We start from the raw sequence: 1,153,433 nt of genomic DNA on the forward strand, positions 1-1,153,433 counted from the left end.
TCTTTAAAAAAAAACAATGTATAAACAAAAACAACAAAAAAAGAGGGTTGCTCCAGACTAAGAGAAATTTAAGAGACACAATTACCAAATGCATTATGTGGGTCCTAATGCAAATAGACCAACTACCAAAAAATACATTTTTTTAAAGAGAGGAAGTTGGGGAAGAGGCAGATAGGGAGGAAGAGTGGGTCTTAAGCAGGCTCCCTGCTGAGCGTGGAACCCAATGTAGGGCTCAGTCTCACAACCCTGAGATCACGACCTGACCGAAATTAAGAGTCAGATGCTTAACTGACTGAGCCACCCAGGGGCCCCTCCCAAAAGACTTTTTGAGACAACTGGGGAAATTTGAATATGACTCTAGTATTAGGGAATTCCAAGGAACTATTGTTAATTTTGTTAAATGTGATAATGGCATTATATCTATATAAGAAAACATCTACATATTTTAGAATGCATTAAGTGTAGAATTTATTTAAAATACTTCAGCAGCAGCAAACATATACCACACACACAAGGAAAAGATGATGCAAGTTTGACAAAATTTTGGTAATTGTTGAATCTGGGTAATAGTCATATGGGAATTCATTAAACTGTTCTCCCCACTTTTTGGGTATTTTTTTTTTTTTTAAGATTTTATTTATTTGACGGAGAGAGACACAGTGAGAGAAGGAATACAAGCAGGGGGAGTGGGAGAGGGAGAAGCAGGCCTCCCGCGGAGCAGGGAGCCCGATGCGGGACTCGATCCCAGGACCCTGGGATTATGACCTGAGCCAAAGGCAGACGCTTAACGACTGAGCCACCCATGCGCCCTGTGGGTATGTTTGAAATTGTCCATAATAAATTATTTTTAAATCTTTAGAGAAGGATATTATACTATATCCTGTTAATATCTACAAAATCTCCCAAGTCTTACTGTTATAGAATGCTCTATAAATTCTGTCCAAACAATTTTTGCTTAGTCTTTTTTATTCATTTCTCATAGTAATAATCAATACTCATAAATGCTGTGTAAGATTCTCAAAGTGTCATCACTTTGGGATCACTGCAATAATGTATGTGGTAGATATCACCACCCTTACACAAAACAAAACAAAAAACAAAAAACATGCTGCCTTCTTCTATATGAAGGCTAGTAAAACATCTCACCTAAATTTTCTTTTTTTTTTAATATTCCAATATGAGGCTCGTTTCTGAAAACATTAATCCTTTTGCTGCCAACTTTCCAACTCAGCTAGGAGACTTTTTTTCTGATATATGTGATAACAGTGATATATGTTCACTGTACAAAATATTTATGACATATAAAAATATAGACGAGGGAGAAAAATCACATTTAGTCAAAATGCCCGTACGCAGCACTATCACTGAAATATATTTCCTTTCATTCTTTTAAATATATGGCCTTATTAAATACTGACTAAATACAGAAGAATATGTATTACATATGTGTAAAATGCAAGGAATAAAAGTAAAATGAACATCAGAGGATCCACCACCCAGTTAGTAAACCACAGCTTTTGAAATCCTTGCTGCTCTTTCCAGATCCCAGTCCCTTTCATTCCCAAGGGCATTAAGGTGTTTGGGCCTTTGTGTTTTCACTTCTTTACTTTTCTTTAGAATTTACCATATACGTATTAAGCGGTTTCATATGGTCAAACCTGGTACCCATTCCTAAGCAATATGTTGTTTTATTTAGTTGTGACTTTTCTATAAGTCACACTAAAGGTGTTTTTCTGCAGTTTGCTTTTTCACAGTCATGAGATTTGTTCATGCTGGTTTGTGGTAGCTCTATGGCTTGCTTCTCCCCACTCAAATGTGTTGCATGGGCTGCAGTCTTCTCAATTTTTCTTCTCTCTTCCACTGATACTGGATTACACTTTTATTTCTGTGCATAATTTATATGTAATTGAGAGAAGAGTATGTATATAACTGATATTTCTATTTGTTTTCTTTTTTCTTTTTTGAGATTTTTCTCATTTCCAGTGAGCCCAGCAAAAACATCATGTCTTGTGTGGCCTCTCATTATTTTGTAGTGGGAGGACCCTTCTTCAGTATCTAGGAGGCTATACTCCTGGAAGTGGGAGCCTGCAGCACAATTTGTGGAATTCAGATGTGGAACAACTTGAATGTTCATCGGTAGGGCAACAATTCAATGAACGATGGATTACCAGTACAATGGGACACTATGGAATAGTTTAAATCAGGAACAGATGGATCTATGTGTAATGACATGGAAAACTGCTACTACAGTTAAATGAATAAAGCAAGCTAGAACTCTATGTGGCATGGTCCAATTTATATGTTAGAAAAACCAAGTCAGGGGCGCCTGGGTGACTCAGTCAGTTGAGCGTCCGACTCTTGGTTTCGGCTCAGGTCATGATCTCATGGTTGTAGGATCAAGCCTGCATTGGGAATCTGTGCTCAGCAGGGAGTCTGCTTGAGATTCTCCCTCCTCCCCCCCCCCCCCCCCCCGCCGCCACTGGTGTGCTCGTGCGCTCTCTCTCTAAAATGAATAAATAAATAAAATCTTTTTTAAAAAAGGAAAAGAAATAGTCCAAGTCAATATATATGGAGGCAAATAAATAGAAACAGGCCTTGAAGAGTCCCCAGCAATCTGTTAATATTAGTTACGGCTGGGGGCAGGAGGAAGCTCAAGTAGGGGTGGGGACTAAGGCTGAGTTTTACTCTTTATATACATTGGTATGGTTTGATTTCTTCTTTTTTTCTGGTACAATGAGAATATACTTACATATAACTTCTGTAAATTCCCTGTTAAAAAGGAAGTTGTCTACAGTGTCAAATGCCTCAGAGAGGCGACGGCCGGACTGCAGAGTCCACTGAATTTGGCAACCAGAGGCTATTGGTGACTTTAGGAAGAGCTGCTGGTGAGGTGGATGACAAGCTACAGGGGTGAGGAGAGGGCCAGAAGGAGCATCGAGATGGGAAGTGCACCTGTGAAGAGGGGCAGGCGGGCAGGGAAGACAGCAAATAGGAGCAGGTGAGTAAAGGTTCTAAATAAGATGGCATTTTGGAGTGAAGACATCTGCCTGAACCAGGTGTGAAGGGTGAGTTGTGGTTCTGAACAGGAAAACAGGAAACTAGAGACAGAGTCTGAAGGATCAGGAACAGGTTGAGAACGGTAGATGGGTCAGGATGATTTGTTCAGGAAGCAGCCTGTGAATATTCTTCCAGGACATTAGTGGCTCAGTTATCTGAGTGTGTGTGCTTATGTGTGATGCCTGTGTGTGTTGGTAAAGGAGCCTTGCAGAGCAGGACGTTGTGGTTGAATGTTGGAGCCTTGTTTAGGGCAGGTGCAGAGGAGGCTGAGGGGCCACATTGAGAGTGCAGGCAGAGACAGGTAAAGTGATGCCACTTGGAGTCCAGTTGAGTCTAGTTGAATAAGGGAGGGAATGAGGAAAGAAAGCACCTGATACCATGCCTGGCACATAGTAGGTGCTCTGTCAGTACTTGTGGACTGTCACCAAGGGGTTAGAAGCCTCAGTAAGATTGTGAGACAAACGGTGTAAAAACTGGAGGGGTAGGAGGTCAAGTGGGATATCGAGAGGTTGTGATTTCAACAGTGGGTTGGTTTTGATCATGACCAAAACTCAGGTGGGGCTTGATGGTGTGGGTTGGGGGACAAGGTCTGTTTAGGAAATCACAGAGTAGTGAAGGTTTATGAGTGTTGGGAGATCTTAAGAATTGGAGTGTCCTCCCTTTCCTACCAGGTCTCAGCTATTCTAGGCTTTTGTCTCTGGCCTCCCTACTCACTGGTCTTTGATTGTACATTCTCCTTTCCCTGTGCCTTCCCTCACCCTTCGGTTAACTTCCTGGCTGAGTTGGAGAGTGCCTGAGCTCCTGGGCACTCCCAGCCCCAATCACTTACAACACACAGGTACGGCTCTTCCGTCTGCCATCCCCTGATTCCTAGCTCTTCAGCCTGTGAGCGGGCTGTTCCTGAAGTTCTTGAGTTTCTTGTGATGATGGGAGCACCTATTCACCTGCTCAGGGAGAGAGTTAGAATGATTAGTATTTTACAGTTGTTTAGAACCTGTGACTTGCCAAAACTTTTTCATAAACACCCTTTTTTCTGCTCACATTATCTCAGGAGGTTAAAATTATACAGGAAATATCAGCAGAGGGAGTCTGGTGGTGGAGACAGGAGATGGTACATGACCGTGGAGACCCTAGAGGTCAGAGTCTGAGCTTTAGATTTGCTGGACCAGACACTTGAATTTTGTGGGGTCCCCAAAGTGAACAGTCTCACCAGGACTGATTCACACTGACCAAACTGATAAGAGATTGATATACAAGCCAGATCTAAATTTTTATTTAAGTAAGGAGTATATTTTTCAAAAGGTGCCTCGTATATCTACAATCCTTCCCCAGGAGATCTCATCCAGGCTCATCGCTTGAAAAAGCACATATGCCCTGACGACTCTCAAATATGTATCTCTAGGCCCAGTCTATTCTCTTCCTTATCTATCCGAAGGTCTAGTTTATCTCTCCTTTGAGTTGACTAACAGGCATATCTTGGCTGCTCCAGTTCCTGCCAAGATGAGAACTCATTTAGGCTGCTGGCTTCCTCCCCAAACTAAACACAGGAGGAATTATAGAGGGCAACGCGAAATCCAGGAAATAGCAACAACAAAGGCGAAATGCCTGGGGAGCTAAAAGGCTGTTTAGAACTAGATTGAATGTGTTTGTGGTTTGTGTGTGTGTCTGCGTGTGTGTGTGTGTGTATGTGTGTGTGTGTGTGTGTGTGTGTGTGTGTGTGGTGTGTGTAGAGCAGCTGCAGCCTGAGGCAGAGGTGACAGTGATCATAAGGATAGAAGAACAATGATGGAGTTTCAGCTCTTGCTTCTCCCACACCTTTGCACTGGACACACATGGCTTGCCTTTCACTGCAGGACTGCAGAGGCTGTGGCTCAGGCCACGGGTCAGGGTGTCCATGGGGAGGAACTCAGAGCCGCATGAAAGCCCGGTCAGGGTCAAGAGTTGACAAATTAGGGGAACAACTGTTTTTGAGTATATCCTCACTGCTTCACCCTTTGCCTTCTAAATATCCAGGCTGGCCCTTCCAAACCCTGGAGGCAGCTTCCTTCCAGCACAGGGTGGAAAGTAAACCCAAGACCCAAGGAGTTTTTGGCCAGGTGAAGACAAGCAGAAGGGACGCCACGTGCTTGTGTGGTGCCTGCAGTACCCCACTCCAGATCTGAGTCCCTGTTCTCTCCTTGAACTTGACAGCCTAGCAGATACTGAGTGGCCTTCTGTCCTTCCCCAAAAGGCAGTGTGGAGCCGAGTAGACAATACCCTCAGGGAATATGGGCTCACAGGCCTAACTAGTGGGACACTCAAAGCATAAAATTAAACCAAAGGAAAGTAAAATGCACCATGTGTAACATCAGAAACAGGAGGATGAAGGCAGGAGTATTAGTACACATGGACCAACGATTTCGTATCAGCTCTATAAATATACAAAAGTAATATTAGCAGTGTAAAACAAAAGCAAGAAAAATTTAAAAGAACTAAGTGAAAATATTAGGTATGAAGAAGATAATAGCGAAATAAAGAACACAGTAAGTGAGATATATAACAGATGAAAACTAAATTATTTCGAGATTATCATATTGAGAAACACTCCAAGAAGGATGCATTAAAGACTGAGGAGATAAAAACTAAAAGTTAGGATAAGGAACGTAGAGGTAGAAAGCCTACATCCATAGCAGGAATTCAGAAGGAAAAAAATGAAAAGGGATAGAAGAGTATATTTGAAGAAACAACAGACACATTTTTCAGGTTTAAAAAGGACAAATGATCAAATAAATAAATACAATTAAAAAAATAAAAAGGATGAATGACCTCAGATTGAAAGGGCTGTAGAGTGGAAAATAAAGGAGAGAAGGGAAAACCCACACAAGATACCAGATGGTAAAATCTAAAAACACCGAAGAGAAAACTCTAAAAGTATTAGATTGACATTAGATCTCTCAGTGGCAACACGAGGTGTAAGAAGAGTGTGTAATAATATTTCTTAAGTACTAAAATAAAATAACTTTGAATTTACAATTTTACATCCAGCCAGGTTGTCATTCATATGTGAAAAAAATTCTCAGGCAGCTAGGCCTCAAAATGCTCTCCATAAAAAGACACACATCAAAAAACATCTCTGGGGGGCCAGAAAGCAAGGACATATGAAAAGATAAATGGAGTGATTTCAGATGGTTTAAACTAATATATAAAGCAAACTGTTCAAAAGACATTAACAATTGTTAAATGTAAGTGGAGGGATATATTGCTGTTCATTGTACTATCGTTTCTACTTTTCTGGAAATTTGGAAACTTTCATAGTAAAAAAAGGTTTAAAACATTTTGGAGGCAATACACAAATAAGAAGAGACACAAATCCAGGAGACTTTGCAAGAAATATATAGAGTAAGAGTGATTTGATACGTTGGTAAAATTTTCTGTCGTCTAAACAATAGCAAGAACAACAAACTTAAGATTAAAAAAAGGAAAAAGAGGAAGTATATTCATGATAGTCCAAAATTAATATTCTAGACAATACTAAATTGATAGTGGATTGGAAGTATAGATAGAAATTTGGAAAATCCTCAAGTACTTGGAAATTAAACAACACATTTTGATATAACCTATGGGTCAAAGAAGAAACTACAAGGAAAATTAGTAATCTTTTGAGCTGAATAAAAAAGAAAATTTGACATATCGAACGAAATTTATGAGATGCAGCAAAAGAAGCATTTATAGGGAAATGTATAGCTTTAAACACCTGTATTAGAAAAGAAAAATGGTCTCATATCAATAACTTAAGCTTCCACTTTAAGAACCTAGAAAAAAGGAGCCAATTAAATCTAAAGCAAGGAGAAAGAGGAAAATAACAAAGATTAGAGTATAAATAAGTGAAACAGAAAAACAAGAGACAAAAATTGATAAAACAAAAAGTTGGGGTTTTTTGAAAAAGATTAACAAAATTGACAGATCTTTAGTTAGGCTGACCAAGATAAAAAAAAAAAGAAGAAAATATTACAAAATCATTACTGACCCTACAGAAATAAAAAGAATATAAGGGAACATTACAAATTCAATAACTTGGTTGAAATGGACAAATTCCTAGCAAGATATAGATTATGAAAATTGAATTAAGAAGAAATAGAAAATCTGAATAGATCTATAGCAAGTAAAGAATAGTACTTAAAATCTTCCTGTTAAAAAAGAGATGATTCCCAGAATATTTCACTGGTGAATTCTATCAGATATTTAATGATGACATAGTACCCATCTTTCACAAATTCTTTTATAAAGTGGAGCAGAAGGAAATACTTCCCAACTCACTCTATGAAACTGTATGTTCCTTAAATGTAGATACAAAAGTCCTTAACACAATATTAGCAAATAAAATTCAGTTAATATATAAAAAGAATTCTACATCATGACCAAGTGTCCTTTATCCCAACAGTGTAAGGTCCGTTTAACATCTGAAAATTAGTTAAGGTAAATCACAATTTTTTTTAAAGATTTTATTTATTTACTTGACCGAGAGAGACACAGCAAGAGAGGGAACACAAGCAGGAAGAGCAGAAGAGGGAGAAGCAGGCCTCCCACAGAGCAGGGAGCCCAATGCAGGGCTCGATCCCAGGACCCCGGGACCATGACCTGGGCCAAAGGCAGACACTGAACAACTGAGCCACCCAGGCGCCCTGGTAAATTACCATATTAATAAAATAAGGGACAAAAACCATATGATCATCTCAATAGATGTAGAAAAAAACATTCGACAAAATCCAACATCCATTAATGATAAAAGCTCTTAAGCTAGGAATGAAAGAGGACTTTCTCAACTTGATAAAGTATATCTAACCAAAACCTACAGTCAACATTATACATAATGGTGAAAGACTGAATGTTTCTCCATAGGAACAAGGCAAGGATGTGTGCTTTTGCCACTTTTAATCAACATTATACTGAAGGTTTTAGACAGTGTGACAAGGCCAAAAAGTAAAAAAAAATTAAAAAGTTATCCACATTGGAAAAGAAATAAAATTATACTCACAGATGACATGGTCCTGTATATAGAAAATCCTAAGAAATTCACAAAAAACTACAATTGTTAAGATGGTAATACTGCCCACATTGGTCTACAAATTTAATGCAATCCCTAACGAAGTCCCAGCTGCCTTTTTTGTAGAAATTGACAAACTAATTCTATAACCAATGTGGAAATACAAAGGATCCAGAACAGCTAAAAAATTTTTGAAAAAGAACAAAGTTGGAGGACTCACACTTTCTGAGTGCAAAACTTACTACAAAACTACAGTAATCAAAACAATGTGGTATGGGTAGTAAAGATGGACGTATAGACCAATGGACTAGAATTGAGAGTCAGAAATAAGCCCTCACATGTAAGGTCAATTTATTTTTGGTAGAGGTGCCAAGGATATTCAATGGGAAAGATATTCTATACAAGTACTGGCAAGGATGTGGAGAAACTGGATTCCTCACACATTCCTGATAGGAATGTAAAATGGTACAGCCACTTTGGAGAACAATTGGGCAGTTTCTAAAAAAGTTAAAAATAAACCTACCCTTTGACCCAGCAATTCCATTCCTAGGTTTCTACTGAGAGAAACGAAAACATGTCCACACAAAGACTTGTACATGAATATTCATAGCAGCATTATTCATCATACCAAAACCAGGAGTCAATCCAAATGTCCATCAACAGGTTAATGGATAAACCAGATGTGGTGTATTCACACTGGAACACTACTCAGCAATAAAAAGGAATAATTACTGAGTACTGATACACACATGACCTAGATGAACCTTAAAAACATTATACTAAATGAAAGCTAGGCACAAAAGACTATATATTATATGATCTCATTTATATGAAATATACAGAAAAGGCAAATCTATACAGATAGAAGTAGATCAGCAGTTGCCTGATCTGGGTCTGGGAGTAGGGACTGACTGCAAATGAGCACAAGGGAGTTTTTTGGGATGATGGAAATGTTCTAAATCTGGATTGTTGGGTAATTGCACAACTCTATAAATTTACTAAAAATGATTGAATTGTATACTTGCAATAGGTGAATATGTTATTTTATGGTATATACATTAAACTCCAATAAAGCGAGCAGTGAATTATAAGCCAATTAATAACAAAATCAAAGAAACACCTTGATATAATAGAACAATAATAGGAGACTTTAACACTCCCCTCATTGCAATGGACAGATCATCTAAGGGGAAGATCAACAGGAAATAAGGGCTTTGAATGACATACTGGACCAGATGGACTTTACAGATATATTCAGAACATTCCATCCCAAAGCAACAGAATACACATTCTTTTCAAGTGTACATGGAACATTCTCCAGAATAGATCACATACTGGGTCACAAATCAGGTCTCAACTGGTACCAAAAGATTGGGATCTTTCCCTGCATATTTTCAGACCACAATGCTTTGAAACTAGAACTGAATCACAAGAGGAAAGTTGGAAAGAACTCAAATACATGGAGGTTAAAGAGCATCCTACTAAAGAATGAATGGGTAATCAGGAAATTTAAAGAAGAATTAAAAATATTCATGGAGGAGCACCTGGGTGGCTCAGTTGTTAAGCATCTGCCTTCGGCTCAGGTCATGATCCCAGGGTCCTGGGATCAAGCCCCGCATTGGGCTCCCTGCTCAGCGGGAAGCCTGCTTCTCCCTCTCCCACTCCTTCTGCTTGTGTTCCCTCTCTCGCTGTGTGTCTCTCTGTCAAATAAATAAATGAAATCTTGAAAAAAAATAAAAAATTCCTGGAAACAAATGAAAATGAAAATACAACTGTTCAAAATCTTTGGGATATAGCAAAGGGGGTCTTAAGAGAGAAGTATATAGCACTACAAGTCTTTCTCAAGAAACAAGAAAGATCTCAAATATACAACCCAACCCTACACCTAAAGGAGCTGGAGAAAGAACAGCAAATAAAGCCTAACCCAGCAGGAGAAGAGAATTAATAAAGATTAGAGCAGAAATCAGTGAAATAGAAACCAAAAAACAGCAGAACAGATCAACGAAACTAGCAGCTGGTTCTTTGAAAGAATTAATAAGATTGATAAACCCCTGGCCAGACTTATCAAAAAGAAAAGAGAAAGGACCCAAATAAATAAAATCATAAATGAAAGGGGAGAGATCACAACCAACAACGCAGAAGAAATACAATTAAAAGAACATATTATGAGCCACTATATGCCAACAAATTAGGCAATCTGGAAGAAGATGCATTTCTAGAGACATATAAACTACCAAAACTGAACCAGGAAGAAATAAAAAACCTGAACAGACCCATAACCAGCAAGGAAATTGAAGCTGTAATCAAAAATCTCCCAACGAACAAGAGTCCAGGGCCAGATGGCTTCCCAGAGGAATTCTACCAAACATTTAAAGAAGAATTAATACCTATTCTTCTGAAGCTGTTCCAAAAAATAGAAATGGAAGGAAAACTTCCAAACTCTTTCTCTGAAGCCAGCATTACCTTGATCCCAAAATCAGACAAAGACCCCATTAAAAAGGAGAATTACAGACCAATTTCCCTGATGAACATGGATGCAAAAATTCTCACCAAAATACTAGCCAAAAGGATCCAACAGTACATTAAAAGGATTATTCACCACAACCAAGTGGGATTTATTCCTGGGCTGCAAAGGTGGTTCAACACCTACAAATCAATCAACGTGATACACTACATTAATAAAAGAAAGGACAAGAACCATATAATCCTCTCAATAGATGCAGAAAAAGCATTTGACAAAGTGCAGCATCCTTTCTTGATTAAAACTCTTCACAGTGTAGGGGTAGAGGGAACATACCTCAATATCATAAAAGCCTTATACAAAAAGCCCACAGTGAATATCATTCTCAATGGGGAAAAACAGAACTTTTACCCTAAGGTCAGGAACATGGCAGGGATGTCCACGATCACCAGTGCTGTTCAACATAGTACTAGAAGTCCTAGCCTCAGCAATCAGACAACAAAAAGAAATAAAAGGCATCCAAACCGGCAAAGAAGAAGTCACACTCTCACTCTTCGCAGATGACATGATACTCTATGTGGAAAACCTAAAAGACTCCATCCCAAAATTGTTAGAACTCATATAGGAATTCAGCAAAGTGGCAGGATATAAAATCAATGCACAGAATCAGTTGCATTTCTATACACCAACAGTGAGACAGAGAAAGTGAAATTAAGGAGTCGAACCCATTTACAGTTGCACCCAAAACCATAAGATACCTAGAAATAAACCTAACCAAAGAGGCAAAGGATCTGTACTCAAAAAACTATAGAATACTCATGAAAGAAATTGAGGAAGACACAAAGAAATGAAAAAACGTTCCATGCTCATGGATTAGAAGAACAAATATTGTGAAAATGTCTATGCTACCTAGAGCAATCTACACATTCGATGCAATCCCTATCAAAATACCATCAACTTTCTTCACAGAGCTGGAACAAATAATCTTAAAATTTGTGTGGAAACAGAAAAGACCCCAAATAGCCAAAAGAATGTTGAAAAAGAAAACCAAAGCTGCTGGCATCACAATTCTGGACTTCAAGCTCTATTACAAAGCTGTCATCATCAAGACAGTATGGTACTGGCACAAAAACAGACACATAGATCAATGGAACAGAATAGAGAGCCCAGAAATGGACCCTCAACTCTATGGTCAAGCAATCTTTGATAAGCAGGAAAGAATATCCAATGGAAAAAAGACAGTCTCTTCAACAAATGGTGTTGGGAAAATGGGACAACCATATGCAGAAGAATGAAACTTACACCACACACAAAAATAGACTCAAAATGGATGAAAGACCTAAATGTGAGACAGGAATTCATCAATATCCTTGAGGAGAACACAGGCAGCAACCTCTTCAACCTTGGCTGCAGCAACTTCTTCCTACACACATCGCCAAAGGCAAGGGAAACAAAGACAAAAATGAACTCTTGGGACTTCATCAAGATAAAAAGCTTTTGCACAGCAAAGGAAAGAGTCAACAAAATCAAAAGACAGTCGACAGAATGGGAAAAGATATTTGCAAATGACATATCAGATAAAGGGCTAGTATCCAAAATCTAGAAAGAACTTATCAAACTCAACACCCAAAGAACAAATAATCTGAGCAAGAAATGGGCAGAAGACACAAACAGACATTTCTGCAAAGAAGACATCCAAATGGCCAACAGACACTTGGAAGAGTGCTCAACATCACTCAGCATCAGGGAAGTACAAATCAAAACCACAGTGAGATACCACCTCACACCAGTCAGAATGGCAAAGTCTGGAAACAACAGATGCTGGCGAGGATGCGGAGAAAGGGGAATCCTCCTACACTGTTGGTGGGAATGCAAGCTGGTGCAGCCACTCTGGAAAACTGTATGGAGGTTCTTCAAAAAGTTGAAAATAGAGCTATCCTATGGCCCAGCAGTTGTACCACTGGGTATTTACCCCAAAGATACAAATGTAGTGATCTGAAGGGGCACCTGCACCCCAGTGTTTATAGCAGCAATGTCCACAATAGCCAAACTATGGAAAGAGCCCAGATGTCCATCGACAAGTGAATGGATAAAGAAGATGTGGTATGTGTGTGTGTACACACACACACACACACACACACACACACACACACACACAATGGAATATTACGCAGCCATCAAAAACGAAATCTTGCCATTTGCAAAGACGTGGATGGAACTAGAGGGTATTATGCTAGGGAAATAAGTCAATCAGAGAAAGACAATTATCATATGATCCAACTGGTATGTGGAATTTAAGAAACAAGGCAGAGGATCATAGGAGAAGAGAGGAAAAAAATGAAACAAGATGAAACCAGAGAGGGAGACAAACCATAAGAGACTCTTAATCTTAGGAAACAAACTGAGGGTTGCTGGAGGGGAGGGGGTTCGAGGGATGGGGTAACTGGGTGATGGACATTGGGGAGGGCATGTGTTGTAAAATGAGCACTGGATATTATATAAGACTGATGAATCACAGACCTGTACCCCTAAAACAAATAATACATTATATGTTAATTAAAAAAATAAAAAACTCCAATAAAGCCATTAAAAAAAAGGATCATAGGTTCAGGGACCAGAGGATTGGGATAATTTAGGGATATTTTATTCTAGCTGGGGGAAACTCTGTGATAGGTTCAAATCTGAGGGCTATATCCACCTGCAAACCTGTGATGGGCTGAATAATGGCTCCAAAGATACTCAGATCCTAATCCCTGGAACCTGTGAGTATAATCTTAAATGGCAAAAGAGACTTCGCAGGTATGATTAAGTTAAGGGTCTAGAAATGGGAAGGTTATTCTGGATTATCCAGATCAGTAGGCCCTCCATGTAATCACAAGTGCCTTTGTAAGGTGTAGGTAGGGGGAGATAAGAGCTGAGAATTCGGAAGCAAGAGGCTGAGGAAGGAGTCATGAGCCCCGGAGCGCAGGCTTCCTCCAGAAGTTAGGAAATGCAAGGAAGTGGATTCTCCCCTAGGGCCTCCAGAAGGAGAGCAGCCTTGCTGACGCCCTGACTTTAGCCCAGTGAAACTGATGGCGAACTCCTGGCCTCTAGAACGGTAAGGGAATACGTTTGTGCTGCTTCAGGTCCCCAAGTTTGTGGTAATTTGTTACAGTGCCATAGGAAACTATTTAATAGCCAACCTCAAACAAATTTAGTATATATTTTATAAATTTTGAATTAGTTGGAAAAACAAAAACTTTTAAATTTCACATTATATCTGGATTTATGTGTGTGTGTTTTTTAAATGGGAAAATGAGGCAGCATAGATCTTCCCCATCAACGTAATAGTGATCACCCCGAACTGGGTCATGTTCCATCGGCTTCGCTGTCTTCCCGTGATCCGCTTGCCCCTCTATCTGCCTGGCTCCGATAGGCATAGGAGAGTGGTGCCTCCTCCTTCAGACTGGTTATCATAGCTTTCTGCATCTGAGGACATGGCCCTGAATGCAGCATCTTCCTCACTAGCATAGATTAGAATGATCTCCTTTTTGAGAAGGTCAAGAAGGAAAGAGGGGTCACTTATGAAGCCGCCTAATTAGTTCATCCTGTGTCACTTAGAGCATCTGCTGACTGAAAAGCCCTTGTTCGCATTATCACAGGGACTCATTTTGTCTGTCAAGCTTCTGGCCTTTCTAGAATAGAAAGGGTGGGGGAGTCTCTCACGTTCACACTTGGCTTGTTTTTTCCACTGATCCATTTACCCTCTCTTGAAAGGTGCCGTTAGCATCTTGGAAGCCTCTGAAGGGAGGCAGGAGGGGGCCATTGGGGAAGCTGTTCTTGAGTCTGAGATGTGAACACAGACCCTTTTGGTGATTCGCTTCCGCACAGGTGAGAGGTTGGCAGACTTCGCTGAAATCCTGGGTGAATTACAAGGCACGAGAAAGAAATCTTAAAAGTAGGTATTAGAATGCTCCAGTATTCAAAAGCCAAGTGCCTCCACTTGAGCTCCTTTCTGGGCACTCCCGCTCTCCTATCCCTCCAGAAGATGAGACGGACAGCAAAGCCCAACACCATGAAGGCCTGGGCTCCTACAGTCCTTTCTCAGGTCAGATGCTAATGGCGGTCTTTCCACACTCTGACCTGGCCCCTTCTGGAAAGACTCACAGCTTTCCAGAAACCTACCCACCTGCCACACCCCTGCCCTACCCAAGGACACCCTAGGCCTCGTCAGCGCACCTCCCAGCGTCTGGACTGTAGCTTCTGCACGGCCTCGGAAAGCCACCCCACAAAGGCTTCGGCACCTCCAGTGGAGGCCCTCAGGGGTCTCCATTCTGAAGAGGAAATTCGCCTCAGGACACTGGCTGCCTTCCTGGCTCTCCTCCCAGTGTCCTGTGGTAACTGCTTTGACCAGGGTATACCCACCCCCTTCCCTAAAACATGGCTGCAGACCCTGCCCGGTGTGAATATTATTTGTTAAAAAGGAACATTTTCCTAATCCATAAATAGTTTTGCATTGCCCTTAGTAGAAAATTCCATGTCATTAAAGTGGTCCACAGATCCTGGCAGGGTAGCTTCTGCCTTTCTCTCTCACCATCCCCCTCAGTGCTCAGGCCACACCAGCCTTAATACTCATAATGGCATAAACACTCCCAGCTATTCCCTGTCTTGGACCTTTGCACAAACCCTTTCTTCTTTATGCAAATTCTTGTGGGATTCTTTTCCACTTCTCGTCTTTCTCTGGTCTTGCCTAATGTAATTTCCTGAGGGAATCCTTCCCTGACCTCCCAGCCTGACTGAAGTTCCCCTGTATTCCCTGTATAGTTCCCCACGTAGAACCCTATACTACAGACTCCCATAATCCTACGCTCTCCCTTGTCATTTGCAGTTTTATATGTTTGGCGTTATGTAGTTACTGTCTCCCTCATGAGAGTTCCTCTCCTCATGGGAGGAGCTTCTTGAGAGGCTGTGTCATCTGTCCCACATTTGTTGAATCAATAATGAACAAAAGGGAACCATTTACAAAGATGCTTTCTCCCCCTCCATCCCTAACAATTTAAAATACGAAGGGCTTCTTACTGTTTTGAACCTTGTATTTAAAATAGGATGTTGGACGTATCTTTATAATTTGCCAAACCAAAAGGTCCAAGGCTTAAGGGTTTTTCTCAAAATAAAGGTGAAGTCAGTCAGCAGAGGTGATGTCCAGGAACACAAGGAAGCCCCGATGCTAGGAGACCACAGCTCCTTCCGGATGGGGACTGACAGGCTGAGTCCTCTGGGATTCTGAGGCCAAGGTCTCGGCAGAGGGAAGTTTTCCTCAGCACAGGGCCCAGGATGGGGAGGCCGGCTCTGAGATGAGGGACGCTGAACGCACAGCTCCCCTTTCTTCAGCAGCCCACAGAATTCCTGGCCTTCTTTCATGTGCTGTGACCGCTTCATCTCTGTTAATGGATATTCCGGCTCCACCCCAAGTGGTTTGCTGTTTTTAATCAGCCGGAAATGAACACCCTTATACAAAGATCTTTGAACACTTGTTTTTTTTTTTTTTAATTTATTTATTTTAGGGAGAGAGAGAGCAGGCGGAGGGGCAGAGGGTGAGAGAGAGAGAGACTCTCAAGCAGACTCTGCGCTGAGTGTGGAGCCTGACATGGGGCTTGATCTCACGACCCTGAGATCATGACCTCAGCCGAAACCGAGAGTCAGATGCTTAACCGACCGAGCCACCCGGGCACCCCAGATCTTTGAACACTCGTGTGAGGATTTCCACAGGGTAAATTCCTAGAAATGGAATTGCCAGATTAAAGGGATGACCCATTTTAAATTGCTGATGGGTACTGCTGAATTGATCTTCAAGAAGTCTGTACCAGTTCAGACTCACACCAAGGTGTCCTTTGGCCCCCCACGCTGGATACCACTGTTGTGCTAATTTGTAATTTTAAACTAGTAGTGAGGTTAAGCATTTTTTCATATGTTTAGTTGCCCTTTGTATTTCCCCTGTGAACTATTTATTCAAATTCTTTGAGCAGTTCAGGTAGAGCCCTGAATATTAAAAAAACAAAAAACAAAAAAACTCCTATATTTTATTCTGTTACTTGAGTGAGGTTTTAATGTCCAGATCTTTAACCTATCAAGCATCATTTTTTTTTATGAATTGGAACTCTAACTTTGTGTTTAATATTTATTACTATTATTTTTTAAAGTTTATTTACTTCTTTATTTTTAAGTAATCTCTATACCCAATGTGGGACTTGAACTCACAACCCCAAGATCAAGAGTTGCATGCTCTACCGACTGAGCCAGCCAGGTGCTCCTATTACTATAGTTTTTTACAGATGGAAATTAAAGTTGTCCTTTTCCTACATATTAGAAATGCCATCTTTATCACAGATTAAATTCTTTACACAAGTGTAAGACTGTTTCCAGACTCTATTCTGTTCCTGCTGACCATTTGCCTGCTTCTGGCTCCACCCCACATTGTCTTAATCATTGCAGCTTTATAACACATGACTGGTACCTGGTAGGCTCTCAACCTCGTTACTCTACATTTATTCTTGTTACTCTACATTTATTCTTTTGAATGTACTTTAGAGTCAATAATGTCAAGTTATTTTAAAACCCACTGAGATTTTCGTTTCTTCTACTCTCAAACTCCTTGAGCAACTTTGTTTTAGGTATATCTTTTATTGATAATATATTTTTGCATTTTTAAACCGTATGTGAAAGTATTTTTTTGAGTCGGCCAGTTTCTCCTATTCAGTTATTGTTATAAAGATAGATAGATTTTCTCTTGTCATCTTTTATAATTTCAGATTTTTTTAAATATGCCCTTGCTGCTTTCCATCATTTGCTTTCTGGTCTGTTTTCTTTATTGTTTCTCCCTACCCCCCAAAATTTGAAAAATGTATAACTTTTAAATATTAATCTTCATTTTTTAACTTTTTTTTTTTTTTAGATTTTATTTATTTATTTGAGAGAGAGAGAATGAGAGATAGAGAGCACGAGAGGGAAGAGGGTCAGAGGGAGAAGCAGACTCCCTGCTCAGCAGGGAGCCCGATGTGAGACTCGATCCCAGGACTCCAGGATCATGACCTGAGCAGAAGGCAGTCGCTTAACCAACTGAGCCACCCAGGCACCCTTCATTTTTTAACTTTTAAGTAAATATCCTTAAGCCTGTATGACTGCAAAGAGGAGAAGTCACTCCTCTCAGAAACCAAGAGAGCAAGCAGACAAAAAATAGAGATACTGAAGATCTAAAAATACAACTACTACATTTGATGTATTAGGTATAATGGAATTCCACACCCAAGAGAGAATTCATATTCTTTTTGAGCACAGGAAGAACATTTGCATTGGCCATAAAAGGAGCTGTAATAAATTTCACAGAATCAATTACATACCAGTAATGTCATCTGCCCATAATGCACAAAATTATAAATTAATAACAAAAGTAAGGCTTAAAAGCACATGCCTCTTGCAGTTTTGCTCACTCTGCTATCCCCCTCAGATCTGTCCTACCTGCCCTTCCCTCCTGGACTGGTAGATGACTCTCGGAAACTTGAAATTCTCACTCTACACAGCAATTCAGGTTCCCCAGGTCTCCTGAAAAACTTAGCTCCTAGGCCAACTTTCTTCATCTGGAACTCCTCCAGGTACCCAGCAGAAACAAAAGGGTCATCTTCTGACTTACTGGGATCTGCCCTTCTAAGAAGTTTTTAGTGGCAACTTCACACACAACCACCATCTATTGGCTTTCATCCCCATCTCCATGAAAAAGAAATAAGTAAGCTACAAATACTGTGGAAATTCCCCTTTTCTCTCTCCCTTACTCCCCTACCTCTTGGGCATGTTTTATGCTTTTTGTTCATTTTGAAATCAACAAATATTATTGAGTACCTACTACATGTCAGGCACTGTGGAGGAAGCTGAGGATGGAGATGAATTAGACAATGTGGTCCCTGCTCTCATGGACCTTATGGTCAAGCAGGGAGAGAGATGTGAAAGCAAATAGCCACCCAAACCAGTATAGCGTTGCCCTTGGGGACAATAATGAGAGCCTGTGGTAAGGAGATTCTACCCAGCTAGGGAGGCCAGGCAAAGCTGGATTGACAGAGGGATGCTGGAATGAGATCAACAGAAGAGTAGGAGCTACCTTGGCAAAGAGGAGAGGAGAGTGTGCCAGGCAGAAGACACAGCAGTTGCAAAGGCCCTGTGGCAGAAGGGAGCAAGGTAAAATACAAGAGACTGGAAGGAGGACGGCTTGATTAGACCACTGTGAAGGAAGGAGAGGCTGTAGAGGTGGGTTGGCATCAGATCATTTGGGTCTTGCTGGCCAGACTGAGGATGGCTGCCCTTATTCTAAAAGCAATGAGAAACCATTACAATTTTGTTTTGTTTTATTTTATTTTTAATTTGTTGTTAAATATAACACAAATTCTGAAAATCAAATAAAGCAAATACCTTTTAATGAATTACTATCAAGTAAACATCACAGGTGGGAGGAGATGAATGAAACATGATGACCAAATACAGTGTGGGATCCTGGACTGGAACCTGGGACAGAAAAAATTATGTTAATAGAAAAATTGGTGAAATCTGAATAAAGTTTGTAGCCTAGTTAATGATATTGTTGGTTTCTATTGGTTTCTTAGTTTGGACAAATGTATTTGTAAAATGTTAACATTAACGGAAGCTAGGTGAAGAGTGTACGGGAACTCTCTGTATTATCTTTGCAACTTTTCTGTAAAATCTAGTATTATCCCAAAATTTAAAACAAAATTTTAAGCCATTGGCAGCCCAGACTGAATTGAAGGCTTATTATCACACTCCAGCCTTCTCTGTTCCATTTGGTTTCTTCCTTCTTTCCCACACTCTTCTGTGACTCCAAACAGGCCACCTGGTGCCCACATCCAAATTCCTACTATCTAGTCTGTCCTCTTTAGCCACCAGGAGCTAGGAATGAAACCTAGGAATTTCTCCAGCAGGAGACCAAGGGGTCAGAGGCTTCATTCATGCTTGGCCACTCTCAAGCTATAGGACCTTGAGAAAAACTCTTCCTTGCCTTGGTTTTAGTCATCTGTAAAATAAGCAAACTGTTCTCATGCATGTACCACCTTCATGATTTTTAATTGCCCTAGTCCTGGAATCATTTCTCAAAGGAGTCTTGTTCTTTTTCCTAAAGAATGATACTTAGAAACCATGATCTGGGTGGTGGATGTGCTCATTGCTATTGGTGTGTTTACTAATTTTTTTAAAAGATTTTATTTATTTATTTTTGAGAGCGAGATCGAGCAGGGGGAGGAGCAGAGAGAGAGGGACAAGCAGACTCTGTGCTGAGCGCAGAGCCCAACGCGGGGCTCTATCTCACAACCCCGAGATCATGACCTGAGCCGAAACCAAGAGCCGGATGCTTAACTGACTGGGGCACCCAGGAACCCCATGTTTACTTATTTTTTAAAATGTATTTTTCTTGTTTCTAGGTTCCTCTTCTAGCTCTTTTTTCCTTGCAATGTTCTTTTTGAAAAAACTGGATTGTTTATCCTGTGGTTTCCAGCAGGCTGGTTTTTGCTGATTGTATCTCTGAGTCATTCACATTTTTCTCTATCCATATAGTTCCTGTAAAGAGGCTTGATCAGATTCTGGTTAGACTTTTTGGACAAGACTACTTCATAGTTGGTGGTGTGTTCTTCTATTAGGAGGCATATAATTCCTGTTATTTCTTTCGGTGTGATTCAGCAGCCATTGATAATCACTGCCTGGATCTACTTATTCATTAGGGGCTGGAGATGGTGATACTCCAATTCAATCATTTCTTCTTCATTCATTTGCTGGAACACTTTCATAAAGAGAGGCTTCTCATTTACTATTTTGTTACCTAGTGTTACAATTCCTATAGAAGGGGCAGGATTCTTTCCCTTTATTTAGCAGTTTTCAAAATAAAGCAACATCTGTCAACCCATTGATCACCAGGGTTGATTTGTCTAATCTGGCCAGCTAGATGGGTGTCCCCTTCCTCCCAGACCACTCCATGTGTGTGCCTTCTGAAGCCGTGCACTTGGTCTCTCAGTAGAATAGGATAACCTTTCCTGACAGAGAAGGACGATCCTTCTGTCAAGGGTGTATGAATAGCTGTGCTAGAACCTCCAAAAATTTTTTCTTAGCATCTTCTCATGGTGAGAAATTTAACTTTAAAAAATCATTATGAAATCGTGGAATTAGTGGAATTAATTATATTTAATATATTTCAATCCATTGATTGTTATCCTTGGTCGTGCTCTATTTATTGTACCTTTGGCCAGTGGAAGCTTCTCAAGTTGGCTTCTGAGTCCTTTCTGACAATCCTAGTAGTCTTTAATGGCTTTCCTCCATATGGCATCTGGGAAGCAGGCAAGAGGCAGATGCCCTCTGCAGCCTCTAGGTTTGGTGAGAGCACCTCTGCTTAGGCCCACCTTTGAAGAAGAAACAGTGTACCTTCTAGGTTTCTGGTTAGAGCCTTGACGGGTTCACCAAAGAGGGACTACAGAAGAAGGAGCTGCTGGAGGTGGGGAAGATGATGAGTACAACTTTTAACTTTGTCGTGAGCTGAATTGTGTTCCTCACACATTCCTATGTTGAAGTCCTTACTCCCAGTACCTCAGATTGTGACTGTATTTGGAGATAGGGCCTTTACAGAGGTAATTAAGGTAAAAATGAAGTCATATGGATGGGTCCTATCAAATCCAAAGTGACTGGTGTCCTTTATGAGAACAGAAGATTAGGACACAGACAACACATAGACCAAGGGACAGCCATGTGAGAATGCAGCAAGGAAACGGCCACCTGCATGCCAAGGAGAGAGGTCTTGGAAGAAACTAACTTGTCAGCACCTTGATCTTGGACTTGTAGCCTCCAGAATTGTGAAAAAATAAGTTTGTGTGGTTTAAACCACCCAGTCTGTAGCATTTTGTTATGGCAGCCTTACCAAATTCATATGAACTTATTGAGTTGGAAGCATCTATGGATGTTGCTTGGCAGTTGTAAGTGTGGATCTGGGGTTCAGGAAAGAGGACTGGGCTGGAAATAGACATGTGGGAGTTGGGAACACATACAGGGTGGATAAAACCATGTGTGTAGAGGTGAATCTCCAGGGAGAGTCTGAAGAGTGAAAAAAGGGAAGGCTGAGAAATAAACCAATGTTAAGAAATGGGGAAGAGAAGCCCTTGAAGGAGACCCAGAGGTAGTGGGTTGAGGGAGAGGCAGGAGCAAAAGCATGGAAGAATGGAGCCTGAGGCAGAGAGTGGGGTTGAGGGAGTTTGGAGAAGGCAGTGCTTAACTACTGAACACCAAAGAGAGGTCAAGTAAGATAAGGACTGAAGGAAGGCCTTGGGATTTTGCAATCAGGAATGGGTGGTAGCATGGAGAGCCAGGCTGCAGTGGTTTGGGGTGTGAATGGAGAAGTGAGGGGAGAGAGACTAGGAGGGTAAATCATCTTCAGGAAACCTGATGGAGAGGAGGACATGACAGAGGCTGATAGTGAGAGGGAGTTTTCTCTGTTTTTCTTGCGAGGGGCTTGAGCATATTTATATGATGAGAGGAAGGAGCCAATGGATGAGAAATACCAAAATGAAGGAGGAGATGGAAACTGGACTGCCCCAAGGCGAAGAGAGGGAAAGGAAAGTAAGCACATAGGAACACCTCTTCCTCCAAGATGGGAGAAATATAGGTGGTGATTGGTTTGTAGGTTTGGGGTAGGAATCTGGGAATGAACATTCACACAACTTTTTATGTGGATGCCTGTTTTCATTTCTGCTGGGTGTATATCTGTGTATTTCTATTCTGATGAAATTGCTGGGTCATATGATAACTCCCATATTTAACTATTTGAGGAACCGCCAAACTGTTTTGCAAAGCAGCTGCACCCTTTTGCATTCCCACCAGCAATGTATGAGGGCTCCAGTGTCTCCACATCCTGACAACACTTGTTATTATCTGTCCTTTTTGTTATATCCATTCTAGTGGGTATGAAGTGGTATCTCATTGTGGTTTTAATTTACATTTCCTAATGGCTAATGTTTTTGGTTTCTTTTCATGCGCATATTGGCCATTTGTCCATCTTCTTTAGGGAATATCTATTCAAATCATTTGCCCTTTTTTCAAGTTGGGTTATCTTTCTATTGTTGAACTGTGAGACTTCTTTATATATTCCAGATACTAGTCTCTTATCAGATGTATGATTTACAAATATTTTCTCCCATCCCGCAAATTGTCTTTTTACTTTCTTAATGGTGTTCTTTGAAGCACAAAAGCTTTTAGTTTTGACGAAGTCTAGTTTATTATTTTCTATCTATTTTTTTTCTTTGGTTGCTTGCTTTTGGTGTTCTCTCTAAGAAGGCTTTGCCTAACCCAAGGTCATGAAAATTTACTTCTTTTTCTTCTGAGGGTTTTATTGTTTTAGTGCTTCCATTTAGGTCTATGATCTATTTTGAGTTAATTTTTGTGTATGGTGTAAGGAAGGGGTTCAACTTAATTCTTTTGCATGTGAATTTCTAGCTGTCCCAGCACCAGTTGTTGAAAAGGCTCATCAAAGGTCTTGGCACCTTTGTTGAAAAATGAATCGGCCATAAATGTAAGGGTTTATTTCTGGACTCTCAATTCTTTTTTTTTTTAAGATTTTTAAATTTATTTTTCGACAGAGAGACAGCGAGAGAGGGAACACAAGCAGGGGGAGTGGGAGAGGGAGAAGCAGCCTCCCTGCTGAGCCAGGAGCCTTATGTGGGACTCGATCCCAGGACTCCAGGATCATGACCTGAGCCGAAGGCAGTTGCTTAACGACTGCACCACCCAGGCGCCCTGGAACCTCAATTTTACTCCACTGCTCTATATGTCTATACTTATGCCAGTACCATACTGTCCTGATTTATAATTAAGTTTTGAAATCAGTAAGTATGAATCCCCCAACTTTTTCTTCTTTTTCAAGATTTATTTGGCAATTCCGAGTACCTTGCATTTCCATATGTTTTTTAGGACCAGCTTGTCACTTTCTTACAAAAATAGCAACTGGGATTTTGTTGGGGAATGTGTTGAATCTGTAGATCATTTGGAGGAGTATTGCTATCTTAACAATGTTGCCTTCCATCCATGAACATGGAATGTCTTTCCATTTATTTAGGTCTTTGTTAATTTCTTTCAATGATGTTTTATAGTTTTCAGTGTACAAGTTTTACACTTCTTTTGTTAAATTCATTTTTTAGTATTTTATTTTTTGATGCTCTTATAAATGGATTTTTTTTTTTAAAGATTTAGAGAGAGAGAGTGTGGTGGTGGGGGTGGAGGGGAGGGGCAGAGGGGGAGGAGAGAGAGAATCCCAAGCAGACTCCATGCTAGGTGTGGAGCACTATGTGGGGTTCAATCCCAGGACCCTGACATCACTACCTGAGCTGAAACCAGGAGTCAGAGGCTTAACTGAATATGCTACCCAGACACCCCTGGAATTGTTTTCTTAGTTTTATTTTCAATTATTTATTGCTAGTGTGTAGAAATACAATTGATTTTAATATTTTTACCCAGTATCCTGTAACCTTGCTGAACCCATTTATTAGTTCTAATAGTTTCTTAGTGGATTTCTTAGGATTGTCTATTTATAAGATAATCTGCAAATAGAGATAGCTTTATCCTTCCTTTCCAATCTGGATAGCTTTTATTTATTTTTCTTGCCTAATTGCCCTCACTACAACCTCTAGCATAATGTTGAATAGAAGTGGAGAGAGGACATCCTTATCTTATTCCAAATTTTAGGGAGTATACCATGATTTTAAATGGTTACTGTTTGTAATGATGCCAATTTTTCTCATAACAATTTCTCTTACAATTCCAAAAAGCATTAGATCTTAGGTGGATGAATACACATCCACCTAAGATGTGTGAGAGTAGCAATAAAATCTTTGAAAAAAAGAAATGAGTGAAGATTTGCTCTTCTATTGTAATAATGCATTAAAAAGGCAATGACAATTAAAACAGAATGGCACTGGCAGCAAGATAGAAATCTCAGTGGAATAGAACACAAAATTCAGACTCTGTCTACAGTATATATAAGAATGTATATGAGAAAACCAATGGCAAAGGGATAGTGTTTTGCAATAAGTATTGGGAAGCATGGACTGTTGTTGAGGGAGGGAGGGTTAGATTTTCAAATCACTCACTAAAATAGTATGTAGAAGAATTGAAAGATAATGAAAGAACAAAGAAAAAGACAAACAACTTAAAAGCGAGAGAAAATATGAGTGGATATTATTGGACCCATGAGTGTGGAAGAACTTAACCTTGAAACAATAGAGGAAATTCAAGGATTTGACCACATAACTTACTTTGTCAAACTTATTTGCAAAAAATATAAAAGACAAAGTGTTATTCTTTTTTTAAAAAAAGATATTTATTTAGAGATAGAGCGTGAGCATGAGCAGGGGGAGGGGCGGAGCCAGAGGGAGAAGCAGACTCCCCGCTGAGCAGGGAGCCGGATAATGCGGGGCTTGATCCTAGGACCCTGAGACCAGGACCTGAGCCGAAGGCAGACACTTAACTGACTGAGCCACCCAGGCGCCCAAGACAAAGTGTTATTCTTAACATAGAAAGCGTTAATATAAATTAATAGGAAATTAAGACTTCAAAGAAAAATGAGCATGGAAGATAGACAATTCAGAGAATAGACAATTCAGTAAAAGGAAATATAAATGACTAATAACTGAAAAAATGTTCAATCTCATTGGCAATCAGAGGAATGCAAAAGAAACAAGGATGTACAAGCTTTTGCTTTCGGCCAAGATTTCTAAGGTGATAATACTCATTACTGCTTAGTGTGTGTTGAGATAGCTCTCATATTAACCCTATGAGTTGACTTCTGTTATTAGGCCCATTGTATAGATGCAGAAACTGAGACTCAGTGAGTTTAGTGATTTTCCTAAGTTTATAATGCTGGGGAGTGGTGGCATTAGAATCTGAACCTGGGTTGTGTGACTCTATTATGGTGAGGGGCCCAGAAAACAGACGCTGGAAAGGAGAGGTAAAGAACAGGAAGAAATGTAGCCTAAAGAGCCAGGCAAAGATATTTGAAGTACCTATGTGGAAGGGCGAATGGGTTTTTATGGTACTGCAGAGAGAAGCAACAAGTGGAAATTACACAAAGGAGCACTTTTTTTATAGCAAGAACTATCCCTAATGGACTAGAGAGGTCCAGGAAGGCATGAGCACACCCAGCCCTAGGGAGGCAGAGGAAGCCAGAGGGTCCTCTGACTAACCCTCATGGCAGGCTGCAGGGGATGGGGATGTTGGTGGTCTCATTTTTTGAGGAGGAAACACCCCTGGGTGGTCAAGACTTTAGTGTCTTCAGAGTTTTCTGCTCTTTTCTCAACCACAGATAGCTAAAAGACCCCGCCCCTTCCTCCTAGGGCCAAGTGACTTGCAGGGGAGCCCTGCCTGGCTTCACTGCCCTCCTATGGCTGCAATCCCAGGCCAGCAGGAAGCCTGAGCTTGCCAAACTGTGTGGGCCAGGGCAGGAGGAAGGAGAGCGGGAGTAGCCCATCTGAGTTCTCTTTTGCCCTTTTCCTGCAGCCTTGCTACTCCATGGGGGAGGTGGGGGGGAGGGGGGAGGAGGCAGCCGCCTAGTCGCCTAGTCATGTTAGAGAACTAGGAAGCAGATGAAATGGAACCATTAAAGAAGGGTGACTAATATATGTTAGTTGCAGTTTGGTAAGGATGTCTTCATTTGCACAGCCCTTGGGGAATCCATTCTTAAAGTTGGGGCTTCATCCTGAGTGCAACCCTGGTTAAGTCGGTTAACATTTTTTATACCTCAATTTCTTCATCTGTGAAGTGGGTATGACAACATTTCCTGCTTTATCAGCCCCAAATGATGCAGTGCCTATACGACCAACAGGCTAGTGTGAGAGCAGAGTGCCACAGGCAATAATCACTCAGACTTGAGTTCAAGTCCATTCTCTGCGATTTGCCAGTTAGAAACTTGGAGAAAGTCACCCAAGCTGAGGGTAGCAATAGCACTTGCCTTAAAATGGTTGTCTTTAGGGGTCAACGAGACAATACATGTAAACGGTAGAACCAGGACTCCAAAGCCCATCACAGTTGCCTCACAACCATAACGCATACAAATCAACAGCAGAGTGTAGGGAAAAGATTCGATAGAAACACAACAAACTGTTAAGTGTTTATTTCTGGATGGTGAGGTTATGATCTATTTGTTTTTCCTTCTTTATATTTTTCTGTATTTTCCAAGTTACTTTTATAATCAAAAGAAAAGCTGTGTATGATGTTCACTTGCCTTGAGATCATTTGTGATGGTCTCCAATGCATTAAAATCTTTGACCATATTTTCTCACACAATCTCTTCAGCAACTGCTTGAAGTAGGCATCATTATCCCTGTTTTCTAGATGAGGAAATGAGGCTGGTAGAGATTAGAGAACTGGTTTAATCTTCAGGTCTTTTTGCTGCTAAGTGGCAGACAGCCACGGTCCATAGGCAGATCTGGCTGTCTCAAAGATAGGTGCTGTGCACAGGCCTGTTGGACCGTGGGGCTCAGTGCCCAGGACCCTTCCACCCCAGTTTTCAGAAAGCAGGGGCAAGGTGGCAGGCTGTCAGGATTGGGCCTGTGGTGGGTGTGTTCCCCCGGATCCCCAGTGACTGGTTCCCTCCATCCATATTCTGCTGGAGAACATGGCCAGCAGAGTTGGGATTCTTCCTCTCTCACTGCACAGGAAGTCAAGGGGGGTACTGCAAAGAGTCTTCCCAGGAAGAAACACAGGTTTCCACCATAAAGGTATCCAATAGAGGAACTAAAAATAATAGGATAACCACACAAAATGGAGGGAGGGAAGTAGGTGTGAGACATACCATCTATCACAGCAGGAAGGCAATAGATAATGGCATTCCTGCTAAATCCATCTGTGTAAGCATTTTAGGTAGAGAGATGGAGGTACCCACCAGGCTTGAAAACCCCAATAACCGTAAGTAGATTTTCTTTGGGTCCAGGGGTGAGAGGGAGACTTTTGCTTTTCATCATAAGCGCTTCTGTCCTATTTGATTTTTTTTTAGTTGTATGTGTTATATTTTATTAAAAAATTATGATTTTAAAAGTACAGGCTATGGGGTCATCTGTGTGGATTCACGTACCACCTTTGCCAATTTTGGATCTTGGGCAGTTTAGCCTCTCTAAGCTGCAATTTAATCTTCCGGAAAACAGGAATAAAAATCACACTCACGGGGCGCCTGGGTGGCTCAGTCGTTAAGCGTCTGCCTTCGGCTCAGGTCATGATCCCAGGGTCTTGGGATCGAGCCCCGCATCGGGCTCCCTGCTCCGCAGGAAGCCTGCTTCTCCCTCTCCCACTCCCCCTGCTTGTGTTCCCTCTCTCGCTGTCTCTCTCTCTGTCAAATAAATAAAATCTTAAAAAAAAAAAAATCACACTCACCCAGAGGGTTGCTCTGAGGATAAAGTGAGGTAATGTATATAAAGTACATGGACCAGCACTGGCCGAAATTCAGCATCTATAATTACTAACCATTGCTATCATTATTAATAATAAACCAAGCGTTCAGTTAAGACACTGTGATTTGCAGAGAGGCACATAGTAGGCACTTAATGGGTGGAAGGGATTGTTTCAAACCCTCTCTCCTGAGCCCATAATTTCCGCCAACCGGTGACGCAGGAGCCCCAGCTTAAATGATGTGGTTACTTATTTATTCATCACCCGGCTCTCCACCGCAGTGTCCGCTGAGGGCGAGCCCAGCCCTCCGGCCTCCCGCGGCCGCGGTCTCGCCGCATCATTTGGAACTTGAAGCGCGCGGAGGTTGGAAGCGGCGGCAGCTCACCGGCTTCCAGCTCGCTGATGCGCGACTGTCACGTGCGGGAGGGGGAATCAGTTCTGGTTTCACGCAGCATCTTCCTGGGCAGGGGCGGACTGGAGGACCCGGAGCGCGGCTCGAGATGAGGGGGGCAGCGGGGTCCCGCCCCACACCCACTTGCCCGAGCCAAGGGGATGGCCATCCCAGGAGGGGCGGGCCGGGACAGTTTTAGGGCAGGGCTTTCGGAGCAGGGACATCTCGAAGAAAGATTTGGGATTGGCCAGGAGACGCGGAGCGGGCTTTTCATACCCGGCAGAGGGTGCCGAGCTCCCCGCAAGCGAGGTGGGGTTCCGTGGGCGCCCCCAGCCCGGGGCGGGGCCAACGCGGGAGCCCCGCCCACCCCTCTGCGGAGGCCGCACGCCCCACCCCTTGGTCCCCGTCGCCCTCTCCAACTGCAGGCGGGTGTGCGGAGGCCGGTGCCGGGGCGCGACAGCTAGCGCCCCCGCCGCACCGCCGCACTGCCGCACCGCCTCGCGGGTCTGGGTCGCGGGGCGGGGCGGGAGGCGGGGCGCTGACGTCGCGGCGCGGCCGGCGGCCGGGGAGGCGGGGAGGTGGCTGCCAGCTCGGCCCAGCCCAGCCCGCAGCTGCGGCGGCCGGGTGGCGGCGGCGGCGTGGCGCTCGGAGCCGGCTCCTGACCGCCCTCCGCCGCTGCCCGGCTCCTCTCACGGTCCCCGTGTCTGTGCCCGCGTCTGCCGGCCTCATCCGCCGCCGCTTCCTCCGCCATGGCCCTGGTGCGGGGCGCCGAGCCCGCGGCGGGGCCCTCCCGCTGGCTACCCACGCACGTCCAGGTGACTGTGCTGCGAGCCCGCGGGCTGCGGGGCAAGAGCTCGGGAGCGGGCAGCACCAGCGACGCGTACACGGTGATCCAGGTGGGCCGCGAGAAGTACAGCACGTCGGTGGTGGAGAAGACGCCGGGCTGCCCGGAGTGGCGCGAGGAGTGCTCTTTCGAGCTGCCGCCCGGTGCCCTGGACGGCCTGCTGCGGGCGCAGGAGGCCGATGCGGGCCCGGCTCCCTGGGCCGCGGGCTCCGCCGCCGCCTGCCAGCTGGTGCTCACCACCATGCACCGCTCGCTCATCGGCGTCGACAAGTTCCTGGGCCAGGCCACGGTGGCGCTGGACGAGGTGTTCGGCGCAGGCCGCGCCCAGCATACGCAGTGAGTGAGGGGCGCCGAGGGCGCGGAAACGGTTAAAGGAGAGCTCGCTGGGCGGGGCTGGCGGGGGAGCGGGACCCCGAACCTCTGGCCTGGGCGGTGCGCCCTTTGCCGCGAGCTCAAGGGCGTAAACCGACCAGTTGCTCTTTTGCATTTTGGGTCCCCTTCTGATCCCCTTCCTTGCGACAGTCTGTGTTTGGTTGCTGGCGTGTCCTTGCGAAGCCTAGGGGGAGGTATGATTGGTGGCCTAGCTTTAGGAGTAGATTGCCAAGTAAAGTTAGGAGTGGGATCCAGAGGCCCTTGGACTGTGGAAACCTCAAGAAGGAAAATTTTGGGGCCATTCTTAGGGCCTCCGGGCCTGTCTCCCTTTCCTGGAAGGGGAGGGGCACTGCAGCCGCCTGCCCCAAGCCGGGCCCGTGGGGAGTGGGGGAAGGAAGGTGCAGTGTTCTGCTTGAGGGCGAGATTGACCGGAGATGCCCCACCAAATCTGGAGACTGCAGAGGGCATCTGCTTTTTGCCTGGTATTTGGATGCCCTCTGCCACCTAGAGACAGACGCCTCTGGAACCCTGCCCCTCTGTGTCCCTGTTCTGAAAGCAGGAGAGCCTCCTAACTAAAGGAAGGAAACCCTTCAGTCAGCCTTCAAGTGTCCTGCCTGTCCTGCTTGAGGTGAAGGCAGCGTCATGGTTAATGCACAGCAGGAGATAATCTCCCAGCCACTTCCACCTAGAAGGGCCTGTGCGTTTTTTAATCATTTATCTTGGCAGTGTTTAACCTTCCCGGTGTTCAGATCAAGGCTTCAGACGTGGAGCCCCATTTCCTGTTTGGACTTGGGCAGGATCTGAAAGCCAGTCCCCAGGGCTGACCACCTGCTGTAGATCATTTAAAGGGTTAACTGGGGTGACACCTCCCCTGGACCCAGTGGGAGGGTAAGGGGATGGGGGCAGGGGCGTGTCCTAGGTGGGGACAGGTGCTGGAAAGGTTTGCCCATGTGGAATGGCATCTGAGTAAATCTAGGAAGGCTTGTTGGAGGAGAAGGATGAGCCTGGTGCAGACCCATAAGAGAGAAGGATTTGGTTAGAAAGGATCTGACCTTGAACATTTTTAAAACATGTGTAGAAAAGGGCGTTGGTGGCTCTGTGGCCTGGAGTGGGAAGCTGGTTGGCATAGGGCAGGTTCCAGGCAGGGCTGTGACCTGGCTCCATCTCCCCGCCCTGGCCTTTTCCTCTCCTTTTCTCCTGACTTGCTGTTTGGTTGCTGGGTGTGGAATCATGTGGTATAGTTTGGCCCTTGTTTTGTTTTTTTCCCCTCCCCTTTTCTGTCCTCTCCTTCCTTTCTGGCTGAGGGAAGCCAAGGGGCTGGGGGTGGGGCAGAAAGCTCTCCTCTGGGTCTCTTAGCCCTTTCTTTTCCCAAAGCGGCTCCTGTCCCCAAATTCATTCCACCCCTTTCCTTCCTAGTCCTTCAGTCTCCACCACTCAGCTAATCTGACCAGACTGGTAGATGACACCCCTGGTGGCTGAGGGACTGGGAAGACAGAAAGTCTCTAGGCTTGTGGGGAAAGGCCTTTGTGAAGTCAGTGTCTTAGGGTGGGGGGAGCTTTGATTCTTTTTCAGTCTCTGCCCTTGCTTTCTTCTTGGCCTTTGGATCTTCCTTAGTTGAACTGTCAGTGCTTGTGGGCCCAGGTGGGCCTATTTTCAGCCAAGGACAGTCCCTCTTGGAGAATTTGACTTGCCACCCCTTGATCTGAAGGGGAGCCTTAATTTACTTTATAGAAGTCATCTTTCCCACCAGGATCTTTCTGCACCTACCCGCTGCTTTCCTCTGTTGCGTTGACCTGGGTAATTTATAGAACCTGGAGGGGGCAGGAGAGGAGAGGGGCACTCCTGGTGGGCAGAGGAAAAGTCCGTGAAATCTGCCTGATCTTCCAGGACCTCACAGTGTACCTACTGACAGAGGGTGGGGGCTGCCCCCACCTCCCACCTCTGATTTTAATGGCCACTCCTGGTGACATTTCCTGGGAGCACCCTGGCGTGAGCTACTAAGATAGTGAGTCTGCACATTCCCCAGTGGAGAGAGGGCAAGATGGAGAGGACCAGGGTGTACCCTCGTCAGCTTTGGATAATGGTGGAAAAGAACAGTATTCACTCTAACGCCAGGAGCCAGCTGTGGTGGTCTCTGGGAAGACAGATGGCAGCCCTATGTCGCCAAGACAGAACCTGACTGGGGAAGGGCAGCCTCATGGTTACAAGGAGGGGGCTGTGGAGTTGCAAGAAATAGATTCCGGTCTCAAACTTGCCACCTTCTGGTGAGTCAAGTAAACTCTTGGTGCCTCAGTTTTCTCATCTGTCAAATGGGGCTAGTGTTACAAGATTGATGTAAGGCCTGAAATGAGAATGCAGTTAAAGCACCTAGGCGTGGCTGCTGGTCACTGAATAGCAGTGATGGTGGAGGGAGGTTTTTGGTAACAGTGTCTGGTAGCTCTGGTCAGGAAGATGTCCCCTATCCTTGAAGAGCCTCTCATGTGATGGGGTTGGGCAGGGAGACTATGCAGAACTTAGAGCCTGAGTCTGGGAACGCCCCAGTACCGTGGGTGGCAAAATACATACAGCAGTAGGAGAGCTCCTGACGAAATAGGCCGGCCCTTTGCAGGCCTCCATTCTCTTGGCTGCTAGAGGTTTGAGAGCTAGGGCTGGGCTTGGGAGGCCTCTCAGTGCTCAAGCCAGGCTTGGGTCAGCTTGCAGCCCTCCCCAGCAGCCTGGGCTGGAGCTGCCCATGCCCTCTCGGGAAGGCAGGACCGCCCAGTGTCTCTGAAAGTGGAGATGGCTTTCATTCCCAGTTCTGTGACTTACTAGCAGGCAAGTTACTTAACCTGTTTCCTCCTTTCTACAAAGGCCACAATAATAATTATGGAATTATAAGATTAAATAAGACCGTGTCTGTAAAGGCCTTAGTATAGTTCCAGACCTAGAGCAAGCCTTCAAAGTGTGGGTGTTGTGGTTACTCTGAGGACCCTGCTTTGCGCGATGATGGTGGTGGGGTGGATGGTGCGAGACACTTCAACAGCCCCTGATACTCCTTTGTCAAGGGGTGCTCTTTGAGGTGAGGGATTTCACCAGAGGCTTCCAAATAACTGAAGAGGAAATTCTCAAAGCAAAATTTAACATAATACATGAGGAAACTCGTTATAACCGTCTCCCCTCAGTTAAGCCATACGTGGATCATCATGGGTCTGAAAATCCCAAGATGCTTCTCCACTATTTCCTTTCTGGTTTTTATCTCCAGTAGTACCCTTGGTGGGTACTTTGTGTGGAGGGGGTGTTATGTGTGGGTAAGAGAGTCCCTGCTATAAAGAACCCCCATCTTGGGCCCATCAGATTGATGGTTAGAGCCCTTGGGAAGCCTGAGTCTGGGCTTAATTTGGGTCGGGACTAGTTTGTCTTTTTCCATCCCAAAGAGTAAAGCTATTGGGCAGGCTGCTAACTGTGGCACCCTGAGAGGCTTTGTCGGCCCTGGTCAGACCTGTGCCATTGATTTTATGGAGGGCTTCCAGGAGGCCTGTGGCCCAGGACCACCGAGGTTTGAGACTATAGTCTTCTGCCTGACTCATCATGGTGGCCTGAGATCCCCTGGAGGGTGATGGGTTTGGGGGCACTCGGAGAGGCACCTGAGGGAAAATGGGGCCTGCTGGCTTAAGTTTGGGATGGTTTTTGAGGGTTTCCATTCATCTCTCAGCCTCCAGATAGCGTGTACATTCCTGTGCACGTGACCCGTCTCTCCACTGGTTTCCAGATGTGACTGCTCCTCAGGAAGCAGCTGAGGCCATAAGGGTCCTGGGTCCAACCCTCAGTTTCGGCTCCAGCTCCAACCCCAGACCTGTGGGGCTGCTGGGGAAGTCTGCTTTGGCTGTGTGTGTGTGGCGGGGGTGGCGGGGGGAGGGTGTGGCCATATTTAAAAGTCAGTCATTAGGATGCAGGAGGCTCCAACTCCCTTAGTTATGAGGTAGTTTTTATTTGGGGTTGCTTGAGCAGCCGTGGCTGGGGGGGAGGGGAGGGGTAGGAAGTGACTCCTCCATCAGACCGGGCGGCCCCTGGTTGGCACAGCAGCTTCGTCTTCCCTCTGCATCTTTCCCTGGGTGGGAACCCCATCTCTGCCCTAGTCTCCTCTCCCTGTAGCCAGCCAGGAATAGGCCTCCCTCAGCAGATCCTCCCCCCAGGCGACCCCGAGGGCTGTCCTCTCCTCTGATGGGGGCTGCCTGCTCCACTTGTTATTGCTGCTTCCCTGGTGCTGTGACGCTCTTGCCCATGCTAAATGACCAGTCTGGCCTTGTCCAGATGTTTCCCCTGCCCTTCCCACCCTGCACTGGGACAGATAATTAACACAATGACAGGAGTTGTCTGTGCTCTCTGGGAATCAGGATCTATTTTTTCCTTGTACGGGGCCAATCCTCTGCAAAATGGTATTGTCATGAAGAAGCTTTGCCCTTTGCCACAGCCAAGTAAAAAAAAAAAAAAAAAAAAGTCCACACTGTGGGTCCTTTATACACCTGGCAGTCCTGCCAGGGAAAGAGTCTAATGGCTTTGCTCTTACTGAGCTGGCCAAGAACCCCTTAGGTTATTTCTTCCCTCAGGAAGGATGGCAGCCAGTGAGGGGAGCTGAGCGTGGCAGGTCGGGCTGAGGCCTGGCTGTGGGGCTCGGCCCGGGCCTCTCCCTAGTGAGCCGTAAGCAAGCAGGGACTCAAGCCGGGACTCCGCAAGAACCAGAGGAGCTGCCCAGGGGAGGGGCTTTGTCACAGGCCACCTCGACCTTCAGCTGACCCAGGGGTTGGGGTAGGGGTTGGTGGGGGGGGGGTAGCACAGCCCTTGCTCATGGAATTCTAATGTCAGAGCTAGCAGAGAACTTAGCCCTGTGGGGACTGAGGCTGGAGAGGGCTGGGGCTCTGTGTGGTCTCTGTCAGGCCCTGGCAGCCCACAGAGCTGTAGGATTTAGGGTAAGGGAGAGATGGCATTTGGGGCCCTGTGTGCATCCCCGGGTTTCTGTGGAAGTGCCTGTGGGGTTTTAGAGAGAGGGACATTTCTGCTGGGATAGGGGAGAGGGCCTCGGGTCTTGTCTGTGGACCTGGAGGGGCAGTCTCATCCCAAGGCTTTTCTGGAGAGCCTGCGCAGAGGCCTACAGGGGCCACTGGGTGGGGCGGGGTGGGTTCAGAGGAGGGGAGGACGTGGATATCCCAGCCTGCATGCCTAGAAGGTGTGGCTTTGCTAGGAGGATGACCCCACATTTGGAGGAAGGGCTGTAGGCAAGTGCTGTATTTTCAGGCCTTGCCAGGGAGCGCTGGAGAGGCTCAGAACAGACAGAGCTACCGGGCTTAGCTGTGGTCAGGGGTGCCTCCTTGAGGAAGAGACATACACCACCCTGGCAGCATGTGGCACTCTGTCTTGGGGGGCTGTTATTGCCTCGTTAGCGAGGCATACCATCGATGAAGCCCTTTCTCTGTGCTGCCACTGTTCTAAGGACTTACCTTAGCTCACGGGAACCCCTTGAGGTATAGGTACTGTTACTGGGTTTAACAGATGGAGAAACAAAGGCACAGAGAGGTGAAGTGACTTTTCTAAAGGCACACAGTAGAAGGCAGAGTCAGGATTTGGACCTAGCACCCAAGCTTCAGATTCAGTGCTCTTCACCACCACTCTGTGCTGCCCAACCTCAGTTTCCCCCCATATCTTCCATGAGCTAGCTCTGCATAGGACCAGGCCTTGGCTGCTGCCCTCCTAAGGGTTTTGCTGTCCTCCCCAGAGCCCATCTCTGTGGTTAGCCCCACGGCTCTGTAAGCATGGCCGGCTTCTCCTGTGAGAGCCCTTGGCTGACTGGGGTAAGTGTGTTTGAGCTGCAGCCCCGAATCCCGTTGTGTCTGTCTCCCGGGGCGGGGGGTGTTGCAGGGTACTTGGGGAAGGAGGGTATCAGTGCCACCAGAGTGTGTCTCAGGAGCTGGGGGGAGGCCTGGGAAGCTCTGCCTTGGCCCTGGGCACCCCCCCCTCCGGGGGAGATTTGCTCCCATTGGCTTGTGCAGTAGAGCAGTGCTTGGGAGCATCAGCAGATACAAGACTTCCTGACCTTTCTCAAGAATCACATGCTTGTTTTACTGTGACAGAATGCTCTGAGCCATCTAGGGCCTAACAGCGATGCCGTATTTGGTTGTGTTTTTTTTTCCTTTCAATATCTAGGAGGCAATTAGGAGGCAACCACTGTGCCTAGGTCAGCGCTTTGGAGAAAACAAGAGAAAGAAATGTATAGCCCTTTCCCTAGAAGGGCAAAAATATGTTTGAGACAAGACTTATCCAGGAAGGGTAATTAACCTACAGAACAGCTTATACAAGTGTGAGAGAAGGAAAGGATAAGGAGAGAACTCAGCAGGGTTGGAGTGATCAGGGTGGGCATCCTGGGGGAAGCAGGTCCTGGATCGACAGCTGAAGCTGTGATGGAGGCTGGGAGAGGTTCAGAGAGGGAGACTGCCTCCGGAAGGGGAAGTGAGTGTTTCGGGGCTGGGCCAGGAGAGGGAGTGGAGGGGAGCCAATCTTCCTTTCCCCTATGCCTCTCTCAGCAAAACAGCCTGACTTGAACTTTTTTTTTTTTTTTGAGTAGTTCACCTGGTTCAGCTTCCTAAGGTACAGAAGATATGCAAGGAAGAATCTCCCTTGCCCTGACCTTGAGTCACCCAGCTCCTCTCTTCAGAGGGAACCAGTGTTGCCAGTTCTTGGGTATCCATCCAAAGTTGTTCTATGCATTTAACGTTGGTTTGCAGAAGTGCAGTGTTGTCTGCGCATAGGTTATACCTCTGATCAGCTTGACTTTCCCACACAGGAAGTTTGTTTATTGTTTGTCTCCGCCTGTTGTGTGTCTAAACCGAGACCCTGGCTGGGGGGCCAGGCACCACTTAGCTTTGTCCTCCGTGACCCAAGACTCTTGTTTTGGGTGAATCTGGGTTTCGGAGCAAACTGGGGAGGGGGTGCGATTAAGTAGAATTTCTTCCTACTCCCTACCCCCCATCTGACCAAGACCACCTGGGAGAGGTGATCTTGCTGGTTCTTTCCTTCTCCCTGGGCAGGGTCATCACTGGTTGGTCCTGGGCTCCCGTGCTCCCGTGGGGCTGATGACAGCTTATAAAAGGCCCTTGATAGACAGTGAACCCAAATCTGTATGTGTGGTTCGGCCTATTTTTCAGAGTGCTTTCCTGGCATCACCTCATTTCATTCTTCCCTGAGGGCAGACAAGGTGACCCCCATTTTTTACAGATGTGGAGACTGGGGTCTCAGGAGGTGAAATGACTTGTCCAAGATCACATGACTTATGTGACCAGCTCCTGCAGCCAGATTTCTGACTCCCAAGCGCCGTGCTTTTTCCCCTACTTCGTGCTTTTGGCTGTTACATATTTTCTGCTGCTATCAGGGTGGTTAGACTTGTCTCTAGGCATTTTAATAGCTTTATCTCTGCCAAGTGAGTATGGTCACCGGCCAGTCTGGGGCCAGCTGACAGCGACAGGCCTTCGGAGCCCACAGCAGGAGGGGGCAGGAGGGGGGCAGGAGGATTGGCTGAGGTGTTTGTGCCTAGGAGGGAGGGAAGCTGGACCTGGCTGGGTTCTGAGGTGAGTTGAGCAAGCCATGCTCACAGAGGCTGGGGTGGCTCATGAAGTGCTGGTTCTGGGCTCCGAGGATGCTCGAGTAGGTGATAAGAGGCATCTCCTGGCCTGATAAGAGGCAATACCCTGCCCGAGGACTGGGTCTGGCTTGCAGTTTTGCTGTAGATACCAAATCAAAGGGTGGGTTTGATTGTGTGTGTGGGGAACCAGAAGAAGATCGGCCTGAGGCCCCGCAGGCCTCCTGTCTGATAGCGCACTAGGAGGAAGGCTTGGGTGGGGGATTTGGAGAGGAGTGAAGGTGTCCGATGGAGGAGACTCTGGGGAGGGCGTTTTCCAGCTGTCCCCCCTGATCCCTGAGTACTCACAGTCTTCGTTGTCACTTCTCCCTGCCCCTCACTGGCTTGTCTTATCGCCCCACTTTTCCAGGGGTGAAATGGCGGCTTTAAACCCTCTTAGTAAGTCAGATCCATGAACTAGAACCTGGGTCTCTTGTCTTCCCGCTATGCCCTTAAAATAATTTTTTTTCAACTTATTTTTGGGACTAGCTGAGCCCTTGCCAATGCCATCTCCTTTATCCAGCAGGTATTGGAAAGTGTTCCATATATCAGGCCCTGCCCCTGGGTTTGGGGGAGAAAAGATGAGTGGCAGTCCCTGCTGTCGCTAAGGAGGGAGAGTGCAGGGCCGAGGTCGCTGCCGGAGGAAAGGGGCCCCTCCCACCTTCCCCATTGCTCCTGTCCTAGTTTAGGATTCTTTTTTTTTTTTTTTTTTTTAATTCCTGTTCTGGATTGTTATCATAACTGCTGCTGCCTTTTTATAAACCAGAATGCCAGTTTATTAATTTATGATGAGAAAATATTATACCTGCAGAGGCGTAAGGAATTGTTCAGGTCAGCCCAGCCAGGGGACCTGCCCTGGCTTGTGTCGGCTCATGCCTGTCACCCCTGCCTTACCTTGATGCTGTCCCTCTCCCTGCTGTCCCACGCTCTTCCTGCAGCACAGTGTCCATCAGGCCCTGTCCTTGTTTGTACCCTGTAGCGCTCTTCGGGGCCCAGAATAGTGTTTGAGGCCCTCTCCTACCTGCCCCAGGGCACCTTTCTGCCTGACTTTCCTTGTCAGCCCTGGCATCTGCATATTTTATTCCTTCCACCTGGAATGTCTTCCTAACCCAACTCCTTGCCTCTTCGCTCCCCATTGCTCAAGGCCCAGTATCAATGCCATGTCCTTCACGACCCCTTCCGAAATCATCTTACTACTTTAATTCGCTTATGCAGTTTGTGCATTTTTGCGGTGTCAGTTGCTTTCCTTGATTTGTGTGGCTATCTTATTTCCCCACCAAGATGCGAGCTTCTCAAGGACTCTCCCTTCTTATTCCTGGCACATACTTGGGAAATGTTTTGAGTGGAGGCCTAGTCGAGGCCTCCCATGGTTGGGTGGATTTCATGGGCGAGAGCCCTGTGCCTCTAAGAGGGATGGTGTTGGCATTGAGCGCCAGGCCCTGTGCTGGGGTGTGGCAATGAGTGGGCAGGACTGAACTCACCAGTCAGCACAAGGCTCAGAGACCAGGGCTCAGTCCTAGGACAAGGAGAAAAAGCCTGTGTCCTGGCCCAAGGCTACCCCCCGACCTCTGGGGTCTAATGGAAACTGCACTGTTAGTCCCAAGTGGGACCAGAAGGAGAGTGTCAATGAGTCAGTGCTCCCTAACATAACCATAATGTCCTTATCACACACAAAATCAACAGTTCCTTAATAATCCTCTAGTGTCCAGTCCACATGCGATTTCCCCTGATACCAGAACTCTCTCTTCATAGGTGGTTTGTTGAGGCAGCATCCAGACAGGGTGCCCATTCTGTGCCTGGATAGGCCTCCCAGGATGACAGTCTTTGTCTCAGACCCCTACCCCCTGGATGGAGGAGCTGGGTCACTTGTCCTTGAGGCTGTCTGACACTGTGGCCCAGGCTGAAGAGCTCCTTCTGCTGCTCCTCATCCGGGTTCTCCAGCCCCTGACCACTAGTTGCTGGGTCTGCAAGGCCGGGTCCCCACACCCTGCCTGCAGGCAAGATTCCTTCCGTGTGGGGCAGGGCGGGGGAAGCCGCTCCAGGGCCTCGCTGTCAGTGTCTCTGTCAGTGAGGCCAGGTGGAGCAGCGGGTCCTGTTGCCCCAACGCCGCCATTATGAAATTCGCCATCACCGTGGTTTTAGCATTCACGGATGAGCGCCGCCCTGGTCCCCAATTCTGCCTTTTCCTCCGTATCTCTCAGGAACCTGGCAGGAGGAAGAGCTTTCCCTCTCAACTCTTTGGTCACTCTGTGTAGGAATGGGCAGGATGGTGCCGTTCACTGAGGAATACCAGGAATGGCAGTTTTTTGCCATTAGTTTTCCATTAGTGATGACTTTCAAATTAAAAATCCACCCTGCCCCATGATGGTGTGCCTGATACTAGTTCTTTACACTGGAGGAGTTTCCTGCCAGAGCAGAGATCTCAGGGCCTCATGAGCCTGGGGACGGTGGGAAAAGGTAACTCGTCTCTGGGGCAGCAGGTATCTTGAGGGCAAATGATATGCTCTGTACAACGTTGCTTGAAATGGCTGATGGCTGGCCTGGAGTAGGAATACAGGGGCAGATAATGTGAAGGATAGATATTTTGGTGTTTCCTCCTGCAGTTTTCCCCAACATCTACTTTTAGGGTCGCATATCCTCTCCACTCCAGAGCCCCGCAGCCCCCCGTTTGTACTAACTCTCCAGATGGGGAGAGTGAGGCCAGGAAGGGAGAACTGGATCAATATATCTTTCTCTCCTTTGTGCTGGCTCCTCACTTTCCCTTCTGGAAAATTCTCCAGCCAGTACATCAGTCAGGCCTCTTAGCTTCATTTGCCTCGGGGGTTGGGGTCTGATGCCAGCAACTGTCAGCTTTGCAAGACCCCCCTCATCGCCAGCCTGTCAGTAGCCTGAGGTGAGACCTGTCTCTGGAGAGGCCCGGGTGGCATCCGTAGCCATCAGGGAGAAACTGCACCCCTGCTGGGTTATAGCTGTAGCAGGTGAGGATCAGGTGAGGAGCCACCCCCGGGATGTGAGAGATTGGGGTTTTGGGGTATGAGCAAAACACACTGCCTGCTCCCTAGCTAGCAGGTGCACTTGGCTGTTTTTGTTTTTCTGGAGTCACCTTCACTGGCATGCAGGGTATCTGAGGGTTAGGCTGAGCACTGTAGCGTGACGCTGGCGAGACTCAGGGCCTTGAGCCAGCTTCTGGCCCCTGGCCTGGCCCTCCCATGCCCCTGGGTAGGAAGTGGGGAGCGGTGCCTCTCCTCTGCTTTGAAATCTCAGCCTGGGTGCCATGCGGTGGGGCAGGAGGAGGAGACCTGCCTTTGTGCTGCCTTTGTTCCCTCCCTACTCTAGAGCAGATATTCTTAGCCCTTTTTGTGCCATGGGCCGCTTTGGTCTCTGGTTGAAGCCTGTAGGCCCCTTCTCGGAAGAAGATCTTCAGATGTGTAGGATTACAAAGTACACCAATGGTATTGAAGTTCATTTATCAATATATGAAAACATTTGCTACAGTAACATGTCCTTTATCCCTGTACTAAGTGATGCAGTCTGGTGGTTGTCTAATAACGTTAAAGTTCAGAGTACTGCTGAGTAGAAACCATATTCTGTGACTTCTGCCACAGCTGTAATAGGATATGAAGCCGTCTGGATTCTCTTAGTGACACACTTACAGGGACTTCTGCCGTACTGTCACTGTTGCAGAAACTCATAATTGGCCGAAATGCTAAATTTCAGTTAGAGGTTAGGAGAAATAAAGATGTAACTTGTCTTCCATCTAACACATACTCCTGCCCTAGAGAAATAAAGGGGTGACTTTGGATTCCTTGGTTGGGCAGGGACATGGGGTTTCTTGCCTGTGTGTGTGTGTGTGTGTGTGTTGTACTTGCAGAGAGGGGCAGTCTAGTGCACTGATGAAGGTCAGGGGCTCTGGAGTCAGGGAGCTTGAGTTCACATCCTGGCTTTCCTGCTTATTGATAAGTGTGTGACTTAACCCAGCCAACTTCTCTGTGCCCCTGTGTCTGCATGAGCAAAAATATGTGAGCTGACACTCGTGTGGCATTTCTCGTGTGCCGGGCCCCGTTCTCTGAGTGCAACACAGCCCACTTCGTCCTCATAGTGGTCCTGTGAGGAGAGTGGACACGTGTGACACCCCCCCCATTATAGATAGGGGCGGAAACAGAGGTACAGAGAGGTTAAGTGACCTGCCCAAGGTCATACAGGTGGTGGGGCTGGGGCTTAAACCAGGCAGCCTGGCTCCAGAGTCCATGCTGTAGCCACCCTCAAGGTCTGCCTCCCACACCCCCCTCACAGGGTTGTTACGAGGACTAGTAAGATACCCGGTGTGGTGAGTGCTTCGTATAGTGCCCAGCATATAATAAGCGATAAAGGAGAGATGTAGCTGTTAATGGTGATGAGATTCGGGGGCGCCTGGGTGGCTCCATTGGTTAAGCATCTGCCTTCGGCTCAGGTCATGATCCCAGGGTTCTGGGATCGAGCCCCGCATCGGGCTCCCTGCTCAGCAGGAGCCTGCTTCTCCCTCACCACCCGCGCCCCCCCCCCCGTTGTGTGCGCGTGCACATGCACGCGCACTCTCGCTGTCAAATAAATAAATAAAATCTTAAAAAAAAAAAAAGATTCGTGTCCTAGTGATGGGCTAGAGTGGGGTCAACACCCAACCTCCTTTCATCTACCTCCATTCACCAGGCTGGGCACTTCCCATATCTGGCCGGGTGCCTACTCTCTCAGGGAAGTGAATGAGACTCTTCACTCAGAGATGGGAGATGAGGCTGTCAGGATTAAAGAAGGCCCCCTTTTGGAACTGTCCCCTTTAAGCCTGACACTTGGGGCTCCTGCCCTCAGAGGGCTCCTGTTGGGGGTGGTAAGCTGGGAGCACCCTCTTTGCTTTTTGGGAGCTCCTGGTCTCATGGGTGAGACCCATGGGTTTGTAATGAGAGAAACGTTACACAGTTGTTGAGTTGTGAACAGGCATGGACAAATTCCTGGGTCAATTTCTAGATTAGTTTGTTAGCTCATTGAACAAATGTTTGAGGGTCTGCTGTTTTAAGTGCTGGGGATGCAGAGACGAGCAGAATACAGGTGCTGCCTGTACGGCAGGGGAAGGCAGATGGCACAGAGCCATGAATAGTCGTACATCGTGGTCCTGTGTGGGACGTGTGCGCACACGCACGCACAATGTCAAGTAGTGTTAAGTACGCTGAAGAAACAAAATAAGGCAAGGAACACTGGCAGCGGAGGCACTCAGGAAAGACTGAGGAGGTTCAGATGAACTGACGCCTGAGGGGAGTGAGTGAGTGAGATCCGGGCCTGTGTCTCAGGCAGAAGGAGAAGCTAGTGCGGTGGCTTTGGGGTGGAAACAAGCCTGACAAGTTCAGGGACATCAAGAAGTGGGATGAGTGACTCAGAGTCAGAGGAGCCAGGACTCAAAAGATGGGACCTTTCCACCATTCTGAGGAGCAGGGTGTGATGTTCCTGTTTGCTGGTGGAGCAGGGAAGCAGGGGATTGTCACGTCCATCAGGGAGATGGTGGTGGACTGGACTGTAGGGGGACAGGGGTGAAAGGGGGAGAATTCTGGATATAATTTGCACGTAAAGCCAACAGAGTTCACAGTTTAGATGCAGGGTGTGAGGGGAAAAAAGAGACAAAGATGGTTCCTGGGTTTGGGGACTGAAACAAATGATGTGTGGGGGCTCAGAAGGGGCGCCATTATTTGGATCATAGGCTGAATTTGGGACTGGTAAAAATTGGGGATGAGTCAGGTGTGCCCCGGCCTGTGTGTCACGGCCCCTACTGCCCCTGGTCTCTGATGGGAGCCACTCTGGTTCTGGCATATGTGAGTTTGACGTCGGCCCTAGGTCAGTTACGGTGTGTGGCAACTGTTAGCCCAGCTGCGGTGTTCCCTGAGAGACAGGTGGAGGTGGTGGGCAGAGGAATAACTCAGGCCGGAATCTTGGTAACAGGTGGGTCACCTAGCCCCCCACCCCTTCCATCCCGCCTTTGTCCTCTGCCCCCAGGGTATAGGGGGTTGTCTAGCAGGGGAAGAGGCTAAGGGCTGAGTCCTAAGTCCAAGCTGGGCCTGCTGAACTTTTGTCAGCCGCCTTGGGAGCTTGGGGGAGGTTTGGCTGATGAGCAGGTGGCCATTAAGGCTTCTCCATGGTTCTGCGCCCCCAGGAATTCTGGACTCTGATGGCCACTGGGGGAGGCTGGGCTGCCCTTAGACAGGGTTTTAATGGCCTGGGAACAGGACAAAACCCCAAGGTTCCCTCAGTGAACTTTCAGGGCTGCATCCTCCTGGGATTTTGTCAGCATCTGTGGTGTACATCTAGGCCTTTTCCAGCCTCCGTCCCCCCAGGGTGTCCAGAGGCCTGAGTGTTTGCATTCAGCCATATGAGAAATGCTACATCTTTTTTTTTTTTTTTTTTTTAAAGATTTTATTTATTTGTCAGAGAGAGAGAGAGGGAACACAAGCAGGGGGAGTGGCCGGCAGAGGGAGAAGCAGACTCCCAGCTGAGCAGGGAGCCAGATGCGGGACTAGATCCGAGGACCCTGGGATCATGACCTGACACTTAACCGACTGAGCCACACAGGCATCACGAGAAATGCTACATCTTAAAGGTTAAGGGCATGGGCTGGGAGTTAGGCATCTTCATGTTCAGGTTCCAGCTCTGTTGCTTACTCCCTGGGTGACTTGGGTAAGTGACAAACCTCTGTAGGTTAGTTTCCTCAAGCACAGAACGGGGATAATGGGCCTGGCCTCCTGGACTGTGTGGATAGTAAAGGGGTATAGAGCCTGGGATGCGAGCGTGCCGGAAGGCTAGCTCTGCCTGTTCTCTAGCCCCATCACGTGTCTTCCCCCGCCTCCCCCCCCCAGCCACGTGTGGTCTGCAGCAGGGCAGGCATCCCCTGGAAGCTGGGTGGAAATGGAGCCTCTTAGATGCCCATGGCCGCAGATCTGCATTTTAACCAGATCCAGTGACCCTTTTGCGCTTTGCAGTTTGGGAGACACTTCGGAAGAGCAGCCTCCAAAGCAGTGCATACCTCTTCAGGAGCAAGGGATTTTCTCTTACTCCTCCTTTCCTATTGGTGCCCCTCATGGCTTGACTGCCGACGTGCCTGGGACAAGTCCCATATAATAATCTTCTTTGTCAAACCCTTGTCTCCTGAGTGCGTGTTGCCTGGGCCTTGGAGCATTCATGTGCCCCACCTACCACGACTCTCACACCATCTGAGAGTAAATGGGAAGTGTTGGCTGTGTGCTGACCGGCGGCCCCAAGAGGATGGTTTCCCACTGGATGGCTGAGGCAACAGAGGTTTAGGGAAGTAACCTGGTAAGTGATGGGGCCAGGGTGTGCACTCAGGATGCAGAGCCCAGCTCTTAGTCACTGTGCTTTGCTGCCATGAGCATCGGGATGGGAGCTCCAAGCAAGGAATGGGCAGAGCAAGAGGGAAGCGAGAGGGAGTGCAGGCAGGGAGTCACGGAGGTCTTGTAACATCCCAAGATTTCCTGCCATGCACTGTTCATTTACTTTGTAGCTCTGTACCCTGGGGGATACTCAGTAAGCATCTGCGGGGAACCCAGTCCAGCTAGGGAGACCCCGGGCACCCAGAGAATGACAGTCCCAGGTAGCCATGGAGCAGAGTGCAGCCAGGTCTGGTTGTAGAGTGAGTCTGGTTCAGAGTGCGTGTGCCTGGTCAGGAGGAGGGATTGGGCCGGGCCAGGATGGTGCAGCTGTGAGATCTTCCTAGCGGAAGTGGGACTTGGGCTGGGCCGTAGGACCCTGCAGTCACGTTCCCCGTGGGAGCCCCAGTTTGTGGGGATGGGATGCCCAGTGCCTGTTTGCTCTGGAATCTGCTGCATGTGGGGCTCTGTAAAGAGAAAGTCTCCATTGCTTCACGGAGGGATCATCAGCCCACGCCGGCCATGTCTGTGGCTTTCTAGCCTCCAGTGGACTCCAGTGTGCTACAGTGCCTGACAGGTCCCGGATCTCTTAGGGGGCCATCTAGACAGGCGGGAGGAAGCAGGAGCAAGGGGTCGAGGAGAGGGTTGTAGCCTTTGTCTGGGAGCTGGTGGTTGTGGGGCCTTGCCATCCCAGCCTGTGTGGGTCACACTCCTGGGAGAAGGCCTGCTCTGGTTGAGTCCTAGGGCACCCGAGGTGCCTAGCAGGGTCCAGTTCAGTCCTGCCCTCGACTGGTAGGGAGTTAGATAGGTGACAGCGGCTGGGGTCCAGATGCCATTCTAAGCCTAACTCTGCTCTGGATAGGGGAGTCTCAGAAAATGGTAAGGAAAGTCTTTTCTCTTCACTCCGGCCTTCCTGAAAAGCAGGTCAGAGAGAGAGAGAGAGAGAGAGACAGACAGACCCAAATTCCCTGGGGAAGAGCAGGAGAAGCAGAGAAGCAGAGATGGCCTTATAGGGAAGTGGGTGGGGAAGGGCAGGGAGCAAGGATCCTCTGGGCAGAGGACCCGAGTGTCACCATGGGCTAATGATGCACCCTCCCTTCAGCTGAGGGGGTGGGAGGGAGAGGCCAGCAGCCTATTCTGTGGCTCAAGCAACTGAGGAGATAAGATAGGAGCAGGCGTTTTCTTTTGTCTCTTTTCCCTATTGTGACAGAAATGTATGCTCCTTATAAAAAATTCAAACTGGACAGAAATATTCTATGTAGGCAGTCATTGTTCCCTGCAGCTTCACCCCCCTTCCTCCCCGTCCCCCAGATAGCGACTGTTAATGCTGTGACGTGCGGAGTGAGCAGCTGGGACTGAGGGCCCCTGACCTTCATGCCCCAGCAAAGGATGTGTGTGCTTGCCCATTCCAGTTACCCAGAGCCTAGCGGGCTGGGGTGGAGTCCATACACTTCTCTTTTTCTCCACCTCCCAGGATCTTCCTGTGCTACATAGGGCCCAGTCTAGGTTTGGGGAAAGTGATTAGGGCTCAGCCTTTAAAGAGTTGAGTGTCAGGCCCAGGGTGGGCATTGGCTTGAGAAAGTAGGGGTGTGAGGATGTTGATGCAAGCTGGTTCATTTTTCTAGTAAATCTCCCCTCCTTCCTCCCGTTCCCCACCCCCCCATGTGACACATCCTCTCACCCATGCCTTCAATCTGTCTCTCTTAGCTCTCTCTCTTCTCCCTGCACTCCTCCCACCCTCCCCCCGCCCCTGCTTACTATGAGAGCACAGAGATGTGCACCCACACTTGGAGCACGGCCCTCCACCCTGCCTGGTTGTGCCGCAGCTGCCCAGTAGATGGTCTCTCAGGTCTAGGAGGGAAAACCAGCAGCCCTGGCTCACTCTGCTCGGGCCATGATGTGGGTCACCCAGGAGAGGCCAGGCGCATAGCCCATAATGGGCACACAAGGGTGCAGTCTTGATGGACGCTCCCAAATGGGTGCAACTGCATGTGCCCCTGGGAAGACTTTTTTTCATACAAAAGATCCCCCACTCCCAACCTGTTTATGCCTGGGAAGCTCAGGGAGCTGGTGCTGTGGGGTGGGCAGATCTCAGGGTTGGGCGGTGACCACCGTAGCACTGACTGAGGCATGTGGGGGGGTGGTGTAGCATGTGTGTGTGGGGTGTGTGTGTGTGTGTGTATGGTATAGTGTGCAGTGCTGGGGATGGTTGTGTGTGGGAGGGTGGGTAGTATGGGGTATATGTGGGTGCGGTGTGTGTATGTACTGAGGGACTTTGAGCCCTTCGGTGACCAATCTGACCATCTCCGCCAGGCCTTGTTCCACCTTCATTCTTTATTGGCTGGGTCTAGAATTCTAGGCCGGAAAACTTGTCCCTCACAATTTTGAAGGCATGACTCCATAGGGTACCCAATGTTGTGAGTGAGGATCCAATGTTATTCTAATTCCTGAACTTACAAACCTGTGCCCCCTATTTGGAAGCTTTTGGGGTCTCCTTCTTCTGCCTGGTATTCTGGAACCTCACAGTGAGACCTGTTGGCTGGGTCTTTCTTTGTCCCTTGTGCTGCATGCATGTGGCCCTTCTGGGCTGGTGCTCATGTCCTTCAGGTCAGGAAAACTTTCTTGTATTATTTTTTGCCCAGTTTCTTCCTCCTGGTGCTCTCTATTCCCTTCCCTCTCCCCTACCCCCTCTCCTTTTTTAAAATTAATAGAGGTTTTATTTATTTATTCATTTATTTATTTTTTAAAGAGTAGCTTTAGATTAACAGAAAAACAAATGGAAGGTACAGAGAGTTCACATATACTCCCTAGCTCTGGCCCTCCTCCTTTCTCCCCCACCCCGTCTTTTCTTCTTTTTTTTTTTTTTTTTTTTTTTTTTTTTTTTTTTTTTTTTTTTAAAGATTTTTATTTATTTATTTGAGAGAGAGAGAATGAGAGAGAGCACATGAGAGGGAGGGAGGGTCAGAGGGAGAAGCAGACTCCCTGCCGAGCAGGGAGCCCGATGCAGGACTCGATCCAGGGACTCCAGGATCATGACCTGAGCCGAAGGCAGTTGCTTAACCAACTGAGCCACCCAGGCGCCCCTGTCTTTTCTTCTTTTATTAACATCTCACATTAGTGTGGCACATTGGTTACAACTGATGAACCAATCCCAATGCATCATTATTAATTAGAGCCTATCGTTTATATTAGAGTTCACTCCTTGTGTTTTATATTCTGTGGGTACTGCCAAGTATATAATGGCATGTATTTACTGTTACAGTATCCTACAGAATAGTTTCATTGCCCTAAAAATCCCCTGTGAGTTGTTGATTTTCAGCCTTGCTCAGCTTTTTTCTTGTTTTGTGGATGGTAGAGAGGACTCCCAAGTCCCTCACACATGGGAGCAGATTCCTTTCTCTTTCTTGACTTTCCAGTTATTTGGTGATAGACCTCCTTGGACTGACCTCCTATCATCACCTCATCTTTGCCCTTCTACTTCCTGGGAGATTTCCTCCAACTTATCTGGAACACATCCTTTGAGTATTGTATTAAGCTCTAATGTGCAAGGGAGGTTACACACTCTGGGTGTTGGTGTGAGAAAGGGGACCGATTTTCAGTCACTTCTGGTTCAGTTTCTCTGCGGAGTCTCTCTGCTCACATCTGTAGGAGATGGGGTGGGGTGTGGCCTGCTGAGTAGACTGGGAGGGGACCCAGGTGGGGGGTGTCCAGCTGCTCCACACAGATGCCGTATGCTGCTGCTGCCCAGGAGTCTGGCCAGGCAGCAGAGGAAAGAGCTCCGTGCACACCCCTCCCCTGGGGGGCGGGCTCCACCCACCCTGTGCAGTGCTCGTGTGTTAGGGGTCTCTCTGGGAGTGTGCAGTGGGAAGACCATGGCCTTTGGAGTGATGAAAACCGGCTCTCCGTCTCCTCTCTTCTTCCTGCCTGCCTGTTCTTGGATGCGTTACTTTACCTCTGAGCCTTGACCTCCTGCTATATAAAATCAGGGTGCTGGCTCCGACGCCCCAGTCTTGTTGCGAGGTGTACATGGGAGTGAGCTGAGAACCCGTGTAGTCCGTTGTGCCACACACGGGCTGCTCAGCGGCTGCTAGCGCTCTTGCCCCCCCCGTGGCTTTCTGGCTTGAGGCCCCTGTGTGCCGTTGTGTGCAGACCTGTTCCTGGTGGGGTCTGGATGAGTCAGGGACTGAGGTGTGTGTACGTGTGTGTCCTCGTGTTCCTGGCCCTGGGCCTCTGGATGAGCTGTTCTTTCCTGGGCTCGCTGGTGGCTCAGAGCAGAGCTTTGGCTGGGACGAGCCGAGGAGAAATGTGGGTAGGTCTGTGTGCCCCAGGGGCCTGGACGGTGAAGAGCCCCTCCCACACCCAGCCTCACCCCGTTGGGCCTCAGAGTTTCAGATGGAGTGGGGAGGGGCAGAGGGGAGGTCTGTGAGCTCCCAGAAAGGGGGATGGGAAGGTGGCATGAGTGGTAACTGCTGCGCTGCCCGGTAGCACCGAGGGGACTCCCCTACTCAGGGTGTGGTTTTCATCCCAATGGACAAGTTGTAGATAGTTTCTGGGCTATGCCTGTGGCTCAGAGGGCTGGGCCTGTGTGTCAGGTCAGGGCAGGAGCCTGTGGGAGAGGCTGTGGGAGGTGCCCGGCACCAGGGGACGGCGGGCTCCCCGGGCCTGTGGCCGGAGCTCCACCCCACCCCCCTTCTTGCAGGTGGTACAAGCTGCACTCCAAGGCCGGCAAGAAGGAGAAGGAACGTGGGGAGATCCAAGTCACAATCCAGTTCACTCGCAACAACTTGAGTGCCAGCATGTTTGACCTGTCCATGAAGGACAAGCCGCGGTCCCCTTTCAGCAAGATCAAGGACAAGATGAAGGGCAAGAAGAAGTTTGAGCTGGAATCTGCCTCCGCCATCCTGCCAAGCAGCGCCCTGGAGGACCCCGAGCTGGGCAGCCTGGGCAAGATGGGCAAAGCCAAAGGCTTCTTCCTCCGCAACAAGCTGCGCAAGTCCTCCCTGACGCAGTCCAACACCTCGCTGGGCTCGGACAGCACCCTGTCCTCGGCCAGTGGGAGCCTGGCCTACCAGGGCCCAGGCGCTGAGCTCCTGACCCGCTCGCCTAGCCGCAGCAGCTGGCTGTCCAGCGAAGGGGGTGAGTGAGCGAGGGCCCTGCCCCCCTGGGGGGCAGACAAGGGTTCGGGGGTGGCCCCGGGCCGGGAAACAGGCTGCTCTTCCTGCTGCTAACTCCATGGGTGCTTCCTTTTCAGGCAGGGACTCCACCCAGTCCCCCAAGTTGCTCACCCACAAAAGGACCTACAGCGATGAGGCCAGCCAGATGCGAGCGGCTCCACCCCGATCCCTTCTGGACCTCCAGGGCCACCTGGAAACTGCCTCCCGCTCCTCACTCTGCGTCAATGGGAGCCACATTTACAATGAGGAGCCCCAGGCCACCCTGCGGCACCGCAGCTCCATCTCGGGCCCATTTCCACCCTCCAGCTCCCTGCACGGCGGGTCTTCCCGGCCCACCGAGGAGGGGCCTCGGGCCACAGATGACTCCGGGGGCGGAGGCAGCCGCAGCACCAGCAGCTCAGAGGTGCCGCCCGGACCGGAGGAGCCAAGCTCTCAGGCCCAAGTGTTGGCCCCTGGTGCCAGCCGCTCTGGAGAGGAGGAGGGGGCCCGGCTCCCCGAGGCCAAGCCAGTACAGGTCGCCACACCCATGGTGGCCTCCTCTGAGGCTGTGGCCGAGAAGGAGGGAGCCCGGAAGGAGGAGCGGAAGCCCCGGATGGGCCTCTTCCACCATCACCACCAGGGACTGAGTCGGAGCGAGTTGGGGCGCCGTGGCTCTCTGGGGGAGAAGGGGGGTCCCGCCCTGGGGGCCTCCCCCCACCACCCATCCAGCGGGGAGGAAAAGGCCAAGAGTAGCTGGTTTGGCTTGAGAGAAGCGAAGGAACCAACTCAGAAACCCAGGTACGTCCCTGGCCAAACCAGCTTTGCTCCTCGGGGAGCATGCTGGGGCATTTCCAGCCTGGATTCTGGGGCAGGGAGGACGGAGCAGATGGGGCCCTCGGGCAGGCTGCTGGGGCTCTGGCTTTGCATGGTTGAATGGTGGGGGATACCACTCCCCCAAGGCAAGGCTCATTGTTGGCACATGGACACAGGTAAGTTGCAAGGGCGCAGCGCTCTGGGGGCCCTGTGGATTGAGGAGTCCAGTCTCCTCATGGGTTTCCCTTCCCGAGTTGGCACGCCTACCCCCTGAGGGAGGGAGAGGAAGGGGAGAAAAGCAGGGAAGGCCATTTGTGTGAATTCTTTGCTTCCCAGCTCCACCCCTTGCCCTCTGGCCTCAAGGTCAGGAAGCCTTGGCAGGTGGGGAGGTGGGATGGGGCCTCTACCTCAAACCCTCCATCCCCACCCCAGCTGCCCCAGCTGGCTCTGTGACCTCTTCCCCCTGAGAGATGGCCGTCAAGTCATTGATGCCCCCACCCCTCTCTTCATGTGCTGAGTCCCCCCACGGAAGGGATGCAGGAGTCCTGGAGCTCAGGCCCTGGGAAAGCTCTCAAGAGAGTTCTGATACTAATTAGGATTCTGCACCCAGTTCCACTGTGGGGACTGGTTTCCCACATGCCCAAGCCGTTCTCTGACACCAGCTGGATGCCATACAATTCAACTCAATGCTGACACTATTGACCCGGAGACGCATCAGACCCCACATAGGCTCAGTGCTACAGGATTGAGCCCCACCCCCACCGGCCACTTCAGATGCCTGCCGAAAGTCAGGTCGTCACATTGCTGCTGACCAACTGGCTATAGATCGGAGGTTCCAGTGACCCCCTCCTTCCTTGGGTTTGATTCATTTGCTAGCGTGGCTCATAGAACTTGGAAACATTTTGCTTACACTGGTTTATTATAAAAGTCTGTAACTCAGGAACAGCCTGATGGAAGAGATGCACAGGACAAGGTCTGGGGAAAGGGCACAGGGCTTCCGTACTCTCTCCAGGCACACCACTCCCCCTGCATCTCCACGTGTTCATCAACCCCGAAGCTCCTAAACCCCATCCTTTGGAGTTCTTACGGAGACTTCCTCACACAGGTACGAGTGATTAAATCATTGGCCATTGGTGGTCAGTTCAACTTCCAGCCCGTCTCCTCTGCAGAAATCAGGGTGGGACTGAAAGTTCCACCCTTCTATTCACGGTTGGATCCCCTGGCAACCACCCTCCATCCTTAGGGTCCTTTGGGGCTTTTTAAAAAGTCACCTCATCAACACAAACCCAGTTGTGGTGGAAAGGGGCTTGTTATGAATAACAAGATGCCCATTTCACTTTTCTGGCTCTGAAGCATTTCAGGAAGTGAGGACAAGAGACCAAATATTAAAAGATGCTCTTATTGCTCAGGAAATTCCAAGGGTTTTGGAACCTCTGAGCCAGAAACTGTGGACGAAGACCCCATACATACGAGAAATATACCTTTGGTCATTCAGATGACCGAATCGCAGTATCCCAGCCCCGGCCCCCACCCTGGCCCTTGGTCTCCTCCTAACTCTGACCATCAGAGGCTGCTGCATTGTCCAGCAGGGTGCAGGGAGGGCCGCCAGGCGTAGGTCCTAGGAGCAGATGTCCCTGCTTCCCAAGGGCCTGGGGCCTGCGCTGGACAGGCAGTGTCTGCAGCGGCCCCCGCTAGTTTGGCCAGGTGGCTGTTTCTGCTCTCAGTGAGCCTGCCCCTCCCCTGTTGACGGGTCTGTGGGCAGGAGGTGGGGTACAAAGGCTGGGCACGGTGCAGAAGGGTCAAGAGAGAGGCTCCTACAGCCCCTCCCCAGCAGAGGGAAGAGGATCCCGTGGTCCTGGTTCTTTTCTTTCCCTGTGGAATTCGAGTCCACTGAGAGGGTTCGGGGAGAGAAATGCCAGGCCTTTCTGGGTTCAGGCCTGGCCACCTGGCAGCCCCCTCCCGCCCCTACACCTCGCAGATGGGCAGGTGGGGCGGATCAGTCTCTGGGTGATGCCGCCCTCTGCCTCCCCGGCTAGGTACATCAGCTCTGTCCCTGCCACCCAGCCCCTACTCACCAGACCCCAGGGGAACTGCTGGACACCCGCAGCTGAGGGAAGATGGGGAAAAAGGGGACGGGCCTGTGGCCCCGTGACAACTTAGATTTGTGGGTGGTACTATGGAGGGAGGTGGCAGGAGACCTGGATAGGGCATTTGCTGGGAGGAGCTGGGGGGCCTGGGTCAGATGGAACGCAGACCACGGGCTCAGTGCTGTTGTCTAGGGATCATCTCAAGGCCTTCTCCAGGACAGACAGATGCTGGGGGACATCTCTCGTGAGGTCATTTCTGTGCATGTGCCCAGGCTTTGGGCTCAGACCCCTGTGGGCCATTACTTTGAGTGATGTTGGGACTGTCCTCACTCCTGCTTACAGCCCCTGTTTTCCTTCTCCTGTGTCTCCATGTCTCCCAACTGCCCTTCAGAGTCAAGTTGGGTCACTGATGGACATAAGGAAGCTGAGGTTTTTGCCCTTCTCCTTGAATTCTGAGCTTGTCCTCAGCAGGATGGAGGGCATCCAGGGATCTCTGCCCTCCCTGGGGTTCATCTGAGGGCGTAGGCCGCAGGGGCAAGAGTTCTTTGGGTAAAGTGGGCGGCCTGGACAGGCGTGAGACCTGGTCATTGAGCCCGTCGGCATCACCCAGGCTCTGGGCCTTGACAGAGCCAGGAAGACGGCCAAGAACAAACGACTGTTGGTCCTGGCCCGGAAGGCATGCTCTGGGCTTTTGAGGTGAGAATGAGAAGTGAGCTAATTCACGGCAGGAAGCTGTAGGTGAGACACCCAGAACCGGAGTGACTGAAGGTAGCTGCAGGTCCCTGCTGGGGCTCCAGCGTCTGTCCACAGGCCAGAGGTTCTGGGTGCCTGTGCCCCCGGGGCTACCAGTGTGGATTGCTGGGTGTTCCTCACTGGAAAGGGCAGCGGCGCCCTCTAGTGCTCCCACGTGGCACTGGGACCCCACAGAGAGGCCTGAAGCACTACGTGTTGGGTGCGCGGTATCCAGAAAAAAAGCTGCTGCTTTTGGAGAAGCCAGTGGCTGGGAGACAAGGAACAAGGGTATGCAGGGCTGAAAAGATGGTCCTTATTTTCGTCCTGACCTGGCCCTTGTCCGCTGGGTCCCATGGCCGTGTGTGTGCCTGGGTGGGGGAGGGGTGGCCGTAGTTGAGACTAAGGTCTGGGCCGCGGGACTCGGCCCTGCTCACCAGCCCACTGTGAGCCATGCATCCTGAGCTGCAGCACGAGCCACTTACTGTGTGAAGACTGTCAAGACCAAGCGTGTTAACCCCACCGGAGCCAAATAGGGTTGCCTTTGTGTCGATCCCTCTCTCAGCCTTTTGGAGAAGAAGCTCCCTGTGGGCAGGCCACCAGAGCTTGCCTGCCCCATCCTCTTCACACTAACCATAGAACCCTGTACAGTAGGGGACCAAGTGTGGGATGCCAATATTTTTTAATTGGGGTGACTGTGGTACAACATGGGGGCAGGTGTATTGTGGTGGCCTTTGGTGGTCTGTGCATCTATCCCAGCCCCTCACCAGAAGTAGGACATCGAGGTCCCAAGGAGCCTGGAGTGTGCAGCGGCTGCTGAAAGCTCAGAGTCTCAGTGGCATTCCCCGTGGGGTCAATGAGGGACATGACATGTGTCCGGTGCCCTCGAGTTAGTGTGGCCATCCATCCTGTTGGTGCCTGTTTTCCTGCTATAGTTAATATTGCCCTTTTAGCATATTAAAAATGTCCTGGTTTGGAAGGTAAATTATGTGGTATCCCTACTTAGAGCTTCCTGGGCACCTCTCTGTCACCTCATTGTGCCCAGATGGTGGGGGAGGATATGTCCAGTCTCCTGGACACCTTTCCTGGGCATCAGGCCCATCTCAGGAGGGCAGCAGGAGCTCCTGCCTTTGGAGGGATGGCTGAAGGGCATGTTGGCTGGGGGCATATGCCTCGAAGGCTGGCTTTGGCCTCTTGGGGGACTGCCTCGTGGAGAGCCTTTGCAGATCCACATGCCACCTTTGGGACCAGTGCGTGGGAATGACAAGGACACACAGCTCGTGTCAGCCTAAGGAAGAGCTGTCCACCAGTGGAACCTGGACTCCAGCTGCAGAGGTAGCCTGGTGATGCTGTCAGTCGCTCAGCCACGGCAATGTTTAAGCGGTGGGGGCTGTCAGAGAGAAGGGGTGATTCCTGCATTAAGGGGCAGGTTCTACCACTTGTCCTAAGGTTCCTGCAGGCCCTAAAGTTTTACTCCCTCACGTTGCGGGGGCAGAGACATTTGGACTTCTCATTACTTCCCCCAACTTTGTTCCTAAAATAGAAGCCAAGTCTGTACATGCTGAAGTCCCCTGTGCATGGTGGGGGGATGGCACTGTGCTAGCTGGCACGGTGGGCCCTGTCGTCAGAGCATAACCTGCAGATATAACCACGTATGGCAATGGTCTCTGGTCTGTGCCAGATGGACTGGTAGGGAGGGGATATTTTAAAGTGAGAACCTTCAAGTGTGTACCTGGTGTGGAGCCAGGGCAGGGGACGTGGGGGGGGGAAGCGGGGGTGGGGGGGATGTCACTGGGTAGGAGGGATGGACGGGATGCTCTCAGAGGTGCCGCCAGCTTCTGGGAGTCTGCTGGGCCTGGAACCTGGAGTCTCTTCCTCGAGGGAGAGCCCTTCGCTGGTTCCATACCAACGGGTTTGTGTGTACCTCTGGGGAGCCAGTGGAGGGGAGGGTGCTAGCCTTGCCTGGGGCTCCCAGCCTACTTCCCTGCCGCTCTCCTGCCCTGCAGTCCTGACGGCCAGCCAGATTGTTGTCTGACCACAAGGGTGAGTGGGGCCAGGCCAAGGCTAAGTGGGGAGGGGGGAGTGTGCAGAGCTAAGTCAGGTGCTGTTTAATGTTGATGGAGTTCTCTTCCTTCAGACCCCTCTGGTCACTTGTCACAAAGGGGACTGGAGAGAGAGGTGGCTCAGAGTAGCCCTGTTCCTGGGGGCTGAGTCCTGCTGGCAGGGTTGAGCTGTGTCTGGTATGGGTGCTTCAGTGGGGTGGGGGGGGCAGGCCAGGGGCAGGGCCTTGACCCACATGGTGGTGGTCCATTGCTCTCCTTGGTCCCCGAGGTTGGCACGAATGCCTGGGTCTGCCTGTGGCCAACTTGGAGTAAAGGGGGAAGGGATGTTTGTGGGGGTTGGGACTCTAGGCCCAGGATTTGACCTCTTTCGGTATCTTCACCATGTCAGGACCACAGAGGCAGAGAAATGCTGGGAAGCCTGGTGGGGTTGGAGTCAACAGGACTCTCTTACCTTCCCGCCCACCCCCACACCACAATCTCTAGGAGGTAGTATGAGGCTGAGAAGTCACCCTTGGATGGGGAGTTACATGGCAAAAGAGTCAGGAGAGTCTCTGGAAGCTGGATTCTTAAGAGAAACCCAGGGTTTGGGACCTGGCTGTGCCCTGCCTGTGAGGCTGGGACCACCGACTCAGAGACTATCTTGGGAAGCCCACCTTTGCAGCTGGTTGAACTGGACTCCTTCCCATTGCCTGCCCCGCCCCTCAGTGTTTCTAGACAAGCTAGTCCGGCCTCTGCCCAGCTGTGTGTGTGGCCTGCTCTGTCTGGGCCCCGGTCCCCAGAAGAATCCTGGTGAGCTCCAGCCTTCCTGGCCTCCTTCCTGGCACCCCGCCCCCCCCCCGCCCCTGCCAACCCCAGGCTGCATTCCTCACTGGCTGGCTGCAAAGCCTGGCTTCTGCCCCCCTCCCCGCCCCCCCGGGCTTGCCCCCGGTGTTTCCCTGTGAGACGCAGCAGCTTGAATGGAGAAGATGAAAGCATAGGAGTCCTCAGGATGTTCACCTGGGCAGGGATCAAGGGATGGGGGTCTCGGGGCATAGAGTGGGGGCTGGAAGATGTGAAGCAGGCAGCAGGCGAGGCCACCCAGGTCTGGGCCTGACAGGTGGGCTCAGCCTCAAGACAGCTGCCAACCACTGCCAGAGTGCTAAAACTGGGGCGTGGGGTCCCCCTTTTTACCTGCACTGTCTTCCCGGTTTTCTGTCTCCTGGGGTTGTCCTGGGGAAGCCAAGAGCTCTAGTTTCAGAGTCTGCTCGTGCCCACAAGTCAGCCGTGCCCCATAGTTGAGGTATAAGCACAGGGGATGCCCCCTCCCCCAGCGGTCAGCGAGTGTTCTCCGGTGTCTGTGGTAGCGTGGGTCCACTGCCACGGGGTGGCTTTCCCAGGGGAGCCAGCGGTCAGTCTGTGTGGGGGCCCTGAAGAGGGCCCTGGTGACCTCCGGAGTCGCCGCTGCTGCTACATTCCAGGCTTCGTCTCCCAAACAGGGCTGCTTTCGAGGCTGGCCCGTGGGTGCCCTGGGGGAGGGGCACCCTCTGGTGGGCGCCTGGCAGGAGGTAGCCTCGGCAGTGTCTTGCTGTCCATCTGGGCAGGTGATGGTACCCCCTCCAAGAAACTAGAGAGGCGGGTTCTTTTTGTGTGACACCTTGTCGTGTCTGATGCCTGCCCCGTCCTTACCTCGTGTTTCTGCAAGGGGTCGGTAGAACCCATCTGTTCCCATTGTCAGAATCCCAGGGGCCCTGCAGGGTTCTATTCGTGCTGGCTTTGCCCAGCCGGATCTCTGGGCCTGGCCTTTCTCTGGCCTCTTTATCCCCTCCTAGCAGCTAGTATTTCTTTCCTCTCTCGGTCCTTAAAGGGATATAAGAGACTTTCTGATTGGTTCTGTGGACGTAAGTCTGGCGTTGAGTAGAGTCTTCAGCCTCTGGGCCCGTGGAAGAACACTTGGCTTGGGCTGGGATCCTGCCTGTAAACGGGATTAAATGAGCTCTGTCCAGCATCTTCCTCCTTGGGCATCCCCTAATGATATTACGTGTTGGGGTCTTCCCTTGGCCCCCTGGCCCAGCGGCCTGAACCCAGCCCGTGTGAGTGTGGCCTTTGGTACCTGGCCCCAGGCAGGTGGGGGGCAGGCGAGTGATGTTCAGCAGGGCCGTTTCCGGTCTTGGCATTAACCAGGAGGCTCACGGTTTTGTCTCCCTCCACAGCCTGGACGTGTCTCCTCAGGTAGAATCTGACCCAGCTGCTCTTCCTCAGCACCTCCCCTGCTCCCCCTGTGCTCCGGCCCTCCCCACTCCTGCTCCCACCGCTGCTCCCATGCTAAGCACTAACCTTTTTGCAGCCGCCTCCCCCGCCGCTGTCACTGCCGCCTCAGCCGCCCCTGAAGCCACCCCATCTGGATTCTTGGGTCTCACCAACCCGTTCCTCACCTCCATGCAGAGCAACCCTTTCTTCGAGGAACTCATAGCCGACATAGCACTAAACTGTCCTTCACCTGCTCCCTCTCTCCCCAGTGCCTCGAGGGCCAGCCCCACCCCCCTGGCCTCCCCTGGGAAAGCCCCGCCTGAGTGGGACGACACCTTCAACGTCTTTGCTGCCAGCAGGCTGCGTCCAGAGGCCAGGAGCAAGAGCCTGGCCCCTGCAGGAGGAGTGGGGCTGGAGGTGACTGGGCTGCAAGAGCAAGGCCGCGGGGCCATGGCAGTGAAGGCAGCTGAGCCCCGTGGGGCCCCTGGGGGAGGAGGAAGAGGCGGGAGCGGCGTGTGGCTGGAGCCCAGGGTTCCTTTGGACTTGGGACTGGACCGCCAGAGCACCAGTGTGGCTGACCCGGGGCCCCTGGGGTCGGTAGGGGCCAGCCTGCCCTCTACGTCCGCCCAGCTGCACCCGAGAGCCTCAGACTCTGAAGCAGACAGGGGGTCGCCAGCCCCAGGAGTGGAAGCAGGGCAGAGTCCGGCAGACAGCGCGACGTCTCTGTTTAGCTCCCCTGAAGTGATCAGTGTGTGGGAAAGGCTGCCTGGCCCAGACGATACCCCTGAGGGCCAGGAGGTGGCCTCCCAAGGCGAAGGCCAGCTTTTGCACGAGCTCAATACAGTCGACGATTCATGGCCTTGGGATGTGGTCACCATTTCTCCTGCAGCTGAGACGTCCTCACCAGTCCTGCGGGGAGAGTCTGATGAGCTGCCTCCTCCCCAGATGCAGCCAGAGTCACCAGAACCTGTGAGCCCCGGGGGGAGTGAGGAGCCTCCCCCTCCGGAGCCGGAGCCGGAGCCCGAGCCAGAGCCCAAACCTGAGCAGGTGTCGGACCAGGGACCACAGCCCAGCAGGCCACCTCCCAAGCCACCACGCCTCTTCACGCCCTCAGATTCCCAGGAGAAGGAGGAGGAGGCAGCAGCTATGGCGGCGGCTGCAGGGGGGCTGAGAAGCAGGGGGGCAGAGACAGGAGGAGAAGACAACCTTCCAAGTTCACTGGTTGCTGGGCCACAGGAGGCCGAGGAGGAGGGCGAGACACCTGGGTCAGAGTCTGACAGCCATTCTTCCGGAACCCTGCTGGGTGGGCCAGGCCTGGAAGATGTAGTGGAGGGTGCCAGCCCTCCTGTGTCTGGGCCCTCCTTATCCCTGCCCACCAGCTGCCCTGAGGGTCCTACGCCCATACCCTGTTACTCAAAGAGCTTGGCTCCTCAGAGTCAGCAGATCTGGGGGGCTCCAGAGAAAGGAGAAAGCCCTGAGGGTCCTGAGGCCCAGAGCCAGGGACCAGTAGGAGAGGGGCTTGGGCCCCTGCCAGATAGCTCCCAACACACTGACCTCTGGGCCTCAGAGGAGAATGCCTTGAACCCCTTCTTGTCTCAGGGGAGCCAGGACCCCCCCAGTCTCCCGTCCACATCCCCTCCAGGGTCCAGGGAATCTTCCATCCTCTCTGGTCCAGAAGAGCTGCCCACTCCCCCAGAGCCTGCTTTTCCACCACCCCCTCTCCCGCCCTGGGCCAGCCACCGCCATGGGGGGCCCAGCCCTCCATGTTCTCCTCTGCCTGGAGCTCAGCCCCTGATTTCTTCCTCCCCAACCCCTGGGGAGCCAGCCGCCTCCCCTGGGGGCTCCCCTGCCCCACCTGGGGAGGACCACGCTGCAACCACCCCAGCCTCCCCGCTTGTGCTTCTGCCCTTGGAGACACGACCAGCTGAGGAGCCACAGTCCAGTGCCAGGTGAGCTGTCACCCTGAGAATACTCTGCAGGAGGAGGTGGGAGGAGGGGGGGCAAAGCAGCCCAGGGGCTGAGGTGTTCACATTCCAGCCGCAGCCCTTCCAGGGGCAGATGAAGGGCTCCTTCCCCGTGCGGCAGGAGAAGGGAGGCTTTGAAGAAAGGAGCCCTTCTGTAGTACCGGCCCTGAAACTGTGTCCTCTTTGGGTCCTTGGACAAGCAGAGTGCCCCACAAACCAGGGGTTTGAGGTGAAGGGAGTGGGGAATGGAGTGGACAGAGCCGGTGTAGGCTGGCAGGGGAGGGGGGAGGAGAGCTCAGGCACTCAGCTGCAAGGGGCGTTGGGTGCCGGGGGCAGTGTGGGGGCCACAGGGGAGTGGGCTGTGGAAGGCAGAGAGCCAGAGGAGGGACCAGTACTGAGGTCAGTGGGAGAGAAAGCCCAAGAGCTGTTTAGGGGACAAAAAGAAAAATGAAACGACCTCGCCCCTGCCCCCAGAAGAAAGGGTCTGTAGCCCCATCTGGTGCCTCATTGGTTTGCATCTGCGCCTTTTCAGGGGGTGGTCCCGAGGTGCTTAGGACTGTGCTGGGTCCTGGATGCCTCTGTGATTATGGTCAGTGTGGCATTGGTCTGTTTGGGAAGAATGTGATGAGGCTGTGACCTCACCGGGTTAACTAGTGAGGGGTGACCAGAGCTGAGGTCAGGAGACACAGGTCACTTGGGGTTGATGGGGGCAGCGAAGTCCAGAAGGACGCAGTACCCTAGGAGCCCTGAGTGAAGAAGTGGGGGGAGCAGAGGGGGCTGCTTTTTCTGCTGAGCAGGGCAGGGTGAGGGTCCTGGACTGGAGCCTCCGCCCACCAGCTCATCCATGTAGTCATCCAAATTCACTGCGCATCCACTGTGTGTCAGGCGCCGCATAGAGAGGAAAGACACTGTCCCCGTGGTAGGTATGCCTGGACAGTTCCCAATCTGGTGAGGAAGACAGAAGTGCCCCCATGAGGAGCTGGCCCAGGGCGCCCGTGCTGATACATGAGAAGTGGGAGGGAAGGAGTCAGGGCTACCCGACTGTGCCAGTTGGGGGGGGGGGTGGTTGAAGCCGTTCCCAGAAGGGAGGGAGAGGAGGTGGTTACAGCTTCCTTGCTGTGAGGACAGCGTCCTTAGCTGGCCCTGCTGCATTCCAGCCTCACTTCCAATTATACTCACTACCTTTGGGAAGCTTTATTCCCTTTAGAGTTGGCTTCATGTCTGAATTTCGCATGTCCCTTACATCCTGAAGTAGATGGGTCAGATAGAGCTATCCCCATTTCTCAGAGGAGGAAGTGGGGGTCGTGAGAGCTCTGGGGTCCAGGGTCCCTCCGATGTACAGGGGCAATCAGATTGAGAGCCCAGGCCCCGTCCAGGGTTCCTTTATGCCACCCGGCTGTTCCACCCCTCCCCAGGCACAGTCCGTGGGTAACATCAGAGCAGGTTTTAAGCTCCCATTCCTAATGCAAACTCCTAGGTGGGAGGAGATAAGTTGTTTTCTCTGTTGCCTGCCCCTGCCTGGCCTCTCTGCCAGTCTTTCCAGGTTGTGGGACTAAATCCACGGCCCTATCCTGAGTAACAGAGCTGGCTTCTCTGGGTCTGGGCTAGCCCTCCTCCGATGGAGTTCAGGGCCTTGGGCTAAACCATTTTGCTCCCTACTTCTGAATGGTCCAAATCCTCTGTGAAGTAAGCTTAGATTTTACGAGGTCCCTTGGGGAAAGGTTAATTGATTCGGGGGCCCGATGCTTGCAGTTTGCATAGCTGTCACAGGTCCAGGGTGCTGGGGGATCCCAGAGCGGGGTCACTGTAGTCAGTTAGGGGAATCAGGGAAGTTTATCCTAGAGGAAGTGGCCTTGCGTGGCTTTGAAACACGAGTAGGAGTTAGCAGGCCAGCAGGTGAAGGGCCAGTGTGTTCTGCAGAGGAGGGACAGCTTTTGTGAGAGCCTGAAGGTGAGAAAGAGCACTTTTCCTGGTTTGCTGCAGTGTGTGGAGTAGAGGCCCAGGAAGAAAGGGCAGGGCCCAATTCTGTTAGAGACTGTGTTTTCTTACCTGATAGGGAGCCAGTAAAGGGCTTAAACATTGGAGAGGCTGAGATCACCATCCCATGGCAGAACAGAGGGGTGGTTGGAGGTGGGCAAGCCTCCCTCCGAGGAGATGAGTTAGCAGGTATGGCCGAAGGCAGTTTAGCCATTACTGGCTTGGAGAGGAGGGGACGGTGTGAGAGAAGGTGAGGGGCAGCAGGGTTTGAGGTTTGTTAGCCCTGGAGCTGAGGCACAGGAATCAGGGATTCCCAGGGGTCTGGCTGGAGCCATACACTGCTGGGAGGGACGCAGGAGAGCATAGGTGTGGAGGTGAGTGTGATGCGCCCAAGCTGGACCCAGAGTGGAGCGAGCCAGCCTCCAACTCTGTGTGGGCCTAGAGCTCAGGGCTGAGGTCCAGGCTGGAGATGGACATTAGGGGTAGTGGGAGCCAAGGCAGGGAAGGGAGGGATCCAAGGGCAGGCTAGCAGTTAAGACTGAGAAGAGACTGCCAGAGGTCAGAAAACCAGAGGGAGGTCTTGGGGGGTGGGGGAATGAGGGAGAGCAGGCCAAAGGAAGGAGAGGTCCAAGAGTCAACTCCACAGAGAGGTCAGTGAGTTGAGAGTTGAGGGGTTGGAGGACTCAGCAGGAGCACTTGTGATGGGCTGACGGGGCCAACATCCCCGTTCTGATGGGTTGAGGAATCAATGAAAGGTAAGAACTTCTAGGGACAGAATGCAGTCTGCGTGCTCTGGTGGGGCTGAGTGAGGGGGAAGGGGAGCTGGAGCATGACTGAGGGTGGATAGCTGGGTGGGTTTCTCAGGCTGGTGTAAATGCTGATGGGAAGCAACCAGTTAGAGAGGTGGGCAGCAAAGCGTCCCAGTTTGCCCAGGTCTTTCCTGGTTTTAGCACTGAAAGCCCCACAGCCTGGGAGTCCCCAGTCCTGGGAAAATGGGGACACTGGGAGGGTCAGTCAGTCCCCCAGAGAAAGGTTACAGTATGGAAGAGTGGGGGAAGAAGGAAGGGGTGGCCCTGGTAACGACTGGCTGTAGGTGCAGAGAAGGTTGTGGGCCGGCCTCTGCTGTTCCTGTGAAGGGGCAGGCCTTCTGAGGGAGTAAAATGGAGAGGGGGCAGGCGGTGGGGTGAGGCGCGAGGAGCGCAGTGAGGGAGGAGGAGGGAGGGCTTGCTGAGGAGTGCTGGTTGCAGCTACCCCGAGGCCTGGGCTGTGCAGGGGCAGCCGCCACCAAGTGCTGATTCCGGGCCAGCAGAGCTGCTGGTCGGGCAGACAAGGTGGCCCCGTGTTTTCATGGTGCTGCCTTGCACTCCCCATAACGCATCTCCTTTCTGTCTCCGCAGTCCCCACCCTGTGAAGCCACTTAGTGCTGCCCCTGTGGAGGGCAGCCCAGACAGGAAGCAGTCCCGCTCCAGTCTGAGCACAGCTCTGAGCAGTGGGCTGGAGAAGCTCAAGACTGTCACGTCGGGCAGCGTGCAGCCTGTGGCTCCAGCCCCCCAGGTTGGCCAGACTCTGGACACCAAGAGGCTAAAGGTGAGGCCCAGCAGGATGCCAGGAGTGGGGTGCTGTGGAGAGAGGTCAGGCGCCCCGAGGTCAGGGGCAGGGTGCTGGGCAGGGTGGAGAAAAGAGCAGGCCCGGTCCCCCCACGCCAGGGCCCTGAAGCCGGTTAGGCGGTCTCTTGCATTGGAGACAGAGGCCGCTCCAAGGGCCTGTAGGGGTGAAACCTGGGTGTTGGTGGGCAGGTAGGCCTGAGACCGCCCTGCTCACTCTCATTCCTGGCCTCAGGACTCAGGTGTGCTGGACCAGTCGGCCAAGTACTACCACCTGACCCACGATGAGCTCATCGGCCTGCTCTTGCAGCGGGAGCGGGAGCTGAGCCAGCGGGACGAGCACGTGCGGGAGCTGGAGAGCTACATTGACCGGCTGCTGGTGCGGATCATGGAGACCTCACCCACACTGCTGCAGATCCCCCCGGACCCCTCCAAGTAGCCCTCTTTGGCCCTGCCCCCGGGAGGGTGGGCGTAAGCCCACTGCCCAAACCGGGCCTGCGTTGCCCTCCTTCCCACTGAACTCACTCTCACCTGGGCAGGCTGCCGTCTGTCCTCCGTTGTCACTCCCTGCTCCCCCTCCCTCCTGCCTTCATGAGGGTTGCTGGAAGGGGGGCCCTTGGGACTCCCATTGGAGGCATCAGGTTCCATGTACAACTTGTGTGTCTTTGGGAGCCCTCCCTGGGTCTTTCCCACCTGCCTGTTTTCGTATCCCTTAGTTTTGGGGGCTCCAGGGAATTGGAACAAAGAATTCAGCCCTCAAGTCAGAGCAAGGGTGAGCTGCAATTTGATGTGGTATCTGGGGCATACTTTATTACCCCACAACAACTGTCAGTCATTTCATCCAAGGCTAAACCCTTGTCCGCCTCATCTGTCTCCAGCCCCTAGAGGGCTCCTAGCGTTCCTGGGGCTGTGGCAGGAACCAAGCTGCCTGGTTTGCAGTCATGGGTAACTGAGCCTCATGTCTGTTCCCTTGAGAGCAAGGAGCCTGTATGGTTTGGTCTTCTCTCTGCTGTGTCCTGATTTTGTGTGTTTCCAGCAGTTTGCAGAGCGAGGGCCATGTGGATGGAGGGAGATGTGTGTTCTCTCCCCCGACCCCCTGTGCCCTCCTCCTCTGATCTTCCCACTGAGCGGCATATGTGAATGTGTGGAGACCTGGGGCAAGGGTGAGGAGAGCACCTCTGCGTGCACCTCCAAGCTGTGGGCCCCTCCACAGGCCTCAGGGCTTTGGGCTGCTTATGTTTGGGGATCAAGCCTCCGTCTTTGTTTTTGTTGCCTGTCCAGATGCCAAAACTCTGTGCTGCTGTGGGGTTTGAACTTTTGGAAACCAATTAAAATGTGCCTTTTGTGGGTGGGGTCAAGAGCCTCTGGATGTAGACCTCTCCCTCTGTTTGGTGTCCCACTCCCTCCCTGTTGAGCACATGGGGCCTGATCTGTCGGGCCCTGGAAATGGGAAAGGAGGATGGGTCAGCCTTGCTGTGCCCCTGTGCCCCTCCCCTAGAGTTAATTTCAGTTAAGGGTCTGGCAAAGCTGCCACTGCTCCTTTAACTTTCCTGCCACCTTCTCCTCCCTCAACCCCAACTGAGAGGCTTCCTGGGATAACAACTACATTCGGGAAGTAGGAGGTCCCGTTCTGCCTATACTTAGGAAAAAGCCTTTGTTGCCCTCCTGTCATCACTAGCTGCTCTCCCAGCCTGTCCCTTTGGCCCCATGGCCTTGCCTGGCTTGGCTGCAGTGCACTTTGAAATGAAGTGTCTGTCCTTTGGCCCAGCCCCTGGTTTGCTTGCAGAAAACATGGCGGGCTTCCCATGGCATCTGCAGGGAACCTTAGTGACTTGGGGTACCCTGCTTTAGCAAAGGTTTTGGGGTGAGGAGGTGCTGAAGGAGGATACTTTTGGCCCAGCAAGGAGGTGAGAGCTCCTCTGGGACCTCCTCTTCTTCCTGAGAGGGCCTATCGGATCTCTCCGAAAGCCTTGGAAGGAGATGTGCTCTATGGGTGATGTCTTCTGCCAGGATGAAGCAGAGGAGCCCCACACATGAGGGGAAAGCCCCTGTAATGTTATCTACCCTAAGGATCACTCATCAAAGCTGAGGAGTGTCCACAGGTATCCAGGTCTTGGGTCATGTTTTTTGGGGGTCATTGGGGGTTAGGTAGGTATCTCTTCTGGGGGAAGGGGAGCACTCTTCTACTATATATTCTTCCAGGCTCTGCTCGTTACCAGCCCTGACCCTGATCTTCCGCTCCTCCTTGACTGTGGGCCTCCAGAATGCCCAGGGCAAGGATGTCTTCAGAAGAGTTTTGAGTTGAAGCCCAAGGTTCTTGTTGGATGTTTCTGCTCCTGGCCACAACTTGGAGAGTTGCAGGTGGGGTGGGCAGAGAGCAGGCACGGTTCTGCTTTGCTGTTTGTCTTCCTAGTTGTAACTCCTGTTTATAAAGAGCTTGTTCTTCATGTTTTGAGCACTTTATGAAGAATAAAAAGTTCACATACTGCAGGTGGCTCTATGATGTTCTTTCTTGATAAATGTATGAAAGGAGGCTTCCAGCAGGGAGAAGGCAGGTGATGGGGTTTTGGAATGTCACTGCCTCTGTCCTAACACCAGGGGCAGCAGCACAGCATTGCCCAGTGGCCTGGACTCAGTCTTTTCTTTGCCAATAGACCCACATTCATTGAGTACTGTGGGAGAATACAGAGGGTAAAAGACCCGATTCTTATTCTGAAACCGCTTAGTCTAATTGGGAAGGATACAAATCCAGGATACAGATGATTCTTCATGGCTAGTTAGCACCTCTCTCTGGCTTTAGGAATAGTCTGTTTCTCGTGGTTCTTGTTGATGGATGAGGAACTGACGGCTATAGATCATGCACTGTCCAGAAGGACATGAGCAGGCATGAGCCAACACTGCATCTCACCATGAGACGAAGGAGACCTAAAGTGGGGCTCTCTAAGGTCAGAATTATTTCTCCTGTCCTCTTGGGTGAAACAGGCAGCTTCCCTCCCCTCCCCCGAGCCTGGCTCACTGACCAGATAACTCAGCTGGGAACCTTCTACTCTGTACTGCACAAGTGTGTTTATTATCCTTGCTGGTGTCTTGCTCTATGATATGCTCTTCTCTCTTACCTAAAGTCCTTGTAGTGCTTAATAAACACGACTGAACCCCACTCCCCACTCCCAGTTCTCTTCCTGCTGGGGAATTAGGCTGGGGAGGGATCTTCCTTAGTTGGACAAAGGAAGTGGAACCCGCCGAGGCTCTGAAGCTCCCACTGTTTAACTCACACAGTCAGCAAATATCTGAGTCCTTGTTGCGAGCCCTGCCAAGCCTGGCACTGGGGACTTAGCAGTAAAACACCTCTTGTCCCGTGGACCTTACAGTAGGAAACACATGCAAAACCATAATAACTGTAAGTAAGCGGGCTGCAACAAAAGTGCTGGATACTATAGGAGCATAAGTGGATTTTGTGGAAGTAGGGTGATGGATCGGGAAATGCAATGTGTAGGCTGAGGTCAGGAGATCCAGAGTCAGGTAAAGATAAAAAGTTACGGAGTTTTCTGGGTATGGAATGTTCAAGGGTCAGGGGCAAGGAGCGCCCAGCATGCTCCTGGAACTGAGTGTCAGGAGGGCTGGAGAGCACAAGGGGAGGGGCAGGGTAGCGACAGAAGAAACTGCATGAAGATTCCGCAGTGCAAGTCCTTGCAGAAAGCTTTCCGGGATTAACCCTATCCCTCCTGGAGTCCTTGCCCATCTAGTCCCGGGTCAGGCCCGCTTGAGTAGGGCTCTTCTGGGCTAGAGCCCCAGCAGCGATGCCCTCCGCAGCAACTCAAACTTACAGGGTAACCGGCGAGGGGTAGCCCGGTGGCCCACTGTTGGGACCTTAGAGTCGTACACGCACACTCTTCCCATACTGCCGAGCCTTGCAGAGCTGGCGGCAGGAACCGAGACCGGGTCTGAGTCGGTGCAACTCTCCGCAGTCTAGGCTTGTCAAGCGCCGTGACGAGAAAAACTACGCTCCCCACAACCCCTTGCGCCTCGGGCTCGCTGCGGTTGCTTATGGCCAATCGGGAGAAGCAGCTGTGGCGGGGGCCGAGGAGGGACATTTTAAAAGGGCCGGAGATTGCAGGCGTCAGTGGCCATGGCGGATACAGCGACTACAGCATCGGCGGCGGCGGCGGCTAGTGCCGCTAACACCTCGACCGATGCACCTCCTTTCCAGCTGGGCAAACCCCGCTTCCAGCAGGTGAGGACCGGGCTATGGTCTGAGGGTCGGCGGGTAGCACAGGGAGGGCGAGCAAACTCTTCTCCAAAATCCCCTTTAGTCCTAGGGTCTCCGACCCGCGGCCACCGGGGAGCCTTGCAGCTATTGCCTCGGGTACCTCGGCCCCAGCCAACCCTCTCCCATTGGTGAGCAGGATGGGCGTGGACTCCCACCTTGGCTCCCTATTGGCCGCCGATGCCGTCACTCCTCAGCTGCCCGCGCCCTCCAGCTTTTCCCGCCTGAGGCGCTTGGTGATTGGTCACGGCCGGTCGCGGCCGGGGATCTGGGGTGCTCGGGTCCGAGCGGCTTCTGCAGGGTCGCTTTGGGCTGTGCAGCCAGCCACTCCCGGCGGAAAGTTCGACTTCGGCTCTGGATGACAAGTTGGCGTGGCGGAGGTGCCTTCTAACTTTCCCTGGGTGGGGACTGACATTCCTTGCGAGCTGCTGGCGGGGCTTCCGGGCAGCGTCCGCACCCCGCGGTCATGCTCCCAGCCCTCGACCCCCAAGCCGGGTCCGCAGTGCGCGATGGTTTAGGGCCACGAGCCGAGGGGTTCTCGCAGCCCGGCGACCCCTGTCCCTTCCAGCGGGGGATTCGCTGACGCAGCGAGTCGGCCGGCTGGTGCCCTGCCGGGGATGGAAAGAGGACATGCGGGGAGAGCCGGGGTGCGGAGGAAACGCTGTGTCATCCCCTGGGGCCGCGGGCTGTAGGTAGAGTCCGCGTCCCCGGGAGCCCGCCTCAGCCCCCTCCCCCGGTGCGACCTCCGAGACGGGTCTCTGGCACCCGGGCCTGGGCGCGACCGAGCGCTCGGCTCTGTCCGACCCAGTCGGTCTCTTCGGAGCACGGTGACAGTGGCCTTTTTACTCGGGGACCCCCGACAGGGCGTCGCTAACTCGCCCTCGGCCGCGGAGACGGGGATCGAACCCACAGCCCGGACGTGCGGCGGGAGCTGAAGGCTTGGAGGGGCCGTTCCCACGCTTCCGGCCGCCTCGTACCCTCCGTCCTCCACTGCCTCCAGCGCCGAGGAAGTGGACTTTATTAGGAAAAGGGCCGAGAGGCTCAGCCGAAGCGAACCGGGCTTGCCTTGGGTGGGGGGCAGCGGAGGCGGACACAAAGAAGTTTGCAGGAAGAAAGGAAATTGTACAAAGGTCGGTGCGGTGGTTTTTTGTGTTTTGTGTTTTTGTTTTCTTGGTGGTGGTGCTTGTGTGGGAGAGGGACTGGTTCCAGGAAAGTGGTGCACCGAGCTTCGCTGATAATTAAGGAACTGCCACCCTGAGCCTTCTGAGAGAATGTCCTCACTGTTTTAAAACAGGACTTTTAATTCCTTTAAAAAAATAAACCATCTCAGCATGTAGATGTCCGAGGCAAGACTGGCGTCTTCCTGCCAGTGGAGGGTGCCACCTAGGGTGAGACTGTTAGGGGTGCCTCTCCCTGGACTCGAGTGACCCTTCATTGGCTGGCACCCTTTCCCAGCCCTCCACACACATTCAGCTCACTCTTCAAGGATCAGGCAGCGCCCCCGCTCCAACTCCCTTCTTCCCGTCTGATATTACCCGGGTTAGACCAGGTCACCGATTCTCTCCTAAGCCCCTCTTTGGCCACCCCAAGGGGGATCCTTTTAGGTCAGCCTTTAGTGACCATCTGTCCTATATTCCTCTAACGCTTATGTGTCGTTACTTGTTCTCCTCAACCCTTGTGTGCATCTTTTGAGAGAAGGGGCTGATCTTGCCCTTCCTTGTCTCCATCTTACCCCGAGGTGGGGCTAGACACATGGTAATGTGCTGAATAAAGGTTTGTGGGTTGTCTTTTTTTCTGGTACCTGTGCTGGGACATTCAGTCACACAACACATTTACTGAGGACTTCCCAGTGGCTTTAATGACTGAGGCCTTTGCTGTGATCACTGCCGGAGCCATAAATGCACATTTGAGATTACTCCACTCAGCCATTGCTGGTATTCTTTTTGGCACCGCTCTTGAGGGCAGTGAAAGTGTTTGTTTGCTTTGGAAGCTTCCTTCCTCCGGCATAGTGACTTGCATAAAGCACAGTGGAGGTGATTGTCCCTGTTAAGGAACTTCTCTCCGCTCCCTGCCCCCACCTCCTGCTCCTCCCACACCACTCCCTGCTGTGCAGGCAGCCCAACTGCCACCCAGTTGACTCCCAAGAAACCTGCGAGTCCCCTGCAGACTTCCCTTTCTCTCCCTCACCCTCCAAATACAACCAGAGGCCCAGTGTTCTCATCGTGCACAACAGCTTTCAAATCCACTGGTCTCCCCTGCTGGAATCCTAGACCAAGTCCCCATGATCTATGTCCCGAGCCACTGTGGAAGCCTAACAGGTCTCCCTGCTTCCACTCTGGCCCCCTTCCAATGCTTCCTTCTTCCACTTGGCAGTCTCAACAATGCAGGTCTGATCAGGTGACTCCCTCCTCTCCCCACCCCCACCACACACTTGAACACTCTCCAGTGGCTTACCCTGCTTCTGAGATAAGGACCTCACTTTTGGAGGGGCCCCAAAGGCCCGCATAGCCCACCCCTGCTGACCTCTACTTCCTGAAATCAGACCCCCTCCCCCAACCCTCCTTTCCACCATGCTAGCTGCTTTCAGCCACTTGAACCCGGAGTGTCTCATAATCCAGGGTCCAATTCCCAGAGCCCACGCCAGGGACACCACCCTCAGTCCCCAACTAATCTCATCGCTTTCTGCAAGACTGGGTGCAGAGGTCTTTCCTTACTCCCTAGTGTTGCCCTAGAGCCCTTCTTCATTCCATCCTTCATGGATCGCTGTGCAGGAAGGCTGGGGGGAGAAAGGACATTGAGCAGTGTCAGAGGGTGGAGAAAGATGACTTGCCTTGCTGGGCTTTGGTCTGTGACCATCTTTCTTCCCCTACGATGATGATAATAGCCAAGCATTGTTCCAGCCTTTGGCATATTGACTTACTGAATTTTCACAACAACTCTGTGAGGCAGATACAATTATCCCATATATGATAGATAAGGAACCTGTAGCACACAGACAGATTAACTCACTTCCTAGGCAGTCTGGCTCCAGGGTTCTTGTTTGTTTTATTAAGGTTTTCAGACATTCAGAAGTGGAGACAGTTGTCAAAGAAAGATCCAGCTGAGCATCAACATTTGCCACTGTGAGACCAGCTTCATTTCATCTATATTTCCCTAATCCCAACCAATGAATTATTTTATTTATTTTTTTAAGATTTTATTTATTTGAGAGAGAGAGAGAGAGCCTAAGCAGGGGGGGAGGGGCAGAGGGAGAGGGAGAAGCAGATTCCCCCCGAGCAGGGAGCCCTGAGCAGGTCGCCCCATGCAGGTCTCCATCCCAGGAACCTGAGATCATAACCCGAGCCCAAAGCAGATGCTTAACTGACTGAGCCACCCAGGTGCCCTCCAACCAAATAATTATTTTAAAGCAATGCCCAGACAGCCCATCATTTTGTTGTACCTGCTGGTAGGTATCTCTAGAAAATAAGGACTTTTTTAAAATAAATTTTTTTACTTCAGAATAATTTTAGACTTACAGAAGACAAAAAGATAACAGAATTCCTATATAACCCTCACCCTGTTTCCCTGAATAGTATCATTTCATATGACCCTAGTACAGTTGTCAAAACTAAGAAACCAACGTTGGAACATTATTATTAACTATACATCCGGACTTTATTGGATTTCACTATTTTTTATACTAATGTTCTTTTTCTGTTCCAGGATCCCATCCATGATCCCACATTATATTTAGTTGTCATATCTCCTTAGCCTCCTCTGGTCTGTGACAGCTTCTCAGACTTTCCTTGTTTTTGATGACCTTGACTGTTTTGAGGGGTACTGGTCAGGTATTTTGTAGGATATCTCTCAATTTGGGTTTGTCTAGTGTCTCTCATGGTTAGATTGGGGTTATGCATTTTGGGGGAAGAATATCACAGAGGTGAAGTGCCTTCTTTCTCACATGGTATCAGAGGGTTTTTTGATTTGTTTTAACATAACCACAATACCTTTAACACACCTAAATAATTATTTCTTAATATCATCAAACCAGTCACAATTTGTCTTAGTCTATTTGGGCTGCTGTAACAGAACACCATAGATGGGGTAGCATACGAATAACAGAAATTTACTTTTCATGGTTCTGGAAGTTCAAGATCAAGGTGCTGGCAAACTGTGATGAAAGCCAGCTTTCTGGTTCATAGACTGCACCTTCTAGCTCACATCACATGGCAGAAGAGTGGAAAGATCTTTCTGGGCTCTCTTTTATAAGGGCACTAATCCCATTCATGAAGGTACCTTCCAAAGGCCCCACCACCGAATACCATCACTTAACCTCACACTGGAGGTTAAGAGTCTACATATGACTTTGAGGGGGACACAAACATCCAGTCCATTGCACTATTCACATTTCCATGATTGTCATATCATTTTTTTTTAAGATTTTATTTATTCATTTGAGAGAGAGAGAGGGAGAATCAGACTCCCTGATGAGCTGGGAGCTGGACATAGGGCTCGATCCCAGGACCTGGAGATCATGACCTGAGCCAAAGGCAGACACTTAACCATCTGAGCCACCCAGGCGCCCCATCACATCATTTTTTAAATAATTGGTTTGTTTGAATCAGGAACCCAGAAGTCCCACACATTATATTTGCCTGATAAGTCTCTTCTAATCTATTGGTCCTCCTACTCTCTTTTTTTCCCTCTATTTGTTGAAGAAGCTGTGTTGTTTGTCTTGTAGAGTTTCCCTCATTCTGAATATGGCTGATGGCAATTTTGTGGTATTTAACATGTTCTTCTGTCCCCTGTGGTTCCTATAAACTTTAAGTCCATACTTTTTTTTTAAGATTTATTTATTTATTTGAGGGAGAGACAGAGAGAAGGAGGGAGGAACAGGGAAGGGCAGAGGGAGAGAAAGAGAGAATCTTAAGCAGACTCCGCACTCACAATCCTGAGATCATCACCTGAGCTGAAACCAAGAGTCGGATGATTAACCTACTGCGCCAGCCAGGTGCCCCTAAGCGCATGCTTTTAACCACTGCCCCGTATTGTCTAGTGAAGGGGAGGAAGACGATAGGACAGCTCCTGGGGAAGCTCTGTGACCTGACTGTACTCCTTTTCCTCCTTGTCTGCTCATTTGCTCCCCTGAAATAGCTTTGGGTCCAGACCATTTTTGGCAAGTTGGATCCTAGGACAGGGAGCAAACACATGTGCTTCTTCCCATTTGTGTTTCAGTCTACCCAGAAATAAGTTGTTTTTTTGTTTTGTTTTGTTTTTAAACTTCCTTGCTCCTTCAGGAGAGTCACTTACTTAGCTGCGAGGCTAACTGGGGTTATGGGTGTGCTTTGCGTGTGCATGGCAAGTTCGGAAACCAACTGAGGCAGGAGAGCAGGTGGGTTGCACGGGGCTCCCTTGGGGGAGGGGGAGCTGGCTGGAACAGGAAAGTGCACTCTTCACTCCCAGGACGAGAGCTGTGTGTGGGCTCAGAGTTGGGAGGCTGCAGTAGGGAGGTTTCTTATATAGTTTGCCTGAACTCAAGTTCCAGAATGGATATGCCCTGCATTATGTGTTATGTTTTAATCATTTACATCCTATAGGCTGGAGAGTGACTGTTTCCCAGGCTGGTCCTGGAGCTGGTTTGTGCTGTGGACAAGGTCAACACCTTCTAGTCCAGTGGCTCTCAACCCCTGCTGCACATTAGTATCATTCAGGCAGGGTTTTACATGGACGCTGTTGCCTGGAGCCCACCCCAGCCAATAGAATTTGAATCCCTGGGTGGAAGACCTCGTTTGGGGATGCCCGGGTGTTTCCTTGTGCAGCCTGGCTGAGGACTACTGAGCTGGCCCAGCCTTTCTGCCTTTGGGCTATAGGTTCAGGGCATATTTTATTCTTGATCTGGAAGAGCTGTGACTTAGAGGTCTGGTACAGGTATATATTCATCGGAGGGCTGACAGTTTCTTTCAGGCCTTGGCCCCGGCGGCTGCTCCCAAGACCTGCTCTCGCCAGGGGCTGTTGAGGTGGGGCTGTTTGTGCTGCAGGTCCTGCTGAGAGTGAGCTGACTCACCTTTCTTGTGAAGGGAAAGGGAAGGCATCACTTGGCTGACTCAATCTTCCAGTAAAGAAAAAGGGAAGGAAAAACACCCACTGATTGATGGGTAAAGATGGGGGCTGAATTTTGGAGCGGGGGAGAAAAAGGCCATACACTTAAAACCTTTGAGAAAATAAAAATTAACCCAGACTGAGAAAGTGAAACCCTTCTTTGCCATTCTTCAGTCTGGAATGACAGAGAAGCCCCCTCCCTACAAAGAATCAGTGGTCCTCCCAAGGACCCCCTGCAGCTGTGAAGTGTCCCAGTGATTCTTTGAGTGACCACTCCTCTGTACGCACTGAGAAGTCACATTCTCCAAGACCATAGGCTGCCAGAAACTTTGCTGTTTAAAATAATATCAGTAGGAATGAAACATCCTCCTCTAGAGAGGTGGGTCTAAAGTCACTTTGACTCAGAGATTAGCCCAAGTGCAGTGCTTCAAATAAGCAGTTTCTGGACACAACCTTCCACACTGATCTTAATCTTATAGTTTCTAAGGAAACAAGACCCTGTGGCTATTTCTCAGTCCAGACCTAGATGGACTCCTTTCCCTCATAGCTTTGCTTTGAGCCTATTAAAGCATCACGTCATTTAAATTTTCCTCCAACTTTGCCCAGAATATTTTTTTAAAATATTTTATTTATTTATTTGACAGACAGAGACACAGCAAGAGAGGGAACACAAGCAGGGGGAGTGGGAGAGGGAGAAGCAGGCTCCCCGCTGAGCAGGGAGCCTGATGCGGGGCTCCATCCCAGGACCCCGGGATCATGACCTGAGCCGAAGTTTGCCCAGAATTCTATACTAAGGTGAATTTTCCCTTTGTTTGGTGATGTGCCCCACAGTTCCTCTGTTGTGTGGCCTCCCTCACTGCAGTGAGTCAGTAGACATGACTTTGTCCCTGGGGGGTCTTAGGCTGGTTGGATTAGTACACTATCATCTATGCTTAGCATTTATAACTCAGAACCCCTTTCTTGAATCTCAGGTCTCTGTTTGCAGTGCTTATTGAAATGTTACATCTGGAAGGCCCTTTAAGTATTTCAAACTCACATGACCAATCCAGAACTTTTGTCTTCCCTGCCACTAACTTATGTACTTCTTGTTTTCCCTGTCCTGATTAATAGGCCTTAGTATCTAACTAGAAATCAAGGCATTATCCACATTCTCTTCTTCCTCATTCCCCCAGTCAGGCAGCCCCTTGCTCTACCCCAGGTCTCAGCGCAGTGCTAGGCACACAGTAGGTCCTCGGTGGCTATTTGGTGAATGAATGAATAAAACCACAGAATTCTGGTGCAGTTGCTCTTCTTTTAATTTTTGAAATTTTCTACTAGGTGATAAGATTGTGTAGGGCTGGGGATGGATCTTTATTTTGTTTGCCTTGCGCTCCTCAGCTATTTGCACGTAGTAGGTATTTAATGCATATAGATTGCATGAATACAGTAATACAACTAGCTCCCCAGGGCACTACAGTAAGTATTTTTAAAAAAATTATCAGAGCATTCCAGACAGACCCTATCTGTTCTTGGCCTTGCCCTCTTTTTCTAAAATGTCTTTTATCACACTTCAGTCCCTCCTTTTGGCTGACAGTGGTGCAGTTTCTGAGTCCAGCCTTCATGCATCAGAGTCCTTGTGGATACCCTTCTCTGCTTGGTAAACTCATCCATCCACCCATCCCAGCGCCTCTGGGAAGCTTCCTTGACTCACTAGGAAGAAATCATCTGTGTCCTCACTGCACTTTATGATGCTTCATTTAAGCTCTGATCACAGTATTTTGTAGTTACTTGTTTATTTGTCTTTCTTGATGGACTCGGCTTCTAGAACGCTTGTTCACTGTGGTGTTCCCTGAGCCCAGCTCAGAAGTGGGTGAGGGTATCTATGGAGCAAAGTGTTTTACCAAGGCCCTCTCTCTCAGTGGCCGTGGTGTAGAATGACAAAGGGGGCCAGCAGGGCTAGGACAGGACGCAGACAGCGCCAGACCACAGGGTAGTCAGAGGCTAGAAGTCTCCACTGGACCATCTTCAAGAGGTTGCTTCACTCTGGCTGTTCTCCTTCCAGGCCCCCATCTCTGCCCCTGCCGCTCCTCTTCCCTCCTTGGGCCACTAACTGCCACACTGTTGTCCCTTTCAAGTCCTAGTCTCCCTTGGAAGCCCTGCCTGGGCTCCATCCCCTCCAGGCCATAGGCTGCTCACCTGCCTGCTCATTCATTCTTGTGGCAGGGATGTTGCTGGGGCCCCTTCTAGGTGTGAGACAGGAAACTAGGAGCCAGGGAGGATGAGGCTATGGAAGGAACACCCAACAGCCTACCTCCTTCAGGAGCTTGTAATCAAGTAATATATTAGATAGTATTTTAAATTAAGCATATATTTTTATTTTTATTATTATTATTATTTTTAAAGATTTTATTTATTTATTTGACAGAGAGCGACAGCGAGAGAGGGAACACAAGCAGAGGGAGAGGGAGAAGCAGGTTTCCTGTGGAGCAGGGAACCCGATGTGGGGCTTGATCCCAGGACCCTGGGATCATGACCTGAGCCGAAGGCAGACGCTTAACGACTGAGCCACCCAGGCACCCCAAGTATATATTTTTAAAATAGAATATTACTTTTATATATTACACAGAATGCTGGTTCTTTTTTTTCATTTTAAAAAGAAATAAAAATCACTCATATTCCTATTATCCCAGAGTCAATCTCTGTTAACATTTTAATATATTTTCATCTAACTTAAAAAAAATAATTTTGTACTTTCTATTTTGAAACAGTTTCAATCTTACAGAAGTGTTGCAATAAGAATAAAGAGAACTTGAGGTGCCTGGGTGGCTCAGATGATTAGGTGCCTGCCTTTGGCTCAGGTTGTGATCTTGGGGTCCTGGGATCAAGCCCCATGTTGGGCTCCCTGCTCAGAAGGGAATCTGCTTTTCCTTCTCCCCCTGCCCCTGCTTGTGCTCTATCTGTCTCTCAAATGAATAAATAAAATCTTTTTTAAAAAAAGAATAAAGAGAACTTTCATATACCCTTTGCCTAGATCCACCGGTTAACATTTTTGTCGCACTTCTTTTATTATTCTTTTTGTCTACAGGTGATCAAAAGTCCAGAAACATAGCAAATATACATGATATCACCAAGGTCATCTTCAGTCTGTAAAGAAACCAGAAGTACCCACATTTCCAGATTGCATTGTCGCCCTCTGTATTTACACATGTTATTTTTCTCAGCCATTTGAGAGTAGGTTATATTCATTTATCCCTTGACTACTTTCGTGTATCATAAGAACGAGGGCATTCTGACATTTGTCTTTGTCCATTCGGGCCGCTATAACAAAAATCCCATAGACTTAGGTGGCTTATAAACAACAGAAATGAATTTCTCACAGTTCAGGAGGCTGGGCAGTCTAAGCTCAAGGCCCTGGCAGATTCGTTTTCTGGTGACAACTTGATTCCTGGTTCATAGACAGCTGTCTTCTGGGTTCTTACATGGTGGAAGGACCAGGGGGCCCTCCTGGGGCTCTTACAAGGGCACTGATGTCATTTGTAAGGGCTCTGCCTTCATCTAACTGCTTTCCAAAAGGCCCCGCCTCGAAATACCACCACATTGGGTGTCAGGTTAACATGTGAATTTGGGGAGGGACACCCACATTCAGTGTCTAGGAATAACCTCAAGTATAGTTATGACACTCAGAAATCTAACATGGATCGAATACTTTTATTAATCTATGATCCCTATTCCAGTTTTGTCAGTTCTCTCAGTGATGTCCTTGAGAGCATCTTTCCACGAGACAGTCCAGAATCACAGATATGTGTAGTTGTCTTGTTTCTTTAGCTTCCTTTCACGCAGCCCCATTCCTCAGTTTTTGTCCTGACGTTGACATCTTCGATGAACAAGGCTGGTCATTTTATGGAATGACCTCAGTTTGGGTGTGCCGATGTCTACTCATTGATTAGCGTCAGTCCCTCCAGAATACTATTTGAGTGATGCCATGAATTTCTCAGGGTGTCCCATCCAGAGGCACACCATGTCCATCTGCCCCTCATCGGTTTCGTCTTGTCCCTTCCCTTCCCTTCCCCAGCCCTGGAATCAGCCACTTCTCTAAGGACCCCCAGTTCATTCTAGTAGACCAGGGTCTGGATGTCATTGTGTGTCTTTGCTATCCGCTTACTGTCCATCTATCTCCTTGGTTTTTTTAAGTTGGAATTACCCTGTAAGTATGCATTTCACACAATCATAAGCATTTTTTCATGTCATAAATGTCTGAAAACATGATTTTAGATGGCTGCATAGTGTTCAGTCATATGAGTGGACCACTATTTACCGAACCATCCACCTTTGTAAATAGTGCAGCAGTGAGCATCGTCAGCATGTACATCTGACCACGCCTCTGAATGTCTCTGGTTGCTTTCTTAGACTAAATACTTAGAGGGGAAATTTTGCCAGGACAGCAGTGTGAGCATTATGTATAAGTGGGGAAATGGTTTAGGCCCTTTGAGTTATAAGCGGTTAGAGAAGCAACTGTTTTAGTTAAGGAATAGTGCCGAAGCTTGATCTGGTCTCTGAACGGCAATACCTCAAGGGGGTGGAGGGAGGGGGTGGAGAGGGTGGGTGCTCCATGCAGGGGGTGTCCCGGTGAGCGAGAGTGGAGGCAGCACGGGGCCTGGTATGCACAGGGGGCTTTCAGGGAACTATTGCAGGGTCGTCATTGGGAAGAGAAAGCAGCAGACGGTGGCTATAGGGTCTGGCATCCTAATGAGCAAGGGGGAGGGAGTGTGGAGGTTTCTGCTTCCTTCACCATGCAGAGGATGGTGTGGGGAGAGCTGTGGGGCTCTAGGGAGGACTTGGGGCAAAGCCCGGAGTGTAGTGAGGCATGAACCCCCAGTGTGTGCAGCTTCCCCTTTGTCCTCTAGCTTGGCACCTTCTCACCTCCTTGAGCTTGGCTTTTTCCCTAGGGCAGAGGGCCCAGTAGCAGTGTTGCTCGTTGCTCCATTTCCCTTCATTGTGGGCTAATGCCTGTGGCCTGCTTTGCACAAAGCCCTCCTTTTCTTGGGCCCCTGGCGAGGGCAAGCAGGCCCCTGTCCTGAGCCTCACAGCCACTCCAGGGCTATGGGTAAAGGAGGGCTTGAGGGCTGTGAGCTGGGTGCTGTCATGCTTGAGCTTGGCCTGTGGGAAGCTTTCCCTGGGGGCGGAGCCTGAGCTGGACCTTGGAGGCTGACCCTCCCTATACTTGAGAGGTCCAAAGCAAGGCAAGGGAGGATGTGGTGCAAAAGGAAGGCTGGGAGAGGGCTGGGCCCAGGCCTCTCCTTAGCCTGTGTGCTCACTGGTGCTGGGGCACTGTGGAAGGGGGTCTCAGGGAATTGGGGGAAGAAGGAGGAAAATGGGAGGCAGCCTGAAGAGGACCCGGGACAGTCACCGAGTATCTTAATGGTCTTTATGAGTTGACTTTAAAAAGACTTCAGACCTTGGAAAGCTGCCCTCAGGTGACTGAGAAGCGAGGCCTCACTGGCATTCATCACATGGGGAGTCCTGGGGGCGGTGGGACCCCAATGAGAAGGGTAAGCTGTGGGGTGTGGTCCACGGGGGCTGGAGGATGGTCTACAACAGCTGATCTGCTCTCCTCTCCCACCCCCTTCTCCAGACATCCTTCTACGGTCGCTTCAGGCACTTCTTGGATATCATCGATCCTCGCACACTCTTTGTCACTGAGGTAAGTTGTGGGTGTCCCTCTCAGTGGAGGCCCCTTGTCACTTTAGAAGATCCATGAGTCGTCTGTGCATATGCTGTATACACATTATCTGATTCCATTTGCATCTTACAGCATCCCTTCAAAGTGGATATATGGCATCATTATGACTTCATACTCTAATGAAGTTATTACCCAGGACCTGAATGACACGCTCATGACAAAAGTTCAAGTGGTACAGGTGTGTTTAAGTGGAATAAAAAAGTATCCTTTATATACTCTCCCTACCCAATTCCCTCCTCTCGTAGGTAACGTTAGATTTCCTAAGGTAGAGTTTGCCTTTGGTATGTGTGCCGTTCCGAGTTCTGACAAGCATATGCGGTCACGTAGCCACCAGCACCAGGAGGCTGTAGAACACTTCCATCCATCACCCTACAGTGTTTGCCCTACACTTCCATCCATCACCCTACAGTGTTTGCCCTACACTTCCATCCATCACCCTACAGTGTTTGCCCTACACTTCCATCCATCACCCTACAGTGTTCGCTCAGGCTCAGTTAGACAGTTCCTCCCCTGCTCCTGCCAGCCGCTGGCCACCACTCATCCATTCTCTGCCCCTCCTGTTCTGGTTTAAATGTCATAGAAATGGAATCCTACAGTACGTGGTCTTGTGCGTCTGGCTTCTTTTCCTTAGCATTATGCTTTTGAGATTCATCCGTGTTGCTGCATGTATCGGGAGTTGGTGACTTCTCTCTGCTGAGTCGTATTCCCTTGAAAGGATGTTCCAGAATTTGTTTTTCCCTCTACTTGTCGATGAACACCTGGGCTGTTTCCAGTTTGGGGCTATGATAAATAAAACACTATGAGCATTCTTTGTGTGGACGTATGTTTTCATTTCTCTTGAGTAAATAACTAGGAATGGATCGCTAGCTCATATGGTAACTGTGGTAAATGTATGTTTAACTTCATAGGAAGCTGCCAAACCATTGTTCGGAGTGGCTCTCCATTTAACATTCCCATCCACAGTGTTCTAGTTGCTCCACATCCTCACCATCATGTGGTATCGTCACATTTAACTTTATTGCCAAACTTATTTCAGCCATCATAAGAAGTATGTCTTGATAGCCTTTGTATGTATAGAGCAATGCATGCACGTATAAAATCGCAGATCTTTATTAAGCACCTACTGTGAGCAAGGCAGTGTCGTAAGCATTTTACATGCATTAGCTCATCAGATTAACTCAAAGCAACCCTACGAGGTAGAGATTATTCTAAGCTCCGTTTTACAGACGAGGAAACAGAAGGTAAGTCTCATGCACATGGAGCTGAACAGGGTTGGAGCCAGAGTGTGACGCAGGTAAGCTTGTCTCCAGAACCCTTGTTCTTAGCCAGTTTGCATCCTGTTCAGGTAACAATCCCAAGATTACTCAGCGGGCAGAGGGCCTGACCTCCCGTGCTGGGCCCCCACCTATCCCAAGGAAAGTCATTGAGCCATGATGGAAAGAAGCACAAGGCCTTCTGGGCACCTGGGCTGAGAACAATCCCCACTGGGCATGGGAGAGCAGCCCAGTGATGTGAAATGTTGGAATTACCCTGATATGTGGTTTCCTACCGCATCTCAGCGAGGACAAAGGGCACAGGTATTTTACTGGCCGACTTCACCTGTCCCTCTGGGTCTACCACCTCTTAAGGGCAAGGCTGCTGTACTCTGGGCTCTGTCTGGATTCTCCTGAGGAGTAATCAATGTGACTACATAAAAATTTGGAAAAGCACCATGCTAGAGAAACTACTTACCTAGCCTAGGTTATGTATCTTTTTAAAGAAAGCTCCAGAATGGTGCAAAACTAGATACAATTGTAACATCAATCCCAACAGAAATGCCACCTGCTTGATGGAGAAGACCACAGAGGCCAGTGCTTAACTCAGAGGATAGGTGCAGATGGTGGTTTTGAGGCATGTTGAGAAATGATGGAGGGGGACAGAAGGTCGGGAGGTACGTCAGTGCTCCCCAGATTACCACGATCAGGCAGGGGCTTTGAGGACGGATGGGCAGCTACAGGGCGGCACGCCAGCGGTCCCAGGGGGCCTCCACCCTCCCTCCTCCCGTGTCCCTCTTCTCATTCCCAGACCCTTGCATTTCCTATTCTCCTTGTACCACATCTCTCTTGCATTTTGAATGGCCCCAATATTCTTGTACATCACTAAACCATCTTGACCTGTGTTCCCTACCAGCAATTGACACGTCAAAGCAACTGAACGATTCACTAGCTAGAAAAATCACCAGTACAACAGCAATTTTGGAATATTTTTCAAATTTCTCATGTCCCCTCCCCTCATCAGCGATTTGGATAGGCTTCCCGGAAAGACCCATACCTCCCTCCCCCTTGCACCCTGGTTGCGGACTGTTTCCAGCACTACATGCTGGCCTTTTGGAAAGTTTTTGCCCATAGAAGATCATCATCTAAGCCCTAAAAACTCTGGAAGGGCCATGACTCACTGGTTCTAGTCCAGGCAGGTTGCAAGGCCATCGGCAGGGAAGCAATGAGAAATTAGAAGTGGAGAGGAAAGTCTGTTACCTGAGGCTGTCCCCCACAAACTGTGGCACTGTTAGGAGGGCCGGGTTCCCCTTCTGCTGGGCTCAGTCCATAGACTGAGACTGTAGACTCATGTCTATAGAGCACTGTTTCTCTCTCAGGGTCCTTAGCTGGTGTTCTGGGAGGGAGTGGGGGGTGCCGGACAACCCGCTGGAAGAGATCTGGACAGCCCATTTTGCCTTTGTGGGGGGATAGGTTTGTGGAGACACGAGGAGGTGGTTCTGGAAGCCGGAGGTTCTTGAGGTAGAAAGATGCTGGGCAGCTTGAGCCATCTGGTGACCTGGTTCTGAGAGGCATTCACTGAGTCGATGGATAGGCTCATCTTGAAAGAGTTTTGCAGCAATTTGTTTGTCATTTATAACTGACCAAGCTTTAAAAAGATTCCAACCCTTGTATGTGTAATGAGGTGGAGGAAATTTCATTCACCATAATTTCTCTTAGGAAGAAGGCTGTCTTTGTCATAAGAATGTCTTGAGCAAGGCTTCAGGGGAGGAGGTTGGTCTGCTTGAGAGAGGGGGAAGAATGGTGCTTTTTGATCCTGCCGAGAGGAGAGAAAAGGAAGAGGGAGTAACAGTGGGAAGGAGAGCAAGCATCTGGGATGAGCTGAGAGGCCAGTGGCTGGGGCTCTCTTGAGACTGGTCATGCCTACTGAGTTGTGAAAGTTGACGTGTTGTACTGTTGTCCCCTCCGCCATCATTCCTGGGAAGTTGCCAGTAAAGTCCCCCTGGTTCTTGAAATCTCTGCAAGAGTAGACTATTTGGGGGGCGGATCTTGAGGGGCTGTGAGTCTCCTCTCACGGTGCAGTGTCTGCAGGATCAGACCTGAGGAAAAAAACCACCAGGAGTTGGCAGAAGTCCCAGCTTTGGCTTTGCACCTAGGTCATGGAATTAGATCTAGATCTCTAAGGGCAAAGTTGTACCAGCTGACATCGAAGTTACTTTTAATTATGGACTGAAGATGAATTTGCTATTCTAAATTCAATAATTATTTAAGGAAATGAATGGTTGACAGGTTATCATCCTGAAGGGCAGAGAAAACTAACTGAAATATTAGTGTTAATAACACAGACTCCATACGAGTATTGGTGTTGTAATCTGAAACTGTTTGGGGTGTATTATAGGATAGAATAGATAAGGAATTATATTGAAGTTGGGAACCAGGGTTCTCACCATGGAGGTAGGTGGATACAGATCTGGAGTAGGGGAAAGGACAAAGAACTACGTGATATTGTATTGAATTGGAGGTATGGATATGAACTCGTCACACACACACACACACACACACACACACACTTATGTTTATATTTCCCAGTTTCCTGACTCTGTTCATTGAAAGGGCCTAGAAGCAATGAACCTGGTGACAGTGAACACACTTAGCACTCAGATCTTGGTTTCTAAATACCACAACCTACAAAAAGAAACTGGAACTTCTTGGAGAGGTGGCCAAATCCACATCTAGGACAAGGAGAGCTGCTACAGAAAGTAGGAGGGTGTTCAAAGAGTGATGGAGACACAGTAACTGGCTTGAAGGGAAACCCAGCAGTCATAATTGGGAGAGTTTGAGCATTAAGAAGAGTACAAACAATGGTTGTAACACACTAAATAATCATAATAGTAATAATAATACATCTGCGAGTCAATAATAGCAGTAACACGAAGGAGGAGGAGAAATCCATGAATCCATAGTAATACTAAAAGTGTGGGAGAGGGAAGCTCATCTTCACCGAAGAATGTCAGCTGATAAATGTAGAAGAAAATAACCATTGTGTAACCCTCAATGAACTAACTGCCTCTGGCCAGGATCATAGTGGTTGCTACTTGCATAGAGTAACAAGTTGTAGGGAAATAGGAGATGTGTCTGCTCTCAAATAAGTCTCACCCTAAAGATTAGTTAGCAAAGGGGAAAAGTTCCCTTTATAGTGAAGAGCTTGGAGGAACCCACTTTAACCAGGTGGCCAAACTTAGCATCACTAGCCATAAAAAAAAAACTGACTTTGTGTGCCTTCTGATGTGATATGATTCTGGTAGTAATCCCTAAATACTGGAATATATGAAAGCCTAAAGAAGAAAATAAAAGCAACCCATAGGGGCGCCTGGGTGGCTCAGTCATTAAGTGTCTGCCTTCAGCTCGGGTCATGATCCCAGGGTCCTGGGATCGAGCCCGCATTGGGCTCCCTGCTCAGCGGGAAGCCTGCTTCTCTCTCTCCTGCTCCCCCTGCTTGTATTCCCTCTCTTGCTGTCTTGCTCTCTCTGTCAAATAAATAAATAAAATCTTAAAAAAAAAAAAAAGCAACCCATAATCCCACCTGCCAGAAATAGTCACCATTGACATTTTGGTGTATGTATATATACAAAATTGGGATGATTTATATAATATGTGTATATATATACCTATCTCTTTATATAGAATATGTACAGAGAGAATCATATGATATATATGTTTACATTTACATAACATATGTATACATGATATATACTTTTTTCCATATAGCATATTATGAGCATTTTTCCTTGTTATTAAATGTTATTTCAAGATATATTTAATAACTACATAGTAATCCATCATATGATTATTCTATAATGTACTTAATAATTTTCTCTATCGTGACCCACTCGGGTGGTTTATGTCTTTTGCCATTATAGATAGTATGTTAAATCTCCCCATGTTTCTCTTTATTTTCTTTGGATAAACTCCTAGAAGTGGAATTTCTGAATGAAAGACATTTTAAGGCATTTGATATATATTGCCAAATTGCCCTGTAGATTATACCAACCTGTATCAAGATTATATCAGTTTATAGTCTCAATAATAGTGAGTGACAATGTCCTATTTATTTTTATTTTTTAATTTTTCATCGACTAAACTTTTTTTTAAGTAGGCTTCATGCTGGGCATGGAGCTCAACATGGGGCTTGAACTCACGACCCTGAGATCAAGACCTGAGCTGAGATCAAGAGTCAGATGCTTAACCAACTGCACCACCCAGGTGCCCCTCAACTAGATACTTTTTAATTATAATGTTTCTCTACACTTTTAAAAAATTTCAGTATAATCAATATACAGCATTGGTTCCAGGTGTACAATATAGCAATTCAGCAATTCTATACATTACTCAGTGCTCATCATGATAAATGTACTCTTAATCCCTTTGAGAATGTCCATTTAAATGCCTTCTAGACAGCATCTGATATTCTAATTTTAAAATCTTTAATGGAATTTTTAACAAAAAAATACTCAAATGTCAGTACCTTTATACACTTCAAGTTCTTGTCTATCTGCATGCATTATTGGCGTACTTTTACACTGAACACTTTTTATTTGCTTTTTTCATTCATTTCCAAGTCTTCATAATTTTTTTTAACTTGATAACATATAATGTATTATTTGTTTCAGGGGTACAGGTCTGTGATTCATCAGTCTTACACAATTCACAGCACTCACCATAGCACATACCCTCCCCAAAGTCCATCACCCAGCCACCCCATCCAAGTCTTTATAATTTTTAATTTATTTTTTATTTTTTAAAAAGATTTATTTATTTTAGAGAGAGAGAGAGAGCACGAGCAGGAGGGTCAGAGAGAGAGGGAGAGACCGTGTCCAAGCAGACTACCCACTGAGCGAGGAGCCTGATGTGGAGCTCTATCCCAGGACCCTGCGATCACGACCTGAGCTGAAACCAAGAGTCAGATGCTTAACCGAATGTGCCACCCAGGCACCCCCTTTATACTTTTTTAAAGTCAAGTTTTAAAGTCTAAAAGTTAGATGCTTTGATCTAACACATAGGTTGTTCCCTATCTTTTGCTTTTCCAAGAAACATAGTGTTGGACCTGTCACTTTTCACTTCTGCTACATTTATTTTCTAGAATAAATTCTCAAGAGTAGGCTATCCAGGCTGGAGGGCTGAATGTTTCTAAAGTTCTTGGGCTAGCTGGACAGATTTATTTTCTAAAGGGTTGGACCTCCTGTCATGCTGCCAGAGTTCTGTTTGCCTTGCGTGGGCCCCCTGAAGGTGACCAGAGGTCAGCCACAGGGAAGGCAGAGCCCCTCCCCATGTGTCCCTGGTTTCCTCTTCCCTTGGGCCTCCAGTGGCCTGGGGCTTCAGGGAGCCAAGGACCAATCTCAGCACAGATGTTTAATCCTGGGGGTCCCAGGACTGCTGAGAGGGAACAAGAAGGGGGCTTAAGAAGGCTGAGGGAAGACAAGAGAAGGGCTTGGGACTCTGCATATAAATCGTTATCTTCTAGCCCCAAGTCCCAGTGTTTGGGGCCACAATAAAAATGGCTCAAGCAGTCATTGTGGGCAAGGTGAGAGTGCATGGCCGTGCCTTGGGCAGGTACAAGACTGACCCAGGTGAGAACAATCAGATACTGAGCAATCAAGGCATGATGTGACCTAGGCAGCTGCCCTCCCCTCCCCCTGCCTCCCATCAGCCATCCCTGCTTCCTTCTCTCACGAACACTCCATTGCCAATTCATTCTCCCTGCCCCTGGTGCTGCTTTTCTTTTTCTCTCTCTCTTTTTTAAGTTCTGCAAGCTTTGGGACTCCCAAATTCTCCACTTTGCCTAAAGTTTGAATGCTCCAGTTTCTGTGTCAGGTAAGGCCTGGCTTTGAATGAGGGTAAAAAAGACCCTTCCTTTTCTTACCTGAGGTGCCCTGTCCCCGTAGGCATCAGCTTTGGGGGATGTAGGCATTGCTTTGAAATCACTGGGAGACCACCCTTTCAGTTACTGTTACGAGGACAGGATGGTCTTCCATGCTGATGTTTTGTGGAAATGGCCCAGAACTGGGATTGAGGGGATTTCTGCGTTACCTCCCACCCACTCTGGGACCCTGGGCATGGGAATGCCCTTCCTTTTCTGGCCGCAATTAGTTCAGAGAGGGGGTGGCCTAGATGGTTCTATGATAGATACATGCAAAGGGGTGTTCTTATCCACATCCTGTGTGAATAGGGCACGGTCTCTTGTAATTTTGGGATTGTCAAACGAGCATCACCATCGAGAGACTTTTTGATGACTCTTTCTCCAGATTTCCTTTTTGTGTCCTTCCCTTTCTGGGTCCCTCTGTCCCTGTTCCTGTCTGGCATGGTCTCCTGCCCTCTCTGGCCGCCACCCTAACATTCCATGTCTGTCCCTTTGCTTCCTTCTCCTACCCCTCAGGGCTTTGGGGCAGGACCCTTGAGGCCAGGCTTCTCCTCTGTTCAAATTCTCTGCCCTGGAGCAGACCTCCCAGGTGCCAGTGTTTCCAGAAGGACCTTCTGGAGACCATGCCCCCATCAAATAGAGGAGATAACCTCAAGGTGACATTTTCTGGCAGGTGAGCTAGAGGCAGGCAAACCAATGAGGGAGTCTGGGAAGCAACATGGGCCGACTCTCCCCCTGGCCCAAGGCTCTAGAGGAGCCTTTCATCCGCTCCTTGCTGCCTTTGCATTCAGGGCCTGGCTGCCTGTTTGTTCCTGGTTGAAAAGACTTCCTGCAAAGTTCACCCACCACGGACCTCCAGCTGTCCAGACCTCTCCAGTGCCCAGGGCTCTTCCATCAAGCCTCACGATGCACGGGAGTGAGAGAAGGGCTTAAAGCAGGGAGACCCTCCTCCCATCCCTCAGGTCTCCCCGGTAATGGCCCCGTTCTCTGCCATGAAGAGCCCAGCCCCCAGAGCAGTCAGGCCTCAGGGACCTCTTAAAGCGAGTGTCCTGGGGCTTTGGCTGTCCCACAGAGGGGCCTGGAGCCCCAGCCCCTCAGCCTCTGACAGAGGGGCCTGGCTGAGGCTTAGTAAGGCCCAGCAACAGAAAAGCATGTTCTAGCTTCCTCCAGTCCTAATTTCTCAGACTTGTCTTCAGGAACTTTGGATTTAGTTCTCCCTCAACCCATGCCAAGATCGGGCTCTTTGGAACTTATTCTTGTGGCAGGAGGCCTCCCTTTGATGACTGTGTCAAATGAGATGGAGCCTGGCCAGGTTGTTATAGGAACTCGGGAGAATCCCTGGAGCGGGAAAATAATGAGAACACGGGGCCGTTCACCATTCAGCGCTGGAAAGTAGAGCATTCATTGTCCCGTGGCAGAGGCTGTGGCGTGGGAGGAAGCAGGCTTGGGGTGGGGACCTTGCCCCATCACTGAGGCTTTGGGGGTGCAGGGGGGGCGGGTTGGGGGCACACAGCAAGGGTCTGACTAAACTCTGGGTACAAAAACTAAACTTCTCATGTTGTGGCCATGTGACCTTAAGAAGTTAAAACAACACGATCCCATTTTGTTGAAAAACAAATGCATTAAATCCAGGACGAAAATCATCCTCACTCTGTTTAAACCATTCTCACTTCTGCGGTGGTTATCTCAGGTAGTGTGTTGATGAGGGATTTAAAACGATCTTTTGTGCTTATCTATTGTTTTCTGACATTCTCTCTAAACAGCATGGGTTAGTTGCCCCACCCCCACCCCACCCCTGCCAAAAAAATCCCACCAAGCTATCTCCACTTTGGAAACAGATTCTGGGAAGAGACTCTGGAATTTTGGAATTGACGTGCAAACCTTTGAAGGGGGTGGGGCAGTACTCTCCTGCAGTCAGGCCACACCTAAGTAAGAAGTTTCCCTGCTCCCTGATGCCCTGGATTAGACCAGTGTCCACAGGTACTTCACCCGCTGGCCTGACGGGTCACGTGGTCTGACTGGCTTGTCTGGGCCCGCAGTGAGTCGGCTGTTCCTTCCCATCCTATGGGACTGCCCCATCCGCTGGCTCAGCAAACACCCTGTCTGCCCCCTGGAAGCCCTTCCTGGTGTTGCATCCTGCCTTCAGACCAGGGGGCTTCTGTTGAGGTCTCTGCATTTCCATCCTCAGCTAGCCTTGTCCTTCTATCAAAAGGGGAACAAAAAAAAAAAGAGGGGGGAACAGGGCATCTTCACTGGGTTTCTTTACCCACACCGGACAACCCTGATGTCCGGGTCCCTCGTCTAACCTTGACATAGGCTGCCTTCTATGGCTGTTGTCTGTTTCTTGTTAATTTTTTGAGGTATAGCATACATATGATAAAATGCACAAATCCCAAGTTTATGGCTTAATACATTTTGACTTATGTTTATACCCATGTAACCACCACTCAGATGAAGACATTGGACATTTCCATTACCTCAAAGGGTTCCCTCATGCCCTTTCCAAGTCAGCACCCTGCTCCACCCCCCCCGCCCCCCCTCCCGCCAAAAGTAACACTATCATGACCTCCACCATGTTAGTTAGATTAGCTTTGCCTGTTTTTGAACTTTATACATACTCTTTGGCATCTGACTTCATTATGTATATCAGCCTTTCATTGCTATGTAACAGATCACCCCGAAATATAGTGGCTTCAAACACTTCAGTTCTTTTGCTCACTGGTTTTCAGTTTGGGCAGGGCTCAGAGGGGATGGTTCATCGCTGTTTCTTGCGGCGTCCACTAGGGTGGTTTGATGGGGGGCAGGGAAAGTCCATTTCAAGATAGCTCACTTGCACGGCTGACGAGTTGGTATGGACTGTCAGCTGATAGCTCAGCTGTAGCCATGGGCCAGCGCCTCGGTTCCTGTCCAGGTGGGTCTCTCCATATGCTGCTCGGGCTTCCTTACAGTATGATGGCTGAGTTCCAAAAGAGCGCCCATCCCAAGAGAACAAGGTGGAAACGCAAGGCATTTTTGTGACTTAGCCTCAGAGGTCACATAGCCTCACTTCAGCCATACTCTATTTGTTGAGGCAGTCATGAAGGCCTGCCCAGGATCAGCGGGAGGACACACAGACTCTACCTCTTGAGGGGGACGTAGGAAGGTTCTAGAAGAGAATGGGGCATGGCAGATATTGGAGTGTCCATCTTTGGAAAATACATTTTGCCACATTATGTCTGTGAGATTCATCCATGTTATAACATGTATTTGTAGTTTGCTCGCTCTTTAAGTTGTTGTGTAATATTTCATTGTGTACATATACTACGATTTACCTATCCAGTCCACTACTGACATTTGGATTGTTTGCACTTTGCAGCTATTTGAATAGTGCTGCTATGAATATTCTTTTTTTTTTTTTTAAGATTTTATTTATTTATTTGACAGAGAGAGAGCACAAGCAGGGGGAGCAGCAGAGGGAGAGGGAGAAGCAGGCTCCCTGCAGAACAGGGAGCCTGATGTGGGGCTTGATCCCAGGACCCTGGGATCATGACCTGAGCCAAAGGCAGATGCTTAACTGACTGAGCCACCCAGGCCCCACTGAATGTGCTGCTATAAATATTCTTATACAAATATTTTGGTGGACAAAGGCTGCCTTCTATCACTGTTGCTGTCTCTTTAGCTTTTAAGATTTTACAGATGATACAATTCTATCTTCCTCTTTTCCCTCTCTCTCCCCATCAGTTACTGTAGCCATATGCACTTTAGTATGTAAATCTCTGCTAGTGTTTTTAAAATGTTGAAAAGAAATTATATGAGTATTACAGAAATATGTTATCTTTATAAAAACTTTCAATATTACAATTAAGATTAAATTTCCACCTGACACCCCTTGCCAAATCTGGACCCTTTCCTACCCCAAGGTAACTCCTGTCATTAATTTGGTGGGTCTCCTTCTAGAGCTTTTTTGATGCATTTACACACATAAATATTCTCATAGAAAATATTGTTTTCTATGTGTGTGTGGGCTTTGTTTGTTTGGTATAATGAATGGCATCATACAGCTCTGCAATTTACTTTCTCACTCAAAAAAATATGTTGGAGATGGAATCACATACAGATCTACCTCACTTTTTAAACTGCCCAATAATAGTCTATAGTATTATCAGACCACTGTCATTTAGCCATTTTCCTATAGAAGGACACTTAAATTGTATCCTTCTTTATTGTTTGCAAGGGAAAGAGTTGCAGGAGCCTTGGATCTGTGCCCCTCAATGTCTTTTTTCTTTCCTCTGCAGAGACGTCTGAGAGAGGCTGTGCAGCTGCTGGAGGACTACAAGCATGGGACCCTGCGGCCAGGCGTCACCAATGAACAGGTAATTCTGCTGGAAGTGGGGGGGCGGGGCAGGAAGGCGGCAAAGTCACATCCCCTTCCCTGCAGCCAGAACCACTCTCTTTCCTTCATTATCCACTTCTATGCTACTACATAGCCATGTGGACTTCTGGCTTTTTGGAGGAGACATTCAGTTCTCTCCCATACCCTGGGTCTCGTGGGAAGCATGGAGGCTGAAAAGGCAAGTGAGACCCAAAGGCAGTAGTTTCCTGGAGCTGATGTGTATATCTCTTCCCAGTTCTACATTCAGTGACGTCACAGTGGTAGCTTGAAATCAGCCATGTGGGAATATTTCTACCATGGAAATTGGCAAATGCTTCAAATCAAGACTTTCTTCCCAAAAGAACTGATTTTTAAACATTTACTAGTATACCACTACTCAAAATTTCAGGTTGAGGATGGGAAAGACAAGGGAGGATAGTGGGGATTAGGCTAGAACACTAATTTCATTTTTCTTTTTTTATATCAGGTAGGAACGTGAACTAGAGCTAAGTGAAATGTTAATGGTTGTGTTTGGTTTGAAGGAAAGGTAGAGGGATGCACTGTAGGGCTACTTTAATGATTATAGGGACTGATGGTTAACATGCCAAAGTTTTTCTTTTTGTTTACAAACTTTATTTTAAAATCTTTTAAAAAATTAATTTCGTTTTTTTTTTTTTTTTCCCCAAAATAATATGTGCGCAGGGGCACCTGGGTGGCTCAGTCGGTTAAGCGTTTGCCTTTGGCTCAGGTCATGATCCCAGGGTCCTGGGATTGAGCCCCGAGTTGGGCTCCCTGTTCAACAGGGAGCCTGCTTCTCCCTCTCCCTCTGCTGCTCCCCCTGCTTGTGCTCTCTTGCTTGCTCTCTCTCTCAAATAAATAAATAAAATCTTTAAAAAAAACCCACAAAAGTAGGGCGCCTGGGTGGCTCAGATGGTTAAACGTCTGCCTTCGGCTCAGGTCAGGATCCCAGGGTTCTGGGATTGAGTCCCGCATCGGGCTCCCTGATCCTTGGGAGCCTGCTTCTCTCTCTCTCTCTTTCCCTCTCTCTGTCTCTCATGAATAAATAAATAAAATCTTAAAAAAAAAAACCCCACAAAAGTAATATGTGTGCATAGTTCAAAAAATCAAATAGTACTAAAATACCTGAAGGAAAAATAGTATGCTGCCCCCATCCCTCCTCAATTCCCATTCCTTTTCTCCAGAAACAAATACTTTTAGCTATTTCTTCAGATAGAAATCTATGTCGAACTAATATGCTTATCTATAGTCCTATTTTTCACCTAGTTATTTTGTATTCAGCTGGATTCAACTGTCTTGTTATTTACCCCCGTTAAAAAACACACGTCTCTTGGGGCGCCTGGGTGGCTCAGATGGTTAAGCGTCTGCCTTCGGCTCAGGTCATGATCCCAGGGTCCTGGGATCGAGTCCCGCATCGGGCTTCCTGCTAGGCGGGGAGCCTGCTTCTCCCTCTGCCTCTGCCCCTCTCTCTCTCTCTGACTCTCATGAATAAATAAATAAAACATTAAAAAAAAAAAAAAGAACTTAAAAAAAAAACAACAACACACGTCTCTTCCCCATCCTCATCACTCTCCCAAAATAGTTATTATGGATTTGGGGGTTTATAGGTATTCACGATTCACATTATTACAATGATATAAATAGCATTTACTAATTTTTGTTTTCTCTCTTGTTCAACTTTATGTTTTACCTGGAGTTAATGATTGCCTCAGTTTTTCACATTGGCATGGTTTTCTTTATACGGTCTCTACCTCTTACTGCATCTTCTAGCAGCCTTTTGATATTTTCAGTGCCTCCTTTCAATCTGAAAACTCCTGTCCTTCAGTTCCCTTTTCCCCTCTGAAATTTTCCTTTCTGGTATCCAACTCCTCCAGCTCCAGGCCTTCCTGTTGGTGTACACTTTCATTTTGGTGGAAGATCTCTTTTAGTAGCTTCCTAAAAAAAGAGTAAATGGGAAGAAAATTGTGAGTCCTTTTATGTCTGAAAATTAATTCTGCACTCAGTGTTTTTTTTTTTTTTAAGGATTTTTTTTTTCTTGGCGGGGGGACAGAGAGAGAGAGAATGGGGAAGGGGTAGAGAGAGACTCTTAAGCAGGTTCCATGCCCAGTACAGAGCCTGATGTGGGGCTTTATCCCACAATCCTGAGATCATGACCTGAGCAGAAATAAAGAGGCAGATGCCAACTGACTGAGCCACCCAGGCACCACTGCACTCAGTCTTAATTGACAGTTGGCTGAGAAGAAAATTCTAGGTTGACAGATATTTTCTTTCAGAATTTTGAAGACATTGCTCTATTGTCTCTCACGTCAGTATAGCTTTTGGAAATCTGATACATTTCATTTCTGATTCTTTGCAAGTAACCCATTTCCCTCTTTGGAAATCTTTAGTATGTTCTCTATTAAATTTATTTCAGAAATTCCACAATGCCATCTCTTTTTAAAATTCATTATTTTGGGTTCCTGGTGACCCCTTTTAATCTGAGGACTCCTACTCTCAGTTCTGGCAAATTTTCTTATACTGTTTCTTTGATAATTTCTTCTTATTCTGCAATTCCTATTAGTCAAATATTCAGCATTTTAGATTGACACTTAGATTTTTTTCTCTTCTCTTCCATCACTTTGTCATTCTGTGTGGCTTTGAAAGAAATTTCCCTGAGTTTATTTTCAGCATATTGACTGAAATTTTAACTTCAGCTAGTATAATTTTAATTTCCAAGAGCTCTTTGATTGTTTATTTTTAAAATTCTTCTTAATAGAATTCTTTTCTTGTTTTGTGAATACAGTAGCCATCTTATCTCTCTGCATTCTGGAAGCCACGTAGGGAGAGGAGGCTGGAGTCTCAATATTCGCTTTGCAGACTTTCATTAATTTCCCTGCTTTGAATCTCACCTACTCCCATCCTCCACTGTGCTGGTGTTCCCAAGTCTGGGATCACTTGGGTTCAGTTTCTCCAGAAGGCTGATAAACCTCCAGCATCTGGGGAACACAGGTGAGAGTGGTCAAAGTCACCTTGCTATATGGCAAAGACCTTGGGATCTTACTGCTTTGAGGACAGACTTTTAACCAATTCCCTGTGTTTAGCCTTATGATTAGCCCTTTTTTCCTAAGGTTCCTGGTCCCTCCAAGTCCTGAGCTTTGCTGGTGTTTTGAGGGCAATGGACTGGCTCTTTAAGCATGTGCTCTGCAGGCACTTAAGGGATGATTTCTTCCTCTCTACTGGATCAGTTACTAAAACTCTACTTATTTTCCATCCAAAACCATGTAGCTGTCCCTCCTCTGCTGTTGTCTCCTCTTCCATTCTGTTGGTAACTCTATGAGGCACTTCCCTTGCCTTCTAACACCTTTAGGTGCAAAGCCCATGCTGAGGCTCTGGGCTGCCACCATGACACACTAGTGCTTGGCCGGATGTTCCTGGGATAGGTGGCTTAGCCATCAGCTCTCCCCACCCCAATTCATTTAATATGTATTTATGTATTTATGGAGCACCTGCAGGCCAGTTTTGGTGCTGGAGCCTGGGGGAGAGAACAAGGAAGAAAGTAGACGAAAATCTTGCTTCATGGACCCCCAGAATCTAGGGAATGATTGTGAAAAGCCATGATACTGTAGGAGAGCAGAGGAAGGTGTAACCTGCCCAAACTGTTTGGAAGAGATTCTTGCCTGAGATTTGAGGGATGAGAAGGGGCTGGCCAGGAGACGCCACGGGTGGGAGCTGTCCAGGTGAGGAGGCACATCATGAGCAGAGACAGCAGGCCCCTCCAGGGGAAGTCCAGATGAATGTGCTCCACTTGGCCACTTGAAAGGAGGGCAAATGTGTGAGCTGATGGAGCACCTTGGCCAGACGTCCTTGTGCAGTGCCCTGGGGGGTGATGAGAGACAGGACAGTGCTGGCTAGACAGGGTCTATCTTCAGGCATCTGTACTGCCATTAGGAAGGACAGGCCGTGACCAAATCATCCCTGAGCACAGTACTTCCCTCTGGCATGGGCACTGAGGAGCCTGGGTGGCATGACCTGACATGCCCTCTCTAGACCAAAGTGGTGTTCAGACCTCAGCAGTTCCTCTTGGACCTGTCAGGGGTGAGTTCAGCCCCCCAGCCCTTCCTCACCCTGCGTCGGCTCCCAACCCAAGCACCCTCTAGCTGAGGTTGGCCTCTTGAGACTCCCTCCAGCAGCCAGAGTTTGGCAAATGAGGCCACATTTCTCCTCTCTACTCCCTTCAGTAGCTTAAAGTTTCCTGTCCTGTTTCCTGGGCCTCTTTTGTTTTCAGTGCTGAAAGCCCCTATGTGCCTCCAGGGAGCTGGGAGGAGGGGCGGTGGGGGGGGGGGGGCGGATCTTGGCACTAGCTGTGCTTCCCAGTTCTGGCTCCTGTTGGTGATGCCTGCAGTGTCCATCTGGTGGGTGGGTAGCACAGTGCTCTAGGTGTGAGCCTGCTGCTCGGCCCCCTTACTAATCAGATCCTCCCTCTCCCTCCCTTTCTGGTCCTCCTGGCTCTCCAGAGCATCAGGGATTGGACGATACGGACTCAGATTACAATGCTTCCCCCACTTGGGCCTCCTCTACAAAGCTGCAGCCCCTCTGGCCTCCACAGACAGGAACCAGGTGGGTGGGTGATGACATATAAGCCCAGGGTTTGGGGGAGCCTTAGCAGTCTAGAGTTAACGATGGTCCCCCATTCCTGGTCCAGGCCGGCCCTGCTCATGAGTCATGTCCAGGCCCAGGGTGGCTCTTGATCTCAGCCTGGACAGCTGCCTCATCTGCCCTGGGCTCTGTGCCCACTCTGACGTCCTTTTGCAGGCATGTGGATTGGAAGCCCGTGGCTGCCTCCTGATGCCTGCGGGCCTGTCCCCATGTCACGGGCAGCACTGGGTAACCTGCCTAGTTTGTTATCTAACCCGGCCTCCGATTATGCCATCTCACAAGCGGGTATACACAAGTGGATTGCTAGTCTGTTCACACCTGATGGCCTTTGTTTGGTCTTCTGTTAGTGGGTGGCTGATACCTCCTCCAGAGACTGTTAACTTGTTAAAAGGTTGCTATACCAGTGAAAAATTGTCCTTAGGATAAAATAAAAATAAGTATAATTTACCCGTTGGGCTTGACAAGTAGAAATTTGATGTGCTAGGAGCCCCAATAAAGACTGTAGCTCTCAGTTACACAACAAAGCCGTAGATGAGAGCAAAAGGGTAAGCATAGGCAACTGGACTAGATTTCTGGATATTGACCCTGCTGTGGGCACTTTATATGCCGGGGTGTTGCTGCGGTGGTTGGGTGTGCATGGAGATGGGTGGGGTTAAAGGTGAGAGACTCCCTCATGGTAATGAGCCACCACTCACTTGGTGCTTACCGAGTTCCAGGCATTGCACTAAGTATTAACGCTTTACACGTATTTCAGTTAATATTCACAGGGACTCTCTTTGGTAGGTGCCTGTATTAACCCCATTTTACAGGAAAGAAAACTGAGTCTCAGAGAGGTTACATTTCTTACCTAAGGTCCCATAGCCAGGTAGATCCAATGCCCATCTTTCACCTAGTACTTGAAGGTGGGTTTGGAAGGGAAGGGAATACTCTGTGGAGTGGACCGATGTGTGCAAACACGGGAGGCAGAGGAGCTTGGCATTTGTGAAGGTCTGTAGTCCAGTTACACCTGTGCGGTTCACACACAGTTAGTGCAGGCTCCGGGCATCTGCTGAGCATCCTGTATGTAGTAGGTGCTCCGGGTGGTGGGCCCGAGGGGGAGATGAGCACACCCCGTTGCTGCCCTCCCGCAGCCAGCTCCCAGCACAGATGAGGTGACCACACAGAGGCGGGCGCTAGGGGGCCAGGCTGGAAGCTAGGCCGTGTGACATTCATGCCGAGGCAGGTAGGAGTCCAGCAGGGAGAGAGTCTTGAGAATGCAAGGAGTGAGGAAGGCCTCATGGAGGGGACACAAGTGGTTGGTGTAGTGTGTAGACAGAGACCTGCTGCAGTGAATGGGACCAGAGGGAGAAGTGGAGTGGAGTGGAGAGAGAGATGGGGTCGGGGGAGGGAGAGGAGCAGGGAGGGAAGATGGGACCAGAGAGAGGAAGCTGGAGAGGCAATTGGGAAGTTACCGATTGCACAAGTGTTTGAGACCCAGGTAGAGATGCTCGATGTGCTGTATGGGGCAAGGGGAAGCTACGGGAAGCTCTTGAGCAAGGGAGTAGCTTGAATGCGTCCTGGGGTTGCACTGGTCTGAGGGCCAGGTGGTTGTGGGAGGGTAAGTGCCGTTAGGGAAACCAGCTTGGAAGCTCCTGGAGTGGGCAGGAATGAGTTGAGGAGGTCTCTGGGAGCCCCTGTAGGCTTCTGAGTGCAGTTCTTGCCCATCATTCCACATTCCCCAGGAGCCGGGGACCCACTCGCCTTATTAAGTGCCTACTCTGCACCCAGCATAATCTATTGGTCGCCCAGGGGCCCCACGAAGGGTGGATTCTGCCAGCAACCTGCCAAGGAGAAAGGGCAGCTAGTGTCAGAGGTCCTGCAAGTCTCCTCCTCTGGCAGAGGGGAAATGGGGTCAGCTGTGTTTGAGCTTTGCTGAAAATAGCAGAGAAAATACCAGGGAGTTAAAAATACTTGCACCCCAAATCTTCTCTGGGTGTCAGCAGCTGGCTGAAAGGAAGGCTTGGCTGACACCTCCCCTTCCTTACCCTGACCCCTGGCCTCAGGCTTCTGGGATCCTGGTGAGGAACGCACCCCTGTGGGCTAGCCACAGTCTGGCCCTTATGGTCAGCATAGGCCAGGCCAGTGAGCAATCGTAGCTGAAGCATGTGTAGGATGTGCTAGGTGTTGCACCGGCTGCTGTGGATGCATCTCTGGGCACTGCGGTGGCCTCCTGGGGGTCTCCCTATTCTACCTGGGCCCCTCTGTGTACTTCCAGTACAGCACCCAGGGTCATCTGTGAACATATACATTATTTTATTTGCTCCTTGGTTGCAGGGTTTCTCAGCCTTGGTGCTGTTGGCATCTGGAGCCCGATAATTCTTTGTTGTAGGGGCTGTTCTGTGCACTAGGATGGTTAGCACCATCCGTGGCTTCTACAAACTAGATGTCAGTAGCACCCCACCCCCCAAGTCATGACAACCACACATTGCCAAATGTCCCCGGGTGCAAAATCACCCTTCTGTAAGAACCACTGCTCCAGAAACTGTGTAGTGTCCCTGCTTTCCACTCAGAGTAAAAGCCACAGTCCTTAGAAGGGCTGTTCCTCTGTGATCTTGTCTCCTACTACTCTCCCCTTATTCAGTCCACGCCAGTCAACATTGGCCTCCTGTGCTATTCCTCAAACATGCTGGGCATGCCCACTTCTGCCTCAGGGCCTTTGCACTGGCTGTTCTGGCTGCCAGAACAGTCTCCCACCAGATATCTGCATGACTCACTCCGTCCTTCAAGTATTTCCTCCAGTGTTACCTGAATGACAACTACCCTGACCCCCTTCCCTGGTGCTGTACCCTCCTCCCCACTGCCACCACACACACACCCTCTATCCTTGCCCTGTTCCACTTTCCCATGTTTCCTGAAGCACCCACCTTTCTAACATAGCAGAGAATTTACCTATTATTTTTATTATTTTTAGTTTATTGTCTGTTGCCACTAGAATATAAGCTCCATGAAAGCAGAGATTTTTGGTCTTTTTTATTCACTGATGTGTTCTTAGTGCCTAGAGTAGAGCCCAGCACATAATAGGTGCTCAGTAAATATTTGTTGAATAAGTGAATGAATTTTCTTTAATCTTCACAATAACCTTGAAAGTAAGTATTCATATCCCCATATTACAAATGAGGAAGCGGAGGTGCAAAAGGATTAAGTAAATTGCCCCAAATCACATGGCCAGCAAGTGGGGGATCTGGAATTCAAATGAGGGTTTGACTCCCAGGTCTGCCCTCTTAGAGAAACTGCATGTATACAGGAGAAATGACTGCTGCTGAACTAGGGGGGAAATGTTCTTTCTCCTTTTAGGAATCTGTAGGATTGGGGGGGTGCCTTCACCCCACATAGACTTGCATATGTACGTGTTACCTGAGAGTAACCATGGCAACAAAATTAATGGTAAGGAGTAATGGGATTGGCCCAAATGATAAATTAGGAAGGTTTTTTTGTTTTGTTTGTTTTATGGAGGCATCCTTTGCTTTACAGAAGGATCCCCTTCGGGCTCCGTTTAATTACCTTCTGGAGGTTGTTTTAAATAGGCTCTGTCTCTGCTGCCTTTAGAGGTTTGGAGAAGCAGCTTGGAAGGAGGCAGAGGGGAAGGGGAGTGAGCCAGACTGGGGGCGGTTGCTCCTCCATCTGGGGTCTGGGTGCTGGGGGTATGCCCTGCTCCGCCCCCAGAAGGCGGGGCTTTTCCTTCTGTAGCGTGTTTGGGGCCCACCCTCTGCCCCTCCCCTGGCCTCTACACTGGGGTTCTAATAGGTTCAGATGGCAGCTCTGCTGAAGCACTGGCCATTTCTGAAAGCAGCCAACTTCTGCATTGTTCCAGCAACCTCTCACCCAGACTGCTCCCCCCGCCCCCACTCTGTCCTCATTGCCCACGCTGAGAAACCAAGCAAGGTCCAACATCTCACGTCCACACTGGTTTGTTGCTGCAGTGAGTAAGGTCCAAAGGATTGGGGCCACACATTTTTATGTTCTGCAAGAGGCACAGAGGGACATGGGCTGAGCCCAGAGGAGACATGCCATGTCGAGGAATTTGCAGGTTAAAGGTTGAGGAATTTGCAGGTTAAAGTGTAGCTGCTTCCCAGGCTGAAGAGATGCCAGGACTCTGTCCTAGATTCTCAGTGTGGTTGGACTATCCAGTGCCCCTCTTTTGCTTCCCATCAAATGCTTTACAGCCCAGGATGATCCTCTCCTGTAACCTGTGTGCAGGACTGGCTTGTGAAATGTCAAGCTAGCAACCAGCTCTTGGCTTGGGGTTCTGCTGCCATTCCTGCCTCCAGCATCTGACTCATGGGTCCAATGGGTTCCAGGGAAAAGCCCAGACCCAAGGTGTCCTTGTCCTGTCTCTCTATGGGCTGGGTCTGGCATCATCACACAGGAAGGGGCCCTTCCTGCCCTTTCTCCTGCCTGATTAATTAAAAAAAAAAAAAAATCTAAGCCTAAGGTGTGCAATGGCTTGCACAGGAGACCATGCACATTAGTGCCTGAGCCAAAACCAAAATCCATGACTGACTGTTGTTGCTGCAGCCTAGAGATGGATGAGCCCAAACAAGATCAGGTCATGAGTAGGAATTTTAGTTTAAAATGGAGATATCCCTCCCATCTCACCTGCCTGCTGAGCTGGGAGCATTGCTGGATGTCACAAACACTACTTTTGGTTTCATTCCTTCTTCTGTATCATGGGAGGCGATTTCCTATAATCCCAAATGGCTTATCTTAGTTAGGGTTATACTAACTGCTGTAACAAAGAGATCTCAAATGTACCAGCTCAAGTAAGTTAAGAAGTTTCTTTCTCTCCCATCAAACAGTTCAAGTTCCAGGTGGGCAGATGGCTCAGCTCCACGGGATCACTCAGGGACCCAGCCTCCTTCCATCATGTTTCTCCCCCATCTCCTTGGGCTGTCTTCCCAGCCTGGGCTGCAGCCACGCATGTGCTCCGGCTCGCAGGAAGGGGGCAAAAAGCATGGTTGGGGGGTGGCAGTTGCTGGCCAGGGAGAGGCCCATCTCTCTTCCCCTCAGATGCCACTGGGGGACTCAGGCACATGGATGAGCCTAACTGCAGAGGAGGCTGGGAAATACAGCGTGGTAGGTCGGCCACCTGCCCACCACTGTTCTATTATTTTGGAAGAAGGGGACATAGATTTTGTTGGACACTTAACAGTCTGTGCCATAGAGGTCGATAAAGAGTTTAGAAGTTGTGCACCCTATTTCTATTTTTCTAGTGGTTACTCTTAATTTTTTACTGATTATTTTGAATGGGGAACATACGAACAATCTACAGACTTCTAAGCTATAAAACGAGTAGAGGATAAAAAATAAGTTTCCCCAATTGCTCCCCTTCCTCTCCCTAGAGTAACCTTTAGTTTCTTCTGTATCCTGCCAGAGATTTCTGCATACATTTATCCTTTTTCTTTACATGCTGATGGTATGATAATGATAAGTTTAGGGAAAGTCACTGGAGCATGGTCATAATAGTAAAAGATGGGACAGTCACTAAAGGACAAATCCCATATGATTCTACTTATAGGAAATAGCTAGAGCGGTCAGATTCACAGAGAGTAGGATGGTGGGTGCCAGGAGCTGGGGGAGGGAGGAATAAGGCGTTAGGACTTATTGGGTATGGAGTTTCGGATGGGGAGTATGAAAAGGAGGTGGATGGTGGATGGTGGTACAATGATGTGAATGTACTTAATGCCACGGAGCTGCCACTTAAAAATGGTTAAAATGGTAAATGTTCAGTTATGTATAGTTTTCCACAAGAAAAAAAAAAAGATGGAAAATAGCCTAAAAGTCCACTCATAGGGTACAGTTTACAATATATTCATTCAAGGTTTCTGTTAGGAAGCAGAGGACTGCTCTCTGCGCCCTGATATGGAAAGATCTCTACAACATGTAGGTGCCTAAAGGGACAGAACAGCATGAACCGGTGTGCTAACATTTAGAGACAGGTGCAGGTGGCAGTCGAGAGTGGGGATTCGGGAACCAGACTGCTAGGGTTCAGATCCCAGTGCTGCTGTGGGACTGTGGGCAAGTCATGTACGTTGTCTGTGCCTCAGTCTCCATATCTATGAAGTGGGGGGTAGACTACCTCCTGCCTCATGGGGTTGTTGAGGAGATTAGATAAGTCAATATGTACAAAGCCCTCAGAAGGACGTCCGACACATCACGCTTGTTCGCTAAATGTGAATGAATGAGTGAGGATGAATGAATCCGAGTGAGAGGTCATGAGCTGTCATTCTGGCTCTGCCCGACACCTTGGAGGTGACTCTGAGCTGTGGTTTCCTCACCTGGCCTATAGAACAGGTTTCCGAGGGTGAGAATCAAATAATGGGAGGGAAGGTACTCAGCCAAAGGGAGAAGCATGGAGTTAGCGTGTGAGGCTTTGTCGTCACTTGTCTCCGTGGCACCAGCCTGCCCGGGGCCGTGGGTATGGTGATGTCATTGCAGGGTGGGGAACACCTCTGTAGCTCTGGGTCCCTGGCCTGGCCTGCTGACACCCTTACTGAACTTCTGCCTTTGCCGATGAGCAGCATCCGCCTGCTTCTCCCATCCCTGCTCCTGGCGGGGTGGGGATGGAGGGGGCAGTCCTTGAACCTGAGGGGCTTGGATGTGCCCATGGGTTGCCAGCACTGTGCTACTCAGCTGGACTTGGGCAGGAGGGGAGCAGCAGGTGCTGGCGAGGGGCATTAGCCCCCGGCTGCAAGGAGGAGTTTCTGGGACCCCAGGAGGATGTCAGCTAACCCTCTTCCTCTTCTCGCGCCTCAGGCCTGGCAGTCACTCCGGCCAGACCAGACATCGATCTGCTCCAGAGGCCCCTGGAGAGTAGGGAGAACACAAGCCTGGAGGCCAGGAGGCCTGGGGGCCCATCTCCATCCTGCCACCAGCCCCTAGGACCCTGCTGAATTACTTAGTCTCTCTGAGATGAGTTCGCTTGTCTGAAAATAATCTGTCCACCTCACAGGCGTGTTGTAGGAGTAAGACAATAGAGATGAAGTTGCTTTGAAAAATAATTAAGTCCGTTAAAAAAATATATTGCTCATTTGAATGACTGCTCTGTTTTAGGCATTCATGGAACATGTTCTATAGGCTGAGTATTTTAGATATACACATCTCATTTAAGCCTCTGTGTTAGTCAGGGTGAGCCAAGCACTGTAACAAACAACCCCAGATTTCAGGAACTTGCACACTAAGGTCTGTTTCTCTCTCATGTCAGAGTCCAGTGCTGCTTGGGAACTGGGCACAGGCCATCGTCCAGGACCTGGGCTCCTTCACCTCATGGCTTTGCTGCCCCACCAGCCTCCACTGGATCGATCCTTCCTTCCTTCCTTCCTTCCTTCCTTCCTTCCTTCCTTCCTTCCTTCCTTCCTTCCTCCCTCCCTCCTTCCCTCCCTCCCTTCCTTCCTTCTGTTTTGTATGAAGAGATCTGCATGGTTTTTTTTAAATAAAATCTTAATTTTAGAATAGCCTTGGATTTTCTGTGTGCCCAGCACTGTGGGAGATGGTGGGTGACAGCCTTGGAAGACAAGCTCCTGCCTCCAAGGAGCTGGACTTAGAAATAGGAGATTCTGATCCTGGGTGGGAAATATGGGGCGTCAGGAGTCTGCATAGGGTCTGGGGTCACACCGAAGATGGTGCTGGGATTGGAGGCACTTTCTGAGCAAAGGGGATCGGCCTTTTATTACTTTGTTTTACCTCTTTGCTGTTACGCTCTGACTTACCTTCTTCGGCCAACAGCAATTCTGCATTTGGTTTTTCTCCCTTCAGTCCCCTTTTTCCATAATTATTATTTTTTAAAAATTGACCACTTCAATCTTCGTGGGTCTGGAATCACAAACAATCAAATATGTTTGAAATGTATCTAAAATAAGGGTAATTAGGCTATGAATTAAGGGTTGAAGGACTCTGATGTGAGTAAAATGCATAAATGTGAATTCATCAATCTTATGCTTCTGTTTCTGCTACCTGGTGGCCTTCTGCAGCTTAATTTATATTCCAGATGACAACAGTGCCACAAAACTGAAGCATAACTGAACCGTTCTGTTGTAAAACTAACATCAACTGCTGGCCACCTCCTCCCTCTCACCTCATACCTTCTTGCTCCTTTAAAAACACACTGCCTTTGCTTTGCCTACATGTACATTTTTATTCACTATGTTTTCTTGATTCTAAAAGTTTCTCTTACCACATTTTAATGTCTCTCAAATGGGATGAGTCTTTTAATGGATGGAGGTCTTGGGATTATGTTATAGTTTTCCTTCTCGGTGGCACATGATAGTGCATCTTAGGATCGCTGATATCTTAGACTCAATGAGATACAGTGTTTATATCATTTGAAGGAATTAGCAATGGTTCTGTCCATCCAGCCTGTCTCCCACACTGTGCTGGAGAGAAAACCTCACTGCTTATTTGAAAGCAACTTTCTTCTCCTTGTAACCTTCTTATAACAACTACAACAATAGGGATCATAATACCCACAGCAGTCAGCCACGGTAAAGCACCTACTCTGTGCCCAGCGCTGCTCCAGGCACCTTTCCTATACCTCTTCCACGATGGTGGAGGCACCGCTATTACCCGCATTTTACAAGTGAGGAAATGGAGGTTCAGAGGAAGGAGGGGCAAAGCCAGGAATCCAGGCAGTCTGTCCAGCTTTGAAAAATCCATGCTATGCTGCTTCTAGTGATTCCAGGAGACATACTCAAGTGTCTTCATTGAAACCTTAGAATTAACTAGAAAATTGCTGGAAGAATTTTTCAAGTAATTTTACAGCGCAGCCAGAATAGAGAACCCCTGGTTTGGATGGTCTGCGTGAGATCCCCTGGTTCTGCTGTCCTAGGATGTCTGATGCCACAGTCCCAGGGAAGCTACCAGGCCTGGGGGCACCAGGACAACCTGAGCCTCTTATGCCCTTTGGAGCTGGGTCTCTTGGTTAAAAAATGTGGCTTATGAGACCTTCAATTGATAAATGCTTTTCATTTTTGTCCTTTCTTTTCTTTTCCTTTTTTTTTTTCCTTTTCTTCTCTCTCCCATCCTTCCTTCCTTGCAGCTCTGGAGTGCACAGAAAATCAAGCAGGTAATTCAGTTTTGGATTTGTTTCCTTCCCTTGCCCTGCCCTGTCCTGGGGATTCACGGCTGTGCTGCTCAGCCTTTCCCCTCCCATTAGCCGCCAGCTGCCAGCCCAACTGCCTCGCCCTTCCTTCCTCCCTAACACCCGGGGCCTCAGTTTCTGACTGCCGGAGCTCAGGCCCCTTGCCTTTCCCTGGGCCCCTGAACTCCTTCCCTGTGGGGTCCTTCTACAAAATCCTTCTTACATGCCTACTAAATACGAGGCATGGGGGACAGAGGACCTGCAAGGTAGACGCAGTCCCACTCCCCTGCGTTCAGCTTTAAGTGTGAGTCAGGAAAAGCCCTGTTGGTGGCCCATGTTTTGGTTTTCTCTTGCCTTGAATGATGGGAAAGGATTGACTGGCCAGTCCTTCTGGGGGAGCTCTCCTTTCCCTCCTTCCTCCGTCTCCCGCCCCCCTGTCTGCTCCCCCACCGCTCCCCGCAGTCACCCTGTGCCTTGTTCCCTGCTCTTGCTAGGCTATTCTACACCCAGATACCAATGAGAAGATCTTCATGCCCTTTAGAATGTCAGGTAAGCCCGTGGGACCCTTCTGATTCTGCCTAGCCTCGGGTACTTACCATGGTCACAGCTCCGGGAGCATCCAGATGTAGCGAGCTGAGAAGGGCAGAACCTGTGACACACGTGGCCACATTTGCACCTGCATATTCACCTTGGCTCGACCTTACAGACCTCTGGCCAGGCCTCAGAATCACCTATGGGGCTTTAGAAAAAATGTGCCTGTCTGCTTTCTCTGCCTGAGCAGTGGGGGTGGGGCGGAGGCCTCCACAGGGGAATGTGGCGCTCCCGCCCCGGTTGCACAGTACTCACTGAGCGGCAGCCTCAGGGGTGACCCCGGATTCGGGCAAGCCCTGCCTTCTGTGAGTCACTCCTCCCTTACCTACCTGTGCACACTGTGCTCTTTCCTTCCAAACCATGTTCCCTTAAAGGCATTTAAGCCCCAGGCTCCCCTCCACTCCAGAATGCATGCACTGCATTTGCAGGAGTGCCCACACGGAAGGTGGATCCCCATTCTGTGGAGACCAGTGGGAGAGTGGCCATAAGATCCCTGGGGCCAGGAAGTCCCCGCCCTGTGGTCACCGGAGGGATAGCTCTGTATGCACGAGCTTAGTAGGCTAGAAAGCGCTTGCGCGCACCGTGCGTGTGTCCCACCTGTGGTTCTGAGAGGCTGCGGGCCTTGTGCGGAGTCACACGGCAGAGTGCTGGTGCCTCCCCCGTGCCGTTTCTCAGGGCACTGGGGCACTCTTGTAGGGTTGGGTGGAGGGCTCCTGGCTGGTGCCTTGGAAAGTCCTCAGGAGAGGGAGAAAGGGTCTCTATCGGGGGCTGTTCGCAGCTGGGTCAGTCAGGATGCCCACCCCCAGAGAGCCTGACCTCATGTGGGTGAGAGAAAAAACAACCATGGTTCATCATTGTGCCAACTGAGGCCTGCGTGCCCGGAGATCCTCCTTGCTTGGCCGTGAGGAACTCCCAGGCACAAAGGCCGGAGCGGCTTGTAGCCATGGCTGTAGGTGCTCCCAGTCCCTGCACACGGCCACAGCAGGCTCTCACCTGGAGCCTGGATTCTCTTGTCACTGTCCAGGCAAACCCTGGATCTGTCTCCAGAGGGACGTGGGCGGTAGAGTGACATGACGGCTCGTGTGCATGCACAGTTACACACACTCAGAACACGAGCCTTTGCTTTCGAGAGCTCAGATAAGCGTGGTTGTCCGCTGTCCCACCACCGGCTGACTGGCTGCCGTAAGTCAGAGTCAGGGACACAAGGCCGCCCACTGACAGCAGGGTGGGGGCCGTGGAGGGAGCCTCCCACAGTGTCGGGGCCGTGAGCAGTGAGGGAACGGTGCTCTCTCCTGCCCTACGGAGGATGTCCAGCCAGGGTACGAGAAAGTTACAGAGGACCTGTGGCATGTCGAGGTACACACCTCAAGTGCGTGGGGAGTTCCCGTTCCAGAATCGGTCATGATGCCGGGGAAGTAAAGGTGTGTGCTCAAAAGGCAAGGTGAGAGAAGGAGGACATTCCAGGGCCTGTGAAGACAGCATAGTGTGTGTAGTGAGTGTGGGCTGGGGACGTCGTACCTCATGGAGGAAATCATGGGACGAGCGCTGAGTATAGCATGGGGGCCCCCCAGCAGTGGGCAGCCCTGCCCTCAGCAATGGGCCTCTGAGTTTTGGAGGCAAGTGAGAAGTGTCTGGCTAAAGGGGGACAGAGAGAGGGTGGTGGAGGGACACAGGGGAGCCTTCTATCCTGGAGGGCTGAGCCAGGAAAAGGTCTGGGGGTAGAGGTGCCCCATCAGGGCCATTGACAAGACCAAACCCGGAAGTCTCTTCCACTGTCTCTGTTGAGAGGTGGATGGGGTGGAGTGGGGTGGGACTGGAAGACCTGACCCTCTTCTCTCCCCTTGTAGGTTACATTCCTTTTGGAACGCCAATTGTAAGTATTACCTTCAAAGGTTTTTCTTTTCTAAAACATTGTTTAGTGTATAACTTTACATCATTGTTCATAAATATTTAAGATGTTGATTTAGGATACATTCCTGGAGGGGAATTATCAGATAAAGTGGCGCATAAGTCTTTTTAATTCTCTTGGTGTGTATTGTCAAATTTCTTTCCATAAAGACGTGCAGGCCGATGTGCACCCAACACGGAGCCTCGAAGTGCCTTTCTCCCTGTACGCTCCCATCCCGAGTATTGTCACTAGGACGTGCTAGTCACAGGGAAGTTTTCCCAAAAAGCTTAGGAAGTCAGAAAATAAGCACACCTTCTGAAACCTAAAGTTTAAAATGAACTCAGAAAGGATTCATTATTCTTTTTGCTTAGTTTTGGCATCAGGGTTAAGTTGGCTCTTTTTTTAAAATTTATTTTTATATATATTTAAAAAAGAAATATATATATATATGAGCAAAACTAATGTACAGAAAGGCGCATTCATCATAAATGTACAGCCTGGTAAGTTTTCACAAAGCAAGCACATCCAAGTAATGCACACTTAGGTAGATTTAGAGTATTAGCAGCATATCAGGAACCTCTCCTGCACGCCTCAGTCCTATAGGGAATCACTTTTCTGACTTCCTTTGCTGTGTTCCAGTTTGGCCTATTACTGAATTTTATATAAATGGAATCATCAGGATGTACCTATTTTGGTCTGGCTTCTTTCACTCAAAATTGTATGTGTGAAACTCATCCATATTGTTGCATGTAGTATTAATTGGTTCTTTTCTCATTGCTGACTGCATCATATCCCCATTGTTATAACTATATCAAAATTTATTTATCCATCCTACTTTTGTTTTGTTTTTTTTTTTAAAGATTTTATTTATTTATTTGACAGAGAGATTGACAGCGAGAGAGGGAACACAAGCAGGGGGGAGTGGGAGAGGGAAAAGCAGGCTTCCCACTGAGCGGGGAGCCCGATGCGGGGCTCGATCCCAGGACCCTGGGATCATGACCTGAGCCGAAGGCAGACGCTTAACGACTGAGCCACCCAGGTGCCCCTATCCATCCTACTTTTGGTGAACATTTGGGCTGATTCTGGTTTGGAGTTCACAAAAAACAGTGTGGCTTTGAACATGATTGTACAAGTCCTTTAGAGGATGTTTCCCCTCATTTCTCCTGGATGATACCACAAGGTTAAAGAGAGAACAACGAAAGGCAGCGCGTGATCCTAGAACCGGGATCGGGATGGGGTGTGTGTGAAATGGTATGTGGTCTCTTGTAAAGTGAAACATGCACTTACATCCAGTGTGAACCAGCAACTGTGCTTTTAGGCGCTTACTTCAAGAGAAATGAATACATTCACAAATGTTTATAGTCGCTTTCTTCATATTAGCCTAAAACTGAAAAAAAGAAAAGAGTGACCAACAGATGCTAAAACCATGAGTGAAAACCTGACTGGGAACAGAGTCATCACCCAGTCTCAAAGTTTCCTATGTATTTCACAGATATCATTCCTTCTATATTTATTTGCGGGCCCCCTCCTGTGAATAAGAGTTTTTCCCCCTTCTGCCTCCCCCTTTAATGTTTTTAAAATGATCAGTATGGTCAGTGCATTTTTTGTATTCAGTAACAATTTACTTCTGTTATTATTCATTTTGATATATAAATTGTGCCAAATGTGATGAAGAGGAACCCTGTAAAGCAGTTTCTCTGTCCATCTGATGTGTCCTCCGTATCCTTTGAGAACTTCAAAACTTTTGGGCACAATATATGGATATTCCAGACTCATCTTGTAGTTTCTGTGCCCCAGTCCTGGAATCGTGCATTTCTCCAAAGAGCTCTCATTCCGTTCAGAGAATGGTATTTGGATACCAAGATCTGAATGCGAGGTATGCTCACTGTTACTAGAGAGTCATTGTTTCTAGGCCCTCTTAGCATTCAGAGCTAGGAGATACAACTTCAAAATGATGAATTCATGCCAATAATTCCAATCCAGCATCTTAGAGGTCTTGCACTCCTCCCATTTCATATTTATATCTCCCTTCTCCCTGAATGAGAATCCAACAACCATATACATACTCTCTTACCAAATCTTATACACGAATGAAAGAATTTCAGAATTACTACATCAACCCTACTCCCCATAAGTGTATTAAGTGAAACTCAAGATTTCTTTGAAGTTCTTAGAATATATCCTACTGAGAGTATACAGAGAATTGTGTTCAAAAGTTATTTGAATTAATGTGTAGTTGTTATTTGTTTGATACACAGTTAGGTTTATTTGTCATTGTTGGCATTCAGTTTTAGTTGCTTCCCCGTTCTTACTGACTTGTTTTTTGAAACTTGTAAAATATTAACATCGTTCAGAAGTCGAAGCTATATAAAAAAGGCATGATACAAATCCCATTCCCCTCCTTATCCCTTCTATCTCCTGCCCACCCATCCTCTGTAGGTAAACAATTTTATCTTTCTTATTTCTTTTTGTAAAAATAAGCAAATACAAACATATTTCCCTTTTTTTCTTATACAAAAGGTTGCATTCTACATATACTCTTTGCGCAATGTTTTTTTCCACTTAATGACATATTCTGGAAATTATGGCCCGTCAGTTTACAGAGGTTTTCCTCATTCTTTCTTTTTAATAGCTATATGGTAGTCTACTATGTAGAAGTATCATAATTTATTCAGCTAATTTCCTGCATGTGGACATTTAGACTATTTCCACTGTTTTGCTATTATGAAGAACGCCAGAATGGGTAATCCTGTGCATGTTGTTTTGATACTGTTAGAGATATATCTTGAGGGTAAATTTCTAACTTCTGTGAAAGGCTAATTAAATAGACATTTCTGGAAACACTGAGCAAGAAAAAAGAAGATGCAAATACACATATTAGGAATAAAAAGTATAATAACTATAGATACAATAGAAGTTTAAAAGATCAGAATACATTGAACGATCTGGGGTAATAAATTTGAAGACCTGGAAGAACAGGACACATTTCTGAGAAAGTATAGCTTCCCAGAGATCACCAAGAGGACATATAGAATTTGAATAGACTATGAATAGAGAGAAATTAAATCAGTTGTTTAAAATATATGCACCAAAGAACAAACAAACAAAACATCACCAGTAGACTCCCACAATCTTGCAGGTGACTACTCTCAAAAGAATAACCAAACTCAATTTTCACTTAACTCCTAAAAGAGAATAAAAAAGAGGAAATGTCCCCCAATTCATCCATGAGACACTTTGAGACAAATACCAAGAAGTAAATGGAAGAAAGAAAAATTATAGGCTAATATCACTTATGAAATTACATCTAGAAGTCTAAGTGAAATAATAACAAGTTGAATCCAGCAATGCATTAAAACATGTCATCACCAAGTAATTTTTACCAAGAATGGTAACATAGAGAATGTATTAATATAGTTCATTACATTAACAAATTGAAGGAGAAATGTGATAATCTTGGTAGATTTAGAAAAATCATTTGATAAAATGAAACATAACTCCATTTATGACTTTTTTTTAAAAAAAAAAGTGGATTAGATTCAGAAGGGAAATTTGTTAACTTATTGAGGTCTATCAAAAAAATAAAATCCCAGGGCGCCTAGGTGGCTCAGTTGTTGGACATCTGCCTTCAGCTCAGGTCATGATCCCGGGGTCCTGGGATCGAGCCCCTCATCGGGCTCCCTGCTCTGCAGGAAGCCTGCTTCTCCCTCTCCCACTCCCCCTGCTTGTGTTCCCTCTCTCGCTGTGTCTCTCTCTGTCAAATAAATAAATAAAATCTGTAAAATAAAATAAAATCAAATCCCAACCCCAAGCAAGCACCATTCTTAAAGATGAAACAGATAAAGGTAAATTCTTAATGTTTGGAACAGGGTAAGAATCCCTGATATCCAACATTTTCCTGGAAGACTAGCAAGTACAGTAAGATATGAAAAAATAAATAAGTAGTAATAGGATTGGAAAGGAGGAAAAAAATCATTCATGAGGATAGACAAACTATTGGAGCTACTATTTTTAAAAGATGTCTGGTTGTAAGACCAGTATAAAAAAATTGTTGGAGGGGCGCCTGGGTGGCTCAGTTGGTTAAGCGACTGCCTTCGGCTCAGGTCATGATCCTGGAGTCCCTGGATCGAGTCCCGCATCGGGCTCCCTGCTCGGCAGGGAGTCTGCTTCTCCCTCTGACCCTCCCCCCTCTCATGTGCTCTCTCTCATTCTCTCTCAAATAAATAAATAAAATCTTTAAAAAAAAAAATTGTTGGAGGCCCATGAACCTATAAAAAACATTTAGAATATGATATATTTTTAAAAAAAGATAGCATTTATAATAGCCCTTAAAACTATAAGGTACAGTAGCAACATTTTTCTAGGTATGTCTCCTGAGACAAGGGAAACAAGCAAAAATAAACTATTGGGACTACATCAAAATAAAAAGCTTCTGCACAGTGAAGGAAATCGACAAAACTAAAATTGACAAAACTACCAAAAGGGAGAAGATATTTGCAAATGATACATCCGATAAGGTGTTAATATCCAAAATATATAAAGCGCTTACATGACTCAACACCAAAAACCAAGTAATCCAATTAAAAAATGGGCAGAGGACCTGAATAGACATTTTTCTAAAGAAGACATGCAGATGGCCAGCAGACACGTGAAAAGATGCTCAACATCACTCATCATCAGGGAAACGCAAATCAAAACCACAATGAGATATCACCTCATACCTGTCAGAATGGCTAGAATCAAAAAGATGAAATAACAAGTGTTGGCGAGGATGTGGAGAAAAAGGAACCCTCATGCACTGTTGGTGGGAATATAGACTGGTACAGCCACTGCAGAAAACAGTGTGGAGGTTCCTCAAAAAATTAAAAATAGAATTACCATATGATCCAGGAATTCTATTTACCCAAAGAAAATGAAAACACTAATTCAAAAAGATACATGCAGTCCTATGTTTATTGCAGCATTATTTACAATAGCCAAGATATGGGAGCAATTCAAGTGTCCATCCATAGATGAATGGGTAAGGAAGATGTGGTATATATGTATACCATGGAACATTACTCAGCCATAAAAAGGATGAGATCTTGCCATTTGTGACAATATTGAAAGTATTAGAAAGTATTATGCTAAGTGAACTAAGACAGAGAAAGACATTATGCTTTCTAGAAAGTATTATGCTAAGTGAAATAAGTCAGACAGAAAAAAACAAATACCATATGATTTCACTTATATGTGGAATCTAAAAAAAAACCAAAACAGATGAATAATCAAACAGCAGAAGCAGACCTATAAATATAGAGAACAAACTGATTATTAGCCAGAGGGAAGGGGTGTGGGGGAATGGACAAAATGGGGTGAAGGGGAGTGGGAGATACAGGCTTCCAGTTATGGAATGAGTAAGTCATGGGAATAAAAGGTACAGCATAGGGAATATAGTCAGCGGTATTGTAATAGTGTTGATGGTGACAAATGGTAGCATCTCTCTCTCACGCATGCACAAAGTATCCCTGTTTCAGTGAATACTGTCTTGAATTCTACTTCATCTCATATCAATATTTCTATTCCCGTTTTGTTTATTTGCCTTGTAAATCATTGCCTACACCTTTGAATGAGTGACATTTAATTTCTGTGTCATTTTGTATTATATGACTCCTGACAAACTATAGCTGAATTTTACTTCTTCGCCCAGTTTGAGAAACACAGTCTTTAATTTTAATAATAAATTCATATTTGTTCTGCCACTGGTTATTGTGACCACTTATCCCAGCCATCAAGCAGTTGGTTGGTTGGTTGGTTTACTAAGCTTTGCTGTTGTTTCCACTTCTTTTCCTGATTTGTGCTAGAATGATCTTTTCAGTGGTCCTTTGGTTTCTTAAGTAGTTTGGAAAGGGAAACTGCCTACTTTTCTCTAATTACTATTCATCTGTAATATTTTACATACTGGTTCCATTATATTTACCCTATCAATATCAATAATTGAATAATAAATATGACCTTCTCAACCCTCCCCATATAGGAAGAGACTTTTTTAAAAGAGTCATTTGTTTATTATAGAGAGAGCGTGTGCACGTGAGTCGGAGGAGGGGTGGAAGGAGAGAATCTTCAAGCAGACTCCCCACTGAGTGCAGAGTGCGACTCAGGGTGCATTCCCATAACCCATGAGATCATGACCTGAGCCGGATGCTTAACTGACTGAGCCACCCGGGTACCCCAGGAAGAGACTTTTAACATACATTTTACTCCACCTGCTACCATTTTACCCATACACACCTGCCAAGATTCTGGAAATAATTTGAAATTTCATCAGATTTTTTGAATCCTTGCTTAATTAACACCTGTATGAAACTTCACAATTATTTAGGCTGTGTGTGTGTGTGTGTGTGTGTGTGTGTGTGTGTGTGTGTATTCTATGTTTGGCTGGAGCACTTCTTTGAATAATATTCAGAGTGTGTGGGCAATATACTTTTTGAGTCCTTGCATATCTGGAAATGTCTTTTTTCTCTCTCATACATGAACAATAGTTGGCCTGATTCTCTTTTCCTTTGTAGGTAAACCTCCCCCACTCCCCTTGGGATCCTTTGGTATTTTTTTCTCTTTATCTTTGGAGTTCAGAAATATCCTCAGGATTAAAAAAAAAAATATTCTCTGTTTTATAAAATTATACAAGTAATACATGAATATGTTCTTTGGAATTCAAAAATACCACCAAGACTTTTTTAAAGAATATTTTTAAAGTTATACAAGTAATACATGAATATGTTCTCTCAGCTCAGAATTCAAACAATACAAAAAACGTAGAAATTCCCCTGACAAAGCTCAACCCTAAATCTGCTCCCAGAAGTAATCTCTGTTAGAACTTTGATGTGAACTTTCAGGCTTTTTTCTAGGCATTTGCATACATAGGAATAATCATTTAAACATTCTTTTCTGTTTTGTATTTTTTCCATTAAAAATGTAACAGTATACTTAGTTATCTACAATACCTTATTACACTTAGCAGTTTGCTTACGTAAAGATCGGCTTCATTCATTCGTTTCTTCCTGCTGAGTAGTATTCTCTCCCCTAGTGATGGATTTCGGTTGTTTCTGATTATTTGCTATTAGAAGTAATAGTGCTTGTGTGACAAATCCTTGTGAACTTATTTTTTTACAAGTATGAAGACTGCTCAGAGGCCCATTCTAGAAAGTGAATTTGCTGTGTAAATGGCTATGGCCATTTACATTTTTGATAGCTATTGCCAAATTACCTTTCAGGAAGGCTATATTTCACTACACCTTAGTAACATTGGTATTCATATTTTTAGACTTTTTTGTACACCAACCTGATGGGAGAAAAGGTAGCACCTGACTATGGTTTTAATTTTTATTTCCCTGAATACCAAAAAGATTGTGCTTCTTTTCATCTATTTATTTACCATTTATATTTCCTCTTCTGTGAATTACCTGTTCACATCCTTTGTCCATTCTTCCATTAGTTGTATTTTCCTAATTGATTTGTAAGAGTTCTTTATATATTTGGATAATAATCCTTTGAATTATATACATTGCAAATCTCTTCTCCCAGCTATTTCCCCTTCACTCTTTGGTGTCTTTGTTGTGGAAAGTTTTAAATATTGATGTTTTTAAATATAATGATCTTTTCGGAGCACCTGGGTGGCTCAGTCAGTTGAGCGTCTGACTCGATTTCAGCTCCGGTCGTGATTTCAGGGTCCTGAGATTGAGCCCCGTGTCGGACTCCAAGCTCAGCTCAGAGTTTGCTTGGGGTTCTCTCTCTCCCTCTGCCGCTCCCCATGCTCTCTCTCTTTTTCTCTAAAATAAATATATAAGGGATGCCTGGGTGGCTCAGTCGGTTAATTGTCTGCCTTCAGCTCAGGTCAGGATCCCAGGGTCCTGTGATCCAGTTCCACATTGGGCTCCTTGAGCAGCAGGGTGTCTGCTTCTCCCTCTGCCTGCCGCTCCCCATGTTTGTGCACGCTCTCTCTGACAAATAAATAAAATCTTTGAAAAAATTAAATAAAATAAATAAAGAAAATCTTTAAAAAATATATAATGACCTTGCCTTGGGTTGGGTTTGAGTCCTGTTCCCCCTTTTCACCTTTATCTCCTTTATTAAAATAAACAGATTTATGAGAGTCATGTCCAGGAATCAGCTCTTGGATGCATTTATCAATTCTTCTGCTTCCATTTTCTAATTTATTCATTTCTGCTTTTGTTTTTATAATATCCGTTTTTTTCCTCTTTGGTGTGTTTGTGGGGTTTTTTGTTGTTGTTGTTTTGGTTTGGTTTTTTTGGTTTTTACCCTGAATATTTATTCTCATTCTTTCTTTCTAATAAAAGTGCTTAGAGCGGGGTGCATGGGTGGCTCAGTCGTTAAGCATCTGCCTTCGGCTCAGGTCATGATCCCAGGGTCCTGGGATTGAGCCCCGCATCGGGCTCCCTGCTCAGCGGGGAGCCTGCTTCTCCCTTTCTCACTCCCCCCTGCTTGTGTTCCCTCGCTCGCTGTGTCTCTCTCTGTCAAATAAATTTAAAAAATCTTTAAAAAAGAAGTGCTTAGGGCTGTGAATTTGCTTCTGAGTATATCTAATACCTGGCTGTATCTAATATGTGGTCGTATAGGGTGATCTATGTTTTTATTTTCCAAATGAGTTTGAAATTATAGTTTCGAATCATCTTTAATCAATTAGATAGTCAGAAGAACACATTTCATTTTATTTTTTAAAAGATTTTATTTATTAATTTAGAGAGCGAGCGAGAGCGGCGGGGAGGGGCAGACGGAGAGGAAGAGAGAAAATCTCAACCAGACTCCATGCTGAGCGCAGAACCTGACATGGGGCTCGATCTCACGACCCTGAGATCATGACCTGAGCCACAATCAGGAGTCAGACGCTTAACTGACGGAGCCACCCAGGTGCCCCCAGAAGAACACATTTTTAATCACAAGTGATTGGCCTCTTTAAAATGTATTCTTTTGTCATTATTTTCTACTTGGTTGTATTTTGTTATGACCTCTACAATTTGAGATGTATCTTGGTTTTCTTTGTAGCATACTATACGATTAGACCAGTTGGGATTAGGACCATCTGCATATTAAAAAGTTCAAAATAACACTGGCTTAAATAAAATAATTTATAACTCGCTTATGTCAAAGAAGTTTAGAGGTAGGTGGATCCCCATAATGCTACCAGGAACCTAGACTTCCATTTTTCTACACCATTCTCAGTGTTGGCTTCTGTCATCAAAATCACCTCATAACCCAGTATGGTTGTCAGAGTTCCAGCCATCACATCTATATTACAGGGAGGAGAAAGATGGGAGGAGTAAAAGGATGTACTTCCCAGTGGGTCAGTTCCCTTTAAGGAGACTTCTTCAAAGTCTCACACAACGGTTCTGTTTACATTTCATGTAGAATCCCCCAACTATAGGGATTCTGTTACTAAGAAAGAAGGGAAGAATGGTTGATATGTAGGCAAAAAGAATGTGCCATAATAATTTTAATAGGTTGATACGTAGGCAAAAAGAATCTGCCATAATAATTTTAATAAATATTCCATCAACACTTGAGAAAGAAAGATACATCACTTAGCAATATCATCTCTTTACCAAACCAGAGAAGTTGAATTTGGGGCTCATTTCCCCATAAGAGGCCCAGTGGACCCTTACTTATACAATTAATGGCTGCCATTAACTGGGATGAAGTAGCTAACCCAAGGGACACCAGCACTGTCTCTGGTTCACAAGGTGTTTTTTTTTTTTTTTTATGACACCCCATCATTTTCTACTCTCTTCTTCCTACCCAAGACGAGTCAGTTATTCCAAGGTCACTAGAGCCTTGCAGGCATCCTGGGAACTTGGGTGCTGTCCATTCTTGTGTGGTTCAGGGGTTTACTGCTGAAGCAGATGCTGTGAATGTCTTCTGAGGACCAATCCTCTCCCAGCCTGGAGCAAGCATCCCTCTGTGAATAAATGTGTAGGGTATGAGAATAGGGTGCCCTAGCCCTGAGATCCTGTATGAACACTTGACTGAGAACAATGGGCAGCATGAGCTGGGACATCTCCCAGCAGGTCTCAGTGGCGGCTGGAGCCAAAATGCCAATGCTCACCTAACCCCACTTCCTAGTCCCAAATATTCATATTCCAGGATTCAGAATAGCTGGCCCAGAGGCCAGGGCCTGCGAGGAGTCATTGGACGAAGAGAACTGGTGGCCTTCTATCTTGGCACTTTGACGAGATAAACAATCAGAGGGCTCATGGTCCCATTCCTTCCTGGGCCATGGCCTGGCCTCGCATGGAAGGAGCACTGTGGCTGTTTTAGTCGTTCTACCAGAGGCTGGCTCCCACTGGCCACATCAGCTCCCCTAAGGCCCCTACCGTCGCCTGGTAGCACTGAACATCTCAGCAAAGGCCTGGTCTGAAGGGGACTGAAGGTTCCAGTCCACACCTTAGGGAAGCCCCTGGTGTGATAGAGTGCGTAAGAAATATATACATGCAGAAGCCACTAAAGTGCTTACCAAAATAGAAATGGGGTGCTGGCGAATGTGCTAGGAACTGGGTCCCTGAGTGATGAAGGGAAGGGGTGATTAAGTCTGGCAGATGCCTCAACTGAGATGCTTCTGGAAACAACATCCCTGCTTCCTGCCTAGGTGAGCATCCCGGGCGCGACCCCCGTGTGGTTCCCGCCTTGCCTGAGAGTAACCCCGCCCCCACCCTGCTCACTCTCCAGAGCTCAGGAGAAACGAGCTGGTTTTCTCCCAGAGGCTGGTGCCAGTTTAGTCAGCAGATTTCACAGATCCACTGGCACCCATGTAGTGTCTTATTTTAAGCTTAACATTTGAAGATGGGAACTTTTCCCCCTTCGGTGTGTGGCAAAGAGATCCCAATTTATACATAAGCATGGTGGCTAAGCCAGTGCACCGAGGCTGTTCCCAAGGCGAGTGCGGTTCACGGCACCTCTTCTTCGGGTACCTTCCCAAAAGAACCCCGCCAACCGTGGTTGCTTGTAACTGGCAGTTCTGTTCCCAGGTTTCCACTAAGCGGTGTGTAGCGCTGTCCCTTCCATGCACACGTGGCTGGGGGGAGGCAGGGCCACTGTGGCAGTCCCTGTCCTATCCTCTCTGCATTTCCCCACCGGCCAGCCTGGACCCTGCACCCTTGGCTACCAGAATGTCTCATATGCCAGGAACTGGGTTTCTCTTGTGGGCCTGAGCTCCTCCCAGGTGCTCTTGTGCCTCTCTCCTCTGCTCTGAGCTCCCTGTGACACTGCTGTCCTCCTCTCCCTTCCCCCTGTCATTTTTGAACCGTCAAAACTCAAGGCCCCAAACCCCCATATCCAGCTGGGAGACCGAGGATGGCAGACTAGAGCATCCCATCAGTGAGTCCAGGGGCCCTGCGTTACATCCAAACCAGATCCCTGTCTTGAGACATTCACAGCTGGGATTCTATACGCTGAACCCTGTGGGTTTTAACACCGCAGGTGTGTGCGTGGACTTAGAAACCTCAGAAGGTGCTGATGTGGGTCACTTCGTCTCCGGGGGAGGGGGAGGGGTAGACCACAGAGGGTTCACTTCGAGTGAGGATTTGGCTGTGTCCCAGAGCCTTCCTGGTGTCTCCCAACCCTCCTCATCCCAGACTCTGCTTTTTCACACATTTAAATACCAGTCACAATTTTCTTCCTGGCCTACCTCCATTGTAACCTGCCACCAGTCAGTTGGGCCTGGTTTATACCCTACAAGAGGTGTTGCTCAGTTAAGCTAGAATCGAGCGGTCAGGGACAAACATTTATTTGACAAAAGATATTCTCTTTAGCTGGTTGGGATCCTTTAAATAGCACCCCTCATGCACTGAAGTGTTACTTTTCAGATCGTTAGCCACATAAATCAGAAGATGGAGACAAAGTAGAAGGAAAAAACAGGCAAATTGTTGAGTCCTGGGGCCCGTGGCAGGTCTTTGAAAAATGAAGAGGAGCATTTTAGAATTGAGTGAGTCAGTATGGAGAAAGCGGGTATGAGCCAGGGGAATGTCGCTTTACCAGTGAGGACTCCCAGGTATGTGGTAAGTGAACGCTGAGGTTCTCACCCCTCCGAAGCTTCTGGAAGCTCTCGAGAAGGACTTTCAGCAGATTTGTACTACTGAGATGAATACTGCAAAGAAGGCAGGCAGGGTGCTGGGGGAGCGTAGGACAGGGGACCTAACTCATCTTGAGGGCTAGGGAGAGCTTCCTGGAGGAAATGACAACTAAGCTGAAACCTGGAGGATGAGGAGGGATTAGCCACGTAGAGGTGGGGTGGAGGGGACAGGGACAGTTGCTGGACCCTGTGCTGTACTCTGTACTCATCCCCTGACTTGGATTTCAGCACCCCATTGTTTTGACACACACTGTTTCCTCTCTGGATTTTCTGTACTTTTAAAACATCTTTCTCCTATCCCTCGAATCAGTTTTGCATGGGCGGCTGCCAAGGAAGTGGGGGCTGCTCAGTTCTCTCTTTCTGAGCCCCAGTATCATAGGACATAGGATTGTGACCAGCAGCCTTGCTCCCCTATCTTCATCTTCTGCTATTCATGGCCCACCTCTGGCCAAGCGGCTCGGGGTATTTGGTGGTGCCCATCTCCCCGATCGAGACCTTATCTCTCTGCAGAGGTTAGAATACTCCAAAGGAGGAGTCCCGAAGGAAAGATGTGATTTTTCTTGTGGGCCAGTTGCCATATGGGTGCCATTGGCCCCATTCTGGATTCTGTCCTGAGATGAGGCTCGGCCACAAAGTGCCCTTCTTCCTGGACTGGCCGGGGCAGCCCCAGAGTTGGGCTGTTGGTCACCAGATGGAATGATAAGCTAGGCTGCTCCGGAACCAACATCACTAGTGAAGACATAGTTCAAGTGCACTAGTAATGGTGCAGAATTTTGGACCACAAAGCACAGCATAGTCACTCTTCATATATGGCAACCCCTGTATTAAACAGCTATTGCTAAGACAGTGCTGTGTAACAAACATCCACAGCATTGCTGTGGCAACCATAAGCATTTAGTCTTGGGGGTCTGTGATTACCTGGGGTTCAGGTGGTCTTCACTGTGCTTGACGGAGGCAGTCCTGCTTCTCCTTGCAGGTCTGGGGTCAACTGAGAGTCAGCCGCCACAGGCTGTGCTGTGCTTCCCGTGCCTCCCACCCTCCTTGGACGAGGACACTAGTCAGGGCGTGTCTCCTCATGGCCATGTTGGACGCACAAGACGGCCAGCAGAAACACGTGTGCCCTCTGAGGCCTGGGCTCTGAGCTGGCACACTGCCACCTCGTCCCACATGCACCTGGCCACAGCAAGATGTATAGCCAAGCAACTCCCAGAGCATGGAAATACATTCTTCCCATGACAAGGGTATGAATGCAGGGAGGAGTGAAGAATCGGGACCAAATACTCAATCTGCCCCTCTCTCCAAAGGCCCACACCCCCATGCAATTTGGACCTTAATAAAAGGAGTAAGGAAGAAATGGGTGGTGGTGGTCATGGTCACGGTCCATTATAGATCTTTTCCCTGACCAAGAATTCATGTTCTCTCTCTCTCTTTTTTTTAAGATTTTATTTGTTTATTTTAGAAGTGGGGGGAGGAGGGGCAGAGGGAGAGGGAGAAGCAGACTCCACACTGAGCATGGAGCCTGATGAAGGGCTCCATCCCAGGACCTTGAGATCATGACCTGAGCCGAAATCAAGAGTCGGATTCTTAACCAACTGAGCCGCCCAGGCGCCCCCAAAATTTAATGTTCTTAATAATGAATTAGCAATATTCTTCTAGTACATACAACACAGTGTGGGAGCAACTTTGTGCTGAGTACTTTGGGGGACATCAGAGAGATAAGCCCTGATTCTACCTTCAGGAGCTCGCTATCCTTTGAGTGATGAGGCTTATGTTCAAAGACAAGATGGGGGCAAGATGATGCTCAATTATGTAATGCAGATTGTAGAGTTCAGAGAAAGGAGAGACCAGCAAAAACTAGAAAAGAGTGAGATAGGAGGAGAGGAACGATACTGACACTTTACACCTAATGAGTACTTGCTGCACGCCAGACACTGGACCAAACTCTTTCCATGCCCTGCCTCCCCGCAAGGCCATCCAGAGAGGTACCAGGGTGGTCGCCATTTAACAGATGAAAAAAAAAAAATGGGGGCACAAAGAGCTCAAGTGACTTGTGCGTGGTCACATGGCTGGTAAATACTAGAACCAGGATTTGGGTGCAGCTCTTCCTGTGACCAGAGCCTGCATGTTAATCACCAGGGCCCATGGCCGGCCACTTGAAGGGAAGTGGGCAGCAAAAGTGGACAGATGTGTGAAGAGGACAGCTGCCAGGGGGTGGGAGCTGCGGAGGGGACCCCAGCCGTGTTATGAACTATAAATGGGAGCAAAGATAGGATGTGCGATTTGGCCAAGGTCCTGCAGCAAGAGAGGGTGGAGGCTGGGCTGGAAATTCTGGCTGTTGGCTCTCCTTCCACTCTCCCTGGTACCAGCCGCTTTCTGGGCTCTCTCCACCCGTCTGCGCGGCCACGCCTGAAGCGTTTCCCTCTTGGAAGAGGTGCAATCCACTGGCATTGAAGCCGGGTGGACTGGCTCCCTCTCTCTATCCATCTCTTTCCTCCTTTCCCCTGCCATGTTCTGGAAAGGGCAGCGTGGGGGAATGTGGGCAGGTTGCACCAGAGATATACATCTGAGAACTGAAGGAACATTTATTTTTAATTTCGACTTAAAAAGAAAAAAGGAAGTTATAAAATATCTGCTCTTGCTCCTGGGACTGTGCAGATGGTGCTGCGTGTTGCCTAATAGGGAATGGGGCTGGCATCCATGTGCTCCTGGCCCCAGCAGCCTGACTGTAGGACCTGCAAAGTGGGATCCCTGTTCCCCTTGCCTCAGCCTCAGATGGTTCCCTTGGGCCCCGTTTGGGGGCAGAATGCAGCATGGCTTTCCACTGCCTCTAACCTCACCCTCCCCAGGTCTGCTGATTCTTCAAACCTCCTTTAATGAGACCAGTCTCCCGACTGTTCCTGCTCCCGTGAGCGTGCACTCTTGCCCCCCTCCACGCACATGCGTTCACACACATGCACATCTCAGCTCCATCCCACCACCTCCTTCGGCAGCCAGAGCACACTGATCTCTCCTTCCTGAGTGCTTGTTTGGGTGTTCGCATTTATCAACTTGACATACCCAAGTACCTGATTAAACCGTCTGGTCATTTCCATGTCCAGGTATTATAATGGATCTTCTCATACAGTTTCCTGTTTGGTCTTTGTGTTTATTGTGGTTAGATGCCATATATTCCTCTCTTCCCGTATTCTCCATTGAGAGTACCATGGAACCTGGTGCATAGAAGATGCTTGGAAATGGGCATGGAGTGATGGAGTGTGACTCTTCCTTTGTGCTCAGGTGAATGAGCTGGAAAAGGAACCCCTCAAATCAGAGAGTTGGAGCCCTCAAACCAGGAATCAGGAGACCTTTCTGACTTTCTCTAGCTTGCTGGGAAGCCTCGGGCAAATCACGGAATTTCTCTAAGCCTCAGTTTCGCCATTTGTAAAATATAGAAAGTAATCTTTATTTTGTCTGAGCCCCAGAGTTCTGATAAGGATCATGGTAAGTGACATAGGGGAAATGCTTAGCAAAATCAATCAATCAATCTCTTTAAGAACACATAAGAAGTCAGAGGTGCTCAGCATGGTTAGAGCAGGAGGCTGGGGCAGGAAGCTGGCCAGGTTTGGTCAACAAGGAGAAAAGCTCACAGGTTACAAGGTGTGTGTGTGTGTGTGTGTGTGTGTGTGTGTGTTACACAGCCTGGGTACTATTTCAGTTTTGGGTTGTGGTTTGTTCTGGAAGAGACTTGACGTCACATTAAAAAAAATGCCTGCCACCAGAAAATAGAAGTGAAGACAAAAATGAGAGAGAAGTTTAGGAAAGGGAAGAAGCTAGGAGCGAAGTTTGGGCACAAAATGCATTCAGTGAGGGTCTGTGCACTGGACAGATGTGATCCGTGGAGATCTGGCCTGAGCTCCTTGACAGTCAGTGCAAAGAGAGACACGGTTAAATGCTCAATGTCTGCAAGACAGATGCAAACCAGATGCTCAGAAGTATAAATTTCTGAGCCCAGGACTAGAAAAATTTCCTCCAGGAGGATTCATAAATGGGACTCTGTGATGGAAGGAGCAATGAGTGTCCTGGACAATGGTTGTCTGGTAAATACAGCGAGTCCCAAGGGGCTGTATCTTATGACACTCCTGATGGCCCAAGCTCAGTGCAGTGGATGTAAGGGGGATTGAGGAGGAGAGGACAATGTGGTCCATAATATACCCATGCTCTATAAACCAACAGATTAGGGGAATGAATTGCTGAGTTCCCAACAGTGAAGAACAGCTTTTATCTCTCCAGGCTTTGGGAGGCGGTCAGACATGCACAAGTGTACACAGACGTCCACACGTGCACGCACGCGCACACACACACTCGCTGGACCGCATTGTCCACTCCCAATTTCAGGCCTCTGTAGGCTCAGCTTCCTCTCTGTGGTCTGGCTCCTGGTGGCTGGAGCCTGACTAGGATGAGGCCCTGGGTTCCCAGTGATATTTCTCTTCCGGGCTGGGTGAGGAGGGATTCCCTTTACAGGCAATGGGGCAATCTCAATTGACTTCATACCTGCTACTTGGAACCCAAGAATAGAATTTTAACCAAGGTAGGACCTCCAAGCTCAACCCCTTCACTCTATAGGTAAGAAAGCTAGAGCCTCAAGGGGACTGTATTCTGTTGGAGACACTGTTGGCTGGAGATCACACAGGGATGGGGCTGAGGCTGAGCTCCAAGCTCTCCTGATTCTCACTCCAGTGCCCTAAGCTGTTGCTGCAGAGAAAAATCAAACTGGGATCTCATTTTGAGGAGAAAAATCTCATAAGATAATTCCTCATTGGAGCTATGGAATGGCTTTGCATTACATAATTTTATTCAAACTGATATGGGCCAATAAATATAAATGTGTGTGTGTGTTTGCTGTCTTAAAACATTTTAATGTTTAAAACATGATTTACAAATGCTGCTGAGGATGTCTAGAATTTGATTTACTGCATAGTATTGAATGTTTATACTTACTCCTTACAGAAATTCTTGCCAAAGAGCCATTTTATCTACAGGAATAATAAATAAGTCAATATGTGGATGGTTGTGCACATTTTTCCCATATGCAGTGGTACTTGGTAGACATTATTTTGCACACAAGCATTCAAAAGAGACACATGGATCCCTGAAGTCCAAAGTTTGCCCAGTTGTCAAGATGAGACAATTAATCTTGACTTAAACCAAAAAAACAAAGTCAGCAAGTCTAGCTCTTAGGTGACATTCGGGCTTTGGGAATAATGACTCCACACCTAGCTACCAGTACTCAAAATGATTTTTATCTGGTATGCCTGGGTGTCTCAGCTGGTTAAGCATCGGCCTTCCACCCAGGTCATGATCCCAGAGCCCTGGGATCGAGTCCCACATCGGGCTCCTTGCTCAGTGGGGAGCCTGCTTCTCCCTCTGCCTCTGCCGCTCCCCCCTGCTTGTGCTCGCTCTCTCACTCTCTCTGTCTCTCTGACAAATAAATAAAATCTTTTTTAAAAATAATTTTTATCATCGTATTTTATTTTACTTTTTATAAAGGTTTTATTTATTTATCTGAGAGAGAGAGCATGAGCTGGGGGAGGGGCAGAAGGAGAAACAGACTCCCCACTGATCAGGGAGCCCGCAGCAGGAGCTCCATCCCAGGACCCCGGGGTCATGACCTGAGCCGAAGGCAGCCGCTTCACTGACTGAGCCACCCAGGCATCCCTATCATCATATATATATATTTTTAAAGATTTTATTTATTTGACAGAGAGAGAGATAGCAAGAGCAGGAACACAAGCAAGGGGAGTGGGAGAGGGAGAAGCAGGCTTCCCGCGGAGTAGGGAGCCTGATGCGGAGCTCGATCCCAGGACCCTGGGATCATGACCTGAGCTGAAGGCAGACGCTTAACGACTGAGCCACCCAGGCGCCCCCCCATCATCATATTTTATTTTTTTATTTTTTTAAATTTTTTAAAAGATTTTTATTTATTTATTTGACAGAGACACAGCGAGAGAGGGGAACACAAGCAGGGGGAGCGGGAGAGGGAGAAGCAGGCTTCCCGCGGAGCAGAGAGCCCGATGCGGGGCTCGATCCCAGGACCCTGGGATCATGACCTGAGCTGAAGGCAGACGCTTAATGACTGAGCCACCCAGACGCCCCCTATCATCATATTTTAATCCTCACAAAAATCCTATGGGGTGGCCAGGATATGAAAGAGCCGGGTTAGCTGAGTGGAAGTAAAGATGTTGCTTTGGTTTGCTTCTTTATTTGTATTGTCCCCCGCCCCCAGTTATGGAAATAATACATGTCCAATGTTTAAAAGAATATAGGCATATTCGAGAAGACTGTGAGAAAGTACTGTGTCACCCGACCTCCAGAGACATCTACACGCTGGGCTATAGGTTTTTGCATGGAGATATGTACATGCCTATGTTTGTGTATATGGTTATACACACGATGTGATTTCTTTACAAAAGTGGGATTGTGCTGGGATAGAATTCCGCAGCCTGGTTCACGTGCAGCCGGCACCATCCCACTGTGGCCAGCAGTTTATATGTATACATCATCCACCTCAGTTTGTACAGATCTAGTTTACTTTGGTTCGTGGCTGTGTCATTTTTCTTGGCAAACGTGTAGGATGTTTCTTTTGCTTTATCCAGGCTTTCCTCTCTTTCTCTCTCGCAGGTAGTTGGTCTTCTCTTGCCCAACCAGACATTGGCATCCACTGTCTTCTGGCAGGTAACAGCCCCTGGCAACAGAGGGCTCCCGAAGGAAGGACCCAACAAGTGCTCGTTAGAACTCCCTGTCCCAGTGTCTCCCCTCCAGGCCCCTCAGGGAAAGTCACCCCACTTCCCGCCCCTCCCTGGCCCTGTAGCCACTGGGGGAAGCCCGGGACTTCGGATTCTGCTGAGCAGGTCCCAGCAGCCCACACCTAGGCCATTTTATGTGACTCTCATTTTTGCACAAGGGGATGAGGGCTTGTTTGTGGCTTCCTCCTGCTCCTTGGCTGTTTGTCCCAAGGCCTGTGACCTCGAGGTCCTCAGTCTTGTTTCGATATAAGCCTCACTTAGATCTGCGGGGAAGGTAAATCCATCACCAACCCCCAAGGTAGTGAGTGTTTGGTGCAAGACACTGGGCTGGGGTATTTTTGAAAGAAGTTCAGGGCTGTTAGTAATTCTAGGAGCTAAATGTCCACTTTCTATCCAATAAGTAATATAACAAGGATGATGTCAAAGGCAGTGAGGCCCGTTTGGGGCCGTGAGCGCCATGATTCCGGGAAAGGGGACGGTCCCCAGGTTGGGAAGAACTGCCCGCAGGGGCAGGACCCCTATCCTGGTTTGCCAGCAACGGAGGGGTTTCCCGGGGTTTCCATGCTGCCGCTGGCACAATGCCGGGCAAACGGGAACAGCTGGTCCTGCTGACCTGTGGGATGGACAGAACCACCTGTGAGCTGGAGACAGCATCCCGTGTCTTTCTGGAGGCTGTGGCCACCCGTGGTCCAGGGCCGGCGTCCACCCCTTCCCTGACGTCTTTTCCCTCCCGCCCCCCCACCCCCGTTGCCTTTCAGTGGCTGAACCAGAGCCATAACGCTTGTGTCAACTATGCAAACCGCAACGCTACCAAGGTGAGCGCCGCAGACCACCGTACAGTGGCAGGGAGCGGGCTGGGGGGACCCTCATCCTCCCTACAGTGTGGCGTGCCACCATCGGGGGCTGCTTCCTCTGAGTTAAGCCTTGTGCTCCTCTAAGCACCTGATTTAAACTGCCAACCCTTCTAGAAGGGCCCCGCCGGGGAGGGGCTGTTCACATGAAGTGAAGGCCCATAAAATGGAAATAGAATGGAGGCGGTGAGAGGGAGGAGCTCTGTTGGCTTCAGCATCCTCCTTGGGCAGCTCTTATCCCCAGATCTTGGATTAGGATGGCATCAGCCACATGGGGACCAAATTCCCCTAAAGCTTCCTCCAAGCTTGCCTGGAAGCTGTCTTGGTGCCCCCAGACGGTCGGCTGTAGAGCTGAGGGCTGCTCTTGAGGGGTGAGGGGTCTGAGGGGACCGGCCCCTCCTCCCCCCAAGTCCCCTGCGCTCCTGGGGCAAGCTCTCGGTGGAGGCCCTGTCGCCCTTCCCTCTTCTAGGAAGGAGCTGGGCCCCTGCTTCACTGGCAAGGCTGTCTGTCCTGCACTTCTGTCTCAAGGCAGGGAGAGGGGAGAAGGAGTCCAGGTCCCCTTGTGGGGCTGTCGTTTGGGGAGGGGAAGGTGTGGGCATTCTCTAACCCTGGAGCAGAGAGGGGAGAGCTAGGGGCTGGCCTGGGTGGTGGAAACTTCCCGGCCTGAAACTCTGAGGACGCCCCCCTTCCATCCGCATCTCACGCATGTGACCCACATGTGTATACCCCTGCTTGGATGGCTCCCGTTTGCCTTAAACCAAACATCTCCAAAACTGCCGTCAGAGCACAGTTAAAGGCAAGTTCCTCAGCTCCTTCTCAATGTGATCCGTTGCAACCTGGGTTGCATGTCTCTGTAGAAACGTTGAGCAACTGTCATCTGTTGGCCTGGCAGCCCGGTTGCCGCCTGGGTTGACGAGGCGCGGGAGAGCCAGCCAGGTGTAGCCAGCCATTTCCACCGGGGCGGTCCTCCAGGTACCAGCAGCCCACGTCCAGCATTCGGTCCTCCTCCCCGGCTCTGCTTGCCCCAGCCATGAATGACCCATTTTGGCCCTTGCCGTTGTCTGCCTCCAGCCAGCAGGGTCTGCCAGTGAGCTCTTGAGAACAGAGCGAAAGTGCAGCGGGCCCGTTGGCTTCTCCCGGGACATTGCTGCCCTGTATTTCCATGTCTGGAGCTGTGCTGAGGGAGGCCCGGATCCCTTCGGCTTCCAGAGGGACCTTTGCCTTCTCACCTGGTGGTGGGCGGGAACATCTCTTGCAGGCTGGGGCTGTTGGCAAGGGTGGGGTATGGCAGCTTTGGGCACCCAGTGGACCTGGAACTCTCTTTCTCTGCCTTCCAGCCTTCTCCTGCGTCCAAGTTCATCCAGGGCTATCTGGGAGCTGTCATCAGTGCCGTCTCCATCGCCGTGAGTAACTCTGTCCCCACTTTTTTGTCCTGCTGCCCTGCGGCTGCCCCCTCTCCTCAGCAGCTCTGGCCAGACCTGTCCGAGGTCAGGGCCAGGCGAGGGTGTGGGAGACAGAGGGTCGTGTGGATGGGCTGCCAGGGCAGGCTTTCTAGGCAGAGAAGATTCTGGTGACACTTTAATAGGCATGAACTTGAATAGAGAGAGTGCTGCAGATTTTGGACAGCAGGTGGGGAGGTGAGGTGGTGCCCATGGGTGACGCAAAGGGCTGCATACTCCCGCTGAGGGCAGGGGGTCTGTTGCTAGAGGGGTCCGTGTTTACCCAGCACCCTCCCCAGAGGAGCTGCTCGTCACTCTCGGTAATATGGCTGATGCAGGAAGTGAGGGGCTCAGGAACAGTTGTAAAGCTGGGCCACATGCTGGCTCCCCTTTGCTCTCTGCCTGAGCTCCCAGGGCACTGTTGTCCCCTCTCAGAGGCCTTGGTCAAGTGGTCACATGTACACTTCCTCCCGGAGGCCTATAAGCTCCTCAAGATGGGGGCGATAGGTTCATTTGAATCCCATAGGACTTTGAGAATAGAGCAGCTACGAAGTAGGCTAGGTTTGTAAACTGACTATGTGAGCATAAGGCTGGATCCCAGATGAGGGCTGAGTGCAGGTGATGCAGCGAGGGCCCTGGGCCAGAACCAGAGTGGAAGCTACACTCGTCCCACTCTTGAACCCACCTTGCCCCTCCATCTGTACTGTCTAGGTCCTGGCCGGCTGGTCTCCTATAGCGGACTCCAGAGGGTAAAAGTCACTTCACAACTTTGTTATTTTATTCATCACACAATACATACACACAGTTGGTAAGAAAACACTTAGAAAATGCAAATTTAAAAATTCACATATAATGAAAGAATTCACATATAATAATCTTTTTGTAAATCCCACTTTCCTCATCTTTCTCATGTCATTAAGTATAATAATTGTTCACAACTATGTTCTAAACCTCTGTACCATATACCATCATTGATTTCACTGTTCTGGGAAAGCAGGGATTTGGGATTGTTTTGAGATGGCTTCATTTACTCTGCTCCCATGTAGACCACATCCTCTCCAAATGCCCTGTTGGGGAGTGATCCCCGTTTCGTGCCCAAGATCAAGCTCCCTCCCCGAATCCTTGTCTTACCCCAAGCAAGAAGCCAGACATTGCCAAATCTATTCAGATGACTTGCCAAGAGACCGCAAACCCCACCCTGGTGGTCCTCAACCCAGCAGAGACTTCATTTGGGGTCATACAAATTGGCAGTCCCTGATTCTGGGGGGCTACTGGCAGAGGTCAGGGCTCTTGTGAGAGAGGGAAAGGGGCTCTGTTGCCTCCTCCTTGCTCTTCATGACAAGAGGAGCTGATGGCCCTATCTAGTTCAGCAGTTTGAAAATCCCATTTTCCTTCTTGGAGATGAAGGGTGAGGTGGGGCAGAGCTGAGGGGAGGAAGCCCCGTCAGGAATAATACTGAGCAGCCCCGACTGGGAGGGGCTTGAGTGAAGGGGACCACTGTCCTGGTGGGACGTCCTCCTCCTGCAGGCATGGCGCTCCAGGCTCTCTGCATCCCCAGTCCTCACTGTCCCACACAAGGGGCCCTTGGTCATTCCATCCCTACCACTTCCTAGGATCAGAGCTAGCCCAGATTGTGGGGTGGGGGCTCTGATGCGCAAGCCACAGTTACTGGGGACCCTCCAGGCCCTCAGAGCCAGGGTCTTACCCTCAAGGACTGGAGGCCTCACGCTGGGCTGTCACAGCCCTCAGGGACTGTGCCTGTGCTGGGGACACTCTCCTTCCAACTCCCTGCCTAGCTGCAGGACGCTCAGAGGCTTTTCCTGACCACACCAGCCCAAACTGTCCCCCACCCCCAAGTCCTAGAAACTTCTGTCCTTCCCACACACTCAGTTACACCCTGTGTCCTGTCCTGTCATTGTTCCACTGGATTACAAGTTAACCAGGGACAGGCCCTGTATCTTCTCCCCCACAGAGGGGGCGCAAGCGCTGCTCCATAAATACTTGTTAATTAGGTTGCTGATTGATTGCCGGCCTCAGGAGGCCCCTCTCCGCCTTGATCCTCGGGCTCAGCGGTGGCGGCGTCCCTCTGCCTGACGTCTTCACACAGTGAGGGTCTAACTCCGGCAGATGGAGCAGAGTTTCTGACTTGGAAAATCTGCAGCTTGCTTGCTTTTCTTTTGTGTGTGTAAATCACAAAACCTCCAAAGAAAGAGGCTTTATTTTATTTTCCTTTCCCTTGTTCTCTGGAACTCCGGGCCCGCGGCCTCATTAACTGATCTCTGCTTCAATTAGTGACAAATCCCCTCCCAGGGAGAACCTGTTAGGAAGAGATGACCTGCAAACAAGTGTCACGGCGCCAGTGGTTGGCCCAGCTCTGGCATTAATTAAAACGAGTCCCTACAAGCAGGCAGCCTGGATGGGGCGGGGGGCTGACAGGCTGAGGGCAAATCTCAGTGACTGGGGACAAGCTGGAGTGGAGGCCAGGCCCTGAGAGGCCAGCCTCCTCCCTGGACCTTTCCTCTCCCTCAGAAGAGCCAGAGACCTGACCTTCGCCAGCCACCCCCAGAATCAAGGACCCCCAGTTTGCCTGGCCCCCTGAATGAAGTCTCACGGTGGCCCGGGACCCCCAGTGCAGGGGTAGCAGCCTTTTGGTGAACTCTCTAAATAGATTTGGCAATGTCTGGCTTCTTGCTCAAGAATAAAAAAGAAATTTTGTCTTAAGTTATTTTTGAAATCTAACAGTTTGCTGTCTTTTAACAAAGGAAGCCTCTGTCAGTCCTCAGTGTATTTGAGTTTGGGGGTTCATGTTGAGCACTTCTGTGGTCAGCCTCCCCAGGCCCTGGCTACCCAAGCGTGAGACCCACGCCCTCCCTTCAGAGGTGTGTTTGTGCCAGGCATTTGGCAGGTGCTGGGGGGGGTGGTCACACAGATTGGTGTGTCCTTCAAGATGCAGAGAGGAAAAGCTGAGGATTCTCTGTGGTAGAACCAGAATCATGATGAAGGTGACCCTTGGGTGTGGTGGGAACTAGGGAAGGGGCCCCTCAGTCACACAGGGCCAACTCTTCCAGGATAGAACAGAGAGAGCTGAAGGCAGGGTTGTGGGATCCAGGTAGAGGGCACAGCACGTGGAGAGGCACGCAAGAGAATGTGACAGACTCCAGAGTGGTGGGGAGATGAGTGCGGCCACCGTGGGACGAGTGATGGGGATGAAGTGATGGGGAACTGGGGAGGAGCAGGGCCGCTCGTGAAGCACTCACAGGGCCTACCCAGGAGTTAGCGGGCCACGCCAGCTGCCTTGTCTCGACTCAGGGAGCGGGGGCGTCGCAGGGGGTGCAGGCAGAGTGGGCTGGAGGAGAAGTCTTGGTGGGGTGGCAGGCCCAGCAGATGACCTCCCTCATGGACACCAGGTCCTGGATGAGAATGGACCTGTGGCTGTAGAGAAGGGCGCAGGGCTAAAGTCCTACATGCTGCTCAGGAGCTGGTTGGTGGATCCAGAGTATGAGAGACACTTTATGCCTGGTCCTCAAACCCCTCACGTGCAGCCAGGTCGTAGGTGGCTGAGGTCTTTCCCCGTTGGGGCATTGCTGATCTCCATTCCCAAAGGCTCTGGGCCCTGAGGGGTCCTTTCTGTACAGGATACAGTGATTGTCTGTTAACCTTTACTAGATACTGGAGTACAAGGAGGTGTCCCAGGGGGGTCCCTGGGCTGAACCCCTCCCCCTCCCAGTTCTCATTGCCCCCTGGCTGCTCCAAGTCCCAGTATTAAAGTAGCAAATAATCCCAATGATCACAATGGCTGACACTTCTGGAGTGTCTTCAGGTGCCGGGTGCTGCTTAGTGCTCCTCGTGATTTTACAGCTGAGGAAGCGGAAGCATAGAGGTGAAATCCCAGAACTGGGATTCAAACACAGGCTTGATCACATGCTATTCTGCTAATACAAAGACCCCTTTTGCTTCCTGCTCCCACTGCGGCCTGAGGAGGAGGGAAAAGCCAAACAGTGTTCTTGGCTTCCAGTTTAGAGAAACTGTTACCATGCCTCCTGGCAGTTAAGTCCGCCCCCAGGTACCCTGAGAACAGTGGGGAAAGGAAACTTTTGAGAGGCTCTTTAGGTGTAATGGGGTTAAAGCCTCTATCCAACTTCATACTTGGTTTCTGCACCTGTGTTTTCTGGCCAAGGTTGAGTCAGCAGCGTATATTTATCCCTGGTCTGGAGCATGCCCCGCCTCCTGCAAGACCATGTCTGGCTGGTTCTGTGGTCAAGGGTGGTTCTGTGGTACCTCAGGGTGTTCTCTGTGATCCAGGGTGTACCTCAGAGTGTTCCCTATGATCTAAGGTGTACCTCAGAGTGTTCTCTATGGTTGAGGGTGTACCTCAGGGTGTTCTCTCTAGTTGAGGGTGTACCTCAGGGTGTTCTCTGTGTTCAAGGGTATACCTCAGGGTGTTCTTTGTGATCAGGGGTGTTCCTCAGAGTGTTCTCTGTGGTCAAGGGTATACCTCAGGGTGTTCTCTGTGGTTGAGGGTGTACCTCAGAGTATACCCTGTGACCCAAGGTATACCTCAGAGTGTTCTCTGTGGTTGAAGGTGTACCTTGAGTGTTCTCTGTGATCTAAGGTGTACCTCACGGTGTTCTCTATTATCCAAGGTGTACCTCAGGGTGTTCTCTGTGGTTGAGGGTGTACTTTAGGGTGTTCTCTGTGATCCAGGGTGTACCTCAGGGTGTTTTCTGTGTTCAAGGGTATACCTCAAGGTGTTCTTTGTGGTCAAGGGTGTTCCTCAGACTGTTCTCTGTGGTCAAGGGTATACCTCAGGGTGTTCTCTGTGGTTGAAGGTGTACCTTGAGTGTTCTCTGTGATCTAGGATGTACCTCAGGGTGTTCTCTGTTATCCAAGGTGTACCTCAGGGTGTTCTCTGTGGTTGAGGGTGTACCTCAGGGTGTTCTCTGTGATCCAGGGTGTACCTCAGGGTGTTTTCTGTGGTCAAGGGTATACCTCAGGGTGTTCTCTGTGGTTGAGGGTGTACCTCAGAGTATACCCTGTGACCCAAGGTATACCTCAGAGTGTTCTCTGTGGTTGAAGGTGTACCTTGAGTGTTCTCTGTGATCTAGGGTGTACCTCACGGTGTTCTCTATTATCCAAGGTGTATCTCAAGAGTGTTCTGCATGGTTGAGGGTGTACCTTGAGTGTTTCCTGTGATCCAAGGTGTACTTCAGAGTGCTCTCTGTGATCCAGGGTGTACTTCGGCCCTGCTGTCCTTCTCTGGGCCTAATGGAGGTAGGAGCCATTAGCCTGAGAATCTCAGGCCAAACTGTTGTCTCACTGCTTTCACTATGATTGGCTTTCGGGTTGGAGGGCCCATTGCATGGACCCTGTAGCAGAATCTGAAGTTTTCCAGAAGCCTGCAGATGGTGATATTGGCAGTGGTGAGTCTGACATGAATATCGGTTCTACATCTATTCTGGGGAGGACAAGTTGTCCCCTCCTACATGTAAGGAGTCTGATGTAACTGGTTTTCTAGCAGGTGGCCAGCAGGTCCCTGCAGGACATCGGTTCAGGGGTCAGAATTGGTCACTGTTGCTAGCCAACAGGACACTGAACTGAAGCTGAAGCTGATTGGCATTTTAGCCTGTGTATGACTCTGTCCCAGCCACCTTGGCCCTTTGCCTGTGGAGGACAAGTGACCTCCACAGAGGGTCATGGGGTCCACTTGATTACAGTTTATTCTACAACTGGCGCCATCTGCTGGGCATTTTGGGCACCTCAAAGATTCTTCGAACTGCCCCAGCCCTTGCCCCACCAAGGCTCACACAAACTCCTAACCATCTGCTTACATTATTATCCACCACCCAAGAGTAGCTCTGATTTCTGAACCTCATGCCATCTGTCCTTTCAGGCATGTCCTCTTCCCCATTGTTCTCCAGGGCCCCTCGGATCCCCTCATTACAGGTGCTAGTGGAGTCCACAGCTGGCTACAGACTCCCTGGTATTTCATGCTTCGGAAGTTCTACTGAGCCTTCTTATCTGGCTATACCTCCCACTTACCCTTCAGGACTCAGTCAGGCTTGCCCTTTCTCGGAACCCTTCACAGCCTTGGGACCACCCCCTCAAGGCAGAGGGATGCGCCATGCGCTCAGGTGGAGTTACACCTGTGTGTGCAGCGTCTAGCCCCACAGAGCTGTGTTTGCCAAGGTGGACAGCAGGGAGTGCACAAGACAGATCTCCTTTGTGGCTCTTTTTCTCCTGCCTCAGAAATCATTCACTTGACTTATTCTAGAATATGTATTAAGCACCGACTCATTTCCCCAGGCACCAGGAATTCAGTGAGGAGTAAGAGAGACGCGGGCCCTGTGCCCAGCGCTTAGGCCCTACTGGGAGGGATGGATATTTAGTAAAGAGGCCACAGGTAAAAATATTTCTGCGCTATTCAGTTTTTTAAAATAATATACACGTATTACTTTGATTCCCAACATTTTGAGGAGGTAAATAAATATATACTTCGAGACTGTGATAGAGACAGGGAAGGAAGAGATCTGAGTTCTGTGAGAAACTGTGAAAAGGGAGCCCCGAGTGAAGAGGAGGCCTCTCTGACATTTAAACTGAAAAGTGAGGAGGCCAAGGGGGGCAGTGCTTGAAGGCCCTGGGAGGAGAGGTGATGGGGGGAGGGAGAGAGGAAGGGAGGGAAGGAGAGAGAGAATTGGCTCATGGGAGGAGTGGGGCCAGGCGAGGTGGCTGGAGCCTTGCAGGCAGGGCCCTGCAGATCTCTAAGTGCAGTGAGAAGCCCCTGAAAGGCTAAAGCAAACTGATACCCATCTTTAGAAGATCGTTCTGGCTGCTGTGTAGAGAGTGGACTGGAGGGAGCAAGAGCAGAATCGGGGAGCCAAGTTAGGAAGCGGGCAGTTCTCCAGGGAGAAGAGATGGGTGTGCTTAAAGGTAAGCGGCCGGAGCAGAGAGAAGTCGTCACATTCAGAATACCTGGGAGACAGGACAGGTAGCTCTGCACGCTGGGCTGCAGGTGGGGAGGGAGAGGCTCCCGACCAGGAAGACTCCTGGGTATCGGGCATGAGGAGCTCCTGGCAGTGGGAGAGGACAGGCGGTGGGTGAGGAAGAGCAACGTAACCTTGATTTGGGGCGTGTGAGGGTGGAGTGCCCGAAGCCCCTCCAGATAAAGGCATCCTGCAGGGGTTTGCAGGTATGGGCTGAAGTTGAGGACACAGCCTGCATGCTTTGCTTAAGCCCCATCCCGTGTCTCCTCGCTGGCCTCACAGAAAGGAGGCTGCTGTTGGCCTGGGAGGGACCTTGGTGCCTAAGGAGACAGCTATCAGCTAGCTCGTGACACTGGAGACCTTGTGTCACTAAGCCCTCTCCCCAGTCTGGTTCTTGGTGCTGGTCAGCACTTACCCCACCTCGGGGATTCTCAGGAAGCTGTCTTTCCTCCTCTGCTCCTGTCCACTGCCCATGGCAAATTCACTGGCCTGGGAGCTGGAGCTTGGAGAGAAGTGGCCAGAGAGGGTCCACTGCTTCCTCAGGCCACTGCTGATGTCCCATGGGTCCTGGGCCCTTGCTTCTCCCAGGACCCCTGTCTGCTGACCACAAGGGGACTATCGTGTGCAAAACCCACACCCTGTTTGTTTTCCTCCCCGCCAAAATGGAGCCCCTGTTTGGTTAATTTCTATTTTGTGGCTTATTTGGAGGCTGTTAAAACAGACCCTGGGGGACCCTCAGTGGTGATTGTTCCATATCTCATTATCTTTCCCGAACCCGATTATTAGCTCAGATTTTTGTGATCGCTAGCTGCTGTTGGTGATGAGCTGTGTGCCATTAATACCAGCTGGCTCCCTTAAACAGGACCCACCGTGCCAGGGAAAACGAGCTGGCATTCAGAGCCACCAGCCACTTGGCTTTTTAATTTTAATGGGCTCCACCAAATGTTCCAGGCCAAAGGGCCCCTGAGGAATCAGCACAGACGGGCTCCCAACCCCGCTCTGCCGCCTAGCCCGGTGCCTTCCCAGGCTGCGGCTGTCCTAGCTGCTGGGACAGGAAGGCCCAAGTTGGGGGCTGTGGCAGGAGTGGGGGAAGTGGCCATTTGCCTCCCCTGTATTTGCACCTTCCTGCTCTCCGGCTCATCATCAGTTGGGTGGGCAGGGTGACCTCACCAGCTCCTAGTTTCCCCACTTTGCTGGTCCCCGGCCCCTTCCCTGGCTCAGGCACGCTGGCCATGCTCAGGAATGAGCATGTTGGGAGGACCCCAGTGGGCTTCAGGGAAGGGCGGGCCAGAAGAGATCTGGGACCCTGGCATTGTTTTCTCTTCTTTCCTCCCCCCTACCATGGCCTCCCACCCAGAGTTGGGGAGACAGGCTGGGACACTCACTCTGGACTGTGCTAGTTCTAGCCAGAGGGAAGAACAGCCAGGCAGGGAGGCTTGAGGACAAGTCTGAGTATTTGCTACAACCAGTGGCCACTATTCCTCGTCCTTGCATTACACTCCAGCCCTGCTTGTCCCCAAGAGGCTGCCAGGGGAAAGTCCCAGCTGCCTGCTGGCCTCCTGGAGGGCTCCTGCTTTTTCTAAAAGAATGTAGGGGGTGGGGCTGGGGTTTGAACCCAGATCTTTTGTTTTATAGTTGGGGTGGGATGCAGGCAGGGCTGGATCAAGGCCCTATCTTCCCTGACTGGGACTGCCTTCCATTCATCTGGACGGCAGCCTCAAGCTGGTCTTTTCAGGGCAGCTTTGCTATGCAAACAGCCAGTTTTAAATGGCACATTAGACATTAAAGCATCCCTCATTGAGATGGAAGACACTTGGAAAGTAAATAGCAACAGTTAAGAGCAAACCTTTGGAATTAGCAGACCCCTGGGTTCAAATCCTAACTTTACATGCCTCATAATAGCTGTGTGTCCTTAGGTAAAGTTCCTTAACTTCTCTGAACCTGTTTGAACTTCTTTGAATCTGTAAAAAAGAGCAACATGCCCTATCTAGAAGTCTTGTAGTAGTGGGGATTTAACTCAGACATTTAATGTGACATGCTCAGCTCATGGCCTGGCACCTCCTCGTGCCCCTTTCCTCCTCTTCTCCCACCACCAACACCTGCCTGTGTGTCCTCTTGCCTCTCTCTGTACTTGCCCTCTCTGCACTCTGTAGGAACATGTGCCCTGGCATCTGGGGGAGGCGGTCACAGAAATAGGCAGTCACTGGCTGCCGAGAGCTGGGGAGCTCGGGACTCGATGAGCTCCATCTGCGAGGCAGGGCAGCCTGGAAGTAGGGCAGCAGGACCTAGTGTGGGCTGGCAGCTCCCCGGCCTGCCCTGCGGTCCCAGTGAAGTGTGTCCAAGCCGCCACACATGTCCCTGCCTCCCAGCATTCCCTGGAGCAAGCAGAAAGAACAAGAATTGGACTCTGAGGATCGGCTTGAGGCTTCCGATCTAGACCAGACCCCCAAGAGCCCAAGCTGGGTTTGCCTGGCCTCACTGTGGCTCCGTGGGGCCCTGAGCTGCCCAGCGCCTGACAGGGTGGCACTTCCTGTCTGCCCAGGTCGCAGCACCATTCTTGCTTTGACTGCTGCAGTCGCCCTGACACCCCAGAGGCCTTCCCCAGGCTCTGCATCTTCTCCAGCGACCCAGAAGGTCAAGGCCAGAGGCGGGGCTGCAGGTGCAGGGTGGCCTGCTAGCTACCAGGTGAGCCAGAGCCGAGAGCAGGCTGCCCCAGGCCCCCGTAGGCCAGCAGTCCTGCAGTGGCCCCTGCTGCCCCTCCTCCCAGGAAAGATCTACGGGGCAGGGGCTGGCTCTGGCCTCCGTTTCGGGGAGCAGTGGCCTCTCTACACCCATTTCCGGTCTGGCCACATGGCAATCTCGCCTTTTCTCTCTCTATGCCTGCGCTTGTGCTGTGTTCCCCGCCACAATTCTCTTTCTTCTGCTCTGCCTAACCCCACCATTCCCTCCTCCAAGAAACTCCCTTTCCAGCCATTGTGGATCTCCATCCATTCATCTGTTTGTTGGTCCATGCACGGATTCCTCAGTCCCCAGTTTATTGAGCAAGTACTACATGCCATCCACTGTCCTGAGTGCCAGTCATACAAAGAGGAGAAAGGCATGGTCCCGCCTCCCAGTCCCGCAGGGGCATCAGATCATGAGCAGTGAACTGAGTGCTGGGGAGGAGGGACTGGGGACGTGTGAGGAAGCAGCTTCCTGCCTGGGAGAGGCGACATTCTTACATAGCTTCATTTACTGAGGTCTCTTACGCCCCAAGCTCATGCTAAACACTTTACATACATTCTTTTTTTTTTTTTTTTAAGATTTTATTTATTTTTTTGACAGAGAGAGACACAGCGAGAGAGGGAACACAAGCAGGGGGAGTGGGAGAGGGAGAGAGAAGCAGGCTTCCCGCTGAGCAGGGACCCCGATTCGGGGCTCGATCCCAGGACACTGGGATCATGACCTGAGCCGAAGGCAGACGCTTAACGACTGAGCCACCCAGGCGCCCCCACTTTACATACATTCTTATAGCAGCCCTGGGATGCTGTAGATATTACCATCCCTTTTTACAGATAAGGAAACTGAGGCAGGGCAAGGTTCAGTGACTCCCACTGTTAGAAAGTCACTGGAGGGAGAGCTCAGAGGTGGGCCTTACAGAACAGATGTGGACTGGGTAGAGAAGGAAGGCATTTGGGGCATTGGGACCAGCATGGGCAAAGGCCCCAAGGCGGGAAAGCTCCCATAGCATCTGGTGAGCAGTCAGCTGGATTCCCGGAAGGAGAAGGTAGGGTGTTAGGGGAGTAGGGGAGCCGCGTGAAGGAGATTGCACCTTTTCACACAAGTCATGGGAGGAACTGGTCGTGGTAGACATGGTTGGACCTGTGTTCTAGAAGGACAAAAGACAGCATGGGGGACGGAATGGAGTAGGGAGTGCCCAAGGTGAAGGCAAGGGGGACCCCAGTGTCCCAGGCCAAGTGAGGGGGCTGGGGTCTAAGAAAAGAGGACATGAGCCCAGGATGTGCACAGCACCCCTGGCTAAGCTCTGCTTAGCTCGGTGGTCACCTGTGGGCAGGTGTGTGGATCTCCTTCTCCTGAGCCCTGGTGGTTAGGCCTGTGCCTGAGCCCACAGTGGGGCCCGAGAAAGGGGGTGCTTAGAGGCTGAGGTGGGAGTGAGGGTTCCCGCGCTTCATTTACTTGCCGATTCTGTGTTCTTCTAACGGCGGCCTTTCCTTTCTCCTCAGAGAGGTTGTGTGCGTGTGTGCGGGTCTGTGTGTGGCTGAGGCTTTCCCCTCCGCCTCCCTCCCGGGCTGGCTAACTGGGGTGACTGGGCCGTGTGATGCTGTGCATAGTGGCACTGGAACAGGCGACGCTGAGGATTTGGGGTCCGGGGCAGATGGTGCCGCTCACTCTCTGCTCCTGCCCCAGCCTGCCAGGCCCCTGCAACACCACGCATGCACGTTCTCTTCTCTCTTCCTAAGGTGGGCCTTAATGTCCTGGTTCAGAAAGCCAACAAGTTCACCCCGGCCACCCGCCTTCTTGTCCAGAGATTTGTGCCGTTCCCCGCTGTAGGTAAGACCTGCACCTGCGCCGAGGTGCCCGCACGCGTGGACAGGCATGTGGGTGTCACACCTGCGTGTGCGGGGTTGCAGGGCTCTTGGGGAGCTGGACTGCCTTTCCAGACCGCTTCTGACATCGGGGGTCTCCTGGTGTGGGCGACTAGAGCAAAACATGGGTGGACAGAAGTAAGGGTGACGGGGGCCCCCGCTGACAAGCCCTGTGACCGAGATCCTGCTTTTAGCACCGGGATTAGCCCCCGGCCACCCACAGGCTGGTAGATAGAATGCAGTGGATCCTATGAACTTGGCTACACTAGCCTCTACCTGAAATTTAACATATCCTTCCGTTGTGAAGGTAGGCAGCAAGCCACAGTAACAAGCAAGAGCTGTGGCTTTTTCACCCGTAGAAATCATAGATATTTTCACATCTCATTACAGTTGTTACAGGGATTCTAAAATATTGTTTGTGTGCAACACTAACTCAAAATTAGGATATTTATTCAATCCACTGGTAGGTCTTGTTTTTTAATTCACTAATTAAAGAGCACACCTGTTACTATACCACAATGAAAAAATATTTTGTTCATGTATTCCAATATAATCCCTTTATAATCCTGTATGTTTTGTTTCACCCATTTGGGGACATTATTTGGAGGGGGGCTCAGGCATCTCCTGGCCTGTGACCATCACAGGGATTCCTGGCGCAAAAGAAGGCCCAAAGCTCCTTCTAGTCTAGTGTTCTGAGCCCTTGGGTATTGTGGACCATTGAGGCTCTGGAGGCCTCCATTCATAGTCAGGTAATTGTGGTGCATGTGTGTGTGTGGAGGGGATTTCGCTGCCTTCAGCCAAGACTTTGCTGGTCTTGGAGCCTCTGAGCCATCCCATCAAGCCCAGCCCGGCTCTTGAGAAACCCCCTGCCTTGCTTGGGGAGAGGGCACTGCAGTAAAAGTTTTTAAAAACTGAAAAAGAAACAACATTGACAGAAGCATGAGGCAGTACATGATTGGTCATCAAAAGAGAAGTATACACTTGAACCTTGACACCAAGCTCCCCATTTGATGCCAGAGGACAAAGATGGGGGCCAGCCCAGGAGCGGTGTGAGGTCATGTGACCTCCTGGGTGCGAAGGCTCAGTCTGAAGAGCCAGAGTCAGATTCAGGTTCCTGGTCTCAATCTCATGCTTCACCTTCAGGGCTCAACTTCCCCACCTGTAAAATGGGAGCTCGGGTACCTACCTTCCTACAACCCAGAGCCGTGGGAGGATCAAACGAGACCACAGACCGGATTCCATTCATAGGATAGTGCTTTGGAGCACCTGCAAAGCCCCTGTGAGAAGGTGGGAGATCATTACCTGGCAGCCCCACCTCCTTAATGGCCAGAGGCTAATGAACTCGCAGGACCAGCTGCCCGGGTGAGCCTCAGCTGACCCAGATAATTGCTATAGCAACTCCACACTTTTAATGAACTCTCAGCTATTTCTGGCATGGGCCACTAATGGAATAACTCTTTAGATCTGACTTTGTTAAGGGGTGTAATTGAGCGAACAAGCCTGCCGATCTTGCGTTCCTCACTCTCCTGGGCTGGAGGGTCAGTTGCAGCCTCAGAAGGTGGCAGCTCTTAGCTGCACTGGACTGGATCTGGGACTCGGCCGAGATGTAATCTGTCCTTGAGACAAGCTGTGCAGACAAGGACTTTGCCAGGGGTCCATTCTAGCCTTGCTCTGCCGGCCGTCTTGCTGTATGACCTTGGGGCTGGTCTTAACCTCTGGAGCTCCTTCAGGAGGAAAGACCCCGCTTTCAGGTTTGACCCTGTCTGCCATCCCCACCTGAGACTTTCTGACTTGTCCGTCTTTGGGCTCCAGCCTGATTCTCCTCCTGTCTTATCCGAGAGGAACCTGCAGGTCCAGCCACTGTTGAGGGGTCTTGAGATCCCACATATCCCTAGCCAGTCGCACAGGTTGCACACAATGTGGTTTGCAGTCCTGATAGTCCTAGTTTGCCAGGATCCTAAGAGCAGCAGATCCTCTCTGGCTACTTCCTCAGGCCTGCTGCCCGAGTCCTGGCTGTGTGCCTGCCTCCCTTCCACCCCTAGCCCGGGTCTCTCCTCGCCCACATGGAGGCTTCTACCTCCCTGGCCCCCGATTTTCTTCCAGGCCCATCTGCAAATGGCACCTGCTGACTCCCCTGGTAGACGCCAACACAGTGGTGTGCAGGATGAACAAGCATGCCCCCCACCTGCTTTGGGGCCCCTTGTTCTCTCAGGCTGTCATATAGCCCCTGCACTTGGCTACCCTTCACCTTATTCTCAGGCTTAGACAGCTTCTCTAGGCCTCACTGCATGCTGGCAGGGCCTCGGTCCCTCCAGGCATTCACCCTGCTTTCCACGGCGGGCTAGACCAGGCCAGGCCACGCCATGCCACGCCAACATCAAGGCCACCAAGAAGCTTGCCCAGGACTTGCTCTGGCTGATGGAGGGTCTGTTGTCCCTTCAGACCCCTGGCATGATGGGGAGACAGGACTCACGGAGCCATGCATGCTCACAGGGAGTAGGTTGAAGTGATAGGATTAAGCCCTAATTGTTGGGATGTGTGTGGGGGCTTAGGGTGGGGGGTGAGTGTAGAGCAGAAGGGGATCTTAGTTAGGGAAGGGCCCTGAAAGGGCCTCCCCACTCCCTCCCTCCTGGCCAGACTGGGAACTCAGGTTCAGGGAAGGAGGAGGCTCCCAGGATCTGTTGCTTCTTCCCTCTGCCCTGCCCAGCGAGTTCTGCCCTGTTCCAGCCTACAGTCTGGGAGATAGGAGGACATCTCCCTTCACTGGGCCCCACATGCTGCCCAAGAAAGAGACCTGAGACTCTGGGCACAGGACACCTCGTTCCCCCACCTGACTCCACTGCCTTTACCCCCTCTCTGGCCTTGGACCAGACCCCACTTCAGCCCCTCCCCACTGGGATGTCTGTGACAGACTGCAGGCCTCCCCTGGGTCTGCAGGGGCCCCACCACTCTCCATGTTTTCCCCAGCAGGCCTTCGTTCCCCCTCATTCCCCACATTGTCTCTCTGGGACGACCCAAGGCAGGGCGGCGAGCCATCCCCATTTTATAGAAGAATAAACGTATTCAGACTCTCTGAAAGTTATCCTGCGTTGGCTACAGCCCGGGCCTCAAAGGCCCAGCCCAGGCTACTTCCAGCCCACGTGAATAACCCCTCACCCACGTAGCTGAGAAACTGAGGGATGTGGTCCAGAGGCACCCCACCAGGGGCACCCCACCTCTGGTTTTTCAGCCAGGGTTGTATGTATGTGCATGCACGCACGTGTGCTGAGTACTGAGAAGCCCTGAGGACGCTCACTGAGCCCTTCTGTCCCTCATGGTGGTTTCAGAGCCTTGCTGTGCCCTGGTCCAGAGCAGCAATCATGTGGGAAATCTCAGTTTCTATTTATACATGGATGTTAGGAAAGATGGTGAGCCCAGGAGCATGTGTGCTGGCATCGGAATCGATTGGGGACTGGTAATTAATTTGTTTAGACCTTAATTAATTCTCCAGTTCTTTCTTATTTGTGGACTGTCACGCTTAATTGTGTTCAGGAGCTTGAGCTCAGAGCAGGCCCTCCATTAATTGATGGTTGCTGTGAGGTGGGAGTTAATGGTTTGGGGAGCTGGGCAAACAGTGTAATGAAAGGTCAGTCGAGGAGGCATTGGAAAAACAACCCCCCCTCCCCAGGTCCAGCTGCCAGTCTCCACGAACAGAGTCCATTCCGGGAGAGGCAGGCCCCGCAAACAGCCTTCTCGTGAGGCCTTGGGCTGGGAGCTGGCAGGAGTGACCAGTGGGAGGAATGCAGGGTCGCAGGTGCCATGAGGGGGCACTGGTGAGAGGGAGAGGTGTGCATGGGGCAGGGCCTTTAGCCAGGGGCCCAGAGGTGGGGATCCCCAGGTGTCCCCAGGCCAGCACATCTCTGTACCAGGCTCTGCGTACGTGTGTGCAGGGGTGAGGGAAGGAAGGAAGCCCTGAAGGTCACCCCCACCCCCCGGCTGCCTGGCGCATCCATACCGAGCAGGGGACAGGCTGTATCGGGTGCTAAGAAAGACCCCTATGTGGGCTTTGAGCTCCCTCGGGAGGCCTGAGCCTCAGCCCCGGCCAGCCGGCTCCCTGCGCAGGGACTAACCTTCCTGAATGGGCCAAAATGCCAGCCTCATCTTCCCTTTGCCGGGAAATGACTTCTTCCTGCGCTGTCCTCAGCAGGCCCTTACGTTAAATGTCACCGCTTATTTCATCACCAGGAAAAAAATCTCTGCATTCACCAGGGGGTCTGCTCCTCGGGATGTCTGGGCAGTCTTTGGGAGAAGGTCTTCTGTCCACACATCTGACCCACCGCATCTGCTTGCTCCCTTCACCCCCAGGCCGCAGGGGTCGCTATTGATTTCCCCTTCCCGGCTCCCCGCTTGGTGTTCAAGCCGCCTGGCTTGCCTTGTCTGGGAGGTGGCCACGGCTGTGTGCCCAAGCCCCAAGGGTTAGTCCTGCCCCCCTCCATCCCTCATCCCCTGTGGTTAGAGGACAGCAGCGTACACCTGTATCGGCTGGGCCTCATGACGTGCGTTCCTTCCATCCAGGTCAGTGATAATGTGGCGTCCACAGCCCTGAGGCTCCTCGGGTCCTTTCCTTGACCTGGCCCCTGCTCGTACTCCTTTGGAGCTGTGGTGAATCTTCGACCTCCCGTCTGCCTTTCTCGGGGGCCCCAGGCCTTTGCACACGTGCCCTGTTTGTCTGGAATCCCTGCTCTTCCCATTACCTCAGCCCCATCTTCTGCCTTCTCTTGACTGCCCGGCCTTTGTTTCTCAGCTCAGACACCACCTCCTCCAAGAAGCCCTCCCTGGTAGCCCCAGTTAGGGTTAGACCACGGCACCCTGTGTGTGCCTATGTGTAACCCAGAACCGCCCATTTTGTTCCTGAGTTTGCCTCCTTCATCAGACTGTGAGCTCCCCAAGACAGGGACTGGCTCTCATTCATCCCCAACCCCCAGGCTTACCCTGTGCTTGAAACACAGTGTTCAGTGTGGGTTTGTTCAGTGATGAAATGAGTGCTTGGGCAGAAAGGCTTTGAAATTGGGTACTCATCGTGAAATCCCACCATGATGACATTGGTGGCCACATTCTATGGCTGCTTGGACATTCATTCTGGGTTTTGTTTTGTTTTTTTTTTTCATTAAAAAAATTTTTTTTTGACTGTTCTATTTTCTTATGTAAGTTTTCTCTAACACCATCATTCACACTTTCAGTTGGCAAGCCTAGGGAGGATGACCAATGAGCTACCTTACCAGGTCATCCGGGTCACATTCTCCAACCTTTCTGGGTTGGATCTGGAAGGATGGGTGGGCTGGGCTGGGTGTTGTAAGCATGAGCAGCCCTAGAGCTGACATGGACCCCCAGTATGTGTCAGGGCCCAAGAGCACATGGGTAGGAAGGCCAAGTTAGCCAGGGGGAAGTCTCTAGTGGTGTGTCCTAGGGCTCTGTCTTCAGTCTTGTCCCCTTCCGTTAGAACTACATTGGTCACATTCAAGGAACAGGCACAGCAACTTGGCAGTGATTGTGAATTCGTGGGCAAGAGGTGCAGGATCTAAGATTGCAAGTTTTGATGTAAGGCTTGCTGTTCAAAAAAATGTAGCTACACAAGTGTAGGCTTGCCCAAGACCTGACTTGGCCAGAGTGCTTAGGATAAAGATCCAGGGATTTTGTGGGCTGTATGCTCAGAATAGGTCTGCAGTGTGGTGTATGGCTCTGAGGAGGCTCACTCAGACTTCAGCTGCATTACTAGAAACAGAGACCCCAGAACAAAGGAGTCTGTTTAGTTCTGGACTCCACCCGTCAAGAGATGCTCTACACATAAGTAGGAGCCCAGCAATAGCAGCAGGATCTTCTGAAACTCTGACAGCCTGTTATTGCAGTGAGCTGCCTGACCCCCCAGTTAGGGAAGCGCCCAAGTAGCAGCCTGGCCCAAAAAGCTGCAAGGGGCACTCCCGTGTGATCAAGTCACCTGTTCCTGGGCAGCTGGCCCAGGACCTGGCATACAGTGGGCGCTCAGTGAATGCTTATTGAATGAATGGCCTTCCGGGTCAGAGATTTTATAATGACCGAAATCCAGAAGCAGAGAAGGTGGGAAGCCCAAGGCAGGGGAGGGGGTTATGAATGCGGGAAGAATAGGGGGGCCGGGGTGGGCCGGGCCTGTGGGGGAAGGGCCAGGGCAGAGGGCCACTGGGGCCTTGGGCGTTAGCTTGGAGTTGGAGCTTTATCCTATGGTTAATAGGGAACCGCTGAATTTTAAGCTCGGAGCAGCTGTGATAAAAGGGAGTTTTCCAGAAGATGAATGTGTTAGCAGGAATCTTTTATGAAGAGATCCTGAACTTCAGAGTCAGCCTACACCTAAATTTACAGGCTGATTTTTCAGTCCCGAAATTCCCAGTCCTGAGTTTGTGACACTTTAGTATGGGTTGTGAAACTCTCTCCCAATTCTCAAGCTATTTAAAAGAAAATCTGTGTCATGTACCCCTGCCTTTTGGGTGGAATATTGGGGAATATCATGACATCAGGCAAATGTTAGGGTGCACGTCCCTCTTTGATAATCATCCCTCCTCTGAAGGCAGGGCTGGGGCTGTATTCCGGTGTGACTCGCGTGAGTGTGTGTGTATGTGTGTTTCAGGTGGTGATGTCCACCCATGTCCACTTGTAAATACATCGACTGTGTCTGGCAGGGACACGAGAGCCTGGCTAGAGTGGTCGCTTCTGGAGAGGGTGTCGGGGAAGCTAAGGGTCAAAGGTTGGAAGGAGACTGATTTTATTATTTACCCTTCTACACAATTTGAATTATTTACTGTGTGCACATACAACCCACAAAATAGGAGAGAGAGAGAGAGAGAGGAAGTAGAGAACTACTTTGGGGAGAACTTTGTCCAGTGTCACTCTGGACCCAAGATGGGAGCTCGTCTCCTGGTTGCCACTGGAATGTTTTTGTTTTTGTTTTAATAAAAATGGTTCTGTTTTTTCCCCCTGATAATATGATCGTTTTCTGAAGTAACAATCCTACTTTGCTCTCCAGGGTAAGTCTGTGTATATCCCTCCAAATTTGAGTAAACATCTAAAAATGTAGCAATCTCTATTTATTGTATCTCTACATAACATAAATATGCCTATATAAATAGATATTTAATGTAAGTGAGATCATACCATGTGTACTGTTCTGTAAACTGCATTTTAACCTCAATAAGTTTTAGATGCCTTTATAGGGCCGTCCTAAAATCTCAGTGTATCTTTTCTTTTTTTTTTAAGATTTTATTTATTTATTTGACAGAGAGAGACACAGCGAGAGAGGGAACACAAGCAGGGGGAGTGGGAGAGGGAGAAGCAGGCTTCCCGTGGAGCAGGGACCCCAACGTGGGACTCGATCCCAGGACCCTGGGACCATGACCTGAGCCAAAGGCAGATGCTTAACAACTGAGCCACCCAGGTGCCCCAAATCTTAATGTATTCTAAGGGCCGCAATAGTACCATACTATACAACCTTGTATGTGTGTCCCTGTGCACACAAGTAGGAGCTTCTCCAGTGGGGAGGTTTTCAAACAGCCCCCTGGGGGGGGCTTTAAAAAATGCAGAGATCTGGACCGTCCCTCAGATTTCGTTTCAGGTGTGCAGCCAGTGTTGAGGGTCACCAGTTGAGCCTTGATACCTAGAAATGGAATGGCCACGTCAGAGGGCACGCGCACACCTAGCTTTGCTAAGTATTGCCAAACGAGCATACTGGCTTTTTACTCCGCCTGCAAGCGTTACATTTTGGTTTCCCCACATTTGGTGTTACCGATCTTGAAAAATTTTTGTCCATCTGAAACGGTTCTTTTCTCATTTTAATTTGCATTTTTCCAATTCCCAGAATGGTTGAGAAATTTTCTTAACTTTATTGGGCTTTTGGGTTTTCAAATAGAAAAGAGAGAAAAGGGGGCGCCTGGGTGGCTCAGTCTGTTAAGCATCTGCCTTTGGCTCAGGTCATGATCCCAGGGTCCTGGGATCAAGCCCTGAGTTGGGCTCCCTCTCCGTCTGCCTGCCACTCCCCTTGCTTGTACTCTCTCTCTCTCTCTGTGTCAAATAAATAAATAAAATCTTAAAAAAGAGAGAGAGAAAAGGAGATCCCTATTTCATACCATACACAAAAATAAATTCCAGAGAGATTAAAGGCCTAAATGTGAAAAGTACAATGTTAAAGCTTCTAGAAGAAAATAGAGATGAACACTGGGGAGGGGCAGAGTTTCTTGATGACACAAAAAGTGCATACCAGAGGGGAAAGGATTGCTTATTTGATGACATGTTACACCATATGCCAGAAGTCTCCATCAACAAAGTGAGAAAACGAGCCGCACACTATTCGTAAACCACTTAACCAATGAGGATTAGTCTCCAACACATCCAAAGAACACCTGCAGATAGATTTTCCTCTAGATTAAAAACTCTATCTTTGACTTTTAGTAAGATTGAGTTCATGTTCACTGAATTTTTACTATTTCTTTTAAGAATTCCTACTCGAATATTTTGGTGATTTTGATGACTGTACCTTTTTCTTAATAACTGTTACAGCTCTTTATACATTTTATGAATGTTTTTGGCCAGAAGTACCAGACTCAAACGGGCTTAAGTAATAAATGAATGTATTACTTCACAAAGGTCGAATGCCGAGTGAGGCACCCGGGGCCCCTCCTTCCACCTCTGGGGCCTGCCAGGGGCTTCAGCTGCAGACTGGCCCCTTTCGTGTCCCAAAATGGCAGCAGCACCTCCAAGCACCACATGCGGACCCACCACGGCCCAGACGTCAGGAGGCCCTGCCTGCCCCTGCTTCTTCAATGAGAGGAGACCTTTCCCAGAAGTCCCCTGCAGACATCCGTCATTGGCTTGGGCTGGTCACATGTCCCCTCCTCAGTCCATCACTGGCAAGGGAGGGATTTATCACAATTAGTTAAGACTCCTCCTCTGGGGGTAGCGTAGTTGTTGGGAGTCAGTCACCATGACCCTCTGTTGATGAGTAGTAGCGGCTCTTTGTCACATAAAATATATTTTCCCAGCTTCCCATGTCTTCAAATATGATTCACAGATATCAGATGCCCTATTTCTCAATCCTCAGATGCCTCAGTTAAAAGGGGCATTACTCCAGTAGCCTTCCAGAAGGGGAGAGGACTGTATTTCCTGCTCACGCGAAGGAGTGAACAAGCCTTCACTACACATCCGATCTGAGCCACTTTCTTCAAGATCATGGAGTTTGAGTCTGAGTCCTGCTTACCTTTTCCACTTCTCTTTTGGACTTCGGTTGTTAAACACAGCATCACGGCCCACCACTGCTTTCTGTCACCCTGTTTCTAGTCTTGACCCTTTTGGCCCCTTTAAAACCAACAGTATAATTTCAAAGCATATAAAAGAATTTGGGGACTTTTTTTTTTTTTGGTCTGCATTTCCTACTTGGTTATATTTGTGGTTTCATTTTTTTCTTCACCTGAAGGAAAAACTATTCCTGAAGTCAATCAGCTTCTTTAGGAAGTTTCCCACCTATAGCCACAGACATGTAGGAACCGTGAGAAGGTCACACCAATCCCTGCTGGCTTTCAAATGTTTATGATCTACTTTAGGAAGTTTGGCAATTTCTTCTCACTTCTTAGACAAGTAAAGCACGATTGGATTCTCATTGTAAAAATTCAAATGGTATTTAGAAAAACAGGGTAAAAAAAGGTAGAAGTCTTTCAACAACTCCTAATTCCTAAATTTAGTTCCCTTCCCAAGGGGATCACTGTATGAGGTGTGAACCTTCCAAAACGTTACCTGTGGATTTATGGGCCCACCGTATGTGCCTCCCAGTTATGGGGTTTTACATATAGTAAATCATCCTGTACATACTCAGTAGCTTTTTTCATATAAGTTTGTTTTGGAGATCTTCCCATGTGAGTTCCCTAATGGTGGACATTTAGGTTGTTTCTAATTATTTGCTCTTACAAACAGTGCTATAATTAACATCCTTGTAAATGTCTCTTTGTGCATATGGGCAAGCATTTCTTTAGGGTAGCTATCTATGGTTTGGCAATTTCTGCTGTCTTTAATTGCATTGCCTGGTATCTGGCAGACGATCTTCTGCATGTACAATAACTTTTCATGTCCGTGCTCCATTATAGTGTAAGTTCTAAAAAGATGTTTTAGGCAACAATTAGGAATCTAAGTTTAAGTTCAGATTCTGTGCAGACTGCTCTGGGTAGCTGAGGTGACACTTGAATGAACCTCTACACGTGGCAAAGTTTACACATGCACAGGTTTCCTCTGCCCCCACCCTGCCATCCGTTATAAGGCACATCATGACTTTTGAAACATTAAAATGTGGGGAAATGCATCTTAGAACCAAGGAGTGAAGATATTTTGTTTTCCCCAAAGGAATAGCCCCATAGCCCATCGCTTCGCTTTCGCGTTTGAATGGTCCTTTCCTGGGAGCTGATGTAACCGCTTTACCACAGACTCCTTTCCCCCTACGGGTGGGTGTGTTTCTGGACTCCTAACTCTGCCGGTCCACACGTCTGTTCCTGTGCTGGATCAGGGGGCAAGCTCCCCCGTCGTCTTCTTTTTGAGGACTCTTTTTGCACATTTGCCTTTCTGTGTACTGCTCTTTCTTCTTCCCCACACTGTCCCTTTTACACGGGGTGCTTCATTAGCTGTTCACAATCTGCATGATTTTGCATCACCATGGGTCTGATGTGAGAACATCTGCAGCAGTCAAGAGCATATTTTCCTCAGGACTTGACACTGAGCTTGCCATCAGTGTGAAGCGATCTCCCTCTCTCATCTTGTGACATCTCTCAGCATAGCTCTAACATCAGTTATCCTGAGTCTTGAATGGCGTCAATCCGAGTTGAAAACGTGCCAGCTTTCTTAACATGATCACTAACAGACTGCTTAATTAACCTGCTGATACTGTCAATAATAGATCTTGCTGGTGTACTAGAAAGGAGACCCATGGCCCACGGTTGGTCTCTCTTTCTCTCTCTCTTTTTCATTTGCTTAGGCTCTCAGTGCTTGTGACTTGGGAGCTGGACTTGCCAGGAGTGGGAGAGGAGGGACCAGGGAGGCTTGAAAGGAATATGGCAGAAATGAATGTTCTGGAGGAGATCATGGAAATGAAATCACGGAAACCATCTCATGTTCTCATTGCTCAAAGACAGGGGTGGCTAGGAACCTGTGCATCCAGCAGGTGCTCAATAAAATGGACCACCAGTGTATACGGCCAACAGAAGATATTACAGGGCGTGTGCGTTTGAGTAGGCAGGAAGAACTGTGGGCGTTCTGAGGGAGGGAGCTGGGGGGTGCCATCATTTTAGGGTGGCTTTTAGGGTTTTTCTGTCTTTTTTTCCATCCAGGCAGCTTAGATGAGGAGAGGGCTTTCTCATGCCTAAATTGTCCTGGAGGGGCTGAGGGGAAGGACACTGGGTTTTCACTTCTTTTCCTGCTGTATGTTTCATCCCAAGTGGTTTTGTGTTTGAACCAAAGTCCTACTCTGTCTGCTGTGGCTACATTTTACATTTGGAAATTGCAGAGAGCGAGCAAGATGCCATCATGAGTCTGGGATTGGTTGACCACCACCTCTAAATACTCTCTTCTTTGTCTCCTGCACCTGTGTGCGCACACACACACACACGTGCACGCCACACAGGGCTAGAGATGTTTCAGTTGTCCCTGGCTTCCCCTAACCTGGTGGGGGCTTGGGTGCAGACGCTGACATTCCATGTGAGCTCAGCCAGTGCCCAGAGATCCCGTAGAGATGCTAAATGCAGCCCCTCCTTTTATATCCAGAGAAGCCTGGTAAGGGTGGATGCTTTGGGTTGCAGAATGAGCTGGTGACTCCTGACTTCAGGCAGCTGCTCATCACCTGGACCACAATCCTGTAGCTTTGCCTTTCCTGCAGCGGGGGTGCTGGTGTGGTGCTGGTGTGGCAGTGATGTAAGGGGTTCTCAGAGGGCAGAGATCGATGCCTTTCAGGGCAGAAAACCCCAATACCCTCTCCAGTGGTTTTGTTGGGTCTCCTGGGAACCAAGGGCCTGGCCGCCCCCGAGGTGTGAGGGATGCAGAGTGGTCCTGCCGCCACTAGAGGGCGAGGCACTAACACGCAGGCCAGGTGGCCACTTCCCAAGGCCACTCGGGGGCCCTTCTGGACCCTAGACCCTGGGCCGCGGGCACCCAGGGCTGGCAGGAGCTCACCTCTGGGCATGAGGAGGGGGAGATTCAGAGCCAGGACTGTGACTCAAGCCCAGCTGGCCCCAAATCCGGGCTCCCAACCTCTCCTTCCTTACCTCAGCTTCACCTTCCGCCTTCTGTCAGTCTCTGTGGAATACAAGGGTTTCTCAACGTCAGCACTACTTACATTTTGGACCAGATAATTCTTTGTGGTGGGGGCTGTGCCTTGTAGGATGTTTAGCAGCACCTCTGGTCTCTCCACACTAGATGACAGTAGCCACCCCCCACCCCCACCCCCCCACGCCAGGTTATGATCATCAAAAATGTCTCCAAACCTTGCCAGATGTCTCACAAGCTCGCCCCTGGCTGTGTGAGGCGGGTGAGCGGCGCTGCTGTGAGGGCAGGAGGGATCCGGTGCCGAAGAGGTCTGCCCGTGGCTACCACGGCGGCTGAGTGTCGTGTGGAAACACAAGAGCTACTCAAAGATGGCGTATGTGCTGTAAATACATTTTAGCACTGTATTTGGTCTCCTGCTTTTCTTCTCCAAAGACTGCAGAGCATCTTGGTCTTCCCCTCTGTTTATTCCACCTCTCTCTCCACTGTATTGAAATGGGAGACTGAGGCTCAGAGACCCCCAGGGTCTCAAGCCACCCCTCACCTGCAGCACCCCGTCCCCCAGCTGCAAGCGCCCTCGCCGCCTGCCCCCCAGCCTTGGCTCAGGCACCAGGAGCATCTGCGGTCCTCCTCCCACTCCACCTGCCCACTAGGCCCTGCAGCCCTGCAGCTCCCCAAACCCTAGTGCCCCCCCACTGGAGGGAGTGGGGAAGCAGCAGGTGTTGATGCTAATCAGCGTTCACAGCCCAGAACTGCAGTCGCTCCCAGGCTCACACACTCCCCAAAATTAAACACTCATTATACAAAATTAATTGACATTAATTAGCAAAAATTAAAACTTTAAACACAGCAAGGCGCTTTTGGGGGAGGAGTGAAGCAGGCGGCCTCCACATTTGTCACCCCCCCCACTCCCCACCCGCCCACCACCCTCAAGTCCCCCCACTTTTATCCTGGAGCAGGGTTGGAGGAGGTCAGGCGAGGTCAGCGCTGCAGCGGCCCTGCCCCGGGCCCCGGGCCCAGCCCCGCCAGTTCCAGGTGAGAGAAACAGAGGGAGACTCCTGGGGCTAGCCACCAGCTGATGGGTGGCCCCCCAAACTCTGGCATCCAGTGTTTAACTAAGGAGCCAGGATCTGTCATGATCTCATAGCCAAGAGAGGGAACCCAACCATCTGAAGTGAGACTGTAGAAGGTCGGCCTTTAGCTCTGCCTGACCCCGCCCCCTGACCCCCATCCCTGAACCCTCGCATCTCCCAGGTACCCAAAGGGCTAGCTCTGTCCCACTTCACTGTGTGACCTCAGATAAGTCACCCCCCTCCCCTGAGCCTCACTTTTCCATCCATATGATGAGGGGGCGGCGCTGGGTGAGCACTGAGGTTCCTGCCTGCTCTGGCACCTGCTGTCAGAGCAGCAAATCTCTGGGAACTTGAGTGGCTCTGAGGAGCAAAGGGCTGAATGCGGGGGGCTGCCACCTCAGGAAAATGCCCAGAAAGGCAGCCCGAGGGACTGAGTTGCTGATGACGGAACATGGGGCACTGGCGGGGTGTCTTCAAGCCAGGGAGCCCTGGCAGATGGGCGTTCACTTCACCTGCCTGCCAGGCCCACCCCCCGGGGACAGGCAAGCAGCTCCCTTGATAACTAGTCGCTCTCTAGCTCCTGAACCCTGTCCCCTTCCTCCCTCACACTGGTTATTTTCTGCCTTTGCTCACCAGGTTCTCAAGGGCCCCCAAATCCCTCAGCAGGCTGGGGGGCAGACGGGCAGCAGAACCATAACTTCACCCACTGTGTCTGAACGCAGACTCGACCCTTGCTGCTGGGACTGTTGCTGCTAGAGGCAGGGAGGCTCGGGTGCATCCCAGTGGCTTTCTCCACCGGCTAGAACGGCATCCTCTCCTCTCACTCGTGCCCCCTGATCCCCCCCTCCCCTCTCTCCAGCCAGTGCCAACATCTGCAACGTGGTCCTGATGCGGTATGGGGAGCTGGAGGAAGGCATCGATGTCCTGGATGGTGATGGCAACCTCGTGGGCTCCTCCAAGATTGCAGCCAGACACGTGGGTCATCCGGGGGCTCAGGGGGCCAGTGGGGAGGCCAGAGACTAGGAGAGGGGTTCATTCCTCAGGGGCTTCTGTGCACAGCACCTTTGCTTTGTCCTCTGGTTCCGCCCTCCTTGCCGCACCCTGCCTCCCATCTGCATGAGCCCTGGGCCTCCAGGTCTGGCCCCAGCCACACCTGTCCCTGCACAGTCCCCCCTTCTCTCCATCCCACATCGCCACTGCAAGACATCCCATCTCTTGTCCAAGCCCCTCAGGACCTGACTTCTCTGATCTGTTAATTGGAAAGGGCAGAGGAGACGCCCAGAGCTTTCTTTCCCCCACCCCTGGACCTAGGGTGCTGTTCCCTGGGCCTTCATGGCCTCCTGGGCCAGAGGAGGGAGCGTGGGAGCGGGTGGCTCACCATCCGGTGTGAATAGGCACTTCTGCAGGTGCTACCTCACGAGGGACCCCGTGTGGCTGAGGGGGGTCTGGGGAAGAACAGCTTGCTGCAAGAAGGCCCTCTTTCACCTCTCATTTCACCGGCCTCACCTACTCCAGCAACTGTAATTTTTTTAGAAAATTCTAGTCCGTTGGTATATTTCCCCATACTTTCCCAGCCTTTGCCCGAGTGGTGATGAGTGGCTTGTCCTTCTCTGGCCTCTGAGTGCTGGCATGGGGGATCAGCCGTGATAGCTGAGTATTCACCGCTGCCCCAGCCACTGTCCCTCATCAGCTCCCACAATGGGCCTCAAGCCTCACCTCTGTCAGCGAGGACTTCTCTATAATCCCCTGATGGGGGAAGACCCTTCTCTTGTCCCAGTGCTCCCCTCCCCACTGGTCTCAGAGAAAGTGAGTGCCCATCCAAGGCTTGTGAGGGGCAACGGGCTCGGGGACACCAGGGCCCGCGCTGCGTCCTGTGCTTCCTGTGCTGGCTCTGGGCACCCCCATCATTCTCACGCCTGTTCAGCAGACTGGAGGGACCTTCTCCCAGGCCTTCCAGAGTCTGATCATGAAGGACCCAGGTTCCTGGGAGAAATTTTCAGCCCTGAACCTATCCATCCTTGAAGGCGATTTAGCCTCAATTTCCTACCCAACCCCCCACCTCCCATCCAACCCTCGTGTTGCCCCTGATGTGCTGAGAAGGAGGCTAACCACAGTAACTCTCCTCGTGGTGCGCACAGCAGGGAAGCCCAGGCTCTTCCGCAGCCCTGGGCTTCCCTCAGCTTGGCCGGGTCAGCCCCTTGCTGGCTAGGGGAAGGCTCCTGGGGGGCCTGGCAGCTATGAGCCATTCCTCAAGCCTTCTCTGAGGGCCAGGAGCCCATGGACTTGAAGGAACTCCCCACAGTGACCATCAGAGTGCAGAACAGCCTCTGAGCTGCGCCTTCACCATGCCCACTCCCCAGGAATCCCCAGGGAACTCCCAGAGCAAGGACCCAGGCAACCCCATGTGGAGACACAGCAAACACTGAGCAGAAGCATTTCCTGCTTACAAAGCCGACCTCTTGTCACTAAGAAAGGCTCTCATCCAGAGCCAAGAGATGCAAGATCTTCCAAATCGTTGTCTTTAAGGGGTGTCAAAAAGGAAAAAAAAAAGTAAATCCCAGAATCTCTGTCTTCCTTCAGCACCAAGAGCCTCACGTGGCTCAGCAGGCCCCAGCTGTTTGCTCCGGTCCTCCCAGCGCCTGCTTTGTTTTTAGAGCATCTCGAGTCCTCCATATGCTTCCTCCCCAGCCCCTGCGCCCGCCACCCAGGCACCTCCCTGGGCACAGGCCCCTTCCTGGGGCCGCTTCTGTGTTGCCACCCCTCCCCCACACGTGGCAGGTGACAGGGATCTGCTCTTTTCAAATCTGTGTGGTGGGAAGATGGGGGTGGCTTTTTTCTGGTGTTTGGAATAAGGCTTCATGAGCAATTCCATGAATTATTCCATTCCGCCAGATGTGCTTAGCAGCGGTACGCACACCTAGGGGCTCCAGAGAGGGGTTCACTGCCAGGTGGCTGCCCCCCACCCTGGGAGCTCTGCTCATCACAGCCTCTGCTTGCCCCTCAGGCCCTGCTCGAGACGGCGCTGACGCGGGTGGTCCTCCCCATGCCCATCCTGGTGCTCCCCCCTATCGTCATGTCCATGCTGGAGAAGTGAGTTGGGGCAGCTGGGAGAGAGGGGCCACCATTGGGGAGGAGGGTGGGAGGGAAGGGGGACCAGCCGGCCCAGGGCAGAGGACAGGGGAGCAGCTGGGAGCCTGCCCTACCCCGGTTTGTTCAGACACTCCAGGCAGTGTTACTGGAACGGTGCTGTAAGTAATCCCGGACTTGTACTATGCAGGATCCCGTGCAAGGTGCTAGGAAGGATACCCAGATGGACAGTGCTGGCCCTGCCCGGAGGGGCTGAGAGTGCCGGGGTGTGCGTGTGTGGGGGTGTGTGTGCACGCGTGTTCTCTACTAGCGCACAGCGCAAGGCCTGTTGTGAAGAGAAAGTATGAGGATTATAGTAGGAAGACTAGATTGGGGGCCAGGGCCACCCTATTCAGGCATCCAGCCACGAGGCAACCCACTACCTCACTGAGCCTCAGTTTCTCATTTATAACATACAAGCAGTACTAACCTCCCTGCCTTCCTCCAAAGCATGTTCTGAGAACGCGTATTTGTCATGACTGTAAAGATAGAAGGGAACACGATAGTAAGAACGACGATAGAGTGATCCTATTAATTAGTGAGTGTGAGGTTGAATCATGAAGAAGACATGCTGCTAGAAGGGCAGGTGAGGGGCCAAAGGGAGGAACCAGAGCTGACCTTCACGTAGGTTTGGGCAGGCAGTGAGCACTCCCTCTCTCCTGGCGGCCCAGCCTGGGAGGGGGCACCTCAAGGCATAAGGACAAGGTCAGGGGTGCTCTACCTGAGGCTCGGAAGTGGGACTTTCTTATTCCCACAGTACGAATTATAATAACAGCTAACATTTATTAAGCACTTACTACCTGCCAGTCCTCTCTCAGCCAGGTCTCTGCCCAAATGCCAGCTCTTCAGAGAGTCCCTCCCTGACCACCCCATGGAGATAACCCCATGACTCCCTCTTCCCTCCACTGCCTTATTTGTATTCGTAGCACTTAGCAACATCGGAGACTCTATCTAGTTGTCTGTTATCCGTCTGGTCCACTAGAATGCCATCTCCATGGAGGCAAGTACATTCTTTTTATCTATTGCCCTGCATAGCATCTAGCACAATTCCTGGCTCATAGTAGATGCTTAGTGTTTGTTGGATGAATGAATGATCTCATTTAACCATCACAACAGCATGGTGAGGTTAAGTATAATATTCCCTTTTCACAGATGAGGAAAACAAGGCAAAAAGAGGTTATATCTTCTACCTATAGTAAAGCCAGTAGGAAATAACAGAGCCAGGAGTGAGCCGGGAGCTGCGAAGCTGGGTGGGCTCTTCCTACCACGCGGGCTGCCTCAGGTCTTCAGATCACATCACGTAATCAGCATGTCTTTGGGTCTTGCCCTGCATGGAGACAAGACAGGAGCAGACTTGGGGTCCTGGTTTCAGGAAGCCTGTATTTTGATAAGAGAGATGGGCATGACCCATACATGAGTCAGCTGCAGGTGGGACTGGGCAGTATGTAAACAGGCCCAAGGTGACTTTGAGGGGAGGGAGCACTAGCCTGGAGAAGGGCTGCCGCTGACTCTGAGAGCAGAGGAGGATTTATGTGGAAGGCTGGCTGGGCAGGGTGTGGGTCCATCGTGTGGGGAATTGAGGAGTCTAGCCAGACAGAAGCAAAGTGTGCTCACTGGGGCCAGCGGATGAGGGGCCCTGAGTCCAGCCAAGGAGATGGTCCCTTCCTCACCACAGAGAGGGGGGGTCGTGGGAGGGACCTGAGCAGCGGTGTGGCGTGCTGAGTACCATGATTCAGGAAAACCAATCTCATGTGGGAGATCCTGGGAGAGAAATTGTTTTGGTGGTCCCGGCCCTTGTGTCCATAGCGGCCTCGTGAACTGAGGCTTTCCCCAAACACCAGTGACTGCAAGTACACAAGAGGAGACCACCAGGCAAATGAGGAAGGTAGGGCTTCTGTCTTCAAGGCCACTGAATCCTGGGCCTGGAGTTGGCTGTGATGCCTTTCCAGTTGGCATCGGAGTTGGGTTTGCTGAAAGTGGCGTGGAGTGATGGTTAGTTTGGGGACTTAAATAGCTTGGGGAAGTTGTGTGGGATTGTTCTAGTTCTGAACCTCCCGGCCTGGGATCTGCCCAGAGTCCCAGCTGCCATGTGTCTGGCTCAGCTCAGAGTCTGAAGAAGGCCCTCAGGTAGGCGGAGACAGGTGGGCCATTTGGTTCTGGCCACCCGGTATTCGGTCAGTCCTTGTCTGACGTGCGTGAGAGGGTCTCTGAGGAAGAGAAGGAGCCCAGCTCAGGATCCCTGAGCACTATCGAGACCCAGTCTGTGCCCTCGAAGACTTACCAACCTCACGTCTGTCCAGGAACGCGCGCCTGGGTGACAGGAGGGGCAGGGCCGTGTAGCAGCGCCAGCTGAGACTCCGGGTAGGAACATGAACCCGGGGTTCCCACTCCAGCACTTTTAGGCCAGGCTAGTCGAGGAGACTCCCTCGGCCTCAGTTTCCTCCCTGGGGAACAGGGACATGGCCCTCCTCACCGGCTCGTTTGGCAGGCCTTTGCGTTTCGCGCCCTCCGGGAGGAGTCTCTCCCTTGCTAGGGCTCCACCGAGCACCCTTCAGCCTTCCCCGCAGGGGCGCTGGTGGCAGGGCCTCTGCCGAGATGGCTGATGGGGGCAGCCGCTCCTCCACTCTGGGAGCCCAGTTGGGTGCGGGAGTCAGGACAGCCAGGGGGAAAAGACAAAAGAACACTTACAAAGCAGCCTACTTGCAAATTAATGGAGTGCAAACTAAGATTGCTCCAAGTGCGGAGGGAATGCGCGGCTGTGGGGAGACAAGCTGTTGTGCGGTGCAGCGGCCGCCTGGCTCTGCCTCTGGCCTCAGCTCCTCCTCATGGGGGGAGCACTGGGAGACACGGTCCCTGGGGTCCCTGCTAGCAGAAGAGAGGTGGGAGGGAGCCCAGCATGTCCAGGTGTCCCGTCTCCGAGACCGAAACGGAAAGAGTCTCAAGTCAGAAGCAGAGGAGCCTCCACCCCCAGCCCAGAGCCCTGGGGGAGCACCGAGGGTGTACCCCCCCTCCAGCGCACACACTGCACCTTCCCTGGGGCTGAGGGCTCCCAGTCCAGCTTTACCCTCCTGAGGAGGAAGCTGGTGTTGGTCCCGGGCCTGGGAGATTCATCCTCCCCATAATGCCTCCAACTCAGAGCCAGGTGTGGCGGCTCTCTCCCCGCCCCAGCCCTGCATCCCTCGCCCTGGAGGTCGCCTTCCAGCGCCTTCCAGCCCGTGGGGTCTCAGCAGGGCAGGGCTTCGGGCCACATCCTCCCCCGTGGTTCCTGAGGCCGCTCCCCAGCCTCCCTCATTCCCTGGGCTCCGGGTCTTTCCTTTCTCCAGGCATTCGCACACGCACATCTCTCCATCTGCATATTTCAACTCCCCCAGCTGCCTTTCCGATCCCTCCCTGCCATTTCCCTCTCCTCCTCCCCTCCCCCGTCCTGCTGTGTTCACTCTCCCTGCTCAGGGCTGGGACTTCAGGGGTTCCTGTTTGGCTGAAGTCTCGGGGCTGCCTGCTGCCTGAGTCAGGGGCACAGGCCTGGGGCTTCCTGGACCTCTTTTCCAGTGCAGATTTTGGCCAGCCACCCGAGAGAGGGGCCAGGGTCACAGCCCCATGGGGAAGGAGGCTGTCCGGGGTCCCTCCCAGGAGCGACTGAGGATGGAGCCCGTGGCCCGCCCCTCCCCTGCCAGGGAGGGAGCTTCACTCTTTCTCCCTGTCCCCCTCTTTGCCCTTGGTGACCCTCCAGTCTGTAGTGCCCGGGACTTCACACCCTCCTATCCCATCCCCCCTGCTCTGATTCCCCACCAGGGACTGAGGGCCCAGTCACTGCCACAACTGGCCAGGAGGGTAGCCCCGCCCTCCACAGCCTTTTCAGGGCAGGGGGGCTCCTATGAAGGTCTGGAGAGTGAGCCTGGGTACCCCACCTCCTTGTCCTGCCCGAGAAGTTGATCTCAGGTGAAAAGGTCTCAGAGCCCATTTCAACCATCTGTGACTCCCAGGGAAGCCAGGAGGCCCCAGGGCTGGGTCAGTGGGGTGTGTGTGTGTGTGTGTGTGTGTGTGTGTGAGAGGCTCACCTGGAGGAGGGAAAGAGGATGGGGGCACTGGACTAGGCTGAGGGGAAGGTCAGATGGGTTCGAACTTGATCTAGGCACCTTTGCCCTGCTGCTCTTAATCCTGTGACACTGCCCTCTCCAGGCTTAATTCAACAGCCGGCCAGGTCTTGGGGTCTGGGCCACTGGGAAGGGCTAGAGGACAGCGTCACTGGGATCCTCCCTCCTTCTTGCACTAACAAGAGCAAAAACAGCAACAATAACCCACAATTACTGAGCACTTACTGTGTCCAGGCCTTTTATTTGCATAGAATTTATAAGTAATTGGAGCTTTATTGGTACCCTAGCAGGAACCTCCTGGGCCAGGGTTTCTCAGAAGTGTGGTCTGGGGATCACCTGTTTTAGACTCATGGAGGCTTGTTTGAAATGCAGAGTCCCAGTCATAGTACCAACCGAATGGGGATCTCACTGGGGTAAGGGGCCCTTGGGGGTCTGCCTTGGGAAGCAGATGCCTAGACGCCAAAATTTGAGAACTGTGGCTCCCAATTTTGCTGTCTGCGCAGGGCCAGGTGCTGTTGGGATTCTTGCCCTGGGAGGTAAAGGTGGGGTGGGGTTTGCCTGCCGCCCACACTGAGGCCCTGCCCCCAAGAGGGGGCACCTGCCGGCCGCAGCAGCCAGCCCTGTTCCAGCAGGAGGGGCCAGAGCCTGATGATATCCGCTTCATCCCAGGAGCCAGTCCCAGTCATGAGGGGGCCGACACAGTTACTGAGGTCAGATTTGGTGCCCACCCAACATCCTCTGGCAAATCGTCCAGTCGCCCATCCTGCTGGCACAGCTACCCCAGGCCTCCGCAGGTAGAATGCTTGGTGGTCTCCGCCACGGGGCTCTCCTGGAGTATACAAAACGTAAAGCTCTGCTGGGCAACACAGTGAAGGTATCTTTGCCAGTGGGCACGGCCCCACTCTGTCTGGAGAGCTGCTTTATCATGGAGCTGAGGGGCCCAGGGCCTGGAGGGAGGCTCTTCGTGTACTTCTCCCACCCAGGAATCCTGTCAAGGGGGGTGGGTGTCAGCACTGGCACAGGGTTCTGAAGACAGGAGCTGGGAGCGGCGCTGGGCGGTAGCACTTGCAGGCAGCCGTCCGGCCTGCCTCCTGCAGACGTGGCTGTGGCCTGGGGCAAGTCCCTGCCCTTCTCTGTGGCTCTTGGATTAAAGCAGACCAGGTGGTCACTGGGGTGTGTTCTGTTCCCATACTCGGCTGCGTGTATGCGTGTGTGCGTGCGTGCATGTGGGTGCCGTTTGTCTCCTCCCCTGGACCTGGCTTCTACTCTGGTTTGTTCAGTATTTTCTTATGTGCTGCCTTTGAGGACCATCCTTCTCTGCTGTGTGTCTCCCCAGGGGCGGGGGCCGAAAGCCACCTTTCGTGTCTCCCCCACATGTGGCCTTCTTTGCACAAGGCTGGACACAGGGTGGGATGGGTGCCCCCCAAGTACTCACTTGTGATGTGTGATTGAGGATTCAAGCAGCTGTCCTTCAGGGCAGGGCCTGGGGGAAAGGGCGCCAACTGGGGAAGGCCCCAAAGACAGAATGCCACCACAACTATTTCGCTGTGGGCTGGCAGCGGCCCAGGACCACGCTGCCCGGGTCCTGGGACTCTGGGTGGGACCCCGCATGGTGGCTGGCAGCCAGCTCAGCCTGTCTTCTGGTCTCATGGAGCTCCCTCCTCTCTCCCTCCTACAGGACGGCTCTCTTGCAGGCACGCCCCCGGCTCCTCCTCCCCGTGCAAAGCCTTGTGTGCCTGGCAGCCTTCGGCCTGGCCCTGCCACTGGCCATCAGCCTCTTCCCGCAGATGTCAGAGGTCAGTGTGGGGAGGGTCCGTGTGGGGGCAGGGCAGGGAGGGGTGCGGTTTGGCCGTTTATTAACAAACACTTATTCAGGGCCAGCTCCTTAGCCCGGAGCTAGGCATTGGGGTTAGAACCATGAATGAGACAGGTCCAGGCTCTGACCTCTCCCGAGCTGAGGGCCGAGCAGTGAACATGACAATTAAACAGGGACTAGCAAATGAAGGGCGAGGACAAGGAGGGGAGGAGTCCAGCTGGATGTAGGAGGAGACAGTAGAGGGCCCCAGACCCAGCCTAGAGGGAAGTGGCATTTCATGGGGCCTGGAGGATGAGCTGGGCTTGGCCAGAGGGGACATGTTGGGCTGGGGTCACCTGGGGTAAAGGTTCTCAGGAGAGGAATCACACAGCATAGAGCCAAGGAAAATCCGCATCACAAGCAGAGAATGAGCAGAGTGAGGTAGGCCAGGGCAGGTGGAGCTGGGGACTGGGAGGGCAAGGAAGAGAGGGTAGGTGTCCTCCGAAGGGCTAGGCAATGGAGGACTGCAGATTCCTGACTGTGAGCCTGTCTGGAGCTCTGGAGGAGAAGGAGCCACCAGGAGGTGGTGGCGGGTGTCCAGCAAGAGATGGTGGCAGCTTGGACCAGGCTCCTGGCAGTGGGCATCGAGAAGTGGGTCCTTGAAGGGAGAGTTAGGATTATGAGGAACTGCAGGTGGGGGAGGGAGCCGGCAGGCTGTGCACCCAGCTTGCTGCTTTTGAGCAACCAGGCAGATGTAGGCACTACTGAGCAAGATAGAGACGCGAGGAGGGGTGGTTTGAGGGTGGATGGCATGTCGAGTTGGACGGACACGCAGGGTCCAAGGAGCCTGTGGAATGTGCACATGGGGCCGTCCTGTGAGAAGTCGGCTCTGGGGCTGGAATCCAGGAGAGAGGCCTGGGCTAGAGGGATGGAAGTAAGGCCAAAAACGGTCATGGAAGCCAGGGAGCATGTGGAGAAAAGAGGCCCTGGGGCGGGGTGGTGTCCGCGGACCAGAGGCCAGGGTGGCGAGGACAGAGCAAAGTGGGGCCAGGAGGAGGGGGGCCATGCACAGGGCAGACGCTCCTGATAGGCTGAACTCCACGAAGCTGAAGAGTGTCCATTGGGGTCCCCGGCAATGAAGGCAAACCCTCTCCCCAGGGGTGGACCCAGCTGAGGGGTGAGGAAATGGGGAGGCAGGACTGACCACTCTGGCCAGAGGCTGGGCGCCCCAAGAGAAAACAGAGAAATAGACCTTCTGGAATGAGAGGTGGAATCAAGAGAGGCTTTTATTTGCTTATTTTTGCTTTTTTTAAATGAGAGAGACTGGAGCTTGTGAAAATGCAAAAGGGAAGGCACCAGGGGAGAAGGAGAGGACATGGGGAGGAGGAAGACGGGGAGAGCAAAGTCCGGGAAATGGGGGCGAGGCAGAGCACAGACCCGGGATTCTAGGGATTTGCCTTGGCTGCAGAGAGCCTGCTTCCCCACTTCAGCAGCAGGGAGGCAGATGCAGTTGGGGATGGTGTTTGGGGGTGGGGAGGTTAAGGAAGCTGTTCTGATGGCTTCTGTGAGCTTATGACCAAGCAGAGAAGAAGGAGGAGGGTGCAGGAGGGGGAGGTGAGAGGTTTGAGGACCGTGGAGCCATTCAGACGGGAGAATGGGAGAGACAGCTGACCAAGGAAGTCAGAGGAGCCTGGTGGGCAGTGGAAGGGGGTCTGCGGAGGGGGTGGCTGAAGGAGGACACAGCTCTGTGGGTGTGGCCAGGGCCTGGCTCTCTAGAGGTTCTGGGGGCTGCAAGAGTCATAGGGTTCACCCAGCAGGTTTCGTCCGGCCGGATGGGACATTTGGGGAGTAAGCCATCGGGAGGAGCGGTGGGCCCCAGAATCTTAGCTGGGTGGAGATGAAGATGGGTGAGTAAGCTGAGTGGGGATAGCAAGGTTTGATGGGGGGCAGGTTCCTGGAGGGAAGTCGGAAATGTGAAAATGAGGGGCCTGGACTGTGGGGACTGAAGACGCAGGATCCTAAGTAGGAGGTGGTGAGCCAGCCTCCAGGCCCCGAGATCCTGGGAAGGTGGGGACTGGAGTCACTTCCCTCCATGGAGCCCGAGATTTAGCAGAAAACGGGGGTCGGGAGGGGCTGCTGTCTTGGGGGGCCAAGGCACACTGGGGTGGGGAACCTGGTGTGTGATATGTGCTGGGAGATCCCTCCTGCCCGCAGCGCCCAGCCTTCCCGGGAAGCCAGGGGTACCTCTCCCCCCACGAAAGCTGAAGAGCTGCTACCTGATGTCTGGGGACTCTGAATGGAGCCAAGGGCTCCAGATTGCCGGGAAGTTGTGAAGATGGGAGGGAGGGCACTTCCTGGTGGTCTTGGCATCCCCGTCTTGGAAGGGCTGCGCCCAGCACTCCCCAAAGCGGCAGCATCTCTCCGTACAGTCAGGCTAAGCGTGCAGCTCTAGGCGAGGGTCAGAGGCGCCTGGCGGCACCACCGTGTTCAGAAGCTCTACCTGTCTGCATGCGGAGGGACCCAGGGCGGAGAAGCCTCACGGTACAGAATCGGGGACTGACGTGTTGGAAGGATCGCTCAGGGTCATCCAGTTTACCATCCTCCAGGCTCTGCTGGGGAAACGGAGGCCCAGAGCAGCCCAGGCACCAGCCCGAAGTCACAGAAGCCAGATGCCGATATGAGAGGAAACCCCAGAGGCCCACTCCCAGGCCAGAGCTCCCGGGAAATGCTACATCTGTTTGTTCTACAGGATTTTCTCTCCTCCCTCAACCGCTTTGCCTGCCCTGGGCTAGTGGAGAGAGGAGGGGGGTGGGGGCTCCTGTGGGGGGTGGGGGGGCAGGGTCTTGGAGTGCTGTGGGCCTTCGGCAGGTGTCGCTCTGGGGCGAACAGTGGAGAGCTGACCACAGTCCCCCCACCCGAGCCTCTGGCTGTAGTGCAGGAGGCGGTCTCCGTGAGCAGGCCTGGCCTCACCGAGGCTCCCTGTCAAGGTCCAGGCTCCTCTCTTCCCTCATGCCTGCCTCAGATAGGCACGGAAATTAGTTCTTCCGAGTGTCTAACCAAAGTCCCTCTCATTGAAACCCAAGGCTTTTTTCTAGGCTGGGAAGAATGTCATCACTGCATGAGAAGGGTGTTCTCTGAGAAAGGAGGGTAAGGACGTGGCCTTCAGTGCCCCCTCCTCACCTGCGTCAGCTCCACCAGGATGCAGGCCGCCTGGGCCATATGGGCTGTTTTGAGGCCTATCTGTGACCTATGGCACCAGGGCCATCAGCCAGTTGGCTGAGAGGACCTCATTCCCCCGTTCATCCTCCCAATTAATTCTCTCTAACGAGGTACTGCTTCTGCCTTATGGGGATCGTGTCGTACATCCCAGAAGCCAGTGGGATTTGCCACAATACGTCTGGACTTGCTTGGGCTGACCCATCCTTGCCAAGAGCCACCAAGGTTGTCAACAGGAGTAATAGCTGGAACACTAATTAATTAATTAGGGGACTTGGAGATAGAGTTTAGGAACTTGTTTCTAGAATGGCTGGCCTGCAGTGATCAGTGTGGAGTTTCCAATCCACTAACCCCAGAGGTTGAGGAAAGAACTTCAATTCTCCCTTCAATCCCTGGGAGAGAGTTTTGTTTGCTCTTTTCAAATTCGTATTTCTGCCTATTAAAATGGTGCTAATTTTAAAATGAAAATTGCAAATAATAATACTAGCGACCACTTGCTAAGCGTCTCCTGGGCCAGCCAGCGTGCTGGTGACTGTGCGTGCCTTGTTGTATTAAGTCCTCCCCAAGCCCTTCACGTCCAAGGTATCAGTGACTCTTAAGGGATGTTACCTAAACCGTTAGATGTCTGCATCTCAGACTCGGGGGAGAGGTTTTGGCTGGAGATGTGGAACCTTTGCTGCCTGGGGGGAACTGAAGCCAAGGAAGGGATGAGGTCATTGTGGGAGGAAGGAAAGGCATCAGGAAAAGACAGGAGCAGACAGGGGCAGGGGGAGGGCGCTGATGGAGTGCCTTCATGGACCCTGAGGACAAGGGCCTTTCAAGGAGGAGGGGCTCTCTACAGAGTGAGCTACTGTAAGGGGGACCAGGAGTTGCGATTAGCAGCCGGGGGTGGGTGTAGTAGGCAAAGCAGTCTAGGAGACGTACGGTAGTCAAGTTTCTCTGTGTTCAGAGAAGTAAGCTCATGGATGGGAAACCACTAGAGAACAGCAAAGAAAGTTTCACTCCCTGGGTGTTCCATGAAATGGGGATGGGAGCCTGGAGAGGGGCGGTATGGAGAGGAATGCACAGGAAGGGATGCACATAGCTCAGGACAGAAAGGCCTGGCCCTGGTCCAGTAAGTAGAGCAGCCCACTTGGTTGGGGAAGGGAAATGGGGGTCCAGAACATGACCGTCCTATGAAATAGGCACCAATATTATTCCCTATTTACAAATGAGGAAACAAATGAGGCGTGTTTTGCCCAAGGTCCAAAGTTGGTAATGATGGAGTCGGCTCTATACTCATAGAAGGATTTTATACCTCTCCCCAGCCCACCTCCACCTCACTATAAAATGAGAAGGCCTGGGTCTGAGCCCCAGATGGCTCCCTGCTAATGTATCCGTAGGAACATTCCAGCACCTTCAGCCAGCCCTCCTACCCTTCAGGGAGATCATTGTTCACAGGGACCTTCTGGAATAAGTGTCTGTGCCTTTAATCTATAACCCAGAGCTGGGGGCGGGGGAGATATTGTCTAGTGGGCCAGCAGGTGGGGCAGGGAAGCTCCTTAGGATGTTGGGTGTGAGAACAGGGGCGTATGGGCTGGCCTTCTTCCAGACCCCAGGCCCGTCACCATGCAGGGAACATTGGGTATGCCCTAGCAGACCCTGTGACCTGCAGGTTAAGGCTTTGGGGCATTGGCCAAGGCTGGCTCAGTCACTCATCCACACCTAGATTCTGTTCCCCACTCCAGAGATGCTGGGTTGCTTTCCCCTTCTTGTACCTGGGAGGACCATGTCATAGCCCCTGGTCTCAGAGAGCCTCCATGCTGAGGGGGTAGACAGAAACCCAGTGAACAAGAAATGTCAGGTGCCGTGTAGTAACGTGAAAATAAAGTGGAGGGCTGTGCCGGGGTTTGCCCAGGGGTGAGTCATGGATTGTGGAGGCCTCCGTGGCATGTGGGGCCTGATTTGTAGTGGCCTTTCTGGCCATGCCCTCTCTGGAGATTGGGGCCCTGGGTTCCAGCAAATGTGGTCATCTCTGTCCTCCCCCAGATACACATGTATACACACACACACACACACACACACACACACACACACACACACTGCGCTCCAGGTCCCTAGAGGGAGATGTCCAGGGTCCAGTCTTCATGCTCCCAGGCTTGGCTGCCACGGGAGGCTGGACCAGGGGATGGCGAATGTCCCTCCAACTCTGACAGCAGCGTTCCCCACCTGGGAGCGCTTCCAATCCCGTTTAATGAACCTCATGTCTCCTTGGAGCAAGAAGCAGTACCTTGGCCAAGTCCTCTCCCCGTGTCCCTGCCTGCTTCTGTCTGTCTGTGTGCCTCTTTCTCCCTTCCTCGATTCCTCTCGGGCTCCCCCTCTCTTTCCCCCACTATCCCCCCGGGAGCTCAGGGGCTGGGGAACAGGGCTGCACATACAAGCGGGAGCCATTGTTTGACAATCTGTTTTTGTCTTCATCTTGTTGGCAGGCGGCAGGAGAGGAGCGAAAGGTTAATGAGGCACTGTGCAGCGGGATTACTGCATGAACGGGCGGCGGCGGGCGGGCGGGCGGGCGAGCCAGCCGTGGTAACAGGGAACTAATTAGGAGCAGTTTAACAGGAGGAAAAAGTGAAATCTCCTCTTCACCAACTGTCAATAATTAGCTGATTTGGTGAGGTTGAAATGTGTCCACAGGAGAAGGTGGGGCTTTTCTGTGGATGAGGGAGGCGTGGATGAGGGGAGAGAGAGAGGGGGCCACTGAGGGCTCTGCCCTGCCCGTAGGTGGGATTGGGGCTGGGGTCACCCCTCATCCCCCAGGCCCACCCTCCTCCCCTCTGGCTGGCGTCCCTCAGCCTCAGCTATCCATATGACCTGGGTCTTAACCTCAGCGACCTCAGTTTCCCCCGCCTTAGGGTGGTAGAACTATGTTTCTTCCTGGCTCTGCCCGTTAGGATTCTAGAAGTGAAACCACAAGACCAGGGCCGAGTTCTAGAGTTGGAAGTGCTGACAGCAGGCTGTGTGATCTTAAGTCAGATGCTGACCTTCAGGTGTCTTGTCTGCAGCATGGGTATGCCCTCTGAGAGCCACCTCCCGGGGTCTGGCATGACTTGAGAATGCTGCCAAACCGTTAATGGGCAGAGCCTCACCGTCCTGGGGACATGCCTGGTAGCCCCTGGACCCTCCCTCAGCTCTTCTGGCCTCTCAGCAGCAATAGGAACTGGAATGGGGGCACAGGAAAGAGGGGCTCTGTGCTCTGGCTGGCTGCAGGTGGAGGAGAGGGAGCTCCGGGCTGCTTCTGCAGGGCTAGGGGCTGTCTAAGTGTGTGTGGCCCTCCTCCCTGCACGGGCTTTGCAGGTGCCAAGTGGGAGGCAAGGAGTCAGGTTCACTGGGAGCTAGGGCTGTCTCCTGTCGGGCCTGTTGGCTCTGTTGGTCTGCCCTGCAGTTGTTGGTTTGTTGGCCTTCCCTGACAACTCAGCAGGGGACCCCCTCCCTCACCCTCCCTCTGCCCCTCCAGCTTCTGCCAAATACCTTGACTGGAAGAAAAGACATCATCAGAGGCCCCCAGGGCTTCCTGCTCAGAGCCTCCCATGTCAACCCTGCCAACCCCACCCCGCACCCCAGCCTAGCATCTCCTCACCTCAGCCTTACAGGGTCCAGGGCACTAGAAGGCATGATCGGAAGAATACCAAGGCCCTCATCACATCCTCACACCTACCCACAAGCCACATTTCACCCTGGCCCCAGAGGGTGGCTCTTAGAGGCCACATCCATGCTGTAGATGAGGTACCTGAGGGTCAAGTTCAGCCACCCCCTTCTCAGTCCCTACCCCCTACCCATCCTTGGTCCCCCTTCCAGCTTTAAGAGTTAAGAAACAAAGAGGCATGTCCTCCCTATATGGGAAAAGAATATGGGTAACCCCAGTGGGCACCAGAACCTCTTCCATCTCACTCCCCATCACCAGCTCTGAGGAAAATGGTAGCTTTGATGAACCAGCTTGGCTGGAAGCTGTGAGAGGCTCTCTTTCTGAGAAGGCATTTGAACTCCCAACCAAGAATGGGGAAGAGTTGGGAATGGGCTCAGTTCTACATTCAAGCTGTTCTAGAAATGACTCCTCCTCCAGGAAGTCCTCTCTGATGAGCCCCACTAGGATCTGTCTCACCTCGCACATGTAGACCCTGGGAATGTGTGTTTCCTATGTCCCATCTACCTCCTCAGGTCAATAGTCCTTTCTCCCTCCCTCAGTGCATAGGTGTCCCTAAGGCTGAGAATTAGCACTCTTATCAACACCTAGTCCAGAGCATATTGGTTGTATTTGTTGGTTCCTGCTTCTCCTGCTCTTCCAGTCCTGATGTGAGGCCAGAGGCAAAGTCTAGAGGGCATTGTGTCCCTCCTGAGTCCACAGATGTTCACCTTCTCCCAGAGCAGGGGCCTCTTCCCCTCTAATCTCAAATCCATCTCCCACTTTGCTTGGAGATGTTTGTTTGGGGTTTTTCTCATTTACTGGTTTAATCAGTCTCTACTGAACTCCAAAGCGGGCTATTTTTGCCGTCAGAAATCTGCCGCCTCCCCGCCCGCTGCTTTCTTGGAGTTTGCCCACAGGACCCCCAGGAGGGATGGATGGGAATGGCAGAGCCACTCAGAGCCCAGGAACGCCAACGCCACCTGTCATGTTGCCTGTTCCCCACACCCCCGGCCCAAACCTGCGCGTGCACACAGGCCCACACACGAACATGCACACACATACCCTTGTGACAGGCCTCAGCGGGGCCACCTCTCAGCCTATCCCTCCTGGTTCTTTCCAGGACCTTCTTGAAAGCCTCGCTGAATTCAGGACAGGGAGGGAGGAGGCTTGGTTTTACAAAGCTCCTGCTGAGAGGATTAAAAGCATCAATATGTGCAAAGCAGCATAGGACATGCCTGGCCCACAAGCAAGGGCTCAGCCTTGTGAACCATGAGGGGATGCCGGTGAGCAAGACCGGACCTGGGCCCTAAGATAGCCGCGGGAGTCCGGCCTTCCTTATGCAGCATCACACAGGTTTTCCAAGCTTCCACAGGGCTCTCTCACCAGTTTCTTGATATTATCCTCATCTCAGTCCCCAAAAGTAGAAAATCTTCCCACCGCACATACAGGGAAACTGAGGCCTCGAAGCCCAAAAGATGGGAGGACAGAGAATGATTCTGAGATTGGTCCACCAGGGGGCACCCAGGAGCAGTACAAAGCTCCAAAATGGGGAGGGGGTCTGAGCCTTCCCTGGGTGCACATTGCACAGGGGAGATGGAAGAGCGTAAGACAGGATTCCTGCACTTGGGGAGCTTCGGTTCAATTTGATTAGACTTTTATCAAGGACCTACTGGCTTGAACTGGGGTGAGGTGGGGGACTGCTGTATTCACAGACGGTTAGTGAACGAATTGCCTGGGACTTGGGATGTGAAGGAGATGGAAATCAGTGCCGGGGCACCAGAGGCGGCAGCAGTGGATTTGGTCTGAGAAGGTCAGGGGGGACTTCCTGGAGGAGGCAGCCTTAGAGATTAGGCTATTGCTGGACTCAGGCCTCAAAGGCTAAACATACAAAGTACTGGAAATGGAGAGCAGCCAGTAGGTGAGGAACCTGGAGAAGGTCCCAGAAGGCCTTAGGGGTCCAGCCAAGGAATCTGACATTCATTGGGAAGGCAGTGGGAGCCCAGAGCTGGCATCAGAAGCCTGACCCAGGGGGACCGGGCTCAGGCCTTAGCTGCTCCCCAGCCCTGTCCTAACACCCCTGCCCTCCAGGATACTTGGGATGGCTTCACCAAAGATGGGGCCTGGACTTATGTCCAGGACCTGAGGCCGGCTCAGCCCCAGAGAGAGAGGGTGGGGAGTGCTGCCCAGCAGGTTCCAGGCCTGAAAGGGGCCTCAGGCCCACAGGGTCTGTCAGGTGCCGGCCTGGGCCTTGGACCCCATGTCAATGTCACCACCACCTGCAGATGCTCAGAAGCGCAGAACCCTGGCCAGGAGCAGGAGGCCGCTTTGAGCCATGTCACAGGGTCACACTGAACAGCCCGCCCCCCTGCCCTATGCCTTTGAAAAGGAGGCAGAAAAGCCACCAGAAGAAAGGCGAGGAGGAGGAAGTTCTTTGTAGTAGGTAAAAGCCCCTGAGATTGGGGCACAGGCCAGGGATCCAGTTTCCTGTTTATGTCTCGGCACCTTAGCTCCAGGTTCAAATATGTAAACTATCCACTGGCCACTGGCTGCAGGTGTGTGTGCTCCCAGGCTGGGGGGCAGAGGTGGCCCCACAGGCATTCCTGACTCTGGCCCCCCACCCTAATGAGCCGGCAGACGGAGGCGGCTAGCCCGGGGTTAACCCTTCCCGCACCACCAAGGAAGGCCCTATCAGGCCGCTCTAGGGGACTCTGGGGCCAGCTGGGCCTTGGGGTGCTCAGGGGAGGCTATGGTTACTGGACATGGTGCTTCGTGTTTTCTGCCACTGACTTTAGAAGCAACCAAAAGTTGGGGGCCGTCTGGTGTGAGGGGCAGCAGTGTCTGGCTGAGTGTGGAGGACGGGGTTGGGGCTCGGATGTGGGGGGGGCAGGAAATGTTAGCTGGGCGACACTGCTTTTCTCATGGTGGTGGGGGGGACACATGTCCCCAGCAGGCCCACAGCTTCCTCACTGGGCCCAGTAGCCCCCACCCTCTGGGGCTCTGGCTCCCCATCCCCTGCTGACCAACTGTCAGGTGCCTGGGGAGATGTCTGCCAGGTGAACGGAGGGACCTATGGGTTCCCACCTGCCCACCGCTGCCCGCCTGGGGCCGGGTCACCCCTTGCGCCTGTGGCCACTCCTTGCCCAGCCCCCTCTCTCCTCATTACTCTCTCCCTGGAGGAGGCCCCTCAGAGCTTGTCTGCGGTCAGAACCAAGCCCCTGCCCTCGGCCCACTACCCGGGGGCCTCTAGCCTTTACTGGGCTGCTACTGGTACCCCCCCATCCCCGCTCGCTGCACCCACTCCCCTTACCGGGCCTCGGCACCTCCCTCACTCCACAAGCCACCCATGAGCCTCTGTGACCACCACGCCGTGTGTTCTGCGGCCTCCATGGCACATAAAGCCAGCTTCTGCTGCTTACCCGTCAGCCCCCCTAGCAGCAGGGGCGCCCCGGGCCAGCAGCACAGCCGTCTGGCTCCGTCCCTGGTTGGGAAGCAGCAGGGTGCTCTGGTGCCCTCACCCAGTAGCTGAATCACATCCATTTATCAGCAGAGCCCGGATGTGATTTCTGTGGGGGAGACCCAGCACCCCACACCTCAGAGGGGTGATCTTCAAGCGGCCCGGGGTCCTCCCCCAATGGTCCCGACACCCGTGAGAGCTGCCATTGCCCAAGCCCCAGCCAAGGCTAGAGGGGTCTAAATGCACAGCCAGCTGTTGGCCCAGGCTGGAGGCCAGGGTCTGTGCCTAGGGTCGGCGCTGAGTTGGGGGTAGGAAATCTGGACTCCGGAGGTCACCAAATCCCGTTGCGAAGGCCGAAGCCTTTCAGCCCTCGTTGGGACCACTCAGAAAACTGTTTGCCTGCTATCCATGTTGCCTGATGCTGTGGCCCCCTCTGTCACCACTCCTGCTTCCTGGGCTGGTCCCTCAAGGCCACCATCATGGGTTTGTTCCCTTCACCCGCCCCTCAAATGTGCCTGTTCTCCAGGCCTGGCGCCCTCCCCTTCCATCTGCTCTCCTGGGCAAGCTCCCCCATCCGGGGGCTCCGGCTGTGCTTACACATCCCGGGCTCCCTCTCCCACCCAGACCCCTGCCCAGAGCTCCAGAACCCACGCCCTGTCTGCCTCCCAGCCCTCTGCACCCGGGGGTCTCAACATGGCCCAGCCTGAGCTGTCCCCCTCCCGCATTCCCTGCCTCGGAACAGCGTCACCAGCCACCCCAGCTCCTGAGCTAGAATTAGGAGTCATCCAACGCACAGTCATCCTCGACACCTCCCTCTCACCCCCACATGGGATTGGTCATCAACTCCTATGGATTTCTCTCCAGAGAGGATCCCAGTGCCACCGTCCCCCAGCCCCCCTGGCAGCATCATGGAGCAGGACCTGGCACCTCTCATTCCCACAGCTGCCCCCGCACTTACCCTCCAGTCCATCCTCCACGCCCACTGCCACGGGAGAAACATTTCTAAAACAGAGTCTGGATCATGGCCCGCCCCTGCTCAGAATCCTCCCATGGCTCCCCATGCCTCCACTGACACATTCGTGTGGCCTACAGGGGCCTGCCTGTCCTAGCCCCACCTCCATTTCCTGCCACGTTCCCCACATGCGCCAAACAATGCTGGCCAGCCGATGCTTCTCCCTTCATCCACCCAGCTTTTCCTGCCCTCTCGAATCAAAATCCTCCATTTTCTTCCTGGCCTACCTCCTCGGAGAAGTCTCTCTTCCCTGTTCCTTCATCAATACATGGTAACCCCCACCCCCTCCCCAGTTTCCATGGCACCTCGTCTCTCTGGGATCCATGTGCTTTCATATGTGACTCCTCCCCTAGACTCTGAGCTTCTCAAGGGCGTGGAGGAGATCCCCTGTCCATCTCTGTGCCCAGCCCTCGTGGATGGCGTGGGCAGCCATAAACATCTGACTTGAGGGCTGATTACATTGAAACGAGAGAAAAAGCCTTGAATGCCACTCTGTCCCCAAGCCTCTGCTCCTGAGTACCGCAGCCACCTTCCCCTCCCCAGAGCCTTTCCTCTGCCCGAATCTCCCCCCTGCCTCCCTCCTACCTGCTGCCCTCAGCACTGTGGGGAGCCTGCGGGGCGGGGCTGGGTCTGTGACAGCGCCCCGCTGGGAGGATGACACCTCAGTCCGCACCCGGGCCAGCACTCTCCAGGGAGCGGGTCGAGTGGGTCAAGTGGGCCGTGGCCCCGGCCCGTGGTCCTCCGCCGTGGTGGTGAGCAGCTTCTCCGATTTTAATGCGGGCCTCAGTGCTTCGGTGAAAGCCGGGATGGGAAGTTGCTAATAATGGCACTAAAATAAAATATGCTACATCTGTTATGGGTAGCAGAACAAAATTAGCTGCTCACACCTCTGACATCCAAGATGTCTTAACTTAAAATACTCCTTGGCTTACTTTACATCATTTACTGATTATATTTAAAAGAAATACAATTTTGCAATTACTGTTCTTTCCAGTGTGATATCTGTGCATCATTTTCCTTTTATGTTTATATATTTCTCCTTCATTAGTGCAGTCTGAAGGGTGATTAGGATTCTTCAAACATTTTACAGAGGTTAAACGTTGATTAAGATTTAATTATTACTGTAAATAGCTTGGAATGACATATGGTGCAAAAGCCTGACATATGTGCATTTGAATAAATGAAGTGCTATTTCCCAGGATGCCTCAGTAGCTGTTTAACAGCTTTCCCGAAGGGTTATGTTACACCTCATGGTAAGATTGCTGGGATGTTATATTTTGTTGGTTTTTGCAGCTGAAAGCTAAGAACAGTTTTCCAGTTTTTTAAAAACATTGAATATTTTAAATACCTAAATTGTTTTGCACAAATTTTTGCTAATTTGTCTAACTAGGTTAAACATTTTCAAAAGCATTTAGATTTTTAAGCGTGGGCGCTGTGCATTGTGTCAGCGGCAGCGTGGGGACGAGGGGGACTGGTGGGGCGGAGGGGGCTCGGAGGCCGGCAGGGGTGGGGAGGGAAGAGGTGGCTGGAGGAGAGGGCGTGGGGAAGAGGCCTGGGCCCTGAGCCTAGCTCTTGTCTCTTTGGCCCTCTCCAGTGGCCAGAGCCTGGGTATCAGGGAACCGTGGACTACAGGGGAAGGGCCCCCCTTGCCCCGGAACTCCACCACGCCCACAGCTCCGGTCCGCACTGCGCTCCCTCTTGCCTGACCTCTGACGTGCCCGGCCCCGGGCCTGACTGAGTTCTTTGAAGGTCTATGGCACCTTCTGCCTGCTCTTCGGGGCTGCCATGCCCTGACATAGAGCACGTACCTGGGAGCAGGTTCAGCTGAACTAAGCTACAAAGGCCCCGCACTTCCTTGACTCCACCTAGGGTGGAGATCAGGCCTGGGCCCCCCTCACTGAGGTAGCACCTCCCTTTCCGGCTCCGTCCCGTGGGGGGCTCAGGCATCCCCACTGGCTTAGTCCCTGGAGCTGCAAACCAACACCTGGGCTGCCGTAGAGCCTCCAGGGGAACCCTCTCCTCCCAGTGCCTTCTGCCTCCCTTCTTCCCATTCATTCATTCAACACTTACTGAATACCTCCTGTGTATTGGCCCTAGGCCTTGAGGATGCAGGGATGAACACGATCGATCGCACATCACGTTTGCTGCCTCATGGAGCTTGCCGTCTAAAGTGGAGAGGGGGGAGACGAGTGGACAGTCAACCTCAGCAACAAGTGATACAACTGGGATTAAGAAGTGCCAGGAGCTGTGGGGGCCCGGGGAAGTGGCCACACCCAGGCTGGAGGAGGGAAGATGTCTAAAGCTGCCTCCTGGACCTCCTGGAAGATAAGCCCCCAGGAAGAACAGGGAGAGTGGGGAGGGGGAGGAGGAGAGGTGGTGACAGAGGGGCCGGCTCAGGCAGAGTCAGGCTGGGGAAAGCCCAGTGGATCTGAGGCCCTGAAATAAGTAGGTATGTGTGCTGTCTCTGGTCCAAGGGGCAGGGTAGAGCTAGGCAGGGGCCAGACAACCCGGGAGTCTAGACTGGGTCCCTGAAGGCAGCGGGGTCATTGAGCCATTTTATAAGGAACAGAGGGGTGGCCCAACTTGCGGTTGGGGAGGCTCACGCTGTCTGAGGTGGGGGCAGATTGGGGTGGCTGGGACTCGAGGGGAAGGAAGCAAAGAGGAGGCAAGGCAGGCCCAGGGCACCACTGGGTGGTGGTGTGGGGAGCTGGGGTGGGGCAGGGGGAGATGGTGACCTCAGTTGTGATTTAGATTTTAGGGTTGAGTTCAAGTGCCTGTGAGATATCCATGAGAAGGTCTAGTAGGCAGTCCCTGAGGGCCCAGGACTCAGGGCAGAAACATGGCGGGAGCCCCCTCAGATCTGGGAGTCACCGGGAGGGTTGACTCACCCCCGGGGGGTTGTGCAGGGAAGAGGGCCCAGCCAGGCCGAGCCCCAGCGACCCTGACAAGTGTCCAGTGGATGTCACAAAGCGTGGGGGCGGCAGTGAACTTGGAGAGAAGGATTTTTGTGGAGTATGGTGGGAAGAGAAGCCAGATTTGCTGTGGGTTGAAAAGTCAGTGGGAGGTGAGGAGGTGGAAAAGGCCAGTTGAGACAGTGCCTTAAAGAAATGTGGTTGCTGAGGAGGAGAGACCAGGCGGTAGCTGGAGCGTGACATGGGGTTAACGGGACGTCTTATCAGATGGGAGGTTCTTATCAGTGTTGAAATGCTGATGGTCAAGAGTCAGTGGGCTGCAAAGGTGGGAGACGGGGAGGACAGTCTGGGAGTGGGCTCCCAGAGTGGGTGTGGGGGGAGGTGGACCCCAGGAGGTGCTGCCTTCTGAGGGGAGGGGTGGCAGGAGGGCAGGCGTGGAGCAGTGTGGACAGGTAGTTATGGGTTTGATGGTGGGACGCTGAGAGGTTCCTTCTGTTGTCTTTGGCTTTTTCTCTGAAGTAGAAAGAAGGCTCTTGTGCTCAGGATGAGTGGGGAGCTGAGGGTGGGGTGGCTGAGGAGGGCGGAGATGGTTTAAGGTGGCTGTCTGTGGAGAATGGGAGAAGGAGCCGATTGGGTGAAGTGGTCGGCAGGGAGAAGTTTGCTGGTCACTGTGGGCGTCCAGCCCAAGTCAGGGACTGTGAATGTTGAGTGGTCTCCAATAGGTGGTCAAAGTTCAAGTGGAGAGAAGGTGGAGGCCTGTTGGAGTTCCTCCAAAGCTGGGCTTCTGCCATTTGGGGCTGGAAGGACTTCTGGGCTAGGGATTAGCTGGAGTGATGGCCCCTGGTGTCCGGGTTAGAGGGGGAGGGAGTGAAGACTGAGCTGTCAGGAGTCTGGGGCCTGAGGTCTTCGTGGTCTAAAAACGGATAGGGAGAGTGAGGGGGTACTGGAAGGCTAGGGGACTGTGGAGGCCAAGAGGGTGGAGTTGGGATTTCAGGAGTGTGGGTGAGGCAGCCTTGGGTGGTGACCAGGCCCAGGCAGTGGTGCGGTGCAGCGGACAAGGCCCTTGGAGATGAGGAAGACGTAACTCGGAGGTCAGAGTGTAGGATGCTCACCCACACAGACATGCCGCCAGAGGAAGAGACAAGACCTAGACAGGAAGGGATACTGTGAGCCCCTTGGCAGGAGGGCGGTAAAGAAGGATGTGTCCATAGGTGGCAGAGAGGGAGAACTGTGGGCACCAGGGTGCTCCTAATGCTACTCCCAGCTTCCACGCTCACCCCTTCCCTCCTGCCCCCCCAACCTGTCTTCTCTGTTCTTGCTCTCTCCGCAGATTGAGACGTCCCAGTTAGAGCCTGAGATTGCCCGGGCCACGAGTAGCCGGACAGTGGTGTACAACAAGGGGCTGTGAGTGGTGGCCGGCCGGCCTGGGGCTGGAGCACGATCCAGGCCGGGCACTTGGGGGAGGGGACGGAGTCTCTGGGGCTGCACCTGCAGGGAGGGGCAAGCTAACCCCACCAGTCCTGAGCCCCCCGCAGAGGTAGGGAGACTAATCTATTCACATGTTAACATACGGGAGAGGAATTCTGACACATTTCCTATAAAAAATAATCAAGTGCATTTCTGGGCCTTACGTGGGGTTGTCAGAACTCTACTCAGCACAATTATGTGTGAAGCTGAAAATTTGTAGAGTGCCCACGGGGTAGAATTAGGATCCTTTTATACTTTGGTTTTCTTTTTTCTTTTTCTTTTTTATCAGAATCAAGTCTGAGCCTTGGTTGCCACTGCCCAGATGCAGCAGCTGCCGGCGGCAGCCGTGGGAGTGGGCCTGGGGGCTGGTGGGTTTGGCAGCGGGCCTGATAGATTCAAGATATTCTGGTGGCCAGGCCCAGTGGCTCCCCGGGCTGGGCTGAGCTGGGCAGGGGTGGGGGCGGGGGGGGCGGGGAGGCAGTCTACACCTCACAGGATGAACCAGCAGCTATGACCGAGGTCCTCAGGAGGGGGCCCAGGGAGTCAGGAGCACTGGCGGCCTCTGAAAGATTTTGTGGGCAGTTGGCTCTGAGCGTGGCTGGCCCTCATCCACGCACAACCCGCAGAACCAATCCCTCTGCATGAAGCCCAGTGCCTGGGGCTGAGGTCACCCTTCATGGAACCCTGCTGATCCATTCGAGGCCCCTGAAATGACCCCAGCTCCAGGCAAGAAGCCCCAAGAAGGAATGATGTTTGGCTGGAATTGTGGGCTTGCACTTCGACCTCTACAGGAAGATCCTCCTTGTAGTCACCAGGCTGGAAGCTGGGCTGAGGGTGGGGCTGGAGCTGGAGCCCGGCTGACTGCCATCTGGGGGGCCTCTCCAGCCCCCCTGGGGCTGTCTGCCCCATCCCACTGGTTCCTGAGTGGGAAGGTCTTCTGCCTGAGGGCGAAGGCCAGGTTTCCAGGCACCTGACTCTGAGAGTCAGCCTGGAGCCAGGAACTGCAGGCCCTGGCTGTGGTACAAAGGGGCTGTGTGACCTTGGAGAAGTCCACTCCCCTCTCTGAGCCTTTACTCCCTGTCTGGAACCAGAGGACTGGAGCAAGGGGTTCCCACCGGCTCTTCCAGCAGGACCTCGTCTTCGCCTGTCCTGCTCAGATGCTGGCCATCCCAGGCACATCCCCCAGTGTGGACACTGGACTGAGAAAGGGGCAGGCCCCTCTGGGAACGGCCAGCAGTTGGCCTCAGAACCTGGACCTTGCCTTTCTGTGTGAGCCCACATCCTGGGAACACTTGACCTCTGCCAGACACTTTGCAGTTCTGAAGGAGGAGATCGCGTGGGTGGCTGTGGCTACGTGGGGCCCCACACCCTCGTGCCACCTCTCACCGTGCTCTGGCCTCCGGGGCCACGTGCTGATGGCTCCTGTCTCCTCCCACGTGTGGGCCGGGAAGAGGAGAGGTGGCAGGGGCTCTGCAGGGGTGGGGGGGAACGGGGCAAACAAACAGGAAGCGTGGGCCTCATTGGACCCCTCACCTGGCCCCAACTGGAATGGAGCCCTCAACATTGCAGCCTCAGGGCCTCCCCTGCCCTGGCGACTCCACCTGGGGAGAGACGTGGCTGGCGGCGACACAGGTGCAGGAGAAGGCTAGTGCAGGGCAGCAGGGGTGCGGCCACGGGCGGCTCTCACCGTCCTCAGTGCAGGGGTGCTTGCGGTAACGTGGGTCTTCCACAGGCATTGACACCAGGCGCCCCCTCAGAAGCCCCTGCTGCCCCCACTTGCCAGCCAGGCCCTGCTATTCCTGCAGCTTGCTGCCCTGAGGGCCCCCCGCCCAGTGTCCTCAGGAGCGGCACCCCCCGCCCCCGACCAGTCAGGAAAGGGTGAAAGCAGAGCAAGTAGGGAGAACAAAACAGTGGAGGGAAAGGTTGCCACAGTGTGAGAGGGTCAAGTATTTTTGAGCTAATCTTGCCATAATATGACTGTGCCAATGACAGGCTGGGCACATCTCGGTCCCCTTTTGAAAAGCTCTCTTCTAGCTCACCCTGCCCCACCTCTCCATGGGTCTTGTTCTTGTGCACTTTACCTTGAGACCAAAACTGCACAGCCCCAGCCCCACTCCCACCCCCTCGGGAGGCCTGGAAGAGATGGGGTCTCTCCGACTCCGTCTCTGTGCTGGCTGCCCTGGCCCAGCCCCACCCCAGCCCCGGCCCTGCGGCCTTGGCATCTCATGACCGACTTACTTTGTCTCCTGGATGATTTCTGGTCATGCTCCCAAATGCAATTCCAGGTGAGCTAAGGGGACTCCTCTTTGGGGAGGGGATTGGCAAAGGATCTGCATAGCTCAGGGTGACGGTGGGGGTCCAGTGGGCCGTGCTGCTAGATAAGCCCTGGCTGGGCTGTGGAAAACACCACGCGGGAAGACTTCCGGCCAACATCCATGCCCCACTCAGCCGAGGCCGGAGGAAGGGAGGCGTGGCGGACAGACTGGCTCGTGCCTGGGGAGGAGGCCGAGCCGGGCCCCACAGTTAGGGGGTAGCTGGCCCAGCTGTGTCAGAACACGGGGCACCCCTGCCACCCCAGTTCTCTAGGCCCGGTGTACTGGCCCGCCTTCTCCTGGTCACTTGAGACATTCCCTCAGCCTCGGGGGCAGCCTTCTCCCATCTCCAGAGAACAATCCGATGGTGCGGGGACCAGAAGCCCAAGATGTGTAGGCGGCGGCTGGGGAGGTGCTTGACGGCCCCTCTCTCCTTCCTGATTGTGAGCTGGCTTGTTTTCGATCCTGAGCCCCCGGCCTGGGAGCAGGGTGGGGGTTCCTGAGAGAAGAAAGACCAGAGGCAAGGTGGTCCTCCAGCCCCGGGCCGGGTGTGAGTGAGGCGCCGGCCCACGGGCCTTAGCCACACCGAGGAGACTTGGCAGTGTCTTTTTAACCTTCAGTCTCTGATTTATGTAATACTAATGAGCTGTGGGCAATAAATGATGGATTTAAAGCCTCGGGGCTTGGCTTTATGGATTGTGGGTGGGAGCGAGAGGGGTACGGAAGTACAGTGAGGACAAGCCAGGGCTGCCTGAGGGTTTTGTGGGAAGGCCCCCGAGGAAGGGCCAGACCCGGGGCTCCGGGAGGAGTCAGGGCCACCAGGAGGCCCAGAGGGAAAGGGAGAGGAAATGATGGAAGAGCATGTGAGGGCAGGAAGCGGGACAGAGGGGTGGGCTGAACTCTGCAGAAGGCCCCTCCCTTTACTAAGGGCCCCACTGCAAGGAACTTGAGCAGACAGGGATTTGGGTAGATTCTCGTACTGTTGATCTCCAGGGGACTGGGAGGGGGAGTGCAGGGGGGAGGGTAGTTCTGGACTGCCTGGGAGCCCAGAGAGGCTTCATAGGGAGGCGAGGCTTGAGCCAAGTGGAAAGGTTGCCATGTCTGCAGCGTGCATGGCACTAGCCCCAGGAACTCTGCCCCTTCCTAGCTGCTCCATAGTCCCTCAGGGCCAGGCCTCAGCCACCTTCTGCTGGCTCTTCTTCCTCTAGGCAGCCCCCAGAATTCCTGAGGGAATGAGGCCTGAACTCTTCTCCCGGACCTCCAAGCCTCTTCCACCCCTGCAGGGAGCAGCTGATGGCCTCCCATTGCCAGGGGGACCACGTAGTAGAGGTGAGGTCCATGGTTGGGGTCAGGCCGACCCCGGTTCCAGCCCCAGCTCGGCCCCAGCATGACTCTGTGACTTCTAGCCAGTCACTTCCTTTATGCACCCCTTAATTCCCTCAGATGTTTAAGGAGCACCTTCTCTAGTAGGGCCATGGTGTCTTTAGCTATAAAATGTCAGGAGCAGCATCACTTGCTGGGCTGGTGTGAGGACTGGAGAGACCAGGTGAGGAACGCACCCAGACTCTTCTCTCATGTCTCCCGCGTGTCAGGAGGGCTGCTGCCTCCCCTTACCTGGCACTGGGCCTCCCTAGGAGAGTGGGGGGAGGGAAAGGGCTGGGGTGGGGTCTGTTCTCAAAGCGATACTTCTAGGTCATGGGACTTCTGGTCTCGGGAATTTCTTTGTGGAAGAGCCCCACTGGCCACAGCCCCCATCCGGGCGGAAATCCTTGACTCTCAGGACAGACACAAATCCCTCCTGGGAGCTGTTTGTTGTTTTTAGCTGGTTTGGGGGCTCAGCTCCTGCCCAGCCGGGAGATCATTAACACTCCAGGAATGTGGCTTCCCCTGGCCCCATCCCCACCCACTGGCCCCTAAGACCTCCCTCCTCCCACTCAGGCCATGGTTAGAAGGAGGGTCAGAATGCTAGGGGATGAAGACAGTGATGAGTGACCCTTTCTCAAGGCCCGGGGTCATTTTCAGAATGGAGCTCCCTCAGCCTCCCAGAGCTGCTGCCGCTCCTGCCATCTCACCCACAGCCCTGCTGCTGATTAGCCCCTTAAACAGCAAAGTCTCAACCACTCCCAAAAGGCCTAACCCCCATGTGCCCTTGCTTCCCTGCACTACCAGGTGTCTCTCAGGGCAGTGGCTGAAAAATGTTCATTCACTTCTCACGCCCCACTCCAAGGTAGCTGTTGGGAACCTTGTCTAAGCTCAGAGCCTGGCTCCTTCCTGACAAGGACATCTTCTCAGAGTCTGGGGCCCCACCTCACCCCAGTTCCCTGGGCCTTGTGGGAGGGTAAAGAGAAGGAAGGAGAAAGAGAAGGTAGACAAATGGGTGACAGGCACCAGGTGTCCCCCTTCGAGGACCCCATACACATCCAATGAGGAAGTGAGGGAAGGAGGCTGCTATCAGTCCCTGGCCACCTGCGCTGGTTCTCCTCCTCTCCATAGGTAAGAGTGGCAGAGGGAGGGACAGTACACCAGGGCCCTCACTCAGTCCAGGGGTGAACTGCAAGAAGTTCAGTGTTAGGGAATAGGGGGCAAGACGAGTCACCGGAGATAGAAGTGGGCCAGCTGGCAGCCACCGGAAGCTTTAAGTAGGGAAGTGGATTCATCTGGCAGCAGAGTAGAGTGTATCGTGGACACAGGCAAGACTGCTGGGGAGACCAGGAGAGAGTCAAGGTGGGGGAAGACGGAGCCTAGACCAGGTGGTGAAATGGGGATGGAGAGAATGAAGAGATTAGGACTGGTGATTGATGGTGGAGAGGTGGCAAAGAGAAATTAGAGATGGCCCCAGATTCCTGGCTTGGGCAGCTTAGCTCTCAGAGCTAAGGGACAGAAAAGGAAGAACAAAGCTACAGAGAAGGTAATGCGTTTTGTTTTACAGGTTATTAGAGGTTCCTGGGAGAGACCCAAGTCATGATGTCAGGGGACGATTGGGTGTGCTTGTCGGGAGCTCAGGAGGCGGGTGGGAACTAGATACGTAGCTTGGCATGTTATCCATTTATTGAGAGCACCTGGAACTAAAGGAACGGCAGCAACCACCCAGGGGGAGTCTGTGGGGTGAGAAGAGGGAGACCTGGGATGGAACCTTGAGGAGCCCCCACCTCTGAGGCCTGGCCAGAGACAGGAGGCTGCTAAGAAGCTCCACCACAAGAAGGGTGTTATGGGCTGAACTGTGTCCCCCTAAATTCAAATGTTGAAGTCCCAACCCCCAGGACCTCAGAATGCAACTGTATCCGGAGGCAGGGTCTTTAAAGAGGTCATTAAGGTAAAACAAGCTCATGAGGGCGGGTCCTCATCCAGTATGACTGGTCACTGTATAAGAAGTGGAAATTTGGACACAGACATCCATAGAGAGGAAACACCGTCTGAACGTGAAGACAGCCACCTTCAAGCCACGAAGAGAAGCTTCAGGAGAGATCAGCCCTGCTGGCACTTTGAGCTCGGACGTCTAGCCTCCGGAACTGTGAGAAAATAAATCCCTGTCGCTTAAGCTGCCCCGTCTGTGGTGTTTGTCCTGACAGCCCCAGCACATTAATGCCGGGGGTAAGAGGAAGGTGAGGAGAACGGGGTAGACAAGAGACGAGGATGCTTCCAGTAGGGGAGGTTGTCCACATACTGAACAGGTGCTGGGAGGTGAGGAAGATGGACACACAGCATGTCCCCTGGAAGGACCTGGAGAGAATAGTCTCAGTGGAATGTGGTCAGGCGAAAGCCAGATGTCCACGGGCTGGGAAGTTAGTAGGACTCCGACTGGCCGCCCGTGTACCTTAACTTGTAAAACAAAGAATTTCCAAGAAATTGGGTTGTGAGCTGGGCGTTGAGACCTGATGATGGCTGCAGCACCATGTGGGGCTAACAGAAGGTGTCAGAAGGAAGACTCGGGCATGTGGACAGTAACGGGTGAGAGGGAGGAGCCTGGGGAGGCAGGAAAGAGAAGTGAGGTCCCCGGAGAGGAGAGGGGCGGGCCAGAAGGAGAGGAGGGTCTCGGGGTAACAGGACAGAGGTGATGTGTGTTTGAGGGTAGGAGGTTGGGGGGGTGAGAGGCTAGCTTGCCTGGCCCCCCCAGATCCACTCTGCACCATTCTCTACCCGCTCTCTGTCCCGGGAGGCTGACTCGTATGGACTTGCCATCTGGCTCCTGTGATTGGGAGTCCCCAGTGAAGGATTTGAAGAGAGTGACACTGGGGGATTCATTCCCCTGGCCTCCCCTGCCTCCTTGGGCCCCCTGCTACTGAAGACCACAGCTCCTGTCTGGGGCCATCTCCATCCATCTGTCCTCTCAGGTTCTGGTGACTGCTCCTGCCTCTTCAGGCCCCAGGGCTGTGGGCCACTGTCGTTAGCTTGGGGCACTACAACATCTCTTCTTGGGGTCCCCAAATTTGTGAATTGTTCCTTTATCCAACCCTCCTCAGACTGCCCCATTTGAAGAGACTATCTCTTTCTTCCTGGCCCCCGGTTGATAACGAAGGTGTTCTCTTCCAGAGCTTCTCATTTCCCTCTGGAGATGGAAATAAGGTTTTCTGTTGCGGGTAAGCAGGGAAAGAGGTTTGGGGAGAAGGGTGACCGTTTGAGACATCCCCTGTGGAGAACAGGAGTGGATTTATCAATCTAAACCGAGGCTGGGACCTTGGACTTCAAGGGGTGCCATCCAGCACGCTTGCCTGATGTCCTCACAGACTCAGCTGCAAGGGCAGATGGGGAAACAGGTTCGAGCAAGTTTGTGATTTTGCCAGGCAGGTGCAACCAAGGAGCAGTGGGACCAGGGGATGTGGGAGAGACAACGGAGGGGCCTGTGGCCAGGAGCAGCCTGTGAGGAGGTCAAAGCGCGGATGTAGAAGGAAATCGAGCGAGTGAGCGGGAAGAACGTGTGGTCTGATAGGAGAGGACATCTGAATGTGCGATTTGAAAGAAGGCGTGATTCCGGGCTCTCGTAAGCCCTGGGGGTGAGAGTGGTGAGGAGGGGAATGGGGAATGGGGGTCTGGGGCGCTGGGTGGGTTGTTCATGGAGACCCCCAGGTCTTGGGGAGACAGGAAGACCCTAAGCTGGTGGCCACAGTCTGACAAATGAGGGGGTATGATGGGGACAGGCAGCACACCCCGCCCACGTGCCCCGCCACACGCCCACACACACCCACACAGTCACAGTCGCGCGCACACGCCCACAGCCCTCCCAGACACTCCCAGACACCCTCACATGCACTCACCCTCACACACACCCCAGACAGCAGATGGGGCGCTCGGGTAATTGGTTAAACCTGTTCCCGATGTCTGGCTCCGCATTGGCAGCGCCTGTCTGACAGGAAAGCTGGCTGGGCCTGCACCACTCAGCCTGCTGGCCTCCCTGCCCCTCCCCCTGCATGGCTGCCCGGGAGCAGGGGCTCCAGCAGAGGCCTGCCGGCCCCCGCCTGGCTCCCTCCTGGGCGGAACCCAGTTCACTGGGCACGGGTTCCGTGGAGCCCCATGGGAAGCAGTCACAGCGCCCCTGAGGAGGAGTTGGTGAAAACCAAGAGCAGAGATGCTAAGATCACAAGCCATGCAGCTACAGAGCTGTGGGGACTAATCTCGGAAAGTTCCATGGACGAGAGGAGCGTAAAGATCATTCCCCGAAGCTGAGGCACATGGCTTGGGCCACGGGAGTTAAGAACAGCTGCCCCGTGTTCCCTCCACTGAAGCCACATGCAGCGTGGGGTTGTCTCTTGTCATCAGTACCGCAGCCGTCTGACTCTGCAGGGCCTGGGAGGCCAGCCCAGCTGGGGGGGACATGACCTCGCCGGGCTCATTTGGGGAACGCCTGGCCAAGCAGCCCCTGTCCACCTGTCCACCTGCAGGGCCCTGATCTCCAAGAGGAAGGAGCAGTCGAGGGAGGGACGGGAGCATCATTCCTCAGCTTCTTCTCCCCTTCCCGGCTGCATCTGTGTCTCTTTGAGAGAAACTTTGGTTTGTTCCCTGGAGAGGGCCCAAAAACTCCCAAATTAGCAAACCTGGCAAGCCGGCAGCTCAGAAAATAGTTCATCCTGATTCCATGTTTTTCAGGCTCACAGAAGCCTTTATTAATGAAGTCACAACACCAATATTTACCGTCTGCAGGGAGAGGCACAACACGGGGGGGTGGATGGGAGTGCGGTGGGGACTCCCGCCCCGCCCCACGCAGGCCTGGCCTAGGAAGACTGGCAGGTTTCCTTGGGTCCTTTCCAGCCCTTTATCTGGATGACAGGGGCTACTCTGCTGGGATCCTCCTGCGCCCCCTCCCCCCCCAAGTGAGACTCTTGAGAGGAACAGCTCACCCGTTCCTCTGCCCCACCGGTGCCAGAAGGACGCCTCCCCTCCTCCACCTCAGCCCACTTGTGTGTACGCGCTCCCCAGAGGTTATCCACCTGCTTGGCGGTGAGACAATGCGCTTGGAGGTTAGGACTTTCAAGATGTGGGGAATATGTTTCCTGGTTGATGGGGTGGGGAGGGCCATTGGGATGGGAGAAAGCCCTTTGGTTTCTAGCATTGACCGGACCCAAGTGAGATGCTGACGGTCCCAGCAAAAGGACCTTCTGTGCTTGGATCCCTGCATGTGCCCCAGGCAAGTCTTCAACATTGACGTCAACATGGATCAAGCCCCCAGCACATTCCAGGAGCCAAGAGAAACAGTAAAGGCACAGCACAGGCAAAACCCATGGCTCACAGGGGCTCAGGGATGACATGGGCGAGACTGAAGCAGAGGGCACCAGGAGTGAGGTAGGAGAGGCCAAGGCTGGGAAAGAAGTAGGGTAGAGTGGGGGGCTTAGGATGAGTGTGACACAGTCCTGTGTGGGCTCAAGGAAGAGAACCCTAGCCACAGTATGGAGGGGCCTCATCTCTGACATCCACACCTTATTAACCTACCACTCCTTCCCTTCCCTCCCCTCCCCACCCCCAAGGAGCCATGTACACTGCTTCCCAAGGTAGAAGAAATCTTGGCCGTTTGCTGAGGTGGGCAATCCTGGAGGAGAACAGGTGGGGAGATGAGTCAGCTGTGAACGTGTTGGGTTTGAGGTGCCGGGGGGCCTGGAGTGCAGCAGATGTGGGCGGTGGGCTCGGGGGGTCTGCAGCTCGGCAGAGGTCGCCTGCAGGGAGGCCAGGGCGCCAGGAGAAGTCCTGCACATGGATGTGAAGCCCCAGGTGGAGGGCACAGTGAAGAGGCAGGAGGCGCAAGGGCTGGCCCTGCAGTGGACAGGGGCGACGAGGCAAGGACAAGACGGGAGGACTCGGAGAGGCAGGTGATGGTGTCAGAGGCACCGGAGTAAAGGCAGAGGGGGTGCTGGAGTCAAGGAAGGAATGGCCGAAAGAGCGGGCTGTAGGTAAAGCCAAATAGGCCGCAGCTGAGTTTGGCCCCCACGGGTGGTGGTAATTGGTGATTGGTGAGAGGGTTGGGGAGCACATGGCAGGTGAAGAAGTGGAGACAGGTCTGGACGTTGTAAGGGAAAGGTTGTTAGGAAGACAGGTCTTGCTTTTTAAGGATGAAGGAAACCTTGATGTGTGACAGCAGGAGAGGCAAGTGGATGAGCAGAAGGGCAGATGAACTGAAGAGCTCAGTCGAGCCCTGCCTTGTTATTCTTTCCTGGCTAGAGGCCCTGCGTCCTTGGGGACCGGTTGGAGGCTCAGCCTTACACCCCAACTTGGAAGCTTTCATCTGCACGGGGGGGTTCTCCGGGGATGGATGAGCATCCCGGTGGGGCCAGGACCTGGGGCTGGGATAGTCAACTTCTGTGATTGGTGCTCTGCCCCCAGCTCCCAATACTCCCTTTTTCTTCTAGTTTCTCCTCAATTGGAGGAGCCACCAGAGTCTCTCAGCATGCAGAAGTGGGCATGTTCTGTCTCTCCCCTAACCCACATGGGCGTTTCCCACCGCTCAATAAGCTTGGAAAGACCAGAGCATAGATAGCCTCCCTTAAGACACAGGGTGGTCCTTCCCCATGTCTAGCCTCAGTTTCCCTTGCTCTAGAGCTGGAGCTAGAGACCAGGGTGGACCACCAACAGAGGAGAAAAGTTAATGAGTTGAGTCTCCCAGGCCCCACCCCAGGCTCCCAGGCGCTGTACAAGCTTGCTCTGCCAGTCCCCTCTGGTCCCCAGAGCCGGAATCCACCCCCCCCCACCCCGGGGCTCACAGGCTCCGGGGGTGGAGCTGGATGCCCATGTCATTAAGAGAGAGACTTTTATTATTCCCATAGGGAAGGGAGATACAGGGGGATCACTAAGAACTACAGCGGGTGCCTGGAAAATAAATTAAAACAGAAACGCAGGAGATAAGAGAAGTGGAGAGTGGCTGTGGCCGGCGGCCTGCCCACGCAGGCGGGCTCTCTGAGGAAAAGGTGGAGGAGTCCCAGGCCTCAGCCAGCCCATTTCTTGTCCCTCTGTCAGTGGTGGCCCCAGGCTCCGAGCCCTGTGGGGCCGTGACTCGAGGCCTCCCCGAAGCCTGGCGGGGGAGCGGCCAGAGTCCAGCAGGGCCCACCCGGGGTCCTGGCCAGCAGCGAGCAGATGCTCTGCCCTCGTGGATCCGTGGCTGCCCACCCTAGTCATTGGAGGTGACATCGATGTCCTCCCCGTTGGCCTGCTTCGTGGCGATGCGCCACCGGTTGATGTGGTGGGAGCCCTTCTTCTTCTGCTCGGACTCAGGCCCCTCTTCTTCCAGCTTCTGCCGCTTGTACTTTGTCCTCCGGTTCTGGAACCACACCTTCACCTGGGCCGGGGAGGGAGGGGCAGAAGTAAGAAACACCCAGGAGGCCCCCAGAGCAGCTACTGGGGTCTCAGCACCCAGGCTGAGCTGGGAGCCAGATGGGGAAACCAAGGCCAGGGGCCTCTCCTCTGGCCACGCGCCACCTGCTGGGTCTGAAAGACTACTCTTCCAGATGTGAATGAGGTGGGGCAGGGAGAGGGCAGAGTGAGGGCCAAGAGGGGCCATCTTCCAGTCCCTCTCACAGAGGAAAGGGAGCCATCATGGAGCTGCCGAGCATCCTGTAGCCAAAGCACAGTAGAGGGGAGGCATCCAGGCTCAGGAGCCCAGCAGACCTGGGTCCCTGCCGCCTTCTAGAGAAGAGATAATAATCTCTCCTTCACGAGGTGGAGGTAAACAGTATTTTTAGGCGAACGTATGAAAAGCCATCGCATGAGTCCTGATGAGCACCCTGTGGGTCTCATGTGCCCCCCACCCCCGGCCACCCTATGCTCTTTGCAGCGCAAAGAGGCAGAGGGGACATGGCTACATAACCCCCCACATGAAGAGCAGTGCCCAGGACAGCCAGAACACTCCTAGGGTCACAGACCCTCGCCACTCAAGGTTCCAACTCACACACCGTCCAGGTCAGTCAGTTTTTCTCCAGGGGACCCTGTGAGCAGGTGGAATTCCCCCCATCGCACATCAGAGGTTGAGCTGGGCAGGTGGGAAGGCTGGTCCCTCAGGGGGCAGCTACTCAGGGTAGTCTGAAACCCACCAGTGAGGCCTCCTCCTCCTCAGACAGAGGGGTGTCTGCAGCCCCACCTGGAGCAGTGCTCTAAACTTCCTGTCCCCAAAGTGCTGGCCTCTACAGCCCATCCAGATATGGGAACAGGTTCCATAGGAGAAATCGCAGGGTACAGAAGTGAGCTCCTCTTTAAACAGAGAGGGCTCCCTGCTTCTGTGTCAGGCAGTGAGAGTCCTGACAAGGGGAGGGTTCAAAAGCGGACAACTGTCTTCTGTGATGGGTGGTGGGGGCTTGGAGGGACAGGTCAACAATGCTAAGCTCACCTCCTCCAGGAAGCCTCCCCAGATTTAGCCGTATCTTTCATCACCCCTCGCTTCTCCCGCCTCCCCCAGCATTTGCTCCGTGTCCAGGATACAGCCTTCAACATCCTCTTGTGCATGATCGAGGAGGGCTATCCCAGCTCCCTAACTAGACTTAGTGCTCGAGGACTGTGGAGGAAGCCTCACTCATCTGTCAGCTCCTCCTGACCTTGCAGTTCTTTACTTGGTCTTGCAGAGCCAGGCCATCCCCCCCATCCTCAGAGTTGGTAAAAATGGGCCTGGGTGCTGATCCTTTGCTAAGTTCCTTCCCTGCTCTGGGCTTAAGTCCTTCATCTGTAGGAGAGATGTTTTCTGGGGGCCTTGCAGCTCCAGGGCACCTCCTGGGCTTTTGCTCCAGAGGGTCCCTGGGGCAGGTGATGCAGAGATGGCAGGGTTACGAGACATGGATGGTTTCCTGAAAACGACAGCTCATTTGCAAAGCCAGTAGGTGCTGTCGGCTGCTGCTGGGTGACCCCTGGTGTCCTTGCCAGTGGTGAGTGGGAAGTTGTGTGTGTGGAATGACGGTGAGCACTTTGGTTTTGGCAGCATCAGTGACTGCTGCGGGAAGATCCTTGAACCCTGGGTGGGGCCAGGGGCAGTCCTCAGAAGACAACCCTTAGTGCAGCTGCTAGGCCCTGAGCATGGCGGAAAGGCACAGGCCGTAGCCATAAAGCTAGGCAGTGGCGGCCAAAAGCAGGCCGGGCATCAGGGCCCTGGGAGCACTTCCGTGCCCAGGGCGCTCTACCTTCGCCTTCCCAGACACCACCCCCTGTCCGCTTCATGGAGCCCACCCAAGCCAAGGCTTCCCCTAATAGCACCTCCTCCCCAGGGTCTGCCCTGCCCTTAATTTTAGAGCACTGGATGGGGGTGGGGGCAGCCATCCAGGGACAGGAAGAAATGAGGCACGTGGCCTCAGTGGATGGTGTAAGAGGAGGATCTTCTTCCCTCATCTCTAAGGCAGGGTGCAAACCCATCGCCTGCATGTCTCACCTCAGACAGACAAAGGAAAACAGTAGATACTCTGGGTGCAAAACTTCTAGATCCCATAACCATCTTTCCTTGGGTACAGGGTGGGCTGGGCTCTGGGTGGTTCTCAGCACAACCACGTCTGGCCCCTGCCCGGCACCGGCCCCCTATCCTAGAGCCCACTGACACTATGCCAGCCAGTAGGTGGGTGAGCGCCTATGCAAGGCATGTGCGTGACTCAGGCCTGGATGCAGGGCTGGAGCAGCATTCTTGAGAGCCCAAGGGGCTGGCCGAGGCCTAAGCGTGCCCAGCCTAGTGATGGGGCAATCCGGGGAAGCTCTGGGCAACACCAGGACAGCTGGCCCTCCGCTGCACCTTCTCCCTCTCACACACACTCCAAGTCTCCTTTCAGGAAGGAGACTTCTCTATAGTGGGATGGACCCAGCCTGCTACCCTGCCCCACAGCACTGGCCCGAAGAAGGAAAGTTATCAGTGGTGGAGTTCCAGGCACAGCTTATGTTTTCAGGCAAGGGCCAGCTTTCCTGGCACACCCAAATGAAAGGTGATCCTGAATATTTTCTCCATAAAAACAACCAGGGTCAAGGAGGCAGCTTTCTAGAAACAGGGAGGTAAACTGTCTCCCTAAGCAGACTGGCTATCTTGTCAACAGCCTTAGGCTGAATGACCAGATGCTGTTTACAAAGACTGTAATAACAGGGGGATGCTTATGACTTAATGATATCAGTGAAAAGGGCAGGATGCAGTTTGGGCACAGTGTGATCACAACCATGGGAAAACAAAATCTATGCATGGGGAAAAAAGACTAGAAGGAAATGTATTTAACGTGTGGGGTGACCTTTCTTTCTTCTTTCCACTTTTCTGTCTTTTCTTTACTGCATTACTGATAACAATTAATAGTTATTTTTTACTTAGAAAAAAGAAAAAGAATTGGGCTCTGAGTGTAGTAGGAGGCAAGAGTGACACCCCCATCACCTCTGTAACCCAGCAAGGCAATCTGGGGTCACCCCAGAGCCCTTTCCCTGGAGGACAGAGGCCCTAGAAAGGAACCAGGTCATGCAGTGTGGCTCCCAGCTCTGTGGGAGCTAGCTTTGCGAGGCGGTCTTTATTCTGCACCTGCCTCCCCACCATACCCACACACTAGCCCGCGAAGGCACAGTTGGGATATTGGCTGAAGGAACCCGTCCCCCATCTGTGTCTCCTCTGGGTTTGGAGAGAGGTTCCTTGTGGCCTCCCAAGTCCCCGCTTCACTGAATGTCTCAGTTTTCCCGCTTCCGAGAAGCCAGATCCTTCCAAGATTCTCCACTTTTGCCTGAGTTACCCCACCTGGAGTACTCTTATTTAGCCTTCAGAATCCTGCTCAGATGTTCCTGGGCTGGACCTGCCCCACTGCCTGTCTGTGCTTCCTTAGTTTTCCCTGTCTCAGCAACAGTGACCCGAGCAGTGGGTTCATGTACCTGCTCGAACCTCTGTCTCCTCATCAGGCTGTGGGAACCTGGAGAACCAGAGCAGTGTAGTAGTCTACGCTGGAGTCCCACTGGGCACATTCCAGTCTGTTCAGCAAGCTGGGCACAGGTGAAGTTCCTGGCACTGTGCTATTGGTTAAGAGGTGCCTAGGCCAGAACTGGAGAGCCCAAGAAAATCAACGATGGAGGGATCGAGGTCTAATCAGAAAAGGGGTTTGGGAAGTGCAATTGCTGGAGAGATTTTAGGCATAGTTCAGGGGACACTTCTCCAACAGGGTCAATTCTTAATCCTCCATGTTGTGGATTGGATTAACCACTTCTAGGGAGAATCTGGGGCAGGGAGGGAGACCTATTGTTGGGAGGCGCAAGGGTCAGCATGAATCAAACAGGATGAGGAAGGTGCTGTGGATGAATGAATGAATGCATGTACGCATTAATGCATTAGAGGACTGACTGATGTATGTATACATTAATGAAGGTGTGCATGTATTAATGGGCAAATGAATGGACAAAGGTACTAACACACAACCAAACTACAGCTCCAGCCAATTATTTCAGACTTTACTTTTGAATAACCTGCTATTTGAATGACCCAGATTTGGATCCCTTCATTTCCACTGGTCCCCAACTTTAGCCCATCCCAAATGGAAGAGTCTGGAGCTCCTGCCTGCATACTTTCAGGAGAATACTTGTCCTCAAGGAGTTCAAATACCCTATCAAGGTAATACCCCCCTCTGCTAGGGATCCATTTCTTATTATTTGATCATATGAGCTCCTCCTACTCTCAGGGTCAAGCCCAATGCCATCCTAGACCCACCGAACTGAGGCCACCTCTGACTCCCCATCAACTATAGCCCAACTCATCCTAAGCCTTCTTGTCTCCTCTGCCAGACCATCCTGGATGCTTGCCCTCACTCTCAGAGAGACATCACAGAGTCATCTGCCTCTTCAGGACTAGGCCCTAGGGACCCACTCCAGTCTCCTTACCTCCCCTGCCCTGTCCTGCTTCCCACTGGACTCTGGAACTTGAGTGATGCAGAAATTCTTGGAGAAGAGCCAAGACTTGGAGAAGAGATGAGTCCATCTCAGAACCGACAGCGAGCTAGTAACAAAGGCCTCTTGACCTTTCCCTAAAATTCAAGTCATTTGGATATCTCCTTCTCATCCATCCCTTAAAAAGCAGAGTTTTTCAGAGCAGGAATGGACCCCAAGAAGTCTCCTTACCAATGCCCCTGGGGGGAAATACCCATAGGCAGGTTACCATACACTCCTTCCTTCTAAGACCTCCCCACCTGTTCTTGGGCCCCAAGACGGTGGCCAGACTCGACACCTCCTGCTCCGTCTTAATCCACCTACTTCAAACCCTCCCCTTCCGTCCCACCAACCTAGAATCCTATGCATCCCTCCAAGCCTTCTGGGCCTGAGGTCTTCTGGGAAACTTGCACCCGTGCAGGTCTCCCCTCACTTCCCTCAGCCCACAGCTGTGACTTCAAGGAGACTCCAGTCACTCGTTGTGCATATTCTGCAAGTGTGCACACTTTACATTTTGCCCCCATCACTAAAGGAGGAATCTCCAAGGCTAAGGACTCCATTTCCACACCCCTTTCCCTCACAGCTCAAATGAACTCAAAGCCAGAGAAGGTGAAGAAACACCTGCTAAACTGTTCAGAGCAGGAGGGGCAGCTGGAAACACTGACCAGTTGATCAGCCTGGAGCAACCAAAGGCTTTCTCTCATTCCCCCTAACACTAATGTGCCACCCCCACGCATGCGCAGAAGCACCCGGGCTGCGTTCTACGCCGTGTGCATATATGATATCACCTGACCTTTGGGCATCAATCACACTGCCTGTACGTGCCCCACACTGTAGTACACACATGTTACACACACCCATTACTCACACACACACACACACACACACACACACACACACACACATTCACTTCCACTCACAGCTCTGATCTGACCCAAATCCGGGTCTGCCCCACCAGGACTGAAGCTTAGATGGGCATCATCCAGTCATCCGGGTCAGACTCTGAGGCTGCACCATAGCGGTGAGGAGCAAGTAATCAGAGCCAGAAAGGAGAACTAGCCCTTTCCCGGGACTACTCCCTCCACTTCCTGGATTGACCGGTGGCCATCCCAGCATAAATACCCAACTCTCAACCAAACATACTAACCTGCCCCAACAAAGAAGTTTGGGTTGCCCACCTGCCAACACTCCATACTAAAGCTTTGAGCATACAGAGACCCCTGGGCCCTGGATTAAGACCCAAACACTAATTTCCTTAACCCTACCAGGAGTTTTATCCATGAACTGGTGGATAAAACTGGATCATCTAAAATAAAGTGCAAGCGAAAAATAGAAAACAGAGGGAAAGGGAGGGGTCAGTGACTACAGAAAGCAAGGGAAATGATTGATAAAGTTAACACATGGATATGTGTACAATCAAAAGAAATTTGCCTATTCATTCAATACATGTTTATGGAGCATCGACTCCTTGCTCGTCACTGAGCTGGACCCTAGGGTATAGAGAGAAACAGGAAGGCTTGACCTCTGGCTCCCAAAGCTGGCCTGTTGTTCATCAGAATCACCCAGAGAGCTGTTTTAAAAACACTTCCTGGATCCTATCCTGGAACTCCTAAGAGAATCTCCTGAATGGGGCCTGGGAATCTGTATTTTAAGATTTTCTTGCGAGATCCATCTAGCCAGTCTACAGAGTGACATTTGGACACGGTAGATAATTTCACAGCAGCAAAGTCCTATGTGTATTATGATATATGGGAGATGTATTATGAGCTCTGAGAACTTGGAGGAAGCATCATATAGAAACACAGAGAAGTAGAATATAGATGAGCCAGAAACTCGGAGCTGGGAAGAACCACGGAGTTCATTTCATCAAATCTTACAGATACAGCAATGTAGGCCCACAAAGAAGACAAAGGTAGAGCTGATGACTGATAAGCAAGCACTAGCAGGCTTAAGAATATGCTGTCAGTAGCTACCTAGATCTATAGAGATGGAGACTTGAGATGGATGGTAGATACACAGAAGATAAAACAGAATAGAGGATAAGGAAATAATCAGCAGTTGGGTAATTGAGAACTATTGTTAGGGAGAAGAAGACCGTAATTAATAGAAAATAGGAAATATAAGTTAACCAGCTTTGGAGAGGCAGTTTAATGAGATCAGACAGAAGTACGTGGCTAGATATAAAACAGCTATCTGTGCAGGATGGATTGGAGAGCTCCGAGAGACAAATGTAGATACTGACAGTAGAAATAGATGGTAGGGGACTGATGGTAGAGACGGACGCCTGACAAATAACCAATAGTTGGAAATGACAGGTAGGCTTGCCCAGTAAATACTGAAAGAGGGATAATTAATTAGATAGCCTAAGTCTAAATAGTAAGTTACAAGAGGGACAGAAAGACAGCTATGATGATGAAGGAGACCAGATATGGCAGAAGAAACACTAGACTAAGTCAGGATTCCCAGGTTAGGGGTTTACTGTAACACTAACTTGATATATATACTACTTTAAACAGAGGGAAGGGAAGGACTGGGGATGAGAATTAATATTATTTGAGTTCCTATTGGGTACCTTTAATCCTTAAACAACCTATTTTCCAGATGAGAAAATCAGAGCTCAGAGAGGTTGAGTAACTCACACAAGGTCACACAGTTAATTAGCAAGGAGGCAGATAATGAAATCCAATCTGCTTGCCTAGGGAGCTCTGCCCAGTCCATCTCTCTATCTCAGAGTCCTCACCTGAAAAGATGAGCCTCAGGATGGTTTCTCAGGCTCAAACCTCCCATAGTTCTATTGTTTTTGTTGTTGTTGTTGTTCCATATGCTAAAACCAGCTCATCTATAGATAGAACAAGATTAGACATGAGTTTTGATAGTTGAGCTGGATATACCATATTATTCTATCTGGTTTTGTTTTAAATATGTTTGAAACATAATAAAATGAAGGAAACAATCATTACATTTACTAACTGGCATTGTTGGGAGCACATAGGCAGCTAGATTCGGTTTGAAAGAAACTTAATTAAAAATGCTCTCACTGAGCTAAAAAATTGAAAGTTTAAAAAACAATATTATTTCAACAAGTGTTAAATCTGTGGGTGGGAGGATTATAAACCATCTTGTTTTCTTACACTTCTGCAATTAAAATTTAATACCTAATACTTTTTAAATGATGTTAACTATAAACACCATTCTTAAATTGACACCTTGTTTTAGACAACAATTTTAAAACACTGTTTGCCAGGAGGGAAGGGGTATTATTTTATTAACTTGTTTTTTTTAGCATGTATTTCTTTAAAACATTTAAAAAATTAACTCTGTTGTTTTGTAAGCTTTATCTCTGCAGTTAGAACAGCCCGAAAAGCATGGGTTCTACAGTGGAGAGGAGAGCAATATGTGATTAAATGGGGCATCGGACAGATAAGACGTCTTGACAATAGAAACCAAAATAGGACGCGAGGACTAGCGAGTGATGTCTGCCGGGGGAGCTGGGGAGGCACTTAGGGTCTGGACTCCCCCACTGGGCCCCCTTCCTATCTTCACTAATCCCCGGAGACCCCAGGCTGCCCCCTTCCCCCCAGACGCTTCCTCACGGGACTAGGATGGCAGGTAGTAGGGGCCAGAGCAGCAAGAAAAGGGAGAGGGTGATAAAAAGCCGGCGGGGCGGGAGCCGCTGGGCGGCGAGCAGACCCCCCTCATCTGCACATCTGGGAGCTGTGAGGGACTTAAGGGAAGAAGGTCTCCCCAGGCCCATCCAGACACGGAAATCGGCCTCCAGGGCAGCAACCAGCCCCTACAGCACGGCGGCTACTCCCAGGGACCAAGAGCTTAGGTGGTGTTTCCAGGCAGCAATTATTTATGGCAGTCTTTACAATAAACCCAAATCTGCCTCCCTATAACTCCAATCTAGTTCTTTAAAATTTTCTTTTCTTAATTATCAATTACAAAAATACTACGTGGTTACTGTAATTTCACCCAGGTCAAAACCTCTCCAACGCCAGTAGAGTTCGTTCCCTCCCCAACTCAACAGCCCTTCAAGCGTGTGAACACAGTCCCTGAGTCCCCGCATCTACTTTCCCACCATTCCCAGGTGCCTCACAGGTCTGCGCGCCCCAAACACCAGTTTCCAGAGCCCTACCAGCCTGCCTGCGCAGAGATCAGCGCCACCCTCGGACCCCAAGCAGGGCTGGCCCCTGCCTGGCTAATTCCTCTGCTTCTGATGTTCATAGCCTGACGACACGCGGGCTTTCTCCCCACACCACATCCGCTGGTGGGCAGCCAGGCCCCCGCCAACTCTGCCCATGAACAGCCGCAAAGCCGGGGCGGGGAAAGGCCCGGGCCTCCCGCAGAGCCGTGAGCACCCCCGAAGAGTGGCGGGAGAAGAGCGGCCGCCACCACAGGGCTGAGACGGCTCCGGTGGACACTGGGACAGCTCGGGAGTGACTGCGGCGTGGGGCTCACGCCCTGCCTCCTCCTGAGAACCTGGCACCTCCCATGGCCTTTGAGAGCAGGCTGGGTTGTGGTTTGCTTCCAACCTCCTGGTGGGTCCTTAGAGCTTGACGGAAGTCCTGCGGCCTCCGCGAGGCCAAACGCAGCGGGTGGGAAGGGGCTCTCGAGCGGGCTTTGCAGGAGGGCCGCGGGGGGGGCGGGGAGGGTGGCTTGTGGAACCGGGTGGGACAGGGCTCCGGGGAAGGCGGGGGCGTGAGACTGGGCCCCTCTGCACCTGCCCGCCCCCACCTCCACCTGGGCTCGCGGGCCGAGCGCGCGCCGGCCGGGTGATTTTTACCTGCGTCTCCGAGAGGCTGAGGCTGCCGGCCAGTTGCTTCCGCTCGGCGCCCACCACGTAGTGGTTCTTCTCGAAGGCGCGCTCCAGCCGCAGGAGCTGCGAGGGCGAGAAGGCCGTGCGGATCCGCTTGGGCTTGCGCGCGAAGGGGCCGTGCAGCAGCAGCCCGTCCTGGGGCACGTCGCTCGCTGCGGCCGCGCCGCCGACGGCAACACAGCAGGTACAGACAGAGAGAAGGGGCGCGCGGTGAGCCGCAGCCCGGCCGCCGGGCCGCCCGCGGGAGCCGGCCAAGCCTGGCCCTCTGGCCCCGCTCGCAAACGCCCTCGGCGCTCCGTTACCCTCTCCAATCCTGGACTCCCGCCCCCACTTCTCCCCTTTCCCTTGTGCCACCCGTTCCTTAAGTCCACTCCTCTTGCCTCCCCCAATACTTCCCTAGGGCTCCAGAGCTACCCCGTCGGTCGCCGGAGGCCTGGAGGAGCCGAGCAGCGGATCACTCTTTGGGCCAGGGGGAGGGCCCAGGCCTAGCGAGGCGCCAGCCGGCCCAAATCCACAGCGCCCGGAGCAGCGGACGAGGCCGGGAGGTGGGAAAAGTCCCTTAGCTCTCTTTGTCCCCTGACCCCGTCCTATCTCCCTCAACAAGAGTAGGGACAGAGCAGAGTGTCAGGAAGGTGGTAAGGGGAACAGTGAGGCTGCTAAGCACCCTCATGCCAAACATTTTCAGGAACTAGAAGGGACCCAAGGCACTCTCTTTTCACACCTGTTTAAACCACCCGTGCAGCTAAAAATGCTCAGGCTGCTAGCCCTTTGAAAATTCCTGCCAACAGGCCCAGGCTCTACCTTGCAAGTGGTAAAAATAGGCCAGCTGCTACGTCAGTGTCCAGGCAACACCTGAAGGTCCAAGGTTAGGCTTCTTCCTCCCCCCTCCCCACCTCTCTCCCCCAGGCCTTCAGGTAAAGCCCACTCCCCCCAGGAGACTTCTACTGTTCTCTGGTGGGAAAAGGCCTTGCTTCATCCCTGAATAGTCCCGTGCTGAAGAAACACGTGTATAAATATCTAGATGTCATCTTTCTCTCTAATATATATAGATATAGATATATTGGTTTCTGCATGGGCGTGTGTAAATATATGCTCCAGCCTCCCTACTGTCTTTTTCTCCCATCTACCATACAGGATTTTCAAAGAGTGTGATTGTCCCTTGGCAAATGTTGGCCATCATGGGAACTCAGCTCCTACATGCAGGAGGAGGGGTTGACACTGGGTTGGACAAGGCCCGGGTGGTGAGGTCAGGAACTACAAAAGCCAAAATAAACTTCCACCCACAGCCCCACGCTCAATACCCCCTCCCCCCCCACTAGGCCTTCACACAATCTCTGGCTTGGTTACACATGCTCTCAGATGTGAAACAGGCCCTGACATCACCCGTGGATTCTCATGCAGTGGCACGTATCAGTACCCCTGACCCACTGACAAGGAAGAGCCCTAGAAGGAATGTTTTCACACAGTTAGCTGTTGAGATTGACTGATCCAATTAATTTCTTCAGAAATGGCCCACTGGTTTTACCCAATTTGACCTGTTGTTTTGTTTAAGGCAATTGTTTGGATCTCAAGTGACATCTTCCATCTCTGGAAATAACCTCTGTGAGTGAAGTAAGGGCACATAATTGAGATGCTATTGCTAAAACTCTCCAGGTAACTGTTCATGTCCCTCTGCTGGTGGAAACTGACTGACATTACTTTTGCCAAGTCCTTGGGCTTTGGACGCTTACACAGGTGAACTTTATTGCTGGGGTCTTCTCTGGAAAAAGGTTACCAGAGGGGAGGTAAAGTTCCCTGACAATCACTTTCCCGTTTCAAAAGTGGCTGGATCTGTGCAGCTACAAAAGGGAATGGCATCACATCCTGGGGAGATAGAGGGGGACACTCTGCCCAGTGAGCCCTTCAAGGTGGAGGCAGGCCCAGGGCTGTTAGGCCTGACTGGAGGAAGTTTAACTGCTGGTAGTGGAGGGGATAGATGATCAGGGGAGGTGTCTGGCAGAGAGGGGTAAGAAGGAATGAAAGGAAGAGCCTGATCCAAGTAGGAATAAGAAAGTCTTAGGTGGGTACCAGTATGATAGGCCAGAGAAAGGTGGGAGAGGTGGGTGGGAAGCAGACACTTCTTGCTGATGTTAAATTGCTTCAAAAAACGGCATTGTTCTGAGCCTGGGTGAAGTCCCCACAGTGGTTTTTCCTCTGGACAGGTGAGCTGGACAGGGAGAAGGCCTTGCTCAACCCAGAGTTCACAGGGTTGGCCTCAGCAGCTCAACTGGCCCAGGCTGGTCAAAAGTGAGGTGGCAGCCTGGAGAGACCCTGTAGATGGGAGTGAACGGGGTGCAGGGGTGTCAAGGACAGTCTGTGGCTGAGAAAGCAGGACTGCAGTCTGCCTCGGTGTGTATGACTTAATGGCTCTTTTGTAATTCTGAGAGTATGTGTTGGTCCCTTGCGTGGTGTTCTCTGTGTTTGTCTTTATAAACCCAAACTGGAGGGTGGAAGCAACAAGCTTACTCTGTCCTTCTGACATACATCCCTTTGCCTCAAGTCTGGCTATTTTAGAAAAAGTTAAGTTGCTTGGTTTACTGTCATGTCCTGTTGGGGCAGATAGAATGTATCCTTCAGTCTATGTCTACATGTAGGGGCAGAAACATAGGGGTCCTTCTGACCCAACCACGAAGAAGCAAGGGGCAGGAAAATGACTCAAGATACTGAAAAGTGATCACAGATAGGATTTCAAAAGAAGCAAGGCTTTTTTCCTGTAAGAAAGAGGGGGTTTAGTGCAAAACTAACTATCCGGACAAACTGATCGATAGCTCTACGTTTCTGTAAAGACAGAGTGATGCTTTGGGGGCCTATGTTCCTGGGCCCCTCTCATTATGGCAATCCCTACCACAGCTTCAGTTTCCCTTAACTGGACCACAAGAGCGGAACAAGCTTGGGGCTGGGGCCAGTGTGGCCTGTTTCCATGCAGTAGTTCTCGCCTGGGGCAGTGGATTGTCCGTTTCCGCCAAGAAGAGGTGGGAAAGTGGAAGGAGGCTGACTTAGCCTTCCCGGGAGCCAGGAGGAACTGAACCCCACCCCGTTTTCCTCCAGCCTCGCGATGCAGGCCCTTTCAAGGCAAACACTGGCAGTAGAGACTCCCAGGACTGAGGTGGCGGGAGGTGGGAGCTAGCGATCCGGAGTGCGGGCGCTCGCCCCTGCACTCCCTCCTGGAGAGGCCACGGCCGGCCGGCTGGGCGGAGGAGCCTGGGGCGACGAGTGGGCGAGGCCGGCCGAGCTGCGGAGATAACCTCATTCCCCCTCCTCCTGCCGGAACAAAGGCGCCCTTTGAAGCACCGGCCCATTACCAACGCGGATCCCTGAGGGTTGGGGCTTCGCGGGCCCCCTCCAGACGCCGTTCCCGGTCTGGAAAGTTCCTGAGTCCGGGAAATGGCACCGAAGTGCGGCTAACTCCCGGTCTCCGCCGGCTCCTCCCTTTCAGGCCTCGAAGGCCACCGGCTTCTGGATGCCGCCGCCTGCTCCAGACCCTCCCGCGTGGGCTCTTCCTCTTCCACCGCCTCGCTCAGCGGAGAAGCCGCTTCCCCGCGCGCCGGCCCGCGCTGCCGGAGGGCGCTGCGCACGGAGCGCAGACATGTTCCTTTTCGTTCGTGTAGGGTTTCGTTTCTTGCATTAAAACGGGGCTGAAATGAGCATCGCAGAGACCCGGTTCTCTAGAAAACGCGGCGCCGGAGGGCCTGGGACGGCTCGGCCCGCAGCCCCGAGGTCCCGCTGGGACCGCCAGGCTCACAGCTGCCGGGGCGCGCACCGTCCCCCACCGGCGACGAAGACCGGACCCAAAGCCGAAACGTCTCAGGGTCGGAAAAGTCCTTCCGTGTCCAACGGATTTCCGAGTTCAAAAATGCGGCCACACATGGCTCCATCTCCGCGTCCAGACACGGTTCTTGAGAGAAAAATCCAACCGTTTTTGCAACTCGACAACGTGCCCGCCGGGACTGATGGCTCAGGGAACGGCGGCAATTTCTGAGAAGGTTTTTTCGGAGAATTCATCTGGCCTCGCTTGGCTGGGAATGCTCAGAGCCGGAGCTGGATCTGTCGCGAGGTGTCGCCGGCCCTCGGCGCCCGCGCCCGCGGGGACGAGGCCAGAGGCGGGAAAAGCAGCGAGGAGGGCGTGGGGCGCCGGGTCCGAAGCCGAGGGCGCCGCCGGGGCCGCCGGGGAGGCCATCCCCGGATGAGCAGACACCACAGGGCTTAGGACCGGCTCTGCCCTCTCCTCAGAGCCCCTGTCTCTGCACCAGCCTCTTAACCACGGGTCCCCCTACTGCCCGGGCCCGACGGTTCAGAAATAGCCGAGACTCTCAGATCGGCCCATGGGTGCCAGGTTTTGAGACCCAGGCTGGGCTGGGCCCAAGGAGCACCGAGGCGGTTTACTCAGTTTTGAATAAAACTTCATTCATTTATAGCAGTAAACAATGGTTATAATTGACAGGTCTCATGCCCAAAGCGGCTGACACCATAGGCTCCCTCCCTCACCCCATGATTTGGGCAAATCTTTGAAATCGCAGGGGAGACAAGTCTGCCCACAAAAATTCTTGTTCAAGTAATTACAGTCTTTTATATTGTGGGATCTGCTGGGTCAGTATCTGCTGGTCAGATTGGACTAAGCAAATTGACAAATTGGACCAGGAAAGTGGCTTTCCGTGAAACAGCTCAGTAGCTATAGCCAAAGCTTCAAAAGATCATTTTTCTTCTGTTATCTAAATAATGGTACCAAGCATCTGGTTTACTTTGACTGTGTAGACCGCGGTTTATCCTCAGATTAGGTTGGCAGCCGAAGCTCTAACCATATCTTTTTCATTTGTTTCACTAAAAGCCGGGTTACCTAGCTCTGAGTTATGGAACCTCAAAAGGCTGGGGTCCAGTCCCATCTACACTAACAAAATAAAACTGGAAACTAAAGCAATTACTGCATAAATTAAGGCCACTCTTAAAAAAAAAAAAAGACAAGAAAAGAGAAACAAACTTTAACAAATTCAAGGAAGAAAACGAACTCCAGCAAATGCAACTCTCTTTCCTTCGGGAAAGTCAGATAATTGAAACATGTGTGTGCATTTGTAAGGCCAGTGGGGGATCTTCATTAGCAAACCTATTGCCCAGTGAAGACGTGGGAGCTCGGTTAGCCTACGACCTTATAAGCCCTCTGCCCCCGCCCCCTGCCTGGGAGGACAGCCGTCGGTCCCGCAGCAGCCGGGTAGGCGCAAGGCGAAGGAAGCCGGTTGCTATTGCAACCCTTCCCGGCCCTGGGTCCGAGAGGCACTTGTGACTTGAAGAAGTCGGGTCGAGGTTGGTGAGAAACACCCCAAGACGGTGGAGCACTCCACACTGAACATTAACTCTCCAGTTTGCCCTTCCTGCTGCCCCTTCTCTCCGCAGACCCGGGGCACGCGGGTGGACTTTGCCCTGCTCGGACGCGCCAGCGAGGGCGGATATCTGGGAATTGGTGGTGGATGTGCGAGCGAAGTAGGGTCCCAGGTCCAGCCCGGGCAGAGGGAGGGGGCGGCGGGCGCTGCGCTCCCTGGGCTGGGACTGGCTCAGCCCGGAGAGATTCTGGCAGGCCGCGGGGAGGATCAGGAGAGGCTCCAAGGAAGCGCCCGGGCTTGGCGTCCGAACCCGCACCGTTTCTGGGCAAGCCTGGCGGTCCCAACCTGGCTCTCTGGGAGCGAACCCAACGCCCCAGAAGCGCATATGGATCCGGCGCGGCTCTTCCCCGTTTGGGAATCGGCCTCTGCGGACCCCACAGCCTTGTTTCAACAACTTCTGAACAGCCCCGCACGCCCCCGAGCCTCCCCCGCGCCACCGCAGCGCCGGCGCTGGCCGGCCGCCTAAGCGGGCACAGCATGGGCACTCACCCTGGAAGCGGTGGCCGAAGAAGCGGTTCCGCAGGACCCAGGGGTAGAAGTGCAGAGGGTCCCGGTGCTGGGCGCCGAAGAAGGAGTGCGGGGGCTGCAGCGGGGAGGCGCCCAGCTGGTGCGCCGGGTGCACGGTCAGCGCGGGGTGGTTCATGGCCTCGGGGAACACAAGCTCGGGCCCACCGTATAGCGAGCGACCGGCGCCCGCGGCGGCGGCGGCGGCGGCGGCGGCAGCGGGGAAGCCGCTCACGAAGGCCGCCTCGGCCGCGCCGGGGTGAGGGTAATTGAGCGCCGTGGGCCGGAGTGGCTCCTCCGAGGCGGCCGCCGCCAGGGGATGGGAGCCGGCGCCCCCGCCGCCAGAGCCCCCGCCGGTGCCGCCGTCCTTGGCTACCAAGGACTCGATGGTAAAGCCGCGCTTGGCTGTGGGCTGGAACATGGTCGCGGTCGCCAGAGCCGAGCGAGGCAGCCGGGCTCCGGGGAGCGCTCCGCGTCCTGGCGCCGCCGCCGTGCGGGGTGTGCACCCAGCCAGGCACATGCACACACACCAGCACCCCTCACCTCCCCCGCCCGCCCGCCCGCGCTCAGACCCTGCCGGCGAGCCAGGCGCGGAGAGGCGAGGGGCGTGAGAGCGAGCGAACGCGGAGTCGGGCCACGGCGCGCAGCTAGGCGCGCCGGCCTCTGGGGCCGAGCGGGCAGCTCCGGGCGCGGGCACTGGCGCGGGTTCCGTGCGATGCTGCGAGCTGCCTCTACGGCCTGGGGGCTGAGCCCGGCCCCCTCCCTCCCGAGTCCAGCCAGGACAGACCCCCGCCCCTGGTCCTCCCAGCACTGCCCAGCTCAGCCTCGGCCGCTGCGCTGCGAGGCGCGAGTTAGCCGGCACCTGCCCCGCGCTCGCCCATTGGCCGCCGCTCACCTGCCCCAAGGTGGGGGGCGGGGCGGGGCGGGGCGAGGGACGGCGGGTGGGGAAGGAGCCAGCAGTCGGAGGCAAAAAGCGGACTGGAGCCTTTGCCGGGCTATCTAGGCCTCCCCCCACCCCCCACCCGCCCCTCGCCACAGGCTTCTCTTCGCGTCTCTGCCCTTTCAGCTGAGTCTGGCGACCTCCCCAACCGTCTCAGCCCACGCGGGAGCCGAAGAAGGCGTCCGAGGGGCCTGGGGCTTGGGAGAAACTCCAACCCCACTTCCCGATGTGTAACTCAGTTGAACCCTCTCCAGTTCATCCTGGGATGTCGTTTCAGTTCTCAGACAACTTGGATCCGAGTGGAGGGAGGGTGTTTTTTGCCCAGTAAATACGTTCTCCGATAACCAGGGCACTGCTCCCCTGGCCTCCTGGGCCCTCCCGCTCACCCACCGTCTGTCTCCTGGGCCGCGGTCTGAAAGCCGCGGCCTTGTTCGTGAGGTTTCGCGTTTTCTGAGTGTTGCGGGGGACAGCTCCAGAAAGGGGACGCCCAGTTCTTTTCACAAGGGGCCAGGCCGGGGACAGCGCGAGAGGAGTCGCCGGAGTGGTCACTTTGCAGACCTCAAGCCGCAAATCCGGGTTCGGAAGCACCTCCTTGGCCCAGCCACGGCGGCCGCGCTCTGCTCGCACCAGGACGGCGGGCCTCAGCGCAGGGCGATCTGCTGCTTTCCTCGCCTTCTTTCGTCGTGGGGCTCAGGCGCAGGCGGGCCGGGCCGGGCCCGGGCCTCGGGCCTTAACTTGGAGCTGGCCGAGCAAGTCGACCCTTCCTCCAAGAATACACACACCAGCCATCCCGGGAACGCAGCAGCCGCCTGGCCTCCCCTGACCCTCACCTTCCACCTGCGACCGCGGAGCAGCGGACGACTCTGCTCCGTCAGGTTTCCATTTCTTGCAATAATTTCCTGGGGGTGAGAGGGTGAGGAGAACCAGTACTCCGCAAACTTTTTCACCCGGGCCTTCCAGGCCGCTGGAAACACCGCACCAAGGCCTAGGAGGGCGCTGGGCGGTGGTGGGGAGGCTGGGACCCGGACCCTGCCAGCGCACTGCAAGGAGGGGACTGCAGCGCGCTCCGCTTCCTCGCCGCCGCCGGGGTCAGTCGGGGCGGCCCGGCCGCGGCCGGGTGCGCAGATCCGGGCCGGGCCTGCCGGCGCCCCGAGACCAGGGGTTCCGCGTGCCGCGTGACTCTGCAGGGACTCCAGGCCGGGTCTTGGGAGTGGCCCGCCTGAGCGCCGGGAGCCCTGGTCCGGGAGAGCGCTTCGGGCGCCCTCGTCGCCACAAAGCGGGTTAAAGTCTATTTTCCACTCGACTGCTCCGAAAAGCCCCCGCGCGCCGACGCCGTTCCGGCCCCCTTGGGCGAGGTGGGGAGGGGGCGGCGAGAGGGGGGAGGTGAGGCGACCGCACCCTGCAGCCCTGCGCGTCCGGGGCAGCCCGGGGCCGAGCGCTGCGGAGCCGCGGCAGAAACGCCTGCGGAAGGAATCGTTACCGAATCCGCGGCCAGCGCCTGTGCCTCTTTTGCGACCTCTCCGGCTCTTTTTGGCTCTCTATACTGGCTGGTCTCTCTCTCTCTCTCTCTCTCTCTCTCTCTCTCTCTCTCTCTCTCCGGTTTCCGTCTCAGGCTGTCTATTCTCCCTCCCTGTCTCGCTGCTCCACCCCCCACCCCGACTTTTCATTTATTTCTTCCCCCTCCTCCTTTGCTCCAGCCTCAGTCCTGGAAAGGGAGAGCTCCTCCGAGTGGAGACCTAAGCAGGCCACAGCACTAAGGGGGCGAGGGTGCGGAGCTGGGCAAAGGCACAGCTTGAGATTTTCCCTTTATATAGAAGGAGATGACTGGGTATTTTGTTGGAGCAAGATCCCCACGGGGACGCGGGTTCAGTTGGATAAGCATTGCCTGGGCCTGTGCTCAGCGGCGACAGGGGGCTGCCACGGAGAAGACAGGAGCCCGAGCAAGTTTAACCCTGCCCAGGGCCTTGCGCCTCTAGCCGGAGATGAACCATCTATCCAGCCGCAGGCCCTCACCTCCTACCCCACCGCGAGGCTGAACATTGGCCGCGAACTGGCTAAACTGGGCAGGTAGAAGAGCTGGCAATCTACCGGGCCATTTCTAGACTTGCATCTACACCGGCCACATCTGTTTTCATCTGCATGGTTCTGGGGATACATATTCGTATTAACTTGATAGATCTTTATAATAACACCTTCCCTTGTGGTGGCTTGCGAAATACTTTGACATCTAGCTGTCTGTCAGTAGCCCCATTTTACACATGAAGAAACAGAGTCCACAGGACCAGTGACTTGAGTCTGGTCGCAGTCTGGATTGAGCAGTGATCCTGGTCTGGCTCAGGTTCCACCCTCATTCCATCGGCACCCCCCACAGCTGCAGCTAACTCCCCGGACAGGCAGTCACAGGGTTAAGGTGCTGGGGGCACTGGGTGCTCCAGGTGATGGCGGTTCTACCTTCATCCTCCCTCCCCTTTCCCTCTCCCCAGCCTCCTTTCTCTGGCTTTCCTCTCCTGTGACTCTCTAACCTCTCTCCATCCTTTCCCTCCCTCTACAGATATTTATCCCTTGCCCAGTTTCCTCTATTTCTGCTCCTCTTAGGGCCTCTTCCTCTATTGTTGATTTTTCTGCAGTAGGTTAAGAGAAGAACTTGTCACCTCTAAGCCTGCCACTGTGTTCTGGATCTAGCATCAGTGCTCCCCACCTGGCCCCCATCTCTTCCTGGGCCTTCTCACCCAGCCAGTCTCTGCCTCTGCCGCCCCCCAGCTGATCGGGTACACAAATGCCTCCTCTTCTCACCAGTGGACAGCAGCCCACCTTAAACCAAACCTGCTGCCCCTTCTCCCACCTCTGTTCCCCAACCCTGCCTTTCCACCTGCCGGTCCTCCCTTCCATGTTGCTGAGTTCTGCCCAAAGACTGATCCTGCCTTCCTCAGGCTGGAGGACCCTCCCATCCCACACAGCTGCTTCCCTTTCATTCAGCGCCTACCTGCACCCCACCCCCCACCCCCTGGACCCCTGGTCCTAGCTCTGGACCCTCCTCATTTTTCTCCTCCTTCCCTCCGTCTCTGGAATAACCTGGGCTCAAATCCTGACTCTTCCACTTACTAATGGTGAGACGTGGGGCCAATAATCTTGCCTCAGCTTGCACATCTGTGGAAGGGGGAGCATTATATGGGTCCTCTGTGAGGATGAGTGAGATTAGTATATGGTGCACAGGACCAATATGTGACTCCAGGGAGGCACTCAGTAAACCTTACGGTCTCTGACTTTGCTCATGCAGGAAACTTGGTAATTGTCCTCAGATCCTCGCTCTCTCATCTTCCTCATCCAGTCATCTGGTCTTGTCATCAAGTACTTCTCAAGCCTATATCCCCTCCCTTTTTGATTCTTTGCAGGCTAACTTCATTCTTCACCACTCAGTCCAACTCCCCCCCCACCCCCCCACCCACGTCTGTCCCAGCATTCACCTGCAGGATGGGGTCACCTGTGTCTGCGCCCTGCCTCCCAGGCTATGACCCCCACCTCCACCCCCAGCTGGGGAGCAGTGGCGTCCATCATGCCCCCCAAGCACTGGCCAGGCTATGTTTATCCAACAGAGCCCTTGTCCTCCTCGCGCGCTGGGTCTGAGGACATCTCTGGCCATTTCCCTTTTACCTCTCATCCCTCTCCCTCCTCTTTAGCCCACTTCACCTTCAGGTCTCCCCACCCCACAGAAAGCCTTTGGTCCTCATGTTTCTGCTAACTTCTCTTCACCATCAAACTTTTTGAGTAAGGTTTAATCTCTCTAACTCCCTCAGTTCCCCTTGACTCAATAAGCCTTTGCAACCCAGCTTCCACCGCCATCCCATGGGGGAAATGACTTGCAAAAAAGCTCCAAAACTTTTACCATGGTGTTATTACAATAGCAACATGTGCTTATGGAGACAATAATAATCATAACAACCTTAAGGAGTTACCGTGAGATTGAATGAGTTATAATCCCCACCCAACGGGTTTACAGAGTGCCTAGCACATAGTAAGCACTTGATAAATGTTAGCTATTAATTTTATACAGCTTTGCTGTCCAATACGGAAGCCATATGGCCATTGGTGCTTAAAATGTGGATGGCCCAAACTGAAATATTCTGTAAATGTAAAATATATACCAGATTTGGAAGGCCGAGTGTTTTGAAAAATCTAGGATATTATTAATATTTTCTTGTGTTGATTACATATTATAATGATAACATTGAAATATTGGGGTTAAAAATATATTATTAAGGTTATTTTTATCTGTTTCTTTTTATTTTTTAAATGTAGTTCCTAGAATGTTTAAAATTATATATGTGGCTCACATTGTATTTCTTTCTTTTTTTTTTTTTTAAAGATTTTATTTATTTATTTGACAGAGAGAGAGATAGCGAGAGCAGGAACACAAGCAGGGGGAGCGGGAGAGGGAGAAGCAGGCTTCCTGCCAAGCAGGGAGCCCGATGTGGGACTCGATACCAGGACCCTGGGATCATGACCTGAGCTGAAGGCAGACGCTTAACGACTGAGCCACCCAGGCGCCCTCACATTGTATTTCTATTGGACAGGGTCATTATAGAAGACACAGGTAATCCAAAGGAGGGAGGGAGGGTAAATGGGTGTGCAGAAAGGAAAAACAGAGATCTTATAATTATCATATCCTACCATCCAGAAACAACCATCATGAGATTCTTGCATTATATTCTTCTAGTTCTTTCTCTATATTGCCTTCCTTTAAAAGGGGTGGGGTGGGGTGCAGTGGGAGAAACGTACACAGTTTTTGTAACCTGCTTCTTTACCTTTATTACCAATCACAATCCTCTTTGTACACATTAAATATTCCCTATTGTTGGACATTTGTGCTGTTGATAAATTTGCACTATTTTATTTTTTTAAGATTTCATTTATTTATTTGAGGGAAAGAGCATGAGCAGGGGGAGGGGAAGGGGCAGAGGGAGAAGCAGACTCCCTGCTGAGCAGGGAGCCTGACACAGGCTCCCTGGACCCCAGGATCACAACCTGCCTTGAGCCCAAGGCAGATGCTTAACCAACGGAGCCACCCAGGCGCCCCTTCACTATTTTAAACAAAAATTTTGACCAACAGCCCCATAGCTCCATCTTACTGCATCTTCAAGAGTATTGCTTTTCTATATACATTTCTAGAGGTATAATTTCTAGAAGTATAATTTCCAGATATGCAGTATTTAACTCTTCTGATCCATATTGCCAATTTGGTCTGTGGAAATGTACCCATGTATTCCCCCATGAGCAGAGTTTAAGGGGTTCCCTTCATTCTTTGAAATGCTCATCAGGACTCTATTTTGAAATTCCTGGTTCTTTAAGTCATAATTGTCTGTGGGTTTTTCAGCATTTGACTTCAACTCCCTTTTCTTTTGGAAACTCTCTCTTCCCTTCATTTTCTTAACAAGGTACTTACCTGGCTCTGCCACCTCTGAGAATTGCTCCTCCGTGGGCTCCCCTTTCTTTTCCTAACTGTGGATGTCCACTAGGCACCTTTGTCTATTCTATCCTTCCTATCGATCTATCATCTATCTATTATCTATCTATCTATCTATCTATCTATCTATCTAATCTATCTAATCATCCATCATCTATCTTTACTCCCACAGTTTCAAGCAATACCTAGATGCAAACTCTTTACAACTCTATTTTTCCACAGATCAAGACTCAGTTTTCAGTGCTTGTGAGATAACCTTTGGGGGGGGGCGGGGCGTCTCACAGGCTCCTTAGGCATTCACTATACCCCCAAACTGAGCTCCACATCTTCCCCCCAAATCTGTGCCTCTCCCTGGCTCAGCCTCTTCTGAGGACAGACCTACCCACCCAGGACATCTGGTCTCAGCAGCTGAGAGGCATCTGTCATACCGTCCTCTCTGCCACCGCCCAGCACATCCGCTCAGTCTGCGGATCCATTCCTTTCTTGCCATTCCCTCTGCTAGTGTTCGACTTCAGGCTCTTGTTACCTTTCTCTGGTGCCTCTCTTACGGTAACCATTTGCGGTCTCTCCTCTCTGCAATTCATCTGACTTGCAGCTGCCAGATTTCCACAACACAGCTCCATGTAAAAATGTTTTCACACAACTGTGGGAACCAGGGGCAGTTTCTTCACCTCTCTGACTCAGTTTTTCATCTGTAATCTGGAGATAATAATAGTACCTGGAGAGTCGTTGAGAGACCTGAAATGAGGCGATTCATTAATAGCTCTTAGTGCATAGAGTGCGAACTCAGTAAGCTCTGTTAGAGTCGCTATTTCCAATAAAGTTCAAACTCTTACCTTGACATTCGAGGCCTTCCATGAGCAAGTGCCTACCTTTCTAGCCTCATGTCCTCTACTCACCCGTGGGTAGCCCGCACTGTAACAACACTGCCAGCACCCAGGCTGTTCATCCAGGGATTCCTAGCGCTCCGTGCCTCTCTGTGCATGCCCTACACACCTCGCCTGCAAACCTTGCTCAAAAACATTACAGCATGTGTCAGTCCAACTTTGGAGAGGAAGGAAATTGGCAAAATTACCTGGCAGAAGCCCACGAAGTCAACTACATAGAATGCTGACGTCATGAGAACTTCATTTTTTTTGCTGCTGTGTTCCCAACACCGGCAAAATTGCCTGGCATATAATAGCTGCTCATTAAAGATTTGTCAACTGACATATGAATTTGAGAGACATGATTTAAAATTATGTTTGTTCTGGGGTGCCTGTGTGGCTCAGTCGGTTGAGCAACCGACTCTTGATTTTCGCTCAGGTCATGATCTCAGGGTCTTGGGATGGAGCTCCAGGTCGGGCTCTGGGCTCAGGGCGGAGTCCGCTGGAGATTCTCTTTCTCCTCTCCCTCTGCCCCTCCCTCTGCTCACAAGCATGTCTGCCCCTTCTCTCTCTCTCTCAAAATAAATAAATATTTAAAAAAAATAAAAAAAAAAGATTGTTCTGAGACAGTGTAATAATGTAAAATTGCATCACAATAGGACACAAAAAAGAGACTGTCCATGCCCTGTGAGGTTTGCCATGAAAGGAGAATTGGAGCTAGGCCTCACCTTGAAAGATTTCTCTGGCAGAGCCTCTGATTGATGGGAAAGGAAACCCACACACTTTGAAGTTGAACCCCCATCCAGTAATTGGCTAAACTCTTGGGTGGGGAGAACTCTAAAACTTTCCACTGTCTCTCTGCACGGTAAGATGTGTGAACTGGAGCAAATTATCTCTTTCCTCTGGATCAATGGATGCCTTGTTTTTGCAAAGATAAACCAAAGACTTAATTCCTAAATGGAGCTATTAAAGAGCCCCTGGCTCAGTGTCTCAGTGTTTTGCATAACAATATAAATGTCTTCTCTATAATGAGATGTTATCTTTGCAGATTACTATTACTTGAAGGAAATGTTTCTTTTCAACATATGGGTTTAGGCTGCTCTGTCCCTGAAAATTGGGGCTCTTTCTCGACAGTGCAGATGTGTTCTTATTCAAATAGTTCTCCATAGAAGTGGAAAATGAAGGGAGCAGTGCCTCTATCTTTACTTCCCACTGGTCAAGGGGTGTTGACCAGAGTTGCCCAAGCCACCCTGAGGTATTTATTCTGCTGAATGCTCACTTAGGGTTTCAGTCCAGAAGGAGTTCCCAGGCTTTGGGAAATGTACTCATGTCAGATGATTATGTAGTAGTGGATTGTCCCAGTGGGGCTCCGGACAAGCCCAGCCCCTGGGAGTTTTGGATTGGACATGATGATTCATAAGCATCCTGTAAGGCAGAAGAATGGGCTAGAATGGGGGCACTTAGAGAGCAGGTGAGATTTGGGCTGGAGCTGGGTGACAATCCCTTCTCCCCCAAACCAGGGAGGCTAGACCCATGGGAAGGGTAAGCTAGGTCCTGCTATGACTTGGATGGGGCTATTAACTAGCAGATAACTTATGAAAACTAAGCCCTGTGGTATAGCTCAATGTGAAGACATGTTGGCAGGCCCATCCCTACTTGATTGGTGTTCTGCCAACCTGTTCACCTTCCTGCTTCCCCAGGTGTCCGCTCACACAAGTTTGTTTGTTCAAATCTGGATCTAAACAGCTTTGCAACACTGCACATACATTTCTTCCTTTCCTTCAGTTGTTCAACAATTTGGCCGGAGTCATTTGTGGATTCTTTCTTTTTAAGTACAATCATTGAATATGATGTCATATTTGTTTCTAATAATGTGGTAGACTAGATGTCCAGGGACCCCTCCCAGTACAGAACACCTAAGAATCCTTTTTATCATATTTCGACTTTTATTATAAAAATTTCCAAGCATAATTAAAAGTAGACAAAATAGTATGATGAAAACCCATATACCCTGTCACACCTGTCACCATAATCACCAAAACCTTTATAAGTATTAACATTTTTCCATTTTGCCTTATCCTTTTCCTTCTGAAGTATTTTATTTTATTTTTTTAAAAGATTTTATTTATTTATTTATTTGACAGAGAGAGACAGCAAGAGAGTGAACACAAGCAGGGGGAGTGGGAGAGGGAGAAGCAGGCTTCCCACTGAGCAGGGAGCCTGACACAGGGCTCAATCCCAGGACCCTGGGATCATAACCTGAGCTGAAGGCAGACACTTAACCGACTGAGCCACCCAGGCGTCCCCTTTCTGAAGTATTTTAAAGTGAACTACAACCATTGTGATATTTTATCCCTAAATATCTCATTTTGAATCTCTATGGAGAATTCTTTTTTTAAAAAACAGGACTTTTGGGGGCACCTGGGTGGCTCAGTAGGTTAAGCAACTGATCTCAGCTCAGGTCATGATCTCAGGATCCTGAGACCAGCCTGTGATGGTCTCTGCACTCAGCGGGGAGTGGGCTTGTCCCTCTCCCTCTCCCTCTGCCCCTCCCCCAGCTCGTGCTCTCTCTCTCTCTCTCTCTCTCTCACACACACACACATACAAATAAATAAATAAAATCTTAAAAAAAAAAACAACAAACCAGGACTTTTTATTATGTGAAATTCCAAACATGCTTTGCAGAGAGAATGGTATAATGAATCTCCACATGTTTATTGCTCAGCTTCAATGATCAATCTTTTGCCAGTCTTAAAAACATCTTTTTGAATGATGGCTGAGCTGGTGCAAAAGTAAGGAAAAATCCTCAAATGCCCAGAAATTATAGAAAGCTTGAACTGAGACAAGAAAGTGGATTGTGAAGCTGGAGTTTGTGTTGGAACAAACTCCAGTTCGGTGGTGGCACAGAGCTTGGGTTTTAAAGGGCCACAAGTGAGAGGGACAGGGGACAAAGTTTGAGACAGGAAGTCCCATCAGAGACCCCTGAAAAGTGACATCTTTTCTGAGTGAATGAGAAAAAAATTCCAGCCCTACAAAGGGAGGTGGTGGACATATGTGTCTGGCATAGCTTTGGCTCTGTGTGGAAGGGAGAAAAAGAAAACATATTTTCTTGAGAGTTCCTAACCACAGCCTCACTTTACTTGGATTTAGGGCCAGAAATTTCAGGAGGCCCTAAAAGATTCCAAGCTGAGAATTTAGTATCCACTGGCAGAAGCAAATAAGTATATTTATCCTCCTTTTTTAGAGGAATGTACTTGAAAGCCAAACTTCAAATAACTTCCCCAGACAAAGTTCCAAGGAAGATGAACTCACAATCAAAAATCACAAAATACACAGGGATATAAACCACCATGAGAATTAGTAGAAACTACAAACTGCAGAATCAGACCTGCAGAGACAGCATATATTAGAATTATCACATGTAGAATATAAAATACTTATATTTACTGTATTTTAAAACTAAAAAAATAGTATTTAAAAGAACCTAGCATGCATGTGGAAAGTGGTACAACTTTGGAAAATTATTTGACAGTTTTAAATAAAGTTAAAATATACCCATTCAGCCATTCTACTCCTGAGTATATACTCAAGAGAAATGAGTGCATATGTCCACACAAAGACTTTATTCATAATCACCAAAACCTTGAAACAATATGCATGCCCATCAACCGTAGGACAAGTAAATGATTAGATTCATACAATGGAGAGCAATAAAAATGAATAATGGATGCTATCAGATACATTATTGGGTTGACAGAAGTCAGAATAATCATTACCTCTGAGGGATTATTGACTGGAAAGTGGCATAATGGAAGTTCTGAAATCTTAGAGATGTTCTATATTTTGACACGGGTGGTGTTATCACAGATGTACACATATGTAAAAATTCATCGTGATGTACACTCAAGATCGATGTATTTCACAATATGTAAATTATACTTCAGTACATATATATGTACATATATATGTATATATATAAGATATATATACATATATATATATGTATATATATAGGACCCAGCCAATTTGGAAAGGTACCAAAGAGAAATCTAAACTATAATCACTAAAATTAGAAACTCAATTTGTAAGAAATTATCAGATTAGACATAGCAGAAGAGAGAACTCGTGAACTGAAAGATCTGCAGAGTTGAAGAAATGCAGCACAAAGAGAGACACAGACGTAAAAATGATGGAGAGGCTTAGCAAGTGATATGGAGGGTTGCGTATAAAAAAATTATATCTAAGGGCACCTAGGTGGCTCAGTCTGTTAAGCGACCGACTCTTGATCTCAGCTCAGGTCTTGATCTCAGGGTTGTGAGTTCAAGCTCCTAACTGGGCCCCATGTTGGGTGTGGAGCCTACTTAAAAAAAAAAAAAGATTATATCTGATCAGGATTCTAGAAACAGGGAATAGTGGTAATGGCACAGAGGCTTCATTTGAAGAGCTAATGGCTAAGAATTTTTCAAAATTGATGAGTGACACCAATCCTTGGATTAGGGATGCCCATCGAATTCCAACAGATCAATAAAAGAAATCTGCACATAGACAATGGAATTGCAGAACACCTAAGGAAAGGGGATCTTAAAAGTAGCCAGGGAGAGAAGACAGATTAGACACAAACTGGTGACTATAGGCTCTTAAACAATGGATGCCAGGAGAGAATGGGATATATCTTCAAAGCACTGAGAGAAAATCACTTACAACCCAGAACTGTATCTCTAGCAAAAATGGTCTTTCAAGAATAAGAGTGAAATAATGACAGAATAAGGCAAGCAAAAAATGAACATTTCTACCAACCAACCCTCACTGAAGGAATTTCAGGCAGAAGGAAAATGATTGCGGAAGGAAAGTCTGAGATGAAAGGATGAATGGTGGGTAAAGTTGATAAGTACTGACTGATTCAAAATGGGCAGAGACTCAAATGGACACTTCTTCAAAGATACAGAAATGGCCAATGAGCACATGAACAGATGCTTAATATCACTAATCACTGAGGAAAGGCACGTCAAAGTTACAGTGAGACACCCCTCACACCCATTACTATGGCTACTATCAGCAAAACAGAAAATAACAAGTGTTGGCAAGGATGTGAAGAAACTGGAACCCTTGTGCACTGTTGGCGAGAATGTAAGATGGCGCCGCCACTGTGGAAAACAGCATAGGAACGCCTCAAAAACTTCAAACTAGAAGTGCCACATGACCCAGCAATTCCACTTCTGGATATATACTCAAAAGAACTGAAAGCAGAGTTTTGAGGAGATTTTTGTACATCCATGTTATGGTCATTGCAGCATTTTCCACATTAGCTAAAATGTGGAAGCAATCCAAGTATCCATCAACAGATGAATGGATAAGCAGAATGTGGTATAAACATACAGTGGAATTTTATTCAGCCTTAAAAAGGGAGGGAATTTTACACTATGCTACAACATGGATGAACCTTGAGGACATTGTGCTAAACAAACCAACCACAAAAAGACAAATACTGTATGATTCCACTAACATGATGTACTTAGAATAGTGAAAATCATAAAGACAGAATATAGAGTGGTGGTCACCAGGGGCTGTGGGGGAAAGGGAAATGGGGACTTATTGTTTAGTGGATATAGAGTTTTAGTTTTGCAAGACGAAAAGAATTCTAGAACTGGATAGGTGATGGTTGCTTAACAATATGGATGTACTTAATACCACTGAAATATATGTTTAAAAATCACTAAGATAGGGGCGCCTGGGTGGCTCAGTCAGTCAAGTGGCTGCCTTCAGCTCAGGTCATGATCCCGGGGTCCTGGGATTGAGCCCCGCATCAGGCTCCTTGCTCTGTGGGGAGTCTGCTTCTCCTTCTTCCTCTGCCCCTCCCCTGGCTCGTGCTTTCTCTCTCTAATAAATAAATAAAATCTTTAAAAAATTTTAAACATCATTAAGACGGTAAATTTTATGTTACGTGTATTTTACCACAATAAAAAAATAAGTTAAAAAATAAACACATAAATAAATAAACAAAACACTGACAGTAGCAAGTAGTGTGTGTCTCTTAAAATACATCTTTTTGGCAAAATATAAACAGTGACACCCCCTCTCCCGAACATAAATATCGACTGTATAAAACCTTAAGCTTCCCATGTAATTTGTAGGACTAAAAACATAGAACTAAATACTGCACAACAGTAGCACATAAATGGGGCGGAGTGGTGACCAATTTAAAGCATATTTGGATGATGTATTTTTCTGAAGGAAGGTAAAGATAGTGATTAACTTTAGGTTTTGGAAATTAAATATGCCTGATAAAATGTCTAGGGTAATCACCAAAGGAATAGGAACAGAGTATTACTTCCAAATTAGTAAAAGAGGAAAAATAAAATAGAATTTTTAAAATTCAGGATGAAAAGTAATTAAATAACAATAAAACAGTTTTTTTAAAAAAGATTTTATTTATTTATTTGACATAGAGAGACACAGCAAGAGAGGGAACACAAGCAGGGGGAGTGGAGAGGGAGAAGCAGGCTTCCCGCGGAGCAGGGAGCCCGATGCGGGGCTCAATCCCAGGACCCCGGGATCATGACCTGAGCCAAAGGCAGACGCTTAACCACTGAGCCACCCAGGCGCCCCAATAAAACAGTTTCTTAATAAGAACTGTCGTCAGTGGAAAAGTCTGAAATCCGTGGTTTCTAGGCTCTAACAGTGGTACGCCATGAGGCTGAAAGAGCCCTGCTTTGGGACATTAATCCTGTTGGAAAATAACTGAGAGAACATGGAAAGTGTCATAACAAGAAGTGTTAGAGAATCTGTCACTGGCATTCTCTTCTTGGAGATGGAGCACAATCACTGAGCAATTCTAAATAAATACTGAAATCACAGGAATTCAAAAAGTGATGTCAAAACAAAAGTTTGAGTTTCTGTTTTTCACAAAAATTTCTACGAGTTTCCCATCAGATTATGATGCCAATAGTATTGTGAGGGGTAATCGAGTATTTCAGCCTCAAGAGTTAATCAGGGTTGATGGGTTGGTGCAAGCAGTAACACTTTTTAAGCCAAGATTCTGTACATGGTTTGAAATTTATGAAAGAAAGCAAGAGGCCTTATGGATCCAAAGCTACCCTCGAAGTATGAAAACTTCAAAGGAATTAAAATATTCTTTTAAAACCAATGCAGTCGGATTGTTGATGGATGGAACAGAGCATTATAAAAGATGTTTTATTCTGGTGCCCATCCCAGCTGTTCTGCTAACAAAAAATTTAGGAATGAAAAAACAATTAAAACTTGAAAAAAATTACTAGAAAATTTCAGGAAACCACAAAAATGGGAAATGCATGCTTTTGTATTGGTGTAGTTTTGTCATAAATATCTATGTTTTGGTGTCATTGTCTTTTATAAACTATTATCTGGGGGCACCTGGGTGGCTCAGTTGGTTAAGCGACTGCCTTCGGCTCAGGTCATGATCCCAGAGTCTCAGGATCAAGTCCCGCATCGGGCTCCCAGCTCAGCGGGGAGCCTGCTTCTCCCTCTGACCCTCTCCCCTCTCATGCTGTTTCTCTCTCTCTCTTTCTCTCAAATAAATAAAATCTTTAAAAAAAAAATTAAAAAAAAACCTATTATCTGATTACTTGAAAGTCCTAATGAGAAAAGTAGAATGTGCCTAAAGTTGAAAATATTTTATTTCTGGAAAAACCATGTCTACCAAGGGCATAGGGAATCTAATGTGTGATCAAGGGTATGTATTTTGAATTGGAACCCAAAGAGAAATAGAAAGAGAGCTTACAACTAATTTTAAATTGTTTTCTACAAATAATTCGAACGTTCTGTGAAACTTGGGCCAGTTACTTAAACTTTCAGTGCAATTTCCTTTTCTGAAAAATAGGAATAAATCATAGAACCTGCTGTATAGTTAGTTGAGAGGACCCAATAAGTATATTTACTCAGTGAGTAAAGCGCTTAAAATAGTGCCTGGCACATAGTAATCATTTAGAATTATTAATAAAATCATAAAGGTGGACAATGTTTCCATAAATGACTTATGAGATACAATAAAGATGATGGTGTTCTCAGCTTGTGCAAGGTTCCTACAGAAAACGTGCCAAACTGTCTTAATTAAGCAGACACTCATGGGTGCCATGGGTATGGGTAAGATCACCGGGAGGCTCTTGTACCGAATTATTACGAAAGCCGATTTGAAAAAAATGCAGAGCTATGTCTACACAGGAGCTTGACACGAGTGAAAGATTTAATGTTGTTGTTACAACGTTTACAGAGGATGAGCCAAGAGCTTTGTACACACATTGTCACGCATGTCTTGGGGGTTTAATGGTGTTGGGATTTGTCGGGATCTGAAAGAGCTCCACAGCGATCTCAGTCCCGTCAATTCTTTGTATGACACTATTCATGCATCTCTGAAAAGCTGGCAAATTTTCAAAACATTTGTAAGCTGAGTGAAGGCATAACATACAGGAAGCTCCAAGGTTGTTGAAAACATGTTGGACTGTTGGTTGCGATTGAGGAACTTCTACAAATTATTCAAACATGGGAAGTTGTGTCAAGCTGTTCTTGAAAGGCCAGGGTGCCTGGTGCAGCGAGGTCTTTGGCTGACTTGGGTTTCCAAGTTTGAATTCACCTTTTGTTTACAAATTTTCACAAATTTTAAACAATGGGCCAAGCATTGCGGGCATTTTTTTTTTTCCCTAAAGAGCTTCTAGCAGGCGTTTTTCTCTTTGCCATCAAAATTAGAAGCAAAATTTCACGGTTTATCATTTGAGAGAAGTGATAGATATTTCAAAGCCGTTTGGGACAGAACAGAGAAATTATGCCAAAAAGTAATTCCCGAAGTTTCCAAAGTAGAAAAAAAAATTGTTTGGGGCGCCTGGGTGGCTCAATCGGTTGAGCGTCTGCCTTTGGCTCAGGTCATGATCCCCGAGTATGGGGATCAAGCCCCGCATTGGGCTCCCTGCTTAGCAGGGAATCTTGCTTCTCCCTCTGCCCCTCACCCCCACTTGTGTTCTCTCTCTCTCACTCTCTCTGTCTCTCTCTCAAATAAATAAATAAAATCTTTAAAAAAAAAAAGAAAAGAAAATTGAAGGAAAAAAAGTTCACGGTAATTCGAGTAGTATCTTTCCCCTACTACATCAGAAAAAAATTATAATACATACTGGAAACAAACATGTTTCCAATAAATAGTAGCCATATTACTAAATTTGTGTTTTCAAAAGCCAGTCACAGCAACATGAGAGAAGTTTCAGAAACACTGTTTTGTGGAACAGTATATTCCATGAAAAAGCAGCAGAACACGTGCCAGAATCTTCCGTGTGCCTGCCTACCATGGCCCATGCCTCCACACACACCCGACTGTTCCTGGTGAACTGCATGGCCATCCTGCTGACCACAGCTGATTGGACTGAGGTGGTCACCGTGAGTTTGCTGGGGACCTTGATTTGGGGCGGGCTTAAACAATGAGCTTCTCCGTCAGGCCTTTGAACTAAGTGACCCAGAGGGCAATGACACTTGGTGGTGGCAGAGAGGCAGAGAGTATAGCAAACCAGGGAGGTGGGAACAGGGCCTGGAAGCCCTCTGAGGGCTGGGCCTCAGTGGGAGCCCAGGGCTCAGTCCCTGTGGAGAGGACACCCTGGTGTCAATCCAAAGGCCTGTTATGCTGAAAGTCCAGAGCACAGCCTTTATTGTGGAACTGGTTGACCCATGTCTGTCTCCCCTGAGCAGCTCTTAGGTGCTTGAGAGCTTTCCTTATGTCTGTTATGTCATTTTTCCCCACAGTACATGTTCACCAGGTTCCTCAAGTCATGGATTCATTAGGATAAAAGGACAGGTAGGAAATCCGGCCAGATGTAATGAGTGTGGAAGGCAGTGCAAGAGAGGACTGTCAGCCTCTTACTGGGCCCCCTGGAAGGTGGCCAGAGTATATAGGTGGTGTTAGTTGCTGGGGAGAGGCCTGGAGGAAGAGCGTGAGAGAGCCCTGGGAAGACTCAGGAGCTTGGTGTTGAGGATGGGGCCCGATAATATGGATACTCATCCCCAGGAGGGCAGCTCATGTAAGCGCCAAATTCTCAGCTGAGGTACTTCCAAGACATGTCACCTGGCTTCATCCACTTCCCTCTAATAGACCATGGGCCACCCAGCCAGTTTGTGTCCTTGTCCCACACACCATGCTCACGCTCACCCCCCCTCCCCCTCTGTGCTTTTGCTTATGAGACTTCTGCCACATAGCATGACTTCTTCCTCACCACCAGTGCCAATCCTGTGCAACCTTCAAGGCCTGTTCTGGTCTCACTTCTTCCAGGCAGCCCTCCCCGCGTTCCCTCCCCTAAAGATTGCCCTTTGGCATCTTCAGACCACCACTTACACTTGCATTTGTGTAGCTCAGGAAAGGCATGCCGCAGGAGCCTAGGACTCTCTGGGACTATGGCATGACAAGAACAAGGCAGCCTCTGCCCTTGGGTCCCACACCAGAAATTCTGGCCCCCCACCACCCCCGTTTTGCCTCACTCCATGGCCCCAAAGAGAAAGGAGAGCCAGAAGAGGTTCCTTTCTCCCACACCCTGTCCAGGTTTCCAGAACTCCTCGTCTCGTGTCCAGGGGGCCTCTGGTTTCAGCTGTTCTCTCTCCAGCCTCCACAAAGGCACAGAGATGCTTCTCCCAGGCTGCAGCCCTCCCACGCACCCCTACCCAGCCGAGGGAGACCCCTGTCTGTGCCCCATGCTGCAGCATCAGCCAGGGCCCCCAGCCTAGCACCTGGTAGCCAACTATACATTAATGAGCACATTAGTGCTCAGGTGTGGTGAGCCCGGGATTCTCGGTAAGCTGGGGCAAGTCTCTCGTTATCCTAATGAGCTGCCTTGCAGCTCTTCTGGAGATCGTCTTCTTTCTCCAGAGATCAGACTTTGTCCCCTCCGTTGCACCAATGGATTTGCTTCGCCCTTCCCACCCTGTTGTCACCTGCAGCTCAGGCCTCAGTCTTGCTGCTCCCATTCCCTGTTTTCTGGGAGCCCGACGCCAGGCCCTGACCTGTCTCATGTCCTCAGTGCTGACACTGTGATCAGCAGTTCAGACATGAATAACAAGAAAGGCTCGAGCATGCTTAGCCAAGCTTTCTCTTGCTGCAGTGGAAGCTCCATCTCACTTCCTTCAGTGCAATTTGCTTTTCCTCCAGGAAGCCTTCCCTGACTACACTAAATTTAAATCACCTGTCCCTGCCAAGTCTCTCCAGAGAAGTCTGAAGCTCACAGATGATTCTATAACATGTGTTCACCTTTTGCATTTCTATAAGACCTTTATAAATATATAGAATGGTGTGATTAGGGGAACCTGGGTGGCTCAGTCGTCAAGCGTCTGCCTTCGGCTCAGGTCATGATCCCAGGGTCCTGGGATCGAGCCCCACATCGGGCTCCCTGCTCCTCGGGGAGCCTGCTTCTCCCTCTCCCACTCCCCTTGCTTGTGTTCCCTCTCTCGCTGTGTCTCTCTCTGTCAAATAAATAAATAAAATCTTTAAGAAAAAAAAAGAATGGTGTGATTATATGATGTACTTTCCCAGTATTCAACAGGTATTTACCAAACACTATGTGCCAAGCATTGTACTCAGTGCTGAGGACAAAGCAGTGAGCAAGACAAACATGGTTGCCCCTCTCATGGAGCTTAGCATGGGGCATGGTGGAGTAGCACAAGCAACCAGACCATTGACGGTATCGTGTGAATGGTGTCATGTGGTGGCAGGAGCTGTTTTGGGAGCCTTTGGCAGGAGTACAATATCAAAGATGCCAACCATCTCTTGTTCCACCCAAACCCCCATCTTAGGAAACTCTGGCCCAAACAGATATATTCTGGCAGAACCTGCAGCCCAGGGCCCACCACTCCACAGTTTGTCGGATCAAGGATGGACATGCAATCCACAGGGCCCAATCCATGTCCTGGCCGGTGACCTATAAAGGGGCTCACCCTCAGAAATGTGAGTAAGAGATGCAGAGGGAAGTTGCTATGTGCACGCTGCTAAAGTCCCAAGGGAACAAAGAGGAAGTGTGCTGGAAGACAGGGAGGAGGGAGCTGAACGGCAGACACACATGGTGGGTCCCTGAAGGGAAGGCCAGGGGCTCCCATCCCTGCTCACCAGGCACCTGGACAGTGACCCACACAATCCCCAAACAAAGGAGACCCAATCAGACAGACCCCTGGGTCAGGCTTGAGCAAGGAGAGGGATAGGCCAAGAGAGGCTGTCGGGGATGGGAGGATGAGGAAGACTTAGCTACCCAGGAGAGGAGAAGGAGGGCCTTTCTTGGAGGGAAGGGTTTGTCACAGTGTGAGTGAGACCTCCAGGGGACATAGGCCATACAGCTGCACTCGCCACAGCATGAGTCAGACAGGAGAAATTTAATAGAAATTTAAATAGCAGAACTACATTTGCTTTGAGCAGAATAAATACATCTGCCCTTCCTTCCTTCCTCCCTTCTTTCCTTCCTTTCCTTTCTTTCTTCCTTCCTCCCTTCACTTTTCTCTTTTTCTTATTACTCTCTTCTTATTGCCAAGGTAATGTACATTCACTACAGAAAAATTTGAAAATAAAGAAAAGCAAAAAGGGCAAAAAAAAATTCTTCAAAATCCTAACCCCAGCTATCATGTTTAAAAATCATACTGTTATTAATATTAATAATAGCTAATATTTACTGAGCTCTTTCTAGTCACAACACACTGTTCTAAGATTTTCCATGCATGATTTTATTTAATCCTCTCGACCCTGTGAGATGGGTACTCTTTTTACTCCACCTGACAGATGAGGAAACTGAGACACAATTTAAGCAGGTGGCAGAATTGCAACTTGAATCCAGGCAGGTGATAACTAACTCAAGTTCAGCCAGTGTTAAAATTTTGCTGTATGATCTTTATGGTCTTTTAAAGAAGATCATAAAGTAACATACATGGACTCCTTTTTTGCTTCTTTCTACAAATATATTTTGGGAAAATTTCAAGTAACATGTATTCGTACTTTATATACTTAATATTGTTCAAGTGATATATTTGGGCTAGAGAAAGTGAAAAGTACAGATGATTTTAAAGAGAAAAAAAAAAAAGTCATTTGTAATCCTACCACCCAAAAAGCCAATGTTTACATTTAGGAGTCTCTCCTCCATTCCTGGAGTGAATTTAGGATTAGGAACATAGCCACGGCTCTTAAATCGGGCAACATCACCCAAGAGGTGTTTTAATGAGCTGGGAAATCACATGAGCATTCGGCGGTTGGGTGCACACTGGAGGATGTGAGTTACGTTCGCAACCTTGAAGAACACTTCTGTGTGATGCAGGGAGTATGTTCCAGATGGTAGCATTAAATGATGCACAGAGTCCTTATGAACACCCTGTTGCAGCAGAATGAGAACGGGGCTGGGGGTCAACAGAGCTGGACTCTCCTCCTGAGATGCGTGAGGTGGGGTCATTTCCTGTCCAGCCTCAGTTTCCTCATCTGTACAATGAGCTGCTACAATTCTAGGAACGGGTGATTGCCAGCGGAGCCTCGCTTCTGGGTCATCTGCTGCATTTTAGACGATTCCTGACATAGTTCCCACCCAGCTCTGGCACGAAAGACAAGAGGGCCGGTATTATGAAAGGGGCTGGGGTCAGGGAACACCAAAGGCTTAGGGACGCCCAACAAGGGTGTGAGCTCTATTTTCCTGGAGGGCTGGGCCAGCCAAGCCGATTAGGGGCCCGGAGCAGCTGTGGGCCGAGGGAGGCCGCTGGGAGTGAGGGGATTCAAACAGCTCTTTCCCACCCTCTCCCCCAGCAGCCTGCTCTGTGTAAAAATCCCAGACTCCAATCAAACCCCTTCTCTTTTCTCCTTTCATTCACCTGCCCATCTTCTCTCCTCTTCTCTCCTTTTCTATCCAAACTCATAATTAATCGCTCAAGGCAAAAGTAATGAATGTTAATTGGCCATCTGTAGGAAGACTAATTAAAATCTACCACGCTGGGGTTTCATACATACCTATAGCAACGGAGTGAATCGGGAATGAGGCGAGGAGGGACTGAGGTAACAGCTGAAAGACTGCAAAACACCACTGGGCTTAGGTGTGAGGGAAGGACGCCAGCGCCAGCGAGGGGCGAGGGAGGGAGAGGGAGAGAGACTTCCCGGTTCACTCCTGCCACGCCGGACCTGGCCTTCTGTGGCTGGTCTGTTTTGTATTTAACAAGCACATTTACACATTTCCTTCTCACTGGACGTGGCTCAAGGGGTGGCTGGAGTTTGTCAACACACAATCGTTGTCCCTCAGTCCCAGGCCCAAACACACCCACGTCTCCGGGACCGCCTGCACCATGTCAGAATCACGCCCAGGCACGCGCTCGCACACGCACACGTGCCCGTTAAAGCTCACCCTCGGCTTTGCACAGGTTCCTGCCGGCAAGGTCGCACCCTGTCGCATGTGTACGCGTGCGCGAGCAACCCAGGGACACAACATGGGCCCTCACACGATCGCAGGCAACCGCACGTGTGCATACGTGTGCGTGCACGCCACAGTACACACGCGTGCTGTAAACATACACACCCACCGTCATTCAGGTATAAATGCGGGTGTGCACTGTCAGTAGTTCACACGTACACTCACGGTCGCCCTCCGGGGGTGTGCGTGCGGTCCGCACCCGAACCCACACTGGCGTGCATACGCTGTTCTCCGGCCAGTTTTATGGCAAAGCGCTTACATACAGGTACACACACAATTATACAACCCCGCAGCACGCAGAAGCAAAGCCAAATGTTCAAGCACCTGAACGACTAATATTAACACTAAGGTGGCAAACAGTTGCACACACACGTGGCCGGGGCCCAGAGCAGGCCCACGTGTGGTTCATATGACTTCAGATACGTGCACACAGAGACCCTGGCCCCGGAGGAGAACACACCCCAGATAATGGCCTCTCGACTTCCTGAAAAAACAGGGCTGGGGCCACAGATACAAAGCCTTAGACTTCGTCTTCTCTCAGAACCCCCAGCTTGAGCAACATGAGCACCCACAGCCTACCTAGGATGTTCCATCCAACCTTTGGGCAGAAAGGATGGTGGATCTGAGGAAAGAGGGAGATAAGGCCCCGGGGGTCAGGGTGGGCTTTGATGGGGCACATCAACAGTAAGGCTGCCAGCCGGTGGGGTGAGTGGCTGGGCTGTGTATTCTCTCTCTCTCCAGAGTGTCAGTTCTATGGGACTGGGGGAGGTCTAGACTGAGTGGGCATCGCACTGTGGAAGAGCCCTGACACAGAGCCTGGGCCCTGCAGCCAACGGCCCTGTTTTCTTCTACTAAGAATGAAAAGGCTGGGGCGTCTGCCTTCAGCTCAGGTCATGATCCCGGGGTCCTGGGATCCAGAGCCGGCTTCTCCCTCTCCCTCTGCAGCTCCCCCCGTTTGTGCTCTCTCTCTCTCTGTCAAGGAAATAAATAAAATCTTTAAAAAAAAAAAAATGAAAAGGCTGCCCTGCCTTCTGGATGGTGTCTGGGGCCTTTTCCTCATTGCTGTAAAATCCCTTTATGATAAGCTTAGATTAAAGCAGGGCAGAGTGCAGACACAAAAAAGAACTTTCTGACACATGAGGAAGGGGCGGGGGAGGGCCAAAACCTGAAAGTGTCGCCCAGAGAGAAAGAGCACGTGATTCTGCCCAAGGATCATTATAAGAAAGGGTTAAGTATTCCCATGTCCCTGGGTTTTGTGCCAACCCTCTCTGCTCCTGGAGGCTCTGGGTCAGAGGTTCTCGGCCCTCTGCAGTCCAGAGCTGGGGCTCTAGGCGCATCCTCGGGTCTGAGCCTGGGAAACAGCTGGGAAAAGAGCAGGCTGGAGCAGGGCAATGTCCTTGGTGCCCCCCGAGAAAGCTGTGTGCTAGGTACATCCCTGGAAGTCGGGAATCAGCCACAGAAGGAATTCCCACTTATAACAAACAGGCTGAAAAGCATCCCTGAAGTCCCAGGAGTGACCGATGCACATGAGGCCAGGCGCTCATCACTGCCCCTCCACGATCCAGAGGGTTTGGCTACTTTACAGGCCCACCTGTCAGACGAGGAGACACAGCTGCTTTGATTGCCCGGGACCTCATGGCTGTAAGTGGCCAACCCAGGCCACAGGAGCCAAGTCCAGGGGGCTATGGCCTAAAGCTGGGCAGCCCGCAGGCCTCTCCCTGGGCAGGATGGGAAGGAAGGCGGCCTGCTTCCTGAGGTGTGGACCTCCAGGAGAGCCTCTGGGCCCTTGGGGATCTCCCTGTGCCGGGGTAAGTAAGCCCTCAGAACTCTCTGGGGGAAACAGGCACGCACACATGCACTCTCTCTCTCTCTCTCTCTCTCTCTCTCACACACACACCCCTATGACAGCTTCTACATTTGGAGCTGACAGATGTGCAAGGTAATAGCTCAGCACTGCCTGTGCGGCTGAGGCCCTGGCGTCGCGAGTGGGATTATTTCCAGTGAGGCTCAGGGTGGCTACGTGAGCGCACGGCCCAGTGTGTGTGAGTGTGTGAGTGTATGTGTATGAGAGAGAGCGTATGAGTGTGTGTGAGTGCGAGGCTTCTCTCAATCTCTCTCCCTCCATCTAAATCTGTCTTACTATGTTTTCAAGTCTTTCTGTCTCTGAGTTCCTCCCCGCGTTGCTCGGCTCCCTGTCACGGTCCTGCTCACCCTACCTCAGGCTCACCATGCCCTGCTGTGTCTATTCTTGTGGACTGGATGCTCCAGAGAGGACAGGAGGCTCTCCTCTTCTCAACTTCTTCCCTTTGCCCTGGCTCCTTTTCCCGTCCCACCCAGGCTGGCCACAAGGATCGACTCTTAAAGAAAGCCCATTTTGTTCCAGATAATGTCCCTGCCCTGTGCACAGGGCTCCTGCCCAGGGGGACAGGGTGGGCAGATCTGGGACTCTCCTGGGTTGGAGAGAGCAGCCCCTCAACCTTGGTCTTCGGGCCTGGCCTTCTTTTCTTAATGAGCCAGCTCACCCTGACATTCCCAACCCTCAACACAGACTAAACCTAGCCCTGGCCCTGTGCTGACCCCAAATCTGGACTCACAGTGACCCTGACCTGGCCATATACTGGTCCTTAATTCTGAGCTCAGACTAGCCCCAACCCCTAACCCTGACTCTGTCCCCTAAACTTCCTTTCTCAGGGCAGCGGTCTTCTTTGATTTCTGCTAATGCCACCTGGTTTTGCGAGGTTCACAGCGCGCTTTTTAAATTCATGAATTAATCATTTCTCACAGCTCACTGTTCAGTGTTCTAGGGCATGTGGGGACACACCCAGATCGAGTGAATTGGAATCTGGGGTGAAGGAGGAACAATGGGAAAGGCCTTTTTTTTTAAAACTGCCCAGGTGGATTCTGACATAGGACAGCCCCACCCACTTCCATAATGCAGACATTTGGGCTTTCCTTTAGGGATTCCAAGGAGGAATCCAAGGTGGGTTTGAACCCCCACATAGAGATGCCTGGGCTGGTGGGAGTTAGTCTGCAGAGACCTGACTCCCAGGCACCATCATCACACCTGAGCCATTTCAAATGCTTCGCTATGCACCTGGCAGTGAGCCACTCCAGTGTTCACTGGCTCACTTGCTTGCTCACTCTCTTCACTCATTCATTCATTCCTCACTCTACAGGGCCTCACTGGGTTAGGGCTGGGTGAGGTCTGCAGAATACACACAGCCTTTTGAGACTGATCCCTGGGGTCACGCTAGGGTTTGGAAGGGCAGGGTGGGAGCAGGAAAGGCCTCTGCAGCAGTGGGACTAAGACCTGAACCAGAGTATGGGCCAGATAGATTCCTGCAGCTCTAAGAGGAGACACCAGGTCTGGGAAGTGGGAGACAGGCCCATCTCTTCCCTTGCTCTTGGGCTGGGGACAGGGGACATGGGCCTGAGGGCTAAGAGACCACCAGGTAGCTTCCAGGTTAGTCAACTGAGGAATCATGCTGAGCCTCTGGGGTCAGCTGGTGGGTGGGCCTGAGACGTGAATCTCCCAAAGAAAAAAGGAACTTCCTTCTCCCTCCCTTTCTCCCTGCCTCCTTTCCGCCAACCTCTCCCTGAAAATGGAAATCCGGGGCTCTCTCAGTTCACAGTAAGGGCCATTAGGGCCGAGGGGGTGTGCATGATGGATGAAATGTCGGGGAAAAGGGTGAAGTAAGGAAGTCTTGCTGGGAAGAACAATCATTCCAGGGTGGGAATGGGGAGGTGGGCCCTACTTTAAAAGTCTGAGGGAACATCCAGCATTCAACCCTGCCTCCCAGCCCTGCAGGCAGAAGAGCTCAGGACTGGGCTAGGGGAGCAAGAATGGCTCCTCAGCCACCCTTTAACCCTCCCCTCAGCTGGTCTTAGGGGCTCAGAGTGTATCCTCAGCTACGTTCCCAGCCTAGTGGCTCTTCCCTGGATGAGGATGGCAGAGATGCTGTGGGAGCTGGAGAGGTGTCACCCTGTGGGATCTCCACTCCAGGGACTGGAAGTGCTCTCCACCCACCTCTCTGTCGCCACGCAGGACCCCGATGGTGAAGGAACATGCCGGCCAGCCTGGTAAGCAGGGGTGTGTACCCGTGTACGTGAGTGTGAATTACGGCAAACACACGTTAGCATAGGAGGCCACGTTCCGTGGGGAGAGACCGTGTGTGAAGGAGGCCAGGGGCTGTATCTCAGAGCCCAGCCCCTAAAGTGAGACATGGGGAGATGCTAGGATGGCGCACGTCCCCCTGTTTTCGTTCTGAATGCGGAGGTAGGAGCCACCAGGCACCTCCAGGCTTGGCTAACAGTGGACTCAGGCAACAGCCTGCATTGTATTGAGGGGATGAAGGACAAGAATTGGGGGGGGCGGTCGGGAGGATGCTCCTGAACAGTCTAGTCCCAGCTGGTCATGTTCATAGACAGAGGTGCTGGATGTCCCAGGGGTGGGCCTGGAATATTCCCCTCCCCTGCTCCTTACAGGCCAGCTGCTGGCCTCCAGCTCAGGGTATTAAACACAAAACCAAAAAACTGCCCAGCTCGTTCTCATCAAAGACAAAGAGAAACCTTGTTTGTCTTTTGGCTAATCTGAGGCCCTGCTCGACCCTGCGGCTGGACTCTGGGCATGTGCAGGCATGTATTGTGTATGTGCTCGCGTGTGCTCATGTGTGCGGCGGCCAACGTCGGGCCGTGCACTCTGGGGACACAGATGGTTAGCAAGAAAATCTCCCTGCCCCAGTGGTAGGGGACCTGCGGAGGCTGAGTCCCGGCCAAGGAGCAACGTCTGGGAAATCCTTGTGGCCGGAGCCCAGGGGTCACTAAGGAGGCCTCGGGCCTGTCAGGGAGAGTAATCCCAGCCCTTTGGTCCTCCCCAGCTCCCTGGGGAGCCCCCGAGAGTTCTCAATCCTAGAGTGCAGAGAGAAAGAAAGATGGGGCTTGTTTCCAAGGCTCTTAAATCCCTGGGCTCGGAAGAGGACAGGTGTCAGGCATGGGAGGGCCTCGCCACCTGGTGGGGACATGTGGTACTCGTCACTAAGCCCTGGCCAACCAGCCTGGTGGGGAGAACAGTTCTGACCAGCCAGCTGGGGCTTGTGTTGGCGCAGACTTCTCTCACACTCCCGCTGGGGCAGGAGGCCGGGTGAGGAAATCCACCCAACACTCACCAGACACAAGGGGCACCCCCCTGGCCCAGCCCCACCTGCGGGAAGGAATCTCAGCGCTCCTCTAAGTTCTAAGGAAACTGAGCCCAGAGGGAGGAGGACCCTGTGCAAGACCCCACAACATCTCTGTTACAGAGGGAGGTGGGACCAAGGTTCCCGACTTCGAGGCTCATGCATTGTCCTGTGGGTCTGGTGAATCCAGAACAAGCTGTCCAGACTGAACTCCAGCCCCCCTGAGGCCCCAAGTAGGAGTAGCAGAGTGAAGAGTTCTTGCTGTAGGTCAGCAAGGGGGAGGGCATCTGGGCCGCAAGTGGGGCTCCAGGTTGATCTGGATCTTGATATTAAAAGGCAATAATAATCAAATCTCTGGGCATCTACTGCAATGCTAGGACTGTGCTAAACATTTACAAACGTTAGGTCACTTAATGCTCCCAATGACCCTCTGAGGGAGGTTCCATTTTTCAGATAAGGAAACCAAAACACAGAGAAGCAATTTACGCTGGGTTACGAGCTGGCAAATGGCAGAGCAGGGATATGAGTGCAGTGATTCTAACTCCAGTGAGGGCAAATGCTCTGCTGGGTAACGAAAGAGCATGAATTACTCACTCCTTCCTGGGGGCGGCTCCAACCCAGAGCCTGCCTCCGGAGCTGAGTGGCCCGGGGTTCTCCCGGAGGAACGGCCTCAGTGCGCCCTCTGCTGTGCATGAGAAGGAACAAAGAGTTCCCTCCTGCACGCTCAGATGCAGGCCGAGTCCTGGGGAGTTGGCTAGCAGGGACCATGGTCTCTCCTCCTAAGTAAGGTCCGGGGCAAAGGGCTGGTTGACTAGCTGCAGACCACCACCACTGTGGAGCTCCCAGCTCTGCCGACTGGCGGAAGGATGGGTTTGTTTATATACCTGGTTTCTTGGGGCTTCCCTCTCTTGGAATATTGCCCACCTCCCCCAAAGGCATTGGTCCTAAGCCCACCCCACTGAGGACCAGGACCATGTGCCACATGGACTTTACCAGGAGGGCCCATGACAGACAGCCCCCTGAGGAGAAGCATCCGGAACACTGCCATGTGGGCAAAGGGTAGAATTGGGAATCCAAGAGGGCCGGGGAGGCTGGGAGTCAGGCCCTGAAGCCTAAATACTCTTTGAATGGGTCAAGGATGAGGAAAGGGTAATAAAGACTGGGGTCAGCATAGGCATCTGGAGGAACAGGCAGCTGGGCATGTCCATCTTGGCCAACTCTGAACCTGAGCTTGCCACTGGGTAGGGCTCCATGAGAAGAGGCAGACAACCCCAAGATAATTCCCCTGGAAATAAGGGTAACTCCCCAAGTTTGGGTTAATTGCATTAAGGAACACCTCTGGACCCAGCGAGCCAGGAGTCAGTCGTGGGCCCTGTATCAGAGGAGAAGCCAGGGGTGAATAAAGGACAATCCACATTTTATTTGTATCTGTTTTTTATTTGTACATAAACTCTCAGGGGCCCCCTCCCCCCCCCAATCTGGGGGACAGATGGCAGGTTCTGGAGGGAGGAGGCATCAGAATTAAGGACACGAAGTTCAACGCAAGGTCCTGCTACCATGAGCATGGGGCCTCCTTGTCTGCCGAACTTGCACCGTCCTCCCTCCCCTGTGGGCTGTGAATCTACATGGGCCCTCCTGTTTGACACTAGCTCAGCCAGGGACTGGCCATGAGACCCCCAACCTCTTCTCTTCAGGGTTGCAGCTTCTTGTTCTGCTTATCCCATCCCTAAAATTCTATTTCTGGGGAAACAATACCAACAGCCATAACTTCTCTCTCCCAAGTTCCCCTAACTCAGGGCAGTCAACAGACTCCTGAGAACTGGGATTCCAGCGACCCGAGGCCCTCACTGCCGGCTGGTTCTGAGGGCAGGACAGTAGGTATGAGTGCTTTTCTGGGTAAGGCAAGGTTGGCGGTGCCCCTGTGGCAGGATGGGGGGGTGGCACAGGGCTCCTGGGTGTGCCTGAGAGAGGGGGAAGAAAGCCCCAGAAAGCCAAGGACACTGGCTTAATTATCGTAGAAGTCAACATGGGCTCCAGACTTGAACGTGTCCTTTTGCACCAAGCTTAGCAGTTTCTGGGCTGACATCTTACAATCCACAAGCTCCCCTTTTGTCTTCAGGTCCTGCAGCCTTTTTCGTAAGTCTGGGTCCATCGAGGTCTCCCGGGCCAACCGCTGCATGTCTGTGTCCAGGGGACCTAGGGCATGAAGAGCAGAAGTTGGGGGGACATGGCCAAGGCAGGGCCCGTGCTGTGTGTGGACTATGGTGGAGGCAGCCTGGCCACCGGAAATACCTCACCCTGGCTGACAAGCGTGGTCAGGGTCATTCTGTCACTTTTGAGCTCCAGACTCAAATCCCGACGCCCCAGTGAACATGGTATCTCCAGACCACTGTATCTAGAACCAAGCTTTTCACCTCCTGTCCAACCGGTACCTCCTCCTCCTGACTTTTCCATTTCTATTAATGAAATACTCTTCTTCTAAACTCAAAACTTCCATCCCCGGCTCTTCCCTCTCCACTCTGTTCCCACAGCCAACGAGTCATCAAGTAGGACGGACCCTTCTCCTTCTACATACCCTGACAATCTGGCCCTTTCTACGGTCCTGGTTCTCTCTCTGCTTCAGCTCCTTCTGTAGCCCTCTGCTAAATGCATCTTGCTAAAATATCACTGGGGCCGGCAAAGGGGTGGCATAGGAGTTTCTAGCACTTTTCTGCAGAAATATCAATATGAACTATTAGCTGCCCATGAGATTACCTTCACAAAAGCCAAGGATTCCGGGTAAGGGATTACACTACCTGGGTGAAGCACAGAAATAAGAAAGGATGCATTGAGGAAGGTAGGAAATATAGATGTGTATTACCCTTATCACCTGCTCCCAAGCCTGGGCATCCCAGTGTAGAGACACCCTCCCTGTGGGAGGAGAGTGAAGTAAGCACCCGACTTCACAGGGGATCCCAGAGCCAGCCCACCCTAGCACCAGGCCAACTCCCATGGCCCTAGGTGGCTCCCTCTGGGCCCCCATGAACCCAGGCCCCCAGCTAACCCCACTGCCTGCCAGATCCAGTGCCTCAGCAGCCCCAAGTGGCTCCCACAGCCCCAGGCAGTTCCTATGGCACAGGTTCCCACAAACCTAGGCCCCAGGGTCACTCTGATGCCTGCTGGTTCCAGCCAGCTCCAAGCTCCCAGAAAGCCCCAAGAAACCCAGGCCCCCAATCCATTCCAGTATCAGCTGGCCCTTGTGGCCTGGGGTTGCTCCCATGGCATCAGGCTCCTGACAAGCTCCCATGAACATAGGTACCTGGCACATTCCAGCCAGTTCCTGTGGCCCTAGATGCCTTCAAGCTTGCAATGAGTGCCTGTAAACCCAGGCTCCCCGCCAGGCCCAGCACCAGACTGACTACCATGGACCCAGGCTTTCAACCCACCCCAGCAACAGGCTGCCCACAGACTCCGGCAGCAAGCCTGCTACAGACATCCCCAGATGGCTCACCCAGAATCACTGCACGGGCTGACTGGTAAAGGACTTTGCCTACTGAAGTCGGCCTGTAAAGGCTGGGAGAGGTGCCTCCTTCCTCACATGCACGGACACCAACATGGGGCCACAAGGATCATGAATAATCAAGGACATGTGACACCACCGAAAATAAACCTATAAAACTCCAATGACTGACCCTAAAGAAATAAGATCTATGAACAAATAATTCAAAATAATCTTCTTAAAGAAATTCAGTGAACTACAAGAAAATGCAGATAGATGGGGAGCCCGGGTGGCTCAGTTGGTTAAGCATCTGACTCCGGGTTTCAGCTCAGGTCAGGATCTCAGGGTCATAGGATTGAGCCCCACGTCGGGCTCTGTGCTCAGCATGGAGTCTGCTTGAGATTCCCTCCCTTTCCCTCTCTTCCCCCTCTGCCCTTTTCCCCTTCTCCCTACTCACATGTGCTCTCTCTCTCTAAAATAAATAAAATCTTAAAAAAAAAAAGAAAATGCAGATAGACAACTAAATGAAATTAGGAAAACAATGCACGAACAGAATGAGAAGTTCAACAAAGAAATAGAAACCACTTTAAAAAAAACCCAACAAACCGAAATCCTAGAGTTGGAGAATAAAATGACTAAAGATTCAAGAGAAGTCAACAACAGACTCAACCAAACAGAAGAAAGAAATGAGTGAATCAGAAGAGAAGTCATTAGAAATCATCCAGTCAGAAGAGCAAAAAGAAAAAAGAACAAAAAAGACCAAAGATGATTTGAGGGGGTACCATCAGAAGACACAACCTATACATTATTGGAACCCCAGAGAAATAATGGCTGAGAACTTCCCAAATCTGGGGAAAGATTTGTATATCTAAGTTCATGGAGCTAATAGGTCACGCCAAAATTTCAACCCAAAGTTATCTTCTTCAAGACACCAGGCCTATGTGATTTCACTGGTAAATTGTGTGTGTTTTCATTACTATTCCTTTGTGATACAGTTTGAAATCAGGGAGCATGATGCTTCCAGGTTTGTTTTTCTTTCTCAAGATTGCTTTGGTTATTTGGGATCTTTTGTGGTTCCATACAAATTTTAGGATTGTTTGTTCCATTTCTATGAAAAATGCCATTGGAGTTTTGATAGGAATTGCACTGAATCTATAGATAGATTTGGGTAGTATGGACATTTCAGCAGACCAAGTGTCACGAGACCCCTTACTGTTTAACTTTTGTGAAGACAGGGCCCTCTCTTATTTATCCCAGCATCCCCACAGTGTTCTGGCACAATTTAGCCTGGGGTGGCCAGCACTTCACAATGTCTCTCTGCTCTTCCTTCAACTAACATTTACTGAAGACTGACAAAGTGAGGTGCTTCGCTAGGTGCTGGGGACATACAGGTGCACAGTGCAAAGTTCCTGCCTTCAAGGTTTTCCTAGCAGGAGAAAGAAGTATAGATATGAAGAGGATACAGTGTGGTAAGTTCTATCTAACATTTAGAAGTGCTAGCAGTTAGATAGCACTTCACAGCTAGGGATCATTTTCATATACATTACCTCATTCAGTCCTCCAAACTGCCCTGTAGACAGGTAGCATCTTCCCTGTTTCACATAAGGAAATATGGTACAGGCCTGAAATTCAAACCCTCATTGTCTCTAAACTCTAGTATCTCAGACTTTCTGGCCCCACCCTCCAGGCCGGGCAACTCCCCAGTCTCTCCCCTTATCTTCTAACTACACTCCCTATCCGAGCCAGCTCTAACTTCTGGAGCCTGTATTTCCCTAAAGGAGTGATGGTTAATGATTCAGGGACAAAATACTCTGTGGGTTCTTTCTTGGAGCGGACAGACTAGGCCCTTTGCCCACCCCCAGAGGGGAACCAGCCAGTTCTGGGTGACAGGGATGGTAGTAATGTCCCACCTACCTGGGGCATAGCTCAGCACCCTGACACTAGGTTCCTCTGCGGCTAGAACCTGGAACAGCATGTCACGGGCAGCCTTCCCCGCACAGTACAATCCCCAGCCCTTGAAGGGCTGCAGAGCACAGAGGGATGAGATGTTAACCACGGTCCTGCTGAGGCCAGGACTGTCTGGAAAGGCCTTCAGGATGCTAGAAGTCAGGCAGAGCATGGAGGTCAAGTTGAGAGCCCAGTAGTTGTTCACTTCAGCTGGGTCGGCCAGGTCCACGAAGCCTTTGGACACGTCCCCAAGAGTGCCTGAAAAACCAGACCTGAAGAATCACTCTGTGCAGATGGGTTTTCTCTTCCCCCAGCCCTCTCCAAATTCTAGACACCCCCTTCCCATCCAAACCTAGAGGAGTCTCCCTAGCGCTTCTGAAGACGCCTCCCTCTTCCCATCTCTGCAGACAGACACACCTGGGGTTGTTCACTCATCTCAAGTTGCAAACTGAAAGTGTGCATGTCCTGCTCTGGGCCTGGGGGGAGAACGCAGGAGGCCATTTGGAAAAGTGGGTAATTTACTTTTGCTGGAAGACCTCAGGCCTCCGGCAGAGGGCGCGGAGCTAGGCGATCGGGAAAGTTCTACAGGTATTTTGGAAAATTTGCCCAGAAATGGGAAGGGGGGAGGGGGAGAATGAGCCGCAGCGATGGCAGCGAGTCTCCCTCCATACCTTGCTGAAACAACTCGGATTTTCAGGCATCTTTCTGACTCCTAAGAGTCACCTTTAAAGTTCCTAGCGGTGGGGAAAGCGAGAAGGAGGAAGAGCTAGGGGCGCTAAGCAGTATTCCCAGGGCTCCCACGGGGAGTCCGCCGCCGCCGGCGGGCGCCTTACCCGCATTGTTGATGAGCAGCACCCGCTGCAAGCCCTCGGGCCTGGGGAGCTCGCGCAGGGTGTCGAGCAGCTGCTGCAAACCGGCCTCGAGGCCCAGGTCGGCGGGTACCCGCACCAAGCGCAGGCCCGGCCGCCCGGCGTCCAGCTCCTCCTCCAGCTGCCGCAGCGCCTCGTTGTTGCGGGCGCTTAGGACCAGCACGGAGCCGGGCGACAGCAGCCGGGCCAGGAGCGGGGCCAAGGCCCGGCCGAAGCCACCGGAGGCCCCGGTCAGCACGCACACGGCGCGTCCCAGGCCGCCGTCCCTGTCGCTGCCACCCGGCATGCCGGCGACCTGCGACCGCTCGCGCGGGGACCGGGACTGGCGGGGGGTGGGGCGGCCGCGGTTGGAGTAGGCGGAGGCCCGGCCGGAGGGGGCGGAACCGAAAGCTTGGCCGCGACCGCGGGGCGCCACTTTCCCTGGCCGCCGCGGGCGCAGGTGCAGGCGCCTGCGCGGTCCCAGTCTGCGGGAAGGGGCTACACCTAAGGGGTCGGGAGGCACCGCCTCCACCCGGAATCGTAACCCAGTTCTGGACCTGGCCTCATTCTACTACCACCACCACCACTACCCGCACCCCTCCCTGCACTTCCGCACTTTCATTCCCCCGCAGGGCCGCATCCGCCTCCCAAGTTCACACCCCACCTCCTTGCACAAGGGACCTGCTCCAGGCCAGGCCATCTGGCTCCGTGCTGGGCATCCCTGTAGGTGGCCAGCAAAGGCTCTGAATGCGGCGCATGCCAGTTTAGGGCTCTGGGAACTCATCGCTCTCAGCTTAACGGGAGCTACCTCTGGGAGCACCACAGTGGCTCCTCCAAGTGATGTAAAAACCTCTTCTCCCTTTCTAGACTCAGGGCAACTCTGTGCTCCAGCCAGTTCCCCTTCCTCTGAGATTTCGGGGTCTCCTGCTTTTACAGGTCTGTGTTACCCGGATTTCTGCACCGACTCACGCTACACGTTTCCCAGCCGTCAATTGCACCTACTCCCAACTTCTGAAAGAGGACTGCAATTACTTCCATTTTGTCTTTCAACTTTCTGATTAAGTTCTTTCTAGCTTATCTCTGAACTCAGGCCATCGAACCTATCCCCTCAAGCAATAGGGACTGCCTCCACGCCAGCAAGACCCGGTGTGATGGACCTCCAGACAATGGTTGGTTTGACCTTCACTGCCTGTCTGCAGTACCCACCGACCTGTGTCCCACGTTTCCCTTATATAAACCTGGAAGTATTTGGGGCACTTTGAAGACAGTCTTTGAGACGTTAGTCTGCTGTCTTCCCAGTGAAATAAATTCCTTTCTGGTTTCACCGCCACTCTTCTCTCTGCCTTTGGATTTTGTCAGCTGTGAATGGCCGAACCTGGTCTGTCTGGGACTCTCTGAGCCAAGTGTCCTTGCACCCCTGTGCCCCGGCTACACTTCAAGTTTACGTAACCAGCTGAATCTGTAAATCCAGACCTGTACTTCAGAAAACCCACATTTCCGATTTTTTTTAAGGAGAGAGGGAAGATAAGGTCGGGAGACAGCTACAAATCTTAACATGGAGACTTCAGAGTTTAGCGAGGGTGATAAGTAACTTTTGATAACTCAGCCCAAGTCCTCACAGGGCTGTTCTCTCTCTCTCAGAAGACAGACAGCAAAGTTGCCTTTCCAGGCTCCAGAAAAAAATGCGTTTTGCTTGCTTGTGCTGTGTGGGCTATCTTATCAACACCAAAACAACTTGGGGGGAAGGTTTTTACTGGTCAGCGTGGGTGTCCTTACTGCAAACTTTTTGTAAAATGTGCAGTTCAGATTGCACCATGGAACATACTCTAACAACAAATGAAACTGCAAAGAAATCTTAAACGTCATTTAGTAGATTTATTGTCAATATGCACAGTATTATTTAGAAAGTATTTGATGAAAAATAGGACCAAAAAAAGTAATTATGCTAATGTTGTTAGGAGCCCAAATTTTCAGTGTTAAAGAGACCAGGTATAAATTGAAGGAAATTAAGGGAAAATCTGTAAAATTGAATTTGAATCGGAAGCCAGAAAATTGTATATTTATTGCAACTACTTTTACTATTATATGATAACACTAAAACCATGTTTTTCCTCTTCTGGGTGTGTTGGTTCTCCAGTACCTATGACTAACCTTTTTAAGAGTTCTTCCTGCAATAATGGCAGAGGTTAGAGTATGCCCTCTGAAAATTAATAAAAGGAAATCTCCTTTAAAGAAAAAAAAAAAAGGAAATCTCCTTTAGAATGGAGTTGGGAGGCCCTCAGGATGAGCTCTCATGCCCTATCACTTATCAATTACACACAGATCCAAGGGAAGAGAGGGATCTTGCGCATGGATACTGCTTTACCATTCCAGCAGGAGGAAGAAAGGCTTTTCTCCTGCCCTGGCAACAGCCCAGCCAATGAGAGACTGCAACAACTCAGTCAGTGAAAAGCCATTGGTCCTACAAAGTTCTTGCTGGAACTGTCATGGCCGCTATATACTTTGAACTCCCCGTCTACTCCAGTGGACTTTATATGTATAACTTCCCAACTTCCCCCTTTCCTCTCTAAAAGAGCATTCCTCTCTCTCTCTCTTTTTTTTTTTTTTTTTAAAGATTTTATTTATTTATTTGACATAGAGAGACACAGCTAGAGAGGGAACACAAGCAGGGGGAGTGGGAGAGGGAGAAGCAGGCCTCCCGCTGAGCAGGGAGCCCGATGCGGGGCTCGATCCCAGGAGCCCGGGATCATGACCCGAGCCGAAGGCAGACGCCCAACCACTGAGCCACCCAGGCGCCCCAAGAGCATTCCTCTCTTCTGTGGGGGAATGCATCCTCTGGGTTGTGATTCTCTGCTATTCCCAAATAAACCCATTTTTGCCGGTAAAATAACTGGCAGTTTTGTTTTTTAAGGTTAATGTTACTTGGTGATCAGAAGTGGGATGCAAAGAAGACCCCCAACAACTCAGAGGCTGGTGAAGAAACATGTCAGCACCCACAGAGCCAATTGGGTGCCTACTGCTTTCTGGCTGACCCTGGAGTTTGAGGTAAGTTTTCTCCTGGATTTTGAGCTCTGTGCTTTGTGTTTGCACTCTCCAGGCTTTATTACGATGTTTTAAAAGGCCTTGCTGTTTGTTTTTTTGTTTTTTTTTTTCTCTGAGAGTGCTCATTTGGCTTTTGGTCAGACTTGTTTTGGGGACTGTCCTGTTCCTGTTGGAACTGTGCCTGTTGGACCAGCACTAGCCTTCCATCAGACTCCTGTTTGGAACCAGACTGTTCCTATTGGAACTGTGCTGGCCTTTAGTCTGATTCCTTCTGGAACCAGGCTGTTCCCGATGCAACTGTGCTGGTCAGTAATTTTTCTCTTTGCCCTAGAGAAAAACCTCTATAAAATGGGATCACAGTCATCAAAATGCTCTGAGGGTACTTCCCCCCTCCCCGCCCTTCCTGGGACTCTGGCTGGCTCTATGTTTAAAAACTATGGTCCCTCTGCCTACACATTTATAACTAAATGGACTGACGTAACCAAAAGTAATTTAGACCTCCAATGGCCATTATGGGGAACTTTTGATCTCTTTAAGCCTATTTTACTCAAAATTAAATTAGAAAGCCATGGCTTCTTAAAAGAAAAAAAAAAAAAGAATGGGATGCCTATTTTAAGTGTTATCGATAGAATAAGCAATTAGTTAGAAGTGAGCTGGAGGCAAGGATGGTGATAAAGAGGTTACACATTAGGAGTCTTAGAGTGCTGGGGGCACAACATCCTGACTTTGTGGCTTCCAAGACCAACAGACCAAGAGCCACAGGTGCAGAGTATGCGCTCTCCTCTTCCACCTCTGCCTCGGGTAACCTATAGCTTCACTGTAATATATTTACGTTATGGTTACAACCCCGGCCCTGTAGGGGAAGAGGGCCATTACAGTTCCAGAGGAACCTTGTAGGGCCAAAACTACCCCTCCCAACCGGTAGGAGGCATCCCTTAGATGATGGGAAACAACCTCAGTCAGAGGTTGACCAATAACCTATGCAAACATAAAAAGAAAAGATGCCCCTAATCCCTGTGCAGTTGCTTCCTCTGGGCCTGCCCACGCTCCCTTCTTGACAGTGTACTCTCCTTAATAAACGGCTTTGTGCCTGCTACCTTCCTCCCGGCTGTGTCTGAGTGCGGATCCTCACGTGAATCTTCTGTGGGGAATCCACTCACATAGCGGAGACTCTGCCACGGGTAACAGTACCTTGAGGCTTCCCGATATTTTCAGACCTCACTTCTTCTAAACCTAGCTGTTCCAGAAGGACCTGTTTGAAAACAGCCCCCAAAGACAGTGTGGTTTACCTGGACTAGGAGAAAGCCTGGAAAAATCTTCCTTTTCTAACAAAGATGATTATCTGCCACCCTGACACACACACTGCCAGTCTTTTTTTTTTTTTTAAGATTTTATTTATTTATTTATTTGAGAGAGAGAGAGGGAGAGCATGAGCAGGGGGAAGGGCAGAGGGAGAGGAAGAGGGAGAGGGAGAAGCTGGCTCCCCGATGAACAAGGAGCCTGACGTGGGGCTCGATCCCAGGACCCTGGGATCATGACCTGAGCCGAAGGCAGATGCTTACCTGACTGAGCCACCCAGGCGCCCCTACCAGTCTTATTTCAAGCAGTATTTCAGCAATTTGTGAATAATATTTCAGGGGCAACACAACCCATAGAATCCCTTTATAATAGCACAATGGTTCCCAAATTTGTCTGTACATTGGAGTCACTGCGGAACTTCAAAAGCACTTGATGCCTGTGTCCCACAGGCCTGGACTTAGGAATTTTGTAATAAAATTTTTGTTCAAGTTACTTAAACTAAAAAAAAGAGAGAGAGAGAAGAAAAGAATTCACCCATTTCTCCCAACCTCCATCTCTTGTAACCACCAGTCTGTTCTGTTTATTTTTGTTTGTTGGTTTGTTTGTTTAGATTTCACATATAAGAGAGATCATACCGTATTTATCTTCTCTGTCTGACTTATTTCACTTAGCATAGTGTCCTTGAGGTCCATTCATGTTGTTGCAAATGGAAAGATTTCATTCTTTTTTTTATGGTTGAATAATATTTATCCATTCATTCATCTATGGACATTTAGGATGTTACCGTATCTTGGCTATTGTAAATAATGTTGCAGTGAACGTGGGGGTGCAGATATCTATTCAAGTTGGTATTTTTGTTTTCTTTGCATAAATACCCAGAAGTGGAGTTACTGGATCATATGGTAGTTCTATTTTTAATTTTTTGAGGAACCCCCATACTGTTTTCCATAGTGGTTGCACCAATTTACATTCCCACCAGCAGTGCACAGGGTTCTCTTCTCTCCACATCCTCACTCTTTTTATTAACACCTGCTGTTTCTTGTCTTTTGATGATAGCCATTCTGACAGGTGTGAGGTGTTAGCTCATTGTGGTTTTGATTTGCATTTCCCTGGTGATTAATGACACAGAGCATCTTTTCTTGTACCTCTTGGCCATCTGTATATCTTCTTTAGAAAAATGCCTATTCAGATCTCCTGCCCATTTTTAAATTAGATTGTTTTGATGTTTTGTTTTTGTTTTGTTTTGTTTTTTTGTTTTCCTATTGAGTTGTATGAGTTCTTCATATATTTTGGATATTAACCCCTTATCAGATATATGATTTGCAACTATTTTCTCCCACTCACTAGGTTGCCTTTTCTTTGCTGTGTAGAAGCTTCTTGTTTTGATATAGTCCTACCTGTTTTGTTTTTTGTCTTTGGCTTTTCAAGCTTTTATTTTAATTCCAGTTAGTTAACATACTGTGTTATATTAGTGTCAGGTGTACAATATAGTGATTCAACACTTCCATACAACATCCAGTGCTCATCATGACACGTGCACTCCTTGATCCCCATTGCCTATTTAACCCATCCCCCACCCACCTGCCCTCTGGGAACCATCAGTTTGTTCTCTATAATTTAGAGTCTGTTTTTTGGTTTGTCTCTCTCTCTTTTTTCCCTTTGCTCATTTGTTTTGTTTCTTAAATTCCAAATGTGAGTGAAATCATATGGTATATTTCTTTCTCTGACTTATTTCATTTAGCATTATACTCTCTAGCTCCATCCATTTTCTTGCAAATGGCAAGATTTCATTCCATTGTGTATACATACCACATCTTCTTTATCCATTCATCAATCGATGGACACTTGGGCTGCTTTCATATCTTGGCTATTGTAATAATGCTGCAATAACATAAAGGTGCATATATCCCTTTGAATTAGTGTTTTTGTATTCTTTGGGTGAATACCCAGTAGTGCAATGGCTGGATCATAGGGTAGTTCTATCTTTAACTTTTTGAGGAACTTCCCTACTTTTTTCCACAGTGGCTGTGCCCGTTTGCATTCCTAACCAGCAGTGCACAAGTGTACCTTTTTTTCCACATCCTCACCAATACCTGTTTTTTCCTGTGTTGTTGATTTTGTCCATTCTGATAGGTGTGAGGTAAAAACTCATTGTGGTTTTGATTTGCATTTCCCTGATGACCAGTGATGTTGAGCATCTTTTCATGTGTCTGTTAGCCATCAGTATGTCTTCTTTGGAAGAATGTCTGTTTATGTCTTCTGCCCATTTTTAAATTGGATTATTTGGTTTTAGGTATTGAGTTTTAGAAGTTCTTTATGTTTTTTGGATATTAACCCTTTATCAGATATGTCATTAGCAAATATCTTCTCCCATTCCATAGGATGTGTTTTACTTTTGTTGATTATTTCCTTTGCTGTGCAGAAGCTTTTCATTTTGATGTGATCCCAATGGTTTATTTTTGCTTTTGTTTCCCTTGCCTCAGGAAAGATCTAGAAAAAAGTTGCTATGGCCAATGTCAAAGAGGTTACTGCCTGTGTTCTCTTCTAGGATTTTTATGGTTTCAGGTCTCACATTTAGGTCTTTAATCCATTTTGAGTTTATATGTTTTGTATGCTGTAAGAAAGTGGTCCAGTTTCTTTTGCATGTTGCTGTCCAGTTTTCCCAACACCATTTGTTGAAGAGACAGACTGTCTTTTTCCCATTGAATATTCTTTCCTGCTTTGTCAAAGATTAATTGACCATGTAGTTGGGTGTAGTCCTACCTGTTTTTTGCTTTTGAAAGAGGGACCTGGTTAAATACACTGTGGTACATCTATTTCAATGTAAAAGTGAATGAAAATTTCTCTATATACTGATGTGAAAAATTGAATGAAAATGGCAAACTGAAGAACGGCAAAGTGAAGAAAAAATTATATACTGTTACCTTTTGCACAGTAAAAAGGGGGCATAAAATATATATATACTTAAATTTTCTTACACTCACATATTAAATACTAGAAAAATCCCCAATAAATTATAAAACTAGTTAACTCTATAGAGGAGGGAGGGGGGATTGGGGTGGAAGTGAATATACACACTTGTATTTGTATTATTTTGACTTTTCAAAGCCATGTCAATGTATTCTCTATTCAAAAATAAATAAAATAGATTCTTTTTAAAAAAGATTTTATTTATTTATTTGAGAGAGAATGATAGAGAGAGCGAGCATGAGAGGGGGGAGGGTTAGAGGGAGAAACAGACTCCCTGCTCAGCAGAAAGCCTGATGCGGGCCTGGATCCTGGGACTCCAGGATCATGACCTGAGCCGGAGGCAGTCACTTAACCAACTGAGCCACCCAGGTGCCCAATAAAATAGATTCTTAAGTGAATACATAAATGTACTAGGAAAAAATAAGGACAGATTATATCAGAATTTTAATCATTGTAGACTTGCTGGGCATTTTAGTGTTCATTACATTAAACAAACTGTTGTTTAAGAACTATATTTAATTTTTGCTATTTAATTTTATTTAGCTTTGAGTCTTTCAAGAAAAAGTCCCCTTTGGGAATTCTTCACATCTTGCAAGGATAACTTGCAAGAAGAACATCAACTCTGCCGCCCCAAAAGTTCATGAGGTGGAAAACTCTAAAATTATGTAAAGAACATCCATGCTGAGGGGCACCTGGGTGGCTCAGTTGGTTAAGTGACTGCCTTCGGCTCCGGTCATGATCCTGGAGTCCCAGGATCGAGTCCCGCATTGGGCTCCCTGCTCGGCGGGGAGTCTGCTTCTGCCTCTGACCCTCTTTCCTCTTGTGTTCTCTCTCTCATTCTCTCTCTCTCAGATAAATAAATAAAATCTTTAAAAAAAAAAAAGAACATCCATGCTGAAACAACTTTGACCCACATACTAAGAATACAGACTATGAATAAAAGGAGAAGGTTTCAGAGAAAAATGAGACACCCTAAACCCTTTCTGTTCTTATGAATCAAATTACAAAACAACAGCCTTTATAAAAATATTTCAGGAGTATAGTCCCTTCTACTTTTGAGACAAAAAAATTGAAACAGAAAGCTTGACAAAATTATTGCCATGGACTGCCAACTATTTTTAGTGGTAGAAGATGAAGGATTTTTGACATTTGATGAAGCTACAAATTTCCTTCTATAAAATATGTTACTAAAAACAGTTTTTACAGTTAAAGTCTGCTGTGTATATGAAGCTTAATGATATTATTAAATATGCTACTTCTGTATTCTGTACCTCAGACACTTGAATATGCAGAAGCAAGCAGAAGTCTTTTTTTTTAAAGATTTTATTTATTTATTCTTACATATTTATTTATTTATTTATTAAAGATTTATTTATTTATTTATTTATATATGTCATTTGAGACACAGAGATAGAGAGAGAGAGAGCATGAGCAGGGGGAGAGGCAGAGGGAGAGGGAGAAGCAGGCTCCCCACTGAGCCAAGAGCCTGATGTGGGACTCGATCCCAGGACCCCAGGATCATGACCTGAGCCTAAGGCAGACAATCAACCATCTGAGCCACCCAGGTGCCCCAAGCAGAAGTCTTTTTAAAAATAAGATAACATCATGGATTGTTGGCAGTAAACAGAGTAGACCTTTTCCATATTCTCCAACCAAAGCACACTATATGATATACATGATACTTTGGAACTGCTTTGTCATGTACTTACCCAAGATGTTCAAACAAGGTAATAATAGCAGTTTTAGCATTAAGAGGGCTGGTTGACCAGAAGAAAGCCTTGACATTTTACTTTGCAGAGAACAATAGCAGCATAGCAGGATTTTCTAACAATCACGGGAGCTTGGATAAAGTTTATTTGCTGGAAACTGCTGAAGAAGTAATCAACTCAGTCTTCACTTCCATATGTGAAACTTGCTGTGGGAGTGGGAATGGGAATTTACAGATAAACAAGACCAGGGAGGAGGCTAGAATAAATCATGTGATGATGGATTCACATTGCAGACATCAATATGAACTCATTTAGCTTAATATAGATCCAGAGAGATAAATAGACAAATAATTATAGATAGTGTCTACATATATTTCCAAGCTCTGCCCTTTGAGAGGGTCAAGAAGCAGACACCCCAATAGCAATGAGCATACCCAGTGCCCAGATCTTCATTTCTCCTACCATTCTCATGAAAGCAGCCAGACACAGATAACTACATTTTGTATGATTCTATTTGTATGACATTTTAAAAAAGACCAAAACAATAGAGACAGAATGCAAATCATGTCTATAAAAAGAACCAGGGCTCCTTGGAAAATGGCTGATTCTAAAACTGGTATAGGAAATAGCCTGGAGCAACTTGTAGTGCCTGAAAGTAAAAAAATGCTTAAAAAATAAAAACACCTAAAATAATAGGACTATGTCAGAGAGACACAAGATGCAACTGAAAGTGCTCCCAGCGGCCAAAGCAGGGCAAACTGAGCAATAAAACCAAGTAGTATTGGATTATAACCCAAAGTATAAAATAATTATCCATGAGTCCACATGCTATAAATAAATGATTAAATAAATAAAAGAATATATGGAGCAGAATAGACAAATCTCCCATACAAAAGAACTCCAAACAACTTATGTACATACCTCAAGGGAGTATTTGTGCTCCATCTTATGCTTCACCTCAAGATGGCGGAGCATAACTCACCACTTCTTATGTGTGGGCTGGGCGTAGTGAATTCCTTCCAAATTGTATGGTATGTAAAGGGGTAAAAAAGTAACATTATAGTGAAGAAACCTGACAAAAACGACCTCAGCCTGGAGATCAGGGTCAACATCAACACTGATGAATCACGTTGATACCATGTACCTTTGATATGATGTGATAGGAATGTCACTTTACTCTGTGGTCTTCCTCTCCAAAACCCATAATCCCAGTATAATCAGGAGAAAGACATCAGACAAACCCAAATTGAGGACATTCTACCAAATACTTGGTCAGTACTCCTCAAAAATGGCAAGGTTATCAAAAATAAGGAAAGCCTGAGTAGCTGTCATTGTCAAAAGGACACTAAGGAGATGTAGTGACTAAAGGTAATATGGGATCCTGGATGGGATCCTGGAACAGAAAATGAGTATTAGGTAAAAACTAAAGAAATCTGAATAAAGTGTTGACTTTAGGAAATAGTAATAATTTGCTCACTAGCTGTAAGCAAATGTACCACATTAATGCAAAATATTGTAATAGGGGAAGCTGGATGTGGGCTTCACAGCCCATAGTTTTTCTGTAAATCTAAAACTATTCTAAAAAAATAATGATCTACTTATTAACCCATAATTTCTTTTAAAGAATTACCTGAATTTAGGTAGATATGTTCTTATGTCTGAGTTTACTTTAAAATGTATCCAAAAAGGGACACCTGGGTAGCTCAGTCACTTGAGCATCTGGCTCTTGGTTTTGGTTCAGGTCACGATCTCTGGGTCGTGGAATTGAGCCCTGAGGTAGGCTACATGCTCAGCAGGGAGTCTGCTTGAGGTTCTCTCCCTCTCCCTCTGCCCTTCCCCCTGCTCGTGCTCTCTCTCTTTCTCTCAAATAAATAAATCTTTAAAAAAAATGCATCCAAAAAATTAGATGGATTAATGGAAGAATAGAGGGCTGACTAGGTGGATAGACATATGCTAAAGCAAATATAGTAGTTGTCAATAGTAAAATCTAGGTGGTTGACCCAGCACTTCCACTCCTAGGTATCTATCCAAGAGAAATGAAAACCTGTGTCTCCACAATGACTTGTTTGCAAACGTTCATAGTAGCATTATTGACAATACCCAAAGCTAGAAGCAATTTCAGTGTCCAGCAACTGGTGAATGGATAACATAAATGTGGTATATCTACACAATGGAATACTACTCAGCAATGAAAGGAACAAAGTCCTGATCCATGCTACAACATAGGTGAACCTCATGAAAGCAGCCAGACACAGATAACTACACTTTGCATGATTCTATTTGTATGACATTTTAAAAAAGACCAAAACAATAGAGACAGAATGCAAATCAATGGTTATTCAAGACCAAGAGTGGAAGCAAGAATTAGCTGCCAATAGGCATGAGGGAACTATTTGGGGGTGATAGAAGTGTTCTAAAATGATTGTGATGATCATTGCACAGCTGTGTTTTATAGTTTTTGCTTTTAAATTAAGTTTTTGATCCATTCTGGCTTAATTTGTATATGGCATGAGGTAAAGGTCCAACTTTTTTTGCTTGTGGGATATCCTGTTTTCTTAAAATACTTTGTTGAGTAGACTGACCTTTTCCTCATTGACCTGTCAAAAATCAATTGACCAGAGATGTGAGGATTTATTTCTGGGTTTTTGATTTTATTCTCTTGATCTATATGTCTATCCTAACGCCAATACTACACTGTTTTTGTGACTGTAGCTTTGTAGTAAGGTTTTTAAATTGGGAATTGTGAGTCCTTCAACTTTGTTCTTTTTTCTCAAGATTGTTTTGGCTATTCAGAGTCCTTTGAAATTTCATATACATTTTAGGATGAGCTTTAACATTTCGGGATAGAAAAAAGACCAAAAAAAAAAAATACCATTGGGATTTTGATAGGGATTGCATTGAATCTGTATATTTCCAATCTATGAACATGGGATATTTTCCCATGTACTTAGATCTTCTTGAATTTCTTTCAGCGATGTTTTGTAGTTTTTAGTACATAAGTCTTGTGTTTCCTTAGCTGACTTTACTCCTGAGAATTTTCTTTTGATGCTATTTTAAATGGAATTGTTTTCTTATTTTTCTTCTTGGTTTGTTCATTGCTAGGAGTATATAGAAATACAACTGATTTTTATGTGTTGATTTTGTATCCCGCAACTTTGCTGAATTCAGTTTTTAGCTATAACATTTGTGTGTATGCGTATGTTTATGTGTGTGTGTGTGAAAAGAGAGAAAGGGGGGTATTTTTTATCCACAAATAGACAATGCCTAGTTTTTAATGACCTAAAGAACACTTACAAAAATTCGTCTTTACATAGTGATCTCTATAAATCTCCAAAATTCTCTTAACAAAATGAAAAAAAAAAGCAATGATTTTCTAAAAAAACACTTGAAATTCTGAAACCACATTTCCAAATAACTCAGTTCAAAGAAGAACTATAAATCCGTTCATGAAGTAATAATAGGGAGAACACTACTTTATACACCAACGGAACTCTGCTCTGAGGAAAATTTATATTACAAAATATTTGTTATTAGAAAGCAAAAAAGACAGAAAAGAAATGAATCAAGTGTCCACCTTATACGTGTTAAGGATATTTGCAAAAACCAGAAATCAATTCAGACAAGATAAAACAGAATAAAATATATTTTTGATTCGATTTACAGCCCTGAAAGAGAAAGGTGAAAACAGGTCCAAAAAGGGCAGAAACCCCAGGTGGCTCTGGGGTTGCTTTCTGAACCAGGTAACAGAAAGCAATGAATCAGCTACAGGATGAATCAGCTACAGCTCTTTTAGGTCTTATCATTTTGCTTAAGATTTAGTTGCCATGGAGAGAGCATAAAATTAACCTAGGTCAGTTTTCATGTCTATTTTTTAATCTAGAAACGTTTTGTGCTTCTTCATTGATGGTTTCACCAAACCCATGGCCAATAGGGAAGGGTTAGTTCCACAGGAAAAACTGGGGTAGTTTATCAGAAGAAGGGTCAATGGATACAGAGTGTCAAAAACAACAAATCATCCATTACACACCTTTAGAAGCTAGATTTTTGTGAGGCTGTTCACTATAGCATTTACCTATAGTACCAAAAATTACGAGTGCTCAATATTAACTGAATAGTTAAATAAAATATAACACATTTAAGATGGTCTATGATGCAGCCATTACTAATTGTGTTTTGGATCGATATTTAAAAGTTGAGAAACTCTCTATGGAAAAATTGAATATAAACTGTATAGAGTCTATGAATTAAATTTAGTTTTAAAAGTTTTATTTATGCATATAACCAACACCAGAAGAGAATGCACAAAAATGTAGTATGTGTGTATCTACATCCTAACACCTGAACTTGTTAATATGACCTTATTTGGAAAAAAGATATTTGTAGATGTAAAAGTAATGATCTTGAGATGAGATCATCCTCGATTATCCCCATGGGTCCTAAATCCAATGACCAGTGTCCTTGTAAGAGACAGGAGAGAAGACACAAACTGCAGAGAATGCCACGACCATATGAAGACAGATAAAAGAAGCCACAAGCCAAGGAATATCTAAAGCCACCAGAAGCTGGAAGAGGCAAGAAATGAATCTCTTCTAGAGCCTTTGACGGGAATGTAGCCCTCCTGACAGCTTGATTTTAGACTTTTGCTCACCTAACTGTGAGAGAATAAATTTGTGGTTTTTTTTTTTTTTAAGATTTTATTTATTTGACAGAGAGAGACACAGCGAGAGAGGGAACACAAGCAGGGGGAGTGGGAGAGGGAGAAGCAGGCTTCCCGCAGAGCAGGGAGCTCGATGCGGGGCTCGATCCCAGGACTCTGGGAACACGACCTGAGCCGAAGGCAGACACTTAACGACCAAGCCACCCAGGCACCCAAATTTATGTTGTTTTAAGCCACGTAGTTTGTGATAATTTGTTACAGCAGCCCTAACAAATTATCACAAACTAGGTGGCTTAAAACAACTATACACACACACACACACACACACACACACACACACACACAAGAGCAATCTCTCTATAGGCAGATGGATAGAGCCAAAATATAAAATTTATTTTCCCAAAATTACCTTATTTTCCCACAACAAAGCTTACTGTTTAAAAATGTGGGTCTATGGGGCGCCTGGGTGGCTCAGTCGTTAAGCGTCTGCCTTCAGCTCAGGTCATGATCCCGGGGTCCTGGGATCGAGCCCCACATCGGGCTCCCTGCTCCGCGGGAAGCCTGCTTCTCCCTCTCCCACTCCCCCTGCTTGTGTTCCCTCTCTTGATGTCTCTCTCTGTCAAATAAATAAATAAGATCTTTAAAAAAATGTGGGTCTAGGGGCGCCTGGGTGGCTCAGTCGTTAAGCGTCTGCCTTCGGCTCAGGTCATGATCCCAGGGTCCTGGGATCGAGCCCCACATCTGGCTCCCTGCTCTGCGGGAAGCCTGCTTCTCCCTCTCCCACTCCCCCTGCTTGTGTTCCTTCTGTCACTGTGTCTCTCTGTCAAATAAATAAATAAAATCTTTAAAAAAAAAATGTGGGTCTAAAGAAAGCTAGTAAATTTAATGTCAGACAAAATAAAATTTAAGCAAAAAAAAAATTAAATGTGCCTATATTCTCACAGGCAATTTGGGGCCAGAATGCTAGCCACTGCGACTCAGGAAACCCGTCCAACTGTGTCTCCTGTTTGCTGGCTACTTTGAATGCCCGGGATCTTGAGGGTTCTTTCTACCTCCTTCAGGTACGGGTGTTCCCTTCCCCTCCAATCTGGTAGTTTGCTTTACCCCATTTCACTTTTACAAATGACCCACATCGGTACCTATTTTCGCTGATGGAAGGAAATCTGAAGAGGATTTTTGCTTTTAGGACCTAGTCATTGCTTCTTTACTTTATGCCATTTCGGTTTAGGAAAGGGGTTCTAGGAATGCACAAACTATACTTTCAGAAAGTAGGGAATCGATTCCCCTCTCCCACCTCCTTCCCTTTGCTTTGGTGTCCTGGCTGGGTGGACTGGTTTGGGACTGGGTCTCCCTCCTCTGCTGCCGCCTTGGTTCCCACCCCATCTGACCCCAGCACTCAGCATCCCCAATCCCCACTTGTCAGGGAACGGGGAATCAGACATTTACAGAGTGGGGTTATTACCGCCTTTCAAGTGCTCATAACACATGGGGAGGGATAATGAGTCAAAACTGACAGAAACAGGCCTGCACCACCCTGTGAATTCCGCTGCCGCTCGTGGTGACTGTTTTCTATTCTCTACCGGCTGAGGTGAGAATTAAAATTATTCGTTTTTGTTGGGGGTGGGGTGGGGAGGCGGGGCAGTGAAAACACAGGCCACCTTATTTTTATTTTTTTATTTTTTTTATTTTTTAAAGATTTTATTTATTTATTTGACAGAGAGAGACAGCGAGGGCAGGAACACAAGCAGGGGGAGTGGGAGAGGGAGAAGCAGGCTTCCCACCGAGCAGGGAGCCCGATGTGGGACTCGATCCCAGGACCCTGAGATCATGACCTGAGCCGAAGGCAGATGCTTAACGACTGAGCCACCCAGGCGCCCCCAGGCCACCTTATTTTTAGAAACCGGGCCGCAGAAGGTGTTGTCCTCGGTATTCTCGCTGCCCAGTATTCCCAGATCACCCAACAAAGCAGGCGCTGCCCAGTATCCCCAGATCACCCAACAAGGCAGGATTCTGGAAAGGGGGGGTTTCTCTTAGGAGGCGTGGCAGGGTGGAGGATCATCTGCAACAGCACCAGGACCCGAAGCAGGGTTTACGCCCGAGCTGTCCAGTCGCCACCAGGTGGCGCCAAAGCGCAGTCGAGACCCGGGGGATTGGCGTCCTGCAGCCTCAGCCTGGAGAAGCTGTGGAAGCCTGAGGATCAGCCCCTGCGTGCGACTCTTGAGTAGGGGCCCTGCCCTTTGCCCCCTCCCTAACCCCAGTTACAGACATGAGGCCCAAAAGTGGAGATTCTGTGGGGATGACAGGCAGGCAGCCTGGAGAGGTGTCAAGATTGTACCAGGACTGGAGGACCTGAGGATGGAAAGTTTTCACAAAGGTGGGCGGAAGAGGGTAGAAGAGTGGAAATGGCCTTGGGGTCCCAAGCCAGGAAGTGAGGGAGACAGGCCACAAAGCTAATGTCTGCGTACGTAGGCCCTGGCAGGGGACAGGCCTCAGGGGAGAAGATGATCTCCAGGGATGCCACGGTGGGCAGGAAAGGACCACAGAGCATTCAGATGACCTTCCCTTAATGCTACAGAGGTCCCCCCAACTTAGATGCAACCCACTGTGGGAAGGTGGGAAGGGGGAAACCCCAAATGACTGGAAAATTCCTGAAAAAACAGAAATAGCTGAGTTTACCTGGAAGTGACTAATATTTGTGGGTGGCTGATAGGTTTTATTGTTTTAATGGCCAGTAGGAGTTACATTTTGTTTTGCCAAACCTTAGATCTTGGCCTGTGAAATGCACATCAGCTACAAATATTTGTAAAAATTGATTGCATATAAGAAACCTTAATAAATTCCAAAAAGCAGAAATTGTACTGACTATATTCTGTAGCCACATTGTAACCAATAAATATGTCAAAGCAAGAAAACCCAGCCGCTTGGAAATCATAAAGGTGGGGGGGGAATTATTCTAAATAGCGCTAGAGTCATAGAGAAATCAAGATTAGAATACCAGAATCCTTAGAAAAAGAATAAATAAGAAAACACAACATATCAATGCTCAGGTATATGGACAAAGCTGTGTTTTCAGATATGAACTCATAGCTTTAAATGCTTTTGTTAGCTGAGACAAAGAGAATTTAATCAACCAAATACTTCACTTAGAATTTTAGAAAAACAAAATCTTTTTTTTTTTTTTTTAAGATATTTATTTATTTGAGAGGGAGACAGAGAAATTGAGCATAAGCCAGGGGAGCGGGGGAGGAGCAGAGGGAAAGGGAGAAGCAGACTCCTCCGGCAGGGAGCCCGGTGCGGAGCTCAGTCCCAGGACTCCAGGATCATGACCTGAGCCTAAGGCAGACGCTCAACTGACAGACCCACCCAGGTGCCCCGAGAAACAACAAATCCTTAAGATAGGAGTAAAGAAATAACTACAGAGATAAATTAATTAGAAAAGAGAGTAGAGCTAGTTATTTTTAAAAAATGAATAGACAAATTACACTAAGAGAAAATGCAAAATATACATCGCTTACTTATCTTGTCCTTCAGAAAGTACTTAGCCATCTGTCTGAGCAGTGGGCCCTACCTTCCCCCCAGTTTGCCCACTGTGCCCCTCTAAGGAGAATCACTATACACCCTCCCTCGTAGGTTAGAGCCCACTGCTATAAGATCTGACAAAACCTTCAAAATCCTGAAGTTCCGGGGCGCCTGAGTGGCTCAGTCGGTTAAGCGTCTGCCTTTGGCTCAGGTCATGATCCCAGGGTTCTGGGATCGAGCCCCGCATTGGGGCTTTCTGCTCAGCGGGGAGTCTGCTTCTCCCTCTCCCTCTGCCTGCTGCTCTGCCTACTTGTGCTCTCTATCTCTCTGTCAAATAAATAAATAAAATCTTAAAAAAAAAAAAATCCTGTAGTTCCCACACTTACATGGCCGGGACGAGATTGGGAATGTCCCTTTTGAGGATGATAGGTTGATATGAGTCACTGGCCAGTTGTAAAGTGCTTATACCTGTGTGTGTGTATGTGTGTACGTACACGTGTAAGGCTGCGCATAGGTATGTGTGTTCAAGTATGGGTGTGCAAGTGTGGGGTGTGTGTACAAGCGTGTGTGTATACGTGTGGTGTGGGTACATGCAAGTGTGGGGGTGTGTACAAGTGTGGGGGGTATGTTGTTTTCTTTCAGTCCTTGAATTATTCTGAACTGTTGAATCCAGATGTTCTCTAAGCATCCAATCCCAACACAGAAGTACATTTTTTTTTTTATGTGCTTTACAACCACTGATAGACGTGTATTATAAACCAAGGATTTCAATGAATTCAAATTGTGTACCCCAAAGGAACAACCAGAAGGGAACTACTTTGATTTTCTTGTCCACCTGTATCAATCATCTGTAATATCAGCACTGTAACCCAGGGACTCAGTGCCAAACAATCAGTATCTCAGTTAACCTGTCATTATGTAGGACATGCTATTAGCATTCCCATCAAGAGATAGCTAGGGCTCAGAAGGGTTAAAGTGATTTGCCCTGCATCACACACCTATCCCAATGCTGACTCTCAGTAAGGTTTGTATGGCTCCCAAGATACTGGTCTTATCATTTTGCTATAAAAAGTATAATACTTTTTTTGTAATAAAGGTATTTTAAAATTATTTTTAAAGTATTTTTCCCCGATGCTTTGAAAAGCATTTTTTCTCCATTCTTGTTGGATGCATATAAAACATAGTATGCGTGTCTGCCTTCGTCTTTTTCCGCCGTAGGTGTGACCCGAATCAGGGGTCCCAGTATAGCCAGAGCATGGGACACTCTATTGTGATATGGCCTCTGAAAGGTGGCTGCAGAATCTGAAGGTTTTTCATGTGCATAAAGTCCAGACCCCTTCTTGCCCTGCAAGAATCTGCCTCAGTGAGAAGACCTCCTTGTTCTCATAATCCTTCGGTCTCTAGTTTGGCCTCAGAATCTGCTTTTCGTCATTCTCCTGTGCTGCTTCTCACAAATGAGCAAACATGGTGCTGGCCGGCATTAAAACACCACAGTTGCTAATACGCAGTGATTTTTCTGTTCTTGAGTCCGATTCAAGATATAACATATAAAATGACTACCTTATACTGTTATCAAAATTTAGTTATTTTTTCACAGAGTGTTTGTTTTGATTTGTTAATACTATAAGGTTTTCCTGATCTGCCACATCATCAGTTTCCCCCCCATTTTGGCATCCAATCTTAAGCAAAATCCATGGACTCCCTAGACCTTGCTAAATCCGAGCATTGGGAGAGCATCCCAAGGGGGAGAAGACTAAAATTCCTAAAACTGCCTCGGTGTCACTAAGGTTTGCTTGACCTGGCTCTGTCTGCCTACGATTATTATCAGAAGCTTCTCTGAGCTCTGGTGTACACTTGCCGTGGTTTTTGCCTTTCCTTTTTGTTCTGTGTTGTGTGGGCACTTTGCTGGGAAGGTGAAAGGAGTTGCGTTGAGGACTATTAGCCAGAACATCTTCTCAAAACACAATTGGGCTGAATCTGTGAAAGTCCTGTGGAACAACCAGATCCTGAATTTGGAGGTTCCTGGAGCTGGCCCTGGGGGCAGTGGAAACCTTCCCTCTCCTTCCATCCCTTGCCACCACGCTCACGTCTCATCCTTCTTAGGAAAGCAAGGGAGGTCTGGCTAGATACCAGTGTCTGTGGCTCTGGAAAAGACTTGCAGGAGTGTAGCCCCGGAGGAAGAAAGCCAGAAAGGTGATCTAGACTGCTTCAGAAAATTCTGTCCATTTCTCTTATGTTCAGTCATGACTGAGGGGGAGGGGGAGTCTCCTTGTGGCTCCTTCTCTTCCATGGTGGTCTTACTGACCAGGGCTCCCTCGGGTCCGTGCTCCTGACCAAGCTGTGCGACTGCAGCCGGGTGAAGCCCCCACCTCACAAAGGTCCTTGTTGTCCCTGCAGCTGCTGTCTCATGAAGTCTCAGACATTTGGGAACTTCTGCTCTTGCAGTACGAGCTAGAGAGAGGATGTGACCTGCCTCGGCACCCAGAGACCCCACTCTGAAGGTTGGGGGCCACCACTGGGATGGCCTCTCCCCCCCCATCATCTCCCCATAGCCAGGTGTCCCAGCCCCTGACAAGCCTTTAGGGTTTTTCACCTCTGTATTTGGCAGTTGAGGGAAATGACCCCAAAGGATTACGAGTTACATTCACTTACCAGCCCCTATGTCTGAAGGATGAAGGGGAATGGGGTTGAAGGGATGGGGATTGCAGTGGAGGGAGGAGGACCCAGGGTAAAGAGCCAGCGTCAAAGACAGCCAAGGTGGCTGCACTTTGGTTGGTGAGGGGGGAGTGGTACAAGGGAAGGTGAGGGGTTGACGGTCTTTATCATGATAGCAATGAAAAGCCATTCAAGGCCTTTGAAACAGATTAGTGATATGACGTGATCTGTTTTGTTTTTTTTTTAAGATTTTATTTATTCATTTGAGACACAGAGATACAGAGAAAGAGGGAACACAAGCAGGGGGAGCAGCAGGGAGAGCGAGAAGCAGGCTCCCCACTAAACCAGGAGCCCGACACGGGGCTCTATCCCAGGACCCTGGGATCATGACATGAGTGGAAGGCAGATGCTTAACTGACTGAGCCACCCAGGCACCCCATGATCTGTGTTCTAAAACAAATCTGTCTGTGCTATGACTTGGAGCAGGATAAGCATGGTCTTTTTTTTTTTTTTTTTTTAAGATTTTATTTATTTATTTGACAGACACAGCGAGAGAAGGAACACAAGCAGGGGGAATGGGAGAGGGAGAAGCAGGCTTCCCGCAGAGCAAGGAGCCCAATGCGGGGCTCGATCCCAGGACCCTGGGATCATGACCCTAGCCGAAGGCAGACGTTTAAAGACTGAGCCACCCAGGCGCCCTGATAAGCATGGTCTTAATAGGGTATAGCTGGGGTCTAAGTGAGAGGGGATAGCAGCATGAGGGTATTGGCAATGGTCACGGAGAGAAGACCTATTTAGAATCTGGGAGCAAGGAATGAAAGATGCACCCACAGCTCAAAGGTGAGGTCACACTCACCCTTCCGTGCCCACTCACACCTCCGTTCATGCTTGCACCCCACCTTCCCCTGCCACTTGGTGCTTAGCGAAAACTACGGATACCAACAGAGGCCCACATCCTTGCAGTTCTTTCTCTGTCCGTATCCTCGGAGGGAAAGTTTTCTCTGTCAGTCATCTCAGAAGGAAAACTCGGACTCGGTACCTTTGGATTAGGGGATAAACTTTGGATAGGAGAGCTGAGAAGAGTGAGATCCCAAGGCGTGGGTCACTGGAGCTCAACAAAGCTGTGACTTCATCTCACCAGGCACTCCCTGAGAACTCTGGAGAAAGGCTACTCCCCTGCAGACCTGGCTCCCTGGGTCCGGGTCCCTGGAGAAGCTGCACCAGAGTGCCATGGTGACGGTGGCCACATGAGAGACGTGGCCCCCACCTCCATGCCCCGAGGACTCAGTGCACCACAGTTGGAAGGAGCTTTGGGAGCAGGACCCCTGGGCTTTCACGCAGGGCCTCTTAATTGTCTTGAGGACAGACACAGCTGAGGTGTGGTGTTGCTGACTTCAGCCCTCCACAAAGGGCTAGTGTAGCCCAGGCCGAGAGAAAGCGTAGGGGGGCTCCAGGCCTCGGGGGAGGAAATACCAGAAGCCACAGAGGAAGGAGCATGTGCTGAGAGAGCGGGGTAACTGCTGGCCTCCAGGCAACAATCAAAAGTGAGGAAATGCTCAAAGAAATGACAGGATCGAGGCCTATGGGAAGGAAGCAGGAACCAACCTGAAGGAGCTCCCAAAGCTCGAACAATTTGAGCAATAAAATAATGTAGTATTGCATTATTACCCAAAACATAAAATAAAGATTGATGTTTGAATAAATAAGTAAATAAATGGTGGTGGTGTTGGGGGTGGAATCTTCCTTTCCCCTAAATTTCATTTAACGTATGTAGATATTCCCTCTAAGAGGTGGAGCTTAGTTCCCTTTTTACACATGAGAATAGACTTGACTTAGTGGCTGGATTCCAAAGAATAGAGTTTGGAAAGGCAAAAATAGTAATATTACAGTGGAGAAACCGGGCAAACACCACCTTAACCATGTGATCAAGGTAAATGTCACCAGTGATGAGTATGGATTTACGCACGACCTACTGTGACTCCAAGAGAAGCCACTTCACCGTGGTGGTATTCTTTCCAGAAACTCAGGGCCCCAGTCTAGTCCTGAGAAAAGCATCAGTCAAACCAAAATTGAGTGGTATCCTATGCAATACCTGGTCAGTATGGCTCAAGGAATTCACTAAAGTTGTGAAAAACAAGGAAAGCCTAAAAAGTTGCCACAGACTGGAGATCCTGGGTTGGATCCTGGAGGAGAAAGAGGACATTAATGGAAAAATCCAGTGAAATCCAAATGAAGTCTAGAGTTTATTTAGCAGAAATGTCCCCATATTTGTTTTTTTAGTTTTGACACGTATCATGTGTAGACCTAAATAAAGAGGTAAACTGAGGCAAGCTGAAACTACCAGAAACTGGGTTTAATCCGAAAATAGCGGAGGAATTGCATTTTGGGAAATGCGTGCTATAGCAAGCCTCAGGCGGGTCTTCTGAGGGTTTGGGGCAGGCTGATTTATGGGTGAGGAGTGCAAAGAGGGGGAAGTCCAGCCAGAGTCCAAGCAGTAAGTTCACTGGCTTGGGACTGGGGAGAACTTCTTGGCAGATGTTCATTGGTCAGGAGATAAGTCTCAGTCTTCTGTAAATTGGGCATTTATAGGAAATTTTTTTAGAAGATTTTATTTATTTATTTGAGAGAGACAGAGATAGCAACAGAGATAGCAAGAGAGAGCCTGAGCTGGGAGGAGAGGGAGAAGCAGGTACCCTGCTGAGCCAGGAGCCCAATGCAGGGCTCCATCCTGGGACTCCAGGATCCTGACCTGAGCCAAAGGCAGATGCTTAACCGACTGAGCCACCCAGACGCCCCAGTCTTTCAGTTCTTAAGTTCATTCCTTTGAGGGTGCACGCATGAGATTCTCCAGTTCATGTCCTCCAGTTCCATTTTAGATTGGGTCCCTTTCACACATGTAATATAAGCGGATAAGGGGAGACTGAACTGGCTGAAGGGTGTACATGAAGTCTCTGTACTATACTATTTTCACAATTTTTTTCTAAATCTAAAATTATGCCAAATAACAGGCTTATTAAAAATAATGTATCTAGGGCGCCTGGGTGGCTCAATCGTTAAGTGTCTGCCTTCGGCTCAGGTCATGACCCCAGGATCCTGGGATCAAGCCCTACATCGGGCTCCCTGCTCGCCGGGAAGCCTGCTTCTCCCTCTCCCGCTCCCGCTGCTTGTGTTCCTGCTCTCACTGTCTCTCTCTCTGTCAAGTAAATAAAAAAAAACTTAAAAAAAAAAAAAAAACTTATCTAGGAGATTATTGATTCAGTACACAGGGAGCTTTCCTATTTGTTCTACCACAGTGTCGTACTTCATTGTATGGATTTACCATTCAGACATACCTCATTTTACTGCACTTCATTTTCTTGTGCTTCATAGATACTGTTTTTGTTTTACAAATTGAAAGTTTGTGGCAAGCATCTGTCAAATGAGTATATCAGCATCATTTTTCCAACAGCATTTGTTCACCTCGTGTCTCTAGGTCACATTTTGGTAATTCTCATAATATTTCAAACTTTCTCATTGTTGTATTTGTTATATGATCTGTGGTCAGTGATTACAACTCACTGAAAGCTCAGATGATGGTTAACATTTTTTAGCAATGAAGTATTTTTTAATTAAGATATAAACATTGTAGGTTTTTTGACATAATGCTGTTGCACACTTAATAGACTACAGTGTAGTTTAAACAACTTTGGTATGTACTGGGAAACAAAAAAACTCATTTGACTCACTTTATTGTAATATTTGCTTTATTGCGGTGGTCTGGAACTGAACCTACAATATCTCCGTGGTATGCCTGTAATTTATTGAACCATTTCTCTACTGGTGGATATTTAAGTTGTTTCCAATCTTTTCGCTATTACAAACAGTGGTGCATGGAAGGTGTGTCATTTATACATGTGCAAGAATATCTGTAGAATAAATTTCTGGAAGTGCAGTTGTTGGATTAAAAAATATTGACACTTATTTTGACCAGTACTGCCAAATTGCCTTCCTTAATGGTTGAACCAATTTATACTTCCACCAGCAACGTAGGAAATGACTCTTTCCCCACACCCTTCGAGCATCGGTTATAATCAAATCAGCTGTAGACCCAATGCACCCCTCCTTGGGTTTGGTTAATTTGCTAGGGAGCTCACAGAACTAAGGAAAGCAGTTTGCTTATTAGGTTAGCAGTTTATACAAAGGATATTAAAGGATGCAAATGGACAGCCAGACAAAATGGACAGCCAGACAAAGAGATCTATCAGGGTTTGTCTGGAAGGGATCTGAATGCAGGAGCTTCTCTCCCAGTGCATTTGGGGGGGCACCACCCTCCTGGCACAGGATGCATTCTGGTTTCCCAACCTGGAAGCTCTCCAAACCCCAGACTCAAGGATTTTTATGGAGCCTCATTATGTAGGTATGACTGGTTAAACCATTGACCACTAGGGTACCTGGGTGGCTCAGTCGGTTAAGCATCTGCCTTTGGCTCAGGTCATGATCCCAGGGTCCTGGAATCCAGTCCCGCATCGGGCTCCCTGCTCAGCAGGGAGTCTGCTTCTCCCTCTGCCTCTGCCTCTCTCTCTCTGTCTCTCATGAATAAATAAATAAAATTAAAAAAACACAAAAACAAAAACCATTGACCTAGTGAACTTCATTGACCCATTGAACTCAATCTGGTGTCGCCTGGGTGGCTCAGTCAGTTAAGTGTCTGCCTTCGGTCTGGGTCATGATCCCAGAGTCCCGGGATCGAGTTCCGCATTAGGCTCCCCTCCTTGGCGGGGAGTCTGCTTCTCCCTCTGCCTCTCCCCACTGACCCCCGCTTGTGCTCTCTCTCACTCTCAAATAAATAAATAAAACCTAAAAAAAAAAAAAAAAAAAAAAAAAAAAAGAACTCAATCTCTAGCCCCTCTTCCCTGCCTGAAAGTTAGAGGGTGGAGCTGAAAGTTCCAAACCTCTAATCACCTGGCTGGTTTCCCTGGCAACCAGCTTCTGTCCTTACGTTGCCTAGGGGCTTTCCAAAAGTAACCTTATTAACATCAACTTATGTGTGGTTGAGGGGGCTTGTTATGAATAACAAGACACCCATTTTATCTTTTCCACTCAGGAACTGAGGACAGAAGTTAAAGTGTTATAACAAAAGACGATCCCATCACTCTCATCCCTTGGGAAATTCCAAGGGTTTTGGAAGCTGTGAGCCAGGAACTATGGGTGAAGACAAAACATATATATTTCTTATAAACTATAATACCATAGGTTTATAATAGTATGTGGTAGGCAGAATAGTGGCCCCCAAAGAATCCTGTGTTCCAATCTCTAGAAATGATGAATATGTTACCTTACCTGACAAAAGGGACTTTGCAGATGTGATTAAGGATCTTGATTTGGGTGTTTGTCCAGGATGTTCTAGGTGGGCCCAACGTGAGCGGGCTTATAAGGGCCTTTCTGAGTAAAAGAGGGATCCAGGAACGTCTGGGTCAGAGAAGGAGTTGTAATGATAGAAGTAGAGGGCAGAGTGACAGGAGTGGTGGCTTTAAAAGGACCACAATTAGCAGGGAGAATCTGTGCAAGACAAGGAGATGGATTCTCCCCTGGATCCTCCAGAAGGAATGCAGCCCTGTGGACACCTTGATTTTAGCCCAGTGAGACCCCCTTCAGACTTCTGACCTACAGAACTGTAAGATGATACATTTGTATTGTTTCAGGCCACTAAGTTTGTGGGAATTTGTGACAGCACCAATAGGGAACTAATACATGGTAGTCATGGTATAATTAGAAAGATGGCTCCATCACCTCTCCACCACCTAACCCTCCAAACACTTGCATCTATACCCGACTTCCTGTTCCAATGGATGAACACCCCAGCCTCCATCAAAAGCCAGTGTTAACTCCCCAAAGACCAACAGTAAAATTTGTTCATCAAGGTAAGCTTAGTTTGTTAGACTTGCTGCAAAAATGGAGAACACCACTTGCTGGAGTCTTAGCAGTGTCTCCAAACAGGGACATGAGGATAGGATGTTTTAGGGCTAGGGCTGGGTGATTTTAAGGTGCCTCCTGCCAGGAGGAGAGCTGGGTAGGATTGAGCAATTGTATGAGTTTTGGAATGGTGAGCATGAGGTGAAGTCTTCAGTGAGGTGAAGGTCTAAAGGAGTCTTGATGAGTAAGTCATTTTAGTTGGGTCACAGTCTTCTCTCCCAGGAGCAGGTCTTTCCTGGAGCCATCAGCTAAATTACCGTTACTGGATTTCAGTATTGTTTAACACAAGGACAGGAATGTATGCCCAGTCCCACAACTGAGAAATACAGGATCGGGGACTTAGGCTGGCATCACCACTCACCAGAAACTCCGCTAGTGGTCTGGACCTGGTTCCTTCTCTTTACTCAAGGATGTTGTCGTACAACATTGCCTCTCTCTTTTAGCCTTGTCAATTCTTTCTCTCTGCTGGATCATTCATCTTAAAAACTAAACTAAACTAAAAATCTCCCCACAGGCCCCTTTAACATCTGCCCCATTTCTGTTTCCCTTTATAGAAAAACTTCTTGAGAGAGTTGTCAGTGGTTATTGGATTCACCCTTTAATTCCACTCCAGCCACTCTCCCCCCCGTTGCCCCATACGCTCCTACTACATGAGCCTTCTTTAGGTTTCCAGAACACTTCAAAGGTGTTTCTGCCTAGGGCTTTGCACTGTCTCTACCCTTTGTCTTGACTGCTTCCCCTTCACCCGCCATCTTCACATGGCTGGCTTTTTCTTGTCATTCAGAGAGACACCTTCTTTGATCATCAATCTAGAAATTACATGTGCAGGCACTATTATGTCACTCAGCTTTTTAAAAAAATGTTTATGTATTTTTATTGTGGCAAAATATACATAGTACAAAATTTACCATCTTCATAATTTCAAGTGTGTAATTCAGTGGCATTGAGTACATTCACAGTGTTGTGTAACCATCACCACCACCCATCTCCAGAACTTTTCCATCTTTCCAAACTTAGACTGTATATATCCATTGAACAACAGCTCTCATCTCCCTCTGCACCTCCAGCCCCTGCCAACCATTATTTAATTGCTGACTTTATGAATTTGTCTCTTTAAGGTACCTCACAGAAGTGGAGTCACACAATATTTGTCCTTTTGTATCTAGCTTATTTTAGCATTATGTCTTCAAGTCAGAAGTCCATTCTTTTTAAGGCTGAATAATATTCACATATATGTAATATATATATGATATATGTATATATGTACATATGTATATATGTATATATATATTACCATATTATATATTATATACACACACTCATACATACAGGTGAATGGACATTTGGGTAGTTTCCATCTTTTGGCTATTGTGAATAATGCTATTATGAGTACTGGGGTACAAGTATCTGTTCGAGTCCCTGGTTTCAGTTCTTTTGGGTATATACCCAGGAGTGGAATTGCTGGATCATATGATAATTCAGTGCTTAATTTTTTGAGGAACTGCCATACTGGTTTCCACAGTGGCTGCACCCAGTAGTCATTAATGTTCTAATTTCTCCATATCCACACCAACTCCGTGCTATTTATTGGGCTTTTTAAAAAAATAATAACCATCCTAATGGGTGAAATAACCTCCATTTTAATTCTGTAAATAATCCCTGTAACTAGCTGAGATTTTTACACACACACACACACACACACAAACACACACATTTTTATTGTCCTCCACCTATGCTGTAAGCTCTGTAAGAACACGATTTTTTTTTTTTTTAACAGAGGGAGGTGGGGAAATGACAAAGGGAGGAGAGGGAGAGAGAAAATCTTAAGAAACTCCATGCCCAGCAGGCAGTCCCATGCGGGGCTTGATCTCACAACCCTGAGATCATGACCCGAGTGGAAATCGAGTGGGACGCTTAACCGACTGAGCCCCCCAGGTCCCCCAGGACAGGGATTTTTGTCTCACTTGTTACCACTGTGTCTCTAGCACCTGAGAGTGCCTAGCAAGCCATGACAACCATAATGACAGTAGCCACAATATAATAGCCAACAGTAATCCAGCACTTATTATGTGCCAGGCACTGTTTTTTTTTTTTTTTAAGATTTTATTTATTTATATGACAGAGAGAGACACAGCGAGAGAGGGAACACAAGCAGGGGGAGTGGGAGAGGGAGAAGCAGGCTTCCCGCGGAGCGGGGAGCCCGATGCGGGTCTTGATCCCAGGACCCTGGGACCATGATGCTTAACGACTGAGCCACCCAGGCGCCCCCCAGGAGCCTCCCCAGGCACTGTTTTATAACAATATACCAATCCTAGAAGAGAGATATTCTCATTACCATTATCATCCTGATTTACAGGTAATTGAGGCCTGGGAAATTTGCACAGGGTTACACAGTGAGTGTCATTGTAGTTGCTCAAAAAAATGATTTTGGAATAGAAGAGCAAAGGAATGAATGATGGGGAAGGAGGATTTTAGGAAAATGAGTTGGTAGACTATTATAGAAGTCCCAGCACAGGATGTTAAACCTTAACTTCTGATGGTAGTGGTGGTGCTAGACCAAGGGTGGGGAGGTCCAAGACACCGTGGAAGGAGAATCATTGACAAGACTTCATGGTGTAAATGTGTATTCAGGAATGTCTCTCTAGGGTACAGGAGAATGAGATTGTCTAGGATGGGCACACGGGTTGTGAGAGGGAGCTTAAGACAGACTTGGGGAGATGAAGGAAAAACTAATCCCAAACACCCCTGATCACACCGTACACTTTGGGACTTGGCTGTTTTCAATGGAGCACTTGATTGTATTGTCTTTGTGAAGTTTCCTATTTGGTGTAGAGCAGAATAATGTCTTGAGCTTCTACATTGTCTTTCACTCTCCTGATTTCCTTCTCCCATTCCAGGGAGGCAGTCTGGCTTTGGATACCATTGTCACAGAGCCATTTGCAATAGCAAGACAGAAATGAAAGTAGTCAGAGGGAAGTCTGAGTTCCTCAGTGGGTTTACCCTAGGGTATCGGGAGAGAGAGCATGCCAGTCTCTGAAGGGATAAGGCTGAAGTGGAGAGGGTAAAGGGAGGGAAGAGTTCTCCAAGATTTGGGGGTGATTTAGGGGTTCTCAAGCATGTGGGAACCCTGGCCTGTCCCTTTGGGATGCCCTATGGAAGTAGTGAGACAGGAGAAAAGAATGGCCAACCAATGCCCCCCAGACACCAGGGTTACCGACCCCACAATGCTTCCTAAGGGGAAGGGTGGTTTGGAGGCTGTGGACCCCCCCAACCCCCACCCCCTGCCCAGGGCTGGTTCAATGAACATGACAGCTGAAGAGCACCCCTTGAATGTTCTGCTTCAGGAAAGGCCCCTGGGCCTTTGCCCAAGCCTGGATTGAGACTAAATCTCTGCTCACCAGAGGTAGATTCAATTTGATTGAAGAGAATTAAAGTAATGCACCATTTCTTGCATATCCAGTTTATAAAGCAAAATTTATAACTGCTTTGTGTGTGCTAGTTGGCTTCCCTAGATGAGACAAGACACTCTCTAAATGCAGGGATCACTTTTTATCATTCATTTGGTCAATAAAGATTTATTAAGGACCTACTGTATACCAGGCACTGATCTAGATACTGGGTATACTTTAAACAACTCAGACATGGTCCCTGCACCCTTAGATTTACAGTGAGGGAGAAAGAAACAAAGAAACGAACAACAAGTATATGATTATAAGTTGGGATGAGTGCTGTGAAGGAAAAGAATGGGGTCTTCATCTTCTCAGGCGAGTTTCTAACCGTAAGCCAGTGCTGTGACCGCAGAGGAACTTAGTGCACTAACTCAGCCCCTGCCTTCCCTCCTCTATGGGAGCAGCACCTTGACCAAATCCCAAGGTCCCTGGCTTTTTTTTTTTTTAAGATTTTATTTATTTGACAGAGAGAGCCACGGCGAGAGAGGGAACACAAGTAGAGGGAGGGGGAGCAGGAGAAGCAGGCTTCCCGCCGAGCAGGGAGCCCAATGCGGGGCTCGGTCCCAGGACGCCGGGATCACGACCTGAACCAAAGGCAGATGCTTAACAACTGAGCCACCCAGGTGCCCCCCAAGGTCCCTGGCTTGATCGTTACTTTTCTTATGGCCAGGCCTGCCAGATCTTTCCTTTCTTTCTTTCTTTTCTTTTTTTAAAGATTTTATTTATTTATTAGAGAGAGAGATTGCTAGAGACAGAGAGAGAAGGAGCAGGGGGAGGGCAGAGGAAAGGGAGAAGCAGACCCCTTGCTGAGCAGAGAGCCCGACGCGGGGCTCCATCCCAGGACCCCAGGATCATGACCTGAGCCAAAGGCAGGTGCCCAACCGAGTCACCTAGGCACCCCCTGCCAGATCTTTTCAATGTGGACTTTTAATACTTCAAACACCATGCTCAAGTCATTAGTCACATCAGTCACTGTTTGTCATCTGTTTGTCACTCTCAGGAGATAACTGACCTAACTGATCTAAGACCTACTAACTCCCACTCATCCTGCAGCCCTCAACAGAAATGTAAATTGTGAAGCCTAAAGTGGTCAAGATTTTGGTGTGTTTGCCAGTCTGTAAGATGGCTGATGTGGCCAGAGGGGGCGAACACAGGAAGAGCGGTGCGAGATGAAGCCTGGGTGGTCAGGGGGGGAAGGTGCACAGGACCATGGTTTAAGTTTGGATTTTGTTCTAAGTGCAATGGGAACGATGTGAGGATTTTAAGCTGAGGAATATCTGTCTAATTTGTATTTTCAGCCATATCCCATAGTGCCAGGTATTTGGGTAAGCGACTATGTGGTTGTTTGATGACTACTTTGCCAAAATGGAGGGAAGAAGCCTTCTGTGGAGATGGCTTCTTTATGGCTAACAAAGACTGACAAGTTAAAAACCCAAAAATTCAGGGTTGAAGCCCTTACAAGTTCCCAACCACTTTAAAGTGGAGCAGCCCTGCGACAGTCAGGTCCTGGAAAAGTTGACAAGTTGTCCGAATTTCCTCTTGCTTCACTTCTCCCTTTTCCAGTCTGACAAGATCATTGAGGGAGATTTTTTTTTTTTTAATTCCCTGTGTTTCCTGATTTATGTTGGTGTGTCAGAGATTCCAGGCAGTGTATGTGTAGAGCGAAGTAATGAGCGAAGCTTACCGTTTTCAGGGACAGGCAAATTAGGGTGAGAGATGGCAAGAAAAACTGCTCACACATGAAATGAGACCTCTGGGCAAAGGGAAGGACCCCCAAAATCATGATTACAGAAGTTGTCTCAGGCAGGGGCCTGTGGACGGGGTCTCAGTTCCTTACTAAGTGCCACGGAAACATGGGTGATGTCAGTGGGATTGTGGCCTCAAGGGTCTGACAGAGCAGGAGGCTGACATCACTGCCCAGGGGACCCAGTGAGCTCAGACTCCAGGGAGGCCTCCTCACAGCCCCTAAAGAGGCTGGAGCAGCAAACATGACAAAGAGAGCCCTGGGGGCTGAGCTGCTTTCATGTGCTGTTCAATGATTGTTCTTCTCCTTCACCCTCCCGCCAGCATGGAATCCTACCTCAGGACTATGGAGAGAGACAGAAGGAAGGAGCATGATGCTCTGCACCCAGGACAGGTCGGGTCTTACCGGCCGAGCCCTCTGTTGGGGCAGCCCCTGCTCCCAAGGAGCTCACGGTACAGCTGGAGAGACAGACTTGAACAGTCAAAACAGTCAAAGAAAGTGTATGAGCTTTGAGGTTGGGCCTGGCTACTGACCTCAGTCTGTCAAGCTATTTGCCATCTGACCTTGGGCAAGTTACTGGACCACACTGGGCCTTAGTTTTTCATCATTAAAATGGAGAAAACCATTTTTGTCTCACAGCAGGATGATGGTGAAGCCTGAGTGGGGGAAAGCCTATCCTGGAGCCCCACAGGCATTTAATGAATGGTAGGGTCATTACTGCTGCTGCTCAAGATCACACCGTGTGACGGAAACAAGGTAGAGTCATGTATTAACACGGTCGGCCCTTGAACAACATGGCTTTAAGCTGTGCAGGCCCACTTCTCTGCGGATGTTTTTCAATACATTTATTAGGAAAGATCTGCTGATGTGTGATGATTTGAGAAAACTCTCAGCCAAGCCATGTAATGGTTGATTTGCATTTCCCTGGAGGTAGTTCTGTGAAGAGGTCTTTAAGGTGATTTGGAAGGGGGCTGAGAAATTACACAATCCATGATAGTAACGTGGACGCAGATGCAGAGAGTCAGAATGATTCGTGTAAGCTCTCACAATCAATTCACGGCAGTGGAGGGTATGGGTGGGATGGTATGGCCGAATGGTCAGGAAATGGGCAGTAGAATCCGATGGACCTCAGTTCAAATACCAGTTTCATCATTTACTAGCTGTGAGACTTGAGGTATTACCTCAGCTTTATAATTTCCCAGCTTTCTCATCTATAAAATGGGATACACAGTATCTACTGCAAAGGATTAATGTAAGAATTCAGTGATCTACGTGAAGTGCTTACTTTGTGTATTGTGCCAGGCACACAGAAAGTGCTCGATACAGTTTAACTACAGTGCTGGAGCTGAATTAAAGGCCCCCTGACTCTTAGTTGAGTCCTTGTCTGGTCATTCCACACTGACCTAACATTCTCTCTGTTTAGAGGGCATTCACATTAGGCAGGCTGTCTTCACTGTAGCTTTGTACACTCGTCACTCCAGACACCCTTGTTGGTAATGTATGAGATTTCTGGATTCTACGAGGGCTCAGAAAAGCTGCTGACAGCAGTGGAAGCTACTTTAATCGCTACTATACATATCTGATCTACATATCAGTCTGCTTCCTGTAATGGACAAAAATTTTTTTGCTGAGTGAGATGTTAAAATGCATGTCTGAAGGGACCCTCTGTCATGTATTTCAAGAGATCTTTAGAAATATGAAAGGCTCCATACTTTCCCTGCCTCTCCTACATCTGTCTGGGATTGTTTAAGCATGAGTAATTAAATAAAATGAGGACAGCCAGAGATTATCGAGAAACAGACAGGTTTAGCAACTTACTCAGTTCTTGGCAAACACCAGGACTTGTAACTCATTCTCCTCACTGTTGGTTTGTTTATTTTTAAAATGTGTTTTCAGTTAATAACTACTATTTTTATTGAAAAAGGCAGTATATGCACAAGGGAAAGATTTCCAAAAGTGCATACATAATTAAAAATGACCTTTCTTTTACTTTAGGCCCCTTCCTTCCAATCCTGCTTCTGGCTGCCACTACTGTTAACAATTTCTTGGCTATATATATATGTATATATATGTATATATATGTATATATATACGTATATATACATATATATATATATTTTAAGATTTATTTATTTATCTGAGAGAGAGAGAGAGCATGAACGGGAGGGGCAGAGGGAGAGGGAGAGAGAATCTCAAGCAGACTCTATGCTGAGCATAAAGCCCAATGCGGGGCTCGATCCCAGGACCCTGAGATCATGACCTCAGCCAAAAGCAAGAGTCAGATGCTTAACCACCCAGGCGCCCCTTGGGTATCTTTTCAGAAATATTCTATGTCATATTTCAAGTATATATAAGCATATATATAAATATTCTTTTCAAAAAAACGAATGAAAACATATTCTGTATACTGTTTCATGCCTTGCTTTTTCCCACTCAACCCTACAATTTGGAGACAGTTTCGTATCTGAATATAGAGTGTTTTCTTTTTCTCTTTAATGATTGTGTAATAAATAATCCATGGTATGTGGCTGGAGCAGAAATGATTTACCCTCAACTTACAGTTTGGTTCTTACACGCCTTTTTGTTGATGGCAAATCATTCTCCCAGTCACTCTGCTCCAAACCTTGGAGTGATACCCAAAGTCCTCCATTCCCATATCTAGTAAGTCATGCCAATTCTGCTTTTTTCCATTTCTCCATTCTCTTTCATTCTCATTGCTACTTTCCTGGTTTAGGCCTTAAAATTCTTATAGCGTTCAACCGTCTCCAAATTTTCTATCTCTGCAGACGTCAGATACTTGCTCTTGACCAAGTTTTATGCCAAGGTTCTGATTGTGTCACTCTTAAAAACCTCCAGTAGATTTCCATTCACTGTATTATGTAAAAACTCAAGCAGTGATCAATAAATATGATTTTGAAATTCTAATCTGGGGAAAATGCAAATGCCTGGATCAGAATGTCCAGATGGTTTAGGACCTTTAGTCTGCATTAAAAAAAAACATTTCCAAGTGCTTCTGATGCAGTCAGTTGTTGGACCAGTGGAACCATTAGAATAAAGTACAAATTTCTCAGCCCAGTATTTCTCTTCAGGGTACCTTTGCAGCCCCATCTTTTACTACTACTTCTGTACACGCCAGAGCATATGAAGTTTTTGTTGGCTTTCTGGACGCTCCTAACACCTTCCAATCACACCTTTTAAACTACCAGGCCCAGTCTTTCTATGAATCCTTCACAGCCAGAACTGATCCCTGAACTCTATTCTCAGAACTGGCTCACAGCCACATTCTGTCTTATTTCTTAGTTTGGGGATTCTCCAGCTTTCTCCCCCTGAGAGCTTGTAAGATCGCTATCTGCAGAAACCCAGTTTGTTCTTTCTTATTTTTCGCGTGTACAGGGCCTTGTGCACTTTGTGGCAAGGGTCTTAAACAAGAATTTGTAGAATCAGTGCCATTGCCTGACTTGGTTACCGTTGCACATGCGGTGTCGTTAACTGTTCCTGGCTTATAGTGGCGTTTTCTACACGCATTTGTGGATTCAAAAAATAAATGAGCAGGACCCAGTCGGTCATTGCCCAGAGAACTACAGGTCCCAGCAGGCGTTGCGCGGGACGTCGGCGGACGCGGTGATGCAAGGGGGCGTGCCGAGCCCGAGGGAGGGGTCGTCCTGCGGGTAGCCGGAGGCTGGGGAGGCTCTGGAACCTAGGGTGAGAGAGGGAGCCAAAGGTGAGGGGAGCTGAAGGAGGGGACGCGCTGCCGGGCGCCCCCAGTCTATGGAGCGGGGTAAGATGGCGGAGGCGGAGAGCCTGGAGACAGCCGCGGAGCACGAGCGGATCCTGCGAGAGATCGAGAGCACCGACACGGCCTGCATCGGGCCCACCCTCAGGTACCCCGGGGACCGGGGCCACCGATGGGCGGGCACGGGCGGGACAGGGGCCAGGCTCCTTCAGGGCTCTGCGCCCGGCCGGCCGCCCGTAGGGCCAGCGCCGGCCCCTCCCTTCGAGGATCCCAGCGAGCGACCTCCACCCTCGGCGAGGCGGGTCTCCCTCCACAGCCCGGACGTGGGTCCCTCCTCGACCGCCGGCGCCCAAAGCCCAGTTACTCTGGAGGCTCCTCTTGCCTTCCTCCAGGCTGGGGCAGTCTTGGTTCTTCCTCCGAGGTTAGCACGGAGCTGGACGACTAGAGCGCGCCCGGCAGATGGTGGCTTTTAGCAGATTTTCCCCTTGGGGACATCACCCTTCCCCTCCGACTCAGACCCCATCCTGTCCTAGACATAAGTCCTGCTTAACAGACAAAACATAAATTCACCCACGGTCTGATGATCGGAAGTTAAATTCGTGCCTTCTTAAAATCACAGCCACTTCTCAGAAACGAGTTTCTGAAAATCTTAGGCCTGGAAGGAAGGAAGTTTCCCTCAACCCGCGCCCCTCTCCTGGGACGGGGTACTTGCTGAACCCTGTTAGTAGGAAGACCTTTTCCAAAGGTGCAGCCTTATGGTAGTCTCATCGTTGAGAAAAAGTTATTACCCCTTCTGCCTAGCCCCTTATACTCTTACTTTGCCCCCTCACCCCCATTTTATTTGTAGATGTTAAAACAAACCTCCACCTACCTCAACTTCGTGTATTTATCAAAACTCAGGCACCACTTACTATGTACAGTGCAAGACATTGTATTAAGCAATTTACAAATGAAACATTTCAATCGCAGAACAATCCTATTAGGTGGGTATTATTCTTCCCCTCATTTTACAGATGAGGCACAGAGATGTTAAGTGACTTGTCCAAGGTCACACAGAAAGTGGGGGAGTGATGATTCCTCCTCAGGCTGCCTCGATCCAGGGTGTGCATTCTTAATCTCTGTTGTTATGTCTCAATTGGTGGTTGTCATCTGTCTGTATTTCCTGTTAATTACTCACCAAATTCAATTTCAAGTCACCTTTCCCTTTCCCCTCTGTTTACTAGTGCCCTGGAACTAACTCATCTTCATCCTTTCTGTTGTACCTCCTGATCTCCATGCAGTCAGTAGATAGATAATTCTCCTACCCAGCTTGTACAGTTTTGGGACACTGTTCCTCCCTTCAAAAAAGGAGTTATTACTCACTGCTTTTTTTTTTTTTTTTTTTTTTCCCATAGGGAGAGTTGCCTTATGAAAGAGTGTTTGAATGAAGGAGGAGCAGGCTGGAGGCTTTACTCCTCATCTCCACCTGCACATATTTCTTCTCTCGGGCACGTTGTTAGCCTGTTTCCCTCTGTGCCTTCTCTGGTCATGACCATCCTGAGTAGTCCCTTTATTGTATTGGGATCATGACCGTCATACTCCTTTCTTTTCCCATTTTCTTGAGCTCTAAAGGGTGAATGATCCTTATTTCATAATCTTTTATAAAAGCTACAGACTACTTACTAGTATTCTAAGTGCATTATTAATGGTTATTAACATTGGGTTTTTATAGCACAAAATGTTACTGGAGTTACTGAGGTTGCTGTTTCAGTATTTTACTAAGAAATTTGGCTACTGAGCTGCAGTTCGCAGCCAAGCAAAGTTCCCACTGGAGCAGTTGGAATTACCAGAGTTTTTAGGAAGGATTCTTTATCAGAACACCATCAATATTGTCTTGAGTTGGTTGTGGTTTTCAATTGCTGTCGTTCTTGGTTTATATGATAAGTGACTTTAATTTAGTGTTATCAGTGTAGTTTGTTGTGATTTATTATGTTAACCCTCCACTGAATCATAATGCATAGCTGTTCAACTGAATTTCGGCCTATAATTTTCTAGTGTCTTGACTTAGGATATATGCATTATGGTTAAAATATGTTACCCATTCGCCCTAAAATTTGCTTCATTGTTATCACTGAGTTCTTTTTTCCCTAGAAGGTGGAGTTTTGTAGGGGTAGGTGGATTATGGGATCTTTTGCCCTAAGGGGACGTGGTTAAAAAAAAAAAAGGGTTTGAGAACGACTGCCCTATCCTACCAGTTTTAATTGCTTTTCCTGACTCCGTGGATCATTATTAGGGCCTCTTAATTTTTGGCCTCATCCTGTGTTTGGCAGGTAACCCTAAATCTTACTGTCATCCCCAAGATTCAAGCACTTGAACATCCTGTAATGCAAGTACTAGTACCTAGTTTTTGTCTTTAGTCTAGGTGGTTTCTGCCCATATTCATAGGGGATGATCTCACCGCTTTCCCTTATCCCATTCAGAGGCAGCAGCTTGCACAGACTTGATGTTTCAGAGCCCACGCCTTACCCTGGATGCCCCTCCATCATTATTATCCCCTCTGTTTTTCCATCACAGTCATTACATAGGTTTGATTAAGGCATTAGGCTCTCTTCCTTAACTTTCCCCTCAACTGTGAATCTCAAATTCCTCTACTGCTCTTCATAGTCCTTTTCATTTCTTCCATCTTTTGAAGTAGCATTTCTAAAGCACCAGATTCTTAGCTGTTCCTGAGCTGGGTTTTGTAACTGAAGAGGAACTAAAGAAGAGAAGAACAGTAGTTGTGGTAAATGTAAGATTAGTATACCCATCCCCACAATATCTGCTCTTCACAAAAATCCACTTAGCTACATTGCCTAACCAGTCTTTCCTTTGCCGGCTGTTGCTTGTGAATCATTACTTGCTTTCTTTCCCTTCTGGGATACCAAATTAGTCTTCCAGTCTTACCTGTTTTTGTTTGAGGAGCCACAGTGGCTTGACTTTTTCATTGTATAGCTCTCCTTATTTTAATCTTGAACAGTGCATGCAATGGTAGTCAATTCCCATATATCATAAGGGAGTGCCTCTCCTGTTTCACTGTATTCTGAAAGGCCCAAGCATATCCACACATATAGAGGCTGTTGCCTAACAAATTCTTTTGGGAAAGCAGCCGTCTCTTTCTTCCCTGTCTTCATCTTTTTTTTGTAAGATTTTATTTATTTATTTCACAGAGAGAGACACAGCGAGAGAGAGGGAACACAAGCAGGGGGAGTGGGAGAGGGAGAAGCAGGCTTCCCGCTGAGCAGGGAGCCCGATGTGGGGCTCAATCCCAGGACCCTGGGATCATGACCTGAGCCGAAGGCAGTCGCTTAACGACTGAACCACCCAGGCGCCCCTTCTCTGTCTTCATCTTAAAAATTATTTTGTTAGCTGCAAGTCCTAATTTTGCAGATGAGGAAAGAGGCCCATAAGATATTAGGGCCTGTCTTTTTTTTTTTTAATTTTTATTTTTAATTTCTTTTTTAAAAAAGATTATTTATTTGAGAGAGAATGCATGCATGAGTAGGAGCGGGCAGAGGGAGAGAAATTCAAGCAGACTCTGTGCTGAGTGCTAAGCCCATCGCGGAGCTCGATCTCACAACCCTGAGATCATGACCTGAGCCGAATTCAAGAGGTGGACACTCAATCGACTGCGCTACCCATGCACCCCAGGACCTGTCTTGTTTTTAAAATAATATTGATTCCTGCTCTGTAGTGCTAATACTAAAATGTTGATCAGAAATCACTCATGAACGATAGCTCCATATTTTCATTTTTCAAATCCCATCGCTTATTTCTAGTCTTCTTTCATATCACTATTCAGTAGAAGTCATTTCCTCATTTTGCTCTTTGGGTACTAGCAATTAACATTCAGTCTTTTATGCTATTTAAGATTTTGTTTTTAAGCTTTTAAATTTAACAGTGAAATATACAGCCTTTAAAAATATAGCTTTTTTGAGGGGTGCCTGGGTGGCTCAGTTGGTTAAGTGACTGCCTTTGGCTCAGGTCATGGTCCTGGAGTCCCGGGATCGAGCCCTGCATCGGGCTCCCTGCTCAGCAGGGAGTCTGCTTCTCCCTCTGACCCTCCTCCCTCTCATGCTCTCTCTCTCTCATTCTCTCTCAAATAAATAAATAAAATCTTAAAAAAATAATAAAAAATAAAATTCTTAAAAAAAACATAGCTTTATTGAGATATAATTAATACACCAAACAGTTCACCCCTTTAAAGTATATAATTCACTGGTTTTTAGTATATTCACAGAATTGTATAACCATTACCATAATTTAATTTTAGAACATTTTCGTCACTTCAACATCCATTAGTAGTCATTCTCCATTCTTTCCCCACTCCCCAGGCAATCACAACTTTCTGTCTTTATGCATTTGCCTCTTCTGGATATTTCATATAAATGGAACTGTACAGTGTGGGGTTGTGTGTGTGTTTGACTTAGCATAATATTTTCAGGGCTCATCCATGTGGTAGGTTGTGTCAGTACTTCAATTCTTTTTATTGTTGAGTAGTATTCCATTGTATGGATATACCACATTTTATTTATTCATGAGTTGATATTTGGGTTGTTTCCATTTGGGGCTGTTAGAACACTGCTTCTATGAACATGATTGTACTAATTTTTGTGTGGACATATGTATTCATTTCTCTTGGGTATATACATAGGAGTAGAATTTCTAGGTGAGCAGCCAGGCTCCATCCAGCATGGAGCCCACTGCGGGCTCAGTCGCACGACCCTGAGATCATGTCCTGAGCTGAAACCAAGAGTTGGACGCTTAACCAACTGAGCCACCCAGGCGCCCCTGCCAAACTGTTTTCTAAAATGTCAGCACCATTTTACATTCCCACCAACAATGCATGAAGGTTCCAGTTTCTCCACATTCTTGTCATCACTTCTTATGATTTTTTTTAATACTACTGATCTTAGTGGGTTTGAAGCTGCAGTTCACTCTAGTTTCGATTTGCATTTCCCTAATGGCTAATCTTTTCACATGCTTATTAGTCATTTGTTTATCTTCTTTGGAGAAAAGTCTATTCAGATCCTTTGCTCAGTTTTTAATTGGGTTGTCTTTCTATTGTTGAGTTGTAGGAGTTCTTTACATATTCTGGATATGTCTCTTACCTGATATATGATTTGCAAATACTTTCTTCCATTCTGTGAGTTGTTTTTTCATTTTCTTGATGGTATCATTTTCTGCACAGAAGTTTAATTTTTTGTAGTCCAGTCTATCTTAAAAATATTTTTTTTGCTTGTGCTTTCCTTTTAGACTTTTGCTTTATATATTTTGTTGTTACAAACCTGTACTATTGGTGTAGGGACAATTTTTTATCTTGATTATTTAACTAAGTTGTTTGTAAAGCTGTCTCTTACAGAAAACAAATTGGGATGTTTTCAGTTGCTGTTTTGTTCAATGTCATTTGATAATTAAATATGGGGACCTGTTTTCTGCATTTACTACTTTTGTGCCTTTGGCCACATGGCTTTGTTTTCCATCCTCTGCGTCCCCTCTTACCTAAGTTGTACAGAAACCAGTTAAGCAGAATCCTTGGTTCATGACGTTGTCATTATTGGCACATGCGTGGACCTCTTTAAGCTATTAATTATTTTTATAAGGAACTTAGCATTTGAGTGGGCAGATTTTTCTCTTCTGTTAAAATGGGGGTGATGCCGTGTACATTACAGGAACAGTATTTAAAAAAAAAAAAAGGAGATAAAGCATTCTTCATAGTACCTGCTATGTAGTAGTCACTCAGATAGTGTGAGTCATCTCCTGCCCTGTTACCTTTGAGTTTGCTCTGTGGACTTAAATATTTCTGTTTTGGGAGTTATGTTAGTTTAGTGGTTCTTCGCCTTTTTTTTTTTTCTTTACTCACCTATTTGAGGGATATAATATTCATCAGTGGTCAGACCCATGAAATAATTATTTTGGGATGGAGTGGAGAATGGAGGAGGAGATTAGGACACAGTTATAAAAGCCCCTCCAGGGACGCCTGGGTGGCTCAGTTGGTTGGGCGACTGCCTTCGGCTCAGGTCATGATCCTGGAGTCCCGGGATCGAGTCCCGCATCAGGCTCCCTGCTCGGCAGGGAGTCTGCTTCTCCCTCTGACCCTTCCCCCTCTCATTCTCTCTATCTCATTCTCTCTCTCAAATAAATAAATAAAAAAAATATTAAAAAAAAAAAAGCCCCTCCAGTGATTCTGATATAATCCTCCTTGACAATCAGTGAGGGGAAAGAGATGATCTCTCATTGCTGATTGCTTATTTTTAATAAGAGCTCCTTTTTTTTTATAAAGATTCTATTTATTTATTTGAAAGAGAGAGATAGAGAGAGAGCACAAGTAGGCGGAGCTGCAGGCATAGGGAGAAGGAGAAGCAGGCTCTCTGCTGAGCAGGGAGCCTGATGCGGGGCTCCATCCCAGGACCCCGGGATCATGACCTGAGCCGAAGGCAGCTGCTTAACCAACTGGCGACTGAGCCACCCAGGTGCCCCAATAATAGCTCCCTTTTAAAAGTAACATTTTTATATTTTAATTCTAAATGTTACATGACTTTCAAAAAGATAGAAGAAACAGACAACAAAAACTTAATCCTACCACCCTGTCAAAACTCTTATATTTGCATACTTTTTAACTTTTTCCGTATCCATTTTATTACATTAGGTATTAGAAGAGTACTATACTCTATGTACTATGTTATATACAGTTTCATACATTGTTATATATTATACAGCTATATCGTTTTAGTGGCTTTATCCATGAATTTACTCATTCAACAAATAGCAACTTTTATGCACCAGATATCCTTCTCGACTCTGCGGTACAGCAGGGAGCAAAACAGCCAAGTTCCTGCCCTGATGGACCTTAACATTCTTGTGGAACACTCACAGAATAAACAAGCAAACAGATGCATAAAGTAATGCTATTTAGTGATTAGTGTTATACACGGTCGGGTATTGTTTTCGATTAGGTGTTTAGAAAAAGTTGCTCTGGCAAAGGTTTGACTAGAGTGAAGGAGCAAGCCATGTGACTCTCCAGAAGTCTTTTCCAGACAGAGGGCACAGTTAGGTGTGAAAGCCCTCAGGAGAAGCATAATGGTGGGAGGCAATGGTAGGAGATCAGTCTGGGTCCAGATCGTGTAGACTAAGAAAGAGGCACAGGAGCGTTTTGAGCAGCAGAGTGACATGCTCTAACTAAGGTTAAACAAGGAACATTCTGGGTGCTGTGTGGAGATGGAGTAAGAGAGGAAAGAGGGAAGTCAGTCAAGGGGTATTTGCAGTAATGAGAGGCAAGAGGTGGCTGTGGCATGCAATAAAGTGTTGGGAGGAGGTGATAAGAAGTAGCTGGATTTAAAATACATTTTGAAGGTAGAGCCAAGAGGGGTGGGGGGGACCGGGTAACTGGGTAATAGACATTAAGGAGGGCACATGATGTAATGAGCACTGGGTGTTATAGAAGACTGATGAATCACTGACCTCTACCTCTGAAACCAATAATACATTATATTGTTAATTGAATTTAAATAAAAATAAATAAATAAAAAAAAGAAAGTAGAGCCAAAATGTTGGATTAATTATGAGGGTTGAAGGAAAAGAATCAAGGATGATTCCAAGGCTCTTGCTTAAGTAACTGGGTGAGTGTGGTTGCCATTTATTGGGATAGGGAGTAAAGGATGAGGAACTTTATTTTTTTTAATTTTTATTTTTTTAAAAGATTTTATTTTATTTATTTGAGAGAGAGAGAGAGAGAGAGCACAAGAGGGGGTAGGGTCAGAGGGAGAAGCAGACTGCCTGCCGAGCAGGGAGCCCAATGAGGGACTTGATCCCGGGACTCCGGGATCATGACCTGAGCCAAAGGCAGTCGCTTAACTAACTGAGCCACCCAGGCACCTGGAACTTTATTTTTCTTCATAGCACTTAAACTCCTGCTTGACACATAGGCTCCTCCATTCCAGGAGGGGAGAGATTTTGTTTCTTTTGTTTGCTGCTCTATCCTGGGAACCTGAAAGAGTGCCTGATGTACAGTTGGTGCTCAATAAATATTTATTGAATGAATAGAATACAAGAATTGTACCACAAACTGTTAATTATCTGGGGGTTGATTAACTGATTTGTAGATTAACTGTCTTAAAAAATATGACCAGGCTTTTGAGAAAAAATAAAACTGAACATCTGGAAAACTTCAACATATGTGTTTATTTTTTAGAGTTACATATAATTTTATAGTTCCTCTTTTTCTTCAGCAATCAAAAGTGTAATCTAAAATAATTGGCCCCTAAAACCTGTTTAGTATTTTGTGTCATGTTGTTAAAAGTTTGCAAATTTAAGTATGATAAATCTAGTGATTAAAATACTATAATCTAAGTGCACATTGTATAAATAAAGCTTAACATTCAGAAAATTAGAATTGTACATTAAATAAGTTTCATTACCATATGGAGTAGGAGAATGACTTTTTTGTGGTTTGATAAAGAGAAGTTAGGTTTTATTTTAATAATGTCATTGAATTTTTAAGCAAATTGGAAAAATGAAAAACTGAAAAAGCCGTCTTGTAGCTGATAAGACAGTACTGATTTGGTTCAATTAGCAACGGACTCTGTGTCTGATTTTTTTGAGCTAAATAAACAGAAATTTTCATTGAAGTTCTTCCAGTGGAAGGTTATTCTGATGTGTCATCTGATTAATTAGATTCAGACCACACAAACACTAATAGTCAGAGAGAAGTTAAATGGGAGGATAGTATTTGGCTGTCATTCCTTTGGTGAATATCAAGAGTTTATTAGTTATCAGATCCAATATATAATGCTGGTGAAACTGATCTCCTGGAAATATAATGTTGAAAATAAAAAAATGAATAGATGAATTATCTTTATTTGTCTGGATTTGAAATATTTTATTTAATTTTTCCTCCCATTCCCCCATTTCCCCATTTTATTAGTTTGTTGTTTATTCTTCTATTGTGTTCTTAATGCAAATATAAGCATTTATAATTTTATTTTCTCCCTTTTTCATACAATAAGTAATATGCTTTATGTATAGTTCTGCAGCTCATCAATATATTTTGGAGAGCTGACCATACCTTATGTAGAGGTTTTCCTTATTTTTAACAGCTACATAGTATTCCATTATGTGAGTCTACCATGGTCTATTCAGCCAGTCCCCTATTTTTGTATAGTGGGGTTATTTCTAGTCTTTTGCTGGACGAAATAATGCAGCAATGATTAACCATGAACATTTGTCATTTCTTCTTTATTTCTTTCTCTCTCTTTTTTTTAGAGAATGTGTGGGTGTGTGAAGGGAGGGGAGAGGCAGAGGGAGAGGGCACCCCCATTTGTTATTTCTTATTGTACTTTTCATACTTTATACTTTAGGGTAGATCCCCAGAAGAGTAATTGCTGGGGGAGGGGGAGTGGTGTGCCTGGGTGGCTTACTTGGTTAAGCATCTGACTTTGGCTCAGGTCATGATCTCAGGGTCCTCTTCTGCCCCTTTTGCCCCTCCCCCGGCTCATGCTTGCTTTCTCTCTCTCTCTCAAATAAATAAATAAAATCTTAAAAAAAAATTCTTTAAAAAGAAAGAGTGCTTGCTGGGTAAACTGGTGAATGTATATATAGTTTGGTATGTATTACACTCTTTAGAGGTTGGACTATTTTGCTCTCCCTCTAGCGTCTATGATATTGCTCATTTCTCCATAGTTCTTTCCACAAAGTGTGTATTAGACTTGATTTTTTGCCAATATGATAAATGTTAAATGGTATTTCAGTGTAGTTTTCATTGGTACTTTACTGAGTGAGGCTGAACATCTCTTCATATGTTTAAAGGTTTTTTTGTATTATCTCTGTGTGTGTGTGTACTGTCTATATTCTTTGCTTATTTTTCTGTAAAATTGGTATTTTTCTTTGATTTTGCAGCGTCAGTAAAGAACCTTTTGTTGTTATGCTTTGCTTAAATACACCAGGAGTATACAGAACGCAGTAAATTTTGATTACTAAAACAAAGAAACCATTGTTTTTTAAGGAATGAAAGCTTCAGACTTGCCTTTTCATTATTGTAGTTGCAAGGGGATATGAATAAGCAGACATTTTATTTTATTTTATTTTATTTTAAAATATTTATTTAATTGACACAGAGAGAGAGACAGCAAGAGAGGTAACACAAGCAGGGGGAGTGGGAGAGGGAAAAGCAGGCCTCCCGCAGAGCAGGGAGCCCGATGTGGGGCTCGATCCCAGGACCCTGGGACCATGACCCGAGCCGAAGGCATCGCCCAACCAACTGAGCCACCCAGGCGCCCCTAAGCAGACATTTTAAAAGAGAATTAAAAAAAATCTTATTTCAGGGGCTCCTGGGTGGTTCAGTTGGTTAAGCGTCTGCCTTTGGCTCAGCTCATGATCCCAGAGTCCTGGGATTGAGCCCCGCATCAGGCTCCCTGCTCAGCAGGGAGTCTGCTTCTCCCTCTTTCCCCACTTGTGCTCTCTCTCTCTCTCTCAAATAAATAAATAAAATCTTTAAAAAATATCTGGTATCAGGAGATTGATAATTTGAAATCAGAAGATTTGGCGGGGAGAATTGCAGTAACATTAGATAAGGCTGCTTTATATACAAATAAAATTCTTAACAAATCAGGTTGTCAGTATTTTAGTAAATTCCTTACCTTAAAATATTATGGCATCTCTTCACATATGAATTCGTTACAAAAAGTTATTGATAAGGACAATTATTTAGTATGGTTTTGAAAGCAGTTTAGAATTTTAGATGACGTTTATGACAATTTTAGTTTGGAATATGATATACATGAACTTTAACTAGGTTGTTGAGGAAAGCAAAGATTTTCTGATTCTTTACGTCATTGAAGTTGACAATTTATAGTATTTGCTAATGATATAATAATTTATTTAATCATATACCATAATCAAGCTTTCAGCTGAAGGCAACTTGAATAAATAAAATTAGTGAGTGGCTTATCTATGAAATTTGTGATTTGGGGTTGAGATGCTGAGCAATGATGACATTGTAAATTTTTTTTTTTTTTAAAGATTTTATTTATTTATTTGACAGGGAGAGACACAGCGAGAGGGGGAACATAAGCAGGGGGAGTGGGAGAGGGAGAAGCAGGCTTCCCGCTGAGCAGAGAGCCTGATGTGGGGCTTGATCCCAGGACCCTGGGATTATGACCTGAGCCGAAGGCAGATGCTTAACGACTGAGCCACCCAGGCGCCCCGACATTGTAAATTTGTTTGGGAGAAATAGCAGAGATAGTTGGGGGGGAAGACTTAGTAAAAATCAAAACTGAGTTACACACAGAGCTGAGCTTAAACACATGAGACTTGAGGTGATTATTAATAGGTAATTTCTTAGAGATTTGTTTCACGGTAGTGGGAAAGAAGAGTAAAGCCATTTTATTTATTTTTTATTTATTTTATTTTATTTTTTAAGATTTTATTTATTTATTTGACAGAGAGACAGTGAGAGAGGGAACACAAGCAGAGGGAGTGGGAGGGGGAGAAGCAGGCTTCCCGCCGAGCAGGGAGCCCGATGTGGGGCTCAATCGCAGGACCCTGGGATCATGACCCATCCTGGGATCATGACCTGAGCCGAAGGCAGACGCTTAACGACTGAGCCACGAGTAAAGCCATTTTAAAGTAGTATCTGCCGGAGTATTTAGAAAACAAAGACGACAGTTTGCTCAAAGACTCAGCAGTATTGCATGAACTTTGTTCCAGTATTTGAATGAAGGAGAATTTAGGGACAACAGTAATGAAATATTTTAATACTTTGGCTATTTTTGAAAAGCACTTTGTGATGTGTATCTATAAATTATATTTATTTTATAATTATATTTATATTATATTTTCCATTTCTGCAGAATTGTAAATGGTAGATGTTTTCCCCTAACTGCAGGTAACTTAATATTTCTGCCACATCTGACTAATCATCTCTTATTCTGGTTGACAGTTGACTGTTCTTTGTCTCTCTTTTTTTTCTGATTTTCCCCTTGCCTTGTTCTAGAAAGGAATTAGACAATTTCTAGAAATCTACATGATTTAAAAAGTGCACATAATAGATACATCAAAAATGGTGAGGAAATTGGGGTATGAGAAAACAAAGGTAGGAAGAAGACTATGAAGTCAAGAGCAATTAAAAGATTCATATTTGAAGGCCTGTACATTTTCTGAAGGTAGGCCATCAGTTTGGCTCTAGGCTTTCCAGCAGATAGTGCAAAAAAGAGACATGCTCTGTTATTTGAATCATGGTGTCGTAAAATTAAAAAGTAATTGCTTGGGCGCCTGGGTGGCTCGGTTGGTTGGGCGACTGCTTTCGGCTCAGGTCATGGTCCCGGAGTCCTGGGATCGAGTCCCACATCGGGCTCCCGGCTCGGAGGGGGGCCTGCTTCTCCCTCTGACCCTCTCCCCTCTCGTGCTGTTTCTCTCTCTCTCTCTCTCAAATAAATTAATAAATAAAATCTTACCAAAAAAAAAAAAAAAAAGTAGTTGCTTAAGGAGAAGCACAGCTATTCTTGGTTCAGAGTAACACCAGAGAACTTTCTCCCATATGTCCTCACAAAGAAGGCCCTGTATAATGTAACTTTAATATCCATATAGTAAATGCAGCAATATGTGACAGGCTGTTTCTTATATTGTCCTTTAGTGAAAGCATATGGCATAACCAAAATACAATTTAGTAAAGGCAGATCTGCAGGGAGCCAAAGGAATTCAGTTCTCTCCTGGTCTTGGCTTAATAAAGGCATAGATTTTATAATACCTATAGTGGAAGTTGAAAGTGCATTATCCCCCTGCCCTTTTATTTTTTGATCATTGATCACTTTGAGAATCTTATGAACTCTATCTCCCTTTCCTTAGTAAAATGTACATGTATCCAGTCTCCATGATTTCTGATGTGGAAGAGTATATGCATTGCATATATGCTGGTAAATTCTTCAGAAGTCCTACTTTTAATAGTCAAGGTTTTTGATAGTTAAAAAGAGTATCAGTAAGTTCAAGGTTATGTATTTTTTTGTCTGTTTTTCTGAATGTATCACTTGCCTCTATTTTTAATTAAGCACAGAGCTAAACCAGCTGTGGGTTGGATTAATACCTGTTTATGAAAATTGAAGAGGCTGATACAAGCCACCTTATTCCTCCAGAAGAAGTGGAGTGAGAGTATCCAATGATGAGGCAAAGATTCTTCTTTAGAAGTAATTTGGGATGTGTTCTAGCATTGAAATAAATGCTGTTAAGTCCACAATGATTTTATTTGGAATAATCTTAAATTTGATGTTAAAAAATAACCAACCCACCTTGGCCGTTTAAAAATTTGCCAATGAAGGGCGCCTGGGTGGCTCAGATGGTTAAGCGTCTGCCTTCGGCTCAGGTCATGATCCCAAGGTCCTGGGATCGAGTCCCGCATCAGGCTCCCTGCTAGGCGGGGAGCCTGCTTCTCCCTCTGCCTCTGCCTCTCTCTCTCTCTCTGACTCTCATGAATAAATAAATAAAACATTTAAGAAAAATTTGCCAGTGAATAAAGTAACCATAGATGTTTGCCTTAAGCTATACAATTTGGAATATACTGTCTGGAAAACGTATGCCTCACTAAGGAGGTTATTTACCTGGAACCTACCCTGTTCTAGGTTTATAAATTAAAAAAAAAGAAATACGCAACTCCAAGAGCATAATGATTGATAAAATAATTTTTTAAAAAAGATTTTATTTATTTATTTGAGAGAGTGAGCGAGAGAGAGCAGAAGCCAAGGGAGAGGCAGAGGAAGAGGGAGAAGCAGACTCCCCGCTGAGCAGGGAGCTAAATGTGGCGCTCAATCTCAGGACCCTGGGGATCATGACCTGAGCCCAAGGCAGACGCTTAACCGACTGAGCCCCCCAGGTGCCTGACTGATAAAAGAAATTTAAGCATGTGATATATATTTGTATAACTAAAATTTAGAACTTTGAAATACACATTATCTGGTGAAACATCCAAGTGAACAAGATCTCTCACAGTGCAACCAACTAGATTACCTTAATGTGATTTATGATGATACATATGGATTGAACTCTGTTACAAATACCTGCTTGCCTTTCAGTCTTGAAAATAATCACATTAACATGTACCTTGCACTGTAGTGAATTTACCCTTAGTCATGACTGTGGTTTGATAATCCAGATTGATCAGTGGATTAAAGCAAAAGTAAAAACAATGACAACAAACCTTTTTTTTAAAGAACAGTTCTATCATTTTTTGAGTTTTTAGATGCTTCCAGTGTTTAGAATGCTAGATAAATGTTCTCTTGTATGTTAGATAAATGATGAAGGCCATTTGCCAAAAATGATGATTTGGCTTACAAATACAAGCTCTTTCGCTATATTTGTTTTTGATTAAGAAGCTGTGGAGTAACACAGGCTTCTAATTTTGATTGTGCTTTTATATACTTGGAACATGACAAACTCTGTGACTAAAATACATCTTTTGGCACTATATTGTCTAATCGAGCACTGACATCTTGTAGTATGTTGCAAGCCAGGTGTCTTTACTCCTTTTGTTCTCAATATCTCTATTTTTGAAACTTGCTTCTTTGTTTTTCTCTTTTCAAATTGTACCTTTGTTTCTTTCCTTATATTTGTGCTTGCTTTTTGTTTTTGTACCCCTCTTCTATTTCCTGTAATTTAGAACTTTAAAACACATATTATTCAGCAAAACATCTGAGAAGACAAGAATTACCGCAGTGCAGCTAACTTCCACTTGCTGGGATAGCTCTACTGCCAATAAACAATAAAATTCTAAAGGTATTGATATAAAATATGATCTTATCAAGCAATAGGAATGAGTAAAAACAGCAGACATCGAGGTTGACTGAATCTATGTTATGAAACATTTTTGGTAAGGAGTTTGATTTTGGGAAAGACATGTTTGTGTAACATTTTTTTTTTAAAGATTTTATTTATTTATTTGACAGAGACACAGCGAGAGAGGGAACACAAGCAGGGGGAGCGGGAGAGGGAGAAGCAGGCTTCCCGCGGAGCAGGGAGCCCGATGCAGGGCTCGATCCCAGGACCCTGGGATCATGACCTGAGCTGAAGGCAGACGCTTAACGACTGAGCCACCCAGGTGCCCCTGTGTAACATATTTTTAAAAAAGGAAAGAAAAAAGGGGACTAGCCAAGCAATTTGTTTTTGATGAGGTAGAGGAATTTCTTGACATTTGTAAGGAAGAAGTGTACAATGACGATCTGTTGGCATTGGAGTAGTAAAAGTAAGAGGAAAGTGAAATGAGAAGAGCTCTTAAAACCCAAAGAAAAATAGGCTATTAGAAGCATTTTAAATGGTAAATGTGGCTGTGACTATATACATTATTTGCTTTTTTAAAAATTAAAATTTTCATTTTGAGATAATTGTAGATTCATGTGCAGTTGTAAGAAATAATACACAGATCCCTTGTACCTTTACCCAGTTTCCTACAATGGTAACATTTGGCAAAACTGTAGTACACTATATCATGACCAAGATATTGACATTGTGTCTTCAAGGTCAGGATTTAGAATACTTCCATCACTACAGGGATCCCTTACATTGCCTTTTTACAGACACAACCACTTTCTTTTTGTCTCCATCCCTTCTTTAGCCCCTGACAACCACTAATCTGTCTTCTATTTCTATAATTTTGTCATTTCAAGAATGTTATATAAATGGAATCATACAGTATGTAACTTTTTGGAATTGGCACTTCTCACTCAGCATTAATTCCCTGGAAATTCATCCCAGCTGGTGTATCTATAGTTTGTTCCTTTTTATTGCTGAGTAGTATTCCACGGGATGGCTGTGCCACAGTTTGTTCAGTTATTCACCCATTGAAGAAGATCTGGGTTGTTTCCAGTTTTTGACTATTAAAAGTAAAGCTGTTATAAACACTTGTGTAAAGGTTTTTGTGTGCACATATGTTTTCATTTCTTTTGGGTGTATACCTAGGCGTGGAATTGCTGGGGCATATGGTAACTCTATGTTTAACTTTTTGAGGAACTGCCAAACTTATTTTCCAAACTGTCTGTACCATTTTACATTCCCACCAGCAGTGTGTGAGGGTTCGAGTTTCTTCAGATCCTTGATAGGCTAGCATTTGGTATTGTCACTGTTGTATTTTAGTTATTCTTTTTTTTTTTTTTTTTTTTAATTTATTCATGAAAGTCAGAGAGAGAGAGAGAGGCAGAGGCAGAGGGAGAAGCAGGCTCCCCACCTAGCAGGAAGCCTGATGCAGGACTCGATCCCAGGACCCTGGGATCATGACCTGAGCCGAAGGCAGACGCTTAACCATCTGAGCCACCCAGGTGCCCTATTTTAGTTATTCTGATAACATGTATAGTAATATCTCATTGTGGTTTTAATTTGCATTTCCCTAATTGCTATTTATGTTGAACATATTGTCATATGCTTATTTGCCATATGTATATCCACTGTTTTGAATTACCTCTTCATGTCTTTTGCCCATTTTCTAATTAGATGTTTTTTTAATGTTGAGTTTTTGAGAATTCTTGATGTATTGTAGATACTAGTCTTTTGTTGATATGTGGTTTGCAGGTAGTTTATTCCATTGTATAGCTTGTCTTTTCACTCTCTTAACAGGATCTTTTGCAGATCAGAAGTTTTTAATTTTGATGAGGTCTAATTGATCAATTTTTCCTTGTATGAATCATGCTTTTGGTGTCAATTCTAATACCTCTTTGCCTAGCCCTAGATCTTGAAGATTTTCTCCTGTTTTTTTTTTTCCTAAAAGTTTTATAGTTTTACTAAAATGTAACATCTATGATCCATTTTGAGTTAATTTTTGTAATTTTGTAATTTTTGTGTAAGGATTGAGATTTACTTCAAAGATTTTGTTTTTGTCTATGGATGGCTAATTGCTCTAGTACCATTTATTGAAAAGGTTGTTTTTCCCCTACGGAGTAGCTTTTGCACCTTTGTCAAATTTCTTGGGGGGGCACCTGGGTGGCTCAGTGGGTTAAGCATCTGACTCTTTTTTTTTTTAAAGATATATCTATTTTTAGAGATAGGGAGAGAGACAGAGAGAGAGCATGAGTAGGAGGGGCAGAGGGAGAGGGAGAGAGAATCCCAAGCGGACTCTGTGCTGAGCCCAGAGCCCAACGTGGGGCTTGATATCACAACCCATGAGATCATAACCTGAGCTGAAATCAAGAGTCTGCCGCTTAACTGACTGCACTGCCCAGGTGCCCCTTAGCGTCCCACTCTTGATTTCGGCTCAGGTCATGATTTCAAGGTCGTGAGAATCAAGCCCTGCATGGGGCTCTGCTCTGGGCATAGAGCCTGCTTAAGATTCTCTCTCTCCCTCTCCCTCAACCCCCTCCCTCCCCACTCGTGCTTCTCTCTTTCTCTAAAACAACAACAACAACAAATTTCTTGGGCATTATTGGTGTGGGTCTATTTCTAGGTTCTTTCTTTTGTGTTGATCTGTGTGTCTGTTCCTCTGTTAATATCAGTCTTGATTACTGTTTTGATATTGGGTAGACTAATTCCTCCCACTTAAATCTCTTTCAAAAGTTTTAGCTAATTTTTTTTTTAAAGATTTTATTTACTTATCTGACAGAGAGGGACAGCGAGAGAGGGAACACAGCAGGGGAGTGGGAGAGGGAGAAGCAGGCTTCCCGCTGAGCAGAGAGCCCGATGCGGGTCTTGATCCCAGGACCCTGGGATCATGACCCGAGCTGAAGGCAGACGCTTAACAACTGAGCCACCCAGGCGCCCCAAGTTTTAGCTAATTTAGTTCTTTTGTTTTTCCATGTAAAATTTAGAATATTCTTGTCTATATCTACAAAAATATCTTGCTGAGATTTTGATAGGAATTAGATTAAGCCTCTACATCCTATTTTATAGAGAATTGACATCTTTACTTCATGAGTCTTTCAATCCATAAGCATGGAATGTCTCTCAATGTATTTAGCTTTCTTTAGGCTTCTTCTCATCAGCATTATGTAGTGGTTAACATACAAAGTGAGTATGTGTTTTGTTAGAAAAGTGATTATAAATGGTATTATGTTTAAAATTTTGGTGTCATTGTGTTTGTTGCTAGTATATAGACATATAATTATTTTTTTGTATGTTTATCTTGTATCTTTGTGACTGCTGAACTCACTGGTATAGGAATTTTTTTTTGTAGATTCCTTGGAGTTTTCTATGTAGATAATAGTGTCATCTACAAATAGGGACAGTTTTAGTTCTTTTTTTTTTTTTTGCTCTGTATGCCTATTCTTTCATTTTTTTTCACTGTCTAGAACTTCTAGAACTATGTTGAATAAGACTGGTGAAAATGGACATCTTCGCCTTTTTCCTGATCTTAGAAAGCATTCAGGTTTTCCCCCAGTAAATATAGCATTTTAAGGTTTTTGCAGTGCTTTTTATGAAGCTGAGAAAGTTCCCTTCTATTCCTATTTTCTGAGAATTTTATCATAAAAGAATGTTGAATTTTGTCCAGTGCTTTTACTGCATTGATTATATGTTCATGTGATTTTTCATCTTTACCTTGGTGGATTACATTGACTGATTTTTTTTTTTTTAAGATTTTTATTTATTTATTTATTTGACAGAGACACAGCAAGAGAGGGAACACAAGCAGGGGGAGTAGGAGAGGGAGAAGCAGGTTTCCTGCAGAGCAGGGAGCCCGATGCAGGGCTCGATCCCAGGACCCTGGGATCATGACCTGAGCCGAAGGCAGACGCTTAACTACTGAGCCACCCAGGCGCCCCTACATTGACTGATTTTTGAATATTGCATGAGCCTGCCTCCCTGAAATAAACCTAACTTCGTCATTGTGTATATTCCTTTCTTTTTTTTTTTTTTTTTTAAGATTTTAATAATTTATTTGAGAGAGAAAGAGAGAGCACGAGCAGGGGGAGGGGCAGAGGGAGAGGGAGAGGCAGACTCCTCGCTGAGCAGGGAGCCTGATGTGGGGCTTGATCCCAGGACCCTGGGATCATGACCTGAGCTGAAGGCAGACACTTAACACTTAATTTGCCAGTACAAATCTTCCTTGACTTATGATGGGGTTATGTCGTGATAAAACCCCATCATAAATTGAAAATTCCGTAAGTTGAAAATGCATTTAATACACCTAACCTACCTAACATCATAGCTTAGGCTAGCCTACCTTAAATATGCTTGGAAAACTTAACATTAGCTTACAGTTGGGCAATATCCTCTAATTCACAGTCTATTTTATAATGAAGTATTGAATTTCTCATATAATTTATTGAATACTGTACTGAATGTGAGAAACAGAATGGTTGTGTGGGTTCAGAGTGGTTGTAAATGTATTGGTTGTTTATACTCATGATTGCATGGCTGACTGGGAGCTGCACTTACTGCTTCTGCCCAGCACCCATGAGTGAGTATTGTACTACATATCACTAGCCTGAGAAAAGATCAAAATTCAAAACTTAGAGTATGGTTTCTACTGAACGTGTGTTGTTTTGCACTATTGAGTAAAGCTGAAAAATTGTAAGTCAAACCATGGTAAGTGGGGAACTATCTATTTCTCAGGGATTTTTGTGTTTATGAGGGCTATTGGTCTGTAGTTTGATTGATTGACTGATTGATTGATTGTCTTCTGGTTTTGATGATAGGGCGTACTAGCTTCCTAAAATTATTTGGGAAGTGTTAAACCCTCTTCTATTTTCTGGAAGAGATTTTAGAATTGATGTTAATTCCGCCTTAAACATTTTGTAGAATTCTCCAGTGAAACCATCTAGGTCTGAAGATTCCTTTTTTGGGGTATTTTTAATTACAAATTGATTTTTCTTCATAGTTCTAGGACTGTATAAATTGCTAGTTTGTATTGAGTGAATTATGATAGTTTGTGATTGTCTAGGAATTGTTTATTTTATCTAAGTTGTTAAATTTATGTTAAAAGAGTTCTCTTTTATTATCTTTTTGATGCTGCAAGCTGTGTGGTGATATCTCTGGTTTCATTCCTTATATTGGTAATTTTATCTTCCCTTTTTTTTCTTTGTTACATTTTGTCAATTTATCTTTTCAAAGAACCAGATTTTTTTCATTGATTTTTTTCTATTTTTCTGTTTTTAATTTAATTGATTTCTGCCTTTATCATTATTATTTCCTTCCTGCTGCTTGTCTTTTAAACTTATTTTTACTCTTTAGGTTCTTGATATATAGGAGCTTAGATTACTGATGTGAGTAATCTCTAAAGTATGCATTTAAAGCTGTAAATTTCCTTCTCAGCATTGCTTTACCTGTGTCCCGTAAATTTTGGTATGTTGTATTTTCATTTTCATTCAGTTTAGTATATTTTTCGATTTCTCTTTAGACTTCCTGTTTGACCCATGAATTATTTAGAAGTGTGTTGTTTACTTTCCAAGGGTTTGAACATTTCCTGTTATCCTGTTATTATTGATTTATAGGTTGATTCCATTTTGGTTGGAGAACATATTTTGTTTGATTTCAGTTCTTTTGAATTTGTTGGGTTTGTTTTATGGCCCACAGTATGGTCTTTCTTGGTATATATTCTGTGCACACTTTAAGAGAATGTGCATTCCGCTGCTGTTGGATAGAGTGTTTTACAAACATTCATTAGATCCCATTGGTTGGTGGTGTTATTATGTTCTATATCCTTGCTGATTTTTGTCTATTTCTGTCAGACCCGAGCCGAAGGCAGACTCTTAACGCTGAGCCACCCAGGCGCCCCTCATCCTTTTATTTTTAACTGGCCTCTATCATTATATTTGAAGTGATTTTCATATTGGTAGCATATAGTTGTATTGTGTTTTTTAATTCACTTTATCAGTTTCTGCCTGGTGTATTTAGAACATTTACTTTTTATGTATTATTGATATGGTAAGGCTTAACTACTGTTTTATTTGTTTTCTGTTTATTCTCTCCTTTTTTGTTTCTCTGTTTTTCATGCCTTCCTTTGAGTTACTAGTGTTTTTGAGTATACCTTTTTGCATAGCTTTTTTGGTGGCTTCTCTAGGTGTTAACATTATTTATATGTAACTTATCATAGTTTACTAGTGACATCGTGTTACCAGTTTAAGTGAGGTATAGAAATCTTACCTCCCTTTATGTCCCTTTATTCTTCTTTATTTATAATATAATTCTCTTAAATATTTCTTCTACAAACATGTAGAACCACATCATTGTTTTAAATTTGCTTCAAGCAGCAAACCTAATTTACAAAACTTAACAAAAGTAAAGCCTATTGTATTTACCCATATTTTTGCTTACTGTGTTATTTTTCCTTTCTGATCTTCCGAGATTTTTTTTTTTAAATCATTTCCTTTCTGTTTAGAGCACTTCCTATAGACATTCTTATGGAGTAGGCCTGCTGGCAACAAATTGTCTTTACATGAGAATGGCTTAGTTTTCCTTCACATGAAAATGTCTTGAGGATATTTCTGCTGGGTGTGTGCTTCTGGTTTGACAATTCTTTTATTTCAGCATGCGTTGTGTGACTTTTTTCTGGCCTCCATGGTTCTGATGAGAATTTGCTATCATTTAAGTTGTTTGTTCTCTATAGCAAAGGTGTCATTTTTCTGCGGCTACTTACAGTATTTTTGTCTTTAGTTTTCAGGAGTTTAATCCATGTGTTTTGGTGTGGATTTCTTTGGGTTTATTCTGTTTGGGATTCATTGAGCTTCTTGAGTCTGTTGGTATATGTCCCTTGCCAACTTGAGGTTTTTATCTATTATTTCTTCAAGTACTTTCTCACCCCACTTTCTTTCTGTTCTCCTTCTGGGACTCTGGTGACACATATATTAGATCTTTTGTACAGTCCAACAGCCCCTGAGGCTTTGTTTATTTCTTTCAGTTTTTTTTTTCCCACATGTTCAGATAATATAATTTCTATTGTTCTGTGTTTTGGTTCACTAATTCTTTCCTCTGTTCCTTCCATTCTACTCTTGAGCCCATCCACTGAGTTTTTATATTTTTCAGTTCTAAACTCTACATTTGGTTACATTTTCCTCTTTTTTTTTTTTCTTTGCTGAAGCTTTCAATCCTTTTGTTTCAAGCATGTTCATAATTATTTGTTGAAACATTTTTATCATGAGTGCCTTAAAATCTTCATCAGAGAATTCTAACATCATGTCAACTTGGTTTTGGCATCTAAAACCTTTTTCATTAGTCTGACAACTTCCTAGTTGTTGGTATGAAGAATGATTTTTAATTGAAACTTGTACATTTTCATGTTATGTTATGAGACTCTGGCTCTCATTTAAACCTACTCTTTTATCTGGTTTTCTTTGACACCACTCTGGCAGGAGAAGGCGTGGATTACTGCTTTACTACTGCTAGGTAGAGGTGGATGCCCATGTTTCCCAGTTGGCCTCTGTTGACACCTGAGAGGGGCTTCTAATTATTGCTAGAGATGGGAATTCTGGCTCCATACATGGTCTGTGCTGACACCATGGTGTGGGAGAGAGGGTTGTAGCATCTGGTGATGAAGAAAGTCCCAGCTTCCTTCTTGGCCTTCTCTGACACCCTGACTGGGGTGTTGGGTGCTTTGTTATCACCTCGAGAATATGCAAGTCTAGACTCCTTCTCTGTTTGTGCTGGTGTGCACGTGGCCACAGTTCTTTTCTGTGGTGTTTGTCTGGAATAGAATAGTGACGATGTGAACGTTTTCTGTCTTGGTAGGCTACCCCTTTTGGCTAGGGAGAGCAGGCTTTTGTCGGGGTTTTGTTTTATTTGCACCTCTTTGTATTTCTGGGTTGCCAGTCTATTTAGTTTGAAGTCTGAGTTATGAGGCCAAAAGGAAAACCCAGGAAACTTAACACTGTTTTTCCTTTGGCCCTGAGGTTCTGAGCCAGTCTGTCTTTTCCTTCCCATCTTTCAGACTCTTTAATGTTTGTTTTATGTATAATGTCTGGAGTTTTTAGTTATGCTTAGTGGGAGGAATAGGAAAAACTAAGTTTGTTCCATCTTCCAGGATGGGAAAGTTCCATTATGTTTTTACATTTTCAAATTATTTTTCTTTTTATAAATATGGTGTATATTTATTAGTAAGAATAAAATCAAGCAGTATAGAAGAGTATAAAGATGACACACATACAACAGGCAAAAATCTGTTTCTGAGAACTAACTGTCATTAACTTTAGGTAATCATCCTCCCAGATCAACATCACTTCACACAAGTATACAAACAGGAGGGTGAGTAGAAGAAAATAATTTTCATAATAAATTGGATATACTGTAATGCTATTTCTAATAAAAAGTATTAAATGTAATCATAACTTGAAGGGGAAACTGAAACGCAGCTTATGAAATGACTGAATTTCAGGTAATTTTTTTTTTTTTAATCACAAATGTTCATTTTTTAAGATCTCTTAAGAAGGTTAAAAGTCAGTTTCTATCTTTGTAATTAAAAAAACTCACATTCAGGGGCACCCGGGTGGCTCAATTGGTTAAGCATCAGCCTTTGGCTCAGGTCATGATCCCAGAGTCCTGGGATCAAGTCTCACGTTGGGCTCCCTGCTCAGTGGGGAGTCTGTTTCTGCCCTTTCTCCTGCTCCTTCTTTCTCTTTCTTTCTCTCTCTCAAATAAATAAATAAAATCTTTAAAAAAAATTAAAAAAACTCACATTCAATTTTAGGCAATATTAATTGATTTCCTGCCGTGGAAGAAAAGGAAAATTAGTGCTTTTTCTTTTTTCAAAACAGCTTTATTGAGATATAATTCACATACCATAAAATTCACCCACTTAAAGTGTACAGTTCCATGGTTTTTAGTATGTTCTCTCCAGGCTACATAATTTCTCCAGAGAAAAGTCCCCTTATACCTTGCCTAGGGTCAAGTATTTGGCTGCTGGAATACCCATTTATGGGGTGAATGTGTAAGGGTTTGACTGTTCTGTATTCAATCTTTGAATTAATCTGTTTTCAGTGCTTCTGCTATTCTCGGCATTCTGAATCCTGACCTTCTTCATGGTTTATGGCTGGTACTAGGACTCCCTTTTGGATTTTATTCCTTTGGCAAATAGTCTAGGTTCTTTTTTGTACTACCCTACTTGATCCTTACTGCTGTTTATCAGCTTTTGCATTCCAGAAATTTGTTGCTGTTTCTTGTTAGCTGCAGGCTCTTTTTTTGTTCTTAGAGTAATGGGTTTGTACCTTTTCCTTTAATGGGGTCTCAGGAGGGAGGAAGATAAATGCACATGGTTGTCTCATCACAATGACATGGAAGCCTTGAAGCCAGAGTTACTCATGCTGGCTTGTTGTTACATTCTAGGTTGAAGCCAGTATACAGTAAATAGTAGATAGTCACTAGATTTTTTTTTAAAGACTTTATTTATTTGAGAGAGAGAGAATGAGAGAGAAAGAGAGAGAGCATGAGAGAGGGGAGGGTCAGAGGGAGAAGCAGACTCCCTGCTGAGCAGGGAGCCCGACTCAGGGCTTGATCCAAGAGACTCCAGGATCGTGACCTGAGCCGACGGCAGTTGCTTAACCAATTGAGCCACCCAGGCGCCCTAGATTTTTTTTTTTAAATGAAGGAAAACTCTGAGGTTTTTCCGTGGCCCCCAACTGTCCTGTCCCATCTTTCATCCCCCATTTTTCAGTACTCTTCATACAGTGTGAGGACTTCTCCCATTTATGTGGCTCTCTCACTTTCTCCTCACTTTCCTCCCACATGTTTTTTCTCAGTCTCTCTCTCCCCTAGTTTGTACACAGCCTGTCATTTCTTACCCCGTCTGCTGCAGTTGTTTCTGTGCATGAGCCTCCCGTAGCAGCAATCTTGCGGACTCATTCATACACATGTCCCTCTTTGTATGTCTTCTTTTTCTTTCATATTTTGTAAAAAGTATATTGGTTTAGATGATTTGCCTTTAAACTTTTTTATTTTCTGTTTTATGTGAAATTAGTTTATGTCATACTTGTGAGTCTGTGACAATTCCTAGCCGATTCATTTAACATTTCCTTTTGTTAATTGAGTAATCTTTATGTACCAGGTACTTTATTTTTAAACTATAATGGCTTTTTATTTATTTATTTATTTTTAAAGATTTTATTTATTTGACATAGAGATACACAGCAAGAGAGGGAACACAAGCAGGGGGAGTGGGAGAGGGAGAAGCAGGCTTCCCGCAGAGCAGGGAGCCCGATGCGGGGCTTGATCCCAGGACCCTGGGATCATGACCTGAGCCGAAGGCAGATGCTTAACAACTGAGCCACCCAGGCGCCCCAAACTATAATGGCTTTTAAATACTTCAAAGTTTTATAAGTTTATTGTAAAAAAAAAAAAAAAAAAATTTAAGTGTATGAGTATCATTCCTTCTCTTCCCTGCTCTAAAATCACCTCTTCAAAGCATTATTAATAGTTCGATGTATAATTTTCTAGACTTTTTCCCTATGCTTATATAAGCATGTTTATATACATATGTTCTTTTTTTAAAAAATTAATTAATTAATTAATTTGACAGAGAGAGAGAGAGAGAGAGAGAGAGAGACAACACAAGCAGAGGGAGAGGGAGAAGCAGACTCCTGCAGAGCAGAGAGCCTGACACGGGCTCAATCCCAGGACCCTGGGATCATGACTTGAGCTGAAGGTAGACACTTAACCGACTGCGCCACTCAGGCGCCCCTCGCGTTCTTATGTACATATACAGTCATATAGTTTTCTTTTTCTTTTACTCTTTATTTATTTATTTATTTTTGAGAGAGAGAGAGATGCACACCCACACAGAGGAGAAGGAGGTGGGACAGAGGGAGAGGGAGAGAGGGAATCTTAAGCAGGCTCCATGCCCAGCACAGAGCCCTATGCGGGGCTCGATTTCATGACCCTGAGATCATGACCTGAGCTGAAATCAATCATTTAACCAACTGAGCTACCCAGGCACCCCAAGTTTTCTTTTTCTTTTTTTAAAAGATTTTATTTATTTATTTGTCAGAGAGAGAGAGACAGAGCACAAGCAGGGGGAGAGGCCAGCAGAGGGAGAAGCAGGCTCCCCACTGAGCAAGGAGCCTGATGTGGGACTCAATACCAGGACCCTGGAATCATGACCTGAGCCTAAGGCAGATGCTTAACCGACTGAGCCACCCAGGCATCCCCAAGTTTTCTTTTTAAATGGATATTATCATATATATTTTGATACACATCTGGTTTTTTCTACTTAACAATATATAAGTATGTCATATCTTTGTAAGTTGAAATGTCTAGCTCTACTTTATTCCTTTTAATGACTGTGGAGTATTCTCTTATATGGAATTACATGCTTCTCTGTTGATGAACATTTAGATTGTCTTCTTTTCCCTCCCCACATTGTACTTACAAACAGTTCTATATTCTGATAAATGTTTTTTACATATTGATACTGGTATTTCTGTAGGATAGATACTTACTTAACTATGGGATTGCCGAGAATAAGCTTTGTAAATTTAAAACTTTGGTAAGAACAGCTAATTCCCATCTCATTCTTTTTGCTTTCCAAGTTAGTTTCTGTGGAAAATTTAAAACACGGAAGTTGAGAAAATAGTATAATAAATCCCCATGTACCCTTCTTATAGTCTTAGCAGTTACAAACACATAACAAATCTTGTTTTATCTAATTCTCTCATTGCCTACCCATTTCCCGCCATGCCTACCTTGGTTAATTTTGAAGTATGTTCTAAACATATCATTTCATCCATAAAAACTTCAGTATTACCCATATTACTTATGGGAGATTTTGCTTTGACTTACAGATTTTTGCTTCATACATAGGCTCCCAGGAACTTACTCAGTGAGTGAATCAAGGACTATCAGTAGTTGTTTTGGAATTGTTCATTTTGGCAATAATTAGGCAGCAAGACCAGTTTTCAAAGGTCATACTTAAAACCATGTCATCAGCATATAGGATATATAGCTTTTCTTTCCATTCTGTTTGGGGATAGTGGGAGGGAGGGAAAAAAGAGGGGAAGAAGGGCATACATTCCGTTCAACCGAATAGTTATCAAATCTATAGGGTATAAGACTAAACAACAACAAAAATCCTGGTTTGTCTCACTGAAAACGGTCATCTGATCTTTCAGAAAACTGCCTACAGTTCCCAACTTCTGTGCCAAATTTAAGGAATAGGCTCTAAGTATCAAGAAAAAGCTTTTTTTTTTTTTTTTTAAAAGCTTATACAGTTTATTTTTTAAAATTTATTTTACTTTTTTAAAAAAGTTTTTATTTATTTATTTGACAGAGAGAGACAGCGAGAGAGGGAACACAAGCAGGGGGAGTGGGAGAGGGAGAAGCAGACTCCCCGCTGAGCAGGGAGCCCGATGTGGGGCTCGATCCCAGGACCCTGGGATCATGACCTGAGCTGAAGGCAGACGCTTAATGACTGAGCCACCCAGGCGCCCCTATACAGTTTTTTTTTTTTTAAAGATTTATTTATTTAAAGAGAGTGTGTGCACGCTGTGGGGAGGGGTGGGCAGAGAGAGGGAGAGAGAGTCTTAAGCAGATTCTGTGCTGAGTGCAGAGCCCCACGTGGGCTTAAGACCCTGAGATCAAGACCTGAGCTGAAACCGAGAGTTGGATGCTTAACCTGCTGGGCCTCTTAGGCACCCCTAAGCTTATACAATTTTACCGAGTCCTAAGCTGAATAAGGGCCAATAAAAGCCTCATGCAATTGATATTCTTTCTAATTATTTCTTATGATCAGTGTTAGAATAGCTATGCCTCAAGTTTGCCTGCTCCATGAATGGTGTTGACTGGAGAAGTCCAAGATTGCGTCTATTGAGGATGATAGCATGTAATGGTAATGGATTATTTAATAAGGTACTACTTTTTTTTTGAGGACGAGCAAAATGTTGTCCTCAGACTCAGGCTCTTCTCTCCACTCAGAAAAGACTATTCATGTGAAGTAGATAATTTGGCAAAGTGGTTCTTGAATAGTTCTGGAGGAAGAAAATCTTTCCAAGGGCTTTATTAGCTTGAACTTTTAAATCATTTATGTAGTATGGGAGCCTGTGACCAGAACTTAGAAAGTGGCCTCTTTTCAATATACAAAGTTCTGGCAGTATAAAAAGCTGGTTAAACAGTCTCCCAAAGGTATACCAGCTTTAAACTGTCCTCGTCTTACTTCCAATTTTGGACAGCACGACCCAGATTTTGCCCTTGTTAACCAGACTTATTTTAAAAAGTCAGAAGCTTATAATAAATTAATTCTAAACAAACAAACAAACAAACCCCAAAAACCAAAACCCTTCCACAAAGCCAAAAACTCAGGTGTCCTATTTGTGGTTTTATTTCCCATGTCACTACACAAAGTTGGTCAGGAGTTTTATTTTTGGCTCCTGGCAGTCTCTGACAGACTAGGAGGACAAGTCCATGTAACTTAGAATCAGATCTAAATTACAACTGTTTGTTGATGGGAGAAGCAGAGAGAAATTTCTCAAGTTACTTGAAGCAGAGTTGTAAAGGTTTCATTTCATTACAAGAAGTTACTAGAAAGACTTTGAAATTCCTCGATCCTCCTTGTTTTCCTAAGTTAGCTAGTCTACTAGAGGCGATCATGCGTGGAGATTGCCTCTAGAATAGTCTTTTTTTTTTTTTAATTTTTATTTTTAAGAACAGCTCTTTTTAAGAGTTAAATGAAGGAGAAATGATCATCTATCTGGTCCAGAGGTGAAGAAGGGCTGCAAATCCAGGTCACTGTATATCTGAGCAGATTTATTTCTGGTTCTACCATTTTGCATTATTGGGTTCTGTTCATCAAATACAAATTTTAAAGAATCTTTCATTCAGGGGCATCTGGGTGGCTCAGTTGGTTAAGCGACTGCCTTCGGCTCAGGTCATGATCCTGTAGTCCTGGGATCGAGTCCCGCATCGGGCTCCCTGCTCAGCGGGGGGTCTGCTTCTCCCTCTGACTCTCTTCCCTCTCATGCTCTCTGTCTCTCATTCTCTCTCTCTCTCAACTAAAAAAAAAAAAAAAAAAAAAGAATCTTTCATTCAAATCAGTATGTTGTCACTAAAATAATTATTTGCTAGTCATCACACTACTCATTTCTCCGTGGCTCTAGGATGGGCTGCATCAGACCGCTGTGTATTGTAGTGTTCTTGTTCTCAGAGTTATAACAGACAAAATAGGCAGCCAAACCTTTTGAAAACAAGTAAGTAAAAAGTTGACTCAAGCAAATGAAGAGAATGAGTCCAGCAAAATTCTCAAACTAGTTTGTTTTCCTATATATTAGAATTCAGAGTCAAAGCAGCCTCATCCTGTTTGATGGAAAGTCAGAGAACAACCTGCTGTTCTTTATCTACTTGAAGTTGGAGCCCCGGAGCTAGATATAGCTTTGTCATTAATTACTTGGAAAGAGTAGGTTATAAGTTATTTACATAGCTGGGAGGCTCCTGTCAGCCTAACCTCTATGAACTTTATATGGTCTGACGTCTTAAAGACTTCTAATTCACTATGGAGGGTCAGGTATGTTCTAAATTAGGTTAATTCTTAAGTATGGTTGCTTTGCTCAGTTGTGCAGGTTGTATAGTGCATAGCTGGGCCGTATTTAAGGTGGTGCCATTCATAGCATAGATAAGGTAGATTTATATATTCATTAGGGGCAATTTTCCAGCAGATGGCAGGCAGGTATCTTTAAGAGGGGAAAGATACTATATGAGTAAGTGTAGACCCTACAAAACTGTAAATGAGAACTCTTTTTTAAGTTGTATGTATAGATGCAATAATTTTAAGTGCATGATCCATATATTTATCCCCTGTTTCCTGTATTTGTTATTTGTCCCACATTTTCCTTAATACTGACCATACTGACGGTGTTCCCCCCTGCCCCCACCTTTAGGGAAATGAGCTCTTAAGGGGATTTGTATGAAAATGTTTTGGATTTTTTATTTTTGTTGTGTTTGTTCACAGTTTAGCAACTCTGAAGCCTCAGTACGGATGTTCCTACCATGTTGAGATGACCTAATGCTTGGATCCAGTTAATAGGTCCATTGTATGTTGAATAAACCTCACATCTTTGCCAGAGGTTTGGGTATTACTCAGTTGTGATTCTATCAGTATGTGTCAGCTGGGATTCCAAGTTCGTTTGTCATTTCTCAGAGTTTCCAGAAGGTTGCCCTGAGTAGCACCAGGCTTTTGATAGTATTCACCATCTGGTGCTTTTGTTTCTAAAGTTGGGTTTCGGAGTCTTGTTATTTGTTTCTTTTGCATCAAGATCAGTCACAGTTTTACTTCTGGTATTTCAAATATTTTTTGAGGTCTGTATCCCCAAAGTTAATCAGCAAGCAGGCTCTCCTGGTAGGGACACCACCTATATGTGTTTGGATTTATGTGGCATACAATAAAAAGAGGAGTCTGTTTTATTTTAAAAAATTTTTTAAAAGATTTTATTTATTTGTTTTAGAGAGCGAGAGAGAGCACAAGTGGGGGGCAGAGGCAGAGGGAGAGGGAGAAGCAGGCTCCCTGCTGAGCAGGGAGCCCGATGTGGAGCTCAATCCCAGGACCCTGGGATCATGACGCGAGCCGAAGGCAGATGCTTAACTGACTGAGCCACCCAGGTGCCCCCAAGAGGAGTTTAAATTGGCCTTTCAGGTCACTAGGTTTTGAGTTCATCTTAATGGTTCTCAAACTGGAGCGTTGATCAGAGTCACCTGGATGACTCTAATACAGACTGTGGGCTCCATTCCTAGAGTTTCTAATTCTGTAGGTCTGGAGTGGGGCCTGAGAATTTGCTTTTCCAACTTATTTCAGGTGACAATTGATGCTGCTGGTTCAGGTAACACACTTTGAGGACCACCACCCTAAGATAAGATTACCTTATTCTTTAAATTTATAGGTTCAGGTCTTTGAGAAAATGGTTAGAGTCTTAGAATTCTTTTTTTTCCAAGATGAGAAGGTATTATTTTTCCTGATTTTGAAAATAATGTATGTATAGGGTAAAAAATTCAAAGCAAAGAAAGCTTAAAGATGAAAGTAAACATTACTTAAAATTCCATTGTCAATACAGTAAACCAATTTTGGTAAACTTCATTCTAGATGTTTTTGTATGCATTTATATAAATTTATAATCTCATTAAAAGATGGTTCATTTATACCTGATGTTTTGTAACCTACTTCTAAAATTCAACAATACGTAATAGACACAGATATATATCAAATTAGTATTCCGTTATATAGATTGCACAATTTATTAAACCACTGATAGTGGTAAATACATAGATTGTCTCCAATTTTCTAACAGTCACAAGCTCTTTTTTTTAAAAAATATTTTATTTATTTATTTGACAGAGAGAGACACAGCAAGAGAGGGGACACAAGCAGGGGCAGAGGGAGAGGGAGAACCAGACTCCCCCCTGAGCAAGGAGTCTGATGCGGGGCTCGATCCCAGGACCCCGGGATCATGACCTGAGCCGAAGGCAGATGCTTAATGACTGAGCCACCCGGGCGCCCCACTCACAAGCTCTTATACTATATCTTTGTATATATGTCTAATCATTTTATTGCGAATTCCAAAAAATGGTAGTGTTAGGTCAAAGGAGATACACATTTAAAATTTTGATAAATAATACCAGCTTGCTTCTAGAAAAGGTAGTGTGAATTAACACTTTCGCTAACAATGTCTACATTTTATCCAGAAACTGAAATGATTTTTAACAGCAAATTTCTTTAATCTTCTTATGTTAGAAACATTAGAAAATGTTTTATCTAAGATGGACAAATCAAAATTCTAATAGTTCTGGGATGGAAAGTTATTAGCTCTATCCCTCAAGTTTCATCATAGTTCTGATAAGATTATTTAATCTTGGTGAGCCTCAACACACTTTCCCAGATACATCTTTAGATTCATGATGTAGAAAGGACCTCGGATGACAACTGTTACTTGTCCTTCATTTAAGCTTTGTGAAAAGTTTTCTGAAAAGGGCCTGTTGCAAGGTAGAAACGGTCAACATAGTGCTTTAGGAATCATCTGGTGACCAGTTAAACAACTAAAAATATCCTGAAAACTTTAGGGTGTAAAAGGAAACCTTTAAAATAAAAGTCAAACCATCTTTTCCATGATGTAAACTGTTTTTTCTTTTTTTTGCTGGTTGTCTATTTTTTGGCTATGTATTTCTATCAGTGAACAATGAGCACACTCACCCTCTTTAAGTGTATTTATTTATAAATTATATTCAAGTACTAAAATATATATTATAAAACATACACAGGAAAATCGAAATTTAAAAGGGTGAGATTAAGATATTGATAGTAAAGATGCTAATTTTCTTTCTGTGCCTCAGTAGAAACTGCCATTCTTTGCAGGGTTTATTCCTTACGCATCATTTTCTACAGAGAAAAGGAGCTTCCTAATTTGAGGCGTATACCTGAACTGAACTTTTATACTTATCACAGACCAAATACCTATTTTGATAGTTTGTTCATGAATGTTTTAAGGCATTTTATGTTTCTTTATCAACTTCTGAAAAACTTACTTGTAATCATCATATTGGAGAATGAGAAGGAAGAGGGTATTATTTGTACCTTTAGGTAGTTGGTAAAATTCTATTTAAAATCATTGATAGAGCATATATTACTTTGACTTTATACCCAGTTCTGTTTAGAACCATAGAGTTTATAAAAGGTGTAGTGGAAATCATTTTGTCTCATTTCTCTTTATTACCTAGATTTTGGTATAATGTAGTGGTTAAGAGCCCAATCCTAGACTCTGGAGTTAGACTACTTGGATTCAGTTTCTGGCTCTGTTACCTATTCCCTATGTGATCTTTGGTGAGTTACTTTCCCTTTCTGTGCCTTACTTTCCTCATCTGTAGAATGGGGCTAATGAGAACATCTATCTTACGAGATTCTTGTGAGAAATGATCTATCTTGTAGTCAGTGCTTTTACTAAATGTTTACTGTTATTACTACTATTCATTCATTATTGTGAAATTAACTTCCAAGTAATATAAAAAAGAAAATTAAAATTAAATTAGAACTTAACAAGTTTAAAATTCTCCTATAAATCTACCATCAGGTATTTTGATATTTTATAACAAGCAGAATGGCATGTTTTTCTGGAGTCCTACTGCTTGGGTTTGAATCCTGGCTTTATTAGTTACTAGCTAAGTCACCTTGGTTGAATCAGCTTAGGTTTGCCTCTGGTTACTCATCATTTAAATGAGTGATAATAATAGCGCCTATCCCATTAAGTTGTTATACAAATTAAATGGATTATTACATGTATAGTGCTTAGAAAAATGCCTGGGTGTTATGAATGATCAATAAAAACTATATATTTTATTCTCTACAGATACTAAAAAATAAAATGAAAAATTTTAATTTGTTAAATATAAAATATTTTCATATTCTTATTTTGGCTGTATTCATAATTTTTTTTAAAGATTTATTTGAGAGAGAGAGAGCGGGGGTGGGAGGGGCACAGGGAGAGGGAAAGAGAGTCTCAAGCAGACTCCATGCTGAGCATGCCTGACTTGGGGCTCGATCCCAAGACCCTGAGATCACACCTCAGCCGAAACCAAGAGTTGGATGCTCAATCGACTGTACCACCCAGGCCCTGGCTGTATTCATAATTTTTAATGTCTGTGTAATATTCTATTATTTTGAGTTACTGTGAACCCTAAAAAATAATTATCTTGCTTCTGTGTTAGAAATAAGGTGTTGTTTTTTTTTGCCTGTCTCATTTCTTCAAAAAGAAAAGTTTATTCTTTCCATAAACATTTAAAAAAATAGTTTTTTTGCATACATTTTGAAATTAAAATACAATTTTAAACTTTAATTTAGAACACATTTCAAACAATACTGAACTTTAGGCCAAATGACCACATAAAATAATACCTGGCAATAAATCCATCACTATTATTATCTCATATTACTGCCAGCTTTTTCTTGTTTACCGAGTTGCTTTTGTGTTACTGGGCTGTTAGTGAACTTTATAAGTACATGTACACGATATAGACCCCTCATCTACATATTTTCAGGAGTATCATGGTGCTGCCAGTGTTCTCTATCTTTTGTGGTTCAGTATTTAAAACGTAAAAGTATATGTGATGAGAACTATTTTTTTTAGTTAGCGTTTGCTGAAATACTGGGATTTGTTATGGTTTATGGGAACCCCTGAGGTCAAATATGTGAAAATGGCGAAGTGAGAAAATCTAAACTCAGTGATCACTGTATATATACTTCTTTTCTCCTTAAATGTTAAAACCTGCTTTGGTATATCATAAATGTGTGGTATTTAGGTATTTAGCAGTTTGGAGCTCCAAGTAGTATATTTTGATTGGTGATTATAATATCTAGCACATTGCTTTTTTAAGTCAACATGTTACAGATCTAAGTTTAACTTTTTAAAAAAATGTGTTCAATTTTCATATACTTTTTCAATTCAAATTTGAGTAAGGTTAATATAAGTTTGTGAAAGCTTAAGAATTGTAAAAATCAGATATAATTATTTTTCTTTTCTCTCTGGAGTTACACAAAATGGATTTTTACCTTTTTATGTCTGTCTCTTACAGCAAGTAAATGTTTGGGATAGAAAATGACTAAATTTACTTTTACTGTCTCTAGAGATATTCTTGTTCATTTAATTGTTTGGTTTATAAACATTTCTTAAATATTTATGCTCTCAATTATATATAAAGATAAAATTAGGAAAACATGGTTTATTGGGAATTTCTTTGGCAGTATGCTCAGATTCTTAAATTGAAAAATCATGTTTGAGTAATTTCTAGATAATGGCAGATGTTTTTCTTTTCAAGGAAAACAACTATTCACAAAATATTAGAAGTATGGGAAGTGAAATTAGTCATAACATTCTTTTTAGTGAGTGGTTAGTTTTTTTCTCTTGGGGGTGGGGATGGGGTAAAACAGAATTCTCCATATACTGATAATTATTGAAGCTGTATGATAGGTATATGGTGGGAGATTCAGTTAATCTAGCACTTAAATTAAATGAAATATTGTTTTGGCAGATACTTTGTTCCAGTTTAGTATTTCTAGAAAATATATAGGTCTAATTTGTGGTAAATTTTTTCGTTTTGATTTAGTATTTGATTCAGTTTGTGTTTTGGTAAAATTAATATTCAGTTGTAGGTTAATTGAATATTGAAATGGGAAAATAGATTACTAAAAACCAACATAGAAATAATATATTACTTATAATTAAGTATGTTTTTCTTTTTCTTTTTAAGACACAGAATATATTAAGATTTCTTCTAGTGTTTTCTATGTAATAAATTTTCCATTGTGGAATATTTTAAACATGCACAAAAGTAGAGAGACTAGTATAATAAATCCCCACTGTCTACTTACCATCTGTTTAGTTAATAAAGGAAGGGTGAAGGGGTTCTGACTTAATTTTGCTAGACTGTACAAATGCTCAGGGATGTAATTCAGGCCATCAACTTGAGGCCTTATTAGTTAATACATAATAAGTGATAAAAGGACTGTCCAGAGACATTTAAAACTTAATAAAAGCAGGGGGGGACTGTAGTATCCTTGAAGCTCATTTTAAACTCTGCATTTCATATTAGAGAGTAAATGAGGCCCAGAGAGGTGAGATAAATTGCTTGAGATCGTAAAATTTAGTTGGAGAGTTTGGATTTAAGCTAGATTCTCTAACCAAAATCTGGTGACTTTTCTCCTTAACTTTGTTGGCTGCACTTTGTATGGCTTTGAGTTTACGATAATTTTTCCTAGTGATGCTATATTGGACTGATTGCTGGAGAGAGTCCTTAAATTTGTGTTTTTTTTAGTTTTTTCCCTCTGATCCACCTTCAGCTTAGTCACTCCTCTTATAAAAGATCCAAGTTCTAGGTCATTTCATCCTTACCCTGCTTTTGTATCCTTCTATGTAGAGACCTCTTATCTTTTTGTTAACTTCCCCCCCACATTGGACTAAAAAATAGTGAGCAGTTCTTTATGTCTAGCTAGAGTATCTTCTTTTTCTGAGGAGTCAGTGAAAAAAGGGACATTTCTGTCAGGATCAGGCAGAAGTATAGCAAGAAGCATACTTTATAAATAGCTCTTCCTTATCCCTTCAGAACCCTACCCTTGCTGAGTAAGAGTACTGGACTAAGCTACTTGGTTAGTATGGGAAAGGATGGTCCAAAGAAAATGACTGGAATGGTCAGTGGTGCCATTGGCCTCAGGCATCATGATCCCAGTTTTGGGATTTCCCTTTGACTCTCACTTTACTTCTGCTTTTTCTATCTAAAGTGTCTTCCCTCGATTAGAAGTCCTCCCAGAAGTTTATCTACTTATTTATCTCCCCTCCTGAGGAGTATGGTAGCCTGAGGTGTATTTGCATAGAATGAATTATGCTCTTTTGAGAAGTTTACTTTGCAATATAACTTTATTCCCTCTTGGTAAATTAGCTTCTCTTTTATGGGTGCTCTCGTCTTGTGGTCTAAGTGGAATGGCCTCAGGTTGAAAATTGAGCTAGTTGTCTCCTGTGGCAATAGAGACCAGTGAGGATACCTGGGAGATCTCTTCTTCCAAATTGTGACTATGTAGAGTGGCATATGGGTGGTGCCAGGTAAGGGGCCTATGTGTCCTGCTAGTATCAAGATTTATTGGATGGAAGATTTTTTTGGGGGTGGGGATTAAGGACTCTGAGCAGGTGCCAGGAGGGAGAGACACAGAAATGAGGGTGAGGAGAGAGATTCATTTGGTAAACAGTAATTTAGTGCCTAATATGTGTTCAGGATAGAAAGATGAATAAAATATGCTCCATGTTCTTAAAGAGCACATTGTCTGGTGGGGAAGAGGATTACATCACATCTAATTATGATATTATATGATAAGTGTATATATTTATACGGATGGGCAGGCAAAATCTTTGAAGAAGAGGTACTTTTTGAGCTGGACCTGAGATAATGAATTTAAATCTTTTTTTTTTTAAAGATTTTATCCATTTATTTGACAGAGAAAGAGAGACAGTGAGAGAGGGAACACAAGCAGAGGGAGTGGGAGAGGGAGAAGCAGGCTTCCCGCTGAGCAGGGAGCCCCGATGCGGGGCTCGATCCCAGAACCCTGGGATCATGACCTGAGCCGAAGGCAGACACTTAACGACTGAGCCACCCAGGCACCCCTAAACCTGTATATTAATTGTCTGTGGCTGCTGTGACAAATTACCAGAAGTTTATTGGCTTAAAACAACACAACTTTATATAGTTTTATAATTCAGAAGTCTGACATGAGTCTTACTGAGCTAAAATCGAGGTGTCAGTAGGACTGTGTTCCTTTCTGTACACTCTAGGGGAGTAATCTGTTTCCTTGCCTTTCCCTGCTTTTGGAGGCCATCTCCATTCCTTGGCTTGTGGCTTCCTTCCTCCATATTGAAAGCCAGCAACCGAGCATCTCTCTCACCCTGTTTCCATCCTCATATCTTTTTTTCTTTTCACCCTCTTCCACTTTCAAAACACTTTATGATTACATTGGATCCATCTGGGTAATCCAGGTTAATCACCCTATCTCACAGCTGATTAGCAGCTTTAATTCCACTTTGCCATATAGCCTAATAAATATATTGACAAGTTCTAGGGATTAGCACATGGGCATCTTGCCGGGGTGGGGTGGGGAGACAGGCATTATTCTGCCTGCCACAGGAAAGAATAGTTTTTATGCCATTCTGCTGTTTAAAAACTTGGTTAGGGGAAAGAACTTGGTTAACTTATTTGGTTACAAAAAGAGATTCTTACTTTTTGGTGGTGGGGGCCCAGGACCAGAATTCAAATGTGATGAAATGTATGATTCCTCTTACCAAAATAATGGTCACACAGAAATTCTGTAATAGTTTTGGGAGGGCTTCTTCTTTTTTTTTTTTAAATAAAGTTTTATTTGTTTAAGTAATCTCAGCACCCAGTGTGGGGCTTGAACTAACAACCCTGAGATCAAGAGTCACTCACTCCCTGACTGAGCCAGCCAGATGCCCCTTGAGAGGGCTTCTTAAGGCCGAGCTTATAAGGCTTTTTCAGTCTAGCCCTAGCCTAGCCTCTAGCTCTCTTCTTTCCCTGGCCCCATATCCTGACCCCAGTAATCTGGTTTTCTAACCCAGTGCTTCTCAAACCTGGCTGTACCATAGAAACATCTGTGAAATGTTACACAAAATTTTGTGTCTAAGACTCTGCCCCTTTCCAGCCAGGGTTGAAAACCACTGATGTAGCCACACTGGGCTGTTATTCTTAGAGAATTTCATCTCTCTACTACCCCCCCCCCCCACCTCCACTGTGTAAATTCTTAGTATTTCTTCAAGGTCCAGGTGAAATGGCATCTCTTCTGTGATATTTTCCTGACTCAGTTCCTATTACAACTTCTCTCTTATTTCTTTTCTATTTATATTTCACACTTTTTATATTTTTTAGAGCATTTAGCTCATAATGTTTAGTTGTTCACATTCGTTTCCTGAACAGGTTATGAATTCCTTATTTCTGGCACCTACTACAGTAAATGAGTCATGGTAGGTACTCAGTGTTTATTTTGATCACTTATCAAATAGCAGTTACTTATGATTCATGTATTTACAATTAGGTCATAAACTGTCAGCACCTTCTCTAGGGAGTGAACAAAGGAAGTAGAAATTTAAAAAGTGGTAGGAACTGATTAACGTGTTTCTGATTATTAGTGGATTTTATGTGAATAAACTTTCTTTTCCAGTTTGTTGCTCCACATCTCACTAAAATGTCCGGGTGATATTCACCAAATTTCAAGATTATATTTAGGATTGTTTGACATTCACTTTGGGGAGCTCTGGAGGGAGGGTCACCTCAAAGCTAGTTAGTTATCATTCTGGAGCAGCTGATACTGAGTTTGGCTAAGTGGTTCATGTGACTGCAAGTTTGGAGAGTCATGTCATACATACATAATAAGATGCCGTAGATAGAGGAACAGTGGTTTCAAATATGGACTCCAGATCAAAAGTCAAATGGCAGGTTATCTGTGTTTGATCAAAATTGATCTGTTTCTAACAAGGACAGCTCCATATAGCATGTGACACGGTTTCTTGATTGACATGATGGTTAATGAGTTTACTGAACAACATGGCGGTGGTTAGTGAGAGGGCAATTAGTTGCTCATAATTTGTATTCATCTGTCATCCGTAATGAGAAGGATTCCTGTCTTTACCAGTGGACACCTCTCTTTTGGAATGGGATTTTAGGCAGCTCCTGCTGGCCATGGCTCCAGTGAAGGGATTGAGCCTGCATTTTAGTTTCCCTGAGCATCCCCTTCATGTCCCTTTTATTAATATGTCTCTGTACTGTCTACCAATATGCCCATGTAATATTTATTATTCTAGGTACAAATTATTCTGGCATTTTCCTTTCTTATATACCTATGCTTTCTCGTTCAAATCTTAAGCTTCCCAGTGCTAAAAGGGGCTCATCTTCCAGTTGAATTATCTTCTTATAATGGTTTTTTTTTGAAGCTCTACCTAACAACTTCCTGTGACATCTCATTGTCCTGTTTGCAAGGATTGTCTTTTCAGCCATTTTTCCACCTGAAAACCATATCCATCCTACAAGGCCCACTTCAGTAGTCTGTCATCTCTTTTTTCCTACCTCCTCCAGGTGGTGAAGTAGTTCATTTTCTTTGCTTCTAAAGAACGTTGTTCATACCTCTATTATAGAATTTGTCACATTCTTCTTACTAGTCAATTTTCCTTTCCCTCAAGACTAAACATTTTACCTTTCTGTGAATTTTTTTCTTTTTCTGTGAGTTTTATATTTAGAACCAGTGCATTGTAATAATAATATGGGATGGGTGAAGAGTAGGCCTTTATTTGTAAAGTTGCTGTATTATAAATGCAACCTGTTTTTAGGCAGGTCAGTTTTAGGAAAGAGTATATATGGAAGTTATGGGGCTGAAATTGGATTCTTGAGATACTATATGCCTACTTACCATTTGGAAAGTTTTTGTGTACCCTTTGTGTAGGTCTGTGTCTGTCTGAAGATTACTGCCCTAAAGAAATTCTGGTGCATTACATCAGGTCACATGTAAAGGAAATGGTCACAGCACCAATGTACATAATAGCTAAAACATGGAACCTATTCAGATGTCCAAAAACAATAGGATTAATAAATAAATCACTGTTTGTTCATATCGTAGAATATTATACAATAATGAAAATGGATGTTAACTATGCTGCATTAAAATAAAAAGTTAATAAAAAAAAAAAGGATGAACCATAGGTAAGATAGAACAATATGGATTCATCTCATTGTTTATATGATATTGAAAGAAGCAGGGCACAAAAGAACATGGTTCTGTATTTCCTTTTTTTTTTTAAATTTATTTTTATTTTTATTTTTTACAGATTTTATTATTTATTTGTCAGAGAGAGAGAGAGAGAGCGCACAAGCAGGGGGAATGGCAGGCATAGGGAGAAGCAAGTTCCCCACTGAGCAAGGAGCCCGATGTGGGACTCGATCGCAGGACCCCAGGACCATGACCTGAATCGAAGGCAGATGCTTAACTGAGCCACCCAGGTGTCCCTGTATTTCTTTTTTATAATATTCAAGAATAGTCAAAACCAACCAGTATTGTTTATAGATGCATACATATATGGTAAAATTTAAAGAAGAGTAAGGAAATGTTTCTCATAAACTCAGGTTAATGGTGACCTCTGGGGGGAGGAATGAGGAGGTAGTGATTGGGGATGGATACTGGCTTGGTAGGGCAAAAGCAGCAGTGATTCTGGTAGCCAAGTGATTCTGGGCCAATTATCTAACCTTAGCCTCACTGTCTTTGACTATAAACCGAAATGATATAACCACTTTATGAAAATTGTAACGATTAAGTGAAATAAACTATATAAAGCAGTTAGCTCAGTGTTGGGCTAATAGTAACACTAAAAACTGAATGATAATGTTTTCTTACTATATTGTGTCTCTCACTATGACTTGACGCAGATGCTGTTGGCTTTTGGTAGGGAGGATAAAGTTCAAAAGAATTGGATAAAGTTGAAATAAGAAGAAAATCTAGAAATAATGATAAAGACAAGGAAACTGTATTTGGATGCTACTGCTACTTTGTGTTATATGCCTTGCTAGTTGGGTATGCTATTTTATTTCATCTTCAAAATAACCCTGAGACCAGATTCAACCATAATAGGCAGAGTTAACCCATGTGTCATTATCACCATCTTACAACAGGTCAGTTAGGTAAGTTTCTCAGCATTTTATGGCTAATAAGTGGTAGAGCTGGGCTTTGAATCAACATTTGTTTTCACTGTGCTGTTGCTAATGATGTGAAAGTTACCAGAAAATAGCTGTTAGTCTACATTCATCATACATGTAAATGCAGTAAATACATGTAAATACAGTCTACATGTAAATGCTCTTAGAAGTATTTAACTGAGTTATACCCTGAGAAAGTTCTAGTGAAGACCATTAGATTATATCCATATCCAGGGAGGGACTCCCATTTCCCATGGCTATGCAATGGAAACTAATTCTTAAACGAATTTAGCTTATTCCAGGCCTCCAGGATTAATTCTTATTTAACAGGCACTAATCTGAAAGTCTGAAGCTGGGATTTTGGGAAATTATTTGGAATCTAAATTTCAGTGAATTGAACATGACAGGCAAAAATTTACAGGGTTTGTTGCTGTAGTACATTGCATGTTGATTTATGGTGTGCTCACTGCCTTTGATGTTTACTGTGGTGAAGCCAGATTTGATAGTTTGCAATTAGGTTTACAGTATACTCTAAGGCTTAAAAAGATTACTTCATGAAGGATTGCTTATCCACTAGGTATTGAAGATATATATATATCCTTTGGGTATTGACTCCTTCCCAGCTGATTTGTTCTCTCATGATTATTATTTGTTAATAAACATTTATATAGCCCTTGGTTTTAAGTTTACTTTCAATAGGCTTATTTTCAGTTCAGAAAGTATGGTTAGTATTGGCTTCAATTTAAGCATAAGATAAAATTAAATGGTTTTTAAGTACTACCCAGAGAGGTTGTAGTGATAACAAGATGTGTATTCTCAGCTCCAGATTGCTTGTTAGTGCTAATAGTAATCCTCTAGTCTAATTTGCTAGACTCTTATTTTTTCTACTGAGTCGTTTTGGATTAAAATGGACTACTTTTGTCTTGCCTCCTACATTCCTTAAGAAAGAAGATATGAACAGTTTGTTCACTATATTTAGCTTTAAAATTTTAGGAAGCCAGAGTAAGCTGAAAGCATAGCTTTTTGTGGGACTGCTTTAGGTCCCAGAAACTATTTGAGTGACCTTTTAGTAAGTTAGTTACTGAACTTTTAAAAAAGTTCCCATTTTTACATTATTATTTTTTATTTATCTTGTTATTTTATATAGTATATAATTACTTGTTTATAGTTTATAGTATTATATTTATATTATTTTTATTTATAAGTTATAAATATTTTATATTATTATTACATTATTACATATTAAAGAACATGTTGTAGATTAGGTCCCCCTGCAGCTGAAATATTGATGGGATACTAAATATACAATTCTTATTTGTATTTGGGTGAAAAAACCCTCTTTTTTGCTACTTAGGTTGTAGAAACTTGCTACTTACTGCTTTTAAAACCACACTCTTCTGTTTTTCTTAGATTTATTTGATTGTACTCAATATTTTACTTCTTGGGTTTAAAGTTTTAAAAATTTATCTCAGTAAAGATTTCTAATGCTCCCTTGGAGTAGAGGTGTTATGCATTGTGAAGGCTTGGGAATACACTCAACAGACCAATCCATTTCTTTCTTTCTTTCTTTCTTTTTTTTTTTTTTTAAGATTTATTTTATTTATTTTAGAGAGAGAGAGCACAGGGGGTGGGGGCAGAGGGAGAGGGAGAGAGAGTCTCAAGCAGATTCCGCACTGAGTGCACAGCCCAACATAGGGCTTGATCTCACGACCTAGAGACCATGACCTGACCCGAAACCAAGAATCGGACACTTAACCCACTGCACCACTCAGGTGCCCCCAGACCAATCCATTTCAATTGACTGTGTTAGAGAGCAAGGGGATTATGGCTATCATTTACGGCCAACGCCTTTTCCGGATAGCCCTGTGCCATTCCTCCGAGTGTGGCAGCCCTAGGGAGTCTGTGAACATCTAGGTAGATTGGTATTAGACCTGGTAAAATTTATAAAGAGAGGACACAATCAGACTTTGCTTTCTATTAATTAGGTGGTGTAAACAGTAATTATTTTTTCCTGGACTCTAGGAATGTTAGTATATGAGTATGTAAAGTTCTGTTGCCCAACACTCTGCTGCCCCAACTTTTTATTAAGCAAAATTCCTAATTTACAGCAAACGGGAAAGAACAGCAACCTAGATTCAGTAATCAGTTATTAACATTTGCCATATTTACTTTATACACATTTTCCCATTTGAGCATCAAATTGGCTTTTTATTATATAGTTGAAAGAAAATTAGGTTTGGTGTTATCAGTTAGTAGTTCTGATTTTCGCATTCTGCCAACAAAACATTTTGACTTCTGAGTCATAAAGTGAAGCTGTTTTTTTTCTGATATTAATGTTAATGATCATTCAAACATTAGACATACAATCAATCATTCGTACCTTTTAGGAACTTGGGAGACATAGCTAAAATGAAGAAATAGGATACTGATATTCATATTTAGCTCAGAAGATGTTGAGTTGTTGTCAAGAACCCCAGTGGCTTCAAGTTGTGCCCCAGCAAGCTAATCACAGATACCCATCCTAGTCTCTCTCCCAAACTTTTCCATCATATATTACCTGGCAGTGGGGATGATATAGGATGAGAAAGATTGGAAAGAAACTAGCATTTATTGATTGGAGCTAGATGTATTATGTACATTAGCTCATTTAATAATAATAATGTCATTGTAGATATTAGTATCCCCATTTTATAGCCAAGGAGATTGAGGTTCAGATAAGTAAAATTTTTGCTCAAAGTCACACAGTAGTAGTTAGTAGAAGGAGTATTTTTGAATTAAAAAAACAAATCTGTGTTATTTTCAGGTCATTGTGATGATAGTACATCAGGTACATTTTTTTAAAGATATTTATTTATTTGAGAGAGAGTGAGAGAGGGAGAGAGCACAAAGGGGGGGAGGGGCAAAGGGAGAGGGAGAAGCAGCCCCCCTCTGCTGAGCAGGGAGCCTGATGCGGACCTCGGGGTCATGACCTGAGCCAAAGGCAGACGCTTAACCGACTGAGCCACCCAGGTGCCCCCATCGGGTACATTTGACTTAGGGATCTCAGGTGAAAAATGGTTCTTTTATCAGTGGGTAAATTATTTAAGTCTCACATGATTGGCAGTCTGGTTGGGAACTTGTCGGTACTGCTTCTTAGAGGATAATTGACAAAGGGCTTTGTTCCTTTGGGATTTCAGGGGGCTTGATAGTGCAAAGTGATAGTTAGGTTTTGTGCTTTTGCTCATCCTGGTAAAGAAACAATGGAAAATTACAAGGTAAACCAGCCTAAATACAGCTGACTTTCACCACATCAGCATTCTCGGAAGGGATGTGCCAGCCGTGGCACAGCCAGAATCAGCCGGGCACAGCCCATAAAAGAGCCTAAATCGGGAATTCAGTGGAGAGGTTGTGACTCATCTCAGGAGCCTGGAGAAAAAGCTCGTCTGAAGATCTAAGGAGGAAACTCAAGCAAAAAAAGGTGGTCGTAATTTCCTCAGGGTTCTGCCAGTAGTAAGAGCAGGAATCTGGGGGAGTTTTTATGTTCTTGAAGGATATATGCTGTTAAGAATCTCCATTTCTAGAACATTGCCAGTTGAAATGTTGATGTATGGTAGTTTGCTAGGCTCATACACAGGCTAAATGACTAGAATTCACATTCAACTTAATACCTATATTTGTACCAGATACTATTTTTGATAAGAGTAGTTAACATTTATTGAATTAAATTCTTTTTTTTTTTTAAGATTTTATTTATTTGACAGAGAAAGACATAGCGAGAGAGGGAACACAAACAGGGGGACTGGTAGAGGGAGAAGCAGGCTTCCTACGGAGCAGGGAGCCCGATGTGGGGCTTGATCCCAGGACCCTGGGATCGTGACCTGAGCCGAAGGCAGATGCTTAACGACTGAGCCACCCAGGCGCCCCAGTTAACATTTATTGAGTACTTACTTTGCACTAGGCCCTAGTCTAGCAGTTTTACACATATTAACTCATATACTACAACAACCTTATGAGGTAAATGAGGAAACAAGCACAGAGAGGTTGAATAGTGCTGGGATCCTGGCTAGGCAAGGGAACTGAAATTTGAACCTAGGGAGTCTGAGTCTAGTGTCTCCGTTCTTGACTGCTGTGCTCTATCAAAACCATTATGCTGTATTAGGAAAATACTGTAAGGTAAGTTATCTCATCCCTTTCATGAATTACTTTTTTAACATCATGCTTGAATAGGAAACAAGTGAATATCAAGTATTAGAAAACTCTTTTAATCACATCTCTTTTATCCAGCTCAGATGGCTTGATGGGTCTTCCATTTAGTCTTTTGAATTTGTAGTACCTTGTCACAGAAATTAAACCAGTACTCTCTTTCTGTGTCTTCTTGAAGTTTGTGTTATAATTAAAAGTAAATTAATAGCTTTAACTTTCCTTAAAACTATCTTTTAGAGAGAATATGAAAAAAGAGAAACCTGAAGATTGAGGTATATAGGCTTTTAAAAAAAAGATTTATTTATTTGAGAGGAAGAGAGAGTGAGAGAGAGAGAGGAGGAGCAGAGGGAGAGGGACAAGCAGATTCTCTGCACTGAGCGTGAAGCCTGATACAGGGCTTGATCTCACAACCCTGAGATCTTGACCTGAGCCGAAATCAAGAATCAGACACCAAACTGACTGAGCTACCCAGGCACCCCGAGGCATATAGACTTTTTAAAGATCTTCTGAGATTAATTCATGGTCAGTACTAGTTGAAAGGCTTACTTTCCAATAATATGTAATACATTTACGGTTGTCAGATAGTTGTTCTGATGTAGAGTTCTTTGTGAGGTTTCTTTGTGGACCAAATTGCTTCTCTAGTCTCTATAGCTGTTTTCTCTAAGTTCCTATAGTTCATTAAGCCACAAAATGTAGAATTTTAATAAAGGCTTAACTCAGTGTTGATGCTGTCCCCACCTCCACCTCTCATTGACCTAACTCAGGCCCTCATGTTTTACTTGGACAGTAGTTTCCTTAATGGTGTCTCTGTTTCATTCTTTTCAATTTTTTCAACAAGTATACACTCAACAAGGTCTATTGTGTGTGAGGTGCTGTGCTCAGCACTAAGGGTGTCAGCAATAAACAAGACAGACACGGTCTTGCCCTAGCAGAGTGTGTAGTCTACTGGTCTGTTCATTTTCCATACCATTGCCATAAGCTTTTTCTAAAATCCACATCACATCTTTGCCTACTGTAGGCTCTTCATAGTCAAGTTGTGGCATTCAAAGGACTTTTCCAATGAAGCCATCTTTGATTTCTCCTTGGAAACAGAAATAATTATTGTTTTTATCCTGGTTTCCCTAACACTTTATAAAAATCTTCATCAGAGTATTAATTATACTGTATTATAGTTGTTTGTATGGTTGTTTGTATCTGATAGTTTGTGAGTTTCTTAAAATTAGGGATAATAGTTTATTGATTATTATTTTATCTGCAGTCTTATACAGGGTTTGGAATGTAAGTACTCCATGAATGATTGAATTATGGTATAATCTTAGTACTTGCTGTCATATCATGTGTGTTATGTTTTGTTTCTCCAACTACTAGGTTACAAACTGTCACATAATTTTGTGTTCCTTCTGACATCCAGGCTGGTGCAGAGTCCATAATATATCCTTAGATGAATATTTACTGATTATTGTTCTTTCAGTACCTTCTGCATACTAGCTCTTTATTTAGAAAAACATTTCTTGGTCTGTTGTTTTGCAGAATGTCTTTATTTATAGAAAAAAACCCAAATATTTTATTTAAAGGGTCTTATTTAATTTCATGCCTACCCTAAACAACTATTTATCTTATTGATATGGTGATTTATAAGATGGATATTGCTTCTGTTTGCCTACTAGAATACTTACAGCTAAATTTGTGGCTTATTTTAAAAAAAAATACGATTTCTTTATATATGCATCGTATGTACTCTCTTCACGTATGGTCTTAGGTTGCTGTCCTTTGTACTGATTGCTCTCCTATATTTATTTAATGTTAAAATCGTTTGATACAAACGATGAGCCCCACGTCCTGCTCCGTGCTCAGCATGGAGTCGGCTTGAGATTCTCTCTCTTTCCCCCTCTGTCCCTCCCACTTGTGCTCTCTCTCAAATAAATAAATAAATCTTAAAAGAATCCTTAAATTAACAAATGGTGGAGAAACAGCAGTACTTTCATTGAACCCCTTCTTAAGGCATAGTACTTAACACAAAATATCTGTTCTGAGGCAATTGAATTTGTTAATGTAGAAAACACTAAAGAAGGTTAGACAGGAGGGCTTTGGGAGCTGATGAGAGACATAGGCTTTGGAGTCTCAGGGAATGCTTCTGGAGAAGGTGATATTTGAACCGAATCTTGAGAGATGGCTAGGATTTGGATTTGTAGAGAAAGGAAGGATTGGGCATTCTAGTGGGCAGAAACAACAAATGATTAAGCAAATATACTTAGTGATATTCATTAGGATTATCTACCCAATATTTCTCTTTCTCCTCCTAGGCATTTGTTCTGATTACATGTCCTTGCCCCTTGGGAGTTAGGTGTGGCCATGTGAGTTGCTTTGACCAATGATATGTGAACTGAAGTGGCATGAGTCATTTGAAACTAGAGGTTTTAAAGAGTCCATGCATTCACTATCCTTTCTTTCTCTGCCACAGTGACCTGCAGTGGTCTGATTGGCATGTAGGCCAAAGATGGTCTGTTGTCTGTATTTGTAAATAAAGTTTTATTGGAACATAGCCATAGTCATTTCTTTCTTTCTTTCTTTCTCTTTCTTTCTTTCTTTCTTTTTTTAAAGATTTTGTTTTTTAATTTGTTTTAAATTAAAAAAAATTTTTTAAGTAAATCTCTACAACCAGTGTGGGGCTTGAACTCACAACCCTGAGATCAAGAGTCACATGCTCTACCAACTGAACTAGCCAGGTGCCCTGAAAGATTTTTTAAAGTAGTCTCTACACCCAACATGGCACTCAGATTCAAAACCTGGAGTTTTAAGAGTCGCATGTTCTACCAACCGAGCTAGCCAGAGGGCCCATGCCATAGTCATTTCTTTATCTATTTTCTGTTGCTGCTTTTGTACTGTAACAGCTAAGTTGAATAGTTGTGATAGAGACCATATGTCTCACAAAGCTGAAAATATTTTCTGTGGCCATTTGCAGAAAAATTTTGCCGACAGCTGCTCTAATGTTGGCAGCCTCTTAGAGTGAGGACATTGTAGAGTACAGCCTCCTGTTGACCCACAGTGGACATACACTATCAGCAAGCAGTAAAGTTTTGTTGTTTTAAGCCACTGATGTTTTGGGGTTATTTGTTATGGTAGCCTCATGCAGCCCATCCTGGCAATCAGGTTGTTTATAGGAAAAGAAGTTCAGTTTGCTTGGAGAGGAAGAAACCTGATGGAGAGGAGTCTTCTGAGGAAAATATGGATGGGAATGTTCAGGTAATGTTGTGAAAGTACTAGACTGTTAGGCTCAGGTGTTTCGATTTTATTTAGAATCCTCAGTAGAGAATCAGGATTTGGGACTTCTTTCAAGGGACAGAAGAATAGTAGGTAGGAACTTCCTGGTAAAAAGATTAATCTGCCAATAATTATAGAAGGACTAGGAGCAGTAATTGAGTCAGGACTTTGATTTCTGTAAAACAAAGCAAAAGTCCTTGAAAACCTGACTGATAGTAATTTGATTGGAGCCTTTTTTTTTTTTTTTTTTTTAAAGTGGTAATCACTCAAATTTCTTGCCCTGTTTAATGCTTGGTAGCAACCTCAGATTTTCGGTGATTTCAGCAGTTACACAGGTGAGGAAACATCATTGTCAAGAGAGTTGTGAGAGCTGAGGGCCAGTTCCTTCCTCCCTTCCTTCCTTCCTTCCTTCCTTTGAGTTTCTGTTTTTGAAATAAAGCAAATATATCAAGTACTTCCATCAACTCAATGAAATTTGGTGTCAGATAGCCTAAAGTAGTTTAAAGTGGAAAACAGTCAGACTTAGGTTTTACTCCATCTTCTGTTACTTATTCTGCTATGTATGTGCTAACGGAAACTTCTTGTCAGTTTGCGAACTAAGAGTATATAGCTGCTCCGTAGGGTTAAAATATGATATTTTACCATACTGAGTCCTTTAGGTTTCCTAAAGCAGCTTCATCCTGCATATGCTGTTCTGAAGATACATAGAAGGAAAAAAATAGAATAACAATAATAAATGCTGTAGAAAATCCCTATATAATCAGGTTATTTTGTAAAGTGGTAGAAGAACTTGCTCTTTTAATCTTGTTTTGCTCTAGTGAAAGAAATGATTTTTTCAACTTGTTTTGATTATATTGGAGTAGGGGCTTTTGGGAATCTTGAAAATTCAGTATATTGCAGGCATGTTTTTGTTGCTTATTAAGCTACTAATTATTTTTCTCCTGGGGTTTATATTTTAATAATACAACCTACTATGTATAGACTATTTAAAAAAAAGAAATAGTATAGAAATATTTTTTGCCTTTTTTCTGGTTATGAAAATAATACATGTTTATATTGGTTGGGACTCTGGTTGTAAGTGACAGAAACTCAACATGAAGTAACTTCGGCAAAACCATGAGCAAGCATCTGAACACAGGGTGAAGCTGGTGTTAGGTTTAAGACTGCAATATGGCAGTGTATTTTACACTTTTTTTTAAAGATTTATTTATTTGGGGGGAGGGGCAGAGGCAGATGGAAAGAGAGAATTTCAAGCAGACTCCCCACTGAGCGAGGAGCCTGACGAGGGGCTTGATCCCACGACCTTGCTGAAATCAAGAGCTGGACACTCAACTGACTGAGGCACCCAAGTGCCCCAATGTGTTTTATATTTTTAAAATATTTTTTTCTGTGTAGTTGAAAAATACATATTGGTAATATGCAATAAAATTTTGTGTGTATATATAATGTGTATTTATAATGTTATATAATATGTGTATTTTAGGTAGGGGCAGCAAGCTATAATATGTACATTTTATATATATATGTATATATATATATACACACACACACACATACACAGACATTTTTATGGGCAGATAGAGAAATAGATGAGTGTGGGATTCTGTGTCAGTGTACTTACACCTTAGTCACAGCTCTGTGACTTGGCTAACATTTGTGGCTCAGTTTCTTTGTATGTAAAATGAATACTGTTGCCCTGTATTGTGGGATGGTTTCAGGTTAAGTAAGGTAATACATAAATACAGAACAGTGCTTTATAAGTAGTAAACATGTAATAAATATTATTATTGTTATTATTTCTTAAAGACTTTACTTTTTTATTATTTATTTATTTTTTAAAAAGATTTTATTTTATTTATTTATTTGACAGAGAGAGACACAGCGAGAGAGGGAACACAAGCAGGGGGAGTGGGAGAGGGAGAAGCAGGCTTCCCGCTGAGCAGGGAGCCTGATGCGGGGCTCGATCGCAGGACCATAGGATCATGACCTGAGCCGAAGGCAGACGCTTAACGACTGAGCCACCCAGGCGCCCCTAAAGATTTTACTTTTTTAGTAATCTCTACACCCAATGTGGGGCTTGAATTTACAGTCCCGAGATCAAGAGCCGCATGCTCTACTGATTGAGCCAGCCAGGCACCCCTGAATATTATTACTATAAATACTGTAATGTTTATATTACACTATTTATGGACATATACACTGTATATATTTATTGTGTTAATATATGGACAGGTGTCATGGATTTTGTATCCTGCTTTTCTCACTAATCTGTTTTTTGTATTATGTTTTGAACTTCAGCACTTTTTTTAGAAACCGAGAAACTTTATTTAGAAAATAAACTTTGAGTTTGCAGGTGATCTTAACTTTCCTCTGAAACATGGCATTTTGGGAAAAACATTACTTGAGTATGAGAGCTGTTAACTCAAAGATGTGATGTGTTCAGAAGAAAGGTGAGATGATTAAAGGCAGATCTTAGTCTTGATTTATAGTTTTTGGCTTGAATGTGTTGGTTAGTGCAATTAGCATATCCCTTTCCTGAGTTGAAAAGGTGACTGGCATAAACAGGCTAAAGATCGAGAGACTCTTTTTTTTTTAAAGATTTTATTTATTTATTTTGACAGAGAGAGAGGGAACACAAGCAGAACACAAGCAGGGAGAGTGGGAGAGGAAGAAGCAGGCTTCCCGCTGAGCAAGGAGCCCGATGGGGGGCTCAATCCCAGGACCCTGGGATCATGACCTGAGCTGAAGGCAGACGCTCAACGACTGAGCCACCCAGGCGCCACGAGAGACTCTTTATCAATATAAAAAATGACAGTGTTTTATCAATATAAAAAATGACAGTGTTTTTAATTATTAGTATGTTAATTCCTATTAATGCACTGAAGAGTTGATTCTGTTTCTATTGTAGATAGTACATTATTGTAGAAAAAGCAGTCTGCAGACTAGTGTTTGAGTGCTAGTGTTTTGAACCTCTAAAGTAGAGATGACAATACTATTACTGTTATGCTGTTTATCTCATAATTATCATATCTTGATGGATTGGCTGTTTTATCATTATATAATGTCCTTTTCTTTCTTTTGCAACTATTTTTATTTTCAGGTTTATTTTGTCTAAATTTAACTCTTGGTTTGTCCTGTTAATCTTTTGGTTACTGTGTGCATGGAATGTTTCTGTTGTTTAGATTTCAACTTATTTGGATCTAAAATGAGTCTTTGGATCTAAAATGAATCTCTTTTAGACAATGTATAGACAATGTACATTTAGACAATGTACAATCATGTTTTTCTGTTTTGTTTTATTTTATTTTATGATTTTTTAAAGATTTATTTATTTTTTTGAGAGAGAGCGCAAATGTGAGCGGGGGTAGGAGCAGAGGGAAAGGGAGAGAGAGAGAAGCAGATTCCCCACTGAGCATGGAGCCCGACCTAGGGCTTGATCCCATGAAGCCAAGATCATGACCTGCGTCGAAACCAAGAGCCGGACGCTCAACTGACTGAGTGACCCAGGTCCTGTTTATTTTTAAATCCATTTCATCAATCTCTGCCTTTTAGTTTGAAAGATAAGTCCATTTTTATTTATTGTCATTATTGATAAGGAAGGATTTACTTTTGCCATTTTGCTGTTTGTTTTATATGTCTTATATTTTTTCTGTTCCTCAATCTCTCCATTATTCTTTTGTATTAGATAAGTATGTTCTAGTTTTAATACTTTGATTACATTCTCTTTTCTTTTACTATATATTTTATACTTATTTTCTTAGTGGTCACCCTTGGGGATTACAGTTAATATCTTAATTTATGGTATTCTACCAACTTGAATTCAATAGTATATAAAAACTTTTCTCCTACATAATTTCCTCCTGCCTCTCTGTTGTCATAAATTACATCTTAATACATCATGTGTCCACCAAAACAGATTAGAGTTATTGTTTTGTACAGTTGTTTTTTAAATCAGATAGGAAAAAAGAGGAGTTACAAACCAAAAGTACATTAATACTGACTTTTATATTTACCCATGTAGTTAACCTTTACTGATGTTCTTTAATTCCTCATGTGCATTTGGGTTACTATCTTTTCATTTCAGCCTGAAGTATTCTTTTTAGTGTTTCTTGTAGGGCAGGTTTACCAATGATGGACTCTTACAGTTTTTATTTAGCCAAGAATGTCTTTTTTTTTTTTTTTTTAAAGATTTTATTTATTTATTTATTTGAGAGGGAGAATGAGAGAGAGAGAGCATGGCGGGGGGTAGGGTCAGAAGGAGAAGCTGACTCCCTGCTGAGCAGGGAGCCTGATGTGGGACTTGATCCCGGGACTCCAGGATCATGACCTGAGCCGAAGGCAGTTGCCCAACCAACTGAGCCACCCAGGCGCCCAAGCCAAGAATGTCTTAATGTCTCCTCAATTTTGAAGGATAATTTTGCCAGATAATTAATTCTTGGTTAACATTTTTCTCTTTTAGCACTTTGAATATGTCATCCCAGTACCTTCTGGCCTCTATGGTTTCTGATGAGAAATTGACTGTTAATCTTACTGAGACTTCCTAGTACATGACAAATCATGTTTCTTGCTACTTTCAAGATTATACCTTTTGACAGTTTTATTTTAATGTGCTTTAATCTGGATCTCTTTTAAGTTTACCCTATTTGGAGTGTGTTGATCTTTTTGAATGCATATTTTCATGTCTTTCATCAAGTTTTGGGAATTTTTATACATTATTTCTTCAAATAGTCTTTCTGTTCCTTTTTGTCTCTCCTTTCTTTCTGGGACTTTCATAATGTGTATGTTGGGATAAGTGTCTTAGCTGTTTCGTTTTTCTTTTTTCTTTCTGCTCCTTGGAATGTTTTTTCTTTCTGTGCCTCAGACTGGATAATTTCAGTTGATCTGTCATCAAGTTAGTTGATTATTTGTCTGCTTAAATCTGCTATTAAACCCATCTAGTAAATTTTTTATTTCAATTGCACTTTTCAACTCCAGAATTACCATTTTATTTTTTTGTAATTTTTATCTCTTTATTGACATTCTCTATTTGGTGAGACATTGTTCTCATGGTTCCTTTAGGTCTTTGTGGTTTCTTTTAGCTCTTTGAGAATATTTAAAATAGTTGATTGGAGTCTTTGGCTAGTAAATCCACGGTCTTAGTTTCTTTAGGGACAGTTTTTATTATTTACTTTTTTTCCTGCATATGGTCCATACTTTATTGTTTCTTTGCATGCCTCATAATTTCTTGTTGAAAACCAGACAGTTTGAATATCATCCATGTGATAACCCTTTCCATTGTTTGAATTTTCAGAACTAATTTTGTTAAGTCTGTATTATTTGTTGAGTGTGGCCACTGAAGCATCTGTTCCTTTATTTAGTGGACAGCTAGTCATTTGATGGAAATATTCTTAAACACTGAGATTTAGCTGTTTTTTATTGATTAATCATTCCCTTGGTCACAGCAAGCCTTTGATTAGTATCAGGAGTTCTGAGAGGGTTGATTCTGACCATTCTTTGAGAGAGAGAGAGCGAGAGAGAGAGAGCACACGTGCACACAAGCAGGGGGAGTGGCAGGCAGAGGGAGAGGGAAAAGCAGGTTCCCCACTGAGCAGAGAGCCCAACACAGGGCTTGATCCCAGGACCCTGGGATCATGACCTGAGCTAAAGGCAGATGCTTAACTGACTGAGCCACCTAGGCGCCTGATTCTGACCATTCTTAGCAGCTTATTCATTACTTTTGTGGTGGGATGACTTTTGGAGTTTCTGCCATTTTTGCTCCTGACTTTTGAGGAGCCACATTCATTTAATTCACTCAATAAATACTTATTGAGTTCCTGCTGTGTTCCAGACACTGCTGAGCTTGCTCATATGCAGCATCCAAAATACTGAGCTTCCTTCCTGTCAAAGCCTGAAGGCAAGATGGATAGGAAGCTAACTAACACTTATTGGTGCTGGTGAGCACTATTATATAGTATCTGATTTTTGTTTTTATTCACAATTCTAATGATCAGAGAAGTTGGGCACCTTTCTTATGTATATTGACCAGTTTTATTTCTTCTGCTATCAGTTGGAACCTCATAAACTTTATCCAGGTTTTTCTACTGGGTTGTTTGCTTTTATTTACTGAATTGTAGGAATCTTTATATATCATGTATATTAACCTCTTATTGTATGTTTTATAAATACATTTCCTCATTTTGTTTTTTGACTTTTATACAGAACTTTAACATACTATTGTAGTAAAATCTACTAGTCTTTTTCCCTTGTGGCTTCTGAGTGTTAGGTCTTGCTTTAAAAGGGACTTTCTTACATCAAAATTATAAAAACAGTATTCTGAATTTTCTGTAGGTATATAGTATTGATTTTTTAAAATTGATATTTTTGTTAAGATCATTGTAGGTTCACAGTGTCCTAAGAAATAACAGAAAGATCCCATGTACTCTTTACCCAGTTTCCTGCCAGTAGTAACATTCTGTAAAACAGTTGTACAATATTACAACTAAGATGTTGACATGATACAATTCACCAGTATTAGTCAGGTTTCTATGTCTAACATGAGGCCATCTGTGTATGTGTGTTTAGTTTTGTACAATTTTATCTCATGTAAGTTGGTATATTTAGCACCACAATCAATATACTGAACAGTTTCATCTCCATAAGGATCCCTTGAATTACGCTTTTATTATTACATTCACCTCCCTGCTGCCCCACCCCACTCCTAGTAACCACTAATCTCTCTCCATTTTTGAAGTTTTGTTGTTTCAAAATTGTTATATAAATGGAATCATACAGTATGTGTTAGTTAACTTTTGGGATCAGACTCTTCTTTTCACTCAGTGTAATTCTCTGGAGATTCATCCAAGTAGTTCTGTGTATTAATAATTTATTCCTTTTTGTTGCTGAGTAGTATTCAATGATATATATAGTGTCACAGTTTAGCCACTCACTTGTTGGAAGGACATCTAGACTGTTTCCAGTTTCTTAACTGTGCTACAATATGAAATATATGTGGTTCAATACGAAATATATTAAGTTCTTTGTCTCTGGTTCCTGGCTCAGAGCTCCTAAAACTCGGAATTTCTTGAGTGATAGGAGCATCTTTTGTTATTCCTAACAAACCCCTTTCAACCATACCTCAGTTTATGCTAATTAAGTGACTCTTGGTGGGCCCTTAGGTAGCTTTAGGATGGGGGTTGGTCACCAGAAAGATGTAGCTTTGATTAGAGGGTTAGAACTTTTAGCCCCATCCCCCAGCCCCTGGGGAGGGGAAAGAGGCTGGAGATAGAGTCCAGTCACCAATGACCAGTGATTTGATCAATCATAAAATTCCCTAAAGAAAGGATTTGGTGAGCTTCTGAGTCAAAGAACACATCAAAATGCTTGGGAAGGTGACATGCCTGGAGAGGGCATGAAAGCTCCCTACACCCTTTTTTCCCACGTCTGCTTTGTAGATCTCTTTCATTTGGCTGTTCCTGAGGTGTATCCTTTATAATAAACCAGTAGTGGTAAGTGCTCTCCTGAGTTCTGTGAGTTGTTGTAGTGATTTATTAAACCTGACAGTAGGTTTAACAACTACAATTTGTAGTTGTTCAGGCAGAAATGTGAGTACCTTGGGTTACCATATGTGTGGCTGGTGTCTGAAGTGGGGGCATTCTTATGGAACTAAGCCCTCAACTTGTGGGGTCTGACATTTATCCCAGTAGTTAGTGTCAGAATTGAATTGTCAGACAACCCCTCGGTGTCAGAGAATCAGAGGATTGATGTTGGTAAAGATAGCGCATACTTGGTGTCAAGAGGAGAAAGAACCTTTCCTTGAGTATTATGGATAAAGCTTCTGTGAACATTTGCATACAAATTTTTCTGTTTGTTTTTTTTTTTTGTCAATGTAAGTGGTCATTTTTCTGGAATAAATACCCAGGAGTGCAGTTGTTGGATTTTATGATAAGTGTATGTTTAGTTTTTTAGGAAACTGCTAGACTGTTTTCCTGAGTAGCTGTAGTGTTTTATCCATTCCCACCAGTAATGCATGAGAGATCCAGTTTAACCAGTATTTGGAGATTTGGAGTTGCCACTATTTTTTTTTAGCCATTCTGATGTGCACTGATATTGTAATATTGTTTACCATGATTAGATTTTAAGTCCCTCTTTATTATTGTGTTCCGTAGCACGACCGATTTTTTATTTGCACTATTTGTGTGGGATTTACTTTATATTTTCATAGATGTGGCTTGTTGCCCTTCTAAAGATTGCCAGTACTTAGAAACTTTGCTTATGAGACTGGGTGGTGATATTAACAAATGTAAGTTTTTGATATTGTATAGTGAAATATGTCAACATTTGGAAGACTTACAAAACCCAGTGAACCAGTATTTTTCAGATGACCAATGCCTGATGTTATGAAATCATATATGGGTAAAAGATTCATTCAGAGTGTAAGACCAATGGATTCTGTTCTGAAACTCACAAAGTTTTGAGGTTGTATCATAAATCTGTGTATGTGTGTGTGTGTGTGTGTGTGTGTATACGCACTGGAAAACCTTTAAAAATACATTGTAGTTTTTCCAACTGCATATATGTAAGAGTTTTCTTCATATCCTGCAACCAAAACCCTACATTGCAATGAATTAAATGCAGAAGTGGTTATAGAATCCAGATGTCTTCTGTTAAGCTAGACATTGAAGAGATTTACATGAATATAAAATAAACTTTTATATTTTTTGTTTTGGAATATATAATTATTTCTCATAAAATATATTCTTTAACATGTATAATTGGTTGTTAATTTTAAATGCATTAATATTTTGTACTTTCTGTTTTAATTTCTAATTCAGCATGTATATACATATATATGTATATGTTTAATCCATATAAACAAAAGTTCTTTAGGGTCCTCAATTGTTAATAATGTAAAGGGGTTCTGTGTCTGAAAAGTTTGAGAACAGCTGGTTTAGATGAAAGGAAACTGAAGAGATGTAACAACTGAATCTAATATATGATCCTGGATTGGACACCCTCCAGAAAGAAATGAAAATGCTCTAAAGAACATTATTGGGACAGTTGACAAAATTGGAATATGGACTGTGGCATAGCTTATAATTGTATCAATGTAAATGTCTTGAATTTGATAACTGATACAGTTCTCGGTAAGAGAAGAAATACACATTGCAGTTTTAAGGGCACAAAGTATGCAATGTATTCTCAAATGACTTAGAAAAACAAAAATACGTGTGTAGAATGATAAAACAAATGTGGCAAACTTACAAATTGGTGAATTCTGCATAAAGGTTATACAGGAATTCTCTGTATTATCCATGCAATGTGAAATTATTTAAAAATAAAACTTAAAAAATTATTCAGTAATATAATGAATCTCTTAGAAGCAGATTTTACAGGTTAATTGGTAAGTGTTTTATTGTGCTAGAGAATGACTAAAATATTTTGAGCAATTGGTACTATAGCTATGTAAGTACTTTGAAGTTTTTAACCACTTTTCAGGGAACTCTTTGTACTCTGCTGCCCCCTAGTGACTCTTATGCTCATCAGCAATTTACTCTGCAAGTAAAATAACTTGGGAATTTAGAGTATTGTAGTCACTTAATGATAACTTAGTATTAAGTAAAAGAAGTGGGGTTTGTTTGTTTTGTTTTGTGTGCAGGGCGCAGGGAGGAAGATACTACTGTGAAGCAATATCTCATGGTCTTTTTTTCTTTGAATTAAAAAAGGAATTGTATTTTGGGGGGCACCTGGGAGGCTCAGTTGGTTGAGCGGCTGCCTTCGGCTCAGGTCATGATCCTGCAGTCCTGGGATCGAGAGCAAGGAGTCTGCTTCTCCCTCTGCCCCTCACCCCGCTCATGCTGTCTCTCTCTCTCTGTCAGATAAATAAAATCTTAAAAAGAAAAAAGAAATTGTATTTTTGTTCTTGTGGTTCCTTTGTATTGTATCCTCAATCCCTTCTTTTTTCACTGTCTCTGTTTTTAAGATAGTATTTATTGGTTCCTCATTTGACAGAAACAGTAAAACTCACTGTATTTTATTCCTCTTTCTCTTTTCTTTTACCACTAAATATTAGTCAATAATTTATTGTAGTGTTTTACTTTGTAGCCTGGTATGCTTAGAATTCTGCTAGGTTATAATCTCTCCTTTGCAGTTCAAAAATCCAAAGGCCCAGAAAACCATTTGTTGTCAAACTTGTCTAAATTCATTTGGCAACAAAACCTGACAGGTGTTGACCTGAGATAGTGATAGTCTTTGTATTTACCTTTGTGTAAATATTCCTACATTTTGCTGCAGAATTACTAATGTGATAGATTAGAGAATGCTTCTTAAGACCTCACTGGGATGTTATAAAATGCAGAATATTTACTTTTTAAAATCTGCAAAATTCTGAATTATGAGACATTGCTGTTGCAAGGAGTTTTAGGTTAGGGATTGTAGACCTGTACCTGATTTCCTTAGCTTTGACTCCCAGTTATTAGGTATGAAGCAGTCTACCAGCTTATGCTACTTCCTATCTTTTCTTTTTTGTTTTTATTAGTTGTACAATTTTTTTTTTTAAGATTGTAGTTATTTATTTGAGAGAGAGAGGCAGAGAGAGAGCGAGCAAGTGCAGGGAGGATGGGCAGAGGGAGAGGGAGGGAGAGTCTTAAGCAGACTCTGTGCTGAGGGCTGAGCCTGATGTGGGGCTCCATCTCAAGACCCTGAGATCATGACCTGAGCTGAAATGAAGAGTTGGTCGCTTAACTGACTGCACCGCCCAGGCGCCCCTATTAGTTGTGTAATTTTTACATACTGTTTTGTCACTTTAATCTGATCTTGTTTTTGTCTTAGAGTTGCAGTTTATATGTTCATCCAGTACTGCCAGCCTTTCTGGTTGAAGTTTCTCCTGTCATTTAGTTTGGTTGGAGTTCCTTTTCTAGTAGTTGTCTTAACGAGGATTTGTGTGAACAAATTTTTCAGTTAATTGTATATTCAAAATGGCTGCTCTGTATGTAGACTTTATACTCAAAAGAGAGCTTGGTTGAGCTGAAAAATCTTGGGTTTTCTTTTCTAGATAATAGAAATTTTTTTTCCTGTTCATTGGTTATTCTTTTTTTAATTGTTAGGAATTACTCTTAAGGATTACAATGTGCATCTTTGACTCATAGAGTGTAATATAAATTATTACTTTGATTACTTCCTCGACACTGCTAGGACCATAGAACACTTTGTTTTCACTTATTCTCTCCTACCTCTTAAGCTGTTGCAGTCATGAATTTTAATTTTACATGTCACTTAGTGCCCATAAGACATTATCCTTATTATTTTGTAGAGTCAGCATTCATTAAAGTTGACCCTTTTTGGTTGATTTTCATTTCTTCCACCATTTTGTGCTCCATTCTGAGATTACTTTGTTTTTGCATGAAGAACTCTCTTTAACATTTCTTATAGTGCAAGCTTACTACTGACATTTTTCATGTTTTTGCTTGTTTGTATGAAAAAATGTCTTTATTTTACCTTAATTCTTTTGAAATTATGGTAAAACAGATGGAACAAAATTTACCATTTTAACCATTTTCAAGTGTACAGTTTAGTGGCATTCAGTGTCTTCACATTGTTGTACAGCCATCATCATCATCCATCTCCAGAACTTTCCTAATGTTCCCAAACTGTACCCGTTAAACAAGGACTCCCCAGTCCTCCCTCCCCCTGCCCCTGGCAGCTACCATTCTACTTTCTGTCTCTATGAATCTGACAGCATTTGTTCTTTTGTGACTGGTTTAGTTCACGTAGCATCATGTCTTCAGGGTTCACCCATGTTGTAGCATGTGCCAGAATTTCCTTCCTTTTTAAGGCTGAATGTTATTTTATCATATGTGTACCTCATTTTGCTTATCCATTCATCTGTCAGTGAAGACTTGGATTGCTTCTTCCTTTTGGCTCTTGTGAATAATGCTACTAATGAACATAGCTGTAGAAATATTTCTTTGAGTCCCTGCTTTCAGTTGTATACCCACAAGTGGAATTGTTGGATCACACGGTAATTTCATTTTTAATTTTTTGAGGAACTGCCAAGGTATCATTCAGTTGTTGTTTGACAGATTTTTTTTTTCTGTTTAAAAGTTAGCTCTTAATATTATTGTTGTTCCTTTAATATTTTCTCCTTTGTTTTTGGTTTTCTGCAATCTTACTATGATGTGTTGAGGTATAGTTTTCTTTGTATTCATCGTGCTCGGGGTTTGTGGGGCTTGAAACTATGGAGTGATGTCTTTCATTAGTTTTGGGAAATAGTTGACTATGGTGTCTTCAGATATTGTTTCGTCCCTGTTACAGAAAGGCTAAACTCCTTTCATCGGAGTCACAAATTCAAAACTATTTTTGTAATATCACTAAGATGTTATTTGCTTCTTTTACTCACATTTCTGCCGGAGAATATGATGTAGTATCCCAGAGGCTACATGATATATGAAGATAACATTGTTTTAATGGCTGATGTGATACTGTTTATGTATTCTTGTGGTTAAATTCTTTTTTCGTTTTGGGGCGCCTGGGTGGCTCAGTCGGTTAAGCATCAGATTGTGATCTCAGGGTCCTGGGATAGAGCTCCCATTCAGACTCCATGCTCAGTGGGAGTCTCCTTGTCTCTCTCTCCCTTACCCCACTTGTGCTGTCTCTCTCTCTCTCTCTCTCAAATAAATAAAATCCGTAAAAAAAGTCTTTTTTAGTTTTAATTTTTAATGTGACAAATGTTGATAAATATAACCACATATACAAAAGTTCTCGGGGCCCTTAGTATTTTTTTTAAAGTATGAAAATATCCTTAGGTGAAAAAGTTTGAGAACTTCTGGGGTGAGCCTTTTACAAACTGTGCGCCATGTGCTTCATGTTTCTTACAGTCTTCCATATTTTACATCCTTTTATTTTCCTTTTCATGCTTCAACCTGGATCTTTTCTGTTGACTTATCTTCATTTATCCTCTCTTGCTGATAAACCACCTATGCAGTTCTTAATTTTAAAAATCATAGTTTTTAACTTCTGAGTTTTTTTCCTCAATTCTTAAATAATACAGATTTTAAGGCTCTGGTGAAATTTTCTATCTTTTCATCAATTTTGTTAATCTTTTCCCTTTTTTTCTTGTTATTAATCATAACCATTTTAAAGTCCTTTCATGATAATGTCAATATCTGGATCATCAGTGGATCTTGACTTTCAGTCATGTGATCCTCTCTTTTAGCATGCCTGGTGATTTTGGACTGAATGGGGATGAAAAATTTTGGAGGTTCTGGATAACCTTTTCTTCTCTAAGAAGAGATTTACTCCTCTCTCTTTGTTTGTAAGGCAGGTAGAGTGTCAGTGATCTTAGTCCAGTCAGAGCTTGCTAAATCCAGGGTTGGGCTTTGGTAAGGCTGTCTCTAGTTCAGTACTGCCTTATGATATCACATCACAAAGAACCATGGGGTGATGATTAGGGCCCCTTCTTTCAGGTGGATACTGATCTAATCTTTATTTCCTCCATACCTCAAAACTACCTAACACCCTGTCCTGTGTTTTCTTGTCTTCTTAGCCTTTTGCCCTGTGTAGCTTAAGAATTCAGCAAGTGTGCTCAGGGAAGCACAGAATAGTGTTGTATTCTTCCCATTTTTCCTCTCCAGGATCTTTACCTCTTACGTCTCTAATTTATGTCACTTCAGCTCCACAAAAACTGTCAAAAACTGATTACTGTACCTCTTAGTCATAGCCTTCTGCTCAGTTTCTTTATTGGAAACTTAGCTTCTTGTGCATAGATTTAGCAAATGCCTTTAGGGGAAAAAGTGACTAAAGAATGTTGGCTTAGCTCTTCTTACTTTTCCCCTGGTCTCCAGCATTTTGTTCCTTTAATTTCTGATTACCTTGATGGTATAAGTATATTGAGAAGAGAGGGAGAGAAATCGTATGGAATGAGGTGAGTCTGATCTGATTCTAGCAGAAAGTAGATGATATATAAAACTGAAAAAGAGAAAGCAGCGGTATTATCATAGTTTTACGGATAGCGGCTTACCTTCAGAAAATTAAAACCAGAAACATTTAGGACAGTTTATTTTTTTTATTTTTATTTTTTAAAAAGATTTTATTTATTTGACAGAGAGTTAGCCAGAGTAAGAACACAAGCAGGGGGAGTGGGAGAGGGAGAAGCTGACTCCCTGCTGAGCAGGGAGCCCGATGCGCAACTTGATCCCGGGGATCATGACCTGAGCCGCAGGCAGACGCTCAATGGCTGAGCCACCCAGGCACCCCATTTAGGACAGTTTAAAGTGTTTTTTTTTTTTTTTTTGAAAATTAGAATAGAAATCCAAGAAGCTTAAAGATCTTCAAGCAGGATAAACATAAGCAACAAACTACATCAAAGCACTTCACAAAGGAATGACAACAATAGCTGAAAAGATGGGAAGGGGGAAAATGGAGGTATATTAACTAATTGAGTTAAAAAGAAAGCAGGAAAAGAGGAAACCATTTATTTTAATATAATTACCTATTTGACTTAAAATCTATTATCTTGCTATTTATTTTTCATTTACCCCATTTTTTTGTCCCCCTTTTCTCTTTTCTTACTTTCTTTAACTGAATGAGATTAACCAAATACATTTTAGGATTCTGATGTACTGCATTATTGGCTTATTAGGTATACCTTTTGTTTTATTTATTTATTTTAGTGATTGCTATAGGGATTACAGTATGAATCTTTAATTTATCACAGTTGCTGTGGCCTGAAAATTTTGTGTCCCTTTAAAACTCAAATGTTAATATTCCTAACCCTCAATGTGATGGTATTAGGAGATGGAGCCTTTGGGAGGTAGTTAGATGAGGAAGATGGAGCCCTCATGAATGGGATTTATGCCCCTATAAAAAGAGACATAAGAGCTTGGTCTTTGTCTCTGCTCTCTGCAGTGTGAGGAGACAATGAGAAGAGGCCGTCTTCTGGTAAACCAGGAAGTGAGCCCTTACCCAACCCTAGATTTGCCAGTGTCTTGATCTTGGGCTTCTTAGTTTCCTGAACTGTGAGAAATAAATGTTGTTTGAGCCATCCAGTCCATGGGCACCTGGGTGGCTCAGTCGGTTAAGCGACTGCCTTCAGCTCAGGTCATGATCCTGGAGTCCCAAGATCGAGTTCTGCATCGGGCTCCCTTCTCAGCGGGGAGTCAGCTTCTCCCTCTGGCTCTCCCCACTCTCGTGCTCTCTCTCGCTCTCATTCTCTCTCTCTCAAATAAATAAATAAAATAAAATAAAAAAAAGCCATCTAGTCCATGATAACTTGTTATAGCAGCCTGATTTGATTAGCCAACAGTCTACCTTCAAATGATACCATGCTTCTTCATGTGTAACATAAGATCCTTTCAACAGTGTTTTTTTGTTTCCCCCAATGATCTTCAGTTACTGTTTTTTTTTTTTTTTGATCTTCAGTTACTGTTAACATATATTTTACTTCTATATATGTTACAAATTCTACAATTCATTGCTAATTATTTTGGTTTAAATATTGTATAGTTTAAAGAAAATTAAAAAACGATAAAAATTTTTACATTTTTATATTTACTGTTTCCTGTGCTCTTTGTTCCTTTGTGTAGATCCATATTTTGACCTGATTTCATTTTCTTTTTGCTTCAAGAGCTTCCTTTAATATTTCTTGTAGTGCAGGTCTGCTGGCAACAAATTCTCTAAGATTTTATTTGTCTGAAAAAAAAATCTTTTATTTGTCCTTAGATTTTGAATATGTTTGCTGCATAGAGAATTCAAGGTCTTAGGTTTCTCCTTTGGCACTTTAAGAATATCTTTCCACTGTCTGCTTGCTTACATAATTTGGATGACAAGTCTGTAGTAATTTTATTTTGTTTCTTTGTGTGTAATGTGCTCTGTTTTCCTCCTCTGTTTGCTTTTTTTTTTTTTTTTTAAAGATTTTATTTATTTATTTGACAGAGAGAGAGCAGGAGAGCTCAAGCAGTGGGAGCGGCAGAGGGCAAGGGAGAAGCAGGCCCCCTGCCTAGCGGGAAGCCCAATGCAGGGCTTGATCCCAGGACCCTGGGATCATGACCTGAGCTGAAGGCAGTCGCTTAATCAACTGAGCCACCCAGGCGCCCCTCCTCTGTTTGTTTTTAAGGCTTCTTTTTCGCCCTTTACTACTGATTTTCAGCAACTCCAAGAATCTTTTTCTGACTAGTCCAGTTCGACACTGAACATTATTTTACATTACTATAATGCAAAGTCTGCAGATTTAAGTGTACAGATTTAACCTTTATATTAATTTCTGTGCAGGTTTATAATTGCCTTTAATTGTGTTTCCTTCTGTCTTTCCTTACTAATTACAATATGAGCTCCCTCAAAGGTAAACATTCTTGTCTTTTTCTTCTTAGTGAATTCTCACTAAATATTTATTAAATGAACCTATGATGGAAAAATGTCTAACCTACATAATATAGCAATGGTTTCTATTTGACTTGTTGTGGTCATTTTATTTTATTATTTAATAGTCAAGTTTCTGCTGCCTTTTAAAAGTTCATTTCTTGGGGCGCCTGGGTGGCTCAGTTGTTAAGCATCTGCCTTCGGCTCAGGTCATGATCCCAGGGTCCTGGGATCGAGCCCTGCATTGGGGCTCCCTGCTCCGCGGGAAGCCTGCTTCCCCCTTTCCCACTCCCCCTGCTTGTGTTCCCTCTCTAGCTGTGTTTCTCTCTGTCAAATAAATAAATAAAATCTTTTAAAAAAAAGTTTATTTCTTATAGTTTAGTGTTTCTTGAACATTGAAAAAAATTGCCCCCATTTTTCCTTATGAAGTAAATAATCAAGTTACTCTGTAGATTGGAGACGTAGAATATGATAGTGATATTCATAGCTTTGGGGGAGTAAGCTAAACGTAACTCTATTGGTAAGCAGTCTTGTTTTTTTAGTGATGTTGGGGCCATATTAGATAATTATTTTATTGATTTCAGGGTTAACTTGTATAGGATAGCAGATTCTTTAAGAAATTGTAGGCTCCAGGGGCACCTGGGTGGCTCAGTCGTTAAGCATCTGCCTTCAGCTCAGGTCATGATCCCAGGGTCCTGGGATCGAGCCCCACATCGGGCTCCCTGCTCAGCGGGGAAGCCTGCTTCTCCCTCTCCCACTCCTCCTGCTTGTGTTCCCTCTCTCACTGTGTCTCTCTGTCAAATAAATAAATAAAATCTTTAAAAAAAAAAAAAAGAGGGCGCCTGGGTGGCTCAGTTGGTTAAGCGACTGCCTTCGGCTCAGGTCATGATCCTGGAGTCCCGGGATCGAGTCCCGCATCGGGCTCCCTGTTCAGCAGGGAGTCTGCTTCTCCCTCTGACCCTCCCCCCTCTCATGCTCTATCTCATTCTCTCTCTCAAATAAATAAATAAAATCTTTAAAAAAAAAAAAAAAAAAAAAAAGAAATTGTAGGCTCCAGACCAGATTGATTGTTAATAGATAATTGATAATAGATGAATGGTGAAAATATGCACTAGACCTCAGGCAAATGGCTAACAAATTTTAATTGTAGGATCAAACTTCAAAGGAAGCCAATTTACTTTCCCCACAGTTATTCATTATAATTCCTTAATTCCTTTTATTGAACCAATCTTGTAGTTTTAGTAACCTCCCTTTTCAGAAACATGTTTCTTAACACATTAAGCTAGTTTTTCCCCAACCTTTATTTTATGCTTTGAATTTTGGTATCACTCATTCTGTTAAATTTTATTTTGATTGTTTTAGGGCCATTTTTCCAAATAAATCTACATAGATCAAGGTTGTTTCAGATTTTATTTTTATCTTTCAGGGTATTAAAAATCATTGTATCATTTATGTAGTTGAACATATATTTGATTTCCTGGTCTAGTTATAAAGTAAAATTATTGACTAAAGTAGACACTAAGATGACTTAATATAGAGACAGTTAATGACAAGTGAGATCTTAATCAAAGACCATGACCATCACTAAACTAACCCTGTTTTGGAACACAGAAGGCCATATGGCAAGGCTAATTGTGATATGCCAGGGCAATGTTTTGGAAGTATGAACCAGATCATTGATTCTGGATGCTAACATTTGAAAATGATTTCTTGAGGGAGAATATGTGACCTTGGAATTATGAATTCTCTTAGAATTTCTTTTCAAGGGAAGATGCATATGAGAGGGGGGGTAAACAAAATATTTTGTTTATAATTTGCTGTTAAGATGATTTATTACAGTTTAATATTAAACAGCTCAGAAGGCCTAAAATTTATCTCACTTGGTGTTCTAATTGGTGTTTCTCTCTGACACATGGTGTGAATCAACTGTCCTTCCAACTTGAAAGAGCAGAGAGCTCTCTGACGCAACTCCTTTGTTCTGGGGAATTGTTTCCACTGTGCCTTCAAAAGGGAGGGACATAAAAAGCTTTGGCTCATGACAAGTTCTCTCCAAGTTGGACGCAGTTGGGGGGCTGAATGTTGGCTAAAGGAAGTGGTGTTGGGGACTTCTTCTATAACCTGCACTTTTTTTTTTTTTTTAAGACTGAACATTAACTTTTTCAAGCTTTCTACCTGACTCGATGTGATTAATGGTCTCTCTCTCCCCCTTAAAATGGAACCAGGAAATCTCACAGTTTTATATGTTGGTGTTTTCTAGGGCTCTCCTGTCTTAGATCTTAGAGTTGCTTAGGTTTCTGCCCTTCTCCATAGTAGAGTTTTCTTTTATGAAAATATTTATGTACCCACATAACAAAGGGAAACATGGAAATGGAAGGTTGAATGACAAAATCATTGTCTCGAAAGATCTCAGAAGACTGGAAAAGTAGACTATAATTGTAATAGATAGTAAGTTGTAGATTTAGGATATCAACTGAGTGAGTATAGCAATATATAAAAGCAAATTAAAAGATTTTATGTGACTTTAAGCTCAATATGCGGCATGATATAACAGCCAAAACTGCTAAAGCATTGTTGTTAGACTATTTTAATAGAAGGTAAGTAAAAAAAGTAAAAGGAGATGTGTCTTTTTTTTTTGCCAGCTTGACCATGCTTGATTTTAAAATCGCTAATATATATAGCATGCTTTCTGTGTGCCAGTCCTTGTTTTGAATGCTTTACTTCTATTATGCCATTTAATCTTCACATAACAACTGTATGAAGTGATTGCTATTGTTATTTGCATTTTACAGATGTGGAAATTTAAATATAGAGAATTTTAATAACTTGCCCAAGGTCACACAATTAATAAGTAGCAGAACCAAACTTGAATCCAGGAAGTCCTGGCTTTGAAGCCTGTGCTCTTGACCATTGTCCCATACTGCCTGTTTTATTACACTTTAAGAAGAATGTTGACTACTGGAACGTGTCCAGAGGGTAAAAACCTGAATTGAAAGGCTGTTTATATGTGGAATACTTGAATAATTTGAGATTGTTTAGTCTGGAGAAGGGAAGGGAGGGATCAAGGACTTGTTCTCAGTGGTCCTTTGAGGGCAAAAATAAGATAGATGGTGAAAATTATAGGAAGGCAGATTTTATTTTTGTATAAGAACTTTGCAACAGCCACTGAAATGGTATCAGTTGCCTCACAATGAACTTTCTTTTACCGCAGATGTTTCAACAAAAGCTGGAGAAGTATGTGATTGAGATATCTAGAAAAAATTGAACTCGTGTCTGTGAATTTGTTGGATCATCCCTGAAATTCCCTTTTGCTCTACATTTTTATATTAAAGAGAGATCTTTAAAATGGGCTAGCCTGTAATGTTCTTAAACAAATGCTTCTAGGAAAAAAGCACACAGCATTGATCCCTAATAGCAACATGGCCCTCATAGTGTGAGAGGAAGGGCGTGTCCTGATGTATTTTTGTCTAAAACATGAAGGTTATTTTGTAAATAGCCTTATGATATTAGTAGGGAGTTCTTTGAATGTCATGTTAGTGGAATAGGAAACAACAGAAAATGGCCTACTTTTCCCGTTTACAAATCAAATTACTTAGTAATAGATCAGAGGTTCCATAATAACCATTGAGGCTCCCCTATTCCCCTCCCATTTGAAGGCTCGTGAAGGATCATTAATTGGTTGGCCTCATAGTTGCAATAGAAGGGCCGTAGGAAACTGTTGTATCAATTTTCAATTTGAGAATTTCAGGGGATCTTATATATTTATGTTTTAAATACATTTTGAGATTATGATCGATAAGGAGAGAAGGTTAGAATATAGAAAAGCTACTGAATTTTAAAAATTCTGACCAGTGGTGATTGCTTCTTAGGTTTGTAGGGGATAGATTGTGAAATGAAATTCTCATTCTATTTTTTTTTTTTTACATTTATTTGATTTTTGGTTGATTATTAAACATTAGACCCCAAGTTACCCTGAAGTGGTTGTTTTTGTTTGGTTTTTATTTCAATTAACATTTTATTGAACATCTGTCTATTATGAACTAGGTGCTATTGTAGACTTTAAAAAATGCATTTCCTTTTTTCAACGATAAAAGCAATACATGTTTATTTAAAGAAAATCTAAAGTTACAGAAAAGTAGGAAAAAACCCCATCACAATTGCATTATCCAAACATTGCCATTTGTATTATTTTGAATTATTTGAAGTATTTATGCTTCACCTCCCACTTGCCCTCATCCTCTGTCTCATCGTCCTCATTCTCCCTCTCATCCATTTCCTTTCATCTTATCCTTGATGTAATTGTGGCCACCTGGGGAAGGTAAGTGTTTCTATGTACGGGCAGTGTCAGAAAGGTTGCTTCTTGTGTGAAATGATGGTAATGATTACTCCAGTAGCATTATCTTTGAGCAGTCAGTGAATTAGTGTATGCAAAATGTTCAACAGAGAGCTTGGTATATATTTTTAAAATGCTTACTTTTACTATTATAGTTTTGAGCTGGATTTATCCTTTAATGTGTGGGTGATATTGGTATAGTAAGGGTTTCTAGATTCAATTGCTGGGTGGTCGAATGATTGGCCCCTAATTTCCTATGCTTTTCTTCTGAGTTGGTACTATAAGTAACTTTCCCCTGATGTTCTTGAGCCATCATTACAAACTCAGACATACACCTCAGACGTTTTTCAGAACCACGATTGGGTATAAATTGACTTAGCTGTCCCACACGATATGTGGTAGGATTTCTCTACATACCCCTATGATAATCGTTTAATAGACCACTTAATCCAGGTTGAAATGATGAAAAATTGCTAAAGAACGGGGCATTTAGCATTGCCTTTGTTCAGGTCTCCATGACTGTACATTACAGTGTCTAGTCTTGGTATGAGACTGATGTTTATTATTATGATACAGAGTTCTTGACTACTTTTATGTTTTCCCAAATACAAATCTTTAACAGACCGTACCCCACTCTCCCCCTTATAAAAAAGGACTTTGCCAACAAATTGTTTCTCTCCTTTGAGAGTTCGCTTGGTAATTTGGAGTATAGAACCATGATGTTTGGGAGTTATCTAACTGTTTCCATTGTTGTAGCCTGATTGTCCATGGTTTAATCATCAGTGGTTAAGAAGGAAAGCAAAAAATGGCTCCAGGCTGCACAGTACCATAAAAAATTTCCACCTGGAAGCAATTTTTTCTAAAAGCCCTTTGGGATTGCTGTCACCCTCCCCCTTCTGCTGGCAACAAGGGCCAGAAACACCAGTTCCCTTCAGAGTCTTGTTGCTGTTTAATCATCTTTCTCCTAGCTTCCAGAGAAGGTTAGAGGAGAGCTGGGGAAATAGCAAATTATTCCCAGACACTTCTCTTCTCCTACAATAGATTTCCTTGAACTCTCTAGTTCCTTCTTTTCTTCCTCTGATTCCTTCTTTTCCTCTTTTGCATTTTAGCTGCAGGTACAAATTATTTGTGCTGCTAGAACTTGAACTTACTTTTTAAGTAAGAATGTTTATTGTTAACTCTAGTGCTTGTCTTTGGAGAAAGTTTAAATGTTGAAACATTTTTCAGGCACTGCTTTAGACCCTTTGTCATTTTATAATGCCTTCTCTGTGGGGATACAGGCCTTGTTCCAGGAGTAAACCCTCAAGGAACACAAGGTCCTGTAGGGAAGATAGACATGTAAATAAATCATTACAATGTAGAGTGCTCAGTGTAGTACCCTCTCAAAAATATGAACAAATAAACATTTCACAACAGAAGAGAATTGACTCAGCTTTCCATCAGTAAATGCCCTTAGTGGTGGTGTCCATTCATTTCTAGAATAATACTAGGCATTTGTTGAAGAGCTTTAAGGCAAAGCAGGATGATAGTATCTCTGGTGAAATTTACCTCAAACCGCACATGGTTTCATTGGTAAAGGTCAGTTTACATTTACTCGGTGTCACAATGAGGGCGAGGTGGTAAATGAGGATGCTGTGGCTGTTAAGGAGTACTGCTTATCCTCTGTCAATTGTTGATCAAGGATAGGGCTGGGTGCTTCAACAGATTTTGTTTCTTCATTTTAAAAAATAGATTTTTAAATGTATTCCTTAATAAACTGGACTATTACATGCTGCAACGGATTTTTAGAATAGATGAAATTGGCTTCTTGTGGGAAGAGATGCCTAATGCCAGCATATCAGTAAGTAGGAGAAAAGTAAAACCTTCAGTATGCATCCTCAAAGAATGAACTCACAATCCTCACTGTCAGGAGACATTTACACCAAAGCTTAAATTCTCTCAGGTTTTACGAAAAGTTTCTTAGGTTCTACTTAGTTGGTAAGGAGGGAAGCTTCTATACCAGGTTATGGTAGTTGTAGTAAGGAGGGAGGTTTTACAGAAGTGAATTTTTTAAAAGATTTTATTTTATTTATTTGACACAGAGAGAGAGAGACAGCTAGAGAGGGAACACAAGCAGGGGGAGTGGGAGAGGGAGAAGCAGGCTCCTGGCCGAGCAGGGAGCCCGATGCGGGGCTCGATCCCAGGACCCTGGGATCATGACCTGAGCCGAAGGCAGAAGCTTAACGACTGAGCCACCCAGGCACCCCTACAGAAGTGAATTTTGAGCTGAATCTTGAAGGATGTTAGCCAGATAAAGTGATAGTAAGAAGATTCTGGGCAGAGGGACTACCGAGTACACTTAAAGAACTTCAAGTGGAGTTACAGAGAGAATGTGGAGAGTGTTCAGAGAGATAAGTCCGCACAAGGAGAGGGCCTATATATTACGTTAGGGACTTCGACTTGATCCTGAGCAGGACTTAATTCTAAAAGGGAGTGTGTGTGTTTCATGATCATATTTAATTTCATTTGTTTTTTATTTTACTCTTTTAGATGTGGGGAGGGGCAGAGGGAAAGAGAATCTTAGTCAGGCTCCATGACCAGCACGGAGCCTCATGCGGGGCTCAATCTCACGAGCCTGAGATTATGACCTGAGCAGAAATCAAGAGTCCGATGCTTAACCCACTGAGCCACCCAGGCACCCCATGGTCATATTTCATTTAAAGAAGATACTGTGAAAGAAGTATTGAACATGGATTGTTAGGGAAATAAGGAGGGAGGCGAAACAGATGTTAAGAGAGATAATGAGGACATGAGCTAGGGCAGTAGCAGGGGAGGATAGGGAGGAAGAACAGCATGGAAGAGAGGTTATGGGATCAGAATTAATTGGTCTTGGTGACTGATTAGCTGGAGAGAGGTGTGAGGTGGGGTGAGGAGTCAAGGTTAACTTACATTTTTCTAATTTGGGTGACTGGATGGATGTTGGTCCTTTCAATTGAGATGGTGAATATAGGAGGGAATTGGAGGTTTGGGTGGCAGGTTAATAACTTTAACTTTTGATATGCACAGTTTGAGATGTTTTTGAGGATAAATGGTGGTTGGATAATTGGGTTTATAGGATGTGACAGAGATATGCTCTGGCATTACTGATTTGGGAACCAAAGATGTTTAATTAATGTGAAAACTGAAGTATTTATGATATTTCTCAGTGAATATACATGAGAGTGAGAGGAGATGAAGGCCACACAGGTGTTGAGAGCCAGAACGAAGAAGAATTGGTGGAGACCAAGAGGGGGAATGTCATAGAAGCCCTGGGAGTAGATACTTCAGAGGGAGGAATGGTTAGTGGTGGCACATACAACAGGGGAGTCAAGTAAATGATGAACTGAAGAGTGAATATTTGATTTGACAATTAGGCTTTTATTTTTTAAACTAATTTATTTTTTAAAGATTTTAGTTAGTTATTTGAGAGAGAGAAAGAGGAGAGAGCACAAGTAGGGGGAACGGCAGAGGCAGAGGGAGAAGCAGACTCCCCACTGAGCAGGGAGCCCGACGCAGGGCTCGATCCCAGGACCCCGAGATCATGACCCGAGCCGAAGGCAGACGCTTTACCCGTTGAGCCACCCAGGCGCCCCTAGGCTTTTATTGATCTTAGCAAGAATAGGTTCATTGGGTGATATGGGTAAGAAACAGGTTACACTGTGTTGAAGAGCAGGTCCAATTTGAGGAGATGGAGGCAGTGGGTATAGATTGCTCTTTTAAGAATCTTAGCTGTGAAAGGAGAAAAAGAGTAAGAGAAAGGATGCCAGAAGGAAAATGATCAGAACAGAGATTTTAATTTAACAGTATTTATTTATTTGAGAGAGTGAGAGAGCACACGTGAGCACGTGTGCAAGCAGGGGGAGGAGTAGAGGAACAGAGAAACTCAAGCAGACGGTCCGCTGAGCACGGAGCCCATCTCGGGGCTGGATCCCATGACCCTGAGATAGACCTGAGCTGAAACCAAGAGTGGGTGCTCAACTGACTGTGCCACCCAGGCGCCCCTAAAATAAATTCTTAATTTGAGATGTCTCAGACCACAATGATAGTATTAATCGTATGAATATGGGCTTGCCTTCTTTGAAAAGGCCATCTTGTGGCTTCATGTCATCATGGGAGATTTCCTCCTACCCCTACCCAAGGTCAAGTCCCAGACAGGTAACTTTCCTTGCAGCCTCCCTTTATGAAACTACTGATTCCTTTAATTCTTATGGGGAAAAGTTTTTCTACCTTTCATTAAGGGTGTAGCCCTTGGGTATCTTGGCTTTTTTCATTTGGAGGCCTCTGATTGGACTTTCCACCTTTGTGGGCTTCTTTTTCTGTATATGGGTATCAAATAGAAGCATTAGGTTATAGGAGATTGGTAGAATCTGGATTCCTGTTCCAGTTTTGTTTTAGCCTCTGGAAATTTTCCTTATTTTGTCTTTTCCTTAGCCATGTACTAAAAAAAATATTTAGAAACTTAATCCCAGCAGTTTTGGGAGTTTAGTAGTAGAAAGTTTTTTCATGGTATATCCAATCTTCCATATTGTTCATGGAAGTTGATCTTATTTTGCCTACTTTGTTCTCCATTATTTTTAGTATGGGAACTATTCTGATACTGTTTATCCACCCTTCTTCAGGGTCTTAAATTGCTTATAGATTTACAGAGCTTTAAATTGTGGTCACTTTGGCCCTGGGGTGTCAGTAAACAACCCATAGCATATGAAATTGGACCAGGAATTGAATGTGATGTTGGAAAGTCTGGTTCTTTCTCAGAAAATCAGAAAGGTGTGTGTGTATGTGTGTGTGTATGTGTATGTGTGTATGTGTGTGTTTTGTGCATATGTGTGTATATCACACACATATATTGCATACACACTATAATGCACATACACATGCACTTATATATTATACACAACATACACATCTACAAATGACATCTGTAACATTATTTAAAGTGTGATTTAGTGATTTTGGGAAAGTTGGTTGGTCTGATTTTGTTAGGCCTCCTTTAAATCTATATGCCTAAAGGGAATATTCACTTCAGTGTTTCTAATACCCTGCCTCTATTTGGTTTGTTTCTCTGTATTAATAGCTTTATGATCTCTGTCATTGGATCCATAATATTAAATGTGGAGAGTCTGAAGAATTTCTTCAATTAATATGTGTCTTCAGTTACTTAGGGTGATTAATTGTTCTAATAGTGTGACATTATCATGGTAGCAGTTATGGTGATCTCTGTATCTTTAATTTGGAGTTTCCTTGCTTTCATTAGTTTATTTTCTAATAGACTATTATTGATTTGACTGATGTTTTGTGACAAGTTCCCCTTCTTCACTTTCCTGTGCTGTTTAAACAGTACCAGGTTTTTAGTAGATTCTTTGGCTAAGTACCAATTGAAACTTCTCCATCCTGTTTTTATCCCTCTGAAAATAGCCATCATAGAAGCGTGGGGTTCCCTTTCTGCCGTGAGGGAGATCTCCATCCAACATTCTTTTGGTTGCATGGGCTATTTTGGTGAAGCCAGTTGTAAACCTTGGTATCTGCAGGGTGAAAGAAGGATTTGAATGTATTTGGTCTGTGGCAGTACAAGAACATTTGGGTATAGTCTTCAGCTTAGACTTCCTTAACTAGCATATGCTTCCCCTGTTCCTGATGATGATATACAGTGATCTACTTTCACCTTTATGGACTCTGAGCATCCAAATTGCCATAGTAAGGTCTGAATTAAATTGATAGATAAACTGAAGTAAGAAGAGGAAGGGATTTAAACTCCACTTGACCTTCTGCAGTTTCTCTTTCAACATCATGCTCAAATCTGTTTTTCCACTTTATTTTTAACTTTTGGAATAAACAAAAATACTAATGATGCTTTTTTGGAACTTAATGAGAAGAAAATGTTTCAGGACTAAAACCATGACAGAAGTAAAAAAAAAAAAATATATATATATATGAAAAAGAAAAGACCAGAATAAACTCTGGAATTTTTTCTTGGATTAATCAAAAACAAAAAGAAAAAAAATGTTCAGTCTTTGTGTCTTGAAGTTCTTCTTGGTTCTAAAAACATCTCGACGGCTAAACTTTGTTTGATGTGATAGGCTTTGCATCTGTCTTTGAGACAATCAGAAACCCACATCTTAGTCTCCTACCTTTCCTTCTCTTTCCCCATCTTCAGCATACATGCAGGATCTCTTCTGTGCCAGGCTCTGTGCTAAGAGCTGGAGATAAAATGGGCAAGACACAGTCTCTGCCCACAAAGAGATTAATGTTCTGGTAAGGGGAAATTGCCCAAGTGAATGGGCAATCAGAATATAGTTTCGTAAATTCGGTGATGGCATTAAAAGCAAAGGAGGAACATGTAACAGAGTCAATGTAGCTAGAGTAGTTTTCCTAGAAAAAGTAAGGTGCATCCTGAGATTTGAAGAGTGAGTGGGAGTTAACTCTGGAAGAAAATGGGAAGAGCAGTCTAGCAGTCCTGGGAACAGGATTCGTTAGCATTGTGTAGACTTTGATTTGCTATTGGCTTTTTCTCTGATTTGCCTGCTACCTCTGAAGACTGAACAACATTGTGCTTTTAGGATACTTTCCTTTCCAAGTAGCAGAATATTGAGGGAAAGTGGAAATAGGAAACTTCCTAAAATTTGGAAATTTACCTTAAAAGAGGAAATTTATTAAATCACATACTATGAAGTTGGGATATAGGACTGTTTCAGCATTGGTTCATCATCAAGGACCCAGGTATTTTCCATGTTTCCCCCTTGCTGTCCTCAGAGTATTGGCAGTATCTCCTCTCACCTCGGGATGGTTGTGGCATCCCCAAGCATTGTATAGGAAAGTGTCTCAAGTAGGAAAAGCAGTTTCTTTTCCTGTGTCCTTCAGGAAAGAAAAGCTCTTCTTGGCTCTTCACTTCAAAATTTCTCCTTACTTCCCATTGGTGAAAGTTGTGTCACCTATTAACTAGTCACTAATATGGGGAATGGAATAATCGTGATTGGATAGGCAACTGACTCATCCTGAAGTAGAAGTATAAGTGTGTGTGTGTCTTTTTTTTTTTTTAAACCACTTAAGCTTTGTGTCTGTTATTAGCTTTTCCTAATTGTGTTTTCTTTGGGAGTCAGATCCAGATGTATTAGTAACAAGCAATGTAATTTTGACTATGGCATTTTAACTTTCCTTGGCCTCAGTTTCCTCCATTTTACAACAAGAGCTTTGTATTCCATCTCCAAGACCTCTTGCAACTCTAACAGCTCAGGGGTTCATGGGACTTTTTTGCTTTCTTTGCTTGAAAAGGAGACAGACCGATGTACCACAGGGGACACTTTCTAGCTGTGTGAATTTGTCAAGTTGCTTCATCTTCTTGGGTTTCAGGTTCCTCATTTATAAAATGGGAATAATGTCTAATTTATAAGGTTCATAGGATTTAAATGAAATAATGTATGCTCATAACATTATTTATTTTTCTCTTTAGACAAACAGATTTGAGCTGATATAGGTTGTAGCAAATGATACAATCCTGTAATGGTTCATTACAGAGGAATGATAAATATTTGTTGAATAGAATTCCTGAAGTGCCATTTTAGAAGTTAAAATCTCTCTCTTAAAATGCCTATGAAATCTAGGTGGGATGTTTGAAAGTATGCATCAGAGATAGCCACTAGTATAAAACATGTTGCTTTTTGTAGAAATCTGTGTGTGTGTGTGTGTGCATGTGCACGCGCTTGTGTTTGTGTGGTTTTTTGTTTTTTGTGTTTTTTGTGTGTGTGAAATTAGACTCTATAAGGCAGCGTTTATGTGATTGACTCAAAATTTAGGCTATAAAGACTTGTTAATTCCCAAGCATTTCTGCTTGTTTACCTTTTACTAGGCACCAGAATATTCTTTGCATTATGACAAATAATGAAACCAGTGGTACAGTTTGTTTATTTCATAGACAGTCTTATTTAATTGTGGCATAGATATGTTAAAAGCATATAGTTTTTCTCTAAATCCTGCTCTATATTAGAGGGGCACCTGGGTGGCTTAGTCAGTTAAGTGTCTGACTCTTGATATCGGCTCAGGTATCTCAGGGTCATGGGATCCAGCCCTCTCTCGGGCTCCTTGCTCAACATGGAGTCTACTTGTCCCTCTCCCTCTGTCCCCATTCTCCTGCTTGCTCACGCACTCTCTGTCTCAAATAAATAAAATCTTTAAAAAAATCCTGCTTTATATTACAAATGGAAGTTTAAATATTAGAGTGCTTTATATAAAGTATCATTTAATAACTGGTTGTAAGTGTTTGGCCAGGAGGTATTACAGAATATAGATTTTAGATTTTTAAGCAGTCCCTCTTGGCCACATTAAGTTGGAGTTTCAAGGAATGTTAGAAATGGATCATCACTAGATGGCAGTCTTTCTCTAGTTTAAGTCGTTTATTCCAGGTTGGGGGGGCGGGGAAGCTATTCTTTGTTCAAATGCAGTGTTGACAACGAATATTAGGTTAACTTCTGTAGGTCTATAACCTTTCCAGAATTTAAGACTTGTTTATTTTTATTTTTAAAATTCTGTGTTTATTAGATATATTGGCTAGCACTAAGGCTGAGATACACTTGAAATGCTGGTAGAAATTGAGCTGTTAAGTAGTGATCTATAATTGCCTTTTCCTGTGCTGGGCAATTTGAAACAAAACTTTTAAATCAGTGATTTTTAACCTTTTTGATAACCAGATGGAAACTATAGATCAGTTTCCCTTAAAATTACATATATATGCTTCTCCCTATATACACATTAAATCTGGAAATTGTGGATTTCTTGATATTATGTAACCACGAAACACAAGTTTGTAAATATAGTCCCAACACCCTTGTTTTAAATATGTGGGTTTTACATTTATTCTAACTTCTTTTTTTTTTTTTAAAGATTTTTTATTTTTTATTAGAGAGAGAGAGTACAAGCAGGGTGAGCGGCAGGGAGAGGGAGAGGGAAAAAAAGCAGGCTCCCCGCTCAGCAGGGAGCCCGACGTGGGGTTTGATCCCAGGACCCTGGAATCATGGCCTGGGCCGAAGGCAGCCGCTCAACTGACTGAGCCACCCAGGCACCCCTATTCTAACTTCTTAAATACTCAAGATACTCAGGGGATCTGCTATAAACCTTTGATGTTATTCAACATTATTATAATTAAAGAGAATAGTAGAATCCTAAAGGCCCTAAGATAGGAGAAATAGTTAGGAGCTAATGATAAGGATGTAGAAAATTCATTAAGTTGTTTTGAACTACTACCTGTTAACACTCCTCTGAAAAATGTATGATCTTTACAGTTTATTGACTTAATCTGAACGTGAAAGTTAATTGTAGAAACTTAGAGGTAGGCTGATACTTAAGAGAATTAGTAACTGATTGCTTTCTATTTTCTTTTTTTTTTTTTTTAAAGATTTTATTTATTTATTTGACATAGAGACAGCGAGAGAGGGAACACAAGCAGGGGGAGTGGGAGAGGGAGAAGCAGACCTCCCGCCGAGCAGGGAGCCCATGTGGGGCTCGATCCCAGGACCCTGAGATCATGACCCGAGCCGAAGGCAGTTGCTTGACCAACTGAGCCACCCAGGCGCCCTGCTTCCTATTTTCTAAATGGGAAAGCTGAGGGTCAGAGAGATTAACTGAGTTGCCCAAAGATTCATAGCTGGTTAGTTGCATTGCTAAAACAAGGCTATATACTCAGGCAGCTAAAATCCACCTTTCCTTTCTTTGATTTATATTTTTTTATAGGAAGTTCAGGGAACTAGGTTGCTAGGCAGGCATTATTAATGTGTTACGAATTTCTTAATTTGGGGATTTTCTTCTCTTTGAGTTGTCTTTTGTGATATTGATATAGATCTTTGGAAGGGAAAAATGAAGAAAAGTTCTACATAGTAGAAGGAAGTAGATGAGCTACTTAGAAGTATGGTCAAGATATAACTGAATTTGGAACCAGAGAGTTGTCTAATATTGAATACTGTCTGCTCATGTCATTTAGATTGATACGTTTTCATTGGTTATTGCTTTTCTATAAATGGCAAGGAATATTAGTATCTTCACAGGGAAACCTTTTCCTTTTCTTTGGAAGGGGAAATTTATGCTTATTTGAGGTTAGTTGAAATGTCATTGGTAGATTCTGCCTTCTGTCTGTATTTCAAGCTCCTTCAGGCAACTGGTTATTCTATAGTGTGTCTTAATTGTCAAAGCGGGAATTGTTTATAATTTATTTGACAATCTCATTATTTCAAAGGAAGGAGAATGAATCTAGATTGCTGTGGGTTTTCTGAAGTAAGTGATCAGAATTTTTACTGGAAGCCAAACTTGTGTATGTATTGTCTGTATTTACTGCTGAGTTTTGGGCAGTGGAACTGATCTGCTGAGGAGAGTGCACAAGATCACGGTCATGATCTGGTACCTACAAATGATTCTAGAACCATAAAATGTTGGTAATGAACACATGTATGTTTGTTAAACAAACAAACAAACAAACAAAGATGTCAAAGAGGTTTAGAGATAATATTAGTCACTCATTTAGTCAACAAATGTTTACTCGTTGCCTACCACCTGTCTGGTACTGTTGTAGAGGTACAGTGGAGAATATGGCAAACAGAATTCTTGCCCTGGAGCTTATAATCTAATTGGGATGGGTTGAGGGGAGAGATAGACAACAAACAGGATGATGAGAATGAGAAAGTTGTTTGAATATATAGAGGATGAACATGACTAGCATAAGAACTGCAAAAATAAAATTCTTGAGGGAAGAAGAGGCTTGGAAAAAAAAAGCCATTTTAGCTAGAACATAGGGGATAGAGGGTGGCTAGGGGTGGGACCTAGAGAGAAATGAGGTTGGAGAGGTATCAGAGGCTAGATTGTATAGGATCTTATAGGCTATGGTAATGGTTTAAGATTTTTATTCCTTTGGTAAAGAGAAACCATTAGAAAGATTTAAGCAGAGGGATAACATCTGATTTATTGCTTTATCAAGATCATTTTAACTGCTGTGTGGAGGGTGTCTGCATGGAGGTGGGGAAATGGGGAGATGGAAACTTTTGGGAAGCTATTGCCCTGTGCCAATGATATAGATTTGGACTAGGGTTTTAGTAGAAATGGTGGGATGCAATCCACTATTAAGATATGTTTTGGAGGTTGAGTTGTCAGGATTTATTAATCGTTTGGATGGGGTGTGTGATGGAAAGAGGTGGATTAGGAGTAATTCCTGCATTTGGATTTTTTTTTTTTTAAATATTTATTTATTTGACAGAGAGAGACACAGCAAGAGAGGGAACACAAGCAGGGGGAGTGGGAGAGGGAGAAGCAGGCTTCCCGCGGAGCAGGGAGCCCGATGTGGGGCTCGATCCCAGGACCCTGGGATCATGATCTGAGCTGAAGGCAGATGCTTAACGACTGAGCCACCCAGGCAACCCACCCTCCCCCCCCACCCCCAGCATTTGGATTTTTGACTTGGGCAACTGGAGAGTGCCATTAGTTGTGATGAGGTGGGTGAGTGGTGGAGAGATTTGGGGAGGAACAGGTTTGGGAGTGTGATAGCTTGGCAATAGATGATTTTTAAATTTGAGATGGCTTTTAAAAATCCAGTTGTAATTGTTAAATAGTAGCTGCATATTTGAGAATCTAGTGCTCTGAATTCAAGATGTAGATTGGGAAGTCCTTATTATGTACAGGGTATTTTATGGCATGGCATTAGATGACATTGCTCGGTAAGAGAGCATAGTTAGAAAAGATAGGTTGTTTTTGGAATCTTTAGAAGGAGAATAGAGGAGGAGGAGCCCAGAAAGGAGGTTGAGAAGGCTTGTCCATGAAAGGATAAAAACCACACTATTGTGGTATCACTGAATTCTAGAGAAAAGATTGTTTCAAGAAGGAGGGTGTATCATATTACAGCAAATGCTGCTATTAGGTGGAGCAAGATGATTGCTAACTATTGGGAGGTGAGGAAGGGACAACGAGGTTTGCTGGGAGGGGAGCAGAGAAATAAGATGGTTAGCTGGAGGGAAATGTGCAAGTAAGGACAGTTCCTTTAAGTCATGTTTATATGCCCATGAGAATGATTTAGCAGAGTGGGGAAATGTATGCTGTAGGGGGTGAATAAAAGGGAATAATTGAAGGAGTAAAGTTCGTGAGACAACAAAAAGGGTTGACAGACAGGAGCTTGAAATGCTTTTTCCATTCTTACAGGAGGGTGGACAGAGTAGGAGTTACAGAGGTAAGAAGGTTGGTTGATTTTAGTGGGAGAGTTTCTTTGAAATGTGGAGTCACATCAGCAGAGAGAGAGTGAGGGGATGGACATTTGAGGACAGGACAAAGTAAGGTTCTCACACATAGTTATTTGAGAATACAAAGTGATTTTGTGGTGGTGGTGGTAGGGGGGATAGTTTTAGTAGTATTATCTAGCAGTATTTATTGAATGCCCAATTTAGATTTGTGGTTATATAGCTAAACTGAGTCAACCCAGCACAGCTGTGTTTTTCTCCAGCAGCATCAGCTTCTTGGGTATAGTTATGGAGTGGTTAGATAGTTGGCTTTATCCAAAATTGAGTTTTTCTAGGTAAGTTTCAGAAGGAAAGTTGCAAAGGAGTTGTAATTCAGTCCTTTCATTTTATGATGATAATTCTGTGGTGAATACTGTCAAATATTTAAATATTTTTGAATGGATAGGAAGCAAAATTTCTGTTTTCCTAAAAAAAATTACTCATCTAGAATTGGGGCAATATTAATATAATTGGATTACTCTGTGGTTGATGTACCTTCAATATGAAATTTCTAAATAAATTCACTTCTGGATTTGTAATTCTGTTTCTCTTTCTTAGACGTAAATCTGGTGTAATCTTCATGCTATGTTTTTTTAAAGGTCTGTCTATGACGGTGAGGAACATGGACGATTCATGGAGAAGCTTGAAACTCGCATCCGCAATCATGACCGGGAAATTGAGAAAATGTGTAACTTTCATTACCAGGGCTTTGTGGACTCTATAACTGAACTGCTGAAAGTGAGAGGGGAAGCTCAGAAACTCAAAGTAAGAAGGCTCTAAGAGGGACTTGTTTCTCTGTCCTGTGCTGGGGTTTTGATTTGGATTAAAGGAGTAGGGAATACATTGCTGGTTACATGTTTGGAGTAAAGAAACTAAGGAAGGAATTTGCACTGAAACATAGATAATTGGGATGATTTTAGCTAAAAAGAATACTATTCTAAGTTAAATTTTATTTTGGATAACTACATGTGGATGAGAAATATGACAGATTCAGATTCAGGAAGGAGAGCAGCCATATTGGTCTGGCCCCTTATCTTGGATAACTGACTTTGCTTATTGATTGTAAGTCTGATCACTTCACTAAACTCTTCTCTTATTTCTAATAATTTGTGTGTGGACTTCTTTTGAGTTTTCTGTGTAAACACTCATATGCTATGTAAGTAATAACAGCTTTATTTCTTTCTTTCCAGTCCTTATGCCTCGAATTCCTTCCTTCCTTCCTTCCTTCCTTCCTTCCTTCCTTCCTTCCTTCCGTCCTTCCTTCCTTTTCCTTGCTTACTCCTTTCCCTTTCCCTCCCTCCCTCCCTTTTTTTCTCTTCACTTTTCTTTCTTTTTTTTTTTCTTTTTCTTTTTCTTTCTTTCTTTCTTTCTTTCTTCTTTCTTCTTCTCCTTCCTCCATTCCATTCCCTTCATCTTTTTCTTCTTCTCCTCTTCCTCTTCCTTCTCCTATTGGAATTTGGATTAAAATCCCAAAAGGATTTTCCTGGGGCATGGGGTGAACTTGACAGTGAGTATAAAATTCATATAGGGGCGCCTGGGTGGCTCAGTCGTTGAACGTCTGCCTTCGGCTCAGGTCATGATCCCAGGATCCTGGGATCGAGCCCCGCATCAGGCTCCCTGCTCTGCGGGAGGCCTGCTTCTCCCTCTCCCACTCCCCCTGCTTGTGTTCCTGCTCTCACTCTCTCTCTCTCTGTCAAATAAATAAATAAAATCTTAAAAAAAAAAAAAAGAAAAAAAATTCATATAAAAGGATACATAGGTAAGAAAAACAAACAATTTTATTGAGAGGGAAAGTGGGCTATTTAAAGCTATAGTGATTTAAAAGCTAATTTGAGGTGGCTCAGTTGGTTGGACGTCTGACTCTTGATTTTGGCTCCAGTCATCATCTCGGGGTCTTGAGATTGAGCCCTGCATTGGGCTCCACGCTCCGAGCGGAGTCTGCTTGGGATTCTCTCTCTCCCTCTCTCTCTGTCCCTCCCCAGTCTCTAAATTAAATAAATAAAGTCTTTAAAAAAAAAAGCTAATTTGACCGCAAAACCTAACCTGCATGAAGCTATCAAGCCTCTTAATATGTTTTATTTAGTGTAAAATTTTGTATTTTGCTGCAGAAATACTAATGTGTTTGATTGTGGGATCCTGTCCTACTACCCAGTGGGTAGGGGTGTTATGTAATATGCAGTATGTACCATATTATCTTTACAGAATCTCCAAATTTTTGAAGTCCAAAACACAGTGGGTCCCAAGGTTTCAAATAAGAGTTTATGGAGCTGTGCAATAACTATCCAACCTTCTTAAGAAGTATATTATTGCCAACACAATTAAATCTGTCTTTTGTATCCTTCTTAGTTGCTCCCTTTACCCTCCCCGCCCGAAGTAATGGCTCTTCTGATTTGTTGTTACTGTGCTTAATGCTTAACTATTTTAGTTGAAATTAAGTTTGACCTGTTTTTCATTGTGTACCAACATTAATCTCAGATGAACGAAACAGTTAAATGTAAAATACAAAACCATCAAGGAACTAGTAGAAAGTACAGATGAATGTTTTTGTGATTTTGGGAGTGAGGAATACATTTCTAAACAAAAGTCCTAAAGCCAGAAAGAAAAAAGTTGATAGATATGACATTAAAATGAAAGAATCTTTTCTACATATAAGGTAAAAATTAAATATAAATAATAAATAAAAACTATTTAAAATACATTTGCTGGGGCGCCTGGGTGGCTCAGTCGTTAAGCGTCTGCCTTTGGCTCAGGTCATGATCCCAGGGCCCTGGGATCAAGCCCCGCATTGGGCTCCCTTCTCCGCGGGAAGCCTGCTTCTCCCTCTCCCACTCCCCCTGCTTGTGTTCCCTCTCTTGCTGTGTCTCTCTCTGTCAAATAAATAAAATCTTAAAAAAAAAAAAAATACATTTGCCAATTGACTAATATTTGTAACATAGAAAAAATCTTTATAAATTAAAAGGAAAAATATGAACACTCTAATAGGAAAGAGAAATATGCATTAATATACAGTGTATGAAGAAGAAATACAAGGGAACTCTACAATTTAGAAAGTTAAAGGAATGGAGGCTTAATAAAATTCCACCTAATAAAATGACAGAGATGAAAAAAATGATATTTAAGATTAGAGATATGATACCAGTCAACCAGGGTATGCTGGTTGGAGTGTAGATTATTACAACCTTTGAGGAGAGTAATTTTATTTATGAATACTTAAAAACTCCACACTGTTTTAAAGACTCATTCTTTTTTTTTTAAAGATTTTATTTATTTTGTTTTATGCGCACAAGGGTCAGGGAGGAGCAAGCAGAGAGGGAGAGCGAGAATCTGAAGCAGACTCTCCACTGAGCACAGAGCCCAGTGTGGGGCTTGATTTCATGACCTTGAGATCATGACCTGAGCCAAAACCAAGAGTCAGACATCTAGCTGGCCAAGCCACCCAGGGTGCCCCAAGACTTATTCTGAGGCTATAGGTGCATGTATAAGGATGTTCATCTGATTTTTTTTAATGTATAAAACTTTTATTTTATTCATTTTTTTCCCTCCTCTGCCTTCTAATGTATAAAACTTTAAAATGTCCCTAAAGTCATTTAGTAGAAGATTAGTAAAATAAGTCATGATACATTCATTTAAAAGAATAATAAACTACAGTTTATTTTAGAAGGATATCTTACATGAGAAAGTATTAGAAATGTTTGCTTAATGTATAAAGCTGTTAAAAAGTATGAACAGTTTGATTATATTTTAAATGAAAAGTTATGCTGAAGTTTTGGGGGCTGAAATGGACCATTGAGGCTTCAGATAGACAAAAGTATCCAAAATGTCTGAAAACAAAGGTAGGGGCTTCCTGCCAGGAGCCATGTAAGCTGTTAGTCCTCACTCAGCCATCCCAGCTTTCCATTCTCCCCTCAAACTGTTCTTTTCTGTGTTACTTGGATGTGTGTATTCCAGACTTCTCCCTCTGCTCCCTGGGTCCCCAGGTTGTGACGGGCGACACAAAGCCCTGTCTCTGGCTACTTAAGTAGTCATGTGGTAGAGTACCTTCTTGGCATACCTTTACTGAACATTGCCCATGATATTCACCAATTGCTGGTATCCCTTGCTGGTTGGTACTCATCTTTTCTTCCTTCCTCCAAACTGTTTCAAGTTGCAAATTCCTTCAAATTACTCAGGATGCCCCTGAGAGAAACCATGACTGGGAGGCTACCAGTTCAGGGTATTTGACTGCTTCAGGCTCCTGCTCATCTACTCTGAAGCCTGAGGGTATTAAAGTCTAGCAGCTCTTCTAGAGCAGGGGGAGCCATTCAACCTGGATTAGGAAGCTAAGAAAATTAGGGATTCTTGAACTCTAGAAAAGAGTTTAGAAAATGCAAAAGGCTAAGTATTAACTACTGTCAGTATTATTTTAACATAGCAATGATAAGAAACTACACTCTCTAGGATGCCCACTATTTCTTTTGATTCATAGTGTATATATTATCTCTCTCCATATTTATGTTTTCTGCATCAAGAGGAGTGGTATCCTAGGTAGGCAATATACTTTCTTTTCATTTTTATGTTAAAATAGTAATGAAATGGTAATTATGTTTCTTATTAGAAGCATTAGTTAGTCTCCTATGGATGTGTTTTAGAACCGTTGTTTGCACGAGATCAAATTAGTGGGCCATAATCAGTATTTTTAGTAAAAATTGAAATGAGATAGAACAGAGCAGAATGGAAAGCAGTAAAGTGTATTACATGTAGTGAGGGTAAACACTGTTTCTTGAGAATTTTGTTTCAGGGGTGTGTGTGTGTGTGCGCGCGCGCGCGCGCATGCGTGCGCCCTATACTTGTGTACTGGTTGCAATGTAAAATGTATTTCTCGCAATTAGTTTGAGGTAAAAAAAAAAAAAGTTTTAGAAATGGTGTCTTTATAAGGTAAATAAAATAGAGACTGATTTTGAATTTAGTAGTATTTATGGAAGGTTGAATTTTATGAGCTCTCTAGTTCAGTATTAAACAACTAATTATTCTTGAATAACTACTCTGAAGGGGGGATAGCAGTACACAATTCAAGGCATCCCAACCCATTTTTATTCACATTACTTGAAAGCTTTTTCTTATATTAAGCTGATATTAATCCTATGTTCTAGTAACATCCATTTATTAGTTTAAGTAATAAGCACTATTTTTAGGACAGCACCTTTCTTCTAATAGCTCTTCAGATATTTGATGGATAGCTGTTATTTAGGTGTGGTATATAGTGTACAGTGTCCAGGTATGGTATATAGTATCTCCAAATGAATATTCACCCCTTCTTTGGGCTAAAGAAATCCTTTATTTTTCATTTGTGTGACTTGGGGTCCTTCTCCAAACATATTCCCATCTAATTGTGTTTCAGTTTGTCAGTGGCCTTCCTAAAACATGGCATCTGAATGTAACTCTCATAATGTGGTCTCATAGCCTTACCATCTCATTCTAGACCAAGGATCAGCAACCTATATCTTGTAGACCAAATTCAGGTTGTCTCCTATTTTTGTAAATAAAGTTTTATTGGAATGCAGCAATGCCTATTCACCTGCATTTTGTTTATAGCTCCATTTTTGCTACAGTGGCAGAGTGGAATGGTTACAACAGAGATTATCTACTTAGCCCTTTGCAAAAAGTTTCCTGACCTCTACTTTAGACAATGCTTCTATTGATGTTGTCTTAGGTCAGCTTTTGAGACAGCTACATCACACTCTTAATTTATATTGAGCTAGCAGTCTAATAAAACTGTGTGTTTCACATGTGGTGCTATTAAATAAATAATAAAGAGGGAATTTGAGGGTTTCTTCTTTTTCTGTTACTGTATAAAGACTTTCTGGAGAAGGTTGGGTTTTGTTTTGTCTGTGAAAGGAGGTGCATGTCATAATCTGCTCTGAAAATGGTAGTCCAGGTATAGTATATAGTTGAGGGCAAAGTTTGCAAATGTGTGTTCCTGAAAAACTAGTTTCTTAAGATGATCCTTAATAAGAGGGTATTATGTTAAAAAAGTTTGGAAAACATTCTGTATGCTATCCCCTTATTGGGCATTCACAGAGCATGTAGAATATTAAAGGCTTCAAGAAGTCCTGAATAAACTAACCTGTTTAGTGGATTTTTCCCATACATATTTGGGGTGTGTGTGTGTGTGTGTGTGTGTGTGTGTGTGTGTATATTTGTGCAGGTGTGCACCTCTGTGTGCATGTGCAGAGTACCTATTAACTAACATTTCTTGGTGTTCTAAGGGATATAATGGGAAACACTGGGCTAAGGAATGCCTGAAAAGTGTAAGGAGTGGCAGTTATTGGTGGAAGGGTAGAGAGCCTCTATTAAAGTAAGCTTAGAAGTTAATATTGCTCATGTTTTGATAATGTCTGAGGTGCTGAGGAAATTACTGTTCTGTGTACTTAATTTTTTTAATATCAATCAAGTCTCCAAAAGTGGATATCAAAAAACTTGGTGCCAGTTCCTTTATATTACAAACTCTAGATAAATTTTAAGGCTTGTTTACTTAGTTTTGACTATCTGATGGAGAGATTAATTTAGAAAAATGGGAATGTGGAAATGTTAGGAACTGTTAAAAATTAATGATCCAAAAAAAATTAAAATAAAAAATTTTAAAAGAATTTATTATTACTTATTTGACACAGAGAGAGAGAGTGAACAAGCGGCGGGTGGGGGCGGGGGGAGACAGGAGAGGGAGAAGCAGACTCCTTGCTGAGGGAGCCCGAGTCGGGGCTTGACCCCAGGACCCTGTGATCATGACCTGAGCCAAAGGCAGACACTTGACCAGCTGAGCCACCCAGGTGCCCCAAGATAAAATACTTTCTAAAATTAGGATAATAAATAGGGAAGATTTGGCCCGAGTTAAAAAGTTCAGTTTATACCCAAGTTTTCCAGGAATACATTGGTGAGTTGAGGAATATTTATGATAAAATTTGTTTTTTGTACATATAATAGAGATGGTAAGGTTCTTTGGGTTATTTTTTCTGTTTTTTTTCTCTTCTTTCCAAAATTCAAGTGTGATCGTTAGTTGTTGTCATATCTTAGTTTGGAATATTCTGAGCTGAACACATCATTCAGTAAGTTTTTCTTTTCATTGTTCAAAAGATCATGCAATAGAAAACATTAGTAGAAAAGTTGATATAATTTAGACCCAAGAGAATGCCATTAAACCAAAATGTGTTGGAATACTGAAACTGTCTGAGTAACTGAGTTTTTAGTCTTCTCATTTAAAATGTGATCTTACCCAACAGTTGTCTAAATGTTTGTTTCTTATGAGTTTAAATTGTCTTCTCTCCACAGAATCAAGTGACGGATACTAATAGAAAACTGCAACATGAGGGAAAGGAAGTAAGGCCAGTTTACCTTTTGAAAAAATCTTCTCTGTTTCCTGTCATTCTCTTTTGATGACTGCATTCTTGGTATAGTGGCTTATAAGACCACCAGGAATGTGTTGGAAGAACTTGGACATTAATTGTTGCTTCCCCTAATGTTTCTCTGAATTATATGAATATAGCCACTAGAAAGCTTGGTGAGAGAGGCTGTAGCTTTTCTTCACTGTATTTTTAAATCACTTGAGTAGTCATAATACAGCCAGTACTCTTCCCTCTGTCTGGAATGCTTTTTCACAAATATTCTCCCACTTCAGACTTTGCCCAGATGTTCCCTCCTTAATGAGGCCTTTTATTTGAAATTGCAGACTTACTTTCACCCTTGTGTTCTTTTTACTTTCTTGTTTTATTTTTCTCCATATCACCTATCATGCTCTACTATTACATATTTTTAGTTGTATGTTTGTTTTTTGTCTCCTTCCATTAGAAATTAAGCTCCATGAAGTCAGGAATTTTTGTTTGTTTTATTCATTGCCATATTCCCTCTACCTGCCTAAACAGTGACTGGCCCAAAGTGGGTGCTCCATCAATATTTGTTAAACAAGTGAATCGGTGATTCTGTTAATTGATATAATCACCATTTAAACCACCACAGTTTACAAGATTATTTTATATCCTTTTTCTCACTTGATTCTCATGACAGGCCTATCACAAAGTCAGGACAGGTATTATCTCTATTGGTGAGGAGGCTAAAACAGATGATTTGCTAAAATTTACATAGTAATTGGCAAGGCTGGGACTAAAACTCAAGTTTTCTGACTTGCAGTCCATTGCTGTTCTCTGTATCATGTACCTTTCTTACCGACTAGTAATTATTTAATGTTTAATTTTAATAATTCTTAAGATTAGCTTTTGATTGTTTTATCAATGACTTAAGGCAGTTCTCCTTTGCTCTTTTTTCATGGTATCTAAGCAGATAACGTTTTTAGGTAGAGGTTTGGGATGAATACCACAAGAGGCTATGCAGATTATTGCTTTTTGAAAGTTTGTCTCACATACTTCAAATTATGCAGAGAGTGCAGTTTCTTCCAGTTGTACTGTGCTATGACTTCAGATGGAAGCCTTTAAAACAGCTATGGGAAGGAAAATGAATTACTTTTCACTAAACTGGAACTCTTGGAAAAGCCATAACTTCTAAGCGTGTGGTTTATTTGTTAAAATAGAGATTTAGTTGAAGATCATTTTTAAGACTCAACTGAAGCTATATAGGGAGGATTGTTTCCCTTGAGTCTAGCATTGATGAAAGAAACATAGGATCTTCTCAGAAGATTTGATGAAACCATACATGACGAAGAGTCTGAGTAAAGTTTGAAGAAAATCTGCAAATTTTTTCTTTTCTTCTTTTCTTCTGAATAGCTCCTGGATTTGAGGATTTCATTTCAGCTAGCATTTTCCAGTATAGTATGTATCTTGGGGAGAAAATGGGAAACCACGCAGGAATGTTTTACTAGTTGAGAAAGGCAGTTTCTTAGTTCACTTGGCAGGTCTGTCTATGAAACTGGGATTTTCTGATGAATTGAACACAGGGTGGAAAAATGTGACTGAAAGCTTTTTATTTACAGCTACTGGCATAATTCAGTTTTTTTTTCCTCTTGCCAAGCTGGTAATAGCAATGGAAGAGCTGAAGCAGTGTCGACTACAACAGAGAAATATTTCAGCCACTGTTGATAAATTAATGCTGTGTCTTCCAGGTGAGGAACTGGAAATGGATTAGGATTCTTGATGCAATTCCTTTAGCTTTAGTAAGTTTCTCACTTTCTCTGAATAATGCTGTGTGTTCTTTTTTTCCCTTTTCTTTCAAGTCCTGGAGATGTATAGCAAACTGAGGGACCAGATGAAAACTAAAAGGTAAGATTTTTTTTATTGAACATTTTTTCTTATCTTAAATTTCTGTTAATTAGGATAGTTTTAAGGTCCATATTTAGTATAACCTTTCAGGAAATAATTAAGTCCATATAACATCTTCTCTTGCCTTTTGTATATCTTATGATTCATCCTGAGACTTATTTACATGCTAGTATGGTATGCTGATATTTTGTCATGTATTATGTTTAATTAAAAAAAAACCACTACTCATGTTTGGTTTTTAGAAGACCCGGTCTTTCAGGGGCAAAACATAACTTTTAGTGATAGTTGATTTGAGAAACATGCTTTGGTTTAGTATTGTAGTAGAAAAAATAGTTACTAGTTCTGGTGCAGGGATGAATTAGTCAGGGTTCTTCATTGAAACAGAATCAGTAGAGTGTTTGTGTGTGTGTATATGTGTAGAGAGAGAGATTGATTGATTGATCTTAGGGAATTGGTTCACGTGATTACAGAGGCTGGCAAGTCCAAAATCTGCAGAATAAGGTGATAAGCTAGGGTGTCAGGGAAGAGTAAATATTGTAGCCTGAGTTTGAAGGTGGTCTGCTGACAGAATTCCTTCTTCTTGGAGGAGTCAGTCTTTTTTCTGTTAAGGTCTTCAACTGATTAAATGAAGCCCACCTAAGTTATGGAGAGTAATCTTTTTTACTGAGAGTCTTTTGATTTAAGTGTCAATAATTTCATCTAAAAAATACCTTCATAGAAATATCCAGAATAATATTTGACCAAATATTTGGGTACCATGACCTAGCTAAAGTTGACACATAAAGTTAATCATCACAGGGGGCAAAGTCAAGATTAAGTTTAGAGGATTACTCTCCTGTGTGTTGTTTTCCTCTGGTTTTATTCCAGAGGAAAGTCTGTAGTGACTCTTTCGCTCTTCTTCCCAAGCTAGAGTAAGCATCCCATCCTCTCTACCTTGGAGTATGCTGCAGTATGAGGGGGGTAGGGTATGAAGCTGTAGGATAAACAGGACATATCTTTCTGGAATGTTGATTTTACCTAGGTTGTGAGGGAAAAAGTATAGAATTGAAATGTGATATTGAAATAACAATAGAAATATTGTGAATAAAAACATTAAGTTCTCAAGAATTTTAAAGCCTAAAGCATGAAGCAGCAAAATTTTTTGAATTTCTTAGGCTCCCTTCTTTTCCCCAGGAGGATATGTTCACTTACAAGAACATAGGTAGGACAATATGAGAAGTTCTGTTCAGTGAAATATGATAACCTTTTAGTAAAGTTCTAAAATTATAGTTTACAGTGAAAAAAAAAACACTATGTACCAACTTCTCTGAATTAACAGATATTAATAGTTTTCCAGATTTGATTCATATATGTAAATATATATATAAAAAATATATATGGACAGAGGGAGGTAAAGATAGACATTTTTTAAAAAATTACAGATAAAACTTATGTCCTTTTCCTCAGCCGTGTTTCCCTACTCCCATGAGGAAACCAGTATCATAAATTTGGTGTCTTTCTAGTCCACGTTTTTAATGCCTACAAATCATATATTGTATTGTGTTTTTAAAGACATTTATATGAATGGTTCTCAGTCCTTGTTTTTTTGAGATTCATTCATTCCACAAAAATGAATGGAGTACTTACTATATGCTAGGCATTGTTGGGGATACAGCTCTGAAGAGAACAGACAAAAATATCTACTCGTATGGGGCTTACGTACTTAGTAGTGGAGAATTTATTTTCCTTAGGCATATAGATCTAGTTCACTTGACTTAATCCTTTATAATAGTCCACTATGTGAATAATTCACATTTCCCATCTCATTTCCAGTGGTTATCATAAGTGCTGTTCACCAGTATTTCTAGCTCAGCCTTCTTCTGTCACATAGTAGGATTATATTTCCGGTGTGGCTGATAAGATGTGAGCAGAAGTGATGAATATTACTTTTGGGCTTAGAAGTTAATTTCTAGCACAAGTCCCTCCAGAGTTCTGTTTTCCCTTGGTTATGACAAATGGTAACTTTCAAGATGTTGGTTGAATCCCTGAGTAACTGTAATGAATGGAACTTCCCTGCCAACCTGTTATGGGTATATAATATGAGTAAGTTGTAAATCTTTGTTTTAAGACACTGAGATTTCTGGGATTGTTGTTACTACAGGATAACTGATACTGTGAAAGACATTTGATGTGTTTCCAGTTAATTGCTGGGCAAACAGTGGTTCTATAAATATTCTTGTTCATGTCTCTGTTCACACATTCAAGGTTTCTTAAGAACAGTGCTTTTCAAATGATGCTATATATACAAATCACATGGGGATTTGTTAAATGTAGATTCTGATTCAGGAGGTCTGGGCTCATTCCTGAGATTCTGCATTTTCAACCAAGCTCCCGGGTAGTGCCAGTTCTGCTGCCCTAGGGTTTATACCCGGAAAGAGAACAGCTGGATCAAAGAAAGGATGTTCATGTATTTGTTCTTACTGGGTATTATTCTCCAAAGTGAAGCCTATGCATTTAGACTCTCACTGGCATTTTATGGGAGGTCTGTTACTCCACCTCTAGGTAACATCTGTTGTGAAATGATAGATAATTGTTCTGTGGTTTCATTTCTTTGATTACTGGTGATATTGGTTTTTGGACATTTGGATTTTCTTTCATATATTTTGTCCATTTTTCTCTTAGGTTGTTTGTTGTTGTTGTTCATTTATAAGAATTCATTAAATACTTTGGATACCTTTTCTTCTTATTAGGAATATCCTGCAGATATTTGCTTTCAGTGCATGGCTTATCTATTAACTTTGTAAATTTAGTACTTTTTGTTATATAGTAGCTGTAAATTTTGTTGTCATTTATCTTGTGGTCTTTAAAAAATTTTATTTTTAAACATTCTCAAGTACATATAAATTAGCTATGTTTTTTCCCGAACCAGTAGAAAGTAAGTTGCTGATGTGATGCCCTGTCCTCCCCAAATACTTTGTTTGGTGTAATTTCCTACAAATAAAGACATTCTTCTTTGCAGCCACAATGCAATAGAGAATAAAAATTAACATTGATATGTTAGTAGCCTCTAATCCTCATGCCCAGTTCAGATTTTGCTAATTGTCTCAGTCATGTTCTTTATAGCAAAAGATCCAGTTTAAAACATGTGGTCATATCTCTTTATTTTTCCTCAGCTTGGAGCTGTCCTCAGTCTTTCCTTGACTTTCATGACCTTGTCACTTTTGAAGATTACAGGCCAATTATTATGTAGAAGGCCCCTCTATTTGGGTCTGTCTGATATTACCTCATGATTACATTCATGTTATATGTCTTTGGCTGGAATATCACAAAAGTGGTGCTGTGTTCTCATTGTATCTTACCAGGTTGCACATAAATTTGATTTGTCCTATTAGTGATGATGTTCCTTTTGATTCTTTTCCATTGTGAAGTTGCTCTTTTTTACATTTGTAATTAAAAATTTTGTGGGGAGGTATTTTATAGTTATGTAAATTAATCATTTTTCACCAAATTTTCACTTTAATTTTTTTTTATATCAGTATGGACTAATAGTTTCTTATTTTATTTGATGAGTCATAATTTGTTAATATTACTTATTTTGTTGTTCAAATTATTCTGAATGGCACCAGAGTAGTCCCTCCAATCTGGCCTCTGTGTTTTTTTAATATGTCCTCATAATTTTTTGAGTACTTCAATACTAACAAAAGGAGAGATTTTTTCAGGTTTATCTTGTACTTTGCTGCAGCCCTGGAATCAGTCATTTCTCTAAGTAGAGAATGTTATTTAGAAGCCAAGATCTATGCGCTCGGTGCACTCATTATTACTGAGTACCCTGGCTTTCATTACTCTTTTTTTTTTTTTTTTAAAGATTTTATTTATTTGAGAGAGAGAAAGCATGAGCAGTGGGAGAGGCAGAGGAAGAGGGAGCAGGGAGCAGGGAGCCCAGGCTGGGGCTTGATCCCAGGACTCTGGGATCATGACCTGAGCCGAAGGCAGACGCTTAGCAGACTGAGCCACCCAGGCGCCCCTCATTACTCTTAATATATTTACTTATTGGATCAGTTCCTTTTATGAAACTGATTACCTATTATTGCTGTCATTGCAACTGTTTATCTTGCTAACACCACACACTAAGTTACCCTCCTGTATGGTATCCTCCTTATTCCACTTGGGCTGTAATACTCTGTGGTATGCTTCTATCCTGCCTGAATGCCCTCCTCATCCCTATTTGGCTCTGACATATTCCATACCAGGCTACCTTTTAATATGGACATCCTCCTTACTTCACTAGGTCCCTTGCATACCATGCTGGTCTATCTCTTCCCTCTGCCCCCAACAGAGGGATATGGATGTTGTCATTTATTTAGGTCTTCCTTTAATTTTTTTCAGCAATATTTGTAATTTTCAGTGAATAAGTCTTACATATCTTTCGTCATATTTATCTCTAAATATTTAATGTTTTTTGGTACTTGTTTTAAATGGTATTGATTTTTAAATTTCAATTTCCAGTCATTTATTACTAGTGTACTATTTTATTTTTTGTATGTTTATCTTGTCTTCTGCAATCTTCTAAAGTCATTTCATTAATTATAGCAGTTTTTTGGTTTAATCCATTGAATTTTCTGTGTAGATGATCATCTTGTCTACAAATAAAAAGTTATATTTCTTTCTTTACAATAAGAAAGCTTTCTTTTTTTTGTCTTACTGAACTGGCTAGAACCTCCTGTATAATGTTGAATAGAAGTTAGAAGTAGTGAGAATGAATATCCTTGCCCTGTTCCTGATCTTAGGGGGAAAGCATTTCACCATTAAGTACAATGTTAGGTGTAGTTTTTTTGTATATGCCATTTATAAGGTTGAGGAAATTTCCTTCTATTTCTGGTTGTTGAAAATTTGTACCAGGAATTAATATTGTTTTTGTCAAATGCTTTTTCTGTGTCAGTCGAGGTGATCATATGTTGAAAATTTTTTTCGCTTATTAATATGAATTATATGATTAATTCATTGAATGTTAAACTGAACTTGGGTTTGTGTAATAAATCCCCCTTGGTCATGGTATATTATCCTTTTTATATGATGCAGTATTTGCTTTGTTAAAATTTTGTTCAGGATTTTTGTATCCATGTTCATGAGGAATATTTATTGTAGTGTTATTTTTGTTTGTTTTGGTAATGTCACTGACTTCAGATTAATGCTGGCCTCATAGAATACATTGGAAAGTATTCCCTCTTTGATTTTCTGGAAGTATTGTATAGTGTTGGCATTATCCTCCTTAAGTATTTGGTTGAATCCATCAGTGAAGCCACTGGACCAGGAGATTTGTTTGTTTGGTTTTGGTGAGAAGGTTTTTCAAACTACAAATTTAATTTAAAAAATAAATACAGGGCTGTTTGCATTTTGTGTTTCTTGAGTAAATTTTGCTTATTTGTGTTTTTCAAGTAATTTGTCATGTCATCCAAGTTGTTGAATTCATTAGCAAAAATTGTTCAAGATAATGCCTTATTATTTTAACATTTTTAACATTATTTAACAATATTTAACATTTTAACATTTTTCATTAATTATGTTGATAAGTCTTTTCTTTTTTCTCTGTCTCTGATTATTCTAGCTAGAGGTTTATCAGTTTTATTAATTTTTTCCAAAAAAGCATCTTTAGGTTTTATTTTTTCCTAATATTTTTGTGTTGTCTATTTTTTTTTTTTTTAAAGATTTTATTTATTTATTTGACAGAGACAGAGACAGCGAGAGCAGGAACACAAGCAGGGGGAGTGGGAGAGGGAGAAGCAGGCTTCCCACTGAGCAGGGAGCCCAGTGCGGGGCTTGATCCCAGGACTCTGGGATCATGACCTGAGCCGAAGGCAGCCGCTTAACGACTGAGCCACCCAGGCACCCTTGTGTTGTCTATTTTACTGATTTCTGCTATTATCTTTAGTATTTTCTTTCTCTTACTTACTTGGGGTTTAATTGCCTCTTTCCTAGCTTTATAAAGTGAATTTTAGTTCTTTATTTTCTAATGTAGCTATTTAAAGCTGTACATTTTTCTTTTAGCAGTGCATTAACTGCATCTTACATGTTTTATGATGATGTGTTTTTTTCCATTTATCTCAAATATTTTCTAATTTCCTTTGTGATTTTAAAAATTTAATCTCATTATTTAGAAGTGAATTGGATAATTTCCAAATATTAGAGGATTGTCTAGATTTTTAAAAATTGCTTTGTAATTATAGTTCATTGTGTTCATAAATGTAAATTATGATTTCAACCTTTTTTTACATTTGTTGAGACTTGTTTTATTTTATTTTATTGTTGTTATTCTTTTTGCAGTATGACATGAAATTCCTATTTTTAATAGTATTGTCACAAAGTTGCATCACAAGTATATGGTGCAGTTGTGCTGAGGCTTGTTTTAATGGCCCAGCATATGGTCTGTTTTGGTGACAGTTTCATGTACATTTCAAAATTATGTATATTCTGTTTGAGTAGGACCTTCTTTAACTGTCATTTAGATATACTTGATTGATAGTGTTGTTCAGGTTTTCTACATCCTAATGATTATTTGTCAGTTGCTGACAGGAGTGTTGAGATTGTCGTTGTGATTGTGGATTTGCAAATGTCTTTTTTCTGTTCTTTCAGTTCTTGCTATTGTATTTTGAAGCTTTCTTATTGGGTGTGTACACATTTAGCATTGTTATATTTTCTTGATGAGATGACCTATTTACTATTATGGAAGGTTCCTTTTTATCTCTGGTAATATTCTTTTTTAAAAAGGCATATGTTGTTTGGTATTAATATACCCACTGCTTTCTTTTTGTTTAGTTTTTACATTGTCTATTTTTAAATATCCTTTTTTGTTGAAAATATTTTTAACAGCTTTTTTGAGATATAATTTATATACTATTCAGTTCATCCATTTAAAATGTGTAATTCAGTGGCTTTTAGGGTATTCACAGAGTTGTGCAGCCATCACTACAATTGATTTTAGAATGCTTTTGTTCTTTCCAAAAGAAACTCTGAGCTCTTTAGCTGTCACTACCCAATTCTCTCCTGTCTGTCCCCCCCTGCTCCCTACACCTTGCCAGCTACTGGGAACTACTACTTTACTTTCTGTCTCTATAGATTTGCCTATCCTGGACATTTCATATAAATGGAATCCTACAATGTGTAGTTCTTCTTTCATTTAACATAACATTGTCATGGTTCATTCATGTTGTACCATATTTCAGTACTTCACTTCTTTTTATTGCTGAATAATATTCCATTGTATGGATATACCACATTTTATTTATCCATTCATCAGTTGATGAACATTTGAGTTACTTCCACTTTTTGGCTTTTATGAATAATGCTGCTATGAATTTTTGTTTATAAGTTTTTTGTGTGGACATATGTTTTCAGTTCTCTTGACTTTATACCTAGGAATGGAATTACTGGCTCATATGGTAACTCTATGTTTAATCATTTGAGGAATTGTCAGACTGTTTTCCAAAGCAGCTATGCCATTTTACCTTCTACCATCAGCATATGAAGATTCCAATTTCTGCAAATTCTAGTCAGTACTTATTATTGTCTGTTTTTTTGATTGTGACCATCTTGGTGAGTGTGACATAATATCTTATTGTTCACCTTCGTTTTTGAAAAATATTTTTGAAGGATATAGAATTCTAGGTTTATAGATTCATTATTTAAGACATTATTTCTTTGTCTTCTCATTTATGTAGTTTCTGAGGGAGAGGTAGGTGAATAATCTTATCTTTGTCACTCTGTACTTAATGTGTCTTCTTCAGCTATTTTAAAACTTTTGTCTGTATCATTTGTTCTTAGCAATTTGATTTTGATGCACATTGCCATATGTATATGTTTGTACATGTGTGTATGTGTGAATTTATCCTGCTTGTGGTTTGTTTAGCTTCTTGGATTTGTAGCTTTATAATTTTTATAAAATCTGGAAAATGTTCATATACTGGTTTTCCAAACATTTTTTTCTGTCCTTTCCCCATCCTCATTCTAAGACTTCAATTACATGTTATGTTGGGCAACTTCATATAATCCCACAGGTGACTTGAGGATCTGTTCTTTTTTTCTTCCCAGTCTTTTTTCTCTCTGTGCTTTATTATTTGATAGATTTTATTCCTGTGTTCAAGTGCACTGATCTCTCTCTTTTGCATTGTCTAATCTTCTTTTGATCCTATCCAGTGAAATTTTCATTTCAGATAATATATTTTTAATTTTTTAGAGTTCCATTGGGGTTTTTTAAATGACTAATTTCTTGTTATTTTTGTGTCTTTTTAAAAATACATGTATATAGCTCTGATTTTTTGTTTTTTTCATGTACTTCTTGGCTAGTTCTGTCACTTCTGGCATTTTGGATTTCTGTTTGCAGACTGATTTTGTTTTTCCTAGTTATAGATCAATTTTTGGTTCTTATCATGTCTAGTAATTTTGATTGGATAACATGTTGCTGAGTGTGGATTTTGGGGGGCTGTTTTTTTCTTAAAGAGTATTGTTCTTTGTTTTGGCAAATAGTTGCAGATCTGTTTGATCTTATCAAACCCCTTTATTTATTTATTTACTTATTTATTTATTTAAAGAGGGGGGCAGAGGGGGAAGGAGAGAGACAATCTTAAGCAGGCTCCATGCCCAGTGTGGAGCCTGACACAAGGCTCAGTCTCACAACCCTGAGCTGAAATCAAGAGTCGGACACTAAACCGACTGAGCCACCCAAGCACCTCAAAACCCATTTTTAATCTTTGCTAGCTGCACCTTCATTCCAGGGGTAGTTCAGAGTAGTATTCATCTACTCTGAATAACAGGAATCCCCAGGGACTTCTTACCAAGGTATTTCTGTATTGTCTGAGCTCCTTGAAGTGTTTATCATGTATCTTCCTTGTGTCTGTCTGTCTCTCCCGCCCCTCTTTCCCTTCCCTGCCCGACCTCATTCCTTCCCTTCTTTTTGCCTGTCGTTGTGGAGTTTCACTTTTGCTATGCCTGGCCTAGTACTCAGCAAAAACTAAAGGGAACCCCTGTGTAGATTCTGCAGTTCTTTTTTCTGCATTGCTCCCTTCCCCCTCTTTTTGTTTGGAATTCTGCTGTACAACCTCAAGTTGTGTCAATTTTCCTGAACTTCTATCTCGGACTCTAACTCTGCTCAGCTGCTGGGCTATGTTTGGGTTTTCTCTGACTATGCCCATGATGTAGAAATCACATTCAGATAGATAACCTGTATAATTATTAAACTTAAACTCTTTTTTTTGTTTCCCTTTTTTCAGAGACCACTGAATGTCCACTATCCAAATCAGTTTTTGTATATTTTAGTCAGTATTCTGCTTTTTAAGATCGGGAGTTCATGTCTGTTCCTTGTTACTTCTTCATGGCTGGAAGCCTAGTTGTTTTTTCTTTTAAAGCTGCAAATACTGATACTACTGCTAGGTTCTGTGCTCCTGAAGGAAAGATACCTGACCATCTTTCTACCTGTAACACATAGAAAGGATTAAATATTTGTTAATGGTGCTCTTTGATTAGGAAAGGCACTAATATTTCCTGTGGTGAAAGCTTTTATTCATATTCTTATCATACTTTGAATTTATAAAAATTTCTCATGGGTAGTTGTGATCTGCTTTAAAAGATCATTCATTAGAATTTTAAAAATCATTATTGTGAGAGAGTTCTATACCATGGCAAGAAAGGACCAAAATTTAATTTGCCTAGAATTAACATTCCCTTCTCACAATAGCATTCAACTATGTCTAAGTGATTCTGACCTTAGTTATCCAATTTACAGAATTACTTAAATGTCTTTGTCTTCCTTCTTCTTTTATATTCCCTGCTTTTGTCTCATTTACTTTTTTTCTGCTCACATTTCTATTAGGGAGTGTAATGAGGGGGAGACAGGGAGAGCTAGCACACATGCAAATGAAACTTAAGAATTTGGCTTTTGATTCAGTTTTAATAATGTTTAGAGGTTGTCAAAAATAATGTCAAAATCTGGTTTTAGATTTCCTTGGTTGCTCGAAATAGAAACTTTTCTTTTGGTATCTGCTACACAGGTGTCTAGCTGGCTCTCATTCTTTAACCTGGTACTGATATTAAAATACACGAGAAATTTGAATAATCTTATTGGTCTGTCATAGTTGGAACATGAATATGCTAGGGAAAGGACAGTGGGTAAATAAGGTGACATTCTTTGTTGCCAGGAATCACTGGGTTCTGTACTAATTAGCCTTGAAAAATGTGGAGTTATTTGACAGACCAGATGTTTTCAGCATGCAGCCATGTGTCTCATCAGTGCATGTGCCTTGTGTCCGCAGGCAACGTTGTTAGATTTTTCTCATTCTATAAACAATGTTCCAAAATATAACTAAACCCCAAAGAGTGTTTATCTTTTTGGCTTAATTTCTGGCTTTCTATCCATTCTAAGGTTTCTCTCTAGAGGAACTGCATTTTATTGCACATAGCTCTTCATACCTAATTGTAGTATAAACACCATTCTGTTTACACTAAACCATGTGAATTATACTGTTTTTGAGTCTGTAAAATTGTAATAAAAGCAACCAATTCACATTAACTGTATTTGTACTTTTATTTCTAAATGTAGGGGAAATAAATCTTTCTCCCTTCCATTTATTTGGACTAAGATTTTGATTTTTGGAACATCTGAGGTAAAGACATTAAAAAAAAAAAAGTAAAACCAATCTCTAGTCTTTCGTGTTTGTGGTACTAAGTACATTGGATCAAGAAGAGCTTAAGTGTCTACTGTGAAATTCATTCTTAAAATCAAGAGAGAGCTATCACTTTTTTATTTATAAGATTAGAACTGAGGTTTTCCTATACTAAATATATCATGGGAAGTATGGAAATTAGGAAACTAAAAACATAAAGAAAATTATCACCCATAATGTTAATACCCAAAGGAAGAAAAAATCATGGTTAACATTTTTGTATATATTTTTCTAGTCATTTTCTGTGTACTTATGTATGTGTGTATGCATGTATTTAGTGCTATATAGCTCATACATGCACATATATTCATAATTTATACATATATGCATATTTATAGTTTTGAAAAATGTTACAATTATACTTGTAAGTTTTATTTTTTGCATTAGCTTTCACTCAACAATATTGTAAACATTTTGCTGTCTTTTACTACATGGATGTATCATGATGTACTTAACCAATTCCTTGTTATTAGTCATCTAGATTAGTTTTTTATGGACTAATAGAAATACCTACAATTCAAGAGGCTTACATACTTTTGTTAATCTAATATTTCTTTTTGGAGATGCAGCTGGTTAGAATGCTTATTTTGGTAAAATTCTTCGGTGAAAACTTATATCATTAATACAAATTTGTTTACCAGCAGGCAGTGAATTCTCATTTATTGAAACCCCTGATAATAATACCCATTATCTTTTAAGAAATCTCTGGGAGTTTGAGTGACAAAATCATGTTTTGATTTGCATTTTTTTACATATCTGTTCAACTCCCCCCCCCCCCCATATATTGGCCTTTTTTATTGTCTTTTGTGATTTTTCTTTGTTCATTGCTTTTTAAAAAAAAACTTAAGTTTTTATGTTGTAAGTAATCTTTACCAAGTTTTTGTTTCTTCTTTATTATTATATTTTTTTAATGTATAACTTATTTTGTTTTTACTTTGTCAACCTTACCAATTTTAGTTTTATTCATTCTCTTATGCTTATGGAAGCTTTCCTACCTATCAGATAAATATTGTCCCCTTTACTATTCCATTACCAGCAATATTTACTTTTGCATAACCAACAGTATTTCTTTTCTTAAAATCTATTATATCTGATATTAATATAGCCACTCCAGCATTTTTTTTAAAGATTTTTTATTTATTTATTTGAAAGAGAGAGAGAGCACAAGATGGGGGAGGGTCAGAGGGAGAAGCAGACTCCCGCTGAGCAGGGAGCCCAATGTGGGACTAGATCCCGGGACTCCAGGATCATGACCTGAGCCCAAGGCAGTCGCTTAACCAACTGAGTCACCCAGGCGCCCACTCCAGCATTTTTATGGTTACTTTTTGCATCGTATATCTTGTTCCATCTTTTACTTTTACCTATTTGTATCTTTGAATCTAAAGTGTGTTTCTTGTATAGGACATGTAATTGGATCATGCTTTTTAAATCCTGTCTGACATTGTGCCTTTTGATTGGGGTGTTTATTAGTCCATTTATATTTAATGTAATTATTAATACGGTTGAATTTTACTCTTTTCCCCCCCCTGTTTTTCATGTCTTTTTGTTCTTATCCTTTACTCTCTTTTTTGTATTAAATATTTTGTAGTGTACTATTTTAATTCCTCTGTTGATTTTTTTAATGATATATTTTGAGTTATTTTCTTAGAGGTTGCTGTATGGATTATAATCTGTATCTTAATATATCAGTCTACTTTAGGTCAATGCTGATGTAGTTTTGGTAGAATATATAGTAGTGGTTTTGCTTCAGCTTAGCTCCATTTCTTTCTTCCTTTTTTGTTCTATTTTTGTCATATATCTATATATTTTATAAACCCAACAATAGAGCATTATAATCATTTCTTTTAAAAATTTTCTTTTAGTGAAATTAAAAGAAGAAAAGAGAAATATTTATTTAGTCTTTTATATTTCACATATAATTACTATTTCTTATGCTCTTCATTTCTTTCTGTGAATTCAAGTTAGTTTCTGTGGTCATTTCCTTTCTGGCTTCCTTTAGGATTTTTTTCAAGGCAGATCTGGTAGCAAGGAATTCTTGGTCTTCGTTTATCAGGAAATGTATTTACTTCATTTTCATTTTTAAAGGAGAGTCATAGCTAAAGATTGGTCCAAGGTTTGTGCTCAGTCAAACTTGAGCCAGTAAGGTTTCCACCCTTTGTCAGTGGATTTGTGTGTGAGCTATGGAATACATTAAAAATTCAGGCAGTTTTCAAAACAGGCTGAGCTTTTAACTTTCTGCCAGGGCTTCTACTGTGTGTGTGCCTGCTGCCTCCTTGTCAGCCAGGGATGTGTGGAGTGCTTAGGCCCTTTTGGGTGTCCTACTGCACGAGTACACAGCCTCAGTCAGCTAGGGATGTGCAGAGAGCTATTGGGCCCTTCTGTAGGTCTCTTAGTTCAATATTTCCTCTTTAATTTCTGGTTAGTCCTCCAATCTACCCTTTGACCCAACCCAGACAGACTATATTAAGGCCAGGAGAGCTGGATTATTTCCCTCTTTGTTTATTTGTTTGTCCTTCCTTCATCTGGAGTTTTCTACTTTTCCTAATAACGCCACGCATGTTGGCTTCTAATGGTGGGGAAGCTGCTTGTTTTCATGACAAGCCAGTATAACCAGTGGGAGGGAGGGGGAATGGAGGGTGGGTGAAGTTGGAGGGTTGATGGAGGTAGCCCCAGGCAAGAACACCACAGAGTTCCATTGTTCAGCAGTTTTCATGAATAAACACTTTTCAATTTGTTCTCCTTTGGTCTATTTCCAGAGCCCTAAAATGGTTGTTTGGGACAGTTTAGTTTATATTTGTTTTTTGGGTAGAAGATTTGCTAAGCTCTTTCCTGTGCCATAGTTGGAAGTTTAGACTTAGGTATTTTATTTTATAAGATGATTGTTTTGGCATTGATATGATCATTTTGTATTTTCTTTTATTTTTTGCATAGTGAATTTCATTGGTAGATTTTCTAGGTTTTCTCTATTCTTGGAATAAAATCTTTTTTGATTGTAATTTATTAAGTCCTTTAATGCATATATTAATTTTGAATAATTTGACATTTTCCCATTGATGTTTTTATTGAAACTTAATACTGGGTTTGTCTTAATGTACTATGAAAACTAATTCAGTCTAGAAATTTTACCTGAGGAATTCATCTGTGGCCCTAAAGAAGATTGAGCTAAAGATGATACAATTCCTTTTACAGGCATTATCCTGCACTGAAAACTCTGGAACATCTAGAGCATACCTATCTGCCTCAAGTAAGCCACTATCGATTCTGCAAGGTGATGGTGGACAACATCCCCAAGCTTCGAGAAGAAATTAAGGATGTTTCTATGTCTGATCTCAAAGACTTTCTGGAGAGTATCCGCAAACATTCAGACAAAATTGGAGAGACTGCCATGAAGCAAGTAGGTCTTGGGTTTACGATAGGTTGGCCAATGACTTTGCTAGTATTCTGTTAAACATGGGTTTCTCTCTGCTAAGTGTCTTAATTGTTTCATGTCATTTTAGGGAAGTCCTTCCTCTTTATGGGAACACATGATTAAAAGATGTGTTTTAATTTTTTTAACAGAGCAATGAATTATTTACTAGTATATTGCTTTGCTCTGTGGATGTTCAGTAAATATGGATCGATTGTGATAGTTATATAGGGACTTTAAAGAGGTTTTTCTATTTTTTGAATATTTTCCTTGACTTTGGATATGATTTGAAGCCCAAGATTTTTAAAAGGTCTCTTTCTAGGTAATGAGCTAACTTGTGCTGTAGGTACCTTTGGTTGATTACTTGTTATGTAAGCAAGATGTCGTGTTATTTATAAATATTTCTGTAGTTATTATTTCTGGATCAATGGGTATCAATGAAGAAAGTCCTTTTGGGAAATAATGTGAATTACGATCACAGAAAGGAATTTATTTACAGCTTATAAGTTAACAAATGTGTTAGAAATTTTTAGGTTTTTTTTCCTTTTAATATCTTCATCTCTAAGTAATGAAAGCCACCAAGGAATGTCTTGATTTCTTTCTCATCATTTTGAATAAAAGAGTGCTAATGATTTGCAGTGCTGCTTGCTCTTAAAATTTAAATCACATTGATTTTATTAAAATATCTCAGTATATCTTATGATGTAGCCTACAACAACAAAGAAGACTTGGTTGTTTATGGAAAGTGTTTGGTTCTACAAACAACTATGTTCTTGAAGAAGTCATTTGTAGTTCTTATCATTCTGGGAAGAAGGAGGGAGCACATCATATTTTTGATCTCAGCAAGTCTTGGTAATCTTTCAGATGTCTGATTCTGCAGAAGAGATTTGCCTATTGGAAATTTCTTTCCTAAAGCAATGCAAACATCTTTTCCCCTCTCTTTTAAATTTTGTCAATGTTATACTTTATAATGGGGGATATTTAAAACTAGTTGATGATAATCCTGATGGAAATAATCATATCATGTCATTTTTTAGTGGTGAAGAAACAAAATTAATCATTGAAAATATATCTTTGTATTACTGGGTATATATTTTGAGTACAGGACTGAAGGTATTCTGCAAGACAAGTCTCTATTGTGTTTGACAAGTTTTTTCTAAACTTTTAAAAATAGGAGAGTGTAGTACAGAGTCTGTGGAAGCATTCTTTTTTAAAGTTACCTTTTTTTTTTAGGCCTCTGCTTGAGAAATTAATTTCAATTCTTTTTTGGTGAAAGAGAGGATTCCATGAAAATACTATTATTTCACTTAATGTGGATTATCTGGTTTCACCTCTTAATTATTTAAAGAAATTCAGGCCCAAGGCAGGGAAGTGACTCACTCAAGTTGAGACGGCTTGTAAAGGTCAGATTCCGTGGTAGAATTCAGGTTAGATTGAGGTGAATTTGCCTACTATGGCACTCAGTCTGTGTAAACTATTAGCTGTTTGGTATATTTGTGTCATATAAAGAACTGAAGAAAACCATTGTGGATTCAGGCCTTTTAATTAAACTGATAACCCTTCATTCTTCCTATGAAATTTCCTATCAGGTATAGCTCTTGTTGCATGTATTGTTATCCTATGCCATGTTAGTTGAGATCTTTGAATAAAAATATCTTAACACATTTTAAGATCTGTAGTACCTAAAAAGTAAACAAAGTGGGAGGGAGAGAAATTACCATATACTTTGTACATAATAGTTGTTCAATAAATATTTATTTGAATTCATGGATGTTGGAGAAGAGGGAAAGGATATGATTTATTTTTCATTTATGTCAAGCCCAGAATGATGTTTCTGACTTGTGATGGTTTTCTTCATGTTGGTAATGTAGGGAATCTTTCCATTGTGTGGCTCTGTCAATCTCTCCACATTCCATTTTAATGTGGCTTTGAAGGTTACTTCAGAAGGAAAAAGGCCAGGGAGCATTGCTTGTGTTAGAGTTTTTAAGGGCTAATCATGGACACAACATATTATCACTTCTACTCACATTTCTTTGGCCAGAACCTAATTACTTGGCTTTACTGACCTGCAAGGGAGGTTGAGAAAATAAAATCTTACTCATCACTAAGAGGAGAAGGACTCGGGTTTGGTGAATAGTAGCTAGTCTCTGGCACAGTCTACCCTTTGGTCATCAAATATCTCTTCACTTTTCATGCTCCTTCCAAGGAAGGCAACCCAATATCCCGTCTAGTTACTACATCCATTTCAAAGTCTAGTATCTTCCAGGGATGCTCAAAACTTGCCATCAGATCCAGATGAACCTCCAGATCCAGATGGGCTGCTGACCAGGAAAGAAGATGACAAGTTATCTACACCTGTGTTCCCTTCCACCTCCAATGAAGAAGCTAGAATAGAATAACTACAACAAAAACTTGAATTTAAAAATGGGAACAGTGGGAGATGAACAGTATTTCCTGCTTCATAAGCAAATCATGTAATCCTTTTGGGTCATCATTGGGGAATCCTTCTGCCTTGATAGTAGTGGGTCTTTCTTGCTTAGACATTAACTCTCTGAGAGGAACTCCTTTGCCTGTAGTTCTCCCGGGCTCCTGGTTGCACCCTGTTTTTTCTTTCTCTGTTTTTTTCCTTTTCAGAAAGAAGTGGATGCTGGGGAATATATCTTCCTTAGGTGATCTGTCTTTCTCATTTTCTTTCTCTCTTTATATTTCTAGATATCTACACTTACATCTATAACTATATCTGTACCCATACACCCGTCTACATATATATATATATGTAGGTATGTATCTTTGACTGCCTGCTTTCTGCTTCTGCAAATTTAGGGACCCAAGGGTTGTTTTAAATCTCTGAACAGCCAAAGGTTTATTTAGTCCAGATTTGTGATTTTTGGGCATTACAGTTAGCTCAAAACTTAGGAGGCCTCTGATCTGTTTCTTTCCCATAGGTTCTATGTGGACACCAGACCCAATGTTCTCTTCTAGCTATAATTTTGAGGAATAGTTTTTTTTTTCTTCTCCCCAGTTTGCAAAGGTAGGCCTTGTCTCATGCCTTTCTTACTTTAATGGCCCTACTTTGAAGCTGTATGAAATAATGGGTAAGAGGACCACACCTGAATTTGATCTTTGCTTCAGGATTGAGTCACTTTGTTCAACTAGAAGTATTATTTGGAATTTATTGCTCAAACTTTTTACCATTCTTTTACCATTGGGATTCTATATGCGTTCAGCTTTCTAACCCCTGAGGCCCAAGTGTGTCTGGACTTCCTCTATTTCCTATAATTTCATTTAGCAAACCAGCAACTTCTTTTTTGTGCCTCTTTTCTGTAATACCTTGCTAGAAACAGAAAGTAAATGCTGATATATACTATAACCCTGACTCTCCATTCAGTTACAGAGCTACAGGCCCCATAGGCATGTGGTGTGCCTTTTCATTTATTACAGGTTCCAGTTTTACCAGTTGTTTTGCCACAGTATTACAGGGCTCTCCAGGCTTTCAGCTTGTTAAATATATATTCTTGCTGCCTATTGCCTGACTTCTCAACCAATGCCATTTCTTTTAGTTTTTTATTTTTTGTTAAGGCAAAACCATTCTTCCAATACCAGTTTCTGTTTTCCCTGAATAATGCTGCTTATTGTAAGAGCTAAGCTCTAAAATCTCACCATAGAAGTTTCATTTTTCCTCATTGGAAGTCCAAAATGGATCTTCCTGGTAGGGTCGCTCTTCTTTAAGTGACCATCAAGGGATCCAGGACTCTTCTGACTTGTGGCTCTATCACTTCCAACATTATATCAGTAGGAAAAAGAGTAAATAAGACCCTGGGGATTTCTATGGACGCGGCTTGTAAGTGATACGTATCACTGCTGTCAACATTACATTGGCCATACCTTATACACTGCAGGTGAGGCTTGGATATATAGTCTGTCTGACTGGGAGGAACAAGAAATAGGTTTGGTGAATAGCTAGCTAGCCTCTGCTACAACCTACTATTATACAGCCTCGGAAAAAACATATCTTCCATTCTCTTGCCTTTTTTCTTCACAATACATATCTTCCGTGTTGCTTGCCTGTTTCCCCCCCCACAATTTCATCTCTTTGCCATTCCCCGTCCCCCATATGTTTGCCTTCTGATTTACTAATTCAATTTTTAGCATTGTCAATTCTGCTATTCAGAACTTTGTTATCATTATATTTTTAGTTTAGCAACCTGTGAAACCACAGGTTTGCCTTTAGAAATTTGTTCTTGTCCTTTTTTTAAAAAAAATATTCTAAGTTGTTTTCTTGAGAACCATATGAGAAAATAGGTTTGAAAGTCTTATTGATACTGATAATTGGTCTGGGCTCTTCTAGAAATTAGGTAGGTGATTGTGCTTTTTCATGGTGGACATTTCCCTTTGTCTTCTACCCATGTATCCTGAGTTGCTACATTGATCTCTGGGTGGATTTTGTCCTTGGTACTGTGCAGTGATGGAAGAATTGGTAGATTGGTTTCTTTTGAGGATATAGCAGCCAAAACAAACTACCAGAAGGGCTCCACCCTGATTAAACTTTAATGAGCAAATTAGGCTCTAAACTTTTATCTGTTATTATAATCTCAAACTGTTTGTTGTCCCATTTTATCAAAAGATATGTTGCAAAAAGTACTATTTGAGGATGATCTGAAGGATATGTAGTTTATCCATTCCTCTGTATTTAAAGTGGTATGTTGTCTCTGGATAAAGCTTTATCAGCAGGTAGCTCTTTGCTTTGATCGCATGTGGTAGGCAGAATTCTAGGATGATCCCCAGGATTCCTGCCCCCTGGTGCTGCATGCATCCTGTAAAATCCCCCTCCTTGAGTGCATGGGCCTGGTATAATCAGGTAGACTCTTTTAAGAGTGAATGGAGATCAGGTATAGAAGTTAGATTTAAAGCTGCAGCAGATGCTCTACTGTTGGTCTTGAAGAAATAAGCTGCCATGTTGGAGAGGGACACATAGCATGGAACTGTAGGCCGCTGGAGGTGCTGAGACTTCCTGACAGCTGGCAAGGAAATGGGAACCAAATCCCACAACCACATGGAACTGAATTCTGCCTATAATATAAATGAATTTAGAAGAGGACCCTGAGTTCCTGATGAGACTACAGCTCTGACTGACACCATGATTTCAGCCTGGTGAGACCCTGAGTAGAAGACCCAGCAAAAAATGCTGAACTCCTGAACCATGGAAACTAAGATAGTAACTGTGTGGTTTTAAACCACTAAGTTTATAGGAATTTGTTACAGCAATAGAAAATTAATATCTCTATTATTTTGGTCTTTTGTTGTTGTTGTTGTTTAAAGATTTATTTATTTATTTGAGAGAAAGAGAGGGCACCAGCAGGAGGGGCAGTGGGAGAGGGAGAGAGAATCCCAAGCAGACTCTGCGCTAGGTGTGGAGCCCAATGTGGGGCTCCCCCAACGCTGAGACCATGACCCAAGCCGAAACCAAGAGTGGGAGCTCAACCGACTCCACCACCCAGGCACCCCCTACCTTTTTAAAAGACTTATTTATTTATTTGAGAGCGAGAGAGAGAATGCAAGTGAGCATATTTTGGTGTTGAGTAGAATTACTTTTTACTAAACTGTACATTTTTATTTTGCCTTTGTTGAGCGAAGAAACAGTGGTATAGTCTAGTTTAAAATGTGTCTAGATAGAAGTCTCTGAGTTTTTCATCTATCTTCCAGTATACCTACGAAGCTGCAGAAAAGTAAAAAATATGTAAGTATGAAAACTAGGAGAGAAGTTCAACCATTTAGTAGAATCTGAGGAGGAGTTTTAAAATTGTCCATTCTGCTGTTTATTACCTTGTTGAATTTTAAGTTAAGCAGTCTTGTTTTTATTTTCAAAAAATCTTTCATATTCTCTCATATATATATACATACATATATATATGCATATATATATATATTTTTTTTTTTAACATGGGATTGGATTAACAGCATTTCATGGACCCAGCTGTGGATTCTGCCATGGGAAATAGAACCGTCTGCAAAGTAGGCAGAAAATCCCTACCTTTTATCCTGTCTTTTTTTTATGTTTCTCTTCTTCCTGCATCCTTCCAAAATACTGTGCATATCTTATTTTAGAATTACCTTTTTAGCTTAAAGTGATTTTATAAAAAATGTCTAAAGAAATTCTTTGTTAATTGTCTGCTGTTTTCTAGTTTTCCTGTTGACACTGATTTCTGTAATTCACTTGTTATGGAATTGATTTGTACAAGAGGGAAGTTCTGTATTTCTTATTTTGATTAGTTTGCCTTAGGCCTTGTGAGGCTAAATAACATTTGTAATATAAACATTCTTGGCTAGGTTGATTTCTATGTGAGGCTGTTTAACAAAGGGAAGGATTTATTTACTTTTAAAATTCTGACTTGGCTTTGCTAAATTATATGGGTTATATAACTGTTGCTTAGAAAAGGAACCGGTTGCCCATAAAGGAGATGGAAGGCTCCTAGGCAGTCTTCCTTTAATAATTGGTCTTTAAAGAAACTGACCTTTGGGTGAGATTAGTTGTCTCCATGCTTCTTTCAACCCTTGACTTTCTTTGGTTAAGTCTTGACTAGAGCAAAATGTGCTCTTTTATTTATTGTGTAGAACATCTTTTGACTTAGATCTGGCACAGTACTACCAACTGAGTTAACACAGGCCGTGTAATGACTGCCAAGTAAAAGCAGTTTTGCTGTTGAAACCTCTTTTGTTCTGGATGCTATGCAGTACTCCAATGGAATATGGTTTTGGGGTCAGAGAAGCTGGTGTTCAGTTGGTCTGGTATTTTTGGATTTATTTTATACTCTCTTTTCTTCCTAATTTCAGTATTTATATATTTGTACTACTCTTTACTCCTTGGTCTTTGATGATGTGGATGGCCCTGGGGGTGGGGTGGGGGAGAGGGGTGAGAGCTGTTTTATAGGGATTCTTGAAATAAGCAGCAATCAGAATAGCTTGCAATCAGAATAGCAATCAGAATATGGTAGATAGTCCGATAGTATGGATTTAGTTTACTATTAAGTCATGTGATAGTTAACAGAATAGATTTTGGAGTCTGGGTTAAACTCCTAGATTTGCCATTTGTTAGCTATATGACAATGAGCAGGTCACCAAGCATCCCATTCAGTCTTCACAACTCTATAAAGTAGGAATTTTTAATCATCTTTTCAAAGGAAATCAAGTATTTAGTTTGGTCCCAGGCATATAATAAATGCTTTTAAACAGTTTTTTCTCCTTGCCTTAAAAAATTGTTATATCTACTTCTAAAATATTTTGACCCTGATTTCAATTAAAAATCACATATATATTGGAAGACAATTGAGTATAAAAGATCAATATCCTTTTATTGGTATTGAGTTGGGATGAGAGAAGAAGGATAGTTTATTTCTTAAATCTGATTTGAAGACAGTATCACTGTTTGGTTTTGAGCTTTCTCTTTTCAGGGTAAAAAGGAAACTATGGTGTGTGTATATGTGTGCATATATAATAAACATAATATTTATTTGCTTTGACTAAGCAAAGCATACCAGCTTATTAGGAGAAATTTTCCCTTTAATTAAACTTAAGAGAAAATTATCATAATGATTCTCAATACAGTTTATGGTTTTGTGGTGTGCTCATCCTAAAATAGAACATTGCTTAGAAAATCTAGAGGAAGAGGAATTATTACGATACTTACTCCATCTCTTACAAATATATATACATATGTGTGTGTGTGTATATGTGTATATATATATATATATATTTCAGTTATTTTAAGATTAACTTCTTTTGGGAATATTCCTTTTACTGAGTCTTGGCTTGTGAGCAATAATACAGTATAGTATCATAAGAATAAACTAACAAGTAGAACAGAATACAAGTACAGAAATTGACCAAATATATTCATATATATATGAATTTAATAAGTGACAAAGGTGCTCTCATGCAAGAAGCATAAATACACACAAATCAGCATCACACCATATAGGTGTAAAGTAAGTTTTCTTTCAGTAAATCTTATAGGCAGAAAGGTCAGTGGAGTGCATGGGAACATCATTCTACTGCCCTTCTCTGGAGGGATGTGATGGGTTCAGCTTTGCTGTACAAACAGTAGGATGTGTCTCAGGAGAGGGACCCTGCTCTCAGATCATTTATAGAGAAGCTCAGAAGAAGCAGATTTGGATCCTTGCTGGTCCAAGAAATGTCTTGGTAAGGGTAATTGTCATATCAGTGCCACGTATATCAGCTAAAGGGACCTAGTATTCTTCAGATGAGCTAAGTCAGTTTTCTTGAACCAGCTTATTGCTGAGCTATGAGAATGGTGAAGGTGGAGAGCCACTAGGGCCCTCCAAGACAACATCTCATAGCAGTGGGGAACTCCATTAATGTGATTGCTGCTTTATTTATCTGTCTTCCCAACTAGTCTGGTCTGTGTAAGAACAGAGGTATGGTTTTATTTTTATAGCCCCAGTGCCTTACTAGCATAGTACTTGGGGACAGTAGATAGTTAATAAATAGTTAATAAATCAATTAATGACTATTGTGTTATTTAATTAAATTTAATGTACGTACACCTTAACATTTTTCAGGAAAAGACATCTTTTAAAAAAAATGTTCTAAGGGGGCGCCTGGGTGGCTCAGTCGTTAAGCGTCTGCCTTCAGCTCAGGTCATGATCCCAGGGTCCTGGGATCGAGCCCCACATCGGGCTCCCTGCTCCGTGGGAAGCCTGCTTCTCCCTCTCCCACTCCCCCTGCTTGTGTTCCCTCTCTCGCTGTGTCTCTCTCTGTCAGATAAATAAATAAAATCTTTTAATAAAAAAAAATGTTCTAAGGTATATGCTCTTAGTCTCCAGTTACGTTCTTAAGTATATGAAAATGTCTAAGATTGCTTTTTGAATAGATTTTGACCCTTTCTGAAAGTACTGTGGAGGTACTAAGAGATTATCAAATTGACTTGTTAAAAAATGTTGAATTCAACATATACATTTATATTTTCTACCTCTTCAAACTTGTAACAACAATAGCTAGGGACGCCTTGGTGGCTCAGTTGGTTAAGCGTCTGCCTTCAGCTCAGGTTGTGATCTCAGGGTCGTGGGATCAAGCCCCGCATCGGGCTCCCTGCTCAGCTGGGAGTCTGCTTCTCCCTCTGCTCCTCCTCCCCGCTCATGTTCTTTCTCTCTCTCTCGCTCACTCTCTCTCTCTCAAATAAATAATTAGAAATCTTAAAAAAAAAAGCAGTTAGACGACCTGATTCCTTCCCCAGCTTTTCCCCGCCAGTTAACTGCCCTATCCTAGCTCTAGCAGAAGACCAGAGGGCAGTAGACATAAGTCAATGGTAGGGTTACCAAACTCAAAGCAGTGAAAGTTTGTGTACTGAGTATTGAGATTCATCTTGCATTTCACAACCCTCTTCTCTGATTTGGTTCCCAGGACTCTAATAGCCAGGTTTATATCCTTCAGGTATGAGATTGGAAGGTACTGTGAATAATAGGATTAGTCCAAGAGAACTGTCTTAAAGGTATGTCCACTGGGCAGTCCCCAGTCAAATGGACAGCTCAGATCACTTTGAAGTCCATAGTTGACTAGACTGATGTACACGCACAGAACTTTCAGTCAGCTTTTTAGTTTCCCAATTTGAGATATGGGCAGATCACTAAGGATCAGGAGACATTTGAGAAAATCCTCTAACATTACAGTTAGAGATCAGAACAAATACATATAAAGAAGCAGCTTGGAAAGGAGAGAGACTGTGCAAGAAGAAGAAAACTAAAAGGCAAAACAAAACAATCAATAGTGTTGGAAAGATAAGAGAAAAAAAATTGTACATACAAGCAAGATCAGAAAGCTACACAAATGGAGAAATTCAGAGAGCAAAAAGAAAAGAATTAAAAATATGATAGCAGAGGGGCCCCTGGGTGGCTCAGTCGTTAAGCATCTGCCTTCGGCTCAGGTCATGATCCCAGGGTCCTGGGATCGAGCCCCGCATTGGGCTCCCTGCTCGGCGGGAGGCCTGCTTCTCCCTCTCCCTCTCCCACTCCCTCTGCTTGTGTTCCTGGTCTTGCTATCTCTCTTTCTGTCAAATAAATAAATAAAATCTTTAAAACAATTATTTCTAAAAAAAAATATAGCAGAAACCTTAAAGGAGGGTTTGGAAAATAAAGTGGAGAAGATCCCCCAGAGAGAGTAAAAAGAAAAAGAGATAGAACATGGGAAATAGAAAAGATAGAAAAATATTAGGGGGTCAGTCCAGGAGATCCAGCATTTGAATACTAGGTGTTCTAGAAAAAGAAAGCAGAGAAAATGAAGGAAAAGAATTCATAGAAATAACGTGGGAAAATTTCCCAAAATTCTAAGACATGAATTTCCAGATTAAAATATGCCTAATACAAGGGATGAAAATAGTCTTACATCCAGGTATGTTGTGAGATTTCAGAAGCCAGAGGACAAATAGAAAATCCTAAATGCCTCTAGAGATGAAAAAACAGGATTCAGTGTCAAAATGATTTTGGATTATAGCAATACTGGAAGGTAGACTGAAATGGAGCAGCGTCTTTAAAGTTCTAAGGGAAAATGATTACCCATCCACGTTTCCCTCTCTAGCCACACAATACAAAGCAAGTATAAGGGTGGGATAAATATGTTTTCAGTAATGGAAGTCTTCAAAAATTTGCTTCCCATAAACTCCCCTCCCCAAAGATATGAGATATTAAGGGCATAGATAGAAGAGGGGGCAAATAGGTTTCTAAGATGATAATTAAAAGGGAGGTAGTTGGTTGACAGCGGGGAGCAGGCGGAGAGTACAACCAACCCAGTCTGGAGCAATTTAGAAAGTTTAAAGAGGTATCCTGAGAAAGTGAAAGGAATAGAATACTGGATGGATTTGTACATATTGAAAGGAAATTCGGATAGTTGGGGAGAATTTGGGAACAGAGTAGTGCTAAGTACATAAAAACTTAGGTAAACTTAAACATAAGAAAATTTAATGCCAGGAAACAAGTTATGTAAAACAGGAAGAGTGATGATAGTATCTTACAGGGCTTGGCTGTGAATTGTGTTTATATCGTTATAATAAATGCTGAAAGTTAACTTACCTAATGAATGCATTGATTTATCTCTGTTTTGGAGGGGTAGGTGAATGGACACTGTGTGCAGATGTGTGGTGCTGGTGTGTTATGCATGTGAAAGAGACCTAACTAAATCCTCATCTTCCATGGTGGAACATCAATAGATAATGCTTAAATCTAACACACACACAGGAAAAGGCAGAAGCAACCCAAGGGTCCATTGACAGATGAATGGATCAACAAAATGTGATACATACATATAATGGAATATGGTTCAGCCTAAAAAAGGAAGGAAACTGACACATGCTACAGCATGGATGAACCTTGAAGACATGATGCTAAGTGAACTAACCCAGGCACAAAAGGACAAATGATGTATGATTCCACATATATGAGGTTCCTGAAGTAGTCAAATTTATAAAGACAGAAAGTAGAATGATGGTTTCCAGGGCCTGGGCTAGAGGATTGATGAATTAATGTTTAATGGGTACAGGGTATGAGCTGGGGAAGATGAAGTTCTGAAGAGGGATGGTGGGGATGGTTATACAGTGTGAATGTACCTAATGTCATAGGACTGTACACTTAAAACTGGTTAACATGGAAAATTCTATGTTACATATATTTACCACAATTAAAAAAACCTGAAAAAATAGGCAATAGCACACACATGCATGCTAGATAGAGATAAAGAGGGCAAACTTCAAAAGAGTGGTTGCCTCTGAGGAGCAGGATTTAGGGGGAAGAAGGAGAGGAGGAAACGGTTGCTTTTCATAATAAACCCTATAGAATGATTTGACTATGTACAACTTAATTATGCATAACTTTGCATGTATAACTTAGATAAAATATATTGAATGAAAAAGAAAAGAAATATAAGTCATCAGTTTTGAAATACATGTATAGTAGACATTGGTAGACTGGATATGAGGTAGGAAAAATTCCAACTCTCAGGGTACAAAGGAAGAGTGCCCCTTATTTAAAGGACCACTTATACTTATCTTTATTCTTGGTTTTCTTTTCTGCTCTATGTGGGGTAGTGGAGGAGTCTCTGTTTTTCAGATTCATAGCTGTAATAAGATGGGATTGTAATTATGTGTTAGATATAAGTTAAATTAAGGTCCATTTGGTTCTCTGTTGTATTGTGTGCCTTATTAAAGAAGAGAACAGATTAAATTTAATATAACGGACAACATTATATATATATATATATATATATATAATATATATATGTTTATAAATGCAAAAATCTTGAGGGTGATGATAAAGGTTGAAAATTTGTGATAATCAGAATAATCTCTTTCCCTTGCCTTGAATTCTTAAGATAAATATTTACCCCTGTTCAGAAGAGAATATGAGTTCTTCACCTTCTTTTGGTTGCAAAATCAATGTCACACTAGCCGCCCCTGACTACTGCAGACCCACACGCTCATATCGATCATCCTCGGGCATGTGTTCTGATGAGTGAGTGAGTGGTCCCTGCGTAGTTTCAGGAGAAGAGGAGGAAAGAGGGAATTAGAACAGTGAAGGAAAATAGTGCTGATAGGCCAGGCTTCCTGTAATTGGCTTGGCCTCAGAATCTTGTGGGAAAGAGCCAGTGGCCTCATTATTACTTCATTGGGAAACTAAACTTTCTGTTGAATTGAAAATAAAGGAACATGACCCGCACTATGAAGTTTTTCTTGGGTGGTTTGTACAATAACTGAACTTCATACCATTACAACACTCCTGGGATTTCCTACTCCCCAAGTATCATGAATAAATGTACCACACTAATGTGGAAATGAAGTTCAGTTCACTGAACTCACTTTTTGACTTGAACTTGAGACCAGTACTTTAGATCTGAGTTATGAGGTGGAAATAAATTGATCTTATTAACAAATAAGATGCTATCTGGTTGTTTTTTTTATTATGTAATTTAACCTCTGAAATCTGCAAGGGCATGAAAGAGGTTATTTAAAAAGGTTGCCTTAAATATAATATATAAATACACAGCCTAAGTGCTGTTAAACATTACTATACTGGCGCCTAAGAACGACTACCTTATTATCCGATAAAGTTTAGATGTGGTCAGGGACAGCCTTTGTCTACCTTTCTAAAAGATAAATGGAAGCAGGATGTATTTTTCATCTCATCATTGGAATGAACTATTAAAGCTTATGTTTAAAGGTAGTGATCTCTCATTACAGGTCTGAATAAGCTAGTATTCTTGTGTTATATCTGTTTATAAAGTTACTATCTTACTTTGCTTGTACATGGATGTTGTTTTTTCAAGTCAGGTATAACTGCATGATTGAAATACAGAATAAATATTTAAAAGCAAAGACTTACTTCCCTTTTACTTTCTACCTCTTTACATGGTTAGGTGCCCCCTGCTTTTTTCCCCCTCCCCCTTTCTTTTTCTTCTCTCTGAGTTCTAGAAATCCTGCTTCCAAGACCTGAGGATTCAGCTTCTTCCTAAGCTTACATGCTGACCACCCCAACTGAGAATCTTTTGTTTTTAAAAATCAACTATAAGATTAAAACCATAATAGAGGGACGCCTGGGTGGCTCAGTCGGTTAAGCGTCTGCCTTCGGCTCAGGTCATGATCCCAGGGTCCTGGTATTGAGCCCCACCTCTGGCTCCCTGCTCAGCAGGGAGTCTTCTCCCTCTGCCTGCCGCTCCCCCTACTTGTGAGCGCTTTCTCTCTGGCAAATAAATAAATAAAAATCTTTTAAAAAAACCATAATAGAGTATTAATCAAATTTGAGAGCCATGGTATTTGCTCTCTGTTTTATATATATATATATATATATATATATATATATATATATATATGTTTAGCTGTATGGATAATGTTCCTTGGTCTAAAGAACAATTCCAAGTATGATGTTTTTAGAGGGTTTAAATTCAAGGATAAGGACTAATCAGTTCTGTTATTCCCAGATCCCAGATTTTCCCGATATTCTGATATATCTTCACTACTGTTCTAATGAGATTAAATTCTAATGTCTAATCTGATATCAATACAGTGAAAAGTATACAAAGCAAACAAGGACGGCAAGGATTTGTTTTAAAATGGTTGTACATCTGGGACTCCTGGGTGGCTCAGTCGGTTAAGTGTCTGCCTTCAGCTCAGGTCATGATCCCAGGGTCCTCAGGTCATGATCCCAGCTCTGCATCAGGCTTCCGGCTCAGCGGGGAGCCTGCCGCTCCCCCTGCTTGTGCTCTCTCTCTCTCTCTCTGACAAATAAATAAAATCTTAAAAAAAATGGTTGTAAATCTTTCCCATTTTTTACTTGAATGTGATTAAATCTTTGGACCCTGCCAGGAGATAGTAATTTATTCTGTTTGCATTCCATCTTAAATTTGGTGAGTGCTTTCTCACATTTAGTTTTTCTCTACCCTATGTTTAGGTCTATTTAATATAATTCTATAAAATAGATCTCACAGAGCATGGTAGATATATCTGGTCATTTTAATTTCCTTTTATTTTATTAATACTTTCATTGGACTACTGGGGATTATTTTACCTAAAAAAAAGTAGGTTTCTTATGTAAGTGACTATAGAAGTTACTATAACATTATATAAGTAGAGTTATGAGTTATAAAATATTATAATCAAAGTGGAATTAACACCAAGCAAAGCTACTTTTATGTTAAAAAGATTGTGTTTCATTACAGTGGTTATAAGAACACACTGAGATAGTGGTCTGAGAATGTTAGACCCTTTAATAGATTTAGGATTGGACGACAGGAGACTGATTCCACTGCCGACACTCAAGGACAACAGGCATTTACTTTTATGAACTTGACTTGCACAAATTGAAGAGAGAGGTGATGCCTTCTCTTCGTCATGCAGTTTTACTGATAATATAGCATACAGAGCAGCAATCAACCCTCTTTGTGATAATTTTTAGAGAAAGTAAACTCATGTCTATTCCTGATCAAGTCTTTCTTATAGGGGTGCCTGGGTGGCTCAGTTGGTTAAGCATCTGCCTTCAGCTCAGGTCATGGTCTCAGGGTCCTGGGATCGAGCCCTGCATTGGGCTCCCTGCTCAGAGGGGAGTCTGCTTCTCCCTCTCCCTCTGCTCTGCTCTCTCTGTCTCAAATAAATAAATAAAATCTTAAAAAACAAAGTCTTCTTTGTAGAAAAATTTTTGTAGTATTTTCAATATTAAAGGCATAGGTTTGGAGTCAGAAAAGCTGGGTTAAAACCTGGATCTGTCGCTTATAACGTGACTGAGCAGAACACTTAACTTACGCCTTAATGTGCTCTTTTATTAGTAAGGCTCAAATATGATGATGTATATAAAGTACTTAGCACTGTGTCCCACACAGCAGGTACATGGCATGTTGGGATGTTTGTGTTTTGAGAGCTATGTAACTTTATCAGGTAATTGAAGTCTTCATTGGGGTACGCCGGGTACTGATAGCCTGATACCAGCCGGGTCTCCATCTCTCCATCTTCTTAGTAAATGTTTGCAACTGCATTTTTCCGTGAGTGTTTTTAAACAAACTGATCTGGGAAAGCATGAACCACTACTTTCGGAGGGGGAAAATTGTTCTTTTACCTTAAGAAGTTTTCCTTATTATTTTTAGGCTTCAGTGTTAATAAATGCAGGGTTTTATTTGTTTCTGTTTTTTTACTATATTTAATGTCATCAGTGCTTGAAACCAAACCCTACATCTGTTTAAATAAGCAATTCAGGTCATAGAAATTAGTGAGACTTACATGGATCTTTATTTTGTTGTTGGAAATTTGATTTGGGGCCATTAGCCTCTCTACAGTCTCCTCAAATAACTTCACTTTGCATCTGGTGATTATATTTCTCAGTTACTAGATAGACCTGTACGCTGAGCTCAAAGCAGTTTCTTATCTCCTTCTGTGCTGATACTTTTTGCTATGAACATGACAGTTTACTGGTGTGCTTTACTCTCTTTTCAACATCCCTAGACCCCAGCCATGTGTGCAGAGCGTAGTGGAGCCAAGTCTGAGGTTTGGATCTAGAGCATTCCCTAAATCCCCATGGTGTGTCCTTTGACCTGGGTGATAGCTCTTATTGACCCTGGAGAAATCCAGTTGAGAATTCCTGGGATTGTTGTACTCTCAGCAAGTGCTTTATTCTTGTCCTCTGCCAGATGTTTTCTTTACTGAGCATAAAAACTCCATCAAAATAATGCTCAGGGAACGGATATGTGAGGGAAAAAAAAAGAAAGGAAGAAAGAGACATATTCAAACATATTCAGGAGGGCTAGAGAAACCAACCTAAGGGTGTTCTAGAACACGAGGAATCTAGCTTAGTTGTATATTCTTACATCCTTCTAGAGTTTAAACTCTAAAAAGTGTTAGCAGGTGATGCCAAAGTAGTTAAAAATTTTTTAAAAATTTACATACAATAATTTTTTTTCTTTGGTGTACATGAGTTTTTAAAACATGCATAGTTAGATTCATGTGACCACCATTCCAAACAGGATACAGAACATTTCTATCACCTTTCCAAATTCCCTTGGGCTGCTCCTTTGTAGTTAAATCTTCTCTCTACCCATAACCCCTGGCCATTGATCATGACGTGTATCAAAAATATAGGATAGGAAGCACATCAAACAGGTAATGAGGACTACTGGAAACTTTAATTAATTATTGCTCGGCTCCTCACTGATTGGAAATGTGGCATTTCACTTATTCCCTTTCTATTAGGATCTTAATAGAGAAATAAACCTCAAACCAAAACATAGAAAAGTTAAATTTTCTCAATTAAATAGTGACAGATGATCACCTAAGTTGTTGCTTTTTCTAGGCCTATGCAGTTCTAAGCTTTAGAGGCTTTGTGACCTTTGAACCTGACTACTGGGATGGATTCTTTCTTCATTAGAAGATGAATAGATACAGAGCTGCACCAAGATAGCTAGGGAATGTAATAACACCTTGGACTAGGAAGTTTAAGAAGTAGTCAGATCATTAGAATTGAATTTTTTACTCAAAGACTCTTTGTTCTTTGTGAGAGACTGCACAACAAAACAATGAGCAAGAGTTTATACTGCGAGCTGAAAGTTTTCAGTTGGCTACATTTTATTTGTTTTGAAAGCTTGCAAAAAAAAGTTGTTTTGTTGACAAATTCAGGCTACTTTACCTTCCTGACATACTTTTTCAATTGCACATCTATAGCAAATTTAGAACAGCTTTTGATTATTACTTGTGTGTGTGTGTGGAGGAGAAAATTCTCTGCAGATTAGGGCATTTGTCTGTGGGGGAAGGAAAAGGCTTTGTCAGGTTGTGGTGCCTACTTGCACATGTGTATGTTTGCTTAAACTTAGAAGTCAGCCAACCATTGAGGCCTCTGAGTGTGGTTAGCTGTTAAAACAGAACAGTGATAATGGATGTTTATATAAATTTTTAACTATTTGGAAATTTCTAAAAATTGAAAAAATGCCATTTTCAAAATCAGAGTGGCCTTTCAGGGGAGATGATTTGCGATCTGTATCAATGAGATATTAATGAGATTGGGAAGGAAACAGAAAATTTGAGTCTTTATTTTTGAAAAACAGTCATGCAGTGCCACTGCTTTAGATGTGTCCTGTCCTGTAGCACTCTGAAGAAAGTGGAATGTAAATCACGGGAGACCCGCGTGCAGAATACTAGGTAATAAAAGGGATCCGGGGCAGGTGTTTGGAGGAGAGGGACCTGTAGCTGCTAGGATACAGTTCAGGAAGTAGAACTAAGATGATAGTTATTTACTGGCATTTTTCAAGGGCATGTGTCTGAATTGGTTTCATTTTTTTGTTTCCAAAGAATCTAGCTCACTGCTTTGTACACATTAGGCATTTGGCAAATTCTTGTTGTATTATACCTACATAAACTTTTCCCTTGGCAGAGCACTTTTGCAGTTAAGGACAGGGAATCTACATGGATATTATAAAAGTTTTAATATTTTCCTCCTCTTTTTAGGCTATTAATTTTGTGTCAACGTTGATATCTCAAGATGCAATTTATCTTTGAAATCCTAGGTGAAATTTTTTTGCTTAAGTATAATTTTATCTGGATTCTCTTTCAGTGAGTTTTTCTCCCTTTGATATAGCAGTGAATGTTTTTTTATTGTGGTAAAGTTTATGTAACCTAAAATTTGCCTTTTCCATCATTTTTAAACGTGCAGTTTTATGGCATTAATAAAAACATTCACAGTGTTGTGTGAGCATCACCACCATCCATCTCCAGAACTTTTTCATCTTCCAAAAATGAAACCCTGTACAGTGAATTTTAAGCTTGCAATTTGTGCTCCAGTACTGACTGAACAAATACAGTCTTTTGTATGTATGTTGAGGAACTCATGATTGCTTTATAGGGAAGAAAATGAGGCAAAGAACAAAATTGGAATTCACACAATAGCCTTTTAAGTAGGCTGTAATTCTCAAATTTTATAGATAGGTTTTTCTGTTCTTCAATTTCCTTAAAAATTTTGTTCAGAAGCAGCAACTGGGAGTAGCCCTTACTCTCTTAGAGTCTTTCCAGTCTGTATGTATTGTGTATTTCTGTGGTCTTTGTATCTAATAAGACATATAGAAACATATCTACCTTAGGTTTGTGTTTAGTGCCGCTGTTGGCTGGTTTGAACCATAGTGGTCTTAATCTACTTTTGAGAGCTATACTGTCCTTGAATATGGTAATTTTATCCTGGTGTCAGAGAATTTAAGGATAAGGAAAGGAATACCTTTTTTTTTTCAGTCGTATAATTTTATTTTTTTGATTTAGGCTGAAGTCGGTTATTAATTTGTACCTTTCTTTTATTTCTAAATAAACCATATGAGAAAACAAGCAAATGCCAAAAAATAGTACAGCCTACTTCCCAGCAGAATGACTTTAGCTCGTCTTAGTCAGCTAAATATATGGCTCTTCCTGCTGCCCTGATGAAGAGGCTGTGGCCTCACTGGGCATATATTCTGTTTACCTTTTCTGATAGGTCTTCAAGCGGAGTTCGTCTTTTAACATTGGAGAAGAGACTATCCATGGTGATAGTTCATAGACATTTTTGGGACATAAACCTTTTGAGAATCTAATGAAAGTCATGAATGCTTTCCTTAGAAAAATTATCGTGTGAATGCAAATCTTTTATGAAGTGTCAAGGGACTTAGGCACTCTCTGAAGTGTATCCAATTATATTTCCCTTGTGGGAGCCATCTGAATTATTAAGGTGCAGTATCAGTGTCAGATTCAGTAGTATATTCCAGGATCCTACCTTTCTAGTTTAGTTATGATTTGTGAAGATTACATAATAGAAAGGGTTGACTAGAAGAGTTGTAGCAGCCTCAGAGTTTAATTTTATATCATTAGTGAAAATGGATGCCATCTTCCCCAACACATTGACAAGTAGATTCAAGGTGTTGGTAAACTTTTGAGTGGCCCAGTTTAGATAGTAGACAGCTGTCAGGGAATAAGTTGACCTATATTTTATTTGACTGCATAAGTTGGGTAAGAGTATGTTTGCCAGACTGGTTTGGCTATGACTTCTCAGGTATTTTTGTCCTCCCCCCCGCCCATTCCTGTTGTGTGGGTAGTACAGAAGAAATAGAGAAGGGTATGAGGCACCTGGGTGGCTCAGTCGGTTAAGCATCTGCCTTTGGCTCAGGTCATGATTGCAGGGGCCTGGGATTGAATCCCACATTGGGCTCCCTGCTCTGCGGGGAGCCTTATTCTCTCTCTCCCTCTGCCTGCCACTCCCCCTGCTTGTGCTCTCTGGCTCTCTCTCTCTCTCCCTCTCTGTCAAATAAATAAATAAAATCTTTAAAAAAAAGGGCAGGGCGCCTGGGTGGCTCAGTTGGTTAAGCGACTGCCTTCGGCTCAGGTCATGATCCTGGAGTCCCGGGATCGAGTCCCGCATCGGGCTCCCTGCTCAGCAGGGAGTCTGCTTCTCCCTCTCATGCTCTCTGTCTCTCATTCTCTCTCTCTCAAATAAATAAATAAAATCTTTAAAAAAAAAAAAAAAAGGGCAAAATGACAATGAAAAAATGTTCTAATTTTGACTTGAAATAGCTAGAGATAGCGTAGTATGAGTAAGCTTAAAATTGGTATTCATTTAAATATTCCGTAGGACACAAAAAGGTGAAGACTTCATATTTTTCTTCACAGAGTCAATGCCCCTTTTTCTTTATGGGTGACCTTGACTTTTAAACAATGTCACAGAGAAACTGAAGACTATTAGGCAGAGACTCTCTTGGCTTTTAGCACTCTTGTTCCTCAACTATCTGTATCTCCACCATTCTTTATTGCTTCCGCTCCACTCTCAGAAAAGAGGCTGTTCCTCCTGTTCAGGGCTGTTCGTTCCACTCCTGCTCAGTCTCCTTTCTTTATTCTGTCAGTCATTCCCTCTTACTTCTCCTCCTTTTTTCAACCTTTCCCTTTCAGTGACTATTTCCACTTTGCACTTGACATGCTCAGGTCTCCCTCTCATTGGCCTTATCACCTCAGGCCCTCTTCCCATCACCACACCACCCAGTGTTTCTCTTCCACATTTCCTGCATCATGGAATGATATCACTGTTCATCCGAGATAAAAATCTGTCATGATAAGAAAATTGGTAGTTGTGTGGTGATCTAAATGTAGCGAGTAGTATAGCAAATAAAAGGTTGTGGAATGGGGAGGGGTATATGTAATATTGTAAAGTAAAAATGCATTGTATTAGTAAAAGCAAAATATTAGAACTGTGGAGATTCCTATTTCTGGGATGGTTTGGAACTTATAATAGAAATAGAAATAGAAAACTAGAAATAGGGGTGGACTAGATCGCTGATGAGGCTCTTTTATCAGCTTTACTATGTAAACTAGTGCATGGCATCTCACTAGAAATTGTCAAAGATTTTGACACTGTTACTTCAAAAGAAGTTGAACTTCTATACCTATATCTGTATATTTATATTTATAAATTATATATGTGTACTACTTTCATTAACTCGGTGGTTCTAAACTTTTTGGATTGTGGACTGCCTTTAGTAAACATTTTTGTGTATATATCCCCCTCATGTGTATGTATTATTTATTTAAAATCATATACATATGTACTACTCTCATTAGTTACTATCTTAGAGCAGGAGATATATTTAGAGAGAGATCCATTGTTAATAATGCATTTGTATCTTTTCAAATAGTCTTCTAGGTAATTCTAATTTTGGAGGGGCTACTTTCTGTCAGATATGCTTTGATCATCCTTATATTTACTATACGATGTATTTGACACGGGGCTCGTACCAGGAGTATCAGTTATCCATTGCAGTTTAACAAACCACCCCAAACTTAACGGCTTAAAATAATGCTGTTATGATTTCTTATGTTTCCGTGGATCAGCACTTGAGGCTAGGCACAGCTAGAGAGCTTGTTGGCTTCACCTGGAATCACGCATGTGGCTGGCTGGCAGTTGGTGTCAGCTGTTATCCTGGTTCTCTGCATGGAGTTTCATCCACTAGTAGGCTGAACTGGCTTCCTTATGGCTTAGACAGTGGTCTTATGCTTTAGACAGAAAGAGCTGATGCTGCTAGGCCCCTTAGGACCTAGACTCCAGAGTTTGGCCGTGTTTGTCACATTCTCTTAGCGGAGGGAAGTCACAGAGCCAGTCCGCATTCAAGAAGGTGGAGAAATGGTCTCCGCCTCTTTGATAGGAGGAGCAACAGTGTCACATTGCTAAGCGACATGCGCACGGGAGGCATGATTCACTGGGGACTGGTATTGGAATGGTCTTGCCACACTAGGATGAAGTCAGGTCTTAACCCTGCCATTTTCTTGTCCTTTGCATGTACTAGCATTATTACTATTATTTTCAAACTAGTTTCTTTCTAGGAATATGTTAAAACCATTTGTCCGTTTTCTACAAGTTTAACTAAAACTAGATAACATAATCTAATTTTAACTAAGCACATGCAATCCACAGTACATCACAAAAAATTGAAAGAGAATCAACAAGTGAGAGTATTAGTATCAATCACTCTGCACTGTCTTTCCTCACTATAGTATTTTCCTTTTTTTTTTTTTTAAGTGGGTTCCACGCCCAGCATGGAGCCCAACTCGGGGCTCAAACTCATGACCCTGAGATTAAGACCTGAGCTGAGATCGAGAGTCAGGTGCTCAACTGACTGAGCCACCCAGGCGCCCCAGTATTTTCTGAATTCCATATATGGTACATGACTTTCTGACATATAGGGAATGAGGGTATCAGTGTCATTTCTTAAACCAAATGTTAGTAAAACTTAGTTCTTCTTTTTTTTTTTTTTTAAAGATGAAAAGAAATACAAGTACTGATGGATTGTTGCGCAAAGCCTTGGGGGTAGACCTACCCCACTTTGGAGACCATTAGTCTAACCGATGTGGAAGAGTTACGTGCCACAAGTCTGTGGCACTGGTGTGCCCGTTAGTGCCAGTGCTGCAGAAGTCAGGGATTCAGCATGGCACTCTGACCCCTGTGCTAGACTAAGCCTTAGAGTCCTTCCTGATGCAGTGACCTCGGCCAGGCTTCACCAACAGATCGTAGATGGTACAGGGGATAAAATACGTTTGTCATTCTGGTTGTAAGAGATTAATTTCACTTGTGGAAGAGGTTGAGTGTTCATATATTTCATAGTTGGCATTTTTGGAAGACCTCATCAGCAATGTGTGTGTACATACGTATGTGTATTTGGGATTTGTACGAGGGAGTTGGGGAGACTATGGCCTTCCATCTCTACTTTAGTAATCAATGTTTTACATAATTAATGGCAACCTTCTTTTGGTTTCCATATTCAAAAGAAAACGTTTAAGAATATTTTCATATATTTTTAACTTGTGTTTAGACAGGAGATGAAAACAAGTGTTTTCTTTCCAATGTTTGAGGTTTGTTTTAATCCTCTTCCCTACCAAACTCAGTTCACAGATGCAGTTTCCTGATGTATGTGAGTTTACTTATATGAGTTCTTTAGCTTTTGATATATGCTTGTCGTATTGTGCTGTTGAAACATTGAGCTTTTACTAAGGCGTTTTCTTCTTGAATAGCCTTGGTAAAATTCTAGTGTACTCACAGCTACTTCTCTGATAGCTGTGCTTTTCTGTGTCCTGCTAACTGCAGAGAATGCTTCTTCCATGCAGCCAGCAGGATTAGCAAAGAGCCAAGCTGAACCCCAAAGCGATTCAGCCTTTTTTCCTGCTTTGACCCTATAACCTCTCCTTTGGTTGGCAATGTGCTGGTGTTGACAGTTCTCCTGGTTCAGCCAAAGGTGAAAGATAATTGCTTGTGGAGTCACGGCTGGGATTGTGTGTGTTTTTGTAGCAAGCACCCCCACCCCCATCCTCAGGCAAAGCTTTGGATCTGGTGCACATTTCAAAGCATGTGTTAAACTTTATGTGATACTGATTAAAATGGAGGGCTCCAGGGTGAATTGGCAGAGCCCCACAACTGCATCTGCCAAATGACATACAGAGAAATGTCTTGCTACAAATGGAAGGGCTGAATTCTGTCTGTCTTAGCAGTATGCGAGCCTGCAAATGGGAAGGTGACTCTGGGCATGTGTGCATACACAGCCTGTGGAGAATCCAGGATTCTTTAGCAACTCCTTTGTTCCTCTGGCATTTTAACAGGAAAGAAAGCCTTTTCATTTTCTTTCTCCTTTAAACAACAACAACAGCAAAACCCATATGGAAATAATAGTTTGCATTACACTGTCCTTCAGTGTGCCATTCCCACTGAACACTTATTAAAAACCTAACTTGGACCAAAGACACAGAGATAGATTTATCTACCTTCTAAAGCTAGATTTATGGGTCATTGAGATGAGATCTATGAAGTTCATTCTTGAAGGAGATACGCTTTTACAGAGCAGGTATGTTTGTATCCAGAGCTTTTTAGGTTCAAGGTTTCCTAGGATTTCTCTCTAAAAAGAAGTATGTCTTTTTATCATAAGCATAGATCAACTCTTCCTCAAAGGCAACATACACAACTAAGGAAGTCACAGTTCCTTAGACATCTTGCCCTGGGTTAGGATAGAGAGACCGTCCCTCAGTTCTTTAAAAGAAAGTTAGACATTTTTTAAGGAAATGTAAGGAATGTAGAGGATAGAGGAGTAAGAAGGATGAGTGGTACACATGTTATGGCAGGGGGAGACAGAAAGAATGATTGAAATTGCAGGTAAGAGGAGGGTGAATAGAGAAAGATGAGCTAGCCTTTTAATTCATGGGTGAACCAGAGGGCACAGATAGAAGATTAGTGATCACAAAATATGGAGGGGTTATGAAATAGGAATAAAAAGCGGCCACTATTATACTGATTTATGGATTTAAATAACCCCGCCCCAAACTGATGTATTTCATCACAATCATTCTCTTCTCCAGAGAATGAGGAATTGTGTGATCCTTTGCAGTATCCTTTTGTTTTTCTAAATGGCCCAAAGGTGGCTCTGGGGACTCACTGCAGGACTTGTTATTATCTAGATTATACTTGAGGTGGGGAAGGCAAAGAAAAGCACTATGTATAGCAGATCCTGGATTGGGATAACAAATACATTTTATTGTTTAGAACTTGCTTTTAGAAACTCGATGTTAAAAAAAGAAAAAAAAGCAAGCCTTATACATATGGATATATTCCAGTTTTCCAGGTGAGGCCATCAGATCTGTTCTGCTTTTAAGTGTTTTCTATGATGTATATCATATTTCTTTGTCAAATCAGATTTCTTCCTCACCTCCCTCTCCATCTTCACTCTTTTGAAATGAGGGTGGAGAATGTGCAGGGAACAGAGAGAAAATGCTGCCTGTTTGCCTTCCATTTTGGGGTTTTTGTTGAATTTCATAGAGTTTCTTCTTTTTCCTCTGGTATTAAAGCTCAAGTGTTCCAGTCATGAAGATACCTATTTCTAAAGAGGATTTTTGACTAAACTTTTGTTAAGAGTGGTTTGGGGTTGGGAAGTCGGTAATCTGTTTTTCTCTCTTCTAGAGTCCTGGTTGGGTCAAAATAGGATTTGCCCTGAGGATATTAGTATAGACTTCATGTAAAAAATGTTTGAAACCTAGGATTCCACTTAGTTTCCTCTCTTGGGCTTTTGTAGAATATTTTGCACAGAGTGGAAAACACAACTGGAATGTCGTCAGCCACTGAATCTTAGTGAATGCCACTTATTTCCAAGGACCATTGTAGAGTTTCAGATAGGTCAGTTAGTGAATGGAAGTTTCACCTTCTGTAAAGCAATCTTAGTTGGTAAAGGATACTATGAAAAAAGAGGAGGAGGATCCTCCCCACTTCTTTGTGTAGTGAAAGTTGTAAAAGAGAAAGAAGAATAATAGAAAAGGAATTGGAATTGGGCGGTAATCATGTAGTATTCTCCTTATATAACACTTCACCTTACTAATTTATTTTATGTGTGAAAGATTATCCTTGTTTAGTAATATCTCAGAATTTCAATACAGTTTTTTAAAAATGTCAAGATTAATATCTTGATGTTTTATACTTCAGTTATTATTCAATCAACAAATACCTATTGAGCGTATTAAAAACAAGTCAGTGTAGTATATGTCAGATGGTGCTATTTGCTATGGAGAGAAATCAAGCAGGGAAGGGGGAGGTTTGGCTGTTTATTTGAGGTTGGGTAAAGTATTCAGTCTTTGGGGGTTTTAAGCCTAGATACTTACAGATTAATTTTTATATTTTCAAGATTCATTGTCTTTTCACATCAACTGAAACTCAACATTTTGTTAGAGTTTAGAGTATCTTTGGGTGGCAGCACTTAATGCTTCTGCTTCTTCAATAGCCCAGATTCAGACTATAAACAACTATTAAGTAAATGGGCGTCCTTGCTTTTATAGTAGTTTTGGCTAGTGCAAAGCCAAATACAGCAGCAGATCCCCAAATAATAGTATCCAACTTTTTTCTTTTAAAGAAGTACTTGAAACTTCAAGATTAAAGAAGTTTTTATGCGTTATAAATTTATATATTAAATCCAAAGCAGATTTGGATGCTTTTCCTGTTTTTTTACAATTGACAGCTTTGATAAGCTCACTCATTTTTAGCCAACTTGTCAGTCGGGTTGGTAAGCACATTTGTGTTCTACTGTTTTATTTCCAGGCTGGTAGATTTCAAACTTTTCAGTCTTTTGGTTGACACTTGTAATTTTTACTTATTTTACCCTATCCTAGGGTTTTTGGGATGGATTTGCTGAAGCCCCTGAAGTGTTTTCAGATTTTGCCCCTGGATGTGTATGTGCATTGTGGTGGCTCATAACTCTCACGGACTGTCATGGCGGTTTCTGCATCAGTCCAGGTTCAGTCAGGGGAGCAGAACCCCCAGGAGAGTGCTTACCCAGTTCCCACCGTTGCATATGGCCACTCCCTGAGCAGGGCTGTTATCTCTGTGTCGGATGCTGGACTTTGAAGTCCATACAGAAGGTAATCAGAAAGGAAAGTAGATCTAAAATAAGGGAGAGCGGGGGCAAGCTTGAACCCACATGCACGAGCTGGAACCCAGGAGGATGGACTGAAGCTCATGGTAGTTCTTGCTGCCTCTGATCTTGACGATGTGGTTAAGCTGCAGGGGAAACTGGTGCTTTGCATCCTGGAGCTGAATACACACCTGGTCCAGGAGAAGCTGAAGGAGGATCCGGGGCGGAAATGGAGTAATTGCAGGCGTGGCTACTGCCCCAAGCCAACAAGCTTACCTAGCAGATGAGTGCAACATGTGTGAGCTACAAAATGGCTGCTGCGTCCTCGCTGCTCTCTATATCGTGCACGGGACCATCTCTTGTGTCTCCCCTGTAACTGGGGGGAATGGTTGGAAATGTAGCTTGGCCTAGCCAAGCTGACACGTTACAACTATGTGTCTACGATTCCAGGACAATTAAGAACCATTACTCCATAGCAGGGGTTGGAACTGTAGCCTGTGGGTAGACCACCTGTTTTTGTAAGTAATGTTTAATTGGAACACAGCCATACTAGCTTGTTTTCATATTGTCTACTTTTGTGCTGCCAAGGCGAAGTTCACTAGTTGTAATAGGCACTATATGGCCTACAAAGCTTGAGCTATTTACTATCTGGCTCTTGGAGAGCAAGTTTACTGAGACTTAATCTGCAGGAACTAAGACAGTCTTTGGATCCCCGAGGACTCCCATCTAGAAACACTTCTCAGAAGCTCTAGAACATTGTATTTATCCTTAGGAAGCCTTGTTACTTTATGTTTTCTTTTTTGCAAGCATTCCTGTTAAAATTTTATTTTTCTTTTCCTATATATTTTTAAGTTTTCTGAAATATTAACCCAAAATTGAATAAAAGTTATTTATAAAATATTATTGATTGACCTTTTTAGAGCTCCATAAATTCAATTGCATATTCACCTTGGTTTTTCCTATAAGCTTTATAGCCAACTATATTGTGTGTTGATTTTTTTTCTTTTAAATTTGATCCCTCAGTTTATTGTTAAACTTAAAGTGGATGTATTAGTTTCCTAGGGCTGCTGAACATAGCACCACAAATAAGGTGGCTTAAAAAAAAAGAAACAATAGAAATTCATTCTTTCCATGGTTCTGGAGGCTAGAAGTCTGAAATCCAAGGGCAGGCAGGGTTGCTAGCTTCTTGGGGGCTCAGAGAGAGAATCTGTTTCATGCCTCACTCCTAGCTTCTGGGAGTTGCCAGTGATCCTTGGTGTTCCCTGGATGGTGGCAGCGTAACTCCAATTTCTTCCTCCTTCATCATCACATGATATTTTCCCCGTGTATCTGTGTCTCCTCTCCTTTTCTCATAAGGACACCAGTCATATTGGATTGAGGCTCACACTGATGATCTCAAGTTGATTATATCTACAAAGACATAATTTCCAAATAAGGTCACATTTATAGGTTCTGGAAGTCAGGAATTTAAGGTATCTTTTTATGATTATGGGGGACATGATTTAATTCACAACAGTAGAATTTAAGTTGACTGAGTGCCTGACATGCTTTCTTTGTATTGTCATGCCACAAGGAAAATAAGAAATGAGCCCTAAATGCCCCAGAAATCTTTAGCATAAAAGATTCTGTACTTTATAAAAAACTAATTAAAACTAAGTAGGTAAAGGGCGCCTGGGTGGCTCAGTTGGTTAAGCGACGGCCTTCGGCTCAGGTCATGATCCTGGAGTCCCTGGATCGAGTCCCGCATCGGGCTCCCTGCTCGGCAGGGAGTCTGCTTCTCCCTCTGACCCTCCCCCCTCTCATGTGCTCTCTCTCATTCTCTCTCTCTCAAATAAATAAATAAAAAATCTTTAAAAAAAAAAAAACTAAGTAGGTAAAATAGTCTCTATATTCAGAGACTCAGACTAATACCGTATACACAGCGTTGTCAAACGGATTAGGAAGGCTGATCTGTGATTGGTTATTAGTGTTTGTCAACAAGTTGTGCCTAACTGCAGTCAGCAAGTCGGTAGTAGTCAGTGACATTTTTGTGTGACCATTAAGTACAAGGACTTAGATACTGCCAAGGGATTCAAAAGAAAATTTCCTTGAGGACCTTTTTAGGAAAGGTGAATTGACATATTGTCATCTGATATTAAAACTGTTGAAGCAACTTGGGGACAGATAAAGGAATAATAGGGTTAGCTTAATTTGGAAAATAAGATACTCCTCTTTATTTCTTGTTCCATGGACATGAAATGATTGGAATGTGCATACCCATGGGGACAGGAAGAAGGCCATCAGTCATTTATTAATTATAATATTGCTGTCCTTGGTTATCATGTGCTCAGATGGTACTTAAATGATGAAACGATCATTGATTATATGAAGCATCTGTATAGAGGTTTTGTAGTTATTGTTGACATTTTTGTGAACAAGTTAGTGTTTTTTCCTCTCTGCCTTAGGGGCTAGAAAAGTAAGTGCTGTGAGAAAAAGCAACTTCTTTGGGCAGGCTGGCTATGGAAACTTGATGATAAACTTGTTTGAACTGAAGGTTTAATTCCTGGACTTTAATAAACTATCTCTGCCCTCCTGTTGTGAAGACTTCAAACCCATATAATAGGATGTGTTGGTAGAGTCAAGGCTGGAATGAGAAATTAAGTAATACTCCACTGAATGTGTCTTATAAATGTTTTGGGCAGTCTCCTTAACCGTCCCAGAAATCTCAGGGACATTGAAGCAGCACTTAGCTCTATCCTTCATTTGTCTGCTATATCATGGGGGACAGGGGAAAGAAGGTAAACACTGTGCACAATTGTAAATACTTAATCTGAGATGAGGTGATCACATTGCAAGGACAGACAGTAGAGACCCTAGGAGAAATAAACGTTTGAGTAAGGATCCTGGTACAGTGGGCCAGACTTTGCTATAGGACCCGAGTTTTGGGAAGGAACATTGATCCATCCATTCTGACCTAGTCTTTTCCTCTAACCTCACTCTAGTGCCAAGCAATTGAATACCTTACCATATGAGACTTTCAGATGGTATCATAGGGAATTCCTATTCTTCTACTGTGGGGTACCCACCTTTAAACAAAGTAGATATTGGGGCACCTGAGTGGTTCAGTTGGTTAGACATCCGACTCTTGATTTTTGCTCAGGTCGTGATCTCAGGGTTGTGAAATCGAGCCCCACATCGGGCTCCATGCTGGGTTTGGAACCTGCTTAATATTCTCTCCCTCTTCCTCCCTCCCCCCCCAAAAAAACCCCACAAAGTAGATATTAAAAAGGAAGGCATTTCTGTAAAGAAGAGAAAAACTCATACAAAGTGGGCTGTGAGAATATGATAAATGGAAACTGAGGTCCATTCATTTTGATAAATTAAGTTATTGGCCAATGAGTTTAGAGACATTGTACTATTAGAGTAGCCTAATTGGGTATTCAGATTGATGGGCCTAGGGGAGGTTCAGGTTGCATTTACCTTTCAGAGATTTAATGTTGCAGCCAGATATAACTTCTAGTTTTGGTAACTTAATGGTGAAATAAAGCAATGTACATTCTGGTCAGCTGCTTTGGGCTAAAATTCTTAGAGCTGGGAATTGGCACAATTACTGTGAATGTGAAAGCTAGCAGGCAGTACATTTTGAAAGTTGAAAATGGGAGCCATGAGTTTAGCTTTTAATTTTACCTCAATTTACTTTGGGACCTAATGCATCATTTCATTGCTTTGGAGTCATTTTCTCATTGGTGAAATAGGGGGTGGTCAATGTTCAGCTCCAATACAGAGTGATGAAGTTAGTGTCATTAACCAAAATTATGTACAGCTTCGGCTAGATAATTTTGTAAGAGTGCTTGGTGATGTAGGGGCCCTTTCACTTACTACTAGATTATTAGCTTTCTAAAAGATGGGAAAGCAAAGGATTCAAGAGTGAACCTACAAGAAACAATTTCTTACATTGGATAAGATAGTGATAAATGAGCTCAAGTTATCATGGTGGACATTAGCAGATGCTGTTAGCGCCCTGTTTACATCCCTTCAGCCCTTATCCTTTCAGTGCATGCTGACCAAACCTCCAGTTGTCAGCACCTGCCTCTCCTTGCCTCAAGGCTTTCTTTGGATGCCAGAAATGGGGAATATTAATGCCAGTTTTCTGCCCATCCTCCTGTCCTAGTGGCTCTCAATCAATAACTGATGGAAGCTGGTTTATAAATACCTCAGCTCCTTTGCCCATCAGGTGGGAGGATGGTAGAGAATACCTCTGAGGTAAGTGTTTTATACTATTTCTGAGTTCCCCATGGAATTAAGTTTTAGTTGGCCTAACTTGCTTGATGCCTTTTATTCACTTCATTCTTTTTATGGTCTCACTTCCTTATGACCCTAAAAGTCCTTCCTGGGGTCCTCTCCCACATAAATCCCTTAGACTCAAATCCTTGTCTCAGCTTCTCCTAGAAGGAGTAGGAGTAGGAATAAGACAGTAGTCAATAGCAATAAGAAGTCTGGACCCTATTTCTATATATACTCAGCGATAAATGTGAGTTTCTAGTGGATCCAAGATGAAGCATGCTTACATAGCCATTAACTTCAACTTCCATTGAATTTATTCCCCCATCCCCTCCTCTCACCTGTAGGTTGATCTGGATGGATGATTTCCTTGGGAAGAAACTTCCTTTGTCAATGTCTTTTGGTGATTCCCCCCACCCCACCCCGCCCCCGCTGATCAAATTACCCCGAGTAGGAACTTCTAGAATCCTTCTTGCCTGTCCTCATTTTAAGGAGTCTAAGTGGGAAAAAGAGATTGGTGATCTCAACAGTCAGTAAGTAAACTCTCATGCTTAATTCCTCATTTTCAGGATGATACTTAATCTTCTCACTAGTGACACTTCTCTCCAAGTTGAGACCTTCTGTTTTATCTTTTCTGTAAAACAAATCCCTAGCTTTTTGCTTTTGTGAGAGAAGGATAGGTGCTTGGCCAAATGAAGTTAAAAAGGGGATTGGGGGGTCTAATTGCTCCATAAGCAGATTTTCAGCTTAGCCCATTCAGGCTGCATTTTCTGTCTTCCCTTCCAGATACCTTGAGCTGCCAGCGTGATGTGGGTCAGGCTGCCACTGGCTTTTCCTACTCCTTGCTTTGATTACCAACCGGGCCCTCTGCTTTCCAGTTTCCAACGTTTTGTTGCTCTTGGTTCTTTTGTATTCTTTGATTTTATAGGTTTATGCGTTTTTAAAAAAGGCTGTTTAGTTTTGTTTTAGTGAGTTTTGAGGAGGGAGTTCAGCTCCGTGCACATGCTCAATCTACCATCTTTAACTTGAAATCATGTGAGTTAGTTTTCACCGAAGAAAACATAATAAAAGAAGCTTGGACATTGTGTTCCGACTTCCCTCTTATTTCTCTTCCCTTGTCTCACTGGCATTTAATCTGATGTGCCTGTTTAAAGATTTTTATTTTATTTTATTTTTAAGTAATCTCTACACCCACTGTGGGGCTCAAACTCACAACCCCGTGATCAAGAGTTGCATGCTCTATCGACTGAGCCAGCCAGGCACCCTTAATTTTCCTGCATCTCCTTTTCCACCTGTCACTTGCCTGCTCACAATGTTCTGTGGCTCTGCATTTTCATCAGAACAAAATCTAGACCTCACAGTTGGTCATTTGAATCTTACCAGTATGGCCCCAACCTACTTTTCCAGTGTCCTCTCCAAAGCATTCTTCTCCAAGACCCTTGTCAGACTGGTCTGTTCAGTCATCCAGACCCACCCCGTGCAGTCTTCTTTTTTACATTAAAAAAAAAAAAGAAGGCAGCTGTACAGCCAGTGGTATTGTATAAAATGGTAGGTTTTGCATAGTGTCCCAATAGTTAATGATTTATATATTTTTGAGCATCGAGGAAAACCATTTCCAGGGTATTCATAAAGTACTACTGAGTAAGAAAAACATAGACGTGAAAGTTGGGGGAGAAACTAAGATCTTATGATTTTAGTGTGCATTGGATATGTATTCTCAATTTGTGTAGGATATTTGTGCTGAGTATCATCATTTGGGGTAGAAGCACTATTTATTTGTATTGTACAGGGCCTCTTCTTTTATAGTGGGAAGAGGTAAGACTATAGCTTCAATGCTTATTTACTATTGCCTTTAGGAGAAGTTCAAAGTCTTTGAACATAAATAATTAAGAAAGTTTGGCTAATTTTATTGATGGGTAAATAAAGAATTCACACTCTTACTTAGGGTTACACAGAAGTTTCAAAGCAGAACGCTAACCATTTCTGAAACCTGGACTTTTCCAGATACTATTCCTTGACAAAAAAAATCTGTTTTCTTCATAACTTGTTTTGCTTCAGTAGGAATATCAGATCATAACTGTATATTCTAAGATACCTTTTGAAAATAGTATTTTTCTCTAAGAGAGTATCTTTCTCCTACCACCCGTGGTATTGTCTGTTTTATTCTATCTTAAACTTTATTAACTCAGTGAATTTTGTGTATGGCATCTTTGTTAAATTACAGAATTCTGTGGGTGGTTTTTCTATCATGACTCTTTTGCCTTTTAAACTTGAAAGACTGCCCCTACCTAACTAAGGAAATGCACTTTCCAAAACTCCAGACTTCATGTGTGATGGAACTTAAAAGAAAAACTCTTGGCTGGGTTTGAATGCTGAGAACTAGCTAAGTGGTTTTCTCTGTCTGGAGAAAATTGGAAAAAGGGAATTATTAAGCCCAGCAAATGTAGTTGTTGATGGAAATGCTGACAGACTGGTTCTGCTTGGTGCCACTGTTGTGAGAAGTCAATCAATATTAGATCTATTGTAAGAGCTGCTGCTTATGTACCGAGTTGTGTCTTGTAGACCTTGTCACATATAAATAAACCCCTTCAAAAAACGTTAAGTGATTTCCATAAAAAACATTTATTTTGTTCTCCTTTTTAAGCCAAATTCTTGTTGTTTATGGCTTCCTGTACCCAACAGTTCCTGATTTTCTGAAAAAGCAAAACATGTCCTGTGTGGATTAAGCTGCTGAAATGCCTTTCAGGCATTGTTTATGAGTCTGCGCCCTTTATTTTCAGAGAGAAAGCGAATACTTTAATGTCTTCCATATTCCATAAATCTGTCCCATGCTACAATTCAAAGCTGTGTGTGTTTTTGTTAGAAGGTACTTCTGGTTGTACTTAGGGAAGAAAAGCCGCCTAAGAATGTTAGTGAATATTTGGGTGGTGGTGGCAGACTCCCCCGAAGGGGATTTGTACTGGTTGAAAGTGCTGTTGGTGTTTTAGCTCAAGAAAGTAGTCACCAAAGGTGGCTGTTTTAGTTAGTAGTAGTGTAGTTGCTCTTTGATTGCTTTGCACCAGTGAGTTTCCTGTTTGGCTCATCCTTTGGGGCCAGTTTTCCCTCCAGGCAAGCTTGCTGATTTACCACTTCTGACTCCTCTGCTAAGTAGCACGCTAAGTGTGCCTGCCTAGTGGTCTCAGTAGAGGGAAATTGGACGTTGCTGGCTACAAAATGCGGCTGGCTGTCTCTGGAGACTGAGCAAAAAGTAATTTGAGTTGAAGATCACAGTTCACTTTTCGTCTTAACATTTTAGTTTGACAAGTTTTACACCTACAGAAAAGTTATCACCTATGTTTACCCACCACCTAGATTCTACAATTAACGTCCTACAATACTTGCTTTATCATATTTCTCTCCATCTGTCATCCATCAACCATCGCATCTTTTTTATGTTTTTCAAAGTAAGTTTGAAACATCAGTACACTTCGTCTCTAAATACTTCAGCATGCATAACATTAGCTAGAGTTTAATATTGGATTATTGTTTCTTTTGAGGTAAATTTCAAATACCATGATATGTACAAATCCGAAGTGAGCTTTTAACAAGTGCATACACCTGTTTAACCTAAACCCATATCACCCCAGAAAGTTCTGTCATGCTCCTTTCTACTCAGCCCTTCCCTCCCCATAGGCAACCAGTTTTTTCTATCAGAGATTAGTTTTGCCTGTTGTAGAACTTCATATAAATGGAACCAGGCAGTAAGGCTTCTTTCACTCAGCACAGTGATTTTGAGGTGCATCTAAATTGTTAACATGTTTCAGTAGCTCATTCCTTTTCATTGCTGAGTTTTGTTCTGTTCTATGAATTTAACAGAATTTGTTTATTCATTCTTCTATTGATGGACCCTATAGACGTTTCAATTTTCAGCTATTATGAATAAAGCCACTGTGAACGTCCTTGTATAAGTCTTCTGTGGACATCTGTTTCATTTCTCTTGGGTAAACATACCTGGAGTAGAATTCTGGGTGAGAGTTTAATGGAAATACTCCAAGCTCTTTTGCAAAGTGGTCGTACCATTTTGTATTCCTGCTATTAATATATGAAAAGTTTCAATTGCCTGACCTCGCCAACATTTGTTGTGGTCAGTCTTTTTTTAAACATCTTTTTTTTTTTTGAAAGATTTTTATTTATTTATTGAGAGAGAGAGAGAATGATAGGGAGAGAGCATGAGAGGGAGGAGGGTCAGAGGGAGAAGCAGACTCCCTGCTGAGCAGGGAGCCCGATGTGGGACTCGATCCCGGCATTCCAGGATCATGACCTGAGCCGAAGGCAGTCGCTTAACCAACTGAGCCACCCAGGCACCCTGTTGTGGTCAGTCTTTTTAATTTTAGTCATTCTGGTGGGTGTGTAGTGCTATCTCACTATGGTCAACATTTATTTTTGGCTTGGTGTGGGAAATGAGGAATAAGAGATGGAAGGGATATAAAAACAAATTGTAATAGCCCAGAGAGTGACTTTTGGTCTTGTTGGACACAGATGAAGCGAGTTAAGAAAACACAAAGAAAAATAAGACAGAAAGGTAGAGTGATAAGACAAGTGAGAAGGAGCTATGCCCTGAGGGATACCAGGGCTGAAGTCACTTCAGGGACTTGGGAAGGAGAAGAATAGTAGTTGGCTTAGAGAGTTAAATTTAGTTGACTTTTTCCAGCATGAAAACATTTTTATTATTTGGTATCTATGGGAGGGATTCATTATATAAACATTTCATGTACTATATAAAGGTGTATATAAGCAGGAATGTGAGAAACATTTAAAAATCCCAAAGCTCACAGATAACCTTTTTAAAAACAGATTTTAGGGGCGCCTGGGTGGGTCAGTCGTTAAGCGTCTGCCATTGGCTCAGGTTGTGATCCCAGGGTTCTGGGATCGAGCCCCGCATCGGGCTCCCTGCTCAGCGGGAAGCCTGCTTCTCCCTTTCCCACTCCCCCTGCTTGTGCTCTTTCTCTCGCTGTGTCTCTCTGTCAAAAAAATAAATAAAATCTTCAAAAAAAATATATTTAATTAATTTACTTATTTAGAGGAGAGAGAGAAAGAGAGGGAGAGAGAGAGCGTGCTCTCGAGCATGTGAGTGGGGGGAGGGGCAGAGGGAGAGAAAATTTCAAGCAGACTCCCCACTGAGCCTGAAGCCCGACGTGGGGCTTGATGCCACGGCCCTGAGATCATGACCTGAGCTGAAATCAGGAATCTGTCACTTAACAGACTGAGCCACCCAGGCGCCCCTCACAGATAACCTTTTGATAAAAAGAGTCTAGATTTTATCTGTGGATAAGTGGAAGTCATTTATGTATATAGGCATGTCAGCATTACATATTTACAAAAGTGGGCTTGAACTGTACATACAAACTATATCCTTTTCATTCACATCTTAGACGTAGTTAATGTCCATGAGTATAATCTACCAAATAATTTTTAATAGCATTTATATAACATAATATAACTATTCTTCTATTTCTGGATATTTGATTGTTCCTAATATTTTTAAAAGAGCCTCTTCTTATGTGTAAAGCTCTGTGCTAGACATTGGGTGGGAAAAATTGAGGAAGGTAGAGATTCAAAAATGACAAAGACTTAGTTCTGCCTTCTAGGAACTCATAATCCAGTGAAACTCAATCAGACGCCGAAAGCTTTCAAAGGAAGTATTTTTCTTTGCAGAATGTAGACAGTGTGTTGTGGTTTGTGCAAAAACTGTCAGACTTATAGGACTCTGTTGCTGGTCAGTCCTTTTTCAGTATTCCTGGGCAGCAAGATTTGCCAAGTTCTTGCAAAATTTGCGAAATTTCCATAGAATTTGGTATTCTAAGGAGTATGGAAAATGAGTTGCAGTTGGGAATAAGAAACCTGTTCCTGCGGTTTTCAAATGTTGTTCCACAGAACCCTAGAGTTGTATGAGAACTTTATGGGGGCAATTGAAAGAATAATCTCTTCTGGTATTTACAATAGGATTTGAAGATCTACATTATAAAACAATACCATAGAATAGCTTCATAACCTTTCTACTTTAACTCTGTGGAATCAAAAGGGATTTCTTCCTTACAGTTTTCTCCTTAGTTGCATTTAGAAAGTCAGAGACAAATCATTTCACATATCAATAGATGGTTACTTTGTCACCAATGACTTAAATCTTTTTAAATTATCAAATGAGTGAGTAGTTGGTTTTCTCCTCTGCTTTCTCCTCATCTCTTATGGTTACCCAGTGGTTTGTTTGCAGTCTGGGCCATCATTTCTCCTTTCAGAATTATTGTACAACATGTTTTCTTCCCAGAAGCTTCTTACTGAGCTTTTTTACAGACAGGATAGTAAAGGAGGTGGAGAATATAATATAAAAAGAAAAACAGTAAAACGTGTCTAGGAGTTTGTACACTTTTTATCTTACTACTGTCTGAATTTTATCTGGTTTATATTATGATCTTCAACTCTGGGGATCTTGTTTCTTGAATGGAATAAATAATAAGTCAGTCTATCCATTTGTGGAAAAGGAATCTTAAGCTGAAAGAGCAGATGGTTGGAGCCATTGTGTTTCTTACCCAGCTGGGAAGGATACTATTTTCAAGTGTTATTTCCATTGTGTTTAATATGGCTCAAGGGCCTGTTTCCAGCACCTTTTTTATTTGGCCATGTGTTTTGCCCAACTCATGGTGTGAAAGGGAACTCTGGTCAAGACTTCAGCTACAGGAATTAACCAGGCACTGTGACTAGCAAGATTAAAAGCCCTCTCAGACAGATTGCATTAGTTCTTTTTTTCAGATACTCTGGTTAGAAATAACTTTATAAGCCGAATATTAGGCCATTCTATTTCATGGGTAGTGGAGAGAAGGACTAGAAGAATTCTTATTTTATATGGTGTGTATGGCTGCTCTGGCAGCAAAAACATTTTCAGTTATTAATATTGTTTTTAACAACTTAATGCCACAATATTGTTGTGACTGGTGTCTGTGAGGAAATCCATGAACGTGTGTTCAGGGGAATCCCCTTTCTATCCAAACCGCACTGCCATCTACTTTCTCTAAGCTCTTGAGGTATGAAGCTAGTTTTTTTATGGTAGAAACTTGCATGGCTGACATTTTACATACTTAGTTAAAAGTATAGATTTGACTTATGCATAAGCCCCCTGCCTTTGACAAATGCTTTTCTTGTCAAGATACTCTTGTCGAGATTCATCCACTCAACGCTAATTGAAAGTCTATCTTGTATCAGGTTTTGTGCTTGGAATTCAAAGACTTACAGAGTTCTTGCCTTTAGGAAGCTTAGAACGTCATGAGTACTACAGACCCATCCGTGATTATAGTATGATACTGTGTTGGAAGTGTGCGTGTAGGGTCTTGTGTGCTCAAAGGGACATCTACATCATACTAAGATAAGTTTGGAGGGTGAATATGAGTTGGCTAGATGAATGAGGATGAAATCCTATTCTAGGCAGAGAGAATATTCTGTTTTGGGGACTGCTGGTTGGTATTCAGAGAACTACAGTAGTTCTTGGAGGCCTGAGTGAAGGAGTATTTGTGGAAATGTGTTGACAAATGAGAACAGAGGGTTATGCTGTAACCAAGTCATGATGGACTTTATATAATAAATTAAAGGAATTGGAATTTTATTCTTAAAGCTAATACTAAGGTTTTAAGGAAGGCATTGACTTTTCAGAGTTGTATGTGTAGAAAACCCCCTGATTGGGGCACCTGGCTGGCTCAATCACTAGAGCATGTGACTCTTGATCTAGGGGTTGTGAGTTCAAGCCCCATGTTTGGGTGTGGAGCCTAATAAAAAAAAAAAAAGAAAGAAAATAAAAAACACCCCCACCCAGCAAACAGAGTAGGCTAAAGGACGGCCAGCCTGGAAGCAGGGTGCCTGCACAGAGGCTAAAGATGAAAAACCATGCTTTTTCCATTGTTAGTTTGTTTCTGTCCTTTTTTTCTATAATGACTTGGTCTAGACAGACTGTTGGGATGAAAGGGGCAGGGAATAAGGATGATATTTGGAAAGGAACAACAGTAATGACTAAGGTTTGAGTGCTTCTTATTTGTCAGATATGGTTCTAATAAACACTTTACGTGAATTATTATCATTTTTCTTTACAACAACTTGAGATTGTACTGTGTATTATCCCCATTTTACAAATGAGGAAACAGAGGCAAAGAGAGGTCACAGAATTTACTTGCCCAAGGCCACGTAGCTAATTAGTGGCAGAGTAAGGGTTTTGAACCTAGGCAGCTATACTTCAGAGCACATGATTAAAATTTTTTTTGAAGTAATTTCAGATTTAAAGAAAAGTTGTGGTGCAAACCAGTCCGTATACGCCTTATCCAGAGTGCCCAAATGTTAACATTATACTGTATTTGCTTCATCCTTCTCTCTCTACATATAATTACATACACATATTATTTTTTCAGTTGGTTTTAGAGTTAGCTGCAGATATGTCCCCTATAAAAAATGCATTCTCTTTATAATCACATTATCAAAATTAGGAAATTAATATTCATATTATCCAATTTATAAACCTTATTCAAATTTTATAAAAGAGAAAACAACTTGTTTGGTTTAGGATCCAATCCCGGATCATGTGTTCTGAGTTTGTGCTCCTAACTGACTGAGCCACCCAGGTGCCCCTCTGAGTTTGTGCTTTTCATCTCCCTTCTGTGCAGGTATCACCTGGGCTGGTACTCTGGCCACTAATACCAGAGTCGTTGTCTTCAGCTAAACATTGGTTATATTTTATTTTTCTTTTGAAATCTTCTGTTGCCGTGTCTGTCAGCTTCAATGATTTAATAATTTTTTTTTTTTAAAGATTTTATTTATTTATTTGACAGAGAGAGAGAGAGCGAGAGAGGGAACACAAGCAGGGGGAGTGGGAGAGGGAGAAGCAGGCTTCCTGCAGAGCGGGGAGCCCGATGCGGGGCTCGATCTCAGGACCCTGGGATCGTGACCTGAGCCGAAGGCAGACGCTTAACGACTGAGCCACCCAGGCGCCCCTGATTTAATAATTCCAAGGTTCCTTATTTCTCTCTTTTTCAGGAATTTTTCTCTGGTTATAAATGTACACTTTTTCTGTCACTTCCTTCCAATTCATTTTACAGTACCATCAGTGAAGTCCCATGAAATTACCAATTTTTTAGTGTTAGAAAAGTGTTATTCTTTCTCTCAAACTTCCTTTCTTCTCTCACTGAAAATACGCTTTCAAAAACATAATCTTGACAGATTGCGACTAAGAGACCCATATTTCCTTTTTTACCTTAAAGGATTTTTTTTTTTTTAAGAACTGGAGTTCTTAATTGTGGCCCATGATCTATAGGTCTAAGAGGTCCATTAACCCTCCGAAATTAAATGCAATATTATGCGTACTTGCATATATTTCTGGAGAGAGGGTCCACACCTTTCATTAGGGTTTCAAGGTTCATAGCCCAGAGTAATTTTAAGAATCACTCAGTTTGTTAACTTCTAGAGGAGAGGGATTGCATCTTGAAGTATTTTTGCGTGTGTCTTATATGAAATACTAGTAGGCAGTAAAACAGTAGGTCCAAGCAAATTTTAATCAAATGCACTTATTGAAAATTTCCATTGCACACCCATCTGATGTACGCACATGTTAAGTATATCTGTGTTCCTAATTTAAATAGACTGCTCTCGTGTATGTTTTAGCTATTAGTCTGCTTCAGTTCCTTAATAAGCAACCCTATCTCCTGCCCACTGCCATCTCCTTCAGGGAACCAGTGCCAGTCCAGCCAAGCTGTCTCACCACTGGGCAGTGAAATCAGATCAGACGCTAGTGGCAGCAGCATATATAGCCACTGAAACAGAAATTGGTAATCGTGTTACAAATGTTCAGCAAGCCACATTTCATGACCAGCTTTGCAAGAAAAAGTTGAAAGTGTGAACAGCTGTTGGTATATTGCATTTGCATTTCTGAAATTTCAAGTGAAGATAAAACATAAGCAGCTGTGATAGATTCCTGCATTTGACCTAGTGCCTCAGGGTATGCAATACATTGATGTCGTCAGCCTTCAGGGTCCTGGTGAGAACTGTGGGGAGAGGGAGAATCTGAGATGAAAATGGGTTTGTTATTCTTTTAGGTTTTTGCTCTTCTTCTTCTTCTTTTTTTTTTTGTTTAATCCAAATAGTTCTCCTGGAATCTAGTAATTCCCATAGTCAGTAAAAGAGCATTTGATATAGGAATTCCAATGGTTGATTGTGCTTATTAGACTATGGATGCCTTAAAAAACAATAGTTATCTCTGTCATGGATGGCCCATCTTTTTATTTTGTCTATTCTGAGTTGTATGCCTTTATAAGATTTTAATTCTGCCTTTGAATGTGTTTGGGTTTCCTCCTCTGTCTTCACTTAAGGCACTGTTGAACTCTTTTATGGGATCCAAATGCTTGAGGGCAGAATTAAAGTTTATTGATGAAATTGTTTTAAGCCCACTTCTCATAATATTTATTAATAAATTATATTTTCTCTCTCCTCTAGGAGTTAAGAAGTAAACTGTCAAGGAATATACCACTGTTTGACTTTTGGGCCCACTGGAACTCAGCTATAATACTTTGGAGAGGGTCCAGATAAAAGTATTAAATAGGATTAAAAGTGTGAAGAGTAGACTTGAAGGTGTTGAGTGCCTGAAGCTGTAGAAGAAAGCGTTAGGGAGGGACGGGAAAGGATCAGTCTGCGGCATTTTGAGCAACTATTTCTTTTAAGTATGAAGGTACTTAATTATTTTTTATTGTTGTGCACTCATTCCCTCCACCCTATCGAGCTGCAGGAAGGAAGGTCTAGGATTTATGCTCTGACAGCTGAGAATCATGTTAGAGATTAGGGTTTGTATAGATTCTGAAACACTGAAAAATATTCCAAGAGTTAGTAGGTTTTTGGTCTGTTGATCTTAATAAGAAAGGTAAATTAATATTTTGTCTGGAATGTTTTTATTTTGGAAGGCCCTTAAAGACCTTTGAGTCCCAGGTTCTGTATTAGTTCCACATTCTGGTACCAAGACTTGGTGGAACTTATTACAAGAATCATGTCATTTGAGTTTTTTTGTTTGTGGCTCATTTGGGTCCAGAGTATCACTGTGCTGTTTCATAAGGTAGGTTAACCCAGAACTTCTTGGTTTTGGGTTTTTAAAATTTTTTTATTTTTTTAATCAATTCCTTGCTTGTTTGAGAACCAAAACAGTTATGAATCAGTGGTGGTATCTTCTTCAACTGCCTAGGGGGCTAGGGAAGATACTGTGATCGGAGTCATTTCTCAAGAATACAATTGACATCTGATTAGATAGGCAAAATTTTTTCTCAACTTTGGAAATAGCGTTTGGTGGTTCCCCCTCTCAACCGCTAGACCCGTTAATCTTATTGAAGGCTTCGGATTTTATATGCAGTCTGTGCAGGTAGCCAGATGCCATATGCTGTTAATTTCTGATTCCATGAAGGCCAGATCATACAGCTGGAAATGATTGAAAGGAAAAGCATGTTCTTTTGTTTAACAAGACAAAGCCTATTGTGTACTCTGCTTCTGATGCTTAAAAGATGTATTTTTTTTTCTTACTGCATAGTATGTAGGGCTAAAAGTTTTGAACTCTTCACTTCAGAAATTACTTTTCCAGACAAAAGAGCAAAACAATGTTTGTTTAAATTGTTCTCTGGAACATGACGGATAGTGTTTACAACATTTCTATGACATTTTGATCCAATGGGGAGTACTTGGAGAGGTACTTAAAGTGCTTTTCACTAAATCAGATGCTCTGTAGTGTTTGAACCTTTTAAAAAAAATCATTTGAAAGGTTGAGTTAAGAGACAGAAAATGGTCAGGGCATTCTCTAAAGACTAAGAATGACTTATCATAAGCAAAGCTGATTTTCTTCCCTCCCCTCAAAAATTGAAAAACTACATTTCTAACTAAAATATGATGCATACATATTGGTTCAGAGCTTCGTCTGTTCCTGTCAGCTCTTTCATAAGGGCTGTTCTTCAGAATCTACCTTCTATTCAATGAGGGTTTTTTTGAAAAAAGCCTTTGAGGGGTGTGTGTATGTGTATTTTGTTTGTGGTTTTTTTGTTTTATTTTTTTGGTTTTTTAAATTCTATGGAGGAAGCTAAAGCTTGATTTGGGTATAGTGGACATATTAATAGAACATAGAGGAAAGCATCATATAAATGTCTTACTGAGCCAAAGATAGAGTATATGTAAAAGAATTTGTGTTTTGTGTATTGTTTTTCTAATGCTGATGTATGACATGCAAGTTTAAGGCATTTAGCTGCTTGAAACTGCCTAAGGGGATCTTATGAGCCATAAAGATTCCACAACATAAGTATTCAAGTAATTGGCTCAGTTTGCAGGGTCAGTTACTTACATAGAATCCCAGCTTTTAATGGTAGATATTTTTTTAGGAGATTCTGTTCAATGACATCAGACTAATAGAATGTTTAAGTGCTGTCTTTAAACTGGGAGAGATCTTGTTCAGCTTTTTATGTCTTTTTTGAAAATAAGCTACAGAAAATTTGCATTTTAGAATTCCAGATATGAAAGTCAGTACAAAATTCAAAGAACCAGTTAGTGATATGCCCCGAACACAGAGCATTTATCAATAACTCTCCTCTCTTCTAGATTGTACTGTTTTGGGTGCATACCTGTATCATGGTGAAGCAAGATATTTTAGTTGTGCTTGTTTTGAGTGGTATGTAAAACACGTCATCTTGATTTTGTAGAAGGGATATACAACTGAGGTCCATATTATCCTAAAGATAGGAAAGCAATATGTTTAAGAAGCATTCAAGCATCTTCATCATTATTAAACATATTTATGTTGTGCATAAAAGGTATATGAATCATTTTATTGGATAGATATAAGTAGTGGGAATAAATGCATCTTGTATAGTGTGTACAAAAGTGTGAAAAGTAAGTGAAGAGCATTGAAAATTGAGATAGCACTGGTTCCAAGACCATTAATCAACAAAATACTTCGTGTAAGAGATGAAACTCTGGATTTGAAAGAATATTGAAAGGTAGGGAGCTTGATCATCTATAAAAGACAGGACTTTCTTAAATCATAGAGCAAGACCTGAGAGAAATCTCAGAAGGGTTGTGCCATTGAAGGGGGATTGTGAATATACATGATTGGCAGAGGTGGAAAGGACTGAACTGGGGAGACAGGGAAGTGGTGTATCTAGGATTTCTTAGTACAAGTCAGTGAAATAAAGAAGTCATAGATTCATAAAATTAAGGTGCTAAAGGAAATCTTTAAAATCATACAATCTAACCTTTCTGCCAATGCAGAAGTCCTTCTTCAGTAGTACTTCTAGCTGAAAGGAAGTTTTAAATATTAAAAAAAACCCTTTTGGTTTCAGTCAGTAAATATTTATTGAGTACCTACTGTGCATCAGACGATGTACTATTAACGCTGTAGATACAGGTGTGAAGATCTAGTCTTTCTGCTCGTGGGTTTTACTATCTAGTTGGGGGCTGATGGTAGAGAAAGAATAATCTTAAGGGATTTAAAAACTAAATACATGCTTGTAATAGTGGTAAGAATTCTTTTCTTTTCAGTGACAGAAACCTAAGTCTAATTGCCTTCTCCAAAAAAAGGGGGAATTTACTGCTGCACATAATTGAAAGCTCCAAGAATGGATCCACAGATGGATCTAATGTGCTAATTATATCTGCTTTTCTTTGTGATGATTTCATTCTTAAGAAGACTTTTTCTACAGGGTGGCAAAAATGGCCATTAGCAACTCTAGGCTTACTAAACATTAGCCATATACTTCTCCAGATAACCTCAACAAAAGTTCAGGAAATGATTCTGTTTGGGTCATATGCTCAATCATATGCTCAACCCTGAACCAAGAGGTAGACTGAGTGGATTGTAGGATAAAGAGAGATCAAGAATGTCTCTACAGGCTTTTGGTTTGAATAGCTGAAAGAATGGAATTGCTGTTTATCAAGATGGAGAAGAATGTGGTTGGAGTAGGTCTTGGTGAGGGAGAAGGGGCTGGGAGAGGGAGTCAAAGTTAGATTTTGGATATGTTCAGTGTGAGATGCCTATAAGACATCCAAGTAGCGATGCTGAGTAGGGTCTGTGGTTCAGGGGAGAGGTTTAAGCCATAATACAATTTTGAGACTCATCATTTAACTGGATGGAATCACCCAGAGAGTGAGTGTATTTATTTATTTATTTATTTTTAAAGATTTTATTTATTTATTTGACAGAGAGAGACACAGCGAGAGAGGGAACACAAGCAGGGGGAGCGGGAGAGGGAGAAGCCGGCTTCCTGCTGAGCAGGGAGCCCGATGTGGGGCTCGATCCCAGGACCCTGGGATCATGACCTGAGCCGAAGGCAGACGCTTAACGACTGAGCCACTCAGGCGCCCCAAGTGAGTGTATTTAAAGAAGAAGTCCAAGGACTAAGCACAGGAACCTTCTCCCACATTGAGAAGATGAGGATCGGAGGTGTGGCCCAGCAAAACATATTTTTTTTTTTTTTTTTTTTATTTATTTGAGAGAGAGAAACAGCATGAGAGGGGATAGGGTCAGAGGGAGAAGCAGGCTCCCCGCTGAGCAGGGAGCCCGATGCGGGACTCGATCCCAGGACCCTGGGATCATGACCTGAGCCGAAGGCAGTCGCTTAACCAACTGAGCCACCCAGGCGCCCCCCAGCAAAACATATTAAGAATAGCATTCAATAATGAAGTAGAACAGATGAGAGAGGTGTTCTCAGTTCTTCCATAGTGAGGACAGTTTTTAGTATGATGGGGAGAGGAAGTTCCTAAAAGAAAGATTGTTGGGCAAGTAATAGTATCTTATCCCAGAGGGACTTGAGTGCTGTTTTTCTGTCAGCCCTAATAAATGCTTATGGACAGCAGAAGGGCATGACCAGGTTTTGTGTTTTAGGAAGGTTTACCGGTAAGCAGTGTGATGACCAGATTAAATGAAAAGGGATCTAATTGAGGGACTATTGCAGAATTTCAGGGGAGAGATGAAATAGTTTAATGTACTGGTACAACCCTGCTGACCTAACACTGTCTTCTTATAAGGAATGTTTTGTTATGCCCCCCTCCCCTTACAATCCTGAAATAAAATTCATAGATAATATAATCTACTTACATGTAAAATTCAGAAACTAATATAATACCCTAATTGTAGTAATAAGAAGTAAAAGAAATTTATAATAAAATATTATCATGACATAAAAATTGTGATAGAATATGTTGACTTGTATAGTATTGTTATTACAGCCTATCCAGGTGTGCATGAGTGAATGTGAAGCAGGCACCATTTAAGACCAGTGCTGTAACAATGTAATTCCAAGAGCTGTGGGCCCAGAAAATAGAACTGAGCCTATGTCTTTTAAAATAGTTTATTAAGCAGCTTTCCCCAGTGGGGCTTCTACCAGACATTTCCCCATTTGGTCTCTTCTCTCACTCCAACCTTAAGGAACCAATAAGTAATTGGGAACTGAGTATTTATACAGTGGGGAGTAGTAGGTGTTACTGTGGTGGATCCTGGCCATCTCTCTGTGAGGAAATCTTTGCTTCAGGGATGGGGGAAAACAGTATGAAGGTTCCTCAAAAAGTTAAAAATATAGAACTAACCTCCAGCAATTGCACTACTAGGTATTTACCCAAAGGATACAAAAGTACTGATTTGAAGGGATACATGCACACTGATGTTTATAGCAGCATTATCAACAATAGCCAAATAATTACGTATTCTGTTTAAAAATACTTGAAGACATAATGGAATGTATCGAAGGCATAATGAAAGAGTCAGGTACTTGTTTACTTCGTATATTAGAGATGTAATACAGGCGCATACCAGCATGTCGTGTTTGCAATTTAAATATCATAAGCAGCATCACGATTGGTGCTTAATTTTCTCAATTAGCAAACGACTGTTAAGTTCTGAACAACCACAGAATGCAGTTTTCCCTCAATTTACATAGTCATTGTATTTTTGAAAGTTCAGTGTGTATTAATGCTGTGTAGAAGGAAGCTTTAAGTTATGGATTCAGAGTTTTTTGGCTTACACGGATGTGGACTGGAGCATCAGATGGTTGAGAGTGATGTGGGACATTTCTTCCTTTTGTAGGACTGTTCCACACACGTCAGGATGTCTAATATTCCTGGCATTGCCCATTAACTGCCATTCGTGCCTGGCTACCTACCAGTTATTGTGATAACCAAACCTCCATGGTTTCTTAAATATCTCCTTTCCAACACACACAGACTACAGATCCCTAGTTTAAGGTATAATAGCACATTGATCTCTTTGTTTTTGGAGTTCCTCCTTTTCAAGAATTTTGAGGAGAAACCTATGGTGGATTATAGTGTCATTTTGGAACTTTTTATGGATCATCAGGAAATGATACTGTTTGGTATATCTGTAATTATATAGATGTATATTTAAGTAGTTTGTGATCCTAGCCGTAATGATACATTTATTTTAATGTTAATTATTTTTTTGAGCTCTGAAGCATATAAATACAATTTGATAAAAATAGTATCCACTTCCTTATAAATCAGACTCATTTCTTTGACTTTATTTTCCCCTTGTATTTTACAAAAACTTGAATGGCCTTTCTTAGCTTAGATTACAGTTACGTTTTGGGTAAGGGAAGCTTGTAGTGAACATCTCACTTGTTTCTTGGACATTGTGAGAATTTCTTGGCCACTTGCAGTGGCCAGAACTTTTGGCTGCTGTATTGTTCCTGGTGACTGTTGTTTTCCAAGATTTATAACTGTTTTTCCATATTTGAATAATGAATGGCTTTTTTGTCTTTTTAAGAAAATTAATAGATTTTTTTTTAAAGCAGTTTTAGGTTTACTCAGAATTAGAGGAAACTACAGAAAATTCCCATATACCCCTTCACTCTATCTTGCATTAGTGTGGTTACTTTTTTTACAATTGATGAGCCCAAACTGACACCTATTATTAACTAAAGCCATAGTTTGGAGCACCTGGGTGGCACAGTCAGTTAAGTATTTGACTCTTGGGTTTCAGCTCAGGTCACGATCTCAGGGTCTTGAGATCAAGCCCCCCATTGGACTCCGCATTCAGCGAGGAGTCTGCTTGAGGTTCTCTTTCCCTCTTCCACTGCCCCTCCCACTTGTGCTCTCTCTCTCTCAAATAAGTAAATAAATCTTAAAAAAAGTCCATAATTTATATAGGGTCACTCTTTGTGTTGTATATTCTATGGATTTTATAATATAAATAGTAAATATATATAATAATATATATATCATGACACATGTCCTCCATTCAGTACCATCCAGAATAGTTTCACTGCCCTAACAGTCTCTTGTGCTCCGTCTATTCATACCTCCTCCACTCCTTTGTCCACCCCCTGGCAATCACTGATCTTTTTACTATCTCCATAATTTTGCTTTTCCCATAATGTCATATACTTGGAGTCATGTAGCTGTACATTTCCTTGTATGCACTGCTTTTTCTTCATCACAAAAATTTGGTAAGTTGTACTTTCAGTTAGTATAAAATATTTTTAAGTTTCTCTTGAGACTTCCTCTTTGATCCATGTGTTATTTAGGTGTGTTTGTGTGTATTTTATTTTATCCTCCAAGGATTTTGGGATTTTCTAGCTATCTTTATGTTACTAATTTTTAAAATTCTCTTGTGCTTTTCCTTTATAGTCCTCTCCTCATCCCTAACCCTTGACAACCACTGATATGTTCTCCATCTCTGTAGTTCTGTGTCTTTGAGAATGTCACATAAATGGTATAAATGGTGTACATATGTACACTTTTGAGACTGGCATATTTCACTCTGCATAGTGTCTTTGATATTCATCCAAATTACTGTATGTATCAGTAATTCACTCCTATTTATTGTTGAGTATTATTCTGTTGTGCGGATATACCACAAGTTGTTTATCCAGTCAGCTGTCAAAGGGATTTGGGTTGTTTTCAGCTTTTAATAGAGATATTAGAAACAGTTGTGTACAGGATTTTGTGTGAACATAAGTTTTCTTTTATCTAGGATAAATACCATGGAACGAGATTGCTGGATTATAAGGTAGGTATATGTTTAACTTTTAAGAAAGTGACCAGGGGCACCTGGGTGGCTTAGTCGTTAAGTGTCTGCCTTTGGCTCAGGTCATGATCCCAGGGTCCTGGGATTGAGTCCCACATCGGGCTCCTTGCTCAGCGGGGAGTCTGCTTCTCCCTCTCCCACTCCCCCGCTTGTGTTCCCTCTCTTGCCGTGTCTCTCTCTGTTAAATAAATAAATAAAATATTAAAAAAAAAAAAGTGACCAAACTGTTTTCAGAATGCCCCACTAGCAGTGTTTGTGAGTTCCAGTTGCTCAACATCCTCTCCAGCACTTGGTATTTTTTCTCTGTGAGTTTTAGATGTGTAGTGATGTTATCATGGTTTTAATTGGTCTGTCTGCCCTGGCTAGTGATCTTGAGCATCTTTTCATGCCATCCAGGTGTTCTTATTGGTGAAGTGTCTGCTCAAATATTTTGCCTATTTTTTTTTTAAAGATTTTATTTATTTATTTGACAGAGAGAGCAAGAGAGCACGTGCACAAGTAGGGGGACTAGCAGACTGAGGGAGAGGGAGAACCAGGCTCCCCGCTGGGCAAGGAGACCGATGTGGGGCTCGAGCCCAGCACCCTGAGTTCATGACCTGAGCTGAGGGCAGACGCTTAACCAACTGAGCCACCCAGGCGCCCCCTATTTTGCCTATTTTTAAATTTTTGTTTGTTTGTTTTCTTATTTTGAATTTTGGGAGTTCTTTGTACATTCTGGATGCCAGTTGTTTGTGAGATAATGTGATTTACAGATATCTTTTCCTAGTCTGTAGCTTGTTAAAATTTTTTTTTAACATATCTGTTACAAATCATGGTTTTGGTGTCATATCTAAGAATTTTGGTGTCATGTCTATGAATTCTTTGTATTTTGGGCATATGGATGTCTGGTTGTTCCAATACCATATGAATTTTGCACCTTTGTCAAAAATCTAGTGGCCATATTTGTGTGAGTCTGTTTCTGTCATTTCTGTTCTATTGGGGTGTGTGTCTGTCCTTTCACCAATAATATACTGTCTTGGTTACTGTAGTTTTAAGTAAGTCTTACAAGCAGGTAGTATGTTTCTTCCTGCTTTATTCTTTTTCCAAATTAAAAAAAATATTCTAGTTCCTTTGCCTTTCCATATACATTTTAGAACTAGCTTGTCTATATCTACAAAAATTGTGCTGGGATTTTAATTATAATTTCACTGAATCTGTGATTCCATTTGGGGAGAATTGATGTCTTTATTAGGTTTGGTCTTCTAATCCATAGATATCTCCATTTATTTAGGTCTCCTTTGATTTCTTTCATTAGCATTTTGTAATTTTCATCATATAGGTCCTGTATATGTTTGTTAGATTTCTACCAATTATTTCATATTTCTTTTAAGCTGTTATAAATGATACTAAATTTTTTTTGGTTTTCATTGTTACTGATAGTTTATAGAAATACAGGTGATATTTGTATGTTGATTTAATATCCTGTAAGCTTGCCAAACTCAATATTTTATTGTTGGATTTTTTTTTTTTTTAAGATTCTTTGGGATTTTTTAGGTAGATAATCATGTCATCTGTGAATAGTGACAGTTTTATTTTTTTCCTTCGAATCCATATGCCTTTAATTTCTCATTCTTATTGCATTGACCAGGTACTTTTCAGTTCCCTGGCTTCTCTCCCCCACCCCCCACCCCCCCCAAACCCAATCTTCTGACTAGTAAGCTGGGGCTTTTATTACTTTGCTTTCCTGTAGACTTCCCCAACTGCCCCCTCATCCTGGGCCAAACAGTGAGAGGACAGAAGGAAAGAAACACTGGGGCTTGGCCCCACCCTCTTAGGACAACAGTTCCACCATATGAAGGGAACGTTTCCTTTCCCTTAGAGTTTTAGTTCCTGTGGGCTAAAACTGGCCATTAGTGACCAGTGCCACTGTTGCTTGAGGTTACTTATAGGCTGTGGCAGGATGGAGAAGAAAAAGGTGAGATATTCCCATACTCTCTGAGCATTAGGTAGTATCTTTTCTGTTCCGTGGGCTAAAACTAGAGGGCTGGTCCTGAAGCTTCATTGCCCACCTCCATGTTTCTGTTACATTGAGTCCAAGCTGGGAGATAACAGAAGTTAAAAAAAAAAAAAGTTTACTGTCAGCCTAGTGATACTTCAAGTTCTGGTCTTCTTCTCTAGTTGGCCTTCTACTGTTCACTTTTCAGAGTCTTAAAAGAGCTGTTTCCTGCCTTCTCTGTCCAGATTTTATAGCTATATTCAGCGGGAGTCATAGGTTTGAGTATGCGTACTCCATTTTATCTGGAACTGGACTCCACTAATGGAATTTTACAGAGGTTGAGCTAAACCATCTCTCTTGTATGTAGTCTAAGAATCAAGAGTGAATGAGCTCATGATGTTATCATAGTTATTATTGAAAATGTTTTGTGATACAGCAATTAATAGACAAGTGCATTAATGAAGACAAAGTTGTTGTTAGGGGACATTAGATCAGGATAGCATTTGTATCCTTGAGCATACTCCTTAAGGAAATTCCAGCGGTATCATGGGTAATTCTTCTTTATTTGTGCCATTAGAAAGAACTCCATGTGTATAATATTTGGTCATTACAGTTGACCCTCGAAAACGTGGGTTGAACTCCGTGAATCCATTTATATACATGGATTTTTTTTTTTTGATAGATACACTACAGTAAATGTATTTTCTTGTCCTTATGATTTTCTTTTTTTTTTTTTTTAAAGATTTATTTATTTATTTGAGAGAGAGACAGGTGGGGGGGAGGAGCAGAGGGAGGGGAAGAGAAATACTTAAGCAGACTCCCTGCTAAGCGAGGAGCCCAGTAGAGGGCTCCATCCCAGGACCCTGAGAGCATGACCTGAGCTGAAATCAGGAATGGGAGCTTAACTAACTGAGCCACCCAGAGGTGCACCTTCCTTATGATTTTCTTAATAACATTTCATTTTCTCTAGTTTACTTTCATGGAAGAATACAGTGTATATACATATAAAACATGTGTTAATATGTGTTTATGTTATTGGTAAGGCTTCTGGTCAGCAGTAGGCTATTAGTAGTTACATTTTGGGGGAGTCAAATTATATGTGAATTTTTGACTATGCAGGGGATTGGCTCCCCTCATCCTTGCATATGTCAACTGTTACTTATTATAGGCTTTATTTCTTTCATCTTTTTGGTTAGGTAAATCTTAGTTTTAAGAATTAGGGTAGTACTGCCAATCTGCAGACTGATTTTTAATCAGTGAAGCCAACTCTTCATTCTTACTCTAAAAAAAGCTTACTGAAAGGAGAGAGTAAGATAGAGTAGTAAAGGAGAATATTGTACCACTTTATGCGATGATTCCTTATTTTGGGTTTTGTCTAGACTGATCTATATGGGATAAACCTTTTGCTGTTTTCAGATTGCCTGACCCTTTTGTAAGCTAAGGCCTTTAAGAGTTTAACATTACAAATACCTTAGGTTCATTGGCATATGCAGAACAAATGTGAATCAAACACAAAATGATTCTTTCAAGAATTTTATTTATTGATGTGGTAGCGAAATACTACACTGTTTACAATAGAGAACTAAGTGGGATTTGGGGTATGCTGAGAAGTTGACAGCTTGTGGGTCCTGAACAAAATACTGTCTTTTGTGGGATAAAAGAAGAAAAGATGTGTTCTTGAAATGATTATTTATAAATGATTTGAAATCTTGTTCTGTTTCCAGCTCAGGAGGCATTTGCCAGCATTGTGGTCACTGCAATAGTGAAATTTTGGTTGGGAAAAAAAAAAACAACCCTCACAGAAGTCTGTTTGCATTTGACAAACAAGATGAAGAACCCTTAAGATAAGCTTAAGTAAAACATAGTTGTGCACACAATACTTTCACTTTCTTTCTTACGGCTAAATAATTAGGGATTGGAATAAGAATTGTAGGAATTAAGTGTAACATGAATCGGGTAGGTGGAAAGGATTTTGCTTGTTATACAGTTGGTAAAAGATTAGCAGTCACTTGAAGGATAGAGATCCCATGGAGAGATATTTGCTTTTTGTGTGAATTTATCTTTTTCAGGTGGGAAGGTAATAGCTCATTTTAGGTTGGTTTTTTTTTTTTTTTTTTTTTTGAATTTGGGCTGTGGTCAAAAGACTGCATTGTTTTCAAATTGTATATATTCCAATTTGTTTATTAATTTATTATATGTTTTTACCTACTTCCTAAAATAATTTGAGGTATCCCTGGGAGAAGATGGAGACCTACAAATACTGGGGTTAAATGAATAGTAATATAGTAATGAAAATGATAGTGGATAAGAGGCATAACTAAAAGGAAGAGGAAATAATTAGGGGTGCCCGGGTGGCTCAGTCGGTTAAGCATCGGATTCTTGGTTTTGGCCCAGGTCGTGATCTCAGGGTCGTGGAATCAAGTCCAGTGTAGAGCTCCATGCTCAGTGGGGAGTCTGCTTGAGATTGTCTCTCCCTCTGCCCCTCCTCCCCTCAAATAAATAAATAAATCTTAAAAAAAAGAGGAAATAATTATACTAGGAAACTGATCTATAGAAAGTTACTACATTTCTTTATGTAACCTTACTCATGGTTAATTTTCATCAATGTCTGATAAAAAGAAGTGTGACTTTTCCCCCCGGCAGTTTCTAAGAGAATGCAGAGTTTTGTTTTGGTTTTCAAATTAAAGATAACTCCTGATTATTTGGGATGGGGGGTACAACAGTAACTATGGCTAAAAACAAAGTATATTTGTGAAAAAAAATTACTCTCTGTAAAAATATATACACTATTATTAGAAAGTGTATTTCTCTGTCTCGTTTTCTCTTTGTCAGCCAGACTTGTAACAATCAAAAGGCCAGTCACTTAGGAAAGGCAAGCAAAAGCCCTTTGTTGGCTCCAGCACCACAGTGTCAGGACGAAGAAGGTGGTGGAATTCTGTGATGGGAACAAGGCAGTGGAGGGAGGGAACATTGCAGCTGAAACTGAGTCTCGGCTCCTCCCAGATTCATTATAATATTTGGAAAATAAAAGGGACTCAGCCATGAAACTAACAATAGTTAACAAATTATTTTAACAGACAGAAATGTGTGGTACACTTGGCCATTAAATGTTTTTTGTTCTCCTAAATTACTGAATTTTATTGGTCTTAAACTTTTAAGTTGATTTTGTACTTTTTAAAGAGGCTAGTGTTTCTTTTACTATTATATATAAATTACTTTTGATTTCTTCCATCTCCTGCTTTTTCTCTTTGACTGTCTCCGATACATTGATCCTTTAAAGGTCAAGAACATATCTGTACTGGTTCCTTGAGGATGTTTTTGTGTGATGTGACCTTCAGTATAGTTATAGAGAAAGTTAGAACTAAAGAGCAGGACTGGATAGTTAACCTGTTCTTTGGACTTTATTTTCCAATGTTTGTTGCCTTATTTCAATTATCCATATAATTTTTCAAGTTACAAAATAATTAAACAATTAATCTTTTCCTCACTGATTTGAAATGCTACCTTTACATACTTTGGCTGTTTTTGGACCGTTCTATTCGTTTTTCTTCTATTGCACCCTATTTCAATTATCATCACTTTATGCTATACTCTAATTTTTAGCTCCCTTTCATTATTCTTAGTTTAAAATGACTTGAGGCATTTTCATCTATTTATTCTGTCATTTCTAACATTTCCTTTGAAAATGTCATTGTTTCATAAGAAATTTGTTCAATTTGGAAAATAATTACATTATATTTCTAATTTGTGGTTGAATAGACATATTTATAATAGAGGCATCACATCCAGGAACATGGCGTATATCTTCATTTATTCTGGTCTTCTTTATGTCTATTAAATTTCATAAATCAAGATATGCTCAGAAAATATTAAATTTAAACTGGGAGCCTTTCCAAAATATCTCATCTCAGGGATGGTTAACTAGTTCAATATTGCTAAAGTAGAAAGGCACTTTCTACATAAAAATGGAATTTTAAATTTTGGTCATTATGTTTTCAGCAATTATTTGAATCTGTTTTTTTTGTTAAATATTTCAGTGTTCATTTCCAGGCATTGGACACTGGAATTTCTCCATGTTTGGGTTTTTACTTTGATTCATTTTGTGTTTGAAGTGCATCTTTGAACACTCTTTCAATAAGTTTATGTGCAATGGAATTTACATGGATGAAAATCACGTGGAACTATTCTATATTTGAAGAATTCCACCTCCCCTTATCCTTCTCTCACAAATAACAATTTTTTTGAATGTAGAATTCTTGTGTCACGTGCTTTCGCCCCTCAGAATTATTTTCCTCCATTGTTTTCTTTCATTTATGGTAGCAGTCTGATACCTGCTTGATTTTTCTTTTTAGCTTATCTTTAAAAACAATCTATAAATTTGGGGAATTAAAAAATAAAACCTTGATAGTTTTGAATAAGTTGGCACACAGTTATTTATAATATGTGCTTGTATTTTTTTTTTTAATTGACCTTCATATTCCCTAGCTTTTGAGGTAAGTGATCATAGTTACAATTATTTCTGCATAAACTTACTGCTCCTAACAGAGATATTTGTAGAGTGGTTACTAAAATCTTTTTACTTAATTGTTTGAATCATTCAGTAATTCTGGACACTGAGTATGTGTCCCATGTTTGTAAGAAAATCGTATTTGTTCTCCCAAGGAAAATTACTGGCAGAAGTATGGTTAATTTGTGAATAACTTGTTTCTACATGGTTCTTGGTTCGACATGGGCTAACAATGTGGTTCTACATGGGCTAACAATTTTCAAAAGATAAATATATTTGAAAATTAAAAGAATGTATTAATTCTATATTACTGTTTATATATGGTGTTACTTGTTTTCAATCAATATCTCTGTGTCTTTCTTGGAAAGTATTTAAGATAGTTCATGTAGAATAAAACTCAAGAAAACATGTTCAGCCTGTTTTCTGCTTAATTAACCTATAAAATCATACAGACTCCTAACTTGCTGAGATATTTTTGTGTCTGGAGCATTTGTGGCAGTCGATGTATGCGTGATAACAGCTGTTGGGGATTATATTTGGGGGCTTTGAATTGAAAATAATTATGGCATAAAGTTGTGTGGTCAAGAAAGGCAAAAAAAAAAAAGAAGAAAGAGAGAAAAAGAAATTACTTACCCTCAATGTCTAGTATGTAAACATTTCATATATTCAGAAAGTATGAAAAGGCACTTCGTTAATTTACATCTCTGGAGGAGCCAAAAATAACAAGAAAACCAGACTTAAACTCCAAATGTCAATTTTAAAATCTAGTCTCCCCTTCAACCCAAGTGATTGTTGTTAATTTCCTTTGAGGTTTTCTTGGTTAATCCAGGTAATCATAAATGTGAAAGAAATAGGAAACTTACCTCAGGATTTCACATATATACCTTTTGGGAATAAGATAAAACTTCCTAGAAAACAGTTGTTAAAGACCTCCATGTAGATGGAAAGCTAGAAGAAAATCTGATGTCTTTTTAAAAGTGTGTTTTTTTTTTTTTTTTTTTTAAAGTTTCTTTTTTTTTAATTTTTTTTTTTTAAAGATTTTATTTATTTATTTGACAGAGAGAGAGCGAGAGCAGGAACACAAGCAGGGGGAGTGGGAGAGGGAGAAGCAGGCTTCCCGTGGAGCAGGGAGCCCGATGTGGGACTCGATCCCAGGACTCTGGGATCATGACCTGAGCCGAAGGCAGACGCTTAACGACTGAGCCACCCAGGCGCCCTAAAAGTGTGTTTTAAAAAAAAATTAAATGGTGGATGTTATGCAATGATATGTTATCAAAGATTTATTATAAATCAGTGTACTTTCACCAGCCCTAGAGCCCTTGATGTTATTATACTTAGTATCCATTTAGATTCATTTCTGGCAATACTACAATCATTACTTGTGGAAGCTTGGTATAGCTCGTTGAAGCATAAAAATGGGAAGATTTATATTTGATAAAGCCTCTGCTAAATGTTAGGCTCAAATGTTAGGTATCAAATCAATAATTTTGCTCAGCCAATTGGTATTATTCCTTCTTTAGAGTGTATTTATGTATTTAGGACTAGAGGTAAAACTAGGTGATTTTTAATTTTTTTATCTTCTTGGTCAATTAATTTTTTTTATGTTTTTATTTTAATTCCAGTTAGTTAACATTCAGTGTTGTATTAGTTTCAGTTGTACAATATAGTGATTCGACACTTCCATACATTACCTGGTGCTCATCACGACACAAAACTAGATGATTTTTAAAAGTCTCAAAATTTTAACTTGATGTCAGTTGAAAGACATGCTCTACTATATTGCCTTCTGGAAAAAGGCAAAATGATTATAACAGTAATTTTCCTTTTCTCTGTGGAATTATATATATATATGAAATATTTTATAATATGTGTGTATATATAAAAATTTATATCTATTGTATGAATAAGCTGTGTGTGTGTGTGTGTGTATAGCTTATTTTCATGGAATTATTTTCGCTCAGACAGGTAAGCAATAGAGGCTGTAATTAGATTGTTTCTAGCAACAAATAAGAAAATTTCTATCATTTGGTCATTGCTGATAATTGCAAAGTTTCACTTGCTTAATCAGGAAAAATGATAGGAAGAGTATGTTTTCCTTAGAAACTGTTATTCTGTGTTATTGGCCTAAAAAGCAGCATTATTTTGGTGGGTGATATGAATCATTATTAAAGTCACTATGACAGATTTTTGATGTGATTTGCACTATGACAATAAAATCTGTTGAAAAGTAGGATTTCTGTGTCTTCTCAGCACAAAAGTTAATCAGCTTTTCCTATTCATAAAGTGGTTATCACATTTCATTTCCCTTAGTTGTCCAACTTTAATATTTTGCAGAACAAGCAGTACCAAGGAATTGGTAATGGTTCTGTGGTTGTTGGTTAGTTTTGTAAATGACCTGAATAAATGTAAATATGCTATCAGATTGAAGAGGCTGGGAAATCCATCACTGGATAATAGGATTTGGATTTAATGTAAAGTCAGAGCAAACTAAGACATGTAGATGCAAACTTAGTTAAGAGTAGAGTAAGAATTGTAAAAGCTACGTATAAGTTATAAGGGAGATACAGATTTAAAGGTTTATTGAAATATGATTTCATTATATCTAGGGTTTATTTTGGAAAAAAATTTTAATATTATGAAATAAGACTGTATTGTTTTTTAAAAAGATCTATTTACTGGGGGCGCCTGGGTGGCTCAGTCAGTTAAGCGTCTCCCTTTGGCTCAGGTCATGGTCTCAGGGTCCTGGGGTTGAGCCCTGCATCGGGCTCCCTGCTCAGTGGGGAGTCTGCTTGTCTCTCTGCCTCTGCCCCTCCCTGTTTGCTGTGTCTCTGTCTCTCTCTCTCTCAAATAAATAAATAAAAGATTTTATTTATTTATTTGAGAGAGAGAGCTGAGGGAGAGAGAGACTCCCCGCTGAGCACGGAGCCCAAGGCAGGGCTTAATCCCATGACCCTGAGATCATGACCTGAACCAAAACCAAGAGTTGGACACTTAACTGACTGAGTCACCCAGGCGCCCCAGTGTACTCTTTATCGTGATCACTATTCAACATTTAATAGAAATTCAATTAGTACAATAAAGAAGAATATGAAATGAATTGTGTAAAAAGTAAAGAGGGGCAGTGTTATTTAAACTTGCAATACAATGCAATTGTGGATAAGCCCAAGAAAATCATTTGGAAAATGATTTGAACTAATGAGAGACTAGTGACTTGCCACAAATATATGAAACTTGATTCTTTACCATATGCAAGAAATTAGAAGTAGAAAGAATGGGAAAAAAGATACTATATACAAGAGCATTGACAACAACTACACATACTCAAATATATGTATACTTTCTGGGAAAAAATAAGACAAAGAAATAAACTAACAAGGAAGATTCAGGATCTGTGTGAAGAAGTGAACAAAACATTATTAAGAGACACAAAATAAGACTTTAACATAGTGAAGAGACCATGTTGATGAATGGGAAGTCATAAATTTAACATAGTTATAATGAAGGTCACAATGAAATGGAATTCTTTTGGATAAAATGAAAAAGTGATTCCAGAGTTCACTTGGTGGAGTAGCTACAATCATATTGCCATGAATAATGGTGTGTGGCTTTTGTGGTACATATTATTGATTTGGCGCTAGCATATGAAAATATATAAAGTTACAACATACAGTAATGACAGACAGAACAATAGACTGGAATAGTAAGTACATAAACAAGCCCTAGCACATATCAGAAGTTGATACATGATAAAGGCAGCATTTTAAATTACTAGTAAGAAGACTAAAGGGTTCACTGTGGCACACAAATACTACAGGTGGATTAAAGAATTAAATGTGAGAAACCATCAAAGTACTAGACAATATGATTGACTTTATTATGCTTGAGGTCAAGGGGGTTTCTAAACATGATATCAGAAGAAGTATAACAGTGTCTGGGAAATATTTGGTAGATTTCATTATAAAATTAAAAACCTGTGTCTTACTATCAAAATCAAAAGTGAAAGGCCAATTGCAGACTGGGAAAGAATATTTCATATCTGATAAAGGACCTGTATCCAGAATATACAAAGAATTTTTATAACTCAACAATAAGATAAACAGCCCAATTAAAAAGTTGGCAAAAGTGTCAAACAGACCCTTTACCAAAGAATATATTAACACTTGAAAATTAGCATACGAAAACATGCTGTACATCATATGTCAATAGGCAATTGCAAAAGATACGAGATACCGCTACACGTACCTATTAAAATGGCTAAAATTTAAAACACTGACAACACCAAATGCTGCTGCGGATGTGCAGCAACAAGGACTTTCATTCATTGCTGGCGTGAATACAAAATGGTATAGCCACTTTGGAAGCCAGTTAGGCAGTTTTTTAAGAAGCTAAATATACTCTTACCATACAGTCCAGCAATCATGCTTCTAGATACCTACCCAAAACTTGTGTTTGCACACAAAAACCTGTGCATGAATGTTTATAGCAGCTTTATTCAGCATTGCCAAAATTTGGAAGCAATCAAGGTGTCCTTTAGTTGGTGACTGTGGTACATCCAGACAATGGGATACTATTCAGCGCTAAAAAGAAATGAACTGGTAAGCCATGAAAAGACATAGAAGCACCTTAAATACATATTGCTAAGGGAATGAAGCCAATCTGAAAAGGCTTACATACATATGGTATGATTCCAAGTATATGACATTCTGGAAAAGGCAGAACTATGGGAGACAGTAAAAAGATCAGGGGTTAGGGATGCAAGTTTGGGGGGGGGTGACGAATAGGTAGAGCATAGGGAATTTTTAGGATAATGAGCTATTCTGTATGATTCCATAATGGTAGATACATTACACATTTGTCAAAACTCACAGAACTGTACAACACAAAGAATGAACATTAACCTATGGACTTTTAGTTAATAATATTTATCATGATTGGTTATCAGTTGTAACAAATGTACCACACCAATGCAAAATGTTATTTTAAAAAAATCATGTCTAAAAAAAACCAGACAGGCAAAACAACTGGAAAACATTTATATTCTGGAACATAAAGAAATAGTTAATATGTTTAGTTTCAGAGAACTCTAAAAGACAAGAGCCTCATAAAAATGGGCAATGAAAATGAATAATTGTTTACAAAAGAAGGTGAGTTCAGTAAAAATAATAGAAATGTACTTTAAAACTTTAATATGATGTCATTTGTCACCTATGAAATTGGCAGAGATTCTCAAAAAGTGATAATACACTGTGACCAAGAATGTAGAGAAACTGCCATTCTCACATACTGCTGATTGGAGGAAGTATTAGTCACTGATAGAAAATTTGAGAATACACATTAAAAGCTTTTACCTAGAATTTCAAGATTGAGGGATTAGCCCACTTAAAATCATCAAGGATGTGTTCAGTGATCCAGTTATAAGGATATATACTGTACTACATCAGTAAAAATTGGAAACTACCTAAATGCCCACCATTAAATAAATTATTGTATGTTTATATAGTGGGGAAATGTGCTGAAATGGTGTTCTAGAACTGAGGTTTTCAAGCTGGCGCGTGCTTCAGGATTACTAGTACCCCATCTTCAGAAATTCTGATTTGCCAGCTCTGGGGGTTGTGAGGTTGCACTTGATCAGCATCTAGTGATGTTGATGTTGATGGTCTGGGGACCATATCTGAGAACCACTTTTTTAAGCTAAATATTTAGGGAAGGAATACAGATCATAAAACAGTGCTTATAATGTGATTCTACTCTTCTAAGTGAGATAAATAATGTACACTTGTAAAAAATAATTGAAATAGTATACACGAACATATTTACTGTGGTTATTTTGTATAATGGAAATGTGGGTGATTTTAATGCTTTTTGTTAATCTGTGTTTTTAAAATTTTCCATAATGGAGAGATTTTTAAATGAAGGAACAAATCAATAGAAGACAATTTAAAAACCAAAAAGGGTAGAAGAAGACTTAATTCTTTTCAGGTTCAGTGTGAGAACTAAAAATCTCAAGTATACATGGTTTCTTTCTCCCCTATTATCTTTCACATACAATCAGTTATAAAGATGTATCAATTTTACTTTCTAAATATTTCTTTAATCTTTCCTCAGCTTGCCATTCTTCTGCCATTACTTCAGTGTAGTCTGTTATAATGTCATCGTTGGGTTTCTGGAATAGACTGTCTTGTTTCCTTACCTCCAATCTTGTTGCTTTCCAGTCCATTCTTTACAAAGCACCCAGAGTAATCTTTGTAAAAATCAAATTTGAAACATTAGGCACTTAATGTGTCCTTAGCTGCCAGGATAAAATGCAGACTGTTCCCTCTCTTGTTTGTCTTTTATAATTCCCCAGTTCTACTTTCCATATATTCTAAGCTTCTTTTATCTTAGTTCATGTGGAATATATTTTAGTTCCCCCATTCAGGTCTGAACACTTTTTTTCACTGTGGGGCTTTTCCTACTATTTCACCCCTGACCTGACTAACTCCTGATAACTTCAACATAAATGTTGTTTCCTTTGGGGAGGTTTTTCCAAGGTACTTCTTCCCTGTACCACTTCCTAATTCTAGGTTAAGTACCCTTTCTGTGTACTTCCATGGCATTCTTTACTTTTTTTTTAAGATTTATTTATTTGAGAGAGAGAGAGAGCATGAGTGGGAGGAGCAGAGAGTGAGGGAGAGAGAATGTCAAGCCGACTCCCTGCTGAGTGCGGAGCCTGAGGTGGGGCTCAATCTCATGACCCTGAGATCACGACCTGAGCAGAAACCAAGAGTCAGATGCTTAATCAGCTGCACCACCCAGGAGCCTGCTTGACTTTTTTTTTTTAATTTAATTTTTTTATTTGTCAGAGAGAGAGAGAGAGCACAAGCAGGGGGAGCGACAGGCAGAGGGAGAAGCAGACTCCTTGCTGAGCAGGAAGCCCAATGTAGGGCTTGATCCCAGGACTTCACTTTTCTTTTTTTTTTTTTTTTCATTTTCTTTTTTCTCTTTTTTCTTTTTTTTTTTCATTTTTTTATTGTTATGTTAATCCCCATACATTACATCATTAGTTTTAGATATAGTGTTCCATGATTCATTGTTTGTGTATAACACCCAGTGCTCCATGCAGAACGTGCCCTCCTCAATACCCATCACCAGGCTAACCCATCCTCCCAACCCCCTCCCCTCTAGAACCCTCAGTTTGTTTTTCAGAGTCCATTGTCTCTCATGGTTCTTCTCCCCCTCCGATTTCCCCCCCTTCATTCTTCCCCTCCTGCTACATTCTTCTTCTTCTTTTTTTCTTTCTTAACATATATTGCATTATTTGTTTCAGAGGTACAGGTCTGAGATTCAACAGTCTTGCACAATTCACAGCGCTTACCAGAACACATACCCTCCCCAGTAGGACTTCACTTTTCTTAACATAGGACCTTCCAGTGTTGTTTTTTAGTTGCCTCTTTCCTTGTCTGAGTTAACCCATTAGACTCTGCCCTCAGACAGTAGGGATCAGTGCCTAGTATGGAGTGGGAGCTTCAGAAATAATTGTTGATGACTGAGTGAATGAATGGATGAAAAATGAAACATGAAGATGAGATGTAGAGATGCACTGATGTAATGGGCACTAAGTATAACTCATGTAATGTGTTCTGATTAGACTGGAATTCTCTTTACTTTGTGTTCTACCAGAAGATAAAACCCTTGGAAAGGATTTGGAAGAGAATTACTCTGATGATTAAAGAGCTAGAAAGTAGAACCAATGAGGCAAAATTAAAGGAATTGGGAGGAGTATAAGTAGCCTGAAAGTTGGTAGGATGATCTAATAGCTATCTTTAAGTATATGCATGCACAGTTAATTTTCTAAGAATATTGATCAACTATCCTCCACCATTTCAAGAGGAAAAATAATTTGATACTATAGCAGAATTTAAATTCAATATATGGAGGAAAATTTAATGACTGCCAATAAATTCTGGAAGTACTTACTATGTGAGACAATAGGAAGTGCCAATTTTTTTTTTTGTTTTAATTTGCAAAAAAACCTTGTAAATAAGAAGTATTGTAAAGAAAATAAATAAAGGTCGTTTCTGATGTTAATTTTGTCAGTCAATAAAATAGAGGTAGTTGTCGTGCCTCAGATACTAAATGGATTTAAAACTAAATTTTCTCTTCTGAAAGAGCTTTTCAGAATTGAATATTGTTGGTTGATAAGTGAATCATTTTCTGACTAATCTCTAGGTAGCCTCACCAGTTTCCTTTCAAAATCTAAGAAACTGTAGCCTTAATTTATGGAGAAAATACTGTCAAAATCTGAGATGTTAATAATCAATATACAGAGAGCTATTTTGGAGGTAACATGAGCCTAGGAATGTTGACTTGAATGAGTGATGTGTATCCTATATAATCAGCAGAATGTAAGGTTTAGCTTTCTCTGCAGCTGCAGGAGACATATTTAATTAATACTGAAGCAATTATCTTGACAAGTAAATCAAACTCAATTAGATCTCAATTAGAACACTAACATTTTCTCAAATATTGTATGGTTGCCAGATGGTTACACTTTTTTTTTTTAACCCACTGTCCTGCTGCCCGCCCCCCTGCTTTTTAAAAGATTGCTTTCCAGCTACTATGTTTATTAGGTATAATCACTCAGTTTTGTTTTCTTATTTTGGGGAAGAAATTTGAAATTTAATATGATATATATCAGAATTCTCTTACCTGGCAATGTATGGTTTTGTTTTATAGAAATTTGGAAAAGTAACATATGTTGACTCATTTGTAAAATGGATAAATTACAAAGTAGAGATTGTGGATCATTTAGAAGAGACTTTTAAAAGGTATTTAATTCTTACCCTTGCCAGAGGCAGCCCAAATTACACCCGAATCTATATATATCATTGTATCAAACTTATATTTTGTCTTCAAGTAGAATGAAAGTGTTGAATTTTTTAGTTGTAATAAGTGTAGATATTCCAATTAGATACCTTAATATTCACTAAATAAATTATTGTAACGTCTTCTACTAATCAATTAGTTATTCTTGGAGGTTCTTTAGAGGTTTTCCTTTCAAGTGCCTTTTCAAAGGTCAATTAAATTTGTATCAATTTAGGTCTAGCTACTTCATTTTGGTATTAAATGTAATTTTTTGCATCTTATTTGGTTGTTCATTCACCGATAAAGGTGGAGGATAGTGTAGTAGAGGCAGTATTGAATTGTGGATTAGAACTGTAGTCTTTGTGGGTGAGACTACTTGAATTTTGAGTCCTGGCTCTACACTTTCTAAGAGTGAGGCTTTGGGTGAGGAATTTAACTTCTAGAATTTACAGTTTAAGGTAAAAAACCTAACTCAAATTGTAGTTGAAGGTTTAAAGCAGATAAAGTATAGATAGTGTTTAGTATAATTCCTGGTACACAGTAACATTCAGTTAAAAATTGGCTGTTGTTTTGTTGTTATTCATTTACTTAGTCATTGATTTTATTCAATTCACTTTTCAGTGAATACTTGAATAATACTACTCTTCAGATAACCTTAATTTTTAAAAAGAAATTTTTAAAAAAATTTATTTATTTGACAGAGGAGACAGCGAGAGAGGGAACACAAGCAGGGGGAGTGGGAGAGGGAGAAGCAGGCTTCCCACAGAGCAGGGAGCCTGATGGAGGGCTCGATCCCAGGACCCTGGGATCATGACCTGAGCCGAAGGCAGACCCTTAATGACTGAGCCACTCAGGCATCCCAGATAACCTTAATTTTTAAGGATTCAGGATTTTACTGCTTGGCATATGTATAACATTTTCAGGAGAGATGAAATAGTCTCCTAAATTATTTTGTTTCCATTTGTCTCCGTTCTCCAAATACTCTACATCGGGTGCTGGCAAATATTTTGTATAAAGGGCAAGAGAGTAAATATAGATAGCAAATATTTTAGGCATTGGGGGCCACATACAGTGTCTGTCATATGTTCTTTTTAAAACTTTTTAAAAAAAGATTTATTTATTTATTTTAGAGAGAGAGAGAGAGAGAGAGCACTTGCGGGAGGGTCAGAGGGAGAGGGAGTAAGAATCTGAAGCAGACTCTGCGCTGAGCGCGGAGTCCCATGCGGGGCTTGATCTTATGACCCTGGGATCACAACCTTAGCCAAGACCAAGAGTTGGACGCTTAACCGACTGAGCCACCCAGGTGTCCCTTAAAAACTTTTTATTTTGAAATAATTCTAGATTTACAGAAAGTTGCAAAGAGGGCTGATATACCCTTCACACACGTCAGTAGTTACGTCTTAGATACTTAAAGTACAATATTAAGACCAGGAAATTGACGTACCTCTGTGTGTGTGTGTGTGTGTGTGTGTGTGTGTGTTTAGTTCTATGTTATTTCAACACATGTGTGTAGATTCCTGTAACTGCCACCTCAGTCTGCAATCAAGATACAGAACTATTGCATTAAGCATAAAAAATTTCTTCATGGGGGCGCCTGGGTGGCTCAGTTGTTAAGCGTCTGCCTTTGGCTCAGGTCATGATCCCAGGGTCCTGGGATCGAGCCCTGCAGCGGGCTCCCTGCTCAGTGGAAAGCCTGCTTCTCCCTCTCCTGCTCCCCCTGCTTGTGTTCCCTCTCTCGCTGTGTCTCTCTCTGTCATATAAATAAATAAAATCTTAAAAAAAAAAAAAAGAATTCCTTCATGCTACCCATTCATAAGTCATGCCCACCTCCTCATCTCACCCATCCCCAACCCCTGGAAACCATTAATCTGTTTCTATTTTTGTTATTTGAAAATGTTATGTGAATAGAATCATCCAGTATGTGACTTTTTGGGGTTGGCTTTTTTCACTTGTTCTTGAGATACATTACTTCATGTTATGGACGTACCACAGTCTGATTATTGTGTGTAGGTTTTCAAGGAATCAGTCCATTTCATCTAAGTTGTCAAGTTTATGTGTGTTGAATTGTATTGTTCCCTTATTAGTCTTTTCGTATTAGCACAGTTTGTGGTGGTATCCCCTGGTTCATTCCTGATTTATGCCTCTTTTTTTTTTTTTTATTATCTTGTTAGAAGTTTGTCAATTTTATTGATATTTTCAAAGAACTACCTTTTTGTTTCATTGATTTTTCTCTATTATTTTTCCTGTTTTCAAGTTAATTGATATGCTTTTATCCTTGTTATTTCCTTTCTTCTGCTTTTTTGGGTTTATTTTGCTCCTTTTGTTTTTTGAGGGTAGGAGCTTAGATTATTGATCTGAGTTTTTTTTCTTCTTTTCTAATGTGTTAATTTACTACTATGAATTTTCCCACTGCTTTAGTTGTGTCCCACAAATTTTGATGTGCTTTATTTACATTTTCATTCAGTTCAGTATATTTTTAACTTTCCTTTGAGACTTTCTCTTGAGTTATGTGTTGTTTAGAAGTGTTTTTGCTTAGTTTCCAAGTGTGTGGGAGATTCATTGTTTTCAAAGCTCACACTGTATGATTTCAGTTCTTTTAAATTGGGAAATGGGAATGGCCCAGAATATGGTCTATCTTAGTATATGTTCTGTAGATACTTGAAAGGAATGGATATTTTGCTGTTATTATGAGGAATATTCTATGAATGTGATCTTGTTGATTGATGGCATTGTTGAGTTCTTCTTTATCCTTGCTGATTTCCTGTTTACTTGTTCTCTCAGTTTTGAGATAGGGGTGTTGAATCTTCAACTATAACTGTGAATTTGTCTATGTCTCCTTTCCATTCTGTCACATGGTCTCCATTGACATTGTGTAGAGGTTCCTTGTTACTGCCTGGTGGGCATTAAAGATCTGGCTCCCTACTCTCCCTTTGCTGACAGCATTTCTAACGGAGGGGAAGAATTAGAGCACCATTATAGGCTGGAGGGAGTGTAAATATCGACTCCTCATTAGGCCTTTGATGAGGTGGTGGTGGATGGGGCTGCATTTTTTTTGTGGTGTTTGGCAGGAGTAGAGTAGTTACTGTGTAAAAGTTTTCTGTCTTGGTAGACTGCCCTTTTGCTGGTCCTTTGGCTAGAGACAGGGAACTTTTTGGACCTTTTTTTGTCTACTTTTGTTGGCTTTTCCATGGTGCTAGCTTCCCTAGTACTCAGTGTGGTATATGAGTCAAAATAAAACCCCGGGAACTCACTGCCATGTTGTTTGTTGGGTCCCGAGGTCCCCAGATGGTCTGCTGCCTTTCCTCCTGCTCTCCGAATGTTTATGTAATGTCTAGAGTTTTTAGCTATACTTAGGTAGAGTAGGAAAAAATACACCTATTTTTCTGGACGTTGAAGTTCGCTTTTTGTTTTGTTTTTTTATTAGTTTATTTTTCTAAGACTTTTTAAAAGAGCAGTTTTAGGTTCACAGCAAAATTGAGAGAAAAGTACAGAGATTTCCCATATACTCCCTACCCTCACACATGCATAGTCACCCCCATTATCAGAATCCCACATGAGAGTAGTACCTTTGGTATAATTGATGAACATATATTAACACATAATCACCCAAAGTCCTTAGTTTACAGTGTGGTTCACTCTTGGTGTTGTATAGTCTATGGGTTTGGACAAATGTATAATGACAAATATCTATCGTTATAGTATATCGTACAGAGTATTTTCACTGCCCTAGAAGTCCTCTGCTTATTTACCCCCTCTCACCCACCCAACCCCTGCAACTGCTGGTCTTTTGTTGTCTCCATGGTTCTGCCTTTTCTGGAATGTCCTGTAGCTGTAGTCATAAAGATGTAGTCTTTTCAGATTGGTTGTTTTAACTTAGTCATGTGCATCTAAGGTTCCTCCATGTTTTTTCATGGCTTGATAGCTCATTTCCTTTTAGTGTTCAATAATACTCCATTGTCTGAAAGTATCACAGTGTATTTACCTATTTGGTTGCTTTCAAGTCTTGGCAATGATGAATAAAGCTGCTGTAGGGTGCCTGGGTGGCTCAGTCGTTAAGCGTCTGCCTTCGGCTCAGGTCAAGATCCCAGGGTCCTGGGATCGAGCCCCACATCGGGCTTCCTGCTCAGCGGGAGGCCTGCTTCTCCCTCTCCCACTCCCCCTGCTTGTGTTCCCTCTCTCGCTGTGTCTCTCTCTGTAAAATAAATAAATAAAATATTAAAAAAAAATAAAGCTGCTGTAAACACTTATGTGCAGGTTTTTGTGTGGATATAAGTTTTCAACTCCATTGAGTAGGTACCAAGGAGCACATGGTAAGAGTATGTTTAGTTTCATAAGAAAGCGCCAAACTGTCTTCCAAAGTGGCTGTACCATCTTGCATTAACACTGGTAATGAATGAAAGTTTCTGTTGCTCCACATCTTCGTAAGTATTTGGTGTTACCAGTGTTTGGGGCATCCTAGTAGGTGTATAGTGGTATCTTATTTTGTAGTTTTTTTCTTATTTTTTGTACAATCCTTAAAAATGTTAAAAAACATTCTTAGCTCAAGGACTCTACAAAAACAGGCTATGGAGTGGATTTGGGTCATGGGCTGTAGTTTGCCAACATGATAGCCTGGATCTTTTTACTCTTATCTTCAGTCTCTGGGTTGTTCAGTGTGCTGCAGCCACTGGCTTTTTTTTTTTTTAAACTTTCCAACTCTTTTTTTGTCTTTGAATCTTCACACATGCACTTTCTTTCATCTGTATCATTCTTATCTCCATTGTCACCCTAGATATCTCCGGTTTATCCTTTAGATTTCAGCTTACATATCATCTTTTCAAAGGCAACTTTCTTGGCCCTTAGCAATCTTAAGTTAGATCCCTTATGCTACTTCATAACACTGTCAACTTTTCTTTTATAGTACTTATAACAGTGTTATTCTAAATTTATAAGTGTGACTATTTAAAGTTTATTTTTATTCTCACAAAATTTTAAGTTTTTTAATGGAACAAATTCTGTTTTGTTTACTAGCTTATAATGCCCTAGAACAATATTTCAATGCTTAACACAGTAGTTGACACTTCAGTAGTTTTATTAAGGGGAAGTTAAAACTTTAATATGAATGAGCTCCAAGATACTGTCCTAGGTGTTTTACCTCTGTTTGCTAATTAAATATTAATATAAATCTGTAAGGGGCACCTGGGTAGCTCAGTCAGTTAAGTGTCTGCCTTTGGGTCAGGTCATGATCCCAGGGTCCTGGGATCGAGCCCCACATCGGGCTCCCTGCTCCCCGGGAAGCCTGCTTCTCCCTCTCCCTCTGCTGCTCCCCCTGCTAGTGCGCTCTCTGTCAAGTAAATAAATAAAATCTTTAAAATATATATAAATCTGTAAGACAGATATTGTTACTCCTTTTTTTTTTTTTATTTAAAGATTTTACTTATTTATTTGACATAGAGAGACACAGCAAGAGAGGGAACACAAGCAGGGGGAGCGGGAGAGGGAGAAGCAGGCTTCCCGCGGAGCAGGGAGCCTGATGCGGGGCTCGATCCTAGGACTCTGGGATCATGACCCGAGCCGAAGGTAGACGCTTAACGACTGAGCCACCCAGGCGCCCCTTGTTATTCCTTTTTATAGGGGAGGGTGTTGGAGCTCTAAGAGCTAAATAATTTGTTTAAGTTTGGAGGGGTAAAAAGGACCAGACTCAGGTAGCAGTCTGAATCCAAACTTCATTTTGTTTTAACTATACCAGTGGTTCTCACCAAGGCCTCAGAATCTTGATGGCAATAGGAGATGGGGAAGTGATATTAAAACAACAACAACAATACAAACACTATATGATCCTACCTAGTTCTTTCCCCAGTTCAGGGGCATGAAAACAGGTGGCCAGGAATATGCTCCTATATTTAGAATCCCTGCACCTCCACCTGCTGGCAGATAGAGTACTTTTTGTTAAGGGCCTTAATATTTGGTGTGAGAGACAAATTTTGTGCTTGGTAATTTGCTGTTGAGCTAATAAGCTAATAAGTCAGAATTAAATAAATGCTGTAATATAAAAATTTAAAAAGATGCATCAATGGATATACTCAGGAGGGAACAGTTTATTCCAGCAGGACAGTTTAAAGAAGTCAGTTTGTATCTCATTCCCATCATTGGGAAACCAATGTGTAAATCAAGAAGTTGGTATCTGGGACTTAATTCCTGGGGGGCCAGTTATTGTAATTTCTTATCAGATGTAATATTGGGTACTCAGAAGTAGAGCGTAAACTAAGTAGAATGTAAGAGATTACCATTATTTAATATTTGCTTACTTTTCTCTAGAATTTTTGTTTTCATGGTGCTACTTTGAAAAACACATTCTTAAGTGTACTGTATATACAGTTGTTTATCTTATTTTATACATTTACTTATAAGTATTTTCATGTTATATATTCTGTGTAAATGTCTCTTTTAAGGAATATATTAATCTAGAGAGTCATTATGCTATATGTTAATCAATTATTTTTACTAAATAATGGATATTTAGATTATTTCCAGGCTTTAAAAAAATATTAAAACACCAACTATGTGCCCGTAGAGTTTTCCATATTAAAATCATTTAAGATAGATTCTCTGAGAAATGAAATTATTGAGTTAAAGAATATAAATATCTTTAAGGCTCTTGCTACATGTTAAAAATTTTTTTTTCCAAATTGATTTTTCACATCTTACTGATACTTTCATAGAGATTCTGTTTTGTTGTACTCTTGCTGGTTAGAATGTATTCTTATTTTCTTCAGTTTCCTAAAATTTAACAGGCATTGTTTTATTTTGCATTTCTCTAATCACTAGTAAGACCAAAAACATTTTAGCATGTGTTTATCCACTAGATATATTTTCTCTTTTGTGAATTGTGTGCTCATTTCCGTTGTTCATTCTTCTATTCTATTGGGAGGTAATGGCCTAGGTTTATTTCTTTCTTTTCCTTTTTTTTTTTTTTTTTTTTGGTTAAATCGTCCAATTGTATCCACTCCAATATATTATCTTCTATTCTTTCTCCTTTGTGATTTATTGTTGTTTTTTGTTTGGATATTTATATTTGATCTTGTTTTTTTTTGTTGTTGTTTTTGTGTTTAATGGCTTGTGTGTTTTTTCCCTTAATTTAAATCTTTAATACATCTGGAATTTATTTTAGTATATGGTATGTTATAAAAATCTAAATTGCTTCCCAAGTTGGCATCACCATGGATTGGCTAATCCTTGTATTCTGTTATGAATTTGCCTCCTGCACATGCCCATGTGCTTGTACATTATCTTTTACAGGTTTGATGTCAGAGTTAAACATTATGATTGGATGTAGTGATGGAATGGAGTAGTAGGAGTTCTATATAGTAGTGATGTGGGATTATGGGTAATTTAGCTTTGACTCATTTAAGTTACATTGTTTTACACACACACAAAGATATACATATATGTACATACATCTGTAAATACAAACACATACAATTCTTTCCTCTAGAACTGTGAAGGAATATTAACTATGCCTTATTGCCTGTCCACACTGTGATATATTTTCCTTTCTAAGTAAAAGTTAATTTTTGTGGGATGTTCTGATTAGTGGTGGTAATGCAAAGTCATGGTGAATGTGCTGTTACGTAGTTTCCTATGTTAGGACGTCACTTTGGGATTATTTAGTTTAGTTTGGTGATTTGATACGGTGCCAGTGTTTCTCCATTAGGGTTGACTACTGTAACATTATTACTCATATTGCTACCTCCTCCTGAGATTTGCACTTGAACATTAGAATTTTTTTTCCAGGACAAAAATACAGTTAATATGCTTTAGGATTGCCATTTTTCCTACTGTAATTGTTTAATTAGCTAGCTTGGGAGTTCTTTTACTTAACTTGAAAAGTAATCCTATATTTCCTAACTTCTGGTAGCATTATTGCTTTAAAAAATATAAAAAGTTTTATTTTGTTTTCTGTTTAGAAAAATATGTACGCATTTACTGTACAATACAGAAAGGTATATAGGAGTTTGATCTCCATATGAGATTCCAGAGGTCACAGTGGAAGGGTTGGGGAAAGAGGTCTTGAACGTGGATAGGACTAGGTCTTATTTGGACGGATGTTGCCTATTCAGTTAACCCGAGGAATTAAGCAGGTATATAAATGAGCATAGTAAGGCCTACTATTCAGTTCTAGCTGATTATTTTCGTATTTTTTATTATTTCCATTATTACCAGCCTTAATTTTTTTCCCCCAAGAGATGTTGGAAACCTGGATTTTGGTATGAATTCTAATTATTGGCAGGTCACACATTTGTGATTGCTCACTTAGGAGATCTACAGAGCATGTGGGGATGAGTCTGGAGGATGAGGGATGATTCAAGAGGGTTAGGCCTCAATCACTGATGTGAGGCATGATAGATTAGTCCCTGAAACTTATAAAAGGATGGTGGGTAACCAGATCTCTTGCTCTGTCCATAATATTCTTTCTGCATTTATTGGCTGTTTGAGGCTTGGCGTGATGTAATGATATCCATGACTAATGGTACTTCGAAAGGCTTGCAGTCTGGTGAGTATTAAAGACAAGTAAAGAAGAAATTATAATAAAGTACAGTGAATGTTATAATAGGGCAAGTACAGAGTAGTTTTGAATCCTAGGAGAGGGATAGCTAACCCAGGAAAACCTCCCATAAAAAGTGGTGTATCAGCTGAGACAAAAGAGTCTGATGAAGGTGGCTTGGAAGGTGGGTCATGTTGTGGGTAGAGACAAAGTTTGCAAAGGCCTGAAGGCTAGAGAGGATGGTGCATTTAGGAATTGGAAAATAATTCACTTCTTGTAACTATTTCTTAGTTTTAACATTGTTTATATCGTTGACATCTTAGTCACTGTTTATACACAGTGAAGGATGATGAATTGAGTAAAAAGATGAATAAATAGATAACTGATTGAATATAAAGTACAGTGATAAATGAATCAGTGAGGAGAGACAATTGCTGCCCTTGCTGCTCTTTATGTTGAGTGTTAGCTTTTTCATTGAATAAAAATGTTATTGTATGTTTATTATATGTATTATATTTCTGATTACTAGCTAATGGGTAGAATCAATGAATCAAGATTCTGATGGGTCTCTACAGGGTGATGCATTGGCTTTATCCAATAAAATTTTATCTTGAGTATAGTACACTGCTCTTAAATCTAAAATAACTGTTAAGTACAAGATGGGAAAAATTTATAAGCTGTGTGTGTGTGTGTGTGTGTGTGTGTTTGTATGTATGTGTGTGTGTGTATGTGTGTGTGTATGTAGGAAGGCACTGCAACGTGGTCATTCAAAAAGCCAAGGCTGCATGAATAGTTTAGTACTGGATGAAGGAGATGATCATTCCATTCTGTTTTGTTTGGAACATACCTGGAATGTTATTTTCAGCTTTTGGAGCCACACTTTAATAGGCTATAAGTGAAGCAGAACATCTTCAGGGGAAAGGAAATAGAGTAGCTGTCCAACAAAACACTGTTGCCTATGACGAGAGTTGAAGGAGTAAAATATGTTTTTTAATCTGGAAAACAGAGAATTTTGGGGGGCCATTGATACAGCTTTATATTTTAAAAGGGTTAAACACGGAAAATTGGTTAGAATTGTAATGTTTTAGCACCAAGAGTAAGCATTATATCAAATGGGTAGAAGCTTTGGGGTTGGGGAAAGATTAGGGTACAGGAAGAAGAAAGCAGAGGGATGGGAACAACATTCCATACTCTACATGTGACTCCATATGTATTATTTAATCTTATAACATTCAATACAGTAAATATTATTTTGAAAATAATTGAATTTTCTATAAAAATGTTTTAAAAATAGTAAATATTTATAAAAATTTGCTAATTCCACATTTGCTTAAAACTGCATTTAAAGGCTAATCTTCTACTTTAAATGGCTTCTACATCCTGCATGTAGAAAACTAGCAAAGAATAACAAATGCATCTACGAGAGTTCATGTATTATAAAAATATCACAAGAAAGGAGGAACAAAGGAATCTCAACCTTCTATATACTACATTTTTGTGTTTCTTGTGAGTGGATTTTCCAACCTTGTAATTTTCTGAATACAAGGACCTAAAGCATCAGGGATACACTATATCATCTTCTCTGCAGAAAAAAAAGAGAGAAAAAAAAAAGAGGGAGGGAGAGAGAGAGATTTGTGAAAATGATAGGCTTATGCCAGGTTTCTGCAGAACACTTGCTTCTAAGGTGGCCACATTATGTATGACAACTGATTACCGTAAGCACAAACAACCAGCACTTTTCATTAATTCATGTAAGAGCTTTTACGAGTAATTTTATTGTTTCCTTTGAATATAAAAATATATTTTCTACTTGAAGCTAACTCCATCAAAAAGCTTTTCAACCTCAGGAATGGTTTCTGTGGATGGAACACTGGTTGTGTAAGAGTGTACAGCATAGTTTGTTAAATTACAAAGGTTCTACTCTGTGAGCGGCAAGTCATGATACAGTTGGGCAGGGATCTGTGATGTGGCACCAGTAAGGGGAGCACTGCTGAAATGGAGAGTGTTCTTAATATGTACATTTGCAGGGGCTTAGACTCAATTAGGGAAGGAATTTGGTTTGCAGTTTGCCCTGACTTCTAGTAACCTGAGAAGCAGAGATGAAGAAAGGAACAATTTTGCATGCAGAACAGCTTTCAGAACAGCTAAAGAAAAACAAGACACTGATTTTCCATTTTGCTTACTAAAAGCCTGTGCATGGATTCTGCTTCCATTCCCTGTCTTCATAATGGCTCAGAGGGCAGTCTTTCCTCACTCAAGTTACTCAGGTATTCATCTGAATCTGCTCTCCTCCTTAAATCTTCAACTAGTCCACCCTCTGCAATAGAATACTCAGTCAAACTCATTAAACAGAGATTAAAGTTGCTTCTGAATACTAGCATCTATCCAATATGACATAGGTCAGAATAATCTTAATTAACATTATTGCCCAGTGGGGATCAAACTTCAGCCCACAGCATAAGATTAGTACACCTTAGATTGTGAATAAGCATATTTAAAAATAACATAAAAATAATATAAAAACTAAAAAGGGTTTCACTCTCATTTTTGTAGATTATAGGGTATTGGGGAAGAAAATGCTCCCCTTTCTCATACATAACGATGTCTAGTAGTATGTGTAAAATATTGTGCCAGTTAGATGCCAAAAAATTATGAAAAAGTCATGATGTTGTCTTTAATATTACAGTGTAAATAGGAAGACAAAACTATTACACATAGAAACTACAGTGGTGGTATATAAACAGCAAATATTATAGGCATTGCATAGTAAAGGTTATCAGAACAGGGAGAGATCACTCACTGTTGGTGGGATAGTCAAAGATAGCTAAATAAGAGAATTCACAGAATCTCACAGTTTGAATCCTCTTGTCAAGTAACCCATGTAGGGATTGACTAGTCTACAGTCAGACACCTAAAAATGGGAAATTTAACATTTTTTGGATGGGGCTAAATCTAAAATTTTTCTTAATTTAGATTTGAGAGCTTTTATGCTAGCTATTTATTGCTTTATGAGGAACTTTAAATACTATTAGGAGTCCTTGTTATTCTCCTTTTGATCACCATTTAGTGTCTGTTCTCTTTTTTTTTTAATTTTTAAATATTTTTTTAAATTTTATTTTATTATGTTATGTTAATCACCATACATTACATCATTAGTTTTTGATGTTCTCTTCTTGATGGATCCAGCCAGATGAATATTGAAAGAGCCATTCATTTCTATTGTTGAATGTGAGTTAGCCTACAAGAATGAATTTAGGATAGTGTTATATTTTGTCATTTCTTACTCTTTAAGTGAAAAAAATGTGTGTTTTGGAATTTTTATTTTTTTCTAGATTTGGTGAGGCATTCTGTGAGATTGGGGAAAATGTCGCTTTAAATTCCTTGATTTATGCGGTAGTCCTGAAAAAGGAAAGGAAAAGCTACTGTTAAATTCTGAATGAGGGTGAGTTCAGAAGGGAGGGATAGATGAGTAGAAACTTTGAAGGGTAGCCAGAACATATAAGTTTAGTCTCTTTGAAACCATGGAAAAGTTATAGTTTTGTAAAAACCACAGTAAATTTAATTGAAAACCATTGTGTAGTGTAAACAATGACCAAATGTGAATTGGAGGTGAAGTTCCTGAAGTTAGATTTGTAATGTATCTGTTGTGGTGGTCTTGTAGCAATGGAAAGAGAATAGGAATATCCTTGGATATTTATACAATTCAGTGAAAGACCAACAGTCCTGAGAGAATGCATGACATTTGGGATCTTGAAGAATAGTGCAGGAATTTGGTGGTAATTGGTATGGCCTGGAGCCTTTCTTGGCACATGCTAGCAAATTTTGGAAAAAAAGTTCTCTTCCAGATGTGTTCATGGAAGAGTTTCTCATGAGTTGCTGGAATGAGGACAATAGGGGAAACAAGAAACTGATGTTTCCTTGCCATCCTTATGGACAGGCAAGAGGGCCAGTCCTCCTCCAGAGACTGGCAATAAATTTTGTATGAGGGATAACTGAGAGCAGTGATCCTAGCAGAGCTGTCTTTAGGGCTCTGGACATGTGTTTGACTATGTAATTATAGACAAACGTGAAAAGACTGTTTTAGTTTCACTTGGAATTTTTTAAGTGAACAAATGTTACATAGTATCAAAAGTCTTTTTATGTCTCTTTTTATATGAAATAAAAACTATTATATTCTTGAGCATGGGAAAAGATAATGGAAAGACAGACCACCAGGCTGTTATCGTTGATTAGTAGGTAGAAGAGTGCAGTGATTAATACTGTGTGGACTGAGGCCAGTCTGTTTCAAATCCCAACTCTGTCACAGTATGTGTGACCTTGAGAAGCTGCCTAACTTCTTGCTGTCTATTTCTTCTTTCATAGTGTTGATAGGAAAATTAAATAAGGTAATATGTGTAAAGTACTTAGAATGGCAAATGGCAGGTACTACATAAATGCTTTTAAAAATAAAATACAGTAAAATAAGATCCTCTGATCTTGATCTAATGGGAAAAAATACAGAAAGTTACTCTTTGTATTTTATTCTTCATTTCTACTGAGGACTGAAAACAGTATATAGGTTAAACTTCTCTGTTAGCATTTAGTTTTGGTTATTGACTACAGAAGTGTAACTGGAAAACATTTCCTTATATATTCAGAAATAGAACTAAACATCAGCAGTATTCCAATAAAAAATTACAATCATTCACCAGTTCATTTAGTCCTCTCTCATTAATTCTTGTTCTGCTTCATCTTGGGTTATCAGTCTCATGAACTCATCTGCTTTCAACTGTTCTAGAAATCCTTACTTATTCTACTAGCATTGCCTCAAAGTTGTTAAGTGATACATCAGAGTCCTGTACTCAAAAGGACCTGCCAAAGTCCTTTTCCAAAGGGTTCTGAGATTTCTTTGTTGAAGATGAAGCATTCCAGCCTGTAGCTGATTGCAGGTATTTTCAGGGAAACATCAGAAAAATATCTGTAGGTGACAAAAGATTTAAATTGGCTGTGTTTGACTTACTTTAAAAGTGGAATATCTAATGAGGGTTTATTATGATAATAAGGTACCTAGAATTTGGTTGTTTCTGTGGCATGGAAAACATAAAAGTCAATTAAAAATTTTTAATAAATATTTAGTCTAAAATCATATTGATTACCTGTATTTCCAAAGAAAAGTGCATATTGCCTCTAATTCATAAAAATGGACACAGTCTTTACAGATAAAAATATCTTCAGATATCACACAATAATCCTGACATAATATATCACAAAATATATCAAGTAAAGAGATTCTATAGGTCTGGAGTTGGTCCTAAACATCTTTATATTAATAAAATTGAGTGGATAAGTGATGTGAATCCCTAGGTGAAAACCACTGTTCTGGAAGATTTAACTTAAAGAAGTAGAGTCGTGGCCAAGTTAACACTTTAAACAATAACTGAAATTATGATGGATGACACTGTACTACTATCTAATGTCAGGCAAAGCGGCACCAAGACTCTGATAAATGGATACCTATCATGGACAGCGAGGACATTACAGTTTTCTTGGATCTTCTTATATAGCATACAATTTCTGAAACACCACATTTTCCAGATTTAATCTAGGGAAGGCTACGCATCTCTTCTGATTTGCTAACTCATCAATAATAACCTATCAACTAAACCTAAGTATTTCTAGCAAGGTAAAAGAACAAGTCCTTTGTGATTTTCCAGGGTCCTTCACGGAAATCTCAAAGATAGTTCTGTGTGCAAAAGATATCATTTAGGGTTCAATTTTAGGAAGGCAAAATATCAAAGGTTGTTAAGAGATTTGAATACTTAAAGGTTCATGGTTACAGGGAAGTAATATTTGATTATCTATTTAATCAAAGCAACAATAAAGATTTTAAAAGCAAAAATAGGAGGGAACATGATTCTAAAGAAACCTCTCTTCTAATGAGAGATGTTTGTTTTCTTAAATAATCAAGGACATAATAAAGTCAACATAAACCATAGAAATCTTTTTTTTTTAAGATTTTATTTATTTATTTGAGAAAGAGCGAGCATGAGTGGGGGGAGGGGCAGAGGGACAAGCAGACACCCTGCTCAGCAGGGAGCCTGATCCCAAGACCCCGAGATCACGACCTGAGCCTAAGGCACTGAGCCACCCAGGCAGCCCCCTAGCCACACTTTACATACTTGGTTGTCAAGGGACATTTCTATGACTGCAGAAAGTTCTGTCTGACATGCTATGCATGATCTGACAGGAGGGGGAATTCAGTACTTCACAAATCAGAAACACAATAGCAGTAGAGCCGAAAGGTCTCACATTTATTACTGAACCAACCTACTGGTGCAGAGGCATAGTAACAGAGAAAAATCATTTCCCTGATAAAACATGTCTATGGCCAGTTGGGAAGGATGTTTACAAAGTGATAGGATAGAACCCATGATTTTCATGCAGCTTAATTAAATATGTGGTGCCAATTAGGTGTGTCATCTCATGATGTGTGACGCCTTACAGACCCAGCTTGGTTCTTCTCCAGTGCCTCCTTTTGGAGTTGTACCTGATTTTATTACCAGTTTTCACCTGAATCCACTGGGGAATGGGATGATTCTGCTTTTGTTTCTTGGCCAGGAATTGATTGATTCTGAAAGTCATGGGAGAAGACATGGCGAGAAACAGCCAGCCATACAGAGCAGGATGGGTGGCGAAAAAGAGGAAAGTTTTTTGATTAAGGTACAGAATCTTAGCTCTTTGGGCAGACTACAAGAGGGTAAACAGTAATCTTTTACAACCTCTTATTGAGAGCAGACCAAGAATCCCAGAAAAATTTGCCATTTTTAACAGAGAAGACCAAATTGTAGTTCTGTATCAACGTAATATCTGTTACTAAAATTCTTTTGAAAATCCTATAAATAAGCCCATCAAACCTTAGTCATGACAAATAAAATTTTTTCCCAAAACTTTGTATAGTTTTCCTTATCCATACACATTTCAAAGTGGCAAAACTGAATTCATTCATCAACAGATTCAAGTATATCTAGCCTCTCTGTAGCATATTAAAGTAAGAAGCAAAAGTGTACAAACTTAAGTTTATGTTTAATAATCAGTGTTTTAATACTCCATCTTACCTAGAAATAATCCAGGTATCTAATGACTGCCCATTAATTAACTAAATTTAGTATTAGTCCAAGGTTTTAAGTTACCTAAAGATGTTGGAAATTGTCTTTTTAAGCTGACATAGTTACTGTTGAAATAAAATTTGTCAGAATAATTTTTCAATTTGGATAGACACAGATTTACATTTTTCATGATTTCAAACATTAAGTAGATGCAGCACTAGCTTATTTGATCAGTAAAGTATAGGAGGAAGAACATAGTAGAATTTAAAAATCTATGCATCTATTATACTTAATAATGGTATTAGAGAACATATAGCTGTTTTTAATAAACCAAAATAGTCTTATTTGCCAAAGATTTACCTAAATTATGTGAATCTGAATTCATGAAATATTTTCTAGTTCCCATAAGAGTACCTCTTTTTTCTCATTGAAAGTATTAGAATTTTAATTTCCTTAATTTCTAGGAATTCAAGGACTATTCTCTTTGTCGAAGTGCTTTTTTATCTGTAAGTCAACCAGAATAGAGCAACTTTAAGAGATTTTATAATCTAATTTGGTTATACCATCTGGAGATCGGCAAATATACAGTCACACAATGAGAAGTAAATGCGTTTCTGAATTAAAGAAATGTACACAGACACTTAAAGAGAGGAGGTTGGGGTTTAATGATACACCAGAACAACTTATATTCAGAGGTTTTGAGAAGTTGGATAGCAAACCTAAAGTTTGTGATGACGGCATTTGAACTGGAGTTGGAGTCCTATGATGCTTTGTCACCATTCTTTCTACCCTACCCAGAAGGAGTTCTATTCAGTGAGTTCTAGGGCAGGACTTAAGTCAGTGGCTTCCAAATATTTTGAGTACTAATATGGATTGCTTACATTTTTTTTAATGTAAAGACAATACATGCTCATTGTAGAAAATTTAGAAAGTAACATGTAATTTCATCACATGGAATTTTATAACCCAAAGATAGCTCTCACATTTGTTTTTTTTAAATAATTTTATATAAATTTGGGATCATACAATGTGTATATTGTTTTGTATGTAGGTCTTTATCTTTAAAATAATGCTATGAGTATTTATTCACATAACTAAATATTTATTTGAAACCATTTTTAAGTGATTGTATAATCATATGGTTGTGCCACAGTTTATTGAGCCATTCTTTGACTATTGGATATTTAAATTATGTCCAATCCAAATATTAGGGCCAAATGGCATCTCTTTCAAAGATCTTGTATATATTGCCATGTTGTAAAAAGTAGAATCTTAATCTAACTCTAATATCCATAACACTATGCTTTTAATTTAAAAATATTTCTGATGGCTCTAATTGAGATGGACTAAATAAAACCACTTTTTAAACCTTAAGACTATCTAATTTTACTTTATTATATGCTATTGAAATTTATTCCCAGAAATGAATCATGGGTTTTGAGAGTCAATGAATTGCAAACTTAGAAAAAATTGTAGTTACCTCCTATTGAAATTTTATCTTTTTTTTGATTCAAACACTAATAAAGAGGATATATATGAAAATGTAGTGTTGTACCTCCTTTCTGGACTGTATCCAAATATTTAAGCAGATCATATTTAAATAGAAAATTACTATTATTATTTCCATTCATATAATATGAGATAATAAGGTTAGAGATTTTTCTAAAATTTTTATTTTCCATTTATGAGTATAGGGGCAAATGAAAGGTAATTTATTATTTAAAAAAAAAATTTTTTTTTAAGATTTTATTTATTTGCGAGAGAAAGAATGAGAGACAGAGAGCATGAGAGGGAGGAGGGTCAGAGGGAGAAGCAGACTCCCTGCTGAGCAGGGAGCCCGATGTGGGACTCGATCCCGGGACTCCAGGATCATGACCTGAGCCGAAGGCAGTTGCTTAACCAACTGAGCCACCCAGGCGCCCAAATGAAAAGTAATTTAGCACACAAAACTCAACCCAAAGAACTTTGGTTACTCTGAATAATGCTTGTTTTTTAATATTAATAATCATTTATTAAAGACTGATAGATGAGGCAGGCTTTAATGATCTCTAACTTAGACCTCTTCTGACTTTAGGCTTTGTAAAAAATTTAAAAATCACTCTAATTTAACAAAGAAATTTCACACTTGCTTTATTTCTTTTATCCCTTAAAAAATTTATGTGGTTTATGTTTATGTGGCCTTTAGATTTTTTAAAAAACTGGAATATAATATATGCCGATGAAAAATGATACAGGCCACTAATTATTTAGTTCCTTTAACTGCTTTCTACATAATCTCATTTAACTTTTACAGTAACTTTGTGAGGTTGACATCATCTCATTTTTATAAAGATAGAAACTGAGGCATTAAAAGTTAAATTACTTAATCTAAGTCACATACCTAGTAAGTGGTACAGCTAGAATTCAGACCCATGTTTAACTGATTTCCTGTACTTCTTTTACCATGTCGTGTGTTCTCCAAATAGCTAGTATTTATTATTATTATTATTTAAAAACTGATCTTGTTTGCTGATTTCTTCTCTGAGAATCTTGTGATTTGGACACATATGGAGAAGAGACATAGGGAAAAGAAACCACTGATGCTACCTGCTTTCCAGGGATATTACTGCTTCTATAGTTGAATGGGGCACTGCTTTATCACATTATGTGTCCCTTATATTTTCTCAGTCTGGAGGCTGTGCTTTTCTCAATCTTAGTGCTTACTGGTGCATGCCTAAAATATGTGGTGTTTTGTTTCTAGCCACATTAGTTATGTTCCTATGTTTAGTGTTATTTTGTTATTTTAGTGTTATTTATTAAATCTAAGTCTTACCATACTGTTAGTGAAACTTGTTTGTGTTTGGACTTTTTTCTTTTTTTTGGACTTATTTCCAAGATTTCTATTGATTGCAGAACAGTTACAAGTTACAGAGACCAGCCATCAAGGCTCTCCACAGCCTATCCCAGTCTATCACTCTAATCTCATTGTCCTCTGTTCCTTTACTCAGATAATCTCTTCCTACCAAAATTGTCCTGTGAACACATCAGGACCTCAGTTGACCTGTAGTTTTGGCTTGTACTTAAAACCCAGCACTACATCTAAATCCCCGATCAATTGGCACCTTCTTTGTATGGGCTTTTGGTATCTTCAGTTAGTTTTCTTTAAAAGCTTTATTTTGAAATAATTATAGAATTAACAGAAAATTGCAAAGATAGTTTAAAGAATCCTGTGCACAGTTCACCCAGTTTCCCCCAGATACCACGTTTTACATAATTATAGTACAATATCAAAATCAGGAAACTGACATTGGTACAATGTATTTGTGTGTTGCTATTTTAGATTAGATTCCTGTAACCATCGTCACAGTCAATATATAGAATTATTCCATCACTGTAAAGATCTACTGGTATCAACAGTTTATCAGTTGAAGTGTAGAAATCTTACCTTTGTTATGTATCTTTATCCTCTTCTGTTAATAATATAATTGTCTTAAAAATTTTCTCTGTGTATGTTGAAATCTATGTCACACAATATTATACTTTTGCTTTGATCATCAAATATAATTTAGAAACCTCAGGAGGAGTAAGAAAGCCTACTGTATTTACTCATTTTTTTCCTCTTTTTATTATTTGTCCTTCCTGATGTTCTAAGGTTCATTCATTTATCATTTCCTTTCTATTTAGAAAGCATCTTTTAGCCATTCTCTAGGGTAGGTCTGTGGGTGACAAATTTTCTTAGTTTTCCTGCATCTTACTAGAATGTCTCAAGACATTCTAATGAAGATATTTAAGACATGTCTTGATTTCTGCTTTAGTTCTGAAGGATAATTTTGCTGGATATAAAATTTGGGGTTGACAGTTCTTTTCTCTCAGCACTTGGAAGATATTGTATCATTTCCTTTGGTTTTCCATAGTTTCTGATGATATATCTGCTATTGTTTGAAGTGTTCTTTCTCTATAGGTGAGTATCATTTTTCTTTGGCTGCTTTGAAGACTTTTTTCATTGTCTTTAGTTTTCAGGGTTTTAATTCTGATGTGTCTTGGCATGGATTTCTTTCAGTTTATCTTGCTTGGGGTTGACTCATCTTCTTGAATCCGACTTCTCACTGGGCCTTCTCTGATACTACCATGGTCTCACTACTACTTTGTGGGGGTTGAAATCCAGGATCCCCATATGACCTCCACTGACATCCATGTTGAGGGGCCTTGTTAACTGCCTGATGAGGGTGGAAATCTAGGCTCCCCATTCAGCCTTTTCTGATTGGGGAGTGGTGGGGTTCATATTTTTTGCCTGTGATGTTTGGCTGGAGTGGGATCGTTACTATCTAAAAGGTTGCTGTCCTGGTAGTTGTGCCACTTTAGTCCTTTGGCTAGAGAGATGGGGCTTTTCTTTGACCTTGTCTGCTTTAGCTTTACCTGGTTGTTAGCCTTATACCTACTGTGGGATATAAGAAGCCAAAAAGAAACAAAACAACAAAACAAAACAAAACAAAAGCAACTCACCAGGGAACTCATCACCTGATGTTCCTTGGTTTCTGAGGTCCCTAACCAGTCTTTCTACTTCTCTCCACCTCTCTGAATCTTCTTATGTTTGCTTTATATATAATGTCCAGGACTTTTAGCTCTACTTAATTGGAGGAGTAGGGAGAAGTGTGGTCTACTTCATCTTTCATTAGTTAACTTTTTTACATTACTTACCATTGGCAAAATACTTTTATATGCATCATCTCACTTGATTCTCCTAAGAAACTTAATGTGGTGTAGCTGTTGGTATTATTATCTACATTTAATAGATTTAGAATTGGGATTGGAGGATTAAAAAGAAATTCAAGGGGCGCCTGGGTGGCTCAGTTGGTTAGGCGACTGCCTTTGGCTCTGGTCATGAACCTGGAGTCCCGGGATCGGGTTCCACATCAGACTCCCTGCTCAGTGGGGAGTCTGCTTCTCCCTCTGACCCTGCCCCCTCTCATGCACTCTCTCTCAAATAAATAAATAAAATCTTTAAAAAAAAAATAAAGAAATTCAAGAGCATAGCCAGGATCAGAAATTCAGCATTTCTGATTCTACATTTTTCCCCACTCTATTAGTTTTGCTTCCCAGTCACTCCAGCCTATAGAGCATTTCTCCTCCATTTGAAAAAGTATAGCATTTACTCTCTGATCATTAATTTGGTAATCTTCATATGATTTTTAATTGAGCCTTATTTCTTTATCTGTTTGCCTTGACTAATCTATAGTGAGATTTTAAATTCTTTTTTTTTTTAAAGATTTTATTAATTTATTAGAGAGAGACACAGCAAGAGAGGGAACACAAGCAGGGGGAGTGGGAGAGGGAGAAGCAGGCTCCCCGTGGAGCAGGAAGCCTGATGCGGGGCTTGATCCCAGGACCCTGGGATCATGACCTGGAGCCGAAGGCAGACGCTTAACGACTGAGCCACCCAGGCGCCCCAGTTTTAAATTCTTTAAATGAATGATTAGCCTCCTGTACCTCATTTCATCTTTGGCTTCTTACACATTGTCTTGATCATAATCAGTATCTAAAAACTTTGTATTTGATGAATTGCTTGTGTCTTCTTCTTATGTTGCCACTGCAGACTGGCTTTATCTATCTCAGTGAGTGTGGTACATTTCGACTGTTAAATGGGAAATACTGGCAGGAAAGATGGAAGGACTAAAATGATGTTTGTGGGAAAGGGTTGGGCAGTTGAGTGGAAACAAGAGTTCTGGGCAGGAGTAGCCTTCCTTCTTTCTTCTCTCTGTCTCCATCTCCTCATCTTTGTCTCTTCTTTCCTCTCTCTTTCTCCCTCTCTCTCTGGTTGCCATGTTTTTTATCCTCCTTTTTAGTGCCTTTCTCACTTTCTGTTATCTTCTTCATGATTTGCTAGTGATTCAAGCTGTTTTAAGAACTTTTTTTTTAATATAGCATGATCCTTCCTCCCCCAGAGGACTCTATATCCTGCTCTGATCTCCTTGTAATAATGTCCAACTTTTGTCCTTGACCATTTTTTTGTTTCTACTCTTAAGTTTTCTGCCTAAGGAAACATGAAAACTCTCAGGACTTCGATTGCCAACCATTTCTTGTTGACTCCCAAATACCTTCATCTGCTCTGAACTCTCCCTTCAATTCCACTTCACCTTGGTGAAACTCAGATTGACACCTGATGCTCAAAATATCCAAAATAAACTTATGTTCATTCATACTGAAAGCCTGAAAAAAAACTTCTCTTTTCTTTCTTTCTTGGTAGCTGTACTAACTAGTTACAAATTAGGGATCTAGGCATTCATCCCCATCTCTCCCTCTTTTTTTTTTTTAAATAAATTTATCTTTTTTTTTTTAAGATGTTATTTATTTATTTGACAGAGAGAGAGAGAACAAGCAGGAGGAGCAACAGAGGGAGAGGGAGAAGCAGGCTCCCCATCCAAGCAGAGCCCGATGCGGGGCTCGATCCCAGGACCCTGGGATCATGACCCAAGCCGAAGGCAGACGCTTAACTGACTGAGCCACCCAGGCACCCCTCCCTCTTTTGGCGTTCATTTCCTTGTTACAGCCATCATCACCATTACTGCTGCCCATCACCATTACTACTGCCATAGCTACCAGCCCATTTGCCAGTATTCATCCTTTGTCACGCATTGTTCTGAGCTCTTTACATGTGTTAACTCATTTAATTCTCAACAGCACACCATTGAGGTAGGTACTCTAATTATCCCTATTTTACAAATAAAGAATTTGAGACACTAAGAGGTTAAATTGCCCAAGATTATACAGCTAGAAAGTGGAAGAGCTTGGCAGGTTTTGGCAGTCTGGCTCTAGAGCCTCTGCTCTTACCAAGTTTTAGTAATTGTATCTTGATATTTTTTGAGTCTTCCACCTCCTATCCATCTCTACTACTAATGCCCCAGGTCAGCCTTTCTTCATCTTGGGTGTCAGTTAACCAACCTTTCAGCTTTCCATTGTTTTCTCCCTTAAGTCCATTCTCTACATAGTCATCACTGGGATGACAGCAGCCAAGGGCAACTCCCCTTCACACAGAGCAGTAGTTCCCCAACACCTGGAAGTAATGTCCGGGCTTCTTATCCCTGCATCCAAGGGATGTCCATTATCTGGTTCCTGTCTGTTCTTCTCCCGCCCATCTTTTGTCACTATTTTCATCCTAGCAACTCTCACTTGGATGGTTTTTGAAGTCATTTATACCAGAAACTGGTTTGTATGAGCATTAGTTTTCTAATTCCTTCATGGGCTCCTTCTCTGACTTCCACTTTTGGTGTCCCACCGTAGCCCAAGAATCTTCTCTTTCCATTTCCATGCCACTTTTCCTTTCCTCATATTTTCTCTTGTGCTTGTTTTGGTCTTGTTTTGGCTGGACAAACTGAAAAGGTTAAGTTCTGGGTCACCTCATCTTAGAAGCTTTCCCTGAATTTTTTCTTTCCCTCTCCTCCGTTAGTGGGCTCGCATGGTGCCCTGTCCATACCTCCATCATTGAGCTAATTGTTATATTAATCTTTATATTTCTAATATTTTATTTTATTTTAAAGATTTTATTTATTTATTTGACAGAGAGAGAGAGTGGCAGGCAGAGGGAGAGTGAGAAGCAGGCTCCCCACTGAGCAGGGAGCCTGACATGGGGCTCGATCCCAGGACCCTGGGATCATGACCTGAGCTGAAGGCAGACGCTTAACCGACTGAACCACTCAGGCGCCCCTTTATATTTCTAATATTAACCAATGTATATGTCATATACTTGTTGCTGTCTAAATGTGTTAAATGAATTCATTTGTTGGTATGAAGCTGTGCAGTGTTTTTCATTGCATAATGAAATGATACTAATAGAAGGATGTGCGGAAGTTCATTGCTAAAATGGCCCATCTTTGAAATGTTTTATTTATTCATCTAAATATCAGGAATCAGTAATTATAAGGTAAGTAAAATGCTTTTTATAAAGTATTTCACTGGAAGCACGGTATGTTGGATGTGGTGGTTCACATCTTGCTTCTGCTTTGTTGAGTGATACTGGACCAGTAAGACATATATAACCTTGAACTTTGGTTTTCTCACCTGGAATTGCTGGCAGTTAATGCTGATAGTCTCCGTAGGCCAATGTACATAAATGTGATTGGAAATTACTAGACCATCCTCAGTACTTTCATAAATGTTTGCCTTTTGTCCTGATCCATTCTTGGTATATTCTCCCAAACTCTGCTTTTTCTTATGGTGACCGGCTCATGTCACTGGGTTTGTCTAGGGTCTCTTGGGAATCATTTAGCCTAGACTTTCTGGGTGATTCTATTTTCTAAATAGTGATTCTGTTTTCTAAATGAGCTAATTCTTTCCCCGCCCTTCTATCGATTTTTGGTTTTCAGTTTTCGGTTTTCAGTTAGATGTATGTGTGTGTGTGTGCATGCGCACGTGCATGTGTGTTTTCTCCCTCTGGTATTGGCGATGTCAGGACTTCTTATTCCTATAGTCTTAACAGCACCCTTACCATGTCCTGCCAGATTGTGCTTTCTCATTCTTTAAATCTGGTAAAACAATGTGTCCTTTGTTGTTGCACCCCCTGTATTTTTGAATACTTGGCACATAAAACCCTGAAAAAAATTCTTTTACATTTGTTACACAGCTGTAATCTAGTAGCATTCTAAGTGCTTTGCACTGACTGTTTAATCCCTGTCACATCTTTAGGATTTATATTGGATAGGATGAAAAAATGAGAGGATTAGCTTTGTGCTCACCAAATTTCTCAGTAAGAAGAAAAAAAATGTGTTTAACTTTCCATTCTGTGCTTAACTCTGGATTCTTTGAGAGTGACATCTAAAAATGAATTTTTTGCCATATTAATTTTAACTGTTTTTGTTGACTGTAATTCCCATTTTTATTTATACTACAGTACGTGTGAATCAGTATATAATGGCGATTATGAGTAGATTTTAAGCAGCTTGTTCTACCACTAGCATGTGAAGAAGGATGTCATGGGTGTACTAGATTCTAGTTTTGCGCTAGACTTGTCTTATGACGTTAGTGAAGTCATTTAAACTTCTTGAATGTATTTTCCCAACCATCACCTGAGATGGTTACCTCCTGGAATAAAATGAAATTGTGAGAACTGCTAGCAGAATCAGCAATTCTGGGAATACTTGCTAAATACTTTGTAAGGAATTAACTGACCTTTTAGATCTTTTAACGGTAGATTCTAGTTATAAATCTTTAGGCTCAGTCTTCTCCCACATTTGACTTTGTATTCTATTTGCATTTTAAACCTTCTTACTCTTTACGCTTACCATCTTTTCCTTTACCTTTTTCTTAGCCCCACTCTTCTTCTCATGATGACAGACCCCAAAATGATTTTCTGTGATTTTAGCCCCTTCCAAAATTGTGGAAGTATAAAATGCTCCAGGGGATAGAGAGAGGGAAGATACAGTGTCAACTTCTGTTTCACCTTTTATCTTTTGAGAATACTTTAGCTGACTTAAGTTGCCTATCTCTTTGTTGACCCTGGTCTTGCATGGAAATGATCAGTCTATAGACAGCTAATTATCAATTCACACAATATGTTTTTTGGGGTCATACGTTTTTGGTTTATCATAAATAGAAATAAAAGTTGAGAATGTATTTTTCTACATCCAATTTCAGTTGTGGATATTTGGAATAGTTTGTTACCCACATCTTTCGTTTTTGATGGTGCTCTTGGCCAGAGAACACTGTGACCATTGCAGTATTCTACTGTTTTTTAAAAATTCCCCAAGGGCTACATTACTGGGGACTTTCCTTATGTAAAACATAAAAGTGTTGTTGTTGTTTTTTAAATTGCAACCATATTTTTTTTTTATTAAAATCAGTTGCAATTCCAGTGAATACTAGGCAGAAATTTTTCCAAACATTTGCCTGAGCTGTTGTTTCTATTTTTAATTTTATGGAAACTAACTTTTTTTCTGATTGTAAAAGTAATACATGTTCATTCTAGAGACCTTAGAAAATGCTAAGAGGTACAGTGAAGAGATATACATCATTAGTGATGTATCATCTAAGAAGAGGTGGTTAACATTTGGATAGATTTTATTTTTTAAGGATATACAAGCCCATATATTCATTTATTAATAACATTGGCGTCATTTATATAAATGGATTATTGGATATAGTTTAGTATTTATGTTTTTCATTTGTTATGAAATACTTAATGCAAATATATAATATATGTAAGTTATAAAGTGTAAAAAAAAGATAAACCTCTTTGTACTGCTCTTCAATTTAAGGTAGATACTATCAACAACTTTGAAGCCCTCTGAGTTGCTCTACTTCATCATACCCCTACTTCCTTCTCCATCAGAGATAACCAATAATGCTACATTTTGTATACATCATTTACTTCTGTTTTTTTTTTTTTTTTTTGTAGGTATGTGCGTAACCATAGGTAACATATTATTTAGTTTTCCTTGGTTTTGATCTTGATAAAAAAGGTAACATATCTTGGGCTTGCATTTTACACCCAACACTTACGTTGCTATCATTTCTTTATAGCTTGTTGATTTTCATTGCTCTAGAAAAACAGTAGGATGTATTGCATCGTTCAGCTGAAGATGAACATTGAAAGATGGCAAGTTTGATGACCTGAAAGTAGTGTAGTATGATTTGGCATGTAAAACTATATATATAATGGTTGCATGTTATATTATACATATTATCACTTTTTGTTTTACTTATGTTGAAGCTGTGTTATATTAGGTGTTTGACTCTTAAGAGATTATTTTTATCTTTAGTAATGCTTTTGCTCGATATTTTGTGTAATATTAAAAAATTATAGTAACTTTTTGTTGTTGTTGTTAGTACTGTTTGCATGGTGCAGTATTTATTTTCACTTTTTTTGAAAATAAGTTTTTAGATGTGTCTCTTGTAAATAGCATATGGCTAGACCTTTAAACCAAACTAGTGTCATCCTTTATCAGTGTTTATTAACAAGGGCATTCAGTCTACATTTACTACTACTGATGGTGTTTGAATTTTTATCTATCATCTGAATTTGAGCTTTCTCTCTTTTGGCTCTTCTCTGGTTCTTTTTTACCTTTTCTTGCCTGCTTTGGGATTGATTTTTAAAAATCATGCCATCCCCTATCTCTCAAACCCCCTTTCCTCTTTTGAAAGTTATATACACTTTCTGTTCTTTGTGTGGTTAGCCTAGAAACACCCTTAACCTGCAAAAGTTTGAAGTTAATCAAGACTTTTTTTCTCTCCAGTTGGATAGGGACCTTAGAACACCTAAATTCCATTCATCTCCCATCTGATTTGTGATATTATTGTTTTATACTTAATTTTCTTTTTGGTCCTACTAGACATTATTGTTGTTTCATACAGTCACTGTTAGTTTATATTTGTCCACATTTAACTCTTTATTCCTTCTTTCCCTCAATCTCAGACTTTCCATTTGAGATGACTTCCCTTCTGCCTGAAGTATGTCCTTTACAATTTCCATTGATAAAAGTCTGTCTGCAACAAACATTTCCAGTCTCCCTCTCCCCCCTGCTGTTTGGCCTGAAATTTTATTATTTCACCTTTATTCTTAAAAGTAGGTAGGTAATTCTGGGCTTGCAGTTATTTTCCTTTATTACATTACTTATTATTTCACTGTCTTCTAGCTTTTCTTTTTGATGTTTGTCAGCTGTCAGTCTGGCTGCATTTTTAATTTAATTTATCCCCCTTTTTTCCCTGTGTGATTTTAAATATTCTCCATGTCTTTGGTTTTCAGCAGCTTCATTGTGATTATGTTTGTATGTAGATTTTTAAAAAAATTATACTATCTGGGATTTGTTGTACATCTTAAATCTATGGATTGGTGTCTTTAATCGATTGAGGAAAATTCCCAGCCATTCTGTCTTTAAATATTGTACTTGCCTCAGTCTCTGCATTCTCTTTCTGGAACTTTAATTAAATGTATATTAGATTATTTTTACTCTAAACTGCTTGTTATTTCCTGCTCTATATTTTTCATCATTTCTCTCTGGCTTCATGCTGTATAATTTCTTCTGACCTTTTTCCACTTAACTAATTCTTTTTTCTGCTGTGTTCCGTCTATGAATGATATTCATGAAATTTTGAATTTCAGGTTTTTTTCTTTTCTAGTTTCCATTGTTTCCCCAAATCTGCACTCTCTCCTCTCTTTCTCTCTCCCTCTCTCTATCTGTCTCTGTCTCTTTCTCTCTCACTAGTTTCCTATTTCTGGGAGGTATTTTCAACAGTTTTATTTCTTCAAACAGAGTAAGAACAGTTGTAATATCTGTGCCTATTAATTCTAAGACCTGAAGTCTTTAGGAATGCTTTTCTGCTTGTTCACATTCATGGATCTTGATTTTCTTTTGTGCCTGGTTTTCTTTGACTCTGACCTGGCTATTACCTTTGAGAAAATTTATGTGTGAGTATGTGCGCATGTGCATGTGTGTGTTCTTAGGGCCTAGGATGAAAGTCCTTTCTCCCGAGATGAATTTTGTTTATTTCTGTCAGGTACCTTGGAGCACTGCCAATAAGGAACTTTCTTAAACCAGACTCATGTGGTCCATCCAGGCTTGGGCTCCAAGACCTTGTGAGGCCTTGTCTGTGACCACAGTTTCTTCAGCATCTTGTTTTGGTTTTCCTTCCTCTCCCTGCCCTTCAAAAACAAATATTGTGTTCTGTTCTTTACTGTGGCCACCTTCCTTGGACTCCACTCTGGTTGGAGCCAGGAAGGATTTAGTTATGATGTATCTTTATCTCTAGGATATAGTCCTTTTAAACTTTATATGGGAAAAAATGTTTATAATATTCTTCATCTTGGGTGGACTTGAGCCTTAACTTCTGCCCTCCTCACTCTTTCAGGTTTCCAAAATGAACTCAAGTTTGAAGTTTCTGGAATTGTAACTGGCAAATGCCCTCAGTTCACAATTAACTTTGGTGCTGTAGTGTTCTTACTTCTTTGTGTAAGTTTTCTCCTGGAATTTGTTGCAGTGGTTTCATAAGTAGCTTATTAGCACTTCAGTGCTTTTTTGACTTGATGTTTTTTAATATTTTAGCTAACATTTTTGCTTGTTTTAAGCAGAAATGTTGGTTTGAGTAACCTCCCTATTATTAGAAATAGAATTTCTGTTGTGATTTGTTGTTGTTAGTGCTAACTCAGTTTCTTTGGAACAATATTTATCTATGGGTTCTATAGTCCTTCTGAGAAAATTTGTAGTATTTTCAGTCAGGTGCTTGTGAGGTGGGGGACACAGATTACCTGAGTCTAATTTAAATTACATTTTCAACTTGGTATTTTTTGAGCCCCAGAACCATATGCAAGCTGTTCAGTGACCACAAATGCTTAGGGAAACTCACCTTCTCATTCCCTGCCCCCGCCCTGGTCTCCTCATCATGAAGAGTCTTTGTGGAAGCAGGCTTGTATCTGTGCCATGTGATTTTGTGGATATGTATTTCTCTAGTTCAGTTTTTATTAAGTGTCTAGCCCTTTGTTGTTACAGTGTTTTTACTTCATCTCCACTTAAATTCCTTGCCCTGTATGAGCCAGAGGCTTTATTTCTTGTCCCCCTTGTGTATTCATTAAAAATGAAGTTGTAGGCCAGGGGTTGGCAAACTTTTTCTGTAAAGGGCCAGATAGAAAATATTTTAGACTTTGCAGGTCATACAGTCTCTGTTGCAACTACTTAGTTCTGCTGTTGTGACATGAAAGCAATTGTAGACAATTCTTAAAGGAATGAGCATGGCTGCTTGAAAAACTTTATTGACACTGCAATTTGAATTTCATGTAATTTCCACTTGTTAAGATTTTTCTTTTTTCTTTTCAACCTTTTAAAAATTAAAAAAATGTTCTGAGCTTAGGACTGTAAGCTGGATTTGGCTTATTGACCATTGTTTTTCTGATCCATGTTTTAGGTTATTAAGATATCTTTCCTCCTTGCTGCTGTCATTCTTGGCCTTTTTAGAATTTTTCTCACTTTCATGCAAGCTTAAGAAAGCTTAATACTTGTTTTAATATAAAATCAAAAGAATATTTTTTGTTTTATCTAGCATTTTTAGGTGTTTTGCCATGTTAGGGTTTCAGGATATTTATATCTCCAGATTCATATTTATTTCATCATTTCATATTAAGTGATATATCGTGAAATATGAAAGAATGACAAAACACTTCCTATTTCAGATTTTACTATCCTTTCTGATCCATATTTTATATTTCTTGTTTTTACATAACTGTAAGGGTTTATGCACACTATTTTTTTTTAAAGATTTTATTTATTTATTTGAGAGAGAGAGAGAACATGAGCAGGGGGGAGGGAGAAGCAGACTCCCTGCTGAGCAGGGAGCCCAATGTGGGACTTGATCCCAGGACCCTGGGCTCATGACCTGAGCTGAAGGCAGTTGCTTAACCTACTGAGCCACCCAGGTGCCCTATGCACACTGTTTTGTTCTGTGTTCTCATGTAACATTCTTTGGACTTTTATGCATACCCGCAATCTCCATATTTATTACTTAATAAATATGTAATCTTTGTTTCACTCTTGTAATTCTAGGTTAATTTATTTTTTTCTTCAGCACTTTAAACATGTCATTCCATTGTTTCTGATAAGAGAGATCCATTGTATTCTAATTGTTCTTTACCTGAATGTAATACATGTCATTTTTTTAGGTCTTCTTAATATTTTTTATTGTTGAGTTGTGCAGTAAACTGGTGAGGGTTTTTGGGGTGCATGTGAATCAGTTTTTAGCCTTCTTGGGGTTTACTGAGCTTCTTGGTCTCTGGTTTGAAATCTTACATTAATTTTCTGGAAATTCTTATTCAGTATCTCTTGAAATAATTCTGCCCCCCCCAATACTGTGTCTCTTTTCCTTCTGAGAATCCAGTTATACATCTGTCGTACTGTTAAATATTGACTCATTGATCTCTGGTCCTTTTTTCTTCACTTTCATAGTTTATTTGATTTCATTAATGCTTCCCTCTGGTTCATTCAGTCTGCTTCTAAGAACATCCAATAAATCCCTCATTTCAGATATTATAATTTTCAGTACTGGAATATCCATTTGATTATTTTTTGAGTTTTTGTTTCTCTGCTGATATGGTCTACACATTCTCTCTCATTTCTTCCAGTTTTATAAGTTCTTTACATATTTATGGTAGTTATTTTAAAGTTTTTGTCTGCTAACTTGGACAAGTAGGTCATCTGTGGGTCTACTTCTATTGCTGTTAACCTCTCCTGATTATGAGTTACATTTTTTTGCTTCTTTCCATGTCTCAATTTTTGATTCCTTTGCTCTTCCAGCAGGACTTTGAGATCAAAACACTTAAGGCTATAAATTTCCCTGTGTTTTCCAGTACGATTTCTGTCTTGCCACGTTTTGCTTACTTAGTTATGGACCTGTGAATGGAGGTAGACTGTGAGGTGGTAATTGGAAAGTAGGGGTAGCTAATTTTGTGTTTGGACATCTCTAGGTTCCAATCCCCCATACCAGCCCAAGTGTCTGCATTAAAAATTTGACTGGTTTTTATTTGTTCCAACAGTTTAAAAAAAAATCTGTGATAGGATTATTCCTTTCCTCACCTGTGACCCAGACTTGACAGCTCTCCCCTATGAGGAGGGTGGATGGCATTGTCTGCTAGCCTTGAGAAGGGCTTATTTCCTTCTGCTACTTTGTTCATTTAAATTTTTTTTAAGATTTTATTTATTTGAGAGGGAGAGATAGAGAGCAAGAGAGAGCGAGCGAGTGCGAGTGCACAAGCAGGAGAAGGGAGATGCAGATTCCCTGCTGAGCAGGGAGCCTGACATGGGGCTCCGTCCCAGGACCTTGGATCATGACCTGAGCCAAAGGCAGATGCTTAACCAACTGAGCCACCCAGGTGCCCCTGTTCATTTAGACTTTGTTCCATCCATATCTGTTGTATGTTTTTAAAGAAGAAGAAATATATTTACTTTTTGGTATTGGTATGGTAAAAGCAATGACCTATTATGATTTTCTACAGCATAATTAGAATTGAATTTCCTTTTTCTTCTTTGAATTTAGTTTTTAAAAGTTTCTTTCAGCTTTGGCATTCATTGATGAAACATTAGCATGGAGGGAAAGTAGGTTGAAATCTCAATGGCTACTGTGTGTGTGTATGTGTGTGTGTGTGCATGCAGTAAAAGAAATTTTAAAGAATCTTTGGTTCAGTAATGCTTGTGTGCATATGTGAGTATTTTGGGGAAGACGGAAGAGGTTGGATATAGGAAGAAGAATTAGGTTACTGATGACCATTAAAACTAAGGCATACAAAGGTCTTTTAGTTAATAAATTACTCAGTGATTTCCAAGGTCAGTGATTTTTCACTCCTTACAAGAAAGACTTTCTGGAATTATCTTTAGTATCTGGAAATCTTGCTAAACTTTATTGTTTGTTCCTTATTCTCTGCTTTTTATACCTGCATCCCTTTAATATCTTCTTTGTGATGGTACTGAGTACCTTATTTAGTTCTTAAGCGTTTTTAAAGTTCCTTAAAGCTTCAGGTCTTTATGTACGAAATATTAATGTTCCATGTTGAGATCCATAAAGCTAAGAGTTCAGGGATAGAATTGTTAGAATCTTGTATATTACATTCTGTTTTCATTTATTTAGCACTGTGCATTCTGGTCTAAATAACATTGTTTAGTTCATTTAAACTTATTTTTAAAGATGACCTTTCGTATTTACTGAATTTATATGGAACTTTCATTCCTTCAAACAATATTCCATATGTTTTGACTCATTTCTGATAATTTCCTTAATGGCTTTTGTTCACTTTAATTGGGATCTTTTTCTTGCAATTTTGCAACACTTTTATACCAACTCTTCAAAATTTCAGTCCTAGGCTTCTGGCCACCCACTAGAAAAACTTGCTGAAGTTCTATCTGGTGTCTTTGAAACTTGTATAAATGTTGGGTGTGACTTATTAGCTAGTAGGTTAGCTGTCTAACAGTATTGTACCCATATTTTCTTAGGTTGTCACATTGAATACCATAAAATATTTGGGTTCTCATGTGTTAGCTCTTTGTGTTTTAAACACATATATCCCTCTTTTCTTTACAATGGGCATTTTTTCAAGTTTATTGAGGTATAATTGATAAATAAAATTATAAGCTATTTAATGTATACAATGTGATGATTTGATGTATGTATACTTTGTGAAAGGATTCCCCCCATCGAGTTAATGACCACATCCATCACCTCACATATTTACCCTTTTGCTGTTGAGAACAGTTAAATTCTATTTTTAAGCAAATTTCAATTATACAATACAGTGTTATCAAATGTAATCACTGTGTTATACATTAGATCCTCAAACTTTATTCATCTTATAAATGAAAGTTTGGACCTTTTTTTTTTTTAAAGATTTTATATATTTATTTGAGACAGAAAGAGAGAGCACGTGCATGCATGTGAGCTGGCGGGAGGGGCAGAGGAGGAGGGAGAAGCAGACTCCCCGCTGAGCAGGGAGCCCAGTGTGGGGCTCGATCCCAGGACCCCAGGATCATGACCTGAGCCGAAGGTGGACGCTTAACAGACTGAGCCACCCAGGCACCCCAAGTTTGTTCCTTTTTAACAACCTTTCCCTATTTCCCTCATCCCCTGCCCTCCAGCCCCTGGCAACTACGTTTCTACTGTTTCTGTGAGTTTGACTTTCTTTGTTTTTAGATTACATATACACACATAAGTGATACTAAAACATGGGCATTCAGTTGACTCTATGTTTCTGGGAATCTTAGAAGAGTTATTTATATAAAAATTTTTCTAAACTTAGAAGAATTTATCATGTTTTTAATTGTCCACTTATCATGTAAAGCTCATTAAAAAGGAGGACTAATTTTTCCTATTTATAGATCAGGGAGTGTCTGTCTGTCTGGATTATAGAATGGAACATATATTTTCCCAAACATTGACCTAAAGACTCGGGTTGAGCATTATATGGTATTTGTAAAAATGTTATTTCTTGAGAGAGAGAGAGAGAGAGAGAGAGAGAATTTCTAAAACTTAGATGATTTTAAAAAATTAGGTAGGTATAGTTATATTTTCAGTAAGTTATGAGATGCAAGATTGTCCCAATTATTTAGGGAAAGAACTTGAGATTTAGAGTTAGGTTTAGTGCAGATATAACCCTCTTTGGGAAATAGCTTTTTTATATTATAATCTGTGTTCACTCTTTTTCCTTAATGCTATTCTAAGAATGGCAATATTTTTAAAATGCCATGAGAAAATTATTTCACTGAAATAAATTTCTTGTTTGTTGTGTATATGCATTAGCCATGAGGGTGGTTTTGTTAAGTTTGACATTTAGAATATTTGTTAGATTAAATCTTGATAACATTAGGTTAGAAAGAATGTGAGTGGAGTGTATTTATATTTCTGGGGGTGATTATTTTCTAAAACTTTATGATTAAGGAATCCTCATTAATATCTGGTTTCTTATGGAAAGGGGATGGAATAGATTTTTGTTTACTCCATAGGCCTGTCCAGTAGTGTGTGTGTGTGTATTTATTTATGGCATATATATATATAGTGGTAGGTATATAAATCATTTTATCTTTATAAGATATTGAATTTAAATAAGTTTGGTAAGTGATGTAATTGGACTTGTGAAAGATTTCGTTTAAAGAGTTGAAAGCGTGTAGAATATTTTGTTTGAAATTTATTTAGGTTGAAAATGAGAGCAATTATTACTGGCCTATCTAGAAAATAAAGTTTTATTAATGCTTAATAACTGAAACTGTCGCAGTAATCTTTATTTAGTTCCCTTTCTGATTCATTCTACTGATGGCCTGTAGAGGGCATTACATGTATGGGAAATACAGCTTGGTATTTTCCGTTTTCATCTAAAGTCCTTATATACGGTGAATAGGTTCTGAGTTATTATTCACATGTTCTGTGATATGTCATAAATATCAGGATTACTATCTTTACTGATATTGGGTTGAGGTAAAAGATAGTTACACAACTATAAAACTAATTCAATTACAATGCGTTTTTTGTTACAATAATATTTTCTTTAACTGTCGTTTCATCTTTTCTGAGGACTAAATGAAGGAACTAGGCTTAAAGGGATTTTGAGGGCATATAAATAAAGCTTCCTAAGAGTTGTTTGCCTGGAATGGATTAGTTTATGAATCAGGCTTTAATGTATGTGTGCTAGTCTGATCTTTCATGAAATGCCGGGAGTGATCGTCTGCCATTGAACAACAACTAAAAGAATATAAAGGTTTCTTCTTCTTCTTTTTTAATATTTTATTTATTTATTTGAGAGAGAGAGAGAGTGAGAGAGAGCATGAGAGGGGAGAGGGTCAGAGGGAGAAGCAGACTCCCCACTGAGCAGGGAGCCTGATGCGGGACTCGATCCTGGGACTCCAGGATCATGACCTGAGCTGAAGGCAGTCGCTTAACCAACTGAGCCACCCAGGCGCCCTAAAGGTTTCTTCTTAATTGCAGGCATTTCATGAACTTAAAATGCAAAGAAAGCATTTTCTTTACAAGTTAATGTGATATAGTGAGAACTGTAGTAAAAACTTACAAAATGCTCTTCCTCTGGGCTGAGAGTTATAAAATCAAGGCAAGAATGGGGAAAGCTGGGATTGGGAGTTGTGAAGCTCTCCCACAGGTTTCCCTTCACCCGGTCAGCGGACCGACATGCCTTCTCACGCTGGGGTTTTAGTGTTCCTCTTCCGTGCGTTGGAGAATCTTTTTCTTTTTGTAAAGATTTCATTTATTTATTTGAGAGAGAACGAGAGTGTGAGAGAGTGAGCACAGGGGGAGGGGCAGAGGGAAAGGGTGAAGGAGACTTCTCATTGAGCACAGGGCCCAACGTGGGGCTCAATCCCAGGACCTGGGGCTCCATCATGACCTGAGGTGAAGTCAGATGCTTAACGGACTGAGCCACCCAGGCGCCCCTGGAGAGTCTTAATTGTAACCTTTATTGGTAGTATTTTGTCTTCAGATTTTCAGATTTATGAGCTTCTTCAGTGCATAAGAGATGCTTGTAATTTTGTACACATACCATTGAATAATTAAATATGTAGGGCTATCACTATTTCGTTATGTTGTTTAGTTGTCAGTGGTTGGGAAACTGAGTAAATGCATGAGTGATTCTGAAGAAATAATTTGTATAAAGTCTGAAACTTTACAGAAAACTTTATTGATGAGAAAGCCTTTTTTTTTTTTTGGCCAGGAATATTTTAATGATGTCTCTCACTCTTTGGTATAACATAGGCCAGACTTGGAACTAAATAATTTAAATATAATAGGTAGTGTGATATGATCAGTAAGAGAAGTGTCATTATTAGGCACATGAGAATATACTGGCAATGATTTAAAAAATTTTTTTTAAAAAAGATTTTATTTATTTATTTGACAGAGAGACACAGCGAGAGAGGGAACACAAGCAGGGGGAGTGGGAGAGGGAGAAGCAGGCTTCCCGCGGAGCAGGGAGCCCGATGCGGGGCTTGATCCCAGGACTCTGGGATCATGACCTGAGCCGAAGGCAGACGCTTAACGACTGAGCCACCCAGGCGCCCCTATACTGGCAATGATTAAGGGTACCACCACAGTGGTTAGTTTTGCCTTCACAACTTGGTTCTACCACTCTCTGGGGTTTGTGACCAACCTGTGGTCACTTAAAGCCCCCCTCTAAACTTTAGGTTCCCCTTCTCTAGAGTGGGAATAACAAAAGTAGCTACATTATCGAGTTGTTTGTGATTTAAATAAAATAATTCAGATTATGTGCTCCGGATAGTACCCGGTGCATAAAGAGCACACACACGAACATTTTTATTGTTACTATGGGATTCCTTTTTGTAATTGGTTTTTTTTTTAGACTCAAAAAATTAGAAGATTTTCCTCATTTCAAGGGTAAAGTGAAAATTTAAAAGTAATTTTGAAGGACCTGAAACCAGATTTTGTTCACAGATTTTTTTTCTATTTGGTTTAAGACTGTGAATAATACCAACTCTCGGGGAAATCTCCATGCATCTGTGAGATTTACTTCAATAATACTGACTTTGGGTTTTGTATTATTCTCCTTCCTAAGGTGGTTAGAGCCACTAAATCATTTGGGGACTCTAGAAGATCAGTGTGACAGAAACTTCCACCATATCAAGTGACCAGGGACTAATAAATCTAAGATGATTTTTTTTTTTCTGGCACAGTGCATAATTGTTCAGAAACTACTTTGATGGAACATATAAAAAAAAAACATTCTAAGAGATCAAGATCTAGTCTTGATATTAAGGGGTAAAAAAAAACACACACACACACACACCAAACTCCAGGACCATAAGGGAAAAATGTGGTGGGTGGGGGAAGTCCTTGAAAAGTTAACTTGGGTCAGGGAAATACCAGTATCTCTGTGGTCTTTCAGGAACAAAAAACATCTTTTGCAGAGGGCTAGTGTTTGAGCCAAGATATGAAGTGACCTTCATGGTTGGCTGGCTCAACCTCAAGTTTTCCTGGGGAGAGTCGGTCAGCTTTGCTAGAGTGCTTGCCAGTGGGCAGCGGAGCACTTGCCAGTGGGAATCAAGGAAATGATGGTTGAAGTGAGGAATGATTGTTATTTCTCACCAGCAGATAGGTACACATTACTTGCTGAAATGATTCAGCACTTTAAAGTTGAGAGCTGTGAGACTTTGTGAGTTACACATGGGGAACATAGGACCCAGGAGGGTCAGTGCCCTTGGAATACTTCTGGGATAGCTCTATTCCCTTCTGCTTTGAATCTCAGGCTGAGGTGTGCTTGTAGGCCTTTTCTTCTTTTTTCTCCTCACTGCTAACCCTACCCCCAAGGTTCCTTGACTATTTATAATAGAATGTTCTAGAAAGCAGCAGGTAAAAATTTTCAGCTGCTGGGTGGGGGGACAGGGGAAGGATAGGAGGGGAAGGAAGGTGTTTCATCTATCCCATCAGTGCTTAAAGTACTACCATTTAAAAAAAAAATGACATTATTCTGTTCTACCCTCACTCCCTGGAAAAAACAGGCCTCTTGTCTGGATCTTTTCGTTTTAATGATTTCCATGAAAAGGCTTTTACCCAGGCTCTGACATGACTGTCAGAACACACATTTAAATGCGAGACTGCTTAAAAGGCTATTGATATTCCCTGGTGGAAAAGAAAGTGCTTTAAAAAAAATCCATCTGTCCATACACAAGTTAATCCTGACTATTTTCTTTCTTCCTCCTCCTCTTCCTCCTCCTCCACTTTTTTGGTCAGAGACTCAGGTTAAAGCCAGATCTCTGGTCTCACAAAAATTTGTGTGTCACCGTCTCCCAGAAGCTGTCATTTTCGTACATTGATGGCTCTGATTAATTTAATCCAGATCCAAGGATATTGAGTGAGGAGGAAGAATGCTTAATTTTGATCTAAGGCTGCTGTTCAGTCTCAGACTGCTTCTTTTGAATCTGGGGCTCATTTCTGTTTGTATGTCTTGGATATGTTAGCAAAAGTCAATGGTCTGTGTAGGAATTGTGTATGGTATTCATAATCAAAGACACATTTGGCATGAAGTTACTAAGTGTTAGTGGGAATTAAAGTTCATATCAGATTGCTGTACTATATAAGCAGTCTGTTATGGCAAATGGGTTCTGATGTAACAACAAGGTATTTGATAAGATTTTAATTAATTGTTAGGCAGTTGAGCTGTCAACATGGTTGGTCTGTTCTCATGTTGGTGAGAGAATGTTCTGTCTATTAACCGCTAACCATGATGTTCATTGTTGTTCTCTTTCTTACATAAAGTGTGATGGTTTACTGAACAAGCAGGAGACTTAGGCAGTAAAATCCATAACTAGAAAAAAATTGCGCTACTGAGAATGCACTTCTGAGAAAAGTAATATAATTACCCAGATTTTATCCACTATAATCATGCTACCTGAACTTACCTAGACATTCATGGCTACTTATAAATAATTATAATTATCTCGTAAGTTCTGGTTTCTTTTTTGGGGTGACTGTTCTGAACTTTTCTCATGTCACTCAATTCCACAACTTTACTTCTGTTCTACATTTGAGCGAATGACCTTTTACCTAGAAAAGGAAGATCATTAGGTAGAGATCTAGGCCATTAGGATAATTTTCTCAAATTCCTTTTTTTCTATTTCAAATTTCCCCTGGGCCATTCACCCTCTCTTTTCTGTTTCAGAGAAAGAAGTACTTGGCTTCTTTAATATAAGCCTTTTTTGATCCTGCTTCTTCCTAATTTTCTAAAATATTGTTTTAAGTGATTTCCTCTCTTAAATTTTTGGTCCCTTGTTTGGCTCTTTTTTTTCTGCTCACAAACTTGGTCTTGTACTTTATTAATAATAATAATAATAATATTTAAAGAATAAAAAAGAAAGTATTCTTTTAGCCATACTGCCCTCTTGAATGGAGCTTTAGCTTTATAGTTCTTTTTAATGCTTTTGCAGTGATATTTTGAAGTTTTTCAGTTCAATTCAGTATTTACTGAGACTTACTGTGTGCTTAGCACAAAGATCAGCCAGCTACAGCCTCTGTCTTCTAAGAGTTTAGGTATATTTCAGTCTAGTAAAGAAGATTAGGTCTAGTTATGATATTAAGTGATAGATGCTTTAATAGAGCAATGTACTCAGTGCTATGGGAACTTACCCTGGCATTCACAGTGTGCCCTCAACCTGTCTTTGGATTCTTACCTCTTATTGAATGTCTGATGATTCTCCTAATGAAGGATAAAAAAATTAATGCTCTTATATTCCTTTCTTTTCATCTCTTTTATTCTATCTTTTGTTGTGGGGGGTGAGATCTGGTTATAATTGTAATTAAAATAATGCTGCAATAACCATAGGAATGCAGATATCTTTTTGATATCCTGTTCTCATTTCCTTTGGATAAATCCCGCTTTTTTTCCTATAAAATGAAGTTTTTTTATATATCATAATTTTTATTAAATATAAAGCTTCTAATTATAGAGGTTTCATGTTGTCTTATCAATGTGTGATAAGTTATTGAGAGCTAATTACATTTTAAAATAATCAGTGTTCTGATCCCTTCATACTCAACTTCTGCAGCCACAAGTAATTTATTTTGGATCAAGATTAGTTGCATTTCTAACTTCAAGTAGAGTTTTCAAGATGGTTCATAAAATGCAGTTTTTACTTAGGGAGGATTTTTTTTTAAATATATGAATCTGTCTCCCTAATATTTGTTGTTTTAAAATGTCTTCTTGGCTTTTTTTTTTTCTTTATTAACAGACTGTATTTTTTAGGAAAGTTTTAGGTTAAAAAAAATTGAGCAGAGAGTTCCCATATACTTTTTTCTTTCTAGCAGTTTTCCTTATTATTATCTTGCATTATAGGGGTATATTTGTTACAGTTGATGAACTGATATTGATATTATTTTAAAAATTGAGATATAATTGACATATAACATTGTATAAGTTTAAGCTGTATATTTAAGCTGTGTTGATTTGATGTATTTTTATATAGCTGTATGATTACCACCATATGGTTAGCTAACACCTCTATCATGCCACATAATTATCATTTCTTTTTTGTGATGAGAACATTTAAGATCTAGTCTCTCAGTAGCTGTGAAGTTCATAATACAGTATTTTTGACCCTAATCACTATGCTGTCCTCTAGAGCTTATTTATTGACTAGTTGCAAATTTGAGCTCTTAACATCTCTCCAGTTATCCTACTCCCCAGCCCCTAGTAACCACCATTCTACCCTCTGTTATTATGAATTTGGCTTTTTTAGATCCCACATATAACTGAAATCATACTGTATTTGTCTTTCTCTGCCTAACTTAACTTATTTAACACAATGCCCTCAAAGTCCATCCATGTTGTTGCAAATGGCAAGATTTATCCAAAGGAAATGAAAACAGGATATCAAAAAGATATCTTTCTCCTATGTTTATTGCAGCATTATTTACAATAGCCAAGGTAGGAAACAACCTAAGTGTCTGTCAATGAATGAATGGATAAAGATGATGTGGGAGGGCTGTGTGTGTGTGTGTGTGTGTGTGTGTGTATTGGCAGCTTTATATCTATGCATAATGAAATATTCAGATATGAGAAAGACGGAAACGCTGCTATTTGTGACAATATAATATATTATTATTACTATTTTGTGACACCATAATATATTGTTAACCAAAGTTTATAATTTACACTAGGGTTTATTCTTTATGTTGAAATGAATAATGTCATGTATTCATTATTGAAATGTCATACAGAATAGTTCACCATGCTAAAAATCCTCTATTCTTCACAACTATTTATTTACTCCTTACCCCACCCCCAAACCTCTGACAGCCATTGATCTTTTTATTGCTCAGTAGTCTTGCTTTTTCCGAAATGTCATATGGTTAGATTCGTATAGTGTATAGCCTTTCAGAATGGGTTTTTTTCATTTAGCAGTATGCATTTAAGGTTCCTCTGTGTCTCTTTATGGCATGATAGCTCATTTTTCTTGATTTTAGAAGAATATTCCATTATATGGATGTACCATAGTTTGTTTTCCATTCTCCTATTGAGGGACATCTTGGTAGCTTCCAACTTTTGGCAATTATGAATGTAGCTGCTATAAATATTTGTATGCATATAAATTTTAAATTTGTTTGGGTAGATACCTAAGAGTGCAGTTGATGGCTCATGTGATAAGACTATATTTAGCTTTGTAAGAAACCACTGAAGTGCCTTCCAAAGTGGCTGTACCATTTTGCATTCCCACCAGCAATAAATGAGAGTTCCTGTTGCTCCACATCCTCACCAGCATTTGGTATTGTCAGTTTTTTTTTTTTTTAATTTTAGCCATAATAGTGGTATCTTGTTGTTTTATTTTTATTTATTTTTTATTTTTTATTTTTTTTTAAAGATTTTATTTATTTATTTATTTGAGAGAGAGAGAGAGAGAGAAACAGCATGAGAGGGGATAGGGTCAGAGGGAGAAGCAGGCTCCCTGCCGAGCTGGGAGCCCGATGTGGGACTCGATCCTAGGACTCCGGGATCATGACCTGAGCCGAAGGCAGTCGCTTAACCAACTGAGCCACCCAGGCGCCCCTTGTTGTTGTTTTAATTAGCAATTCTCTAATAACAGATGATGTTGAGCATCTTTTCATATGCTTATTTGCCACCTGTACATCTTCTTTGGTGAGGTGTCTCTTCAGAATTTTTGCTCATTTTTTGATTGGGTTGTTTGTTGAGTTTTAACAGTCCTTTATATATTTTGGATGCCAATTCTTTTATCAGATAGGCATTCTGTAAAGATTTTATCACAGTCTGTGGGTTGTCTTTTTATTCTCTCAATAGTGTCTTTCACAGAAAAGATGTTTTTTTAATTTTAATGAACTCTAACATCAATTTTCCTTTGATGTGGCGTCCATTTCGAATGGTTAGCTAAAATGCTTCACCAAACCCAAGGTCACCTAGATTTTCTCTAATATTCTTTTCTGGTAGTTTTACATTTTTGCATTTTTATTTAGGTCTATGATCCATTTTGATTTAATTATTTTTGTGAATGGTATTAAGATCTGTGTCTACATTCATTTTATTGCATGTGGATGTCCAGTTCTAGCATCGTTAGTTGAAATGACTCTCCCTTTTCCACTGAATTGCCTTTGTTTTATTGTCAAAGATCAGATGACTGTATTTGTGTGAGTCTATTTATGTACTCTCAGTTCTGTTCCCATTGATCTGTTTTTTTTTTTTTTTTGCCAGTACCGCACTGTCTTGATGACTATAGCTTTATACTAAGTCATGAAGTTGGACACTCTTAGTTCTCTGGTGTTTTTTGCCATCAGTATAATGTTGACTATTCTGTGTCTTTTGTTTTTCCATATAAACTTTAGAATTAGCTATCGATATCTACAAAGTAACTTGCTGGAATTTTATTGGTATTGTGTTGAATCTATAGATCAAGTTGGGAAGAACTGGTATCTTAACAATACTGAGTCTTGTTACCAATGAACATGAAATTTCCTCCATTTATTTAGATCTTCTTTGATTTCTTTAATTTAATTTTGTAATTATCTTCCAATAGGTTTTGTACATATTTTGGTAGATTTATACCTAAGTGTTTCTTTTGGGTGCTAATGTAAGTAGCACTATGTTGTAATTTTCTAATTCCAGTTGTTCATTGCAGGAATATAGTGAAGCAATTGACTTTTGTATATTTACCTCCATCCTGCAATCTTTCAATAATCACTTACTAGTTCTAGGAACTTTTTTAAATTGATTCTTTGGAAATTTCTACATAGACAATCATGTCATCTTCAAACAAAGACAGTTTTATTTCTTCATACCCAATTTGTAGACATATAATTTCCTTTTTTTGCCATATTGCTTTAGCTAGGACTTCCAGTATGATGTTGAATTGGAGTGATGGAGGGGCCATCTTTGCCCTCTTCCTGATCTTAGGAGGAAAGCATGTAGTTTCTCACCATTAAGTATGTGCTATAGATTTTCTTTTGTAGATGTTCTTTATCAAATTTAGGAAATAACATAATTATGTAATACACCTTTTATTCCTGGTAATTTTCTTTGTTCTGAAGTCTGTTTTGTCTGAAAAGGATATAGTTAGTCTGTCTTTCTTTGGATTAGTATTAGCATGGTATAGCTTTCTCCATCTCTTTACTTTTCCAATCTATCTGTGCCTTTATGCTTATTTATTTAATTATCTTAAAGATTTTATTTATTTTAGAGAGAGAAAATGTGAGTAGGGGAAGGGGTAGAGGGAGAGGCAGAAAATTCTAAGCAGACTCCGCTTGGAGCACGGCGCCTGACTTGGGGCTCGATCTCATGACCCCGATATTGTGACCTGAGCCGAAACCAAGAGTCGGACACTTACCCTACTGAGCCACCCAGGCGCCCCTGCGACTTTATATTCAAAGTGGGTTTCTTGTAGGAAACATATAATTGGGTCTTGTTTTTTATCTACTCCTTCAGTCACTTTTAACTGCTGTATTTTGACCATTCACACAAAGTGATTATTGATGTAGTTGGATTAATATATACCATGTTTGTAATTTTCAAAGTCATTTCATTTGTTCTTTCTTTTTTTATCTTCTCCTTTTCTGCCTTCTCTGGTTTTAACTGAGTGTGAGATTTCATTTTCTTTCTTCTCTCAGCAACTAATTATACTTTATTTTTTTTTATTTATTTTTTTACTGGCTGCTCTAGGATTTGCAACATACTTTTGTAATTAATCTAAGTCCATTTCAAATAATGCTATAACACTTTACAGGTAGAGTAGATATAACAGAATTCCCAGTTCCTCCTTTAGGTCCCTTACATCATTGCTGTTATACATTTCCCTTATCCATGAACTGTTATAACCCAATACATTTAGCTTATTATTATTAAAAATTATAATTTTTTTATTTAGGTGAAATTCAGTGACATAAAATTAACCATTTTAAAATGAACAATTTAATGGCATTTAGTATATTTTTTGATTTTTGTTTTTTAAGAATTTTTTGGAGATAATTATAGAATTACATAAGAGTTGTAAAAAATAATGTAGAGATTTCCCATCTACCTTTACCCATCCATCTTCCTCTATGATAACATCTTTCATAACCATAGAACATTAACATTTACTAAAATTAAGGAATTAACCTTGATACAGATCTATTAACTACTGTACAGAACTTACTTAGATTTCACCAGTTGCCACTAGGAGCCGTTGTTGCATTTAGTTGCTCTGTCTCATTATTCTTTTTTAATCTGTGGCTGTTTCTCAGTCTTTTCTCTCTTTTATGACCTTTATACTGTTCGGTTATTTTGTAGAATGACCCAGAGTGTGGGTTTGTCTGATGTTTTCTCAAGATTAGATTGAGGTTGTGCATTATTAGAATGAATACCAAAGAGGTAATATGTTCTCAGTGCATCATGTTGGGGGTTACATGATATCAATATTTATTACCAACTTTGGTTGGTTAATGTGATGTCTGCCAGGGTACTCCAGTATAAAGTTACTTATTTTCCTTTTGTAATTAGAAGTATCGGTTGGCCATTAATGTCTGTTCTGTTGCATTTATATACATGTCTATCTTTATACCAATATATCCTGATGCTGTCTTATCATTGCAGTTTTATAATACTGAAATTCTGAAATCAGGTTGTGTACACTTATTTTTCTTCTGCAAAATTATTTTGGCTATTCTATATCCTTGCATTTCCATAAATTTTCAAATCAGCCTGTCAGTTTCTGCCAAAATCCTCCTGGGATTTTGATTGGGCATTTATTGTATCTATAGATCAATTTGGGGAGAATTAACATCTTAACAACAGTAAGTCTTGTCCATGGTAATGACGTACCTCTCCATTTATTTTGGTCTGTTGATTTCTCTCAGCAATACTTGGCATTTTTTTTAAGGTACAGGTATTGTACACCATTGGTTAGAAGTATCTCTTAAGTATTTCATATTTTTGATACTATTGTAAATAGTCTTGGTTTTTCCAGATTGTTTATTGTTAGATAGAATGTAGAAATAAAATTGATTTTTGTATATTGGCCTTGTATCCTATGAACTTGTTAAATTTTCTTATCAGTTCTAATAGGTTTTTTTTTTTTTTTTTTGAGATTCTGTCTGATTTTCTATAGGTGATCATCTGCAAAGACAGGTTCACAGTCCTGACCCCCTAACCTCCATGCTGTTTTTTCTTATTTTTGCCTTTTTATTCTGGCTGAGACTTCCAGTTCACTGCTGAATAAAAGCAGTGGGAACAACTATCTTTGCCTTGTTCCTGTTCTAAGAAGACAAGTATTTAGTTGTTTACCATTAAATCTGATGTTACACACTTAATCCAAGTAAAGGCCTTTATTAATTTGAGGAAGTTCCCTTCTATTTGTAGTTTGCTGAAAGTTTTTACCCCGAAAGGGTTTAAATTTTTCAGTTGCTCTTTTGTGCGTCTATTAAGGTGGACATTGGTTTTTCATTTTTAGTCTCTTAATATAGTGAATTACCTGGTTAATTTTTTAAAAAGATTTTATTTATTTATTTGAGAGAGAGAATGAGAGAGAGAGCATGAGAAGGGGAAGGGTCAGAGGGAGAAGCAGACTCCCCGCTGAGCAGGGAGCCCGATGAGGACTGATACTGGGACTCCAGGATCACGACCTGAGCTGAAGGCAGTTGCTTAACCAACTGAGCCGCCCAGGCGCTGTACCTGGTTAATTTTTTAATGTGAACCTATGTGATATTGCAGTATAATAAAACACATATATTTGATCTTCATCCCTGGTTCCTGGCACAGAGCTGCTAAAAGCCTTGGAGTTTTTTGAGTTATAGGAGTGAGAGGAGCATCTGTTGTTATTCATAACAAACTTCTTTCAGTCATAACTGAGTTTATGCTAATGAGGTGACTTTATGGGTCCTTGGATAGCTTCTGGATGGATACTGGTCACCAGGGGGAACCAACTGTATGATTAGAGAGTTGCAACTTTCTTTTTTTATTTATTTTTTATTTTTATTTTTATTTTTTTTTAAAGATTTTATTTATTTATTTGACAGAGAGAGACATAGCGAGAGCAGGAACACAAGCAGGGGGAGTGGGAGAGGGAGAAGCAGGCTTCCCACGTAGCAGGGAGCCCGATGCGGGACTCGATCCCAGGACCTTGGGATCATGACCTGAGCCGAAGGCAGACGCTTAACGACTGAGCCACCCAGGTGCCCGCAACTTTCTTTTTTTAAAAACGATTTTATTTATTTATTTGAGAGAGAGAGAGCAAGAGAGAGCGCACAAGTGGGGGGGGGGCAGAGGGAGAAGCAGACTCCCCGCTGAGCAGGGAGCCAGATGTGGGGCTCGATCCCAGGACTCTGGGATCATGACCTAAGCTGAAAGCAGTCGCTTAACCGACTGAGCCACCCAGGAGCCCCAAGAGTTGCAACTTTCAACCCTACTCCTTTACCTCTGGGAAGGGGAGATGAGGGAGGGACTAGAGATGGCATTAATCATCATTAGCCAATGATTTAATCCATTGTGCCTGTATAATGGAGCCTTCATAAAAATTTGTAAGCCATGGGAGTTGGAAACTTCCAAGGTGGGGAACACATCAAGGTGGTGCTGGGAGGGTGGTGCACCAGGAGAGGGCATGGAATCTCTTGACACCATCCCTCCTTCTGACCCCAGTCCCTTATTTTACCTTATACATCTCTTTCAGTTGGCTGTTCCTGAGTTGTATCCTTTATAATAAACCTGTATTATTAAGTAAAGCACTTCCTGAGTTCTGTGAGCCATTCCAGCAAGTTTTTTGAACCTGAAAAGGGCATAGGAACTACAGTTTATAGCCAAGTTTGACAGAAGGGTGGGTACCATGGGCACCCAATACTTGTAGCTGTTCTTTGAAATGATGGCAAAATTGTGAGACTGAGACCTTATGCCTGTGGGATCTGACACTAACTCAGGGTAATGTCAGAACTGAATTGAATTGGTGTGTGGAGTAGGGTTGGTTTATGGAGAAAATCCACACATTTGGTGTCAGACATGTTGTATGTAAAAAAATGATTTTAGCCCAAAATTATATTCCTAAGATGAACCCTATCTGGTCATTAAGTATTAGCAACACACACACACACACACACACACACACACACACACAATTCTATAGTTTGATTTAGTTTGCTTAAGTGTTAAATATGTTTATGTCTGTTTCACAAGGGATATTTGTAGTTTCTTGTACAGTTACTGTTTGTTTATTTCAGAATGGTACTGACCTCTTAAAATGAGTTTGGATATAGTCTCTTTTATTTTCTGGAATCATTGTGCGGAATGTGTTTTATATATATTAAAAATGTATATATATACATTTATTCCTTAAGTGTTTGATTGCATTTACTAGTGACTCATCTATGCATTTCATTTCTTTAATGCATACAAGGCTATTCAGGTTATCAAGTGAACTTTAGTAATTTATGTATTTCAAGGAATTTGTCTCTTTCATCTAAGTTGTTGAATATATAGATATACAGTTGTTCATAATATTCCCTAATCTTCTGAATGTCTGTTGGATATGTACTGATGTCCTGATTTTGAATCTTCAAAGTCCATATCTAATAATTACGAATCTTAAAGCTCTGATGTATTTTCTTCATCTCTCCCCCAGTTGGTTTCTGTGCATGTTGTCTTATCTCCTTTTGTGTTTGATTGTTTTGATTGCATGCTGGGCACTGTAGTTTCAAAATTGTTTGTAGAAACAATTTAAGTCTAGAATGATGGTGTTCTTCCTTGGAAAGGAGTTGTGCTTGCTTTTACCAGATACCAGTAGACAGGATTATTCTAGGACGCTGGGTGACGATAGTACTTTGGAATCACTTTTATCCAATTTAATGCTTACTGTGAATCTTATAAGGGCCTGTCTGATTCCTGGTTTAACCTTGTCATAGGGTGCAACTCTTCAGAGTTCCAACGCATAATGAATGGTTCACCAAGGTCATTCCTTCCTGATGGAACTTGACTTTTATTCCTGTTTTCTAATCCTTTGGCATTGTAAAAAGTGCTATCTAGCTAGTCTGTTACCCTTTTAGTATTGGTAAATGTCGTCAAAGGAAGAATGGCTTCACATGTTGGCATTTCTTTCCCATGTCATTTCCCTTTCCTGCATCCTGGCCTAATAAGTTTTCACCATCTTGTTAGCTCTCTGAAGCCGTTATGCAGATGGCTTTTATATTTTGTTCTGCTTTTCTTGTCTGAATTATTTAGTTCAACATTGCCTGAAGTGAATATTTCTTTATAGTTGTTTATATCTACATCTCTTTTATAAAATTTTGATCAAATTGTATATGTAAATTATATCTTGATTTTTTTAAACTTATGATAATAGTAAGTATTATTTCTCCATGTAAATAAGTATTCTTTAAGGACATAGTTTTTAATTTATTGAATTATTTCTTCACATTATACTGTGTAGTTTCCCATTCTTTTTTCTGGTCTGATTTCCTATCACTAGACATTTACACTTCTCCTTTGTATTTCCTACATAATGATATTTCTAGATGCAAAATTATTTATAGACTCTCTACTTCACACATTTTATGAATGTAAACTTGGTCATCCTTACTGAACTAGATACCTGCTGTGATAACAAAAATTGAATTTTATTCCGAGGATGCATAGGAACCTTTAGCATCTTGAGAAACACCTGGCTTTTAAGTTAAAACTAGAAACAGAAGCTTGTGTTAGTGTATAGTTTTACACCTAGCAATAAGAGAACACATGTCCATCTGATCTTAGGAAGATTTTATAAGTTTCAAATGGGTCTTTGGCCCTGAGCCATTTTTGCTGTCATTTTTTATTAACTTTGTTCTCTTTTTCTTCTTATAGAAAGTCTGCTTTTTATAATATTGTTTTTTAAAAAATATGATTCTATTCCAAAGGATATTGTAAAATGGTGTCTTAAAATCATGTGTCTCAGTCCATTAAATAGACTCATAAAACATCATAACACAAAATATGCAGTAACTAATCAGAACCACAGAGTTAACCTTAACTCACTTTTAGTTCTGTGTCATAGTAAATCAGCTTGTAATGATCATCATAAAAACAGCAAATTAATTTTTCTTTTTGAAACCAACATCACTAGCTTCTTTTGTGGGTAAGAGTGAGGCATTTAAAATCACTTTTATAAATAGATATTCAAATTGGAAATTTTAATAACATCATTGAGAGTAAATCTTACAACTTAGTACTCAGTTTTTGTGCAACATTTGCTATAGCCTTTTTATTTGCTTTTGTACACTAGTTCATATTTGTAATGGTGGTGTTTCATAGATTGGTTAAATTATAATTATTGCTGTTCTTTTTTCTGTGACACTTTTTTAGGCAGTAAAGACATGTTCTCTCTATTCCATAACACTCTTCCTGTCTATTATGGTTCATCAAAACTCAATTTTGTGGGAAATTTGGTTCAGCTTTTTATTACGAACTGGTTCATGGTTGTTATGTTTAGTCTTTTCATAGGTTGATTAAACTGCAATTATGTTGTTCCTTTTCCTATGGCACTTCTTAAAGGAGTGGGTGGTAGAGATATGCTCTCCCTGTTTTGATACTCTTCTTACCCTTCTAGTGTGGTTCATGCAAAGCATGTCTTCTGTTTTGATAGGAAGCTATTGATAAAGCTTAGATTATGGAAGGAAAAAAAACCTGTCATTTTCAAATGTTTATTCTGTGACAGTTATAGTGCTAGGTCCTCTTACATAAAACAGGGAGAATGATTTTATAACTTTTAGCACTTCTCAAGGTGGTTGAAGTTAAGCTTTGGAAATCTTAATTTTTTCAATTTCTTCCTCTTCTTCTTCTTTTTTTAAGAGATTTTATTTATTTATTTGTCAGAGAGATAGAGAGAGAGCACAAGTAGGGGGAGCGGCAGGCAGAGGGAGAGGGAGAAGCAGGCTCCCCACTGAGCAAGAAGCCCGATGTGGCGCTCCATCCCAGGACACTGAGATCATGATCTGAGCCACCCAGGCGTCCCTCTTCTTCTTCTTAATTTTTTCAATTTCTTTCTCTTCTTCTTCTTCTTCTTCTTTTTCTTTTTTTACTATTTCCAGAGGATGTGAATCAAGCACAGCATAGTAACATATGATTTTCCTGTAAATATTTCTGTTCTTAATAGATTGGGTCTTCTGACAGCTTTTCTTTAGAGACTGTGAGAATGTGGACATAAGCTTAGTGTTTTCATAACATTTCCATTTATATTTATAAACAACAATATTATCCATGTTATTTTTCCAGATTTTCTTTGTTGCCAATAATTTATATAATGTATTAATTTTACTAGGACCATAACCAAATGTTTCCTTTTATGGAGTTTTTCTCTGTGGGAAATTGTCTTCTATATGTTTGGATTCCCCATCCTTGGTCTCATTAGCACTCTACATAGCCAATGACATATCCAGTAACTTTATTGCAGTCCTAAGATCATGCCCCAAAGTCAAGGTAATTTACAGGATAGGAAAAGCATACCCTGGCTTTCCTAGTAAACCACACTAAAGGTACTGGTTTCTTCTGCTAAAAATTGGCTTCCTTCATCATTCTCCCCTCTTTAGAGGGCAGTTTGGAGTATTGCCCTTCACTTTGATGTGGTCTTTAAATTTCTTCTCTTCATTGGACTTCTTACAGAAGCCTTTATTTGAAACAGAATGTTTAAATTCAACTGTGGCTTTCTAACACATCATTTTTTTTTTCATTCACTACCATGTCAAGTAAGTTATGTTGGATCTGTTATATTATTTTTTTTGGTGCAAAAACATAAGGAGAAGATAGTAAGTAGGTAGACATGGGAGAATAATTCTAGTGACTCAGTGCACATACAGTAACTTGTTTTTAGACTTCAGTTTTGCTAGGGGAAAACTAATTTTTAGGCAGATAATATGTCTCAGTGGATCACTTAGGTACAAAGAAATTAAAGATATACATGTAATATCCTGCTCCTTTCCAAAATTTAAAACTGATTCTATTAACAAAAGAATAGTTTTCTTTTTCTGGACCATGTGCTTAGTGTTTTTTGAATATTCAATATATACTGCTGAATATTTTCCATCTTGATAACATTTAAGAAACTCAGAGCACTTTGTAACACTTTATTGAAGAAGATGGAAGAAGGAAAGGCAATTTGTTGTTTATATAGAACTAAAGTTACTCTTTTCAGTCAGAATGTGTGCATTCTAATTATTACAGGAATTCTTAACTTTGTACCATCAGTCCTGTCAGAATGAGTTATGGTACTTAAAAATATCAATTTTTAAATTTTCAACATCTGATGAAGATTTATTCTGCATTTTAAAACTGAGTTTATGTTGTTTCAGGTGTTGAAATAATAAATGTATAAATTTTAATGCTAGAATTGTCTTTAGCAATTAAAAATCTTTATTTTTTTCAGCAAACAAACTAAAATTACACAGTGTCGTGCAACTTATTAGTAGCAGTTAGAACTACAAGTTACATCTCATGATTCTTTGTTCAGTAAGGTTTTTCTCCTTAGTCACACTGCTTTGTTGTTTTGTCATAGCCGTCACTTTAACTTCCTTGGGAAGAAATCTGTCAGGAGAAAAAGTCTGAAGGACAATTCCAAACTGGGCCTAATTGCATTCCTTTTCTTATGGTAGGTATTAGAGAGAAAGCCTAACAGTACATTTGAAAAGAATATTATACTGGATTGAAATCTTCAATATAATGTTCTTATAATTGGAAGCATTTGCCCTTTGGGATCTATTAGTAGGATATCTGGTCTCCTCCTCCTCCTCCCTCTTCCCCTCCTTGTTCTCCTTCTCCTCCTCCCGTTTCCCCTCCTCCTCCTTCCCCTCCTCTCAAGTATAATCATCAGAGTTTGGAAGGGATGAGGAAATGTATTAATAATGTAATAATATTTGCATTGGTTAAAGTGACTTGTTTCTGAAATTTTGGAATGATGGGGATCTCCTCTGCATCCGAGACTCTTGAGACCCTGGCATTTATTAGGAATGTATTCCAAAATTTAAGGTATGGGCAAAAGACAAGCCTCACCTAGTTTCCTAGAAGGAAGATAGTAGGTAAATAAAGAATGATTTATTGGAATTTTTATTTTGCTGAAAGCGTGAATCAATAATATATGTAATTATGGAATAATTCCTGCTATTCAGGAATAGGCCCCAAGATGCCATTGATTTTACTTTCTGTCACTCCAGTTCTTCATCGTATTCTTCCGTTTTTGTTTTTCTCATGCGGCTTTTGATTATAAGTCTTGTAAATGGTGTAGAAAAAAGAAGGCATTTTTCTCTAAGTGTTTTATAAAGCAGAAATGGAAGGGACATGGAGAAAATAGCTTATTATCTAGTTTGGTGATTCATGTACTATGACTATGCTATCTGATGATACATTTATTATGTATTTACTTTTTAGGTTCCAATTAGGTTCTGTTGACTGAGAGAAGTGATTTAAAAGCTTTGTGAGGTGTTCAGCTTGATCACAGAGTGTGTGTAGTTAGTGGATATATACCTACTCTCTTTCTGCCCCCTAATTTTAGCAGTTGTCTTCTGGGGGGAAAAATGGGTTGGATAATAGTATAGCAACATGTTCTTATGTTCTTTGTATAATTTTATTATTTGTTACAATGAAAGCTTAGAAGTAGGATGTTAAATGGGCGTTTTTGTTGATACTATAGTTGCAGGTGAAACTATTGGTTTGGTTGAAATGTTGACTGAACTAATAGTTTTAATTATAACTTTTTCTGGTTCTTTTCCGGTGGGATTGGGTGGTCCTTGGAGAAAGCCTTGCTTATGTAGGCCTCATCTTTTCTGGGAGACTAGGTTAAAACATAAAATATTGAGCACCTAGAGGAATACCACCCTGAGAGTACTACCTATCCTTGATTGCTTTTCCTCCCAACTTTACTTTTACTTTGAGTGTTTTGGGGTCATTTTCATCACCATAAAGATTGACAATGATAAAGGATGTAAAACTGAAACTAATATGTGGTAAAAGAAGAGTTAATGCTATTGTCAGAAATAATAAGGATTATCTTGAAATTTAGTTCGCTGATGAACCAGCCTATCTTAAAATCACACATAAATGAAATTGAATGATCTATTACTGTGCTAGACATTAAGCAAAAGCTGCCATAATGCTCCTGTCTTCAGGTAGCTCTCATTCATATTGTATTTTAAAATGACTAAGAAAAAAAATTTTTTTTTAAGATTTTATTTATTTATTTGACAGAGAGAGACACAGCGAGAGAGGGAACACAAGCAGGGGGAGTGGGAGAGGGAGAAGCAGGCTTCCCGCTGAGCAGGGAGCCCAATGCAGAGCTCGATCCCAGGACCCTGAGATCATGACCTGAGCCAAAGGCAGACGCTTAATGACTGAGTCACCCAGGCGCCCCATGACTAAGAAATTCTTGAAATGTGATCACATGGTTGGCAATGTCCTTCCAAATATTGGAATGTAATGTTTACAGTAGTTTAAAATCTGTGAGAGCTCAGGATTAAAGGATTGACCATATGTATTTGTCTCTCTTTTCTTAGCCCCTACCAACATTAAATAAATAAACAATATGGTCTGAAACAGAAATGCCACTTATGAGGGAGACTCTCTTTGATCACTCTGTATTAAAAAAGCAATCTTTCTTTTCCTTCTTTTATATTTGCTCAACTATTTGCCATTTCTGATACCATTCATTTATTCATTCATTCATTAATTCATTCATTCCTGAAGATCTGAGTTACCATCTGGAATCATTTCCCTTCAGCTAAAGAACTTCCTTCAGCATTTTTTATAGTGCAAATGTGCTTGTCCTGAATTCCCTTAGTTTTCTTTTATCTGAAATATTTTCCTTTTGCTTTCATTCCTGTATTAGTTTCCTAGGACTGCCATAATAAGGTGCCACAAATTGGGTAGTTTAAAACATTTTTTTTCCATCTCATAGTTCTGGAGGCTAGAAGTTCAAAATCCAAGTGTCATCTGGGCCATGCTTCCTCTGATACCAGTAGAGGAGAATCCTTCTTTGCCTTTTCCTAGGTTCTGCTGATTTGCCAGCACTCTTGGTGATCTTGGCCTACAGCTGTAGCACTTCAATCTCTGTCTCCCTTATCACCTGATACTGTTGTCTATGTCTTCTGTCTCTGTCTTGTCCTCTTCTTATGAGGACAGCAGTCATACTGGCTTAAAGACCCACCTTGGTGCAGTATGACTTTATCTTAAATACATCTGCATTGATACTATTTTCAAATAAGATCACATTATGAGATGCCAGGGTTTAGGACTTCAGTATATCTTTCTAGAAGATGCAATTCATCACATAGAATTTGGGCTGATACTTTTTTCTTTTCATTTTCTTTTCTTATTACTTGCTGGCCCCTGTAGTTTCTGATGAGAGATCAGTAGTCATTTGTATTGTTTCTCTGCTGTATATAATGTAAAGTTTTTTTCTTAAGGCTTTCAGATTTTTCTCTTGATCTTGATTTTCAGTGTTTTGACTCTGATGTGTCTAGCACTGGTTTCTTTGCATTCATCTGTGTTAGGATTCACTAAGTTTTTTAACTTTTCCTTTATGTCTTTTATCAAATGGGGGTCATTTTCGTCTATTATTTTTTCAAGTATTTTTTCTGCACTATTTTATTTCTCCTCTTTTTCAGCACTCTAGTTCCACTTACATTAAACCTTTCAGTATTATTTTTCCCATTCCTCTGGCTCTGTTTTTGGTGTTTGTTTGTTTAATTTTTCATTTCTCTCTTTTTTTTTTTTCTGATTGGATGATTTTTGTTGATCTGTCTTCAAGTTCACTGACTTTTTTCTTTTTTTATCTCTATTTGGCTTTTAAGCCCCATTAAATGATGCACTCTTTATTTCAGATATTGTGTTTTTCAGTTCTAGAATTTCCCTTTGGCTCTTTTATGTCATTTCTATTTCTTGGCTGAGATTTACTATATTTTCATTCATTGTCAGCATATTTTTCTTTACCTCTTTAAGTGTAGTTATGATAACTGCTTTACAAATTCATCCAGTGAATGAATTGAATTAGAATGATAAAGAGAATGAAGAGGGCATAATAAATCTTTGGAAGAACAAAAGTAGGAGGTGCATGTGCACCCAACATTGGAGCACCAAAATATTTTAAGCAAATACAGATCTGAAGGGAGAAACAGACAACAGTACAGTAATAGTAGGGGGATTTTAATACCCCACTTTCAACAATGGATAGGTCATTGAGACAGAAGGTCAATAAGGAAACATTGGACTTGCACTGTACCTTAGACCAAATAAATTTAACAAACATATACAGATTATATTAACATATATATATTAACATATACAGATTATTCCAACCAACGTGTAGAATACACATTCTTCTCAAGCGCACATGGGACATTCTCCAGGATAGATTATATGTTGGGTCACAAAACAAGCCTTAGCAAATGTAAGAAGACTGAAGTCATACCACATGTTTTCCAACCACAAAGATATGAAACTAGAAATCAATATAGGCGAAAACCTAGAAAATTAATACATGTGTGGAATTAAACAACAGACTCCTGAACAAGTGGGTCAAAGAAGAAATCAAAAGGGAAATCTAAAAATGTCTTTAAAGAAACAAAAATGGAAACAGAACATACCAAAACTTATGGGATGCACCAAAAGCAGTTCTAAGAGGTAAGTTTATGGCAGTTAACTGTACATTAAGAAAAATATAAAGATAACAAACAAACAACCCTACTAGGGAAAAAAAAAAAACCCAACAAACTAAGCCCAAAGTTAAGAGAAGGAAAGAAATAACAAAGATCAAAGTGGACGTAAATGAAACAGAGACCAGAAAAACAATAGAAAGTATCACTGAAACTAAAAGCTGTGTTTTTGAAAAGATGAACAAAATGACACACCTTTATCTAGACTAAGAAAAAAATACAGAAGAGTCAAAGAAAATCAGAAATGCAAGAGGAGACATTACAACTGACACCACAGAAATATGATAATAAGAAATGAGTAATTGCAAACAAATTGGATAACTTAGAAGAAACCGATAAATTTATAGAAACATACAACTTACCATGACTGAATCAGGAAGAAATAAAAAAAATTGACTTGACCAGTAACAAGTAAGGAGATTGAAGCAGTAATCAAAAACCTCCCAACAAAGAAAAGTCCAGGGCCAGATGGCTTCACTGGCAAATCTACCAAACATCTAAAGAAGAGTTAACATCAGTCCTTCTTAAACTTTCCCAAAAATTTGAAGAGGAGGGAACTCCCAAACTCATTTTATGAGGCCAGCATGGACAGTAGAAGAAAAGAGCACTACAGGCAAATATCCCTGATAAATATAGATGCAAAACTGTCAACAAAATACTAGCAAACAAATTCATCAGCACATTAAAAGTATCATACACCATGATCAAGTGTGATTCATCCCTAGGATATGTGGATGGTTGAAGATACTCAAATCAATAAATGTGATAACATCACATCAATAGAATAGAAAGGTAAAGACCATATGATAATCTCAATAGATGCAAAAAAAGCACTTGTCAAAATAAAACATCATTTCACCATAAAACTCTCAACAAATTGGATATAGAAGAAATGTACCTTAGTATAATAAAGGCTACGCACACACACATACATATTTTAATATTTATTTATTTTAAAGAGAGAGAGAGAGCGTGCATGAGCAAGCTTGAGTGGGAGGGGCAGAGAGAGAGGGAGAGAGAATCTCAAGCAGACTCCACGCTGAGTGTGGAGCCCATTGTGGGGCTTGATCTCACGACCTTGAGGTCACAACCTGAGCCGAAACCAAGGGTCGGATGCCTAACCGACTACACCACCCAGGTGTTCCAATAAAGGCTATATATGAGAAACCCACAGCTTACATTGTATTTAACAGTGATGGGTCAGAAACTTTTGTGCTAAAATCAGGAAGAAGACAAGGTGCTCACTTTCAGTGCTCCTATTCAACAAGTACTGGAAATCCTAGCCAGAGAAATTAGTCAAGAGAAATAAATAAAAGTCATCCAAATTAGAAAGCAGTAAAATTGTTTCTGTTTATGGATGATATGATCTTATATGTAGAAAATCTTTATGGACTTCACAAAAAAACTGTCAAAACTAATAAACAAATTCAGTACAGTTGCAGGATACAATATCAACACCTCAAAATCAGTTTCATTTCTATATACTAACCATATACTATCTGTAAAAGAAAGCAATTTTATTTACAATAACATCAAGCATAATAAAATACTTAGGAATAAATGTAACCATGGAAGTGAAATATCTATATACTAAAAATTACAAGACACTGATGAAAGAAATTGAAGAAGACACAAATAATTAAAAACATATCCCATGTTTATTGATTGGAAGAATTAATATTGTTAAAATGGCCTTAGTACCCAAAGTGATCTACAGATTCAATGCAATTCCAATCAAAAGTCCAATGGCATTTTTCAAAGAAATAGTAAAACAACAACAACAACAAAGAACTGTCCTAAAATTTGTATGGAACTACAAAGGAACTTGAATAGCCAAAGATGTCCTGAAAAAGAACAAAGCTGGAGACATTATTCACAATAGCCAAGTTGTTCATCGATGGATGAACAGATAAGGAAAATGCAGTGTATATATACTATAGAATATTGTTCAGCCATAAAAAGAAGGAAATCCTACTATTGTGACAACATGGAATGGCCTGGAAGGCATTATCCTAAGTTAAATAAGTCAGATAGAGAAAAACAAAAACTGTATCATATCACTTATACGTGAAATGTAAAAAAGCCAATTTGATAGAAATAGAAGGTAAAATAGTGATTTTTAGGGCCGAGGAGGTGGGGGAAATGGGTAGCGGTTGGTCAAAGGGCACAAATTTTCCAGCTGTAAGATGAGTATGTTCGGGTGATCTAATATACAGCATGGTCACTATAATTAACGATACTTTATTATATATTTGCAGGTTGTTAGGCGAGTAGGTCATGTATGTTATCACCACACACAAAAATGATTATGATGTGAGTGAATGGAGATGTTAAGTAACATATTGTGGTAATCATGTTGCAGTATATATGCATATCAAAACAGCACATTGTCCCCCTTGAACTTATGTAAGTTATGTATCAATAATATCTCAGTAAAGGTGGAAGGAAAAAAAAACACTGGGAAGAGTGGTAACTAATATAGCAGATCTATGCAGCCACAAGTAGAAGCATAAACAGAGCATGGAATGAAGAAAACAGTCCAGTACATATGGATTACTCCGAAGAAGCTGAGACTTTGGAGATGTGGTTAATAATAGGTGGGGGGATGGTGCCTGGGTGGCTCAGTTGAGCATTGGACTCTTGATTTCAACTCAGGTCATGATCTCAGGGTCATGGGAGGGAGCCCCGGGGTGGGCTCCCCACTCAGCTGGGAGTCTGCTTAAGATTCTTTCTCCCTCTCCCTCTGCCCCTCCCCCTGCTAATTTACTCTCACGCACGTGCTCTCCCTCTCTCTCAAATAAATAAATAAATCTTAAAAAAAAAAATAGATGGTGGGGTAAAATGAGAGGTTTAAAATAGTGTGATTTGTTGAAAGTTAATATACAAAATAGTTGTTTCTTCTTTCTTCTCTTGCCCTATGCATGGAATATTTGTACTTCAATTCCTAGGTGGAAGATTAGAAGATTCTTTTCGAGGGAAATTCATAAAAGACTGCCATGAAGTGCCATTTGGATTTCACCAGCAAAGAGGTTATTTCTCTCCTAGAACTCCCTAAAGTGAAGCCTGCTGGTTGACAAGTCTTTCCATGCTCACAGACCTTTCTGTAAGCTCTTAAGTGACTTATTGTTAAATATGAATGGCTGCCCAAGGATTAGCAGACATTTGAGGGAAAAATACCCAACTGGAAAGAGAGAGACCCAAATCTACCAACATGTGAAAACAAGTAACAATAATAAAAATTATCAGGAGGGAACAGATAACGCAGAAACAGAATAATATGTCAAAAAATTAATTGGTATTCTTAAAAATTAAAAATTTGGTTATTTATGTAAAAATGTTATAGAGATCATTGGGAGGTTTTATAGGAGAATTTCAGTATCCATTAGGAATTCCAGACAAAGGGAGAAAATTATCAGAGCAGTAAGACAAGAAAATTCCCTTTTTCTGAGAAACTCAAATTTTCAGGGTCATGCATATATTACTTACACAGCATAATGAATGAAATAAAGATTTACATCAAGGTATGTCATTGTGAAATTTAGAACACACAGGGTAAAAGGTTTGAAAAGCTTCCAGAGAAAAAAAGTGACGTCATATACAAAAGAATGAAGATCAAAATGACATTGTCTTTCTCATTAGCAATAATGGATGCTAGAAGACAACAGGTGGCCAAAGCATCCTTCAATAATCTGAGGAACCTTGAATTCTGTACTCAGTTTTTTACCAGTTTATTTGAAGAATGATTAGTCATTTTTATATTGCAAGGACTCACGAAATTTAACTCTGTTTCATTTCTTAAGAATTACTTGAAGAGGGGCTCCTGGGTGGCGCAGTCGGTTAAGTGTCCGACTCTTGGTTTTGGCTCAGGTTGTGATCTCGGGGTCATGAGATTGAGCTCCGTGTTGGGCTCTGTGTTCAGCCTGGAGTCTGCTTGAGATTCTCTTTCTCTCTCCCTCTGCTGTCCCCCTCCCCCAAATAAATAAATCTTAAAAAAAAAGTCACTTGAAGATGTGGTCCAACTAAATTAATTAAAAGGTAAATATAGAATTTAGGAAACTATGGCTCTAACCCCAGTGAGAGATGAAAGTAAGTCCCCTCTAGAAATGACATTTATGAAGCAGGTCTATAGGACAATCAACTCAGGTTACTTATGCCTTTAGGAGTAATAGGGTCTGGGTAGGGTGCCTATTATACCTAGTATGATAAGCTTTTTGAAGAAATAAAGATTATTGTAGTTAGAATATTAGAAAATTAAAAAATTAGAGAATTTGAAACTCAAAAACAAAAGCTATAATCAAAACAAAAAACTGTAATTAAATATATGTAATCATTGTATGTATACTTGGCTCTGCAGTGAGACAGAATGCTTACATGACTAATGATTAACACTGATTATTGCTTTAACTTAAAATACTTTGCTGGAAAGATAATTGAAGAAGCAGTAAGTAAGGGGTCTAGATTTTTAAGTGAGCTAAGTTTTTACCATCAAGTTTAAGGGTATTATTTAGAAATGTGGATGTAAAAATATTATCTCTACCGAACAGAATTGGGGGTGGGAAAAAGCATAAGGGGGTGCTACTGTTTTTCATAAAATAATTTTAGTATTATCGGATTTTTATATGCATTTGGCAGACATTTAAAGTGAAATAAATTGGGACGCTTGGGTGGCTCAGTTAAGTGCCTGCCTTCGGCTCAGGTCATGATCCCAGGGTCCCAGGATCGAGCCCCACATCAGGCTTCCCACTCAGCTGAGAGCCTGCTTCTTCCTCTGCCCCTCACCCCGTTTGTGCTCTCTCCCTGTCTTGCTCTCTTTCTCTCTCTCTTTCAAATAAAGAAAATCTTAAAAAAAAGAATAGGAAAAAAATAAAGTGAAATAAATTAGTTGGGAAAAGATGAAGTTTTCTAAAAAATTGAGGTGGGGTAAATAACCATTTGAGTGAGTGGTTACGCCTCTATGTAACACTCAAGGTAAGGTTGTAGAAGGATTAAACATATTAAAATAAATCATGGCAGTACTAGAGGAAAATAAATACTAATAAAGTAGAGTGGAAATTAATTTTATATAGCCAAATCTAATTGTATTTTCTTTTTTCTTTCTTTATTTTTTTTATTATGTTAATCACCATACATTACCTCATTAGTTTTTGATGTAGTGTTCCATGATTCATTGTTTGCGCGTAACACCCAGTGCTCCATCCAGTAAGTGCCCTCTTTAATACCCATCACCAGGCTAACCCATCCCTCCAGCCCCCTCCCCTCCAGAACCCTCAGTTTGCCTCTCAGAGTCCATAGTCTCTCATGGTTCGTCTCCCCCTCCGATTCCCCCCCTTCATTTCTCCCTGCTATCTTCTTCTTCTTCTTTTTTTTTTTTTTAACATATAATGTATTATTGGTTTCAGAGGTACAGGTCTGTGATTCAACAGTCTTACATATATTATAGCTTCTTCCTTTGTTGTCATGTTTAGAAACCTTTACATTCAATGGGCAAAGGGAAATTGTGCCTAGTGATGCTGTAGGGGCTGAGAAATAAGCATTCATACACTTATATGTGCTACTATGAAGTGGCATTGTTTTTCTGGAGGGCAGTTTCTCAGTATTTATTTATGTGTAGCATTTATCCTTGCATCTAGAATTTTCTACTTCTAGGAATTCCCCTAATAAAATAATTAAGGATACACACAAAATTTTAGCTCTGGAGATTGTATAGCATTATTAAACAGCAAAATATTGGAAGCAATATAAGTATCTTATAGTAGACTATGTTTCAATAAACGTGTTCTTTTAAATGCATTACAATGCAAATATTGTTATAAATGTTTTATTTGTAGAGAAAGATACTTGTGATACATTTTTGAGGGAGAGCAGATTAAAGGAACTTCATTTAGTATGGTCCTTTTTTGGCCTACCAATATAAATGTTAATTACTGATAAATAGAAAATACAGATAAGCAAAAAGAGCAGTCTTTCACATGTACAGAAATCTTTGAAAAAAAAAAAAAAAAAAAAAGGGGCGCCTGGGTGGCTCAGTCGTTAAGCGTCTGCCTTCGGCTCAGGTCGTGATCCCAGGGTTCTGGGATCGAGCCCCGCATCGGGCTCCCTGCTCTGCGGGAAGCCTGCTTCTCCCTCTCCCACTCCTCCTGCTTGTGTTCCCTCTCTCACTGTGTCTCTCTCTGTCAAATAAATGAGTGAAATCTTTAAAAAAAAAAAAAAAAGAAATCTTTGTATGCTGGGTTGTCATCCATCAAAATAACTGGTATTACTGAATGGAGATTTTGATACATTTTTTCCTTTATTTTTTTCTAATTTATTTTACAATTAACTGTAATTAACATGTTTGTGTGTATGTGGTCTGTGCATTTGTGTGTTGACAAAGGAAAAAGTGTTTAAAAAGAGCTGAGAATTATCCTAGTTCACAAGAGAATTCCATAATTTTGCTATTGTGTCATACAAAGTGTAATAACCTACATGTAGTACATCTTAGTGCAGTGAAATTTCTTAGTGCAAAAACTTCCCCCACCCAAGGAAATACAGGTTTAAATATGAACTGGAGACTTTCAAAGGGCTAAGTATCTCAGTTATAATTTTAAAGGTAATATAGTGACCGCCTTCCTCAACGGAAAAAAAAAGTTCCAAGGCTATCATAATCCTGGATTACTTATCCTACTGATGGAAATTCTTTGGGATCTGATTAAGGTACATGAAAATCTGTTTATCCCTCCTTTAAAGTATCATTACAAAGTACACATACATGCATACATATACATATCCCTATGGACACTAATATGCAATAATAACCTTTTTAATATGATCTTGATATGTTATTTTTCCTTAATTTTGAATCACTGTCTTCTTTTGTTTTGTTTTCTGTTTGAATCTGATATTGGAGCTGGTGGCCAAAGCATGCTAGTTGCCAGAGCCAGTGCTGGTAAATGTGAAGAAACTCTGTTTTGATATTGCAGCTCTTTTGTACTTCACTTGTTTGGTGAGACTAGAAGAGGCCACTTTGGAGTTTTTATATCTTAATCTTGCCAGTTCTTTTCATGGTTATCATTTGGGCTTCAGACATAAAACAGGGGGTCATAGTCCTACTTCACTTTATTGTGATATGGGATGTTATTTTAGCTTTGGTTTCCCTGAGGGAACCTGGGAGGTTGTATTTGAGTAGTTTATTCCAGTACATGATCTGTTGGAGTAGGGGTCAGGAGGAAAGTTGGTAGAGTCCACTGTAAAGTGGTACAATTGTAGGGCCGTCTGGTTTCTTAATCTTAATCCATGGGGCCTTCTGAGAAGCCATATGGAACTGATGACAGTGAGGGGGACAGAAGCATTTATCTGTCAGCTCTTGGGTCAAGGGCGATCTCACTTCTGTGCTGAGTATCATGAATGCTACGTAGTTCTTGTGGTGTCCAAAGCCCCAGGGCAGGAACCTAGAGGTGTGGTATAAGTGTGAGAGCTGGTTTTAGGTTCTACTATGTGACACTTCCCAAGGCTGCTCACAACAGGTTGCTGAAGCTCTAGCTGGAATAAGCTGAGACTGAGAGGATCTGAAGTGGAGCACGAGAGGTGTCCGGTACAGAGATCTCAGACTTGAAATGTAGTACAGAGACAAAATTGAGTGGCAGTGTGGAGCAGTATTAGAGCCGTTAATGATTATGCATCTTACTATGGCTAGCTCACATGCTTCTATCGCAGACAGTAAAACAAGGTTCCTGTTTCATTTTCAGAGGGAAGACAGGTAGAGCTTAAAATTCTTAGTGTTTTTTTGTTTGATTTGTCTTTTAATTCAAGGTGCTTTACATAATATTATTAACCTTTGTGACAGCTCTGAGGTAACCTTGTTTTTGTTTTGTTTTTAATAGACAAGGATGTTACACAGAAGGAAAGAATTTACCCAAAGTTATAGAATTACTAAGTTGCAGTGCTTAGATTTAAAGACTTATCTTACTCCAAGAAGGTTTTTTTTCCCCGGCATATATAGCACCCTATAATTGAAGTTCATGTAATCCTATCAGACCTCCAAACCTATAAGCCTAGACCTTTCTTCAACTGGTTTCTGATTCTGAAGGCATTTGTATGTATTTCTTTAATCCACTAGAGGTCAGTATTGGGTTGATAAAGACCGGAGCCTTTGCCATTTGATTCACAGAATTTTAACTGAGTCTTACTGCTAGGTAGCCTTGGAAGTTGTATTTCACAATAAAACTTTATTTATTAGCATATGTAGACGTATTAGGTTAATAGTCCAGATTAGATAATTCTTATGGGTGTCCCCCTCTCTTTTTATTTTTTTCTGTTTTGTTCCCTCTCTTTTAGTAGGTAGGAGAACATCCAGATCGTCTCTTTTATTACAAGATCCCATTCTTCCATATATTTCTTTTGTTGTCCACTGCCTTTATATAGTAAACATTTATCTAAATTTACTATGTATGTGTCACTGTGTCTGGGTTTGGGGGATTCTAAGACTGGTAAAATGTGTTTCCTAGCTTCAAACAGAAGAGTTACCTACTGAAGTGCTGTACTGTGATTTTTTTTTTTTTTTAACCTAGCTACCTGACAGGTTTACTGGACCCCTTTTCTCTCTTCCTTCAACTTATTATTTCCGTGGTTCTTCTGTTTGGAATGACCCCACCATCTAGTCGTCAGGACCAGAACACTTGGGGTTATTCTTATTCCCTTCCCCTCTTCTAGGTACTACATTGAAATCAGTAAATTCTATTGCTTCTGCCAGTTATCTAACTGCTGCCACCTTAATTCAAGTCCTCCTCATTGTTATTTGGACTGTTACAGTGATCTATATTGGTTTTTCTGTTTCTAGTCCTTACCTTCTCCCAGTCGACCTTTCCTCTGCTCCTGGAGAATTTGCCTGAATTGTAAAGCTGATCCTGTTCTTCCCCTGCTTACATTCTTTCATTGTTTCTCCCTTGCCTACTAGAGAACTTGAGACTGCTTTGTATGGCTTCTTTATCTCTTGGTAATTCTTTATCACCTGTGCTTTTATACTAGATTACTTATTCCTTGGGTGGGTAATGTTATTTCATACATGGTGATCTTTTCTCAAGCTGTTTCCTTCTTCTTTTACCTATCTGCCTTTGGAATAATCGTATTTATCTTTTAAAAGCACAGTTTGCTACCCCTTCCTCTGTGAAGCCTATTTGGAATCCCCTCTAAGCAGATACGATTACTTTCTCCTATGTCCAATTATTACACCTGTATTTCTCTTTATTATGCTAATTGCACTGAATTTCAGCCACTTACTTGCTGGTCTATGCTTCCTGTAACAGTATGACCTGAGGTTCGTGAGTCATAGACTCCGTCTTATTCTCTGTAGGCCCGGTATGCAGCACAATACCTGGTGCCAATAGAGATTCAGTACGCATTTGACTGAAAGCAGGGATACGGAGAGGATGCACCGTGAATTGGCACAGAGAGAGGAGGCTTCCTAAAGGAAGAAGAGTTCTAGTTGGGATTCAGAGGACAGGCTGGGTACAGGCAGGGAGAGGTCATCCGGTAGAGAAATGGCATGCTATTCCTAGTATATTATGTGGTAGAGTTTGATCCAAGTGGAAGATCCATGTTGGAGAGTACAAAATAAGTACATTGGAAAATTAGGTTTAGCTTCCGTTATGGTGGAGTCTCAAGGGAAGTTGGGATGGAGTTGGGATTTGTCTTTGCTTAATTTTTTTTCTCCTAGTTTCCCTCATGTTCAATTTGTGCGATGAATAATGTGGTTTAAGAAGAACCTGACCGTAATATGCAGGGGAATTCTAATGAGAAGGTGATGAGTTCCTTTTTAGGTTTGTTGGAAGTGAAGTGGCAGTAGAACTCACAAGGAGTAGAGGCAATGTGCTACTGGGTCTTGGGCGAGTGGACAGAGTGGGAAGAGAAGAAGTCTTGAAGAAATCTTGCTTAATTTCTCTATATTAGGAAATCAGAGAAGAATATGTATGAGGGAATCTTGAGGAACAGGTCATTAAATGTGTAAAAATTAATCACAAAGAGAACAATTAAGAAAAAGAAAACACCTAAATGCTTTCTAAGGTCTGTCTGCTTGGTATCCTCCTGCCCCAACTCCAGCATAGGTGGCAGAGATCAGATCTCTGCTTTGGTTCAAGGCTATAAAGGTTGTCTCTGGAGGGACAGAATAAATGGTCCTGGTGAGATAGTTTAGCATGTTAGAACAGAGCTCTGAAGGGCTTTTATTGTTGTTGTTTTTCGTGGACTTTAGTGTTACATTTTAATTTTAGCATATATTACATGCATGTATATATTTGTATCAACATTTACTCTTTCTCACTTCTTGCCAATCCCATAACATACAGTTTGAATAGATGGTAATTTTCATTTGCATCCAGAATGGGTAATATCTTGTATTTCATTGTTCTACCTGAGATTCAGTGTTTCTAACTTGGCCGCTTCTGCCTCACAGATCTGCCCTGACTGCTCTTTTATGGACTGAAGCCTTGATCGTTCTGAGAGACCCCAAGTACTGATAGAGCCTTGGAATACACCTTGCAGTGTTTTGATTTCTAGCTATAGGGTTTGCTACCTTTATTTGCTTGTTTGGCCCAGACTGCCTTCCTTTATGTTGATGGGAAAACCAGACACCACCTAAAAAGAACAAATCATAGAAGATCTAAAATTACTTCCATAGGATACTTTCAGATTTGTATCATTTCAAGTTTAAATGACAGTACTTAAATGTGGCTCCTCTTGTTGCTTTTGATATACTGGTAGTATTTTACTGATTATGAAGAAAAATAAATGACTTGGGATTGAATGGAATAAGACCATCTTATGAAAAGCTTTTGGTTTTGCTGTACAAAGACAAGTGATCACTCTACTCCAGGGCTTGCTTTTTTAAATATGAAAGCTCTAGGAAGTTCTCCTTTCCTTTGTGCCTCCCCAGATTCCTTAATCCCTTTTTGTGTGTTTACTTGGAAGTGGAAAAGAACTTACTACTTTTGGGAGGAACAGAAAGACTGTTCTATCTAATTTAGGTTCTAAAATGCTTGGAGGATAGGTATGTTTTATGTACAGACATAAATGTTTTTGGGTACTCTCTCTTTCTCAGTTTGTTACTGAAGCCAGGTATATTTTATGTAAGTCAAACCAAAATATCAGCCAGTATTATTCATGGAAACAAACTTGTCCATTGATCCAGATCTCTGGAATATAGATTCTTTTTGTTTACTTGGCAGAAACTAGCTCCATAGTTCCAGTTTTTCTCTGTCCTATTATAATTGTCTCATTTAACCAGTGCCTGGATTAACATACTGAATATTTATCTTGAATTTCTTAATCTCATTCAGAATATTTGGAGACTCTGATTTTCTCCAGAACTAATTTCTGCCTGTCACCAAGGAGAAACGTCATATGTTGATTAAGAAACATATATTTTGAGAGGCTATCCTTCTAAAGCTTTGTGTCTTAGGATGACACTGAGTATTATTTAAAAAAAAACCTGGAAGTTCCATTGCGAAATATTTTGGAACATGCTGGGTTAAACCAAATTAAAGAAATTTCCTTAAAAAGGATTTCTCTCAGTTTTTATTCTGTCAGTGTGCATTGTGTACCTACAAGAAGGCTCCATGACGACAGTGCTTCCCATGTATTTGACAACAGAACCCTTAGTGGGGGAAATATTTTGTCATGCTTTGAGGAACTGTTGATGAAGTAGGAAGATTTCTCCTCTGGAATTGAGGAGATCACACATTGAGCTTCTGATTTACCACTAACTGACCTTCTGACCTCAAACAAATCCTTTGTCTTAGAGCCTCAGTTTCCTGAGTCGTAACTGAGGTCACTTCCAGCTCTAAAACTGTGTGGTTTAATACTTATGTTGTTGACTCCACATAGTCACACTTTCCACCTCCTTGTATGGATGGAAACCACACCATCTGAATCTGTTTTGTTAAGCTGAGGGGATTACATTTCCTTTTTATAAAGTTCAGAAGAAGAAACCCTTTAAAACTCTGTTTTCCACAGATTAAGGTCATGTAATTCTGAAGGATTAGTTAGTTCAAATTATTAAGATGTTTCATTCCCCTGATTACATTCGGTTGGTCTCTTACAACCACAGAACTGTTCTTAGAGTCTGCTAAGCTGAAAAGCTCTTGTCCTTCTTCCCCCAACCACAATGATCCCAGCATGGCATGTATCTCATAGGAGATGCATATTTAGTCATTTGCACTAATCTCTTGGCTACTTAGGTGAAGAAGGATAGGTTTCATTTCTGTGGTGATGTAGTGGGTATATTTGGAAAGTCTTCTGATAATATTGACTGGTTATCTTTTTTTTTCTGGGAAAATGAATCAAGATGGGTAACTTCAGGGTTAAAAATATATGTATTAATGTGTTTGGTTTTATTTCTGGGGCTAAAACTATGTCTTAAGGCACTTTATTGTATTTTCTTTAAGATACCAACTTGTTCAAAATTAGAAGTTCTTTGAATGCTGAATTAAGTTGTTTCTTTTCTTTCTTCTTCTTCTTTTTCAATGTGTGTGTATGTGTTTCTATCCTAGGCTCAACAACAAAGAAACCTGGATAACATCGTCTTGCAACAACCCAGAATAGGTAGCAAGAGAAAATCTAAAAAAGATGCATACACAATTTTTGATACAGAGATAGAAAGCACTAGCCCCAAGTCTGAACAGGATTCAGGAATTCTGGATGTTGAAGATGAGGAAGATGATGAAGAGGTAACCAACATTTGAACTGGGGAAATGAGACTAGTGTTAGGTTTAATTTTTGAGATGTGATGAAAAGTTTATCCATGTGTAATCTTCCAGGTATTAAATATCATTTTAAATACAAATGGGCCTCGATATAAGGAAACTGAAGATGCATCATGATATCTTAGATTCTAATTGTTTAGATTATGAATATACTCATCCATTTTTTTTTTGAAGTTCTAAGGTTTTTGATTATATACCGCCTGGGTACTACATTAAGAAAGAGTAGAGTTTATCTGACCTAGAGAAAGATCTAGGTGATCTCCTCTGAACTGGAACATTGTTACTTGAGACAAAAGATGTTACTTTAAACAGTGGGGTGCAAATAAAGGGGTCTTAGGTTGAAAATATAAAAAGGCTCTGGAAAGTTGAGAATGCATTTCTGGAGGAAATAAATATATGAGTGATTATAGAGAATCTGGGAATTTTGGGACATCCATAACCTCTTACATTACTTCTGTCCTTTCAGGTAAAGAGTAAGATTAAGTTGCTTAACGAGGACCTATATTTATATCCTGACTTGCTGAAAATATATTTAATGTGTTTTTAAAAATAAAACTACTGTGACACTTGAGATTTCTTGTTAAAATGTTTTTCTAAATACTTATCATTTCGATAAGCTGGATCAGTTTCTTTGGGAATGTAGTGGTTAGGAGCATGAACTTGGGAGTCCTTGCATTCAGATCCTGCCTTTGCCATTTTGTTCTGTTTTCTTTTTTTAAAATTATCATTAATACTCATATCATTTACTCTTTAAATGTCCACTGACCTGTGTGAGGAACCATTTATGCCTGTGCTCTGTCACCTGTTTGCCTTTAAGTGTTTGGCTCCTTTTCGTTGTTTTGTTTCTCCAGATAAAATTGGGTTCACTTGTCTTCCCCATCCTTGTTCTGTCCTACTCCCCTCCCACCCAAAAACTATACCCCCAAACTTGTCACGGTCTAACTTGGGAATCTTAGGTAATTGTTTAATCTGTTGGGACTTAAGTCTTCATCTGTCAAGTAAAGACAGTAGCCTCTACCCCACAGGACTACACAAGTGCCTGCTCCGTAGAAGGTGGTCCACAAATGATAGTTTCTGTTCTGTTGTTACTCTTTTTTGCCGACTTCTGTTACGTATCACTACCATCATATTTTTCATCAGGATATGTTTATTGCATAAATGAGGTACATTAATAGTTAACAATGTGTGAAAGTTTCATCAAAATTCCTATTGTACCTGGATAAGAAATGGAGTTAAGACAAGAACCAGGCCTTTGCCTGATATCTATAGAAATAGAAAGGGGCAGAGAAGACTTGATCCTCCTGAGTATTTTCTAGCCTTCTCTCTTCTTGCCTGAAATGACTGGTATGGTAGGATATGGATCCACCCTGGAGGCCAGACTGTCAGGTATTAGGCCCATCACTGATGACAACTTATAGTAGTAGTACAATCAAGCATCAGAATCAGGAAAGGCCAGTTAGCGCCTTTTATTTACATTTTGGGTGTCTGTTAAGAAAATTAAATTCTCTTAGGCACTGTGACCTAAGGAAACAGAAGTTAGACGTAGTCTGTGCCCTGGATAATACACACCCCGAAGAGATGGCTAGATGATAAGAGGAAAAAATGAGACATATACATTGTTATCATATATAGTAGAACCTCCTGGGCAAATCCTTTTTTTAATTTTTGTGCTCTATTTCTTCTTTGTTTTGTCTTCTGAGGCCTAGAGAAGATAAAGAAAGTGGGACTAGTGAAATATGTTGAGGGTTCCTCATAAACAAAGTATTATAAGAATGTACTTGGGAGTGAGCATTTTAAAATGGTCATATATCCCAAATCAAACAGAATCCTGTTAGAAATTTGCTGATTGAGCTCTTACAACAAGAATTCAGCACTTCACTGTCATCTAATGGCATCCTATCTTAAAAAAAAAATCCTACCTTCTATTTATTTACTTCTCAGTTTGAATCTTCTTCAAGTGCACATTCTTAATCTCAAACCTCATGTAGAGAATTATTTATTTAGATGTCTCCAAACTGGTTTCTTGGCATAGTTCTTGCATGGTGTGAATAAATTCTTCAGATAAGGTCTTTCGTGACCCACTGTGACGTTCTGACCTTCATTCTTGTCATTCTTCAACAGACCTCATTGAGAGCAGCGTAAATAGTTTTTGAAATATTTTGACTTCTAAACTGTGGCACAGAATCCTGTAGAGCAGTGATTCTTAATCTATTTGGGGTCATATATTCCTTTGAGAGTTTGATAAAAAATATATGGAGTCTTTTCCCAGTGAAATATGCATATATTCACTCACAAAAAGTTCTCCATGAAATTTCAGGGGATTCCTGAAACTCATGTTGCCTTTAGGAGCCATGTTAAGAACCCAAGTTGTAGGTTAAGTGCTTCTGAAATTTTAATGTGCATAGGAATTACTTTCAAATCTTAATAAAATGCAGATTCGGATTCTGCAGGTTGGGTGTGAAGTCTGAGAATCTGCATTTTTAACAGGCTTCCAGGTGAGGATGGTGCTTCTGTTCGCAGAGCGCACTTGGAGTTGCAAGGATATAGAGGACCGCAAGGAAGCATTTTTAGCGAATAAAGAAAACAAAACCTTGGCTGTTTGGGTCTCTTACTGATTTTTCATTAATATGACTTAAAATTTTCCAACAACGAATGCAGTACTTGAAGAGAAAGTTACATTTTTTTTGCTTTCTAAAATCTGTTGCTTATAATAGAGTGCCAGCATTATTTTTTACGAAATTTTATGATTCTGATTTAATATACTTAAGTTTAGATATTTTCTTATTCACTGAAGTGAGGACTTTTTCTTTTCCCTGTACTTTTAATGAAAGTGATACTTAGTACATTCTTTGAGTCTAGTGACATTTGTAGGCTATTAACTATGTCTTCAGCGTGATGGTACTTAATGGGAGACCACAGAATGAGATGGGTAAGAAAACCCAAACACCTAGAAAACGGCTTAGAACATAGTAAGCAGGTATTTCATATATTGTTGAACTGAAATAAAAGTTTGTGTCAGACATAGAAAAACTAAATAGGCTGGGAACTGAAGATGAAGTCATCTTGGATGAAAAAACCAGCTCACACGGAGAACCAACTGACAGAGTCAGTCTCTCGATTGCTGAGAAGTGTTGTAGGAAAAGTATTCCTCTGTAAAATTCTCTCTCTATTTGTACTTGATTTTTGTCTAAGCTAATGAAAGAGTCACCTTAATTAAAGTAAGGTGTTTTGTTTTTACTGGTCATATGTTAAAGTTGAACTATATAAACTGCTGACATTTGATCATTTTTGACTAACAACTTAATTCAATTGATTTTCAATGGAAATATGTATGATTTGGGGAATTTATTCAATCTCTATATCATCCTGAGGAATATGTGGATGTTATTGCTCTTCTCTAAATATCTAGATAGGACTTTACAATTTTGTTTTAGAAGTGGTGAACTTTTTAGATTGAGAATGTACTTGTGTTAGATTCATTAGGACTATCTTTTTCTTTTAAAGATTTATTTATTTATTTTAGAGAGACAGCTCATGCATGAGAGTTTGAGCCGGGGAGGGGCAGAGGGAGAGAGAGGATCTCAAGCAGATTCCCCGCTGAGCACGGAGCCCAACACGGGGCTTGATCTCACGACCCTGAGATCATGACCTGAGCCGAAATCATGAGTTGGTCACTTAACCAGCTGAGCCACCCAGGCGCCCCAGATGTATAATTTTTGAGATATTTGAAGATAAATACAAAGGACACTTTAGGTGACATGTTATTTGTGAGAAGGGGGACAGTAATGCCTTCTGAGGGCAAAGTTGTAAAGATTGACTGAAATAGTACATATAATGCTCTCATCACAGTGCTTGGTACACACAATACTATTAGTATATACAATTATGGCATTATGACTATGTCCTTCTTTGGGGAATAAAGGTGATACATAAGTTGATATAGTTTTTGATAACATATTTGCATGGACTCATGGAACATTATCTACTGTAAACAAATAGTCTGCTTAAAAAAAAGCAGTGTTGGGTAAGAAATAGTTTAAAGAAGCAGGGCCTATGATTTCTTTTTTTGTTTCTAGATTATTTCAAAGCTTCTACATTCTTAGAACACTTCCTTGGTGCCATACTTCTGGCACATCTCTTATTCTAGTTTGTATCTCTTTTAATTCTTTATACTGTGAAAGGGCAGTAGTCACTGTTTTATCCATACAACTCTTTATATAGTGTGGGTCAAATAAATGTTGACCAAATGATCCATGTCAGGTTTAGCTCTCAAGATTTTGGTGTCCTTTTTGAAATACGGAGTTAACGGGATGGAATTGCTAATTTAAATACAAGTATCATATAGTACATAATGCCTTCTGAGATGTCTTTATGATTGTGGTACTATACTAATTTTGAGATAAGATTATTTGTTTGTGAGGGATGCCATAACAAAATACCATAGGTTGCCTGGCTTAAGCAACAGAAATTTATTTTCTCACAGTCTGGAGGCTGGAAGTACCAAGATCAAGGTGCCATCAGGGTTGATTTCCTCCTTAGGATTCTTTCCTTGGCTTGCAGATGACTGTCTTCTTGCTGTGTCCTCACACAGCCTTTTCTCTGTGATCGTATGCCTCTGGTGTGTGTTCCTTTTTTTATAAGGACACCAATCCTATTTTCACAGAGCTCTACCTTTGTGACTTCATTTAACCTTAATTACCTCCTGAAAGGCCATATTTCCAAATACAGTCACACTGGGGGTTAGGGCTTCAACATACGAACTTTGGGGGAGACACAATTCAGTCCATAACACCGGGTGATTGGAAAGAACACAAGATTTGTATTTAGAAAGTACAAGTTCTGTCAGCTTTGTGTTATTGGAGCAAGTCATACATACATAAGCCTCTCTTTCCTCACCTATAAAATAGTGACAATAATTAATTAAAACTAAATTGCTTGTGAAAAATTGTGGTTATTGTGATGTTTGACCCAAATTTCAAATTGCTTATTGCAACACTTTCAAATGACAGCAAGGTAACAAAATGAGGGTTTTTTTCTCAGTAAGTTAAAGTGAAATAAAAGATGCCATTAGTACTTTAGAGTTAAAATCAGAGGTTGCATATTGGCAGCCCATGGGCCAGAAATAGCTTGCAAAATGGCTGTTGGCTTGCATAGTGCTTAAAAGTTTTTTAATTATTTGCCGACTTTTAAGTAGTTGAATTCACATAAAAATCTGTATTTCCAACTTAGGCTCTTCCTAAGTATGGTAGGAATAGAATCACCTCGAGCAGCAAGGTTGCCACCAGGGTATGTTTTTTTTCACTAAGCTACAATCTCTGTTGTGTCTCCACATTGGATATTGCCATTTATTATCACCTTTGTGCTATTGAGAGAAATATATTATTACTTATACTGGATCTGTATTTAAAAATGGTGAACTGGAAGATAGACTGACAGGGCCACATGTTTGGAAAAAAAATGGTAAGAACAGAGTTCTTTGTAAAAATGAGTAACAGTTCTAGTTATTTCACATACAAAGTGTGTCTGTTAAGAGAATACAATTTGAAAAGGTGGCCTGATTCACTTATTCCCAGTACCCACCCACCCCTGCAGTCTTGGTTTTTCACTTCAGTTCTTTTTTTCTTTTTTTTTAAGTTTTATTTATTTGAGAGAGGGAGAGAGTGTGTGTGCGGGGGAGGAAGGGCAGAGGGAGAGGGAGAGAGAAACCCAGGCAGGCTCCATGCTGAGTGTGAAGCCCGGTGTGGTGCTCAGCCTCATGACCCTGAGATCTCGGCCTGGGCTGAAACCAAGAGTCGGACACTCAACTAACTGGGCCACCCAGGCGCCCCAACAGAGTACATTTTGGTTAGTTATATATGTATGTATGTATGTATGTATGATGTGGAGCCCAGTGTGGGGCTTGAACTCATGACCCTGAGATCAAGATCTGAGCTGAGATCAAGAGTCGGGTGCTTAACTGACCAAGCCATCCAGACACCCTTTTCTTCAGTTCTTAATGAAAACTGGTCTATTAAGAATATATATAGTCAAATGAAGAGTAAATACCCATACTTAAAAGCAATAAAAGCAATTTAGAAAGTTGAATGAAAACTATGGCATACTTTAGACATTCTCTTTTGGTTTTCTTAATTCTTTTTTTTTTTTTTAAGATTTTATTTATTTGTCAGAGTGAGAGAGAGAGAGAGAGAGAGAGCATAAGCAGGGGGAGCGGCAAGGAGCCCGATGTAGGACTTGATCCCAGGATCCTGGCATCATGACCTGAGTCAAAGGCAGACGCTTAACTGAGCCACCCAGGCGTCCCAAAAACTATTATTGCATCTCAGAGTTTTTTTTTTAGATTTTATTTATTTATTTGACAGAGACAGACAGTGAGAAAGGGAACATAAGCAGGGGGAGGGGGAGAGGGAGAAGCAGGCTTCCCGCTGAGCAGGGAGCCTGATGTGGGGCTTGATCCCAGGACCCTGGGATCATGACCTGAGCCAAAGGCAGACGCTTAACAACTGAGCCACTCAGGCGCCCCGCTGGTTTTCTTAATTCTTTTATCTTTTAGGTCTATCTGGTGACAAGGATATATTATGCCTCACATTGATTTAATATCTTTAAAATTTTTTCATTGTACTGATAGTATAAAGTTATAAAGTTCTTGTCATTTTGAAATTATTTACTTCAATTATAAACATCTACCTGACTTTTCAGGTCTTCTAGAATTTCTCCTTTTTTACAAATTTCTTATTTCAGCCACCCCCTTCACTCTGTACTAAGTTGCTAATAACCCTAATTAGGGAATATACTCCTTTTTCTCTCATCCTTGTCTAAAATACTGAATTCTACTTTTCCCTGAGGACTAGCTCAATGTGACCTTTTCTGAATACCCATCACTCATCCATCCATCCATCCATCCATCCATCCATCCATTCTTTATTTTAAATTGAGGTATAATTGATATATAACATTATATTAATTTCAGGGGTACAGCATAATGATTCAATATTTGTATATATTGCAAAATGATCACCATAATAGTCTGGTTAACATCCATCAATACATAGTTAGAGGATTTTGTTTTCTTGTGAGGAGAACTTTTAGATCTTCTTAGAAACTTTAAAATATACAATGCAGTATTACTAACTATAGTTACCATGCTGTACACTACATCTCTATGACTTCTTAATTTTATGATTGGAAATTTGTAACTTTTGACCCCTTTCGCCTATTTTGCCCAAACCCCACCTCTAGAGTAACACCTTCTTTGTAAGAATTTTTTTTTTTTTTTAAGAATTTTAGATCATCAGAAAAGTTACAAGAGTGTTGAAATGAACATCCGTGTATCTTCACTTAAATAGTCCACTTATTAAAATTTGGCACCTTCGATCTTAAAAATTTGATTTTGAGAGAATCGATTTCATCAGTCCTCTTCTTCTCCCTACCAAAGCTGAGCCATTTGAAAGAAAGTTGCGTACTTCATTTATCATATTTGAAATCTCAATACAATAATCTATGGTTTGCCAAGACTGACATTCTTCTACATAACTACAATGCAGTGATTACACTCAGAAATTTTAACATTGATATAATACTACCACTTAATGTATAACCCATGTACAAATTTCCCCAGTTGTCCCAATAATGTTTTTGATTTTTTTCACTTTTTCCTGTAGCCACATCGAGACAAGTATCATGCATTGCATTTAATTTTTATGTTTGTTTATTTTCCTTTAATATCCCTCTATTTAGGTACATCTGGTAATCCTCATGATTAGGTTCAGGTTAATCATTTTTGATTATTATAAAAGTAATATGTCCTTTTTAGTGCATCATATCAGGAAGCACACGGTTGGTTAAGGTGGTGTCTACTCTGCCCTGTAAAGGTACCCTTCTCCTTTTTTAATTAATAAATGATCTGTGGTGTGGTAATTTTAGATCTTGAGACTGACTATCTTGTTCCCTAGCAGTTTTTCTGATTTGGTGATTTAGAATTCATTGATGATTTGTTCCTGAATCATGTATTACTATGTCGATTATAAAACAGTGACTTTTCTATTTTTATCATTTCTTTCACATTGATTAGCTGGCATTCTTCTATAAAGAACTTTCCTTTTGTCCCTTTCCTTTTATTTTTAGTGTTAGTATTGGTACATGAATTTTTATTTTATATAAAATGAGTTACATTCCGTTCTTGCCTTTCATTTTGATTCTCTAATTGTTCCAGATTTGGCCAGTGGGAGTCTTATTCATTATCCTTTGACACGTTTCCATCAATTTTTGAGCACTTCCTTTTTTTTTCTGGCACAGGATGTTCTTGGTTCACTCCAAGTTCAGCTCTAGCCCTGGAATGAGCTATTTCATCAAAGAGCTCTTGTCCCTTTTATTGGAGAATTGTATATAGAAACTGAGATGTGGGCATTAGGTACACTCCTTCTGTGGACAGAGCTGAGAAATACACACACTGCACTAACACATGGAGAGTTTTAGAAATCTTGAGTTAAAGCTGATGCTTCTAAATTTCACCCAAATATCGTAGGTCTTCTTCTATTCCATATTTGTACCTCTGAGAATTCTGGTTCCCAGAGAATTAATATATTTAATAATTTGCCTACTCATATAACACAAAATAGTTTCAGAATTGCTATGTAAATGTCACTAAAAGCAGTAAGCTTACGAGGTTCAACATTTCTTTGCAATTCTTTTTATCCTAGATTTCTTTGCAATTCTTTTTATCCTAGAATATATCCCACTGGGGCTAAAGTTCAGAGTATTTTGTTCAAAAGTTTTTGCTACTTTTTCTTCTGTGTGATTGTTACCAAGTTGATATATAATTGGGTTCATTTGTTTCTTTTGTATATTTTTTAGAGTTCCCCAACCTTATTAATTTAATTTTTTGAGCATGTAAAATATAAACATGTTTCAAAAAGCAAAATTATATAAGAAGATATATTCAGTGATATCCCATTATCCTCTTTATCCCTTCCACCCTGCTTCTACCCACTCTTCGTAAGTAATCAGTATCATGAATGTGTGTGTGTGTGTGTGTGTGTATACAAGTACCCTTCCTCATACCTTACACAACATGACTATTAATAATATAATAACATATAATATAAGGTATTTTTGTACCTTGTTTTTCCACTTGAAAATATATCCTGAAAATGGCTCCATATTAGTTCATAGAAATCTTTCTCATTCTATTTTTATTGCTAAATAGTACTCCATTATTTGAATGTAGCACAGTTTATTGAGCCAATCTCCTACATGTGGGTATTTAACAATTTCCAATATTTTCTTATTAAAATACAGTTTCGGCTACACAGTGATTAGAATTAGCTTAAAACAATACTGACCATACCAAGTACTGGCAGGGTGCTTAGCAACTGTATATATTACTAGGATTTGAAGTTTTACTGCCCCTGTGTTTAGCTTGAAGCAGAGAATTCTTGAGGGAGTATCTTTTGATTTTGGCCACAAGGTTTTTTGCAGTGTTTTGGTAAAGGAAGAATGGTGATTTTTCCTGATTTTCTTCTGTTTAGTGCAAACACTTGAGTAAATTAAGTGGTAATTTGTCTAGGGATTTCTCAGGAAGAATCCTAGTAATTTGTGAGAAGCTCTACAGTCACAAATTACTCTTACATGTTCAGAGGTTTAGAAAATTCTCTTGTACTTTTGCTAATTCTAGTCACTTAGAATCCTAGGCCTTCTAGTTTGTTGATGCATCCATGGGGTTTAGTCCAGCTCTGTGGAAGATTATGTCCAAATGAATTCTACCTTTCTTTTCTCTGAAGTTTGGAAGCAAAGTAGTACAGAAAAACACACTGGTGAAAAATGTTTGCCAGGTATTTCCTGGCTTCCAGACATAATATGGGCAGTCAAAATTGATCTTTGAGCGCAAAGGTAATGCTCTTTCAGCTAATCATTTGTTGTTTTCTCTCTTCAGAAAGATGCCTGGTACATTTTAATGACTTGAGATCCAACTAATGCTCAGAAATGGACACCAAGTCCCTGCATTCATTTACTAATACCAAGGAACTGTTTTGTGTAAAGTGGTAATCAAAAGTATTTTCAAGAAGAAGAATGACTCAAATGATTAGTGAGAAACATATCTAAATTCCTTGCAAATTTTTATCATACTCTTTTTGGATGATCCACCTACTTTGAAAGGTTTCATAAGAGAAAAATAAGTGGCCTGTGTTGTGTGTGTGTGTGTGTGTGTGTGTGTGTGTGTGCTGTGGGACAGCTGTGAACAATAAGACTAGAGCACACTAATGCATTTCTTTCTTTCATGTACTGTCTTTATCAGCAGGATAGGTAAATATTCTTGAGTGGAAGGAGGCAAGCAGTCTTTTCTTGTACTCTATTCCCTTTTCCTAATGATATGCTTACCTACTAGTAAAGCAGGTAGATCTATCTGGTTGTTACCTGCAGATACTTTTTTTTTTCCTGCCTCCCTTCATTAGTGAGTCTTAATTAAGATAGTAGAAATAGCTACTAACTTTCATCTCCTTTGTTGGGGGGGGGAGGAAGGTGTTATAAAAATGTTAAATAGATATATCTGTTAAAGCTTGAATGTCATTATTTATTTTAAAACCAAAATCTCCTGGGGCTCCTGGGTGGCTCAGTCGTTAAGCGTTTGCCTTCGGCTCAGGTCATGATCCCAGGGTCCTGGGATCGAGCCCCGCATCGGGCTCCCTGCTCCGCGGGAAGCCTGCTTCTCCCTCTCCCACTCCCCCTGCTTGTGTTCCCTCTCTGGCTGTCTTTCTCTCTGTCAAATAGATAGAACCTTTAAAAAAAAAAAAAAAAAAAAAAAAAAAACCAAAATCTCCTTTTTTCTTTAATATGTAAAATCATTTTCCTTATTCTTTATGAGAGGAACTTACCCATTAACCTTTTCATTTTCAGAGACTTTCTTTGACTTGATCTAAGATATATTAGAGAAGAAGAAAAACATTTCGAGAAGATCCTAATGTTTCACAAGAATTTTTATAATCAGAAATGTTTGGGCCGCCTAGGTGGCTCAGTTGGTTGGGCATCTACCTTCGGCTCAGGTCATGATCCCTGATCCCTGGGGTCAAGCCCTGCGTTCGGCTCCCCACTCAGCGGGGAGCCTGCTTCTGCTTCTCCCTCACCCTCTGTCTCTCCCCTCCGCTTGTTCTCTCAAATAAATAAAATCCTTAAAAAAAAAAAAAAAAAAAAGAAATGTTTATGCTTCTTTTCTTCCTAACCATCTAATATTTCCATTTCTACTCTGAATCTTTACATCTTCTCTAATATATATTGCCTGCAGAGGCTCATAAGACTATTTTTTCAGGGTGCCTTTTATTGATCCTGTTTATAAATTTACTTTTCTTATTTTATAGCTTCCTTTGTCCTCAGACTCTTTTTTTGTCACCTGCATGGTGGCATAATATGATAGCTGATGCATTGATAGGATATAATGCTATTTAACAAAATCTACAGACAATAAGTAACAAAAACTGCAGCTTTGATGAAAGCTATTAATATGTATCCTACAAATGTAAGAAGCACATCGAAACGGACAGACTAGCCATGTATATTGGCATCTAGTGATGCACGATCTGTAATTGGTATGTGCATGTGTAATTGTAGAATAAGCATTGCCTTCATCACATCTACCTCTGACTGTTGTAGTCCAGCCACTCCTAAATTCTTTTAATAGCTTATTATTTATGTTATTTTAAATCTTAACATATAATATTATAACATGCTCTGTGGCACAGATTTCTTAGTTACAGAATCTAAAATCTTACGTATAATTTGCTCCTTCCTGATAATAAAGAGGTTTGAGTTGACAGAAAGCACTAATGCTCTCCATTCAGAAACTATATAGGGAATTAGGCAGCTGCTGTCCTTGGTGATGAAATTATTTCATGTGAATTCATAAGGAAAACAACTAGTTAAAAAAGCAGGATAATCTTGAGTATACTGTTTGTGGCTGCTGGTGGTATCTCCATAGATCTATTTGAACTAGAAAAATACAGACTCCAGTATCTTAATGTCTTGAGTTCCTGACTGCCAGGCAGAGGAAATGTTTAACTATTTTAATCATGTTTCTGTATCTCAGAAAGAAAGCCCTTATGAGAGGAAATGACAACGTCCTACCACAAAGTTATCTCTTATCAGTTATAGTCCCAGTCGATAATGATTTGTCAAACTTGGACATGTGTAAAATGCAAGGGCTGTGTTATTTACTTTGGAAAGGAAAAATTAGATGAAGCTGATAAAGACGGAGTCCTGGCTTTTGTTAGGAGACAGAAACCATTAGAGACTGTCATTGTTAGCTTAAGAAAGTGTCCTTGGACCCCTCCCTCTGCGCCAGCTGAAACCTAAACCTGCTTGAATCATTCTTTGCACTTGAGGGGAGAGAAGGGCAAACAGGAGGGGAAGAAGAATGAAGACAACCTTGACAGAGGTTTTGCATTTTAAATGGGGAGCAAAATGTGGACCTTAAAACAGACCTATTTATATGAGTCAGGAGAAACTGACTTTTGTTCTCTTTCCCACTCCCATCTATTTACGTTTTTGAAAGTTCATTTCTTATCCTTCCAAACGTGTGGCATTCCTTCACGTACAGTGTATGTTGCTCTCCTTTTGCCTTTCGGTCGATGTGATTCTTTTTCATTAGTGGAAGCAGAGAAAACACATCTAGCTCAAAGCAACATGAATCAGTGCATGCTTTACATACCTTTCTCCTCACAGCACTCTTCTTGGTTCCTTGCAGTGCTCCTAGTGTTCCTCGCAGAAGGGAGCATGGAGGAAAAATGATTTCTAAATAGTAGGCTATTTTAGGGGTGGAGGTAAAGTTTGTGAACTGAAACCCCATTTTGCTCCTTCTTTTCTTGTCTAGATTTCTGTGGACTCCTTTCAAAGCAGGCAATCCTTTGCTTAGGGGGACTTAACTGGATTATGGTTGCAGAGGCTAAGAAATAGCAAAGCCAATACTTCCAGGTCAGGGCATAAACAGTTTGAAGCTGAGGATGAGGATGTCAAGACAGCCTCGCAGAGAATAGGTTTGGTTGTAAATATTTGTTGGAAATGACAGGGAAACCTTTCTGTCCTCTCTAAATATATCTATTTTTTAGTTGGTCCAGATAAACCACTCTTTTTAGCCCATTAGTAAGGGCTACCACTAGCTTATTCATCACAGATTTTTAGGGAAACTGTCCCCTAATGTGGATGTTCATTCTGTAAGGATGGGTTTGACATGTGAAGGTGCCACGGCTCTGTCTGAGAATGGCTTACGAGCAGTTTCCTTTTGAATGAAACTAATGGTTCTGAGTCAAAGCAAAGCAAAATAAATAAACTGCATAAAGAAGAACATAGGAACAAAGTTGTGATTGAATTTATTTAAATTTCCTTAAACTTTTTATAAATGTATATTTGTTATAAATAACTTCATAGTCATTAAATTCTAAATAAAAGAAACAAGTTTCATTTCCTGTATAGATCAAAACTTTTTTTATGTTTCTTATCTCTTTTCATATGTATGTGTAATTTTTATGTAGTTGAAATACTATCAATATAATTTTATGAATTTTTCTATTTTTCATCTTTTGAGCTTGTGTTTTGCTTAGTTGAAGTTTTCACTAGTAGGCCCTGTTTTTCTGGCAAGCTAAAATAAATTTCCTTCACATCTTTACTTTGTAATCCAACAGGGGAGACTGTAGAGATGCTTTAATGTTGTGGTCATTTCAAATAAGAGTGTCTAAAATGATGACCTATTGTCTCTTTTTGTGTTATTAAGATGAAAATAGGTGTCCTTTTGTACTCTTAAGGTTACAATTTTTACGTGCTTTTTAATCTTTTTTTTTTTTAATTATGTGGTGTTTATCTGTCCATAAAATGTTTTTCTCAGTGATTCTGTAATGCTCACTAACTTTTCTAATGGCCTTTTTTTTTTTTTTTTTTAAATAAATCTATGCTTGGTTCATGGTGTAGGATCTTGAGCATCTTACTATCAAGCTTTGGATTCATAAGAGGTTTTTATTTTTTTTATTTTTCTTTTGTTTTTGTTTTTGAGTGCTTACAGAGTATCTAGCACTGGAAGTTTCTTAAACATAGAGATTTAGTGTGTGCTATCATGGGTATATAGCAAATGAACAGAATAGTCAATGAATTTGAACCAGTAAATGTAGAGAGGTGATGATTTTGGAGGGACAGGAATTGTGCTGCCGAGTTGTAGAATGAGTAGATTTCACTAGGAAAAACATCTTCTCCCCAAAGAAGAAATGAGCCATCCTTGATGGAATAAGGAAAACCGACCTTGTCATCATGAGTCAGCTCAACCCAAATTAGACGTGCCCTGCTGCTTATATTCTGATGAATCCTACAGTTACCAGTGTTACAGTAAAAACTGCAGCTAGGTCTTTTATTTTGATTATTTCTTAAGCAATTTTGTCTTTTCTTTTTTGCTTTATTTTGTTTTGTTCAATATTTACTTTGTGTCGTTGTATTCTTGTTTAATTCCTATAGGCCAACAGTATAGGGAATAGTTTCCTTTCTCAGTTGAAGAAATTGAGGCAAAAGTAAATTGTGAGTTACTCATTGTCAGGCCACATAACGAAACAGTTTTAGCACTGTGGCTATCTCCAGTTCTTACCTAATGTTGTTTGTTTTACTTTGTCTGTTGATGTCTAGATTTAATCTGTCTACCTTGTTCATATTATAATTTTCTGGCATTACTTCTAGGTTTGGCTTTTCCATTTATTTTCTTACTTTTTACATGATCCCCCTCTCTTTCTAGCATATTTCTGTATTTTGATTGCATGTTGATGTAAATACTCACTAATTCTTATGCCCTTCAGAAGGTGGCTGGCAGGTCATTTAATTTCTCCTGTGTGGCAAGTTTTGGTTTTGACCACTGCAACTTAGTCTTTTATATAGACCACCATGAATCTAAGAAGATGCAGTTACATGGTCAAAATCACATTCCCACCTTCTTCTCTTCCTTTTTGGAGGCTTTGTTTTTGAAGTCTAAAATATATCTCTAAAAGCAGATGCAGGGCCCGTGACACCTGTTACTCTTTTCTGTTATTTATCCTTCTGTTCTGTGTCCCAGCCTTGCTGATCTCTTCACAGTTTATTAATCCCATGTCTAAAATACCAAAACTAGGTTTCTGGGAGTGTGGTTTGTTTGTTTGTTTGTTCTGTGTTTTTCTCCTAGAAACTAGAACTGGCTTTTAGTTTTTACACTTGAATAGTAAAAATGAATGCAGTTCAAAGTTCTTCATAGCTTTGTTTGAATATTTTGTGACAATCTTGTTTGTTTTGCAGGTACCCGGAGCCCAAGATTTGGTGGATTTCTCTCCTGTTTATCGATGTCTACACATATATTCTGTCCTGGTGAGTCTTTATCTGGCTCTGACTAATAAAGATGTATATTGAGTTAAAAACTCTTCTTTCTCATTTTTTATAGTTTTTCTGTTTTTCTGTTTACTCTTATTAAGAGTAAGAAAAAAACTATTATTTAAGGAGTATTAATTATAAAAAATTATCCTTTTCTTCTTGAATCTTTTGTTTGCCATGTAATGATGTAATGATATAAGGTGAATAACATTAATTTCTATCAGTCACCAAAAATGATAAGATTATACCTAGAAATAGTCACATACACAGATTTCTGTTCTTAATTTAATGATGTAGTTATATAAATAAAAATAGCCTATGTTTATATATTAAAAGAATATTTATAAAAACTTTATTTTTTTATTCCTGATGACACTTATTCCTTTTGTCATATAAAACATATGCAAGGAGGAATCTCTCTGGGGGGAAGTTATTATGGGTGTTAATGGTATTATAAGAAATAGCCCTTTCTCCATCTTGGTAGTACACCTACATGCAGACACATAATACACACAAAGGCAATCAAAAAATTAAAAAGTATCATCAAAGACGGATTGATGAGAGAAGTCCATTATTGATATTTCTTAATAGCAAAGTTCTGTGAAGTTTCTATCAGGTTACTTTATAATATGATTGAGTGAGTCTTTTAGCCAGTCTTCTATCCATTTTCTTTCTTCATATGTTTAATGTAGTGTCACGTAGTCATTACTCCAGACAGGTTGGGACACTGGTCTATGAGCTTCATGGCCAGAGTACTTTGAGGTGATTTCCATTAGTCTGAGAAAAGACTTGGTAATTTTTTCTCCCCTCCTCTCCTTCCTCCTCCTACTTCTCCTTGCTCTCTGATTTCCACTTCCCGTCTTCCTTTCTTCTCCCTCTCTCCACTCCTTCTCTCCATCTATCATTCCTTATCATATGAAGATGGAGCAAGATATAGATTGAGTTGTCTCAAGGCAGCTAAAATAAGTAGATAATTTTTTTTCAATCTCATGTGCAGAGAATTAAATAAATCATATACATCTTAGTTTGTGACACATTATTATCATTATTTCATATAAGTCCAAGGTATATGTATAATACTTATTTTAACTAATTTTTGCTAACCTGATAGATATTGAAGGATATCTCTTTGTTTTAATTTGCATTTCTTTGATTACTGATAACATTGTGCTTCTCTTTATAGACTCACTAATCATTTAAGATTTTTCTTCTCTGAAATGCCTATTTTTAACTTCGTTCAATTTTGTATTGGCTTTCTTAAGCCAAATTTTGTTTTTTTCTCTTTGCTAGAAAGAGAAATCTCAGAAATTCCTTATATATTGTAGATATTGACAGTTTAGGATGTTGCCAATGTCTTTTTTCCCAGTTTGCCCCCAGACTTTAAACTATGTATGTATTATCTTTCACAAACAGAAATCCTTGATTTTAATGTAATCAAATCCATCAATTTTAACCTTAGAGTTTGCACTTTTTTTTTTTAAAGATTTTATTTATTTATATGACAGAGAGAGACACAGTGAGAGAGGGAACACAAGCAGGGGGAGTGGGAGAGGCAGAAGCAGGCTTCCCACTGAGCAGGGAGCCCGATGCAGGGCTCGATCCCAGGACCCTGGGGTCATGACCTGAGCCGAAGGCAGACGCTTAACAACTGAGCCACCCAGGCGCTCCTAGAGTTTGTACTTTTTAAGTATTGTGTTTTTTTTTTTTTTTTAAAAACCTCTCTTTCTATTCAAGGTCATAGGGCATTCCCTTTATGCTACCTTTAACATTTTTCCCATCACATCTTGATATTGATCCATCTTGGATTCACTGTAGTATATAGTATGAAGTGGGAATCCAACTGAATTTTTTTTTATATGATGAATTCAGTTTTACCAGTCCCATCTACTACATAATCTGTATATGGCCCACTGATTCCTGATAGTACCTTGGGCATATACTAAATATCCATATATGAGAATCTGTTTCTCAATTTTAAATATCCATATATGAGAATCTGTTTCTCAATTCTCTAGTTAGTTGAATTTGGTTTTGTGATACATCTACATGTGTGGTAAAACAGGTCCCTTCTCATTTCTCCTCTTTTAAATTGCCTTTACTATTTATGAACCTTTATTTTCTCTATTTTATTTATTTATTTATTTATTAAAAAACCACATTATTGGGGCACCTGGGTGGCTCAGTCATTAAGCGTCTGCCTTCGGCTCAGGTCATGATCCCAGGGTCCTGGGTTCGAGCCCCGCATCGGGCTCCCCACTCGGCAGGAAGCCTGCTTCTCCCTCTCCCACTCCCCCTGCTTGTGTTCTCTCTCTCGCTGTGTCTCTCTCTGTCAAATAAATAAATAAAATCTTAAAAAAAAAAAACCACATTATTTTATTCAAGTATAGAATGAATTTCATATGAAAATAGCTGTCTATATAAGTAGTTTTTTTTTTTTTTTTAATGGAAAGGCTTCAGTACCTTTTCCCCCAAAGAAGTTAAAATAAATTGGGGCTACCTTAAAGTTGTGACTTCCTGGAGGCTTATCTTGTGACAGAATCATTTTCTACCATCATTTTCTTTTCTTCTTCTTCTTCTCTTCCTCTTCCTCCTTTTCCTCCTCCACTTCCTTCTCCTCCTCTTCTACTTCTTCAGTCTTCTTCTATTTTGTTTCAAATTTTTATTTAAATTCCAGTTAGTTAACCTAGAGTGATATAGTGTAATCTTAGTTTCAGGAGTAGATTTTAGTGGTTCTCTCTATATATTTTAGAATTTTTGAGTTCATTAAAAAAATTTCTTCTAGAATTTAATTTGAATTGATAGATAAATTTTGGGAGGAATTAACAACTTTATAATGCTAAGTCATGCTACTCATGGAAAAGTCTACTTTTAAATTATTAAGCTTTGTTTCTATGTTAACAGTTTTGGGGATTCTTTTAAGGTTAATAGCAAAATACAGTTTTTGTTGCTGTTTTCAACTTTCCTTTTAAATTAATAATTGCTGATGTTGAGGAATGCTCTTGATTTTTGTAAGTTAACTTAAGTCTGGCAACCTTGCTCAACTCTTTTATTATGGTTTGTTTTTTGGTTTATGATAGATTTTCTGTGTAGTTGATCTGCAGATATTGACTTGTTTATTTTCTTCCTATCCATATATTTCATTGTTCTTCATATTGTTTTATTGTATTGACCAGGATCATCATTACTTTGTTGTTCAGGGAGATAATAGTAGGCATCCTTGTCTGATTTTTGATCTGTAACAGAAGGTATCCAAAGTTTCTCCATTAACTGATGTTTACAATAAAGTTTTGGTAAATATTCTTTATCTAGTTATTCCAGACTCCTGATCGTTTTTTATAAAAACATAAATGAGTATTGAATTTTATTGGATTTGTTTTCCAAATATATTGATACAGTCCTGTGGTCTTTATCCTTTAGTTCATGAATGTGGTGAGTTTCACTGATAGATTTTTGTGATATTAAATGATCCTTGTATACTTCAGGTAAATCCAACTTGATGAGGGTATATTACTGCTTTTTTTTTTTTAAGAATCTGGAATTCAGTTCCTTTTATTTTTTTTATTTTTAATCATTTTGTATTTTATTGTTAAGTCTCATAATTGCAAAATCAAGTGTACTTTTCCTCTCAAATAGTGTAAAAGTATGAAAACCAGTAGTCTGTTTAGTTTAGTGTTATATCTTCAGTGTCAGCAACAGTACTTGGCATATGGTAGGTACTCAATAAATACTAACTGAAGGCATAAGTAAGTGGTAGCTAAAAAATGCAGTACATTTGTTTGAGCGTATGCTAACTCAAACTTTATCGCTCATTTACTTATTCACTAAACACTTACTGAATTTCTGTTCTGCGTGAAATGGGTTTGTAGAGCAAGGATGTATAAATAAGAGCAAGGACTTCTGCTTTTAAAAAATTACAGTCTACCAGGAGAGAAGTTATAATCTTTGAATGACTATAATATGCCAGCACTTTATCTCATCACAGTATTTATCTGCTAGTTTTTGTGAGCTTCCTTAAGATTTTATGATATAGAAAATGTAACAAATTTTCCTCAAATGAGAACTCTACAAGTGATTCATAGGAGTACTGAAGTAATTAATTTGCACACTTACTAGCTGTGTGGTGTGAGGCAAGTTACCTAAACCTTAACTTTCTCATATGTGAGCTCTGATAATAATGATCTGCTTAGTACAGTTCCAGATAATATCTGAATGGTGCCTCACTCCGTCTTTGGCACATCATTGGAATTTATTAATCAGTGCAGTTAACTTGGCAAGAGTTATGTATCTCTGATCCTGATTATTAGACACATTATTGGTATTTTTTAAAGTATATGATGTAAAGCATAGACATGTAGGCAGAGGTTCTAGTCTCTGCCATCAACATACAAAGTTTATCAATTATTCAAAACGTATACGTTCGTAAATACATGAAATCTGTGTCATCCTAAACTGTGAGTTTAAGGAGGGCCTTAAACTGCCCGTTTAAAAAATAAATTCCACACACTGATACTCTGTAGTGTTGAAATATTTGGCATTCATAAATGTTCTGTAATAATTTGATAAGGCATCGTTTATGTGGCAGAGACAGACCTCTTTCCTCATTCACACATTCATAATGTTTCCTAGTTTTGAAAAAGTACAACTAGTGGTAAGAGCTCAGCTCTATTTCTGGAATACATGTTTATTTTTTAGACATTGCTGTTCCAGACCTAGATGGACTTTAAAAAAGCACTCAGATATCTCTTTTGCTAAAGGAAGAGCCAGATCATGTATGACTTCTAGAGTGGATTCTTTTCATAACTTTTTTTGGGGGGTATAATTTGTTACTACTCTGTATTTGTTTTCCCATTCTCAAATCACTGATTTGTATTACTGTATAGTGGAGGGCATCTCTTTATAATATTAATGAAAAAGATATTTAAAAATGGATTAATCTAAAAATTTGTAACAAATTTTTTTTTTCATTTCCTGATGTAGTTAATATTAACATTTTTGGATATTCCACAGGCAGCACAAACTCTGTATGTTTCTAAATGAACTCATTATGTCCCCCTTCCCTAAAATCTACTGTTTTGGGAGGTACTGTGATCTCAGGTAATAACAGCATTCTATCAAGTCCCCAAGCAGAAACCCAAACCTTTTCTTTTTTCTCAGTCCCATATCCAGATCTCCCTATCTTGCAGATGTGACCTAAGTACAGTTTTACTTTCTCTCATCCTCCCCTATCCTAAAATGATTACCCAAGATCATCAGGATTATTGAAAACATTTTCTTTCTTTTAAAGATTTTTATTTATTTATTTGACAGAGAGGGACAAGTGAGAGAGGGAACACAAGCAGGCGGAGTGGGAGAGGGAGAAGCAGGCTTCCCGCTGAGCAGGGAGCCCGATGCAGGGCTCGATCCCAGGACCTTGGGACCATGACCTGAGCTGAAGGCAGGTGCTCCATGACTTAGCCACCCAGGCGCCCCTTGAAAACATTTTCTTAACTGTTCTCCCTACTTATATCATAAATCCCTAACTTGACTTCTCACTGTAGTGATAGCGATCTGTGTATCATATAAATCTGGCATATGTGTTATCTGCTTAAAATTCTCTAATTGGTCACTTATGGAGTAAAATACAGAAGTATAGAAGGTTTTCCATGTCCTGTCTGCCATGTTTTCTGCTGCTTACCACCTTGCTTTAATGATACTGAAATGCTTCCAGTTCTTTGACTGCACCATGTTTCTCCTGCCTGCCATTCTTTCCTTGTTCTAGTCCTTCTGCCTGAATGAGTATTCCCACTTCTTTTTATTTTATGGATTCATACTTATTTCATACATGTGTCCTCCAGCAAATTTTCCTGATGTTTCAGGTGGAGCTCAGTGGACCCACTTCCCCTTTGCACTATTATAGGACCCAGTTCATAGTTGTATCAGTGCTGACTATATTATATCATCTTATCCTAAATATGTATTCTTTTTCCTCAATAGACTGTAAGCTCTTTTAGGGCAGGTACCATGTTTTATTCATCATGTTTTTAGCCTTAGCACCTAACACTTAGTATTAGTAGTATATAATACTCAATAAATGTTTGTTTTTGATTTTGAAAGATAACTGCCCTCCTTTTGACCTGCAAATGAATCCAGTATTCTAGCCTCAGGCAGTGTTATACAATATCAGGGCTGGGACCTATACGAGGGAAAACAGTTCTATTGGTGTCCAACGGAAGGATCATAACAGAAGTAACAAAAAGTTCTAATATTTTGTCATTTACAATAGTGTTTATCTGAACTTTTGGCCTGGAGGATAACAAGGCACACTTTGAATAAACATGGCAATATTTATTATTTTTAGTGAAACCGACCTTCCATTCACCCCCCTTTTATGGCTGTGCTGCTTATAAATTCCCAAAGGATTATTTGAAAAATCCTACTTATATCTGCCAGCCTTATCAGTAGGGCAGGAGTTCACGTATTGTAACAGGAGGTCAGATTTCGGTCATGGTCTTATAGATGGGGCCAAGCACCTGTAAATTCTTCCTTTGGTGACTAAAGTGAAGTACAATATCAAACAGGCAGTGAGACTTTTCTAGGAAGTGCTGAACTTTGGCAGGAAGGGCAAACTTTGGCAGGAGGAGGGGAGGGAAGAAAGTGAACAAGGGTCAGATAGTGGTTAATTGAGACTTGGTTCTTGGTATAGTAATGCAGTGGAAGTGTGCAGGGCAAATGTAGGTGTATTTTATAGATTTGTTTTAAATAACTTATTCTGTTTAAATCTTCATATACAGTTAAGAGGCAGGTAAGGGGCAGGATATAAAACATCATTTTACAGTCATTAAGGATAATTTTTTAGGAGGGAGAAAATAACAAACTAAAAATTTTACTGGAAGAGAAGTGATGAATAATAATAATTGGAGATTTTTGTACATAGTGTGGTAGTAGTTATAAAGATGGATGGCCTATCTGTCTAATGAATACAGAAACCAGTCTGTCTTATAGATGTTTTGAAAACTCTATCAACCCAGTGATGTCTGCCATGTTTATGGGCTCCAAGCCTTGAACCCAGCTCAATTTGGACAAAGATTTATATATATTTCAGGCTCCTCTGTACACTGCAACATCTGACTCTTCTCCAAATTTGCTGCTCATTCACCCTTCTATCACTGAAAGAGTGTATAGATGTCCCATATCAAAGAGCTTGGGTGTCATTAAGAACCTGGGGGAGCAAACCTGTAAATACAGCCATATTCTTAGATTGTGGGTCTCATTTATAATCTTATCTTCTTGTGGTTTCTTGTTCTCCAGTGATTTACATCATCTGCTCATTAACAGTTAAAAAAATCCTAGATTAAAGAATGTTGACCAATATACCTTTGATTTATGTACTTTTCTGCATTTGTGTTATACTGTCATAAAAAGTATACTTTTTAAAGATTTCTGACATCTTGGATCCAGGGATAGCATATTATAAGCAATATGTGGATTTTTTTTAGTAAGCAGCAACCTCTCAGTATTACATGAATCGTAAGAACCTCATTTTTATTTAATTCACTTTCAATTACTAACGGAGACTCTAAAACAGCCTGAGATATAAGGGAATGCAGAATGTCGTTGTGCAGTGAATTCATATTACAAAGGCTCTAGCAAGTGCAGTATTTCTTTTAAGTTTTCTTGGGCAAGGGGCCTCTGAGAATTTGATGAAAGCTGTGAACCCTTTCCCCAGACAAAATGCACATATGTACAGGCATGTGATATTTTGCTTAGAATTTCAGAGGCTTCCTCAACTCCTGAATTTTATTAGACCTAGGAAGAATCCCTCGTGTAAAAAGGAGCTAGAGGCTGAGTTAGGTTTCAGGTGCCTACTGACTACAGACCTATGCCCCAGAATAGCTTACCCCAATTCTAGTCAAGTATCCCCTTTTATAAGCCTCTTACGGACACCCTACCACTTGTCTTTCTTTTAGGTTTGGAAGCCTTGCCAAAATCTAAATTTAAAAGCGTATTTCAAAGTGAACTTATTTCTGTGTCATAAATCTTCATTCCCTGGGCAGTCATTATGCATGGCAAGCTGGTGACCTGTTTTTCTATTAAGAGTAAGTTAGCCCCAGCACCTAAACTCTAATAGATTTGTCCCCTGAATTCTTTTACTTAGAAGGATTCAGACAGAGATTTAAAAATAATTATGAGAATTAAAGTTAGTAATTTATCTCCCTGGACATAATTTTGTAAAGTCCTCTGTTAAAGGATATTTTACCTCTTACTTGCTTTTAATAATATCCCTTTTTAAGTACTTGGCTATAATTTGGAGAGATGAGTCAGTAGCAGAGCTAGAATTTATGCACAATCTCTTTACAATCCTTCATGATCATTGCTGGGGCCAGGGGTGGGCGGGTTGGGGTGGAGTAGGCGGGAATCTTTCTGGAACATATTTCTCCCTTTCTAATCTAAGGATTTCTACTTGTATGGTCTACAGTGGCAGCTGGAAGAAACTGCAAAATCCATGGTCCTGTGACTAGTGATAATAGCAAGGAAAGGATTTGGGGAGTGGAAAAAGGAATGGATATAAGCAGTTTTAAGTGACATATTTTCTGAGGTGTTAAGGGAATTCCTTAATGAAATTACATAAAGAGCTTTGGCAGCAGTTGGCTGTTACATTAAAGCATTTGGGAAATAGATACTTGAAGGGCCTAAGACACTGCTGAAATTTTCAATTAAAGAAAAATGATTAGTTTTGGCATTCTAAGGTTAGACTTCCAGATCCTTTCAAATAGAGACAGTTGAAGGGTTGTTGTTTATATATGTATTTATAATAGTGTTATCTTGGATTTTATATAGCGCTTTGTGCAACAATCTCATAGTGCTTCACAAATTTGACTACATTAAACAAATGACTTATTCATATGGCAAATAGGAGAAAAAACATCTCACTTGGTAGAGATTGGCCTCACTCTGAATCAAGCTATGAAATAGTTCTTTTGTTGGCACCAGAGGTAAGATTTTAGGGTTCTTAATCCTGTACCTTTATCAGAAGGCACTGTTGCCATTTAATAATCAAGTAAATTGGACACAAGAATTGGAACATAGACTTAAAGCAGGTCTGCAGGTTTGGGTATATTTTTGATGGCCAGATTTTTTAAATTGTTAATTGGCTTAAAAAGATGAGACTCCCTTTTAAAAAAATAGTAGAACATTTCTGCTACATCTAGGTATTAAGACAGTTGATTGGCAAATGAAAGAAAGATATTCAGACATCAGCTTCATGCAGTTTTCCTCGTGTTTTTCACAGACCATTGATCTGGCAGTGAACGCTGATAGAGTTTTTTAGTTTTCATTAAAATTGATTGTACTTCACTATAGCCTATTTTTTTTTAGGCCTATCCTGATTCTATTTTAAACATTGACACTATTGACTTGTATTCATTTTATGTAACTGTAGTAAAAATCCATTATTTAAATTCTTTCAATTTTTTACAAAGACACTTGAATGAACATTTAAGTATTGGTTTGGGTGGAAACACAAGCAGGGTCATTTACTATTCCTGTGGTAGAAATTAAGACAAATGAGAAAGGCCTATATGCAAAATTCTAGGGGCTTAGAGTTTGTAAGTTCTTATTCTCATTTGACATTTCCAAAGATGGTGTTACAGAGAGAGAGGGAAATATCACTTTATTTCACCAGTCACATGAAATTGGAAATTGTGGATATAGAATTCCAGTATTGCCAGAGGCACATAGCTTAATGATCTAGATCTTCTTAAAGTTGTTTCTGGAGCTATATTTCTAGGGAACACCAGGCTCATCAGATAATCTGTTTAAAAAAAAAAAAAAAAGGAGGAGGGCTCCTGTTTCACATGTCATCAGAACTCTGTATACTGTATTTCTGTCTTGGTGTTCTTTTTTTTTTTACAGATCACATTAGTATATTTAGGTATGTTCTAAGAAGAACTGCAAAAACCAAACATGTTAAATTTTATTTAAGCCAGTATTTCTTAATATAGTGAAAGAGGTAAGGATGACCAGGGCACTTCTGCTCTCAAAAGTTCATAATTTAATGGGTCCAGAGAAAAGCTGCTTTGTAGAAGACTGTGAAGATACCTGTTTTGTTTTGTTTTTTTTTAAATCCATCATGTTTATTTGAAATATATACATTTTCTTTGGGAAATAAGAAAAGAACATCGAACTTTTAATGGAAAAGCCTCCCTGAGAACAGTAATTTGAAATGAATAGGTACCATTTTCAAATCTTTGGGATAGCAATGATATTAGAAAGGAATTTTGATGTTTATATACTTGACATTTATTTTTTAAGAACTTTAAGTGGCTTATATTTTAGGCTCTGATATTTAGACCCTATTCCTCTTGACTCTTTTTGTAAATGTTTTATTTTCATTTTAAATGGACTCTCTTTCCTGTTTCAGAAATATTCATCTGCCTTCCCCCCACTATCTAAGACACATGCAAGTTGTACTGTTTGAGGAGTCAACTTACACAGAACAGAACTGGAAGCTTTCTGGTTTGCTCCCATGGTGATCTTGAGTACTTCTGAGCAATAAGAGCGTAGTTTGAGTATTTTCTTTAGAGATATTTTTTTAATGTGGAAAGTTTTGCCCTGAAATATTTGGTGACTCCTAGTCCATCTCTGACACTTCGCAGATTGTCTCATCACTCTGCTGCCGTATCTCCCCGCCTCCTAGTTGCACTGACCCACCAGTGCCTGGTGAGGTTAGATAGGCATAAACACTACATAGATCATAGAGAAAAGCTGAGGGTGAGATACTTTGTGCGCTGCATTGATAAGGACACAGGAAAAGCCATTTATAGCGATAACTTTCCTGTAGTATGGGCTAATGGGCCCTGGTTTGTAGCCGCTGTAATCTAACTGTTTATAATTGTCATATTGCTCTTTTAACCTGGTGACCTTATTACCCATGAGCATACATATCATTTGGCTTTGAATAAAAACAAGAGGCAAAAAAATGTGATCAAAAAAAATTTTTTTTCTACACATGCTCACATTTGTTTTTCAAAATGCTTACGTTGAGAAGATTGAACTCCTCGAGGGTGCTTTTTCTTTTTTTAACAATAATGTCTCACTTAAACAGCTTTAGACACCACAATAGCATAATTATTTTTTAAGCTCTGACAAAATGAACAAGAAATAAATCATTTTCCACATCACACCCAGTAACACACCTTTGAAACACAATTTAAATCATATAAAAACTGTGCTTTAAATACTTTAGTTTCTCGTTGTTATCAGAATAAAGTGAACTTCTTAACTTCGTCTGTACAGTCTCCCATGTTCTATCCTTGGCTGGATTCTCTTACCTCATTTCTGGTCGCTCTTTTCCTCCTGCCTGCTCACAATCTATGCTCCAGATATATTGACCCCATGTTCTCTCATGATGATGCCTTCGTACAGGCAGTTTTTTTTTTTTTTTTTAAGATTTTATTTATTTGAGAGAGAGAGATAGAGAGAGCATGAGCAGTAGAGAGAGGGAGAAGCAGGCTCCCCACTGAGCAGGGACCCCAATGTGGGGCTCGATCCCAGGACCCCGGGATTGTGACCTGAACCAAAGGCAAGCACCCGACTGAGCCACCCAGGCACCCCAACATGGTGTTTTTTTAAAATTAGGGACATCGGAAGAGCTTGAATCTAAATCTCGACTTAGACATGTTACTTAATGTCTCACAGCCTCAATTTTCTGCATTTAAAAAATTCAAATAATGATGTTCATCTCACAGTGTTTCTGTGGGAATGAAATGAAAGAACATGTGTAAAAACACCTGGCCTGCTACCTTTAAATCTTAAAAAAATATTTCTCTTTCCAACTTGTATATGTCCTCCTCACTCCTACCCCATCATTAAATTTTTATATTATAAAAAGTACTCTTTAAGAATGCAGCGAAAAATGAGGACCTACACTAATGTATGCGTAGACATAAATACGAAGATACAGAAATAGTACACGAACACCTGTGCTCTTCCTCCTACAGTCCATCCCTATTTAATGTTACTTTTATAAAATAACTAGTCTAGAAATTAAGAATCATGAACTATCAGGGCAAGAAGGACTTTTGCCTACCTTTTCTTTTATCCATCTCTTTTCCCAGAATGGGAAACCTTGGCCTTGGGCAGTTCAGTTACTCACCTACAGTCACATAAGTGGTAGGTAGCCGAGTTAGAACTCAAAGCTAAATATAAATTCTCTGTCTTATGTTCTTTCCTCCATCAGTTGTCATTATCATTAAAGTGGCTCGATTTATCATGCTAAGTGTGGAAAACTATTCAAAGCGCTTACAAGTATTAAGTTATACATTATAGCATATTGTACCCTAATATGATATATAATAGATACATTAACTTTATAAACCTAATCAGTGCCTGGTTTTCTTGTTCTACCACGAGTAAGGGACTGGACCTAGTGTCTTGTCAATAATGATCAAAAGTCGGGATGGAGGTGGGAAGGCCTACTACATTTTTTTAGTCTACCTTTTCCAAACTTTTCTTTTCTCCTTCAGATTTGCCTTTGGTACATTAACAATTCTGTGACTCTGTGACTATAACAATTTTATGTGACTACATTAACTAGAGCGTATTATGCTAAGCGCAGTAAGTCAGTCAGTGAAAGACAAGTATCATATGATCTCACTGATATGAGGAATTTGAGAAACAAGACAGAGGATCATAGGGGAAGGGAGGGAAAAATGAAACAAGATGAAACCAGAGAGGGAGACAAACCATAAGAGACTCTTAATCTCAGGAAACAAACTGAGGGTTGCTGGAGTGGAGGGGGGTGGGAGGGATGGGGTGGCTGGGTGATGGACATTGGGGAGGGTAGGTACTATAGTGAGCGCTGTGAACTGTGTAAGACTGATGAATCACAGACCTGTACCCCTGAAACAAATAATACATTATATGTTAATAAAATAAACCTTTTTGCTCTGGTTTTCTAGAACCGCCTTATGGGGAGGCCTGATTTGCCATAGTCATCATAGGGAAAAGAATGGGATTTTCCTTTCTTAAACAGTAAGATCAGTTACTTTCTATGAAAATGGTCTGTCTGCCTACTTGTTTTTTTTTTTCTTTCCTTGTAACATGAAAAGATGCCATTGAAACTAGTATCTCTGAGAGACACTGAGTAGTCCAGTCCAGACCACACTTGGCTGCAACTAGTTGTGGGCTTAAGCAATCAACAGTGGCTACTTACAAAGTTTGTTTAAGCTATTACTCGAGTTTTTGGGAGGGCCTTGAGGACGCTTTCCTAAGTTTTAGTTGCATTTGACCTATTGTCTTTCTAGATTTTCCTACACTATTTAGAAATTCTGATGTGTAATTTCTCCCACCAAATAATGCAATAAAAATTAGCTGGGCTTTAAAATCTTAACAGAAAATAAAAAAGTAGGAGAGTTTGTGAGTAAGGGTATTTTCATTGGGGAAAAAATAGAAAACCATGAGTCATTACTAATAATAAACATATAAATGAATGAACGAGTACGTATATATCTAAATACATACGTATGTTAACAGGGGAGAAGCCTTCTTATAGTAGAATGTTGAGTGTTGACTGTTGACAGACACTTAATGGTTCTCTTGCATCTCTGTACATCTTGTGAGGAGAGGCACCCTCTGTGTTTGTTCCAGAGCATCTTTTCAAGGATCTTTGTGTAGTCAACAGCTTTGTAAGGTAGGGAAGATGTCTCCTGCCAGAGAACGAAGCAGGCATGTTTCCAGCTTTGGAAGATCGAGATAGTGCTTTTCTATGGAGCAAGGATATTTTGTGCTCAGGGTTACTCTCCTTTAAAGCAAACCACTGTATGTGCAGGTGTCTCCGGGACTGCTTCACATTGTCCTGTGGAGATTGGCATTCTGGGAATTGGTGCAAGTGTAAATGCTAGTACTCTAGCTGCTGCTGTTGATACTAGTAATAAAGTCCTTTGTTTCTGATCCAGTTTTGTGCCTTCTACTAGCATCCATGAAATTGTGGCACACTAATTTGTTGGCGTGCAAGTGGGTAAAATCTCAGAGTCTCTGTGGTTCTTCATTTTACAGTCATTCCAATAAAGATTTATTTGGGCAGGAATCATTCATAGATACTAAATCTAGGGGGGAATTTTTGGTAAGTAGTAGTATATTTGTGTGGTCTTAAAGTGTCTCCCCAGGGTTACTTACTAATAATGAGACAAAAAAATATAATTGGGCGCCCTTTTTATCAGGTGATCAAAATTTACATGGTAACTGGGGATCAGCCAAACAATTGTGTGCCTCTGAGTGAGATGCCCTGAGAGTGATACTGCATTACTTTGTGTATTTTATTCCAATCTGGAATACATAGCCTGAATCTAATTTATGAGGAAAAATCACAGAGACTCCAGATGAGAAGCATTCTGTTATGAAAGAAGGGAAGAGAGAGAGAGAGAAAGAAAGAGAGAATATTTTACAAAAATGTCAATCAGAAGAAATAAGGAAAAGCTGAGGAACTGTTTCAAATTAAAGGAAGCTAAAGCGGCATGACAGCTAAATGCAGTGCATTGTCCTAGACCAGGATTGGCAGCCATTTTCTCCAAAGGGACTGATAGTTACATTTCAGGCTTTGTGGGCCATAGGGTCTCTGTCACAACCACACAAGTTACACCTCAAAAGTAGCCAGATACTATATAAATGAGTGAGTGTGGTTGTATTTCAATAAAACCTTATTTACATAGTAAGTAATGGGATGGATTTGACCCATGGGCCATGGTTTGCTGATCCCTGTCCTAGACTGAATCTTGTACTCGAGGGAAAATATGCTATAAGGGACATTTTGTGGATCCATTGACAAAACTGGAATGTGGACAGTAGATTAGGAAAATATTAAATTTTCTGAAATTTGTAATGATTCTGTTGTTAGAGAAATTATTCTTATTCTCAGGAAATGCACGATGAGCTATTTAGGAGTAAAGAGATCTGATGTATATAACATACTTTCAAATGGCTAAGAAAAAAATAAATATTTAGAGAGCAAATAATAAGGGTTATGGGGCAAAATATTGACAGAGGGTGAATCTGAGTAAATAGTACATGGGTGTTTCTTCATACTATTCTTACAATTCTTCTGTAAATTGGAATGATTTCCAAATAAAAGGTTTAAAGAGTATGTGTGTTGATATATGTGAATTTATAATACATAGCCCAGAGAGAGGGAAAAATATAAAAAATTTTGTAGCTCCTTTACACTTTCTTGATAGATACCTACCAAAAAAGAGAGAGATTAACTAAAACATGAATTGAAAATGAAAATCTGTGATTGATGTAACAAGGGAAGCCAGCAGACATCATCCTTGGCCTAATCTGAATGCACTTAGTTACCAAGCGGCTGTAGTCTAGGGGCCAGAGGTTTTAGTGCGGTCTGAAAATGATGGTGGGAGCCACATTTTCCAGACTGCGAAACACAGGGTACCTTGTTTAGTCAGCACAGTTTAGGTCAAATGTGGTTATGAAAAACAGATGAATTCTGGTGATCAAGTTGTACTTTGACAAATATTCCATTGTTTGAACATGCAGTAATTTCTGAAAAATGTGAAGCAGCCTGGACTGCAGAGATTGAGTTCTCTCTTCTCAACTCCCTTGCCTGCTCACAAAGGTCTTGTCGTCGTGGGGAGTAGAAATAACAGGGCAGAAGAAGTATGTTAGATCTTCCCCTCCCCCTTCTTCTCCATCCCCCACCCCCCCCTTGGCTCTACTGGCAAATCGAGCAGTTCTGAGGCAGGCTGTTTTGTCAGCTGGAGATCTTGCACTACTCTAGACTTTAGGGACAGCTTTTGTGTTTTTCAGTTTTGTGGATAGTGGTGTGTTCTTGTGAATTAGATACTTTGAGTTGATCCCATGAATAGAAAAAATGGTACTTGAGGTTTAGTAAGACATTGTTATATTTCATGGACTCCTCTGGCCATGACCTGAGAGTCATTATTTCATCTGATGTCTCCTCCCACCTCAAGAGGCTCATCTATAGAAGTCAGTCCCTATAACTTAAGAACTGTAGTAATAGCACAGCAGATCAGAGATGCTTGATGCCGGGGACTCCACAGAGAGTCATGTTCTCTTCAATGGCTTTTTTCCCCATGTATATTCTTGTGTTGTTGTTTTGTCGTTGTTGTTGCTTCATTCAGGATTTTGTCCCACTTTTTCCACTTTGTTCATTCATCCATTCAATAAATATTTATTGCATGCTCATTATATGCAGGGCACATGGTCTATCCTTCTGCCTTTGGCTCGAATCTCTGTTCCGGATGATGTAGACTTGTGCTATTCAGTAGGATAGCCACAAGCCACATGTGGCTTTTGAGCACTTGAAACATGGAGAGTCCTAAATGAGATGTGCTGTAAGTGTAAAATACACACCAGATCTTAAAGGCTTGGTACAAAAAAAGGAATGTAAGATATTTTCCATCACTTGTTTTTTACTTTTCTACTGTGGCTTCTAGAAAATTTTAAAATTGTAGTGTGGCTCACATTTATGGCTTGCATTTTATTTCTGTAGAACATTGCTGCTCATCAAATATGAAATAATATATATAAACCCTGAGTATTTTTTCCCCTCTCTCTTATCATGAAGTGATTCTGGTCATTTCTAGTATTAGTATGTTTTTATGTTTTTATTTGTATTTTTGTGTTTAAGTAGACTTCATATCCAGTGTGGAACCCAATGTGGGGCTTGAAATCATGACCCTGAGATTAGGACCTGAGCTGAGATCAAGAGTCAGATGCTTAACCAACTGAGCCACCCAGATGCCCTTGGTATTAGTATGTTCAACATTTTCTATAAAAGAATATCAGCCATGATTATTACACCTTTTTTCCCCCCAATTTTGATGATAGTCAGTACATCTCAAAAATACCAATTCTTGTCCAATTGTTAAATTCTTGGTATGCCATTTCTGAATAAATTTGGAACCTTGGTGAATATCTCTGGGCAACCAGATTCATTAATAACAAGCTGACTTTTGTAAAAGTGATTAGTATGACCCATAAATCTTGATGGTAGTATTTTCATGAATTCTGGTAGAACTTTTATATTTGCTACCAAAATGTTAAGGAAAGTCTCTGTTGTTTCCTTCCTTCCTTCCTTCCTTCCTTCCTTCCTTCCTTCCTTCCTTCCTTCATTTTTATAACTATTCTAGCTACAGGGAGATAAGATCATGATGATTGCATAATATAATGGGTTATAAAATATGAAGAAAAAATTCACCTCTAATCTTGAACATTTAGTCATTTATCAAATTATAAGTCAGTACAAAATGATGTAAAAAATGTTCAATACTTATTTGTGAAGATTACCTTTTGTTGCTGAAGTCTACAGTGCACTCTGCTCTGAAGAGATTGGACTGGGAAACAATTTTTGATGGCTGCCTGGCTGTGTCTTGGAAATGTTGGTTCTTTCATGCCCTGGGAAGGCTGCCAAGACATAAGTATTGCAGTGCCCTACAGATGGCTTTATTTTTTAGAAGCTTGAAGCTAAATCTTCATTGTATACATTACGACGTATGTATACCAGTGTGGGACCTCTGCAAATGATTGTGGCAGTCTTAACATCTTTTGTCATCATAGTTGCATGGTTTAGATTTAGTTTGTCTTTCATTAGGTAGGTCATATTTGGTACTAGTGGCATGTATGAATTTGGGAAAGTTTTTAATCTAAGTCTCAACCATGGTATAATTTTCAGGGCTGTAGGGGCTTCTGTGACTTGAGGCCCCAGCAGGGAGCAGTCCTGATGAAGAACAAAGTTATAGGCAACTTTCAGGGAGGGGAACAGCAAACAGACTTTCTGCTGTAGAGCTGCTTAAGCAGGAGGTGGAAGAATGGTTTTTAGCCAAGAAGCATCCTATACATGCAGATGAGACCAGCTCCATAATGGGAAATATCATTCTGTCTTCTTTCTCTTTTTTCTTTTCTTCTTCTTCTTCTCCTCCTTTTTCTTTTTTGGTTGTTGTTGTTGTTACCTAGTGTTGACACATTTTTGCAATGGGGAAAAGCCCATCAGTCTGAAAATATTGTTTCTACTATGTCTTATACATTAAGGAGAGACAAAGAAGTATGAGGCATATTATTACATTCAAGAAAAGTTGATATAGATATGAGATGACTACCAATATATATGGAATTTTTTTAATTTGGCAAAGCGCAGCTCTCAAAAATCCCCAGCAAAGATCATACTTAATGAGCAAATTTTAGAAAGATTCCGAACAGATCAGGAAGAACACAAAGACAAATACTCAAAGATGCCTACCACCACCCATTGTGTTCATTATTCCTAAGGTCCTAGGCCAAGAAAAAAAGTAAAATGGAAAGAAGACAGATAGATTTTAAAAATTGTACAATAAGGCCTTTATTGTAAAAATTTCAAAATTCTGTTAGAGGACATTTAGAAAATACTGGATAAATGAAGAGAGATACTCTTTGAATAGGATATCTACACAATGTAAAATTGTCGATTTCTCCCTGATTTAATTTGTAAAATCGATGAAATTAAAGCAAATCCAGTAGGAAGTTTGTGGTAACTTGGCAACTCTTTTTCTAATTCGTCCGAAGTGGCTGTGTCGTAGAGGCTAGTGGCTTGCTGTGAAGACTTGAGGCTGCGTTGTGATGGTAGAAAATTGTTTCTGGTAGAAAATAGTAGAAGCAATCTAGGTAGTCATCACTGGGGGAACTGATGAGTAAAATCAGTATTTACATATGATTGAATGTAATATGCAATGTATACCAAGCTATTTTAAATGATGAACAATAGTTACATATAACAATATATAAAGGTTTCAGAAATATGGTGCTGGAGGATCAAAGTAAGAAACAATACAATTGATAGCTCAATGTCAATTATATAAATTAAACCCATAAAATACCACTATATATACTTACTTCAAAGGCACATCTTTATATAAACATAAAATAAATATATAATAAATATAAATATAAAAGTTTCATTTAAATGACATGTCTTCTATATACTAGAGTGGGTGCCTGTATTGATACGGGGAATGGGATTAGGAATGGGGCATAAAAGAAAATAAGAATGTGTAATACTATATACTTCAACAGTGTGTCTTGAACTTGGGTAGTGTTATAAAATCAAGTCTTTGCAGGTGAGGCCCTAATAAAATGCTCTAAACTGTTTCTACTTGAATGTGATGGTATCAGAGAAATCCCATTAGGATTTGTCAAAGGGCTTCTGGAATTTCCTCTAGCACCACCCCTACCCTTAAACTCTAGGCAGAATTGTCACAAAACACAGGTGGAAGGTTTTATGTATTTCTTCTTTTTCTTTTGTGCTACTTGAAAACCTGTATTTCTTTTTAAGGTCATTGATGTGCATGGTCAGGCCACACAGAATAGAAAAGAATTTGATGCTTATAGCAAGGAGTATGCGCACATCTAATATCCATAAAGTGAATTTTAGTCATACATTCTTTAAAGGCCACTCTTTCAAAGAAAAACAGTTACATAAAAAAAACTAAGTAATACTCTATTCATTCAACAAATATTTATTGCGCATATATTTTATTATATATAGGTAGGTTTCAAACCAATTGGCATTCTAGACTCTGAAGACGTGTATTAGGGGTTCCTTGCTTGAAAAAAAAGAATTCCTCGCTGAAAGTCTCAGCACCTTTGTAAGCATGAAAAACATTGAGATGGTTCTTTTTTTTTTTTTTTTTAAAGATTTTATTTATTTATTTGACAGAGAGAGACACAGCAAGAGAGGGAACACAAGCAGGGGGAGTGGGAGAGGGAGAAGCAGGCTCCCCGCCGAGCAGGGCGCCCGATGCGGGGCTCGATCCCAGGACCCTGGGACCATGACCTGAGCCGAAGGCAGACGCTTAACGACTGAGCCACCCAGGCGCCCCCATTGAGATGGTTCTTGTTCTTAAGGAGGGAAAGAGATGTCAATGATATGATTAGCAAGTGTTGTGTTTCATTTTAAGCTTTTCATCTGTGGTCAATGGGTGAAACACATTTCTTCATTAAAACAATCTTGATGGAAGTTTCCTGAAACCACATTAGGCTGTCTACCTCCCCTGAAGTTTAGTATGACTTAGTCTTAGAAGTTTGATTTGAGGGAGAGGAGAGTTTCAGAAGGAAACCTTCACCCATTCTTGGAAAAGGGGGAAAAAAGCTACCTCTGTCAGGTTATGGAACTAGACAGAAAAAACCTGCATAGGGAAAGGGGGGTGTAATAAGGATAACCTGAGCTGGTATCAGACGAAGTTTTCTTGCTCTCAGTGAACTTTGTAACTTTGGCTTTCAATTTGCTTACAGGGATAGGAAAATATACTCTTTTGAGAAAAATAAATGAGATAATAAGACTTTTTTAATAAAGCACGTAGTAGGTGTAGTGATTGCTCTCTCTCTATTAATTCTTTGCAATAAATCTTTCTTCTTAAGCATGTATAAACTTGCCTCTTCTACCTCCTCAAATCTTTTTTTTTTTTTAAGATTTTATTTATTTATTTGAGAGAGAGAGAGAGCATACAAGCGGGGGGAGGGGCAGACGAAGAGGGAGAGAGAAGCAGATTCTCCACTGAGCAGGGAGCCCAAAGAGTCTGACCATGCAGCGTTCAATCCCAGGACCCTGGGATCATGACCTGAGCTGAAGGCAGACGTTTAACCAACTGAGCCACCCAGGCACCCTTATTTCCTCAAATCTTATATCCAACCCCTACCTCATCAAGCCTCTTAGGTGAGGTTTATTTTTATGGAGTATGTAGTTAAAATTTGATCTTTAAAAGAAAATTTTACTATATTTTTAAAACCCGAAGCATAGATTATTTCAGTTTTCATTCTCTCTTTTCTATAATTAAAAATATTTGTTTCCTTGCGGCTTCTGTGAAATATCCTTTATGAAAATGGGAAGCACAGACAATCCTGCTTAATTTTTTAGTACCATATTTATCTCCTCTTCAGATAGGTTTTGGAAGTACAAAAACAGAAAAGGATCAGACTATAATCTTCATTAGAAGGAAGGGTAATTTTGTCTTTTTTCTCAGACAGTATTAGGTATAGCCCGGTGCTGTTCTATAGTCAACATACCAAACTGCTGAGTCCTTTCAAGTTTGGGGTTTTGTGTTTTTTTCCACAGCATTTTCACACACACTTCATCTTACTTGAGCCTCAAGATACCAGTCTGACATAGGCAGATTTTGTAGTGAGCATCTTATATTGACGTGGTGGTTGAGGGCACTGAGGTTCAGCAAGATTAATTGATCTGCCTGATGGATCACAGAACTAGTGATTGGCCAAACTAGGAGCCAAGTCTGATTTTATGAGTTGTATTTGAAAACCCCTTTTTACTTTCCTGTATCATTAATGTTTCAGTTGCAGGGGCAAGTGCTGTAAAGTAAGGAAAAGGACTTTTTCCATAACGATACATTCTGCAAGTATTTTGAAAAAGTAAACACGTTGGCATTGTTTTGCATTAGTATCTCGTCTTCGAAGTTTAAGGATTAAGAACTGTTTATAAAATTTTTAATTAAGAAAGCAATGCTCTTGGTGGTTTCTGGAAAAAAAATAAAGTATTTAAAAATAAGAGTCATGCCCTACCTTCCAATACTGGCAAAGACTTGGAAATCAGATATAAGGACCTGGAGAAAGTCACAGAAACCACATTGGTTTGGCTTAGAAAAATAACTGCAGTGGAGAGAGAAGATGGGCAAAATCTATTTCATAGTTTGCCCCTTAGATTGGGAGGTTGCCTTATGAGGAGCTCTAATAATGTGTTAGTGTCGTCATACCAGGTCTCATTAGGCCTGTCAGTGTTCTTTAACTGCTACGTAAAAGTTCAGCCTTGCTGAGATCGCTCTCTATAGTTCATCCTAAAGGTTTATTTTTAATTAGAAATTGCCCCCTCCCTGTTCTTCCCTCTAGACGTGGCTTGGGAAAATCAGGAGGGGAGGGGCAGGTGCTAATACTGTTATTTTAAAAGGATCCCTGCCAATGCTAAGTTAGGCAGAGCCAAACTTATTCTGGACTAGTCTTTGGGTAGATCATCCTTCCTTGACTTGCCAAATAGCCCTTCATAATGCCAGGTTATTGTGCAGTTTGTTCCAGGATCAGACTTCACTTGGGCCCTCCCATTCAGCAAAGAGCAAAAATTTCCCCTCTTTCCAGGCATAGCTTTATTACCCTCTTAAGGGAGACCTTCAGATACTTGTCTATTTCAAAGGTCTTTTGTTAGAAGTTTCTACTGTCCAGGGTGCCTTCTGTCGCCTGAAAGCATACCACACAATTATTGTAGAGTTGCATACTTGACATTCACAGGGAGGGGTCATCAGATAGCCAGCCATCTGGTCTGTAGTCTGGAGTGGTAGATGACAAGGTCAACAAAGTATTAGTTTTATGGTCATCTTACTGCTACCAGGACAGTGAGTTCCTTTCTAGGTGCCAGCACTGTTACTTCTGACTACTTCTATTCTCACCTATCCACTTCAGAGAGAGCACTTTTCCCCCCTCTCTTCTTGTGTTCTTTATCTTGGCATCTGGTAGTTTCTGTACCAATCATTCCACCATTGTCTGCTCTAGGCTCTTTCTGCAACTGAGCTGGTAAGATCAGTTAAAGGACACTGTAATGCCTTTGATAAAAGGGAACTAAGGAAATAACTTAATTTTTTTCCCCCTAAATGTCATTATTTCCTGTTTTAAAAAATAGAAAAATTTGAAGAAACCAAATTACAATTCTGCCATAGTATTGGTCTGCTTTTTTGCAGATGTTATTCTTTGAACATATTTGATATACTTTTTATAAAAATTTAATTGTACTATGTGTTTCTTTATGATTTTGATTTGCTTCTCCTGGGTATTATATATTAACATATACTGTATCACAAATATTTGTTCACGTTAAATGTAGGCCCAACATTATTGTCTTTATTTCCTCTGTATAAGTTTACTTATTCCAGTTTCGTTAGAATTAATCATGTAATGATGATGATGATAGTTACCATTTATTGAATACTTATTATTACTGGGCATCATATTATGTGATTTGCATACATTGTTTTATTTAATTCTCATAGCAACCCTGACAAGTATATATATTAACATCCCTATTTTGCAGGCAAGGCAGTTGAGACTTAGAGTAAGTTGCTTAAGATCATGAAGTTAGGGGTAAGCCAGGGTTCTAACCCATACTATTAGAATCTGAATCCAAGTTCTTTCAACTGTGCATATTTTAGACTTTTTTTTTTTAAGATTTTATTTATTTATTTGACAGAGAGAGAGATAGGGAGAGCAGGAACACAAGCAGGGGGAGTGGGAGAGGGAGAAGCAGGCTTCCCGCGGAGCAGGGAGCCCGATGTAGGGCTCGATCCCAGGACCCTGGGATCATGACCTGAGCTGAAGGCAGACACTTAATGACTGAGCCACCCAGGTGCCCCTATTTTAGACATTTTTTTCATCACTTATCTGATTGTTGCTTTAGGTGAAATTATTAAAGGGCATACACATTTTAAGCTTCCTGATAACTAAACTCTCAGAAAAGTCATAACAATTTGCATTCCTTAACAAAAGAACATAGAAATCCAATCTTACCATATTTTCAGCAATATTAGGTGTTGTCTTCTTTCCTTTGCTAATTTGATAGGTAAAAAAAAAAGGTACATTGTGAATTTCATTTGCATTTTAAAAATCGCTATTAATTGTGGACATTTTTCTAATGTTTAGAAGCCACTCATTCCTTTTTGTGTGTGCATGGAATGTTTATATTTTATTTATTCAGATAAGTAGTTTTTTTTGTCTGATGTGTATCTGTAATATTTTCTTAGTATATTATATAATTTGCTTTTTAATTTTGTTTCTTTCATTTTGATTTGTAGAAATTTAAAAATTTTTTTGTAAATCAATCTCTTTTCCCTTTGTGTTTTTTTAAGTTGCATATATTAAAATGTGTGCAAATTTTAGGTGTGTAACCTAATGGGTTTTAACATATATATATACACTTTTTTAAGTCTCACCTGCAGATCTGGAAATAGAACATTTCCATCTCCCAAGGAAGTATCTTCTTGCCCCTTTTTAGTCATTAGTAGCCTTCTCCCACAAAGTAAACTTTTCTGATTTCTGTCATCATAGATTAGTTTTGCCTGTTCTTGAACTTCATATACAGCTAATCATATAACATATTCTCTTTTGTGTTTAGCTAGTTTTCCTCAACATAATGTTTTTGAGATTCATGAATGTTGTTTCATGCATTGGTAGTTTGTTCTTTTTTATTGTGGGGTAGTTTTTCATTTTGTGGATATTGATGGACATTTGGGTTGTTTCTAGTTTGGGGCTTATAATGAATCAAGCTGCTGTGATGTTCTTATACAAGTATTTTTTAATGGACCAGATGCTCTTTCTCGAGAAAATATCTAGGACTAGAATATTCTAGTTATCTTTTTGTTATTGATTTCTACATTTCCACTGGAGTCGGATAATATACCCTGTAGATTTCAACACTTTGTAATCTGTGGAGATTTTCTTTATGGTCCAGCATATAGTGTAATTTGATAAATGTTCAATGCGTATTTAAAAAGAATGTATATTCTGCCTTATCAGAGTATCTATAAAGTATGAGAATTTGATTTGCCAATACTTTCTGATTTGGTTCTAACAGTATGTAGAGAAAATATTTAAGATAATTATATTATAAATGGAGAAAGGTAAAGACATAAAGGGAGGTATGGTTTCTATAGTTTCCTGGGACTGGTGAAATGACAATATCCATAGCCAATGATAAGTTATGTATATATAATGTAACATCTGGAATAACTATTAAAAGTCTTGTACAAAGAGATATACTCCAAAACACTCTAGATTAAAAAAATGGAATTCTAAATAATATTCAAGTAATCCACAGGAAGGCAGGAAAAAGAAAAAAAAAAACTGGAAACAAGGAAAACCAATATTAAAAAAAACCCAACTAAAATGACAGATATAAGCCCTAACATATAAATAATTGCACTGAATGTAAATTATCTAGCTACACCAATGATGAAAAGGCAGATTTTGGCAGAGTGGATTAAGAAATATGACCCAATTATCTTCTGTCTATAAGAAAATCACTTCAAATATATAGGCAGGCTCAGAGTAAAAAGGATAATCAATAAAGGACATCATGCAAACACTGATCAAAGAAAAGTGGAATTGGCAATATTAATATCAATGAAATAGACATTAGAACAAAAGAAATTACCACAGAGAAAGGTCCATTATATCAAGAAGACCTTTAATCCTAGATGAGTGTGCCCGAAACAATAGAGCTGCTAAATTGTGAAGCAGAAACTATTAGAATTGAAAGGAGAAACAGACAGATTCACAATTAAAGTTGGGGACCTCAAACCCCTTTCTCAACAATTGACGGGACAACTAGACTGAGAATCATCAAGGATATAGAACTCAGCAGCACCATCAACTAACAAAATGATAGACATTTATAGAACACTGTAGACAAGGTGGCAGGATATACATTCTTTTTGAGTGTCCACAAAACATGTATTAAGTTAGACTGTATCCTGGACCACAAAATAAGCCTCAACAAAATTTGAAATCATATACAGACTTCAGTGAAATCAGACTAGAAATCAGTAACAGAAATATAATAGGAAAGTCTCCAAACACTTTGAAACTAAATAACACACTTCTATGTAATAGAAGGGTCAAAGAGGAAGTCCAAAGGAAATAAAAATATATATTGAGCTGAATGAAAATGAAAATTTATGGGGTGCAGCTAAAGCAGTGTTGGGAGGAAAATTTATAGCACTAACTTACATACATTAGAAAAGAGGAACAGTCTCAAACCAATAATGTAAGTTCTCACCTCAAAAACCTAGAAAAAGAAAGGCAAAACATAAACCCAAAGCAAGCAGAATAAAGGAAATAATAAGAGCAGAAATCAGTGCAGCTTTGAAAAGAAGAAAACAGTTGAGAAAATCAATGCAAGTGCTGGCTTTTTAAAGGATTGATAAAATGGATGAATCTCTATCAAGACTGATAAAGAAAAAAAGAAAGAAGAAACTGATTACCAATATCAGGAATAAAATAGGGGATAGCAAGGTTATATTGATATAGACACTACAGATATCAAAAGGATAATAAGGGAGTATAGTGAACAGCTCTACACACCTACATTTGAGAACTTATAAAACTGACCAATTCTTTGAAAAATGCAAACTGTCACAGTTCACCTAATATGAAATCGATAATTTGAATAGCCCTGTGACTATGAAGGAAATGGAGTTCATAATTTAAAAACTCCTGTCTTCAATCTCCAGGCCCAGGCAGTTTCACTGGAGAATTCTACAAAACAGTTATGGGAGAATTAACACCTAGTGAACATAGCCTCTTCTGTAATATAGAAGTAGAAGGAGCACTTTTCAATTTGTTTGATGAAGCTTAGTAGTACTCGGGTACCCAAACTAGACAAAGATAATACAAAAGCTAAAAATACAGACTGATATCCCTCATGAATATAGTTGTAAAATTTCTTAACAAAATATTATTAAGCAGAATTTAGTAATATAAAAGGAGAAAAATGGCCAAGTAGAGTTTGTTTCAGGGTATGTAAAGCTGTTTTAATATTTAAAACTCAGTCAATGTAAATTACCACATTAACAGGCTAAAGAAGAAAATCACAATTGTATCAACTGATGCAGAAAAAACATTTGACAAAATTCAAGCCCATTCATGATTCAAAACAAAAAAACTAACTAACTAAACCTTTCTCAGATGATAAAGAACCTATGCAAAAACCTACAGTTAACTTTATAATAATGGTGAAAGACTGTTTTCCCCTTAAGATCAGGAACAAAGCAAGGATGTCTGCTGTCACCACTTAATCAACTTAGTGTTCTATGTTGAATAGACATTCTGGTCAGTGCAGTAAGACTGGGAAAGGCAATTAAGGGCATACAGATTAGAAAGGAAGAAATGTAACTGTACCTATTTGTAAATAACATGATTGTTTCTGATGAAAACCCCAAAGAATCGAGATAAGACCACCTAATACTAGTAAGTGAATATAGCAAGGTGGCAGATATAAGATATACAAAAATCAGTTGTATTCCTATATACTAGAAATGAACATATAGATACCAGAATGAAAAATACAATATAATTTAAAATATAAAAAAGATATGCTTCAGTGTAAATTTTTAAAAAAATGTACAGGACTCATGTGCTTTGAAAACTACAAAATGCCAATGGGTAAAATCAACAAAAATGTAAAAAGTGGAAAGCCATAGTATGTTTATGGATTGGAAGACTCAACACAATAAAGATACTAATTTTTCCCAGGTTGATACACAGATTTAGTGAAATTCCTATCAAAATCCCAATAAAGGGATGCTTAGGTGACTCACACGGTTAAGCGTCCGACTTTTGATTTCGGCTCAGGTCATGATCTCTGGGTTGTGAGATTGAGCCCCACGTCGGACTCCATGCTGGGCATGGAGTCTGCTTAAGATTCTCTCTCTCCTGATCTCCCTTTGTGTTTGCCCCCCTAAAAAAATCCCAATAAGATTTTTGTTGATATGGACAAGATTATTCTAAAATTTGGAAAGGCAAAGGAACTAGAATAACTAAAACAATTTTGGAAAGAATAAAAAAGGGGGAAGAACCAATATACTCAGTTTTAAGACTTATTATATGGTTACGGTAATCAAGACTGTGTGGTATTGGCAGAGGTATAGGCAGATAGATCAATGGAATGGAGTAGAGAATTAAGAGATAGGATAGACCCACAAAAGTATTTCAGAAGATTGCAAGAAAGCAATTCAACAAATGGTGCTGGAACAATTGGACGTCCACATTAAAAAAAAAAAAGTGAACCTTGAGTTATTTCTTATATTTTATACAAAAACTAACTCAAAATGGATCATGACTTAAATGTGAAATGCAAAACTAAAACTTTTAGAAAAAAAATAGGAGAAAATCCTCAGAATGTAGGAGGAGGCAAAGAGTACTTCAACTTTACTCCAGAAATGCTCAGCATAGAAGAAAAAACTTGATAAAATTGGACCTCATCAAAATAGAACTCTTTGGCACTGCAAAATACCCTTTAGGAAGATGAAAAGACAAGGGACAGAGTGGGAGAAAATATCTGCAAGCCATATCCAACAAAGGAGTAGTATCTAGAATATACAAAGGCTTTTTAAAACTCGACAGTTTAAAACCAAACAAGCCAGTTAGAATATGGGCAAAAGACAGGAAGAAACAATTCACTGAGGCAGATATACAGATGGCAAATAAACACATGAAAAGATGCTCAACATCATTAGTCATTAGAGGAATTCAAATTAAAGCCACAATGAGCCATCGCTGTACTCCTGTCAGAGTAGTGACGACACCAAATGGCAGCAAGGACACTGGTGGGAATGTAAAATGTTATAGTCACTCTGGAAGACAGTTTGGCATTTTCTTAAAAAGCTAAACATGTAATTACCATATGACCCAGCAGTTGCCCTCCCGGGCATTTATCCCAGAGAAATGAAAATTTAGTTCAGGTATTTGCTGAACATGGCAGTTGATAGCAGCTTTATTCATAACAGTCCCAAACTGGAAGCAGCCCTAATGTCCTTCAGATGGCGAATGGTTAAACCAACTCTGGTACATTTATACCTTCCCATGGAATATTACTCAGCAATATAAAGGAAAGAATTACTGATAGAGGCAACAACCTGGATGAATCTCCAGAGATTGATGCTGAGTGAAATGAGCTGATTTCAAAAGGCTACATACTGTAAAATTCCATGTATGTAACATTCTGAAAGTGACAAAATTATAGAAATGGAGAATAGATCAATGCTTACCAAAAGTTAAGTAGGGGGTAGGGATGGAGGCAAGTGGATATGGCTGTACAGAGGAGACTCTGAGGTATCCTTGTAATTTGGGGAATGTGGACCTTGACTGTGTCAATGTCAGTGTCCTACTTGTGATACAGTGCTGTATGTTTACCATTGGAAGAAGCGGGTAAAAACACATAGGATCTGTCTCTGTTATTTCTTCTAACTCTGTATAAATCTATAATTCTCCCATAATAACAAGTTTAATTTAGAAAATTGGCATTGAAGCAAATTTTATTCAACTTTTAGTTTCCTTTTTCTCTTAATCTGTATTCTTATTTTTTTCCCCAAATATCAGCTTCATTTGTTTTTAGATACTCTGCCTATTTTTTCTGAACATCTGAAGTTCAATATGATATATTTCTGTATTCTTAGATTTTAAATTTGTCTGTTTCTTTACAGCATCTGTTAATGGGGAGGAAAGCGTAGATTTATTTATACAAAATGTCCCCAATCCTCACTTAACTATATAAAGGGCTGTTTTTTTCTGGGTGTGTGGCAAATTTGATTTTGAAATGCAGAGAGCAGCCATGTGTCTTTAATAAAACAGCCATTACATACATTTATATATCATAAAAATAACGTGTATAGCTCTTTCAGTTTATAAAGTACTTCGACTGAACCTCAGATTTTTTTGCTTTTCCTGGCGTTGACTTCCTTTATGTACATGAGAAGTCACTTAAAAGCTGTACGCCTAGTTCTTTTTATATAAAATCTTACACCATACCTTCTGTTAGGCCAGTACTTCCATTGTGAGGACAATTAACGGCGTCTTCATTGTCTTCATCTCCATGAAAGGATGGTGTGTAACCACTGTGACACGATGGTATTATTTTCATTTACAGTTTTAGATGCCACATTTTCCTATTAGCTCTTTAGTAATTGTTCAGAGGCCCTATTCATTTTGGCAACATGACACAGATTAAGAGATTTGTCTGGGAAATTTTAAACTTCCAAATTATGCAGCACCTTAGCAGTTTAAAAGATTGACAGGTGTGAGTTAGAAAAGACTCTCCTTAAAAATTGGCAAGTGTGAAATTGGGCAGTTGAATAGTATCTTTGGAACACTACCAACTTTGGGAATTGTTCTTTGGAGAAAATGCAGACAACCTCATTATCTCACTCTAATTAAAGGAATGACTCTCCTTGCTTGTCATGTGTAGGCACCCAATTCTGTAAGAATTTTTGGTGTCTCATTGTTGGGCAGTTAATTTGGTTTACTTCTTTGCTCACATATTCTTAACAGTCCCTGGTGTTAGAAAGGTACTGCTCAATAAAATGATGGGACTTGGGGGGATATAATTTAAATTATAGTGTTTTTTTTAAAAAAATAGTAAAATAACTTGCATTTCAATTATTTTATATTAGAAGCTTGTCACATATTAAAATTTACTTGCTAATTGTCTACAAATTGATTAAATCATATTATAATTTACAATTAACACATTATGGTACACAGTTATATGCAGGTAATTTTAGTTAGTCCTAACAAAAAGGACACTTATCTTAAAAGTGAAATCCAAATCTTTTCCTGATCAATTATCTTAATCATGGAGGAAGTCTGGGTTTTTGTTCTAACCAGGTAGGTAGGTTGTAATTTTAAGCAGTTCGGTTTGCTAAGCATGATTAAGACACCGTTCCCTTTGAGGTTTACCCTTTCGCTTCTAAGGTACAACTGTTTATCATCTTGGGTCAAAGGTTATAAAAAGTAGTCATCAATTAAAGCTTTATTGGTTGTAATTGGTAATGCTATGAAAGGAGCCAGCCAAACTGAATCTGATAATAAAAGACTCTTTGTTAAAATATTTAATAAATTAACACTCTCTCTTGGAAGGGGGAAGCTAATTACAAAGCCCAAGATTGTTAATCATAATGTTTACTTTCTTCAAAAGCACAGACTCAACTACTCCATAATCATTAGACATCAGATTTCTTTCTTTTTCTTTTTTTAAATCCTGCAGACTCTGTCATTCCCGGAGGGGATGTTCTTTTCTATGGCTCAGGCTTGGGATATGGCAGAAGGAGGAAATGCCAAGACAAACATAAGTTATAAGGGCCATCTTAAAAATAAACAGGACTCTGTTAGAACGTCAGACTGCCTTCGCTCCTTTCAAAAAGGGTCAAAAGTTTATGTAGATTTATTTTGTAAGCTCATGAATGATATCAAGAATTCGGGCATTCAAAAAGTAATGTTTTTGTTTTGTTTTGTTTTGTAATAATAAATTATCTACCAGAGCTATTATCCTACCTTTGTATATAGTGGTGGGGGTGGTTTTGAGGTGTTTTGACAATTTTGTGGCTTTTGAATTTTAGGCATTTTCAAAGCCCTAATGTACGTAAATGGGGCTGTGACACATACCACCTCTACGACTCTTGAATGACCTTGCCATGGAAACTCTCTGAATGGGCTTTTACATCTGGGAATCAAATGTTTCTAGATTTAAGCAATAGGGGGCATCTTGGGTTTGTTCTTTACACATGTTTCTGTAGTCTGATCTTTAGGGCAGTTCTAATGAAAGAAAATCCTGCTTTGGGCCTGCTGTGCAAATTAGCCATATGGCGAAGTGTAATATCCCGCTGAACATCATTATGGGGCCCTATGAAAAGTGCTCCCCTTTTCACATGGAAGCAAATTAAAATGGCCCTTTCAGGTTTTTGGTTTTTTTAAAACTCTGAATAAACCTGTCTTCACTTGGATGCCGGGACAGTTGAAAGGGAGTTCTCCAGCTGCAGTCAGGGTGGTGAAATTACAGGCTTTGCCCAAGACCAAATGGAAATATTGCTTCCTGTAGGCAAAGCCGGAAGAACAATGGTGTGTGCTTCCCTCCTTCCATTTCCCTCCCTTGTTCTTTGTCTACTTGTCCTTTGCTGCTTCTTAATCCAAGGGTTAATTTTCAGTTATTGTGATGGATGAGAAGGACTCAGCCCACTCTCCAGTAGACCCCGTAACAGTCTCTACCAGGAATGGCCCACTCGATGAAGAGCTGTTTCGCCAAATAGTGGCACAGTAACTATTTAATGAAGATGGGTCTGTCCTCTTTTGTCTGTTGTTTAGACATATTGTCCATATGAAATAGTATTGTCCCACCATAAGTTTTACTTTTTCTTCCACAAAACTAGACTTGTAGATGCCACTAATGTTTGGAGGCATGGGGCTCAGTAATTGTATGAGAAGTTCAGGGTGTCTGTGCCCGTGGTATACATCGTCACCTTTTATGAAGAAAAAGAAACCCACGGAAAGGTCTTTCATCTGGTCTTCCCTTTTCCCCTGGTCAAGAGTAAGGATCACATGATCCTGACTTATTTGATTACTGGTGTACATGTATATGTAAACTGACAGTAGCTAAAATTTGAGTTTGAGCTTTGTTACCAATAAATCTTACCACTTTTACAGACAAAAACAAGAAGTCTCACTCATTTGCCCACATTGAGTGGCAATACTGTGTTTCCTATGTTTATATCCAGACAAGTGCCTAGACACATGGGGAATTCAAAGTTATCACTTGTATTTCTATTTTTATTTTTAAACATTTATTGAAAGCCCATGTTAGTTCCAGCATTTGTATGATGACAATTTATAGCGTGTGTTTGAAGAAAGAATGTTGGCACAGTGTTGTGCAATAAGAATGGATCATACTAACTTACGATGTTTGAGAAAAGATTTTTGCATGCAAAATGAAAAGAGTGGAAAAAGTATGCACAATATGATCCTATTTAGGTGTGTATATGTACATATGTGAGTATGTGAAATATCTACTTAGGATAGGAAAACGTCTGTCAGGGAGCACACCAAAAAGTAAATAGTAGTTCTCTCCAGGCGATGGGGTTATGAAAGACTTTTATTTTCTTTCCTTGCCTTGTTGTTATTGTCTGATTTTTCTAAAAGTCACATATTCTACTTTTGTAATTAATAATTTAAAAAGAGACAATATTAAAAAAGCAAAAGATAAAACAAACATAAAACAACCAAATAACTACGGTGAGCATAGCTGAAGAGAAGTAGGTTATGTCCTGGTTAATTCCCAGTGCTAGGATTAATTAAGAAATTGGCAATGGCTTTTGGGGCATTTGACCATTAGCACCCTCCTCCAAGTTTATCATAGGATGTGATGTAATATTTAAATTAAATATGAATTTATTTTTTTAATTTAAAGATTTTATTTATTTATTTGACAGAGAGAGACACAGCGAGAGAGGGAACACAAGCAGGGGGAGTGGGAGAGGGAGAAGCAGGCTTCCCGCGGAGCAGGGAGCCCGACGCGGGACCCGATCCCAGGACCCTGGGATCATGACCTGAGCCAAAGGCAGACACTTAACGACTGAGCCACCCAGGCGCCCCTAAATTAAACACGAATTTAGAAAAGAAATCACCCAGTGAATTGAAGAAGAGGTCAATAGAACTTGGGGAATATTTCTTTTTCTTGTTTTAGCATTAAGTAAAAATAGAATATGTTCTGTGATCATTTAGCTCTTTTTATGTAGTTGCTCTGCAAGTGAGTGAGAAGAAATTTGTTGTGGAGAATTTTTTAGAATAATATAAACTCCTGTATTTCAGTTAAATTTCAGGTGGAATATATACACTTAACAGAAAAAAAAAAATTAAGCAAAATCTTACTTAGTTTCTAAGCTTTACTTCCACTAAAATTCCTTAGATGCATAAAAGTCTAAAAAATTACAACACCATTGTTAAAGAAGACTTATAATTAACATTATATTGTCTGAATTCAAATAAAATTTTCTCCAATATTAAGTCTGATTGAATGGATTGAGAAACCTAGTTGCTGAGTGATGTGTGTTTTGCTGCCATACACAGAGCAAACCTTAAAAGTCCGAAGATACTTTATGCTTTTTCACTCTGGGTCATCTGGTTTGAAAATACAATCCCGAATTGATGAATATATTAGTTGTCTACCCCTGTACTGTATAGATTCTCCTTTATAAGTCTGCCAGAGTGTGGGGTGAGGGGGAAAGTGGACCTTCGATGGCAGCACAGTTTATCCTGTGTTGGAGAATACTCTATAGTGCTGCACAAGAGCACAGAGATAGGAAGACTATATTATTGTGGTTTTCATTCACTTATGTTCAGAGAGTTAAACACTGGGAACTGTGTGGTAGGAGAATGTTCGGCCATATTTTATGTGAGCTTAGTAGGCCGGTTGCTTGCTAGACACTGGAATCAGTTTGTGGATTTACTTTGAAACAGCTTTGGACCTGGGCACATCACAACCTGCTATGAATTGCTGCTTCCATAAAGATATTAGATCTATAGCCAGATGGTTGGTGAATGGGCCAGGGCAAACCACAAAAGAAGCCTGGAAGAAAGTACTGGTCCAGAACGAGCTCCTATTGTTCAAAACAGAGCAATTGAGAAAATGAAACAATACAAAACAAAATGTGAGATCTGCAAAAACATCCTGAATAAAATGGGACAAAGGACATCATCCTAAAAATTCAGAGGAAACATGATCCTAAGAATGATTTTCTACAGGAGCCAAAAGGAAATTTTAGGAAATTATTTGGCACGAAGAAGGCATAACTTCTATGAAACAAGAACAAAAATCTTAAAAGAATAAATGGAGGTAGAACAACAGCAGGATGAGATGAATAGGAAAAATTACAAAGAAATGATTATTGCAATTTAGCAGGTAAAGAGTAAACATAAAAATGGAGCCTTGAAAGAAAATATTGATTAATATTTTTTAAATCCTTTTAATCATTTATTCAAACAAATGTATATTGAGTGCCATTTACACCAGGCGTTGTTCTTGGGGAGGTTGCATCCTAATGAGAGGAGACAGACAATAAACAATAACATAATGTCAGATGGAGATTGTGCTATGCAAAGAATTAAAAGAGGGCTATGTGTTAGGCAAAACTTTCCTTTTTTTTGAAAAAGATTTTATTTATCTGAGAGAGAGAGAGAGAGAGCGAGCAAGCGCACCCATGGGAGTGTGGAGAGGAGAGGAAGAGGGAAAGAATCCCAAACAGACTCCATGCTGAGTGCAGACGAACGCAGAGCCTGAGGTGGGTTGGGGGGACGACCTGGGGCTGGATCTCATAAGCCTAAGATCATGACCCTAGCCGAAACCAAGAGTTGGCCGCTTAACCGACTGAGCCACCCAGGTGCCCCGGCAAAACTTTCCATTTTAAATTGAGTAGTGGAAAAGTCTTCTCTAAGTAGGTGACATTTAAAGTTATATTTTAATTATAGGAAAGAGACATTTCCTAACTGTTGTCACTGAGGGTTTTTGTGCTAGGTCCTTTTGTACTTAAATTCTACAGATACTTCTTAGATTATCTCATTTTTTCCCAGGCTTAGATTACCATCTTTCTGCCAATGATTCTTTTTTTTTCAATTTATTTATTTTTATTTATTTTTATTTTATTTTATTATGTTAATCACCATACATTACATCATTAGTTTTTGACGTAGTGTTCCATGATTCATTGCTCGCTCACAACAATCAGTGCTCCATTCAATATGTGCCCCCCCAATACGCATCACCAGGCCAACCCATTCCCCCACCCCCTCCCCTCTAGAACCCTCAGTTTGTTTCTCAGAGTTTACAGTCTCTCATGGTTCATCTGCCAATGATTTTTTTTTTTTTTTTAAGATTTTATTTAGTTATTTGACAGAGAGAGACAATGAGAGAGGGAACACAAGCAGAGGGAGAGGGAGAGGGAGAAGCAGGCTTCCTGCTAAGCAGGGAGCCCGATGCGGGGCTCGATCCCAGGACCCTGGGATCATGACCTGAGCCGAAGGCAGACGCCTAACGACTGAGGCACCCAGGCGCCCCCTGCCAATGATTCTTGATTCTGAAAACTATTGTCTTTAGCTTAGCCCTTTCACCTGACCTGGAGACCCAAATATGCCTGCTCCCAAACACTTAGCACTTAGAAGTTACAAACTAAACATGTTCGTTACAGAGGTCATTATCACCAGTCTCCTCATGTACAATCAGTTCTTGTTACTCATGTTAGTTATATTTTATAAGATCACTGTAAACACTGAGTTAATGAATACTGAACCACTGCTGCTGGGGAAGTACGGGGTTAGGTTACTGTGAGCTTCTGCTTACAACATTTCATCAGCCAATCAATTCATAACCCTGTTTTGTATGTATTTCTCTTTAAAGATATCTTATTTAATATATATTGTTGGCTCATTGACATCAAATTCATGGCCAGCAGCACTATAATTCATGCCCAAACAAAGCTTATCTGAATGTATTTTCTCTGTAAGGCACATCTTGTCTTCTTGACAAGTGTCAAGTCTTAGGAACACTAGACAGCACTTCAGTACTATGTGTGGGGGCCATTTTAAATAGAAAAATCAACAACAAGGAGCACAAAAATGCAAGACGTACAGGTGGCCAATGGGTACGTGAAAAGATGCTCAACATCACTAATCATCAAGGAAATGCAAATCAGAACCACAATGAGATAATCACCTCACAGCTGTTAGAATGACTAATATCAAAAAGACAAGAAATAACAAGTGTTGGTGAGGATGTTGAGAAGGTGGAATCCTTATTGCGTGTTGGTGGGAATGTAAATTGGTGTAAACACTATGGAAAACAGTGTGGAGGTTTCTCAAAAAATTACAAATCGAACTACTATATGTTCCAGCAATTTCATTTCTGGGTATTTATTTGAAGGAAATGAAAACACTAACTGAAAAAGTATGTGCACTCCTATGTTCATTGTGGCATTATTTACAATAGCCAAGACATAGAAACAGCCTAAGTGTTCATTGATGAATGGATAAAGAACATGTGGGATCTGTATATACAAAGGAGTATTATTCAGCTATAAAAAAGAATGAAATCTTGCCATTTGTGACAACATGGCTGGACCTTCAGGGCATTCTGCTCTGTGAAATATGCCAGACACAGAAAAATACTGTATGATCTCACTTATATATGAGATCTAAACAAATAAACAAAAAACCCAACTGAACTCATAGAGAGATTGGTGGTTGCCAAAAGTGGGGGATGGCGGAGTTGGGTGAAGGTGATGAAAAGGAATAGTCTTTCAGTTACAAAGTAAGTAAGTCCTGGGGATATAATATACAGTATGGTGACCGTAGCTAATAATACTTGATTGAATAATTGAAGTTTTCTAAGAGAGTAGCTCTTAAAAGTTCTCAACCCAAGGGAAAAAAATTGTATGTGGTGATAGGTGTTAACTAGACTTATGGTGATGGTCATTTTGCAAGATATATATATATATTGAATCATTGTGTTGTACACCTGAAAATAATATAATGTTATATGTCAGTTATATCTCAATTTTTAAAAAGCACAAAAATACAAAGAATGAGGTACTGGATGACTGTGAAAAGGGTAATTGTTTATAGTATGAGAACTGAAGAAAGGAGACAGGGTTGTCTTGTTTGACCTCAGCTAGGAACATGTGCATTGGGCGCTGCTCAAATTTTTCAACACTCTGTACTTATCTGTGAATGACCGCATGAGTGTTGATTTTGAGGTTAAAATAAATTTTGGCAAGTAGGCACATTTGCAAATATGGAATCCATGAATAATAATCGACTATATATCCCTGCTCTTATGTTTTCTTTCTCATTAAATGACACCACCATCAAACCAGTTATCCAGGTTAGAAACCTCACGTTAGCTTGCTGTCTTTTCTGTCCTTTACCACCAATATCCAATCAGTCATCAGCTTGTACCTCCTAAATATATGTCAGTTTCAGACTGATCTTTTTGAGTCTAATGTTCCCTTTCTTCATTCTGCTCAGTACATTACAACTTACAAATGTCTAAAACTCTGATTGTCTCTAGAGTTGAAGTGCAAATATCTTAACAAATTTATAAAGTCCTGTAGCTTTTATTTCTTGTCATTCCTTTCTCTTATATTCTGAAGTTTCCATCATGAAGAATTTCAATTCATGGGATGCATGAACCTCTGTGTCTCTACGAGAACTATTTTTCCCTTTCTTTTTATGTGGTTTATTCTGACTCATTCTTCAACTATGAATATAAATGGCATTTTTTTTTCTGGGAGGCTTTCTCTGACATTCCTCCCACCTACTACACACACACACACACACACACACACACTCCAATCCATAGGATTCTGTGGTATTTTTTGTTCATTTAATTGCTAGTTTTCCACCATAGACTATAAATTCAGTGATGTTCTTTATTGTATGGTAAGCACTTTATGTACAAAAAGTGACTTGTTTTTCTGTGATGTTATGTGTGTTAATTAATTATTACAAAGCCTTTGGACCAGTGTAATACTAATGACATAAAATGAAAACAACTTTTCACTGTATATTTGCTTATACTTTCACTGACTTTTGAGGTGGGTTTTTTTTTAATTAATATTAATGATTAGAGGAGCTTGAAACTGAAGTGGCAAACTTTTATAGTTCATCTGTTGATCTGTTTGTGAAAAGACAGGCACTCAGCTGGACTGGTCAGGCGTCTACTTTAAATTCTACCTGTAAGTATTGAGTTGACAAAATTGGCAGAGGAAATAGAATACTCAGAGGTGAATTTATTTAGCAGCCACTAGGGAAAATCTAACTCATTTTTGTAAATAGAGAAGCCAGAATTACTAGATAAATTGGTCTTTTCTTGTGTTTTTATTTTATCGAATGAGTATTTGAAAGGCAAAACTGTATCTAGTTTAGAACTAAGTAGAGGTCGGGGCGCCTGGGTGGCTCAGTTGGTTAAGCAACTGCCTTCGGCTCAGGTCATGATCCTGAAGTCCCTGGATCGAGTCCCGCATCGGGCTCCCTGCTCGGCGGGGAGTCTGCTTCTCCCTCTAACCCTCCCCCCTCTCATGTACTCTTTCTCTCTCTCATTCTCGTTCTCTCAAATAAATAAATAAATCTTAAAAAAAAAAAAAGAACTAAGTAGAGGTCTATGATAGGTTTTTATATAGAATTTTGTCTTGTATAATTTCTATCTTTTACAACAAATAATTAAATTATTATACAATGGTCTAATTTGAGAGAAGACTTGCCCTAAATTCTCAGCTAAGTGTATCTTGGCTCCAAAGCATGTTGAATGTGTAATGTCACACAAGAATAATAAAGGGCCTTTAGGGCTGTTAACTTTAAAATGAAAAGCCCTCAGTGTGTACAGAATGTAATTGACATTTAATAATACCACTATGCTGTGAAATGGTGACAAGTGGGGAATAACTTTAACAAACCAACAGGCAGTTTCCACTTCTTATTTCTTAAATAGAATCATTTGCTGCTTCATTAACTTACGGACTAAGAAATAAGCAAGCCTTGAAATAGCTGTCTGAATGTTTGATTTCATTTTATAGCAGGAAAGACTCAGGTGTCTACAGTTATAATCACGTTAGCATTTTAAAACCTTTGTTTTTAAGCTACACCAGGGGTCAACAAACCATGGGCCACGGCCACCGCCACCCTGCTGCTTGCTTTGATGTGACCTGTGAACTCAAAATGGCTTTTACATTTGTAAACTGTTGATAAAAAAAATAAAAAGAGAATATTTCATGACAGATGAAAATTATATGAAATTCTAATTTCAGTTTCCACAAATAACATTTTATTGGAACACAGCCACACTCACGCGTGTCCTGTCTGTGGCTACTTTTGCATTTCGACAGCAGAGGTGAGCAGAGGCGACAGAGGCTGCATAGCTCCCCAAGCCTAAAATATTGACTGTCCTGCCCTTGAGGGGAAACGTTTGCCAACCCCTGAGCTTATGCTATTGAGTTAGTGTGATTTAGTACCTTAAATCGACTTCTCCAGTTTAGGGATCTAACAGAGAAGTCATGTTGAATAGGATTCTTCAGACTTCTGGGAAGGTGAAGGAGGCTCAACTTCGGTATTGCATAGAGTTTATGCTTTTTCGTATGGGCAAGGTTTTCATTTCCATCATTGATTTATTCATCTTGTTTTTAAAACAATAAGCACATGCATAGCGGTGATTATTTATCAGATACTGTTCTAAAGGCTTTATAACTCATCTGAGTCCTCATGACAGTGATGAGGGTGGCGTCTCTACAGATGAGAACACCATAGCGCCTCTGTTAGTTAAATGGTGGGAGGTAAATTAGTGAAAGTTATACAGCTGGTCATACGACTTACACAGCTGAAAGGAGCAGACTTGCGATTTGAATGGACTCACCATCATCGGGTTCCAAAATCAGTGCTCTTAACCACCGTGCATGCTGTCTCTCCATTTCTACTCTTATTTATTTAGAAAAGTCTTGGATTCAGAGTAGAATTTAGTCATGGGGGGGCATCATTTCTTTTAAAGATTTTATTTATTTATTTGATGGGGAGAGAGCACAAGCAGGCGGAACAGCAGCAGAGGGAGAGGGAGAAGCAGGCTCCCTGTTGAGCAGGGAGCCCGATGCGGGTCCCAATCCCAGGACCCTGGGATCATGTCCTGAGCTGAAGGCAGACACTTAACCAGTTGAGCCACCCAGGCACCCTGGGTGGGGAGGAGGCATCATGTTTTAAAAGCTTTGAGTTCTATTAGTTTCCTAGGGCTGCTGTAACAAAGTATCGCAGGTTGGGTGGCTTATTGGGTCCCAGGTTTGGAGACTAGAAGCCAAAAGCAGGTGTCAGAAGGCCATCCTCCCTCTGAAACTCTGGGTGGCATCCTTCCTTGCCTCTCCCCAGCTTCTGGTGGTGGCCAGCAATCCTCGGTGTCCTTGGCTTGCAGCTGCGTGATTCCAGGCTCTGCCGGTGTTGTCACAGGATGTTCTCTCTGTGTGTCTATCTCTGTGTCTTTTCTCCTTTTCTTTTAAGGACACCAGTTATATCGGATTAACGGTCACCCTACTCTAGTGTGACCGCATCTTAATTTAAGTACATCTGCAGCGACCGTATTTCTAAATAAGATCCCATTATGACGTCCCAGGAAGGACATGAATTTTGAGAGAATGGGATTCAACCCAGTTACAGAGCTCATGAGCCAGCTCTTGTTCTCTGGAGCACCTTTCAATTTAAGAAACTGTGCACCAAGAATTTCCAGGGCTTTGTTTCTTCTTTTTTGGTGTTAATCCTGTGCTTGATTATGTGCTAGCTGGGAAGACTGATGTACTGTTCTCCACTTCTGCCTTTTTCCTGCCTCCCCCTGGCCCTTTGCTCATGATTCATTTGGGACTGGTTTTCATTCTGAACATTTTTCTTCTGGAATGTTCTGTGAGGTTTTTAAAGAACATTTGCTCAACTGCTCTTATGAGAATGTTGGTTTGTCTTCATTCTTGTGAATTTGTGATAGTTGATTCAGCAACCAGCTTTGGTGTGTTGGTGGTTGAGTTCTAGTAGTGTCCTCTTAAGAATCTTTTGTATCCATTCTTATGGGATTTGTAAGTAGGGTTCAATAAATGGTAATAGTTGTTTTTATTTGTTTCTATGATTATTATCATTGTCAAAATAGCAGATTTTGAGAAATGTGGTGTTGCCTCACTTCCAGACCTGGAAGCTTCTCTTTTCCCACAAAATACTAGAATAATTGGTCAGATTGCGTCAACCCATTTCCTTTTGTTTATTTACAGGGTGCCCGGGAAACATTTGAGAACTACTACCGAAAACAGAGGCGAAAACAGGCCCGTTTGGTGCTCCAGCCTCCATCTAACATGGTAGGATCACCAACTTAACTTTTCTCAAATTTTCCACTTTTCTTCTCTGGCAGCTGTTCATTATTTTGCATATGTACTATTTTTTTTTTTTAAACTGTCGCTCTGAGATCATTTTTGGTGGATGTGACAGTAAGAAAATAACAACTAACATCTATTGATTGCTATGTGTCAGGCATTGTTTTAGGTACTGGGATGAATGATCTCAGTTCATCCTCATTATAACCCTATAAGATAGGGTACTATTGTTATATTCACCTGAGTCTTGGGAACTGAGCCTTAAGAAATTAAGTAACTGATTTTAACTTTGTCTTAATGTATCAAAATAGAAAGAATAACTTTTTTCTTCTTTGCTTTGTTGCAGCATGAAACTTTAGATGGCTACAGGAAGTATTTTAATCAAATTGTAGGGTAGGTATATATATGTGTGTGTATGTATTTAAATTTATACACTTTTAATACCTAGACTCGTGAGACTTGGAAAAATAAGTTTTCCTTGGGAGATTTTTTTTCTCTTTTTCTTTTGAATTCTTAAGATTTATTTTTGACTTTCTGATAATTTTAAAGGAATGTCTTATTGGTTTCAGCATTATATTGTTGGAGACTAGTTTTGGTGGATAAGGGAGAAAAACTTTGAATTGTACTTTTATTACACCTGATGTTTTGTTTCTCTATTCTTGGTAAGAGGGAACCAAATAATCAGCAAAAGTGGGCAAACTTTTTCTAAAAGGGCCAGATAGTAAAGTATTTTAGGCTTCGCAGGCCATACGGTTTCTGTCACAACTATTCAGCTCTGTTGTTGCAGTGTGAAAGCGACTATAGACAATACGGCAATGAGTGAACGTGGCTGTGTTCCAATAAAACAATATTTATAAAAACAGGCAGTGGGCCAGATTCGTCCCATGGGCTATATAGTTTGCCACCATCATCTAGAGTATACATACTAATATGGAATTGCATTTCCCAAATAAACACCCCAAATATAGGCAGCTTATTCTAATTGCAAAATAATGACTTTGCAATTAAAAGAAAGGGAAAGAAGTTGGATTGTTCCGTGAAATTTTCTTTTTTATTTCAGATTTAGATTTTTCAATGTAATTGATAGTTTTGGTTAAAATATATCATGAGAATTCCTTATTTAAAGATTTAGCATGAACATTTAGCCAAGGGAGCTAAAGATACATTGTAAATGCACAACAATAAAGCTACAACAGAGTGTTAAAAAATAAGTTTGCATTTTCTTGACCTTTGTAAGATACCTTTTCAACCCTGTAATGAGGAAGTCCATATAAAGGGAATCATTTTGATATTTTGTATGTTGGGCTCTTACAAAAATGTATATTTTAGCTTTCGTTGTCTCTTTAAAATCAGTTATTTTTTTTTAAATGTCTTAATGGCCTGGTATTTTTCATATAGTGAAATTAGCCTCCCTTACCTGTAACCATTTTCTTCCCTTTTAAATTGCTGACCAGTATGGTTAACATTTTTTTTTTTTTTTGACTTAAACAATGGAAATTTATTTTCTCAAGTTCTGGAGGCTAGAAGTCCAAGATCAGGATGTCAGCAGGTTTGGTTTTCTGAGGCCTCTCTTATTGGCTTGCAGGCGGCTGCTTTCTCACTCCATCCTCTTCTTTTTTCTTTTTTTTTTAATTTTATTTTATTATGTTAATCACCATACATTATATCATTAGTTTTTGAGGTAGTATGGTTAATATTTAATAGAAACGTGACTCTAATTTCTGTAAAGTGGTTGGACAAAATTCTAAGTCCTAGGAATGTGATTTTTTGTTTATGACACCAAGTAGCTTTCTTTAAGAAAAAAATGACTATTAACTTTGAATTTGATGGCAGCTCTTAATGTTTGTCAGACCCTGGAGATAGTAGTCAAACTGTAATTTCTGACAGCTGTACTTTCTTTTTTCCTCCATCTTAGCTTTTTTGTGGTTGAAGATCACATTTTACATACAACCCAGGGCTTAGTAAATAGAGCCTACATTGATGAACTCTGGGAAATGGCACTTTCAAAAACCATTGCGGCACTCCGCACCCACTCGGTACGTAAGAAGCCCCCACGAGAAGTTCTCACTTACTGCTGATTATCTATATACTGGTCAGTGTTGTCCTGCGTTAAAAGTATGTGTTGTGTGGAATCACCTACTTGGAGCTCTCTCTTTCAAAGACATATGGAAGTAGCCTCTTCAAATTGCCATCCTTTCTAACACTGAGCCCACTTTTTTGGGATGCTCTCTGCAGTAAGAAATAAACAAAACAAAAACCCCAACAACTGACATTTATTGGAATCTTTTCTCTGTGTCGGGCGTTGGTGTGTGTACTTCATATATATTTCATAAGGTAGGTATTATTATTATATTTACCTTATGGTCTGGGGAACTGAGCCTCAGAGAAGTTAAGTAACCAGCCTAATGTTACACAATAAGTCGTAGAGCTTGGATTCGAATCCAGACATGTGACTCCGGAGCCCATATTCTCAGCCACTACTCTAAAATGCCTTCTATAATGCCAATTAATACTGACTTGGAATTCACAGTTTTATTCTTATTTTTTGAAAAAAAATGCTATAACATATAAGTAAGTTACCTAATTATGAGTTCCCATGATTTTGATATATTTTATTAAAGCCTGAATTTTTGATGATAATTCACTTTATTTCAGATAGATAATATTGGCTCTGAATTAATCATTTGTTCAATATTTCTTTAACACATGTTGGCAATGGGAATACAACGGTGAGCAAGATGGATGAAATCTTTGCTCTCAGAAAGTTATATTTTGGGGCGTCTGGGTGGCTCAGTCGTTAAGTGTCTGCCTTTGGCTCGGGTCATGGTCCCAGGGTCCTGGGATTGGGCCCCGTGTTGCGCTCCCTGCTCCGTGGGGAGCCTGCTTCTCCCTCTCCCACTCTCCCTGCTTGTGTTCCCTCTCCCACTGTGTCTCTCTCTTTCAAATAAATAAAATCTTAAAAAAAAAAAAAAGAAAGTTATATTTTGATGGGGGAGGTTCCCAATAAACAAATAAATAAGAATATCAGATAGTGATAATACAATGCAATTAAAATGGTGATAGATTAGGGTGCCTGCTTTTGATTGGTTGATCAGAAGTGGCATTCTGAGATCAGAATATCAAGGACTCACTATTTATGCAAAGATCAATTAAAAGGGAATTCTAGGTATAAGAGATAGTAGTACAGGGGCTTTGGGGATACTTTTCTATCTGAACTGTTCGAGGAATGATAGTGAGGACTTAATAGTAGAAGATAATTTAGCATCTAGAATATTTCAGTAAATGGCTTTCATATCCATCTAGTTGTGCCAGCTAGAAACTTAAGTTATCCACGATCCTTCAGCTTTCTTATCTCTTCATCAGCAAGTGTTCCAGAGTAAATACCATGTGTAAAATCTGTAATTGATGGGATTGTAGCCGTTTTAGGGAATTGAAAAATGTTCAGAGTGGGTAGAACATGGAACGTAGAAAGTTAGGCATGGTATGAAGTAAAAATAAAAAAGTAGATAGATGTCATATTATTTAAGACATATTTGATGCTTTAAGCACTGGGTTGAATGGAGTGTGTATGTGTTCAGTGTGGGGGTAGGGTAAATTGGAGTGAGAAGATCAGTTTTCCATTCTGGCTCAATTATGGATGAGTGATGGGAAAGGATGTGGGCAGAACAATTAATAGGATAGTTTAATATTCAGGCAAGAGGTGATGATAGCTGGACCAAGGGCAATAGTAGATATGGAGAGATGTGGATGAATTGGAGAGATTTTTAGGAGGTAAGATTAATTGTATTTTCTGATGGATTAGATATAAAAGGTAAGGTTAAAAGCATATCGAGGTAATGCCTAGGTTTGTGGTTTCTTTCCCTTTGATGGTTTGGAGTGGGGAGGTCATCACTGGCCTTTGAATATGATTACTTTGCCTTTGTGCCATCCAAGTAACAAGGTGTAGGAGTTTGGTTAATATACGCATTTGAAACCAAAGAGGATATGTCATTGAATACATTGCAAATGTTTTTCTCCTTTTATTTTTATTTATGGTTTCTTTTTTGGTATTTAGAAATGTTAAATGTTTGCCTCTTTATATATCTATCTTTTTTAAAAAAGATTTTATTTATTTGAGAGAGAGAACGAGAGTGGGTGCATGAGCCGGGGGTGGGGGTGCAGAGGGAGAGGAAGAAGCAGACTCCCCACTGAGCAGGGAGCCTGCCATGGGGCTTAATCCCAGGACCCTGAGATCATGATCTGAGCTGAAGGTAGACATTTAACCAGCTGAGCCACCCAGGCGCCCCTATATATCTATCTTATTTTAAAATTTCTCTCATTGCTTATATGTGACCTAGGACTTCATCTGACATTTTTATCATTTTATTCTTTTGTCATAATAAAGTCTGGCAAATTTAAAAATATTTTTTAAAAGTTCCTGCCTGTTCCAAGACTAAAAAAAAGTCTTGTAACTATGTTATGGCTTGATTTTTTTTTTTTTTTTACACATATATGTATATACTACCACTTGTTATTTATTTTTATTTAAAAAATGATTAAGGATCTCATTTTACTTTTTTGCAATAGTGTATCTATTGTCCTAGGATCATTTTTTTAATGTCTTACCTTCTCCCTTAGTACGATGTGTTTTTATATGTAAATATTTATTTTACAAAGGTAACATGTTTATTCTAAGATAGAAAATATTGATTGCTAATAGTAACAAATTGTGGCCATGATCCCTGGCATGATTATTATTAGCTTTCTTATATGTAAATTTAAAGATTCTTTTTCTTGTGTATGAAAAGACAATATACAATATGTATTTTAAATAGAAACAAGCTGTGGTTTTCACTTTGTGTCTAATCAATCTGTATTAATTTTAATATTTACTTGCATAATATTCCATTGTAGTACTGTATTGTTTAAAATAATTAATTCACTTTTTAAAAAAAGTTTTTGGGCCCTTTTTTTTAGCTATTTTAAACATTGTGAATATTTTTATAAAAATACTCTTGCACAATTGATTATATCTAGGATAAATTCTTAGGATCTGTACATTTCTTAGGCCCTGGATGCATATTGTAATTTGCTTTGCAAAAATATTTATCATTTAGTACTCTGAGCATTGTCTTTTAGAATGCCTATTTCCCTATTCCTTTTACTTCACAGAAAGTTATGTTTAAAAACAAAAAATCATTCCTAATCTAATATGTCAGAAATTTTATCTTAATTTAACATGTTTTTCTTTGATTAATACTGATATTGAAACTCTCTTTAGATGTTTTTAGTTATTTGTATATCTTCTTAAAATTTCCTTTTCATATGCATTGCCTTTATATTTTAATAGTTTAAAAATATTTTATTATTTATTAATAAAACATGGATGCTAGCTTTTAATCTGAATGTTAATCTCTGGTCTGATATATAGGTTGCAAATATTTTTTCATAGTTTCATGTGTCTCTAACTTTGCTTTTCTTTTCCATGGCTTTACAGAAGTTTAAAATTTTTTGTAAATATATTGATTTTTAACTCGACAACTTATGTCTTCCTTATTGCAAAGAATATATAATTATTTGTCTATATTTGATTTTAGTATTTCTGTACAGAGTTACTTTTATGTCTGTTATGTATACATCATAGACATAAAAAGTTTATTTTAGTATAGGGTGTGAGGTTGGATTCTTTTTTTTTTTTAAGATTTTATTTATTTATTTGATAGAGATAGAGAGAGAGAGCGTGCACACATGCACGCAAGTGGGAGGAAGGGCAGAGGGAGAGGGAGAGAATCCCAAGCAGATTCCACACGGAGCCTGGAGCCTGCCACTGGGCTCGATCTCATGACCCTGAGATCATGACCTGAGCCAAAACCAAGAGTTAGTGCTTAACCGACTGAGCCGACCAGGTGCTCCTTGGATTCTATCTTTATTTTTTACGACTCATCACTTCCAATAACATTACTGTGTTAATCTCTCATTTTATTCAGCTCAGATTGCCATAATGAAATGTCATAGACTGGTACTCAAACAACAGAAATTTATTTTCTCACAGTTCTGGAGGCTGGAAGTCTGAGATCAGGGTGCCAGTAGGATTGGTTTCTGGTGAGGGCTGTCTCTTGAATTGCAGATGGCTGTGTCCTCACTGTGTCCTCACATGGCCTTTTCACAGTGTCACCTGCTTCTTTTATAAGGATACTGATCCCTTCAGATCAGGGCCCTTCCTCCTTTGACCTTAAATATCTCTCTAAGTTCCATCTCCAGGTATAGCTACGCTGGGGGTTAGGGCTTTAACATAGGAATTTGGGGGAGACAAGAGTAATTGATGCCACAAATGTTAATTCTGTTTCATGACACTATTTATTGTATTATATTACCCAGCAAAGCAAGCCAAAATAAGAGCAACCCAAGCATCAAAACAAATCTCAAAAAGAAACACTATATCTGAATGATTGTTACTTGTTTATCAAAAATCTATATGTCTTTCTAACATTCTATGTTACATTTAAAACTACTCTTTCTCTGATTGAATTATTAGTAATTGCATAAATTAGAAACATTTTGAAAGCGATAATATTTCGGGTATTAATATGTATAGTATTCTCAATGCTGATTTCAAAACATGAAAGAGATCTTACATGGTCCATCTCTCTTGGAATGCAAATTTAGCAGTATATTAAAATATAATTTGCTAATACAAAGGAAAGTTTGTATCAGGAATGGTTCAATATTAGAAGATCTGCTAATATAGTTTTTAATAATATGATAAACATCATCTGATAATACTGAAAGGGTAATAATGATAAACCGATCATCTGATAATACTGAAGGGGATAATACTGAAAGGGTGCTCAAAATTATGGAACAATGGGGGCGCCTGGGTGGCTCAGTCATTAAGCCTCTGCCTTCGGCTCAGGACATGATCCCAGGGTCCTGGGATCGAGTCCCGCATCAGGCTCCCTGCTCCACGGGAAGCCTGCTTCTCCCTGTCCCACTCCCCCTGCTTGTGTTCCCCCCCTCGCTGTCACTCTGTCAAATAAATAAATAAAATCTTTTTAAAAAATTATGGAACAATGTAATACTGTGTGGCAAAACCTCATGTTTTACAGATACTAAATATTGGATATTTTAGTTTGTTATGTGGTAGGTAGACAAGAGTGTGTACTGTGATAGTGGTTTTATACACACCCATGCCATGTCCATACTCATCTCCCTCACATATTTTAAGTTTTTTTGAGTCAGAAGGGTATACTGAGTATACTTGTCTTCTAGTTCTGCTAACCAAACTCTTGTCACCCAATAACACGGGGAAAAACAAAATAGAAAGAAATTCTGCAAAGTACCGTCTGTAGGCCAGAAGTTTTGAAAAATTTCCTTGAACTTAGAAAACAAACGAAATTAGAAAATTAACTGAACCTGAGACAAGAAAATATTACATTAAATATGGTAGAGGGAGGTATTGTCACAGTAGGAGATATTCTTCCAAATGGAATCTAGGAACCCTCTAAATTTAGAGTTAACAAATACAAGGAGCAGGAATGGGCCTAGGAGAAATCATAAAAGAAATTATTTTAGAAGTCTACTTTCCAAAAATCTTAGCCAGCCAGCTGCTTACCCAATTCCTTTGCCCAACCTTACCATCTATGTAAAGAGACAATAGTATGATCAGTCAAGTTCTCTTGTGCTACCTTTTGAAGGAAGTGATTCCTCTGCGCCCCTCCTGTGCCCTCCCCCCACTTACGAAGAGCCTGTAGTCACTTTCTTGGGAAACAGACTTACACTTACAGAGGAAAAACCCGTGCAAGTTATCCATACTAATCAAGTAATCAACCTAGTCCTTCATTTGAAAACATGAACAGTCAAGAGTCATAAAATATTTGAGGAAAACCAATTACATCAAATAGAAGGTAACAGTAAACAAATAGAATAGCCATTCTTTAGCAAATACAAATAATTCATGGACTAGGAGAAAAATTTACAAAGTAATAATCATTCCTGATTTTAGGAATATAGGAGACTAGGTTATTCATATCAACCCTTCAGCTGGAAACTACTAAAAATGCTGCATTTTTGTATATATACCATATAAAATGTTCTGTAGTTCTCAAGTGCTTGGTAAGGATATTAAGGAATTACCAAGCCAAATCCAGGGAAGTTAAGAGTCTAGAGAGATAAGCTAACCACTTAAGCTTTCTTTGCCTTGAGGTCACTTGTTAGTTCAGACAATTTGAACTTTGATTTTGACAGCCTCTTGGGGCCACCCAAGATAGAAAGTGTATAATATGGTGTCTTCAAACCAAAGAGATGGAAAATGTGAAAGGAAAGTTAAGAAACATGGATGGATACCTGATATTAATTTTTGATTATATCAAATAGAGATTTAGAAAGAAAGGATAGTCACAAAAGAGGGGACTTTAAAAATTAAAGAATTAAAAGAAGGAAATTTCCCTTCAATGAGGAAAGACTGGATTCCTGTAGTTGGAAGGCTGTATTGAGTGTCAAACAGGATAAAGGATGGGAGATAATTCTTTGACAGAAATTTCGCATTTTAGTTTGAGGGCAAAATAAAGCCTTTTTCAAATATATGAGGATTCAAAGGTTACTCTTTATTTTATTGGTATTTTACAAAAAATGAAAAATCCAGATTATAAGATGGGATAGGATTAAATAAAATGTGTGCAAAAAATGGGTAACACTCATAGATAAATCTAATTAGCTGATATTTGGTTATTTGTAAAGTTTAATGCTTTTAAGAATCTGTACAGAAGGAAACTTAATGTTTAAAATTTTTTTTTTAATGAAAATTCCGGATTATTTCTTGTAAACAGTGGGAAGAAAGTGTATAACTTATTTAATGACCACTGTAAGTTAATTAAAAATAACTATGATCCAATGAAAATCATGAAATAAAAAAGAAAGAAGAAATCATTGTAAATAGAAAACTGAAAATAAGATGGAATAGGTTCAACATGTCAGCAATCACAGGAAATGTCAAAGAGGCAGTTTTTGTTGTTTTTTAAAATTTTATTATGTTATGTTAGTCACCATACAATACATCATTAGTTTTTGATGTGGTGATCCACGATCCATTGTTTTCGTATAACACCCAGTGCTCCATGCAGTATGTGCCCTCCTTAATACCCATCACCGGGCTAACCAATCCCCCCTCTCCCCTCCCCTCTAAAACCCTGTTTGTTTCTCAGAGTCCATAGTCTCTCATGGTTCATCTCTCCCTCCAATTCCCCGCCCCCCTCATTTTCCTCTTCCTTCTCCTAGTGTCCTCCATGCTATTCCTTTTGTTCCACAAATAAGTGAAACCATATGATAATTGACTTTCTCTGCTTGACTATTTCACTTAGCATAATCTCCTCCAGTCCCATCCATGTTGATGTAAAAGTTGGGTATTCATCCTTTCTGATGGTTGAGTAATATTCCATTGTATATATGGACCACATCTTCTTTATCCATTCATCTGTTGAAGGGCATCTCGGCTCTTTCCACAGTTTGGCTATTGCGGACATTGCTGCTATGAACATTGGGATGCATATGGCCCTTCTTTTCACTACATCTGTGTCTTTGGGGTAAATACCCAGTAGTGCAATTGCTGGGTCATAGGGTAGCTCTTTTTTTAAATTTTTGAGGCACCTCCACACTGTTTTCCAAAGTGGCTATACCAACTTGCATTCCCACCAACAGTGTAAGAGGGTTCCCCTTTCTCTACAACCTCTCCAACATTTGTTGTTTCTTTCCCTGTCCATTTTTGCCATTCTAACTGGTGTAAGGTGGTATCTCAATGTGGTTTTGATTTGAATTTCCCTGATGGCTAATGATGATGAACATTTTTTCATGTGTCTGTCAGCCATTTGAATGTCTTCTTCAGAGAAGTGTCTTTTCATATCTTCTGCCCACTTTTTGACTTGATTATTTGTTTTTTGGGTGTTGAGTTTGAGAAGTTCTTTATAGATCTTGGATACCAGCCCTTTATCTGTGGTGTTATTTGCAAATATCTTCTCCCATTCTGTGGGTTGCCTCAAAGAGGCAGTTTTATAGTTTGCTTACATTATGATGACCTAAAAAGAGTGAAAATAAAGTAAGAGGAGCAGAAATGGCAGTATTCTCCAAGGCAAATAGAACTATTAAATGGGAGAAGAAAGGCATATTTTGTATTATTCTAGTTTTAACCCACCAAAAAGACAAAAGCCTTTTTAAAAAATTTAAATTGAATTAGACGGGGTGCCTGGGTGGCTCAGATGGTTAAGCGTCTGCCTTCAGCTCGGGTCATAATCTCCAGGTCTTGGGATCGAGCCCCACGTCAGGCTCCCAGCTCAGCAGGGAGTCTGCTTCTCCCTCTCCCTCTCCCCCTGCTTGTGCTCTCTCGGTCTCTCTCTCTCAGATAAATAAAATCTTTAAAAAAAATAAATAAATTCCATTAGCGAACTGACAGTACATCATTAGTTTCAGAGGTAGTGTTCAGTAATTTATCAGTTTCGAATAGCCTTTTTATAGAGGACAAGCAAGCATCAATATGTATAGAACAAGAACTGTTAGTAATAAGAGATTGATGAACCGTACCATTGTGGGAGAATTCAACACACCTCTTTCAGAAATTGGGAGATCCAGTAGAGAGGAAGGAACCAAACTGTAATCAAGAGACTGTGAATATCAAAATTCCACATTTTTCACATAGTGACGTATACATCTTTGAATCCTGCCCACAGAACCTATCCTGCATGTCATTTCAATTTTCAATTTTATTGATAAGAGATTATATATGGACTTCGTTTGTAACTTTTCCTCTGTATTTATGTTTATTTTCTTTGTATTCCTTCTGTTCTTTACTTTTGTTTTCTCTTGTTTAATCAGGCTTGCCTGAGATTTGTCTGTTTTTTGATATTTTTAATGAGCGTTTGGTTTCATTGATCAAATCTTTCATATCTTCTCTATGTAATTTTTGCTTATAATTTGATCAGAATTGATCTCTCATATGCTTATGGTTTATTTTGGCTTTTTGAGCTAGCTTCATGGGTTGAGTGCTTAATTTATTTTCAGTCTTCTGTGTTTTCTGTTTGCCTCTAAAAATATAAATGTATTTTGAAATGGCTTTAGGCACATTGCATAGGCTTTGATATCAAGTATTATATTGTTCATTTTAAAATAATCTGCAATATCAATTTTGATTTCTTTTTTGACTGAAGAATTATTTAGAAATATTTTTTTAAATTTCTAGCTGTTAAAAATGTAGATCATGATATATTGGAGTCTCTACTCATCTCTTCCCTGCTAAATGTGTTGTCATTCTGAGCCAGGAAAGGGTTAGACCCTTTCTAGAGAGCCTTTACCACGTGAAGCATTAAGCAATGAATGAAGTCAAAATTTAGTTTTATTTTTAATAATTAAGATGTTTTTTCCTCATTGTCTTTTATTTCCTTTAGTCTTACTGCTCTGATCCAAACCTCGTGTTAGATTTGAAGAACCTCATTGTGCTTTTTGCTGACACACTTCAGGTTTGTGACTTCTGTTTACATAGAGTTACCTCCATTAGTGTTCATCAGCTCTAGATCTTTTCCTTGTCTACCCAGCTTGAATAAATGCCTTTTAGTTTTTAGTTGTATTTCTTCTTTTCCTAGAGCTAGATCTTATCTTTTTATAGCATTTCCTGGTCATCACCTTGACCAGTTTATATTCTCATAAGTAGTTCCAGTCCCCTTTTTTTGCTCAGAGCCAAGTGAATTAATTGAACCACTCACTACCTTAGTTTTTTAAAATGCCCTTAATTCAGATACAATGCCTGAGTGATTTTGGAGTTTTTTAAAACTACTATCTTGAATAATGATTGTTGATTTGAACCACGAATCATATCCAATAAGATAGCATTAGAAATGGGTAGCATTTCAAATTTCTCTCCCTGTTCATGAAGTTTGCTAAGGGTACATGACGAGTTGCAGGGAGAACTTAGTGGACACTGTACCCAGTATATATTGATTTTAAATTTCATCTTTCTATTTTTTTTCTGCCTGGCTTAAATATTTTGGTATGTATCTTTTAATTCTTGAGAGATAAGTGCTAGACATTAGGTGGGAATGAAACATGCTGCTGTCATGCTTTCATTTAAATTGAATGATAATATATTTCAGTGCCTGATTTCTCTCATGTTGCTAATAAAAAAAATCACCCTATAAAATGAAATTATTTTCTTATTTTGTTTCAGGTGTATGGTTTTCCTGTAAATCAGCTTTTTGACATGCTATTAGAAATCAGAGATCAGTATAGTGAAACTCTGCTGAAGAAGTGGGCAGGTATCTTCAGGTGAGAAATTACCTGTAGTCCTGTGTGGTGTGTATGTGTACATGTGCGCATGTGCTAGTGTCTATTCATGCGTAAGGCTTCTCACATAAATAAGCAACAAGTATGTGTGGCTTATATATTCTAGCTGTGATCCAAGTTATGATTCAGAATTCAAGCAAATTGTAGAGATGTCCCAAATAAAGTTCCCAAGATATCTGATCTCAGTGTATTATGTCTACTGTGTGGAGAGTCCCCAGACCCCATTTTGGCTTTTTTTCCCGTCTTGAATAAATGTCAGATACCTGAGTTCATACCATTCAGATCATTTTGTGTCTTCTTAATATATTTTTTGGCTTTCTTTTTGAAGATCATGCCTAGTCTATAGTTCACTTATAGGGTAGTAGCTTTGAGCCCTTTTGAATAATTTAGGAGTTTTGGAACCTTTTTTGAAGACTTACTCATGTGATTCCTCACATTCTTCCTTCTCGACATTTAGAGAGGAAGCCTATTCTAATCCAGTGTTTGAAGTGTATTATTTAGATTTCATTTATTTATTTGTCAGAGAGAGAGAGCACAAGCAGGGGGAGCGGCGGGCAGAGGGAGAAGTAGGCTCCCCGCTGAGCAGGGAGCCCAACGTGGGACTCGGTCCCAGGACTGTGGGATTGTGACCTGAGCCGAAGGGAGACGCTTAACCAACTGAGCCACCCAGGCGCCCCTGAAGTGTATTATTTAAATGGTTACTGCATCATGCATTGTGTATACAATAATATGAGAGTTACCCTGTTATACCTTGCACTGACAAATATCTACTTGGACTGTTTTCCTGGCACACAACCCATGTCAGATCACTTGAGTTTCTTCTCCTTTTGAGCCTTTATTCTCTTATTTAAAGTGATCTTCTTGCTTTATTGCAAGACCCTATCCCCAGATCAGCTTACCCCGTTTTCAAATTCTTCTAGCTTTAAGATCTTACATTTTTCCTTTAATCTTACTAATGGTACAGTTGTATTTATGGGAGGATTATGTCTGTAAGAACCTTGAAAATTAATAACATCATATATCCATGGTCTTAAGAGTGTCTGATCCGATCCCTTCAGTAAATTTGATTTTGATTTTGGTAGTATGGTCTCTGCTTTTAGAGAGTTCCCAGTCTAGTTAGGGAGCCAGTTCCTATGGATGAAGTTCATCCTTAACACAGAACAGTAGATGAAGTATATGAATATATTTTGGATTTATTATAGAAGTTACTTTTCCCCATCTGCCAATTTTGAAAGTTAGAATAGAAGATCTATTACAGTATTAAAGAACATAATCAAATATATTTTCTTTAAAAACAAAGCAGAAAACCCCCAAATAAAACCTTTTTGCTTTTTTTCCAAGCACACAGTCTTTTGTTTACTACTTGTTTGCCTATGGCTTCTACATGTTGCAATGAAATTTTGTCTCATCTAAAAATGTCAAATACTATGAGATTATGTTTATAATTGTGTTCCCTTTGTTTCAGAGTGTAGTTTTCTTTTGGTCTTCTTGTTAAAGATGTTTTTACCTGAAATAGATAGCTTCATTGTAGAAGGAATAGGCTAGGGACTGGAAAACATTGTTTTGGTGGCTATATACATGCAACCATTTGAGTTTACCTGAAAATTACTTGTGATCACTACAGTGATTAACCAGCTCTCACCCTTCCTTCCTTCCTTCCTTTTCTCTCTAGAAACATACTTGATTCTGACAATTACAGTCCTATACCAGTAACAAGTGAAGAAATGTATAAAAAGGTGGTAGGACAGTTCCCATTCCAAGATACAGAGTTGGAAAAGGTAAGAGTGCTTTAAAATAAAATTCTGTTTGCTTTGGCATCCTCTAAAAGTTTTCATTTTATCAGTTTCATTAAAGGCATTACCTCCAACAATGCATTAGACCTCTAGAATACCTTCAGAGAATGATTTTGGGGCTTTAGAAGAACAGAAGTTCCTGTTCTGGGAATCAGTAGATGACCTGAGGGTCCTTTCACCTCTGAAGTGTTAGGAGTATTGCTGGGCATGTTCCAATGTTGTTTATACTTTGAAATACTTGCTTTTATTATAGTTTTAGGACATTTTCTCCGCAAACATACAGTAAAAATTATCCCATGCTCTATAATTCTATTGGTTTTGACAGTGTATTGAGTCATATATGTACTACCACAATAATGATACCAAAACAGTTCCATCATCCCCAAAAGTTCCCTCATGCTGCTCCTTTTTAATCAATTCCTCCCAACCCTAACCCCCAGCCTTTGGCAACCAGTGTAGTTGCTATCCATCTACTTTTGCCTTTTCAAGAATGCCATATAAACGGAATCATACAGTAGGTAGCCTTTTGAGGCTGGCTTCTTTCACTCAGCATGATGCTTTTGAGATTTGTCTAAGTTGGTGTATGTAGCAATAATTCATTTGTTTTTATTGCTGAATACTTACCACAGCTTTTTTTTTGGGCCCTTCATGTGTTGAAAGACATTTGAATTATTATTTATTTAAATTTATATCTCATTCTTTTCAGCATCAGGAAACTTTTGGAAACACTTTCTTAAATTTGAGGTTGTTAATTCCTTTTGCATTTTAATTAATTTATAAGTATCGTCAACGTATGTTGGTTTGTGACTTGCTTTCATTCATTCTTGCATTTATAGCAACCATTTCCAAAAAAGTTTCCTTTCTCTGAATTTGTGCCAAAAGTTTACAACCAAATTAAAGAATTTATTTATGCCTGCCTGAAGTTTTCGGAAGATCTTCACCTAAGGTATGCTTTGAAACAGTGGAAATGTAACAGATGTTGAGATTGTGACTCTTAACGTGCATGAATATTCTGAAAACCTTTGCATAACCCCTTCAGCTCTGATTTTGAAAGTATTAATATTAGCCATTCACAGCATGGCATCTGCCATATTATAAAGTCATGGTAAAAGGGGAAGTTGGAAACTTGAAAATAATTTGTTTTTGTTTCTATTACTTTGCTTACTCTCTATTTTCGTTGTAGATTTGCATTTCAACACTTTTTTTGTTAGTGAGAAGTCACTAGAAAACAGTATATTAATTTTTACTTTCTAAAATTGATGAGATTTTAAGGCCACGAGGGGAGTAGCAAGTATAATCCCTTGGAAACATCCTTCTTTCCAAATACTCTCTGGACTTGTTGAAGGTATCCTCATCTCCTTTAAGTTAAATTATTTGGCTAATGTATACCAAGCCTATTTATGTCCCAGATACATCCTGCCTACTGGGAATGCAGAAGTAAAAGACACAGTTCTTTGCCCTCAGATATTGTCAGTATGTACTGAGGATATTAGACATGAAAATACACCATGGCAAGTGCTGAAATATGGAGAGTTGACTTTCAAAACACCTAGAAGACTACTTAGCTCATCTTAAAGAATTTAAGGGGAATAGTCATTATGATTGTTTTTCTAAAAGACAGTATTTTAGACAATCTTTTAGATTGTCTTTTCTAAAAGATTATTGTCTTTTCTAGAAGAACCCCCTCCTCTCAGTGAATGATACTACCATTCACCCAAGCCAGAAATCTAAGAATCATTTCAACTCCTTATTTTCTATTAACTATTTTTATTAAAAACAAAGTTTCAAGCATTGGTCTATATTTTTGTAAACACTTTACAAATATATTAAAAACGTCTGTAAAACTGAAAATAGTACTAATCTATGAGGTACTAGAAAGTATACTCCATTTTTTTTTAAATTTTTTTATTGTTATGTTAATCCCCATACATTACATCATTAGTTTTAGATATAGTGTTCCATGATTCATTGTTTGTGCATAACACCCAGTGCTCCATGCAGAACGTGCCCTCCTCAATACCCATCACCAGGCTAACCCATCCTCCCAACCCCCTCCCCTCTAGAACCCTCAGTTTGTTTTTCAGAGTCCATCGTCTCTCATGGTTCGTCTCCCCCTCCGATTTCCCCCTCTTCATTCTTCCCCTCCTGCTATCTTCTTCTTTTTTTTTTCTTAACATATAATGTATTATTTGTTTCAGAGGTACAGATCTGTGATTCAACAGTCTTGCACAATTCACAGCGCTCACCATAGCACATACCCTCCCCAGTGCCTATCACCCAGCCACCCCATCCCTCCCACCTCACCCCCCACTCCAGCAACCCTCAGTTTGTTTCCTGAGATTAAGAATTCCTCATATCAGTGAGGTCATATGATACATGTCTTTCTCTGATTGACTTATTTCACTCAGCATAACACCCTCCAGTTCCATCCACGTCGTTGCAAATGGCAAGATCTCATCAGGAGTAAGTGTTTGAGCCAGAATTCAAATCTGGTCAGCATCAGCTTCAACAAAAGGATTACTGCCATGTTTACAATTCTTTCATGCATTGTCCCGGATGGTTGTCACAATGTTAAGTGTTAATTATTCCCATTTAACAAATGAAGGCAGTGCTCATTTGTAAATTAGCCTCTCTAAACCTAATTGGTGACAAAATGGATTGTTGTGTTTTTTATTTGCAGCTCTTTTTTCTTTAAAGTTCTCTCTTCCCAGTGTGGCTTCTTTCATTCACATTGTAGTTATAATTGACGTGGGCCACTTAAATAGTCTCCTAATTATTCTGAAATGTCTAACTTTGCTTTCCCAACCATTTGCCCTTTCTCCTCATTCTATTCTGTATGTTCCCTGGAGTAATTCTTCTAAAATAAAATCTTATCATTTAACTTTACTCTGCTCACCTTTCCAAGGATTCCTCATGGCCTACTGCATAAAATTCAAACTCCAGCCTGACACAGTTATCCATCTGCCTCCTCCCCCACTCCTTGACCTAGTCCCCCTTGTACCTTTCCAGGTTCATATCCCAGGCTAACTCCATGCTTCAGTCCTACCAACCTGTTTGCTGTTTTCTGATCCTAATATGCTTTTTTATACTGGGCTTTCCTCATGACTGTCTCTACCTGAAATTACCTTTTCCTTGTTAGTGCTCGTAACTAGCTTCTAACCATCCTTCCAGGTTCACTTTAAGCCTTTAATGAATGAAACCTTTCTGACCACTTCCATCCCTAATGGAGTTGATCTCCTGACTCCTTTGTGCTCTTTCTGTACTTCGTGAATGCTGTTATCAAAACTCCTCTTAGATTTTATTGCTGTACTTGTATCTTTGTGTTTCTGTATGTGCTAGCCTGCAGGCTCCTTTGTTTATTTATCTACTGGTTTATTCGCCTTACATTATAGGTACACTGTTATTTGTCAGATGATGCTTGGTAGTGAGGACATTAAGATGCTGAAAATATGTTCCCTGTCTTCAAGGAGTGTGTAATCTAACTGAGGAACTGAACAACTGGTGATAGTTGTGTTATGATGGAGAGACATAGCAGCAACATAGGAGCCAAAAACTGAGACAAATTAAGGATGTTAGAAAAGGCCTCTTGAAAGGTAGAAACATTTAATGTTTTGTTCAGCACAACATCCCCTGCACCAGCTCAGTAAATTAAAAAAAAAAAAAAAAAAAAGAATGAGTGAATGGAATGTATGGCATGCCATGCAACTCTGAAAGTAAACATAATTGGAAAATAGTTTGAGTCACTTGTTTGATAATCATTCTTACTAAGTAAAAAATGAAGCATAGGGCTTGTACAGTTAATTTGTTCTTTTCTTTGAAAATGAGGTTGTTTTCATGGAAATGGTTGCGTGGAGATGAGATTATCTTTGGAAGTTATAAACCAAAACTTTTTCTTACCCCTTGGGGCCCCCCTTCTCCACCACCGCCAAATGACTTAATAACCGAGAATGATCTCTAGGGTACTGTCAGGTATGTTACTATATAGAAAATACTACAAGTTCATCACATTGTGACTCTTTCTATCCTGTGTTGGAGGAAAGGTAATATGGTAAAGGGATACTGTGAGTAAATTGTTCAGAAGTCTTTTTCTTGCTTCAATATATTGAGCTTTTGCCTGAAAACCCCCTTTGTTATGTTTCACATTGACAAAAATAAGTATTCAATTTGGGAAGATTTTACAGCTGCCTTTACTCTTTGGTTTACATTTACCTTATTTTCTGGGCTATATTTGCCTTGTATATACCTGCAGTGACAGAGAGCACCTTGACCATCATAGCTGTCATGGGGGGAGATTATAATTTGGGATATGAGAATAATAAGTATAAGAACAATTAGTTCTCTTAAACGCAAGACTCTTAAAATTGAAAAACTGCTGTATTGAGATTTTTATGAAGCTTTAAAGATCATTATTCTCGTAAATGAAACTCATATTTTTTTCCTTATAAGACTTTGCTCTTTTACCTTGGATAGAAGATGCTGAATAGCATTAGAAATATTGAAAAACAATGTATGAATTCTGAGGACACAGAACTCTTTCTGTTTGAAAGAAAATTCTTTTTTTTTTTTTTTTTTAAAGATAGCAAATAAATGGCATGTCTTTGGTAAAATAATGTGGTAGCACTTACACTTGACTTAAAAAATAGGAATACACGCACACACACATGCACACATATACACACACAGTTTATTAAGTTATAAAATTGGATCTCTGTAAAGAATTTAGGAGACAGAGAATAGTTCAAAGAAGAAAAATTTGAAAGACTCAAAATTTTAACACATAGTAATAACCACTCTTTATACCTGGGAAATCTTTTTCTTTTAGTCTTTCTTCCATGTGAATCCTGTACATGCATAGGACTTTTTTTTTTTTTTTTTAAGCAAATTACTGTGAGATATTTCTGCTTCTATTTACAATATAGAAAGCTGGAAAGAGTATTGTTTCCTCCCTAACAATGAAAAAAAGCACAAAACAAAACAGATAAACTACAAAATGAAATTTTTTCTGGAACCCATCAGAGAGCAGAAGGCACTTAGAAAAAAGAAGATGCTACATGCAGGTATAGTGAAAAGTATTACAGCAGACTTCTCAAAAATGGCAAGCCTGAGAGGATGGTGTGCCAGGCTTCAGGGACTCAGAACAAATCAAGCGAGAATTCTGTAGACAGCAAAGTAACTTCCAGAAACAAAGTAAATATTTTTTAGCCAAACGGAAGCTGATAATTCATTGCCAACGGACCTGTAGTCTTTCTGCAGACATGAAATAAATGGAAATTCTTTATATAGAAGGAATATATGGGATCTTCCCCTCCTTCCTTCCCTCCCTAGTTGTTTCTCGCTCTGTATCTGTGTGTGTGTGTGTGTGTGTGTGTGTGTAGTATTATAAGACATATTTATATTAATTTTGTCTTTTCTCCCTCTATAATTGTCATTATCATTTTCTTTTTGTTATGTCATGTTTGTGTTTATGTTGAAATACTTTGTATTCTCTTAGTTATCAGATGTTCTTCATATCCCTCCCCCTTATAGTATCCATTAATGATTCTTGCCTGAATCAGTTTTTCACTTGGACAATCACTGGCGTATGGTTCTTAGTTAACTTATGGTTTCTTAATTCCTTGTGTATTACTTGGCATTCTCTTTTAAGGAGTCCTTCCCCATCTGCTTCCTTGCTACCTATCTTCTGTCTCTCTACCTGTTTATCATCTACCTATCATCAGATGAGATTCACAGATTCTTACTTAATTCACTTGGTTCATTACTATATTTATTTTGATGCTCAGACTGTCCCAGACTTAGGGCATGTGAACCATTTCAGACTAGCTCCTATGCCTTGTTGATGTATTCTTGTCACATTTTGGGACATTACTTAACCATGGTATCATTGATTTATCCAAGGAGCCCACTTCCTTTTAGTGTTGAGTGGTATCTTAAACATAAGATCTGGGCATGTGTCTTTATTTTAAAATGTGTCATTTTGAATCAACAAATAGTTGCATATTGGTTTTTTTTTTTTTTTTTAAAGATTTTTCATTTATTTATTTGAGAGAGAGATTGAGAGAGAGCGCAGGGGGACGGGCAGAGGGAGAGGGAGAAATGTGGGGCTCCATCTCAGGACTGTGAGCTCATGACCTGAGCCAAAGGCAGAGACTTACTACTGAACCACCCAGGTGCCCCTGCATATTGGTTTTTTATGCAGTCTGCCTAGCTGGAGTGTTTATTCCATTACCTTAATGAATTTAGTGATATGGTCAACCTTAAGCCTGCCATCTTGCTATTGTTTTCCTATTTGTCTCATTCATTCTTGGCTCATTTTTTCCTGTTTTCCTTCCTTCTTCTTGATTAGGTTATTTTAGTATTATGATTTATTTTTCCTATTGGCTTTACTTGAATATAACTTTTTTTTTTCAATTGTTTGTGTGGTTGCTCTAGGGATTACAGTGTACAATGTTAACTTATCATAGTTTACCCTGAATGATATTATATCATTGTGCATGTAATTTAAGAATCTTCAACAGTATAATTTATTTTCTCACTTCTTTTTTTTAGCATATATATTTTTAAGAATTTTATTTATTTATTTGACAGAGAGAGCCAGAGAGCACAAGTCGGGCAAATGGCAGAGGGAGAGGGAGAAGCAGGCTCCCAGAGCCTGATGTAGGGCTCGATCCCAGGCCCCTGGGATCATGACCTGAGCTGAAGGCAGATGCTTAACCGACTGAGCCACGCAGGCGCCCCTTCTCACTCCTTTTTTTGATGTTGTTGGTATATATTGCACATATACACCTCTTTTTAACTCTAAAATATGTTATTGTTTGTGCTTTTAACATTTAATAGTATTTTAAGGTTCAAGAAAAAAATTTATATTTATTTATTTTTGCGTAGCGTTGGTACACATATGTACCATTTTCAGGCCTTCTTATTCTTTTCTACATATTTAGGTAACCCTTTGGTATCATTTTCCTTTAGCATGAAAAATTTCTTTTAGCATTTCCTTTAGTGTTATATCTGCTGGTTTTGGATTGTCTTAGCTTTAAAAAATATTTCTAAAATATTTAATTTTTTAAAATTTAAAAATTTTTTTTAGAGAGAGAGAGAGAGAGTGGGATGGGGGAGGCGCAGAGAGGGAGGGGGAGAGAGACTCTTAAGCAGGCTCCACCCCCAGCATGGAGCCTGACACAGGCTCGATCCCAGGACCCTGAGATCACAATCTGAGGCAAAATCAAGAGTTGGACCCTTAACTGACTGAGCCACCCAGGCGCCCCTCTAAAATACTTTAATTTAAAAGTTACTCTAAAAGTATTTTTATCATCTCTGTTTTCAAAAATATATTTTCTAAGCCATAGAATTCTAGGTTGATAGTCCTCCCTTTCCCTACACTTTAAAGATTGTGTTCCACTGTCTGCTTCCATTGTTTTCTGAAGAGAAATAAACTATCATTCCTATTGTTCCTCTGAACTTAACTGTCCTTTTTCTATGGTTGTTTTTAAGATTTTCTTTTTGTCTTTGGACTTTACAATTTGACTGTGATATTCTTAAGTGTTGTTTTATTTATATTAATTTTGTGTGGGATGTACTAAACCTCATGGATCTATGGGTTGAAATATTTTATCATGTTTGGAGATGATTTTGCTACTATTTCTTTAAATATGTCTTCTTTCTCATTCTTTTTTTCTTCTGCAACTCCTAACTGGTTGATGGATCATTGAGATTTCATCATTACTTGAGTGAACTGAATGTCTCAGTTTTAGTTAGGTTCAAATTACTTCTGATTTCAAATGCTATTGCAGAAGTCTCTTTGTGCATAAGACCAACTCTGAAATTCCAAAGCTTTCATCCAGGAGCTTATCTCTAATCTTAACAGTATTTGAGCTGGGCTGTGTTTCAGCATTAGTTAGTTTTTTCTCTCTTTTGGATTGCATTTCAGTAGCCCTGAATCCAAAACCCCTTGCAGAATTTGCAAGATCTCTCTCTGATTTCTCACACTACCCTCACCATTTCTTATAGAGCATAACTCTTGTAGGGGAGAATTGTTGCGTCAGTTAATTTATTTTTGTTTTGAGGCTCTCCCGGATTCCAAACTGTAATAGTAGCCCATACTGTTAAAGGTTTGGTCTATTTCTCTTCATCTCAGCAAAGCCTTTCAGCCTCTGACTGTTTTAGTCTTTTATCCCTTATCCATTTGTACCCAGATTAGGCAAATGCCCTCAGATATGGAAGTGACTGCTACCCTTTGCTCACCTTTCAAAGGCATGTCCCGGTGTGGTGTGCAATTTTGTTCAGTTATACATTTGTGTGTGTGTGTGTGTGTGTGTGTTACACTTTGTTAACATTGAAGGAAAATATAGCTTTTAAGATTAGACCTAACTTTTTTGTTGTTATGAAAGTAATGGTGGTCTTTCTTGATCTTCTACATCATATCCAAATGTGGAACTTCTGCTAGATCTTCTTAAACCATAGTAGAGATACATAATCAGTACTGGATGTCATGAGAGCGATTAATATCAGGAGCACCAGATTACTTTAGGCACCTGTGTTAATCACTTTTATAGCCACCTTTACTTATTTGTAGCTCATATTACAATTGACCTGATGTAATTATGAGTTTAATATATGAAGGCAGGAACCATGACTATTTTGTTCATTCACCATTTTGATCTCATTATTCCACCAACACAATTCCCAGCCCCTCATATATTTGTGGAATGAAGTATTTCAGTTCAGTAATAATTTTGGAAAGGTTAGCAGTAGGCTAGAGGGTATTGGTCAATTAAATGTATCTTTGTGTGGACCCTGTGAAAATATTTTGATGTATCTTTTTTTCCTGATTTATGTCCTTGCATTCTGTAGTCTTATTTCTTTTTAGTATTTTTCTTTTTTCCACATAGCATGATAATGTAGCCTGCCTATATATTTAGAATTGTAAGATTTTTAATCTGACTATACTAAGCCTCTTATTTTCTTTTCTAGAAAGAGAAATCAATGAGATAAATTTTGTGACCATTGTCCACAAGTAATAAATATACAAAGAACTCACAAATCTCTATTTACAGTTATTTCTTGATGTTTATAATCTAGTATTTCTATAACAGTAACCTTATCATTGAAGAAATACTTGTCTTAAAAGGATATCTTTTATATATTTTTTTTTTTTTAAAGATTTTATTTATTTATTTGAGACAGAATGAGAGAGAGAGAGAGCACATGAGAGGGGGCCTCCCTCAGAGGGAGAAGCAGGCTCCCCGCCGAGCAGGGAGCCCGATGCGGGACTCGATCCCGGGACTCCAGGATCATGACCTGAGCCGAAGGCAGTCGCTTAACCAACTGAGCCACCCAGGCGCCCCAAAAGGGTATCTTTTATAGAAAGCCATCTTGAGTGATGCTTTCAGGGGCTCATGAAGGATGTATAGATCTAGAATTTAGTCTGTTGGTTACAGGACTATTGTCTTTTTTTAAACTTTGCATATAAAGATGGCTATTGAGGAGTGCCTGAGTGGCTCAGTCATTAAGCATCTGCCTTCGCCCTGCGTCAGGCTCCCTGCTCAGCGGGAAGCCTGCTTCTCCCTCTAACACTCCCCCTGCTTGTATTCCCTCTCTCTCTGTCAAATAAATGAATAAAAATCTTAAAAAAAATAAAGATGGCTATTGAATAATTGTCTTTATGTTTTAATGTATAGAAAATGTCATTATTGAGGCACCTGGCTGGTCATTTGGTAGAGTATGCAACTCTTGATCTTGGGGTTGTGAGTTTGAGCCCTATTTTGGGGGTAGAGTTTACTTAAAACAACAACACATGATAAGGGCTTAATAATGTCCATTGGATTAAAAATGAGTGAATAAATTAAAAAAAGAGAAAATATCTTTATTGATCACTTTGAGGATAGTGAGGATTATAAGACATTTATGCATAATTAAACTGCTGGTCTGAAACACTTATTTTGGAATCAGAGCTAAATAGACATTATATGAAAGATGACAGTACAGGAGCAGAGATATCTTTTCTTAGGAGCCTTTACCAGCTAATGGTGCAGGAAGCCAATAGAGAGACCATGTTGGAAAATTATAAATATTAACAACCTATGAAGGAACTTGGAAGTATAGGAGAAATAATGGTTTCAGGATGAGAAATCATGCTGGGGAATTCTTTATCTACCCTGAGAGACAGTATAGCATAGTGTTTAAATGCTGTGGGTTTTAGAGCTAGATAGATGGCCTGTGTTGAAGTCCTTTTTGTGCTGTGTACTTACTGTGTGACCTTGAACAAGTTGTTTAACTTCTCTGTGCCTTCATTTCCTTATCTGTAAATTAGAAATACTAGTAAAAGTATTTAGTATCATGAATGTGAAGTTTAAATGAATTTTAATATATTAAAGTACTTAGAATCTAATTTCTGGCGCAAAATAAATGTTATTTGCTGCTGCCATTATTATTATTGTTGTTGTTATTATTATTATTGTTATTATTATTATTATTGTTCTCAGAAGTACCACTGGCACCTTGTTTGTTTGCAAAGTAATCCTGCTACCTGGGATGACTGACTCGAGAATTCTCTTTTCAGCTCAACTGAAGTCGATGACATGATTCGCAAATCTACAAACCTGTTGCTAACCAGGACTCTGAGCAACTCCCTGCAGAATGTCATTAAAAGGAAGAATATTGGACTTACTGAGGTAAAGCTGCTCTTAATGGAGGCAGCCAAGGCTATATGTGAACAGACGTCCTAAGCTCTGGGGCCTGTTTGTGAGTTAATTATAACTTTCTATATGGTCCATCACATTCTTCCTAATGGAGTTCTAATGGTGCAAGTGCAAAACAAATCATTTGTTTTTCTCTTTGGTCACTTTGGAGAAATCTATTACATTTTTGAAAAGTCACTTTTTCTCTCTCTCTCTCATTATTTTCACCAGCTTAACTGGTTTTCCTTTCCAAAGTTGTTGTGAAAAATTTGTCGTATTTGCCATCAATTACATAAAAACAAAATTGTTGGTGAGAGAGTATAGTCAACATCAGGTTCCTATCTAAATGAATGGCAGTTCAGATACAACATACAATATGAAATCACGTGCATAAATCATTGATGCCAAGGATATTGGCACTTACAGTCCACGGTTAGTGTTAGACTCTGCTTTTGTATTTGAGATACCTCATGTATATGAATGGTCAATTACTCTTTATCAGCATGCAAGTGTGGGGATTTGGGATGGAGGAAATGTGAGAGAAAGGCAATCGTCACATTTCTCTGGAAGCTTACAGAATCTCACAAAGCGAGGAGGGATATTACACACATGTTGAGAACAGTATCTTGGCAAACTGAAGATCTGGCACATTGGCGTATAGTCCTAAAATTTAGAAAGATGTGAAGTTTCCTTTCTCTTGGAAACCCAGGATTGCATGGGAGCGTCAACCTGCCATTTTATGGAAATTTTAGTGCCAAAAGTGAGAGCTTGGAGGAATTTTTTTCACAGAGAAAGGGAAAGGCTGTTGACCATCTGTTTTACTTGTAGAGGTGGTGTAGTTTGAAAGTCAGTTGCTCTAGGAAAAATTGACATTTTCAGATATACACTATCAAAGATAATGGTGAAAGTAGGCAAATGGTTAATGATGCTGAGTCATAGGTAGAGACAGCTGGAAGCCAGGTGAACATCTACTTCTGATTTTGGACTGCTTGTTCCTTTCCCTGTGTTAAGATTTTAAAATATTATAATGTGGAACTTTGGCAGTGTTTGAGTTCTGCTTATAACAAACTGTTTTACGATTGAAAGTTACATTCGAAGGACAGTTCCCTCATTTTGCAGAGCTTCCTTTCTGCTGCTTGGTATAGAAATATTAGGTATTATCTTTATGTGTCTGAGAATAGGTTAACTTCTTTTCATCATCAGGAGGGCTAAGAAAAAAGGAGAATGGAGTGAAGTGGAGTGAAAAGTCGGAAGTCCTCTTGCTTTTGTTACATTGTACTGTTCTCCTTTTGTGAATCCCAAGCAGGACAGGAAGCTTGCTATTTATTTTGTGAACTATCTCTATATTACAACTCTTGATATAAGTTTTCTTATGCCATTTGATTTAACAGTCTCTCCAAACATTTTAAACAAGTAGCGTAACAGGAACACGGTGTGATAGAAACAGCTTTGGCCTCAGAATTGTCTTGAGTTTAGCGGTGGCTGTGCCATTGGTTTACTATGACATCTTAAGAGAAAGACCCAACTTCTCAATTCTTCAGTTTTCCTGACTCCATTGTCCTTTAAGGGCACTGCACAGATCAGGTCAGGATAGGAAGAAGTAGTAGGAGCTTATCAAAGACTGTATCATAGTTCTTGGCACCATTTCAGTGAAGGCTAACTATTCTTCCTCAGTCACTGGATCTTTCTAGGCAGTAATGCCCTTTCGTTATCAATGTCTTTGCATATGGCTAAAGGAACATCTGCACACATTGATTTATTTTGGCTCTTATGGTGGTGTGCACGTGTATAGACAAATACAGACCCAACCAGTAATTTTTATCACCAACCAGTAAATCTTTGAATAACTATGTTACTCACCTTTGGGAAAAAAAGACATTATATCTTCATTTACAGGGAACTCAGGTGAGTTCCCATCTGAAATCATCATCACACTAGGTAACGTTTGTGGAACAGTTTGTATTCTTCAAAGCCCATCACAGATACCATCTCATTTAGGACAGTCACATTTGGAACTAGCTGGGCATGTGTTATTATTCCCATTTTATAGACGGCATAATTCAAGTTCAGGGAGGTTGCCCACGGTTATGTAGTTAATAAAATGATAAAAATGAGACCGATGTCTGGGTTGTTTTTTCCCAAACTTAATTCACTTTTACTATAAGGTACTGCCTTCCATATTAATTTAATTATTTTATCGTAACAAAGGGATTTTTATAAAAAGTCCATACTAATATGGAAATTGTTCTAGTTAGAGATGATTTTGTGTCAGCGAGCACATAGCCATTTAAACAATAGAAGTATTATAAGCATAGAGAACTCACTGAATCCTACTTCAGGTTATCAGACAATTCTTTCAGGACTTAAAAGTTCCTATAAGCTCATGTCTCTCTGTCGGCCTGTCTTGTTTGAATTTACATGGTATCTCATTTCTTCTCTCTTTCTGTCCATACGCTCTTATCCTTTCAGCCGTGTACCCTGGCTTTCTTGCTTTTCTCATTGCTGCTTTGCTCCCCCATGTTGAGCCAAGTCAGCATTTCCTTTCAGTTCTCGCTTACTGTAGCTTAAATGCCTTGCACTCTCAGACCGTTTGTGCCTGTCCCTATTCAGTCAGCGGGGTTAGCTGTTTTTCTTAGGCTGCTTCTTCCAGGTCTGTGGGGAGAAGGGCAGCTGAGCTGTGAAGAATGTGTGTTCTAAAGCAGAGTGCCTGGGTTCAATTCTGCCTGGGTTCTCTTCCCTTACTAGATGTGTGCTGGGGGAAATGACTTGGCTTTATGTGTAAAATGGGGACAAGAAGAGCATTTATTTCATAAGGTTGTTGTGAGGATTGAATGAACATACGAAGTGCTTACAACAGTGCCTAGTACGTAGTGAATACTCAAGGCATATTACCTGGTAGTGTTAAGAAAGAGGTCTGGGCAGGTGAACAGTGATTGTCAGGTTTAGTGCAGAGATGGTTTTTCAACTAAGAGAAGTTAGAAGATTAGAGCAAGACGACCTGTTAAGATAAATAACTTGCTTATTAACTTAATAGTATTAATTGAGTATCTACTGTGTAACAGGCACTGATCTAAGCTTTATGGATAAATAAGTGAACAACAACAAGAACAACAACGGAAAGAGTTCTTGTTTACATTCTAGTGGCAGAAAACATAATAGATAATAAGCAAAATAAATAGTAAATCATCTAGTATGATAGAGGGAGGTGAATGCATTGAAGAGAAAGAAAGAACCTGGGTTAAGGGAATCAGGAGTCTGGTGGAGGTTGAAGGTTGGTCTTAATAAAAAGATGGTGAGTTATCATAGAAGGGCAAATAGCATTCTTGGCAAAGGTTAGAGCAAAGGTCTAAAGGTATTAAGTTACTGGTCAGTTCAGGGAATAATAAGGAAGCTAGGGTAAAGCTAGAGTGGAGTGAGAAGGGGGAAGAGAAGCAGGAGATTAGATCACAGAGGTGTCAGGGGTTTGTGGTCGGCCCCTGTAAAGTGTTAGGCTTTTATTTTAAGTGAAGTGGGAAGCCATTGCAGGAATTTGATGAGTGAAATGATGTGACACATTTCAGAGGAATAACATTGACTGTGGTTTTGAGAATAAACTGTAGGGTGTAAACAGGGAGACCAGTTGGGAAGCTATGACACTAATACAGCGAGATTTAATGGCAGCGTTGGTGGTGGTGACAGGTGATCAGATTTGGAGTGTAGAGTCAGCATGCTTTCCTGATGAATGGATGTGAAGGGAGAGAGAAAGCAAGAAGTTGAAGGTAATTCCAAGATGTTTTGATTTTAGCAACTAGATGGTTGTATATACCATGCACTATGTTGGCAAAATCTTTAGGTAGAGCTAGGTTTAGAGTGGAGGAGATTGGGAATTTGATTTTGGACATATTTAATTTGTAGTGTTTACTCACATACATTTTGTGATATTGAGTAAACAGTTGTAGTTTTGAGTTTGGAGCTTGAAAGAGAGGTTTGGCCTGGAGATAAATTTTGGGGAATACAAATAATATTTATAACCACCTGATCAGATAGTATTACTAAGGGAATTTGTAAAAATGGAGAAGAGAAGATGAAGGACTGAACCCTTGGGTATTCCATTATTAAGAAGTCAGGAGAAAAGAGGAACTCACAAAGGATTGGGAAGGAGCCACTAGAGGAGGAAAAAAACAAAACAAAACAAGAACAGTAACAGGAGTATGGTGTCTCAGAAGCCAAGTGAAGAAAGTATATCAAGAAGGAGGGAGTAGTCAGCTTGACAAATACTGATGATCGATTAGGTAAGATGAAGATTAAGAATTACTATGGGACTTAGCAACTTGGAGTATGTTGGTGACCTCAATAAGATCATTTTTAATAGAATGATGATAGGAGGCTCCTGATGGAGTAGGTTTAAAAGAGATTGGGTCCTGTACAGAAGAATTTCAAATAATCTATGTGGATAGTACCCTCTCAAGGAGGTGGAGCTTAGCTCCCACCCCTTGTATGTGGGTTGTGCTTAAGACTTGCTTTCCAGGGTATGGAAGGAGGGAAAAAGTTACTTTACAGTGAAGAAACCTGCCAGACACTACCTCGGTCAGGTGATCAAGATGAACATAATCATTGGTAAGTGATAGTGATCGCATGTACCTTTGATATGATGTGATGAGAAGGCGTTTGTGATCTCCCAAAATACACTCTAATCATGAGAAAAAAATTTAAAAAACCCAAATTGAAGGACATTCTACAAAATACCTGACCAGTACTCCTTAAAACTATTAGGGTCTCAAAAACAAGGGAAGTCTGAGAAACCGTAACAGACCAGAGGAGGCTGAGGAGACATGACACCTAAATGTAATGTGGGATTTTAGACCGGATCCTGAAAATGGTAAAGAACATTAGGGAGAAACTAGTGAAATCTGAATACAGTGTGTTGCTCTGTGAATAGTAATATACCAGGGTTGGCCCCTTAGTTGTGGCAAATGTACCGTAGTAATGTAAGATGCTAAGAATAGGAGGAACTGGGTGTGGTGTATTTGGGATCTCTTTGCAGCTATTTTGTAATATAAAACCATTTTAAAAATAAAGTGTTGACTTAAACAATTCAAAGAATGGGAAGAGTGGAATCGGAGACAGCCAGAAGACAACTGTTTTAGGGAATTTTGTTACCAAGGTAAGCAAGGAAATGAGGAGGTAGTTGGCAGGGGAAGTGGATTAAGCACAAGTTTTTTATTTTGTTTTTTAATAGGAGAAGTAACAGCATGTTATTTCTGATGAGAATGATGCAGTAGAAAGCAAAAAGTTGATGACAGAGGAGAAAGGGGGAAATCTTTGGAGGAATGTCCTTGAGGAGGAGAGAGACTTTAGAATCTGATGCACAAGCAAAGGGATTGGCTTTAGGTGGTGTAAAGTTCATCTCTGGGAACAGATGAGGCTCAGGGTATGTGGATGCAGATGGTGGTGGCCGGGCAGATGTTATGGTGGCAGACTCCAAATGTTCTGTTTGCTCAGTGAAAGGTAGATCTTCAGCTGAAAGTAGAGATCCAGAGCAAATGTTGGGGTTGAAGCAGAGGGAAAGTATATCTGGGGGTATGGAAAAGAGATTTGGTTGGTACTCGATAATGTGGTTATTTTGTAGCCTTAAGTGCCCACTTTGGCTAGTGGATAGGAGTTAAAGTGAGACCAGTCAGGATGGTTGTATATTTTCTTAAGCCATATTTAGCTGGAGATATAATAAGTAAGTCTATATCAATAATAGCTTTCAGGAAGTTGGTATATATTATACTTAATGCTTAATATTTATATTAGTATTTATATTTAATAATTGGCACTATATTGATTATTTCTTTCGTATGACATTGATGTTACTATCTCAATTGTAAGATGATGAAAGATAGTAACTTTGCCTAAGGCCACATAATCAGTAGGTAGCTTGGAAATAAGATTTGAGATGTTTTGAAAGATAAAATTTTCTTTTAAAAAATAAGATTTGAAGTAAGGTTTGAAACCAGATTTCTTTTGTTCTAAACCTTTGGTCTTTTGCTACATTAATTTAAAAACATCAATATCATAGAGAGAAAGGAAATAAGCCACCAATTTATTATTCTCAGAATATCAGAGAATTACTTATATTTGAAAGAAAATTTTAAGATGAATCAAAAAACATCCTTTATCTTTATGAAGAATGAATTGATAGACTTAAGATATAAATTGGATTTAAAAATGTGTTTATTTTAGATGATAGACATAATATACCTTCACTTTATTTAAGTCTCCACTCAAATGTCATTTCCTTAAGGAGGCCTTCCTTGACCACCCTGAGACCTACCATCACCATGTAACTCCTTATTTCACTTCTATTTCCAGGGCTTATTATTACTTGACATTATGGTATATGTTTCTGGGTGTTTGTGGTTACTCTAATTTCCACAAGGCCAGGGACTTTGTCTGTTTTGTGTATAATTCTGTACAGCTGTATTCTCATTCCTTGGCACATAGGAGTTCTTCATTGATGAAAGAGAGAAGAAAGAAAAAAGAAAAGTAGGTAATAGGTTCTTAGGGTAAAGTTAAGGAAATTAAGATTTCCTATTAGTGAAAACATGTTAAATATTTATATATATATTTTATTATATTTATAATAGTGCCCCAGGAGACCTGAATAAATAACCAATGCTTTGCATTCAACCTTTCTTTTGGATATTATTTAGATTGATGACCACATGGTTCTATCCTGTTATTTATCTCCCACATAACAGTGTTCACTGTCCCCTGTTAACAGCAATGATATTGCTAATATTACATTAAAACATTTTGTAATTAAGTCTTGTCAAAAATAATCCTTGTACTAGACCTATGAATTTGGAACCAGTGGTTCCAAGTACTTCAGTATTTTAGGTATTTGCTTTGGAGATGGTAAAAAATGAGTAGTTGACCCAGCTTTTTGTATCTTTGCTGGGGTGAAATGGAGAAAAAAATTCCCTGAAATCCTAGATGTTATTTTTGTGAATGAGAGCCAACACTGCTATTTAGTTCGTTATCTTGCAAATCCAGCAGTGGAGAAGCACTGGGGGTGTGGAGAGGGAGCGTGACTTCTCATTTTCTTGCTTGGGTTAGTCCTTTTGGAGTGTCAGTGTCCTGAATTCTCTGCTTTGGGAAACAAGATAAGGTAATAGGCGACTTCCACAGTTTACTCTGTGCTGTCCTCATTAGATTCTCTCTGCTACTGGGAATGAGAGACAGAAAAATTTTCTGCTTCTTAATGGTTTTTAACCTAAGTGACTCCTGTCATTTAGTTGTGAGGTGATTGCTTGCTTTATAGTGTTCTTTTTTTTTTTTTTCAGACAGTCCTCACAGAACTCTACTTTATATAAGCATAACCAATACCTAATCTGTTGCTAATACCATGTCCTTGAAACAATGTTAAGGACAGTTTGGATTGCTGCAGTGATATATTTTTATAAGAGAGTGGGAAGTGAGGTTTAAAAATATCAAAGGAGCTCAAAACTCTGATGGAAGTTCATATCTGAAATTGCTTCGTTTCATCCTTAAGTTCAGAATTATCCCCACAGTATCTGGCTTTACATTTGTAAATGCCCTTGTAAGGATTTTGGTTAGCTGTCATTCAGGAGTAGAGATCACTTAGACCTCATTAACAGACATTATTCCCTTTGAAAATGACATGGTATCTAATGTAATCCTAGAGTGTTTTAATAGTCTATTCTGTGCTCAGCAATGAAACATTTCAAAAGTGACTGACAGCCAATTGATGTAATTCATGGTGATCTTCTGTGTTGACAGATCTTTAAAAAGTCAAGGGAAATTACTACTGTACCCAGTGAAGCCGCCTCCTTTTTTTTTTTTTTTTAACTGCCAATATCCTGCAAAACAGGACAATTTTCTCTTTGACTGCCACTGTTTTTTATTTCGATAACATGACATGATTCCTCCTTATTATTAGGATTTCTTTTGATAGATTGAATGTGTTCCCTATAGGTAATGCTGACTTTAAAATAGAAATTCTTCAGTTCTCCAAATTAACTCTCTTACTTTTCTGACTTATACATCAAGACAATCTTGCCAGTAGCCACCTTCCCACTCAGGAAGAGGAGTGATTTAATTTAGACTATTTAAATTTTTAAAATGATTTTAGTCTTTCTCTGAGGGAGAAACATGTTAAAAGGAAGGGGGTGATGAATTGCTTATTTTGGTAGATGTTTTTTCCTAGAGCACTCTACAGTTAAAAGTCTGATGTTTTGGGTAATTTTGTAGAGAGAGTATCTGTGTCCAAAACTCAGAGTCTCCAAATTCAAACTGTAGAATGAAGGGAAGGGGCTTAGTGAGGAATATGAACTTGTCTGATGAGTTGTGGGGAATAATACGAAGATCTAGTCCTATTGTTGCCCTAACTTTTAATTTTTTTTCTTTTTTTTGGAACTGCATCTCTGGGTTTCTGCCCTTTGTCCTCATGTTTCAAAAGTAGACATTTTCCTCACATTTTCCAGCTGATCCTTGGGGAATAGAAGGTACCTTTTTCCTTAGTCCAATCTATTACTAAAGCATTGTCATTATGCTTTGACATGTATTTTTTGAGAATGAACAGTGTGCTTTAGCTCTGTGCTGGTTTGTTGTTGGGGAGATAAGAGTGTACTTTCTGATTATAATCCTATTAATATTTTTGTTTAATATTCCACAGTATAATACAATGAGTTCTACTCAAGTATAATTCCAGCTTTTAAGCATTGTTTTGAAGTACCATTTGATTGTAAAATGTGTATTACCCCCCACCTTCATCTTCACTTCCAATTTCCCTTTGTGTCATCTATCCACTCTCCTGGCTGCCTCTCTGACTGAGGGAAGACCTAAGTTCATCCATAGCCTTATACACCCAAACTCCCCCTGCCTGCCACAACCCCACGACCACACACATTCTTGTGGAAATAAAAAGTTAAAGATGTGGGAAAGAGAAACAAAAAAAGGTTCTATTCCATTTTCTCTTTGTATTTCTTTTAGACTCTGGGAAATGGGAATAGTTTTCATAGTTGAAATAAATAATTAGGTACCCCTCCTTTTTGAAATTTAAATTTATTTTTTACATGGAGTAGAATCAAAGCTTGGAGAGGTCTAGTTGTTGGCAGACCCAGAATCTGGTATTTCAGCCTCATGTACCAAAGTGTGCAGCATTCCACAGCTGCCATTTTTATGTTTATGCCAAAACGCTCTGTCAGAAGTCATTTCAATGAGTCCATAATTTGAAGGTAGAGGACTTGGATTGAGTCCTAATTCCATTTAGGTTCTGTGATCTAAAGAAAATCATTTCATTTTTGTTTCTGTTTAGTAAAAGAGAAGCAATAATTATGCCCACTTAACTTAGTTTTCCAGGTTGCTGGGAAGACAATGTAAGAAAATGCATTGTGAACTACTTTGCAAACTTTAATTCTTTTTTTCTTCATTGATTTATTAATATAAAATAGGGTCCTTTTCACTTTTTACATAGTCAGAATAATTATGCTTAATCTCCTTAGCCATGTTTACCTCTATCATTATAATAATTACTGTTTGTCCATGTTATTGTCGGGGGGAGAGAGAGAGAGAGGAAGTATTAATGTCACACTGAGAAAGTTACTTCTTACTCAAGAAAACATACTTGTAAAGGAAGGGCTGTCCTGGGTGCTCTGGTTTCTTGAGACCCTTTGACTATTTCTAGTCATCTGGAAGTGTTTTTTTTTTTGTTTGGTTGTTTGTTTTTATCATGTTCAGTTAGCCACTGTGTAGTACATAATTAGTCCTTGATGCAGTGTTCAATGATGCTTTAGTTAAGTATAACACCCAGTGCTCATCATAGCACATGCCCTCCTCAATACCCATCACCCTGTTACCCCCTCCTACCACCCTCCTCCCCTCTGAAACCCCCATAATGTTTCTTGGGGTCCATAGTTTCTCACGGTTCATCTCCCTTTCTGATTTCTCCCCCTTTGGATTTCCCTCCCTTCCCCTATGGTCCTCCATGCTATTGCTTATGTTCTGCATATGAGTGAAACCATATGATAATTGTCTTTCTGTTTGACTTACTTCACCTAACATAATCCCCTCCAGTTCCATCATGTTGATGCAAATGGTGGGTATTCATTGTTTCTCATGGCTGAATAATACTCCATGTGTATATGTACCACATCTTCTTTATCCATTCATCTGTTGAAGGGCATCTTGACTCCTTCCACAGTTTGGCTATTGTGGACATTGCTGCTATGAACTTTGGGGTGCATGTGCCCCTTCTTTTCACTAAGTCTATATCTTTGGGGTAAATACCCAGTAGTGCAATTGCTGGGTCATAGGGTAGCTCTATTCTTAACATCTTGAGGAACCTCCATACTGTTTTCCAGAGTGGCTGTACTAACAGCGTAAGAGAGTTCCCTTTCTCCATATCCTTGCCAACATTTGTTGTTTCCTGTTTTGTTAATTTTTGCCATTCTAACTGGTATAAGGTGGTATCTCATTGTGGTTTTGCTTTGCATTTCCCTGATGGCTAGTGATGCAAACTTGAATTCTATCCTAACAATGAGAGTCATTCTTTTTCATCCTCCTCTCAAAGTTATTTATAGATGACTTTTTATCTTACCACTACTGTTGTTTTTAAGGATTGCTCTTGTTAGAAAAGGAAAGTAGTCATGACAAAAGGATATTTAATCCTCAAAATAACTGTGTGAGTTAGAAATTACTATTAACAGTTTGCAGATAAAGAAACACTTAGAGAAGTTAAGAAACTTTCTCCAGATTAATAATTTGTAAATAGTTAATTCGCTGGTTTCTCTGACCATAATGCCCATGTTATTTCTTCCATAAGCTAATGTAGTTTGTTAATATCCTGAAATCTATTCCAACATCTCACTGTTCCTTATGCCTAATTTTGAAACTTCTTCTTGCCATTTCAATTATTCTTGTTCTTTCCGTGGGAGTTCATTTACTTAATTCATTTGGCAATTATTTATTGCCAGGCACTGTGCTAAACAGTAGCAGTTTTTGTTCTAAGTCTAGTCTCTTAAACGGAAGAAGACATATGTTTAAAATAGAGTGACAAGTGCTCTTCTGGGAGTCAGGGAAGGCTTCGTGGAGGGAGTACAGCCTAAGCCCATGCTCTATCAAACCCTCTGTAGAATATAGATGGCCCCTGCCACTTTGCCTCTTGTTTTTCTTCTACCAGCAGATTTCATATTGAGCCATTCGTTGTAGGGTGAATAGTCAAGTGACTCTTACCTGTGCTTGTTATTTTCTAGCTTGTCCAGATTATCATCAATACAACACACTTGGAGAAATCTTGTAAGTACTTGGAAGAATTCATCACCAACATCACTAATGTGCTTCCAGAGACAGTCCACACCACCAAGCTCTATGGCACCACAACTTTTAAGGTGAGAAGGCCCTATGGCCTCTGGTGTGCATAGTTTGGGGCATTCTACCTAAATGGCTTTGTTTCTCCCAAGATGCATAGTAGTGTGATTCACAACATGGTTTTGAGAATAAGTGCTTATGACTTCCTTAGAAAAACAAATAGTAGTGCTAATTTCTAGATGTTTAGACTTAAAAATGTCTAAAAATAGACTCCACTAAATCTGTCTGTATTTTGTACTTGAAAATGACTATTTCCTCAGTTGGCCCCCATCTTAGTCAAGAGTTCCTAAGTATGGTCTAGATAATAGTAGTTATAACCGAAATCAACACCAATTAAATTTTTTAAATTAGCTGTTCTTGCTTCTCTCTGTCCTGTGTCCAGTTTTTATCACCTTACTTTTTAGTGAGGAATTTCTGTCCCTTACTATTGTCGTTAGCAATTTTATAATCATTTCACAAGGTGCCAGCACTAGTTTTGATTTAGATTTTGACCAAATGGGAAAAATGACACTATTGTAGAGCAAAAGACAGATTGATAGAGAGTTTCTGGAGAGTAAATGACTTAATTTAAAAGAGCCTTAAGAAACTCCTTTATATTGCCATGTTAGCTTTAAATAAATATTAAGCAGAAAAAGTAATAGGGTAACATCTTAAACACTAAAATGGTAGATTCCGATGTAAAGGCCAACCTGTATGTTTTGGGTTTTTGTTATTATTGTTATTATTTGATTGTCTTAGTTTTGAATGAAATCCTTTTCATCCTTTTGAAATCTAGAGGTTGATATTAATTAGATATAAAGTTGTAGAGTTGAAATCGTGATTTATGTCCCCTGGTGTCTACTTTTTCCTATCCTTTTATCCTCTTTCCCTATTTATTGGCACCTTCCCTTGAAAGGAGATTTAAGAAATTAAGAAATTAAATTTGATTTATAACTGCTTATCGTATTTTATGAGATAAAAACTGTTAGTAAGATCTCCTCTTTTTCTATTATAAGAAATGAAATAAGAAAGAACCTGTATAGCCAAAGCTATCTTCAGAAAGAAGAACAAAGCTGGAAGCATCATACTTCCTGGTTTCAAATTATATTATAAAACTATAGTAATCAAAATAGTATGGTATTAACATAAACACATATGCATAGATCAATGGAACAGAACAGAAAGCCCAGAAATAAACCCATGTATATATATATATATAGTCACATTAATTTACAACAGAGGTGTATACGCAAGAATACACAGTGAGGAAAGAATAGTCTCTTCAATAAATGGACAACCACATGCAAAAGAATGAAACTGGACCCCCATTTTTACACCATACAAAAAAATCAACTCAAAATGGACTAAAGATTTGAATGTAAGATCTGAAATTATAAAACTTCTAGAAGAAAAAATGGTGTGCGAACTCCTTGACACTGGTGTTGGCATTGAGTTTTTAATTTAATACCAAAGTAAAGGCAACAAAAACAAAAATAAGTAATTAGGACTACATTAATATAAAAAGCTTCTGCACAGCAAAGGAAACCCATCAACAAAACACAAGAGCAACTGATGGAATGAGAGAAAATATTTCCAAATCATATATCTGATAAGGGGTTAATATCCAAAATGTGTAAATGACTCATACAACTCAGTAGCAAAAACCCAAATAATCCAACTAAAAGGGGGTAGAGGAACTGAATAGACATTTTCTAAAGAAGACATACAAATGGCCAACAGGTACATGAAAAGATGTTTACAACACTAATCATCAAGAAGGTGCAAATCAAAAACCACAATAAGCTATCACCTCATACCTGTTAGAGTAGCTATCATCAAAAAGACAAGAGAGAACAAATGCTTACAAAGATGTAGGAAAAAGATGCTGTCGATGGGTATGTAAACTGGTATAGTCTCTATGGGAAACAGTATGGAGATTACTCAAGAAATTAAAAACAAAACTACCATATGACCAGCAGTCCCACTTCTGGGTATATATCCAAAGAAATAAAAATCATTATCTTAAAGAGATATCTATACTTCCATGTTTATTGCATCATTATTCACAATAGCCAAGATATGCAAACAACCTAAGTGTTTATCAACAGATGAATGGGTAAAGGAAATGTAGTACATATATACACAATGGAATATTATCCAACCAAGAAAAATAAGGAAATTCTGTCATTTGTGACAATTATGGATGGACTTTGAGGGCATTACGCTAAGTGAAATAAACTAGACAGAGAAGGACAAATACTGCATGATATCACGTATATGTGGAATCTTAAAAAAAAAAAAGGTCAAGCTCACAGAAACAGAGAAGAGAAAAGTGGTTGCCATGGCCTGGAGGGTGGGGGAAATAGAAATTGGAAAAGGGGTACAAACTTTCAGCTATGAGTAAGATTTGAGGATCTAATGGAAAACATGATAACTATAATTGATAATACTGTATTGTATAATTGAAATTTTCTAAGAGAATATAACTTAAGTGTTCTCACAAAAAAAGTATGCAGTGTAATGAATATTAATAAGTAGATGATGAGACTTTTCATAATATATATATCAAATCACTATAATGCTCATTTTACTTTTTTATTTTTACTTTTTTAAATTATTTATTTGTCAGAGAGAGAGAAAGAATGAGAGAGAGCACAAGCAGGCAGAGCAGAAGGCAGAGGGAGAAACAGGCTCCCCGCTGGGCAGGGAGCCCGATGTGGCACTCGATCTCAGGACCCTGGGACCATGACCTGAGCCAAAGGCAGATCCTTAACTAATTGAGCCACCCAGGTGTCCCTGTGCACATTTTAAATATAATTTTATTTTCAACCATATCTCAATAAAGCTGAAAAAAACTGAGATGTTCACAAAATATTCTTTATGTACATATGTGATTAGGTCAGCTAATTACAGATGAATTACACATTCATGATGTCACTATGGATTGTTTCAAATTACCTAAAAAATTTTTTATTATATGTTTTATTATATTGGTATCATTACTTGTAAACTTTTTAATAATGTCTCATTATATTAATATTGAAACTCTTCTAGTGAAGAAAAGATTTGTCTAATAAAGACCCAAGAATGAGTATGATAAGAGCTTTAAGAACTTTAGGATTACCTTAGACAGTTTAATAGGCATTATAATTACTATTAAATATTAGTATTATTATGGAGCATGGGCAATAATTTCATCAACAATATTTCCACTTGATTTACTATGGAAGCCAAAACTTCTCCAGGAAAGAAAATGTGGAAGGGACTGTAGTTTAATGTTCACCAGAAAAGAGGGATTAAGGAAGTTAAAATGTGAGGTTCATTTATACTTGTCTCTCATATGAGGAATATATATATAGTATGTACTGCTACTCTTCCCTTAACCCACCACAATTTTCTTATTTCAAGGGCTTTTCAAATTATGATCAGAAATCCTCTCAAAGGATGGCTTGTGTAGTTTGTTGTAGCTCCAGCATTAGAATTGCTGCGGGAAAATTAAAGGCAGACAGGAAGCCATAGGAGTTGAGTAGCCAGTTAAATACTTAGTAAAGGAGAAGTTCTGGAGACCACTAAAGGTCATGTTGACAAGTGCTTATTGGAAACACTGATTGCTTAAAACACATTGAAAGTTTATTTTTACCAGGACTGTTTCAGACCAACTACCCCAGAACTCAGTATAAACATGGCAATTATAACAGCTACATGTTGTGTATTTTCCTAAGCTACTGTTTCCAGAAAACTTTCCCTTGCAGATGGAAACCTTTATGCTAAAAAAGGGGCAAAAATAATCAGAAGGTCTTCAAGGTATTTTCCTGCAGAATTGCCCCTTGTTTCTGCCATATGTGACATAATTAAGCTGGCATTCTTAGCTTTCCTTGTTCATAAGAATTCCCTTATTCTCTTACAAAATAGAATGGGGTTATTTATTAATTTACTCCATCACAAGTGTTGTTTGTGTACCTACTACGCAACAATCTGGTAGGTTCTTGGATAGAGAGAGAAAACATACTTAGTCATTGGATTTAGAGTGTATAATCTGCAGGGAAGACAGGCACTGTAACTTCTATAAAGAACTATGTAAAAAACGCTAGAATAATACCATAAATACATTTAATCCCTCATCGATTCTACAAGTTTTTATGAAGCATCTAACTGCATACCAGTTAGTTTATAGGTATGAACTTCATAAACAAGTCTCCTGACTTTACAGAATTTATATTGTGCTGGGGATGATAGATGATAAACAAAAAAATCTCATTTAATCTCAGGTAATGACAAGAACTTAGAAGAAAAATAAATGACCTGAATGAAATGAGAAATAGAATCATTTGGATTTCAGATAGATAGACTTTCCATTCAGAGGGAACAGTACAATAGTAGGTGGGGGTTTAGTCTGGCAGTGATGTATCTATCATTGGAGGTAGAAGTGGTAACAAATGAGATAGTCAGGAGTCAGATGTTTTCTGGCCTTGTAGGCCACAGTTAATACTTCGGATTTTATTCTGAATTGAAATGTAAGGTCATTAGAAAATTGGGAGTGGTGGCGATAATCTGATTTATATATTAATGGGTAACACTGGTTGCCATGTGGAAAATAAATATGCTGTAGGTGAGTAAGAGTGGAAGAAGAGGGTTCGTTAATTTGGACGTTATTGCAGTAATCTAGGTAAGAGATAATGCTTTTTTGGGCAACTGTGGTAAGATGAAAGCAGTAAGAAATATTTTTGAAGGTAGAGATGGCAAGTTTTACTGCTAGGTTGGGGATGGGGTTATAAGAGAAAGTGTGGAGGCAAGGATAACTCCAAGATTTTTGAACTAGACAAACTGGATGAATAGTGGCGCTATTCTGTGACATGGGGAACAGTGAGAGAATAACAGATTTGGGGAGAGGCAGGGTAATCAAGACTTCCATTTTGGACACATTAAGCTTCAGGTATTTAGTAGTTGTATGCAGAGAGATATTAAATTGACAGGGCAAAGTCATAGCTGGAAATAAAAATTTAGAATTCATCTGTATAAAGATGGTATTTAATGCCGTGGGGCTGGCTTTCTTCTGGGAAATGAATGTAGATAGAGAAAAGGTGAGAGGATTAGGCTCTAAGGGAAATCAACATGTATAGGTCTAGAAGAAGAGGAGAACTCCACAGAGGATGAGGATACTTATCTCAGCTTTGAGACCTTCAGGGAGGACTTCCCAGAAAAGGTACAACATGAAATGGGTCTTGGGACCAGCAGGAGGTGTCCAGGTGGAGAAAAGCTGAGGACAGAGTAAGGGACATTTTTAGGAGAGGCAACTTCATGTACAAAGATGAAAGAATAAGGGGTGCCTGGGTGGCTCAGTCGGTTAAGCATCTGCTTTCGGCTCAGCTCATGATCCCAGGGTCCTAGGATCGAGCCCCACATCGGGCTCCCTGCTCAGCAGGAAGTCTGCTTCTCTCCCTGCCTCCTGCTCATGCCCTCTCTCAAATAAATAAAATCATTAAAAAAAAGATGAAAGAATACAATAAAACCAGACATATTCAGTGTAGAATAAGAGGGTAGCAATGAGATAGAGAAGTAGTTACATGCCAACTTATGAAGCACTTTGTTTTGTATTGATAGATAATTTGGATTTTATCCTACTAAAGGCTTTGAGAGATTTCAAGCAAGGATATGTTGCATTTTTTAAAATTAGATTTTTATTTAAATTCAATTTAATTAATATATACTATATTATTAGTTTCAGAGGTAGAATTTAGTGATTCATCAGTTGCATACAACACCCAGTGCTCATCCCGTCAAGTGCCCTCCTTAATGCCCATCACCCAGTCACCCCATCTCCCCAGCCACCTCCCCTCCAGCAACCCTCAGTTTGTTTCCTATAGTTGAGTCTCTTATGGTTTGCCTCCCTCTCTGTTTTTGTCTTATTTTATTTTTCCTTCCCTTCCCCTATGTTCATCTGTTTTGTTTCTTAAATTCCACATATGAGTGAAATCATATGGTATTTGTCTTTCTCTGGATATGTTGCATTTTAAAAAATAATCGTTTTACCTTGCCTAATTAAAAAGAAGGAAGGAAGGATTGAAAGAAAGGTGGAGGGACGAAAGGAAAGAAGAGAAAGAAGAAAGGAAGGAATAAATAAATCACAATCACTTGAAATTCATAATCAAAGGAAATAAAATACCTAGAATACTTTGTGTAACTGTGCTAATAAATTTGAGAATCTATAAGAAAATTATGATAAAAAGTGATTCAGGAAGATATAGAAAATTGACTAATAACTATGAAAGAAATTAAAAAGTTATTAAAGACTTCTTAAATTTGGGCAAGATCCATATGATTTTATCAGTGAATTTATTTAGATCTTCATGAAGCAGATAATTTCTCTATAATTTAAACTATTCCAGATTGTAGAGAAAAAAAAGGAAAATGTCTCAGTTCATTTTTACAAAGTCAACATAATGATTTAAAAAACAGAGAAGCCACAGACAGTAATTTGAACAATTAAATGTAAATACTGAAGTAAAAATCATAAATAATAGACTATCAAACATAATCTAGAAGGACATGAAAAGTAGAAATAAAAGTAACATTAAGAATACAAGGATGATTAGTATTAGAAAATTATTTAAAATTGTCCACTTCTTGGGGCGCCTGGGTGGCTCAGTCGTTAAGCATCTGCCTTCAGCTCAGGTCATGATCCCAGGGTCCTGGGATCGAGCCCCGCATCAGGCTCCCTGCTCGGTGGGAAGCCTGCTTCTCCCTCTCCCACTCCCTGTGCTTGTGTTCCCTCTCTCACTGTCTCTCTCTGTCAAATAAATAAATAAAATCTTAAAAAAAAATAAAATAAAATTGTCCACTTTAATAGATCAAATGAGAAAAAATACATGAGTATTTAAAAGATACTAAAATGGTATTTTATATAAATACTCTTCCTGCTAAAATATCTTGGTAAACCCATCTATCAGTAATTGACAAATCCAGGGGGCAGAAATTGACAGATCCAGCAGGCAGAATATCAGAAAGGATATAGTTGAACTGAATGGTACTATTAATCAACTGGGTCAAATTGACATTTATAGAATAGTTCATCCAGCAATAGTGGAATACACATTCCTCTCAAGCTCATGAGAGCATTCACCAAAATAGACCATATTCTGACTAATAAACACATCTTAACAAATTTTGAAGAATAGAAATTATATAAAACTTGCTCTTTCCACATGGAAGTAAACTGTGGAGATAAATAACAGAAAGATAGCTTTAAAATCCCCAAATATTTGGAGATTAACCAACACACTTAAAAATACACGTGGGCCGAAGAAAACGTCTCAAAGAGAAATTAAAAAGTATTTCAAACTAGGGGTGCCTGCGTGGCTCAGTTGGTTAAGTGTCTGCCTTTGGCTCAGGTCATGATCCCAGGGTCCTGGGATCAAGTCCCATATTGGGCTTCTTGCTCAGTGAGGAGCCTGCTTCTCCCTCTGCCTGCTTATGTTTGCTCTCGCGCTCTTTCTCTCAAATAAATAAATAAAATCTTAAAGAAAAATTATTTCAAACTAAATGAAAATAAGATACAACTTATCAGAATTTGTGGCATCACCAAAAGCAGTGCTTAGAAGGGAATTTATAGCATTAATTGTATATAAAGAAGAAATTTCTTTTTTAAAAAGATTTATTTATTTATTTATTTATTTATTTATTTATTTTAGAGAGAGAGGGAGAGAGAGCGCATGAGCAGATTGGAGGGGCAGAGGGAGAGGGAGAAGCCGACTCCCTGCTGAGCAGGGAACCTGATGTGGGGCTCGATCCCAAGACCCTGGGATCATTACCTGAGCTGAAGACAGATTCTTAACCGACTGAGCCACCCAGGGGCCTCAGAAAGGAAGAAATTTCTAAAATCAATAAATCAAATTCTAAAATCAATAATCTAAGCTATTTTAAGAAGCTAGAAAAAGAAGAGCAAATTAAATCTAAAGTAATCAGAAGAAAAGAATAAAAATTAGAGCAGAAATGAATGGTTTTGATACAGAAAATCGAAAGAGATAAATAATGAAACCGAAGGCTGGTTCATAGAAAGATCAATAAAATTGATAAACCTTGAGCCAAGCTAACCAAGAATCAAAGAGGGAAGACTCAAATTATTAATATCATAAATGAAAGAGGGACTATTACTACTGATTCCATGGACTTTAAAAGAATAATATAGGAATATTATGAACAACTCTATACCCACAGTTTGGTAACCGACATGAATTGAATCAATTCACTGAAAGACATAGTTTACCAAAACTCACACAAGGAGAAATAGATAATCTGAATAGCTTTATATCTATTGAAGAAATTGAATCAATAATTAATAGCCTTCTAAGACAGAAAACACCAGGCCTAGTTGAAAGTAATTGAAGAAGACACAAGTAAATGGAAAGATAGTCCATGTTCATGGTTTTGAAAGAATTATTATTGTTAAAATGTCCATACTACTTAAGTAATCTACAGATTCAATACAACCTCTATTAAAATACCATTGGTATTTTTTACAGAAATAGAAAAAACAATATTAAAAATTGAATGGAACTACAAAAGACTGTGAAAAGCCAAAGTAATCTTGAGAAAGAACAAAGCTGGAGGTGTCATGCTTGCTGATGTCAAATTTTATTACAAACCTATAATAATCAAAACAGTATGGTATTGACATAAAAACAAACACATGGATCAATGGAACAGAACAGAGAGCCCAGAAGTAAATGCATATATGCTCAATTAGTTTACAACAAAGGAGCTAATAATGCACAAAATGGGGATAGGATAGTCTCTTCAATAAATGGTGTTGGGAAAACTGGACAGCTACATACAAAAGAATTACATCATCCACTAAAATCAACTCAAAATAAAGACTTGAACCTAAGACTGAACCATAAAACCCCTAGAAGAAAACATAGTGGGTAAGCTGTTTGACATTAATCTTGACATTGATTTTTTTGTATTTGACACCAAAGCAAAGGCAACAAAAGCAAATATGAACAAATGGGATTACATCAAGCTACAACTCTTCTGCACAGCAAAGGAAACCATCAACAAAATGAAAAGGCAACTAATGGAGTGTGAGAATATATTTGCAAACCACAAATTCCAATAGGGGTTTGATACCCAAATTATACAAGGAACTCATACAAATCAATAGCAAAAAACCCAAATAACCCAAGTAAAAAATGAACAAAGGATGTGAATATTTTTCCAAAGAAGACATACAAATGATCAACAGATACATGCAAAGGTGTTCAGCATCACCAACCATCAAGGAAATGCAAATCAAAACCACAGTGAAATATCACCTCACACCTGTTAAAAAGACAAAAGATAAATGCTGACAAGAATGTGGAGAAAAGGGAACCCTTTTTTTTTTTTTTAAAGATTTTATTTATTTATTTGACCGAGAGAGACACAGCGAAAGAGGGAACACAAGCAGAGGGAGTGGGAGAGGGAGAAGCAGGCTTCCCACGGAGCAGGGAGCCTGATGCGGGGCTCGATCCCAGGATCCTGGGATCATGACCTGAGCCGAAGGCAGATGCTTAACGACTGAGCCACTCAGGTGCCCCAGAAAAGGGAACTCTTGTACACTCTTGATGGGCATGTAAACTGGTTACAACCTCTATGGAAGACAGTTTGGAGATTCCTCAAGAAATAAAAATAGAGGTATCATATCATCCAGCAATCCATATATGATTTCTTGGTGTGTGTCCAGAGAAATTGAAATCATCATCTTGAAGACTTACCTATACTTCTGTGTTCATTCCAGCATTATTCACAATAGCCAAGACATGGAAACAACCTAATTGTCCATCAATGGATGAATGTATAAAGAAATTATATATGCATACTCACACACACACATCATATACACAATGGAATATCATCCAACCTTAAAAGAAAAAGAAATCCTGTCATTTGCAACAACATGGATAAACCTATAAGGCATCCTGCTAAATGAAAATATGCCAGAGAATGACAAAACTGCATGGTATCAATTATATGTGGAATCTAATAAAATAGTTGAACTCATGGAAACAGAGAATAGAAAAGTTGTTGCCAGGGGCTGATAGGTGAGGGAAAAAGGGAGAGGTTGATCAAAGGGTATAAACACTCAACTGTAAGAAGAATAGGTCTGAGTATCTAATATATAACATGGTGCTTATAGTTGATAACACTGTATTATATAAATGAAATTTGGTAAGAGAGTAGAACTTAAATGTTCTCACCCCCCCCCAAAAAAAGTGTGATGTTGGATGTGTTAATTAATTCAATGTAGGAAATCCTCTTAGTGTATACCTATATCTAATCATTGTGTTGTATATTTTAAATATCTTACAGTTTTGTCAGTTGTACCCTAATAAAGCTGAAAAAAGTTCTTCCAAATATTTGAGGAAGACATTACACCATTCTTCCACAATATTTTCTAGAAAATAGAAGCAGTGGGAATACTTCCTAACTCATTGTATGAGGCCAGCATTAATGTAATACCAACCAGACATTATAGGAAAGAAAATCTACAGGCTAATATCTCTCATGAACATAGATACAAAAATTCTCAATAAAATATTAGCAAACCTAATCCAGCAAAGCATTAGAAGAATTATACCCTATGACCCTGGGATTTCTTATTGGTCTGCAAGACTCATTTAACATTCAGAAATCAATGTGATGCATCACATCAGTGGGCTAAAGAAGAATTATAGTCATAACAGTAGGTGCTCTCAGCAAACCTAGAATAGAGGGAGAACTTCCTCAACTTGACAAAGAACATCTATGAAAGTCCTACAGCTAACATCATACATGGTGATGAGAAACTAGACGTTTTCCTGCTAAAATCAGGAAAAGCACAAGGATGTCCCTTCATACCACTCCTGTTCAACATCCAATAAGACAGAAAATACTTACAGATTGGGAAGGTAGGAGTTTGTTTATAGATGACATGATTGTGTCTAAGTAGAAAATATGAAAAATTTAACAAAAAAACTACTGGAAGTAATAAGTGCATATAGCAAGGCTCAGGATACAAGGTTAATATACAGAAGTCATTTGCTTTCTTATTATACCAGTGCAGCAAAGGAAACCATCAATTTGCAATTAAAAATATAGTGCCATTTACATTAACATCAAACAAGAGAGAAATAGGTTTAAATTTAGCAAATAAACAAGATCTACATGAGTAAATTTATAAAATTCTGATGAAAAGAAATCAAAGAAAAAAAGATCTAAGTAAATGGAAATATGTTCCATATTCATGTATAGGAAGACTTAAAATTTTATCAAGATATAAGTTCTTCTCAAGTGGATTTATAAATTCAATGCAATTTCAATCCAAATCCCTACAGATCATTTTGTGAATATTAGCAAACTGATTCTTAGTATGTATGGAGAGGCAAAACACCCAGAATAGCCAACACAATATTGAAGAAGAACAGTGTTGGAGGACTGATAGTACCTGACTTCAAGACTTACTATAAAGCGACAGTAATCAAGACAATGTGCTATTGGCAATAGAGTAGATAATAGATCAAAGAAACAGAATTGGGGGCCCAGAAATAGACCCACACTGATATAGTCAACTGAATGTTGATGGGGAGTAAAGTCAATTTAATGGAGAAAGGAAAGTCTTTTTAATAAATGTTGTTGGATAAACTAGACATCCACATGCAAAAAGAAATAAATAACCTAGACAGATTATTACACTTATTAGACTTTTACTTTTATTACAAATCTTACACTTTTCACAAAAATTAATTCAAAAATGGATCATAGACTTACATGTAAAACACAAAACTTGTGTTTAAAACTTATAGAATATAGCAAAAGGGAAAATCTCGGTTACGTTGGGTATGGCTATAACTTTTTGGATGCAACACCAAAAACATGATCCATCAAGGGAAATATTGCTAAGTTGGACTTTATTCAAATGAAAAATTTGTTCTCTGAAAGACCTTGTAAAGAGAATGAAAAGACGACCCATAGGTTGGGAAAAAATATTTGCAAAACATATCTAATAAAGACAAATCCAAAATATACAAAGAACTAGTAAAACTCAACAATAAGAAAACAGACAACCCAATTTAAAAACAGGCAAAAGGTCTGAACAGACACCTCACTAAGGAATGGAGAGAGAATTGTAAATTAAAACTACAATGAGATGCCACTACACAACTGTTACAATGGCTAAAATCCAACACACTGACAACACCAAATGCTGGAGCAGCAACAACTCTCATTCATTGCTGGTGGTAATGCCATTTTGGAAGACAGTTTATTAGTTTCTTTCAAGTCTAAACATAGATAGTCTTACCATGCAATCCACCAGTCATGCTTTTTGGTATTATCCAAATGAGTTGAAAACTTAAGCTATACAAAACCTTACACATATTTGTTTAGAGTAGATTTATTTATAATTGGCCAAACTTGGAAGCTACCAGGATGTCTTCCTATAAGTGAATGGATAAACAAACTGTGATACATTCAGACAATGGAGTATTATTCAGTGATGAAAAGGAATGGACTATCAAGCTATGAAAAGACATGGAGGAAGCTTAAATGTACATTGCTAAGGAAAAGAAGTCAATCTAAAGCTGCATACTGTAAGACTCCAAGTATATGACATTCTGGAAAAGGCAAAGTTATGGAGAAAGTATAAAGGTCAGTCGTTGCCAGGATTCAGGGGATGAGCAAAGGAGGAATGAATAGATAGAACTGAGTGGACTTGTAGAACAGGGAAACTATTCTGTGTGATACTGTAATGGTGAATATGTGACATTATACATTTGTCAGTACCCATAAAACTGTACCACTCTAAGACCAAACCCTAATGCAAACTATGGATTTTAGTTAATAATAAAACATCAATACTGGTTCATCAGTTGTAACAGATGTACCACACTAATGAAGTTTTGGAATAAGGTAAACAGTGGGAGGGGAAGATGTGGGGCAGTAAATGTGACTGCTCTGTACTTTCTGCTCAATTTTTCTTTAAGTCTAAATTTCTAAAAAATAATGTTTATTAATGAAAAGAAAACTCTTAGTAAAATGGGAATTCAAGGACAGTATTAGTTTATCATACAAGTGTGTAAATATGTAACCACAGAAATGCTCATTGAAACATTGTTCATATAAATATAGTCAGTGCCTATGATTATAGTATGTAAATACATTGCCAAATTATGCAGCCACTAAAATGATGAAAATGGAGAGGAAGGTATGTGTTAGAAATTTAGGAGCTAGATTTACAGGACACAGTGATTGACTATGAAGGGAAGAATGGAATCCAATATTTTGTGTAGATCTCTGCCTTGGACTGAACTAGACAGGTGCAGAGTGGGGATTATGATTCATCTACTGTTGGACTCATTGTGTTTAGTTTCTGTGGTCATAAAGCCCAGGAAGTAATCAGATATATAGGTCTTTGGGGTGCCTGGGTGGCTCAGTTGGTTAAGTGTCCGACTCTTGATTTTGGTTCAAGTCATGATTTCAGGCTCCTGAGATTGAGCCCCACGTAGGGCTCTGTGCTGGGTTTGGAACCTGCTTAAGATTCTCTCTCTCCCTCCCTCTGCCTACCCCTCTCCCTCCGCTCGGGCTCTCACTCTCTAAGAAAAAGAATAAATAAATACATAAAAAAAAGATATATGGGTTTTTAACAAGAGTAGGTTTGGATAGAGATAGTGTAAGCTCTAGGAGTTGATGTAATCACCCAGTGAAATTGAGAGAATTAGAGGCCAGAAAAGTAAAAGTAAAACCAGGAGAAAACTATGTTGTGAAAGCCAAAGAACAGAGTTCTAGGAGAGAATGTTTAATAGAGACCAAGTGAGATCGGACTGAAAAATGAATATTGCATGCTGTAGCATGAAGTCATGGGTTACTGTGGACCAAACCATGTTGACGGATGGTTAGCACTGGAATCCTGATTGCCCTGGTTCAAGTAGACCTGTTTGTCCTGAAAATATTTTTCTTGGAACATTAGTCCCATAGTACTTCTTACAACCTTTTATATGCTGGTGTACATCATGAATCTCTTAAACAGGGTTTCTCAAACTTATTCGATCTAGGAACTCTTGTGCTGTTGTGTTAGCATTTTTCAGATCTGGTTTTCCTTAGAACACATTTCAGGAAACATCCGCATATACCAATCTGAAGGAGCTTGATGACAGAGACACTAGAGAGGTAGAATAGTAGCTCGTGGGAATATTTATAGCATGAAGCTGAAACTTCAGGATACTTATTTAAGCAAAATGAGGAGACTAGGGGCTATAAAGAGGTTATTATTACAGGAAGGGAGGTTCTTGAAGTCCTAGAAGAGATGAACAGGATTAACACCCTGAGAGTGAGTATAGTTTTGAACAAAGGTAGGAAAGTAAAAAAGGATGCAGATAGTTGAGTCAGTAAAGGTAGATTCTCTATTTGGTAAAGCAAAACAATAGCTTGTCTTGCAGACACAGGATAGAAAGGACTCTACTGTGCTTTTGAAAAAGAAAAATTGATGAAGACTGTGATATTACTTAATATTCCCAATTCTGTTACTTAGTGGATGTAAGTGTGAGATGTCTCCAAGTAGAAATTTCTGATTATACTGGAAGTCTGAATGATTTTTAAAATTCTGTATTTCATAGGATGCCAGACATGCAGCTGAAGAAGAGATTTATACCAACTTAAACCAGAAGATTGACCAGTTTCTACAGCTGGCTGACTATGACTGGATGACTGGAGATTTGGGCAACAAAGCTAGTGATTACCTAGTAGACCTCATTGCCTTTCTACGAAGCACTTTTGCTGTATTCACACACCTTCCTGTAAGTGACAATTGCTCTTACATTGCCCATCATACAGAAAAAAGTTTTCTTAAAATTTAGTTTGGTGAAAGATGTTTGTTTGTGCTTTAACTAGCTGGGAAGCTCTTTAGGATATAAAAGCTCACACTATAATTATCATGCCTTGAGGAGATCTAGAGACCTCTCTCATCATTTTTCCATTGACTTTTGCATTTTGTTTATTTTGAAAATGGTCCCTAATATTATGTCCATTTCTATTCCTCTTAACTTCACCTAAAGTAATTCGTGCAAACACATAGTGAATGCCATGGTAGAAATAGAAGACAAACTTAGGAGTTAGAACTTCAGGTATGTATCTTTTAGTCCTAGAATATCCATTTAATTTTTTTAAAGTTTAATTTATTTATTTGTCAGAGAGAGAGAGAGCACAAGCAGGGGGAGCTGCAGGCAGAGGGAGAAGCAGGCTCCCTGCTGAGCAAGGAACCCAGTGCAGGGCTCATTCCCAGGACTCTGGGATCATGACCTGAGCCAAAGGCAGACGCTTCACAGACTAAGCCACCCAGGCGCCCCTCCATTTAATTTTTTTTTAACCTCAAATTCTCTGGTGAAATTCTCCATCTTTTTATCTAATTTGTCTATCTTTTCTCTATTTTCTTGACCATATTAATTAGTCATTTTAAAGTTGTTTTTTACTAGTGGTGAAGTGTCGTTCACCTACATGTAGGTGGAATTATTTCTGATTGTTTTTCTTAGTTATCAGTCATGTGATCCTATCTCTTCCTATTATTTTTTGGTTGGTGTTAGACATTGCATTTAAAACATGTAGAGGTTCCAGGTGGTAACATCTCCCACCAGAATTGGTTTATCCCTTCCATTACTAAGTAGGTAGTATGGGCAGGTGGGTTATGGTTTGAGCCCACCAGGTGGTTCATCGTCTTAATCCCATCATGGGCTAATCTGGGTCCAGCTTGGGTTGCAGATGCAGTCTACCTTTGATTTGCCCCTGTTGCTAGGATGTGGTTCTTCAGAGCTTTTACTGAGAGCCTGGCACGTCATCGTCTCTTCAGGACTAAGAGGACTATGGAACTTTCCACTTTTCAGAAAAACCTTATCTCTTCAGCCTCTTGCCTTTTTTAATTTTAGAGTTTGGCAAATGTCTTGAGAAGGAGGCTTACCCAGATCAGCAATTGCCTATAGGAAAAATGTGGTTGGAGATTGTCAATGTCAATTAACCACTCCCTCAAAATCTTTCAGCTCCCACCTGAGATTCTCATGAATCCTCCTACTAGTGAGTCTTTTTCTATGAAACACTAAGGCTGTGGGAAATCTTACTTTGCTTTTCAAAGGTTATGGCTTAGACCCTTATTTTCCTCAGCTGGGCAGCTTTAGAATTCAGAAAATGTCTTGAAGAGAATACTGGCCCTCAGATCTCCAATTTTGGTACTTCAGCTCATGGAAGCAAAAACAATTCAGTGACTTTTTTTCACCCCAGGAGTCACTCTCTACCTGCACCTAACCCAGATTCTCAGTCTGTTCCTATGCCTACGTTGGGCAGATACCTCTAGGGATGGCTGCAAGAGCCTCAGCTCACCTCCAGAAGGTCTGCCTTCTTTGTAGCTTTATTCCCCTTAGTCCTCATTGCTTCATAGCTGTTTGGTGTCTCTCCGTTTTTCACTGCCGTTTATATTGCTTGGTGGGAGCATTGGCCTGCAGAAAACTAGGTTATTTCATCTAGCTTTACCTTGACACCAAAGCAAGACAAAAGTAGCACAAAAGAGCAAATGATGAACCAATAAATAAATTTTAGCAAGTCAATTCCTAAGTGTTTTAAGAAAATAATTTACCGCTACTATGTAGGATTCATTCTAGAGATGCAAGGATGGTTTGATATTTGAAAATCTGTTAATCTAATTTATCACATTACTAGGTGAAAGAGATGAGCATTATCTTTGTGTATTCTAAAAAGGCATTGCACAACATCCAGCCTGCCCTCCTGATTTTAAAAAAACTTACTAAAATTCAAGCAATGTAATATTTCAATAACATGATAAAGAGCATCTATGTGAAATTCAGCAACCACCATAGATTTAACAGTGGAACTCTGAAAACACTTATTTGCATTTACATCAAAAGTATGGCGAAGATACTTCTTACTAGTGCTTTAGAAGTTCTATGAAATAAATAAAGTTAAAAAAATAAATAATAAATGTTATCATTGTTTATAGATTATTACTATGTGGTTGGATAACCCCCCAAAAATCAACGAAAAAATAATAGGACCAATAAGACTTTCGTTGGTTAGTTGGTCCACTTAGAAAACAAATCAGCTTCTCTTATATTAGCAATACCCTCATAGAAAATATATTGAAAAAAAAATGCCCGATTCATCTTTGGATTTTAAGATCTCTATAAGTATACCTAACAAGTTATATGTAGGACTAATGTGAAGAACATGTCACAAAATAATTTAAAAGAGACTTTATTATGTGTAAGTACATACAGCATTTTAGGTGGGAATAGTTCATACTGTAAAGAATTTTTCCAAAATTAATCTAATTACCATGAATAACAAGTGAATTTGGTGGTGTTGGATTATTTTAACAAAATAATTCTAAAATTTATTTGCAGACAAAAAGGGATAGTATTTGCCAAAAAGTATGAAAAAGTAAATTGAGTGTGGTCTTTTCCTATCAAGTGTAGAAATATTATAAACCAAAAATAATTTAATATCCTTCTCACACTGGAATAGACTGATAGATTAGAGGAAGAGAACATAAAATCTAGAAATAGTTCAAAGTACATGTAAGAATTTAGTATATGATAAAGGTGACATTAGCAATTTCTGTTGCCACTGCTATCTGCTAATTTGGATAAAAAGATGTTTTCATATATCAAAATAAATTCTAGATCAAATGCATGTTTACATTTTAATTTATTTTTTAATTTTTTTTATCTAAATTCAGGTTAGTTAACATATAATATATTATTAGTTTTGGGGGTAGAATTTAGTGATTCATCAGTTACATATAACACCCAGTGCTCATTACATCACGTGCCCTCCTTAATGCCCATCACCCAGTTACCCCATCCCCCCACCTACATGTTTACATTTTTAAAAAGACAGAAATTATGGGAGAACCAGTAAAAATGTTAGCAAATATTTCTATAATCTGAAAATAAGTCACCGTCATAAGGATGACACCAAAAAATGAAATCATTAAGGAAATGGTTAATAATTTGGCCACATAAGATGTTTTCTAAGATACCTAACAAGAATTAATAAAGGAAATAGAATGTAAGCTTACTACAAAAGTAATTAACAAGTATTCCAAAAGGTTAATATCTGTAATATATAACAATATAACCCATTGTTTCAAACTCAGTAAAAAGACTGCACAACTTACTGGGAAAATTTGCAGATGTTGTATTTTAGGCAGTCAGAAAAGAAGAAAAATAAAAGACTAATGATAACATGAGCAAAATGTGTAACTCTGGTAATAAGACATGTATATTAATATTGTGGGATATTCTTGCCTATAAATTTGCCAAAAGTAAATAAGAAATGATAACATTCAATATTTATGAGAAACATTTCCCCAAATAGGTATTCTGATACATTCCTAGAAGGTGTAAAAATTGGTATATTCTTCTTGGTGGTCAGTTTTTCAGAATGCCTCAAAAATCTCTTAAAATTTGCTTACCTTTAACCCTGCAATCCAGTCCACTTTTAGAAATCTTAATGAAATCATCATTGGTGTATTATACAATTCACATATAAGTGTGTTCAACATAGTATTAGCTTTTGCATAGTGGAGTGGGGAATAAATTAAAAGCCAGTAACAGATGTGTTAGCTGAATAAATTATTATATATTCACATACTATGATCTCAATCATGCATTAAATTAGTGGAGATGGATATTTATCAATTTAAAATATGTTAATTATTTCTTGACTGGAAAAGCAGATTGTAAAATAGTTTTATACTATATGATCTCACTTTTATTAATATAGATACACATACATTAATCATCTGTATTATATACAGTAAAACTCTAGAGTTACATACTCCATGGTTTAACTCTACTAGTCTCTGTATAGCTTTTATTTTTTCTTTTTGTTTATCTGTGTTTAAAAAAATTTTTTTTCTGTCATGAAACATTTGCTGCTTTTATAATTCTGGGGGTGGGGAAAGGTGATATTTAGAATTATTATTCTCTGTTCCAAGAGTATTTTGTCCTTGATAATTAATGTATACTTAAAAAAACCCACTTTTATTGAAGAAAGATTTTTACAAATGTGTTTCATTTTGTGGAAGGAAAATGGCCAATCGTTTTGGCCGTAATGTCTCCCCCAGCATTGTACAGTTACTTGAGTGAGTCAGATTTTGGAATTCATGGGAAATAAAATGCAATAGTTCAAATTCGAAGCCATCCTGGACAGGTGTTCCCTATATTCATCTTCCTTGTTTTTTTTCTGTTTTTTTTTTTTTTAAAGTTTTATTTATTTGACAGAGACAGACACAGTGAGAGAGGGAACACAAGCAGAGGGAGAGGGAGAATCAGACCTCCCACCAAGCAGGGAGCCCGATGTGGGGCTCGATCTCAGGACCCTGGGACCATGACCTGAGCTGAAGGCAGACGCTTAATGACTGAGCCACCCAGGGGCCCCTTCTCTGTTCTTAAAATATAAAAATGACATCCTAGTAAGCGTGAGTGTTTGTTTATACATGTCATATAATACATTGGTTCCTATATATTCAATAGCTGTCATATGTCAGCCCCATACTGACTTTAATGTCCAGGCCATTTAGAAGCAGTACTGTTAATGAGACTCTTGTTCGTCTAACACAAAGTATATGCTTTTTCCACCAGTAGAGTTGTGACCTTTCTTGCAAGTCTATACTGTAAGTAATTTGTTGAGGATTTTTCCTTTTTTTGTTTATTTTGAGCTGCCCTTGCTACCTAAATGCTGTAACCTCTCGGTATTGATCAGGTTGATCGTACTACCCAGAATCAAAGTCAGAGGTAACTCACAGCCCTAAGTCTTCAGTATTGCTTCCACAAATGCCATGTTTCTGTGTGGTCTAGTATGGAGATGTTCTTTCTGAAGCCACTGTTTCAAAAAGTATTTCTAGTCACCAGCCATTATATTCTCTAGAATCAAATTGGTATAGCTTCTAAAACTACCCCTTCTTCTGGTTTTTACACAGACAAAAGAGACTGCCCAGCATTTGTGTTTTGTTCCCCAACATGCTAGATATCGTCTTCATGGAAGCTCATATTAGTAAAATGAATTAGCCAAACAGAGCTGTGTCTGAAATTTGCTCTGTGTACTAACAGTGAAAGATGAGAGAGGGAGGAGCTATTTCTGAGAAAAAAACCCCAAATCATTTGTTTTTTAATTAATATGAATATTTCTTTTCATATTTTAAATTCCCTAGCAAGAGTGACTCTCTTGTCAAAGAGAGATTGAATAATAGGAACTATATATATGGAAAGAACTGTAAAGAAAAAGCCAGATTGCCTTGTTATATTATATTTAAAATCCCCAGGTTTTCTTAGTTCTCAGGGATGTTTTGTCACCATACTAGCAACATAACCAAAGGGACGGGGCAGTGTGTAGGTGTGTGTATGTGAAAGAGAGAGAGAGAGAGAGAGTGAATAGAGAGGGAAAGAGAGTGTTTGAGTGGGAGTGGATGTCCTAGATTACACTTACTGAATGGTCAGGGGGGAAAATTATTGAAATTTGCAACTTTTTTCCCCTTGAAGTTTTGATGACCAAGGTGGCCTCCCTGTTTTCACGAGGCACCCAGAAGTGATTGTAATAATAAGGTTTTCCACAGTTAGAATTCTAAAATGTTGCCTTGTCCTTTAAGAGATGAGGTAAGTACACAAGCATGTTTGCAGCTCCAGTTGTGTGATTTAGAATTGCACACACAGCTATCCATTTTGCATGCTCAGCATAAGAGCGTACTTTTGAGAATTTATCCTTGTTATCCTGATAATTATCTTTCAGAAATGCATGAGAGAGAGGAAATGCTCTCTCAAGTAACGGACCCAGAGGAGGGAATCCTAACTTTGTTTTCTCTGTCTGCTTTAATGTTAATTCATATGACCTGGGTCAAGATCTCTCTTAACCCATTTCGGTTTGCCTTAGTTTCTTTGTCTAAAAATACAGTGAAACCTGTCCTTGGCCTTCCTTCCTGGGCAGTTACTTGATGGGCCATCTATAAGGGAAAGTCCTTTTCTATATAAAAGTTCCTGAAATTTTCCTGCCTAAAACCCTTTGAAACGACATTTCTCTTAGCATTGCATTTCATTCTGTGAACTGCTGCTGCCTCAGGACTAACCAAATGATTCTATTTAGAAAGTGTCAGTGCCTCCCATTCAGTATAAACTCTTCTCTGTGACCATCAAGACTTTCCATTAATATGACCTCCATTTTGTCCTTGTCTCTCTCAGTTTTCTGTTTGCCCAAGATATTCCTTCCAAACTGAAGTAATGCTCTTCATCAGGCACATCCAGCTGTTTCCTGCCTTCGGTGTTGTTCGTAACTTTTTGTCTACTTTAGCTCTGTGTATTGAAATATTACCCATCCTTTAAGGCTCATTTCAAATCCGGCACCTCCCATGAAGCCTTCTCCAGTTCTCCTAACCAGACGTGACATCTTTCTTTTTTGTGGCTCTTATTATATGGCACTAACCTAATACTGTCTTCGGTGGGATGTGTTATTGATTTGTGTGCTTATGTCCAGAAAGGGAAGCATGGTAATTTAGAAGTACCTACTGTGTTCCAGATGTTTTACATGTGTTACATGTCATCCCAACTAATGAAGACTCGTGATACCTCAGTCAGATGAGTAGTAGTATATTTTAGTAACGAGAACATGAGCTCAGGGAAGTTACATACTTTGTAAGAGGTACAACAAATAGGTGGCAGGGTCAGGATTTAAACAGATTTATTTGACTTTAAAACTTTTCCATTGTGCCTACTAGATTGATTTCTAGTTACAAACGGTAGATAGAGACCTTGCTTGAATCGTCTCTGTCTGTGTGTATGGTGCAGTACCTTGCATGAAATGGTGTACAGTAAGTTTACTTGTTTTGTATAATAAATTAAGTGAATTCCTACCTAGGGATTGAGAATCATTTTTGGATCATGTATATCATTAAAAGTAATCACTTAATTATTAAAAAGCAAAGTCACGAAGTATTATTCTGAGACAAAGACCTAAAGTTAGTTTGGGTTAAAATTCTAATTGGGTCTTTCTCATTCCATATTCCCTTAAACTTACCCAAATTAAAAAAAATCATTCTGGGCGCCTGGGTGGCTCAGTTGGTTAAGCGACTGCCTTCAGCTCAGGTCATGATCCTGGAGTCCCAGGATCGAGTCCCGCATTGGGCTCCCTGCTCGGCAGGGAGTCTGCTTCTCCCTCTGACCCTCCCCCCTCTCATGCTTTCTCTCTCTCAAATAAATAAATAAAATTAAAAAAAAAAAAAGATTTAAAAAAAAAATTAAAAAAATCATTCTTTTTCAAGTGACAGAATTTTAATTTTAAAAATAGGTTGGCTGTTTCTACCCTCACCTAGTTCCCTTAGCTGACATCTCATGCGGAAATTCTCTCATCTAATGGTAATAACACTTCTCTAAATCAGTCCAATCCCTGTGGTTTTCTCTTGAACAAAATAGAGGGGTGCCTTGGAGATATTGTGGGTTTGGTTCCAGACCACAGCAATAAATCAAATATCACAATTAAGCAAGTCAAATGAATTTTTTTGGCTTCCCCAGTGCATGTAAGTTATGTTTACACTATACTATAGTCTTTTAAATGTACAGTAACTTTATGTTTAAAACACCAATATACATAACTTATTTGAAAAATGTTTTATTGCTAAAAATGCTAACCATCATCTCTGAGCTTTTAATGAGTTGTAATCTTTTTGCTGGTGGAGGGTCTTGCCTTTATGAAGATGGCTGCTGGACTGATCAAGGTTATAGTTACTGAAGGTCAGGGTGGCTGTGGCAATTTTTTCCAAATAAGACAATCAAGTTTGCCACATTGATTGTCTTTTCTTTACAGGAATAATTTCTCTATAGCATGTGATGCTGTTTGATAACATTTTACCCACAGTAAGAACCTCTTTCAAGATTGGAATCAATCCTCTCCAACCCTGCCACTGCTTTACCACTAAGTTTATGTAATGTTCTACTAAGTCATTTGTGGTCATTTCAACAGTCTTCACAGCATCTTCACCAGGAGTAGATTCCATCTCAAGAAACCACTTTCTTCATGCATCCATAAGAAATGACTCCTCATTTGTTCAGGTTTTATCATGAGATCCCAGCGATTCAGTCCCATATTCAGGCTTCACTTCTAATTCTAGTTCTTTTGCTATTTCTACCACATCTTCAGTTACTTCCTCTACTGCCCTTGAACCTTCAATTTACCAAAAACCCAGTATCTCCAAGTAAAGTAAAGTGAAGTGCAATAAAATGAGGCATGCCTGTCAGGAAGTTTCGGGTGTTTTCAAGGAACCGAAGGCGTCAGAGCCTTCAGGATATCAGTCAGATTTTTCTTCAGAATAATTATATAGGTAGAGCCAGTGTCCAAGGAATTTTTTTCTTTTTTGATATTTTTCCCCTCTGATGCAGCAAATTATAGCTTTGAGAATAATTTCTCTGCCTACTGAGAAATCAGTGTTCCCTGTTTCTGTGCTGTTAAGATTTTGGTTATTTGAGCTACATAGAGTATTTTGAAATCAACAGATTTGCTCCCTACTGGTAGGTATTGGGGTTGTGAGTTTAGTTAGTGACTTACATCTTTTAAGAGTTTTATATTTCTTCAGAGACATCTTTGTGTGTCAAGCTATTAGGTAGCACTTTTCCTCCAGAAAACTATTATCCCCAACCACAGTCAGTCTATCTGGTAGTATTCAGCCAGTATTCCTTTGACTGTTTAATATTGATCTCTTGCTCTAATAATTATTAAAATAAAGATTAAGAATGTTTGATTCCAAATACTAAGAGATAAGGTAGAAAATAAGGAGATTCTAGTGCTTAAAGGACCACAAAATGCTCCAGTTCTCCATATCTAATACACTAGTTAGAATCAGAGGTACCAGTGAGAACATCTTGGATACTGCTCTGTCTGGTCATTTTAGTATCTCAGATACCTATATCAAATGGGAAGGAGGCTACTCTGAGTCTTGTGCGTTGGTACTGGGGTAGTGGAAAGCTGGGTATTCTCTGAGGACAAAACAATTATTTCAACATTGCTTATAAGATCAAATAATTAAAAACAACCTTAATTGTGTAATAACAGGTAAATGGCTATATAACTATATACTATTGATCAAGGAACTATTATGTATTTGTTAAAACTAATTTTATGAATATTAAGTAATAATATTGCACTGCAAACTATAACAATGTTAAATGGTAAAAGCAGAATGAAAATTTTACAAACATGATTGCAAGTATGTAAAAACTAAAAACATGTTAGTAGTGGGAAAAATGTTTAGTAGGAAATAGACGAAATGTAAATAATTATTTGTGGTGTGGCTTCCTAATCTTTTCAAAATTGCCGTTTTATAATTTTTTTGTTATTGGCATTTAAAAAATATTTAAGCATTTGCTTTATTAAGAAATGCTTAGCTCTTTGTTTGCTTCTTCCAGGTCAGACTTGCCTTTGCTCATAAATTACAATAGTGAAAGATTTCAATCTTCTTCATTTAGCTCATTTCATTCTTCAGAGCAACCCCTTTTTACAGATTGAATTTAGGCATAGATAGGCAAATTATTGGCCAAGATCATACAAGTCAATATATGGTGGAATAGAGATTTAGATTGGTTCAGCTTTCTGCTGAAGCCCATGATCTTTTTGCTATAGTAAACGAGTTGCTTTTTCCCTAAGATTTCAAAGACTAAAGGAGGAGGTTTGGAATTTGTAGGAGTTCTCTTGAACTAAGGTATCCTAGCAAAATTCTAGGCAAGGGGACTGAAAAAGCATGGTCAAGATTAGGCCAGAAATAATAAGTCACTACTGAGGACAACCGAGGGTGTGTGGTCATTGAAGGAAGAACATAATGCAGAGTTTCTCTTTATGCCAGTTTATTTTCGATGTGTATTTCCTAAACACTGTCATACCCTCTGCTCAGAAATTTTCAATAATTCATACTTTTTCTAGGGTAACTCTTATTCACATTACATATATTTCCCGTAATTCCTCCACATAAATCCTTGACTTCAGCCAAGTATATCTGTTCATTGTTCCCAAACATACTGCTTATTTCTGACTGTAGACTTTTGTTCATGGTTTTCTTTCTCCTTGGAAGGACTTCTCATCTCACTTTCAGATCTTTCTTTCCTTTAAAATACAATTCAAAGCCTATTTTCCCAGTGAAGTCTTTCTGGACAAGTCTCTCTCTTCCCCACAAGTCATATCCCAAGGGTTTGACTTTCTTGTAAACTCATATAGATCTTATTGTCTCCATTCTCTACTGAAAACTTAAAATATATTATCTTAAACAATTGCTTTGGGGATTTAAAAAAAATATATTCCCTTTATCATCTCTCAGGTTACAAGTTCTTTGCAGAAAAATGTCTTAAGACTTTTTAATATGTCCTCCAGCACTAAGTAGCCAGTGAATGTCATGATGAGATTGGATGTGCCTAACAGGAACATGGCACATGGAACAGTGACTTCCAACTCAGATGACTGCTCCTCATCATAGGACATCTTTTCTATTACTACTCTTTCATGTAAATTTATTTGGCTTTACAATTCCATCTCACTGAGAATGAGGTTGGGAAAACACTGCAAAGGTATTTATTCAAGTTCACAAGGAAGAAAATACTGCTACTTGGGAATATTGCAGTTAGGTCATTCTAAATTACATTTTTACTTCTTTGACAAGATGGCAAATTTGAGCCTGCTGATTGGTGCCAAGATACTCTAGCACGTTCAGTGCACATGTTGTGGGGTGAGGAGTTCACAGTTCAGTGAATAGGAATCTGGTACATGCCACTGTTCTGCAGTACTTTCATGGTGGTTTATAGCCACAGTTTTAATATGGTTTAGTAAGTGCTTGAACTTCTCCAAACAAATAACACACATTATTGGAAATCAGACACGGTGCATACTTGCCCCTGGGGACCCCTCCTACTTTGAATTAGCAACTGCAGGCTTGTTGCTTTAGCTCCCTGGCTGTAGATGAGGTCCAGACCCTGTTCAAGGAAAAACTACTTTCTTAAAACGTGATTAGAGTCAACCTCTCTCTCTCTCACACATACACACACAGAGCCAAAAAATGAATTTTCTACCTTGAAATGCTTCCCTGAATGCATTCTATTTTTAAAAAGGGTTTCTGTTTAGAATATATACTTGTTATTTGTATTTCATTTAGGATAATCTGATTGCCTTTACAGTATTTCTGAAAATAAATGATTTACTATCTTTAACTGTTCCAGGATGGAGACTTTGGTCAATACTTACAGGGATTGTCAAACTAACAAAGCAAGGAAGTTTTAAGTTCTTTGTTTGTATACGTGTGTTTTGTTCTGTTTTGGTAGATGCTATTTATTGTTTTTATTTTAAGTTTCCTTTAATCGATGTGTATTTTGATAGCTCCTTTGGAAGATAGTGTTAGGATCAAGAGGTGACAAGGACCTGAAAATGGAAAGCTGTCTGAAGAGAAGGAGAGCGCGCAAGTAGGGGGAGGGGCAGAGGGAGGGAGAGAGAGAGAAAATCTCAAGCAGGTTCCCGGCTGAGCGCTGAGTCCAGTGCGGGGCTTGATCCCACGACCCTTGAGATCATGACCTGAGCTGAAATCATAAGGGAAGCTGTCTTTCAATAGACAGATCCTAATTCTACAGTTTCAAGCAGTCTAACATAAAACCCTTTTAAAGGTAATTTTCCTCTGTGCCTATTTTTTCTTACATGTGAACCTAGCTTTGGACTAGAGCTGTATACAATTTGAGGATTTTTTTTAGAACTATGTTTTTGGTGTCATGTTGATCATATCAATATTTCTCTGTTTTAAAACAGATATGATGACCCCTGTGGCTCATTGTTTTAGTTAAGAGGCCCCTGGAAAAATGTATTTTTTTAAAAAAAAAATAGTTCATCTTTTAGAAAAGGGAATAACTTCATTTCCTGTTTGTTTTTATTTTTTATTTTTTAAATGATTTTATTTATTTGAGAGAGAGAGCACAGAGGGAGAGTGAGAGGCAGACTCCCCGCTGCGCAGGGAGTTTGATCCCAGGACCCTGAGATCATGACCTGACCCAAAGGCAGACATTTAACTGACTGAGCCACCCAGGCGCCCTGCTGTTTGTTTTTAAATTGAAGAATACAAACATAGAAAAATAAACAAATTACATATAGTTTGAAGAATGTTCACAAAGTAGATAGTCTTATGTTTTCAGCATGCAGATCAAGAAACAGAACATTATCAGTTTCCCAGAAGACCCTTTTAGCCTTTGCCCCATCAAATCTGTACCTTTCTTCCTGAAGGTAATCATTATCCGTACTTTTATTTTTTTTAAGATTTTATTTATTTATTTGAGAGAGAGTGAGTGAGAGAGAGCATGAGCACAAACAGGGGGAGAGGGAGAGGGAGAAGCAAGCTCTCCGCTGAGCAGCGAGCCCGACTAGGGGCTCCATCCCAGAACCCTGGGATCATGACCTGAGCCAAAGGCAGACGCTTAACTGACTGAGCCACCCAGGCTCCCCTGTCTGTACTTTTAATAGCATAGCTTGGTTTTGCCAATCTGTGGAATGATACAGTATATACTCTTTTGTGTCATTTCTTAGGCTCAGGATAACAATGGTGAGGTATATCCATTGCATATAGAAGTAATATAGATTAGTTAATATAATCTCAAGAGTCCTTATAAAAGGGAGGTAAGAGTGTCACAGTAAAGGAGATGTAGTGACAGAAGCAAAGGTCAGAGTGATGTAGCCAGGAGCCAAGGAATGTGAGAAGCCTCTAGAAGTTGAAAAAAGCAAGGAACAGATTTTTCCCTACCTAGAGCCTTCAGAAGGAATGTTGTCTTAGTTTTAATAAGACCTATCTTGGACTTCTAACCCCCAGAACTGTAAGATAATAAATCTGTATTGTTTTAAGCCACTAAATTTGTGGTAATTTGCTATAGGAGCAATAGGAAGCTAATATAGCTATACTCAAACTTTTTGGTCTTCAGACTCTACACTATTAAAAGTTATTGAGGGGAGCGCCTGGGTGGCTCAGTCAGTTAAGCATCAGACTCTTGATTTTGACTCAGGTCATGATCTCAGGGTCATGAGATTGAGCCCTGCATCAGGCTCCACGCCCAGTGTGGATTCTTCCTCTCCTTCTCCCTCTATCCCTCCCCGCCTCCCACCTTTCTCTAAAAAAAAAAAGTAAAAGTTACTGAGGAATTCAAAGATCTTTTGTTTATGCTATTTATAGCTATCAATGTTTATCATATTTGAAATTGAGACTGAGTAATTTTGAAAATATTCATTTTAAAATAACAATAACATACTTATTATCTGTTAACCTGAATAATATATTTTTCAAGAAAACTAGCTATGTTTTCCAAAACAAAAGAAATTTAATGAGAAGAATGGTATTCTTTTATAGTTTATACAACTTTAATGTCTGGCTTAATAGAAGAATGTCAGATATTTCAAATCTGCTTCTGGATCAGTCTGTTGTGATAAATTGTTTTGTTTAAAGTATATGAGAAAATCTGGCCTTGCAGATATGTTGGATAAAGGAGGCCTTTTCAGATTATTGTTAATATTCTTAGATATTACAGCAATACTTGACACATGAGAGTTTTGTAAAGGTTAGTTGTAATGTAGAATCTGAAACTTTATCAATGAATTTTTCATATTCTGTTACCTTAAAGTTCATTGATCTGTTTTGTCCTTTGAATAGATCTTTTACCCATATGTGATTTTGTAGCATCATGCATATATCGTTTCACTCAGTTATGCAGATCTCCCCAATGTTGGCACATTTTTAGTATCAAAAAGCACATCCCGCACTCAGTAATATTACCACCAGTCTCAGTTAAAAAGTCTTTTAAATATTGGGAAGCTATATCATGGTGGCAGATACTAGTTTTCCAAAATTTGAAATTTTGTTTCTAAGCTTGAATTGTGTCATTGACAACTAATACTGTCAGTTGTTTTCTTTAAAGTGGCAGGCTCATTTCAATTATTTCAAAGAAAATGCCTACCGAAAACCCAAGTCTGAATAACCATAATTTGTCTGTCAGCTATTCTTTCAAGTGAAAAGGGCGTTCGATGAAGACAGGGCTAGTTCAGCTTGCAACCCAAACAATTACACAAATGTGTTTCCTTGAGACCGTTAACATACTTTGCTATGCAACATAAATGTTTTATGCATACTTCCCAATTTGTCCCACAGAATATCAGAAAAGACATACTGAAGAGTTGAGATTTAATAAAATTAATAATTTGTACTGCTTCATTAAGGACGTTCTTAAATGAAACTGGCGTATGTTTTATTGTGAGTGCCTGGCATTGAAGAATACAAGGATTGCTTAGTACAGTTTGGTATCGTAAGCTTCATTCATGCTAAGGTACCAGTAGTTTTGCCAGTCATTGCCTTTGCATATGTCAACACAAGTGAAATATCATCAGTGCCAATGTCAACACAGTGAAAGAAACAATATCTTAGCGTTATTATGAAAATTGTTTTGACTTTGTGGACACCTTGAGAGGGGTCTAAAGGACCCTCAGGCATCTGCAGATGACATTTTGAGAACTACTCTTTTGGTTATGAGTCCTTTATAGGATGTATGTATCATGGACATTTTCTCCTAGTTTTTGGCTTGCCTTTTCACTCTCTTATTGGTATCTTTTGATGATACATATTACCCTTTGAGAACTATAAATATGTTTTCTACTGTAATTTTCAAAATTAAACTTTTTTTCCTCCCTAAGAAATTAAAATATTGGTCATGGCAAATTGAGCACATTACCATTTTCCTATTCTACTTCTCTGTGCCACACCTGTGATTTCCAGTCCTTCTGTTTTCTTCCAAAGCAGGATGGAGTTGTCCATTCTGTAGTGTTGGTATATGTAATCTCTGCTCCTTACAAGTCTGCATTTTTTAATTATATAGCTTCAATATACTTTTGTTGATGGTTCAAACATTGCAGGTAACTTGAAGCGTTCATGTTTATTGGTAGGTTGGAGAGGAAAAGGGAAAGATTACAAAAGTAAATCTCAAATATTTGTATGATGTTAGATTCCTCTAGATCACAGATATTTTTTCAGTAACAGTTATAAGCCTAGAAGAGTTTTTTATTTCAATTATTCAAGATTATCCTAAAACCATAAACCTTTATATGTAGTAAATAACAACATAGCCTACCACATAGTAAGCATTTAATAAATATCAGTTATAATATTTATAACATAATGTTAAATCTTATGTGAGAGATATTATTATTAAAACTTAAAAATCATTCTATAATATATACAAGAGACATTAGTTATTTCGTTATTAAAAGAATAGTGTTGATTTGCTACCTCATAGGTGGTAAAGGAAATATGAAATGTCAGTTCCCGAGGGGACATTTAATTGTGCTCTTTCTTTAGGGTTTCCCTTTCCTTTAACAGTGGCCCATGGGGATCCTTCCAGTGTTTTTTGTTTATCTCTTTACCTTACTGGTGGAACCTGGCTCCCAGGTGTAGAGCAGGGTCTGAGTCTAATGAGCATCAGTTTTATAGCATGTTGAGTTTCAGTAGTAATGCTCAACTCCAGTCCTAGGTCAGCCCTGATGTTAGTTCATGGCCCCAGTCTACTGCAAATAATATGGCTGTGATTAGACCTAGTCCTAGTTCAGTCCTGATGTTAGTTCATGGCCCCAGTCTACTGCAAATAATATGGCTATGATTAGACCTAATCACACCTATTTTATGCTATTGAGGCAAGTTTGCTAGAACTGGCACAATTGTATTACTGATGCTAACTGCAGAAAGTCATGAGGAATGTCCAGTGACCTTTTGTCTGATTCGATGAATTCCTCTAATTATGTTATATAGCATTTCATCTGCTTTTCATAAAAAACCACTACCCAAGACTACCAGACTGTAATGTCTTTATGGATAACCTGTCTATGGTTCACCTTGATACTGTTTTGCCATGAGTTAACAGTAACCTCTCCCACTGTTTAATTCCTCTACTTTTTTTTAATCGTATGGAAGTCATGTGATTAACTTTTAATGGCTCTGTACACTTCACAGTATATGACCTTTGCCTTTAAGGGCCCTCTGGTAAACCTGCCAGGCTGTCTCTGATGTCTCTTTGGAGACTGAGCAGATACTTGGCTTAAGTGCTTCTAGTCCAAAAACCTGGAAGACACCCTGAGAAGGTGATCTTGTCTAAATACCAGAGTTTAGCTTCTTTTCCCTTTTTCCTTCAGATCTCCTTGCAGTCCATTTTACCCTGTCTGCTTTAACAGGGTATGTGAATACTGGGGAACCTGGCACAATTTTCTGGGGAGCTCATTTTGTCTATTTATTATTTTTCCAAAGGATAGAGTGAGTTTGTTATTGACTCTTACCATTAATTTGGAACCTTTTATTTAGAGTAAAATGTGGATACCCAATGGCCCTCCATTTCTTCTTCTAGAAATGGGAAAGCCAAATGCTGGAAAAAGTGGTTGCATAGAACATGGATTAGACCTGTTTTGAATGGATCTAACAAGTAGAAGTTAGAGAGAGGAAAATTAAATAAAGCATGAACTACTTAATTCATGGTCAACATTAGACTAGAGAACAGATGCTTTTAATGGAATGTTGTAAAGGTGATACATGCATAGCACAAAGTGTTAGACTAGGACTCTGAGTCTTCCAACCCTGAGATTCCCGTGCTTCTTCCTCTGTGTGCTAGAATCACATATGAGGAATAACTTGGTGAATAATTTGACATGGTGTGTGTATAATGTTTAGAGGTCATGCAGCAGAGTAACTATAAAAACATATTAAAAATTATACCAATAGTGAAGATAATTTTAAATCAAGGCCTGGATTTGGAGTGATTTTGACCTTATATTTCTTGTATTGCTCTTATTTAGTTATTAAATACTTATGTTTGATCCAACGTAGTTGTAGAACTTATGGGAGGAATCTATTCTAAAAGTTTGTTATAACTCTGTCTTCCAATAACTGGGGGAAAAAAAATAATGCTATAAGATAAACAGGAAAGTGGAATTAGGAACATAAACAGCAAAGGTAAAGGATTTATTTTATTTTTTAAAATTTTAATTCCATTACAGTATTATATTAGTTTCAGATGTATAATATAGTGATTCAACAATTCTATGCCTCACTCAGTGCTCATCATGGTAAGTGCACTCTTTAATCCCCATCACCTATTTCACCCATCCCCCCCCACCCCCCACCTACCTCTCCTCTGGTAACCATCAGTTTGTTCTCTGTAGTTAAGAGTCTGGTTTTTGGTTTGTCTCCTTTTTTCTTTGTTTGTTTATTTCTTAATTCCACATATGAGTGAAATCATACGGTATTTGTCTTTCTCTGACTTATTTCATTAAGCATTACATTCTCTAGCTCCATCCATGTTGTTGCAAATGGCAAGATTTTATTCTTTTTTATGGCTGAGTAATATTACATTGTGTATATATACCACATATTCTTTATCCATTCATCTATCGATGGACACTTGGGCTGCTTCCATAATTTGGCTGTTGTAAATAATGCTTCAATATACATAGGGTGCATATTATCTCTTTGAATTAGTCTTTTTGTATTCTTTGGATAAACACCCAATAGTGCAATTATGGGATCATATGGTAATTCTGTTTTTAATTTTTTGAGGAACCTCCATTCTCTTTTCCACCAGTTTGCATTCCTACCAACAGTGCATTCTCTACATCCTTACCAACACTTGTTGTTTCTTGTGTTTTTGATTCTAGCCGTTCTGACAGGTGTGAGGTAATACCTCATTGTGGTTTTGATTTGCATTTTCCTGATGATGAGTGATGTTGAGCACCTTTTCCTGTGTCTGTTAGCCATCTGCATGACTTCTTTGGAGAAATGTCAGTTTGTGTCTTCTGCCCATTTTTTAATTGGGTCATTTGTTTTTTGGGTGTTGAGTTGTGTCAGTTCTTTATATATTTTGGAAACTACCCTTTATCAAATATGTCATTTGCAAATATCTTCCCCCATTCAGTGGTTGCCTTTTAGTTTTGTTGTTTGTTCCTTTGCTGTGCAGAAGGTTTTTATTTTGATATAGTCTCAATAGTTTATTTTTGCTGTTGTTTCCCTTGCCGCAGGAAACATATCTAGGAAAATGTTGCTATGGCCGATGTCAGAGACATTATGTGCTCTCTTCTAGGATTTTTATGATTTCAGGTCTCATATTTAGGTTTTTAATCCATTTTGAGTTTATTTTTGTGTATGGTCTGAGGAAGTGTTCCAGTTTCATTCTTTTGCATGTAGGTGTTCAGTTTTCCCAACATAATTTGTTGAAGAGACTGTCTTTTTCCTATTGCATATTCTTTCCTGCTATGTCAAAGATTAATTGACCATATAATCATGGGTTTATTTCTGGGCTCTCTGTTCTTTTTTTTTTTTAATTATTTTTAAAGATTTTATTTATTTATTTGACAGAGAGAGACAAAGCGAGAGAGGGAACACGAGCAGGGGGAGTGGGAGAGGGAGAAGCAGGCTTCCCGCCAAGCAGGGAGCCCGATGCGGGGCTCTATCCCAAGACCCTGGGATCATGACCCGAGCCGAAAGCAGACGCTTAAGGACTGAGCCACCCAGGCGCCCCTGGGCTCTCTGTTCTGTTCCATTGATCTGTATGTCTGTTTTTGTGCCATTACCATACTGTTTTGATTTCTGCACCTTTGTGTAGTATATCTTGGAATCAGGGATTGTGATACCTCCAGTTTTGTTCTTTTTTAGGATTGCTTTGGGTACTCGGGGTCTTTTGTGGTTCCATACAACTTTTAGGATTATTTGTTCTAGTTCTGTGAAAAATGCTGTTGGTATTTTGAGAGGGATTATATTAAATCTATAGATTCCTTTGGGTAGTATGGACATTTAGCAATAATTGTTTTTCCAATCCATGAACATGGGATATCTTTCCATTTGTTTGCATTGTCTTCAGTTTCTTTCATCAGTGTTAAAGTTTTCAGAGTACAGGTCTTTCACCTTGCATAGGTAAAGAATTAGAACGTAATTTATAGTTGACTGCTCTGTTGTAAGACTTCCAAAGTCTACATAATATGAGCTGAGAATTATTTTCCTTATAGGCTTGAATACAAGTGAAACAATAGACTGGCAATTGTATACTTTTCTTTTATTTCCCTGTCTGGCACTCTGGAGTCTCATACAACTCTTTTTAATTTGTGAAGATACAAAGAATGCTGATGATACCCCATCTCTCCTCAGAGCCCTTAGCCATCTTCCCAGATGCAATTGTGACAATTACAATGTCCTGTCCATAACTGGGCAGAGCTGCTATTGTAGTGGCTTGATCCGTGGTGAAGCTCCTGTTCAGATGTTCGAAGACAGCACTGCACTCAGTCTTTATAAAGAACTCTGATTTGAGCTGTTTAGGTTTGAATATAATATTGATTTAAGTAGATGCTCTAAACCAACATATAGTCATTTTTGCTAATTTTCATATTTTACTTTAATGTTATGTATAGCCACTATTTTAGTTGTCTAGGTGGTATGTTTGGTTTAATATTTATTTAATTTATTCTGTGTTCCCACAATAAAATCCTTTTGTTAAGTGAGAGACTATGATAATATATATCTAAACTTTCCTCCGACAGGTTATTGTTTCAAGTACACATCAAGTGAGAATACATGAAAAAATGTATTGAAAATACATTATTTTCCTCTATCTATGCAAGCTGTTACCTGTTTCATCATAAGTTGATTTTGTGAACAACTGTCTAATCACATAAATTGAGCATCAGTTTCTTAAATTAATAGAGGATGGAGTGTATTCTTCTGTACCTAGAGTTAGATAAACATAACCATGTTTTTCAAAAACAAATAATTATATAACAGTTTGGTATACTATATAATCTGGTAGAAGAGAAAAGAAAAGACAACTTTAGCTTTGTGCTAAGCATAGAGAATGTGGCAAATCAGTAACAGTCTTTGCTAATGGAGCAACCTGTGTCTCTTTATATTATTATAATATCTACTCTGATGCCTAATATACTTCATTCTACACAGATTAGGGAAATGAATTTCAGAGGCCTTTAGTGACTTAGCTTATTACAATTACTCAATGGAAAACAAAATTATTAAATAAAATAAAACCCAGATTCCCTGATTTCTAGTCCAACACTCTTTTTAGATACCATAGTGCTTTCAAGATTCTTTTTCACTGTAATATGTGTGTATGTGTTTGTGTGTGTACATATATACATACATTTAATATATATGTAGTAGTGTATATATGTATATATACATATACATGATAGATTGATTGAATGATTGACAGATAGATGGTCTAGGTGAAAGGAAAGTACAGTGTAGTATATGGTAATCCCGCCAGTAAACACTCACTGTGATCTTGGAGTGGTAGCTTCAAAACCTTTTACTTCCATTTCCTCATATAAAAATAGACGTTATATTCAGCAGTCATTCAAATGAGTTCATCAAACCACTACTACATGAAAAGCACTAGACAGTTACTTTAATGATGACAGGTCAATATGATCAGTGCCCTAAGAGTGATATAAATAAAGCACAGTGGACATCCAGGCAGGAGTTCTGAGGGAGAGGAAGTTTAGGAATGATTTTATGAAGAAAATGAGAAAATCCTTTTCCAGAATTTTTAAGGAAGATCTTTTAAGACAGAAGTAACCCTATTAAAAAAAAAAAAAAAGCAATAAAGCCTGAGAGCTTGGGAGGGTGGGTGGGAAATAATGAGTAGTGTGATATTTGCTGAGCGTAAGATATATAAAGAAAAAATAGCAGGGAAAAGTAAATCAGAAAAGGCAGTACTTGTGGCCAGATGGTGGGAGATCCCAACTAGCAACTTAAGGAAAATGGAGAATCACTGATGGATTTTGAACAAGGAAGTATTAAAATCATACCTTTGTTTCTGGAAAATTAATTTGATTGCAGGAAATTGGATTGTGGATAGAACAAATTATAGATAGGAAAACTAATTAGTAGTTGCAGAAATTTCTCCTAGTACATCTAGTTCAGATTAAAGAATGTTTGAATTGACAGAATAGAGATGAAGGGGGAATTAGTAAGACAGATATTATGGAGGTAGGAATGAATATAAATGGATAATGAGTGGATGTTTAGAGCAAGGGGTGCTATAGATAACTGAAAGCTTTGAGCCAGGAGTTGAGAGGGTGATAGTATCAGGAAGGTAGATCACCTATTAAGAAGAGCAGTTTTAGGAAGAGGTGATGAATTTAGATTTGGACATGACTTTGAGGTCATTTATTTATTTTTATTTTATTTTATTTTGTTATGTTATGTTGTGTTAGTCACCATACAGTACATCTTATTCTTCAAATTACACATGTGCCATTGTGTAAAATATTTGGAATAAATGGACCTAAATGGTTCCTTTTATTTATATGATTCTGTGTCTTTCAACTTTGTCCTTTTATATAAAGAAAGTTTAATAGAGGAGTTATTATCCTTATTTAATGAAGGCATATTTCTGATAAAGAAATTTATTAAATGTGTTAACTCGGTGGGATGCATATAACTTCTATATTGTATATATTGTTGATGGTCAGTTATATAGCAGGAAATACTTAACTTTGTCATTATGATTCTGGGGATTTTTTTTCACTACAAGAGGCAGAATAGGATCCCAGATCAGAATAACACTCGAGATTTCATTTTTATTTTAGACAAAGAAATGTCTTAAATACAGCCAGATGTGAAAATGTAAAGGGTTAAGTTAAATGTTTTAATTTATGGATTTTATAATGAGTTTTATATTTGTATATCTGCAAAATTAAGCCTTTTGAGGCTGTTCCTCCCAAAATAGATCTTATTTATTTAACAAAAACTATACACCAATAGTATATACAAACTGTTCTAAGTTACTTTACAAATATTGTTTAAGAATCCTGTGATATTGGTAGTATTTTACTCTTTTAACAGATGAGGAAACTCAGGCACAGAGAACTTAATTAAGTTGCCTAGGGTCTCACAGCTCATAAGAAGCAGAGGTGGAATTTTGTTGCTTCTAGTTCCTTAGTAAAAACATCAGTCTTGTACAGAATCAGCATAGTGGTTTTTTTTTTTTTTTGACAACTGATGTTTTTCTGGATAACATGGTGGAAGGTCAATAAAATTAGGCTTTAGGAAAAGTTTCAAAAGGAAATTCTAGTCCATTGCCTCAGCATTTGTATATCTTGCTTTAAATATCCATGTAGCAAGACTCTAAACTGGGTTCTGAAGTGTTCATGAAAAGAGAATTCATTAAATGTGAGTTGAAGATGATTCCTGAAAGGGTTAGGGAGAAGTGTATACACTGGTCTGTACGAGTGCTTGTTTATAAAGATTGAGAACTATAGGCCCAAGTTTCAGATTGACCGTATTTTCTCTTTGGTGTATTCCTGATCAAGTTTTAATGTATCTTCATAGTCTAATGCCTTAGATAAATTGGTAGTAATGCAGTTCTAATTCTAGGACATTTCCTTCTCATTGTTTAATTTATTTTATTATTAGGTATGTAACTTTAGAATAACTTGAGCTCCTAGAATTTGAGGTTCACTGCTTTCAATTTAGTTTGACCAGTATTTATTGAGCACCTACTATGTGCTCAGTGATGCACTGTGCTGCTTGGTAAGGTTATAAGGATGAAATCTCCTCTCTGAGGAAGAATATAGTATAATGATTTGGAGTGTTGCTAATTTTTTTAAAAAAGGTTTTACTTACTTATTTGAGACAGAGAGAGAGAGTGTGAGCGGGGGGAGGGGCAGAGGGAGAGGGAGAAGCAGACTCTCCGCTGAGCACAGAGCCAGCCAGACATGGGGCTGGATCCCAGGACCCTGAAGTCATGATCTTAGCCAAAGTCAGATGCCTAACCACCTGAGCCACCCGGGCGCCCCTGGAGTGTTGCTGATTTAACTGCATGGGATGCATTTCGAATCCAGCTGTTCTGAACAAGATGCTTTTTTTTTTTTTTTTTTTTATGTTTAAGAATAATTCATCACTGGGGCTCCTGCGTGGCTCAGTTGGTTAAGTGGCTGCCTTTGGCTTGGGTCATGATCCCAGGGTCCTGGGATTGAGCCCCGTATCGGGCTCCTTGCTCCATGGGGAGTCTGCTTCTCCCTCTCCCTCTGCCTGCTGCTCCCTGTGCTTGTGCTCTCTCTCTCTCTGTGTCAAATAAATAAATAAAAAATCTTAAAAAAAAAATCCCCATCTATCTATAAAAAAAAAGAATAATTCATCGCTGAAATAAGCTGTGGTCAGTAGATAGCTATTTACCCCAGATTTAATTCTTCACCCTCACTAAAGATCTAGGTAACAGCATAAACTGATCCTTCTGTTCTTACAGCTGCATCAAAAAAGTGCAGATCCTTAATTCAGGGTCTAGTATTAGTAGAGGTAATGTGCAGCAAAATCTAAATAAATAAGCTTCTCATCAAGATAACGGTTTACAGTTCATTATGAAGTCGTTGGTGAATCTTATTTGAAGCTACTATACCAATTCTGGAAAAGTATGTGTAGAGTGAGAATTTCTATACTAGGTAAGAGTCCTATGGTAACTTAAAAATGATTCTGTGGTCTTTTCAATGCTCTAGGAAATTAAACCAGGTAGGCTGAACTGTCTGATCTTTTGGTTTCTAGTATGATTTATGATAATAATAGCACACAGCATTTGAGAAGATAGATTTTAGTATCCCCAATTTGGAGTGGAGGAACTTAGGATCCTTATGGTTAAGCACCTTGTCTGTGTTCCCATAGTCATAAATTTGATGGCCCCCAAATCTATGTCAAATCTCCAGCTCCAAAATTTGTTCTCTTTAGTGTACAATGTGTTGACAGTTCTCACTAGCAGGATTGGCAGCTCAGTTTCTTTGAATAGTTTAACCAAAACAGAGAACTTCAGGATTTTTTCTGCCTTTTTATTTCCCTTTAATCAAGGTTATCCATTTCTTTCAATGGAACTTGGTTGTGAAATGATACCTTAAGTGAGTTATAAAGTTAAATTTTCCCTCTGGTATGACTTTTCAAGATACTAGAGTTTTTATAGGTTCTGCTTTCTTCTACGTCTTTTTTTGCTCAGACTTTAGCATAAAGAGTCTTCAAGACTTATAGGGAGAACCATCTGTTCCATGCATATGCTTGGAAGCAAAGACCAACTTTATAGATGAGCAGAAGATGCTGGCTGTTTCAACAGTTTGGTTTTGCTTTCTTATAAAACTCTGCAGGTAATAAGATGAAGAAATGTAACCTTCTCAGTTACGTGTCTTTAGTTGTATGTGTATGTGTGTGTATGTCTGTGTGCATGTGTGTGTGTGGTTTTTAAAGCAATTATAACACACTTGTAAATAAATTTTGTCCTTTGATATAGTCTTCTTGGAAAGCATACAGTTTTCCCCAAAGCAATATATTAGAGCCATTTCATGGATCTTGTTGTTTCATAATTATTATTTATTATCCCAAAGAGTGTCATTCAGTTTAATTATTTCTTCATCCAAGAAATTCTTTTAAATGCCTAAAGAATGCAAGAAACCATACTTAAGCAATCTATCCTTTTATTCCTCAGTCTTGGCTTTAAAGCAAGGATTCTCAGGCATGGCACCATTGACATTGGGTGCTGGATAACTCTTTGTTGTGGGGGCTGTGCAGTCTGGGATGTTTAGCAGCATCCCTGACCTGTACCCATCAGATGCCAGTGGTCCCACCCCACCTTCTGCCTAAATTGTGACAACCAAAATGTTTCCAGACTTTGTCAGATGTCCCCTAGAAAACAAAATCATCACTACTCTAATGTCTGAATTAAAAATTTAAAAAAATTATCACTCAGATGGTGAATAATTGCTTTCACTGAAAATAATGTAATAATGACCATGAAAGCTGTTGTAAAAGAGGAGTTTCAAGAATATTATTCAGCCGTCAGAAAAGATGAATATCTACCACCTACATCGTTGTGGATGGAACTGGAGGGGATTATGCTAAGTGAAATAAGTCAAGCAGAGAAAGACAATTATCATATGGTTTCACTCATATGTGGAATATAAGGAGTAGTGCAGAGGACAACAGGGGAAGGGAGGGAAAACTGAAGGGGAAGAAATCAGAGAGGGAGACAAACCATACGAGGCTCTTGACTCCGGGAAACAAACTGAGGGTTGCGGGAAGGGAGAGGGGTGGGGGGATGGGCAACTCGGTGATGGGCATTAAGGAGGGCACGTGAGGTGATGAGCACTGGGTGTTGTATGCAGCTAATGAATCATTGAACATTATATCAAAAGCTAATGATGTACTATACATTGGCTAATTGATTTTAAATAAAAAAAAAAGAATACTCAGAGAGTGATTAGCACTACTGTATCGCCTCCTGTGGTTATCTAAGTTACAAAATGTTTATTTAAAAAATTATACCAGTCTGTGCTTATATTTTATATCATTACTTGCCCTTGGCACTTTATTCATTTCTCCTAATGTGGCCTGTTGGCTTTTAATCAGACACATTTAATCATCTAAAATAAGCTTCAACTTAAAAAATGTTTCCGTTATCTTCCAACATCTTCATCTTTTTATCTGCCTTTTCCATTTTTGGAAAGGGCAAGAATAGTCCACTGGAGACAACTGGGTGCTCATCTGACAGAAATTGCCAGAATATTTGTAGAGATCAAATGCAAATATCAGGGTATGTGACTCCCATAATGATTTTCAGAAAAGTTATTGGAATATTGACAGTGTCACTGGAATCAAACAAAAGCTAAAGGCAAGTGTTTTGTCCACTTGTCTCTTAATGGGACTAAATTAATGAAATTATCTTAGAGTACTAGAAGTTCAAGGTAAAATTCAAATGTAATTATCACTAATTACAAAGGCCTATTATTTGATATCCCTAAATTTGATTTCATCAAGTCTTATGTGAAATTATCTGAAATTAATGTAAAAGTGAAATTTCAGAGTTCTAGGAAAGATGGCTAATTGAGCAGGTTGCCCTACCTGAAACATTCTCCAAAATGGACATAAATAAGCAAAAATAGAGTTGTAAGCTTCAGCCAAAAATGAAAGAGTAGGATTGACCCTAGCCCCATTCTAATTATTGCAAAGAGTATTTTCTTGATTTTAATAAAATTTGAACTAAATCAAACTTGAGTGTCAAAGGCTGATACGTATATCCCCAATTTCAAACAGGTTCTAGGTTCTGCAAAGTGAGAAAGTTCAGAAAGACCTTATCAATAATGCTTACCTTAGAGTGAGAAGCACTAAGGATACGAATGGCAAATACCAAATTCGGGCTAATTTTCATACTTCAGAATAGAGAATGACAGGGGAGGTGAGGTTGATGGAGGATTGGGTTATTCTATCTTTATTTTTCTCAACCTGACTTCCTGTTGTGGAAAAATCCATCCAGTTGTGCTGTTGACTCTGAAGTGGATAATTTCTAAAATCAAAAAGAATTACCCTCATGGATCTTAACATTAGCTCAGGCCAAGAGAGTCATCCAATTTGATAGGAGTGTTTGGAGACAATGTATTTGAGCTTAGGTTATCTCTGCTAAGATTTATTCTTCTCTACCAACCTCCTCCCACTTCCCAAAGCATCTGAAGGAATGAACAGACATAATATACAACCAATTTCTAGACTTTGAGCTCAGATTATAAAATATGTTTTTAAAAATCTCCTGAAAAACAGGAGAATCCAACCACTTTAATCATAGTAAATAGCAGAGATAACCAAATTGTTCTTCTCTTAGCTAAATGATGAGCACAACTTAGAACCTGTGTATGAGGGCTACTAAAAATAAGGAAAATAAACAGGGACATAAAAGGCAATGGAGGAATATATTTTGAAAGAAGAATTGCTTCAGGAAACTGAAGAACACTTTAAGAAAAAATAATTGTCAACACTCTCAAGGAGATAAAAGTGACCATAGACTGTATGATAAGAGATCAAAGAAGAGTTTAAGAGATTAAGATATAGATAAAAGGATACCAAAGTAAGATTAAAAGACAGTTGGCAGAGGGGAGATGAGTAAAACTATTAAAATAATTAAAACCACATTAGATACAGGAAGATGTAGAGTGAATGATGCAGCAGATGGACTCAATGACTTAGGGGCATTCTTGAGAAAAATCACATAAAATGCAGGAAGAGAGATTAAAAACTATTAGTGGAAATTTATTGATACAGAGGGAAAAAAAACTCATCCCGGAAATAAAAGACTTTAATCTACAGATTGAAAAGAGTTTACTAAATACCAGGAAAAAGTAATACAGACAGCATCCTGGTGACTTTTCTGATTTAAAAATTTCTGTAAGTATTACTAGAGTAAGAAAAAAGTCACCTACAATGTTAAAAAAAAATTAAGTTGGCCCCATATTTTTTTCTCAGACCCCAAATGACACTGTAATAATGTCTATATAATGTTGAAGGGAAAAAAAAAATAGGTGACTTAAGTTAAAAATTAGTAAGATATTATTTAATAAAAGAAAAATTTAAATATAAAAAATATTTTTAAAAAGAAAGAAATTACAGCCTCTATGAACCCAATGTAAAAGTTTACTTAGAAGATGAGTCAAAAGAAGAAATCCATAAATGGTAAAATCATATAGAAAGATTGGTGATGAGCATGTTAAACGCAGAATCAAGCAGACTAGGGAGAAAAGATGTAATATTCAAATGTTTAAATAGAAGATATATCATTTAGAAATAGCAATTCGATGATAGTTAGCTGGGATAAAAAGTTAAAGAAGAGCTAGCAAAATGTAGTGTTTTGGTCGGGGGGGAGGCTTGGGAGGGAACATCATATTAACATGCGAATTGCTTCATCGTTCTTAGGGGAGTTTATTTTTGAAGTATATAAATGGAAGAATATGGCTTCAGCATACTGGTGTACTTCATCAGTTGTAAAGAACACTTCTTTTCACATTTTAACATCTCTGGGCTTGGAATTTGTCTTCTAATCAATTGTGACCTACAGTTATGATTGGCACCATATTTTCATTCTTGATCACTTAAAAATTACAATGCATCTTATAATTATTGATATTTTATTTATTTATTTATTTAGGGAGTGGGAGAAGGATAGAGGGAGAAGATGAGAGACGATCTTAAGCAGGCTACACCCCCAGCGTGGAGCCTGACACAGGGCTCATCTCATGACCCTGAGATCATGATATGAGCTGAAATCAACCAACTGAGCCGCCCAGGCACCCCTAATTATAGACATTTTAAAGTGCATTAAATATAGATGTTAAACATATAAAGTCATCACTAATAAAACTAAAACTTGACAATTTTATGTATTTTTTAAATTAATGATTGAAAGGAAGAAGGGGAGTGAAAAATAAAATAAAATATAAGCCATGAAGCAAAAGATTGAAAACAAAAGAAATGCTGAGAGAGAGGAGGCAATAGAAAATACTAATAATAGTTAGGAGCTCAAACTATGGCATCAGACTGACATGGGCTCAAGTGGCAATGTTAGCAAATGTGGAGATACAGTCAAATTATTTGTGTAGTAGTAACACTGACAATTAGAAATTTTCTTATTACACACTTCTGTGATCAAAGAAGTCAAAGGTGTAACTTCTGGAAATTTAAAAAAATAGTGGTAATAAAAGCAAAACGTGTCAGCCTATGAGGTACAATTAAGAAGCATACTTCAAGGAAAGTTCATAACTTGAATGTTTCCAGTTTTAATCTATCAAGAATGAAGAAACACTTATATACGTGTTTTTTTTTTTAAATCAGCAACAGAAGTATAGCAACAGGAACTAAATAATAATGATAAAACCATTAATCAATGAATTCAGTATCAATTGAACTGATAGATTGAAAAGTGTTTTCTTTGATAATGTAAAAGTCATTAGTCTAAAGTTAGGGAAAGGAAGAAAGCCAGAAATATCCAAAATTAAAGATGAGAATTGGGAGATGACTAAATTGAATACTACTGCTTTGCACAAATCTATACTACAAATTTGAAATTTTACTTATTTACTTTTAAATATTTATTTATTTATTTTGGGGGGGGCAGTGGGAGAGGGAGAGAGAGAGAGTCCTAAGCAGACTCTGTGCTGAGCACGGAGCCTGACATGGGGCTCGATCTCACGACCCTGAGATCACGACCTGAGCCGAAACCAAGAGTCGAACGCTTAACAGACTGTGCCACCCAGGTGTCCCTACAAATCTGAAATTTTAGATGAAATATATGATTTTCTAGTAAATTTTAAGCAGATTTAAAAGGAGATAGAAAAATTGAAACAAAAAAAATAAGAATAAAACTGTTACGAAGAGCGTATCCATCCTACGTCTTAACTAAAATGCCTTCTAGATGGCTTAATGGATGAATTCTGTTTAACTAAAAGGGAACAGGTAATATTAATGCCATTAAAACTGTCCTTGATCTTGGAGACAGAAGGCATAATTAATAATTTCATTCCTGAGACAACATAATATTGGTATAAAAACCTGACCTTAGAAAGTAAAAAAAAAAAAAAATCTGCAAGTCAGTCTTGCACATTGATGAAAATCATCTTTAAAAATTCAGCAAATGCAAAAAAAAAAATTCAGCAAATGCAATAAGCCAGTGTATTAAAAAGATCATAAACCATGGCCAAATGAAATTTATCAAGGAATGCAGGGTTAGTTCAATATAATTCTGAGATTATATTGAAATAAAAAAGATTACATTTTGGAATACCTAAAACATTTGATATAATTGAGTCCTATATAAAATCCTTAAGTAAGCATGAATGGATAAACAATTTCTTAAAATAAATGTGTGTGTGTGTATGTGTGTGTAAAACAAGACAAAGGTTGTTTCCTAGCATTATTTAATGATTTTTCTCTGGAAAGTGCTAGCTAAGGCAATTATGTAAGAGCAACAAATTATAAATACTGTGAAAAGAAGTGGTAAAATTATTACTACTTGCCAATTATATAGTCTAAAATCTGGAGTACCATGAACCTTAACTAAGGAACAATTGATTAGAAACAAAAAAGATATAATTTAATAAATACATTAATTTGTGGTTATCCATGTATATACCCAAACCTGCAAAATGTCCTGGATATAAAAATCACATTCATAATAGCAACAAAAAGATTAGAACATTTAGGAATAAACATGAAATATGTGTGTGTGTGTGTATATATATATATATATGGGAATTTATAAAACTCTACTGAGTATCATAGTCTTTTCATACAGTAAAATGTTTGTAAAAGTGTCAATTATTCATTAATCAAATGCAACACAATAAAAATCCCAGTGGGATTTGCATTGGATTTATTATAGTTATGTAAAATTTATCTGGAAGAAAGAATATGAGGGAAGGAATGATCAGTTAAGTTCCAAGAAAGAAAATTAGAGAGAACACACTTTTTTTACCTAGTTTGAAAGGCTACACTTGCAGGGATATGAATATGTAGTTCCATGGAATAGAGTAGTTAATACAGAAATAGAGTCAAGACTACTTGGGAATTTAATATCTGATAAATATATTTCAGATCACTGGGAACAAGGATGGATTATTGAATAAATGGTTTAACAATAGGCTTAAGATGGGAAAAAATTCCTTTCACCGCCCCTACACCAAAGATTTAAATATATGTTTTTAAAAAGTCGCAACAGTATTGGAAGAAAATGTAGTGGAGATTTTCTTATTGTGATACAAAACTCAGGGGCCATAAAGGAGAAATCTTATATTTGATTGTGAAAACTCTTAATACTTCTCTGTCAAAATCACTATAAACAGTCAAAAATCTAATAGGAACAGACAGATCTAATTTCATAATAAATGGCATGCTCTTATATATTAAGAGCATATAATATTAAAAGCATATAAAATGCTTCTTAGATAATTGAGTTAAAATACTATCAATTAAAAATGTACATGATCAAGATAGACTAGGTACACATGTTCAAATATATTCTTTAACCCTCCAATGCCATAAAATAATGGAGCAGATATATTTTTTGAGTGGAAATAAATTAGTAACAGTGCAAGAAAAGAAGAAAGTGTAACTGGTGTCGTCCCTATCTTGGTCCTGGGACCCGCTCGCCGGCCACAGCCCCTCATCCTTTGAAAATATACACCTGCGCAAAGTTCTTTCCACCCCCTGCTTGGTCAGGAGCACCTGTCAGCTGCTGAACCAATCACTGTCTGCAGTGGTACCAAAACAGCAGCTTGGCAGCCCCGTGTACCCTGACCTCACTTATTCCTCGCCGCAGCTTCTAAACCGGCATCATTTAAAGGGACATCCACACAGCAGCCAAGTTCTTAGGGCTGGGGCAGCCGCGGTTGGGGTAGCTGGCTCTGGCGCTGGAATTGGGACTGTGTTTGGGAACCTCATCATTGATTATGCCAGGAACCCCTCTCTGAAGCAACAGCTCTTCTCCTATGCCATTTTGGGCTGTTCCCTCATGGAGATCATGGGGCTCTTTTGCCTGATGGTGGCCCTTCTCATCCTCTTCACCATGTGAAAGAGCCATCTTCGCCTCCCATGGGTCTTTCTCCTTTGTCTTGTCTGCCTTGTATGTTCCTTTTCTTATATGTCCCCAGACAGGCTGGGGAAAATGGTTGGCTTAGGGTTTGACAAGGGAAAGACAAATACTGTATTAATAAGGGAAAAAAAAAAGAATGCCATTGGCACACAAGGTAGGGGATTATATATATGAAATTATTTGGGGAAAGAATACTGAAAGAATACTGGAGTAAACCATTCTCTAAAGGTCAAGTATGAAATTGCTCTTGAGCCAGTGTACCAAAAAGAGAGCCAGCATGTTGACTCCTTATTCTTTTATTTCCCTGCTGACTAGCTCAGTTCTAGGGTGATCAGGATAAGGGTACTGAGCATAATGTAAGCAGATGGCTCCCTGGATTTCTCTAGACTCCAGCCTATTTATATAGTACCCCAGGAGAGAAAGCCCATGGTTCCTTCTCTGCAGTGATGTCGGTGAATAGAACTGGCAAGACAACATGAGTATGTAACTTCCTGATACCCATGGTAACACTTCTCAGAAGCTATCTTGAGTTATCAGCATAAGCTTAACTCTTCTACAGATAAATCATATTCTTCATGTCTTATTTCTTTTTTCAGTGGCATAACTCCCTCTCAAACTCTTCACCAATACCCAAGGTGTAGTTAACCAGAGCATATTTGGCCCAATTTTTACTTATCGTTTATTTCATATTTTTTTTCTCATTGTCAAGGTGTGGGGTCCTATTACTAAGGCAACTAGGAATGGATTATGTGCCATGTATCTTTTAGTAACCCTTTTAACTCCTCTTTGTATGACTATTTCTGTTTCCCTAGCTACCCTCATGCATGATTAAAAGGGTTCAAATCATTCTAAGGTTCTGACCGCCTTTTCTAGTAGTTATACTTATGTCTTCCTCCAGAAGGCCTGACCTTTTTCCTACAAGGTTTGTCTTACCTCTACAGAATTCTTCCAAATTTAGTGATGTCTTCTTGACATCTTTCCCTTTTCCTGTAATAAGTATCCTTTCTGATAATTCTTACTCAACACTGTTGACACTAATAGAGAATGGACTCTGGGACAATTGTCAGTGTGATTTTTCTTGGAGAAAAGTTGGCCCAGTGGCCCTCTAACCCTTTCCAACTTCTTTTCAATGGACAGTTGAGAAGTGGCTCATGTGTCAACAAAGTGTGTGTGGGTACCACAGCTGCCTTGATAAGACGGTCCCTATGTAGATACTGCCCCTTAAGGAGAGATGGGCATCACTCACAGCCTAAATATATACTGCCAATTCATTCTCCTTGGAAACGTGTCCCATCCTGTACCATGGTCACTGGGGACATCTTACTGTAGATATAACCAGCATTAACAGAAAGATAAGTAGATTCTTAGATGCAAAGGTGAACAGACAAATCAAGCCAATAATTGAGGAAACCAACATGAAAGGTAGGCACTAAATGACAAAGAGAAGAACTAGCATCCAGCTTAGAAGAACTTTCAAAAGTAAGTTTAATCAAATCCTCAGAGAAATTCAAAAGAATGGAAATTTCAAAATTAAAAATACACTAAATGAATTTTTTAAAACACTATATTAGCTAAATAAAATAGACACAGCTCAAGAATCATCTAGTAAGCTTGGGTAAATGAGTATTAGCAACATTGGATTCTAGAAGAAAGTGAATCAGTATCGTTATATTTCTGAAGGAAAATCATTTTGAAATTAGACTTCTGTTATCATGTATATTGTAAATGGCAGATCTCAGAAAATCTCAACATGTAGTGGATATGAGGTGGGAGAAAAGGAAGAGAAAGCATCCAAGATTTTGGGCTTATTCTACTGGAGACTGTCAATACTGATTACCTCTAGATACAACTGAAATACATCTTTTAAATGTTTTAAAAATTTCAGGGTAGCAATTAAAAATAGTATAACAAAAATGTATAACAGAAGAGGGAAAAACAGAAATAGGAGAATTTAACCAATCCAGATTAGGAGAAGGTAAGAAGGAAGTGTGATAAAAGAGAAAATATGAAATAAGATGGTGGTAATAAGTCCAAATATGTCAAAAATGACACCTAATGTGAAAAAAGTAAAATTTCCTTTTAAACATAGAGACTGTCAGATTTGCCTTAAATCAAAACTTGACTTTGTGTTGTTTGTAAGAAATACTACTCAAATGAAAAAGAATGGAAAGATACAAAATAAATGTGTGAGAAAATATTCCAGGCAGATGTAAGAAAAAGAAAGCAATATTAACATTATAGCAAATAGAACTAAGGCAAACAACCTCAAAATTAGGTAAGAGAGGTATATGTCACATTGTAAAAAAAAAAAATACACAATACACCAGGAAGATTAAAAGGGAAAAACTGTATGATCACCTCTAAGTATTGAAAACAGTTTAATACTTTAACATTTGGTATAATTTAATGGCCATTCCTAATAGAAGCTGAACAAGCTAATAGTGAACAGAAACTCCATTAATTTAATAGTTGCTGTTTACCAGGGATGTGGAATAAACATCATGCCAGAGCCAGAACAAACAAGGCCATTGTTACCAGTGCCATTCAGTATTTTTCTGGAGGTCCAAGCCAGTGCAGTAAGATAAGAAAAATAATAAGCAGTGGGACTGTTGGAAAGGAGGTGAGAAAGGTCCAGTTTGTAGACAGTGTGATTATCCATTCGACATGATCCAAGACAACCAATTGCAAACGATTAGAATTAGTAAGAGTTTAGTAATAGTGCCAGATACAATATTATGTATCCTGTTCTTCAGCTTGTCTCTTCCTTATACCATATTATAAAATGTGATGAAAATGGATTGCATTCACTATTGCAAGAAAAATGATGAAATAGGTAGAAATAAATATGACAAGAAGTATGTACGACATATAAGAGGAAACTTTAAAATTTTAATGAGGGGCCAAGAAGAAAACCAGATTATTAGCAGGAAGACAAAGCAACGTTCCTGGATTGAAAGATTCAGGATATGAAATAATCAGTATAAAGCAATAGCATCTCAAATAGTGAGGTGTAATAATAGAAAAAGATAACAATAATGTAGAATAGACCAAAATTATATTTTTAAAGTGCTTGACCACCTAAAAGTTGAAATTCGTATATGATGCAAGATGCTATAATCAAAAATTAAAGACAATTCTAGATAATTAAAGACAAACCAAGAAAATATTTATATATAACAAAGATTAAGGTATAAATCTTATAAATTATTAAGAACAAGCTCAATAGAAAAATTGGGAAAGAATGTGTATAGATATTTTACAAAAGAAGAACGAGAAATGACTGGTAAGTAAATGAAAAGATTTTCAGCCCTCAATAGTAATCAGAAAAATGAAGTTCAAAATCAAAATAAAACATTTTTCTTATCAGATTGGCATAAATGATAAAGATTGATGGAATACAGAAAAATCAGTTCCTTTCTACATTTTGATGATATAAAGCCTTTCTGGGGGGGCCTGGGTGGCTTGGTCAATTAGGTGTCCTACTCTTGGTTTCTGCTCATTCATGACCTCAGGGTGTTGGGATTGAGCCTCATATTGAGCTCTATGCTCAGCGCAGGGTCTACTTGAGATTCTCTCTCTCCCTCTATCTCTACCTTCCCCACCCCCTCTAAAATAAATAAATCTTAAAAAAAAAAATAAAGCTTTCTTGGAGCACAACCTAACAGTATCTAGCAAAACTTAAAGTGCGCAATGAGATACCACCTCATACCAGTCAGAATGGCTAAAATTAACAAGTCAGGAAATGACAGATGTTGGTGAGGATGCAGAGAAAGGGGAACCCTCCTACACTGTTGGTGGGAATGCAAGCTGGTGCAGCCACTCTGGAAAACAGTATGGAGGTTCCTCAAAAAGACCCAGCTGTTTATAGCAGCAATATCCACAATAGCCAAACTATGGAAAGAGCCAAGATGTCCATCAACCGATGAATGGATAAAGAAGAAGTGGTATATATATACAATGGAATATTATGCAGCCATCAAAAAAAATGAAATCTTGACATTTGCAACGACTTGGATGGAACTAGAGGGTATTAGGCTAAGCGAAATAAGTCAATCAGAGAAAGACATGTATCATATGATCTCACTGATATGAGGAATTCTTAATCTCAGGAAACAAACTGAGGGTTGCTGGAGTGGTGGGGGGTGGGAGTGATGGGGTGGCTGCGTGATAAACATTGGGGAGGGTATGTGCTATGGTGAGTGCTGTGAATTGTGTAAGACTGTTGAATCATAGACCTATACCTCTGAAACAAATAATACATTATATGTTAAAAAAAAAAGATAATAGGAAGTGAAAAATGAAGGGGGGGGAATCGGAGGGGGAGACGAACCATGAGAGACTATGGACTCTGAGAAACAAATTGAGGGTTCTGGAGGGGATGGGGGGGATGGGTTAGCCTGGTGATGGGTATTAAAGAGGGCACGTACTGAATGGAGCACTGGATGTTATACGCAAACGATGAATCATGGAACACTACATCAAAAACTAATGATGTAATGTATGGTGATTAACATAACATAATAAAATAAAATTTAAAAAAAGTGCACATTCGTAGAGTCAACAGTTTCATCTTGTACCCACTGAAGATCAGTATACATAAATATTCATCATAACGTTGTATAAAAAATTGAAAACAATTCAGGTGCCCATTAATAGGAGGCTAATAAGGTAAATTATAGTATATACCATAGTAAATACTTAGAATAATATTTGACCTTTTAAAAGAACACAGTGATGTGGTAAGTTCCTATTTGAAAAGATTAAATTACAGAACAGTAGATTTATTATGACCTCATGTTTTAAGAAAAAAATATATGTGCTTGTACATGTATGAAAATACATAAAAGTCAGACTGGAAGAATGTATTCCGTGCTGTTAGGCATGTCTCTGGAAGGGAGTTGGTTTAGTGAGTAAATGTAAAGAAGGATTTTCACATTTTGCTCTATTCTTCATTATTTTGAGTCTTTTAAAATAACAATGTAATAAAAAAACAGAAGAAACATGTGCAAATGGCAAAAAGCAATATGGAGGCCAATTAAGTAAGCATACTTGTGCTCATGTTAATAGAAATGCAAATGAAAACAGTGAGATTTTTCATGTGTCATATGGGTAAAGATTGAAAATACCCAGTCTTGGCAGCATTGTGACCAAAAAAAGTACTGATATGTTGTTTGTTATAATATGAATTTTTAGTAGGCAGTTGACTTCATTTATTAAAATTCTATGTCCCTGCCCTTTTACTTAGAAATTTCATTCTTATATATTATTTTCAAGACGTCATCACGAATAGGCAACAACATATCTGTAAGAATGTTTTTTAGATAGCATTTTTAAACAATGATATGGAAATAATAAGAAAGGACTTAAACAGATATTGATGTAATTAAAGATATAGATCAATATAAATGCACATTAAAATTTGTTAAGATACGTGTTAGGAATTAGAGAAAGACATCATACGGTTTCACTCATATGTGGAATATAAGGAATAGTGCAGAGGACAATAGGGGAAGGGAGGGAAAACTGAATGGGAAGAAATCAGAGGGAGACCAACATGAGAGACTCTTGACTCAGGAAACAAATTGAGGGTGGTGGAAAGGGAGGTGGGTGGGGAGATGGGCAGTGGGAGGGCATGAGCACTGGGTGTTGTATGTAGCTAGTGCATCATTGAACATTATATCAGAACTAATGATATACTATATGTTGGCTAATTGAATTTAAATGAAAAAAGATACATGTTAGGTTTTTTTTTTTAAAGTATGTTACAAGTTAGTCTAGTGTCATCTCATTTTTCCAGAATGTGTATGTGTGTGTGTGTGTCTGCAAGATGTATTGGTTAGAAAAAAAATTCTAGAGGTCAATCTGTTATCTCTGCAATGTAGAATTACAAGGGACTTTGTCTTTCTTCCTTAAACATTTCTATAATGTTTAATGACTTTTTTTTTTACCACAATTATGCATTGCTTTTGTCATCAGAGAGCCATTAATATAGCAGTTGATCTCTACATTCTTTAGGAATTTGCCTGTTGTTAAAATAAAAAATTGTTCTTTTGTGATTTTTTTTTAAAAGCTGAGTATTGTGTTTATGTAAGAATTTTCTCTTGTTTTCATTTATTTTTCATCCCTTTAGTTGTTATCATTAGTAACAATAATATTTAATATTTATTAAATGTGTACTCTGAATTACAAACTGCACCTATTTTAACCCAACCAGTTCTTGGATTATTACTGTTGTTTGTCCTATAGAGCAGCAGTTCTTAAACTTTCTGGTTTTGGGACTATTCATACTCCCCAAAATTACTGAGGACACCAAAGGACTTTTGTTTGTTTGTTTATATCTATCCATGTATGCCATATTAGGAATTGTCTTAGAAGTCTTTAAGTATTTATTATTTTATTTTAAAAGAGTAATATTAAACTCAATATAATAACATTTTAATGAATAATGACTATTTTCTAAACAAATGTACTCTTCTGAGCAGCATTGTTATACATTTTTGCAAATCCTTTTACTGTCTAGCTTCATAGAAGACAGCTGATTTCTTACAGCTTCTGCATTCAGTCTGTTGTGATAAATTGTTTTAGTAGATTGTATCATTCACAGATATTCAGTTCCTTTCCCTGTGTAGCCTTGGCCATATGACTTGCTCTGGTTAGTGAAAGGGAAGTGTTTCATACGTTACTTCTCAGAAGAAGCTGTAAGAGACATTCTGTGGTTCCTCCATCACTCTTTTCCCTCTGCCACGTGCATAGTATGTCCCAAAGCGTAGCTGCCCCATTTCCAACTTGGTTCTAGAATAAAAATGACATTAAGCAGAGCAGCTGATCCCTAGCTAACAATAATTTGGGTGAGGATTAAGCTTTGGTTGTAAAACACTGAGATTTAGGGGTTGTTTGTTGTTGTATCATAACCGAGTATAAGCCGACTGATAGAGAAGTTGATAACTAAATGGGATACTGCTGTAATAAACAGACATACAAAAATACCTAAAATATATGACACTGACCTCGGGGCTAGGCAGAAGGTGGTTCCCATGATAAAACTTTTGGTGAAATTTGTCACCTAAGGTAACTGGAAGTCAGATAATATACCAGATTGAGTATGTGGTATTAGGCAGTAGGAGAGTTTGGGAAACAAAATGTGACCAATGTTCTTTGGTTTCTATTGCCTTCATTTGTTTACACAATAGAGATAAACTCAGGAAAGACTTGGCCTGTTTATTAACAGGGTGTAAAGGGAAAAGGGAGAATCTAGAAATTCCAGCAATTGAAGAGTCACCATATTTAACTATTTCTCATTTTCAACTGATTAAATATATAATTGAAAATTATTTGAATGGACAGAAACCCATTATATTTCAGCCACCTATCAAAGACCACATCAGAGCTAAAGCCAGCACAGTTGTGTTAAAACCTCAGATTCAATTAAAGTTGAGTCCCCAGCAAGAATCAAGAAAAATGAATGTCTTCCCACAGGGCAGAGCCAGCAGCCTTAGAGAGCAGTGAACAAGGAAGTCACTGCAGGCCCCAATTAAGGCATGTTCGTTACTCCCAGGGCAAGTGGCTCTTACAACTTCTGTCCACCAAAGTTTCAGAATTCACATGGATAAGAGACTGCTGTGTGTTTCCTATCTTCCCCTTTCCAAATTGAAAATTATTCCAGTTGTGGTATTCCTGTTCTGCAATTACAGGTTGGATGTTTGAGGGGCAGGTAACTTGTCTTTTTAGTTTATTGGTCTTCAGAGTAAAAGGTGCCAGATCTGGACTTTAAAAAGAGTCTATTACAAGATTATGGACTTTTTTGTGACTCTGTTGGCATGACTGGATAGGAGTTTCTGGTTATCTCCTCTGGGGAGCAGGGTGTGTGTATTTTGTATGCGGAAGGAAAAAGCAAATATTTGTGACTGGTTGGCAGATTGTGGTCTTATTATTTTTTCTAATTATTTACTGCCTCTCCTTGTGAGAGAATTAAAATTCTCTACCCAGTGACCTCAAGCTTGGCCATGTAACTTCCTGTGTCCAATGAAATGTAAACAGAATGGATGGATGTCACCTTCCAGCAGAATCCTTGAGAATCATTACATCGTCTGCCATGGCTGTCTTCCCTCTGTGCCAGGAAGGGGCTGCTTCTGCAGCCTGGCCCCCAGCTGACAATGTAACATGAGTAAGAAATAAATCTTTGTTGTTGTAAACCACAAAATGTTTGGGAATTATTTGTTATTACAGCTTATATAACCTAGTGTAAGTTGTCTGATAAATCAATATTGGTCAAAGTTTTTGTTTTCACCTCTAGAGTCCTGAAGATGCTAAGCCTCCAAAATCTCCTAGGAAAAAAATCACTCTTTCTCTGCACTTTGCTAATGAAAATTAAAAAGTAAAAACTATTATTGCTGTTTGGCACCAGTCCATGTATGCCATATGTACTACTGTTATTTCCCACAGTTCCAAGATCCTGTTTTGTTGTAAGCTCAGTGCCAACAGTCAGAATTTCACTTTGTGCTACCTGTTCCTCCTCATTAGTGTAGTGAAGCAGTGTTCTGCAATAGTTTTGTTCAGCTGGCTTTTATATTGGCATGGTTAGTTCTAGAAGCTGTGATCTAAATTTGTTGATCACACTTTGGACACTTAGAGACAGTGAATTGTAGCATCTGTCTGTGATTGAATGCAGTCAAAAAACACATGGAAAGTCTTCCATACATTTCAAACTACAGTGTCAGTACATTTTAAAGAGTTTTTGAGATGTTTCAGACAGTTTTTTGAGTTTTTTGTTTTAACTTGTGAAGACCTTGCTTCTTTCCCACAACCACAATGATTTGGCCTTTGATCACTGTATTCTTTGCAGGACCCCAGGCTCAGCATCTTTTCCTCTGTTTGTTCTTTGATTTGTAAATTTTCAGAACCCCATAGCTAAATTTAGGAGATTGGGGCAAAAACTGTAGTCAGAAGATCTGGCTTCTTTAATTTAGCTGCATGGAGAACCTTAAGGCTCATTATCTTTCCTGACTTGATAATGCAAATGAGTACCTGAATCTTAAGGATCCCTCAGGGTTGCTATAGCAATTGATTATGTTTCATAAAAGCTAGATATATTAAAAACACAGCATGTTCATATTCCTTCCAAAAACATTTTCACCAATTCAGTGATAGGAGAGTACTTACTGTCAGGTTAATTCAGCTAAGGCAGTGGGCATAGAGTCTTACATCAGGTAGGAAAAAAAGAATTATAGAAGTTATAATGTAATCTAGTAATTGTCTGACTATTGATCGTCTACTAACCAAGGCATCTTGAATTGAGGTAAGTTGGAGCAGAGCTGGGCAATTTCGGTGAACTGGTAAATTTTTATAGACTTGGAGGTTGTATTCTGGGATTTATCTTAGGGGTCTGTCTAACTGACTTGAATTGAACTTTGGTACCCAAGAAGTTGGCACAAAAAATAACTAAGCAAAGCTAGTGCAGGTCATTAATTTCTCAAGTGTAACCTATTGACACTGAGTACATCTGTTCCTGGATAGGATGTTCTCTCAGCATATTAATATATCCCTGCACAGAGAGCCTCTGTCCATGTGGTATGGAAATGGCAGTGTTCCTGTCTTCTTGTCTCATTAGCTAACTGGAGTCAAGCACTCAAACTTGAAAGTAATTTCTTTTCAGTTTTAGGTAAGTATTTATAAAACTGGTTTTTTAGATAACTAGTAATAGGATAGTTAGATAAACTATTCATATATTTGAGGAGCCAATAGTTATTTTTCAAAGGTCCTTGGAAAGCATTATGTAGTTGATTCATTGTTTTTTGACATCCTTAGCAATTCTGTTGTTATGGGATTAAAAAATAATTTGAAGACTACTCAGTGCAGAGCCTTTGAGTTCCGTTGATGTCAGGGAAAGGACACCAAGAGAACTAAAAAAAAAAAAACAACCAAAAAAACCTGACTCATAAATTAGAGATGACAGAGGTCTGGAACTCTTTTTAGCTTGATGAACTAAAGCTAAAATATAAAGAATAATATACTGTCTTTCATAGATGAATATGTCATTAATGATCTACCATCTATAATATGCTTTTTGTTGATTTTCTCAATAGAGTTAGAAAACAAGGAATGGGAATGTTTAGTAGGTTATTCAAATCAATAGTGCCTGTAATAACTTGAGACTTTGAGTGGGTTGCAAGTTCAGGTTGAATAAGCAAGACTATATAGGTCTATGAAAAAGCTAAATTGATCTAAGATTGTGTTACAGAATAGTATTTAACAGTTTTCAGAGTGTGGTTCCTGGAACAGCAGTGTCAGCTTCACCAAATAACTTGTTAAAAAGATGCAAAATCTTGGGCCCCATCCCAGACATGCTGAATCAGAAGCTCAAGCTTTTGTCCTAGGAATCTGTTTCAATAAGTCCTCCAGGGAATTCTGATGTATGCTAAAGTTTAATAACTACTGATCTAGAACAATATCCTCTTCTGATGTGGTCAGAGCATTCCTGGATCAAATATTCTGCTTTTATTTTATATTCTATAAAAGATGCTGACAACTTGGAGTGCTTCTAAAAGAAAATGCTATTGTATAGGAAGGACTAGGAACTTGGGGCGCCTGTATGGCTGTCGGTTAAGAGTCTGACTCTTTTTTTTTTTTTTTATAAAGATTTTATTTATTTATTTGACAGAGAGAGACACAGTGAGAGAGGGAACACAAGCAGGGGGAGTGGGAGAGGGAGAAGCAGGCTTCCTGCCGAGCAGGGAGCCCGATGTGGGGCTCGATCCCAGGACCCTGGGATCATGACCTGAGCCGAAGGCAGACGCTTAACGACTGAGCCACCCAGGCGCCCCAAGAGTCTGACTCTTGATTTCAGCTCAGGTCGTGATCTCAGGATGGTGAGATCAAGCCCTCTGTTGGGCTCCATGCTGGGTGTGGAGCCTGCTTAAGATTCTTTCTCTCCCTCACCCTCTACCCCCTCCCCCCGAGTGCGCACTCTCTCTCTCTCAAAAGAAAAAAAGAAAGAAAGGACTAGAAGTTGAATCTTATGGAGATATTTAAAAAAAAATTTGGTCTGTCTAGCCTAAAGAAAAGATAACTTAGAGGCTTAAGACATATAATTGTTTCCTTCAGTTAGCCAAAGGGCTATCTTAGCTCTTGAAGGTAGAGCAAAACACAGAAAAACCTGGCAAAAGTGTTACATGTTGTCTCTCATTTAGTGAGCTTCGCTTCTTTGGAGGTATTTGTGTTAAGTTCTAGACACCCTCAGTGGTAATGCTGTAGTAGTCATTCTTGTTGTGGGTCTAGTCAGATGGCCACTGAGGTCTTCTCTAGACTAAGGGAGTATGTATATCCATGACTTGCACTAAATCACCTTACTCTCAGTCGGCTTCTGGTCCTTACCTAAGCAGTCTTCTCATATTTAAGTGATGGATGAAACCCTTTTATCTGAAAATGTTCTTATTTTACCTCAGTTCATCTCTAACTAGTGTTAGAATTCTAAATTAAGCCTTATTTTCCTTCTGCCTTGTGAAGGTACTATTTCCTTATCCTCTAGCCTCTTCTTGTTGCTGTCAGCTGGATTTCATTGTTCCTTTGTAGGAAACTTTCTTTTCTTTCTTATCGCTTTTTTAAAAAGATCTTATTAATTAATTAATTAATTAATTTAGAGCATGAGTGGGAGGAGGGGCAGATGGAGAGGGAAAGAGAGACTCCTAAGCAGGCTCCACCCTCAGCGCGTAGCCCCAGGTGGGGCTTGATCCCAGGACCCTGAGATCATGACTGAGCCAAAATCAAAAGTCAGACACTCAACCGACTCTGCCATACAGGTGCCCCAAGATTTTTATCTTTTTATGTCTCTGTCTCATATTCTATGTAATTCATCATATTTGTCTTGTAGTCCAATCTATTGTTTAGATAATATATTGAATTTTACGTTTTAGTGTGTATTTTTCTAGAAGTCCTATTTGGTTCTTTTTCGTATCTCTCTGTTCATAATGTTCTGTTATTCTGTAATTATTTGAATTCCTTTTATCTTGTTTGTCATCTTAAATATCTTAAATATATTTTTATTTTAACTTTCAAAAGTTCTTTTATCTCAAGTCTCTATGCTTTTTATTCTTTTTGTTGATCTTTAGACTCTACCTCATGAAAAGTCAGTTTTTTTTTTCAGTTCTTTTTTTTAAGGATTTTATCTATTTATTTGAGAGAGAGAACAAGAGAGTGAGAGAGAGAGTATGAGCAGGGTGAGGGACAGAGGGAGAAGCAGATTTCCCAATGAGCAGGGAGCCCGATGCGGGGCTCAATCCTGGGACTCCAGGATCATGACCTGAGCTGAAAGCAGATGCTTAACCGACTGAACCACCCAAGTGCCCTGAAAAATCAGTTCTTTGTGAGGTGTTAAATTTTTGATTGTGAGCTTATCTTGGCAAGAATTGTTTTTCTGTGGGAATGTATATTTCCTAGATTAATGAAAGTGTCCCTATTGAGCTCTTTTACATTTGTTTTTCCTGGTTGTCTCAGGAGTTTCAGTGATCCAGGACTGTTTTTTTTGTTCATATTTCAGCTTAGAGATTCCTGTACTACATGAGTATTGTATATTCTGACAGCACACCAACCTTTGGATTTTAATTTCTCATGGGAGACTATTTTTTTTCCCAACAGCAAGTGCTTATTTATCTATCTATCTATCTATTTATTTATTTATTTATAGCTTCCACGTCACTTTAATCTGGTCTCTTCTCACTGAAAGTATAGCCTTTCAAGGTCTCAGAAGTATGCAGTGTCATGGACTTAATGTTTGTATCCCCCTAAAATTCATATATTGAAATCTAAATCTTAGCACTCTTTTTTCTTTAAGATTTTACTTGAGAGACAGAGTGAGAGAGAGCGAGAGTGGGGAGGAGGGGCAGAGGGAAAGGGAAAAGCAGGCTCCCCGTTCAGCAGGGAGCCTGACGCGGGGCTCGATCCCAGGACCCTGGGACCATGACTGGAGCCGAAGGCAGATGCTCAACCGACTGAGCCACCCAGGTGCCCTATAAATCTTAGTGCTCTTATAAGAAGAGGCCAGAAAGCTAGCTTGTTTTCTTCTCACCATGTGAGGATACAGTAAGAGGTTGGCAGTCTGCAACTCAAACGAAGGCTTTCAGCAGAACCCAGTCATGTTTGCATCCTGATCTTGGACTTCTAGTCTCCAGAACTATGAGAAGTAAGTTTCTGATGTTTATAAGCCACCCAGTCTATGGTACTTTATTGTAGCAGCAGGTACTTTGTTGTCTTAGCAGCTAAGATGGCAGGAGTCTAGTTTATATCTCCATTCTTCTGTGGAACCTGAGGTCTATCCCTGTATTGATATTAAAATCCAGTATGTAGCTGTTAGGTAATTCTAGCCTCATGTCCTTCTGAGATCTGAGCAGGATCAGCTCCAGAGCACATTCCTCTGGTTTTTAGTTAGTTAGTTTTTGTTTTGTTTTCTTTTTGCCCTAGTATCTAGATATTTCCTATTCTTTCAAACTCAATTCTTTAACTAAAAAATAGTATGATATTGAATTCATAATTTCTATGTTTTGTGTCAGCTCAGTCTGCCATGTTGTCAGTGTAAAAATTTCTTGATCTCAAATTCTCCCAATTTTTTTTTTTAAAGATTTTATTTATTTATTTGACAGAGAGAGAGAGCACAAGTAGGCAGAGAGGCAGGCAGAGGGAGAGGGAGAAGCAGGCTCTCCGCTGAGCAGGGAGCCCGACGTGGGGCTTGATCCCAGGACTCCAGGATCACGACCTGAGCCGAAGGCAGCTGCTCAACCGACTGAGCCACCCAGGCGCCCCTCTCCCAATTTTTTTTGATAGTGTTACTTATATGTGTGTAAACAGGAAGTAGATATGAATACCTTATCCATACAATTCTCATACAACTATAAACCTAAAACAAATTCATAACTTAAATCTAAAAATTTACAATGAATAAACATTAACTTAATAAGATCAATTTTGTGGTTTTGCTAAAGCTAACTTGCTATATCCAACATGAATAGTACCTAGTATCAATGCAGGATTTTCAAAGTCACATGTAATGTATGATTTTTCAATTTTCTACCAATTTTGTCTAGTTAACTTATCATGAAACTTTTTCGTACTGTGTGGTAAACTGTTTTGACTTTCACTGGATACAATTGCATAAAGGTCCATGTCTGCCCTTTTGCTCATGACAAAAATATCCCATTACTTAATACCGTTCTAATTGTAAACACAAATGCAAGGGCAAACACTAAAATCACATAATGGTTTTCAGCTATAAAAACAAGCATTCAGATAAAACAAACCACAATTAATTTATGTTTTTAGACAATCACAAAAATGTGGAAAATGACCCATCAAGAACCATAGAACCTGTCTCTGTAAACCAGTTTGGGGAACTCTGATCTGTGACATACACTTGTGACCCACCTGCTTGAATTAAGAAGAGTTGTCTCTGGGAATGATATCAAGAAAATGGTGGAGTAGGCAGCTCCAAACTCTCATCCTCCACAAAAACATTGACCAAATGAATGCTGAGTCAAGAAAAAGGCAGTCTGATAACAGTAGGAAATCTGTGTGGTGTTTTTACTTGCCTTTTACCCACTTTCCCACCAGCATGTTGGTAGTTTTGAAGCAGTAACAGCCCATGTTCGTGAATGTGGCTCCCTGTTTACTGACTGCAAAAGGATCAGAGCATATCTTTTATGCAAATTATTATGTATATTTCTTCTAACCTGTCTAAGCGCTACCTCATGCTCAAATTATCCCACTTTTCTCAGCAGAAACTTTGGAGAACAGAAGGCAGTAGGTTTGTATGTTCAAAGTGCTGAAAGAAAAAAAAAAGCCTGTCAACCCCAAATTCCATATTTGACAAAACTGTCCTTCAAAAATGAAGTAGAAATTAAAACGTGTCTAGATAAACAAAAGCTGAAGTAGTTCATTCCTACAAGAAATGCTGAAGGGATTCCTTTAGGTTTAAATGAAAGGGCACTAGACAGTAACTTGAAGCTGTATGAAGAAATAAAGATTTCCAGTAAAGGTAAATACATATAAGAATCAGTATTTGGGGGGAGGGGGCTTTTTATCTCTACTTTGCATTCCTACTTGATTTAAAAGACAAATGCATAAAAAGAATTACAAATGTATCTTATTGGGTACACAATATGTATTAAGTGTATAGAAATGTTATAATTTATGGCAACTACAGATAACCTAGATGAAAAGGACAAAATTCTAGAAACACACTTTATCTAAACTGGCTCCAGAAGAAAGAGAAAATTGTAATAGAATATATAATAAGTAAAGAGATTGAATCCGTAATCAAAAACCTCCTAACGAAGTCTAGGACCAGATGGCTTCACTAGAGAATTCTACCAAACATTTAAAAGGAATTAATACTAATCCTCCATAAACTCTGCCAAAAAATAGAAGAGCAGGGAACACTTCCTAACTCATTCCATGAGACCAATATTAACCCTGATACCAAAGCCAAATAAAGACATCACAAGAAGAGAAAAGTTACAGACCAATATTCTGCATAAATATATAAGGACAAATCCTCAATAAAATACTAGCAAAGTGATTCCAGTAATACTGAAAGTATTGTACACCCTGGGATCTTACCTGGGAATGCAATACTGGTCCATAAGGGAAGCAGTCAGGTAATACACTACATTAATGAGTGAAGGAAGAACACTACATTATCATTTCAACTCTTACAGAATAGTGATCTTAAAAAAATCCAACACCCTTTTGTGGTAAAAACACTCAGACAACTAGGAATAGAAAGGAATATTTTCTTTTTTCCTTTAATTATCTGTATTTGCACTATAATGTTTCTAGATGTGGGACTCTTCTTATTTATTTTATTTGACATTCATAGAGCTTCTTGGATTTGGGGCTTAATGTCCTTCATTAGTTTTGAAAAATTTCCAGCCAGGTTCTCATCAACTATTTTTTTCTGTCCAATTCTTTCTTTTTTCACTTTCTTCCTAGGACTTTAGTTATATTAGCTCTATTAAAAATATATTAGATTTTTTTACCATGTTTCATACGTTTCTTATAACATTTTCTGTTTTATACATCTGATTTTCTTTCTTGGAGTCTGAAAATTTGGTTGAACCTATCTTCTAGTAAATTAATCCTTCTGCTGTATCTAATATGTCATTAAAAACATCTTTTGAGTTCTCAGTTTCAGGAATTGTGTTTCTCAGTTTGGAATTTTTATCAGTTTTTTTTTCTTTTTTTAAAGATTTTATTTATTTATTTGACAGAGACACAGTGAGAGAGGGAACACAAGCAGGGAGTGGGAGAGGGAGAAGCAGGCTTCCCGCCAAGCAGGGAGCCCGATGCGGGGCTCTATCCCAGGACCCTGGGATCATGACCTGAGCCAAAGGCAGATGCTTAACGACTGAGCCACCCAGGTGCCCCTTTTATCAGTTTTCTATTGATAGATCTCTGGTCTAAAATTATCTGTCCCGTTACCAGTTTTGTAAACATTATTTCATGTTGATAATTATAATATCTGAATTACCCAAGGGTTTTTGTTTTCTGTTTTTTATCTTGTTTTGCCCCACCCCCTCTCATGATATATTTCTGTCATTTGATACTTCTGATAATTTTTTAAAGTTCTGGACCATGTATTCTTGCTGCAAAGTAGGCTATCCTTAAGGCTTTATAAACTTTAGTCTGTTTCTTGTTTACACGTAATCATAAGATATAGTCCTTCTGGAACCTCAGCTTGAATCTTGGGCTGTTTGCCAGGACCCTTCCTCCTTGGTGGACCTTGATCTCCAAACTTCTGCCTAGCCCCGTGAGACTGCTTAAATTCTGCTTGGCTTTCTCACCTCTTGGCAGGTCTTCCTGATTGTTGTTTCTGTTTCATGCCCCCCTTACAGTTTAGGATTAAGTAAAAGCAAACAATATAAAGAATGTCAGTCTCATTTCTCTGCCCTACACTTTCCTCCAACATCATCTTATTCCCTAATTTTGACTGTCTTTGTTTGAGGGGAGCCGGGCGTAAGAGTGCTGAATCCATTATTATTTGACTGCACATTATTGAGCAGCTCCAGTTTTCTTCTCAGCCTCCATGCCCCCGTGTTGGGAATAAGCAAATTCCCCAAGGGGAAGAAACACTGGAAAAATTCCAGGTCACCTCAGTGTTTAACTTTTCTCTTTTGTTTCCGTAAATCTTTGTGTCTTCCATTGCTCTCTGGTGCCTTCAAACAGCTGTTTTTATTTTGTTTTGTTTGTGTTATTTCATCAAGTTTTACAGTGGGTCTTGGTGGGAAGATTTGTTTTGTATCGCTCTATTGTCATTGGAAGACTCCTAAGTCTCTTTTTATTTGTAGATACTCTTCATTTTTTTTAATGCTTTGTTAGTTATTTGTTAAGGAAAATTAGCTACTTATTTTATAAGATTTCCCGTGGTACATCCCTGTGATATCACTAAACATGTTCTTCTGTGCTATTTTCATTAAGTTGGTGGTTAAATATAGATGTAATTTTGACAAAAATATTTTATAAATACTTATGTATATTTCTAATTGCGTTGAGTTGGGAGGCTCATCATGTCTAGTTTTCTCTATTTTTGTGATGTTAAGAATTAATCCATGTGTTCATTTTAATTTTAATTTGCATTTGTGTCAAACGGTAAATAAATGTATGTTTTTAACTTTGTAAGAAAGTGCCAAATGGTCTTTAATGGTAGCTATACCATTTTATGTTTCTAAAACCAATGTATGAAAGTTCCAGTTGCTCAAAATTCTTGTCAACATTTGGTATTGTCATCCTTTTTGTTAATTTTAGTCACTCTAAAGGTCACTCTAATGAGTAGATACTGGCATTTTTTGTTGTTTTATCATTTCCCCAGTACCTCCTGCTAGTGAGCACCTTTCATATGTTCATTGGCTGTTCATTGATCTTCTTTTATCAAGTGCCTATTCAACTCTTTTCCCCATATTTTACACTGGGCTATTTTTCTTCTTATTAAGTTGGAAGAGTATTTTATATATTCTGGATACCAGTTCTATTTCAGTTTCTATATTCAGTTCTATATATATCCCAAATCCTTAGCTTTTCATTGTGTCCTGCCTAAGAAATCCTGTACGAGTTTTAAAAACTTTTCTTCTGTATTTTTTCTAGAAGATTTGTAACTGTAACTTTTTTTCTTTGGGTATACGATCCATTTAGGTATTTTCTATATATCAGAATGATGAAACAGTTGAGGTTTATGTTTAGGCATATGGCTATCCATTTGTTCAAGCACCAGTGCTGCAAAGTTCTTTAAGATTTCATTGGACATTATCCCATTTACTGATTAGAAGACATTTCCTGACCACAACACACAAAGTTCAACATATGTGTCTTTGAAATCCATGTTATTACATTATTATTCAGGCCTCACTTATCATGATAATTTTTTTCTGGTTGATCTGTCAAAGTCTCAAGTGTATTCTGTCAAGATCTCTTACTATCATTGTGCTGTCTGTGGTTTTTGGTACTTTCCCTGTTCTACAGTTTTTTTTAATGCATTCTCATGCAGTATTATGTGTTGTGTTAGGGCTTGTGGCAGTGAGATCTTTATTTTAGAATGCTGATAGGAAATGACTATTTTGTTTAATAACATTTGCCTTGAATTTGAACTTATGTCTTATAAATATGTTACTACCTCTTCTTTTACATTTGCTGTTTCCTTATATGCCTTTACCCAGTATTTTATCTGTTAGTTTCATCAATTTTTTTATCTCATCTTTGTCTTCTAATAAGATAATTTAAATGATATACGATTATTGAGCTGTTTATTTGGTTATAAGTGTGTAGTTTTGTTCTTCCTCTTTTTTAAAGTTCCTTTTGTTTCCTTCATTTTGGTGCATATGCCATATTTTTTAGCCTTGCACATCCCCAGAGCTTTGAAGAACGTAAATCCTTTCTTTTTTTTTTTTCAAAATATTCTTCAACTTTATAATTCTTAGTGTTAGAATTAGTGTGAAAAGTTTTATTTGTGACATATTTAATATAAGTGGTTTATCAACACATTTTCATTATCCCCCTCTTCCTCTCCTGTATTTTTAGTATATTCCAGTGTTTTAGATCGAGTATTACTATTATTATTATTATTACAGTGTTATTTTCTATATTATGTCTTTTTCCAACAGTGAATACTGAAATGTACACTCACTTTTAAGACAACTATTAAATTTATCTCACTTTCGGTTAGTTTGCTTTAGACTATGGCTTTCACAATGCATACCTTTAAGTAAAGATATTTGTTTCACATTTTGTGAGGCCTTCTGTACATTTCATGTTGTTTTCTTCTCACCTTTTAGCTTGATCAAAATAATTTTTATGTCACTTTTTTGACCTTTGATACTCTGTACTTGTTGTTCCACTGTCATCTACCTCTTAGTGTTGCAGTAGAGAAATCTGATTTTGGTTAACAAGCTAATTTTCTACCTGAATGCTTGTACTTTTCTGCTTTCAAATCATTTGCCTTCCATTCTGACAAGAGGCTGAGAAACATAATTATTCTGTTTGTATTGCCAAGGATTATTTTGTTAATGTAGAAGGGAGCAGGGATAACAAACAGGCAACTAACATAGTCTGCACATAAATATTTTTCTGATACATTGATTATTGTTTTTTTTTTTAAGATTTTATTTATTTATTTTAGGGTCGGGGGACAGAGGGAGAGGGAGAAAGAGTCTTAAGCAGACTGCGCACTGAGCACAGAGCCTGATGCAGGGCTGGATCTCATGACCCTGAGATCATGATGTGAGCTGAAACCAAGAGTCAGACACTTAACCAACTGTGTCACCCAGGCGCCCCTATATTGATTATTCTTAATGTTTCATTTTTTTCTTGGCTCCCCTTTACAAACATCATTTGACCTGATGCTAACTTTATCTTCTGTGTTCAAATTGATCATCTTTTCTATTATCATTTTTAGCTTCATACCAAGTTCTGGGAGAATGTCTCATGTTTGTTTTCCACATAACTTGGTTAATTTTCCATAGTGTAAATCCTGCACTTATTCCCTGTCATATGGAACTCAATTTAGTTACTATGCTTTTGCTATTCTTATAACCCTTTTATCTTATCCATCTCTCTTTATATTTCCTGTTGACTTCTGGATTTATCATGTTATTTCACCTCACACTATTTTCTCCTATTGCTTTATGCTCCTTTTTTATTGGAAATGATTTATTTTATCTTTTAGATGATAATACCAATGAACTTCTTGAAATTTTCCTTTTTATCCTCTAATATATAATTTTCTGAGACTTGAGAATTCTGTGAGTCTTTTAGATGCTGTATTAGGATTCTCTAGAGAAACAGAACCAATAAGATGTGTGTGTGTGTGTGTGTGTGTGTGTGTGTATAAAAGGTTTATTGTGTGTGTAAAAGGTTTATTATTGGAATTGGCCCGTGTGATTATGGCTTCTGAGGAGTCCTAAGATCTGCAGTTGTTAAGCTGGAGACCCGGGAAGTTTGTGTAAGTTCTGGAGTGAAAGCCTGGAGGCTGAAGACCTAGTAAGAGCTGTTCAAGTCTAAAGGCTGGAAAATACTGATGTTCCAGCTCAAGGCAGTTAGGCAGGAGTTCCTTCTTACTCACAGGAGGATATGCCTTTTTGTTTTGTTCAGGCCTTCAACTAGTTGGATGAGGCCCACCCACATTAGGGAGGAGAATCTGCTTTACTCAGTCTATTGGTTTAAATGGTAAGCTCATCTAAAAATACTCTCCCAGACATACCCAGTTTAATGTTCGACCATATATTTGAGCACCTTGTGACCCAGTCAAGTTGATGCGTAAAATTAACCTCCACAGATTGCTATAACCCCCCCTTTTTTTCATTTTGTGACATTTTTACTTGGGCTATGTGCTAGTATTTTATTCTCCTACTTGACCTCAGATATAGTTCTTTACACATTGTATCCTTGTCAAAAAACAAAGAGAGTAGACAGCTTTTCATCCTTTTCTCTGCCCCATTTAATGGCAGTCTCATTCCTTTCCCAAACTATTTGTGTGCATAATGATATGCATGCACATCTCTACTCTGATTTCCCGATTCTACTGGCTTTTAAGTTATCAGTTATTACAGCTAATCAACTTCAGTGGCTTTCATACCTAAGAGTGTATTTTCTCACATAATAACAATTCCAGTAATCAGAATCACATAGAGGCTCAGGAATGTCACAACTAAGGCATTTATAACCTCTTGACCTTTTCCTCAAGGTTTCAAGGTAGCTGGAGAAATTTAGCCATTATGTCCCTATTTAGACAGCAGAAAGGAGGGAGCAGGCAAAAGGGTTTCTGAAGACATTTCTGCTTTCAAATCATTTGCCTTCCATTCTGACAAGAGGCTGAGAAACATAATTATTCTGTTTGTATTGCCAAGGATTATTTTGTTAATGTAGAAGGCAGCAGGGATAACGAACAGGCAACTAACATAGTCTGCACGTATTTTTTGAGTGGAGGTGGTGTCTTCCTATGACCATTGTCAGCTTCTCTAAAAACTTTCTAAGTACCATGTAAACGGTCAATTTCTTTCTTTTTTTAAAAAAATATTTTATTTATTTATTTGACAGAGAGAGAGCATAAGCAGGGGGAGAGGCAGAGGGAGAAGCAGACTCCCCACTGAGCAGGGAGCCCGATGCGGGGCTCAATCCTAGGACCCTGGGATCATGACCTGAGCCAAAGGCAGACACTTAACCAACTGAGCCATCCAGGCGCCCCGTAAATGGTCAATTTCTAGCATGTCCTGTTACAGAGATTCTTCAGTTCTTGTTCTTACTGTGCTGACAGGACTGTGCCTCTGAGATTACATTATATTTCAACAGTTTTCCTTTAACTATAACTTTATGCCATCTCTTCAAGATATACAGCTTCTGCGTCATTTAAGAAAGAAACTAGGTGGCTGGGGGTAGTTGAGGGACCCATGAGGAATAGGGAGAACCACATTCTTAATGGCCAGGAGTACCAAGTATAGAGAAGAACAGCTGCCTAGTTCTGTATTATGTAATGCTCAGGGTCTCTGAGATGAAGGGATAGATGGTAGAAGACTTTTCAAGAATGTTTGATGCACCATAGTCTGAATTCTAGGAACATTTTTCTTAATTCAGCTTCTACCTCCTTCTTAGGATAACTTCATCGCTATTTTTTTCAGTCTTGGTTTTAGCATTATTGTGGCTTTTCATCTTTTTCTGGCTCTTTTCTATTAGGAGTGTTTGTAAAAAGCTATACTGAAGGGCTGTTAGCCAGGCAATCTTTATTCAGTGGGTATTTATTTTAAAAGCCATTTGGTTTCATTACCTTTTAATGAGTTCTTTGATAGCGAGTTCCTTAATTAACAAGGCAGTCTTTCAGGTTTCCTCTTTTCTAATTGTTAACATATTTTGGTGCTTTCACACAGATACACTGTGATGAAAAGTTTCCTCTTTACAGCTCCTGTAGGGCCATTCAGAAGGGAAAAAGATGGGGATGGGGAGAATATGCAGCGTGTTTTCTTAGAATATAAGTGGTTTAAGAGCATTCGTTCTCCCAAACTGAGACTGAGTGAAATATTCATATTTCATGCTTGATTTCCTATGACAGGAGTAACTCAGAGTGGATTTCTACATGTATGAAAGTTGATTGAATCTAGCTCACGTTAGAACTTGTATGTTGAATTTTTCTGTAACCGCCTCTCAGGAAATGTGGAATATTTAATTCTGCCTGGGACCCAAATAAATTTTCATTTAAAAATTTCCTTGAGCTATCTGCAATACTCCTCCCAAAGATAACATTTTACGATAAACCACCGACCACTCATTGAGGCCCTCATATGTGCCAGATAACTGCACTGGTCTCTACATTCTCTTATCCCGTTTATTGCCTAAATTTCTGCGAGGTTGGTGTCATTATCTCCACTTTACTGATGGACAAGCTAAGTCTAACCAAGATTAAACGACTTTCCTAAAGGTCACGTAAGTGATAGGGCCGGGATTTGAACCTAAATTAACATGAACCGAAGTCCTTGCTCTTTCTCTGTAGTATCACTTCCACTCCAGTCTTGTCTTGTTTTCACTACGACTTACCATAAAATGGACATGATGGCTCAGGCACTGTTCTCCCATAGTAAGATTAATTAGAGAGCTAATGAAATTTTTGTAAAGAAGATCTTAAATGATTTCCCTCAGAGAAACCTAAGGTTTTAAATATTCTGAAATGAAGTATTTGTACTGGCAGAAAATAATGAACCCAAAGCACCTACAGGATACGTTAGCTCAAAAAAGCAAAAAAGAAACTCAGACTAATGAGGTGTTTGGGAGGAGAAATGCTCTTATTTAGGGTATTGACCAGTTAGGAACCGAGTAATAAGTTGTATGTGGAGGTTAAAAGCGACTGGCTGGCAGACAGTTAGGCGTCTGTACCATTGTGTTTTGTAAACTTTCTCCTATGGCTGTGGTGTGTTTTTTCCAAGCCCACTTAATTTTTTATGAGGTTTGTAAAGGTCTTGAATAAACAATTGAGATTATAGAGGTTTTCCTGGAAGCTTTGGTTAATATTTTAATATGCTCTGCTTTGTCACATTATTAAATAGCTTATTGGAAAGTTTGAAAGAGAGTGTTTCTTTTTTCTTTTTCCTATTTTTTCTTTCTCATTTCTCTTTTAAAATTCTGATCTAGCAGTTAAATATCAAAATTTGGTATAGTTTTTAGCTGATTTTCTCTCTTCTTTTTATTTTAACTTGATGCCTCTACAGGTCACCCTTGGATTGGGAATTAGCATCTGGGAGGCCTCCACTTAAAATTCACTTCAAGTGAAATTCCAGTTTAGAGGGTATATCTTGAAATGAAGCCAGTGATTGTAAATGTAAGTGGTAAGAGAGGACTGGAGAAGGAGAGGGGGAATTGGATAGGGTCAGAAAACAGGAACTAATAGAACTTTGGAGATTACCTCATTGTGACCTTTTGCTCATTAATATTTGAATCTGATTCTTTGGCATCTTGGTGACATGTCAAGCATGGCAAAGACTGAATACCTTCAAAGACATTTCTGTGTTAATGAGATGACTTGATGAAGTTGACCTTTAACCTGAACAGGAATTGAGGAAAGAGAAAGGAAGAGTTTTTATTTCTCATTATGAGGACTTCTTATTCTATGGAGGTTTGTGTAGTAATAATTTTTATTTGTAGAGTACTTTATATGACCACATTTCAGATTGGAAGCCACTCGAAAACATTTCCATGTTGTTGTTATTGGGATGTAATGACGGTCACCCAGAAAATCCTACCACTTTTGTGAAGCCTTCTCTGACTATTTTGGCCTCGTAACCATTTCTTCTAAAATCATATAGCACTTAGAGTTTATTCTGCTCAATTTAGCACTTAATTGCATGTTCTCCTTGATTTGCTTCAGAACGGGAAGTACATTTTCCACTTCTGTGTGTGACAGAATTTTTTTGGTCAAAAAGAAGAAAATCATATGACTCTATAAAGGCGTAAATGGTTAGTAAAATATTACGAACTCATAAAATACTTACATTTTAAGCAGATATACCCAATGTCTTGTCAACTGTTTTCCATACTCAGGATCAGAGGAACAAAAATTATAATATTCATAAGACATTTACTGAGTACTTAATGTACGTCAGGTACTGTGGTAAATACTACATAGGAATTCTTTTTATTTAATCATTGTAACAGTTCTATTTTTCAGATGACAAAACTGAGGTGAAGAATAACGTCAGTGTTTTAGGGCGTCGTATTTAATGTTTGTTTTCATTAAACCACATATCTGTAATTTGTCTGTTTACTTTTATATATTTTTCTATTTGTTTGTTTTTGCTCTTAACACTATTTTGATCTATGGCAGTAGAACATACAAGTCAAGGCATTTGCTTGTGTTTTTGTTGTTTTGTAATGGGCATGTACTGATTAACTGGCTATACCTTTTATCCTTTATTGTGAATTTGAGTTCGTAAGACCCATATATGAATGCATTTTCTTTATAAAGCAAAAATGTTTGCCAAGCTGATAATGGAAATCAAGACTAGGGCATATAAGATTATTGGCAAGGGAGAAATTCTTTAAATGTCTATTATAGTTTTTTCTGGTTTTATATATTGGTAAATTAAAAAGATTCTTTTTAGGTTCTACTTGTGATCTCATAGCTCATATCAGACTTATTTTCTAGTTATAACTATTTTTATATTATATTTGTATATTTATATACAAAATACAAAACCAGAGAATTGTCAAAAAAAATGAAGGGATCAGTGCTTGGGATGTAAACCAATAACAGTTGGTTTCAGAGGAACAGGATACCAAAGAAGAAAGAAACACAGAGAAAGAATCCTCCAAAATGTCTTTATAAAATTCCTCTTCAGTTCCTGGCTAATTTCTAAGCTTCACATGAATAGGGCACACTCTGGAGCTGTAGAAGACATCAGCTGCTGGAATACTAATAGTTGAGCAAATATTCTGGCATTGCACAGCAGAGACATTGAGGATTGGACCCACAGAGAGACCTGATGAGCACATGGCCTTTCAGTTTAAACATCAGTAAAGCCATTTGCAGGGATTAAGGACAAGTTCCTAAGATAAAGGACAAAATTAAAATAGACCCACTATAACTTTAAAAACAAGCCTGACAAAAATGAAAGTGATCCACTAATAATTTAACTGCCTGCCTAAACAAAACTCAAAAGTCTACTGAGGAGGATGAAATAATCTAGTGCCTTTATAGCATCTTATCTGCAATGTATGACATATGAGATAGAGTTCCTTTTTTTTTTTTAAGATTTTATTTATTTATTTGACAGAGAGAGACACAGCGAGAGAGGGAACACAAGCAGGGGAGTGGGAGAGGTAGAAGCAGGCTTCCCGCAGAGCAGGGAGCCCGATGTGGGGCTCGATCCTAGGATCCTGGGATCATGACCTGAGCCAAACACTTAATGACTGAGCCACCCAGGCACCCCTGAGATAGAGTTTCTTAATGTGATAATAAGCAGAAAAACTGACCTGTAATCAAAAGTTAAAACAGTCAGTAGAAGCAGATTGTTAGATAATCCAGATATGCTAGGAGACAGAGATTTCAAAATAACTGATTAATATGTTAAAGAAAACAGAGGAAAGAATGGACAATATCAAAAAAAATTATTTGAACATATATTAAAAATCAAATATGTGTTTTAGAATAGCAAAATACAAGATTTGTAGCGAAGAGCTCATTAACGTGAGCTCTTAAAAATGGATTAAACATGTTTAACACAGACTCAATAAAGCAGAAGTCGAGATAAGTTAACTCAAAGATCTATGGATACACCGAAACTTAAACACATAGAAAAAAAGAATACAAATTTTACTTTTAATTTTTAAAAATGGAATAGGGCATAAAAGAGAGATGGAGCACAGTCGAAAGGTATAATATGTATGTCCTTGGAGACCTGGAAGTAGAGGAGAGAATGAGAATTGTGCAGAGGCTTTAATGTGTCTGCACTCAGTAGCAGATCTTCAACTGTATAAACAAAAACTGACAGAACTGAAAGGATAAGTAGATAGATTCACAATTATAGTTGGTTATTTTAACACTCCTTCAGTAACCGATAAAAGAAGTAGACAGAATACCAATAAGGCTATAGAAGACTTGAACTGTAATATCAAACGACTTGATCTAATTGACATTCCACCACCAGCAGCAGCATTTTTTTTTCCTAGTGCACATGCAACATTCACTAAGTTAGAGCACATTCTAGACCATAAAACAAGTCTCAATAAATATAAAAGGAATAAATTCTTACCGACTATGTTTGCCATCTGCAACAGAAATAAATTAGAAATCAATAACAAACATGTTTATGTAATATACCTCACTTAGACATAACATATCGTCTTTTTTATGTAATGCTGGATTTGATTTGCTGTTGTGTTGAAATTGTGTATGTGTGTTTATGCAGGATGTTGGTTTATAGTTTTCTGTTCTTATATCATCTTTGCCTTTGATTTTGCCATCACGGTAATGTTGATCTCATAAAATGCATTTTAGAAATGTTTTCTCCCCCATCTCTATTTTGTGAAAGGTTTTGTCTAGACTTGGTTTCATTTCTCCCATTAATACTTGATAGATTTCACTAGTGAAATAATCAGAGTCTGGAGTTTCTTCATTGGAAGGTTATAAAACATAAAATCAGTTTCTTTAATAGAAATAAGCTTATTTAATATGTGTGTGTGTGTGAGAGAGAGAGATCTGAGGAGATGCAGATAAAGCATTTGGCAAAAATGGACACCCTTTCAAAAAAAAAAAAAACTTCTCAACAGACAAATCTAGTCTGATTTAATCTAATAAAAGAGTATCTATGAAAACCTCCAGCTAGCATTTTACTTCATGGTAAAAGACTTAATGTTTGACCTCTAAGATCAGGAACAAGACAAGTATGTCTGCTCTCAACATTCCAGTTCAGCACCCTGTTGGAGCTAGTTCATGCAAAATGGCAAGTAAAAGAAATACAAAGTGTGCTAATTCAAAGGGGGGAGAATGAAAAATTTTTTCTTTTTAAAAAAGATAACTCCATGGTCTGTAGAAAATTCGAAGGGATTTTTTTTTTAAAAGGTAATAAAACTAAGTTTAGCAAGATCACAAGATACAAAGTCACTATGCAAAAAACAGGTCTATTTCTTTTTTTAAAAAGATTTTATTTATTTATTTATTTGAGAGAGAGAGAGAGCACACCAGCACAAGCAGGGGTGGGGGGGCGGCAAAGGGGCAGAAGGGGAGGGAGAGGGATTCTCAAGCGGAGCCCTATTCGGGCTTCATCTCACAACTGTGAGATCATGACCTGAGCCAAAACCCAAGAGTCGGATGCTTAACCAACTGACCCACCCAAGCTCCCCAAAACAGGTCTGTTTCTATGTACTAATAAAGAGGAATTGGAATCTGAAATTAAAAACCAATGTCGTTGGGGCGCCTGGGTGGTTCAGTCGGTGAAGCGGCTGCCTTCGACTCAGGTCATGATCCCAGGGTCCTGGGACCAAGCCCCAGTCAGACTCCCTGCTCAGCGGGGAGCCTGCTTCTCTTTCTCCCTCTGCCTGCCTCTCTACCTACTTGTGCTCTCTCTCTATCTCTCTGTCAAATAAATAAATAAAATCTTCAAAAAAAAATTATAAAAACCAATGTCATTCTTAATCTCAGGAAACAAACTGAGGGTTGCTGGAGTGGTGGGCGGTGGGAGGGATGGGGTGGCTGGGTGATAGACATTGGGGAGGATACGTGCCATGGTGAGCGCTGTGAATTGTGTAAGACTGATGAATCACAGACCTGTACCTCTGAAACAAATAATACATTATATGTTAAAAAAAAAAAAAAAGATACTAGGAAGGGAAAAATGAAGGGGGAGAAATCAGAGTGGGAGACGAACCATGAGAGACTGGACTCTGACAAACAAACAGAGTTCTAGAGGGGCTGGGGGTGGGGGGATGGGTTAGGCTGGTGATGGGTATTAAAGAGGGCATGTATTGAATGGAGCACTGGGTATTATACGCAAACAATGAATCATGGAACACTACATCAAAAAAAAAAATTTAAAAATAATCAATGTCGTTTACAACATCAAAAACCAGGAAATACTCTGTAACAAAGAAAAATGTGCTAAACATGTGCACTTAAAACTGTAAAACATTATCAAAAAAAAAAATTAAAGAAGATCTAACTAAATAGAAAGGTATCCTGTATTTATGGACACAACATTAAAATGTCAGTTCTCCCAAAATTAATGTAAAGCAACTCTTCTCCACCAGGCTTCTGGGTGAGAATTAAACCCCAATGCCCTAAGGCATCCATGATACATAATGAAGTAACATTTCTTCTATGTATGTGGAATTGTACTAGCTATACCAATCTTGAAGGAAATGAGTATAGATGCTAAAAAGCTGATTTTAAGGTTTATATGAAAATTCAAAAATTTAAAATAAAATAAGACTGTTTTGAAAAGGGGGAATAATAGAGAACTTTATGCTGCCTGATTTCTATATTTACTGTAAAGCTTTAGTAAGTAAGAGAGTGAAGTATTGGCATAAAGATTGACCAAGAGATCAATGGAACAGAATAGGGAGTCTGCTTTTCAACAGAGGTGCCTATGCTGTATGACTGTGTTGCACACTAATATTGAATATTACAGTGTCCACTCTATTGAAACTAATATTACACCACATGTTAACTACCTGGAATTTAGATAAAAACTTTTAAAAAATAAATAAAAACATGTTTGACAATCTCTACCTCCACTCACTACCAACATGGACAATAAACTTGAACAGGTACTTTTTAAAAGAGGTTTTCCATTTGACCAGTAGGCATATGAAAAGATGCTTTAACAGAATGACTCATGAAGGAATGCAAATTGAGACTACAATAAGATACCACTATGCACCGCAAAATAGCATGAATTAAAAAGCCTTACGATACCGAGTGTTGGAAAAGATATGGAACAACTCTCATACATTGCTCATGGGAGTATGAAATGGCACAATCACTCTGAAGAACTTTGGCAGTTCTTAATAAAATTAAATATATAACTGCTCTGTGATCTAGCAATCTCACTCCTAGGTATTTTTCCAAGGAAAATGAATATTTCCACTTAAAGACTTTATTCACAATAGCCCCCAAATAGAAATAACCCAAATACATACCAGTAGAACAAAATGAATAAACAAATGGTGATTTATTCATACTCCTCAGCAATAAAAAGGAACAAACTATAGATACATGCAATAACATGGATGAATCTCAAACACATGCCGAGTGAAAAAAGCTAGGCACAGAAGAGGACTGTAGGGTTCTTTTTATATGAAGTTCAAGAACAAACAGAACTAATCTATGAGGCCATAAGTCAGAAAAGTTATCTCATGGTGTGGGTGGATCTACTGATTTGAAAAGGGCCTGAGAAACTTCCGAGTTGATGGAAATGTTCTGTATCTTGAGCTGGATGGCAGTGTTATAGGTTTTTACATATGAAAAGTTCATCAAGCTATATTCTTAAGATTTGCACATGTACTTTGTAATTATACCTCAGTAAAAGCATGCATTGCAAAAAGTGTTTTTTAAAGATTTCTTGTGTTTCCTAAAAGGTGACTGAGAATAAGAAAGTGAAACAAGTGGATAAGTCTCAGAACCAGGTTTATAGCATCTAATAAATCTCTCCTCTGACTTCTCCTTCCATCCACATCCTGAGTATGTACTCCCAGTTTTCTGTGGACTAGGCTTTTCTCTTTGGACTTCTTAATTTTTTCATGCCAAGTTATGTAGGGATTGTTTTCTTTTATTTTTTGTTATCCTTTTCTTATTTTTGATTTCTAGGTGTTCATCATCTCATTGTAGGCTCAAATAACACTACATATGTTGTCCAGCATATTTTGACTATCATCCTTGGGCCTCATTTTTTTTTAAGCTGTTGGAGAACTTTTGTTTGTCTAGAATGGGGATTTATGTGTGATTTTAATGAGAGGATATTTATACAGATTCTCTAATTGAGTTTAAGAATGTTCTTTGGACAGGATTGTAAGACATGAATTCAGTTTGGTGGGAAAATCTACTTGGGGAAAATGTGTGATTTTTAAGGTAGTTTAAGGATCATAGTGAAGTGAAAATTTGTTGTGGGATTTCTGCAGCACATGGGAACAAAAGTTCCAGGCATGGGTCCCAGGTGACAGAAACATATGGGAAGATCCAGAGCTCCTCCGAACGTAACTTATTGAATGTCCATCCTAAATAAATAGAAGGCTTAGAGCTCTCGAATGAAGTGGCCTCATCCAGAGCTATGGGCTATTGAGGAAAAAGGAACAAGGTAGCTTCCTTGTTCAGTGAAGGAAAGGAACTTAAAAATGAAGTTCCAAAAGATCAGGTTCCATGGGGCAGGCAGAAGTAAGACAAAGATCCATGTTAAAGGAAATGCCTATGGTAGAGGTCATGGTTGAAGGTCAAGGAAGCGGAGGCACCAGGTATACAGAGAGAGGGAACAATTTATAGGGTGGCTTTACATTCTCTCTGAGTAGTTCGTACTCGCCTTGCTGGATCATTTTCTGTGTCTGAACTTTTCCCTGTTTCACAGTGAAATAATTCATTAAATAACTTGAGAAAGAAAAATTTGACAAACCAAAATGTGAGCAAGGGAGTGTTATTCAGGAGGCAGAAGCAAAAGAGAAAGTTGGTGTGAAAGGACAGCTCTCTTTTACAGCAGAGTTCCTAGCACTCTGCATTTGTCTTACTGTGAAACTTGCTAAGATTACCCCAAGAAAGAGAAATTTGGCTTTGGCCATTTGCAGTGAGTAAGACAAGATCGTTGGTGGTCTTGGACTCAGGGTCTGATCCCAGTACGTTGACAGAGAGCTGTGGTTGGAGTCCATTCTCAATACCTACTGTGAACTCAGCTTTCTCTTGATGAAGAAAGGAGAAAAGGCTTCCCGCTCAGTATCCTGGCCTTTCAGATTTGTGTGATTTGTATCTTCCTGCCCTCTTCATTCCCTTATCCCATGTCACAGAGCAACAGAAACATGTAGCGACTACCGAAGTCCCTTTACTGGGAAGCAGGATCAAATGATTGTTAAAAGTCTTTGAAGTCTGACAGGACTGGATTCACATCCTAGATCCACCACTTACAAGACATAGTCAATAGCTTAACCCCTCTCTCCTCATCTATAAATCAAGGATTAAATACCTTATGGGGTTATTACGAGAATTATGTGAGAATATTTTCAAAACATTTGGACATAGTCAATGCTCAATAAATCGAGGCAGCTGCTCTGGTGATAGTGGTAGAGATATTGGTTGGGATTGATGATGGTGATGCTTTCTCTAAGCTTTTCACCTCTATTCACTTGTGTTCAGTGATACGCACTTAGTATTGTGTAATTGAAGTACATTGTAATTGAAAGTAATGAATACTGAGCTTTCTGTAGGTCTTTGAAGGAGTCTGGAAGATTTTTGTACATTGGTGTTTTTTTAAAAGATTTTGTTTATTTATTTGAGAGAGAGAAAGCAGGAGCGGGGGGAGCAGCAGAGGGAGAGGGAGAAGCAGGCTCCCCACTGAGCAGGGAGCTGGATGCTGGGATCGTGACCTGAGGCTAAGGCAGACACTTAATCGACTGAGCCATCCAGGTGCCCCCTATACATTTGTTTTAATTGAGTTTAGTTGTGTCTTTGTGTAAGAAACAGTGGATATCTCTTCCCTTTTCGTAAAGAGAATCAGATACTTCTGAGATACAAAGTTAGGTATTAGTGTGTATCTACTTTGCACAGTTTGGATGCCATAGTTTCTTTCCTTGCAAACCATATGCTTTTCGAGAAAATGTACATGCATGATATGACGGTGCAGTATATCACCCCGTGTAAAGTATTATGATACAAGGAAGACAGTAAATAGAGTAGGACGTAGAAGGGATAATTTGAATTAGAGAATATAAATCTGGGTATATTTTTGAAGTGAGTGAGTTGATTTGGTTACCAAAGAGCTACATGGTGAAAATCAAAAAAAGTATTTTCATGGGTCTTGACTCATGGCCAGTGATGGTTCTCACTATGGTCATAAGCCTGACTTTGAATTAACATCATGGATTTTCTCACCAGTTGACCCTCTCCCTTTCCCAAACTTAAAAAAAAAAAAAGTAATTGTAACTGGATTGAAAACTAATGTGAACTATTTAAGTGGTTTGGTAGTGGACTTTCAGTTCATTTAGGTGATATTGATTGATTGTCTTGGAGTATGTAAATATTGTAGAAGCATTGAATGGCAACATGATGTTGCCTGTTGAGCTAGTTATAAGACCTTGTGACTCAAATCGCCCTGCATCCCAGGTTCCTTCAAAATATGATGATAATTCTTAGCTCATTTTTCATCTTGTTTTGCATTCTATCTTAATTCTTATGCATCGTACACTGGCACTATTACAGCTTCATAAGATACAGCCTAGATGTGATTAGGTTGATTTGAAACTGTTCCTAGAGGTATCCAAAAGGCAGTTTATGGGACATTTCATCAGTTTAGGTTTTCCTAAGTCCCAAGTTCTTACCCTGTCCTAGAGATTGTGGCTGCATGTTCTTAAAATCCGCTTTGTAATAAGATTACTTAATAAATAGGATGAAACTACCAATTTTTATTGCATAGTGTGTTGGTTGTTATTGCCTGAGTCTGTGTTTATCCTTTCTTGAAAAGCCTATGGACACCTTGGTGGTAATGGAAACCAGAAGTGAAAAGGGGAATGGGTAGCGAACTGTGAATTAGCAAAGTTCCAAAATGCTTTCTAGAGTTGGCAAAATATTTAACAATGAACACATTCATTTCTGCAATTATCATTTTGTTTGGAAATAAATAATTAGCTTGAGGGGAAGTAGGGTATAAAGTAATTGGAGGGCAGTTAAATAACTCAGTATGTTAAGAGTAGTATAATGCATGATCATGTATAAGTGCATTTGGCTTTATTGATTGATATATATTGATCGGGACTTGAAAGCCAAGGCTATGTTTCATGTTAATATGTTAAGATTAATAAGCCATTTGCTATTTTGAGATGAGTAATGAGTCAGGAAGATCGACTAACATTGCACAGCCAATAAGTGGTGGAGAATAAAAATTGAGACTTTCTGACTCTAAGCTAAGCTATCTTATTTTTATTTTACCAGTCCAGTTTTGCTTTTCCTTGGCAATCTATTTTGGCTGCTGAAACAAGCCTTTCAAGTGCTATCTTCTTCAGCCTCTAGCTTCACTGGGCTTTTAGCTCTTTGATTTTCACAACATCTCCATGTTCAGCTTGTCGGGTTCTTTAAGTATCTATCTTGGCCTAGATAATTATGTTGGGCTACACATTAAAAAGAAAGCCACAGCCAATACTCAGTATTTGAAGAGTTGGCTCCTGAACTGCCACTCTCTTACCTGTGTGGGCCTAATCTATGTCTTGGATAACCCATTAACGTTGTTATCATCTGGACCAGGTTTTGCTCCATGGTTCCGTGTCAGACAGTGTAAGATTTACTACTGCTTTTTAGGTGATGGTGTAGCGGAAAGATACAGATTTAGGACTAGGTAGAAATACCAAAGAGCTGTATGAGTGTCTAAATTTCTGAACTTCCCAGAAAGCCTTAGTGTATTCATCTACAAGAAAAAAGAATATCAACTTCTTGCTGTGATTCAGAGAATGAGATGAAATAGCATAAGATGTCAGCTGCTTAAGTGTAGCACATCTTGGGCGTATGGTAATGCCCAAGAGATGGTTTCTTACCCTTTTCTCTGGCCTCTGCTCTGCACTGCTGTTTCTGGGCATCTGCTTTAGGCTTATCCTCATTCCTTCACTCCACTCCAGCTCTCACTGTTGAAAAGCCACAGACAAGGCTTCTCACGTCTTTGATCTGCCCCCTCTGATTGTTCACCCAGAGCCTGTAACTGGTGAACTTTCTGGCTCCTTGGTGTGCTACCTGTTCCTGGTCTCCAGTGGGTTTAACTGAATACAAGCCATTCAATGTGGATTTCATTTATAATGCAGCTTCTTTCTCAATTGGCCTGTACCGTACTCCCTAACTTAAGTATTTCCATTTGTTGTCTTAAATCATCCAGAGTGTGGATCTTCGGAACATACAAACAGAACCGTATAGATGAGGGACACTTTTTTTTAAGATTTTGTTTTATTTTTTTAAGTAATCTCTACACCCAATATGGGGCTTGAACTCACAACCCCGAGATCAAGAGTCACATCCTCCACCAACTGAGCCAGCCAGGCACCCCTCAGTGTTCATTTTTTTAAAAAAACAAAATTCATCCTTTTAATTATTCTTTTTCAGGAAATTTTAATTGTTCTTTTCATTTTTTATGTGTTAAATCATAAAGCACTTTGGTTTCTAGATAAATTAAGGAATGAATGGTGTTTACATTTGTTTTTTAAGAATTATAGAAATTTTGGAGGGGACTTTTTGAAATTTATTCTCTGCAGAAAAATTCCTTTTTAGTTTAATTAAGATTTCGGAGGGCCACCTGGGTGGCTCAGTCGTTAAGCATCTGCCTTCGGCTCAGGTCATGATCCCAGGGTCCTGGGATCGAGGCCCCCCCCCACCTCCTCCCCGGCTTGGCTCCCTGCTCCACGGGAAGCCTGCTTCTCCCTCTCCCTCTCCCACTCCCCCTGCTTGTGTTCTCTCTCTCGCTGTGTCTCTCTGTCAAATAAATAAAATCTTTAAAAAAAGAAAAAGATTTTGGAGACAAACCATGAGAGACTCTGGACTCCAGGAAACAAACAGGGTTACAGAAGGGAGGGGGTTGGGAGGATGGGGTAGCTGGGTGATGGGTATTAAGGAGGGCACGTGTTGTGATGAGCACTGGGTGTTTTACACAACTAATGAATCGTTGAACACTACATCAAAAACTAATGATGTACTATATGTTCCACTAACTGAACATAATAAAAAAAAAAAAGGAAAAAAAGAATACTGTTTATCTTTTGTTGATTTGGGAAAAAAGTGCTTCTTGAATAAATAGCTGGGCTTTACAAATTTTAGTTTCATGTTATAGCTATATAACTCATGGTGATGAAGGTAATATTTAAGATGATTGCCACCAGGCACTATTAATCCAAGATTATTGAATGCCGAGGATACCATGAAAAAACTTAAAGGAATTCCTAATTGAAAAATAAATTCTTGTAATTTTTGTTGGAATTTGATTTTGGTCCATTAACATGATGATTTACACTCTTATATTTCAGGGAAAGGTGGCCCAAACAGCATGTATGTCAGCTTGCAAGCACTTAGCCACATCCTTGATGCAACTTTTGCTGGAAGCTGAAGTAAGACAGCTCACCCTGGGAGCATTACAGCAGTTCAACTTGGATGTCAGAGAATGTGAACGTAAGACAGGGAGCCATCCCTTTGCTTGTTTGTTTTACCTGAGTGTGTACTCCCTTCTATGAAAAAAAATAAGTTTAGGTCTGTGGGGTCTTTGTTCCCGACGGAGTTGACGAATACCTGGATGCCAGAGACAATTTGAAGGGTGTGTAGAAATAGTCCATCAGCAAACTCATTTGAGCACCCAGAGGTGCCTAGGCCCCTATGTAGAACAGAGATCTCTGGCCACTTAAACAAGTGTGCAGTCTAGAGGGGGATAGAAGGCAGACATGCATTTCATACACACCAAAGAAAACCTGATTCGTCCAAAGACTTCAAAAGAATGCAGTTCCCAGCCACTTTTTTTTTTTTTATATTTTAAAACTATTTCTACATCTTACCTGCAAACTCTTCTTCATCTAAAGAACAAATGTGTGTGCATTTATCAGTCAGAGATGCTTTCTATTACAGGTAGAAACAGAAAATTTTAGACAGAGTGGTTTACAAAATAGGTTTTATTTTTCTTAGAGAGTTGCTTTATTGATTTAGTTGCTCAGTGGTGTCATCAAGGACTTGGGCTATTTTTTTTTTTTTTAGTAGAGTTGACACAATGTTACGATAGTTTCAGGTGTACAACATACTGATTCAGCTTCTCTGTACCTTATGCTGTGCTCCCAAGCGCAGCTCCCATCTGCAGCATGCACTACTATTACAGTACTGTTGACTGTATTCCTATGCTGTGCCTTTTATTCCCGTGACTTATGCGTTCCTTAACTGGAAGCCTGTATCTCCCACTCCCCTTCACCCCTTTGCCCATTCCCCCACCCCTTCTCCCTCTGGCAACCAGCAGTTTGTTCTCTGTATTTAGAGATGTGCAGTCTAGAGGTCTGATTCTGCTTTTTGTTTGTTTATTCATTTGTTTTGTTTTTTAAATTCCACAGATGAGTGAAATTATATGGTATTTAGAGGACCCAGGCTCTTTTGCTCCCGCTCCTCTGCCATACTTAAGAGTGTGGACTTTTCCTCTTCGTACATATTATTCCTTCTCACAGATATATTATAGTCAGAAGAGACTCACATTCCCTCAAAAAAATAAAAACAGAAATGCCACATGACCCAGTAATTCCGCTTCTAAGTATTTACCCAAAGAAAACAGAAACACTAGTCTGAAAAGATCTATGCACCCCTATGTTTATTGTAGCATTACTTACAATAGCCAAAATATGGAAACAACCTAAGTGTCCACAGAGAGATGAATGGAGAAAGAAGATGTGATATATATCTACAATGGAATATTATTCAGCCATAAAAAAGAATGAAATCTTGCCATTCACAACAACATGGATGGACCTAGAGAGTATTGTGCTAAATGAAATAAGTCAGAAAGAAAAAGGCAAATAACATATGTTCACTTAAATGTGGAATCTAAAAAATAAAACAAAAAAAACCCCAGAAATAGACTCATAAATACAGAAAAACTGGTGATTGCCAGAGGGAGGGTGGGAGATGGACAAAATAGGTGATGGAGATTAAGAGGTACAAAATTCTACTTAAAAAATAAAGTGACAGGGCGCCTGGGTGGCTCAGTTGGTTAAGCGACTGCCTTCAGCTCAGGTCATGATCCTGGAGTCCCAGGATCGAGTCCCACATCGGGCTCCCTGCTCGGCAGGGAGTCTGCTTCTCCCTCTGACCCTCCCCCCTCTCATGTGCTCTCTCTCATTCTTTCTCTCTCAAATAAATAAATAAAATCTTTAAAAAAAAATAATAAAAAAAAAATAAAGTGACAGAGGTGAAAATTAGAGCTTAGGGAGTATAGTCAATACTGTAATAACTTTGTATGGTGGCTCACTTGTGGTGAGCATTTTGTGATGATATAATTGTCAAATCACTATGTTGTACACTTGAAACTAATATAATATTATAGTCAGCTATACTTCAATTAGAAAAAAGAAGAGGAGGAGACTTACATTCAAGACAGGAAAAAAAGAGGCCATTCTCACTTATTCCTTTTATTAAGAAAATTAAGACCTTTTCAGGAGACCCCTAACAAACTTCCCTGTCTGCCTCATTGGTAATAGAACAGTTACATGGTCACCTTCAGCTCTAAGGGAAGCCACGAGATTATCTGGCAAAGTGACAGAGGACCATTGTTATCGGGATAGTTGATTCATCATGAATCATCCCCTTGGAGTTGAATACAAAATTAGTTCTGTTTAGGAAAGAGAAAGAAGAAATAAAGAGTGTTCTGGTGTTCATTGTGCTGTCAGTGAGAAATGAAAATGAACAAAAATGCTATGACAACTTGAATTTTTTTTTTTCTGATTCGAAGAAAATCAGTGGAAAATTCTAAAAGTGTGCTAATACTTCTTCCCCATTTTTTAATTTTTACTGCCTGTTGGTTTCCCTTGGTTGACTTTTGATGGCTAGAAATTAAGGTTTATTGACTATGCTGTTCTTAATTAATTACTTACTGGAGACTTCCAGTTTCAGTCACCACAGAATAACAGGTATCAACGTTGTTTCTGCCATAAACAACTGTAAAACTGGATAAACTGTATAAAGCAATTCTTTTCATGTATTTGGCAGTAGACAGCACAAAGCTGTGATCTTTCAGAAAGGGGAAATGCATAAGGTAAACTTGACATTCACTCTTGTTTTCTGTCTGGGGGGACTATCCAAACAGCTGCACAGGAAAGTAGAGCCCAAATCAAAAGCAGGGTTTTACACAGAAAAAAACAAAACAAAACAAAACAAGAAACAGAGATTGGCCCAAGGGCTGGTGAGGCAGCTGGGATTTGTGGGGCAAGATACGAGGGAGCAAGGAATTGTTTAGCTCTAGAGGTCTACATTGGAGAGCCCTTGAGTCTTTGGTCAAAAACTAAGTTGCCATGTGCAGGGTAAAATCCTGTGAGGCCTGGCAGAGAACAGCCATTGAGGGTCTGTGAGTTGAATAGGAATGCCAGAGGTCATAGAGTGCTAAGAGACATTGGAATTCTGACCAACCAAAGTTGAGAGACCAGCTAATCATCCTGTACATTCAGTAAGACCCCAAAAAGTTAGGCCTTAAGAGTACTCAAGCTCTAGAGTAAGAGCCAATCTTGATCCACCCTAACAAAGCCTAATAATGATTCTTAACAAGATAAAGGTGATCTACCAATAAAATAACTACCTGCCAAAACAAAACTCAACTGTCTTTGAAGGAAGAGGAACACACAAAAAATTTCAGACTCTTAACCACATAGCCTCAAAAATTTCACAGCAAAAAGCTAAGATTTGACATGCAAAGAAACAGGAAAATGTGACCCATAACAAGAAAAGACAGGCAATAGAAATAGGCCCACTGATAACAGAAATGTGGAAAACAACAGACAGGGCCTTTAAAAATCTGCATATAGATATATTTAACACTTTAAACTGTAGCTTAAATAAAAAGCTTTGATAAAAAGCTTTGATAAAAAGCATTAACCCATTGATTCAAAAAGCTCAATGAATCTTAAGCAGGATAAACACAGAGCCACACCGAAGTACATTATGGTCAGATTGCTAAAAAATAAAAATAAAGAGAAGAGAAAATCTTAAAAGCATCCAAGAAGAAAAGACACATTATATAATGAAAGGCAATGATAAAATGACTGCTTCTTATCAGAAACAGTGCAACCGGAAGGCAATAGAATGTCTTCAAAGTACTGAAAGGAAAGAAAAACAAAAAAGGCCTGTGAACCTAAAACTCTGTCTTGTAAAACATATCCTTCACAAATCAAGATTAGATAAAGCCATTTCACATAAAGAGAAGTTAAGAAAATTTGTTTACCAGGTTTGCACTACAACTCATTTAAAAGGTAGTTTTTCCAGTTGAAGGGCAATACTCGATGCTGACTCAGATCTACAAGGCAGATTACATTGTTCAACGAGGTCTACAGCAATAGATACATCTTTGTCTAGAATCTTCACACTACCTTATTAAGACAGGACATTAACTCCCCTTTTCTTGAATCTGGGCAAGTTTGTGACTTGATTATAACCAACAGAATGTGGCAGAAGTGGCCTTTGTGACTTGGGTGGCTAGATCATAAAAGGCAGTGCAGCTGTCATCACCTTAGTTAGCTGCTGCCTAAGAAGTCCCCCTACCTTGAGGCCTCCATGATGTGAGGAAACCCACATCAGCTTTTTTGGGGAGACCACCTGGGGAAGCTCTGATGCCTGACATGTTACATTTTATGTCATTGGTGCTGTATTTGGTTATATTCCTTTAAATAGTGTTAGATTTTGTTGTGACCTGCATTTACATTACATGGGATTGATTGGAATCTTTCAAGGACTTGCTGTTAAGTTTACATCGGGTCCAGAGCCACTTTTTATGTAGGTCTTATTAACCCCAAATCTAAAGCAACGCCTTTCAAAGGATTCTACCTGATGTCCCAGGTATCTGGAGACCTTTCAGTTCTGGCTGGTGGGAATACAAAATATGCCCATCTCTGTAAAAGCTCCATAAATTATTCAGCCTGTTTATTTCTGGTGGTACTTTCCCCAGTCTTGGGTAGTTTCTTCTCAGACATGCCCAGATTAGTACTCAGCCAAGTATTCAGTGGGACCCTTCTGCAGTTTTCCTGAGTCCTCTCATTTGTAGCTTCCACCACTCTGGTATTTGGCCCTGAAAATACTAGTTGCCTTGGCATTCTGGACCATAGTCTTGGACTTTTCGACTCAGATGGCCATGTTTTGTTTGGATTCCCTCCGTATGCCCGCTTTGCATCACAGCCTGGAAACTGCCTCTGGGTATGCTTCCCTGGTTGGTTTTCTTTCTTTCTGAGATCACAGTCTTGCACTGACTGTCATCTAGTATCTAAAAACATTCCTTCACATGCTTTGTCCATTTTTGAGGGTTTTTTTGTTTTCTCTTTTTTATCCAGTGGGAAGGTGAGTCCTCTTCCTATTACTCCATCATGACCAGTACCAGACTCAAACATCTTCTCATGCTTTTTAAAAATTTTATATTTTGCAGAAACAGAAACTGCTTTTTGTGGAATTGGGGGGGGGGGGAAGATAAGTACAAAGAGAAAATAAAAATCACCATATTCTCATCATTCAGAAATAAGTATAATTCCAGGGATTATATTCAGAAGTGATAATATCCAGCAGCCACAGAATTTTTTCTAGAAATCATCCATCCAATTCCTTGCATCTAGTTAGTCCAAATTGTTTTACATGCCTCTGTCTTAACCAGTTATTTACCAGGAGGATAAAAACATAATGATTGGCTAGACCAATCAAAATTGATTTTTAGTATTGGGTATAAAGTCATCCATTTCCAAGTTTTGAGGAAAGAGTAGAACCTCATTCTGATATAAAGAAAAGGAAGAACAGGGCTTTGGAGTGGGCGAACCAACCAGGGAATGGAGGTGATAAGGCTAAAAATATACGAGCCTAGAGGAAGAGGAGTGATGGTCTAGGAGAAGCACTGGGGAGTAAGGAAGATGCCCATGTTGTGGCCCGATTCTGGAGGACATTTTACGTAGAAGAGTGAGCAGCTTCTACTTGAGAGAATGATAGGCAAATTGGTATCCTTAGCAGAGACCTAGCTTTCAGATAAGGCTAGGAGGTAGAGAGATCCCTTAATGAAAGGGTGGAAACCTAATAAAGTTTGTTAACCATGCCAAAGGGGTTCCAGAGAGCTAGTACTGTATCTGAAAAGCCATTTGATATTGGTAATAGCCTTTCAGACTTAGGATCAGCCCAAAGCCAACATTTGTAGGGCCTGCGACAGTGCCTCCAATAACCATATTACCACTGAAATTTTTTTCTCCATATATTGTGGAACCACTAAGGTTCATCGATTTAGAGTTTTAATGTTTCATTTCTGATTGTCAGTAATTTATCTGTCAAGAAACTTTCCATGGACATTTATTTTACCTTAAAAGAAAGAATTCTATTCTACGTCTTTTGCTATACCATCCCCCTAATTCTTTTTTCTTTAGATGCTCAGTGGTCTATAAAAAATCTTAAAGAAATGATACATAAGATTCAAGTAACTATACAGAGGCGTATAAAAGCAGCCCCAAATGACAAGATAATTAACACTTACATCTTTCTACCCAGTGGTGTGTGCATGCAGTATTTTCTCTATTGTCTGTGAGTCCTTGCAAGAACTGTATAGGTCCTGAAAGAAATCAAACTCTGGACAAGGTAGAATGTGAATGTACCTTAAGTGTTTGACTCTCAGGCCTGGGCTGCCATTTTCATAGATCCCAAGTACATAGAGGAATTGTATACGTTACCACGAGCCTGAGAAATTCAGCTAGTTTAATGTTGTCATTAAGAACATAGAGTTCAGAGTCAGCTCACTCAACCAAATGGATTCAAGTCACCACTTAGATTTAGCGTGGCCGTGTGTCAATTATTTAACCTCTCACGCGCCATTTATGAAACAGGAGTATAATAGTAGCTAATACTACAGGGATGGGGTCAGAATTAAATAAGAAAATGCATGAAAGGGTTTATTTCATGGCCAGCAAAACACTAACTATGCATTAAGGAGTGGCTTCTCCTGTTATCATAAGCAGTAGCAGCCCAGCAGCTGATAAATATCCAGAACTCTCAGAAGGTCTTTTGCAGGCCACTCAAACCTTTGTCTACAGTTTATAAATCAGGTAGGTTTGGAGATGCCCTTTTACTTGGCATACGAAATTCATTTTTGTTTTTGGTAGCTGTCTGTGAAACTGCTGCGGTCGTCCTGAAAGGTCTGGTCCAGAACCGACGATTTTCCGATTCTCAGCGGGATGCTCTTGTAAGATAGCAGTCAGGCGGCTCAGCTGTTTACAAGAAATAGTAACTATGCTTAGAGCATCATTATCTAACAGGAATGTTGTTGTTATGTAATTCTTCCTGATGGACTACTAAACCAAACACCTTTAAAGTGGAGGCTCTTAGGAATTCAGGAGGTGTGAGGAAAATATTCCTTTCCCTTTCATAATTGACAGTGACCTCTGGGTATTTCTGCTTTGTATAGATTTCATCTTACACCTCCATCTGTCTGTATGTCTTAGATTTGGTTTTGGATGCTGGAACCTGGCAGAGAAACTGGATTTTAAATATTAGCAAGTCTTAATAGCCTGTAATTCACCTCCTTAGCCAAACTTGGGCTGCTGTATCATTCATGTCCTTCCAAGTCAGTCTGTGTCTGGATTTGGAATTTCATAAGCTTTCTCTTTGTGCATTCTAAATAAAGAGGTGTAGCTTCATAGTCAAGCTGAATTACTTGTTTACAGCATTAATTCAGTGATCTGTTCACTTATTCAACAAATGTATGTGGGGCCCCCTACTCTGTGCAGAGTACCATGCTGGAGGCTGGAAATACAATGGGAAACAGTGGATTTTAAATAGGAGAGTGACTTGATTAGATTTTCTTTTTTTTTTTTTAAGATTTTATTTATTTATTTGTCAGAGAGAGAAAGAGAGCGCACACAAGCAGGGGGAGCAGCCGGCAGAGGGAGAGGGAGAAGCAGGCTCCCCGCTGAGCAGGGAGCCCAATGCGGGGCTCGATCCCAGGACTGTGGGATCATGACCTGAGCTGAAGGCAGATGCTTAACCAACTGAGGCACCCGGACGCCCCTACATTTGTATTTTTTTTTTTTTTAAGATTTTATTTATTTATTTGAGAAAGAGAATGAGATAGAGAGAGAGCATGAGAGGGGGGAGGGTCAGAGGGAGAAGCAGACTCCCCGCGGAGCAGGGAGCCCGATGCGGGACTCGATCCTGGGACTCCAGGATCATGACCTGAGCCGAAGGCAGTCGCTTAACCAACTGAGCCACCCAGGCGCCCTACATTTGTATTTTTAAAAGGGACTTTGCATTTATTAGGAGCCATCGAGACCAGTAATAAGGCTGCTGCAGTATAGAGATGCATGATAGAGATGAGTTGGGAGCTTCAGCCTATTTCTGCACAATATTTCAAGCCATGAAAATGAATGAATCAACTCATTTAACCTCTCTGAGTCCATCAATAAACCAGAAGTACTAATCTCCGCTCTGTCTCACAGTATTGTTAGGAAGTGAAATGAGATAATGTATATAAAATCATTTATAAACAGCCATGGAAATTTTATTACATTAATCATTTCTTTACCCATATGCTTTTATGTGTTTTTCTTATTTTCTTTCCTACTTCCACTGTGATATGGTTTATAATGTTAAATGTTTTCAGTTTTTAGTTACCTACTCAGTTTCCTAAATTATTCAAAAGATTGGTATATTAAAAGTATAATATAATTAAGCCAAATCCAGGGCACATTTGGTTGCACAGAAATGCAGCAGGAATTGAATCTTTTAAAATTTGGAGGAATCCATTTCCCAGGACCCATCAGTCTTTTGCACAGAATAAACTGGGCCCTCGAACAAGAAGGTAAGAGAGAATGCACCTTGCCTAATTCTCTCAGTTCTTTAATGGTCAAGTTAATCTGGCCTTGGTTTACTGTTTTGGGAAGGGCTCCAAAGTCTTCCATTTCACCATTCTTATACTAGCCCTCACTTTACAGGTCAGGAAACCAATGTGGAAAATCTACCGAAACTCAGGATTTTGGAAAACAACTTCAAAGTAAATCCATGATCTCACTAAGCCTACTATGAGAGAACATAATGGCAGAACGCCATTTGTCACTTACCCTCCATAAGTCTCCACTCTCACTGAAAGATCAGATAGCTTTCTGCATCCCTAAAGAATTAGCTTTAGCTCAAAAGATCCAGTAGTTCCTAAGAAGTTTTAACATTTCAATCTTTGTTTATACTCACTAAAATAAATGGCTTTGATTCCCCTCCTGATACAGACTCAATGTGTTTTAGCTAATGTTAATCAGGCAAACCTTAATAGGCTTGCTTATGATTTTGCCACTGGGATTTCAGAACTAAAGAATCGAACCTTAAATGCCAGGCCCAAACAACTGCCAATTGGGATAAATGCACTCACTTCTTTTGATTTTCTGCACTACTTGAGCCCACCTATCCTTGACTCCCATTCTATGTAGTTAATTCTCTAGCTTTGGTTACTCACACGTGAGTCTCGCTTAGAGAGGGCTCCAGAATTCATTTACCTATGTCTTCTTGATTCGAGGGAGAGAGAACAGAGTCCTCAGGACTCTGGTGAGAAACATAAGGGAAGCACATGTGACACATCCACACTATATCATTCTTCTTTTGCGGCCTTTGAAGTTTATATGATGCGAAGGGAGTTCTGGCCCTTAAATAACATCTAAACCAGCGCTAAGCCCCAATCTGCATCAGCCCACCAAGCAAACTGTTAAAATAACTGCTGGTTCGTACATTCAGTCAAGCCTCTCCAGGGAGATGCCCTATAGTAATTAATTTGTCAGTCAAGATTATGTTTAGTCGTCCTTGAATAAGTAGTGCAGAATGCATATCCCCACCGTTTTCCCTATTTTTGCTGAGTTCCTAGAAGACTCTTATTTACATTTCCTTCTCAATAGAATTCCTTTCTTCTTTACTTTTATTTTGCATATCGCCCTTTGAGCCCATGTTGTGTTTAGATCCGAGTCACAGGGCAAAATTCAACGAGGGATGGAATATAGTGGAGCAGACTGCTACTTCTCTGGCAGGGAGGACACGGTGGAGAGCATTCGGGAGAAAGCCGGGGGAGCAAGGTTCCACAATTTCTTGCAGTACTCTTGCATCTATCAAGGAAGTATGGTGAGATTATGAAGACAGCTGGTATATCAGTTCATAACCTGAAAGATCAATTTATGCGCTTCATTTTCAACCCACTCAGCTCTCCAGCTGCAGATAGAAGGGAATTCTTGCAATAGAGCCTCACGACGGTCCTTTGTTTCCTTGGATTTTTGGGCTCCACATTCTAGCAAGGACCAGAATTTTCCCCATTTTCATGTTTGCCCAGTGTTGTTCAGAGCTTTCACGTGACTCATATTCTTCCATTTCTTTCAGTTGATCAATGGCAGCACGGCCTAGTCCTCCAAAGCATCACCCTCAGTGGGAACTTGTTCCCCGGTGACTTAAGATAATGCCTTAATTATGAGCTTGGCTGCCACATTCCTCAGACTGTTGACTTCCTGGGAAATGATGGGAGGTCTCAATGCCCTTTTCCCTGCCATCACCTGCTAACCAATTTCAAACATTCTACTTTTTCTCCAAAGTCTTTTGTTGGCCGGCTCAATCCCTAACAATCTGTCTTAATTAGACTATGTTTATTTGCAAGGAACAGAAATCTCTTCATACCAGTTCAAAAATAAAGGAAAGCTTATTTTAAATATATGCATTTCATAGAATCCAAGAAAAAGGTAAACAGTAAATCAGTTAGGTTAGGGATTGTGTCTGCCCTGATTGTTCCTGTCTCCCTAGCACTTAGCACAGTGCCTGACATACGGTGCTTGCTTAATAAATATTTATTGAGTGAATAAAAATGACTTGATTAGCAACATCCTCCATTTCTGGAGCTCTTCTGTCAGCTCTGAGAATGGGAGGGAGTACAAGTCGGAAGTAGTTCGGATGGATGTCATGTGATATGCGCAGCAAGACAGCCTGCGATATAGTTGGAATCCTAAGGAATATTCTTTTAGGAGGATGTACACCTGGCAGGGCAATGATTGGCAACTTCAGTACATATATCCTACCACCAACCTCTATGGATTATAAAGCCATCTTTGCCACCAACACTCAATTTGCAATATATAAACGGGGTAATGCATAGTAATTTAAAATTGTAGATGATAGATGGATTGGCCTTTGAAACCTAGATCTTCATTTTAGCAGTTTGGGCATACTTACCTCTTCCTTTACACCTCAGTTTCTTTATTTGTGAAATGAAGTTACAGTTGGTGTAACTCATAGACTTGTTGTGATGATTAAGTAATTACTCATAGAAAATGCTCAATAACTGTTAGCCACTGTCCTCATTGTCGCTGTCACTGTCATTATCAGTAGAAAGAGTAGTAGGCTGGAAGTCAAGAAACTTGTATTATAACCTCGTGGTTGCCACCAACTAGCTGTATGGACTTGGGAATTCTTTAAACCTGGTTGGGCCTGCGGCTCCTTATTTACAAAATGAGAATGTTGGGCTAGATGATTTCTAAATTTCTGTTTAAAGATAGCATTATTTAGTGTGGGAGGGAAGATCATGTGGATATTTTTATGTCGTATAGAGTTATAAGGATTAAATAAGATAATGCATATGAAAGGCTTTACAGATCCTACATATGTAAGTATTTGTTAACATCGGTAAATATTAAATGTTTATTAGTTTTCATTATAGTTATATACAATGCCATGTTCCCCAGGGGACTTAGACTCAGAGTACGTGGGAGCAGAGAGCAGGCTCTGAGTGACTGCTATCAGGGGCTCTTATACATTCGATGACCACTGGAATAGGTCAATAATTTTTTTCTCAAAGACACTTTCTATATAATTCTTTAAGGCAGGATTGTCTCAGAGTCTGCTTCATACTATTGACTTTTGGATAACATTGGTTTAGGAAGAAAGTCAAGCTGCATAGTGAAGACCTGAAGCATTGCAGTAGCCTGTGGAGAGGTCAGGGTGGTCGTGGGCAAACTTGGAGTTGCCATGATGAAACGTGTTGGTTAAGCAGTCCTGAATTTCAGAGGACACTAAAGAGTATAAATCCATCTCTTGGAAACTCAGTTATCGGGACATGAGTAGTGGTGGAAATAGAGTTAAAGGAGAGAAGTTGGCTCTCTATGAAATTAAAGAAATCTTGGAAATGTTAAATCATTGTAACAAATGGCACCATTTCCTAAGGGATTCTTGTGAAAAGTTTAGAATTGACTTCCTTTCCAATTAAAGTATATATATTTTTTACTTTATCTAAAGGACACTTTTCAGATTGTATCTTAAGCATTTGGTACCTCTTCAAGTCTTAAAAGGGAGCCATCTGAAGAATCTAAGGTTTGAAGAGAGACAAAAAGAGGAAATTTGAGCTTAGTAAAATTTTAAATCCGATCTCTCTGGGTTATATGAAAATAACAGATGCCTCTTCACAGGGTCTGTGTAGTGCTTGAAGATGCAAATGACCTATGGGTAGACTATTGAAGGACATTTTGTGTGTTTCAGTATCATTAATTTCAGATCCCCTAGCTTCTATCTTCAGCCTCATCTTTCTGAATTATAATTTTAAAACAAGCTTTCTCTTTCTGCTCTCTTCCGTCTGAGAAACAAAAGGTAAGAAGATTGATGATAGACTTTGAGTTCATATGCAGAAAAATAAACTTTTTTTTTTATAATTTGCAGTGCTTTGCACATGGGCAAATCTAAGGATAATTAGTCATTATTACTTTTAATATGATGGAGACAATAACTTGTTCCATGAGGCAAGCTCCATGGCTAATGAATTTTGTCTTTTGGTTGATCGACTGGTTAATGGAATCAAAAATATTTTGTATTGCTTCTTTACAATTATGCTTTCATTCTCTACTGGAAGTACATAGGAATTTGGGTAGCCAGTCTTAACAGAGCATATTTTTGTTTATCTACTTTATCATTTGTTTTCCCCTTTTCTCAGTTTCATTTTATATTCCTGGATCTGTAATTCTCATTTTGATTCTGGATCTGCATTGAAACTTACAGATTTGCTAGAGAGAATCATGAAGTTGGCAATTGTATATGTATATATGCAGTAATCAAGAGTTCACCCTCTGCATTCTTTTCTTTCTCTGCAAGACCTGGAATACTGTAGATGTCCATACAAGATGTCAGATTTAAAACTCAAGTTCAGTGGGAATTTGTAGGATGAAAATAGAGGCCATAGCCTCTCAGGTACACAGCTCCCAATCAACATATTATGCAAACTCTTCTTTGAAACTCACCGATTTGATTGTAGGGCTTCATCCCTCCCCCACTTCCCAGATCCTTACCAGTTCTTTTTAAATGCAGGGTTGAGCTTGGATTTTCAGATCTAAAATGATGCGGGAAGAGCACAAACTGCAAATATCTTCCTTCTCTCCAAAACAGGCAGTACAAAAGCCCTGCTTTGTTTGCTGTTGTCTTCCCATAACAATAAGGTTTGTCATGCTAGGTGCTGTGCTATTATGATGTGCCTCTCTGCTTTGGAGAACCCAAATAGAAGTCTTCCCTGCCATTAAAATGGCAATGTCACTTCTCTTTGACTATGGGTGATGGGCCCTAGACCCTCTAAGACGACTCTTCTCAGACATGGGTCAGTGAGTAGTACCCACTCAGCAGTTATTTTGGTTTATGGGCTGTAGTTCCTTGAATTCCAGAAGATAAGGAAGTCATTGTCTCTCTGAGCCCACTGCCAGACACCTGGTCATTTGATAGTAGGTGCTGCCAACCTGAGCAGTGAGGGCAGGCAACCTGCTCTTCCTCACCATGGCCGAAGATGCCATCCTTGTCAAGCAAATGGAGATGGATCATGCTGCTCTAACCTTGTTATACATCACTGTCAAGCCTGCTGTTGGCTTCCAGAGATTGGCCAACGCAGACAGAGTATTTTTCCTGTAGTGAATATTACCTTGGATTGTTTGTGGGGTGTAATACAAAGGACCTGCTACATGAAGGATCATAATTTCGAATCAAGGTTCTCTTTCTGTGACAAACTCTCTCATTACCCTAAATTCTGTCTGGCTGTTTGGAAAATGTCATACTTGTCCCATCTCTAAATAAGGGCAGTGACCAATTCCTCTTTGAAATTGTTTAGATTTTTCTTCCTGGTTTTATTTCAAGGGATATTTTGGGGGGTGGGGGGGGTGGTGGCAGGAGAGTTACCTTAAACAGTTGGTAGTTTCCAAAAGGCTATTTTCCTGCTGCATGGCTTTGGAAAGGAGAATACCAGATTTTTGTTTGTTTGTTTGTTTGTTTAAGTGATATTCCAAACTTGGTGCTCCTTCCCTCTTTCTCTACAGTTTCCATTTTAGCTGTTTCCGTTTTTATTCCTTATTTTTTCACAACTTTGAGACCTTATACACTTTGGAAATTATAGGGACCGGAACGATTAAGAAATGCCTTTACAAAGAAGGAAAAAATTAAAAATATATTTTGGTTATTGCTACTTTCCTGTCACTTGACCCTGGTCCCAGACTTGGGAAAAGAGGTTTTTTTACAGTAGAAGGAGTATATTATAGCGATTTCTTACTCTCCAGAATCTTTTTACTGTTTCTTCATTAGAAACTTAAAAAAACAATTATTTAAAATTTTTCATTAACCCCCATAATTTGCTTTAAAACACCCAAAAGCATTTTTAGGGAGAAATGAGCCAGTAGAAATCATTGCTCATCTTAATCATTGCAAACCTGAGACCTCACCACTAGCCCCAGAACAGCATATAGCCATCTCTTTCTGCTCTGTCAGCTAGCTCCAAGCATCACCTCAGCTGTAAGTTATTTTATTTCTTTAGCATTGCTGACTCCTTCCATCAAGCCATTTGTACATCCCTTTTACTCACGTAGGCCCTAATCTTAATGCTTGTAATAAGCCAGAGTCTCCCAAGAATATCTGATGCGTTCACTGCTCTCGCTTGTCTCCAAGTATTTACACTGGGGCATTTTATACATTTCATATTTTCTTTGGCCCTTACTTCATGTCTTTGGAGCTGAGGCCAGTAAACTATTTATTTTAATTGAGCCATTTTGTAGGGTGTAAATCAGGAAGCCATATTAAATAGCATATTTATTTAAAAATTAGTTTAATTGTTGAAAATTGACAGACTTCTTGCCCCCAGGTCTGCAAGAAGTTCCCATAACATTCTAATCCATCTGCTACTTTTAGGTGGAACACACCTTATACATCTCAAAAAATTGATGAAAGTCCTAGTTTCTATAAGACATTTTAAAAGAAAACATTTCGTGTCTTTAAATCATTACTTGCTCTGGTATTTCAGCATTTAACAGATTCTGATGTGAGTTAAACCCTCTAGTCTGCTTTTAGCATTACAAATTATAAAAATTTATCTTTTTTCTCTTTTCCTCTATTTTATCGATTTGTGTGTATATATATATATGTGTGTGTGTGTGAGTGAGAGGAGAGAGAGGGAAAAGTTGAGGAGACCTGAATTTCTCCAGAAGATCACCTTAGCATTTCCAATTTTTATATTTCTAAGATTGGAACTTGGAAAACATGAGGGAAATATCATTGCCAGTGCTTCCATTTAGAAAAGCTAAGTTTCCTGTGAGTCGATGTATAGAATTTTGTAAGTTTTGCCTATAATGTTCTGTAATTGTGGTTGATCCATACTTTACTTCTATTTTCCACTCCTGTCCTGAGAGGAGAAAGTGGTATGGTGGGTCACTGGTGAATTGAGACCTGTGTCTTTCTCTTTGCTTGATCACTAAGTAGCTGTGAATAATACACTTAATCTCTTTTAAAATCTTTTTACTGATTTGTTATATATGAATGGTTTGGACTAGGCTATCCAACTGAACTACATGGGTAGGAGTTAGCCACTCAAGTGGGATGAGGTAGATTGGGAAGGATGTTCTGTCTAAGGCAGGTGTTTGTTTAAATTCTGGGAGGAAATAAAAAGCATGGCATATTAGAGAACTAAAAGTAGTTCATTATGACTGGAGATAGGGTGAAATGAAGTGGGATAGCCAAGAGGAAATGATGAAAATACAATCATTCTTGGATCCTGGAAGACTTATTGAGAAGTATATACTTTATCCTAGGTACATAGGGAGCTTGGTCATGTTTTATTGTATGAGAATGACATGGTCATTTTCTGCTTTAGGAAAATCACTGTGGCAAAATTGTGAAAAATGCATAGAAGAGGGGCAAGCCTAAATACAGAAACTAGCAGGGTTGCCAGATAAAAAAACAGGACACCCAGTTAAATGTGAATTTCAGGGGAAAAATTGAATTTCAGATAAACAGTGAATAATTTTGGGTGCCTGGGTGATCAGTCGGTTGAGTATCTGCCTTCGGCTCAGGTCATGATACCAGGGTCCAGGGATTGGGCCCTGCAGGGAGCCTGCTTCTCCCTCTCCCTTTTCTACTCGCCCCTGCTGTGCACTCTTGCGTGCACGCGCCCTCTCTCTCTCTCTCAGTCAAATCAATAAATAAAATCTTAAAAAAAAACAGTGAGTAATTTTATATAATACTGCATGGTACATGCAAATGTCAGGTAAGATAAGGACTGAAAAAGTGTTGCTTTAGTAAGAAGGAAGCCAAAGTAAATTTTAGAGAGAATACTTTTAGTGGAAGTTAGGGTGGAAGAAACCAGATTACAGAGAGGTCAGGAATGAGTGGAAGATAAAGAAGTTGAATCAGTGCTTGTAAACAACTCTTTCAGAAATTGAGTTTGAAAGAGAAGAAAGAATAAGTTATTTCATTGCCTCTGAGAATTTCAGTGGTTATTTTTCTTTATGTTGCCATTGTTCAGCCTAATGATTTGGGACTGGGGCAAATAACATCAAACCTTTTATATAATGTAACTGAGAATAAAAGAAAAATAATTCTCCCTTTATTTTTTTTGTGGGCATCAGTAAAATTTGCATAGTCATTTTCCTCTTCTTTCTGTCATTCTCTTCCCTTTCTTCTGAATGATGTGCCTTTCTGGAGAAATTCAAATCTCCATTTTCCACCCAATCCCAGCAGTCAGTCTGCTTGAGGCCTGCCCTTTCCCTCCGAGTCACTGAAATCTCTTTGTCAACTGTCCGCCTGTCAGTGGATGGAAACAAGGTATAGCCTAAGCCCCTGCCCAGGCAGTTAACCAGGGGAAAGAATGAGGTTCTCTACTTTTCCCTAGAAAAGCATTTTTGAGGGCTTTTCAGCAACGATCATTTGAAAGACCAGAGTGCTTTTAATACTTGAAATGTTCATTTATCTCCTATACTTTCTAGCACTCAAGATATTCCTTTAAAAGCACCAGTGTATCATGGAAAGAAGTTGCTTATGTGCCTTAAGAAACAATTATTTTCATTTCCTTTTCCTCCAGCTAACCTAAATTCTCTTTAAACACCAGTCTCCCTCTCAGCAGGGCCTAGGGGTTAAAATCCTTAATCCTTCCTCTAGAGCTCCAGAGCTGTGTCCAAAGTCCATTCCTTGACCCTTTACCTAGTAACTATCAGCTGAAGGGCTCTGGTTGCACTAACAGAGATTCTCTTCTTTTGTTTTTGTTTCTTTGTTTGTTTGTTTTAGGGGGAAAAAAGAAAAGGGAAAACACACCCTAAACTGAGTTCTCAGCAGCACAGTTTATGTTCTCTAAGTAAGATAGATCCTGAGGATCCTACGTTTAGGTCTTGACCTCTGGAGGTAAATCCATTAGCCTATGTAACCAGAATGGGAGAATAGTATTTATGTTGATATTGATCTAATGCAGACATTTAACATGGATGTTAGATCATTGTTTTAGAACTTTATATTAAATTTCCATTGTAGGGGAAATACTTCCCAGTGGATACTCGAACAATTTCATGAAGCAAAGAAGCAAAGCTAGTAAATATAGAAAATGTTAACTTTCTCTGGGCAAGATATGTAGAACTTTTTACTTTGCCATGTCAGAAATGATCTCTAATAATGAAGACTTGTTTTAATTTAGTATCTTAAAATTTTTAATTCAATGAAGAAGTGGCCAGGTAGGGGGAAAAAGCATATTATTTTATTGCATCAAATTCCAATAATTTTCACATTAATTATGCTGGGACATGTGTATGGCTATAGCCTAGATGTTAAAATGGACCCCATATCAAGTTATATTGCGCTTGATCTGGATGGGACTTTGTGTTCCAACAGCAATTCTCTGACACCAACTGGGTGTCCTACAATTCAATCCATTTCTAGCACTAACAACCTGGAGTTATTACAGACCCCACAAGTTAAGGAGTCGGTCGCATAAGACTGCCTCTCTTCAGACATCAACCACAGGTCTCAGGTGTCCAAGCCACTCATACTTCTTCCTAGCTGACTGTAGATTCAGGGCTCCCCACACTCCCTTGGGTTCAATAATTCTCTAAAAGACTCACAGAAATCACTGAAAGTTCTGTACTTCTGATTATAGTTTCATTATAAAGGCTGTAACTTGGGAACAGCCAAATGGAAGATATGTAGAGGTCAGGGTCCTGGGGAGGAGGGAGATAGCACAGAGTTTCCATGTCTTCTCCTCATTAGAATCTGGGCATGTCACCCTTCCAGCACATCAATGTGTTCACTAATCAAGAAGATTTACTGAGCTTCGGTGTCCAGAGTTTTTATATGGGCTTGCATTACATGGGCATGATTAAATAAGTAATTGGCTACATAAATGGAATCAATCTCTAGCCCCTTTATGCTCCCTGGAGACTGGGGTTGGGGCTGAAAATTACAACCCTCTAATCATGAGCTTTGTGTTTCTGGCTGGTCTAGCCCTTCCCTTACAACTAAGGACATACTTGAGCAACCTTGTTAGCATAAACCTAGGTATGGTCAAAAGAATCTCATTGTGAATAGCAACTCCTATTGCTCAGGAGCTTTCAAGGGTATTTGAAACTCTATTCCAGGAGCAGGGACAAAGACCAGATATATTCTTTTTTTAAAAGATTTTATTTATTTATTTGACAGAGAGATAGCGAGAGAGGGAACACAAGCAGGGGGAGTGGGAGAGGGAGAAGCAGGCTTCCCGCCGAGCAGGGAGCCCGATGCAGGGCTCGATCCCAGGATGCTGGGATCATGACCTGAGCTGAAGGCAAACGCTTAACCGACTGAGCCACCCAGGCACCCCAGATATATTCTTTATTATATCACAGACCTCAAGAATATATTTGATTTAGTCCTACAGCTTTAAGTAAGCAAAATATTATTACCTTCATTTTACAGCAGAGATATCTGGTACTAAAAACTTATATAGTTGGCCCAAGGTCACATAAGCAAATTTTAGAAAGGACTAGAATCTCACTTACCTTAGCTAATGATATATCTATCTTTTGTGGACATCAGCTTACATTATGAGACTTAGTTTTCCTAGCAAATTGTGAGAACATCCATGAAATATATACCAAAGAAATACTAACTACTCTCAGTTTGAAAAGAATTATATTGACTTAAAAAAAAAAATCTACCTTTTTTAACTTTGGAAACTTCCCATGTGGAACCTACCTTAGTCATTTCTCTGACTTCCAGCGTTTTTCATAGTGTGGTATGATATATACCTTAGTCATTTCTCTGACTTCCAGCATTTTTCATAGTGTGGTATGATATATCTCCACCCTGTTCCGAGTCCTGATAGTGAGTCTTGATACTTTTCCTTTTAGCAAATCAGTATTTATTTTATATTGCACCTTATAAAACATTTTGCAGTTATAGATCAGGATTGTTATTGTCATCAATGGCTGGGGAAACTGAAGCAATGAGCTTTGTCCAGAAACTTACATCCTCATCAACTATCATCATTTGAAAAAGCTGACACCCTACTGCATTTTCCAAAAATGATTTGAGACCACCTTCAACAGGATAAATTGAAAAAATAAATAAGTTAGGTACCATACCCTCCAATTATCTGCAGTTTTGCTTCCTGTGGTTTCAGTTATCCAAGATCAACTGTGATCTGGAAGTAGATGATCCTCTTGAGGTATCATCAGAAAGTCAGGAGGAGACTAACACTGCATCACAATGCCCATGTCACTTGTCTCCTTTATCTCATCATTTCTCCCATCATCACAAGAAGGATGAGTATAGTACGATAAGATATTTTGAGAGAGAGAGACCACATTCACATAACTTTTATTATGGTATATTGTAATTGTTCTGTTTTATTATTGTTTTTAATCTCCTACTGTGCCTAATTTATAAATTAACATAGGTATGTATGTATAGGAAAAAACATAGTATATATGGGGTTCAGTACTCATCCACTGGGTAAGTTGGTACATATCCCCCCCACAGATAAGGGAAGACAACTGTGTAAGAAAGAGAAAATGGGTTGAAGAGAAGAAAGATAAGAATACAAGTATCAGGATTAATAGAGAGGTGATATAAAAATGTGTTGACGGGCAAGGTGAAGAATATACAAAATATATAACTCTCTGAGGACAACATACTTTTATAGTATGAGCTGAGTAGAAGCCATTGTGTAGCATCATGGACATTTGCTTCAATCCTTATTTCATAGCCAATGTGAAAAATAGAATTCATACTGCTATGAATAGGAATGTTCATTCTCTGTCATTTCAAAGTCTGAAGTCATTCTTGGCACAATTAATTTTTTTTAAAGATTTGTTTATTTTTGAGAGAGAGAGAACGTGAGCTGGGGATGGGGCAGAGGGAGAGGGAGAGAGAGAGCCCCAAGCAGACACCCCACTGAGCCAGAGCCCAGCACGGGACTGGATTCCACCACTCTGAGATCATGACCTGAGCCAAAACTAAGAGTTGGACACTTAACCAACTGAGCCATCCAGGAGCCCCTTGGCACAATTAATTTTAATTTACGTTCATTACAGTCGACATCCTCTAAAGCTGTGCTGTCCAATGCTATAGCTACCAGCCTTAAGCAGCCGTTTGAACATTTGAAATGTAGCTAGTTAGAAATGAGATGTGCTGTAAATGTAAAATACATACTGAATTTTGAAAAAAACTGAATACTTTTTTAAGTATTCACGACTCTGAGATCAAGAGTCACATGCTCTACTGACTGAGGCAGCCAGGCACCCCAAACATGAATAATTTTTAAAATATTAGTTTCATGTTTTGAGATTTTATTTATTGGAGAGAGAGAGAGAGAGGGAGAACACAGAGGGAGAGTGAGAGGATGAAGCAGATTCCCTGCTGAACTTGGAGCCCTACACAGGGCTCGATCTCAGGCCCCTGAGATCATGACCTGAGCCAAAGGCCAACGCTTAACCGACTGAGCCACCCAGGTGCCCCTAAAATATTAGTTTCATGTTAGAATTGAAATATTTTGTATATATTGGGTCAAACAAGATATATTATTAATTTTAAAATTAATTATTTTGTTTCTGTTTTTAATGTGTCTACTAGAAATTCTAAAAATTCTAAAATTACACATGGGGCTTGCATTTCTATTTGGACAGTTTTTAGAAAATTGATTTTCACTGTTATGTTAAATGACCTGCAGAATCCTTCTCAAAATCCTTCTGTAAAATTTCAGATAGCCACAGCTTTGTGTATATGTTCATGCAGCAGAATCATCAGTGCTGAACAAACACATGGATAAAATTAAGTCCTTAAAAGCATAGTAAAAACGTCAAGGATATAAAGTTACTACTTCAGAGCACTAGTCTTTCTCATCTCTCAGGAAGCCCACCTCTCTCATGGCAGGTCCTCCACTTTCCAGAGATTATACACAGAAGCACTGCTGATTGCTAATTGGGAGAAGCTTCTCTTCACCATAATTTTAAAAGATATATTATGAAATTGGCCCTTATTTTGCAAAATTGTGAAGCATTCAGGAACTTCAGAGGAAAATTATGACTTTATACGGATCTGTATGTTTTTATGATTTTATTATTCCTAACTAAGTAAGAAGGATATTTAAAATGCATATAAAGGAACATGTAAAGTGAATATTTGTTTCTAGACCTTCCAGGTGGGACATGCATATTGAAATAATAGAAGGACAGACTCAGAAGTATCAGATTCTAACTAGGTCACTGACTTAACCTTTTGGGCCTTAATTTTCTCATCCGTCGAAGTCCTCAGTAGTTTACAAATACTTCCTTCAGCTTTAGGATTATAGATTGTAGACTTGATTCCTAGGTCATCTTTTGCTCTGCTTTTGGCTGTTATTTTTCTGTGGAATATTAAGGTAAAGTCCACTGCCGTGTGGCATGACATTGTTCTGCCACTCATTACGGTCTTGACTTTCCTCAACCCTTCTTCCTCTGCAAAGAACCACACAATACAGGAGTTACTCTGTTTAATTTAGTGATGGCAGCTAAGGATTCTTATCCATCATGTAAAGTATTATTTCTTCAGACAGAGAATAGCACTTTATTTCCATAAACGCACCCAGTGCCCCCTGGACTCCATGAAATGGTAGGAACTTATATCATTGCTGTCTTTTCAATCTTGAACAGAATTATTTTCTAGTTTGCTTTCCTAGATTCAGCTAACCAATTTCATTAAACTGTGTACAGATTCTTCTTATATGTTAAATGAGAAGTAGAAATCAGCTTCTCTGCTTTTCTAGGTTTATTCCTCATGAAACAGCTTTCCTGTCCAGGTGAACGTGTGCTGTCACCGACAGCAGTCCTGAAAGTGCCGGGACCCTCCTTTCCTCTTGGCGGTCCCCTCTGGGGACAGCCAGGTGGAGCTTGATCGGCCTGTTTACTTAGCAGCAGCGCGGAAGTTCCTGCTTGCTGGGGGCCATTTCTTCGCTTATGGGAGATTAAGCTTTCTTAATTAAAAAGCCACATCTCTCTGTCCTCGCTTTCCGTGGTCTTCCAGAGCAAAAGGAGCTTGGAGAATTGAACTTAGACCATTAAATGTTAATAGTAATTTGTAAATCTGTTTGGAGTACCGGTTTGGCATCTGCAATCAGATTTTAGTGTCATCACTTTTCATCAGGTTTCTCTCCCAGGACTTTGAGAATCTGTTCGAGTTAGCCTGTGCTCTCCTCTGCCCTTCTTGGGGTGGGAGGTGCAGTGAGTTACGTACTTACGGTGTGTAAAAGCAGAGAATAACGTGCAGCCCAGAGTCCTCCCCTGGCTAAATAAAGCTGTCTGGTTTTTATGATCGCATGTCCGTGTGAGCACACTTAGACACATAGAATCGGTGGCATCTGCAAGGTGTTTTTCCCTCCCACTCCCCTTTTCCTGTCCCTGGATATCTGTCTTGTTCGTTCGTACTTCCTTATGTGCTGGCCGACCTTTCTCTGACCAGCAGGGCCCTGAGTGGATTCCCTGTGGAGTCTATCAACTCCTCTCTGTAATTAGCTTGGTGGAGCCACTGTGAAGTGATGCAAGAAGGGGTTAGCTTCCCCAGAGCCACGCTTCGAAGTCTGGCACACCCTTTACCTGTGGCTCTAGGGAGCCAGATACCAGGAAACCATTATGTTAATACAGCAACAGCGGCTCTTATTTTTTTCAATCCCACAAAACCCACGTGTGACCTGACATGATCCTAAGGTATAAACAAGTAGCCAACATACTTTGGGCTCCTGGGTACTGAGTTTTCTATCTCACTTGGTTTGCCAGAACCAAACCTCGAATCCCTTCTGTGAGAGCCGGTGATGCTATCTTGTCCATTCGCTGACCTGGACGTTCGCTGGCAGCAAAAGTAAAGGACGGTATCCAGGGACCTCTGGTTACAATTTTGCCCACTGTCTTTTCAACTTCCTCTTATTTAAACCAATTGTGGTTTTCTCCAACAGTTGCTATTTTACCTATTTGTCAGATATCATACTAGTTTGCTTTTCTGAAATAAATTTTACCTTGTTGCTCTTCTTCTTTTGAAAATTGTTCTTGTTCCATGGATAATTTGCATTAAATAGATTTGTCATTTTGTGACCCTTAAAAGCATGATTGTTCTCCTTGAGTCAGCTCAGAAGAACTAGTTTTATTTTCTGTTTCTCACAACTTGCTTTTGATAAACTCCCAGATGTCCTATCTAGATATACAGATTATAAACTAAGACAGTCATTTTGACTTCTCAAAGCCCCTTCTAATCTGACTATCATTTTATTCTAATTAGGGTTCTGTGGTGTTTATAATTTTTTTTCTTCAGCCAAATGCGAATGTACCAGATAATTTTAAAATTAAAGTTTATTTAATTTTTTTGCCTTCCCCCCGATAGTGTTACTTAATTATAAGGTCAGCCTTCAAGAAGTCTAGAAAGCATTTTGAAATTAATGGAATCCCTTCTTTTTCTCTTTTGGTAATTTTATGTCATTATAATATGAACATTATTAGGAATGTAAACCTACTGGATAGTTTTGAGAAATTAATATTGTTTTTAAAAATGATTGCCAAATCTCATAGACTTAAGTGTACATAAGAATGTGAAAAAATGTTGAATATTTGGTAAGTAAAATACTTTTTTTGTGTAATTTTCTTTCCCCACTTGTACCTTCACTTAACAATATACCTTCTTTTCTGTAACTTTTACACCTCCTTTTATTTATTTTTTTAATGAAAAGATTTCCTTCATAAACTTCAATGAGTTGGCAGTTTCCTCATTAAAAGATTTTTCACATTTGCAAATTGGTTCTTGGAGTTAAGCCCTGATATCAGCTTCGACTCCGAGAGTCCCTACCGTGATAATACAAGGGCAGGAAATTGCTGCTGGGCAGAGCAGAGCCCTCTGGAAAATGTGTCAGTGGTAGTCAGGAGCTCTGCTAATCTGAACCAAGTTTTGAAGAGGAAGCTTTCTTGCCAGCCTCACTGGAACCTTGACTCAGTCCCCAAGTGACACATGCTGGTCGAAAGTCCGGGTTTGGGTCTGTGTGAAATAGAGCAAGCACCTTCTAGTCTTGCGATGTTTTGGCTACTCTACAGAACTTCAGGCTTTGGAAACACTGGTGTTGGAAACACTTAGAGACTGAAAACCTGCTATAGATCTTGGAATCTAGAGACAAGTCCAGAAAGGGACTGTCCATTGTGCCCCATATGTACATTGGTTCCACTTAGTCACGATTGCATACTTGTACCCCTTTTATGATTTCAAAAGGAGGAAGGTTTCCATTTGTGATGCTGAAGAGAGGCTTCTTGTGTGTACATGTGATCAATTTATATAGGCATCAGCCTATTACATAGACTGGGGCTTTTTGCCCCCCTCCAGTGTGTAGTTTTTCTTCTCTTTCTGTCAAGCAACCTCTGGGAATTTGTGTGTGCAGACCAATCCCAGTTGCCTGTAATGCTAAATCTTGAACAAGTTATTCTCTCTCGTCACTAGATAAAGTATGACTAAATCAGCACCACTAAGTAATTTTGGTGTGTGTGTGTGTGTGTGTGTTCTGTTTCCTTTTCTTTGATTATGAAAGTGGTCGGTACTCATTTTAAAAGTTTATAAAATATAAAGAAAAATAAAACCCTCTTGTAATCTTTCTGTCTGTAACAGCCTCAGTTAACATTATGAAATGAACACTTACTGTCATGTTTTCAATGCATATTATATTTTATATGGTTGGAATCAGACTATATGCAAATGTTCACTTATTTAAAATATTCACACTTCCTTATGCTATTAGCATTTTTTGTATATCTAAAGAATTAACTCTAGGAGAATAGCCATGTTTTTAAAGGTATATTGAGTCAGAAAATTAGAGGAGATCGATTTTATGCATTTATTGCAATTCTTAAGTAACACCAATAAAAATTACTGTGCTGTGGCTAACATACTGTTAATTAGTCACATCAGCTTCCTGTAAGTGAAAGACTTAAATATTTGCCTATAAATAAATTTGCAGTGCCAACTCCCTAACTCATCACTGAACGGTAGCTGAATTAATTCTGATGTTTTGTCCTAGATATATAACGGCGTTTCTTTAACTTTTGTTTGGTCACCAGCCCTCTGAGAATTCAGTGAAAGCTATGAACCTTCTTCCCAGAGAACTGTATATTCACACAAAAAACTAATTGTAATGATAATCAATTATGATATGCCAGGCACTTTGCCAACTGCTTTATATGTGTTATTTCATTTAATCCTCATAGTAGCACTATAAGGAATGCACTGTTTTCTTCATTTTTGAGAAAAAGCCATTGAAGCTTTAAGGAGATTAAGTAATTTGCCCATGCCCACAGACCCAGTATCTTGGGCTCAAACTCTGATATTATGACCTCAAAACCCATCCCCTCAATCACTGTGCACCTAATTTTAAGGAGCTCATAAATTCCTAAAGCCTGCTTATTGATACTCATGTTAAGGACGCATTACCTATTACAATCCACAGATTTTCATTGGCAGTGAAGAGTATATGTGACTAACGAATCTTGCTGTTTTTGTAATTTATTTAATTAACAAATGAGTATTTGTTGAACATCTGTTATTTTAAATACTTGTTAGGTTCAGCAATATGGTCCTTATCCTTAAGGAGTTTACTTATCTACATGAGAAGACAAGAATTATATACACAGAACAATGAGAAAAAATACAAACATGAAGTTGAATATACAGTAATTAGACATTTCCATAAACTATATGTGAAATCAATCTCTTTACTTGGCCATACCTTGATGCAATTGTCACTCTTTGATTCCCTTTGATTTATAAAAGGAGAATCAAACCTAAAAGGCCACTGTGTCCTCTGGGAACCTGGAAGATTCAGTGTGTCATAAAAATGAGGCCTATAAAGGGAGACTCTGAGAACTAAATATGTATCACGTCTGGATTCCTGCGTGGTTTCGGCAGTGTCATCCCTTAACCCCAGGGAGCATGTTCAAGAAGGAGATGTGAGAATGGGTAGCCAGCTCTCAAGAATTCAAACCACATACCACAGGTTAATTCTGTTGAGTTGGACATGTGTAGGTATGCAGAACACCCTGATAGTTGCTACTTTTGACTCAAGAAAGGTTCCTAGTGACAGAGAGGATTGCGTACTTCAAATGATGCAACATAGCCTCAACTCACGCAGGAGCAATAGGGGAAAGCTACTGACCTTGGATGAAACCAGCAGGCACGAGAAACTTATTTAAGCTGACCACTGACAATCAAGGCTGTCAAAAAGAGCGGCTGTGGCTATAATCAAAGAACCGCTTTCTGTAAGAGCAGAGTATGGGAAAATTGTACATCTGACTTGAACAGCCGCTGTCTACAAGGTTAGCACACATAATGGCTATTGCAAAATAGGAAGGATGGAGTAGTCAGGCTTTTTATTAACATGGCCCTCATCAAGTATTTGTACGGTTGTAGGATTTTACTCTTTTAAAACTTGAGTCATTTGGGCTGTAATATGATAGAATTAATTTACAAATGGCACTTGAATTTTCTTTTCAATGCAAATAGAAACCTAGTGCTGCTAATCATGCTAAATGTAGTTTATCTCCTTCCACTTACAAGAGTCGTTTTTATTGAAATGTCTAAAATAAGAATATTTTGTGTACAGTTGTAGAATACATCTGTGCTATGTATTAGTTTAATAAATTGTATTAAATTTCATTTCACATGTTGTTTCCATAATCCCTCCAACTTAACTTGTTAGCATTATTTTTTTTTAAGTGGGACAAGGGTGTTATGAAAACCTATTATGTCTAAGAAGCCCCAGATGGAAAATATTTTTAAAAAACAGGTATTCCTATAATTGTTCACAAATATCATTTAAATATATCCAGCTACTGGATGTTGCAAATAATTTTCCAGGCATTTATGCAAATATCTTGATGGATTTTTATTTAATTTCAAAAGAAAAGTATGATACTGAATCTGTATAGTTTCTTAAATTCATTCCTGGAGAAAAACATAATTGAAAGGAAAACATTCCTTTTCATATTTGCTTTGAGCCAATACTTGAGTTGTTTTTGAGGTGAATAGTAGATTGATGTTAAATGTCCATCACACTTTGGCTTTACGGAGAGAATTCAAGACATAGTAACTGTCCAACTCTTGAATTTTTTCTCTCTCTGCATGGTGTGTGTGTGTGTGTGTGTGTGTGTGCGTGCGTGTGCGCGCGTGTGTGTGTAGGGAGCTTAAACAAGACCTTTTGATTTCATAATAAGCCGGGCTTAGGGACGATAAAACTTGACATTCTTAACTGTTACTAGTGTTTGTCCCTGTAGCCCTGTGCAGTTATCTTCTTGTTAACGATGTAGAAGTCAGAGTCATAAACTGAGCATGTACCCAAGGCACTACTGTAGATTACAAATAGCATTCATGTGGTCTCTTTGACCTAAGACTAAATTGGGGTAGCGGGAAGAGAAAAAAGAATTTTCAAGAATGGAAAAGAAGTAGAAGTCAAGGACAAAGAATACACTAGTAGGATGGACATGTGCAAATGTTCCCTAAGCTTTTGCAGTGAGATTTATTTAGATGGGCCTTTTCAAATCTGCAAATACTCCTTTGCTCAAGAGCCAGGCAGTGGATCGGGACAGCTTCTGCTGGGTGTGTGTGTGTGTGTGTGTGTGTGTGTGTGTGTTGGCAATAATGCAGTCATGAGATAATACAAATAATCAGTGAGGGAATAATTAATGATGTGGCAGGGAATATTTTTTGATAAATGCTTGGGGAATGAGGTGACAGGCGTGAAATTAGAAAATTCCTTCAGCGATCTAAAATATAAATAGCTTTCGGAACTGAAAAGAGTTTCACAGCTGAAGATTTTATTGTGTTGAGAGGAAAACTTTTTTCTCTCCCCCACTCCCTCCTCCTTTGCAAGTTGTTTGTCCATTCACAAAACAAATACTCTGAAGCCCAGCGCGGCTCATGGGAATAAATTTCAGGTCGAATTAGTACAGTTTCCTTGCTGTCAGGATGCTGGAATTAATGGTGTTTTGATGACACGAATTTTGAAGGGCAAACAAAGAAGCTGAAGGGAGAGAGACATGACTCCTTAGAAGCTTGGTCCTCCTCTCCCCCAGCCTCTCTTGTCTTCCCTGTCATCCGTCTGCCAATCTCCCTGTCCATGGTTAGTTAAAGGCGCTTTTTATCCTCTTTTCTTTCCCACAGAGTTTGCCAGATCCGGCCCGGTGCCTGGGTTCCAGGAGGACACGCTGCAGTTGGCCTTCATCGACTTGAGACAAGTAAGTCTTTGTGTTTTTGTTTTTTGTTTTTCTTTTAAGATGTGTGACTGAAGACCATCAGGTCTTAAGGAAAAGGGGAGGGGAGGGGGATTGGCGTTGGCGATTCACACTGGAGACCTAAGGGTTTTTCCCCTGTGTTTGAGGCCACCTCTTTTATTTAGCTATCTGGGATCCTTAGCTATGGTGGAGTTAAAGGTTTTGTGAGTGGAAGGGAAGGCAGGAGGTGGGAGGAGGGACCCAGAGAGTAGAGGGACTCAAGTGACCCTCAAGTGATGTGACCCATTGTGCTACAGTTGGCTTCTGCAGACACAGCAGAAAGACAACTCGGCAGACCAATGCTGAGCAGGTGCACTGGTGCAGAGACTGCCTGCCCGGAGGACTTTGGTTTGCAGCTAGAATGAGGGTGGCAGTATTTAAGAAAAATGAAATATTTTACATTCTGGAGTGTTGGTTTGGCTTGTTGACTTTTTTCTGTTGCCTTATGTCTTCCCATCCCCTCCTTTGTAGAATGTGGTCAGCCATGAGTGACTAAGTGGTGGTTTTAGAAGGTGATTAGCAAAGGCCCCGACCGGTCATGCTTACCTGACGGGCAACCCTCTTAAAGTAATGTTGATGAAAGCCGGTACTCGGGCATACCCGAGTTTCGCAAGCCCATCGGATAGAAAGAATCGTTCTGGAGGGCTGTTGCTTGCAGATTGAAATGGGTAGGTTGGTAGGCCTTGGTGGTTTGGGTGGAGAGGAACAGGATGGGCGGGGGCCGAAAGAGGGAGAGAGTTAACTGGGCTCTGTCATCTCTTCACTCTGAAGATGGATGGGGTTGGATAGAAAGTGTGAATGAAGTAAGAATCAATGACTGATGCTTCTCTCCTATTAAAACAATCTTTTTTTTTTTTGTCTGTTTTAAAAAGGGGGCTGGCTTTGTTTCTCCTGCCATAATGATGCAGTGCCTCTTGTTTTCAGAGCTGACATAGTTTGCATTCTGAAAACTTTTAGATGCCCAGAGTATTTCTTAAAGCTATAGGACCCCTTGTATTGGTAGTCTTCTTACCACTGTGACTCGATTCATGCCGGAACAGCTTTTAACCCATAATGGATGGCCTGCGCTACCCCTGAATCCTTGTGGATGGGTGGTGTAATCTGTCATCTGATGACAATTCTGGAAAGCCCTGTTAAGCAGAAAACAGAAAATTGTGTCTCTATAGACCCGCCAAAGTTTGAGGATTCAGGCCGCGTCCCAGAAACGTGTGTCAACTTAATATTTGGGGGCCAAGGTGGGGGTTCTCTTACACATAAAGGCTTTCCCAGCATGGTCACAAATGGAGCTGGGTATCTCTTTCCACACTTAAGACCTTCCACCTGTGGATTCAGCAACTCAACAGAGACAGTCAGGTTTTAACCCCTTGGCAGATGTGAGGCTGAAAGATTGGGATTTTTGCTTTAGGGTTTTATGGAGTGTTATCTGTTGGACTTTTCTCCCCTGTTTCTTCTCAGAAACTTCTGAGCCAATTGGCTTTTCTTGGAAAGCAGACACTGAATTTCACTGGAGAGACATATCCAAGGAAAAATTTTTCCTTTCTCGCTATTCATGAGAAGAAAGCGTGGTCATTCTCACTAGTTTGTGGTTTTGGTCCCTATGGAAAGCAACTAGTGTTCGCAGAAAATGTTAACTAAGGGAGTAAGTTAGAAGCACAGCCAAAATAAGGTGGATCTGAGCCGGGGATGAATGCTCAAATACTTGTGAGCTCTCAGTGAGGACTGTAGTTTATGTGTAAGTTCCTATTTGCCATTGCATTTCTGTTCTGAGTTCCCTTTATGATATTTTAGCAGGAGAAACCAAAACTCCAAAATTTTACTCGTAAGAAGAGTATGCCTCTTCCTATTGAATCTATCACCTAATTTCTAGTTATGGCTGTCTCTGTTAAAACAGCTTAAACTTTTCTAACCTAGATCATTTGAAAAACTTCTCCAGTTCTCAGGCTGAGGCTCATTAGCAGCAGGCCTCAGGTAGGTTGAATCATTGTGAGAAAAATGATCCCTCCACATCCCATGCTGCAAATATTAATCTCTTTGCAGTCCATCTTAGTCGTTCTCATAACTTATTTTAAATGAGCATCCTTTTAGAAGGAGACTTCTGAACTGTAGAGATGTTCAAACCATAAGGAAAGAACCTTGGAGTATGTCCCCAGAGGAGATATCTTGACCTCGAATGAAGCACGATTAAGTGTCCTTGAGTATATTGTCCTTTTGCATGTTCCCTTCAGAATCCTATAATAGAATTACAGAATTTTGGGGTTGGGGGCCAATTTTAATAATCATGCAGTATAACCTTTGGCTTGATACTTGAAACCCTACACAGCACCCCAGACTGTGAGAACTCACCGCCCCAAAGCAGCAAGGTCTGCCTTAGGACAATCTGATTATTAGAAAGATATTTCTTAAGTTGACTAAAATCTGTCTCACTTAATTCTGACCCTTTGATTCTTTATGTTTTTATTCATGCATCACAATCTGGGGGATAGGCTTCCTCTCCTGATTTATTGAGCATCCTCTGGTAGCAACTGAGTCTTTGTGTAGCATTGTTACCCATTCCTCATGTAGTCCTTATACAGTTGATTTCATTTTTCTTTCATATTATTAACAACATAGATTTTTATCATTCTAGCCAGTCCCGGCCTCTTTAGGTCCTGATTCAGTTTTCTAGCTTATTAACTGATTTCATCATCATGTCCTTTATTAGTCTGAGATAACAATATTAAACAGACAGGGCAGAAGTTAAAGGAAGAAGTTGAAGTTAGGGCAAGTTATAGGGTATAGGTCCATGCGGGACACCACAGTCACAGGGCAGCCAAGGTATTCTTTCACTGTCACCGACTGTATTTGCCTCACTGGTTTATGAGCATCCTCATTCTGATCAGACTGTCATGTCCTCTTGCTTTAGAGTGTTTCAGACACTATCAAGTGAACGATAATTTTTAAAATAATCAAAACATAGAATATTTGATGCGATCATCTCTATATAGACTATAATAGCAGAGTGTCATTTAAAAGCTATAGAAATTCAATTAGAAAGCAAATTAGATATGGACAGCAAAAGTATTCATCCTTTCCCACCTGTCCTGTCTATTCTCAGTTTCCTCATTCGTAAGGAAAAGAGTGAAATGACATTTTAAATACACAAGCTTTCGTGATATTTTACACGTGTATAGCACCTCATAGTTAATGCACATGAACATAGGAAATGCTACTTCTCTTATTTGTCAGACTTCTGGGTGTAGAAAACCTGCTGTTAATAATAATGTGAACTAGACAGTACAAATCAAAATCTCCTTTGCCGCTTTATGCTTTCTAGACTTCCAAGTACCTAAAAGTAGGATTGCAGTTCAACTTCACATTCCTATGTCAAATATATGTGCAAATTTCAATCAAAATCCAAACTTGGGTTAATGTGAAATCTCGACAGGGATAGATACCTTAAAGGGCTCACTTATTAATGATCTTGAAGTGGCGTGTGCACTCCAAGTCCTAGTAATTGCCAGCCCTTAATGCTTTGTAATTGGAATTACAGTACAAGACCAATAGTAGATTCTCAGTGGTGATTTGATTCTTTAACGGTGCTATGGTTTGTGTTTTTCTTCGGTTGTTAAGCATTAAGTGCATAATGCTAATGAACATAGAATTTGAACTTAAGTTGATTTTCATTTCAACTTAATTTTATCACACTGAGTGCCTCCTGTGAACAAAGCAAACACAGGTGCTGTGGGAGTCCACGAATGAATATAATACAGTCTCTGTCCTCCAGGAGCAAAGAGGTGGTCAGCAAATACTTAATTTTAATATAAGTCACACTGTCATAAGTATTACATTGGAAGGATGGAGCCATTGTGTATGTTTCAATTATTTCATTATGTTTTGCTGCATAACAAAGCACCCTGAAACGTATTATCTTAATGGAAGAACCATTTATTTAACTCGAGTTTCTACAGATTGGCGATCGGGATAGGTTCAGTGGGCTCACTCGTACCTTGAGATCAGGCACTAGATTGCCTAGGGACTGCCTGGTCTAGGATGCCTTAGCTAGACTTACTCTTCTCTGCTCCATGTGATCTCTCATCTACCAGCTGCCTCACCCAGGCTGATCATGTGACATATTGGCAGTTTTCAAGAGAGCAGGGGGAAAGGTGCAGACCCCTTGAGGTCGACACTTGGAATTGGCAAGCCGTCATTCCCACCACATTCTATTGGCCAGGGCTGTTACTGGGCCAGCCCAGAGTGAAGGAGTGGGAAAATCGACTTCAGCTTATCCTCTGGTTGGGATACATCGTTTATACAAACGATGTATCTATAAATGCAGAAAGAGGCCTTAGAATGGAGAGGTCTTTGTGAGCCTAAGTAGTTATAAAATATTTAAAATCATTTAAATATATAAAATTATATATATTTTATATATATAAAATGTATAAAATCATTTAAAAAGTGGAAAGTTAAACTGAAAGAAAGCCAGGCATTGGTGAGGAAGGAAAGCGTTTTAAGCATAGAAAATAGCCAGTTTTAAGTTTTGTTTAAAAACAGATGGGGGTAGGTTTAACTAGGATCTCAACTATCTTTCCTTCTTTTAAGTATTAGACTCATCTCTTTAAACCCCCATTTCTTAACTTCTCTTCTTCTTTCCTTACTTTTACTGTTCAGCTTCCTCATGGACCTCTTTTTTTTTTTTTTTTTTTTAATGTCCTATACTTCTCATCAAACCCTGCTTATTGAGGGCCACCCTGGAATATTTCACATTTCTGTTATTCACATTCATTGTGAGGGCATCTTAACTTCCCCAGATTAATTAATTATTTACATTGCTCTTTTAAGTTCTGGCTGTTCACCTTACATATTTGACCAACAGAAGTTTGAATGGGTTCTTTTCTTCAGTAACATTTTCTGTCCCTTGGCCCCGACTGTGATTTACTTCCGATATACTAAGTGTTTATAGAGCTGAATGAAGTAGGTTGTGACATTGCATCAGATCTCCTGAATGGAGCTTGTTGGCAACAACTCTTAAACAGCAAAGCCATCCCAAGATATCTCTGGCTTTTTATAGATGGAGCCGGTGACATTCCCCCTAGGCCAGTTATTCCCCAACTTCTAAACCTTCAGTCGAAAGTAAACACGGTGCATTTCCATTGCAGGCGCTTAACTTGCCTTAAAAACAACTATAGGGCCTGAGAGAAATAATTGTATATTTCTTTGGAGATGCTGAACAAATTCTGATGTTATTCCTGTTAGAGGTATACAGGGGAACTCAGTCCTGTCAGCTAATAAAGGTATGCAGACCTGAGCACAGCTCAAGAACCCAACTATGTACAACTGCCCCCCCATTCCCCATCCTATTTTGATCCTATTCAATGAAATATTGCCTTTGGAATCAAATTGCCTACTCTTTTCTTTTGCCCTCCCCACAAGTCTAATGAACAACATGCCCACGAAGAGGAACATTCCCCCTCTGCTTGGCTGCTCTTGGCTCTTGTGGAAAAATCTTGCTTAATAACCACTTAGGTTTTAACCTCCGTGGGATACCCATTGATAGAAAAACTGAATTTGTCTGAATACAGCACATAACAAAATGATATATAATAAATAGAATTTCTTTTTTAATGTTTCTCCCTAACCAGTCTAAACAAGCCCAAACTAGGAGACTACATAGGGGGAGGCCTGGGTCAGGGTAGGGCAGGCTCACATCTTACAAGGCCTCAGGTGGCAGTCTTCTATTTTTTCATCGCAATGGTTAAGCTGTATTTAACACAAAGAAAGCCATTTCCCACATGTACTTCTTAATACTGGTTTTTAACCTGCTGGGATGTAACCTGGGGTTTTGGTGAGGGGGTGGCCTGTAGTTTTCCCAAGTGTTTCCTGAGCAGTTGCCAAGGAGTCATGGTGGAGAAAATGAGAGGTGTGGGGAGTCAATAAGGGAATATTTTTGTGAAAGGATGTTCTTAGTGGAGGAAGACAGAGTGGTATGCAAATCCCCAAATCCTCTATTAGTAAAGTGTCTGGACCAGTAATGTTGTCAGTAGACATACTCTCCAAGTGCTCACTTGAAGTATTCTGTTGACCTCCAGATTGTGTGTGATCTTGAATAAATAATGGCCTGTAAAATTGGGAGTCATCTGCACCAGGGTCAGAAATCAAACAGCTTGATAACTCGTGGAATTGGAAGATGTCATTGCTACGACAGATGTGGATGGTGGGGTCAGAAGGAATGGGTTAGGCCATTAAGCACGTTATTTTGGAAAAGATCGTCTGCACTACTGGTATGGTAGCATGTATATGTGGTTAGATGTCATTTTGGAAATGAAATCCAGAGTCATCATACCTTGAAGGCATTTGGTGGTTAGAAGAAGATAAAGTAATAATATCAGACTACCTGCACAGATCTCTTGCTGATACGGAGTTACTAAAGGTTCCTGCAGACTATAGTCCATGTTTTAACGTAGGCATAGCGAACACTTGGATATAGATACAGACCTCCTGAATCAGAAGTATTCATTCATTCATTGAGCACTCTGCCTGGCACTGTTATAGTGGATATCGTGGTATACTTGGTACAGTGCAGTAAATCAGACATAGTCCCTGCCCTTGTGGAGCTCCTATTCTTGTGTAGTTGCCTATGCTTTTAAAGCAGGCCTTTTCAACATTGTGCTCCTGCCAAAATCTCCCTTCAGGTGGCCTTCGTGCTCCAAGGGGATGTCACTTGATCTAGATTTTTTTTTTTTTTTTTGTATTAATGCTATATTGGTCAGTTTTAGGGATAGCTGCAGAGGTTTCTGGCATGATCCCCAGGGCAAGGCCAAGTCTGTTGTACACTGATAACACAGGTTTTCAGCAAAGAACTTGTAGCTATGATTTGGCAGCCTGGCATAAAAAAGATGGTCAGCCTGAAACTCTTCAAAAGGTGGTCCTTTGGCATTTGAAAGCAGGGTTTTCTGGTGGTTGTGACAAAATTGTTTTGCCCAAGTTGTTTTGACAGACAGCAGTAACCTTCAGAATGATACCTTTAACCTCAAAGGAAGCTCTGACAGCAAATAATTCCTGTTCCCGAGCAGGGGAAAGCTAACACCTTTGGTCTGGTTCTGTAAATAATATAAATAGGAATATTACTGAGAATAGACTCCACTGAGCTTGACTTTTGACCTCGTATAAGTCAAGGTTGGATCAGCAAACACAGGATGGGGCCCACATAAATAAGGTCTTCAGCCACTGGGGTGCTACTGCACCGCTGCAAATAGGTCTCTTTCCTTCCCTTGCTTGGGATATTATAAATGGGCCATCATGGAACATTCATAGAAGGAATTGCCAGTAATATGTAACACATTCTGGGATTTACTAAACACCTTTGGTTGATTGGAGGAGAGTCTATGCTAAAACTGCTGAAACTTTGTCTCACCTCATACCAACCTCTTAACTAGAGAAGAGGTGAGCTCAGAAATTCTGTCTCAGGGCTCTTTTTTTTTTTTTTTTTAACACAGAATCCTTTTTTTTTCCCGACCAGGATCTCATGAAATAATATCCAAGCAGAGTACGAGTCTTCGGTATAGAAAATCATGTAAGATGTCATTTAAATGCTAGGAAAAAACCCAGACATTTTAATGGGCCAAATGACATCACGGCATGTTGGGAAGGCCATTTTCTATTCATTATCCTCTCACTATGGAAATCACTTTAGCAATTTGGAAGTCTGATTTCTTAAAGTCTCATGGAGTTGTTTCAAGAGGTTGAAAATCAGAGGAGGAGCAAATATTAGTAGTGGTTGCTAACCACACTGAGACCATGATAGTTTATAAGAGGTAGATTCCTCATTGATTTTTCACAATGGAGAATAGTTGGGGTCCTTGAAAGGAAGGTGGAAGGTCTGATGAATACCCCTGTGTATTTTCCAGGGGCTTTGCTTTTCCTCAGAGAGGAAGCATAGCCACTTAGCAGGAATGTGGGTGGCAAACACTTGGTTCTTTGCACATTTGTGCTTGGTAAAGAGGTAGTTTCTGAGCCTCTCTGAGGACCCTCCCTTTTAGAGTTTGTGTGTCTGGAAGTGCTGACTCCTGAATGACAGGTACTGTGGGCCCTTTTAGGGCCCTTAAGCCATATTAATGACAGTTATGTGGAGACAAGCAGTGGGTGAAGGACCTTTAATTAGGAGCAGTTGTGGATAATCTTTTGGGTAGCAGGACACAAAACACCAGACTTTGGACTTATTTTCCCATGAATAATACATTGGGTTTGGCCTTTGAAACTCATGGGCCCCCCAGGTTAACATTATCCATTGTTGCTGTCAGCCCATATTGGCACGGTCTTGGGTTAGATGGGAAGTCTATCTAAAGCTTGGTCAACAGAGTCATCTAGCACCTCCTGCTTTAACCCAGAGGCAGAGCTCTGCCCCTAGGGGTTCCAGCAGAGCATCAAACAGTCCTTCCAGTGGATGCTAGAAGGACTTTTTCCAGAAGTGTGAGTCTAGTCTGCAACAACCTTCTACCCCTTTGCTCCAACAGAATGTCACTTTTAAAGTGGGCGTGGTGCCAGCATCACCCTGGATAGCCCCATAGCAAAGTCTGTCCATTCAGAGGCTGGAGTTTCGTTCCATTTCGGCTCCTGTGGGAAGAACTAGTAAGCATAAGCATAGTAAAAGCCACCTGGCAGTTTCTGCCTTTGCTCATAGACAGCGTTGGTGATTCTCTCATGCTATATCGTAAGAGAGACCGAGGTCAGCTGTGAGGCATGCTGCCTGGGCTAGCGCAAAGCTCTGTACTGCTCTCTGATTCTCCCAGCAAGCCAAGCTCAGAAACTCAGGGGGTTTCTCCCGTACCTCAACACGCAGCGTGAATCTGCATACCCACAAACCTGGAATTTGTAAATTTCTGAGATAATCACATCTTCAGGAGAAAGGACAAGTCATCACCAATGAATGTCCCTGGGAGTAGCCGTGGTATCAAAGGCTGTTGCAGTAGTGCTGGTGGAATTTAAAGCCTAATAGGTTCTGAACACAAATCTTATCTCCATTAACTGCACTGCCTTAGTGTCCTACTGGTGAGCACTTTTACAGGCCATGGAAAGGGCAAAAGAGCCAGGCCTTGGCTCTAATGACTAACCACTGCATCCTCTCAACAGCCGCTGGAGGGCAGCAGAGAGTGACAACAAAGGGCTAGATTTAGGGAATTGGGGCATATTTCAATTTGCCAAGAAAGAAGCCCCTTATTTATAAGAGAATTTGCTACCTGGGAGCCACAGTTGCAAGCATGGACTCCTGGAGAACAAGGACCAAAAAGAGCATCTAGAACCCTGATCTGAAGTTTAAAACCCTCCTTCTAGGCAAGTTCCTAGAAATGCATAAAGAGATGAGATAGGACTGACTGGAAAAGGGGAACCAGAGAACATCAGTAAAGTGGGAACCAAAAAGACAGTCAAAAGTGTTACGTCTCAAGGAAGAAGCGAAAGTGGAACAGGAACCAAAGGAAAGGAAGAATCTTGGTGGGAGGCAAACTAGACTGAGCAAGTTGCAGAGGCAAAGGTAGAGTCAGGAAAGAGTGATTCCCTGAGACAGCTATATGCAGGAAGGAGCCTTTTGTAGGGTGCATATCATCAGGCAGGGAGCTGCAAAGGGACCCGTTTCAGAGATGACCAACAGTCAGATCTGTGAGATTCTCATCTCTTAAAGTAGCTCCTCCTTGATTAACCAGGATCATTTCTTTCCTAGTCTTTCTTGATTTCAAGAGCAAAATAACACATTGAGAATGTGGCCAAAGATAGTATGACATTCTAAGATATGACTAAGGGATTTTTAACATAAAATGAACTTGAACTTGGGCATGAAGCTCTTCTGGATGGCATTGGTGTGAAAGGACAGTTCACTTTCCTAGATTAGCTTCTGATGTTCCCTTTTCACATTTTATTCTGTAACATTTGCTAAGATTATCCCATGGAAAAGAAAAACTGGCTCTGGCAAACTAGTTATATAGGCAAGATCCTAGTAAATCCAGGGGCTTAGGATCTGTTCCCAATAGGTTAGCAGAGAGCTAGTTAGAGTCTCTTCTAAATGCTGAGCACTTAACAGTTTTCCAAATCCCATAAGTGTGGAGAATGAAAACTCTTGGTTGGCCTCTTAAACTTCTAGTGTCTCCCTTCTATGTCTCAACCCCTTAAACATTAGGAAAAAATGGGACTCTCCTATATCCACAAATTCCAGGACCCCTGTACCGGGTGTTAGGACAGCATAGTGGTTAAGAAGTTTGGAATTGGGCAAACCTGGGTTACTAGCTGTGACATTTGGCAAATTATTTGACCTCCCTAAGATGTAGTTTCCTACTATCTTTGATTATGTGCTTACCAAATATTAAGTAACATGATAATGCTTACTCCAGCATTTTAAGCTTATACGTTATTATAAAATCTTCTTTTTTTTATAGCCTAGGATTTGTTTTCAGTTGGTTAGTTCATAAATATAATGAATGACTATATAAATTATGATATACCTAAATATCACCTATCAATAAAAAGGAACTATTTGATAATCCAATTCTAAAATTTATATAAAGTTCTAGAAAATGCAAACTAATTTGTAGTGACAGAGAGTAGGTCAGTGGTTGCTTGAGGATAAGGGGACAGGACTGATGACAAAGAAAGTACAAGGGAGCTTCTTGGGATGATAGAAATGATCTTGGTGGTGGTGGTAGTAGTTACATAGGTATATATATTTGTCACATCATGGAATTGTATGTGTAAAATAGGTTTATTTTATTGTACATAAAATTATATCTTAATAAAATTAATTTTAAAAGTAAGACTCTAAAAAGTATATATAACATTCTATATATAAAATGCTAGAATTTATATTCTTATTTCATTTGGTGTAATGTTTTGAGTTTCATCCATGGTATTGGATGTATCAGTAGTTCATTTTTTTAATTGATGAGTGATATTTCTCTATATGGATATATTATAATTTATTTAGTCATTCACCTGTTGTATTTACTAACACTTTGTTGTTTCCAGTCTTGGAATATTATGAATAAGGCTGCTGTGGACATTCATGTGCAAGTGCTTGTGTGGATATGTGTTTTCATTTCTGTTGGGTAGCACAAGGAGTGGAATTGTTGAGTCTAAGCTAAGAGTATGTTTAACTTCATTTTAAAAAATGTCAAACTGTTCCAAAGTGGTTGTGCCATATTCCACACCCACCAGCGGTGAATGAGAGTTCGGGTGTTTCACATTCTCTTCAGCACTTGGTGCGACAGTCTTTTATTTGTCTTTTGGTTTATTGAGGCATAATTTACATAGAGTAAAATTCATCCTTCTTAGATAGACAGTTCTGTAAATTTTTACAAACTTAGGCAGTTGTGTAACTGCAACAAAAGCCAAGAATATTTCCATCACTCCAAAAATTCTTTATGCCTCTGCAATGAGTCTCCTCTTCCCATTTCCAGCTCCTGGCAATGACTTCTCTGCTCTCTGACACTATAGTTTTTGTCATATAAATGGAAGCATACTTTTAATTTTGGCCTCTTTCACTTAGCAGAATGCTTTTGAGATTCATCCCTATTATTGCATATATTGGTAGTCTGTTCATTTTTATTGCAGAATAGTATTCCATTATAGGGATTATCTACTCATTCACCAGCTGATGAACATTTGGATTGTTCTCAGTTTGCAGATATCATGAATAAAGCCATTTGTGTAAAGGTTTTTATGTGGACATGTGTTTTTATTTTTCTAGAGTAAATACTTAGGAATGAGGTAACTGGGTCATAAAGTATATGTTTAACTTATAAGAAACTATCAGGCTCTTTTCCAAAGTGCCTTTACCATTTTGCATTTCCATCAGCAACATATGAGAGTTGCAATTGCTCTGCACCCTGACTAGTGTTTGGTATTGTCGATTTTTGTTACCTGCACCATTCTAACAGGTATGTAGTAGTATCTTGTGGTGGTTTTAATGGGCATTCGCATAATGACTATTGATGCTCAACATCATTTTGTATACTTATTTGGCATCCATATCTCTTCTTTTGTGAGGTGTTTGTTCAAATCTTTTGTCCAGTTTTTTAAAATAATTTTTAAAATATTCTGATTAACAGTCCATTATCAGTTAGGTGTTTGGCAACTTTTTCTCCTAGTCTGTGGCTTTTTTTTTTCTTAATAGTATCTTTTGAAAAGTTTTGAGTTTTTTGTTTTAATAATACATAGTTCATAATGACATCATTTTTTTCTTTCATGGCTTATAGTCTATGTGTCCTATCTTAAGAAATGTTTACCTAACCCAAAGTCACAAAGATTATCTCCAATGTTTTCTTCAGGGAGTTTTATAGTGTTAGGTTTTACATTTAGGTCTCTGATGATATATTTTGAATTAATCTTTCAATATAATGTAATATATGGTCATGTTTTGAATTTTTATGTAGAATGTATAGTTAGTTGTTCCAGCACCATTGGTTAAAAAGACTATGCTTTCTCTGCTGATTTGCCTTGACACATTTAATAAAAAATCAGTTGACCATGTGTGTATTGTTCTATTTCTAGACTCTAGATTCTGTGCCATTGATCCGTGCGTCTGTACTTTTACTGTCTTGATCTTACTTTTTTTTTTTTAAAGATTTTATTGATTTATTTGAGACAGAGAGAGAGCACGAGAGAGGGGAGGGTCAGAGGGAGAAACAGAGTCCCCGCTGAGTAGGGAGCCTGATGCAGGGCTCCGTCCTGGGACTCAGGGATCATGACCTGAGCCGAAGGCAGATGCTTAACCGACTGACCACCCAGGCACCCTTTGATCTTATTTTTATGTTAATCTTGAAATCAGATAGTATGGCATGAGTTCTCCAACTTTTTTTTTTTTCAAAATCCTTTTGTTTATTCTAGGTCCTTTACATATATATTTTAGAATCAGCTTGTCGATTACTACAAAAAAGCTTGTTGGAATTTTGGCTAGGATTTTGCTGGATTTTTAGGTCAGTTTGAGAAGAACAGACATTCTGACACTATTGAATCTTCTAATCCCTATATATATATAGTCTATCTCTCCATTTGTTGATGTCTTTGAGTTCTCTCATCAGTGCCTTGTATTTTTTAGCAAATCTTGCATGTATTTTGTAAGAATAATTTCACCGTATTTCATGTTCATTGTAAATTGTATTGTTCTTTTAATGCCAGTTTTTAATTGTTCATCGCTAGTGTATAGAAACACAATTAGTATTTGTATGTTGACCTTGAATTTCAAACTTGTTAAACTCACTTATTAGATCTAGTAGTATTTTAATAGGAGATTTTCTAGGTAGACGTTTATGACATTTGTGAATAAAGACCTTTTTACTTCTCCCATCCAATCCGATGCCTTTTGTTTCTTGCCTCTTTGCAATAGGACCTCCACTACAATGTCAAGTAGGAGTACTAAGAACTTATTCCTGATCTTAATGGGGAAGTAGTCAGTTTTCACCATTAAATATAACAGGTGTAAGTTTTTTACATCCTTCATCAGTTGAGCAAGTGTCTTTTAATTCTTAATTTGCTTAGAGTTTTTATTATGAAGGGCGTATCAGTTTTATATTCTATCATTTAATTAGCCATTGTTATTTTTGAACTTAGAAGTTATGTCTAATGTTTTGTTTTTACATTGAAGTTGTAGGATATATAGTCAGGATATATAGTCATACTTAAAGTCCTTTTGATCTGAATTACTTCTTAAGTAATTTATTTATATGAGAGTTATAAAAACATTTTTATGGCTTTTCAATGTATGGCTGGTTCCTACAACAAAGGGTTATACCAACTTAGAGAACACCTAGCAGTATTCATGCACTGTTTTCCAGCACCTCACCAACACTGAGTCAATAATATATAAATTATAAGTATTTTGGTAAATTTAATAGGTATAAGAGGGTACCTCATTCTTTCATTCCACATTTTTTTTCTTTTTTTGTATACATGAAAAATATTGAGTGGCCCACAAATATCAATAAGGGTACGACTTTACAGGTGTCCCAATTTTCAGTTCTCACTGCCCTGTCCTGGGGTAAGTTTTTTGCAATCCAATTTGATGATGCATTGGTAATTTCACCTTAGCTTATTACAATCTAATAAGAAAGGTGAGACTGATACTTCTAAAAAGTTAACTATTAGTAAGAGGCAGCCTATGATTTAAGCACCAAATTAAGTAGCATGTAAGCACTGTATGAGTTTGAAGGAGGGAGGTACGGCTGTGCCGTTAGAAGTGATGATTCTTGCCTTTTTGGTTATTGTTTTTATAATGAGCCAGTAGGAGCTGATTTTCTTTCTTACTTTTACTTAGGTTATTTAGTGTTTCTAAAAGCATTCTATGACAAAACATTCAAGATTCACTATTCATAGTGTCTGTGAAAATTGTGGTCATCTGGGGAAATTTAATCCCATGCATTTTTTAGTAATAAAAAATGTTCAGACTATTACTTCGCTTCAGTGTCACTACAGAAAAGAGCAAATTAGCCGCTATTGACTGGCAAAGTTAAGGTACAACTTCTCTATTTTCCAGACTGTGCTAAAAAAATATGCTCTAGAGACTTAATCTGAAGATTAGATGTTCATCTAAGCCAAACATCAATCGTAGAGAGGCCTCCCAAATTCTCCCCAGACCTCTGTGCTTTGGGCCTGGTCAAGGCAAACAGCAGGTTTTCTATAGCAATGGTATGACCTCCTTATGAGCTACTACTTATATAGTCTGTACTCTTCAGTGATGTCAGACCACAGAAGACTTGGAGAGACAATGAAAGAAAGTGGTTTTTCGGAATCTACTGGTACACCAAGACTATATTAAAAAGAATTATCTCACACCATAGTAAATTGACAAGGTCATTAAAAGCAAATATGTGTTATGAGATAAGGGGATATATAATGATTCTTTTTAGAGTATATACTGAGTATCATTGGTCACTACAGCATTTGTGCATGTGGGTAGTGTGGTGGTGTTGGGGTGTGTGTGTGTGTGTGTTTCCATGCATGCTTTCTTATTCTAAATTCACATGTGGTTAGAGTTCCATATGATCCTGTTAATTTTACCTTTCCTTATCACCCCTGATAGAAATCATTAAAAGGGTGAAGGTGGTTTTCCATGTGATTTCTCTGGATACCAACTTCCTATATCTATCTTTCTATATTTGTGGAGAAGCACTGCCCGCTTGATGAAGTGACAGTGAAAGGAGACAGTGAATTTCATTGGTGGGAGGTAATGATAGGTTTTGGGGAAGGGGCATAGGAGTGGATATGTTCATGGTTCTTTCTGTTAAGTATGAAACTCTATTCTTACTCCTTCTCTTGTTCTGTTTTATGTCTCTGCCATTGAGGATCTTTATTTCTTTTCTTCCATTCTGCCACCTACTATTTCTTTAAAACACAATTACGATCATGTCATTTGCCTGCTTACAAAGCCTGTGAGCTCTCTGTTGCCCAAAGAACAGAGGGCAAACTCTCTAGCAAAGCAAGTCTGGTCCCAGCTTGTCTTTCCGGTCTCCTTTTCCTGTCACTCTTCCCCATGTAACCTCTACCAGGACCACTCTTCACACCTCCCCGATCCCCAAACTGGGAGAGCTTTAGGCCCCTTCTGCCTATCACAGAGTGCGCGCTCTCGGTGGAGTGACAAACTCCTTCCCTTCCTTCACAGCGTGGCTCAAATGTCATCTCCTTTATAAATTCTACCCAACCTCCTCATGCAGATTTAATTGTTCCCCCTTTGGGTCCCTGACATTTTGTATGTCCCTTCATTACTAATTCTCTTATAATTACTTGTTCAATCATCCACCTTCTCCATTAGATTCTGTGTTCACCAAGGGCAGGAACCCTGTTTTATTTGTCCTTGAACTCCCCCCCCCCCCCGCCCCCAGTGGGTAGCATAGTTCCTATTAGGTATTATGCTTTTGTAACTGCTTGCCGAATGTATTGACCTAATATCGTTTTGTGGCATTTCAGAAGTAAATGGAATTAGATGGAGTTTCTGAATATTTGCCCTCAAACTCCCTTAAATAAATAGTATTCATAATTTTTCTCCCACAGTGTGCTCTTAATTTTCACTTTACTTTAATCTTTTTAAATGAAGTGTGGCGGTCACAGCCCTGGGGAAGGCAGGACTAAATATGAGGAAAGGGAACCTAGCCGGTAGTCTCCTGGACCTAGCATGTAGATGAGGACTTCTCTAGCCAGAGCCATGAGGAAAGGCTGCCTAGGAGGAGCATTGTGCAGATAAATGCTTCATGCTGGAAAGGAAAACAGCTCCTCACCTGATCAATTATTCTTACTGCTTCAACAGGAGATGACTTCTCGGATGAAACACTTGCTCATATTCTTCCAACCCCGGTGAGCACCTGTGTCAAGTGTCAGGTGTTGCCTTTCAATTTTTATTCCCAAATGGGGGCCATTTTCTCAATGAAAATCCACCCTTGGAGTTCATCCAGAATCTCATCCTTGTTATATCCCTCTGGGACATACATGGCCTACTAACTGAGCTCCAAAATTAGGCCAGAATGTCAATTCAAACTCTGAAACCAATTCAAGATATTGAAATCTTTCTAGGATTGACTTCCAAAGTAGTTTACAAATAATTCCTGGTGAGGCAGTGAAGAATTTCGAATGAAAGTGATTAATGTGTTGAACATGTAACATGGCCTTATTCTCTCTGCCAGAAATATGCAGATCGCCATCATGTATGATAATAAAAAAACTCTTAATGTGTTATATTCTGTTATAGCTTAAAATGTTCAAATTTCAAACTTTATTACAATGCTGTACTAATAAAAGCAGTATTGTATTGGCATCAAAACAGACATATAGATCAATGGAACAGAATAGAGAGCCCAGAAATAAACCCCTGCATATATGGCCAATTAATTTACCACAAAAACTCCAGAAGTATACAATGGGGAAAGTATCTTTAATTAATGGTGTTGGGAAAGCTGGACAGCCACATGCATAGGAATAAAACTGGACCACTGTCTTACACCATACACAAAAATTAATTCAAAATGGATTAAAGACTTGAACATAAGACCTGAAACCATAAAACTCCTAGAAGAAAACATAGGTGAGTAAACTCTTTGACATCAGTCTTTGCAATGCTTTTTTGAATTCGTCAGCAAAAGCAAAGGCAACAAAAGCAAAAATAAACAAGTAGGAATAGGTCAAACCAAAAACGCCTCTGTACAGTGAAGGAAACCATCAACAACGTGATAAGGCAACCTACTGAATGGGAGAAAATATTTGCAAATCATATAGCTAGTAAGGGGTTAGTATCCAAAATTTATAAAGAATATATACAACTCTGTAGCAATAAAATTCCCAGCAATCCGATTTAAAATGGGCAGAGGATCTGAATAGACATTTTTCCAAAGAAGAGATACAGACGGTCAACAGGTACATGAGAAGATGCTCAACAGCACTAATCAGGGAAATGCAAATCAAAACCACAGTGAGATACCACCTCACATCTGTTAGAGTGGCTGTTATCAAAAAGGCAAGAAATACCGAGTGTTGTCGAGGTTGTAGAACAAAGGAAACTGTCATGCACTGTCATTGGGAATGTAAATTGGTGCAGCCACTATGGAAAATAATTTGGAAGTTCCTCAAAAACATTAAAAACGTAACTACCATATGATCCAGCGATTCTACTTCTGGGTGTTTGTCCAAAGAAAACAAAAGCACTAACTCGAAAAGGTATCTGTACCCCCATGTTCATTGCAGCATTATTTACAACAGCCAAGATATGGAAACAACCTAAATATCTATGGATGGATGAATGGATGAAGAGGATGTGATACACACACACACACACACACACACACAGTGGAATATTGTTCAGCCATTAAAGAGAATGCAGTCTTACTATTTGCAACAACATGGATGGACCTTGAGAGCATTATGCTAAGTAAAATAAGTCAAACAGAGAAAGACAAATACTGTATGATCTCACATATATGTGGAATCTAAAACAAACCACAGCAACAAACCCCAAGCTTATAGAAACAGAACAGATTGGTGATTGACAGAGCCTGGGGGTGGAGAGAGCGGGTGAAATGGATGAAGGGAGTCAAAAGGAACAAAATTCCAGTTGTAAAATAAATAAGTCATGGGGATGTAATGTACATAATAAGAAAAAAAATTCTGTTACTATGTTGGTGATGATGTTAACTAGACTTACTGTAGTGATCATTTTGCAGTATATACAAATATTGCATCATTATGCTGTAAACCTGACACTAATAAATGTTGGACGTCAATTATACCTTAATTTAAGCCTTCTAAAACGAAGTCCCTGATTTTCTTATTCCCCCCATGAACACCTGTTCCTTCTGCAGTCCTCCATATCTCAATTAATAGCAATTCTGATCTTTCTTCTAGGAATAGAAACCTTTACTCCTTTCTTTCTCTCACATCCTACATCCAATCTGTTAGCAAGTTGTGTTTTCTCTCCCTTCAAAATATATCCAGAAGCCAACCATTTATAACTATCATTTCTCTTTTCCTGATTCAAGTAATGAGTATTTCTCACTGTATTCTTGGAATAGCTTCTTCTTTTTTTTTTTTTAAGATTTTATTTATTTATTTGACAGAGAGAGAGACATAGCGAGAGAGGGAACATAAGCAGGGGGAGTGGGAGAGGGAGAAGCGGGCTTCCCGCCAAGCAGGGAGCCCAACGCGGGGCTCGATCCCAGGACCCTGGGATCATGACCTGAGCTGAAGGCAGGCGCTTAATGACTGAGCCACCCAGGCGTCCCTTGGAATAGCTTCTTAATTTGTCTCCACCATTGTGCCTTTGCTGCCGTACAGACCATTCTCAGTGTGGAGCCGCCATGAAACAGTTAAAACAAAAGTCAGATCATGTCACTCCTCTGTCCAGAACCTCAGAATGGCTTCCTATTTCATTCTAAGTAAAAGCCAAGTGCTATTAATGACCTACAAGATCCTACAGAATCTTTGCACACACATACCCACTCTCTAACCTCCCCTACTGCTTTTCTCCCCACTCTGCTAGCCTCTGTATCATTTCTCAAACATGGTGCACTCCCATCTCAAGGCCTGTGTGCTTGATATCGTCTCTTCCTAGAAGGCTCTTTTCCAGATACCTATATTGCTTGCTCCTTTATCTTCCTCAGGTCTTTATTCAAGCCATTTCAAGTTCACCTTCTCATTAAGGCCTTTCCTATTTAAGAGCATTGCTTTTCTCTCCCACTGCCTCTGCCACCCCACCACCAAACCAAAAACCAGAGTAAAGTTCTCTATCTTCCTTGCTTTATGTTCTCTAAAGAATTGATAATCTACTATCTTTTGTGTCTTACATATCTTGTTTAATCTGTTTTCTGCCCACTAGAAAATTATTTCATGCAGGTATGGATTTTGCCTATTTTGTGAACAGCTTTATTCTTAGTGTCTAGAAAAATTCCTAGCACATGGTAGCCTTTCATTAAAAGAGAAAAGTGTAATCTCTATATGTTTGCCTTAGTTTTAAGTACTAAGAGGTTAACAGCCTTTTAGATATGAATTGTTCTACAGAGCAACTGATGTACCATTAGAAGTAGGGATTTCAGAGAATTTTTGATCAGTGGCTTAAAAATGTGTTGTACATATTGGATATAAACTCTATACCTTTCAATGAAGTAGAGAAAGGATATTTCCTAAAAGTATTCTTGGCTGTGGATTTCTTTGCTTTACGATATAGACTGATAGAGACCTGTTGATAAATGTCCCTTCCTAATAACATGTGGTCCAGGATGGTGACGTTAATGGTGATGATGTTGATGGGATTAAGTATGTAGGGAAGAAAATTATGAGCCAGATGGGAAAGTCTGATCACAAGTTACAGTAAAACTTAAGGCAACCCAGCTGATCAAGAAATGCTCAAGGTAACTTGACAGAACAGTTGGGGAGGAATGTTTTGGTAAACCAAAAATGGGCTCCTGATGGGAAAGATGTGTTGTGTCTTTTACAGAGGACTTCTAATGTTATATAGGGATGGAGCCACCTCTTTTTTGTAGCAGAGTATGGTAGAGTATGATGCTATGTGGAAAGTTTGGAAAATCAGGGGATACCAGGTGAATGTGGTGATGAGTTCAGTAAACAGGGAGAGAGAGAGACACAAGTCCTCCCTGCAACTGTGATAGTTTAAGTACAGTTTCTTGGATCCAAAAAAAAAGATATTAAAACTGCATAACCTAAAATTAGAGTCTACAAATTCAGTAGCCCATCCTGAGATGTGGCAGAGAAATCTGAAATCAGATGTCCCGGGCTAATTAGGCACCTTCTGTTGCTTTCTTTATGTCCTTTTCCTTCATCCCCTTTCTCAGGGTGGTTGTCAGTGTCCTGGAGGGCATTAGGCCCCCAGAAGCCCAGAGAATGGAGAATGATCTGTGGTGTGCACAGCCCGCTGCAGTCGCCCTCTGCTTTCACAGAGGGCAGCTGGTAACAGTGCACTACCCTGAAGTAGCAGATTGCCCAGACAGGGATCATGAGATTTCATCTCAAAATCTGCTACTGGCTAATTGCATACATGCTAAGGTTGGAAGGCCTAGATGGGCCAACTGACTCCTTGAAATGTGGATTATTTTTTTTTTTTAATTTCCCAGGCTGGAACAGAGTAAAATAGTTGTGGTTTTATGTTAGTCGGATCCTGTAGTGTGCTGAGCAGCATAGGTTTCAGAGATTTCTTTACTGTGGCTCCTGCTTTTTATGAGTTTATGGTAATAGAACTAAAAAAGTCTTGGCAAAAAGCTAGCTGTGGCAGAGGTGAAGCCATTAACCTTTCTTCCTACTTTGCCTTTCCCATTTTTTCCCCAGAATCCAGTGGTAATTTTAAATTCACACACAATTCTAAAATCTCTTATGCACATATTGAGTCTTGAGTTGTACATTGTCTTACCATCTTTTAGGTATACAGACCCCTGGGAGAGACTGGAGATCATTGCTCTTCATAAGCCAACCCTTACCACTTTTGAAGAGATGTTCTTTAGGCTCCGAGATGATAGAACAGAGCTTCCAGTAGAGCTGAGGCTAGAATTGCTTACAGTGGCAAAGACTGGCATTGTTTCACCCACATTTTTGTCCTCCTCATTGAGGTCCCAGAATAAGGTGGCTGAGAGATTAGAATCCAATTTAGCAACTAATGGTAGAGCCATCTCCTCTGCACTACCCCGGATGTAGAACACTGAAGGGGCAGTTAGGATATCTGTGATGATGCCAGACTCTAGGTTATCTTGGGAAAGTCTCTTCTTTATATTTTAATTTCCCTGATGTAAAATGAAAAAAATTAGGTTAGGTAATCTTCATGTTCCCTATGATGTCTCATGTTCTGTAATTCTGGATCATCTTTACTGGCTTTAGACTTGCCCTCTTTCAAGATGGTTTCTTTCTTAATTTTGTATACCCAGTTGCTTAAAATTCCTTTATTTCAGTTTTAGAAGATAGCATTTATTTAATGCTAAAGGAGGATTTTTAGTTTCTTATAGCTGATGATCCTCAGTTTATAACACAGGATCCACCCGATTACTTTAGTTCGATTGATACTTATAAGTCCACATGTCTATATCTCATAGAATTTACTTGATTCGGTTGGAAAAAAAGAATATTGACATCAGGAGTGTCCCTGCTTGCTTTCTTTTTTTGAAAACCTGAGATAAGGGTCTTGCTTACCAGCAATGGAACCTGCCATCTAGCTATTGCAGCTTTCCACAGCTACCTTGCTTTAGGGAGTTCTAGCAATGATCTATTATTATTCTATTGCCTAGAGCAAGATGTTCCTGGAAAAGAGGTCTCTGAATGTTCAGCCAATTTAGCAATTCATTGGCTGAGTGTTCTGAGATATTTCAGGATATTATGTGCAAAACTGACATTTGTGTGGTCACTGCCCAAGTAGCAGAACATGAAAGATGACTGGATTAGGAGGTAAAAGACTAGGCAAAAGAGTTTTGAGAAAATTATTTCCAAGTTAAAAGAGGAAATCAGTAAGTCATGTACAGGCAAAACTTCACATAAGAATCTTGAAGCAGTGTCCCCTTCAAGATCTACCTCTCTGATTGCTCCTTCTTGGGCTCCTTTTTTTTTGGGGGGGGGGCTTTTTTTCTACCCATTCCTTAATATCATACTTCAAGTTTCTCTCAGTCCTGTTAGGCCCCTGTTCTTCATACTCTCCATATTCTGCCTAGCTCAGGAAAGAAAAAAGTGTGTGTGTGAGAGAATAATGCCCTGCTCCCCCAGAGATATCCACATCTTAATCCCTGAGACCTATGACTATGGTATCTTTAGGATAAAAGAGACTTCACAAATATGGTGGTGAGTACGCTGAGATGGGGAGATTATCCTGGATTATCTGGGCAAGTCCAGTCTAATCCCATGAGTCCTTAAACACAGAAGAGGGAGACAGAAGAATGGGTCAGAGAGGTGAGATGGAAGAAAAAGAGATTCAAGGTGTGAGAAAGGTTTGACCTACCTTGCTGGTTTTGAAGATGGAAAGAGGCAATGAGCAAAAGAGAATGGGTGGCATCTAGAAGCTAGGAATGGCCCTCAGCTGAAAGCCAGCAAGCAAATGGGGATCTCAGCCCTATGCCCACAAGGCATTGAATTGTCAACAACCTACATGAACACAGAAACAAATCCTCCCCTAGAGCCTCCAGAAAGGAATACAGCCCTGCCAACACCTTGATTTTAGCTGGGGGGAGACCCATGTTGTACTTCTGATTTATAGAACTGTGAGATAATACATTTGTGTTGCTTAAGCCACTGAATTTGTGGTAATTTGTAATGGAAGCAATAGAAAACTAATACAACATACATTACCTCTTCTGTTGCCAAAGTTAAAAACTACATATGCTATTCAATAATGCAGTGCAGTAGAAAAGAGTGTGATCTGAATGATGTTGGGAAAACTGGACAGTGACATGCAGAAGAATGAAACTGGACCACCTTCTCACACCATACACAAAAGTAAATTCAAAATGGATGAAAGACCTAAATGTGAGACAGGAAACCATCAAAATCCTAGAGGAGAAAGCAGGCAGCAACCTCTTTGACCTTGGCTGGAGCAACTTCTTACTAGACATGTCTCTGGAGGCAAGGGAAACAAAAGCAAAAATGAATTATCGGGACTTTCATCAAGATAAAAAGCTTCTGCACAGCAAAGGAAACAATGAACAAAACTAAGAGGCAACCAACGGAATGGGAGAAGACATTTGCAAATGACATCTCGGATAAAGGTTAGTATCCAAAATCTATAAAGAACTTGTCAAACTCAACACCCAAAAAACAAATAGTCCAGTTAAGAAATGGGCCGAAGATATGAACAGACATTTTTCCAAAGACGACATACAGATGGCCAACAGACACATGAAAAGATGCTCAACATCATTCATCTTCAGGGAAATGCAAATCAAAACCACAATGAGATACCACCTCACACCAGTCAGAATGGCCAAAATTAACAAGTCAGGAAACAACAGGTGTTGGCGAGGATGCAGAAAGGGGAACCCTCCTACACTGTTGGTGGGAATGCAAGCTGGTGCAGCCGCTGTGGACAACAGTATGGAGGTCCCTCAAGAAGTTAAAAATACAACCAGCAATTGTACTACTAGGTATTTATCCAAAGGATACAAAACTGCTGATTCAAAGGGGCACCTGCACCCCAATGTTTATAGCAGCATTATCAACAATAGCCAAATTATGGAAAGAGCCCAAATGTCCATTGACTGATGAATGGATAAAGAAGATGTAGTGTGTGTGTACACACACACACACACACAAAATGGAATATTACTTGGCAATCAAAAAGAATGAAATCTTGCCATTTGCAACAACATGGATGGAACGAGAGTGTATTATGCTAAGCGAAATAAGTTAGAGAAAGACAAATATCCTATGTTTTCACTCATATGTGGCATTTAAGAAACAAAATAGATGAACATAGAGGAAGGGAAGGAAAAATAAAATAAGATAAAAACAGAGAGAGGCAAACCACGAGAGACTCTTAAATATAGAGAACAAACTGAGGATTGCTGGAGGGGAGTTGGTGGGGGGAATAGGCTAAATGGGTGATGGACATTAGGGAGGGCACTTAATTGGGATGAGCACTGGACGTTATATATAAGTGATGAATTACTAAATTCTACTCCTGAAACCAATACTACACTATATGTCAACTAACTTGAATTTAAATGAAAAAAACAAAAAGAGTGTGATCTGTTTAGACAAGGCTGTATTTGAATCTTGTCTCTTCTCGTATCCTACTGGATGACTTTGAGAAAATAACCCTTTGAACTTTTTTTTCAACATGTGAATTTGGGGAGGGACACAAATATTCAATTCATAACATAAGGCTATCCTTTGATTTCTTATAATTCTGCCTGAGATGACATTTCTAAAGTTTCTAATCACTCTCCTTTCTATCAGATTAACCATCTTTTTTATGTTAGTACTTTTTCTTATGATAATAAAAACAATTCTGTTTAAGTACTTTACATCTAGAGCCATCATCTTCATTTAAATTATAGAAAACACCTTTCTTTTCCTACTAATAAAAAAAAGAACTAGATAAAAAGTTTTTATCTAAAATAGTTTTAAATATTATGAAGAACTGCCTGCCTATTACGATGGGGGAAAGTAATAATGTTGGGATATCAGAACCTCCCTAGAAATGTGCATATATGGAGACTGTCATCAGCCATGAATAAACTAGAAGGGCTCTTCTTAGTCAGTTATTTTTATTTACTTAAAACCGTAAGTTCTAGCTGCCTAATGAGAAATAGGAAAAAGAAATGGATAATAGTGACATGTGCTAAGAACTTTATGTGCATTAACTCATTTGATCCTTACAGCAGCTCTGTGAGGTAGATACTCCTGTTATTCTCATTTTATAGATGTCCTCTTAGTAGCAGACTCAATCGGTTAGCAAGGTTGTTTTACTTGAATGTGTTCCTTCTCACTCACCCATTCCAAAGCCATTCCATTGCTTATTTATTGCATAGCTGTCCCTCTTCCACCTTTGTTAGGACTCTTGGTTTAGGCTTTCAGTATATCTACAGTAAACGAGGATTGATTTTGAAAATTAATAATGCCATAGGACATGAGACTCTAGGGCTGAGATGTTTCCAGAGATGATCCGCCATTGTGGAAAGGGTTGCTAGGTCTGGTTGGGCATATCCAGTAGACACATGGGCATTTCCTAGAGACTTTAGGGTTATTTGGACTCAGTGAAGTAAATGGTAGAAGCAGAAAATATTTAGGTATGGTGGTCTTTGTTGAATTTTCCTTCGTTGCGGTCTCTGCACAGGAGATTTCCTCACTTCAGAGTATTTAAAGGACTTTACCCATTTGGTTGTATAAGGCTTTCAAATGAGTCAACTATTTGAACTCAGCAATTCGGATGAGTTTCAGCAATGGACTCTGGAAGTCAGTATGGCTGTGTTTGTGGTGGATGATTGTCTCCTCTAATTTATATTCTATTTTGTAAACATATTTGTTATGCTTTATATAATGTTTTATGTTAAAACATTAAAGAGTATTTGCCAGACACAAACTTTAAGTTTTATTAACTTTGTATTACTCCTCTATAAATCCATTGAACTTTTAATTAAGGCCAAGGCACTGTGCTGAACTTTGGGTGGAAAACATACACAAGAACTGGTCCTTATCCTTGGTTTGTACTCTGGTAGGAAGACAGTATATGCAGTATCAGGTTCTTAAATTCCTGAGGTGAAGAATGCCTACTTACTGCTGTCCTGAGAAAACAGCAACAACAAACCCAAAGGCTTTGCTCTTACCGAGTTTTCTACAGTTTACCAGAGAGATCAGACATTGAAAGAGTAATTTTGAATAAAATGAGCTGGATAATGAGAGAGCTTTAACCCAGATGTTAGTGACATTTAAGAGTAGCTCAGTAAAATTTAGCTGGGAGAGGGAGTGGAAATCCCATGGGGAGTACAGTGAAGACCCCAAGCAGGAGAAAGTGAGGCCAGATATTTCAGAACCATATAGACCAAGTTAGGATTTTAGACTGTATCATAAAAGCAATGGAAAGCCATTAAAGATTTGAAGAATGGGATGTGGTGAGACTTGAGTTTTTAAAAGGTTATTCTGATTGTAATATGGAAGGATTGAAAGAGGGCACCCACAGACTTGGGAAAACAAACTAGTAGGCTCCTTAGTTTATTATAAGAGATAAATAAATATGGTCCTGATCCTAAAATGCGCACTAAAGTGAGCACTTAACATGTGACATGAGAGTAATCTCATTTATAAACATGGATGCAAATACCTTAAATAAAATAGAGTTCAACTTTAATAGAATTATCTTGAAATTCACAAGTAATTAGGAACTATTACCATGTTTTCCCAGAATTGTAGAGATTGAGAGCAAATGGAAACTCACTATCAATTACAACAGACAAGGATTTTTGAAGATGTAGACTTAGATGCAACTGAACAAATTGCCAGAGTCTTTCTGGAGAAGAGTTTCTCAGTATACAGTGAAGATCATAATCCTGACCACTATTTTTTTTTTTTACTCTAGAAATACTCTTTATCTTTATAAAATTACCCAAAGGGGGTAAGAGAGAGAAGGGATAAAACATAAGGTATTTGTATCTGCACCATTACTATTTTTGATTTAAAAAAATGAAAAACAGTACAGATATCTAACAGTTGAGAAGAGTTAAACTGTTGTACGTTAATCATAGTTGAATATTGTCATTAAAACCACAGGTTTGTGGACCAGGTTAATGCATGTAAGGAGCACAATACATATAAAAAGTACAACAATGTAATGTTAAAAAATAGAAGATCAGAAAAACAACATATCCACAAGGATACAATATATACAAATGTATTTTTGTAATGGTGAAGATAACAATGAAGATGTTATGAACACTTGTAGAGTTTGGGGAGCTTTTTAAGGGGAAGTCACTTATGCCCCTTGGACTCAGTTTTATCACCTGTGAAATGAGGATATTGGATTATAAAGATAAACATTTTCATGATATATGAATTAGTTTAAATGGGCAATATATATGGATATATCTTGAGAGATGCCTTAATCTGAGTCAGCCTATTCAGGATTTCAAGAAGCGTTCCTCCTTTCTTTATTTCAACGGGGCCTCCTTTCCCCAAGAGGGAAAATGTGTTCAGGATTTTTAGGACTCTGGGACCATGTTGCTTGCTCCCCCTTTCGGAATAGGAGAACAAGACAGGAAGGAGGCCCCAGTCACGTGCTGTCTAAACTAGAGCAGAAATTCTGAGCCCTAGGGTTATAATCCTTTTATTTCACTGGCTTCTTGGGATAGCTTGAATCAGCTAGTGTTCAGCTGTTGAAAAGGCATCTGTTTAATTGGGACTAGGGAAGGTAACTGCACAACTGCCCAAAGGTGGATGTGCCAAGAACTTTGTTATGGTATTGTTTGTAATGACACAGTTTAGAGCAATTTGATTAAAAATTTAATTAAATCAAATCAAAATTTGATGTATTTAATCTGATGAAATCCTAGTACTGCATGCCATATGGTATGCTAGGGTACTTACCTCAGATGTAATGAGGATTACATGAGTTGATATTTATAAAGCACTTAGAACAGTGCCTAGTACATAGTAATCACTATGCTTTTTAAAAATGGCATATTCAAACCACAGCATATGATGAACTTGTTAAAAAATGATAATACAAATCTACATTTATTAACATTTTAGTTGGTCACACTATATCGTTGACAAAAAATAGGTGATAACACATTATCTATGATATTACTAAAAGAAAGTCAGGAAGGATATGTTAAATAACATCTTTTTTTTTTAATTAATTTTTTTTAAGAATACAGAGGCAGAAAATACAGCCTAATTTTTCTAACACCTGACTTCCCTGACAGTAAATCAGAATTGGGTTGTATATGAGCCTGAGAGATTTATTTAATGCTAAGGATTTTCAAGGATTTGCTCACAGCAACTCTTGGTTCATGTGGCCGTGAAAAGTCAAAGTTGATTCTTATGGGCCTTGTTTTTCATTCTGATTGAGTTAAGAGTGAGATTTTAGAGCTCACCCTGATTGGTCCTGCTTACTTGGAAATTAAGAAGCTTTGGGGTTAAAGGACGAGAGGCAACTTGCTTAATTTGCCTTGGGTGGGGGTGTTTAGATATAACTAACAGATTACAAAGTTTCTTTAAGGGAAAACTGTCAGAGTCTCTTTGCAAGGAGAGTCCCATTTGGGGAGATTAATTCCAGTTATCCCTTATGAGGTTGTGAGGATTAAATGAACTAATATATTTAAAGCATTTAGAAGATACCTAGCACATAGGAAGCACTATATATGTTTCTTATTGTGATTTTTGAGTTTTTGTTTGAGGCACGCAGTATTAAATGGAGCAGAACTTCTAGTGAGGTATTTCACTAATCACTCTGTGACTACTGCCACACAACCAAAGGATAGGGAGAAATGACAATTTTTTTTCTCAGTGTTTTTGACTAAATATCAAAAAATACTGGAAAGGAAGAAACACAGCTGTCCTTATTCACAGATTATATCATCATCAGCTTAAATATTTCAAGTAAATTTACTGAGAAACAATACAGGCATACCTTGGAGATACTGCAAGATCTGTTCCAGACCACTTAATAAAGCAGGTCAAATGAATGTTTTGGTTTCCCAGCACATATAAAAGTTATGTTTACACTCTACGGCAATCTATTAAGTGTGCAATAGCATTATGTCTAAAAAATGTACATATCTTAATTAAAAAGTACTTTGTTGTAAAAAAAATGCTAACCATCATCTGGGCTTTCAACCGGTCATAATCACTGATCACAGGTCACTGTAAGATATAATAATAATGAAAAAGTTCGAAATAGTGTGAGAACTACCAAAATGTGACACAGAGACATGACGTGAGCAAATACTGTTGGAAAAGTGGCACCGGTAGACTTGTTTGACATTGGGGTTGCCAAAAACCTTCGATTTGTAGAAAACACATGTCTGTGAAGCATAATAAAACAAGATATGCCTATGTGCTGATAAAAGATGGTCGGGTGTAGAAGTAATGTACTAAAGCATAGCTTTCCTATTTAACAGCAAGTATCAATAGAGGCAAAAAAAAAATCTCATTTATAATAAGAACAAAACCAATAAAATTCCTGGGGAATAAGCCTAATTAGAAATGTACAGCATCTGTAGGAAAAAAAATTATGAAACTTTGCCGAAGGACATAAAAGAAGAACAAATGGAGAGATACAGCATGTTCTTGGAGGGATTGCAGGATCTAGGAATTCTGTCAATATCTTGAAACTCCTCAGTGCATTCAATGGGATACTAATCAAAGACCCTGTGGAACTGTTTTTATGAAACTTAATAGGCTGATTCTCAAAATTCTGTGGAAGATGTAATGTGTGAGAATAAAAAAGGTTTTGAACAGTGGCTATCATATTCGAATTCTTATTATGAGTCCAGTACTGGTTTAAGTACATTACATGTCTTTACTCCTTTAATCCTCCTAATAATAAAATATAGGAACTGTTAGTATAACCGTTTTTCAGATCATGTCTAATAGAACAGTACGGAGAAATCGAGTAACCTGCCCAAGGTTAGTAATTAACAAGATTAGTAACACCCAACTAGTAAATAACACAGCTGGGATTTTACTGAGGTCTGATTCCAGCCCCCGTTCTTAACCACTATAGTCCTGCCTGTATGCCAAGGGGATATTTTCACTACTCGATATCAAAACATCATATAAAGCTGTAAATTTAAGATTATTATTTTGGTGCAAGAGTAAAGTAGCACAATAGAAAAAAAATAGACTCATGGGAATTTAGCTTCTTTATGATAAAGGAACAATTTCAGATAGGTCAGAAAATGTTAGTAAATTGTGCTGAGACAATTCGCTATCCCTTTGGGGCAGCACTTAAATTAGACCCCTGCTTTATCCGTGCCCATAAATAAATTCCAGATGTATTAAAAACCTAAACATTAAAAGTATTAAAAGAAAAATAGGAGAATATTTTCATGCTCTTGGAGTGGGAAAAGACTAACTAAAATACAAAATCTAAAGCCATAAAATAAGATTGACAAGATTTAAGACTCTAATATGATAGAAGACAGCGTAACCAAAGTTAAATCACAGTCTGAGAGAATAATGGCAGTATCTGTAATGGAATAATGATTAATATCCAGAATATATGAAAAACTCTAAGGACTCAGTAAGAAAAAAGGCTAACAACCAGTGGGGAAAGCTCATATCAACAGGTGGTTGGGAAAGTAAGAACTAAAAGTGTCCCCCTGCCCAAAATGAAAAGATACTTACATTCATTAAGGGAAATTAAAATAATAATGAGGTATCCTTTGTCAGCTATTAGATTAGTGAAAAAAATTTTAATTTATAATATCTAGTTGAAAAAAGGAGAGAAGAAACACACTATTTGAAGCTATAAATAGGGGTACAAATTGGTGCAGTGTGTTTGAGGACAGTTTGGCTGTACTATCAATATTGTAAATTCCACTTTCTATTTCATCCTTAGTAATTGTACCTCTCACATGTGTACAAGAATATGAATATAAAGTATTCACTATAGTACTGTGTATAACAGGTAGAAATTAGAACAAACCTAAATACCCATTGGTAGAAGAATGGCTAAGTTATGGACCATTCACCATCCCATTCACGAAGGGACGGTATATACCCCTTCAAAAGGGGGAGGCCGTATATATAGCAACATGAAAAGATCTCCAAGACATACTAGGTTTTAAAAGCTAAGTCACCAGACAATACTTAAAGTAAAAATCCCATCTGTAAGCAAATATCTTTCTATATCATGCATGTTAACAGTGAAATTAACCCTTTCATCTTGAAGAAGAAAGGGAGTTTTCAGGAGGGAGAAAAGGGGGAATTGCAACTTTTATTTGATTGTCTTCTTTCAACTTGAGAGAATGTGTTTTCGTATTACTTGCATACTTTTTCAAACTACATTTAATTTTAGAGGATAAATTTAGAGGTAGAAAATCCCTGTTAGATAATTTTGTTCATCTCTCGTCTTTCTTTCTGCAGGTTTATCCTCTATAGAACAGTACAAAAAGAACAGTCTTTTCACATGACTGCCAACAGTCTTCCTCAGGGAATTTAGTTCACAAGTAGAAACTTAGGAAAAATCAGAAAAACATTTTGTTTATCCTGAGTTTTCCTTTGCCTAGTTTCATTCCATTACACCTAGTTAAAGTCTCTTGAGACGCTTACTTTTCTTTCCTCCTCGATAGTCACGTTCTTTAAATACCTAGAGAATAGTCATATGATTGTATCGCGTCTTTTCTATTTCCATTTTAAAAACATTATTATACACATATCCTTTATCATGAAACCTCCAAAACACTTATTGGGAGCAGGCAAAATAGTCCTAATAAATGATGATATTTTTTAAAGGTGATAAAGATATCATCTATCTGCTACTCTTATCTATACCATTTAAATGCCTGCTGGACGTATAAGAGGCCCTCAGGAAATTCTACATGAACTATCTTCATCTAAATATGTAGGGGCTTCTTTAGAACTCCCCTTCTTCCCTATGAAAAGAACAGTGACATTGTCATTAGAAAAGCCAAGGAAATTTGACCCTCTGGATTTTGGCAATTCAGAAAGCTTTTCCACTGGAAGAGTCTGGAGGACTTGTCTTTTCTTCTCTCCCAAGCATGTCAAAGTATCATTTCAGCTAGCTCAAACTGTATTACATTGGAAACTTCCTGTTTTATATTAGAAACTGCCAGAATGAATATAAGCTTATATTCAGCACTTCAGGATTACATTCAGAAGCAAATCTATTGTTTTTAATACACTATTATTTAATATCATGTAAAGTTGAGACATACGCGTTCAGGATCCTGTTCAAGTTCTCTTTCTGTGTGTACCCTCAGACAAATCCATAACCACTCTTAGCCTTCAGTTCTTCGTCTTTAAGGGGATGTCTTTGTATGTATTTTACAGACAATTACAAAGTATGATTCTTATTGGACAAGCTCCTTAAAAATATTTAACTTCCGCCTCCTCTTTTGTACAGTCTCTTTCACTATATTCTGGAAAAAAAAAAAAAAACAAAAAACAAATGCAAAATCTACACCAGATTGTAGTCAGCAGAATTTACCCTAGGACCGGGATTCAAACTAGGGCTTGATTCAGCAAATCACGGGACAGAATCTTGAAACCAAGTATTTTCCATGTCTTCCTCTTTTCTCGGGATGCCTCAAAGATTGAAATAAAAACTAGCTTGAGGCATATGTGTCTGAGAAGTTCTGGCTTGTACTGATGATGAAACATCGTCACTGTAAACTAGAAGAATACACATTTAAAGCTAGGCTTATTTCTCTCCTGCGGAAGTTATGGCCTGTAATGATTGACAAGGCAGTGACCATTGGAACCCTATTACCACTGGAAGATGTACTTGTGAAACAAGGCCACGAACAGTTAGGGTAGGGAAGGGGCTTCTTGAAGTAACAAAGTACGGGAATCTCTTTGTCTCTAGGTCCTACTGAAGCTTACCCAGCTTAGGAAATTAGGGCGGCAGTTTGTTAGGTGGGCAAATGGTCTTTGCTGTCTCCTGAGAACCTCATTCCAATGTTTTCAAACCTTCACTTAAAACCTGTTGTTTAAAATTATCCTGGCCCTGGTTGAGCCCATGATGCATTCAAAACCATTACTGCATGAATTTTGGATCACAGTAGGAGATGGACACTGGATGTACACAAGCAGGTACATACTTTAAGGGAATCTTTTTCATCCTTTCTTCTCAAAGGTCAGATCTCCCCAGTTTTATTAGCCTCTTCTGTCTCTTAACCCTTGTGGCTTAAGGCATTCTTTGCAATTTTAGTGGATTTTTTTCTATCTCCATCGTTCTGAGAGCTTCACTGTCAAGTATTTTGATAGGTATTCTCATATAGCAGTGAGTTTGGATACTCGCTTATAAGCTTTTCATCCCGTTCCTCACACTAATCTTTCTTTCTTTTTTTTTTTTTTGACAAATAGAGTAGGGATTACAGGATTATATTTTTATGTTAGAGATCCCCTCAAATATATAAAGATATGGAGAGATAAATCTGTAGAGAGAGAAATAGAGAATAATATATAAATAGATATATTTGAGAGCATTTAGTTCCCCCAAGAAACCTAAGTACCCCTTTCTAGCAAATACCTTTTTTTTTTTTAAGTTCTTATGATTAAAATAGAAAGAAAGAGACCATAATACCTAACAAGGATGTTTATTCTGGGAAATTTGCAGTAAATTTAGGAGCGATTTAAAAAGAGGCAAACCAAGGATATCTGCTCGGAAATCAAGAAGGTTTCCTTATTCCTATTTTAAATGATAATTGACACTCAGAGGTTTGTGGGTTTGTTTCAGCTGTGCCTGTAGTTGCAGTGAACACTGGTCCCACTAGATTATGCTGCATCTTTGCCTGGATTTATTAGGAGTCGCATAGCTCTACTTTCCTGGTAACTGACTCTTTCTCTCTCCGCCTTTCTCCTCCTACCACCTGGAATACACACATCTGCCAATACTGCTCTTACAATTCCAATTTGGTGAAAATGAGAGCCCTCCCCATTAGAATCATTGAGGGCTCCACCCATCTCATTATACTATTAGATGCTCACATTACACATCTTTCAATATTCCTTCTCCAGCCAAGTTCAAGAAGCAGACAAGATTGACGTTGTTACTCTTTATTCTGTGTACCAGTCTGGATTTGTCATACTTACAAAGAGGCGCAGAACCTTTAGGATTTACCCTAAAGTTCTATTGTTGCTGCATTTATCAGAGCTCCATGTGATGTGAAGCTTGCTTTTTTTTTTTTTTAAAGATTTTATTTATTTATTTTAGAGAGAGAGAGAGAGCACGAGCGTGTGGGGGATGGGTAGAGGGGGATGAAGAAGGAGAAGGAGAGAGATTCTTGAGCAGACTGCATGCTGAGTGTGAAGCCTGATGCGGAGCTTGATCCCATGCCCCCAAGATCATGACCCAAGCCGAAACCAAGAGTCAGATGCTCAGCGACTGAGCCACCCAGGTGCCCCTGGAGCTTGCTTTTATATGACAGAAAAATCAGTTTTTTACTTGATAGTATAAGCATGTCAAAAGAAATTAAGCAGACTCTCTGAGATTATGCTTTTAATGAGAGCATATTTGGGTCACTCTGGTTTTTTTGTTTGTTTGTTTGTTTTTTTAATATTTTATTTATTTGACAGAGAGAGACACAGCGAGAGAGGGAACACAAGCAGGGGGAGTGGGAGAGGGAGAAGCAGGCTTCCGGCTGAGCAGGGAGCCCGATGCGGGGCTCGATCCCAGGACCCTGGGATCATGACCTGAGCCGAAGGCAGACGCTTAACGACTGAGCCACCCAGGCGCCCCCACTCTGGTTTTAAAATACTCATTAAAGCTCTAGTTTTACCTTAAAAAAAAGCATAATAAATAATGACGGGGTATCTATTAGATTTAAGTCCTAGTCTCTTGTAAAGAGGAATTGAGAATAGAGAATAGAGAGCTGTGCCTCTCATTTCATGTAGTATCATCTAATATTAGAGAAGGATTTAACTCAATTCTGCCGGCCGCAGACCTTTTCCCCACAGCAAAAGCCAGCACACTCAGGCCTACTGCCTATTTTTATGAATTAAGTTTTATGGGGACATAACCATGTCCACCCATTTGCCTTTTGTCTGTGGCTGCTTTGGCACTACAATGGCCAACTGGAGTACTTGATACAGAGAATAAATATATGGCCCACAAAACCGAAAACATTTTCTCTCTGGCCTAAGTGTGCCACCCCTGCTCTGTAGTATTAAATGCAAAAAAGTGAAAACACGGGACGCCTGGGTGGCTCAGTTGGTTAAGTGGCTGCCTTCGGCCCGGGTCATGATCCCAGGGTCCTGGGATCGAGCCCCGCATCGGGCTCCCTGCTCAGCGGGAAGCCTGCTTCTCCCTCTCTCTCCCTCTGCTTGTGCTCTTTCTGTCAAATAAAGAACATCTTTAAAAAAAAAAAAAGTGAAAACATTTACAAGCTTTTAAGAATTTAAAGTCTCCATAAGGAAATCAAGATGTTTGTATTTTTAATCAATAAAAATTTGTGGGTTTTTTTTTAATAAAAAGATGTGATTGCATAAAAGACCTGGTAGGTAACATTAAAATCTTTCAAAACATTTTGAAGTCTCAATAGTTTTTGAGAGACATTTTAAAATATTTTATTAAGAACTTTATTAAGATATATAAATACTTAAAAATAAAGAATTGGGTTCTGAAATCCCTAATAATGTCAGTCATATTGGGGGATGAGAAAAAGTGTAGAGTAAATAGATGCTCTTTTTTTCTTGACACTGATAATTATTATAAGTCCATATCTTAAAAATTGAATCAAGACTGGGTATTGCGGAGGGCACGTTCTGCATGGAGCACTGGGTGTTATGCACAAACAATGAATCATGGAACACTATATCTAAAACTAATGATGTAATGTATGGTGATTAACATAACAATAAAAAAATTTAAAAAAAAATTGAATCAAGACTGTTTGTATGCCTTGTAAATCATTAGCAAAAACAAAATCAAAGAAAATCTCTGCGTAGTTAAGGAAACAACAAAGAAGAAAGCAAAGCAGGAAGCATGAAACCAGATAATACAAGACCACATTCATTATGGTAATAAATGTAAATAGATTGTGTTCCTACTAAAAGGCTCAGATTGGCTTTTTAAAAAAATCCAGACATCAAAAAGTGACTCGGAGATGTCAAAAGACAAATAAAAGACAAAAATGCAAACAAATATAATTTAAGGGGAAATAGAGGCTGTAGGATTAAAATTAGTGTGTTGAATTTTAGTTGAAGAAATTGAAGTGCAAATGCATTTAACTTCACGGAACACTTTGTTACTGAGTTAATGATGAAGCAGGATCTTTCGGGCCCATCATTACAGAAAATATGTAAATGCGTGTTAGAGTTACTGCCTGAGCCTGGAGGTCCTAGGCTTTAGATTAGTGCATATATGTGTGAAGGAAGAAGAAAGTTAGAGAAGAGCAGCTGAATAAGCCCAAGTTTCTGAGGAAAGAAAGACAGAGGTGATGGTTGCCTGTTTTAAACATGTGCCTTCCTGTTCTGGATGCCTTGAAATTAGAGCCACGGTGGTCAGAATTCTAGAGCTGAGCCATTGTATCAGATCATCGGTGGTTTGTTTCTGTTGTGAAGAGTCAAACTGGGGAAAGGAGAATAGAATGACTATAATAAATGTTAACTTTGGAGAGTTAAGAATAATTGTTGTTTCAATTCTTAGGGCTTGTCTCCCCATTGCAAATCATCTTCTTTTTCTATTTATCTCTGTTTTGTTTTCACCTCTGCACTCTTATCATAAAAGTCTGACTTGTCCTTTAATCTATATTTAAGTTGCTGAAGTCATGATCGTTACTACCTTTAACATTTATTAAAATTCTACAATTGCATTATGGGTTTTTTGCATTGTTTATACTGTCTCCCTTATCATGACTATTCTTTCACTGTGTATTTCTGCTTCCTTGTATCATATTGGGAGTGCAAATCAATTTTTAGTTTTTACTTTCTTTCTGGTTTATATATTAAATCTTGTCCAAAAAAATGTTTTCCTCTTGAGCCTTAAGGATGATAGTCCCTTGCAGTGATCCTGGTATTTTTCCGTAAGTTTTTTTTCCCCAACTACTTCTCCTAGAAAGAATATTTAGATGCATTATGTATTTTAACAGATAGGATCTGTGGTTCACTGTGGTCCTGTTTACTTGGGTTTGCCGTATAGTGTCCCAGAAATATCAAAAAAGAAAGTTCATGCTCTCGTATCCATGTTAGGAGTCAGCACAGTAGCATGTTTTATAAGCCTAGAGCAAGAATGTTGGCTCATAAGCCACATCACAGTATGTATTTATTTCTAGGCCAAAAGCTTAAATACCAGATTTTCAGTTTTAAAAACCAGATCCCTGTTAACCCTGTTCTTGAGTGTGGTTAGCCCCATCTCAGATCTGAAACTGGGGAGCTCATTGATATGCACAGTTCCTGTCCAAGTATCCCACCTTCAGCAATTATTCATCTAATGCAACATTAATGGTTTACTGTTTATCTTAAGCCTGTCCCCATTGTCTCTTTCTCTGACCTTAACCAGTAGGATGAATGGGTATTCTGTTCCCCCAACCTGTTCTCTTCCTGGGATCTTTTAATCTGTGTTGCATTGTGACTCCATAATACTTTGTATCACTCAAGCCCTCTTGCCTTCTGCCATATTATAAAAGTGTAAGTACTACATAGAGGCTAAGAGAAAAGGCTGTCCAGCTTTGTGCACCTCAGAAAGCCGCAACTGACAAACCAATTGCTGATAACAATGCAGAACAATGGGATTTCTCATGCATGCATTACTGGTGGGAATATAAAATGATGCTATTACTGGAAAATGCCTTAGCAGTTTCTTATAAAATTAAATATATACTTACCATGTAAACTAGCAGTCACACTCCTGGGCATTTATCCTAGAGAAATGAAAACTTACCTTTACACAAAAAAACTGTCCATGAACGTTCGTAGCAGCTTTATTTGTAATAACTGAAAATTGGAAATGTACTTCCAATGTACAGTCCAAAGGTACTTCAAAGAATGAATGGATATGTGCTTTGAAGATAGATGCAATCTGTGATAGATTTATACAATCTAATCCTAACTACTTGGCAGTAAAAAGGACTGAGCTATTGATACATGCGAAAACATGAATGGCTCTCAAGGGCCGTTATGCTGAATGAAAAATAAAAGCCAATCTCAGACGGTTACATAGTGTATGATTCCATTTATATAACATTCTCTAAGTGACAAAATTATAGTGATAAAGTACAAATCAGTGGTTGCTGAGGTTAGGGTTGGGGATAGGGGAAGGTGTGACTAGTACAAAGTAAAACAAATGAGTTCCTTTATGGTGATGGAACAGTTCTGCATTCTGATTGTAGAGATGGTTACACAAATCTACATGTGATAAACTTTTGTACGTTTTATACAACACACACGGGTGCATATAAAGCACACATAAACAAGAATCCATGTAAAAACTGGTAAAAATCCAAATAAGGTCTCCTCCACCTGAATTCATAGTATTGTACCAATGTCAGTTTCCTGGTTTTGACAATGTACTCTGCTTATAAAAGCTATGTGACTGGGGGAAGCTGGCTGATTGGTTTATGGAAACTTGTAAAAAAAAAAAAAATTTAAAAAAGCAGCAACCATGCAGCAGAGGAATGGCCACCCAATTTTTCTGATTGATAGAGACCAGTAGTTTTCAAACCTGGGAGATCATAAGATTAACTTAATAAGCTTTATTTAAAAAAAAATTCAATTCTGGATAACACCCCCCACCTCCACCCCAGCCCCTCTGAACCAGTAACTCTGGAAATGAAGCCAAAGAATCTGTTTTGCAGAAAACTGTCCAAGATTAGGAAACATTGTTATAGAGCTGGTTTTTGAGCCAGGGGAAGGAGTGGGAAAGACCGGTGAGTATGTTCTGTATGAGCCCTGGATTGTGATTCTCGATCCTTCTGAATTCTGGCAATAGGTTAACTATTCGTTTTAGATTTTAGCATCGTTAGGAGTTTTTACTTTCTTCCGAGTTTTTATAGCTATTTCAGTGGGAAGTTTTTTGAGGCTACGTTATTAGCTACTAATCAGTTGGCAATTTAAACCAGAAGCAGGGCAGTAGTACTTTCGTAGATGGACCTTGTCTTAGCCTTATCCACATGTGAATGGTGACTTGCCTCCAGTTTTCCTCAGTGAGGCTGCAGAGTTCTACTTTACTTGATCAGATTTTCACACTGATGCGGTGTCAACATAAATCGCGTTTCCCCCAGGATTGGCTAGTGAGTGGAAGACAGCCAAGGCACACCACAGTGAAGACATCAGTTAGGAAAATTACATTCAAAACCTGAAAGCAGCTGTCACTGAAGTTTTTGTTTATGAAAATTGGAAAAGTTCTCCCCTCTCAGCCCACTGACACCCCTGATTTATTGTTTCTCTGCTGAAAATTATCCAAAGATGTTTTCAGACATTACTTGGTGAAAGCCAAATTTACTGAAGGTGGAGGAGAATGTAAAGAGCCATTATATTTGTGAATTTCTCAGTCAGACATGGTGACCTTTTAATGGCTAGAGTTGACCAGATTCTTTTTTGTGTTTATAAAAAAAAAAAGTTGAGGAGCTAGTATGACGCAGAGTGTTAGAAGGGAGATAGTTTGTTATGCTGTGGTACAAAAAACTCTGGGCTAATAATCAGGACACTTGAGTGTTTACCCTTGGTCAAACTGCTTAACTGCTCAGGGTTTCATTTTCCTTCTCTGTAAAAGTTGGAGGTAGACATTAGAGTAAATTAGCATTTTTCAAACATCTATGAGTTGTAGAATTTAGACAGTAAACATAACTTCATGATCACCTCCCTTTTGGAATTTAAAAATAATATTGTCATTTTTTTCATGGCATAGGATAAAGGAGCAAATTAAAAGCTCAGATTTTGCATATTATTAAAGGTTCTAAGATTAATTTCAAAGTAATATCCAGAAATATTAAATACATGTCACCTTTCTCATATAAAAATTATGCATAGTATTTATTTTAAGCTAATTATGTAAGAGAAAGCAGAATTTATGGAATAATCCAATTGTAATATTTTATTGAATTGTTTGGAGATCAAATGTAACAAGTTCCAGTTATTAGAATACAGATCCAAAGAGCCAAATCTATTTATAAGATCTGTTGTTTGAAATTTTTAATTTTGAATATTAAAGACTAATTTGTTTGTATAATTTTCAAGTTGTGTTTTTTTGGAGGGGTAAATTGTAATTTTTTTATTGGAAAACAAATATACAGCTTGGAATGGATTTGAGGCAAATTGTGCCATAAGCAGATTTTCTTTAAGTGGCTAAACAAAGTTTAAAAAGCAAGTAACAATAAAAGAAAATGTTTCTGGTACAGACCAGTAGTACAAAAAAATAGTGTACGAGTACCTGGATAATACACCCGTTTTGCAATAGTGCAACTTGTAGGTACATATTGTTGACTGTCCATAGTCCACGCAGAGTTACACCTCCACACTTCAACAACAACATGCTGACAGTTCCTAAAGAAAACTACTTAAAAAAAAAAAGGCATAACCCAGATGTTCCCTCATTTGACCAACTCCTAAATAATATAAGGAAAGGTAGGAAGTGCAAGTATTTCTCAAAAGATAAGTGTCAATATGACTAATCTTAAATCCTAATGAATACAAAGTCAAATTGAATACAAACTATTTCTTCAAATATGTTTTCATAAAGAGTCTGATCAATGAATGTAATTACAAGTTTATTTAAGATCATCTTTGAACATATTTGCAAAATTATCATTTTTATGGTCTTCATTTATTTTTATTATTTCAGCGTGCTTTCTGTTTTCTGCCTTTAACAATCTATTATGGGCAAAAATTAAGCAATATGTGAGTGTGTTAGAGTTCTCCAGAGAAACAGAACCAATAAGACATGTGTGTATATGTATATGTTTATATCTCTATCTGTTTATTATAAGAGATTTATTGTAAGGATTTGGCTCATGTGATTATGGAGGCTGACAAGTTTCCCAAGATCTACAGTGGGCAAGCCTGAAACCTAGGAGAACCAATGGTATAGTTCCTGTTTGAATGCTAGCAGGCTTGAGACACAAAAAGAGCTGATGTTTCAGTTCCAGTCCAAAGGCCAGAAAAGACTGATGTCCTAGGTTAGGGCATTTAGGCAGAAGGAGGTCAGCCTTTTTGTTCTATTTAATCCTTCCACTGATTGGATGAAGCCTACTCACATTGGGGTGAACAATCTGCTTTACTCAGTCTACTGATTCAAATATCAGTATCATCGAGAAACACACACACACACCCAGAATGCTTGACAAAATGTCTGGGGACCCTGTAGACCAGTCAAATTGACACTTAAAATTAACCATCACAATGGTTAAAAATGAAAACATTTTCAAATTTTATAATGGTAAAAATACAAACACACACACATACACACACACACACAACACTCACATCACAGTACCTAGCTGTGATCATTTGAATGGAAAACCAACCAACCGACTGGATCATGAACAAAGTCTTCTGAATTCCTTTGGCTACCACTCATGTCTTAACTCTGCACCCACTTAGAAGATCTCAAGCAGTACAAGTTTAAGGGGGAAAGTAAGTATTCCATTTACTGATGGTTTAAATAAACATATTGTTGTAGAACTAAATAACTATACAGCATAATTTTGCACCTTGATATATTTTCACAAAGTAAATGCACCCATAAAAGCCTTATAAAAAGCTTAAACATTACCAACCATCCCCTGAGATTCCCCTTTGTACCTGTACCCAGTCTCTCCTGCCTCCCACCCAATAAAATTACTATGCTTATTTCTATCAGCATTGATTAGTTTGGCCTGCTTTGAACTTCATTTGTATAGGATCATACAGTATGTACTTCTTTACATCTAACTTCTTTTATTAAACATTATATTTATGAAACTCATCCAAACTGTTGCAGGAAGCAGTAATTTATTCTTTCTCATTGCTGTGAGGTATTCCATTATATGATTATACCACAATTTATTAATCTCTGATTGTTGATGGACATTTGGGATTTCTTGATTGGGGTTTTTACAAATAGTGCTGCCTTCAACAGTCTTGTATATGCCTTTTGATTCACCCGTTTCTGTTGGACATATACCTATAGTTGAAATTGCTGGTCATAAGATGTATGTATATTGGCTTTAGTAGATACTACCAGTTTTTCAAAGTGATTATAATCAGTTTATATCAAGAATGATGATCATTCAACTTGCTCCACATCCTCAGCAACACATAGTATTGTATTCTTTTTAATTTTAACCATTCCAGTGGGTGTGTACCTGTATCTCATTGTGAGTTTATTCATATATTGTATAATAAAATAATAAAATAATTAGCATTATTTCCCTAATGCTAATGATATTGAACAAACTCTTCATATGTTAATTAGCCATTTTGATATCTTCTTTTGTGAAATGTTAGTTCAAGTATTTTGCCCAATTTTGTATGGGATTTCCTTTCTTACAATGGCCTTTTCGGGTTTTGGTGTCAAGTTTACGTGAGTCCAATAAAAATCATTTGTGACATGATGTGATGAGCACTGGGTGTTATACATAACTGATAATTTATTGAACACTACATCTGAAACTAATGATGTACTATATGTTGGCTAATTGAATTTAAATTACAAAAATCATTTGTGAAGTATTCCCGCATTTTCTCTCTCAGGAAGAATTTGTGTAAGATTAGCGTTATTTCTCCCTTCAATGTTATGAAGACTTCACTAGTGAAATCATATGGATGAGGAAATTTCTTTCTGGGATACTTATTATAGATTCAGTTTCTTTTTTTTTTTTTTTTTTTAAGGTTTTATTTATTTATTTATTTGACACAGAGAGAGTGAGAGAGAATGAGAGCAGGAACACAAGCAGGGGGAGTGGGAGAGGGAGAAGCAGGCTTCCCGCGGAGCAGGGAGCCCGATGCGGGACTCGATCCCAGGACCCATGGGATCATGACCTGAGCTGAAGGCAGACTCTTAACGACTGACCCACCCAGGCGCCCTAGCCTTAGTTTCTTTAATATACAAGTGATGAGTCAGAGCTTCTATTTATTCTTGTGTCCATTTTGGCGAATTGTGTTCTAGGAATTCGTTTTATCCACATTTCCTAATCCGTTGGCATAAAGTTCATAATATTATCTCATTATATTATTATATTAATTATCTGTAGGATCTGTAGTTATGTGCCCTTTTTCATTCCTAATATCAGTGATTTATTTCTTCCCCTACCCCCCTTGATCGTTGTTGGTAGAGGTTATCGTTTTTACTAGCTTTTACGGAACCATTTTTGACCTTGTTGATCGCACCTTTACAGAGGAGCACTCTGCTCCCGTGATTCTGCTTGAGCACGGCAGCACCAGCTGTGGCAGCAACGGCAGGCGGCTGTTCTTTTACTTCTTGGGATGAATCCCTAAATCCATCTTTTTTCTTCCCCAGTCTTTCTTCTTTTCTAATATATGCATTTAGGGCAGTAAAGTGCCCTTGGGGCACAGTTATTTTTTCATCCCAGAGAATCTTGATATGTCTTACTTTCATTAACATTCAACATTATTTTCCATTTTTAGATTTTTCTAGCTATCTTTTGTTATTGATTTCTAGCTTGATTTCACTGTGGTCAGAGAATATAATAGAATTATTCCTAGTCCTTGATTTTTGTTGAGACTTGTCACTTGGCTCAGCATGTGGTCAATTTTGGTGAATATTCTAATGCCCTTTTTTTTTTTTTAAAGATTTTATTTATTTATTTGACAGAGAGAGACACAGCGAGAGAGGAAACAGAAGCAGGGGGAGTAGGAGAGGGAGAAGCAGGCTCCCCGAGGAGCAGGGAGCCCGATGCTGGGCTCGATCCCAGGACGCTTAATGACTGAGCCACCCAGGCGCCCCTCTAATGCCCTTTTAAAAAGTGTGTTTTCTGTAGTTACTGGCTACAGTGTTCTATAGACATTAGATCAAGTTTATTTATCAAATAGGTAAATCTGTATCTCTACTAACTTTTTGGTTGTTGTTGTAATTATTATTATATCAGTTATTGAGGGGCATGCAACTGTCCAGTTAGGATGGTAGATTTGTTATTTCTCCTTTCATTCCTGTCCATTTTTCTCTACATATATTAAAGCATATAATACTAGGTGTATTTAAATTTAGGAATGTTGCATCTTCTTGGTAGATTGACTTTTAACATTGTGATATGTCCCCCTGTATCTCCAATAATGCTTCTTGCCTTAAAGTCTACTTTGTCTGGCCACACCAGCTTTCTCTTTGACTAGTATTTTCATAGTATATATTTTTCATCATTTTATTTTCAGGTTTTTATGATTGTTATATTTAAGGTATGCTTTTTTTCAGAAGCATGTAGAGTGTTTCTCTGTTCTAACAAATTCTGCTTTTTAATGGGAGTATTTAGTTAACTGGAATTTAAATTAATTACTGATATATCAGGGTTTATATATGTCATTATACTTCTTGTTTTGTATTTTTGCCCTCTTTGTTTTTTTTTTCCATTTTTTCCTTCTTCCCTTTTAAAAATTAATTGTATTTTATTATTCTACTCTTTTATCTATAAGTTTGTTTTTTAGACTGTATAACAAACATCTTTTATTGTTGGATATCTCTTTTAGTGATTGCCATAAACTGTGCAATAAGCATCCTTAACTTATTAGAGTCTAGTATAACAAGTCCCACAAAAATGCTAGAACCTTTTTATTATTGCTATCATACATTTTAACTTGACAAATATTCTAAATTCAAAGGAACACAATTATGATGATGATGATAATAATTATTTTATGTATCTAATATTTACCCTTTTGTTTCCACATTCTTTTTAATATTTCTTTTAGTTTAATATTTCTTTTTGGTCTACTGATAACAAATTAGCTTTTGTTTGTCTTGAAATGTGTTTTTATTTTTTGCCTTTATCCCTGAAGGACATTTTCACTGGGTATTGAATTCTAAGTTGCCAGTTACTTTCTTTTAGTGTGTCATTATGTAGTTCTTCTGTTTTCTGATTTTCATCATTTTTCTTGGTGAAGTCAGGGGTCAGTCTTGTTGCTCATCCTTTGAACATTTGCCTTTGGTTTTGGCAGTTTTCCTCTAATGTGCCTTGTTATGGTTTTCTTTGTGTTTTTCCTCCATGGAATTTAAAATTCCTTTTGGATCTGTGACTTGATGTCGTTCATCAGTTTAAAAAATTTGTAGGTACTATATCTTTAAATTTTCATTTCCTTCATTCTCTAGCTCCTCGTTTTTGAGACTCTAACAATAAATATTTTGGCTCTTTTTACTGTGTCTCATATGTTTTATCTTTTTGGTTCAATCTAAGTATTTGCTTCAGTCTAGATATTTTGTACTTACCAATATTCCATTTTACTAATGCTTTCTTCAGCAGTGTGCAATCTGTTCTTAAACCTACCCACTATTATCTAGCTAATATATTTTTCAGTGCTGGAATTTCCTCTTTTTTTTCGTTTTTCAGTTGTGAGGTGAAATTCTGCATTTTGTCCTCTATTTTATTATGCATGTTAATCACAGTTATTTTGAAGTTTATTTCTGATTTTGTTTACCTGTAGGACTGTTTCTATTGTCTGTTTTTCTTGCTCTTGTTCTTAGAAAATCTGTATTTTTATTGAATCCCAGCCATTGTGCATGGAAATTTTTAGTGGCCCTGTATAATGATATTTGCCTCAAGAGATTGAGCTTGTCCTTTAGCAGGTATTTAGAGTGAGGGGACATCAGTGCCATCCATTTAGGAATTATGCAGACTTCTGACTGGGGTGCAGTTTATAGAAGGTTCCATGTACACTTTGTTCATATCCATTATTATAGGTATCCCTCAGTGTGCCCCAAGAAAGAGCCCAGGGCATTTTAGTAAAAGCCCCTCTAGCTGGGAGGTGAACTCTTAATTTTTGTTTATTCAGCACCACGAGTCTGTAGAAAACTCTGCTCTACTTTTCAGCCATTTTCTGCTTGGCTTCTCAGCCCCCTGCCTGCTATGGTTTAGCATCAGCACATGCCAGTAAGCTTGCTGTTCTGTCCCTGTCTTCTCTCTGTAATCTTGATTACTTAAATTCTTTCTCCCTTGGTAACACCAAACTCCAGTTTTTTCTCTCCAGCCCTGTGAGTTTGCCAGAAGTTCTCCTGGCTTCCTTGCCTCTCTCCCAACACCAAGAATCTGGTATGCAGAATTTTGGGCTTATCCCAAAGAACTTCTCTTTTCTCCCAGATCTTGTCTTCTCAAATCCTGGATGTCTCAGCAGCAATTTGATGCCTTCAAGCAGCTTTTTTTTTTTTTTTTTAATTTTGTTTCTGGCTTTTCTAATTGTTCTTGGCAGAAGTGTTGGTCTGCTGCAAGTTACTCATCACACCCAAAAACCTGTTTACTGATTTACAATAGAAATTCATACTGATGGCATTACCACCTTTAATGCTCTGAAGCCTCATGGGTTCCCAACCATGTCTGGATGAAATGTCTGAAGATATGTTTAATTTTAACTTCCAGTGATTCTTTCAGGTTAATATCATGGACTTTTATACCCATATTTGGTGCATGGGAAATGGTCATTTATTTTTGCTTAATTCTAACATCTGTTTTATCTCAGAACACTTTACCAAAAAAAGGCTTATGAACACAAGGAATGTGAAAAGAAGGAGGAAAAAAGTGAGTTACTATAGTTGGAACATATCTGAATTAATTTGTGAAGGAGTCAGAGGTGATACAGGCAATGGAGAGAATCCCTGGAAAGAATATGAGGATGAAACAGGGAAATAAAAGTATAGAAAGAAATGTCAGAATATGTTATTTGAATTGATCTCATAAATAAAATGCTTTGTTATAATGCCATTTAAAAAAGGTACAAAATGAGAAAATGGCAAAAGAGAACCAGGATGATAGGAAGAGATTAATGAAGACCAGAGGTTGTAATGACTACGATCCTACACAGATAAAGTACTCAGTACATGCTTGCTGTGAGACAAATGAAAAATGTATTTTTAGGAAGCATTACTTGGTTCAGTTAAGCAGGTTATTGTGGATGACAATGTCAGTCTTCTGTTTCTAAATGACTCAGTAGCTTTAGAAAAATTGTCTGTTCTTATTTTGCTCGTTAACCAATGTTGATCCAAAAAGGAGGAGTAAATCAGAAGTTCCTTTGTCATTGTAACTTTGAGAGGAATAAAAAAATGGCCTCCAGCTCAGAATTCTATTTGATCACATACAAAAAGCAATTCTTTAGCATTTGGACCCTTTATACAATTTTTGTGTGGACCAAGGTCCAAATTTTCTAAGTCATCTGATCCTTTACCCTAGCTATTTTGATTCTTATCTTAAGGACTGGTCAGATTATCCCCGAGGGGAATCTAAAATATAACTGCATAACTCCAGAAAGTTTGGCAGAGAAATAATTATCTAAAGGAACAGATCTTAACGCTGGTAAATAGGCTTATGACCATAGTATTCTACACTTCTGAGAATATCCAATCTCTGTTCTAGCTCCAGTTCCGCCCTGATTCAGGCATAAAAGAGGGAAAGGGAAAGAGAGTGTTGGAAAAGATATGGTGATTGAAATGAAAATCCTTTTCATGTCACGGAGCAACCATTAGTATGATTGTTCCACAGATGGAATGTGGCTCAGGTTTTGCCTTTAATCTCAGTAGGGTTCTGAATCTGGGTCAATTTGATATATCTTGAGGCTCACTTAGGAACAAACCCAGAGCCCTAGGTTCCTCCCTTACCATCCCACAACTTTAATTCCCTAGAGCTAAACTGGTACCCCTGAGCACTCTAGACATTAAAATACGAATTTCCTGGGTATTCACCTTATGGCAGTTGATGTACAAAGTCCCAGTACATTTCTTTAGTGTCTCTCCTTTAACCCTTTCCATTCCTGGGATCCTACACAGGATCCTGAATCATATAGTCACCAGGAACACTAGATATTTTCATAAATATTATCTTTTTCTCTTACAAATAATCTTGTGAGATACCAATTATTATTCCACTGACAGTAATGAGGAAACGATACTCAAGGTGTTCTTGAGTAATGTCATACTGCTATGAAGTAGCAATCCTAAATTTGGGCTCCAGTGTTCTGACTTCAAGTTCAGTGCTCTTATTTGGACCCCAAAAGATGTCAATAAATACTTGGTTGCTTGTTGACTGAGAAGGAACAGTCCCCCTAAAATGAAGAGCAGACTTCAAGTGACTTCTTTGCCTCGGTTGAACAGTCACCACCTCCTTTGGAATGCCAGACAGGGGAAATGATCAGTTCGATTGTTGCCATTTATAGGTGGGGAAGTTGAGACCAAATAAGCTTTCTTCAACGCTTCAACTTTCAGTTGTCATTCTACATTTCTCACTAAGGAAAGTTGAGATGCATACAGGTTGTCGCCTTGTTTGAAGGCCAGATGGAATGTTTCTGTGATGAAGACTGTCTGATGTGATGACAAGTCTCTTGCAATCACTGTGATGACCATGGATTTCTGGGTGAATGCGGAGTAAGGGAGGAGGAAGATATCCTTCCTGCCCCCCTTAAAATGCCATGTTTTGCATAGAAAGTAATTTTTTTCCAGTCTGAAGCAAAATAGTGTAATGTAACATTTATTGAACATTTAGTAGGAGCTGGGTATGTTGGGGAGTATATATAAACAAGCCAAAGCTTCTGCCTTTCAGAGATGATAATGTAATGGGAAAAAAAAGTGTTCTAACATGTTCCTATAGTTCTGAGTTAATTAAATTTGGGGAAATGATTTGCTACTTACAAATATCTACTTTCTAATTACCACCAACATCCATAGTTTAGTAGCTTTTACGCTGTGCTGCATGGCAGCTAGTGGTTCCATTGAGCTCCCTTGGGTGCAATGCTATGCTGTGGTGGTAGAAGCTGGTGGAATGGGGGAGGTAGAAGGGCTGAGCTGATAGGTCCCCGGGTGATTTATCCTAAATTTGCCTGAATGGCTTTGACATTACATGTTTTATATACTGGGCTTCTTCATAAGGTTCATCTGGGGGAAGACAACCAGCTCTGCAACTAAAAAATTTAAATCACTGGATTATGCAACAATAATGAAACATTCAGGCTTGATGGCGGGGCACTCAACTAAATGCTTTGTGGTCCTGCAGCAACCAGAAATTGCCTCCCTCATTTGAGAAGCAGTATTGAGATTGACTGTGGTCACATTTTGAGAGTGAAATGGTTGTTAGGCCACCCACTTGTTTGCCAAGACAAGGAACCTCTGTAGAGGGAATGAGTGGACATTATAGAAATTGTCCTTTCATTTTGTCATTTGAAGACTCTTGACAAGGCAGATCAGGCTGTAAGAAAGGAGATGCAGCCCAAGCCAGGTGGTGATCCAAGGGCCAGGAAAGAGTGTTCTTAAGCAACTTGAGGCAAAGTCCCACGCAACTAATAATTGTTTCAAGGGGAATAAATTGCCAAGAATGAAATATGTTAGTGGGGTCTGTACTTATTTTTAGTCCCTTCAAATTGCTCACAATATGAATAATACCATGAGCAGTTGAGTCATGTACAGAGTTTGGAAAAGGTAAAAGAATGAAAACAAACAAAAAAAACAGCAGCTAAACTCTGTGAAATGGAAAATGAGATTTCCATCTAGGATGAGTGATGCATTACACAGAAAGCATTTCTGAGCAAAAGCTTTGGGGCCACTTGTTTTGGTTTGGTTTTTAAGTGGGAAAATGGGCCAATTGGTCCTATAGAACATTCCCACAAAATTTGTCATTCTGGCATGTGATTCAGTATAGGCAGCAGGGGACGAGAAAAACCACATCTGAAATGACTCCTCTCATTGATGTTACCTGGGCTCTTTCAGCCTAATTGATAAGAGAAAGAGCCCTTGTCTGCAGAAAGCGTTTACCCCTCTGAGAACTTCTTTTCTGTTCCTACTCACTGAGAGAGCAGAAGGAAATCAGCATTAGTCCCAGCTGCCTTCAGTGCAGCATCAAGCTTCCACTATTGTGATCGTTTCAGAATGTAACACAAGACTGCTTTTGAGCCAGTTTTGCTTCTGGCAATGATGCAGTCATCAAGTAAGTATCTAGAAACTCCTATAAGGCTCCACCCCAAAAGTTCAGGGCCTTCCCCCCACACCGAGCCAGTCAGCTCACTAAGATAGCCATTGGCACTGAACCTCTCAAAACTCCAGAAACCGGGAGCCATGGCCCTCCTTCCCTTTTCTGCGCTTTTCCCTTCCCCATCCCCCATGCCCTACTTTCTTCATGGCTACTAAGTGCTCTCTCTGGAATGTTGGAAGGTGAGGATTTAGGTCTGGGCAACCTGTTAAAAATATGAATTGTTACCATGAACTCTGAGTGGCCTTTCAGCTTTGCTGACAGAAATTTACTCCATGTAGACCCCCCCCCCCAAAAAAAATTAAGCAGGTAAGGTCATTTGGAGTTGAAACAAGCATGCAGTCGGTGTGTTTGAAAATGAAATTATAATTAACCTGCTGATGGCTGTGAGGTGTTACCTTGAACTCTGTGTGGCCTCTTGGCACAGCGGCTGAACTTGCTTTATTGAATACCCAGAGACCTGAACAGGTGAAATCAGGATATGTCCGGGCCCAAGTGTACTTTTAGAAGGAAGATTATGTCTCTTTTAATGCCGATTGTAAGAGAGTTGAGGATTAATTGAGCAGCACTAATCAGAAAATAAAAATGGGTTTTGACCATCCATGTCTTCGTGAAGCATAAAATTTGTTAAAACTGCTGAGGGAAATGACTCTACTTGCCCACTTTGTGAATTGATTCCTGAAGTGCTGAGAGCTTACCAGACCTGAGAGTGGCCCAGGAAGAGTCTTGCAATTTGGAAATCACCGATCAGCTACATATTTAGGAAAACATTCTAATTACCAGCTGAGAGCTATGGAGTGTTGGTTGAACTCCAAGTGGTCTGTTGACACATGGGCTGGACGACTTTCTGGAACTATTCAAAAATGAGGTAGGCAAAATCCTCCAGCAGTAACTTAGCATTGTTAATGACTAGGAGGGGTGGTGGGGTCATTTTTGATGTAGAGTGAATGGGTCCGAGATAAACTTTAACTCTTTGTTGTCCGTGAAATGTCATCTGGAAGTCAGTGTGGCTTACTGCCTTATATCATCAACAAAACTGCATGATGGTGCTGCAGTTATCAAGTGTGTACTAGGTTAAGGGAACACCATCAACTGATTTATTGCTAGAGTCAGTCATGAGCTACACCTTGTCACACCTTGTGCTGTAAACTGGCAAGAAATCCATCTCATCTCTGGTCATGCTGAATAAAAAAGAAATGCGTCATTCTGTTGCCCCCATCTTTACATCTCTTCCCTTTAATTATGTAACAGCATTCCATGGTAAAGTCACGTTTTATTTTGGGATCCTCCTTGTTTGGCAGAGAGCATCTATCGTTAGACTAAACAAACCATTTAGTTCACTTTGTGCTTGTGACAGGCTGGCTAGAATGAGTGCTCTTGTTGGCTTAATAAACAAAGAATAATAATCCAAAATGGGTTTCATTACTGGGTGGAAATATTCCATTCATAGGATTGGAATGATCTAATTATTCACATCTCTGCTTAGTATAAGCGTTAAATGTATACTTCACACTGAGGTTTTCCTATCTCAGAAGAGTTTTCAGCTAGGACACAAACACAAGCACTCTTGGCCTTCCCAACTCCTCTGTTAGTGGCAGACAGTTGTATATTCTTGTAATTCTTGTACAACTCTTAAATGACGAGGAAACTCACAAGGTGCTAACCAGTGAGGCACGTTTATCTCAAGTTAATGTCATTTCACTTGGTTGGTGATTACAGTTCAACATTGCTAACAGACTAGAGGAATCTCTGTCTTTTTGAAAGAAGATGCTTTGTAGTTGTCCAGTGTGTTTCATCTCAGTCAAATGCACAAGCTTAGAAATTGATAAAACCCTTATTACACGCATGATTGTGGAGGCTCGGTGTCCACAGATATTGGCTGCCTACTCCCACATCCCATGGGATGCCATGTAGATTTTGGTGGACTTCTGTGTGACTTGGTCTATCTGCCTTAACGCCTTATTTCTCTTGTTTCCCCATTGGTCTGATAGGTGTTGTCTGTTTCCCCGGTACATCATGTTTCTAGCCTGCAGTTAGAGGCCACACTTTATTTGAGCTGTTTCTGCATTCTGGGATGCTCACCCTACCTGAGCTTCAGTGGTTTCTTTGTTCCTTCCTGCCTTCTCCATGAAGCTTCCCTCACTATTACATTCCAATCTCTGAACTCTTTTATTGATTTTCTGTAGCACTCCTAATGGTGGCAGGTATATAACAAAACTTACACAAGTACCCACGTTAACGTCAGCACTTATCAGAAACTTTATCATAGGTATTTTGCACACTTGTCTCAATATCCCTTCTGTTTCTGCATGGTAAGCCCCTCTTCCCCCTGCAATTGCTGCCAAACTTTCCAAACTAAAAATTTGATTGATTGTTCTTCTGCATACAGCTCTTCAGGATTTGTCCACTCCAGAGAAGAAGGGGGGGAAAAAAAAGTCCTTGTTTTTAAGTGCCTTCACAGACCAGCCCCTACCGGCTTTTCCAGCTGTCTCTTCTACCATTCCCTTGGTATACCCACACAAAATTTGTTGCTATTCAATGAACATGGCATACAAAGTTTCTTCCTTTTAGCTAGGCACTTACTCCCCTGGCAAACATTTACTCAACTCTTAAGGCTCAGTCAGATGTTTCCTCTTCTGGGAAACTTTGTCTGACTTTCTCAGGCAGGAACTGGCCAGCCCTCTGCACCTCCTTAACACCTTACACAAAACTCTATTAGAGTGTATCGTACCATACTGTATTTATTTTCCTATATGTCTACTCTACTAGCTGTGAACTAGTTAAGATAGACTGCTGTCTTATTCATTTTTAAATCCCTATCTCAGTTCTTGGTACATAGCCCCTGTTCAAAAATGTTTGTTGAATGAATGAACAAATAAACTTTTTTTAATGGAATTAAAAGAAAGCCAAATGATTTCCAGTGAGAGAGTGCTTATAAATTATTTTTGACTATAGATTCCTGCGTTTGTGTTGATAAATGAGCTTCTTGCTAAGGGGACTTAGGTGTACGCCCTCTTCGTATTTCAGGAGAGATGCAGTCCCTTGACATGTGTCTTGACCATGGGTACTTGACTTGATAAAGTCTTCTGGTTTGAGTGGAAGTGATTATTGCTATTGTTGATCACACCTGGATTCCAAAGTAGGTCAGATGGGTGTAAGGGCAATTTGACTGTAACTAGAAAAGGGGAGTCTTTGGTCTCATCTTGTACCTTCTTTTTAAAGCGGTATCAGTTTCAGAAAATGAACACTTTTCCTTAGCATTTTGCGATATTTTCGGCCAGGATCTTAATCAGAGGGAATTAGTCGGTATTCCCACCTGCTTTGTAATTATTCTCTAGTAGGACCCAAGCAATAGCCAGTTCAATCCGAAATTAGCATAAAAGAACAGTGCTGCTAACATTGTATTCAGGGCCAGCCACAGGGCCCCCCCTTGTCAGCCAACCCTCAGTCCCAAAGTCCTAAAGCACAAACTCTTGAAATTTGATCCTGTGTTTCTTTCTCTGTCACTGAGACTTAGTTGTTCTACTCTCCAGGGCTCTTTAAGCAGGTAATAGAAGCAGCTTAGGAATAAATAAGTGAGGACCGCCATTTTATTGGAGAGTAAAACCAGGCATGCCAAGGTTACGTAGTTCGCGAGATGACGTTGGGTAGGTTCAGGTACAGGTCAGTGCAGTGGTGAGGAAAGCACCCAGGGATCCTTGACACATAGTCCCCTGGCTAAACACCCATCTCCTCCACCCTGGAGAGTTTAACTTGCACCAGTGATCCCGAGGCTTTTCTGAATGAATTACCATAATTGGGCTTAATTCAGGAAAGGGATGTTTCCTGTACACACCAAACAAGCTGCATACTGGATTCTTTTACCTTAGATGACAGGGAGGAAGAAACCCAACAGGAAATACATCTTTGCAAATTAGAAAAGTTGATGAGCTAAGTTCTACAAACATTGGGCACTGATCCAAAGTGAACTCCTAGTGACCCCCTGGCACCTTGGCTCACCTCCTTGCACTTCACAGCCAGAAGCATACCAGGCGGATTCACTTTCTTACCTCCCTGATAAGGCAGCAGGACTTTGCCACACCCAGACCCACATCCAATCTCCTTTCCTTCTTCCCTGACCCCAGGTCTGATAAAAATCCAGGGTGATAATGCTATTGAGGTACAGGCTATAAACCATATCAGTATGTACGTAAGTAGAGGGAGGGGAAGGGGGGGAGGAAAAAGCAAAGGGAAAAAAAAAAAAAAAGAAGGCCAAATGGAGAGTTCAGCCTCGCCTCTAGGTGACCTTGGCAGCATGTGGCGTGGAAGGGAAATTGCCAGGAACTTGCAGCCCTTTTTTGAGCATTGTTTTGACTTGGCTTTGCTACAGAGCAACTTTGGGGGACTGGGGCAAAAAATAGGTCATTGTGAACTGCAGGTGCAGTTTTGATCTTGAACTATAATCTGTTGCGGTATATGTGCAAACCCAGAAGTATTTATCAAGATGAAAACTGAAACTTTTCCTCATAGGTACACAGACCACTTTACCTCATATTAGCACCAACATCACGAGGTTTTTTTCCCCAAAAAATGGAAGGGTAGAGTGGAGTTCTTAACCTCCCTCCCCTGCTGTCCCCTTCCTTTTTCTATTCCTCCTCTCTTCTTCTCTCCTTACCACTCTTTCTCCTTTAATCTCTCCTCTTACTCCTGCTCTTCCTCTTTCTCTCTCTCCCGTCCACCCCCCCCCCACTCCTGCCTTCACCCCCTCCTTCAGTAGACCTCTTTGTTGTGAAAAACCTCATTTGACTACCCTGACTCTCCAGGCATCCCCTCAGGAGATACTGATTAATGTAGGCAGACTCACTCAAGGATTCAGTGACAGCAAGATACTCAAGAGGCTGGGGTTTTTAACTGTTACTCCCAAGTAGACAGAGCATTCACCATGATCTTCGCCTACTTATTTTAAACTCTTGAGAGAATGCAGACCAGAATGCAGAAAGAATATCTCCCAACAAATGAAAGGGGGAGAGTTTTAAAACCCTTATTCTTGCCCTCAGTCATGTCACTTAATCCCTCCCACCATCTGTTTCCTCATTTTCTGAACGTAATAGGAAACATGTCAAAGCACCTGGCTGCTAAAGTGATAGGCACTGTCTCTGGACCGAGAGGAATATCTGGAGCAATTTCGTACTCGGGAACTGCTAGAGAACATCGTTCGGGTTGCTGATTTCTTCCTTCAGATCTGTTCTGGTGCACATCAAGAAGATTAAGACACCAGTGGTTTAAATTTCAGCGAGAAACATTTAAATGAGCCTAGTAGTGCCCTGCCACCTATTTGTCCAGGGAAGGAGCCATTTGAGTGAGGCTCAATACAAAGGAAATTTAGTTTTGCTCATTTTCTGATCGTTGTGAGCTTTGAAGATTAATAACTGTAGGAAAATAAGGTATCTGCTACTGATACTTTTTTAGACAGGAAATGTTTTTGAGAAACATAAATAGCTAAGAAAAGCAGTTTTATCTTTTCAACAGCAACATAGGATGTGTGCAGGATAGTATGGGTGAGAAGGGAAAGGGAGGACGGGTGTGCACATGGACTCCACTTGAGGTTTCTTCTTCAGAGTTTGTGATCTAAAGATTTCATTTTTCATAATCTTTCATTTTGTAGCCTTATTGCTATTTGGAAGAAAGATACATATAGCATTGTCTCTCTTTCCAAAGAAAGTGAGACTTGGAGCAGACAGATACCTTAGGACCACCTGTTGGCCTTCATTTGGGACTCCTGGAGCCTCTTATTCAGGATGGGGTCCCCTGAGACCACTCACACTGCTTCCAGGCCGCTTAGACTGACTAGCAGCCATCCTCACCCCAGAATTTGGTCTACCCGGGGGTTTTAGCTGCTACCAACAGGAAGCCTCACATTTCTGTGATCTCTGGAAGCCAGGTTCTCAGAGGGAACTGTGATCCAGAGTTGCTACCAGCTACACCTCTGCAGTTCTAGGAGCCTAAAATATCCAGACCCTGGTTCTGCTATACAGTGATTCTCAGTGCTGATGGGAAGGCATGGCAGTTTGGGGCACAGCTAGAAGGCCTCTTGTCCCCGGTCACCACCTCACATCCTGTACTTGCTCACCTCTTCCTATCCCCCATGATCATGAGGGGCATGTCCCGTCTTCATCACGTACATAGAATTAACAAAAGAATGGTTAACTTTTAAAAGCCCTCAATCAATGCTTCCTCATCCCTTTCATTTTCCTTACCCATTTGAGTATTTCCTACGTGCTAGGCAAAAACTAAGCAGTGTATCCATTCATTATCTCAAGTAATTTTCCAAAGATTCTGTGAGATAAGAATTATTTCTGTTTTATAGCTGAGGAAACTGGTGCTCAAAGCGGTTAAGCAGCTTAGCCAAACTCCCACGAAATGGCTGAATCAGGAGTCGAACTCAGATCTGTCTGATGCCAGAGCTACTCAATTGTGACGGTGCTCTTCTGCCTCCGCTCTCCAGTGGCCTCGTCGGGAGCCGGCCTAGCTGAGTGGCAGGCTCATGTCTGAAACAGCAAACATTCACTCAGATAGCTATCAATTCTCCGCCTTTAAGTTTCAGAGGAAACATCAAGCAGTGCTAAGTCTTCAGTTACTTTAGAATGCCTTGACATCCAATAGATACAATTTTCCATACCTCAGAATAAATATGGTCAAGTGATTGGCCCCTTTGAGACCTAATGTTTTTTGAGAAATTTAAATATAACAAATACTGTATTTCCACTATCCAGACTTGAAAATTCAAGATTTTTTTGGTCTGTTTCATCTTTTATTTTAAAATCTATACAATTGGCAAGAAGAAATATAAAAAGAAAGGAAAAAGAATTAAATGAAAACAAAAGAAGCAAACACTAGAGTATATTTTATCCCCAGGCCTAGATAGGCCCATTTTTTCCCCTTTAAAAAAAAAAAAAAACTTTTGTTTTTAATTTTAATTCCAGTATAGTTAACACACAGTGTTATATTAGTTTCAGGTTTACAATATAATGATTCCACAATTCTATACATTACTCAGTGCTCATCATGCTAAGTGCTCACCTATTTCACCCATCCCCCCACTCACCTCCCCTCTGGTAACCATCAGCTTGTTCTCTCTAGTTAAGAGTCTGTTTCTTGGTTTATCTCTCTCTCTCACTCTTTCTTCCTTTGCTTGCTGTTTCTTAAATTCCACATATGAGTGAAATCATATCATATTTGTCTTTCTCTGACTGACTTATTTTGCTTAGCATTATGCTCTCTGGCTCCATCCATGTTGCTGCAAATGGCAAGATTTTATTCTTTTTTGTGACTGAGTAATATTCCATTGTGTGTGTGTGTGTGTGTGTGTGTATATATATATATATATATATATATATATATATATATATCCATTCATCTATTGATGGGTGCTTGGACTTCTTCCATAATTTGGCTATTATAAATGATGCTGCAATAAACATAGCGGTGCATGTATCCCTTTGAATTAATGTTTTTGTATTTGGGGGGTAAATTTCCAGTAGTGTTCTATTTTTAACTTTTTGAGGAACCCTCATAGTGTTTTCCACAGTGGCTCTAGGCAGGCTGATTCTTGATGTGAATTTGGTCATTTATTCTTTCAGGTTTTTTTTTTTTTTTATGCTTTTAAGCCATATATGAGTACCTATGAATAATATGGAATGTTACCTTGTGTGTTTTCTAAATTTATGTATGTAGAGCATACTATGTATTATTCTGCAACATTTTTTTTCATCCAATAGTATTTTTAAGATTTCTCTGTGCCAATAAGGAGGCCTAATTTGTTCCCTTTATCTGTTGTATAGTATTCCATTATATTAATATGCCACATTTTATCATCCTTTTACCTATTGAAGAACATTTAAATTGTTTCCATCTTTTTGTTGGTATTGTTACAAGTAGCATTTCATGGAACATTCTTGTGCTTGTTTCATTGTGCATGCATATGACTGTTTCTTGAGAATTTTTACCTAAAAGTAGAATTACTAGGTTCATTGAGTCCTGTCTTGATGCACATGAGATTTTTATTTGGTTGAGATGACCCTAAATGAAATCATAGGTGCATGTTTACAGTGAGAGAAGAATGGGGATAATGTCAATGCAGAATATAGAAATGAGAGCTGTCTATACCATTGTTCCCATTCAACAGACAGAATGGCAGTCTTCAGCTCTGTTGGCAAGGAGAGATCAACATGGCTTAGTTGATTACATGCAGCATCTCCTCTTTATTGGTACATTATCCTTCTTTTCTTATACTGAGGGATAGGCCCATTTCTTAATTCAGAAAAAGGAAATAAAATATCTTCTGCCCGGAATTCAAACATCAGCCAGCTCTGTGGTGTCCTAAGCAGACTGCGTTCACGATCTTCCTAACGTTGTGACTGCCTGTCAGAATGCTTTGTCGTGATGCCTGCAGCGGAACCTGAAAGGGAGAAACTTTCCCTTCGCAGGAGTGGCTGAGAATAGTGAGACTGTGCATTGTCTGGGCATTCTGCTGTATGTATAAAGTATTTCTTTACTTTATTTAGTGGCTAAGGCTGTGACTTTATCTTCTTCTAGCTCATTTTCCAGCGTAACAGGATAAGACCACTCCTGCCATTATGATTTACCATGCAGTAAACAATGAGGGCTTTTGGATTGCATTTTATAGAATTGCTTTATTCAGCCTTTCCTTCCAACCCCTTTGGGAAAGAATTGACAATTGATATTTCTCTTTTGGATTTCTCAGTGAATTCAGCATTCCTAGATTTGGTTTCTATTTGTTATTTGGCTTGTAAAATCCACTGCTTTGGGGATAAGAATGGCTCGCGTCCAGCATAATAGTTTCTTGCTTACTAGTCTACCCGGTGACAGGAGGGGAAGGACAACATGGCTTACCCTGGCCTTATCTCAGTTGTTCTTTGCATATTCTGCTCCAAATATAGCAGCGCCCCACTCTCAAACAAACGGGGACTGAGTGTCACTTCTGACCATGGAGCAGCCTCTTCCCAGCAGCCCATCTGCAGTCATGGAAGGTTCAGGTGTATCAGAGTCCCAAGTACTGACAGGGCTGGGCAGGCCAAGTGTGGCACCGGGTGCCATCCTCCATTAACCTGCACCGGCAGCCCGTTACACAGAACTGCCCACGCGAGGGGCCACGCAATCTCAGAGAACACATTTATTTCATTGGCAGAAGGAGAGTTTCTGTGGGATTTTTTTATCATGGGATTTCTGTGAGGATTTCACGGAATTTTCAATCTGATGGCAGAGGTAAATTAGTCCCAATTCTAAATTATCCCCCAACTTTGGAATTTACTTTCAGAGGAAAGGCTTCAGTTGAGGTGTGTTTATATTGTGTGGATCCATTTTCTCTCATATCAGCATAGTTTGTTTACTGTCTGCGTGTTTGTCTTTTTAACATTAGTTGCCGAGCAACTTCAAGTCAGGCCGTGTTCTTTTTGTGTGTGAATTTCACTTTTCATTGCCTTTTGTCTTGTTGATTTGCAGTAAGTATATATTGAATTAATTCCATATGTATTTTGAGGGCTGAATACAAAGAAAGCACATAAGCCAGATCCCAACCAGAATGCCTATTTTGCCCAGTGCTCCCCCAGAATTTTAACCACCGCTCCAGAGGTAATATACATTACTTCATTTTACACCTTTGCTATCTGTATTTTGATATTGAAAATCCTGATTAAAAGGTGAGTGCAGTGCAGCTTATATCCCAGGGCTTCCCCCACCCCACTACCTGCCGCCACCGCCCAGGCCAATATTTAATCATATCAAATTTCTTTATGATTTATTTGTAAGCTGCCTGTAATGTGATGGGATACTACTGCCTAGACAAGGAAGTGTTGGGATTTTAGTTGGGAACTGCAGCAAACCTGTGTGAACCTTGCTGGGCCTCTTAAACAAAGACCAGAGGGTACTCATATGCTTTGATCCTCTGCTAATAGATCCTTGAAGACCTTTACCCAGAGAGGCTGCCTACGAGTACATCTCATTTTCCTTTGTGGACAGGAGTGGAGATCCCAGTAAGGGAATTAACCTGGCCTAGGAGAAGGAAGTTCTTAATCCTAAAACTCATCATTTTCCATTCATTCCTTTTATTATCACAAAAATTCCGTTATCCGTGTTGCAGAAACCTTTTTTTTTTTTTTCCTATCCAACAGGCTATTTTCAGTGTGATGCAGGGAGAGAATACTGACCTGGGAATCAGGAGATCGATTTCCTATTTCTATCTCTGCTACTATCTGCTTGAGTAAATGTGAGCAAGTAATCTCACCTTTCCTGTCAACGGTAACTGGAGGCAGTATGCAATGATAATAAGCCCATACCTGAAGCCTTGCATTTGATCTAGAGCACCACATGTTAAGCAAGACACTGATAAAGTGCATTTAGAGGAAAAACTTAAGCAGGCTATCAGGAGATCTGAAAGCCCTGTTTAAAGAACTGTGACTGTTTCAGCCTGGAAAAGAGGAGACTCAGAAGATTCATGATATTCTGCTTCAAACTTACGAAGACCTAACTTATAGAGAACTATGAATAGAACCTTATTGCTGTTTTGCTAACTAGGACCCATGATTAGAAGTTAAAGGGAAGCAGATTGCCTCAATATAAGAGAAAACCTTGTCAACAGCTAAAGCTCTTAAAAACTGGAGCAGACTACATTTCCTATAACTAGAGCCATGCATGCAGAAAACAGATTCACATTTATAAGGGATGTTTCATATTGGGTAGCAAATTATACTAAATGATTCCCAAGGTCCCTTCCAAAGCTAAAGGTCTATGGTTTTGTGTATAGAGAAACCCAAACTCCTCCCAGCCTTCAGTTCTATGACCCTAAAAGATCTATAAGTTTTAACAAACCTTTCTTAAAATCCCAGGTATGAGAAGAATAGATAAGGCATGTTGTTTTATTACTTTCCAATCTGGCAGAACTTCTCAGTCTCTGATATGATCACCAGTTCCCTGGAGGGGGTGCTCCAAGCATGTTCTTCCTCTGCTTGTTCTCCACCCCCCCACCCGCACCCCCCCCCCCACTGCCCAAGCACATCTGCCACTTTTTCCCTTCTTCTTAGTGATTTTTGTATTTCTTTGAATCTTTACAGGTGGTAGCAATTTTGGTTCATCTGACTTGATGGTATGAAATTCTAAATAGTTGGGGGTCATTTGGAGTGATTACTTTTTTCTTTGTGTTCTGGGAGCCTGGGGGAGTATATTTGGAGCTGCTTAGTTCATAGTCCTTGTCAACATAAACTCTTTATTCATCTTCCCATCGCTCTGAAGAACAGACAGAGGTGGTTCAGGATATCACAGATGTCATGCAGACACATACAGACTCAAGCAGAATTATAGTAGTCTCTAAACTGGATAAACTTAATAACTTTTCTCTTTCTAAGTCCATGGTCTAAGGAAAAGAAATTCCATAGATTGTCACCAGATAGAAAATAAGGCCAATTTTGGTAGACAGTGTCTCTAATTGGAAATCTGTTGAAATATGCTCTTGCATGTGGGAATATCTTCACTTTACCATCCCCCCAAGGATTAAGTTACCAAGAATTGCAGCTATTATGAGGAAATTGCCAAAATCTTCTCTGTTCTCTTATCAAATTATCTGGATGGCTGGGGGGTTTTGGTTTTGTGTTTTGTTGTTGTTGTTGTTTGGTTTTTGGTTTTTTTTTTTTGCTCGCTCCACTCCCCTTTCTGACATCTGCTGGAGCCCACATTTTATACAAAATTATTTTCTATTACACTTTCAGAGTGTTTGAAATCCTGTCTAGATCATTGGCCATGGGGCAGGGAAAGGGAATCTTTGAACTTGATCTGTGTGGCAACATATTTTTTAAAAATCTCTTCCAACTTCACAGAAGTTGTGCTGGTGACTCCCTGTTCATCATTGTTGCCTCACATATTCAGAACTGGATATGACTTCTGTTATGCTACAAGCTAGTTCCAAAGCCTGAGTTTTCAGAAGTAAATTGCCATTCTTTCTTAATGCCCCCATCAGGCTCACCTCACCCTGTGATACTGATGAGAGAGCACCAGTCTCCATGGGCCACAGCATTACCCTTAGATATGTACAGAGTTCAATTTCCTTCATATATATACATTTCTATAATGTGTAATCTATAATACTGCTTTATTATTATATATAAACTTTATTATATATAAACTTGAAGGGAGAGTTCAACCGCTGCTACTCTTCCAAGGCAAAAGAACCCAGAATGACATGCTGGGGGCGACACTAGCTGGAGCTGAATAGCTCAGTCAAAAATGGGCTGATTAGAGCAAGCAGAACTCTCATACATTACTGATGGGAGTATAAAATGGTACAAGCACTTTGGAAAATTGTTTGGTGGTTTCTTGTGAAAGTAAATAAGTATTTACCTTATAACCCAGCAATTCCAATCCTAGGTATTTATCTGAGATGAAAACATGTCCACAAAAAGACTTTCAAAAGGATGTTCATGGTGACCGTATTCATAATGTAAAAAACTAAAATATCCGAAGTGTCCATCAGTAAGAGAATAGATAAAATGTTGTATATTTGTAGAACGAAAGTGAAAACTGCTTACACATCCAACAGCATGGATGCATCTCCAAAACATCATACTGACTGAAAGAAATCTTATGCAAAAGAGGACAAATTTTATGCTGTTGTTTATGTGAAATTTTAGAGTAGGTGACTGTCTACTGTATAATACTTATGGACCAAGCAAAACTAATCTAAGGTAGAAAAAAATCAAAACAGTGGTTGCCTCTGAAGGGTAGGGGCTGAATGATGGAAATATTTTCTCTCAAGAAGGGTTTGAGTTACACGTTTGTGCATTTGTCAGAGCTCATCTAAAATGTACACTTAAGATTTGTGCATTTCATCATATGTAAATTTTACCTCAAAAGGAAAAGGTGATCTGTAAACAAATATCAAATGCTAGTTAATGATATGTAGGATGAAATGGTCTATAACTTACTTTGAAATGAATCAAAAAAAGAATGATGAATATGTGTGATAAACAAACATAGTAAAATGTAAACAGTAAAACTTAGGGGGTGGATATATGGGTGTTCACTGTTAAATTGTTTCAATTTTTCTGTGTGTCTGAAATTTTTCATAAAATGTTGGTGGCGGGGTTGGGAAGCAGTAACAGCTGCAGTGACAAGAAAAGCCAAGCTTAAAAGTTTCAGTGGAACAATTATTGTCTCACTCTGTATATGTCAGGGCCTTCTGATATTATTATTAATGCACTCATTCATTTATCCAACAAACATTTCTAGAGCTATTCTGCAGGAAGCCCTAGTCTAAGTGCTGGGAATGCCGGGATGAAAAACATAAGCCCTGCCCTGGAGGAGCTCACAGTCTAATGGGCGAGATCAGAGATGCTTCCGTGGAGTTCATGCTCGACATTCCATAAAGAAGGACAGCTCTGTTTTCTTGCTGTCTTTGTCTTAGGAGTCTGAGAATTTAAAAAGAAACAATTGAAAGAATGCTAGGCCATTTAGGTTTAACGAATGTATAAAAGTCGAACCACAGATAGGCTCTTCGCTTTAAACTACTTAAAGACTCCAAATGTGAAATATAGTGAGTGAGAACCGCCTCCTGAAAATCTCAGGAAGGAAGTTCCCAGAGGGTGTCCTTTTTCCAGGACCTAACGAAGAACTGTGGGAAGAGTCCCAGCTGCCTGATTGAGATGTTTCTGTGCCCATTTAACTTGAGCTCTTCAAAGAGTCTTCAAAGAGACTGGAGTTGTAGGAATCGGAGTACTGTCTGGGACCCTGTGATCCCTCCCCATCAGCCTCCTATCATTCTGTGACTGTGGAGGTTGTGGGGACCAGCCCAGCCCTGAGAAATGGGGTGGTTTAGAGGGAACAGAAGAAATAACTCCTGCTTTGATCTCCTTCAAGATAAGGAGGCATCGGTGTTTCACTGATCTTTTTAGGTCTTCCTAATTCTGCAGAATTCACAAATCCTGTCTTCATAAGGATCTTCTGGCAGCTGACAGACATGGAATTCAGACTCTGTGTGTTAACAGGCCTTGTTAACACTCTGTATTCTGCTAATGGTAAACATCAGAATAATACATTTCCTTCAGTATTGACTTAATGACCCAAGATTGATAATTTTCATTCTGCTGACATTTGGTTTACTCAGGATCAACTAATTTTAATGATTAAATTTAGACTATAATACAAATGTGGTTTTCCCAACCCTGATACTGCAGTTAGAGATTAAATTCAGGAGGGGGGAAAAAAAAAAGTTAATCTGGAAAGCCTAGAAGATAACCCAAGTTAGGTTTAAAAACAAACAAACAAAAACCATATTTAGTCAAACTGGGCCTTTTCTAAGAAAAATGTGTTTATTTTATTTCTTTAAAGCCGTGTGACTTCTGAAAGATGGAAAAGATTTTGTGAATATTATTCTCAGATGTGACAAGCCTGGCTTATATGCAGACACTTTGAACAATACCTGTTTCAGTTGGCCTGTGTCGTGTCACGTATGTGCTTTCCCTTTGTGGAGAAAAAACACTTTGCACAGTCATTTTGTTACCAGGACATGATGAGATGGGACAGGAGGGAGTCAGCTTAGGGACAGTGACTGGTTATATAGAACAAAGGATACTGAGGGTGACTTTAGGCCTAAATTCCGTGCCCCTGGAACCTGGAATAAATAGGTTCCAGATACCTGATTTTACATTCAGCTTCTCCATGTTCACAAATACACACAGTCTAGGTTATGCAAATACTTAAGTGCTAAAAACTATGGGAATAGGTCTCTAATATAATATAAAATTTGGCATGAGAAGAGATTTACTTAGGAATCATCTAGCCCTGTGATTCCCAAACTCGGTTGGTCCTGGTCGGAGCTCAGCGATTCCGAGTCAGCAGGTTGGACAGGGGTGGTGTGGGTGAGGACTGGGAGTCTGTAGTTTGAAGTGAGCTTTTCATGTGGTTCAGTTGGTCAGCCAGTTTTGAACTATACTCACTATTACTTCTCATCCCCACTGTCAGTTTTACAAGTGGGGCAACTAATGGCCAGAGAAGTTGGGACTTGCCCAGAGTCACACAGCTAAAGCCAGAGCTTGAGCTCCAGGCTCCTAATTGTCAACCCAGTGTCTTTTCACTCTCCCTTGTAGCAACAGTTGCAAAGACCATCTGTTTCATACTTTTTCTTTGAACGGAAATCACAGAAGCTCTGTGACCTTTAGGTACCATATCTGCAAAACGGCTTGGTGAGATCTCAGTAGCTGTATTAGTTTCCTATGGCTGCCGTAACAAACTACCACTAACTTGGTGGCTTAAAACAACAAATTTATTTTCTACCATTTTGGGGCCCAGAATTACAAAATCAGAATGTCAGCAGGGTTGTGCTCCCTCCAAAGCCTAAAGAAGAGAATCCTTCCTTGCCTCTTCCAGCTTCTGGAGTCTCCAGGGGTTCCTTGGCTTGTGGTTTGCATAGCTCCAGTGTTTGCCTCCGTATTAACATGGCCTTCACTTCTCTCCATGCCACTGGATTTAAGGCTCACCTGTTTAATCCAGGAATGATCTTGTCTTAAGATCCTTAACTAAGTTACAGCTCATCTTGAGGTCCTTAACTTAATAAATCTACAAAGACTCTTTCTCCAAATAAGGTCATATTCATAGGCACTGGGAGATGGGACCCTCCTTTTAAGGGTCACCATTCAACCCACTACTACAGTTGACAAAAGTAAGGGGAACACATTATTTCTAAAGCTCCCTTCTAGAACCACAATCTGTGATTTTCAAGTATTTTCATTACTGAAACTATTAATAGTATTTTTAATTGTGTCAGTATGCTTTCTGTGTATTATTCAGTTCTCACAACAACTTAAAAAGCAGGTATTATTATTGCCATTGTACAGTTGAGAAACTGAGGCTCAGAAGTGGGAACTGACTTGGTCAGGATCACAAAGTATATGATAGAATCTAGATTTGAATCTAAGTCCATCAGATGATAAAGCTGAAATTTTTACTCTTTATATTGCCTCCCAATATTTTTTTCAGACTGTAGCTTATAAGGAGCAGTATATCTCTGCTATGATATCTGAAGGCAGTAGGGATATATATTCCATCAGCCCTCCAACCAACCAACACACACACACACACACAGCAAGAAGAAAGAATGTCTACATAAGGGAATAATGGCAGACATTTCACCTTTCTTTATATAAATTCAATTAAATAAAATTGTATACTTTCCAAAAATAGCTCTAACCCCTTCTGTGGCTCCGATGCCCTTCTTCCTTTTCCTGTGCTCTAATAGTAGTCAGAAGTTATCAGCTTGAGAGATAATGCAACATGTTTATGGGGTGAGGGGATCAATAAAGAGAGAAAAGTTGATTCTGGAGAAAGAGGGGATAATTGCAGGTACAGAGCCCTGGAGTAGACAAAAAGGGGTGGGATTAGAGTACAAGTGAAGGATAGTTCATTCACTGTAACAGAAGAAGAAGTAGAAGATATAGGTATAGATGCAAAGGTGCAAATAGATTTGGTGGTGATAAAACAGTGTAAACAAAAATAGTTATCTAATGTCAATGTTGATCAGGTATGAAGTTATTTAAGCATTACATTTGCTAAATGTTAAATGAAAAGTCCCATAAATTTTATTTCAGCTATCGCTATGCTATTCATGATTATGTTAGTGGATAAAGTTACAAAAAAGTAGAACTGAGGAAATGCTAAATGAAGTGTTGTTATACCCCATGACCAATGCGTTTATGCATTTCTCTGTAGGAAGTATCACAATATGAGTTAAATGTATATTTGCCTGAGACAGTTGTCTCAAGTGCTATTGAAATGAGGGTTTCAAACCTCATCTGTGTCGTTTTTCCTACTTAGAAAAATGAAAATTAAAATGCTATCTCAAACTCACACCTATATTTCATTAACTTCTTAGCACTTTTAACCATCTTGCAAATGCATACCTTTAGTTTCAAGTGAATAACAGTGGGACTAGATTTGGTTCATATCTATTCCTACACTGAAGGAATCATCCAGTTGACATTTGATGGCAAGTACGTCATTATTATACCCACTTTGTCCATATAAGCCATTTAAATTAATAATTCTTTAGAATATTAGACTGTGATAAACAAATTGCATTCCCTAAACATAAATTCCCAAGTACACTTCAAACCATTTTATGTGCCTAGAAAACCTATTCTAAGAGACTGGTTTATAATGAAAGTCTTGGAATCCAAATAGGAAAAATTCATCAAAGAATAAGATCAGGAACAAGCATGCTGAGGAATAAAGTAGGACGGAGTGGTCGGGGAGAAGGCAACTATGGAGCCAATATCAAGTAGAAAGTAAGCAAGTGAAGCAAGTGAAGCAAGTGAAGGAATGAAGACCTGTGCCTCTTTCATCTATAGGAAACAAATTGAAACTGAGTTTTCAATAAGTGATGAAAGGGGGCGCCTGGGTGGCTCAGTTGGTTAAGCGACTGCCTTCGGCTCAGGTCATGATCCTGGAGTCCCGGGATCGAGTCCCGCATCGGGCTCCCTGCTCAGCAGGGAGTCTGCTTCTCCCTCTGACCTTCCCCCCTCTCATGTGCTCTCTCTCTCTCTCACTCTCTCAAATAAATGAATAAATAAAATCTTTAAAAAAAAAAAAAAAAATAAGTGATGAAAGGAAAAGGAACCATAAATTGTCCCACAAATCTTAATAGATTTCAAACCAAATAAACATATTAGCTTACAAAAATCTGACTTTTGCAGAGTATGTTAATATCAACACAGTGTTCTCAGGATCAAAAAGGTACTGATCAGTTTGGTTCAACATAATGGAGACCATAGAGGGACAACACATTATGACTTTGATTGCCATGCTTATACAAGAATTTGGAGACTCTTTTCATCCCCACAATTATAAAAATGATTGACACTTGATCATGGATCCCTCAACTGTGTCACTCAAGCTTTATGTTACTTTCTGATGAAAGAGTTTCTTGAAATAACTCAAAAAGTAAAACATCTATTAATTCAGCAAAGCATTATTGAACACTAGTGTGCCAGACATTAAAGATTCAGCAGTAAATAAGCGAGGCCAAATCACTATTTTCAGGAAGCTTACATCTTAATGGATAGTTCTAAATAATATCAATCAAGATTGATCTTACTCACTCTTGATGTTTAACCTAAATAACTTGATAAGCATATTATATTAGGTTGAAAGATATAAAACTTCCAATATTCAACAAAAACAGCAATTTCATGCAGCTCAACCAGCTATTAATTGGGTGAATGCCTACCTCCCATACCAAAGAAGATACACGTTTTTTTCTGTGCCATTGACATAGCTTTATTTAAATATTATTTAAATATTTAGCTTTATTAATTTTTTAAGTAGTTTTATTTCTATAAACCAGAAATAACTATAAGAAACAAGTTAGGCCATTGGCTTAAATTTATTCATTTATTCAGCAAGCATTTATTGAGCACTTTATCTGTGCCATGCATTCTTCTGAGTCAGGGATACAATGTTGAATAAGATAGGCTAGGTCCCCAATGTGGTTACAAGCTGATGGAGACAGACAATAAACAAGTGATCATAAAAATAAACAATAAATTATCAGGTAGTGATAAGTTTAAATGAAAATAAACCATATACATTTGACTATATGGCTATTGATATAAGAAATATCCATTTTGGGAGAAATTTTTACAAATCTTTTTATAAAATTAAAGATAAAGGCCCTCTATATTTTTTGTCTACCATCCATTATACAAGGATCATGCAAAAAAATTTTTTTTTTCTCCTAGAATTCAGTGCCAAGAAAATGTTTGCCTCTTCAGATGAACTCTATTGATAGAAATTCAGTGCATTTCTCTTTTTGTTTGGTGGCCAGGAAGCCAAAAATCTTTAGTGCTCCATTACAGTGATAAATTTGCCCAGATTCCCAGTTCATCTTTCTTTCTTTCTCTCCTGTTTTTTGGGGGTTTTGTTTGTTTGTTTGTTTGTTTCTTTTTAAGTAGGCTCCACACCCATTGTGGAACTCAACACAGGACTTGAACTCAACCCCAAGGTCAAGACCTGAGCTGAGATCAAGAGTCAGATGCTTAACTGACTGAGCCACCCAGGCACCCTGGGGGGGGGGGTGTTTAATCTAACTTTTTCTATTTATCTTATGTCCATTTTGTATTTTATTATATTTTTCTATATGCTTCTATTATATTATAATACATTATTATTATATTATTATTATACTATACATTATTATACTAACATGTTTATAATATATATTTTTAGTATTTCTGTTTTTCTTATGTATTTTTATTTTCTTATTTCCATTTTTTCTTATTTTCTATTTTTTAATCTTTTTTCTATTTATCTTATTTTATATGTTTTAATATCGCAGGCAACTTTATGTTCTTTTTGGTAGTAGATAAGGGCATAAATAGTAATTTAATCAGTAATTTAATAACACTATTTCATTTGTTCTACAAATATTTATTGAACGCTTACTATGCTGGGCATAAGAGAGATAGCAATGAACAAGATAGACAAGGTCCACAGAAGGAAATTACAGGTGAAAATGGATTTTTGGTGTACCCAAAGAAATGAACAATTAGAGCTGGATGTTTTGGTGGAACACAATGGACATTTGGAAGCTGAGGCACCATCAGGTAATAATCTTTGAATGAACCTACACTGCATATGGCACATGGTGAAATGGTGAAAATTTAGCCAAATTTAAGCTAAAATGCCTCTGCCTACAAAGAGCTTAAAGCTCAACAAATCTAGATATAACTATTATTTCTTACGTGTCTCTAAGCGCTATTTATGCTAAAATGATGATTTATCAAACCTAGACTGCCAGTCTGGTTGCTAAATAAGAACAGAAATCTAAGATTAAAGGAAAGGAAGTGTAGTACCCATACCTGCCCCGGGACATGGAATTAGAATAATGAAAGATTTCTAACCTATTTTGGGTTGTTACCATTGTTTTTGTGTTCTCTGAGTAGTTCAGGTTCTGGAAGAGGGAATTGGGCAATGTGGAGAAATGCTTCAGAGAGGGACTAGAGGGCCACTGGCAAGCATAGCCATCAACAGAATCACTCCGAGATTTGGTTGTATATTACTAGAGAATCTTCAGTGAGAGGCTCTTCAGGGACAGCTAGTCCATCTCCCCTTCTCCAGACATCCTCTACACCATAAAAAGATAGATGACAGCCTTTCCAACTCCCCAAGATTCTCAAGAAAGAGATCCAAGTTCAGATTCAGAGCATCTTAATATGCCTTCCAAACTTCCTCATAAGATGAATCAAAACAAATCATTAAACGACCAAAAGTATCAACTCTGAAAAAAAACTACCAACTGTCCTTCCCCTCTCCCCACAAAGAATCTCATCTATGAGCCAGTCATCATGTTCTGATAAATTTGCAAATTTCCCATGCTTGCCTTCCAAGGCAGCTGTAGAGAAGTTGCTGGGAGTTTACATGAGTAGTTACAGTCACAAACTTGAGCCTGCCAAAAAGTGTCTTAATTTTATAGCAGATCTACGAGGGAGGACTTTGACATCTGGTTGGAGCTGGAAAGGCCAGAGGTACACCATCAGGTCAGCGTAGTGTATTATCCTTGGGAAACCCTGGAAAGAAGAGCTAGAGGAAGATCAGAAACTTTTAAAAGGCACTAAGCAAACAACAGCATCTGTGTGGTAATGACAGCATCCCCAAGTGTCCTTTTTCTCTCAGGCCGTAGTCTCGGCTGGAATTTTCCCCTTACTACCTTCAACATCCTACTGCTGAACCTTCAAAGACTTCTGACTTCTCACAGGAGGGGTTGTAATGCCCTGTCTTGTACACATAGTGGTATCATAGAATTGCTCATGTCTGTCCATGTCTTGCCTTTCTGTGTCTTCATTCCTGAGGCAGGCATAAGATTTGACCAAATAACTACGCCACAGAGGAGAACCTGCATTTCATTAAATACAAAACATTTATCAGAAAAATTCTCGGGATGTCTGAGTGGCTCAGTTGGTTAAGCATCCGACTCTTGATTTCAGCTCAGGGCATGATCTCAGGGTCGAGCCCCGCACCGGGCTCAGCACTCAGCATGGAGTCGGCTTGAGATTCTCTCTCTGTCTCCCTCTGACCCTCCCCTTGCTCGATCTTGTGTGCTCTTTCTGTCTCCCCCCCATAAATAAATAAATAAATAAATAAATAAATAAATAAATAAATAAATTAAATTAAATAAATAAAGTTTTGAAAAATTCTCTTCACCTTCTTGATGGTATCTTCTTGATGTTTGCCTTACAGCAGAGTCCTACCCTCTGCATTTCTAACTAGCAGGTTTTATTAGCCTCTTTTAGAAATATGTGTTTGGTACCATGTGGGCCACTTTCCTCTGTAGGCAGATAACTGTTGTTAAATTTAGACCACACCACAGGGAACTTTATTTTGGAAACTCCAAAACCTCAACAGAACAGGTTCTCAGAAGGTCATCTCTTTCAGCCCCCTGCTTTTATAGATTTACAACAGAAAATGATCTCAGAGAAACGTCATCAAACCTCTTAATGAGTATTCCAGATCTGTTTAGCTCTGTCTCCAGGGATAGGATAACAACTCCTTCCTAAATTAACCTATTCCAGAATGTCAGTCAGTCAGTCAGTCAGTCAACTAATTCTGAGTACCCACCATATGCTAGGTGCTGCAGATACAACAATGAAGGCTACAGGCCCTCCCTTCACAGAGTTTACAAACAGGCAGTACGTGATGAAGGTGACAGATGTTATGAAAGGGAGAGTATAAATTACGGAAGCCTAATTTATAGGGACCAAACCTAATCTGGAGGAGTTAGAGATGGCCTTTGTGGAAAAGTAACATCTAAACTGAGACTTGAAGCTGAAGGCTGACAAATATCTTTGGAGCTTCGTGAGGGGATAGATGATGAGGTTGTAGACAGGCTGGACCATGGCTTTGTAGGCCGTATTACATTTTTAATATTTAAAAAATTTTATCCAAAGAACAATAAGCCATTGATCAGTTTTAAGCAAAGCATTGATGTAACCAGGGTTTTTTTTGTTTTGTTTTGGTTTGGTTTTTAAATCACTCTGATTACAGATTGGGGAAATCAAGAATCAATGGAAGAGGGGCGCCTGGGTGGCTCGGTTGGTTAAGCCTCTGCCTTTGGCTCAGGTCATGATCCCAGGGTCCTGGGATTGAGTCCTGCATTGGGCTCCCTGCTCAGCAGGGGGTCTGCTTCTCACTCTCCCTCTGCCCCCTCCTCCCTGCTTGTGTTCCCTCTCTCTCAAGTAAATAAATAAATCTTAAAGAAAAAAAAAAGAATCAATGGAAGAGACCAATCTGGAGGTTTTAGCAGTAGTTCAGATGTTTTAAAAAAAAAAAAGAAAGGAAGATACCTTGAACCTCTTATAATAGTAATAGAGAAAGAAAAGTGGGTGGGTTAGAAAGAAGTAGAATTGCTAATATTTGACAAAAGATTGAGATGCAAGGAAGAAGAAAGAATCAAGGATATATATGGTGCATAAACCAGGAGTTCTGAGAAGGCTCGGTTTTGTTAAGATATGTTTAGTTTTTGTTGTATCCTTAGTATGTAGCATATATGAGGTATTTAAATAATTTTTGAATGAATAAATGAATACGTGATCAAACATCCAGATTTCGAGTTTGAACAATTGGCTTGAGAGTGATGCTATTTATTTAGATATGGAACAGAAAAGGAGGGAAATATTTAACAGGAATAGGAGTTCAGTTCCTTGATTATTCATGTCTAATTATTAAAAGAGCTATGGTAGATCTAAAACAGACATATTTCACCTTTTAAAAAATTAAGATTATTTTTAAGAGAGTCTTAGGTTTACAGAAAAGTTCGTCTGAAAATAGAGTTCCCAAATGCCTCCTTTCCTCCCCTCCCTGCTATAGCTTCCCCTATTATTTACATCTTGTGTTAGTATGTTACATTTGTTAAATTAAACAAATAATGGTACATTATTACTAACTAAAGTCCACAATTTAGTTTAGGGTTCTCTCTATATTGTACATTATATGGGTTTTGACAAATACATAATGACATGAATGTGTCATTATCCATCATACAGAATAGTTTCACTTCCTTAAAAATCCCATGTTCCACCCATCTTTCCTTTCCTGTTTCCACCCAAACCACTGGAAACCACCAATCTATTAACCATCTTCATAGTTTTGCTTTTTCTAGAAGGTCAGACACTTGGATTCATACAGCACGTAGACTTTTCAGATTGGCTTTCTTCACTAAGCAATATGCTTTCATGGGTGCTTCGTGTCTTTTTGTAGGTTGATGGCTCCTTTGTTTTTATCACTGAATAATAGTCCACTGTATGGATGTACCTCCTTTTGTTTTCCATTCACCTACTGAAGGACCTTCTAGGTGCTTTCAAGTTTTGGCAATTATGACTAAAGTTGTTATAAACATTTATGTGCAGGTTTTTGTGTGACTGTAAGTTTTCATCTTATTTGAGTAAATCCCAAGGAGCACATTGTCTCAATCATACGCTAAGAGTATGTTTAGTTTTGTGAGAAACTGACAGAGTCTTCTAAAGTGGCTGTACGATTTTGCATTCCCATTAACCATGAGTGAAGAGTTTTTGTTACTCCACATCCTCATCAGCATCTGATGTTGTCAGAGTTTTGGAGTTAGTCATTTTAATGAGTGTATATTGGTATCTCATTATTGTTTTAATTTGTAATCATGATGATAGCACCTTTGTATGCAAATGTGATATGCAGCATTTTTCATATGTTAATTTGCTATTTATCTTCTTTGGTCAGGTGTCTGTTCATATCTTTTGTCCATTTTTAAATTAGGTTGATTATTTTCTTATTGATAAATTTTAAGAGTTCTTCATATATTTTCTATACAAGTCCTTTATCAGATATGTGTTTTGCAAATATATTCTCCCAGTGTCTGGTTTATCTTTTAATTCTCTTAACAGTGTCTTTTGCAGAGCTGAAGGTTTTTTTAAAAAAAGATTTTATTTATTTATTTGAGAGAGAGAGAGAGCACAAGCAGGGGGAGCAGCAGAGGGAGAGGAGAAGCAGGCCCTATGTGGGACTCGATCCTAGGACTCTGGGATTATGACCTGAGCAGACGGCAGACGCTTAACTGTCTGAGCCACCCAGGTGCCCCACAGAGCTGAAGGTTTTAATTTTAATGAGGTGCAACTTATCAATCATGCTTTTGGTGTTGTATCTAAAAAGTCATTACCAAACCCAAGGTCACCTAGATTTTCTCCTGTTACAGGAGTTTTATAATTTTTTGTTTTCCATTTAGATCTATGATCTATTTGAATTAATTTTTATAGAGGGTATATAAGTTTATAGAGGGTCTGGATTATTCCTATTTTTTTGCATGTGGATATTCACTTGTTCTAGCAACATTTGTTAAAAAGACTATTCTTTCTTTGTTAAAAGCCTTTGCTTTTAGGGCGCCTGGGTGGCTCAGTCGTTAAGCCTCTGCCTTCGGCTCAGGTCATGATCCCGGCGTCCTGGGATCGAGTCCCGCATCGGGCTCCCTGCTCCGCGGGAGGCCTGCTTCTCCCTCTCCCACTCCCCCTGCTTGTGTTCCTGCTCTCACTATGTCTCTCTCTGTCAAATAAATAAAATTAAAAAAAAAAAAAAAAAAAAAAGCCTTTGCTTTTACTCAAAGCTCAGATGAGCAGATTTCTGAGCTTTCTACTTTGTTCCATTAATCTACTTGTGTATTCTTTAACCAATACTACACACTATCTTGTTTACTGTAGCATTATAAAAAGTTTTGAAGTAAGATAGTTTCAGTCTTCCAGCTTTGATCTCCTTTACTATTATGTTGGCTATTCTGGGTCTTTTGCCTCTCCAAATAAACTTTAGAATCAGTTTGTTGATATCCACAAAATAACTTACTAGGAATTTGATTGGGATTGCATTGAATCTATAGATCAAGTTGGGAAGAACATCTTAGGAATATTGAGTTTTCCTACCCATGAACATGGAATATCTCTTCATTTCTTTACATCTTCTTTGTTTTCTTTCATCAGGGTTTTATAGATTTTCTTGTATAAATCTTGCACATGGTTTGTTATATTCATATGTAAGTATTTCATTTTTTGGAGTGCTAATATAATTGCAAGTGTAATGTATTTTTAAATTCAAATTCTTGTTCTTCAATTCTGATATATAGGAAAGAAATTTACTTTTGTGTATTAACCCTGTACCTGCAACATTTCTATAATTGCTTATTAGTTTCTGTAATATTTCTTTATTATTTCTTTTTTCCCAACTTTATTGACATATAATTGGTAATATAATACTGTGTAAATTTAAGGTGTACAGTGTGTAGATTTGACAATTATGTTAATACACATATAAAGTTAATTAATGCATCCATCACCTCACATACTTTTTTTTCCAGTGAGAGCATTTAAGATCTACTCTTCAAGTATAAAATATAGTACTAGGCACTGAGCTATACATTAGAACCCCAGAACTCATTCATGTTACATCTGGAAGTTTGTACCCATGACCAACATCTCCCTATTTCCCTCACTCCCCTGCCTCTGGAAACCACCAATTTACTCTGTGAGTTGAGCTTTTTTAGATTCTATATCTAAGTAAGATCATACATGACTTGTCTTTCTCTGACTGACTCATTGCACTCAGCATAATGCCCTCAGAGTTCACGCATGTTGTCACAAATGGTAAGATTTTCTTCTTTTTTATGGCTAAGTAATATTATATAATATTATACATTAAAAATATATTTTTTCTTTGTCCTTTCATCCACAAACAGACACTTAGGTTATTTCCATGTCTTGGCTATAGCAAATAATGCTGCAGTGAACAGTGGAATGCACATATCTCTTCAAGATAGTGACTTCATTTCCTTCATACCCAAAATGAAATGGCTACATTATATGGTAGTTCTATTTTTAATTTTTTGAGAAATCTCCATGCTGTTTTCCGTAAAGGCTGTACCAATCTCCATTTCCACCAACAATATAAAAGGGTTCTCTTTTCTCCACACCCTTGCCAGCACTTGTTATCCCTTTTTGATAATAGCCATGCTAATAGATGTGAGATGACTTTCTGTGGTCCTGAATTACATTTCTTTGATGATTAGTGATGTTGAGCACCTTTTTATATACCTGTTGACCATCCATATGTCTTCTTTAGAAAAAATGTCTATTCGGGTCTCTTGCCCTTTTCTTAATGATATTGTTTGTTTTTTAGCTATTGAGTTATATGAATATGTTACGTATTTCGGATATTAACCCCCATAAGATAGATGGTATGCAGATATTTTCTCTTGTTCCATAGGTTGCCTTTTCATTTTATTGATTGTTTCTTGTGTTGTTGTTTGATGTCATCTCACTTGTTTATTTCACTTTTGTTGCTTATGGTTTTTGTGTCATATCCAAAAAATCATTGCCAATATCCATTTCAAGGCGCTTTTTCCCTAGGTCCTTTCTAGGAGTTTTAAAGTTGAAACTTTAAAAGGTCTTACATTTAAGTCTTTAATCAGTTGCAAGTTATTTTTTGTAAGTGGTGTGAAATAGGAGTCCAATTTCATTCTTCTACATGTAAATATCTAGTTTACTCAGCACCATTTATTGAAGAGACTTTCCTTTCCCCATTGAGTATTCTTTGCTGTCCTGTCAAATATTAGTTGACCATTGGTGCATGGGATTATTTCTTAATTTTGTTCTAGTAGTCTTTGTGTCTGTTTTAATGTCAATACCATCCTGTTTTGATTATGATAGCTTTGCAATATAGTCTGAAATCAGGAAGTGTGAAATGCCTCCAGCTTTTTTCTTCTTTCTCTAGATTGCTTTGGCTATTTGGGCCTTTTATTTCTAGTTTCAAACCATTGTGATTAGAAAAGATACTTGATAGAATTTCTGACTTCTTAAATTTGTTGAGACTTAGTTTATGGCCTCACAGATGATCTGTCCTGGAGAATGTCCTATCTGCACTTGAGAAGAATGTGTATTCTGTTCCTGTGAAATAGAATGTTTTATATGTATCTGGTCTATGGTGTTGTTAAAATTCACTCTGATTTATGGATTTTCTGTCTAAATGATTTATCCATTGCTAAGAGTGAGGTAATAAAGTTTCTACTCTTACTGTGTTGCTGTTTATTTTCCTTTCAGTATTACTAGTATTTGTATTTAGTATTGTTAATATTTACTTTTTTATTGAGGTATAATTGACATACATTATATTAGTTTCAGGTGTACAACATAGTGATTCAATATTTTTGTATATTGTGAAGTGATCAGCACAATAAGTCTAGTTAACCTCTATCACCATACATAATTACAGAAATTGTGTGTGATGAGAACTTTTAAGATTTACTATGTTAGCAACTTTCAAATATACAAATATAGTATTATTAACTGTTATTGCATGTAAATATCTAGTTTACTGTACATTACATCCCCATGACTTACTTATTTTATAACTGGAAGTTTGCACCTTTTGACTCCCTTCACTCATTTTGCCCAGCCCCCACCCCCTGCCTCTGGCAACCACCAATCTGTTCCTTATATCTATGAGCTTGTTTTTTGTTTGTTTGTTTTAGATTCCTCACATAAGTGAGATCATACGGAATTTTTCTTTGACTTATTTACTTAGCATAATGCCTATACGCACACACACACACCCCCCAAATTTTTCTTACCATTGCCTCTATCTGTGGACACTTACGTTGTTTCCATATCTTGGCTATTGTAAATAATGCTGCAATGAACAAAGAGGTGCATATATCTTTTTGAGTTAGTATTTTTATTTTCTCTGCATAAACACCCAGAAGTGGAATTGCTGAAGTACATGGTAGTTCAGTATTTGCTTTACATATTTAGCTGCTCCAATGTTGAGTGCATAAATATTTACAATTGTTCTGTCTTATTGATGAATTGACGCTTTCATTATTATATAAGGATCTTCTTTGTTACTTCTGACCATTTTTCGCTTAAAGCCTGTTTTATCTGATGAAAGTCTAGCTACCTCTGCTTTCTTCTGGTTACCATTTGCTTGGAATATCTTTTGTCATCCTTTTACTAACAGCCCATGTGTGTACTTAAAGCTAAAGTGAGTCTCTTGTAGGCGTTATATTGTTGCATCTTGTTTTATTATCCATTCTATGTCTCTTGATTGGATAATTTAATCCATTTACATTTAAAGTAATTATTGATATGGGACACCTGGGTGGCCCAGTCAGTTAAGTGTCCAACTTGGTTTTAGCTCAGGTCATGATCTCAGGGTCCTGGGATCAAGCCCTGCATCAGGCTCCATGCTCAGCAGGGAGTCTGCTCAAGGATCTCTCTCTCCCTCTCCCTCTGCACCCCCCCACTTGTGCACATGCTCTCTCTCTCAAATAAATAAATCTTTTAAAAAATAAATTATTGATAAAGACTTACTATTGCCATTTTGTCGATTGTTTTCCAACTGTTTTGTAGTTCCTTTGTTCCTTTTTTCCCCCTTGCTTTCTTCCTTTGTGATTTGATGATTTTTGTGGTGGTATGCTTTGATTTATTTATCTTGATTTTTGTGTATCTGCTACAAGTTTTTCCTTTGCAGTTACAATTAGGCTTTATATAAAATATCTTATAGTTATAATGTCCCATTTTAAGTTGGTACCAACTTATCTTTGCTAGCATACAGAAACTCTATACTTTCACTTCTCCACCCTTTACATTTTAGCTTTTTTTTTTTTTTTAAGATTTTATTTATTTATTTGACAGAGAGAGACACAGCGAGAGAGGGAACACAAGCAGGGGGAGTGGAGAGGGAGAAGCAGGCTTCCCACTGAGCAGAGAGCCTGATGTGGAGCTCGATCCCAGGACCCTGGGATCATGACCTGAGCCAAAGGCAGACACTTAACAACTGAGCCACCCAGGCGCCCCTACATTTTAGCTTATTGACATGACAATTTACATCTTTTATATATTGTTTACCCAATAATAAGTTATTATAATAATAGTTCTTTTTATACTTCCTTTAACTTTAAACTAGAGTTGAAAGCTATTTATTCACCACCATTACAATATTAGAGTCTGGCTTTGACTATATATTTACCATTACCATTGAGTTTTAAACATTTCTATGTTTTGACATTTTTAATTAGAGTTCTTTCATTTCAGCTTGAAAAATTCCTTTGGGATTTCTTGTTAGGCTGGTCTAGTGGTAATGAACTCCCTCAGCCTTTGTTGTTTGGAAAAATCTTTATCTCTCATTCATTTCTGAAGAACAGCTTTGTTGGGAATAGTGCTATTGCTTGATAGTTTTTTTCTCTCCTATTTTGAATATAACTTCTCACTCTCTCCTGGTCTGTCAGGGTTTCTGCTGATAAATCCACTCATAGTCTTATGGAGGATCCCTTAAATATGACAAGTCACTCTTCTCTTGCTTCTTTCAAAATTCTTCATCTTATGTTGAGTATAGCATAACATATAAAGTTGTTGAATCACTATGATGTACACTTGAAACTAATGTAACATTGTGTGTCAGCTATATTTCAACTTAAAAAAATTCTTTGTCTTGAGTTTTGGCAGTTTAATTATGTGTCTCATTGAAGCCTTTTTTTGGTTTAACCTACTTGGGGAATTTTGGGTATCATGAATCTAGGTGTCCATTTCTTTCCCTAAGTTTGGGGAATTACAACCATTATTTCTTTGGATAGACTTTGTGTGTTTCCCTCTCTCTCTCTCTCTTCTCCTAGGATTCCCATAATGCATGTATTGTTTCATTAATATTATTCTATAAGTCTAGTAGGGCTTCTTCACTCTTTCTTATCCTTTTTCTTTTTGTTCCTCCAACTATGTAATTTCAAGTGATCTGGCTTCAAGTTCATTGATTTTTTTTTTGCTTGCTCAAGTATTCTAATGAAACTCTGTGTTGAATTCTTCAGTTATTGTATTCTTCAGTTCTAGGATTTATGTTTTGTTTCTTTTTTATGGTTTCTATTTCTTTGTTGAACTTTTTATTTTGCTCTTGCTTTGTTTTTCTAATTTTGTTTGTCTATCTGCATGTTCCTATAATTAACTGGATTTCTTTAAAAAGATTATTCTGAATTCTTTTTTAGACAGCTCATAATTTGTTTTAGGGTCAGTTATTGGAACTTTATTATTTTTCTTTGATGGTGTCACATGCACCCAATTCTTGGTGATCCTTGTATCCTTGTGTTGATATCTGGACATTTGAGGAAGCAGTGTCCTCTTCCAGACTTTACAGGTTTGCTTTTGTATGGAAAGACCTTCACCAGACAACTCAGCATGATATTCTGAACAAGCAGGCTGGGATTGATGTTGGGATCTAGTTGGGTAAGGCTGCTGCCCAGGCTCTCTGATTTCAGGGAAGGGGAGTGACTGGCTGGGCTCTGATTGAGTGGGCCTGCTGACTGTGCTCCACATTCAGTTGAAGCCACTATTCATGCTCCCTGGTCATGTGAAGCTGTGCTCTGTGGTCAGGTAAGGCCAGTAGCTAGAGTCTGCAATCAGCTGGTTTGGACAGGGAAGCAGGCTGTGCCTCTTAGCAGGGTGGCACCACTACCTGGACTCTATGATTGGGCAAGGCTGCAGGCTGTGCTCTTCAGTCACTCCTAGTCATGGGCCTCAGTCTGTGCTCCACATCCAGATGGTGCCACTGGCTAGATTCTATTCAGTCAGGACCACAGACCGGGCTTCACAATAGAGTGCTTCAGGCTATGACTCATGAGCAGATGGGGCCGCAGGCTGGGTTCCACCATTGGATAGGATATGCCAGTGGCTGTGCTCTGCTGTTGGATGAGGTTGCAGGCCTCTGAGCAGGCAGGACCTCCAGCAATACTATGGCAGTTGGTTGGGGATGGACGATGTTCTCTACAATCAGGTGGTGTTGCTATCCAGTGGGACCTACCGCAGGCTAGTCACAACTGGGTGGGATCACTGGCTAGTCTCCCTGCCTGGGTAAGGCTGCAGGCTGTGCTCAGCAATTGGGTATGGCTGTAGGCTGGGCTCCAAGACTCCCCAGGGTCCCTGTTCAGGCTACCTAGTCAAGCAGGGCTGGAAGGTTTGCTCAGCAGTTGGGCAGGGCTGCTGGCTTGGCTCTTTCCTCAAGAGGGGCTGTAGGATTTGTTCTGTGACTTCCTAGAGTCTCTGGCCAGGCTTCCTGGTCAGACAGGGCTAAGACTATGCTCAGAGATTGGGCAGGGCTTGCTTCCCAAGTGTCTGGGTAGTGCTGTCAAAAGGGCTCCACAGCTGGTCTGATCCATTTACCAGGGAACCAAACCAGGCAGAATTGCTGATGAATCTCCCTGGCCAGACAGGCACACCAGAACAGCTATGCAAATGTGCAATGCCACTGGCTAGTCTGTTGAGTGCCACCACTGCCAGCAGGAACGTAGTTTTCCAAGATCCATCCACTAGCTGCCTAACTCTGTCCCCTGCTGTGTGTCTATTCCCCATTATCCAGCCCCCACTTACTCCCCCAAGTGATTCCTGTGAAGCCAGATCCAAGTGGGCCTTCTGAGAATCATCCATCAATGTTTGGGAAGGTAGATGTCCACCTTGGGCCCTCTTTTTCCCACTGAAGAAGTTGAAACCAAAGGCCCAGGTGGGCCTTCTCAGAGTGGCACTGTGCCAGCCTCGGGGAGGAGCAATATAATCAAAGTGAAACTTTTCCTCTTACTCTTCTAATACGGTCTTTCTTGGTCTCTGTCTCCAAGGGGTTGCTTCAGCCTAACCTCAGATTCCAGGATTTTCACAAAGGGTGTGAATGGATGTCAATGGAGGGTTGCCAGCTGGTCTTTATGTGATGGTGAATGAAGTCAGGGACCACCTACTCTGCCATTTTTCTGACCTTCTATTATTCTTTTAATGTCAAGGGTACCAGGAGTGACAGTCTTGTTTTCCTTCTGATGTCTTCAGTCTTTTTTTCTAGCCTGGTTAGAGGTTTATCAATTTTACTGATCTTTATAAAGAACCAAATTTTCATTGGTTTTCTTTATTGATTTCCTGTTTTTAATTTTATTGGTTTCGTTTCTAATTTTTACTCTTTATATTTTTTCCGCTTGCTTTAGATGTAATTAGCTCTTGTTTTTCCAGGTTTCTTTGCTGGAAGCTTTGATTATTGATTTTAGATCTTTTTCCCCCAATATATGCATTCAGTGCTATAAATTTCCCTCTGAGAACTGCTTTTGCTGCATCCCACAAATTTTTAGAAGTTTTATTTTACTTTAGTTCAAAATACTTTTTCTTTCTTGAGACTTAATATGACTCGTGTGTAATTTATAAGTGTGTTTAATCTTCAGCTATTTGCGGGGTATTTAAGCCATCTTTCTGTTTTTAGTATCTAGTTTTTCACATCTAATATGGTCTTAGAGCACTCTTTATATGATTTCTATTCTTTTAAATTTGTTAACATATGTTTTATGGCTCAGAATGTGATCAGTATTAGTGAATGTTCTATATATATGACCTCAAGAATATGTGTATTCTGCTCTCATTGGATAAATTTTCTGTAAATGTCAATTAGATCCACTTAGTGATGTTAGTCGGTTCAACTATTTCCTTACTGATTTTCTGGCTACTGGATCTGTCAGTTACTGATAGTGGTGTGTTGAGGTCTCCCAACCATGATAGTGAGTTTATTTTTTGAAGAATTGGCCCCTTTGTCATTATAAAATTCCTCTCTTTATCCCTGGTAATTTTCCTTGCTCTGAATTCTGCTTTGTCTGAAATTAATTTATTTACCCTAACTTTCTTTTGATTTGTGTTAGCATGTTTTATATTTCTCCCTTTATTTTTAATTTATCTGTCTTCCTAAAGGGGCTTTCTTGTAGACAACATTGAGTCTTCTTAATTTATCCACATTGATAGTCTCCGTTCTTTTTATTGATATTTAGACCATTTATGTTTGAAGTGATTGTTGATATAATTGGATTAATATATACCATATTTATTAGAAGTTTCTAGTCATTACTTTTGGTTTTTTTTCTTGTCTTCCATTCTTCCCGCTCTCTATAGTTTTAATTGAACTTTTTAAAGATTCCATTTTTTTTCTCCTCCCTTAGCATATCAATTATACTAGTTTTTTAGTAGTTGTCCTAGAGTTTGCAATATAAACTTACAAGAACTCTAAGTCCATATTCAAATAACATTATATTATTTCATAGGTAGTGCAAGTATATCATAATATAGTATTCTCAATTCTTTCCTCCTATCCTTTATAACATAACTGTCAATTCATTTTACTTATCCATAAGCTGTATATACTTGCCAAATACATTGTTGCTTTGAACAAACTTACCTATTGGTTCAATTAAGAATAAGAAAATAGATTTTATATTACCTTCATTTATTCCTTTTCTAATGCTCATTCTTTATCTAGATCTGATTTTTTCTGTATATGTTTTCTTCCTTTCTGAAGAACTTCTTCTAAAATTTCTTGCAAAGCAGGTCTATTGGCAACAAATATCCTCACTTTTTATCTTTCTGGGAAAGGTTTTATTTCTTCTTCACTTTTGAAGGTTATTTAGCTGGGTGTAAGATTCTACATTGGTGGGCTTTTTTCTTTCAACACTTTAAATATTTCAATCCACTCTCTTCTTGCTTGCATGATCTTTAAAGAGAAGCCTGAAATAGTTCTTCTCCATATTCCTTTATAGGTAAGTTGTGTTTTCTCCTCTGTCTTTTAAGATTTTCTCTTGTCTTTGATTTCCTGAAGTTTGAATATGATATGCATAGATGTTGATTTTTGGGTAATTATCTTGCTGGTGTTCTGTGCGCTTCCTGGATCTGTGGTTTGATGTCTGTCTTTAATTTTGGAAAATTCTCAGCCACTATTATTTCAAATATTTGTTCTTTTCCTTTCTTTCTCCTCTTTCTGGTATTCCCAATTACAGATACATTACACCTTTTGTAATTGTCCCACAGTTCTTGGATACTCTGTTCTGTCTTTTTCAGTTTTTTTTTCTCTTTGAATTTCAATTTTGTAAGTTTCTATTGACATCTCTTCAAGTTCACTGATTCTTTTCTCAGCCGTGTCCAGTCTAATGTACCCATCAAAGGCATTTGTGATTTTTATTATAGTTTGTTTTTGATTTCTAGTACCTCCTTTTGATTCTTTCTTAGAGTTTTCATATCTCTGCTTTATTTACCCATCCAGTCTTGCGTATTGTCTACGTTTTCCATTAGAGCCCTTAGCATACTAGTCATAGTAGTTTTGTTCCTAGTCTGATCATTCCAACATCCCTGTTATATATGAGTCTGGTTCTGATGCTTGTTCTCTCACTTCAAACTTTGTATTTTGCCTTTCAGTATGTCTTGTAAGTTTTTGTTGAAAGCCAGATGTGATGTATATTGGATAAAAGAAACCGAGATAAATATACCTTTAATGTGAGGTTTTGTGATTATCTTGATGGGAGTTATGTTGTGTTTACCATTTGCCTTAGGTGTATTCGAGGCTAAAATTTCCTCTGGTGTCTTTGTTTTGTCTCCCTTGTGATCTTTGGACTTACCTAAACAGTTAAAAAAAAATAGTGTCTGAGATTTGCTGTTCTTTCAGTTGTAGTCCCGTTGTATCATGCAGGGGCTCTGTTGATGTTATAAGGGGAGAGGGCAAGTTTTCTATAGTTTTATTGTTTGATCTGTCTTTTAGTGAGCCTTTGCCCCTAGGATATTACCTTCACAAGTGCATCTCAGCTCCCCCTCTCCCCACTTTGACGAGATAGGAAGGCAAGAGAGGGCTGGAGTCTGGTATTCTCCTTCCCCCACATGGAAGTCTGGGCCTGAGTATTTCCCTTTCCCAGGTTGGTTAGGCTCTGTTAAAACCCCAGTTAGGCTCTTGTAAAATAGTTTTTGTTGAGAGCAAGGCTTGCTAATAACAGAATGCTCTGGGTGTATTTCAAGATGAATGCTGAAAATAGGTAGAGTGTTTCTTTATAGAGTGATGAAAATGTTATAAAAGTGATCGTGGTGCTGGTTGCACAATTCCGTGAACATCCTAAAGACCATTAAGTTGTAACCCTCTAAGTGGGTGAATTGTATGGTATGTGAATTGTATCTTAGCTAAACTGTTAAGAGAAAAAAATAGCAAATGCTCCCCCAAGTCCAAAAGTGCGAGAAATTTTTGTTTCCTTTTTTCTTTGGCCTTGGCTCTCTCCTGCCTCTTCTCCACCCACACTTCAAGTCAGTAGCCTCCAAGGAGCACTCAGTTTACAGTCCCTGCTGCCCAATGTCAAACTCTGTAGAAATATGTTATACAGAGCAGAAATCCAAAAGTCATAGTATGTGAAGTTCCACACGAACTGGCAATTACACAGAGATTGAGAGGTCAGGCAGAGGGCGAGGGTAAGAAGAAGGACAAAGTGGACTCTGGAACATGTTTAAATTCTCTTTGCCATGTAGCTTGCTTTATATTGTCAGCTAGAGATTTTCCTTCGTTTATAGTCAGTTTTCCAGTTTGCTGTGTTTTGCTCATAATCTTTGTGTTGGGTTCTTTTCATGGTTTTATTAGGCACATCTACTGATTCTTTGTTCTTCTGTAGTACTTGCCCTTTTTTCTATCACCTATATTTGGTTTGAAATTTGCATGTGTACATTTTCAACTTCCTGATTATATTCTAAGAAAGAAAAGCCTTTTTTGGCCAATGATAAAAATCACTGATCAGAACTAAAGGAGATAGCATCCCAATTACCAGATAACCTGTCACACGGCACGCATAACTTTCCTAGCTTAACCAAATACCTAATTTAGCGATATATTAAACTTGGAGAGTTTAACAGTTTACACTCCCACTGCCTAACATAATGCCTGGCCTCTCATATGTGCTCCATAAGTATTTATGAATGAATGAATCAACAAATGGACTACCTGGATAGTCTCTACCTAGCACTGGTAGGTGTTCTTTGATTTTCCATGGGCCACTATGCCTTTTTCTTTTCCAAGCCCACCTCTCTGTTTTGAAGGCTCTGGAAGTATTGACTGTATTTAGAGTTTATAGCCATGTCAACTTTCTATCCAGCAAGTAGAAGAGAAAAACTCCTCTATGTTTAAATATGGGACTTGTAATGTGTTGATAGTGACCAGAGGTAGCATTGACTTTGCCAAAGAGCAGTGGAATCCCTTGAAACTATATAGGGGAAACTGAGACTGCCCATAGTCCCCTGGATTTTGATGTCCTTCTTTGTTTGTAATTCTCTATTTATCTGTTTGCACTAGATCTGGCTAAATGACAATTAAGTCTAAAGTTGCCAGGAAAATAACCATATCTTTCAAGACTCTTCTGCTGAGTCACAGAAATCCCAGCCACTTTGCCTGTGGAATAGCATTGCTAATTGATTGAGTCATTGTGGGCCAAACATGTCAAAACAATTCAGAGACCAGGATAGTGCTGGCATGAAGTTTCCAAAGAATTCGGCAGAACCTAAGAATATTTTAATTTATTGGTAGCTATGTTGCAGGAAAGCATGTTGAAAGTTATATTATATTTGGTAACCAAATATTTACTGATTCTGAAAGTCTGAATGCAGGATAGTCCTGACAAGTCAGTGCCAGGATATGATTTACTTCCTTTTGCCCTCAGAATAGTGTACCCAGAAGGTTATTTTCCAAGCTCAAAGAAAACCAAGGTCCTAAATATTTCAAACCATTTAATCTCCCCTTGTATGCAGTGGCCTGATATTACAGCCCTGTTCTCCAACTGCCATGTGCCTGTAAGCATAAATCAATACCAACTATGCTGGTAAGCTAGCCGTGTTACGGAGGGGATTATGTCCTTTGATTTGCCAAGAGGCTGCCTGATCTGGTTAGGAGAGGAACATTCTCAGTCCATTTTGGTTAGGCTCAAGAATCTAAGGGAAGTACATTAACTCTTCTAGATGTCAGTTTCCATAAAATGTGGGTAGGAGTCCTTTCTTCTCAGACAGGGTCAGAATGATTAATACAGCATGTATTAGATGTTTTAAGCTCTGTCATCAGCTGACATCTGTTAAGCACTTTTGTATGGCTCTGTTAGCCTTGAAGTGTTTATAGTCCTCTTGAAGAGGAGGCAAACTACACCTACAAAAACATAAGCCAATACAAAATGGTGTCTGATGAAGGCCAAGTAAGTGGTATACACAGTGGGAAGAAGTGGTGGTGGCAGAGGCTGCAATGGTATGGAAAGGCAGCTGGAGAGACCAAGGGCCTTCACCATGCAGCAAGGGGGCAGGAAGGACTGGACCCCAGAAGGAGCACAGCATAGCCAAAGAGCATGGCTGGGAAAGAGGACTAGAGTAAAGGCAGTTATAAACTGAAAGTCCTGTACACCTGTGAAGTGGGATTATTCTATTTCACTCAGTTTCTAGACAGCACCATTCAGAAGCCATATTTTATCAGTTCTGCCTGAATGTCCAGTTCCTTTTTTTTAATAAAGAAAATATGGATCCACAGTCAGGTGATGTTTTAAGATGCTTAGTTCCATTGTCAGTTTTTAAAGGTTACCACATGTAGTGGGTTTGTTTCCCTGATTATAAAAGTAATACGTGTATATTATAGAAAATTTTTTAAGTATGGAAAATTAGACATTTGAAATAATGTTGAGATATTATTTGCATAGATTTGTGTCTTATAGTTTTCATTTAATAGTATCTTATAGGCATCTTCTCATATTGTTAAAAACTATACAAATGTCATTTTTTATATTCCACCTTAGGGAATATAATTTTTAACTTTTTTCCTGTTGTTAGACATTTAGATTGTTTCCAGTTTTAGCCTAGTGTAAATAACACTATGATGAACATCCTCTACACATATCTTTGTCTAGATTTTCTGATTGCTTCCTTAGGATCAATTTTCAGAAGTAGAACTACTAGGTTAAACATCGTGAATGTTTAAGGTTCCTGATTAACAAGTTGCTTTCTAGAGTAGTCTTACTAGTTTACTCCCGTATATGTTACATGAGAGCGCCCATTTTAATCTTTCTATGACCAGTATTAAATATTCCCAGTTTTTAAAAATCTTTGGTCATTTGATAAGCAAGAGGTATCTCATTGTTTTCATTTGTATTTCTTTGATTGCTCCTAAGGCTATATATTCTTTGATGTTTATTAGCCATTTATGGTTCTTTATCTGTGAACTATCTAATAACGTTCACGGTCTTTTGCCCATGTTTCATAAGAGTATTACGTTCTTATCAATTGTAGTTCTTCATGGTAGAGTTATTACTCCTTTATCATGTTTACTGAAGACATTTTTCCTGGTTTATTTGCATTTTATTATTGTCTTATTATCTCCTGAAGCTTTAAATTTGTATGTGGTCATATCTGTAACTTTGTGTTGTAATTTCTCTTACTGCTTTTATTCTTCAAAAATCCTTCCACAATTGGAAAGAAGATTAATACCTTCTTCTTTATTGGTCCATTTTTTAAATTAGATTACAAATGCATCTAGGATTTATTTTGGATAAAGGTCTGAAATGAGGATTTAGTTTATTTTTGTCTGATGCAGTTCATTTTCCCAGCACTGTTGTCAATTAATCCATTTCCCCAGATTTGGCAACCAGATCTTTTAAATTTACAGTGCCTTTACTATTTAAAGAATGTGTGTGTGTGTGTGTGTGTGTGTGTGTGTGTGTGTGTTGTAGTTTCATGGGAAATAGGAAGTTGGGAAAGTTGGAAAAATCCTCCACCATGTTAAACCAGAACTAGATTCTGTTTTCAGTGGGAACTTTTAAATCAAACATTCTCAGTGAGTTTGATTTTATCAAATCAATGTTAACTGCTTTATCTTTATCTCCAGCTGTTCTCATGGATGGGAAAAGCACTTTAAATGTTTTTTTATTGACTCCTTTTTCTTTTTTTTAACCACTGTTCTCTGACACATACCTGTTCCTTCACTCTTAGGAATATGTCACTTTTATTCCTGCTTTCACCCACACTGTTTTTTGCCTAAAATGCCCTCTTTCTAGCCATCTTTCAGCAGTACTTCAAATCCTAATTCTTCTAGCTAGCCTTGTTTGTTCCTCTGAATTCTAGTAGGACTAATAATCTATACATAACAGCAGTTGAGCACTTAAATTCATTTTATTCCATGCGTAAATCTTATTTTACCAGATAAGCTTCTTGCAGAGACTGTTTCTTCTCTTCCTTAGCACCCAGTACTAAGAACTTTTTAAAATCTCATTTAAATATGTGGATCAGGTCATTAGCTAAAATATTAGAATGCAGAGGATCCAGTGTTATATATTTACCACCCTCTCTGCCAGCTTCTCATGCAACCAGTATCAGGGTCTCTGTAAGACAGAGGTGAAAGAAATTATCCCCATTTGACCCAAGAAGAAATTGTAATACAAAAAGACATCACTCAGAAGTCAGTCCTCCCAAATTCAGTCTTTTTGTCTTTCTACTAGTTCTTCCCTTTCCAAAGCTACTCTGTTCACAAATACATTTTTTTAAGTTTAGCTCATATTTCTCAAAGTGTGTTCAACAGAACCGTAGTCCCATGCCATGCTAGTAAGTGTCTAGCAGTGAAAGAGTTCCATAATAAATAAATTTGGGATATGCCGAGTTAAATGAATTCCAGTGGGTTTCTTTACAACAGAACTTCTCAAGAACCCATACTATGGTATTTACCATAGAGAATCAAACTTACTGCTTGCAGAACTCTTTCTCCACCCTCCCTACAGAGAATCTGTGAACATACTTTGGGAAATAGTGCTGTTCTACTCCTTTCCCTCTGCACTCATCCCTTTCTTTTCTGCTTCTTATATTCTGATTTTGGTTTTCTATCTAGGATACACTGTACAGGAAGTTGATCTTGCCTTTTGTAAGATACTCTGAGAGGGAATGCCTGTCAGAGAGAATCCCTACCTTGATATAATTACATCCAGTACCCTCAGAAACATCCAAAGCTTTGCCATTTCAAGGAGTATTACTGGGTGGCATGTGGTATCTATTTCTGTGAACACAGGCAGCTTTTCTCAAAGAAATATTTAGAGTTAATGTGCCATAATTTAGCGATTTGACTCTTTGTTGGGAGTTTACATGGTTTCTCATTTTTGCTATCAAGTGACTCCATAACACACATTTTCATGCAGTTGTAACTATAGAAGAATGAAAATGGAACAGATATTTGAATTTGTGAATTGTCTCTTCCTTTCTTCTATGGCATCCATTGGGGAACTCTTTGCCTAGTGTCCCTCTGACAATTATGTGCTTTCTTCCAGGTCTGGAAATAGATGTCTTATTTATTGTTATAGACCATAAATTATCAGACCAAACTTGTCATAAAGATTGTGATTTTATAGCAAATGTCAGGTGGATTCTGGTTGCCAATTTTCTGCTAATTTTTAATTTGAATCTGTTTAGCCACTAATCTCCATCTGTTTCCCCTTGGTTTCCTACTGCTTCCTCTAAACTCTCCCACCACTGTCCCACCAATCCTTTAAGTGCAGCATGTCCTGAATCCAGTGCTGTATTTTCCTCCACCCCTACCTGCTTCTCTTTCTTCTCCATTCCTTCTCCCCATTAACGGCATCACTACCCAATCAGGCACTCCAACTAAGAAATCTTCGATTTATCCTTCATTCCTCTTTTCCTCCCACTTGCTCATTCCCTTGATTTCAGGCAAATTATCAAGTGATGTCAACTCCATACCCTTACAGAATCTCAAACCAGTTTGTCACTCTATATCTCCATTGCTTCCACTCCAGTTGAAGCTCCTTCAGTTGATCACTTCATGCATTGTTTCTTCAGTGGAGCCCATTCTCTGCAGTGGAGTAGAATGATCAGATTTATCAACCTCACACTTAGACACCTTTGATCACTCCCCTTTGCCTAAATGATAAAGTCCAAATGTCCTTTTCCTGGATAGAATGTAAACTTGCTGACTCTAGTCTACCATAACAGATTCTTTTTTCTTTTCTTCATTAAGTTTTTTATTTTAATTCCAGTATAGTTAACATACAATGTTACATTAGTTTCAGGTGTGCAGTATAGTGATTCAACAATTCCACATATCACCCAATGCTCATCATAAATGCCCTCTTTAATCCCCATCACCTGTTTCACCCATCTCCCCCCCAACTCCCCTCTGTTAACCATCAGTTTATTCTCTATAGTTAAGAGTCTGTTTCTTGGTTTCTCTCTCTCTCTTTTTTTTCCTTTGCTCATTTGTTTCTTAAATTCCACATATGAGTGAAATCATATGGTATTTGTCTTTCTCTGACTGACTTACTTCACTTAGTATAATACCCTCTAGTTCCATCCATGTCGTTGCAAATGGTAAGATTTCTTTTTTTTGATAGCTGAGTAATATTCCATTGTATTTTGATTTTAGCCATTCTGACAGGTGTGAGGTGGTATCTCATTGTGATTTTGATTTGCATTTCCCTAATGTTGAGTGATATTGAGCATCTTTTCCTGTGTCTGTTGGCCATTTGTATGTCTTCTTTGGAGAAATGTCTGTTCATGTCTTCTGCCCATTTTTGATTGGATTATTTGTTTTTTGGGTGTTGAGTTGTATCAGTTCTTTATGTATTTTGGAAACTAACCCTATATCAAATATGTCACCTGCATATATCTTCTCACATTCCGTAGGTTGTCTTTTAGTTTTGTTCATTGTTTTCTTTGCTGTGCAGAAGCTTTTTATTTTGGTGTAATCCCAGTACTTTATTTTTGCTTTTGTTTCCCTTACTTAGGAGACATATCTAGAAAAATGTTGCTATGGCCAATGTCAGAGAAATTACTGCCTGTACTGTCTTCTAGGATTTTTAAGGTTTCAGGTCTCACATTTAGGTCTTTAATCCATTTTGAGTTTATTTTTGTGTATGGTCTGAGGAAGTGTTCCAGTTTTCCCAACGCCATTTGTTGAGGGGACTCTCTTTTTTCCCACTGAATATTCTTTCCTCCTTTGTGAAAGATAATTGACCATACATTTGTGGGTTTATTTCTGGGTTTTCTATTCTGTTCCATCAATCTATGTGTCTATTTTTATTCCAGTACCATACCGTTTTGATTACTATAGCTTTGTAATGTAACTTGAATCCTGGAACCCCGGTTTTGTTTTTCTTTTTCAAGACTGCTTTGGCTATTCAGGGTCTTTTGTGGTTCCTACACATTTTAGAATTGTTTGTTCTAGTTCTGTGAAAAATACGATTGGTACTTTGATAGGGATTGCATTAAATGGGTAAATTGCTTTGCGTAGTATAGACATTTTAGTAGACATTTTAACATTATTTGTTCTTCTAATCCATGAGCATGGAATGTCTTTCCGTTTGTTTATGTCATCTTCAATTTCTTTCATCAATTTTTTAAAGATTTTATTCATTTGAGAGAGAGACAGAGAGAGCATAAGCAGGGGAAGGGGGGGAGGGAGAGGGAGAAGCAGACTCCCTGTTGAGCTGGGACCCTGACATGGCACTCAATCCCAGGACCTGGAAATCATGACCTGAGCTGAAGGCAGATGCTTAACCATCTGGGTTACCCAGGTACCCCTCATCAATGTTTTATAGTTTTCAGAGTACACATCTTTTACCTCTTGGGTTAAATTTATTCCTAGATATTTTATTATTTTTGGTGCAGTTATAAATGGGATTGTTTCCTTAATATCACTTTTTGCTGCTTCATTATTAATGTATAGGCATGCAACAGATTTCTGTACATTGATTTTGTATCCTGTGACTTTACTGAATTAATTTATCAGTTCTAGTAGTTTTTTGGTGGAATCTTTAGGGTGTTATATAATATAATATCATGTCATCTGCAAACAGTGAGGGTTTTACTTCTTCCTTACCAATTTGGATGCCTTGTGACAGGACTTCAGGTACTCTGTTGAATAAAAGTGGTGAGAGTGGACATCCTTGTCTTGTTCCTGACCTTAGGGGAGAAGCTCTCAGTTTTTCCCCATTAATAGCTTCTTTTGTGCTTTTCCCTCTCATCCAAGGCTTCAGTCATACTTTCCTCTGGAAGGCCTTGCTCTTTTGTATCTTTTTACCCTTACAAATACTGTTCCTCTATCAGCAGTGCTCTTTTTGGCCTACTGAATAACATGAGTGAACAACATTAGTTATATAACACTGAAATGAAGGTACCACCCCCTTAGCTTATTTGCCCCACCAAGTTGGTTTTTTGTAAGTTGAGTAAAATTGTAAGCTTCCTGGTGAAAGACTGTCTTGTTAAAAAGAAAAAGAAGATGATAACGATGCACAGATGAGTGTATTTATAACTTTATTGCACTGATTCAAAGAATATAGTGTTTTTTGCGGTTTGCTTTATGGCATCTTTTTTGTTTTAAATATTTTATTTTTTTTTTAAGATTTTTTTTATGTATTTGACAGAGAGAGAGACAGTGAGAGAGGGAGCACAAGCAGGGGGAGTGGGAGAGGGAGAAGAAGGCTTCCCGCTGAGCAGGGAGCCCGATATGGGGCTCAATCCCAGAACCCTGGGATCATGACCTGAGCCGAAGGCAGACACTTAATGACTGAGCCACCCAGGCGCCCCTTAAATATTTTATTTTTAAGTGATCTCCACACCCAAGATGGGACTCAGACTCACAACCCTGAGATCAAGAGGTACATGCTCTACTGACTGAGCCAGCCAGGCGCCCCACTTTGTAGCATCTTTTCGATCAATTTTTGTCAACACCCTTCAGGTGCTTGAGAAAATGTGTATTTCCTAGTAAATGAATGCAATGTTACATATCCAGCAAATCAAACTTAATAATGGTGCTATTTTTAAATATTTTTAATCTGCTTTATTAATCATCAAAAGAAGAGTGATAAAAATCTCCCTCTACTATTGTGATTTATCAATTTTATCACAGTGTCAAGTTTTTGCTTTGTGTAGTTTTATATTTTGAGACTATGCTATTGGGTATATAAAAGTTTAAAAATTTTATGTCTTGGATGAATTATCCTTTTACCAGTATATAGTGACTCTTTATTCCTAATACTGTTTGGTTTTTGTTTTGGTTTGGTTTAGCTTGGTTTGTTTGGTCTTAGAGTCTATACTGCATCTGTTTTCTTTCTTTTTTCCTTTCGTTTTTCTATTTGCTCAGTTTGTCTTTTTCCATTGCTTCATTTTGAACTTTCTGTGTCCTCAAAGTTCTATTTTTGATTTATAGCTTACCTCTCGTATCGTTGGATTTGCTTATTAATAGAGTATGAGAACTTCAATCTTTTAACTCATTGGTTTAGACCATTGTTATCATATTTTTACTTCTAACAGCTTATTTGTGCTATTTACCATCCCTTTTCTTTGTTTCTAACTTTTTCTGCCTTTGATTTTTTTATTTGGTTTTAAAATATTAGCATTACAGATATAGAAAGTGCAGGATGCAGGTATTTTCTAAAACTATTTAATACCTTAAATTCCTACCAATCTTTGACACATATACCAAAGATTATATATATATAAAATATATATTTTTGGTTTGATACAGTGGTCATCAATTCCCCTGCTTCCTATTTACCTGACCTATATACAGACAATTGGCTTCTGATTAAGAGGGTAGAAAACCTACTGCCCCTAATTTCAAAGCATTTATTTTGCTTTTGCCATTATTTAGTTGACAGAGGTGTCCAATTTAATATATCCACCACCACTTGGCTGTTTACATAACTTGAACACCAACTCACTGATGTACCAAGTCTGTTGACTTCATGAATGAAGTTAATTCCTCCCTCATTACTACCAGAATGCAGTGCTTTGGTGATGGTATTATGATCTAATCAAAGTGAATGCAAAATCTAAATTCACACTTTTTCTTTAAAACATGACAACCCACACACACCTAGGTCAAGATTTCTAAAGGGATGTTGGAGAAAAGAAATAACAAGCAACTCATACTTACGACTATACTCCTCAGCAACACCAAACCATGTAGTTCCTTACTGGATTTTTCCCTTCCATGTTTTTGCTTATACTACCCTCCTCCCCTGCTGGGATGGCCTTCCTCTTTTCCCTGTTGTTTTTTAAAATAAAATTTGGAAGGGGATAATTTTAAATTTATAGAAAAGTTGCAAAGATAATACAGAGAGTTTCTGTATGCCCTTACCCAGTTTTCCTGAATGTTAATATCTTTTATATTATGTGGTACATTTGTCACAATAAGAAATTAACATTGGTGCATTATTATTAACTAAACCATAGACTTTAGTCAAATTTCACCAGTTTTTCTACCAGTGTCTTTTTCTATTTCAGGATTAGGTCATCATATCTCTAGTCTCTTTGCTTCCTTCTATTTGATTGATTTTTTAAAATCTCCTTTCCCCTTTTTTCCCTTTAGTCTGATGGTTTTACATTCTATTTCTGTTCTTTTAGAAGTTACCAACACACTGTATTTCCTAGGATATGAAGAGATTGTCACATGCATTGCTGTGGTCGTGTAAATTGGTACACCTGCTAAGGAGGGAAAAGAAGGTGCATATCTTTTGATCCAGCAATTCCCCCCCAAGGACTCAGTCCTACAGATTTCTATACTTGTACATAAGTGTGAAGTTATTCAGTGCATTATTATTTATAATTGTTTAAAGGATACTAATGAAATTTTATAGACTGATATGAACTGATGCCCAATATATTGTTAAATGGGTGCGTGGGAGAGGAAAATTCAGAACAGTGTATTTCATTTGTTACGATAAATAGATTTCCTTATTCCTCCTACACCAGAAGATAGATTTGTTTTCTGGTTTGTGCTTTCACTGAAGTTCAGCCTATGGAAGGGTCTTCTCTTTACACAGCAACCTCCAATTCTAACCCCACTCCATTGACACATCAGAGTCATCGTCTCCAGTCCCCATGTAGGCTTAAAAACCCAAGCTTCAGATGAGATCGGGCGCGTTCAGGCTTCAGACACCACCCTGCCCTGTGGGACAACCAATGAACTTTTCCTTTATTACCTGATTCTGATAATGATTTTTCACATGTTGCAACTACTCTCCCACCTAGGGATAGGAGAATTAAAGAAAGAATAATGCAAGAACTTAGCTCAATAGCTGACACATAAAGTACTCAATAAATACTAACTATCACGGGTTAAGTTGCTTTTCCTAATTTCCTGCTTGTTAGACTTGCTATTGAAATGTATCAGACTTTCTTTACTCATACCTCTTTTTAATGAACACGAAAACAGCGTATCCTGTTTAATGTTATTTAAAATTATAAAATAAAGCAACTTTGTGTTTAAAAGAAAATAAAAGCAATGGTAATTCTCAGTATGCTAAAACTACACATATATTTGTTTCTTTCCTCTTTTCCCCTGGGAAGACTCTGAGATATTTCCCTCCCCCATAAAAGGGCGCTTGCACCCTAGTTGAGAGCCTTTTGTTCAGCTTGTTTCTAATTTTATGTATGTTGTCTTTTTTTTTCTTTTTGCCCTGAGAATTCTGTGAAATACATCTTCATGTAACATTTTTTAGTTTAGTAAATTATTCCCTTCAGGTAAATTTCTAGGGGTGGAATCATTGTGCCAGAGGGTAGAAATCCTATATAAGAAATCCTATTCACGAAACAGAAGGTAATATATCTTTCAATACAATTTGCTGTGTTATCGTGCTGTTTGCAGTGCATGAGTATACTGATTTTACCAAAACCTTGCAAACATCAGGAGTTACTATTTTTAGTACATTTGCTAATTCTTAGGTGTAAAATGGCAATTTCTCATTGCATTAATGCCCATTTCCTTGATGACTAGTGAATGTAAACTAGATGTTTATGCAGTGCACATTTCAGGTGTCTTTTATTATTTTAATGCATATTGCCAGGCATTAATCTAAAAAATCCTTATTTAAGCTTTTGCGCTCTGAAAAGATTTTGGAGCTTCAACAAACTGAAAAAGGAAAGAAATTAAACTAGAAAGTGGCTGTGTTTATAAACAAGCAGTCTTGAAACACAAGACCATTGTGGTAATTGGAATGGTCTGTATCCCAGAATGTTCTGCTTAATAGATGCCAAGCTCACCAACTAGCTGGAAAAAGGCAGAGCAGTGTGTTTACCCCCAAGGTGGTCAGATGAGGCAAATCTGAATTCCTAAACTCCACAGTCACTCTCTACCCAAAAACCTATCATGGCCCACACCATCTGAGTGTTTATGTTAAGGATTCTATTTTCCTGAAGTGTTACAGGATTCTTGCTTAAAAAAAACAACAACAAAAAAAAAAACAGGCATCTAGGGTCTGAAAACATTTTCTCTCTTTATAAATGTATTTAATAATAAAACAGAAACACATGTTCTTTTTTCCAAATACCATGTTAATTCAAAAAAGGCCTTTTCATTAGATGATATATACACAAGGGCTAAGGATTACAAAGGCAAAAACTTAAATTGTAAAGTATACAAGGATGCTTAGGACAAAACCTTAACAGGGGTCGTAATCAGAGATGCTTCCCTTCTGCTCGCTGTTTGCAGCCTAACATTCACGGGGAATGCTGCTAGGGAGAGCCCAAAGTGGTTTCCTAATCTGTAACCACAACGGGATGACTCAGATCTTTATCTTTTATGAACTGCACTCATAACTTGGTGCCTTGCTCACTTTCCCAAAGTCTAAGTATGATTTAAAACAAGTTGGAATGTGTGTGTGTGTGTGTGTGTGTGTGTGTGTGTGTGTGTTTTCCCCACTACATTTTCTGAATAGTGGTCTCTCAATGGCTATTAACTATTGAAATCAGTGAACCCTTATAACTTTATCTGCCTTTGGGGATCCTTCTACCTTCTTGCCAAATAAAGTGGGGCCCAGTGACCAAGGAAAAGACAGAGGTATTCTTTGGGAGGATCGGGGCAGAGTGGATGGACCTCCGACGTACTGAACACAGATGCTGTCAACCGCCACACATTTTCAGTGCCAGTGACGAACATAGAAAGCTTTAGTCTCCGAAGAGAGAGTGAGTGTACTGCAAGCCCTCACATGAAAGCAAGTGTTTTCCTCTCCTTCTCTTGGTGTCTTAGCCATCAGCCTCCCCTGATTGGTTCGGTTACTGAGGAATAATAAATATATGAGGGGACCCCCAGCATGAAAGTTTCCCCTGCCCAGTTAGGGTTCACTGTAGACTGTGATGAGTTATTGGAAGTGCTGGGGGTATGTTAAGTGATATACACAGCTCATGGTGCGATAATAGTATTTTCCAGGAGAATTACTCATGTAGCCCAGCTGGCCGCATGACCTATCTTCAGGATAGGGCAGGATGAGTATTAGATATTTCCTGAGAAACGTACCAGTGCCCCCATAAAGACCCAATTACGACACAATCACAAGAAGAGAGACTGTGTGCTCTCCCCAGAGGATAACCAGCTTAGTAGCTTCTAGCCCATGGTTGTTTGTTTGTTTGTTTTTGAGATTCCATAACTAGGTTCAGTGACACTCAAATATACGGTAAAGTTTTCTTTAAAAATGATTCTGGAAATAATAAAAGTTAAATTGAATTATGGTGAAACAGAATTATATTTCTTGTTATAAAAGAAATGATTAAGCAGCTTCTTGAATGAATTGTCCAATGACTTCAACTCTGCCTAAAAAAGATATAATTATTGCATACTTATATCAACACAAAAATATTTCCTTTCATTCTCTCAGGTCTACCTTTCCTGTAGAAAGTTTTCTGTGATAAATTCTGGACACACAGATGGCCTCATGAACTTTCCTCATACGCAGCATTTCCCCGCTACAGTTGTGTAGGTGTTCATCTGTGTGGTGTGTCACTTGGCTCTCTGTTTTTCAGTGGCAATCATAGTATTCCCTATATCTTACTATATCTAACAGGATTATTATTCCAGTGCCTAGAACAGGCCAGGTAGTGGGGTCCAGCCAACAAAAGGACAGAAGTTGTAAATTTTTTTTTTTAAAGATTTTATTTATTTGACAGAGAGAGAGAGACAGCGAGAGAGGGAACACAAGCAGGGAGAGTGGGAGAGGGAGAAGCAAGCTTCCTGCGGAGCAGGGAGCCCGATGTAGGGCTCGATCTCAGGACCCTGGGATCATGACCTGAGCCAAAGGCAGACGCTTAACAACTGAGCCACCCAGGCGCCCCAGAAGTTGTAAATATTTTTTAAAGTCCCCATCCTCTCTGGCTGTTCCATTAGTGAATCTCCCAGGTTCTGTGAAGCGACTTATCACTGTGAGTACTCTGGATCTCTGCTTAGTCTTTCCTTTATATCCCTTGACTTTACCCAGCTTCACCTCCCTTGCTTGGCCCTCTTACCTGGCTGGTTATCATTAGGGTTTCCCCAAACCAAAGAGAAAACAGATAAAAGTAGGCAGTGACAAAGTATTTATGTTTTCAGATACATATGTCAGTCAACTAGAATGTATTTTTAAATATCTTCTGGGCCCAAGCCCTCCCTGAGTTGTGTATGGTGACTATTCAAAAAATGTTAACCTCTCACCCTCGAGTAATTTAAAAGTAAATTATTCTTAGAGCGCATTCATTCATTTAATAAATATTTGCTGAGCCTCTGCTATGTACTGAGCACTAGAGATACATCATTGAACAAAACAGACCAAAATTCCTGACCTCGTGGAGCTTATAATTTAGGATGGAGGAGTGAGGAAATAGATAAGAAATAAGAATAATTAGGGGCGCCTGGGTGGCTCAGTCGTTAAGCGTCTGCCTTTGGCTCAGGTCATGATCCCAGGGTCCTGGGATCGAGCCCCGCATCGGGCTCCCTGCTCAGCGGGAAGCCTGCTTCTCCCTCTTCCACTCCCCCTGCTTGTGTTCCCTCTCTTGCTATGTCTCTCTCTCTGTCAAATAAATAAATAAAATCTTTAAAAAAAAAAAAAAAAAGAAATAAGAATAATTAATAAGATATAGTTGTAGGTAGGTAGTAAGTACTGTGGAAAGAATAAGAAAGTAAAACAAGGGTAACAGGGGAAGGGGGTGAAAATGTGGGGGTTGAGGGGGACAAGTTACAGTATTAAATGAGACAGGGTAGGCCTCACTGAGGTGAGGTTTGAACAGTGCCTTGAAGGAAATGACATAGTTATTCAAGCAGACATCTGAGAGAAGAGTAGCATTCCAGGTGATGGAGGACCATGATTTATCATTTAAAATTTGTGGGTAGATTCTTTTATGCTTCCTTTTCAAATGAAGAAACTGAATATACCAGCTTAATATCTGTTGTGGCTTAAAGTGACTTTCAGTTGAGGCAGCTTGCAGACAGAGGCCATTGTCTTTGTTTTACAGATTGGGAGAAGTAAGACACAGAAATGGAAGGAGGGATAACTTGGGTAGAGTCGTGAAACTAGCAACGGGGAGCAGGCTTTCAGATGAGCACTGGACTAGTGTGTCATTACACAGCCTGTCTTCCTTGGGCCTTAGTGGTTTCTCGTCTTATAAAGTAAAATTGACTTCAGATATTTTCTTTGATAGGAGTTAAATTGTCACTGATTTCCCTACTCAATAGTACAAACTTGTTATAATCCAAGTTAAACGAATTTCAGTGAAGAGAGGGAAGACCCTAGACATGTCTGGGTCATTTCTTAATGGCCATTGCCACACCATACATGCTTTGAATACCCTGGAAATTATTTGGGATGTTTTCTTGGAGGTCAGAGTGCCCATCTGGAAGGACTGTAGGGAGTCTGCTTGTGATTATCTCGGCTGCCCCAGGGGGCATGGGGAGCCAGCCCTTCTCCAGTGTTTTCTCCTTACCTTGGCCAGCTAGAGAGCCACCATCTGCCTGGGTTCAAGTAGAGGAGGGCAAACAGAGATGGGACTTGCGAGTAGCTGGGCCAGCATCTAGGAGCTGTTTCGAAAGAGATGGGCATATTCCCTACACCAGCTCAATCTAGTTTATGCACTTTGCAGACCCTGTAAAATAGAAGCACTCACAGATAAATTCACTTCATTTCCACCCATGGGTCCCTAATGTAGCCTTAACATTAAAAGCTTATTAAAATATTTATGTAACATTTGGAATCTCCAAATCCCTTGACAATTGTTTAATTGGCTAATTAATCTCTGCAGCTTCCCTGGGAAGCATGTTGGTACTTTTATCCCCATGTTAGAGATTAGACACAAGTGGCGTAAGTGGCTTTACCCGAGACTGTGGCATGAGTCAGATCCCCAGTAACTTCACAGTACGTGAACCAGCAGTCAGCCATGGCTCCACCAGTCTAAATCCCTTAACCTCTCTGAGCCTTAGTTTCTTCACATATGTATGAGATCCCAGTGATCTTTGTCCTACCGATCCCAAAGAATGATTACGAAAATACAGTGAGGCACACCAGAAGTGTGATAATACCAGTTATAACTAGGGAGTGGATTGAAGCAGAAGGAATCAGCAGCCTCATTATTTAATACTTAGGGTGTGCTACCGTTTTGGGGCCCGAGAGGAGAACAGGAGGAGAGACAACCTGTGGCTGACCCTCTAGCAAAACCAAGTCCTCTCCCTCATTTGACTCAGCTTAGATTAGAGGAGGGAAGGGAAGGAACACAAGAGTAGTAAGGTAACAATTAAAAGAATGAGTAATACTAGGAGGAGAAAAATGAAAGAGGTAAAATTGTGTATAACAATGCTATAAACTGCTGATCTTGGCAGCGGAAGCATTGTCTGAACTTCGGCAGTATGGCGGCCGGGACCGAGGAGCTGAAAATGCGAGTGCGGACGATGCTTCCGTAGCCGGATTCTGCACTCCAGACCATTGGTCTGTGTCCCAGCTCTGGTAATGACCTTCCGAGGTCACGTAGTCCTGCACTCTTTCCCCCCACACCACCACCTGCTCCCTCCTGCCGCCGCTACACCAGGGCTTTAGGAAATGAGACCAGTAAGTTGGTTGTCAGGATGCACACACCGGACCACCTGACGATTGCACGGGGCGTTCCCTTCATCCTTCTTTCTCTGGCCTTCGCAGTCGTATCCCTGGTGAGCGCCCGGGCCTCTCATTGCCTGCAGAAAGCAAGTCCCCCCAGATACAAGCAACTGCAGGTATAATCGAGTTGCTAAACATTGGTTCTTTTTTTTCATTCTCTCCGGAGTTTTTCTTCATTCCTTTTTTTTAATGGAAAGTTTAAGGAAATATAAAAACTGGAATAAGTAGTGAGGGATAAAGGCGAAAGAAGAGGTCCTGAGAACAAATGAAAACTCAGCAAGGCGAGGAACAACGCTGGAGGACAGTAGACAAATAAATCATTACTAATCACATGAATTTGGTTAGTTAATGTGATTAGTGGTTGTTCTAGGTATGAACACATACACAAATACACACATGTAGATACACACATGCGCACACCCTTATACACACATACAGTGTTCTGAGACCTTTGCTGGGTGGCCTCCTTATTCTAGCTCCAGTCCCTAGAAATTAAGGCAGGATCAAAGAACTCATGCTTGAAAAATTCACCTTGCCGATGTGCTGAACGGTAGGTAGCCACTACACAGGCCTTGCTGTGCACATCCACACATGACATATGTATGAGGGATGCTCTTGGTTGACGGAAGGCAGGTGATACTTTTCCTCTGACATACGGACTTATAAACTGGCAAAACTGTACTTGTTCATGACTCCTAATACCATGCATTCTCTTTTCTCCAGAGTCCGTGAGTGATTTAGAACCAGCTACTTAACCTCTCTAGCCTCATTCTCGTCATCTGTAAAGCGGGCTTATCACTAAGCCCTGCCTCATAGGGTTGTTTGGAGGTGATTAAAATGATATAAAAAGTGCTTCGCACTACATGTGACACATTCAGTCCCTATGTTAGCATTTACTACTTACTGGATGCCTGTTGTGTACCAGGTCCTGTTCAAGGCAGCTGAGGCACAAAGAAAATAAAGCATAATCAAAAAGCCTCCAAGATGCTCATCCTCTCTTCAATTCCTGGAAATTTCCTACTAAAAATGCCAGATACCGTCCCTCGAAGAACACTCTGATGGTACCACTTAGACATCCATATTCGCACTGTGACTGTCTCACATCCTTTTCCATGACCTGCACTCTTCTGTCTGGCCCCTTAAAGGAAAGTTCCCTCTGTAGAAGACTGTGTCTTGGCTGCTCAACCGGAAGCTCCCCTGTTGGGGGACTTCTCCTTCCTCTGCTGGCAGGTACTGTGTGCAGAGTGAGTCTTGTGCACAGTGAGTGCTCTGAATGCACCAGCTCCTTTTTGGAGCTGAGGGACCGTGTGTGGCAGAGGTGGTCAGTGCCCTCATTCCCTACCACTGAGTCTAGAAGTCCACTTGGGTATCCATGCTGTATCAACTCAGGAATGCCTGCTGCTTCATCCCCCTCTGTGTTGGCTGTGTGTTCTTCCCTTATCTTAATTTGAGTAAAGGGGAAAGAAAGTAGTTAAGAGGGAGGGATGGTGAGGTTCAGGCACCAGAAATGCATAATGGTTTTTAATCCTCAACTTCTCCTGACCTGCAAATATTGGTATTATCCAGGGCGGGTCTGGAATGGGAAAATAAGACATAATAGTGGGAGTCCATGGGAATCACAGAGTGTAAACCTTTAATCCACAAAGCTGGCCTCTAAAAGAGAGACACCTTAGTTTGGGCCAACTTCCTCTCTTACCTCGATTACTACAGCTTTCCTTAATTGGTCTCCCTGCTGCCTGTCTCATCGTCTGCTGACTTACTCTCCATGTTGCTGTGAGATGGAAGTCATCTCTCCCCTCTCCAAGAATCCATAACCATTGCTCTCTCTTACGGCAGTTACTGCTTTCTACCTGATGTCTGGAATCATGTACCAGATGAGAAGAACACGAGGGCGCTGTGCTGCAGTGCCTTTCCCCCCTCTGATTAGTAAACTTCATTCTTCCACAACCCGCCCAATCTGTACTAGTCTATGAAATCCTGGCTCCGCCACGTGCTAGCTGTCTGACCATGAGTGAATTAACCTTTCAGTGCCTCAGTACCCTCGTTTGTAAAAAGAAAATAATAGAACCCCTTGGAACTACTGAGGATTAGAGAAGGAGATACACATACAGTACTTGGCGTATGGTTAGTACTCAACAAATACTGGCTGTTGTTGCTGCTACTCCTAGTATTACTCAGATGACAACGTCCTTTCTCATGGCTTCTGACGTCCTGTACTTGCTTGTAAGGCGATGACCTTCCTATCCAGAAGAGTCATTCTTTGGCTATGGGTATGAGTAGCTGCTACCATATTAGGTCATTAAAAGCAGTATCTAGCCTGACTTTGTATTTCTTACAGTGCTGTGGGGAGAGATGCTGACTAAGAGATGTCTTAAAGTTTATTTTCCCCATTTTAAAACCAATACAGGCTTATTAAATAAATTTAGAAAAATATAAAAGGTACACTTCAGAAGGGAAAAAAAATACCCATTGTCACATCACCCAGAGTAATCACTGTAAATATTTTGGTGTATCTACTTTCCTCACCAGTATGTGTTTTTGCATAATTGAACTCATACTAGATACTCAGTTTTATATGCTGAATTTTATATACTATTTAAAAATTTCTCCCGGGGGTGCCTGGGTGGCTCAGTTGGTTAAACTTCCAACTCTTGATTTCGGCTCAGGTCATGGTCTCAGGGTTGTGAGACTGAGCCCAGCACCGGGCTCCGTGCTCAGTGGAGAGTCTGCTAGAGATCCTCTCCCTCTCTCTCTCTGCCCCTCCCCCACTCATGCCCTCCCCCCTTCCTCCTCCTCTCACTGTCTAAAATAAATAAATAAATCTTGGAAAAATATTTCTCCTGTATTTTTGCAAACATAATTAAAATTGTCATGGCCTCACTATAAATTACATTATCATTCCCTATCACTGGATATTGCCAGTTTTAAGTTATTATAAATAAATCTGTTGTGATCATTTTGGTATATAAGGCTTTTTTCAAAGCATGTCAGATGATTCAGTATAAACTGAAAAAAATTCAGTATCAGGAATAAAATTACTATGTCAAAGACTAGCAGTGACAGTTATATGAAATGCCTAGTTTTCAGAACCCACTTTTCCCCTTTTTTGAAAATTGAGACATTTGGTCAACTCTAAGCTTCCATCATTCTACTTCTTTTCCAGTAGCCCTTAAACACTTATATATTGAAAAAAATAAAAGTAAGGGTGAGGAGGCGTGTCTTCAGAGGAACAGCCTGGTGTGGGCTGTCAGACTCTGAGTAGGATGAGGAGGTTGTCTGTGCGTGAACGGTGGCCTGGTGCCCAGAGTGGTGAGGAGGGCATCCCCACAGAGAAGTGACCTGACCTATGGTGTCAGGGCCCAAACAGCGTGAAGCAGGCCTGCACGCTTGGGGCCAGTCCGGCTCCAGGTATCAGAGTCAGTGCCGGCCAAGAAGAGCGCACACTCGGAGGGACGGTGTGGCGCGGGGAATCCGAGCTCAGGGGTGGTGTAAGGAGGGCTTGCACTGGGGTAGCAGCTGAGATAGGAGACTCATTATTTAATGGAAGATTGATTAAATAAGTGAGTATATTAAGGATAATGGAAGCTACTTTCTGTCAGAAAAGGGGTTTACATATGGAAAGGAAAAAAGCTCAAACGAACCCCATGGTGTGAACTCATGGTTTTTATTATAAATAAATGTAGAAATATAGAGGTAAATGTGTGTATGTTGATATATATGAGTTATATATAATGCATATATTCCCTAAACTTGTCTGGGAGCAGTGACACCCCAATGGCAGTGAGGAAGCATGTCTAATACTCTATCCTGGCTTTTTAGTATAATTTTCCACTAAAAGGAACCAGGACATTTTGGACAAATTGCTGTTTCCAAGGAAAGTACAGATGAGCCTGGAACATCTTTTTGTACCAGAAATGTACAAAGCTGGCTTGAAGGGGCTTCCGCTGACTCAGTTGGGGAAAATTTGAACACCAAAGTAAATTATTATAGTAACAAATTATATTGAAATCACAAGCCCACACAGATATGAATAAATAACTTAATACATTGAAAGTTTGATAAGGAACAGGATATTTATATACTTTCAAAGAACTCCCCCCAAAAATACTTCCTAAGGGAGAGAAAATATATATTTATGGTAGAAAAGCCTGGCAGACACCACCTTACTCAAGTGATCAAAGTGAACATCATCAGGGACAGGGCAATTTGAAATAATGTGCCACTTGATAGGATACAGTGAAGGGGGGGGGGGGGGAAGCATCATTTGTGTAATATTCTTGCCAAAAATGAATCATCTGAATCTAATCATAGGAGAACATCAGACAAGTCCAAATTGAGAGACATTCTTTAAAATAACTGATCTATAATCTTCAAAAGTCTCAAGGTCATGTAAGTCAAGGAAAGCCAAGATGCTGTTCCAGATTTAAGACAACTAAAGAAATGACAACTAAATGCAATTTGTAATTCTCACCTGGGTCCTTTGGTTCTAAAAGACACTGAGACAATCGGAGAAACTTGGATAGGATTTGAGGGTAAGCTGATAGTAATATATCAGTGTTAATTTCCTGACTTTGATGGTTGTATTGTGCTTATATAGGGCATCAGACTGGCAATTTACTCTCAAAGGGCTTAGGGAAAAAATGTTGTAAAGCTCTTTGTACCACACTTCCAGTTTTTCTGTAAGTTTGTGATTATTTCAAAATCTAAAATTTTTAATTAAATCGAAAAGGGAAGAAGGAAAGTAGACTCAATAATTGCATGAAAACAGAAATAAATTAACCCAATTATATATTAAATTGATAACATAACCATGAAGAACAAATAATAATTTCAAGTTATTTTTGAAAACAGCTTGTTTTCTTTCCACAAAAGAATAGCAAAAAAAGTTTAAATTTTACTCATAGGTTCATTATAGTTTGATAGTACTGGTGTTACACTTTGAATCAATCTTATATATATTATAGGTAAGCAACTAAACATATTACTGTCATTAGGAACAAAAATTTTTGCTAAAAGAGAGACTATTTTAAAATAAATGAAAGAGGACTGAGGGCTGAACAGTGCTCTGATGAGGGTTTTTTTCCCCACATATGTAGTAAATAATTCTATTTAGTTTGTTTCTGTACAATCTCTTCACACTCTATCAGAACTTAAGAAAAAATAGAACATTTTCTTAGTTCACTTTACAAAATTAGCCTAATTCTGGAAGTTACATTTCCAAAAGTAGAAAAAAGCAAACTATACATCATTTTGAATTAGGACATAGATTTTTAAATCTCAAACAAAGTACTAGTGAATGAATTCAACAGCATATTAAAAGAATAATCTGTTTTGACCAAATAGGATTTATCCAAGAAACACCAGGCTATCTTACATTATCAGCAGATGAAAATAGAAAAATTAAACAAGAATGCTCACTGCCAGTGTGCCTCAGTGGCTCAGTCAGTTAAGCGTCCCAATCTTGATTTCAGCTCAGGTTATGATCTCAGAGTCTTGGGATCAAGCCCCCCACTGTGCCCCACATTGGGCTCCACGCTCAGCAGGGAGTCTGCTGGAGCATTCTCTCTTCCTGTCCCCCTCCCCCCACCCCTGCTCACACGCGCACACACGCGTGCACACATGTGCTCGTTCCCTCTCTCAAATAAATAAACAAATCTTTAAAAAAAGAGAGAATGCTCACTCTCATCAGTATTATGATACTGTATATTCTGGCTATTGAATAAGACAAGCAGAAATAAGAGATAAGGAAAAGAAAAAAATTGTTATTGATTATAAATAACTGCTAGGAAAATGTATAAGAATAAATTGAAAACTTATTGATACTTGATAAGAACTTATTAAACAGAGTTACAATACAAGTGATAGGCTGGCAGAAAATATGTTCAATATCTATAATTGACAGAAGATTAATATCCAGAATATAGATAGACCTCCCATTAGTCAATAATCAATAGGATAAAGTCCACAGAAGAGTAGAAAACAGATGTGAACAGGAAATTCACAAAATATCACAAAAAGACAATAAATATATGGATTCTTCCATAATCAAGAATGTGAAAATAAAAGCAATAATAAGATAATATTTCTATCAAATTAGCAAATTTTTTTAAAGACAAATATATACGTTACTAGAACAGGTACAGAGACTGGCTTTGACATTCACTGCTACTTAGAACATAAATTTGCACAACTTTTGTTGTCATTGTTGGTGGTGGTTTATTATTGAGATATAATTTACATCTTTACATACATCAAAATTTACTCTTCATATTGTACAGTTCTAACAAGTACATGCAGTCATGTAACCATCGTCATAACCAAGATATAGAACAGTTCCATCATGCTAAAGAATTCCTTCATCCCTTTTGTAGTAAAACCCTTTCTTCATCCTCAGCCTCTGAAAGTCACTCATCTGATTTTTGTTCCCATATTGTGCCTGTCCCAGAATGTTATATAAATGGAATCATACAATATGGAGCTTTTTCAGTTTGGTCTCTTTCACTTTGCATTTGAGAGTCATCCATACTGTAGCATGATCTGTAGCTCATGCCTTTTTATTAGTGGGTAATATTGCATTGTATGGATGTACCACTGTTTGTTTATCCACTCACCAGTTAAAGGACATCTGGGTTGTTCCCAGTTTTTTGCAATTATGAATACAGCCACTGTAAGCATTCATATACAAGTTTTGCTGTGAGCATAAGTTTTCATTTAGCTTTTATAAATACCTACAAGTGGAGTTGCAGAGTTTTATGCTAAGCCTTAATGAGAAATTGCCAAGGTATTTTCCAAAATGGATGTATAATTTTGTTTTAAATTTGAGCAACTCTGTTAGGTGCATAGTGATCTTATTGCAGCTTTAATTTGTTTTTCCCAAATGACTGATGCTGCTGAGCATCTTTTCATGTGCCTGTTTGTCATCTTTGTATCTTGTAAGGTGAAGTGTCTATCTGAATCTTTTTCCCATGTTTAAAATGGGCTTCTTTTTCTTATTGCTGAGTTTTGAAAGTTCTTTTTATATCCCGGATACAAGTTCTTTATCATGTATGTGGTTTGAAAATATTTCCTCCCAGTCCATGCTGTTTTTCCATTCTCTTTTAAAGAGCAGAGGTTCTTAATTTCAATGAGGTCTAATTTTATCAATTTTTTAAATTTTATGGATTGTGCACTTTGTGATATATCTAACAAATCTTTGCCTAAGCAAAGATCACAAAAATGTTCTTCCATGTTTTCTTCTAGAAATTTTATAGTTTTAGATTTTTGCATTTAGGTGTATGATACATTTTGAATTAACAAAAGTTATTTTTCTGTATTGGCTGTAGTGGGCTGACTTGTGGCCCCCAAAAAGATAGGTCCATGCCCGAATCTATAGAACCTATACATATTACTTTATGAGGCAGAAAACAAGATTAAGAATCTTGAAAGGAGGCATTTTTCCTGTATTATTCAGGTGGGCCCTAAGTGCAATCCCATGTTTGCTTATAAGAGAGAAGCAGAGGGATTTTTGAAACACACAGAAGAGGAGGAGACAATATAACCACAGTAGCAAAGACTGGAATGATGTGCCCACAGCCAGTGAATACTTGCAGCCATGAGAAGCTGGAAGAGGCAAGGAATAGTTTCTCCCCTAGAGCCTTCAGAGGGATTGCAGCCCTGCTAACACCTTGATTTTGCACTTCTGATCTACAGAACTGAGAAGGAATAAATTTCTATTGTTTTAAGCCAGCTAGGTTGTGTTACTTTGTTACAGTAGTCACAGGACACTAATATAATGGCTGTCCAATTCTTCCAGCACCATTTGTTGGTAAAGCTCTCCTTTTTTAATTGAATTTCCTTCTCACCTTTGTCAAAAACATGATCATACATGTGTGTTACATCTGTTTCTGGACTCTCTTTCTGGTCCATTGATCTATACGTCTATAATTTCAATAATACTACTTTGTCATGATTATTGTAGCTTTTGAAGTAAGTTTTGAAAGTAAGTAGTGTGAATCCTCCAACTTCGCTCTTCTTTTTCAAAATTTTTTGGCTTTTCTAGTTTCCTTGCTTTTCTATATAAACTCTAGAATCAGATTGTCAATTTCTACTGAAAATAGTCTGCTGGCACTTTAATTGGGATTGTGTTTAATCTATAGATCAGTTTGGGAAAATTTGACATCTTACCAACTTTGAGTTCCCCAGTCCATGAACATTGTATATCTTTCCATTTGTTTAGGTTGTCTGTGATTTCTTTCATCATTTTGTAGTTTTCAGTATACAAATCTGGCACCTAAGTATTTCATGGTTTTTGGTATTGTTGTAGATGGTGCTTTTTTTTTTTTTAATCTACTTCAATTTCCAATTGTGTGTTGCTAGTATATAGCATTAGAATAGAGTTGTTTTTGTTGTTGTTGTTGTTGTTTTTCATATAGTGGCCCTGTGTACTGTGATCTTACTAAACTAAACTTACTTATTAGTACTAGTGGCTTTTTTTGTAGATTTGGGAGGGACTTTCTATATAGACAATTTTATCATATGTGAATAGTGCTATTTCTCCCTTTTTAATCTGTGAGCCTTTTTTTCTGGCCTTACTGCATTACCTGAAATCTTCACTACAATGTTGAAGAGCATAATAAGAGTGATCTTCCTTGTTTTAGGTCTTCACTTTGTGCTTCATCTCAGAGTATCTCTCCTCCAGCAGTTTACTGCTGACACTGGTTATTTGTTGCTTGTTAGCTTGGTGATGAGGAGTGGAGGTGTTCACATTTTCTGTTCTCAGTGATCCTGTCCCTCCCTCAGCAGTAAAGGGTCTTTAATGATCTGGACCAAATCCTTTTTCTCTCTCTCCCCCATAGATACAGGGTTGTGTGTTTGTTTGTTTGTTTGTTTTTTCCCTATTCCTTTTCTCCAGCTGCACTAGATCTTCCCCTGTGCCCTGAATGCTGCTCTTTTTTTCCTAAGCAGCTTAAGGCTTTGTTTTGTAGTGGAGAAAGGGTAGAAACATCTGGGACAGGGTTTTGTTCCTTTCCTAAAGTGGCAACTATGCATCTCCCCACACCTCCACCATGAAGGAAGCCTTCTCTTGTCTCTTGTTCTGCTCCCAGTCTCTCTCGAACAGTGAGGTCTGTGAGAAAGAGTCTCCTTATGGGTGCAAATTCCTCTTGTGTATTGCTCCCGAAAGTTCTATACTCTCAATGCTAGTCTGCTCATGCTAGTCCACACTAGCAATTTGTTAACAATTTTAGCTGACTGCTTGCCTGGTACCCAGCATCTGCCCCAGGTAAGCAAGCGCTCATGTTTCAAGTCTGCCTGAAAGTACTTGTCTTCCCTTGAGTTTTAGGCTAGTTGGTTTTGCAACCTCAGTTTTCTGGTAAGTTCAAGAGCTGTTCCTTCCTGCAGAGTTTTTACTTTGCTTTGATTTCCTTGGTCACTTTTGTGTAGAATAATGGTTTCTTTCTTGGAAGTTAAGTTTAGGTAATAAGCATTGTGTTAGGTAGGAGAGTGAGACGTGTTGGAGAGGTCATGTGAGGCAGAAGATGCATCTGCTTTGGCCTTCTTGGTTACCAGGTGACAGTTGGGTGGTAAATTGAAGATACATGATAGAACTTGTGCCTAGCCCTAGGGCAATCCCAGAATGAAATAAGATTTTTCCTCCCTCGCATCTTACCTCAGAAGAGAGACATAAAACAATAAGACTTAATAATTTGAATGTCCACCCCTTTTTCCTGTGCTCAGCCTGCCCAAAGAGGTGTTCTTTAGTAGCAAGTAGGAAGAAGATGAGATTATTTGGCCCTCTCACTATTCAGCAAGAGGAGAGATGTGATGGCCTCATGAGTAGCTCTTGCTCCCCATTTGCAGTGTAAGCCAGAGTCTTATGATTAATGAGATGGGGCATTCACTTGTGCTTTTGAAAGATGGATCATTGTGAAAAGGCCCAACCCTGTTTGCTGCATTTCCTCCCTAAAAGCAGTCTTGACAGAAGCTATGCAAGTCATCCTGTCTCCCATTAACAATGACCTCAACTGTTTGTTTTAAAGAGTTCACAACCCCAAAGCAAAATTTTCACATACAAAAACATAGCATCAACTAAACCTTTTGGGAAAGCGTCTCCTAAGCCCTCAGCCTGTGCTTCTGTTCATTAAATCAAATTAATCCTTTTATGGTAGGTGGGAACGTCCCATCAATGGCATAGATACGGTCTAAAAGGAAGAAGCCTGCAAGTAGCCACCTCTCCACATACCTGATGCATTCTAACTGCAGATCACCAAAGAGTGGAAAGTATGGCTAGCCGGAAGGAAATAGAAGAGGTGATTTCATAGAGGCAGGGTTGAATGGCTGGGGAATCATAGCCAGAATCAGACACCGAAAAGGGGCTTGGGTTACCACAGTGGTGTGTGGTAACGCTCACCAGGGAGGATACTCTAGAGCACATCCTGTGCCCCAGACACCAGCAATAATTCTCAGTAATATCAAGTGATAATATGAACAGAAATGACTTTAGTTTTACACAGCAGGAAGGGGCTCTAGGAGGTAGTTGGCAAAAGAGCATCACTGAAGCCCCTTCTTGAGCAAGAACGAAGAGTTTCTGTTTCAAGAGCTGCAGAGAAACATCAATTTCCTCTTGAAGGCTTCCTATTAGGAAGTCCCATCCAGAAGTGCTAACAAGACTCACTATGGAGACTCTCAGGGAATTAATTCCTCCTCTTTCCCCATGTTCAGTGGATTTTTAAAATCAGAAAGGTGGGCTTGAGTTCTCAAACTGTCTTTGCCTGAGTTCTCAAAATAAGTGACTGTCTAACCTGTTCCTAAAATGGAGATTTTTACCTGTTTTGATTATCTTTTGCTACATTAACAAGCTACCCCCAAATTTAGTGCCTTTAATCAAGAACCATTTCATTTCATGGAACACTACATCAAAAACTAATGATGTACTGTATGGTGACTAACATAACATAATAATAATAATAATAATAAAGAACCATTTCATTTATTTACAACTCTGGGGTCAGGAATTTGGCCAGGCCCTGTTGGACACCTGCTTTACATGGTATCAGCTGGCATCTTTCATGAGGTTGCTCTCAGATGGCAGCTGGGGTTGGAGGACCAGGATGGCTTCACTCACACGTGTGGTCCCTTGGCAGGGTTGGCGAGGAGGCTGGGACCCGTCTCTGCCTCTCTGCTTGGCTGACTTGGGCTTCTTTACATGGCAGCTACATTCCAAGAATGAGTATTCCAAGTGGTGAAGCAGAAGCTATGATCTCTTGGGGCCCAGCCTGAGAAGGTACACGCCACCACTCACCATACTCTTTTGATAAAAACAAGGCCTGGGGCTAACCCAGATTTAAAAGAAGGGGAAACAGACTCCACCTCTTGATGGGAGATAATTGTTGCAGCCATCTTTTGGAACACAATCTACTATACCACCTCAGACTCCCCTTCCAGGGCTCAAATTCTGCTCTGGTAGGAGCTGTTTTATAGTTAACCTGAGCTCTATACACTGCAATTAGCGTTCATGTTTTTTTGTTCACTTTATAGTAGAAATGGAGAATATGAGAGTCCTTACCCTTCATACATCCCTGAAAGGCTGATTATCCAATAGGCTTGAACTTTGCTTCTCTTAAGCAAAATAGAATTTGTGAGGAAAAACCTGGAAGGAAACAAGATGCCAATTCTTGGTTCATCTCCCCTGTTATTATCTAAGTCAAACGCATTTTTATTATTATTAAGTTGAAGATGTTTTATTATCCTCACAGGGATTTTCAGTTCCACTAATATGCTTGATACTGACATTTAATTTTTTTATTACTCTGTGTTTTTGTTTTTTTTTTATCCCTTCTCAGTTCCAGCAACTCCAAGTCCTCTTTTATAGGACTATTATTTTCTAGGGCTGTTCTATTCCTGTGTGTGTTAGAAACTTGGGTTTATCTCTGTGATATGTTAGTAATTAAAGCAAATCTCTCCAGCAAGCCATAAAACAGCTTGCCCTGCCCCAAGAAACTGAAACTATAGAGAGGACTGAGAGCTGAATCAGGCAGAGACAAAAAGCTGGGTTGGTGGCTGATAACTACCATGACACCCTTGGAAATACTGTTTTTGCTCCCTACCTCTAGACGTGCTTCAGGTCCCCTGAGGGCAAAGACGTCACCTTTCCACAAAGAGAGGCACCAGCCTAGGCTAGACAGCCACCTTTCAGACAGCACTCCTTTTGACAGAGCATTCTTGAGCCAAAGGGAGAAAGGCCCTCAGCATATTCCAAAGCAGTGGAGCCTCTTTTTTTTTTTTTTTTTTTTTTCCACCTCAACACACCTAAGGGATTCCACACACTCCTATCAGTGTAGAGGCTCATTAGGGCAGAGAAGGGCTCTGTGGTTTGGGAAAATTCTACCACTGAGCATCACTGGGATAAAACTTTAAATAGTGTAAGGTAACACTGGGTGGCAGAGAAAGCCAAATCAAAGAAACAGGTAAACCAAACCTATATATACCTTCTAAATTCCTCACACAGCCTCTGGGGTTAACAAAACAAAACCTACTTTTATCCAAAATCACACTGGTTTTGTAGTAATCCCAGATTATGCTACCTGACCACATACTAAATTTACAGTGAGAAGCGAGGAGTTGTGTGATTAAAAACCATTCATAAGTCTTCCCATCACCTTCTAGTAACCTCACCATTCATGGTGCCTCATTAAAATCTCCATAAACCCTGCCCTGTGGTGGGTGTGGTAGGATGTTGCATTCCACGCAGGGACAAAGCATGTGTTTTTGTTATGGCTTTGCACTCTTTGGGGCACATGGTCAGCATTCATTGTCGACTTTCGTTAATGAGGAGGTGAGAACGTGAACACTTGTGAGAAAGTAACCGCGCCAGCCTTAGTCCTGACCTTGCATCAGACCTCTCTGAAGGCTGGGCTTTCCCTGGCCATTCAGCTCCAGCAGAAGAGGAGGGCTCGTTTGCCCACCCCGGCCTCTCCTGGGACAACACGGCCCATTTAAAGATGAAGTTTTGAGCTAGAAAAGGGGCCCTGAGAAATCAATTAGCTCCCAAACTTCATTTTATAGATGGGGGAATTGAGTCCAGAAATAGGACTTTTTCCAGCATCACCTGTCAGCACATCTGTGACTGAACCTCCGCCAGCGGGGCAAGTAAACGGGCCCACGGAGGCCTGAGTCTTAGAGGTTGCAGGTGCCCAGGCATTGGCAAGGGCTGAAGGCATTTCAGGTGGCGGGAGGAGCATAAAGCCGTAACCCTTTCCTGGACGGCTCTCTCAGGAGGAAGCTTCACCGCCTGGAGAGTGTGAGGCGGTGTTTTTGCCTTCTACCATTTGACTCAGCCTGTGGTTTCTCTTTCCTCATCGGCACCCTCAAATAAGTGCTAAGTGAGAACACTTTGTGGAGATGCCTTTGTAAACAAGTGTGGCTCTCGCGTAATCCAGCCATAATATCAAAGGTGGCGGCCCACAGGGTGTCCACTGGGGAGGTGTGCACGTTCTGCTGAGGAAAGATCTGCACCACTGCAGACCTGGATCACCACCTTGCTGCTCCCCACCACCCACCAAAAGCCCCCAGTCTCATTTGAAGTGCAAACCAAGCTCCCAGGGGCATGGTCCCCAGAGAAGCAGCACACACGGACTTGTGAGATGAGGCATCGCCCCCTCCGGGATGACTGCCAGAAAACTGCACAACCTGATGGAAATTGTAATGACTCAGGGGCCCTTTGGGGTAGGTGCATGTCCTGGAAAACACCTGGTCCCTTAGCTTTAAAATAGACGGCAGGTCAGGAGAAGAGAGACTTCGTTCTATAAATATTTATTGGGTGTCGTCTACGTGTCAGGCACTGTTCTAGGAAATGGGCATACAGTATGAACAAAATATTATCATTCTCCACCGTTCTTTCTTTTAAGCCTTCTGTGGTAACCCATACCTTACTGCACGTCGATATGCTCACTTTATTTAGCATTAATGGAAAGGTAATATGCCATCCAAAAAAATGACGGCATATTAATTGACTTAAATATGTTGGCCTGGATCCCCAACTAACTTACAGACTCCTTGAGGGTAGAGGTAGTATCTACTCTTTTCTTTGTAGTCCTTATAGCATTTCACATGATGGCAAATGAGAGAAAATACTCAACAAAAGGAGGTGATTAGCTACCTAAAAAATTATATCTGGAGGCAAACCAGAGAGAATTAAGGAAGAGGTTGATAGCAAGCAAAGACTTAGAACCCAAGAGAATAACACACCCTGGAGATGGCAGCTACAGATACCCAGCAAAGGAAAGCCTTATAATTTACAATAGTTTCTCTCTCTCTTTTTTTTTAATGTGTGCCTGGGTAATCTGTGCATAGCAGCTTCCTTAGTTGTATCATGATTGAATGTAAAGAGCAACAATGTAAAAAGACCAAAATTAAACAACATATATTTTAAGAAAGAGGGACTGCCTTGATTATGGCCATGGGTAATTATGTAAGAGCATATTCTGATGCCCACAATTGTATTTTCAGCGCATTCTTGATTTTAACGTTCAAGGCTCAGGTTATGGCACTCACTCTCTAATGTAGACATAAGCCTTTTACTTCAGCCAACACTGCAGTGATCAGACGTGGAATTAGAGCCCAGTTTTTAAACAAGTCACTTGTTCTTTTCTGCCACGAGCGTGTCTCTGCTGAGGGTCTTTGGCGAAACACGTAGAACTTCCACTAGAGTACAGTACTCACTCTTCCTACAGGCAGGGAGGGCGCTAAAATGGAGAATTTTAGGGAGGTTCTGAAGACACCAGGCTGAGCTTTGCTTCTTTAGAAGCCTGAAAAATTAAGAAAGAAGGTTTTGAGGGGAGCGGGGAACAGCAGGATATAAACAGCTAAGGAGATTTTACTTGTCGATTCGAGTCATTGCTCCCCATTGATGAAGGGAGGAACAACTGAGGGGACTAAAACAGTTCAGGCTACTTCAGGTAACAAGACTGTATCTTTAACGCCTTGCCTATGTGTTCAGTCGACACAAAAGTTACCACAGAGGAAAGAGAAAGAGCTGTGGTTGCAAGGTTAAAAGCCAGAGAAAAGCAGCTTCTGAATGCTTGGAGAGTGACAGTGGAAGATAAGAGAAGTGTACAGAGCTTTCCGTCTGGGGGTGGTGGGGTGAAGGGTGCAGGCAACCTGGGCCCATTTCATTCTGCGGTGCAGGGTTGGGTCTTGAGGTCTAGAAAAGGGTGAAGATGGGAACTGGCATGCCTTTGGTTATTTTGTAACCTAATCATCTCTCATTTGTTCCCGTTGGAAAGTATGAGAATTCATAACCAGTAAGTTAGGTGGTGTTTGTACCGCAAAATGAGAATATATCTGAAAACATTTTGTAAATTATAAAGCACCATCTAAATATAAGTTAATCACTCTCCTTCCCAAGAGTTCCAGGTATTTTGAACACGTTCTTCTGATTTTCACTACATTTATGAGATTTAGGAAGAGTGCAAAGAAGCATGGGATTTCATGGTAGAAAGGGATCATCAAGATCATAAATGTAAAGATTCTTGTTCAGTGAGATAGCCCCACTGGTGTTTCTGGAAAATGTTCATCTCAGCTTGTTCAGGCATTTCCACTCAAAAACATTCTGATACCTGCTAATGGGAGAATAAATTGATACTCAGTTCTGGAGGGCAATTTATCAGTGAATGGCAAAAGCTGTGATCTAGAGTTCTGCCTCCAGGAATTTCTCCTCCATCATCGTCAACATCATCATGGCTGACATTTGTCGTACATTTACTATGTGAAAGGCACTGTTCTAAGGGCTTTGCATGAATTAAGTCATTCAATCCACACAGCAACCCTATGTACTGTTACCATCCCCATTATAGAGATGATGAAACTGGATGATAGAGAAGTTAGATACCTTGCCCAAGGTCACCAGGTTAGTAAGTGGAAGAGCTAGGAATGTAACTTAATCTGTCTAGATCCAGAGTCAACACTTTGAACCACTGTACTATATTGTAACTTGTGTTACTTCCTAAGGAAACAAGTGAAGAAATGCACAGAGATGCATAAGCATATTCAAATATTTTATCAAGGCATTGGGTGATACTGGGAAGTATTGTGGATGGAGGGAACCAAAATATCTACCAGTAAGGGATTTGTTCATTTAGTATGGCATATGGCCATTAAAAATAGACACTACTGAGTCTTTTTAAATGATGACGTTTATCTGTAGGTATTTCCACATACAAGATGTCTGTGCTGTGTTAGTGGAGAAAAATCAGCTTTTGAAAGTATGTCTAATATGCTCTATTTTTGGTGAGAAAAAAATCTTGAAGGCTCGATACCAAATCCTTGCCAATTATTATTACTAAGAGATGAGATTATGGGTGATAGTTTGCCCATTATGATTTTTTGGGTTAAGGAAGTTTTTCCTGATTTTTTTTTTTTTTTTTTTTTTTTTGCTAAAAGCATATATAGCTTTAATAAAGAAAATACACAATAAAGCTACATCATTTTGAGGAAAAAATATACACAAAAGAAGTAGAGCTCATCCTACTCTCACATACATATTCCTTACACCCTTTACTCCAGCACATTCCACTAGTGAACAGCTCTCTTCTTTAGAAAATGCTTCCTTGCTCGGTACATGGGGAGCTTTCTTTGGCTTCTGGGGGCTTAGTCACAAAGGTATTGAGGTCCCACTGTGTGCCCTTCAATGTATTAAGCATTGTGAATCTCAGACCTCAAAGAATTGACTTTCTATTCTGGGATCTACAAACATAAAACACTTAGGTTTCTTTCTATATCAACATCTGGCTTACTGACATAATCAACTATTCAGTTGTGAGGGACAAACAGTTGGAAGAATAGAAAAACATGTGATAGAGTGCTTCCTGTGCCCCGTAAACAGTGAGTACAAACAGAGTTCGGAGAAGGGGGAAACCTCAGGCTGATAGCAGTATTCAGGGTTTCCTAGAGGGGATGAGGGCTTACGCAAACCTTGAAGGATGGTGGGAAAGGGAGGAGGACGTTCCATTCAATCTGACCCACGTGAACTTTTGTAGATTTCCTTAATTCTATGGTTCTGAGATGCTACTCTCACATTTAAAGATCACTGAGTCAGGGAGGCCTGGATTCAAATTTTGACTTCCTTGCTAATGAGCAGTGTGCTTTTGAGGAGTTGCTCAGCTGCCCTGTGCCTCAATTTCCTTATCTTTAAAGTGGGCCTAATAGTATCTTCCTCCTAGAAGAGCATTAAATGAGACGGTGCCAATAAAGCATTTAATATTGTGTCTGGCTGACTTTCAGCTCTCAACAGATGTAACTTATTATGCTCCTCCCCCCTCCACCCCAGCCCTAAATTTCCACCCAATAGTCTAATCTCGTATTTTCTAACTCTTGGCACAGATTTGCCTTTCTTCCTCTTGCGTCTGCCTTCCTGGTTCCTAGCTGCCCTGTGGAGTCCGTATCTCGTTGCCCTCGGCCGCTACCCAGGTCATGAGGTGGCTGCTTGCCTGCCCTCAGGCTGCCAGCTTCAGTACAGCTCCTGCGTGCTCTCAGCTTTCCCCTGACCGTCCTCTCCCAGCCTCCGGGCCTTGCCACCAAACACAGAACTCGCACGGAGAGCAGGGACCCATTCTCTCACTTCGATAAGTCCTGAGCAGAGCTTTGAACATGGGTGGCCCCGGGGACCAGAGGTTGCCTTCAGAGCTCCCTTGCCGAACTTAAATATCCCCAGTGTCCTGGCTCCATGGCCTTCTCCCTTCCCAGCTCAGTTCCGGGTGGCAGAGGCAATGCCTGAGCAGTCCCGAAGGCCGTTGTCTGACTCCCGGCTGATTCTGATTCTTACGAGCCGCAGGAGATCTTGCCGAGAGCAGAAGCTGAGCTAAGCCATCAGCTGCTTTCCTCGTTTGATGGACCCCGTGCTTTGGCTGCTTTTATGGACAAGGCCTTGCCAACTGGAGAAACAATGAGCCTCTTTAGCGCCCCTGTCACTGCCATAGGGTAACCAGAGACAGAACGACTCCTTTCCAAAGGTGACTCCGCTGGCCAGAGCCTATCACCTCAGTCTGGGCTTCCTGACCACTTTTTACAATTCTTTTGGATCGAATAGAGCACTCCGTGGCCTTTTCTGGTTATAGAGGTCTCATTGTTTAAGGGATAGCACAGGCCTTTTGCAGGCGTATCTTGGCTTTGGGATCCTAGAGGGTTTAGCAAACGTTACTTCAGTGGAACATCCATTTTTTTTTTTCTTACTTTTCAGCATGAAACAGTGAATCATAGAAAGAAATGTTCTTAGGTCATCTGGTCAGTCTCCTGGGCACAGCTACAGGGTGTTCCTTAGAATACGGTCTAGTCTTTGTCCAGTCTCCATTTAACTATCCCAGATGTTAGGGCGTCCTCATCTCTCATAGCAGCTCAAAGAACAAAACGAACTATGTTTTCCTGCAGCCTTCTTTCCCCTGCCAGCCGGCCCGTCAGCCTGCCCCACACCCTGTGGCCAACCCCTCTCTCTCAGGCAGGGATACCCTGCAAGACGAGCCTGGAGCCGGGGCAGAACGCATTCGTGCTTCACCTGCGAACACTGAGATTGGCTGGCAATGGGACCGGGAATATCTCGGCTGTTCTGTTGAGTTTGGGGCTTCTGAAGTCTTCTGGCATTAATTTCTCTCCCATGGCCAAATTTCTTTGCCCTTCTTTCTGGGACACCTATGCAATGTGTTCTCCTTTGTTCCGAGCTGTGAAAAGGAACTGTTTGTTTGACTACGAGTTTCCCCTTCTTGAGCTCCCCCCACCCTAAACCCATTGCTCTCTTCCTCTCCCAAAGAAGAAAGAGGAAAGCAAGCCACAATAATACTTCTGTAAATTTATGGCCACTCTGTAATGTTTAATCACAGCTACGTGACTGGGGGCTTCAGAGCAGGCGTACAAGTTCAGCGCAAGGTGAATCTTGTCTGAGATAATCTGAAAGTTCATTCAGAGGTGAGGGCAGCAGCCTCTTGCAGACGAGTGAGGTTAGCAGGAGGTCACCTGCTTTTTTTTTTTTTCCCCTTCTGGTCTTCTCCCCTTTAATGTGTAAACAAAGGGAAAATGTAACTTCCAATGAACTTGGCATGTGTTGTGCTCACGCTAATCTTGGCCTGGCCAACTGTAAACAGTCCAATATCCTGTGGCTGAGCCTTTCCACCCATTCTCTGCCTTTTGGAGAGCATGAAGAAACACCCACAGAAAGCAGAGGCCAGGGCCTTGTGGAGGCAGCCCGGGTGCCCCGGAGAGCCGCAGGGAACCCGGGGAGGCCCAGAGGAAGACCTCAGGCAGAGGTGCATGCTCTCATGCACACAGGGCCCCAGGCCCTGGGCCTCCTGCCACACTTTCTCACAACCATCAGTCAGCACACATTTATTGAGCTCCTTTTCTGCTCCACCACCCGGTGCTGAACACTAAGAAAATAAACACGGACAAGCCCGTAAGGTGCTTCCAGGCTGAGAGGTGTAAGAGGGTGAAGGAGAGGGACTTTGCTGGTATCCAGACAAAATTGAAGACCGTTCAGGGACAGGAGCCTGTCCCAAGTTCCCCTCAGTTGTCGAACTGTGCTTTGGTGGATATCCCATTTGCAGAGATGCTTCCGGGCCAGAGAATTCCAGAAGCTTACAGAGGCACTACGTATGAACAGGAGGGGGGCCCACAGCCTGGGCTTCAAGAGGTTACAGATGAGCAGTGGCCACTGGATGATTTCGACCAACTCTAATTTGCCATAGACCCAATTCTTATGGAGTGGAGCCTCTGGATGGGTACAAACATGCTCGGGGAACACGCCTCTACTGCGTCTCGGCAGCCCTCTGGGGTTATGGGGATGGGGATGTGGGATATTATTAGTGCTCCAACAGCCAGAGCGGGAATGATTGCTTAGTGAACTATCTGTGGCAAGTGTGACCTCTCAAACCAGCTTCTAGAACCCCATACTCATTTGAGGAGTATTTAGAGAATCTGGGCTTTTCCCCCCTTTGCCCAACACAGGGCCATTTTAGTCGTGTGGGGTGGTAAAGACAGTCCAGGCATATGGAGCAGCCAGGAAGACAGCCTTGAGCTGTGAGATTCCCTTTGTGCTATGCTCGGTACCACTCTGGGACCGGGAAATAGAAGCTTCCGTGACTCTAGTCAGCCCTGAGCATTTCATATTGGACAAGACCTGGTGCTAGGTAGAGGCAGAGAAAAAGCTAGATCCTGCCCATAAGGAACTTAGGATCTCCCTGAGGAGACAAGACAAGGGGCAAAATTAGAAGTTTAAGACAGACTATGATACTACCAAATGAGAGACTGCCTGATGTGAATGAAGGCGGCTTCTTCTTCTTCTTCTTTTTTTTTTTTAAGGAGGGCACGTGTTGTGACGAGCACTGGGTATTATATGCAACTAATGAATCATTGAACACTTAAAAAAAAAAAAAAAGAAGGCTCTTCTTAAGGGTCTCTTTAGAAAGGAAAGGATCTGGATCGGACGAAGAGAAACGGGCAGGTATTCCAAATCAGAGAAGAGCATGGGTGGAATTGCGAAGGCAGAAATAAGTTGCTTGGCTTGTCATTTTCTCCTCCCCTTCCTCCTCCTCCGCCTGTTCCTCCTCATCCTCCTTCATCGCCATCCTCCCCCTCCTCATCACTAGTAGTTGCTGAGCACTTACTACGTGCCCGGCACTGTGCGGAGCACTTTCCCAGGGTAGGTATTACCATATCCCCGCTGGAGAGAGGTTGGTGTCCTGCCGGGTGGCACAGGAGGAAGACCCGGGTGGCACAGGAGGAAGACACGGCGGAAACCCTGAACCGAATGCAGCTGCCGGGCAGAAGGGCTTGGAGCTGACTCAGCACCACCCCGCTTGTCTTCGTGCCTGGAGATTCCCTGACTCACCCTCTGCCCCAAGCCCAGTGTTGTAGATCTGCTCTTGAGATCCGGAGAGGGGGCAAGGGAAGGTGTGGGGATATTTAGCTGCTAGAGGATGGCTTCAGGTTAGGGTTGGGGCTGGGTGACGAGATGGTGGTGATTTGCCAGTACCCCGTGGTATCTCCTTTGGGGGGGTTTTCTTGTGGATGTGGGAGAGATCTCAGGTGAAAGGATAAATTGTTTTTCCCACAGCTTGGTCATGGCATGTACACTGTGGGTGGTCCCCTCCAAAAAAACCACAGCTTATAATCTGGCCCTTGTTTAAGGTCCTTGCAGGAACTCTGCTCCGGGGAGCAAGCCACATGGACAAATGCTAAACTGGAGAATGTCCATCTGCCCCGGCTCACAGAGTATGGACACGATGGCTCTGGGGTCAGGACGGGAGTTGTAGCTTGGAGGAGTGCCAGGGGCTCCAGTCGACAACATTGAAGCGAAAGGCAGATAAGTTTGATTGCTTTAAAGTTCATGAAGGGTAATGTTTAGTTGCGTTTTAAAAATCTCTTTGAGTGATAATACTACCCTGTGATAATAGTGTTAGTAAGTAAAATAACACTGTGAAATTTCCAAGTGCTTTCATTTACTGTATCTTTCTCCCTACCCTTGTGTAATAAATTAGAGCAGGTTTTTAACAAAGGCACATAGCTGGTTGAGAAACTGAGTCAGAAAACTATACTAATTCGAGAACTCCACGACAAGCCTGACTCTGACCCAGGGGTGATGAAAACAAGGACCTCGTGTTGGCTAAAGGATCCCATGGCATCACAGACAAAAGGCCTTATTGCTGTGGCCAGACAAGAATTTGGAAGACCGAGCTTGTCTGGGCAGAGTAGGAGAAGAAATCTCTCCATCCCGGGACCCCTGAGAGTGATACCAAACTCCCCCAAGGAGGCTTCTTTCTTCTTCTCATGTCTCCTTCCCATCCAGTTCAAACACTAGCTAATGGACATTTGGGTGCTTCTTGGAAGATTTCAGAGAGTTTCTTCCATTTCAGGGAAATAGAGGACAGGAGCTATGGAAGCAGAGCTGGTCCTTCTCTACCGCCCCTGGTCAACCTCAAATACCCTTGAAAATCCTGCAGAGACTTCCTGATCCATTCCCAGAGGCTCAGAGATGGGGATATAACTTTCTATGCTTACTATTCGGACAGGAAATATTTTGTGTTTATCTTAATTCTGCTCAGAGTGGGCTTACTGACCTCAGCTTTACTGTTCCTCTTTCTTTATTCCTCTGCATGATCTTTCCCAAGAAGAGAGAGATTTCCTTTCATTTATCTCTTTGAGAGTCTTGGTCTAGACTGGTCATCTGAGTTTTCTCTGTGCCACTTGCTGTGGTATCAAATGCAGGGGTATTGAAGTGGGCCCACTAAGTGGCCTTTTTTACATCATTTCAGATATGGCCGGTGGTAAAGATTGAGCGATACCCTTTCTCATGGTGCTTGCTGGGCACCAGCATGCTGCCACCCCCTGGGTGCAGGCAAGTGCTCCGCTTGGGAGACTCCCCTGTCAGCGGGACACACGATCCTACAAAGTCCCATTGTTGAGTTGATACGTACATCGTAGTATATTTAAGTCCACTTACACAGTGGAGAATGCCATTTGGCAGTTAAAGCCAATGAACTAGGTGTCCGTGGATCAACATGGAGAGATCTTGAAGACATAATATTGAATGAAGAAAGGCAAATTGCAAACATTGCGTACAATATTGTGTATGTAAACTAAAACACAAAACCTTACCATATGTAGTTTCTCTATCAAAAGCATTAAAAACCTGTAGGGGATACATAACAAAATCAGGCAGGCAAAAGGGACAGAGGAAGGGCAGGGTTTTTTCACTTTACTTACAATGTTTCAGTCCTTTAAAACAAAGGGAGGATTGAAAGTAAAGTAGACAAGTCATTAACACTTGTTCACGAGGGGTAAAATAAATTTTATATTCTTTTTTACCTTTTTTTTTTAATTAAAAAAAAAAAATCTCCCTTTCCTTCTCCGTACATCTGACCTGTATTCTGGTCTCAGGGACTCTGGTTCTCCACCAGCTGATTAAATTGCTGCACGTAGTAGAAAGAAAAGTAGGCTACAAGTCACATGCTTCTGTTCTAACCCCAGCCCCATTCATGGCAGCTTTGCTCATTATCATGAATCTTTCTGGATCTCAATTTCCTCCTCTATAAGACGAAGGAATGGCGCTGTTCTCTGCAAATCCTCCCAGTCTGCCATTTTAGCAGCCTCGTTCCTGCTAAGTGATGAGAACGACTCTCTCTGTCCCGTAGCTATTTACGTCCTAATAAAGAATTCCCTAGATTGAGAATCTTGGAGCTGGAAGGGACACTAATGGTTGTCAGTAAAAGTTGTTTTGAGAGGAGTCCTGCTTAGTAGTAGGACTGGCCTTCTGTCTGCTACTCTGGGAGTCCGAAAACCCCTCAAAAGCCAAAGGAATACATTTAAAGCTAGCAAAGGAAAGCAGGATGAAGAAAGTTATGTTACTAGCCAAGAGATAATATAGAACAAATGGAAAAAGTTGGGTGTCCAGACTGTTTTTATGAAATGCCAGGCAGAATTCAAGCAAAAATTGTTCCTCTCTCAAATGAGAATTCTGAGAAGTAATATTGTGACAGTTTCTGACATGAGGACAATTTTAGAAGGAGATTCTGATAGAAAAGGAGAGATATTTGTGGTGAGGAGAGTGGGGTGTGGAGTTAGGTAATTCTAAGGTTTCGCTGTTTCATGAGCCTTAACTGATTTTGGTCACTTTGGACCTGCCACGGGTCCCTGGCCGCCCTTGCTCTCTGTCTATAAAATTCACGGTGAGCAAAGACAAAGCAAAAAGCAAGACGTATCTATTCACCTCCTCCAGAGTTTAAGCAAAAGGCAGGTGCGAGAACCCAGAGCCGTATTGATTCACCTGCTTTTGTTGGGAATGAGAACAATCATGGGGCCACCTGCGTGATTCATTCACTCGTATTGCTTGCCTGGTCCCTGATGGAAACGGATTTTGAAAACTGCCTCTCGCTCATGGTTGAGTCTTCCCTGTCCCCCTGCAACACTCATCAGTCTCCTGTCCTCCCGTCGGACCTGATACAGAGGCCATCCTTTTCTCTGCCGTCCTGCTGCCACCCTAGTCCAGGTCCTCATCACCTCCCATCTTCCTGCCTGAAAACCTTCTCCTTGAGTCTACTGATCGATCCAAAGAATAGATTGCTACCGAAATGCTGCCACTCTCCATGGGATATAAAATTTTTTAAAAAAATCCTTAGACTGTCAATACTCTTGACTCTAAGTTCAACTCTGTTACTACCTCTTTAGTCTTCCCACTACTGCTCCTTCATAGGGCACCTCTGCTCAGCCAGGTTGTATATCAACAGGCCGTGGAGAGGCCCAAAAGGGAATAAAGAGAAGAGCCCAGTCTCAGGAATCCCACTAGCCTTCCTCCGAGTCCTGACTCTATCACTTTCTGAATATGTTCCTTTCGATCCGTCCTTTTAACCTTTGGGGGCCTTCATTTCTTCATCTGTAAAATGAGATACCTACCCCCTAGACTGTTGATTTTCCTGGGGATTCAATGAAATAGGTAAGATGCCCAGCCCAGTATCTGTCACATAGTAGGTGTTCAAAGAACGTCCAGTTTCTTCTTCCTTTAAACACTTCTCAGCTTCTCTTATTTCTGCACCGTGGTATCCATTAATCTCTTGTTTGAAATTCTCTCTTCTCTGTTTAAATTGTGCCCATCTTTCCTTGCTCTGAGCACATACTGTACTCACTGTCCGGGCCCTTCATTTGGCTCTCAAGGGCAGGTACCATGCTCACTAGCAATTTTTATCAAATTTGTCTAATCCCACCTATTTCCAAAATGGTCTTGAGGTGGCTCATTAAAATGACACATTAATATAATTAGGAAAACAGAATTGAAAGGAAGGAAAGAAATTTAACGACAAGGAAAACAACAAATACACCAACCCCAAGGGGACCAAGACTGTGGCCTTCGTAGCAACTAGTGTTTACTTAACACAGTCTTTGGGAGGCAGAAGAACCCTTCTGAAATTTGGAGTTTCTAGAGGGAAAATGAACAGAAAGGATCCCTTGGTGGTTGAGAATCACTTTTCTCGTGCTTCTTTGCTTGGTCTATTGATAGTTCTACAATTTGGCAATGGAATCCAAGTAGCAATTTTATTCAATCTCCTGTCCCTCAAACCCAGAACAAAATAGGTTTTAACCAAATGCGTATCTGATTGGGCTAAGGGTCTTCAGAAGTTTGCTGTCTAGGCCAAGCCTTTTGTCCAGACCCAAGCATATTTCCCAGACCACTGAGATTCTAGTGTATTCTAAACTTACCCAGGGTACAAGGACATTCCCAGCTTTACTGTCCTTTAATGTTAGATGCATTTTTTATGCCTACCATAAAGTTCCCGGGCTGTAATTTGTAATGACTCATATAAGGCAAGAAGTAATTTTTTACAACTAAGTTTCTTAATTTATCCATTTATAAAAGAGAACCCAGACAGACCATTGTCATTATGAATGTTGGATAGTTTTTCCTTCAGGTGATCTAACCAGTGTCTCCAAACTTTGTTGATTGGCCACCACTGTTGGCGAAAAGTCTTAAGGACTCACCCCTTATATTTGTATATATAACAATCTGTTAACAATTTATTGCAGTTAGATGCTGAAGAGCTACAAAAGGGCGGCCCCACACATACAGCGCCCCTCCCCATTGCAGCGTAAGAGACAGAACATTATCATTGCCTCCGGAAGTCGGCTTGTGCGTAAGCCCATCGGAGTGTGCACACACATTCCTGTCGTTGATATTTCAAGGCACAATATGTACTTAGGCTGAGGAAAGTTCATTATGCACAAGTGTGGATACAAGTCCTATTTTAAATAGCCTTTTTAATAATTTCAAATTCGGAGGGCTGCTTTATCAAATCTGATTAGCTCATCATTGTGTTTACTTTGTAACGTGGATGAGAAAGAGCTTGCACATGACAGAGACTTGTGAGCTCGGCCATTTCCTTGGTGTTTGCTTATACGCACACTGTTAAGATTATCTTCAATCCATAGTCTCCTTGCAGGAGGCAGGGGTTTAAACCACGTACTCCCAGAGAGGGAGGGTATTTACTCAAAACTCGACAATATGGCCCCTAATCCACTTACCTGAGAACCTCGGACAAGTCGCAGTATGCTGAGAGAGTGAACACTGGTCCGAGGCTCCGACCTCCTTCTCCCACCACATCTGGGGCAGCAACTCCCTCCAAAACCCACACCCGCCTGCGTTTCCCACCCTGACAAGGGGCAAGTGTGTGAGCATCTTCCCCTGGGACACGTACGTACAGTATGGTTATTATCACCCAGCGTGATAATAGGTTGTCCTTCTGCCCCTGCAGCAGGACAGATGCTGTCATCCATGAGAAATGGCCTTACAGGACAGTCTCGGACAAAGGAATGCTTGGTGATGGCATTTTTACTTGGGAGTCTCCCCCAGGCACCAGCTGATGACAATGGGAAAGCCTTCAGCCTCCCTGGCTTTCTTTTTCTCTTTACCAAGGTAGTCTCAGAGGTGAAAAGTTTAGATAGCAAACCTATAAACCCACATTTATGAGGCAAATAAATATTTCTCAGAGTGATGTTCCCTTTCAGGGGAAGCTGCTGATGTGCAGTGGGTCTCTGATAAAGAGCTTAATGAAGCCTCCACCCCTGCCTGGCGGCTGGGCTGGTGGGAGAGCAGGGGACCGCAGAGCTCCTACTGGCCCCTTCTCCTGCCCTCACTCAACCAGGGGGGAAAAGAGTAGGAGGTCCGATCTTTTCTGCAAGGCCCGGGAGCCAGCCCATTGAGCAGCCATCGTTGCAAAACTCAGGTACAAGCCAGAGCCCTTTAACCTAGAGAGTTGCAGAGAAACCGGGCACCTCTCCCCACCCTGGTTCCTTGGCCTGTGGAAAATCCCACGGCCTTCTTGGGATTTCTGTGAATCCCTAGAAACGTCCAGTCTTCTTCCCTGAGCTCCCATTTCCATGGTGCAGTTGTACAGCTTTTAGGTGTGAAACTCAGCCTCTTTGAGTTCCTCAAGAAATAAATAAATAACTCACTCACCCAAGCAATTAGCAGAGTCGATTTGTCCAAAGATTAGGATTGAGGGCATGGGTTGTTAGGGGAGATTTATATCCCATACTACATAGCAAACAGCTTTAGAACAGTCACTTATCGGACATCCCGGCTCTTCAAAGTCGTTTGGAGCCAGAATACCAGTAGGAACTTCCTTCTTAGCCCTTCTCACGCGTATTAAGTCCCCTCTCTTTATTTTTCTTTTTTAAAGATTTTATTTATTTATTTGACAGAGAGAGACACAGTGAGAGAGGGAACACAAGCAGGGGGAGTGGGAGAGGGAGAAGCAGGCTTCCCGCTGAGCAGGGAGCCCGATGCGGGGCTCGATCCCAGGACCCTGGGATCATGACCTGAGCCGAAGGCAGACGCTTAACGACTGAGCCACCCAGGCGCCCCAAGTCCCCTCTCTTTAAATCAGCTCCCTGCTCTCTCCAGAAACAAATTCCTTCCCTCTCCTCTACCACATGTCTTGGCACCTTGGGGATCTTACAAAGCAAGATACAAACCCATTTTTCTGCCTTAAAAGAATGCTGATGCCAGATGTTAAGATAATGAAGTTTTTGCCCCCTCATTACAATCAGAAGGGTCTCCATGAAGCCGGTTTCTTTCTGTCTTTTCTTTAATTTAGTAGATATTAGACATCTCACATCTGAGAAAATTTCAGAGCACCCTGCCCTCCCTGGCCTGGATCTAAAGGCAAACTTTTTCTGTAAAGGACTGGATAGAGAGTATTTTAGGTTTTTCAGGCCTTTGGTCTGTCACAACTGCTTAACTCAGCTCTTAGAGCACTGCAGCCATAGATAATATGTTAACCAATGAGCATGGCTGTGTTCCAATAAAACTTTATTTACATAAACAAGTGGTGACTGTAGTTTTCCATCCCGTGATCTAGAAGAAAGCAGATAGCAGCTTTGATGAAAACAAGGAAAGAAGCCTTGAGGCTAAAATTCAATCTCCTTAGCTTAGCATGTGAGTCCATTTATCACTTGCTCTTTTGTCCTGCTTACTTCTAAGGCAGTCCCCACCTACCTGGCTCGGGCTTAGTTGCCCTTCTTCTGAATTTTTTTGCCCTCTGTTAGAGTACCTCTTAGGGTGCTCACATCATTTTGTATCTGTTACTTATCAGCCTGAGCTCCTCGAGACTCGAAATATCTTATTATCCTTTCAGAAGAGTGCCTGATACATTGTTGGTACTCAATTTAGGTTTGTTAAAATAATTCCTGCTTTCTATTTCCTCCATTTGCCCAGATTTCAGTCAGGGACAGGGAGTTGAGGGAGATCTTGGGCAGTGAACACGAAGGGGCCGGTAGTCAATTCCATGCTCCCTAGTGGGCTTTTCACAGTCCTTCTCTTGATCTGCCCTCAGCTGTTGATAGGAGCTGTTATGATTCCATTACCAGATCTAGTGGCTTATCTGGGGTCATATCGTCAGTCAGGGAACCCCCAGCCTGAGGCTCTTTTTTGCCCTGTTAACCTGCCTCCTAAAAGGCACTTGTGTGTCAGTGATTATGAAAAATATAATGATGCAATTGGTTTCATCCTGTCCGGGGCAGGGAATAAGACAAAAGATGTGCCTGCCTTCGTGTTCTGTGTGTTACTATTCTCGAGTCAGTTTACAGTACTTTATATAGCAGTCATGTGCTGAAGAGGTAGCATGTTTAGAATTTTGTCAGTGAGATTATATGTTAAACGCCTCAGAAGAGTAAGTTATATGGACTCATTTTATAGTCTCTCCTCTTTAAACGTGAAGAATTCTTCTGGAATATATGTAATGTGCAAATTCAGGATTTTGTACAGCTCGTTTACTTCAAGGACACACCTCCCTTGGGAGCACAATTCTCTACAAGACTCAGTGTGCTTGTTCGAGAGAAAACATGTAAAGAAAAGCACCCCCAGGGGAAAGAGGTGCGGCTGTTGTTAGTGTGTCTTTGTATCTGTGTCTGTCTGTGTGTACCTTAGCTCCTACGATCCTTTACTCCCATGGAATCTTTGCAGACGTTCTGGTAAGAGGAGTCTTTCCCTAAGGTGAGGTAGGCCCCACGCTGCCCACTAGGAGCCAGCCCAGATGTCACCTCAGGACCAAACAGCTGCTGAGTTCCCATTTGGTAGTCCTAGGGATCTTCCTCTGGAACCTCGAAACCACATATCCAGGGCTGGGCTCCCATTCACCTGTGATAGGTATTATCTCTCCTGTTTGATGTTTCCTTCTTCCTCACTCAACCACCCTTCTAGTGCTGGTCAAGAGGACCTTAGGTTGGAAAGTTTCCTGTGCAAAACACACATTACAAGTCTGGCCCACCATCTAGCCAATATTGTACCTACAAAATGTTAGTTCACCTATTTTAATTCCATGTAACATGTCTTTGTTGACTGTCTGCTGGGAATCTAGCCCTATGCTCGTCCACACTGTGGAGTAGTCAGAAGGAGAAAACATGATCCCCATCCTTGGCGAGCTCCCCATCTACATGGGAGATGAGGCTCAGATCACAAAATTAGCAGTGAAGGCAAAAAACATATATATAAATTTTCTTCCCCAAGAGTAGGCATGATATGAATTGGTTTGGTTGACAAGCACTAGTCCAGTAGTGGGAACAGGCAGGGCATTCTTCGTCAGTCTTTTCATCTTTGCTTTCTGAGTTCTTTGGGCAATCGTTTCTGCCTATGCGAGCACAAGGGCACCATCAGAATTGTTTGCTTAAATATTAATCTATAATTCTTACTTGAAGATTTCCTTCTACTCCTTTACCCATGCATAACTCATCCATTTGAATTACTTGTACATTTTCTGCTAGAGAAGCATGTATGTTGGTATGCACTAACCAAGATCAACAGAGCCCTACTTTATCTTAATATCTCATTCCAAAGACCTTTTCTGGAAGTTGGCATTTGTTCTGCTATTATAATGCTATCTATGCTCTGTCCAGTTAACTCACTTTGTGGCCTTGGACTAGTTTTCACTTTGAGTCATTTGGATTTTTCTAGTCTTTCTCAGCTACCCCTGCAAAAAAGAAAGTCTGTTTAGAAGTTTGACCTAGCCTCAGCCAAGTACCCAACCCAGAGCCTGAATCAATGAGTTTTTTTGTTTGTTTGTTTGTTTGTTTGTTTTTGAGAGAGAGAGTGTGTGTGCATGCGCATATGCTCACACATGCATGGGGGCAGGGGGAGGGAAAAGAGAAAATCTTAAGCAGGCTCCACACCCAACATGGAGACCGATCTCATGACCCTGAAATCATGATCTGAGCCAAAATCAAGAGTTGGACGCTCAACCAACTGAGCCACCCAGGTGCCCCTGGATCAATGAGGATTTTTAAAAATAAACAGCTGTGGCATCTTGGGGAGTGTAAGCCATTAAGCCATCTCTACCACATATTTATCCCATGATTTTCAGCAACTTGCCTCTCCTTTCCAGATCTTGGTCCTCCCCACCGCATCCCCCATGAAATAAGAATTTTAATTTGAGTCCTATTAAACCATGGGAGTGTTCTGAAATAACTAAGAAATATAGTAAAGACAACTTTAGAACTGCCAAAACCCTATTAAAAGTCATATAGGAGGAAAAAAAAAAGAGGCAGTCTATTATAGCAGCTGGTTAGTATAACATGATTCAAATGTCTTTCCTTGTCCTATCCTTTCCCACTTGTACATATTTTTGTATAATAACCAGTAATGATATAATTTACATTTTTTGTTAACCTATGTAGTTTATAAAGTGTCACATCAACTACTACACTACTTTAGTTGTCCTCTTCTGCTAAATACCGTGGACAGATGACTCTGTTTGCAGTCAAAGCATCATTAATGAGTTTGCTTTTGATGAAGTAGCCCTAACATTTATTAGTATGTCCTACTCTGTGCGTATCGAATATTCTCCTGTGCCGCCAGTTTATGTTAAAATGCCCCAAAACATAATGTCTGTCCTATTCCTTGAGAAATGACTTACCTGGTTTACAAAAATAGCATTTATATGAATAAATCAAGAATATGATCATTAATAAGAAATTAGCATTATGGAGAGAGTTCTAGGACATATCATTAAATGAAAAAAGCAAAGCACAAAAGAGGGTCTATGATATGTTACCCTTCAAGTGAGAAAGAAAAGGGTATAAGAGAATGTACATGTATATTTTCATCTGTACAAAAGTAATAAAAGAAGGATAAACCAGAAACTAAATTGGTTACGTGCAATGGGTAGATAGGAAAGATATAGAAAGAAGTGGAGAGACTAGAACAGGTTAGTTGGGATCAGGAGGGAGCGATACTTCTGAGTACAATTTTTATATAGCTCTGACTCATTCCCCAAAATAAATAAATAATAAAAATCAACCAGAATGTGGGAGGAATCCAAAATGGAACACAAGCAGTGAAAAATAAGTCTAACTGAATTATGAAAGAATAATATAACCACACTGAAAGGAGTAAGGAAGAAAAGAACTAACCCAAGTAATTTAAAAACCAGTATTTTAAGTGGAAATTATAAGCCTAAAGACAAAAAGAAAAAAATAGATACTACACTCTAGTTAGTAAATTTGTTTCTCACAGGAGCATGGATCAGCAATTCCAAAATACTTTATACTAGGATTGAACAAATAAGTAAAATATATTATAGATAATGAGAGCCAGGTTTCTCTCTGTCAGAGAAAGAAGTAATAAAGAGGGAAAGGCTAGCATGAACCCCGTGGTGTTGGGACTGCAATCAGAGATATCAGATAGGAACTCATGATTTTAATATAGATACATAAATAGATACAGAAATAAATATAGATGTGTTTGTTACATGCAAGTTAGTAAACATACATATATCTCTTAGCTCTGTCCACTGAGATGCCCTAGAAGCAGTAACACCCCGGTAGAAATGAGCATGCTAATTGCCCAGACCTTGGCTTCTAAAAACCATTCTCCAGTAAAAGGAACCAGAGCTTCTTAGAAAAATAACTGACTGCAGAGCAGGGACAGGGAAGGTACAAGATGAGCTTGCAACATCTTAGTGCCAGAAAGTAAGCAAGTCTTCAGAAAAGGGTAGGACTGGTCAAAAATACACTGGAAAGTGAATCTGAAGGAATTCCTAATGACCGAAACTGGAATAATTTGAAAAATAAAATATAAATAATGATCGTATTAGATTAAAACCCAGGAAATAAAATAAATATTCATGAGGTAATACTGATATAAATAATTGGACAAATAAATACATGGAGGAGAAGGGACAGTACTTTTCCTCACAGAAGAATTCCAATTACTAACTACAGAAGGAATGAGAAAAATGGTCAGCCACACCATAAATATTGTTGCAGACAGGATCTGCCAATGGATATTAAAGTTGGTGGACAAAAGTTAGAGGGAAAACAGGATATTTGCATAGCCTCAAAGTATAACTCCCTCCAGAAGTGTATTAGTTACAAAGGTAAAAATAGTAACTTTGCAGTGGAGGAAGTCATCAGCCACCACCTTAACTAAGTGATCAAGCAAGATCGATATCACCAATAATGAGATGTGACCATCATGTACACCTGATATTGATGCACTAAAAAGGGTACAATATCACTTCTGTAGTGTTTTTGCCAAAAAAATGCATAACCTCAACACTAATGACATTTTGGATTGTGCAATTCTTTGTCATGAGGGCTGTCCTGAGCAATGTAGGACGTTTAACAACATCCCTGGCTTCTGCCCACTAGAAGCAGCATCACCACCACCATCACTACCCCCAGACTCGTTACAACCAAAGATGTCTCCAAGCATGGCCAGATGTCCCTTTGGAAGTAAGCTCTCCCTTGGCTAAGAGCTGCTGCTTCAGTCTAACCATAGAAAATATTGGGCAGACCCAAATTGAGGGACAGTCTATAAAATAAAAGACCAAAGATATACTATTCATAAGTATCTATCTTGAAAGATTAGAATGGGGAACTGTGACAGATTGGAAGAGACGAAGGAGACATGATGAGTAAATTCAATCCAGGCTCCTGGAGTGGATCAGAAAAAGGACATTAGTGGAAAATCTAGTGAAAGCAGAATAAAATCATAGTTTAGATATTTAGATAATAGTTTTGTGCCAATGTTAATTTCTTGGTTCTGATCATTATACTATGGCAATGTAGTATGTGAACATTGGAGAGGCTGGGTGAATGGTACAGAGGTACTGTCTAAACTATTTTTGCAACTTTTACATAAGCCTAAAATTATTTCAAAATAAAAAATTTTTAAAAATCTCCACTGATATTAATAAAATGCAGGCAGATTTCCATATTGAACTCTATGACAGTGATAGAAATCTAACTGGTATTTAATATCACTGAGATGTTCCCATCACCTCTAAGGCATTAAACTTAAAGCACATGTAGATAGAGAGAGAGAGAGAGAGAGAGTGTGTGTGTGTGTGTGTGTGTGTGTGTGTGTGTTGTGGTTTGCAGCACAATTTGTGATAAGTAAAAATTTTGCAAAATGTTCAGTTGATAGTTCAAAAGGGAAGAATAGTCAGTATGTCATTTAATAGCATTTCACTGATTTGGCTTGGATTACAGTTATTCTTGATTTCTTTTATTCTCCTATATGAGGGTAAACCATTTATTTTAATGGCACTTGAAAGGCCCAGTCCTGTTCTTTGCACATGGTGGATGCTTTAAAAACATTGGCTGAATTCAGTGGGTTTGCATCTTCATTAAGAACATCTGAGACAAACAAATGTGTTTTATTATTACTGTTTCAAATCCTATGAGTATATATTAAAAGAGGTTACTTCATTTAAACTTTTTAAATGTTAGTAGGTTATAATTTTTATACAACTCTTAAGAAATATAGGGGCACCTGGCTGGCTCAGTCGGTAGAGCATGCAACTGTTGATCTTGGGATTATAAATTCGAGCCCCATGTTGGGTATAGAAATTACTTAAAAATAATTTTTTTTTTAAAGAGGGAAAAAAAACTCTTAAATATAAATAGAATGAGCACAGTGCAGGCCCAAAGTGTGGTTCTGTAAATCCTATCAGAAGTCATCCCATGCAGAATCAGGAATTCTAACAATGTTCTGATGCAGAAGTAAGAACTCACCAAAGCCAACTACAGGGAAACACACTAATGAGGATACCTGGTTGTGAGCAAAATGAACTGCCCTTTGGGTGTGTTAGCAAGTTTCCCAGCCCAGCCAGGCTTGCTAGGCCTTACCAGCCAAAGCAGACCCTTGGCTCTGGACCCTCTTGACCAGCCCAGGACACAGAAGTCATGCATACACTGATCTTCTCTCATAATGAGACTGACACTTGGCTAAAACTTCTGTTGTAAGTGCTCTTTGGTACACACAGATCACTTAATTCTGTTCCAGGCACACAGGCATCACTGAACTCTTGGCTGAAGTCTCAACCTAAACCCAAAAACCCAAAACAGGGTAGATGGAATACTGGAGGTCCAGAAGGCATTCTGGTATTCAAAATGCAGGTTTAGATAGCACCCAGAGGCACCATGTCCTAAGCTAGTCCCTTTTAGTCTTTATGGCGGGGACAGCGCCTCATGGTGGCGCTAGTATTTGGGACATCTTCCATTTATGGCAAGTAGGAATGGGTTCCCTATTTGTGATAGTGATGTCAAGTGTTCTTTTACATGTTTCTTACGATCAAAACATGAATCGATACAAAGAAAAAGTGTTAAGTAAATAAGAACACAGAGCATGAGGATATGGTAAAAATTGCAAGGTGATGTTCAAATTATAAAGATCCTGGAAGTGATCTTTAGTTCGGTCTTCCACCTCTGACCCTCCTTTCTTCTTCTCCATCTACCACCTACTTATAAACATCAAGAAGTAAGAGTTCTTAAAGTGCATATACAATGGGCTACTTTCTGTGAAAGAAAGAAAGAGAAATAAGAAAGCATAGGTGCCTCTGCCTATCTTCCCAAATAGAAGCATAAGGAAGACAAATCCAAAACCAGTGGAGTTGGTTACCAGTGAGGCATGGAAGGAATTGGGGTAAAAGAGATACCACAAGGGAGGGAACAACACTTCTCTGAGTTGACTTTTAGAAGCATGTTAATGTCCTACATATTTAAAAAATTAAATTAACAAGGAAGAGAGGGAGGAGCCTGAGACTAAAAGCAAGTGGGCGCAAATGAACCCAGTTGCATTTAGATGAATACCATAACTACATTGAAGGGAAAATTAAGAAGAACTAACCCAAGTGACTTAGAAACACAGTATTTGATTGTACGCTCAGTCTTAAGTTGGGAAAATTGCAAGCAAATCTCGAGCTCTTTTTTTTAATAAGCTTTTTTTTTCTGGTAATGGTATATGCAAATAGTTCTGAACCTATTTTAGATATATTATAGGTTTGAGCAAATTAGTAACTGAGATGATGTTCTTGAGAGCCAGGATTCTCACTGTGGAGGAAAGCATGTACAAATACAGAATAGAGGAAGGCAAGAAAGAACTCTAAGAATGATTAGAATTTGAGGTGTTGGTGTAAACTCATCATTTCTAAAATATGTATGTGTACATGCTTACACCCATGTATGCAAATATATATGTGTATGCACACACATATGTATATGTGTATTTACATGCATGTATTTCCTAGCTCTGTCCGCTGAAAGGGCTTACCTCCCCACAGTTTGCCCCCCAGTAGCAAAGAATGAAGATGCTTCAGGAGCAATGGCCACGCCTAGCACCCAAATCCTGGTCTCTATAACATTACCACTAAAAGAAACCAGAGCTCCTCAGAGAAGTGGCTGGGGCACAGTAGATGCAAGACAAACCTACAGCACCTTTTTAGGCCAGAAAGTAAGCACTCCTCAGAAACTATATGGGGCATGTCACAGCACACAGGCTCCAGACAAATCAGGGACAATTTGAGCACCAAAATAATTAGATGTAGTAATGAATATAAGCCATTGAGAAAATGGGAGCCGATGAGCCCATACCATAAATAAATACATAAGTTAATGGGGGAAAAGTGCTGAGTGACGAGTGATGAATGTGGAAGGAAGGGAGAAGTTGGAATGCCTTCTGTTTGCAACCATCATAGTGAAGCTGAAGCCGACAAGGATCTTCAATGGATGCTAAATCTGAGGGGAAATTTTAATCAGAAGCTGTATATTTGCGTGGTCTTAAACTGTCTCCCCTGTTGCGTACTGGTTGCAAAGGAAAACATAATACCTAGAGAGGGAGAAATCAGACAACATCTTGACTGAGTGCTCAAAATTAATACCACCAAGGAGAGACAAATGAACAGTGTATACCTGCGGACAGGATCCCCTGAGGAGTGTACAGCGGCACTGAGGGAGGATTCTGGCCAGAAATGCAGGTGTTAAATCTTATTATGAGAAAGCACTAGAAAAAAGCAAAACTGAGTGGGGTAAAGGAGGCAGAGGACTCTATTCTTCAAAAATGTCAATATAAGAAAGGCTGTGGAAATAGTCCAGATTAAAGAAGACTCAACAGACAACTAAATGTAATACCTCGTCCTAAGTGATATGATAGAATGGAGCAAAGCCAAAACCAAAGTCTATATACAGGACATTATTGGCTCAATTTCTAAAATTAGAATATGGACTATATCAGTATTAAATTTACTGCAGTTGAAAACTACTATGGTTATGCAAGAGAATATCCCTAATTCTTAGGAATGCTGAAGTATTTGGGAATAAAGGGCCATGGTACGTGCGGTTTACTCTCAAGGGACTCAGAAAAGAAAGATCTTGTGTGCCCATGTGTGTAAAGAGAGAAAGAGCACACGAAGGCTGGAGCATATGGTGTGAAATGTTGATGATGGATGTGGGAGGAAGGCATACAATGTTCTTTATTCTATGCTTATTCTTGCAACCTTGTGATAAGTTTGGAATTATTTCCAAATGAAAAATCTTACAATTAAAAAGAATGGGATCATTAGTGATGACCGAACGTTTTGCATCGCTGAGAGAGACATCACTGAGCTCTAACAAGGCCATTGTATGTGGAGATCCAGGCTGGGATCCATCCAAGTGCAAGTCAGTCTAGAATCATAGTGCTGTGTCGATCAAGAGGCCTGTTGGGTCTCCTGGCCTCCTAACACTGTTCCGTGGAATCCAGTGGAACCGTGCCCCGTGCAGCCAACTTGGTTTAAGTACTCCCCCAGACTCTAGTCTATGCCCATCTCTCTCAGAGGAGGCCATAAGATTTAGGCACTGGCCCTGAAAGGACCGTGGAAAGCAACACAGACGCAGAGTGTGATGGACAGGCTCGGACTGGTTGAGCTTAATAGAGTTGTGTAGGTTTCGTGCCCAGAGTGGATCAATTAAGTAGTTTGTCATCCCAGAGCTTTTAGGCTCAGTACTGGCCTTGAGAGACTTGGGCAGAAAGATAAAAATAGAAAACTGTGGAACTAAATCATGAACTACTCTCCACACCCCATTGGTGATTTGCCCAGGTGTCAGCAGCCAGAAGGACATGGAATTCTTTGCAATAAATCAGAAAATACGGATACCATTCATTCCATCACAGAAATTAGGAATTCATTAATAGAGAAGGTAGTTTCATCAAATGTCTCTGTGTGTGTGTGTGTGTGTGTGTGTGTGTACCCATCTGAAAATACCTAAAATAACTTTCAGGAAATTGGGTTTTCCGAATTTTCCACTTCAACTTGTTATTCATCCACTTTTTTTGTATTCGCTCCCTAGTGTGCAAACAATGACAGGCTCCCCCAGGTTTTTCACCTTTTTCTGAAAAGAAATTTTAATTAAGAGAATGCTATCTTTTTTCATAGTTTTTTCCTGGGATTTGAGGGAAAAGCATAATTGTGTTTGTAAAGCACAGCAGTGGGAGGACTGCAGAACCAGGGACACCCCTAGTGTCTGTCGCACTCCTAGGAGCAGGTAAAGAGGACAGTCTCGCGTGGTCTTTGGGCACCACAGCACAGAAACACCACAGAGAGTGGGAAGTCAGGGAAAATTCTCTCCTCAAGCAGAGCTCTGTGAGGCCTTGGGGCAGTGAAAGGATGTGGTCGAAGCCCTTTTACTTGCCAACTAAAATAGGCCTGACCTGAAAGAGGCCTGAGAGGGCCCTTTGGGGCCAGGCCAGCCTAGACCAACCGACATGTCTGCCCGTCTCTCTCCCCGTCTCCCCTCATCTTTAACACCCCTTTCTTGGCTGAGGGGATAGGGGCTTTTCTCAGTTTTAGGCTCGGGACGTCAGCCAATTCCTGTCCTGCCTGAGGAGGTTTATAACAACTATTCTAAAAGAATGATTGGAAGAGGAGGCTTGGCCAAGCAGGGCAAGGCCCACAGTGCCTGTTTGCCCAGCTGCACGGTGAAGACAGATAGGGGAGGAAGGTGTGCCTAGAGCCCAGGCTCTGGCATTGGATTTGCCTCTAGGCCTCTCTGGTCTTTGTTCTGCACAGAGAGATGCCTTCATCAACAGTTACCTCTTGGAAAGGGAGAAGTAGGGACATATCTTGAGTCCCAAAAGCCTTTACATGTATCTCATTGCTAAAAGGACTGCTTAGGGGGCCCTCCTCCTGTGCAGCAATGTGAGTACGGGACTTCACCCCCTCTAGAAGCTTACAGAGGGGAGCCAACAGTTTCCCTTTCATCACTCCTACCTTTGAAATGCCCGGATTTCTTTTTTAGTTTTACTCAGTTACAGTTTTTAAATATTTGTTAGGGTGAGGGTGATAACCTGAGGCTAAATCCAGCTGGGAACCAAAGCCTTTGACAAAATTTATTTAAGTTTCTCTAAATCAGAATCTCCCCCAGACTCAGAACTCAGTTTACCCTCAGAGTGCTCTCATTATCTTCTTAGACCCATCTAGTTCTTGGCACTCCTAACTCCGTGGCATTCCTCTTGAACACTCCTGATCCCAGTGCCGGGCTCTGGGCCCTCAACCATGGACTAAGCCCATTTCTCAGTCCTGACCTACCGTGGCCCTAGTTTTCATCTACTGAGCCAGGGTCCACATAGGTGCCACACAGATTGCCTCATGTAATTCTACATGATCCATTCATGCCATAGCTCCATGTTTCTGTGTTGTCTCTGTGTCCTGTTTACATACTCTAGGCATGTGTATATGTCTATCTGTAAAGGAAAAACTCAGTTCTTTGTGTTCTATGTAGGGAAAAACTCAGTTCTTCCCTACTGTGTTTCTCCTCCGAGTCTCCTTTACTACCCTCCTGAAACATTTCATTTCTGACACTTCTGGTCACCAAATGTGTGGACGTTGTTCCCCTCGTCAAGCAGTTCCCTGCGACACCAGCTGGATGTCCTACAGTTTGACTCAATTCTGACACTGTTTACCCGCAGACAGCGTCAGACCCCACAGGTTAAAGGCTCAGTTCTACAAGACCCTCCCCCCAATTGAGACACAAGCCACCTGGTTGTCAATCTGGGCTTCTGACCAACTGCTGTAGATGGGAGATTGCCTTGACCTCCTCCTCAGGTTTGCTAAATTGCTGGAACAGCTCCCAGAACTCAGGAAACATCTTGCTTACTAGATCACAGGTTTATTGGAAGAGGCCATAACTCAGGAGCCTCCAGGTGGAAGAGATGTATGAGGCAAGGTCTAGGGGAAAGGGTGTGAAGGAGCTTCTGTGCTCTAAGCATGCCACTCTCCAAATCTCCACGTGTTCACCAACCCAGAAGCTCTCCAAACCCCATACTTTAGGGATTTTATGGAAACTTCACCACCTGGGCATGATGGATCATGAGGCCTATTTTCAGCTTTTCTGCCTTCTCAAGAGAATGGGTGGTGGGGCTGAAAATTCCAAGTTGCTAATCATGGCTTGATCTTCCCAGTGACCAGCCTTATCTGGGAGCCCACCCAGGGTCGCCTCGTTAGAACAAAAGACACTCCTGCCACCTGGGAAATCACACAGGTTTGAGGAGGTCTGTGTCAAGGACAGAGGTCAAAGGCTGATATTAGGACAAGAGATGCTCCTGGTATTCTTATCACTTAGGAAATCACAAGGGTTTCAGGAGCTCTATGCCAGTAACCAGGGCCAGAGACCAATATATATATATATATATGTGTGTGTATATATATATATATATATTTTTTTTTTTTTCCTCAGTATATCTCAGGGTATCAACTGAGTAACTTGGACAAAGTCAATGCAGCAAGTCATGAAACTGGGTCTTGAACCCTCACCTTTTAACCTCGAAGGTTACACAGTCCGTATGTGCCACTGGACCCTAGCCACCTTCATCTGTTCATTGTTGAATTCTGAGCTCCTGGAATGGTGCTTGGCACATGGAAGGCATTTGATAAGTATTTATTAAATTAATAAGTGACCGGTTATTATGACAGTCCTGTGTTTTGCCTCCGTCTCAGGCCCGCCCCTGAGAGCTAAATGCCGGCCTGGAGTCTCAGCAGCGTCACAGCGCTTGTGGCCGAGATGACTCGGCCTGCTGCTGATTACTCATTTATTTTCGTAGTTGCATTCCAGTCTTTAGCCATTCTTTCTCTTACTCCATTTTAATTTTTTATTTATCCAATCTACCGTTAGCTGGCAGGGAAGGATGTCAGGGGTTTTCTAAGATCCTGGTTTGTCTTGTCTGATTAATCCCTGGGGTGGGGTTTGAATATCTTATAGCTTTTGGATCTCTTCATCCAGTGGGACTGGTCAACCTACCTTGCTGACTATGGTCAGCCCAACTGCAAGTACCTGCGAGTGAACCCAGTGACCGCTCTGACCCTGCTTGAGAAGTGAGTACCCAGTCCGGTGGTCTCTGTTGGGAGGTGGGGATCAGGGTCGGGGACAATTTTCTCTTTGCCAGTACCTTCCAGAGATAGCAGAGAGGCCCTGTTCTTGAAGTTGCTGTAAGTGCTACGAGTAGTCTCCACCATTGGATTGGGCAGGCTGACGTTCTTCTTGTAGCGTCTTAGTTCCTGAGCCCCAAGAAGCTAAGCCAAGTTTGGGTCAGGTGGACTCTGGCATTTACCTTGGAGCTGAATGGGGCAACATCTCTTTAACTAGAGATGACAAGAGAAGAAAGGAAGATGCCTTAAGTTTGGGTTCAGGCCGCCTGGTGAACAGAGTGAGACTGGCCCCAGTCATCTGGGGACAATGGGCAGAAGAGCCCCATGGAAGATGGCTTCTGTGGTTTCTAGCTGACAAGTTTCCAGAATTCCAGAAACCTTCACCAGCACCCCCTCCCACTCCCTGCCAGATTGAGCCTTGTTGTGCCGACTGTCCCAAGAAAGCTGTGTTGGACAAGGTGTCTCGTTCTTGCTTTGGGCAGTCACTGGCCAGCAGAGGTGCCACCACGGAGATTGGGCTAGCCGGCTGCGGAACGTCTCCCGGCTAACCAGTGTATCACCCAGATGCTGGGATCTGTTGTGCAGCCTAGCTCCGGCTTTTCCTGACCTAGTTGAGAGCTGGCAGGCCAGAGACCAAGATCCATGTAGAAGGGAAGCTTTTTCTTGTCATCACACTAGTTAACTGCCAGCTTCTTGGAAGAGTACCCTGCATCTAAACAGTACAGCAAGGACATATATGGCCATATGTGAACTTGGATACCACAGATCAGCGTCTAGGAGGTCAGAGTGGAACCTTAAGCAGTAGGAAAGGCTCCCTACTATGCAATTGAAAGGGGGGAAGGGGAGGAGATGGGAAGTAGGCAAGAGCAGGATGCAGAGGAATGTGTTTGGAGCCAAGAAACTAAGAGCCCGGGGTGCGACTTTCTCCAGACCAAGCCAGACTGATATTTCCATTTTGTTTCCCATTGATTCTCTCTCCCAATGACCTTTCTCCTTAGGATATCTAGAGAGTAAGTATATTATTCACTTGGGCCTTTTCCATCACTTTGAGGCAAGTCCTTCTGGTTTCCTCACTGACACTAATGACTACACTAAATTCTTACCCTGTGAGTTGTCTCCACCCTGACATACTAATCTACTAAACTAGCCTGGTGCCAACTGGCTGGCTGTCTCCTCTCTCCTTGGTCCTTCGAGTGACCCTTGGCATACCAATTCCTATGGGGCTGGAGGTGGTGGCAGGGATTTTTTCCCCCACTGGTGCTCAGCTTCCTGGCACACTCTATACTCTTGCTAGTGCAAAGCTTGACACTCAGCCCTGACAGAAGGGAGCTCCTCAGCAGTCTCCCCCACCTCCTGGTGGTGAAGCCCATGGCGTTAAGATCTGGGACCTACGTCTCCCGGGGGGAAACTTTTTATTAGAGGCAAGGCCTAATCCCAGCTGAAATGAGGGTTGGGCCTTTCAGTTGGTGTTTAGATGTCGTATTCACTATGTGTCCAAATGGGCTGTGGGATTCCCTTCCAGTTCCTTCTCTCAACATTCCTTTACTTGTCTGTTCCTAAGAATCTCTAGATCTAAGAGATATTGCCTCATCCACTTTCTGTGTATCAACAATAGGCTAAAATAATAAGCCTCTCTGTAGCATTCTGGAGGCCTAACAGTAACAAAGCCATGTGCTTATCCCCAGCAATCAGAAGGGTTTAAAAGCTTCCTCCCAAACACAGTAGGGGCAAAGGCCACCCAGATCACTAAAATCCCTACTTCCCAGCCTCATAGGAATCAGTCCCTTTAGCTGACCCTTTCCTGCTTTCGCCCCAGCCAGATCTACCACCAGAGCTTGACAATCTCTCCTTTTCAACCTGGCGCTTCTTGGCAGAGTGAGACATGAAAAGACCCAAAGACCTGCTGAGAACATTCAGGAAAGAGAAGAGGCACCGGTGTCACTGAGAGGTGGCCATAGCCAAAGTATAGCAGGATCCCAGGCTTACAGAATGGGAGGGGACAAGGGGAGGGCACCCCCTTTGGTTTGGGAGCATCCCAAGACACAAACCAGCATGCTGCCATCAGCCGTCAGGGCACTTGAGTTTATCTTTTGAGTAATCCCAACTCCGGGCCTTAATGGCCAAGAACTCCTAGCCTCTGAGGTTCGGGAACTACCTTCTTCCTCCGTTTCTCCTACCTTATTGGGGAGCTTCCTTATGGGAGCTGAAAGCCAACTCTGGCTCCCCGTCTCTGGGTGGCTTCAAGGAGTCATGAAATTCATGATCACATAAGATGTTAAAATGAACACCCTCTACGTGTAGGGAGTGTTTTTTCTTCCTTCTTTCCTTCTTTCTTGTTTTGTGTTGTTTTTGTTTAGATTCATAGCATTTTCAGCAAAGGAAAAGGAGTCCTTCTCTGGGATAAGTAATCTAAAGCCAGGTCAGTTCCACAAACATTATTGTGCAATTCATGTGTAAGGGACCAAATACAGTAATCATCATAGCCTTGAGGACCCATGTGCTTTCTTTTCAACCAGGCTCTGTCACCTCTCCTTCTTCCTCACCTCCAAGCACAGTCCTGCACATATGAGTAGTTGTACCTTATACTCAGAGTTCTGAATTCGCTTGAGTAATTCCAGCCTGAAGGCCCTTAAGCTCAGATCTGTGAAAAAAAGTCACAGCTCATTTGTGGCATCAGTGTCGGCCCCCACCACACAGCTTTGGTGCTCATCAGCATCTCCTGGCCTTGTGAATATAAATGCCCTTGTGGCATCTCTAGCCTTTTAACCCATTGGCCTCACATCTGCCCCTCTGCACAAGGGCCACCCCACAGGAAAAAATGGGCCAGGATTGGCCGAAGGCCCCTGGGGGGTATACCTGGGGGTAGATTACCAGGGTTACCAGGTTCCTTCCCCTCCTTCTTCTGACCTGTCTCCATGCAGCCCAGGGAGCTGTGGGGCCAGAGAGCCAGCCCAGCTCCTGGGGGATGGTGGTGAAGACCACCTATGCCTACCCCAAGGAGAAATTGGTCTGGGCAGTGTTCTTAATGCTCTAACACCGGAACTAGCTGTGGGTTGGAGGTCCACTGTGCAGAGACTGAGACCAGAGGTCACAGTCAGACGTCAGATGTCAGAGGTTGTGGCCTCTGTGCGGGGGTTAGCACATTCCCACATGCTATCACAATGGCTTACTCAGACTTGGGCGTTTCTGTGAAACCACAGCCTGGTCTTGACTTTATCCATGCTTCCTGGTTAGGTCTTTCCATCTGGCCACGACCATTGGCCAGAATTTTCCATGGTTTGCGCTCTAGGAATATGCCATCTCTGGAGCTTTAGCAAGACCTGGTAATAGAAAGCTCTGTGAAGGTCAAAGGTCTGAGGATATGGACAGCCCTCGAGTTCTCAGGGGCTTCTCTTGCCTGAAGTTCTGGCTCATCGAGTGAAAGGATGGTCCATCTGCTCTCCTCTGCACCATGCACTCAGCCACCTCACTGCCTCTGGGTCCTTACTCTGAGACAAAAGAGCTCAGTCAGGCCCTTCGTTTTGTTAGGAATGGAACAGAGGAATTGGCCAGTGAAGTTTAGAACTATACGATAGTTATTCATCTCCTCTTAGAATTGCTAGTCGAGAGTTTTTTCCTGCTTTATCTTTCAAATACCAGCTCTAAGGTCCCAGCAGGATTTCATATCTTTCAAATACCAGCTCTAAGGTCCCAGCAGGATTTCATAAGCTCAGGATATGATAAGTGGATCCTAGATCTAGATATTCTGTAAGAGCACGTGACCATCAGGGCTTTAACATGCCCCAGATACCTATAGCAGGTGCATACCTGGAGATAGAAGGGAAGGAAAGAGGTAGGGTGGGTATGGATGATCAGGGGATTGGTCCCTCCATAGCTGGCTTTTGACTATTTTCCAAAGGTGACTGAGGTTGGGAGGGCTGTGGGTGCCAGCAGGACAGCTTCCTGAATAGTAGGTAGGTATGGGCCTGACGATGCAAATATTCTGGACTCTCTCAACTCTGGGTAGAGGTGAAGATGCACAGCGCCATCCTACCTCCCACCCGTTCTCCTTCCACCATTGTCTCCTCAAACACTTTGCTCTCCTTCTTTCCTTCTCTGTTTAGGATGAAGGACACTAGCCGCAAGAACAACATGTTTGCACAGTTTCGGAAAAATGAGCGAGACAAGCAGAAATTGATCGACACTGTGGCCAAGCAGCTCCGGGGACTCATCAGCAGCCACCACTCGTGAAGGCTGGCCTCAGGCCCGCAGCGGCTGCTCACCACAGCCCCAGAGGCTGGGACCCAGCCCCGGCTGGCCCTGCATTCGTGCATTCTTCTTCAAAGAGAGCAAATGTATTTTTTTAATAACCTGTGTACAGTATTCACATAACCTTTCCCTATAGTAAAAGAGGCACAAGAAGAAGCAAGTATGTGAGGTGTTGCTAGGCTGGGACTCAGGGGAAGTCATACTGTACTCTGTGTTAGCCTAGAGATGGGGGTCTCACCAGTCCCAGGATGATGCACCACCTTTCACTGCGGCTCTAGAGCCTAGGTCTGGGGCTCAGGAATGACACAAACAAAATGGGTCCTTGGCACCGGGAGGTAAGGTGAGTAGGCGAAAAGATAATAAAGAATATCCTGTTCACTCCCGGGCGCCCCATTCACCACACAGGTGAGGTTGGTTCTTCCTGATGCATGGAGAGGACCTGGAAAACGTTACTGTTTAGCGTATGAGAGACCAGCACACAGCTCTGGAGGTTCGGATCTCCTCAGTCCACCAACGTTCATTGGCTGGGGAACAAGCATGGTGTGTGGCCAGATGACAGCTTCACTCCAGTCCTCCAAGGGTGGCAGTTTCTTTAGCCCAGGTCTGACCCAGTGCTTTTATTGCTGATTTTGCTGGGGCAAGATAGAGCTGAGTATACAGTGGTGATAATTGAACCCCATGACTAACTGCAGGTTGCTCCACGCCGGGAGGAGTTTTATTAGCTCTTGAAAGCCAGTGTGAATGGAATTGGAGCCTCGGTCCCTTCCCTGTTCATCTCATCGTCTTCTTTCAGGGTCAGGGCACTTGGTTCAGAGCATAGATCAACAGTTATTTCTGTAGATCTTCACAGAGAGTCTCAGACTTGGCCTCCTTCAGTAGTGTCATTGGGATAAGTCAGATTCCAGAAGCCTGAAAATGGCCCTTCCTTTACCCTTAGGTAAAACCTGAAGGTTACTGGGGAGTGCTCCTTGTGTTTGAAAACCAGCTCTCTGGCCACCATCTTTTAAAGAAACATTACCAGCTCTGCACGATGGAGGTAGCCGCAGCTGGACAGGATGCCTGTCGGGAGGGAGCCACTGCCACCATGAGGTGGACAGGGCCAACTGTGGCTAGTGCTTTGTTGCCTCTGGCCCAGCGGTCCCTTACTAAGTCATATCCTAGATGTGAAGCTCTTCTTACTCAAGCCCAAGCATTCCATCCTCTTCTCAGATCCCCATAGCTCTCCTTTGGCCTCATCTGAGAAAGGTTGTCTATAATCCCAGGGAGCCTGCACTAGCTGGCTTGGCAGCTGCGTCCGCTATCGCACATGGGCTCCTGACGCTTGGTGCAAGGGCTTTGCCATGAGCTCAGTCAGAGGAGCCTGCACTTTCAGACTCCTCAGGAAGGTCCTCCTGTGGCTACCGGCAAGCGTCTAATTGTGCATCACCAAACAATGACAAATAAGCCACACAGGCATTTCCAGCTTGGATTAATGGGAGGAGAGACTCATCAAACAGAATTCTTCACTACCTTCGTCAGCTACTGAGTTGCTTCTGGGAAGGGCAGTGCTTCCTTTTTCATTCCCCACCCCGATCCCCCCGAATCCCATCCCAACTTGCAAACCAAGGGGAAGAGATTACACACACAGACATGAGCCTTCCTCCAAGCTGGAGAGGGCAGGCTGTGTGGAAGCTCTGGAGAAGCTTTCTAAGGCTTACCTTGAGGCCTAGGTGCTTGGCCCAGGGTCTCAGGATGAGGGTCGGGGACGAATGCTGCCACCCAGAATTGCAGAAGGCAAGGGAAGGCAGGAAGCCATGGGAATGACACCCCAGATGCCATCACCCGAGCCCTGGGTTCAGTTGAAAGAGAGCAAGAAATGATTACATTAACCTGATCTGAAGTCCTGTTGCTAAGAAGGGCCCAACACACACTCCTTCAATAGTCCTCCGTTTGGAGCAAGATCCTTTCAGCTTGGAGAGCTGAGACGGGGATATGGGATGGAGAGAACCTTAAGCATGGCACAGTTTTTGTCTTTTTCGAGTCATCATTGCTGGTCTGGTCTCAGGCCCATACCCTGGAAAGACTGCCATAGAGGAAAAGTGAACAGGGTGGAGGAACGGGGGTTCCTGTGCACCTCGTACACAGAAGTCCCTCTAAAGAACACACTTACCCAAGCTCAAGCCTCATAGGGGAGGACCCTTTGGTGGATCTCTTCCCTCTCGGTCTGCCTTCTGTCTTCTCTGATGAAACCAACATGCTGCTACTGAGTTGTCTCTAGAGACACGCTCTTGTTGGGCAAGGGAAGGTCAAAACACGGGGACGGCAATGTCCAAGTTGTTTGAATTGCGCGAAGTCGGATTTTTGAGTCTTGTCTCTATGCCTCTAGCTGGTCCAGCCCTTGAGAGGACTTGTGCACATGCGCTCATGCCCCTCAGACTCCTAAGACCTGGCCTCAGATGCCCAGAGATGTGGAAGTGCCCCGGCAGGCCTCAGCAGGAGAGCAAGAACAGCAGTGGCTAGAAGGCTACAAGCCTTGGAGTTAGTGTGACGCCTAGCCAAGTTCTTGGGGAAACCAGGTCCATGTTTCTGAAGGGCCCTTCTGGTTTGGGCCCCTAGTAGGTTTCAGCAGTAGGGTAGACAGCTTGTATAGTTTTAACATTCACAGGAAATCTCTTTGGACTGTGAATGAAGCTGTTAGGGTTGGGGAAGAACAGGACCTGGAAATTGGAACCAGCAGAGTCCCTGTTGACAGTGTCCAGCTTCCAAGGAGTGCTCCCCAGTGTTTCCACTGCATACCGGGCCCAACAGTCTCTCGGGCCTCAAAGCCAGCCTAGCTTCATTGCACACTTGACAAGTGCTTGCTCAGCAAGCCCCAGACCCAGGGCCCTCTCTCTCCAAGATCGGCAATGGCCATGACCTTCCTCATAAAGCCTCTCCACACTCCCTGGGGCCTGCAACAGAGCTCCCCCTCCCTTCACCTCCCTTCTCTCAGGACTCTGTTCCTGGCTGCTTCAACTGCCTCTTTTTTTTTTTCTTTGCCTGCGTTCGCAATTACTTTTCACTAACGTGTTGGAAATGGCCTTTTTATTTTGCACAAATAGTTGCACATTTATGGAGGACATTTAGGAGAGTCCATTTTTAACTCTAAAGGGAACTTTTTTCTTTAAGACTCACTCATAAAGCTACTGATGCAGATGGGCCTCGTGGTTAGTGGGAACCTCCTGTGTGGAAAGAGCATGTTTATTCCTCCTGTACGTTTTCCTCTCTCAACTGCTATTAAACAAGGGAGCCTATGTACCTGTTTCAAAAGCCACGGTGTCGTCTCATGGTCGTTTGGTTCTTCGCCCCTTTTGCACAGTGCAGCTGCGGTTGGCAGCCCGGATCGCGGCCGTGGCACCTCGTCGACCGAACTGAGGACTAGAGCAGGCAAAGGCCCGCTGGGGGGACAAAGCCTCCCTGCCACCCAAGGCGAGGAGCCCTTGGAAACATCCCGAACCACTGGGTTAGGTTTTCCTGCCTGTACAGTTAACACGGGTATCATCACCATCAAGAGGAGCAGCTTCCGCAATGCCTGATCTATGCGGAGCAGCGGGCTAAGCAGCCTGAAGCCTCCTGTGTATTGAGCACCTGCCCTGCAGCGGAAAGGCTCCTAGTCCCCATGGAAAGATGTAGCATTGTCCGGAACAAAGCCAGGTGGGGGAAGGGGAGAAGTGAGCCTATTTGAGAGCTCGGTGCGGGAGAGGGACAGGCCTCATGGCCGGCTACAGGAGTGGGTCTGGTCAGGGAAGACAGCATCGAGAAAGCGGGGTGTTGGTTAGCTGGGCCTTGAAGGAATTAAATTCAGATTGTGTTCAACTATGGGAGGACCTTAGGTGCAGACCACGTTAGAGTGAAAAGTTGGCGGGATTCTGGCACGTGCTGGGAGGCTTAGTGCCGAGCCCCGGGGGGCACACCTGGAACCACGGGGAATAAGGCCAGAAATGTGACAGCACCCACTGTGCTTAACCCCTCAGCTGGCACAGAAGCCACGAGAAGAGGATGGAAGGAATTTCTTCAGTAACAAGTCTGACTACTGCACCCAGGTGTAAGTCCCTGCGGAGCCACTTACTAGCCGGCTGACCTTGACCAGTTCCCTCCCTAAATCTCCCAGTCCTCAACAGTGGCACAGAACAGTAGTCCTCATTTACAGGGTGGTTGTGAAGTGTGAATGTGATGAGCTACGGATGGTCAAGATGCTTAGCCAGGACCTAGCCATAGCGCACGAGCACGGTTTCAGGCCTCTCCCTCCCTCCCCTCCAATTCCACAGCACTCCTCCTGGCCTCCCCTCCCCGAGCCCAGCATGGGGTTGACGGCAGCGAGGGCTCTCTCTCCAGCTCCTGTATGTGAACTGGATACTGCCTGGGTCAGAGTAGAGCCAGTCCTTCAGGTGGAATCTCCTTGTCACCACCACCTAGAACATTCTCTGCTCTCTCTTTGGTGCCAAAACTTCTACTAGAATTCAGGAGGTCTTAACCAGGGGTCCATGTCCCCTTGGACCACGCGTGTGTGTGTGGGAGTGTCCGCATGCACATGTGTGCACCAGCTTGCATTCACCTGTTTTTCTGGGTAGAAAGTACATGGCTTTCATCAGTGTCTAGGAGAGATTCAGGACTAAAATACTGAATGATAACCAAATCTCTTTGGAAGCACACATCTCCCGAGGCAAAGCTAGAAGCTCTGAGCAGTTACCTCCTCTCCTTGCCTCCTATGGTTCTGGCAGATTTTTCACTACCTACAGCTTGGCCACCCACCATTTCCAGGAGCCCCCACATGATCCCCAGGTCATACCGAAAAACCAGTAGAGTCACCATTCCGAGCTTTCTCTACCCAGCCAGGTTAGGGTACTGAGGTGGGCATGAGGACCCTGCATTCCTGAGAGTACAGAGATTTACAGCCGGTTGGGGAGAAGGCAAACCAGAGGGCCCAGTACAGACACATGAGCTTGCAAAGCCAAACTGAACCTGACTCACCCCACAGAACATTCTCCATAGCTTCTGAGCACTGACTGGTGCAGGGGCTCACCCAAGGCCTTATCCAGAGACAATAGCAGCCCTTGCGGGGTGCCCGGAGCAGGGTGAGAGGTGGGGGACCGGGACGGATGTGAAGCAGTCATCAGCTTGCCCCTTTGCTCACAGCCAGGCTGATCTGCTCACCAGGTAGATGACCATGGGGACTAGCTGGTGGGAGATAAGGGGAGGGAGAGAAAGTGCCAGACCCTTTCCTTTCCCCCAGAGGCCTCAGTGTTGAATTTAGTGGGCAGTGTTTGCCGGGAATGAGAGAGCCTCATAGCCCAAGGGACCAGAAGACAAAAGCTCTTGAGGAAGTGCAAGGAGGAGGAGGAGAGAAGTGGGGGCCTGGGCATTGTGTGGGAGAGCCACCCCTCTATCTGTTTCAATCACTGCTGGGGTTAGGGTTACCTTGCACTTGGGGCCTCAGCTGCTTTGTGGGGTCTGTGACATCAGCCGTTGTGATGGTAATGGAGGGGCCTCTCTCATGGGGGGCTCCCCGTCACCAGCCAGCCCACATCAACTCCTAGAGAGGATTAAAGCTCCAATTCCCTCCAGGTGGGGGCAGGATATGGGCCCAGGACTGGGCCCAAGACAACAGGCCCCCCTCCCAGTCTGAACCCACTGCTAAGTGTTATCTTCCAAGCCCAAGCTATGACCTTCCTCTCTCCAAAGCTCCAGAAAAGGAATGGAATCTGAACATTGAGACGCTTTTCTGGCCCTAAACAATCCTTCCATTCTCTAGGCTCAATGATGGGTCTATTTCCTCCTGTAAATGGGTCTCGTAATCTTCAACTTTTACCTTTGCTTCTAAGGGTAATTAATTGGATCTCCCTCTTGTTCTCCCTACACACTCCCCTCTCTGTTACAAGGCTCAGGTTAAGCCGGGTGGATGGCTTTTCTTTCTTTCTATTCCGGGGAGTGCTCATTTTTAAAGCTGATGGAGTAAGGCCTTGCCCTCTCCAGTGAACCTCTTCTCCAGAGAAGCCTGCTGGGGAAACACCACTTCTGTGGGCCCGGGAAAGTGGCCTCTGCCCAGCTAAAGGTTTTTCAGATAGCAAGTTCTGAGCAACCATTTCACTTTTTCTTCCCAGGTATGTTTCCAAGGCTTTAGGGAAGGAGTTTTCGGGGTGTCACCCTCAGGAGCAAAGTGAAGGGTTAAGGGATGATCTGGACCCTAGAGACAAAGGGAAGCAAAGATGGGCATGGGAGAAGGATCAAAGGATCGGAGAGTTTCCTTTTTTCCCATGGGCTAGGAGAAATGGGAAGGCCTCAGGTGCAGGGCAGCATGAGGGCATCAGGGGGAAGGAGTGAGGGTAGACCCCGTCAGGGCAGCCGGAGGAGAGGCTGCTATGGGGAGGCAGGTCACGCGGGCAGGAAGTTGAGCCCCAGAGACATTGAGGATTTCTAGTAACCGTGACCTTGTCTGACACTTCGGCTCGATAATGAGCTCTTCGAAGTCAAGGGTGACCTTCTACGCCTGTCTGAATCCTTTGCAGCACTCTGCCCTGCACATGGCACCTGGGCCCTCGGGACCAAATGAGTGACACTTGGAGTGGGGACAGCCGCTACCAAGGGAGGGGGCCAGGAGAGCTGCACTCCCTGCCAGGAGGAATATCCGCTGGCTGACACTGTTTAGGAAGGGTATTGAGGATAAAAAGCAAACTAACTTTTAGTCAGTTTTGTTATGGTTTTAAAATTCTCTACAAGCATATACCACCCCACTCTTGCTATGCCGTGGAGTAAGGAACAGGGTGAAAACAGGTTGAGTCAAGTGAGAAACCAAAGCAGCAGTCTAATTCCTGACAGGCAGGATGTGGGTCCCGGTGGTGGTGAAGGTGTGTGTACGTGGCTGTGTGTACGGGCACGTGGGTATCTAAAAGAATTAGGGCCTTCCCCACCCCCCACTCCCGCCCCTTCCCTGAGCCCTGATCCCATTTCCCACATGGAATCACTGTTAACAGTATGATGGTGTTCTTTCTGCTCATTTGAATGTATATACATACCCTTTCTTCACAAAAAAATATGATCGTAGTATATTACAGGTTTCTTTCCCACTTAATGTATCTTGGATGTCTTTCGTGGCAATATAATAGGATTTCTTCCTTTATGAAGCCCATGAATACTTCCATTGCATGGACGTCCCTGGAGTTTATTTAATTCTGAACTGGTGAATATCTGGGATGTTCCCAGTATTTCACTATTGTGAACAGTATTGCAAGACATTTGTGTCCCCCCCTGCCTTCTTGCATAGGTACTTCCGCAGTATCAAGTTTCAGGAGTGGAATTGATTGGTTAAAGATCAAAAGTATTATAAATGTTCATAGAAATCGTATATTACTCTTTTGAAAGTCACCCATTTACACTCTCTCCAACAGGATGTGATAGTCTGTTTCTCTATCCTCAGCCCCATGTGATATCAGTATTTTTCATCCTTGCCAATCCTAAAAGTAAAAAATGATTTCCCTTTGTTTTCTGTACATGAATTGATAGTGAGCTGAGGCCTCCATTTGTATTAGTCATTTGTATTTCCTCTTACATGAAGCAGCTGTCCATATATTCTGCCTTTTTAAAAAAAAAAAATAGGTTGTTTTCCTTTTCATGTTGACTTGTAGCTCTTTGTATTTTAGGGATTTAATTATTTGTCATTTGCATTTGCAGATTTTCTCCCCAGTTTGTCTTTTGAATCTGTTCATGGTCCATATCATTTAGAACTCCTTATTCTGCAAGTAGCTTAAAACCTAACTCAGAAGAGGAGATTTGTTGACTGAAAGTCCAAAAGGTAGTTCGGGGTTGGTTTGATTCGACGACTAAAAAGTGTCAAGGTCCTGTTTCTTTCCTTCCGCCTGCTCTGCCTTTTACAGCAGCAAGGCTATCCTAGATGTCCGTTCCCTGCTGGTGGCTAAACGGCTGTCATTCTTCCAGGGTTCACACCTCCACAGTACACTGTGCAGAAACTGACTTCCAGAGGCCCTCTGAGAAGAGTAAGACACCTGCTGACCCATAGCCTCCAATACTTAGAGCCCTCAGTTGGATTACGTGTCATTCTTTTTGACAAGGACCATGCCGTGGGTTCACTGCTGAGACATGGGTTACTGGAACCAATCACTGTGGCAAGGGCAATGGAGTTACTCCAGTAGGTTAAAACAATCAGTTCTCACCCTGGGACTCTGGAGTAAAGAGGTGTTACTACTCACCCCCAAACAAGCCACATGGCAGCTCCACGCTGGGGAAACGGTGAAATGGTGAAAGGAATACTGAAGAGATGAGCCACAACTGTCAGCACTTGGCATTTTTTGCCATAGAAAACGTTTTTCATTTTTGAAATGTCAGTTTATCAGGCTTTTCCTTTATGATGTTTAGATTTCATGTCAGACTGTCCTCTCTTCAAAATTATAAAAATATTGACCCATGTTTTCTTCTGATAGTTCATGTTTAACATGTTAATTATTTGTCAATTTGAAGTTTACTTGGAGGTAAAGAATGTGGCAGGAGTCCAGCTTGTTTTTTTTTCCAAATGGCTAACCAGCGTCACTGAGTGATTTGTAATTATCGTCCTTATCATATATTAAATTCCCATTTATCCTTGGGCCTATTTCTGGACTTGAATTACAGTTCTGTGATCATTCTGTTTCTGAGCCATTACCAAATTATTTTAACTACCATATCTTTTGAATCTATTTTAATATCTACTAATCCCTTCCTACATCATGCTCTTTCAGATTGTTCCTGAATATTTGGATTTTTATTCTTCCATGGTAATTTTATAATTGTTTTTTCCAAGTTTCAAAAGTTCTGTTGTGATTTTGATTGGAAGCACATTGAATGTATAACTTGCCCATAAATAGCATCTTTATAACACAGTCTGTCTGCATTGATGAAATATATCTGTCCACTTATTCGTCACATCCATATTCCTCTAACAGTTTTAACATGTTCTGCATTTGGATTCTTCACATTTCTTATCTAGTACAACCACGGAGGTTTAACATTTTCATTACTTTTGTAAATGAGATCTCTCCTTCCATATTCTACATTTTCTGTTTTACTTACAGAATACGTAAACATCTATCAGATTGGCAAAGTCCTACAGCCCCATATTAACAGATGCTGATGAGGCTATGGAGAAACGGTGGTGGGAAGATAGATTAAATGACTTTCAAAAGCAGTTTTGTGCTGCAGATTCAAATCCTTATCTGCAATTCAGAAATAAAAAATAAATAAAAAATAAAAAATAAAACAAACTCTCAAAACTGGAAATTCTTTCCTAATACATTTGGTGGCAAAACCTGACTTGATGTGAGACTATTTATGGTCTTTATTTATCCCACTTAATGTGGATATGTTTACTTGTCACCACAGAAAAAGTAATATATTTGATTATGGAATACTTTTCCCCAAGCCCTGCTAGAGTATGATACATGCCACGTACACCATTCTGCCTGTCTAAAATCCAAACAGTTCTTCTGAAACATTTGGCCCCACAAGGTTTGAACAAGGTATCATGGGCCTCTGTCCAGTAAAGTTAAAGATACCCTAAGACTCAGCTATTCCCGAGAGAAATCTATCCACAAGGAGACCTGTATAAGATTGTTCATTCTAGTATTGTTTATAATGATGAAAGATTAGAAGTCACCTACATGTCCACCGATGGGGGAATAGATTGATTGTGAAGTATTCATCCAAGAGACACTGTACAGAGTTGACCTGAGCTACATGTGTCAACATGAACAAATCTTTCAAAATTTGTTGAATAAAAAAGCAAGAATGATAACAGCACAATACAATTTTAAATTTGAGAACATGCATGAGAATGATAAAACACCGAATTCAGTATAGTAACCATCTCCGCAGGGAGAGGGGAAAAACAAGGTCCCCCAGGGTACACAGCCGGCTTTTTGCTGTACCATAAGTCTAATTTCTTTTTTAAAAATCTGAAGTGAATATGGCCAAGGGGCGTCTGGGTGGCTCAGCCATTAAGCGTCTGCCTTCGGCTCAGGTCATGGTCCTGGGGTCCTGGGATCGAGCCCCGCGTCGGGCTCCCTGCTCGGCCGGAAGCCTGCTTCTCCCTCTCCCACTCCCCCTGCTTGTGTTCCTTCTCTCGCCGTGTCTCTCTCTGTCAAATAAATAAAATCTTTAAAAAAAAAAAAAAGAATATGGCCAAATATTGAAATGTTTTTACAAATACATAGATTTGTATTCTACATAATGTTCTCAATCATAAGAATTCTGGAGGATTAAGCATAAGCAATACAGGACCAGAGCAGCTGAACAGCAGAGACCCAGGCATTTTCTTGTCTTTCTGTTCTGTCATGCTTAGCATGCTTAGCATTTCATAGGCACAGGACAGCTGCCTCACCTCCAGGCATCACATCCACCTTCCAGGCAGGAGGAAAGGAGAAAGAGGAAGAAGGAAAATGAAGGAGATAAAGACCTGTGTAGGCCAAACCTGTTCCTTCCTTAGGAGACCATGATTTCTATCTTTCTTCAGGTTTACAGATTTGCCTCCTTAAAATTATGTAAAGTATTCTCAAAATTATTAAATTCAAATTACTATTTAAAATTATCTCTTTGTATTACCTCCTCTTACATCTTACTGGTGGGAACAGAACCACATGGCCACCCCCAAAACGAATCACAGCCAAAGGGAGGGAAGTTATATCTGGCTTAGACCAACTACGGTTCATTCCCCTGTACGCTCCATGAGGACAGAGTATGTGTCTAGAACAGTTTCTGCCACATAAAATATGCTCATTACATTTTATTGAGTGAACCACTGAATGTATGAATGAAAAGATAAATGGAGCTGGGATAGGGGCAGGAGATCCAGAGATCTGCACCACTATTTGAGCCAATCTGAGTCCTGTCAGCCAGGAACCGGGGGGAAAGGAGTGTTGTCAGGAGATCGGGTCTGTCACACCATCCTTGACCCATTGAGCCAAGCGATGCAAACTATGTATTTGTTTGTTTGTTATACATGAACAAATAGTTTCTCCTAGTCTTGCACTTATTTTTTAAATAAACTTTTATTTTGAAATAATTTTAAGTTTATGGAGAAGTTGCAAAGAGATGCAGAGTTCTCATATACCCCTCACCTAGTTTTCTCTCTTGTTAATGTATTACCACGTAAGTTTATGAAAATTTTCAAAACCAACATTGGTACATTAGTGTGAAGTAAACTCAGACTTCAGTGGGATTTCACCAGCTTTTCTGCTCCGGGATTCAATCTAGAATACCACAGTGCATTTAGTTGCTATAGCTCCTTAGTTTTCTTTGGTCTGTGACAGTTTCTCCATCTTTATTTTTTCATGACCTTAACAGTTTTGAGGCGTTCTGGTTAGGCATTTTGTAGAATGTCCTTCAATTGGCATTTATCTGATATTTTTCTCTTGAGTAGACAGGGGTTATGGGTTTTTTGAAAGAACACCACAGAGGTGAAGTGTGCTCATTATATATCGGAAGTTACATGGTGTGAACACTGAACACTGGGGTATGACAGTGTCTGCCATGCTTCTCCACTGTAAAGTGACTATTTATCCCTTTCCATATTCGAGTTCTTAGAAGCAAGTCACTAATTGCAGTGAACCACTCAGATGGTGACTAGGAGGGGTGGGGGTTAAGCTTTACCTTCTAGAAAGGTTATCTAAATAAACTATTTGGAATTCTTCAGTAGGAAAGTTTTGGCTCTTCATCTTAATTTATTTACTTAAATCATTTCTTTATCTCAGTAGGGACTCACACACATGTTTTTGCACCAATTTTAGGCTATTTTCTTCTTTCTGTAATTTTGTATTGCAACATAACTCACACAACATAAAATTCAAAGCATACAGTTCAATGGATTTTTCTATACTCATACTATCATGCAACCATCCATATCTAATCTCAGAACATTTCCATCATCCCAAAAGAAATCCTGTACTTATGAGCAGTTACTCCCAATCTCCCTCTTCCCCAAATCTACTTTCTGTCCCTATTAATTTGTCTATTCTGGACATTTCATATAAATGGAATCATGTAATATGTAACGTTCAGCGTCTGGCTTCATTCACTTAGCATAATGTTTTCAAAGGTCATCCATGTATATAGCATGTATTGGTCCTTTATTCCTTTTAGGGCTGAATAATATTCCATTGTATGGATATACTACACTTCATTTATCCAATCAGGTTTGATGGACCTTTGTGTTGTTTCTACTTTTTGGCTAGTATGAGTAATGCTGCCATGACCATTGGTGGGTAAGTTTTTTTGAACATGTGTTTTCAATTCTCTGAGATACATACCTAGAAGTGGGATTGTTGAGTCATATGGTGACTCTGTGTTTAACTTTTTGAGAAATTTCCAGACTGTTTTCCAAAGTGGCTACGTCATTTGACATTCCTACCAGCAGTGTGTAAGCGTTCACCACGGCTTGTCAACACTTGCTATTTTCTGGCTTTTGGCTTGTTTTTCTAAAATTGCCATCCTAGTGGCTATGAAGTCGTATCTCATTATAGTTTTGATGCACTTTTTTTTTTAAGATTTTATTTATTTTAGAGAGAGCATAGGTGAGCGGGGAGAGGGGCAGAGGAGGAGCGAGAGGGAGAGAATCTCAAGCAGATTCGGCACTGAGGCATGGAGCCTGACACAGGGCTTGATCTCACAACCCTGAGATCACGACTTGAGCCGAAACCAAGAGTTGGACGCTCAACTGACTGAGCCACCCAGGCGCCCCTTGATGTGCCTTTCCATAATGACTAGTGATGTTGAGAACCTTTCCGTGTGCTTACTGGCCATTTGTATATTGTATTTGGAGAAATGTCTATTTAAATCCTTTGCTCTTTTTAAAAATTGTGTTGTCTTTTTATTGTTAAGTTGTAAGAATTCTTTATAGTCTGGATACGGGACCTTTATCAGATACATGATTTGCAAATATTTTCTCCCATTCTGTGAATCTTTCCACTTTTTGACAGTGTCTTTTCATGGACAAAATTTCTAAATTTTGATTGTCTCAATTTATCTTTTGTTGTTGTTGCTTGTGCTTTTGGTGTGATCTAAGAAACTATTGCTTAATACAAAAGCATGAAGATTTATACCTTTATTTCCTTCTAAGAGTTTTATAGTTTAAGTTCTTAAATTTAGGTCTTTCATCCATCTTGAGTTAATTTTTGCATGTGGTGTAAGTTAGGGGCTCAAACTCATTCTCTTATGTGTGAAGGTCTAATTGTTCCAGAATCATTCACTGAAAAGACTATTATTTTTTCCCCATTGAGTGGTCTTGGCATCCTTGTTGAAATCAAGTGACAATAGGTGTATGGGCTTATTTCTGAACTCTTGGTTTTATTCCACTCTCAGGTCTATATGTCTATCCTTTGGACTTGTGTATTTATTTTATACTTTGGGTTATAACCCAACACCATGTTATTTATTTCTTTGCTCAGGTTTGGCCATTGGAAAGTTCTTTCAGGCTGGCTCCCGTCTACCTTTGAAAAACCTCCATCCTTTCATTTATTTTAACATTTCCTAGATTTATGGAACTATAAGATGCTCTAGGCTTATCTTGTACTTTTCCTGTTCCAGTCCTAGAATTAAGTAATTCTTCACGGAGCCCTAGCTCCTTTTATGGTAGAATGATATTTAGAAACCAAGATCTGGGTGCTTGGTGTGCTCATTGCTCCTGGGGTGTTGTTTATAGGCTCTCAGCAGACAGAACTAGATACTTTATTATATAGACTAACCCATGTATACATGCATATCTATATTTGTTTCTGATCTATACATCTGTGTGTGTGTGCGTGCGTGCGTGCACGTGCATGCACGGTATATATATAAATGAGTTGATACAGATGTTTCAAACTCCAGTCCAGTACCACACTGGATAATTCTAACCTTTCCTTCTCTCCAGTGATGAGAACCTGCCTCCCACCATCTACCAGCCCAGCCATTTACTTATTTATTCAAGCCCACTGTACAGTTTCAGAATTGCTAAACTATCACTTCGCATTCACCTATTTTTAATTGTTTGTACTAGATTTGATCATACAGAATTTTGAAATTTAATGTAGTTTAATTGTCAGTCTTTTCTTTTAAGCATCTGAGTTTTGTATCTTGGTTAGAAAGGCTTTCCCAGCCATTGTCAACCTCCAGATTATAAAAATATTTTTGTTTTACATTTAGATATTCAATCTCTCTGGATTTTATTTTGGGGTTATATAAGATGCAGCTCTAAACTTTCTTTTTCCTCTCAAATGGCTTTCTGAAGGTCCTAAATGCCTATTATTAGTCAATCCTTTCCTCACTGATTTGCAAGGCATGGGTCCATTTCTAGACTCATCCTACTTGTCTATTTGTCTATTTCAGAGCCAATAGGAGACTACTTTAATTTTTGATACCTTAAAATATGTTCTGATATCTAGTATGGAAAGTCTCCCATCATTGATCTTTTTCAGAAATCTCTTGGCTATTCTTGTATGTTTATTCTCACAGATGAGCTTTAGAATTAATTTGTGAAATTTCATTTATAAAATCCCATAAAGATTTTGATTGTGATTACATTGAATTTATCCAATTTTGGACAAACTGACATCCCAACATGGTAAGTCTCTATTTAGGTCTTCTTTTATGTCTTTCATAAAGTTTTATGGTTTCTTCCCGTAAGTCTTGCATTATTCATGAATTCATATTATTCACGTAAATTCACATGAATATTCACATTATTCATTATGCATTTTAAATTATATTTTTAAATTTATTAATGCTAACATATAAGAAAGCTGTTGATTATATGTTTATCATGTATCTGAACAAGTTATTACATGCTTTTATTAGATCTAATAGGTTTTCAGTTGATTCCCTGGGAGATTGTATTGTAGGCGGTCCTAATAGCTGTAATTATGACAATGTCCTATTCCTTTCTAAATCAAAGAGCTATATATTAGTGGGGGGGATGAAACAGACAAATCACTAAGCAAAACTAATCAAGGAAAAACAATGTAAGAAAGTATAAATACTTTCCTGATTCTTGGACAAAATTAGGAATCAGAAAACGGAAATAACCACATACTTGAGGAAATGTTTAAAGTAATTTTAAAAAATAACTGAAATATAGGTAAGTTTTGTGGAAATAAATCCATAAACCTAAGGATGGCTGATGCTTCCAGAAAAATACATATTGCCAAAAATTGACCTAGAAAGGGAGAGAAAACCCCAAAAGTTCAGTAATCGTGAAAGAAATCAGAAAGTTGTTCAAGAGCTATCTCTTTAATTTATATTCATACTTTTTTTTGAGGTGCTATTGCTGGCTTATTTTTTTTATTCAAGTATAATTAACATGCAGTGTTATATTAGTTTCAGGTGTGCAATACAGTGATTCAACACTTCTATACATTACTCAGTGCTCATCACCATGAATGTAGCCTCAATCTCCTTTATCTCTTTTGCCCACCCCCTGCCCCCTCCCACGTCCCCTCTGTCAACCACCGGTTCATTCTCTGTATGTGTCTGTTTTTTGTCTCTTTTTGCTTTGTTTGTTCATTTGTTTTGTTTATATTCATATTTTTTATTTTTCCTTGCATTTCTGACTTTTTTAAAAAAATTAAGACAACCACACAGTGTTGAATAATAGAGGTCATAGTTAGAATTTGTCCCTTGTTTTAATTGAAAGTTGTGAATTATAAGGTTAAAGTTTTCTACTATTCCTAACTTATTGCATGCTTTTATAAGAAATTCGTGTTGAATTTTGTTAAATGCTTTTTTTTCTGGCACAGACTGAAGTGATCAGTCTTTTTCCTTTACCTATTAATATAACAAGTCCTAATGTTGAAATATCTTTTGGCTCATTTGTGAGTTCAACCCCATTTGGTTATGATGTCTTATTATTTTGATGAACTTCTGAATTTTACTTGGTAGCATTTGATCAGGATTTTTGTATAAGTATTCATAAGTAAGACTTGTCTGGACTAACACTGTTTTTGTGCTGCTTTCAAAAGATTTTGTTTGGATATGCAGAAAGAATTTTTTTGAAAAATCTTATCTTTATTCTCTGCAGTGGTATATCAAGGGTTATCTTATCTGTTTCTTGACATAACTTGTAAAATTATCTTCGTCTGGGGCAGGGGGAGGTACCTAGGGTGCTGGTCATTGTTGTTTGTGACTCCTATAAGCCATCAGGTGAGCGTAGATGAGTGAGAAACAGGGTGGGAAGTAACCTGAGAAAATAGGTTATAACAACAAACTTAACTGTATAGATTGTCTCTAAACAAACTCTTACCCAACCTGTAGATTCCTCTACTCCAAGGACAGTGGAAATGGGGATGGAGTTGAGGGGTGGATTCAAGAATCAAAATGGAAGGTAAATCAATTGACCTTTGGTTAACTAAACAGCTGGGGAGGTGGGAGATGTAAGCTAATGTTCCTTTGGTTTACTGGAAAAAATGACAGGGTTGCCAGAAACAGGGTTGCCAGGTACCAGGGGAATGTTGGTTTGAGAGAAGGTGAGGAATTCCGTTTTAGACACTAGGAGAAGATTATCTTTGAGAAGCTTGATGAAGGAAAGAGATTGGGCACAGAGTGCCATCAAATGGTACGTATAACCTCACAACTGACCTATCTCCAATCTACAGATCAGTAAGCAGAGGTCCAGGAAGGCTGAGTTCTCCAGTGTTTTGATTCTAACAGTCATGCTCTTTAATCACATCCTTTATATGAAGTCATTGGCATCGAGGGAAAGTCTTTTCAGGCTAAGAGAGATACTGGCTTGGTTCTGGGCAGAAGGAAAGAAACATTTAGAAATGGCCAGAATAAAGTTGCTTGAGATGGAAATGAGCTAGGTCCTGGAATATATGAGAGGATTCATTCAGAAAAACACTTACTGAGAACATAGACACAGGGGCTCTGAAGAGGAAGAATGCACAGCTTCCATACTTGATGTCATTTTAATCCATCAAGAGAAAGGAGCATAAAACAAAATTCCTGATTTCCCAGTTCACACCACTACAACCCACTGCATTCCCTCACTCTTCTCCTTCCTCCTCCTCCCCTACAGTTCCAAGAAGCAGGGACCACATCTGCCTTAATAAAAAAGGGAGGAAAGATCACAAGGATACAATCGGTGCTAAGATGGAATGTACTGAATGCTCTGGAGCACCAAGGAAGGGGAGACAAACTGGAAAACACGAAGAATATGGTATTTGAATTGGGTTTTAAAAGATAAGTAGGAGTTTACCTGCCAAGGAAAGGAGAATATTTAAAGCAGAAGGCCATCAAAGGGAATGTAAAAAAAGAAGGCTATTCAGAGGTGGTAACTGGAATATGTAAAGGCTCGGATGGCCTCACCTCTCTCAGACTGGCAGGAGGGCAGCGCAGTGAGGCCGGGGGCCCCTGTGTGAGTGTGGCCTAGCGCAGCCTCGCCGGAGTCCCAGGCCCGCAGCAGAGCTCAGCGCAAGTAACCACATCTTCCGGGGCCTCGTAGGCTCATTCTTGGTTACCCAGCCAGAGAAAATGGCATCCAGTGAGCAATGTTTGTAGGAATCAGGAGTCGGAAGCAAGCTAGGTGTCTGTATTACTAGGGTAAAACGCGGTAAATCCGCATTTTATATATACACTGTCACGGTCAGAAGTAACAAAACAGATACACATAAAGCCACATAAATGGATCTCAAAAATAGCGTTAAACTTTTTAGAAATCCAAAACGAGACTTGTAGTGCATGATCATTCGTATAAGTTAAAAATACCTATGTACACAAGATGGCACGATTCTCCAAGATATGCGTACTTCACCAAGGGCGGGTAGCAATGCAGTGGAGTGTGAGTCTGGGGGGGAAGAGGGAGACCCAGGGGGAGGGCTGGGGCACAGGCAGTAGGACTGAAGCCAGCACTCACTGAACGTCCCCAGAACTGAAGCGCGCACAGCCCTGTTTCCTGCCCCCGAGGCCCCGAGAAAGGACCCAGGAGCTGGAAAGCTGGTGGTCTGCTCTCCCGGCAGAAGAGGCTGGTGGAGCGGAGTGAGCCCTGGGTCTGAGACTGGGAAAAAGGCTGGGGTCAGAGAGCCAGCCTGGGCCCCATCCTGAGGGTGACCCGGAGCTGCGGGCAGCTTTCGGGCAGGGAAGAACGTTTTGTTTTAAAGGTTCTCTTCTGGTGACCTAGAGGATAAGGCAAGACCGGAGACAGCGTAGTGTACGGGAGACTACTTATAATCACGGGACAAAGACACGGATCCCGAGGAAGTCGGGTAGGCGGTGGTCTGGAGTGGGGGCTGCTAGGGCCCGTGCGGGAGCCGTCCTGGGCGTCGCTCATTTCGGGACATCTCTGGAGGAGAACTTCCAGCCACGGAGAGGCCAGTGGCGAGGCTCTCCTCTCCCAGTCCCACGCCCTCCTCCATCCCTGCTCACCCTGGCACAGGAAGCGGGAGACTCAAGTGCTAACTCCAGCTCTTCCCTCTGGCTCCAGAAGTGACCTGGGACAGGTCACACCTCTCTGGGCCTCACTTCCTCTCTCTCCCCTTTCCAGCGGGCACTTTCTTTGGCTTCATAGCATTCCCCTAGCAATAGCCCCCAACAGGGAAACCGTGCCCCCTCCTGAAATCCCCCCAGGTGTCTCCCAAGTCCTGACATCCTCCTTAATCTTCCAGCTCCACAGCCCCACCCTGGTGAGGAGGAGCAACAAATTGGTATCGTAATGGCCCTGCTGATTGCATTATGGGTGTCTAATGCAATATGCCCTCATGAGGATCATCCATCAGAGCGGAGCCCCTCCCCAAGTCCCTGCCACCCCAGTCACATTAGTCAGGCAGCCCATTCATCACTACCACACACCTCCGTGGAGACTGGCCTAGACGGATGAGGGGCCAAATCAGATTTATGGGGAGGAATCGTGGAAAAAATCAGCCCCATCCATCTCCCAGACACTGAGGAGGGAGCCCTGTGTCCCCACTCCCTCCAAGGCTCCTTAGGGAAACGGGTGCTAATGGAGAAGCCAGCCAAGTTGCTTTTGTTCTCCTGAAGGCCCATTCCCGAGCCCCTGGGTTGCCTTGCACGCACGGGCCTACAACTAGTTTCTCTAGGAGTTCATAATTTTTGGAGCAAAGGCCCGCCAGATGGGAACATGGTGCCCAGAGTCAGCCACAACTTCTGAGAACCCAGGGAATTCTTTAACTGGCTCTCTGGCTTGGGCCAGCTGCTGTGAGTGGAGGATGGGGAGGAGCAGGCCCCGAGTCCTGCTCAGCAGTGAGACCGGTCCTAGGGCAAGCTGCTCGGGAGCGGTGGTTTCACCCAGACCTTCCATCTCGACGAGACCTGGCCCAGGGTTCATGTCAGCTCTGCCGGCCAGCCTGGGCAATTCTCCTTCTGCACCTGGAATATACTTGGAGAGATGGCGAATGAGAGGGAATGAGAAGGGAGAAAGCTAGCATTCAGGTCCCTGGGTTTAGGAAAACTGAAGCCTGTATGATCTGGGGGACCCTCTCTAAGAAAATAATGCAAAAATATGAATTGCTAGGGCCACTCGCAGGTTTTCAGAAGGAGCCTGTACAAGTGGGAGGCTCCAGAGCCTCAGCTCCCTCAGCTTCTCCCCGAATCTGCCCGGGCTGTGAGCCCGCCACTACACCAAGGGTTTACACAGATGACCTTTTTTTTTTTTTTTTTTTTAAAGCCTCGCAACTGCCAACTGCCCAAAAAGGCAAGAACTTATTTTCCCCATTTTTATAAGAAAATTGAGCCTCAGAGAGAAGTGACTTGGCCCAGACTCTACGGCTGTGGATGGCAGGACCGAGCCCCGGCTTGCACTCACTCCACCACCCCTCGGCCTGAGTTGAGTTGGCCGGTCATGTGATGGGCGGAGAGGGGCCCCTGCCTCAAATGTCTCCTTTCCAGACCACTCTCTACCTGGGGATGGGATGTCCCCTCTCTCCACTGTTGCTCTGTCCCCGAGGCTGCAGCGGCCTTGAAGGGGCCTAAGAGGGACCAGTCAGTCACAGGCCTAGGAGGGTGGCGTTCTTGTAGCATAGAGCCCTGAGGGCTCAGTGATGGGGGCTGGGAGCTCAGGGCTGCCCCGCCCTACAGCAGTTAATCTTGCTTCCCCCCAAACTAACCATGGCCCCATCTGAGCTGGGTCCCAGGGGAAGGAGCTCAGCTGCTGAGCAGAGCCGGAAGCCCATATCCAGGGCCTAGGCAGAGGGCCATGCAGGGTCCTTTTTATGTGAGTGTCGCCCTCTCTGGGAAGCCTGCGCCACTCCCATCCTCATCCCCAGCAGGCCATCCTCACTCCGCCCAGCCTCTTGTGAGGTGTCCCTCACACTGCCGGCCAAGCCAGTCACTGCTCATCTGGCTTCTAAGGTGCCGAGGCTGGTGGGTGCGTTTCCCCTCCTGCCAGGCCTGAGGCTGCAAGGCCATGAAGTTCAGCATCCGACCCAGCTTGCGGAGAATGGGGACGGGGGTGGGCGTGTGTCACATGAGGGAAAAACGCATGAATGTCCTGAGCAGTGGGAGTGCAGTAGGAGCGTCTGTGGGAGCAGAAGGTGCACACCCACCCGGCAGAGGAAGCATCGGGGGCCGTGCCCTGCTCACGCACTCTGCATGTGACAGTTGTGTCCGGTCTCCCCGACGGTTGCCACTGGCCCCCGACAGCAATGCCTTGTCTCCCCTTGGAGGGCATGCCTTGCCCAGCAGAGTCTGAGCTGGTGCTTTAATAACCAGCACCCGCTTCCTCCTCCCCTTCTCTCACTGGTCTCCTGCCCTTCTCTCTGCCTTCCCCCAGGCCCAAGCCCCTCCAGGCCAAGTCAGCACCCCTGCTTGCTCCTCTGGCACACGGGCTCTCTTGCAGGGGGTCGGAAGAGAGCATGGGGAGTGACTGCACCCCCTCTATTATGTGTCTGCTTCTCTCCCCATACTTTCTCCATCCCCCATCCCACAGGGGGTTTAGTGTGAGCACTACCTGTTAGGTGTGGTCTTTCTGAGCTCACTGGGTCCTCCTCGTCCCCGCTCCTTCAGAGGTCCCCTTCCTGTCTCCGCCCCCAGCACACAGCAGAAGGCCGTGGAGTCAGCTTGTGTTCTTCAGGAAGCCACGATCTGGGGGAGGACATCATGCCGTGGGGGACCTCTCCCTGCTGCAAGACGGGCGGGCGGCCTGGACAGAGTCTCCACCTGGGGGCAGACGGGACCCTACCCACTTAGGACGGGCCCCTAAAATGTTCGGATCACTGGGTAATGTGGTGAAGTACCTCAGTGAAATAGATGGCTTTATACACAATTTTAGGATACCAAAATGAACTCCTAAAAGGGCAGCTGGAGAAAGAATCCTACTGAGGGGAGTCCGTCGGTCAGGAAGCTCTGTGTGCGTTCGCAGGCCTGTGTGCACGTGTGCGTGGGCGTGTGTGTGTGCCCCCAGGTTGAGTGGGCTGAAATGGCTAAGCAGAGTTCCTTGGTAACCCTGAGATTTTAAGTGCTGAAAGGAAACAAACAAATAGAGTAATCAGTCTCAAGTGAAGTTAACTAGGACGTGTGTGCTGAGCAAAGGAAAGAGGTCCCTCTTTCCCGGACACCTTTCCTCTACTTGGAGCTGGGGCTCCTTGGGATTCTCTCCTAGGCCTGCTTCTCTGCACAGGCTTCTCTATTCCCTCATCGTCCACTAGCAACTGAATGCACGTGATGTGCAAAGCTTTCTCCAGTCCAGATCTCTCTTTTGTGCTCCAGACTTCCATAGCCAACAGCCCACCAGATGGCTCCGTTTGAATATCCCTTAATCACCTGGAACTTCCCAGGGCAAAATCAAACTTATCTTGTCCTCCAAGCCTCACCCTTCTTCTGAGTTCCTTAGCTTAGTAGGTAAGACCACCGTGCACCTGAAATCCTAACCCCCCTCTCCCTCATCCCTCCACTCCTAGTCCGTTGCCAGATCCGTCCCCTTTTTGATTGGACCTCTAAATACTTCTAAAATCTGTCCACATTTCTCTACCCTCATTACTTCTAGTTGGCTTAGTCCTTAGTATTCTGGCTAACAGCTCAGGCTAATCCAGATTCCCTGGGTTTGAACTCCAGGGGTGATGATATCTAACCTCCAAAATGTAGCAGGGTTCCCTTGGGCAAGTTTTCGAACCACTTGGTACCTCAGATTCTTCCTCTGTAAAGTGGGGGTAATAGTATCCACTTTCTGGGGTCACTGTGAGGATTAAATGAAATAATATATGTGACGCACTTAAAGAAGTGCCGGGCACGTAGGAAACGCTGTTGGCTATGGTTAGTGTGCTATGGTTACACCACTGTGGTAACTGTTACTATTACCTGAGTTATCCCCAGTCTCCTGACAGATCTCCCTGCCAGCTCTCTTCCCTCCTAGCCCACCGGCCACCCAGGAGAAGCTCTGACGCTCACACAGGGGAGTATGGTACTCCGCTACCAAGTGGCCGAGCAGATTCGGGGCTGAGGTCTAATGACTCCAGAACCCTTGTTTGTAGCTACCAAGCCCCTCTGCCTATTTGCTGGTACTAAGAATGCTTGGATTTGGAAAGCAGGACAGTGAGGAAGGAATGAAACCAGTGGAGGGAAAACTAAGAAAGGCAGAGGCATCCCAGAGTTTCCATACGGAAGGCATTTCTGGGCAGCCATCCAGCTGCCGGGGGCTGGTACTGAAGCTTGACTGGAAGAGGAAGCATCAGGTTTTGGTGGGGATGCTGATGGACAGAGTGGGTTAGAGGGCCGAAGTCCTCCCAAGAACGTCCTGGTACCTCCAGAGTGGTCAGGCCCAGGCATGGGGACCCGGTGAGAGCCTGGAGGGACCACAGGCGTGGGCCAGATAGCCTTGGCCATCAGAACAGTCAGGGGCGTCTCTTATCTTTGCTCACCATATCAGCATCTGGGGAGGAAACAAACGGAAGCGGCAGCATCCGGGCCCCCTAGTAGCGTGGAGCTGGTGTAAGTGTGAGAAGAGAGGTGGGGGGTGTTTGGGAGGCCAACCACACAGGGTCCCCCCTCCGACCCCGCGTCTCCTTCTGGGAGACAGTCAGCAGGAGCCATGGCTCGTGCTGGAGGACACGCTCTGGGGTGGGGACTGGGCCAGCCAGCTTCTCAGGTTAGCTCTCCCTCTCTGAGCTCTGTGGGCAAGGCTGCTGGTCAATCGGCCGGCCTGCCTGATGGCTGACTTCTGAACAAAAGCCAGCTGGGAATGGGAAGGCAGGATAGGGGGTGGGCTGGTTTTGGACACGGGCTCCAAGCTCTGGATGAGGCCGTATTTCCCTCCCAGGCTGGTTCTCTGGCATCTGAGGCTGGTGACTTGAGTCGCTACCCTTCCCTCTGCCCCCACAAGAATGGAACCGAGCAGTCCGATGCCCCTGTGTGCTCTGCCTCAGGCCCCAGACTGGCCGACAGTGCCTCCCCATCTAGCAGTCCTCAGAGCTCAGGTGCAGGACAGCACTTTGCCTGCTCCCTCTCCTCACCAGACCCCTAAAGAGAAGCCGGCTGCACAGGCTGAGTCGTGGGGAGGGGGGAGTGGGCCCAGAGGGCAGTGCACCTCTGTGAGCAACCTCTGGGAGAGGGCTTCCCCGGCGCCGAGGGCTGGGAAGAGAGCCCTGGAGGGAGGAAGCTGTGCTCCAGCTTGTCTGACTCAGCCCATGTGCAAATGAATAGTGTTCCTTTTAAAAATCAACAATCTTGCAATTTCTGGGATCCGTGGGATTTTTGCAGCTTAGGTTGAGGGTGGGGGCAGCAGTTTTTCACCCCAAACCACATGAAGGCAAATTCACTCAGAGCCACGCAACCACATCCCCTGCCTTTCATAGCGGTGTTCTACCTTCCACAAAAGCTCTGGGTTCTCTGTCATGCTTTCTTTTCTCTTCCTGGATCCCAATTGTCAAGCCTTCAAGAAAATGCACTTCAGTCCTTTGTCACTGAGTGTAATTTGATAAACTGAGCAGAAACACACTGCTCTCCCCATCCTTTCAAAAACTGTTACAGCCAGAGAAAGAGGCTGAGGGAAAGAGATCTGAGGTCTTTGAATGGACGTTTAAGCACGAGCGCACGCACACGCACACACACACGCACACACACACACACACACACGCACACACACACACACAGAGTCTCATGCACATACCAGGACATACAGTTGCCTGGGATGGGAGGAGATGGAATCCCAGAGTCTTGTGCGTGGGGGCCTGGCCCTGGGGTCCCCGGGGCGGATGCCCTCCCAGCTCCCAGCGACTCCCCTAGTTGCAGGCCTAGTTGCAACCGCCCAGTGGGCGGTGCCAGGGCAGGTTTCAGGCTATAAAGGGCTCTTGGCTCCCTGGGCCAGAGGAACGCCATCGCTGCGGCAGTGTGCCTGCCAGCCACAGCCAGCCTGGGGCACTGCCGCTGCCCCATCGCCTACCAGGCAGGCTACTCTTTTCCAGGCACTGCCGATTTGGACACAGCTGTCCGCTGCGTTCCTCCCACCCACCCCGTTCTCTCCATCGGCAAGTCCCTTTTTGAGTTGTTTTCTTCTGGGTTGGGTGTGGGGTGGAAGGGGAAGGACGGGGTACGGGAGCTTTGACAGGGGAGGGTGGGGGGCTTTCCATTGCTTTGTAAAATTCCTTCTGGGGCACGTCTCTGAAGCTGAGATTTCCGAGATGAGGTTTGGGGTGAGGCTCGTTCCTTATTCGGGCAAAGGAGAGAGCAGCAAACTTCTTTCCCAAGGGCCCCCCTTCCCAGGGTGGCGAGCAGGTGGGTGAGGGGCTCTCTCCTCGCCGGTGGTCTCGGGGAGGTCGGGAGTGAAGGGCCGGGCTGCGCCTGCGCCTGACACGGGCAGGTAGAGACACTTGGACAGGGGTCGTTGTCTGTAAACCAAAACTAAAATAAAAAAAAAATCTAGACAGCCAGTGATGACAGGATACCTGGGGGTGGGGCGGGAGCAAGTCACACTAGGGGACAAAGAAGGAGACGAGAAATCAATAACCGGAATCAGCTCCACCGCATCACAAGTAGCAGGATGGCGCCTCCCAAGAGCTGGCTGGGCTGGGTGGGACTCCGGCAGGTGGTGGGTATGAAGGGGTCTGTAAATGTTCTGAACAACAGCCTCAGAGCCTCTGCAACGGCAAGGAAGGGGGATGGAGGAGGATCTGGTTCCTGGGGTTCTAGGAACGCAGCATTCATGTCACCCCGGTGATTTGCAAGCAGAGCCAGGGTGGCACCCCAGCCCTAACAGGCCCGGATGAGAGGGGGTCCCCCCCCTCAGAATAGCCAAGGCACAGTCAGGGAGCGTCCTCTAAGCTGTCCTTGAGGACTGGGCACCGGAGGGGCACTGCCGGCCTTGCGGTGCCTGTTCTGGAAGGAGGGCAGAGAGCGGGAGGAGGTAGCCAGGCAGGCCTCGGGGATGAGTATCCGCGGCCGTCAGCATGGACCCAGGGCCAAAGGGGCAACCACTAGAGGAGCAGTTTCTCCTACGATTGTGGAGAAGTGGTGGAGGCACGTATCTGAGTAGGAGCGGGTGTCCCAGCGCGGGGGGCCTCTGCTACACAGCTCCTCGGAAGGAAACAGAAGGTTGCTTCCCCACTGGACTTGGGGTTTTTCAGGAAAGGGGCCTTGCCACTGGCAAGCATGGACTGAGAGGTCTTAGGATGAAATGAGGACCAGCCTGAGGCCTGGGGAGGGTTGAGAGGGAGTGGAGAGCTGATTTCTCAGGACTTCTGGATGCCAGCAAGACGGGATGGGGCAAAGAGCAGACAGAACTTCCTGAGGTCAAATTCTGAGCTCTATCCCTCCGGCTAGACTACCCAGGTCCAGGTGGGAGACCTGGAAAACCTTGCATACACTCTGTAGTCCCCTGAATACCAGCTCTGCGTCCTGCCCACCACCTCCTGGTCTCTGCTCTCTGACCACCGTTCTCCTTGGGCTCTGGTTGGAGGAAGCAGACGCAGTTTTAGGGAAAAGAAAGAAAATAAGTGTAAGTTTTTAAAAATCCAGGCCAAAACTATACAAAATTGAGTATAAAATTGACAACTCTGTTGTCAGCTTTTATGGTCCGAATGGACATTAAACAAAGGGGCAGATGCCATGTGGGATAGGACCTCAGGTCTCATGGGGCTGTGTGCTCGTTTGGGGGAAGAGAGAGTAGACAGTACAGTGGGGACGGGAGGGCTCCGGGCCTCAGTTTTCTCATCAGTACAAAAAGTAATATGTATATGTAATATCTAAAAAGAGCATTATTGCCCGGGGCTGGGTGGAGATGAAACAAAATAGTGCAGCAGAAGAGATCTGTGGGCTCTACGGACCGCGCGCATAGAAGGAATTTGAAAGGTGCAATGGCCTCCGTTCCTTTGGGCATAGAAATTCCAGGACACTCCCGGGGAGCTCTGTGCCTTGATGAGGAGCAGGCTTTGGGGCTGATTTGCCCCTGTGGATGGGCGTTTTCTGAGCCCAGGGAGAGGGTGCAGAGCTGTGCCTTGCTCATCATGTGCCTATTCTAAGAGTGCCTGTGGCCTGCCCTCCGCATTCTCCCCGCCCCTTCTGCCAAGCACTGCCAAGTCCATCCATGCAGAACTCCATTTGAACCAGCATCCCCATGACGGATCCCCCGTCCATTCTGACTGATTTCGAGGTGCCTGACGGCCCACAGAGATATGAAACACAAGCTGTGAGCCAAGGCTTCAGAGCACTGCAGGCAATAGCTGGAGGCTGGGTGTGCCCTGGGCCCCAGGGAAAACGACTGTAGATGGGGTTGGGATGGAGGGAGAGTCTACAGGATTCCCTGAGATACTAGCTGCAGCCAGCCTGGAGGGAGATGGATGCTTACGGGGGAATGGGTAGATCATTCTCAGGCCAGAATGAGAAAAATATTCTGTCCGATAGCCCACTCTTGCTCCTTGAGCCTCACGTGTTGAGCTGTGACCCACCTTTGGGGCAGTCCACCAGGGGCCAGCCACATTCCTTTGGCCAAAGGAGGGGTTGGGTGATGTTCGAGAGGACTGGGGTTCAGTCTGGGGTCAGGAGCAGGGTCAATCTGTGACCAGGATTAAGGGTCGATCTGGAAATTAGGCGCAGGGGTTTGTTTTAGGTCGGGGTGATGGGTCAGACTGAGGTCCGGGGCCAGGGTCAGAAGTCCATGTGAGGTGGAGGAAGGAATGTCCTCTGATGGAATCTGACTGGTGAAGATGATTGCTGACCCTTCTCTGTCCTGGCCCCTCCTGGTGAGCCTGCTCCACAGACCCAGCACTCCTACTTTCCCAGCATCTCCGGCACGTCTTAGAAAATTATACCACCATGGCTTTTCTTCTCTTTTGTCCTAAGTGCTTTTTGGGATTTGAGCAAAGAGATGGTTCCAATTAGGAAACCCAGCAACTATTGCTGTGGGGCTGGGCTGTCCCTGTGGACATTCCCCAGGACCCCACTTGGTGGCTGAGCAAAAAGGACTCAGAACGACTTCCCCATGCCCCCCTCCCAACTCCCACTCTGTGGCCTCCGAACAGGAGGAGAGGAGGAAAGTGCACCAAAGCCGTCCCCGGGAGTATGGGCAGGGAAGGGGAACACAATGACTCCTGGGGCTGTGATCTCCGCAGAGCAGACGCTCTTGTGGACTTTTGAGGTTGGTGGTTGGGAAGTGGGTGTTGTGTGAATTTGTTGGCGATGATTCTCTGAGTGCATGTGCCTTCCTACGTATGTGTGCGTGCTCACTATTTGCCTGTGCATCTGTTTGTAACTCAATAAGGCTGTGTGTCCATCGTTTACAGATGCGTGTGTATCTATCGTTTCAGAGACGGATGTCTCTGTGGGTGGGTTCCCCAAGGTCATCTTGCCCATTTCACCACCTTGGGGCCAGTGCTGTGTCTGGGGGTCGGGGCCGGATTCTTAGGGCTCTTCAAAGTAATGGGGCCTCAACAATCCCCTCCAGCCCCATTCTCACCCAGCTTCAACCCCAAGTGGGGAGCGACGTGGCGCCGGTCTCATCCCTCCCGGGCACCCGTCCCATTGACTGTCCTGTGAGACCTCCCTGTTGTGAGGATGTGCCCCAGCTTTGTATTTCTGGGGCCACGGTAGTCCTGACAGGAACTTTGTGACTGCCCGGGCCCCAAGCTGCCTGGAGTGGAAATGTGAGGGCACTGGGGCATGAGAGGAGCCCTGTGGGAGCCGGCATGCCCGCCCTTTAGGGCTGATCTCCCACTGCGAAGGGAGATTGAGGGCGGGAGGCACAGGAATTGCTTCCCCCTGCATCTGTAGTACTCCAACTGTCCACCAGGTGGGGTTCCAAGGCAGAGAGTGAGAGTCGAGATGACAGCTCTAGAAGCAAGAGACCACAGCTTTCAAATCGCCGCCGCCACTTCAACCTCTGAAGCGCTCATACAGGGAGGGACAGCACATATGCTCGCACCTTAGACGCTCACACACATTCTCTTCTAGTGAACTCTAAAATAGAACACGTACTGGGTGCAGGGGAGGTGTTAAAAGGGGAGTCTAGTTTCGTTTACACACACACCGCCCTAAAATGAAGGTGGGATATCAAGTCTTCGGCTCCGGGAGTGTGAGAGAGCGAAAGACAGAGACAAGGGGCCTGGGGGGAAAAGGACCTACGGGAGAGGGCGAGCCAGGCACTAGCTAGATGATGCCGGGCTTGGCACGCGGAGCTCCATGTATCACAGACACGCAGGAGGAGAGGCCAGATGCCAGACGGATGCACGGATGCACAGACACACAGTTAGCTCCCGAGAGAACACACAAACCCGCAGACACACCGCCCAGCTCCTCAGATGTCGGGCCGACCCAAGGACACACGCGCGCACACACAGGTGCGGCCCCGGGCCACACGCACACCTCGCACAGGCACGCGCGCCGGGCCCTCTGCGGCCGGCTCCGAGAAGGTGGCCGCGCTCACCCAGCATGTTTATTTACTCATTTGTATCAATGAACGTTTGTGCCCGATTCCTCCCGCCTCCGGGTGCCGGGGCTGCCGCATTTGTCCTCAGCGCGGGACCCTCACCGCGACCAGCACTGGGGTTCCTCCGACGCTGCGGGGGGCGGAGGGGACTACAAAGTTAGGGGGTCCGAGAGGAAAGGCTGCAGCGTGAGCCGCCCTGGATGCGGACGGGGAGAGGGGAACATAGGAGTCTTGGAGGATGAGAGACATCTGCGCGGGGGAGAGGGGGCAGTGGTGGCGGACAGACCTTGGCATCTGAGGTTTGGGGATGCCCGGATCCGGGATAGGGGACCCCGGCTAGGGGGAATTGGGAAGGGCAAATTGGGAGGGTTGAGGGGTCCCGGGAGATAGGAGCCGGCGGGGTTCCGCGGGATTGGAGCTTGGGACCCCAAGCACAGGTCCAGGGGCTTTAAGTGGCCCTCAATCGAGGGGCAGTCTGGCGGAGACCTCAGCCGCTGGGGCGACGGCCCACACGGGACTGCCCGGGGCGGGAGGAGGGGGCCGGGGACCGGGAGGGAGGAAAGGAGGGAGGGAAGTAGCCTAGCAGCCAAGCGGGCACTGTGCGAGCGCGCACCGTGTGTGTGTGTGTGTGTGTGTGTGTGTGTGTGTGTGTGTGTGTGTGTCCTCTCGTCCGTCTGTAGGTGCCGAGCTCAGCGAGACGCCGGCGAGAAGGAAGAGGAGGCGAGAGGTGAACTGAGTTTGATCCTGCGGCGGCTACAAGTGGGTCCCCGGCGGGCGGCGGGCGGCGGGCGGCCGGGGCGGGGCGGGAGGCCGGCGGGCGCTCACACGCTCCGGCCGCCGGCCTCTCACCACGCCTCCGGCTTTGTGAGCGCGGGGGGGCGGGGGGGAAGTTGGGGGTGGGGTGGGGTGGGGTGGGGTGGGGGTGGGGTGGGGGGGCGGGCTGGCGGGGCGCCCACGGCGCAGCCTCCCGCCTCTATATAAACACACGCATCGCCTCGCTTTGGACTCAAATTCACATTGAGAGAAGCTTTTAAAACCACCAGCCCTGAAATCCTGCCTCCTGCTTTTCCCCCTCTTTCATTCCTTTTGCCTTCCTTTCTTTTTTCCCCCTTTCTTCCCCCAGCAGCAACTCCAGAGCCGAGAGACCGCGTCCCGGGACGGATTGCTTTTTCTTAATTGATACAATAGCCCAGCTCGGGTTTTCACCTCCTCCCCCAACCCCACCCCGCCTCACCCCGCCCGCCCGCCGCCGCCGCCGCCGCCCCAGCGCCCGCCCGGGGCTCTGTCGCCCGCCGCGTCCCGTCCCGGCTGCGGTCCGCCGGCTTCGCACCCGCGCTCCGGCCGCCGCGCTCGCCGCGCCGCCTCGCCCGCCGCGCCCGCCTCGGGGGGTGCAGCGGCGGCTCTGCGGCTCGGGAGCGCCGCCCGGGGCAGCCCGGGGACGCTAGGCTCGGGCCTCTCCACTCGCCTCAGCCGGGGAGCCTTCCCCCTCACCCCTAAAGTTTCTGGGTTCGTTGGAATTTTTGGATTCAGAATTTTTTTCCTTTTTTTTTTCCACCTAGGAGTTTGAGGGGAAAACTTTTGACAAATCGATCGCACTTTCTCTCCGCTAGCTCTTACGAGAGAGGCTCCCGCTGGACAAAGTTTTCCAAAGTTTTCCGAGTGTGATGGTTGCGGGGAGAGCTAATCCACCAGCTTGATTCACCGCTTCATCTCACCACCCCTCGAGCATCCCCTAAGCCCGCTATAAGGGAACAAACAAACAAACAAGCAAACAAAGTTACACCCCGAGTCGCCTCGTGTCTCTTCTCTCTCTTCTTTTAGGCAATTTTTTCCCTCCCTCTCTCCGCTCCCCTCGCAGCCTCACTCCCCTTCCCTCGGCCCCTTCCTCCTTCTCCGTTTCGGCTGGAGGTGCCAGGACCCCCGGCCGCAGCCTCCCCTCCCCCGCCGCTCGGGTCCCTTCTCATCCGGCCCTCCCCTCCCCCGCCGCGGCCGGCACAGCCAATCCCCCGAGCGGCCGCCAACATGCTCTTTGAGGGCTTGGAGATGGTGTCGGCGCTGGCCACCCTCGCCGCGTGCCTGGTGTCGGTGACGCTGCTGCTGGCCGTGTCGCAGCAGCTGTGGCAGCTGCGCTGGGCTGCCACCCGCGACAAGAGCTGCAAGCTGCCCATCCCCAAGGGCTCCATGGGCTTCCCGCTCATCGGAGAGACCGGCCACTGGCTGCTACAGGTAAGGGTGCGCTCGCTCCGCGGCTCTCCGGGGTCCGCTAGCGGCGAGCGCCGGGCAGTTGGAGCGGCGGGCGGGCCAGGGGGCGCCGGGAGCCTGAAGGCACGGGTCCCCGCCCCGCCCCTTCCCTCCTCTTTGCCGGTGCAGCCCGGGCTTGCCCTGCCCGCCTGCGGCGTGGTTCGGAGCCCACCGGCGCCGGGTGCGCAAATTCTGGGGGCTGATAGGAGAAGTCCCCGGACTCGAGGAGGGCTCCCAAGATTGACTTTCCCCGGTCGCGGGCGACCCAGCAGGGGTGCGTGGACCGTCCGGGGGGGCTCCCCGCGCGAGGCGAGCCGGAGGGGGTGTCGGGTCGTGAGCAGCTTTCGCCTCCCCTTCGCGCTCCAGACCCCTGTCGCCGTCGGCTTCCGGGGCTTTGGAGGTGTCACTGGGACCCGAAAACTGAGCCGGGGAGAGGAAGGAGCCAATGACAGCCAGAATTGCCCTTTTAGACCCCGCTGTGTTCCCGCCGCGTCGTCGGCTGCGCTAGGTACAACTGCCCTGGTCCACAGTCCAACAAAGTGTGTGTATTTAGTGGTGGGGAAGGAAGGAGGTAACCCAAGGAAGGTGAGAAGCCCGAGACCTGAGGGTTCTTGGCTTTTAAGGAAAAGGGTCTATTTACTTATTGGGTGGGGACACTTGAGCAGGGGAGAGAAACTTGGGATTGGTGTATGAGATCCAAAGTGTGTGTGTGTGTGTGTGTGTTGCTAGACGCCACACAACCTCACACTGCTGGTGATAATGGGGGTGGGTGCGTCGGGGACCAGACCCAGGTAAGTAATGGGGAGATTAACCTGGAATTAACCTCGTCAAGTGCTAGACAAACGCTTTTGCAACTTGATATACACCAGGTTTTTTTCTTTTTGGGGTGGGGGGAGCCTCTGGTTAACTGCGGGAGGTGTGTTGTGTTCGGGTGAACACCCGTGTTTGTCCGGAGGATGCTGATGCGAGTTAAGAGAAGGATGAATGTCCTGAAGACAACCCCGGCAAGGGTGAGGTGAGGCGGTAGGCGACGGCAGAGACCTGTGGGTTTAGAAGTGCGAAAACCATGGCTTGAAATTAATAGACGCGTGCAGTCCGCGAGCGCACACACATACACCATGCCCGGCCCCGCCCCGCGCCAAGTGACAGCGGAGCGGGGGCGGGGAGGGGGGCGTGCGGTTCCTCTGCGATGTGGTCTTCCCAAGTCCCAGAATCGGCCCATCTCTTTTGGGGATGCTCATACAGTGGGGTGGGGTTCGCTTTAATCAATGGGGCTACCCTCCATAAAGAAATCCCCAGAGCCTCTTCCATGCCACCACACTTAAAGAGTTAACTGCGGCGGTGGTCTAGGCTTCTGGCCGAGAATTTAGGAAATAAAGTAACTCACATGGGCATCAGCTCCCGTCTCCTTAGAGCCAATCTGCGGAATCCGTGGTCTGTCGCCTCTCTCCCCCCCCCTTTCCTGACCTTTCTCTGCTACCCCGAATGTCCCCCCTGACCTTTTCTCCGAATCCCACAAGGGCCCCTGGGGCTCCGCGTGCAACCCGCACTGAAGTTGGGGAAAGGGAACCAGGCCTACGCCTCCCCTTCCATCAGCCCGCGGGGCCCTAGACTCTGCCGTGGGAGGGAAATGGGGGATGCCTGTAGAAGAGCGCTGAAGGGGTTAATGGGAGCCCTCTGAATCCCAGCTTTATTTTTTTGGAGTCATTTATCAGATTTTACGGGGGGACCTCCAAGGGCTCTCCGTTTCCACCGTGCGCCATCTAAACAGAGCCTAGGGCTAAAAATACAACATTTTTGTATAAATTGGACTCGCGGCCCGAGCGGCCGCCCCTATGAAAGTCCTCTTTGTGAAGACCGTGGAAACGGCGGACAAATAACTCTTTATTAATGCCACAAAAAACGCACTTTAATTATAGTTAGGCAGATCAGAGGCGGGAGGGGGACGGCGGGAGAGAGGCGGCGGCGACCTCGGAAAATTCACAACCCAACTTTTGTGTCGAAAGAAAAGAAAAACAGAGGAAAAGAAGAAGAGGAGAGACGGAGAGTCAGACGGAGCGAGGGAGAAGGGTATAGCAGACGGAGGGAGGGAATCCCGCTCCTCAACCCCCCCTTGGTCGCACCTCCACCCTCGCCTAGATTTCTCTTAAAGGGGTAGACGCTGTCTAGAGCTGCGGCAGGGTGGGGAGGGGGGCTCTCTCCGACCCGCCAACCTGCGAGTGGGGTGGCGTCCCCGCGGCCCAGCCCCCCGTCTTGGAGGCGCGGGCGATCTGGGTTCGCTCCCTGTCGCGCGCCGGGGCCGGAGGCGCATGTGGAAAAGTGATTAGGGCTCCGGGTTCTGCAGAGTCACTTTTCGGCAGTGCTGGGGTGTGTACACATTTAGCTGGAGGATACTTTTCCGTAGAAGAAAGGAAAGTGAGGAGAGGGACCAACCGGGGAAAAGGGGATGCCGAGGTGTCCCTTCGGGGGTGCATGACTCCGCAGGTCTGGAGTCCGCATCCGCACGTCGTCGGCCGCCAAGCGAGAGTGCCGGACAGGTGGCGCCCCTCCCCTTCGCACCCGGTGCTGCCCTGGCGGGAGAAGGGTTAACGCGGGGTGGGGTGGCGAGCGCCTACGTCAAAGGTGAGCCGGACGCCCCTGCCCCCGCCCCTCGGAGGTCCCCTCGGTTTCCGGTACCCGCGCGGGGGCCCGCTCAGCCAGCTCCTCTGCGCGCGGGGCCGGGGCCGGGGCCGGGGTCTGGGCCGGGGCCGGGGCCGGGGCCTAGCCATCCTGGGCGCGCGCCGTCGCTGCCGCCGCCGGGGATCCGGTTACCTGTGACGGCCGCCCCGCCCTGCCCCGCCCCGCGGGAAGCGCCTTCCTCCGAGCTCCCGTTCCAAACTCCAGGGCGGCGACGAAAATCCTTCTCAGTTATTCCCAGGGCAGATTGCATTAGGAAAATTGCGGCTCTCGGCCCCGTGACCCTACCTTACAGATCCCTCAGAGGGCCGCCGGGTCCCTTCGCGGCCCACCCCTGAGAACGGAGGAAACCCCAACCCCCTTCTGTAGTGACTGCCTCCGGGCACCGACCGCTCACCGCTATAAATAATCTTTGGCCTGCGGCCACCCCGCGGGGTCTCGCCAGCCCGTGGCCGGGAGCCTGGAAATATTTATTCCGAGAGGCTCCGGAGCGTGAGGCGGGGGAGCGAGGGGGAGGGGAGCGGAGGCTCTAGCTTCGGGTCCAGGTCCCGCCATCCGGGATACCTTTTTCCTCCCGCAAGTCATTACCAAAAAACACCCTCCCGACGGGTGCCCCGGGCCTCCCGCCTTCTTGCATTATTTATTATCCTCTAGGCCCTACTTCCCAGTTCTTGTGCATGCTATGAAAAATAAAACCTTCGTGCGTGTTTGTGTGTGTGTGTTGGGGGGGGTTGGGGGGACAGGGGACTGGCGGCCCGGGCGGGATCCTCCGTTCCTCCCCCACGGGCCCTCCGGGCTGGGCCTCCGGGACATCCCATCTGGAGATGTACGCCCTGAGAGAGGTCTCTTCCCTGGTTCCCGCAGGGCTCCGGCTTCCAGTCGTCGCGGAGGGAGAAGTATGGCAACGTGTTCAAAACGCACTTGCTGGGGCGGCCGCTGATCCGCGTGACAGGCGCAGAAAACGTGCGCAAGATCCTCATGGGCGAGCACCACCTCGTGAGCACTGAGTGGCCACGCAGCACGCGCATGCTGCTGGGCCCGAACGCGGTGGCCAACTGCATCGGCGACATCCACCGCAACAAGCGCAAGGTAAGAGCTCTCTCTGGGCGAAGCGCCCCGTAACCCTGCTCTGACCCTCTTCTTCCGTGCACCCGTCTCGGGTGTGAGGAGTTTGCGGAGCCCCGGGGACTCCCCCACCCGAATCTGCGCCCCCATTTCCACACCATGCTAGAGGATCCCACAGTTCCGTGCCTAGACTGCTGCGGTCCGGGATCTAGAGCCTGCAGGCCTCCGCCGAGTCTGCCCGTTTGTCGGTCGGCTGTGCCGTTCCCACTACCGGGGCCCATCGGTGGCTGTTGCGGGGAGGTGGTTTGGACAGAGCTCGAACACGCAGGGAGTACGGCGTCCAACGCCCGTCCTCGCGTGCTCCACAAAACCGAGAAATAAAAGGGCAGATGGTGGTCCATGCTCCCCTTTTCGCCCGGTTTCCCTCTGGAATCCTGAGGACTGGAGACGGATCTTTGGAAAACCAAACCTAGCCTTTTTGCCACTGGTTGCTTAAGGGCGACGCGGGCAGGCGCAGGGAGCGGAGCACCTTGTGCGCGACAGTAGCAAGGCCTCGTCTGGGCGGGGGTGGGGTGGGGTGGGGTGGGGGGTGGGGGGGGATGAAATTTGGGCCACGGCCGCACAGGTCTGGATGGTGGAGGAAGGCGAAGGGTGGGAGAGCAGCGGCGGCGCTGCGAGGGATCAAAGCGCACCTCCCCCCTCCCATAAAGAGGAAGAGAAAGTGGGTGTTTATCCTGTGGATTTCCCGAGCGCCTGGAAGAGGCGCGGAGGAGGAGGCGAGCCAGCGCGCACGGAGCGAGCCGAGCCTCCCCGCCCCCTCACAGGGCCGCGCCGCCGCCGCGGCGGCACCGAGCGCGGGCGGCACGTGCTGTTTGAACTGCAGTAACCCGAAAGCTGAGCCGCGGGCGGGCGGGGCGGCGGCCCGCCGGCTTAAAGCGGCCAGGGACGGGACGCTGCACGACCTCCCCTCCCTCCCTGTTTTCCATTGGGTCAGAGGACTCATCCAGGTTTAAAACCTTAAGGAAAGAGAGAGGCAGCCTCTGATCTTCCAGGAGCAGTGGCAGAGTCTGGGAGCGGGGCGGGGGGGGGGGGTGAGCCGCCCCCTCCACCAGAAGTCTAAGTGAAGAGGTCTTTGTGAACGTAGGAATTAATCTTGTAGTATTTGATGTCTTTTGAACTGCCTGCGAAGAGTAGTTTTCCATAGCAGACAAAAGGAGGCAAAATCTGTTGGAGGAGACAACCCCCTCCCCGTAAAGCACGGATTTCAGGGACTGGAAAGGGGCTTCTAGGTTAGTCTCCCCCATGTGCCTCACTAGAGCGGGAAGCAGCTGACAGGCCCAGGGGGCAGAGGGGAAGTGGCTGGGAGGGGGCTATGGGCTCAGCAACGGCGGCTTGTAACATGTGCTGGACGCTGTTTTTTCTTAGTCTTTAGGACTCCACCCAAAGCCTGTTCTGAAGAGTGAGGAGACAGCCTGAGACTCAGAAACCCAGCTCCAGGGACTATATCTGCTTCCTCATTTTATCTTTATAGAGGCTTTGACAAGAAAACAGTCATTTTCCCCTTCTCACAGAAGGGGACACTGAGGCTTGGAGAGTTTGAGAGACTTGAACCAGGTCAGGAAGCAAAGAAAGGGCAGGACGGGGCATGCAACACAGGCATCCATGGGAAGAGTTGTTTCTGGGCCACCAAGCAGAGCCTTACTTAGTCCTGCCCACCTAGGCTTGCCAGAGCTGGCGGTGGGGGTGGGGAGGAGGTGCTGGGAGGAACAGGAAGGCTGGATCAGGACCTGCTGTGGCCTCGTGGTTCCACCCGCCCTGTGCCTGACTTGACTGTGGGCCTCCAGGTGGGGAGGGCCCACCTGGAAAGTCCCAAGGTTTTGGCCCACATTGTCCATTTGGGAGGAGGGAAGGAGACGACACAGAGGACACTGCCGGAGGAATGCAGCAGGGAGAGATGGGGACGGGCAGGGGTGGGGGCCGCAACAGAGCCGCAGAAGAGTCATCGATGGTCTCCCTCTTTGGGGCACCCTGTCCTCCGGCTCCTAGGGCATAAGAGGTGGCCAGAAAGCAGTTCATCCTGAGAGAGGCTTGGGCACCCAGTGCAGGGCCCTCTCTTTGTGCGGACTCGTGTGTGCTTGCTATGTGGCATGTGTGTGGGGCCTGTGGGAAAGGGGTGCACAAAAGGGCCCTTCCCCCCAAATCTTGCTAATTCATGTTCCATCAGTTTGGGTTTACTGGACCAAATTGAAGGCTTTGGGTGAGGCAGAGCCAGAGGTGGGACATTGGTCGACCTTGCCTCAAGAAGTAGAGTCCAGCTGGAGGGATGAGAAGAGAATAATCAGGGGCTTGTTTTGGTCCTGGAGAAAATGGCCAGTCTCCTGGCCCCCAGTGCCCAGTGGACCCAGCCTGGCCAGGGTCGGGGGTGTGCCACGCACACTGCTTTATCCAGTCCACGCTGCAGTCAGGGACCTGGCTGGTGAGCAGGCTGCTGGGCCAGGCCTGGGCCTGGTTAGGATGTACTCACAGGAAGTAAGGCCCAGGTGTGCTGAGGCCTGGCTGGCGGGAGAACTAGGAACGTCACTGTTTCCACTGGGGCTGGTGGCCCGCCCCTTCTCTGGGAGGTCTGACCAGATGTGCTGGGAAGGGGCTCCTTACAGCCATCGCTGAACTCCAGGTGTTTGCCCCTCCTGTCCTGGTGGTCTAGGGCCAAGATGGCTGGAGTTGCCAGGGAGAAAATCCAGAAAGTCTTGCCCAGTCTAACAGAATCCTCTCGGGAAGCCAGGCCCATGTCCCTGTAGCCACTACCTCAGACTCTGTCCCTTCTCTTTTGTAACCTTCCCTCCCCCAGGGGCCTGGGGTGTCTCTGATTAATGGGGGAGGGATGTCATCCTTCTTTGTGTGTACGGAGGCTGGGGTATCGCCCTAGAAGGAGTGTGGTAGGGAAGAGTGGGGGGAGGTTGTCAGAGAGACAGAGGAGGAGTGGGGGGGTAGTTCTGGAAGCTCCAGCGCACAGTCCCACACCCCAGAATCAGGCATTTCCTCTTTTCCTTTGGAGATAGGGAGGGCCAGCAGCTTCAGGGGGCCTCAGACAGTAGCCCTCCCAAAACTTGGAGAGCATCCCAGAGGATGCACTTAGTCCTGGATTCCTGGTGTCCTAGAGCCTCCAGGCATGGCTCTCTTGCCCTTCCAACCCAGACTCCTGGCTACAGGGACTTCTGTAGCTAAGGCAAAGGTGGGGGAACAGCTCCCCAGGCTTTGGAGGTAGGATGAAGAAGCCCTGTCTACCTACATACCACCCCTCACGGACTTGGCCCGTGTCCTGGGTAGGAGTGGAGGGCAGGCTCAGGATCACTGCACTTCTCTCAGAAACCCTGTCCGTCCTGCAGTTTGTGTTGGGGTACAGAGTCTAGGAAGTGCTTCAGCAGGAGGGCAGAGCCAGGAGGGTTTGGGGGTCTTCAGGGAGGCCAACCCAGACCGGCTCTTGATGGCCTTGGGACCAGTGCACGGCCTCGGGCTGCAAAGTCTCCCCGGGCTCAGCTCAGGGCAGCAGCTCTCACCTGCGTTAGGAAGGGGGGTGGCCCAGCCAGGCAGCCCTGCTCCTGAGAGCTCTGTCCCAGCTCCCTGGCATAGGCATACAGCCTTTGTTCTGCCAGCCCAAGAAGTCCTTCACTCAAAAGTTACTGTAGCACCAGCCAGTGCGTGCAGGGGCCGCTGAGGGGGCGGGAGGCAGGAGCGGATCTCTCTGAAGGTCAGTGTGGGAGGGAGCCCACAGCCAGCCAGCCGCCAGAGCGCCTGAGAGTGGGAGCCTCCCTCCACTCGCCCTGTGCCAGGCAGTGGGCGGGGGGTCTGGCTGGGCCTAGGGTCCGTCTCCTCCCTTTTCCCTCCTTTCTCTGTCCTCCCAGGGCAGGGAGGGGTCCGAGGCTGTGATGCTGATGCGTCTGCGCACTCTTCCAGCCTTGGGAGACAATTCTGGCCTTGACAGAGAGTGGGCAGGCTTGGCTGGGGTCTGCTCTGGCCCTGAGCCCCCTGTGCTGACCATTGTATCCATTCAGGCTGCCCAGGCGGAAGGGCCGGGGTTGGGGGTGTGCCTCCAGGGGTGGGACATGCTGCAGCAGGGACAGGGCAGCCAGAACAGCTGGCCTTCTCCTGGGAAGAAACTTGGCCATAAAGAAGGGTCCCCTTAGGGTTCTTGGATAAACTCAGAGCCCCCAGGACGGGTAGAGGGTGGATCAGTGGGGCTTGGAGTGGTGGGAGTTGGGGTTCGGGGCCATTGGTGGGTATGGCCAGTTATGGCCTGGACTGCGACATCGGGAGGGCCCTTCCCCCCTTGGGCCTCCGTTTTCTGAGGGGGTTTTACTCTGGCTGGAAGAGGGATGAGTGTCTGGGCAGACCTAGCCTTTCAGATTCTGGGGCTCAGCAGGTATCTGCCAGCACGGCCTTCCCTCCCCGACCACGTGCTTTTGTCCTGGGTGGAAGAGTTAGGGGAGACAGAGCTAGAGTAAAGGGGGGGACAGGCGCTCTGTTGCTGTAGGTGCCGGGAAGCCAGAAGCGGGCACAGGCCGAGGGGTCTGGGCCGGCCCTTCCCAGCCAGAGTGGCTGAGTGGGGATTGGCTTGGGAGGCAGCCCGGGTGAAGCCAAGGCCTGGTGGAAATGGCAGGCATCTGGGAAGATGACGTCCGCTCTCGCCCTCCGCCTTCCTTGAGTATAAAGTACACACCTTGGCGTCACCCGCAGCCCCGGGGCTGCGTGCGCTCTGTTGCCCTTTCCACTCGGCAGCCGGGGCTCCGGCGGCTTGGCTCGGCGGGTAGCCTGCCCCGGCCCCCGCCCTCCAGGGCAGCCGCTTCCATTCCTCCCGGTCTGAGTCACGGGCCCAAGCAGTAGGTTCCCTCCTGCTCTTCCCACTCCCGAGGCTGCCTGTCCAGAGGCTGTCTGTCCATCTGCTCATCCATAGGCACCAGCTGCGGAGGGGGAGGGTATCTGGCCAAGCGGGTCAGCACGCAGGGCTCTGGGGCTCCAGCGAGCCGCTCTCCTCCCAAGGGCGAGGTGTGAGAGGCAGGAGGGGGAAGCCTTTGTAAAAACAGTTATGGAGAATTTGAGCCTTGACAAGCCCCCTGGTGCCCCACCGCCTCCCATTCAGGGTTGAGAGAGAACCAGGTTGTGGGCCCTTGCGCCAGGCGCTTTGCTGGAGAACCCCATGGGGGTGATGGAGGGTTTCCAAGCGCAGCCTTCAAGGCGGGAGGCCAGCCCGCCCTGCCTCTGTGCCTGGGAGTTCCCGGTCTGCCCGTGACACTCTGCCTTCTCTCTCCGGGCACCAGCCCTGGTGGGAAGTCCATACCTGCTGCCCCCTCTGCAGGGCTTTGCCTGGGCCAGAGCTGGTTCCCGATGACCTTTGTCCAACGTTCTTGGCTCACTTTTGGGAATTCCTAGGGAAGCCCCAGAGGGAAACAAAGCAGCCCTGGCTCCTATTACAACTGTGGTCAGGGCAGACGGCTCTGGGGGCTGGGAACCCTTCCTCTCTTCACACTGAGCAGCTCTGCTGGGCACTTGCCCATGTGCCCGAGTCCTGACCCCGCCCGCTTGCCCGACGTGGCCCAGGCCTCCCTCTGCCCTGGCCAGCACCTCCGCCTCCTCCTGGCCTTTGTGGTGGGTGGTGGTTTCTGGGCTGCCTTGGCGGTGGGAAGTGCCCTCGTTGTTAATCCTGGGCACCAACCCAGGGATGAGGACCTGGAGTTTTCCTGGTGCCTGGGAGGCCCTGATGACTGGGGAACAGCTGGGCTGGAAGCAGGGGCACGGCCTGGGTGAACTCTGAGCAAAGTCCCTTGACTCCGCGTGCTTGCCACCTGACCATATGCTTCTCATATGGTCATTTTCTCCGCTTCAGGGGGGCTTTGAGAGGATTCATGGGTAGGACAGCTAGGTGAAAGGGACCCAAGAACATCCAGTCCCCTCATGAAACCAGTGGGGAAGCTGAGCCCCAGAGAGGACAGTGACCTGCTGGCTGCCACTGGTGAGTCAGGGGCTGGGTCAAGATAAGAGCCTTTTCAGAAGCCCCAGCCCAGAGGCCGCAGGTGCAAGGTGGCAGAGAGCTTCCTGGGGTCATTCCAGCTCCTTCTCAGGACCCCTGACTGCCTAGAGGTGACGCGTGGATCCCCCCACCATTGGAACCCATCTGCTCAGTCCCAGGTTCCCCTTGGTCTTCCTGCCCTCCTTGGACCCCAAGGCTTGAGAAGGAGCAATTCAGCTGGCCATCACTAGAGGGCGCAGGGAATGTAACCTTTGGGGCAGGGCAGGGCAGGGCCTGTGGGTGGGTCAAGTCTGGCCCCTCCACAGAGTGCAGTGGGGGTCCTCAGAGACCCTCTGTTGGTAACCCTGGGATGCCCCCTCCTGAGCCACTGTAGCCTGCATGGAGTGTATGCGTGGGGGCCTGGCAGGCCCCAAGGGACTCGCGCACTGCCAGATTCTGGGCTCTTTTGAGGGGACGGCATCTACTTTGGGATACCTAGATATTGGCAGTTGTGTGCGCTGTACCTTGAAAGGAGCCACAGAGGTCACCTCGTTCAACATCACCATTTCATAGGTGAGGAAGCTGAGGCTGGAGGGCGTGACTTGGCCATGGTGGTGCAGTAAGTTGGTGCATGATCCGGGGTTAAAACTCAGGTCTCTGGGCGCCCAGCCTGCCTTTTCCCACCACGACGCTGCCCTTTAGAGCCTAGCTGGCTGTGACTTTGACCAGTCTAGGTCTGAGTGGCCTCCACCCCGTTGCCCCCTCCACATGCCCACCTCTGGGCTTGGGTCTCCTGTTTGCGGGAGGTGGGGGGGACCCTGGCCACGCCGTGCCCCATGCTCTCCCTGACAGTACTCCTCAGTCGGCCCTGGGCTGATTGGCTCTAGGCCAGGTGTGGCCTCCCTATCTCTGCCTGGCCCTACCTCCAGTCTCCCCATCGAGGCCTGGGAGCCACAGAGTATCTTTCTGCCTCCCCGATGAACACCTTACTGTTTTGTAAGGGCCCTTGGTTGGCCAGCATTGGGCTCTGGGGACAGGGCCCCATTCCCACCCCATTAGACTCTGATCAGGAGCTGAACTTGGAATCCTAAGGACACCAGGGTGGGCGGGGGGGGGGGGGGGGGGGGAGGGGGGCGGCGCTGAGGCAGAGAGCACTGCCTGTATCCATAACCCTCTGAAGGGAGGGGCAGCTAAAGTCTCCCTTGGAAGTTCCTGGGACCCCCACAGCTGAGTAAGGTGTGAGTGACCCATTCAGACCTGGGCTGCCCTTGGCCACTTCCCATCCTTCTACGTTTCAGCTGTCCCTTAATAGCAGGAGCAGCCCCAAACAGTGCTGGCTTCTCTGCCCCTCACTGGCCTCCTTCCCTCCCTCCGTCTGCCCACCGGGAATTTGGGAATGAAAGTGCTATTGTGAATGCCTGGCTGGGCCACTGAAGGGCCAGCACTGTTATTTCTGCAAACCAGCCCTCCCATTAGCCATGCAGGGCTGAGGCCAGGAAAATGTTACCTTTTCCTCCTCGAGCTGACTGCAGGGGAAATTCTCACATTTACAGTTTGTGCGGTGGTTGTGTTTGGGGGACAGGAGGGGAGGGTGAGCGCGTGTGTGTGGTTTGCGGGGGGCCAGGGTAGGGGAGCCAGAGGAGTATGCGTCTCCTTCCTCTCTGCTGTCTCTCCCCTCTCTGCCTTCCCCAGTGACCTTTCCCTCGGTATTGGTGGGGGTGCCCCTCTTCTGCTCCGGACCCTGGGGGGGATAGAGGATGTTGGTTGAGTGAGTTGCAAAGGTATCAGTAAATAAACTCACATCCTCCCCTCTCCTGTGGGCCATGGGCAGCAGCGTGAAACTGCGTGCTGGGCCATTTGGGTAGGGAGGGGGCAGGAGGGGGTTACTGAGGAAGCAGGAGGATGGAAAGCAAGAGAAGGTGGAAATAGGGACTCACTGGCTACTTAAAATGGACCAGGGAGATGCAAGGAATTAAAAGGGCTTCTGTTGGGCATTGTGATCTTTCGGGGCATTGTGATCTTTTGGGGGTGGAAAACCTTGCCCCCATTCCCCCGCCTCCAGACTCAGCCACATTGAAGACATTTTGATGGCATAGCTATTAACAGATTCCTTAGGATCTCCACCCATTAGGTGTTTCCCAGGGACTGAGAGAAATTTGGTGGGGGGGGGGGGCGGGGTCTCAGGAAGTCCTGCTTGCTGTGTAGCCTCAGACTCTCTTGTTCTTCCATCAGTGGAGACAAGCCACCTACTGCTTTCCGCCTCTTCCTTGTCCAGTCCATGCATCTGTGTTCCACTCTTCCGGGCACTTCTGCCTGGGAATTTGGGAATGGGTCCCTGCAGTGGAGGGGCCAGCTCCTGTGTAGACCTACTAGCAGCTGGACTGCCTAGTACCCGGGGCTTTGCCACTGTGTGGAACTCATGCTTTCCTGGGGGTCAGGAAAGGAGAGGACAGCTCAGATCTCCCATGAGTGACATGGAAGGTCCCGACTTGGAACAAAAGTGCCCGTGAACTGTGCTTTACTCCTGTCCTTCCCCTGCCTCTGCCCCAAGGCACAGGCAGTAGGAGAGGGTGTGGAGTAGGGGCGCCAGCGAGGGTTTGTGTCTGGAGGTGGAAAGTGGGGCTCGGTTGGAGTGAGCACCTGGCGTCTCTGTGACCGCAGTCCTGGGTGCATGCTGCGGTGCGGCCCTGTGGGAGTGTGTGGGCAGGCGCAAGACCCTCCGGCCAACTGCCCCCTGCCCTCCAGGTCTTCTCCAAGATCTTCAGTCACGAGGCCCTGCAGAGCTACCTGCCCAAGATCCAGCTGGTGATCCAGGACACGCTTCGTGCCTGGAGCAGCCACCCCGAGGCCATCAACGTGTACCAGGAGACGCAGAAGCTCACCTTCCGCATGGCCATCCGTGTGCTGCTGGGCTTCAGCATCCCTGAAGAGGACCTTGGCCACCTCTTTGAAGTCTACCAGCAGTTTGTGGAGAATGTGTTCTCCCTGCCCGTCGACTTGCCTTTCAGCGGTTACCGGCGGGTGAGCACCCAGGGCCTGGGAGGAGAGGAGATGGGCATCCACGAGCCCACTTTGGGGGAGAGGCTGACTGACCACTCAGTCACTCACCGGTCACACAGACAGAGGGGAGGTGTCAGCAGAAGGGCGGGGGTGGAGTCTTCACCCGCCGGTCTCAGCAGCTTAGATGGGAAGTTCTCAGAGGAGTCCCTTCCCTGCCCCTCCCGGCCTTGGGAGGGGGCTTTTGGTGAGCCTACCCTTCCTCTTTGGTGACCAGCTGGCCCCTTTCTCCCCCCAGGGCATTCAGGCACGGCAGATCTTGCAGAAGGGCCTGGAAAAGGCTATCCGGGAGAAGCTGCAGTGCACCCAGGGCAAGGACTACTCGGATGCACTGGACATCCTCATCGAGAGCAGCAAGGAGCACGGCAAGGAGATGACCATGCAGGAGCTGAAGGTGGGGGCGGCCTCCCCAGTGGGTGGCATGAGCACCCCAGGTTCTGTTTCTGCCCATCCTGCTCCCCGCCCCCAGGGACCATCTCTGAGGGGCTGTGGTGGCCACCACTGCCCGGGGCTGGGAGACTCAACCAGAAAAGAGGCTGTGTCCCGGCCTGCTTAGTGTGGGTGTTGTGATGGGGAGGACGAGAAGCAGCCCCTATGGGTGGGGCTGCCCAGTCCTGGGAGTGAGTGGTCCCCACAGCAGCTGGGCTCCACACTCTCCATCCCACCCACCATCTCTTCTACCATTTAGGTAAAGATGCCGAAATTTGGCCTCTAGAAACCTCGGGACAGACTCGGTGTCAGTAGCTTTGTGGGCCCCCTCACCCCCTTCCACCCCCAATATTCACCATTTCGGTGCATTTCATGGTCCCCAGAAGGGCAGCCTCAGCCCTTGGGGAAGAGCAGGGAGATTTAGACCTAACTCTGGTCTCCTCCGCCCCCACCAGCCTATTAAAGCCGGTGGCACTTGTACTCTCTCCCCGCCTGCAGGCCCTGGTTAAGCCCAGCTGGCCTGCCAGCGCCCGGACTGTCCACACTGGGCCCCAAGAAGGACTTACTGCCCACCCCTTTGTAGGGTGGGTATACCACCTGAGGAGGGATTCATTAACTCATCCTTGTCTAGACTCTGCCGCCCCGCGTGCCTGCCAGGTGCCCGTGGGGGCTGACCGCAGACTTCTCCATCCCCCCGTCTGTGCTTACCCCTAGTCTGACTCTGGCTTTCCCCCTCCTGAGCCAGTAGGAGCTCCAATGACCTTCCCCTTTCACAAGAAGTATTAGGTGGTGCCATGGCAAGTCAGGGACACTGGTTCCTTCCTTCTCTGGGCCTTCATTTGTAAAAATACAGGCTTCAGAACGAGATGACCTGCTGGGACCTTCCCCTGGGGCTCCCACTGCCCGGATGTCTTGCTCTCCTGAGAACCTTGGCGGGGTCTGAGTCTTCTGGGGACCCCCTCCCCTCAGCCTTCTCACTGCCATCCCAGCACAGGTCCCCATGGCTGTGGGCCCAGGTTGCCTCCCCAACCCCGTCCAAGCTCCTGACCTCCCACCAGATGTCCTGGGGATGGAGGAAGGGGCTGGGGCTGCCAGCTGGAAAGCCCAGGGGCAGACCCACCCTCCTCACCTGCACAGGGCCTGGCTCCTTGGGATTTGTTCTTTTCCTTCTGGGAGCTCATTGCACTGATGAGGCCTGCTCGGGCTGGCTCTGGAATCCGGCAGCGGGTGAGAAGCAGCCCTACCCCAAGGGACTTCCAGGCTAGTGCCTCCTCCCTGGGCTGTGGCAGCTATGTCGCCTGCCCAGCCGGGGGACCGGCCCCGTGACCTGTGTCCATCGTGGCCTGAAGGCCACGGCAACGTGAGGCCCAGAGGCAGGGCGCAGCTAGATGACCTCGGGGCACGGGGTCGGGGAGCTGAACCTGGATCCCCTCTTGCCGCGGCAGGACGGGACCCTGGAGCTGATCTTCGCAGCTTATGCCACCACGGCCAGCGCCAGCACGTCGCTCATCATGCAGCTGCTGAAGCACCCCGCCGTGCTGGAGAAGCTGCGCGAGGAGCTGCGGGCCCAGGGCATCCTGCACAGCGGCGGCTGCCCTTGCGAGGGCACGCTGCGCCTTGACACTCTCAGCGGGCTCCACTACCTGGACTGTGTCATCAAGGAGGTCATGCGCCTTTTCACACCCATTTCTGGTGGCTACCGTACCGTGCTGCAGACCTTCGAGCTCGATGTGAGGCTGGGCCCAGCGGGGCTGGGGCTTCGGGGACCCGTGGGAACACCGCCTGGCGGGTGGGCACTGGCCAATGGGAAGGACCGGCCTTCCTGTCGGGGTGCCTCTGTCAGATGGGAGAGACCCTGCCCCAAATGCTGGGTCAGATGAAGCCAACCAGGCTGTCCTATAGGAAGTTGCTTGTGGACATCTGTAAACAAGAGACGGGACTAACACGCTGCGGGGGGATGCTGGCCAGGACTGGGGGACCACAGCTGGAGGGAGGGTGCTCTCTAGAAACATCTGGGCTGGGGGGCTGGCGGGCAGGAAGTCCGCCCTCTCAGACCTCCTCTGGCTCTCACCTCACCACCTCACTCTACCCCTGCCCCCCATCTTGCCTCCAGGGTTTCCAGATCCCCAAAGGCTGGAGTGTCATGTACAGCATCCGGGACACCCACGACACGGCGCCCGTGTTCAAGGACGTGAACGTGTTCGATCCGGACCGCTTTGGTCAGGCCCGGAGCGAAGACAAGGATGGCCGCTTCCATTACCTCCCGTTCGGCGGCGGAGTCCGCACCTGCCTGGGCAAGCATCTGGCCAAGCTGTTCCTGAAGGTTCTGGCGGTAGAGCTGGCCAGCACGAGTCGCTTTGAGCTGGCCACCAGGACCTTCCCCCGCATCACCTTGGTCCCTGTCCTGCACCCCGTGGATGGCCTCAGTGTCAAGTTCTTTGGCCTGGACTCTAACCAGAACAAGATCCTGCCAGAGACGGAGGCCATGCTGAGTGCCACAGTCTAATTGCGCCTAGTCTGTACCCCGCCTCAGCCCAGCCAGGCCTGGGGGTGGGTGGTGGTGGGGGGAGGCACCAGAAGCGTCGAAACCTGTGTGTGGGAGGGGGCGGGAACCTGGGGAAGGGGGAGTGGCCCCCCATACCTTGCCCTCCCCCCCCCCCCCCCCCCGCAAACCCTACCCAAAGCCAGAAAGGCCCCATCCTTCCGAGGGGCGGGGGGAGGGAAGGACCCTTTTCCTGGCTCCTACTTCTGTCCCAGTCCCTCCAGCTCCCACCGGCTTAGCTCCTGGGAAGTGGCAGGGCGGGGCGCTCCGCATGCCCATTACAGTGTTAAACGTCAATGGCTCAGCTGCAGCATTTGCTTGTGATGTTCCGAACTGGTCCCTCTTCTCCATTGCTCTTGCACCCTTTTTAGTCTGAGGGCAGGTGGTTGACGTGGGGGAGGGAGGAAAAGAGGGGCCCCCTTTGGCTTTCTCTTCAGCACCGCCCCCCCCTCCTGCTTTGACTCACGCGGGTGGAGTGCCCCTCCTTGTGTGGCCGTCAAAGAACAGCATCCTGGGTAATAGAACACAAGTTCCCTTTGGTGGGATGGGGGGCTGCAAGCAGCCTGAAGGGGCCCCACCCTTTTGCCCGTTTGGACATTTGAAATTACCTATTGCTGCTACTTTTTCTCTCTTCTGACCTTGGGGCAAAGGAGCCCCAGGCCCTGTCCTCCCAGCATCCTCCCTGGTGGCCCTGGGCATGCGCACTGACATCCCCACCTTCCCACCAGGCAGCCTTGAGCCCATCCTGCTCCCCCGTTACACACACGCCCAAGGCCTTTGGCTCATGGGCTGCACCCCTGCCCCCCCACCCCCTCCCCACACCCCCATATTTATTCACTGATATAACCGAATCTTGGTGTTCCTGGGGACTGGAACAAGCCTCTCGTCTGTCCCCTAGCCTCTGTCCCAGCTGTCCAGGGCAGGACTTCTGCGAATGACGCTGTCCCCCACCCCCCACCCCTAGGCTCCAGACCCCCTGTGGGCTCATCCTCAGAGCCTCACTCCCCGGGTGAAGTCCCGTGCCTCTGCCTTTGCCCTCGGTGGAGATGGGGAATGGCCCACTGCCTCCCTCCCTGCTCTGTCAAAAGCCCTGATCGTGTGAGGATTTGGAGGCCGCCATAAGCTCCTGCTTGGCCACTGTTCACCCCGGTGCCCCCCCACTCCTGCTAGTGAGCATGGGGAAGTATACGGGTTCTTTCTTCTGACAGGGAGCAAGGGCCTCTGCCGTCCCTCCCTTGACCTTCACCCTTGGCCCTTTGCCCTTGGAAAGATGTCCTTGAAGTCCTTCCCACCTCTATGCCACTGTCTGCTTAGCCCAGCTCAGGGGTGTGGGCACAAGATGAAAGCCAGGGGAGGTGAGCATAGGAGGCAGCCCTTCGGCTGCGCTGACTCGGGTCCTCTGCTGTGGTCTCGAGGCAGCTGCCGGGGGGGCTGCAGAGCTGAGGAGGAGGGTATGTGCGATTTGTCAGAAGTGATTTGGTGGAAAACTGGCCGGTCAGGGGATGACTGGGGGAAAGAAGAGTAGCTCCTGCCACTGGCATTTTGAGTGTTGGCAATTTGGGATGCCTCCCGGGGATGAATTGGGGGTCTTTGGTGAGTCTCTAAGTGATTTTGTCTGTTTTCAGATTTTTCTTTGCTTTCTCTGTTTCTCTATTGGCTTTTGATGTTATAAAAGCAATGAATCCTCTTCACAAGAAAATCAAAAACACACAGAAGAGTGCAGGATACCGAACTCTCCAGTCCTTCTCCATAGCAGTGACCACCGTGGGCAGCTGCGTGGCCCCCTCTATGGTGCTCAGTGGGAGGACCACAGCCCCCCCCGACCCCACTCACACCCCCACGTGGTAGGCTCTAGGGGACTGGGCTCCTGCCTGGCGACTGCGCTGTAACCCTGTCCTCAAGTGTTGCGTTCGGTTCCTACTTTTCCACTACTGAAGAATCCGTGCAGAACAGATAGCATTGGCAGAAAGACATTTTTAAAAAATTAGCAAAACCTCTCAATCCACCCTGTACAACACACACACACACACACACACACACACACACACATACACACACATTCTGAAAAACAGGCAAACGTGTAAAGACTCATCAAAGCTTGCAAAAGAGCTGCTTGGTGCACCAGAATTTGTTACCCGTAATAAAAGCCCAGTGTCTGGAGGGTTCATGCCCCTTCAAGCTGCCGCAGCCTGCCCTAAATCAATCATTTTTTGACTGAATATCTACGAAGGCAGTAAGTGCTACTCCAGACAAGAAGCCCACCAGGCCTGGCCCTGGTGGGGCGGGGGGGGGGGGGGGGCGGCTGGCAGGCTCTGGGAGGCACCTTCTGTGGGGGTGACCAGCCTGGGAGGGGCCGAGGGAAAGGCTGAGGGGGTCCCTGTGAGGAGGAAGGAAGGATTATTTGCCCCGCTGGGTCTCAAAGGCAACAAGAAGAGAACTGAAAGATGCTCTTGACTCTTGACTGGCTGACAGGAGGCTCCAGTGTTGCAATGTGGCCGCCTCTCGTCTCCGCCCAGCCGTGCCTGTGTGTTTGTGTGCGGTCACACAACCGGTGGTGGTAGATGGGTTCGTTTCCTCACGTGCCGTTCCTAACTCGTGTAACTTGACACTAAAAAGACAAAAACCCCACAACACTCTTCCTGCCACGGGCTTGCAGATTGAAGCACTTTCGATGTTGGGCGCTGGCATTTGTGATCTGGGCACCTTTCTGACCCTGCCCAGATCACTATAATATTATTTTATACACAAAACTTTTTTTTTCATAAATGTTATAATTTTGTGTCTGTCTTTATAAACTATTATAAGTACTATTTTTGTTATAATTCAAAATAGATATTTAGTATAAAGTTTTTGCTGTTAAATATTTGTTATTTAGTAAAATATGAATTTTTTTCTCTATTGTAAACATGGTTCAAAATATTAATATGTTTTTATCACAGTTGTTTTAATATTGAAAAAGCACTTGTGTGTTTTGTTTTGATATGAGACTGGTGCCGTGTGAGTGTTTTGGCTGTCATGTGGTTTTAATCTGTATATAATATTCCATGTTGCATATTAAAAAAAAATGAATGTTGTGCATTTTGTGATTTTGGAAATACTCAACCTGGCTCTTTTATAGGCTTCCATAATAAACCGTGGGGACTCACCCTTGTTTGGCTGTCTGGTTTCTGTCTTCTGCGCATCACTGTAAGGGGCCTCCCGGCCACCCGCATTCCCTTCGGCGATGGCCACCTGTCAGGCGGGAAATTCTTCCCCACAAGGTTTGTCCTATGAGACACGCCCACCGTTCCTTGTGCGTAGACGCAGAGAAGTCTGTGACAATGCCCTGCGAGTAGTAGGTTCCCCTGGGTGGGTGGGAGGCAGCGTGTAACTGTCTGGCCACTGGTCCCCGAGACCTGTTGGGGGATGGGGCAGCTGGGAGCCGGCTCCGCTAGCCCAGGGTGGCCATGACTAGCTAGGCCAGGCGGCTTAGTGCTGGATGAGGTGACCCAGTGCTGAGGGCCTGTCCTCAGAGTCCATCTTGTTTACTTGAGCGAGGACGCTGATATCCACAGCCACGTGGCCAACTGGGGAGCAGAGTCCAGTTCTCCTGACTCCTAGCCTCGTGCCCCATGAGGCACTTCTCAAAGCCTATTACATGGGTGTTGCAGGAGCAAATAGGTTCTCTGATCAAATAAGTTTGGGAAAAGGCTTAAGTAGAGCTGGGCAGCTTCCTTCACCGTAGGACTTCCCAGGACCTTGAGCCCGAGGATGGGAGCGCCCAGGGGCTGCACAATGTAGACACAAGTCACGGAGCTCCCCAAGCCCATTTGACGACCGAACCCATGTCCTCTTTCCTGTTTATCACACTCTGTGAAAAGGTGCTCTGCAGCCTGGCTCACAGAGGCCAGAGGTAAGGCCAGCGAAGGGCATGACATCCGGTGCAGGGACAAGGACCATCCAGGGTGGTTTCCAGGACTGAGGGGCCGGGGTGGGGAGAGAGGGCCTCACAGTGCCCAGGCTGGTCCCGTCCTCGGCAGTGCCCAGTCCCCTCCCCACAGTCTGGGGAGGGACCCCCCCCTCCTTCCCAGTTGGCCTGAGAAAGGCTTTTTTTTTTTGCGGCTGCAGCGTTGTTTATTTGTTTGTTTGGGGTTTTTTGGATCCCGTGAGTTAGACCCAGCTTCAGTTCAGAGTTCTCAGGCCCAGACAGGGATGCAGGGCCCCTCCCCACCTGGCTACATGGGCACAGAGCCTGGCCACCCTGAAAAGAGTCACCAACATCTCCTGAATCACACCGCCCCCGCCAGGGCAGGACGCTCAGCAAGCCCTGTCCGCTGCATCCTTTGCCCCAGGCCATCCGTCTTGCTCTTCCCTTGCCCTTCCCCGCTGGGCTGAGGTCTGCCCTCCCCGAGTCCTAACCTCCACCTGGGGAGGGGGAGAGCAGGGGGAGTCCCTTGTTTTCCATGAGCTAAAGCAGAGTCTTCGAGTGGCAGCGACTCTCCCATGGCCACACAGAAGCAAAGGGTAGGGTAGTCCCTGACCCAGAATCACCCGGAACATGGCTTCGTGGGGCTCCCTCCCACAGAGGCCCCGAGGGTCAGTCAGGAGCGGCAGTGAACACCCCCAGCTTCCACCAGGAGCCATGCCAGCAGAGGGTCGTGGTTTTTCAAAGTGTCAATTCCATGTCTGCTGGGGGAGGGTCCCCTGTGGTAGCAGAGGTGAAGGCAGTGTGGGCCTCGGGCTGCCCTCAGTCTGACCACCCTGCCACGGGGCGGGAGGGCGCCGCCAGGCGGGTGGCTGGGCTGTCCTCGCCTGGTCTGCCTATGCCTCTCCACCTCCACCCCGAGGTCCCCCACACGGCCGCCTGCCCCCGGGATCTCCCGGCCTGGAAGGAGAACGCAGGCTGCTGTGGACAGGCAAACACGGCTGCTGTTTGTCCAGGGATCGGGGCGCCAGCTTGGAGGGAACTCACAGACCGCACATTCTGCCGCCTCCCAGCACTTTTCCAAAACAGCCTGGTCTTGGCCGGGCCTGGCTGCCCCGGGGTGGCCAGGGACCGGGAGCCAGGAACAGGGCAGGGGAAAGCGGGGCCTCGGGGCCAGCAGCATGAGGTAAGCAGGTGAGGCGAGAGCCAGCCCTCAGTCAGAGCCAGCCCGCGCAGCTTTGACGTGCCTTGGAGGGGAAGCGCGAGAGAGGGAGAATGACTCCGTGTCTGTGCTGGGGGCTAAAGGAGACACAAACGTGACTTGCCTCAGAGCCTTCGGGCCGAGCCAGCCTAGTGGAGACTGGAGCGCTGAGCATGGCACAGGGGCACTGAGGACCAAACAGTAGGCAGGGACTTGGGTTCAGCGCCTCTTCTCTGACCTGACCTCTCTTTGCCCGGAAGAGATTGCTCTGCGCCCCCCCATCCCACCCCCACCCCAGGGACCCTGGCCTCCCAGAAGACACTTATTCCAGCCTTTTTAGCCTTTGCCCCCTCTGGGTAATAAGAATGCCTCCCCTCCGGCCACCAAGCTCTGGTGCTCTGATTGTCTCCCTTCCATGGAGACCCCTTCTGCACAGCAGACCCGTGACAGGGGAGCCCACGGAGACTTGCGTGGGAGGGTGGCGCTGGGACACCCCCGCATGGAGCCGGGTCTGTCCTGGAGGCTTTCTGAAGCACAGAGGGGTTCCTTGGCTGGCAGTAGGCATGCGGCCAGGCTCCTGGCTAGCTGAGGGTATCAGGCTCCCTGGGAGGGAATGCAGGTGGTCTGGGAGGCAACGTGCCTGGGCAGTGCCCACCTGCTTGGCTGCAGCCCCCTTCCTGCCTGGCTTCTCTGCACCACAGAAGCCTTTTTTGCCCTACATGGTGTAGACTTGATATTTTGGTAAGCCCTTCCTTCCCACAGCTTCTTCCTCTGGGACTCAGGCTTGGATCCCCTCTGAGCTGAGTGTGGTGTAGAACACACTGTGATTGGTGCCCCCTGAAGGTGTGCAGCGAGAAGGTCTCACCCTGAGCCCGTAAGTGCAGTGCTCATATGGCAACTCTCTGCTAGGGTTCTGGCCCAATGTGTGTCCCGTGTTCATTCTTGGGGAAGGACCTCTGACTGGTTGCCCTGAGATGGGGGTAGAGAGGTGGCACCTAACCCAATCCATCACCACCGCCCATCCCAACTAAACTTCAAGACCACCAGGCCCTACCGAAAGGCCCTACATGCCAAGCAAAAGTCCATGAGGCCAAGTTCCAGTTCCAAAGGGGAAAACAAACAAACAAACTGGGATATCTTCTGGAGTTGGTAGCAAACATAAAAATCATCCTCAAGTTCTAACCTGCCTGTGCTATTTCCCCCCTGCTTGGCGGTGGGAAGACTCATCAACCCTTTTTGTGAGGATGTCACCTGGTGACACATGCCAAGGTGTTCACACCAACAGATGCTGAATTTGCTATGTAGACCTGAGACCCAACCTACACACCTGTGCCTGTCATAAGCCAGATGCCTCTTCTTTATTAATTTCATCATTCGAGTCTTGATTAGGTTCCATAACTTGTGAATAACTCCTTATGCCAGTTAGAGCAGGGGTTAGTTTGAAAAAGCAATGCAGATTTCTAAGTACAAATATGTACTCCATGCTGCACTTGACTACTACCTGCCTCCTCCCCAGATCTCCCTCACACCGTGTTCCTCTCATTTGCCTGACCCGACTCCCAGCACGAGCTGCCTGCTGCTGGGGGAGGCACGTGTTGGGAGCCCTGCTGTGATTCTCAGAGTTGACACTGTGCATGTTGGACTGTGCGCGGGGAGTCTGGGGCTGAGGTCTGGTCCAAGCTCTGTCACCCTCCACCGGTGAGAGATGCAGGACCACCAGCCTCCCGACTTTGGCCTTCTGTTCTCCCACCTGAAAACGAAGGGCTGGATGCTAGGCCTCCTGCCTGCTCCACGGTTAGCTCAGTTCAGATTCTCTCCACTGTGAACAAGAGACTAAACTGAAGTAGCTTTGGCACAAAGAGGGATTTATGGGGAGGATGCCGGTTTGTGTCATGGACTCTGAGGAAGACCTGAACCCCAAGCCATTGGAAGAGCAAAGCAAGGCTGGCCTGGAGATGTCAGCAGTGAGGGGGGAGGAGGGCGTGGAATTGCCCTCTCTCCAGTGTGACAGCTCCTGGGGCTCCCTGGCGATGGGCCTTCCAGTTTGACGTTTCAGTTTCTCAGATAGAGTAAATCAGGGAAGGCTTTCTGCAGGAAGAAGTTCCATTTTTTTCATATGGTCCTATGTAGACAGCCTGTCTGGAAGAGCACAAGACCTGGCTTCTTTTTCAAGTCACCCCAATCCTTGCCACCCTCAAGTACTAGGTCAGGGCCTGATGTCTACTCAGGAGGCCCCTAATTCTCTTGTTGCAGAACTGTCCTTGATGTCTGATGTGACCTCAAGCCCAATTCTACTGAGCAAGGAACTTAGTATATCTCTGTCTCAGTTTTTAATCCACAAAACAGCAGGATCAAATCAGTATCATACGTGACTGAGTGGGCTCACATGAGACGCAAAGCAGAGCCTCCTCGGAGAGGGGCTAACTCCAGCTGAAGGTCTCTAGGGGCTGGCAGGGTGCTTGCCCTTCCCTCCTGGGGGACCCCTGGCACCTGGCGAGGAGAGCATGGGGATGCACGAGCGGGGGAGAAAGTGGAGCAACGAGAATTCTCACACACAGTGAGGGCAGTGTAAGATGGTGAAGCGCTCCAGAAGATGGGTTGGCAGAAGCTCCTTGAGCTGACTGGCTACTTCATCCGGGGATTACGGGGATTACCCTGGAGCCGCTCTGCACGTGGGCCTTGGAGCCAGACGTCAGAGTCTGACAGTTTCCACAGGTCAGTAGCCCGGGCCTCGTTAGCTGATTCTGCACCTGGGGTCTCACGAGGCTGCATTTTCACCTGGAGCTTGGGCGAGAACCCAAGGGTTGTTGGTAGAATTCTGATCCTCGAAGCTCTAGAACGGAGGCCCTCAGCTCCCGAAGGCCACCTGCTCTTCTTGCCCGCGTGGCCCCTGACCACATGGCAGCTTGCTTGTTTGAGGCCACAGAGTGGCATCTCGGCCACTTCTCCTGTCTCTGACCTCTACACCTCTGATTACATCAGGATCTTCTTTGGATTAACGTAAATTCAGTGGATCAGGAGCTTTAATCACATTTGCAAACTCCCTTCACCTTTGCCGTGTAATTTAGCCTAATCGCCAGGGTGAAACATGCATTCACCGTCCCACTCACACGCATGTGTGATCCACCAGGGGCAGGAAGCTTCGAGTCACCCCAGAGCTCTGCCTGGACAGCCACGACGCAACTCAGATCCACAGACTGCAGCGCACCATTGGGATGGATTTGTTGCACAAATAAAAAGTTGATCAAAAGAAGTCAGACATAAGATTTGAGGCATATCTATATCTCTACGTTTTAAAAAGGCAAAATTAAGTGTATTGCCAGGGATGCGTATATAGATGGGTAAAGCTATAATGACGAGCCAGACAGTGGTCACCATGAGGGCCAGCCCCCTCCAGGGCAGAGTATTCTTTCTTGACCCCGAGGATACAGGCAGTAGTTACACTAGCGTCTGCTTATAAAATGTTTTCTATACTATACATTGATATATTCGTATGCACTATTTCTGTAGGCCTGTTGTATTTCATGCATACAAAACGTCAACGTAAAAACGGACAGGAGATTTGTCTTAGGCAAGAGATGCAAGGACGTGAGGAGCCTCGCATGCGACCGTGTCCCTCTGAGGACATCCACACTGCCTGGAGCTGCCTGTGCCCAGATGCTGTGGGGGTGGCCGGAAGCCTGCTGGGGGGACTCGAGGGGGAGCTGCACACCCCACGGGCCTCGCCTGGCTCTGCCGTCTCCAGGCCCGGGCTAGACTAGAGACCAAAGCCACATGGGATCTCCTTTCTGCCTCGCACAAACTGAGGGCACTGCTCCTGGGTAGACAATCTGTGGTGTAGACAAAACACTTTGTTACAAGGCTGAGTGACCACGATCGCTGGCCTCAGACTGAACCCCGAGCCCCACGCCCGACCCCGGACTGCAACAGTGGAACAAGCTTCTAACCTGAGATCCATGGCAGGCTGTGGGGGTCTGACACTCCTAGTATTGTATTTACAATGTTTGGGTGATGTGCCTTCTTGGAGGTGAGAGTTCATAGCTTCCAGAGCTTTTCAAAGGGGCCCCGGGATGTGTAGGGAGGTTGCAAATCCGTGCTCTGCATTTGGGTCAGTAATAGTAAAACAAGAAGAGATAGTCTTTATTTTTCTTCATCTATATCCCCGGCCTGATTTATCCCTTTTTACAGATGCGGAGACTGAGGCTCAGAGTGCTAAATAACTTGTCCAGGTTCCCACAGCTAGAAAGTTGGAATCCTCAAGCAGATGCTATTTCTTGGGGTTTTCTCCTGGTGAGAGGAGGCACAGGGAGGGCCCCCGTGTGCAGCTTGTAGGAGGCCTGGGCCTCTGCTGGCTCAGGTGTGGACGGCAGAGGGATGGCTGCCTCATGAGCCTGGGGCGCTGGTGCAAAAACTGTCAGGCGTGGCCTCTTCCGTTCCCTCCTGTGAGGTGGCAGGCAAAGAGCTGAACAAAAAGACTAGCAGTCCCTTCCTCGGGCTCTGAGACAGCCAGAGGAAGAACAGCTCCGTGCAGCCCCTTCTCTGGCTTCTAGGTGGCCCTAGGGCTCAGGGTGAGCCTGGGGGGCTCCTCGGCAGTGGCAGGCTGGGATGTGCACCTGGGAGGCTGGGTGGAGTGACGTGAACGTAAAGAAGAGTCAGGGCATGTGTGGGCTCACACTGGAGAAGTGAGCATAAGGTGTGTCCTGAGGGGCCAAACCGGCAGCATGAATACAGGGTGGGGGAAGCCGATGAGGCACGCATGCTTAAGAAAACGACCTCGGGGTCAGGGCTGGCCCCACGCTGGCGGTGAGCAGCACCTAGAGAACTGGTTGTGGGGTGGGGCCCGTGGCAGGGTGTGGAAGTGTTGAGGGCCAGGAAGTGATCTTTCCTCAGCCCTCAGCATCAACCCCACCCTCACTGGAGTGTCCTCTCCTTTGAAGGGCAGACTGGTGTCTTCCCTGGAGTTAGGGGACCACTGTGAAGGGGGTGCCTTTGTCTGTCCCTCAGGATTCACTCATCTGGTTAGCCTCTCAGGCTGAGGAGGGATGGGAGGAATAGGAGCAAGGTGAAGCTGGGCATGGAGCGCCCCACAGGGCTGGGCTTTGGCGGGGGGCGGGGGGTGCCTCATACAGGCTTTCTGGGGAAGCTGGGAGCAGAGTCTGCCCTCAGTGCTGCCCTTTCCCGGCACTTTCACTGCCTCCTGTCTGTCAGTGCCCTGTCTGTCAGTCAGGCTGAGTCAGAGATGCCCTGGGGTTGGGGGCCGCCTGCCAAAGGCCTGACTCACTAAGAATGGCTGACTGGTTTCCCCAGTCTCTGTCCCTCCCTGTCACAACACGCTGAGGGGGTGAGGGCCGGGGAAGCACATGGGCATCTGTCTCCCTAGCAAGGGGCACCGGGGCGTCTGTCTCAGACAGGCTGATCCCTGTGACTGGGGCCCCGGACTGCCTGCAAGGCTCTCTGACGTGGGCCTCCGTCCGCTCCCGAGCCTGACGCAAAGCACGCATGTGGTCGGGACAGATGTGGAGGAGTGGATGCCATCCTCATTTGCTGGCTGAAAATGACGCTCGAGGCCTCCCCAGCCCCCGCCGGAGCCTGGCTTCCTCAACTCCACAAGATAGGAAGTGCCGCACGGATTTTTGTGCCTCGGTTCAGAAGCACCTAGTCCCATCATTAGCTCTGATTTCACATTTTGTCTGAATGAGAAATAACTCACACACCTTCAAGCTAAGGAGGGAGCCTTTGAGTCTGCGTGCTATGGAGCAGCTCTTCGGGGACTTGGGCTCCCAGCGGAGGCCGCAGCCGGGCTCCCACGCAACCCGCCCTAGGGAATGGGAGACACTGCGGCCTGGATCTGGGCCTCTGCTCCCAGGCTGCGGAGCGGCCACTCCAGGGCCCGGGGCCTCAGGCTGCTGGAGCCCGGGCCGCAGAGCCGCTGGGGCCGCGTGGTGAGCGTGCGGTGGGCCGACATGGGGCGGGCGTGCTTGTGGGCATTTGCAGCTCTGACCCTTTTGGTTGTGGCGAGGCTAATGGCTCAGGGGGATAAAACACCCGTGGGGACTGAGGTGGGAGACTGCAGCAGAACCGGTGTCTCAAAAACAGGATTTCAAGCCAATCTGGGGCAACAACGTCCCATAGGGAAACTTCTTTTCCCCTTGCGTCCAGCAAACAAAGATAAGGACCAGGTTGCACCCACTTGCTGGGCCCTCCGGGGCAGTTGAATATGGGGAGCTTCCAGCCATGGGGCCGGCAGGGGAGTTTGGGCCCTTGTGACCCATCTCATCTGGGGGCTCACGGATAGGGCTGGGCCAGCCATGGCGTGTGGGAGAAGGACCAAGGGCTGTGGGGCAAGTTTTAGGGGGTCCTGCTGGAGGCCATCTCCCTCTTTGGGATGCCAGGCAGGGGGGAGTCTGTTTGGAACAAGTTCACTCTTACCTCCCACCCCCCTCCCTTGGCCCAGCCACAAACCACCAACTCCTGTACCTTCTAAACCGCAGGTGCCAGATGGCATGGGGCGGGGGCTCAGTGCTGCTGGCGTGGCTCGCCGTGGACTCCGTCAGCACCCAGCTGGGTCACGCCCAGCAGGGCTGGGGGCCTGTGTGAGAACATCCCCAAGCTTTCTACAGACTGAACATTTGGCACCGGAGAGGGTCTCGTGGGGACCCTCACTCCTGCATCCAGCAAGAGAGCTTCACGTGCGAGGAGTGGGTGCAGCGCACCCTCCAGATGGCGGGTACCTCACTAACTCCTCTACCCTGCAGCTCACACGGTGCCCCATCCCTGCTGGAGACTGCACGCAGCCTGCCCACGTTCCTCTAGATCCGAACCCCCGAGGCTTGCCTCTCCCCAGCCCACCCTTGGTTCTAGGTGAGACTTCAGGCTTGTTCCAGAAACAGGCAGGGAGAAACTTCTCAGCCTTCTCTGAATCCACAAAACATTGGCTCCAGGGGACATCCCCAGCTCCCACCCCCTCCACAGGTGACTTCTCTCCACGCCTGTGTACGCTGCCCTCCGTGCCGGGGACCTGGGTCCCTGACTCAGCCTCCCCCGGTGCTGCGCTCTGGTTGTAAGCTATGTGGCCCTGTTTCCTCAAGGAGAGCCTCTTTAGTGATTCTCGTCACTGAAGTTACCTTGTCACTCATCAGGCACCCTCACACTCTGTAAATGCTTCCAAGTAGGAATCTAGGAGCCATGAAGTTAAAAATGAATGTGAGCCTCGTTTGGTCCAAACTTCCCACTTAACAGGTGAAGCATCTGAGGCCCCAGAAAGAAGGCTGAGTGGCCCGTAACCAGCCAGCTGGGTGAGGCCCCAACTAGCTGACAGACCCGGCTGCTTTGGCTCTCAGGCTAGCAGTTGCCCATTGGCCCCTGCTGCCCCGACTACTGAGTCAGTGAATGAGTCCCCTACTGAGAAACCAGCCCCTCGAAGGATCTAGAAAAGAACCTCAGACCTTCTTATACGTGTCAGACAGACCCTGTACCTTCTGAGAAAGGCTCGGTTAACAAACCTTATGGATTATTGAGGATGTTTGTAGTTGCAAGTGACAGAAATCCCACTCACACTAGCTCACTCACACGAAGGAATTTATTGCCTCATATTTAAGGCAGTCCAGGGACAAGCTGAGCATGGGCCCAAGAGATGTTGACCTGGTGCCAATCTGGCCAACTGAGGGGCTTTTGAGACTGAGGACCCTGAGGAAGAGGTGAGGTTCCCGGCAGGCAGAGGGGTAGTTGCCTTTGAGACTCCAAGGAAGGGTGGAGGAGGGGAGCGAATGTCCAGGCCAGAAGGACACCCCCTGGAAGATTCCGAGTCATGAAGCTGTTAGAACTAGAATCTTTTCTTTTCGATTTGTCACCTTGTGAAGTATTTCTTATATACGGAAGAGCATGTAAATATGTGTAGAGGTTTAAAGAATAACAGTAAAGCGAGTACCCTGCAACCACCCCTCAGGATCAGCCAATGAAGTCTGCCAGTCCTGGCCCCAACCCAGTGAAACTCGCCTCAGCTGCGTCCTCCTTTCTTCCCATCCTTCTCAATTTTGAGTTTATTATTATTATTAAATGTAGCCCTAAGCAAAACAGTATTTCGTGTCGCCTGCCATTTTGTAAATGGCATCATTCCCCTTGCACTTGCTTCTTCTGCTTTACATTATGAATTTTGAGATTCCACAAGATTATGTTGATGTGTGGAGTTGTGATTCATTCTTTCACTACTATAAAATTACCTTGATTTATCTATCCAGTCTACAGTGGGTGAACATTTGACTGTTTCCGAGTTTTTTTTTTTCCCTACCAGAAGCAGGACTTCTATGAATGTTCTTGTGTCCCAATGAACAAATTCCAGAGTTTCTTTAGAAGTAGGTCACAGCATATGTGAGTACGAGTGTTCAACGTTACAAGATGATGCCAGACTGTCTCCCAAAGGTTGTTCTTCCTGTGTGGCTATTCATTGCTGTTCTGGCCCTAATGCTTCAACTGAGAATGTAGTTTCAACTCTGGTCTGGAGAGCTAATTTGATGGAGATGGATGGGTTTCATGGCAGGAAAGGCGGCATTTAGTTCTTGAATGCCTTGCAATGTGAACTCACCGGGGCCTGCAGCAGTCCCTGGGAGACTCGATGTAGGGGCCAGGGAAACCTAGGTGAACAAGCAAGAAGACCAACACTGTGGCTTCATGGCTGGCAGAGATAGAGAAAAGGAGGACTGGGGAGCTTGCTAGCTGGCTAATGGTTGGGAGCAGGGAGAAGCTCCCACTACCACCAGCATTCAAATATACCCATACAGAAAACTCTTCCACCAGACTTACCAGGCCACAGAAACCTCTGTGCTCATCATGAACAGATAAACCTCTGCACAGGAAAAGTAAAGCTACAGCACAGCTCAGCCTTTCTCTTCTCCCTCTCCAATGAGTGAAAGGGTCTATTCAACTGAATAGAGACCCACATGCTCTCTGGCAGAATGGATCTCAAATCTCAATACTAGGTAAACAGAGGGAAAGTAACATTTATTGAAGTGAGCAAGTAGTTCCAAAGGAGGGGACTGTATCAGTTATCTCTTGTTGCCTAACAAATTACCCCAAAAACTTAGCGGCCTAACACAATAATAAACACTTATGATCTCTCAGGATTTGTGTGGGTCAGGAATTTGGGAAAGGGATGGTGGGATGCCTCTGTCCTGGGGTCTCTCATGAGGGTAGTCCTCCAATATGTCGGTTGGGCTGCTGTCATCGGAAAGCTTGACAGGTTGGGACAATCTTCTTCCAAGATGGTTCACTCACACAGGTGGAAAGTTGGCACCGGCTGTTGGCAAGGACCCCTTATTTCTTTCCCAGGTGGACCCTTTCACAGGGCTGCTTGAGCATCCTCATGACAATGGTGGGCTTCCCCCAGAGTGAGAGATCCCAGAGCACAAGGAGAAAGCCAAGGTGCCTTTTATAATCTAGCCTCAGAAGTCATACACCATCACATCTGCATAGTTGCAAGACTCCATTGGTCTCACTGGTCATCCCTGGCTCACTGTGGGCAGGGATAGTAGGAGGTGGGGCTTTTGGGGGGTACATTTTGGAGGCTAGCTACCCAGGGACAGCTACACCGAGGAAACTGAATAGATGTTCCTCTGTGGAACAGAGTTACTGCAAGAAACAAGAGAAAACAAAATGAAATGAAAAGAAATATTATATCTTTCTTTATAGTTTCTACAAGCTTAATTGTACCTACGGGAAAAGAATAATCTCAATTACAAAAATTCCTTTTCATGAAAAATCACTATTATAAAATGTAAAAAGTATAAACCATGAATTGCATGAAACCAAACAATATTAGAAAACTAGCTTGCAAATTTCTACTAAGTATCTACTAGAAAAGGATTAAAGAGAAGAGGGAAAACATAAGAAACAGAATTCAGGTGACCCAACCTTTGTATACGAGGAAGAGGAAGAGAACAAAGAAGGAGAAAAAAAAGATACATTTATTCATTCATTTATTATTCATTCAACATATATTTTTTGAGCCTACTATGAGCCAACCACTAATCTCCATTAGTGGTTTTGTATACTCATTTATTAAAGTTTCTAATTAAGACAGAGAAAGATAATGCTGTAAGATCTCACTTACATGTGGAATCTTAAAAACAAACTCATAGAAAAAGAGATCAGATTTGTGGTTACCGGAGGTGGGGGGCGGGAAGGGAACTGGAGGAAAGTGGTCAAAAAGAGTAAACATCCAGGTAAAAGTAAGTACTGGGGATGTAATGTGCAACACGACGATTATAGCTTGCACTGCTGTGTGGTATATTTAAAAGTTGCGAAGAGAGTGGATCTTAAAAGTTCTCATCACAAGAAAAAAACATTTTCTCTCTCTCTCTCTTTTCTTGTAACTGTACGAGGTGATGGAAGATAACTAAACTTACTGTGGTAACCATTTCACGCCATATGCAAATCAAGTCATTATGCTGTACACTTTAAACTTACACAGTGTTGTATGTCAATTGTATTTAAACTTACACAATGTTGTATGTCAATTGTATTTCAATCAAACTGAACAAAAAAAATTCCAAAAGGAAAGGTTCTAGTTAAAGATTTTGTTAATAATTTTCTGTAATCTACTATTTCTACAATCAAAGAAGTAATAGAAGAAAATTTCTCTGATGTGAAGGAAGATGTGAGCCATTAGATTTAAGGGGAAAAATGAAAATAAAGGGACCCATGCTTACCTACAGCTTTATAAAATCTCAAGTTCCAAGGATAAAAGAATAACACTTTTAGGATATAGGTAGGGTAGAAACACAAAGGCAGAAAAAAATTGACTTGTCCCAGACTATAGTTACGTTTATGTAACTCTAAATTCTAGAAGAGAACAAAACAATTTCTGTAGAATTTTCAGAAGCAACAGTTGTGAAGAATTCTGTACATAGCTGAGATGTCATTCACATATGGGTCAAAAGAAAGATATTCTTAGACATGTAAGGACTCACGTAATCTGCCTGAAAAACAATGCCCCAAAAGGTTCACCAATCAACTGAGAAATGAGTCAAAATAAAGAACCTAAAAATGAAAGGAGTGGTACAAAAGAAACAACTATGAGTAATGAAGCCAGTAAGGAATAATGTCAGAATCATTGTTTGGAACCTGGTTATGTTCTGTGGTTATATTTTGGAACATGGTTAATTCTTTAAGGAATAGAAGTATAAATCCCAAATATATAATTATTCCAGCAAAAATTTAGGACGAGGGGAAGGCCAAGAAGGAAATAAAAGTGCCCTAAATGTCTCATGTAACTTCAGTGTAGTTACATACATTATTTAATGTATGATGAAAACTTTTACATTGTGTAAAAAAATATCAAAGTACATTCTGTTTATCAGAAACGTACAGCATTAGAGAAGGGTGAAAAATAAATGAGTGGGAAATTATTTTACTCAAGAAATGCAAACAAAAAAGAAGCAGAAGTCCCAGCAGTCCAGCAATATTAGAAGTATATGAAGTAGAATTTAAGGGAAAATGCAAATAAGAGTGTTATTTTATATTGATCAAAACGTCAATCTACAATAAAGATACATTATAAACTTTTATAACCAAATAACAGCTCATTAAAAAACAGAAAACAGAAACTACTATAAACAAAAGAAGAAATGCACAAATCCACGGTATTAGTGAGGATTTTAAACACATGAATCCTTGTATTTGACAGATTAAGGACACTAAGAAAAGCTATAGACAAATTTAATAACACAGGTGTAACAGTAAAGGGGGAAAGTGGAGACCCCTGAGGTTTCACCTGAAAAGGGCAGAATCACCTTCAAAGACCCTCCTCTTTTCACAGTCTGCTGGGGAAGAAAGGAGCACAAATACTTCATCCTCAGCCCAGCCTAAGATTTTGTTCTGGGATTAAATCACACTCTCACCTCTGGGCCTTTGCATCAACTTTTCCCTTAGGTTGGAACAACCTGGCCTCTGCCCTCACCGGTATTACCTGACTCATCTTTGCTTCATATTCCTGAAAGCTCAAAAGTCACCTCCTCAAGGAGGCTTTCCTTGCCTCCTCATGATGGGATTTTCCCTGCTGGCTGGCCCCCGCTCTGTGTCATCAGTATTCCCTCGTCCTGCTTTATTTATTTTTTCATTTATTTGTCTGCACATCATCATCACAGCTTGATGTTATATTATTATATAAGCATTTGGTTTGTTCACCTTTGTATCCTCACTACTGAAACTCCATTTGGCACATAATAGTATTGGCTCAAGAGTAAACGCATACATGAATGAAATTTTAAATACAAAAATTTTTAAATTCCAACAAGTTCTTTGTGTTGCTATAAATCAGCGGTTCTGGACTGGGGGTGATTTTGGCCCCCTGGGAATGTTTGGTAATGTCTGGAGAAATTTTTGATTGTCACAGCTTGGTGGGGGGATTGCTACCGGCAGCCAGTGAGTAAAAATTGGGGTGCTGGTAAGCATCCTACGCTGCCCAGGACAGGCCCCAGCACAGAGACCATCTGCCCCCAAATAATAGTGCTGAGTTTGGGAAACTCGGTTATAGAGTCAGTACTGCCTTCTTTGTTTAGGAAGATGACTTCTTAGGGTTGTAAAAATCATCAATATGGGAGAAGATGTTAGAAATCAGTTTTAAGGGGCGCCTGGGTGGCTCAGTCGTTGAGCGTCTGCCTTCGGCTCAGGTCATGATCCCAGGGTCCTGGGATCGAGCCCCGCATCGGGCTCCCTGCTCGGCGGGAAGCCTGCTTCTCCCTCTCCCACTCCCCCTGCTTGTGTTCCCTCTCACTGTCTCTCTCTCTCTCTGTCTGTCAAATAAATAAATAAAATCTTAAAAAAAAAAAGAAATCAGTTTTAGGTGGTTTGAGGTAAACCCTCAGGTAGGGAGGGATGAGTAGGTGGAGCATAGAGGATTTACAGGGCAGTGGCAAGACTCTGTAGGATACCAGAGTAGTGGACACATGTCCGCATTTACGTTATACGTTTGTCAGAATCCATGCAGCCAATAAGACCAAGCTCGAACCCTAAGGTACCCTTGCACAGATGGTGAGGGATGTTAATAGTGGAGGAGGCTGTGCATGTGTGAGGGCAGGGGATAGAGTGGGAATCTTTGTACCTTCTACTCAGTTTTGCTGTGAACCCAAAATTCTCTAAAAAAAAAATGAAGTCTATTTAAAAAAAAAATAAAGCCGAGTTTCACCAAGTCACATAGATATTCTAGCTCTTTGGCCTCATAGCAGTCCTTGGATCCGACATATCCGCATTGCTTGGGAGCTTGTTAGAAATGCAGGCTCTCAACCCTGTGCCCGGCCTGCTGAATGAGAGCCTGCAGCGTTATGACACCCGGATGCTTCATCAGCACAGCTAAGTTTGAGAAACACTGGGCTGACACACAGGTTCTCATTCTTGGTTGCTCACTAGAATCGTCTGTGGAGTTTTCAAAAATTCCAATATGTGGCCCAGGCCACAGCGCAGGCCAATAACATGAGAATCTGGGGGCTGCGGCCCAGGAATTACTCTTTTTTTTTTTTTTAAGATTTTATTTATTTATTTGACAGCGAGGGAGTGAACACAAGCAGGAGAAGTGGAAGAGGGAGAAGCAGGCTCCTGGCTGAGCAGTGAGCCCGATGCGGGGCTTGATCCCAGGACCCTGGGATCATGACCTGAGCTAAAGGCAGACACTTAATGACTGAGCCACCCAGGTGCCCCGGGGATTACTCTTTTTAAAACACCTCAAGTGATTTCAATGTGCATCCGAGTTGTGAACCGCTGTTTGAGGGCATATGTGGAAGTTACAAAGGACTTAATAAAAAAAACTGGTTCTGGGATTCTTGGGCCCTATACCCAGACCAGGGGCATATGCCACTGTGGGAGGACCAGGCTGGGGGGTAGAGAGGATTGGAGAGGGAGGGTCCCTTTGCAGAGTGTGAGTGTGAGTGAGACTCGGTCTCCCCTTGCCTCACGGCCACTGAGCAGGCCCCTGGGAGAGCTTGGTCTGCATGGCCTGTGTTGGGGGACAAAGTGGATTGGGGTCCGACACCTGCCTAAGAGGCTGTGGTTCTCAGGTGAGGTGGCAGGGCAGAGGGAGCCTGGGTTTCTCCTTTCCACCCAGGCCTGGCCTGGGGGCACCTGTTTCTCGTGGGCGGGAGACTGAGAATTCATCAACCGGCCCAGAGCTGTTAAAAAGTCGTGCTCAAGAGGACCTTGCCAGTGACAGAGAAAGTGGGAAGGGGCCATGGGAGAAGACGCTTCTCCCCCTTCACAGGAAGGGCAGCCAGATGTTCCCTGAGGGGCCTCTGAAGGTTTCATGAAAATGCACCCTAAGAAAATCATCTTTAAATCACAGCACTAGCATTACCTGTCAAGGAAGAACTCGCCTACCTGCTTCCTTCTTCTCCCTCTCCCCCCAGCCCTGCAGGGGCAGATGCCACAGCTATTAATTGGGGGAGGTAGAGAAATGCCAGGCAGTGATAGAGAGGCAAAGACTTATGCTCCATGCCCCTCCCACCCCTCGCTTTAGACCCCTCACCCCCCAAGGCAAGGGGCTGCCCTGGCTGAGGTAGGAGAGAAAATCAAGATCAAGATTGAGGATTTTATTACCACACAGGCTTGAACACTTTCAATTACCGAACTGAGTCAGTTTGGGGACGTCAAGCAATTTTTATGATCCGAAAGTGAGAGAGAGAAAAAAAGCAATGTTCCAATGTTCAACCTAAGGGTTGGGGGACTGAATACCGTCTCTTGCTGAATAAAGTGTGAAGGGACAACAATGAGAGACAGAGGTAAAGGAGCCCCTGAGGCCATCCTGTGAACCAGAGGCAGAAGAAAGGCCCAGGGCTCAGTCTGGGAAGAGGGCGTCACCAAAGGGACTAGACCTTTTGGTATAGGCTAGTATGGAGAAGACAGAGGAGGGGCCCGGGATGAGGGACAGAAAAAGAGAGAGGTGGGGAGAGGGATTCGGAGCGCAGAGAAAGGGCAGGTGGCTGGTCCCAGAGAGGCGCAGACGCGGACGAGGAGCCAGGTGGCGGCGTGTGGGCCACGGTTTGGAACAGGCTGGGATGTGCTCGTCTGAGGTTAATGAGAGTTCCATGCTGGCCACACACGCACAAGTTTTGATTTCTGGAAGCATGTTACTGCACTTTGTCTTTTTCAACGCAAACGGAGCCAACAATAATTTGGTTCTTTTCTGAGTTTGTGTCGAGACTAAATGACTCCTCCTCGTCCCCCAGCTCTAATGTCACACTTGGCAGAACAGGGCCAGTGAGGAGCTGGCCTGTTCTTGGCAAGTCTAGCTGCTTCAGATGACACCCTGAGGTGCTACTGGGCCCCTTTGCCTTTTCCTGTTTAAAAAACAGATAAAATTGGGACCCCAAGCAGCCAAACAATGCTCCTAGAGGGGTCCCCGTGCCCCTGCATACTGCCCGCCACGGGTGTCCCAAGGGAGAGCTTCCAGGCCACCTCAAGATGGACAGTACGACAGGGTGGGGTGGTCTCCCCGTTCCCTTCTGTGCCTTTGCCATCTGCGGGACCCCACCTTCAGCCTCTTTTCTGTCTCTCTGGTGTTGAGAAAGCTGGGTTTGACTGGCCCATGGGGACAGTTTAAAGTCACATGGCCTTCCATCCTTCCAGCTTTCTCAGGGTCATCTCAGAGAATTCTACAGAGGATAGAAATTCCCTTCAATCGCTGTTGAGAATATTTTAAAAGAGTATTCTTATGCCAGGTCATAAAGACATTATCAATAGCCTCTGAAATGTACAAATTGTACAGGTCACATTCTCTGATGGGAATTCAAGAAAACTAGAAATTAAAAACCAAAGGAGAAGCAAAGAACAAAACACTGAACCACTTGGGAAATTAAAAATCACTTTCCTAAGTCACTCTTGGGTCTGAGAGGGAAGACAAACATCAATAATGGGCAGTATAGAACAGAATGCTAATGATAACAACACAGAAAAATAAATGAGCCAGGCATTTCTCTCCAGACGCCAGAAAAAGAGAAAAGCAAACCACCACCATCACCAACACAACCCAAGGAAACAAGGAGAAGCTAATCATGAAAACCCCCAGAAATTAATGGGTTAGAAAATAGGAAATGTAAAGTGATAAATACATCCAGAGTCTGGCTCTTCACAAAGACCAATGACTTCGAGAAACCATCGGCAAGCTTAATCAAGAAGAAGAAAATATGAGACTGCAGACGTGAGAAATGATAGGAAGTAAACGAAAAATAGAAAGAAATGGGTTTTATAACTTTATGCTAATAAACTTGCAAATCTCAATGAAGTGGAGAGTTTTCTGGGGAAAGACACATTACCAAATTTGACCGAAGAAGTAGTAGAAAGCCTGAATTAGATGAATCATCCCAGACGACGCTGAACAAAACTGTCAAAGAAAGTATTAAGTCCAGACCGGTTCAGAGTTTCAGAGGTGAATTCTTTCCGACCTTCAGGGAACAGATCACCTCAGTGGTGTTTAAGTAGGGTTGGTAATGTCAAATAGAGGGGCAGCGTCCCAACTCACTTTACTGAACGCGTGTTGCCCGCATGACACAAAAGCCAACCAGACAGATGGGCAAACGAGGAACCGCAGCCCAATTTCACAGATACAGGCACAAAATATTAGAAAATTGAATGCAGCCGTATGTGTAAAATAACAATTCACTATATACAAGCAGGGCCAATGCCAGCAACGCAAATGTTGTTCAATAGCAGGAAATTGCTTAATACGATTAATTATGTTGATAGATCGAAGTGAAAAACCACATTATCACTGTTTTAAGAGCTTAACTTTTTAAAGACAGAAAGCCTGAGTACAATCCTATCCTTTTCATTCTTAACTGTGGACTTTTGGACGTTTCCCCTATCTTCCAGTTTGGAAAATAATGTGTGAAGTCAGGGTCATGTGTGGGTTACATAAGGACTACAAACTCTCGGCACAGAGCTTGGCATGTAATCAGAGCTCAGTAAATGAGAGTTTTAGAAAAATTCCAAGACATTGCCATTCATTCCAGGTGATGTTTTTATAAATAAAGCAAGAACTGAGGAACACTCCTTTCACATTACAAAGATAATCTCTCTCGGACCAAAGCAACATCATAATTAACTGTAAAAACATTAGTGATATCCCAATTAAGTTCAGGAACAAGATAAGGATGTCTCTATCTATCCATTATTACTTATAATGTTGCAGAAGTTCTAGCAATGGAATTAAACAAGAAGATAAAATAAGGGTCACAAATATTCCCAAGGAGGAAATATTATCATCATCATTTTCAGGGGATATGGTTTTTTGTAATTTGAACATCTCAAAAAAATCAATGGAAAAAGTCATAGAGCTAACAAATGAGTATAGTAGGGAAGCAGTCACAAACTATTGAAACATAGATGTAAAAACCAAGACCTTTCCTACAATAATGAGCAAGCCGTTAGTACACATCACAGAAATATATTACATTTACAACAGCAATGAAATTCATGGGAATGAACTTAACAAGAGATGGGAAAGATTTATGTATAGAAAACAAAAAGTCTTTACAGAAAAACTCAAAATGAGACCAACAAAAGGAGAGAGACAAACACTCTCCTAAGAAGAAACAAAATATAAGTTTTCAGTTTTTCCAAATCATCTACAAATGAACACATTGATCCAAATTTCAATGAGATTTGTTTTCTTAAGGAAATCTCAACAAAACGATTGCAAATTTCTCTGGAAGACTAGAAGTGTGGAAAGGATAATTTTGAAGAAGAGCAAGGTGGATGGACTTGCCCTACCAGATATTAAATATAATTAAAGACTCTGACAATTGAAACAGATTCCTTGGTACATAAAAACAGATGGATTCATGGGACAGACTAGGTTGGCGGGAACAGATCCCAGTGTATGTGAGAATTTGTTATTGATTACGGAGGTATTTCAAAGACCAGTCAATAAATAATGACTAAGTTAGATTCTTTTCTCAAAACGCACAGAAAAACAAATCTCAGCTCCTAATTTGTATATTTCTGTTTTTGACTTTTTGTTATGAGAAGATATCAAACTTTCAGAAAAGGTGTACGAATAATATAATAAATTCCATCATATCCTTTATCATGATTCACCAACAGTTAACATTGAACAATGGTTTTATTCTACATATCAGTATAGCATATACACTCAAACCCGGGCTTTTTCTGTTTCCTAACTGTGGAAACTATAGTTTTGTTTTGTTTTGTTTTGTTTCTCCTCTAACAATTGAGAGTAAGATTCAGGTAACATGAACCGTTTTTCCTTAGATACTTCTGTGAGATTCTCCAAAGAACAAGGCCATTCTTTTCTGTAACCACAGTGCAATGATCAAATTAAAAATATTTAAGATTGAGGGGCGCCTGGGTGGCTCAGTTGGCTAAGCGTCCGACCCTTGATTTTGGCTCAGGTCGTGATCTCAGGGACCTTAGATGGAGCCCCTGTGTGGGGCTCTGTGCTCAGCGGGGAGCCTGCTTGAGGATTTTCTGTCTCCCTCTCCTTCTGTTCCTCCCCCTGCTCATGCTCTCTCTGTCTCTCTCTCAAATAAATAAATAAATCTTTTAAAAAAATAATTAACATTGATACAATATTTGTAATCTCATACTTAGTCCATATTCAAATTTTGCCAGGTTTCCCAGTAAATAACCTTTACAGGCATTCCCCTGTTCCATCCAGGACCCAATCAAGGTTCATTCACCACATTTACTTTTCATGTCTTTAGTTCCATTTAACCTGGCATAATTCCTTAGTGTCTCTTTGTTTTTCATGTTACTAGTATTTTTTTTGAAATATACAGGCCGGGAGTTTCAAAGAATCTCCCTCCATTTGTGTATGTCTAGTATTTCTTCATGATTAGAATCAGGTTCTGCATTTTGTAGGACACACTGGGTCCTCAGTGCATCACTTTGGGAGGTACACAATTTTAGGTTTTTTCTATCATTGATGATGTCAACTTTGATAGATCACTTGGTTAGGTAGTGTTTAACAGATTTCTCCACTGTGAAGTTACTCTATTTGTGTGTGTGTGCGTGTGTGTGTGTGTGTGTGTGTGTGTGTGAGATTAATACAAAATCTATAGGGGGTTGGATACTTTGAGGATGTGTAAGTATCTGTTATCCATTTTTACCTATTTTAATTGTTACTAGGGTTGCCATAAGATGGTGATTTTCTAACTCTACCATTCTTTGTTTGTTAGTTGGCATTTTTTGGTAAGCCAAAGCTTTCTCTCCCTCTCTTCTCTCTGTCCTCTTCCCTCTCTCCTTTTTTCCTGTCAGTGTGGACTCATGGATTCTGTTACTCACTGGGCCATCACCAATTACTGACATTATTCATTTTGAAGCTCAAATTGTTTCTGATTTGGCCAGTGGGTCCCCTGCCCTTTGACCTGTCCTATCAGTTTTTGAGCCCTTCTTTGCATTCTGGCACAACAAGATGTTCCAGGCTCATTTTGTACTTTCTCCACCCCAGACTTGGAATCAGCCATTTCTCTAAGGAATTCTGGTTCCTTTGATTGGGATACGGTGTGGTGGAATAAAGATTTGGGCATCATTAAATGTGAAAAAGTTAAATCATGAAAGAACTACAGATGAATCGCTATATAATCTTTGGGTGAGAAAGAACTTTAAAATATGACATCAAAGTCAAAACCCATAGATTTAACCATGTACAAATTTAAGACCTTCTCTAGGAAATCATCATAAACAAAATGCTGAGAGGCTCAGGACTCATTCCTCGGATTTCTTCTCTTCTCTGCCCACAGTTCTTCCCTTGGTTATCTCATTCAATATTATGGCTTTGAGGACTATGTATGTTCTGATGATTAGCAAAGTTATGTCCCCAGCCTGGGCTTCTCTTCTTCTCTTCTGGACCCCAGACTAGTGTGTTCACCTGCCCATTCAAGATCTTCACTTATATATCCACTGTGAATCCCAAACGTCTCTCTCCCTCCCCAGCTTACTCAGATCACACCATTGCTCCATCAGAATCATCCTGACCCCATTCCATGCTCTCACACATCTTAGAAAAGAAGCCTATGTCCTCACAATGGCTTCCACAGCTCAACATCATTGGTTCTTCACTCCGGCTTCACATTAGAATCATTTGGAAACTTTAAAAGAAGTAGAGATGCCTGGAACTGGATCAATTAAATGGCAATCTCTGGGAGTGTAGGAAGGCTCCCGGGGGTCCTAATGCGTGGACAGAGTAGATAACTCCTGCCCTACATGATCTGCCCTGTTACCTCTCTGTCCTCATCTCCTACAAGCTTCTCCTTCCTTCCTTGCTTACTCCATTCCAACTGAGCTGGCCTTTTTGTTGTTCTCGAGCATACCAGGCACCCTCTTGCCTCAGGGCCTTTGCACATGCTGTTCCCTCCTGCCCAGAACCTCTTTCCTAAGACATCTGAATGGCTTGGCTCCCTCACTTCCTTCAAGGTCTTCTTCTGATGGCCTTTTCTCAGTGAGGTTTTCCTTGTTTAGAGTTACAATTCCTATCTCCCTACCTGCACTCTTTGTCCCTCCTTCCTGCTTTATAGATATATTTTTCTGTGGCATCTCAATAATCTGACCTTGTATGTATGTATCTATGCATGTATTGTATTATACGTCTCACTCTTCTAGAGCAGGGGTTGCAGACTACAGCATGTGGGTCAAACCCAGCCCACAGCCTGTGTCTGTATGGGTTAGTACTATAAGCTATGGAGACCCAGTAGGAGCACTCTCCTGCACCTTTGTTTTCCCCTCAGCTCTCAGTGTCTGCCTCCTCTGTCCTACCTCGCAGCCTCCCAGGACCCTCTGGTGGTCACCTATGTGCTTTTGGCAACTGCCCAGCATCCAGTGGTGGAATCTCAGTCCAGGAGACAGCAACTCAGCAAGCAGCCTGCCCGCTAACCAGCTGCTCTAGGATGGCCAGGATGTCCTGGAAGAACAAAGTTGGGTTTTGTTGGGTTTTGGTTATCACTGGGGCAGAGAGTGAAACTGACCACTGCAGCTGCTCCCCCTCCTCCTTGGGATTGCTGTCCCTCCTCCCAAGAATGTGTGCGGTGGACAGACACCAGCACAAACTATGCCCACTGCCCCAGCAACTGAAGTAGGGTGGAGAGGAGTGAGAGTTTTCTCTCTTTCACATAAGTATCTATGTGGGATTTGCCTGTTGGCTGTAAGTATCTATTATCTGGTTCTTTTACGGAAAAAGTTTATGGGCTCCTGCTTAAGAGTATAAGCTTCATGAGGGCATTTTTTAAAATCTTTTGTTCACTGATGATTTTTCTATATCTAACAAGGCGTCTGGTGCATAGTAGGTGCTCAACATGATTTTGTAGATGAATACAAAGCAAATGATAAACTAGAGAAATATTTATATCATATATAACAAAATCCTTAAAATACAGAGAGTCTGCATACATCATTAAGAAAATATGAACATATTAAGAGAAAATCAGGGAAAGACAAGAAGATAAAGATTCACAAAGTAGAAATACAATGACCAATAAACATATGAAAACTTTAAAAAATACCAATCAAATAAATCTAAAATAGAAAAATGGTAAGGTTCATTTATCAGGTTGGCAAAGACTAAAACAATGAGAACTGTTTTTGAAGGGGACTGTCTGAAATGGAGCCTTGGAAACCCCTGGTTAGTGTATTAAATTCTGGGCAGTGAGATCATGGGTGGTTTTTTTTTTTTCCTTCTCCTTTTTGCCCCATATGAATTTTTGAATTTTCTACTCTGAGCACCCATTACTTAAGTACAGCTAATTTTGAAAATTATTTTAGAAAATAGAAACACAGTAAGAAGGACATTCAAAGAAGAGGGAACTGCCAAAAGATTTGTTGTGCATCTCAAGGTGGGATGAGGGAATCTGAGGGTCACAGGAAGCAGGGATGTTGTGATCCCGGACAGAGAACACGGCGCTCTTGGTGAAGAAGTCATGCCTACACCCAGGCTGCTAGCTGTCCTGGTGCACTCCCCATACCTCCCCAACATAATCCTCAAGAAAAATGCTGGCCTAGATAACACTTCCTCCAAAGATGAGTAAGAAACAGAAAGGAATCATCAAGAACTCCTTTACAACAGAGAAAGGAGAAAAGACATAAAACAAGTTAAGGAGCTGATGAAGAATGTCTTTCAGAAAAAGAATTACTTCAGGAAACAGAGGAACACTTGGGAAAAAATATTCTGTCCATGATCGCAAAGAAATTAATGAGAATATGAACTCTTCAAGGGGAAATGGAAGAGCTCAGAGCAAAGAGATTGAAGAAGCAATATTAAGACAACAGAGAGAGATCAAAAGTGTGCTGATAAAGATCAAAAACCAGAAATGTAGGATAAAGACAAAAACCTTATTGGCGATCAGAAAAATAGGGCAGATTTTTTTAAAAGCAGAGTAAGATGCATAGTAGATAAGTATGAGGAAAATCTCATAAAATGAATTGGAGAACAGATAGAAAAAAGAGGTGGTGTTCAAGATAGACCAAAGCACTACAGCGTATATAGCATTGTGGTTTCAGTAGAAGTAGACAGAATAAATGGAGTAGAAAAAAAATCAAAAAGAAAAGAAAACTGTCCAATAAAGGGAGATCTGAATGTACAGTTTGAAAGGGCACATCATGTTCTGGAAAGAACATATCCCAGTGAAGTAATTCAGTATCAAAGCTAAAGAAAGAATCACATAGGCATACAGGCAGAAAAAGCAAGTCACTCCCAAGGGCGAAAACAGTATTAGTCGGCCTGAGGCTTACCCCAGGAACATTCAGGAGCAAAAGTCAGTGAAGTACTGTCGACAGAGTTCTGAGAGACGTATGACACAACAGGTTCTCGCTCAGGCAAACTGTCACTCCAGTCCGAAGGCAACAGTCGTTCACAAAGATGAAAATATGCCGAGACACTGGCTCCCCTAAGTATTTCCTGAAAAGCTACCTGGTCATGGAACCCAACTGATCAAGGGATGAATTTAAAAAAAGAACTGTGGAATGGAGAAACCAGTATATGAAAGGGTGGGTTATGAATCTTGAATGAATTTACGTATAGAACCGTTATGTTTATTTTACAAATATAATATTGAAAATGTGCAAATTCCTGTTGCCGCAAGCCCCTGACGTTTGGGGATTGCTCCTTACTGCAGGCTAAATTGGCACAGGCTAATTGATACACCAATATTGGTCTAATAAATTAAAGCGTTTTTCAGTGAGAGACTCAGAGACCTTCTGGGAAGGAATGTGCTCTAAGATTAGAAAACTCCTGGTTGGCCTTGGAGAGGCTAAGAAGGTCTAGTATGGGGTGCTATCTACTACTTAAATATGTCCTTGGCCATGTCCCATGAACTCATATCTTGCCCTTGGGAGAGAGCTGCAATGCTAATAAAAGCAAAATATCCATTTCATTAAGACTGACAATTTTTGGGTGCCTGGGTGGCTCAGTCGTTAAGCGTCTGCCTTCAGCTGAGGTCATGGTCCCAGGGTCCTGGGATGAAGCCCCGCATCGGGCTCCCTGCTCAGCGGGGAGCCTGCTTCTCCCTCTCCCACTTCTCATACTTGTGTTCCCTCTCTCGCTGTGTCTCTCTTCGTCAAATGAATAAATAAAATCTTAAAAAAAAAAAAGGACTGAACAATTTTGTGGGTAGAGCAATGAGCTCTGAGATCCTCTGCCAGAATGTAACACAAAGGGGAGAGAGAGATTCTATCTCTCTCTGCTCTGGACTTGCTGATGGCTTTGCGTCTTGAGGGTTCAGTGCCCATTGGGAAGTACTGCCTACAGGAGCCATGCTCAGGGAGGAGATCAGAGCCCAGTAGGAAGTGGAAAGTGATGATGCAGGGTCCTGGATTAGGCTGTGGATCTGGCCTGAGCAGACAATGTAGCAATGATGGTTTTAGTTGCAAGTAACAGGATTATAAACGACATAAACAATAAAGGGAATTCATAGGCTTAGTATCTGGAGATGTCCAGCAACGTATTGAGCTTCAGGCAGTTTAATCTAGAGGTCCAAGGATGTCACTCAAGACTTGATTTCTTTTCTCCTCTGTTTTATTTCTACGAGATTGGCTTCGTCCTAAAGCTGGCTCCCCTTGCGTTTGTAAGATGGCGGCCTCCAATCCTAAGCTACGTCAAGCAGGTGAGAAAACAGAAGTGCTGCACACTGAACGCAGTTCTTGAACTTCATTTTCTTCGGACCAATTTAGGTCATATATCCAAACCAGTAATTGTGGAAGGGAATGACATTATGTAATTAGTTTAGACCAGCGGTTCTCAACCAGGGGCAATTTTGCCCCCCAGGAGACGTTTGGCAATGCCTGAAGACATGCTGTCACAACGGGTGAGTGTGTGTGACTGGCATTTAGTGGATAAAGGCCAGAGATGCTGCTAAATATCCTACAACGCACAGGGCAGCCCCATTCCCCCATTCCCCACAAAGAATCGGCCAGCCCCAAATGTCCCACAGTGCTGAGGTTGAGAAATCCTGGCTTGAGCCAATCAGGATCCCCCCTGACAATTGAGATGAGGCAGGACAATTCAAACTGCTTGGCTAGTACACACTCAGGAAGGGTGAAATGCAGGCTGAGAAGGCAACATGCTACCCTCCACAAGTGCCCAGCAGACCACTAGGTGGCAACTGGACTTGTATGTGAACATCAGTGAGACACTCCTGGGGACTCCCAGAAATGTTTGGAGTAGAGGTGGTAAGATGCCAAATTCTTGTAAGACATGGACCAGAAAAATCAGGGTTATCATCAACAGGGTGACCTCCTTTGTTCCCAGAGGTTAGTGAGGCCTTGGCCAGACCAGGTTATAGAGTTGTAGGATTTAGGGATAAGACCTGGAGGCTCGGGTACGATTACCTGCCCGAGTTGGGGAGGATGGACCTGGTAGGGCAGGAGCTGGAGAGGTGGGCACCAGCTTCATAGACACGAGGGCCGCAGGCTGGGCCGGGGATGGCCATCTGCTCCCAAAAGTGAGGAGGATCCTTTGATCCAAAAGAGGACTGATATCAGAAGATTTGCATTTTATAAAAATCACTCCTGTGTGGAAGATGGGTTGGGATAAGGGTGGAGATGGGGTGGCAGGCATGGGACAGCCAGTAGGAAGACCAGTTAGGAGACTACACCTGGTCCCTGGGTGAGGCCAGATGACCCCGGGGACTAAGAAGGGGGTGGAGAGGAGGATGGGAGTTTGAGAACTCCTAAGGAGGAGGCGCTCAGAAGATTTGGGAATGGTTGAGTGAGGAAGGGAAGAGAAAGGAAGGAGTGGGAATATTCCCCACATTTCTAACCCAGACTACTGATTGGGTGGTGGAACCACCCAAAGAGATGAACCTCAGGGAGGGGGCTGGGGTGGTGGCGTGGGGAGGGGCATGGGCAAGAACTGATAGGTGGGGTTTCAATCTGGACCTTGGGCCGGTCATCATCTAATCAATGGAACTGAATTAGTGAAGGGGTTTGCACAGAAAGGGAGAAGAAAGGGCACTCGGGAGAGAAAGTTGGGGAATGCCGACATCTGAGGACAGGCTAGGATGAGAGACGACCAAGGGCAAAGAGGAGACCTCGGGGGGAAGCAGGGAGCTGCCCGGCATCAGACAGGATAGTACGGGGAAATTGAGTAAGATAGGCCTGGAAGAACCCGGAGACCACTGTGACCTTGGGGAACACTTCCTGCACTGATGGCGCAAAGGTCCGATTGCCAAGCATGGGAGACAGGGGAGGTGGGGTGAGGTAAGCAGGGAGTCAGACCCTCCGGAGAAAAGCTCGGCCAGGAAGGGAGCAGAACCAGATGGTAGCAGGCGGGAGGGAAGATGGGACAGACAGAGGGTTCAAGCAAATGTGAAAGCTACTTCTATTACATTTAAAACCAAATAATCGAGTTAGACAATTACATTAATGCAGGACTTCACTGAAGGAAAAGAAATTGAGCGTTAATGGGGACTTGTAAAAACGCAGTGCTCTTAAACCAACGTTTTTAGCTTTTGTTTAGTAATCTGGCATTTTCTTCTGTAAAACCAGTACATGTTACTTAAAACTCCAGCCTTAATTTTTTTTTAAAAAAGATTTTGTTTATTTATTTGACCAAGAGAGAGAGCCAGAGAGCACAAGCAGGGAGGGGGAGGAGGGGGGATGGCAGAGGGAGAAGGAGAAGCAGGCTCCCCATTGAGCAGGGAGCCTGATGTGGGACTGGATCCCAGGACCCTGGGATCATGACCTGAGCCAAAGGCAGACGCTTAACGACTGAGCCACCCAGGTGCCCCACTCCAGCCTTAATTTTAACAGCAGAATAAAATGATGTCTTATGTTAAATATAAATATACGGATGGGGTTTTTTTAGAGATTTTATTTATTTGAGAGAGAGAGAGCATGTTGGGGTGGGGAGGGGCAGAAGGAGAATCCTCAAGCAGATTCTCCACTGAGTAGGAAATCCAATGCTGAGCTCGATCCCAGGATCCCAAGATTATGACCTGAGCCGAAGTCAGACGCTTAACTGAGCCACCCAGGTGCCCCATAATTTATGGATGTATATGGATGCATATAAATTTCATATATATTAAATCATTTTATAATTTATTTCACTATTTCTGTTGGTGAAGTTACTTTGCTTTGTTTATTAAGATGGTCAGAACTTTCATGCTGAGGGAGAGTTTGTGCAGGGGAGAAGCTGAGGGTCCAGGAGAGAATGAGATGCCCTGGTCCAATCTCACAGTCCCCCCCCCAGGACCTCGGAGCCCCCTGCTTCAAGCCCAGGGAGCCCTCTAATTTCCCACACATTTGGAGGAAGCAATGCCTAAGGCCAAACGATGAGCAAGCTCTTTCAGCTGAAGCCAGAAGCTTTTTCCGAGCCCAGGGCCTCCTTCCCTCCTTCATGTGAGATCATTCTTGGGAATCTTTTTTTGGGGGGGGGGGCGGGGGCTGGAATCTTATCACTGTTCGTATATTCATGTTTCAAAATGTGCAGTGGCAATACATTGGAAATCCTTGGCCTAGAGTAGAGTCATTTCCGCATACGAGGCTGAGGAGTTTGGACTTGATCTTAGAAAATGAGTGAGAAATTGGCTCCCGTGCTGTCCACCCCCCAGTGCAAGCAGAGCTCCTCCTGCTGCCCCGGGCTGAATCTGCCCTTCCCTCTGGTGAAGGATCCAGAACCAACACACATGTGTAATTCCATCACTGCCCTTTTGAACTTGATTACTCAGACAATACCGAACAACTGGCCCAGGGTGATCAATGCTGTGCTGATATCCTGTTGGTAAGTTGCGGTCATGACCCGGAGGCCTGGAGACAACTGTGCATTGCACAATTCTGGGTCAGCATGGAAGCTGGGAGAGGATCAGGAAACTGGGGCAAATGTCACGCCTCTGAATTTAAAAACTGGAGAGAAGACGGATTATGGCAGAAGGTATCATGCCCAAGTAGGCTCCTTGCTTGGGTGGCTAAAGACACAGTTTGCAAATCTGTAGAAAGGCCAGGTGTCACTACTGGGAGCTGCCCTGACTTTGTTACAGAAAGATTTGTGAAATTTCTTCATGTTCTTTTTTTTTTTTTTTTTTGAGAGGGAGAGGGCGGGGAGGGACAGAGGGAGAGGGAGAGGATCTTAAGCAGGCTCCACACCTAGCGTGAGCCTGATGAGGGGCTCAATCTCAGAACCCTGAGATCACGACCTGCGCAGAAATTAAGAGTTGGATGCTCAACCAACTGAGCCACCCGGGTGCCCCTTCATGTTCATTTCGGATGGGTTATGAAGTAGGAGGTGTTGGCAGAGGGGATGGGGAGGAGGGATGTATCTGTTTCATCCAAAGTCTTTCATGTCACCCGGGTGGTGCCAGCTGGAGACCTGGGGGCTGGGACGACCTGGCCCTTCTCTGACCTTGCTTCTTTCCTCTCCTTACAATTAAGACCGGGTAGATGTCTAGCTACCTGGAAGGTTGATCCAGGAGTAAATCCCAGCCGGGGTTTTGGGAAATGTATGGAGGCCGGTTGGTCTAGAACTGGATAAGGCAGCACAACTATGTCTTGTTTGGGGGCTTGCTATGACCTAAAGTCCCAGATCTAGAGACTAGGGCTTGCCTTGAACCCAGTCTCACATGAGGTCCCTCTTATCCCTGAGCCCTTGTAGGAACTCCATTCCATCCAAGTGTTGGGTCTGTGTCTTGTCCTTACCAGCCAACTGCGTCCCCTGTCCCAGTGAGGCCCGTGCCGTGCAGTCTGGCCTGCCAGGACTGCCACAGACGTCCGCGGCTGAGTCCTCTCGGGCCGCTCCCCTGGGCCTGTCAGGCTGGCCTGCCTGGGCAGTCTCTGCTGCCTGTCTGCTCTCTCCACTGGCCCAACTCTACTTCCTGCCTCTGATGACAGCCGGTTTCTCCCTCGCAAATGGCGGCTCTGGGGTCATATCTCGTTCCCAGATCCCAGCTCTCCCATAACCTATAAGCCTGGAGCCCCTGTTCTCACAGGGTAAGCTGGTCGGTGGAGCTCTAGGTGCCTGCCATCTTCATTCCCTCTTCTGAGGAAAGTGGCCTCGGGCAGCTCCTTGCTAGTGAGTGCTGGGTGTTATGGTCTGGGACCCTGCTCCTCTCCGGCCACCAAGGGTTGGCCCAGGAATGAACACTTGAGTCCGCAGAGGCCATCTATTGGTGGGACGTAGGGGAGATGAGCTGCCCGTGAGCTACCTTGGTGGTAAGATTTTGCCCACAGGACTGTTGCATATTGGACAGTGACGAGCTGGCCCAATCAGATCTTCTCTCGGGAATTTAAAAAATGAGGTAACTCATAGAAGTCAGGCAGTAAAAAGGGGAAACAAAGGCAGAGGAAGGGGCAGGAGGAATGCCTGCCTCAGAGAGGGGGAAGATGCAACTCTGCAGCCATGTTGAGTTTCCCGGTATCCATATGGTTCCCCTCCTCCCCTCCCTCAGACTTGACTGAGGCAGGTTTTTCTCACTTTCCCGTCTCCCCGAGGTTACCTTGAGCCAGGCTTTGTCCCTACTCAGCCTCTCCAGGGGTGAATGGCCACACCCAAAGGGTGTTGATTTTGGAAAAGATTGAGGTCAGATGGAGGGAGGTTTCAGCAGAATGTCCTGCCCTGTTTAATGATTTAGTAGCGAAGGAGATGAAGCCATAGATGACAGGCTTATCACATGAGGGTGTAACCAGGATTGAGGGGGATAAAGAATGGTGTCAGGGTCAAAGGTCAAAGAGACCTAGGACCTTGTGTCAGGCTGGAGAGATGGGCCAAATCCAATGTGATGACACTCAAAAGACAAATGGAAAATGCTCCCCCCAACCAGATTGCAGCACTATAGCTCTTAAAAAATACTTGGCATGTCTCATTGACTACAGGAAAATAGTCCACAGGGTGAGGGAGTTGCCCCAAAGGGAAAAGCCAAAATGTTCAAATCTTCCAATAAGAGAGTGTGGTCTCTAATTCAACCTTCACCGATGGCCTGGGACAAAATGTCATGCTCTAGGAAGCTTCACTGGGCTACTCTAGTAGTGGGTACTCATGGGAGGGGTAAGAGGCCGGTGGTACCCAGGGCGTCATCCTAGTCCTCCCTTCCTTCCTCTCCTTGTCAAACACTGATTGAACCCCTCTGGTCTGGCACCGTGGTGGATATGTGGCCTCACAGGTAAACAAGGAGGCCAAAGAAGTTTTGAAGAGCGGCTTGTGTCCGGAGGAATGAGTAGGAGTTTAGTATTGTGAGGCAGATTTAGGAGGGTGGGGGTGCGGTGTGGGGGGTGTGGGAAGGGCATCCCAGTGTGAGAGAATGGTGAGAAGTGTGAACTGGCTGGTGGCGGAAGCAAAGCCGTGATCACATGGTGGGAGACATCACATACACCACACCGAGGACTGTCGCCTCTATCCTGAGGGCGATTATTAAAACTTTTTAAGCAGGGACAACACAACCACATCTGAGATTACATAGAGCACTCTGGAGGCAGGATGGCTGGTGGACGGGAGAGGAAAAAGATCGAGGGCAGGAACCAGAATGGCAGCCTTCCTTCTCCTTGCTGGCAAAAACCATTCTCCGGGTCAAGGGCCGAAACCATTGGACACCTGCCTTCCCAGCCTCCTTTGCGACTAGATATGGGCCTGTGACCCTAATTAGACGGTGGACCTCAAGGGAATCCCCCCGGGGAAGGGGTTTCCAGGAAAAAACTCCCTGATAAAAAGAGAAAATTGAGGTAAGACTCTTATTTGCCTTGTGAGAATGTGCTGCCGGGATCCATGGCCATCGTCTCATACACTTCAGGGGAGAGCCCCAGGAATCAAGGCAGGCTGACCCCGAGCTCTGCTGTCACTGGGCGGCTGACTTAGCTAGTGCCGGGGCCGCTCGCCCCCTGGCTGCCCACTGTGGAGTAGCGGAGTACTACACTTACTGAGGGCTGCCCCGAGAAGGTCACACATATGGAGTCTTTAATTTCTCATGAGAACCTTGTCAGGAAATTAAAGAACTCATGTGTATTATTACTATACATTAACACCTGTAGGTTATCGTCTTAGACAGAGGAGGAAAAGGATGTACAGAGAATCAGTGACTTGGGCACAGAGAATGCCCAAGTCCACACAACAGGTAAATAAGAGCCAGTATTCCACATGTTACTTGATTAAGTCTCTACTGGTTGGCCATCCTGTATCTGGCAGCCAGAGGCATCCTGGCTGGGGGAGCAAGCTACTGCTGTGGTCTAGGAAAGAGAGGCTCAGGCCCTGAGCTGGGGAGAGGAGATGGGTTAGAAGCACCCATGTTGTGTGTGGGGGGGGTGTACTCAGCCTCAGTGCCCTGCTGGCTGGGAGTGCTGAGGGGGAAGAAGGGCTACAGGACTAATCCCTGAGCGTGGTGAAGCCGTGGGGGCTATGCACGCTGCCCACCCAGGGAGGTGAGGCAGGAAGTGTGTGTGTGTGTGTGTGTGTGTGTGTGTGTGTGTGTGTGTGTGTGTGTGGCGTGGCCCTATGTCCTGATTCTCTTTGCATTAGGCAAGGTCAGCTTCTGGGTGAGGAGCTGGGTGGGGGCGAGGCTGTGGGCAGGGAGGGGACCACAGAATTGAAGGTTAGGAGGTGGTGCAGGTCCTCGGGTGCTCTGTGTTCTCACCTCCTCCCTAGCTAAGCACCTTCTCCCTCTCTTCTTCCTCTTGCCCCCTCAGTGTGGGCTGCAGGGGCTTGAGGGAGCCAGCTAGCCCATGATGCTGTTGGGAGCTAGAGGCCTCTGGGAATGCAGCCCGGAGCTCCTGGGGATACCCAGGAGCACTCAAAAGGTGGCTTCCTCCAGGCAGCCTTCCCAGGTTGGTGAGGAGTTGGTGGGTTCCCACACAGCTTATAGCTTACCGAGCAGCCTCGCTTCCCAGTACTTGGCCTGGCTACTTCATGTCATCCCTTTTTTTAATCCTTGCTCTGACCTTGGCATTTCTGGAACAGGTGTGAATCTTGTCCGTGAAGATGGCTTCAGCCCCTAAGACTAGGCCCTCCTCTGGGAGGCACACTCTGGGTAGGAGGGAGGCTTGGGGGACAGCTGGGCAATCCCCCAGGGGTTTGGTTGCTGGAGCTTCAGGGCAGAGACCTCATGAAGAGTTACCGAGAGGGGACTGCAGGCAGGTGAGGTGTCCTTCCAGGGCTGTGGGGCCCCTGCATCCTGCCTTCTGAGGCTTGGCTGAGCCTCCTGCCTCTGCGGCCGGCCTGGCTTGGGGGAAGCCAGAAGACCACGCCTCCCCAGAGCCCGTGCTGCGCCAGCCTCAGGCACCTCATGGGGGCAGCCCAGGCAAGCTGCCTCCTGGGAGGGGCATGATGGGTCACCCAGCTCTGGGGCCCTAGGCCCCTCCTGCCTCTCAGTCCTCATCATCTTTCAAGGGAGGGACAAGACCACTGGGGCCACATCCCTTATGGGTGGCAGTACCTGGAGCCAGACTGCTTGGGTCGCCGGGTTCAAATCCTAGCTCTGCATGGGCCAGCAGAATGTTTATGGCGTGTTTGTTTTGTTTTTTTTTTAACCTCTCTGAACTTCCATTTCCATTTGTAAAATGGGGCTAACAAATGGGGCTACTACGTGATATTGCTGTGAAAACGTAAATGAGATGACCCAGGAACCTGGTGCATTGGAAGTCTCCAGAAGGGTCGGCTCGGCATTTCATCCCCCGCTGTTCCTGGGGGGGTGGGCAACCTCGGGCTCCCCGCCCCCCCAGGGCTCCCCGCCCGCCCAGGGCGCCCACCTGCGGCGGCTGACAACGGACAGCCCGGAGCGCGCGCAGCGTGAGCGCAGAACGTGCGTGTGTTCAAGGCGAGCTGATCCGTGAAGCAGACCCTGGAATTCACTGCACTCCTGTGCCGAATCCCAAACGGAAACAAACACAAGCGCTCCGTGTAAACAACGACAGCGTCTTCACTAGCGAACAAACCAACGAGCCGGTCTGAACTGGAACCGAAGCTCGGGGTTTTCTGCCGATTTTCTATCTAAACAGAAACTCCCCGGGCCCCAGACCCGACTTTCCTCCAGGCCCGGATGCTGGTGGCTGCCCGCACGTCTCCCGCAGCCCAGCCACGTGCCGGGGGCTCTCCGGCTGTGGGAAACTCTTCCAGCTTCCAGTGGCTTCTCTCACAGTGCCAACGGCCATAAGGGGAGCCGATGTGGCCCGTGCTCCTTGGGGAACTGAGGTTAGGAGCCACGTTTCCCGTCCCCCCCCCCCCCAGCCCCGGGACACGTGTGCAGCTTGACAGTGAGGCTGAGGGCTCCCACACCCTGGCCTCCCTTGGCCGCACCACCGGGGGGGGCGGGGGGCGGAGGTCATCGTGGAAGAGCAGTGCTACCCCGTTCTTCGGACTGGACTTGGGCTCCCCTTTCCCCTCCCTCCATGGGGGCGCCTGGGCCCACCGCCAGCCCCCACCCCCCCACTCCAAGGCCTCAAGGCCGGCCTCACACCTCCACAATCTGTGCCGCACCCCATGTCCCGCTCTCCTCAGCCAGGATTCACTGGACCCACAAACGTTTATCAGCCGCTTCTATCAGACCCCCAGAAGCACCCCAGAAAGCTGCGCTCCCCTTCTCCCTGCCTCCCGGCCAGGCCATTACCACACCCTGACAACCCCCTCCCCACACAGCTCAGTGGGCCTGTCCCTACATTGTCCCCGTTTCTAGGAGGTGGAAATCAGGCTCCTGACAGGCATTCAAAGCTCTTCACCATCTTCTTAATTTTAACTTCTAATTCCTGCTTCCCCCCTGTGGCGCCCCCTCCCAAGCTCAGCACATACCCTCCTCTGACCATCGGGTTCCCCTAGCACCCTCAGGGGGCAGTGGGCCTGGGCCTTCACTGCCCTGGAATCAGGCCGTTGGTACCCAGGCCTCAGCTCACATTTCTCCAAGTGTTTCTCCCACCACCGGCATTGGACTCTCCTGGGAGACTGGGCAGGGAGGCAGGGTGATGGCTCCCCAGGCCCCTTTAGACTCAGACCCTTTGGGAATGGGGCGTTGGTTCTTCAGCCAGCTGCCCTGGTGGTGGTTTTGGCTTTTGCTGACTTTTGAGGAGCCCTGTGGGACTTTGGGGGTGACTGAGAGGCGGTGGGGTACTGTCTCTCTTGTCTTCACCCCTCCCACAAGGCCCAGTGCAAATGGAGCTCTAGGAAAACCGTGTTCCATGTGGGGCCTGACCCACCACCGGGTGGTCTGCCTGCAGCTGGGCACACTCACTTCATCAGCAACTGCGTGGGCGCCACATGCACGAGGGAACCTCAAAACACTGGTTTCCTTCATTAAAGGGAGGCAAGAAGACAGACAAGAGGTCTTTGGGGCAAGGCTCCATGCTGGGGTCCCCAGACTTAGGATGTCCTCAACCTAATGGGTAAAGGCCACCGTCCATATTCTGGGAGTGCAAACTGGACAATACAGCGATGAATCAATGTTTTCTGAGGTGACAAATGTGTGGCCTTGTGAGGGTGGGGGAGGAACGGGCTGCACAGTGATCCCTGGGGTATCAGCAGCACGGCCCACACAAGCCCACCAGTTTCATGTGCACAGCTGGAATCGCACATCCACGTCACACACCGCACGGAGGTGCTGAGGGGATGCTAGGCCAACAGCCCCGAGCCCAGGCAGGTGGAAGGTAGCCTGGCATCCGTCTCCGTGTCTGTTGGGGCTGACACGAGAGCAACACTGGCCTTCTGTCCTCCACCGGCTTCTGACATCCAGTAGCCAAAGCTCCGTGTGGCCGCCCCCGCCCCCCGCAGCCCCTCTTCCCTGAGGCCTGGCTTGCCATAATCCTGTTGTCAGCAACTGTGGGGGCCAGAACGCCGTGGTTACCAGCAGCACTCAGAGCAGCCGAAAAAGAACAATGCATGACTCAGAGTTCCACGCTTCTGTTGTGGGTTCTAATTTTAGGCCATTGTTCCATTCCTCCCTTTGCCTTTCCCAGAATTCTAACGGGTGGGGGCAGGCCAGCCCGCCAAGATGGAGACCAAGAAGGGGTGGAGTACAGGGCGAGAGGTAGGCCTGAGGCGCTTGCTCAGGGGTCCAGGCTGGGAGTGGTAGCTTGGTCAGGCCTGGGGCTCTGAAGAAAGATGACCCTTATGACAGGGGTCTCTGTGGCTGTCCAGAATGGCCTGAGGGTCTGGAAACCCCTCTGGTTACTCAGCTATGCCATTCGCTACGGGGGGGTGGGGTGGGGGGGAGTTTGGAAACCCCAGAGCTCTGAGTCACTCGGGTTCGCAGGCGAGTAAGAAGCCCCACAAACCTCAGAGAACGCTCACGGGCTCGTGTGTGAGCACTCGCGTACCCGTGGTTTGTGAGCTCGGTGGCCGCAGTGCGGGGTGGAGAACTGCTCCGTGGCCCCTGGCTTACCTTCACCCCATCCTAGAGGGACTCACAGCTGCCCTACTCCACAAGGGGTCCCAGCACGAGGGCAGACGCTGGAGGTGGAGCATGATTGCCAGAAATCCCTCCAGGCACTACTTCCTTCCTTCCCGGGCTCCCGGGCTCCCGGGCATTAGCGTTGATTATGAAGGGAGGGCAGAGAGCTGTGTTCAGAGTCCGGCTGCCTATGTCTCGTTGCTTCCATTCTTTACGGCCTGCATTACCCAGGAGCAGAACATGGTGTGTGACTCATAGCTCCTTGCAGTCTGATACACACGTGTGTACGTGTGTGTTGTGTGTACGAACGCACGTGCACGCTAGAGCACTGAATTTCCTCCCCGAATTGTGAATAACCAGGGTGCTTTCTGGAAACCAGCTTTGGGCTGGGATGTGAACGGCCTCACCTCAACTCACCTTTCCTCCCCTCACTTCCTCTGAGGTGGTTGCTCAGGTACAATCTGGGGGAAAGAACCCCTGGGAATCCAAGGACCCAGGCAGCCAGCCCCACCCTTGGACTAGTTCTGTGGCCCTCGGCAGTTTCTTGTTCCCTCTGGGCCTTGGTTTTTCTGGAAGCGGAAACTATCCTTGCGAGGGCAGGGAGCTGCATGTCCCACTGCAAGTGGCTCTTGGCCCTGGGAAGGTTTCTGTGGCAGACAGAGGTGGCACCTCCCCCCCTTGCTGACTCAGGCAGAGGGGCACAGCAGGCTGGGTGCCCAGAACCCCACGAGGGCTCGGGGCGCTAGTGCCCCCTTCCATCTCCTTCCTGCTCTCCTTCCCAGGGAGCTGTCTTCCCCTGAGCCTCCTGCCCTCTCACCCCCTCATTCAGGGGTGCTCTCTTGGCTCCCATGCCCTCCAGACTCCTCCACCAACTGTGCATCCTCATCCCTTTTCACCAACCTTGGGGCTCATTTTTCTCCCAATTCACTGCCTCTTTGCCCTTACCCCATTTTTCCCGCTGAAGATCAGAGACCTTTACTCTGTCTCCTCCCATGCAAATTCCCTGGGCTCCCCTAATGTCAACACAAGCCATATCTCGATTTGCTCCATCCCGCGAAGTCTCTTCGCACGTATCCTGGCCCTGAGTGGACTGCCACAGCTCTCCATTGCTGTGTAACCACCTACCCCCAGATTCGAGGGCCTTAAGACAGCCGCCGTTTTCTTACATCTCGCGATGTTGTGGGTCAGGAGTTTGGACGGGGCTCAGCAGAGCAATCCTTCTGCTCATCATCATGTTGATTCAAATCACTCAACAGTCCTCAGCTGGTGAAAGCGCTGGTCTGGAGGTGTAGGATGCTCACTCATCCCTTTAGTACTCCCAGCTGCGAGCGGTCCAAGAGGCCGGGAGAGCAGCTGCTGGGCTGAGGTCAGCCGGGGCTGTGAACCAGAGCGCTGATCTCTCTAGCAGTGCCTCGAGGGCAGGCATTCTGGGTGATAACAACCGGCCCACATTCGGGAGGTGGGAACTAACTCCCACTCTCAGTGGGGGGGACTAACAAAGACTTTCAAGCCCCCTCTTATCTACAACAGCATCTCACAAAGTCCTGAGGCCTCTCTCACAGTTCTTTTGCAGCAGTGTGGGCTGATTTGTTGGGGATACTATTGACTGTCAGTATCTACAGGCTTTTTCTCCGGGGCTAGTTGGTTTAATCAGAGAGGGATCCATGGTCTCCTGCCCAGGGGTAGGAGTGTTCCACAAATCCCGTTGCAGGTACGTGGGAGCCGAGCTGGGGAACAGACTGCATGCCCGCATCACCTAGTTCCCTATTTACAGCCATCTGTGGTTGCTCCCAGTGCTTCTGCATTCAGAGCTTCTCTTGTTTGAGTCTCCCTAGAGGGGGAAAACTCGAGTCTTGTGCCGGGATGGGAGAGTGCGCTGGGGGTCTAATTACCCCTCAAAAGGCTTTCAACTAAACCTCTTATTCTCAGCCTCACCTGCACCCTCTCAGGGGTAACTGGTACTTCTAACTGTCAGATTTTCAGGGGGCACTGAGGCCCATTTAACTTATCTTTTGTTCCCCAACAATTTCTTTGGGTTTCAGCTTTCCCCTGTGTATTGTCATGTACCGTTTGGTCATCCACGTTCTGCCTTCCAATACTTCGTGACTGTTTATTCCTCTTTTATTCCATCTGTGCTTGTGGGTTTGCACATTAAAAATTTATTTCACTTTCATTTTAGTGGGACTTCTGAGAGAGTGGTTCAGTCTTCCATGTTTAATTGGAAGTCCCTCACTTCATATTGAGGCAACTCAAAGTCACAAAGGATGAGAGCTGTGTAAGGACACATAAGCAGTGAAGGGACTTGAACCCTGATCTGGTTCTAAATCCTGTGCTGTTTCTACTCCGCCACACTTGCTTGACCCACCCTTTTGTCATTCCTCCAATGATCATTTATCATCACACAATTTTGTGCAGTAGGATTTACTGAAGGTTCCAGGGAGATAATGGAGGGAGGGCTACATCACAGAGCATAACTCAACACTGAGTATTAGATGTTTTAATACTCAGTTATTCCCACCACTGGGAATTTATCACTACTTCTTTTTCTTTGGCCCCCATGCTACTCCCCACTCTAGTCTTCTTTTCGCTTTCTAGTCTCTCCACATTTTGGGTGACCTCATTCTCCTTTTCTCAAGCTGCCCATGGAAACTCAAAATTTCTCTCACAATTTTCTATGGAATGATTGAGCTATTTCTTCCATATTCTTTTCATACCATGGAAATGGCAGGAAGATGGGAGTGGGAAGGGATTGATTTTGACTCAAAGAATCCCATTGTATTAGGGCAAAATGGTATATTTCTGGAAAAAAAGACTCCACAGTTGTATGAATGAAAACAACTTATTTTTCTCACTTAAGGGGAGCACGTGGAAGTCTATGCTCCATCCAGTCATTCAGGGAAGTAGGCTGATGGCAGCTCTGCCAACCTGAGCATTGGCTGCCCAGTGTGTTCTAGTCCTTGCCGTCTTAATCAGCTGGAAGAATGTGGAGAAGTGAGTGAGCAGGCCTGGCAGTGGTACATATCCTAGTTGCTCACGTTCTCTTGTGAGACTGGTCAGGTGGCTGGTGTGCTGTCGGCCTCCGTAGCTGCTTCACAGATAGAACTATCACTGTAGACAAAAGGGAGATACTATTTTGGTGGTAGCTCATCATTTCTGCTACAACAACCAGGGTATTATTCTATCTTCATAAAACAATGGAAATTACGGAAACAATGGAAATTGTCTTCCTAAATGGAATGCCGCCCTCTGACAGGCAAGGTATCTCAAACCATAGTTGAATTTTTGAAATAGCATTTGTTTTCTTTGTGGGATTTCTTTTCTTTTCTTTTTTTTTTAAAGATTTTATTTATTTATTTGAGAGAGAGAGAATGAGAGAGAGAGCATGAGGGGGGCAGCGGGAGAGGGAGAAGCAGACTCCCTGCCGAGCAGGGAGCCCGATGCGGGACTCGATCCAGGGACTCCAGGATCATGACCTGAGCCGAAGGCAGTCGCTTAACCAACTGAGCCACCCAGGCGCCCTCTTTGTGGGATTTCTATCCATTTACCCACCTATCCACCCATCCACCTTTATATATCAGGCATTAGCTCTTAAAACAAAGGAAAGAAGCCATCAGTCAGCTAGGAACTTACTGGTAAAATTGGATGCTGTGTTTCTCAACATTTCTGCCCCTACACAGTTTTCTTGCCCTAGCCTGTGTGCCTCTAATTAAGAAGATTTTGTTAAGTTTACTTTGAGTTTGATGTGAATTTAAGAATACAGACCCTTCTTTACCCCACTGCATGTGCCCCTCAGCCCAGCACACCTCTCCCCACCTGTGTTTTGTTGGACTTCTATAGGATGTATGCCTTTCAGGGTTTGAAAACCATTGGGATTGAGGGAGGTGTAGCAAGTTTACATCTTGCATGAGAAGTAAGTGTACAGGTTACCCAGAAAACCTACAGAAAGCCCAAGCTTAGAACAGACAGGAGCAGAATTGAAGACTAGTTATGAAACAATTGGGATAAATGTGGAGTAGGTGGCAGAAGATGGAGAAGGGGCAGGAATTTCAACCCCATGAATGGTTTCGGAAGTTGTGGCAGGAACCAGTGTGGAGAGAGTTTGGCCAAGGCCTGAGGTTACAGCCTGCATCTGGTGGGGACATTTTTTTTTTTAATTTTATTTGTTCATTTATTTGAGAGAGGGAGAGAGAATCTGAGGCAGACTCCACGCTGAGCCAGATGAGGGGCTCGATCCCACTACTGAAAGATCATGACCTGAGCTGAAACCAAGAGTCAGACACTCAACCGACTGAGCCACGCAGATGCCCCAGGGGGACATCTTCGATGCCACTGTTTCAGGTAGACAAGGAGGCAATGACCTGGCTAACCTTGGGATGCCACAGAAACTATAGGAACAGAAATCTCTCTGTGTGGATCACTTGGTCGTCTCCTACTCCATCCTCCTGGGCAACTGAAAGTCACCTCCAGCCCAAATCTAGCAGAATAAAAGCACAAAAAAGTTCTATTTTATCTAGGACAAAACAATTTAAATAGGAGCCAACATATAAACTATTGTTGACAGACTATTTTATAGATCCTAATCCTGGAGAAATATATATACACTCTGATTAGGTAAGCAAAATCACCAGACACACAGATAAATTAAGCAGCTCTAAACAAGGGATCACTCAGAGAAACAGGAAAATATATAAGAAAACATAAAACAAATTAATTCCATTAAACTCAAGTTAAAAAAGAAATACTGAGGGTGCCCGAGTGCCCGTCAAGCGTCCGACTCTTGATTTCAGTTCAGGTCAAGATCTCAGAATACAGGGTCGTGATCTCAGGGTCATGAGATTGAGCCCGACTTCGGGCTCCATGCTCAGCGGGGAGTCTGCTTGAGATTCTCTCGCTCTCCCTCCACCCTTCCCCCAGCTTGCTCTCTCTCTCTCTCAAATAAATAAATAAATCTTTTTTTTTTTTTAAGAAAGAAATACTCTATGTTCATATTACCAGTGAGATGAAGGATGAATCTGAAATCAGGATCCAGCAGTAATTGAATCTATCTTTGGGGTTTTTAGTTGTTAATCAATACGTTTTCCATTCTGGCAAGATCCAAGTGCTTAAGACTCTGTCTCCTGTCATCCCTTAGCTCTGCAGTTACTTTGGGTTGGCTTCTTTCTTAGGTGGGATGTCTACATGGTAGTTCAATTGGCCATTAGCAGCCCTGGGACTTTGCTTTTATAATAGTTCCAGCAAAAGTCAGTCTCATTGACCTGGCAATGGTCAATGCCCATTGCTACATTGAGCATATGGCCAGGGGATTGCCTTGCTTTCATTGTCATATGTCTGTTCACCCCTGCACTCTGGGGATGGAGTCAACTCCACCAAGCCTACATGAATGGAGAATGAGAGCGAGTTGGTTCCTAAGAGGAAGAGTTGGGTACTGGGCTAGCAAAAACAGCTGTTCACTTACCCAACCTAATTATTATTCATGTGGAAGGCAACACAGAGGCATTTTCAGATATGCCAGGATTCAGAAAGTAAAACACCCATTACTCCTTCTGAAAAATTGCTTGAAGAAATATAACTGAGCAATGAATCAAAATAAGAACTCCAGTATGGAAGCTGTGCTATAAAAGAAATGGTGGCAAGCAATAAAACTGTAAAACTTATGTTAATGTAGAAGTTATTGCTGGTAATGTAGTTAGAAATTTAATAAAATGAGAACAAAATTCTTTGGAGAGCTAACGAAAGTGAAAAGAAGTTTGTAGTAATAACCTATACCAAAAAACCTCTGGTTATTCCAATGAAAATCCTCAGATTAGGTGAAGGCAGGAAGGGGAATGCACGTGAAGTAGGAAAGAGTGAAAAAAGCAAACTGGAACCCACCAGGACACACAAGAACCGTGTTTGTCTATCACCGTCCAAATAGCTGGCACTAAGGGAACATGCAACAGGACCAATGTTTTGAGAAGCAGGAGGTGACGCAGGGGAGCTGAGGGCCACTGTCCACAACAAGATCATCTGGCTCATACACAGCACTGGGGAGCAGCAGTAGTCCTTGGCCCAAAACTTACCTTTGGTGTAAAAAAATGACTGCCCCTCCACTTGTGTCTTCCAAATCCCACGTACATTTCTCCGGGGCCTGCCCAACTCACAACCTCATAATGGAGGGAATTCTGTGAGATGGAGGGCTTCCAGCTCAGCCAAGTGGTCTCAGTGGAAACCCAACACAAGAAATAAGATAGACAGAAAGCAAATGCATTCCACAGTTAACTGAATAATTTAGAGAAGAGTAGTAATGCAAACCTAATGAAAGTAAAAGGAAAAAATTCATATGGACAAAAGCAAAACTTAATAAATTAGGAAATAAAGATTCAATATACTTATTAAATAGACCCAAGTGTTCACTTGTGTAAAGTAATAAAATGAGACAATCTTTAATAGTGACAATCAAAGAAAGAAAGAACACACAAAATGTTATGAGTGAGAAATAGCACAAAACCCTAGAAAAAGTGATTTCTAAAAAAATGATAGCAATAAACAAGTGGAGATTCAAGTTAAATGAGCACTGCATATTATATAAGACTGATGAATCACTGAACTCTACCTCTGAAACTAATAATACATTATTTGCTAGGTAATTGAATTTAAATAAAAAAAATCAAAATACCAGTTGTAAGAGCATCAAAGCCTTAAACTAATCAAGGATAAATATAACAAATTATGTACAAGACATATACACTGAAAATTATAAATGCTTGCTGAGGAATTGAATAGAGCTGAAAATAAAAGAGGTACATACCGTGTAATATAGCTGGAGGACTTAATATTAAAATATCAGTTGTTCCCCAAATTATCTATGAATGTAACACAATCCAAATTAAAACCCCAGCAGGCTTTGTGTGTGGGGGTGGGGGGAGAAGGGATAGAAATTGCTAAACTGATTCTAAAATGTATATGGAAATGCAAAAGAAGATGTGGTACACACACACACACACACACACACACACACACAATGAAATATTTTTTTTTTTTTTTTTTTTTTAAGATTTTATTTATTTATTTGACAGAGAGAGACACAGCGAGAGAGGGAACACAAGCAGGGGGAGTGAGAGAGGGAGAAGCAGGCTTCCCGCAGAGCAGGGAGCCCGATGCGGGGCTCGATCCCAGGACCCTGGGATCATGACCTGAGCCGAAGGCAGACGCTTAACGACTGAGCCACCCAGGCGCCCCTCACACAATGAAATATTACTCAGCCATCAAAAAGTTGAAATCTTACCATTTGCAACGACATGGATGGAGCTAGAGGGTATTATGCTAAGTGAAATAAGTCAATCAGAGAAAGACAATTATCATATGATTTCACTCATGTGGAATTCAGGAATAAAACAGAGGATCATAGGGGAAGGGAGGGAAAAATAAAATAAGACGAAATCAGAGAGGGAGACAAAACATGAGACTCTTAACTATAGGAAACAAACTGAGGGTTGCTGGAGGGGAGGCGGGTGTGAGGATGGGGAAACTGGGTGATGGGCATTAAGGAGGGCACCGGATGTAATGAGCACTGGGTATTATATGCAACTGATGAATCACTAAACTCTGCCTCTGAAACTAATAATACACTATAGTTAATTAATTGAATATAAATAAAATAAGATTTTAAAAAATTTAAAAAAAAAAAGAAAAAAAAGAAGCGCAAAACATCTGGAAGAACCAAAACAATTTTGTTAAAAAGGACAAAGTTGGAGGACTTAATTAAACTTTGATTTCATGACTGTAAAGCTATAGTAATAAAGACAATATGGTATAGGTGTGAGGATAGAAATACAGATCAATGGGACATACATGGTCAATTTGTTTTCTACACAGGTGCTAAAATATTAAAAGGGGATTTTTAGAAAAAAATAAAACATGGAAGTAGAACAATTAGATATCCATATGTAGAGAAGTGAGCCTTAATCCTTGCCTCCATACACCATAAAAAAATTAACATGAAATAGATCATAGACCTAAACGTAAAAGCTTAAACTATAAAGCTTCTAAAAGAAAACATAGAAGAACATCCTTGTGATGTTCGGTTAGGCTAATTTCCTAGGACACAAAAAAACCACAAATTATAAAAGAAAAAATTATTAAATTGGACTTCACCAAAATAAAAAATCTTAGTACTTGAGAGACACTTCAGGGATTGAAAATACATGGCTACAGATTGGGAGAAAATATTTGTAACTATATTTGTCATATAAAGAATTCTTATATGTTAATAATGGGAAGGCAAACCATTGGGTAAAAGGTGGATAAAAGATTTGAATAAATACATCACCAAAGAAGATATATGAGTAGCAAAGAGGCACATGAACAGGTGCTTAACATCATGAGTCAACAGGGGCATATAAATTAAAACCACAATGAGATATCACGAGGCACATGTTAAAATTTAAAAAGACTCACCATATCAAGTGTCAGCAAGGATGTGGAACAAGGGAACTACTCTCATAGATTGCTGATGGGAATGCAACATGGCACCGCTACTTCGGGAAACAGTCAACTTCTCATAAATTTAAACATATATACCAGCAATCTTATTCCTATTTATCCGAGAGAAATGAACGATGTGTCCACACAGAGGTTTGCATAACCGCTTTATTTGCAATAGCCCCTGAATTAGCTCCCTGAAGCTGCTCCAGTAAATTACTACAAACTTGGTGGCTTAGAACAGCACAATGTGACTCTCAGACGCTCAGGGTTCTGGAGTCCAGACATCTAAACAGTTTTGCTGGGATGAAATCAAAGCGTGGACATGGCCCTGCTTCTTCTGGAGGCTCTAGGGGAGAACCTTCTGCTGTCTTCCTTTGCTTGTGGCCGCATCACTGCAGCACCTTCAAATTTCTCCCCGCTCAGTCTTCACATCTCCTTCTCTGCTGTGTGTGCCAAATCTTCCTCTGCCTCCTTCTTACGAGAGTACATGTGATTGCATTTAGGGCCCACGCTGATATTCCAGGATAATGACCACACTTTAAGATTCTTCATTGAATCACATCTGCAAAGATGCTCCTTCCATATAAAACAAAATGTACAGATTCCAGGGATTAGTATGTGAATATCTCTTAAGGGTCATTTTTTTCAGCCTACCATAGCCTCCAACTGGAAAATCCTCCAAATTTTCATCAACTGATGAATGCTACACGAATTTTAGTATATCCATACAGTAGAATACTAATCAGTAATAAAAAAGGACGGGTTCCTGATACATGCATGCATGAGTCTCAGAAACATCATGCAGAAGAAGTCAGAATGAAAACACAAATTCTTTCTGACTCTATTCCCACAAAATTCTAGGAAAGGTACAGCTGTAATAGAGAAAGCCTACCAGTGCTCGCCTGGGGCAGAGGTGGAGACAGGATGGGTATTGACTGCAAGGGGACGTGAGGGAACACTCTGGCACCACGGAAATACTCTATATTTTTGGTAGAGGTTACAAGAATGCGTTAATTTGTTAAAACCTATTGAGCTAAACACTGAAAATGGGTGATTTTTTTTAAAATGTAAATTCCACTTCAGCAAAGCTTATGTTAAAAAGGAAAAGAAATTTGAAAATCTAGAGGCACTGGTTGAGTTTTAGGGAAAATACAACTAAAACAGAGTCAAGAAGAAACAAAAAGTCTGACGAGAGCAAGAAACGTGGACTAAATCGAGAAACTTCTCAGGAACCTTGCCGCCTTTCCCCATCCCTTAAAAACAGTACCATAGGGACCGAAGGTAGATCTACTTGCCGGTGATTTAGTTCAAACCTGGGAGAATTCCTGGGCAACTTACATGGCTTCAGTGACTAGATAAAGAAGGAAAAGTTTTCAATTTATTTAATGAAATTCCATTTCACCCTAATACAAAAACTTTATGAAACAGCACCAAACAGAAAGCTACTGAATAATAGGCTCACGAATAAAATATCAATAAAGCATTAGCAAATCAAGTGCATTCGTATGTGGAAAAAGGACCCTCTGCTAGAACTCCAGGAAGGATGCAGATGCTCCAGGAAAGGCAATGTAATCATAGTATATACTGCAAGGCTCAGACCTGGGGACATTCACCAGTAGCACACGGAGGCCGGGGGAAGGATTTTTGTGTGGTTAGAAGTGTGCTTTTCCACAGCAGAAAGTCACTAGATCTTTAATCTACTAACAGTTCAGACTTGGTTAATTAAGAAAGCAGAATGTAAACAAACGATTTAGACGTATGCAGTTGAAGACCAGAAAAACCACCAAAGGCACCGCAAATGTCTCAGGGGAGGGGAGGAGGGAGCCGGGCACTGCTGGTGTTCATCATGAGATTTTTTTTTTTTTTTTTTGACTTTTAAAATGACGTTCAGGGTATTCCTCTGGTGGAAGAGATGTTTTTCAGGTATACAAGTCTATAAAGACATATTGTAAGGATGCTCATCTCAGCATCGATTAGGATTGTGAAAAAAATCACTGTCTACCTGGGGAGATCATTTGAGCGTAGGTCTTACGTGCAATCAGTGTGCCCGGGGGAATAACAGCGGCAGAAGACAACAGCAGAAATGTCTGTGATTAGTGGCCAGATGGATTGTTAGGGTCACAATCCTGCAGGAGTTCAGAGGAGAGAAGGCCTTCTGGTTGGGATTGGTCTGGGGAAGGAGATGGAAAGCTGTACTGGGTAAGCTGGGACACAAGGGCCTTGGGGGCAGGGGCTTAGCAAGGGCCCCCAGCAGGGGGGCAGGAGGCCAGGGTCAGCCAGGAGGGCACATTTGCCTGGCAGGCGGGGATGGGATAGGGGGAGGAGGAGAGATCCAGTTGAGGGCCTGAAGGCGAGGCTGGGGAGCAAAGGCTTTGAAGGCCTGATGGGGTCATTCCAGAGATGCAGCCAAATGTCACTCCCACCAAGCCCTGCAGCAGTATGCTTTGTGGGATTTCTCCAGAAACATCTATGCTCTTTTCCTGTACCTTTGAGACGGAAACACACAGTTTGGAGATGGCCAGTAGCCAAGACTAGGCGCAGTGAAGCTGGAGGGGCTGGGATTAGAGTAAATCTGAGGCCAGCTTTAGGGTTCAGTGTACGACCAGGGTTAGGGTTTGTCGGCAGATGCTAGTTTCTGATTGGATCCCATTTTCTTCCGTGTCAGTAAATGTTGCTTAAGTGCACGGATGAACTGCAAATTGGAGCTGGCTTTTCTTCTCAAAGCCTTTCAGCCTCTGCCTTTCTCGGTCCCTTCCCTTGGCTTCCTGTCTCCCCCTTACCACGCACACAGAGGCATCTCTCACAGACGTCCCTGGGCCCAGCTGTCCCTGAGTCCCAGTCCACCACCATGCCCTGTTCTCACTAGCTGGGGTCCTAGCCCCAGGCCATGGGTGCCTGGCCTGCGTTGTGAGGAAGGGGCTGTATGGTGGGAGGTGGGGGGAGGGGCTCTCCATCCCCTTGCCCATCTCTCTCCAACCAGCGGCTGGTGCCAGGATGGCTGCCTTCCTTACTCAGTGCCCAGGGATCCTGGCCCACAGAATGTCTGGGTGCTTTCAAGGCAGGTTACTGAAACTTTAATCCTGGCTTTCCTTTTATTCCTGACCCCCGCAACTGCCATGGTCTCGGCCACTCCCTTTCCCTGTCCCCAGCAGACACCTGAGTCAGGCCTTGGAGAAGGACTCCCCATCCAGCCCACAGCCTGCTGGGTGTGGGAGCTGTCCCTTGGCTCAGTCAGACGAGGTGGAGGTGTGATATTGGGGGCCACGGTGTCTCCTTGTCCCACCACCACCCTCCTGGGTGCACGCCTCCCCAGCAGCTGGCCCTCGGCTGCCTTCCAGTTTGGCCAGCTTCCTCCTGGCCTTCGTGCTCCAACATGCAGGAGTTTCAGGAGAGGCTTTGGGGATGCCGAGCCCAGCCTGGCACTGAGGCAGCCGGGGAGGGAGGGGCTGAGCTCCCACTGCCCTTCTGCCTCTCTCTCCCTCTCTGTCTTCTTCGTTTGCTCTCTCTGGGTCCTCACTCCACCCAGCCCTTGCCTCTTCCTGTCCCTGCTTGAGCCCCTCCTCCTCTTGCCCTGACCCTTGTCTCTGTGTGTCCCTGTCCCTGTCCTGCTCCCGTGCCCTATCTCCACTTCCCTGCCTGGTCTCCATCTATCTTGTTGCTTCTCCCTTTTTCCGTCTGCATCTCCTGCTTGCAGTCTTCTCTCTCCATCAATCACAGATTGGAAAGGCAGGTCTCATCCCCCAATTACTTGGCAATGGAGCCATACAACAAACACCTGCTGGTGGTGAGAATAATTTGAGGGGGGGACCCTTCCCTCAACCTCCCCCCCCACCCAATGATCCCTGTTTAGGAAACCTCATTGGTGAGTCCCTTCTTGGAGCGGATGCAATTCAAAACCACGGGATGCTCTCGGAGCTCCTAACAGGCGGGTGCCAGCACTGTGCTGGGGGTTGGAATGTGTGAGCAAGACCGGTCTCCATCGTCCAAGAGTTTATGATGGGGGAGGGGGGCGAGGGAATGTGTGTGTGGTGAGAACACAAATGCTGAAAAGATGAGCAACAATGTCAGGTGAGAGCAACCATTCAAGGCTATAGTGGGAGCTCGCATGGAATGTGCAACCACATCTCCCCTCCTGTTTTGAGGACTCAGGGGTTATGGTGGGCTGAGAGAGCTTGCAAATCCATATGGAGTCTGGACCGGGAGAAGCAGCTGCTGAGAGCCGGCTGGGGTTTGTCAGGGAGAGGAGTGTACGCAGGGTGGGGAGGGGCAGTCCATCCAGGCTGGGGCTGCGGGAGCAATGGTGCAGATGTGGGAACGTCCTCGGAACCAGGGTCTTGGGAGGGTAGCTTGCTGGGATCTCGATGATGGTGTTTGTGGACAAATGGGAGAAGGTTGAGAGGTTGAGCCCAGAGAGTGGCCTTGGACTTGACCTGTTGGGCAGTAGGAGTGAAGGGAGCTTCTTGAGCACCGGGATGATGGGCCTCAAACTCCATGTCAGGAAGCAACTGCAGTCTGCAGCACATACTTCTTCCTCCCGTGATACCAGCACCAGAGGGCTTGGACCAGGGACATGGTCCCAGTCCATGAAGGCAACTGTGTCCCCACTGAGGACCACACTAGCCCATAGCATCTGTCTGCAGTGGGAGGCCTATAGGGATGCAGACGATTGGGCATATGCCCTGGCAGGGCAGGGAAAGGACTTGTGATGACTACATCACCCTGTGCTTAAACCCTTTTGTGGCTTCCCCTGTACCCGGGATAAGTTTAAAGCTGCACTGAGGTGTGCAGGCCCTGCGTGGCCCGGAGCCTGTGTCCTCCTGTGTCTCCCTACAGCGGGTGTCAACCATCTGCCCGCACTCTTTCTCTCAGCCTACTTACTCTTCCCGACTCGGGGGCTTCCCCAGGGAGGCTGGGCGGCCCACTGCACAGACGAGGGTTGGTCTGCCCTGGGTCACGTTCACTGAGCCCTGACTCCTCAGGAGGCACCATCGGGTGGGGCACTTTGCTGCTAAGTGTCTCCTGTAAAGCATTTGGAAGCATAAAGGATGACACCAGTGAGGAATGTAGCTGCTAATCCCAGTGTCTCTTGAGTCAGAGGAGGAACTGGGGAGGGAACAGCCCTGAGAAGCTTCTGGACAGTCTCCTTCACATCTCTGGGAGATCTGCCCCTTCAGGGTCTGTACACACGGGGAGGGCCCCGGGAGACTCCCTTTCCAGGAAGCAACCCCTGAGCTGTGCCCAGGTCCCGGTTGTTTCTGTCCCTCAGGACAAGAGAGAGAGGGAGGAGCCGGTGGAGGGTCAGGAGATCAAGCCTCTGATTTCCAGAATGACTGCGAGTTCTGAAAAAGTCGCTTCTTGTATCTGAACAAGCATTAAGTAACTGAAGACCCACCTCAAAGCAGCTTGAACAAGAGGGTTGGTTTGTCTTCCCACATAGCAGGGAGTTCCGACGTAGGGGTGATCCAGGGCTGACTGACCTGGCAGGCCAAGGAACCCCTCAACCCTCGAGGGCCTGGGGAACTCTCATCCTCCTCTGCCTGACACAGCAGTTGGGAGTATCTCCCTCAGGGGGGTAAAGGTTAAAATGGAGTCTGGTGAGAAGGCAGGGAGGCTCCCTCTTCTTTCATTAGTCAGAAGGCTTTTTCTTATGGCCTCCAAGTCCCTTGACCAAGATCGGGTGGCACCCTCGGGCCAGGAGGGTGAGACCCTGTCATCAGCTTGCACGGCTGGCTCTCAGAGGAAAACTGTGGGCATGCTGTGATTGTCCTGGGTCTATGGATTTCACTTCAGAAAAGAAAAGAGAGTAGATGAAAAGGTTTGCTATCAAAAGAGGATATTGGGTTTGAAAGGGATGAGAGCTGCTGACTTAGGCTAACATCCCTGGGATGGACAGTGCCATCCTCCTTGAGCAGCTGGGATGATGAACTTCAGGGCAGAATTGGGGGTTCCCAGCAACAGAGAAGGAGGCAGAGTGAGAGTCAGCTGGGAAGCCACTGATGCATCCACTCCAGGTGCTCATCTGTGCAATAGGTTGGTTATCTCAGCTCTGGTCACCTCATCCCCTGAGATGAACTCCGGGAGCTGTGAAAGCCCCCCAAAAGGGTGAAGGACACTGCTGTGGCCCGGGGCCCTGCAAACCTTCGCTAACTTAATTCCTGTTCCTGCCCTCACAAGCCCTTGTCCTCACCCTATTTTCATTTTTTAAAAAATGATTTTGTTTATTTATTTGACAGAGAGAGACACAGCAAGAGAGGGAACACAAGCCGGGGGGGGGGGGGTGAGAGAGGGAGAAGCAGGTTTCCTGTGGAATGGGGAGCCTGATGTGGGGCTTGATCCCAGGACCCTGGGAGCATGACCTGAGCCGAAGGCAGACGCTTAACGACTGAGCCACCCAGGTGCCTCGAGTCCTCACCGTATTTTAGCCCCAGATGAGTTAAGGCCATGAACACCAACTAGAGATGTAGTTCTCATCCGCAACTCCACCAGAGTGTGGTGTTTCTTAACATGGTGTTGGGCTGCCCCTTCTGGGTAAGCTGCCCGCTGATGGGTTTGTGTTCAATAGAATGAAACAGATGGAGATGGTGACCTTCCAGGTATCTGGAAAGGCGGAGATGGTGCAAATGCTCCCTGGGGTCCACCCTGCTCCAAGGACCTGCCTCCTTCTTCTGGAATTCCACTCCTGGCACTTCAGACGCTGGCTTTAAGCTTCTTCCAGGAGGAAGTGGGTGCGGGGGCAGCGGGGAGGGCTTTGGCGATGCCACAGCTTTGCTGCGGGGGGGGTGGGGGTGGGAGGGGGCTGGTCTTGGTCTTGCTTTTAAGTCATCCAGTGGTTAAGAGTGAGACTGACTGCCTGGGTTTAAAACAGTGCCTGGATTTAAATGCCAGAGCCATGTGTTTAACTACTCTGCCTCAGTTTCCTCATTTATAAATGGCGTGCTAACACAGCATTGGATTAAATGAAACAAAGTATATAAAGCTTTAGAATTGTGGCTGGCACAGTAGGATTTAGCCATTAGCTGACTCTTAGTAGCTGACGCATGAAGTTCTGGGGCTAGGAGCAGCATGCTGATGGGGTACCCCCATCCTTTGCTGGGCCCAGGAGCTGTAGTCCCAGGAATCATGACTCACAGTACTCTGGGGGAGCCGCCTCGGAACCTCTGTTTCCCCTCCCAGGCCTGGGGTGGCTGGGCCCATGAAATGACCTCAGCCGGGAGGAATGAGGGGCGCGGAGACTATAGGGCTGGGTGTAGGTCCCTGCCTACCCCTGGGGCTCTCCCAACCCTGCCTTGTACCTGCTCCCTAGCAGGTGACCAGAGGGCAGCAGGATTCCAGGGGTCACCCCAGTTACTCACTGTGACCTCTTGATCCAGACCTAGCACATGGGACCCCTCAGCTCCTCCCTTCTGCTGTCCACTGCTTACAGGCTGATCCCTAGCCTCAGGTGCACCATTGACCCTACCTCCGGCCGGGACCTCAGGCTGGCTTCTGACTGATGTGTGGCCCTGACATTTGACTGAATTCTGGGCTCGGACTGTCCCCGTTCTGGTCTCTGGCTGAGCTCTGGCCCTGGTTGTAGACTGACCTATCTCCCAGACATGGAAGGCACCCAGGGGGCCTCTGGGGTGAAATTCCTCTCTCTACATCAACTTGTCCTTCCTTCTGATCCTTGGGCTCCTGAAGGCGAGTTCCTGCCTCCCCTCCCCTTGCTGGGAGTGGTCACGTGAAGAGGGGGCCTCAGCCTGGGAGGAGAAGATGCTAGCTTCCTTTAGTCTACTTCTCAGTGATGTTCACTGAGGAGCATCCTTCCTCTGGCCCCCTCTGACTACAGCCCCCAGATAGAAGAGATTGCCCCCCCCATTAGCCCGGAGGCTCCCTAAAGAGCCCTGTTCCAACAGGGCTCCCCAGTTGGAACAGATTTATTAAGGCTTGAACTGTGTTTCTTCCATCAGATTGGGGGGCCCCGACAGCCTGAGTTTGTCTCAGTCACCCGAGAAAGGTCTCCAAAGGGGACAGCAATAGCTGGGGTACTGGAGTTGTAAACTTGCCTTCAAATCTTGGCTCCATCCTGCTTTAGCTGTGTGTCCTCGGGCTCAGCTCCTTCAGCTGTGAAGTGGGGCAATGAATGTTACTCAGCTGGTAGGGCCGTGAGGATTAAATGAGAGGGGTCGCGGGAAGCCCCGGGTGTAGTACCTGGCCCTGGGGACCGCTCCGCGGACGTCAGACGTCATGGCAACCGTAGCGCCGCCACGCCAACCGTCGGCAAGGGCAGGGAGACGCGGTGAGGCTGAGATCCCTCCTCCCCCCACCCCGACCCCACCACACGCATCCCAGGTCTTTCTCAATGGATGGAGATCAGGTGGCGGTGTCTAAGCTGCCTCCCCTGTCACCCTTGCTTCTTATGGCTCCTTAGGGGCTCTGGGCCTACAGCACCTGGTCTAGCCTCTCCACGAGCTCCTCTCTGCTCTTCCCCCTGAGAAGGCCCCTCCTTCCTGGCCTCACTACCCTACATCTACCATTCTTCGTGGGTTGCCTGACCCAGGCCACCCCCTCCAGGAAGACTCCTGGGTTGACATCTGCCAGCACCTGTCTCTCTAAGGCTAAGTCACAAAAGCCAGGGCTGATCCTCCACCGCTGATGGTCTTGCCATGATCCCTAGCTGCCTGGTTCTCTGGAGACAGTGAGGATCCAGGGCCCAAACTGCTCCTCCCACCATGGATTCTAAGGCAGAGCTGCGGTGGGGGGTTGGGGTGAGTCCTCTGAGTCAGAGCCACTGCGCTGGGGACCTCTTCATAGCACTCATGACCCAAACAGATACCCAAACTGCCCTCAGGAGGGTTTGGCGTCTTTTTCTCTCTTTTCAATTAAGTAAATCAATTAAGTCATTTTGAATGACTCCAGTTGGCCACTCGGGGCTTTCTCCTTAGTGAGGCCTGATTCATTAAGACAGTAGGACAGATGCCAAGGTCAGCGATGACTTCATGAGCCAGGGGCACACTTCCTATAAGTGGGCTGGGGGGTCCTGCCCACAGACCCTTTCTCAGGGGAGAGAGAAGAGCAAGGCAGGCATCCCCATGCATGACCCAGACTAACCTCTGGGGGAGAGACCAAGAAAACAAGGTCAAGATGCTCCATGGAGTCACTTGGCCAAAGTAAGGTGTGAACCGCGGCTGCCCCCAGAGACTGGGGAATCCACTTGTTATTTATTTATTTATTTTAAAGATTCTATTTATTTATTTGACAGAGAGAGACACAGTGAGAGAAGGAACACAAACAGGGGGAGTGAGAGAGGGAGAAGCAGGCCCCCCATGGAGCAGGGAGCCCGATGCGGGGCTCGATCCCATGACCCTGGGATCATGACCTGAACTGAAGGCAGGCGTTTAACGACTGAGCCACCCAGGTGCCCCTGGGGTATCCACTTTTTAATCAGCCACAAGCATTCTTCAAGGGCCTCCTGGATGCCAGGTTTTGGGGAAGAATGAAAAAGATGGTTCCATGACTCCCGGAGACTCCTTTGACCTTGGCTGTGGGGGATATGAATGTGTGACATATTTGTGTCTTTCTCCTCTTGAGTTTGTATCTGTTGTTATTATTTCTTTGTTGGGAGCAGCATTATGTGCGTGGATGTCATGGTAAGTTGCCTCATGTCTTCTCTGGAAGTAGGTAGAGTATAAATGAAAACTCAAATAGCTGGGTCCACAGACGCTCACAGACCATTAGGGCAGATGCACGGGAACACTTGTGTCTTGCCCCTTGGTTGGAAGTCATCAGAAGCTACAGGATGTGGAAAAGGGGAATTTTCTGGGGTCTGAAGACCCAGAAACAAATTGTCGCTGTAGCTTCTGGTTGTGGGGAAGAGTAGCAGGGACTTGGTCCAAAACATGGCTCTCTGTGGAGGGAGGGTGGTCTGGGTTTAGGGCCGCAAGCCTGACTTTTGACCCTAGCTCCACATTTCTCTGGTAGTGGGACCTGGGCAGATCCTCTTGCCTCAGTGGGCCTCTGGGTATGGTGAGGAGCCTGATCTTGGCTTTCACTGGGCTCCCCCAAGGCTCCCCTGAGCCCGTGAGTGGGTTTTAATGATTTCTCTGATCGGGCCAGTTTGCACACTGCTCCTGCTGCTCAAAGAAAACTAAGAGGGTTTGCTTAGACTCCAGGCCTAGAAAGGCTCCCTGCTCCCAGCTCCTAGAAGGGGAATCCATGTGTTATAGGAATAGCTTCTCCCTGGGCCCAGAGAGACCCACTCATCACCTGAGGCCTGATAACCCTCATCCTCTGGCCACTCCTTCCTCCACTGGTCCTGGTCCCTCCATGTCACAGTCCCGGTATCTCAGGGTGACCCAGTGCTGGCCTCAGAGCTACCTGACTCCCTTGGAGCAGGAGCCGGCTTCTCAGTGGGGGCACCCTCCTTAGGCTCTGAGCAAAAGGAACCTGCTGACTGGGCTGAGAGGAGCCTCTAGGAGCATCTCCTGATCTGGAAATGGGCTCAGTGGGCCCTGACTCACCTGGCTTCCAATGATGCTGTGCATACGGCATCATGGGCACATCAACATTCACTGAGCCCATGGCATGTACCCCGCGCTGAGGTGAACACTTTATTTGATCCACACAATAGCCCCCATGCATCAGGTACCGTTATTAGCTTAATTTTATAAATTTGGAAACTGAGGCACAAGGAGGTTGTGTCACACAGTTAGGAAATGGTGGATTACCAAGGTTCTCTTAACCATTACAATCTACAGACTCATTCATTAATTCATCCATCCATCCATCAATCCATCCATCCATCCATCCATCCATCCATCCATTCCAGAAGTTTTTATTGAGTATGTACCATGTGTCAAATCCATGAGTTAATGAAGCAGACAAGAGGCCCTGCCCACCTGGAACTGACATTCCAGAAGGAGGAGAAAGACCATAAACAGGACACACAGTAGACACGTAAATTATAGAGCATGTTAGAAGCTAATAAGTGTAATGGGAAAATATAAGAGTAAAGTGGACTGCAGATGCTGGGGGAGGGGGGCTGCAATTTCGGTGGGAGGGCCGGGGAAGACCTCATTTCAGGCAAGACTCAAAGTGGGTGAGGGTGGGACGAGAGGTGAGGTGAGAAACAGCGGGATTCTGGATCTATTTTAAAGGCAGAGCCAAAGGATTTGCCGCTGGGCTGGATGTGGATGGCCAAGAACTAGAGGAGTCAAAGTTTGTGGCCTGAACAACTGGGAGGATGAGTTCCCATTTAGGGGCTACAGGATGGAGAAGGTTCTTCTCTGGTTTGGGGGATGATCAGAGCACAGTCTTGGGCATGTTGTTTGAGCTGTTTATCGCACATCCTGGGCAAAGGGGTGGGGCCCGCAGGGTCTGGGGTACAGGGAGAGGTCCAGGAGGAGGACTCGGCTCCGACAGTCCTTCTGTCAGGACAGAACAGGAGCGTGGGGATCTCCGAGGAAACAGGTCCAGCCAGGTGGCAGGTGAGTGGCAAGTCTGGGACGCACGCCTGTGCTATTCCCCAGGACAGGGGCTCCTGGGCCCTGAATCCATGGCCTCCCAGTGACAGCCAGGGCAGGAAGGGGCTAGGGCTGGCTGGGCCCACCATGCCCTCTAGCAGAGAGGGAACTGAGGCCCATGTGTTTTGCCTGGGCCGGCGAGGACAAGAGGCAGAGCTAGAACCCAGGCCTCCCCGACGTGGGGTTCGGAGATTTGTGCATGACAAGATAGCACTGGTGGAAGCGCCCCAACAGGTCTGGAATGTGGGAGTGAGTGTGGTGGTGATTATTATTATGCCCCATTGGCTGGCCAGGGGCGCATTTCGGCAGGATCGCCCTCTCACCCACTGAGCTCTGGGGACCAGCTCACACTCTTCCTGCTGGGAGAGGCCCAGGCCCCTGGGTGGGGGCCCCACACTCAGTCCCTGCCTCCCTGATTCATTCCAGCTCTCCTGAGGCCTGAGTCACTTTCTTTCCAGGGGAGAGCTGCCTGTTTGGCAAATCCCTGGATCCAGTGGGGAGGAATGGGAACTCGAGCCCAGGGCTGGTCCTTGTGTATAGGTGAAGTGGGCAGCCACCCACTCCTGCCCCAGATCCCTGCCCCAGCCTGGAATTTGCTCACTTGTCACCAACTCAGCCAGCAGTTCCTGAGTAACCATCTCCATTCATGTGCTCAGCATTGTGCAGGTTACAAACCGCCTTCAAATAGCCCTATTTTACAGATGAGAAGACTGAGGCTAATAGGAGAGCCAGCTCATAGACGCAGCCTGTCCGACCCCAGGAGCTCTTCCATTGATTGTCCCTACTGGCCCTGAGCCTGGCTGCCATTTCCTAACTCTTGGCCCCGATTCTCTGCCCTAGGGAAGCAAGATGTGACCTCGGGGAAATGATTTGATTCACCTGATACTTTAGGCAGTGGGAGAAGGAGGAGCCAGAGGCCATGGAGGACCAGCCTCATGGATGGCTGTGCAGCAGGGGCTGGGCAGCGGCTGTGGAAGAGGTCTTGGTGGGTGGGTGCTTGGCAGCAGCTCCATGAAAGTCATCAGCAGAAGACTATCAGAGAAGAAGCAAGCTGGGTAGAAGGCACTCAGGGCAAGGAAATAGCCAGAGGAATGGAATGAATTTGTATTCAAGGGCCAGATCATAGGGTGTGTGTGTGGAGGGGGGGTGAGCGGAGGGTCAGATTGCAGAAGTTTCTGAATGCCTGTGGAATGTGCTGGGCAGTACTGGTGAGGGGCTGAGGTTCTTCTTCCCCCAGGAAGACTTCCTGTGCTAATTCTGCTGGTTCCTCAGCCCCAGCCGGCTTTCCTTCCTTCCCCAGTGTAGCCTGTATTTCAGAAGAAAAGCACGAGACTTCCTGGGTCATGCCCTCTTTCCCACAGAGCAGGGCATGGGCAGCTCACAGGATGTCTACACTACATCCGATAGAGACTCTGAGATGGCAGGAAGCCAGAGAATTTCCTAAGAAGGATGAAGCTCAGAAGGAGGGCCAGCCTCACAGACAGGTACACTGTGTTTTACTGGAGGTGTATCCAGAAGTCTCCTCTCCGGATAGCCCCAGCCAAATGTTTTGTTGCCCAGAATATGAGCAGTGGAGACTCACCGTTTTGGACTAAGGCACATCCCCTTATTACAGGCAGATTTCCTTGGGAGAAGTATCACTGTTCCCAGAACAATGAATGCCATAACCTAGCACTTCCCTCCCCTGGGGGGGGGGGGGGATGGGGGCGGGATGGGGGAGCAGGGAAAAGGAGAGCAGCCTGAGCACCCCAAGGGGAGGCCGGGTACCAGAAACACCTTGGGCCACTTCACACCTGTGCTGTGGAGGACGAGGTCCATTTGGAGGCTTCACAATAACCCATCCCCATGTTCACCAATTCCCCAATAGCTAGGTCAACACTCACCCTCTTTCAATGAGACTCTTGGTGGGTCTCAGGCTTCTTTGAATAGGAGGTGCAGGGGCTGATTTAGGGGGATGGTGAGGGGGTGCTCTGGAGCCCAGTTCCCCTTAGCAGGCAGAACCTAATTCAAGGAAAGCAAACCTGGGTACCCATCAGGAACCAGTCTGTAGAGGGCACAAAAGATTCAAGCAGGAAAATGGTGCCATCTAACTCAGGCTTCTACCTGTGACCCAATCTATAACTGACCAAATGCCAGTTAGCTCCTCTCCCACGAAAATAGGCAGTGCCCTTGAGCAACATTAAGAAAACTTCATGACATCCTATCTTGTCTGTAAGTCTGTAATAAGCATATACAGTTTGCATGATGAAGTTACATGACATGCCTCTCACCCGGGACCCATTCCAAGCGGCAATGACCCGAAATCCTGCCAGCAAATAATGCATGGTGCATAGAGCACTTTTATTGGTAAGGAGGGATTTGTTTTATTATATAAGGTTCAAAGGCTTTGACGTGACCCTCCAAACAGGTCTAGCTTCGAAAAAGGAGGACTGAGAACTTGAGGAATGTGGCCAGTGGATGACCATGAACCTGAATACAAGTAATGTTTAAATATATTGTGAATAAGGCTTAATAATGGTATGTGTGTGAGTTAGAGGGTGTAGCTAATAGTGGCCAGTTATAAATAAGGGAAAGATTTTGAAATAAAGAGAATTGCAAGTAAATGAAAATATATTACATTTACTACAAGCAATTGATTTATTTCGAACAATTCTTTTATTTCGAAGTATATAATTTATAGTAATTGAAAATCTGTTTCTCCATTTCCACTAAATAAAAACTGAACACCAAACAATTTTAATGGGTTGTCAGGACACTAATTATGAGCTTTCTTGGGTTGCCTGGGTGCTTTTTTTCTCTGCTGATGAGGGTGGCTGGTGGCATAGAGGCTGCTTGTGGGAAAGCCATCAGCCGGGAACGACCCACGTCTGAGTTTGCAATATAATAATACGTGTGCTTCTTCTAAGTGCTTTAAACAACAGGATCTAGCAGAAGGTCTAATAATTATTGCAATTCCAGTGCGGTGATGAGCATTTGTGACATTTCACGGAATCTTCCTAACTGCAATGTGATATGAAAATATCCGATTTCTATTGGTGCCAGTCACAGGCACTCGGTGTCCTGTTGTGGTTTGTGGTCTACATGCACAGTTGAAAGAGAATTCAGTTAGGGATTAGCGAATCTAAAGGTGAAATTTTTTTTTTCTTCATCCAATTCTCAAACCTTTGCGCTCTATCCACAGACTCCCAAGGGGTCCAGGGACCCCAGGATAAGGCTCTTGGCCTCGGAAGCTGCACCTCAACCCAAGCCCATGGGGAAAATGCCTGGAGAGTGAGACTCTGGGGCTGACTTCCCCTCGGCCTCATCCTCATCTTGTCTGCCTCTGTGTCCCACCTCCCCACAGGCTCCCCTGGCGGTTGCTACTCATGGTTCCCCGCTCTGCCCACGTCTGCCTGCCTCCTGCCCACTCTGAGTCAGGGCCTCCGGCTGACCTGCTTCCAGAGCTTCCTGACTGGCCCCCTGCTCCTGTCCGCTGGCCTCTCGTTGGTTTTCCTTATGGCCGCCAAGGGGACAGCAAGATGCAAAGTTCCTCATTCCACCATCTGCTTAAAAGCCTTCAGTGGCTTCCGAGCATTCTTAGGCTAGGAACAGGGGGCCGACCTCGGCCCCCAGGGCCCAGCTGGCTGCCCCCCAAACTCATCTCCCACTGGCCCCTCCTTACCCACCCTTGCCACCTTTCACTTCCTGGCTCATGCCTCATGCTCGTCTACCCAGCCTGAACCCTGGCTGTTCCTTCTGCTGGGGGGCTCCAGCTCAGCTCCACCCCTTGTGAAGCCCTCAGCTCTCCCTCAGATGTGACTTTGTCCAGGCACCTGTCCTGCTCTCCTTGGCACTGTCCCTCCACACCGGCTGCCCCACTCAGTGCTGGGTTAGGATAGCATGCATTTTCCCTCTCACCCTGGGGACGGGTGGAGGGCCTCCGATACTAACCAAGGGTCTACCATGAGCGTGAACATCCTGCCACCTAGGAGGACCACGCAGCCCTGGGAGAGCTTGGGGCTCGTGTGTGCTCACTTTGGGAACTCACACAGTGCCGGGCCCATAGGCCTGGCACACAGGGCCGAGGCAGGCCACCCCCCATGAACGGTACACCATGCTCATTTGGGCTCTCCCAGCACCATGAAACTTTGGTCTAAAGCCCCTCATACCATTGCAGTTTTACTTGTCTTTGACCTTCCCATCTAGACTGTAAGTTCTGAGAAGGCCACGTGGTATTTGTCAGTGCCCAGCGCTTCTGGTGTGCCTGTGACTCAGTGGGGGTGACGGAACATGCAAGTTCTCTGTGTCCCCGATCCTTGTCTCTCCCGGCCTCTTTAGAGTCTGGGCACCCCCAGCTGGGCTTTAGAGGCTATTTCCCCACTGGCTGGCTAAGTCATCGCTGACTGGTTTTGCAGGAGAGTGCCAGTGACTCAGACTCGGTGTGGCTGGCCCTGACTCTGAGGGAGCTCCCCGAGACCGAGTAGGTGCTAGCAGACATGCGCCGAGTTGAGTGTCAGCCAGGCTTGGAGGCGGAGGGGTGGACAGGGTGACCTGATTGGAGGAGGGTGGGCCCTCAGAGACTAGGTGCCTGAGGTCAGGGTTCGATTCAGGGTTAGGTGGCAGGGCTGAGACTCAGGGGAAGGTGCTGGAGACTCTGGGGAGTTCCACACCCCATGATCTGGGCTGGGTGCTCCAGATACGATCGTGGCACAGCCCCGGCAGTCTACTCCCGCCTGCTCCCGGGGCCGGGGCAGCAGGTGGGGCTCACTTATCGCCAACCAGGCCAACGGGCGGAGCTGGCCTGGCTCTGGGGAGATGACAATCACGCAGGAACTTCTCAGTGGAAAATCACCTCAGTGCGTTGCCCCTTCCTGGGAATGGAAACAGAAAGGGCCTGAGAGACACTGGGCCAGAGGGCTGCCACCAAATATCTGGGTCTGTGGAGGGCACTTAGACCCATCTCAACCTGGAGGTGGTGGGCCTCTTCTCTGCGGAACCCTCACACAGACAATGTTCAGACTGGAGCAAGGTGACCTGAAGGTTAGTCCTGGGCTGTGTAGATCTTGGCCTTCAAAGCCTTGGAAAGCAACTGCAGCCTCCTTCTAGGCCTTTGGGGGTCTTCAAGATCACTTCAAATCAGACCTGGCTGCCATGAACCAGCTCCAGTCATGGTCCCCTGAGGTCTCCTACCTCCAACTTGGGTGAGAAGGTACCCTTGGCTAGGGCCAGTTTGGGGTTTGAGTGCTTGGGACACTTTTTTATAGGGACAGTGGTTACTGGACCCTTATGGTCAGGGTGTCAGGCTGAGGAATGTCCATATCACCTGGTAATTAATTTGCTTAACATGAAGTGGAAGACATATGTGTACAAACCCAGAGCATCCCCTGGCATGTGCTTTCCCACCCATGTCCGCAAATGAAGACTTTCCCTCCCATGACCGCAGACATAACTAGGCTCCCATGCATCAATGCACGGAGCCCTCCATGCTGGGTAGACCGACAGGCCTCAGACAGGGAGCAGTCTGCAAGGGCTCAGCTCCTCAGGAAGCTTCCTGACTGTCCAGGAAGGCGGGCAGTCATGCAGATTTCCTTCCAATCTCTTCTATGCACTAAAAACCATACTTGCAGTTGAACTCTTTGTACAGTTTTGTATCTCATGCCATGAAATGCTTTTTGTAAACATCATTCTGAATCATTCCATAAACTACAGTCATATGGAAGACCATAATTTCTTAAACCAGCCCTCTATTATTGAACATATATTTTCAGTTTTTCACAAGATTGTAAATAAACCTTTATCCACCTAACAGATGATTTCTTTGGGCTGAGTTCCCAGGAGTCACAATACTGTCAACGAAAATGCCCCTCCTCTGCCCCCATTTTGAGATATAAGTAACATGTAAAAAGGTAAGTATTTTTAAAAGACCTTTGATTCATATTGCCAAATTTACTGAAATGATTGGCTTGCATGCCCACTAGCAGTTCCTTTGCCAAACCTAGATACTCTTATTTTAAAAACGATTTATGAATTCAATGTGCAAAATTGTTTTTTTGTCATTCTTTTGATTTGTGCATTTGTGGATAATTAATGATTACAAACATTTTTACATGTTTGTTAGCCATTTATATTTTCACTTTTTTTTCTATTTAAGTCCTTTTTACCATTTATCTATTTTGTTCCTAGCTTTTTTTTCATATTGATTTCTAAGAACTCTTTATATAGTAAGGACATTAACTCTCTCTTTACTGGTGGAATTTGTTTCAAATATTGTTTCTACATTTCCTACTTGACTTTACATTCTGTTTAATTTTTTTTGACATACAGAAAGCTTACATCCTAAGCAATCAAATTTAATTATTTTTCCTTCAGAACTGTTCCATTCACTTTTACGTTAATAATGCGCTTGCCTGCTCTAGATATTGACTATCACTTGTGTGTGTGTGGCTTCGTTTTACAATTCAGCTCTGTAATCAGGTAGGAAACAAGGAAGAGAAGACAATATCCCTGCCCTCAAGGAGCTTGCGGGGAACAGAACAGAAGGAGTACAGTGCCTACATTATCACTGCTCTCAGTGTGTGCCAGAGATAAGATATGCAGATAGGGATTCAGCGAAAGGAAAAGGTTGCTGCATGAAGGAGATGGAGCTTGAATGGAGTGCTCAAGGTTGCACTGAGCTGGGAGAGGCTTTATTTATTTATCAAACATGTACCTAGGCTCATTATGTGTCAGGCATTGTTTTAGAGCTTCATAAATATTAACTGATTCAATCCTCATAATAACTTACTGAATTATTATCATACTGTTATTATCCCTATTTTATAGATGTGGAAACCAAGGCCCAAAGAGTATAAATAACCTACCCAAGACGGTACACGGAAGGGTCAGGACTTGAACTTAAGAAGTCTGGTTGGGTTGGGAGGAAGCAGGGGTGCTTATGGTTAAGGGACTTGAATGTTCAAAGAAAGGATTTAGACCAGTGGCTGGCAAACTTTTCCCATGAGGGTAAATATTTTAGACTTTGCAGGCCAAGAGGACAAATCGAAGAAATCATAGGTGCTTAAAATAACAAAACAAAAAACAAATTTGCACCAATTTTTTTATTGAGGAAATTTAAAATGTAATAATGAGTACAATTAAAAAAATAATACAGATCTCTAATGTAAAAAATGGAAATTTTTTGAGGGATATAACATTTTGCTGAATGGGGGCTTAACGTTAGTGGTCCCTAGCATCTCCCTGATGGCAAGTGTTCACCTGTAAAAACCACTCTCCGTCTGTGGGGTCTTAGGGACACAGACGGTGGGTGGGATTTGGCTTGTGGCTGAATGTCATCCGCCAGCCCTGCTTTAGCCCTGTGGTCGCAGGGCAGAGCTGTGCGGAGGAGATGCTCACTGACTGGGGAAAGGGATGAAAGCTCCCGCCGAGGTCCCGGGAGAGATGAGGCGGCCCCCCTCAGGGTGAGGGCAGTGCGGGTGGAGACGCAGGGCAGATGCGCTAGGCTCTCATGAGGTGGGCTCCCGGGGCTGGTGATGAGGTGTGAGGAGAGGGAGAGGGCCCCGCAGACAGTGTGGGGGGAGGCATGACCTGGTACACGGAAGCACTGTGCTGCGCCCCCCACCCCCCTGCAGTTGGCAGTGCCCTCAGCACCCCCTCTTCCCTGACGCTTCTGGGGAAGCGCACTGGGAACACTTAGCTAGGGGCCTAGACACTAAAGGAGGAAAAGACATCGCTTGGGCCACAGTTTGGCGGGGCCTTACTGCTACCAGGTGCCAGGAAGACCCCGTGGCCAGAAAGGGCCTCCACAGTGGCTGGTCACAGTGGGCAGTGATCCCACCAGCAGGTGGTCCTCCTTTGGGCTTAAGCACTGCCTCTTCAGAATCCTTTTCCAACGTGGCAGGGCATCCAAGCTTTCCCTCTCAGGGTGAAAGAAGGGAGAGGCTGTGTGGTGGATGCGGAGAATGTTGCTGAAATGGGGGAAGGAACCCAGGCGGGGAATGAGAAGCAATCTGAGAAAATGTCACCACCATGCTCACAGTTTCTGCCCAGGCTGATCACGCTATTGGGAAAGGCTCCTTGATTTCTATCCCTGATACCTCCTAATGGAGCACAAACCTGCCCCCTCCCCTGCCCCGTGTGGGGGCGGAAGGTGGCCACTTACTGCGGTAGGCCTCTGTAATTAAGTCTGTAGCAATGGGCGGGGGATCGGACAGATCTTGTCCCAAAGCTGTTCTTGCTGTCAATGGGCTTAAACGCAGGCAGGTGGCTTACGCAATGCTCCTGAGAAATCGTCCTGGGTGAGCCCAAGGTGCGACATACCCAAATGAGCCTGAGGGACAAACGCAGGGCACCTCTGCCGTGGGTGTGGTCACCCCTCCTGTCCACAGGTCCAGAGGGGCCAAGGAGACCAGGGTTAGAAGCCTGAGGTAGCCAGGCCAGGCAGGGGTGATCCCCACCCACAGCAGTCAGCACTGGGCTGAGGAGCGTCACTCCCCACCCACAGACACATCCCTTAACCTTGACCTCGGAGTGACCTTGTTCTAGCCTCAGACTAACCCTCAACCCTGGCCTCAGACACAGCTTGAACCTTCTCCCCCAGGCTCATCTTTGAACTATATCCATCTTACAAAGCAAGCATTCTTCATTCCAAGAGAGATTGGGCAGAGCAGTGTGGGCAGCTCCGTGTGGGTTCAGAGGAATCCAGCTCACAGTCTGAGTCTTCATGCTTGGAGGGTGGGCCATGGAAGGTCCGTGGAAGGCCACTGGACGGAGAATTGGGACCAGGAATCCTCTTTGGCAGGATGGCTACGGGCACCTCTCTTGACAAAGGTGAGCTTTGGGTGCTCAGAGAGATTTACTCATCTGTCCAATGGATATAACGATACCCCGGTGCCTGCCCTTGCCGTCTCTTGAGGAAGATGTGAGGGTTCAAGGCGGAGAAGTGGAGAGGATTTGGAAACCATATTGCATTGTGACACAAACCCATAGAATTAAAATGAGAAGGGTTGCTCGCACGGACTGCCTGCCATCAATCAGTCTGCAGCCTGCGCTCACTTATTTGTGCTTCCTCTTGCCTAGAATTTCCTGCTTTCTCCATTCTTTTGTCTTTTGAGTATTCATTGAGAAAAGTTTCAAACATATTCAAAAGTAGAGAGAATAATTTAATGAACTATTAATGTGGTAGCCAAGAGAGCATGCTCGGAGGACAGCCCGCTGTAGGGGCCCTAACCGACGTGGGGCCCAGATGCAGGACTTTGAATCCTCGCTCCGTTGGGGCAGAGCCCGCACCCCCTAGGACCGGGCCCCACCAGTGCGGCCGGGAGACATGGGCTTCCCCTCGAGGATTCCCTCACAGCTTTGTGCAAGTGTCCTCAGACCCCACGATGGCACCGCAGGCTCAGCTGCCCCAATCCAACCTTCTCCTCTTTCCCTCGTCCCCTCAGGGTCAGACTAGCATCTAGGAGGACAAGCCATTTCTGGCTCTTTCTCTACTTTCTTTCTCACAGGCATTTCCTCTAATAAAATAAAACCTTTAATCCCATCTTGGTGTCTGCCTCTTGGAGGACCAGGGCTCACAGACCCAGCATCCGTGGTCAGCAGTTACCGATATTCTGTCCCGTTCGCATCATCTAGCTTTCCCCCATCCTTTCTCGTCCCCCACTTCTGGAGGGATTTAAAGCAAATCCCAGACACCAGGTCATTTCACTCTTAAAACAGTTGTTCCTCGTTATTCACAGATTCTGTATTTGCGAGTTCGTCTACTGCTAGAATTTATAACTCCCAGATCAACCCTGGTGGTGCTTCCGAGGTCACTCACGGCATGCCGAGTGGTGAAAAATTCATGTCGCCAGCTCTTCTCAGCTTGGGTCAAACAGGCCAATGTTCTGCCTGTTTTGTTTTCATTTTTTATTTCTTTCTCCAGCTTTATCGAGATATAATTGACATATAACATTGTGTAAGTACAAGGTGTATGAGGTGTTGATTTGATACACTTATATATTGCAAAATGATTACCCCCGTGGCGTGAGCTAACACCTTTATCACGTCACATAATTACTACCTCTTTTTTTTTGTGGGGAGAACATTTAAGATCTACTGTTGTAACGACTTTGTTCTGCCTTTTTGTTTCAGCTTTCATACCATAACAAGCGTCCTTTACGCTATCTAGTGCCACCTTTTTTTGCCTTTTTATGCTTTTCGTTGGCGATTTTTCTGTTTACAACGGGCCCCGAGCGTGGTGCTAAAGCGCTGTGTGTTGCGCCTGGGTTCGAGAAAGCTGACCTTCTGGAGAAAATACATGTGTTAGAGAAGCTTTATTCGGGATTGTATGAATTAGTCACTTTCATGAATTATAGTGCTATTGGCCAAATTCAGTGTTAATGAATCCACAATACGGATGAAATAAGGTGTCTTTAAACAGACACAGACATAAAACAAGGCTATGTATTGATCAGTTGATGAAAATGTGACCTGCACTTCATAGGGACCTATCTTATATTTCCCCTGGGAACAATGTGTCAGTATTCGATAACTCAGTGTTGTGGTGATTTTATAAAACGTAACTTCCAAGAATAGGGAAAATCAACTGTACGTCAGTATAATGACTATTTCCTTACAGGACACAATGTCATTATCACACCTAACAAAATTAACATGGATTCCTTGATATCATCTAATAGCCCATTATCAAATTATTTCGACTGTCTCAAAAATGTCTTTTTATGGTTGATTTATTCAAACTGGGCAGGATGCAAACAAGAGTCACATTTCATACTGGGGTGTTATGATTCATGAGCTTCTGAATCTAGAGCATTTCTCCCTCCCTTTTAATTTTTTTCATGCCATTGACTTGTTGCAGATACCGGGTCAATTGCTCTGTAAAATGTCCCACATTCTGTATTTTGTCTGTTTGCCTCCTTCTGGTATCATTTGCTTTGTTCCTTTATTCCCTACATTTTCCGGCAGTGGAATTTATTTCTAGAAGATTCTATTACTGGTGAGGTCAGGATATAAAGAGTGAATGGGGTGGTGAGCATTGGGGGTGGGGTTAGGGTAATATTGGGGAGGGTGATGTTAGGGTTGGGTTGGGTCCAGGTCTGAATTCAGAGCTGCAGGATGGTCTAGTGGTTAAGAGCAAAGACTCGGAATCCAGGATTTCTGGGTTCAAATTGTGGCTCTACCATTTACTAGCTATTGACCTCAAACAGGTTATGTAACCTCATTTGTAAAATGAGGATAACAAGAACCCTTGCCTCACAGGGTTGTTATGGGGTTTAAATGAGTTAATATGTGTAAAACACTTGGACTAGTGCCTGGCACATGGTGGTTGCTAGCTAAGTGTTTGTTATTTAATGTTACTGGGGTTGGAGCTAGGTTAGTTTCGGGGTAAGGGTGAGTCTGGTTCATGATTCCACCCATTACTGGACATTCTACCTCATGGTCAGGGGATGGGGAGTACCAGAATTGCCCCTCCTTCGGGATGCTCTTCCCTTGTTCCATCTCTGGAGACCAGGTCAGGATTGAATGGGGGCAGGTGGGGCTCTGTCTTACTTTCCCTTGGAAGCCTTTCCATTCCTCAACCAGTTCTGACTCTGACACTTCCTCCCTGCCCATATGCCAATAGGACTGTGGAAGTTCTTTGATGAAACACAATCCTGAGTGGGGGTTTAGAAGAGTGGGGGGAAATAGGCCTTGGCATCTAAATGAGAAGGGAATTTTGTATGTGAGGACACCTGTGTGGAGGTTTGGATCAGTTGCTTGGAGCTAGAATGGAGAAGAACTGATAATGACTCCATCCCACGAGTAGGGCAAAGCCTACTGTGACCACTAGGGGTGCTGGGGGTTTAGTATTCATCTATTCATCCAAATGCCACCCATCCATCCAACCATTCATGCATCTGCATGCCACCCATCCATCTACCCATCCATCCATCTGCTTACTTCATCTATTCATCCATCCATCACTGCAACAAATACTGGGAACCCACACTCTGAGTCAGACACACCATCTCTACCCTCAAGCAGCTCGTTGTGTAGTGAAGGAGGTACGTGTTTAATTCCTACACACTGTGCTAGTAGAAGAATGTACAGTATGTAAAAAGAGTTCTGGAGAGGGTAGGACCATTTATGGCTGGGGCCAGGGGGCTAGAAAGGAGGCCTCCTCTTTCTCTCCTTGGGCTGACTCTTCTGCCCTGGTGGCAAACCCTGTCTTAAGGCTGGGTCCAGTGGCAGGCTAATTTTTGAGTTTCCTGATTCTAAATCACTGGGTTCAACTTGAAAAGAGACTTGTTCCTTCCGGGAAGGAATTCTGAAGTTACCAGATCAATCCATCACGCCCGGCCAGGCACCCTGAGGTCATAGCCATGTTCTCTGGAGATAGGCTCCCTTCCTCATAAAGACTCTCTCGCAGAGATATGGACACAGTGTCCAATCCACTTCCATCCACTGGAGTGGCAAGACCATGGCTACCGTACTGCTCTACCCAGTTTGGAGCTATCTCCACTCCCTTTTATTTACGGCAGTGGACAGTGGCCCAGAAGTCCCTCTTGCACCCCTCTACTCTGCTACCCTCCAGCCCTACCTGCCTTTTGGCCCTTGGTTTAGGTCTCTTAGTAATGGCTCTCAGTCTCGGGGGTCCTCAAGGGGAATATTTTGCCTCTAACTAATTGCAGGCTCCAAGGGTCCGAGTGCAGGAAATGCGATCCCCCCAGATAAGACGAGATTTCCCCAAAGCTGCGGCCCGGTGGCTGCTGGCTTGGCCCCGGCCTAGAGCTCAGGCGGTAAGGGTTGTGTCCGTTCCAGCAGCCTGGGGCAGGGGCTGGGGCCTCGCCCTTCCTCTCTCCCCAGCTCCAGAGCAGGAACAAGCTCACGGAGCCTTGCAGGCTGGCCCATTTATGAGGAGAAGCCGGGCCAGGGCCTTCGGTGGTTTCAGCACGCTCTCCCTCCCTCGGTCTGACTAATGTTCCCATCTGCAAGCCCCAGGTGAGAGACAGCAGGGGCAGCGTGTCCCACTGCTGCCCCAAAGAGCAGTTTGCGGTGTAACTGCCTGATGGTATCTCGGCGGCTGCTTTGGGTGAGCTGTCTCTTGGGAGTGTCTGTCTGCTGTTTGCCTCAACCCCCACCTGGCCCTCACCCCAGCCCCTGCCTGAGCTCATTACATTATTCATAGAACCCTAGGACCAGCACCCCAGCCCCCAGCACTGTAGGAGACACCGGCCTGGCTGACGCAGACGGCGTGTGTGTATGCGTGTGTTTCAGGAGAGAAGGTCTTCTCTATACCTCCTCTTGAACTAGACCCTAGGATTTCTCCTCTGATGAGTTCCTAAGTAGAAGCCATGGGGACATCATGGCTGCCAGGGTGTCTCTAGAGATGGGAGGCCCCATTTCCATTTCCTGGCTCCCAAAGAATCCCAGCATTGAGCCTTGAAATCCAGCTCCCATTCCTTTTTTTTAAGATTTTATTTATTTATTCATGAGAGACAGAGAGAGAGAGGCAGAGGCAGAGGGAGAAGCAGGCTCCCTGCAGAGCAGGGAACCCGATGTAGGACTCGATTCCAGGACCCTGGGATCATGACCTGAGCTGAAAGCAGACGTTTAACTGACTGAGCCACACAGGTGCCCCGAGCTCCCATTCCTGAGTGGCTTCTAAACATCTTCCTCCACACCCATGGGAGATTTCCTCTCTGGTCTCTCCCCTTCCTGGCCCCAAGTCCCTCCTGAGGTCAGAGAAGACGAGGAACAATGCCCTCCCCGGAGCTTGTTGCCCAGCCTGGCTTGACCTCCACCAGCAGCTGTGTGAAGCCCCACGCCAGCCACCCCTCCCACTCTACCTCAGTTTCCTAAGCTGTAAAATGGGAATAAGAGTAGGAGGAGTCCCTTTGGGGTTAAAAGAGATCATGTATGCCCAATGCTGGGATGCAGCTGCCCCATGTCTTAACATTCTTCCTCTTCCAGACTCTGTCCCCTCAATCCTGTATTCCCCAGGGACAGTCTCCTGGGCAGCAATGATGTCCAGAGTGTACTGAGGAGAAACAAAAACACAAGATTTTTAATAAAGAAGAAGAGCCCCAACTTTGCGGTCCTCTGAGCTGATGGGAGAGATGCATTCTCTGCCTGGGGAGCTCCTGGTATATGTGTGTGGGGGGGGCGGTGGGGGGGGGAGTTGCCCATACAGGGGAGGGGAGCCCAGATGTGTGTGTGTGTGTGTGTGTGTGTGTGTGTGTGTGGTGGGGGTGTGGTGGGGGTGTGGTAGGGGAGTTGCCCACGCAGGGGAGGGGAGCTGAGGTATGTGTATCCCAGGCTAGACTGAAGACTACTGTAATGTCTTTTTAGCAGGCAAGAGCAATCAACAAATTCATTAAGTTCCTGTTTACACATCTATTGTCAAAGCTAATAATTTGATTTAACTAAGCTGATTGCCTTCATTAAAAACCATTAGTTCCCATAAGCAAATGTTCCTGTGTTTGCATTTTCATAATTATGTTGATGTTTCACAACTTGCATTTCAAGGGAGGCCTGGGCTCAACCTGAGCCTCATCCGCCCCAGCCCACAGGGCTTCCTCTTCTCAGCCTGGGCACTATGCTAGGGATTGGGGGACCGTGGGGAAGATGGGCCTGGCCCTCCTTGGCCTGCAGCCCAGGCTTTGCTGCCTCTGCTGTCCCGGCGGGCCCCCTTGCTGGTGCCTGAGAGGCCCTATAGACCATCTGTGGCAGGGCCCAGGCCAGCCTTATAGCCTGTCTCCCAAGTGTGTCGCACGTAGGACAGCTCTCAACACAGCCTCTCCAAGATGGACACACCCACCATTAACTGGGCAAAGAGAGGCTCCCAGGGCCCCCCTTCAGGGAAGAGGAAAGAATTCGTGTTTGTGGAGCACCCACAGCTGCAAGGTGCTGACACTGTGGTTCCCTCCTGAATCCCTCCAGGAACATATCAACATCTCCATTTTACAGATGATGAAACAGACTAGGGGCAGTTAAGTCACTTCCCCAAGTTCACCTGGTCAGAAAGAGGGTCAGTACCGAGTGTGCACCCGAAGTCTGTGCTGCTTCCAACACACCATGCCTTCCTTCCCAAGACAAGGGTAGACAGGGCCCCAAGCCAGGTGATCCGTGCTCCCGGCTCCCTGGGGTCTGCATGTTGGCTTTGCCTGTGTCCCTCAAGGAGGAATGGGACTGGAATGCATTGCACCCCGACAAGGGTGGGTCTTCAGGTCACTGGCCTTCCTCAACTGCTCTGTGATTTTCTGTTGTACCCCAGGAGACACCTGAGTCCTAAAAAGTATTGTGATATATGCATTTTGGGGCCTGGGCAGAAGAGCACCCCATCCTCCTTCTCCCCTGTAGCCTATCTTTCCAGACCCCCCTGAAACCTGGACTGAGACCCGACAGGTCGGCTATGCTTAGGGTAGCAGGAAGCCTCCATCTGCCCTCCGACCTCTCTGGCTGGTGCCCCGGTGGGTTTTCCTGGATGCCCATTCCCATGAAGTAAGAGCTGGGGGCTGGACCAGGGAAGTGTGGAGATGGCATGCTCTGGGATGGCTCCAAACAAGACAGAAGCATCCGGGCTTTGTGATAGCAGCAAGTGTAGTTGACATTGATTGAGCACTGGCTGTATGCCTAGGCCCTGTCCTAAGCACTTTGTCACTGACAGGCAGTAAGATGCACCTCTTGGAGCCTCAGTCTCCCCATCTATAGAATGGGCAGAAGACTCCTTAATGGGGAATTGTGCCCTATGGGGCCACAGGGAGGTGCTGCCACAGAGGGCATTGTGCTCGTGTTTCTCGGCACCAAGGACACACCCTCTCTTCCTCTTGGACTGTCATGGAAAGCGGGGATGTGTCTGCCAGGGTCTCCTGGGCTGGCCATGGGGGTTGGGGGGAGCTCGAGCCTGGAGGAAGGAAGGGCCCACTCACAAAGATGGCACAAAAGGGCTGCAGGAGCCACAGAAGCCAGCTGAGACATGGCCTGCTTGTCCCTTCTTCCGTCCCCCCCGCCCCCCCCCCCCCCGCCGTTTCCTTCTCTTCCTGTGCCCGGGCTTCCTGTGGGGCTCTCTGTCCACCTCTGTCTCTCCTCACCCACTCTGGGACTTGCCTTTCCTAGGCCTCACTCAGGGGCAGCCCAGGTGTAGGTGCTATTCCCAAGGACAACCCTGTCAGCCTCAGGGTACGGGAAACCAGTCCCACCCTTGTCCCTTGCATAGCACCGTCCCTTCCTGGGACCCTGTGGCCCTCCCCATCCACCTTCTTTCCCTTGCCTTTCTGCTTTTTGCTCTGTCTCTCCTCCTTCTCTTCCTGCATGCCTACCCCCATAGACTGTCTTCCTGATTGTGAATACCTCCCACCCCTGTTCTGTACCCTCCTCTCACCCTTGACTGTCCCAGACCCCCACTGCATCTCTGTCCCTGAGGCAGGAGAAGCCTCTACACTTGCAGGAGACAGAAGCTTCTAGACTGAACATGGGAGGAGGCTGAGGGCCTGGCCTGAAGAGACAGCAGCCGCTGGTCTTGGCCATTCAGAGGAGTCAGGGGAGCCCAGCAGAGGACGCAAATGTTGCTCAGAAACCCAGGAGACCTGTGGTACTTTCTTTGGCATGTGCTCCTGAGTCCTGTTCTTCTTTAAGGACAGAATTGACCTTCAACAACAACAACAACAACACAACAACAAATTCAAAGCTATTGTGACCCAGAAGGTGAGTAAGATGAGTTAGAGAGGACAATTTTGGATAGGAAGCTTGGCATGGAAAGAAATGGAGAGCGTGTTTTTGTGTGCCTTGTCAATTCTGCTCTGTGAGCATTATGAGGGACAAAAGGCTTTGACAGGCTCTGGGAGGGTCAAGAGCCACAGCTAGCCCTGTCCATCCTCTAGAGCTCCTGTCCAGTGGACCCGATGCCTGAGGGCTATGAAGAGTGCTCCTGGCGATGAGGAAGAATAATTCAGTTCCGGCTAGGGAAAAGAGGGTTTGAAATGTGGGAAGTCTTCTTGAAAGGGTTGTTTGCCTCTGGGACATGAGGAATTGGGAGCCCTAATGCCAAGGTGCATGGGGCAGGCCCGGGACCCACTGGGTTCCAGCTGCATCACGTCCCAGCTGTGTGACCCTGAATGTGTGACTCACTGGGGCTTGGTTTTCTCATCTTTAAAATGGGAATAATTTTCATACCAATCTCATGGTGTTTGTGAGGCTTAAAGACTAACTCCCAAAGGGCTCAATACATTTTGGCTTTAAAGAAAGCACATTTCTGAATAGAGTCCCATTTCAAAATATGTGTAAGTGAAGCGTGAACAGCCTCCTAAGCAATGACATGGTAGTCCAACTGTCCTTTGGCGTCCCAGAATGGAAACGCTGGATCTCAATTTGTCTCTGTCGCTTGCCTGCTGCGTGCCCATCTGTAAGATGAGGAGCCTGTAATAGATGTTTCTAAAGTTCCTGCAGGTTTGACATTATTTCCTCAAGAATCCAGTGTCACTGTTTTTTGTCATTAGCCCATGGCAGTGGGGACAATCAAATGAGGGTGAAAGGAACAGGGAGAAGGTCTCCTTCTCCCAAGAGCTTGAATCCAGGAAGAAAGACCCAGATAGGAGTCAACTTCTGGTCCTGAGTCAACTTCTAGAAAGAAATAGGGTCTGCGCATGCCCTGAAGCTCCAAACCAAGTATTTGGAGGCTTTTGCAGCTCAGGTGGGGGAAGGGTAAGCAGGGAGTTGCCCAGTGGGGGGTGGGGTCGAAATTGGGAAAACATTCCCGTTGTCCTCCTCCCTTCCCCCACCTGGTGCTCCTGAGCAGGGCAGGGAGGCTGAGCAGGATCAAAGCTATGCACACCTCCCGAGACAAGACTTCGGCATGTTTAGTCACCTGGGCAAGTTTGGGGGAGGCTGTCATGAGTGTAACAAGGACAGCATGCACATGCTCCCTCCCCACCACCTTGCAGTGGCTTTAATGAGCCCTTGCGCAGCTATGGCCCTTTAAACAGATCACATCCATCCACGTCGGAAAGAAAGCATTATTAATAAGTTGCCCTGGGCACCCGGTAATGATCGTGAGCGGCTGTGAGCCAGGGTACACGAGGGCACTGCAACTTGAAAGCGAACATTTCCCAAAGGGAGGCGATAGGTCTTGATAATTGTTATAATAACAGCTCAGCGGGCCTGGGTTGGTTCCTTTCATCCTGTGAGGTCATAAATGGCTTTCTCCACCGGAGAAAGGACAGGGCCTCCACCCACCACAAACACCCTCTCGCCTGCACTCACCCAGCTGGGGATTTGCCCAGCTGTGAGTTCTGAGCTGGGGAAACTTTGGGATTGTTAAAACAAGGTGAGCTCATCGTGCCCGAGTGCGCCATTCTCCCAGGATGGGAGTGGAAATGCCACCTGACAAGTCGGTTCTCGAGGCCTCTGCCAGGAAGCCTGTTCCATTATACCGGCCCAGTGTGTCCCATTCCCCCACCCTCCGCCCAGGTCTCTCACACACACTTGCAGGGTGCGGTGGACTTAACACTTGGTTTGCTGCGCGAGTGACCACAAATGCATGGCTGAGTCCCTTCCATCTTCTCCTGTTCACACTGGAAAAGTTGACAGCTGGGTTGTGAGGATGGAAAAGACAACACAACCCTGACTCATCTCTTTGTTGGGCTCGGGACCTCTCTTTGGGGTTCTAGCAGAGGGGTGGGCTCACAGCCAGAGCGCCAGCGATGCCGTCCAGAAGATGTGTGGTTTAAGGCTCTTTGTCTTCTACCTGCTTGCTTTCTTTTACGTCCATCCCAGATGGCGAGCTCACAGGAGCAGGGGCCGGTGTGTGCCCGTCTGAGCCCCACGAATTCCTCTGCAGAGGGGGAAGCCACCTTCACGGCCACCTGGTTTGGAAGATAGCAGTGTTCATCTCCACTCCTGCCTCTACTGGGGTTCGGAGCTGCCTGCCCTGCATCTAGCATCTTCCTAGCGCTTGGGTCCGGCCAGGCCCCCTCCTTCGCTCTCGCTGGCCTTGCTGAGCAACCAGGGCCTTCTCTCTGCACCTGGTGGAAAACACACACCCCTGGCTTTCCTGCACATTTCTGTCTCTTCAGAAGCCAGGCAGCAGACCTGCGTTCCTGCCCTTGGGGAGCTCAGCGTTCTCCCCTGCACAGCGCTGTGAGGGAGCCCTGGCCACACCTGCAGCTGGAGGGAAAGGAAGAGTCATTGGACCTTGCTTTGAACTTGCCATGGGATGCTTAAAGGATTCAAAGTGAAAGGCCGGGACAGGAGAGGACAGGCTGGCCTCTCTCAGTATTGGATTTGGAAGTCAAGTGCCAAGAGAAAGGTCTTTGGGAAAGGCCATGTTTCAGTCAAGACTGCTCTACGCCGATGTGCCCCGCCCTGCCTTCCTAATTCTCTTGGAATCTTTCCTTGTCCCTGCTTCTATCTCTGGGTCTCTGTGCCACGGTTCCTTTGCTTTCTACTCAAGGCAGGCTCAAAAGGTGCCGGGATCGACAATTTCTCCCACAACTGGATGAATGTGTAGACCCAGCCTTGGCACGAAGAACATTCTTCCACCCTCTGTGGCCAGACCCCCATCTAAGACTATATCAGCACATTGCCGGGGCGAAAGCTTGGCCAGCTGCCTCCCGGGGATCCATTTTCCATGGTGACACTGGCAAATTCCTGTCAGTGTCAGCCGTCAGCTGACCAGGAAATGCCAACCTGCCGCCATTCCCCCACATTCTGGATTATGCTGGAATGAAGCACCTTCGGCTCAGAGGTTATTTTATTTTATTTTTTGTCTGGATTATCTCCAGTCACAAAAAAGACAGAAAATAATTGCCTCCCAGAAGAGGGAAAGCAGGGACTCCAAGACCCAGTGTCAGTCTCAGCCAGGGGGGTCCTCTGACTGCCTCTCCCACCAAGACTGTGACTTGGCAGGCAGCTCAGTGGCAGGGAGTGAAGGAACCAGGGTAGGCGTAGGTGATTGGGCAGGGTGGTGGGACCACGGGCAGAAAGGGGCAACTCAACTGCTTATTCTTCTCCTAGGATCCCCCAGGGTCTCAGCCCCAAGTCACCCAAAGGTCAAAGGTCAGGAGAGGCGTGTCCAGGACGACACACACACACACCCCACCCCCCCAAGACACACACAGCAGAGGGAGGACTCTTTTCCCAGATCCAGGCATCCTGTCTTTGCTTCCTGGCTGGACACACCTTGCCTCTCTCTCTCTGGGGATTGTCCTTCTGCCTGAGGAGTTTTCGCACACAATGGTTGGCAGACTTTGGCATTTATTTTCATCACCATTTAAAGGTGAATGGCATTTGTCACATTCTTTCCTGGCTGGCTTTGATGTGGGGCGATTTCCCACTCCCTAATGACAGGTGAGGAGCCGGCCAGCTAACACCCAGCACCTCTGGGCGGCCTGGCTCTCCCTGCCAGATCTGGTTCCCACAGCTGCTGCTTGTTTTAGTATCTATTTCGGGGACCTTAATTAAGATCCTCTTTAATGATGGAGAGGAACTTCTCAGTGATTACCTCCTCACTTTTACAGCTCTCTCAGGCTCTTTCTCTTCCCTCCTCCTCTCGGCTCCCACAGTGTCCACTCCTCGCCCCGCAGACTCAACAGGACACGGCTTTTCTGCGGGGCTTTGGGGGTTCAGGGCCCCGGGTCTGGGGGGGAACCGTTCCCCCCCAGACATTCCAGCAATGCTCAAGGGCCCCATAACAATAACATGCAAGATCATTTCAAAGCCTGTGCCCTAAACAAACTGCAAAACTACAGTGTAGCACAACACGTGGGCTTCACTTTTCCGGCCTCAGTTTGCTTGTCTGCAGATTGAGGTTAGCAATGCCAATTGCACAGGTGGATTATCCCGTGGGGATGAGACCCTGCATGTGAAAATGTCTGGCATGAGCCATTCCAGGTTGATTCAAGTTAAAGGTGAGCCTCAGCTTTTCCATCTGGAGGCTTTTCCATCTGGAGGGACTGGAAATTCCAGGACTCCAGGACCTTGGGCTGGGCTACAGCATCATGGAGCCCCAAATGGGCCTCAACCTGCTCTCGGGCTTCTCCCTGGCCTGGCGGTCCTGCTTGTCTTCCCCCTCGGTGTCTTGCCTCACCCCGCCTTCTTTCAGGCAGGCTTCCTGCCCCCACCTTCCACCACAATTCAATATTTACCCCCGTCCATTCTGACCCTCCATGGTGTCCACCTCACATGGCCACATCTGATCCCTCCAAGGAAATTACTACTTTCTTAAAGGGAATCCCAGGATGAACATTTAGACCAGAAAGACCCAAGACTCATTCAGATCATCTCCTTCGTGGGGAAAGCTGAGAACAGGCCCCCAAAGGCTAAAGGACAGGCCCAAGGCCACCCAGAGTTTCAGCTGTCAACTGGAGCTGCTGATGCCCAACTTCATATTCTTTCCAGAAGATCTAGTGGCCAGGACTTGTACAGGGTGGCTTAGATGTGTGGAAGGTGTGGGAGGGAGATGTTTGCATGGGCGTGTGGGGGTGAGTGAAAATCTGACACCCCAGCAAGGGGTGCTCAGTCACCCCCACTCCTGACTGAGCCCTGCCGTTTGCCCAGATCTGATCATGGAGTGGGCCCACTGCATAGGAGCTGTGACCTTGTATCCCCATCCCTCTCTCTGAGCCTCAGTTTCCCCATCTGTGAAGAGAAGGGTTACAATGGGGAAACTCTCGGGTTCCTTCCAGCTGGGTCACTCCCTGGTACCATGAAATGAAGCAAGAGATGTGGAGATCTCCACCCCCTTGCTTCACGCCTCCCTCACATGGACCTGTCCATTGTGTGCTCTGGTTGTCTTTCCGCAAGGCTGGCCTGTCCCGATAAGATGGCTGGCTTTGGGGACGGGGTGGGCGTGGTGACTTACGGGCGGGGAGCCTGGAGTTTTGAGTTCTGCTCCCTTTGTAGATACTCATTAGTGACCTGTCTGTGGGAAAACCATGGAATGATTCTGATGTGGGAAACAGAGGCAGAAGGAAATGTAGATAAAATCAAATGTCCTTATAACCTGCAGCCCATTGACAAACACTTGAACCAGGTGCAGAGTATAATTCCTCCAGAAAGCTCCCATCTGTCGTAATGTTAATGTCTTGCTAGAGGGAAAAAACTACCTTAGCTTGACAATAGCCAGGCCTCTAGTATCCTGGAAGTCTTCTTCGGCATCTGAAAATCCTTTTGGAACTTCCATTTGTCTTTACCTCCCCCAGCCCCAAAGTCTGTAATCAGTTGCGCCTCACAGTCTCCGGGCAGCCTCTTCCTGCCCATGGGTCCCATCCCTGTGCTTTAATAAAACCACGTTTTTGCACTGAAGATGTTTTAAGAATTCTTTCTTGGCCGAGCACTGGGTGTTACATGCAGCTAATTAATTGTTGAATACTACAACAAAAACTTATGATGTACTAAATGTTGGCTAACTGAACATAATGAAAAGTAAAAAAAAAAAAAAGAATTCTTTCTTGGCCATCGGTGCGGGACCCCAGCAACACTACTCTAAAAACTACATCAATTCTGAGCTTGTTCCTTTTCTTGTAAAATTGAAGTAACAATTAGCCTCCAACTGCCCACCTCCTGTGGCTGTGGGGCAGGTTGAAGGAGATCTTCTGCCCTGCTAACATGAAGGGTCACTATGACTACCCCAAAGTGCCAGTGAGGGGGTGAGCAGAAGGAGAGAGTCCAGCCAGGTCAAAGGCCAGAGGACTGAGGAGGCTGGGGGTGGGGACGTAGCTGAGGGTGGTAGGGCTGAGCCTCTCTAGGACCAATTCTGCCACGGGGTCAGCTGAGAGAAGAGAGACGCACAAGGGGCTGGTGGGGGTAAGGGATGGGGTGTCCAGAGGTTGCTCTGGCAGAGCCAGGAAGCTAGAAGGTGGCCATGAATGAAGCTGGGACTTCTTAGGGCTCTGGATACACTGGACTTTGGTTGTGTAGTGTGTTCAATATTTGTGGATTTGACAGGGTGTTTTCATCCGTGTCAAGAAAAGTTTAGGGGTGATCCCCAGAGGGACCACCAATCCATTTCTTTGACCTGGTCATGGTGCCGAGAACCTAGTTCTCAGGAGGGGGGTGGCAGGTCTGGAGCCCGCCTTGCAATTCAGGTCTTCCTGGTGCTCTTTTGCCCAGGCCTTGGTTTTTATTTGCCTAGCACCTTCCTTCCCAGGAACTCAGAGGAAGGGCACGTCGTTATCTCGGAGCCTTTCAACACCCAAGGGAGGCAGGGAGGCAACAGGGATCCTTATCAGGGGTGGGGCACGGGGCTGGGGAGGGGCGCCTCCATCTCTGCTCTGCCTCCCAGCAGCCCGCCGTCTAGAGTTTCAGGGGCCGCGGGATTTTAGCATTTGTGCCCACGAGACAGCTGGCCTGCTATGTAATTATTGCCGGAACGAAAGACTTCAGATCAAATACTCTATCAGCAAAGTCATTATTTTAGGTGGCTATCATTATTTTTGGTGGTAGTGAGTCATCCCACACAGGTCTTCTCACAACTACCTTGGGGTGCATTTCACAAACGGTTTATCTTGGAAGGGATAGCAGGAAGGAGACTGCTTAGAGCCAGGCACCCCTGGAGACTTTATTGACACTTAAATAAAAGTGGGTTGATGTTTGGCTGCCTCTGCTGTCAGATGTTCCCAGGCTCAAGTGGCTTGCCATGGATTTCACGGGGCCCATCATTATTTTTGGGGGAAGAATCATGGCCCTCGTCAGGCCTCTTTGATTTTCACAAGAACATGTCCAACCTCTCGCCAGCTTGACATTTGGTGGGTTGTTGGGTCTCATGCGAAACTTCATCACTTAGAAGGGCTTTAAGCAAGGTGCCAGTCATGAGAACCTGTAGTCCCCCAGCATTTGCCTGACCCTGGCCTTGAGATGCTCTCCTTCAACAGCATGACTTCAGAAATTGGCAGACAACACCCTCCACCATGTGTTCTAACATCTACCGCCGGACTGAGTTAGGCCACTGGGACTCCCTTAGCTGCGCTGAACCTCACGTGCCCAGCCCTCGGCTAAATGCCTTCCCATTCGGCAAGACTCCCTTACACCTCTCTGGCAAACGCAAGAAACAGAGCTCCTGGCCTGCTGCAAAGACACGTCTGAGCCCGGGGCTCACAGTCTTATCCGCTGTCCTCTTTGGAAGGGGTTAAGGAGACATTTCTTTGCTTTCCCTGGGACATCGAGAATGCTGGTGCTTCTCATAGGCAAGTGGTTTGCTTTAATCTTGAGGGTCCTGGGAGCTGTGCAGCTGATCGGGTTTCATCTTGGCACTGACTGTTAGAAGTTTCAGAGCCAAATTTGTGGCCCACCCCCAGCAAATGGATCAAAGTTTATGGTATGTTTATTTTGTATTAGTCCCATCGTTGGCTCCATTTTATGGCTTTACCCATGCTTTTACATTTTTTTTTCTTTCTCACCTGCTTCTAATTTATGTCATCTTGCTGAATTTGATACATCTTTGTAAGCTGCCTTAAATCCTTTTGTGAAACAAAGAGGTATATATACAAACAGACAAACAAATGCATATTCTGTCTCATCACTAGACGACATATGACAATTTTTGGCATGGGAAATCAGGTCTGTCTAGCTCCTGCTGTCCCCAGGGCTATCATTCCTCTACAAGACCAGCCAGATAAACTGAACAAAGCCAAGTCTCTGCTCTCCGAGGGGTGGGGAGACAAAAGCAAATAGCGAACTATGCAAAAAGTCAGGAGATGTCAAGAGCTGTGATGAAGATAAAGCAGGGTAGGGGGAAGAGGGCACAGACAGCCTGGCCAGGGGCGTTCTCACTGAGGGGGGATATTTGAGAGGAGCCCAAGCAAGAGGGGGAACTATGGGGCATCCACGGTGAAAGAGAATTCCAGGCAGAGGGGCTGGCTAGTGCAAAGCTGAGAATGTTGGAAGAGTTCACTGGGGCAGGCCTGGCCAGGGCATGCTGAGTGTGGAGGAGAGTGGTAGCAGACCTGGAGCTGGGGCTGCATCCCACACGGCTTTGCCCGCCACAGTGAAGACTTGATGTTCTGCTGAGATGAGACGCCTTGGTGGGTCTGGGCACAGGCATGACATGACCTGACTTAAGCTTTAGCACGATCGCTGTGACCATCGGGGGCAAGGACGACAAAGCAGGGAGATGAGTGAGGAGGATATTGCAGTGGTCCAGGCGAAAGCTGATGGGGGTTTGCACTGCCATAGTGGCCACAGGACAGGTAAGAAGTGCTCAGATTCTGAATCTTTCTGCATACCCTCTCATCAAAATAGGTGTCATTTTGTTGACTCTTCTTGTCGAAGTCCTGACCTTTCCTACCTCCAACGGTGCAACCTGGCTTCTGCCCCCATCCCCTCACAGCCTGTCAACTCTCCTCTGCATGACATGGAGCTCCTGGGACCCTCACGCTTTTCACCGCCACAACCCACCTCTCCCACCTCTCCTCTCACCTGGCTCAGGGCTCTGTCACAGCTTTACCAGGCTTCTCTTACGTCACCCACCCTGTTCAGCTTAGTGCTTCAGAGCATTTGGTTTTTGTCCTTCTCACCCTCAAAAATTGCTGCACAATTTGCAGGGCCCAGTATGAATGAAAATGTGAGGTGCCCAGTTTAAAAGTTATTGAGAGAGGGCGCCTGGGTGGCTCAGTTGTTAAGCGTCTGCCTTCAGCTCAGGTCATGATCCCAGGGTCCTGGGATCGAGTCCCACATCGGGCTCCCTGCTCTGCAGGAAGCCTGCTTCTCCCTCTCCCACTCCCCCTGGTTGTGTTCCTGCTCTCGCTATCTCTCTCTCTGTCAAATAAATAAATAAAGTCTTAAAAAAAAAAAAAAAAGTTATTGAGAGATTCAAGATGGCAACAGTAGAGCCTTAAGCCAAACACAGGGCCCTTCTGAGCCCAGGGCCCTGCGTGGTCACACACCCACGAAGCTGGCCTTGCCCGTTCTGCATGCTCTCAGGACAATCTCGTGCACACTGGCGTGAACTACCACACACACTAATGACGTTCACAGGCACCTTCTTTCTTGAGTCCCAGATCCAATTGTTGGCCCTACCTATTGACATCAACACTTTGTTACTTTGCAGGCCCCTTAAAAGCAGTAAGTTTAAGACTGAACTCATTATCTTTCCCCCCAAACCTGCTGCTCCTCCTGTATTCTCTATCTTGATGAATAGCAACATAATCCTCTGAGTTGCCCAAACCAGAAACCTCTGAGTCATCCCTGACTCTCCCTCTGCCTTACCCCCCTATCCAATAGGTTGCTAGGTTTGAGTGACTGGAGTTCCCTATTATCTCTGCTATCCATCTGCTCCTCAGTGCTCCAGGCCACTGCCCTAGTTCCAGTGCCCACAGCTCCTGCAGCCTCTGGTGTAGTTGTCTCCTCCGCCCCACCTCCCGTTTCCTAGTACCATCCATCTTTCTCCACCCTGTCACCAAGGTAGGTTTCTAAAACACAAAAATCAATTGCTTCACTCCCATTTCTACAACTGTCGGAGTCTGCAGAACAAAGTTCAAACTCCGGCATTGCATGCTGGCTCTTCATGATGTATTCTCTGCCTACTACCGGCGTCTCCCAGCACTGACGCTGGCCACACCCCTCCAACCTGCAAATGATGCCAGTGGTCCAGCTATGCCTGTCCACCCCCCAACAGGCCAGGCCCCATCACACCACTTACCTTTACACATCTTGTTCTCCCAGCCTGCTGCCCATTCCCTAGCTCCCTCTGACCACCACACGCCTTCTGGACCTTCACGATACAGCTCTAGGATGGCAGGTTGAGTCTTCTACCTCCCAAAGACATGCTAAAAACACCAGTGAGAATAAGAGTTAGAAGAAGTCCAGACCAGAACTGACAAACAGAGGAGGCTGCCATGAAAATGGAAGGCATTTATAGGAATTTCTGGAAGACATGAAATAGACAGGATCATACTGAAGGGACAGCTGATTATACACAGGTGAGCAGGTGTCACAGGCGAAGAAGACACCCCCTGGGAGTAAGGGCAGGGGTCTTTCCTACAGAGCTTCAAAGGACCTAATGCTTACAACCACAGGGACAGCTAATGGGTGTGTGGTGGGCCAGTCTCACTTGGCAAGTTGAATAGACATGAACTGGAAACTGGGTCACTCCCCACCTCCCAGCCCCTCCACTGGCAAGAGTGGCAAGTTCATGTTGTATGTGTTCCTTACCATGTCTCAGTGTGGACTGAAGAATGAAGAGGGTGTGTCAGGGCCCCAGTTAACTCTGAGCAGTACCACAAAGATGGAGAATTGAAAGGAATCTGGAGGATGGTAAAATCCCCTAAGGCCTCAACACCCACAGAGGCAACTCTTTTCCTTCTTCCTGTTGACATCAATGGCTTTGCTAGAGGCCAGGAAGCCATTGGCAGGGAGCAACCTGATGGTCTCCAGGGCTTGTCCAGAGCTCCTCACCCCAGCTATTGGCCAGTGCTCTCCAACCCACCAAGCTACCACTAGGAGCAGAATGCATGGCACTTGAGCATGAAGAGGGGACCCCTTATAGCCATGAGTCTTTTATGGAGATTCTGACCTACTGCTCTGCTCCCAACCCACCTACCCTGAAAGGAGGCCACCATCAGTGTGCTGGCTCAGTCCCCACATGGTGTCTCAGTCCCCACATTGCGGCTCAGTTCCCACCACAGACAAACCCATCCCTGGAGCCTAGCAGCTAGTGCAAACCTACATTTCCAGGGAAAATGATGGGGACCTGGAAATCTATACCTGCCCAACTGATGTTTTTATGTGAGAGACAGAGAAAGGCATTCCTTGAACCCAGAAGTCAAAATACCTGTATGCCCTTTCTGGAAGGGTAGGGTGGAAGGGGTGGAGAGAAACAAAATGAAAATGAATCAGAGAAAAATAAACCCAGGCAAAGGGAAGATCCAGGATGTAAGAAACTGTTTAACCCAAAGAAATGTGTTAGTAATAGGATTTGGAAACTTAATGCAAGTATCATGGAAGGATTAGAAAAAGAAAAACTTAACTGTAAAAGTCTAGGCAATAGGAAGACAGGGGAAGAAGACAATTACAGAAGCATATTAAAATTTTCACTTTGTTTTTTGAGGTACTGGTTATTTATTCATGTGCATATTTTATTCAGATTTATTTGTTAAAATTTAAAGATAACCAATGATAGGCTAGAAATAGGATGTAGGACTTTAAAACTACTAGAGAATAAAAGGAACAAAAGATGTATCCAGTAAAACTTAGAAAAGTTTTGGGCGCCTGGGTGGCTCAGTTGGTTAAGCGACTGCCTTCAGCTCAGGTCATGATCCTGGAGTCCCAGGATCGAGTCCCGCATCGGGCTCCCTGCTCAGCAAGGAGTCTGCTTCTCCCTCTGACTTCCCCTCTCTCATGCTCTCTCTCAAATAAATAAACAAAATCTTTAAAAAAAAAAAAAAAAAAAACTTAGAAAAGTTTTAAGTTTTCTATTAATAAATAGAAGCCAGAAGATAAAATGTCAGGGATGAGATCAAACATAAAAGTAACAACACTAATTGTGACTAAGTTAAATTTTCTATTTTTTTAAAAAAACCCTCAGATTGGCTATAAAAGCCAGATCCAGTATTGTGCAGTCTGTAAGAGAAACACATAAACCAAACTGATACAAAAGGTGAAAAACAATGATATGAACAAAGATATATTGGGAAATGCATGTGAGAGAGAGAGAGAGAGAGACAAGAAGGGGAGGATGAATGAGAATTAGGAAAATAGAAACAGGGACAGCAATATTGATATCAAAATAAGCAGAATTCAAGGCATAAATTAGAGTGGGAAAATGGGATAATTTATATCTATTAAAGTTATAATCAGTGAAAATATGCAATATTCATGAAGCTTTATGTATTGAAAGCTAGTTATAGAAAGGTATAAACTGCTAGAAATGCAAGAACTTAGTGAAACCACAATCATAGTGGGAGGTTCTAGCACATTTTTGTCAGAATTGGACAGACACTCAAAAGGATTTAGATAACACAATTATTAAGTTTGATTTAATGACTGCAACAGAACTTTATACCCAATACATAGAAAAATATCTTCTTTGCAAATACGTGTGAGTCATTTACAAAAATTGACCATGTACAAATACCTAAACAGATTCTCAATAAATTTCAAACCAGCCATAATGCAATAAAGGTAGCAATAATAAGCAAAACCAAAAAGTTTTCTAAAAATGGAATCACTAGAAATAATTTTTTAAAATTCTTTTCTAGCAAAAAACAAATAGCAAAGGAAACAGAATATGTCAAAACTTATGAGGGGAAGCCCAAGCTGCACTCAGGGTAGAATTCATTGCTTTAATTATTTTGTTAAAAATAAAAGATTGAGGGCGCCTGGGTGGCTCAGATGGTTAAGCGTCTGCCTTCGGCTCGGGTCATGATCCCAGGGTCCTGGGATCAAGTCCCGCATCGGGCTCCCTGCTAGGCGGGGAGCCTGCTTCTCCCTCTGCCTCTGCCTCTCTCTCTCTGACTCTCATGAATAAATAAATAAATAACATTTAAAAAAAAAAAAAAAAGATTGAAAGGGACTGACTGCGAGCTGTGTTTCGGAAACTAGAAGAGAAACAATAAAACATCAAAAGAAAGTAAGGGGGCAGAAACTGATGCACTAAAAAGAAAAAAAAAAGAATTGATACAGAAAGTCAAAACAAGGCTCTATCAGTTACCCTGTCAGTAAATATTTAGTGTGTACTAAGCATGTGCTAGGTACCACACAGAGCCAGTGGGGACTCTGAGATGAGCACAGCAGACATGATCGCTGTTCTTGTGGAGTTCTTTTGAAAAGATTTTTAAAAAGAGATAAACCTCTTCCAAGACTGGCAAAGAAAAAAGAAAAGAGTGTAAAAGAATATAAAGGTATAATTTTATAAATAGGAAAGTGGACATAATCATATATTTGGAGGAACATTTTAAAAATTCAAAACAATATATAGATTTATGTCTATAAATTTGAAATTCTAAATGAAATGAGCTCTTTTCATGACAAATATAAATAGTGAAATTGGCTCAAGAGAAGGCAGAAGACCTAAAAAGATCAATAACCGCAGAAGAAAGTATAAATGTAATAAAATATTTAACACCCAAAAGATCTCAGGATAGATGGTTTTACAAGTGAGTTCTACCAATCTCCAAAGGACATATGTTTCTTATCTATACTTAGTAATAAAGTCCTTCCAGAATAATTTTATGAGACTCATTTAGTGCTAATACTAAAATCTAAAAAAGATAGCATCAAAATATGGACCAATATATAGAAGTGTAAAAACCCTACATAAATCATTAGAAATTTCCATGTAAACAATGTATTAAGTTATAAAAATATTATGATTAAACATTCCAGAAATTCAAACCTAGTTCAATATCAGACAGTTCATTAATTTATATTCATAGATTAAAGAAAAAATTATGATCATCTCAATAGATGCCAGAATGTCATTTGACAACATTTAAATTCTGTCCTTGATTAAAAAAACTCCTAGCAACCCAGGAAAATAAGGCAACTTTATTAATCTGATAAAATTAGTCACTATAAAACTACTGCAACCATTATCCTTAATGGTGAAACACTAGTAACACTATTAAAGCCAAGAACAAGACAAAGATGCTAACCATCACTGCTATTATTTATCATTGTGTTGAAGGTTCTAGCCCAAATAGTGAGATAAGAAAACCAAATAAAGAATTACATACAGTAAATAGAAAGGGGACACTTTTTATTACTCATTATTACAGATGATATGAGTAACTGAAATACCCAAGAGTATCAACCATCAAGTATGCAGACAATAAGTGAGTTTTGTGAGGCAGCCAGATTAAGTTAAAAAAAACCCAAAAAACTAAATATCTATAGGCTTCCTAAACACCAACAACAACCTGTTAGAAAATAAAATGTAAAAAAACAAAAAACAAAAAACGTAATTCAGAGAGTATGCTTAACTACAAAATAATTAGTAGCAAATTTAACAAGTAATGTATAAGATGTATGTGAAAAAATATATTTTTTTAAATATAGAGCAATCTTTGAATTAATAAATGGAGAGACACAAAAAGTTCTTGGATGGGTAGATTTAATTGTGTAAAAATATCAATTCTTCCCAAATTGCTCTGTTAATTGAATCTAATTCCAATAAAAAGCCCATTTTAACATTTGAACATAGAAAATCAATTATAATTTTGCAAAATAAGAAAAGGAAATTTGTTTTATGAACTATAAAAAAAGGACTGTATCACAAAGATGAGAAGTATAGCATAGAGAATATAGCCGATGATACTGTAATAATGTTGCATGGTGACGGATATAACTATACTTATGGTAAGCATTGCCCAATGCATAGAATTGTCAAATTCCCTCTTTGTTCACCTGAAACTAATATAGCATTGTATATCAACTATACCAAAAAAAAGATACTATAAAGATACAGTAATGGAAAATGTGTGCAGGGATACAAAAAAAGAAAACTTGATTAATGGAAGAGAAGAGAGTTTAATAACAGACAAATGTACGCACACATAAAAAACTAAGTATGTAAAGTATATAAAAAGGTTACAATCATATTAATGTGGGAAGGAGTCAGAATATGTGGAAATCCATTTGAAAAAAAATATGGTGTCTCTAGCTCCTTGACACCATATGCAGAAATAAATTTCAGACTCATTAAGTAATTATTTTTTTTTTTTTTAAAGATTTTATTTATTTATCTGACAGATAGAGAGACAGTGAGAGAGGGAACACAAGCAGGAGGAGTGGGAGAGGGAGAAGCAGGCTTCCTGCTGAGCAGGGAGCCCGATGCGGGGCTCGATCCCATGACCCTGGAATCATGACCGGAGCCGAAGGCAGACGCTTAACGACTGAGCCACCCAGGCGCCCCATCATTAAGTAATTAAATGTAAAACATCTTGCCATAAAAGTATTGGAGAATACCTGCATAATTTTTCCATATGAAACACCTTTCTAATCATAACTTAAAAACCTAAAAGTTATAAAACAATGTCAGATTGCATTAAATCTGATTTTATTAATGATTTCTGTTGAGCGGAAGACCTAAATAGACTTAAAAAGACAAATGCAAAACTGGACATAATATCCACAATACATAAAAAATTCTATATAATGTCTATAACTCAGAAAAATAGGCAGATTATGAAAAATAATTCATAGAAATCAACAAACATAAGAAAAGATGCTTCCCCTTCCTAATAATCAAAGAAATTCAAATTCAAATTTATCAGTTTGACAGATAGGAGTTAGTATAATTGTCCAGTATTGGTGTGGGTGCAAGTATAAATTGAAGCAAATCATTAAGGAGGACTAACTTTGCAGTGTCTGTCCCTTTTACTCAGCAATTCCATTCCTGGGAACTTAACCCATAAAAATGCTTACATCAGTGCCCAAAGGTTAGATATAAGGTTGTTTATTCAGTAAGGTTTATAATCATGAAAAACTGGAAACAACCTGAAGGTTTATCAGTTGGGGACTGATTAAATTAATCATGGTAAATCCAAACACCAAACTGTGCAAATGTGTACAAGGGGGTGAGGAACTGGGAGGAAAAGCTTGGCAGCCGCATAGTTAGCTCTATGTTTGCACATCACACTCCTAATTTTGTAGCCCCTAGGCCATGCTCCACTCGGACACCAGAAAAGAACTTGGAGATCTAGATTTAATGCTTTCATATTATAGCTGAGAAACCCAATGACTGACAAATGTTGGTCCATCTTCTATTGGAAGCCCTTGAGTGGAAACCCTGGTTGCAAAACCTTTCTTATGTAAAGCAAATCCAACTCTCTGAAACTCCCTCCCCTTGACACCCTTCAAATAATTGTAGAGGACTCTACTAGGGTTCTTTACAGCTCCATTTCCTTTTTTATTTTTTTAATCACTTCTCATATATTATGACTTCTTGACTCTTCTTCTTCTGGCCCAATTTCCTTTGGTCACTTTTTGAACTATGGAACCAAAAATTTAATTAAGAATTCTAGCTGTGGTTTGACAAATGTAGACTATAGTAAGGTTTTTTTTGCTTCCTTTATGTGGGATGTACAGTTCTGTTTATAAAATCCTAAGCTACCTCTTTGACTGCCATTGCATATAGCTGGATCATATTAGACTCACAGAAGAGATGCTCTAAACTATTGTGAGTTTATGTACTGCACAACTCTAGGGGGCTCTATTTACAACATATTGTAGATTTATGTATTGCTTATAATAATTTTCCAGTAGATGGCAGTAAAGTGTCTGAGGAAGGGGGTACATTTTTAAATTCATACAAAGACCTTCCATGCGCTAACAATGACCCTGGTTTATAGTCATCAAAAGCAACAGATATTTTTAATGTGGGTGCATTGTCTTTACAGTGGACTCTCTAATGCACTTCTTCCCTTCTTCCTTCCTAACAAACCCCAGTTTTGTTTAGCTATCCACCCTTCTCCCATGTGACTCTGAGGAAGGCACACCCCTACCCCCAGCAATAGATTTGGATTACTCTAAATCGGGGTTTCTTAGCATTATTGACATTTTGAGCCAGCTAGTTCTTTGTTATGGAGGCCCTGCTATACTTTGTAGGATGCTCAGCAGCATCCCTGACCTCTCTCTATTCACTAGGTGCCAGGAACACCCCCCCCCCCATCTCCTCAGTTGTGATAACCAAAAATGTCTTCAGACATTGCCAAGCATCCCCTGGGAGCAAATCTGTCCCTCATCCTTCCACCATGGTTGAGAACCACTAGCCTAGAGTGTCTTAGAGGAGTAAAGCTTTCACACCTGAAGCTACTTTCCCTCACTTTCTTTGTTATAGGAGATGATAAATTGTCTTATCCATCTTGAATCAGGTATTTTTGTTACTTGCAGCCAAAAGCATCCCCCTCTAATACAGGAACTATTGCTAACTCATATCTACTCTTTCCTATGCTTGTATTATTGGATTTTTTTTTTTTTTTTTTTTTTTGGTACCTAAATGAAAAACTTTACACTACCCCCATTCACTTTGTTATTGCTAGCTTTAGTCCAAGTTCTGGTCTATCAGGAGCCTTTGGAATCCAAATTTTGTCATTCAAATTATTAGTTACCTCTCCCAGTTTGGCATTGTTTGCAAATCTGATAAGCATGTCATAAGTACTCTTGTCTGCATTGATTAAAAATATTTTATCAACATCCTTTAGGTATAGTTCTTCAGCCAGTTACAAATTCACATAATTTGTCAGCAGCCAACTCACATTTCTTCATCTTACCTATTAAGATTTCCAGAGAGACTTTGTCAAATGGTTCACAATGACTGACCCACAGTGGTCCCTGATCCATTAGTCAAACAACCAAGTAGAAATAGAGTAGGTTATTTGGTGTAAGCTATTCGTTGAGAACCCATGTTTGTGCATAGTGATTTAGTGTGCAGAAACCATCTACTTATTAGTCCATTCTCATGTTTTGCTTGTATGAGGCATCACACTCATCAGTCTGCAATTCCCACATGCCTTCAATTCTTGTTGACATGAAAAATATTCAACATTTGTTGGTTTCCTCTTTTGTGGCCTGTCTCTAGTTCTCTACGAGCTCTCAAACATTATCAACAATGGTTCAGTAATCACATTTGCAATGATATTTGGTGCTCTGAGGCTTCATTCATCCAAGACATGAAATTCACTTAAAAGTCACCCCTGGTGTAGAAGAATTTAAATAAAGGAGCCATTGCACTTACTCAACCAAATACCACAGATGCAAAGCAGTGTCTGTTAAACACAGGGCTTGATTAAGGAACACCATAAAGAGCTGTCAGACTCCACCTCTGCCTCCAAAACAAATAGCTGGGCTGTTTGGTAAACTAAGGGGGAAAAGAACCCTTGGAGATCCCACAGGGCATGAGAAGGACTCTGCTGAGAAAGAAAAACAGAGAGGAATGAGTTAAGCTGGTGACCTCCCCTGAGTTGGATTGAGTTCCAGTCTCCCCTTCTCCCTGAGCAATCCCTTCCCCCAACTGATCCCCCCGCAGGCTCCCAGCAGAGAGAGCTTGTCGATAAGGAACCACAGTGACTGCAGGGACCAGTGAGCATCTGCAGCAGGTGCAGGCCCTGGAGAATGAGCCAGCACTAAAGGAAATAACAATGTTGAGAAGAGAACCAAAGGGACCTAACTCGGTGTTCTCTTTGATAGTGGAAAAACGGAAGTTGTATCACAGAGCTGGAGATATGCACCATGGAGGGGCATTGACTTTTCCGTGTGTACCAAGAGAATGTCATGGTACCCACATTCTGCTGTGGAAGAGGAAGTGTGTTCAGCGGTTCTCCTCCCTAGGTGGGGCTCTCATTCCCCACCTGAAAGTCACAGTTCAGAGGGCTGGAGCCAGACTGATTGGGTTCAAATGGTGGCTCTCCCAGTTATTAGTTATGGGACCTTGGGCCAACCATTTATTCTTCCTGAGTTTCACTGTCCTTGTTGGAAAATGAGAAAGGGTGCTCGATGCGGTGGTGCAGGATGCACACAGCACACAAGGATGTCAGCGACAGTGACTCTTAGACCATCTGCTTTGGAAACTTCCTCCGTGCAGAGGCTGTTGAGAGAAGAGAAAGCCAAGACATTCTGAGTTTGGTCCTCAAGCCAAAAATTGGTCCTGGGGTTTATATAGTCCTGATAAAGTGGTCAAAGCTGGAACAGAACGGTGATTTCAAAAGTTCAAGTGATTTTCTTTGTTGCTAGAGGGGGGTTCTTGGGTTCATTCTTGGGCAATGGCCCTTCTGATTAAGCAAAGCAAATGCAGTGGATTTCCAAAGAACAAAGTTTCTAGGCATAACAATGCTAACAGGTCACCTTGAATGATAGTGATGGAGGTGGGGAGGGGTAGACCGAGTTGCACCTCCTCAGAAACACTTATTTCCTATAAAGAAATACCTCTTTCACAACTACTGGATTAGGCTGTCTTTCTTGGTATAATAATGCTTGTTCTTGGGAGGTGTTTCAGTGTTACTCTTCAAACATTTGGTCACAGGTTTCAGAGGAGATCCAGAGGGTGACAGAAAGCCCATGCCAGTCTGGTCAACACTGTTGCTGGAGGAAAGAGGAAAAAGGAATGGTTTTGGCGTGGCTTGGACTGTTGATAGCTCACACATGGTATTTTTCAAGACTAAGTAAGCTAGAGTTTGGGAAATGTCTTGATTTGTGACTTTGGGTTTGTATATATTTTAAGGACCAAAGGGTAAGACTGTATTCCTGTGGGTAGGGTTGGGGTTTTCTTGAAGGAAGTTGATTTCTCATTGTCATTCATACTTGCAAGAGGTTAATCATAGGACTGGAAAATAAATACTTGGAAGGTGGGCCTAGAATTAAGTAAGAGAAAACTGGCTCCTATCTGTGGGCTTTGGGATATGATTCAGCTGGATTTTAGATTGGGCCCTTATGCTCAAGGACACTTCTTTTGGAGTAGACCTAGGAACAAGTAGATCAGGGTAAGGCAGGGAGGCCAGCCTATCCCCCAGGGAGGTGAGCAATCATCAAGGGAAAGAGGAGGGCAGTAGTGGGTCCCCATGAGGGGGCCTGAGCCTGTGGACTCAGGGCGGCCATGCTAACATGCAGTGTAACCCTTTGTGTGCTAATCCCGTCTTCAGAGCCAACCCTTGGGCCAGCTTGTGTTCCGTTCCAATCAGCAGAGGAAAGGCAGGAGGGGGCTGTTCCCACACTTGGGGAACATTTGGTTCAAGGAGAGCAGGAACATGTCAGGGTGTCAGGGGAAACTGATCCTGAACTTATAAAGGCAACATTCAGAAGAGTAAGCAGTGTTTCAGAGCCAGATGACGCCCTGAGGTGGGAAGAACCTAGGAGGCATTTGGTGAACAAACCAATATTCCCCAGGAAGCCCAGACAGAGCTGGGAAGGGACAGAAGCTCAGTCTTCTGTGAATCGGGGGTTATGGGGAAGCACGGCTTCCTAAGTTGGTAAAGGCTGGGATGTCGGGGTGTGCAACTGTGTCGCCTTGTGGCTGCTAGGCTTTGTGCAAGTGACTTATCCTTGCAAGTCTGTTTCTCCATCTGGGCAATGGGGATAATAATAGTGATGGCCTCATAGGATTCTTGTGAAGATTAAATGGGCTGTGGTAATAATCCAATTCATAGTAACTTCTGATGTTATCATTACTAACCCTAGGGGTGCCAGGAAAGAGGAATTAGTGCACTGAGCAAAAAACGGTACAACTAATTGCCATGGGAATTCACACCAAGTGCATAGAGAAGAGGAATTCTTAGCTCATCACTGAGTCAGGGAGGAGAGAATAATCCTGATCTGGGAATCGGGTGAACCAGTGGGCTCCCAGGAAGCTCTCAGGCTGTTCTCTTGCTCTGCAAACCAACAGAACTAGAGAACTGGGTCCTACAGCAGCATCTCAAAGCCTTGAATCTCACCTTCCCTAAGCAGAGTCTCAGTGGCAGAAATCCACTTGCAGAGGCCCAGAGATGATCCTAAGGAGCGTGTTAACCCAGCAAATTCCACCAGAAAAAGGCATTGAGACTTTAGTACCAACCTGCTTTGATCCATTCCCCTTAAGCTCAACTCTGGCAGAGGAGACAAGACAAGATTTATACTGTGATTCTATTTGGATCCCTCAGTAGACAGTCCTGCCTGGGCCAGGAGGACTTGATACCAAGCTTCATACTATCCAGAAGCCCTTCCCAGCCCTTTCTTCCCTGGCCCCTTCTGCCCCTTCCTACCAGGCTTCCTGTGGTATTCTCTTGGACACTCTGGTTCCTGCCATATGGCTTGTTCCCTGCCCTCAGAGTGGTTTCCTCCCCAGCCTTGGTGCCTTCCCTCATGGGATTACTGCTTTCTGGAAGCTTCCCTGCACCCCCAAGTGGGCTGAATTAGGAGTGTAGTCCCAGTACTTGGCACTCCATTAATACATCATGCTTACTTCTGTCATTGCATCCTGTATAGTCACCGACTTTCTGGCCTTTTCTCCCACTGGACGGCATGTTGTTGGGGAGGAATGGGTCATGTCATCCTCCTTTGTTTGTTCCTATTTCGTGCATGGTAAGTGTCCTTTAAACATGTGCTAAAGAAATTCATGAGTAAGTGAAACGGACTCAAGTAGAGGGAAGTCAAAATAGAAAAGGTATTCATTCAGAAATCCAATCAAGCATTGATTGGGCACCTACTGTCTGCCAGACACCCCTCCAGACAGTGGTGACACAGTGGCAAACCCTGGAACCTGGCCCTGCCTCAGCGCATGCGCGTTCCCGTACGGAGGACAGGAGGTAAATGAACAGATGGTGTGCTGTCAGTTGGCACTGTGTGCCATAAAAAATAATAATAATAATAAAGCAAGGAAAGGTAGGGTGAGCCATAATTATTGCACAGAGCATTTTTTAAGACAAAGATTTTAAGTAAATATATTTTAAGTATTAAATAAAAAACAAAAGGAAGAAAAACAGCTCAGTTATATTTTAGAAGCAAATAATGGGGTTTGTAACTGTGGATTAAGTTTTTCGTAGGACTGAAACGACTTGAAAGATGGAAGAGGCAAAAGAACTCGTTTATTTCCTCTTTCATAAAATGACTACAAAATTATTATTCACTCTTTGTCTTTTAAAGTTATTTAGCTTCTTTATGCACACATGCAGGTAATTCACATAAATGCCTTGCTTTACTCTCCCCTTTTTTTTTGGAATCTCTTTCCCCCCTCTCACCTCCCATCCCTCTATAAAACCTCACGCCAACCCATGTTAGTGAACTAGTATGGAACCTTCCATATTTTTCTCTATGCTAATGTGATCATTTCATATGCAGGCGCGCACACACACACACACACACACGCACATATGCATAAGAGTCTTTGTTTCTCTTGTCATTTTTTTATCAAAATATAAGACCAGATATTATTTACCCTTCTCTAGATCTTGCTTCATATATCCCTCTAGGGCAAAAAAGTATATTTCCCATTTTTATAAAACAGCTGCATAATATTCCATGGTATGGCCAAAACATATTTCCTCAGCCATTCCCCTATTTATAGGCATTAATTTTGCTTCCAGTTTTTTCCCACAATAACAAGGCAGCAATAAATGTCCTTGAATATATGTCCTTATATATCCTAATTCTCTTAATGTTATGGCTAGGTGGATACATATATCTATATGGTTTAATTTTATAGGTGTTTACAGGTTGCTTTTCAAAACAGCTAGAACATTTCATATTGCCATCAACACTATGTTAGAGTTCCTTTTCCTCCACACGTCCTCTAGGAATAGATGTTGTTGAATGCAGTGACATTTCATTATTACTTTAATCTGTATTTCTCGGTCTACTAGTGATTTAGATTTTATATTTGGGTGTTAGTAATTCAGTGACTATAATTTTAAAGTAAACTTTTTCTAGAAGCATAACATGCACAAAGTAAAGTCCATAAACTGTAAGTGTGCTGCTCAGTGAGCAAATCATTATAACCAGCATCCAAAAGGAGAAATAGAATATTACCAGCTCCCCAGAAGTCCCTTCGTGACCCCTACCAGTCACTGGCCCCTCTGCCTTCAGGGGAAATCTCTATTCTGACTTTTATCATCATAGATTAGCTTTTCCTATTTTTGAAGTTTATATGAGCAAATCACACCTTCTGTCCTCTTGCCCAGTATTATTTTGTGAGAGTCGTCGATGTTGTTGCATGAAGCAGTAAGTCTTTTCCTCTCTTTGCTATCTAGATTTACATTAAGTAAATATACCGCCATCTATCTATTCGTTGGTGGGTGTTTGAGTTGTTTCAAATTTTGACTACTAACGAACAGTTAGTAGTAGTTAGTAGTCAAATGCTGAGAGCATTTTGGTACATGTCACTCCTGTTGAGTACACGTCTAGCAGTGGAATTGCCAGACCACAGAGTATCTGTGTGTACATTTTCACTAAATACTGGCAAAGATCTACTGCCAAAGACCACTGCCAAAAATGATTTTTACCAATTTACAGTACCCCAGCAGTGATGGAGAGTTCTAGTTGCTCTATATCCTTGTGGGTATTTTTGTCTTTATAGTTTTAGCCTTTTGGGTGTGTTTTTAATTTGCGTTTCCCTGATGATTAATGACAGAGCACACCTTTTCATCTGTTTATGGAGCATTAAATATCCTCTCTTGAGACCTACCTATTCAAGTCTTTCACCCATTTCTCTAGTGGTGTATCTGTCTTTCATGACTTACAAGAGTTCTGGATACATGCTGGATACATGTTTTTGTTTTGTTTTGTTTTTCATCTTTGTCAGACATGTTTATTTTAAATGTCTCCTCCCACTTTGTTGCTTGTCTTTTCTTTCTCCTAATGGTGTTTTTTGATGAATAGAAGTTATTCGTGATAACGTAGTCCACTTAATGGTTTTGTCCCATTTTGCTTAGTGCTTTTTGTGTACTGCTTAGGAAATGTTTGCCTACCTTCAGATTATGAAGACATTCTCCTGTGCTATCATCTAGAACAAGGTTTCTTAACCTTTTCTTATTATCAGCTGTGATGGACAGGTGGGTCCCATCATTCCCCACTCCTGGTATTTATGCCGTTGTGTATCCCCTCCGCTTAACACAGGAAGGACTTGAAATTTGCTAATAGAACACAGTGAAGGTGATGGGTTGTCACTTCCACCATTATGTTACCTAAGATTATAACAGCTGTCTTGCTCAGGGACACTCTCCTTTGGTAGTTTTGAAGAAGCAAGATTCCATATTGTGAGCTTCCCAATGAGGACAGCCATGTAGCAAGGATCTGAGGGTGACCTCTGGATGACAGCAGGAAGAATGTGTAGTCCTCAGTCCCAAAGCCTGCAAGAAACAGAGTGCTGCCAATAACCATGTGAGCTTGGAAGTGGATCCTTCCCCGGGCAAATTTTCAGATGACCCAGCCCTAGATGATGCCTTGATAATAGTCTTCTTGGGGATCCAGCTGAGTTGTGCCCAGACTCCTGGAACACAGAAGCTGTGATGTAAGAGATGTGTTGCTTTACATCACTAAATTTGTAGTAATGTTGTTTTGCAGCAATAGATAACTAAAAATCATACCCCCAAAGGAGACATCTTTAATATTTTTTTCCTAATCACTACTGCCTCCACTGTAAAACTTTAATACTACATATATATTATCTGTTTATGTGCTGTACATATATCTATGTTTTCTACATCTATGAGATAATTATTTGATTTTTCGTCTCAATTATAATTAATACAGTGAGTTATATTGCTTGAGTTTTTGAATGTTAACTAACCTTTCACTGTGCATTCTTGGAATAAACCCAACTTGGTTTTTTAAATACATCACTAGATTTGCTTTGCTCACAATTTGTTTATTTTTTTCCCGTCTATCTTCATCAAATAAATTGGGAACTGCTTACTCTTTTTTCATTCTTTGGAACAGTTTGTATAACACTGGCATTATTTCTTCCTTAAGTGTTTGGTGTAAACTTCTGGGCCAGAACTTTCTTTCTGGGAAGGTTTCAAATTACAGACTCAATGTTTAAAATATATGTAGTGCAGGAGGGTGGTGTGAGAAGATCCTGAGCTCACCTCTTTCCACGGACAAACCAAATCTACAGCTACATGGACCAGTCCCCTCTGAAAAAGGCCTGACAAGCTAGTAGAACAGCTACTTCATAGCAAAGGAGCAAAGGGCCACATCAAGACCAGTAAGAGAGACAGAGCTACTTAAACAGCTCAGTAGCAAAAAAATACCTGATTTTAAAAAATGGGCAGGGAATCTAAATAGACATTTTTCCAGAGAAGACCTACAGATGGCCACCAGACACATGAAAAGTTGTTCAACATCACTAATGATCAGGGGAATGCAAATCAAAACCACGATGAGATATCACTTCACAACTGTTAGAATGACTGTTATCAAAAAGACAAGAAACAAGTGTTAAAGAGGATGTGGAGAAAGGGAGCCCTCATGCACTACTGGTGGGAATGTAAATTGGTGCAGCCACTCTGGAAAACAGTTTGGAGGTTCCTCAAAAAATTAAAAATAGAATTACCATATGATCCAGCTATTCCACCTATGGGCATTTATCTGAAGAAAATAAAAACATTAATTCAAAAGATATATGCACCCCTGTGTTCAGTGCAGTGTTATTTACAACAGCCAAGGTGTGGAAGTGACCCAAGTGTCCATTGATGGATGAATAGATAAAGAAGATATGGTATATACACACAATGGAATATTACTCAGGAAAAAAAAAGAAAGAAAGAAAAGAAAAGAAGGAATCTTGTCCTCTGTGACAATATGAATGAATAATATCTTGAGGGTACTATGCTAAGTAAAATAAGTCAGGCAGATAAAGACAAATACCATATGATTTCACTTATATGTGGAATCTACATACATAAAACAAAACAAAACAAAACTCACCCCAAAAGGAAGCACTGTCCCCATCAAGCAATCACACCCCTTTCCCCTCTGTCCTCAGCCCCTGGCAACCACCAATCTGATTTTTGTCTCAAAGGATTTGTCGATTCTGGGTATTTTCTATAAATGGAATCATATAATATATGGCTTTTTTTATGTGTGCCTGGCTTCATTTACTTAGCATAATGTTTTCAAGGTTTTATCCATGTTATAGCATGTTTCAATCCTTCATTCCTTTTTATGCCTGAATAATATAGCATTGTATGGATATACCATATTTTGTTTATCTTTTCATCAGCTAATGGATATTTCGGTTGTTTCTACTTTTCGGTATTGTGAGTAGTGTTGCTTTGAATCTTTGTGTACAAGTTTCTGTTTGAACACCTGTTTTCAAGTCTTTCGGGTAAACACCTAGAAATGGAATTGCTGGGTCATATGATAATTCCTTGTTTCACTTAGGAACAATCAAACGGTTTCTTACACCTGCTGCTGTGTCATTCCACATTCCCACCAGCAACATATGAGGATTTCAATTTCTTCACATCCTCACCACACTTGCTGTTTCCCTTGTTTTGTTTTGGTTTATGTGACCATCTTAGTCAGTGTGAGGTGAGAGTTCACTGTGGTTTTGATTTCCCTTTCCCTAACGACTAATGATGTTGAACACCTTTTCATGAGCCGGTTGGTGATTTGTACATCTTTGGAGAAATGTCACGTCTTTTACCTGCTTTTTAATTAAGTTGCTGTCTTTTTGTTGTTAAGTGGTGAGGGTTTTAAAATATTCTGGATACTAGGCTCTTACCAGATAGACGATTTGCAAATATTTTCTCCCGTTCTGTGGATTGCCTTATCACTTTTGGACAGTGTCCTTCGATGCACAGAAGTTTTTAATTTTGTTGCAGTCCAATTTATCTATTTTTTTATTCCATTGTTCATGTTTTTGTTGTCATATCTACAAAACAAAGATCATGGAGGTTCATACCCATCTTCTTCTAAGAATTCTATAGTTTTAGTTCTTGTTTATTTCTGTTTAGGTCTTTTGTCCATTTTAATTAATTTTGTATATAGTGTGAGTTTGGTAAGTTGATTTTTTACAAAGACACAAAAACCCTTCAATGAAGAAAGGATAGTCTTTTCAACAAATGGCCTGGTAACAACTGGACATTCCTATGCAAAAGATGAATCTCAATCTGCAGCTTAGAAGAGAGCAAGAAGTCCATAAGTTAGTTTAAAGAGAAACTTGGAGAGAACGCCAGCACCCAGAGTGTTTGGGGTCAAATGGTCAAGAGATGGAGCAGAGGTCCTTCTCTTCCTTCTTACGTAAGACCCAGGCCAGGTTTGTCACCCCAAGGACTGGAAGCTTTAGTAGCACATGGAATACACACCTGGGTATGGATAAGCGGAGCTCATGCTACATCGCAGCAGGGAGAGTTTGACTATTTTCAGAGATGAGCTAACCTCACAGTGCACCCCACAACGTTCTGGCCCAAAGCAGCTCTCTGAAATAGAGCCCAGGAAAGTACAAATGTGGAGTCTTTATTAAGTTATGATAACAGCTTAATAAGACCCGGGGACCGGGCACATTCCCTAACCCAATTCATTTTCTTACTACCCTTGAGAAGTATAAGAATGGTCCAAAGCTTCCATAATTCTTTTCCTCCTGTTGCCTACCTTTGGTATGTAAATGAGAGAAATGGGATCTTGTTGGGGAAAGTGATTTTCTTTGAACCAAGAGAGTTTTAGGATGATGCTGGCGATGGCACGAGAGTCATGAACGCTTGACGTTGTGCAGTACGTACCTTCGTCTTCCAAGCCCTCACTCTTTGACAGCAGAAGGCGGGAGTTCTCGCATTTCCTATTATTCATAAATCCCCCGAGCTGAGGGCTCTTGGCCATTCCTCAGAGCTGAAGAACAACGGTTGCTATGATGACAAGGTGTTATGGTTTATCTGTTTGGTTCCCAGAAGCACACAACAGGATATGAGGCAATTAAAACCTGTACACGAGCTGGCTCCTGGCCCAGCTGGGAATCTCTTTTTTGTTCGCTCATCTGTAGGAGATTGACATGAAGGGAACTAGGGCTTTGGAGGCAGATAGCCACGCCTTGGCTGGAACTCCTACCTAGTCAGGGTATTAGCTATGTGACTGTGGACAAGTTTCTTAAGCAAACCGAGCCTCAGTCTCCTCATGAGTGAAAATGGTGATAATAGCAGGATTATTGGGAGGATTAAGTGCAGTAACATAGGTGAAAGCATACAGTGGGTGCTCAGAAAATGTTAATCCCTGTTCTCTTTCCCCGTTTGAACGGATGGCTGAAATTCTGCTCCTTGGGATCTGTAGCAGTTAGGAACTAGGCTTGGCTTTAGTGTCATACACAAAACAACAGTAACTTAAATGAGAAGTTTATGTCTTCTTATCATCTAGTGTCTGAAGATAAGCAATCCAGATGGTCCAGGGACCCTACTACTGCTCCAGCATCCCTCATTGTCCTGGTGACTCGCCACCATATCTGCGCTCCAAGCACCAGTGTGGGGGAGGAGGAGAAAGGCTCATGCTCCATCCTTCGGGGAAATGACCGGTATTGCCTACATCAGTTCTCTGCACATCCTACCGGCTGGGTCTTAGTCCCATGCCACCCGAGCTATAAGGAAAGCTGGGAAATGCAGGCCATGTGCCCAGATGACAGTTGAGAGTTTTATTACTACTGAGGAGAGGGAAATGGGTATTAGGGGACAGCTTGAAGCCTCTGCCCAGTGTCTGTGCATTTTCCCCTTTCTCTTAGCTCAGGGCAAGCTATACAGATCATAAATCAAATTAAATTAATCTTACACCATTAGAAAATGCACAGGATAAATTACATTAGAAAAACACTTCAACAGGATATCAGAAAAAGCAGAATTAAGACAAAAAGTATCAGAAAAGGTCAGTTTCTATGAATAAGAGTTTAAAGTTGTACGGACTTTTTAACAGTAAGAAGTCTTTGTGCTGGACACTTTTCACATTGCCTACCAGATCTGCTCTTCCTTCATCGCCTTGGATGCTGTGAGCCCCAAGGGGGGGGGGGACCTGTAGGGACCACATGGACAGCTCCCTTGCTCTCTGCTTTCACTTGGGTTTGGCCAGTGGAGAACACCAGCAGCAGATTGAGGGACCGTTGAAGGGTGAGGTTGGGGTGCTTTTTGTGTCTCTGCAAGAGTGTCACAGGTTGGCTCTGTCCCTCCCCTGAGGTCATAGTTCTTACTGGAGAGAGCCCTTTCCACGTGGCCCTCCCTGTTTTCAGGTTCCCGTATCTGCTCCCTCCCTTGCTCCTTCCAACCTAAGGAAGATGATGGCTTCCTGCTATCTTAGTCCTAGGGTACTGTCCTACCACGGTGGTTTCACTGTACCAGAACCACACCTTTGCATTTAGTCTCTTTATTAGACCCTCCTCAAATTACCCGCTTATAGTGGGCCATCTGTTTCCTTTCAGAACCCGATCGATGCTTAATGATCCAACACTATAGCATCAAAAGGCACAAAGCAAAACCTGTTAGAATGGTAGAAAGAGATTTATAAAAGCAAGATTTCTTGAGATATTTTTAACCAACCACTATCCATCTAAACAATTTAAGCAGTAATGTAAAATTTGCATCCTAGCTAAAAAGAATTGTACTATTTTCAAATGACCATTGACAATTAAGAACGTTGAACAATACCTCGAATACCTCCAGCAAATATGGCAGAAAGATAATGGTCTTAAAATGTAAAAAGCTTTGAAACAAAATTATGAAGGGTTAATAAACACATAAAATTTTTTAACATAGCTGGTAATCAAAATATGCAAATTAAGGCAACAAGATGTCTTTTTTTAGCCTATCAGATTAACAAAGATTGAAAAAAAAATAGTGCTCGCCAGAGTGTGATATAACACTGTTATTCACAGCTGGTGGGAGTATGAACTGATAAAAATTTTCTAGAAAGAAATTTGTCCTCTATGTATCAAGAGCCTTATAAAGATTTATGCTCTTTCAACCAGTAATTCTACTTCTAGGAATTTATTATAAAGAAATAATAAATAATGCAGATGTGTTTAAGGATGCATAGCACATGTCATTTATAAGAGCAAAATGGGAATAGTCTAGATAATCAACAATAGTTGATAGTTACATTATGATATATCTATGGAAAAATACATAGACATTAAAATAGGGTTTTCAAAAAAAATTAAACAGGACAGTAATCCCCAAATAATATTAACTTATCATGGCAGGATATAAAACTCTAGAAACAGTTTGAGTCTTAATTAGGTTAAAAATATACATAGAAAGATATTCACAGAGTTCACACAAGTGGTGAATTACAGATGATTTTTGTCTCTCTCTACTTTTCTGTGTGTTCCAGATGTTCTACATTGAGTAGGCATTACTTTTATAACACTGTGTATTTTTAAAAGAACAGCAAAATTGTGAAAGGCTTAAGCTGGCTAAGGAGTAAGCCATTTTCACAAAACTGTATAGTGTTTCAGGAGCCCAAGTGATCCTGATTAGGACCTTACCCACTCCCCTACCCAGTGCACCAACCCGGGAAGGAGCATTCTTCTCACCCTGGAAAAGATTTTTGAACTATCTCAGTATAGTTCCGACTGAGCACGTTAGTTGCCAGGGTGAATGCTCAGGGAAAAGTCCTTGGGGGAAGGGAAGACTGGAAAGAAGAGAAGAGAACCCTCAGGAACCACCAGTGTTACTGATGGGCCATGGCTCAAAGCAGTAGGGGTGGCTGCAGCAGTGTGGCTCGGTGGGGGCTCTGGGGAGGGGGCAGTGCAAGGTGGTGGAGGTCACTGTAGGAGAGTCTTCTAGAGCAACCGAGCCCAGCAGTGAGCAGCAGCCTGAAGAGATTCATGGGAACATATTTAGTACCGCTGGTGGCGGGGCTGGGGTGTCTCTTAGAATACCTGAGAGGTGGGGCTGGTGCCTTTAACCTAAAGGTCTGGGACTTTCATACTAAAGTTATTGTTCTTTTACTACTTTTCTTTAATCGGTCACTTTCTAAATTCTTTTTGGTCCTTGAATATCTTTTTTGTGTATGTGCCATTAACTTAAGTTTTAATTATCTTAGCTTTTTTTTTTTTTAAGGATTTTATTTATTCATTTGAGAGAGAGAGCACAAGCAGGGGGAGTGGCAGGCAGAGGGAGAAGCAGACTCTGCTGAGCTGGGAGCCTGATGCAGGGCTCGATCCCAGGATCTGGAGATCCTGACCTGAGCCGAAGGCAGACGCCCAACCATCTGAGCCACCCAGGCGCCCCTATCTTAGCTTTAAAATACGTTTTAATGCATGGTCGTACAAGTTCATTCCGTATAGCAAAGATGACTCAAAGTGTTATTCAGAGGCAGATTTGTACTCCTAAATGTTTTCATTGTTAGACAAGTAAAATCAAAAATAAAAATTTCAAAAGCTAATAATTCAAGAAGTTAAAAAATTAATAGTGATTTCAAGTCTGACTAGGAAGTCCCAGTAGGTAAGCCAGGGTCATATTAGCACAGGGTAGACATATAGATCAATGGAACTCAATAAGGAGTTCAGCAATAGACCCAAACATATATGGCCAACTGATTTCCAGCAAAGGGGGCAAACTAATTTCATGAGGAAAAAAGATAGTGTTTTCAACAAATGATGCTCGATCAAAAGGAGATTCATGTGGAAAACAAGAACTAGCCCTTACCTCACATCATACTAAACATTACTTAAAATGGATCAGGTACTTAAATGTAAAAGCTAAAACTGTTAACATTTTAGGAGAAATCATAGGAGATCTTTATGACTTTGGGGCAGCCGAATATTTCTTAGTATGGACACAAAAAGCATGAACCACAGAGAAAAATTTTGAAAAATTAAACTTCATCAAAATGAAACACTTCTGCTATTTAAAAAATTCCATTAAGAAAATAAGAAGAGAAGCCACAGTCTGGGAAAAATATTTGCAATACACTATCTGACAAAGTACTTTTATGTCGAGAATATATAAAGAACTCTTAGAATCTGTTGTTAGAAGAAAAACAACCAAATAAAAACCTGCAAAATATCATCTTTTTCCTTTATCTCTCATCTGGTTCCCAAATGTTTGAACAGGGACCCTTATAATATATTCCCAATACTAGACACGTGTATTATTCTTACCAGTATTAGCTGGAAAAGAATACTACTAGCAAAAGAAGAAAAAAATAGGCCACTTATTTACCATCAGTGAGAAGGAGAGAAAGTGGTACAATCTTTCTGAAGGGTAATTTTGGTTTTTATAGTATGCACACTTTTTTGAAGAAATTATACTTTCCAGGAATTTGTTCTAAGTTCTAAGTTAAAGGTCATGTACATAAAGGTTTAGCTATAGAAAATCATAAGGAATTGGATATTACTGGGGCACCTGCTGGCTCAGTCAGAAGAGCATGTGATCTTGATCTCAGGGTCATGAGTTCGAGTCCCACATTGGGTGTAGAGGTGATTTAAATAAACAAAGCTTAAAATAAAAAGAAATTGGATATTGTCTAAGTGGCCCCAGTAGGGCATTAAGTAAATGATGATATATGCAAACATTAGAATTATATGCGTCCAATAAAAATATTGTAGAAATATATGTGTTGACACGAAAAGACGTTTGCATTATATTGTTAAGTGAAAAGACAAGTTTTAAAAGACTATGTGCAGTAAGATTCAATTTTTGTTAAAAAGAAAAGCATTTATATAAAGTAACGTATGAAATTCAATAGTGTTACTTCTGGGAATTGTGATTACAGTGTATTTTTCTTTTTGCGACTCTATGATTTCTTCATGTTTCTAATCTACTGGCCTAGTAACCCTATCAGAGAACGGTCCATGTTTTTATGGGTCATAGTAATTAATTCTTGTTTCCCAGAGGACATAATGTAGGGGGTCTGTCTTCTGGCTCCTCTCGTTGGCTCATCTAGGCTTTCTGCCTGCCTATCTAGCGAGCTATGTTTCCCTCGGTGTGTCCTCCTATCCTTGAGGGAAGAGCCCTTTTCAGCTCTTCTCTAAGCACAGCTTCTGGATTTAGTGGGACCCCAAGTCCAAGTGGTGCTTGACACCCTAATTGCCTGTTTTCTCTACTTCTCTATCCTGCTCTGCTCACCTAATCCTTTCCCATTTTCCTTCCCTTGTACTTCATCCCTTGCAGACAAATACCTCCTTTGGTTCCCAGACCCTCAACCTAAAGATGACCAGGTTTGTGCCCTAAGCCCTCCCTCTTCCATCTCTCTCATGTGGCTGATCCCTTGATGCTCAGGTTTTCTGGTCTATGGTCAAAGCTTTTGTCAAGTACACTAGAGGAGCTGCTGATCCCTTCTTCCCAGGATTCCTCCCCCACCTCCTCTCTTCCAATTAGAAACAATTTCCCAGTCATAGTCTTGTGATGTCTTGTGGATCACAGCATTTTGGCCAGATATTGGCATGATATAAACTGGTCAATCAAAGCCCCTCTCTGGGAAAGCCCTTTTCTCTCTTCTGCCACAGGCTAGAAGGAGAAGAGTCTGGAGTATGCCAGTGGCCATGTCCCCTATTAGGAGTGAAAGCCAGTCTGAGAGCACCAAGCTCCTACAGAAAAGAGAGATGCATGAGAGGAACAGTCCAGATGGCATTTGGTCCCTTGATGCAGCTATCCTTGAAGGCCATTCCGAGCCTCGCTGTGAGTTGGTACAAAGAATTTCTGTCCCTTCCAACCATGTACATGTTCTAACATAACCATTTTGGAGAGCTCAGAATCACCATGACTTAACACTGCAATAGCCCTTTGCAGTTCTCTCTCAGAAAGCTGTCTTCTCCATCTTTACATTCTCAAAAGTTCTGGACTGGGAATGGAGAGACTAGGTTTCTACTTCTGGTTTTGCTAGCAAAAGCTGTGTAAGCTTGAGTAGAGCCTTTAATTTATCTCAGTTTCTTCATGTATAAAAGGAACGCATCAGATGACTTTCCAGCACTAACGTCTTAGGATTTTATGATTCCGAATTCTGCACCTCCAGGTGACCCCACCAAAGCTCTGGTCCTACTTCTGCCTGGTTAGCCCTTCCAGCTGCATGTCCTGCCATTACCTCCAGCTCAGTGGCTCTGACACTGGGCATCATTTCCTCCTACAACCTGTCCTTGTTGTTTCGGCCCATGGGACCACTGCCCTTCCTGACACCCAGACTCAGATGTCTGGAATCACTTTTCACTGCTTACATGCTTTTATCACATACACTTAAGTGGTTACCAACTACCATTATTTCTTCCTTGAAATATTCTCGGAGTCATCCTCATTAGGACTCTTATTGCCATGTATCAAGATACATCTAGATCGACCTCAGTCTCTGTCTGTGTCTCTCACACATACCTACCTTATGTCTGTATCCGCACATCTATAACTATTATCTATACCATATCTAACTCCTGATCTCTATCACAAGCTCCAGGCCCATATCTTCAAATATATATTGGAAATTTCTCCCTGGATATCTCTCAGGCATCTCAAACTCATTACCCCCTCCTCAAAGGCCTACTTCTCCATCTGTGTTACATGTCCAGAGTACAGTTGTCACCAGGCCCTTTGTTTCCCAAGCTATAACCTTGGACATGACCTTCACTCCTCCTCTGATCCCATCGGCTTTTCCCCGGAACGGCTCTCAAACCTTCCCCTCCTCCCTCAGACCCACCTCCTCAGACTGCCATAGTTCAGGCTTTTCTTAACTCTTACTGAACTAGTGCAACCTACCCATTCTTGACATTGATGTTAGAGGTTCTTTTGAGGGCACTAAACCCAGCAAGCCCATCTACTGCTTGGCAGTTTTCAAGGCTCCCCCTCTTCCTACCACATCGAATCCAAACATTTTAACATGGCCTGAAATGAAAAAAATGATCAAAAAGTGTCCTCGGGGTACATTACTCCAAATGTTTGCATATAAAGCTTGCAAGGGAATTCTCTCATGAATTCTCTCATGAACACAGCTGCAAGACATGAGCAAAGATGGAGTGGCACATCTAAAGAAAACCAAATTTCAGAACGCAAATGGCAACTTACATATTGGTTTCAAGTTGGACCAGGCTCCTATCTAATTTTCTCCTCCCCTTTCCCTCCTGCAATGAGGATGCTTAGAGTCGAAGATTGGTCCATAGTGCTGGAGGTGTGATCTGCTTTCTCTCCTGGATTTAGTAGTTCCTTACTTATACTGGGCTGGTGAGGTCCTCATGGCTGGGTGGGCCTCCCAGATCACTGCTGCTCTGGGTTCTAAGGCCAACATACTCCTCATTGTGCACCCTTCCACTGCCCTGTGCAGGAGTGCTCAGGATCACCCTTCCTCACATGGCAGCAGCTCTAGGATCTGAGGCTGGGCTTACCCAGAGAGGAGAAGGTCCCCCAACAAAGCCAAGGGAGACCTGCCTCAGCTCTGCAGTGGGGTTTGGGCAAACCTCCACCAGGAACAAGGGCTCCTTGGCCTTATTTCATCTTCTGTGCTTATATTCCCTTTGGGGAATCTAGGGGAAAGCTGGGCCATTTATGTATCTAAAAATATCCATCAGTATGCTGTTCTGATACAACTCAAAATCCTCATAATTACTTTTTGTCTCACAAAGCAAGAAGAGTAAGAAAGGGATAGGAGCATGTTTTCTGGCAGATGGTATCTGGGAACAGATGATAGGGACAAGACAGGTCAGTCAACTCCTACTGAAAGGAAAAATTTGGCTTTCTCTGCCCAAGACAGAAATCTTCATTCTTAGAAGTATAGAACAAATGTGGTTACGAAGGAATGTGAATATAAAAATAGAAGGAGGTGGTAAAAGACCAATTTATTGCTTTTGAAAAATATTTAAGGGTAATTTTTTTTTTTTTTACTTTACAGAACAGTTTGAAACTGAAATGTAGAAAAGTCATCCACAGTCTCACCAGCCTGAGGTAAGCCTTTATCAACAATGGTATCTCACTCCTTCAACCCCCCCCCCCGCTTTAATTTAAGTGTGCATACATTTTCCTTCTATTTATTTGACATATTATAATCTTAACATACCCAAAATTTTGTGTTCTGCTTTTTACAAGAACATTACAGAATAAATCATATTTATGTTTTATAAACCTCTGTTAATTTAACAAACACCTTATCACACACCTACAGTGCCCAGGCCTGGGCTGGTCAGAGTGGGGCCTCTTTCCTCTTGGTATTCATGGTAGAGTGAGGCGCAAGGACAGAAAAGCCTGCAGGTACCTGAGCATGAGACAAGGGCAGAGAGAGAGAGAAATACAGGATCTGGAGGATCCCGTGGGAAGGGCCCAGATGTCTGTGGGGTGGGTATCACGGAAGCTTCCTGGAGGAGGAGGTGTGTAAGCTGAGTCCTGTGGGGTGAGTAAGAGCTGGCAGGAAAAGAATGTAAGGGAAGAAAAAAGAGTGTTCTGAAGTCTGGAAGAGAGTGAGGGCACAAGAACGTGCAGGAAGTTTTATCTGGCGAGGATCTGGAGAGTGGGACTGAGCCTGGAGTGGGGCAGGCTCTCGAAGTGGAGAAGCACGAGAGGGGGGCCAGCGTGGTAGGCAAGGTCAGCCTGCCACAGAGTCTGGAAGGTAATGGGGAGCAGGAGGTGTTTGAAGAGAGGGAGTGGCAGGTTAGGAGGGTATGTCGGGAAGGCAGCTTAGGCTGTGTTGTGAAGGACACGTTGGAAGGAGAGAAGAGCATCAGGGAGCCCGACTGGGAGACGTGGCCACAATCCAGGTGCGAGCGGATGGCTCTCGGAATGAGTCTTCCCAGCTGCCAGCCCCGCTCACCTCCGGCTGCAGAGGAAACAGCCTTCCACTGACTTTGTTCAGGGCCTACTCGGGTTGGGCACACCTGGCTCAGGGCGCTGGTTCATGCCTTTCTTCAGCTCTTCCAACTCCCCCTTTAGGACCTCTGCCTCCCCTAGTTTTCCCCACAACTTTGACATGTCTTATTCCTATAATATGTCCCCCATTTCTTCATCCTCACTGCATCTCTGCTTCCTGACCTAACCCTGACGGATGCCGCCCCGAGGCCCCCCCATCACACTGGCTTGTTCCTCTGTTAGCATTTATCCTGCCTGGAGCGACCTCATCTCCTTGCCTGGTCTCCACTATGCTGGTAAGCCCTGCAAGAGCAGGGGCTTCTTCTGTTCTGTTACTGAGAACGGTGCCTGGCACGTGGCAGGTGCTCCATCTGTTGAGCGAGTAAAAGAATGGATGATTGAATGAATGAATGAATGAATGAATGAATATATTGGTCCAAAGCTCAGGAGAGAGCTTTGGGCTGAAGATAAAGATTCTAGAGCCACTGCAGCCATAAAGTAGATGAGATCACCTGGGCCGTGCGGAGAGAAGATAAAACAAGGCTCATCAGAAACAGAATTCCGAAGGGGGCCCACGATGTAGACTAAGAAGATGCGGCTGGAGGGCAGGAGCCAACACAGGTATGCCGTGCCGAGAAAGGCAAGGTAAAGGAGAACGTCAAGATGGAGAGACAGAGGCTGCTTAGCAAGAAGGAGGCCTTCGGGGTACTCGCAGAGAGCAGTTTCAGGAAAGTGGTGAGGGCCAAAGCCACACCACTGTGGGCTAAGGAGAAAGCAGGGGTGAGGCGGGAAGGACAGCAAGTGTGGGACCTCCAGCATAGTCGGCTGTGAACGGCAGAAGGAGCTAGGGCAGCGGCTGGGGCTGGGCGGTTTTAACATGGCGGACTCTTGAGCATCATAAATGCTGGTGTGAGGGGCGAGTAGGGAGGGAGAGACTAAATCAGAGGAGGGCAGGGGTGCCCACTGCAGGAGAAGGAGATTCCTGCGTGACTCTCATTGCAGATGCAGCTCAGGGGGGTAGAGGCTTGGAGCCGACGGCTTCCCCATGTTAACTGAAGGGAGGGGACCGAGATCAGAATGGTCTGGGTGCAAGGAGCCCTTTACGTCTGAGGACCGGAGATTCAGGGACTCCCATCACTGAGAGGTGGGGAGCAAGGCCACCTGCTCAGAGGGCTGGGAGCGGAGGGATAATGGTTTCATCTTGGACAACGTCAGTCCCTTCAGTACACTGGATTCCTACAAAGGAAAGGGTCGCCTGAGGCCAGAACACCACTGGTCCCTCAACTAGGCCCTGAAAGCGTTAATTCCCATCTGGAGTCTTTGGCCAGGAGGAGTTTCCCTCTCTTTAGGAAAAGACCATTTCTTAAGCTCTTCTGAACCTCCTCCCCACCCTTCCTCTGGGAGCAGCTGAGGGGCCTGGAGCCTGCCCTTCCCTGCTCGGCTCAATCCCTGAAGAGGGCAGTATTTTCACAGGTGGGCCCTGCTCTAAGGAGCCCCATTATAAGAAGACTCTGGCTTTTTAAACTGGGGCCAATAAAGGAATTTGCCAAGAGGGTCTTTGAAGTAATGACCTCCCCAGTTAGTGCTTTGAAACATATTTTTACATCTTGGAGGAGAGATTATGATCTGGGGGACCCAAGAGCTGTGGGAGGCAGGAGACCTAGAGGGTGGCAGGGTCCTGGTTTCTACCCAGAGGCCCGCCAGGGGAGCAGAGTCTGCTGCCCTGGGAGAGCCTGGGGTCTGGGGAAATCAGATTCACAGAATTCTATGTGCTTAAGCCCAATTCCTGGGCAAAGCAAGGCCTTTCTGGATTAGAACTGTTTATTCTCCACAAGTGCAGGCCCAGCCAGGCTCAGTGTGAGGTCCAAGCCAGCTGAAGCCATGTGGAGCGGCCCCTTCCCCTGTCCAGTGAGGATGAGCAGGGTGAAGGCAGGAGTGTAGAGGTGATGATGGGGAGATGGGCCTGGAGGATGGTGCCCCTGCGGCACTAAGGACCTTCTGCAGGATTCTCATGTAGTCATTCATTCACTCATTCAGTCCCCACGCCTTTATTGAGCACCTACTATATGCCAGGTTTATTGCTGGGGATTCAGTGGTGGGTTCGATAGGCCTGGTCCTGGCCCTAAGGAGCTTACATTCTGGCAGGGGAGACAGACATTAAATAAACCAGTGTTCCCGCTCTAGTTACACACTGTGAAGAAGCTACAGAGAGAAAAGGATTGTGAGTCCAGAGAACGTGGGAATGTGGTGGTTGGAGTTCTGGGGAAGCCACCTTTGAGCTGGGACCTGTAGCCTGGGTGGACGTTAAGCAGGGTAGTGTAGGATTTGAGGGAACAGCCTGTGGAAGGGCCCTCGGGGGCAGCCAGAAGACTGCTAGGGGTGCAGAACTGAGAGGGAGGTAGAATGTGGAGGAGTATGAGGCTAGGGGGCCAGATCCCATATAACCTTGCTGGTCACAGCAAAGAGTTCAGATTGTATTGTCAATAGGAAGCTCTTGGCTGCCATGGCCCAGATTTGGGTACGGGGCCCCTGCCAGCAATGATAAGGGAGCACTTGTAGTCAGGAAGTGGAAACAGAAGTCCACGCCATCTCATCTCATTGCACTTGAACTCCCTCTACCCAGAAATGCTTTCCAGGGAACAGCTGGGGACAGGGCAAGTCTTCACGGGGCTGGAGGGGTGAGCAAAGGGCAGAGGCAGCAAGGAGGGGAACTGTGTGGCCCAGTGGGGAGTTGTGCAAAAGGAACATTAAGAATCACGCTGAATGGGCGTTGGGGTCATGAAGCAGAGGACTTTGGGAATGCCAGGCGGAGGAGGTTTGATTTCTTTGGAGATCCCTGGCATGACCCAGGTAAATATTGGAAATCTTGTTTGGTGCTGGAATGCAGGAAGGGTTGGAAGAAGCAGAGCTACAGGAGGTAGGGCCCGCAGTCCCGAGGCGGCTGTGGTCTAGGAGAAGAGTCAGGTGTGACTACGGGGGAGGCAGAGATGTTGGGGCAGGAGTAGAGGCTGGGCCATTGGTTGGCAGAGGCCCCAGGAGAACTTGTTGAGAGACAAGCTGTGTGTGTGTGCGCGCACATGCGCGTGTGCATGCACGTGTGTATGCGTGGGTGTGGTAGTGGTGGTAGTGGTGGTAGTGGTGTGAATTCCAGGGAATTTCAAGACCATGGCCATGCACTTGGATTACCATGGTGCTTGGTGCCGGGTAGGGGTGTGTGTGGTGCGGGTCACTTTGGCCAGGCTGAGGTTGAGGTGCTGAGTGGACTCTCAGGTGGGGAAGCCTAGTGGAGTGTTAGAAAGTTGAGCCTGGAACTCACAGGGGAGGAGGAGCTCTGGAATTAGCTAGCTTCTGGTGTGAATTAATCACCAATTAACCGATTATTCCATAAACAAAATGCCGCCTCTGTGAATTCCCATACTTTCCAGTCAAACTCTGCAACCCCCATTATGGAATTCCAGCCTGTCATTCCTGAGGTCAACCCCACCCTTGACTATCAATAGTGACAACATTAGTTCATCCATTCTCCACACACTCTTCTCCCTACTCTTGGCCAACTCTGGATGGAAACACACAAAGAGACTCACCTCACAATTCCCATCTGGCTTGTTTCCTGAGCTCCCCAAAGGCTCCCTGGCAAGCCCAAGGAAAATGCACGGCCCACGACTTTTGTGTTCTCAACATTTTCGCTCATGTGTTTTGCCCCTCCTAGTGCTCCCACTAGAATGCCTGCCCTTCTTTTTGCTTATCTCTGCTTTCCCAGGTGGGCAGCCAAAAGTTCTTGTAGATTGAAGACTACAGGCCTATGCGAAGCCTGCCCACTCTCTAAGGCCCATCCCTGGTCTCACCGCTTCCAGAAGCTCTCCCATGACTACGCTTCAGCCAGCTCCCCCTGCAAGGCCAGCGAAGCATCGGCTTCGTATTACAGGTGGTTTGGATTGCATATGGCATTTGCCCAGCAAGCTAGAACTTGGTCCCCTTCTGCCTGATTTTGGGGCTCCCTGTTCATTTCACTCAGGTCAGCCGTGCCAGTCAGGGAGGCCGAGCTCTGTGGGAGTGATCACTCCACTCTGAAACCTCAGTGGCTTCACATGGTGCAAGGTGATTTCTTGCCCGTGCTACACGTCCACTGCGGGTTGGTGGGAGGCCCTGCTCCTTTCTCGCTTCAGGACCTAGGCCAGTGGCGACCGGACATCTTGTAGCTTCACCATGTGGAACAGTGCTGCCCGCTAGCGCAGGGACGGAATGTCTTCTGTGTGTCGTGCAGTGCAGCTTCTGCTAGCCACATGGGGCTCTCAAGGACTCGAAATATGCGAGTGTGACTGAGAAGCAGCATTTTGAATTTCACTGCATTTTAACGACTTCCAATTGCCATATGCCCCCATGGCTACCACACCCGGCAGTGCAGGTCGGTAACGTGCAGTCTCCACACCCATCTCCCAGCTCCTGGCTGAAGGGAGCGTGTGGAGAAACTAGCCTGCTTTTCTGTGCTCGGTCAAGAAGTCATCACTGGTCAGAGCTGGTCAGCAGGCCCCACCTAACCGTAAGGCAGCTGGAAAGTGTGGGGGACCCATGAGGATTTAGAGAGCGAGAAATAGCTTTCCAGATGAGCTTAAGAGCTCTTCTTAAACCTTCCTGGGGCTGAGATGAATGGGACTTGTGAGCACAAATTCAGAAGGTCTGCTTGGAGAGGAAGGGCAGGGATGGACTGAGACCGAGCAGGGAGATCGTAGCTTCGAGACGCCGAGACAGGCCCAGAGAGGGCAAAGAGTATAATTACCACCACACAGACAGGCTGGGCCTAGAGTCCGGAGGTCCTGGCTCAGAGAAGAGAGAATGGGGAATGCTCTAGCTCCCCTCGGGGAGCAACAGTCCTGGCTGGGACACATCTAGCCTTTCATTCTGGGTCCCCGGGAAGGGAAGAGCTTAGGAGCTGCCAGAGGCCTGTTCTCAGAGCCCTTGGAAGGGAAGGGCCCCACAAGGGCTTTCAGTTTTCAAATGGCTTTGGCTCACCCCCCTGAGGTGAGTCACAGAGCTGCCTGCAAGGGATGAACTGCAGGGCAAGAACCCAGCATGAGGTCATCTGGGCCACACTTCCCGCCTGACCCCAGCCATGGGGCCAAGTTCAGGGAGTTTCCCAAGGCCAGTGAGAAAGGGGGTCATGCCCCGGCTGCTGCAGAGCCACAGCCATTGCGAGGGGGGAGGGGGTGGGTGGGGTGAGGTGCCGTTAGGGTCAGGGCCCAAGAGCTGCGGAATGGGCCTCAAGAGTGACGCAGGAAATCGAGGCCCAGAGAGAGGCCCCACGCCCACTCAGGGAGTTAGCCGCTGAACCTGAACCCTGAGCAGTGCCTGGGCTTTTGCACGAGGCCCTCTGCCCTCCCTCCTGAAGGGGTCCCGGAGGCAGCACTGTCCCCATTCAGCCTCTCGGTCTCCAGGTTGGTGCACGCTCCAGCTGTTTTTATTTTTCCTAGAGACCCACATAACTCAGGCTCTGTCCACTTCTGATTTAAATCCTTGCCGCTCTTGGAACCCGGTTCTTTTCCTCTCACCCCCCAGGACAGACGACAAAGCTCCAGATGGCAAAGCGAGACCAGTGTGAACAAAGGAAAGGTTTTATTTGAGTCTGGAGCCTGGGAAGGGAGCCTCTGCTTCCTCCAAGCAGGTCAACACGAATCTGTATTTTTTTTTTTAAAAAACTAGAGTGGTAGAAATTCTTCACTTTACCAACTATTCTTCATTTTAGAGAAAATTTTACCATAGGATTCCACTAAGACAAGGCGTTCCCTGGTGTATTTCATATGGAATTTGATTCACAAAACTTCTAATTTCAACAAAATGTTATTAACAGTTACCATCTGTAAGGCACCAAAGGTTTTTAAAATATGGCACACAATCAAAGTTAGGCTTGCTTGTAGGTTCCTCAAGCGTCAGGAAACCCAAAATCGGTTTGGACTATGCCAGCCTCCAGTCTGCCTGGGTCGGGAGAATTTAACCCCGTTTTATAAAGGAAAACTTGATGCGGCAGTAAGAAATGAGAGCCAAGACTTGGAAACTGTCTGCCCTCTCTGCTGTGCCGGGGAGGATGTGTTTGGAACCCGGTCTGCTGCAGAGCGTCTTCAATCTTCAAGCCTCCCAGCTACCCCCGGGTTGGGGCTGCCGAGCTAAGTGATGAGCTCCCACTCTGTCAGAGGCCTGTGTGCGTTCCAGAAGCACACTCTCTTCCCCTCTTTCTGATGCTGTTCAGAGATGGACTCCTTACCACAGGGCAAGTTGACCTGCCCTCTGCTGGTATCTGTGGTAGATGATAGTTTCCAGGGATTTCCAAATATCTGCAATCCATGTGTTCTACTCTCCCATCGGTGGGTAGAGCCTGCTTCCCCTTCCCTTGTTTCTCAGTGGGCATTGATTACTTGAACAATGGGGCACAGTGGAAGTGATGTGGTATGACTTCTGAGCCTGGGTCATAGAAAGTGAGGCAGTTTCTGCCTTTCCCCCATAATAGTTGGGCCTATCTAAGAATTCCAGCTACCTTGAGGCCGCCGTGTTGTCAGGAAGCCAAGCCACACGGATAGGCCACATGTTAGCTCTTGTGGCCATCCGTCTGGGCCCAAGTGCCAGATGTGTGAATGAGGAGCCTTCAGATGACTCCAGTCCCCAGCTGTCAAGCCACTCCGAGCCCTGAGGTCCTCCCAGCTGAAGTTCAGACAGCACAGAGCAGAGACAAGCCATCCTTACCATGCCCTTTCCAATTCCTGACCCACAACTTCTATGAGCCTAGCAAATGGCTGTTTCATGTGGTGACGTCGTGGAATTATTTGCTCCGTGGCTGTAGTAACCAGAATGGATGCCCTGAGGTCTCAGGCACCTAAGCATTCTCCTCCATAGAACTCACTGCAATGGTAATTAATGAACTAACTATTCAGGAAATACCTTCATTAATGGCCGTCTTTCCCATTCAACTAAGTTCCAGGAAGGCAAGGGATACAGTCCGGCTGTCACTATATTCTTAGGGAGTCAACCAGGGAGATGTCCGGTGAATATTTAATGAATGACTGATCCTAACACTGTCCTCAGATTGACCCCTAAACTTGACCTCAGAATGATTCTGGCCCTGGATTCAGATTGACTCTAACTCTGGCCACAGACCAACCCCTAATTTTGGCATCAAAGGCCTGAGCCTGGCCACAGCTTGCACACAGAGTCTCCTGCTAGTGCTTGAGCGCTCAGCCCTGCTTCAAACTGACTCCTAAACTCGGCCTCACAGTGACCCCGGACCCTGACCTCCTCCTGAGTCCTGGCCTCACCAAGGCACTGCATGACCTGGCCGCTGCCTACCTCCCCTGGATTATCTTTTGCTCCCCACAACCCACCCCCATGTTCCCACCACATTGCTTGTCTTTCAGTTGCTCGAAGGAGTCAAGACCTTTCCGGAGTCAGCGCCTCCCGCTCCCAGTTCCCGGTCAGGCACGCACTTGCCCCCGGCCAGGAACACTCTTTCTCTACCAACTCCTACTCTTTCTTTCAATCTTGCTTAAATGTCACTTCTTTAAGGATCAGCTCTTTCCACTGAGCCCCCCTTTATATTTGCTGTCTGCATTTTCACACTTTATAACTATATATATGTACATATACGTACATATACGTGTGTGTGTGTGTGTGTGTGTGTGCTTGCTGTTATCTGTTTGATGTCTTTCTCTTCCTAGAGACTGGAAGCTCCTTCTCTGAGCACAAGGACCATGTTTGTTGTATTCGCCACTCTAGACACAGTGCACACAGCGCGGGGCCTGGCACCTGCAAAGGGGCTGATAATGATTGCAGAATGACGCAATGAACCAATGACTGGGACTGGTAGCTTCCAGGGAGCCTTCGCGGGGCCCCTCCCCTGCCTGGCCTGAGCTCCCGGTCTCCCCCCTGTTCTCCTGTGGGGCCCTGTGAGCGGCGGGGTGGGCACCCTCAGCCCCCAACCAGGTGATCTGCGTGCCTGCAGGCTCCCGCCATCCGCCCTCTGTGAGCCTGCGGCATCCTCCGGCCCGAGCCCGGCCTCTCCCCTCTTCAGCGCCGGCACACACAGGCCCGGGCAGCTCCGTCAATGGGGTTGAACTGTTGAACCGAACCAGCTCCTCTCTCGCCTCAGCGCTCGGCTGATTCATGTGAGGGGCCATCAGGAGCAGGGCTCCAAACAGAGGAAGAGAAACAAACGAAGAAGCCGAGAAATAGGCAGAAGGAGACAGGCAGAGACATCCATCTCCTCGTGCCCTCTGTCCTCATCACCATCCCCCTGAGGGTTGCAGGCAGTCAAAAGTTCAGGCTCCACGTTTTCTGGAAGAGGGAGGGAAATATGTGTGTGGGGGATAAAAAAGTCCCCAAACTCAAATCACGCACACAGAACAACAAGCCATAAAACGGAACACCATTGGGAGAAGATGGGGTCACATGGTGGGGATCTGGATTGCAGGGGGGGGCGGCACTTGAGAAAACGCAGCCTCCTCAATGGGAACCAGATGGGCTACGTGCTCTTAAATAGAATCCCAGACTTGCAGCGCTGGGCGGGAGCCGGCCCGGAGTGCTCTCCCCTTGGCCCCTTCCTGGGCACGGGGACATGGAGGCAGAGGGGGGTGGTGGCAGGCCCTGGGGCTGCGACAGAGCGGCTTCTAGACCCCAGGTTCCTGGCTCCGGGTCCATGTTCTGCTCAGTCTGCCACGCCGTCTCCCAGCCCTTTGCCAGAATCTCCAAATTAGAAGCATATCGAGAAGCAGTCCTGTCATCCCCCCTCTCCGTTCTTTCTTCTAATTCTTTCTCTTTGCAGTATGATTTTGTAGGTGCCAGGAAGGACTCCCTGTTTCCAAGTCTCTCTCCCCATCCCCATCCACGTTTTTGCCCCCTGCCCCCTGCCCCACAGAGAGAACACACGACCCACCTGTGAGAAGCACGGTGCCCGGCGCTTTAGGTCTGCTTGCTTATGTAATTACCCCAATGCCCCGGCAGAGAGGCAGGCTCCGTCTCCCATAGGAGAGGATGGAGGACTGCTGGAGGTGAGGCTGGGGAGATGGGGATCAGATATTGGCATTTTGCTCCTACTGACCACGCAGGATTTCATATCTTAACCAGGGACCCTGTAGCCACAAAAGCAGGACCTAAAGTGGACCTGCAGGGGATGGGGTGGCGGGGCACTTGAGCTACTGAAATCCAAGCAGTGCCCATTACCCACCCTGCAGAGACCATTATGTGAAAACATGCAGGGGGATATGCATTCCCTTTTCTCACTGACCTCTCCTCCCAGAAAAAAAGGCATCATTCACCGGTCTCTTTCCCGGCTCCCCCAAGAAACAGATTCTAGTGATCACTTCTTAGGGGCGCAACATATGGCCCTGCAGACAACACACTGAACAGCTCCGGGAGCACCATTCAAGGGGACCAGGATGTGAATGACAGCCCTGGGCTCCCCGCAGAGCTTTCCCGAGGCCCACCCAGGCAGAAGGTGGGACCTCTGGCCTCCTTGGGCCTCAGAAGTGTCTGTGTCTCCTACTAAGAGTTGGGGCAGCGGAATTAGGCGTCCACTTTGAGTTCTGTCCTCTTCTGGGTTGCCATGGGGCCGAAGATCCCTCCTTGCTAATCTCTCCTGGGGTTAGAGTTGTCTAACCAGGGTAGCATCGTCTCCAACAACTGGTCACTTACTCATCCAGCCAAGGGCGGCCAGCACCTTGCAGCATGAGCCTGAATTGTAAATGAACAGTGCTAAGTGAGAGGCCCAGGCCGGGTGTCCTGACAGGAAGAGCCAGTGTAGAGAGGTCAGAGGCAGAAGTGTCTGGAATGCACGGGGGCTGAGGTGGGCCACAGTGAGGGGCGAGGAATGAAGGCAGCAGGAGATTTGAGAGGAGTGAGGTTGGAGCAGGGATCAGCTCGGGAAGGGTCTGGAAGACCATGGCCAAGAGTCAGGATTTTATTCAAAGAGCGGTAGGGATGCTTTTGAAAGCCTTTAAGCAGGGAAGCGCTGAGATTAATTGACATGTTTGCGACATCGCTGGCTGGAGTGGATTTTGAGGAGCGGAAGTAGAACACAACAGCACAACAGGAAACTATTTCGGAGTCCAGGTGAGTGAAGAAGGACCTGGGTGGCGTCAGTTAGATGGAGAGAAGTGGATGGATTTGAGCACATGTTGGAAAGAGACTTGCCCTGACTTCCTGCAAGATTGGGTGTGGGGATGAGGGGCGGAGAGCATCCTAAGTCTGGGGCCTGGATAAGCAGGGTAGCTGGAGGGGCCACTCGCTGGGACGGGAACGTTGGCCTCCTTCCCTAACCTTCGTCCCTGAATGCCTCAACCCGTGACTCCAGCAAGTGAGTAACATGTGCTGTGGCCTCTCCCTGCTCTCTTCCTTGCAGAGCAGATGGTGAGGGAAGGAAGAGGGCCAAGCCTCCGCGGCTGTGACTGTTCTTTCCACTTTTAGCTCAGCCGTTGGGAGCCCCATGGCCTTGCCACTCCTTGCCTCCCACTCCTGGTTGTCTTAACTCTGCTCCAAATCAAATCCAGCCCCATATTGTTTACGGAGCACCTGCTGTGGCCCAGCCACATGAAGGCCACCATGGGAGAAATGGGAGGAGCCCATGTGGTCCTGCCTTTTCGACGTGAGGAGAGCTGGGGCAGCTGGAAGGGCCCAGGCAGCCAGGGAGCATGGTGGAAGAGAGTCCTAGAAAGCTGTGGGCACTGACTTGAGGTCAAACCATGGGAGTTGGAGGCAGAGTCAGCCATTCTGATGAACTCCTGAGGCAGGGAAGGGCCAGCTCTACCTCCCCGGCACACGCAAGCACGTGGGCACACACATGCGGGCACAAGTATGCACACTTCCTGGAGGCCCCGCCTGGCTGCTCCTGATCTCCACCATCAGCCTTTAAATCTCTCTGATGAGGTGGAAAGAAGACTGAGCGGTCACTTGTCCACGTCCCTGCCTCACCGTCCCAGACTGCCCCCAGATAAGAGGCCTTCTAAGACAGCCATTGCTGACCCTCTGTTCTGAACTTCCCCACAGAACAGCTCAACTCGTCTGTCTCTCTAGAAAATTCCATGGTTCTCAAGGCGTGGACCCCAGACCAGCAGCATCAGCATCACCTGGGAACTTGACAGAAATGCACATTCTTGGGGGCACCTGGGTGGCTCCGTCGGTTAAGCATCTGACTTTTGATTCCAGCTCAGGTCATGATCTCGGGGTCGTGAGATGGAGCCTCGCATCTGGCTCGGTGCTCAGTGTGGAGCGTGCTTAGAATTCTCTCCCTCTCCCTCTGCACGCCCCTCACGTGCTCTCTCTCTCTAAAAAAAAAAAAGAAAGAAAGAAATGCACATTCTTAGGCCCCACCCCAGACTTACTGAATCAGAAGCTCTGAGGGTGGGCTCTCAGAATCCGTGTTTTCGTGAGCAACTTCCCCCGCCCCCGACCAGGGAACTCAGATGCACACTCAAGTTGTAGGGCCCTGGCTGTCCTGGCACAAAACCCCAGAAAAGGGAGACATTTCTCTTCGGCTGCTCTCCCTGAGAGGAAGCCCCAGTGGCCCCTCCAGGGCCGAACCCTGCCTCCCCTGACAAGTCCTTTCCGTCCATATGGACTCTAGCTCTTCAAGCTTATTGCCGCTCCCGTCACCCCCAGGAGGCTGTGGGAGCGAAGGCCAGGTGGCCGCATCTGCCGCCGAGGCACCGGCCCTCCCCACTCCCAGCCTGGCTTGCCACATCCATGCAGTGTCCTCTGAGAAGCCAGTGCCATCCATGGAGAACATTCTGGGCAGCAGAATAAATGGGGTGGCTTATGACAAGGGCGGGCAATACCCCAATTCAGTCCACCCCTTTTTGCCCCAGAACCCTGTCCCTAGCGGTGGAGAGAAGCAACACCAAGCCATGGGCCTTGCCGTTGGCTCCCTGAGGTGAGAGACGAAAGGCTGGTGTGGCCTGCAGACAGAATCAGCCGTCTGCAGGCCACCCCCGGGGAGGGCACGGCTTTGCTGCCCCTAGGGAGCTCCTATGACAATGTTCTATTTAACCAGGGGCCCCTGTTTTCTCTAAAACCCCAGGCAAGAACCATCCACAGAACAGATCCTCCTTCAAGGAGCTCTTGCTTCACGGGGCCCGTGGCAGCGCCTGTGGGAGGGACGGAGTGGGGTGCAGGGCTACTCCCTGCCAGTGAGGCCCCTCCTGTCTTATGAGCATTTGGCCAAATATCAAATTTTTTCCAGGCAGTTTTTTTCATTGCCTTTTATCATTTTCTGGTTTTCGTCTCCGGTGAGTTATAAAGCTATGCGTGCTTCAGCTGTACATACTGGGTGGGAGCGGGGTGTTTGGTGCTCGACTGAGCAGGACCAGAAGAAGGGGCACAGTGCAACCCCCCTCCGCTAAGCAGACACCAGAGGGTGTATGTGGGAGCGCACAGGCCTAGCTGCCCACTAGCAGGAACAGAGAACTGGGAGTTCTAGCCCAAGCTCCATCACCAATAGACTGTGGCTCCAAGGGAGTCAGGTAGCCTCTGGGGGCCTCAGTTTACTTGTCTGACAAATGGGAACAATACTAGCTCTGCCTCCCCCTCAGGAGCATTGTGGATAATCCAAGGAAGCTAGTATCTGAAAATCCTGATGGCCTCCCAAAGCAAGGCAACGTAGTCCCAACAGGGTCATCTTGTCTTCCTTGAAGGTGGGGCCTGCGCTTTCCCATGTTTTGTATTCCCCAAAGCACCTGGTACAACCCATGACAGGTGGTCAATCAGTACTTGCTGGGTGGATGAAACAGAGCACACGGTCCCCGTCTGCACGGAATTGCAGATCTGGCTGGGGGCTGGTGGTGGGGATGAACACACAATGGAAGAAACGGAAGAAGAGCTGACAGAGGCCCTTGTTAGCTCAGACACCTCTAATTTAGAATTTGTGATGCTTTCACAAGGCTGGAGAGGAATTAGACCTTGCTGATGGGAACATGTGCTGAACAAACTCCTAGTGGGAACAAGATAATAATCCTAGGAGCTCCCGGCCTGCAAGCGCGGGGTGTGCCCCAGATGGCAGAGAGAGCTGGACCCTTTGGCCATACCCGCTTGCCTGGGAGCAGTTAGCGCACCAATCCCAAGTGAACTCTGACCTCAGCTCTGAAGCAGCTAGTACCTTTCCTTGACCACGCTTTGTTAATGGCAGTTCAGGGTGACTTCATGTATTTAAGGAACATAAAATTTTATTTTGTTAAGACTAGGCCATTACCGGCCCCTTCTGCCTCCTCCTAAGCAGCTCATTTCCATTCAGCTTCGAGTAGAGTTAGTGACAAAGAGCCCAAACCAATCCCATCGTACGGGCTCCCTTGGCAGCTGTCGGGGGGGGGGGGGCGGCTGGGGCCTGGCAGATTGCCGCTGGCTGTGGGGGACCTACCAGTGGCTGGCCCTTCCTGGGCCACAGTTGCTTCAACAAAACGAACCTCAAGGTAGGTGCCTCCTACGTTGGATTCTCCTGGTTCGTGGCTGAAAAATGCCTCAGCCTAGAGCAATGTAAGAATAGGATGGCCCCTCTGCTGGACCTGGCCTCCTCCTGCCTGGTGGCCCAGGTTCTTTTTTTTTTTTTTTTTTGAAGATTTTATTTGACAGAGAGAGACACAGCAAGAGAGGGAACACAAGCAGGGGGAGTGGGAGAGGGAGAAGCCGGCTTCCCGTGGAGCAGGGAGCCCGATGCGGGGCTCGATCCCAGGACCCTGGGACCTTGACCTGAGCCGAAGGCAGATGCTTAACCAACTGAGCCACCCAGGTGCCCTGGCCCAGGTTCTTTTGTCCATCCTTCCAGGTCTCAGATACTTGGGCCTGGCTCCGAGTGGGGCATCAGACGGAAGGGGTATCCAGGGAAGCACCATCAGCTGCGGTGGGAGAGAGCATTCCAGAAAGAGGAAACCCATGGGCATTAGTGTGGTGGTGGGAATGTGAGCACCCAGGTTCCTGCTGGGGAGAAGAAGCAGTGTGGAGATGTGCTGGAGGGACGGGGTATGAAGGCTTGTGGTCCAGGAAGAGGAGCTCAATCTTAATTGGTAAGAGGGAGCCATTGCAGGCCGTGAGTAAGGGTGGGCCAAGATGGAGGTCCCGTGCGCTGACCTGCAGCCACTGAGGTGAGATGCGCTGGAGTTGGCAAGGTCGTTAGGTGGGAGGCCTAGGAGAGCAGTGGTTCTGCCCCCACAGGCTTCGGGGAAGAGGGTAGGTAGAAGGCCCGAGCTGGAAATCCCTCTAAAGGCCAGAATGCTGACTATGGGCAGCAAGAGGGGCTTTGGGGAGACCCTTCTGCCCAGAAATATCGTAGATAATTGTGATTCCACAACCCTCCTCTCTGGCTTCCTGCAAAGCCCAGGGGACTGTGTGAAACATATCATCTAGTTTCCTTCCATAATCCTTACAGTCCTGCAATGTTGGTGTTATCATCCTCATCTCCTGAGTGAGGAGACCCAGAACAGAACTAGCAACGTAGCTGAAGGCCCCAGGCTGGGAAGACTCCCGGGCACCTGTCTGACTCCAGAGTCCCTGCCTTTGCCACTGCCCCCCGCCCCATGCTGAAATGGCCCCATCTCTAGGCCAGTCTCCTCACATATCTTCACACCTCAGTCTTCTCATCAGCAAAGTGGTGCTAATAACAACATAGTGTGGTTATGAGCCATTAAATGAGATAACAGATGCTAAGTGCATTTGGAAGTGGATGGCTTAGTTCCACAGATCATTATCTGCCAAGTTCCTGCCATGTCCCCTTGTCTACCTGTTACACATTCCATTCATCGTTTAAAGCCTGCTGTGAATGCCTTCTCATGCCTCTTGGCAGAATCCATTTTCCGTAATTTCTGCCCTGCTTGAAGCTTGGTAACAGCTTTATTGTGTGATTTATCATGGTCTGGCTGTAATCAGTTGAGGATATGTCTGTCCTTCCAGACGGTGAGCCCCTGAGGGCAGGGGCTGCACTCTCACCTCATCTGTTTGCTCCTTCCTGGCTCAGGAGGAGACAGCTGCTAGGACAACTCTCGGTGGTCTCCAGACAGCGGCCCTCTAGCCATGCCCACCCTGGCTCCCTCCTTTTGAAGGAGAGGACTCCCATTTTAATGCTCCACTTCCTCAAGGCCTCCTCAACCCCGGTCCTTAAGACCTGCTTCCTTGCCTCTGAGATGGGCCACCCAGGACCCCAATTGTTAGTCTTTATTTTGCTGGCTCTCCTTTCTGTCTGCCTGATTATGCGGGCCACTCTTTTTTTCTAGAAATGATTTTTACCTTTTGTGTGTGTCAGTATTTTCTCAAGTTTTATCCATGCTCTGGCCACTGTCTTTCTCTATTCTTCATAGCAAAGTTGAGTATTGATAATACTTCAAGGTGATTCCAATTCAGGAAAGTTCTGAGAAAGGTCCCCCCAACATGGGTCTGAGCTCTTTCTCCCTGACATTCCACATGGCCCTTCTTACACCTTATTTGCATATACTTATGCTTTGCTGTTGCCAAATAAACCAATCTAGATGGCCTGAAAGCAAGCATAATCTTAGTGAGCCATCAACACGAAGTGAAAGACAAAGTCAATATGTGTTTATATCCATAGAATGGCAGAGATGGTGGTTATGTTCTCCAAAACTCACTTTCTCTGCCTCCTGGGCCTGGCATTTCCCCCCTCCTTTGTAGGGACTGAGTTCTGGCCAATGGGATATGAGCAGAAGTGATGGAGGACACTCCATGCCTAGCCCTGAGAACTGCCCCCCCCACACACACACACAATCTCCTATCCTGGCTGGATGTGGAGAGTCCAGCAGAGAGTTCTGGAACCATGGAGTTTGCAGATTCCAGGAGGAGAGTCACCCCATCAGCAATGCTTGCATTTGATTGCTATAATAGAAATAAACTCTTATCCTATTAAGCCATTTCAACTTGGGGGTTGTTTATTATCCTGGTTATTCGACCCTGGCTACTACAACAACCTCAAGAGTACTTAATGCAGCTGACATATATATATTGCAAGAACATAGATATAGATAGCTAAGGAAATCAAGATGGAGGCAAACAGATTAGGGGCATAGGATGAAGTCAGAGGTAAAAAGAAGTCTACAGGTCTTACAAATCTTACAGAAGTCAGTAAGAGAAAGAATAATATTTTAATGGGAAAAAAGAGATAAAGGCTCTCAACAGGTAGCTTGCAAGTGAATTAACCTCAAAGCTAATAAGTACATGAGAAGATGCTCCTGAGGAACTAGGGAAATGCAATGTAAAGAGCAACCACTTCAAACTCCTTGGCTTGGCAAAAATTAAACATTGTGATCATATCCAGTGTTGATGAGGAGAGGGAGAAACAGGAACTCTGGGTCACTTGATGACAACCTCCTTGGACAATAATTTGGTAAGATCTAGTAAAGTTGAAGATGAGCATTCCCTCCACCCAGCTATTCTATAGAAAGTCTCACACATATGTACAACTGATATAGATGAGATGTTAATTTGGCTCTGAGCTTCCTAGCATCCAAGTGAAGAGGAGCAGATGATTAATGCCCATATAATACAAGATTCTCAATACCCATATAATAAAAAAGTAGGCAACATCCCCATAATAAATAGTAAATTGCATACAACTTATTAAGTTTCAAAACGCATATACCATTATATGAAACTTACTTTTGATTCTAGGGATGAAATGCAAGTTGAAGACCAAAAAGAAATTTAGTAACAGCAATTACAGGTGAGTTCAAAGCTATGTAGTCCAAGAATGAGCTCTCAGGTGGCTTAGGATAGCCTGGGTTGATTCAGGAATGAGATTTTTAATATCACCCCGAGTCCTCCCCACCCATCAAACTCCCTTAACCCCCATGATGACCCTTTCTCCAAACCAAGCTTTTGAATACAGCGGAGTAGCAGAGAGTTCAGGTTACAATTTCAGGCAAACAACCAGAGTGAAAATATCCTCTGCTGTTGATTTAAGACCTGACCATGAGCTTTGCTGATGGCAAAGAAAATTGCTATAGACAAGAAAATTGCTATCTTTTCATGAAAATTAAGAAGTCCTTACCAGCAACAGTGTCTAGATAGATAGTTAGCCCAATCCAGAGGCATGTAGAGGAAGTATAGGTAAATAAGGGGAAATAATATTTAAAAAAATACACATAAATGCAAGCAATGGCTCATTTCCAATCACAAAATTTTGAGAGCTTCCTTGTAGCCAAAAGGAAAATGGACAATGACCACATAGAGTTCCAATATTGCTTCTTTGTAGAAGTTTACTGACTTTAGTTCTGAAATGTCCAGATCATGATCCAAGTATACGGCTTTGGTGGTTCATGAGTCTAAAGCTTCCAGGCCCCAGAGGAGTGAATATTTGTCTTGTCCCTTAGCCGAGTCTTTCTGGTGGTCATGACAAAAGCTGCATGCCTGAACAAATGCTTCCTGTCTCAGAGAGTAAGAAGGGGCCTTGAAACCAGTCCTCCTTTATCCCATTTCAAACAAAGACTCTGTCAAATGGTTACTCCTATGATTCCCAGAGTGATACCATGGTCACTGAGGTTCTCAGGACACACCAGAGCCATACTAAAACCACACGATTGGCCCCATAATGGTTCCTGCCCGGGAGTCAGAGGCCAGGACAGTGGAACCTATGCTGGGAAGAGGGTGGATGGTTTTCAGTTGCTGCCTTTGCTGGGTGGAATGGTGTGACGGGGATCAATGCAGGGAATAACAGTCATACCCAAGTTGAAGATTACCAAAGAGGAACCATGATTTGGGGCTCCTCCCAGGTGCTCCTCCTTTGCCAGTTCTGTGTGCCCATCCCATAGCTCTTGTGAGCTTTGCTCCTAAGAGTTTGCACCTTTACAGGCCACTGTTGGGTCACTGCAGCCACTTTACCCAGACTCCTGGAGCTCTGGAAATGCTGAGTTTCTATCCCCCGGGGGAAGACTGAGCTACTGCCTGATTGCTGAAGGAATATGGCTCAGTTTCCTTGCCTCCAGGGGGATAAGCTCTGGGTGTAATTTATGCCCCAGAGCTCCCTGCAGGATCAAACAGACACTGGAACTTCACCTGAAATCACAGGGTGACTTGGATTCTCCCCATCCCTGTCCCACTTTCCCCATCCCCCCAACTGGTTTCTCCTGGGAGCACTTCATTGATGAATCACTTGCACATGAATCCCCTTCTCAGGGTCTGCTTCTGGGAGATAGCAGGTCCACTAAGGGGGCTTTCCGGGGCCTGAGGCACCATGGAGGAGGAGTCTTGGGCTTGCACTGATACTTCCCCCACTCCCTCTTCCTCTCACCATGCTTGGGTCAAGGACAGCAGGATCCTGGGATCTTTGTCCATAGTCCGCCCTTACTGATGGAGCCAGAGACCTCCTCCGAGATCTGTGACAAGTGGCTGGATGTTTGGGCTTTTGAGAAATAAGTAGCTCCTAGAGTGAATGAGATGTAATGCATCTTGGCAATAGGGCTTCCTTTGCTGCGTTCCTCCGGGGCTGCCTGGTAGGCTTGCCAGGGGAGTTTTGGCTTCCCAGCGAACCTCGTAAAACAAGAATTTTATAGCCAGAGTCCCTGCTGCCCAGATCAGGGAAGTCAGCCCATGATCAAGCGGTCCCCATCTGTGGTGTGTCGCTTCAAGGAAAGCACCCTCGGAGGTGCACAGCAGTGACAATCTGGCCACCCCTCGGGCCGTAGGATGGTCCTAACCCCCTCTGGTGTCTTCAAAACCAGCTGCCAGACCTGCCCAGGTTGCCCAGAGTTGACCTGAGGCTGCCTATGGGCAGAGGGAGTTTGAGGGTGGAAGGGCTCCCTTTCTGAACCTTCTAGAATGCCCATTTCACAGATAGAGCCATTGTTGCGTCATCAGAGACACCAGCCCTTTGGCTGAACTGCAAGCCCATTTCCCGTCAGTGTATGCCAGGGACGGCTGTTGAGCAATAGTGTGTCAGTTGGATCAGATGGCCCCCCTTCAGTCATGATGACTTTCCCAGAGGTGTGGCCCAAGGGGAAGCAGGCTTTGAAGGCAGCTTGCCCATGGATGGGGCCCAGCCTGGCCTTTTTGAGAAAGGCATCAGCATTCCCAGCATCTAGGTCACTTTCAATTAGCATGGCTATCAGCGATATGCTGGATAGGGAAGCTCAAAAGGCTTTCTAGCTGGGACCCTGCACTCAAGGAGCATCCCCTTAGCAGAAACAAAGGCAATTAGGCTCGGAAACTGGTCCTGTCAGGTTTAATCAGGTACCCGACATTCTCCAGGGGTGTGGCGGCCAGCCTCCTGCAGGCTGCCTCGTCAGCCAGTGCCCCCCCAAAGCTGGAAACAAAGGGTTCTTAGAAGGAGCGTCGGCTTGGAAGGAAGGAGTTGGGCCTGGGGCTCCACATGAAGTGCCCACCCCCCCTGCTAACTGGGCCCTTCCCTGCCCTTCCCTGAGCTGGGCACAGCCCTCCAGCTCGTGTCCAGAGTCACCTCCTCTCCCATCTTGGAGGGAAAGTGCCCCGCATGCTCTCCAAGGGTGCAGTGGCCTTCTGCTCTGAGAACCAGCCCCCTAATGCCTTCTCTGAGACCCTCTCCCAGCACTTGGTTTTGTGATGCCATGTCAGTCATCCTGTAAGGTTAATCCTATCCTCAGAGCAACACACAGGCCAGGGCTCCCTTTCTCCACCTGCTGCAGTCTGGCCTCTGCTCTGTCCCCTCCTCCACCAGAAGGGCTCTCACTGAGGTCGGCAGTACTCTCTGCTACCAGTGATGGAGGCATCTCAGTCTTTAGTGCATTGTCTTCTCTCGGCCTTGGACGCTGTTGGGGGGTGTCCCTCTTCTTAAAACCACCTTCTCTGTCTCCTCCCACCTCCCTCTGGCCATGCCCTCCCTGGTTCCCTCCTGTGCTCTTGGCCTCAGCCCCTCTCTCACTCCTCACACCCTCCCGGACAAGTGCAGCTCCCCTGGTCAGGGACCACCCCTGTGCCAGAGGCTTCCATGCTCTCTCCTGAACGCTCCATTGTGTCTCCACCAGGCATCTCTCTGGGGATGGCAAAGTCTTGGCCAACTCAGTTGCTCCAAACTGAACCCACCTAATCCCTGCTTTTCCCCCAAGCCTACTCTTCTCCAGGTAAACTCATCATCTTTTGTACCCCACCTGGCTCCTTCTCCCCCAACCCTCCTCACCAGAGCAAACAGCATCACCAGTTGGTCACACAAGTGCTCCTACCAGAAACCTGGGAATTGCCCCCACTCCATCGCCCTGCACAAAGTCCTGTTGACTTTTTTCTACCCATTACTTGCTCTGTCTGTCCCCTCTCTCTCTGCGGCCGGGGTCTGGGCTCTGCTCAAACCTCAACCTCACCTTCCAGCACCTACCCAAGTGCTTTTGCCTGATCGCCAGGAGCAAAATGGCCCGTTTCTTGAGGGAACAAGGCAGGGCTAGGGGTGGGCCATGAGCCTAGCTCCTCACTGGGGGGACCTTAAGTAAGGCTGGACCTATGTTAAGTTCCCACAGTCTCTCTGGAGCAATAGGAGCCTTCGCTGGTCGGCTGTGTGTGCCCTGAAGCCTCTCAGCCAGGCAGAATCAATCCTAGGGGCATCTTGACTCTCGTGGCCGCACAAAGCTACATTCCCAGGGACTGGTCTGGTGGGTGGGGGAGGGGAATAGAGGTTTCGCAACTGTAAACCTCCTATGGATGTGCCCTCCCCACACAGCTCCAGGCCGCCCCCATGCTTCCCTGGAGGGGGGGAGACTCTGCTCTGCTCTGCCTACCCCACTCTCAGGCTCCCGCCTCAGGAAAACACCTCCCACCGGATCATTGTCCTCCCCCCAGCCACTCTGGATTCTCCAAATTGATGGCTTTAAAAACCTGCACCACCCTGGCCCAAATACCAAATATCCAACCCCCTGGGGAAAGGGCACACCATCTCCCATGCCTCCCTCCTGAAAGAAGGAAGCCGGGGCCTCAGGAGTGAAGTGAGACTCCCGGACCTGGAGAGGGGCTGCCTGTGGGGTTTCTGTCAGGGAAACCGCCTTGCTCTGGGAAGAGCCTCTGACTTGGTGTGGACAGGCACCCCCATAAGCCTTCATTTCTCTCGAGCAAATGCCCCTACAAGCTAAGAAGTCCCTCTGTCCTGTAACTGTCCTGACTATGGAGTGAAGGGACAGTGGTCCGAGGGGTGTGTATCGGTTAAGGGAGGGATGGACAGGAAGGGTGAGCGTCCCTGGGGACCTGCAGGAAAAGGGGAATGCCTGTGGACATGTTGGGCCCTGTGGGAAGTGGGGGTGCTGGAGAGAACCCCTGGGGCCTGGCGGGCTTTGGGAACTGGGAACCAAGCACGGTGGCCTGGGGGAGGGGAGGGAGGCCGGTGGGAGAGAAGCTTTCAGACTTTCAGGGAACGTAAATTTTACCCCCGGCTACTTTCTCTGGGATTTATTTCTCGGTGAACTTGAGACTTTGCCTAATTACGTTTGGGTCTCTTTCAAAGCACATAAATTGCATCCAGTTCTTCTGCCTTCTTCTTAGGAATAAATTGTCCCCGTGCAAGGAGGGATCTGGGGGAGAGAGTGAGACTTTATTAATTCGACACAGAACTCTGTTCCCCTGCCCTCCCCTCTGCCCCCCGTTGAATAATAAAATAATGAAGATTTGACTTGGACCAGGATGTGTGGATAAATATATTGGTGACATGAATGGAAATGGATTTATTACATAAACAGGAGACTTCATCAATTTAAACCTGGCCTCCTTTCAATAGGCATAAATTACATTTTCTTTTCCTACCAGTTGCTGGTGTGTTTTTTTTTTGTTTTTTTGTTTTTTTAAAGAAACTGGATTTATCGGAATTGAGATTTCACTAATTTATTTCATGGAGCCTCGTGCTTCCTCTTTCTGCGCCACTCATTAAAGACTGGTCCTTGGTGAGTCTCCCCCACCTCAGTCCCACTCGGAGCTCTGTGGCCTGCTGGGAGGGAGGTTGGGGTGAGGGGTGGCGGGAACATGGCTCGGGCAGAGAGACAGACAGACGCTCATGCCCCTACTCCCTCTAGAACCAACTGCTTCACCTTAGCAAGGGTGCCTCCACTGGGTGTCCAGCCCCAGAAGTTGTAACAAACTATAGAAACGATCCCTGGAAGTAGAAGATTCTTTTCCAGGCCCCCACGAGGGCCAAGGATGGCCCAGAGCAGGGTCTGGCCTTGGCGGGTCCTGAGATGTGTCTGTAGACAAGTGGCAGAGAGAATCTGTGAGCAGGATCGCAGGAAGAGGTGCAGAGGTGCTCGGCTGGGGGTCCCAGGCACGGTGGGAGGGAGAGGGGTGCAGGGAGTGCTGGAAGGTCCCATCATAGACCAATGCTCATGGTACAAGAATTGATTTCTTTGGAGTTCAGGGCCCAATTTATATAGTCCCTCTTCCTCCTCCTCCTTCCCTCTCCTGCTGCTTTCTCTTAAGCAAAATGGGGATTTGGATCACCACCCGCCAAAATGTTTGGTCGGAGCGAGGGAGATGGCTTGAAACTACCTTACAGTAGAAGATGTGGTCTTTGGACTCTGATTTTGCTTTTCCTGTATTTTTTGCTGGCATGCCAAGGTTACTTCCAGCCTAGGAATTCCATGTAGGGAAACTTCTATCTGCCTCTCTCCTATCTCTGCTCGAACTTGAACAGTGCTGAAAGTTTTGAATAGTCTCATTCATTTCAAGTGGTAAGCAACTCAGTGTGTTAACACTTCTGGGGGTGTGTGTGGGACAAAGAGTGGCTGCCATCTTGTTTAGAGAACCTGAAGAGGGCAATGACTAACTCCGAGATCCGAGAGGTGACTAATGGGGGGCGTTTGGGGCACCACAAGAACCAGCTGCTAAGAGATTCGTGTTCACCAAGCCTTCACACCGCAGTGGGAAGGACACTGTCTTAGCAAACACTGGCCCTCTGGGGGGTTAGGGAGGAGGGGAAAGGGAGGGAAGAGACTGCCCCCCACCCACACCCTCACTCCCATTTCCCATCCCACCCGGTTCACCAGCCCCAGGATTGGCAGGGGGGCCGGTGACGGCTCTGCAAGCTGTCATTCACCAGGCCCGTTGTCTGGCGCAGGTGTTTCTAATAAGGGCTCCTTCAGGCTTGCTTCATCCAGGAGGATGTTTACAAGAAGGTCTGATGAGAAATTGTCTCCAAATGCTGTCTTGTAAGCAAGACGTTAAGAAGGGGGTGGGGGTTAGTGCCTCAGGCTGTAAGCAAGCAGGGCTCCTGGAATGGGGCCTGGCCAGTGCTCCCTCCACCCCCAGTCCTCTTGGCCAGGACTGGCAGGCTGGGGCCTGGGCAGGTCTGGGCCTACTGCCAAGGGTGGTGAGCACCGTGGGGGTTGGTTTCAATAAACAAAAGCAATAATGTTGGAAGAACCTCCACAATGAACAGAGAGACTGGCACATCCCAATTTTGCTACCCAAGCCCTACGGCCTTTTCTCTGACCCTGTGATCTCTCTTTGGCCTCTCTTCCACAGGTTGGGGGGCAGGCAATCACAGGTTTTATTATCATCCTAGTGAACAATCTACACATCATTAAGGAGCATCTTCCTGGAGAAGCCCAGAGAAGGAAGGGAGGTATCTGGTATCCAAGCCTTCACACACAGAATTTTCCAGTGTGATTAAACCCTCTGGGAGGAAGGTAAGGGATGCACAGCAGAGTTGGTGAACTTTTTCTATAAGGGCCAGGTAGTAAATATTTTCGCCTTTGAGCTCCACACCATTTCTGTGGCCACAGGACATTCTCCTGTCAGCCATTGTTTGGTGAAGGCAGCCATACACAACACGAAGATGAGATCGGCCAAGGCCAGATTTGATGTGCTGGCACTGGTTTGCTGACCCCTGATGTATAGGATCACATGAGTCCCAGAGAGGTGAAGAGACCAGCTGAGGTCACACACCCTGTGGGCGAGTGAGCAGGACAATCCCCAGGCTCCTGGCCCCTCTCCCCAGCAGGCTGCACACATTTGTGTGACCCAACTCAGTGTAGCTGACCAAGATCCAGGAGGGTTCCCTGGAGACCTGAACTTGGCACCGGGGAATTGTACCTCATGGAAGAGACCAGTATGCTCAAAGTTGGAGAGGAATTTGAGACTTAGTCAAGTTGGATGTACAAATAATAGGAGGAAGGAATGTAGCTGGTCGTCCCAGTGTTGCTGGGCAAGAGCTTCCGGTGCCTTCCCTGAGTCGTGGAGACAGGACATAAAGGACAGTGTCAAGTAGCCAGGTCTAAGGGCTGCAGCCTGCAGGAGTCTGGAGATGATCCCTTTGTGAATACTGTCCCTGTGGGTGCTCACTGTGTGGGTCACAGGGTCTGTAGGGTGAGGTTGTGCTGGAGAATAAAGGTGCAGTTGAACTCGTGTGATCTCTGTGAGGTGTGGTTCAGGGGTGGGGGAGGGTGGAGGGGACAGAGTGAGGCTGGGTTGGGAATGTTCTGTGGTGAGTTGGTAGTGTGTACAGGATTTGAAGGCCCAGTGTAGCCCGGGGTTCAATGTGGCTGGGGGGAATCAATGAAGAGTGGGTGCACTGGGGCTGCCATCAGAGTGCTCTCTCTCTATGCGGAGGAGCGGGGAAGTTTGGCAGAGGGTATACAGCTTGCAGTCAGGTTGGGATGTTTGACTCTGGGGTCAGTATGACTTTGGGCTAAGAGTAAGAGCATGGGTGGGGCTTGAGGGTCAGGGTCAGGGTCAGTGTATGCTCGAGACAGGACCACTCTGAGGTAAAGTTGGGTGGGTCTCTTCGTTGGGACTGATTGTGAGGTGAAGTTCTGGGAATAAGGGTGTGGCCCTGTTTGGGGGTCAGAGTGCCTGATCGTGGGGTAGCTGGGATTAAGGCCATTATTTGGTTGAGGTCCAAACAGGTCACTGTTTGGCCAAAGTTCATGCGGTCAGTGGACGTTCAGGTTGCGGCGTCTATGCCAACGGTTCTAATTGACTGGTGGGCATTCATGTGGGGCCTGAGACAGGAGTGACAGACAGTGGTTGGCATTGGGGGTCAGCATGTGGTTGGAAAGAACGGTGGCCAGCATTCTCTGTGCTTCAATTGATTGGCATCCTGTTGCATTTAGACAGTTAGCATGTGTACTCTTTGAAACTGGGGAGCTGGTGTGTATTAAAGGCTGGGTATCACCATGTGTGACTGACTTCAGGGATAAATGTGTGCCCGGACTACACATTCCAGTGTGGTTGTAGTTCAGCGTGGGTCACTGTGTGACTAGAGATGGAACTGGGGCATCAGTGTGTGGTTGGCATGGGGGGGGTCAGTATGATTTGGGGTCCTGTGGTTGAGGATTCAAGATATAGTTTAGTGTGTGGGTCTTTGTAAGTTGTGTCATTAGATTGGAGGGTCAATGTGCAGCCAGGTTTGAGGGTCAGTGTGTGTTTAGGGATCAGTTGGTCATTTTGATCTTCCGCTGGAGGGGGTAGGGGATGGATGAAGTTGGGGATGGGGATGAGCAAGTGGTCTCCTGGGGAAGACTCCCAGAGGAAGGGAGCCTCATAAGCAAAGACTCCAAGGCTGAATTGGGATCAGCTCATGACTTGGACCCTCGGTTCCACATGTGGTGGGGTTTAGAAGTCAGCAGGCCAGCGTGTGGCCATGAGGATGAGAAAGGGTCGTAGGAGGTGGGGGAAAGGGTGTGTATGGGGAGTTGGTGCCTTATTTAGGGTGGAGAGTTCTGGATGTGGGCTTCTCAAACTGGCTTCTTAGAGAATACAGAGGCCAGGGGAGATTTAGCGGTCAAATTGACTTGAATATTTGAGCAAAAAACGCTGTAGCAAATGTTAATGGTGCCCCGCCCACACCCCCTTGGTAGTTGCTGTTCCTTAAATGCCCATAGTTTCTTTCTATGGCATCTGCAACTCTGCCTGGGGATGTTGTCTGACTGTGGGTGCAGGTTCCATCTACACCAGGCAACCCAGAAGGGCCTGGAGTTACTGCCCTCCCTCAGTGATGGCCCAACACTAACGACAGGTAGCAACTGGTGGATAAATACCCCGGCTGCAGATTCTCAACAGGACTGAGCCCCTTTCCTCCAGTCATCCCTTGTTCATTAATACACCCTGTGTGGGCTTCCTTCCCTTCCCCAGCTCACATCCCCACTCCCCTATGGTGCTTCCTGGGATCATGGCCCAAACAAATGACTTGCCTTCAGACCCTTGTCTTAGGTTTGCTTCTGGGGAAACTGACCTAAGAGAAACATTTTTATAATAAAGCTAGCAAAGATATATTTTGGGAACATGAATTCCACATGACTTTTCAAGATAAAGCAACAACCATGATGGAGAGTGCACGTCTCTGGCTGAAGGATTTCCCTCCCTTACCTCCCTCATAGGGGCTCTAATTTGTGAACTGGGCTGGAAACCAGAGGGCAAGTCCCTCGAGGTGAGCCTCCCAGGCCCAGACAGGATGGAGCATGAATCTGGGGTGGGATGGGGGAACAAACAGAAGGTACTGAGCACAGCTGTGCACTTGAGTTTGGGAGCTCAGCTTATGGCTGGTATGCAGCAAGTGTGCATTGGGATTTGGGGTCCTCAGGCTATTCTTCTACTGTAGGGTCCATGAGGGGTTGAGGAGACTTGGCTTAGGCTTAAGTTGTATTGGGGTGGCCCCTGTCCTGATGAGTTTGTGGGGGACAATATGCAGTTGCTGTGGGTTGGCCAGAGTGACCCAGTGTCAGTCATTACATGGTGAGTGAGACAACTGAAGCATGCTAAGGGGTGGGAAGGGGTGGCATGTAACTGAAGTCAGGAGTCAACTGAGAGTCAACTCCTACCAGGATTTCCTGGTAGGATGGCTATGTAATTGCTTTGGGGGTACAGTGAATCATTAGATCTGGGGGTCGATCTTTGAAATAGGATGGAAATTAGGATTTACCCAAGGGGGCTATGAACACTGCTGCCAATCCAGTGGATTTTTAAAAATGCCCTCCTCTGGTAGATGCATCCCTGCTGCAGGGAAAGGCATGGTGAATGGAGTGCAGGCTGGATTTCAGCCCTTGCTTGTCCTCTTGTCAGGGTGCCTTTGGGCAGTGACCAACCTGCACAGCTCCACACAGTAGCCCTGGGGGTGGTTGGGGTTCTCAGAGCAGGGGGTTTCCACTGACCCAGCCTCGGGAATAGCTGCATCCTCCAGCCTCCTCCCCAGCCGTCTCCTCCAGCTGTCCTGTTGTTCTGAGAAGAGGCAAGGCAGGTTTCTGCAGTGTGAGCCCCTGCACCCTGTGAGGCTTGGGAGCTGGCTTCCTGGAGTGAGGGTCAGGGTCAGGGTTCGAGTCCTGGCCACGTCGTATATGTGTCAGAATGAGCAATGCCTTTTTAGGTCACATATACTTTGGACTTCAACACTGCTTTATGTAGGCCGTAAAATTAATAGGTGGGAATGAGATTTATGGGCCCCACTGGGCTGTTCTTTGCTTGTTAGGTTAAACACACTGATTTCCTGGTACAAAAGTGCTTGTTAAAATAATCTCCCCCAGCATGTTCAGAGGGGACATATCTGTCTTGTTTGGGGGGTGGGAAGAAGGCCGTGGCACCCCATCCCCACTCCCGAGGCTGGCCCACCTGTCAGGGCCTCCCCCAGCCCCAGCTGTGTATATGATGGAATGAATGATGAGGTTTCTGGGTGGGGGGTGGTCCAGGGAAGGAATACCCTCTGTGCGGATAACGCCAGAGCCAGACGTGCATTCCCATCACCCCCCCACCACCCTGAAGAGCCAGTAGCCTTTGTTCTTGCAATATATTGAGAAGGAAGGCTAGAAGCATGGTAGAGGTCGTGGGGGAAGGCATGGTGTTGTTGGAGCAGAGCGAGAGGTTGTCCTCACTGCTGCTTCTGAAGACTTGAAAGTCAGAAATGGAAGCAGAGAGGAGAGGTGGGCCCTGTTGCCTGAACAACCTTGGGGAGCACTGTGTTTGCCAGTCGATGGGGCCCAACTCTACATGTCTGCCCGCAATCCCTCGTCTATCACGGGATCCTGGGGCATGCACCCTGTCAGAATGACCTAACCACTCCTGGGATGGAGATTGTGTTGCCATCGCCTGCCCTGATTGGGGGTACTCTGAGGGTGTCACTGGAAGGGTCACAGGTAGAGTGGGTTATGCAGAGCACGTAGAGGACTTCTGGAACCAGGTTGCTCACAGACCCGCTGGGCAGCTGGGAGGTGGGTCTGGGTGGGGCTTGATTCAGTCAATGGCAAGACAGTGCCAGGATGCATGTACAGTGCAGGAAGAAAGGCCCAGGATGAGCCAACTCCAGACTGGTGCTCAGCCCTTCGCGGGCCCATGAGATAGATGCCCACTGGATGGCGGCATGCTGACTGGGGTGCTCTGAATCCTTTATCTCCTTATTCAAATCTAGCTCACTTTGGAGCCCTCTGAAGATCACATTTTCCTGTCTTCTAACATTCCCCATGGCCTGGTTCCTTGGATGGGGAGGTGCTCACTGAGCTTCCTCCCCCACCCCCCAAGTCCTCATGCTTTCTCAGGCTCACCCTCCTGCAGCCTGCTGTTCAGCCTCAGAAACCCACTTTGATGGCCCTCTTCTGGGATCCTGGTGCCTTTTGTGTTTGGTACTTGTGGTCATTTCAGTAAAACACACTACCTATGCCATACCCGATTCTTGTTCCATTTAATCCTTATGAGGTTGACATTATACCCAATTATCAATAGATGAACAAAACTGAGGCCCTGAGACATCCGTTAATGTAACCAAGGCCACCCCGCTGTAAGCGGGACCAGCCGGACCTGAGTTAGGTGTGAGGACCTGGTTAGTGGCTGGTCCCTTGGCCCCTTACCTGCTGCCTGTGAGGACCTCCGTCCATCATCCCAGGGCATTAGCACTATCAGTGAAGCAGCTGGAACGACCTGAGGTGTTGTCTAAACCACTTCTGGGTCTCTAGTGCCAAGCACAGGGGGCATCCATGGTGGAAACTGAGCGGAGCTTGCGGACTGAGATGTGACAGCTATGCAGTGCTCTGAATCTGGAGTTGGGCTCCTTCCTCTAAGAGTCTTGGTTCCAGTACCTCCTGGATCTGTGGCCTTGAACAGTTGCTAAACCCTTCTCGTGTGTAAAACAAGGCTAATAATAATATTTGCCTCAAAGAGTTGTTGTGAAGGTTCGATGAGATGCTCTGTATAAAACATTTATGATAAATGCCTGGCACGTAGTAAGAGTTCAGTAACTCCTAACCTATGGTCCTAACCTACTTTGGTCACCTTCTTGTTCTGAAATACTGCCACCTGCTGGTAGGTTCCAGATGCAACCACCATATACCATTAGTGCCCCAAGCCGCTGAGTGCCCCAACTGGCACCCACCTTGATTCCTCTGTTCTGACCATCCTCCTCCCCTCTACAATAAACCCTGCTCCTCCTCTCCTTCCAGACTCTGCGCAACAGCACCTCCTTCTGGGAGCTTCCTTGATTATCAAGTCTGCACGCCCGAGAGCACAGAGCCAAATCTAGCTTTTCCCTTCTGTCTGCCCATCCCCTATTTTTTTGGTTACATGGATTTTAGAGCCAGGCCGATGTCGATGTGAACACTGATGCCAACACTTAGTAGCTATGTGACATGGAGCAAACCACTAATCCTCTCTGAGCTTCACGATTGAAGAATCCCCCCAATAAACGGTCACTACTGTCATTATTCATCTTCGGACCCCTTGTCTCAGTCAGCTCCTGCTGTCCCCCCCTTGGCTCCCAACAAGGCACTGCTTGCCTTCTGGTCCCCAACTGTCCATATCCTCATGGCAGGTTCTGGAGAATTTTCCCTGCCAGTAATCACAGGGAAAAAGAAGCAACATGCACACAGGGAAGGGGGTTATCTAAAGGTTAAAACCCACTGTGATGGTGACACAAAAGGACCCACGTCCCCACTCTCTTGGTTCTGTTCTTGCTTCCCATGTGTTTTGTCTAAGCCTTGGTTGGAGGGGGCCCAACCTTCCTGGTCTCTTCTGACCATATCCCATGTTCTCCCAAAGCAGCAAGCTGGAGGAGCTTGGCTTACTCCAAAGCCTCCTGGAGGGGATCTCGTGAGGATCAATCTGTAAACGTGGGGGTTGGACCACAAAGTTCTCTAAGGTCTTTTCTAGCTTGGGCGTGTTTTGCGTCTGAGTCAACCATTTTTTGATTTAATGACTTCCAAATGTCTGCTTAGGAGAGCTTGCTTTTGTACCAGCGGTTGACGCCGAGCACCATACCACGCTGACCCAAGCACACCTGCTGGGCCCTGACAATGGTCTCGGTGCCCTGCTCTTGCTGGAAGATCGGCTCTTCATTCCAATCCAATCCAAGCAGGTCTGAGGCTGCAGGTTCAAACTCTGGTGGGAGTTTGGTCTTCTCATCACTCACCTCTGAGAGGAGCACCGCACCCACTGCGATGGAGGGCCCTGTGCAGACCCCTTCAACCTAAAATACACTCCCCGGGCCTGAGATCTATTAGGTCCCTTCCTTTGTGTTCCCTATGGGTTCATCTCAAACCCAGCGGCAACATTCTGTGCCTCTCCCTGGGGCTGGGTAAGTTTCCCAGGCCCTCGCAGGCAGCCTGAGAACTTGTAAAGAGGCAGAAGGCATTGGGGAAGGACTCCAAGGGGGGCCGAGGCTGGGGAGCAGACATTCGGACAGCCTGTACCGCGGTGCAGAGCCTGCCCACAGGCCTGATGGATTAGAAGGGGTATTTGGTGAGTCCACAACCAGCCCGCAGCGGCGGGGAGCTTTGCTCAGACTTTGTAGACCATCCAATGGCCTCTTTGAAAACAGGATTTTGATGAGTTAAGTGTAAATGAATCAGAAACACATGGGTTGGATTTTCCTCCAAAAGCAATGGGGTTTGAATACAGCTCAGGGAGGGAAGGGGGGTTCTGGGGAGGAGACACGTGGCTTAATCAAACAGGTCTTTTCTTCTCTTAATGTTTGCCACCGCTGCTTCAAGCCTCCCTGTCTTCTACTGTCTCACCCAATCCCACCCCTGCTGGGGGAGACCTGGGTCTTTGCTGCATGGGCTCCGCTGAGGACCCTGGGCCAGCTCTGCCGGCGTCAGACTCAGGGGGAGCTGGACGCACCCAGCCCCGCTCCGGCTGCTGTCCAGGATGCCTGGCAGAAGCGGCTGGAAGGCTTTTCTCTGGAGTCAGTGCTTCGCTGCTCATCCTAGACTTCTGAAGCAGGGTGACACGGGGGAGGGATGAGCTAGAGAGAGTGCAGGGTGCCACACTCGGACTTACAGGGACTAGACCCCGGTCTTAGAATGTCACCTCTCATGAGGAGGCAACTTTTCAGACAAGACTAAGCCTTCATCTATGTAAATCACACATATTATTCTACTTTATTATAAACATCATACTCTTTCTGGAGATCAAATTTTAAAAGCACAGAGAAGGAAAATAACAAAATAAAAGCTACCTGTAACCTCCACCCAGGTGGGTGACTTGTTCACATTTTGGGTCAGCCACTTCTAGGCCTCTGTGCGCTTTTTAAAACATACAGGCTCACAGTCACACAGGATAGAGATAGTAAACTTATAAGTTAGAATTCCGAGTCTAGAATAGACTGCCTGGGCTCCAGTCCCAGCTCCATCACTCACTGCACGTTACATCAAGTTTCCCAAACTTCAGAACCCAGAATTGATAACAACAACACAACAATAATAGCAATATGGTATTTGCCAGGATTGAATGGAATAATATTCATAAAGCACCTAGAGGAGTGCCCAATGCATAGCAGCCACTGAATAGCTGTTAGCTAGTAGTGTTTCCATTTTGTGCCCTGTCTTTCTTCTTATATATATGCCATGGACTTCCTATGTTATTAACATTCTCCATCACATGGTTGAATGGCCACATTCTTGTCGTAGGTTATTCATTCAATACTTCCTTTAAGTGTATGTTACAAATAATACCGTGATGGACATTTTTCTGCATTCCAAGGGGGTTCAAGCTGGAGTCTGAGTTTTTTTGCTTAAGTGTCCTCTTGCATAAGTTATTTTGCATGGGAGGGAATTAACCTGGAGAATATTTATGTTTATGAATTTGCAGGGATACAGGGGATTTCTATTCCTAGCGTTTTGCCTTTTCCACAATGTCAAATAAATGGGATATAGTATGTAGTGTTTTGTGTCTGGCTTCTTTCACTTCACAAAATGCTTTTGAGATTCATTCATATCATTGCACGTGTCACTCCTGCATTCTTTTTTATTACTGTGCAGTATTCCATTATATGGATATAACAGTTTTCTTATCCATTTACTAGTTGACAAACCTTTGGATTATTTCCAATTTGCCTGTTATGATAAAAGCTCCTAAAAGTTCACAGGCCAGTCATTGGTGGACATATGTTTTCATTTTTCTGGGGTAAATTCCTAGGAATAGAATCACTGAGTCATGTCTAGATAGTAACTGTATGTTTAACTTTATAAGAAACTGCCACACTGTTTTCCTAAGAAGCTGGACTATTTTGCATCTCAACAAACAATATTTGAGAGTTCTGATCAATAACATTCTTCAGCAGCACTTGGTAATGTCAGTTTTTTAAAAGATTGATTTATTGATTGATTTGAGAGATCGAGAGAGAGAGTATGGGGGGAGGGGCAGAGGAGGAGGGAGAGGGAGAGAAAATCTGAAACAGACTCCGTGCTGAGTGTGGAGCCTGACACAGGTCTTGATCTCACGTCTGTGAGATCATGACCTGAGCTGAAACCAAGAGTTGGACGCTCAACTGACTGAACCACCCAGGTACCCTGGTAATGTCAATTTTTAAAATTTTAGCCATTCAACAGGGGTGTAGTAGTATCACATTGTGGTTTTAATTTACAGTTTACTAATGATTAATGATATTGAGCCTCTTCTCATGTGCTTATTTGCCACCCATATATTTTCTTTGGCTAAGTGTTTAAATCATTTTTAAATTCATTTTTAAATTGGGTTGTCTTCCTATTATTAAGTTATAAGAATTCTTTATAATTTTTCTGGATAAAAATTCTTTATCATATATATGTTTTGTAAATATTTCCTCCCAACCTGCATCTTGTCTTTTAATTTTCTTAAATGTCTTTTGAAGAACAGAATTTTTTAATTTGATGAAGTCCAATATTTATCATTTTTTTCTTTTGTGGATTGTGTTTTTTAACTCATAGTTTCACAATTTTGTCCAACTCAGAGCCACAAAGATTTTCCTCCAGAGTTTTTTTCTAGAAGTTTTATAGTTCTGGAATTTACATTTAGATCTATGATACATTTGAGTTAATTATTATATGGAGGGAGATATGGATTGAAGTTAGGTTTTTTTTTTTATGTTGATGTCCAAGTGTTTGTTGAAAGATTAACCTTTTTCTAATTGATTATCTTTGGTTCTTGGTCAAAGATCCATTAACCATAGTCATGAGGGTCTATTTTTGGACTTTATTCTGTTCTATTAATCTATGTGTCTTTTTACCAATACCACCATCTTGATTGTTGTAGTTTTATATTAAGTCTTGAAATCAGATAGTATGAGTCTTTCAACTTTCTTTTCTAAAATTATTTTCACTATTCCAGTTCCTCTGCTTTTTCATATACAGCTTAGGGGTAGTTTGTTGATTTCTCTCAAAAAATCGCACTGGGAATTTTATTGGGATTTCATTTAAACCATAAACCAATACAGGGAATATTTTTGGGGTTTGGCAGTGTGACTAATATGTTTAGATTTTATTTGTTTCTTTTTAAAATTTGTTTTTCCTCTGAGTTTCTTGGATTTGTGGTTTCCTGTCCTTCAGTAATTTTGGAAAACTTATCAGCCACTATCTCTTCAAATATTTCCTCTTCCAAGTTTTTTCTCTCTTCTTCTGGGACTCCAATTTGATATTGTCCTACAGCTTTCAGGTCTTCTGAATTTTTAATCTTTTTTTCTCTTTGTGCTTTAGTTTGGAAAATGTCTATTAAGCTACCTTTAAATTCAGTGATTCTTTTCTCTTCTGCATCTAGTCTATGGATAAACCTGCCAAAGAAATTCTTCTCTATCTCTGATATTGCATCCCCGACCTGTAGTATTTCTATTTGACTTTCCTAGTTTTAACCTCAATGTTGAAGTGCCCCATCTGTTGAAGCATGTTGTCCACTTTTCCCATTAGATCCTTTAAAATATTAATCAAAATTATTTTTAAGGTTCTTATTTGATCATTTCCATATCTGGGTCACTTCTGTATCTAGTTCTATTAACTGCCTTCTCTCTTGACTTTTTTTTTTTTTTTTTTGCTTTTTTGTATTTCTTGTCATTTTTTTGTTGAATGTTGGACATGTTGTGTAGAAAAATAGCAGAGACTGACATAAATAGTACTTTTGCCTGGAGGTGGACATGATTCTCTTTCTGTGAGACCATTAATCTGTGTGAGTGTGTGTGTGGTTGTTGAGTTGCTCTAGTTGATGTTTGAACTGGGTTTGAGTATTGTTGTTGCCATAGTTACTTTCACATTATCATGTCTTGCAAACTCCTGCAGCAGTGGGCTACCACTACCCACTACTTACTATCTTTTCTTCTGTGCTCTGCAAAAGTGAAACAGTTTGTGTGGTCCACCTCTCCTTAAATGGGCTATTCACTCTGAAATCTAGTTCATCTGGTACCTTTGTGACAACACCTCTCTGATAGGTTCAGGGAAACTCATAACTTTGTAGATCAGCCAGCTTAAAAAAAAACAAACAAACATGGTCATGTGGGGAAGCAATGTTGCCTTGTGATTTTCTACATCCTAAGAGAACGTAGATTTTTCTTGCCTTTTCACACTTGTCTAGATGATCATAGGGTTTTCTCCTTTGATCTAAAGATGTAGTGAATTATTTTAATGGTTTTCTATTAAACTGTGTTTATATTATTTTAATAATGCCCATTGCCTCATGTTGTATTATTCTTTTATTGTAGGGCTATTTTAATTTTCTAGCATTGATAGGCAGTTTTGTTTCATTGCTACATTTCTCATGTTTTTGTATCATGATTAATCTAGGTTTATGAAATCAACTGAATCTTTTACATCTTTCTATTCTCTGTAGAAGTTTATGTATCATGGAAATCCTCAATTCCATGAACACTTAAGTGATAAAACAGTCATTGCACCATTTTTTGAGGTAGTTCTGTATCAACCTTTTCAATTTCTTCCTTAATTATTGGTCTTTTAAGACATTATATTTCTTGAATTCCTTATGGTGATTCGTGTTTTCCAAGAAAAATTATTTATTTTATTGAGTTCCTTAAAGTTTAGACTTGACTAGATTTGTAACCCTTGATATAGCATGAGAAAGAAGGCCCTAGGTAGACCCTCTGGGAGCACCAATATTTAAGAGTAGAGGAGGAAGAAGTATTACAAAAGAGTGTGAGAAGGAGAATCCTAAGAAATATGGAAAACTAGGAGTCTGTGAGAGTCTGGAACCACAGGAAGAGAGATTTGTCAAGATTGAAAGTAATCAAGCGGAGCCCATATTTCTTTGTCACATTAGGTTACTGAAGAAACTAGAAATTTATCCAGAATTTTGGAGGAAAAAAAATGAGATTCAAGAATTCTATATGTAAGGTAAGGTGCCATTTTGTAGTAAGGCAATAGAAAACATTTTTATTTATATACATATTCGGGAAAAATACCACATACCTATCTTCTATGAAAAAAAAAAACTTACTTAAGAATACAATCCAATTAACAAGTAGATAAAACAAGAAAGTTCACAAATAAGGGAGTCATGTTATAAAAGAAACTGGTAACTGTTAAATGTAATATGGACACAGAACTACGTCTAATTTATTGCAATTATTGTTCTGAAGCTGACTGCTTTCTTAGTTACATTTAAAAAGTATAAAAATGATAATGATAAAACTAATGTAAAAATGTCAAATCATTTTGGCAAAAATTGAGAGGAGGAATTTAGGAGAAGTATGAGGTAAACATATACCAGTTCTTTATCTTTCATAGGGATATCTTAATAATACTCTTTTTAAAGGTATATTTTATTGAGGTATAATTTACAATAAAATGCACACATTTTAAGTGTATGGGCCAATGAGTTTTGACAAATGTATACAACCTCATAACGACTACTACAGTCAAGATACGAACATTTTAATTGCCTTAGAAGTTGTACTCGTGCCCTTACCCAGTTAATCTCTGTCCTCCACCCCTGCCCCTGATCTTAGAAAACCATTAATTTGTTTTCTATTTCTCTAGATTAGTCTTTCTAGAGTTTAATATAAACAGAATCATGTAATATGTACTCTTTTGTACCTGGCTTCTTTTCTTTAGTATAACATAATAAGCCTTAAAATCAAGTATTGTAAGTCCTTCAACTTTGGTCTTCTTTCAAAATCATTTTGACTATCCTAGTTCCTTTGATTTTCCATATAAATTTTAGAATTAACTTGTCAACTTCTGTTAAAAAAAACTACTGGAATTTTGATTGAGCTTGCTGCTGAATCTATAGACTGATTTGGGCAGAATATACGTCTTAATGATCCTGAATCTTCCAAAACGTGAATATGATCTTTTCCTTCATTTACTTAAATTTAATTGTTTTTCTCCCAGCAGTGTTTTATATAGTTTAATTTTATCTCTAAATGATCCATATTTTTGATGCTATTGTAGTTAATACTATTAAACTATTGTAAATAGTTTAATTGCAAGTTGAGGAAGTTCCCTTCTATTTTAGTTTACTGAGAGCATTTATCATGAATGGGTGTTGAATTTTGTCAAATGCTTTTACTCTGTCTAGTGATATGATCACGTGATTTTTCTTTTTCAGCCTGTTGATACGATGGATTATGTTAATTGATTTTTTTTAAAGATTTTTTTTTTTTTTTTTTTTTGAGAGAGAGAGAGAGAGCACAAGAGGGGAGGATCAGAGGGAGAAGCAGACTCCCCGCTGAACAGGGAGCCCAATGCGGGACTTGATCCCGGGACTCCAGGATAATGACTTGAGCCAAAGGGAGTCACTTAACCAACTGAGCCACCCAGGAGCCCCCTTAATTGATTTTTGAATGTTGAACCAATCTTGCATACTTGGGATAAATTCCACTTGGTCATGGTATATAATTCTTTTTTATACATTGTTGGATTAGAGTTGCTAATATTTTGTTGAAGATTTTTGCATCTATGTTCATGATATTGGTCTGTAGTTTTCTTTCTTTTAATGTCTTTGCTCAGTTTTGGTATTAGGGTAATGCTAGCCTCATGGAATTATTTCTGAATTATTGCCCCTGCTTCTATCCTCTGAGAGGGATTGTAGAGAATTGGTAGCCTTAGATGTTTGGTAGAATTCAATAGTGACCCTATCTGGGCCTGGTGCTTTCTGTTTTGGAAGATTATTAAATATCAATTCAATTTCATTAATAGATATAAGCCTATTCAGATTGTCTATTTCTTCTTTTGTGAATTTTGGCAAATTGTGTCCGTCAAGGAATTGGTCCATTTCATCTAGGTTTCCAAATTTTGGGGCATATAGCTGTTTCCATTATTTCTTTATTATCCTTTTAATATCCATGGGATCTGTAGTTATGTCCTTTCTTTCATTTGTGATATTAGAAATTTGTGTCCTCTCTTTTTTTTTATTAGCTAGATTGGAGAGAGGTTTATTAATTTTATTGATCTTTTCGAAGAACCATCTTCTGGTTACTTTGACTTTCTCTATTAATTTCCTGTTTTAAATTTCATTGACTTCTCTAGTTCTTGATATTTTTTTTCCTTCTTCTGCTTATTTTTTATTTAATTTGCTTGTCTTTTTCAAGTTTCCTGAAACATAAACTTAGATGATTGATTTTAGATCTTTCTTCTTTCCAAATGTATGCATTTAATGATATAAACATCCCTCTAAGCACAGCTTTCATTGTATCTCACAAATTTTGATAAAAGTTCTATTTTCATTTTCATTCAGTTCAAAATATTTTAGATTTTACTTGAGATTTCTTCTTTGACTCGTGTGTTGTTTAATTTTCACGTACTTTGGGATTTTCCAGTTATCTGTTACTGGTTTCCAGTTTAATTCCATTGTGGTCTGAAAGCTGATACTGTATGATTTCTATTCTTTTAAATTGGTTAAGGTGTGTCATGGCCCATAATGTGGTATATCTTGGAGAATATTTCATGTAAGCTTGAGAAGAATGTGTATTCTGTTATTGTTGGATGAAGTAGGGTATAGGTTTTTCACAGATTTAAAAAAATCTTTGATTCCTGCTTTGTGGAGAATTTTTAATCATGAATGACAGTTGCATTATGTCAAATGTTTTTCCTTACAGATTGAATGTTTTCCTTTAATTTTTTACTTTACTTTTATTTTTATTTTATTTATTTATTTTTTAATACGGTGGGGGTGCACCATTCCTAGAGGTACTGCAATACCAGGTTGATGCACAGGGTGGACAGAGCAAACTCCTATTCCATCTCCCTGCTCCAAAAACCCACTTAATATATTGTCCTTGGACAGAGAACATATCAGATATTAAACTGATAAGAACAGATGCTGCACTCAATCCTAGGCAAAAGGCTGAGAAGTGATCACCTTTGTTTTTAACATGGTGAGATGTATTGATTGGATTTTTGAGTGTTAAACCAAGCTTGCATTCCTGGGAAATGCTTCACTTTGTCATGATTTATATATGTATTACTGGTTTCAATTTGCTAGGATTTTGTTAAGAATTTTTTTATATTCATGAAGGATATTGGTCTGCTGTTTTCTCTTCTTCCAATGTCTTATTATAGTTCAATATTATGATAATACTGACTTCCCCCTCTATTTTATGAAAGAGTTTATATCAGATTAGTGTTATTTCTTTTTAAGTAGAAAAAGAAATAACAGAAATAGAAATAAATAGAATTTATGAGTGAAGTCATCTGAGTCTTCAGTTTTATTTGTGGTACTATTTTTTCATCACAAATTCAAATTTTGAAATTTTATTCATTGTGTAAATAAATTTATGCATTTTCTGTAATTTATCAAACTTACTATCATAAACTAATTCCTAATATTATTTTATTACCTTTTGGCATATATAGAATCTAAATGAACTCTCTGTCTTTTATTCCTAATATTGGTCATTTGTGTCTTCCTTTTTTTCTTGATAAATTTAGCTAGAGATTTCTAATTAAAACCATTCTTTTTAAAGAACCAACTTCTGTTTTTGTTAATTTTCTCTCGTGTGCTCTCATGTGTTTGTTTCCTATTTTTTTTTTTCTACTCTTGCCTTTCTTTTTTTTTTTTTTTTTCCTACTGACTTTAGGCTTATTTTTCTCTTCTTTTTATAACTTCTTAGTTGTTAATTATGTTATTAATTTTGGGCCTTTCTTCTTTTCTAACATAAATAGTTAGTGATATGAATTTACCTCTAACTACTGCTGTAGTTATATCCCACAATTTTCATTTTCCTCAACATACTTTCTAATTTTATGTGTTATTTCTTCTTTGATTTATTTGTTATTTAGAAATGTCTTGTTTAACTTCAAAACACTTGGGAGCTACCCAAATATCTTTCTTCTATTGATTTTCAGTTTAACTATTTTCAGATACTCTGTAAGATTTCCGTGTTTTTCCAATTTATTGAGATTTGAAAAAAATGGCTCAACATATGATCTATCTGGTAACTATTCCATATGCTCTTGAAAAGAATATGTTTCTACTGTTGATGTGTGTATGTTCTCAGGATAAGTTTCAATTAGGTTATGTTGCTTGATATTGTTATTTGACTTTTCTATATGCTTACTGATTTTCTGTCTACTTGTTCTTTCTTTTTCTTAATTGAAAAATAATTGGGTATAATTGGCAAATATAATTGTATGTATTTAAAGTGTATAATGTGATGATGTGATATATATATACACTGTGAAATGATTACCCAGATCAAGATAATTTACACATCCATCAACTCACAGAGTTAACTATTTATGTATGTGGTAAGAATGCATAAGATCTACTCTGAGCAACTTTCAAGTATACAGTACCATTATTATTAACGATAGTCACCATGTTGTGCATTAAGTCCTCAGAACTTATCTTCTTATAACTGAAAATTTGTACCCTTTGACCAACATCACCCCATTTTCTCCTCCCCCAGCCCCTAGAAACTACTATTCTATTCTATTCCTATAAAATTGTCTTTTTTTTTTTAACATTCCAATATAAGTGATACCATATAGTATTTGTCTTTCTCTGTCTGACTTTACTTCACATAATGGCTTCAGGTTCATGCATGTTGTCACAAACAGCAGGATTTTTTTTAAGGGCCGAATAATATTCCATCATGTGAGATATATACATATATATACATTATATAGTACATGTATACTATATATGTTATATATGTGTTATATTTATAACATTTTCATTATCCATTCATCCATTAAAGGACACTTAGATTGTTTCCATATCTTGGCTATTTGTGAATAATGCTGCAATGAACGTGGGTGTGCAAATATCTCTTTGAGACAATAGTATCAATTCTTTTAGACAAATACCCAGAAATTACTGGGTTATATGGTAATACTGGATTACTGGATTATATGGTAGTTCTATTTTTAATTTTTTGAGGAATCATCATACCATTTTCCACAATGGCTGTACATACTTACATTCTTACCAACAGTGTATAAGGATTCCCTTTTCTTCACATATTCACTAATATTTGTTATCTATTGTCTTTTTTATAATAGCCATGCCAACCTATATGAGGTGACACTTTACTGAGGTTTTGATTTGCATTTCCTTGATGATTAGTGACATTGAGCACCTCTTCACATACCTTTTGGCATTTGTATGTCCACCATCTTTCTATTTACTTTCTATTTGTCCCATGTATTCATTTTTTTCTCCTTTGAATTACTTTTTTTGATTCTCTTTTGCCTCCACTATTGATTTATTAGCTTCTTTGTTTTATTTTTAGAGATTGCTCTAGTGTTTTTTATATATCTCTTTAACTAATCTAAGTCTACCTTCAAATGGCATTGTACTACTTTATGGATTATGTATGACATATATATATATATACACATATATGTATGTGTATATATGTGTATATATATCTATCTTAAGTTTTCTTTAAATTATTGAACATATTCATAATAGCTATTTAAGTAGTATTTAAGTATTAAGGTGATAATTTCTTCACCTATACCATCTAGGTCTCTTTCTATTGAATGTTTTTTTTTCCTGATTATGGGTCACATTTTTCTGCTTCTAGTCATCTCTAGAAATTTTAGATTGGAAGTTGGAAATTGTAAGTAATACATTCTTGAAATTCAAGATTTTGTTCTCTCTCTTTTTTTTTTAAGATTTTATTTATTTGACAGAGAGAGCGAGAGAGGAAACACAAGCAGGGGAAGTGGGAGAGGGAGAAGCAGACTTCCCGTGGAGCAGGGAGCCCGATGCGGGACTCGATCCCAGGACCCTGGGATCATGACCTGAGCCGAAGGCAGATGCTTAATGACTGAGCCACCCAAGCGCCCCCAAGATTTTGTTCTCTTTTTTAAAGAGCATTGGGCTTTGTTGTGGTAAGCAGCAAAGTCACCAGTGATTTAGTTTGATCCTTTCAAGGCCTTTTTTAAAGCATTTTTCTGGTGGGCTTTTCGCCTATGATTTTGTCCTACTGTTAATGTGTGATTCTTCTTTGGATCTCTACTGAATGTACTACATGTTCAATAAGGACTCTTCCAGCCCTGTTTGACATCTTAGAATATTCACCTTCTGACTCACTGATTATTATTTTCCATTCTCATAGAGCTTTATTCTACACACAGCGATTTTAGTATTCATCAAAAACTCCTAAAAGGATTCCTATGCATATTTCTCAAGTTCTTCTTCTGAATAGTTTACTCCACCTGGGAATTCTTCCCCTCAATGCTTTAGCTTCCTCATAATCCCTGAACTCCAATCTCTGTTTCCTCAACTCAGTGAGATTGCCATACATAGCTTCTGAGCTACCTATTATCCAATATCTGGAAGCAGCTATTTCATGTATTTATCTAATTTCTAGTTGTTTAAGGTAGAAAAGTAAGCCCCATACCCATTAATCTATTATCACTGGAATTAGAAGGGTAAGTACTCTTTTACTTCTTGACTTGGATAATTATAGAAATATAGACTTAAATAAGTTGCAGAAATTAGCTTTGTTGATTTTCCTGATGTTTACTGAAAATATTACCAAAGTACAGAAGTTATGACAAAGGAAATAACCACTGTTAATATTTTGTCATGTGTCTTTGCAACTTTTGTCTATACTTGGTGACACTTATAGGTATGGGTTCATCATTTTACCTTTGTAGTGGATGGTGAACCCTCGGTAATTGGACAAACAAAAATAAGTAGTATAAATCTTGGAATGGAGTTAGTAATTTTATCATTATTTACAGATAATATGATTACCTATTTAGAAGACCCAAGAAGATAAACTAAAATGACTGGAAATAGTAATATTTTTCAAAATTAAAATTTTTATATGCCAATATTAACTACAATTGATTCTCGAATAACATGAGGTTTAGGGGCATCAACCCCCATGCAGTAGAAAATCCACATATAACTTTATGGGCGCCTGGGTGGCTCAGTCGTTAAGCGTCTGCCTTCGGCTCAGGTCATGATCCCAGGGTCCTGGGATCGAGCCCCACATCGGGCTCCCTGCTTGGCAGGAAGCCTGCTTCTCCCTCTCCCACTCCCCCTGCTTGTGTTCCTGCTCTCGCTATCTCTCTCTCTGTCAAATAAATAAATAAAATCTTTAAAAAAAAAAAAAAAAAGAAAATCCACATATAACTTTTGACTTTCCCAAAACTTAACTACTAATAGCCTACAATTGACTAGAAGCCCTAATGATAACATAATCAGTCAATTAACACATATTTTGCATTTATATGTTTTATATACTGATTCTTACAATAAAGTAAGCAAGAGAAAAGAAAATGTTATTAAGAAAATCATAAGGAAGAGAAAATACATTTACAGTACTGTATCCAAAAATCCAGACTAATGCAGTTCAAACCTATGTTGTTCAAGGATCAACTGTCAGTAGGAAGTATAATGCGAAAAAGATCTTTATTACAATAGCAACAAATATATGCAATGCCACATATATATGTAATTAGGTTTATGGAAATATACGGAAAAAAATTGTATGAAGAAAATTATAAAGCTCACTTGAATTTTTTAAATAACTAGCAAGAATATTGTGTTCTCATTTAGGAATGTTAAATACTAGGAAGTTGTCCATTTCCCACATATTTAACTATAATTTGTAGTCTTCATCAAAATCCATATGGGATTTTTTAGGACTAGGCAGAATGTTTCTAAAAATTATTGAAAGAATAAAGTTTGATAAGGTCCAGGGAATTTTGAAAAAAAGGAGAGTAACAAAATGGGAGTATCCTTACCAGATATTAAAATTTATAATAAAGTTACAATAATCACAATCGTATGGAACTAGTGCAAGAATAGACAAAACAGATCAGTGGAGCAAAAAGACAAAGCCCAGAACAAATCCAAAAATATTCAAGAATGTATTGCAGAATAAGAGTGGCATTTTAAGTCAGTGGGGAATGGATGAATTTCTTCAATAAATACATTTGCATTTACTATATAATATAGTTGGGGGCAGGGGATATATGAGGAATTAAAACATAATTTGTGTCAGAATAAATCCAGGTAGGTTAAAGGCTAAAATGTAAAATATGAAGCTTATTCAAACGGTGGGAAACAGACACTCTTATATATTCTTGGTGAACAGTAATTTGTATACCCCTTTGGAGAACTATTTGGCAATATCTTATATCAATATTTTAATAATAAAGAGATGTCCATATACTTTGGGCCTACAATTCCTTTTCTGTTAATTCATCTGGTAATTTATGTAGATACACTGGTCCAAGTGCACAAATAAATATCCTTGGACAAGAATATTAATGGCAGTATTATTTATGATAGTGTAACAGAACATTAGGATGGAACTCTTCTTGGCTCAGGACACCAAAGTGAATGTGCCATAGACCCCTTCCTTTCTGCAGCTTGATGGAGGAATTTGGCCAAGAATCTGTCCAATGGTTCTTGAACTGCTCAGCCACAGCAAGGATGAAAACAAGGTCTGAGACTACAAGAGTGGGGTTTTAAGGAGAGGATTCTTTAGACAGCTGTTGCCTTTCTGGGTCTTCACCCCAACTTTGGGGGGCCAGTGGGGAAGACTGCTATTAAGACTAGGAAGGAGAATTTCAAGGAACTTCTTGGGGAGCTTCAAGAGACTTTTCCAGCAGTGGGAGAGAAGGAAGACCAGTGTCTGCCCCAGGTATGGGGGTGCTAATGTGGCCCGGGGTCAGGGGCTGAGTCTCCTGAGAAATGCAGAAGTCAGAGAAAGCCTGCCTTGCAGCTTTGGTGTCAGAACCCTGCAGTTGCACCTGTGTTGGGATCAGGGATTTTTAGGACAAGGGATATATGAGTGTTTCTGAAGTCAGATATGTGCCAAAGACCAGCATAGGGTGTCCCTGGGTTTGGTTCAGTAGGGCTTTCCCAAGGGCCAAGGAGAACTTGGTAGAACAAGGCTGATCATGCCACAAAAGGAGTCCTAAACAACAATCAGGAACAGGTCAGGAGAACTGCAGGGAAGAGCAGCTTTCTAGAGAACCACCCACAACCACACAGAGCTCCCTAAGAGAAAGAAGCAGCCTGAGCCATCAGCCAGGGGCAGAGAACTCAAAATCACCCAACCAATGATAACCACCACTTCATCCCTTTATCTTCCCTTGCTCATATACCCCTTCCCCCATCCTGACTCTCATGCGAAGTGAAATCACAACTAGCAGGGGGATGATGTAAGAAAGAGAGGCAGACAGACCCCACTTCTCCATGGCAGTCTTCCTACTGGTAGCTGGCCAGAGCTGGGGAAAGAAGATATGACACTAAGTCAAGTTCAGGAGTTTGGTCTATTACATGGGAATAAAGATTATCATTTCTGAATTGAGGTTGTGTTTTTGACTGAAAATGAGAACAGCTAGTGTTTTCAAACAAAGGCAAGAAGTATTATCCTAAAGAAACACTTTTAAATGGATAATGGATTTAAAAAGTTTTATTTTGATTTTTATTATTAAGGGGGGTTGTTCAACATACCAATTACAGCAGTAAAACACTGCGAAAACATAAAAGCTCACCCCCCCCAAAAAAGGCTAGATAAATACACTGATACATTTGTATAGTAAATATTATGCTGCTGCAGGGAAATCTTTATGCACGGATAAGGAATGATCTCCAAATAATGTGTTCAGTAGGGATAGAGGTAAGGAATAGCCCACTTTATGTAGTATGCTACTCTATATGGGGATAAAAGAGTGGTGGGAATGTGAAGTATACACATGGTTTATGCTTGAGTATCCTTAGATTCCTAAGAAACTGGTCACAAAATTTGCCTCTGAAAAGACAAGTTAGAGACTGGGGAACAGGGAAGGGACATCTACTTTCTACTGTGTGCATTTGTTACTAAAATAAATTGTGGAGTTATGAAAGTACTAGCAAAAAACAAGTTATTATTCATTTATCAAAATACAATTTATAGTTTACTCTTACCATGGAATTACCATTACACAGAAACTATACAGAAAAACAGAATTGAAAGGCGTTTAAATCTTTACTCTGTTGAGTAAACACCAATGGGCCATAGTGACAGTGTGTGTGTGTGTGTGTGTGTGTGTGTGTGTGTGTGTGTGAGAGAGAGAGAGAGAGAGAGAGAGAGAGAGAGGGAGAGAAGTACATTTTTAATGAACCACAAAACATTAAAACAATTCTCTCCCCATCTCTGCCATTCTCTATGTCCTCCACATGTACAACAGCTGGTAGCTACAAAATTTGGTATTTATTCCACTCTTAAATACCCAATCAAAATTCATCTGGAAACCGAGAATGTATGGTTCAACCTCCCCATTCTTCTTCTGTGGCTATACATTTTGTATATGTAAAATATATATGTACCCCTTTTTTTTGATCCTTCTGATTCTGCAGCTTTTTGTACCAAGTGTTTTAAAATACAACAGAAAATCGGGGATCTAAGCAAATAGGTACAAATATTCTTTGGCGTGGAGGGCGGTGGGGAAGCTATCAAATATTTATATATTACCACTCTGACATTTATATAATGCTGGGTGGGGTGCACCTCTCTAACATAAAACTAAACATAAAGGGGGCAATGATATATTTAATTACATAAAAAACCTGGTACAGGGAATTTTTTGGCCATGTATCAAGACATTTCAAAGGTATAATTATTATGATGTGTTGTCAGTGGAGGGACTAAAAAGGACACCAGTGGAAGAGAACAGAGAACACAGAAACTGACTCACTCATATATAAAAGTTGATATGATAGAAAAGGCAATAACAGACCAGTGGCAAAAGGATGAACTATTTGATAAGCAGTCCTGGGATAGCAGGTTATCCATATGGAAAAGAGTTTAGATCTTTACCTCACACCATATACAAAATAAACTCCTGGTCAATTAAAGAACTTAATATAAAAAGCAAAAGTTTTTAACTTTTAGAATAAAATATAGGAGACTATCTTTATGATCTTTGTATAGAGAAAGACAGATTCAAAACACAAACACACACACACACAGCCCAAACCTGGGGAAAAAAAAGATTGATAATTGAGCCTCCATTAAAGTTTAAGATATTTCTCAACAAAAACACCACACTAATTCCTAAACCAATCATAGACTATGACGCAATCTCTAACGTATAACTATAAAGGATCGCCACAGTTAGCTAAGAAAAATAAACAGAAGAATGGCCAAAGTATATAAAGATTTACAGAAGAGGGAACGCCAGTGGCCAATAAATGTGTGAAAAGACAACCAAACTGACCTGTCCTAGGAAAATATAAAAGTAAAACTGAGTTTTTTTACCCATAACACTGACAAAAATTAAAAGTTTGGTAGTACTATGAGTTGCAGTGGAAAAACAAAATCCGAGAGAGAGTAAAATGGTACCACTACTTATGAGAGCTGTTTGGTACCACCTAGAGAATCTGAAATTGTGCACACCAGAGACCCAGACAATCCCCCATTTCGTCATGTGCCTGGAGAGATTCTTGTACATGCACAGAAAGAGTCATTAAGTGTTCTTATAATGAAAATTTAGAAAAATAAAACCCTAAGCGCCCAACAACAGGAAAATGGATAAATTGCCATGTATTTATAAAATAAAACACTATGCCTCCATTAAAATGAATAATATATAGATCTCTATCTCAGTATGAATATATTTCCAAACATAATATTGAGCAAAAGCCAATTATAGAACACCTACAGTATGATTCAATTCTTGTAAAGTTTCAAAACCTAATGTGCAAAACAAGAACATATACATCATTTATGGACACACACATAGTGTTGCTATTAAAACATGCATGGGAATAATAATATCCCCCCAAAACTGGGATAGTGATTAGATTTGGAGAGAGAGGAAGTAGAATGCAATTATGGAGAGAAACACAAAGTACATCAGTTGTAATGAAAATATTTTGTTTCTTTAAAAAAAATCTAAGGCAAATTGACAAATTGATATTTCATGTGAAAAAATATATGGATATTATATTTCTATATGTCGTAAGGTAAACTGAAAAATATTTGCAAAAAATATATGACAAAGGGGGTTAATATTGTCTTTATATATGGAATACTTGACATTCAATAACAAAATTACACAATCACCCCTCTCAAAATCCAAATCTAGATAAACTAGGTAGGTAGGCAGTCTCAAAAGAAGGATACAATTTCCAATTGTATCCCACCTCCTTACTAATCGAAGAAACTCATATTGAAAATTGACACATCTTTTTTCTTTTTCTTTTCAGATGGGTAAAGATGAAAAAGAGTGATAAAATCAGCATTGGAGAGAGTGGAGACAGGCATGCTCCAATGAAATGAACAGGATTAAAATCCCCCTGTAACCATTGGTAGGACAATATTGCATAAATCAAAGATGTTTTAAGAACATGTATCATTTGACTCACCAATTCCATTTCCAGGAATTAATTTTAGGAGCAGCGGGGCAGGAATTAGACTATTCTAAAAAGGATTTATTGCAAGACAATTGAGAATATCAAAAACTGGGGACAACTTAAATGTCCTAAATTAGAAGCTTGAGTGAGTAGATTGTGATACAAAGACATAAAGTAATATAAAATTATGACATATATTTTTTCCATACTTTCATGCTATAGAAAGTTTAAAATTAACATTACAAATAGTGTTCCTGTTTATAATATTTATAAATTCATATATGGCTTTACAGATATACACACATATGTGTACACAAGCATATATATTTCCACAGAAAACAATCTAAAAAGAAAATACGTGGACAAGAAGCAAACAGTTGTATTATTTCAGATGTGTGATTTTTTTCAAATTTTTTTCTAACATTTGTACTATACACATGTATTACTTGTGTATGAAAAGGAAACAAAGCTAGCCAAGGCAGGAATATGTTGTTCCTCTGAATCCTGAGGGCCAAGATTGGAGAGGAAAAGAAAATTATCATTATTTGAAGATATTACTGTTTGCCTAAGAAAGCCAAAGCAAAATATTAGAAATAGTAAGAGTGAACAGTGGCTTACTAAGAAATAGATATACAGATTTCATAAATAACCACCTAGGAAACATAATAAAAAATATCACCAACAGCAACAAAATCCATAACATATTTAGGAATAGGCTTTCTAAGCACAGTGGGGACTACATGAAAACACACACACACACCCCATACTCATACACATACATACACATACTTCCCCACATATACCCTCTACAGATATAGCCATACCCAGAAAGAACTTTAAATGAGATTTTAATAAAAAGATAGACATATTATATTCTTTTTAAAAAATATTTTATTTATTTATTTGAGAGAGAGAGCATGAGCAGGGTGGGGAGAGGCAGAGGGAGAGGGAGAAGCAGACTCCACACTGAGCAGAGAGCCCAACGTGAGGCTTGATCCCAGGACCCTGGGACCATGACCTGAGACGCTTAACCACCTGAGCCACCCAGGTGCCCCAACATATATTCTTAAATGGGAAGTTTAATATTGTAAAGATATTTTGGAAGAACTGACATCAAAACATCTAGCACATCCCAACCAAAATCTCAGTGTGATTTTGGGAAGTGGGACAATTGTCAGATTTACTATAAAAGTATCCCTAAAGAATAAACTCATGACAACATCAAAAAAGGAGAAAAAGGAAAAGTGACCTGTACTTTCAGATGTTAGAATATACTTCAGAAATATAATAATCAAAATAATGTGGCTGGGGTTCAGAATAGAATAGAAAGCTCAGAAACCAACCCAATTAAATGTTAGAATTTAGTACATAGGTAAAAGTTTTATTTCAAATCGGTAGGAAAACGATTCTTTTTTTAAAAAGCTGGTATTAGGACAATTGATGAAGCATCAGAAAAAAGTCCCTATCTCACAAGATAGATTAAAATAAGCTCCGTTAGGGGTGCTTGGGTGACTCTGTCAGTTAAGCATCTGACTCTTGATTACAGCTCAGGTCATGATCTCAGGGTGAAGAGATCAAGCCTCGTGCCCGGCTCACGCTGGGTTTGGAGCCTGCTTAAAATTCTCTCTCTCCCTCTCCCTCTGTCTCCCCCCACCCCCACGCTCTCTCTCTCTCTCTCAAGTAAGTAAGTAAGTAAATAAATAAATAAATAAATAAACTATATTACTTAATTAAGAGTGAAGTTTGAAATCATAGATAACACAGAACAAGATCTAGGTGTTTAGCTCATCTCAGGATTAGAAGGCCTTTGTAAAAACACAAGAGCAGAATGCACAAAGAGAGAGATAGATGGGTATAAGACATAGGAAAACTTTGGCTCAGTAACAGAACATACCACGTTCACAGGTGGGCTCCCTGGGAAGCCAACTCTGAGGTGAAGAGTGTGGGAGGTTCATTAGCGGTGTTCTTGGGGATATCACATGACAGACAGGGTCTGGCAGGGAGAAGCTGAGCCCTGTTGCATCTCAGTGAAGGCTGGGCTGACCTCACAGGGGGCTCTGAAGCTGAGATGGCCTTTCGGAGCTGTCCCACGTTGGGGGCCTTTGCATCCTTGGATATGGGCTCCTCCAGGAGTGGGGCATTTTAGTGGCTTAAAAATATGCCTATGCATTGTTGAACATTCATCCTTCCAAAGGTGGAGCCTACTTCACCTCCTTTTGGATGAAGTCTGGACTTGGTCATTTCTAACAAACAGGACATGGCGGAAGTGAGGGCAAGTTTAGGTCATGACAGCCATCACAGCTTCTCTTCGGGTTCCCTCTTGAAGGAAGGAAAGCTGCCATGTCGTGAGGACATGCAAGCAGGCCATGGAGAGGCCAAGACCTCCTGCCCACAGCCATTCTAGTGAGCCGCCTTTATAAGCCAGCCCTCCGGCCCCGGTCAAGTCTTCCAATGACTGCCGGCCTGGTCCACATATGGGCTGCAACCTCATCAGACACCTGGAGCCAGAACCACCCACTCAGTGGCTCCCAAATTCCTAATACACAGAAACTGCAAGATCATAAATGTTGTTTTGAGCTCCTATGTTTTAGAGTAATTTATTTCCGAGCATCAGTGACACCTGTGATCCCGGGCATGGTGGCTCTCTGCTGCAGCATTTCCCTGCAACTGGAGAGAAGTCCTATGGTCCTAAAGGAGACCAGTGTGGCATGGCATGGTGTCCATTCTAACACCCAGATAAACGATAAACTGGGTTAAAAAAGATGTGTGCAATCCTAATATCATTCCTGGTGCTCTCAATGGCATGGGTTTGCCAGGTCAGGGAGCAAGGGGGTAACTGGCTCTGCTGGGCTCTGACTTCATGGCCTGAGATAGTTATTTCATGTCAACTGGAATGCAGATTGAGACCAAAGGAACCACATTCAAACCAAACATTACCCCACTGGGCTTCTCGGAAGGTCTGGCGGCCATATTCAGGAACCCACCCACACTTTGCTTACACCCACACCCCTCTTCTCTTACTCCCATCACCCCTTTCCTCCCTACATCCCAGAATTCCTCCAACTCCAAATTCTTCCCCCTCTGTCATGCAGAGCACTTCAGCTCTTCTTGCTCTGTCTTATCTCAGGAGCAAACATACCCCAGTCCTTCCAGAAGCTCAGCAGAACGGAGAGCCTGTCAACCTCTTAGGACCTTCCAATCTCAGAGGGCAGTTGATTTCTGTTACATGTCTGACAAATGGCAGCCAGAGGGTCCATATCTTTCATACTAATATAATAGCTTCCCCTCGAACCTTTATTCATTTCTTTATTTTGATTTAAGATTATTCATTGAGGCATGCAGGGTATGGGAAGGCTGAGACAGAAAGTGAGGAAATAATGAGAAAACCTATTGTATATTATACTTTTTCTTTTTAGATTTTAAACATCTGTATGTATGAATCAGTTTCACCTGGCACCTAAAATCTAGTGTGAGTGCATTTAAACCATAGATGCAACAATAAACATTTATAGCACATCATTAAATTCAATATAACCCGAGCCCTTCCTAAGTGCCAATAACCTCTCTAGAGCCAGTTACAGGGCGTGTCTTTTCTACACATTCAACATTAGATAGAACTTCTTGCTTGAATATTTATGTTGTGCCAGACATGATGCTAAATGTTTCACATTGAGTGTGTCACTCCATCCTCTCAACGACCCTTTGAAGGAAGTACTACTATTATCCCCATTTTATGTATGGGGACACCGAGGCGTGGAAAGCTTAAATAACTCACCCAAGGTTCCACAGCTAATGAAGAGTGGAGGTGGGAATCTGAACCTTGCAGGGTAGCTGCAGAACTGACTCCCTTAACCACTGCGCCATGTAATCCCCTAAGTATATTTACTGCTAAGGAATTGTACCTAAGCTGCAGGAATGAAAACCTTGCACAAAGAGGCAACGACAGTGAAGGAGAGTGTGTAAATTCGACAGTACTGTTACCCATCAGTAAGAAAAGATGAAATACTTGAAAGAAAAAATGAGCAACAAACAGACAATTTACAAAGGAAAAATACAATGACACACATGTTCTTTGAGAATAAAGCAGCAGGCAGACAGGAGGCGCTTAGGAAAGAGCTTAAACCAGGTCAGGGAGCAAGGGCATAACTGGCTTAGTCAGGGAAGGCCTTACAAGGAACAGGCAATGAGCCAGCTGTTTTGTGTGGTTTTGTTTTTTTTTTTTTAAGATTTTATTTATTCATTTGAGAGAGAGAGAGCACAAGCAGGAGGAGAGGCAGAAGCAGACTCCCCGCTGAGCAGGGAGCCTGACGTGGGGCTCAATCCCAGGATCTCAAGATCATGACCTGAGCCGAAGGCAGACACTTAACTGACTGAGCCACCCAGGCGCCCCAGACATTGTGTATTTTAAGCCGAGTGCTGCCAAGGGTCCCTGTTGAAGACTGGGGCCATTCAGATCAAGGGTAGTCCCTGAAGTGAGGTCCAGCCTTTCTGAATGCTGTGGGAGATCCCAGGTGCCCCTTCTCCCCAGTGAGAGACCACGGAGACTGACCCTCCCCCCCTTGCATAAACCCATGGAGGAAGGGGCCCTGAGGGCTGGGTGGGGAGGGCGGTCAGGCCCATACCTGCCTGTGAGGTCCGGGTCAGGAGAGTAGCTTGCTCTACTTGAATCCCTGCTCTGCCACCTACCCGCTGCGTGACCCTGGGCGAGTCACTTCCCTTCCTGTGCCTCAGTTTCTACATTGGTAAGGTAGGCTAATAATAGCAATACCTGTCTCATAGAGCTATTGTGAGGATTCACCCAGCTATTTCATTTGAATCATTTAAAACAGTTCCTGGCACACACAAAGTATCCAAAAATGTTAACTAATATTTGAAATTCTATTTTCATTTAAAAGCTGTTTCTGAAAAGGACACAAAGCATCACTCCCGTCCCCAGCAGTCCTTCTCCTGGGCCTCTCTCTTCTGTCATTTCCTTTTCTCAAAGAAGAGGCCAGTTTAATCTGAAACACCCCAGCTGTGCTTTAACCAGGGACTGACTGGTTTGGCCTGGGGTGTTCATGGAGCCTCTGTTTTGGAGGGTCCAGCTCACCTTCCAAATCTACAGGGCCTGCTTCATGGCCGGAAATGTGAAGAGGCTGGCTCCCTGGGAGCCGGGGTGGGCACAGGTTAGGCCCAGAGGCAGCTCTGGGGGGGAGCTCCTCCCCTGGGGGGGCAGCTTCCTACCCTAGCAGAGCCAGTCTTTCCGCACAAAGCAGTTCTCCCAATGGCTTCCCAACGTCCTGAGTTGGTGTCTGCGTTCTGCTTGGACCTGCGCAGGGGGCCTCCCAGCTCCAGCCCAGGAGCCGTTCGACCTCGGGCCTGGGGGCTTTCAGAGCTCATCTCCTCACAGCTAGGATGAAGGTAACACCTACATGTCCAAACAGGACACATTATCAGTCCTAACTCGCTACACAGCATCTGCTAGCAGCTTTTGGTAAACACCATTGGCGTCTCTTCTCTTCACGACCATCTGGGCTGTGGCCTCCCTCTCAGAGACGAAACTCCCTCCTCTGTGTGGTCCAAACAGTTTCCCCAGACGCTGCTGACCTCACAACGCCTGGTCTTGGTTTAATAGCTCTTTAAGGTTTTCCTTGTAGGTCTTGCCCCGATTCAGCACCTGGGAGCAGGATAAGCTCTTTGAACCCCTTCATTTTCTAGGGCAGAGATCTGAGGCCAGAGAGGAAAATGGCCAGCCCAAGACCACCTGACAGAGTCGCGACCAGAACCTAGGCATGGGGTCTCCCGGGCCAGAGCTCCCTCTCCTGGGGGTCTTGGGTACGTTCCTCATCGTGTCTCCTCCAGTTGGCACTGGCTTTCAGCGTTCCCTGAGCTTGCCCAGGAGAGGGGATTCTTGAACACGGCCAACATGCACACCCACGGGGAGCACGAAATGGGGTGGGGAGCCAGCGCGGGATCACTCACGAGGAGGTCAAGGCCAGTCCCTGAGCCAGGTGCCGGGGCAGGGAGGTGGGCAGCAGCTGGCCTCAAACCATGACAGCAAGCCCGCAGGGTGCTTTCGTGGTCAGAGGCCAGCCATCCTGGCTAGGAGAGGCTGAGACTTGGGTGCAGGGCCATGGCAAGGGTGGCCTGGGGCCGTGGAACATTCTGCTCGGGCCCAGGCCTGCACCCGCCTGTGCTCCCCATGCCGGGTCCGGCTTCATCTGCACTCTCACCCTGACTAGGGGCCAAAGGAGAGAAAGGACATCAGAACTCGGAATTCAGGGCTCACCCAGATATTTGACACCTTCAGTTCCCACCTTTCTTGGAGCCCATTCTTCTCTATTCCCTCCCTCTCTATTCCCTCATTCCAAGAGCTCATCCTAACAAAGCGTGTCAACAGCCCTTTCGTGAGCCCCACCACAGCATCCAAAATTCCAATGCCGGCTCTTCCTTCCTTGGGGCCATTGTTCCTCCGGTTGGCGCCTGGATGTGTCTTTCCTCCTCTCTGTGGATTCAAATTCCACCAGGCCCTCAGATCCAGCCCACGTCCTGCCTCATCAAAGAAGCCACCTTCAAGTGCTTCCCTGATCTTGCCCACCTCTGAGAGTATGTAAGGCTCACTGCTCCGTGGGGTGCCAGGCAGCAGGGGAACTTCCTGGGGCTACCGGCCCCATCCCCCTCTGTTCCCTCGCAGTGTAGCTAACGCAGGGCTCAGAGACAAGAGGCATGTGGCCTGGGACGCTCATTAAAAATTCAGAGTCCCAGGCCCCACTCCAGATCTATGACAATCACTGGGCAGGGTACTAGGGAATCCACTTTGACAACGAGCCCCTTGGGTAATGGCCATGCCCATTTAGGTTTTAGGGCCTGTGAGGGGATCCCAGTGTATCCCACTTCTCACCTCATGAACCATATACATCAGATGGTTTGATGAAACCTTTATTTCTTGGTATCACCAGTGGGGGATAGGGAGCAAAGAGAGAGAGGGGTGAAGGTAGACATGGTCCCTCAGAAGCTCCAAGGTGTCTGCAGGGTCTCCAGAGGGAGCAGGATGCCCTGTGAGGCTGCCCGAGGTCCAGTGGGGGGGGGTGGCTGCCTCCCCGCTTTATGGGCAGCCCTTCACTTCTCCCCTAGGAGGACAGAAAGGCTTGCAGGTGCCAGCAGTGTCCTTCGGTGGCTGGCCACAGACAAGGGGGGTGCACAGACAAGAGGGTTCAGGAAGGGAAAGTGAATAAAAGGGGATGAGTCAGGGACAGCTCAGTGAGGAGGGAGACATGGTTCCCCACGTCTCTGGAGAACGGGACCTGAGGACATGAGTCGGATAAAGAACACTGTCCGGATGTTCAGCTGATAAAGGATGAAGAGCTTGGCCAGCTTCTAAAAGAGATGGACCAGCTCCCGTTGGCCCTGCACGGATTAGAGTTTTGCTGTCAGGAGGCAGGGAAAAGAGGAGGGAGCTTCCCTAAGTCCCCCCTTCCCCCCAGAGCACAAGAGCAAGGGGCTTCTTGCCTGGGGGAGCAGAGCAAAGCTCAGCTGCAGACCCAGCTGCGCTCGCTCGAACGCCTTCCCCCAGCCCTGACTTCTGCGTGCGGAGGACACTGAGCAGACAAGTGGTTCTGGCTGCGTGACCCCGGCTGGGCTAGGCAGCCGCGGCCTTTTGTTCCTCTTTGAAGCATGCTGTGGGCAAGATAAGAGATCGTGGGGAGGCCCAACACAGCCACAGGGGCCCTTGGAGAGCAGCCTTTGTGCTCCCAGGCCCCAGGCCCCCCTCGGCCCGGCCACCGGCCTCGTCGAACGCGCTTATTTATGGGGCAGTTTAGAAGAGCTGCAGAATGAACTGAGAAAAAGAAGGGATTGTGGACTGGGACGGTCAGGGAAGGCTTGCTGGAAGAGGGGAGTAAACTGGGCCTTGAACCAGGTTGGATGTATGGATGGAACTGCTTTTTCTCTTTTTTTTTTTTCCCACATTTCTATAAAGCAAACCTTAGAAAAGCCACCCCTCATTGTGTGACTGTGTCCTTGTCTCGCATGGGCCTTTCTGCATCTCCCCAAAATTCCGGCCTTGCTTGGGTGGAAAGAGGAACTCGGAAGAGGCTGTGCTTCTGGCTGGGCCCCAGCCTTGTGTTTAGGACCACAGAGGTGAGTGGGACACGGCCTGGGATAGGGCTGTCGGGGTCTCTGGAGCAGCCACTGCACAGGGCAGAGCCAAGGGGACAGGGAAGCAAGTCGACATTTCCAGAATAGAAGGTGTCTTTCTTCCTTCCCATTCACCCTGGGAAGGCTTCCTCCCGGCAGACAGGCACTGGGCACAGGGCTTGGGGTGGTGCCCTGTTGTCTTTGGCCTCCGAGCCGGGGCAGGGAGGGTGACAATAGGCATAGTGTTTCTCGCACGCTGGGCGCCAGGGCCTGGCCCGTGCTCGTGGCCACGCGGCGCTGGGCGGTGGAGCTCTTCTGTAATGGGGCAGCATGAGGAGGCCGGGCTGTGCGGAGTGAGCCCACCCTTCCCCTGCAGCTCTGCGGCAGGCCGCCCGCAGCAGCCCCCTCCTCCTGATTCATGGGGGCTGTGGTGAGCGTGTTTCGGGAGTCCCCAGACCATGTGCAGCTGTCCCCCGGCCCCGGCCTCAGACTGACCCTGGCCCTGTCTGCGGGGCACAACACCTCAGCAAGGCCAGCGAGCACGCTCTCACGGAGGCGGCGGCCCAGTGCATGGAAGAATCTGTGTCACGTTCCACAGCGAGCAGGTGGCAGAGGAGGGGCGTGAGCCTGGGTGGTCTGGCACCCAAGCTGGGGCTCGCCTGCCCTGGTGGGCCCGGCCCTGCTGCTGCGGACGGAGGGCCGGGCAGCGTCCTCGTCTCCGGGCCTCCCGTGGCCCCACGCTGTCCCTGGAGCATGGGAAACAGCGGCTGCTGACAGCTCGTTCTAGACGCGTGGATAGCTGTCTCCACTTCCTGCTTCCCCAAACCTGGCCCTTGCCCAAACGTCCATCCAAGCATTCAGCATGGCTGTGTGCCCAGCCCTGTGCTAGGGGCGGGGGCCGCACAGTGACGGGTGGGGCCCTCAGTCTGATGGAGCAACAATGCAACCTGTCCTCTGTCTATTCTGTTATCTATCGTCTATCTCTCTGACCCGGTGAAGAGAGCGGAGCATCTGGGAAGGGGGAGCAGTCGGGGAAAGCTTCCTGGGAGAAGGGCATCTTACCTCCGTCTTGAAGGAGACGGAGGCGGGGGCAGCTAGCCGGGTGCGGGCCCGGGGCCGTGGGCCGTGCGGGGACAGACACAGCGCTGCGGGAGCCGGGCAGGTGCCGCTCAGGAGCTGCCATCTGGAGAGCAGAGCCTGAGGGAAGTGGAAGGAGGGAAGCTGCAGAGCTAAGTGTGGCTAGCCTCAGGGAGGGCCTTGGAAGACCTTCTGGAACAGGCTTCCCCAGGCTGAGACAACTGGCCCTCCTCAGGGTTGCTGGAGAGGGCCCCTGGGGAGCTTTCAGAGGGCGTCCGTGGAGCCCCTCTGCTGACGAGGGAGCTCCGTCAGCAGCCTGCTGGGGTCTGCAAACGGCCGTCCCTGCTGAGGGGCCTGGGGGCCACACCTCGACTCCATGAGTCACTCAGGGTGCCAAAGGCGGTTTTCCCAGGAGACAGGAAGGCTACCTGTGAGTCCTGAGGGTCGGAACATTTTAGCAGGAAGGTGCCAGGCTGCTGGGTGGCCTGCCTGTCTCTTTGAAAAGGGCCCTTTGAGCTACGCCCCAGATCGCAGCATCTATTGGCTGCTGCCTGAACCTCCAGGCTGATCACGGCATCCCTGCGCCCCGACGGCAACCCTCGGCCCAGCCAGCTAGAACGAGGGGCCAGGCCATCCCCGGGGGCGCCGGCAGCAGTGCGCTTCAGTTCCTCTGCTGTAAGGAAGTGTCCCTTCCAGAGCATGTTGTCCTTAGGAATAGCTAAGGGGCCAGAGAGAGAGACAAAAATAACAATCCTCTTATGTAACATTTACCACTCCCAAGGAGAGGCCTCCAAATGTTAAGAAGCGGTGTCTATATAGAAATTAATATTTTTCGTAAGAGATTCTGTTGATGCTTCCTTGAAAGTCCAGAGAAGGAGGCTTTTGAGAAGAGAGACAAGGAGGAGAGGAGGGGCCGAGGAGGGAGGCAGGACTCCCCGGGTACTAGACAGTCTTATTTTTGTAGGTTCTACCCCAGAGTATATAAAAGAATTAAAATGCACCCACATCCCACATTAAATAGAATTATTTTGCTATAAAATACTTGGAAAGAATTTTTATAATTTTGCTTTTGAAATTATTTGGCTGAAGTTTACTCATTTAGTTTACAATGGGCTCCAACTTCCCAGCCATCATCCCGTGCATGCAGGAATCCGTACAAGGCGAGAAAATAAAAGGTACAAATTGTTTTCAAATGGAAGAAAATTTTCATGAGTATCAAATTGAACAATTAATGACCTTTAAATGTATTCATGAAAATTTTATTATTTCCAATTTTGCTCTTTTGTATTTTGGAGCAACTTCATTTTTTCCCAGGTTGCAATGTTTGATGAGTAGAGATCGTGGGTCGCAAATACTTTACTTTATAGGGTTTACATTCCTGTGAAGTTTACTGTAAAGCAGTCTGGGAAGAGGTGAGGGAGACTGAGCTCGCAGGCAGGAGGCTCATCTCACCAGCAGGCTGGGCCACTTTCTTCTGGATGGTTGTTCCTCCAGCTGCCCTGCCCGCTAGGCCGGAGCCCACCCACGGGACCACGCAAGGGCCAGGGCTGGGAGGAGGGGGAAAGGGGCCCCTGCCCAGGAGTCTGGGAGAGGTACCTCAGAAAACCTGTGGGTCAACCTGTCACACCCAATTGTGGGCCTGGGGTTACGAGAAACTCATCCCAGGCAGGGTGACTTCGGAGGCCACCTGGGGCCCAGCCATGGGGCGCCTGCACTTTGTAACTTGGATTCCTGGTAACTAGCCCTGGGGGCACAGAGGAGGAGAACAGAAAGCCACTTGATGGGCTCCTGCTTTCAGCCACCACAGAGGTTTTATGATCTGAGAGGTGAACTGCGGAGCAGCCACAGACTATTTAATCTTGATACTAACATACTGAACGAAAATGCAGACAAACCATTTGTATTTGGATTTTTTAAATTTATTTTTTCAAACAAAAAAGAAATAAAACTCAGAGTTGACTTTAGGTAGTGGCGCTGGGATTTTGCAGCCTTCCAGGCGGAGCTGGACTCATCCCTGCCTACCCCCCTCCCCCCCCATAGCTTCCTGGAGGAAATCTTGCAGCTCAGCCGCCGTGATCCCAGCACAGACAGGAGCCCTTGGGGTCTTAACCCCGGGGCCTGGAACTGAGGTCTGGAAGCCCTGCTGTGGGTCTGCAGGGTGCAGACTGCTGTCCCCGACTTTACCCACCCACCGCAGGCCGGCTGGCTTTCCCTCCCTGGCGGAGCGCCGCTGAGGGAAGTCACATTAGCAAATGAGGTGTTGTGATGGATGGGGTCTCTTCTGGACGTCAGGATGATGAATGGGCTGCAGGAATGGGCCTGACCACAGGATGGGGGGCCGTGCCGAGACCACACCCAGCAGAGCCCCGTCACGCAGGGACTGTGCTAACATGTGGGAGAGACACGCTGCTTGGTGAATGAATGGTCCGTTGATGAAAACTTCGGTATAAAGTCAGCAGTGTGTGGGGGAGGCCGGGGAAGGCTGGATGCTGTCAACTGTTTTCTGAGGCATGAGAATACGGTAAGGGAGACCCTGATTTTGTAGTCCCTTGAATTTCTCTGGAGCATTCTCCCATTTTTCCAAGTTCCCTCCACAGGTGCCATTGACGGTGTGTTTAGCCAAGGTCAGGCTAGGCGCCATCATCAATTAACCCCGAAATGTGAGTGGCGGCACTCAACTGTGGCTTGTTGCTCCTTTATGTGGCGGAGTCCAATGTGGGTGTTCCTGGTTAGCCTGTGACTTTTCTCCAGGTGGTGATTCAGGGAACCCAGCTTCTTCCATCTTGTGGTTCCATCATCCCACGGGCCTCGAGGCCTTTCCATATGTCCAGTGGATGGTCATGTATGGAAAAGACCTGCTCCCTTTTGAAACCTCTTAGCTGGAAAGTGACCATTCCATTCTCATACACCATCGGTAGGAATTAGTCACATAGCACAGAGTACACCTGGAAGAAAGGGGGGCCAGGGACAGTACCTCATTGGGCAGTTGATTCTCAGAAAAACAAAAATCTCTGTTCTACTGGGAGGGACAATGGAGAGTGAGCCATCTCACTGTCTACTCCTCAGAGGCCTTCATCCTTGCCATTCTCCTCCTCGTTATCCAAAGCTAACACGCACTAACACACACAGACACATACACACACACACAACACGCACCCACACACACACACAGCGCCATCGCTCTCACTGTTTTGCATCCTTTAAATCATGTAATTTTCACCAACACCCTATTTCATGGGTTCTAAGATGCATAATTTTTTTTCATACTTAGCCTCTCTGAAATCAGAATATAGTCAAGGGCATCTTTCGAACCCTGTCAGGCAACAGTCATCGTGGTTATGTGTGGAAAACCTTCCTCTGACATTTTCTGGAAAGACCAAGAGAGTTCCAGCATCTATAGATTTGGAAACTGATGCCCAGAGAGGTTTAGTAACTTGCCCAAAGTCACACAGCCAATGAGTGATGGAGCTGAGGTTTGAGGCCTGGCATTCCCCTCCCCTCTGCTTCCAATGGATTGTAAGACTTGCTCCAAGAACCCAGCCATGTTTACCAACAACCGTCTCCCAGACCCGTCCTTGGGGGCTAAGCGGATTCTTGTCCCTCTGTGGAGAGTGAGGAGGAGTATTTCTCCACGTCCAAGATCAGGGTCCCCAAATCGGCAGAAGCCAGGTCTTGGGTGATGGGACTCCAGTTACAAGGACATCTGCTGAAGCCAGGACGCCTGCTACATTCTTGCTTGGCTGATAATTTAATCTCTGAAAAAGCAACACACAGAACTGGCAGGATACAGCAAATTCCGATCAGCCAAGAGGCATGTGGTGGCAAAATGAGATGATAGGGACCTGGGAAGGAAAGGACTTTATCATTCTAGCATTCCCAGTGTCACAGGAAGGGAGTGGTGGGCAAAAGCCGTTGTGGAGGGTGGACCTCTAGATAGTTTTCAAATGGATGAAATACAGTGGCCTGGAAAAGATGACTCAAAAGATCAATGTGGCCCCATGAAAAACCCAAAACAAAGAAGAAAAAAACTATCACCAACAATAAACAAGCAATAAGATGGTGGGAAAACAATTTACCACACCCCTCCCCCTCGCCCCCCCCCCCCCCCCGCCCACAAAAAAAGTTTCCTCAGATCAGATGATGCAAAGTGTGTCAGGGCCACTGCAGAATATGTCAGAGCTTAAAAGGGACATTGATGAGAGAGATGGCTGAACCCTCGCCTCTTAAAAACACTCCCACCGTCCTGGGAGAGCGAGCCTCCCTGGGCACCGTGTGTGTGGGGGGGCAGCACCCTGACTCCCGAAGAGGTGCATGGAGGTGCCAGAGGCAGGAGGGTGCAAGTGGCTAAAGGTCCAGGGGAGCTGGGTTTCAGGAGAAATCGCTGGTGTCACCCCTGGATAAGAGGAGGCAAGATGAAAACCAGAGGTGGATAAAGGCTCTCCTGATCATCAGGATGGAATTTGGACGCCGGAGACAGTGAAGCCCGTGTCCAGCATTAGAGAGGACGGAGCAGGCTTCTGTAGGTGTAACCATCAGCAGAGCTGGGCCAGACCCAGCCCATGTGGCACATCAGATTCTGTGAGCCCCGTCCCCCTGCACCCCCACCTTGCCCTCCTTCCACCCTATAGATCTGTGCCGCAGGCCAGCTCCCTGTGGGCACTGTTGCATGGCCCACAGCCCAGCAGGAGCTCCCCAGGAACCTTCTAGGTGCCCTCACATACAAACCGGGAGTGTAGGAGAGTGAGCATCCCAGGGCATGAAGCTGGAGTTGATGAGTGCTCCCACTTGCCCTCGCAGACCAGCAGCTCTGAGGTACACTTCGAAGGGCTCACTGGGCAGGCGTGTGGAACCCAGGGGCCCTCTGTACTAAAGGCCAACTCTCCCCCCACCCCACTTCCCTGCCCCCCTCTGCCCGCCCCACTCCCTGGGCACTGGCTTCAGCAAAATGCCTTCACTTAACCTTTGTCTCAGAAGCTGTTTTCGATGCGGTTACTGGAAGTTTGGAAAATAGAGTAAATCACCCTTAGTCCTGTCTCCTTCGCCCAGCTTCTACAATATTTGGATGCCCCTCATGCGTGCACATGATTTAACATATTTACCTCACGGGGTGCACATTATTTTTTTGACTTCACATTATATCTAAGTTCCCCCTACCCCGTTTTTTTTTTATACATAATTTTTTAAAATAATTACTGTTTTAATAGTGCCCATTTGGTTCCATGGAGAGTTTGTACCACAGTCAACTTTGCCATTTCCCTGCATCTAGAACTTTAGATCACACCAGTTAGCATCCTGGTGGGGTTATCAGGTCCATAGATTTGTGTCCAGATAAAATAAAGGACTGTCTTTAACAGCCTGTAAGAGAAAACAAAGATGCCTAAGAGCCCGCGTCACTTTGTGAAGAGCGAGTAACACCTGGCTGATCCCATTCTCCAGTGTGGCCTGGGTACCAGGGACTGGGGGGAATTCTGTATACTCCATTGTCTCAGCCCGAAACGGTCTCTGGTCCTATTTCGTGTTTTTGTATTTTGTTACAATCATGGATGAAGCAACTCTAAGAGGAATGAATAATACACTGAGTTAAAAGACTTAAGATCTGAATAGGTCTTGAGAAGCTAGGATGGGCTATAACTCAGTGGGATGAAATGTTACATAAGGCGTTCAGTTCAAAAAATCAACTGCATATGGACAGGATGGGGAAGCCCTGCCTTACTTAACAGTCGTTCATGTGAAACAGACCCAGAGACTATAGTTGACCTCAAGCTCAATATGAATCATCTGTGTGGTGTGGCTGCCAAGGAGACTAATATAATCTTGGGCCACGTTAAGAGAAGTATAATATTAAGACCAGGGGAGGGGGCGTTCCCACCAGGCTCTGATTAATCAGACCACACTGGGAACGTCGAGTCAAGTCCTCTAAGTCAGTTTCTCAGTGGAACACTGACAAATTCACTCCTTCACCAAGCATTTATCGAATGCCTACTATCTGTCCATCACGGTGCTGGATGCAAAGTGCACACAGATGAATGAGACACGCTTCCCATACGTACGGAGCTCACAGGCTCACGCTATCCAGTGCTGTGCAGTATTTCACATAGCATTTAATAATTTATAAGGCAATACTTATAACACAAAAATATAGTCAGTCAGCAGTGCTTAGGATCTTTTAAATGTTTTCAGGAATCACACACGCACTCCATCCTGGTACTATAGTGCTCTTCATTGAGGTAGAAAGTTAATACGGACTCCACCTCCTCCACCTGCCCTCCCAAACCCATCTCATGTGATTCCGTACCTCATTCCCTTCATCCCACCGTGTTCGGCCCAATTAGCAGGTTGTAGATTCTTCTCGTCTGGCTTGGAGCTGGAGCACCCTTAGAACCCCAGTATGTGTTTGCTCTGGTGGGTACACTAAACTGGGTCTCAGAGTCCATCCTGTGGGAATGCCTTCCTGTGTTGTAGAGCCTGGAGAGCTAAAAACGCCATTTCCTAGATTCCCCTAAAGCTATGATTCTGGATGTGAATTAGGTTTGGCCAACTGGCCATGGAATATGGAAGGTAGAATTGCAGTGAGGGGCCATCTTCCCACTACTTCAGCTCTTGCTTTGGGCAAGCGTGATCAGGGCCAGCAACGTTCCAGCGTTCAGTGATACCAATCAGGATGGCCTACACTGTGCCCACAGCCAAACAATCCCCACACCACGTGGCTGGGGGTTCTAATCCCTGCTTCTCCCATTTGGGGACTGGCAAAGAAATGGTATGGATTCCTACTATGAGGGACCTATGAGGTTGAGGGGTAGGTATCATCAGCTCCTTGTTGACTGAGGAAAAAAGGGAGGCCTATGGAATTCAAATGACTTATCCAAGGTCACAGAAACAGACTGTGGCAAAGGTGGGTTACAAACCCAGTTTTCCTAACAGCTTGTAATCTGCTCACTAAACCACATTCAGAGAAGCACATCCCAAGGAGAGGACCAAGGAGGTCTACAGGCCAGGTCTCACAAGGAGGACTAAAGACAGTTTGGGGAGAATGGTAGACCAAAGTGTTGACTTCAAATATTTAAAGGGGTCCTGAAGCAGATTGCATTTTCTAAAAAAACAAAAAACAAAAAAAAACAAAAAAAAAACAGCCACAGCAATATCTCTGCTCCCACATGCTCTTCCTGAACCTTGTCACTCCCCCCATCAGCAAGCAGAGCCCATTTCCCCACCCTTGAACGTGGGCAGGCCTTTGTGGCTGCCTTGCTGGGTAGAATGTGCCCACAGTAGTATTGTGTGACTGCTGAGGCCGAGCCAGCAGAGTCCACACAGCTTCTGCCTGGCTCACCCGCAGAACACAGCTGCCATGTCGTGGGGAAGCCCAGGCCATCAGAGACCACGTACAAGTTCATAGCTGACAGCCTCAGCTAAGGTCTTAGCCAGCAGCCAGCACCAACCATCAGACACATGAGCGAATGGACCTCAGGATGTTTTGAGCTTCCAGCCTTTGACCCAACCCAACCAATGCCAGGTAGAGCTCTTTCCCCTGAGTCTTGCCAAAATTTCAGATTTGTAAGCAAAATAAATACTGCTTTTGTTTTAAGCCACTAAGTTTTGTGACATGGCCATAGATAGCCAGGACAGGTACCCACGTTCAAGAGGAAGTCAATTTATTCTACATAGCTGTTTATTCACTGGGTTAAGAATTTCTAAGCCATTGCTGCCTTGCATTGTTGGGTCCTGGCAGTTCAGAGGTCACTAAGACACTATTTCTCACCTCAAGCTGCTTGCAGTTTTGTAGGGGAGATATATGGGCAATGAGGTCATTAGAATCCACTGAGCTATGGGTAGAACACAACAGCAAGTTCAAGTAGCTCTCAGTGGGCAAGTTAATAAAAAGTCCCAGGCGGGAATAACACCTGGTGCTGGTCTAGGCTGCACAGGCGTTCTGTGAGAAGAGAGCGAGGAGAGCATCCAGCAGAGGGAAGAGTAAGTGCAAGAGCATGGGCGTGCGGCTGGCATGGCACGGCCGGGGAGGAGAGACGCTCAGCACACGGCGTGGAACGGACTGCAGGGAAGCAGTCGGAGTAGAGTGAACCAGCAGGAGATGGTCATCATCATCCTGGCAGTGGCAAGTGACTGAAGAGACTTCAGAAAAAGAGTCAGGGTGTTTGGTGACAGCCTGGATGAGAGAAATGAGGGAGAAAGAAACAGAAATGACTAGAATTTCTGGCAAAGGGAACTCATTTGTTGATGTGAGGAACTTTGGAAGAAGAGTAATTTGGGAAGTTGATGAGTTTGTCTATGGATTTGTTGATGATGAGATGTGTGTTCATTAAAATGGTTTCAACTACAGGTAACAGAATTCCTAACTGAACGAGAAATGAGTTCAGCAGTCCCAGGGTTAGTTCATTGGTTCAATCACATAATCAACGATGCAAGAGTCATCTGTACTTTTGGTCTGCCAATCTCAGCACACTGGATTTGACTTCTCATGGCCACACAGTGGCTGCTGGAGCTCTAGGCACCACCTCTCGCTGCGAACTTCTGGCCAACAAAGAGCAGAGTTTCCATTCATGAGCCTATTTTAGTAGAAAGGAAAACTTTCCCCCAAGCCCTCAGGTCCATTGATCAAAATGAGGTCCTAAGCAGTGAGGGAGGCTGAGAGAACAGCCATGTGGCCTTTCGGCCGCTGTGTGGGAGGTGGGCTCTGACAGAGAGAAAGGGCAGTGAGGGAAGAGCGGCTGTTGGGGAGGCTCGAGCTAGGCTGCCTGTGGAGCACAGCCCTCAGGTGGAGCACGGCCCTCAGGTGGAGCACGGCCCTCAGGTGGAGAAGGCAAGCAGTCACATACGCAGTTCAGGAGAGTATCCCATGCCAAAGATTTTAAAGGTAATGTCGCTATGTATGTTTTTCTAATATTTTTTGAATGCCGTGCTAGGCACTTTACATAATTATTCATTAAACCTCCTAATACCCTAGAGGGAGTTGAATCCCAGGCAACCAGAGGCTCTTTGAAACCACATGGTTTGGTTTTGTTCCTGTATGGAGTGTATGGAAAAGGTCTTCGAGGCTTCCAGCACTCCTGTGGGGTCTCTCCTGCATCTTCACGGAATAGATGAGTAGAAACAGCCTCTCTTGTGCCCTTGTCTGTAGGGGAGAGCAGAGCCTGATTTAGGGGAATTCTGGAGGCAGAAAAAAGGAAGCCTCTGAGTCCAGGGGAGGTGCTTAGGAGCACAGCTCAGCCCTAGACACATGGGGAGACCTGAAGCCCAAAAGCAAAGAATGGTGCCTTCCCAGGGATCTGGGGATCAGAAAAATAGCCATGGTGCTGAGCTGAGGGAGAAAGCAGACTGCACCAGGACAGTGATGGTGCATCTGTCTGGGGACAGGCTAAGTTAGGGCAACGGGCTGGATTTGTCCTTCCCCTCAGTCTCTCTCTCGGTGGCACATGATAGGGAACCTGCTGCCCGTGCTATTGCAGGAAAGGGATTGGAGGACACAGGGAAGGCAGAGAGCTAGAGAAGCGATCCCAGTGCGTCAGGCCACAGAACGTTACCTAGAGAAGTAGCCTCTGAGGAAGGATGACCTCAAAATGGACTTGGACATGTTGGAAGAATATCACAGAGTTCTTCTGAGCTTGCCCGAGTCTGAGCCCTAAGCTCACGCCAGCTGAGGGAGCTCAGCCCAGAAGGCCCATTGCAGAACCCAGGGGCCCTGGAGGGCGTTCAGGGTGAGCACACAGCCCAGGGGACACGGACTACTGGACCCAGGCTAGCATCATGCCTGGCTGTGGAGAGACAGCTGTGCCCCCAACATCCCACTTGCCTTGCAACTGGCCCCTACCACCTTGTGGGGGAGCAGGACCATGCAGCTGGCTCTGACCGATGCATGTCAACTGCTTTATTACCTGCCCTGTAAGTGAGAAGTCTTCCGAAGAGATGACGGAGCCCCAGAGCCAAGCGGCCTGAAACAAGAATGGAAGATGGTTCCACTGAAGAATCTAACTGCAGGCTTTGACTGAGAAGAAAACAAGCCCTTATCATATTAAGATTTAGGGGCTCTTTGTTACGGCAGCACAACTGCACTTACTGTTACCAATCCATGGTATGCATTCAATACCCATCCATTTGAGTTACAGCTACCCGCTGCCTATGACCTTGGGCCAGTCCCTTCTTTGGGCCTCAGCTTCTTCATCTGAAAAATGGGAGTGGTTACACTTGCTTTGTGGGAATGTTTTAAGGACTGAATGTGATAGTGCGTGGCTCATGGGACACACACACATCTTGTTCCTTTCACTTTTTCTTCCATGAACGAGGCACAAATAAGTAGGAGGCAAAGACCCTGGCCTGAAGGAGGTCCCAGTCTCATTCAGGGCACAAAGTGAGACAGGATGTGTGACATCTTTCTGGATGGGAAATGACATTCCCTGAGAATCGGCTAAATGTGGGGCTGGAGCCTCCATTCCAGTTTTTCAACTGGTGGATTTTAAAAGTGGGGAGAAGGTGAGGTTTGCCCTTTCTGCTTTGGCAGGGCTCTCCAAGCCTCTTCTTCCCCATCTCATAAATGGTACGTGTAACCCAAGAGGTCTTTCTAAGTCCTGTCTGCTTTGCTCCTTTGTACCTGCCCCCATCTCTCCAGGTGTCCTTCAGGAGGGAAGCCAGTGGCTCATGGCTATCACAGCTGTCTAGGTCATTCTGGAAATCCACCCCAAGAGACAAGAGAGAGGTCCAAGAGGAGTCCGCCAGCACCAGGTCCTCTTCCGCCTGTGCTCCATAAATCTTTGCTCGGAAGCTACTGCTGCTTCTGGGTGTCCAGCTGTGGGCACAGAGACTTAGGAGAAGCAGGTGACAGCCAGAGCTCCTTGACCAGTCCCTGGTGGGAGAGGGGTATCTGTGGGACCTGCCAGCCTCTTGGGAGTGGGCTGTGAGTTGAGGAGAGGTAAGGGGTCCTGGGGCTAGGCTAAGGAGGAGAGGCTGTCCCACGGGGCCAAGGGCAGGCCCACAGCCCCCTTTCACGTGCCCAGGGGCATCTGAGTGATTCTGGAAATAAGACAGACAAGGGCTCAAGTTCCTTCCATAGCCCCAACTTTCTGTGCGGCCCTGGACAAATTGCTTCTGACTTCTATGTTCCCCCTCTGGAAAATGGAGAACACACCCATCTCACATAGTCTTCAGATGAAAGGAACGAGCAATGCCTGGCACATGGGGGGGACGCGCCATACATTCAGCAGTAGATAAAACCTACCGTCTGGCGGGGTGGCCCACTGGGAAGGGCAGCTTCAACCTGGGGACTAGGAGTGGGGATGGCTGACAATGGGCTCTGTTCTGGGTGACAACAGGAGGGCTGGATTCCAAGGCTGCAGGGAAGGTGGGCGGGGGGTGGCGGTGGGCAGGAGACAGGGACTGCTAGCTGCTTTGGCACCCAGCGTCCCTTCCTCACGTCCCACTTGGCCTTGGAAAGCAGCAGAGCTGGCCTCCCTCCCCAGCTGTTCCTCGTGATCCAGATAAATTGTTTCCGCCTGCGCTGCCTCATCCTCCCCCAGTCCTCTTCCTGTTGCAACACCTCGGCCCCACAGTAAACACGGGCCCTATCTATCTCCACCACGTCCCTGGCTCCCTGCCGGCCACAGGCTCATCCTCCTCCAGCCCAGCCCTGGCCAGATGTGCCCGTGCCTTTCACAGCTGTTCCCTTGACCCCTGAGTCAAAGCGCTCAATATCAAGGGATTGCCCCTAGCCCTCCCCACTCCCTCCATATTAGCCGCCCCCCGCCGTCTGACCAGGGCAGGAACTGAGGGGGTCCCAGGGCTGCCTTTCTACCGCGGTTTTTCTCTCTGGGCCCCAGCTCCTTAGCAGCCCCTGTGGACGCCAACATTGTCCAGCAACAGGACAAAGGATGTTCATCATGCCTTCATTGTGCCCCCTGCACCCTGCTTCACAGATTCGCAGGGGTGGTCTCCACCACCAGGTGCCCAGGCCCTCCAAATGCTCCTGAATCCTCCTGACAGAGAAGACAGTCTGATAAGCCCGCACATGTGAGGTGTCCTGGACTCAGCGCCCCGCCCCTCCCAGGCCCCGCATGCATTTTAGGACCTCCACACGGCCTCATCTTCCCCGGAGGGGTCACCTCTGTTCCTCCTGCCCTGGCCCTGGCCACACCTGGGCTCCCCCCACCCTGGCAATCACTCCCCAAGAGAGAAGAGAGCTTCTGTTCTTTCTTGCACCCCAGGACTGCTGGAAGGCAGGTCCTAGTGTTGGGTAGGAAAGGGACAGGGCCCCTTTCTGGACTATGTAGGAGTCTAGAGATGTGAGTCCAGCCTTAGCATCAGGTCACAGCCCCATGGCTGCCCCAGCTTCCTTGGTAGGCAGCAAAGGTGCCCATATCTGTGAGTTCAGATCACAGGTACAACCTCTCTTGTTCTCTCTCTCTTTCCCTCCCTCCTTCTCTCTGTCTCTCTCTCTGTGTTTCTGTGTCTCAGAATGTCGTCTGTCTGTCTCTCTCACACACACACACCAGCATGCTAGGAGAAAAGGCGGGGAAGGGTCACCCCCACCTCCTCTGATAACAGCATTTTCAACACACATTTGACACAACTGTGGTTAAGATCATGATGAAAAGACCACCTGGGGAAACAGTGTGAAAAGGAAGATCCTTCTGCTGGAATTCAGTGGGAAACTGATTATCAGCCTGAGCATGAGGAGAAGACTTCCTCTCAGACACCAGGGACGTTCCCCCCCCCCGCCCCCGCCCGGGGCTCCCTGACCCTGAGGTTCGGAAATCGGCTAGGCTTCGGCTCCCACACCCAGTGTTCTGGAGATCACCCGTGTTTCACTGCAATTCCTCTGTTACGTCTCAAACCCCTTCTCCACAGCCCTGGAGATTTTTCCACAACTCGTCACTTTTCATTCCCCACGTCCCAGTGCTGGACCGATCGTGCAGGCTGGAGTTGCCGATTGAAGAGAAGGGCTCAGAAATCATCCTCACAGTCCTCTCTCGAGGAAGGGGTGGAAGTGAAAGCCCAGAGGTAGTAGCAGGATTTACTGAATGTTTTCTCTGTGACAGACCTCAGGCTCAACATTTCACAAGCATTCCCTCATTTAATCCTCCCAACGATCCCCTAAGAGAAGTACTGTTACTCTCCCCATTTTACAGACAAGAAGACTGAGACTTGGTAAGGTCAAATGACTTACCCCAAGTGTTAGAACAAAATGCTCTAAGAGATTCCAACCCAAGTTAGTCTGACTTCAAACTCCAAAGCCTTAAACCATTAGCTGTATTGCCTCCAGGGTAGAAAAGGGATTTGGGGAGCCATTTGTCCAAAATCACACACAAATTCGGGATGCCCCTGGCCCCAGGACCCAGGCCACATCCTTTGTTGTCCGGCCTTAGGAGTCAGGTCCTTGGTGAGCAATTGCTGTGACAGGCACAGGGCTGGTCCTGGCCAGAAGGCCTCCTGCTGGCCTGGCCCCCCTTCCCCGCCGGCCCCGGCTCAGCCCTGGTCTGGCACGATGTCTGAGCTGGGAGGACCTGGGAGCTCATTTTGCTGGATGGCTCGCTGGGACTTGCTCCAGGTCCCAGGTGAGCTGGGAGTGGGTCTAATGCCAGATCAGCCCCTCTCCACCCTGGCTCAAGCTCTGAGACTGCCCTGATGGGCCAGGCCTTCCCACGGTGATGACGTCAGCTCCAAGAGTACTTTGATGGTCAGGACTCGGTGGCAAGTCCCAACAAGTCCTCTTGGAAGGGCTAAGATTAGCACAGGGACCTCAGCTCTGACTCACAGGGGTGACCAGGGTCAGGCCAGCCTGGCCCCCATTACCGCTCTCCTCTGATTCACCAGTGGAAAGAAGTTGGTGCAAGACCTTTCCCTGGCCGCCAGCTTTCTCTCTCTGCACCTGACTGCCTGGGTTCTGCAGCGTGTGGACAGGGCCTCCGGCTTCCCCGCCCCTGTGCCTGGCCTGCCAACGCTCAGCGGGAAGCTGGTTGGGGTTTGGCGAGCCCCTTCTTTTGGACCTACTCTGGTGTTCCCCAAATCTCTTATTTTATCCAACCCCCCAGTCTCCCCAACATCCAGTCAAAGGGTTTAAGGCTACCTACTCTGCTTCAGAGGGAAAACCCCAGGTCAGGAGGTGGACTGCCGTGACTTCTCAGAGATGTCGCCGAACCTCTTGAGGTGCAAGTGTGAGGGGTGCACCATTTACGTGCCTCAAGTCACTCTCACAATCTTAAAGCCATAGAGGAGTCAGCAGCCTGTGAATTAACCGCGTCTGTATGTGCATGCGTGTGTGTGCTCGTCCGTGAGTGGAGAGCGAGAGCACGGGGAAATGCCCTCCTGCGTATCCCCTAGGGATCCTAGGGCCCTGCCTTCAGAAATCCCAGATCAGGCCTGGCAGAACTCAAGTTCCCCACCTGTAAGGTGAACATTTGGACTTGGCCTATTAGTGTCCAACCTGCTTGCCAGGTTTTCCTGAGCCAGCTACTTTTCAAATGCATTGCCTCCCGAACCCCATTTGCTCTTTTCGGACATAGCTTTGGCTTGAGCCTGAAACAGATCTTATTCTGTTCCTAAGCTCCTTTCGCGATCTGTATCCTGGAGGCATGTGGGAGGGGTAAGAAAGGCCACCAGCCACTCTGGTCGACACTGACATCTGCAGAGGGCAAGAGAGAAGAAGCCGGAAGAGGGGAGAACTTGATTTCTGTTGGAGCCACGTGATTTCTGCCAACAAGGAGCAGAGGACTTCCTTGTCCCGCCCCTGCCACTGCTGACTTGGAGTCATGTTGGTGTTTTCCCCAAAGATTTCAAGGTCCCTAGAATAAGCGATGTGGTGGTCACCGGGACATTCCCTTTTCCTCTCTCCTTTTCTTCTTTAAGAACGTGGTGGAGACGTGGCCCCCGCGGGGCTGTGAATCACGAATGGACTAGTTGGAAGGACCCAGGGCCTGGAATATACTACTTTGTGGACACCGGTGGGGCCACCATGCCAGAAGAGTGACATGGCGCTACCCCGGGACTGGAGAAGTGACCAGGGCCATGGGAGAGCAGGCTTTTTTAAAGCTGCGCCCACAGTGAGGCTGGGGAGCGAGGGTAAAGTGGGCATGGGCCTGGGTAGGCTGGATGGGTACCTGCTCCTGCTCCTGCCCCTCGCCCGGCATTAGGCGAACCTGGAGGGAGGCCAGGGAGAGCCGAGAGCTGTCCCTGCAGTGGCAGCATCCCTGGGACAGCTTGCCCTGGAGCCCAGAGCCCATTAGACAGAACAAGCAGCCCCGAGAACAAGCGGGGAGGCAGCCCGTTATCGTGTGGCAACCCTCATGGGCACAGCAGATGACAGTTCTAACAGTCACCGAAGTCGTGAACTGATGCTCCAGCTGGGTCAGGGTCTCGGTCACAAGGCAGGGCTGGTGGCCATGGCTTGGGCGTGAGCTGGGAAGTGACAAGGAGCTATGCCACTCCATAGGGGCCGGAACTAGGGTGGGCAGAAAAGGGCGTTAGATAGTGTCGGGGGCGGGGGGATTGTCACGTAGAATGAACGATGATTGGGGAACCATGGATCCAGAGGGAAGGGCATGGTGCTGCAGAGTGTCAAGACAAATCCACTCCACTGGGATTTCCTCGCCCATGAACAGGTGGTCTCTGCAGCCCCCAGTCATTGGGTGCCGATGACATCAATCCTCAGGATGGGTGGCAGGGTCCAACCTTGGTGGGGGGCTGCACCCTACAAAAGCCAGGCTGAGCCAGGGCACGAGGAGAGCCATGTGCCGGGGAAGCCGCAGCCACACACACAGGGTGGGCGTGAGCCAGGGCAGGAGGTCGCCGCTCTGGCTCACCCCAGTCCTGCAGGGCAGATCTGGCTGTGCTGCCCAAGGCCACCCTGTGTGTGGGGAGCACAGCTGGCCTGCCTGGAAGAGCCCAGCACAAGCTGCAACCTTCTCACTTCATTCCTGTCGCCCCCAGGGACTAGCAGGGCCAGCCCAGGTCAGTCGGCTGACAGCCCTCTGCAAGGGTTGCCCCCCTCCACCCGTACCCCCCCGGCCCGGCCTTGTTTACATCACCGCCTCACTCCAGACCTGACTGCAGCAGAACTTAGCACTGCCTGGGAGGAAACGCTCTCCTCCGTCCTTCCTCGACTCACAGACTCTCTCCTCAGTGAGGGGGACAGCAGGTAGGGTTTGGGGGTGTCTCTACAAACCCATGCATCTTCTTGTCCCTGCTTTCAATGGGCCGGTACCAGGGTGGGCTCATGGGTACTGGACCATGGACAACTGGGATGGCAGAGGCCTCTCTCACATTGGAAGAAAATCTCTGGGACCCCACTTCTTCAAACAACTTTATGGAGGAGTGTAAGTGACGTAGAATAAACAGACTATTTAACGTGTGGGGTCAGATCTTGTCTGACATTCACATCCGCCAGCAAGAGAATGAACGTCTCTATCATTCCGAAAGTTTCCTCCTGCCTCATGTAATCCGTCCTCCTGCCCCTCCCAGCCACTCCCTGTCCCCAGGCAGCCCCGACTGTGCTTTCTCTCAGTATAGATTAGTTTGCATTTTCTAGAGTTTGATAACAATGGAGCCATACAGTGGTCCTTTTTGGCCTGGCTCCTTTCCCTCCGCACAATTATCTTGAGATTCATCCAAGTGGTTGCAGTAGTTCATTCCTTTTTATTGCTGACTAGTGTTCCACTGGATGGATGTACCAGAATTTGTTTATCCATGCACCTGTTGATGGGTGTTTGGGCTGTCTCCAGTTTGGGGTTACTCCGGATAAAGCCTGGCATCTGTGTATGAGGCTTTGCACAACCTTGTATGGATGTATGCTTCCATCTCTTACCACCTCCATGCATGGCCTCCTCCAGTGCAGGGATGGGGGCCTGGTTGGGAGGACATCCTGAGAGGGGGGCAGACGAGGAGCAAGGAGGAGTGAACACAAGCCTGACTGGCTAAGACCTTGCCACAGGTCCCCAGGGGCAGCGAGAGGATGGGTCTGCCTGCCTGGCAGGTGCCAGCTTTCACATAACCCACAGCCCCATTAGGGGCTCCTGACTAGTCATTACCTGTCTCTGCACGCAGCCGATTATAGAAAAAGCATTTGAGGCTTCTTCACTCGTGCTCTGTTTAGAATGGACAAGTTGCTACCAGCACATTCTATTCCCAGTGGGACGGGGACAGGAAATCTTCCCTCCCCACAATTGACGCCTCTCTTTCCCAAGTGCGTGTACATGCGTGCATACACACACACACACACACACACACACACACACACTCCTCTGCAGCTCCCAGGGAAGCAGAGAAGCTAGGGGCTGTGAGGCTCCGGGCCTGGAAAGTAAGAGATCCCTTAGACCCCAGCGGTGGGCTTCCTGGCAAAAAAATGGAGCTCATGTTCATACCTCCTCACCTAGGAGCAACTGCTCTGGCCTGGCCTCAGGTGGCCATGGGGCCACGGAGGGGACAGCTGAGACATTGAGGAGTTTGAAAAGCCCCCTTGGTATGTGAGCTGCTTTTAAACCTGCAGCGCCACCCCTTCCCCCTGGACCTCAGCCAGGCAATCCTTTGGTCCCTCAACCTCCCACTCCAGTCCTCCCTGCATTCTTCAGCCCCTGCCGCCCCCCTCCGGCCCCTATCCCTCCGCCCCCCCCCACCAACCCTGGTTGGGGTGACCACATGGACAAACCAGGCTTCAAAACGCTCCCTCCCTCCAGTCACTCTGTCACAGGCCACCCCCTTCTTTCACCTCAGGGCCTCCTCATCTTCAAAGCAAGTCATTCCTGTCCTTGGGCCTTGCTCCCAAGGCCTTTCTCACTTTCTCCTTCAAGAAGGTTCCTTTGATCAGCTCAAGTCACTCCCTCAACCTGATTTGTCAACCTTAGTCCTTTTTCACAAGGCCTATGACCTGAAGTGACCCCCCCCCCCTTGCAGAACATCAAGGAGATAGGATTGTTCACGTCTCAGAGGCTGCCTCAGTTTCCTTTTCTCTGCCTGCACTCTGAACTGTGCCGGGCCCCAGGTGGGGAGATACATCCTTCTGCTGCTGGCCGGCTCAGGCTGTCACGTTAGAACAAGGGACACGGAATCCCCAGGGCTTAAAGAAGGGAGAGAAAACGTGGGAAGGAGCTATTTCCCATGTCTTTGCCATTGGAGTGGGATCCCAGAAGCTGGGAAAGGGGTGGACTGGGGCTAGAACCCAAGGGCCCTGACTTCCCACTGAGTGATCTCCCACCCTCAAATCAAGTCCACACATTTTAATAAATGCTCTCCCATGCTCAACATGGGACATTGGTGGCTGAGGACCAAGTCAGTTCGGCGGGGGGAGGAGGAGAAGACAGCTGTGTGGGGAAAAAAAAACCCACAGAACCCCCCAAAACCTCTCTGAAAGGGTAAAATACAAGACCTGGGTGTGTCTAATCCCAAAGACAACACACTCTGAGAGTCTAGCAAAGGAAGAGGGTCCTGCAGTCTCGGGGGCCTGGGAGGGCTTCCTGGACCCCACGGGTGGGAGCTGGCCTGGAAGTGGGGCAGGCTTGACCTGACTAGCAGTGCAGAGGGCACTGTAAGCAAAAAGCTCCTTCAGAGGGATGGCAGCCTGGGCCTGGTGCCCCCATCCCTTCCCCTCTCAGCACCTCCTCAGCCTCAGCCTTCTTTCTCTCGATCCTCTGAGAACTCCGGCACGACGCCCACATCTAGGAAACCTGGGGCCCGGGTATGGAATCATGGCTGGCACCAACATTTCCTGTCCTTCTTTGAGGCTGGCCGCTGCTCTTTACTGGGAAATGTCCATCCCCTGCCCCTGCTGCAGCCCTGCCTCCCCCCGTGGCCTCTCCTACCATCTAGTCAGCGGCCTTCGGGACATTCGGGGTGGGGCCGCTGAAGTGGTGATGATATGGAAATTTCATTGCCTTTGGCTATAAATACCCCCAGGCCCAGTGGCAGAGGTGGGGGTTGCTGAATATAGGATCTGGTCAAGTATCTTGAGTGTGTGTGTGTGTGTGTGTGTGTTTATATCATCACCTTGGGAGCTTATTAAAAATACACATGCTCAGGACCCACCCCAGAAACTGAGTCAGAATCCCCAGGACATGTTGTGAGGAGGTATGTTTATATTTTTTCAAATTCACCAGCTAATTCTGACATCCTTCCCCCAGCCCCCTCCCCCTATGAGTTGAAAACAATGAGGCTGAGGGATCAGAGAAGTCCACAGATCTGGTCATCAGTTCTCCCCCATCCAGGCAGCCCTGGACACTTCAGCCTACCCTGGACCATCCAGAGGCATGGAGGCCTCTGGGTTTCACCTCCCAGACCCACCCTGGCTAGGGGCTCCATCAACGTGGGCCTTCTTCGGTCTCGAGTTCACAGTCTTGGTCCTATGGGCTTTCTCACTCACATCTCACAATGCTTGCTTGGAAAACCCACAGCTTTGGACTCTGTAATTGGTATCCCTGTTTCCGATCTGACTTGAACCACTTTTGAATACAGCTTCTGTTGCCCTTTTTTTTTTTTTTTTTTAAAGATTTTATTTATTTATTTGAGACAGAGAGAATGAGAGAGAGAGAGAGAGAGCACATGAGATGGGGGAGGGTCAGAGGGAGAAGCAGGCTCCCTGCCGAGCAGGGAGCCCGATGCGGGACTCGATCCAGGGACTCCAGGATCATGACCTGAGCCGAAGGCAGTCGCTTAACCAACTGAGCCACCCAGGCGCCCTCTGTTGCCCTTTTTAACTATGCTATGGTTGATATTCTCCTTCCAACTCTTTTAGAACTTTTCTCCCCATTCTGTGCGCCCATTGCCCTGGGACCCTTCCCTCTTAGGATAGTGGTGGGAGGTTTGCAGCCTCCACCACCTCCACCACCAATGCCCCCCCGTCCCTGTGGTCCCCCCCACTGCAGCCTCGGCCATCAGTACCATGTCCCTAGCTTTCATGGCCCCCACCATCTCTGCTGCTTCCCCCATCACTAGAAGTGCTGACGTCAACACCACCATTGGTAGGACCACCACCGCCTTCACACCAACACTGCCCCCACCAGTTATCACTGCCCCCTTAATCACCAATACCACAAGCATATTATGTCTGCCATCATTTCCTTTACAAAATCTGCATGGACATGGACTGACACCTCATCCTGATCTTCACTCGAGCCTGACTTGGATTCTTAGTTGGTGCTTCTACCTTGCTGTGGCTGCTCCAGAACAGGGACTCACAGGGGCTGCCCAGTCTGCTGAGAGTGATGGCATCCCCCCAGGGACCCAGACTACTGGGGGAGACATATTCTCCCGGGCTCCACACTGGAGAGGGTCCCTCATTAATTAACCATAATGACGAATCCCCTAGACTGATGGGAGAAGAGTCTCCAGACTGATGGTGGAGAAATTTCCTCAGGGGTTCCCAGATGGCTTAGGGAGGCATTTCCTCAGGAAGTCCCCTCCTCATATTGATGAAACAGCCTTTTCAGAGTACCATGTTCTAACTGAGGTGGACCCTCTGTAGGGAAGACTTTGACTAATGGGTGAAGGCTGTCCCCTCATGGAGGTCAAAAACTGCTGATAGGCTCAAGAGTCCCCTGAGGAAAGGAGAAGGGAGAGAAGAGAGATGCTTTACTGAGGTTATTATTTGAGAAAACAGCTAAGATGCATATCAAAATTCATACTAAAAAGTGCCGGGTAACACAGCAGAATGGACCTCACACCTGCTAAATTGGGGTGGTCATGACGGTAAGGCCTCCTGAAGAAGGTGGCTCTGGGTGGAGTGAGCCCCTTGCAACTGCTGTCCCAAGGCTCTGGCTTCCCCAGGGATGACCCAGCCCATCTCCAGCCTGGGAGTGGCCAGTGGTGTGTGCCAGACTCACATTGTTTCCACAGCCGCTCCCTGTTTCCAGGTTGTGTCCACCCAGCCTGGCGCCAGCCCCTGCCCAAGAGCCCCAAGTACAGACACAGGGCCCAGGGGCACTGGAGCCAGGAATGTGTGGAGAAGTGCCCTTGGCCAAAGCCAGTGGAGAGTTCTCTTCCCCCACAGGGAAAGGGAGGGTGACCTGGGAGTTCAGGTGTCTGATGATGAGCTGGGCCCTGATCAAGACACACCACCCTTTGGGGACTTTAACATTACATTCAATTGTGTTCGGCCATTCTTCTTAGTCCCTGAAGGTTTCACTTTGTCTTGCCAGGTTTCTTCTTCAGAGTCTCACCAGAAGTTTAGTCCCTCCAGGAAATCATCCCTGGTTTTTTCCCTTAGAGAGCAGAGCTCATTCATTTCTTATGTGAGCTTATAGTCATTCCGTTTCCCACCATGACTCCCAACTCTGACCTCAATCAGAGCCTTGATCTTGACTTCATATTGATCCTAACACTGACTGTGAACTGAATCTAACCCTAACCAAAGGTAGATTTTAGCCCTACGCTCAAAATCAACCCCCAACTCTAATCCGCTGGCCGTCAGAGAAAAGCCATTGGCTGCTAAGGAAAACCAGGCAAGAAATGATGGCGGCCAGCCTCAGCGCCTCTGCAGAGGTTATGGTTTTTACACACAATAACGGCTTCTATGAAGAAGTATGAGCGTGAGCGTGTGTGTGTGTGTGTGTGTGTGTGTGTGTATGTGTGCGTGTGTTTCCTTTATTCTATTTAGAATCCCTTTCATCACAATTCCATCCCACCTTCTCCAGGGAACAGAGGAAATAGAAAATGGATCTTTGGTTACACGGGGAGGAATTCTCTGCTAAGCCTGGAGTTCAAAGGAGGAGACCCGCGGCCGCCTAGTGGGGCCCAGATGTCACTGCATCAGCACTGTCTCCCTCCTCCAGAGCTCAGAGATGAGCTGGGAATCTGACTGGTAATGTGAATGGGAAGCAGTCACTAGGACATGTCAGACCACTGGAGCTTTGTTTGTCACCTCCAACAGTGACCAGAAGGAGTGAAACCCTCCTCAATGGACGCCCTGTCCAGTCCAGCCCCTCATTTCCGCAGCCACCTGCCCTGTGCCGGGGCCTCCTCCTGCCTCCTTCCATCCCGCAACATCTTGCACATTCTCCATCCCTCTGCCTCTTGTTCCATTCTCTCTCTCTCATATTTTCTTATTTTCAGTCTTTCTCTTGTTTTTCACATCATCTCTCTTTCCCAACCAATCTCTCTATGTCTATCTTCTGGTTCTTTCCCCTTTCTTTTCTCAGCAAAATATTAAACATCTTGTACTTATTTGCAAAGTTTAGTTCCACCTGCAATTATAGGACTTCTCAAGCTGATGCAAGCGTAAGTCTTGCCTCTTTAACCAGAAATCTGAGCTGTACTTTCTCTTGTCTCTTCCTCAGCAGAATTTGGCTCACTGAAAAATCCAAAAATATCACAGTGAGGGAGGCCTTGGAAATTCAGTGCTCTCATTTAACAAAGGAGGAAAGTTGAGACCCAATAAAAGGAAGCCATACTCCTTGGGCAGCCCAGCCTATTAATGATGAAACTAGAAGCCTGACCAGTACCCAAGCCCAATCAAGACTGTGCCTTTTCCTCTTTAAGGAAATGTCTCTGGTCCATCCATACCTACTGGTTTCAACTGACTTTTACTTAGTTCTCCTGGGCTGGCCAGTGACATAGAAATATATCAGATAACCCTCAACAGATGAAAACATGTCTAGCACAAAGAGGTCAGCTTCCCATTATGGGAAAGGGAGGATGGAACTAAGAGAGCTGAGTCAGAAGGAAATAGCAGGGTGATGAGGCTTGGTCCAAATTTAACTGCTGGACAGTTAACTAGATAGATGGACAGATGGACAGGCCAACTGGGTTCTGAGTATGATAATGATGTGAGCACAGGTGTTCCATCCCCCTTACCACCCACTCACATTATTCAAGATTCCCATAAAAATGTCCAAAATACTAGAAATGTGGAAATGAGGAATGTGCAGAATCACTGCTAATATGGAAGAGTACCATTCACATCCAGAAAACCAAGGGGGCTCTAAGAGAGGACAAATTGAAGGACAGTATCCAAGCCAATCTGCGGTAGCCTTACCTGAGGAGGAGCACCCTGACAGGAAAATGAGGAGAAGAGAGCCTGCAGACCCTACCTCCTCTTCCTAGTTTGAGGGATGAGGATTAGAGGATAGGCAGGACTAAGAACAGGTGAAGAACACAGCATGTGAACTCCCTCCATACCACAGAGCAGCCGCCTGTGTAAGAGGCACTGCACTGGGAGGCCACAGGTCTTGAGTAGCAGCAAGCTCTCATAGCAAGTCTGCAGGAAGTGAGGTTGCCCCTGGTGGAGTGGGCAATGGTCCACAGAAGGAAGCTCGGTCCAGCTGTGGTTTGTACCTGGTATGAAGGCCAGACCTAACAGGAAAACGGAAGTAGAAAATAACTTCTCCCAACACTGAGCCAAAATCCCAGACACACAGTCCCCTGGTAGGACTGTTCACAGCACTTCCCTCCTTTTACTCTGAATTGATTGTGTGAATATATTGTAGCTTAAGATCTGGCAGCAGGATTTATACAGCAACCAAAAAGACATGATAGGAACTAAGAACAAGCCATTCAATGGTTGAACTGGCTGGGCAAACTCAGGTCTTATTGATTTGTCCTTGGGAGGAAGCCAAAGAACCCAGCATGGACCAAAAAGATTCTGCAAAATAAAGTATCACAATCAAGATGCAGATGACAAATATGCTTTTGTCCATTATTTAGTACAGGAAATAAGAAGAAATGTTAGGAAATAGCTGCTTTGTGTTCTCAAATAATTCAAGAAAATATGAACTCTATGAAAAAAGAGGTAAAAGATGAGATGATGAAATGTTAGACTGAGATGGGAAGGGATAAGACTCAAGAGGTTAAGAGAAAAGGGAGTTTGATGATGGGGAAAGAGAGGAAGGAAACTGAAAATGCCATTGAAGAATGGAAATCTTCATTAGAATGGAAAAAAGGATTTGACACTGAAGAAAATAGAGTCAGTGATATAAAGGATATTTGAGAATTATTCTCAGAATGCCAAGGAAAAGAACAAAAATAATGATTTTTAAAAGGTCATGGATCTGCATAGATAGGAAGACTCAGTATTGTCAAGATGTCAGTTCCTTCCAAGTTGATCTATAGGTTCAAGGCAATCCCAATCAAAATCAAAGCAAGTCATTTTGCGGATACGGACAAACTGATTCTAAAGTTTACAAAGTTTAGAGAGGCAAAAGACCCAGGATAGCCAACACGACATTGAAGGAGAAGAACAAAGATGGAGGACTGGCACTACTTGATGTCAAGGCTTACTATAAAGCTACAGTAATCAAGGTGGTGTGGTACTGGTGAAAAAAAATAGACATAGACATCACTAAAACAGAACAGAGAGCCCAGAAATAGACCTTCATCAAGACAGTCAATTAATCTTGATAAAGGAGCAGAGGCAATTCAATAGAGCAAAGATAATATTTTCAACAAATGGGACTGAACAACTGGACATCCACACAAACAAAAAATTAATCTAGATACAAATTTTTAACCTTTACAAATATGAGCTCAAAATGGGGATCATGGACCTGAATGTAAAATGCAGAACTAGAAAACTTCTGGAAGATAACACAGGAGAAAACTTAGATGACTTCAGATTGGCAATGACCTTTTAGAAAGAACACAAAGAGGCAATCTGTGAGAAAAATAATTGATAAGCTGGACTACATTGAAATCAAAGTTTCTGCTCCATAAAGACACTGTAAAGGAATGAAAAGACAAGCCACAGACTGGAAGAAAAAAGACATTTGATAAAGCACTGTTACCCAAAATATATAAAGAAATCTTAAAATAAAAAAAAGAAAATGAACAACTTGATTAAAAAATGGGCAGAAGACCTGAGCAGACACCCCACCAAAGAAGATACGCAGGTGGCAAACAAGCAGATGAAAAGATGCTCCACATCCTATGTCATCAGGGAAATGCAAATTAGAACAACTACACTCCAATTAGAAAGGCCAAATTCCAGAACACTGAAAACACCAAATGCTAAAGGGGATGCAGAGCAACAGGAACTCTCATTCATTGCCAGTGGGAATGTAAAATGGTGCAGCCACTCTGGAAAACAGCTTAGCAGTTTCTTACAAAACTAAACATACTCTCATCATGTGACCCAGAAATTATACCCCTTGGTATTTACCCAAACGAGTTGAAAACATATGTCCACACAAAAATCTGCATGTGAATGTTTAGAGCAGCTTATTCATAACTGCCAAAACTTGGAAGCAACCAAGATGTCCTGCAGTAGATGAGTGGATAAACAAACTGTGGTACATCTAGACCATGGAATACTATTCAGTGCTACGAAGAAATGAGCCATCAAGTCATAAAGAGACACGGAGGAAACTCCAATGCATATCACTAAGTAAAAGAAGCCAATCTGAATACACTACACACTGTATGATTCTGACCATATGACATTCTAGAAAAGGCAAAATTATGGAGACAGTAGAAAGATTAGTGGTTGATGAGGTTATGCTGGAGGAAGGAAGGAATAGGCAGAACACAGAGGATTTTTAGGGCAGTGAAACTGTTCTGTGATATATAATAGAATCATACTACAATGGTGGATACACGTCATTATACATTTGTCAAAACCCCTAAAATGTACACCAAGAGTGAACCCTAACGCAAACTATGGACTTCGGGTGGTAATGAGGTGTCAGTATAGGTTCATCTGCTGACATAACAGAAACAAAAGTTTCCTGAGCTGAACAAAGACCTGAAAAGGAATCAACACATTGGATATACCCCCAGTGAAATATCCAAAACTCAAAGATGAAGAGCATCATGATGAAAAAGAATATAGATCACTTACAAAAGAAGGCATAGGAATAAGGTTTTATGGAGGAGCTTTGAGAAAGTCTGTGATTAAAAACACAAACGAACCAAGTTGCCATCTATGTGGGAAGGCCATGTCAGATAAGAAAGGGCTCAGAGAATTGCATCTATGTATTCTTTCTAGAAGAAATAGACACGTTTATAACATTTATATGTTATGTATTTTTTTCAAGTATATATACAACATAATCCACTTGAAGACATAATCCAGCCAATAAAGAACTCAAGAACGGCGAGGGCAGAGCATGGGCTGACAGTGAGCACTGCTAAATACAGACTTTGTGGTTAATAGAGTTTAAAGAAAAATGACTGCTCCCATCCAAAATTGGAGAGGAGATATCCGGCACCTACCTGGCCTTTTTATGTGCTTCTCTTCTAGATGCGTTACTTCTTTGACCATGAAGAATTCCCTAGCCCATTAATGTGCTACTTCGACGTAAGTGATGTTCACATAGGTAGACAAAATGAAAGACTCCCCCCAAATCCACCTGTACCAAGAGCATTGGAACTCCCACCCCTGAGAAGAAATACCATTAACTGGGTGCCCTTTTGCTGTCCCCATGACGTCTTTGGGCATGTTGGAAAATGCCTTCCACTTTCCCAAGATTCTTTCCTTTCATCTCTTAAAAATTGTTGTAATAAATACACACATCGTTCATGGCTATGATTCAGTGATAATAGCCTTGGCTATGGGGAGCTTGTGCAGTACACAACCTGCCCAAACTCTGGTTTCGCTTCAGCTGCGCTGCTTGCCTCAACCCCTTCCTCCACGGCCTCTGCCTCCACCTACCTAGAGCGGGAGCCCATTGGAACAGGCCACATACTGTGGGCTAGTGGGCTGTTTTCTTGTCTCGTTGGCTGAGTTCATCCACACGGATCTATACCTTATTTCCAAACTTCATTTCTGGGGTAAAATGATAGATTTCTCTGCACAAGGGAAGTTAGTCTTAGGATGTGTCATAAGCTCGGCATAAGATGCTTGCTAAAATTGCAGAAATGAACAAATGACCTGAAGCTTTTAGAACTGCTCAAAAATCCCTTGTCTTTTTCTGAATCAACCTGGGCCCATAGACTGGGGGGGCGTGAACTGAGAGTTGGTCGCTCTGTTCTGTTTGCCACTGGACACCCTCACAGGAGAATGGAGAATGAGCACAGTCTCCAGAAGGTCCTGGACTTCCTTGGGAAGCCTGCTGACTCACTCCTCCAGGCTCTCCAGGTCTGCCCCCATGCCACCCATCCTCCCCTTACTGGTGAGTCTGTCCCCCACCTCCTCTTTCTCTCTCTGAATTAATGATACTGACTCTGAGGGCACCTTTGTTCTCATGAGCTTGCAGTATTGTAGTCTAAAGCCCCATAATTCTTTCCGTAGAATTAATTAATTTCACAGAATAAGTAGGATTAACAAAATGTAATAGCTTTCCATTGTAAAGAGATCAGTGGCACTAGAAATTTTATACACCTTTCCCTAAAGGTGCATTTCACAAGTTGTAACAAGTAAGCATTTATAAGACTAACAAAATTTTTGTGAGAAATGACTCTTCTCCAAATCATGTCAATTTGTTAGAGGTAGCTGCTACAGGACACAGGGAGACTCCCCCGTTATCCTCCAATGAGATAGTAGGGTTATGATTGATGCTCACAATGGCCAATAATTTCAGCCCCAAGAGAAGTAAGTTATAAAAATTCAGAGCACCTCCCTGCTTTGAAGCAAACGGCTAGTTGTGTGCAAAATCATCCGCATCCATCTGGTCCCACAGAAACTGCAGGGTGTGAAAGATCTGCTGAGACCTTATTTGAAAGCAGGAAAGGAAGGGAGGGAGGGAGGAAGGGAGGAAGGCTTGCCAGCAGGTGGCCAGGGTAATATCTAAGTGTTAAGGAACATTCGGGGTAATGTTGGCTCCATCTTGGCTCCTTGGTGTCCTAAAATGTACTCCTTATTATCTACCTATAAACAGTGGTTTTCAGCCAGGGACGAGTTTGCCGGCAGGAACATTTGGCAAGGTCTGGAGGCACTTCGGGTTGTCACGACCTGCGGAGGGAGTCACTCCTGGCACGGAAGGAGGCTGAGGCTGGGGATGCTGCTTTAACAGCCCACAGTGTCCAGGACGGCGCCCTCTCCCCGGGTTACCCAGCTGTACTGAGGTTGAGAGACTGTTTTAAAAGAACCATCATTAAGCCTCACTCAGGGAATGGGGTCTCCTCTGATGAAGACCAGCATCCAGGTTTCTCCTGGACTCCCTCTGGTAGCAGCTTGTTCCAGGGGAGGGTCGAATTATGGAGTATTTCCCCCTCAGCTCCTGACTGTGGCTCCAAACGAAACCTCTCTCCTGTCCCAGCATAGGCACAGAGGCCTTTCCTCCTGCTGGTTGGTTGTGGCCAGAGCATTCCAGCACCTTCCCACACCACCACATGCCCTTTCAAGGGCTGGCAGGCCTTGTGCTTGTCGCAGATGGAGAGACGTTGGTGGCTTTGAAGACCACTTACGCTCCTACTGTCTGACCGACTATCAAACTTCCTCTCAGTCTGAGCTCTCTGGTTCTGAAGCAAACCCCCCGAAGTTATAAGCACCGCCTGAGGTCCTTGCCCTCATCCTTCTGGGTTAGCTACCCCCCACACATGGTTCTGGTTTTTCTGCAGGACCCATTTATCCCATTTATTAGGCATAAGGGCTCAGAATAATTTTAGGGGCTCATGAGAATATTTTCATTTTATCTATTTTTAAAATCATAAGAAAAAAAGAATTTAATAATGATGACCTAAAATAATAGAATATATCTTTACACTAGCACAGTTGTAAAATGGAATTGTGTGTGTGTGTGTGTTTTATGGAGGAGGAGGAGGCCCACAAAGGCGACAATGCCAAGGGTCCATGAAAGTCACAGTGGGACCCTAGATTTCGGGAAGCACACACCCCTTCAAAACAGCCCCGGGGTCAGGGAAGCGTGTCAGCAGGTGAATCAGGGTCGTGGAAGCGAAAGGGAATCTGGCAGGAATCTCCCTTCCCCTTCCAGGAAAGGCTCTAATTTTTAAAGAAATTGTTTATCTATCAAGGCCTGCTGTTTTCACCAGGGACTCTGTTAGACTTACTTTAGTGAGTTGACATAACCCTGCATGACCTCAGTTCTCTGTCTGAGGCATCCAGTATCGAGCAAGCTGCCCCCACAGGTTGTAAATCAAGTTCAGAGAGCTTTCCGGCTTCCCTCCAACATTGAGGTGGATTCTAGGCCCCCCGGCAGCTCACACGGGCTAGTCCCTCCTCCAGGCACCAAGAGTTTGGCTTTGGTATTGAGGACACACTCTTGGATGACAGTGTAATTTGCACCACGTCTGGGTACTGCCCTGAAGGATAAAAATCCTGGGCAAACCAGCAGAGTGTGCCCCAGATATGAGCTGTCGTCCCCAGATGGCCTCTCTTCTCTTTCCACGTGAACTTGACACCAACCGGGGTGAAAAGTAAGGCAATGTAGTGCATATAGCAAATGAAAGCCATAAAGAATGTGAAACAGAGCCCCAAATGGATCTGTAAACAACATGAATGAAATATGATTACCTACGATAACAAAAATATGATAAATATTATTATATGCCAATCACAAAAGACACACTTGTACCAAAGTGGCACTGAAGACTCAGAAGTAAAAGGAGGCCTAACAAATGAGGAAAAAGAGAAAGATAGCAGGAGGCATGAGAATACCAAACAAAACAATGTGCCCGGACAAAGGGTCACTTGATAAATGCTAGAGGATGTGCCTGCCTCAGTACTCATAAACCTTTATGCTCCTATTAACACGCTGCTGAACTTTAAATACGCAAAGAGAAATTGATAGGAGCATGGCATTATGGGAGATTTAACATGCCCATGTCACCATTTAATTAATAAAATAACTACAAAAGCAAGAGTACAGAGCATCTGGATGGTATAGTTAGTAAAGCAGGATTAATATGTTTATAAGACTCATGTCCTACAAACAGGATATACCTCCCTTTCAAGACCAGGTATAACGCTACACACAAAAGTACTTCTCCCTCCACACCACTCCCCTGTACCCAGGCCCTGGTTTTCTCCGAGTAAAGCTGGGGAGCCATCAGGGGTTCCTGAGAGACTGTGCCACCTCAGCCCTTCTGGGACCCTAAGAAGCAGAAGAGGAGGCCACATAGCCTTCATTTGCTTCCATTCTAGCTGGGAAGGTAAGGTTTGCCACCTGGAGAACGCAGCAATTGGTCCACCTAGAGGGGAACTTGAATTGCATGGAGAACGAAAGCCTCCACCCAGACATTTATTGGGCACCACTGGTGTGTACTGGCCCTGGACCTGCTACAGACGGACATCAGGGATACATAGAGCTAGAGACCATCTGCTCTCCGAGAGCTCTTAGAAAGGAGCTGGTACAGCTTCCCAGCAACTTAGTAAAACCCGAGACATACTGTGGCAGGAGCCATGTGGAGCCTCAGAAGCTTTCAGACAACAGGACAAAAGCTGACCTTGGAAGGGTGGCTTGGTCCGCAGCAGGGACGGTGTTCCAGGTGAACGAGGGACAGGGGCAGAGCTTGGGACCTGAGATGAGTGCAGTGCTGACCATTCACAACCCTGCGGAGAGCTGAGGTTGCCTGCTTTCATCTCGCTGGGAAGGTCAGACATTTGGATTCTCCTGTTCCTGTGTACGGCCATGTTTCACGGGTCTCCGCGCACCTCCTGCTCCGCTGCTCAAAGACACCTGTGCGGAATGGGGTGTCTCACATCCCCACATTCTGCGCTTCTTCCAAGAACCTTCACCACCCTTCACATCACATAGTGCTTTAGATGTTGTGAGTGTTCAAGGCACACTCAAAAAACGAAATTTTGGGTGATACACTCGATGGGATTAGAAAACTCCCAACATCTGTAACCATGTTGGCGGCTGAGAGTGGAGCTGTGTGGGTGCCTACGGCCCTGAGCCCAGCTCCTCAGGGCCACCGTGCGGCCAGGGCCTCGTACCTCAGAGTGGGGGCCTCCTCTGCCCTTTATATCTTCTTGGCTGCTTTTGAGGGAGCAAGAGAGGCCCCTGCCTTCCCCATCAGGTGGCAGTGCCTTGAAGGCAGGGGCTGTGATGCCACCAACTGGGGCCCCCTGAGGAGGCAACTGGCCTGAATTCTCCCACACTCTTTGGCGTGGTTTCATCCAGAGCGCTCTGACATTTTGGAGAAAAGGGCCTAACATTGCAGCTCGCTGACCAGGAAGGCTGCAACATGAACTTTATGGAATGTTGGAGATCCTCTAGCCCGGCATTTTTCAACAGCCAGTCCATGGACAGCCCAGGGTCAGGGCAGCTTTCTACCAGCTTTCATAGTCCTCCCCAGCCCCGCCCTGCCATTTCTTCCCTCCTAAACCTTCCAGCCTCCACACATGTAGCAGGGAGTCTGGCTGGGACTCCTGTGGGGCTGGGATACTTGGGTGCACTGTAGCCTCAGGGCTGAGCCCAAAGCCTGTCCTCTTCCTCCAGCATGTCAAGGAACCTATGGAGGCCATCCATCCTCCTGACCTGCCTACAGCCCTAGTGCAAGTCAAGGTCCACTTCACCGGCAGGGTTTACAGAAGCTATTCCGTCTACCTGCTACACCCTTTCCCCTTGTCTGTGGGGCCAACGCCTATTCACCTGGTCTCACCTCCTGTTGAGATCTTCTCTTGACCAGTCTCCCTTCTCTAAAGCCCAGTTGGATGACCCTGTTCCATGAACCCCCATATGCTACCCACCCCTCTTACGGCACACATCACATACACCCACGCACACTCTGCCTCTCGGACTGTACAGACCTAGTAGCTTCTCTGTGAACCCCTAAGGGCAGCAAGCTGGGCTCTTTGCCACTGCCTTCTCAGGGCCTGGCAGAGTGCCTGGCATCTAGTAAGTGCCCAGTAAACATTCACTGAGCAAACGAGTGGGTGGATAGAGGGATGGTTGAAAGGGGGTCTGGACCTTATGATTTATGCTTTAATGGAATGTGGGTGGGAGCAAGAGTTTCTGGCTAAGATCCACTCAGGATGGTGCGTCCACCCATTTTCCTCTACCCCGTGCTAGATGAGAAGTATATCTTGCATCGAAGTTGAAAGATTTGAGAACCACATATTTGTTATTCCCTCCAGTTTGTCCTCACGGTGGTGTGATGGCAGCAAGAGGGCCAACGGGAGAACTCAGGATCCACTCCACTCCTTAGTGTCTCGGGTCCAGAAGTGGCGGTGGCCCTCTTGTTGACTGTGGTCTCAGTCTTCAGAACAAGGTGAGTGTGTGTGCATGTGTGTGTGTGCAGATGGCAAGGTGTGTGGCACGCGGAGAGGACCTTGGGTGGTTCTCCTCCCAAACTGGTTGCAGGCTGCACCCCTCCTTGCTGGCCAGTCCACTAGCTGTTTCATCCACCATGCCTCCTATCACCCCAAGATGGAGAGCCACTGATGGAGGCTCAGGGTGTGGATCACAGACAGGAACACACACTCCCAGGTATTCACACGCTCGCTCGTGTGCATACACAGGCATATACCCTTACACGCACTCATGCTCACATGCAAATGTGCACACTCACATACATACATACCCTCTGTTTCTAATCATTCAGAATCAAATAGGGATCAAAGCACAGGGTCAGAATCCCAATGATTTCCAAGTGTAGCATCCCCTGGTATAGTTGGATTAGGAACAGAGCAGGATCCTACCTCTGGCCTACAATGACCTAACCCTTGGCTGAGGGGCTCAGGGGACACCAGACTCTCATCACAGTCCCCCCTCATCTGCTCCCCGTGTCTCCACAGCACTGGCAGAAATTACTCCATGGAGGACACAGAGCAAGGAGCATTATCTTTTTGGTTTCTTTACAGATTTATTGAGGTATAATTTATATGCCATTATATTCACTTGTAATGCAATGTTGTCAATGATTTCAGCAAATTCATAGAGTTGGGCAATCATCACCACAACCCAGTTTTAGAAGATTCCCATCATTCCATCAAGTGTTCCAGCTTGAGCACATTTCTCTCTCTTAATTTAATGAGCATTTTCATCACACATGGGAGCACCTTGTTTGGAGAGAGTAATGAAGTTCTTAGTCATTTGTACCTTAGTAATAAAAAAAAAAAATTTATTTAATTCATTAAGCAAGTACTTAGTACTGTTTCTACCACTGGCAAGGCTGGTGAGAGACAGATGTCCCCTAGGCCCCTCAGCCAGGAGTCGGGTCATTCTCCAGTGGCTCTTCCTTGACCTGAGTGAGAGGTAGGACATCCTGCTTTGTTCCTGGATGCAGCTATACCAGGGCATCTCACACCCGGGAACAGAGATAGGTGTTAAGAACCCATACCCAAAGAGTTTTGTAGAAGCTATACAGTAGTTACACGATCACCATGATGCATTTTGGAAAGCAGCTAGTGGGTAGGAAAAGGTGTGAAATGACAGAGTGCTGTGAAATCTAGAGGACAGGATGCACTTTTCGGGGCAGGGGGAAGGCAGTGGAGTGGGAAAGGCCCTGGACGGGGGTGCTGGGAGTCAGGGTTCAGAAAGTTTGAAAGGGGGGCCAGGAAGCAGGATGCCGAGCCCACTGGGACGTTGCAGACGGGGGCTGCTGTCCCAGAGCTCCTGCTGTGGGGCCAGCCAGCCCAGACACTTCCCCTGCTTCCTTGGGGCTCTCAGATGCCCTGCACTACTTTGGCTCACTCTGGTGGACAGCAATTCCTACTCAAGAAGAGGCAGGGCAGAAGGCTTACCAAGCCCAGGCCAAGACAAGATCCATCTCTAGACATTGTCACAGGAGAGTGTGGGCCAGGGTCCCTTTGAGGATGACCTGACAAGACCCACTGCCATGGCCCCATAGTAGCCCCAACCAAGCAAGCCAACTCTTGCCTCTTTCTTCCTTCAGTTCTCTCTCCTTCCAGGACTTGGTTCCATCTCATCTTATTTTTTTCTTCTATCCCTTGCCCCCACCCCTGCTCTCATTTCCTCTTTCCACAGTGCAAGGGAATTTCGGCTGGAACAGCCCATAGCGTGTGGTGGGCCTGGGGGGGGGGGGTGCATCCAGAGGTCACTGGAGCTGGGAGGGCCCCAGACGGGGACTGAGCAATGTGTCACTGCCAGGGCTTGGCAGGGGCTGCCGCCCTGGGGGGTTGGGAGCAAGGGAGGTGGGAGGCAGAGGGCAGCCGGGAGGCCTGAAGTCTGCCAGAAGAGAGGACCTGAGGTGGGGTGAGAAGGCCATTTGAGCTTGGAAGGGAGATCCTTGCTGGCTACTTCCTGTCCAAGCTACCAGGGTCTTCAGTGGGGTCTCCTGGCTTGAGAGGTACCACCCTAGCCAAGAATTCTTCTTTCTTTCTTTTTTTTTCTTTCACAAAATTAAATAATGGAGAGACTGTGTCTATCTCTATTTCCATATAGCCAAGTCTGAGCCTGGGCTGATCCTGGAAGCCAACCAGGTATGTGGAAAGAGGAAAAAGCAACAGCCAAAGAAAATGAAGCGGTGCCTTGAAGGCCAGATGGAGGCCGTAGGCAGGATCTGCAGGAGGCCCTGGACCAGAGGGCCAAGGAAGGGGGGGCTCTGTCAGGCCTCTGAGCAGAGGGTGAGGAAAGTCATGGGTGGGTCTCCCCACAGTGGGCTGCTGGGGGATCGTCATCAGGAGGTTAGAGCCAGAACACGAGCAGCCAGAGCATGAGTGATCCTTCCTGGATGGAGATGTTCAAGGCTCCTTGAGGGGCCCACAGGCAGCAGGAGGTGTCCAGGTTTGGTGGCAGGCAAGAGGGAGAAGGTGGTGGGTCATTCAGTGCTTGCACCTGCTCCCACCTTGTGTCCCTGCTCATTATAGCCTAGAGTCCACTTTGGCCCAAGCTCCTTTCTCCTAACTCCCTCACTCCCACCTCCCCATGCTGGCAGAATCTTCCCCTGAGGAATACCAGGCCTGATCTCGAGAAGGAAATGGTGGTGGTAACAGTGACTACCAGGGGGACGTCTTACAGGGGGAAGCGGGGACTCTGCCCTATTGACTTTTCCTGGAGAGGAGAAAAATACATCCTTAGTTTCTTAGCTTTAATGGTTGCTCACATCTGTCCCCTTGTCTCTATGTCTGCTGCTTCCGGCTGGGGTGTGAGCCCTGCTGTATGCCCTCTAGGCTCCCTCAGAGCCATGCTCCAGATCACAGCCAAGTCGTCTACCTCTCCTCGGATACCGACCCCTGTCTTGCATTAAAATCCATCAATGTTTTTCCTTGGCTTTCATGATAGAGGTCAAGTTCCCAAGTATGTCCCCAAAGGTCCTACCTGACCGGGCACCCTCCTGTCGCTCTAACATCATATCCTGACACCCCCACCTTGCCCGCGTTCTTGTACCCACTTAACACCATTCATAATTCCATGAGTGTTCTGCACTCTCCCTGTGCCCACACTGGCTGCCCCCTCTGCCAGGACAATACCCTCAGCCATGCACCTGGTTAAGGCCTCTTGTCCTAGCACCAAGGACAGCGCCTGGCACCAAGCAGGTGCCAATAAACAATGATGAACAAATGAGTGTTTCAGACTCTGCCCTCCCTCCCTTCCCTCAGGCCAGGTTAGGCACCTCTAGCTGGGTTAGGCTTCCCTAGCTTTTTTTTCAGGTCATAGTGAACTAGCCTGACCATTTATGCAGATGATAGGATTTTAGCATCTTTATTGTTGCACTTTTTCATTTTAGTATTTATTTTCATCTCATGGCTTTCTCTCATTCAACTTAGACTGTAAAGCACACATGCTTCCAGGAAAGGCTGTTTCAGTAGAAAGGCAGAAATAGACTTTGGATAGTTCCAAGCATAGACCCTGAGAGGCTGGAATAAATGATGAGTCCAGATAGGATGCCCCCGATTAGGACAAAGGGAGAGAAAGGGAGATGTGAAGAGAGGAGTGGGCCCGGCAAGAAGGAAGGCACTGCACCCAGAGAAACCAGGGCTGGGATCAGCATCTGGAAATGCCTGGTCTCTCTTTGGTAGGTATCTTTCATTACCAGTAGCAGGCAGCCATGCAGAAGCCAAGTTGGTACAATCCCAAACTCCCTGATCTCCACTTGAATGGGTCCCCCTAGGGTGTCCTCCCTGATATTTCAACAGCACTTGCAATGAACAGGAGCCAGAATGTTGCTTACTGACTATCCAGAGATAAGGAAGCTTCTGTCTATGCTTCGTGTCCACTCAATCCCCATCCAACTCATCCAGAGGGGAGCCCCACCAACATTGCAATATCCCAGGGATATGGAGCTCTGAAGAGGAAGATGGGGGTGGGATGATGGGAAAAGAAGAACTCCCCACATCCATTTCACACGTGACAGAACAGAGCTCATTCAAGATGCTCCTGAATACAGGACAGTAGAGAAGAATGCATGTCCCTGTTACACTCATCTCTTTTCTGCACTAGACCAGGAACCCCGGGCCAGCTGCATCTCCCACTCTTGCATCCTCCCTGGCACAATGGAGGTTCTCAATAAATTTGAAGTAGATATTGTCCTCCCTGACTTACTAACAGAAGCTCAAATCTGTTCAGGGAAGCAACGCAATTCATTAAAAGTACTCATTCCTAGAAACGCCTGAGGCTAGGGTAGCATTAAAACAGTGTTCTGGATAATAAAATATAAGTGGGATAATATAATATAATGTAATATAATACATAAAATATAGTGGGTAGGGCTTCTGGGGAAATTTGTTAAAGGGGCAGACTCAACTGACACATTTCTTTTCAGCTTTTGTCCTTCACCCTTCACCTTCCATCTTTCTTCCGGCCTAGGACATGGACATGATACTCAGAGGTAGAGGAAGCAGCTTACAGCAATGAGGAATCAGCTTACACAGAGGATAGCAAAGCAGAATGGTAGAAAAAGCATAGGTCTCTAATGGCATAGTAGAGGCCAGACTCTGCCATCCCTGGATTACCTGTCTTTGGACTTCTTGGTAGTGAGCATGTCAGTTAGCAACTGCCTCAACAGCATTGCATAACATCCCCAAAGTCAACAATCATTTATTCTTACTCTTGCATCTGGGAATCAGCTGGTCTTGGCTTCATGCTGTAGGTCTTTCATCCTCCTAGGTCTAGCACCTGCCCAGAGCATGTTCTTCCAACAATGACAGGAGGATGACAAGGGGGCGAGATCAACTGGGCAAGCACATGCCAAGTCTCTGTTTGCGTCACGTCTGCAAACACCCCATTAGCCAAAGCAAGTTACATAAAGGAGTCCACACAGTCGAGGGCCGGCAAAGTATACTCTACTTCTGATGGGAGGAACCACAAATTCACATGGCAAAGCGCATAAACAAGAGTGAAGAACTGGAATGAATAACCAGAAAATACTTGCTAGGTGAATAAATGTTGGGAGCCTCTTATGTGTCAGGCACCATCCTAGGTGCTTTGTGTTCATTAATCTTCTCATTTCACCTTTGCAACAACTGATATGAAACAGGTCTTATTAAATTCACTTTGCACATTTACACAACCTATTGCTCAAAGAGCTTAAGTAATATGTCACCTGTGAAAGGGAAGGGCAGGGTCGCCACCCTGGTTCTGGCTGGGCCAAAGCCTCTTTTCACCCATTACATCACGTGTCCTTACTTTTTTCCTAGAGTCTTCCGGGAAAGAACAGGTGTCTGGCTTGGGAAACCAGCACTGGACAGAATGTCAGCTTGGGATCTTGTCACAGAGTATCTGACTACAGGCCATGTAGACTCCAAGGTATGGATGGAAGGGCAGCACAGAGAGGCTCTGAGAATCCAGATTGTTGGTTGCAAGAAACAGAAACTTAGTCTGGCTGGTTTAAGGAAAAAAAGCTATTCAGTATTTCCCAGAATTACCCCGAGGATGAAAAGATGGGCTCAGAAGACATGTGGGCACAGGGAAGGCTGAAAAGCCAGAATATACCCCCAAGCATGGGGTCCTAACGTCTGTTCGCCCTGCTGCAGCCTCAGCCACCACCAGAATAATTCTTCCCTGTCCTGGGTTTAAAGTCCAGGTAGGGTGCCTGGAATTGGCCCAGGCTGGGTCAGATGCCCATGTCTCAGCTGCATAGGAAGTATCTAGTTTCCACGTCTGTAGTGAGAGGTGGGATCTGCTTTCTCTAGGACTCCATTCAGCTAGGGATTGCTCCAAGCACAATAAAATTAGGTTCAGAGGCTAAGGACAAAACCAAAACAAAATAAAAAAACAACAACAAAACCAAAACAAACAAACAAGCAAAACAAAACCAAACAAAACAAGTAGGCTCAGCCAGCAACCAGCAGCTAGTATGGTCAGTGCGTGGGTGAAGAAAAGGAGGAAGCCTGCCCACCTGCACCCTAGCTTCCCACCCCTGTTCGTGCCCTCTGCGGGGAGGAGCAGTGCTAACGCAGTGGGGCACAGAGCTAGAGCCTAAGCAACCTGGCCTCTGGTCCTCACCCCTACCGCAGGGGTCCACCGATATTCAGCAGGAGTCTGGTGCTCTTTCTGCCTTCAGGGACTTCCGGGCTAGGGAGGGAAAATGCTCATTCACAGGAAACTCCTGGAGAACAGCACAAGACAAGGTATGGGTCTCAGACTTTAAGAGTTGTTAAGACTTTGGAGAAGAGGTGGGAATGTCAGGGAGGGCTTAGCACTGAGCCAGGCCTCAGAAGAAGGTAGATTTTCAGAATATGAGGGAGGGTATTTTGCAATGAGGGGGTCTGTGAGCAAGAGGAGCTCCCCGTCCTTTCCCCATCTCCTGCTGAGATGAGCCAGTGCATCCCTGGGCCGGCCGGCTTCTTCCAGGGCTGGGAAAGAGCATGGACTTCAGATCTGGTCCTGCCTCTTCTCACTTAGAACAGGTTACTCCATATCTCTGAGCCTCCATGTCCCCATCTTGAAGGTAAGCCTCAGAGTAGAGCCTCTGTCTTAGGTCTGCTGGGAGGACTGCTGTGAGGGGCCGCATGTGAAGTGCTGAGAACGTGGTTTGCACAGAAAAGCGCTATGTCAGGGTGAGCCGCACTGCAAGCTGTTGCTGATAATGCTGGTGCAGTGAAGAACCTAGCATGTCAGCCAAGTACGGAGCAGGCGCCCTAGAAACCTGTTCCTTCCCTCTTTCCCTGATGGCAGTGCCCCCTCTCCCTCCCCAGCTGCACAGTGAACAATGAGGGGCTGCCTGTCCCCAGGGGAGGGATCCGCTCAGGTCATGACCATCCCTCAGATCTCTGAGCACGTGGAGAGAGCGGAGGGAGGATGTGTCCCCTTAGCCTTACCTGCCTTACATCCTGCAAAGCCCAACAGAGGCCCAGCCAGCTCCCTGGCCTCCCCTGGAACTGGGCCAGTGCTCCGTATGCGGGGATCACCGGGGTGATCCCTCTTGGCGAGTCTATTCTTCTTAGACTGGGAGCTCCCCAGGGAAGGGGGACGTGCCTGCTACCTGGCTGGGCTTGGGGCCAAGGGTGGAGGTTGATCTTCAGAACAGTGGCAGGCACTGACTCAGTTTACTGAGCATGGTCTCGCTTCCCCACATGGCTCCTCTCCTCCATGAACCCCCAGGGGAGAAGAAGGCAGGGAGCTGAGCTTATCCTTCCATAGAGGCTTAGAGGGGTTTTGGGAGCCCCTGGCCTCCAAAACCACCAGCGCTGGGTTGGCTCAACAACCCCCAGCCAGCCTGGGAGAAGGTCCCCCTGCTCTGACGCCCCCAGGGAGGCACAGCTTGTACCCTGAGTTCCTGGGGTCAGGATCAGGAGGCTTTGCACCCTCCACTACTGCCGATCCAGGCCCTGGGCTGCCCCATCTCCTCTCCCAACCCTACGACTAAGCAGCCTGGGATCGCCACAGCTGCCTTCTTGCTCCCCTCCCTGCCTCCCCATCCCTAGCACAGAAGCCCTGTCAGGGATCACTGCAAAGCACCACGTGGAGATCTAATCTGGGGCGGGGGCGCAGAGCTGAGGCGGGGTGGAAGGGGTCGACGAGAGGAGGAAATTAATGATTAAATAATGGGTTCCAAATGTAGCGGCTCCAAGTGAAATCCCCAGCCGCAAGCCGGCGGGCTGCACGCTCTTGGCCCTGCTCCAGGAGCCCTAAGGAGGCCCGAGCAAGCAGCAGAGAGGCTGGTGGCAGCCTGCAGCTCCCCCCAGGCCCAGTCAAATGGTCCTGGCCCGGATGCGGGGTCAGAGGGGTGCCTGTGGGGCCCCGGTGATTCCCGATGACAGGTGGGAGCCCTGCCACTTGGAGCTCCACGGGCTGGGCCGAGCAGAGCAGGGGCCCTTGCCGGGGGCACCGTGCAGAGGCCTGGCCAGGCAGGAGGAAGTCTTGAGGGGCAGCCTAGCCAGGAATGCAGGCTCTCTTGACCTCTATGCTTGGCACCCTCAACCCCATTTCATCCCCACCCCTCATTGTCCCGGCGACCCTGAGCCTTGGCTCTTCCTAGAGAAAGGCCCTGTAATGAATCTGGAGAGAGGGGAATGCCCCCCACCAGACCATCCCTCCTATTCTAAACCTTCCCCTATGATTGTACCTCTCTCCCTATGTCCTACTAGGGTGCTTGCCCCTTACGTGACAGAAGATGGTCCCCATGCTGAAATTCGGGTCTTGTCTAGAGCAAATTTAATCTCACCATGCCTCAGTTTCCCTCTGAACACTGGGGCTGGTATTCCTCGCTAGCACCATCCTGGGAACTAGGACCCTCTTATACTTTTCTCTCTCTGACCAGTGCAAGCCCCTCACGGGCAGTAAAGGCCTGAGCCAGCACCCCTGGCCTCTCGGGCTTTCTGCCAGAGACTCCTGCCCTGTGCCCTCACTACCCCTCCTGCCTGTCGGGGGAGGGCCCAGGTCTAGGAAGCCCAGGACAAGCATCTTGGCCCCCGGGCTCCTTTCCCCCTCCTCTGGAACCCTGCTTGGAACCTGAAATTTTCCACACTGAGCCTTTGGCTGCAGACGCTGGAACTTTTGCAATTTCCTGACTTGAAAACTGCTCCCCCGCTCCCACGCCCTCCATCGCATCTCCACAGGTCTTGTGGGGTGTTCACCCCAGCAGGGGCTCAGAGCCCAGAGGGTTGGGAGCACAAGCCTGGGTCTTCATCCGTGACATTGGAAAGTGCACTCCTGGGCTGGAAGCTCCCATGCCCTGGCCTGCCATCACCCGCCTGGCTCACCGGGGGCCTCCCGGGAGAATGACGGGCTTCAAGGCCCAGCAGAGTGGAGAGTAGTGGGGCAAGAAGGAAATCAATCTCCAGGTAAATGGGCTAGAATGATGGAAACAGTTGCTGTGCATAACTCTAGCCATACAGAACAGTCTTCCTCTGGAGTCTGGGGCCAGTACTGGCCTCCAGGACCAGACGGGGGAATGCTGAAGAGTATCCAGGCCGGGTAAGGTGATACATGAAGCCCTGGGGAGCACTGCAACCAGGCCACACCTGAGCAGAACTGGAAGCCGGGAGCCCGGCCCCGCTCCCAGCAGCCTTACATTGCTGACACTGTCACAAGCAGCCCTCGCCTGCTCCAGAGTGCTGCTTGTGGCCAGGGGAAAGCTTCCAAGCGGACGGTCCCCCTGTGGGAGCCTGCAGGTAGGAGCCGAGACGGAGCGGTTCTCATAAGCTCTGCCCCACCATTCAGGGCCCTGTCCTTTTCCTGCCCCCGCAGCTCTCCAAAGCGTTTCCTGTACCGTCTGGGGGCTGGCAGCCCAGAGCCAGGCTGAGGCCTGCCACGGCCTTTGGGTCACACCCCGCCACACTCTGAGGCACTCGTCTTGGGTCACTTTTATGGACTTCCATCTCGACAACTCTGGAAAGGCAGGCCAAATAAACACCAAGCCGAATAAGCCTGAGGCCTTCCTCTCCCTGGGTCCCCACACCACCTCATCCAAGATCCACACACCGTCCGGGATTGCGCGTGCAGAAGAATTTTAATAAAAACAAGCAATTCAGAAGGCCTGGCGGGGCAGGCAGGCTGGCCGTGTAGACTCTCGGTGCTATTCCTGGCCTGGGAGGCCAGGAGGCTCTCCTAGGAACAGGAGCTCCCAAGACAAATACAGGGCAACAAGCAGGCTTTGTCTTCTCCCTTTGAAGATGGAGTGTCCAGGCTGGGCCTTGGCCACACAGGAGGAGAGGGGAGGGCATGGGAGAGAGGAGGCTGAGCTGGGGGTAGTCAGGCTGACAGTCGTGGGCTTTGGGGGCTCCAATCCTTTGGGAAGTTCCCCAAGGATGGGCATTTAAGAGTAGGTATGTATAGCTTAAGAGGAAGACATTTCCCTCGGCTTTCTGTCTGTCTGGCCTCACACTGTCACCTCACTGAACACACACACCCCCCCACACACACACACACAGCTCAGTCAGGTGCATGCTTCCCCCAACATGAAAACAACTATCAAAAAACAAAACTGAAAACTTTTAATCCCTTGGTTCTGTGGAGATGGATTTTTTCCAAAAGGAATTTAATTAAAGACAGAAAAAGACCAACAGAAACCAAAAAAAAAATCACACACACATGTGAAAAGTGCCATGCCAGCCCTGCAGTCCTGGCCTGAGAGGTGGGAAGTCTGGGCACAGAGTTCTGGGGCCCCCAGAAGCAAAGCCTGCGGGAGCCAACCTTGTCTGAGCAGGTTCAGAAGGCCCCGGGGGGCCCTCGGCCCTTCCTAGGCTATGAGCTAGGAAGTCTGGTGTCCCCAGTCAGCGAAGCTCACATCTTGGTGGCTGCCCCAAACCAGCCAGCCCCAGTGGTCAGAACCCAGAGCTCACACTTTGGGACACAGCCACTCACTGCCTGTCTCAGGGCAATGAGGGCTGATGCTCCCCAGCACTGAGCAAAGCCCCTTCTGGAGAAGTAGCTGACCTTCCTCTCAGGACTTATCTTTCTCTTTTTAGCAAAACCAGGTCTGTTTTTGTGATTTTTCCATTTGACAGAATTTTCTTTGTCCAAATCAGTCCAGCACATTGTGGTGGGAAACTCCCTCTACCCCTTATATGCCACCAGTCCATCGAGGCTTTGAACATGCTCAGGCTTCTCCCTGAAAAGCCCACAAGCCCTTACTCCCCTTTCTGACCCGACCCCAGTCTTCAGATTTGGGCATGGTGGTTTGTCTCCTTCCAAAGCCCTCACCTCACCCCGCAACCTGCTGTTCACTCCTTCCTGGAACTGGGGTATGTGGTTCATGCTGCCCCTGGCCTGGGGAGATGCCTGCCCCTCTTTAGCCTGCCCAGGCCCAGGTTTCTGGGGGACCAAAAGGGAGAATGAATGAACGAATAAATACATGAAGGGTGAATAGCAAAGTCCCATTCTGTCTTCACACACCAAGGCCTTCCCCACATGCCTGGGCAGATTCCCTCACTCCAGATCTACCCCTTCTTCGTAACTCTCCTCGCATCCCGTACGGCACTATTGCACGTTGATTCCCTCCAGGACTTGCTTGTGGTTGCACCCTCTTAACACTGGCGATGGCGCCTGGCACATGTGGACGCTCAGTTACTCTCCGTGGAACTCGTGACTGCGATGGACCTGGGTCTTCTCAACCTGAGCTGCCATCCTCTTTTCCACCTTCTGCCTCCTGCCGTGCTGCTCACATCTAAGCTTGGGCTCCTTGTCTTCCATTTCCTCATCATGCTCATTCAAGATTCTCCCAGCAGCGGAGCTCTTAGGGGTCTAGGCCATTGAGGTCTCTGCTCTCTAGGAGCTTCTCGAGGGCAGCGGCCTTCCATTTTTATCTCGGCGTTTCTGTCACAGCATCGGGCCTGGCGCTCTGTAACTAACTGCTGGGTGAATAGATGGAGAAGGACTGACTGACTGATTGACTGAACTAACATTTTTCTCAGAGGTTTTGGAAACCTCCCTGGGAATAGAACGGTCCCCATTCATCAGGGTTCCTCTGTCTTTTACTTTCCTAATTTCTTCTTGCTGATCAGAATTAAATCCAAAAGAGTATTCCATCCCTCTCCCCCACCTGCCCCACGGCTTTCTCAATCTCCTGGAAGACGGCTCTTGTGTCCTCTCTCCGCTTCCCATTCCTCACACAGAAGGGACATTGGGCTCAGCATAGTATCAGTCAGGACAGACCAGGTCATGATACAGTGACAAATAACCCTCAAATAGCAGTACTTGAGTCTGGGTAACTCTCCAGAGCAGGGTCTTCCTTCCATGTAATGTCTTTTAATGTTGCACCTCCACACCAAGAGATGCTTCCACAGCCACCATGTTGGAAGAGAAAGAGGTGCCCGGTGAGCATGGCCAGTTTAATCTTTCCACAGGAAAGGGGTGCACCCCCCACCCCCACACTCACATTGGATTGGCCAAAGCAAGTCACATGACCACTCAATGTCTAGGGAATGGGGAAGTATGCTCCCCCAAGTACCTAGAGGGCAGGAGACCAGATATTGGGAAACAGTGGCAATCCTGCCCACAGCAGAGTTGGGGTCAAACTCCCGCCTGCTGGGGCTGTGAGACGTTCTGTCTGTGGCTGAGGAGAGATGAGAAACAGAACAATGGCAATCACCCCACCCTAGATCTGAACTCGGTCACTCTAATTACCATACCAGTCACTTCCTGTGATGTCTGCCAGGGTTCACCAGGAGTCCTGAGTAACCACAGCCTCACAGTCAGCATCGGAGGAAACTTTGTCAGACTTCTCTCAGGACAGTGGTTTTCACCTCAGGTCTGTGGGACTGGAGCCTGGGACCTCAGGCCTGAGCTCCTTGCCCTGGGGCCTCTCCTCCAAATCTTGTCCCTGCTGAGGGGATGCTCCAGGAAGACTGACTAGAAGGAGACAGTTAGCTGGGCTGGGTCACCTACCACAGCTCTGCCCCTGCTGCAGCCCTTTCTGACCTCTGCCTCCCCTCCCTTCACCCCCAGACCTACTATCCCTTCATCTAGGGGTACCTCTTCCCCTCTGGCTTTCTCGGCTGGCCCTGTGGCCTGAGTTTCTGAGGTGCAGTCTAGTGGCAGGCCCAGAGAGAGCAGGCTTGACCTCTGGTTTAAAAATAAGGAGGAGGAAGAAGGGGAGGATGGAGTGAGCAAGTAAATAAGTAATATCATTTCTGAGGGTGATAAGGGGACACAGTGTTGGGGAGGACTTGATTCAGGGCTCCTATGAAGAGATGAAATCAGAGCAGAGACCTACAGGATGGTAGAGGGAACCAGAGCGGCCTGGGTAAGGAACATGGAAGGAAAGACCAGCTTTTACCAGGAGAGGGGTCTTCTCTGCCTCTGACCCCAGGGATGTGAGGGTTGGGTGGCCAACACTGCCTTATTAAATTGATTTTCAATAATGTCCTTTCTTGGTGCTTAGCCTGAATCCATGCAGCTCCCACCTAGTTTAAATCTCTGGGACAGAGTTGCCAGGGACAATTCTTTAAAAGCCTGCCAACCCTTTTTTTTCCATGCTGCTCCCTGTCCATCTCCCTCCAACAGTGCCTATCATTATAGAATTTGAACCTTTCTGCAGAATTTCCATTTATTTCCCTGGGCAGGCTGGGTTAGAGCTGACTGAGGTCCTTGTCTCTGGGGCAGGTAGGAAGGCACCCCTGCCAAATGCTGGTCTTAAGACCTGACCTTCTGGGGCCTTCTGGTCTTGTTCCCATCCCCTTGATGAATTCTGACACACCCCAAACCTACTCCACAGCCACAGCCTCCGTGGTTCTAGCTGAGCTGTGTGCAGATGAGCTTGGGGTATTTATTGGAAGAAGTATGCTGTTTGTACAATCCCAGCCTGCAGAAGGGGGAGGGCAGCAATGAAGGCTTGAAACATTCCCTACTCAGAACAGGCTTCCTGGGCTCCCAGGCCTGTCCTGGGGGGACAGGGAGGAAAGGACCAGAGTGAGTCAGGGACAACTCAGAGGTAAAGCCTGGGTAATAGTGGAGCAGATATATGGGAAGTGCCTGACATAAGAGTCAGGGCACTCAGGAGGCTGGGTCCTGCTATCTAGGCCCTGGAGGAGCCCTCAGCCCCCAGGAGAGGCACTGGTTCACTAAGAATGGGTGTTGATGGACAGGCAGGTGTCCAGGGCATGGGGCTCTGGGTTATACTGGCCTGGAGAAAGCCCGTGAGGCTGACCTACCTGGGACAGAAGGTGGGATTGTCATGCCCAGGTGGTGGCATAGCCTTCAAGCTTCATTGTTCGCTTTTTTTTTTTTTTAGAGTAAATCTCCCCTTTTTATCCACCCGTGACCCTCAGCACCACCTGTCTCAGCTTGGCTTTTGGAACATCCATCAGTGTCTTCCCAGGCTGGCCTCCACACCACTAAGGACTCTACTTCCCCAGCCTCCCTCTTCTGGGTGTTCTCCTCTTTCTATGGCTTCAGTAGTAACCCTTCCTCCCCCTGTCCTGTGATGAGAATCCAGCATCCCTCCTTCAAACAGGACACACCATGAGGAAGCCATAGCTTACTTCCCCCTAGTCTCCAAAGCTTCTTCATTAAACTACCATTCCCTCATTTGTGATGGGCAGAGGCTCAACCAGAGCTGTGGACAGAGATCAAGCCCAGCCTGGCCCTCCAGGAGCTAAATATGCTAGGAAAGACACAGACGACATACTGCCTAATTAGAGTCTCCCAGAAGCAGGCCTTGAAATAAGGATTTGAGCTGAGTAGTTTATTTGAAAGGTGTTTCCAGGAACCGTCAATACTAGAGCAGGAACATGGGACAGGGAATAGAGGGTGGTCAACGAGTGCCCTAACAAGCCAGCAACTAGAATCTAATTCTACTGGGGATTCTCTGGGGGCCAACATAAGACACCCACTCAGTTATTTTATCCAAGGGTGAGGGAGCTAGGTGTTTATTGGTTGAGAACTGTTTTCAGGGAGTGTTAATACTCCCATACTTCTAGCCTGCTACACAGAGCACAAAGCTACTGGTAACCAGATAAACCCTGCAGGAAAATAAGTGTGAGTGCTGTTGGTTGGCAGTTGAACCAGAATGCACTAAAATGGAAAGGGCAAGAAGATATAGGCACCAAAAGCATCTGTTATAATGTACTATGGAGTTTGCTTAAAGGAGGCAGAGATCAGGAATATCTCCTATAGGAGTTAAGTTTAGGTAGCTTTTGAAGGCTGGGTAAGGTTTGAAAGCCAGAAACAAGGAAGAGGCATTCAAGGATAGGGGAAAACAAGAGTAAGTTTGTGGAAGTGAGGCCACAAGAACGGTAGAATCTTAGAAGAGTCATGGGTTGAGAAAATTTGCTAGGTGATATACAACCCATGGAAGTTATGGGAAGACTAGAGATCTGGGCATGAGTGGAAACTGATGTGGTGCTGTCTGTGGTAGGACCAAGGCAGGATTTAGGAGAAAGATGATGAGTAGAGGTTTGGGTACATTGAATTTGTGTTCTCTATGAGTCATCCAGGCGGAGATGTCTGGTTGGTGGTGGCACATATGGGCCTGAGCTGGGGTGAGAAACCTGAGTTGGGGGTGGAAGCTCAAGAGTCACCTGCTTATAGGTGGAAGTCAAAGCCATGGGATTGGTGAGACCACCAGAAAAAAAAAAGGGGGACTGATAGAAGGGTCAAGGAGAATATGAGGAAAAGTGGGAAAATACATGCACTTTGGAAATGGAAAAAAGGAAGAGATATAAAGCAGAGAAAGAAATGAAGAATCAGCAAAATTAAGAAGCTAAAGGAGGAAGTGCTTTAACAAGGAGTTGAGGAACAATAAAATATTCTGCCAAAAACAAGCTGGACAATGGCTATAGATGCAGCATTAGAGAAAGCAGAAGTGTTCCTGGGGTACAGTGGGAGGGGAAGTCTGATGGTAAAGACTCCTGAATAGGATTCATGATCCACCAATCTTCCCAAAACCTCTGTTTTGTGATTAAGTTGAGAATTAGGGCATTAACTGAAAGGAAGCACAGATAATGGAAGGCATTTTTTTAAAGAAGGAAGGAGGTAGCATTTTAATATATACTGAATGATATTTAATATTAATAATATAATATTCTAATGTTTATTATAATATCAATACTATATTAATATAAGTATATTAATATATAATAATAAATCATACACACACACACACACACATATATATAATGAGAGAAAGCCTGGGCTGTGGCATCTATTAAACTTAGGATATGGCCTGTCTATGAAACTTATAGTTGTGTGACTTTGAGAAAATTACTTAACTTCTCTGAGCCTTTGTTTTCTTTTCTTTCTTTTTTTTAAAGATTTTATTTATTTATTTGACAGAGGGAGACACAGCGAGAGAGGGAACACAAGCAGGGGGTGTGGGAGAGGGAGAAGCAGGCTTCCCGCTGAGCAGGGAGCCCAATGCGGGGCTCGATCCCAGGGCCCTGGGATCATGACCTGAGCCGAAGGCAGACACTTAACGACTGAGCCACCCAGGCGCCCCAGCCTTTGTTTTCTTATATGTAAAAATGAGGTTAATATTTGTCTTTAGGGTTGCTCTGGGAATTAAATGAGATAATGCAGTATTCAGTGGATATACAGTGCTCAGCAGAAAGCCTAAATTATCTTCAAAACATTGTTTCTCTTTATTTGTTTGTTTTTCCATTATGTGAAAGAGGTTAGCTGGGTTCTCACCAAGATAAGAGATTATGTTTTGGATGGTTTCATATCACAAAGGTTTCTAAAACTCAGAATTTAAGAAGCTTCAGTTTTAATGCTCAACTGTAAATAAGAGAGCAGACATGGCCCCATGAATGTTAGGGAGTTGCAATTTATTATCCTTCATAATGCCAGAATCTTGGGATATATCCTTAGTACAAGAATAGAATAATATTCAACTACCTACTTTCTCTGTCTATGATCTAGATGTGGAAAAAAAATTAACCTCTGAGAATGTTTAACCATTCACCTGCCCTCATGCAAGTTTGGGCTTCATGTTTGCATTCTTTGCAGGATTTTCGTGAAACGAATTTCCATCCCAGGCATATCCCTAGGATGTCTGGCAGAAGCAAATAAAATCTTTAAAGAACAAATATTCAACCCAGATTCCACATGATGCCTATAAATAAAGACCTTCTGAAGATTAAACTCAGAAGGAAAAATTCTGTCAGGATCAAGAGTTAGTTAAGCAAAACAAGTAGTTGGATTATACTGTTAAGATTTCAGATAATAAAACTACCAAATAAATAGTGTGAAATAAACATTTTAATTATCAAAGACAAAAAATTAAATATATGAGAAAAGAACAAAATGCTCCCTAAGAAAGATCAGATGAGTTTGAAAAAAACCAAGTAGAACTTCTAGAAATGAAAAATAGAATCATCAAAATTAAAAACTCAGTGAATGGGCATATTAAACACAGCTGAAGAGAGGACCAGTAAACTGGAAGTCATTTCTGAATTGCAGTACCCAAAAATTTCAGGACAGAAAGAACACAAATGGGCAATATAGTGAGAGTTTAAGAAATATGGAAGATAGAATGAGAAAATACAACGTTTCTAATCAAAGTTTCTAAATGGGAGAACAGAGAATGAAGGAGAGGCTATATTTGAAGATAATGGCTAAGAACCTTCCAAGTTCTTGATGAAAGATATAACTCACATTCAAGAAATAATCACTTCAAAAGGGAGATATAAAAATAAATCCATATCTAGACACATCAGAGTGAAATTGCAGAACCCAAAAGATAATGAGGAGATATTAAAAGTAGCCAGAAGAAAAAAGATTACTCACAAAGGATCAACATTTAAACAGTCAGCAGACTTCCATCAGCAACAAAAGAAGTCAATTAACAAGTGGGGCATCTTCAAAGTAATAAACCCTGCAATTCATTCAATGTCAACTAAAATTCCACACTCAGTTACCATAAAAGTTAAAAATTAAAATGAAATAATATTTTCATAAAGGTAGAGGGAGTATACTACAGAAGGGTGCCTTTCAGGAGGAAAGAAATTGTACCCAGAGGTTAGCAATGGGATGGGAGAAACTATAATGAGCAAAGAAACTGATCAGCATGTAGGTGAATCTAAACAAGTATCAAGTCTATAAAACAGTAATTATTGTGATGGTTAACTTTGGGGTATTACATAAGTGGGAATGAAACACTGGAAAATAACATTATTAAATTTTGGGAGTGCTTGGTCTTCGTACTGTTTAGAAAAAGAGTTTATAGGTTGAGTAACTTTAGACTTTGTCACAGAGTAATGTAAAGAAAATGTAAGTCTCACAAAACAGAAATAAATATGTATCTTTCAAATAAGATAAATGCACATCTACCAACTTTGGGCTGCCTACCTTTAGGCTTCTCTCATAGAGGAAAGTAAACAGATTTTCGTTTAAGGCATTTAAGTTGAATTGCTAGTAAGCACTGCCAAATCTAATATTAACTGATATAATTGCTCAATAATATTTCTTCACCAGTATACAATAAAGATCCAATTTGGAAGGAACAATTTCTATTTTGTCCCCTCCTATACTTTGGAACTTGGTGCAGTGCTTATCCAAATTGGATTCATGCAAAGAAGGGAGGGAAGGTAGAAGAAAAAGAAGGAAGATAGGGAGGGGAAAAGGAAGGCTATCTATAGACTTAACTAATGAATCAGTGTCAGCATGAAGAAGGATTTTAGTGTTCAAAATCCTGTCTTCCTCAATTTTTTTTAATCAATAATTTGGATTAGAATAATGATGGAATGCTAAGTTGACAGTTAATAATAGGATTAACTAATGCATTCGGTGATAGCATCAGGACCAAAAATCTTGACTGACTGTGGTAGGCAGAACAATGCCCCCCACCAAAATAATGTCCAAGTTCTATTCCCTGGAACCCATGAACATGTAACCTTACATGGCAAAAGGGACTTTGTAGGTGTCATTACATTAAATACCTTGAGAAGGGGAGACTATTCTGGATTATCTGGGTGGGCCCAATGTAATCACAAAAATCCTTTGAAGAGTCGAAGAAGGAGATATGATGACAGAAGTAGAGTCAAAGAGAGGTTTGAAGATGCTATGTTGCTGGCTTTGAAGTTGGGGGAAGGCATCATGAGTCAAGGAAACCTCTAGAAGCTGGAAAAGGCAAGGAACCTGATTTCCTCCTAAAGCCTCCAGAGTTATGAAGCCCTACCCACACTTTGATTTTAGATCAGTGAAACCCGTTTTAGATTTCTGATCCCCAGAATTATAAGATAATAAATTTATGTTGTTCTAAGCCACCAAGATTGTGATAATTTGTTATAGCAGCAATAGAAAACTAATAAAGTCGCTGAAAGTATAAGATAGTCTAACAAAGTAAAGTATTTAAAAATATAGATTTAATATACAATTTTATATCAAGGTCAAAGGAAACAGCCAAATTCAGATTGCCAAGGATATAGGAGACTACTTTATGATGTGTAAAGGGCCTTAAGAATTTTAATTGACTACAACTTTAGTAGGAAACAAATAAATGAAAAGACACACACCAAAAAATGTGCTGCTTGGAATGAAGAAATGGAAGTGCCATGTCATCATTGAGAAGGGTCCTGAGGGACATCATCATTGATGCACAGTGGTCAGTGGTGAGCTCAACACTTTAAGAAGAATGTTGGCAAACAGAAAGAACTTCTCAATGGGGAGGGATCTAGAAAGCATGTTTAAAAAAAAAAACAAAACTATGTTTGAAAATTTTATCAAAATAAGAGAAAATCTAAGATATATCATTTTCTTAAAGGATGGTACTTATTCTCTGTCATCCCTAAGGGTGGAACTCAAACCACAGAGCTCCAGGGGGATCTTTTCCAATTCCACATGAAAAAGAAATCTTTTACCCTCTAAGTGGTCCTGAGATAGGATAGATTTCTTTGGGAGTGTTCTGCGATTCCTGCTCCTAGATGTATCTGAACATAGTCTGGACATGTTTTTTAAGTTCCCTTCCAGCCCTTGGAGACTGTGCCCCTTGAGTGGGAGATGAGTTAGGTATGGGGTCATGGAAAGAAGAGAGAGGACTCTACTTTCTCACCCAGCCCTTTCACCTCTATCCAAGCCACAACTGCAGAAAGAAACCTGGATAGTTAGAATTTTGCCTCCATCTTGGAAAACCTAAAATCCTACTGATAAAGAAGACCTTGAGTCCTTTCCAGACAATTCATCCCCACTCCCTCCTCAAAGCTCCCCTCACCAAATAACAACACAACAAAACAAAAAGCTTTCAAATTGAGAAAATGTAGTATTTCTGGGCTCTTGTGCCAGTTCTCAGAAAAAAAAAAATGGAACACCAAAATGAGCAGCTCACTCATCATAGAGCCTAGCTCCTCCTGCTCATAAAGAAGGAAGGTCCCCATTTCCCCAATCCCTTGAGTACTCTGCACCCATTCCCTAGGGAACCCCAGGACTGTGGGGCAGGACTGAGGGAATTCCTTTCCCAAGTGAGACACAGCACTTGACCTCAGGGATGGCTCAGGGCTCAGGGCTCTGCCTTCCCCTTGCCAGGTCTTCCTCTTACCGTGCCTTAACATCTGCATGAAGAGGGATCAGATAAGGGGCACAGATTGATGAAAAGGTGGACAGCTCAAGCAGGATCAGGGAACAGAGGGGTTCCAGGCGGCGGTGGGGGGTAGAGCAGTAAACATATCCTTCCTGGAATGGACTTAAAGTCACAGATTAGTAGTTTCAGTCCTACACATGGCATCCCCTACTATTGCCAACTTTAAGGGAATTTCCACCTCCCCTTTGCCCCCCAGTTCACCCTCCACCCCTGCCCAGTCCCTAGGATGGGTGGGAAGGGAACTATGGAAATTCCCTTTTCAGGAACATGGGGGTGACCTAGAGAGCAGAGGCTGGTGGAAACAAAGGGAATACTAAAAGCTGAGAAGGACCCCTTGGCTTCCTGCCCCCCACTTTCATCCTTAGCCAGGGAATCCTCTGAAAAGAGAAGGGACTCACCAGATCCATCTGCAGGTGCTGAATTTTCCCAAGGCCTCCAGCCCACCCTCTTCCAGTCCCCCAGCCAGCCCATCCCACTGGGGAGTCAGAAGGCCCAGCCGACAGCTGGGTTGTGCAATCAGCAGCCCAGATGTGGCTGGGACTCTGGCTCGCAGCAGCTGCCTCTGTCATCACCCAGGGCCTATGGCCTTCATTTCACCCTCGAGCTGTATTCTAGCAACATTCCTGTCCCCATCCCAGACAGGCCGCACCCCAGCCACCATCCTCCTCCAGCAGCTCCAGAGAAGACTTGGCGGCCGAGAATCACAGGCCCAGCTCAGCCGTACTGTGCTGTGCTACCCGTGGGGGAGGCCTTACCCTCCCTGGGCCTCAGCAGATATGTGCTGAAGTTTAAGCCCTAAGTCCTCTACTGAATTTCCTCCTCATTCCTGAGGCCTTTGAGTTTATTGATGTATTTTTTTTGGCTCCCCACAGGAACTGGATAAAATATATAAAACCTCTTTTATTACCCTTGGGTATTCTAACCAGGGCAAGGTCACATCCCATTCCGCAGCTACCATGACCACCTCGGGTGTGGTCAATCATCAGGCAATGCCATTGATTCTTTGGCTTCAGAATTGGCAGTCAGTCAGACTTACACAATCTCAGCCTACTCTTTGCTTCACCCAGGACTGCCTGGCTTAGAGAAGATGCACTGTCGTTATTTGCTACATGGAAAAATGAAATAAAGATGCACAGGGAGAGTTGCCTGGGGTCGTACAGAAAACCAGTGGCAGACACAGGGTTAAAGACCAGGTGTTAGGTCTTTAAGCAGAATCCTTTCCCCCAAACCAGACTCTTGGACTTCATCATTGTGATGACACTGGTAGTGGTAGTGATGATGATGACAGTGGTCATGATGGTGGTGATGGTGGTAGTATGATGGTGGTGGTAGTGATGATGGTGGTGATGGTGGTGATGGTGGTGGTATGATGGTGGTGGTCACAATGATGGCAGTAATGATGGTAGTGATGGAGGTGAAGATGTGATTAAGGTGGTGAAAGTGGTGATGGTAGTCAAGGTGACGCCGTGGGGATAATGACAATGATGATGGTTCAGGTGGTCATAGTAGTGATGGTGGTGGTGCTGGTGACGATGGTAATCATGGCAATGATGCCTTGATGTGATAATGAAGACAGATCCCCCTTCTTACAAGGAATTCTCTTTAGGAATTCATAGTTCATTCCAATAATTTTGGCTCTACTCTTCAACTTTGGAACTATTCAGTATCGGAGGCCTTACTCTAATATTTCTTCAGCAGCAGAAATCAAACGCACTGCTCAGAACTCCTGTTCTGATGAGCATATGTAAAGATGGCTCCAGCTGCTGCCCTGCTGGATCTGCCACAGTGTTTGTGCTGAGGCCATGCTTCCCAGAGGCTACTGCAGCCAATGATGAGGCCTAGCAGGGGCACTCAGGCTGGCCCATTCCTGGAGATGCAGGACTTTTCGGCCAGCTGACTGCAGCCAAGGGACACCCGTCAGGCTCCTCGTCCCGACTGAGACTTTGTTGTAACTGCATGCAGTCTCGGACTCTTTCCCCCCAGTCCTCCTTCTGTTCCTCTGTCCTTCACCAGGGGCAGATCTGCACTGCCATGTGAAGGCTCATCTCACCTTCTCTAGCTCCCTTTCCTTTATCATTCACAGGCATTTCTCCCAAGAAACCTCTTTCATGTCTACTCATGTCTTGTAAGCTTTGCAGAAGACCTGAACTCATACATCTGAATGATCAAGCTGGGTTATACCACTGTGGTACAAATAAAAATAATAGAGAAAACATTTTAACAACGAGACGGGTTTTCTTCTCTGACTTGCAAACTGTCTTTGAGGACATTTCCAGGCTGGAATGTGTTGTATGCCTTGAGCCAGGAAGTAAAGTTCCCCTCTGGAGCATTAAATCCTTGCTGGGGACTTGAAATGGAGTGGAGAGATGGGAGGAAGGCGGGGGAAGCCCAGGACAAAGACCTTGAGATGGGATGAGCTTGATACTTTCCTGGGATGGAGATCCGTCCCCAGTGAGTGGAGTGGAGGAGGGGAGAAGCTAAAGCTGAACAAGAAGGGGGGACGAGGTGGGGACTGGGAAGCCAAGGAGAGGACCTGAGATTTGATGAGACAAGAAAAGAGGTGACACAGAAGACTCTCCCTTGGGTGGGAAGTGGCCATGTGGAGCAGCAGGGTAAGCATGGCTTGCAGGAAGAGACCATCTGAGGCTGCTGGGCTCATCCATCCAAGCATCGATGAGAGCCGAGATCGAAGTGGTGGGTATAGAGTCAATGCCAAAGACAGACTGAGAAAGAATGACTCTGTCTTGTCATCTCACTGGATAGAAAGAAGCATTAAAGAGGAGGCGAGGGGCCTAAGGGGCGTCCAGTCTGGAGAGTAGAGATTGGTACCTCTGACAGGAACAAGATGGCTGAAAGGAGTTATGCTCCAGAGGGAAGATTATGAGTTGGTTTGGGTCCTGTTTTTTTTCCCCAGTGGTCATGTCTACGAGGGACTTGAAAACATGGGCCTAGAAGGCAAAGAAGCAAATGAGATTTCCGCCAGGAGTGACAGGATGTGCTGCACATGCTGCAGTGGAGCTAGTAGTGGAGGGAAGGAAGGAGCCGGGCCTGTGACAGAGGGGGAGTGAGCAGGCAGGCAGCGACATGAGAAGGGCAGAGTCCCCTATCACCAGGACAGTCCCGAAAGCTGGCTCTGATAGCCCAGGTCCCTCCACAGCCTCCCAGCCGGAGGGGTGCCCCTGTGGGCCCCGAAGGGAAGTGGGTACAGGCCTTTGGGGGGTTCTCACAACCACAGAGGGTCATGGCAGAACAGAGGGGTGCCATTCTGACAGAGCTCAGGACTGCTGAGCCTGCCCCGGGGGCGGCCTCCCGCACGCTGCTCCTGTGGGCCAGTGGACACGTCGCTCTCCTGGGGTCAGCGCCGGGGCGGCAGCAGCCTCCGTGTGAGGTGGTGGTGCCGGCGTCTGCTTCCCTGGAACAGGGACTAGGAAAACAGATGACCTCAGGCAGAAAGCTCTCAGGATCGTTGCTTAGAAGAGGACGGAAAAGACGAGGCTAAAAATACATGCAGACCCAAATTCTCTACCTCTCCGGAAAAATTCCAGGCAGAGTGTCCTACAAATGTGTCTGACGCAGGCCCCTGCCATCGGCTGTTCCCACACCAGCCTTTTCCTCACGCTCTTCTCTGGCTTGCACACCTGCCCTCCACCCAGGCCTGGCTCCTCTCCATCCCGGGTGCAGGCTGGGCTCATTCCTGCCTCGCACCTCTGCCCACATTCTCCCCTCCACCTGGGGCACCACTCTCCACCTCCCACCCTTGGAAGAGAGCTTACCCCCAACTTGTCCAGGACTCATGGAACAGATCCCCTCGAACCTTCTCCAGGGAGCCTCCAAGGCCACTTCCCACTTCGGAGTTCCCAGACCAAGAACCTGAACCATACAATTGACCATCGGATGGCCTGTCTTTCCCTCAATTTCTGAAGGTTAGACTGACCCCTTATAGCCATAATAAAATCTTCCCAATGGGGTCAGGGAGAGGAGGACTTCTGTATTTTTTCATTCTATCTCCAAAGGCATAATGGGTGCTTAATAAATGTTTGTAATCAATTGAATACATAGAAAGGGTTCGTCCATTTGAAAGTTTTCAACTTCTTAGTGATAGGAATGAGAGGGTGGGAAGGAAACTTGGAGGGTATGCAGACTAGGGGAGGGACGGGAGCTTTATCCCCGTGTGTGTGTGTGTGTGTGTGTGTGTGTGTGTGTGTGTGTTTGTGTGTGTGTGTGCGTGGGAGAGGAGAGAGAGAGCTTGCACCTGCTCTCCTGTATGCTGTGCATGGGAGACTCTGTACTAAACTAATTGAAAGAGCTAGACTGTTTGAGATGACTAGGAATTCCTGGGGTTCTCAAAACAGCCATGGACACCCTGAAGAGCCAGTGCCCCTATATTTTGTGCTACACAGGCTAGGTCTTGCCCTGAGCCTCCTCACTTTGTCTGGAGATCCAGGAGCTCTGCTCGCAGGACTCCAGAGCAGAGGCTTTGGTTCGGTTGCTGCTATTGTGACTCTGATTTCTGTTCTTCAGTGCCAGGGGTGAGGATACATGGAGTCGAGGGTGTGTCTAATGGCTGGCCAAGTTTTTTACAACTGCTTTTCTCACAGGCCCCTCTCCTTCCCACTGCCTCTGTCCAGCTGCCTCCTCCTCATCTGGAAGTCTTTGAACGACAGAAGCCCTGAGCCTAGCAGAAAATCTGACCCTCAGTAAGTACCCTAAAGATGCAGGTGGATGGAAGAAAGGAAAGGAGAGAAGGAGGGAGGACAGGAGAAGAACATTAGTTTTCAGATCTAAAGCTTCTGGCAGAAGGAGAGTAAATTAAAAAAAAAAATAAGGAATAAAATATGTCGACTTTCTGCAGCACAATGTGGTATAACTGGGGCATGCGATCGGCACAGTGGCTCACAAAGACATCGACTGATTGCAGTTTTAATAAAGAAACTGTAGATTACAGTCAAAACAGTAAACATTAAGCCTTTGGATATGCAGGGGGAGGCACATGATTCAGACCCCCACAGTTCAGCTTGGCTTACAGAGGGGGGTTCACCCCAGCCTCTCATCAATCTAGGGAATGCCAGCGGGGGTGGGGGGGACCTGGGACCTTGTTGTCATCTCCTTCTTATCTGCCCCTTAGTAGAAGAGCTGCTGATCTCAGAGCTGGACGCTCCCCTGGCCAGGCTTACTCAGGGCCACCTCCGTCCCTCCTTCCTGGGACTCAGCCCTCCTAGGTAGGCCCAGCCAGCCTCCTGCCAACTCTCACTTGTGATGCTCTAACCTGGCTCCAGGAACAAAGGCAGCCATGTCCTTCACGCTGGGTGCACAAGGCACGCCCAGCCTCCAGAGGGTCGGGGGAGTGGACACAGAGTCTGCCACGCAGAGCTGACACACCGATACGCAGGGACTCGGGAACAGGAAGTTCCTGTCTGGTTTCCAAGCCGAGCCTCCTTTCCAGCCTAGCATATCGAAGCAGCCCCGCCCTGAGGGGATGCTGAGCACTCGTGTGGAGATGAGGAAGCTACTATTGTGTTTCCCTTTTGGATTTTATCCTTATGTTCAAGACTCCCTTGGCAGGAAACCTAGAAGGAAGGGAGGTGAGCAGTAGGATCCAGGCTCCAAACCTCCCTGGAACCCCTCACAAGGAGCCAACACAACAGCAACTCAGCCAAGATGCTAAAGTTGCCATTCTCAAGGTCACACTTTCCCCGTGTCCCGGCCACTCCGCAAAGTTCTGCCCACAGATGATGGGGTGATGGTGGTGAGTTGAGGGTGAGTCTAATGGCTGGCCAAGTTTTTTACAAGAGTGATAAGGTGCAGAAAACAGGCCGGGAGAGAGGAGACTTGAGATTTCGTCCTGGCTCTGCCCCCGAGGGGATCCTTCCTCCTGCGCGGCTTTGGTCCCCTCACAAACAGAATGAGAAGATGGGTCTCAAAGCCCCCCAAGCATCCTGATGGTCGGAATTCGGTCTGATGCCTGCCGCCTGTGTGCACCATGGACACCGAGGGAACGTAATGGCAGCATGCTGAGGCTGAGAGCGAAAACTCACATGTGGGAACCAACCAGACACAAACACTAGGCAGTCTGATGGAATGCCTGGGTGAGTGGATCAGACCGGCAGTGCCTGGTTTGCGGGCTGGAACTCTTGCAAAGGAGCTGTAGATCCATATGCCCTACAAGCACCGGCCGAAGGCTGAAGAAATAATACAACTTGCACATGTATGTGTGACTATTTTTCAAATCATCGATACTGCTGTCATGAATGAAACACAGATTCGCTAGAAAGTGGGCCTGCATGCAAACCGCCTATAGGTTACTAAGCCTCATCTCCAACAGCAGACCTTATAAAGACAACTGCTATTTACAGTGAAATAAAATCATATCTGGGCTCTCCTTTAAAATACTCAAGGGGAGAAAAGGCAGGGGGTGGACGAAACCGGGGGAGAATGTTAATAATTACTGAAGCTGGGTGATGAGTACGTGGGGGGCTACAATACTGTTGTCTCTGCTTTTGTACGTTTGAAATTTTCCATAATAAATTTTTTCTAAAAAGTATAAATGCTCTTCTGTGGTCATGCATGGAATCTTTTGACAGGGGTTCTTTGTGGAAAGGGGTTCTTTGTGGAAAGCTGTTACATTGTTAAGGTGGAAAAAGCAGCTATAAAGCCATATGTAAGTATGACTTCAATTCTTTTTCTTTAAAAAGTGTGTGTGTGTGTGTGTCCGTCTTTTTTAAAAAGCCTTCCTTTCAGACCCTCATGGAGATGTGATTGGTGGTTACCTCTAGGTAAAAGGAATGGAGTGATTTTTATTTATATTTTATTTTTTTATTTGTGTTTCTGGTGAACCTATTCTCCTTTTGTTATCAGCCCCAAATACCATTTTTAAAAACTTTGCAGTAAGTACTCTTAGATTCAGAAAGGCTTGGAGGCGCTCATTTGGACACCCGTGTGTGGGAGGAACTCGGGTTTCTAGGGCGTGGGCGTGGGTGCCAGGCCTCGGGAAGCGGTCACGGCAGACCACCTTGCCCTGGGACCTAAGGATGGGCAGGATTTAGAAATCCCGAGGTGGGTGGGAGGGCGTTCCAGGCAACACAATAATAAGTACATCCTGTCTTAGAGCAATGGCCTTCCTAGCGCAGGGGTGAGCCCAGAGGCCAGGGGGCTGTGGGGGGCGTGGAGCCGAGATGGAGGGGCTGGGCGGGGCACGGCCTTGAAGGGCCATGGGGTTCTGGGAAAAGAGGAGCCTGAATGTCTAGCTAAAAATTGTCCTGGGTATGTGTGTGAGTGTGCACGCGAGTATTAACTGTGGCATTCGGAACAAGGGATAATTGGAAAAACATGACTGATGCTGAGCCACACGCATTTGGGGACATGTGGCTCCGGTTCTGGGATGATTTGTCATTCCTTATTTCAGGAAAGCAGGAAGACAAAAGATGAAGCGTCGAACGCAACGAAGACTCAGATGCCATGGAGGAGTCAGCATGGGGCCAGGAGTGCCGGCCACCGGCAGCCACGTCCTGGGGCTGCCATCCGCCCCAGGAGCAGCCCCGCCCGCGGGCTGTCTGAGTGCGCAGTGCCAGCTGCCAGGGAGGACCCAGGGCCCTCAGCGATCTAAGCTTTCGCACGCTGGGAGAGGGAACACTGGCACCTTCCCAAGGGTTTGCCGGAAGGGAGCTGGAGGGACAGCGGGATGGAGAGAAGAGGCTGCATTTCAGGCAAACTGGAGACAATCCGGGAAACTCCCAGAAACCCCAGCACAAACTGCGGGGTGAGCCTGGGTGATCCGCAGAGGCCTACATGACCCCAGGAAGGCCCAGAGGCCACTGGCTTCCAAAAGCGGCGAAGCTGATGGCATGCATCTCTGCACCTCTGTGTCCTTACCAGCAACTGAAGCTCGGAGTAGGGATGAGGGCAGGTGCTTGGCTCAGACCTTCAGGGGGCCTAGAGAGGGTGGAGCACCTTAGAACATTCAGGGGGCTACTCTGGGCAGGTGGGCTCCTGCTGGGATGGCCTGCAAGGGCCCTGCCATTCACACCCCCCCTTGAACGAGGTGATGAAGAACAGACTTGCTAACTCCTTCTCTGAGTTAACCTTAACTCACTCAGACCTAGCAAACCTAATGTATAGAATCGTGGCATTTTAGGACTGGATGCAACACTACCCAACTTTGCTCTGACCTTCATGAAAGCAATGAACGTGGCACACGGGTCTGAGTAGGGGCTCAACGAACGTGAGGTCCACTTACTGTCCCCATCTCAACCCTGCAGCTCAGGAGGCCTGGATGGCAGCCTTCAGCAGGAAAGCAATAGCTTCCTCCTTGCTCTTCCAGCCAAGTCCCTTTCCCCCTTCACTCAGCCAAAAATAAGGTTGGACTTTTTCAAAATGTTTACTAGGAAACTAAGAAACAAACAAAGCAAAACTAAAGGCAAATGACGGAGGTTGAGGAACGATCACAGAATTCCAGAATTCATCAACAATCTTAGGTCAAAGAACCCAACCCAAATCCCCCAAGATTTTTTTTTGTTTCTGGAGAAGTGCTTCTTATTTCTTATCCTTATTTTATTATTCTAATCCTCATTCTCATTGTAGAGTTTGTTAATATTTTTGGGTACGTGCCATGCGCCAAGCGCTTTGAGATGTGATCATGTATCATTTCATCAGGCTTAGAGGGGGTTTGGTAATTATTGGATGGCAGCTGTTACCCTGGGCTACAGATGGGAGCTGAACCTGGGTTGTCTGACTTCAAAACTTGTGCGTTGATCGCTCTCTACCTTGCCTCTCTTTGGCCATGTGTTCAAACCCCTCTTTGTAACACATCCTTGTAGGCATCTAAGGTGAGGGAGTCCAGCCAGGGGCCACATGGGAACCTTGGGGCCCGTTTCTGGCCAGGCTGACTTTGTGCAGAGGCTCTGTGCGCAGGCTCACACTAGCTGTGAGACAGTTTGCAACCTCTAGAAGACAAATGAATGGGATCACCATGCATTCCCTTAACTGCATTTTCTTATGGACTTCAGGTGCAAAAGCTACAGTAATACCAATCCTAGTTCGTGGCACATAAGCAACATGGTTCATACATGGCCCTTCTTTATTTTTTATTTATATCTTTGTTAATTTGTAAGAAACTGAACATCCACAGACCACCACCCAACATTACAGATAACTTACAACTACCTATATTCGTCTCCCATCCTGCCCCTGATCCCATTTTCTGAGTAACTATGCTGAATATCATGTTTACCATTCTCTTACTTTTAAAAATAGGTAGTTTTACCAGATGTATATGTATGTTTAAATATATACATGTGTGTGTATATATATATGTATGCACATATTTGTTAAATACATATATATACATACACATGCGTATATATGTGTGTATATATATATGTGTGTGTGTATATATATATATTAGTTTTACTTGTTTTCAAACTTGGGTGATAATGACTGAGCACAGCACTTTCTGAAATACCCCTTTTTCAGTCAAAATTATGCTACTAAGATTCATCCATGTTATGTAGGTTCTTTCCTTTTTTTCCTTTGATCCTGTCCATAAAAACAAACAAATAAATTTACCAAGATGTTTTATTACCTTTGCTTCTAATATATCTCGCTGCATTGCTTGAATTTGTTTTCTTAAAGGATACTTCAAAAAGTCTTCAATGTGGGTCTTTTGTGGCTGGTGACTCGAGGCCTGTATCATGAAGAACATTTTAATTATGCATTGTCATTCACATGTCAACTTGATTAGACATAAAAGTCCTTGTTCCAAGTTTTTCCTTTAAGATTTGAAACATATTATTTTATTGTCTTTTTGTATCTGGTGTTTCTGTTCAGATGATGTTGTGACTCTCATTCCTTTGTAACTGTTTACTTCTTTCTCTATAGAAGCTTTTAAAATGTTCTTTTTGTCTTTGATGGTTTTCCTTCTCTCCCGTATTTGCACTCTATCAATCCTTTTTATCTGAGATTGTTTTTAATTCGGGGAAATATCTCTCTATTATTCATCAAATATATTCTTCTTTCTACATATCTTTACCTTCTCCTGGGACTCCTATCATCTGGATGTTAACACTTGTACTACCAACCTCTGTATTTCCTAACTTTTCTTATAGATTTTCTATTTCTTTATCCTTTCCCTCTACCTCCAAAGGTAGACTTCCTCAATCTGGTCTTCCAAATCATTAATTTGTTCTTCAGCCGTATCCATCCCACTATTTAATCTGTTATGTTCATCTCAACTATTATGTTTTTCTTATCTAATATTTCTAGTTGCTACTTTCTAAGATTTTTTGTTCTTATTTCATATTACATATTTTGTGCTCTATTTCCCTAAATATATTTAGTTCATTTTAAGTTTTTTATCTATTTTTCTAAAATTTCTTCTTCAGAGGGAATGTGTCATCCAATTGTGGTTTTCCTATTGAGATGGTAGCACTCCCCCAGGAGTTGAGTTATTTTGGCACATATTTTCCAGGAGCCTCAGCTACTCTCTGAGAATAGCTGAGGAAGGCTGAAAGTTGAAGGCCACCCCCTAGCCATATGCAGAGAGCCCCAGGCACCTGTTTGTCATCATACTACAAAGAAACTCCTCAGATCAGAAGGAGATGGTCTCTCTAGAGGCCAGCCACCAGTCTGGGGTAAGAGAGGGAAGACTAGAATGCTGCAGGGCTGAGTCAGTCCCAACATGTTCTCCCCAACTACCCCCTCCAGAGGGGTCTGTGCACTTCCCTGCTACTATCCCCATGGACACTTGCCCACATTCCTGGGCCATTGCCTCCAAAATCTATAATAAGAGGCACACAGTGTTTGTCCAAATGTGATATAGGGGAAAATAAGAACAGACTTTAAACGACTTTTCTCTAATTTAACCTCTCATTGTCATCATCAGCCACTCTCCATCTTGGCCTTTGCCATATCCAACACACCAGTTCAAAGCAGCCTTAGGTCTCCCTACATGATTCTAGCTTTGGGGGTTGTTTTTGGTGTGTGTGTGTGTGTGTGTGCATGTGTATGTGTATGTGTGTGTGTGTGTGTGTATGTGGTGTTGGTGATGGTTGTGTTTTTATTTACTAGATTCTGTATTTCTTTCTATAGATTTTCTGGGGCTGATTCCCAGGGAGGGAACCATCATGTTCATGAATATCTCCATCTTGGTAGGAATCAGGAACACTAATTTTTACCAATTTTTTGTGTAGGTTCTCCTCATTGTCTACTTGAGCATCCCTGAAAAGCAGATTATCTCTGGTTTATTTATTTTTTATATATATAATATATATATAATTGTGGTAAGAATACATAACAAGATCTACCTTCTTAATAATTTTTTAAGTATGCACTAGTATTATTTACTACAAGAGTGATGTTGTACAGAAGATCTCTAGAACTTATTCATCTCACATAACTGAAACAGACAAGTGGGACTACATCACACTAAAAAGCACAAAGCCAAAGCCAACTGCAATCTGACTGTCCTGAGATTTGTCCTGTTAATACTTCAATGTGGATAGATCCTGCCATGACCTCCAAGAAGTTGTAATGATGTACATGCCAACTAGGTGTTTGAGATTCCTATTTCCTGAGATCTGCTATTAATGCTGGATAATAGTGATCTTTAAAAATTTTGCCAAACTATTGGTGAAAAAAAAATATAACTCCTTGTTTATGTAATTTGTAGTCCCCAATCTGCAGAATGGTTGGGCACCATTTCATATGTTAATTAGCTGTTGGCACTTCCATGAAATGCTCATTCTTAACATTTGCCCTGTCTGCTTTTCAGTTGCTTTTGTTCTTATTGATTTGTAGAATTTCTTTTTTATTCTTAACATTGACCCTCGTTACATGCACTTTAAATATTTTCTCCTCTAAAGCAGAGGGAAGGTGATTTTCATTTAACTGTGTTTGTCTTTGAAAATACAGATATTTAAAAATACAGAATGTAGTTGGATCTTTCAATATTTTCCTTTAAGACTTCCGAGTTTTACATATTGCCTAAGAAGGTCTTCCCCATCCCCAAATTAGAAGATGAAAAAAAAAAACTTCCAAAGGATCTAAATAAACATTTCCCCATAGTAGATATGCAGATGGACAATAAACACATGAGAAGATGCTCACTCAATATCATTAACCAGGAGAGAAATGCCAATCAAAACCACAATGAGATATCACATCATATCCTCTAGGATGGTTATAATAAAAAAAAGACCAGTAATAGCAAGTAGAAGTATTTGAACCCTAATATACTGCTGGTGGGAATACAAAATGGTGTAACCACTTTGGAAAATAGTCTGGCAGTTCCTCAAAATATTAAGCATAGAGTGACTACATAATCTAGCAATTCCACGCCTAGGTAAATACTCAAGAGAAATGAAAACAGATGTTCATTCAAAAACTTGTACACAAATGTCCATAACAGTGTTACTCTTCATAACCACAAAGTAGGAACAACCAAATGTCCATCACATGATGAATGAATGAACAAGTGAATGAATAAAACATGGTATACCCATACAATGGAATATTATTAGGCAATAAAAAGGAATGGAATACTGACACATGTTACAACATGAATGAATCTGGGAAACATGCTAAGTAAAAGAAGTCACTACCAAAAGATTACATAATACATGATTCCATTTACATAAGATGTTGAGAATAGGCATATCTATAAAGATAGAAAGTATATTAGTGGTTGCCTAGGACTGGACAGGTGTTGTGATGGTTGTACAACTCTGGGAATATACTGAAAGGCATTAAATTGTACACTTTAAATGGGTAAACTGCATGATATGTGAATGATATCTCAATAAAGCTGTTATTTTTTTTTTAAATATTTTATTTATTTGACAGAGAGAGACACAGCGAGAGAGGGAACACAAGCAGGGGGAGTGGGAGAGGGAGAAGCAGGCTTCCCGCTGAGCAGGGAGCCCGATGTGGGGCTCGATCCCAGGACCCTGGGATCATGACCTGAGCCAAAGGCAGACACTTAACGACTGAACCACCCAGGCGCCCCAAGCTGTTATTTTTTTTTAATCTGCCTTAAGTGAACAAGAAATTTATTTGCTCTAACAATGGAAAGTCCAGGATAAAGACTAACATCAGGAGGACATGGTTTTTCTCCATCTCTATCCTTGATCTTTGGAACATATAAGATTTACTCTCAGGCTTTTTATGGTTGGTACATGGCCATCATCAAATAACCCAGGAGAATGGAGTGTTTTGGTTGGCTGGGCTAGGGTTACATGCTTGACTACTGTTGCTGAGGAAGGAGCTCCATTGACCCCACGCAAATTAGAAGTATGTGAAGGAGTAGATCCTCAAGTGAAGTTTGTAAGTTTTTTCAGGAAGAAGAGGCAACAGATGCTGGAGAAGCAATAGATGTTCAATATGGAGGCAATCTAATTATCTGAAAATAATGATTTTTTTCTCTTCATTTCCAATATTTATGCTACTCAATTTTTCTTTTCTTATTGCATCATCTGGGTTGTCCAGAACTATGTTGAAAAATTGTAGCAATAGTATTCCCTGACTTTAATGGGAATGCCTCTAGTATTTTAACATTCTGAAAAAAGTGATTTGGATAACATTTGACACTCTTTACCAAGTAAGAAAAATACCATTGTAGGCCCAACTAATTGAAAATTTTTAATTAAAAATGCATGTTGAATTTTATTAAATATCTATGGCTATAATTACACATTTTTCTCTTTTATTTGTGTAATGAATTACATGAATAAATTTCTTAACATTAGACAGTTTCTGTATTTCTATGAATAGCTTTTATAATGTTGGGGGATGAACAAACTTTCTTATAAAAAGTAAGAAGTAAGTTGTGATATTTTTCTATTTCAGGGGGAGTTCCTGGTTAAGGGAGAAAAATTTACTGAGTCCATGTGGAGAGCATATATGAGCCAAGATTCAAGGATATAGAAAAAGAATATGGTAGCATGCTCTGTGTTCAAGCCCAGGTTTTAGGCTTTTGCCCTTCCTGGTCCCAAGGCACTGACAGTAACCATGTAAGAGGCAGATACTCAGGATAGCCCAGTCCACCAACTGGTCCTTCCACATGGGCTCTATAGGGATAGTCATGGGGGTAAAGAACAGGATCAAGATCTGATGGACAGGAAGAGGTACTCAGAAGACAGATGAAGACACTGGTGCAGAGAGCCAGTGACTTGCCTATGGATACACAGGTTTTGAGTTCAGGCAGTCTACCTCCCAAACCTGAGCTCTTAGCCTCACCACTATACTTCCCTGGAGGCTGGTCTGCTCATAACTGCTCATAACAGGACTACAAATATGCTGGAATTGAAATTTCAGGGAAGGAAGTCACCAATCCCCTTGTTCCTGGCTGCATCTGAGGCCTCTTCTGGGTCACGGAGTCCTTTTCACCAGAATTAGCTGCCTGGTCCCCTCCAATACTGCTGCCCAAACGGTTCTCAAAGATCAAGTCCTCCTATTCTCACACCATCCACATTCTTCTAGACAGGGAGAGTTTCTAAGAAAAGGAAAAATTTATGGAAATCCCAGCCAGACTCAGGCTGAGAAAAGATTGACCCCATCACAATGTTCATGCAACTAACAGTGCTTATGTTTAGAAACACTAGACTGGACATCAAAATGAATAGAATCCTTGGAAACCCACGGGGCTTTGGTAATTCTTGAAAAGTCTGACTTATTATCTTAGATATGATGAAGGGAGAGTGGGAAAATGTAGGATAAACCTCAGTAATAGCTGAAGGCAATGTTGGGGCTAGCCAGCTCTTTCTACTAGGGAAGAATGGTGATTTCATAGGCCCACATAAGGAGAAATACCATTCATTCATGTTTTTGATAAATAACTACCTAGTTCTTTCTGTGTGCAATGCAGCCCACTAGCTGCTGATGAACACGGTAGACATGGCCTTGCTTTGACAGAGTTTGGAGTCTAGTGAAAGAGTCAACAAGAAAATAAATTTCAAATTCTACTATGAGGGAAGAGAAGATTGTACTAGGAAGAGGAGTAGAGCAGGTACACACATGGAGGTGTCAAGGGTGAAAAGAAGCCACCTTATTGAAGAGGAAGGGAGGCACAACATGGGTGAAGTCTTGGCAGTAAGAAAGGGCTTGACTTGTTCAAGGACCTGGAAGACAAGTGCAGTAGGAGCATCATGTGCTGGGGTAGATTCATGTAAGATGACATTGAACAAGTATCAGGGCCAAATCATGTAGATCCTCTTTGACCATGTTAAGGAGTATGGGTTTTATTTTAACTAAGATGTGAAATGCATTAGGCAGGTAAATAAAGTAATCCAATTTCCTTTTTGTTTTAAATTGCTCTACCTTCTGTGTAAAATGGGTGGGAAAGGGCAGCAAAGGAAATAGGGAAACTAGTTAAAGGGAAATTTCCAGATGAGAAATTATAGAAACTTGGGCCAGAATGGTGTCAGTGGAAATGGAGAGAAGTAAGTGGACTAGAGATGTATGTTGGAGGGAGAATCGAGAACTTGATGATGAAGACAATGTAGGAAATAAAGGAACGTGGAGAATCTATAAATACTCCCAGGTTTCTAGATGGAGCAACTTTATTGGATGGTGATACCATCTTAAGATAGGAAAGCCTAGGAAGGGGTGAGTCTTGAAAAGGTAAATCAAAAGCCCTAATTCAGGCATGTAGAGGTTAAATATCTACATTTCAAACTCTCTTTTCTCTTGGACCACACACCGGGGCTTACCCCTGGCAGACCCTTGTCTGATGGGAGTGGTGTGGGCCACTACCAGCCAACCACCAAGGACTCGAACACAGGAGGGCCCTGGAAGATCTCATCACCCACTCTTTGCCCCAGCCCCACAATGACGGGTCTCCAGCAGCCTCATAGGGTTCCAGTACCCCTCCCCCATTTCTCCATCTGGACAGGAGGATGGAGTTGACCCTGGGAGTGACTCTTGGCCTCTACTGGGAAACTGGCTCCCAGCAACCTCCTCCCCCTGCGTCAATCCTCTTCCCCTAAATGCTTCCCAGCTTCCCATATGGTCTCCAGATACCCCGCACCCTCTCCCCTGGGTGCAATCATCATTCCTAGGGTCAGTTCAGCCCCTTGGATCCCTCAATCTAGGGAGAGTCATGAGTCCATCTGTCATCACCCACCTCCCTGGGAACTGAGGAGGGCAGAGAGCCAGGCCAGCAGGCAGAGCACATCTGTATCTCCTTGTTAAAGTCCAGCTCTGTTGGTTAGTCTATGGAAGAGCCCAGCTATGAAGTCTAGCAAAAATGCAGGAATCACTAGTTTGAGCCTATTGCCCACACATGCCCCCTCCCCATCATCACGTATGTCCTGTTCATCATCCTTGGCTTAGCTCAAAGGTCATCTCATCTGGGAAGACTTCCTAATTCCCAGGCAGATCCAGTCACTCCCTCTCCCCTACTTCCTTGACCAGACCACAGTGGCAGGCCTGATTGCACTGTCCTAATAGTGTAACAGTCTGATTACTTGTCTCTCTTTTCAGTTATGTATGTGCTGTCTAATATGGTTCACATTGGTCACATAAGGCTATTCAATTTAAATTAATTACAATTAAATAGAATAAAAATTCAGTTCCCCAGCTACCCTAGCCACATTTTAGGTGCTCAATAGCCATAAGTGACCAGTGACTCCCATGAGACATCACAGAGAGCATGTCCATCATCACAGGAAGTTCTCTTGAACCATGCTGCATTCTCTTGAGCAGTGCTAAGGGCTCCCTGAGAACCAAACTGGGCCTTACTAATCTTTGTACCCCTGCATAGTATCTAGAACATAGAAGATGCTAAATATATATGGATTGAGTGAGTGGATGAGAGAATAAGTTCTGGACACCACATGTCAAGAAGAATATAGATGGCCTGTATGAGTGATGTTTTAAAACAGGGACCAAGACAAAATATGTAGGAGAAAGACAGAGAAGATAACTCAGTGTGGGCAGGGGAGCCTTTCCATGTCTTGAGACACTAGAATGCTATTGCCAGTGCCCTTCAGTAGCGCCATTATGTTGGCACATACCTGCACAGGACTGCTTGTTCCTACCAGCTTCTCCTTTGCAACACCTCTTTTCAACTCTCTACAAATCCATGAGCCGTACTATCCTTGCAAACCCCCCAGAAGGCTCTCCTGACCAACCTCCACTTGTCCCACTCTCCACAGTCTGCCGAGCACCCCCAGCACAGTTTCAAGGAGCTCTGTTTGGCAGCTGCGGTCTCTGTCCATTTTGTGTTCCCATGCATATGCCTCATATCCATGACTGCTCTCTTTTTCAGGCTGACCAACAGATCCCCAGGGGTGTCAGACCTGGGCTTTCCAGGGACAAGAACTGTATTTTAATGATCAGGACAGAAAGGGACCCCCTAAAGGCTCTTGCTTGTTTTCTCATCAGGCAAAGGACTTATAGGGAAGGACCATGAGATCTGGTCTTGTGGGAACAAGTAATCCAGAATCTTGTCCACCAGGGCAGACACAAAGCAGGTACTTAAGGGAGCTCAAGATGACACTGTTTCTCTTCTACAACCTCAAGTGAATTTTATACAGCAGTTTCTCCTCAGGCCAAGTGGCTGGGCCCTGGGCAAAGTGAGGGACACAGGTCTGAACTTTGAGGATTTGAAGAAACTGAATCTCTCCTCCTCCACTGCTCTGTGTTTTCCTCTATCAGCTCCTATTTCAGCACCTTGAGCCCCATAGTCTTCCTTTGTTCTCTGAGAATCCATGGGAGATGAATTGGACAACACTGTGGCTCTGGCTTGGTTCTTTAAAGCTCCTAATTGACCTTAGAGCTATCCCTGTATTCATTGCTTCACAGAAACACACTTGCCATCAGAAAGGTCTCTCTGGCCCTGGACCCATTTCTCTGTGGCCCTTGGGCTTGTCTGGAGTTTGTGCACAAGGAAAGTGGTAGTAAAGCTCTGCTATATCCTTGGAGATAGTTCAATTTCTTCTCCACCCTAGAACCCAGGTCATTCTCAACGACAGGCCTGAGGCCCCAGATGGCAGCTCCATCAATGCCAAGGTTGTGGAAGGTGATGTAGTATTTAGAATGTCTGTATTCATTCACCTTGTCCTTCCACTGGGCTCTCAACATTAGCCTCTTTGACCCAAACACTATCCCTTAAAGAGAACCACAACTATTCTCTGTCCTGTAAAAGAGAGTCTGGTCCTCAGCAAGCTCATCTTTGGCACCTAGAGGGTGGACATACACTGTGCCTCATGCACAATCCCTTCTCACTGGTTCTGTGTGACAGCTGTCCCATTAGGGGGAAGGCTCTTATAGCCATGATTTTAGAGGTTTAGTACAGTCCAGGAACATGCACGTTGCTATGAGGTTTGTTCGTGCACAGTTTTGTGTGAGGTATTGGGAAAGTGTTCTGATCTTCAAATCTGTATCTTCCCATAAGATTTATTCCTTTGGGTTGAGGCTTGCCTTCCTCTAGCCTTTCTTCTTAAACAATGGTATTCCTGTCTCCCCTGAGGGGCTCCTGGGGCTGGACCCACAGGGGGAGCTTTGTGGATGACATGTGATTCTATGACTGCTCCTCAAGAAGGCAGTGGGAGCAAGTGCCCTTCCTAAAGCCAGCCCCTGTGCTCCTCTTTCCTCAGCTGATACATCTGAGAGTGGAGGCCGTCTTTCCCATGTTCAGGGCAAAGGAGGGGAAGAGCTGGAAGTCATCAGGGTGTTGTTTTTGCCAGTGGAGCCCTTGAAGTGGAGACAGGAGAAAAACAAACAAACTCATGTCATCTCCCCAGGGCCCTGGAAGAGGTCCCTTTCACAGCCAGGAATGTGACAGGGAGTGAAGTCAGCCAGGAGGCTGCCTGCAGAGGGAGGGATGCAGGCAGCCTGGGCTAGGATCGGAGGCAAAGAGCAGGGAGAAGGGGCCAGATATGGGGGCGTCCAATGCCACCATATCTCCAGGGAAGGGCAAAGACCCACCAGAGAGAGCTGTACCCCCAGGCTGGGAGGACTCCATGACACAGAAAGATGGCACATCTCAGAGGAGCCACTTAGGGTCTTCTAGAGGAATCCAGCCAATGTTCTCTAGAGACTGGTTTTGTGGCATAGATACAGCAATAATCACACAGATTGATCACTGATTGGCCAGGGGGATCATGATTAGGAAAAAAAAGGTCATAAGCAAATACAGAGGGAGCAGAGATGGTCCCTGGGAGGAAACAAAGTGCTAGGGAGGGGGACCAGCCCCAGGCTGAGAAGCAGAGCAGAGACAAGTGGCCAAGGGTCAAGGTTATGCTGAGCTTGCCCAAGAGCTCTGACACACCAGAAGGCCTCTGATGGGCCAAAGCTGGACACATGTACCACACCGCTGTTCTTTCAAGAACTTTGATCAGGACTTCCATGGCATGTCCCACCCTTACCTCTACCATGGGGCAGGCCACCAAGGATACCTGGTCCCCAGTCTCCATTCTCAGCTCACCCCAGCCCCTAGGAACCAGGGGAAAGGAAGTGAGAGGAAGACATGGGATTTCCTGACGCATTCTCCTTCCTCCTCCAAAGTGCACATTTAGGGTCCCTCATACCATAGGCACCACCTTGAGACTGCAGGGCTTGGGCCCCACCTACCCTCCTTTTCCCTCTACATCTGGGGGGCCTAAGGTATGTTCCACTCCAGGATCCTGCTCTGGGTCCCACCTGTGTGAGGAAAGCCACCAGACCAATTCTCCCAGAAGCTCACCACAAATGGTCAGGGACTCAATATACCCATTTGCAAAATGGAGGCAAATCCCAACCCCTCACCTCACTGGCAGTTGGGGGTTGACACAAAACCCTAATTGCCAGAGTACCCAGGAAGCAAACTAAAGCATCTGAAGCATTCCAGGAGAAAGGCTTCTTTTGGGGGATTTTCTGTTGAAAATGTTGAATCTGTCACTGCCTGATCTCAGGCTATCAGAGCTACCTGGTCCAACTTCTCCATGTGCGGCTTAGAAGACTGAGGACCACATAGAAGAAAGGACAGTCTGTGCTCCAGGGACAGCCAGCGGCTCAGCACTCACCCTCAGGCGGGCCAGAGGAAGGAGGAACATGCGAAGAGCAGGCTTATCCTCTGGCAGCCTTGATCTTGTACCTGCAGTCTGATAACTACCTTGTACCCGAGACTCAGGATTTTCCCAAACCCATCCCCCAAGTCTGAATCTCCACCCTGAGATCCTCTTAACACTATTTTGAAGCCCAGGCCTGGGTTGCTCTAATGTCTCCTTCCAGAGGCCAGAGCCCCCTCCCTTCTCCCAGACTCCCAGCACCTCCCACCTATTGCTCCTCTAGACTGCCTGGGCTCTCACTAGAATGTGAACCCCATGTGAGTGGGGATCTTGGTGTCTCTTGTTCACTGATGTATCCTAAGTCCCTCAAGCAGTGCTGGCACAAGGGAGACACCCAATATTTGTGCAGAGGCCTGAATCTACTATAAAAGGATTGGTGAGAAAGTAGAGCCCATGACTTGACGGAAAACACAAGGAAAGGCACTGTGCAATGGACACCTGCTGGTTCACCTCTCTTGTCCCTCACCAGAGTTTGCCCCCTCTCTAAAATGACTCAGACCATCACCCAGAGGACCACTTCCTCCACCGGCTCAAGTCCTGCAGCTCTCCATTGCCTGGTTGGCTCCTCAGCCCTTCCCCTCCTCCTGGATGCCCAGTGTCACCACAGCCTTGGGTATGGTCCCCCGATCCTTCAGGCTACAGGCTCTGCAGCCATATGGAGCTCGCCAGGCTCCATCAGGTGGCTCCATCCTCCCAGACTGGAGAGTGAGTGCTCAGAGCTTGGCCTTGTCCTTGAGGCCCTCAGGGGTGAAGAGTCCCAACTGGACCCAGCTCTTAAAACCTAATGACTGTTGTAGAGGGATTGAGTTTCCCTAGCCTCCCCCACATGTGCATCCCCAGCTCCACTGCCCTGCCTCTTTCTCCCTGACCTTAGCACCCCCTTCCCCAGGGGTCAGACCCAAGGCCACTTCCTGCTGCCAGCACCCAGAGCACAGGGAGGCCGCTATCTCCTATCCCCAGACTCCAGACCCCAGAAAAGGCCAGGACCTTGTATTCTTTCACTGCATTCCAGAGGGAGTGACAGGGAGGCCACCAAGGTGGCCTGGGCTCCCAGGAACAGCCTGGCTCCTTCCCCACCCACCCCACTCTGCCCTCTGGTCACCTCTCAAGCTTTCTGCCTCTAAGTTGCCTGCAGGAATCTTGGCCCAGATCTCCACAACCCCTCCCCCAACCTGCTGCAAGGCCTCCTCACCCTCTCCCTCCCTGTCAGGGCCCCAAGCCTGGTATCTGGTATCTGGTGCTCCCTTTCCCCTGCTTTCCCATCCGCACCCAGTGCATCTTTCACTTAGTGTTCTGCCCTCACCTGATCCAAGGAGGGCATCCATCCCACTTTATCAAGTCGAGTTGCTGATACATATTTATTTGCCTAATAATATGGGGGGAAAAAGGTTTTCTTCTTCTCTTGGCTGCAAGGTCCATCCTACTACTCTGAAATTCTGAGTATGCCTAGTCATCTTTTAAAATGGAAAACAGTCTTCAGAAAAATGAGGGGTGCTTTCCTTGTGGAATGCTCTCATCTTGATTACCTGACTTTCAAGGGACTTTTATATATTCATATGTTCAAAAGTCAAGCTCTCCTGTGTGTTCGTTATGGAATGTGCTGTAAATGAGGACTTTGCAATTAAAGTGAACTTTGCCCACATCGGAGGAAAACAAAAAAGTCTATGGGTCTCTCCCCTGACCCTCACCTGGGTCCCCAGCGGCACTCTGAGTCTCTCTAAGTGTGGAGGGCACTTCTTTCATACTTATCTCACCCCCAGGGCCTGTGTGGGTCCTGAATCTTCCTGTGCCAGGTCATGAAAGAAAGATGGGCCATCTGCACTGCTGTTTTTCACTGACACCGCCTTGTGTTTCTCTACCCTTCCTTCATTTGCCAAATACTGAGCAAGATCCTGCAAAGTACAAAGTGTTGGGCTCTTCCTGTTTCTGTCCCCTTTCTCCATTTTAAAAATATGGTTATAAAGTAGAGTCCGGGATCGCAGCCCAAGATGAAGTCTGAGCAGGGATAAAGCTGGGGTATGGTCTGGGGTATAGAAGACTAGAGATTCCCAGAACCCCTTCTGAGTAAAAAGAGGCACCCGCCTCTCCTCTGCTGCAGCCTTGCTAAGGAAGCCACCACCAACCAGCCTGTCACCTCCCTGCCCCCAGTCCACTTCCACTTGGCAGCTGGGGAGATTTTTCAGAACACAGATCAGATCAAACACCCTTCTTGATATACAGATTTCTATACACTGGCCCCTGCCTACCCTCTGATCGCAGAGACCGGGTGTCCTCTCGCTTACTACAGCCACACTGGACCTGCCACATGCCAACTTCCTCACACCTTCACGCATGCTCTTCCCCTGCCCACAACACTTGTCTCCATCTCCTCCCCCCCATCCCCACTCTCTTCTTTTTGCCAACTTGTACACATTATTCACATTTCAATAGAAATGTCTCTTCCTCAGAAAGAGATATCCTACCTGGCCTTCAGGTAAAGTAAATTCCCTATTATATGCTCTTATCATTACCCTGAACATCATGATACTTCAATACTCATTTAGGTAATCATGGTCTCTTTCCCTTTCCCTATAATAACTACCTTGAAAGCAGTCCCCTATCTGTGCTGGCTGCAGATATTGGGCTGACTCAGCTCACTCCAGGCCTTTGTAGGAAAGAGCTCAAAAGACACTGCCCCATTCCTTCTAACTGATCGGCTGAAGGCTGTGTGCCCTATTGCAGCAACAGGGATAGAACCAGCCTCAGCTGGAGTTGATACTCTAAGCACATTTAAACCAGAGCTCCAGCTAGCCTGCACATGCCCCTGTGGGATTAGGAAGAGGTGTTCCTTCTTCTGGGAGGGTGCAGCCCAATAGCAGGGCATGGGCCTTGATGAGGAGAGTCTGGCCTGGCTACATTTCAGCTCCAACTCACCCCTTGGGCAAGCACCTTTTTACAGGATATGCCCTCATTAAGACCCAGGTATAGAAATGAGCTAATTTTCAAGCTAGCTAAAGACACTAACGCATGTTCTGAAACTCTGCAGCTTTCTCAAGACCCAGCTGGGTCTCAAGAAGTTGTGTCTTTCTTCTCCCCACAGGGAGAGAAACATCTCTTAGAGTTTTATTTCCTAGTCTAGTACTGCAGACATCTCAGGGTCTTCCACAAGCTCTGGGCACTTCCCCTCCCTTAGGCCCTCCAAATCAGTTATTCACCCTCCCCTACTCTCTCCCTGCTTCTGTTGACACCTGTCTTGGGCCTGTTCAGGATTGTGTTTAAGGAGGGGGCTCTGCCATGGGGACAAGGTATCCCCAGCCCAGCATACTCCACTGGGTTTCCACCTATGCCTCTGTGTTTAGTGACAGCAGGTAGGTGGGTCCCATTTGGCCAGAGGGAAACATGGATGTGCATTCACAGGGCTGGGAACCAGCAGAGAAGCCAGAACTACATTTAGCAGACCAGCAGGAGGGCCCACGGTTAGTGATAAAACCACCACAGCATTCCCGGTCCTCAGTAAGGTCTGAATGACCGGTCAGGGAGCAGCTGCACTGCAGCTGGGACAGCTCTGGCCCACCCTGTCCTCCCCACGTCTGACCTTTGCATGGCCCCGAGGATCACACTGCCCACCAAGCCAGCAGTCTGTCGTCAGCATCTTATTTCACTCTCTCCCCATCCTCTGGCTCACAGTGCACTCCACAGCTCATACTCCAGTGTGGCTGGGACAGAGCAAAGTCACAAGTGGGCTCCTCCCAACTCAGGTGGCAGATGATAAGCATGCCAAGCCCCATCAAGACTGAGCCTTTGGCCCCTTGAGGCCTTCCCCACACATGGCCATGTGATCCACTCTGGCCATATTCTCCTTGTCCATGCCTCTCTCTCTCTCTCTCTCTCTAGCTACTGGGCTCTTTCCAGGGCAGAGGAGCATGCTCTTGGAGCTCTGGGAGTCCCAGATCTGTGGCTTCTGGCTTGAGGTGATAGAAGATCTGTCTTCTCTTCCCTCCACCAGCTGGCCAGCCTTTTATGTGCCCTGTATGGCTTTTCTCTCATTCTGCCTTCAAAGAGGCAACCAGTGCTGATAGCTGAGGTGCCCCATTCCTTTTCCACTTTGATCCAAGCTCTAGTTCATCAGTTCTTGTCAAAAAAGGAAGTGAAGCCTGGGGTTCTAATCTTCTCAGCTCGTGGGATTATTTTCTCAGAAAACCCCTCTTCCCTTGGGAGCTAGGTTTTGGTGTTATAATGGGAAGGAGAAATCCAGGCCATGGGGCTTGCTCACCATAAAGAGCACATCTGTAGCTTATTGCCATTAAAACTGTCATCTTCATCACCATCACAACAGTTATGACAATTATCATCATTGCCACCATCCAGTAAATATCAACTGCCATCATCATCCTTATCTTTGTCACCTTCTCCATTGTTTTCACCATGATTATCATCACCATCACCAACAGTCATAACCACCACCACCGCAGTCATCCCCAGTTATCTTTACCGTGACTATTAACATCTCCACCACAAGCCCTGCCACCATCATAATCACTTTCACAAACACCATCAACTTCTATACCACTGTCCTCACTGCTAGTTCTCTCATCCACACCGCAACCATCACACACTCACCATCACAAACATCACTGCACACCACCGCCATCACCAACAATGCCACAACCATCAGCACCATTACTAGCATCAACACCTATTACCACCACCCAGTGTCACATATCCTCTTCATCCGGGTGATTTTCTCTATAGTGGATTCTACAAAATTCAGCTCTGTTTGCAAAATCTTGACGGAACACAATCTATGA

At 43.2% G+C, this 1,153,433-nt stretch overlaps 7 protein-coding genes, 1 long non-coding RNA gene, 1 other non-coding gene and 1 pseudogene across 21 annotated transcripts; 6 read left to right on the forward strand and 4 right to left on the reverse strand.

Moving 5' to 3' along the window:
- The first annotated feature begins 28,905 nt into the window (after positions 1 to 28,905).
- RAB11FIP5 (RAB11 family interacting protein 5) lies at positions 28,906 to 66,408 on the forward strand. 3 transcript variants are annotated; one of them, XM_036073239.2, is made up of 6 exons: positions 28,906 to 29,554; positions 49,335 to 49,771; positions 49,887 to 50,586; positions 57,670 to 59,655; positions 63,045 to 63,234; positions 63,487 to 66,408. In XM_036073239.2, exons 1-6 carry the CDS (start codon positions 29,124 to 29,126, stop codon positions 63,688 to 63,690), a joined length of 3,948 nt encoding a protein of 1,315 aa, XP_035929132.1. In that variant the 5' UTR covers positions 28,906 to 29,123; the 3' UTR covers positions 63,691 to 66,408. The 3 variants fall into 3 exon arrangements, with proteins under 3 accessions (XP_035929132.1, XP_035929136.1, XP_035929137.1); XM_036073243.2 differs by having other exon boundaries at positions 28,909 to 29,554; positions 57,976 to 59,655; XM_036073244.2 differs by lacking the exon at positions 57,670 to 59,655 and having other exon boundaries at positions 28,920 to 29,554.
- Positions 66,409 to 67,317: 909 nt separating this feature from the next.
- On the forward strand, positions 67,318 to 180,925 carry SFXN5 (sideroflexin 5). Of its 8 annotated transcripts, none has more exons than XM_036073245.2 (15): positions 67,335 to 67,482; positions 79,205 to 79,273; positions 79,385 to 79,490; positions 90,757 to 90,834; positions 104,557 to 104,583; positions 105,093 to 105,147; positions 107,037 to 107,062; positions 125,856 to 125,909; positions 126,739 to 126,795; positions 128,169 to 128,234; positions 139,711 to 139,801; positions 154,063 to 154,178; positions 156,208 to 156,293; positions 162,102 to 162,219; positions 177,804 to 180,925. In XM_036073245.2, exons 1-15 carry the CDS (start codon positions 67,442 to 67,444, stop codon positions 177,879 to 177,881), a joined length of 1,068 nt encoding a protein of 355 aa, XP_035929138.1. In that variant the 5' UTR covers positions 67,335 to 67,441; the 3' UTR covers positions 177,882 to 180,925. The 8 variants fall into 8 exon arrangements, with proteins under 8 accessions (XP_035929140.2, XP_035929145.2, XP_035929138.1 ...); XM_036073249.2 differs by lacking the exon at positions 67,335 to 67,482 and adding an exon at positions 67,593 to 67,895; XM_078056407.1 differs by lacking the exon at positions 67,335 to 67,482 and adding an exon at positions 67,902 to 68,645.
- A 7,429-nt stretch (positions 180,926 to 188,354) lies between these two features.
- EMX1 (empty spiracles homeobox 1) lies at positions 188,355 to 204,942 on the reverse strand. Its single transcript, XM_036073238.2, has 3 exons — positions 204,289 to 204,942; positions 198,356 to 198,540; positions 188,355 to 189,007 (listed from the first exon to the last, which is right to left on the reverse strand). Exons 1-3 carry the CDS (start codon positions 204,821 to 204,823, stop codon positions 188,840 to 188,842), a joined length of 888 nt encoding a protein of 295 aa, XP_035929131.2. The 5' UTR covers positions 204,824 to 204,942; the 3' UTR covers positions 188,355 to 188,839.
- Positions 188,981 to 204,239, forward strand: LOC144379218 (uncharacterized). The gene is made up of 3 exons (XR_013441742.1): positions 188,981 to 193,258; positions 193,429 to 198,110; positions 198,789 to 204,239. It is a non-coding gene; the product is annotated as an uncharacterized LOC144379218 (long non-coding RNA).
- A 27,638-nt stretch (positions 204,943 to 232,580) lies between the features above and the next one.
- SPR (sepiapterin reductase) lies at positions 232,581 to 237,799 on the reverse strand. Its single transcript, XM_036073236.2, has 3 exons — positions 237,423 to 237,799; positions 236,557 to 236,847; positions 232,581 to 233,360 (listed from the first exon to the last, which is right to left on the reverse strand). The coding sequence occupies exons 1-3, from the start codon at positions 237,742 to 237,744 to the stop codon at positions 233,170 to 233,172; spliced, it is 804 nt and encodes a 267-aa protein (XP_035929129.2). The 5' UTR covers positions 237,745 to 237,799; the 3' UTR covers positions 232,581 to 233,169.
- A 34,281-nt stretch (positions 237,800 to 272,080) lies between these two features.
- EXOC6B (exocyst complex component 6B) lies at positions 272,081 to 862,923 on the forward strand. 4 transcript variants are annotated; one of them, XM_078056409.1, is made up of 23 exons: positions 272,081 to 272,314; positions 295,269 to 295,320; positions 354,222 to 354,387; positions 360,928 to 360,975; positions 362,617 to 362,707; positions 362,819 to 362,864; positions 376,745 to 376,949; positions 509,231 to 509,407; positions 524,726 to 524,794; positions 566,149 to 566,232; positions 566,594 to 566,640; positions 568,163 to 568,283; positions 577,656 to 577,727; positions 578,432 to 578,529; positions 580,220 to 580,325; positions 581,177 to 581,286; positions 590,896 to 591,007; positions 602,254 to 602,388; positions 616,975 to 617,154; positions 684,520 to 684,661; positions 713,153 to 713,226; positions 855,217 to 855,329; positions 859,487 to 862,923. In XM_078056409.1, exons 3-23 carry the CDS (start codon positions 354,256 to 354,258, stop codon positions 859,611 to 859,613), a joined length of 2,289 nt encoding a protein of 762 aa, XP_077912535.1. In that variant the 5' UTR covers positions 272,081 to 272,314; positions 295,269 to 295,320; positions 354,222 to 354,255; the 3' UTR covers positions 859,614 to 862,923. The 4 variants fall into 4 exon arrangements, with proteins under 4 accessions (XP_077912535.1, XP_077912534.1, XP_077912536.1 ...); XM_078056408.1 differs by lacking the exon at positions 295,269 to 295,320; XM_078056410.1 differs by lacking the exons at positions 295,269 to 295,320; positions 509,231 to 509,407.
- Positions 455,987 to 456,174, reverse strand: LOC118543751 (large ribosomal subunit protein eL39-like). Its single transcript, XM_036104969.2, has one exon. It carries the CDS (start codon positions 456,172 to 456,174, stop codon positions 456,019 to 456,021), a length of 156 nt encoding a protein of 51 aa, XP_035960862.1. The 3' UTR covers positions 455,987 to 456,018.
- On the forward strand, positions 646,656 to 648,831 carry LOC144379311 (ATP synthase F(0) complex subunit C2, mitochondrial pseudogene; annotated as a pseudogene).
- A 26,504-nt stretch (positions 862,924 to 889,427) lies between the features above and the next one.
- Positions 889,428 to 909,624, forward strand: CYP26B1 (cytochrome P450 family 26 subfamily B member 1). Its single transcript, XM_036118184.2, has 7 exons — positions 889,428 to 889,971; positions 890,076 to 890,691; positions 894,247 to 894,471; positions 903,197 to 903,472; positions 903,747 to 903,902; positions 905,383 to 905,667; positions 906,051 to 909,624. Exons 2-7 carry the CDS (start codon positions 890,488 to 890,490, stop codon positions 906,441 to 906,443), a joined length of 1,539 nt encoding a protein of 512 aa, XP_035974077.1. The 5' UTR covers positions 889,428 to 889,971; positions 890,076 to 890,487; the 3' UTR covers positions 906,444 to 909,624.
- A 148,025-nt stretch (positions 909,625 to 1,057,649) lies between these two features.
- LOC118551997 (U2 spliceosomal RNA) lies at positions 1,057,650 to 1,057,840 on the reverse strand. The gene has a single exon (XR_004925320.1). It is a non-coding gene; the product is annotated as a U2 spliceosomal RNA (small nuclear RNA).
- Positions 1,057,841 to 1,153,433: the final 95,593 nt, after the last annotated feature.

Source organism: Halichoerus grypus, chromosome 10 (assembly GCF_964656455.1).
Source record: "Halichoerus grypus chromosome 10, mHalGry1.hap1.1, whole genome shotgun sequence".
NCBI lineage: Eukaryota > Metazoa > Chordata > Mammalia > Carnivora > Phocidae > Halichoerus > Halichoerus grypus.

What these genes read in the sequence shown, in the direction of transcription:
- RAB11FIP5 (XM_036073239.2), top strand. Translation starts at nt 29,124, where the DNA reads ATGGCCCTGGTGCGGGGCGCCGAGCCCGCGGCGGGGCCCTCCCGCTGG. An exon ending in GGCCGCGCCCAGCATACGCA is followed by an intron (nt 29,555 to 49,334) that starts GTGAGTGAGGGG and finishes CCCTTCTTGCAG; the next exon opens with GTGGTACAAGCTGCACTCCA. An exon ending in CTGGCTGTCCAGCGAAGGGG is followed by an intron (nt 49,772 to 49,886) that starts GTGAGTGAGCGA and finishes CTTCCTTTTCAG; the next exon opens with GCAGGGACTCCACCCAGTCC.
- SFXN5 (XM_036073245.2), top strand. Translation starts at nt 67,442, where the DNA reads ATGCACCTCCTTTCCAGCTGGGCAAACCCCGCTTCCAGCAG. An exon ending in TTCCTTTTGGAACGCCAATT is followed by an intron (nt 107,063 to 125,855) that starts GTAAGTATTACC and finishes TCTCTCTCGCAG; the next exon opens with GTAGTTGGTCTTCTCTTGCC. An exon ending in CCAAGATTGCAGCCAGACAC is followed by an intron (nt 154,179 to 156,207) that starts GTGGGTCATCCG and finishes CTTGCCCCTCAG; the next exon opens with GCCCTGCTCGAGACGGCGCT.
- EMX1 (XM_036073238.2), bottom strand. Translation starts at nt 204,823, where the DNA reads ATGTGCCTGGCTGGGTGCACACCCCGCACGGCGGCGGCGCCAGGACGC. An exon ending in CTTCGGCCACCGCTTCCAGG is followed by an intron (nt 198,541 to 204,288) that starts GTGAGTGCCCAT and finishes GCGCGGCCGCAG; the next exon opens with CGAGCGACGTGCCCCAGGAC. An exon ending in TCAGCCTCTCGGAGACGCAG is followed by an intron (nt 189,008 to 198,355) that starts GTAAAAATCACC and finishes TCCCCGGCCCAG; the next exon opens with GTGAAGGTGTGGTTCCAGAA.
- SPR (XM_036073236.2), bottom strand. Translation starts at nt 237,744, where the DNA reads ATGCCGGGTGGCAGCGACAGGGACGGCGGCCTGGGACGCGCCGTGTGC. An exon ending in GCTGCTCATCAACAATGCGG is followed by an intron (nt 236,848 to 237,422) that starts GTAAGGCGCCCG and finishes CTGGTTTTTCAG; the next exon opens with GCACTCTTGGGGACGTGTCC. An exon ending in GGTGCTGAGCTATGCCCCAG is followed by an intron (nt 233,361 to 236,556) that starts GTAGGTGGGACA and finishes TTCATGCCCTAG; the next exon opens with GTCCCCTGGACACAGACATG.
- EXOC6B (XM_078056408.1), top strand. Translation starts at nt 272,202, where the DNA reads ATGGAGCGGGGTAAGATGGCGGAGGCGGAGAGCCTGGAGACAGCCGCG. An exon ending in TACACATATATTCTGTCCTG is followed by an intron (nt 524,795 to 566,148) that starts GTGAGTCTTTAT and finishes GTTTATTTACAG; the next exon opens with GGTGCCCGGGAAACATTTGA. An exon ending in TATTTTAATCAAATTGTAGG is followed by an intron (nt 566,641 to 568,162) that starts GTAGGTATATAT and finishes CCTCCATCTTAG; the next exon opens with CTTTTTTGTGGTTGAAGATC.
- LOC118543751 (XM_036104969.2), bottom strand. Translation starts at nt 456,174, where the DNA reads ATGTCTTCTCCCATGACTTTCAGAATCAATCAATTCCTGGCCAAGAAA.
- CYP26B1 (XM_036118184.2), top strand. Translation starts at nt 890,488, where the DNA reads ATGCTCTTTGAGGGCTTGGAGATGGTGTCGGCGCTGGCCACCCTCGCC. An exon ending in TCCACCGCAACAAGCGCAAG is followed by an intron (nt 894,472 to 903,196) that starts GTAAGAGCTCTC and finishes CCTGCCCTCCAG; the next exon opens with GTCTTCTCCAAGATCTTCAG. An exon ending in CTTTCAGCGGTTACCGGCGG is followed by an intron (nt 903,473 to 903,746) that starts GTGAGCACCCAG and finishes TTCTCCCCCCAG; the next exon opens with GGCATTCAGGCACGGCAGAT.